The sequence below is a fragment of the Somniosus microcephalus genome, chromosome 4 (genome assembly GCF_052327205.1).
Source record: "Somniosus microcephalus isolate GS21.2 chromosome 4, FLI_Smic_1.0, whole genome shotgun sequence".
Taxonomy (NCBI): domain Eukaryota; kingdom Metazoa; phylum Chordata; class Chondrichthyes; order Squaliformes; family Somniosidae; genus Somniosus; species Somniosus microcephalus.
Window position 1 is genome coordinate 258,789,268 of NC_140990.1, and position 1,081,308 is coordinate 259,870,575.

Sequence of the window (1,081,308 nt, forward strand, 5' to 3'; positions counted from 1 at the left end):
CTGCAACCCCCTGTTATATAGTTTTACTGTAATTACTGTGTTCGTGTGGTATAGTTTATTCTTTTGATTGTAGTTTATTTAGGTAATTAAAACTTGATTTTTCTCTCATCCAAACCACTTGTCCATTTTAATATCATTAATTATAAGTTACTCCACTCAGAACTGAAGGAGGGGTAGCGATTCGAAACCGCTGTTTGTAAATTGGTTTAGAGTGCAGCAGCAAAAGGCTGCTTACCAGGTGAATTACCGTAAACCAGGTAAAAGGTTGGAATTGGTCAGAGCTCAGAGGCAAAGGCTGCTGGCCAGGTAAATTACCATAAACCAGCAAAAAGATGCCCCCCTTACAGTCACTGCCGGTACTACAGTGTACATGAGCTGTAGAAAGTAGTTCCCCCCCCCTTAAAGGTACATACATTACAATTCCTCCCCTTTTAGATTAACAGTACCATAACACTCATTTAACAATTAAATATCAAACTAATTACAATTAACACTTTTAACATGCAACATTAGCTGAAAATAGTCTATTTATAAATTCAGTCTTTGGGGAGGCTTCCTGATCCTTTCTGGATAGCGCCTTTCCCAAGTGTCTTGCTCTTGGTGAGGAGGCGATTCTGGCCCCCTGTCGTCGGTTGGTTCATCATCTTCCAAGGCCACTGTTTCTGGGGTAGATGCTACCTGTACGTCGGGTTCATCACCAGGTACGTATGGGCGAGGCATGGGGTTGACTTGTTCCTGTGACTCTAGGATCTGGTCAGCATGGCGTCTCACGATGCTCTCCCCAATGTCCACTGTGTACATTAGTGGGCCCTGCCGTGTGCATATCGTTCCTGGCTGCCATTTTTCTGTTCGGCAGTCGCGGGCCAAGACTGGTTGCCCTACATTGAAGCTCCTTGTTGGCTCCTCATGGATGTGCTGGAATTGCTTACTCTCAACATTTCTTCGTACGTTTGGTCTGAGCAAATCCAGGCGAGATCTTAACCTTCGGTTAAAGAACATCATGGCTGGGGCCTGGTTGGTGATTGCATGTGTCGCATTCCGATAGGCGAACAGGAAATTGTCCACCTTGTGCTGCAGCGGAATGTTGTCATTGTACATAGCTTTTATTGCCTTCTTAAAGGTTTGTATGAACCTCTCAGCCAATCCATTTGTGGATGGATGATACGGGGCGGATGTGTAATGCCTTACCCCATTCTTTTTCAAGAACCTCCAGAACTCTTCGGACACAAACTGTGGTCCGTTGTCGGAGCAAATCTGTTCTGGCAAGCCATTCCTGGCAAAAATGGTCCGTAGGACTGCAATAGTTTTCTCTGTGGTGGTGGAGGACATTTTGATGACCTCAGGCCATTTCGAGTGCGCATCCACGGCTATTAAAAACATTGAGTCCATGAATGGACCAGCAAAATCAATATGCACCCATTGCCATGGAGATGAGGGCCACTCCCATGGGTGTAGAGGGGCCTGTGGTGGTGCATTTTGGACTTTCTGGCATCCTGAGCAGCTCTTGGTCAGGTCCTCGATTTGTTTATCGATTCCCGGCCACCACCTATAAGCCCTGGCTAGGCTTTTCATTTTTACCCCTCCCAGATGACCCTCATGAAGCTCATTGAGCACTCTATCCCTTAACTTGGGTGGAATTACCACTCGGGATCCACACATCAAGGTCCCCAGGCACACTGACAGCTATTCTCTCCTTGTCGAGAATGCTGGCAACAGTGAGTCGCCATGTGCTGGCCATCCCTTCACTGTCAAATCATATACCCGAGACAGTGCCGGGTCATTTCGGGTTTCCTTTTTGATACAAGCGTTAGTTACCGGTAGGTATTCAACTATAGTCGAATGGAATATTTCGACAGGATCCACTGCTGGTGCTTCCTCCGCAGTAGGCAGTGGCAGGCGTGATAGCCCATCAGCATTTCCATGCTGTTTCGTGCCCTTATATTCAATCTCATAGTGGTGCGCCCCTAGAAGGAGTGACCATCTTTGCAGTCGTTGCACAGTCATCACCGGAACGCCCTTCTTCGGATTAAAAATGGAGACAAGAGGCTGGTGATCAGTCAGCAAGGTGAATTTCTGCCCGTGCAGATAGTGATTGAACTTTTTCACTCCCCACACTAGGCTGAGGGCCTCCCTGTCAATCTGGGTGTAGTTACGCTCGGCTGAGGTTAGTGATCGTGACGCAAAGGCTATTGGCCTCTTTGAGCCGTCCGAGAATTTGTGCGACAGCACCGCTCCAATGCCGTAAGGCGACGCATCACATGCCAACCGAATTGGTAATGCTGGGTTGTAATGGGCCAATACCTCTTTCGATGTGATTAGTTTTTTGCTCTTCTGGAAAGCTCGTCTACATTCGTCACTCCACTTCCATGGCACCCCAGTTTGCAGTAGGGTGTGCAGTGGGTGTAGTATTGTAGACAAATTTGGCAAGAATTTATGGTAGTAGTTTACCAGCCCGAGGAACGACCTCAGTTGTGACACATTTTCCGGTGCTGGAGCCTTGACTACTGCCTCAATCTTCTCTGGGGACTTATGTAACCCCTCTTTATCGATAACGTGACCACAATACGAGATCTGTTTTTTAAAAAACTCGCATTTGGGGCGGTTAGCTCGGAGCCCATATTCCTGCAATCTAGTGAGCACCTGCTCCAGGTTGGCAAGGTGATCACTGTCATTTTCGCCCATGACCAGGTTGTCGTCCAAATAACACTGGGTCCCTGGGATCCCTTGCAGGACTTGTTCCATTGCCCTCTGCCAAATAGCCAGAGCTGATGCTACCCCGAATACCAGCGGGTTGTATTGGTAGAGACCTTTATGGATGTTGATTGTGAGGTATTTTTTTGATGCTTCTTCTACCTCCATTTGCAGATACGCCTGGGCCAGATCAATCTTAGTGAAGCGTTTCCCTCCAGATAGCGAGGCGAAAATATCTTCAATCTGCGGAAGTGGATATTGTACGGTGTGAAGGATCGGGTTTACTGTTACCTTAAAGTCCCCACAGATGTGAACCTTCCTTGGTTCCCCAGGCGTGCTGCTCAACGACTTTTTCATCACAGGGACGATGGGTGTAGCCCACTCGCTCCAGTCTACCTTGGACAGTACACCTGAACGTTCCAGACTCTCCAGCTCTGCTTCGACGGCTGGATGGATCGCATAAGGTACCGGTCTGGCCTTAAAAAATTTTGGGCTTGCGTTTTCTTCAATTTTAATCATCGCTGTCATGCCTTTTAGTGTTCCGAGTCCTTGCTGGAACACTTCTTTTGTGTCAGTTAGGATCTTTGACAGTCGCCCAGGTGTGACGTCGTCATCCTTTTTGTCAGCCACAGTCAGTGCCTGTATGGAATGCCAATCCAGTTGTATTTTCCGGATCCATTCACGTCCCAGTAATGGTGGTCCTCCATCTTGCAATACATACAGGTCTAGTTTTGGTGTTTCCTTACCGTTATATATAATGGTCACCCTTATTTTTCCTTTGGGGTAGACTTTTTGCCCTGTGTACGTCTTCAAAATAATTTTTGTGTCTCTCAAGGGTATGTGTGAGAATAGCCGCTCGTAGTCCCGTCAGTTTATGACTGTTAGAGCTGATCCTGTGTCCAATTCCATCTTTACCTGGACTCCTGCTATCTTGAGAGTGACCCAAATGGTTCGGTGATCCTCCGTTGTGATCACATTATGTAGTTTCAGACAACTAAGTTCCCTGCTTTTGGAGTCGTTATCACTCTTTTGTTTGTCTGAACTATTCTCCGTTATCTTATGTACCTTCTTGTACTTCCCTTTGGTCGGTTTCTTATTGCTGGTTTTCTTTCCCGACCTGCAGACTCGTGCTATGTGTCCTACTTTTCCACACTGTCTGCACACTTTGTCTTTGAACCAGCAATCATTCTGGTCATGTGTTGTTCTGCCGCAGCAATAGCACTTCTCTGTTCCATATGACATTTCATTTGTGCCATATTCTTGCGGTCTCTGTTGTATCTCTGCAGCACCCCGTGCTGCTGCTTCATATGATACCGCAATGCTGAAAGCCTTTTCCAGCGTAAGGTCCTTTTCAGATAAAAGCCGTTTCTGGGTTCCTTCACTTTGAAGCCCACACACAAACTTGTCCCTTAAGGTATCTGCTAGTCCCGTTCCAAACTGGTAGTGTTTCGATAGCTTGCGCAGTTCCGTTAAATACTCAGCATTACTTTCATCTTTATGCTGGTTCCTTTTGTGAAACTTAAATCTTTCTGCTATCAGCAGCGGTGTGGGGTTTAAGTGGTCCTGTAGGATTGACACTATGTTTTCAAAATCCTTTTCTACTGGCTTCTCTGGGGTTACTAGGTTTTGTAGTAAGCCATACGTTTTTGCACCCATTGAATTCAACAATACCAGCACTTTCTTGTCATCTGGCACTTCATTCGCCTTGCAGTATACTTCTATGCGTTCAACAGCCTCCCCTGCGATGCTCAAATCTCCGCTGGATGACTGGGCGGTTGCCCGTGGTTGACGCCCGTGCTTCTGGACTCGACCTTCTTCCACTGTTCTCCAGGAGCGAATCCCTGGGAGGTGATGCAGAGTTGCAGGTAGGTTCGAATCTGCCTTGCCGCCAATGTTAGGTCCGTGTATCTTAATGTTGTGTCCTTCAATAATCAGACAACAGACTGCAGGGAACGATTCAACAGATGTTTACTCAACGTGGTTCAAACTGCAACTGAAACAACAGATTACTACTCAGCGTTATATACAGGTGTGGTCACTGCCGGTACTACAGTATACATGAGCTGTAGAAAGTAGTTCCCCCTCTTAAAGGTACATACATTACACCTGTATGCTAACTTTTTGTGTTTCATGCACAAGGACCCCCAGGTCCCTCTGAACTGTAGCACTTTGTAATCTCTCTCCATTTAAATAATCATTTGCATTTTTTTCCCGCCAAAGTGTATAACCTCGCACTTTCCCACATTATACTCCATCTGCCAAATGTTTGCCCACTCACTTAGCCTGTCTATATCCCTTTGCAGATTCTTTGAGTCCTCTGCACAACTTGCTTTCCCACCCATCTTTGTATCATCCGCAAACTTGGCTACATTACACTCGGCCCCTTCATCCAAGTCATTAATGTAGATTGTGAATAGTTGAGGCCCCAGCACCGATCCCTGTGGCACCCCACTAGTTACTGTTTGCCAACCGGAAAATGACTCAATTATCCCGACTCTCTGCTTTCTGTTAGTTAGCCAATTCTCTATCCATGCTAATATATTACCCCCAATTCCGTGAGCTCTTATCTTATGCAGTAACCTTTTATGTGGCACCTTACAAATGCCTTCTGGAAATCCAAATACACGACATCCACTGGTTCATCTTTGTCTACCCTGCTCGTTACCTCCTCAAAGAACTCCAACAAGTTTGTTAAACATGATTTCCCTTTCATAAAACCATGCTGACTCTGCTTGACTGTTTAATTGTCCACCACCATTCACAATGTGGTAGGACTGCAGAGCTTTGATCTGATCCGTTGATTGTGGAATCGCTTAGCTCTGTCCATAGCATGCTGCTTTCGCTGTTTATCATGCATGTAGTCCTATGTTTCAGCTTTCCCAGTTTGGCACCTAATTTTTAGGTATGCCTAGTGCTGTTCCTGGCATGCTCTTCTGCACTCCTCATTGAACCAGGGTTGGTCCCCTGGCTTGATGGTAATGGTAGAGTGAGGGATATGCTGTGCCATGAGGTTACTGATTGTGGTGGAGTACAATTCTGCTGCTGCTGATGGCCCACAGTGCCTCATGGATACCCAGTTTTGCGCTGCTAGATCTGTTCTGAATCTGTCCCATTTAGCACGGTGGTAGTGCCACACAACATGATGGAGGGTGTCCTCAATGTGAAGTCAGGACTTCGTCTCCACAATGACTGTGCGGTGGTCACTGCTACCGATGCTGTCATGGACAGATGCATCTATCGGTGAGGACAAGGTCAAGTAGGTTTTTCCCTCATGTTGGTTCTCTCACCCTCTGCCACAGACCCAGACTGGCAGCTATGCCCTTCAGGACTTGGCCAGCTCAGTCAGTAGTGGTGCTTCTGAGCCTCTCTTGGTGATGGACATTGAAGTCCACCACCCAGGGTATATTCTGTGCCCTTGCTACCCTCAGTGCTTCTTCCAAGTGGTTTTTGACATGGAGGAGTACTGATTCATCAGCTGAGGGAGGGCGGTAGGTGGTAATCAGCAGGTTTCCTTGCCCATGCTTGGCCTGAAGCCACAGGGAACCTTGGATGTCAGGGGATATACGAGAATGGATTAGGAAAAAAAGGAGGGCTTTTGGCAGATACAAAAGGCTAAAGACGGAGGAAGCCCTAGAGGAGTACAAAAAGTGCAGGGGGATACTTAAAAAAGAAAGTAGGAGATCAAGGAGGGGCCATGAAATAATACTGGCAAGCAAAATAAAGGAAAATCCGAAGATGTTTTATAAGTATATTAAGGGTAAGAGGATAACTAGGGAAAAAATAGGGCCCATTAGGGACAAAAGTGGCAATCTGTGTGTGGAGCCGGAAGATGTAGGAGGGGTTCTAAATGAATTTTTTGCATCTGTTTTCACTATGGAGAAGGACGATGTAGACATAGAAATAGGGCGGGGGGACTGTGATATGCTCGAACATATTAACATCGAGAGGGAGGAGGTATTGGCGGTTTTAGCTGGCCTAAAAATGGATAAATCCCCAGGCCCGGATGAAATGTATCCCAGGCTGCTGTGTGAGGCAAAGGAGGAGATTGCGGGGGCTCTAACACATATATTCAGGACCTCTCTGGCCACAGGGGATGTGCCAGAGGACTGGAGAACCGCTAATGTAGTACCATTATTCAAGAAGGGTAGTAGGGAAAAACCGGGGAACTACAGGCCAGTGAGCCTAACATCAGTGGTAGGAAAATTATTGGAAAAAATCCTGAGGGACAAAATTTGTCTCCACTTGGAGAGGCAAGGATTAATCAGGGATAGTCAACATGGCTTTGTCAAGGGAAGATCATGTCTGACTAATTTGATTGAATTTTTTGAGGGGGTGACTAGGTGTGTGGATGAGGGTAACGCAGTGGATGTGGTATACATGGATTTCAGTAAGGCCTTCGATAAAGTCCCGCACAGGAGACTGGTCAAGAAGGTAAGAGCCCATGGAATCCAGGGTGCCTTGGCACATTGGATACAAAACTGGCTTAGTGGCAGAAGGCAGAGGGTGATGGTCGAAGGTTGTTTTTGTGACTGGAAGCCTGTGGCCAGTGGGGTACCACAGGGATCGGTGCTGGGTCCCTTGCTGTTTGTGGTCTACATTAATGACTTGGATATGAATGTAAAGGGTATGATCAGTAAGTTCGCGGATGATACAAAAATTGGTAGGGTGGTAAATAGCGAGGAGGGTAGCCTCAGTCTGCAGGACGATATAGATGGGTTGGTCAGATGGGCGGAACAGTGGCAAATGGAATTTAACCCGGAAAAGTGCGAGGTGATGCACTTTGGGGGGACTAACAAGGCAAAGGAATACACAATGAATGGAAAGACCCTAGGCAAGACGGAGGGTCAGAGGGATCTGGGTGTGCAAGTACACAGATCCCTGAAGGCGGCGGAACAGGTGGATAAGGTGGTAAAAAAGGCATATGGGATACTTGCCTTCATTAGCCGAGGCATTGAATATAAGAGCAAGGAGGTTATGATGGAGCTGTATAAAACACTGGTTAGGCCACAGCTGGAATACTGTGTGCAGTTCTGGTCGCCACACTACAGGAAGGATGTGATCGCGTTAGAGAGGGTGCAGAGGAGGTTCACCAGGATGTTACCAGGGCTGGAGCGCTTCAGCTATGAAGAGAGACTGGGCAGATTGGGTTTGTTTTCCTTGGAGCAGAGGAGGCTGAGGGGGGACATGATTGAGGTGTACAAAATTATGAGGGGCATAGATAGGATGGATGCTGAGGAGCTTTTTCCCTTAGTAGAGGGGTCAATAATTAGGGGGCATAGATTCAAGGTAAAGGGCGGGAGGTTTAGAGGGGATTTGAGAAAGAACTTTTTCACCCAGAGGGTGGTTGGAGTCTGGAACTCACTGCCTGAAAGGGTTGTGGAGGCAGAAACCCTCACAACATTTAAGAAGCATTTGGATGTGCACTTGAAATGCCATAGCATACAAGGCTACGGGCCAAATGCTGGAATATGGGATTAGATTAGACAGGGCTTGATGGCCGGCGCGGACACGATGGGCCGAAGGGCCTCTATCCGTGCTGTATTACTCTATGACTCTATGACTCTATGACTTCATGGGGTCCGGAGTCAATGTTCAGAACTCCCAGGGCCTCTCCCTCCCGACTGTATACCACTGTGCCACCACCCCTGGTGGGTCTGTCCTGTCGATGGGATAGGACATACCCAGCGATGGTGATGGAGGAATCTGGGACATTGGCTGAAAGGTACGATTCTGTGTGTATGACTATGTCATGCTGCTGCTTGACTAGTCTGTGGGACAGCTCTCCCAATTTTGACACAAGTCCCCAGATATTAGTAAGGAGGACTTTACAGGGTCGACTGGGTTGGGTGTGCTGTTGTCATGTCTGAAGCTGCCGCCGAGGTCGATGCTGGGTGGTCCGTCCAGTTTTATTCTTAGTATTGGTTTTTGTAGCGGTTTTTTACAACTGAGTGGCTTGCTCGGCCATTTCAGGGGGCAGTTAAGAGTCAACCACATTGCTAAGGGTCTGGAGTCACATATAGGCCAGACCAGGTTAGGACGGCAGATTTCCTTCCCTAAAGGACATCAGTGAACCAGATGGGTTTGACCTGCCATCTATGACATCAGCATGAGTGCCGTTTATACTGTCTCACCTTTGTCCTCAGAATTGGACCAAGATGAGCCCCACAACCAACAACAACAGCCACACCAGCACCAACAGCAGCAACCACAACAGCAGCCTTCTCTTCCATGAACTGATGTTCCACAGGACAGAGGGGGGCACCACAGGGCTGCAGCACACTGGAGGCGATATCCCCAACACAGGGTATACAGGATGATCTTCCCCAACATGACTGGGCATCCATGATTCAGGAGGCTCAGGCTACTGCGCTAGGTTGTCGCAGACATTTGTAGCTTGCTGGAACAAGACCTGCTGTCCAGAGGTTGTGGTGGACACTCCTCCGCCGCCCTCAACATCTTCACCTCAGGCTCCTTCCGGGGATCTGCAGCAGATATTTGTGGGATCTCCGATTCAGCCGCCCACAGATGCATCACACAGGTCACCAATGTCATGTTTCACAGGTCAGACAATTAAATGAACTTTGCCACTGATGAACCCAATGTTACTGAGTGGGAGCTCAGCTTTGCGGCTCTGGCTAGCTTTCCACAGGTGCAGGGCATCACTGACTGCACACATGTGGCCACGAAGGCACTCCATCATCAGTTAGGAGTGTTTATGAACCAAAAAGGCTTCCACTCCTTCAACGTGTAGCTCGTTTGCAACCATGAAAAGATGATTATCCATGTGTACGCCAGATTCCCTGGCAGCTCTCATGATTCTTTCGTACTGCGCCACTCTACCCTCCCTCAGCTCTTTGCAACTCCAAACAGACTTACTGGCTGGCTGCTTGGAGACAAGGGCTGTCCACTGCAGACGTGGCTCATGACACCCCTGAGGAGACCAAGTACTGAGGCCGAGGAACAATATAATGAGAGCCACATGTTCACCAAATGTGTCATAGAGCAAGTAATAGGCATGCTGAAGATGCGCTTCAGATGCCTCAACAGATCTGGAGGAGCCTTTCAGTGCGCACCAGCCACGGTCTCCAAAATCATCATTGTCTGCTGTGCGCTGCACAACATAGCACATCAGCGAGGATTGGAGCTGCAAGAGGAGCATATCGCACAGCACACATCTTCTTCAGAGGAAAAGAAGTAGGCGGAGGAGGAAGAGCAGGTGGAAGATGAGGAGGAGGAGGAGGAGGAGGAGGAGGAGGAAGCTGAGATGCAGATGCCACCAGCGCACATTGCAGCCCGGGAGGCCCGGGATGGCCTCACCATAACCAGATTTACTTAACTTGCTCCAATGCAGCCACATGGCTGCCACATGCTGTACTATACTTCCCCCCAACAACACCATAAAGCAGCCCTACAATGACCAAGCCATTGCTCTCACCCAAAGCCCCAATGCTCCAGGTTAAATAATGTGTCACCCTTCACTCCAAGTGACAAAGCCACTTCCAAGGTTTGAGGCAAAAATGGACAAGAGCCAAAAGTGGTGCAAAGAAAACCATTTATGTGTGCAATCAAAACAACTGAAACTTAGCACTAACATTTGTTGATACACCCATGTGCTTACCCTTGTGCGTCTACTTTTGTGTCATTTTTCTTTTGCGAGTGGTTCTACGAGGTGCAACCCCTGTGGCTCCAGCAGAGGTAGTTGCAGGCTGCTCACTTTCCTGCTGTGTCTGCGTAGACATTTTTGGCGGCTGTCCTCTGGGTTTTGGAGCCTGTGATGGCCCCGCCAAAGTCTGCTCATCCTGCCACTGAGGGGGAGGCAATGGGGGAGAAGTGTGAGCGCTTTGTGAAGAGCTCCCACTCCCATGTCCCCTCTCACCATCATCCCTCTCATGGGCCACCTGCACTTCCCTGCAAACAAGGAGCTGGCGGGCACCTTGCTGCACAGCGGTGTGGCCATGAAGGTCCAAGTCATCGTTTACATCCCTCCTTGAGAGGAGGTCTATAAGTGCCTGCCATCTCATGTGACTGACACATTTGCTGCTCTATGCAGGTGGCCATCCTTTCCATGGAACAGCACATCGTCGTCATCGCCTGCGACTTGGTGGCGCTCATGTTGGAGATGGACTCCTCCATTCGCTGAACATCTGCAGACATTGCAGCTACAAAAAATGGCAGAGCCTCATGCAATTGTTACTGCCCCTCCAAGATCACCGTCTTTCTCGATGGCCCTCGAGGCTCAGTGTCTGCATGTAGCTCAGCAGAGCTGGGAGCATCCTGCGCCCTCCGGCGAGGAGTCTCCACTGCTGTCACTGTCAATACCATCTGCTCTTGCTCACTTATGAAGTGTGAGACACCAGGTGACAAAACTACTCTATCTTGCACAGGACTCACCGAGGTGTTCATATCTGCGCTGGTGCTGGGTGTGCTTGGGTCTGCTGATGCTGCACACTCAGAGACTGGAGGTTCCTCTGAGGAGTCATCTTCCTCCTCCGGCTGGACAGTGACGGGTGGTGGGGGGCAAATGATAGACGTGTGGGAGAGTAAAGAGATGAATTAGAAGTGTTATAATAAGAATGGGTAACGTTACCATTATGCACATGATGACATTTCACTGGCTGCTGACATCAGTCACCATATGAGTGATTGTTGTATGCCTTGTAGCTTTATGAGATGTGATTCTGTCACCAGGTTGCTGGGTTATCCCCCCTCTTCATTTCCCACCGCCAGCGTCTTTCGAGCTCCTAAAACTTCCAGAGCCCCCTCCTCTGCTGCTGTGAGATGTGCAATTACTGGAGGGGCACCTCTGGTTCTCCACTTCTCCCGTATGTTCTGTGCTCTCTTCTTCTAAGGGAAAGAAGAGAAGTTTGAGCGAGAGTGATGCAATGAGTGTAAGGAACAGATGGGTTACATCTGTAGAGGGTGATTATGAGGGAGTGGGGTGCCAATGCCAAATGGCCTCCTTCTGTGGTGTTACTTGCTATGATTGCATGAGGATGAGGGTGAGTGTGAGGGGTGTTTAGTCAGATGGGGATGTAATTATGTACATAGAGAGAGAGGGATGGGTGGATGTGCAAGGTAGGTTGGTGTGAGGAATGATGTGCTGGAGTAGGCTTGTGAAGACAGTGTTGACAGGCACTTCATGATGAGGGTGAGTGTGGCATTGCACTCACCTTACCTGACCTCATGAGATCATTGAAGCGTTTCCTGCACTGTATCCAAGTCCTCCTGACCACATCCCTGCTGCTGACCTCCTCAGCTATATCCAGCCAGGCTCTCTTTGTTGGTTGTGGAGGTCTCCTTTGCCTATCAGCAGGAAAGAGGACCTCCCTGCGTGCTCTGACAGCCTCTACAAGAGTATGCAAGGAAGAATCAGAGAACCGGGGTGCAGCCCTCTGACTTTGGCTATCCATGTATCAAAAGTTTCAGCTCTCCTGTGGCCTTTCTTTCACACCTTCCACCCTGCTCTGGAAACCTTCAAGTGAGTTAAGTGCAAGGCGACTTTAAATATGGATGCTGAAAACGAGTCATCGATGAAGTCCTCAGACCCGCTCCATTTAATAGGGCCAGGATACGCGCATGAGTCTTTCAATTGGGGCCATTAAGAGAAAGTCGCTCTGAGCAGCGCGTTGTTCAGAACATCGCGTTCCCGACCCGTTACACCGCCCGCACGCACACAACCTGACGCAAAGGTGAAAATTCCGGCCAAAATTTCAGAGAGTCTTAAAAGATAATTCAATCTATCAGCAACCTTTCACAAGATTCAAGAAGGTGAGCATTAAGAAGTGGTAAGCCAAAATTAAGGCAACATCAATCCTAATTACAGGCATGAGTCTGCAGACAAGCATTGGCACAACCCAGCAACCAGTTCCCTGTTCGACCGCTACTGAAAAGGTTGTGCTGCATGAGCTATGTGCGAGGAGGGTTGCCCTCTGTGTCAATTCACTGCATCATCCCATAGGTCAGCACTGCACATGTCTGCAAGAAGGTGCAAATAGGTTTCAGGCCACAGTTGAGTATTATGGTCCCTGTGCATGTGTGTGTATTTAGCTGCAAGGGTCCTTGCAGCAGAAGGCACAGCTTGGTATCTGCTTCTCTGCTGACCCGGAACCTGAGAAGATAGCTTCCTATAGTCATTGCTAGGTGAACCTGCAGATGACCACAGGAACCTGCCTATTTAAATATGCAGATAGAGCTCCAATGATGTCATTGTGGCCCAACTGCTGTTTTAACCAAAGGCCTGCGTGGGGAAGCCATTGAGGTTTTCCCGCCCGGCCAACCTAGCGGGAAGAGTAGCCAGGGCCCGAAGAGGCCCAAAAGGTAAGTATTTTTACCTTTTTGACTTTCCTTGCGGGGCCAGGAGGAGCAAGAGTGCTCCTCCAAACCTCAAAAGCAAAGTTTAAACCTCCCATGCCCCAGGCTAGCCTTCTCCCCCCCCCACTCCCCCAACCGCAAGGCCCTTCCAAACCCCCTCCCAGCCATTTACCTGAGTGCCGGGCACCATTCATTCAGCCCCCAGCGGTGACCTCCTGCCACCCGACATTTCATTCCCGTCTGCTGGCCAGCTGCTAGAAACGGTTCCCTCTTAGTTAGCTGCATCCCTGAGACAAGAGGAACCATCCCATCCACCCATCCGATAACCTCCTCTCACTCAGGGAGCACTTTGTAGAAGTTGTAGCCTAAAAAATCGAGCAAGTAGTTAGCTGGTGCAAAAGTAAGAACATAAGAAATAAAAGCAGGAGTAGGCCATACGGCCCCTTGAGCCTGCTCCGTCATTCAATAAGATCATGGCTGATCATCGACCTCAACTCCACTTTCCTGCCCGATCTCCATATCCCTTGCGTCCCCTAGAGTCCAAAAATCTATGTATCTCAGCCTTGAATATACTCAAAGACTCAGCATTCACAGCCCTCTGGGGCAGAGAATTCCAAAGATTCAGAACCCTCTGAGTGAAGAAATTCCTCATCATCTCAGTCTTAAATGGCCTACCCCTTATCTTGAGACTATGCCCCCTAGTTTTAGACACTCCAGCCAGGGGAAACAACCTCTCAGCATCTACCCTGTCAATCCCCTTCAGAATCTTGTATGTTTCAATGAGATCACCTCTCATTCTTCTAAACTCCAGAGAGTATAGGCCCATTCTACACAATCTCTCATCATAGGACAGCCCTCTCATCCCAGGAATCAATCTAGTGAACCTCTGTTGCACCACCTCCAAGGCAAGTATATCCTTCCTTAGATAAGGAGACCAAAACTGTGCACAGTACTCCAGGTGTGGTCTCACCAAGGCCCTGTACAATTGTAGCAAGTCTTCCTTACTCTTATACTCCAACCCCCTTGCAATAAAGACCAACATGCCATTTGCCTTCCTTATTGCTTGCTGTACCTGCATGCTAGCTTTCTGTGTTTCTTGCATGAGGGCATCCAAATGTCTCTGAACACCAACATTTGAAAGTTTCTCACCATTTAAAAAATATTCTGTTTTTCTATTCTTCCTACCAAAGTGAACAACCTCACATTTCCCTACATTATACTCCATCTGCCTTCTTACTGCCCACTCACTTAGTCTATCTACATCCCTTTGCAGACGCTTTGGGCTCGATTTTCATTGGGCCGTGAAGGCGGGATTGGAGGCGTGTGGGGGGTTAAAATCATGAAATCGGGGTGCACGAACCCATCCCGCCCCCAACCCGCCTCCATGCCAGTTTCAAAGGAGGCGGATAACCGACCTGTGCTGGGACCTGCCTCCCCGAGGCGGGAAGGGGATTAATGCCAATTAACTGCCTGTTTTTAGCCTAATCCCTATTTTTATCCCTGAAGTGTGGGATTCCCGATGGCTCCAAACCACGCCAAGTTAGCGAGGCGGACCGTCGGGCTGAAGGGCTTGGAGGGTTCGAGATGTCCGGTGTTCAGGTGAGTGATGTGTGCATGAGTGCAGAGGTAAGTGTGTTTGGTGTGTGTAAAGTGTTTAAATAAGTTTTACTTACCTTTGCAGCCTTCCTTCCTTCAAGTCTCGGGAGTCCCTCATCTCACCGCGAGCTGTCCAAATCTGTAGCATTCTGCTTTCTGTTCTGGAGAGATCTCTAAATCAGCCTGAGAGGAAGGAATTAACTTAGCGTACAGATTGTCAGTGTTTGACAGCTTCAAAGAGCTGTCAAACGCTGATATTTCATCTGTCAAAAGCTCTTGACAGATGAAATGTCAATCTGTGATGTCACCTGTTGCCGGGTGGCCCTTAATTGTCCTGCTGAGCCCGCTGGGCGGGCTCAACAAGGTCAATCAAGTGAAAATCACGTGGGTTGGCCACAACTTGATGGAGGCGGGACTACAACCCCAAAAGTCGTAGTCCCGCCTCCTACACGCCTCCTGTATCAAAATCCAGCCCTTTGTGTTCTTCTCACAGCTTACTGTCCCACCTAGCTGTGTATCTGTGGTAAACCACTGTTTGTATTCCTGTTTGTCCTGTTTGTATTCCACTGTGTACATGCCTGGACATGCCTCGGCTGACTCCTCCCACAGGTCCTAGTATAAAGGTGACTGCTCCCCAGCCCTTTGTACCCTGGACCGGTCGACCACGCGAGGCAGACCTCCATTCTGTTGTTAATAAAAGCCTTTAGTTACTCTTCTAACTCTCAGTCTTTTATGAGTAATTGATAGCGCATCAATTTTATTAACAACATTTTTATAATGGAGAAGATCCTCACACCAGCATGCCTGGACTTAGATCATTGGGAGGCGGACTCATCCACCAAGTTTACTCACTGGCTTAAGTGTTTCGAAAAATTCCTGACCGCCTCCGAAGCAATCAAATCGGACGAGGACAAACTGGATGTCCTGACCTCCAAAGTGAACCACCGAGTGTACTCGGTCATCCAAGACGCGACCTCGTACGTGGACGCTATCAAGCTCCTCAAGGACCAGTACACGCGCCCAGTGAACGAAGTGTACGCCAGGCACCTCCTGGGGAGTCATAAACAACAACCTGGGGAATCGACCGTGGAATACCTTCAGGCACTGTCTGTGCTTGGCCGGGCCTGTGGTTGTAAGGATGTAAAGGCCGCCGTGTACACAGAGGAACTTATCCGGGACGCTTTTGTAGCGGGCCACAGATCCAATTACACCCGACAGCGACTGTTGGAGCAGAGTAACCTCGACCTCAACAAGGCCTCTGAACTCGCACTATCGTTGGATGCAGCCTACCAGGGCATGGATGCCTACTCCTCTGCACCGTGGACGCCGTGGGGAATGACAGCCTGGGACACGGTAGGACCGCCTCATAGCGCCGTGCCACCCCAGCCACACCCCAACAATGGCCCAACTACCGCAGCAGTGTCCCAAGGCCAGACAGCAGTGCCCCAAGGCCAGAAATGCTACTTCTGTGGCCAGGCAAAACACCCCAGAGCGCGCTGCCCGGCGAAAAACGCGATCTGCTCGGGCTGCGGGAAGAAGGGACACTACGCTAGCATCTGCAGGGCCAAAGCCACCCCGAACCCCAGCAGCGCCGCGTGTGGGCCATGCGGGCCGCCATCTTGGACCTCCCCGGCCATGTGCGAATCACCGGTACAGCAGCCATTTTGGACGCCTCCAGCCACATGGGGATCATGGACGCCGCCATCTTGGACGACAGCCGGGACGCAGCAGGCCCCCGACACCGCCTCATCTGATACCCGCAGCGACACACCGACCCCTACGCTGGCATCCGTTACACTGGACCAAGCGAGACCGCACCAACTGGCCAGTTCCACAATGGACATTAAGGTAAATGGTCACGATACAATCTGCCTTTTTGACTCCGGGAGCACGGAGAGCTTCATCCACCCCGACACGGTGTGGCGTTGCTCTCTCCCAGTCCTGCCTGCGCAACAGCGGATTTCTATGGCCTCCGAGTCCCAGTCGGCGGACATCGGCGGCTACTGCGTGGTGACACTCGTAGTAGACGGGACCGTGTACGATCATTTTAAGCTTCTGGTCCTGCCTGACCTCTGCGCTGCCGTCCTGCTGGGGTTAGATTTTCAGTGCCACCTTAAAAGTGTTACGATGGCGTATGGTGGACCCCTACCCCCACTCACAGTCCGCAGCCAGCAGCTTCCAAACTGCCCGCCGCGCACCAGGTGCAACCTCTCCACACTCAGAGTCACCCCCCCCCCCACTGTTTGCTAACCTCACCCCCGACTGTAAGCCCATCACCACAAAGAGCAGGCGATACAGTGCCGGGGACAGGGTTTTCATTAAAACCGAAGTGGAGCGGCTCCTGAAAGAAGGGATTATTGAGGGCAGCACCAGCCCCTGGCGAGCCCAGGTTGTGGTCGTTAAGACCGGTGAGAAGCAGCGCCTGGTCATCGACTACAGCCAGACAATAAATCGCTACACCCTGCTGGACGCCTACCCACTCCCCCGTACAGCTGATATGGTCAACCAGATCGCGCAGTACCGCGTCTTCTCGACCATTGACCTGAAATCAGCGTACCACCAGCTCCCCATCCGCCCTGAGGACCGCCAGTACACTGCCTTTGAGGCAAACGGCCGCCTCTATCACTTCCTTAGGGTTCCCTTTGGCGTCACCAACGGGGTCTCCGTCTTCCAAAGGGAGATGGACCGGATGGTAGATCAAAATGCGTTGCAGGCCACTTTCCCATGTCTGGACAATGTGACCATCTGCGGCCGTGACTTGCAGGACCATGACGCAAACCTCGAAAAATTCCTCCGCACCGCCCAACTCCTAAACCTGACATATAACAAGGAGAAGTGCATATTCCGCACAAACCGCCTCACCATCCTTGGCTGTGTTGTGGAACACGGAGTCATCGGCCCCGGCCCCGACCGGATGCGTCCCCTTATGGAACTTCCACTGCCCCACTGCCTCAAGGCCCTGAAGAGGTGCCTAGGGTTTTTCTCCTATTACGCCCAGTGGGTCCCCTACTATGCGGACAAGGCCCGTCCGCTGATCAAGTCCACCTCTTTTCCCTTGACGGCAGAGGCCCGCTTAGCCTTCCACCGTATCAAGGAGGACATTGCCAAAGCCACCATGCACGCAGTGGACGAATCCATCCCCTTCCAGGTGGAAAGCGACGCGTCTGACTTTGCCCTGGCCGCTACCCTCAATCAGGCGGGGAGACCCGTGGCCTTCTTTTCACGAACCCTCCAAGGCCCGGAGACCAGACACTCCGCTGTTGAGAAGGAGGCCCAGGCGATTGTGGAGGCTGTGCGTCATTGGAGGCACTACCTGGCCGGAAAACGATTTACCCTGCTCACTGACCAGCGTTCAGTTGCTTTTATGTTTAACAACAAGCAGAGGGGCAAAATCAAAAATGACAAGATCTTGAGGTGGAGAATCGAACTTTCCACCTACAACTACGAGATCTTGTACCGGCCCGGGAAGCTAAATGAACCCCCGGATGCGCTATCGCGTGGCACCTGCGCCAGCGCGCAGATCGATAGACTGCGGGCCCTCCACAATGACCTCTGCCACCCGGGGTTCACCAGGTTCTTCCACTTCATCAAGGCCCGCAACCTGCCTTAATCTATTGAGGAGGTCAGGACCATGACCAGGAACTGCCAAGTCTGCGCTGAGTGCAAACCGCACTTTTATAGACCAGACAGGGCCCACCTGATAAAAGCCACTCGCCCCTTCGAGCGCCTGAGCGTCGATTTTAAAGGGCCTCTCCCCTCCTCCGACCGCAATGTGTACTTCCTCAATATTATTGATGAGTACTCCCGTTTCCCGTTCGCCTTCCCCTGCCCAGACATGACCAGTGCCACGGTCATTAAATGTCTGAACAACCTCTTCACCCTGTTCGGCTTCCCCAGCTATATCCATAGCGACCGGGGCTCATCGTTTATGAGCGACGAACTCCGTCAGTACCTGCTAACTAGGGGTATTGCCACAAGCAGGACCACCAGTTACAACCCCCGGGGGAACGGACAGGTGGAAAGAGAAAATGCGACAGTTTGGAAGGCCGTCCTGCTAGCCTTAAAGTCTAGGGGCCTTCCAACCTCCCGCTGGCAGGATGTGCTCCCCGATGCGCTCCACTCTATTCGGTCACTGCTCTGCACTGCCACTAACGCCACCCCTCATGAGAAAATGTTTGTCTTCCCAAGGAAGTCCACATCGGGGACATCGCTACCGCCATGGCTGACGTCCCCAGGGCCGGTCCTACTGAGAAGACACGTGAGGACCCATAAAACGGACCCCCTGGTCGAGAGGGTCGACCTCCTCCACGCCAACCCCCAGTATGCTTACATCGCATACCCGGACGGGCGGGAGGACACAGTCTCCATAAGAGACCTTGCACCCTCGGGGGCCGCAGTAACCCACTACCCACTACCACCCCCCCCCCACGATCCGATATCCAGCCCCAGCAGACGGCAGGCCTGGGCCCCGCGACCCGCTCGACATCTACGAGGACGACACGCCTGTGCCACAGCCTACGCTGGACTCGACGCCGGAAGCTTCACTACCCCTGCCGTCGCCACGCAGATCACAGCGGCAGACAAGACCTCCGGAGAGACTCCAATACACTAACTTTTAATACACTTCACCCCGCCGGACTCAATTTTAAACAAGGGGTGAATGTGGTAAACCACTGTTTGTATTCCTGTTTGTCCTGTTTGTATTCCACTGTGTACATGCCTGGACATGCCTCGGCTGACTCCTCCCACAGGTCCTAGTATAAAGGTGACTGCTCCCCAGCCCTTTGTACCCTGGACCGGTCGACCACGCGAGGCAGACCTCCATTCTGTTGTTAATAAAAGCCTTTAGTTACTCTTCTAACTCTCAGTCTTTTATGAGTAATTGATAGCGCATCAATTTTATTAACAACATTTTTATAATGGAGAAGATCCTCACACCAGCATGCCTGGACTTAGATCATTGGGAGGCGGACTCATCCACCAAGTTTACTCACTGGCTTAAGTGTTTCGAAAAATTCCTGACCGCCTCCGAAGCAATCAAATCGGACGAGGACAAACTGGATGTCCTGACCTCCAAAGTGAACCACCGAGTGTACTCGGTCATCCAAGACGCGACCTCGTACGCGGACGCTATCAAGCTCCTCAAGGACCAGTACACGCGCCCAGTGAACGAAGTGTACGCCAGGCACCTCCTGGGGAGTCGTAAACAACAACCTGGGGAATCGACCGTGGAATACCTTCAGGCACTGTCTGTGCTTGGCCGGGCCTGTGGTTGTAAGGATGTAAAGGCCGCCGTGTACACAGAGGAACTTATCCGGGACGCTTTTGTAGCGGGCCACAGATCCAATTACACCCGACAGCGACTGTTGGAGCAGAGTAACCTCGACCTCAACAAGGCCTCTGAACTCGCACTATCGTTGGATGCAGCCTACCAGGGCATGGATGCCTACTCCTCTGCACCGTGGACGCCGCGGGGAATGACAGCCTGGGACACGGTAGGACCGCCTCATAGCGCCGTGCCACCCCAGCCACACCCCAACAACGGCCCAACTACCGCAGCAGCGTCCCAAGGCCAGACAGCAGTGCCCCAAGGCCAGAAATGCTACTTCTGTGGCCAGGCAAAACACCCCAGAGCGCGCTGCCCGGCGAAAAATGCGATCTGCTCGGGCTGCGGGAAGAAGGGACACTACGCTAGCGTCTGCAGGGCCAAAGCCACCCCGATCCCCAGCAGCGCCGTGTGTGGGCCATGCGGGCCGCCATCTTGGACCTCCCCGGCCATGTGCGAATCACCGGTACAGCAGCCATTTTGGACGCCTCCAGCCACATGGGGATCATGGACGCCGCCATCTTGGACGACAGCCGGGACGCAACAGGCCCCCGACACCGCCTCATCTGATACCCGCAGCGACACACCGACCCCTACGCTGGCATCCGTTACACTGGACCAAGCGAGACCGCACCAACTGGCCAGTTCCAGTATCATCAGCAAACTTGGATACATTACACTCGGTCCCTTTATCTAGGTCATTAATATAGATTGTAAATAGCTGAGGCCCCAACATTGATCCTTGCGGCACCCCACTAGTTACAGCCTGCCAACCTGAAAAGGATCCGTTTATCCCTACTCTCTGTTTTCTGTCCGTTAACCAATCCTCAATCCATGCTAGTATATTACCCACAACCCCATGAGCCCTAATCTTGTGTAATAACCTTTTATGTAGTACCTTATCTAATGCCTTTTGGAAATCCAAATATACTACACCCACTGGTTCCCCTTTATCTACCCTGCTAGTTACATCTACAAAAAACTCTAATAAATTTGTCAAACATGATTTCCCTTTCATAAAACTACGTTGACTCTGCCTAATCATGTTATGATTTTCTAAGTGACTTGATACCACTTCCTTAACAATGGATTCCAGCATTTTCCCAACAGCTGATGTCAGGCTAACTGGCCTGTAGTTCCCTGTTTTTTCTCTCCCTCCTTTCTTGAATAGCGGTGTTACATTTGCGACCTTCCAATCTGCTGGGACCATTCTAGAATCCAGGGAATTTTGGAAGATCAAAACCAATGCATCCACTATCTCTTCAGTCACCTCTTTTAGAACCCTAGGATGTAGGCCGTCAGATCCTGGGGATTTGTCGGCTTTTAGTCCCATTAGTTTCTCTAGTACTTTTTCTCTACTTATATTAATTACGTTAAGTTCCTCACCCTCATTAGACCCTTGTTTCCCCACCATTTTTGGTATGCTTTTTGTGTCTTCTATTGTGAAGACAGATGCAAAATATTTGTTTAACGTTTCTGCCATTTCCTTATTTCCCATAATAATTTATCCTGTCTCAGCCTCTAAGGGACCAACGTTTACTTTTGCTACTCTTTTCCATTTTACATACTTGTAGAAACTCTTACAATCTGCTTTTATATTTCTTGTTAGTTTTCTCTCATATTCTATTTTTTCCCTTTTATCAATTTTTTGGTCAACCTTTGCTGGTTTCTGAAACTCTCCCAATCCTCAGGCTTACTATTATTCTTTGCAACATTATAAGCTTCTTCCTTCAATCTAATGCTATCCTTAACTTCTTTAGTTGGCCACTGTTGGATCACTTTTCCCGTGGAGTTTTTGTTTCTCAATAGAATGTATTTTTGTTGATAATTATGAAATATTTCTTTAAATGCTAGCCACTGCTTACCTATCCCCATACCTTTTAATCTATTTTTCCAATTTACCTTAGCCAATTCGCCCCTCATACCTATTTATTTAAGTTTAAGACTCTAGTTTTGGACTTAGGCAAGTCACTCTCAAAATTAAAGTGAAATTCTATCATATTATAATCACTCTGCCCCAGAGGATCCTTTACTATGAGATTGCTAATTAACCCTGTCTCATTACACAATACAAAATCTAAAATAGCCTGTTCTGCTCCCAAAAGTTGTAAGCATACAATAAACTCAGAACTCCATGTGCTCAAGCCATGTTTACTTTTCATAATAAGACTCACCCAAAGGTTCCAGAAAATCCATTCACCCTAACTACTCCTGAGTCCAGCTTCCAGGCCCCCCCACCCAACCCCGCGATCTTACTCCGGCACCAGCCCCGATCTCCTAGCCACCCCCACCCCCTCGACAGCAATGTCGACACCACAGCAATACTGCAGGCCCCCCACCGATTTTCTTACCCGACCCCGGCCCCAACCTCCTAGCCCTCCCCGACATCAGTACCATCCCCCCCAATAATATTGCAGGCCTCCCCATTTTCCTCCAACCCCCAACAGCCCTCCGATCCCCCCCCCCAGTGACATCACTACCGACCCCATAACAATACTGCAGGCTCTCCTGATCGTCCTCCGACCCCCCGACAGCCCTCCGATCACGGACTCCGACAGCAATGCTGACCCCCCAATAATACTGCAGGCCAACTTTCCCTATAAAGCGCGCAGCCGAGACCGGCTTTATCAATATAAAGTTTTTCACATGCGCGAAACTGGGAATGGGCCGCGCAGCCCACCCAAAAAATTATAAGAGGGAACATTGCTGCAGGCCCCCCTGATCTTCTTACCTGACCCCTGGCAGCTCTCCAATCATAGACTCCGAGGCCCACCCACTTCTCCTCCAGACCCACGCTATGCAACTCAACCACTTACCTGAAAATTGGAACTTCAACTGGTGTGGGCTCCTACCACAGCGCTATCCACATGATAATGAGGTCTGAGGACCAAAATACGACGTTCCTCCGACCTCCACATTTGTACGCAGGCTGTTCGGACTCTGTGGGTAAGGCGCCCAAAAATGGACGCCACCAAATTTCTAGGCCTCAATATACTGATTTGTGAGACGTTAGGAGAAAACTTTCATACCAGCAGTACAGTACGTTCACTATTTTCAAGATCACTGCACCGCCGAATCTGCACTGAAGTGATGTTGACATGTAAAATTACTTTGCCCCACATAAGAAGTTTCGTACAGCCTTCATATTAAGCTGGCACCAAACAGAACATTTTTGCAACCCAATGTGCTGCTTCAAAGCACATGAACATGTGGTTTCCATGGAAACGTGATAAAACATATGTTCTAACTTTACTTTTGGTTTACCTGCTCTTTCCTACATTTTTATTCTTTCATACGGACAAATTGAAATCTCTCACTAAAATTTATCTTCATTTTGGTTTCATAAGTGACCAGTAAAAGGTCGCATCAAGTTGTACTTTGTCTCACTCTATAGATAGAATCAGTTTGTGAATTATCCACTGTAGTTGTTACATCTAGCAGTAGCCTACTGTGAAACAAAATTGCATGATACTAAGTACATTTATTCTATTATTTGTCTGAAATTTTAATTATTAAGAAATAGATAGAGAGGTAATTTTCATATCTCTACCACCCTGTTTGGATTTAAAAACGGGGCAGTAGCGAGGCCAAAATAGCACACATAACATAATGGGGAACATTACTTAAAGGGTTGATGGTGGATAGGCAATGGCAAACATTTAAAGATCGCATGGAGGAACTACAGAATTTGTTCATCCCTGTTTGGCATTACAATAAAACAAAAAAGGTGACTCAACCGTGGCTAACAAGGGAAATTAGGGATAGCATAAGATCCAAGGAGAGGACATATAAATTGGCCAGAAAAAGCAGCAAACTTGAGGATTGGGAGCAGTTTAGGATTCAGCAAAGGAGGACAAAGGGATTAATTAAGAGGGGGAAAATAGAGTATGAGAGTAAGCTTGCAGAGAACATAAAAACTGACTGTAAATGCTTCTATAGGTAAGTGAAGAGAAAAAGACTGGTGAAGTCAAGCGTAGGTCCCCTGCAGTCAGAATCAGGGGAATTTATAATGGGGAACAAAGAAATGGCAGACCAATTAAATACATACTTTGGTTCTGTCTTCGCAAAGGAGGACACAAATAACCTCCCAGAGATGTCAGGGAACATAGGGTCTAATGAGAGGGAGGAACTGAATGAAATCAGTATTTGTAGGGAAATGGTGTTAGGGAAATTGACGGGATTGAAGGCCAATAAATCCCCAGGGCCTGATAATCTACATCCTAGGGTACTTAAGGAAGTGGCCCTAGAAATAGTAGATGAATTGTTGGACATCTTCCAAAATTCTGTAGACTCTGGAACAGTTCCCATGGATTGGAGGGTAGCTAATGTAACCCCACTATTCAAAAAAGGTGGTAGAGAGAAAACGGGGAATTATAGACCGGTAAGCCTGACATCAGTAGTGGGGAAAATGCTAGAGTCCATTATAAAAGATGTAATAGCAGAGCACTTGGAAAACAGTGACAGGATCGGACAAAGTCAACATGGATTTACAAAAGGTAAATTGTGCTTGACTAATCTACTGGAATTTTTTGAGGATGTAACTGATAGAATAGATAAGGGAGAACCAGTGGATGTGGTGTATTTGGACTTTCAGAAGGCTTTCGATAAGGTCCCGCATAAGAGATTAGTGTGTAAAGTTAAAGCACTTGGGATTGGGGGTAAGGTACTGACTTGGTTGGCAAACAGGAAGCAAAGAGTTGGAATAAACGGGTCTTTTCCCGAGTGGCAGACAGTGACTAGTGGGGTACCCAGGAATCGGTGCTAGGACCCCAGCTATTCACAATATATATTAATGATCTAGACGAGGGAACTAGATGTAATATCTCCAAGTTTGCAGATGACACAAAGTTGGGTGGGCATGTGTGCTGTGAGGAGGATGCAGAGAAACTCCAGTATGATTTGGACAGATTGGGTGATTGGGCAGATGCATGGCAGATGCAGTATAATGTGGATAAATGTGAGGCTATCCACTTTGGTGGCAAAAACAGGAAGGCAGATTATTATCTGAACGGCAATAGATTGGGAGAAGGGGAAGTGCAACAAGACCTGGATATCCTTGTGCACCAGTCGCTGAAGGTAAGCATGCAGGTGCAGCAGACGGTTAAGAAGGCAAATAGTATGTTGGCCTTCGTAGCGAGAGGACTCGAGTACAGGAGCAAGGATGTCTTGCTGCAGTTGTACAGGGCCTTGGTGAGACCACACCTTGAGTATTGTGTGCAGTTTTGGTCACCTTATCTGAGGAAGGATGTTCTTGCCTTGGAGGGAGTGCAGCGAAGATTCGCCAGACTGATACCTGGGATGGCAGGAATGACGTATGAGGAGAGATTGGGTCGATTGGGCTTATATTCACTGGAGTTTGGAAGAATGAGAGGGGATCTCATTGAACCTTATAAAATTCTAACAGGACTAGACAGACTAGATGCAGGATGGATGTTCCCGATGGCAGGGGTGTCCAGAACCAGGGGTCACAGTCTAAAGATAAGGGGTAAGCCATTTAGGACAGAGATGATGAGGAATTTCTTCACCCAGAGAGTGGTGAACCTATGGAATTCTCTACCACAGAAGGCAGTTGAGGCCAATTCATTAAATATATTTAAGAAGGAGTTAGATATATTTTTTAAGGCTAAAGTGATCAAGGGATATGGGGAGAAAGCAGGGACAGGGTATTGAATTTGGATGATCAGCCATGGTCTCATTAAATGGCGGAACAGGCTTGAGGGGCCGAATGGCCTACTGCTGCCCCTATCTTCTATGTTTCTATGTTTCTAAGTGCCAATTTACCACTGTATTCCTACCCATGATAATTATCTGGTTAACCCTGATTAAACTGGCCAGAGTTCCTGTCAGAAACAGGCGGGAGCGGTATTAATATATGCTAATCAGGGTCAAATTATCAACTTTGCTCATGTTACTCCAGTTCCTGCTCCCGCCCATAAAACGTGGGCGGTACAAGTAAGGAGGCGGTCATTTCCAGCGCTATTCAAAGAGATCTCCAGCTACTCTCGGGTAACACTGCATAAAGGGAAACATTTTGCTTGCATTAGCTAGTGATTTTGTTTTGTTACTTAGATGATTTCAGCATGCTTGTAGTTGCTGTTGGACCTTCTTAAATCTTAAGGAGCTTCTGGTAGTGCACTTATTTCTTCATAGGAATCCCACTCTAGCAAGAGAAGGAGGGACAGCAGGATGATGGAACAAACAGCTGTAGCTAGAGGGAGACCAAGTATTAGGAGGAGTTTGTAGAACCAGGACAATATCGCTGTAGTTCTCTGTGGAGCAGTGCATAAGGAGGCTTCACTTCTCCAGAGAACATGTGACAGAGTTGTGTCACCTCCTGGAACAAGAACTGCACCCAACTGCAACAGTTAGCACAGCATTGCCTGTTACAGTCACGGTCACTGCAGCCCTGAAGTTCTTTGCCTCCAGCTCCTTCCAGGCTGCCACAGAAGATATTAGTAACATTAGTCAGTCTGAAGACCATGCTTGCATTAAGCAGGTGAATAATGTCTTGTTTACTAGAGTAAGCACTTGCACCACTTTTCCCATGGACATCCAGAATCAGCAGGATAGGGCACTGAGGCTTATAATGATTGTAGGTGCCTCCAAATCCAGGACGTCATTGCTTGAACCCATGTCACCCTGCAGGTTTCTTCAGATGACCCCACTGCCTTCATGAATTTCAAGGGCTTCAATTCCATTAATGTGCAACTGGTGTGTGATCACCAGCAGCTCAGCATGCAGATCTATGTCCGCTGTCCTGGTCGCTGGCATGAAGCATTTATACTATGGCATTCCGCCATCCCGTCACTCTATGCCGCTGCATAGCCTGTCTTAAATGCCCCATTACCCATCCTAGTGTTTCTACACAGTCCTCCCCTAGTGGCTGCAGCATGGGAGGTGGAAGGCTGCTGTGGTTCAGCCAAAGGCTTACGACATGCTTGTGGTTGGTGACCTCTAAGAGCTCAGGCCTGAAAGGGCCCAGCTTCAGACTGCAGCAATTTGGCATCTGCTGGAGCAGTCTGGCCCAGCTGGCTTTCTGACAACTGGGCAGGCACGGGTTGAGGGGATAGTAAGGGCCTAGATGGATCATCATCATGAGCGATGCCAACATGTTTCATTCTCATTGCATGACTGTCCCTTCCCATTTGGTTTCCCAGTCTGTCCAAGTAGGAATAGATGGTTGAGATGACAGTCTGCATGGCCTCAATATGAGAATCCCTGAGAGATATTATTACTTGTGCTATAGTCTCTTGCAGGGAGGGCTCAGCTGCACATGCTCCATGGTTGACTGCTGAGTACCAATGCTATATGCCAGAACCCCACACAAGTTGGTGACCTCTCCATACTCTCTGATATGTTGTGGAAGCTCCCTGGCAGGCAGTCCAATGCATTCAGCAATTGCAGGTGCAGTGAAATCATCTTTCTTTTAAAGGCTGAGCCCATAAATCTCTGTCCTCTTTAGCAGAGCTAGGGTGTGAGCTGGCCCTCTGGTGAATTTTCTTGCTTGTACTTTCCATTTGCACCTGCTCATGCTCTGTGAATTCCTCAGTGCAGATCCCTCGAACTCACTATCTATGCGTCATGGGTGCCATATTCTGTGCTTATTCTTGAAAAGTTAAGAGAGAGTGATGATGCATCTCCTAAAAGATTCTCCTTCTTGGTCTGCTTGACTGAAATTCCCAAGTCATCTGATGGACCTAGATAAAGGAGAGGTGAACAATAGTTAGCATGTAATGGCAAGGGTAAGCACTGGCAGATGAGTGTCGATGCAATGCACCATGAAAGGAAATATGAAAGGAAGGGAAGATGCCCAAAAACTCTATTGTGCCTGGACTCCAGCCTGGCCTGATGCTATATGCCCAGTGTGCCAATAATTTTGATGACAGCCTCTTTCATTGGTGCCAGGGCCTCCTCTTGTTCTGATAGTTCATCTTCTGTTGTGTACCAGCTTCTCCTGTAAGAAGAGTGGAAGTGGGTTAATGTGTGCCCTGGGCAAGGGTTTTCAACATGTATAATACAGCATAGCATATTGGGCATGATAACAGGAAGAAGCAGCAAGTGAAGCCAAGAGCAGAAGTATTTGTGAGGGTGTAGCTGTGCATGCCCTGCCAACCACCCACCCAATTTATGCTCCATTTGAAACTTGTCCCCAGAATGTGATTATGTTGTTTACAATACTTTCTTTTGGTACAATGAAGAGACTGTAATTCTCTGAAACTGTCCAAGTGTAACTGACCATGATTTGTCTTTAATGTCCCAAGTGTGCACGGCTGCACTCACCTATGGCACTGGCACATCTGCACTAGCAGCTAAGAGGGCAGGCTTTATTAAATTTTGCGAGGATAGCCCCTCCTTGAGAACAATTATTTTTTGACTGAAAATCTGTATAATAAGGTCATAGAATCATAGAATCATAGAAATATATGGCACAGAAGGAGGCCTTTCAGCCCATCGTGCCTGTGCTGGAAGATGCCGGTGAAGCCCTCTCATTTTCAGGAAAGCAATTGGAGATTTTGCTGCAGGATATGCAGTAAAACAGGGTGGCCCTCTTTTGAGAAATGGTACCCCACCCCATCACCCACCCACCCTGTCAAAGCACAGGTACAACTAAATGAGTGAATCTCCTAAGTCCACAGAATAAGTTTAGTAGCATCAGAAGTACCAAGGTAGATGTACACGTTTTTACAATGGAAGCACAAGAGTTATCGGGTACATTTCTAATGGAGCACCCTAATACATTGCTCATAACAGTTTAAGTTCTGATCAGAGAGAGCGCTGCCACAACAAACAGTATGCATATTGCTTTGCAATGCCCTTGCACAGGAAGGAAAGTTGACTGGGCACAGCAGTGTTGTTTGGGGTTCTCAGGCAGTTTCTAATAACTTCATCAATTATGTGTGCCTCCAGGTCAAGACTACCCACATATCTCAGTAGCTTGTTTCAAGCACTTCACTTGTCCCAACTACCAGCACATATTCTGGGGAATCTAGGTATTGAGTTTGAGAAAGGAGCCTCAAGTGACACACCACTCACAAGTGAAGGGGAGCAAGTGGAGGTGGAAGGAGAGGAACAGGAAAGACCAGGCCAAGCTGAGAGCTCAACATTTTTCCCTCCTGTGTGCTCAAGGGATTGGATCTTCCCTCAGATGGGAGTTAATAGAAGCACAAAAGGCCTTCATGACGTCCTAAAGAGAGAGAAGATGAATTATGAGAGTAAACTGGCAAGAAATATTAAAACAGATAGTAAGAGCTTCTACAGGTATATAAAAAGGAGAGAGTAGTTAAGGTAATCTACTGGAATTTTTTGAGGATGTAACTGGTAAAATAGATAAGGGAGAACCAGTGGATGTGGTGTATTTGGACTTTCAGAAAGCTTTCGATAAGGTCCCGCATAAGAGATTAGCGTGTAAAGTTAAGGCACATGGGATTGGGGGCAAGGTATTGACTTGGATAGAGAACTGGTTGGCAGACAGAAAGCAAAGAGTTGGAATAAACAGGTCGTTTTCTGAGTGGCAGGGATCGGTCCTTGGACCCCAGCTATTCACAATATATATTAATGATCTAGACAAGGGAACTAGATGTAATATCTCCAAATTTGCAGAAGACACAAAGCTGGGTGGGCGTGTGTGCTGTGAGGAGGATGCCGAGAAACTCCAGGATGATTTGGACAGGTTGGGTGATTGGGCAGAAGCATGGCAGATGCAATATAACGTGGATAAATGTGAGGTTATCCACTTTGGTGGCAAAAACAGGAAGGCAGATTATTATCTAAATGGCAATAGATTGGGAGAAGGGGAAGTGCAACGAGACCTGGGTGTCCTTGTGCACCAATCGCTGAAGGTAAGCATGCAGGTGCAGCAGACGGTTAAGAAGGCAAATGGTATGTTGGCCTTCATAGCGAGAGGGTTTGAGTACAGGAACAAGGATGTCTTCCTCCAGTTGTACAGGGCCTTGGTGAGACCACATCTTGAGTATTGTGTGCAGTTTTGGTCGCCTTATCTGAGGAAGGATGTTCTTGCCATGGAAGGAGTTCAGCGAAGATTCACCAGGCTGACACCTGGGATGGCAGGAATGATATAGGAGGAGAGATTGGGTCGATTGGGCTTGTACTCGCTGGAGTTTAGAAGAATGAGAGGGGATCTCATTGAAACTTATAAAATTCTGACAGGACTGGACAGACTAGATGCAGAAAGGATGTTCCCGATGGTCGGGGAGTCCAGAACCAGGGGTCACAGTCTAAGGATAAGGGGTAGGCCATTTAGGACAGAAATGAGGAGGAATTTCTTCACCCAGAGAGTGGTGAACCTGTGGAATTCTCTACCACAGAAGGCAGTAGAGCCCAATTCATTAAATATATTCAAGAAGGAGTTGGATATATTTCTTAAAGCTAAAGGGATCAAGGGGTATGGGGCTGAATGGCCTACTCCTGCTCCTATCTTCTATGTTTCTATGTAAACATTGGCCCCTTAGAGGATGAGAATGGGGAATTAATAATGGGGAACGGGGAAATGGCAGAGACTCTGGACAAATATTTTATATCTGTCTTCACGGTAGAAGACACTAACAACATCCCAATAATGGATAATCAAGGGGCCACAGGGAGGGGGGAACTAAAGACAATCACTATCACTAAGGAAGTAGTACTTGGTAAAATAATGGGACTAAAACACAACAAGTCCCCTGGACCAGATGGCCTGCATCCCAGGGTCTTAAAAGAAGTGGCTGCAGAGATAGTGGATGCATTGGTTGCAATATACCAAAATTCCCTGAACTCTGGAGAGGTCCCAGTGGATTGGAAAACTGCAAATGTTCATTAATAAATAGACATTCTTATTTTGAACACAGCTAGCTTTTGCTAGACACTTTTATTGAGCACATGTGGACTAGGTACAGTATCTGTAGAGGCATCCATCTTGACTGCTGCCTTGTGGGTAGCCTAATGCCTCATGGGTAATGTAGTCTTAATATACATACAGCTGGGTAGTGTAGTCTTATATATATACAGCTATATACAGCTCTACACAGCTCTACGGCGCCACCTAGTGTCCACTATGGAATGACATGTTATTGATCATTACATCCCCCTTTCTTTGAGGTTTAACAAAATCAATATCAATCAACTTTCAAGAAAACAATAAAGATAATATCAGTAACACTTTTGTTAGTGCTCTATAAACATAAACATTTTCAAAACAGTCAACACATTTTCAAAGCTTTACATTGTACTCAAAGATTAAGTCTATCAGGCTTTTTTACTTCACGTGTGGATCTTCTCAACACGGGTAAGTCTGATGTGTCTTCATGAGATTGTTCTGGCGGTGAATGACAAGATGCAGTTGCGGCATTGTCATCAATCTGGTCTTGAATAGTCTCTTGTGTTTTTAGGAGGGAACAGCGGTTCCTTCTGAGAATCTGTCCTTCCTCAGTTCTAACAGTGTATGACCTTGGCCCTACTTCCTCAAGAACTGTAGCTTTCCTGTTCCATGCATCTGGATCCTCAATCCTGACAACATCATCCCTTGTCAATGGTTTTAGAGTTTTGGATGACTTGTCATAGCATGATTTCTGTTTCAGCTTTAACAGTTGAAGTCTCTGTCTCAGTTCCTCACTTTGCTGTTCTTTTGCACAGCAGGGTAGCGTGGTGTGCAACTTGCTTGTTTGTTTTGGTGTTTCTGACATGTCTCACATTTGCCTATCATGTTCTCAATGTCCTTATTTATGCCAGGCCAATAAACAGTGTCTCTTGCCCTCCTTTTGCATTTTTCAATTCCGAGGTGTCCCTCATGAATCCTTTTGAGCATGTCTTGATGTAGAGCCTGTGGAATGACTATTCTGTTCTGTTTTAGTAATAGTCCACTTGCGACACTCAATTCTGACCTTATGTGAAAATATTTTGGACAGGAACCTTTTGGCCAACCATGATGAATGTTCTCTATTACTGTTTGTAATACTGTATCTTTTACTGTTTCTTCTGCTATTTGCTTTGATTTTGTGTCTGACACGGGCAGCGCAGCACATGAACATCCACGTCTTCTTCAGCAGAGCTCACATGACTCATTGTGGGTGCTCGGGATAGTGCATCTGCTAACACTATGTATTTGCCTGGTGTGTAGATCAGTTCAAAGTCATATCTTTGCAGCTTCATCATGAGTCGTTGACTCCTTGGAGACATCTCATTCAGGTTCTTTTTTATGATGGCAACCAGAGGGCTTAGGTCTGTCTCAACTGTGAAGGTGGGAAGTCCATATATGTAGCCATGAAACTTTTCTAGTCCAACTACCAAGCCTAGACATTCCTTTTCAATCTGGGCATATCGACACTCAGTATCAGTCATAGACCTGGAGGCATAGGCAACAGGCTTCCAATCTTCACCCTCTGCTTGTAGCAAGACCGCACCTAGGCCATCTTTTGATGCATCCGTTGACACTTTGATTCTTTTTGTTGGGTCAAAGAAGGCGAGTACAGGTGTGGTTGCCAGCACTGTTTTGAGGTTTATCCACTCTTGTTCATGTCTTTCTGTCCATGCGAACTCATTTGTTTTATGTAGCAGGCCTCGCAGACAGGCTGTCTTGGCTGACAAGTTAGGAATGAACTTTCCAATGAAGTTTATCATCCCCATGATGCGTAGCACTCCTTTTTTGTCAGTGGGTCGGGGCATTTTGAGTATGGCGTTTACTTTTTCCATATCTGGCTCTATTCCTTTACCAGATAGATTATCTCCTAGGAAAGTGACTTCCTGGATGCCAAACTGACACTTGGCTTTGTTGAGCTTCAGTCCATTCCGGCATATTCTCTGTAGCACTTTAGTCAGTCTCTCATTGTGTTCTTTCAGTGTGGAGCCCCAGATGATGATGTCATCAACATAGACCCGAACTCCTTCCAGACCTTCAATTATGTGTTCCATCGCTCTGTGAAAGATTTCAGATGCAGATATTATCCCGAAAGGCATTCTGAGGAAACAATACCTGCCAAATGGTGTGTTGAAGGTACAGTATTTGGTGCTCTCTTCATCCAGTTTTAGTTGCCAAAATCCTTGTGAGGCATCGAGCTTTGTAAAGTATCTGGCACCTGACATTTCACTGGTGATTTCTTCTCGCTTGGGAATCTGGTAGTGTTCACGTTTTATGTTTGCATTTAAGTCCTTTGGATCCATGCATATTCTTAGATCATTGTTCTTTTTCTTTACACATACCATGGAGTTAACCCAGTCTGTTGGCTCTTCGACTTTCCTGATGACTCCTAGTGTGGTCATTCTGTCCAGTTCATTCTTGAGCCAGTCATGCAGGGGTGCTAGAACTCTTCATGGAGCATGTACCACTGGCTGAGCATCCTCCTTTAGCTGGATCTTGTAAGTGAATGGTAGAACTCCAAATCCTTTGAACACATCCTGGAAATTATTCACTACAGAATCCACCGAGTCATCTGGTCTGCTTATGGCACAGTTTATACGGTAGACTCTCTTGACCAGTTCTAAGTCCTCACAAGCTTTGTCACCCAGTAGTGAATCAAGTCTTTCTGCCACAACAGAAAACATGAGATGATGCACTTTGTCTTTGACTGTCACTTTAAGTCTGCATACACCTAAGCTATCTATTTTCTGTCCATTATAGTCCTTCAGTAGTACTGACTTTTTCTGTATTTTGGGCTTTTCTTTCATATTGTTAATGTCACTCATACTGATTAAGTTTGCTTTTGCCCCAGTGTCTAGTTTCAAGGTAACTAATGCTCCATTTACCTGCAGTGGGATCATCCATTTGTCCTCTTTTACTGCATTAACTTTATGTTCAGCATTGTCCATTTCTGAGGGCTGCACATTTTCTGTATCCTTTTTGATATTGTCACATGACACCATTCCTACAAAAAATGTCTCACTTAAATCAGTGTCCTCAATTACATTAACTCATTGCCCTTTCTTAGTTTGTACTTTTGAAAAGCATTGTTTGGCAAGGTGATTCTTTCCATTACACTTTGTGCACATTTTTCCAAACGCTGGGCATTGTCTTAACTGGTGTTTGTAACCACAGCGTTTACAATTAAAAATTTCATCCTCCGATTGCTTTTCATTTATGTTCTGCTCACGTTTCTTCCCCTTGTAGGACACAGCACCGACAGCAGCATTATCACTCATTACAATCGCATCATTATTGATTTCATTGAAAGTCTTCGCATGCTTTCGAGCTAGCTCGCTGGCTTGGCATATTTTCACTGCATTTTCCAAATTTAGTTCGGTTTCTCTCAACAGACGTTCCCTGACATTTTTATCATGAATACCAAACACAATCTGGTCATGAATCATGGATGCTTTGAGCTCAGAGAAATTACATGTCTGTGCTTTCAGTTTCAGATCAGTTATAAAGCAATCAAAAGTCTCATTTTGCTGCTGTGTCTGAGAACAGAAGATGTATCTTTCATAGGTCTCATTCTTTTTGGGAGAGCAATGTGCATCTTCTAATTTTTCTCTGTTCTCCTCTGGATTAAATACAAATGTATTAAATACCTCTATCGCCTGTAGGCCTGCAACCGTAAGCAGCAACGCTATCTTCCTTGCGTCTGGCTTCGTCCCGAATCCGATGGCTGCAATGTAGAGTTCGAATTGTTGTTTAAGAGTCTGCCAATTGTAGTTGATATTTCCTGTGAGTTTCAAACGCTCTGGTGGCTTCAAATTCTCCATGTCGCTTTTCACAATTTTCAGCAGATCTTCACCATCCTGGTACCATCTTATGTTCATTAATAAATAGACATTCTTATTATGAACACAGCTAGCTTTTGCTAGACACTTTTATTGAGCACATGTGGACTAGGTACAGTATCTGTAGAGGCATCCATCTTGACTGCTGCCTTGTGGGTAGCCTAGTGCCTCATGGGTAATGTAGTCTTAATATACATACAGCTGGGTAGTGTAGTCTTTTATACATACAGCTATATACAGCTCTACACAGCTCTACGGCTCCACCTAGTGTCCACTATAGAATGACATGTTATTGATCATTACAACCCCTATTTAGGAAAGGAGGGAGACAGAAAGCAGGAAACTATAGACCAGTTAGCCTAACATCTGTTGTTGGGAAAATGCTGGAGTCCTTCATTAAGGAAGCAGTAGCAGGGCATTTGGAAAATCATAATGCAGTCAAGCAGAGTCAGCATGGTTTATGAAAGGGAAATCATGTTTAACAAATTTGCTGGAGTTCGTTGAGGATGTAACAAGCAGGGTGGACAAAGGAAAGCCAGTGGATGTGGTGTATTTGGATTTCCAGAAGGCATTCGATAAGGTGCCACATAAAAGGTTACTGCATTAGATAAGAACTCACTGAGTTGGGGGTAATATATTAGCATGGATAGAGAACTGGCTAACTAACAGAAAGCAGAGGGTCGGGATAAATGGGTCATTTTCTGGTTGGCAAACGGTAACTAGTGGGGTGCCACAATGATCGGTGCTGGGGCCTCAACTATTTACAATCTACATTAATGACTTGGATGAAGGGACCGAGTGTAACGTCGCCAAGTTTGTGGATGATACAAAGATGGGTGGGAAAACAAGTTGTGCAGAGGACTCAAAGAATCTGCAAAGGGATATAGACAGACTAAGTGAGTGGGCAAACATTTGGCAGATGGAGTATAATGTGGGAAAGTGCGAGGTTATCCACTTTGACAGGAAAAATAATAAAGCAAATTATTATTTAAATGGAGAGAGATTACAAATTGCTATAGTTCAGAGGGACCTGGGGGCCCTTGTGCATGAAACACAAAAAGTTAGCATGCAGGTACAGCAAGTAATCAAAAAGGCAAATGGAATGTTGGCCTTTATTGCAATGGGGTTGGAGTATAAAAGCAAGGAAGTCCTGCTACAACTGTACAGGGTTTTGGTGAGACCACACCTTGAGTACTGCGTACAATTTTGGTCTCCTTATTTAAGGAAGGATATACTTGCATTGGAGGCAGTTCAGAGACGATTCACTAGGTTAATTCCAGAGATGAGGGGGCTGACTTATGAGGAAAGGTTGAGCAGATTGGGGTTTGGAATTTAGAAGAATGAGAGGTGATCTTATTGAAACCTATAAGATACTGAGGGGGCTCGACAAGGTAGATGCAGAGAGGATGTTTCCCCTCGTGAGGAAATCTAGAACTCGGGGGCATAGTTTCAGAATAAAGGATCGCCCTTTTAGAACTGAGATGAGGAGGAATTTCTTCTGTGAAAGGGTCATAAATCTGTGGAATTCTCTGCCGCAGAGAGCTGTGGAGGCTGGGTCATTAAATACATTTAAGGTGGAGATAGACAGATTTTTGCAAAATAAGGAAGTGAAGGATTATGGGGAGTGGGCAGGGAAGTGGCTTTGAGCCCATGATCAGCCATGATCTTATTGAATGGCGGAGCAGGCTCGAGGGGCCAAGTGGCCTATTCCTGCTCCTATTTCTATGTTCGTATATTCTTATCCTTGAGTCCATCATAAGTGGCCTGCAGCAGCCGGTGAAGAAGATGTATCTCTGATGTCACTACAGTCAAGTCTGAGGGATTTAGTGAAATGCAGCACAGAGTGGCATTTTCACTTCCATTTACATGGGAGCCTCAAAGTCATTTCATGACGCCACACCTAAAAGTTTAACGCCACCACCACCCTTCTCAAGGGCTGCAATACCAACAGAAATCTGCTTCCCACTCAGGGATCAATGGTGCCTGAAGCATTGTAGTAGCCCTCGTATTATCAGGCACAGAGACCTAAGGCCTACTCTGTGCCTGTTGCAATAAACGCTGAGGTACCAATTGTGCATAAGGTTCATCAAGACCCCAAATATTATGCTAATTAGGCAGTCCCTCATGATGTTGTTGCAACTTCTGAGCAGCACCTACTGATGGGCACTGAATGGGAGGCCTGCTTAAAAAAATATCAGAATAGGGTCCTGGGTGGCCCTTTGCTTCTTATATGTATATGTAGATGAGGAATAGAGGAGGGCCAGAGATGTAACCTTGGGGCACATTGGAAGTGACCATGTGACACAGGAGGAGGAGCAATTACAAGCGATGTGTTGGCTACAGTGGGATAGGTAGGATTGGAAGAATGAGAGGGCATTACCATTAGTGGACAATGCAGAACAGACCTCGGAAGAAGATGGAGTGTCATTCCTATGCACAATTGTATATTGCTCATTGTAAGCCAGCACATTCTATGACTCACCATGAGCAACAACATGGGGAGCCAACAGAATGCAATAATAAACAAATGATCTGGTAATATTAAAAAGCAGACATATAAAATGGAGTAGATAAGATAAGTATACCAAGGATGGCTCTCGATTAGATATGCTGTTTAGTAGACTGAAGATAACATACTGGAAATATTAGGATAGTCGTTTAGTCTCTACATGAGGTTCATAAATTTTTAGTGGGCATTTAATGTACAGCACAAAGGTCTGATAAAATTCAAATGTATTTCAAAGGAAAAAATAACGTGTGAGATATGGGGCTCGAATTTCCAAGCCCCGTGGAGGCGGGTTTGGAGGCGGGAGTGGGGGGAAAATTGCAGAATCGGGGGGCACGAACCCTTCCCGCCTCCATGCCCGTTTCCCAGGCGGCGGGTACCCGACCTGTGCTGGGAGCCACCTCCCTGAGGCGGGAAGGGGATTAGTGCCAATTAACTGCCTGTTAACAGGTAGTTAACAGGCAGTTTTTGGCCTAATCCCTATTTTTAGCCCTGAAGTGTGGGCTGCCTCACGGCTCCAAACCACGTCAAGTTAGCAAGGCGGACCGTCGGGCTGAAGGGCTTGGAGAGTTCGAGATATCCGGTGTTCAGGTGAGTGATGGGTGCATGAGTGCAGAGGTAAGTGTGTTTGGTGTGTGTAAAGTGTTTAAATACGTTTTGCTTACCTTTACTTACTAATGCAGGCTTCCTTCCTTCAGGTCTCTGGAGTCCTTCATCTCACCGGCACAGAAAGCAGAATGGCCGCGAGCTGTCAAAAGTTGCAGCATTCTGCTTTCTGTTCTGGAAAGATTTCTAACTGAGTCTGTGGAGAAGGACTCAAGTTAGAAGTCAGATTGTCAGTGTTTGACAGCTTCACAGAGCTGTCAAACGCTGATATTTCATCTGTCAAAAGCTCTTGACAGATGAAATGTCAATCCCTGACATCACCTGTAACCGGGTGTCCCTTAATTGGCCTGCTGAGCCCACTGGGTGGGTTCAACAAGGTCAATCAAGGGAAAATCGCATGGGTTGGCCACAAATCGATGGAGGTGGGACTACAACCTAAAAAGTGAGAGTCCCGCCTCCATCACGTCCCCATTGACCAAATCCAGCCCCTGGTATCAACTTTAGTTAGATTTACCTGTAACCTCTTCTGTAAAAGCATCAGGAACATAGAAAAATCATCTACAGCTAAAATAATCAATTATGTTTGCAAGGCATTGCTTTTAATAAGTGAAGAACAATCAAAATCAAAGACATTGGTGATTGTAACTTCACATATTTTGGAATTTATTTCAAAGCTTTATATCCTTTCATTTTGCATGTATATATACATACATTAAAATGATCAACATTAATATTACACTGTAAAAATATTATGAAAAGGACAAATTAATGCACTGGACTGGAAAGGATTCACTTGAGAGCCTCATTTTTGTTAGGGTCTGCTTTCAATGCGGAAGTCTAGCCCTGAGCACATGTCATTAATCCAAATGTCACAGGAAAAACCGTGATTTAATTTGTGGTAAATACGATACTAACCACAATGCGAAGGCTGGCACAGCTCCAGACCTTAAATGTACAGGAATAGTTTATGTAATTCATCATGTAAGCTCTGTTTTTCATCAAACAGTTACAGCTTCTTTTAAAATATTTTAGATTTAAACCTAAATTCCATACGTTTTGTGGTACGTGCAGCTGTGAAAATGCAGCAGAATAATTTGACTACTCATCTCATAATGTAAGCTGTCTTTTGTTGTAAATACCACAAGTTTCCTGCTTTAAACAGTAAAGTGTGAACCCAGTATGGAGATAGGAAACCCTATACTTCCAGGTGCTGATTTGTTTGGAGTTAATGCCTTGGAGAGACCTGAGTCCACAAATGCTAAATGGTGTTGTCAGATTTCTGGGCAAGAGATCTTTTTCCAGAGTATTGCGTATAATTTCAAACTGTCACTTTCTTGTCAAGAGATTTAACACTAAATAACACCACAATATACAAAGTCCCCCAACCATATCAAAAAATCACTTAAGACTTCAACCAGAACCCCTTTGCACGTAATATATCATGCCATGTACCCTGAGGTTAAAAGTTCATTAGAAATCAGGGTTCTGACTTTTCGTAAAAGCTGCTTATCAAGACTAAAATGTGACCATTGAAGTCTGAAATTTGTGCATTGAAAATAGTGAAAATTTCAGGTCAGTAAACTGGGCTGCCACTTGGCTGTTCTTTCAGCCAAATTACTTTTTTTTTCAAATTAATGCTTGCTGCTGGTTGAAAATTTTAACCTATAATGCAATGAACATTTTTTGAGATGAATGTTTTATACGATTTCATCCAAGGGTTTGTTTGCTGAACTTCCTCTGTCATTGTTTCTTTACTTGTAATTGAGCCTATACCTCTGCCCAATGAGATTGACCAGAACCATGTTCCACCAAGCACACACTCAAACTGTACCGCAGTCAATTAGCATTCAGGAATGGTTTGAGCATGATGCCCTATTGTAAGTAGATGGAGGCTTACTGGCTACTGTGAGCTGCCATTCCATGTAACAAACCATAGGCAAGCATCCAGTGTGGATGTTTTGACTACTAGTTACAGTTCGAAGCAGCTCATCTGGTGCCTGGTGTGTATTTAAATTTTGTTTTTTATTTCCAAAAATCTTTATTTCAATGGATAAAAGTACAAATTCAAGGAGGTCACAAATGGCTAGCAATGCAATTTGTTCATTACTAGATTTTTGTCAACAAAAATTAATTGTTTTGCATCAAAGAAAAGAAAGTGCAAAACCTTCCAGCCTTCAGTTATGGACCTTGGACTCCCCCTTTAAGGCAAGTTTATTTCAATGAAGAAAGTGGTCACCTTACAGTAAACAGATTTGATGCAATCGCCTTTTAGTTATTTCACTCAAGCTAAACAATGGTTGCCAAAGTAAATACTTTATAGGTAGATTTCCTAACATATTGAAATAAATAAGAGAGCTTAGAGGTACAAAACTTAAATGAAATTAATACAGATGTTAAAATTAATACAGGACTAAAACAGGAGTTATATAATATACTAGCTAAAGTGCCCGGCGGTGCCGAGGCTTTTTTGAGGGCATGTTGTTGTTGGAAGAGAGAGGGAGAGCGACTGGGGGGAAGAGAGAGAGCGACTGGGGGGAAGAGAGAGAGCGACTCGGGGGAAGAGAGAGAGCGACTGGGGGGAAGAGAGAGAGCGACTGGGGGGAAGAGAGAGAGCGACTGGGGGGGAAGAGAGAGAGCGACTGGGGGGAAGAGAGAGAGCGACTCGGGGGAAGAGAGAGAGCGACTGGGGGGAAGAGAGAGAGCGACTGGGGGGAAGAGAGAGAGCGACTGGGGGGAAGAGAGAGAGAGCGACTGGGGGGAGAAGAGAGAGAGAGAGACGGGGAGAAGAGAGAGAGAGAGAGACTGGGGGGAGAGAGAGAGAGACTGGGGGAGAGAGAGAGAGAGACGGGGAGAGAGAGAGAGAGAGACTGGGGAGAGGGAAAGAGAGACTGGGGGGAGAGAGAGAGAGAGACGGGGGAGAGAGAGAGAGAGACTGGGGGAGAGAGAGAGAGAGAGAGACTGGGGGGAGAGAGAGAGAGAGACTGGGGGAGAGAAAGAGAGAGAGACTGGGGGAGAGAGAGAGAGAGAGAGAGAGACTGGGGGGAGAGAGAGACTGGGGGGAGAGAGAGACGGGGGAGAGAGAGACTGGGGGAGAGGGAGAGAGGGGGGAGAGAGAGAGAGAGAGGGAGAGAGAGAGAGAGGGGGAGGGAGGGGGGAGAGAGAGAGAGGGGGAGGGAGGGGGGAGAGAGAGATAGGGGAGGGAGAGGGGAGAGAGAGAGAGGGGGAGGGAGCAGAGAGAGAGGGGGAGGGAGGGAGGGGAGGGAGGGAGGGGGTGTAGGAAGGGAGGGGGTGTAGGAAGGGAGGGGGGAGGGAGGGAGGGAGGGGGAGGGAGCGAGGGGGGAGGGAGGGAGGGAGGGGGCAGAGAGATGGGGAGAGAGAGAGGGGGAGAGAGGGTGAGAGAGGGGGCGGGGAGAGAGGGGGAGAGAGGGGGAGGAAGGGGGCAGGGAGAGAGGGGGAGGGAGGGGGCAGAGAGAGAGGGGGAGCGAGGGGGAGGGAGGGGCAGAGAGAGAGGGGGAGAGAGGGGGAGGGAGGGGGCAGGGAGAGAGGGGGAGGGAGGGGGCAGGGAGAGAGGGGGAGGGAGGGGGCAGGGAGAGAGGAGGATGGAGGGGGCAGAGAGAGAGGGGGAGAGAGGGGAGAGAGGGGGAGGGAGGGGGCAGAGAGAGGGGGGAGGGAGGGGGCAGGGAGAGAGGGGAGGGAGGGGGCAGGGAGAGAGGGGGAGGGAGGGGGCAGAGAGAGAGGGGAGAGAGGGGATGGAGGGGGCAGAGAGAGAGGGGGAGAGAGAGAGGGGGAGGGAGGGGGGAGAGAGAGAGGGGGAGGGAGGGGGAGAGAGAGAGGGGGAGGGAGGGGGGAGAGAGAGAGGGGGAGGGAGGGGGGAGAGAGAGGGGGGAGGGGGCGAGAGAGAGGGGGAGGGAGGGGGAGAGAGAGAGGGGGTGGGAGGGGGGAGAGAGAGGGGGGAGAGAGAGAGGGTGAGGCAGGGGGGAGAGAGGGGGAGTGGGGAGGGGGGAGAGGGGGGAGGGGGAGAGGGGGAGGGGGGAGAGTGAGAGGGGGAGGGGCGAGAGGGGAGAAGGGGAGGGGGGGAGAGGGGAGGGGGGAGAGGGGGGGAGAGAGGGAGGGGGGAGAGGGGGGGAGAGAGGGAGGGGGGAGAGGGGGGAGAGAGGGAGGGGGGAGAGGGAGGGGGAGAGGGGACGGGGGAGAGGGGAGGGGGGGAGGAGAGAGAGACAGAGGGAAGGAGAGAGAGAGGGTGAGTGGCCCACGGCCGCAAATGGAGGCAAGCCCCGGGAACGGGCATGAGCCGGCTTGAGGCTGTGAGAGACGGCCGGGCCTGGTTGCTGGGGTAACCGCTCCCCCCTTCCCGAGACCCGCCCCCTGCCCTCCCGAGCCCCACTGTCCACCCTCCCGAGCCCCGCCCTCCCGAGCCGGCTTCAAGACCGCCGATTGCGGCTCGGTCTGCGCTGGAGCCAAGCCCCGGGAATGGGCGTGAGCCGGCTTGAGGCTGTGAGAGAGGGCCGGGCCTGGTTGCTGGGGTAACCCTTCCCCCCCTTCCCGCCCTCCCGAGCCCCGCCCCCCGCCCGAGCCGGCTTCAAGACCGCCGATTCGCTCGCGCTCCGGGCCGACGTTGATGTGCGCGCTGACTCTCGCCCCGCCCGCCTTTACTAAGATGGCAGCGATGGCTATGCTCGCCTCAGTCCCACGCCGCTAGCCTTTAGAAAGATGGCAGCGATCGCGGGCCGCTTGTTGCGCGGGACGGGAGGTGCGTAGCTCGGGCATGGCTGGGCAACAGAGGCCCAGGCTTCGAGGCCTGCCTGCAAAAACGGTGAAAGGTAGGAAAATTATAGAGGTTAGCGAAAAGATTTACAAATTAATTAACTTTTTTTAAAAACAATTTGTGTTTTAAAAGCAACTTTTTTTTTGCTGGAAATCTAGATTTGAAAAGAAACACGCAGAAAGTGGGAAAAAGAAATTAAGAGTTTGGAATCAAGATGGCAGCCACTCACCTCAACTCAGAAGCATTAGGCCCGCCCACACATGCACCGATTGGTCAACCGTCAGGTCACTGAACTGTAGGATTGGTCAATCGTCACGTCACTCGACTCTAGGATGGCCCGCCCGCACACGCAATGAACCCGCCCCCGTGATGCAGTGATTGGTCGACCGTCGGGTCGCTCGACTGTACGATTGGTCAACCTTCACGTCACTCGATGCTAATGAGCGGATAACGAGCGGAATTTTGAACGTTTTTTGGATACCGTCGGCACAATTTTTGTCCGACCAAAAAGTAAATATGCCTATTAGAGTCCCCTAATGATAAGCTTTCTTTTGATATAACATATGTGTAGGTACGCTCTATAACTTTTGATTGTATAGCCGGACAGACAGAGAGACAGAGACACAGACAGAGAGACAGAGAGACAGACAGAGAGACATACCGTTTTATATATATAGATATATATTTGCATTTTAAATTAGGCAATGTGTTACTCAATTCAATTACTGAAATCATTTTCTAGGATCATTATGCAGTTGAAGTAAATGATAATGCAAAATATGAGTGCAAAACTGAACATGCAATTGAGGAAAAACAATAAAAATAAAGTGAAATATATGAAATTATTGTGCAGACTTGAAAGTAGCAGAATAAAGCCTGAAACTCATTTTCCTCCATAACCAATGAATTTGACCTTGCCTTTGAAGTGAAAATTCCCTGAAGACTCATGTCATTCTTGTACACTTTTGGGCAAAGTTTCCATTTTGGCACTCAGCAGTATTGCACATCTGGTGCTAGCTCCCTATAGTATAGGGCTCTGAGGCCTGAGACCAACAGAGGCCCAATGCGTGTTGCACAAAATAACCCAACTGGTAAGCATGTGAAGGGCTTATGTAGAAATACATAAAAGTTATAACACAGAAACAGGCAAATTAGCCCAACCATTCTGTGTTGGTGTTTACCCACCATGTGAGCAAATAGTTCTAGCAAATAGTCCCACCCATTCCTACATTCCTTCAACCCTTTCCCCTTCATCCACATTTTTTTTATTCATTCACGGGATGTTGGCATCGCTGGCAGGGCCAGCATTTATTGCCCATCCCTAATTGACCTTGAGAAGGTGGTGGTGAGCCGCCTTCTTGAACTGCTGCAGTCCGTGTGGTGAAGGTACTCCCATAGTGCTGTTCGGGTGTTCCAGGAATTTGACCCAGCGACAATGAAGGAACGGCAATATATTTCCAAGCCAGGATGTTGTGTAACTTGGAGGGGAACTTGCAGGTGGTGGTGTTCCCATGCATCTGCTGCCAATGTCCTTCTAGGTGGTAGAGGTCACGGATTTGGGAGGCGCTGTCGAAGAAGCCATGGTGAGTTGCTGCAGTGCATCTTGTAGATGGTACACACTGCAGCCACGTTATGCTGGTGGTGGAGAAAGTGAATGTTTAAGGTGGTAGAGGGGGTGCCAATCAAGCAGATTTGCTTTGTCCTGGATGGCGTTGAGCTTCTTGAGTGTTATTGGAGCTGCACTCATCCAGTCAAGTGGAGAGTATTCCATCACACTCCTGACTTGTGCCTTGTAGATGGTGGAAAAACTTTGGGGAGTTAGGAGGTGAGCCACTTACCGCAGAATACCCAGCCTCTGACCTGCCCTTGTAGCCACAGTATTTATCTGGCTGCTCCAGTTAAGTTTCTGGTCAATGGTGACCACCAGGGTGTTGATGGTGGGGATTCAACGATGGTACTGCTGTTGAATGTCAAGGGGAGGTGGTTAGACTCTTTTTGGAGATGGTCATTACCTGGCACTTGTGTGGTGCGAATGTTACTTGCCACTTATCAGCCCAAGCCTAAATGTTGTCCAGATCTTGCTGCATGCGGGCATGGACTGCTTTATTATCTGAGGAGTTGTGAATGGAACTGAACACTATGCAATCATCAGCAAACATCCCACTTCTGACATTATGATGGAGGGAAGGTCATTGGTGAAGCAACTGAAGATGGTTGGGCCTAGGACACTACCCTGAGGAATTCCTACAGCAATGTCCTGGGGCTGAGATGATTGGCCTCCAGCAACCACACGTATCTTCCTTTGTGCTAGGTATGGCTCCAGCCAGCGGAAAGTTTTCCCTCTGATTCCCATTGACTTCAATTTTACTGGGCCTCCTTGATGCCACACTTGGTCAAATGCTGCCTTGATAATGCCTATCCAATCCAATCTTGAATGTTGACATAATGGACGATTTTTAGCCTGGCACTTAGTGGAAACCAGGTGGGCATGCAGTTAAAATCATCCATGGGACTCACTCGCTGACCTCCCACACCCATCCCAAAGCCTTCGATTTTAACCTGCTCTTCTGAGCAGGAGAGAGGGGCAACCGCCGATGGGGTTCTTCTTCTGTGACATCAATGACATTCAATTACTTCATCAGGGCCCGACTGCTAGTTTAAAAGTGGGCCTGATTAAGGAAGTGGTCGTAGCTTTCCCTCCAGGCCCAGCTACCTTGAAAAGGTTGGGTTCAGAAGAGGTCCAAAAAAGTAAGGGCTAGAAATTCGTTATAGCCAAGGAATGGGCAGTGTCAGCAGAAAAGTTGGAGAATTAGCGCCAGGCGCAAATGCTTTAGACTGCATGCAAATTTTATCCTCGCTGCTCAATAAAATGATTGGAGTCCTAAATCAAGTCTTAAAACCCAAGCTCATTGCCGTTAGACTTAAAGGGTGGACCAATATTGGGTACAATCTAATCACAACTCATCATTGCCACAACTTTTTTTCACTACTTAAAGGGGAGGTTCATTGATGCTGCAGGACCTCATTCTCAGCATTGCTGGCTGTGCAGCTGCCTCAGCAAGCAGCAGCAGGTCAAGGAGAAGGAGATGGAGGACTGAACCAGGTGTGCTCATGGCAAGTCCATGCCCCAGGGAGAGAGCCCGCAGATTCTCCAATGAAGCATTGGAGGCATTGGTTTTCACTGTGGAGAGATGGAGGGCGGTGCTCTACCTGGCAAGTGGCAGGAGGCCCTCACCACAAACCTTCCACACCATGTGGAGGGAGGTAACACAGCATGTCTTGGGCAGCACTGTGGTCCCCAGGACCCACACACAGTGCAGCAAAAAATGTAATGACCTCACTTGGGTGGTCAGGGTGAGTGAATGCTTCAACAAATGCTACATACCACAATCTTCACACACTGCCCAAAGCACCACACCCTCAGCACTCACCCACCAACAACCTCTGCCTAGCAACACTCACACCCACATCTCACACCTTGCACACAATGACAGCTATTCAACTATGGCAAGCACAAGGGTCATTAGTTATTAGAATTCATGTGATATGTGTGATATATTTATAGATACATTTATTAATGGTCTTTGGAATATTTTGTGGTCTCTCTCATTTCACCTTTGCGCCCAGAAGGATGCTATGATATGCCATGAGACAGGGATTGTATGATGGGGATGTGGTGAGCTGCGGGGATCTGGGGTTTCATTCATGTGAATCAGAGTCTGATGAGCTGGTCATGAACAGCCTGGCCAGAAGGCTGATTGTCTCGCTGTCTCCTCCCTCCTGTTCCTCCACCTCATCCTCTTCCTCCTCTGCCTCATCCTCCTCCTGATGTGGTCTCGCAATCCCTGCTGGCAAGGGCTGCACGCTCATGATGGCCAAGTTGTGGAGCATGCAGCAGACCACCACGAAATGGGACAACTGCTCTGGTGAGCACTGGAGGCTCCTCCTGCGTGGTCAAGGCAGTGGAACCATTGCTTCAATAAGCCTATGGTCTGCTCGATGATGTTACTGCTGGCAGCATGGCTCTCATTATATGAGCACTGGGCACGAGTGTTGGGGTTGCGGCGGGGATTCATGAGCCAGGTGGAGAGAGGATAGCTCTTGTCTCTGAGCAGCCACCCTAAAGCTTGACATGGTGGCTGGAAGAGTGCTGGCACACCAGTCTGGCACAGGATGAAGGCATCGTGGCTACTGCCAGGATAGCAGGCATTGACATTAAGAATTAACTGGCTGTGGTCGCACATCAACTGCACATTAAGTGAGCGATAGCCTTTGCGGCTATGGAAAATCTCAGATTGTTATGTAGTGCCCACAAAGCTAGATGGGCGCACTTGACGGTGCCCTGCACCATGGGGAAGCCCACTATCCTAGCAAAGCCACAGGCACGCTCGTCCTGCTTCTCTCTGGTGATCAGGAAGCCAATGTAGTTCCTTCTCCTGCTGTAAAGAGCCTCAGTGATCTCTCAGATGCAACAATGGATGGTAAACTGTGAGATGTTACTGCCACTGGGAGAGCTGTGGTTGCCCTGGTCTGAGGCTGGAGGTCTGGTTGCAGAAGGTTGCAGAGTTCTGTGACCACCTCTTTGGTGAAGCAAAGTCTTCTAATACACTGCTCCTCGCTTAATTGAAGGTAGGAGAAGTGTTCTCGGAATACTCTTGGAGGCCTCCAGTTGAGACCCCTGATGGCCCTCCTCCTCCCTCTGCACACATGTTCCCATATTTCTTGCTGCCTACACTCCCTCCGCCATAGATCCGGGAGGGCGAGGTGGCATGCCAGTATAGGTCTCATTAATGTTACCAAGTGTAGCAGTTTGAATCTTTGAAGAATAATTGTAGCTACTTTTTAGTTGCCAGAAGACTCCTGATACAAAATAACCTTGAGATTACTGAATGAAACTGTTGCAGTGGGTGAAACTATAACAAAAAACCACTGAAACTGCACTAACCTCACAGCTGCGAGTGATTAAAGATAATCCCTTTAAATAATGTCCCTGGAGCCAGCTTCCTGGTGCCAGCTCTCCCTGTTGGTGTTTACTCCAGGCGGTGAGCTATAAATTTTGCAAGTTGGGCAGTCAGTGAACGTTGCACACTCACTGACGTTGACGTTCCTGGCGATACCTTTTACCGGCGGCGCTATGGGGGGGAGGGGGTGCCAGATTTGGCATATGGTGCTGGATTTGCCTCACCCCGGCGATACTGGTGTTGCGCCCCTATAGCGCCATCTACTGGCTAAGGGGATGAATGTTTCCCCCTAAGTGTTTTAAGTTTTTTTTACTTTCATTGTGAGGCCAGAAGGAGCTGGAGTGCTCTTCCAGCCTGGCCTCCATGGCCCTGGGCTCCCCCTCCCTATCACAAGGCTCTCTCAAAACCCCCACCCCGATTGAATTACATGAGTGCTGGGGACCATTCCTTTGGTCCCTTGCAGCGCCCTTCTGCCACCCAACATTCTGCTCCCACCTGCTCACCTGCTGCTGCTTCCCACTGGTTTCAGTGGGAAAATGGCCAGTGGCATGCAGATGAAACCCTGGAGTTAGAATTTTCCTGGTCTCACACTACCAAGATCAGGGATCAAGATTACAGGCCAGAAATTGGTCCTTGTCGCGCCCGCAAAAAGTATCGATTTCTGGGGCAATGCCCCACTTTCCAAGGACACCTGAAAGATGTCCAACCCCATCTAAAATTGAGTAATTTTTCAGGCATCCCTGGCGGCTGCCTGAAACAAGTCTTATTCCCCTTACATATGTAACTGAAGGGCCTAATGCCTGGTTTGGACCCCTCTGTTAAATGGTTGGCGCTGAGTGAAGTAGGTGTAGTTTTGATGCCAATATCAATATGGTGGGCAGTGCACTTCCGGCATGGAATGTGGGTGCACACGCCACCTGCCATATTTGATGCTTTGACATCTGCATCATCAAATTTCTAGGCCTATAATTTTGCTTACTGTAGCCTTAGATTTTCTGGTGGGGTGGGAATCCACAATCCTTCTGCATGTTTATGAATGTTATATTGGTTTTTGTTAGGGCAGGCGACTGTAAACAATCACCTTAATTGTTCTTAATGTTTATTCAATTATTTCAGACCTATGATGAGATGTCACAGGTTTGACGGCTTTAAACAGTCCTAATTGACAAAACTATCAGAGTCAACCTTATTCGGCACAAAAGTCAGCCAGATCTTTTATTTGTTGATTGGCATTCCCAAAGGGCTGCCTTGATCTCAAGTAAAGTAGTCATGTTGGTGAGGGAGGTCCCACAGGTTCTCTCTGTGGATGAGTGGATAGACAGTTCCTTGTTCAGGCAGAGACATAACTTTGGCTGTTTTCTCCAGTTCTCCAGTTCCTCTAGATTCGAATCTAGAGATCCTCCAAAGATGAATCCCTAAAGGCACCATGGCGATTAGATGAAAACTCACAAATAGGTTTTATGTTATGGACATTGGTTCAGGCTTAGTATTACTAAGAGAGTTAACAAAATGTCACATCTTTAAATTTTTTTGCATTTGAGGAGGTATAAATTGGTAATTCTGTACTGAAGCTTTTTTAACTATTTAACCTTTACTTTTAATGAATCTGATTCATCTGTTTGCAACTTATATCACACAGCCTTGGTGGTATAGTGGTTAGCACTGTTGTCTCACAGCGCCAGGGACCCGGGCTCAAATCTGGCCTCGGGCGACTGTCTGTGTGGAGTTTGCACATTCTCCCTGTGCCTGCGTGGGTTTCCTCCGGGTGCTCCGGTTTCCTCCCACAGTCCAAAGATGTGCAGGTTAGGTTGATTTGGTTATGATAAATTGACCCTTAGTGTTAGGGGATTAAATACGTGGGGTTACGGGGATAGGGTGGGATATGTGTTGGTGCAGGCTTGATGGGCCGAAATGGCCTCTATCTGCACTGGTGATTCTGTGAGTCTGATGTGTTCTTCCACTGTCCAAAGGCAAGGGACCATGAGAGGGGTTTTTGTCAATTTAGTGACTTAATTATTGTAACAAGGGTTTCTGTTCAACCTCTCAGTAATACTACATCACCAGAGTAACTAGAATAAAAAGTATTCCTCCAGACTTGCCTTCCTCTTCAAGTGTTGTACCTGGATGGAGAATGTCAGCATGGTGGTGCAGTGTGTTAGAACTATAAAGTGTTGTGCCACAAGAGTGAATAATATTGTTTTCATCCTGGTACTCTGCTATGTCCCAGACTCTGAATGGAGGTTTGGTGCCTTTGCACAAGGAAGAAGGAAACTTGGTAGTGCCGTCATTGATGGGCTGCTGGTGCATGCCTTCTCCTGCAGGCTCACAAGCAGCATTGCTGGAGGCCTAGGGTCAGGTCACCCATCCACATTCTCAACTGCAGATGGTGCACGGCCCAAACAGTCCTGCACAGGGAGAGAAAGGACTGGAAACTGGAGCAACTTTACACTCTTCATACCAAAATTGAGACATAGAACTAGACATCATGAAAATGAGTGCGAAGTGATTTGGTATAGAAATTCTATGCTTGGATAAATCAGCTGTGCAAATAATTCATCCCAGATATAGATTGCAGAATGTTTGTTCAGCAGGTGTCAGATCTTCAGGGCACATGGACAATCTACAAAATTGTGTTATGGCATCTGAATTTTGCACTTCTGTTGGTACATTCTTCTTCTTAGGCAGTACCTCAGAACCAAGGATGACTTGCTTCCACATTAAAAATGAGTTCTCAGGTGACTGATGAGTCCAATGTGGGACCTACAGTCTCTGTCACAGGTGGAGCAGACGGTGGTTGAAGGGGTGGGTGGGGTGTTTGGGTTGACGTACGCTCCTTGCGCCGCTTACGCTTGGTTTCCGCTTGCTCCCGGCGAAGAGACTCGAGGTGTTCGGCGCCTTCCCGGATGCTTCTCCTCCACTTTATGCGGTCTCCGAGTAGAGCGCTTGTTTTGGGTGTCTCATATCGGGCATGCGGACGATGTGACCCATCCATCGGAGCTGATCGAGTGTGGTCAAAGCTTCGACGCAGGGGATGTTGGCCTGAGCGAGAACACTGATGTTGGTGCGCCTATCCTGCCAATGGATTTGCAGGATCTTGCGGAGGCAGCATTGGTGGTACCTCTCCAGTGCTTTGAGGTGTATGCTGTACATGGTCCATGTCTCTGAGGCATAAAGCAGGGCGGGTATCACTGCTGCTCTGTAGACCATGAGCTTGGTGCCGGGTTTGAGGTCCTGATCTTCAAACACTCTTTTCCTCAGGTGACCAAAGGCTGCACTGGCACACTGAAGGCGGTGTTGGACTTTGTCATCGACATCTGCCCTTGTTGACAGTAGGCTCCCGAGGTATGGAAAGTGGTCCACGTTGTCCAAGGACTTATCGTGGATTTTAATAATCGGGGGACAGTACTGTGTGGTGGGGGCAGGTTGGTAGAGGACCTTTGTCTTACGGATGTTTAGTGTAAGGCCCATGCTCTCATACGCTTCGGTGAAGGTGTTGACGATGATTTGGAATTCGACCTCCGAGTGTGCGCAGACGCAAGCGTTGTCTGCATACTGTAATTCGACGACAGAGGATGGGACGACCTTGGATCTGGACTGGAGGCGACGGAGGTTGAACAGTTTCCCGTTTGTTCTGTAAATTAGCTCCACTACACTACATTACAGCAGGGACTACACTTCAAAAGTATTTAATTGGCTGTTAAGCGCTTTGTGAGGTTGTGAAAGGCGTTATATAAATGTAAGTCTTACTTTCTTTACTTTTTAAAAATGGGGTAGATCTTAACTTGTAAAACGGGCTGCCGACTCACTATCACTCATTTTACACTGTGGCACAAAGTCAAGATCTGCCCCAATAAGTGGACATATTTAGAAGTGTGTTGATGTAGTGTTACAAACATTCCTAAATTAGTCGGCCAGATTACCAAGTCACAACGCAATACATTTCTGATACATGACCATGTAAATGCCTGATGCACTTTCAATGTGTTAAACAAGGAGGAGCTGCTGCAGGATTAGTTATGTTGTTAGAGCCAATGGAAACCTGATTGTGCTGGGGGAGGGGAAGGGTTAGTTAAAAATGTAAAAAATGAGGTTGGATGGTTTGCATGTTTTACATTTTGAAAGCCAGCTGGCATCCTTCCTCATCTCCACTAAAGTATGTCTCTGGTCAGTCATTTCAGGCTGCTAGGATGCTTGTTGGTTTTGGGTAGTTTGGCTGAAATTGCAGTTCTTTAAAATATCTTTAATCTACGTTTTGGAGGAAAAGCAACTATATTGCCCCCAATTTTAACTCCCCCCCCCCCGCCCCACCCCCGGGCATGGGCAGTTAAAATAAGGGCCCACTGTGATCCTGCTACCTTTCCGCCATGTCCCGATATGGAACAGGCGAAGAGGACACCTGGTGGAATTAGGCAGAAATATTGGACACCTCGATACTGGGCCTCAGGCCTCATTGAGAGAGTGAGCGCCCAAGAGCAACATGCAGTTCGCGGGCAAGGTACGATTGAACATCAGATCACTGCTGGTGGCCACCAGGTAAGCGAGGAAGGCAGGGCAACCATAAAGAACTTCTGCTCCTCCCAGCTCCACATTCAGGTATGTATTTTTTTTTAAACTTACTTTGTTGGTTACCTTAAAGGGACTGCCTGCATATGTAAAGGGATAACACTTGTTTCATTCATGGGCACTGGATGTCGATTCTTTGGCACTTACCAATATCACGAGCCCACACTTCCAGCTCATAATGTGCATGCGCTACCTGCCCGCCATATTGTAGGCTTAGGAGGCCATTTATCATCTGGAAAATGGGTGCTGCGTTGCTGAATTTCTAGGCCATTGTTTTAATCTTGCTTATGTCGTGGAAGCAATAAGCATGGTGACGCAGATTTCTGCAGTGTGCTTGACTTTCTCCGACAACATGAAAAGTATCCTGCTGATTGTAGCAGTAACTCCGTTTTTTCTTTGCCAGAGCACTGTCTGTAGTGAGCTACTGTTGGGCTTGAGCTTTTTCCTCTATTATAGGCATTATTGCTGGTGGCCAGCTAAGGGTTTTCTCATTCTGCAGTTTGCGACAGCTCCTTGGCACATCTTGATGAAAACATAACACATTCTTGTCCTTGGCAATCATCGTCCATTGGCAGCAATGTCGGGGGGGGGGGGGGGCGGTGCGGGGAACGTCCAGAGAAAGAAACCCTGCTACATAAGTGCTCTCGGCAGACAGTGAAATAACTGGAGCAGAAGATTCTCATTTTGAGCAATAAGTGATTTTCTGCTGGCATTGCTAGCAATAAATCTGCTACTGTTCATCCAGGAAATAATCACATTGAAGTATTCTATTCCAGCAAACAAAGCATCAGTTTAAAAAGAGTTTTTAGGAAATTGCAATATTGTCATTTTAATTTACAGTATGTTTAAGCATGTTTTCTTTTCTACTGTAAAAATGAGATTCTGCTTTTCCTTTCATTTTAATCTGTATTCAACCTTAATTTTCTGTTAGTGTTTCTTGCTTGTTTTCCCTGGTTTCAGAATATAGAAAGCATGCTTTATATAATTTAGAATACATTACTTGTTCATGAATAATAAACAGCTTGTCATTAATAATTCAACATGATATCATTGCAGGTACTTTCAGCATCCATTTGAGCTTTATAAAAGTATAAAGCAAACATAATAAAGGGTTTATTTTCTAATGTACTTGCATTTTCATCAAACTAGGACCAACGTGTGCAAATTATTAACAGAAGGGTCAAATATAGTGTTGTTTAAACAGCTATGTTAAAATGAGAGTTGGCTGTTTAAAAATTATGCCATTCATTTACTTTGGGAGAAAACTGGTATTCTATATGAATTCAGATAACTATTGATTTTCTGTTAATGTATGCACAATGCTGCAAAATTAGCAGAGGAATTTAAACATTTTAAGATTCCATTTGAGCAAATTAAGAAAGTAAAAATAAATCAATGTGTTGCAAAGTTCCTCTGCATAATGGCCAAAATTGAGATTTTGATCATTTCAAGTTTGCACTCACCTGTGGCGTAGCTGCACTCACAACAACAACAGGGAGGTCGAGCCTTGTCAAAAATAGAAGGCAATCAATATACCCATATTAAAATAAACACGGTGGCTTTGAGATTCCTTGGGGGAACCCTGGTGGAACCCCCAGGAGAACAGCAGAGATTCACTTGTGCTGGATCTCCACTGTTTCTGGGAGTTTCCTGCTGCCTTGTAAGGGGCAAAAACTTCATCCACCCAAAGCCGATGGTCCTCTTCCTCAGGCTAGGAGGGAATGCAGCATAGTACAGGAAGCCCATGAGTGAGTGGAGGTGAACCAGCCTCCACAAGAATGTAGGCTTCTAAAGATTTTTTTTAAAATAATACAAAATAGCCCTTTTGCTCAGGGTGCCAACAGAACCATTGGTGGGGTTGGGGATGGATGCCCTGTGTCATCCTTCCCCCAAGAACAGATAAACAGGTGAATTTACAATGGCATTGGCCGGATTGGCACCAGAGATGCTTCCACCTTCCCCATGCTAATAAGATGTCATCTCAGTGAACTAGTGAATTCTGGTAGGTTCTGCGCTGAAGTGCCTCATCAGTCGCGATCCTGGTGTCACTATCGGAATTGCAGTTTAATGAATTTTAGGGTCTGCTTCAAGTAAATCAGTTGGCAGGCCTATTTTATTTACACATTAACAACTCCACATTCTCGTAACTTCCCTAATAACTTCTTTTATGTCCTCCATCTAGTAGATACATGAGCCACATATGTTTCTTTGGAGATCTAAATAATTCTTCTGAAAGAAATCCACACAACTCTAACAACTGTTGACATTGTCAGAACAGAAGATTTGAAACATATGTGGATGCATTCTGTTTAGTGCATGTGGGGCGGGTGGAGGATTTGAGCAAATATAAAATCAACTAAACACGATTTTCTGCCCAAAACACCCAAGTGAAAATTGACTAAATCAGTAAAATAACCCTTATACTGTTACAGTACTGGAAGGGCACAGTTCACTTATTTTTCATGAGAATGTAAATTTGTTTCTGGATAGAAGTAAAGTTGGGGACTTGAATCTTAAGACTCTTAAGCAATGGAAAACATCAAAAGTAGGCTCTATATAGTGAATAGGTAATGTGAAGTCGAAATTAAAATTGCATGATAAAGAAAAGCTACATCATTATAAATCTGAGAATGCTGGAATGTTGTGTATATAAATAAATAAAATTTAATAAAACCCAAATTAGAAAAATACATTGATGCACCAGCTTCATCTACAAGAATATGGTAACATATGAAGCAACATGTTTTTAATAATAAAATTTATACAACTAATAATTTACAAATGGATTTACAGAAAATAAAATCAGCTGTGAGCTACCTAATGAAGCCTCACTTACTCGATTGTCTCCAAATCATGTTTTCTTAGCATCATAAGCTCAACAATTAAAACCCTGAGGAGACAATGGAGATGCAGAAAACACATCCCAAGGGACGTATAGCTCCAAACCAGCAGTGACGGTCTAAGTACTCTATCTTCACTGCAGAAATACATCAGTGAAAGCTGAAATTTCAACATGCTTAACCTTAATTCAAAACTATATTTTGTTAAAATACCTTTCCTTCTGATAAAACTACTATTAATAATAATTACTCTCTACATAAATATGGCAATTAGTAAATGCTGAAATAAACACCACCTGCTTCTTACAGTCTATTATGCATTGTACATTCCAAGAGCATTGTTTTACATTGAAGGGCCCTTGAGAAAATGTGGTTAGAAAACAAGTGAAATATTCATGTTTTGCAAATGGATGAGGATCAAATTATATTGAACTGTGTTGTATAACGTGAAATTAGACACCAGAGTAAATTAGAATATTTCATCATCTTCCAAATCTTTCAACTCATTAAACACTACAACAACTTGATATAACAAAATAAATGATTTGCAGTGCTTTAATCTCCTTAGGCACTGCAGGCTTTAAAAATGACTTATGACATAACAATGAGAAATACTTGCTCTCAGATAATTACACTCAAAGGTCAATTTATTTAAATTATTGATGATGTATTTATTACTACAGTATATAGAGACAATCCTAATATAATTATCAAAACATAGTAACTCTCAAACTTCTGTTGCAGCAATAATTGCTTCTCTTATGGAATGAAAGTCTACATATTAACTTGTGTCATCACCAATATTAGGCTGACTACAACTCTTGGACCCAGTTTTGCTGGCTCAGAAGCTGACTTCTTTTCCTTTTTCATTTGTTCTCCTCTCCCCCACTCCATTCCAAGACAGATATGCCAATAAATCCGAGGCACCTCAAACTCACATAAAGGTTTCCTTTAATTTAAGAAAAAATATAACATATAGGATTAAGGGGTAATTTATATGGAAATATATCTGTACAGTCAATGGAGTCTCACAGTCTCCTTTTATTTCCATTGTATAATTTAAAATAGCTGGTCAAATGCAGACTGTAAAAAAAAATAGAATTTCCCTTTCAGTGAAAATTTGAAGTACCATTTCAGCAATATCATCAATAAGAATAGGAGTAGCTTGTCTGAATTTTTCCACCATTCTCAGGCAATTCTGGTAAATCCAAATTAAGAACCCGCATAGTGTAACCTTAATCCATGTTAGACATACAAAGCCATTTAACCTCCTGGTAGACATTGCTAAAAAGGTAGCGAAAGAAAAGACAATAAATGCAAGATCATCACTGCTAGTTTCTTCCCTTGGTGATAGTGTATGATTTGTATGGTCTAGAACCTAACTTACTGCTCCTTCTTGGTTTTTGACCAGTAGAAGGAGTGAAAGAGTAGGCTGCCTTCTGGGTCTCAATAACACCCTCTTGGGATTGAGGTGGCACTCTGCCTTTTCATGTTCAGTCCTCCAACCACTTGCTTGCGTTGAGCGTCAATGCTGACACAGACTAGTTGGGCTGAATGGCATGTTTTCATGTTGTAACATCTATTTATTTCTAAGTATTGTGCCATGTCTGGTGCTGTGGTGGCTGTTTGGTCCTGGTCACTTTCTGACACATCTATAGTCATTTAAATGAGATGGCTGGAAGGGCCTGATTCCCAAGCACATTTATCATTGCCAACTGCAGCCATACTAGAGCTCCTGGGCACCCCCTCAGCATGTCCACTAATCTTTATAGAAAGAGACTTTAGGCAGTAATAAGGGCACTGAACCCTTGCATAATGTTGCTCTCCAACAGATCCCTCAGCGTGTTGAAGCTGAAGAAAAGAGCCACTTGGACATTGGAGCCCAGTTTACATGGCTAATATTCTGAGCATGGTGTTTTGTTGCAATGTATTCATGTGAATGAGTGAATATGTCAGGGAGAAGAAAAGCACCAAGAAATGGATAGTAATAGAACTGACTATTTTTGAGTCTTCCAGGCTTTTTTGGTGTCAGCCTTGGCTCAGTGGTACCAGTCTCACCTCTGTGTCAGAAGGTTGTGGATTCAAGTCCCACTCCAGAGACTTGAGCACAAAAATCTAGGCTAACACTTCAATGCAGTATTGAGAGAGTGCTGCACTGTCGGAGGTGCCGTCTTTTGGATGAGACTTTAAACCGAGGCCCCGTCTGCTCTCTCAGGTGGACGTAAAAGATCTCATTATGCTATTTTGAAGAAAAGCAGGGAAGTCCAACACTTGGCAGGATCCTCGGAAACATCGGGGGAGAAATTGGGTGGAGCCGCAAACGGGGCGCCAAGCTCGCCTGGGCGCCAGATTTTGCGCTGCGATCGGAGCAGCAGCGATTGCCGGAAATTCAGCTTGAGCGCCCCAAGAGGGACACGGGGCGAGGCTCGAGGCGCTCCGCGTCCCTCTTAGGGCGCTGAAACTGAATATCACAGCGTAACGTGCCGCAGCGCCACACGCTGCGGCACGGCGCGCTGCGGTACTGCAGGCCTCCCTCCCATTCTTAAGGGGGAGGGGCCTGCACCAGCGCAATGAGCGATCGCGAGTGCCGGCAAAAGAGCCCGGCACCGAGGAGAAGTGCCGGGCTCTCGGAAAACAGCCGGCAATGCCGCAGGGGGAGAACAGGAGGCCGGCGACGGAGGTGCTGGCAGACGGCCGCCGAAAAAAACGGCCGCCCCGCACCTCCACCTTAATTTGCGCCACTGCCGCCACAGGTAGGCCTCGTGAACCGGGCGCGATTAGCGAGCGGCGCTACAGAGGCGGTCGCTGCCAAATATCGCGATCGGGGCGGTAGCGGGGCGCTGCGCACACCGATTACATCATCGGTGGCAGCGCAGCGCAACAGGCTAACGCCGCCATTAGCGCCCCAGCTAAATATTGCGGGAGGCGTGGCCAGTGTGTGCCCTCTTTAGGCGCTAACTGGTGGCGCAGCCCACCGAATTTCTCCCCCATCATCTGTTGTCTGAATAATAGAAATGTAGGATATTGTGGAGTTTTCTTTAACTACCTTTTGGGATAAGGGAGAAATTTTAAGAACTTTCTTTCCAGTAATTAAATAAATGGGCTAGAATTAATGGCAGGGCAGTCTGTATATCAGTTAAAGAAGCAACAGGGCTTCACTCATTTCAAACTTTACTCTGTTCTTTGAAGGGTCCCAGACCTGAAATGTTAACTCTGTTTCTCTTTCCACGGATGCTGCCTGGCCTGCTGAGTGTTTCCAGCATTTTCTGTTGTTATTTTATTCTGTTCTTATTTTGATAACACCTTTTTGCAACATGAGGTGGTTCTGGACCACTCTGATAAATTTCCTACATTAATCTTTACTATGATATATTTCATCAAAGTATAATTGGTGCATGCACATCACCAGCCTATCCTGATACAAAGGGGGAGAAATTCAGTTGTTTGCGCCACCCGTTAGCGCCTTAAGAGGGCGATAAGTGGGGCGCGAGGCGGCTAGCACCCAGGCGCGGCGAGACCTGCGCCTCTCGCGAAATTCAGCGGACATTTAGCGGTGGCGCAAAACCGCAACGCCCGCTCAGCTGCGCGCGCAGCTCCTGACGTCATTTCATGGTGTAACGCCCTTGGGGCGCCCCGAACTGGAAATTCAGTGGCGCCCCCCTCCTTTCCGCCTGGCGCTCCCAGCGACTGGTTGACTGGACCGGTTCCCAGTCGCTGTGGGTCTGGGGGGGTGCTATTTAAAGGGGGCTCATCCTGGCTTCTTTGTGGTAGCCATTTTTGGACCACTCCTTCTGAAACTAGAGCTAGGGGGCATAGTCTTAGAATAAGGGGCTGCTCTTTCAAAACTGAGATGAGGAGGAACTACTTCACTCAGAGGGTGGTAGGTCCATGGAATATGCTGCCCCAAAAAGCTGTCGAAGCTACATCATTACATAAATTTAAAACAGAAATAGACAGTTTCCTGGAAGAAAAGGGAATTAAGGGTTACGGGGAGCGGGCAGGAATTTGGACATGAGTCTAGGTTCGGATAGGTAATGGCCCTGTGGGTAGCGGAGCGGGCCCAGGGGCCATGTAGCCTGATCCTGCTCCTGTTTCGTGTGTCTAATTCTGTTAGGTTCAGGAGATGGTTCTGTCATAGTGGATTGGCGGTTAGGATCAGATCAGCCATGATCTTATTGAATGGCGGAGCAGGCTCGAGGGGCCAATTGGCCTACTCCTGCTCCTATTTCTTATGTTCTTATGTGAGAGAGAGAGAGATTTGCAGAGAGACAAAGGGAGAGAGCTTTCTGCATTGAGTCAGCGCTCGCAGAGGTACTTCTGGCTTCTGACCAGAGCTTTGTAGTTGGTTTGCTTTTTCACTGGCATAACCTTGAGTGGCCACATACTATGGGGGCTGCAATGGGTGGAAACGTCGGGCTTCTCCCTTACATTGAGAGGGCACAGAGACGCCGAGAGAGAGTGCCAATCATGGCCAGACGGAGGAGGGTGTAGGGGTTGTTGGTTGGGTGGTCGGTTTGGCCCGGGCCTGACCCAGTGGACGTTTTCGAGGCGTCCCCACACTCCCACTCAGTTCTGACACTGGGATCCTACCAAGCAGCTGATGCGCAGAATAACAAGCTCGAGACAGACAAGCAGGTGAAAGGTTAAAATATTGAGAGAAAAATAAAACAAAACAAGCAAGCAGAGAACTTAATTGGTTCAACGATACTAAACCAAGGCTACAGCTCTATACACTTTAAAAGGAAAAAAAAAGGAATACTATATATTCAAAACAGAGGGCACGCGAGTGCGGGAAGGAGTACGACACATCGAGGGGTATCACACATTAACACTCCCCTTAGCCTTATCCCCACCTCCTACACTATCCCTAACCTAGGTCGAACTAAAGGGGGGACAAATGTAAGAAGTCACACAACACCAGGTTATAGTCCAACAGCTTTATTTGAAATCACAAGCTTTCGGAGCGCTGCTCCTTCTTCAGGTGAAGTGGAGAAATGCATAAAGACACAGCTTATATAGCCAGAGAATCATGTCAGATGTTTACAGGTAACCTTTCCAACTGCCATTTATCACACCTCGGCAGAGAGATAATCACAGCAGTCAAAGGTGTGAATGGTGTCCAAACAGGTCAGTCCACACCAGAACTAAAGGGGGGTCAGACTCTCATGCTCACCCAACGCATTGGAACAAAGGCCTTTAGGTTGTCTTGGGACTGCAGCTTTAGTTGGTCTGGCCTGGTAAAGTTCAGTGTGCACTGGCCACACACTCTCCCGTCAGTCAGGTAGTGGATCTTCCTCCTTGGCTGGGCGAAAGGGCTTCCCTCCTGGGTCGGGCTGCGCCATTTAGCGAGGCCCGCTCTGGGCTCCGGTCCGTACCGGGATGGTGCACTCCGTCCTGTGTCTTCCTGGTTCCACTCTGAATCCTTGCCTGAGGTGGTGGGCACGGGGGCGGGGGGGGAACAGCCAGGTTTAAATTGGGAGGCAGTACGGACCGGGAGCTTCGCCTGCTTACCAAAGCATGGGCCTGCTGCGCATAGCCTTCCCCGTCTTGGAGACTGCTTCTCCCAGTAGAGTCCTCGAAGTTTCCCTTTTGCAGCGAAGTCCCAGGATGAAATCGAAGTGAAGTGTAGAAGCTGTCTCTCCCGAAGTGTGTTCCAAGTCGAAGTGTCTCCAACTGCTCTTTCTGTCTGCTTACTAAAAACAATTATACTCTCTCGATCTGCCTTGCCTCCCCCAGATCGAGAGGTGTCCCAGGTTACTTCGTTAACTGTAAATGGCTGCAAAACGGCCGATTTCCCACTAACGGCCTTATCACCGGCCCTCATTGTTTTTGGTTTCAGTCACACAATGGTGTCTCTGGTGCCTAGTCCTCTAAAATGGTTTCTGATATGATTGGATCTGTTAGGATGGGCCCGATGATGGTTTTAACTAGCTCAACCCTGATTGCAGTGCAACCAGGTTCATTGTTAGAAGTCACACAACACCAGGTTATAGTCCAACAGCTTTATTTGAAATCACAAGCTTTCGGAGCGCTGCTCCTTCTTCAGGTGAAGTGGAGAAATGCATAAAGACACAGCTTATATAGTCAGAGAATCATGTCAGATGTTTACAGGTAACCTTTCCAACTGCCATTTATCACACCTCGGCAGAGAGATAATCACAGCAGTCAAAGGTGTGAATGGTGTCCAAACAGGTCAGTCAGGGAAACATTACATCAAAGAACAATGAGGTGGGGTCACAAGGGGTCAAATATTGCAGATGCTGGGGTCTGTATGAAAAACAAAAAAACAGACAAAAAACATTTTTTTTGGCTGGAGATCACAGCAGGTCCGGCCGCATCTGTGTAGAGAGAACAAGCCAATGTTGACTCGAGTCTGGATGACCCTGCGTCAGGTGGGGTTACATGTAGCGTGACATGAACCCAAGATCTCGGTTGAGGCCGTCCTCATGGATGCGGAACTTGGCTATCAGTTTCTGCTCGACGATTTTGCGTTGTCGTGTGTCTCGAAGGCCGCCTTGGAGAATGCTTACCCGAAGATCGGAGGCTGAATGTCCTTGACTGCTGAAGTGTTCCCCGACTGGGAGGGAACACTCCTGCCTGGTGATTGTTGCGCGGTGTCCGTTCATCCGTTGTCGCAGTGTCTGCATGGTCTCGCCGATGTACCATGCTCAGGGGCATCCTTTCCTGCAACGTATGAGGTAGACAACGTTGGCCGAGTCACATGAGTATGTACCATGTACCTGGTGGGTGGTGTCCTCACGTGTGATGATGGTATCTGTGTTGATGATCTGGCATGTCTTGCAGAGGTTGCTGTGGCAGGGTTGTGTGGTGTCGTGGTCGCTGTTCTCCTGAAAGCTGGGTAATTTGCTGCGAACGATGGTCTGTTTGAGGTTAGGCGGCTGTTTGAAAGCGAGTAGTGGAGGCGTGGGGATGGCCTTAGCGAGGTGTTCGTCGTCATCGATGACATGTTGAAGGCTGCGAAGAACATGGCGTAGTTTCTCCGCTCCGGGGAAGTACTGGACGACGAAGGGTACTCTGTTGGTTGTGTCCCGTGTTTGTCTTCTGAGGAGGTCTATGCGATTTTTCGCTGTGGCCCGTCGGAACTGTCGATCGACGAGTCGAGCGTCATATCCCGTTCTTACAAGGGCGTCTTTCAGTGTCTGTAGGTGTCCATTGCATTCTTCCTCATCTGAGCAGATCCTGTGTATTCGCAGGGCTTGTCCATAGGGGATGGCTTCTTTAACGTGGTTAGGGTGGAAGCTGGAGAAGTGAAGCATCGTGAGGTTGTCCGTGGGCTTGCGGTAGAGTGAAGTGCTGAGGTGTCCGTCTTTGATGGAGATTCGTGTGTCCAGGAATGAGACCGATTCTGAGGAGTAGTCCATGGTGAGTTTGATGGTGGGATGGAACTTGTTGATGTTATCGTGTAGTCTTTTCAGTGATTCTTCGTCGTGGGTCCATAGGAAGAAAATGTCGTCGATGTATCTGGTGTATAGCGTTGGTTGGAGATCCTGTGCAGCGAAGAAGTCTTGCTCGAACTTGTGCATGAAGATGTTTGCGTATTGGGGTGCGAATTTGGTCCCCATGGCTGTTCCGTGTGTTTGGGTAAAGAACTGGTTGTCGAAGGTGAAGACATTGTGGTCAAGGATGAAGCGAATGAGTTGTAGGATGGCGTCTGGAGATTGGCTGTTGTTGGTGTTGAGTACTGAGGCTGTCGCAGCGATGCCGTCATCGTGGGGGATACTGGTGTAGAGTGCCGAGACGTCCATCGTGGCGAGGAGTGTTCCTGGTTCAACTGGTCCGTGGGTGCTGAGCTTCTGTAAGAAGTCTGTAGTGTCGCGACAGAAGCTGGGGGTTCCCTGTACGATGGGTTTCAGGATGCCCTCGACATATCCAGAGAGGTTCTCACACAGGGTTCCGTTGCCTGATGCGATAGGACGTCCGGGTGTGTTGGCTTTGTGTATCTTTGGGAGGCAGTAGAAGTCTCCCACGCGGGGAGTACGTGGGATGAGAGCATGTAGGATGCTTTGAAGGTCTGGATCGAAGGTTTTGATCAGTCTGTTGAGTTGGCGGGTGTGTTCTTTGGTCGGATCTGCGGGTAACTGTCTGTAGTGTTCCTGGTTGTCCAGTTGCCGGTATACTTCTTTGCAATAGTCCGTTCTGTTCTGTATGACGATGGCACCTCCTTTGTCTGCTGGTTTGATGATGATGCGGCCGGACCTGCTGTGATCTCCAGCCAAAAAAAATGTTTTTTGTCTGTTTTTTTGTTTTTCATACAGACCCCAGCATCTGCAATATTTGACCCCTTGTGACCCCACCTCATTGTTCTTTGATGTAATGTTTCCCTGACTGACCTGTTTGGACACCATTCACACCTTTGACTGCTGTGATTATCTCTCTGCCGAGGTGTGATAAATGGCAGTTGGAAAGGTTACCTGTAAACATCTGACATGATTCTCTGACTATATAAGCTGTGTCTTTATGCATTTCTCCACTTCACCTGAAGAAGGAGCAGCGCTCCGAAAGCTTGTGATTTCAAATAAAGCTGTTGGACTATAACCTGGTGTTGTGTTACTTCTTACATTTGTCCACCCCAGTCCAACTCCGGCATCTCCACACCACAGGTTCATTGTTCTTACCGGCCTACTGGCGACTTGCTATTACATATTCAATTCCATGTCTGGCCTGGAATCCACATAGGGACTGTGGAATTCCAGGCCCTGTCTCCAGTCTTGTTGCTGGGGAGAAAAATGACTCGCTTCCAGCAGCTTTCTGGTCACGTGTCCCAGAACTCCATTTTGTACGTTTATAAAGTGGCCAACTTTGTTTGATTCGGAAAGCAGGCGAGGTGGGGGAATTTTGCAAACTCCCTACACCCCCCTGTGATACATAATAATTTTTCTTGAAAATTCCATTACGTATCATAATTCTGGCCCTCCTTAGTCGACCTTCCCCTTAGATTAATCTCTCCCCTCTACAGATACCCGCGATACATCGCACTTCCCATAACGCGAGACCGTGGTGTACACAAGCAGCTAGAAAAGGAAAAATCAACCAAGTACATTACATTACTTACATCCAAACATGGAGGGGCTCCGACGTCCCTGCTCAGTTCGGTACATTCATCATTCACAATCTTTATTAACAACCGCGCTGCAAGAATTCTCATAGTACGGAGAGTCCCTTGGGAGGGTTTACGCAGACGAATCTCCGTTGATTCCCACGTAGTGTTCTTGCCAAGTTCTTTGGTTGCGGAACTGTGTCAACCGACCCCTCCCTCTACACTGCACGCAGACTAGGTACAGTACGATCCCTATCTGACGCACCACCAGGATGTGGGAGGCCAGACGGATCCACGAGGGGACCTCTATACTCTCAAAAATGTCCCACCACGGTGGAACCACTATATCCAAAATCTTGGACCCTATATCTATCGTCTTTTGCTCTAGGGTGTAAAAGTGTTTTTGGGAAACCACTACGGCCTTCAGTAGCTTTGCGAGGTGTTCAGGGAGAGGGGGAATCTCGTAGCCGAAGTGTGCTACATACTGTAACAAGTTGGTTACATTCTCTTTAACAGTGAGGTGAACGGTGGAGGGCTCCGGGATGGGGACAATTCGTTCCTGGGCCACTTGAACTTCTGCCTCGGGTTTGAAACAGAAACTGCTATCACTCACCACACACCAGCTGTGCTGTCCATGCCGGTAGTGGGACGTGCCAGTGGTGACACAGTAGGCCCCACCTCCTATATATGCCACCTGGGGGGGAACTTGGCCTTGTGCCATCGCCTCCATGGTGCAATTTATAGGCTTCGCGCCAGCAGCTCTGAACCCACACTGCGGTCTTAAAAAGGCATTCAAGTGCTGGGGACACAGGATTATGTGTGCTCCCCGGCTCCGGCACCCTGAAAGGTCCGTGCCTGTCATTTCGTGCTCCCACTTGATGACGTAAGGCGGGACCGCGGCGAAACGAATGTGCGCACCCCCTTGGATCACTCCAATATTCTCCACCCTGTACACCGGTGCGGGTCGGGCTGTCCGACCCATGACCGGCATCCTAACAACCACCCCCATGACTGTGTGGTTAGATCGACCACAGTCCACGGGAACTGGATAAGCCTCGGAGGCTAGCCGGAGTTGGCACGGGCTCAATGCGTTCTCATACGGGTGGAGGGCGGCGAGGTGTTTGTTACTGATCCAGGAGGGGACCAAACCCTGTTTCAGGTCCTCCAGATTACTGCGGCCCTCGCCCAGTAACCATGCCCCGTACAGTACACACACCGCGCTCTGCGCTGCTTGGTCAGACGCATTCCTGTCCTCCCGTATGAGAGCATTTACCGTTTTCGCATGATTCTCCAACTCTGCTATGATTTCCTTCAAATGGGCCGTCATAGCCTGGTCCTCATGCAACTCCAAGCTCACTACTTTGTTCTCATCCATGAGAATCCCCTTTAGCTGTGTTTTCAGCTCATTTATCTGGGTCTGTAACTCAATGTCGTCTAAAGAGTTGATGACAGAAGTCCCAGTATTAAACGCGGCGAAAGTATCACCCAAAATACCCCTTCTCTGTCTCCCCGTGTCGCCCAAAAACTCGCGTGGTGTAGTGTAGAGTTCAGTCCTATCCCCACCAGAAAAATCAAATTCGTAAAACCTCCCGAACATGTCCTTTAAGAGGGCCTGGTATAACTGTTCTGTTTCCTTGGGGCACCACTTGGGTAGACGTACCTCGGTGAGATTTAAGATCACCGAGGCCACCGCGTAGTGTACCCCCTGGTACAGCACCTGATCGGTAGGCACTAGTACCAGTCCATTCCCAGGTCCCTTAGTGGTGGTAGGGCACCCTTCCCGGGGTATCCTATTAGGTGGATTGGTGGGTAACGGCTTGCGGGTGCGCGCCACCAGTTCCGTGGCTTTAACTGGGGCTGCCCCTTGAAAAACCACGCATGAACGTATGTGAGAGCCCCACCTTATCCCCTTCCCCTGGTCCTGCCAGGCGGCAGAGAAGACAACTGAGATTCCTGCGGGGCAGGCCTCCTTCGATCCCCACATACACACATAAATCCCTTGCTCGGATTCCCACCATTTGTCCCAACAGACACTTGTCCTTTCTGCCGTAGCAGTGACAGTTCGGTGGGTGTCATTGTCCATTCGCACCCACGTGGATGAAGTGTCTTTTAAGTCATTCTTTAACTTGCGGATCCACCACCATCGCGCGGCCGGGATCCTTCCGGTGTAGGTCAGGCAGACCTTCTTGCCAACGATGACTCCCACACGCGCAGCCACTATTTCCACCGTGGGACACACTAGGGATGCCTCGCCGTAGGTGAAATCAGGCTGGTCAGGATACCGGGTGGAATTGAACCCGACCCATCCGGGCCAGCGCCCCTGGTGGGTGTAGGTGGCGGGTCCCTCGGAGCCTCTCTCACAGCTCCCTGCAGTGACTACCGGAGCTCTCGGTCCGGAGCACCCAAAAACGTGGGAGTCTTCTACGTCTCCCCGGAGTCCTCTGCTCCCCTCGATTAGGGCGAGCAGGATGGCCAGCTGCCATGCGCGAACGCCTCTCTGTAAAACAAAAAGGAACATGCAGCCAGGTCTCTCCGGAGATGCTCTGGCCTGGGTTAAGCGGTGGTTGGGTCCCTCGACCCCGAACCCAAACACATACACTGTGAGCAACAAGACTTACTTAACCACTAAACTTATAAACCTAACTTAACTTATAATATACTATATACATCCGCCGCCCGTCTCCGGACGGCTAAGTCAGTCCCTGGTAGGGCCCCGGATTGCCATTGCTTCCGGCGGGCCCGCGGTGTCCCTACCTATGGCCCCTTCGTGGTCTGTGGCCGGCCGCTGAGGGAAGACCTCCTGAGGGCGGGTAGAGCTTTCCTGGACGGTGGTCCCCTGACTCGGGCCGCCGCTCCCTTGCATCCATCCCCCCCTCCTACCGTTGGGACAAACGTCCCACTGCAGCCTACTGCTGCGACCCGCAGGTCTCCGCCCCCTGTTCCCACGACGGGGTCCAGGGTGGGGTTCCTGACCTCAGGTCCCTCCTTCCCTACACCTGAGCTAGGGGCGGGGCTACTCTCCTCGGTCTCCCCCCCCTTCTCATCTGAACTGAGAGCGGAGGCGCTGCCCTCGGGCTCCTCCCCCTCTATACCCGAGCTGAGGCTGGAGACGCCGCTTTCGGGTTCCTCCCCCTCAGCCACATCCCACAGAAGTGGAGGAACGCCCCACTCGCCGGTGGCTCCTCCCTTCAGACACGTCACCAGACCTGCTGCGGTCTGTGACCTGGTTCCCATATCGGGCTGGGGATTTCTATTCCCCAACCCCTGACCAGCCAGCTGTCCAACCCTGCTTGGCTTAAACAGCTTGCACTGGTTGATATGAAACCACTTTGTACGCCGGGGCATTTTCACGGCGTACACCATGGGGCTGGCTTTGTCTACCACACTAAAGGGCCCCATGTACAAAGGCTCCAAACTTCCTACTCTGGCATAATTCCTGACCATGACCTGGTCTCCCACTTCCCATTCTTGGTGCCCTTTCGGTTCCAGCAGCAATCGGTTACTCTGATGCTGCCTCCCCATGTTCCCCGCTGCCTGCCCATGGACCTGCTTCAGGTGCTCTTAGAGGGTTCGGGCGAACTTGTCCCAATTCACCTCCCGGAGTTGCCCCTCCGTAAACAGCGGCACTAACACATGGGTGGGGGTCTGCATGACCCTGCCTGTCATCAGCTCGTACGGGGAGTACCTCGTGCTTTTTGACTGGCTGGCCCGGATCCCCATCAACACTAACGGCAGGATCTCGGCCCATTTGCGGGGCGAGTCCACCGTCTCCTTTCTCAACCGTTCCTTGAGGGTCCGGTTCATGCGCTCCACAATCCCGGATGACTGTGGATTGTGAGCTACATGCCACTTTCCCTCAATGCCCAACAGCATAAGGGCCGTCTGCATCACCTGTCCGGTGAAGTGACTCCCCTGGTCGGACTCCACATACTGTGGTAGTCCCCACCGCGAGAACACCTCTCGGACTAGGATCCTTGCAGTTCCCAGAGCCGTGGCATTTCTACAGGGGAAGGCTTCCACCCACTTGGTGAACACATCCACCAGGACTAGGCAGTACTTAAAGCCTCCCTGGGCGGTGGGCAGGGGCCCGATGTAGTCGACCTGGATCGACTGCCATGGTCCCTCTACCCGCCCGATGTGTCCGATGGGCACCTTCCTTTTCCGGGGGTCAGGGTTGTTTGCAGCGCACATGAGACAGTCTGCACAGAACTCGCGGACGCCCTCCCTGAGTCCCGGCCACCATCCCGCCTGTTCCACCCGCTGCCAGGTGGCCTCAGGCCCGGGGTGTCCCGCTCCCGGTCCCTCATGGGCCAGTTGCAGGAATTCCCTCCGGTGTTGTTGCGGCACAATCCACTGCTCCCCCCTGAACAGCATGCCCTCTTTAACGGAGAGGGTCGCTGTCCCATACGGCCCGTCTACCCTCCTGCCCTCAATGACTGCGCTGAGGACAGCCTTCAGGGCTGGGTCCTGAGCCTGGACGGACTTAAGGTCCGGGGCTAATGCTACCCCTACCCTCCTTTGTGTCCCGTCCCTACCTCTGACCGCTGCCACAGGTCCGGACCCGAATGGATCCCAGAAAGTGCCGGTGCGGGCACCCTCCTTGGCAAGCAGGTCAGCCTGCTGGTTACCCTGACCGCGGGGTTCTGTGGAGGAATGAGCTTTCACCTTATGGATGAACACGTCCCCTTCCTCCCCCACGGCTGCCAGAATCTTTTCCAGCAAGGGCTTCACTGTGAGGGGTCTCCCGTCAGCGGAGGTGTATCCGCGGTGGGACCAGATGGCCAAATATTCCGTACACGAGTTGCAGGTGAACATGCTGTCCGAGCAAATCGTGTAGGGGGTAGGGAAGATTTCGGGGTGTGTAACGACATGCACCACCGCGGACAGTTCAGCCTAATGGGCACTCATGGTGCTGGGGAGTTTAATTGCCAGGGCAATGCTTGCCGTAGGGTCATAAATCCCACATCCCGTGAGACGCTTGCCAGCGGACACCGTGCTGGAACCATCAACATAGATTTCGCAGCCTGTGGGATGTATCCCGGCCCGTAAACCTATGTTCACCTCCCAAACCCCTTCTACGGAACACCGATGGGCTGTTCCCGGGTAGACCAAATTGGCTGCGAGCTTTGGCTCGCAGAGACCCTTCACCCTCAGATCCATCTGGGAGAGGAGCAAGGTCCAGCGAGCAATGCGGGCACTGCTCACTGTCCCATCCTTAATTCTCCCATCCAGTAGCATCTGAGTCGGCGTGTGATGCGTGAGGAGGGTGATGGGAGAGGTGCCTGTGAAGATTAGGGACCTCTTCACAGCCCAATGCGTGGCTAACAGATGCCTCTCGCAATTGGAGTAGCTCCTCTCAACATCAGTGAGCACCCTGGAGGAGTATACCACGGGCCGCAGCCAGCCGTGCCGCTCTTGAAGCAGCACTGAGCTCAGGCTGTCCCCGCTGGCTGCTACCTCCAGAAAAAACTCCTTTCCCTCATCTATGGCTCCCAGGGCTGGTGCGGTCTGCAGATTCTCTTTGAGCCCGACAAACGCTGCCTGGCACTCCTCATCCCAACGCCACTCCATTCCCTTGTGCAGGAGTCGGAGCAGAGGAGCTGCCGAGGCTGCATAGTCCTCAATAAAATCTCAACAGTAACCGGTCAGTCCTAGAAACAACCTCACACCCAATACTGTTTTTGGGATCGGTAGCTCTTGCACCGCCTCCCTCCTGGCCTTATCTATGGCCCTTTCTCCAGCGCGCACGGTCAGGCCCAGGAATTTTACCTCCTGCCAGCCGATCTGCGCTTTCTTGGGGTTAACTTTAAACCCCTTCCTAACAGCTCCAGCAACTTGGCCAATAGTGGGCCATGCTCCTCCTTTGAATCGGTGAAGAGGAGTAGGTCGTCCACATATTGGACTAGTTGTCTGGGCTGGCTGAACTCCTTGATGCTACCTGCCACGCACTGATGGAAGATGCTGGGGCTGTTGTGAAAGCCCTGTGGCAAGCAGTTCCAAGTGTACTGTTGCCCCCTAAACGTAAAGGCAAACTTGTACTGGTCCTCCCTCCGTACAGGGATGGACCAAAACCCATTTGAAATATCCAGTACCGTGAACGTGGTCACGGATGCTGGGATACTCCCAATTAGGTCAGCGACTGCTGCCACGGTGGGGGCGCAGGCAGGAATGTTACTATTGCGGACCCGATAGTCCACCGTGGCTCTCCAGGCACCGTCCGGTTTCCTCACCGACCACAATGGAGAGTTCACGTGGGTTGCTATAGGTCTCAGAACTCCCTGCTGCACTAGGGAGGACATGGCTGCTTCCATGTCTGGCTCAGCTTCCCTGGGGAAATTATACTGTTTCTGTGGTCTGGCCATGGGATCCCCATCTACCGTGACCTCAAACCCCGTGACCCTACCGCAGTCGTGCTGGTGAGTGGCAAACGTGGCCAGGTGCGCCTTCATGAATGCCCGAAGCTCCTCGGGGACACCACTGACCATAAGCCCGAGGTCGTAGCCTCCCTTTGGCTTTATGGTGCAGAGAGTCCCCTTCCCTTCCTTTCCCGGGATCACTACTACCTCACCATCCTTTATTCCACCTGCTCCCCACAAGCAGTGGTTCCTTAGATCCACCAGAATCCCGTGACCTACAATGAAGTCGGCCCCCAGGACTCCCCTTCCACCCTCCACCTCCCACCTCATCAGGATGCACTTCCATGTGGTGTGGAGTGGTCCCAACTTGATGGAAAGCGGGATGGACACCGACCCAGCCTGTTCCTTCCCTGTAAATCCCGATAGACTGTAGGGGACCCCGCTGGAGAGGGGCGAGGTGGCGGGGTTATCTGCATAGATTACGGTGCTTGATGCTCCCGTATCCAGCAGATAGGTCCCCTTCAGCCTCTCCACCTCCATCTCCACGAGGGGTCTCCCCCACTCGTCATAGCGAACAGAGCACAGGTGGACCGGTTGCGTTCTTGCTAGTCAGGGTTGGGAATTGGCTGGGGCTGCCGGAGTAAGAGCGCCAGTGGCCATTGCTACCTTCCCCTGGCCAGACAATACGGACCGTACGGCATCCAGTATTATCTCGACCTGGCTGGGTCCTGCCCCCGCCGGTTGGGTTGGGGCAGTGGGCACCTTCCTCCTGGTCTCTTTCCAAGGGTTTCTACACTCCTTCCGCCAGTGGCCATCTTTACCACACCCGTAACAATTAAGTTTGGGGTGTGTTGGGGTAGTCCCTTCCTGGCGCCACTCCTTCCTACCCGGCCCGGGTTTTGCCTCATGCAGCTTCCCTTTCGCTGGGAGCGCTTCGGCTGCCCGGCCGTTCTTGTAGGCTAGGGTGAGCTGCCGGATCACCCCGGCTTCTGTGGCCCCGGGGTCCTTGGGGTCGAACCAAACTTCCGCTTTTGCTCTAACTTGCGGCAGGCTGTTTGCCACCAAGCAACGGAGCTAATCACAGAAATCACAGAAATCACAGAAACCTCATAGAGGCCATTTCGGCCCATCGAGCCTGCACCGACACATATCCCACCCGATCCCCGTAACCCCTACACCAACACATATCCCACCCTATCCCCGTAACCCCACGTATTTAATCCCCCTAACACTAAGGGTCAATTTATCATAGCCAATCAACCTAACCCGCACATCTTTGGATTGTGGGAGGAAACCGGAGCACCCGGAGAAAACCCACGCAAACACGGGGAGAATGTGCAAACTCCACACAGACAGTCACCCGAGGCCGGATTCGAACCCGGGTCCCTGGTGCTGTGAGGCAACAGTGCTAACCACTATGCCACCGTGCTGCCTAATGGGTCAGGAGATCTCCGTTCAGGAACGCCCGGTTGGGTGTCCCTGGGCAAGCTCTCCGGTACACCGGCCACAGCCGGTCCGCGAAAGCTTGCGGAGTCTCTTCCACCAATTGGACCGTTTTCTCCACACGGGAGAACAGACTACCCTCATCCATACCCAATGCCTCTAAGACTGCGTCCTTGAGCTCCTCGTACCCACTCTGACCTCTTTTATCCCCGTCAGAGAGGGACTGGAGGAGGCTGCTTTCCAGGGAAAATAGCAGCATTTTGGCCTGCTCAGCGTCATCACAGTCATTGACGCTGGCTGCCTGCTCTACCTCCCTAAAATGAACCGAGGGATCTCCCTTCTGGGAGAGCTTTGGTATATGGCTCACCATACTCCTAAGCTGTTGGGTATTAAAAGGGACCACAAACTGGTTCTGGAGAGGCCCTTCCTGTCCCCTTCGGTGGGCGGACCTAACCTCAGCTGCCGGGCCGGGCACATGGGCCCCGCTCCCGTCCTAGCCGGGGCTTGGACCGTCCTAGCCGGGGCTTGGACCACCTCTGCCTTCACCTCCCCTTGGTGCCACACTTCCCCGAAACTCGGAGTAGTGGGTGGTGGACGCGCGGTTTCCTCTCTTTCCTCTATTGCTTCCCTAGGTACCACTTGGGATGGTGAAATGGTCCTACCCTCGTTCCCCAGAAAATCCACCTGACCCACCTTCGGATTCATCAGGCATACCATGCCCTTGGCCTTCCGGAGGGCTCGGCTAAGACTCTCTATCTTCTCCTGACAGGGGCTGTGGTCAGCTTCCCCGAACCCCTGTTCACTGGCCAGCTTATAGGCTGCCTTCACTTCCCTGACTTTCTCCTCCTGTTCTTTTACTTCCTTTACCAAGCGGGCACTTTTGTCCCGCAGCCTAAACTCATTCCCCTTGGCCTCGGTGACTTGACACCGCAGGTATTCCAACTGGGAATTATAATCCCCTAAGAGCTGCACCCTCTCCTGTGCGAGAGCCTGCAGCGCCACAACTAACTTCTCTCCTGCCTGAGCCTTCTCCTGGACTTCCAGTTCCAGCTCCTTTAACCTGGCTGCCTGGGCTGCGACGAGCCCATCTAGGAGCTGTACCTGCTTTTTGTAGCAGCACAGCCACACAGCCTTTTCAAGAGATCTCTTGAGTTCCCTCCCCTGCGTCCACTGAGCTGTGGCGTCCACCAGACGGCCAGCCTTCAGCAGAGCGGTGATCAACTTCTTAGTGAGATTCACCTTCCTGAACACATAGTCCGAGATTCTCTCGTCCATCAAGCTTGTCTCATTCGACTCGCCATCTACAACACCAGATGCCTGCGCCCAGTGTCCTGCCGCGGTCGCCATTTTGTAGGGGTTGTTGGTTGGGTGGTCGGTTTGGCCCGGGCCTGACCCAGTGGACGTTTTCGAGGCGTCCCCACACTCCCACTCAGTTCTGACACTGGGATCCTACCAGGCAGCTGGTGCGCAGAATAACAAGCTCGAGACAGACAAGCAGGTGAAAGGTTAAAATAATAACGGTTTTATTGAGAGAAAAATAAAACAAAACAAGCAAGCAGAGAAATTAATTGGTTCAACGATACTAAACCAAGGCTACAGCTCTATACACTTTAAAAGGAAAAAAAAAAGGAATATTTTATATTCAAAACAGAGGGCACGCGAGTGCGGGAAGGAGTACGACACATCGAGGGGTATCACACATTAACACTCCCCTTAGCCTTATCCCCACCTCCTACACTATCCCTAACCTAGGTCGAACTAAAGGGGGGTCAGACTCTCATGCTCACCCAACGCATTGGAACAAAGGCCTTTAGGTTGTCCTGGGACTGCAGTTTTAGTTGGTCTGGCCTGGTAAAGTTCAGTGTGCACTGGCCACACACTCTCCCGTCAGTCAGGTACTGGATCTTCCTCCTTGGCTGGGCGAAAAGGCTTCCCTCCTGGGTCGGGCTGTGCCGTTTAGCGAGGCCCGCTCTGGGCTCCGATCCGTACCAGGATGGTGCACTCCGTCCTGTGTCTTCCTGGTTCCACTCTGAATCCCTGCCTGAGGTGGTGGGCATGGTGGGGGGGAACAGTCAGGTTTAAATTGGGAGGCAGTACGGACCGGGAGCTTCGCCTGCTTACCAAAGCATGGGCCTGCTGTGCATAGCCTTCCCCGTCTTGGAGACTGCTTCTCCCAGTAGAGTCCTCGAAGTTTCCCTTTTGCAGCGAAGTCCCAGGATGAAATCGAAGTGAAGTGTAGAAGCTGTCTCTCCCGAAGTGTGTTCCAAGTTGAAGTGTCTCCAACTGCTCTTTCTGTCTGCTTACTAAAAACAGTTATACTCTCTCGATCTGCCTTGCCTCCCCCAGATCGAGAGGTGTCCCAGGTTACTTCGTTAACTGTAAATGGCTGCAAAACGGCCGATTTCCCACTAACGGCCTTATCACCGGCCCTCATTGTTTTTGGTTTCAGTCACACAATGGTGTCTCTGGTGCCTAGTCCTCTAAAATGGTTTCTGATATGATTGGATCTGTTAGGATGGGCCCGATGATGGTTTTAACTAGCTTAACCCTGATTGCAGTGCAACCAGGTTCATTGTTCTTACCGGCCTACTGGCGACTTGCTATTACATATTCAATTCCATGTCTGGCCTGGAATCCACATAGGGACTATGGAATTCCAGGCCCTGTCTCCAGTCTTGTTGCTGGGGAGAAAAATGACTCGCTTCCAGCAGCTTTCTGGTCACGTGTCCCAGAACTCCATTTTGTACGTTTAAAAAGTGGCCAACTTTGTTTGGTTCGGAAAGCAGGCGAGGTGGGGGGATTTTCCAAACTCCATACAAGGGCCAACAGGCGGTGGCACACGAGACCTTAGCGTCCCAGAGTTTTCCGCCAACAGTTCTCATACCTCAACATGTCTGAGGAGCAGTGTTTTCGGAGGCTGTGATTCAGCAGGGAGGTGGTCACTGAGCTCTGCCACCTGCTTCAGCCAGATCTGCAGCCTCAGCTGAGGAGCAGGACGTCTCTGTCGGTGGCAGTGAAGGTCACAGTGGCTCTCAACTTCTATGCCACCGGCTCCTTCCAATCCGCTACTGGGGACATTGCCAATATCTCCCAGTTCGCGGTGCATTGCTGCATCCGTCAAGTCACAAATGCCCTCTTTAAAAGGAAACGTCAGTACATTTCCTTCCCCATGACCCTGGACAAGCAGCAAGAGCGCACAATGGGATTTGCAAGAATAGCAGGCTTCCCCATGGTCCAGGGCGCCACTGACTGCACGCATGTGGCTTTGCGGGCGCCGCAAGAGAATGCCGAGGATTACCGCAACCGGAAGGGGTTCCATTCGTTGAACGTCCAGTTGGTGTGTGACCACAGACAGCTGATACTCGCTGTCAATGCCCGCTTTCCAGGTAGCAGCCACGACGCCTTCATCCTGCGCCAGACTTCTGTGGCAGACCTTTTCGAAGCCCCGGCTCACCCAGGAGGCTGGCTTCTTGGGGACAAGGGCTATCCTCTGTGCACCTGGCTGATGACCCCGCTCCGTGCGCCCAGCACCCCTGCTGAAGAATGATACAATGAGAGCCATCAAGCGACCAGGAACATGATTGAGCACACAATCGGCGTGCTCAAGCAATGGTTCCGCTGTCTGGACCATTCCGGGGGAGCTCTTCAGTACTCACCTGAGCGAGTCTCCCATTTCGTTGTAGTGTGCTGCATGCTGCATAACCTGGCAATCCTCAGGACTCAGCCACTGCCACCAGACATTGGAGAACCAGCAGAGGAGGAGGAGGAGGAGCACCAAGACGGGAGGGAGGCACAAAGAGCAAGGGCTGTCCGTCAGCGGCTTATTGCAAGTTGGTTCTAGGCCCCCTCTGAGGGAATGGCTTGTGCCATTGAAAGAACATGAATGGAACCGTTCTGCAACCCCTAAGCCGATCAAGGCAACAAATAGTTCAAAGAGCAAACATGCACATTCTGAATAAAGACACTTCTTTATTTAACAAACTGTGTGCCCTTCCCGCATGACAAAGTAATAGAGAGAAACCCCCCAAAAAGCAGTCAGACACATAATTGGCTCTCACAACCTGGAGACAATGAACAAAAGAGTTAACAAAAAATGACCACGATCCTCGGCCTTCAATAAAAAATTTAACAGCATTTTGCCACACCTCCTACTTTTTGCCCTTCGAGGGTGATCTGCTTCGCTTGCGAGATTGGCCCCTTCCCACCCTGCAGCTCCTCCGCAATGGGACCCCAGTGGCTGCAGCAAGGCTGGGGGAAGGCTGCTGAGTGTCAGAAACTGAGTTGGCAGATGCCCTTGAGGTACGGCCTGGACCAGCTCTGGGCCTGGAGGGCCCAGTTGCTGACTGCTCCAACTCTGCATGGGCGGCAGTAGTCTGTCCTACAGGTGGTGGCAGCTGCAGTGGAGAAGTGACAGTGTTGGCAGCAGGAATGCTGCCATCCTGACAGAGGACAGCCACTCCCTGGTCGGACGACACACTGGCACTCCCACGGGGCAGCACTGCAGCATGCGGAGCAATCTGCTGAAGCAGACTGCTGGCCTGCTGCGGCGCGGCGAGGGCCTCGGCGATTCGTGCCCGATCCAGCGAGAGTGGCAGCAGTCAGTGCTCGTGTGGCCTCAATCTGCGTCTGCATCAGACCAGCCACTGACTGCATTGCACCACTAAGCACTTACGTGGAAGCCGCCTGTGCTGCCTGTGCTGTGCCGAAGTCCTGGAGACTCCTTGCCTGTGCTGCGCCAAAGTCCTGCAGACTCCTTGCCACTGCTGCGCCAAAGTCCTGGACACTCCTTGCCAGTGACTCAATGGATTCAGGCATCCTTGCCACTGCAGCCGTGAGCTCAGTGTGCCTGTGCTCCGCCTGGGCGCTCATTTCAGTGAAGAGCCGCACCTCTTCTGCGCTCACTGTAGCAGGACTCGAGGCCAGACTCTCCCTCCGGGGAGAAGGCCGCCGAGCTTCCCTACCCCCACCCGCATTGCTGCAGCCAGCTGGGCCCCAGAGCTTCACCCTCCTCAGACCATTACCCCCTGCTCCCCTCTAGGGAAGACGTGTTCCCATTATGGCCATGGGCTGCCTCGGCTGAGGGTGGCACTGATGGTCCAGCTTCCTCTTCCTCCTCGCCTTCAGAGTCACTCACAGTGGCAGCTTGAGGGCCCGCCTCCTCACCTGGCGAATCAGCATCTGAAAGCAGGGAGGTACAAGAGTTGCTTTAGCGTGAGGACAGGGCGGCAGCGAGGGAGGCATGAGTGCTGCAATGCACTGTATTGGTTTGATAGTGGCAAAGGATGCTGGTGTGAAGCACAAGTGGAAGGAGAGAGGTCAAAAAGGTGATGACCTTACCATTGCTGTTCAGAACAGGATCAGCATCTCCAGTGGCGACGGGGCCAATCACCCGGCCTGCCATAATCTGCTGGACTCGCTGCTCCAGATCGGTGAGGGCTTGAAGGTGAGGCCAGCCTCCCCCGGTCCGTTGCTGCTGCCTCCTGTTATGGGCCAGCTTGCCCTGCAAGAGAAAGGACGGGCTCTGAGTACAGTGTGAAGCCCTGATCTTGGATGCACTGCCTCCCATGGTCAAATAGCCCTTACAGTGTGAAGCCCTGATCTTGGCTGCACTGCCTCCCATGGTTGAATAGCCCTTACAGTGTGAAGCCCTGGTCTTGGCTGCACTGCCTCCCATGGTCGAATAGCCCTTACAGTGTGAACCCCTGATCTTGGCTGCACTGCCTCCCATGGTCGATTAGCCCTTACAGTGTGTAAAGTGTTGAATGTGTGTGTGAGTTTCATGAAAGGCCCATAGGTGTTGGATGAGGGCTGGGCATTGGGGCTTTCAGGACCCTTTGGCCATAAAGTGAGGTGGACATGCAGGGATGAAGAGGATACTGAAAAGTGTACTCACCCTGATGACCCGAGTGAGGTCGTTGAACTTCTTCCTGCATTGCACAGGGGTCCTAGGTACTATGCTGCTGGAGGTCACTCTGTGAGCCACCTCCCTCCAAGCTTTGCGATAGTCGTTGGGCAGTGGCCTCCTGCTAGTGTCCGGAAATAGGATAGATCGCCTGCGCTCCACCGCGCCAACCAGAACCTGCAAGGCCCCCTCACTAAACTGCTGCGCTCGCTCCCTGGCCCTCTCTATGGTCCTAGGTGTTAGAATGTGGTAGCAGGTCTGTCCAAGCCGAGAATCAGGGCTTCGATGCACAGGGTGTGGCTGCAATCCAAGATCGAACCTCCCCTTTAAGAGTTGACCGGCGCCACCATGTCTGCGTGCAATCGCTAACTGGCCGCACCTGCGCTGCACCCGCCCTCGGTGGTAGCGCCTCGCTTCTCCGGCTTAGTGCCTTAAGACAGTAGTGCAGCGCCTGTTTTAGCGCTCCAAGCACCTCCTGGGGCAAAGCAGGTCAATTTAGCAGTAGGTGGCGATAATTTGCGCCGGGCGCTAAATTTCGCGCCCGCTCGAGTATTACGCCCCAAACGTGGCGATACTGAATTTCTGCCCCAAAATGTTCTCTCCTTTTTCAGAAGGAAGTCACCCCCATCAGACAGGGGAAATGCAAAGTATCTTAATAATAATCTGTTTCTGGGGCAAAGTTCTGACAGATTTGTTTGTTGGTTGATAGTCGTATCACAAAACAGTTAATTATGTTTACCTACATAACTTCAGTCACTGCACTCCAAGGTAACTCATTCAGTGAAGTGCTTTGGAACTTTTCTAATATATATTATACGGTGTTATATAAATGTAAGTCTTTTGGTTTTTCCTTTATACTATGACATTTACAGTTTTAATAAAGTCTGTGTAAGTGAAAGCTACTTAATGACATTGGTGTTTTATTAAATTTATTTGTATTTATTGTATTTTTTGAAGATTTTCAGATATGAACACATGGGCCCTGAGGCCTAAAGTCAGGATTTGCTGCACGCCACATTTTGCAGTGTACAGTTTAGGGGGAAAAACTGGAAGTATGTGTGCTCCAGTTTAAATAGTTAAATTACTAAAATTACATCCCACAAAGAATATCATGACTTTGGACAAAGTACCAGCACTCATCTAGTGTGGCCCTCATCTAGGTAGAATGGGACCTGACATAATCAAATAGGTTTCGTAAAGGAGATGACAGCTTCCATTGCTGGTAAAAGTGTTTGCTTTGCTTATGTTTCCAATTACATTTTGCTGTATTTTGTATTTGTTGGTTTTGCTAGGTAGGATATTTTTGAGTTTTTCCTATCAGTGCTTTCTGTCATTAATCTTGGTTGTTGCTGGCATTTACATTGCATTATACAGACTGGTAAGAATCAGAATTCCATTGGGAATTTCAAATGCACTGCATGATTTAGATGAGGAAGAGAATTTATGAAGGGCCAACAAATCAAGGTGTAATGACACCAGAGATGCTTTGTCCATGCCTATTACTACCCTGGGAACCACATTTATAGACTCCTTCACACATACCTGAGCATGTCAGGGGAGACCTGTCTACACTGCCTCTGCTTCACAAGACAGGCTGTAATAAAGTGACACCATCTGCTGCAGGATGACCTGCAGACAACACCTGGAACAGGGATGGCTCTTCCAGTAGAAGGGAAGGTTGCCAGAGCATAACATTTTCACACTAACAGCTCCTTGCAAGTCGTCATGGAGACATGTGCCATACAGTGCAAGTGTCGAACATTATATTTTCAAGGGAAACACCATCAAACACTTTACCTGTGGCAAGGAAGCATCAGCTATACAAAGCATAGAATTTTTTATGGTGGAAGGCTTTCCTCTAGGCACTGAAGATGGCACCCATGTGGGGTTCCTCATAAATCCCATAGCCTACAACAAAGAGTTTGTGCTCATTTATTTGTGGGATCTGACCACAGAAATATATGCACACGAATGCCTGATATCAGAAAAGCAGCCATGATTTTGCTACAGTCACCAGTGGCCACTGGTGAAAACCCCATATCGGCAGAAGAAATATTTGGGCTGGAAGTCTGAGCATCTGTTTGCTGTTCTTCAGCTGCCATCTCATCCTCCAAGAAAAGTATACCATCCAGCTTTGGCTGAATGAAAGCGTGTCTGCAAAGTTGCAGTGGTTGTGTACAATACTTGAAATGGTGCCTTACATTGGGTGCTGGAGTAACCAACTTTAGGTTATGAGCAAAAGTGTAGAGCGCACTCATTTTTATCTTTCTTTTATCTTTCTCTGATACCAGCAAACATTTGTATCTAGGTACAAGGGAGCTGAGTGAATGCGTTGATACAGTTGATAATCTCCCTGTTTGACGATTACATCTGAGCTTTTACGAGAGGATGGCCTTCAGCCCCAAATAGAGCCACCCTCCTTTGGTGTACCTCATGCAGCAGGACCACCAACTGTTGGGCATCAAAGGGAGCAGTGTTGCTTACTTCCTTACATGTCTCCACTGTACCATTGTAAACAACTGGTCCACTTTTCTTTCACCATCATAACCTCCCCTTTAACAACAAACTACATCCCTTTAAGAGCTAATACAAAAGCAAAATACTGCGGATGCTGGAAATCTGAAATAAAAGCAGAAAATGCTGGAAATGCTCAACAGGTCAGGCAGCATCTGTGGAGAGAGAAACACAGTTAATGTTTCAGGTCGAGGACATTTCGTCAGAACTTTCCCTGCCTCTGAACTTGCTTAAAATCCAGTTCTGACGAAGGGTCATCGACCTGAAACGCTAACTCTGTTTCTCCCTCCACAGATGCTGCCCGACCTGCCGAGTATTTCCAGCATTTTCTGTTTTTATCCCTTTAAGAGCTGCTGCTTTGCTAGATGTTATGTTCACCAGCCAAGTGTGCGACAGACCAAACTGTTACGGCAAACTTTTCATGTGCCGGTGGTTTATTCAAATTAGGAGAAGGGATATCCATCACAAGATTCAGTGCAGCCTATCCTCTGAGTGTAGGTGAGCCCACACCATGAGTTCAGCCCTATTTTTGTGATTCTCTCAGGGTTATTCTGCCCTTCATTTGGAGGAAAGACAGTTACTCAACCCTAGACAGAAGAAGAGGGTATAAAGTGAAGTATTGGCACTGCTACAGAGAGCCCAAAGAATGCAAAGTGAAAGGTACATAAAAAAGCTCAAGCTTATATCATTAGAAAGTACAACATGAGCAAAAGATAAGGTTTAACACAGCCTGCACAATAGCTATCAGTGTGAAAGATGTGACATCAATTGAGCAGTACAGGTTAAAAACGCAGATGAATGAAATCATTGATTTGAGTGGGTGTTGTGCAGGCTGAGCAGCCAATTGGAGACAGATGCAGTTACTCTATAGTAAAGTTTACATTGCTATGTTTTAATTGACATAAAAATCATAATACAGTATAATAAGGGGAAGAGGCAAATGATTAACCTACTCAAATCTTACTGAAGTTTTTCTGTTTGGGATTTTTTACTATTTGACTTCAGAGGGATTTTAGATCAATTAATATTGGCCCAGAAATTCGGGTCGGGGGCTTCCCGCGGGTGCAAGCCCCCGATCTGCACTTACCTTGCGCGCCGGCCGTTGAGCTGCGGGCCCCCGTGGAATTCCGATCCGGGGCCTGCTCCAGCTGCCAGCGCACAGTGCTTGCGTATCCCAGGGGCGCAGTTAGTTTGATGCATCCCCTGGGATCACGTGGGCCATGGAGAGCCAATCGGAGCAGGGAATGCTCCATTCATAAGTCTGACAGGAAGTGCTGTCAAACTTAGAAATACTACGGACCCCTTCTTCTTACAAAACATCACTAAATCTTCAAATAAATTTTTTTTAAATCACATTTTTTAAATAAACTATAAATTACATGAAATAACTATTTTAAACAATAATTTAAATTTTTGAAAAAAATAATTTTATTTTCTAACGGGGCTAAAAATAAACTTACCTTGCTTTAAAGTATTTAAAAATAATAAACCTGTGGAAAAAATGTTTTAATTTTAATTAATTCACCACTTACCTTGTAAAAAGCAGACCTTACGCCTGCTTTTTACATGTCTAACTTCTGGAGAATTACCCTCCCGGGAAAACCTGTAAAAAAAAAACGAAGTTCGATGCGCATGCGCAGCCTCCCCCGCGCACGTGTTCGACCTCTGAACCCCTTCGTTCAGGGGAACGGAAGTGCCGGTTTCCCGCGCATGCGCAGTGCATGCAGGAAACCAGCACTTCCATTGGGCCTACAGGTGAGTACCCCGTGCGTTCTCACCCGTGGAGACCCGAATTTCTGGGCCAATATTAGAACGATGCTATTAAATTAATTTTAGATCACAAAAGGTTCAATTCAAAAAATACAGCTTTTGGGAATGCGGGTAAGTGATTAGGTCCAGACAAACAGGCTAGAGAAAAGGTGTTTCCCAAATATCACATCAGCTTGAGCCAATGGCGGTTCCTTAAAATGTTTGAATAAACAGTCACACATAGTATGTTGGAATGGCTTCATTCATATGAACTCAGCAGGAAGTACTTGCCAGGAACCTACTCCTCGGAGGAGGATAGCATATTTAGTTGGCTGCTCAACTGTCCAAGCCCTGGCCACGGTGAGCTGGGGAGGGGTCAGAGGTCAAGCCTTTAGGTTGCTGCACAGCTAAAAAAAAAAGGGAGATCTTGCAGAAACCTGGTAAAGGTGTCGAACTTAGTAAGAGATCCCTGTTTAAGTTTAGTGTTGACTAGTTTCAAAGTAATTACTGAAACTCTTGTCCATGCTTTTGTTACTTGTATATACAGGGTATGACTATTCCAATGCTCTCTTGGACAGCCTCCCATCTTCAATAACAGCAACAACAGCTTGCATTTATATAGCGCCTTTAACATATTGACTAGATCCAGACAAACTTGCTAGAGAATTTTATATTGAGTTTGAAAGTGATTTATTTAAATCCGAAACTAGGGTCCTAAATCTAAACAAAGCAAACTACGTAGGTATGAGGGGCGAGTTGGCTAAGGTAGATTGGGAAACGACATTAAAAGGTGTGACGGTGGAGAAGCAATGGCTAGCATTTAAAGAATTAATACATAATTTACAACAAATATACATTCCTTTAAGGCACAAACACCCCACAGGAAAAGTGGTCTAACCGTGGCTAACAAGAGAAGTTAAAGATAGTAATAGATCAAAGGAAGAGGCTTATAATGTTGCCAAAAATAGTAGTAAGCCTGAGGATTGGGAGGATTTTAGAATTCAGCAAAGGAGGACCAAGTAATTGATAAAGAAAGGGAAAATAGAATGAGAGTAAACTAGCGAGAGACATAAAAACAGACTGTAAAAGCTTCTATAGTAATGTAAAAAGGAAAAGATTAGCGAAAGTAAGTGTAGGTCTCTTACAGGCTGAGGCAAGAGAAATTATAATCGGAAATAAGGAAATTGCAGAGTAATTAAACAAATACGCGGGAGACCAGGCAGCGCAGCCCTAATTGGAGGCGGTATCAGTGGCGGCGGTTGTTAAAACAGCGGGAGACCGGGCAGCGCGGCCCTAATCGGAGGCGGTATTATTAGTGACGGTATTTAAACAGCGGGAGACCGGGCAGCGCGGCCCTAATCGGAGGCGGTATTATCAGTGACGGTATTTAAACAGCGGGAGACCGGGCAGCGCGGCCCTAATCGGAGGCGGTATTATTAGTGACAGTATTTAAACAGTGGGAGACTGGGCAGCGAGGCCCTAATCGGAGGCGGTATTATCAGTGACGGTATTTTAACAGCGGGAGACCGGGCAGCGCGGCCCTAATCGAAGGCGGTATTATTAGTGACGGTATTTAAACAGCGGGAGACCGGGCAGCGTGGCCCTAATCGGAGGCGGTATTATTAGTGACGGTATTTAAACAGTGGGAGACTGGGCAGCGAGGCCCTAATCGGAGGCGGTATTATCAGTGACAGTATTTTAACAGCGGGAGACCGGGCAGCGCGGCCCTAATCGAAGGCGGTATTATTAGTGACGGTATTTAAACAGCGGGAGACCGGGCAGCGCGGCCCTAATCGAAGGCGGTATTATTAGTGACGGTATTTTAACAGCGGGAGACCGGGCAGCGTGGCCCTAATCGGAGGCGGTATTATTAGTTACGGTATTTAAACAGCGGGAGACCGGGCAGCGCGGCCCTAATCGAAGGCGGTATTATTAGTGACGGTATTTAAACAGCGGGAGACCGGGCAGCGTGGCCCTAATCGGAGGCGGTATTATTAGTGACGGTATTTAAACAGTGGGAGACTGGGCAGCGAGGCCCTAATCGGAGGCGGTATTATCAGTGACAGTATTTTAACAGCGGGAGACCGGGCAGCGCGGCCCTAATCGAAGGCGGTATTATTAGTGACGGTATTTAAACAGCGGGAGACCGGGCAGCGCGGCCCTAATCGAAGGCGGTATTATTAGTGACGGTATTTTAACAGCGGGAGACCGGGCAGCGTGGCCCTAATCGGAGGCGGTATTATTAGTTACGGTATTTAAACAGCGGGAGAGCGGGCAGCGCGGCCCTAATCGGAGGCGGTATTATTAGTGACGGTATTTAAACAGCGGGAGACCGGGCAGCGCGGCCCTAATCGGAGGCGGTATTATTAGTGACGGTGTTTAAACAGCGGGAGACCAGGCAGCGCGGCCCTAATCGGAGGCGGTATTATTAGTGACGGTATTTAAACAGCGGGAGACCGGGCAGAGCGGCCCTAATCGGAGGCGGTATTATTAGTGACGGCATTTAAACAGCGGAAGACTGGGCAGCGCGGCCCTAATCGGAGGCGGTATTATTGGTGACGGTATTTAAACAGCGGGAGACCCGGCAGCGCGGCCCTAATTTGAGGCGGTATTATTAGTGACGGCATTTAAACAACGGAAGACCGGGCAGCGCGGCCCTAATCGGAGGCGGGATTAATAGTGACGGTATTTAAACAGCGGGAGACCAGGCAGCGCGGCCCTAATCGGAGGCGGTATTATTAGTGACGGCATTTAAACAGCGGGAGACCGGGCAGCGCGGCCCTAATCGGAGGCGGTATTATTAGTGACGGCATTTAAACAGCGGGAGACCGGGCAGCGCGGCCCTAATCGGAGGCGGTATTATTAGTGACGGCATTTAAACAGCGGGAGACCGGGCAGCGCGGCCCTAATCGGAGGCGGTATTATTAGTGACGGTATTTAAACAGCGGGAGACCGGGCAGCGCGGCCCTAATCGGAGGCGGTATTATTAGTGACGGTATTTAAACAGCGGGAGACCGGGCAGCGCGGCCCTAATCGGAGGCGGTATTATTAGTGACGGTATTTAAACAGCGGGAGACCGGGCAGCGCGGCCCTAATCGGAGGCGGTATTATTAGTGACGGTATTTAAACAGCGGGAGACCCGGCAGCGCGGCCCTAATCGGAGGCGGTATTATTAGTGACGGTATTTAAACAGCGGGAGACCGGGCAGCGCGGCCCTAATCGGAGGCGGTATTATCAGTGACGGTATTTAAACAGTGGGAGACCGGGCAGCGCGGCCCTAATCGGAGGCGTTATTATTAGTGACGGTATTTAAACAGCGGGAGACCGGGCAGCGCGGCCCTAATCGGAGGCGGTATTATTAGTGACGGTATTTAAACAGCGGGAGACCGGGCAGCGCGGCCCTAATCGGAGGCGGTATTATTAGTGACGGTATTTAAACAGCGGGAGACCGGGCAGCGCGGCCCTAATCGGAGGCGGTATTATCAGTGACGGTATTTAAACAACGGAAGACCGGGCAGCGCGGCCCTAATCGGAGGCGGTATTATTAGTGACGGTATTTAAACAGCGGGAGACCAGGCAGCGCGGCCCTAATCGGAGGCGGTATTATTAGTGACGGTATTTAAACAGCGGGAGACCAGGCAGCGCGGCCCTAATCGAAGGCGGTATTATTAGTGACGGTATTTAAACAGCGGGAGACCAGGCAGCGCGGCCCTAATCGAAGGCGGTATTATCAGTGACGGTATTTAAACAGCGGGAGACCGGGCAGCGCGGCCCTAATCGAAGGCGGTATTATCAGTGACGGTATTTAAACAGCGGGAGACCGGGCAGCGCGGCCCTAATCGAAGGCGGTATTATCAGTGACGGTATTTAAACAGCGGGAGACCGGGCAGCGCGGCCTTAATCGGAGGCGGTATTATCAGTGACGGTAATTAAACAGTGGGAGACCGGGCAGCGCGGCCCTAATCGGAGGCGGTATTATTAATGACGGTATTTAAACAGCGGGAGACCGGGCAGCGCGGCCCTAATCGGAGGCGGTATTATTAGTGACGGTATTTAAACAGCGGGAGACCGGGCAGCGCGGCCCTAATCCGCGGCGGTATTATTAGTGACGGTATTTAAACAGTGGGAGACCGGGCAGCGCGGCCCTAATCGGAGGCGGTATTATTAGTGACGGTATTTAAACAGCGGGAGACCGGGCAGCGCGGCCCTAATCGGAGGCGGTATTATTAGTGACGGTATTTAAACAGCGGGAGACCGGGCAGCGCGGCCCTAATCGGAGGCGGTATTATTAGTGACGGTATTTAAACAGCGGGAGACCGGGCAGCGCGGCTCTAATCGGAGGCGGTTTTATTAGTGACGGTATTTAAACAGCGGGAGACCGGGCAGCGCGGCCCTAATCGGAGGCGGTATTATTAGTGATGGTATTTAAACAGCGGGAGACCGGGCAGCGCGGCCCTAATCGGAGGCGGTTTTATTAGTGACGGTATTTAAACAGCGGGAGACCGGGCAGCGCGGCCCTAATCGGAGGCGGTTTTATTAGTGACGGTATTTAAACAGCGGGGGACCGGTGAGTGTAAAGAAGTAAAAAGTAATCGAAGTGTGACATCACCTGAAAGCAGGTAAGTGATTGGTTGGTGTGTATTTCTCCATTTCTCGCTTTTTGCAAACTTGGACGTCTAAATTTAAGTGCCTTGGTGTTGATTAAAAGATATACGTGTTCCAAATTTTTTAAACTAATTAATTAATAAATTGAGATGGGAGACCAGTCAATGTGTTTTTGTTGCATGTGGGAGCTGGTGGACACCATTGGGGTCCAAGGCGACCACATCTGCAGCAAATGTTGGTTGCTCGAGGAACTTTGGCTCAGAGTTGATGAGCTGGAGTTCGAGCTTCGGACACTGCGACACATTAGGGAGGGGGAGCGTTACCTGTACACAAAGTTCCAGGAGGCAGTCACACCCACTAGAGCAATTACTTCCAATTTGGCCCATGGTCAGGGACAGGAGGGTGTGACTACAAGCGAGGCAGGTATTAGGATCCAGGAGGTAGTGATGGAGGAGCCTCAGCCCTTGGCCTTGTCCAACAGGTACAAGATTCTTGCTCCCTGTGTGGACGAGGGCAGGGACTGCAGGGAGGATGAGCAATCTGATCACAGCACCGTGGTATACAGGGAGCCATTCAAGTGGGGGGAGTAAAATGAAATGTTGTAGTGATTGGGGACAATATAGTTAGGGGGATAGATACTCTTCTCTGCAGCCGAGAGCACGAGTCCCGAAGGCTTTGTTGCCTGCCTGGTGCCAGGGTTAAGGACATCTCCTCTGGGCTGGGGAGGAACTTAGAATGGGAGGGGGAAGATCCAGTTGTCATGGTCCACATAGGTACCAATGACATAGGTAGGACAAAGAAAGAGGTTCTGCTGAGGGAGTATGAGCAGCTAGGGGCTAAATTAAAAAGCAGAACCACAAAGGTAATAATCTCTGGATTACTACCTGAGCCACGAGCAAATTTGCATAGAGTAAATAAGATCAGAGAAATGAACGAGTGGCTCAAAGACTGGTGTGGGAGAAATGGGTTTCGATTTGTGGGGCACTGGCACCAGCACTGGGATAAGAGGGAGCTGTTCCATTTGGACGGGCTTCACTTGAACCATGCTGGGGCTAGAGTCCTGGCAAATCGAATCACTAGGGCTGTAGAGAGGACTTTAAACTAAATAGTGGGGGGTGGGGGGGGAGGTCCAGGTGAGCGGGAATTTAAAAAGTCAATGAGAAATGAGAAAACAGTAGAGCAGGATAGAGATGGGGGAAATAATAATCAGAGTGTGACAGCAAGGTACAGAGGCCTAGAAATTCAGTATCGCAACGTTTGGGGTGCTACAGTCGAGCATGCGCTAAATTTAGCGCCTGGCGCAACTTAGCACCACCTTCACCGAAATTGAGTTGCATCGCCCCAAGAGGTTGCTGCTGCGCTAAAGCAGGCGGTGCATGACTATCCTAAGGCGCTAAGCCAGCGAACCGAGGCGCTACCACCGAGGGCGGGCGCAGCGCAGGTGCGGCGAGTTAGAGATTGCAGGCAGACACGCTGGCGCCAGTCACCTCTTAAAGGGGGAGGGTCGATTTGGCTTGCAGCCACACCCTGCACATTGGAGCCCTGATTCTAGGCCTGGACAGACCTGCTGCGACATCGTTACGCCCACGACCATGGAGAAGGCCAGGGAGCGAGCGCAGCGCTTCAGTGAGGGGGCCCTGAAGGTTCTGGTTGGTGCAGTGGAGCACCAGCGACCTATCCTCTTTCCTGACAGTGGCAGGAGGCCGCTGCCCAGCGAATATAGAAAAGCTTGGAGGGTGGTGGCACACAGAGTGACCTCCAGCAGCATGGTCCCTAGGACACCAACGCAATGTAGGAAGAAGTTCAACGACCTCACTTGGGTTGTCAGGGTGAGTACCCTTTCCAGTATCCTCTTCATCCCTCCATGTGCACCTCACTTTATGGCCAAAGGGTCCTGAAAGCACCAATGCCCAGCCCTCATCCAACACCTATGGGACTCTCATGAAAATCACATGCACATTCACACACTGTCAGGGCTATTCCACCATGGGAGGCAGTGCAGCCAAGATCAGGGCTTGACACTGTCAGGGCTATTCCACCATGGGAGGCAGTGCAGGCAAGATCAGGGCTTGACACTGTCAGGGCTATTCCACCATGGGAGGCAGTGCAGGCAAGATCAGGGCTTCACACTGTCAGGGCTATTCCACCATGGGAGGCAGTGCAGCCAAGATCAGGGCTTGACACTGTCAGGGCTATTCCACCATGGGAGGCAGTACAGCCAAGATCAGGGCTTGACACTGTCAGGGCTATTCCACCATGGGAGGCAGTGCAGCCAAGATCAGGGCTTGAAACTGTCAGGGCTATTCCACCATGGGAGGCAGTGCAGCCAAGATCAGGGCTTGAAACTGTCAGGGCTATTCCACCATGGGAGGCAGTGCAGGCAAGATCAGGGCTTGACACTGTACTCAGAGCCCGTCCTTTCTCTTGCAGGGCAAGCTGGCCCACAATAGGAGGCAGCAGCAATGGACCGGGGGAGGCCGTCCTGAACTTAAAGACCTCAGCGATCTGGAGCAGCGAGTCCAGCGGATTATGGCAGGCCAGCTGATTGGCCCCGTTGCCACTGGAGATGCCGACCCCGTTCTGGACAGCAATGGTAAGGTCATCACCTTTTTGACCTCTCTCTTTCCACTTGTGCCTCACACCAGCATCCTTTGCCACTATCGAACCAATGCAGTGCATTGCAGCACTCATGCCTCCCTCGCTGCCACCCTGTCCTCACACTAAAGCAACTCTTGTACCTGCCTGCTTTCAGATGCTGATTCGTCAGGTGAGGAGGCTGGCCCTCAAGCTGGCACTGTGAGTGAATCGGAAGGCGAAGAGGAGGAAGAGGAAGTCAGTGGAAGCGGAACATCAGTGCCACCGTCAGCCGAGGCAGCCCATGGCCATGCTGGGGATACGTCTTCCCTGGAGGGGAGCAGGGGGGAAGGGTCTGAGGAGGGTGAAGCTCCGGGGCCCAGCGGGCTGCAGCAACGCGCGGGGGGGGGGCGTAGGGAAGCTCGGCGGCCTTCTCCCCGGAGGGTGAGTGTGGCCTCCAGTCCTGCTACAGTGAGCGCAGTGGAGGTGCGGCTCCTTGGTGAAACGGGCGCCCAGGCGGAGCGCAGGCACACTGAGCTCATGGCTGCAGTGGCAAGGATGCCTGACTCCATAGAGTCACTGGCAAGGAGTATACAGGAATTCGGGGCAGCACAGGCAAGGAGTCTGCTGGACTTCGGTGCAGCACAGGCGGCTTCCAGCTAAGTGCTTAGTCGTGCCATGCAGTCACTGGCTGGTCTGATGCAGACACAGATCAGGGCCACACGAGCACTAACTGCTGCCACCCTCGCTTGTTCGGCCAGGATTCGTCGGGGCCCTCGCCGCGCCGCAGCAGGCCCACAGTCTGTGCTTCAGCAGATTGCTCCGCATGCTTCAGTGCTGGCCCATGCAAGTACCAGTGTGTTGTCCGACCAGGGAGTGCCTGTGCTCTGTCAGGTTGGCAGCTGCTACCAACACTGTCGCTCCTCCACTGCAGCTGCCACCACCCGTAGGACAGACTGCTGCCGCCCAAGCAGAGTTGGAGCAGTCAGCAGCCGGGCCCTCCAGGCCCAGAGCTGGTCCAGGCCGTCCCCCAAGGGCATCTGCCGACTCACTATCTGACTCTCAATAGCCTTCCCCCAGCCTTGCTGCAGCCACTGGGGTCCCATTGCGGAGGAGCTGCAGGGCGGGAAGGGGCCAGTCTCGCAAGCGAGGCAAATCACCCTCGCAGGCCAAAAAGTAGGAGGTGTGGCAAAATGTTGTGTTTTTTATTGAAGGCCAAGGATCATGGTCATTTTTGTTTAACTCTTTTGTTCATTGTCTCCAGGGTGTGAGAGCCAGTTATGTGTCTGACTGTTTTTTGGGGGGTTTCTCTGTATTTGTTTGTCATGCGGGAAGGGCACAGAGTTTGGTAAATAAATAATTCTCTTTATTCAGATTGTGGATGTTTGCACTTTGAACTATTTTTGTTGCCTTGACCGGCTCAGGGTTTGCGGAGAGGCTCCATTCATATTCTTTCAATGGCACAAGCCATTTCCTGAGAGGGGGCCTAGAACCGACTTGCAATAAGCCGCTGATGGATGGCCCTTGCACTTTGTGCCTCCCTCCCGTCTTGGTGCTCCTCCTCCTCCTCCTCTGGTGGTCCTCCAATGTCTGCTGGCAGTGGCTGAGTCCTGAGGATAGCCAGGTTGTGCAGCATGCAGCACACTACAACGAAATGGGAGACTCGCTCAGGCGAGTACTGAAGGGCTCCCCTGGAATGGTCCAGACAGTGGAACTGTTGCTTTAGCACGCCGATCGTGTGCTCAATGATGTTCCTGGTTGCTTGATGGCTGTCATTGTATCGCTCTTCGGCAGGGGTGGTGGGCGCACAGAGCGGGGTCATCAGCCAGGTGCACAAAGGATAGCCCTTGTCCCCGAGAAGCCAGTCTCCTGGGTGAGCCGGGGCTTCGAAAATGTCTGCCACAGAAGTCTGGCGCAGGATGAAGGCATCGTGGCTGCTGCCTGGAAAGCGGGCATTGACAGCTAGTATGAGCTGCCTGTGGTCACACACCAACTGCATGTTCAACGAATGGTACCCCTTCCGGTTGCGGTAATCCTCGGCATTCTCTAAATCAAATCAAATCAAATCAGCTTTTATTGTCATTGTTAGTGCACAAGTGCAGTACAACGAAATGTAGGCTTGCGGCTCCCGAGAGTGTACATTTAGATTAAGACAGTTAAACATTCAACATACATTTGGCTTGTAATACATTAACATAAACATAACCATAATAAAGTGCATTGGCAGATGTGCAGGCTTTAGAGTTTATTTGTGGAGTTCATTGGATGACAGCCCTGGGAAAGAAGCTGTTCCTAAATCTGGTCGTACGGGTGCGAATGCATCTGTTGCGTCTCCCAGATGGCAGGAGGGTGAACAGACTGTGGCTGGGGTGGGTAGGGTCTTTGATGATGGACCGTGACCTCCGTAAACAGCGTTTCTGGTATATGTGCTCTATGGTCGGTAGCCGGGTGCCGGTAATGCGTTGGGCAGTTTTGACTACCCGCTGCAGGGCTTTCTGGTCATAGTAGCTACAGCTGCCATACCATACTGTGATACAGTTCGTCAGGAGACGCCCGCAAAGCCACATGCGTGCAGTCAATGGCGCCCTGGACCATGGGGAAGCCCGCTATTCTTGCAAAGCCCATTGCACGCTCTTGCTGCTTGTCCAGGGTCATGGGGAAGGAAATGTACTGACGTTTCCTTTTGAAGAGGGCATTCGTGACCTGGCGGATGCAGCAATGCACCGCGAACTGGGAGACATTGGCAATGTCCCCAGTAGCGGATTGGAAGGAGCCGGTGGCATAGAAGTTCAGAGCCACTGTCACCTTCACTGTCACCGACAGAGACGTCCTGCTCCTCAGCTGAGGCTGCAGATCTCTCTGAAGCAGGTGGCAGATCTCAGTGACCACCTCCCTTCTGAATCGAAGCCTCCGAATGCACTGCTCCTCAGACATGTTGAGGTAGGAGAAGTGCTGGCGGTATACCCTGGGAGGGTAAGGCCTCCTGTGTCGACGTCTGTTGGCCCTCCTCCATCTGGCCATGATTGGCACTCTCCCTCAGTGTCTCTGAGCCCTTTCAATGCAATGGAGAAACCCAACGTTTCCACCCATTGCAGCCCCCATTATATGTGGCCACTCAAGGCTATGGCACTGAGAAATCAATCCAACTGCAAAGCTCTGGGCTGAAGCCAGAAGTACCTGTGCGAGCGCTGAGTCAAAGCAGAAAGCTCTCTCCCTTTGTCTCTCTGCAAATCTCTCTCTCTCTCTCTCACACAGAAGGAGTGGTCCAAAATGGCTACCATAAAGAATGCAGGAAGAGTCCCCTTTAAATAGCGCCCCCCCAGCCCCACAGCGACTGGGAACCGTTCCACTCAACCAATCGCTGCGAGCGCCAGGTGGAAAGAAGGGGGGCGCCACTGAATTTCCGGTTCGGGGCGCACCAAGGGCATTGCACCATGAAATGACGACAGGATCTGTGCGCGCAGCTGAGCGGGCGTTGCGGTTTTGCACCGCCGCTAATTCTTCACTCAAGTTCCCGAGAGGCACAGATCGTGCCACGCCCAGGCGCTAGCCGCTTCACGCCCCACTTATCGCCCTCTTAAGGCACTAGCAGCTGGCGCTACCAACTGAATTTCTAGGCCAGGATGTTTAAAAATAAGAGTGCAGCAGAAAATGGGGCCAAAGAAGGAGAAATGGTAAGAAGACAAAGTTAAAAGCTCTATATCTGAATGCACGCAGCATTCTTAACAAGATAGATGAGTTGACGGCTCAAATAGATACAAATGGGTATGATCTAATAGCCATTACAGAGTCGTGGTTGCAAGGTGACCAGGTCTGGGAACTGAATATTCCAGGGTATTTGACAATTTGGAAGGATAGACAGAAAGGAAAGGGAGGTGGGGTCGCTTTGTTGGTAAAGGATGGGATCAGTGCATTGGTGAGAAGTAATATTGACTAAGAAGATCAAGATGTAGAATCGGTTTGGGTGGAGATTAAAAATAATAAGGGGAAAAAGTCTCTGGTGGGCGTAGTCTACAGGCCCCTGAACAGTAGCAATACTGTTGGACAGAGTATAAATCAGCAAATAATGGAGGCCTGTAAAAAAGGTACGGTAATAATCATGGGTGATTTTAATCTCCATATTGATTGGACAAATCAAATTGGCCATGGTAGCCTTGGGGAGGAGTTCATAGAGTGTATCCAGGATGGTTTCAAGAACAGTATGTAATGCAACCAACCAGGGAGCAGGCTATCTTGGATCTGCTACTGTGTAATGAGACAGAATTAATAAATGATCTCATAGTAAAGGATCCTCTAGGAAAGAGTGATCATAACATGTTTCAATTTCAAATTCAGTTGGAGGGTGAGAAAGTTGTATCTCAAACCAGTGTCCTGATCTTAAACAAAGGCAATTACAATGGTATGAGGGCAGAACTGGCTAAAGTAGACTGGAAAAATAAATTAAAAGTGGCGGACATTTAAGGAGATATTTTATAACTCTCAACAAAAATATATTCCAGTGAGAAAGAAAGATTTTAAGAGAAGGCAGCGCTATCCGTGGCTAACTAAGGAAGTAAAGAATGGTATAAAATTGAAAACGAAGGCATACAATGTTGCCAAGATTGGTGGGAGGCCAGAGGATTGGAAAATTTTTAAAAACCAGCAAAGGATGACTAAAAAAAAATAAAGAGAGAGAAGATGAATTATAAGAGTAAACTAGCAAGAAATATTAAAACAGAAAGTAACAGCTGCTACAGGTATATAAAAAGGAAGAGAGTAGCTAAAGTAAACGTTGATCCCTTAGAGGATAAGAATGGGAAATTAATAATGGGGAACGGGGAAATGGCAGAGACTTTGAACAAATATTTTGTATCTGTCTTCACTGTAGAAGACACTAACAACATCCCAATAATGGACAATCAAGGGGCCACAGGGAGGGGGGAACTAAAGACAATCACTATCACTAAGGAAAAAGTACTTGGTAAAATAATGGGACTAAAAGACGACAGGTCCCTTGAACCAGAGGGCCTGCATCCTAGGGTCTTAAAAGAAGTGGCTGCAGAGATAGTGGATGCACTGGTTGCAATATACCAAAATTCCCTGGGCTCTGGAGAGGTCCCAGCGGATTGGAAAACCGCAAATGTAACACCCCTATTTAAGAAAGGAGGGAGACAGAAAGCAGGAAACTAGACCAGTTAGCCTAACATCTGTCGTTGGAAAAATGCTGGAGTCCTTCATTAAGGCAGGTCATTTGGAAAATCATAATGCAGTCAAGCAGAGTCAGCATGGTTTTATGAAAGGGAAATCATATTTAACAAATATGCTGGAGTTCTTTGAGGATGTAATGAGTAGGGTGGACAAAGGTTAGCCAGTGAATGTGGTGTATTTGGATTTCCAGAAGGTATTCGATAAGGTGCCACATAAAAGTTTACTGCATTAGATAAGAGCTCACGGAGTTGGAGGTAATATATTAGCATGGATAGAGAATTGGCTAATTAACAGAAAGCAGAGAGTTGGGATAAATGTGTAATTTTCCAGTTGGCACACAGTAATTAGTGGGGTGCCACAGGGATTGGTGCTGGGGCCTCAACTATTTACAATCTACATTAAGGACTTGGATGAAGGGACCGAGTGTAATGAAGCCAATTTTGTGGATGATACAAAGATGGTTGAGAAAGCAATCTGTGCAGAGGACTCTGCAAAGGGATACAGACAGGCTAAGTGAATGGGCAAACATTTGGCAGATAGAGTATAATGTGGGAAGGTGTGAGATTATCCACTTTGGCAGGAAGAATAAAAAAGCAAATTATTATTTAATTAAAAAATGCTACAGTTCAGAGGGACCTGGGGGTCCTTGTGCATGAAACACAAAACGATAGCATGCAGGTGCAGCAAATAATCAAAAAGGCAAATGGAATGTTGGCCTTTATTGCAAAGGGGTTGGAGTATAAAAGCAGGGAAGTCCTGCTACAACTGTACAGGGTATTGGTGAGACCACACCTTGAGTATTGCGTACAGTTTTGGTCCCCTTATTTAAGGAAGGATATACTTGCATTGGAGGCAGTTCAGAGATGATCCTGGAGCAGAGAATTCCACAGATTTACGACCCTCTTAGACAAGAAATTCCTGAAATGAGGGGTTTGACTTATGAAGAAAGGTTGAGCAGGTTGGGCCTATATTATTGAAATTTAGAAGAGTGAGAGGTGATCTTATTGAAACATATAAGATACTGAGGGGGCTCAACAAGGTAGATGCAGAGAGGATGTTTCCCCTCGTAGGGAAATCTAGAACACGGGGACCTAGTTTCCGAATAAAGGGTCGCCCTTTTAGAACTGAGATGAGGAGGAATTTCTTCTCTCAGAGGGTCGTAAATCTGTGGAATTCTCTGTCCCAGACAGCCGTGGAGGCTGGGTCATTAAATATATTTAAGGTGGAGATAGACAAATTTTTACAAGATAAGGGAGTGAAGGGTTATTGGGGAGTGGGCAGGGGAAGTGCTTTGAGCCCATGATTAGCCATGATCTTATTGAATGGCGGAGCAGGCTCGAAGGGCCAAGTGGCCTATTCCTGCTCCTATATCTTATGTTCTTATGTCTGTCTTCACAGAAGCAGACGTAAAAAAATCTTCCCGGAAATAATGGAGAACCAAGGGTCTAGTGAGAATGAGGAACTGAAAGAAATTAGTATTAGTAAAAAAATAGTATTGGAGAAATTAATGGAATTGAAAGCCGATCAATCCCATGGACCTTTTGGCCTACATCCTAGAGTTTTGAAAGAGGTGGCTATAGACATAGTGGATGCATTGGTTGTCATTTTCCAAAATTACATAGATTCCAGAATGGTACCCATGGATTGGAAGGTAGCAAATGTAATTTGAGAAAGGAGAGAGAAAATGGGGAACTACAGACCAGTTAGCCTGACATCAGTAGTAGGGAAAATGCTAGAATCTATTATTAAGGACGTGGTAACAAGGCACTTAGAAAATAATAATAGGATTGGGCAGAGTCAACATGGATTTATGAAAGGGAAATCGTGTTTGACAAATCTGTTAGAGTTTTTTGAGGTTGTAACTAGCAGAATAGATAAGGTGGAACCAGTGGATGTGGTGTATTTGGATTTTCAGAAGGCATTCGATAAGGTGCCACACAAGAGGTTATTAAACAAAATTAGGGCTCATGGGACTGGGGGTAATATACTAGCATGGATTGAGGATTGGTTGACGGACAGAAAACAGAGAGTTGGAATAAACGGGTCATTTTCGGGTTGGCAGGCTGTAACTAGTGGGGTACCGCAGGGATCAATGCTTGGGCCTCAGCTATTCACAATCTACATCAATGATTTGGATGAGGGGACCAAATGTAATATATCTAAGTTTGCTGATGATACAAAGCTGGGTGGGAATGTAAGTTGTGAAGAGGAAGCAAAGAGGCTTCAAGGGGATATAGACAAGTTAAGTGAGTGGGCAAGAACATGGCAAATGAAATATAATGTGGAGAAATGTGAAGTTATCTAGTTTGGTTGGAAAAATAGAAAAGCAGATTATTTTTTAAATGGTTAGAGATTGGGAAATGCTGGTGTTCAGAGGGGCCTGGGTGTCCTTGTACACAAATCACTGAAAGTTAACATGCAGGTACAGCAAGTAATTAGGAAAGCAAATGGTATGTTGGCCTTTATTACAAGAGGATTTGAGTATAAGAGTAAAGACGTCTTACTGCAATTATATAGGGCCCTGGTGAGACCACACCTGGAGTATTGTGTACAGTTTTGGTCTCCTTACCTAAGGAAGGATACACTTGCCATAGAGGGAGTGCAACAAAGATTCACCAGACTGGTTCCTGGGATGGGGGGATTGCCCTATGAGGAGAGATTGAGTAGACTAGACCTATATTCTCTAGAGTTTAGAAGAATGAGAGGTGATCTCGTTGAAAGATACAAAATTCTTACAGGGCTTGACAGGGTAGATGCAGGGAGGGTGTTTCCCCTGGCTGGGGAGTCTAGATCCAGGGGTCACAGTCTCAGAATAAGGGGTCGGTCATTTAGGAATGAGCTGAGGGGAAATTTCTTCACTGAGGTTGGTGAATCTTTGGAATTCTCTACCCCAGAGGGCTGTGGAGGCTCAGTCGTTGAATATATTCAAGTCAGAGATCGATAGATTTTTGGATAATAAGGGAATCAAGGGATATGGGGATAGTGCAGGATAGTGGTGATGAGATAGAAGATCAGCCATGATCTTATTGAATGGCGGAGCAGGCTCAAGTGGCCAACTGGCCTACTCCTGCTCTTATTTCTTATGTTGTTATGTTCACAGGAGTGTTATCAAACAAAGTCTGACACCGAGCCAAATAAGGAGACATTAGGACCGTAAGAGGTAGGTTTTAAGGATTGTCTTAAAGGAGGAAAGCGAGGTAGAGAAGCGGAGAGGTTTAGGGAGGGAATTCCAGAGCTTTGGGCATCAGCAGCCAAAAGGACGGCTGCCAATGGAGGAGCGATTAAAATCGGGCTGGGCAAGAAGCCAGAATTGGAGGAGCGCAAAGATCTCAGGGGTTGTAAAGCTGGAAGAGATTACAGAGATAGGGAGGGGCGAGGCCATGGAGAGATTTAAAAAGAAGGATGAGAATTTTAAAGTTGAGGCTTTGCCGGACTGGGAGCCAATGTAGGTCAGCGAGCACAGGGGTAATGCGTGAACGGGACATGGTGCTAGTTAGGATACGAGTAGCAGAGTTTTTGATGAGCTCGAGTTTACGGAGGGTGGAAGATGGGAGGCCGGCCAGGAGAGCTTTGGAATAGTCAAGTCTAGAGGTAATAAAGGAATGGATGAGGATTTCAGCAGCCTCCATAAACTTAAGCTCATCCAAATCTCTGATGCCCATATCCAGACTCGTACCCTGGAGAAATGATGACCCTATATCCTCTCCAACACAAAGATTGCCTACTTCCACCTCCTTAACATTGCCTGCCTCTGCTCCTGCCTCAGTCCATCTTTCGCTGAAACCCTCATTCGTGTGTTTGTCACCTTCAGACTCAATTACTCCAATAGTTTCCTGTGTTCTTAAACTATTACTATTTGCACATAATACAAAGTGCCATTCCTGAGGTCTTATTAATTATAGAAAAATCCTACAAATTTCCCTTCTAAGGGGTGAGAGCTGCCACTTTAACTATTAATGAAATTTAACATGACCTGCAACTCGTAACTGTTGATCTTTAAGCTTTTCCAATATAAAGGCAAGAAAAGGTACAGTGGAACAGAAACAAAAACATGTTAGCAGATGGCGAATAATAGAATATGCGTGTTTTCAAAGCTGCAAAGCAGATTTAGTATTTATAGGGTTAAAAGAAAAGTACACTTCATTGAAACATTTTAGTTTATTCTTTAGCTGAAGTCCTAGCAGTTTAACCAAGATTAGCTTATTTGGATTAGGTATTTAATTTGTGCAGACTGCAGTTAAATTACTCAAGACTTATTTTGAAGCAGTATTTAGGCTCCAAGCCCATTTTTTAAAATTCATTCCTGGGATGTGGGCGTTGCTGGCAAGGCCAGCATTTATTGCCCATCCCTAATTGCCCTTGAGAAGGTGGTGGTGACCCTGCAATGTCTATAAAAAGTGAATTTCTGGTGACTTTTGTTGTAGCATAAATTTACGTATGTATGTATATATATAATTTCAATTAGGCACACATTTAACAATATCCCTACTATACCTTTAGATGTTAATAGATTATTGTTACAATATTATTACAATTTTCAAATCTCAAAAACTGTTATTAATGTTCCATATTTTCCAGTGGTTATATTATGTTAGCAAAACACTGTAGGATGACCAAATGTTCAAGCATTATAAGAGCTTTATTGATAAGTAATATGCTGGACATCCAAACAAAACCATCATCTTTACAACATTTTTGATGTTTGAAACTGAAGCATGAAATTTCTCTGCTCTACCTCAACACCCAGACTCAATAAAAGCAATGAGCAGTGGGTGGTGCTGAGATATTTCTGCACCAAAGACAATGGACCTGATTTTAATTTTGCAATGCGCTGGGAATGGGGGAAGGGTTCCAATACCTCAGGGGAATTCCGGCAGTAAGTGCAGCGCGTCTGTCAGTGGCTTTTTAACTCAGCCACCTCTTCATAATTTTACTTACGGATTTCCTGTCCAATCAGCAGCAGCGGGCGTGATGTGGACCCATATGTCGCGATCTCAACTCGAGTATTTAAAGGGACACTCCAAACATGCAAGTTGAAGGAGTTTGGAGTTGGGAAGAAAAGAGAAGCAACTGACAGAATGGAGTCCAGACAGGCAAAGGCTGCGCCTTGTTTCACGGATGCCTCCCTGGATGTGCTGCTGGCGGTTGTGAGGAGTTGGAGAGAAATACTGTTCCCTACCAATGGGAGGAAGAAGCCTGCCACGGAGACCAAGGAGGCGTGGTTGGAGGTAGTGGAGGTCAGCAGCAGGAGCGTGGTGGCATGCTTCTGGATTCAGTGCAGAACGCGCTTTAATGGCCTAAGCAGGTCAGGAAAGGTGAGTACAGTGGCACATTCACGTACATCCTGCTGTGCGCATGACCTCATCCCCTCACTCTGCCTTGTCAAGCCTACTCCAGCACATCACTCCTCTCATCTACTTACCTTGCAGGTGCACCCATCCTTCTCTTTCTATGTACTTCCTCACATCCCCTTCTGTCTATCCACCACTCCCACTCACCCTCATCCTTATGCAAGTCATGCCTCTCCCTCATAGTCACCCTCACCAAATGAACTCCATCCATCAGGTGAACACATGCCATTACACTCACTCATACGTCCCTTCTTTTCCTCCTTGCAGGAGAAGAGAGCACCAAAAAAAGGGAAAGAACCAAACATTTTGCAACTGACAAACGCAGAAGAGGAGGCACTGGAGATCAGTGGAGTTTTGGCATCCCTGGCCATTGGAGATGGGGAGACAGGGAGCTCCCAGCTACCCGGTGACACAATTAAATAAAATCCACCCATATGTCATACGACACTCAGTCATGTTGACTTGGTTTCAACAGTGAGTGAAATATGATCGTCTTCATAATAATAACTTGCAACATATTTTTATCTTGCCACGGCTAATTCATGTCTTTTATCTCCCACAGGGCCTTCACACGTGCAGCAGCGGTCGATGGAGGTTGCTGACAATGATTCCTCAGAGGAGCCGAGTCCTTCTGAAGGTGCATGTCACAGGATTCATGCAGACCATGCGCCAGCTCAGATACCCACACTTCGGTGGGACAAGTAAAGCAGAGATTTTGGTTTTCACCTGGTAACTCACACTTAGAAATGAGCAAGAGCAGATGGTGGAGACAGGCACAGCAGCGGAGAGTCCACGTTGGAGGGTGCAGCCCTCTCCAAGCTCTGTTCAGCTGGACACTGATGCTGTACCTCGGGTGTCGTCGATGAAGAGGAGAATCATTGATCAGCAGTAGACAATGTGCGATGCACGAACAGGCCTTCAAAGTGGACTCACTTGCAGACAGATTGGAGGAGTCCACCTCAAGCATGAAGGAGATGATGTTACAGGCTACTGAGATGATGTCTTCTTCCAAAAAGAGCTACAAAAATGGGGTATGAAAAGAAACTTGCAAGGGATATCAAAATCAATACGAAGAATTTTTACAGTTATATTAGGAAAAAGAGGGTGGTCAGGAGCAATGTTAGCCCCTTAAAAACTGAAAGTGGTGATATTGTCAATGACAATGGGGGAAATGGCGGACATGTTGAATAATTACTTTGCGTCAGTATTTACAGTAGAGAAAGAGGATAGTATGCCGAAAATCCCAAAGAAAGTAATATCGAATCGGGGACAGGGACTCAATAAAATTAATGTAAGTAAATTAACAGTAATGAAGAAAATAATGGCACCAAAGAGTGACAAATCCCCAGGGCCAGATGGTTTCCATTTCAGGGATTTAAAGAAAGTAGATGAGCACATTGCAGATGCCCTAACTATAATCTTCCATAATTCTCTAGATTCAGGAACCATCCCTTTAGATTGGAAAATTGCGTATGTCACTCCGCTTTTTACAAATGGCGAGAGAGGGAAACCAGGGAATTATAGACCAGTTAGCCTAACATCTGTTGTCAGGAAATTGCTAGAGTCGATAATTAAGGATAGGGTGACTGAACACCTCGAAAATTTTCAGTTGGTCAGAAAGAGGCAGCATGGATTTGTGAAAGGTAGGTCATGCCTGACAAACCGGATTGCATTTTTGAAGAGATGACTAAGATAGTGGACAGGGGAATGTCTATGGATGTTATTTACATGGTCTTCCAGAAGGCATTTGATAAAGTCCCACATAAGAGACTTATCTAAGGTAGAAACCCATGGAATTGAAGGCAAATTATTGACCTGGTTAGGAAATTGGCTGAGTGGCAGGAGACCGAGAGTAGGGATAATGAGTAGGTACTCAAATTGGCAGGAGGTAACTAGTGGTGTCCCGCAGCGATCTGTGTTGGGGCCTCAGCTATTCACAATATTTATTAACGACTTAGATGAAAGTCATATATCCAAATTTGCCGACGACACAAAGTTAGACGGCATTGTAGGCTGTGTAGATGAAAGCATAAAATTACAAAGGGATATTGATAGATTAAGTGAATGGGCAAAACTGTGGCAAATGGATTTCAATGTAAACAAATGTGAGGTCATCCACTTTGGACCTCAAAAGGATAGAACAAGGTACTTTCTAAATGGTAAAAGCTAAAAACAGTGGAGGTCCAAAGAGACTTGGGGGTTCAGGTACATATATTATGTCCGTGTGTAATTGAGACACGGACTGCAGGAGTTGGTTATAAAAGGTCTTTACTGAGTGGAGACAAACTGGAACTAACTATGCAAAGTTACTACACAGGCTTATATACAGTGGTGGTCACTACTGGTACTGCAGTATACAGGGGCTGCAGAATATAGTTCCTTCTGCAAAGTGCATACACGACAATTCCTCCCCTTTTAGCTAAACAGTACATAACATTCGATTAATAATTAAATAACATATTTACAATTGCAGTTGTCATATACATTAGCTGAAGTTAAGCAATTATAAGTTCAGTCTTTGAGGAGGCTTCCTGATTCTGTCTAGATAACGCCTCTTTGGGGTATCAGGTTCTTCTGGCAGAGTTGATTCGGAATCAACGTGCAATTGGTACTTCGGTTTCATCACCAGGTGTATCGGATCGTGGTGTGGAATTGACGTTTTCCAGTGACTCTAGAATCTGGTCAGCATGGCATCTTACAATGCTCTCTCCAACGTCCACGGTATACATTAGAGGTCCTTGCCGTGTACAGATCGTTCCTGGCTGCCATTTCTCTGTGCAGTAGTCCCAGGCCAAAACTGGTTGACCTATCTTAAAACTCCTGGTCGGCCTTTCATTCATATTCTGAAACTGCCTGTTCTCCACATCTCTTCTGATGTTTGGCTTAACCAAATCCAAGCGGCATCATAGTCTTCGATTGAAGAACATCATGGCTGGAGTTTGGTTGGTAACCGCATGTGTCGCATTCCAGTAGGCAAACAAGAAGTTATCCACCTTGTGTTGTAGGGGTATGTCTTCATTACACATTGCCTTGATAGCCTTCTTGAATGTTTGAACGAACCTCTCAGCCAATCCATTGGTGGCTGGATGATATGGGGCGGATGTGTAATGCTTAACACCATTGTTCTTTAAGAACCTCCAGAACTCTTCAGACACAAACTGTGGTCCATTGTCGGAGCAAATCTGTTCAGGCAGCCCATTTCTGGCGAATATGGTTCGTAAGACTGTGATAGTTTTTTCTGTGGTGGTTGAGGACATTTTTATTACCTCTGGCCACTTTGAATGTGCATCCACCGCAATTAAAAACATCGAGTCCATAAATGGACCAGCAAAATCAATGTGCACCCTTTGCCATGGAGATGAGGGCCACTCCCATGGATGTAATCAAATCAAATCAAATCAAATCAAATCAACTTTTATTGTCATTGTTAGTGCACAAGTGCAGTACAACGAAATGTAGGCTTGCGGCTCCCGAGAGTGTACAATTTGGATTAGGACACTTAAACATTTCAACATACATTTGTACATATATATTAGCATAAATATGACCATAATAAAGTGAATAAAGTGCATCGGCAGATGTGCAGGCTTTAGTGTTTATTTGTGGAGTTCAGTAGGATGACAGCCCTGGGAAAGAAGCTGTTCCTAAATCTGGTCGTACGGGTGCGAATGCATCTGTAGCGTCTTCCAGATGGTAGGAGGGCGAACAGACTGTGGCTGGGGTGGGTAGGGTCTTTGATGATGGTCCGTGCCCTCCGTAGACAGCGTTTCTGATATATATGTTCTATGGTCGGTAGCCGGGTGCCGGTAATGCGTTGGGCAGTTTTGACTACCCGCTGCAGGGCTTTCCGGTCATGGGAGCTACAGCCGCCGTACCATACCGTGATACAGTTTGTCAGGATGCTCTCTATAGTGCAGCGGTAGAAGTTAGAGAGGATCGGGGGTGACAGATTACATCCCTTCAGCCTCCTCAAGAAATATAGGCGCTGCTGGACCTTCTTCACCAGAGAGGAGGTGTTGAGGGACCAGGAGAGGTCTTCCGTGATGTGGACTCCGAGTAACTTAAAGCTGGCCACCCTTTCCACCTCCGCCCCATTGATGTGGATGGGGGTGTGACTTCCGCCTTTGGACTTCCTGAAGTCCATGATTATTTCCTTTGTTTTCTTGGTGTTAAGGGCCAGGTTGTTGTCGGCGCACCACTTCACGAGATGCTGGACCTCCTCCCTGTAGGCTGACTCATCATTGTTGGTGATCTGGCCTACTACTGTGGTGTCATCTGCAAACTTGATGATGGTGTTGGAACCATTAACAGCCACACAGTCGTGGGTGAAGAGGGAGTAGAGGAGGGGGCTCAGCACACATCCTTGTGGGGCCCCCGTGTTCAGGGTCAGGGGGGGGGAGGTGTGGTTGCCTAATTTGACAGACTGGGGTCTGTTTGTTAGGAAGTCCAGGGTCCAGTTGCAGAGGGAAGTGTTCAGGCCAAGAGTTTGGAGTTTGGTGGCCAGCTTATTGGGGACGATAGTGTTGAATGCTGAGCTGTAGTCTATAAACAACATTCTGATGTAGGTCTCCTTACCATCTAGGTGATTCAGTGCCGAGTGTAGAGCAGTAGTGATTGCATCCTCCGTTGATCTGTTTGCCCGATAGGCAAACTGGTGTTGGTCAAGGGAGGCAGGAACACTGGCTTTGATGTGGGCTAAGACCAGTCTCTCGAAACACTTCATTATGATGGGTGTGAGTGCGACAGGTCGATAGTCGTTCAGACACGTCACAGCCGCTTGTTTAGGCACAGGAATGATGGTGGCGGTCTTGAAGCATGTAGGGACTACTGCCTGGGCCAATGACAGGTTGAAGATGGCGGTGAAGACATCAGCCAGCTGATCAGCACATTCCTTGAGTACCCGTCCAGGGATGCTATCCGGTCCAGTAGCTTGTGGTGGGGCGTTTTGGACCTTCTGGCATCCTGTACAGCTCTTGGTCATCTCTTCGATTTCTCTATCGATTCCCGGCCACCACACAAATGCTCTGGCTAAGTTCTTCATTTTTACCCCTCCCAGATGACCCTCATGAAGCTCATTGAGCACTCTATCCTTCAATTTGGGTGGAATTACTACTCTGGATCCACACATCAAGGTTCCTCTGCACACTGACAGCTGTTCTCTTCTCGGCGAGAATGCTGGCAACAGTGGTTCGCCATGTGCTGGCCATCCCTTCACCATTAAATCATAGACCCAGGAGAGTGTCGGGTCATTTCGTGTTTCCTTTTCTATGTTTGCATTTGTCACAGGTAGACATTCGACTATGGTCGAGTGGAATATCTCCACTGGATCCACTGCAGGTGCTTCTTCCACCGTCGGCAACGGTAGGCGCGACAATCCATCAGCATTCCCATGCTGTTTAGTTCCTTTGTACTCGATGTCATATTGGTGTGCCCCTAGGAAAAGGGACCACCTCTGTAGCCGTTGTGCTGTCATTATCGGGACGCCCTTCTGAGGGTTGAAAATGGAGACAAGAGGTTGATGATCAGTTAGTAGAGTAAATTTCTGACCGTGCAGGTAATGATTGAACTTCTTCACCCCCCACACCAGGCTGAGGGTCTCTCTGTCAATCTGGGCGTAGTTACGCTCGGCTGAAGTTAACGAGCGTGACGCAAAAGCTATCGGCCTCTCTGAACCATCAAGGAATTTATGTGACAGTACCGCTCCAATGCCGTAGGGAGACGCATCACACGCCAGTCTTATCGGTAGTGTTGGGTTGTAGTGAGCCAATACTTCTCTTGAAGTGATTAGGTCTTTATTCTTCTGAAAGGCCTGCTTACATTCATCGCTCCATTTCCATGCTACTCCAGTTTGTAGTAGGGCGTTCAGTGGGTGCAGAATTGTGGACAAATTCGGCAAAAACTTATGGTAGTAATTCACCAATCCGAGGAATGACCTCAGTTGCGACACATTTTCAGGCGCTGGAGTCTTAACTACCGCTTCAATTTTGTCAGGGGACTTATGTAACCCCTCTTCATCAATCACGTGGCCACAATACGATATCTGTTTCTTAAAAAACTCGCACTTGGGGCGATTGGCTCGTAGCCCATGTTCTCTTAGTCTAGTGAGCACCTGCTCTAGGTTGGCAAGGTGTTCACTGTCATCTTCACCTGTCACTAGGATGCCATCCAAGTAACACTGAGTCCCCGGAATCCCTTGCAGGACTTGTTCCATCGCTCTTTGCCATATCGCCGGAGCTGATGCTACTCCGAATACCAGTCGATTATACTGGTAAAGACCTTTGTGAGTGTTTATCGTGAGATACTTCCTAGAGGATTCTTCAACCTCCATCTGCAAATATGCTTGTGCTAGGTCAATTTTTGTAAAGCGCTTCCCTCCAGATAGTGAGGCGAAAATATCTTCTATCCTCGGGAGAGGATATTGTACTGTGTGAAGGACTGGGTTCACCATCACCTTGAAGTCCCCACAGATGCGAACCTTCCTTGGCTCCTCAGACTTATTGTTTACGTTTTCTTCATGACAGGAATGATGGGTGTCGCCCACTCGCTCCAGTCTACCTTAGATAACACGCCTGCATTCTCCAGATTCTCCAACTCTGCCTCGACGGCTGGGTGAATTGCATATGGTACCGGTCTTGCTTTGAAAAACTTGGGAATTGCATTCTCTTCTATTTTTATCGAGGCGGTTATGCCTTTAAGAGTTCCCAGTTCTTGTTGAAATACCTCTTTGGTGTTAGCTAAGATTTTTGACAATCATCCAGGTGTGACATCGTCATCCTTTTTACCAGCCACCATCAGTGCCTGAATGGAGTGCCAGTCTAAACTTATCTTTCTGATCCATTCACGTCCCAATAACGGTGGTCCACCATCTTGCAGTATGTACAGATACAATTTCTGTATTTCCTAGCCGTTGTATTCGACAGGCACCCTTATATCCCTCTGGGGTATACTTTTTGCCCCGTATACGTCTTCAAGACAATGGATGTCTCTTTCAAGGGTATGTGTGAGAATAGCCGCTCGTAATCTCGTCAATTCATGACGGTCAGGGCTGATCCTGTATCCAATTCCATTTTGACTTGGGACCCTGCTATCGTGAGGGTGACCCAAATGGTTCAGTGATCCTCTTTTGCGATTATGTTGTGAAGTTTGAGACAGCTTAGTCTCTTGTTCCCGGATTCACTATCGCTCATCTGGTCTTCGGAACTACTGTCCGTCATCTTTTGTACTTTCCTGTACTGTTCCTTAGTAGCCTTTTTGTTGTCATTAGTCTTCTTCCCAGACCTGCAAACTCGTGCAATGTGTCCCATCTTTCCGCATTGCCTGCATATTTTGTCCTTGGACCAGCAGTCCTTCTGGTCATGGGTTGTTCTGCTGCAGCGATAACATTTTTCAAATCCCCGTGTCATTTCGTGGGTGCCGTATTCCTGTGGCTTTTGCTGTATTTCCGCAGCTCCCCTTGCTGCTGCTTCGTATGATACGGCCACGCTGAAAGCCTTATCTAGCGTCAGCTCTTTCTCTGAGAGTAACCTCTTCTGGGTTCCTTCACTCAGGAGTCCACAGACAAATTTGTCCCGTAGGGTATCTGCCAGTCCTGCTCCGAACTGGCAGTACTTTGATAGCTTGCGTAATTCCATAAGGTAATCAGCATTGCTCTCATCTTTATGCTGATTTCTCCTGTGGAATTTAAATCTTTCTGCTATCAGCAGCGGTGTAGGATTTAGGTGTTCCTGTAGGATATCAACAATTTCGTTAAAACTCTTCGCCATCGGTTTGGCTGGAGTAATCAGGTTCCGCAATAGGCCGTACGTTCTTGCGCCCATTAAGTTTAGTAGTACCGATGCCTTTTTCTCATCAGCTACTTCGTTTGCCTCGCAATATACTTCGACTCTTTCCAGATACGTGGTCCAGTCTTCTATTGCATTATCGAAGGCAGTGATATTGCCAGTCTTCGGCATCTTGGAAATCTAAGATGGCGCCTCCCGCGCTTTGCCTTCTTCCCCGATTTAACAAAATGGCGCCTCCGCGCTTTCCATCTTCTCTGCTGCTGCTAGCGCTGTTGCTGGCGTTTTATGCCTTGATGGCGACGCCCTATGGTCTTTGCGCACTTCCCCCCCGCGCTGCTGCTAACACCGCTCTCCACGGTTCCCGTGGCAAACTGCAGCTCCTCGCGGCTTTCTGCGCTTCTAATTTCTTTTATTTCCCCGTCATCGGAGCAACCCTGCGGGACACTTTCCTCCCTCTTCTCGGGTCTGTACGCTGCCCGGCTTCGTAGCACCGGCCGCGCCCTGTGTGCTCCACCCTCTCTCTCTCTCTCCTCTTCCCGACAAAGCTGCTCGGCCCCGTTGAAAAGCCACCCGATCGAGCTCTAGCCCGCCGCAGCCCAGGAAGGATCAGTGTATTACCTGCCACCAGCCCGATTAGCTGGAACACCATCGACAGGATAACCAAGCCCCGCTCTCGACAGCCTCTCCTGCAAATCTTTCACTCCGATGAATCAGAGGCAGTTGCCCACGGTCGACGCCTGTTTCTTCTGATTGTTTTTTTTTCTTTCTTCCTTCTGGCCTCGACCTCTGACAACTTCGCTTCAGGGATGGATCCTCATGAGGTGGTGCAGACTGTAGGTAAGTTCGGATCTGCTCGTCGCCAGTATTATGTCCGTGTGTAATTGAGACACGGACTGCAGGAGTTGGTTATAACAGGTCTTTACTGAGTGGAGACAAACTGGAACTAACTATGCAAAGTTACTACACAGGCTTATATACAGGGGTGGTCACTACTGGTACTGCAGTATACAGGGGCTGCAGAATATAGTTCCTTCTGCAAAGTACATACACTACAACATAGATCATTGAAATATCATGAACAGGTACAGAAAATAATCAAAAAGGCTAATGGAATGCTGGCCTTTATATCTAGAGGACTAGAGTACAAGGGGGTAGAAGTTATGTTGCAGCTATACAAAACCCTGGTTAGACCACACCTGTGAGAAGTTCTGGGCACCACATCTTAGGAAGGATATATTGGCCTTGGAGGGAGTGCAGCATAGGTTTATCAGAATGATACCTGGACTTCAAGGGTTAAATTATGAGGAGAGATTACACAAATTAGGGTTGTATTTCCTTGAATTTAGATGGTTAAGGAATGATCTGATTGAAGTTTTTAGGATGTTAAGGGGAACAGATAGGGTAGATAGAGAGAAACTATTTCCACTGTTTGGGGATTCTAGGACTGGGGGCATAGTCTAAAAATTAGAGCCAGGCCTTTCAGAAGTGAAATTAGGAAACTCTTCTACACACAAGGGTGGTAGAAGTTTGGAACTCTCTTCCACAAATGGCAATTGATGCTGGATCAATTGTTAACTTTAAATCAGAGATTGATAGCTTTCTGTTAACCAAAGGTATTAAGGGATATGGGCCAAAGGCGGGTATATGGAACTTAGGTTGCAGAACAGCCATGATCTCATTGAATGGCAGTACAGGCTCGAGGGGCTGAATGGCCTATGCCTGTTCCTATGTTCCATGTATAGAATGGCCAGTGTCATGGACCGTCATAAACTCCAATCAAATGAGTCCATGCACGCCTTCAACACCACTGTGCAGACTCTGGATGTCAACATGTCTGCCACCACAGATACCTTAGCCTTGGCCTTACAGGGCCACAGTGATCTGCACCAAAGTGTTCTCCAGCACAGTGGTAGCGGTGAAGTGCGGCTGGCCATGAGTGGGATGATGGTGAAAGGGGTCATGGAAGTGGGGACTCCTCTCAAAGTGCTTCAACTTCTCACCCACAGCCCACCTCTCAGTCAGTAGTCCACATGCTGCCTCATCTCCCAATGGATGAATCTGCCCCTGCACAGGTGCAGGTGGAGCAGGCTTTGGCAGGGCCCTCACAGGCTCCAACACCCAGAGGACGTTGACCAAGAGCATCTCAGCAGTCAGAGCAGGGATGTGAGCAGCCTGCCTCAACCTCTGCTGAAGACACACAGGTTGCACCACATAGGAGTAGCAGAAAAAGGAAGAATAAGGCTTTGTAGTTGCACAGGGTTATGCACAGGGTTGCCCGAGAAAATGTTGTTGTAATAAGTTGTTCTTTATTCAGCTTGCATAAATGTTATTCTTTTCCACTATTTCCCAGGTGCTGGGTGGTAAGTGGCCTTCTAACTTGTTTGATGATGAATGTGAAGACGTGAATTGATGGGGACCAATGGGGGGATGTTGAAGGGGTGGTTGGTTGGTTGGTTGTAGGACTGTTTTGTGTCTGTGCCAATGGGGGGGTGGGGGGGGGGATGGAAGGAGAAGAGTAGCCGTTGCATTTCCTGATGACATAGGTGCACTGGTACAACCTAACAGAACCTTACATTAATAAGGGCAGCCGGGCATCCAGGGCAGCAATGTGAGCAGCTGGGGGTGCATTGCCTCTTCCTCTCCCCCCCAAATCGTCCGAGGAGGATCTGAGCTGTTTGCCTTGTTCCTCCTGCAGGTCCAAGCCTCGCTGTTGTGCAATGTTGTGCGGAGTGCAGCAAAGCACGACCATTCTGGAGACCTTGGCTGGTGCATACTGAAGGGTGCCTCCAGATCTGTCTAGGCACCTGAAGAGCATCTTCAGCATGCCAATGCCACACCTCTGGTGGTGATATGGCATTCATTGTAGCGCGGTTGGGCTTCAGTGGTTGAGTTTCTGACGGTTGTCATGAGCCAAGTTTGCAGTCGGTATCTCTTGTTGCATAGTAGCCTCCCCTTAAGTCTACTTCCAGATCTGAAGAGATCAGGGAGCTTGGACTGCTGCAGGATGAAAGCATCATGGCAGCTTCCCAGGAATCTTGCACACACCTGCATAAACATCTTTTTGTGGTTGCACACCAGCTACACATTGATGGAGTGGAAGCCCTTCCAGTTGAAAATACCCCTAGTTGTTCTGTGGGTGCCCGGATTGCCATAAGTGTGCAATTGATGGTGCCCTGCACCTGTTGGAAGCCAGCTAGTGCCATGAAGCTGAGCACCTGCTCATTCGTACTGGCATCATCGGTGGCAAAGTAATAATTGCCAGCCCTAGCAAACAACACATCAGTCACCTGTCTTATGTATTTGTGGGCGGCCAACTGGGAGATCCTGCATATGTCTGCGGCAGAGCCCTGGAAGGATCCAGAAGCAAAAAATGTTGAGGGCGGTGGTGACTTTGACAGCCACCGGTAACGTGTGGCCACCAAGTCCAGCAGGCAGCAAGTCTTCTTCTAGGAGGCTGCAAATGTCTGCCACCACCTGATGCGACATCCTGAGCCTCCTTAGACACTGGTGTTCAGACATGTCAAGGAAAGTGAGCCTCTGATTATAGACCCTGTTTCGTGGCTAGTGCCTCCTGCAAGCTGCACCTCTCTGCTGGTCCCCTCACTGCTGGTCCTCTCTCTGCTACTCCTCTCTCTGCTGGTCCCCTCTCTGCTGGTCCCCTCTCTGCTGGTCACCTCTCTGCTGATCCCCTCTCTGCTGGTTGCTTCTCTGCTGTGCAGCTACAGGTCTGTGAACAGCAGGCTGCTGCAGGTACTGTTGCTAGGCATCTTGATCCTCATCTGAGGTACAATCTAAGGCAGCATTAGCGGCACCCATCCTGGTGTGATAGAACAAATCTCCAAAGTGTAGAAAGTAACCTCTAAATTGTATAAAGTAACCTCTCAGCAAAAGTACAGTCAACAAACCCATTGCCACTAGCAGGTAAGAAAGCACCTGTGAATACTGAGAGGGAGAAATATATAATAGCCCCGTTTGGGGCACTAACGGCTGAAAATTCAGTAGCCTTAGCGCCTCATTTGAGGCGCTAGAGGGCCTTGCGCCGGAGTTATGGCCAGTAGTGAAATTCCCTGGGGCCCTAAATCGGCGTTGCTCCGGTAGCGCTGCGCCGGCACCGATGACGTCATCGGTGTGCGCAGCGTCCCGGTTGCCGTGGTAACCCGCCCGAACTCCGAAATTGAGTTGCGGCCGCCTCGCCCGTGGCAGCCGCAACCAGCGTTTTGTCAGAGGTGCCTTACTGCAGTTAGCGCCGGCGCATTAAAGGCCCCGCGGCGGCCGGCCGCTTTCCCGCCGGCCGCCTGCCCGCAGCTCCCTCCCCGGACTTCTCTCCCCCCACCCCCCCAGAACAGGTGCAAGCCCGGCACTTGTCCGAGGTGCCGGGCTCATTTTTAAGCAGATTTGCGCGGGCCGCGGCCGGGTGCAGGCAGCTCCTCCTTAACGGAAGGAGGAGGCCTGCACTTCCCCAGCCTGCCGCACCGCATCGGGTGCCACAGCGCCGGAATTGCGGCGCGAAACGGCAGTTAGCGCCCTTTTCCAGGCGCTAAGACCCTTCAGTAGCGCCGGCAGCCATTTGGGCGCGGCGCCACTGAATTTTTGGCGCGCGCAGGGGACTTAGCGCCGGCACTAATTTCCGGCGCTAAAGCCCTGGCTAAGCCAAAACCCAATTTCTAGGCCTAAAACTTTGAAAGCTGAAAAATTAGCGCCAGGCGCTAATGATGAGAGGCTCCCGCGAAATTCAGTTGTAGCGCTCCAAGAGAGAAGTGAAGCGCTACATCAAGCGCTAACCACTTCTCTTAGGCTGCTAAAGTCGGAGAGCGGGGCGGTACCGGCAGAGTGCGCGACAATTTGCACCGCATTCCAGACAGCACTCTTCAATCACAGAGGCTGCTTCCCTCGCTTAAAGGAAAGGGACAGTACTGCACCAGAAGCTATTTATTGGCACTGCAGTCTTGCAAGGTGACTGCCAATACAGCCCCAAACACTATCACAAAGTGGAGGGCTTGGACATCCTGCAACAATGAAAGAGTGAAAACTTTGCGCAGGCACCAGACTGGTGCAAATAATAACGGTTCAGCGATCTGAAAAGCATTCCCTTTAATTACCGCTCCCGAAGCAGCCATCCGACTTCAGAACGCCTCCTCTTGCTGGCGTTGTCAGTGCGAGACGATAATGCAGGGGGCGAAAGTCAGTTTCACATCCGGGGCGGTAACGGGGCGCTGCCCATTTGATGACATCACGATCTACGGGGCGCTAGAGACCGAGGCAGTAAGTGTTAGCGCCAGCGCAAAACCGCCAGTTTGCGGGCGTTGCTGAATTCGCTGCGCCTGGTCAGTAACCCCTTAGCGCCCCGTTACCACCCCCCGCAGGTGCTAGCGTGAGGCGCAAAACAGCCAAATTTCTAGCCCTGAGTATTTATTGGCATCTTTGCCTGAGATTGCTTCAGCCGCCTCAACTGCCGCTGTGTACTCGCCTTGGTTTCACTGGCGAGTTTCAGGAAGCCCGGGAAACCCGTGGACACGATGTTAAACTGAAAACAGTGTGCCACTATCGATCTAATTGAGCTATTAACATATGGAAATTGACAAGCCACCTCTCCCGAGGGGGTTGCGCGCAATCAAATGCAGAAGTTGGCAGGTTGGAGCCGGCTTCCTGACACGCTGTCAATTTCGCTGGTTTTAACCCCCCAAGCGCTCTTCCACATTAAAATTCAGCTCAATGTGTAGAAGGACAACCATTTTGATTTTCTTTTAATTAACTGCTTATAAATAATTTAAAAGGGGCAAGTGTTTTGGAACATTTCTGCAGAAGGACTTCAATCTGTAATAGGAGTGATTTTAACCCTGCCTGCTTGGGGACAACCAGGTCGAAATCTCCCGGGGAAATTACCCACCAACATCCGTTCTCTTCCGGCAGGCTTCGATTTTAACCTGCTCTTCTGAGCAGTCGGGAAGACACCCATTGGAAACCAGTGGGGTTCTTTCTTAAATATGCAGATCAGGCTCTGATGACATCATCAGGGCCTGACTGCTATTTGAACCGTGGGCTTGCCTCCTGACATTGCGCTCCCACCTACCTACTGGCCAGCTGCTGTTCCCACCTGTTTTGGGCAGGCAACTGACCAGGGGCATGCAGATGTTGCCTAGGTCAGGATGGTTTTCTGCCCACTTCGGCCCCTGTTTGCCTGGTTCCTGTCCCAAGTTAAAATCGCGATGATAGATACAGACATTACGGGCTCGATTATAACAGCCCTGAGGAGGTGGGTTTGGAGGCGTGTCAGCTGCTAAAATTGGAAAAAATGGCTTCAGACACCCAACCCGCCTCCATCCTGCCCTCACGTGATTTTCGTGAGTGTCTGTTCAGCTGCTCCCAAACTGGCCCGACTCCAACCGGTGGGACAGGTATTTAAGGCAGTTTAGAGCCTGTTAACTGCCTTGATAATCCTATTTTGATAGAGGTTTCCCATTTTCGTGCCTCTGGCTCCTGTTTCCCGTCTTGTCAGAAACAGCCCTGCTGCAAGGAGACGAGTTGGTGGAGGACATGATCTGTAGTCATTATTGGTGCAGAACTTTAAAAGCGCTCCTGTAACATGGCTGGCATTCAAATGCAACAACTTTGTTGTTGGAGGTTTGGGATAAGATTTTGCAAATCTACTGACCTTGTGACTGGTCAAGCTGACACACATCTGCTGTTTGAACTGATTGGAATAATTTCAGGCCACTTTGAGTGCGCGCTTGCAAGCTTCTTGCCTCAACTGAAATCTATAACAACGGGATGGGAACCATTTACATCCTCTCATCCTGGTCGTCAGATTCGGAGGAAGAGCAGCGCAGCTTAGTGCTGCCGGATGAACAAGTGGTTCAGCACACAGCCTCCTTGGAGGAAGATGAAGAGGACGAGGAAGAGGACGAGGAGGAGGACGGCGAGTGACGCCCTGCGGGGCCGCATGTGGCCAATCCAGCAGTGGGCGACCACATTGCTGGTCGTCAGGCAAGGGATGCACTCATCCATGCCAAATTCATGTAAGCTTACGCTTCAACCACAGGTGGCTGGCACATGGAGATAAATATAAGTCCGACATTCTCAAAACCCCAGGCATCATCTGTCCAATAAACGGTGGTTTGCGCTCAGTGTCACCACTAACATTTTACATGGAATTCGCCCTGAGCCCTCACTCTTGAACTTCCAGTTCCCAGAACACAGAGGCCACACTTTAGGTGATCTCAGCAGATCATTAAACCTTTTTCCACACTGATCCCATGTGCATCTGCACACAGACCTCGAGCTCACCTCGTTTGTTTAAAATATTTAATTTATTGTAATTTCAACTAATTTTAAAAATGTGATTTTGTTTTTTAAATTTATTTAATGTTTTAAAGTGTTTTTGGGGTGATCTCCATTCATATATTTGACAGGTCTATCTGTCAAGTGTATGAAGGGAAATTCCCTTCTTTGATTGGCTCCCCATGGCCTACGTGATCCCAGGCACGCTTGCTAACCGCATGCGCCCCTGGGATATGTGGGCCCTGCGCATTTCCAGTTGGAGAGGCCCAGGAGTGGAAGTGTCCGGACCTCGGGAGCCCTCAGGTAAGTCCATAGGGAAGCCTCCGATCGTAAAAACGGCCCATTGTCTCATTTAGCTTTCATAGAAACATAGAAGATAGGAGCAGGAGCAGGCCAATCTGCCCCTCGAGCCCACCCCGCCATTCAACGAGATCATGGCTGATCATTCAAATTCAGTACCCTGTTCCTGCCTTCTCCCCATCTCCCTTGATCCCTTTAGCCTTAAGAAATATATCCAACTCCTTCTAAGCAGTTAGGTTAACAATTCTGTGTTCTTTCCTTTGCTGTTAATACTTTTAGCCAAAATCTGCTTTTTGAGCAATCCAGGGTTTCTTTTTAGTTTCCTTAAAACTGGTATCAAAAGGTCCATAATTCTTCAGAGAGTACACATTCTCCCCATGGAGACACATCCAGTTTAGTTACGTCTAGAGATCTGAGGCTCAAACTGGCAGATCTGAGGTTTACAACAAGTAGTAAAAGTAAATTCTGGTTCTTATTTCTTGTAGTATTTCTGTAAGCAGTAAGCTGCAGTTGTAATCAGCTGATATTCTGTGCTGCATTTCAGCATTGTTACACATTATTGTTCAAGTGAAAGCTTAATGGCACAAGTCGGCTGATTAACTAATGGCTCATTCTGATTGATCAACCATTAAGCTCACACTCCCCTGGACATGGTGCCTTTATTGACTATGTCTGTGACGAAAGAAAACTCACTAAGCACTTGGTTGAGTATAAAACAAGGCTTTAATCAACTGTTTCACAACCATGAGATTCTAGTTACATCACTAGTTCCTGGTTACAAAAAGGTCCTGGGCAAGCTGGGCTCACGCCCGAGTATTTATACTCCTTGGATGGCGCCACCAGCTGCTGCCCAGTGTTATTTCATGAGTCATTTCTTCATGATGATAAGATTCATGACAGTCTGCACTTGTTAAAATAGCATAAATTCTTTGAAAAGTTCCATCTCAATACACCATGTCTCGTATTAATGGCACTGTGTGTGTGCAAGAGGTTGAATGCAATGGCCTACTGCTGGAAGAAACAATACAGGGCCAGCTAATCAATGACTGAAATTATTCTATACCAAAAACTATAAAATCTACTTGCTGGAAGCATTTGAAGGATCAGTGATGCTGTTTACAAATGGTTAGGTTCCTGACGCAACTCCGAGCACAGTGTTAGCTGCCAGCGAAAGTTTGTGCTGCAGCTGACACTATAACAGCATTATTGTGAACTTCTGTAATGCAACTAACTGATTTTTATCTTTTTAATTAAAAGTTTGATTGCTAATAATTAACTTAGAGGGCAAAATGTAATTGACTACACACATCCACCATTAGTGTGCCAATATATAATTGCATAGAATTACTATGGAAACTGCATAACCATACACACTCTTCTACAAAATTTGGAAAAGCTGACAAGCAGCATCAAAAATTTTGATCTAGCCCCAAAACAGTCAACAGCTCAAAAACAATGTGCAACTGAAAAATGGCCCTGAATAAAGGCCTAAGGCCAAGGCCAAGACCATTGCTTTAAGGTGGCTTTTTATTACATTGGATTTCAGGATCTTTATTGGGTTCACTTTGGGTTCACTTTCAACAATTTGGTTTGTGTTTTGGTGAAATATCACTTTTTATTCACTCCGACCCATATAATCTCTCAATCTTCTCATCATTACTCAGTAGCAGTAAAATTCACCATGATTTAAAGCTGAATGCCAGAGGAGAGGTGAGAGTAACTGCCCTCAACATCAAAGCAGTATTTGACCGAAGCGTAGCACCAAACTGGGGTCAATGGAAGTCAAAGCGCTAATCCTCCAATGGTTGGAGTCATATCTGACACAAAGGAAGGTGGTTATGGTTATCTGAGGCCAATCATCATAGCTCCAGGATATCATTGCAGGAGTTCCTCAGGGAAGTATCCTCATCCCAACTATCTTGAACTGCTTCATCAATGACTTTCCTTCCATCATAAGGTCAGGAGAGAAGCTGTTCACTGATGATTCCACAGTGTTCAGCTCCATTCACAACTTGTAGGGGGTTTCTCTTGCTCGTTCTGGTCTCCTACCAGGCTTCGTGCAATAATTACCCTTGAGTGGTTCGACCCACTCTTCCCTACGGTTCTAGACCTTGGACTTGGTTGCAGGGAACTGTAGTGCAGAGAAAAACTCAATAGACCAGGTTGAATAACACGAAATGGAGGCTTTTATTATTAAACAGTTTGCAGCATTGTAAAATACATGTCATAAGCACAGATCAAAATAACTACAATCATGCACATATCTATAAACTTAACTCTATAGAAATGGGGAACACACGGCATGTCGTAAAAGGGGAAACACATTACGGTTTCCCTTAACCCCCTCCCCTAGACCTAAACTAAGTTTCGACTTGAGGAACTCGGAATCATGCTCACCACTTTTAGATTCGCAAAAGGGGGGGGGTACGCAGCCTTTTGGCACAGCTTTCTGTTGTCACGTGGATTTGGAAACTTCTGGCGCAGTTTGTTTTCCTCTTGGTTCTCCAACGATGGCGGCGGCTGATGTGATGTTGAAGAGACTGAATGCACACTGACTCTTTATAGAGTCAGAATTGTCCTTCTGATGACTCTTTATACAGTCAGCATTATCCTTCTGATGGGTCAGAGCTCGAGTACAGGGTGTCTTCTTCTTCGGCCTGGGTCATCGATGATCTCCCGACAAAAGTACCCGGGCTACCCTCGTCGTCTTCTCGTCGTGGCCGGGCCTTGCCTGCCCGAACTGGCTTCCAAGCCGAAACCTTCTCGTCGTCTTCTCGTCGTGGCCGGGCCTTGCCTGCCCGAACACCGAACGCGTTCCGAACCGAAATGCAAGAAAGAGTCGTAGAAGCGTGTGCAAGTAGAAGTGGAAGAGACCCCTGTGGACTTTTCTCAATCCACAGTTATACCTTTTTGGGACAGTCTTATCTCCCGCCAAATCATAGTCCTGTCTTTGTAATATTTTTGGCGGGCAGAAATCTCTGCAGGGGCGCTTTGTCTTACAATGGGAGCCGGTGATAGCTTAACTGGCCTTCCTGGCCGATAATGTCTTTTACTTTGTCACCGTAACTCGGTTCGTATATTGATCGGTCTGGAGATTGCCCTCGATGGCTGTTAAACGGTTTTTCCTTTGTACAGTAAATGGGTTTAAGTGTTCATTCAAAAGTCCGCCCATTCCTTGATGGGTCCCATCCTGTTACCTGAAACTGTCTTGTACTTAGAATCCAATTAATATGTATGCTCAGTTCCCTGAGTTTCGTTTTCCCGATACTGGCTTTCGCGGGCTTACTGTCCTCAATCCGCAAGCCTGTCTGGCTTGCAGTAACAGAAATCAAATGGTTCCGGAAACTGATCACGAGGTCCGGTGGCCATTTTGTATGCCCCTTTTATCAACGGTTTTTTCTGTACAAGCTTCTTTTGGTCAATAAAACTGTTTTATTAACCCTGTTTTGTTGCGTGATTAAATTACTGAAAATTTCGAATCTTAAACTCCTCTGATAATGAAGTAGCCCATGTCAGCCTACAGCAGGATAACATCAACACTTGAGCTGACAAATCACAGGCAACATTCATACTACATAAAAGGAAGTTAATGACCATTTCCAACAAGTGACTGTCCAGCCACTTCCCCAACGGCCTTTAATGGGACCACTATCAACATCTTGGGGTTCCCATTGATGAGAAGATTAACTGAACCAGCCATATCAACACCATAATTACTAGAACAGGGTAGAGGCAGAGTACTCTACAACAATTAACTTACCTTTTGACCCCTCAAAGCCTCTCCGTCATTTACAAGGCTGAAGTTAGGAGTGTGATGAAATACTCACCACTCACCTGGATGGAGATGGACTTGGGTCCTGGCTCAGTGAGGGGAAAGTTAGCCCTGGTCCAGTGTTGCCCAACCTTTCCTCCTCTGCCATTGCCCCCTCCTACATTCCCTCTTCTTCTCCCCTCCCCATCCCTGTTAACCTTCATCCCCTCCCCATCCAACTTCCATTTCCCTTCCCCTATCCCACTCACTGTCTCACCCACTCCCCCAACTGATCAAGTTCCATGCACCCCTTCATGGCCTTCTGTTCCTCCCTCTCCTCCAATATATTCCCTTCCCCCTTTTCCTGTCCCTCTCTCCATCCATCTACTGCAGCCCCCTTGCCTCCTCTCCATCTTTCCCTGCTCTCCCTTCCTCTCCTATCTCCCTTTCATGCCCACCCCCACCTGGGTCAGTTATCCTACTACTTTCTAACCTGCTTGACCTGAATACTGGAATTTAAAAAAATTCATTCAGGGGATGTGGGCATCGCTGGCAAGGCTAGCATTTATTGCCCATCCCTAATTGCCCTTGAGAAGGTGGAACTGCTGCAGTCTGTGTGGTGAAGGAGCTCCCACAGTGCTGTTAGATAGGGAGTTCCAAGATTTTGACCCAGTGACGATGAAGGAATGGTGATATATTTCCAAGTCAGGATGGTGTGTGACTTGGAGGGGAACTCTCAGGTGGTGGTGTTCCCATGCGCCTGCTGCCCTTGTTCTTCTAGGTGGTAGAAGTCATGGGTTTGGGAGGTGCTGTCGAAGAAGCCTTGGCGAGTTGCTGCAGTGAATCCTGTAGGTGGTATACACCGTAGACATGTTGCGTCGGTGGTGGAGGGAGTGAATGCTTAAGGTAGTGGATGGGATGCCAATCAAGCGGGCTGCTTTGTTCTGGATGGTGCTGAGCTTCTTGAGTGTTGTTGGAGCTGCATTCATCCAGGCAAGTGGAGAGTGTTCCATCACATTCCTTGTAGATGGTGGAAAGGCTTTGGGGATCAGGAGGTGAGACACTCGTCACAGAATACCCAGCCTCTGACCTGCTCTTGTTGCCACTGTATTTATGTGGCTCGTCCAGTTAAGTTTCTGGTCAATGGTGACCCCCAGGTTGTTGATGGTGGGGGATTCAACGATGGTAATGCCATTGAATGCCAAGGGGAGGTGGTTAGATTTTCTCTTGTTGGAGATGCTCATTGCCTGGCACTTGTGTGGTGCGAATGTTACCTGCCACTTATCAGCCCAAGCCTGAATGTTGTCCATATCTTGTTGCATGCGGGCATGGACTGCTTCATTATCTGAGGAGTTGTGAATGAACTTAACACTGTGCAGTCATCAGCGAACATCCCCAATTCTGACCTTATGATGGAGGGAAGGTCATTGATGAAGCAGCTGAAGATGTTTGGACCTAGGACACTGCCCTGAGGAACTCCTGCAGCGATGTCTGTGGGCTGAGATGATTGGCCTCCAACAACAACAACCATCTTCCTTTGTGCTAGGTATGACTCCAGCCAGTGGAGAGTTCCCCCCGATTCCCATTGACTTCAGTTTTACGAGGGCTCCTTGATGCCACACTCAGTCAAATGCTGCCTTGATGTCAAGTGAAGTTACTCTCACCTCACCTCTAGAATTCAGTTCTTTTGTCCATGTTTGGACCAAGGCTGTAATGAGTTCTGGAGCTGAGTGGTTCTGGTGGAACCTAAACTGAGCATCAGTGAGCAGGTTATTGGTGAGTAAGTGCCGCTTGATAGCACAGTCGACGACACCTTCCGTCACTTTGCTGATGATTGAGAGTAGATTGATGGGGTGCTAATTGGCTGGGTTGGATTTGTCCTTTTTGTGGACAGGGCATACCTGGGCAGTTTTCCACTTTGTCGTTGTTGGAGCTGTACTGGAACAGCTTGGCTAAAGGTGCAGCTAGTTCTAGAGCTCACATCATCAGTACTACAACCAGGATGTTGTTGGGGGCTACAGACTTTGCTGTATCCAGTGCACTTAGCCGTTTCTTGATATCACGTGGAGTGAATCAAATTGGCTGAAGACTGGCTTCTTTGATGGCGGGGACCTCAGGAGGAGGCCAAGATGGACCATCCACTCAGCACTTCTGGCTGAAATTGGTTGCAAATGCTTCAGCCTTGTCTTTTGCACTCACATGCTGGGCTCCACCATTATTGTTCTTGACTCTCTGCGTGCAATGCCACGGGAGATTGAGTAGTACTTGTTAAAAACCTTAGGGTCCATCACTACATGAAGTCCATCATTAATTGTTTTCCTTCATTTTATGTTCTATTCTACTAAATATCATTGTCTACAAAAATCACAATCTAGAAATGACTGCTGGTAATATTAGCAGATGAACGTTTAATGTGATCATTGGGCATTCTTTCATCCGCTATTTTAGCACAGCATTAATCCAATTATTTTAAATGTTTTATTCACTAAAATAGCAGACAATGGAATCCAATATGAACACATTAAATGTTTGTCTGAATCCCATATGAACAGGTTAAACATTGTCTAATATAGCCAACAGTAATTTCTAAGCTTACGGCTTTTAAAATGTGGACATTAAAAATAATTCAATGAAAAGTTTAAAAACAAAAATGAAAGGACAAGAAAACTAAAATTTTATTATTTTATTGCACAGGTCATCTTTTAGTCTAAGGATATTTTAGGACGGCACAGACAGATGCAGGATTTCATTCATGCTCTTTCTGAGATCTTTAATCACGATGCTGCACCATTTCCAATTAAATTTTCAAAATTGCAATTTAGTCCAAAATGTAACGGGAGCCATGTATTATGCATGAAAGGACGGATGTTCAGTAAATCCATTCCATCCTGAACAAAAAGCAAGGTACTGCAGATGCTGGAAATCTGAAACAAACAGAAAATGCTAAAAAGACCCAGCAGTTCAGGCAGCTTTGGTGGAGAAAACAGACACGTTACTGCTTCAGTTGTGGACCCTTTGTCAGAAATGCGAGGTTTTCTGTTTCCATTCCATTTCTGACAGAGCTAGTTACACCCTTGCAGAAACAAAAGACTAGTCCAGAAACTGGAATTAAGGAAGGGAATGACATACTGTGGAAAAACGCTTAAGTCAGATTTGGAATCCTGAAATCAGATTAAGTGGATTTTATAAAAAGAAATGCCATTGAATGCTCACCAATGGCAATTACCCCAGAAGAGAGAGTTGTATTCTGATTGCTTTGGCTGATGCGCAAGGTTTAAAATCTTTATTTGATGAAGCCAGAGACGTTATCTGTGGGATTAAGGCGAAGGTCTGGAGTTTTAAACTTTAGCAATTAGATCTCCTTGCTCAAAGGCAAGATCAGCAAGAGAGGCATTCCACACAGCTGGATATAAAAAGTGGTCGGAGAGTCAAGTACAGCAGCAAAGCAAGACAGTAAGATTGATGACCTGCAGAACCATTATATATGGAACATGTTTATTGGAGTGTCTAAAACTATCAGCAATTCTCAGATTGAAGTCTACCTCCATGGCTTTGTAGCAACCTTTATAAATATATCTTCAAGAATCTTAAAAAAATACATGAAACAAAAAAAGGCCACCGAACCCATCAAGTCTGCTCATTCTAAAGATCATGTACAATTTACCCTATCGTGCGTTCATTTCTCCAAACTAAGATCCCATCATTTCTCCTTTCCTTCTTCTAAAGAGAATCCTGCAAAATTCCAGAAAATCTTTTGCACATCTCTACTAAACAACCCTGGCCAGTTGCTTTCTACAGATAGCATTTCCACAGTTCCAGCAACACAGGAACATTTAGACATGGAGAGAGCCTACAGGTTTAAAAATTAAATGGGCTCCATTCAACACTATCTGTACTATTTTTGGTATCAGCATAGCATATCATAACACATTACAAAATAATGCATGATCATGAAACAAAGTCTTTCATCTTATAATGTACCAAAATTAATAAAGAACTCCTAGAACTGCAACAAACTCCAGCCTTTAACCTCTCTGGGATTAATCCTCTACATCTCAATAATTCTTTGAACAATATTCCATTCATATTGATAATTGACAATGCATCAAACAAATATAGATAATAAATATGTTATTCAAGTGTATAGCTACATAGGATTCACACTATATATAGAGAACAAAATGTTTCTTTCTGTGGAGATCCAAACACAGTTAGCCAGTTCTAATCAATCAAACAAACTACTTTGATCCTTGGATCACAAGACCCGATCTACTCTTTAAGTAAAAATTTATGACGTCACTTTACTTCTCAATGAAATTTCCCAAGGGAGCAAATCATGTGACGTCAACATTATCTGACCTTGTGTGTTATACAAGTGATCCTTCAGTGAAGCAAATACATACTTTTGTTCTGCATTGAATTTACCCATGCAGAGGATTATGATCAGAATATAAACTGTGTACCATATATATTATGTATATACCTTCTTATATCTTCCAGAATTTTTCTATCCTTAAGTTATGGAACCTCAACAGTGCCCATTTTCCATTCTGTACTCAGTAACCCCGTAATCCCCATTGTCCCTAGTTTTTAAGCAGTATGAGAATAAAGCTGGTTTAAATAAAAATTCTTTACAGCCATTTTCTAAGTGTATTGTAGCTTGAGCAAATTGTAACTCAGATTAAAATAAGCGGGAATTCAGTCTAAACATTTGTAAAAGTTTCACTAAACCGTTGAACACTACAGAAGGGTGCCACATATATCTATCTAGATGTTCTCAGCCAATTAAAATACAATGGAATAGGGAGAGAATAGATGCATTTAAGAGGGAACTAGATAAGTACATGAGGGAGAAAGGAATAGAAGGATATGCGGGAGCAGCGAGGAGGAGCTCGGGAGAAAACCCGGCGACCAGCGAGGCCCGAGACCAGTCGGGAGCAGTGTGGTGAGACCGGTATAAAAACCGGAGAGAGGCGAGGCCCGAGACCAGTCGGGACCAGCGGGAGCAGCGAGGAGGAGCTCGGGAGAAAACCCGGCGACCAGCGAGGCCCGAGACCAGTCGGGAGCAGTGTGGTGAGACCGGTATAAAAACCGGAGAGAGGCGAGGCCCGAGACCAGTGGGGACCAGCGGGAGCAGCGAGGAGGAGCTCGGGAGAAAACCCGGCGACCAGCGAGGCCCGAGACCAGTCGGGAGCAGTGTGGTGAGACCGGTATAAAAACCGGAGAGAGGCGAGGCCCGAGACCAGTCGGGACCAGCGGGAGCAGCGAGGAGGAGCTCGGGAGAAAACCCGGCGACCAGCGAGGCCCGAGACCAGTCGGGAGCAGTGTGGTGAGACCGGTATAAAAACCGGAGAGAGGCGAGGCCCGAGACCAGTCGGGACCAGCGGGAGCAGCGAGGAGGAGCTCGGGAGAAAACCCGGCGACCAGCGAGGCCCGAGACCAGTCGGGAGCAGTGTGGTGAGACCGGTATAAAAACCGGAGAGAGGCGAGGCCCGAGACCAGTCGGGACCAGCGGGAGCAGCGAGGAGGAGCTCGGGAGAAAACCCGGCGACCAGCGAGGCCCGAGACCAGTCGGGAGCAGTGTGGTGAGACCGGTATAAAAACCGGAGAGAGGCGAGGCCCGAGACCAGTCGGGACCAGCGGGAGCAGCGAGGAGGAGCTCGGGAGAAAACCCGGCGACCAGCGAGGCCCGAGACCAGTCGGGAGCAGTGTGGTGAGACCGGTATAAAAACCGGAGAGAGGCGAGGCCCGAGACCAGTCGGGACCAGCGGGAGCAGCGAGGAGGAGCTCGGGAGAAAACCCGGCGACCAGCGAGGCCCGAGACCAGTCGGGAGCAGTGTGGTGAGACCGGTATAAAAACCGGAGAGAGGCGAGGCCCGAGACCAGTCGGGACCAGCGGGAGCAGCGAGGAGGAGCTCGGGAGAAAACCCGGCGACCAGCGAGGCCCGAGACCAGTCGGGAGCAGTGTGTAGTGAGACCGGTATAAAAACCGGAGAGAGGCGAGGCCCGAGACCAGTCGGGACCAGCGGGAGCAGCGAGGAGGAGCTCGGGAGAAAACCCGGCGACCAGCGAGGCCCGAGACCAGTCGGGAGCAGTGTGGTGAGACCGGTATAAAAACCGGAGAGAGGCGAGGCCCGAGACCAGTCGGGACCAGCGGAAGCAGCGAGGAGGAGCTCGGGAGAAAACCCGGCGACCAGCGAGGCCCGAGACCAGTCGGGAGCAGTGTGGTGAGACCGGTATAAAAACCGGAGAGAGGCGAGGCCCGAGACCAGTGGGGACCAGCGGGAGCAGCGAGGAGGAGCTCAGGAGAAAACCCGGCGACCAGCGAGGCCCGAGACCAGTCGGGAGCAGTGTGGTGAGACCGGTATAAAAACCGGAGAGAGGCGAGGCCCGAGACCAGTCGGGACCAGCGGGAGCAGCGAGGAGGAGCTCGGGAGAAAACCCGGCGACCAGCGAGGCCCGAGACCAGTCGGGAGCAGTGTGGTGAGACCGGTATAAAAACCGGAGAGAGGCGAGGCCCGAGACCAGTCGGGACCAGCGGGAGCAGCGAGGAGGAGCTCGGGAGAAAACCTGGCGACCAGCGAGGCCCGAGACCAGTCGGGAGCAGTGTGGTGAGACCGGTATAAAAACCGGAGAGAGGCGAGGCATACCAACTCAGCAGCGGGGAGAGAGGTAAAAAGTAATCAGTGTGTGACGTCACCAGGGAGCAGGTAGGTGATTGGTTGGTGAGTATTTCTCTTTTTTCAATACAAGCTTGAATTCTGTGGTGTTAAATTTCTGTGGTGTAGTGGGGATAGTTGGTAAATAAAGCGCCCTAGAGCATACCTGTAACTGGGGTATTGAATAAATTTTTAAAGTAATTAAAGGGGTAAGTCATGGCAGGAGAGTTCAGACCCGTGCTCTGCTCCTCCTGCTCTATGTGGGAAGTCAGGGATGCTGCCAGTGTCCCTGATGACCATGTGTGCGGGAAATGCATCCAGCTGCAGCTACTTGTGGACCGCATTGCGGCGCTCGAGCTGCGGGTGGATGAATTTTGGAGCATGCGCGATGCTGAAAGGCTCGTGGATAACACGTTTAGCGAGTTGTGCACGCCTCAGGGTAGGGCAGCACAGGGGGTGACCATCAGGCGGAGCAACAAAGGCAGGCAGGTAGTGCAGGGAACCCCTGCGGACATCCCCCTTTCAAACAAGTATACCGCTTTGGATACTGTTGAGGGGGATGACTCACCAGGGGAAGGCAGCAGCGGCCAACTTCCTGGCACTGGGGGTGCTCCTGCTGCCCAGGAAGGGGGGAAAAAGAGTGGGAGAGCAATAGTGGTAGGGGATTCTATAGTAAGGGGAACAGATAGGCGTTTCTGTGGCCGTAGACGTGAATCCAGGATGGTTTGTTGCCTCCCTGGTGCCAGGGTCAAGGATGTCACTGAGCGGCTGCAGGGCATTCTGGAGGGGGAGGGAGAACAGCCAGTGGTTGTGGTCCACATTGGTACCAACGACATAGGTAAAAAGAGGGATGAGGTCCTGCAGCAAGAATTTAGGGAGCTAGGTGAAGGATTAAGGAGCAGGACCTCAAAGGTTGTAATCTCTGGATTACTCCCGGTGCCACGTGCTAGTAAGTATAGGAATAGGAAGATAGAACAGATGAATGCGTGGCTAAAGGGATGGTGCAGGGGGGAGGGCTTTAGTTTCCTGGATCACTGGGCCTGCTTCTGGGAAAGGTGGGACTTGTACAAGTCGGACGGTTTACACCTGAACCAGGGGGGAACCAATATCCTTGCGGGGAGGTTTGCTAGCACTGCTGGGGAGGGTTTAAACTAACTTGGCAGGGGGTTGGGGTACAGAGTGGAGCTATAGTAGGGGGTGATTTACGGCCAAATACAGAGGGAAAAACAAGTCAGCTGGGAAGGCAGAGCAAATATGTGAAGGCAAAAGAGAATATGGCAGGGCTGGAAGGCATTTATTTTAATGCAAGGAGTCTTGCAAATAAGGTGGATGAACTGAAGTTGTTGTTGAACACATGGGAGTACGATATTGTTGCTATCACGGAGACATGGTTGAGGGAGGGTCAGGACTGGCAGCTCAATATTCCGGGGTATAGAATCTTCAGGCGAGACAGAGGGGGGTGTAAAAGGGGAGGGGGTGTTGCAATATTAATTAAGGAGTCAATTACTGCTGTAAGGAGGGATGATATACTAGCAGGTTCCTCTAATGAGGCCATATGGGTAGAACTTAAAAACAAAAAGGGGGCAAGCACTTTGCTGGGAGTGTACTATAGGCCCCCAAACAGTCAGGGGGAGATAGAGGAACAGATATGTAGGCAAATCTCAGAGAAGTGCGAAAATAATAGGGTAATAATAGTGGGGGATTTCAACTTCCCCAATATAAATTGGGACAGTCAGAGTGTGAAAGGCTTAGAGGGTGCAAAATTCTTAAGGTGCATCCAGGAGAGCTTTTTGAGCCAACATGTAGAAAGTCCTACAAGAGAGGGGGCGGTACTGGACCTAATTCTGGGGAATGTAGCCGGGCAAGTGGTGGAAGTGTCAGTAGGAGAGCATTTTGGCGACAGTGACCATAACTCGGTGAGATTTAAGGTGGTCATGGAAAAAGACAAAGACGGCCCGGAAATAAGGGTTCTAAAGTGGGGGAAGGCCGATTTTAATATGATAAGGCAGGATCTGGCCAAAGTGGACTGGGAGCAGCTGTTTATAGGAAAATCCACATCAAAACAGTGGGAGACTTTCAGAAGGGAAATAGAGAGAGTACAACGCCAACATGTTCCTGTAAAGGTCAAGGGTGGGACCAACAAGCAAAGGGAACCTTGGATGACAAGGGATATACAAAAATGCATTAGAAATAAAAGGGGGGCTTTTGGCAGTTACAAAAGACTAAAGACAGAAGAAGCCCTAGAGGAGTATAAAAAGTGCAGGGGCATACTTAAAAAAGAAATTAGGAGGGCGAGGAGGGGCCATAAAATAACACTGGCGAGCAAAATAAAGGAAAATCCTAAGATGTTTTATAAGTATATTAAGGGCAAGAGGATAACCAGGGAAAGGGTAGGGCCCATTAGGGACCAAAGTGGCAATCTGTGTGTAGAGCCAGAGGATGTAGGCGGGGTTTTAAATGAATTTTTTGCATCTGTGTTCACTATGGAGAAAGACGATGCAGACATAGAAATCGGGCAAGGGGACTGTGACATACTTGAACATATTAGCATCGAGAGGGAGGAGGTGCTAGCGGTTTTAGCGGGCCAAAAAGTGGATAAATCCCCAGGCCCGGACGAGATGTATCCCAGGCTGCTGTGGGAGGCAAGGGAGGAGATTGCAGGGGCTCTGACACTAATTTTCAGAACCTCTCTGGCCACAGGGGATGTACCAAAGGACTGGAGAACAGCTAACGTAGTACCATTATTCAAGAAGGGTAGCAGGGATAAACCAGGGAATTACAGGCCAGTGAGTCTAACATCTGTGGTGGGGAAATTATTGGAAAAAATTCTGAGGGACAAAATTAATCTCCACTTGGAGAGGCAAGGATTAATCGGGGATAGTCAGCATGGCTTTGTCAAGGGTAAAACATGTCTAACAAATCTGATCGAATTTTTCGAGGGGGTGATTTGTGGGGTGGATGAGGGAAATGCTGTGGATGTGGTTTACATGGACTTCAGTAAAGCTTTTGACAAAGTCCCGCATAGGAGACTGGTCAAGAAGGTAAGAGCCCATGGGATCCAGGGTGCCTTGGCGCGTTGGATCCTAAACTGGCTGAATGGCAGGAGGCAGAGGGTGATGGTCGAAGGTTGCTTTTGTGACTGGAAGCCTGTGTCCAGTGGGGTACCTCAGGGATCGGTGCTGGGTCCCTTATTGTTTGTGATCTACATAAATGATTTGGATGAGAATGTAAAAAGTATGATCAGTAAGTTCGCAGATGACACGAAAATTGGTGGGGTGGTAAATTGCGAGGAGGAAAGCCTTCGGCTACAGGACGATATAAACGGGTTGGTCAGATGGGCGGAAAAGTGGCAAATGGAATTTAACCCTGAAAAGTGCGAGGTGATGCATTTTGGACGGACAAATAAGGCAAGGGAATACACAATGAGTGGTAGGACCCTAGGAAGTACAGAGGGTCAGAGGGACCTTGGTGTACATGTACATAGATCCCTGAAGGCAGCGGAGCAGGTAGATAAGGTGGTTAAAAAGGCATATGGGATACTTGCCTTCATTAGCCGAGGCATAGAATATAAGAGCAGGGAGGTTATGATGGAGCTGTACAAAACGCTGGTGAGGCCACAGCTGGAGTACTGTGTGCAGTTCTGGTCGCCTCACTATAGGAAGGATGTGATTGCTTTGGAGAGGGTGCAGAGAAGATTCACCAGGATGTTACCTGGGATGGAGCGCCTCAGCTATGAAGAGAGGCTGGACAGGCTGGAGTTGTTTTCCTTGGAGCAGAGAAGGCTGAGGGGGGACCTGATTGAGGTGTACAAAATAATGAGGGGCATAGATAGGGTAGATAAAGAGGAACTTTTCCCCTTAGTGGGGGGGTCAATAACAAGGGGGCATAGATTCAGGGTAAGGGGCAGGAGATTTAGAGGGGATTTGAGGAGGAACTTTTTCACCCAGAGGGTGGTTGGAATGTGGAACTCAATGCCTGAAAGGGTGGTGGAGGCAGGAACCCTCACAACATTCAAGAAGCATTTGGATGAGCACTTGAAATGCCATTGCATACAAGGCTATGGACCAAATGCTGGAAAATGGGATTAGACTGGACAGGGATGGATGGGCGGCGCAGACACGATGGGCCGAAGGGCCTCTTTCTGTGCTGTAAAACTCTATGACTCTATGACTCTGATAGGGTTAGATGAAGAGGAGTGGGAGGAGGCTTGTGTGGAGCATGAATACCAGCATAAACCAGTTGGGCTAAATGGTCTGTTTCTGTGCTGTAAATACTGTGTAATATATAAGCATGGTTGGTATTTCTATAATGCCCACACAACACTGATGCATTATTTATCAATAGCTGCATTTACTATTACCTGTGACAATAACTTGTGGTTCAGGTAAATGATAAGGAAAATCTTCCCTTCAGTCATTTACCTATCATTGGCATGGTTGGAGGCATCTGTACAGACCAAAATCTCAATCATGCTGACTGTAATTGAAACTGTGCACAGAGTCCCTCTTTCAGTCATTTATAAGCAGGTCTGTGAACAAGTCAAACATTCAGAAGTTGTTTCTGGTGAAGTCTGTTTATTGGAGCAGGTTTGTTGTTATACTTTGCTTTCCGATAATAGCTTGTTGTCTCAAGGAAAGCCTATAGTGGCTGTAGGACATTATCATTGCAAGATAGGATTCATTTTTGCCTGATTAAGCTTTTGTTTCACCCTCACCAACAGGGCAACTGTTATGAATTCAGGTATGCTGTAGATACCTTCTCAGGTTCAATGGTGTCTGTCACCCCCATTACGTGAACTGAACATCTTATTTTTATGGATGTTACCTCATCCTGCCAACAACCCAGAGACAGAACAAGAGCATCCTCTTGTAAACTGTCTTTGGTTTCAATCTCTCTGAAGACAGAACCAGATAACACTTAGAGAGGCGAGGCTTGACATGAAAAAGTTAAGCTGCTTTACTCCACAGTAAACTAAGACAAACATACAGAGCCACAGTTATGATCAGATTCACTCAATTTAGTTGGTAAAAATTATTTTCATACAATGATATAAAATGGCCACACAATGCTACCCCACTTCTGTAAGTTGTTTTGCTTGATAAAGTTAATTTCCTAACTCTGCAATATCCCAACCTCCTCGTAGCACTTGGCTGTTGAACTGCCTCCAGCTTTCACAACACTCTCTTTAACAAAATCTTACTGCTCACATGTGGCTTCCGCTCCCTTTGAAACTAGCAGCTTGTAAAACTCAACAGGAAAGGACATTCCATCCCTCCCATGGTGAGAATGTTTGTTGGAAGAACATGGTTCCTGTATTGTTTCTGATTGCTTGGGGAATAGTGCTGATGTCTGGCTTTAATACTGTATACTTTTGGCAAATGCCTGCAGCCTGTGACCTTCCTTTTTAAACCTGTGTAAATTCACTTTATTTATAAAACCAAACGCTTCAAAGTAACTCTTTCCTCGTCTTTTCTGTGGGAAAATGGTCAAAAACAATCCTGAAATGTGAGAGTAACCGAGGTATAATAGGGTTGGTTTTAACTACAGGTGGGTGAGGCAAACAGGCCGTCCACCCAAAGTCATCAGTCTGAGGCCCGTGCTGTTTTGACAGAGAGGCCTCATTTAAATGTCAGTAGCAGGCTGCCCACATGTTTCCAGCAGTGACTGACAATTGCCCAATTGGAGAAGGGGATTTCCAGCAGGCTTGCCACCCACTTTAAGAGAGAATGCGCCTCTTACAGCGACATGTTATTCGACTCAGTTCCTGTTCCCCTCAGATGGCAGGAAGGTGCCCCAACAGACGCTGCAGCAGGCTTGGAGGAAGATGACAGATAATGTCAATGCTTGCACCACCACCTTCAAGATGTGGGTTCAGGGCCAGAACTGCCTCACCGACCTGGCCCAGGCAGCAAGGGTGAGCATGATTACTTCTTATCTCTGTTAATCTTTTCCCGCTCTCTCTTTCTGCTGGAGAAGCTGGCTCACAATAACAGGGTGTGGACTAGCCTCCAACCGGGCTTTCACCAGATGGAGAAGGAAGCCACAGGCACCTTTGGGACAGGTAGAGCAAGGTGCATTGGTGACAGCCAGGCTGGAGGCCATGCTCATCAAGGTGCCTGCTTATTACTTGTACCTTTCCTCTTTCCTCAAGCAATCACGCGTTCAGGCAAAATAGCCACATGGTGCTGCATAGTGCTGCCAAACATGCTGCTATTGCCTAGCCTTTCTGTGCTATGTTCACCCCTGTCTCTCTGTTCTTTTTCTAGATCCATCTGAAGACCTGTAGTCTGCAGAATATCACATAGGAGAACAATCCTCCTGCAGAGGATTCTCCTGTTAAAGGAGTGTGAGCAGCTAGGGGTCAAATTAAAAAACAGAACCTCAAGGGTAATAATCTCTGGATTATTACCTGAGCCACGAGCAAATTTGGCTAGGACAAATAAAATTAGAGAGTTAAATGCGTGGCTCAAAGACTGGTGTGGGAGAAATGGGTTTTGCTTCCTGGGACACTGGCACCAGTACTGGGGCAGGAGGGAGCTGTTCCGTTGGGACGGGCTTCACTTGGCCAGTGCTGGGACTAGAGTCCTGGTGGATCATATAACTAGGGCTGTAGAGAGGGCTTTAAACTAACTAGTGGGGGGGAGGTTCCTAGAGAGCAAATAATAAAAATAACAACAGAGAAGGTCATAGACTTAGGTAGCAGTGGGGAAATTAAAAACCAGAGTGTGTCAGGAAGGGGCAGAAGGTATGGAGTAAAAGGTAAAGTAATAAAAAGGGCAAAAGCAGGAACTAAGTGTCACAAAACATATTTGAAAGTTCTCTATCTGAATGCACGTAGCATTCGTAACAAAATAGACGAGTTAATGGCACAAATAACTACATATGGGTATGATCTTGTGGCCATTACAGAAACATGGCTGCAAGGTGACAATGCCTGGGAATTAAACATACCAGGTTATTTAACGATCAGGAAGGACAGGCAGGAAGGAAGGGGAGGTGGGGTGGCTATGTTAATAAAGGAAGGAATCACTGTAATACAGAGAAATAATATTGGGTCAAAAGATCAGGATAATGAAACAGTTTGGGTGGAGATAAGGAATAATAAGGGAAAAAAAACACTAGTGGGCGTAGTCTATAGGCCTCCGAACAGTTGCAACTCGGTTGGACGAAGTATCAATCAGGAAATAGTTGAGGCTTGTAATAAGGGACCTTCTATAATTATGGGGGATTTTAACTATCATCTTAATTGGACAAATCAAACTGGGCAGGGCTGCCTTGAGGATGAGTTCATTGAGTGTATTAGGGATGGGTTTCTTGAGCAGTATGTAACTGAACCAACCAGGGGGCAAGCAACCTTAGATCTGGTCCTGTGTAACGAGACAGGATTAATTAAAAATGTCCTAGTAAAGGATCCCCTTGGAATGAGTGACCATAACATGGTTGAATTCCATATTCAATTAGAGGGTGAGAAGGTTGGATCTCAAACAAGCATGCTAAGCTTGAATAAAGGAGACTATGAAGGTATGAGAGCGGAATTGAGTAGAGTGGATTGGGAAAATAGATTAAAGGGTAAGACGATACATGATCAGTGGTGTACATTTAAGGAGTTATTTTACAACTTCCAAAAAATATATATTCCACTGAAAAGAAAAGGGTGTAAAAGAAAAGACAGCCATCCGTGGCTAAGTAAAGAAATTAAGGATAGTATTCGACTAAAAACAAGGGTATATAAGGTAGCCAAATCTAGTGGGAGGATAGAGGATTGGGAAAACTTTAAAAGACAGCAAAATATAACAAAAAGATTGATTAAGAAAGGGAAGATAGATTATGAAAGTAAATTAGCAAAAAATATAAAAACAGATAGTAAGAGTTTTTATAGTTATATAAAAAGAAAAAGGGCGGCTAAAGTAAATGTTGGTCCCTTAGAGGATGAGACCGGGAAATTAATGGTGGGAAATATGGAGATGGCAAAAACACTGAATGAGTATTTTGTATCAGTCTTTACAGTAGAGGACACTAAGAATATCCCAACACTGGACAAACAGGGGGCTATAGTGGGGGAGGAGCTAAACACGATCAAAATCACTAAGGAAGTGGTACTCGGTAAAATAATGGGACTCAAGGCGAATAAATCACCTGGACCTGATGGCTTACATCCTAGGGTCTTGAGGGAAGTGGCGGTAGGGATTGTGGATGTATTGGTAATAATTTTCCAAAACTCCCTGGACTCGGCAAAGGTCCCGGCAGACTGGAAAACTGCTAATGTAACACCCTTATTTAAAAAGGGCAATAGACAGAAGGCTGGAAACTATAGACCGGTTAGCCTAACATCTGTGGTAGGTAAAATGTTGGAGTCCATTATTAAGGAGACAGTAACAGGACATTTGGATAATCATAATTTAATAGGACAAAGTCAGCATGGTTTTATGAAGGGGAAGTCATGTTTGACAAATTTGCTGGGGTTCTTTGAGGAAGTAACATATAGGGTGGATAAAGGGGAACCAGTGGACGTAGTGTATTTAGACTTCCAAAAGGCATTTGACAAGGTGCCACACAAAAGATTATTGCTTAAGATAAAAAATCACGGGATTGGGGGTAATATTCTGGCATGGATAGAGGACTGGCTATCTAACAGAAGGCAGAGAGTTGGGATAAATGGTTCATTCTCAGACTGACAATCAGTAACTAGTGGTGTTCCGCGGGGGTCAGTGCTGGGTCCCCAACTCTTTACAATCTATATTAACGATTTGGAGGAGGGGACCGAGTGTAACATATCAAAGTTTGCAGATGATACTAAGATGGGAGGGAAAGTAGTGAGTGAGGAGGACATAAAAAACCTGCAAGGGGACATAGACAGGCTAAGTAAGTGGGCAGAGATTTGGCAGATGGAATACAATACTGGAAAGTGTGAGGTTATGCACTTTGGCAGGAAAAATCGTAGAGCAAGTTATTATCTTAATGGCAAGAAACTGGAAAGTACTGAAGTACAAAGGGATCTGGGGGTCCTGGTGCACGAAACTCAAAAGGTTAGTATGCAGGTGCAGCAAGTGATTAAGAAGGCCAATGGAATGTTGGCTTTCATTGCTAGGGGGATAGAATATAAAAATAGGGAGGTATTGCTTCAGTTGTACAAGGTATTGGTGAGACCACACCTGGAATACTGCATACAGTTTTGGTGTCCATACTTAAGAAAAGACATATTTGCTCTCGAGTCAGTACAAAGAAGGTTCACTCGGTTAATCCCGGGGATGAGGGGATGGACATATGAGGAGAGGTTGAGTAGATTGGGACTCTACTCATTGGAGTTCAGAAGAATGAGAGGCGATCTTATTGAAACATATAAGATTGTGAAGGGGTTGGATCAGGTGGATGTGGGGAGGATGTTCCCGATGATGGGTGAAACTAGAACTAGGGGGCATAGTCTTAGAATAAGGGGCTGCTCTTTCAAAACTGAGATGAGGAGGAACTACTTCACTCAGAGGGTGGTAGGTCCATGGAATATGCTGCCCCAAAAAGCTGTAGAAGCTACATCATTACATAAATTTAAAACAGAAATAGACAGTTTCCTAGAAGTAAAGGGAATTAAGGGTTACGGGGAGCGGGCAGGAATTTGGACATGAGTCTAGGTTCGGATCGGTCATGGCCCTGTGGGTAGCAGAGCGGGCCCAGGGGCCGTGTAGCCTGATCCTGCTCCTATTTCGTGTGTCTAATTCTGTTAGATTCAGGAGATGGTTCTGTGATAGTGGATTGGCGGTTAGGATCAGATCAGCCATGATCTTATTGAATGGCGGAGCAGGCTCGAGGGGCCGATTGGCCTACTCCTGCTCCTATTTCTTATGTTCTTATGTTATGTAGAAGCACCAGCACTCAGTCCATCCCACTCAAGTACCAGCATATAAATCGGCACGCTGAGTGGAACGGATAGTGAGTTAGAGGGATTGGAAAGTCTGCCTAGGAGCTACCACACTATGTCAGAGTATGGAGGAGTCCATTTCCAGCTGGTGTGGCATTCAGTTGCAAAGTATCAGCTCTTTGCAGTCTACCCATGGACAGTGTGGTCACCTCTATGGACGTTGCAGCTGGGCCCTCACAAGCAGAGTCAGTGTCGCCAGCCATTGCAACTTTGTTGGAAGCTCAAATTGATGTTATTCAGGCTTTGGGCTCCACCATCTCCACAGCCTTTGAAAAGCTGGGGGAACAAATGTACAGCAGTTTCAGTCATATCACAGTCTGCTCACCCATAGATCAGTGGGAGTGGTGTGCTGTATACCCATGGGAGTGGTAGTGGGGCAGCAGGAGTGGCACTTGTTGCCCTCTCACAGGATGACAGCACATCTGCTCCATCCTCAACCAATGACCATCAGGATGTTAGAACGCCACCTGGGCCAGACTTCCCCTGCAGCAGCCGAAATACTACAGTCTGCAGCCAAGGTGTTGCAGCCCTCTTAGGCCCGACCTCTTAGAGGTTGCCAATCATATATCTCAAGGGTCCTTATCTGACCATCAGCAGCTTTCCAACACCCATGCTGAAACCAGTGGGGAGCACTTCATAGGAGTGATAGGACAGGCAACAAGTCAATAAGAAAAGCACTATAGGTTAACACATGCGTAAAAATATGATGTTATGGCTCTTCTATCATCCATTAAAAAAGCTTTTGACTGTTTGACTTTGCAGTGTGGTTCATGGTAGATACTGAGCAGATGTCATGTATATGAATGATGATGGTCTGAGGTAGGAATTTTTTTATTGCAGAGTGAAAGGACTAGTAGAGGTGGCATTGAGGAGTGTTTATGTGGTGATGAGGGGTGGGGGAAGGAATAGATCAGCTGAAGTGTTGGTCAATCAACTGCTGGTGAAGACCTCTGGCTGCAGATTTAAATGGATATCACCGCAATGGTGAATTTCAGTTTCTGCAGCATCAGGAAGAGCTTGCTCCAAAAACTCATGTACACCATTTTGATGTTGGACAGAAGGAATTATTTTTGATGCATCAAATATTATTTATACTATACTATAAATTTTGATATTACAGTTTTCATGTAATCTCTTTAGATTTTCAATTATCAGGGTATTCATATCATAGTTGCACTCTTATCTATTTATTAACCTTCAGTGTTTATATAACATTTTAATGCTTATGTGGTTTGTAACAATCCTATGATTGAAATGAATTATGATTGTCGTGAATCAGAAACCACATATTTACTTTGGTGAAAATCCAATACAGGGTAACACATTTTCATGCTGTTGAGATACAGAAGAAACAACTGTACACTTAGTCATGGCCACATACACTGACCAGCCACAAGAAGTCAAATCCAAAAATAACTATGGCAATATAGGATGCAATCACTGACCAAGTTTTTGATATGCATTAAAGATATTTACGTTTATCAATCTCCCACTGTTTACAGACACGTCAGAGTGCATGGATTATTTCAAACATTCCAAAAGCAATATATCAAACAAGAGGGAAATTGTTCAAAAGCTTGAGCAGGTTGGTCCTATACTCATTGGAGTTTAGAAGAATGAGATGATCTTATTGAAACATAAGATTCTGAGGGGGCTTGACAGGTTAGATGCAGGAAGGATGTTTCCCCTCGCAGTGGAATCTAGAACTCGAGGGCATAGTTTCAGGATAAGGGGTCGCCCATTTAAAACAGAGATGAGGAGGAATTTCTTCTCTCAGAGGGTCGTGAAACTTTGGAATTCTCGACCCCAGAGGCGGAGTCATTGAATATATTCAAGGCGGAGATGGACATATATTTGAGCTACAGGGGAGTCCAGGGTTATGGGGAGCGGGCGGGAAAGTGGCGTTGAGGCCAAGATTGGATCAGCCATGATCTTATTGAATGGCGGAGCAGGCTCGAGGGGCCGATTGGCCTACTCCTGCTCCTAGTTCTTACGTTCTTATGTTCTTACATAGTGATAGTTCTTTTCTGCTAATCAATCAAAGATTATTATTAGTAGTAGTATTAATATTCAAAAAGCTTGCTGTGATGACCAGAATTGTTAAACTTTCAGTGATAATAATTACAGGCACCAACTGAAAGCATTGATGACCACTAATAAAATGTAGAGTAGGAACAAAATAAAACTGTCCTGCAATTCTTTTTTTTTTATTATTCGTTCATGGGATGTGGGTGTCGCTGGCAAGGCCGGCAATTATTGCCCATCCCTAATTGCCCTTGAGAAGGTGGTGTGAGCCTCCTTCTTGAACTGCTGCTGTCCGTGTGGTGTAGGTACTCCCACAGTGCTCTTAGGGAGGGAGTTCCAGGATTTTGACCCAGCGACGATGAAGGAACAGTGATATACTTCCAAGTCAGGATGGTGTGTGACTTGGAGGGGAACTTGGAGGTGGTGGTGTTCCCATGTACCTGCTGCCCTTGTCCTTCTAGGTGGTAGAGGTCACGAGTTTGGAAGGTGCTGCCAAAGAAGCCTTAGCGAGTTGCTGCAATGCATCTTGTAGATGGTACACATTGCAGCCACGGTACGCCGGTGGTGGAGGGATTGAATGTTTACGGTGGTGGATGGGGTGCCAATCAAGTGGGCTGCTTTGTCCTGGATGGTGTCGAGCCTCTTGAGAGTTGTTGCAGCTGCACTCATCCAGGCAAGTGGAGAGTATTCTATCACACTCCTGACTTGTGCCTTGTAGATGGTGGAAAGGCTTTGAGGAGTCAGGAGGTGAGACACTCGCCACAGAATACCCAGCCTCTGACCTGCTCTTGTTGCCACAGTATTTATGTGGCTGGTCCAGTTAAGTTTCTGGTCAATTGTGTCCCCCAGGATGTTGATGGAAGGGGATTCCATGATGGTAATGCCGTTGAATGTCAAGGGTCGGTGGTTAGATGCTCGTTTGTTGGAGATAGTCATTGGTCGCCTTATCTGAGGAAGGATGTTCTTGCCATGGAAGGGGTTCAGCAAAGATTCACCAGGTTGATACCTGGGATGGCAGGAATGACGTATGAGGAGAGATTGGGTCGATTGGGCTTATACGCACTGGAGTTTAGAAGAATAAGAGGGGATCTCATTGAAACTTATAAAATTCTGACAGGACTGGACAGACTAGATGCAGGAAGGATGTTCCTGATGGTCGGGGAGTCCAGAACCAGGGGTCACAGTCTAAGGATAAGGGGTAAGCCATTTAGGACAGAAATGAGGAGGAATTTCTTCACCCAGAGAGTGGTGAACCTGTGGAATTCTCTACCACAGAAGGCAGTAGAGGCCAATTCATTAAATATATTCAAGAAGAAGTTGGATATATTTCTTAAGGCTAAAGGGATCAAGGGGTATGGGGAGAAAGCAGGGACAGGGTACTGAATTTGGATGATCAGCCATGATCTCATTGAATGGCGAAGCAGGCTCGAGGGGCTGAATGGCCTACTCCTGCTCCTATCTTCTATGTTTCTATGTTTCTATATTGCCTGGCACTTCTGTTGCATGAATGTTACATGCCACTTGTCAGCCCAAACCTCAATGTCGTCCAGGTCTTGCTGCATGCAGGCATGGACTGCATCATTAACTGAGGAGTTGCGAATGGCACTGAACACTGTGCAGTCATCAGCGAACATCCCCACTTCTGTGCTTATGATAGAAGGAAGTTCATTGATGAAGCAGCTGAAGATGGTTGGGCCTAGGACACTGCACTGAGGAACTCCTGCAGTGATGTCCTGGGGCTGTTATGATTGACCGCCAACCACAACAGCCATCTTCCTTTGTGCTAGGTATGATTCCAGCCAGTGGAGAGTTTTCCCACCCGATTACCATTGACTTCAGTTTTACTAGGGTCTTTGATGCTACACTCAGTCAAATACTGCCTTGATGTCAAGGGCAGTCACTGTCACCTCACCTCTGAAATTCAGCTCTTTTGTCCATATTTGAACCAAGGCTGTAATGAAGTCGGCAGCCGAGTGGTCCTGGTGGAACCCAAACTGAGCATCAGTGAGCAGGTTATTGATGAGTAAGTGCTGCTTGATAGCACTGTCGACGACACCTTCCATCACTTTGTTAATGATTGAGAGTGGACTGATGGGGCGGTAATTGGCCGGATTGGATTTTTCCTGCTTTTTGTGGACAGGACATATGTGGGCAGTTTTCCACATTGTTTGATATATGCCAGTGTTACAGCTGTACTGGAACAGCTTGGCTAGAGGCACGGCTAGTTCTGGAGCACTAGTCTTCAGCATGACAGCTGGGATGTTGTCGGGGCCCACAGCCTTTGCTGTATCCAGTGTGCTCAGCTGTTTCTTGATATCTCATGGAGTGAATCGAATTGCCTGAAGATTGGCTTCTGTGGTGGTGGGGCCCCTCAGGAGGAGGCCAATATGGATCATCCACTCTGCACTTCTGGCTGAATTCTGCAATATATGTATAAAATTTTAAAATGCTGAGGGGGAAAAATTAATCCCCTAAGCATCTCCTGTTAGCGCCAGTAGATGGCACTAATGGGGCACTAGACCAGTATCGCCTGGGCGAGGCAATTCCAGCACCCCATGCCAAAACCAGCCCCCCCCATAGCACCGCCAGTAAGAGGTATCACCAGGAAAGTCAATGTCAGGTAGATCGTGACGTCAGTGAGTGTGCAATGCTCACTGACCACCCAATTTGCAAAATTGATTCTTGCCACTTACCTCACAGCCTGGAGTAAACACCAATAGGGAAAGCTGGTGTGCAGCACAAGGAAGCCGGCTCTAGGGACGTTATTTAAAGGGATCACAAGTAATCACTCGCTGCTGTCAGGTTAGTGCAGTTTCAGTGTTTTTTTGTTAGTTTCACCCACTGCAACAGTTTCATTCAGTAATTTCAAGGTTCTTTTGTATCAGGAGTCTTCTGGCAACTATAAAATAGCTACATTTATTCAAACTGCTACACTTGGTAAAATTAATAGGGGCTGTACTGGCATGCCACCTCGCCCTCCAGGATCAATGGTGGAGGGAGCGTAGGCAGCAAGAAATATGGGAACATGTGTGCAGAGAGATGAGAAGGGACATCGGGACTCTCACCAGGAGGCCTTACCCTCCAAGAGTGTTCTGAGAGCATTTCTCCTACTTTCAATTAAGCAAAGAGCAGTGTATTAGATGGCTCTGCTTCACCAAGGAGTTGGTCACAGAACTCTGCCACCTCCTCCAAACAGACCTCCAGCCTCACACCAGGATGACTTAAACCCCATATCCACTTTGCTCACCACAGCCCCATCATTCCATCCCTCTCGCAGGCCATATCACAGCACAAAGCTGAAATGAAAGACACCACAAAAGAATGGTAAGTGAAGTAATACATTTATCAAAAAGTAGTGGACACATATTTACACCAAAAATATTTACTTTTCATCCTTGTGCAATCCCTTTGTTCCTATTGTTACTGTGTCTTTTCTTGCTCTAGTGCTTCTATGAAGTGTTAGCCCAGTGGCTGCAGCATGGCTGGTGGAAGGCAGCTGAGTGTCCATGCGGGAGACTTCAGATAGCCTTGCAGGATGCCCTCAACCAGCTCTGGACCTGGAAGGCCCGGCTGTGGACTGCACTACCTCAACATGGGTGGCTGCAGACTGGACTGGCTGGATGACAGGCAGCGACAAGGGCAATGGTGGAGTGGTAGTGGTGGGAGCAGGAATGCTGTCATCCTGAGAGAGGACAGCAGGTACCTGCTCCACTGACCCACTGCCACTCCCCCGGGGCAGCACCTCAGCATCCCTAGCAATCTGTTGGAGCACAGATTGCTGGCCTGCTGTGACTGTGAAAGCCCCGGTCGAGGATGGTAGACCCAGCCATGGTGGCAGCAGACAGAGCTTGTGTAGATTCAAGCTGAGACTGCATGGGAGCTGTCTGAGATTGGATGCCACCAAGCATAGACTCCATTACAGCACTAAGATGTTGTGTTGCTTCCACCTGTGCTGCAATGGAAGCTGCCATATTGCCCTAAACACGTGGCATCAGATCTGGGTCGCCATGGTCTCTCTGGGAGTCTACCATCCTTTGCAGACTGCAAATGATGGGCTCCATGGTGTGCATTGAGCCTTGTGCAATGTTGGAGACAGACTCCTCCATGCTCCGTACCATTGCCGAGAGGCTCTCGGGCACCCTTGCAATTGCACCTATCATTTCTGTGTGCATGCCCATCACCCTTCTTCTAAAGGCCTCACCATTGAGGTCCTCATCTGAGGCCTATGCAGCAGAATTAGCACGCGAACTTGCCCTTCGGGGAGCTGGCCCCCAAACTACCCTTTCCCCCTGGCCTTGCTGCAGCCCGTCCGTCTCCGGTGCATCACCGTGTGCAGATCCCGCTACTATACTAGCCTCTAAAGAATGTGTAGTGCCAGTACCCTGAGCTAGTGTCTATGGGATGAACATACCGTTGTTCTCCCCAAGCGGGTCAATATCGTCAGTGGCCATGGCGCTCACCACCTGGCACCCAATAATTTGCAGCACTTAATTCTCCAGCGCAAACAGTGGTTGGGTGTCGGCTTGTCCCCCACCTGTGTGCTCCTGCTCCCTCCTGCTGTGTGATCTGTAAGAGAAAGGAAAGTGTGTGAGTGAGTGTGGAGCAATGTGTTTGGGTGATGCGCCTGCCATAGTTGAATAGCTGTCATTGTGTGCAAGGCGTGAGATGTGGGTGTGAGTGTTGGTAGATAAAGATTTTTGATGGGTGAGTGCTGGGTGTGTGGTGCTTTGGGCAGTGTGTGAAGATTGTGGTACAGGTGGTGGTATGTAGCATTTGTTCAAGCATTCATTCACCCTGACCACCCGAGTGAGGTTGTTAAATTTCTTCCTGCACTGTGTGTGTCCTGGGGACCACAGTGCTGCCCGAGACATGCTGCGCTACCTCCCTGCACATGGTGTGGAAGACTTGTGGTGAGGGCCTCCTGCCACTTGCCGGATAGAGCACCGCCCTCCACCTCCCCACAGCAAAAACCAATGCCTCCAATGCTTCATCGGAGAATCTGCGGGCTCTCTCCCTGGGGCATGGACCTGCCATGAGCACACCTGGTTCAGTCCTCTGGCCCTTTCTCCTTGTTCTGCTTCTGCTTGCTGAGGCAGCTGCACAGCCAGCAATGCTGAGAATGAGGTGCTGCAGCATCAAAAGATCCCATGGCACAATTTCAAAGAAGAGCTGGGGAATTATCCTCGGTGTCCTGGCCAATGTTTATCCCTCAATCGACTTCACTAAAACAGATTATCTGGTCATTATCACATTGCTGTTTGTGGGAGCTTGCTGTGCACAAATTGGCTGCCGCGTTTCCTACATTACAACAGTGACTACACTTTAAAAAAACTACTTCATTGGCTGTAAGGCATTTTGAGATGTCCAGTGGTCATGAAAGGCACTATCTAAATGCAAGTCTTTCTTTTAGTGAAAAAAGCCTGTGGCAATGATGAGTTGCGATTAGACTGCACTCGATATTGGCCCACCCTTTACGTGTAAGGCCAATGAGCTTGGGTTTTAAGACTTGATTTAGGACTACAATTATTTTATTGAGCAGAGTGCACAAATTTTTCTTGCAGTCTAAAGCATTTGTGCCTGGCGCTAATTCTCCGACTTTTCTACTGACACCGCCCATTCCTTGGCTATAACAAATTTCTAGCCCTGAATATATAGTTGCTGTTGAAAGGCAGCAATCTCATTTTGGGATTCCGATAAAGTGATTGAAACTGGTTTTGATCATTTATGACATCACCAAAAACCCTTGATAAGGTTACTGCCTGGCTCCTAGATATCCATTATTGTCTATAGAAAAATCTGACAATATATTGCTCCAGATCATAAACGAGAAGAAATGGAGAGTCAGTAGTGAAGTATGAAACTCTTCTAATATCTAATGGAATACATCACTCACTTGTATAAAGATGAGACAATCATCGTCATATATACTTGTACTTGTAATTGTACTTGTACTGGTTACATATGGCAAATAAAATTGAATTGAATTGAATATACAATTAATTTAGTCCTGCTATTGTTGGCTAAGTAATTAATATTATTGTTTTGGAATCCAAATAATCAGAAATTACAAGCATCAAAATGGTTATTTTGTTCGGCAGCGAGCGGAGTCCAGCCAACTCCATGTTTAGCCACCGGGATATCTAACAACGCTGTGTTGTTCTTCACCCAAGTCCACAAACAATCGTCAACAGTTATCCTACCCTTGGAAGCTCAGTCTGCTATAAGAGATTCGAAATGTACTCTATGGTTTGGAGGGTAAACTAACGAGCCCATGCCATTTCAAACCAAGTTTACAGAAGAAAGTCTTACAGTTCTGATGAAAGGCCATCGACCTGAAACGTTAACTCTGTTTCAATCTTCACAGATGCTGCCTGGCCCGCTGAGTATCTCCAGCATTTTCTGTTTTTATTTCAAGTTTACAGACGTTTTAGTTATAAACACTTCGCCCAATAACTCAGGTAGAATCTACTGTTTGAGAGTGTTACTGTACTTAGAACTTTCATTTAAAAACACTTCACAATCAATGAATGACTTTTAAAGTACCTGTATAGTCATTTGTTTTGTAGGCAAATCCCGCAGCCAACTTGCACACAGCGAAGTGATACAAAGTAACCCATTCATCTTATTTCGTGGTGTTGATGGGGAGATAAATGCCGGTCAGGGCATAGGGAGAACTCCCCTACATTTCTTGGAACATTGCCACCTTAATAAGCAGGCCCTTGTTCTTTCTATGTTATCTATATTCACCCAGGGGTATAATATTACGATTATTATACAATGAATCGTTATTAATCTTACTCATATTTGACCTACTGATGATCAATGTCAGTGGAACGGGTGATCAATGCTGATTTACGCGAGCTGCTGAAAGGAACGACATCGGCTCCTGACTTACTGGAGTTCAACTCATGTCCTTGAGATCATTCCGGTCTGTCAAGGAATAGCCATTTAACAAAGTTTCCATTCAGGAAAGTGTTGCTATGTCAACTTGAAACAGACTCCTGCACTCATCACTTGCCTGGATCGGGCAGATAATGCAACAAGATTCAAAATAATGCAACACTCTGACTTTAAAAGCAAAATATCTTAGAAGAACTGTAGCATTTAAATCAATTTCGCCAATTAAAAAAACACCAACTTCCGGCTAACGTCAATTAAAATATGGAAAGATCCCGATTAAATCCCGGTAGAATCTTAATCCATTCAATTGATCCCTACGGGTTTAAATGCATGCTATTAAAAGTGCGATGTTGCTGATTGACATCAGAATCTTCCTATCATAATGGCCTGGAGCAACTGATCACGATCTGTTTTGATTTAATTTCCATATAGCGCGCTTGTGTTTGTCCCTGCACGCAATGAAGTTTCTCTCTTCTATTGCAACGGAGACAATTATATACGTACCAGTGAATTGTGTATATATAATGCACATACGCCCATTGTCTCCCAGGCATATATATAAATTTACAACGCCTAAACTACTATATATACGTATAGAAGTAGTAATTTAGATATTGCAAATGAGTTTTGCTGTGATTTCCTCATCTTTCTCAGGGAACGCAACAAGAAATATTTACACTGCGCGCAGAAAGCCAAGCTAGAAAAACGAAGCAACAGCTGTGGGAAGAAACGAACGAAATGCTTCCACTGAGCTCCCGGTTGTACATTTACTGTATCTCTAGAACAATTATTTTTAATACGAGAGAACGTTGAGAGTCCCGTTTTAGGGATTGTAGCTACCCCTCTGTCCGTAACACTCATTTATTTGACGAAAGGTCATCGACCTGAACCGTTAACTCTGTTTCTCTCTCCACAGATGCTCCCTGACCCGCTGAGTATTTCCAGCATTTTCTGTTTTTATTCCCTCATTTATTTATTTATCGGTTTAAAGGGAGGTTACTGGGAACTCAGCGATCACTCTTCATTTTACAGCAATCCCCAATTTCCCGAATGACTAACGTAAATCCAGCGGAAAAGAATCTCAGGAAATCAAAATCTTCACTCAATTGCTTACTATCTCTGCCGAGGCTTGATTCTGTTTTTAATAGTGAGATACCTATAGATAGCTGGAGTTTTACTCGGTTACTCGATCAGCGAGCGATTAGTATCGGGATAGGTAACTAATCGTTGAATTCTTTCTTCCCGGCTGAAGTGACTTTCTAGATCAACATACGATAAACAGCTGGCCGCAAAATCTTCTAAAGGAGCTCATTTATTTCTCATCATTAATATTAAACCAAAGAATAAATGTGTACGTTTTAATCATATTTTTAAATACAAAACAGAATTGTTGTTGATTTTTCATAACACGTCTGGCGCCCGTGCGATAATAAATGTTAAAGGCTCAGTGACTGTAATGACATCCTGCGGTTCTTAAATAGAGGTTTCGTATTAAATTGCAGTTTATACAAATAACATTAAAAATACAATTAGACGTTCACACGCTTTTGCAAAAGAAAGGATTGAACTGTTTTGTAGTAACATTGCAAGCGAAGGACGCCAAGATGTACTGCTGATTTCCAACAAAAGCGTAAGGATAAATATTTTAGAAAAATGTCAAAGAGCGCAATAAACAACAGTTATATTTACAACTCAACAGTCGGGAAAGTCGTTCCATGCAGCAAGTTTTGATCGGCTCTTGTTTGACTTGTGCAATGATTCCTATACATTCTTTAAATGATTTGCTTTGGCCACGGAAAGGAATTGGCAAATCGCTTCAAACAGGGTTTAGTCAATATCTGGCCAGTGCCACCAGAAGGTCCAACATCTCGCCGTCACATTTCTGGCCAAAGCCCAGTGTTAAACCAGATAACAGATAGGGGCAATCCCAACACCTTGGCTTCCTCATTCCACGTCTAAAATACTGATCTGCACAAAAGTCCCTTCACTTCTCTGGGGTTGGTGCAGGGCACGTCTGCTGGAGTTAATGGCAAAGCCGTTGTCGGGAATCTGAAACGCTGCCATGGCTTTTGGTGGTCGCTGCTAATAAGGACCGACAATAACCGCTTCTACTTCTTTGGAAGGTCTCCTGTCCTTGACCAAAAAGTTGATCATCCCTTCTGATTTGATGAGCAAATTGCAGCCGAGGAAAAATATCCCAAAGACCACAGTGAGAGATAAGACACACATCACAGCGATCTGGACCACTCGCATGATGTAAAGGTTTCTCTCATCGGGAGCGGCCAGCACGAAGCCGTCGTCTGTCACCACCGAGGAATAGTTATCGTTACAGCATCGGATCATCGAGCCCAGAGAATCGGTCCGGTTAAAGTACACCGCGCTCTCAGTCTGATTCACTAGCGTCGAATTCATTGCTGCTAACTTCTTGATAGCGAGCCCCAAGTTGTGATGGAACAGGTGGCTTCAGCCGGCGCCTTCACCAATGTGCAATCCAAGTGCCTGAAGTGACAATCTCCCGACTCTGGATGTGAACACAGATGCTAGCTCGGAAAGGGCAGCTATCTGTTACCCGTTGCTTTCATTCAGATAATGCGGTTGGTTTGCAGCTTGGTGTTTGCTCGACCCAAGTGGAAGCCAGTGAAGACTGCGTTTGCTTTGCTCTGGTTATTATACCTGTTTGGGTGAAACCATTCTGAAAGAGGAGGGTACCAGTCTCATCGTCACTGCGACCAAAAGCAAGTGCGCCCCTATTTTGGCTAGAGAGATCTGCTCAATCCAGGAAATGGACTGGAGGTGGAGAACACATTGGGGATTGGCAGCGGAGAGAAACAAGTCACGGGGATAGCAGCATGAAAGCAGTAATGTTTTTAAAAGGCTTTTTAGTATCTGTCTTTCATTATGAGGAGGATGGCGGGGACAATGATCTTTTTATGTGAAACCATCCAGCTGTATAGTTCGCATTGCAAAACAAGTGAAGAAGTACTGGAATTTATAGGGAATCATTTTGTATCTTTAAAAAAGTATTCCTTTCTGTTTATCTTTACAATAGAGGTGGCGATTATTAAAACGAGAGGGAAATATAAAGGCAGCGTGTCCAATTATTCTCCCCAATTAAAACTGAACCCGTAGAAGCAGATATGTATAATTTTAAAGCTGGAAATACTCCTTGGTCACATGTTTAAGGTAGCTTATATTAACAGTGCACTATGTACACAGTATGTACAAACTGCACTTTGTTAAAAACTGTTAAACGCTAACATCTTCCAGTTCTGACGAAAGGTCATCGACCTGAAACGTTAACTCTGTTTCTCTCTCCATAGATACTGCCTGACCTGCTGAGTATTTCCAGCATTTTCTGTTTTTATTTCAGATTTCCAGCATCCGCAGTATTTTGTATAGCATGCATGGTATAGTATGATAGTGGGAGATCCTTACTGCCTGTATTTCTTTGAATGATGAACTCCTTCAGTTTCTCATCTTGCACACATGAATGAACTGCGTGCTTTTCAATTAATCAACTTAATCAGTTTGCCAAAAAAGCAAATTACTGCAGTTGTTGAAAATCTGAAATAAAAACGGGAAATACTGGAAACACTCAGCAGGTCAGGCAGCATCTGTGGAGAGTGGAAGGTGGGGTTAATGTTTCAATTTGAAGACCTTTCAATGACCTGAAATATTACATTGAATTACATAGAATATACAATACAGAAACAGGCCATTCGGCCCAACTAGTCTATGCTGGTGTTTATACTCCATACAATCTCCTCCCAGTCCATCCACCTCATCTCAGCCTTTCAGCATATGTTTCTATTCCCTTTTCTCTCATGTACTGGTCTAGTTTACTTTTGAAAGCCTCTCAGCTATTTGCCTCAATCACTTCCTATGGTAGCGAGTTCCACATTCTCACCATTCTCTGCATAAATAAATTTCTCCTTATTTCCTTATTGGATTTATTAGTAACTATCTTGTATTCATGGCCCCTACTTTTGTATTCTTCCACATGTAGAAATATTCTCTCCACAGCTACCCTGTCCAACCCATTCATTATTTTAAAGACCTCTATCTGGTCACTACTAAGTGTTAAAGTCAAGAACTCGGGGGGCATAGTCTTAGGATAAGGGGGCAACCATTTAGGACTGAGTTGAGGAGAAATGTCTTCACTTGTGAATCTGTGGAATTCTCTCCCCAGAGAGCTGTGGATGCTCAGTCGTTAATATATTCAAAGAAAGAAAGACTTGCATTTATATAGCGTCTTTCATGACCACCAGACATCTCAAAGCACTTTACAGCCAATGAAGTACTTTTGAAATGTAGTCACTGTTGTAATGTGGGAAACGCAGCAGCCAATTTGCGCACAGCAAGGTCGCACAAACAGCAATGTGATAATGACCAGATATTCTGTTTTTGTTATGTTGGTTGAGGGATAAATATTGGCCAGGGCATCAGGGAGAACTCCCCTGCTCTTCTTCAAAATAATGCCATGGAATCTTTTACATCCACCTGAGAGAGCAGATGGGGCATTGGTTCAATTTCTCATCTGAAAGACGGCACCTCTGACAGTGCAGTGCTCCCTCAGCACTGCATTGGAGTGTTAGCCTAGCTTTATGTGCTCAAGTCCCTGGAGTGGGATTTGAACCCACAACCTTCTAACTCAGAGGAGAGTGTGCTACCCACTGAGCCACAGCTGACGCAAGATCAAGACTGAGATCGATAGATTTTTGTACACTAAGGGAATCAAGGGATATGGGGATAGGACGGGAAAGTGGAGTTGAGGTAGAAGATCAGCCATGATCTTACTGAATGGCACAGCAGGCTCGAGGGGCCGTATGGCCTACTCCTGCTCCTATTTCTTATGTTTTTATGTTCTTTTCTAAAGAAAAAAGCCCCAACCTGTCCCAATTCTGCCTGATATTGAGTGGATCTGTAGTGGATGGGAGGGGAGGAAATCAGGTCATGAGCCATTCCAGAAACTCCCCATTACTCAATGCCACTGCCATGAGTTCCCCCAGAAGTGACACTGGACGTACAATACATTCATCCATAGGTGTATTATAATTAAATGTATTCCCCATCATTTGCATCTTAGGAATGCTGGACACTAGGAATATTGTGCTTTCCAGGTATCAACACTGCTATGAGATCACGGGGTGGAGGGGGAATTAAAGGGCTGCTTACTTGGCAAAATAACTTAACATTTAAAAAAAATCTTCAACTTCTGTCGATGCTGCCGACCACACTACAGTTCAGCAAGCGCTGCATCCATTTCCTTCCTCCAGCCGACAACTTGGCAGAGCCGGAAACATCATCAGGAACTTGTCAAATGTATTGAAATGACCCTGACCATAGGAATCTGCTAGGGTCAGGGCAGAGGCGTGCACTTGAGAACAAATCAAAACATCCAAAACTATTACGAAAACAGCTCCACTGTAGTTTATCATTTGTACTGAAACATAAATGTACAAAGATTTCGTTTTTTTTAAATGTGTTATTTTATGTATAGAGTTTTGAGATTAATCTATCACACTTCAGGTGACATAAGAACATAAGAAATAAGAGCAGGAGTAGGCCATATGGTCCCTCGCGCCATTCAATGAGATCATGGGTGAACTTTTACATCAACTCCACTTTCCTGCCCTATCCCCACATCACTTGATTACCTTAGTGCCCAAGAATCTATCAATCTCAATTTTGAATGTACTCAATGACTGAGCATCTACAGCCCTCTGGGATAAAGAATTCCAAAGATTCACAAGCTTTTGAGTGAAGATATTTCTCCTCATCTCAGTCCTAAATGGCCGACCCTTTATCCTGAGACTATGCCCCCTAGTTCTAAACTCCCCAGCCAGGGGAAACCACTTCTCAGCACCTACCCTGTCAAGCCCTCTAAGAATTTTATATGTTTCAATGAGATCACCTCTCATTCTTCTAAACTCCAGAGAATGTAGGCCCATTCTACTCAATCTCTCCTCATAGGACAGCCCTCTCATTCCAGGAATCAATCTAGTGAACCTCCGTTGCACTGCCTCTAAGGCAAGCATATCCTTCCTTAGGTAAGGTGACCAAAACTGTACACAGTACTCCTGCTGTGGTCTCACCAAAACCCTATATAATTGTAGCAAGACTTCCTTACTCTTATACTCCAACCCCCTTGCAATAAAGGCTAACATACCATTTGTTTTTCTGATTGCTTGCTATACCTGCATGTAAATTTCTATGTCACACTTAAAAAAGTAAAGAAAGCTATCATTTCTAATGCCCAGGGAAACTTGTCCAGCAAAAAATACCTTCTGATTGAGTTCAGTAACCACAGTACAGAAAACAACATTTAAAAAAAAAACAAAGGCTTTTGGATCTCTAATTGACCCAAGGAGCTGCCTAGGAAAAATCAGCCTGAAATTGACCTTAGAAAGGAACAGCAATTACATCTCATGGCTTTAAAGGGACTAACTAAAATATACATAGCTGTATTTTACTATCAGAATAATACTTTTGGGCTGATTGTCATCCCCTCCACCAGCCGGAAATGAGGTGGTAGCATGGTGAAAATAACATAGCAACACTTACCGCCCCATTCCCCTGATGTCCGGGTCTCTGGCATTTTGGTAGGGGCCTTAAAATGGGAGGACCCAGCAGCCACCAGAAACAGATGGGAGCTTCATTAGCCCATGCAAATTGGGGTCCGTGATTCAATTTTAAAGTATCAGTGGGCAGAGCGTGCACCGCACATGCTCCACCTATTGGTACTGCAGGCCGTTCAAAAAAATTGGGAAAGAAAGGTTTGTGAGTGATTTTTGTCAGGCCAGTATTAATGCTTCTCCTGGCCTCACAAAAATGGAATCCCCCTAGCAGTGGCTGACCCTCCACAGGCCTCCCTCAGCATCGCTTCCTCCTGCCCTTTAACTTACCTGGACTGGCTGGGCTCTATCTACCTCATTGTGCATTCAATAATATAAGATTCTGGTCCTTATGAAATAGCTTAAATTCAGAACTATTTGCGAGCAGAGCCATGGGATATCTGCTGGTCTAGTATAAGGATTGACTGGTTCCTTCAAGATGGGATCAAATACGGCTAACAGCATTTTTCATTTTTATTGTGGTCCTCACAAATGATATATTATGATGCAGTTTTTGTAGATAGAGCAGGTTTTACTCTACTATGCTTATAAGGTGCATTTATGCTGCAACTTTAGCATCATTGCAAAATGGGTTGCACTTTTTTGTGACGCTAAAGTGACAGTATGGGTATTCTTCTTTTCAGGACTGAATCCTGGTGGAGTAGGACTTCCAGCTGCCACTCCATATCCACCCTAGCCCCAACCTATTTTCCTGGCTCAAGGCTCATTGCATATGCATGGCAGGTTGCCATTGGTAGCCCCACTGTCAAGAGAGAGCTTGGCAGTGCACGCAAGGAATCTCTGGCAGTTTTAAATATTTTGAGAATGCAGGCATTGCCACCCATGCATTCTAAAAAATTAAATTTTAACCATAGGGAGTGGAGCTCTGTGAATACCTACAACTACACATGTGCAGAATTGCCTCCTGGACAGAAGAATTGCAGTTTGAGATAGGCAGTATAAATGGGGTACTGCCCGAGTGCAGTATAAATGCACCATAAATCCATAATGTGTTTTTGGGATTATCAAGCATTATGAATTTATAGTGCATTTAGGGGAAATAAAGACAGAAAATGCTGGAAACACTCAGCAGGGCAGCTTATATCAAGGTAGATAATAGAAGAGTTAATGTTTAGGATGTGGATCCTTTGTCAAAACTGGAGGATAATACAGACGAACAGTATTTAACATGGAATAGAACACACAAAAGAGGGAGAGAGAAACCACACACAAACAAAAAATAGGATGACCGGCAAAGTGCTTAAGTGGAATACAGGCGATGGTTAACTAGCATTGGTGATGTTAGCATGATACAATAGGAGGCATAATGAGAGAAATCAAAGAAATGAAAGACATTAAAGACATTTACAAGAAACAGAGAACATGTGAAAAGCTGAAGATGGTGGGGGGTGAGGCAGGTCGAAATGGAAGCACAGAAAACTGGCCATGAGCCTTGGAGAAGAGAAAAAAGCAGGTCAACACCAAGGATGCCGACCACGCTGCCAGTAATGGTGTTCTGACACAGGGACCCCCACCCCAAGCACCAACCCACTTTCTCCCCCCTCCTTTTTAACTGCTGTTCATCTGTAATATCCTCCAGCTTTGACAAAGGGTCCACACCCGAAACATGAACTCACCTGTTCTCTCCACAGGTGTTGCCAGAGCGTTTGCAGCATTTTCTGTTTTAGTTTCAGAATTTTAGCATGTGCATTTAGGAGAGGTGGGTGAAGACATGGGCAAAGAGGTAAGTTTAGTGGGGATGTTGAAGGTGGAGAGACAAGGCACAAAGTGGTAGGATTGAGGAAAAGAGTTCCAGAATGTAGAGCCCCCCCAAGTACAAGCTGATTCATTCAAAACTATCAAAACATCTTCAGCTGAGGGCTGTGGAATGTTGTATTAGCACAAGGAATTTCAACAAAAAATAATTCTAGTGTGCTAAATAAGCTAATAACAATGTTATACTTACCTAAAAAAGCAACACTATTTTTCTGCATCCTTTAAACAATGTATCAGGCTGTGCGTTTGAGTGTGCAGAGGTAGCATAGCATACCTATGTGGAGCTTTACTGACTTTCCTTAATATCAGTGAGAGCAGCCAGTATAAGTAGCTCAATCTTCTAAGATTTGTTTTATATTTTTTAAGTGCCTTGGGATGTTTTACTACATTAAAGGAGCTATGCAAATATAAGTTGTTGTTGAAATCAGAGCCCAGATACAGTATTTCAGTGACATGATGAGCATAACAGCAGCACATGAACCACATTTTACATTTGGTCATCAGATTGAAGTATGAGAAGAGCACACTTTTGGTAATTACAGTAATTGATAAGTTTCATAGTGACACCTGGTGTTCAACAGAGGTTACATCAAGAGTCATTTTACAAATCTTTAGATTTACTAATCTACTACTCCGCCTACTGGTCACATCATGAATAGTTATTAGAGCTTCAAACAATTGGGGCTAGAAATTGGATAAGGTTCGAAAAAGCGCACGGGTATCACAGTGCGCGATTAGCCCGTGCCCGTTGAGTCCGATGCAGGCAGCACACAAACTTTGTGCTGCCTGCTAATTAAAATGATTGCAGTTGTAAGGAAGTGCTAAACACACTATTCAGTGGCTTAGTGCCTCAGCAGGGGGCCCAAGCTCGTGCAAGGCAAGCATCAATTAAAGCTAGCCTGCACTTCTTAAAGGCAGCCTGCACCTCTTCAAAGGGAGATGAATTCTGGCTTCTGCAGGTGGTGGAAGCGGCTGTGAAACAGATTGAGGAGCAAGAAAACTGAGTGATGGTGCAACATGGCAGAGAGAGAGAGCGCCCAGATTTTCAGATGCAGCACAGGAGGCCTTGGTGCAGGAGGAGCACAGAAGAAGCGAGGTCTTCTATCCACAGGGTACATGTGGACCGGCAGAGAAATTGTGAGGAGGCATTGGGGCCAGATAGCCGTAACGGTCAATGCGAGCAGTGTAGCCCCGAGGACCTGGATGCAGTGCCGCAAGAAGTTTAATGAACTCACACAAGTGGTCAAGGTCAGTGAATGCATCTTCAAATGCCATAACCTTACAACTGAACCACTAGACTCACACACTGCTCAATTCACCACCACCCCTTCACTCACCTACCAACAAGCTCTATCAATCACGATTCATATACCTAACATTTATAGCTTCACCTCACCCTCACACACTTAACACTGCTGCAAGCCTCACACCCACACTTCACAGCTTGCACACACTGCCAGCTATTCAACCATTTCAGCCACATCACCCAAACGGATTGTATGATACTCACTGACACACTTCCCTCTTTCTTGCAGGAGAAGGTGCTGCATAACAGGAGGCAGCAGGGGCAACCCGAAGGGGCACAGGCACACCTGTATAACCGTACCCCGATGGAGGAGACGGTGCTGGCCATTCTTAGGAGGGCCATTGCTGAGCCCATGGCCAATGGCGGGCTGAATCAATTGAAGATGTCGGTATCCTCATACCTAACCCTCCTTCTCACATCCCACTTCCCCCTCATCCCACAATCGCTTCTTATTTGCAAGCTGTAGATGGTGTAAACATGCAGCTCTTGCTTTCCCCCCTCCCCTCACCACAACCCTAACCTTGTGCCTTTTTCCTTTCAGATAGCCAAGAACTGTAACCTCACCAGGCACAGATGGAGGAGTACGAAATGCAAAACGAAGAAGGCAGTGATGCAGAACACACAGCACCGTCATTCGATTTCACATTCCCAGACACCAGCTCAGATATTGACTCCCTGCGTACTTTAGAGGGTGGAACCGTTGGTCAGGATCATGGCTTGCATGTTGTCGTGAAGCAGGCGGAGGGTAGTGACAAACTTTTGAGGGCAGCCGAATTTGAGGAGGACACTCCATAATCACTCACGGTTGACAGTGTCGAAGGCCTTTGTGAGATGAAAGAAGGCTATGTACAGCGGTTGGTGCTGTTACCTGCATTTCTCTTGTAATTGAAGGTCATGTCCATTGTGCCCCTTAGTGGGCAGAATCCGCATTGCGACTCTGGGAGGAGCTCTTTGGCCACTGGGAGAAGGCGATTGAGGAGGATTCTTGCGATGACTTTCCCTGTGGCAGACAGCAGGGAAACTCCTCTGTAATTACCGCAATCGGACTTGTCACCTTTCTTGAAGATGGTCACAATTACGGCACCTCTGAGATCCCCTGGCATGCTCTCCTCCTTCCAGATAAGAGAAATGAGTTCATGAATTCGCGCCAGTAGTGCTTCTGACCAACGGTTCCACCACAGACCCAATTCACGTACGAACCGGGATCAAGCAAGGCTGTGTCATTGCACCAATGCTCTTCTCGATCTTCCTTGCTGCAATGCTCCATCTCACCCTCAGTAAGCTCCCCACTGGAGTGGAGCTAATTTACAGAACAAATGGGAAACTGTTCAACCTCCGTCACCTCCAGTCCAGATCCAAGATCATCCCATCCTCTGTTGTCAAATTACAGTATGCAGACGATGCTTGTGTCTGCGCTCACTCGGAGGTCGAACTCCAAACCATTGTCAACACCTTCACTGAGGCGTACGAGAACATGGGCCTTACACTAAACATCCGTAAGACAAAGGTCCTCTACCAACCTGCCCCCGCTACACAGTACTGCCCCCCGATTATCAAAATCCATGACAAGGCCTTGGACAACGTGAACCACTTTCCATACCTCGAGAGCCCACTGTCAGCAAGGGCAGATGTCGACGATGAAGTCCAACACCGCCTTCAGTGTGCCAGTGCAGCCTTCGGTCGCCTGAGGAAGAGAGTGTTTGAAGACCAGGACCTCAAACCCGGCACTAAGCTCATGGTCTACAGAGCAGCAGTGATACCTGCCCTGCTGTATGCCTCAGAGACATGGACCATGTACAGCAGGCACCTCAAAGCACTGGAGAGGTACCACCAACGCTGCCTCCGCAAGATCCTGCAAATCCATTGGCAGGATAGGCGCACCAACATCAGTGTTCTTGCTCAGGCCAACATCCCCAGCATCGAAGCTTTGACCACGCTCAATCAGCTCCGATGGACGGGTCACAATGTCCGCATGCCCGATACGAGACTCCCAAAACAAGCACTCTACTCGGAGCTCCGGCACGGCAAGAGAGCCCCAGGTGGGCAGAGGAAACGCTTCAAGGACACCCTCAAAGCCTCCTTGAAAAAGTGTAACATCCCCACCGACACCTGGAAATCCCTGGCCCAAGACCGCACAAAGTGGAGGAGAAGCATCCGGGAAGGTACCGAACACCTCGAGTCTCTTCGCCGGGAGCAAGCTGAAGCCAAGCGCAGGCAGCGCAAGGAGCGCACGTCAACCCAAGCACCCCACCCACCCGTCCCTTCAACCACCATCAGCCCCAACAGAGGCTGTAGGTCCCGTATTGGACTAATCAGTCACCTGCGAACTCATTTTTAATGTGGAAGCAAGTCATCCTCGGTTCCAAGGGACTGCCTAAGAAGAGACTTTAGAGGGTAGGTTAGACTCAGGATTTGCATGTGGTGAGACACTGGGCATGAGTGGCCTGCAGCCAGGGCAGGGGGAAAGGGTAGTGCAGGTGCCAGGTCACCGGAGGGTGAGGTCGCATGCGAGTTCTGCTGCACAAGACTCAGATGAGGACTTCAATGGGGCGACCTACAGAAGAACGCTGATGGGTATGCACAATGAAATCCATGGTACATTGGCAAGCCTGCCAGAAAAGCTGAGTGCAATGTCAAGGAGCATGGTGGAGTCCAGCACCAACCTTGCACAGGGCTTTGCGCAGAGCTTGGTGCCCATCCTTTCCAGCGTGGAAGGGGTAGGCAGATCCATTAGCGCACTTGTGGACCCAGCCATCGTGCAGCATCTGATGGCCGATGTCTCAGTTTCCACTGCAGCACATGCACAATCCACCCAACGTCTGAGTGCTGCAATGGAAGCTCAGACTGAAGTCATGCATGCTCAACTTGCTGCCATGCAAGCACAGACTGCTGTCATCATGGCTGGGTTTACCAGTGTTGAAAGGGGCTTGCAGGGTGTTACAGCAGTCCAGCAGTCTGTACTCCAGCAGATTACTAGGATTGCTGAGGCACCACCCCGGGGAATGTCAGTGGCTCCGTGGAGGACAAACCTGTTGTCCTCTCTCAGGCTGACATAAGTCGTCCTCCCACCACTGCCATGCCACCAGTGCCCTTGCTGTTGTCTGTCTGTCAACCAGCCCAGACTGCTGTCGCCCATGCAAAAGTGGTGCAGTCTGAAATCAGGCTTACTAGGCCCAGAGCTGCTCAAGGTCATCCTGCAAGGCCATCTGCAGTCTCCCCCACTGAAAGTCAGCACCCTTCCACCAGCCATGCTGCAGCCACTGGGGTAGAACTGCATAGGAGCATTAGGACAGGCAAAGGCACACTGAAGACAAGCACTAAGGCAATGCACAAGGGGTATTAGTTGACTTTTGTTTGAAATATTGTAATGGTGCGATTCATAATATTGGTTTGGAATGTTTGTTTTGTGGTGGCTTTTATTGAAGCATTGTGGCCAAGAGGACGCTGTGATGGTCAGCAACAGAGGGAAGGTAAGATGTGGGTATTCAAGGTAATGTTGAATGGGGAATTGGGGTTGCGTTTACTGGTACAGCAGTCAGATGATTCGATCATGAACAACCCGGCCAGAAAGGGGCTGTCTGGGTTGCCTCCTGCATTCCTCTTCCTCGTCTTCCTCTTCCTCCTCCTCCTCTTCCTCCTCCTCCTCCTCCTCCTTCTCTTCCTCCTCCTACTCAGCTGGTCACTGTATGCCTGATGGCAAGGGCTGTGCCCTCATGATGGCGAGGTTGTGGAGCATGCAGCAGACCATGGGGAATCCTGAGGCGCGCTCTGCCGAGTACTGCAGGGCACATCCAGAGTGGTCCAGGCAGTGGAAGCGTTGTTTAAGGATGCCAATGGTTGGTTCTATCAGATTCCGTGTGGCAGCATGGCTTTTGTTATCTGCATGCTGCCCACGTGTGGTTGGGTCGTGCAGTAGACTCATGAGCCAGGTGGTCAAATGGTAGCCTTTGTCGCCTAATAGCTACCCTCTGGTTTGTTGTGGTGGCTCAAATGCGGATGGTCCAACTGCCGCAGAATGTACCAAGCATTGACTTGCATGATGCGCTGAGTATGGTTGCACACCAGCTGGACATTGAGGGAGTGGAATTTCTTCTGGTTGCGGTACATCGCTGAATTGAGGTGCGGCGCCCACAAAGCGATATGTGTGCAGTCAATGGCACCCTGCACCATGGGGCAGCCTGCTATCCTGGTGAAGCTGTGTGCTTGCTCTGTCTGCTTCTCTCTGGCAAGAGAGAATTAAATATATTCAGCTCTCCTTGCATACAGAGCCTTACTCACCTCCCTTATGCAGGAGTGGATGGTGAACTGGCAGATGTTACAGATGTCGCCTGCTCCAGCCTGGAAGGATCCTGATGCAAAGAAGTTCAAGGCCACGGCCAACTTTACAGCTACTGGCAATGCCATTCTCGGCCTAGACTGAAGCTGCAGGAATCTTGCCTAGACTTCAGTCTAGAAAGCATCAAACACTTGTACAAACTCAGCAACAGCTAGTAGAAATCAATCAGCAACTAACCTGTAATTAGGTGATGATCCTTTTAAATAGTGCTGGTGGGGGTTCCTTCCTGTTGCTGAACGCATATTGAGCAGTGCAAGGTTAAGAGAGGGCATTAGCTCCAACGTTGAGGTGGAAAATGGCAGCGCTGGTGTCAAATCAGCGTTACATGCTGATTGACATCACGATCTGCCTACTCTGTATACTTATGGCACATGCTCCTCGTGCCGACGCTCAACAAAATGGTGTCTGGCGCGGCCCGTACCAGAAGTGTGTGTGCGCTGCTCGGATGTCATATTGGACACAAAACGTTACCTCCGAAAAACCTGGCACTACAGAGCCGAATTTCTAGCCCTTGATTTCCAGCCTTTCCTGAAATGAAGCTGGTTGTGTTACAATGAACTTGAGTCGTCATGCTGATGTTTAGGTTAATTTGAAATAAAATTTGTGCAAAAGCAAAAAAACTGCAAGTGCTAGAAAATCTGAAATAAAAACAGAAAATACTGGAAGCACTCAGGGCTAAAAATTGGAGAGCGCTAAAAACCTGCCGGCACCACCGGGAGCCGGAGTGAAAAGCCGTCAAAATTAATGGTGCTGGCAGGACCGGTAAATTGGTGCTGGTTGCAATTTAACATTAGCCCAGCGCTAAATTCACTTTGCAAGGCCAGTTCTTCTGGCTGGAGGCCCAATGTAGCGTAGCCATAGCGTCATTGCAGCAAGAACAGCTTCTCTTAAAGCAAGGCTGTCATTTTAGAAAGCACTGCGGTCCCAAAAGGAGAACTGCTTTCTGAAATGAAAAAAATTTAAATAATTTAAAAATTGACAGCTTTTAGTTCTTAGAGCTCAACTGCCTTCTGAAAAATAAATTAATATTGAAAAGAAGTCCCAAATAGCAGTCTTCAGCTCTTAAAGCTGAATTGCCTTCTGCACCTAAAAAAATGGGAAAAGTGCTTAAGCACTAACACAAATGGCTCAGCAAGCCAGGGAAGGGGCACCCAGGGTCTCACACACAGCACTCCAGCTTTGTGCAGGGGGTCAGCTCTGCAAGAGAGGTCCTCTACCCACAGGGGCCAGGAGGCCCTCCAGAAAGAACCATGTGAGACCACATCACCGAGGCCATCACTGCCAGCAGTGTGGCCCCCATGGCCTGACTCCACTGCCCAAAGAAGCTTCATGACCTCAGACCACTGGTCAAGGTCAGTGAATGCATCTTCAAAAGCCGTCTCCTACCAACTGCGCCACTAGCCTCACACACTGCTCAATGCACGACTCCCCACCCCCCACCCCCCACCAATCACTCACCTACCAACAATCTGTACCAATCACAAGGCACACCTCCCATTCCTAGCTTCACCTCACCCCCTTTGAGGAGATAGTGTTGGCCATTCTTGGTAGGGGCATGGCTGAGCCCTTGGCCAGTGCAGGGCTGAAAGGATACAAGATGCTGGTATCCTCATACACCTCTTGGTTTCCTGCACTCCCTTCACTACAACTCCACCCTTGCACCTCCCTCATTTCACACACCCAAGAAATGCAGTCTGCTCAGCCAGTGATTGACCTAGAAGAGGGAAAGCAGAGTGAAGAAGAAGAAACACCGTCACTCGATTTTACACTCTCAGCAACCAGCTCCTCAAGTTCGACCTGCAAGGCCATCTGCAGTCTTCCCCACTGAAAGTCAGCAGCCTTCGAGCAGCTATGCTGCAGCCACTGGGGTAGCACTGCATGACACCAGTGGGATAGGCAAAGGCACATACAAGACAGTCACTAAGGGAATGCATAAGGGTTGATTGATGGGTTGATTTCTTGATGTCATATTGGATAGATAGATGTATAAAGTTGGATTGGAAAGTTTGCTTTGTGGTGGTTTTTATTTCAGCATTGTGGCCAAGAGGATGGGGTGATGGTCAGTAACAGAGGGAAGGTAAGGTGTGGGACAGATGTTGAAAGGGGAATGGGGTTGTGGTCACTGGTACCGCAGAAGGATGATTCCATCCCGAATATCCCAGCCAGAATGGGGCTGTCTGGGTTGCAAACTTCCTTCTGCTTCCTCCTCTTTTGCTTCTTCCTCTTCCACTTCCTCTTCTTCTGCTTCTTCCTCTTCTGCATCTTCCTCTTCCCTCTTCGAACGGATGCTGGAAACCTGAAATAAAAGCAGAAAATGCTGGAAATACACAGCAGGCCAGGCAGCATCTCAACCTGAGACAGGAATTCTGTTTCTCTCTCCATGGATGCTGTCAGACCTGCTGACTATTTCCAGCATTTTTTGTCTTTTCAGAAGCCTTCCTTTACTATCCGAGGCCTTGCAAGTATCCAGCAGCACTCCCTGCACACTTTAAAGACTTTTAACATCTACTGCACCAAGCTTCAATAAAATATAAAAAATCCAGTCCAAAAGCTTAAATGTAAACTTACCTGAAAGCTGTGTGTGTCCCTTTAAGAAGTGCTGACAGCGTCTCTGTTGGTCTGCTGTACGCTCGCTTTTCAGAGCGAGCTTAGGACCCAGCGCTAAACTCAGCGCAAAGGTCCAAGTTCGCGGAGCGTGATGTTAAGTCGGTGTTACACGCCAACTGATGTCACACTCTCCATATTTGCACGTCCATGGGCCAGCACTGCTACCAGCAGCACCAAGGCGCCCATGAAAATGGCAGCCACCGAGTCCTGCACCAGAGAAGGGCATTAGAGCAGCGGCCGCCTTTTTTTTTAGGAAACCGGCAATAACTTGTGGCGATAAGTAGCCGAATCCTTCCCCCTCAACATGTCAGGCAACATCTGTGGAGAGGACAGGTCATCCAAAACAGTTCCAAAAGAACAAGTCCACCTGCCACCAGGTTTTGTTGAAAACATTTTTAAAGTAACAAAATTTAGAAATAACTGGATTAGGACATAAGCTTTGTTCCCAGGGTCTTTATATGTGATGAGTAATTTATCTCTTGAATTACCCTGTATTGACAGACACCAATGATATGGCATGTCTCATTCACCAGCAGGATTGAGCCTTTGGCTTAGTGGTACCGTTTCCCACTCTGAGTCAGAAAGCGCAGGGTTCAAACCCCACACCAGATGGTCCCAGCTCTGGAGCTCTGACACTGAATTCCGGGTTGACATCTAGTGGGATACTTGTGTCCACTCACACACTCACCGCCGCCCCCCCCCCCCCCTGCATTATATGGGTTGTGCGAGCCCATAAAACTCTCCTGCTGCTTAGGACTAACAACCCTATTGATTGGTATAAAGATGGTTCTGGCCATTGAAGGAGCATTTACATTGCAGCCTGTCAGACTGTTACTCAGCCTACAAACCCTTCCAGTACTTCACATTATTCTTCAAGAAGAGTGTGCAGATACAAAAACAACTCACCCCAGGAACAAAACACAAGTATGGTTAAATCCATTTAAGTTCACGAACAGAGGCCTGGACTAATGATTCAGAGACATGAGTTTAAATCCCACCACGACAGCTGGGGAATTTAAATTCAGTTAATTAAATAAATCTGGAATAAAAAGCTAGTAATGGTATCCACGAAACTATCGGATTGTCGTAAATGCCCTTTAGGGAATGAAATCTGCTGTCCTTACCTGGTCTGGCCTATATGTGACTCCAGACCCACAGCAATGTGGTTGACTCTTAACTGCCTTCTGAAATGACCCAGCAAGTCACTCAGGACAGACCCACCAGGGGTGGTGGCACAGTGGTATACAGTCGGGAAGGAGTGGCCCTGGGAGTACCCAACATTGACTCCAGACCCCATGAAGCCTCATGACTTCAGGTCAAGCATGGGCAAGGAAACCTCCTGCTGATTACCACCTACCGCCCACCCTTAGCTGATGTACCAGTACTCCTCCATGTTGAACACCACTTAGAAGAAGCACTGAGCAACAAGGGCACAGAATGTACTCTGGGTGGGGGACTTCAATGTCCATCACCAAGAGTGGTTCGGTAGCACCACTACTGACCGAGCTGGTCGAGTCCTGAAGGACATAACTGCCAATCTGGGCCTGCGACAGGTGGTGAGAGAACCAACACGAGGGAAAAACCTACTTGACCTCAGCCTCACCAATTTACCTGTCACAGATGCATCTGTCCATGAGAGTATTGGGCTGCTTTGTTCTGGATGGTATCGAGCTTCTTGAGTGTTGTTGGAGCAGCACTCATCCAGGCAAGTGGAGAGTATTCCATCACACTATTTACTTGTGCCTTGTAGATGATGGAAAGGCTCTCGGGAATCAGGAGGTGAGACACTCACCACAGAATATCCAGCCTCTGACCTGCTCTTGTTGCCACAGTATTTATGTGGCTAGTCCAGTTAAGTTTCTGGTCAATGGTGACCCCCAGGATGTTGATGGTGGGAGATTCGGCGATGGTAATGCCATTGAATGTCAAGGGGCGATGGTTAGACTCTCGCTTGTTGGAGATAGTCATTGCCTGGCACTTGTGTGGCGCAAATGTTACCTGCCCCTTATCAGCCCAAGCCTGAATGTCGTCCAGGTCTTGTTGCATTCGGGCATGGACTACTTCATTATCTGAGGAGTTGTGAATAGCACTGAACACTGTGCAGTCATCAGCGAACATCCCCATTTCTGACCTTAGGTTGAAGGGAAGGTCATTGATGAAGCAGTTGAAGATGGTTGGGCCTAGGACACTGCCTTGAGGAACTCCTGCAGCGATGTCCTGGGGCTGTGATGATTGACCTCCAACCACCACAACCTTTGTGCTAGGTATGACTCCAGCCAGTGGAGAGCTTTCCCCCCGATTCCCATTGACTTCAGTTTTACTAGGGCACCTTGATGTCACACTCGGTCAAATGCTGCCTTGATGTCAAGGGCAGTCACTCTCACTTCACCTCTGGAATTCAGCTCATTTGTTCATGTTTGGACCAAAGCTGTAATGAGGTCGGGAGCCGAGTGGTCTTGGCGGAAACCAAACTGGACATTACTGAGCAGGTTATTGGTGAGTAAGTGCTGCTTGACAGCACTGTCGATGAAACCTTCCATCACTTTGCTGGTGATTGAGAGTGGACTGATGGGGCGGTAATTGGCCAGATTGGATTTGTCCTGCTTATTGTGGATTGGACACACCTGGGCAGTTTTCCACATTGTCAGACAGATGCCAGTGTTGTAGCTGTACTGGAACAGCTTGGCTAGAGGCGTGGCTAATTCTGGAGCACAAGCCTTCAGCACAACAGCCAGGATGTTGTCAGGGCCCAAAGCCTTTGCTGTATCCAGTGCGCTCAGCCGTTTCTTGATATCTCATGGTGTGAATCAAATTGGCTGAAGACTGGCTTCTGGGATGGTGGGGATCTTAGGAAGAGGCCGATATGGATCATCCACTCGGCACTTTTGGCTGAAGATGGTTGCAAACGATTCAGCCATGTCTTTTGCACTCACGTGCTGGGCTCCACCATCATTGAGGATGGGGATATTCATGGAGCCTCCTCCTCCCGTTAATTGCTTAATGGTCCACCACCATTCACGACTGGATATGGCAGGACTGCAGAGCTTTGATCTGATCTGTTGATTGTGGGATCGTTTAGCCCTGTCTATAGCATGCTGCTTCTGCTTTTTAGCATGCATGTAGTCCTGTGTTGCAGCTTCCCCAGGTTGGCACCTCATTTTTAGGTATGCCTGGTGCTGCTCCTGGCATGATCTTCTACACTCCTTATTGAACCAGGGTTGGTCCCCTGGCTTGATGGTAATGGTAGAGTGAGGGATATGCTGGGCCATGAGGTTACAGATTGTGGTGGAATACAATTCAGCTGCTGCTGATGGTCCACAGCACCTCATGGATGCTCAGTTTTGAGCTGCTAGATCTGTTCTGAATCTATCCCATTTAGCATGGTGGTAGTGCCAGGATTTTCAATAGTCACCTTCCTCTTTCACTCTCTCTCAGTGGTGGTCAGCCACTTAGAAATGGGGATATCGCTCTTAGCCATGAAGCCTTTATTGCCACATGGGCCCCATCAATGGTAACCTGGAGCTAGGAAATATTAAATTAACTGTCCCAGGAAAATGGGATGCAGGTACCACAGGGCCAAAGTAGCAGGCGGAAGTCACGCCACCACAGCACTTGTTGCAGGAAAAGATAGTCGAAGGAAAATCTAGACCACAGCTTCATTGACGGGCATGGAGCAGAAATATATCGGGACCCTTTGTTTTACATCAAGGTGGACATTATTTGACTATAAGTAAAGTTTGTATTGTTCACTGTTCTTCTTCTGTGGCACAGCATGGAATTGTAAGAATTAGATCATTTGGATCAAAAACTAATTTGTATTCAATCTATACTGCAAAGGCAGCTCCTGGGGCACAGTTGGTGTTCTTACTGATAGACTTTTTAAACATGGCTGGTACTGCACAAAAATATTCCTTAAACCTGAATTAGGTTGAGTTGTTAAAATTCACCAATATTGAAAGCAGTAATTTACAACAACAACTTGTATTAACATAGTAAAGCGATGTGCTTAAGTCTCTGGAGTAGGGCTTGTCTAGTATATTTTTTCAGTCGCACAGCAGTTGTCTAATTTATGCCAAATCATAACTTTGCAAGGAAGCCTTTTCTGTTCTAACCGTCTTCCAGTGTATTGCAAATTTGAAATTTTGAGGTAGGATTTGCATGATGCAAAGAATATTTATAGAGCTGAGATCAGTGTACTAATTCTAAGGAGAATGAAATCAGATAGAGGTCCCATTCTTAAGAAAAAATGAGTCTGCATTTATATAACTCCTGCTGAAAGTCCCAAAGTGCTTTACAGCCAATAATTTACTTTTGAAGTGTAGTCACTGTTATGTAGGAAAATCACTATCCAATCACCCCTCCTGGAAACTGTACGTTTGGACATGATCAGATTCCATTGTGATGTTCCGCCTGCCTTACACGTGAAGAATGCCGACTTGGGAGGAGAGCTGGTAGCAGCTGCGGCACCATAATTAAGTGTGCAGCCCTGCCTACAGTGCAGGAGAGGAGACAATTTCTGGAGGAGAAAATAAAAACATTAAAAAAATCACATTTACCTAAATTTGCTCTGGAGCTAAAGTAAACATTGGGTAAATACAACCGGATATACAAAAGCCTGAAGTGAAGTGGTTTTCTCCTGATCGCAGCATAACTGTATCGAGGCAGGGTTTGAAGTTGCAGCTGTGAATTTTGACACTGTCTTCCACCCAGAATATGGGTGGTTTGGGTGCTATGAATGAATGCTAGACACTGAAGGTATTGTTCCCATTTTCAATTAGCCTAATTTTAAGTGTGTTGGCATAGCCATCAGTCATTATTTGTAGTTAAGAGAGATAGATATCATATTATACCATAAAGTATCATCAGAACAGGAGAGATTGTATTCTCAAACTTAAAATGGTGTTTCACATCTCATGCTCTTATGACAATTAAACACATTGCCCAAAAAGGAAATGATTGAAAAATTGACTGCCCGCATTATTCAAACAGTGCACTTAACCAATATCTATATGTCAGTGTGAGGTAGCCCACTTTGGATGCAAGGATGGCAGTCCAAGTGGACAAATGTAAGAAGTCACACAACACCAGGTTATAGTCCAACAGCTTTATTTGAAATCACAAGCTTTCGGAGCGCTGCTCCTTCTTCAGGTGAAGTGGGGAAGCGCTAGAAAATTTAGATGAACAAAAGGATTTAGGGCTCCAATTATATAAGCCATTAAAAGTTGGCTTGCAGATGCAAAAATTAATCAACAACAACTTGTATTTATATAGTGCCTTTAATGTAGCAAAGTGTCCCAAGGCGCTTCACAGGAGCGTAATCGAACAAAATTTTACACCGAGCCACACAAGGAGCTACTAAGGGCAGATGAACAAAAGATTGGTCAAAGAGGTAGGTTTTAAGGAGCATCTTAAAGGAGGAAAGAGAGTTAGAGAGGCGGAGAGGTTTAGGGAGGGAATACCAGAGATTAGAGCCTTGGCAGCTGAAGGCACGGCCACCAATGGTGGAGCAATTAAATTCGGGGATGTGCAATAGGCCAGAATTTAGTTTACATTAATCATATTTTTCAGCATTCCTACCATTGAGAAGAGATGAACAATATATTGCTGTGGATTGATACTCTGTTTAATAAACACAGACAGTTGTAAATTTATACTGGGTGGTATACTACATTAGTTGTATCTATTTTTCACGAGCATCATTCAGTTATTTCTTGTGGTATATGTTGATTCGCCCATGCAGAGACTGGAACTCAGTTCCAAATGTAATTTGATGCTGAATGGATAGCCGGGGGCATTATTGGACATGCTTGCATGAATACATTTCATTTCAAGCATAGTCTAGAATTATATAGCAGCAACTCAACTTCATTGAAAGTGTGAGGCAAAATATTTTGATGCAAGTATGTAACACACATTAACATCCTGCGGTTTGGGGAAAGCGGTTGAAAACATATTATTATTATGATCAGTCTTACAGATAATTTAAATCAACATTTGTAATATGTCCAGTACATATCACAGCCATCCTCCAAAAGTAAATTGGTAGTGCCTATCTTAATAAGTCAATAAAGTGGCCTCTACAGATGGGAAATATCACCTGGACAGAAACACAATTTGAAGGTTTCTTCCAGAATGCCTTTATATTAAATGCACGATAAAATAATTTGCATTTTGGACCACAAATTAGTATTCTCGATCAACCAGTTATCATACAGGATTGTATCTTGGGGTTTAATAAAATAGTATTATGCATCTACAATAGCTAAGTGAGTGAATGTCCTGCTCAGTGTGATACTGAGCCATCCAAGATGAGCCTGGGATTGATTCCTGGTCTGTGTAAGTTAGCTGATATCAGTTGTGGCAACAGGAATGGTGCCTCAATTGGCCGATAGGGGCAATTTTGCAGTCCAGGGTAAATTTAGACTTGAATGATTCAGGCCATGCCAGGTTGCACAAATGTTTTATTACTAGATTTGGATTGCATATTTCTGTGAGCAAAACAAAGAGTTCATTTGATTTTTTTTTATTCGTTCATGGGATGTGGGCATCGCTGGCAAGGCCAGCATTTATTACTCATCCCTAGTTGCCCTTGAGAAGGTGATGGTGAGCCGCCTTCTTGAACCGCTGCAGTCTGTGTGGTGAAGGTACTCCCACAGTGCTGTTAGGGAGGGAGTTCCAGGATTTTGACCCAGTGACGATGAAGGAACGGCGATATACTTCCAGGTCAGGATGGTGTGTGACTTCGAGGGGAACTTGGAAGTGGTGGTGTTCCCATGTGCCTGCTACCCTTGGCCTTCTAAATGGTAGAGGTTGTAGAATTGATCTACATCAAAGCGAACAACCTTGATGGACAGTATAATAGGAGCTTAAAGCTCGTTAAAACTGAACTCAGAAATTGAGCAAGCCTGCTGTGGGCAATTAAAGATAAGGCCCTCTGAGAAACGTTTAAAACACAAACTTGAAGATCTGGGAATCAATGGGCTGTATATTCAACCTTGGAAGGCATGTCTGGCTAACAAGATAATGACTTGCTGTTTAAAAAAAAAGAAACGCTCACAGACATCAGAAGCAAAGAAATGCATCAGTAAATGAAACCACGTATCAAAGGAGCTACTGACATGTCAGCAAGAGTTTCGATAAGGAGCTATCAAAGTGCGAAACCACAGGAAAGTCTGATATTGGGCAAGAAGGTATATCCTAAGGACCAGATGACCTACATCCTAGGGTTTTGAAAGAGGCGGCCATTGGGATAGTGGACGCATTGGTTGTCATCTTCCAAAATTCTATAGATTCTGGAATGGTTCCTGCAGATTGGAGGATAGCAAATGTAACCCCGCTATTTAAGAAAGGAGGGAGAGAGAAAACGGGGAACTACAGACCTGTTAGCCTCACATCAATAGTTGGGAAAATGCTGGAATCTATTATAAAGGATGCAATAACTGGGCACTTAGAAACTAATAGTAAGATTGGGCAGAGTCAACATGGATTTATGAAAGGGAAATCCTGTTTGACAAACCTATTGGAGTTCTTTGAGGATCTAACTAGTGGAGTAGACAAAGGGAAACTGATAGATGTGGTGTATCTGGATTTTCAGAAGGCCTTCGATAAGGTTCCACACAAGAGGTTGGTGAACAAAATTAGGGCACATGGAATTGGGGGTAATATACTAGCATGGATTGAGAATTGGTTAACAGACAGAAAACAAAGAGTAGGGATAAACGAGTCTTTTTCAGGATGGCAGGCTGTGACTAGTGGGGTACTGCAAAGATTGGTGCTTGGGCCCCAGCTATTCACAATCTATATCAATGATTTGGATGAGGCGACTAAATGTAACATTTCCAAATTTGCTGATGATACAAAGCTAGGTGGCAGTGTCAGTTGTGAAGAGGATGTGAAGAGGCTTCAAGGGGTTCTTGACAGGCTCAGTGAGTGGGCGAGAACATGGCAGATGGAATATAATGTGGATAAATATGAAGTTATCCACTTTGGTAGAAAAAACAGAAAGGCAGAGTATTTCCTAAAAGGTGAAAGATTGGGGAATGCAGATGCTCAAAGGGACCTGGGTGTCCTTGTACATGAGTCACTGAAAGTGAATGTGCAGGTGCAGCATACCATTAGGAAGGCAAATGGTATGCTGGCTTTCATTACAAGAGAATTTGAGTACAGGAGTAAAGAAGCCTTACTCCAATTATATAGGGCCTTGGTGAGAACACACCTGGAGTACTGTGTACAATTTTGGTCTCCTTACCTGAGGAAGGATATACTTGCCATAGAGGGAGTGCAACGAAGGTTCACGAGATTGATTCCTGGGATGGCAGGACTGTCGTATGAGAAGAGATTGAGTAAACTAGGCCTGTATTCTCTTGAATGCAGAAGAATGAGAGGGGATCTCATTGAAGCATACAAAATTATTACAGGGCTTAATAGGGTGGATGCTGGGAGAATGTTTCCCTTGGCTGGGGTGTCTAGAACCAGGGGCCACAGCCTCAGGATAAAGGGTAGGCCATTCAGGACTGAGATGAGAAATTTCTTCACACAGAGGGTGGTGAATCTTTGGAATTCTCTACCCCAGAGGGCTGTGGAGGCTCAGTCATTGGGTATATTCAAAACAGAAGTCGATAGATTTCTGACTAGTAAGGGCATCAAAGGACATGGCGATAGGGCCGGTGAATGGAATTGAGGCAGAAGATCAGCCATGATCTCATTGAATGGCGGAGCAGGTTCGAAGGGCCGAATGGCCTACTCCTGCTCCTATTTCTTATGTTCTTATGTTCTTATTCGGACAATATAAGACAGCAAGGGCTGCTTTGTCTTGGATGGTGTCGAGCTTCTTGAGTGTTGTTGGAGCTGCATTCATCCAGGTAAGTGGAGAGTATTCCATCACTCTCCTTACTTATGCCTTGTAGATGATGGAAAGGCTTTGGGAGTCAGGAGGTGAGACACTCACCACAGAATACCCAGCCTCTGACCTGGTCTTGTTGCTATAGTATTTATGTGGCTGGTCCAGTTAAGTTTCTGTTCAATGGTAACCCCAGGATATTGATGGTCAGGGATTCGGTGATGGTAATGCCGTTGAATGTCAAGGGGCGGTGGTTATATGCTCGCTTGTTGAAGATAGTCATTTCCTGGCACTTGTGCGGTGCGAATGTTACCTGCCACTTATCAGCCCAAGCCTAAATGTTGTCCAGGCCTTGCTTCATTATCTGAGGAGTTGCGAATGGCACTGAACACTGTGCAGTCATCAGCGAACATCCCCACTTCTGACCTTATGATGGAGGGAAGGTCATTGATGAAGCAGTTGAAGATGATTGAATTGCTTTGCTCAGTTATAAACAGACTGGCACCTGCTAAGACATGCCCAAGTTGGATGTATTTTACATAAACTGCCTTTGTTTTATCCAACTACGTCCAGAATTCCATCAGTAATTTTGTTAATGAAAAGGGGACCATGTTGTTCCCTGAGAGAGTCAGACTGTGAGGTCTTGGCATCTCTCATTACAGTAAAAATGATTACATTTATAAATTGCTGTAATGGGAAGTATACTTGACTTTGAAATAATTGAGAAGATGTACAAAATAATGCTGAGGTGTTACCTTGTTTTTTGAACAGTATAGGCACTCAACCCCTCCAGACGCTCAGCTGAAACCTCACAGTTATATAGTAGTAAGTGAGACTCAATAATGCAATTTCCAAATGTGGGGAACTCCCTCAGCAGTAGAATCCCTAAATGTTCACCTACTGACACTTGCTCCACTTGACCTACCTCATTCCCCAGAATCAGATCCAGCAATGCCTTCTCCCTCGTCGGGCCAGAAACATACTGATCAAGAAAGTTCTCCTGAACACACTTTAAAAATTCTTCCCCTTCTCTGCCCTTTACACTATTATGATCCCAGATTATATTAGAATAGTTGAAGACCCCCATTAATCCTACTCTACAGTTTTTGCACCTCTCTGTAATTTCTCTGCAAATTTGCTGCTCCATATCTTTCCCACTGTTTGGTGGTCTATAGAATACATCTAGTTGTGTAATGGCACCTCTATTATTTCTTAACTCTAGCCATATAGATTCTGTCCTTGACGTCTCCAGGACATCCTCCCTTTCCAGCACTGTAACATTCTCCTTAACCAATACTGCCACACCATCTCTTATCTTTCTTCCCTATCTTTCCTGAGCACTTTATAACCAGAAATATTTAATAGCCAATCCTGCCCTTTTTTGAGCCAGGTCTCAGTTATTGCCACAACATCATATTCCCATGTGGCTATTTGTGCCTGCAGCTCACTTACCTTGTTTACTATGGTTCGTGCGTTCACATACATACACTGTAAACCCATCTTAGACCATCCTGTATTCTTTCTTAGTTTGACTCTACCTGATACTTTACCATTTCTTACTTTAGTGCTCTCTGCCTCTCCCAATCCTTTGAGCACTTTATTTCCTCTTTCTAATGTTACATCCTGGTGCCCATCCCCCTGCCAAATTAGTTTAAACCCTCCCCAACAGCACTAGCAAACCTCCCCGTGAGGGTATTGGTTCCGGCCCCAGGAATCTGAAGCCCTCCCTCCTGCACCATCTCTCCAGCCACGCATTCATCTGCTCTATTCTCCTATTTCTATACTCACTTGCGTGTGGCATCGGAAGTAATCCAGAGATTACTACCTTTGAGGTCCTGCTTTTTAATCTTTTTCCTAGCTCCCTTAAAATCTGCCTGCAGGACCTCATCCCTCTTTCTACCTATGTCATTGGTACCAATATGGACCACGACCCCTGGCTGTTCACCCTCCCCCCCTCAGAATGTTCTGCAGATGCTCAGAGATGTTCTTAACCCTGGCACCAGGGAGGCAACATACCATCCTGGAGTCACGTCTGTGGCCGCAGAAACGCCTGTCTGCTCCCCTAACTATCGAATCCCCTACCACTATTGCTCTCCCACTCTTCTTCCTCCTCCACTGTACAGCTGAGTCACCCATGGTGCCACAGACTTGGCTCTGGCTGTACTCCCCAGAGGAACCATCGTCCTCACCAGTACTCAGAATCGAATACTGGTTGTAGAGCGAGATGCACTCAGGGGACTCCTGCAGTACATGTCTGGTCCTCCTCTTCTGTCTGGTGGTCACCCATTCCCTCTCTGCCTGCATACTCCTTAGCTGTGGGGTGACCACCTCCTGAAGCGTGCTATCCACGTAGCTCTCAGCCTCGTGGATGCACCGCAGTGACACCAGCTGCTGCTCAAGCTCCGAAACATGGAGCTTGAGCTCCTCCAACTGACTGCACCTCCTGCACACGTGGTTGTCCAGGACATGGGAAGCATCCTGGATTTCCCACATGGCACAGGATGTGCATTCCATGGGAGTGAGCTGCCCTGCCATGCCTCTATTTAATAGACTATTAACTAACTTACAGAAATAAACTTAAGCCTAAGGGTTAGAAATTTGGCTCCTTTGCGCCTGCCGTTAGCACCTCTGGGGGATGCTTACGGGGTGGAAAAGGCTTATCGCCTGGGAGGTGGGTGGGGTAAAAGCACCTCCAAGAAATTCAGCGGGGCGTTGCTGAGGCGCTACCCGATCGCACCGTGGCCCCGCTGGTAGCGCCCCGGGCAGCTGCACCACCAGCGACGACGTCATCGCCTGCGCCGAGACCCCTTAGCGCCCTGCCGCGGCCCCTTACCGCTCTGCGGCAGAAATGCAGCTGCGTCCCGCGAGGCTGCCGTGGGCGGTGTCAGCGAGCCAGGCCGACCTCCACTCGCGGGGCGGTATTTAAAGGGGAGGTGCAGCCGCAACCTGTGCCGCCATTTTCTTTTTTTGGCCGAACACCAGGTTGACCCTCCGTGGTGGGCTGTGGCATAGTCCTGGCTGCCATCGTGCAGCCCGGCAGAGCCTCTCGGTGCAGGGCTGCAGCCATGGCACCACGCCGCCTTGGTGTCCTAGTGTGGGCCATCGGAGGCCTGGCAGAGTGCACAACGGCCCTCCCCTTTAACTGAAGGGGAGGGGCAATGAGCCTCCACACAGCACTCACTGCCACTCGTGCCCCGACATCGCCTCGGTTACTGCCCCAACAGGATGTGGAGCACTTGCGCTCCACTTCCTGTGCGGGGCGGTAAGCTGAATTTAGTGGCCGGGGCAGTACTTCCGTGCCGCGCACAAAATGTCCAGCCTTAACTCGGTTACTGCCCCGAAACGGGGCGTAACCGAATTTCATGCCCAAAGTGCCTTAAAAGCCGGGCCTACTTTTATCTCTGGCTGCTTTTCTCACTCTCTTAGTTAAAGTTTTTATTTACACGATTATTTATAGTTATATTAATTCATTTCTCGAGTTATGTTAGAGAGAATAAAACCCTAATAATCACACACCAATCCCCTAACTGCAGTCCTGTGATGTCACTCCTTGCTTTTGCTGTTCTTTTGGAATTCGGCGGCCTCGCGCTCTTTATCCTCTGCTGCAGATTCCTTTCAGGTCCACTGTCCTCGGGCTCCACGCTCTTTATCCTGTGTTGCCGCCTGTTCTGCCAATTCCTTTCAGGTCCGCTGTCCTTGGGCCCCGCACTCTTTATCCTCTGCTGTCGATTCCTTTCAGATCTGCTGTCCTCGGGCCCCATGTCCTTTATCTTCTGCTGTCGATTCCTTTCAGCTCCGCTGTCCTCGGGCCCCGCGTCCTTTATCCTGTGCTGCCGCCTCTGCTGCCGATTCCTTTAAGTTCCGCTGGCTCGGGCCCCACGCTCTTTATCAATTAAACAGATAGCCAATATGATGAAGCAGAAAAAGAACGCGTATGACAGATGTTAGGTTGCAAATACATCTGAGAAACAGGCTATATATAGAAAGGTCAGAGGAGAATTGAAAAAGAAAATAAGAGGGCAAAGAGAATAGAATGGCAGCCAACATAAAAGGTAATCCAAAAGTATTCTACAGGCATATAAATAGCAAAAGGGTAGTAAGAGGTGAGGTGGGGCCAATTAGGGACCAAAACGGAGACTTGTGCATGGAGGCAGAGGGTATGGCTGAGGTACTAAATGAGTACTTTGCATCTGTCTTCATCAAGGAATAGGATGCTGCCATAGACACAGTGAAGGAGAAGGTAGTGAAGATACTTAATAGGATAAAAATTGATAAAGAGGAGGTATTAGAAAGGCTGCCTGTACTTAAAGTAGATAAATCACCAGGAGCGGATGGGATGCATCCTAGGATGCTGAGGGAATTGAGGGCGGAAATCGCGGAGGTACTGGCCATAATATTCCAATCCTCCATAGATACTGGGATAGTGCCAGAGGACTGGAGAATTGCAAATGTTACACCATTGTTCAAAAAAGGGTGTAAAGATAAACCCAGCAACAACAGACCAGCTACGTAGTTTAACCTTGGTAGTGGGGAAGCTTTTAGAATCAGTAATCAGGGACAAAATTAACAGTCACTTGGATAGGTGTGGATTAATTAAGGAAAGCCAGCACAGATTTGTTAAAGGAAAATCGTGTTGAACTAACTTGATCGAATTTTTTGATGAGGTATCAGAAAGGGTTGTTGAGGGTAATGCTGTTGACGTAGTGTACATAGATTTTCAAAAGTGCCACATAATAGGCTTTCCAGCAAAGTTGAAGCCCATGGAATAAAAAGACAGTGGCAGCATGGATATTAAATTGGCTAAATGACAGGAAACAGAGAGTAGTGGTGAACGGTTGTTTTTGAGACTGGAGGAAGGTGTTCCCCAGGGCTCGGTTCTAGGACCACTGTTTCTCTTGATATATATTAATGACTTGGACGTGGGTGTACAGGCCACAAATTCAAAATTTGCAGATGACACAAAACTTGGAAGTATAGTGAACAGTGAGGAGAGTGATAAACTTCAGGAAGACATAAACAGGCTGGTGAAATGGGCGGACACGTGGCAGATGAAATTTAATGCAGAAATGTCATAGGGGGAAAAATTTGGTTGGTTTGCGCCTCCCATTAGCGCCATAAGAGGGCACCAATGGGGTGCAAAGCAACTAGTGCCCGGGTGCGGCGATGTTTGCGCCGCTCGCGACATTGACTAGGGTTTTGGCGGTGGCGCAAAAGTTTAGCGCCCCAATCTCCTGCGCCCGCAGATTGTGATGTCAGTCGAGCTTGCAACGCCCTGGACCGGATATTGAGTGGCACCCCCCTCCTTTTTGCCTGGCACAAGCAACGACAGGGAGACTGGAACATTTCTCAGTCGGTGAGAGGCTCGGCGGGGGTGGGGTGCTATTTAAAGGTGGCCTCTTCCTGGCTTTTTCTGTGGTAGACATTTTTGCACCACTCATTCTGACAGAGAAAGAGATTCTGAGAGAGAGAGCGAGAGAGACTTTTGCATAGAGTCAACGCTGTGTGAAGTAGTTTTGGCTACTGAGCATCACTTTGCAGGTACTTTTGGATTTGACCTTCATTACTTCGATTACCAAGAGACTACGGGGGCTGCACTGATTTGGGGCATCGTCCTGCGCCTGCAGAATCGGAGGTAACAGAGACGCAGAGAGAGAGTGGCAATCATGACCAGACGGAGGAGGGCCAACAGGCCTCTGCACAGGAGACCTTACCCTCCCAGGGTATTCCGGGAACAATTCTCCTATATTAATATGTCTGAGGAGCAGTGTTTGCGTAGGCTGCGCTTCAGCAAGGAGGTGGTCACTCAGCTCTGCCACCTGCTGCAGCCAGATCTGCAGCCTCTACTGAGGACCAGGACGTCTCTGTCGGTGGCAGTGAAGGTCATAGTGGCTCTGAACTTTTATGCCACCGGCTCCTTTCAAACAGCTACTGAGGACATCACCAATATCTCCCAATTCGTGGTCCATTGCTGCATCCGTCAGGTCACAATTTCCCTCTATAAAAGGAGATGCCAGTACATCTCTTTCCCAATGACCCGGGCCAAACAGCATGAACGCGCATTGGGCTTTGCTAGGATAGCGGGCTTCCCCATGGTGCAGGGCGCCATTGACGGCGTGCATGTGGCATTGCAGGCACCGCATGAGAATGCAGAGGTTTTCCGAAACCGCAAGGGGTTCCTCTCCTTAAACGTCCAGTTGGTCTGTGACCACAGACAGCTGATACTTGCTGTCAATGCCCGCTATCCTGGCAGCAGCCACGATGCTTTCATCCTGCACCAGACTGCTGTGCCAGAACTTTTCCAGGCACCGCATCAGCCAAATGGTTGGCTCCTCGGGGACAAGGGTTATCCACTGTGCACCTGGCTGATGACACCGCTCCGTAACCCCAACACCCCTGCTGAGCTGCGGTACAATGAGAGCCATCTCGCCACCAGGAACATCGTTGAGCAGACGATCGGCGTGCTCAAGCAACAGTTCCGCTGTCTGGACCACTCAGGGGGAGCCCTACAGTACCCACCTGAGCGAGTCTCCCTCTTCATAGTTGTGTGCTGCATGCTTCATAACCCGGCAATCCTCAGGACCCAGCCAATGCCATCAAGCCTTGGCGCACCACCGGAGGAGGAGGAGGAGGAGGAGGAGGAAGAGGAGAAGGATGATCAGCAGCAGCACCAAGGCGGGAGGGAGGCGCACAATGTTGAAACTGCAAGGGCTTCCGTCAATGGCTGATAACAAGCCGCTTCTAGGCCCCTACTGAGGATATGGCTTCTGGCATGGAGAACAACATGAATGAAAGCAACCTGCAACCCCAAAGCCGGCCAAGGCAGCAATGATTCCAAAGGCCAAACCTGTACATTTTGAATACAAAAACTTTTTTATTTTACAAACTCTGTGTGTGTCTTTTCTTCATGACAAACTAATAGAAACAAACACAAAAAATCATTCATTAACATAACTGGTTCTCACAACCTGGAGATAATGTCCAAAACACTAAACAAAAGTTTGAACATGAACCTCGGCCTTTAACAAAAAATTGACCAACATTTTGTCACACCTCCTACTTTTTGCCCTTCGCAGGTGATCTCCTTCCCTTGCGCACTTTCCCCCTTCCCATCCTACTGCTCCTCCGTAATGCGGTCCCAGTGGCTGCAGCAAGGCTGGTGGAAGGCTGCTGATTGTCAGAACCTGAGACTACAAATACCCTTGAAGGATGGCCTTGACCAGCTCTGGCCCTGGAGGGCCCGGCTGCGGACTGGACCAACTCTAAATGGGTGGCAGCAGTCTGGGCTACAGGCGGTGGGAAGTGCAATAGGGAAGTGACAGTGGTGGCAGCAGGAATGCTGTCATCTTGAGAGAGGACAGCAACTCCCTGCTCGACCGACACACTGGCACTCCCACAGGGCAGCACCTCAGTATCCGGAGCAATCTGCTGGAGCATAGATTGCTGGCCTGCTGCAGCGCGGTGAGAGCCCCGGGGAAATGTGACCAAACCAGCGACAATGGCAGCAGTCAGTGCTTGCGTGGCCTCAATCTGAGTCTGCATGAGACCAGTCTGAGATTGGATCACAGCAGCCAGTGACTGAATTGCAGCACTAAGCATTAGTGTAGCATCCACCTGTGCTACAGCGTAGTGCTCCACACTCCTTGCCAGTGCATCAATGCAATCGGGCACCCTTCCCACTGCAGCCATGAGCAGAGTGTGCATGTCCACCGCCTGGGTGTTCATTTCAGCAATGAGCCGCTCCTCCTCTGCGTCCAGTGCAGCAGGACTCGCTGGCCTACACTCCCTCCGGGGAAAAGGCCCCCGAGCTTCCCTAGCCACATTGCATTGCTGCAGCCCGCTGGATCTCGAAGCTTCACCCTCATCAGACCCTTCCCCCCTGCTCCCCTCCAGGGACGATGTGTTCCCAGTGTGGGCATGGGCTTCCTCGGGAGAGGGTGGCGCTGATGTTCCAGCTTTCTCTTCCTCCTCGCCTGCAGCTTCACTCCCAATGGCAGCTCCTCAGCTGGTGAATCACCATCTGAAAGCAGGGAGGTACAAGAGTGGCTTTAGCATGAGGACAGGGGGGCAGTAAGGGAGGAAGGAGTGCAGCGAGTTAGTAAGTTGGATTGAAAGTGTCATTTATGTATCTCAAAAAAAGCAGTGCCCCAGCACTGACCATTGGGGAACACCACTATCATCCACCAGTCTGAAAAACAGCCATTTACCACAACTCGCTGTTTTCTAGCCTTAAGCCAATTCCTTATCCAAGCTGCCACTGACCCACCTATTCCATGAGCCTCAATTTTGTTATCCAGCCTTCTATGTGGTACTTTGTCAAACATGTGAAGTGATACATTTTGGTAGAAAGAATGAGGAGAGGACATATAAACTAAATGGTACAATCCTGAAGTGGGTGCATGAACAGAGAGAGCTGGGGGTATGTGTGCACAAATCATTGAAGGTGGCAGGGCAGGTTGAGAAAGCAGTTGAAAAGGCTTACAGGATCCTGGGCTTCATAAATAGAGGTATAGAGTACAAAAGTGTGGAAATTATGATGAACCTGTATAAAACACTGGTTCGGCCCCAACTGCAGTACTGTGACTAATTCTGGGCACCACACTTTAGGAAGGATATGAAGGCCTTAGAGAAGGTGCAGAAAAGATTTACGAGAATGATTCTAGGAATGAGGGACTTCAGTTACATTGATAGACTGGAGAAGCTGGGGTTCTTCTCCTTGGAGCCGAGAAGATTGAGAGGAGATTTGATAGAGGTGTTCAAAATCATGAGGGGCCTGGACAGAGTAGATAGAGAGAAACTGTTCCCATTGGCAGAAGGGTCGAGAACCCGAGGACACAGATTTAAAGTGATTGGCAAAAGAACCAAAGGCGACGTAAGAAAAAACTTTTTAATGCAGCGAGTGGTTAAGATCTGGAATACATTTCCTGAAAGGGTGGTGGAGGCAGACTCAATCTTATGTTTCAAAAGGGAGTTGGCTAAGTAGCTGAAGGAAAAAAAATTGCAGGGATACGGGGAAAGGGCGGGGGAGTGGGACTAGCTGGGATGCTCTTGCAGAGAGCCGCCACGGGCTCGGCGGGCCGAATGGCCTTCTTCCGTGCTGTAACCATTCTATGATTCTATGAATCAATACAGAGCAGTCAAATGGAACCTGACCTCGATAGTACCCAGAGACTGGGACACAGTTCAACAATGGGCACCGGTTTGCAAACTACTTCTTCTTGGGAATAGATTAACAAGCCTACTGTGACAAGCAATTTCTGTAGTATTCCATAAAACCTTTGAATCTCTTGAAAATACTGGGATGAACAACAAGAATTTTTAAGTAACCAATTCACTTAGCTTCAGTTTACTTTTATCCAAGATTTGTGATTGCTGTTAAAGTAATAGTTACAACTTTTCTTAAATGGTATTTCTTCTATATATTCCTGTACTGACTGAAAATGATTATCTGGATTTGTAAGGATAACAAAATTCAGCAGATATTATATGAACCCAATTGGGTAAATTCACTGATCCCATGCTCCCAACTGGGTGTCACGCTTAAGTGGAGTGTGGACCGGAAATATAGGGAGGAATTTTAAGATGGAGTGGGTTTTGGGCTGGTGAGGAGGGGCGGGTGGGCGAGCACCAAATGTGTCCGACATCATGGGGTGAATTTTAACATCAAAGAGTGAGCGTGTTTGGGAGCGGGTCGGTAGTAAAAAGCTCTGAATTGACAGCGCGGCAGGAAGCCGGCTCCAACCCGCCAACTTCCGCATTTCACTGGACCGTGTTCAGCAGTGTGTGAGAAAACCCCTCGGGAGAGGCGGGTTACCCATTGAAAGCAATTAAGAGATAGTTAACAGGATTTTTAACAACGGTTTTCAACTTTCACTGTGGGTCCACGGGTTTCCCGAGTTTCCTGGATCTCGCCATTGAGGGGGCGGAAGAAATGACAGGCAAAAAGAGACCTCACACCTGCTTCCTTGCTAAAGTGAAAGGCTTTTGCTCACAGCACTTGTTCTGAGAGTTTGCTTTCAGTACTTTGCAGGTGATTTCTGCAACTTTGCAGGTGGTTTCTACTATTTTGGAGGTGACTTTCATGACACTGGAGGTCACTCTCACTACTTTGGGGTTTTGTGCGTCTGATTCCCACTTTAAATTTGTCAAATATCAGATCGACATGGGTGCCACTTATACTGTTTCACCTTGGACCTCAGATAAGGACCAAGATGAGCACCAACATCAACAGCACCAGCAGCAGTGCACATTGCTCCCGGGATGGACTCATCATGGCAACTTTTAGTTAGGTTGCACCACTATACCCATCTGGCAGCCACATGCTGAACATACTTGCACCCCACCCCAGCACAAAGCAGTCCTACAATCTACAAAGCATCCCTTTCACAGAAACCCATTGCTCAGAGTTAAGTCATGTCTTACCATTCATCAGAACTGAGAAGGCCAGTTGGCAGGCTGCAGGTAATAATGGGCAAGACTGGAAAGTGGTGCAAAGAAATAATTTGATTTGTGCATTAAAATTTAAACAGTAACTTATTATTGTGACATGTCTAACACACCCATGTGCATTCCCTTGTGCAACTAATAATCTTTAATCTTACTTTTCCTATAACTCCTACGACATGCAACCCTTGTGGCTTCAGCACAGGTAGAGGCAGGCCGCTTACATCCCTGCTCTGACTGCTCAGATGCTCTTGGCTGACATCCTCTGGGTTTTGGAGCCCTTGAGGGCCCCGCCAAAGAATGCTCCACCTGCACTTGTGCAGGGGCAGACTCGGCCATTGGGACAGGAGGCAGCATGTGGGACACACTCAACAAGTGAGTAGTGGAAGCGCTTTGAGCAGAGTCACCACTTCTATGTCCCCTTTCAGCGTCATACCTCTCATGGTCCACCCACACTTCCCTGCAAGCAATGAGCTGGAGAGCATTTTGCTGCACATCGGTGGGGCAATGAACGGCCAAGCCTAGGTTTTGATCCATCCTAGTTAAGGTGGCATTCAGAATGTGCAAGCTGTTGGTGAGGGCAAGCATGTAGTTGTTTGACCGCCGAGTTTGATGTTCCATGCAGGTGGCCACTTTTTCCAGAGATGAACACACTATAGCTAAGGCCTACGACATCATGCCAGTCATGCTTGAGATGGGCTCCTCCATTCTCTCTCCAAGTATGCATATCATGGCTGGAAATCCTGCCAGAGCCTCATGCAATTTTTGCTGCTCCTCCAGAATCATCCTCTTTGTCGATGGCTCCTGAGGTTCAGCATCTGCGTCCAGCTGAGCAGAGCTTGGAGTGTCCTGCGCTTTCCGACGAGGACTCTCCACTGCTGTCCCTGTCTTCACCATCTGCTGTTGCTCACATGTGATCTGTGAGACACCAGGTGACAACACAACTATCTGACTTGATGGTCTGACTGACATGTGTGTATCTGCGCTAGTGCACGGTGTGCATGTGTCCTGTGACGGTGCACCCTCAAAGTTAGCGACCTCCTCTGAGGAGTCGTCTTCCTCCTCCAGCTCCACTGCCTGTTGTACACTTGATGGGCCTGTGGGAGAGTAAAGACATGAATTAGAACTGTGATGGTAAGAATTTTTCAACTTAAAATTATGCACATGATCATATTCCACTGGCTGCTGTCATCTAATCAACATGAGTGACTGTTGTATGTCATGTGACTGTGATATTTACTTCTGTCACCAAGTAGCTGGGAGCTCCCTGTCTCTCCATCTCCCACCGCCAGGCATGCCGACACTCCACTTATTTCAAGTGCCTCCTCCTCTGCAGCTGTGAGCGTTGCGATGACTGCAGGACAACCTCCAATTCTCTGCCTCTCCCTAATGTTCTGTGCTCTCTTCTGCAAGGAGGGAAACAAGAGACCTTTGAATGAGAGTCATGGAATGAGTGGAACAGATGGATGGGCAACATCTGTAGAGGGTGACTATGAGGGAAAGGCGTGACATTGCATTAAGATGAGGGTGAATGTCAGTGGTGAATGGTCAGATGGGGATGTGAGGAAGTGCATAGAGGGATGGTTGTATCTGCAAGGTACGTTGGTGTGATGAGTGATGTGCAGTAGGCTTGGGAAGACTGTGAGGGGGTTGGGGTGACACGCACATCAGGATGTCATTGAATGTAGCATTGTACTCACCTTTCCTGGGCTCATGAAATCATTAAATCTCTTCCTGCACTGCATCCAAGAGCATGGCACCACACTCCTGCTGCTAACTTCCTCTGCTATCTCCAGCGATGCCTTCCTTGTCAGTGAGGCTGGCTTCTTCCTCCCATCAGCAGGAAATAAAACCTCCCTGCAGGCCCTTACACCTCATAGCATGAGGTTCAGGGAGACATCACTAAAGCGAGGGGCAGCTTTGGAACGTTGAGACTCCATTGTTACCTATCTTTCTCCCACCTCCACAATCCTTCAACTGTCATCTTTGCAGTGTTCCTTTAAATACCTCAGCTGAAATAGACCCATCCATGTTGTCATTGCGCCCGCTCGCATTAATTGGTTAGGAAACCTGGAAGTCAGATGCAAATGCAGTGGCTGGGTTAAAAAGCCACTGACAGACGCGCTGCAGCAACTTCCGAGTTTCCCGCGCGCTACCGGACTGCCCCGCTACCCCACTCACAGTGCGTCGCCAGGTAAATATTCCGGCCCATAAGTTTGAGCCATGGGCAATTTTAATTACTGTGTCTCATTTACATTTGATTGGCAGGCTGCCCATGTGATCACGTCAGGAACGGGCAGCCCACCCATATTTTGAGCGGAATTTCCAGCGCAATTCCAGATGCCTATTTAAAGCATGAATGGTTCAGCAACGCCTCAATTTCAAAATTCTCATCCTTGTTTTCAAATCCTCCATGGCCTCACCCCTCCCTATCTCTGTAATCCCCTTCAGCCCCACAACCCCCCAAGATATCTGCACTCCTCTAATTCTGCCCTCTTGAGCATCCCTGTTTATAATCACTCCACCATTGGTGGCTGTGCCTTCTGTTGCCTAGGCCCTAAGCTCTGGAATTCCCTGTCTAACCCTCTCTGCCTCCCTACCTCTCTTTCCTCCTTTAAGACACTCCTTAAAACCTACCAAGTTTTTGGTCACATGCCCTAATTTCTCCTTATGTGGCTCAGTGTCAAATATTTTGTCTTATAATACTCCTGTGAAGCACCTGGGAACATTTTACTACGTTAAAGGTGCTATATAAATACAAGTTGTTGTTGTTGTTGTTGAATGCATCTCTTAAATGGCAGGTTAGATTCTTTGCTGCCAGATTAGTCTGATACTGCTGGAAAGTTCAGATTCTCACCAATGTCCGCACCTGAGTGTCCCTTTAAATTGTGTTTCCAGTGGTCTTCTGAAAACAGCCCAGGTAAATTTTATTCAGCGGGTTGAGCACTGGGCAGAACTTCTGTTTTTTTCGCGTTAAAAATGCATCAGGTCCTGAATGGCTTCATAGGACACTGATTTCTGTGTATTCATGAGGTGCCTTCTTGCTTTCGAAGGATGCCTTGACCACCTAAAAAATAGTACGGTTAAAGCGAAGGCAGACGGGAAAGGAATGGTAACATTTCAGAATCAATTTTAATTGCAAGGTCACCCCATTCCCACTTGGTGGGGTGGGTTAAAATCCCCTTATGGTTACAACACTGTAGGGTTGGTGAATTTTTATCCTATGTGTAGAAAATACTGGAATTTAATGACCAGATTTCACATTAAGTATGGTCTGGAAAAAATTACCAAGTATTTGAACCCATTCTTCACCTTTATTGGTATCTATACTCAAAAGGTATGTTAAAAAAAACAGCAGTTACTGAGGTCTAGTAAAATCAAATACATTTTGTTTTGCCTTTAAAGAAAACAAGTGCTGGGCTCAGCAGATGTTCTATTAAACATTTTTTCCGAGTTAATATTCATAGCAAACATGAACATCTGCTGACAAAAAAAGTACTGTATTAGCAAAAATCTGTTTTGCACTAAACAAGCATAACAACAATAACGATGGCCTGGATTTTCCGGGGCCTATGGTTCCAGGTTTACGTATGCACATCTTATTGGCAGATCGCAAATTTCAGGTTTTCGCGCATGTGCATCTGTCAAGAATCTTCTTGACAGATCCACCGCATCCCTGGGAAATGGACATCCGCTGGCGGAGAGTTGGGCTATTTGCCCAACTCTTGCCCAGCAAATGCCCATGAAACTCTTACACCTGGTAAAAGCAGGCATAAGGCCTTCTTTTACCAGTGTAAGGGTGAAAATAAATATTAAAGTAACATTTTAAAAATAATTTTAACATTCAAAAACCTGTAAAATAAGTTTGTGTTATTTTTGGCCCCATGAAAAATATTTACATTTATTTTTCAAAAAATTAAATTTTTGTTTTAAACGTTTAAATAAATTGTATTTTAATTAATTTTAAACATGTAATGATTTTTTTATTTCCGTGCTGTAAAAATGCATTTTTTGGGTGATTCCTATTCATGCTTATGGGGATTCCGTAAGTAAATGGAATCCCCACAAGCATAATGGGAATCCCCTTTCTGATTGGTTGGGCCGGCCCATGTGATCCCAGGGACGCTTACGAACCACATGCGCCCCTGGGATACGTGGGCCTTTAGAGGCCCAGGAGTGCGAGTCTCCGTGAATCCAGGACCATCAGATAGGTGCGTACTTTTATTATGGTTTGGAGGCAACCACCCGCGGGAAGCCTCCTACCGCAAATTCAGGCCAATGTGTCTTAAGGGAGGGAAATTTCACCAAATGCACAATTCTACATTAAATGTATGCCCAAAGAAATACAATGGAGTTCATGAATTGGGTGTGTGTTATTAACATTTTTAAATATTGCAACCAAACCACTCTTTATTGATGCGTGGTGCAGAGTGGGGAAATGTGAGGTTATTCACTTTGGCAGAAAGGATAGAAAAAGAGAATATTCTTTTAAATGGTGAGAAACTACTAAATGTTGGTGTTCAGAGGGATTTGAGTGTCCTTATACATGAAACACAGAGAGGGCAAAATTCAGATTTGGGGGCGGTAACCAAATTATCGCCGGAGATTTAGCGCCCGGTGTGGAGGTACCGCACTGGCCACTAAATTCAGCTTACCACCCCGGTGAGGAAGCAGAGCATAGAGGCCCCGCGGTGCGTACACTGCCGATCCCTTGAGTGCTGATCTGCAAATTTAAATAAAATATTTCCCCACCTTTGGGGATCCAGGCCATCTCTCAAGTCTTGATGCACCTGGTGGAATCCACTTTCACTCTTCTGGATGCCGGACATCTCATCGCACTGGATGTACCAGCTTCCAGTCTTACTGTTGGTCCCTTATGGATCAGGGATGCGGAATCTCCCAGTGTAGGGAGTACCCAACCCCGCCTGTAGGGGGTGGTGTGGGGTGGCGCGTACGCCCAGTCAGTTATGCCTCTGACTGTTTATGAGCGGTTCAAATCGCTCCCACGCCCCTGGGTTATAGACTTAGGTACAGGCGGCGATACAGAAAAGACTCGAGTAGACAGGTGGTTGGATGTAAGCAAAATCAAGATTTTTATTGAAAAGGAAATTAACACAATCTTATGAAAAGTTACTAGTATAAACTTTACAGGCAAAATACAAAATAACTATATACTTATACAGGGAATGGGGAACACACGGCACATCGAGGGAAAACAAACTATCTTAACAATCCCTTTATCCTTATCCCATCCCCTATACCTAACCAGATTAAGCTATGAGGGGTCAGAATTCATGCTCACCAATCCAAAAGATCTGCTGAATTCAAAACAGCGGTGGGGTTTGGGGTTCGTTCTTTGTGCTCTCTGGAGCCTGCCGTTGTCACGTGGCCTCGGGGTGCTGCAAGGGCGTTGTTCAGGTACGAGTACCCCAAAGTTAAAGTCTCTGCTTGGGTACTTTACCTCGCAGGGATGACCATTCCTCTTCCTTGGCCGGCAGTTGGAGTTTGCATGAAGATAGTCGCAGGTCAGCTGGACTGAAGGCCCGATTATTCGAAGCTTTACTTCAATCATCTTTCCATTCGTCTTCTTCACCACCTCGCCTCGTCGCGCCCCGCCTCGCCTGGCCTGGTTTGTCCGTGTCCGCCTGGCGCGATGCCGGGTGTCCCTGATGGAATGGGGAAGGCACGGGCAGTGGCAGGGCGGTAAGCGCGGGACGGGGGAATAGCAGTAGCCACGAGGGCGAGGGGCTGGAGCAGGAGCCGGGATCAAGGGCAGACAGCAGAGAGAGAAGGTTGCCAGTGGGCCTACAATTATACTCCTTCGGATGGCCCTTATCTGCGCGCCAAATCAGGTTAGTCCTTTGTCCCAATCTTGGCAGGCTATTTTAAATAACGGTAGCAATCTACACTAACTGTTTTTAGATGGCCGGTAATCGCATCTACTGGCCTGATAATTGACTTGTTTTGTTATTAATACATCTTAATGGGCCTGTCCAGCCTCGATGGCTTCCTTAAGCTGTTCCCGATTATTTATGCAAACTGCTTGATGGCCTCAACTATAGGCCTAACCGGGTTTTGATCTGTCTCCGATTTGGTCTAATACATAATTCAAAGTCCTGTCTGGTTTTCAAAAATGCAAAGTCTCTCTTCACAGAAACTGCAGCTTTGGTTTTGATTTCTCCACAAGCTGCCTGTGCCGCAGAGTCCAAGTTTTAAAAATCTCACAGGCTTTCTGCCACGAGGCGCGGACGCCATCTTGGGTACCCTTTTTCATTAAAATGTCCATGCAGGGCCCCTTTTCTTATTAATAACCTTTGGGGAAACGTAGAAATTTTGCAAATCTTACACGCCCAATCCAGGTTCACATTGCACAGTTCTGCCAGTCCCCAGGTTCCCTCTCCACAGATCAAAAGGACTTCCAAACTCCAGAAGCCCAATTGTAATTATGTCAAACTCCATCCCAGTTCTTACAAACCTTAGTACCATCCTTTCTCTTATTTTGAAGAGAAAGGTTTAAGATAATCATTATACAATGGACTGCGCCCATTGTTATCAACGTGCCAACTGCCCCAAGTGCAGCTAAATCCCACTTTTCCTCCCCAGTGCTGCTAGATACCAGGTATCTACCTTTAACTGATGCATGGTGCATACCATCTTGCTGTGCATTCTCAGCTTTAAAAATGGTAAGCAATTAATAAGACCATTTATGTAGAGTTTTCATAGAATACGGGGCAGCATTGTGGCATTCACTCCACAAAGCACCAGGAAAAATCCAATATTTGACTTATTCAGTCACTGCAAATCAGTGACCCTGATATCATCCCTTCCATGACATACGGTAGCATAGTGGTTATGTTACTGGACTAGTAATCCAGTAGGACTGGACTAATGATCCAGAGACGTGAGTTCATATCCACCATGGCAGCTGGGGAATTTAAATTCAATTAATTAAATAAATCTGGAATAAAAAGCTAGTATCAGTAATGGTGACCATGAAACTATCGGATTGTTGTAAAAACCCATCTGGTTCACTAATGTCTTTTGGGAAGGAAATCTGTCATCCTTACCTGGTCTGGCCTATATGTGACTCCAGACCCACAGCAATGTGGTTGACTCTTAACTGCCCCCTGAAATGGCCTAGCAAGCCACTCAGTTGTAAAAAACCTGCTACAATAAAACAAAATCCTGGAGCTCCCTCCCTAACAGTACTGCGGGAGTACTTTCACCACATGGACTGCAGCGGTTCAAGAAGGCAGCTCACCACCACCTTCTCAAGGCAATTAGGGATGGGCAATAAATGCTGGCCTTGCCAGCGATGCCCACATCCCATGAACAAATACAAAAAAATACACACCACTATAAAACAGCGAATCCTCTGACTTGCTGTGATCAACTTTGTCTTTAAAACTACTTTAAACATTATCTTAAATTTTCTATCATTCACATCTTTGTCTTCCACTAAATAAAAGGAGGTAGATTTTTGGTGGGAGGGTAAAGCAATGCAATTGGGGAGAAAATATATAGATGTCTAGCCTGCCTTCCTCTTCTGCTCATTAACTTCTGCTCCTAAAGCATTTTCAGTGTGCAAATGAAGGAACAGGAAAATTAGGAAAAAGTTCCAGCATGCATCCACTCCTCAACTTTTATTTTGAAGAGAAAGGTTTAAGATAATCATGATACAACCTTTCACTACCTGTGTCCATTCTATCTAAAACCACTTTAGCTCTCACAACAAATTGTAGGCTTCATACGATCTGCATTCTACAAAAGACATTGTTTGCAGTCAATTCAGTTTTGATTGCAAAATAGTAATGCTGTCAGCCAGCAGCCAGTAGCTGTTTACATCAAAGTAGAATTTTGGCAGAGTGCCAAGGTAAAAGATCTCTATCCAACCACTAAAGCTTTTCTATGAGAAAGAGGCAGAAAATGGTATTCACTGCTTTTGATACGTTTTTCATTTTAATTCATTTTTCTTCTACTGTATGAAAAATTCCTACAAGTATTCTTTAGTAAACAATCAAAATTTGGTCTTTATCTGAGCGAAATGATCCATTGCGCCAAATACATTCCATTAACTGTCTCTTCTTGTAGATATCATAACCCAATGTACATTCCATGTCAAGAAAATAATTCAACTAATCCAAACAATCTAATTTAGATACCTGGAAAATGAACCAGAAAATCAATTTTTGAATCACTGGCCTAGAAATTCGAGCTCAGAGATTAATCCCTGTGTCTGAATGGTGAGGCCCAATGTGCCCCCGATATTGAGCCTCAGGCCTCATTTGCATTGAACGGCGAGCTATGGAGAGTAGCAAGCAGCTCGCCGACAAAGCTTAAATAAAAATTGGGCCGCTGCTGGTGTTACATCGGCCCTCAGGTAAGTGAGGGGTGCGGGGAATGGGGGGAGGGGGGCAGTGGGGGCAAGTGCGGTGACTAGGTCGGGAGGGTGAGGTGACAAGGTGGAGGGAGCTATGATGGGGGTGAGAGCAGTGGCCTAGTGGGAGAGCCGACCTAGGGGGAAGCGGTGATTGGGGGGAAGTGGCGGTTGGGGAGGGGGAGGCAGGGGGGCAACGTCAGCTGGCTGTGGCCTGTAGTGTCCGTGTGTAGATAAAGACACTGAAGACAGGAGTTGGTTCATAGGTATTTACTAAGCAAGTCTGCGGGGGGGGGGGGGGGGGGGGGGGGGGGGGGTTTCTAAAGGATATACACAATACACAGGCTTATATAGCCCAAGTGGCAATTACCGGCATTACGCACACCTGGGGCTCTTAAAGGCACATACACCATAATTGCTCTTAAAGGCACATACACCACAATTCCTCCCCTTCTAGCTAACTAGTACATCATATTTTAAGTAATTATTAATTACATGTTATATGCAAAATAATATACATTGCTGTATTAATTAATTATAAGTTAGTCTCTCAGGAGGCTTCCTGACTCGGTCCGGATAACGCCTCGGGGGTGTAGTAGTTTCTGGTGGTGTAGTAGGTTCTTCTGGCAAGGCTGATTCGGCTTGAAGGCCAGTGTCGGGTTCATCGGGCTCCAGTATCACCGGATCGGAGGTAGATATGGGTATCTCTACTTCATCGTTAGATGTATAGAGTGGTGGTGTAGGTTGTCCCTTTTCGGATGACTTGATGATTTGGTCAGCATGGCGCCTTATTATGCTGTCTCCGATGTCCACGGTATACATCAGTGGTCCTAATCGTGTGCAGATAGTTCCAGGCTGCCATTTCTCGGTACGGTAGTCCCGGGCCAAAACCGGTTGGCCTTTCATTCATGCCCTGAAACTGCCGGTTCTCCACGTCCCTTCGGATGTTGGGCTTGACCAAATCCAGCCGGCATCTTAGGTTTCTATTGTAGAACATCATGGCGGGAGTTTGGTTAGTAACCATATGCGTTGCATTCCTATATGCAAATAAGAAGTTATCCACCTTGTGCTGAAGTTTTATGTCTTCATTACCCATGGCCTTGATGGCCTTCTTAAAGGTCTGGACAAACCTTTCAGCCAATCCATTGGTGGCGGGATGGTATGGGGCGGACGTGTAGTGCTTTACCCCATTGTTCTTTAAGAACTTTCTGAATTCTTCGGACACAAATTGCGGTCCATTATCAGAACATATCTGCTCCGGCAGCCCATTCCTGGCAAATATGGTCCTTAACACTGTGATGGTTTTTTCCGTGGTGGTGGAGGACATCTTTATTACCTCCGGCCACTTGGAGTGTGCATCAACTGCGATTAAGAACATTGAGTCCATAAATGGACCAGCAAAGTCGATGTGCACCCTTTGCCAGGGAGATGAGGGCCACTCCCATGGATGTAGAGGGGCCTGTGGCGGAGCATTTTGGACCTTCTGGCATCCTAGGCAGCTCTTGGTCATGTCTTCAATGTCTCCATCGATACCTGGCCACCATACAAACGCCCTAGCTAGGTTCTTCATTTTCACTCCACCCAGATGCCCCTCGTGAAGCTCCTTTAGCACTTTATCCTGGAGTTTGGGTGGAATCACCACTCTGGATCCACACATCAAGGTTCCTCGGCACACTGACAGCTGTTCTCTTCTTTGCGAGAATGCTGGCAACAGTGGTTCGCCATGTGCTGGCCATCCCTTCACTGTTAAATCGTAGACCCGTGAGAGAGTAGGGTCATTTCTTGTCTCCCTTTCAATGGCAGAATTTGTTACTGGTAGACATTCCACTATGGTAGAGTGGAATATCTCTACTGGGTCTACTGTAGGTGCCTCTTCTATCGTTGGCAACGGTAGGCGTGATAAACCGTCAGCATTCCCATGCTGTTTTGACCCTTTGTATTCAATGTTGTATTGGTGTGCCCCTAGAAAAAGGGACCACCTCTGTAGTCTTTGTGCCGTCATAATGGGGACACCTTTTTTAGGGTTGAATATGGAGATGAGGGGTTGATGGTCAGTCAGCAAGGTAAATTTTTGTCCGTGTAGGTAATGGTTGAATTTCTTCACTCCCCATACCAGGCTGAGTGCTTCCCTGTCTATCTGGGCATAGTTACGCTCAGCTGAGTTCAATGAGCGTGACGCAAAAGCTATTGGCCGTTCCGAGCCATCAGGGAATCTATGGGACAATACCGCTCCTATGCCGTAAGGGGATGCATCGCATGCCAGTCTGATTGGTAGTGATGGGTTGTAATGAGCCAAAATTTTCTCGGATGTGATTAAGTCTTTACATTTATGGAAGGCACGTTTACAGTCTTTGTTCCATTTCCAAATCACTCCTGTCTGTAGAAGATCATTAAGAGGGTGTAGAATAGTTGATAAGTTCGGTAAAAATTTATGATAGTAATTTATTAATCCCAGGAATGACCTTAATTGTGAAACATTTTCAGGTGCTGGGGCTTTTATAACTGCTTCAATTTCTTCAGGTGACTTATGCAACCCTTCCTTATTAATTATGTGGCCACAATATGATATCTGATTTTGGAAAAATTCGCACTTGGGGCGATTTGCTCGTAGGCCCCGTTCTTTCAGCCTAGTGAGCACCTGCTCCAAATTGGCAAGGTGCTCGTTGTCGTTTTCTCCTGTTATAAGGATGTCGTCTAGGTAGCATTGAGTCCCCGGAATCCCTTGCAGGACTTGCTCCATAGCTCTTTGCCAGATAGCTGGAGCTGATGCTATTCCAAAAACCAGTCGATTGTACTGGTACAGGCCTTTGTGTGTGTTTATTGTGAGATACTTTTTAGAGGTCTCCTCAACCTCCATCTGTAGATATGCCTGTGCCAAGTCAATTTTTGTGAAACGTTTCCCTCCGGATAGTGAGGCGAAAATATCTTCTATCCTCGGAAGAGGATACTGTACCATGTGAAGGACCGGGTTTACAGTCACCTTAAAGTCCCCACAGATGCGAATTTTTTTCTGTTCCTCAGAGTTATTTTTCAATGTTTTTTTCATGACTGGAACGATGGGTGTTGCCCATTCGCTCCAATCTATTTTGGATAATACGCCTGCCTTTTCCAAATTCTTCAGCTCTGCCTCGACTGCCGGACGTATTGCATATGGCACCGGTCTTGCCTTAAAAAATTTTGGAATTGCTGTATCTTCCACTTTTATTGAGGCGGTGATGCCTTTCAAGGTTCCTAGTTTCTCTTGAAACACTTCTTTGGCGTTGGCCAAGATGTCTTTTAATCGTTCAGGTATGATGTCATCATTGTTTTTTTCCTTACTGGTCACCGTCAGTGCCTGAATGGAGTGCCAGTCTAAACGTATCTTCCTTATCCATTCACGTCCCAACAACGGTGGACCACCATCTTGTAGAATGTATAAATACAACTTTTGTATTTCTTTGCCGTTGTATACCACAGGCACCCTTATTTTTCCTTTGGGGTAGACTTTCTGCCCCGTATATGTTTTTAAGATAATGGATGTGTCTTTTAGAGGTATATGCGAAAATAGCCTCTCGTAATCTCGTCGATTTATTACGGTTAGAGCTGATCCTGTATCTAGCTCCATTTTAACTGGGGACCCTGCTATTGTGAGGGTAACCCAAATGGTTTGGTAATCCTCTTTGGCAAGTACATTATGTAATTTGAGATAGCTTAGTCTCTTGTTTCCGGAGTCGCTATCGCTATTCTGGTCTTCGGAGCTATTGTCCGTCATCATTTGTACCTTCCTGTACTTTCCTTTATTGATATTTTGTTTTCTGTCAGTGGATTTATTTTGTCCAGATTGGCATACCCGTGCAATGTGTCCAATCTTACCACATTGCCTGCATGCTTTGCCCTTGAACCAGCAGTCCCTCTGGTTATGGGTGGATCTGCCGCAGCGATAACATCTTCCGAACTCCTGTGTCATTTTATGGGTGCCGAAGGCCTGTGTCTCTTGTTGTATCTCTGCAGCTCCTTTTGCTGCTGCTTCGTATGATACAGCCATACTGAAAGCTTTGTCCAATGTTAAATCTTTTTCAGAAAGCAGTCTTTTTTGTGTTCCTTCACTTAAGAGACCGCAAACAAATTTGTCTCGAAGATAATCTGATAGTCCTGATCCGAATTGGCAGTACTTTGATAGCTTTCTTAATTCGGTTAGGTAATCAGCGTTACTTTCATTCTTGTGTTGATTTCTCTTGAAGAACTTGAATCGTTCCGCTATCAGCAGCGGTGTTGGGTTTAAATGCTCCTGCAGGGTATCAACAATTTCTTTAAAAGTCTTGTCCTTCGTTTGGCTGGAGTGATTAAATTTCGTAACAGCCCGTATGTCTTCGCGCCCATTAAGTTCAGAAGTACTGAAGCTTTTTTTTCATCTGTTATTCCATTTGCAGTGCAATAAACCTCTACTCTTTCCACGTATGTGGTCCAATCTTCTATTTCGCCATCAAAAGCCTCAATATTACCAGATTTAGGCATTTCAGAAAAGATATGGCGCTTCCCGCGCTTTTTTTTTTCTCTCTGTAGCAACGATATGGCGCTTCCCGCGCTTTCCCGCCGCTGCTACCGATAACAACGCTGTTTTACTGTGGTTTCCGTTTATTCACTGTTGGAGACTCGTTCCCGACGGAGGTCTAAACGCTGACCTGCTTGCCGCGCCGGCTGTCTCTCGAGTGCACCCTCCCAGTCCGTTATTGCTTGCCTCCGATTTCACAGCCTGTCTCAGCTGTAGAGCCCGTCGCTGGAGCTCCAGCCTGACACCCAGGAAGGATTAGCGCAGTACCTGTCACCAGCTTGGCCAGCTGGTGAAACCACAGTTTCTCTTACTTCCTTGAGTCTTCTGGACGCTGGAGGAATCGATGTCCTTGAGGTGCTGCCGAATTGCAGGTAAGTCCGTATCCCATCCTCGTCGCCACTGTAGTGTCCGTGTGTAGATAAAGACACTGAAGACAGGAGTTGGTTCATAGGTATTTACTAAGCAAGTCTGGGGGGAGTTTCTAAAGGATATACACAATACACAGGCTTATATAGCCCAAGTGGCAATTACCGGCATTACGCACACCTGGGGCTCTTAAAGGCACATACACCATAATTGCTCTTAAAGGCACATACACCACAATACCTTTAAGGGGGGAACTACTTTTTACAGCTCATGTATACTGTAGTACCGGCAGTGACCACACCTGTATATAGCACTGAGTAGTAATCTGTACAGTTCAGTTCCAGAGTGAGCCATGTTGAGTAAACACCTGTTGTACCATTCTCCTGCAGTCTTGTGTCTTACTACTGACAGACACAACACAGGATATACCAGGTTGGCTGTGAGCTTTGGCTCACAGAGACCCTTCACCTTAAGATCCATTTGTGAGAGGAGCAAGGTCCAGCGGGCAATGCGGGCACTGCTCACTGTTCCATCCTTGATTCTCCCGTCCAGAAGCATCTGGGTGGGTGTGTGATGGGTGAGGAGGATGATGGGAGAGGTGCCTGTGAAGATCAACGATCTTTTCACAGCCCAATGTGTGGCTAAGAGGTGCCGCTCACAGTTGGAGTAGCTCCTCTCCACATCCGTGAGGATTGGCTATCTAACAGAAAGCAGAGAGTTGGGATAAATGGTTCATTCTCAGACTGGCAATCAGTAACTAGTGGTGTTCCGCAGGGGTCAGTGCTGGGTCCCCAACTCTTTACAATCTATATTAACGATTTGGAGGAGGGGACCGAGTGTAACATATCAAAGTTTGCAGATGACACTAAGATGGGAGGGCAAGTAGTGAGTGAGGAGGACATAAAAAACCTGCAAGGGGACATAGACAGGCTAAGTAAGTGGGCAGAGATTTGGCAGATGGACTACAATACTGGAAAGTGTGAGGTTATGCACTTTGGCAGGAAAAATCATCGAGCAAGTTATTATCTTAATGGCAAGAAACTGGAAAGTACTGTAGTACAAAGGGATCTGGGGGTCCTGGTGCACGAAACTCAAAAAGTTAGTATGCAGGTGCAGCAAGTGATCAAGAAGGCCAATGGAATGTTGGCTTTTATTGCTAGGGGGATAGAATATAAAAACAGGGAGGTATTGCTGCAGTTGTACAAGGTATTGGTGAGACTGCACCTGGAATACTGCATACAGTTTTGGTGTCCATACTTAAGAAAAGACATACTTGCTCTCGAGTCAGTACAAAGAAGGTTCACTCAGTTAATCCCGGGGATGAGGGGGTGGACGTATGAGGAGAGGTTGAGTAGATTGGGACTCTACTCATTGGAGTTCAGAAGAATGAGAGGCGATCTTATTGAAACATATAAGATTGTGAAGGGGCTTGATCGGGTGGATGCGGTGAGGATGTTCCCAATGATGGGTGAAACTAGAACTAGGGGGCATAATCTTAGAATAAGGGGCTGCTCTTTCAAAACTGAGATGAGGAGAAACTTCTTCACTCAGAGGGTAATAGGTCTGTGGAATTTGCTGCCCCAGAAAGCTGTGGAAGCTACATCATTAAATAAATTTAAAACAGAAATAGACAGTTTCCTGGAAGTAAAGGGAATTAGGGGTTACGGGGAGCGGGCAGGAAATTGGACATGAGTCTAGGTTCGGATCGGTCATGGCCCTGTGGGTAGCGGAGCGGGCCCAGGGGCCATGTAGCCTGGTCCTGCTCCTACTTCTTTTGTTCTAATTCTGTGTTAGATTTCAGGAGATGGTTCTATTCACAGGGATTAGTGGAGACCTCGGGAACAGGCTGCCAGCTAGGAGTCCTTCAAGAGTAAATTGGGCCTGTTCCTGGCTGGGGTGGAGATCACCTCTTACAGAAGGTAAGTACTGTAGGAAATACAGGGACAGAGTGATCTCCTGGACGAGTTTTGATCGCCTAGAGGGTCGGAGAGGAATTTCCCAGATTTTTTCTCCACAAATTGGCCATTGGGTTTTTTACCTGGTTTTTCGCCTCTCCCGGGAGATCACATGGGTTCGGGTGGGATGGAGAGTGATAGTAGATTTGAGGTTAGGATCAGATCAGCCATGATCTTATTGAATGGTGGAGCGGGCTCGAGGGGCCGGTTGGCCTACTCCTGCTCCTATTCCTTATGTTCTTAGTATCCGGGAGGAGTAGACCACCGGCCTCAGCCTGCCATGCCGCTCTTGGAGCAGCACAGCACTCAGGCTGTCCCCGCTGGCTGCTACCTCCAGGAAAAACTCTTTCCCCCCATCTATGGCCCCTAGAGCTGGTGCGGTCTGCAAGTCTTTCTTGAGCCTGACAAATGCTGCCTGGCAACCCTCATCCCACAGCCACTCCACTCCCTTGTGTAGGAGTCGGAGCAGAGGGGCCGCTGTGGCTGCGTAGTCCTCAATAAAGTCTCTACAGTACCCAGTTGACCTCACACCCGTTACTGTGTTGGGGACCGGTAACTCTTGTACCGCTTCTCTCCTAGTCTTATCTATGGCCCTTTCTCCAGCGTGCACGGTCAGGCCTAGGAATTTCACCTCCTGCTGGCCGATCTGCGCTTTCTTGGGGTTTACCTTAAAACCCTTCTGCCCGAGCAGCTCCAGCAGTTCGGCCAATAGTGGGCCATACTCCTCTCTCGAATCGGTGAAGAGAAGCAGGTCATCCACATATTGTACCAACTGTCTGGGCTGACTGAACTCCTTTAAACTGTTTGCCATGCACTGATGGAAAATGCTGGGGCTGTTGTGGAAGCCCTGAGGCAAGCAGTTCCACGTGTACTGTTGCCCTTTGAACGTAAAGGCAAACTTGTACTGATCCTCCCTCCTTACAGGGATGGACCAAAACCCGTTGGAAATATCCAGCACCGTGAAAGTGGTCGCGGATGCTGGAATACTTCCTATCAGGTCGGCAACTGCTGCTACTGTGGGTGCACAGGCTGGGATGTTACTATTGAGCACCTGATAGTCCACCGTGGCCCTCCAGGAATTGTCTGGCTTTCTAACCGGCCACAATGGAGAATTCACATGGGTAGCTATCGGTCTCAGAACTCCCTGCTGCACTAACGAGGACATGGCTGTTTCCATGTCTGGCTCTGCTTCCCTAGGGAAGTTATACTGTTTCTGTGGTCGGGCCATGGGGTCCCCGTCTGCGCTGACCTCAAACCCTTTGACCCTCCCGCAGTCGTGTTTGTGTGTGGCAAATGTGGCCAGGTGGGCCTGCACAAATGCCTGGAACTCCTGTGAGGTGTTACTGACCATGAGCTTGAGGTTGTAACCCTCTTTGGGCTTCATGGTGCACAGGGTCCCCTTCCCTTCCTTTCCTGGGATCACTACTACCTCACCGTTCTTTACTGTACCTGCCCCCCATAAGCAATGATTCCTCAAATCTACTAGGATCCCATGGCCTACAATAAATTCAGCTCCCAGGACCCCTCTTCCTCCCTCCACTTCCCATTTCATCAGGACAGAGGTCCACTTAGAGCGGAGCGGTCCTAACCGAATGGCGATCGGGATGGAAAACGAGCCAGCCTGTTCTTTGCCTGTGAACCCCGACAGACTGTATGGGACCCCGTTAGATAGAGGCGAGGTGGTGGGGTTAACTGAGTAGACCACAGTGCATGATGCCCCCATGTCTAACAGATAGGTCCCCATCACCTTTTCTACCTCCATCTCCAAGAGGGGTCTTTTCCATTCATCATACCGGAGAGAACACAGGTAAACAGGCTGCGCTGGCTCTAGTCATGGCTGTGGGTTGGATGGGGCCGACGGGGTCAGAGCACCGGTAGCGGCTGCTACTCTCCCCTGGCCAGTCAATAAGGACCTCATGGTGTCCAAAAGTGACTCAACCTCGGCGGGAGGGATTCCTACCCCCGCCTTTTAGGCTGGGGACGTGGAATTCTTTCCCTTGTTATCCTTCCAAGGGTTCTTGCACTCCTTCCGCCAGTGACCATCCTTCCCACACCCGTAACAATTCGTCTTTGTGTTGGGGGGGTTATTCCCTGCCTGGTGCCACTCTTTCCTACCCGGTCCAGGTTTTATCTCATGCACCTTTCCCTTAGGTGGGTGTGCATCGGCTCCCCTACCATTTTTATAGGCCAGAGTCAACTGCCTGATCACCGTAAGTTCGGTGGTCTGGGGGTTTTTGGGGTCAAACCAAACTTCTGTCTTGACCCGGACCTGTGGCAAGCTGTTCGCCACCAGGCAACGGAGCCAATGGGCCAGGGGATCCCCGTTCAGTAACCCCCGGTTCGGCGTTCCCAGGCAGGCCCTCCGGTACACCGTCCATAGCCGGTCCGCGAAAGCCTGCGGGGTTTCCCCTGCAAGCTGGACCGTCCTCTCCACACGGGAGAAAGGACTTCCCTCATTCATCCCCATAGCCTCCAGAACCGCATCTCTAAGCTCCGCGTACCCGCTCTGCCCCCTTTTACACTCGTCAGAGAGGGATTGGAGGAGACTACTCTCCAGGGAGAATAGCAGCATCTTGGCCTGCTCAGCGCCATCGCAGTCATTGATGCTGGCTGCCTGCTCTATGTCCCTGAAGTGGATTGAAGGGTCTCCCTTTTTGGAGAACTTTGGGATATGATTCACCATAGCCCTAAGCTGTTGGGTGCTATAGGGTAACACGAACTGGTTTTGGAGGGGTCCCTCATCGTCGCCATTGACGGGTGGGCCGAACCTCCGATGCTGTGCTGGGCACATCGGTCCCAGCTCCGACCTCTCTGGCGGGGGTTGCTCCACCTCCGCTTCCACCTCTGGCTCCATCCCCCCTTGCTGCCAAACCTCGCTGAAACTTGGCGCTACGGGTGGTGGCCATGAGATCTCCTCTCCCTCAACCGGGTCGTCCCTGGGCACTACCGGTGACGTTGGAACTGTCCTCCCCTTGTTCCCCATAAAATCCGCCTGGCTTGCCCTTGGGCTTATGAGGCACACCATGCCTTTTGCCTTCCGGAGGGCCCGGCTCAGATTTTCTATCCACTCTTTACAGGGGCTGTGGTCTGCCTCCTCAAACCCCTGTTCGCTCGCTAGCTTGTAAGTGGCCTTTACCTCCTGTACTTTCTCTTCCTGTTCCCTAATCTGCCTTGCCAAGCGGGCATTCTTCTCCCGCAACTTTAACTCATTTCCCTTGGCTTCGGTGACTTGGCACCCCAGGTATTCCAACTGGGCCTTGTGTTCTCCCATTAAATGCACTCTCTCCTGATTCAAGGCCTGCAAAGCTACTAATAACTTTTCCCCTGCCAGAGCCTTATCCTGGATCTCCAGGGCTGACTCCCTTAACTCTACTGCCTGTGCTGCAACGAGCCTGTCCAAAAGCTGGACCTGCTTTTTGAAACACATCAGCCAGACTGCCTTCTCTAAGGACTTCTTGTGTTCCTTTCCCTCTGTCCACTTAGCTGCTGCATCTACTGGATGCCCAGCCCTTAACAGAGTGGTGATCCACTTCTTTATGATATTCACCTTGCTAAACACATAATCAGAAATCCTTTCCTCCATCATGGTTTGCTCACCTGAACCATTGTCTACTGTATCGCAACCCTGCTGCCGGTGTCCTGCTGCGGTCGCCATTTTCTATAGGGGGTGGCGGGTGGCGAGTCACGTGCGCCCAGTCAGTTATGCCCCTGACTGTTGGTGAGCGGTTCGAATCGCTCCCACGCCCCTGGGTTCTAGACACCGGACTTGGGTGCAGGCGGCGATACAGAAAACTCGAGTAGACAAGTGGTTTGGTGTAAGAAAACTAAGATTTTATTGAACAGAGATAAAACACAGCCTTATGAGAAATTACTGGTAAACAATTACAGGCATAAACAAAATAACTATACTTATACAGGGAATGGGGAACACACGGCACATCGAGGAAAACAAACTATATTAACAATCCCCTTATCCTTATCCCACCCCTATACCTAACTAGGCTAAGCTATAAGGGGCCAGGAATTCATGCTCACCGAGTCAAAATCTGCTGAGTTCAAACAGTTGTGGGGTCCGGGGTTCGCTCTTTGTGCTCTCTGGGGCCTGCCATCATCACGTGGTCTCAGGGCGCTACAAGGGCGTCATCCAGGTAAAGTACCCCAAGGTTAAAGTCTTTGCTTGGGTACTTTACCTCGCAGGGATGATGGTTCCTCTTCCTCGGGTGGCAGTTGCAGTTTGCATGAAGACAGTCACAGGTTGGCTGGATTGAAGGCCCGATTATTCGAAGCGTTCTTCAATCTTCTCCCAATTCACCTCGTCTCATCTCATCTCATCTCACCTCACCTCGTCTCGTCCCGCCTCATCTGGCCTGGTTTGCCCATGTTCGCCTGGTGCAATGCCGGGCTTCCCTGATGGAGATGGGAAAGACACGGGCAGTGGCCAGGCGGCAAGCATGGGAGGGGAAAAAGAGCAGGAGCCACGAGGGCAAGGAGCAAGAGGGTCAAGGGGAAGAGTCAAGGGCCGATTGCTACATAAGAACATAAAAACATAAGAAATAGGAGCAGGAGTAGGCCAATCGGCCCCTCGAGCCTGCTCCGCCATTCAATAAGATCATGGCTGATCTGATCCTAACCGCCAATCTACTATCACAGAACCATCTCCTGAATCTAACAGAATTAGACACACGAACTAGGAGTAGGATCAGGCTACACGGCCCCTGGGCCCGCTCTGCTACCCACAGGGCCATGACCGATCCGAACCTAGACTCATGTCCAAATTCCTGCCCGCTCCCCGTAACCCTTAATTCCCTTTACTTCGAGGAAACTGTCTATTTCTGTTTTAAATTTATGTAATGATGTAGCTTCTACAGCTTTTTGGGGCAGCATATTCCATGGACCTACCACCCTCTGAGTGAAGTAGTTCCTCCTCATCTCAGTTTTGAAAGAGCAGCCCCTTATTCTAAGACTATGCCCCCTAGTTCTAGTTTCACCCATCATCGGGAACATCCTCCCCGCATCCACCCGATCCAACCCCTTCACAATCTTATATGTTTCAATAAGATCGCCTCTCATTCTTCTGAACTCCAATGAGTAGAGTCCCAATCTACTCAACCTCTCCTCATACGTCCATCCCCTCATCCCCAGGATTAACCGAGTGAACCTTCTTTGTACTGACTCGAGAGCAAGTATGTCTTTTCTTAAGTATGGACACCAAAACTGTACGCAGTATTCCAGGTGCGGTCTCACCAATACCTTGTACAACTGAAGCAATACCTCCCTATTTTTATATTCTATCCCCCTAGCAATGAAAGCCAACATTCCATTGGCCTTCTTAATCACTTGCTGCACCTGCATACTAACCTTCTGAGTTCCGTGCACCAGGACCCCCAGATCCCTTTGTACTTCAGTACTTTCCAGTTTCTTGCCATTAAGATAATAACTTGCTCTACGATTTTTCCTGCCAAAGTGCATAACCTCACACTTTCCAGTATTGTATTCCATCTGCCAAATCTCTGCTCACTTACTTAGCCTGTCTATGTCCCCTTGCAGGTTTTTTATGTCCTCCTCACTCACTACTTTCCCTCCCATCTTAGTATCATCTGCAAACTTTGATATGTTACACTCGGTCCCCTCCTCCAAATCGTTAATATAGATTGTAAAGAGTTGGGGACCCAGCACTGACCCCTGCGGAACACCACTAGTTACTGATTGCCAGTCTGAGAATGAACCATTTATCCCAACTCTCTGCCTTCTGTTAGATAGCCAATCCTCTATCCATGCCAGAATATTACCCCCAATCCCGTGATTTTTTATCTTAAGCAATAATCTTTTGTGTGGCACCTTGTCAAATGCCTTTTGGAAGTCTAAATACACTACGTCCACTGGTTCCCCTTTATCCACCCTATATGTTACTTCCTCAAAGAACTCCAGCAAATTTGTCAAACATGACTTCCCCTTCATAAAACCATGCTGACTTTGTCCTATTAAATTATGATTATCCAAATGTCCTGTTACTGTCTCCTTAATAATGGACTCCAAAATTTTACCGACCACAGATGTTAGGCTAACCGGTCTATAGTTTCCAGCCTTCTGTCTACTGCCCTTTTTAAATAAGGGTGTTACATTAGCAGTTTTCCAGTCTGCTGGGACCTTTGCCGAGTCCAGGGAGTTTTGGAAAATTATTACCAATGCATCCACAATCCCTACCGCCACTTCCCTCAAGACCCTAGGATGTAAGCCATCCGGTCCAGGTGATTTATCCGCCTTGAGTCCCATTATTTTACCGAGTACCACTTCCTTAGTGATTTTGATCGTGTTTAGCTCCTCCCCCCCTATAGCCCCCTGTTTGTCCAGTGTTGGGATATTTTTAGTGTCCTCTACTGTAAAGACTGATACAAAATATTCATTCAGTGTTTTTGCCATCTCCATATTTCCCACCATTAATTTCCCGGTCTCATCCTCTAAGGGACCAACATTTACTTTAGCCACCCTTTTTCTTTTGATATAACTATAAAAACTCTTACTATCTGTTTTTATATTTTTTGCTAATTTACTTTCATAATCTATCTTCCCTTTCTTAATCAATCTTTTTGTTATTTTTTGCTGTCTTTTAAAGTTTTCCCAATCCTCTATCCTCCCACTAGATTTGGCTACCTTATTGAAATAAAGAGTAGATTGCCTTTCAAAAGCTAGGCTTTATTAACCTTAAAAACCAGCAAGTACATGTTGAGCACCCAGTCTCAACCAAACTGTAGAAAACTGAATTTAAGATGGCCACCACAGGTCACATGGAATCAACTAACCAATAGGTTTACAGCATATATCTCAAGGCAGGAAAACAGGCAACCAATTACAATGCTTCTTATAAAACAAGAATAATCACCACATTCACCCCTCCTTTTAAAATATACTTCAACCAAGGTAGCCTTTACAGTTTACAATTACTTATTTATGACTAGAGCAATACATGTATAATGCCTTCAACAATTTTAAAATTTTACCATTAAATTATTAATTATTTTAAAAGTCCATTTTTAATCGGTCGACCGGATATCTTGTTCATGTCGACCTTCTTAGCCTTGGTGGAGTTCCTTGCCCTCCCACACCAGGAGACACAGAAATATCTTCTGCAGGGAGGCTATCAATATCCCGATTATCAATGGTTTCCGGATTGGAAGTCCCATTAGAAGGTAAACTGGGAAGGTCATGAACATCCATCGGGGGCAGACTAAGAGAATTGTAAGTGTCTGCAATAGGATTGGAAATGTTCGTAGTATCTGTGACGACATCAACATTATCTGAATTATGGCTATTGTTAATGTCCTCAGGAGAGGGCTGGCCACCACAAGGAGCTAAGTCTTTAACGGAAACCGTACTTTCTTTCCCATCTTGGAATCGAATGTGAGCATATTGGGAATTTGCCTCCAATAGCTCCACCTCCTCCACTAAAGGATCATACTTTGACAGTCTAACATGGCGTCGGAGCAGCACAGGTCCCTGCATAGTAAGCCATGAAGGTACTGAATATCCCGTAGTGGATCTCCGCGGATAGTTGAAGAGCCTTTCATGGGGAGTCACATTAGTAGCCGTTGAAAGCAATGATCTAATGGAATGCAGGGCATCAGGCAGTACCATTTCCCACTGTGTATTCTTAAGGTTCCGGGATGTCAAAGCCAACATAACTGCCTTCCAGATCACCCCATTGTATCGTTCGCACTGTCCATTACCCTGGGGATTATACGGGGTAGTTCTGCTAGTAGAAATTCCCCGACTCTGGAGGTATTCCTTCAACTGGGAAGACATAAAAGAACTTCCCTGATCCGAATGGATATACGCAGGCATCCCAAAGATGACAAAAAGTTGAGTCAGACATTTAATAACTGTAGCAGCTGATACATCTGCACAAGGAAAAGCAAAAGGGAACCTTGAAAACTCATCCACAACAGTAAATATATATCGATTCTGAGTCATTGAAGGAAGAGGCCCCTTAAAATCAACGCTCAGGCGTTCAAAGGGAGAAGTAGCCTTTATAAGATGAGCTCGTTGAGGCTTAAAGAAATTTGGTTTACACCGGGCGCAGACAGAACATGACGGAGTCATCCGCTTGACGTCTTCAACTGAAAAGGGCAAATTCTTACTGCGTACGAAGTGTATCATCCTCGTAACACCAGGATGGCACAAAGCATTATGAAGATTAATAAGCATATCTCCATGAAGCACAGAACAATAAGCCCTCGACAGTGCATCAGCGGCAACATTATCCTTCCCCGGACGATAGACTATATCGAAATGGTTGCATGCCAACTCGATCCTCCGCCTCATTATTTTATCATTCTTAATCTTTCCAAAATGTTTGACATCAAACATGAAGGACACAGATTTTTGGTCAGTTACTAACGTAAAATGTCGCCCAGATAAATAATGTCTCCATTTACGCAGTGCTTCTACTATTGCGTACGCCTCTTTCTCTATTGATGAATGTCTCTGCTCACTATTGCTCAGAGTACGTGAGAAAAAGGCCACAGGTCTTCCATTTTGGTTCAGGGTAGCCCCAATTGCAAAATCGGAAGCGTCCGTCTCAATCACAAAGGGAACCTGCTCATCAATAGAATGCACAACTGCTCCAAGGATATCCTTTTTAAGATTATCAAAACACATCCTGGCCTCCCATGATAGAGGATATGTCGTAACCCGAATAAGGGGCCGGATCTTCTGCGAGAAGTTTGCAATCCAATTAGAATAATAAGAAAACAGTCCAACAACTCATTGCAAGGCCTTAGAATTAGTAGGGCAAGGTAAATCAATCAGTGGTCGCAGCCGTTCTGGATCTGGTTTAATCTTGTTTCCCGAGATAATATACCCCAGTAAATTTACCTCGGTGGTCGAAAAGATACACTTCTCTTTATTGAAAGTTAAGCCAACTTTTTCCGCAACTTGAAGGAATCTTTCTAGATTAAAATCGTGCTCCACCCTTGATTTGCCACATACCGTGATGTCATCTAAATATGAGAAGGTGTCAGAGAGAGAGTTATCACTTATAAAAGCATCCATTGCCCGTTGAAAACAGGCGACACCGTTAGTAACACCGAATGGTACTCGGCAAAACTGGTACAGCTTTCCGCCAGCTTCAAAGGCCGTATATGGTTTGTCCCTCTTAGCGATAGAAATCTGATGATAAGCACTCTTTAGGTCAATAGTGCTAAAAACCTTATATTGAGATACTTTATTGATAAGCTCATCAATCTTAGGCAGGGGGTACGCATCTAATTGAGTATACCTGTTAATAGTTTGAGAGTAGTCTATCACCATTTGCTTCTTATGTCTCTCATTAGTGGTGACAACTACCTGTGCCCGCCAGGGCGAAAAACTAGGTTCAATGATTCCTTCCGATAAAAGACGTTGAACTTCAGAATTAATAAATTCTTTATCCTGACTGCTATACCTTCTTGACTTGGTAGCAATTGGCTTACAGTCCAGCATCAAATTGGAAAAAAGTGATAATGGAGAAATGAATAAAGAAGTTAATCCACAAATAGACAAAGGTGGCTTGGTTCCTCCGAAAGAAAGACTGAGGGACTCATGTAATTGAAGCACATCATGACCAATCAAAATGTCCGCACAGAGATTAGGCAGAACGGATAGGCGTATATCAGTATACGTATTACCTAGGAGAATTAATTTCACAAGGCAACAACCAGCTACTTGTGAGGTGAGAGTCGTCTGAGCCATACACACCTGATAGGAAACAGGCGAAATTTTCAAACGCTTCTCCCTCACAAACTGAAGACTTATAAAGCTCTCAGTACTGCCCGTATCTATAAGGGCCTTCACTTCTAACCCATTAACTTGGGCATAACTATAGCTTTGTTTAGGCCATGGGAAAAGGCGGCAGAAACTGATGCAATAAACGCCCTATCTAAAGGCTGAATGGTCGCAGAGGAGGCAACCGATTTGCAAACATGTGCGTAATGACCTCCCTTGCCGCATTTACTACACACAGCCTCCCGGGCAGGGCACTTCAGATGGGGGTGCCGGGCGTTCCCGCAAAAATAACACTTCTGAATCCTAGAGGCAACAGCTGCCGAAGTAGAAACTGTTTTGGAATCTGGTAAACCACTCCTATTAAATCCACGTAACTCCCTTTCATCCGGAACTGCCGAAACCACGGTCGCAGGCCGATCAAAAAGAGCATAAGAATCTGAACATCTCTGAGCCAAATCCAATGTAGAGGCTTGCTCAAAAGCACTCTTAAGATCCAAGATCTTATTTTCTAATAACCGCTGACGAATTGATCTAGCCAGTAATCCATTAATAAATGCATCCCGTACTGACTCTTCCCTATGTTCTTCTGCAGACACGGCCTTATAATTACAGTTAGCACCAAGGCGCCGGAGTGCTTGTAAATAAGCATCCAAGGATTCTCCCGCCTGCTGCCTACGGGCAGATAAAAGGTGACGTGCAAATACCTCATTTTTGGGTTTAACAAAATTTTTTTCCAACGTAGCAATAGCCAATTCATAAGTTTCACAGTCCAAAATATACTTATACACGTCCGGAGCAATGTAGTTGATTAGTATGTCCAACTTATTTAGAGATTGCTGATCCAACACACCCAAAAAGTTTTTAAATGTACGATACCAATGTTTCCATTGATCATCCACTCCTGCAGAATTAGGGTCAGCATTAAATCATTCCGGTCGAAGATATCGTTCCATTATAGCAAAAGGTTCATAAATTGAAATAAAGAGTAGATTGCCTTTCAAAAGCTAGGCTTTATTAACCTTAAAAACCAGCAAGTACATGTTGAGCACCCAGTCTCAACCAAACTGTAGAAAACTGAATTTAAGATGGCCACCACAGGTCACATGGAATCAACTAACCAATAAGTTTACAGCATATATCTCAAGGCAGGAAAACAGGCAACCAATTACAATGCTTCTTATAAAACAAGAATAATCACCACATTCACCCCTCCTTTTAAAATATACTTCAACCAAGGTAGCCTTTACAGTTTACAATTACTTATTTATGACTAGAGCAATACATGTATAATGCCTTCAACAATTTTAAAATTTTACTATTAAATTATTAATTATTTTAAAAGTCCATTTTTAATCGGTCGACCGGATATCTTGTTCATGTCGACCTTCTTAGCCTTGGTGGAGTTCCTTGCCCTCCCACACCAGGAGACACAGAAATATCTTCTGCAGGGAGGCTATCAATATCCCGATTATCAATGGTTTCCGGATTGGAAGTCCCATTAGAAGGTAAACTGGGAAGGTCATGAACATCCATCGGGGGCAGACTAAGAGAATTGTAAGTGTCTGCAATAGGATTGGAAATGTTCGTAGTATCTGTGACGACATCAACATTATCTGAATTATGGCTATTGTTAATGTCCTCAGGAGAGGGCTGGCCACCACAAGGAGCTAAGTCTTTAACGGAAACCGTACTTTCTTTCCCATCTTGGAATCGAATGTGAGCATATTGGGAATTTGCCTCCAATAGCTCCACCTCCTCCACTAAAGGATCATACTTTGACAGTCTAACATGGCGTCGGAGCAGCACAGGTCCCTGCATAGTAAGCCATGAAGGTACTGAATATCCCGTAGTGGATCTCCGCGGATAGTTGAAGAGCCTTTCATGGGGAGTCACATTAGTAGCCGTTGAAAGCAATGATCTAATGGAATGCAGGGCATCAGGCAGTACCATTTCCCACTGTGTATTCTTAAGGTTCCGGGATGTCAAAGCCAACATAACTGCCTTCCAGATCACCCCATTGTATCGTTCGCACTGTCCATTACCCTGGGGATTATACGGGGTAGTTCTGCTAGTAGAAATTCCCCGACTCTGGAGGTATTCCTTCAACTGGGAAGACATAAAAGAACTTCCCTGATCCGAATGGATATACGCAGGCATCCCAAAGATGACAAAAAGTTGAGTCAGACATTTAATAACTGTAGCAGCTGATACATCTGCACAAGGAAAAGCAAAAGGGAACCTTGAAAACTCATCCACAACAGTAAATATATATCGATTCTGAGTCATTGAAGGAAGAGGCCCCTTAAAATCAACGCTCAGGCGTTCAAAGGGAGAAGTAGCCTTTATAAGATGAGCTCGTTGAGGCTTAAAGAAATTTGGTTTACACCGGGCGCAGACAGAACATGACGGAGTCATCCGCTTGACGTCTTCAACTGAAAAGGGCAAATTCTTACTGCGTACGAAGTGTATCATCCTCGTAACACCAGGATGGCACAAAGCATTATGAAGATTAATAAGCGTATCTCCATGAAGCACAGAACAATAAGCCCTCGACAGTGCATCAGCGGCAACATTATCCTTCCCCGGACGATAGACTATATCAAAATGGTTGCATGCCAACTCGATCCTCCGCCTCATTATTTTATCATTCTTAATCTTTCCAAAATGTTTGACATCAAACATGAAGGACACAGATTTTTGGTCAGTTACTAACGTAAAATGTCGCCCAGATAAATAATGTCTCCATTTACGCAGTGCTTCTACTATTGCGTACGCCTCTTTCTCTATTGATGAATGTCTCTGCTCACTATTGCTCAGAGTACGTGAGAAAAAGGCCACAGGTCTTCCATTTTGGTTCAGGGTAGCCCCAATTGCAAAATCGGAAGCGTCCGTCTCAATCACAAAGGGAACCTGCTCATCAATAGAATGCACAACTGCTCCAAGGATATCCTTTTTAAGATTATCAAAACACATCCTGGCCTCCCATGATAGAGGATATGTCGTAACCCGAATAAGGGGCTGGATCTTCTGCGAGAAGTTTGCAATCCAATTAGAATAATAAGAAAACAGTCCAACAACTCGTTGCACGGCCTTAGAATTAGTAGGGCAAGGTAAATCAATCAGTGGTCGCAGCCGTTCTGGATCTGGTTTAATCTTGTTTCCCGAGATAATATACCCCAGTAAATTTACCTCGGTGGTCGAAAAGATACACTTCTCTTTATTGAAAGTTAAGCCAACTTTTTCCGCAACTTGAAGGAATCTTTCTAGATTAAAATCGTGCTCCACCCTTGATTTGCCACACACCGTGATGTCATCTAAATATGAGAAGGTGTCAGAGAGAGAGTTATCACTTATAAAAGCATCCATTGCCCGTTGAAAACAGGCGACACCGTTAGTAACACCGAATGGTACTCGGCAAAACTGGTACAGCTTTCCGCCAGCTTCAAAGGCCGTATATGGTTTGTCCCTCTTAGCGATAGAAATCTGATGATAAGCACTCTTTAGGTCAATAGTGCTAAAAACCTTATATTGAGATACTTTATTGATAAGCTCATCAATCTTAGGCAGGGGGTACGCATCTAATTGAGTATACCTGTTAATAGTTTGAGAGTAGTCTATCACCATTTGCTTCTTATGTCTCTCATTAGTGGTGACAACTACCTGTGCCCGCCAGGGCGAAAAACTAGGTTCAATGATTCCTTCCGATAAAAGACGTTGAACTTCAGAATTAATAAATTCTTTATCCTGACTGCTATACCTTCTTGACTTGGTAGCAATTGGCTTACAGTCCAGCATCAAATTGGAAAAAAGTGATAATGGAGAAATGAATAAAGAAGTTAATCCACAAATAGACAAAGGTGGCTTGGTTCCTCCGAAAGAAAGACTGAGGGACTCATGTAATTGAAGCACATCATGACCAATCAAAATGTCCGCACAGAGATTAGGCAGAACGGATAGGCGTATATCAGTATATGTATTACCTAGGAGAATTAATTTCACAAGGCAACAACCAGCTACTTGTGAGGTGAGAGTCGTCTGAGCCATACACACCTGATAGGAAACAGGCGAAATTTTCAAACGCTTCTCCCTCACAAACTGAAGACTTATAAAGCTCTCAGTACTGCCCGTATCTATAAGGGCCTTCACTTCTAACCCATTAACTTGGGCATAACTATAGCTTTGTTTAGGCCATGGGAAAAGGCGGCAGAAACTGATGCAATAAACGCCCTATCTAAAGGCTGAATGGTCGCAGAGGAGGCAACCGATTTGCAAACATGTGCGTAATGACCTCCCTTGCCGCATTTACTACACACAGCCTCCCGGGCAGGGCACTTCAGATGGGGGTGCCGGGCGTTCCCGCAAAAATAACACTTCTGAATCCTAGAGGCAACAGCTGCCGAAGTAGAAACTGTTTTGGAATCTGGTAAACCACTCCTATTAAATCCACGTAACTCCCTTTCATCCGGAACTGCCGAAACCACGGTCGCAGGCTGATCAAAAAGAGCATAAGAATCTGAACATCTCTGAGCCAAATCCAATGTAGAGGCTTGCTCAAAAGCACTCTTAAGATCCAAGATCTTATTTTCTAATAACCGCTGACGAATTGATCTAGCCAGTAATCCATTAATAAATGCATCCCGTACTGACTCTTCCCTATGTTCTTCTGCAGACACGGCCTTATAATTACAGTTAGCACCAAGGCGCCGGAGTGCTTGTAAATAAGCATCCAAGGATTCTCCCGCCTGCTGCCTACGGGCAGATAAAAGGTGACGTGCAAATACCTCATTTTTGGGTTTAACAAAAAAAAATTCCAACGTAGCAATAGCCAATTCATAAGTTTCACAGTCCAAAATATACTTATACACGTCCGGAGCAATGTAGTTGATTAGTATGTCCAACTTATTTAGAGATTGCTGATCCAACACACCCAAAAAGTTTTTAAATGTACGATACCAATGTTTCCATTGATCATCCACTCCTGCAGAATTAGGGTCAGCATTAAATCATTCCGGTCGAAGATATCGTTCCATTATAGCAAAAGGTTCATAAATTGAAATAAAGAGTAGATTGCCTTTCAAAAGCTAGGCTTTATTAACCTTAAAAACCAGCAAGTACATGTTGAGCACCCAGTCTCAACCAAACTGTAGAAAACTGAATTTAAGATGGCCACCACAGGTCACATGGAATCAACTAACCAATAAGTTTACAGCATATATCTCAAGGCAGGAAAACAGGCAACCAATTACAATGCTTCTTATAAAACAAGAATAATCACCACATTCACCCCTCCTTTTAAAATATACTTCAACCAAGGTAGCCTTTACAGTTTACAATTACTTATTTATGACTAGAGCAATACATGTATAATGCCTTCAACAATTTTAAAATTTTACTATTAAATTATTAATTATTTTAAAAGTCCATTTTTAATCGGTCGACCGGATATCTTGTTCATGTCGACCTTCTTAGCCTTGGTGGAGTTCCTTGCCCTCCCACACCAGGAGACACAGAAATATCTTCTGCAGGGAGGCTATCAATATCCCGATTATCAATGGTTTCCGGATTGGAAGTCCCATTAGAAGGTAAACTGGGAAGGTCATGAACATCCATCGGGGGCAGACTAAGAGAATTGTAAGTGTCTGCAATAGGATTGGAAATGTTCGTAGTATCTGTGACGACATCAACATTATCTGAATTATGGCTATTGTTAATGTCCTCAGGAGAGGGCTGGCCACCACAAGGAGCTAAGTCTTTAACGGAAACCGTACTTTCTTTCCCATCTTGGAATCGAATGTGAGCATATTGGGAATTTGCCTCCAATAGCTCCACTTCCTCCACTAAAGGATCATACTTTGACAGTCTAACATGGCGTCGGAGCAGCACAGGTCCCTGCATAGTAAGCCATGAAGGTACTGAATATCCCGTAGTGGATCTCCGCGGATAGTTGAAGAGCCTTTCATGGGGAGTCACATTAGTAGCCGTTGAAAGCAATGATCTAATGGAATGCAGGGCATCAGGCAGTACCATTTCCCACTGTGTATTCTTAAGGTTCCGGGATGTCAAAGCCAACATAACTGCCTTCCAGATCACCCCATTGTATCGTTCGCACTGTCCATTACCCTGGGGATTATACGGGGTAGTTCTGCTAGTAGAAATTCCCCGACTCTGGAGGTATTCCTTCAACTGGGAAGACATAAAAGAACTTCCCTGATCCGAATGGATATACGCAGGCATCCCAAAGATGACAAAAAGTTGAGTCAGACATTTAATAACTGTAGCAGCTGATACATCTGCACAAGGAAAAGCAAAAGGGAACCTTGAAAACTCATCCACAACAGTAAATATATATCGATTCTGAGTCATTGAAGGAAGAGGCCCCTTAAAATCAACGCTCAGGCGTTCAAAGGGAGAAGTAGCCTTTATAAGATGAGCTCGTTGAGGCTTAAAGAAATTTGGTTTACACCGGGCGCAGACAGAACATGACGGAGTCATCCGCTTGACGTCTTCAACTGAAAAGGGCAAATTCTTACTGCGTACGAAGTGTATCATCCTCGTAACACCAGGATGGCACAAAGCATTATGAAGATTAATAAGCGTATCTCCATGAAGCACAGAACAATAAGCCCTCGACAGTGCATCAGCGGCAACATTATCCTTCCCCGGACGATAGACTATATCGAAATGGTTGCATGCCAACTCGATCCTCCGCCTCATTATTTTATCATTCTTAATCTTTCCAAAATGTTTGACATCAAACATGAAGGACACAGATTTTTGGTCAGTTACTAACGTAAAATGTCGCCCAGATAAATAATGTCTCCATTTACGCAGTGCTTCTACTATTGCGTACGCCTCTTTCTCTATTGATGAATGTCTCTGCTCACTATTGCTCAGAGTACGTGAGAAAAAGGCCACAGGTCTTCCATTTTGGTTCAGGGTAGCCCCAATTGCAAAATCGGAAGCGTCCGTCTCAATCACAAAGGGAACCTGCTCATCAATAGAATGCACAACTGCTCCAAGGATATCCTTTTTAAGATTATCAAAACACATCCTGGCCTCCCATGATAGAGGATATGTCGTAACCCGAATAAGGGGCTGGATCTTCTGCGAGAAGTTTGCAATCCAATTAGAATAATAAGAAAACAGTCCAACAACTCGTTGCACGGCCTTAGAATTAGTAGGGCAAGGTAAATCAATCAGTGGTCGCAGCCGTTCTGGATCTGGTTTAATCTTGTTTCCCGAGATAATATACCCCAGTAAATTTACCTCGGTGGTCGAAAAGATACACTTCTCTTTATTGAAAGTTAAGCCAACTTTTTCCGCAACTTGAAGGAATCTTTCTAGATTAAAATCGTGCTCCACCCTTGATTTGCCACACACCGTGATGTCATCTAAATATGAGAAGGTGTCAGAGAGAGAGTTATCACTTATAAAAGCATCCATTGCCCGTTGAAAACAGGCGACACCGTTAGTAACACCGAATGGTACTCGGCAAAACTGGTACAGCTTTCCGCCAGCTTCAAAGGCCGTATATGGTTTGTCCCTCTTAGCGATAGAAATCTGATGATAAGCACTCTTTAGGTCAATAGTGCTAAAAACCTTATATTGAGATACTTTATTGATAAGCTCATCAATCTTAGGCAGGGGGTACGCATCTAATTGAGTATACCTGTTAATAGTTTGAGAGTAGTCTATCACCATTTGCTTCTTATGTCTCTCATTAGTGGTGACAACTACCTGTGCCCGCCAGGGCGAAAAACTAGGTTCAATGATTCCTTCCGATAAAAGACGTTGAACTTCAGAATTAATAAATTCTTTATCCTGACTGCTATACCTTCTTGACTTGGTAGCAATTGGCTTACAGTCCAGCATCAAATTGGAAAAAAGTGATAATGGAGAAATGAATAAAGAAGTTAATCCACAAATAGACAAAGGTGGCTTGGTTCCTCCGAAAGAAAGACTGAGGGACTCATGTAATTGAAGCACATCATGACCAATCAAAATGTCCGCACAGAGATTAGGCAGAACGGATAGGCGTATATCAGTATATGTATTACCTAGGAGAATTAATTTCACAAGGCAACAACCAGCTACTTGTGAGGTGAGAGTCGTCTGAGCCATACACACCTGATAGGAAACAGGCGAAATTTTCAAACGCTTCTCCCTCACAAACTGAAGACTTATAAAGCTCTCAGTACTGCCCGTATCTATAAGGGCCTTCACTTCTAACCCATTAACTTGGGCATAACTATAGCTTTGTTTAGGCCATGGGAAAAGGCGGCAGAAACTGATGCAATAAACGCCCTATCTAAAGGCTGAATGGTCGCAGAGGAGGCAACCGATTTGCAAACATGTGCGTAATGACCTCCCTTGCCGCATTTACTACACACAGCCTCCCGGGCAGGGCACTTCAGATGGGGGTGCCGGGCGTTCCCGCAAAAATAACACTTCTGAATCCTAGAGGCAACAGCTGCCGAAGTAGAAACTGTTTTGGAATCTGGTAAACCACTCCTATTAAATCCACGTAACTCCCTTTCATCCGGAACTGCCGAAACCACGGTCGCAGGCCGATCAAAAAGAGCATAAGAATCTGAACATCTCTGAGCCAAATCCAATGTAGAGGCTTGCTCAAAAGCACTCTTAAGATCCAAGATCTTATTTTCTAATAACCGCTGACGAATTGATCTAGCCAGTAATCCATTAATAAATGCATCCCGTACTGACTCTTCCCTATGTTCTTCTGCAGACACGGCCTTATAATTACAGTTAGCACCAAGGCGCCGGAGTGCTTGTAAATAAGCATCCAAGGATTCTCCCGCCTGCTGCCTACGGGCAGATAAAAGGTGACGTGCAAATACCTCATTTTTGGGTTTAACAAAAAAAAATTCCAACGTAGCAATAGCCAATTCATAAGTTTCACAGTCCAAAATATACTTATACACGTCCGGAGCAATGTAGTTGATTAGTATGTCCAACTTATTTAGAGATTGCTGATCCAACACACCCAAAAAGTTTTTAAATGTACGATACCAATGTTTCCATTGATCATCCACTCCTGCAGAATTAGGGTCAGCATTAAATCATTCCGGTCGAAGATATCGTTCCATTATAGCAAAAGGTTCATAAATTGAAATAAAGAGTAGATTGCCTTTCAAAAGCTAGGCTTTATTAACCTTAAAAACCAGCAAGTACATGTTGAGCACCCAGTCTCAACCAAACTGTAGAAAACTGAATTTAAGATGGCCACCACAGGTCACATGGAATCAACTAACCAATAAGTTTACAGCATATATCTCAAGGCAGGAAAACAGGCAACCAATTACAATGCTTCTTATAAAACAAGAATAATCACCACATTCACCCCTCCTTTTAAAATATACTTCAACCAAGGTAGCCTTTACAGTTTACAATTACTTATTTATGACTAGAGCAATACATGTATAATGCCTTCAACAATTTTAAAATTTTACTATTAAATTATTAATTATTTTAAAAGTCCATTTTTAATCGGTCGACCGGATATCTTGTTCATGTCGACCTTCTTAGCCTTGGTGGAGTTCCTTGCCCTCCCACACCAGGAGACACAGAAATATCTTCTGCAGGGAGGCTATCAATATCCCGATTATCAATGGTTTCCGGATTGGAAGTCCCATTAGAAGGTAAACTGGGAAGGTCATGAACATCCATCGGGGGCAGACTAAGAGAATTGTAAGTGTCTGCAATAGGATTGGAAATGTTCGTAGTATCTGTGACGACATCAACATTATCTGAATTATGGCTATTGTTAATGTCCTCAGGAGAGGGCTGGCCACCACAAGGAGCTAAGTCTTTAACGGAAACCGTACTTTCTTTCCCATCTTGGAATCGAATGTGAGCATATTGGGAATTTGCCTCCAATAGCTCCACTTCCTCCACTAAAGGATCATACTTTGACAGTCTAACATGGCGTCGGAGCAGCACAGGTCCCTGCATAGTAAGCCATGAAGGTACTGAATATCCCGTAGTGGATCTCCGCGGATAGTTGAAGAGCCTTTCATGGGGAGTCACATTAGTAGCCGTTGAAAGCAATGATCTAATGGAATGCAGGGCATCAGGCAGTACCATTTCCCACTGTGTATTCTTAAGGTTCCGGGATGTCAAAGCCAACATAACTGCCTTCCAGATCACCCCATTGTATCGTTCGCACTGTCCATTACCCTGGGGATTATACGGGGTAGTTCTGCTAGTAGAAATTCCCCGACTCTGGAGGTATTCCTTCAACTGGGAAGACATAAAAGAACTTCCCTGATCCGAATGGATATACGCAGGCATCCCAAAGATGACAAAAAGTTGAGTCAGACATTTAATAACTGTAGCAGCTGATACATCTGCACAAGGAAAAGCAAAAGGGAACCTTGAAAACTCATCCACAACAGTAAATATATATCGATTCTGAGTCATTGAAGGAAGAGGCCCCTTAAAATCAACGCTCAGGCGTTCAAAGGGAGAAGTAGCCTTTATAAGATGAGCTCGTTGAGGCTTAAAGAAATTTGGTTTACACCGGGCGCAGACAGAACATGACGGAGTCATCCGCTTGACGTCTTCAACTGAAAAGGGCAAATTCTTACTGCGTACGAAGTGTATCATCCTCGTAACACCAGGATGGCACAAAGCATTATGAAGATTAATAAGCGTATCTCCATGAAGCACAGAACAATAAGCCCTCGACAGTGCATCAGCGGCAACATTATCCTTCCCCGGACGATAGACTATATCGAAATGGTTGCATGCCAACTCGATCCTCCGCCTCATTATTTTATCATTCTTAATCTTTCCAAAATGTTTGACATCAAACATGAAGGACACAGATTTTTGGTCAGTTACTAACGTAAAATGTCGCCCAGATAAATAATGTCTCCATTTACGCAGTGCTTCTACTATTGCGTACGCCTCTTTCTCTATTGATGAATGTCTCTGCTCACTATTGCTCAGAGTACGTGAGAAAAAGGCCACAGGTCTTCCATTTTGGTTCAGGGTAGCCCCAATTGCAAAATCGGAAGCGTCCGTCTCAATCACAAAGGGAACCTGCTCATCAATAGAATGCACAACTGCTCCAAGGATATCCTTTTTAAGATTATCAAAACACATCCTGGCCTCCCATGATAGAGGATATGTCGTAACCCGAATAAGGGGCCGGATCTTCTGCGAGAAGTTTGCAATCCAATTAGAATAATAAGAAAACAGTCCAACAACTCGTTGCAAGGCCTTAGAATTAGTAGGGCAAGGTAAATCAATCAGTGGTCGCAGCCGTTCTGGATCTGGTTTAATCTTGTTTCCCGAGATAATATACCCCAGTAAATTTACCTCGGTGGTCGAAAAGATACACTTCTCTTTATTGAAAGTTAAGCCAACTTTTTCCGCAACTTGAAGGAATCTTTCTAGATTAAAATCGTGCTCCACCCTTGATTTGCCACACACCGTGATGTCATCTAAATATGAGAAGGTGTCAGAGAGAGAGTTATCACTTATAAAAGCATCCATTGCCCGTTGAAAACAGGCGACACCGTTAGTAACACCGAATGGTACTCGGCAAAACTGGTACAGCTTTCCGCCAGCTTCAAAGGCCGTATATGGTTTGTCCCTCTTAGCGATAGAAATCTGATGATAAGCACTCTTTAGGTCAATAGTGCTAAAAACCTTATATTGAGATACTTTATTGATAAGCTCATCAATCTTAGGCAGGGGGTACGCATCTAATTGAGTATACCTGTTAATAGTTTGAGAGTAGTCTATCACCATTTGCTTCTTATGTCTCTCATTAGTGGTGACAACTACCTGTGCCCGCCAGGGCGAAAAACTAGGTTCAATGATTCCTTCCGATAAAAGACGTTGAACTTCAGAATTAATAAATTCTTTATCCTGACTGCTATACCTTCTTGACTTGGTAGCAATTGGCTTACAGTCCAGCATCAAATTGGAAAAAAGTGATAATGGAGAAATGAATAAAGAAGTTAATCCACAAATAGACAAAGGTGGCTTGGTTCCTCCGAAAGAAAGACTGAGGGACTCATGTAATTGAAGCACATCATGACCAATCAAAATGTCCGCACAGAGATTAGGCAGAACGGATAGGCGTATATCAGTATACGTATTACCTAGGAGAATTAATTTCACAAGGCAACAACCAGCTACTTGTGAGGTGAGAGTCGTCTGAGCCATACACACCTGATAGGAAACAGGCGAAATTTTCAAACGCTTCTCCCTCACAAACTGAAGACTTATAAAGCTCTCAGTACTGCCCGTATCTATAAGGGCCTTCACTTCTAACCCATTAACTTGGGCATAACTATAGCTTTGTTTAGGCCATGGGAAAAGGCGGCAGAAACTGATGCAATAAACGCCCTATCTAAAGGCTGAATGGTCGCAGAGGAGGCAACCGATTTGCAAACATGTGCGTAATGACCTCCCTTGCCGCATTTACTACACACAGCCTCCCGGGCAGGGCACTTCAGATGGGGGTGCCGGGCGTTCCCGCAAAAATAACACTTCTGAATCCTAGAGGCAACAGCTGCCGAAGTAGAAACTGTTTTGGAATCTGGTAAACCACTCCTATTAAATCCACGTAACTCCCTTTCATCCGGAACTGCCGAAATCACGGTCGCAGGCTGATCAAAAAGAGCATAAGAATCTGAACATCTCTGAGCCAAATCCAATGTAGAGGCTTGCTCAAAAGCACTCTTAAGATCCAAGATCTTATTTTCTAATAACCGCTGACGAATTGATCTAGCCAGTAATCCATTAATAAATGCATCCCGTACTGACTCTTCCCTATGTTCTTCTGCAGACACGGCCTTATAATTACAGTTAGCACCAAGGCGCCGGAGTGCTTGTAAATAAGCATCCAAGGATTCTCCCGCCTGCTGCCTACGGGCAGATAAAAGGTGACGTGCAAATACCTCATTTTTGGGTTTAACAAAAAAAAATTCCAACGTAGCAATAGCCAATTCATAAGTTTCACAGTCCAAAATATACTTATACACGTCCGGAGCAATGTAGTTGATTAGTATGTCCAACTTATTTAGAGATTGCTGATCCAACACACCCAAAAAGTTTTTAAATGTACGATACCAATGTTTCCATTGATCATCCACTCCTGCAGAATTAGGGTCAGCATTAAATCATTCCGGTCGAAGATATCGTTCCATTATAGCAAAAGGTTCATAAATTGAAATAAAGAGTAGATTGCCTTTCAAAAGCTAGGCTTTATTAACCTTAAAAACCAGCAAGTACATGTTGAGCACCCAGTCTCAACCAAACTGTAGAAAACTGAATTTAAGATGGCCACCACAGGTCACATGGAATCAACTAACCAATAAGTTTACAGCATATATCTCAAGGCAGGAAAACAGGCAACCAATTACAATGCTTCTTATAAAACAAGAATAATCACCACATTCACCCCTCCTTTTAAAATATACTTCAACCAAGGTAGCCTTTACAGTTTACAATTACTTATTTATGACTAGAGCAATACATGTATAATGCCTTCAACAATTTTAAAATTTTACTATTAAATTATTAATTATTTTAAAAGTCCATTTTTAATCGGTCGACCGGATATCTTGTTCATGTCGACCTTCTTAGCCTTGGTGGAGTTCCTTGCCCTCCCACACCAGGAGACACAGAAATATCTTCTGCAGGGAGGCTATCAATATCCCGATTATCAATGGTTTCCGGATTGGAAGTCCCATTAGAAGGTAAACTGGGAAGGTCATGAACATCCATCGGGGGCAGACTAAGAGAATTGTAAGTGTCTGCAATAGGATTGGAAATGTTCGTAGTATCTGTGACGACATCAACATTATCTGAATTATGGCTATTGTTAATGTCCTCAGGAGAGGGCTGGCCACCACAAGGAGCTAAGTCTTTAACGGAAACCGTACTTTCTTTCCCATCTTGGAATCGAATGTGAGCATATTGGGAATTTGCCTCCAATAGCTCCACTTCCTCCACTAAAGGATCATACTTTGACAGTCTAACATGGCGTCGGAGCAGCACAGGTCCCTGCATAGTAAGCCATGAAGGTACTGAATATCCCGTAGTGGATCTCCGCGGATAGTTGAAGAGCCTTTCATGGGGAGTCACATTAGTAGCCATTGAAAGCAATGATCTAATGGAATGCAGGGCATCAGGCAGTACCATTTCCCACTGTGTATTCTTAAGGTTCCGGGATGTCAAAGCCAACATAACTGCCTTCCAGATCACCCCATTGTATCGTTCGCACTGTCCATTACCCTGGGGATTATACGGGGTAGTTCTGCTAGTAGAAATTCCCCGACTCTGGAGGTATTCCTTCAACTGGGAAGACATAAAAGAACTTCCCTGATCCGAATGGATATACGCAGGCATCCCAAAGATGACAAAAAGTTGAGTCAGACATTTAATAACTGTAGCAGCTGATACATCTGCACAAGGAAAAGCAAAAGGGAACCTTGAAAACTCATCCACAACAGTAAATATATATCGATTCTGAGTCATTGAAGGAAGAGGCCCCTTAAAATCAACGCTCAGGCGTTCAAAGGGAGAAGTAGCCTTTATAAGATGAGCTCGTTGAGGCTTAAAGAAATTTGGTTTACACCGGGCGCAGACAGAACATGACGGAGTCATCCGCTTGACGTCTTCAACTGAAAAGGGCAAATTCTTACTGCGTACGAAGTGTATCATCCTCGTAACACCAGGATGGCACAAAGCATTATGAAGATTAATAAGCGTATCTCCATGAAGCACAGAACAATAAGCCCTCGACAGTGCATCAGCGGCAACATTATCCTTCCCCGGACGATAGACTATATCGAAATGGTTGCATGCCAACTCGATCCTCCGCCTCATTATTTTATCATTCTTAATCTTTCCAAAATGTTTGACACCAAACATGAAGGACACAGATTTTTGGTCAGTTACTAACGTAAAATGTCGCCCAGATAAATAATGTCTCCATTTACGCAGTGCTTCTACTATTGCGTACGCCTCTTTCTCTATTGATGAATGTCTCTGCTCACTATTGCTCAGAGTACGTGAGAAAAAGGCCACAGGTCTTCCATTTTGGTTCAGGGTAGCCCCAATTGCAAAATCGGAAGCGTCCGTCTCAATCACAAAGGGAACCTGCTCATCAATAGAATGCACAACTGCTCCAAGGATATCCTTTTTAAGATTATCAAAACACATCCTGGCCTCCCATGATAGAGGATATGTCGTAACCCGAATAAGGGGCCGGATCTTCTGCGAGAAGTTTGCAATCCAATTAGAATAATAAGAAAACAGTCCAACAACTCGTTGCAAGGCCTTAGAATTAGTAGGGCAAGGTAAATCAATCAGTGGTCGCAGCCGTTCTGGATCTGGTTTAATCTTGTTTCCCGAGATAATATACCCCAGTAAATTTACCTCGGTGGTCGAAAAGATACACTTCTCTTTATTGAAAGTTAAGCCAACTTTTTCCGCAACTTGAAGGAATCTTTCTAGATTAAAATCGTGCTCCACCCTTGATTTGCCACACACCGTGATGTCATCTAAATATGAGAAGGTGTCAGAGAGAGAGTTATCACTTATAAAAGCATCCATTGCCCGTTGAAAACAGGCGACACCGTTAGTAACACCGAATGGTACTCGGCAAAACTGGTACAGCTTTCCGCCAGCTTCAAAGGCCGTATATGGTTTGTCCCTCTTAGCGATAGAAATCTGATGATAAGCACTCTTTAGGTCAATAGTGCTAAAAACCTTACATTGAGATACTTTATTGATAAGCTCATCAATCTTAGGCAGGGGGTACGCATCTAATTGAGTATACCTGTTAATAGTTTGAGAGTAGTCTATCACCATTTGCTTCTTATGTCTCTCATTAGTGGTGACAACTACCTGTGCCCGCCAGGGCGAAAAACTAGGTTCAATGATTCCTTCCGATAAAAGACGTTGAACTTCAGAATTAATAAATTCTTTATCCTGACTGCTATACCTTCTTGACTTGGTAGCAATTGGCTTACAGTCCAGCATCAAATTGGAAAAAGTGATAATGGAGAAATGAATAAAGAAGTTAATCCACAAATAGACAAAGGTGGCTTGGTTCCTCCGAAAGAAAGACTGAGGGACTCATGTAATTGAAGCACATCATGACCAATCAAAATGTCCGCACAGAGATTAGGCAGAACGGATAGGCGTATATCAGTATATGTATTACCTAGGAGAATTAATTTCACAAGGCAACAACCAGCTACTTGTGAGGTGAGAGTCGTCTGAGCCATACACACCTGATAGGAAACAGGCGAAATTTTCAAACGCTTCTCCCTCACAAACTGAAGACTTATAAAGCTCTCAGTACTGCCCGTATCTATAAGGGCCTTCACTTCTAACCCATTAACTTGGGCATAACTATAGCTTTGTTTAGGCCATGGGAAAAGGCGGCAGAAACTGATGCAATAAACGCCCTATCTAAAGGCTGAATGGTCGCAGAGGAGGCAACCGATTTGCAAACATGTGCGTAATGACCTCCCTTGCCGCATTTACTACACACAGCCTCCCGGGCAGGGCACTTCAGATGGGGGTGCCGGGCGTTCCCGCAAAAATAACACTTCTGAATCCTAGAGGCAACAGCTGCCGAAGTAGAAACTGTTTTGGAATCTGGTAAACCACTCCTATTAAATCCACGTAACTCCCTTTCATCCGGAACTGCCGAAACCACGGTCGCAGGCTGATCAAAAAGAGCATAAGAATCTGAACATCTCTGAGCCAAATCCAATGTAGAGGCTTGCTCAAAAGCACTCTTAAGATCCAAGATCTTATTTTCTAATAACCGCTGACGAATTGATCTAGCCAGTAATCCATTAATAAATGCATCCCGTACTGACTCTTCCCTATGTTCTTCTGCAGACACGGCCTTATAATTACAGTTAGCACCAAGGCGCCGGAGTGCTTGTAAATAAGCATCCAAGGATTCTCCCGCCTGCTGCCTACGGGCAGATAAAAGGTGACGTGCAAATACCTCATTTTTGGGTTTAACAAAAAAAAATTCCAACGTAGCAATAGCCAATTCATAAGTTTCACAGTCCAAAATATACTTATACACGTCCGGAGCAATGTAGTTGATTAGTATGTCCAACTTATTTAGAGATTGCTGATCCAACACACCCAAAAAGTTTTTAAATGTACGATACCAATGTTTCCATTGATCATCCACTCCTGCAGAATTAGGGTCAGCATTAAATCATTCCGGTCGAAGATATCGTTCCATTATAGCAAAAGGTTCATAAATTGAAATAAAGAGTAGATTGCCTTTCAAAAGCTAGGCTTTATTAACCTTAAAAACCAGCAAGTACATGTTGAGCACCCAGTCTCAACCAAACTGTAGAAAACTGAATTTAAGATGGCCACCACAGGTCACATGGAATCAACTAACCAATAAGTTTACAGCATATATCTCAAGGCAGGAAAACAGGCAACCAATTACAATGCTTCTTATAAAACAAGAATAATCACCACATTCACCCCTCCTTTTAAAATATACTTCAACCAAGGTAGCCTTTACAGTTTACAATTACTTATTTATGACTAGAGCAATACATGTATAATGCCTTCAACAATTTTAAAATTTTACTATTAAATTATTAATTATTTTAAAAGTCCATTTTTAATCGGTCGACCGGATATCTTGTTCATGTCGACCTTCTTAGCCTTGGTGGAGTTCCTTGCCCTCCCACACCAGGAGACACAGAAATATCTTCTGCAGGGAGGCTATCAATATCCCGATTATCAATGGTTTCCGGATTGGAAGTCCCATTAGAAGGTAAACTGGGAAGGTCATGAACATCCATCGGGGGCAGACTAAGAGAATTGTAAGTGTCTGCAATAGGATTGGAAATGTTCGTAGTATCTGTGACGACATCAACATTATCTGAATTATGGCTATTGTTAATGTCCTCAGGAGAGGGCTGGCCACCACAAGGAGCTAAGTCTTTAACGGAAACCGTACTTTCTTTCCCATCTTGGAATCGAATGTGAGCATATTGGGAATTTGCCTCCAATAGCTCCACCTCCTCCACTAAAGGATCATACTTTGACAGTCTAACATGGCGTCGGAGCAGCACAGGTCCCTGCATAGTAAGCCATGAAGGTACTGAATATCCCGTAGTGGATCTCCGCGGATAGTTGAAGAGCCTTTCATGGGGAGTCACATTAGTAGCCGTTGAAAGCAATGATCTAATGGAATGCAGGGCATCAGGCAGTATCATTTCCCACTATGTATTCTTAAGGTTCCGGGATGTCAAAGCCAACATAACTGCCTTCCAGATCACCCCATTGTATCGTTCGCACTGTCCATTACCCTGGGGATTATACGGGGTAGTTCTGCTAGTAGAAATTCCCCGACTCTGGAGGTATTCCTTCAACTGGGAAGACATAAAAGAACTTCCCTGATCCGAATGGATATACGCAGGCATCCCAAAGATGACAAAATGTTGAGTCAGACATTTAATAACTGTAGCAGCTGATACATCTGCACAAGGAAAAGCAAAAGGGAACCTTGAAAACTCATCCACAACAGTAAATATATATCGATTCTGAGTCATTGAAGGAAGAGGCCCCTTAAAATCAACGCTCAGGCGTTCAAAGGGAGAAGTAGCCTTTATAAGATGAGCTCGTTGAGGCTTAAAGAAATTTGGTTTACACCGGGCGCAGACAGAACATGACGGAGTCATCCGCTTGACGTCTTCAACTGAAAAGGGCAAATTCTTACTGCGTACGAAGTGTATCATCCTCGTAACACCAGGATGGCACAAAGCATTATGAAGATTAATAAGCGTATCTCCATGAAGCACAGAACAATAAGCCCTCGACAGTGCATCAGCGGCAACATTATCCTTCCCCGGACGATAGACTATATCGAAATGGTTGCATGCCAACTCGATCCTCCGCCTCATTATTTTATCATTCTTAATCTTTCCAAAATGTTTGACATCAAACATGAAGGACACAGATTTTTGGTCAGTTACTAACGTAAAATGTCGCCCAGATAAATAATGTCTCCATTTACGCAGTGCTTCTACTATTGCGTACGCCTCTTTCTCTATTGATGAATGTCTCTGCTCACTATTGCTCAGAGTACGTGAGAAAAAGGCCACAGGTCTTCCATTTTGGTTCAGGGTAGCCCCAATTGCAAAATCGGAAGCGTCCGTCTCAATCACAAAGGGAACCTGCTCATCAATAGAATGCACAACTGCTCCAAGGATATCCTTTTTAAGATTATCAAAACACATCCTGGCCTCCCATGATAGAGGATATGTCGTAACCCGAATAAGGGGCCGGATCTTCTGCGAGAAGTTTGCAATCCAATTAGAATAATAAGAAAACAGTCCAACAACTCGTTGCAAGGCCTTAGAATTAGTAGGGCAAGGTAAATCAATCAGTGGTCGCAGCCGTTCTGGATCTGGTTTAATCTTGTTTCCCGAGATAATATACCCCAGTAAATTTACCTCGGTGGTCGAAAAGATACACTTCTCTTTATTGAAAGTTAAGCCAACTTTTTCCGCAACTTGAAGGAATCTTTCTAGATTAAAATCGTGCTCCACCCTTGATTTGCCACACACCGTGATGTCATCTAAATATGAGAAGGTGTCAGAGAGAGAGTTATCACTTATAAAAGCATCCATTGCCCGTTGAAAACAGGCGACACCGTTAGTAACACCGAATGGTACTCGGCAAAACTGGTACAGCTTTCCGCCAGCTTCAAAGGCCGTATATGGTTTGTCCCTCTTAGCGATAGAAATCTGATGATAAGCACTCTTTAGGTCAATAGTGCTAAAAACCTTATATTGAGATACTTTATTGATAAGCTCATCAATCTTAGGCAGGGGGTACGCATCTAATTGAGTATACCTGTTAATAGTTTGAGAGTAGTCTATCACCATTTGCTTCTTATGTCTCTCATTAGTGGTGACAACTACCTGTGCCCGCCAGGGCGAAAAACTAGGTTCAATGATTCCTTCCGATAAAAGACGTTGAACTTCAGAATTAATAAATTCTTTATCCTGACTGCTATACCTTCTTGACTTGGTAGCAATTGGCTTACAGTCCAGCATCAAATTGGAAAAAAGTGATAATGGAGAAATGAATAAAGAAGTTAATCCACAAATAGACAAAGGTGGCTTGGTTCCTCCGAAAGAAAGACTGAGGGACTCATGTAATTGAAGCACATCATGACCAATCAAAATGTCCGCACAGAGATTAGGCAGAACGGATAGGCGTATATCAGTATACGTATTACCTAGGAGAATTAATTTCACAAGGCAACAACCAGCTACTTGTGAGGTGAGAGTCGTCTGAGCCATACACACCTGATAGGAAACAGGCGAAATTTTCAAACGCTTCTCCCTCACAAACTGAAGACTTATAAAGCTCTCAGTACTGCCCGTATCTATAAGGGCCTTCACTTCTAACCCATTAACTTGGGCATAACTATAGCTTTGTTTAGGCCATGGGAAAAGGCGGCAGAAACTGATGCAATAAACGCCCTATCTAAAGGCTGAATGGTCGCAGAGGAGGCAACCGATTTGCAAACATGTGCGTAATGACCTCCCTTGCCGCATTTACTACACACAGCCTCCCGGGCAGGGCACTTCAGATGGGGGTGCCGGGCGTTCCCGCAAAAATAACACTTCTGAATCCTAGAGGCAACAGCTGCCGAAGTAGAAACTGTTTTGGAATCTGGTAAACCACTCCTATTAAATCCACGTAACTCCCTTTCATCCGGAACTGCCGAAACCACGGTCGCAGGCCGATCAAAAAGAGCATAAGAATCTGAACATCTCTGAGCCAAATCCAATGTAGAGGCTTGCTCAAAAGCACTCTTAAGATCCAAGATCTTATTTTCTAATAACCGCTGACGAATTGATCTAGCCAGTAATCCATTAATAAATGCATCCCGTACTGACTCTTCCCTATGTTCTTCTGCAGACACGGCCTTATAATTACAGTTAGCACCAAGGCGCCGGAGTGCTTGTAAATAAGCATCCAAGGATTCTCCCGCCTGCTGCCTACGGGCAGATAAAAGGTGACGTGCAAATACCTCATTTTTGGGTTTAACAAAAAAAATTTCCAACGTAGCAATAGCCAATTCATAAGTTTCACAGTCCAAAATATACTTATACACGTCCGGAGCAATGTAGTTGATTAGTATGTCCAACTTATTTAGAGATTGCTGATCCAACACACCCAAAAAGTTTTTAAATGTACGATACCAATGTTTCCATTGATCATCCACTCCTGCAGAATTAGGGTCAGCATTAAATCATTCCGGTCGAAGATATCGTTCCATTATAGCAAAAGGTTCATAAATTGAAATAAAGAGTAGATTGCCTTTCAAAAGCTAGGCTTTATTAACCTTAAAAACCAGCAAGTACATGTTGAGCACCCAGTCTCAACCAAACTGTAGAAAACTGAATTTAAGATGGCCACCACAGGTCACATGGAATCAACTAACCAATAAGTTTACAGCATATATCTCAAGGCAGGAAAACAGGCAACCAATTACAATGCTTCTTATAAAACAAGAATAATCACCACATTCACCCCTCCTTTTAAAATATACTTCAACCAAGGTAGCCTTTACAGTTTACAATTACTTATTTATGACTAGAGCAATACATGTATAATGCCTTCAACAATTTTAAAATTTTACTATTAAATTATTAATTATTTTAAAAGTCCATTTTTAATCGGTCGACCGGATATCTTGTTCATGTCGACCTTCTTAGCCTTGGTGGAGTTCCTTGCCCTCCCACACCAGGAGACACAGAAATATCTTCTGCAGGGAGGCTATCAATATCCCGATTATCAATGGTTTCCGGATTGGAAGTCCCATTAGAAGGTAAACTGGGAAGGTCATGAACATCCATCGGGGGCAGACTAAGAGAATTGTAAGTGTCTGCAATAGGATTGGAAATGTTCGTAGTATCTGTGACGACATCAACATTATCTGAATTATGGCTATTGTTAATGTCCTCAGGAGAGGGCTGGCCACCACAAGGAGCTAAGTCTTTAACGGAAACCGTACTTTCTTTCCCATCTTGGAATCGAATGTGAGCATATTGGGAATTTGCCTCCAATAGCTCCACTTCCTCCACTAAAGGATCATACTTTGACAGTCTAACATGGCGTCGGAGCAGCACAGGTCCCTGCATAGTAAGCCATGAAGGTACTGAATATCCCGTAGTGGATCTCCGCGGATAGTTGAAGAGCCTTTCATGGGGAGTCACATTAGTAGCCATTGAAAGCAATGATCTAATGGAATGCAGGGCATCAGGCAGTACCATTTCCCACTGTGTATTCTTAAGGTTCCGGGATGTCAAAGCCAACATAACTGCCTTCCAGATCACCCCATTGTATCGTTCGCACTGTCCATTACCCTGGGGATTATACGGGGTAGTTCTGCTAGTAGAAATTCCCCGACTCTGGAGGTATTCCTTCAACTGGGAAGACATAAAAGAACTTCCCTGATCCGAATGGATATACGCAGGCATCCCAAAGATGACAAAAAGTTGAGTCAGACATTTAATAACTGTAGCAGCTGATACATCTGCACAAGGAAAAGCAAAAGGGAACCTTGAAAACTCATCCACAACAGTAAATATATATCGATTCTGAGTCATTGAAGGAAGAGGCCCCTTAAAATCAATGCTCAGGCGTTCAAAGGGAGAAGTAGCCTTTATAAGATGAGCTCGTTGAGGCTTAAAGAAATTTGGTTTACACCGGGCGCAGACAGAACATGACGGAGTCATCCGCTTGACGTCTTCAACTGAAAAGGGCAAATTCTTACTGCGTACGAAGTGTATCATCCTCGTAACACCAGGATGGCACAAAGCATTATGAAGATTAATAAGCGTATCTCCATGAAGCACAGAACAATAAGCCCTCGACAGTGCATCAGCGGCAACATTATCCTTCCCCGGACGATAGACTATATCGAAATGGTTGCATGCCAACTCGATCCTCCGCCTCATTATTTTATCATTCTTAATCTTTCCAAAATGTTTGACATCAAACATGAAGGACACAGATTTTTGGTCAGTTACTAACGTAAAATGTCGCCCAGATAAATAATGTCTCCATTTACGCAGTGCTTCTACTATTGCGTACGCCTCTTTCTCTATTGATGAATGTCTCTGCTCACTATTGCTCAGAGTACGTGAGAAAAAGGCCACAGGTCTTCCATTTTGGTTCAGGGTAGCCCCAATTGCAAAATCGGAAGCGTCCGTCTCAATCACAAAGGGAACCTGCTCATCAATAGAATGCACAACTGCTCCAAGGATATCCTTTTTAAGATTATCAAAACACATCCTGGCCTCCCATGATAGAGGATATGTCGTAACCCGAATAAGGGGCCGGATCTTCTGCGAGAAGTTTGCAATCCAATTAGAATAATAAGAAAACAGTCCAACAACTCGTTGCAAGGCCTTAGAATTAGTAGGGCAAGGTAAATCAATCAGTGGTCGCAGCCGTTCTGGATCTGGTTTAATCTTGTTTCCCGAGATAATATACCCCATTAAATTTACCTCGGTGGTCGAAAAGATACACTTCTCTTTATTGAAAGTTAAGCCAACTTTTTCCGCAACTTGAAGGAATCTTTCTAGATTAAAATCGTGCTCCACCCTTGATTTGCCACACACCGTGATGTCATCTAAATATGAGAAGGTGTCAGAGAGAGAGTTATCACTTATAAAAGCATCCATTGCCCGTTGAAAACAGGCGACACCGTTAGTAACACCGAATGGTACTCGGCAAAACTGGTACAGCTTTCCGCCAGCTTCAAAGGCCGTATATGGTTTGTCCCTCTTAGCGATAGAAATCTGATGATAAGCACTCTTTAGGTCAATAGTGCTAAAAACCTTATATTGAGATACTTTATTGATAAGCTCATCAATCTTAGGCAGGGGGTACGCATCTAATTGAGTATACCTGTTAATAGTTTGAGAGTAGTCTATCACCATTTGCTTCTTATGTCTCTCATTAGTGGTGACAACTACCTGTGCCCGCCAGGGCGAAAAACTAGGTTCAATGATTCCTTCCGATAAAAGACGTTGAACTTCAGAATTAATAAATTCTTTATCCTGACTGCTATACCTTCTTGACTTGGTAGCAATTGGCTTACAGTCCAGCATCAAATTGGAAAAAAGTGATAATGGAGAAATGAATAAAGAAGTTAATCCACAAATAGACAAAGGTGGCTTGGTTCCTCCGAAAGAAAGACTGAGGGACTCATGTAATTGAAGCACATCATGACCAATCAAAATGTCCGCACAGAGATTAGGCAGAACGGATAGGCGTATATCAGTATACGTATTACCTAGGAGAATTAATTTCACAAGGCAACAACCAGCTACTTGTGAGGTGAGAGTCGTCTGAGCCATACACACCTGATAGGAAACAGGCGAAATTTTCAAACGCTTCTCCCTCACAAACTGAAGACTTATAAAGCTCTCAGTACTGCCCGTATCTATAAGGGCCTTCACTTCTAACCCATTAACTTGGGCATAACTATAGCTTTGTTTAGGCCATGGGAAAAGGCGGCAGAAACTGATGCAATAAACGCCCTATCTAAAGGCTGAATGGTCGCAGAGGAGGCAACCGATTTGCAAACATGTGCGTAATGACCTCCCTTGCCGCATTTACTACACACAGCCTCCCGGGCAGGGCACTTCAGATGGGGGTGCCGGGCGTTCCCGCAAAAATAACACTTCTGAATCCTAGAGGCAACAGCTGCCGAAGTAGAAACTGTTTTGGAATCTGGTAAACCACTCCTATTAAATCCACGTAACTCCCTTTCATCCGGAACTGCCGAAACCACGGTCGCAGGCCGATCAAAAAGAGCATAAGAATCTGAACATCTCTGAGCCAAATCCAATGTAGAGGCTTGCTCAAAAGCACTCTTAAGATCCAAGATCTTATTTTCTAATAACCGCTGACGAATTGATCTAGCCAGTAATCCATTAATAAATGCATCCCGTACTGACTCTTCCCTATGTTCTTCTGCAGACACGGCCTTATAATTACAGTTAGCACCAAGGCGCCGGAGTGCTTGTAAATAAGCATCCAAGGATTCTCCCGCCTGCTGCCTACGGGCAGATAAAAGGTGACGTGCAAATACCTCATTTTTGGGTTTAACAAAAAAAAATTCCAACGTAGCAATAGCCAATTCATAAGTTTCACAGTCCAAAATATACTTATACACGTCCGGAGCAATGTAGTTGATTAGTATGTCCAACTTATTTAGAGATTGCTGATCCAACACACCCAAAAAGTTTTTAAATGTACGATACCAATGTTTCCATTGATCATCCACTCCTGCAGAATTAGGGTCAGCATTAAATCATTCCGGTCGAAGATATCGTTCCATTATAGCAAAAGGTTCATAAATTGAAATAAAGAGTAGATTGCCTTTCAAAAGCTAGGCTTTATTAACCTTAAAAACCAGCAAGTACATGTTGAGCACCCAGTCTCAACCAAACTGTAGAAAACTGAATTTAAGATGGCCACCACAGGTCACATGGAATCAACTAACCAATAAGTTTACAGCATATATCTCAAGGCAGGAAAACAGGCAACCAATTACAATGCTTCTTATAAAACAAGAATAATCACCACACTTATATGCCCTTGTTTTTAGTCGAATACTATCCTTAATTTCTTTACTTAGCCATGGATGGCTGTCTTTTCTTTTACACCCTTTTCTTCTCAGTGGAATATATTTTTTTTGGAAGTTGTAAAATAACTCCTTAAATGTACACCACCGATCATGTATCGTCTTACCCTTTAATCTATTTTCCCAATCCACTCTACTCAATTCCGCTCTCATACCTTCATAGTCTCCTTTATTCAAGCTTAGCACGCTTGTTTGAGATCCAACCTTCTCACCCTCTAATTGAATATGGAATTCAACCATGTTATGGTCACTCATTCCAAGGGGATCCTTTACTAGGACATTTTTAATTAATCCTGTCTCGTTACACAGGACCAGATCTAAGGTTGCTTGCCCCCTGGTCGGTTCAGTTACATACTGCTCAAGAAACCCATCCCTAATACACTCAATGAACTCATCCTCAAGGCAGCCCTTCCCAATTTGATTTGTCCAATTAATATGATAGTTAAAATCCCCCATAATTATAGATGTTCCCTTATTACAAGCCTCAACTATTTCCTGATTGATACTCTGTCCAACAGAGTTGCCACTGTTCGGAGGCCTATAGACTACGCCCACTAGTGTTTTTTTCCCCTTATTATTCCTTATCTCCACCCAAACTGTTTCATTATCCTGATCTTTTGACCCAATATCATTTCTCTGTATTACAGTGATTCCTTCCTTTATTAACATAGCCACCCCACCTCCCCTTCCTTCCTGCCTGTCCTTCCTGATCGTTAAATAACCTGGTATGTTTATTTCCCAGGCATTGTCACCCTGCAGGCATGTTTCTGTAATGGCCACAAGATCATACCCATATGTAGTTATTTGTGCCATTAACTCGTCTATTTTGTTATGAATGCTACATGCATTCAGATAGAGAACTTTCAAATATGTTTTGTGACACTTAGTTCCTGCTTTTGCCCTTTTTATTACTTTACCTTTTACTCCATACCTTCTGCCCCTTCCTGACACGCTCTGGTTTTTAATTTCCCCACTGCTACCTAAGTCTATGACCTTCTCTGTTGTCATTTTTATTATTTGCTCTCTATGAACCCCCCCCCCCACTAGTTAGTTTAAAGCCCTCTATACAGCCCTTGTCATATGATCCGCCAGGACTCTAGTCCCAGCACTGGCCAAGTGAAGCCCGTCCCAACGGAACAGCTCCCTCCTGCCCCAGTACTGGTGCCAGTGTCCCAGGAAGCAAAACCCATTTCTCCCACACCAGTCTTTGAGCCACGCATTTAGCTCTCTAATTTTATTTCTCCTAGCCAAAATTACTCGTGGCTCAGGTAATAATCCAGAGATTATTACCCTTGAGGTTCTGTTTTTTAATTTGACCCCTAGCTGCTCATACGCCTTTAGCAGAACCAGCTTCCTAGTCCTATCTACGTCGTTTGTACCAACATGGACCACAACAACTGGATCCACCCCCTCCCACTGCAAGTTTCTTTCCAGCCCAGAGGAGATGTCCTTAACCCTGGCACCGGGTAGGCAACACAGCCTTTGGGACTCTCGCTCTCGGCTGCAGAGAACTCTATCTATCCCCCTAATAATACTATCCCCTACCACTACAACATTTCTATTTACTCCCCCCTCTTGAATGGCCCCCCGTTCCACGGTGCTGTGGCCAGGTTGCTCATCCTCCCTGCAGTCCCTGCTCCTGTCCCCACAGGGAGTAAGAACCTCGAACCTGTTGGTCAAGAGCAAGGGCTGCGGCTCCTCCAGCTCTACCTCCTGGATCCCCGTACCTGCCTCACTCGTAGTCACACCGTTCTGTCCCTGACCATGGGCTACATCTGAATTACTTAACTTCATAAGTGTGACCACCTCCTGATACACAGAGTCCAGGTACTTCTCCCCCTCCATGATGTGTCGCAGTGTCTGAAGCTCAGACTCCAGCTCATCAACACGGAGCTCGAGTTCCTGTAGCAGCAGACACTTGTCACAGACATAATCACCGTGAGCCTCAATGGGGTTCACCGGCTCCCACATCTCGCAACAGTAGCACATCACCTGCTCCATTCTATGTAATTAATTAAATTTTTTATTGTTAGTTATGGACACCCTCTGCCCGATTTTAGATGCTAGTATCCCCTTTAATTAATTGGATTTTAATTAAATCAATCCCTCTAATTACACCAGTTAAATGGTTCACTAACAGTCACTCTGCACCAGAAAGGCCTTATTAACTACAACCCACAGAGTTAAAGTTTGAAAAGAGCACCTAACACCCGACTTACCCTAACTCACACTTACCCAAACTCACAGCACTCTCTGCTGACCTCGCACTCAGTGCTTGCTCGCACTAGCAATGGTCTTTTTATACTGTTTGTTTTTTTACAGCCAAATGAGTCACCCCTGCTGATTGGTTAGAAAACTGGTTTTCACTGCCTGCTGTGCCAATTTACTCCTACTGCAGTGTAACCTTGTTTTACTCTTCTTAAACCAACAGAATCCCAAATACTTAACTTTTCCCCTTTACTTAAACTGCTTAAGTAATCTTATCAAGAATGATTTAAAGAGAAATAACAATTAAAGAACTCTCACACTTACCCAAACTCACAGCACTCTCTGCTGACCTCACACTCTGAGGGCCTACAGTTATACTCCTTTCGATGGCCCTTATCTGCGTGCCAAATCAGGTCAGTTCATTGTTTCATTTTTGGCGGGCTGTTTTAAATGATTATAGCAATCTAAACTAACTGTTTTTAGATGTCCGTTTATAGCACCTAATGGCCTGATGTCCGGGCTGTATTGTCATTAATGCATTTTAATCGGCCTGTGCAGCCTTGGTCGCTTCCCTAAGCTGTTTCTGATTATTTATGCGGACAAACTAATGGCCTTGTGCTTAGGCCTAACTGGGGTGATCAGTTCCAATCCGACGAACATGCATATTCAGTGTTTGCTTAACTGTCTAGGTTTTCAAACACAAAAGTCCTTTTTCACAGAAATGCATTTTAAGTTTCGATTTCCCAAAACAGCTTGTTCTGTGCTGCAGAGTCCAAGCTTTTAAAATCTTACAGGCTTTTGGTCACGAGGTGTGGACGCCATCTTTTGGGTACCCTTTTTAAATTGTCCATAGGGTCCCTTTATTAATAACCTTGGGGGAAATGTGGGAATTTTGCTAATCTTACACCTCAGTCCTAAATGGCTTACCCCTTATCCTTAGCCTGTGACTCCTGGTTCTGGACTCTCCCGCCATCGGGAACATCCTTCCTCCATCTAGTCTGTCTAGTCCTGTTAGAATTTTATAAGTTTCAATGAGATCCCCTCTCATTCTTCTAAACTCTAGCGAATATAAGCCTAATCGACCCAATCTCTCTTCATACGTCATTTCTGCCATCCCAGGTATCAGTCTGATGAATCTTTACTGCACTCCCTCCATGGCAAGAACATCCTTCCTCAGATAAGGCGACGAAAACTGCACACATTACTCAAGGTGTGGTCTCACCAAGGCCCTGTACAACTGCAGCAAGACATCCTTGCTCCTGTACTCGAATCCTCTCGCTATGAAGGCCAACATACCATTTGCCTTCTTAACCGCCTGCTGCACCTGCATGCTTACCTTCAGCGACTGGTGCACAAGGACACCCAGGTCCCGTTGCACTTCCCCTTTTCCCAATCTATTGCCGTTCAGATAATAATCTGCCTTCCTGTTTTTGCCACCAAAGTGGATAACCTCGCATTTATCCACATTATACTGCATCTGCCATGCATCTGCCCAATCACCCAACCTGTCCAAATCATACTGGAGTTTCTCTGCATCCTCGTCACAGCACACACGCCCACCCAGCTTTGTGTCATCTGCAAACTTGGAGATATTACATCTAGTTCCCTCGTCTAGATCATTTACATATATATTGTGAATAGCTGGGGTCCTAGCACCGATCCCTGCGGTACCCCACTAGTCACTGCCTGCCACTCAGAAAAAGACCCATTTATTCCAACTCTGCTTCCTGTCTGCCAACCAGTTCTCTATCCAAGTCAGTACCTTACCCCCAATCCCATGTGCTTTAACTTTGCACGCTAATCTCTTATGCGGGACCTTATCGAAAGCCTTCTGAAAGTCCAAATACACCACATTCACTGGTTCTCCCTTATCTATTCTACCAGTCACACCCTCAAAAAATTCCAGTAGATTAGTCAAGCATGATTTACCTTTTGTAAATCCATGGTGACTTTGTCCGATCCTGTCGCTGTTTTCCAAGTGCTCTGCCATTACATCTTTTACAATGGACTCTAGCATTTTCCCCATACCGATGTCAGGCTTACCGGTTTATAATTCCCCGTTTTCTCTCTACCACCTTTTTTGAACAGTGGGGTTACATTAGCTACCCTCCAATCCATGGGAACTGTTCCAGAGTCTATAGAATTTTGGAAGATGACCAGCAATACATCTACTATTTCTAGGGCCATAATAAACAAACACAACAATTTATGAACAAACACAACTGGTTCTTAGCAAATTGAACTATTTCTTACCAAACTGAACAATATATTTACAAACACATCAACGTTTGTACACACACAACCCCCATTTGCTATTAACATTTTATTTACTGGGCCTTCCTCAATGATTTCCCTCCCCTTTGCAATTCCTCCCTCCCAGCCCTACTGCTCAGGCCTGGCTGCAGACTGCACCAACTCAGCATGGGCGGCAGCAGTCTGGGATGGCTGGGTTACAGGCTGTGGCAAGTGCAATGGCAAAGTGGCAGTGGTGGGAGCAGGAATGCTGTCATCCTGAGAGAGGACAGCACCTCCCTGCTCGACCAACACACTGCCACTCCCCCAAGGGCAGAACCTCAGCAATGAGCATTGTGCTCGAGCACAGATTGCTGGCCTGCTGCGGCACTGTCAGATCCCCGGTGAACAGTGGGCGACCCAGCGACGATGGCAGCAGTCAGCACTTGCGTGGCATCATAGAAACATAGAAACATAGAAGATAGGAGCAGGAGTAGGCCATTCGGCCCTTTGAGCCTGCTCCGCCATTCAATGAGATCATGGCTGATCATCCAAATTCAGTACCCTGTCCCTGCCTTCTCCCCATATCCCTTGATCCCTTTAGCCTTAAGAAATATATCCAACTCTTTCTTGAATATATTTAATGAACTGGCCTCCACCACCCTCTGTGGCAGAGAATTCCACAGGTTCACCACTCTCTGAGTGAAGAAATTCCTCCTCATTTCAGTCCTAAATGTCCTACCCCTTATCCTTAGACTATGACCCCTGGTTCTGGACTCCCCGACCATCGGGAACATCCTTCCAGCATCTAGTCTGTCCAGGCCTGACAGAATTTTATAGGTTTCGATGAGATCCCCTCTCAATCTTCTAAACTCCAGTGAGTATAAGCCCAATCGACACAATCTCTCCTCATACGTCATGTTGTCCAGCAAGACCTGGACAACATTCAGACTTGGGCTGACAAGTGCAAGTAACATTCGCACCACACAAGTGCCAGGCAATGACCATCTCCAACAAGCGAGACTCTAACCATCTCCCCATGACATTCAATGGCATTACCATTGCTGAATCCCCCACTATCAACATCCTGGGGGTTACCATTGATCAGAAACTGAACTGGACCAGCCATATAAATACTGTGGCTACAAGAGCAGACCAGAGGCTGGGAATTCTGCGGCGAGTGTCTCACCTCCTGACTCCCCAAAGCCTTTCCACCATCTACAAGGCACAAGTCAGGAGTGTGATGGAATACTCTCCACTTGCCTGGATGAGTGCAGCTCCAACAACACTCAAGAAGCTCGACACCATTCAGGATAAAGCAGCCTGCTTGATTGGCACTCCATCCACCACCTTCAACATTCACTCCCTCCACCACCGGCGCACTGTGGCTGCAGTGTGTACCATCTACAAGATGCACTGCAGCAACTCGCCAAAGCTCCTTCAACAGCACCTTCCAAACCCGCGACCTCTACCACTTAGAAGGACAAGGGCAGCAGACGCATGGGAACATCACCACCTACAAGTTCCCCTCCAAGCCACACACCATCCTGACTTGGACCTGTATCGCCGTTCCTTCACTGTCGCTGGGCCAAAATCCTGGAACTCCCTTCCTAACAGCATTGTGGGTATACCTACACCATATGGACTGCAGCGGTTCAAGAAGGCAGCTCACCGCCATCTTCTCAAGGGCAATTAGGGATGGGCACTAAATGCAGGCCTAGCCAGCCAGTGACGCCCACATCCCATCAATGAATAAAATTTTTTTTTAAAAATTTTAAAAATTCCAGCCATCCCGGGTATCAGCCTGGTGAATCTTCGCTGCACTCTCTCCATGGCAAGAAAATCCTTCCTCAGATAAGGCGCCCAAAACTGCACACAGTACTCAAGGTGCGGTCTCACCAAGGCCCTGTACAACTGTAGCAAGACATCCTTGTTCCTGTACTCGAACCCTCTTGCTACGAAGGCCAACATACCATTTGCCTTCTTAACCGCCTGCTGCACCTGCATGCTTACCTTCAGCGACTGGTGCACAAGAACACCCAGGTCTCTTTGCACTTCCCCTTCTCCCAATCTATTGCCATTCAAATAATAATCTGCCTTCCTGTTTTTGCCACCAAAGTGGATAACCTCACATTTATCCACATTATAGTGCATTTGCCATGTTTCTGCCCAATCACCTAACCTGTCCAAATCGTAGTGGAGTTTCATGACATCCTCCTCACAGCATACCCTCCCACCCAGCTTTGTGTCATCTGCAAATTTGGAGATATTACATCCAATTCCCTCGTCCAGATCATTAATATATATTGTGAACAGCTGGGGTCCTAGGACCGATCCTTGCGGTACCCCACTAGTCACTGCCTGCCACTCGGAAAATGACCCGTTTATTCCAACTCTCTGCTTTCTGTCCGCCAACCAGTTCTCTATCCAAGTCAATACCTTGCCCCCAATCCCATGTGCCTTAATTTTGCACGCTAATCTCTTATGCAGGACTTTATCGAAAGCCTTCTGAAAGTCCAAACACACCACATCCACTGGTTCTCCCTTATCTATTTTACCAGTTACATCCTCAAAAAATTCCAGTAGATTAGTCAAGCATGATTTACCTTTTGTTGACTTTGTCCAATCCTGTCACTGCTTTCCAAGTGCTCTGCTATTACATCTTTTATAATGGACTCTAGCATTTTCCCCACTACCGATGTCAGGCTTACCGGTCGATAATTCCCCGCTTTTTCTCTGCCACCTTTTTTGAATAGTGGGTTAACATTAGCTACCCTCCAATCCATGGGTACTGTTCCAGAGTCTATTGAGTTCTGGAAGATGACCAGCAATGTATCTACTATTTCTAGGGCCACTTCCTTAAGTACCCTGGGATGTAGATTATCAGGCCCTGGGGATTTATCGGCCTTCAGTCCCATCAATTTTCCTAACACCATTTCCCCACAAATACTGATTTCTTTCAGTTCCACCCTTTCATCAGACCCTATGTTCCCCGGTATTTCTGGGAGGTTATTTGTGTCCTCCTTTGTGAAGACAGAACCAAAATATGTATTTAGTTGGTCTGTCATTTCTTTGTTCCCCATTATAAATTCCCCCGATTCTGACTGCAAGGATCCTACGCTTGACTTCACCAATCTTTTTCTCTTCACATATCTGTAAAAGCTTTTATAGTCAGTTTTTATGTTCCCTGCAAGCTTACTCTCATATTCTATTTTCCCTTTCTTAATTAATCCCTTTGTCCTCCTTTGTTGAATCCTAAACTGCTCCCAATCCTCAGGATTATTGCTTTTTCTGGCCAATTTGTATGTCCTCTCCTTGGATCTTATGCTATCCCTAATTTCCCTTGTTAGCCACGGTTGAGTCACCTTTTTTGTTTTATTTTTATGCCAAACTGGGATGAACAACTTCTGTAGTTAATCCATTCAGTCTTTGAATGTTTGCCATTGCCTATCCACCATCAACCCTTTGAGTGCCATTCCCCAATCAATCCTACCTAACTCGCTCCTCAGACCATCGTAGTTTCCTTTGTTTAAATTGAGGACCCTAGTTTCTGAGTCAACTACTTCATTCTCCATCTTAATGAAGAATTCGATCATACTATGATCGCTCCGACCCAAGGGGCCTCGTACAACAAGATTGCTAATTAATCCTTTCTCGTTACATAATACCCAGTCTAAGATGGCCTGATCTCTGGTTGGTTCCTCGACATATTGGTCCAGGAAATCATCCCGTAAACACTCAAGGAATTCCTCCTCCACAGTATTGTTACTAATTTGGTTAGCCCAATCTATATGTAGATTAAAGTCACCCATGATGACTGCTGTGCCCTTATTGCACGCTTTTTTAATTTCCCTTTCAATGCCATCCCCAACCTCCGCCTTACTGTTTGGAGGTCTATATACTACTCCCACGAATGTTTTTTTCCCCTTAGTATTTCTCAATTCTACCCATACAGATTCCACATCATCAGAGCTAGTATCCTTCATTACAACTGTGTTAATTCCTTCTTTAACCAGTAATGCTACCCCTCCTCCCTTTCCTTTTTGCCTATCTTTCCTGAATATCGAATACCCCTGGATGTTGAGTTCCCAGTCTTGGCCATCCTTGAGCCACGTTTCCGTAATCCCAACCAAATCATATTCGTTTACCTCTATTTGCGCAGCCAATTCATCCACCTTATTACAAATGCTCCTCGCATTAAGACACAAAGCCTTCAGGCTTGTTTTTTTAATGCTCTTAGACCTATTAGAATTATTATTTACTGTGGCCACGTTTGATTTAAACCGTTGATTTCTCTGACTGCCACTTTTGTTTTTCTCCTTCCTATCTTTTGCTTTTATCCTTGTTTCCCTTTCCTCGGTCTCCCTGCTCAGGTTCCCAACCCCCTTCCATTTTAGTTTAAACCCTCCCCCACAGCACTAGCAAACACTCCCCCTAGGACATCGGTTCCAGCCCTGCCCAGGTGCAGACCGTCCGGTTTGAACTGGTCCCACCTCCCCCAGAACCGGTTCCAATGTCCCAGGAACTTGAATCCCTCCCCCTGGCACCATTCCTCTAGCCACGTATTCATCTGAAGTATCCTTCTATTTCTACTCTGACTAGCACGTGGCACTGTAGCAATCCTGAGATTACTACCTTTGAGGTCCTGTTTTTTAATTTACCTCCTAACTCCCTATATTCCGCTTTTAGGACCTCATCCCGCTTTTTACCTATATCGTTGGTGCCTATATGCACCACGACAACTGGCTGTTCACCCTCCCCTTCCAAGATGTTCTGCAGCCGCTCGGAGACATCCTTGACCCTTGCACCAGGGAGGCAACACAGCATCCTGGAGTCTCGTTTGCGGCTGCAGAAACGCCTATCTATTCCCCTTACAATTGAATCCCCTATTACTATAGCTCTACCACACATTTTCCTCCCATTCTGTGCAGCAGAGCCACCGCTGGTGCCAGGAAGTTGGCTGCTGCTGCCTTCCTCTGATAAGCCATCCCCCCCAACAGTACTCAAAGTGGTATATCTGTTGGAGAGGGGGATGGCCACAGGGGACCCCTGCACTACCTTCCTGTGCTTAGTACTCTGCCTGTTAGTCACCCGTTCCCTTTCTTCCTGTCCAACCTCTACCTGTGGTGTGTCCAACTCCCTAAACGTGCTATTCACGATGTCCCGAGCATCGTGAACGCTCCAGTATGCATCCAATCGCAGCTCCAGCGCCGCAATATGGTCTGTCAGTAGCTGCAGCTGGGTGCACTTCCTGCACACGTAGTTGTCAGGGACACAGGAAGTGTCCCTGAGTTCCCACATATCGCAGGAGGAGCAGATCACAGGGCCGGGCTGTCCTGCCATGACTTCCCCTTTAATTAATTGAGTTTAAATTAAATCAATCAATCCCACTAATTACGCTACAGTTAAATAGTTTACCAACAGTCCCCGCTACACCAGAGAGACCTTAGAAACTATAAACCAGAGTTAAAGTTTAAAAAAGAGAGAAATACTCACCAACCAATCACTTACCTGCTTCCTGCTGATGTCACACTTTGATTACTTTTTACCTCTGTCCCCCGCTGCTGAATTGGTTGGGCCTCGCTTCTCGTTGCCAGTTTTAAGCTCCGCCGCGCTCGATGCTGCTCTCTCCCAGGTCCAGGCTCTGTGGTCGGGCCTCGCTCCTCGCTGCCGGTTTTAAGCTCCACTGCGCTCGATGCTGCTCTCTCCCAGCTCAAGGCTCTGTGGTCGGGCCTCGCCTCGCTGCCAGTTTTAAGCTCTGCCGCGCACGATGCTGCTCTCTCCCAGGTCCAGGCTCTGTCTGAGACTACATGAGAGCAGTCTGCGATTGGATGCCACCAAACACTGACTCCATTACAGCACTAAGCCGTTGTGTTGCCTCGGCCTGTGCTTCAATAGCTGCTGCCACCTCACCCATGACACGCGGCAGGAGGTTTGTGTCCCCACGGTCTCTCTGCGAGTCAACCATCCTCTGCAAAGTGCCAAGGATGGGCTCGAAGGTTTGCACAGAGATGAGAGCAATGCTGGAGGCGGACTCCTCCACGCTCCTAGCCAGTGCATCCATGCTCTCGGGCACCCTTGCCAGTGCATCCATGAGCTCGGTGTGCATGTTCATCACCTGTGTCGTCATCGCTTCGACATCGAGGTCCTCATCTGAGTCCTGTGCAGCAGAACTCGTGTGCACACTCGCCCTCCGGGGAGATGGCCCCAGAGCTTCCCTTTCCCCATGGTGTTGCTGCAGCCCGCTGGGTCCCGGAGCTTCACCCACATCCAAGCCATTTCCTCTGCTCCCCCACCCCAGCAACCCCATGGCCCCATTATCAGATGTCTCACCCACGGGAGACACAGGCAGTGAGGCTCCGGCTTGGTGTTCCTCCTCTTCTCCCACGTCGCTGCCACTGGGAGGCTGAGGGACAGGCTGGTCAGATGGTGGCTGATTATGTGAAAGCATTAAGGCACAAGAGTGGATTTAACATCAGGGGAGGGGGGCAGGAAGGGACCATGGAATGGAGACAGTATACTTAGATGGAAAGTGGGAAGGGCTTGTGTTGTGAGGGGGAAGTGGTATAAGAGAAGAGGGAGAGGTGATGAATATACCGTTGTTGTCCCCAAGGGGATCGACCTCTCCGACTGTCACAGCGTCCATGACCTGGGCCACAATGATGCTGCACATTCCCTCCTCCAGCTGTGTAAGCGTGTGCAGCTTTGCCTGACCTCCTCCTGTGCATTGCTGTTCTCTCCTGTTATGAGCAAGCTTGACCTGCAAGAAAAAGGACAGTATATGAGTGTGTGTGCAGCCATGTGTTTGGCAGATGTGCCTACTATAGTTGAATAGCTGTTAATGTATGCAAGGCGTGAGATGTGGATGTGACTTTTAGTAGATAGGCATAGTTGGTGGGTGAGTATTGGGGATTTGGCAGTTTTACCGTCTGTGCACAGAGTGAGGTTGAGATGGTGGGATGTAGATGTTTTGGAAGCATGTACTCACCCTGACCACCCGAGTGAAGTCATTGAACTTCTTGCGGCACTGGGTATGATTCCTTTGGACCATGCTTCTGATCGAAATGTACTGGGCCACCTCCCTCCACATCCTTCTGAACTCCTGCGACAACGTCCTCCTGCCAGTGTCTGGGAACAGCACTGCCTGTCGGCATTCCATGGCCGCAACCAGAGCCTCCAATGCCTGGTCGCTGAACCGGCAAGCTCTCTCCCTGGGCCTCTGATCAGCCATGAGATTTGTGATTGATGGTTTGCAGCTCCTTGCAGGCCCAGGTCACAAGCAGCAATTATCAGAGTGAGGCTGTGCAGCATGATTGAACCTTCCCTTTAAGAACTGGAAGGCGCTAGTCTGTCTGAGCACTTGTAATTGACAGCGCCTGAACTTGAGTAGTGCTCTGCCGCACTCCCCAACGTCCATCGCCCTAAGAGAAGTGTGTAGCACTTGATTTAGCGTTCCACTTTCCTCCAGGAGCACTAAAACTGAATTTTGCGGTCACTAGCCGGGTGCAAGGGTTCGTACCCGGGTGATGTAAGCATCCCAAAATGCTTGATACCGAATTTTTCCCCCTTAGGGTCTTCAGTTACCCTACATGTATAATTGCTCACTTTCTTGCTGTTTTTTTCCAGTCGTTTCCACTTATTCTCTGGAAGTCCAGTGTGTGCCTTCTGTCTTTGTTGTGTGGCACTACCACTGTGTTAAGTGAGACAGACTAAGGACAGATCTAACAGCCCAAAAATGGGCATCCATGAGGTGCTGTGGACCATCAGCAACAGCAAAATTGTATACACCACAATCTGTAACCTCATAGCCTAGCCCATCACCTCACTCCTTGAAAATCATCAAACCAGGAGACCCACCCTGATTCAAAACAAAGAACAGAAGAATGTGCCAGGAATAGCACAGTCATATCTTATATTGAGGTATGAACCTAGTGAAGCTACTGCATGCTAAACACCAAAAGCAGTCCCACAACCAACAGATCAGAGCAAAGCTATGTAGCTCGACCACATCCAATTCAGAATGTAGTGGACAACCAGGCAACTAACAAGAGGAAGAGATTCTATGAATATTCCCATCCTCAACCATGACAGAGCCCAGCATGTCAGTGCACAAGATCAAAATCTGTTTAGGTGGTACACACTGCACCCATGGTGTGCCGATGGTGGAGGGAATGAATGTTTAAGCTGGTGGGTGGGGTGCCGATTAAGCTGACTGTTTTTTTCAGTGCATTACTCCAATCCTTTTACAGATTGAGGCATTTTGGTTTCATATTTTGAAAAGGATGATTGATTTAAGCATCGCTGGTTTCATATAAATTATTTACAATGCATATACAAACGTATGAAAAAGGACAGTAAAAGACCAGCTGATCCATTGAGCCTGTCCCATCCTGGCATAGTGTAACTTCCACACACCATCATCCCATCTCCTCCGCCATCCCCATGCAGTTACACAATCTCCTTGGAGAGGCAAAAACAACAGAGAAAGAAACCTTAGGCCAATTTAGGAACGCTCCAGAAGACCACGAGCATAGGGAGCACATTCATCAGTGACCCAACTACCTTCTATATGTTGAGATATTTGCAACACTCAGGAACTCGTCCAGCTCTCTTTTGAATGCTTGCAGCAAATTCGCACTCACTGCATATGCCAACAACTTAGCCGATGACTTTCTGCAAAAAAAAGTACCTCCTAGCACCCAACTTAATGCTATGCTTTTGTAACTTAAACTTAATTCTCCTGGTTCTCCCTAAACTATTTAGCTGAAATAGGAACATAGGAACAGGAGTAGGCCACTCAGCCCTTGAGCCTCTTCTGCCATTCAATTAGATCATGGCTGATCTGTATCTTAACTCCATCTACCCGCCTTGGTTCCGTAACCCTTAATACCATTCCCTAACAAAAAGCTATCAATCTTAGTTTTGAAATTTTCAATTGGTCTAGCTTCAACAGCTTTTTGGGGAGAGAATTCCAGATTTCCACTACCCTTTGCGTCAAGAAATGTTTTCTGACATCACCGCTGAACAGCCCAGCTCTAATTTTAAGGTTATGCCTCCGTGTTCTGGACTCTCCTGTTAAGTCCGTGAATGATTGAGACACGGACCAGCAGGAGCGAAAACAAACAAGTCTTTACTGGTGGAAGTCAATAGTGAAACTAACAAACAGAGGCTCTCTAGTGCCTTTTATACAGGGGTGGTCACTGCCGGTACTGCAGTCTGAGACCAGTTATTCTCTTAAAGGTACATACACAACAATTCCTCCCCTTTTAGATAAACAGTACATAACATTCTTTTAACAACTAAATGGTAACGAATTACAATCACAATTACTGTTGCTAGATACATTGGTTAAGTTTAAGCAATTATAAGTTCAGTCTTTGAGGAGGCTTCCTGATTCTGTCTGGATAACGCCTCTTTGGGTATCAGGTTCTTCTGGCAATGTTGCGTCGGGATCAATGCCTTTGTTTGGTTCATCTGCTTCCAATATTACCGGTTCTGCGGTAGCTGCAATTGGAACATCAATTTCATTACCAGGTGTATCAGATCGTGGTGTGGAGTTGATGTTTTCCAGTGACTCTAGAATCTGGTCAGCATGGCGTCTTACAATGCTCTCCCCAACATCCACGGTAGATATGAGAGGTCCTTGTCGTGTACAAATCGTTCCTGGCTGCCATTTCTCAGTGCGGTAGTCCCAGGCCAAAACTGGTTGACCTATCTTAAAACTCCTGGTCGGCCTTTCATTCATATTCTGAAACTGCCTGTTCTCCACATCTCTTCGGACGTTTGGCTTAACCAAATCCAAGCGGCATCGCATTCCGGTAGGCAAACAAGAAGTTGTCCACCTTGTGTTGTAGGGGTATATCTTCATTACACATTGCCTTGATAGCCTTCTTGAATGTTTGGACAAACCTCTTGGCCAATCCATTAGTGGCTGGATGATATGGGGCAGATGTGTAATGCTTAACGCCATTGTTCTTTAAGAACCTCCGGGACTCTTCAGACACAAACTGTGGTCCATTGTCAGAGCAAATCTGTTCAGGCAGCCCATTCCTGGCGAATATGGTTCGCAAAACTGTGATAGTTTTTTCCGTGGTGGTTGAGGACATTTTTATTACCTCTGGCCACTTTGAATGTGCATCTACCGCAATTAAAAACATCGAGTCCATGAAGGGACCAGCAAAATCAATGTGCACCCGTTGCCATGGAGATGAGGGCCACTCCCATGGATGCAGAGGAGCTTGTGGTGGGGCGTTTTGGACCTTCTGGCATCCTGCACAGCTCTTGGTCATCTCTTCGATTTCTCTATCGATTCCCGGCCACCACACAAACGCTCTGGCTAAGTTCTTCATTTTTACACCACCCAGATGACCCTCATGAAGCTCATTGAGCACTCTATCCGTCAACTTAGGTGGAACTACTACTCTGGATCCACACATCAAGGTTCCTCTGCACACTGACAGCTGTTCTCTTCTCGGCGAGAATGCTGGCAGCAGTGGTTCGCCATGTGCTGGCCATCCCTTCACCGTTAAATCATAGACCCGTGATAGTGTCGGGTCATTCCGGGATTCCTTTTCTATGTTTGCATTCGTCACAGGGAGACATCCGACTGTGGTCGAGTGGAATAACTCCATTGGATCCACTGCAAGGTCTTCTTCTTCCACCGTCGGCAACGGTAGGCGTGACAATCCATCAGCATTTCCATGCTGTTTAGTTCCTTTGTACTCGATGTCATATTGGTGTGCCCCTAGGAAAAGGGACCATCTCTGCAGCCGTTGTGCCATCATTATCGGTACGCCCCTCTGAGGGTTGAAAAAGGAAACAAGAGGTTGATGATCGGTTAGTAGAGTAAATTTTTGCCCGTGCAGATAGTGATTGAACTTCTTCACCCCCCACACTAGGCTGAGGGCCTCTCTGTCAATCTGGGCGTAGTTACGCTCGGCAGAAGTTAACGAGCGTGACGCAAAAGCTATCGGCCTCTCTAAACCATCAAGGAATTTATGTGACAGTACCGCCCCAATGCCATAGGGAGATGCATCACACGCCAGCCTGATTGGCAGTGCTGGGTTGTAGTGAGCCAAAACTTCCCTTGAAGTGATTAAGTCCTTACTCTTCTGAAAAGCACGCTTACAATCATCGTTCCATTTCCATGCTACCCCCGTTCGTAGCAGGGCGTTCATTGGGTGCAGAATTGTCGACAAATTCGGCAAAAACTTATGATAGTAATTCACCAACCCGAGGAATGACCTCAGTTGCGACACATTTTCAGGCGCTGGGGCCTTAGCAACCGCTTCAATTTTGTCAGGGGACTTATGTAACCCCTCTTCATCAATCACATGGCCACAATACGATATCTGTTTCTTAAAAAATTTGCACTTGGGGCGGTTGGCTCGCAGCCCATGTTCCCGTAGTCTAGTGAGCACCTGTTCTAGGTTGTTAAGGTGTTCACTGTCATCTTCACCTGTTACAAGGATGTTGTCCAAGTAACACTGAGTCCCCGGAATCCCTTGCAGGACTTGTTCCATCGTTCTTTGCCATATCGCCGGAGCCGATGCTACTCCGAATACCAATCGATGATACTGGTAAAGACCTTTGTGAGTGTTTATCGTGAGATACTTCCTAGAGGACTCTTCAACCTCCATCTGCAAATATGCTTGTGCTAGGTCAATTTTTGTAAAACGCTTCCCTCCAGACAGTGAGGCGAAGATGTCTTCTATCCTTGGAAGAGGATATTGTACTGTGTGAAGGACAGGGTTCACCGTCACCTTGAAATCCCCACAGATGCGAATCTTCCTTGGCTCTCCGGACTTATTGCTTAACGTTTTCTTCATGACAGGAACGATGGGTGTCGCCCACTCGCTCCAGTTGACCTTAGACAACACGCCCGCCTTCTCCAGATTCTCCAGCTCTGCCTCGACGACTGGGCGAATTGCATATGGTACCAGTCTTGCTTTGAAAAACTTGGGAACTGCATTCTCTTCTATTTTTATCGAGGTGGTTACGCCTTTAAGCGTGCCCAGTTCTTGTTGAAATACCTCTTTGGCGTTAGCTAAGATTGTTGACAATCGTCCAGGAGTGACGTCTTCATTTTTTTTACCGTCCACCGTCATTGCATCGTTGGAATGCCAATCCAAGTTTATCTTCCTGATCCATTCCCGTCCCAATAACGGTGGTCCACCATTTGGCAGTATGTAGAGATACAATTTCCGTATTTTCTTGCCATTGTATTCGACAGGCACCCTTATTTTTCCTCTGGGGTATACTTTTTGCCCCGTATACGTCGTCAAGACGATGGATGTCTCTCTCAAGGGTATGTGTGAAAATAGCCGCTCGTAGTCTCGTCGATTCATGACGGTTAGCGCTGATCCTGTATCCAATTCCATTTTAACTTGGGACCCTGCTATCGTGAGGGTGACCCAAATGGTTCGGTGATCCTCTTTTGCGATTACATTGTGAAGTTTGAGACAGCTTAGTCTCCTGTTCTCGGATTCACTATCGCTCATCTGGTCTTCGGAACTACTGTCCATCATCTTTTGTACTTTCTTGTACGGTTCCTTAGTAGCCTTTTTGTTGTCGCTGGTCTTCTTCTTAGACCTGCAAACTCGTGCAATGTGTCCAATCTTCCCGCATTGTCTGCATATTTTGTCTTTGGACCAGCAGTCCTTCTGGTCATAGTTAGTTCTGCCGCAGCGATAACATTTTGCAAATCCCCGTGCCATTTCGTGGGTGCCATATTCCTGTGGTTTTTGTTGAATTTCTGCAGCTCCCCTGGCTGCTGCTTCATACGATACTGCCACGCTGAAAGTCTTATCTAGCGTCAGCTCTTTTTCTGAGAGTAACTTCTTCTGTGTTCCTTCACTCAGGAGTCCACAGACAAATTTGTCCCGTAGGGTATCTGCCAGTCCTGCTCTGAACTGGCAGTGCTTTGATAGCTTGCGTAGTTCCGTAAGATACTCAGCATTGCTCTCATCTTTGTGCTGAGTTCTCCTGTGGAATTTAAATCTTTCTGATATCAACAGCGGTGCAGGGTTTAACTGTTCCTGTAGGACAGCAACAATTTCGTTAAAACTCTTCGCCTTCGGTTTGGCTGGAGTAATCAGGTCCCGCAATAGGCCGTACGTTCTAGCGCCCATTAAGTTTAGCAATATCGATGCCTTTTTCCCCTCCGCTATTTCGTTTGCCTCAAAATATACCTCGACTCTTTCCACATACGTGGTCCAGTCCTCTAACATATTATCAAAAGCAGTGATACAGCCTGTCTTCGGCATCTTGCAAATCTAAAATGGCGCCTCCCGCGCTTTGCCTTTTTCCCCGCTGTTGTTAGCGCTGCTTTCCACGGTTTCTTGTGCGTTAAATATTGATTCTTTTTCTTTTATTATTTTCCCGTCGTGGAGCGGACCCTCTGGGACACTTCCCTCCCTCTTCTTAGGTCCGAACGCTGCCCGGCTTCGAAGCACCGGCCGCGCCCTGTGTGCTCCACCCTCTCTCTCTCTCTTTGCTTCGCGACTCGCTGCCCGGCCCCGTTGAAAAGCCACCCGATCGAGCTTCAGCCCGCCGCAGCCCAGGAAGGATCAGAGCACTACCTGCCACCAGCCCGACTAGCTGGGAAACCACAGACTGGTGAACCGAACCTGGCTCTTGACAGTCTCTCCTGCAAGTTTTCAAACCGATGATTGACAGTCGGCGCCCGTTTCTCGAGTTTCTTTGGACTCAATTTTTTTTTTTTTCTTTCTTCTGGCTCCGACCTTCAACAACGTCGTCTGAGGTGCTGCCGAGTTGCAGGTAAGTTCGTTTCTTACTCGTCGCCAGTGTTAAGTCCATGAATGATTGAGACATGGACCAGCAGGAGTGAAAACAAACAAGTCTTTACTGGAGGAAGTCAATAGTGAAACTAACAAACAGAGGCTCTCTAGCGCCTTTTATACAGGGGTGGTCACTGCCGGTACTGCAGTCTGAGACCAGTTATTCTCTTAAAGGTACATACACAACATCTCCCACCAGAAGAAAAAGTTTCTCTCGACTCGATCAAATCCTTCAATCATCTTAAATACTCCAGTTAAATCACCCCTTAATCTTCTATCATCAAGGGAATACAAGCCTAGTCTATGCAACCTGGCAATAGCCTATCTACTTGGACAGAATCTAATCCTTTCATTATTTTAAAGACCTCAATCATATATGTTCGAATTCTACACTTTACAAAAGTAAGAAGTTTAAGCCTGTCATGGTAACGAAGAGCCCTCTGATATTTTACCATATTCACAACTATGTGAGGGAACCACAACTGGATATACTATTCTAGATGTGGCCTGACCAAAGCCTTATACAAAGAAACGATAGTGTTTGTTTTACATTTAATTCTTCTGGCAATACATCATAACACTCTATTTGCTTTCCCAATACCCTCTTAGAACTGGTCTTGGACCTTCAATCAATCATTTGCTATCACACCAGGTCCTTCTCTTGCTCAGCAACCTTGTGTATACAATGCTGCATGGTATATACTTGACATGGCATTGAGTTGCCCATACCCAAGTTCATCACATGCTATTTGTATATATTAAAAACATCTGCCAGACAGGGGTTCATTCCCCCGTCACATCCAGATCCAGCTGCAATCCATTTTTTTCATCTAAGGTCCTTACACCTGTACATATCTTTGTATCATACACAAACTTATAGTTTCCATGATGCCTTCATCCAATTTGTTGACTGAGATGGTGAAGACCAATATCCCTAACACTGGTCTCTGTGGAACTCCACTACTTACCTTAATGTATAATTACCCCTGCTCCTCCTGGCTCCACCTTCAAAGAACATGGGCCATGTGGTGTATGTGCCTTTAAGAGCAATTATGGTGTATGTGCCTTTAAGAGCCCCAGGTGTGCGTAATGCCGGTAATTGCCACTTGGGCTATATAAGCCTGTGTATTGTGTATATCCTTTAGAAACCCCCCCCAGACTTGCTTAGTAAATACCTATGAACCAACTCCTGTCTTCAGTGTCTTTATCTACACACGGACACTACAGTGGCGACGAAGTGGAAACGGACTTACCTGCAATTCGGCAGCACCTCAAGGACATCGATTCCTCCAGCGTCCAGAGGACTCAAGGAAGTAAGAGAAACTGTGGTTTCACCAGCTGGCCAAGCTGGTGACAGGTACTGCGCTAATCCTTCCTGGGCGTCAGGCTGGAGCTCCAGCGGCGGGCTCTACAGCTGAGACAGGCAGCGAAATCGGAGGCAAGCAATAACGGACTGGGAGGGTGCACTCGAGAGACGGCCGGCGCGGCAAGCAGGTCAGCGTTTAGACCTCCGTCGGGAACGAGTCTCCAACAGTGAATAAACAGAAACCACAGTAAAACAGCGTTGTTATCGGTAGCAGCGGCGGGAAAGCGCGGGAAGCGCCATATCGTTGCTACAGAGAGAAAAAAAAAAGCGCGGGAAGCGCCATATCTTTTCTGAAATGCCTAAATCTGGTAATATTGAGGCTTTTGATGGCGAAATAGAAGATTGGACCACATACGTGGAAAGAGTAGAGGTTTATTGCACTGCAAATGGAATAACAGATGAAAAAAAAGCTTCAGTACTTCTGAACTTAATGGGCGCGAAGACATACGGGCTGTTACGAAATTTAATCACTCCAGCCAAACGAAGGACAAGACTTTTAAAGAAATTGTTGATACCCTGCAGGAGCATTTAAACCCAACACCGCTGCTGATAGCGGAACGATTCAAGTTCTTCAAGAGAAATCAACACAAGAATGAAAGTAACGCTGATTACCTAACCGAATTAAGAAAGCTATCAAAGTACTGCCAATTCGGATCAGGACTATCAGATTATCTTCGAGACAAATTTGTTTGCGGTCTCTTAAGTGAAGGAACACAAAAAAGACTGCTTTCTGAAAAAGATTTAACATTGGACAAAGCTTTCAGTATGGCTGTATCATACGAAGCAGCAGCAAAAGGAGCTGCAGAGATACAACAAGAGACACAGGCCTTTGGCACCCATAAAATGACACAGGAGTTCGGAAGATGTTATCGCTGCGGCAGATCCACCCATAACCAGAGGGACTGCTGGTTCAAGGGCAAAGCATGCAGGCAATGTGGTAAGATTGGACACATTGCACGGGTATGCCAATCTGGACAAAATAAATCCACTGACAGAAAACAAAATATCAATAAAGGAAAGTACAGGAAGGTACAAATGATGACGGACAATAGCTCCGAAGACCAGAATAGCGATAGCGACTCCGGAAACAAGAGACTAAGCTGTCTCAAATTACATAATGTACTTGCCAAAGAGGATTACCAAACCATTTGGGTTACCCTCACAATAGCAGGGTCCCCAGTTAAAATGGAGCTAGATACAGGATCAGCTCTAACCGTAATAAATCGACGAGATTACGAGAGGCTATTTTCGCATATACCTCTAAAAGACACATCCATTATCTTAAAAACATATACGGGGCAGAAAGTCTACCCCAAAGGAAAAATAAGGGTGCCTGTGGTATACAACGGCAAAGAAATACAAAAGTTGTATTTATACATTCTACAAGATGGTGGTCCACCGTTGTTGGGACGTGAATGGATAAGGAAGATACGTTTAGACTGGCACTCCATTCAGGCACTGACGGTGACCAGTAAGGAAAAAAACAATGATGACATCATACCTGAACGATTAAAAGACATCTTGGCCAGCGCCAAAGAAGTGTTTCAAGAGAAACTAGGAACCTTGAAAGGCATCACCGCCTCAATAAAAGTGGAAGATACAGCAATTCCAAAATTTTTTAAGGCAAGACCGGTGCCATATGCAATACGTCCGGCAGTCGAGGCAGAGCTGAAGAATTTGGAAAAGGCAGGCGTATTATCCAAAATAGATTGGAGCGAATGGGCAACACCCATCGTTCCAGTCATGAAAAAAACATTGAAAAATAACTCTGAGGAACAGAAAAAAATTTGCATCTGTGGGGACTTTAAGGTGACTGTAAACCCGGTCCTTCACACGGTACAATATCCTCTTCCGAGGATAGAAGATATTTTCGCCTCACTATCCGGAGGGAAACGTTTCACAAAAATTGACTTGGCACAGGCATATCTACAGATGGAGGTTGAGGAGACCTCTAAAAAGTATCTCACAATAAACACACACAAAGGCCTGTACCAGTACAATCAACTGGTTTTTGGAATAGCATCAGCTCCAGCTATCTGGCAAAGAGCTATGGAGCAAGTCCTGCAAGGGATTCCGGGGACTCAATGCTACCTAGACGACATCCTTATAACAGGAGAAAACGACAACGAGCACCTTGCCAATTTGGAGCAGGTGCTCACTAGGCTGAAAGAACGGGGCCTACGAGCAAATCGCCCCAAGTGCGAATTTTTCCAAAATCAGATATCATATTGTGGCCACATAATTAATAAGGAAGGGTTGCATAAGTCACCTGAAAAAATTGAAGCAGTTATAAAAGCCCCAGCACCTGAAAATGTTTCACAATTAAGGTCATTCCTGGGATTAATAAATTACTATCATAAATTTTTACCGAACTTATCAACTATTCTACACCCTCTTAATGATCTTCTACAGACAGGAGTGATTTGGAAATGGAACGAAGACTGTAAACGTGCCTTCCATAAATGTAAAGACTTAATCACATCCGAGAAAATTTTGGCTCATTACAACCCATCACTACCAATCAGACTGGCATGCGATGCATCCCCTTACGGCATAGGAGCGGTATTGTCCCATAGATTCCCTGATGGCTCGGAACGGCCAATAGCTTTTGCGTCACGCTCATTGAACTCAGCTGAGCGTAACTATGCCCAGATAGACAGGGAAGCACTCAGCCTGGTATGGGGAGTGAAGAAATTCAACCATTACCTACACGGACAAAAATTTACCTTGCTGACTGACCATCAACCCCTCATCTCCATATTCAACCCTAAAAAAGGTGTCCCCATTATGACGGCACAAAGACTACAGAGGTGGTCCCTTTTTCTAGGGGCACACCAATACAACATTGAATACAAAGGGTCAAAACAGCATGGGAATGCTGACGGTTTATCACGCCTACCGTTGCCAACGATAGAAGAGGCACCTACAGTAGACCCAGTAGAGATATTCCACTCTACCATAGTGGAATGTCTACCAGTAACAAATTCTGCCATTGAAAGGGAGACAAGAAATGACCCTACTCTCTCACGGGTCTACGATTTAACAGTGAAGGGATGGCCAGCACATGGCGAACCACTGTTGCCAGCATTCTCGCAAAGAAGAGAACAGCTGTCAGTGTGCCGAGGAACCTTGATGTGTGGATCCAGAGTGGTGATTCCACCCAAACTCCAGGATAAAGTGCTAAAGGAGCTTCACGAGGGGCATCTGGGTGGAGTGAAAATGAAGAACCTAGCTAGGGCGTTTGTATGGTGGCCAGGTATCGATGGAGACATTGAAGACATGACCAAGAGCTGCCTAGGATGCCAGAAGGTCCAAAATGCTCCGCCACAGGCCCCTCTACATCCATGGGAGTGGCCCTCATCTCCCTGGCAAAGGGTGCACATCGACTTTGCTGGTCCATTTATGGACTCAATGTTCTTAATCGCAGTTGATGCACACTCCAAGTGGCCGGAGGTAATAAAGATGTCCTCCACCACCACGGAAAAAACCATCACAGTGTTAAGGACCATATTTGCCAGGAATGGGCTGCCGGAGCAGATATGTTCTGATAATGGACCGCAATTTGTGTCCGAAGAATTCAGAAAGTTCTTAAAGAACAATGGGGTAAAGCACTACACGTCCGCCCCATACCATCCCGCCACCAATGGATTGGCTGAAAGGTTTGTCCAGACCTTTAAGAAGGCCATCAAGGCCATGGGTAATGAAGACATAAAACTTCAGCACAAGGTGGATAACTTCTTATTTGCATATAGGAATGCAACGCATATGGTTACTAACCAAACTCCCGCCATGATGTTCTACAATAGAAACCTAAGATGCCGGCTGGATTTGGTCAAGCCCAACATCCGAAGGGACGTGGAGAACCGGCAGTTTCAGGGCATGAATGAAAGGCCAACTAGGGCCTTCCAGATAGGCCAACCGGTTTTGGCCCGGGACTACCGTACCGAGAAATGGCAGCCTGGAACTATCTGCACACGATTAGGACCACTGATGTATACCGTGGACATCGGAGACAGCATAATAAGGCGCCATGCTGACCAAATCATCAAGTCATCTGAAAAGGGACAACCTACACCACCACTCTATACATCTAACGATGAAGTAGAGATACCCATATCTACCTCCGATCCGGTGATACTGGAGCCCGATGAACCCGACACTGGCCTTCAAGCCGAATCAGCCTTGCCAGAAGAACCTACTACACCACCAGAAACTACTACACCCCCGAGGCGTTATCCGGACCGAGTCAGGAAGCCTCCTGAGAGACTAACTTATAATTAATTAATACAGCAATGTATATTATTTTGCATATAACATGTAATTAATAATTACTTAAAATATGATGTACTAGTTAGCTAGAAGGAGAGGAATTGTGGTGTATGTGCCTTTAAGAGCAATTATGGTGTATGTGCCTTTAAGAGCCCCAGGTGTGCGTAATGCCGGTAATTGCCACTTGGGCTATATAAGCCTGTGTATTGTGTATATCCTTTAGAAACCCCCCCCCCCCCCCCCCGCAGACTTGCTTAGTAAATACCTATGAACCAACTCCTGTCTTCAGTGTCTTTATCTACACACGGACACTACAGGTATATACATTACAATTCCTCCCCTTTTAGATTAACAGTACCATAACACTCATTTAACAATTAAATATCAAACTAATCACAATTAACACTTTTAACATACAACGTTAGCTGAAAATAGTCCATTTATATATTCAGTCTTTGGGGAGGCTTTCTGATCCTTTCTGGATAGCGCCTTTCCCGAGTGTCTCGCTCTTGGTGCAGAGGCGATTCTGGCACCCAGTCGTCGGTTGGGTCATCAGCTTCCGATGCTACTGTTTCTGGGGTAGATGCGACCTGTACGTTGGGTTCCTCACCAGGTATGTATGGGCGAGGCATGGGGTCGACTTGTTCCTGTGTGTGATGAAATAACTGTGTTCTGATATTTGTACTTGCACTTGTAATGTCTGGAATGTTCCACTAGGGGGAACCACTAATGCTCCTCCCTGGCCCCGCCCCTCTTCTGGGATGTTCTACCAAGGGCTCGGTCGATGATGGACTCTGTTAACTCTGCCATGATTCTTATTTAATAAAAGGCTTCAGTCTTAAGCTTTAACTTCGGATTCAGGCAGTTATTTGGCACATCAATTTTATTAAATAACAACTTTTGGAAGATGGATCGATTTTGAAACCAGAGCGTTTGGATATCGATCCCCATTCGGCAGATGCGTCGAAGAAATTTACGCATTGGCTCCGATGTTTTGAACACTTCATCGCATCATCGACCGATCCGACGGTTAACAAGTTGGGTCTTCTAACCAACTTGGTAAGTCATCAAACTTACTCTATAATTGAAGATATTACTACATATGAAGAGGCCCTCGCAGCTCTTAAAGCCCAGTACCTTAAGTCGGTTAATGAAGTATACGCCAGGTATCTCCTGTCTACTCGCAGGCAATTACCCGAGGAATCTCTGGATGATTTCCTGCAGGACCTTAAGGCTTTGGCTAAGGGTTGCAACTACAAGGCTGTCTCTGCCATAGTGTATCAGGAAGAAGCCATCCGCGATTCTTTCAGGGTCTGGCCTCTGACCTAATTATATTAGACAGAGACTCCTCGAGAACGACTCGTTAGTTTTAAAAACGGTTGTCGCTGCTGCTCGATCGTTAGATGTAGCCCAGAAGAATTCAGAAGTGTATGCATCAGCCCATGCATCTCTCTCAGCCTCGTGTGTTCCGAGTATGGAGGCATCCATAACACCAATGGAGCCCCCACTTAATCCTATTGTTGCGGCTGTGCCCCATGGGTCTAAGTGTTATTTTTGTGGCCAATCTAAACACCCCAGGCAAAGTTGCCCAGCCAGAGAGGCTACCTGTTTTAAATGTAAGAAACGGGGACATTTTAGTAAAGTGTGTAAGGGTAATCCTGTACCCGATGTCTTCTCTGCTGCCGCCTATCGTTTTACTCTAGCCTCGGCTACGGTTGACCAGACCATACCATGTTCCTTGTCAAAATCTATGATGGACATTAAGATTAATGGTCGTCCTACTGGGTGTTTGATAGACTGTGGCAGTACTGAAAGTTTTATACACCCCAACCTTGTTAACTCCTGTTCATTGAAGGTGTATCCTACTCGAAGTGAAATTGTGATGGCGTCCAAATCCCTTACTTCGGAGGTAACTGGATATTGTAAAGTCACATTGACCATTAAGGATACGGAGTATAAGGACTTTAAACTCCTCATATTACCTCAGTTGTGTGTGAACTTAATATTAGGCTTGGACTTCCAGTGTCAGCATGAGAGCGTTACCCTTAAGTATGGTGGATCCCAGCCTCCGCTCACAGTCTGCGGCCTTTCTACTTTAAACGTAAGCCCGCCTTCTTTGTTTGCGAACCTTGCTCCTAATTGTAGACCTATAGCGACTAAGAGTCGACGGTATAGTTCAGAAGATAAAACATTTATAAAAGAGGAAGTGGAAAGGCTTCAACGGGAGGGAATCATCGAACACAGTGGTAGCCCGTGGCGTGCCCAGGTAGTGGTGGTTAAAACTAATGAGAAGAAAAGACTTGTGGTCGATTATAGCCAGACTATAAACTTGTATACCCAATTAGACGCCTATCCTTTGCCTCGTATTTCTGAGATGGTGAACCAGATAGCTTAGTACCGCGTGTTCTCCACCATTGATTTAAAGTCTGCCTACCATCAACTCCCCATCAAAATAGAAGACCGACCTTATACGGCCTTCGAAGCTAATGGGCGCCTGTTCCAATTCCTTCGGGTGCCCTTTGGAGTGACGAATGGGGTATCCGTCTTCCAACGGGAGATGGATCGTATGGTGGATGAATACGCGTTGGAAGCAACATTCCCGTACCTGGACAATGTTACCATCTGTGGGCATGACCAACGGGAGCATGATCAAAATCTCGCGAAGTTCCTAGAGACTGCAAAGAGGTTAAACCTGACCTACAACGAAAACAAGTGTACCTTCAATACATTCTTGGTTGCGTTGTGGAGAATGGGGTAATCGGGCCAGACCCTGAAAGATTACGCCCACTTAAGGAATTACCTTTACCTCACACTGTAAAAGCCTTAAGAAGGTGTCTGGGATTCTTCTTGTACTATGCCCAGTGGGTGGCTAGCTACTCAGATAAAGTCCGACCTCTTATTAAGTCGACGTCTTTTCCACTATCGGCGGAAGCTCAGGAGGCTTTCCTTAATATCAAACGGGACATTGAGAAGGCAGTGGTGTGTGCCGTGGATGAGAAGATCCCATTTCAAGTGGAAAGTGATGCATCTGATTTTGCGTTGGCAGCAACTCTTAACCAAGCTGGTAGACCAGTAGCCTTCTTCTCTCGTACATTGCAAGGACCAGAAGTTCGACATTCTTCAGTGGAAAAGGAGGCACAGGCAATTATTGAAGCAGTCAGGTATTGGAGACATTATCTCGCTGGCCAACGTTTTACGCTCATTACTGACCAGCGATCTGTGGCCTTTATGTTCAACACTAAGCAGAGAGGCAAGATCAAAAATGATAAGATTTTAAGATGGCGAATAGAACTGTCAACATATGACTATGATATTCAGTACAGGCCTGGAGTATTTAATGAGCCATCGGATGCTTTGTCACGAGGAGTATGTGCTAGTCTAGGTACAGATAAGCTTCAAAGTCTCCACGACGCACTCTGCCACCCTGGGGTTACCAGAATGAACCACTTCATTAAGTCCCACAATCTACCCTACTCTATTGAGGAGGTCCGGACAATGACCAGAACCTGTCATGTTTGTGCTGAATGCAAACCCCGCTTCTATAAGCCGTCCGAGCCAGCTCATCTTATTAAAGCAACTCGACCATTTGAGCGTTTGAGCCTCGATTTTAAAGGTCCCCTTCCATCGAGCGACCGTAATGTCTATTTTCTTAATATTATAGACGAGTACTCTCGGTTCCCTTTTGTTATCCCCTGTCCGGATGTGACTAGTGCTGTTGTAATTAAATGCCTCTGCCAACTGTTTTCCTTGTTCGGCATGCCTAACTATATACATAGTGATAGGGGTTCTTCCTTTATGAGCGAAGAATTATGACAGTTTTTGCTATCGAAGGGGATTGCAACGAGTAGAACTACCAGCTATAACCCTCGTGGTAATGGGCAGGTCGAGAAAGAAAATGCGACAGTGTGGAAGGCTATCGTACTGTCTCTGAAGTCACGAGGCCTGCCGACCTCTCGCTGGCAGGATGTCCTGCCAGACGTGCTGCATTCCATAAGGTCTCTTTTGTGTACAGCGACGAATGCCACCCCTCATGAAAGGATGTTTAGTTTTCCAAGAAAAGCTACTAATGGAGTATCGTTACCCACATGGTTGACGACCACGGGCCCTGTGTTGTTGCGCAGACATGCGAGAGGCCACAAGACTGATCCACTGGTGGAGGAAGTACAACTCCTCCATGCTAATCCCCAGTATGCGTATATTCAATATTCGGATGGGCGAGAGGATACGGTCTCTATTAAAGATCTTGCACCTGCTGGAGCTCGAAAAGAGTTCGACTCTGAGAGTAGAGTTTTCAATCGTGGTATTGGACCTTCAGAGACACAAACCCTCAGTGTGGAAAATACTGATGATTCTGGGAATTCGAATGAACCGGAGTTAGTACTCCGGGAGGAGCCTCAGCAAGAGTTACGTCGTTCCCAGAGGATTATCAGACCACCTGACAGACTGAATCTATAGCAGGGGGTGAATGTGATGAAATAACTGTGTTCTGATATTTGTACTTGCACTTGTAATGTCTGGAATGTTCCACTAGGGGGAACCACTAATGCTCCTCCCTGGCCCCGCCCCTCTTCTGGGATGTTCTACCAAGGGCTCGGTCGATGATGGACTCTGTTAACTCTGCCATGATTCTTATTTAATAAAAGGCTTCAGTCTTAAGCTTTAACTTCGGATTCAGGCAGTTATTTGGCACATCACTGTGACTCTAGGATCTGGTCAGCATGGCGTCTCACGATGTTCTCCCCAACGTCCACTGTGTACATTAGTGGGCCCTGCCGTGTGCATATCGTTCCTGGCTGCCATTTTTCTGTTCGGTAGTCGCGGGCCAAGACTGGTTGCCCTACATTGAAGCTCCTTGTTGGCTTCTCATGGATGTGCTGGAATTGTTTACTCTCAACATCTCTTCGTACGTTTGGTCTGAGCAAGTCCAGGCGAGATCTTAACCTTCGGTTAAAGAACATCATGGCTGGGGCCTGGTTGGTGACTGCATGTGTCGTATTCCGGTAGGCGAACAGGAAATTGTCCACCTTATGCTGCAGCGGAATGTTGTCATTGTACATCGCCTTTATTGCCTTCTTAAAGGTTTGTACGAACCTCTCAGCCAATCCATTTGTGGCTGGATGATACGGGGCGGATGTGTAATGCCTTACCCCATTCTTCTGCATAAACCTCCGGAACTCTTCGGACACAAACTGTGGTCCGTTATCGGAGCAAATCTGTTCTGGCAAGCCGTTCCTGGCAAAAATGGTCCGTAGGACTGCAATAGTTTTCTCCGTGGTGGTGGAGGACATTTTGATGACCTCAGGCCATTTCGAGTGCGCATCCACGGCTATTAAAAACATTGAGTCCATGAATGGACCAGCAAAATCAATATGCACCCATTGCCATGGAGATGAGGGCCACTCCCATGGGTGTAGAGGGGCATGTGGTGGTGCATTTTGGACTTTCTGGCATCCTGAGCAGCTCTTGGTCAGGTCCTCGATTTGTTTATCGATTCCCGGCCATCACACATAAGCCTTGGCAAGGCTTTTCATTTTTACCCCTCCCAGATGACCCTCATGAAGCTCATTGAGCACTCTATCCCTTAACTTGGGTGGAATTACCACTCGGGATCCACACACCAAGGTCCCCCGGCACACTGACAGCTGTTCTCTTCTTGTTGAGAATGCTGGCAACAGTGAGTCGCCATGTGCTGGCCATCCCTTCACCGTCAAATCATATACCCGAGACAGTGTCGGGTCATTTCGGGTCTCCTTTTCTATACGAGCGTTAGTTACCGGTAGGTATTCAACTATAGTCGAATGAAATATTTTGACAGGATCCACTGCTGGTGCTTCCTCCGCAGTAGGCAGTGGCAGGTGTGATAGCCCATCAGCATTTCCATGCTGTTTCGTGCCCTTATATTCAATCTCATAGTGGTGCGCCCCTAGAAGGAGTGACCATCTTTGTAGTCGTTGCACAGTCATCACCGGAACGCCCTTCTTCGGATTAAAAATGGAGACAAGAGGCTGGTAGTCAGTCAGCAAGGTGAATTTCTGCCCGTGCAGATAGCGATTGAACTTTTTCACTCCCCACACTAGGCTGAGGGCCTCCCTGTCAATCTGGGCGCAGTTACGCTCGGCTCAGGTTAGTGATTGTGACGCAAAGGCTATTGGCCTCTCTGAGCCGTCCGAGAATTTGTGCGACAGCACCGCTCCAATGCCGTAGGGTGACGCATCACACGCCAACCGAATTGGTAGTGCTGGGTTGAAATGGGCCAATACCTCTTTCGATGTGATTAGTGTTTTGCTCTTCTGGAAAGCTCGTCTACATTCGTCACTCCACTTCCATGGCACTCCAGTTTGCAGTAGGGTGTTCAGTAGGTGTAGTATTGTAGACAAATTTGGCAAGAGCTTATGGTAGTAGTTTACCAGCCCGAGGAACGACCTCAGTTGTGACACGTTTTCCGGTGCTGGAGCCTTGACTACTGCCTCAATCTTTTCTGGGGACTTATGTAACCCCTCTTTATCGATAACGTGGCCACAATACGAGATCTGTTTTTTATAGAACTCGCATTTGGGGCGGTTAGCTTGGAGCCCATATTCCTGTAATCTAGTGAGCACCTGCTCCAGGTTGGCGAGGTGATCACTGTCATTTTCGCCCGTGACCAGGATGTCGTCCAAATAACACTGGGTCCCTGGGATCCCTTGCAGGACTTGTTCCATTGCCCTTTGCCAAATAGCCGGAGCTGATGCTACCCCGAATACTAGCTGGTTGTATTGGTAGAGACCTTTATGGGTGTTGCTTGTGAGGTATTTTTTTGATGCTTCTTCTACCTCCATTTGCAGATACGCCTGGGCCAGATCAATCTTAGTGAAGCGTTTCCCTCCAGATAGCGAGGCGAAAATATCTTCAATCCGCGGAAGTGGATATTGCACAGTGTGAAGGACTGGGTTCACTGTTACCTTAAAGTCCCCACAGATGCGAACCTTCCTTGGTTCCCCAGGCGTGCTGCTCAACGACTTTTTCATCACAGGGACGATGGGTGTAGCCCACTCGCTCCAGTCTACCTTGGACAGTACTCCTGAACGTTCCAAACTCTCCAGCTCTGCTTCGACAGCTGGGCGGATCGCATAAGGTATCGGTCTGGCCTTAAAAAATTTTGGGCTTGCGTTTTCTTCGATTTTAATTGTTGCTGTCATGCCTTTTAGTGTTCCGAGTCCTTGCTGGAACACTTCTTGCGCGTCGGTTAGGAACTTTGACAGTCGTCCAGGTGTGACGCCGTCATCCTTTTTGGCAGCCACAGTCAGTGCTTGATTGGAATGCCAATCCAGCTGTATTTTCCGGATCCATTCACATCCCAATAATGGTGGTCCTCCATCTTGCAATACATACAGGTCTAGTTTTGATGTTTCCTTACCGTTATATATAATGGTCACCCTTATTTTTCCTTTGGGGTAGACTTTTTGCCCCGTGTACGTCTTCAAAATAATTTTTGTGTCTCTCAAGGGTATGTGTGAGAATAGCCGCTCGTAGTCCCGTCGGTTTATGACTGTTAGGGCTGATCCTGTGTCCAATTCCATTTTTACCTGGACTCCTGCTATCTTGAGAGTGACCCAAATGGTTCGGCGATCCTCCGTTTTGATCACATTATGTAGTTTCAGACAACTCAGCTCCCTGTTTTCGGAGTCGGTATCACTCTTTTGTTCGTCTGAACTATTCTCCGTCACCTTATGTACCTTCTTGTAATTTTCTTTTGGAGATTTCTTATTGCTGGTTTTCTTTCCTGATCTGCAGACTCGTGCTATGTGTCCTACTTTTCCACACTGTCTGCACACTTTGTCTTTGAACCAGCAATCATTGTGGTCGTGTGTTGTTCTGCCGCAGCGATAGCACTTCTCTGTTCTGTATGACATTTCGTTTGTGCTATATTCTTGCGGTCTCTGTTGTATCTCTGCAGCTCCCTGTGCTGCTGCTTCATATGATACCGCAATGCTGAAAGCCTTGTCCAGCGTAAGGTCCTTTTCAGATAAAAGCCGTTTCTGGGTTCCTTCACTTTGAAGCCCACACACAAACTTGTCCCTTAAGGTATCTGCCAGTCCCGTTCCAAACTGGCAGTGTTTCGATAGTTTGCGCAGTTCTGTTAAATATTCAGCATTGCTTTCATCCTTATGCTGGTTCCGTTTGTGGAACTTGAATCTTTCTGCTATCAGCAGCGGTGTGGGGTTTAAATGTTCCTGTAGTATCGTCACTATGTCTCCAAAACTCTTTTCCACTGGCTTCGCTGGGGTTAATAGATTTCGTAATAAGCCATACGTCTTTGCACCCATTAAATTTAACAATACCGGCGCTTTCTTGTCATCTGACACCTCATTTGCCTTGCAGTATACCTCTATTCGTTCGACATATGTAGTCCAATCTTCGACTTCATTGTCAAATGCGGTGATACTGCCACTCTTCGGCATTTTGGGTGTGGCTTAAAATGGCGTCTCCTGCGCTTTCCTTCCTCCCCCGCTGCTGCCAACGCCGCTCTCGGCGGTCCTCGTGGCAATGGCGGCGCCCTGTAGGTTTCGCGCGCTTCTCCTGCGCTGCTGCCAACGCCACTCTCGGCTGTCCTCGTGGCAATGGCGGCGCCTCGCGGGTTTCTGCGTGTCTCTCTCCCTCTCCTCGACGCTGCTCGGCCCCTGAACACCGGCTGCGCCCTGTGCGCTCTGCCCTCTCTCTCTTTCCCCCATCGACGCTGCTCGGCCCTTTGCTGTGCCGCTCGGTCGGGCTCTAGCCCGCCGCTGTCCGGGAAGGGTCTGCGCACTACCTGTTGCCAGCCCGTTTCGCTGGACCACCACGACTGGAAAGCCAAGCCTGGCTCTCAACAGCCTCCCCCGCAATTCTCGAGTCTCTGCTGGATGACTCGGCGGTTGCCCGTGGTCGACGCCCGTGTCTCTGGCCTTGACCTCCAATCTACTGGTCTCCAGGAACGAGTCCCTGGGAGGTGATGCAGAGTTGCAGGTAGGATCGAATTTGCCTCGTCGCCAATGTTGTGTCTGTCAGTAGTAAGACACAAGACTGCAGGAGAACGGTACAACAGGTGTTTACTCAACGTGGCTCACTCTGGAACTGAACTGTACAGATTACTACTCAGTGCTATATACAGGTGCGGTCACTGCCGGTACTACAGTATACATGAGCTGTAAAAAGTAGTTCCCCCCTTAAAGGTATATACATTACATCCTGGAACAGCCCACCGGTGTTCCATAGAAGGGGTTTGGGAAGTGAACATAGGATTAGGGGCCGGGATACATCCCACAGGCTGTGAGATCTATGTAGACGGTTCCAGCACGGTACCTGTTGGCGAGCGTCTCACGGGGTGTGGAGTTTACGACCCAGCGGCAAACATTGCCCTGGCGATTAAGCTCCCCAGCACCATGAGCGCCCAGCAGGCTGAACTGTCCGCAGTAGTGTACGTCGTTACACACCCCGAGATCTTCCCCACCCACTACACAATTTGCTCGGACAGCATGTTCATGTGCAATTCATGTACCTGCCATCTGGTCCAGCCGCGGATACACCTCCACCGACGGGAGACCCCTCACAGTAAAACCCCTGCTGGAAAAGATCCTGGCAGCAGTGGGGGAGGAAGGGGAGGTTTTCATCCACAAGATGAAAGTCCATTCCTCCACAGAACCCCACTGCCATGGCAATCAGCAGGCTGACTTGCTCGCCAAGGAGGGTGCCCGCACAGGTACTTTCTGGGACCCATTTAGGTCCAGACCCATGGCGGCGGTCAGAGGTAGGGACGGGACCCAAGGGAGTGTAGGAGTAGCATTAACCCCGGACCTTAAGACGGTCCAAGCCCAAGACCCCGTCCTCAAAGCAGTCCTCAGCGCAGTGACTGAGGGAAAAAGGGTAGAGGGTTCGTACGGCACAGCAACCCTCTCCGTGAAAGAGGGTATGCTGTTCCGGGGGGAACAGTGGGTTGTGCCGCAGCAGCACTGGAGGGAATTCCTTCAACTGGCCCATGAGGGTCCAGGAGTGGGACACCCTGGGCCTGAGACCACCTGGCAGTGGGTGGAACAGGCGGGATGGTGGCCGGGACTCAGGGAAGATGTCCGCGAGTTCTGTGCAGGCTGTCTTGTGTGCGCTGCTAACAACCCTGACCCCCACAAAAGGAAGATACCTATGGGACATGTCAGGAGGGTAGAGGGACCATGGCAGTCGATACAAGTTGACTACATTGGGCCCCTGCCCACCACCCAGGGAGGCTATAAGTACTGCCTAGTCCTGGTGGACGTGTTCACCAAATGGGTAGAGGCCTTCCCCTGCAGAACAGCCACAGCTCTGGGTACTGCCAGGACCCTGGTCCGGGAAGTGTTCTCGTGGTGGGGTCTACCACAGTATGTGGAGTCCGACCAAAGGAGTCACTTCACCGGACAGGTGATGCAGAATACCCTTATGCTGTTAGGCATCAAGGGGAAATGGCACATGGCCCACAACCCGCAGTCATCAGGGATTGTGGAACGGATGAATAGGACCCTAAAGGAAAGGTTGAGCAAGGAAACGGTGGACTCGCCCCGTAAATGGGCCGAGGTCCTACCGTTGGTTTTGATGGGGATCCGGGCCAGCCAGTCTAAAAGCACGGGGTACTCCCCGTACGAGCTAATGACCGGCAGGGTTATGCGGACCCCCACCCATGTACTAGCCCTGGTGCTCACGGAGGGTCAGCTCAGGGAGGTAAACCGGGACAGGTTCGCCCGAAACCTCTTTGAGCACCTGAAGCAGGTCCACGAGCAGGCGGCTGGGAACATGGGAAGGCAGCATCGGAGTAACCGGTTGCTGCTCGAACCCCGAAAGCACCACGAGTGGGAGGTAGGAGATCAGGTCATGGTGAGAAACTATGCCCGAGTAGGGAGTTTGGAACCATTATACATGGGGCCCTACAGCATTGTCGATAAAGCCAGCCCCATGGTATACGCCGTGAAGATGCCTCGGCGCACAAAATGGTTTCATATCAACCAGTGCAAGCTGTTTAGACCTGAAAGGGGAAAACAGCCAGTTGGGGTAAGGTCTGAGGATAAAGATCCTCAGCCTACAGCAGGACCGAGTTCACAGACTGCACAGGCAGGCGCTGTGGCTTGCTTAAAGGGAGGGGCCATCCCGCCCATCAATTGGGACACTCCCCCACTCTTCTGGGATCCAGACGAGGAAGGGCCCGAGATCGAAAACCCCGCCCCGGACCCAGCCATGGGAACTGGGGCAGAGACTCTCAGCTTGCAGCAACAGGCTGCAAAGAGTTACCTGCCCCTAGCCCAGGTTCGGGAGAGGTCAAGCCTGAGGGAGCGGCGGTCCGGGTTAAAGGCCCATCAGCCAAAAAAACCCCACCCGCCAAAGTCCCGAGAAGCTCCCCTCGGACGCCCCAGCCGAGAAAGCCATGGTCACCAGCTCTCCAGTTACCAAGGGCCGCCCCTCGAGTTAGGGGGAGGTCCAAGGACAGAGGTCCTCAGCCAGCAGCCACGGGCTGCGAGGGACCAACAGTGCAGGATGGTGCGGTCACGCCGGAGAAAGCAGTGTGCCGCAGTCCAACCAGGAATTAGCCTGGCCGCCCGGAGACGGGCGGCGGATGTATATAGTTTAGGTAATGTATGTTGATATTTTAAGTTAGGTATTTAGCTTAAGTTTGGGTGTTTTAGCTTAAGTTAAGTAAGGTGATGGGTAGTTTTAATTAAGTAAGCAATCTGCTAAGAGTGTGTGTATTTGAGTCGAGGCCGCAAGGCTCGACTATGCTTCACCCAAGCCAGAGGATCTCTTGGGGACCTGGCTGCATGTGTTTGTATCTGTTGCAGAAAGACTTTCAGGATGAAGGGGATCGTAATCCTACTCGCCCTGATGGGACTGAGCCTGGAAAGGAGGGGTGATGTGCAGGACTCCCACATCTATGGGTGCTCCGGAGATAGAGCGCCGATAGCAACCGACGGAAGCGGCAAACGGGATGCCGAGGAGACCGCTGTCTATGTCCACGAGGGAAGGTGGCCAGGGTGGCTGGGGTCCAATTCGTCTCAGTACTCCAGTCAGACTGGGTTCACGTACGGGTAGGCCTCCCTCCTGTGCCCCAGGGAGCGGGTCGTTACCACAAAGGTTAGCGTCACTGTAGGGAAGCGTATATGTTTAACGTGCAAGGGACATATTCCCCTGGATAGGCGGTGGTGGCTCAGAAAGCTGAGCAAAGATATGAGAAACCCCGCAGTCGAGTGGGAACGGTTGGGGAACAACACCCACCGGACGATTACAGGGACTCATGGGGGATTAAGCGTGTGTTGGGACAAGTGGTGGGAACCGGATCAAGGGATTTATATCTGTATGTGGGGGTCAGAGGAGGTCTGCCCCTCAGGCATATCCATTGTTTTCCACCGGCAGTGGCACGACACTGGGGAGGGGATGAAGTGGGATGCCAGCCTGAATTTGTGTGCGGTCCCATACACCCCGATCCCAGTCAATGCCACTGAGCTTGTGCCCCGCCCACGGCACAGGCGGCGAGGTTACTCAGGGAAGGGTGCCCCACCACCACCAAGGGACCAGGGAATGGGTTGGTACTAGTACCCACCGATCAGATGCTGTACCAGGGGGTACACTATGCGGTAGCCTCCGTGATTTTAAATCTCACCGAGGTACATTTGCCGGAGTGGTGTCCCAAAGAAACAGAGCACCTGTACCAGGCCCTATTAAAGGACATGTTCAAGAAGTTTTATGAGTTCGAATTCGCCAATGTCGACAAAACCGAACTGTACACCACACACCATGAGTTTTTGGGTAACACGGGGAGACAAAGAAGGAGAGTATGGAATGATGTTTTTACTGTGTTTAATACTGGGTCCTCTGTTATCAACAGTTTGGATGACATAGAGCTGCAGACCCAGATAAATGGTTTAAAAACACAGTTAAAGAAGATATTAACGGATGAGAACAAGGTAGTGGGCTCTGAGTTGCATGAGGACCAGGCCATGATGGTCCATTTAAAAGAGATTATAGCAGAGTTGGAGAAGCACGCAAAGACGGTAAATGCCCTCATAAGGGAGGACAGAAATGCTTCTGACCAGGCTGCACAGAACGAGGTGTGCGTGCTATACGAGGCGTGGTTGCTGGGCGAAGGCCGCAGTAATCTGGAGGATTTAAAACAGGGTTTAGTCCCCTCCTGGATCAGCAACAAGCATCTCGCAGCTCTCCATCCGTTTGAGAATGCATTAAGCCCGTGCCAGCTCCAGCTAGCTTCCGAAGCCTACCCAGTCCCTGTGGATTGTGGACGGTCCAACCACATGATCATGGGGGTAGTAGTTAGGATGCCGGTCATGGGTAGGACAGCCCGACCCGCACCGGTATACAGGGTTGAGAACATTGGAGTCATTCAAGGGGGTGCGCACATTCATTTCACAGCGGTCCCACCTTACGTCATAAAGTGGGAGCACACTATGACAGGTACTGACCTCTCAGGGTGCCGGAGCCGGGGAGCACACATAATCCTGTGTCCCCAGCACTTGAATGCCTATTCGAAACCGCAGTGTGGGTTCAGAGCTGCTGGCGCAAAGCCTATAAATTGTACCATGGAGGCAATGGCACAAGGACATGTTCCCCCGCAGGTAGCATATATAGGAGGTGGGACATATTGTGTCACCACAGGAGCGTCCCACTACCAGCATGGACAGCATAGCTGGTGTCCGGTCAGTGACAGCAGTTTCTGTTTTAAGCCCGAGGCAGAAGTTCAAGTGGCCCAGGAGCGAATTGTCCCCATTCCTGAACCCTCCACTGTTCACCTCACTGTGAAGGAGAATTTTACGAATTTGCAAAAGTACGTGGCGCATTTCGGCTACGAAATTCCCCCTCTCCCTGAACACCTTACCAAAATACTCAAAGCCGTTATAGTTTCGCAGAAACATTTTTACACTCTAGAGCAGAAAACAGTAGAGATAGGGACTAAGATATTGGATATTGTGATTCCACCCTGGTGGGACATTTTCAATAATATAGAGGTCCCTTCGTGGATCAGGCTGGCTTCCCACATTCTCGTGGTTTGCCAGTTAGGGATAGTGTTGTATCTGGTATGCATTCAATGTAAGGGAAAAGGTCAGTTGTTAGAATTCCGAAACAAGAGGATCTGGAAGGAACATTATGTGAAGGTGGAGGGAGATACGCCTGTTTGAGCTTTTCCTTGTATTTTTGATTAAAGATTGTTGTTTTTTTGTTTGTTGTTTTTAATAAAGATTTTGCGACGTGTTGTTAATAAAGATGTATGTGTACCAAGTGGTGCTGGGGTGTTGGACCCCCTCTGTGCTTGGTTGTGTGTAAAAGACTGTAATTATTCTGGGTATGCTTATGTACACTACATTTTCGCGGAATGGGAAGTGCATGTGTCGTGGGTATATTAGGTAATTACAGGGGTAGGTTGACTAGGGAGGGTGAGAAAAATTTTGCTCACCTTGTAAGGATGATACTTCAAGCAAGTTTTAGTATCACAGGGGGGAGTGTAAGATTCTCAAAATTCCCACATTTCCCCCAAGGTTATTAATAAAGGGACCCTATGGACAATTTAAAAAGGGTACCCAAAAGATGGCGTCCGCACCTCGTGACCAAAAGCCTGTAAGATTTTAAAAGCTTGGACTCTGCAGCACAGAACAAGCTGTTTTGGGAAATCGAAACTTAAAATGCATTTCTGTGAAAAAGGACTTTCGTGTTTGAAAACCTAGACAGTTAAGCAAACACTGAATATGCATTTTCGTCGGATTGGAACAGATCACCCCAGTTAGGCCTAAGCGCAAGGCCATTAGTTTGTCCGCATAAATAATCGGAAACAGCTTAGGGAAGCGACCAAGGCTGCACAGGCCGATTAAAATGCATTAATGACAATACAGGCCATTAGGTGCGATAAACGACCATTTAAAAACAGTTAGTTTAGATTGCTATAATCATTTAAAACAGTCCGCCAAAAATGAAACAATGAACTGACCTGATTTGGCGCGCAGATAAGGGCCATTGAAAGGAGTATAACTGTAGGCCCTCAGTAGCAATCAGCCATTGACTCTTCCCCTTGACTCTCTTGCTCCTTGCCCTCGTGGCTCCTGCTTTTTCTCCTCCCGCGCTTGCCGCCTGGCCACTGCCCGTGTCTTTCCCGACTCCATCAGGTCGACCGGCATTGCACCAGGCGAACACGGGCAAACCAGGCCAGACGAGGCGGGACGAGACGAGGTGAGGTGAGATGAGATGAGATGAGACGAGACGAATTGGGAGAAGATTGAAGAACGCTTCGAATAATCAGGCCTTCAATTCAGCCAACCTGCGACTATCTTCATGCAAACTCCAGCTGCCACCCGAGGAAGAGGAACCATCATTCCTGCGAGGTAAAGTACCCAAGCAAAGACTTTAACCTCGGGGTACTTTACCTGGACGATGCCCTTGCAGCGCCCTGAGACCACGTGATGACGGCAGGCCCCAGAGAGCAAAAAGAGCGAACCCCGGACCCCACAGCTGTTTGAACTCAGCAGATTTTGACTCGGTGAGCATGAATTCCTGGCCCCTCATAGCTTAATCTAGTTAGGTATAGGGGTGGGATAAGGATAAGGGGATTGTTAATGTAGTTTGTTTTCCCTCGATGTGCCGTGTGTTCCCCATTCCCTGTATAAGTATAGTTATTTTGTTTATGCCTGTAATTGTTTACCAGTAATTTCTCATAAGACTGTGTTTTATCTCTGTTCAGTAAAATCTTGGTTTTCTTACACCAAACCACTTGTCTACTCGAGTTTTCTGTATCGCCGCCTGCACCTAAGTCCAGTGTCTAGAACCCAGGGGCGTGGGAGCGATTCGAACCGCTCACCAACAGTCAGGGGCATAACTGACTGGGCGCACGGAATTCTCTACCACAGAAGGCAGTTGAGGCCAATTAATTAAATATATTCAAGAAGGAGTTAGATATATTTCTTAAGGCTAAAGGGATCAAGGGATATGGGGAGAAAGCAGGGACAGGGTACTAAATTTGGATGATCAGCCATGATCTCATTAAATGGCGGAGCAGGCTCGAGGGGCCAAATGGCCTACTCCTGCTCCTATCTTCTATGTTTCTATGTTTCTATATTATTGGTTGTGTTTGATAAGAGAGAATTGTGCAGAAGAATAAATGTTTATTTCGACGTAGCAAATTTTGTGAAGTTTCTCATTTGAGCTTTACCCAGTGATAGGGGCTGCGAGGTGACTGTAATGATGTGGTTGTTCTGCGCAATGCCATGTGCTGTCTCATTTATTGGAAGCGCTGTGTAAAGAGGCGTTCATGAATGGCCCTTGCAGAAGCAACATTGAGTGACTCCCTCCTACGCTGATGCTGCTCCTCCTCCTCTTCATCTTCCTCCTCCGCTTCCTGCTCCTCCTCCTGTCCCTCTTCCTCCTCCTGAGGTGGACCTACAATCCCTGGTGGCAATGGCTGGGCCCTCAGAAGGGCCAGGTTGTGCAGCATGCAGCACGCAACAATGAAAACGGAGACTCGATCAAGGGAGTACTGCAGGGCTCCTCCAGAGCGGTCAAGGCAGCGGAACCGTTGCTTTAGCACGCCGATCAGGTTCCTGGTGGCGCAATGTCTCTCATTGTATGCGTGCTGAGCAGGAGTGTTGGGGTTGCGGAGGGTGTCATCAGCCAGGTGACGAGTGGATAACCATTGTCTCCGAGCAGCCAGCCGCGAGCTTCATGTGGTGGTTGGAACAGTGCTGGGACACCAGTCTCTCGCAGGATGAATGCATCTTGGCTGCTGCCAGGATAACAGGCATTGACAGTGAGAATGCACTTTCTGTGGTCGCACATCAACTGCATGTTCAGAGAGTGGTAGCCTTTGCATTGTGATGAGGTGCCCGCAATACCACATGGGTGCAGTCAATGGCGCCCTGAACAATGGGGAAGCCCGCTATCCTTGCAAAGCCACACGAGCATTCATGCTGTTTGTCTCTGGTCATGGGGAATGAGATGTACTCCCTTTTCCTCCTGTCCAGTGCATCTGTGACCTCCCGGATGCAGCAATGGACGGTGAACTGTGAAATACTTGCAATATCCCCTGTTGAAACTTGGAAGGAGCTGCTGGCGTAGAAATTGAGAGCGACTGTGACCTTAACTGCCACTGAGAGCGACGTCCTGGTCCTGAGCTGAGGCTGGAGCTCTGGCTGCAGGAGGTGGCAGAGCTCTGTGACCACCCCCTTGCTGAAGCAGAGCCTTCTAAGGCACTGCTCCTCTGACAGACGAATGTAGGACAACTGCTCCCGGAATACTCTAGGAGGGTAAGGCCTCCTGTTGAGAGCCCTGTTGGCCCTTCTCCCTCTGGCCATGTTTTCTAATCTTTCTCTCTGCCTCTGCTGCCTCCGACGGTGAAGCTGGAGGGCGAAGTCCCATGCCAGTACAGCCCCCATTAAGTGTTGGAAATGTTGCAGTATCAAAAGTAAGACAAATGAACCTGTTAAATTTTTCTCAGGAGCAAAACTCCTTCAAGCAGGAAAACTTCAAATGGGTCCAAACGCCTGTCTGCTTCTGTCAAAGTGACAAGGCAGCATTGTTTGCCGACAAAAGAAAACAGGAAGTGCACGCCTTTAAATAACGCTCCTGCAGCTCCCAGCTGACTGTAAACCGCCTCCTCTACCTGGCGTTCCTAACGGCAGGCGCTGAGGCAGGGAGCGAATATGAATTTCCGTTCCAGGGCGCTACCGAGGCAACGTGCGGCTGGATGACGTCATGATCTCTGGGTGCAGGAGATCGTGGCGGTACTGTTTAGTGCCACCGCAATAGATTGGGAGAAGGGGAAGTGCAACGAGACCTGGGTGTCCTTGTGCACCAGTCGCTGAAGGTAAGCATGCAGGTGCAGCAGGCGGTTAAGAAGGCAAATGGTATGTTGGCCTTTGTAGCGAGAGGGTTCGAGTACAGGAACAAGGATGTCTTGCTGCAGTTGTACAGGGCCTTGGTGAGACCACACCTTGAGTATTGTGTGCAGTTTTGGTCGCCTTATCTGAGGAAGGATGTTCTTGCCATGGAGGGAGTGCAGCGAAGATTCACCTGACTGATACCTGGGATGGCAGGGATGACGTATGAGGAGAGGTTGGGTCGATTGGGCTTATACTCGCTGGAGTTTAGAAGAATGAGAGGGGATCTCATTGAAACTTATAACATTCAAACAGGACTAGACAGACTGGATGCAGGAAGGACGTTCCCGATGGCTGGGGAATCCAGAACCAGGGGGTCACAGTCTAAGGATAAGGGGTAAGCCATTTAGGACAGAGATGAGGAGGAATTTCTTCACCCAGAGAGTGGTGAACCTGTGGAATTCTCTACCACAGAAGGCAGTGGAGGCCAATTCATTAAATATATTCAAGAAGGAGTTGGATATATTTCTTAAGGCTAAAGGGATCAAGGAATATGGGGAGAAGGCAGGGACAGGGTACTGAATTTGGATGATCAGCCATGATCTCATTGAATGGTGGAGCAGGCTCGAGGGGCCGAATGGCCTACTCCTGCTCCTATCTTCTATGTTTCTATGTAAACCACCAGGTGAATTTCGCCAGTGGCGCTAACATCACCACGCCTGGGCAGTAAGTCATTAGTGCCCCGTTAGCGCCCCCCAGAGGTGATAACGGGAGGTGCTAACCAACCGAATTTCTCCCTCTAAATGTATAATATAGATATGCCCTGGGAGTCCACAACATTTACTCCGGACACCATGAAGTCTCATGGCATCAGCTCAAACGGGGGAAGGAAACCTCCTGCTGATTACCATCTACCGCCTCCATTAGCTGATGAATCAGTACTCCTCCATGTTGAACACCACTTGGAAGAAGCACTGCGGGTAGCAAAAGCACAGAATGTACTCTGGGTGGGGAACTTTGAAGTCCATCACCAAGAGTCGCTCGGTAACACCACTACTGGCTGAGTCCTGAAGGATATAGCTGCCAGACTGGGCCTGCGGCAAGTGGTGAGAGAACCAACACAAGAGAAAAACCTACTTGACCTCGTCCTCACCTATCCACCTGTCGCAGAAGCATCTGTCCATGACAGTATTGGTAGGAGAGACCACCGCACAGTCATTGTGGAGACGAAGGTCTGTCTTCACACTGAGGACACCCTCCATTGTGTTGTGTGGTACTACCACCGTGCTAAATGGGATAGATTTAGAACACATCACCAGCAGCAAAATTGTATTCCACTGCAATCTGTAACCTCATAGCCTGGCATATCCCTCACTTTACCATTACCATTAAGTCAGGGGAGTGTAGAAGAGCATGCCAGGGGCAGCGCCAGGCATACCTAAAAATGAGGTGCGAACCTGGCTACAACACAGGACTACATACATGCTATAGACAGAGCTAAGTGACCCAACAACCAATGGATCAGATCAAAGCTCTGCAGCCCTGCCACATCCAGTCGTGAATCGTGAATTCCAGAGGTGAGGTGGGAGTGACTGCACTTGGCATCAAGGCAGCATTTGACCGAGTGCAGCATCAAGGAGCTCTAGTAAAATTGAAATCAATGGGAATCAGGGGGAAACTCTCAGCCCTAGGACATCGCTGCAGGAGTTCCTCAGGGCAGTGTCCTAGGCCCAACCATCTTCAGCTGTTTCATCAATGATCTTCCCTCCATCATAAGGTCAGAAGTTGGGATGTTCGCTGATGATTGCAGTGTTCAGTTCCATTCGCATCTCCTCAGATAATAAGCAGTCTGAGCCCGCATACAGCAAGACCTGGACAACATTCAGGCTTTGGCTGATAAATGGCAGGTAACACAAGTGCCAGGCAATGACTATCTCCACCAAGAGGGGGTCTAACCACCTCCCCATGACATTCAATGCCATTACCATTGTCGAATCCCCCCACCATCAACATCCTGGGAGGGTCACCGTTAACCAGAAACTTAACTGGATCAGCCACATAAATACTATGGCTACAAGAGCAAGTCAGAGGGTTGGTATTCTGTGGTGAGTGACTCACCTCCTGACTCCCCAAAGCCTTTCCACCATCTACAAGGCACAAGTCAGGTGTGTGATGGAATACTCTCCACTTGCCTGGATGAGTGCAGCTCCAACAACACTCAAAAAGCTTGACACCATCCAGGACAAAGCAGCCCACTTGATTGGCACCCCATCCACCACCTTAAACATTCACTCCCTCCACCACCAGCACACTGTAGCTACAGTGTGTACGATCTACAAGATACATGGCAGCAACTCACCAAGGCTTCTTCGACAGCACCTCCAAAACCCGTGACCTCTACCACCTAGAAGGACAAGGGCAGCAGGCGCATGGGAACACCACCACCTCCAAGTTCCCCTCCAAGTCACACACCATCCAGACTTGGAAATGTATTGCCATTCCTTCATCGTCACTGGGTCAAAATCCTGGAACTCCCTCCCTAACAGCACTGTGGGAGTACCTTCACCACATGGACTGCAGCGGTTCAAGAAGGCAGCTCACCACTAGCTTCTCAAGGGCAATTAGAGATGGGCAAGAAATGCTGGTCTTGCCAGCAGCACCCACATCTCATGACTGAATAAATAAAAAAGCTAAGAGTAAAATATTGACAGAAATCTTGGGAGAGATCATGTAGAAAACAAAGCATTAATGCAGGAAATGAAGACAGATGAGCTCAGAGTGAGAATTAATTAAAGAAACTGAGCAGATGATTGCTGAGGTAAGTGGGAAGAGTTAGTTATAGATACAGAGATTGAAGAGGAGTGAGGCACAGAGATTATACGGGAAATTAGAAAAAGAACACTGATAATAAAAAATAGTCATCACCAATGTTCCCTATAGGTTGCACTATGTTCTGCATGGCATGTTTCTTTCAATGTGTGGTCCCTTTAAATTTCTGCGCATGCGCAGTATTTCCAAAGTAAAATATTGTGAGCGGCCTGCGCGGGCTATGCAGATTACTGCGCGGCCGCGCATGTGCACTGCTTAGATGGAACACTGGCCATCACCCACCAGAACAATAATGAAAAAAATAACTTAGCTCACTCACTGGCAAGTCTTAGAGGAGATTCACTTAGGTGGCAGTTTGGTTGATGCTTTTTATGACGATAGCCTAAAAACTATTTTTGGTGTCATTAGTAGACAAGTGCTTAATGCACCCGCATGTATTCCACTGTTGGATATTTTAATTGAAGCCTTATCAATTTAAAATAAATGGGTTAACTCCTCTTTTAAGATACCAATGTCAAATTTGCATTAATTGTTCACAGGTCAATGGCACAAACAGTTATTTCTAAGCTTATATTTATAATTACCTGCACCGTAATATTTTGATACAACCATTAGCATTGGGAGTGTAATAGATACTGAAGCATTAACTCCCATAGTATTACTGGATGAAAAGAACAAGATGCTGAATGTGGGAACAACATATTAGCGCACTAACAATATTTCTAGTGGCAGGGGATGACTAGGCATGCAGAAAGTTATTCCAGAAGTTTTGTGAATAATACTCAAGTTAATATAAACAGACAGTGCAGCTGGAAAATCTGAGTTGGATTATTTCTGATGCTGAAAATAGTCAGTTCACCTGAGTAAGCAAAACTATGTCCTTTCTACATGAATCGAAAATAGGTTCCTCTACTTGTCTATTCAAACATAACTTTATTATACTTTTCTGAACTCTAGCTTCTGATAGTTCACTGCAGAAAACAGTTAACTTGATAAAACGTGTACACAGCACACAACACATGCAAAGGGAACATATAAAAGAACTATGCCATGCAAAGGAATAACAACCTATCATTTCTGGAAAAGTGCTTTTGGGACTTCTCTCTCGGACTGTTATTGTGAAAAATGTTGAAGTGTACCATTTGATCCAGTGACTTGTATGCTGTGCACACCTCTTTTTAATCAAGTTATGCTTAGGGATAATGAGAGGAATTTTAACTCTCCCTGCTCGGTGAGAACGGAGCAGGCAAACAGTTAAAATGGAGTGGCTCCATTTGCTGTTCCATTCCTGTCGATCTCTGATTTTAATGCTGCTGGTTTTGGTGCCACAGGAGAAACCCGTTGGACTAATTAATTGCTAATCGGGGTCCTATGACATCAATAGGATCAAAATGCCATTTTAAGTGAGGTCTGAGCACGGAAGCCATGGCTTCCAACCAGGCTGAAGCATGTTGGCAGCTGGTGGGAAGGACAGAGGGGCCCAAAAGTTAAGTAAAAGATTTTCCATTGTGCAGTCATGAGGAGCAAAAGGGTGTAATGTTTACGAGGTTAATGTTGGAGGACTGAAGGATGTGGATTGGAGCGTAGGACTAGTGGAGACTGCAGAAGTAGGAGGGGGCAAAGCCACAGAAGGATTTATAGACAAGGATGAGAACAAGCATTTGAATTTGGTCAATGAGGATGGGGTGATGAGTGAATGGGACTTTGTGCAGGACAGAATGAAGGCAGAAGAATTTTAGGTCAGTTGGGATTTGTGTAGGGTGGAGATCAAAAGGCCAGAAAGCAGAAACTGGAGAAATCAAATCTGGAGGTAAAAAAAGCATGGATAAGGGTTTCAGAGGCAATAAAGATTAGACAAGGGCAGAGGCAGATAATATTGCAGAGTTGAAAATAGACAGTCATAGTGATGGATAGGATTTGAGGTTTGAAGTTTGAGCAGCCAAAATTAGCACAAGGAGACTTTAAAAGAGACATGAAAGGAACAGTAGACTTGTCCATTTTCAATTCCAAGGCAATGTGGAGAACCAATTAAAAATGAAAATAGAATGTTGGAACACAGAGCCAGAACAGAGGTATACCGAGGTTTCTTTAATGTGCTAGTCAAGCCACACTTAAAGTACTGTATATATTTTTAGTCACCACACATCCAAAGGAATATGCATGTATTGGAAGACTAAAATGAATAGGTGTGAAGGGAACAAGCAATGAAGAAAATTTAGGGAAGCTTCAACTCTTACAATCTATAGATAAGGTAGTTGAGAGGGTTATTTAATGAGGTAAACAAAGTATTAAATGATATGGATAAAATGAACTCAAAATACTACTTAAAGTTAAGTCAAGTTAGTAGGACCAATCGACATACATTCCATTAATGAAAAGTAAATCTAAATTAGCTTTTAAAAATCTTTATTCAAAGAGTGAGGAACATTTGGAATAGTCTACCAGATAAAGTAATGGAGTCCATGACATTAGGGATCGGTTCTGGGTTGGGTGAGTTAGGGTGCATTTACGATACAACATTAACATCGCTGTGAAGTAGTTTCCACTAAAGTTAACTTTAGTAACTTCAGACATTTGGTTAATGCTAATTTTCAAACCTGCTTTAATTTCTTACCTCACCCTTGGGTTTCCCATCTCTCTCATGTTCTCACATTTTCTCAGGCTTCCTACTTCCTTAGTTATTTATACATGTGTTGTTTCCTTAATGCCATAATGCTCCTGTCCATTATTTGACTGAGACAATCTGTTAGATCATTCCATCCATGATTCCTCTCTGGGTTTGTATGCCTTTTGTGATTATGCCCATTTTCTTCTTATTTATCAGATTTGAAGAGTCCCCATCCAAAACTTCACTAGTCTCTCCACAGAGGCTGCCTGACCTGCTGTGTGTTTCCAGCATTTTCTGTTTTTATTTGAGTCACAGCGTCTGCAGCATTCTGTTTTTTCCTTGTATTGTATAAATGGGGTACATAAGAACATAAGAAATAGGAGCAGGAGTAGGCCAGTTGGCCCCTCGAGCCTGCCCCACCATTCAATAAGATCATGGCTGATCTGATCTTGGCCTCAATGCCACTTTCCCGCCCCATAACCCTTGACTCCCCTGTTGCTCAAATATATGTCTATCTCCGCCTTGAATATATTCAATGACTCCACATCCACAGCTCTCTGGGGTTGAGAATTCCAAAGATTCACGACCCTCTGAGAGAAGATATTCCTCCTCATCTCTGTTTAAAATGGGTGACCCCTTATCCTGAAACTGTGCCCCCTAGTCCTAGATTCCCCCATGAGGGGAAACATCCTCTCTGCATCTACCCTGTCAAGCCCCCTCAGAATCTTATATGTTTCAATAAGATTACCTCTCATTCTTCTAAACTCCAATGAGTATAGGCCCAACCTGCTCAACCTTTCTTCATAAGACAACCCCTTCATCTCAGGAATTAACCTAGTGAACCTTCTCTGAACTGCCTTCAATATCCCTCCTTAAATAAGGAGACCAAAACTGCATGGTGTGGTCTCACCAGCACCCTGTACAGTTGTAGCAGGACTTCCCTACTTTTATACTCCATCCCCCTTGCAATAAAGGCCAACATTCCATTTGCCTTCCTAATTACTTGCTGTACCTGCATGCTAACTTTTTGTGTTTCATGTACAAGGGCCCTCAGATCCCTCTGTACCACAGCATTTTGTAGTCTCTCTCCATTTAAATAATAATTTGCCTTTTTATTTTTCCTACCAAAGTGGATAACCTCACATTTTCCCACATTATACTCCATCTGCCAATTTTTTGCCCACTCACTTAACCTGTCTATACCCCTTTGCAGACTCTTTGTGTCCTCCTCACAACTTGCTTTCCCACCTATCTTTGTATCATCAGCAAATTTAGCTACAGTATACACCGGCCCTTCATCCAAGTCATTAATATAGATTGTAAACAGTTGAGGCCCCAGCACTGATCCCTGTGGCACCCCACTAGTTACAGTTTGCCAACTGGAAAATTACCCATTTATCCCAACTCTTTGTTTTCTGTTAGTTAGCCAAACCTCTATCCATGCTAATATATTACCCTCAACCCCGTGAGCTCTTATCTTGTGCAGTAACCTTTTATGTGGCACCTTATTGAATGCCTTCTGGAAATCCAAATACACTACATCTACTGGTTCTCCTTTATCCACCCTGCTCGTTACATCCTCAAAGAATTCTAGTAAATTTGTGAAACACGATTGTCCTTTCATAAAACCATGTTGACTCTGCTTGATTGTATTATGATTTTCTAAATGTCCTGCTATTACTTCCTTAATAATGGATTCCAGCATTTTCCCAATGACAGATGTTAGGCTAACTGGCCTATAGTTTCCTGCTTTCTGCCTCCCTCCTTTTTTGAATAGGGGCGTTACATTTGCGGTTTTCCAATCCGCTGTGACCTCTCCAGAATACAGGGAATTTTGGTAGATTACAACCAACGCATCCACTATCTCTGGATGTAGGCCAGCAGGTCCAGGGGACTTGTCAGCCTTTAGTCCCATTGTCCAACTGAAACTGGAGCTATCCATTGGAAGTTGGTAGTTGCAATACAAATGTATTAGAGCCCTTGAGGGGTGAGCTAGATCATAGAATGATACAGTGCTGAAGGAGGCCATTTGGCTCATCATGTCTGTACCGACTCTTTGGAAGAGCTATCCAATTAGTGCCACACCCCTGCTCTTTCTCCACAGCCCTGCAATGTTTTCCCCTTCAAGTATTTATCCACTTCCCTTTTGAAGGTTGTTATTGAATCTGCTTCCATCTCCCTTTCAAGCAGTGCATTCCAAATCATAACAACTCGCTGCATAAATTTTTTTTCCCTCATGTCAACTCTGGTTCTTTTGCCAATTGCCTTAAATCTGTGCCCTCTGGCTACTGACCCATCTGCCACTGGAAACAGTTTCTCCTTATTTACTCTATCAAAACCCTTCATGATTTTGAACACCTCTATCAGATTTCCCAACCTTCTCTGCTTTAAGGAACACAGCACCAGCTTCTCCAGTCTATCCACTTAACTGAAGTCCTTCATCCCTGGAACCATTCTAGTAAATCTCCTCTGCACCCTCTCAAAGGCCTTGACATCCCTCCTAAACTGTGGTGCCCAGACTTGGACACAATACTGCAGCTGAGGCCTAACCAATGTATTATAAAGGTTTAGCATAACTTCCTTGCTTTTGTACTCCGTGCCTTTGTTTATAAAAAGGAAGGGTCCCAAATGCTTTTTTAACAGCTTTCTGAACTTGTCCTGCCACCTTCAAAGATGGGCTGATTGACCGTTTCAAGTCCTTGATTTTTAATATTCTTACCTGTTGCATTAAACAAAATCGATCAGAGTAGGCTTATGATCATTTTATTGCACATTTAGTTTGTTTAAGCTGTCAAATATCTCCACAGCTGCGTGCTGTAACAGAAGGTGTCCTATTTGCTTCTCTTTTGCCCGACTGATAGGGCTGGATTGTCTCTGCCCAACGTTACCGTTAATACATTTCGCATCAATCTAACCTTATACCTCGAGCAGCCAACATTTGCAGTAAGTGTTGGCTGCTCGAGGAACTCCAGCTCCGTGTTGAAGAGCTGGAGTCCGAGCTTCCAACACTGAGACACATCAGGGAGGGGGAGAGTTACCTGGACTCTGTGTATCACGAGGTGTTCACACCCATTAGATTAATTAATTCAGATGTAGTCCGTGGCCAGGGTCAGGATGGTGTGACTAGAAGTGAGGCAGGTACGGGGATCCAGGAGGTAGTGTTGGAGGAGCCGCAGCCCTTGCACTTGTCCGACAGGTTCGAGGCTCTTACTCCCTGTGAGGATGGGAACAGGGACTGCGGGGAGGGTGAGCAACCTGACCACAGCACCGTGGAGCAGGGGGCCATTCAAGTGGGGGGAGTTAAAAGAAATGTTGTAGTGGTAGGGGATAGTATCGTTAGGGGGATAGATAGAGTTCTTTGCAGCCGAGAGCGAGAGTCCCGAAGGCTGTGCTGCCTGCCCGGTGCCAGGGTTAAGGACATCTCCTCTGGACTGGAGAGAAACTTGGAGTGGGAGGGGGAGGATCCAGTTGTCGTGGTCCATGTTGGTACCAACGACATAGATAGGACAAGGAAGGAGGTTCTGCTGAGGGAGTTTGAGCAGCTAGGGGCCAAATTAAAAAGCAGAACCACAAGGGTAATAATCTCTGGATTATTACCTGAGCCACGAGCAAATTTGGCTAGGACAAATAAAATTAGAGAGTTAAATGTGTGGCTCAAAGACTGGTGTGAGAGAAATGGGTTTTGCTTCCTGGGACACTGGCACCAGTACTGGGGCAGGAGGGAGCTGTTCCATTGGGACGGGCTTCACTTGGCCAGTGCTGGGACTAGAGTCCTGGCGGATCATATAACTAGGGCTGTATAGAGGGCTTTAAACTAACTAGTAGGGGGGAGGTTCCTAGAGAGCAAATAATAAAAATGACAACAGAGAAGTTCATAGACTTAGGTAGCAGTGGGGAAATTAAAAACCAGAGCTTGTCAGGAAGGGGCAGAAGGTATGGAGTAAAAGGTAAAGTAATAAAAAGGGCAAAAGCAGGAACTAAGTGTCACAAAAAATATTTGAAAGTTCTCTATCTGAATGCACGTAGCATTCGTAACAAAATAGACAAGTTAATGGCACAAATAACTACATATGGGTATGATCTTGTGGCCATTACAGAAACATGGCTGCAGGATGACAATGCCTGGGAATTAAACATACCAGGTTATTTAACGATCAGGAAGGACAGGCAGGAAGGAAGGGGAAGTGGGATGGCTATGTTAATAAAGGAAGGAATCACTGTAATACAGAGAAATGATATTGGGTCAAAAGATCAGGATAATGAAACAGTTTGGGTGGAGGTAAGGAATAATAAGGGGAAAAAAACACTAGTGGGCGTAGTCTATAGGCCTCCGAACAGTGGCAACTCTGTTGGACGGAGTATCAATCAGGAAATAGTTGAGGCTTGTAATAAGGGAACATCTATAATTATGGGGGATTTTAACTATCATATTAATTGGACAAATCAAATTGGGCAGGGCTGCCTTGAGGATGAGTTCATTGAGTGTATTAGGGATGGGTTTCTTGAGCAGTATGTAACTGAACCGACCAGGGGGCAAGCAACCTTAGATCTGGTCCTGTGTAACGAGACAGGATTAATTAAAAATGTCCTAGTAAAGGATCCCCTTGGAATGAGTGACCATAACATGGTTGAATTCCATATTCAATTAGAGGGTGAGAAGGTTGGATCTCAAACAAGCGTGCTAAGCTTGAATAAAGGAGACTATGAAGGTATGAGAGCGGAATTGAGTAGAGTGGATTGGGAAAATAGATTAAAGGGTAAGACGATACATTTAAGGAGTCAGTGGTGTACATTTAAGGAGTTATTTTACAACTTACAAAAAAAATATATTCCACTGAGAAGAAAAGGGTGTAAAAGAAAAGACAGCCATCCGTGGCTAAGTAAAGAAATTAAGGATAGTATTCGACTAAAAACAAGGGCATATAAGGTAGCCAAATCTAGTGGGAGGATTGGGAAAACTTTAAAAGACAGCAAAAAATAACAAAAAGATTGATTAAGAAAGGGAAGATAGATTATGAAAGTAAATTAGCAAAAAATATAAAAACAGATAGTAAGAGTTTTTATAGTTACATAAAAAGAAAAAGGGTGGCTAAAGTAAATGTTGGTCCCTTAGAGGATGAGACCGGGAAATTAATGGTGGGAAATATGGAGATGGCAAAAACACTGAATGAATATTTTACATCAGTCTTTACAGTAGAAGACACTAAGAATATCCCAACACTGGACAAACAGGGGGCTAAAGGGGGGGAGGAGCTAAACACGATCAAAATCACTAAGGAAGTGGTACTCGGTAAAATAATGGGACTCAAGGCGGATAAATCACCTGGACCTGATGGCTTACATCCTAGGGTCTTGAGGGAAGTGGCGGTAGGGATTGTGGATGCATTGGTAATAATTTTCCAAAACTCCCTGGACTCGGCAAAGGTCCCGGCAGACTGGAAAACTGCTCATGTAACACCCTTATTTAAAAAGGGCAGTAGACAGAAGGCTGGAAACTATAGACCGGTTAGCCTAACATCTGTGGTAGGTAAAATTTTGGAGTCCATTATTAAGGAGACAGTAACAGGACATTTGGATAATCATAATTTAATAGGACAAAGTCAGCATGGTTTTATGAAGGGGAAGTCATGTTTGACAAATTTGCTGGAGTTCTTTGAGGAAGTAACATATAGGGTGGATAAAGGGCAACCAGTGGACGTAGTGTATTTAGACTTCCAAAAGGCATTTGACAAGGTGCCACACAAAAGATTATTGCTTAAGATAAAAAATCACGGGATTGGGGGTAATATTCTGGCATGGATAGAGGATTGGCTATCTAACAGAAGGCAGAGAGTTGGGATAAATGGTTCATTCTCAGACTGGCAATCATTAACTAGTGGTGTTCCGCAGGGCTCAGTGCTGGGTCCCCAACTCTTTACAATCTATATTAACGATTTGGAGGAGGGGACCGAGTGTAACATATCAAAGTTTGCAGATGATACTAAGATGGGAGGGAAAGTAGTGAGTGAGGAGGAGATAAAAAACCTGCAAGGGGACATCGACAGGCTAAGTAAGTGGGCAGAGATTTGGCAGATGGAATACAATACTGGAAAGTGTGAGGTTATGCACTTTGGCAGGAAAAATCGTAGAGCAAGTTATTATCTTAATGGCAAGAAACTGGAAAGTACTGAAGTACAAAGGGATCTGGGGGTCCTGGTGCACGAAACTCAAAAGGTTAGTATGCAGGTGCAGCAAGTGATTAAGAAGGCCAATGGAATGTTGGCTTTCATTGCTAGGGGGATAGAATATAAAAATAGGGAGGTATTGCTTCAGTTGTACAAGGTATTGGTGAGACCGCACCTGGAATACTGCGTACAGTTTTGGTGTCCATACTTAAGAAAGGACATACTTGCTCTCGAGTCAGTACAAAGAAGGTTCACTCGGTTAAGCCCAGGGATGAGGGGATGGACATATGAGGAGAGGTTGAGTAGATTGGGACTCTACTCATTGGAGTTCAGAAGAATGAGAGGCGATCTTATTGAAACATATAAGATTGTGAAGGGGTTGGATCGGGTGGATGCGGGGAAGATGTTCCCGATGATGGGTGAAACTAGAACTAGGGGGCATAGTCTTAGAATAAGGGGCTGCTCTTTCAAAACTGAGATGAGGAGGAACTACTTCACTCAGAGGGTGGTAGGTCCATGGAATATGCTGCCCCAAAAAGCTGTAGAAGCTACATCATTACATAAATTTAAAACATAAATAGACAGTTTCCTAGAAGTAAAGGGAATTAAGGGTTACGGGGAGCGGGCAGGAGTGTGGACATGAGTCTAGGTTCAGATCGGTCATGGCCCTGTGGGTAGCGGAGCGGGCCCAGGGGCCGTGTAGCCTGATCCTGCTCCTATTTCATGTGTCTAATTCTGTTAGATTCAGGAGATGGTTCTGTGATAGTGGATTGGCGGTTAGGATCAGATCAGCCATGATCTTATTGAATGGCGGAGCAGGCTCGAGGGGCCGATTGGCCTACTCCTGCTCCTATTTCTTATGTTCTTATAACATTTTGCGGTCAGCATCAAAGCAACAATACGAATCCAGCACCACTACTTGGGACAGCTCCCTGCGCTGTTGACACTGCGGCGCGCGCTGCCTGGGCGCTGCGGTTCGGAGCCCCGCCCCCATCCCCAGCCCGGGATCAGGAGCAAGCGCACCGACTGCCAGCCCCAGTGCGCAGGCCCAGCCACAGCCTCGCGCGCACGTCCTGGCCCGCGGCTGATTGACGTTTCCTCCGACCAATGAAGGCAGCGAAAGGCGGGATGTTCGCTCGAGGAACCTATTGGATCGCTTCAGTTGACGTGTACGAAAACAGCCAATGGGGTTGGTGCGGGACTTCCAGCGGCTGTGTTGTGATTGACGGCTGGCTGTGGAACCGAGCTCTCGTCCGGTTCGAGCTTGCGGAGCGAAGTGGGCGGATGCCTGCCGCTGGGCGGACTGGCACCTGCATTGCGAGGCAGCGACTGGCGGCTCTGGCTGAGAATTAACAGCAGTCTTCCTGACAAAAAATAAATAAACGTCCCTGTAAACACCGTCCGGGCAGGTCAAAGTAAATAGCAAACACTGTGAAGTGATGGCGGAGCCGCAGACTTGGGCTCTTGGTAGCGAACCCACAGCAGCGCAGTTACAGGAGAAAAGCAACAGCATCTCTCGGCTCCCATAATTACTATTGCACTTTAGCAAATCTTCGCAGGATTTTTTTTTGTACAAGCGCCGCGTTTCTAAGTGTTTGTGACAATTGATTGCTTGGTCTGCAAGAATGCAACAAGTTGATTGCAGCAGGGACTCTCGCATCTGTCTTTCTGATGTTAGAACGTAAGTGAAGCCAGTTCGTTGACTTCTGAGATATATATTTTGCTAAATATTTTCCGTGGGCGATTATAGGTGTCGATGCAATTTTTCGAGGGCACCAAACGTGCTTAATAGTGTCAGAAAAACACGAGTTAATATGAAGAATGACTGTATTGGAGACTAAAAGCAATTGCAAAAACAGATCATGTCAGAGTTCAATTCTTTTTTGTGTATCGTTTTCCATAGTCGAGTCTAAAAACAATGCGCTGATTTATTTTTCTCCGCTTTTAAATGACATCGGAATTCAAATAGAAACTTTCTTCCTGTGATATTCGGATGTTGAACAGCTGAATTGCAAATTTAAATGGATGTTTACGGGACGTTTTGTGGATATTTTATATAACACTTGTCAGAACTTTTCAAGCTAGTTTGATATTCCGTTTGTGAAATGCATGCACTCAGACGGGAACTAAACTCTGGCAGTGCGTGTTTATTAATTTAGTGGAGTTTGATACAGTAGCAGATACCTTACAAAGGTTGTGTTGGTTGGTGGTCTGCGTCGGCTCATATAGTGGGATTGGTGAAAGCCCCTCAGCCCGCAGCCTTCGATTGTAGACGCAGTGACGGCACTGTTTCCTGCAGCAGAATTATACATTTCCATTTGTGCTGTTTTCATTAGTTAATTTATAGAAGAAATAAGCCGCATTTGCAAGAGTCAGCTGGTAAAATTGTAGTATCCCACAGCGTAATCATTCATTTATTTACAGATATTACATATGCAGTTAAAGCTTCCCTTGATTTAGGCTGTTTTAATTTTGTACATGTATGGAACATTTCATATGGTGTATGTAGTACACCTGGAGGGACATGTGTTTATAATACAGAGAAACACTCTGATTTGTGAAACCGGCTGGATCCAGAGCCAACAACATTTACCCAGTTTCCCTGTCTTGCCATTATTTGATTTAGATTCCTAGGGTACAGAATACTTAACACTACAAGTTAGTACGCACCCCAACATAGAATAAGTATTGTACAATACAGTGATATTAGATGCAGATTAAATACTTCAATTCATCAACTTTGAGATACGGGGTTTATAATATATATTTGGGAAAGAGTAGTCTGTTTTATATTATTATAGATATAAAGCTAACAGAAGCCATGGCTCATTCTATTCCACCCATTGGACTCTGAGAAATTAAGATAATGGTGAGGGATGTAGAACATAGCAAAGGATTTGCGTGGGATGACTTTTTTATTTTTCTATTTTTCTTTCCCATTAATTATATATAAATCATGCACCAACATAAGTTGGGTGACAGGCTGGCATGCTTCTGTAATACTGTTCGTATCTGTGGCTAGTGAGTGTAGAAAAGCAGCTCAGAGGTGACTTGTAAGAAAAAAAAAGATGAGTAATGACCACTTGGAACATTGAAGCTCATCTGTTAGTAAGTGTTCAGCTTCCATGTGGAGAATGCTACTTGAAATTAAGTGTCGGAGTTTAAAATATTTTAAATGATAAAATATAAATCCATCTATTCTGGTGTTCTGGATCTCACTGAAAATCCTTTTGGAGAAATATGGTAAAGTTTATGGTGGACTATAAATAGCTGCATATTGTAGAATAGATTTCAATGTTAACTGCGTGGAAAAGAATATGTTGCTCTGAGTAACACTACAGTGGAGTGACCCTTCAATGACATTAAAAACCATTATTGATATAACTCACTTTAAATACAGTTTGTAGTTATTGGTAGATCTACAGTGGTTTCCCCTCTTTCTTACCATTGTGGTACTTGAGTGCACAGTGGTGCTTGCTGCCTGTCACTTGTGATATTAGCGCATGCTCTTGGTCACCACTTAAATCAAATTGCTCAAAATATTTTTTTTTAAATTGGCCTGGCGTTTTTTTTTCAGTCTGCCAAATATAGGCTCAAAATAAGGTTTCTTATTAAAAATTATATATTTCACAATAATATAATTAAACGTGCCTATAAAATTGCCATTTGCATCATTACAGGTATTTTACTAGTTTAAAAGTGTAAATTTTGCTGACTAATCATTGCCTTGCTAGTTGTGTATCTTGGTGTAAGGTAATTCTTATTTGAGTAAAAATGTTATGCTCCCCCACTCTCCAAGACCCACTGTCTTCACTGCAAGTCCATTACCCAGCTCCCAACTATTCATTTCCCTATAGTGCCCATTGCCCACTCTCCATACTGTTCACTCACCCCTCAATTGCCCACTGCCTCTATTGCGCTTGTCCTTCTTGATGGTAAAGGTTGTGGGGCTGTCAAAGTTTGGAAAGTTGCTGCAATGTACCCTGCAGATAGTATATATTGCATCCAAAGTACTCCAGTGTTGGAGGGGGAGGATAGTGAGTCCAGTGGCAGGGGCACCGACCAAGCAAACAGCTTTGCCTGGAAAATGCTGGGCTTCTTGAGTGTTGTTGCAGCTACACCTGTTCAAGAGACTGGTACTCTCCATCACATTCCTCACTTAAGCCTAAGGGTAGATAGTGGAGAGGCTATGAAGGGGCAAGGAGTGAATCACCCAGTCTCTGCCTTGCTCTTATAGTAACAATGTTGATCTAGCTGCTCCAGTTAAACTTTTGATCAGTGGTGACTCCCAAGATGGTGATGCTGGAGACTCTTCAGTCCAAGTGCCACCTCCATAGTTATGACAAATCCCACGTTCCTCTTTTGGCAATGTTGCCAGACCATGCTGCCAAATTCCAGGAAATCTATCTCAATGCTGCCAAACACTAGCAACTGCATCTCTGTGCTACCAAATCCCAGGACCATTCTCCAGTACTACCAAAGCACAAGACTGCCCCAGTGCACCTGAACCGCACTGGCCGTACCTAGTACTCTTAAATACCAGATGTGGGATTTCCTTCATTGGTGAGATTGCCACTGGAAATTAAATCAGTCCAATCCTGTTGTGATGCTGTACCGGTTTGGGTTAAGAACCTGTTTAGGAAGGGTTCCCAGTGCTTTATGCTTCTTCCATTGGGAGACGTGTGGAAAAGATACCTGGTGCAGCTGGTGTTTCACTTACTGCAGCTGCTTAAAGGGGCAGTCCAAAAACTGAATAAAATAGAGACTACTCATAAACATTGACCTGCTTCAAATAATTCTTTGGGAGAAACGAGAAGCTTTAGTAGAGTACCAGAAAGTGCTATAATCATGTTAGTCACCTGGTCCTGCCACTAAAAGACATTGAACATCTCAGCCATGTGAGTGTTATCCCTGGGAGGTGGTGCTGGGGTGGGAACTGAGGAAAGTGAAGAACACCTCAAACCCCACTGTCCCTCTGTCATATACTCATCCTGAGGCAGGCAGGTGGTGGGCAAATTGCTCCACTCCCTTAAGGGTAGAGGAAATTACAACATATATTTTTAGGGGTGGGGATTTGATGGGTGACCACTCCACTTCATTTTCTGCCCACTATTCAGGAGGAATATCCAGACCCGGATAGCTAACTCAAACTGGCATATCTTGCATACAATCTTACTGCATTTTATCGGCTTTACAACTGATAAAAGATAAAAATTAAATATGTAAGTAAAATAATCTATCTTCAATTTAGTTAAAATTTTTACATGGATCAAGTGCTTCATTGGAAACTGCTATGTAAACAGTTCCTATAAAATTTGCTATAAAACTGTCCACACTTACCTGTTGGTTTCCTTGTATCTTCTGTGGATCGCTGAGTAATAAAATTGGCAGTATTAATCCGATCAATGACCTGTAATGGCTCCCTGTAACACTAGGTGGTGCTATTATTTTTTTTCCAAACAAATGGCTCAACAACAACAATAACAACTTGCATTTATATAGCACCTTTTAATGTGGTAAAACGCCCCAAGGCGCTGCACAGGAGTGTTATCAGACAAAATTGACACCGAGCCACATGAGATATTAGGACAGGTGACCAAAAGCTTGGTCAAAGACAAAGGCAACTGACTGTATGCTGGAAATCTGAAATCAAAACAGAAAATGCTGGAAAACACTCAGCAGGTCAGGCAGCATCTGTGGAGGGTAAAACAGAGTTAACGTTTCAGGTCGATGACCTTTAATCAGAACACTTTTGAGGTAGGTTTTAAGGAACGTCTTAAAGGAGGAGAGCGGTAGAGAGGATTAGGGAGGGAATTCCAGAGCATAGGCCTAGACAGCTGAAGGTACGGCTGTCAATGGTGGGGTGAAGGAAATGTGGAATGCACAAGAGGCCAGAATGGGAGGAACGCCAAGTTCTCTGACAGTTGTAAGGCTGGAGGAGGTTACAGAGATAGGGAGGGGCAAGGCCATGGAGGGACTTGAGCATAAGGATGAGAATTGTAAAATTGAGATGTTGCTGGACCAGGAGCCATTGTAGGTCAGCGAGCACAGGAGTGGTGGGTGAATGGGACTTGGTGCAAGTTAAGATATAGACAGCAGAGTTTTGGATGAGCTCAACTTTATGGAGGATTTAAGATTGGAGGCTGGCCAGAAAGGCATTGGAATAGCCGAGTTTGGAGGTAACAAAAGCATTGTTGAGGGTTTCAGCAGGAATGGACTGAGGCAGGGGCAGAGACAGGCGATATTATGGAGGTGGAAGTAGACGGTCTTGGTGTTGAAGAGGATATGGGGTCAGAAGCTCCGCTCTGGGTCAAAGAAAACCATTTAACCAGCTAAAGTGCTGGGATTATTCGTTGTTTTTCAGTTATTTGGTGCTTTTTGATTGTTAGTTGTCTAGTTTAATTTTTAGTGGCTTAGTTTTCTTCCCACATCCCTATGCTGGTGGCTGAAAGTTGTTCTATGGTATGTTGTACTGTATAATATCACAGAAATTCTAGTTCATTCCAAAATTCTCATCTGCTCTGTTCTCCTTGAGCAGAACATCGACATGGGCACAGGCAGTTGTAATTTTTTGACTCAGCATTTAGTTTATTACCTCCGAGAACACAATCGAGACTGACAAAACTTACTGGCAGTGCAATCTTGACCTTGAACATCAGATCTACTATTTGAGGATAGTAATGTTCTCACAACTACTGGACTCCTCAGAAATTCATAATTCTGCAAAAAGGACTGGTATTTAAATGCATACTAATAAAGTGTTATGTTTTCTACCAGTAATAGTATGACACTAACTGTTTGTATTTTTTTTTCAGTTTCAGCATGCTTTAGTTCATTCATTCTACAAACTGGATTTCTCGCACTGCCTCCCCTTTTTTGCACTCTGATCGCTTTATCCGAGGAAGCAAAGCTACACGTTTCTTGGTTACCACTGTGATTTACAGGATAAAATAGTCATGAGGAGATTGGCTTGTTGCAAGGTTGTCTTGGCCACGTCTTTGGTCTGGGTGCTTCTGGATGTCTTCTTGCTACTGTACTTCAGTGAATGCAATAAATGTGATGATAAGAAAGACCGATCCCTATTGCCAGCTTTGAGAGGTAAGTGCTTGCTGTTGCTGGATTTGCCACCAAGTGTAAAATAACTGATTGATTTTAGAAAATGGAAAATATATTGCAAGGAAATGAATACATTAGCAAAAAACAAATCCCCTTCCCTGCTACCAGCACAAATTATGTTGGTAAGTCTGAACTCAATGTTGATCTTCCCCCATATGTGAAAATAACTCTTCCCTGATGGGAGTACATTGACCCAAATCAGAGTTGTGCAAGATTAATGTGGTTTGCACTGACTATATTGGTCTTGTTATACATGGTGCTGACTACAGGATATGTACATTTACATTTTGAGATATTTTCTAAATTTTTATCATGTCAGATTTTGGATTGTGATATTGACATGGTCAGGTTTTTTTATTATATGGCCAAAACTTTCTAATATTTGTCTTGGGTGTCGGTAATAAAGCAGTGTTTAAGCATTTTACACAATATTTAACGAGGTCTACAAGCTGCAGTGATGTGATGGAATTGCATCTGCCTTTATAAATGTTACAACTGTCAACCTGCGAAAGCTCACCGTAAGAGTATGCATTGCAGTGGATACAGGGTGTGCTGTGAACGTACCCTGCTGCCCAACATAGCATTTGAGCAGTTTTCAGAAAATTGTTTGAAGTCCTCGTAATAAGGAAATTTTAAGTTTAGATTTGAGAGGGGAAAATTCTGGTGGCAGATTGATAAAACGCTGTCCTGATCGGTAAACATTCCCCTTTCCCCCCCCCCCCCCCCCCTCCCCTCCCCTCCTCACCATTGTATTTCAGGCCATGGGACTGGAAGCTAGCTGAGGGAACGAGAGACTGACACGTTTCTGGAGAGTGCTTCCTTTGAAAGGCTCAACTGGTGTGTTTAATATGGGGAAGTACCTGTGCACTTTTAACTCTATCCATGTGTTTTGGTAAAACATGCAAGTCTTTAAATAAAAGGAATAAGGGTTACAAACTAATTTAGTAAATTTATTGTCAATTACCTATTAGAGATCTGCTGGTAATACCTTTAGCTGATTACAGCAGCTTACTGTGCCACAGATTAAGCATTGAAATGAAAACAATAATTTTTTTTTGCTACACTGCATGATAATGATTTTTTTAGATTAAAAGTTCACAATTTTCCCCCATCAGTGAACACATAATGAAAATGTATTTTTTTGTATATGTTAAAATATTATATATTAACAGTGTGAGTGGCATTAATCAGCTTTATTAAGAGTAGCAATACTGTGACTACGAATTCACTTTTTTGCTCTTTTGGCTCTTCGTACCCCTCTCCCCACTCTTCCAGCAGTCATTTGCTGCTCTCAGGCTGTATGTGTTGTGTATATAAAATAAGTGCATAAAAATGTACGCTGTGATCTTGAAATAATTCCTTAGTTTTGATATTAAAAATATCTTTGTTTTGAGTTTGAGATCCTCTGGAGTCTCCCCTGGCCTCCAATAGTGTTACATCTTTGTAACATATTTCTAGGTATCTCAGTAACTGTTGTTCTTTATATAAATTGTTACTCAAATCATGCTTATTGTGTACAGGACTAAATGTTTTTCTTAATTAACTTTTAAACAGATTGTTATGAAACATAACATTTCAGTTACAGTATTTGTGTGAATACAGAAAACAGTTTTCAGTGAGTGATTTAACACCATGATGTGTGTTACAATCTGTCCTTCCCTTTGGAGATGGGTAGCTTGGTTTTGCTTAGTATTTTACTACATGGATCTGACCTTTAAAATACTTAAGTTGCACCATATAAAGAATATGAAATAACTATTCTATAAACGCTGCATCTGAACTGCCAAAATCCCAAGTAGGCATTCTTCGATATTTCATATTTCTAGATACTCGACTTCTGTTGTAAGGAGCCGAATGCAAGATAATCGGATTTCAAGGTTATGAAAGGCTAAGATTCCCAAGTGTATTTTGATTGTATCGAGTATAGCAGTTTGTTATAATTTGCAACATTTCTACATGTGAATGATTTCACTCGTTTAACTTTGGAGTGAATACATAATACCTGGAGACACAGATAATTATCACAACAGAAACTGCAAAATTAAAAGGTGTTCATGTTTATCTTTTGTATTATAAAAATAAATTTCACACCCTAAAATATTTTTCAAATTGGCATTTTGCAAGTCTTAGAAAGATTCCCAGTTTATGAGAATATGGTAATGATCTGTTTCAGTAAAATTTCACAGCAAAGGAGATATATATTTAAACATATTTTCGTGCTAAAGTGCTTTATTGTGCTAAGTGAAGTCGCTCTAAGCAGATGTTTCAGCTGGATAAGCACAGGATTAGAAATTTGTCAGACTTGTTCATTAAATTCTTTGGTTTATGTTCCTCCATTTTCCACCTTCCCTTACCCCACAAAAGGAAATCCCAAATTGCAAGGATTAATTATAGCTGTTTAGAAACTGTCACTTCATGAGCAAATATATGCAACTGACTGGATTTAAATAATGCAAGTTGCATTTTAAATAATTTGTCTAAATTTTGTCACAGTTCAGCATCATTTAAGATTTATGAGTTTGAATAGAGCCTTGTAATTACGGCAGATGAGTTTACTGCTACTTGATAGTTTATATATGTTGTATTACCTTTAGGTGTAGTGGTGAACTTATAATTAGAATAAAAAGGTTTGAATATTACCTGTGTATTTTCTATGTTAATCTAATCTTGAGCAAATGTGGTTGTGCAAGTGAAAATAAAATAATGAATGTGCACTAAAGAAAGGAAGAACTTGCATTTATATAGGGCCTTTTATGATCTCTGGATGTTCCAAAGCACTCTACATCCAATGAAGTGCTTTAAAAGAAAAAGTACCTGTTGTAATGTAGGCAGTCATAGTAGCGTTATTCTGATTTTGGTGGTGTTGTTTGAGGGATAATGTTGGCCAAAACACTAGGAGAACTTCCCTGTTCATTTTTTAATAGTGCGATGGGATCTTTTATGTCCACTTGAGCAGGCATACAGGGTCTTGGTTTGGCATCCCATTCAAAAGCTGGCACTTCTGACAGTGCAACACTCCCTCAGTAATGCACTGAAATGTCAGCCTAGATTATTTGCTTGTCTCTGGGATGGGACTTGAAGCCATGACTTTCTGACTTCAAGGTGAGAGAGCTACCACTGGGCCAAGACTAGTTTAATTTATGGTGATCAGTGGAACTTAAATCTACGTTTATCTGTACTAATATACATACCTATTTAAATATTTAGAATTGAGGTAGCTTGAAACCCAAGACAGTGGAGCATTTGGATCTGATTTAGAAGGTGAAGAACTGGAGCCTTTAGCTTTGTATCCTTTGAACTTGCCGGAGTTGGGTGAAGTATGGCGGTTGTCAGTAAGATGCTAGTTAAGACACAGTGAAACGGGTAAGAATTCGGTGTCTTTAGGAGAGCAAAGATAACAAGGGAAGAATCTGACAGTGGGGAGGATATTTAAAGTACTAAAAGGTCCAGTCACTATAAGTAACATTGTTTTAAATGTAATTTTATAAAATCAAAGTTGCATAGAACTTACAGCACCAGAATAGACCATTCAGCCCAACTGGACTATATCTGTGCTTATGCTCAACGTGTCCCTCCTCCCACCCTACTTCATCGAACTCTATCAGCATATCCTTCTATTCGTTTCTCCCTCATGTACTTATTGGGTTTCCTCTTAAATGCATCTATGCTATTTGCCTCAATTACTCTGTGGTAGCAAGTTCCACATTCTACCCACTCTCTGAGTAACAAAGTTTCTCCTGAATTCCTTATTTGAGAAATGAACAAAAATACTGAGGTTGAGAAGAAAGTCCAATTCTCATTTGCAGGAGCTCTGACTATAGTAAAAACTGTACAATGTGCTTTGGTAACTGTTTTACTTGATGGTAGGTGAGTATAGCTGATATTTTCTTAATGTTGGGTAAGGGCAATTACCACACCAATGCCTAAGAAGCTATGGAACTGACCAGGTAGCTGCTATGCAGTTAAGCACAATTGTATCACTATGTAGTAGATGCTTGCTGTTAGAATTACTAGTTTCTTAGCTAGTTCAACAACAACAACAACTTGTATTTATATAGCACTTTTAACATAGTAAAACGTCCCAAGGTGCTGCACAGGTATATTAAAAGACAAAAACATTTGAGAAATTAGGGCAGGTGACCCAAAGCTTGGTCAAAGAGGCAGGTTTTAAGGAGCGTCTTAAAGGAGGAAAGAGAGGTAGTGAGGCTGAGAGGTTTAGGGAGGGAATTCTAGAGCTTGGGGCCTTGGCAACAGAAGGCACGGCTACCAATGGTTGAGTGATTATAATTGGGGATGCTCAAGAAGGCAGAATTAGAGGAGCGCAGATATCTTTTGGGGGGGGGGGTGGTTGTGGGGCTGAAGGAGATTAGAGATGGGAGGGGAGAGGACATGGTGGGATTTGAAATCGAGGTGCTGCTTAACCGGGAACCAATGTAGGTCAGCGAGCACAGGGGTGATGGGCGAACAGGACTTGGTGCGAGTTAGGATATGGGCAGCTGAGTTTTGGATGACCTCAAGTTTACGTAGGGTAGAATGTGGGAGGCTAGCCAGGAGTGCATTGTAATAGTCAAGTCTAGAGGTAATAAAGGCATGGATGAGGGTTTCACCAGCGGATGAGTTGAGGCAAGGGCGGAGACGGGCGATGTTACGGAGATGGAAATAGGCGGTCTTTGTTATGCTGCGGATATGTGGTCGGAAGCTCATTTCTGCGTCAAATATGACACCAAGGTTGCGAACAGTGTGGTTCAGCCTCAGACAGGTGTTAGGGAGAGGGATGGAGTCAATGGCTAGGGAACGGAGTTTGTGGCGGGGACCAAAAACAATGACATCAATCTTCCCAATATTTAATTGGAGAAAATTTCTGCTCATCCAGAACTGTATGTCGGACAAGCAGTCTGACAATTTGGAGACCGTGTGGAGGGGTCGAGAGAAGAGGTAGTGAGGTAAAGCTTGGTGTCATCGACATACATGTGGAAACGGACGTCGTGTTTTCGGATGATTTCGACAAGGGGCAACATGTAGATGAGAAATAGGAGGGGGCCAAGGATAGATTTTTGGGGGACACCAGAGGTAACGACGCGGGAGCGGGAAGAGAAGCCGTTGCAGGTGATTCTCTGGCTATGATTAGATAGATAAGAATGGAACCAGGCGAGTGCAGTCTCGCCCAGCTGGACGATGGTGGAGAGGCGTTGGAGAAAGATGGAGTGGTCAACCATGTCCAGGGCTGCAGACAAGTCAAGAAGGACGAGGCGGGATAGTTTACCTTTGTCACAGTCACATTGGATGTCATTTGTGACTTTGATGAGAGCCGTTTCGGTACAGTGGCAAGAGCGGAAACCTGATTGTAGGGATTCAAACATGGCATTGCGGGAAAGATGGGCATGGATTTGGGAGGCAATTGGGGACGGATTAGTTCCATCAATGTTTAGACACAGCTTTCGCAAATGCGTATAAATCATTTTATCCTCTTTATGCAGTTACAGTACCTGACTGATTTTAGGTGAACTTTTATGTTAGATTGTTGATTAAAAGTTTATAAACCATTTAACATAACCAGAATTACGCAGTGACCTATTTCACTGGTCATGTATCACAAATATTAAATGAGTTTGTGCAAATTCTTTTCGAGTAACAAGCTAATCCGCAAAGTAGAATGAGCTATGAGCGAAACAGATTGCAAGAGCTTACTGAACCTAAATCAGGCTGTTTATAATCTAAAATTATTTTGATTGGATTTCACATGACTGACATAAAAGCACAAGTTCTATGTGAGAATGAGCACAATATGGGTTGTGACAGACCTAATTTATCTTATTACTGGTTTACAGCAGGGCTCCTATACAACCCCTAGTCCCTGCAGGCATGATTCCCCACCCTCAGCACCCATCTCCTCCTACCATCCCCTCTCCCACTGTCTTCTCTCTGCTCCCCCATATTGGCTCCCTTATCCCCCGCCCTCTAGCCCTGCTTGTCCTGAAAAATTCAAATTGCTCTTGATTACCTGAATGCAGCGCCATAGGAGATGGCCTAGTTCCAGAAGAATAGCAGAATGTTTTCTGCACACCTTTTTGAATTCAATCCTCTCAAAACTTAAGTGCCTGCAAATATGACCGAGTGCAACTAGCTGCATTTCTGCATGATTTACATCTGATTTTAGAGCTGCCGTGCATGCAACCATAACATTAATGGCTTAGAAGCTGGATGCAAATTGGGAATCATTGCACCTACTTTCACTTTGGGCCACCGATGATGCTGACTGTTTCCTCGGATAGACACTCCAGATTCTGGATGATCTGAACCTATGAGTACAGCAGAGAGAAATAACCATTTTACCATGACAACCAATGTCTCTGTTTCACTGTTCTAGAAAGCAAGACTGTTGCCCAATGGAAAACAGAAGGGAATATTCCAGCTTTTTTTTTTAATTATAACAAAAAAGCACTGTAGTAATGTAAAAATAATTATCTGGAACTGTAAATGCTTCCCCGTGTTTACAATGCTACATTACATTACATCCTTAACACAAATCTTTTTCTCTAGTAATTATCAGTCTTAGTTTAACTATGGTAATAGCTTTGTCTACAATTGGTGCACTTTTATACCATGGCATATTTCTGTTATTAAATGTATATCCAGTTAAGTTAAAATTTAGTGGGAAAGAATTACAGTATTGAGGTTTCATAATTAGTAACCACCAAAAGGCCCTGTAGATCACCCTATTGTAGTCTGAAAGCCACCAATAGACCATACCTTTAATTTAGAAATCACATTGGTACAGTAAGTTTTCTCATTTATTTATTTTGCTCCATCCTCTGAATATTAATGTAGACAACAAGAGGGTATGAAACAGCTGGCAGGAATTCAGATAATATCATAAACTATTAAAATGAAGTTCAAGCCATTTATTCAACATCAGAGTTTCATAACTATATGACTGATTTTTAAAATTAATCTATTCTATTATTTAGGATAAATTGAATTTTTTTTAAATTGCATAGATAGACAATGGCCAGTTAGTTTGTCAAGAGTGTTTAGTAGCACTAAGTGGTGTAGTGTGATTTAGGATCTTGCAGGCTGCCACATTATTGTAGACTATGAATTCTAGCAAAATCTATATGCTTTATACATCAGAAATTGAGGTTATTCTCATTGCATATTAAGATGGAGTTAAAGACAATTTATTAAATCCTATTAACCAAATACTATAAAAGTGTTTACAGTTATTCCATATTACCATGAACTTGTCTACTAAATGTTTAAGAACTAAAATCCATCTCTAACTGTATGTTTGATTTAGTTTATCTATCTATCTATCTATCTATATAAACGGATACTTCTGTCTCTGTCTGTCTGTCCTCACGTGCGTCTGTCCGGCTATGCGCTCGAAAGTTACAGAGCGTACCTACGTGTGCGTTACGTTGAAAGAAAGCTTACTGTTCCGAAACGGTCGTAAGCGTATTTACGTGTCGGCCGGACAAAAATCGCGCCCGCGGTATCCGAAAAACGTTCAACATTCTGCTCAGTAGCATCTCATTATCCGCTCATTATCCGCTCATTGGTCGACCTCGAGGTCACTATCGCTAATCGTACGCTGGGTTCCTGGCGCGTGCGGCCAGGCCCTCCTACGGTCGAGTGACGGGACGATTGACCAATCCTACGCTTCGGTGACCTGACGGTCGACCAATCGGTGTGTGTGTGGGCGGGCCTTATCGTTCTGAACCAAGGTGAGTCGCCGCCATCTTGATTCCAAACTTTTCCTTTCTTTTTCCCACTTTCTGTGTGATTCTTTTCAAATCTACAGTTCCAGCAAAAAAAAAAAGTTGCTTTTAAAACACAAATTGTTTTTAAAAAAAGTTAATTAATTTGTAAATCTTTTGTCTAACCTCTATAATTCTACCTTTCACCGTTTTTCCAGGCCCGGGGCCTAGGCTTCTCCAACTGCCAGCAGTGCAACTCTAGACCCAGGCTCCCGGCCTAGACAGAGACAAACACTGGCAGAGGGCAGAGGGTGTGCTGCCTCAGCTCCATTCCCGGGGTCAGTAGGTGGGGAGGCTTCATAAGCAACTGGGGTAGGTCGCAAGCCCTGAATAATAATCTGAAGATCCTGTGTTTGCAGCTGAGGAAATTTCTTCTGCTGACAGCCCCAAGTTAACGGCAGCCATCTTTGTCAAGGAGGGCGAAAAGTTTCAGTGCGACGCCATTTTGATTCAGTGTGTAACAGAGTGCATGCGCGGCCATCTTAGTACAGGAACATAGAGTGGGTGGGGCTTCTGTGCTCCAAATCTGTGTCTGTGACAGACAATCGACTGTGTGGGCGGGGCCTAATCTTTCCAACTGAAAAGCAAGCGGCGGCCATTGTTTGTGATAAAACACACTCTGAGGTGAGCACCCCTTTTTTAATAAAAAGATTGGTGAGGTTGTAAAGTGTATGTTTTATAAGTACAGGAAACTTTGTGCTATCCGGAGGTGAGCTATCCGGCAATCTGGAGCCACCGCAAAAATCAGCAGCTGTTTTTTATTCTTTGTTTTTTTTGCTTTGTTTGAACAGTCAAGCTGTGCAAGGTCTGTAGCTATAGCAACAGCTTTAGCAACAGAGCTTTAGGGCCACACCCAGTGTTTAGAAGCTGTTGCTAAGCAACAGTGTTTGTTGTTAAATACAGAGATAAGAATCTCCATATCTCTCAACATTAACTCTGGAGAGTACTTCAGGCAAGGCATCAGCTCGGTCCCGTGGGTGCCGGATAGCACAAAGTTTCCTGTACTTTAAGTTTATCTTCCCCCCCCCCCCCCCCCCAACCCCCCTCCCAGCCCCCACCACCCCTTCCCCCCCCACCCCCCTCCCCTCCCCCCCACCACCCCTCCCCCAACACCCACTTCCCCCGCACACCCCCTTCCCCCCCCACAACCCCCACCCCTCTTCCCCCCCCCCCCCGTTCACCCCCTGCTCCCCCTCCCCCCCTTCCCCCCTTCCCCTCCCCCCCACAACCCCCTTCCCCCCACCCCGCCTCCCTCCCCCTTCTCCCTCTCCCCTCGCACTCCGCCCTCGCCCCCGCCCCTCGCCCCCCCCTCCACTCCCCCCCTCCACTCCCCCCCCCTCCACTCCCCCTCCACTCCCCCCCCCTCCACTCCCCCCCCCCCCTCCCCCCCCCCTCCACTCCCCCCCCCCCCCTCCACTCCCCCCCCCTCCACTCCCCCCCCTCCACTCCCCCCCTCCACTCCCCCCCCTCCACTCTCCCCCCCCTCCACTCCTTCCCCTCCCCCTTCTCCCTCTCCTCCCCTTCCCCCCCTTCCCCCTCCCCTCCCTTCCCCCTCCCCTCCCCTCCCCATCCCCCCACACCCCGGTCGCGCGCTCTCCTCCTCCCCCCCGGTCGCGCGCTCTCCTCCTCCCCCCCGGTCGCGCGCTCTCCTCCTCCCCCCCGGTCGCGCGCTCTCCTCCTCCCCCCCGGTCGCGCGCTCTCCTCCTCCCCCCCGGTCGCCTGCTCTCTTTCCCCCACCCCCGGTCGCCCTCTCTCTTCCCCCCCCCGGTCGCCCTCTTCCCCCCCGGTCGCCCTCTTCCCCCCCGGTCGCCCTCTCTCTTCCCCCCCCGGTCGCCCTCTCTCTTCCCCCCCGGTCGCCCTCTCTCTTCCCCCCCGGTCGCCCTCTCTCTTCCCCCCCGGTCGCCCTCTCTCTTCCCCCCCGGTCGCCCTCTCTCTTCCCCCCCGGTCGCCCTCTCTCTTCCCCCCCGGTCGCCCTCTCTCTTCCCCCCCGGTCGCCCTCTCTCTTCCCCCCCGGTCGCCCTCTCTCTTCCCCGCCCCGGTCGCCCTCTCTGTCTCTCTCTCTTCCAACAACAACAACATGCCCTCGACAAAGCCTCGGCACCGCCGGGCATCTATCTTCTATATATATAAATCGGTTGATCTGTCATTCTGTCTGTCATTCTGTCTGTCATCGCGTGTGCGTCTGGCGAGCTATGCGCTCGAAAGTTACAGGGCGTACCTACGCACGCGTTACCTCCAAAGAAAGCTTACGCTTCCGAGATGGTTTTAAGCGTATTTACGTTTCGGCCTGGCTAAAATCGCGCCCACGGTATTCCAAAAACCTTCAACATTTCGCTCATTAGCATCTCATTATCCGCTCATTAGCGACAGAGTGACCTCGAGGTCGACCAATCGTACGGCGGCTTGCTGCTGCGTGCGGCCAGGCCCTCCTACGGTCGAGTGACGGGACGATTGACCAATCCTACGCTTTGGTGACCTGACGGTCGACCAATCGGTGCGTGTGTGGGCGGGCCTTATCGTTCTGAACCAAGGTGAGTCGCCGCCAGCTTGCTTCCATTCTTTTTCCTGCTTTCTGCGTCTTTCTTTTCAAATATACATTTCCAGCAAAATAAAATTCAATTTATTAAATTCTTTTAAAATAAATCACTCATTTGTAAATATTTTATCTAACCTGAACATTCTTTTTCCTACCTTTGCCCGTTTTTTTCTTAGGCCTGAAAGCCTGGGCCTTTCTTGCCCAGCCAGGCCCGAGCTAGGTAACTGGGCTGCTGCTAAGCTCCTCACCACCCCCTCACCGTGTCACGTTACCCGGGGCAACGGCGTCAGCCGCGAGGGTCAGGGTGCGCGCGCAGCAGGAGCAGGTGAGACTCTGTTCCGCGCTCGGCTCGGGTGGGGAGGGGGGCGGGGCTCTCGAGAGTGCGGATCGGGTTACCCCGGCAACGGGAGTGTGGGCCGGTTGGGGCTTGGAGAGCGCGGCTCTCGGCCGGGCGGGGCTTGGCGAGCGCGGCTCTCGGCCGGGGGGGCGGGGCTTGGAGAGCGCGGCTCTCGGCCGGGGGGGGCGGGGCTTGGAGAGCGCGGCTCTCGGCCGGGGGGGGGCGGGGCTCGGAGAGCGCGGCTCTCAGCTGGGGGGGGCGGGGCTCGGAGAGCGCGGCTCTCGGCCGGGGGGGTGCTGGGCTCGGAGAGCTGGGCTCTCGCAGTGCGGGGCGGCGCGGCAGGGTTACCCCGGCAACCGGGCGTGGCCGTGCCTGTCTCTCAGCCTCAAGCCCTCCCTTCCTCCCTCCCCCCCCCCGCCTTCCGTCCCCCCCTTCCTTCCCCCCCTCCCTTCCCCCCCGCCCTCCCTTCCCCCCCGCCCCCCCTTCCCTTCCCCCGCCCTCCCTTCCCCCCCCATTCCCCCCCGCCCTCCCTTCCCCCCACCCGCGCTCTCTACCCCCCAGTCGCTCTCTCTCTACCCCCCAGTCGCTCTCTTTCCCCCCCCAGTCGCGCGCTCTGTCTCTCTCTCTCCCACCCCCCCCCCCCCAGTCACACACTCTCTCTCTTCCAACAACAACATGCCCTCAAAAAAGCCTCGGCACCGCCGGGCACTTCAACTAGTCTATATATATAAAACGGTTGGTCCGTCTCTCTTTTTGTCTTTCTGTCTGTTTATCTTTCTGTCTGTCCGGCTATACAATCAAAAGTTATAGAGCGTACCTACACACATGTTATATCAAAAGAAAGCTTATCATTAGGGGACTCTAATAGGTGTATTAACTTTTTAGTCAGACAGAAATTGTTTAGACAGTATACAAAAAAAGTTTGAAGAAACGGCAACATTCCGCTCATTTGCATTGAGTGATGTGATGGTTGACCAATTGTACAGGGGATTAACCTGATGGTTGACCAATCGGTGCATAACGGGGGGCATTTCATTGCGTGTGTGGGCGGGCCTAATCCTTCTGAGCTGAGGTGAGTGGCGGCCATCTTGATTCCTAACTCTTGATTTATTTTTCCCACTTTGTGTGTGTGTGGAGGGGATTTTGGGAGTGAGTTGAGGTGGGAAAGGGTTTCCCCGGTGGTGGCCATCTTGATTCCTAACTCTTGATTTATTTTTCCCACTTTGTGTGTGTGTGGAGGGGATTTTGGGAGTGAGTTGAGGTGGGAAAGGGTTTCCCCGGTGGTGGCCATCTTGATTCCTAACTCTTGATTTATTTTTCCCACTTTGTGTGTGTGTGTGGAGGGGATTTTGGGAGCGAGTTGAGGTGGGGAAGGATTTCCCCGGCAACCGGGCCCGGGCCTCTCTCACAGCCTGTAGCTGCTCAGGAGGGCGGGGGAGGAGGGTTATCCCGGCAACCGGGCCCCTCTCTCAGCCTGTAGCTGCTCAGGAGGGGGTGGGGGAGGGAGGAGGGTTACCCCGGCAGCGTCTCACTCTTTCCCCCCCAGTCTCTCTCTCTCTCTTCCCCGCGCAGCCCAAAAGCCCGGGGGAAGAGGGAAGCGAGCAGGTGAGCGGCGGCGTCTCACTCTTTTTTTTTTTTCCCCCCCCCACACAGTCTGATGTAAGAAAAAGGAGACTTACCATCAAGTAACTTTAAAGTAAGCTTTAAGTAACTTATAAACACAAGAGAGGTCTTTACCATGCCTCTGGTAGAAGCCTCTTACAATACTGAACAGACCAGTATTTATACCAGTCCAACAGGAAGTGACATATGACAGGAAGTGAGGTATGTACACAGTTCATAGTTCATAGTTCACAGGAAGTGATGACATAACTTCCCGGATGTTATCATTTTTATCACATTCTTCCCTCCTGCAGGATTAGGAGGCTGTGGTCTACCTTTTGGTCCGCAGCCGCCGAACAAGGAAGAGTCGCACCCGTTTGGATTCCCGTCGTAGAGGGTCGCTGGTCCGCTTACATGCGGTTGGCCATTGGTCAGAGTCTGTGTGGCCTGGATTGCCCTGTGAAGGGTCGGGGAGATCATGGCTTCGAGTACGAGCCCCAATAGGTTCAAAGTCGGACTGCCTCTGTTCAGAGGGAGGTGCAGAGCTGGTCTGTGGCGGAGCAGTACTTTCATGCGCGGTACTGGGAGGGTCGCAACCTTGAGCACGGGGTTCTACCGGCACCAAGCTAGTTGGTGTCCGATCAGGATCCTGGAGAGGGGTACCCGATAGGTCCCAAGAGTTTCCTGGTGAAATGCCATCACCCGATGTCCCACTAGGTCCTGGTGGGCAGGGAGCCAGATCCCGTAATGATACGGTAGATTCTCGGCCGTCGGAATATCGTATGTTTGCATAGGTGGGGTTGGCATCGGTTAGTTCGACCTCGTCTACAAGAGGGTCATTTTTAGACGTCCGAACGTATCTTCGGAGTAATACAGGTCCAGGAGTAGTTAGCCATGACGGGAGTGATGTCCCATGAGATGAGCGACGCTGGAATCCAAAGAACCGCTCATGAGGTGTAGTATTTGTGGCTGTAGAAAGCAGGGACCGTATAGAGTGCAATGCATCCGGAAGCACTGTTTCCCATTGCTGGTCTGGTAGGCCCCGAGATCTTAAAGCGAGACGTATGGAATTCCAGATGATACCGTTATACCTCTCTACCTGCCCATTTCCGATGGGATGGTATGGTGTTGTTTTGCTTGTAGCAATTCCCCGTTCTGAGAGGTAGTCCTCGAGTTCCCTTGACATAAAGGATGGACCCCGATCTGAGTGAATATAAGCCGGCATGCCACAGAGAGAAAATACCTGCTCAAGGCAGCAGATTACTGTGGACGCCAGCATATTGGAGCAGGGGAAGGCAAACGGAAAACGTGAATATTCGTCGATCATGGTGAGCAAATATGTGTTCCGAGTTGAAGAGGGCACTGGGCCCTTAAAATCGATGCTAAGTCGTTGCATCGGTTGGGTTGCATGTATGAGTATACCATCTGAGGGGCGGAAGAACTGAGGTTTTAATTCCGCACAAAGCCGGCATTCTGAGCATATTTTCTTTACATCTCCAGTGGAAAAAGCGAGATTCCGTGATCGTACGAAATGTAGCATGCGCGTAACGCCAGGATGACACAAACCATTGTGGACATCCATGAGAGTGGAGGATGACATAGTGGAGCAGAATGCCCGTGTGAGGGTGTCCGGGGCCACATTCTCCTTGCCAGGCCGATAGAGAATGGTATAACCAAAAGAGGCCAGTTCCATCCTCCAAAGTTGTATTTTATTATTCTTAATTTTGGTTCGTTTTCGATTATCGAGCATGAAGGCGACTGATCGTTGGTCCGTGATCAATGTAAAGTGCTGGCGAGCTAGAAAATGGTTCCACTTCCGTACTGCCTCTATGATGGCTGTGGCTTCTTTCTCAACCGGAGGATAATGTAGCTCGGCACCTTGTAAGGTCCTGGACATAAATGCTACAGGACGACCTTCCTGATTCAGAGTAGCCGAGATCGCCACCTCCGAGGCATCACATTCAACCACGAAAGGGAGATTCTCATCAATGGAGTGAAGAGCCGCTTTCTCCAACTGTTTTTTGAGAAGGTTAAAGGCTGCAACAGCCGCTGTTCCCAGTGGAAATGATCTAGCATGCAGCAAGGGTTGGATTTCGTCCGAAAAATGAGGAATCCATTTAGCGTAGTATGCAAACAGACCGAGAGCCCGACGTAAAGAAGCCGGATTCTTAGGTGACGGGAGCTCTTGGAGCGGGCGAAGTCTTTCTGGGTCTGGCTTAATGATACCATTGCCTACGCAGTAGCCAAGGATGTTGATGGTCGGTTGCGACTCAACAGATTTGGATTCATTCAGGGTCAAATTACGGCGATGGAGGGCATCCCGAAATTTTTGGAGGTTGGAGTCGTGTTCCTGTTGATCGTGACCTGCAATGGTAATGTTATAAAGATAGGGAAAAGTGTCCCTTAGGTTTTCCTGCTTAACCAGGCCATCCATTGCCCGTTGAAAGACAGCCACTCCATTAGTAACCCCGAATGGGAGGCGACGAAATTGGTACAGCCGTCCATTAGCCTCAAAGGCTGTGTACTGCTTATCTGAGACCTTCAAGGGTAACTGATGATAGGCACTTTTTAAATCGTAAGTTGAGAACACTTTGTATTCGGCCAGTTTATTAACCATATCATCAATGCGTGGCAATGGGTAGGCGTCCAAGTCGGTATATTGATTGATGGTTTGCGAATAATCGATGCATAGTCGCTGTTTGTGAGGTTTTAGAGGGTTCTTGACAATGACGACTTGAGCCCGCCAGGGCGACGAACATGGTTCAATGATATCCTCTGCTAGAAGTCGAGAGATTTCAGCCGCAATAAAAGATTGGTCTTCCTGATTAAAGCGCCGCGATTTCGTTATTATCGGTTGGCATTGAGGCGGAATACTGGCAAATAATGAGGGTTCATCAAGTGAAGCTGCTGATAATGCACAAAATGGTAATTTAGATGGTATATTAGAAATAGTAAGTCCGGGTTTGGATCCACCAAACTCAATGGTGAGTTTCTTATGCTGTTTTTGGAAGTCCAGCCCTAATAGGAGATCACTACATAAGTCTTTGAGCACCGAAAGTCGGGTGGAGGGATACATACGACCATGAAGTGTCATATCAACAACACAAAAGCCGGAGATTCTGGTATTAAGTGATGACTGGGCCATCGCAATTGCCTGGTCCGATGGGAAGACATGTAGTTTCAATTTCGCAACAATCTGTTCCTTAATGAAACTATCAGTACTTCCTGAGTCAATTAAGGCATCTAAGGTATGCCCTTTAATTGAAATTTTTGTGGCTGCCTGAGACAGGTTCTGTGGGCAAGCAGCTGTAATTGGTGTCGTTGCACAGAGAGTGGCTAAAACTCTCGGTGTGCTTCTTCGGGAGAGAGCTCGAGAGGAAGCTTGATAGGTCCTAGCTGGAGCATCTTGATAGGCCCTAATTGGGGCAGTTCGGTAGGCCTTAGCTGGATTGGCCCTCGTAGAGGCCCTTGATAGGCAAACTTTAGCAAAGTGTCCTTTTTTCCCGCAATAACTGCAGATTGCATTGCGAGCAGGGCAGGTTTTCCTAGGGTGAAAAGCATCTCCACAAAAGAAGCATTCCTTCCTAGATTGCCAAGAGGCTGCTAAAGTGGGGTCGTCCTCCTCTTCTTCATCAGAATTATCAGAATTAGATTCCCCCATGATAGGGTTCACCTGAGACCGCTTGAATTGTCTGGTTGCAGCTACAGCAGCAGATCGAGATCTGGGCAGCTGATAGAGGTCTGCATTTCTCTTTGCCAAATCCAGTGAACAAGCTAGGTCAAAAGCTTTTTGTAGCTCAAGTGTTTTACTTTCTAGTAGACGCTGGCGTATAAATGGAGAGGCAATCCCGCAGATGAAAGCATCAAAAATCATTTCTTGGCGGTACAGCTCAGCTGAGGCTGCCTGAAAGTTACAATCTACGCTGAGCCTGCGAAGTTCTTGCAGGAATTCGTCAATTGATTCCCCTGGCCCTTGTCGGGCTGTGGCCAGTAGATGTCTAGCATAGACCTCATTTGGGGTCTTCGCATACAGTTTCTTAAGTGCCCGAATCACCTCTTCGTAACTATCCCAGTCATCAACATATTCGAACACTTTTGGGGTCACATAATTGACAAGTATCTTCAATTTAGCAGGAGCATCCGCTTTACATTCATCCAGAAAATTCTCAAAAGTACGATACCAATGCTTCCATACCCTGCCAGCTGCTGGTGTATTCGGGTCCAAGTCCAGACGAATAGGTCTAAGGATTTTCTCCATGATGGGTGGTTCCCTGGATCCTTAACTTCCGAGTTTGTCTGAAGGTCTAGTATTTGTCAGTGTAAATACTAAGTTACTTAAATTGATGTAAGAAAAAGGAGACTTACCATCAAGTAACTTTAAAGTAAGCTTTAAGTAACTTATAAACACACTATATACACAAGAGAGGTCTTTACCATTCCTCTGGTAGAAGCCTCTTACAATACTGAACAGACCAGTATTTATACCAGTCCAACAGGAAGTGACATATGACAGGAAGTGAGGTATGTACACAGTTCATAGTTCACAGGAAGTGATGACATAACTTCCCGGATGTTATCATTTTTATCACACAGTCTCTCTATCTCTCTCTTCCCCGCGCAGCCCGAAAGCCCGGAGGAAGAGGGAAGCGAGCAGGTGAGTGGCGGCATCTCACTCTCTCTTCCCCGCGCAGCCCGAACGCCCGGGGGAAGAGGGAAGCGAGCAGGTGAGCGGCGGCGTCTCACTCTCTCTTCCCCGCGCAGCCCGAACGCCCGGGGGAAGAGGGAAGCGAGCAGGTGAGCGGCGGCGTCTCTCCCCCCCACCGAAAGGCGTTTGTCTGCTGCCCGGCCAACCGGGTCCAAAGGCCCGCTGCGTTAACGATGAGGAACCCCGGGCTCGCTTCAGAGCGATGGGCACCCGGCCTCCCGATGTCGGACTGACTCCGTTCTGGTACCGGAAAGGAGGGAGGGGAGGGAGGGAGACGGGTGAGGAGAGGGGCAGGGAGTGAGAGGAGAGGGGAGGGAGGGAGAGAGAGTAAAGCAGGCAGAGACAGGGGGAGGGAGAGAGGGAGGGTGAGGGAGGGAAAGAGTGAGGGGGTGGGACAAGAAGGGAGAGCTCGCCTTCTTCCTTCCTTCCTTTGCAGGGGTCGATCGGGCCAGGCCTGAGGCGCTCCTTCTCCCCCTCTCTCTCCAGGCTAATCCCGAACTAAATCCAGCAGTCTCTCTCTCTCTTTCCCCCCCCCGTCTCTCTCTTCTCCCCCCAGTCTCTCTCTTCTCCCCCCAGTCTCTCTCTCTCTCTCTTCCAACAACAACATGACCTCAAAAAACCCTCGGCACCGCCGGGCACTCCAGCTAGTAGGATATAAAATGTAACCACTATGTTCCCTATAACTGAAATGTTATACGCTGTCCACAGCAAGAGGTTATGCTTCTGTTTCAATAAATGATAAACTGAATTAACACTCATTACCCAGGCTTCTAGTACTTGGTTCGTTAGGTGCAGATGAATTTTAGACTATTGTTCTCGCTTGAAGTACTTTGTTTGCTAAATCAATCATGGATTGGTTGCAGTGATGCCTGATGTCCCGTTTACTGTTGTACTGGATATAGGATTCTATGACTAAATTGTCCGTATCCCTGCTGACATGTCACATTTCCCTTTTCATTCTCTGGTGGGTTTACAATCTGGCAGACGGAATTGGAATACCAGTCGCTGCTCCAACTGCTCTATCTTAATCAAACCGTGATCTTCCACTGCCTTCCTTGGCTGACACGTGAAGACTAACAGAAGAAATCCAGTCTTATAAAATAAAATAAAACTTGCAAAAAGAAAGACTATAAGCTTAATGCACTATACATCTGCATACACAGTGTTATTTTCCCATTTTCAGTTTCAATTTTGATTTCTCCTTGACCAACCAAGGCATAAAATGGGAAATTGCTTTTGAGGAACTGGAGCCAGATTTAAGATGATGGGAACTCTCTTTTTCCCCCATGAGATTGTAGTATGTAGGCTATGTGGTGGTTTTCTGTTCAGGGCTCTGAAATGATCTATAGTTCAGATAAACAGTTATGAGAGTTGAAGTGGATCCATGTTGACCCAAGAGTTTTTGAAAGTTTCCAAATACATACCTAATACTTTTGTAGTGTTTGCTTAATATGATCCAGTAAAGATATACCTATTAAGAGGCTTCAGCTTTAACTCCATATTAATATGTAGTAACCCCAGTTTCTGATTGATACAGTCGTCAATCTCCTATGGTATGGCACACAGGAAGAGAAGACCAAGTACAAAATTCCTGCCAAGCAGGATTATGAAGGTGGAGGGATAACTGGACCCAGATGGAGGACGGGGAGTAAGCAGATGAGAGAGGAAGGGGTTTGCGAGCGGAGATGTTGAGGATGCCGATGGAGGGAAGTGGAAGAGGAGGGGCTGGAGGAGGGAACAGGATGAAGGGGTGGAGGAGAGTGGGGCAACGGGGAAGGGGACCTGGAGAAGGAATGCGCAGAGGATTTGTTGTTCAGTGTATTCAAATAAAGGCAATTTGCTGCTAAGATTCTTTAAAAGTTAGATTTGCCTCATATGGCCAACCCTTGACCGTGGACAGACAGATCTAGTTTGTTGATTATGTACTGTTCTATTTGGCCGAATCCTGGCACTGCTGCAGCCCGCTGGTAGTCAGGACAGGACCTTACAGACGGTCAGTTCGTGTCTGAGCAGTTGACTCTGCGCTGCTCCACCTGGAATTGCTGTTTCTGGCGATTTCACTGTGGCTACTGCTGGCCTGCACTCTTTTTGCCCCCCCCACCTTTTCCTGCAGCACACCACTGCCACCACCATTCAACACCCAATTCAGCAGCTCCCGGCTGCACTGCACCGCCTCACTCTCCATCACCGATTTTTTTTTTTCAATTCAATTTTGTGACCATGTGGGAAGGAGCTGTTTTAATAAACAGCCACTGGCACTATGCTGTTCATTACCCGCAGCCTCTTTCATCCAAACCACATTATTAAACCAGAGCGGAGACTCTTTCGCACCAACAGCTATCAAGTGAGAATAACATAGGCTCGCAGGCATGAACTGCGAATGCAAAGTACTTTTCTCCTGGATTGCAGTGCCAGACCCTACTAAAATGCTGGGTGGAGAAACCGGATTCAGGGCTCGGGAACCTCAGCAACTATTGTCCAGAGAAATCAAATGAGAATGAGGAAATAAACTGCCTGCCTGCCTTTCTCTATTTGTCTTTTTCTCTCTCTCTCTCTCTCTCTCTCTCTCTCTCAGACCGCCCCCCACCCCCCCCCCCCCCCAGCACACACACTATTTTCTAAGAAAAAAAAGCCAAATACACATCTAATACAAATATACCTTAGTAAAGCTTTTGAAATTTGTCCTCCTTTTCCAGTTATTTGAAGAAAAGCTACTGGGCAGAATGTGCTAAGATCTAAATGAAACTCTCTCATCAATACAACTGACTGAACAGAACTGATGTATTCAGGGAAATTAGGTACACTGCACATCCTCAGTCTGGACAATCCAAATCCATCCCAGCATCCCAACTCTGAGCAAAAGCATCATCCCAGTCAAGTAATTTGGGAGAGGCTATGGTTTTCAAGTAAACTCTTTTAAAGAATGCCGTTAAAAGACACAAAAGAAAATCCAGTGGATATCTTTGATCATGTTATTGTAAAAATGTAGATTTTTGAGTGTTTATTTTTATATTGTTTTAAATCTTTCCTGAGGGGGGAAAAGTGGATGAACTAATTTCGGAAAGCATTTTGAGTCACTTGTGGGAATGCAGTGGCCAAAATGTGCAATTAGAGGTTAATATACTCTCCCTATAAATGATTTGGACACGGGCATGGAAAGAATAATAAAATTTGCTGATGCCAAGTTAGGAGGCATGGCATACTGAAGAATACATGAGACTACGGGCTGACATAGACAGATTAAGGACATGGGTAAATATGTGGCAAATGCAGTTCAATTAAGATAAATATGAAGTACTGCATTTTGGGGAAAGGAGCAGAGAATGGAAATGTAACTTAAGTAGTAAAATTCTCAGTGGAGAATATGTCCAGAAAGATCTAGTCACCCAGATACACCAATCTTTAAAAGCAGGGTTGCAGGTAGAAAAAAGGGCAAATGGGATTCTGGGTTTTATACATTGGGGCAATGAATATAAAAGTAAGGATGTGATGACAAATCTGTACCAGACATTGATTAAGCCATAGTTGCAGTACTGTGTGCAATTTTGGGCACCCCTTTATAGAAAAGGTGCAAAATAGATTTATTGGAATGATGGGATCTAGGTATGATGAAAGACTTGGAAAAATGGAGGCTATATTTACTGGAGTTCAGTGGTGATTTAATACAAGTTTGTGTGTGGGGTCATAATTTAGCCTCCATATCTATATTTTCGGACACGATGGGCCGAAATGGCCTCCTTCCGTTCTGTAACTTTTTATGATTCTATATATCTTTCTCTTATTAAAATCCTTGCATCTGGACGCACTTACTTTCTGTTTCATCGACTTCCTCTTGTCATGTTTTTGTCATGTTTTATTGTGCCAACTTTTTCCATTATAATTTCTTATTTAGACATTTATAATGGATTTTACCATGTCAACTTGTCATGCTGTTTGCACAATCGCGGGTGTGTACAGAGCAGCTTTATAAACTGTCTGACAGCTTGACTGCCATCTTTAATTTTTTCATTGCTGAGGTTCCGCAAGGTAAGTATAAAATTGTGGTATAAAAGCCTACATATACTTTTTCTTTTTTAAAAGTTTTTTTAAATACAGCAAATCGTTAATGTCTTGGTCTATTACAGGTTTTATTAAAAAATATCTACAGCCTTAAAAGGCTATTGGGCTGTATATTCTCTCCTTCATGGTGGTTTCTCCTCCCATCAGTGGCATGCCGCTCTATTGCTTTCCCACTTTCCAAATAGCAAGCATTTGCTATAACTTGTCAGTTTTAATGAGGAGTCATATGTATTATTCAATACTAACCTGTTTCCAGTAGTCCTTCCTACAATATCGTGGTCCTGCAAACACTCCCAGGCTTTGTTTCCACAGTGATTGCATCCTTCTGCTGGCCCCACTGTTTTGTAAGATGCTCCTGATTCCTTCCAATAACCGATTGACATGAGAATAGGCCTCTCGGCTTGGAAGTGCCCTGGACACGGTCAAGCCATTCCTACTTTGTCAGTTGCTCCCGTCTGAGCATAATTACTTTAATTACTGTCTCCCGACCCTGGCCCCATGAAAGTCATTTACCTCAGGCTTCCCCCACTCATCAAGTCCTGCTGCCACTATCAATTCATCCATAGCTTCCCACTGAGCAACAATTCCACCAATTTCCAATCCTGCCCTCGTCTGTCCTAACCCCGCCCCTGACTCTCCTCACCCTACCCTTGTGACTCCCCTAACCTCTGCCCATGTGTCTCCTTTCACCCCTTTCCCTCTTTCCCCTGGAAATTCTCCAGTCCTCTGGCACTATACGCCAATATCTATGGAGGATTGGAATATGGCCAGTACCTACTCTATTTCCGTCCTGCATTCCCTCAGCATCCTAGGATGCATCCCATCTGCTCCTGCTGATTTATCTACTTTAAGTACAGACAGCCTTTCTAATTCCTCCTCTTTATCAATTTTTATCCTATCAAGTGTCTCCACTACCTCCTCCTTCACTGTGCCTATGACAGTATCCTCTTCCTTGGTGAAGACCGATGCAAAGTACCTGTTTAGTACCTCAGCCATACCCTCTGCCTCCATGCAGAGGTCTCCTTTTTGGTCCCTAATTGGCCCCACCACTCCTCTTACTACCCGTTTGCTATTTATATGCCTATAGAAGACTTTTGGAGTACTTTTTATGTGGGCTGCCATTCTATTCTCATACCCTCTCTTTGCCCCTCTTATTTTCTTTTTCACTTCTTCTCTGACCATTCTATATATAGCCTGATTCTCAGATGCATTTGCAACCTGACATCTATCATACGTGTTCTTTTTCTGCTTCATCATATTCTCTATCTGTTTCATCATCCAGGGAGCCCTGACTTTAGTTGCTGTGCCTTTCCCCCTAGCCGAACTATTTCCTCTTGAAAGGCAGCCCATTGTTCCATTACAGTTTTGCCTGCCAATCTTTGATTCCAGTTTACCCGGACCAGATCCGTTTTCATCCCACTGAAATTGGCTTTTCCCCAGTCTGCATGCCCCATTCCAATTATCCCTTAGTCTCTAACTCCGCTTCACTTGAAGACTACAGTTGGTCTTAATTCCCCATGTACAACACCATAGGACTATATTAAAGGTGATATAGCACACACTTACTGTAAATGTCACTCTTACCACACATTCCTGTCAGTTAGTTGATTGGCTCAAAGTAAAACAGAAGGAAAGAAAATCAGAATGAAAGAGGAAGGAAACCTACCAATCAAGGAAGGAAAACAGCTGGAAAACTAAGGAAGAAACTGAAAATAAATAATTTTGTCCAGTGAGGAGAACCTACCAATAAAAGAAAGAAGGTTAACCAAATGAATCACCAAAAATGCTTTGTGAAAAAAAAATCATCTGTTTCTTTCACAGTAACTGAAATTCCTAACATCCAAAATATGGTTTGTAACCTAAAGACATTCGTTACAAATTTGGGTCTGCTGTAGATACCATCTCAGAATCAGTGGTTTTGGTTGTACTTTTAAGTGGTCTGAGTATCTTACTTTTATGGGAGTTAACTCATACTGCTGTATTTCTGGTTGTACAATGGCACAACCCAGGGATGTAACTGGCTTTCTCATGCAAACATGAAAACTTGCTGCAAGGGTTGTTGTAAAGTCTGTGGGTTGTGCAGTTAATAAATACACAGACTTCAGAAATAACAACAAACAGGTCTTTACTATTCGAAGGTCCGGGCGAATCTGCCCCAGCAATCCTGCTACAACACTTATATACTGGTGTGGTCACTATCGGTATTACCGTATACAGAAGCCAAACAAATAGTGCCACACCTAAAGTAGTTCCCTTAAAGGTGAACGGTTACATTCAATAGTTCCCTTAAAGATAGACGGGTACATTCACTACAATCCTCCCTTTTTAGCTTATTACTTACAGAGTCCCCGTTAAACATACATATCTTCAACTTCCTATAAAACAAATTACAGATATAATCTCGGTGGAGTCAATGTCATATAAAACAATTTACAAATATAATCTCGGTGGAAACGGTTCACAGGTTCAGTCTCTGCGGAAACAGTTCATGGATTCAGTCTCTGATCTTGACTCGTTCCGAACAACATTTCTTTGGTGTAGCCGGATTACCTGGCTAGCGTGACTCCTCCATAGCCTTTTTCTTGACATAACAGCTTGAACCTTCGTCCTGTTGAACCAGCAGTGCGGACTTTTACAACCAACTGGCTGTCTTGACATTTTCCAGTTTTTCAACTAATTTAGCTCCTTTCGTAATGTCCCGCCTGGAATGGTAGAAGTGCTAATATTTTAGACAGTTATTATCTTCTGCTTCTTTTTCTTTTCTGCCTTTTTGAAACTCTCGGAGCTCCTTTCTCGGCTGCCAGCTGTAGCGCCACCAACTCTCTATGTTCCTTAGACCTTAAGTGCTTCCTCCGGATTTCAGCACTTTGAGAGTTTTCATCACAAGCTGGGCAGACCACATCCTCGTAATATTTAGTGTCACTCAACAGGTCATGGTAATATTCGGGTTCGTCCTGAGTTAGGCCAGCGAAAGAGATCTCTTCTTCCTCCTCACCCGTCTGGACGTTAGCTGACGGTGGTTCCTTCCCTAAACATCTTTCTTGAAAAGCCTTCTTCATGCATTCATATTCATCCCGCTCTTCCTGGGTTATCTGCCATTCCTTCACGACGGACCTCATTTGTGAGTTCAATACCTTCCCTTCCATCGGTAATTGCGTTATCAGGCTATTTAACCCTTCTACTGAAGTAACGGTTTCCACATTCTTCTGTTCACCTTGACGTGATTCAATGTACTTTTGGCATCCTTGTAAAATTTGTGTTGCCACCTCAGCTATCTCCGTGACCTTTGAGAGCTCCGAACTCGTTCCCCCTGAAGATTGAAGCTCGTGTTCAGATTGTTCCCCTTGCAGAGTCTTGTCCTTCAGCATATGAAGGAGTTGGCTGACCGTTAACTCTTCCCTGGGAACACGGTGGATCAGAGTCTTCTCCATTTCCTCCACCTCTTTCTCCAATACTTCCACCTTATGTTCCTCTTGAACTTTGGCTTTCAGCGCTCGGAAAAGTTGCGCCCTGATGCTCTCTAGTTCATGTTCAGGGACCATTCTTAGTGTCCTGTTCTTCCACTGAAAGGATTCCCAGTTGAATCTGTTCTTCAAGTTGTTGAACCTCGGTCATTGCCGCCTCATATTTGTCTTGGGTGTCCTTCAATGTTTTTATAAGTTCTTGGACATCCTGTCTTTCATGCTCTGCCATGAATTTCACCTCTAATTTCTCATCTATGGATGGAGCTTCTATCGATGAGTCTGTCTTGGCCTTGAGCTCATCAAGAATTTCCTGCAGCCTTTGGACTTCTTGCTCATGTTCAACCTTTAGTTGTTCATATGCTTCTACTGAAACTAGCTTTTCGGAGGCTGCCGAGTTAACCCCCTCCAGAATTGTAGCCTGGGCCTGTTCATACTGTTCTTTCAACTTCTCACACTCTGCTTGTAAGGAGTCGTAGAGAAGAACTGGAATAAAATCCTGGCTCCCTGAAGATTCCTCTTCCTTTGGTTCATTCTGTAAATATTCTAGTTCCTGAACAGCATCAGGGGAATGTGATTGGTATTTGACCACGATGGCTCTATGGTCGCTCTCTGCTTGAGCTAGCTGTCTCTGTAGTCTTTCCAGGTTCTCCCATTCGGTGTCCCAGAACCTTTCCATATTTTTCATCTCTTGTACGAGACGGTCACTCAACTGTTCTAATTGTTGTCGTACTTTGACATAAGTTTGCGTCCGAGCTCGGTGTTCTTCCGTCATGGATGAATCCTTTGCTTGAACAGGCTCAGAATTCTCTGTCAACCTGGAGTTCTGCTCTGCAGCTTTATTCTTCTTGGTACCATAAGTCCTTCTGCATGTCTTCGTTTTCTTTCCCGTCGTCGGCAAGTCCCTTTTAGCCTTGTCTTCCATATTCGACTTGGTCTTATCATCATCCATTTCAGAATCTGAGCTAATAGCTTGCACCGAGTCCTCCCTCATTATGGCTTTTAGGTAATGCCATTCCATGTCTATTTTCTTAATCCACTCCCGTCCTAGAAGTGGTGGTCCTCCCTCAGGTAATACATACAAGCTCATTCTTGGGTGTTCTTTACCCCTATCTCTCACCTTGACTCTTATTTTCCCCACGGGGTATACGTTATGCCCCGTGTATGTCTGTAACACGAACTTGGTATTTCTTAAAGGTATGTGAGAGAATAGCCGGTGGTAGTCCCTTCGGTTGATGACTGATAGAGCTGATCCAGTGTCCAGCTCCATTCTTATTTGGACTCCAGCTATTTTTAGTATGACCCAGATGGCCTGTAGATCTGTTTCTTTACCCACATTGTGGATTCTCAGACTACCCAGCTCCTGATTGTTTGGGTCTGAGTCTGAATTCTGTTCGTCTGAACTCTTCTCAGCCACCTTGTGTACCTTGTTGTACTTTTCTGGTGGTGGCTTCCTTTGATTATTGATCTTTTTCCCGGACCGGCATACCTTCGCGATGTGACCCAGTTTGCCACATTTCCTACACTCTTGGTTCTTAAACCAGCATTGATTCTGGTCATGCGTTGTCTTCCCACAACGGTAGCATTTTGTTGTGCTTGAAGTAATTTGGTCCACCCCGAGTGCCGCCGCCTTTAGTTGCATTTCCGCCGTTCCTTTCGCTGCGGCTTCGTGCGATGCAGCTATAAGGACAGCCCTGTCCAGTGTGAGGTCATTCTCTTCCAGTAGTCGCTTCTGCGTCCCTTCTTTGGACAATCCGCATACGAACTTGTCCCGCAGCGCTTCTGTCAGATTCCCTCCGAACTGGCAGTATTTCGCTAGCCTACGCAGTTCGACCAAGTATTCCGCATTGCTTTCGTCTTTCTTCTGCGTTCTTGCGTAGAATTTGAATCGTTCAGCCAGCATCAGCGGTGTGGGGTTCAAGTGGTCCTTCAGCACAGCCACAACCTCTTCGAAGGTCTGATCCGCTGGTTTATTTGGTGCTATTAGATGCTTCAAGAGCCCGTATGTTTTTGCCCCCATCGAGTTTAGCAATGTTATCGCCTTGTCGTCTTCCTCTATTTTGTTGGCTTCGCAATAGATCTCTATGCGTTCCACGTACGTGGCCCAGTCTTCTATTTCAGAATTAAAGTCGTTAATATTCCCTCGCTTAGGCATTTTTCTTCCCTTGGGAGCAGCACCAGTATTTCTTATTTATTTGTTTGTTTCTAAGATGGCGGTTTTCCTGCGAAATCGGCGGTTTCCCGCCCTTTCCTTCTCTCCCCGCCCACTTCAATGGCGGTATGTCAATCAAGATGGCGGTTTTCCCGCGAAAATGGCGGTTTCCCGCTCTTCCTTTCTCCCCCCGCCCACTTCAATGGCGGTTTCCCGCTTCTGGCGTCTTCTCCGCCTAATGGCGGCTTCCCGCGTTTCTTCCCGGTGGAAGGGGTACGCTTCCCCCACAGCGGACAGGTTCAGCCGCTGGCTGGCTTCCGCACAGCTCCCCTTACTCGGCTATGTCTTTTCCTCCCGCCCGCACGGCTCTACCGGCGCTGGGTACACCCCGTTAACGGAGGACAGTTCAGCCGCTGGACTGGCTCTCGCGCAGTCTCTCTCTCCGTACCCGGCTCTGTCGCTCTCTCACCCGCACGTTCGGTGCTACCGGCCCTGGGTACGCCGTTGGTGGAGAACAGTTCAGCCGCTGGACTGGCTCTCGCGCAGTCTCTCACCCCGTTTTCGGCTGTGTCTCTCACCCACTCCCGCACGTTCGGTTTTGCCGGCTCTGAGTACCCCGTTGGTGGAGAACAGCTCAGCCGCTGGACTGGCTCCTCGCAGTCTCTCTCTCCGCACCCGGCTCTCACCCGCACGGTTCCCGTTCGTCTCCCCAGCCCTCTCGCAGACCGGTGTTTCCCTCCCCGGCTGCGGCTGGGTTTCTCCTCCCGCGCCTACTCGCAGGCTCAGCGCTTCGTGGCTGCGGTCGCTGCCCGGATTTTTCCCGCCGATCACGGTCCGGCTGTCACCCGACGCCGTTGGACCTGACTTTTGACCGGCTCAGCTCCCCCTCGACCGAGGTCGAGTGCTCTGCCCTTATCCTCCGGATATCCTCTACACCTTCCCCTACTCACAGTCTCTTCGGCCGCCTTGTTCCCTGCTGATCGGCTCACTCTGTACCGTGGTAGAAGGGTAGTCAGTGCCTGTTGCAGACGGAAGCTTTTGTTGCTAAAGTCTTCCACCTTTCTCCTGCTGCAGCCTCGTGTTTTCTTCCAGCAGCACGACGAGGGCGGTTGCCTCTCTTCGACGCTCTTCTTGCTTTGGTAATCTTGCCGCAGGGTACGATCGGACTCGTCGCCACTGTAAAGTCTGTGGGTTGTGCAGTTAATAAATACACAGACTTCAGAAATAACAACAAACAGGTCTTTACTATTCGAAGGTCCGGGCGAATCTGCCCCAGCAATCCTGCTACAACACTTATATACTGGTGTGGTCACTATCGGTATTACAGTATACAGAAGCCAAACAAATAGTGCCACACCTAAAGTAGTTCCCTTAAAGGTGAACGGTTACATTCAATAGTTCCCTTAAAGATAGACGGGTACATACACTACAGTTGTAACTACTGGAATTTTTTGAGGATATAACTGGTAAAATAGATAAGGGAGAACCAGTGGATGTGGTGTTTCTGGACTTTCAGAAGGCCTTCGATAAGGTCCCGCATAAGAGATTAGCATGTAAAGTTAAGGCACATGGGATTGGGGGCAAGGTATTGACTTGGATAGAGAACTGGTTGGCAGACAGAAAGCAAAGAGTTGGAATAAAAGGGTCTTTTTCCAGGTGGCAGGCAGTGACTAGTGGGGTACCGCAGGAATCGGTCCTTGGACCCCAGCTATTCACAATATATATTAATGATCTAGACAAGGGAACTAGATGTAATATCCCCAAATTTGCAGACGACACAAAGCTGGGTGGGCGTGTGTGCTGTGAGGAGGATGTCGATAAACTCCAGGATGATTTGGACATGTTGGGTGATTGGGCAGAAACATGGCAGATGCAATATAACGTGGATAAATGTGAGGTTATCCACTTTGGTGGCAAAATCAGGAAGGCAGATTATTATCTAAATGGCAATAGATTGGGAGAAGGGGAAGTGCAACGAGACCTGGGTGTCCTTGTGCACCAGTAAGCATGCAGGTGCAGCAGGCGGTTAAGAACGCAAATGGTATGTTGGCCTTCGTAGTGAGAGGGTTTGAGTACAGGAACAAGGATGTCTTGCTGCAGTTGTACAGAGCCTTGGTGAGACCACATCTTGAGTATTGTGTGCAGTTTTGGTTGCCTTATCTGAGGAAGGATGTTCTTGCCATGGAAGGAGTTCGGTGAAGATTCACCAGGCTGATACCTGGGATGGCAGGAATGACGTATGAGGAGAGATTGGGTCGATTGGGCTTGTACTCGCTGGAGTTTAGAGGAATGAGAGGTGATCTCATTGAAACTTTAAATTCTGACAGGACTGGACAGACTAGATGCAGGGAGGATGTTCCCGATGGTCGGGGAGTCCAGAACCAGGGGATACAGTCTAAGGATAAAGGGTAGGCCATTTAGGACAGAAATGAGGAGGAATTTCTTCACCCAGAGAGTGGTGAACCTGTGGAACTCTCTACCACAGAAGGTGGTGGAGGCCAGTTCATTAAATATATTCAAGAAGGAGTTGGATATATTTCTTAAGGCTAAAGGGATCAAGGGGTATGGGGAGTAAGCAGGGACCGGGTACTGAATTTGGATGATCAGCCATGATCACATTGAATGGCGGAGCAGATTCGAGGGGCCGAATGCCCTACTCCTGCTCCTATCTTCTATGTTTCTATATAAGGCGTTTCTATAGTTATATAAAAAGAAAAAGGGTGGCTAAAGTAAATGTTGGTCCCTTAGAGGATGAGACCGGGAAATTAATGGTGAGAAACATGGAGATGGCAAAAACGCTGAACAAATATTTTGTTTCAGTCTTTACGGTAGAGGACACTACGAATATCCCAACACTGGACAAACAAGGGGCTCTAGGAGGGGAGGAGCTAAATACGATTAAAATCACTAAGGAATTGGTACTCGGTAAAATAATGGGACTCAAGGCGGATAAATCACCTGGACCTGATGGCTTACATCCTAGGGTCTTGAGGGAAGTGGCGGTAGGGATTGTGGATGCATTGGTAATTTTCCAAAACTCCCTGGACTCAGCAAAGGTCCCGGCAGACTGGAAAACTGCTAATGTAACACCCTTATTTAAAAAGGGTAGTAGGCAGAAGGCTGGAAATTATAGACCAGTTAGCCTTACATCTGTGGTTGGTAAAATTTTGGAGTCCATTATTAGAGAGACAGTAACGGGACATTTGGATAAACATAATTTAATAGGACAAAGTCAGCATGGTTTTATGAAGGGGAAGTCATGTTTGACAAATTTGCTTGATTTCTTTGAGGACGTAACATACAGGGTGGATAAAGGGGAACCAGTGGACGTAGTGTATTTAGACTTCCAAAAGGCATTTGATAAGGTGCCACACAAAAGATTATTGCTTAAGATAAAAAATGACGGGATTGGGGGTAATATTCTGGCATGGGTAGAGGATTGGTTATCTAACAGAAAGCAGAGAGTTGGGATAAATGGTTCATTCTCAGACTGGCAATCACTAACTAGTTGTGTTCCGCAGGGGTCAGTGCTGGGTCCCCAACTCTTTACAATCTATATTAACGATTTGGAGGAGGGGACCGAGTGTAACATATCAAAGTTTGCAGATGATACTAAGATGGGAGGGAAAGTAGTGAGTGAGGAGGACATAAAAAACCTGCAAAGGGACATAGACAGGCTAAGTAAGTGGGCAGAGATTTGGCAGATGGAATACAATACTGGAAATTGTGAGGTTATGCACTTTGGCAGGAAAAATCATCGAGCAAGTTATTATCTTAATGGCAAGAAACTGGAAAGTACTGAAGTACAAAGGGATCTGGGGGTCCTGGTGCACGAAACTCAAAAAGTTAGCATGCAGGTGCAGCAGGTGATCAAGAAGGCCAATGGAATGTTGGCTTTTATTGCTAGGGGGATAGAATATAAAAACAGGGAGGTATTGCTGCAGTTATACAAGGTATTGGTGAGACCGCACCTGGAATACTGCATACAGTTTTGGTGTCCATACTTAAGAAAAGACATACTTGCTCTCGAGGCAGTACAAAGAAGGTTCACTCGGTTAATCCCGGGGATGAGGGGGTTGACGTATGAGGAGAGGTTGAGTAGATTGGGACTCTACTCATTGGAGTTCAGAAGAATGAGAGGCGATCTTATTGAAACATATAAGATTGTGAAGGGGCTTGATCGGGTGGATGCGGTGAGGATGTTCCCAATGATGGGTGAAACTAGAACTAGGGGGCATAATCTTAGAATAAGGGGCTGCTCTTTCAAAACTGAGATGAGGAGAAACTTCTTCACTCAGAGGGTAGTAGGTCTGTGGAATTTTCTGCCCCAGAAAGCTGTGGAAGCTACATCATTAAATAAATTTAAAACAGCAATAGACAGTTTCCTAGAAGTAAAGGGAATTAGGGGTTACGGGGAGCGGGCAGGAAATTGGACATGAGTCTAGGTTTGGATCGGTCATGGCCCTGTGGGTGGCGGAGCGGGCCCAGGGGCCGTGTAGCCTGGTCCTGCTCCTACTTCTTGTGTTCTAATTCTGTGTTAGATTTCAGGAGATGGTTCTATTCACAGGGATTAGTGGAGACCTCTGGAACAGGCTGCCAGCTAGGAGTCCTTCAAGAGTAAATTGGGCCTGTTCCTGGCTGGGGTGGAGATCACCTTTTACAGAATAAGTACTGCAGGAAATACAGGGACAGAGTGATCTCCTGGACGAGTTTCGATTGCCTAGATGGGTCGGAGAGGAATTTCCCAGATTTTTTCTCCCAAATTGGCCATTGGGTTTTTTACCTGGTTTTTCGCCTCTCCCGGGAGATCACATGGGTTCGGGTGGGATGGAGAGTGATAGTAGATTTGAGGTTAGGATCAGACCAGCCACGATCTTATTGAATGGCGGAGCAGGCTCGAGGGGCCGATTGGCCTACTCCTGCTTCTATTTCTTATGTTCTTATATTTCTATGTTTCTAGATATTGGGATCTGGTGGCAAGAGCACTGACATTGGCCTCAGCTGCTTCAGATAAGAGATGCAAGGGCATGGCCATCTGCCTAACTGTCATTTTTTTCAAATGGAGTCACGGGTCTCACCCAGTCTATTTTATATCTGGCCAAAGTTGAGGCAAGCTGAACAACAAATCCTCTGCTCACTCTGTCTTCTGCCCTGTAAAGGGGCCCTGTGGTGACTGGTAGCTGATTGGCATTTTATTTACAACATATGAAACACCTTCAAACATAGGTTTCCAGATCTTGAAGAATGTGGGCCAATAGGTGATTTATTTTAACCTTTGATAAGTGGCTCCATCCCGTAGAATTATAGGATAGTACAGCACAGAAGGAGGCCATTCAGCCAATTGTGTCTGTGTGGCTCTTTTGAACAGCAATCCAGGTAGTCCCACTCTCCCGTTCTTTCCCCATATTGCTGCAATTATTTCTCCTTCAAGTATTTATCCAATTGCCTTTTTGAAGGTTACCATTGAATCTGTATCCACCACCCTATCGGGCAGTGCATTCCAAACCCTAACCACTCATTGCGTAAAAAAGTTTTTCCTCATGTCGCTTCTGGTTCTTTTGCCAATCACCTTAAATTTCTGCCCCTCATTATTGACCCTTCAGCCATTGGAAACAGTTTCTCTTTATTTACTCTATCTAAACCCTTCATGATTTTAAACACCTCTATCAAATCCCCTCTTACCCTTCTTTGCTCTAAGGAGAACAATCCCAGCTTCTCCAGTCTATCCACGTAACTGTAATCCCTCATCCCTGGAACCATTCTAGTAAATCTCTTCTGTACCCTCTCCAAAGCCATCACGTCCTTCCTCAAGTTTCGTGCCCAGAATTGGACACACTACTCCAGCTGGGGTGAACTAGTGTCTTATATAAGTTTAGCATAACTTCCTGGCTTTTGTACTCTGACTCTATTTAGAAAGCCCAGGATCCCATATGCTTTATTAACTGCTTTGTTAACCTGCTCTGCCATCTTCAAAGATTTGTGCACAAGCACCCCAGGTCTCTCTGTTCTTGCACCCCACTTAAAATTGTACCATTTAGTGTGTATGATCTCTCCTCATTCTTCCTACCAAAATGTATCAGCTCACACTTCTTTGCGTTGAATTTCATCTGCCACATGTCTGCCCATGCTACCAGCCTATGTCTTCTTAAAGTCTATTACTATCTTCCTCGCTGTTCACTACGCTTCCAAGTTTCGTGTCATCTGCAAATTTTAAAATTGTCCCCGAAGCCCAAGTCATTGGCCTTGGAAGGATTGTGCACAGATTCACCAGAATGTTACCAGGGCTCCAAGGGTTAAATTGAGGGAAGATTACATAAACCAGACTTATATGCCCTGGAATGTAGAAGGTTAAGGGGTGATTTGATTGAGGCTTTTACCATTTTGAAAGGAATTGACAGGGTAGATAGAGAGAATTTTTTCCTGCTAGTTGAGGAGTCTAGGACCAGGGGACATAACATTAAAATCAGAGCCAGGGCATTCAGGATAAAAGTTAGGAAACACTTCTTCACACAATGGGTGGTAGAAGTGTGGAACTCTCTTCCAAAAAAAGCAGTAGATGCTAGCTCAATTAATCTTAAATTTGAGATCGATAGATTTTTGCTAGCCAAGGGTATTGAGGGATATGGAGCCAAGGCTGGTGGATGGTGTTCGGATACAGATCAGCTTTGATTTCATTGAAAAGCAGAACAGGCTTGAGGAGCTGAATGGCCTACTCCTGTTCCTATGTAAGTAAATTTTGAAATTTACTATTGAATCAGCTTCCATCACCCTTTCAGTCAGTGCATTCCAGATCATCATAATTCGCTGCATATTTATAAAGTCAAGGATCCCATATGCCTTTTTAACAGCCTCATCAACTTATCCTGCCATCTTCAAAAATTTGTGTATATGAACTGCCAGGTCTCTCTATTCTTGCACATCCTTTAAAATTATACCATTAGTTCATATTGCCTCTCCTCATTCTTCCTTCCAAAATGCATCACTTGACACTTAACTGCATTAGATTTAATCTGCCATGTATCTGCCCATTTCACCAGTACTTGCCTTTCCACCACCTTTCTCAATTGGATGTGATAGATTTATGTGTTCAACCATAAATGTTTTTCGATGCTTTGGCAACATAAGATGTACCTTGTCATGCCAATAAAGCGATTTGAAATTGAATTGAATTGATAGGGCTACAAAACTTTGCTGTGTTCTGTTGGTTGTAAGACTGGTTAGTATAGCCTGCTGCATTTGATGTTTAGCATGCAGGTAACCCTATGTAGTAGCTTCACTAGGTTGGTGTCTCATTTTAAGGTATGGCTGGTGCTGCTCCTGGCATGCCTTTCTACGCTTCACATTGAAACAGGATTGGTCTCCTGGCTTGATGGTGATCAATGGAACATATAGGAACAGGAGTAGGCCATTTAGCCCCTCTAGCCTGTTCCGCCATTCAATGAGATCATGACTGATCTGCAACCTAACTCCATATACCCGCCTTCACCCCATACCCCTTAATACCTTTTGGTTAATAAAAATCTATCAATCTCTGACTTAAAATTAACAATTGATCCAGCATCAATTGCCATTTGTGGAAGAGGGTTCCGAACTTCTACCACCCTTTGTGTGTAGAAGTGTTTCCTAACTTCACTCCTGAATGGTCTGGCTCTAATTTTTAGACTATGCTCCCAAGTGCTAGAATCTCCAACCAGTAGAAATAGTTTCTCTCTACCTACCCTATCCGCTCCCCTAAATATCTTGAAAACTTCGATCAGATCACAACAACAACTTGTATTTATATAGTGCCTTTAACATAGTAAAACATCCCAAGGCACTGCACAGGAGTATTTTAAGCCAAAAAATTTGACACCGAGCCACATATGGGCATGTGACCAAAATCTTGGTCAAAGAGGTAGGTTTTAATGTGCGTCTTAAAGGAAGAAAGAGAGGTAGTGAGGCGGAGAGGTTTAGGCAGGGAATTCCAGAGCTTAGGACCTAGGCAACAGAAGGCACGGCCACCAAAGGTTGAGCGTTTATAGTCCGGGATGCTCAAGAGGGCAGAATTAGAGGAGCGCAGATATTGCGGGGGGTGGGGGGGGGGGAGGGGTTGTGGGGCTGAAGGAGATTACAGAGATAGGAAGGGGTGAGACCATGGAGGGATTTGAAAACAAGGATGAGAATTTTGAAATCGAGGTGCTGCTTAGCCGGGAGTCAATGTAAGTCAGCAAGCACAGAGGAGATGGGCAAACGGGACTTGGTGCGAGTTAGGACATGGGCAGCTGAGTTTTGGATCACCTCAAGTTTACGTAGGGTAGAATGTGGGAGGCCAGCCAGGAGTGGATTGGAATAGTCAAGTCTAGAGGTAACCAAGGCATGGATGAGGGTTTCACCAGCGGATGAGCTGAGGCCAGGACGGAGACGGGCAACGTTATGGAGGTGGAAGTAGGTGGTCTTTGTTATGCTGCGGATATGTGGTCGGAAGCTCATTTCAGGGTCAAATATGACACCAAGGTTGCGAACACTGTGGTTCAGCCTCAGACAGATGTTAGGGAGAGGGATGGAGTCAGTGGCTAGGAAACGGAGTTTGTGGCGGGGACCAAAAACAATGGCTTCTGTTTTCCCAATATTTAATTGGAGAAAATTTCTGCGCATCCAGAACTGTATGTCTGACGAGCAGTCTGACAATTTAGAGACTGTGGAGGGGTCGAGAGAAGAGGTAGTGAGGTAGAGCTGGGCGTCGTAAGTGTACTTGTGGAAAGTGACGCTGTGTTTTCAGATGATGTTGCCAAGGGGCAGCATGTAGATGAGAAATAGGAGGGGACCAAGGATGGATCCTTGGGGGATACCAGAGGTAATGATGCGGGAGCGGGAAGAGAAACCGTTGCAGGTGATTCTCTGGCTATGATTTGCTAGATAAGAATGGAACCAAGTGAGTGCAGTCCCACCCAGCTGGATGATGACCCCTTAACCGTCTAAATTCTAGGGTATACAGCCCTAGTTTGTGTAATCTAATGAGTACTAAATGAGTACTTTGCACCTGTCTTCACCAAGGAAAAAAATGCTGCCAAAGTCATAGCAAAAGAGGAGGTAGTGGTGAGATAAGAATTGATAGAGAAGGTACTAGAAACAGAGAGTAGTGGTGATCTATATTAATGACTTGGACTTGGGAGTACAGTGCACAATTTCAAAATTTGCAGATGACACAAAACTTGGAATTATAGTGAACAGTGAGGAGGATAGTGATAGACTTCAGGAAGACATAGACAGGCTGGTGAAATGGGCGGACACGTGGCAGGTAAAATTTAACGCAGAAAAGTGAGAAGTGATACATTTTGGTAGGAAGAACGAGGAGAGGCAATTTAAACTAAAGGGTACAATCCTAAAGGAGGTGTATGAACAGAGGGACCTGGGGGTATATGTGCACAAATCATTGAAGGTGGCAGGGCAGGTTGAGAAAACGGTTCAAAAAGTATACAGGCTTCATAAATAGAGGCATAGAGTACAAAAGCAAGGAAGTTATGATGAACCTTTATAAAACGCTGGTTTGGCCTCAACTGGAGTATTGTGTACAATTCTGGGCACTGCACTTTAGGAAGGATGTGAAGGCCTTAGCGAGGGTGCAGAAAAGATTTACAAGAATGGTTCCAGGGATGAAGGACTTCAGTTACGTGGATAGACTGGAGAAGCTGAGGTTGTTCTCGTTAGAGCAGAGATGGTTGAGAGGAGATTTGATAGAGGTATTCATAATCATGAGGGGTCTGGAGAGTAGATAGAGAGAAACTGTTCCCATTGGCAGACGGGTCGAGAACCAGAGGAGACAGATTCAATGTGATTGGCAAAAGAACTGAAGGCGACATGAGGAAAAACTTTTTTATGCAACGAGTGGTTAGGTTCTGGAATGCACTGCCTGAAAGGGTGGTGGAGACAGACTCAAATGTGGCTTTCAAAAGGGAATTGGATAAGTACCTGATGGAAAGAAATTTATACGGCTACGGGGAAAGGGCGGGGTGTGGGACTAGCTGAAGTGCTCTTGGCAGAGAGCTGGCATGGGCTCGACGGGCCGAATGGCCTCCTGTGCTGTAACCATTCTATGATTTATCCTCGTAACTTAACCTCTGGAACCCAGGTATTGTTCTGGTAAACCTACGCTGCACTCCCTCGAAGGCCAGTATAGCCTTCCTAAGGTGTGGTGCCCAGAACTGCTCACAGTACTCCAGGTGTGGTCTAACCAGGGCTTTGTATAGCTGCAGCATAATTTCTACCCCCTTGTATTCTAGTGCTCTAGATATAAAGGCCAGCATTCCATTAGCCTTTTTGATTATTTTCTGTACCTGTTCATGACATTTTAATGATCTATGTACAGTACATGGACCCCCAAGTCTCTTAGAACCTCCACTGTGTTGAGGAATATGAGTGAGGAATATGTCCAGCCATGAGATTACGGATTGTGATGGTATACAATTCTGCTGTGGATGGTGCGCCACACCTTTATGGATGTCCAGTTTTGAAGAATCCAAAAAACATACTTTATTCTTCATTGGTGCTAGTGGATATGTCTTGTATTTCCAGCATTTTGTGCTTTTACTTCAGATTTCTAACATTTGCAATACTTTTTTCCACCTGTTAAAATAACACTGTTACTTTGATTATGATAGTTTTATCTTCAAAGGAATTTAGGTTTAAAACAAGCTAGACTAATGTAGTGATTGGGGTATTGCCCTCTGTTTTGCAATGTCCATATAAGCTTTCAATAAGATTTTAAGGATTTCAAGGCTTGCATAATCGTTTGGTGTGAAGGTCATACAAGCTGAACATTGATGGAATAAAACCTCTTGAGGTTCAGGAAAGCTCATTGTTGGTCCTGAGGTGCCTTGAGGGCAACATGAGTGCAGTCAATTACACCCTGCATTAAGGGGAAGCCTGCCATTGCTACGAATCACAAGGTCCTCTCATTCTGACTTTCGTCATCCACGGGAAAAGAGTTGCAGTAGCTCACCTTTGCAAATAGTATATTGGTGACTTGTTTGATGGACTTATGGACAGCTGACTGTGAGTTCCTTGAGATATCCCCAGTAGCAGCCTGGAAGGATCTTGAGGCATAAAAGTTAATGGCGGCAATAGACTTGATAGTTACTTGTATTGCACGGCCCCCTGGCCCAGTAGGCAGTTCTTGCTGTAGGAGCCCACAGAGGTTAACGACTACCTGCCTGGACAAGCGCAACCTCCTTTAGCACTGGTCCTTAGAAAGGTCAAGAAAGCTGACCTTTGGACTGTAGACCCTATTGGGTGAGTACAACCTTGTGGGGGTAGGTGCCCTCACTTGCTGCCTTTGGAGATGTCCAAGTGCAGCTCTTCCTGCGTGTTGAGTGCTGTGTGGCTGCTCTTCCTCCTCCTTTTCCTGCATCCAGCACAGTGCAGCCAGAGCAGCACTCATCCTTGTGTTTTCCAGCTTCTTGAGGGTGAGTTATCAGAAGCCACTTCAATTCTAAGCCAAAGTATCCCAATTAGTCAACTGCCAGAACACTCTGAAGCCAACAAGCTCAGGTACACTCAGATACAACTGATCTGACTGCCTTCAGCTTGTGGCCACGGAAATCTGCAACTTATACACTCTGCCAATACGGGCTTCCCCTGTTGGGTTGGCTGATGGACGGGATTTCTTTTTTGTGTTAAAATGCCGTCAGGGTCCTAATTACATTATAGCACCCTGATTTACATATTATCCATGAGGCTTCCGTTTGTCTGCAGTGGGAGCCTCGGCCAACTTAAAAGTAGGTGAAGATAAAATGTCATCAGGTGGGAATGGAATGGCCTCAAAACAGTAAGTCGACTTGTAGGATTTTAATCTCTCCCACGCACCATTCTCAATGGGCAGAGTAGGGTTACAATCTACCCCACAGCTTCTATTTAATTTATTCAGGAGCTGCCTCTGATAGGCACCTAAGATAATGTGTAAAATACTTGTAATTTAAGAATGCTGCACAGGCTGTCCATCTCGCAATTGTGTAGGAGGAGATGTTAAATGTTCGTACATAAACAACCTGGAACCACAGGAACAACTGAGAGGAGGGGGATCCCTGAATAATGTGCAAATCTTTTACAGGAACCTTTTACCAGAAAAGCCAGCTTTAATTTCCAAAAATCTGCTATATGCTTTTCAATAAAACTCTGCTGGAAACAACTGTACAAGCAGCTGAGTTTTTAAAATCAACAAACCGTAATCCTTATTTTGTTTATTTTAAGGAAGAATACTTCACTCTCTCTCAATTAAGTCTTTTAAAATGTAACTAAGATGAAGAGTGAAATGTCTTCAAATTCTGAATTATGAAATCATGATTGAAGATGGTACATAATGTTGAATTGAATTGATTGAAATAGGCAATGTGAGGACTCCAAGTAATACCTAGTACTACAGTTTTCACTTCACAAAAATTGTTTACATTTCACTAAACACAAGCAATCATGTTCAAGTAGCCCTTAATCTGTTGTAATGTCACATCTGTGTCATAGGGCCTGTTTCTTGGCACAACAGTCCCAGGAAATTATGGTGTAAGTGACTCGTACCACTGCTTAGGCCACACCATAATTTCCTGGAACTTTGTGTCGCTTCGCCATTTCTATCTTCACAAAAGTTGAACAGCTAACTTTCATAGCTCTGCCCCTTTAAAATCATTTTTTTTAAATTCATTCACTGGATGTAGACGTTGCCGGCTAAGGCCAGCATTTATTGCCCATCCCTAATTGCCATCGAGAAGGCGGTGGTGAGCCGCCGCCTTGAATACAACTGAGTGGCTTGCTAGGTGATTTCAGAGGGCAGTTAAGAGTTATACACATTGCTGTGGATCTGGAGTCACATATAGGCCAGACTGGGTAAGGACGACAGATTTCCGACCCTAAAGGACATTAGTGAACTAGATAGGTTTTTATGACAATTCGGTAGTTTCATGGCCACTATTACTGATACTAGCTTTTTATTCCAGATTTATTTAATTGAATTTAAATTCCCCAGCTGCCATGGTGGGATTTAAACTCATGTCTCCAGATCATTAGTCCAGGCCTCTGGGATACTAGTCCAGTAACATAACATAAGAAATAGGAGCAGGAGTAGGCCATATGGCCCCTCGGGCCTGCTCCGCCATTCAATAGGATCATGGCTGATCTGAATCTAGACTCGCATCCACTTCCCTGCCCTCTTCCCCGTAACCCCTAATTCCCTTATCTGCTAGGAAAATGTCTATCTCCATTTTAAATTTATTTAATGTTGCAGCTTCCACAGCTCTCTGAGGTAGCAAATTCCATAGATTTACTACCCTCTGAGTGAAGAAGTTTCTCCTCATCTCAGTTTTGAAAGGGCAGCCCCTTATCCTAAGATTATGCCCCCTAGTTCTAATCTCACCCATCAGTGGAAACATCCTCACCGCATCCACTCGATCAAGCCCCCTCACAATCTTATATGTTTCGATAAGATCGCCTCTCATTCTTCTGAACTCCAATGAGTAGAGTCCCAACCTACTCAACCTTTCCTCATACGTCAACCCCCTCATCTCTGGAATCAACCGAGTGAACCTTCTCTGAACCGCCTCGAGAGCAAGTATATCTTTTCTTAAATATGGAAACCAAAACTGCACGCAGTATTCCAGGTGTGGCCTCACCAATACCCTGTATAACTGCAGCAAGACTTCCCTGTTTTTATACTCCATCCCCCTTGCAATAAAAGCCAAGATTCCATTGGCCTTCCTGATCACATGCTGCACCTGCATACTAACTTTTTGCGCTTCATGCACCAGGACCCTCAGATCCCTTTGTACTGTAGCACTTTGCAGTTTCTCTCCATTTAAATAATAACTTGCTCTTTGATTTTTTCTGCCAAAGTGCATAACCTCACACTTTCCAACATTATATTGCATCTGCCAAATCTCTGCCCACTCACTTAGCCTGTCTATGTCCTTTTGCAGGTTTTTTATGTCCTCCTCACTCACTGCTTTCCCTCCCATCTTTGTATCGTCGGCAAACTTGGATATGTTGCACTCGGTCCCTTCCTCCAAATCGTTAATATAGATTGTAAAGAGTTGGGGTCCCAGCACTGACCCCTGCGGAACACCACTAGTTAGTGATTGCCAGCCCGAGAACGAACCATTTATCCCAACTCTTTGGCTATCTAACAGAAAACAATCTTCCACCCATGCCAGTATATTACCCCCAATCCCGTGATTTTTTATCTTGATCAGTAATCTTTTGTGTGGAACCTTGTCAAATGCCTTTTGGAAGTCCAAATACACTACATCCACTGGTTCCCCTTTATCCACCCTGTATGTTACATCCTCAAAGAATTCGAGCAAATTTGTCAAACATGACTTCCCCTTTGTAAAACCATGCTGACTCTGTCCTATTAAATTATGTTTATCCAAATGCTCTGTTACTGTTTCCTTTAATAATGGACTCCAACATTTTGCCAACCACAGATGTTAGGCTAACTGGTCTATAGTTTCCAGCTTTTTGTCTACTTCCCTTCTTAAATAAGGGTGTTACATTAGCAGTTTTCCAATCTGCCAGGACCTTTCCTGAGTCCAGGGAGTTCTGGAAAATGATCACCAATGCATCCACAATCCCTACCGCCACTTCTCTCAAGACCCTAGGATGTAGGCCATCAGGTCCGGGGGATTTATCTGCCTTAAGTCCCATTATTTTACTGAGTACCATCTCCTTAGTGATTTTAATCGTGTTTAGCTCCTCCACCCCGCCCCCTGTTTGTCCAGTGTTGGGATATTTTTAGTGTCCTCTACTGTAAAGACTGATGCAAAATATTTGTTCAGCGTCTTTGCCATCTCCATGTTCCCCACCACTAGTTTCTCAGTCCCATCCTCTAAGGGACCAACGTTCACTTTAGCCACCCTTTTTCTTTTTATATAGCTGTAGAAACTCTTGCTATCTGTTTTTATATTTTTTGCTAGTTTACTTTCATAATCTATCTTCCCTTTCTTAATTAATCTTTTAGTTATTGTTTGGCTTTTAAATGCTTCCCAATCTATTCTATCCTCCCACTAGATTTGGCTAATTTATATGCCCTTGTTTTCAGTGGAATACTATCCTTTATTACTTTACTAAGCCACGGATGGCTGTCTTTTCTTTTACTCCCCTTTTTACTCAGTGGAATATATTTATCTTGAAAGATGTGAAATATCTCCTTGAATGTAGACCACTGCTCTTGTACCGTCTTACACTTTAATCTGTTTTCCCAGTCCACTTTAGTCAATTCTACTCTCATACCTTCATAGTCTCCTTTATTTAAGCTTAGTACGCTGGTTTGAGATCCAACTCTCTCACCCTCAAACTGAATTTGGAATTCAACCATATTATGGTCACTCATTCCAAGGGGATCCTTTACTAGGACATTTTTTATTAATCCTGTTTCATTACACAGGACCAGATCTAAGATTGCCTGCCCCCTGGTTGGTTCAGTTACATACTGCTCAAGGAACCCGTTCCTAATACACTCTATGAACTCTTCCTCAAGGCTGCCATGCCCAATTTGATTAGTCCAGTCAATACGAAAGTTAAAATCCCCCATGATTATAGCTGTTCCCTTATTACAAACCCCAACTACTTCTTGATTTATACTCCGACCAACAGAGTTGCAACTGCTAGGAGGCCTATAGACTACACCCACTAGTGACTTTTTCCCCTTATTATTCCTTATCTCCACCCAAACTGTTTCACTACCCTGATCCTTTGACCCAATATCATTTCTGACTATTGCAGTGATTCCATCCTTGATTAACATCGCAACCCCACCTCCCTTTCCTTCCTGTCTGTCCTTCCTAATTGTCAAATACCCTTGTATGTTTAGTTCCCATTCATGATTATCTTGCAGCCATGTTTCTGTAATGGCCACCAGATCATACCCATGTGTAGTTATTTGCACCGTTAGCTCGTCAATTTTGTTACGAATGCTGCGTGTATTCAGATAAAGAACTTTCAAATATGTTTTCTGACAATTTATTCCTGCTTTTACCCCTTTTAATACTTTACCCTTATCATTGTACATTCTGTCCCTTCCTGACACGCTCTGGTTTTTAATACCCCCACTGCTACCTTGCTCTATTGCCTTCTCCGCTGTCATTTTTATTTTTCGCTCTCTTAAAACCTCCCCCCTACTAATTAGTTTAAAGCCCTCTCTACAGCCCTAGTTATTCAATTCGGCAGGATTCTAGTCCCAGCACTGGCCAAGTGAAGTCCGTCCCAACGGAACAGCTCTCTCCTGTCCCAGTACTGATGCCAGTGTCCCAGGAAGCAAAACCCATTTCTCCCACACCAGTCTTTGAGCCACGCATTTAACTCTCTAATTTTATTTACCCTAGCCACTATGGTGCTGTACTCAGTGATCACGAGTTTGGTGAAGTAATGTCACTGTGATCGCCACTATCACTTGGACCATTAAAGAATGGTTCCGGAGGGCTTTATAATATACATATCTATTGCTACTTCATCTTCCTTTTTAATTCCACTATATTACTATAGTAAGACTGCACTATAGGAATGGAAACAAATTTTCCCGTCAAAGATTCACAAATAAATGAACCAGGGCATCAAGCCAGGACTAAATGGTAGAAGATTGATTTTAGTACAAGAAATACTTTGGCCGGAATTTTTACTTTTAAACCCGCGGGGGGCGGTAGAGCGTGGGAAACATGGAAGTCTGGGTTTCCCCATACACTGTGCAGTTCCGCGTGCGTGTGACGTCACAAACAGGTTCCTCACTTGGAAGTTAGCCTGATTAACAGGCTAGTTTCCAGTCAGACGAGGCATGCTGGACAAGAGGCCGCAACCCTAGGTACGTGCGAGCCATGCCCCATCTGGGGTCCGATTCCCAAACCGGGGGAGTGGGGGTCTGATCCCCGGCCCTGGGGGAGGTCCAATCCCTGACCCTGGGGTGGGGGGAGGGGGGGCGGTTCCGCTCCTTGACCCCAGAAGGGGATTCAGTTATGGGGGAGTGCTGATGGTGGGGGAGCTTGGGGGCCGTGCGGAAGCACTCCTGCTCCTCCTGGCCCACACGGATTGCTCCCAGCAGCTGTCCTCGTCTCGCTGCAGCTGCCGGGAATCCTGAGGCCCGCCAACCTGGGCCAGCCACAATTAAGCCTATTGTTTTGTTCAATTGGTCCAGTTTCTGTAGTCTGTCTCTTGCAAAAGTTGCCGTGTTCATAGACTGTGTTCTCTCAATGCTGCTTTTTAATTAAAAAATAATTAAAATGTAGCAGATCAGATTGCCAGATTTCCAGGTCAACAACATTGCATATGACACATAGACTGTCTTTTATTATCGTGATTGAATAAAAATGGTTTTGATGAAAATTTTAGTGGTGTCTGTAAGAGATGCTAGTTAGATTTTTGAAAATGTAATACTTTGTAGGAGTCCATGCACTCCTAGCAAAGAATCTATAAACTCACTAGTACTTAACAAACTGCGTTTAATGTACTAAAACTTTACAAAACAAGGAAATGCAGGAGAAGCTCTAAACAGGTCTATTTACTATCACTCCACACGAGGACTAGCGGGAAAACGCCCTCTACCTCTGACGTCATGACATCATCACGTTTCCCGCCGTTGGGATGTCACATGACCCACGTGATGATGTCATCGCGTCAGATCGCGATTTTGTCGATCTAGCTCTGATTAACCAGAGCCAACAATAAAAGGTAATAAACATGATTAAAGGCAATTGTGCAAGTCACTGAGAGTCTCTTAGTGGCTTTGCCACATACGCCCCCCCCCAGAATTGTCTTTAACGAGAAGAGTCAATCGCTGAGGAGGTCGGACAAGCCTGTTGGACCGACTCCTAAATTCCCGGAGGGGAAAACGCTGAGCAGGCGGCGAGCTGGCAGGTAACATGGCGCTGTCAGGTGTGGCGGCGGCCGGCTGCGGCGTGGAGGCTGCGCCAGCTCGATCGGTCGTTCGAGGTCCAGGTGCGCAGGCTTAAGGTGATCGACAGAGATGTGATCAGGCTTGCCCCCGATGTCGATCACGAAACTCTTGTCCCCTGCCTGCAAAACCTGGAAGGGCCCTGCATAAGGAGGTGCGAGCGGGGTACGATGGCCGTCTTGGTGCACAAAAACGAACTTGGCCTTTGACAACTCCCCCGGGACGTTGGACGAAGGCAAACCATGCTGTGAGGTCGGAACTGGCTGGAAACAGTGGGCTACATCCTGGTGGGTCTCTCTTTGCCTGGCCGCGGACCATAGCCGCGTAGGGGATGGCAGGAATTCACCCGGAACTCGAAGTGGTTGCCCATAAACCATTTCCGCCGCCGACGACTGGCGATCTTCCTTTGGCGCCGTGCGGAGTCCTAACATCACCCACGGCAGTTTGTCGACCCAGGATGCATCCAGAAGGCTGGCCCTGAGCGACGCCTTCAAGGAATGGTGGAACCGCTCACACAAACCGTTCGCTTGTGGGTGATAGGCCGTAGTGCGGTGGAGTTTAACGCCCAACATGGAAACCACCTCATTCCACAGTTTGGACGAAAATTGCGGCCCACGATCCAACGAAATATCCGCAGCGACACCAAACCGGGCTACCCATGATGAAACGAAAGCTCGAGCAACCTCCGCAGAGGTGGTGGACGTCATGGGGACTGCCTCCGGCCACCTCGTGGTGCGATCCACCATTGTCAAAAGGTACGTAAAGCCCTGGGACGGTGGAAGCGGGCCCACTAAGTCAATGTGAATGTGATTGAATCGCCGCTCCGGGACCTCGAAGATGGCGAGCGGGGCCCTGACATGCCGCTGCACCTTGGCCCGTTGGCAAACAACACAGGTGTTTGTCCAGTCTCTGACGTCTTTGCGTATTCCCCTCCATACGAATTTGGAGACCAGCAGCTTTTGCGACGCCCGCACTCCAGGATGCGATAGGCCGTGTATGGCATCGAAAACAGCCTGGCGCCATTTAGACGGGACAATCTGATGGGGTGCACCCAACGAAACATCGCAGAGCAGAGTAGTACCTGCGGAATGGAATGGCACACCCCTCGGCTGGAGGCTGGCTGGAACCGAACGAAAAACCTGGGTCTCCGGGTCAGCCGCTTGGTCAGCCGCCATCTGTGTGTAGTCAATGCCCAATTGGACGGCAGCGCGGGATAGGCAATCGGCGACGACGTTGTCCTTACCGGCCACATGCCCGACGTCGGTGGTGAACTCCCATATGTACGTTTGCTGCTGAGCCGACTATGGTTCCGCAGACTTGGCCATTGTGAACGTCAATGGCTTGTGGTCAACAAACGCGATGAAGCGGCGCCCTTCAAGGAGGAAGCGAAAATGGCGGATGGCCAAAAACAAAGCCAACAGCTCTCGGTCGAAAGTACTGTACCGGCGCTCATGCCGTTGTAGCTGGCGGCTAAAAAAGGCCAGAGGTTGCCACGCGCCGTCGACCCACTGCTCCTGGACGGCCCCCACCGCGTAGTCTGACGCGTCCGTCGTGAGGGCGATGGTGGCTCCCGGCAGGGGGTGTGCCAACATGGTCACGTTGGCGAGCGCAGTCTTCGTCTCCTCGAAGGCGCGATCCATGTCTTGCGACCATACCACGGGCTCCTTTCCCGTCGTGCCTCTGAGGGCCTCGTAGAGCGGACGCATGAGCTGCGCTGCCCTGGGGATGAAACGATGATAGAAGTTCACCATCCCCAGGCACTCCTGTAAGGCTTTCACGGATTTCGGTTTCGGGAACTCTGTGATCGCCTCCACCTTAACTCGAAGTGGCATTGCCCCAGCGGGGGTTATGCGGTGGCCCAGGAAATCCAGTTGCGCTAGGCGAAAACGGCATTTGTCCGGGTTAACGATGAGGCCGTGCTGCTGAAGCCGTCGAAAAAGGACCCGAAGGTGCTCGAGGTGTTCCTCGTTGGAGGTGCTGGCAATCAGAATATCATACAAATAAAAAATCAAGGTCCCGCAGGACTGAATCCATGAGGCGCTGAAATGCCTGTGCCGCGTTCTTAAGTCCAAAAGGAATTCGTAGGAATTCAAAAAGTCCAAAGGGGGTAATGACCACCGTCTTTTCGACATCTTGAGGGTGCACTGGCACCTGGTGGTAACCACGGACGAGGTCGACTTTCGAGAAGATGGACGTCCCCGCCAAATGTGCTGAGAAGTCCTGTATATGGGGAATGGGGTAGCGGTCGGGCGTCGTTATCTCATTGAGGCGGTGATAATCACCATAGGGCCGCCATCCCCTGCCAGGCTTGGGGATGATGTGGAGCGGGGAGGACCAGGGACTACTGGACCGATGGATGATCCCCATTTTCTCCATCACGGCGAACTCCGCCTTCACTGCCGCTAGCTTGCTGGGCTCTAAACGTCGCGCCCTGGCGTAAACGGGAGAGCCGGTAGTCGAAATATGATGCTCCACCCTATGCTTGACGGTCGAAGCCGAAAAGTTGGGCTTCGTCAGCTCGGGGAACTCCTCGAGGAGACGGGCGAAATCGTCGGGTGGTGGCCGCGCACATGAAATCGTGTGTGACGCAGCCGTGCTGCGCGCCCCTGAAATATCGTCGAGCGTGGCGGCGTGAACGAGGCGTCGATTTTTCACGTCCACCAACAGGCTGTTGGCGCCCAAAAAGTCGGCACCCAACAGGGCCTGCGAGATTTGAGCGGTGATGAAATTCAAGGTGAAAAGCTGTCCACCGAAACAGACTTGGACGAGCCGCTTTCCGCAAGTGCGGATCGAACCCCCGTTGGCTGCTTGCAGAGGGGGACCCTGTCCGCCGGACCGAAGGCCGATGACTGAGGCGGGTAGTATGCTGCATTGCACCCCCATGTCGCATAGAAAACGACGGCCCAAGATGGAGTCGGTTAAGTAGGTGAGATTCCCGGAAGCGCCGATCGCCATCGTGGCTGCAGGGGAAGTACCGGGACCGGCGTGCTTGACTTGCGGCGGTCTATTCGACAGTCTGGTAACGAAACTGCACGGTGGGTGGCAGCAGCGGGCCTTCGGGCCAAAATGAGCATGGTAATAACAGTAACCGGTCGTCGTCGGAGCCGGGGCCGGGATCCTCGTGGCGGGGCGTTGCACGATGGCGCAGCATTGTTGCCGGACTGCGTAAATCTTATCCGCCTCTTCGGCGAGCGCGACGCAGTCTGCGGTTTCTGCTCGGGTGAGGGCTGCCTGGACTTGCTCGGGGAGCTGAGTAAGGAACAGCTCGCGAAACAGAAAGCACTGGGGCTCGGACCCCAGGAGAGTCAGCATGTGGCTCATAAGCTCCGAGTGTTTGGAGTCACCTAACCCTGGTAGCGTCAGTAAACGGCGAGCGCGCTCCGCTTTGGTAAGACCAAATACCTGCAGCAATCGTGTCTTGATGGCTACATGTCCGCAGTCGGGGGACTTTCCAGAAGGCTGATGATTCTCGACGCCGTCGAGCTATCAAGGGTGGAGACCACGTGGAGATATCTGGTCTGGTCCTGTACAACGTTGCGGAGTTCAAATTGCGCCTCGGCTTGCACAAACCAAGAGGCCGCCTGTTGTTCCCAGAATTGGGGGAGCTTCAAGGCCACTGCATTGGCCTCCATTCCTGGCCCGTGTTCTGCGTTCACTGCGAAAAACGATCGCGAGGATTCGGGGTCACCAATGTAGGAGTCTCTGCACTCCTAGCAAAGAATCTATAAACTCACTAGTAGTTAACAAACTGAGTTTAATGTACTAAAACTTTACAAAACAAGAAAATGCAGGAGAAGCTCTAAACAAGTCTATTCACTATCACTCCACACGAAGACTAGCTGGAAAACGCCCTCTACCTCTGACGTCCTGACGTCATCATGTTTCCCGCCATTGGGACGTCACATGACCCACGTGATGACGTCCGCGTCAGATCGCGATTTTGTCGATCTAGCTCTGTTTAACCAGAGCCAACAATAAAAGGTAATAAACATGATTAAAGGCAATTGTACAAGTCACTGAGGGAGTCTCTTAGTGGCTTTGCCACAACTTCATATTTTTGTAGATTTTGGCATGGAATATTTCAGGATAACATTGCTATGAATCTTTTTTCTGTGTTAATTTATGTTGGGGCTACAAGGATAACCAGTTAAGTTGAAGAGTCACATTGGCTTATTTAAAATGCTGCTGCACTTGTGTTTCTTGGATTCTAAGCAACTAAGGGGCCAGACAAAGGAAGAAAAAGTAGTCATTTTTGAAAAAGCAGCCCATTGTCAGATTTTAGCAGGTACAGACATAAGTCTGGCAACATATATCTGTCCAGAGAGAACTCAGTAGTCCACCTAAACTCTTATCAGTTGCTGACTCTTTCTATTTGTTGGTGTTGATGCTGTTCCAGCACTGCACTCCAGAGGTTGGTCATCTGTGAAATGTGAGTAAATGTCCTGTGTGTATGCAAGTATTTATAAAGAAACCTGTGGCTTTGAGTTGGCAAACAATATTGCAGCTGTTGAAGGAAGTTTTCCTTCAATTTGTTTGGGAATGTATCTTCATTAAAATCTCTGTAGGAATGGAAACATAATCTTCAGCATTATTAGCATTTATTAAGTGGCATACAAAATCTCTATTAAAATATTAAAATGCACTACAGACAAAAAATAGCCTGCTCAAAGAAATATACCTTTACCATTCCTTTTCATTTTTGAAATAAACTGCTTGCTGTCTTATGCCAAATCATGGAGTAATGAAACAACATGATAATCTTGTTTTTTAAAAAATGATTTTGATTGCGTTAATTTGCTAGCAGGAGAAAAACACTCTGCAATTTTCTTTCTCAACTTTTCCTCATCTTTTTTAATTCTTTTTTTTGTGTTTTTGACTTTTTGTTTATCTTCCACTCTGTCCTAATTCTCTCTCTCTCTCTCTCTCGTTCCTCTCACTTCATATTATCTGTCTCTCTATTTGTAACTTGTTTTCTGTCACTCTTCATTGCTCTTTATGTCTCCCCTCTCTTTTTTGTATGGCTCTCGCACATATTCCTTTACTACTGTGTTCAATTTCTGTCTCTTGCTTTTTTTTTAAAACCTACGCTAAGCACCATGTGCCAGACCAGAGGTGGGTATTGCCGTAGGTGGGTGAGACTTCAGAAAACAGAGGTCATGTTTGACAAAACATTTGAAGGAGTCACTTAAATGGTGGGTCTAGAGATCCGGAAGGAGTCACCTACTTGAAATTTCAAAGAGCTTTTGATAGTGTCTTATGAGGGATTGTGTATGAAAATTAGGATCCATGAATGGTGAAATGGCAAGATGGATCACATTGGCTAAGGGACCATAAACAAGGGTGGTGTCAACCTTGGCTCATTGGTAGCCTTCTTGCCTCCAGGTCTTCGATGCAAGTGTCCTCAACTCCATCCCGCAGCATGCTACCCGCCGCCACCTCAGCACAACCCCAGCCCTGTATACGGTTGAAAAGGCAACTGAAGAAAAACAAGGCCTCGGGAGTAGATGGAATCCCCGCCAAGACGCTAAAATATGGCGGAGAAGCACTATTGGTGCGAATACATGAACTCATTTCTCTTATTTGGAAGGAGGCAAACATGCCAGGCGATCTGAGACGCTGTAATCGTGACCATCTTCAAGAAAGGTGACAAGTCCGATTGTGGTAATTACAGAGGAGTCTCCCTGCTGTCTGCCACAGGGAAAGTCATCTTAAGAATCCTCCTTAATCGCCTTCTCCCAGTGGCTGAAGAGCTCCTCCCAGAGTCACAATGCGGATTCTGGCCACTAAGGGGCACAATGGACATGATCTTCACTGCACGTCAACTACAAGAGAAATGCAGGGAACAGCACCAACCGCTGTACATGGCCTTTTGTGACCTCACAAAGGCCTTCGACACCGTCAACCATGAGGGATTATGGAGTGCCCTCAAATTCGGCTGCCCTCAAAAGTTTGTCACCATCCTCCGCCTACTTCACGATGACATGCAAGCTGTGATCCTGACCAACGGATCCACCACAGACCCAATTCACGTACGGACCGGGGTCAAGCAAGGCTTTGTCATCGCACCAAAGCTCTTCTCGATCTTTCTAGCTGCAATGCTCCATCTCGCCCTCAGTAAGCTCCCCGCTGGAGTGGAGCTGATCTACAGAACAAACGGGAAACTGTTCAACCTCTGTCACCTCCAGTCCAGATCCAAGGTTGTCCCATCCTCTGTCATCGAATTACAGTATGCAGACGATGCTTGCATCTGCGCACACTCGGAGGTCGAACACCAAACCATCACCAACACCTTCACTGAAGCGTACGAGAGCATAGGCCTTACACTAAACATCCGTAAGACAAAGGTCCTCTACCAACCTGCCTCCGCCACACAGTACTGCTCCCCGATTATCAAAATCCACGACGAGGCCTTGGACAATGTGGACCACTTTCCATACCTCGGGAGCCTACTGCCAACAAGGGCAGACATCGATGACGAAGTCCAACACCGCCTTCAGTGTGCCAGTGCAGTCTTCGGTCACCTGAGGGAGAGAGTGTTTGAAGACCAGTACCTCAAACCCAGCACCAAGCTCATGGTCTACAGAGCAGTAGTGATATCCGCCCTCCTGTATGCTTCAGAGACATGGACCATGTACAGCAGGCACCTCAAAGCACTGGAGAGGTACCACCAACGCTGCCTCCGCAAGACCCCACAAAGTCATTGGCAGGATAGGCACACTGACGTCCGTGTTCTTGCTCAGGCCAGCATTGAAGCTTTGACCACGCTCGATCAGCTCCGATGGACGGGCCACATCGTCCGCATGCCGGATAAGGGACTCCCAAAACAAGCGCTCTACTCGGAGCTCCGACACGGCAAGAGAGCCCCAGGTGGGCAGAGGAAACGCTTCAAGGACACCCTCAAAGCCTCCTTGAAAAAGTGTAACATCCCCACCGACACCTGGGAATCCCTGGCCCAAGGACTGCACAAAGTGGAGGAGAAGCATCTAGGAAGGCGCTGAACACCTCGAGTCTCCTCGGCGGGAGCAAGCGCAACAGCGGAAGGAGCGCACGTCAACCCAAGCACCCCACCCACCGTCTGCCCCCATCTGTGACAGAGACTGTAGGTCCTGCATTGGACTCATCAGTCACCTGAGAACCCATTTTTAGTGTGGAAGCAAGTCATCCTCGGTTCCGATGGACTGCCTAAGAAGAAGTGAAAAGAGGGAGGGAGGGTGTTGGTGGTTGTCATGCAATACTAGGTAGAATCCCACTGTACTCGGAATGGTATAATGTTATACTCAACATCTCACAGCTGCACTACCATTGAATGCTTGAGACCACCCACCATTTTTAATAGATTGTTTAGAAGTGGTGGTGTGGTTGGGGGATCAATATGGTTCTTGAGGATCAGGGATTTGATTGGTCGCTTTTGGGTGGTCGCTGATAGTTGCTTGCTTTTCAGTTAATCAACATTTTTTTGAGTCAATTTTAGTGTTTTTGACATTGGTTTTCTGATTGTCCCATTCACTGGGGAAAAAAAAAGTTGGAATGTGTTGTATCCATGTACTACGCACATCTTCTGACCTACAGATTATTGCCACATTTAAAAAAAAATTAATTGTCATTTTTCCTTCCTTGCTTCCTTGTGGTGGAGCGCTTTCACCAAATTATTTTTAGTACAGAGGCCATTAGTGACTCCAACTTGGCTATCACCATTTCTCACAAGGCCAGCATCTTGAAGAATTTGGTAAATGCCTAAAATTCCAAAGTTTCCCAGTAACATCAAGCACTGCACTTGGAAAGTAAAGGACTTGCAAAGTTATTCGCAGCTGTATTTTCCTCAAATCTTATTGGACTTGTATTTCTGCTACCAGTAAGATGAGCAGTTAACCTTCTTTCTAAACCTCCACCAGTGCTGTTTTCAAGTCCGCTGTAGTAGGTGCAAAATGCCACCCTGGCATGATGAGCTGTATCTTATTTGCCTCTCTCTTGCCCCCGCTCTTTCCCCATCACAATAGCTTGCTTCTTGCATGGTGTCTCAGATTGGGAACTCAATCGACTGAGGGAACAAATCAGCGTTCTTCAGCTCTATAGCAGGGAGTATTATTTCAAAAAGCAAATGAAGGTCAGCTTCACAAATGAACAACTGAGTGATCTTGGTTAGTCATCTTTTTTCATTTGTTCTTGGGATGTGAGCGATCCTGGCAAGACTACATTATTGCCCATCCTTACTGAATGGTGTTGTGCCTTCCCTTTAAATGGCTGCAGTCCTTATGATGGTGCTCCTACAATGGTGTTAGATAAGGAATTCTAAGAGACTGACTCAATGACAATGAAAGAAAGGTGATACATGTCCAACTCTGGAAGGTATGTGACTTAGAGAGGAACTTGCTGCTCTTGTCCTTCTCTTTGGTAAAGGTTGCAGGGGAGGGAGGTGTTATTGAAGTAACCTTTGAGGTGCTGCAATGCATCCTATAGATGATACATACAGTGCACCGGTGGTGGAGGGGATGAATATTGAGTCCAATGGCAAGAGTACCAATCAGATAAATTGAGGTTTGTCATTAAATTGCATTAAGTATAGGTTTCAGAGTAGTGCAATAAATAAACATATAGCTGTGAATAGCTTTGCAAGACCTTTGCTTTCCAATTGCAGTGTTTGCTGTCACTGTGAAACTTTGGAAGTTTAGGCATTTATCACATTCTTCACTGTCTTGGGCAAGATGTTGGTCTTGTGACAAATAGTGATAGCCAAGTCGGAGTCGCTAATAGCCTCTGTACAAAATATAATCTGGTGAAGGTGCTCCACCACAAGAAGGAAGAAAGAAATTGCACTTATGTAGTGCCTTTCACATTCTCAGGATGTTGTGAAGTGCTTTACAGCCAATGAATTACTACTTGAAATGTAGTCACTGTTATGTAGACAAGAAGGTTCTTGCCAACTGCAAAGCCTGGAATTGGAGCTGTGTGACTGACATTAGAAATAGACTTGGCAGATGACCTGGCCAGTGATTTCTTTGCCTGCAGCTGAAGTCATAAATAAAATGAAGTGAAACTCTGCTACTCAGCAGCTGTGACTCTGATCTTCTGTTCAGTTGCTTAAGTTTTAAGGTAACTTTGTCTAGCCTACAGCACATCCCCCACTGCTGCTGTTACTGCTGAGCTTATGACAGTTCTACTGTGTTTTCAGCTTTATTTTGTTACCGTGGGGTTCCTGGTCAGAAATTCACTGTCCTGGGACGAAGACTGTTTATCCGCCACTTCGGGATCTTATAGTGACCAACAACTTTTTCACTGTTTCTCTGCCCTGTGATCGATTCTGCACACCTCCTGTCTCTTCATTCCCATGGAAAAACCTCCAGCAGTGCGCCCTTCCGACACTCTACCCTTCAAATAGCTTCTGGTCTCACTCGCCCTCCACACCTGTCTCCGAACCTGGGCATCAGTTAGTCAATGCTCCAAGCTGACTCCACCCTATCTACGCCAACTTTATCCTACCACGGGACCTCTGACTTTAACTTTGAACTCCCTCCTATCGTCTCCTCTCTTCCTCATTTATTACCAGGATATATCTATCCTAATCTTGCTATGTAACCATGCCTATGTAACTTGAGCTATTCATGCCAAATGAGAATGTGTGCCACTGTTTAAAAGGCACAGTTCGTCAGGACTTGTTCATCAAAGGGCACTGCTCAACTGAGAATGGTTGTGGAGATTTTTTGCCATATCTTGGACTCGCTGCAGGTATTCAAAAAAAATGTTTCATGTTGTACTCGAGAAGCCTTCCCCTACAACCTGCATTACTCTTGGAAAGCATTCCGTTTCAAGAGAATTATTGACCTAATATCTGAGGGCTACATAATGGACTTTCCAATGGGACTCCCACTTTACATGATGTATATGCTGGAAGAGAAGGAACAGTAAGGGAAACTAGATTGATCAGGTAGCACTACAGGAGTGCCAAACCATCATAGCACTACCTATCCAGCAAGATGTATAGATTCAAATGCATTTTACAAGACCTTTCCCAGGAACTCAGTCTCAGGAGGCTGCTTTGGAGCAGGGAGCTCTGTTTGTTGCTGCAGCCAGATATGCAACCAATGTCCGGAGCACATATAGCTTTGATGGTGGCAGAGAAAATAACTGCTGCTCATAATTTTAATGCCACAGGCTCAATCCATGCACCCTAGGGGAACTTTTGTCAGATTAGCCAATTTGCTGTGCACTCCTACTGGACAAGGCAAGTCACCAATTTTCTCTTTGCCAGGGCATTTCAATTTGTACAATTTAACAGTGCTGCTGGACAGATGACTGAGAGGACCATCATTTTTTCAGAATTACCATATTCCCTAAAGTTACTGGGGCTATTGATTGCACCCTTGTGACATTGCATGTCCCAAATGTTAAACCCTCATTTATATGAACCACAATGGCTTCCATTCCCAAAATATGCACCACACTTGTGATGACAGGCAGAGCTTCTCGCACATGAATTCATGAACGGCAGGGAGCTATCATGATGCTTTTACGCTTTGGCAGTCCAATGTCTCAGCAATTTGAAAAGCATGGGCAAGGAACAGGCTAGTTTGAGTGACGAGGGCTATCTGCTACTCCCATGGCTCATGACACCTCTTTGTACAACCAGTGCTGCAGAGGAGCACCATAATGAAGCACACATGAAGATAAGAATTGAGTAAGCTAAAACTAAGGTTGCAGTATCTGGATCGGTTCAGGATCAGTGGGGGTAACTTGACATTGGCCCAGAAATTCGGGTCTCCACGGGTGAGTACGCATGGGGTACTCACCCGTAAGCCCAATGGAAGTGCCGGTTTCCTGCATGCACTGCGCATGCGCGGGAAACCGGCACCTCCGTTCCCCTGAAAGAAGGGGTTCGGAGTTCAAACGCGTGTGCGGGAGAGGCTGCGCGTGCGCGTCGAACTTTTTTTTTACAGGTTTTCCCAGGAGGGTAAGTCTGCAGAATTTACACATATAAAAAGCAGGCGTAAGGCCTGCTTTTTACAAGGCAAGTGGTGAATTAATTAAAATTAAAACATTTTTTCCACAGGTTTATTATTTTTAAATACTTTAAAGCAAGTTAAGTTTATTTTTAGCCCCGTTAGAAAATAAGATTATTTTGTTTAAAATAGTTATTTCAAGTAATTTACAGTTTATTTAAAAAATGCAATGGGGCAGAAATTCCTCCCCAAACGCGTGAGCATGGAAGGGGTACTCACGCGTCTGGCCGGAGGAAATGCCGATTTTCAGCATGCACAGCGCATGCGCTGAAAACCGGCATTTCCTCTCCTCTCATCCAAGAGTTGAAGAGGCTAGCGCGTGCGCTGTAGAGGGCAGCGTGTGCGTCTTGGATTTCCTCTGTTTTGGGGGATTTGCACATGTCTAAAGGCCTCCGGTCTTTACGCTTGTAAAAAGCACACGTAAGTATTTATGTTTACAGGTAAGTGGTGTTTTAGTGCAATTTAGAATTTTTTTTTCCACAGGTTTATTATTTTAAAGAATCTACAATAAGGTAAGTTTAGCTTTAGACCCTTTTTATTAAAAATTTATTTTTTTCAAAAAAAAAAATTGTTTAAATTTTTTTTAAACTTATTTATACTTAATTTAATGATTGGGATGTTTTTTTAAAATTTTATTTAAAGTTTAAGTAGTGTTTTGGGGTGCAGTACTTCTCATGAGTTTGACAGTTCTTACACTCAAACTTATGAATGAAGTTTCCCCTCCCCTGATTGGCTGAAGAGTGCTCACCTGATCCTAGCCGGCACATCGCACTAACTACGCCGCTGGGTCAGGTTAGCACAGCGCGCCGACATCAGAACCGGGCCACTGAAAGGAAATCCACTGCGGGCCAGGTTTCAGATGTCGGCGCGCAGGGTGAGCGCACATCGGGGGCTTGCACGCGCGGCAAGCCCCCGACACCAAGTTCTGGGCCATTGTTTTAAAAAAATTTATTTGAAGATTTAGTGATGTTTTGGGGCCGTAGTATTTATAAGTTTTGACAGCTCTTCCTGTCAATCTTATGAATGGAGCATTCCCTGCTCCGATTGGCTCCACGTGATCCCAGGGGCCGCATCGAACTAACTGCGCCCCTGGGATACGCAAGCACTGCGTGCCGGCAGCTGGAGCAGGCCCATGATCGGAATTCCACGGGGGCCCACAGCTCAATGGCTGGCGCGCAAAGTAAGTGCAGGTCGGGGGCTTGCACCCGCGGGAAGCCCCCGACCCGAATTTCCGGTTCCATTGTATATTAACTGCCCCGTCCCCCCAGACTCTGCATCCGCCAGGTGGGGGCAGTTAAAATCAGAGCTAGTGACTCCCACATCTTCATTCCGAGGTCAGAGTTTATTGTTTCTTCTTTGCATGCTGTTAAAGTTGTTGGCATCTCTTTCCCCCCCCCCCCCCCCCCCCCCCCCCCCCCCCCAGTAGCCTGGTGTTCCCTTGCATTGTGTGCTGTGTTTGCCTGTAGGAGGAATGAATACAGGAAGAATATAATTGAATTAACCTGTCTCCTGTGGCATTCAGTGCAGATGGAAGCAAAGACCTATTTTAGAAATCTGCTATAAAATTGGTGTACAAGTTATCTGTTATTGTTCATAGTAAGTTTTGGGAGGAGTAAGACAAGATAACTGTAGAGATTTTAAAATTCGTATTCTTTGAGTTCATGCTTGTAAATCTAGCTAAATTTAGTTTGCTCCTTTGTCTGCAAATCTGGCAGCTGAAATTGAGAAGCTACTTAGTTGGTGCGGAGGGGGGAGGAGAGGTCGTCACAAAGAAATGTGTAAATATAAAAGCTATTTAGCACATTAAGTAGCTACTGTACTACCAGTAAATACATTTTTCCATAATACTGTGCTACATGAATAATATTTAATATATTTTAATGAAGTTGAAATCTGTCTGGCCTAGTTACTTGTACTTGAACGTAACAGTATGCTGTCCTAAAACAGCAGCTATAAAATTTGGGCATCTTGTACATAGAAGTGATTTATAAACCAAATTTTATGCTACGTCATTAAAACCAGGAGCTGCCAGGTTCGTCGTTCTGCATGTTATGTAGATATCTCTAACCCAAGTCAATAATCACTACGCTTTGATCTGCTTCATTGGAAATGGATGTTTTTGTGGTAATTACATTTTCAGCGATGGTTAGTTTACGGTCATGCAATCAAAGCTGTTTTGCGTGGATATTTTTAGATAATCTGTGATCAGGCGATTACCGCTTAGAATAACCTTTGATGATTGATTATATTAATCATATGCAGTCCTCAGCAGTTATTATTTTGATAATTCGCCAGTTGAACTGCAAAATCAGGAACTGCTGAAAGGAAAGAAAGCATGGCACCACTACTCCCTGTTCCCTGAACAGTGTTTAAGAGCATTCATGAAATGCTTTTGTTCACTGGATCTTTGTCCCTTCCAAAATGTTACCAATCTTTTCCTTTTCTAATTGTTACATGAAAAAAAAAACCTTTCTTTCATTTACAGTAATGTGTTAATTGTCAACCATGAACTTTTGTACAATTCCTGTGCTATGTATAATCAAAAAGGTGGTGTTAAACATAGTACAGGAATTATACAAAAAATTTAGATTGACAATTAACATTTATCATTTCAAACAAAGTGTTGTAAGAGCATGACTTTTATTTAAAGTGCTTGATTATCTAAAAGTCGTATTTTATGGTGATTGTGAGTTTGATTAGTTCCATCTCCCAGAGGCCTGATTTTGTTTATTCACTCTGCTCATTTCAGAAGAAAATACTTGTATGCACAAACAGGAGTGAAACCGGAAAGAAATGGCAGTGGGAAAAACACAGTTCGTCTAGCTAGATTTCTTTATATACAGACTACCTTGACGGGTCAAGTTGCAACAACAACAAAAGTAATGGAGCCACTGAAGATAAGCTGGAAGTGACTGCATCATGTGAGGGAGATTTGCCTTTGGTTAGAGCTCAGTAGAATACTGCATTTTGTAATGGAGAAGTTAGAACATATATAAACCTGCAGAATGTGGCAGAGCTGGAGACTATGATGGAGATATTATTGAAGAATAAATCAGTAAATTGGACATGGAAAATAATATAGACCAATTGGTCGGCCATGACAATCAGACAACAAAAGGAATTGGATAATTATCTTACTGCAGTAAAGGAGCTGATGTTTAAAATTTTATCAAGACTGTTATGATAAATTACTTGAAGAAATTTATCATAAGTATATGAGGCTGTTTGTGAAAGATCAGATATTATGCTTTGTTTTTCTTAGCGAGGCTAAAGGAGTTTGATGAAAATGACGTTAGACAGACTATTCTGCAGGAAAAGTAACAATGAATTTGTAGAAGCCATATTTTAAAAAATCAAAGCCGAGCCATTTGGAGCAAAGACAGCAGTTTGTGGCCACGAGGCATGGTCTGTGGCCACTTGGAGCAGAGGCAGTCTGATCCACAGTCATCGGAAACCGAAGACGAGCACTCCACAGTCGTCAGGTTTACAAAGTGAAGGAATAACACTACTTTGGCAACTAAATTTGCTTGGTTCAGATCTACTATGTGACCGGTTTCTTGAAAGTACCTGGATCTAAGGTCCTTATGGCTCAGTTGTAAATGCATTGCCCAGCGTGGAACTAAGCCGTGCAAACCAGGAAGATCCCAGGGTCTTGGCTCCTAAGTCTGTGCTGAATCTGATCTCTGTCATAATGGTTCTAAAACAGGCATTAGAGCTCCAGAGTTAGGGAGGGGAAAAATGAGCAAGCGAGTTTCCAACTCTTGATCATTATATATTGGGAGAGAAATTTGTGTGGTTTGCACCAGATGTTAGCGTCACGAGATGGCGCTAAAACACTGCTTATAGCTCTACCATCACCTGATGCCGGTTCCAGTGCCACACGCCATATCAGTCTTGGCAGTAGTGCTGCCGGTAAACTCGATCGCCAGGGACCTCACCATCACTGAGATCATGATGTCAGTGAGTGTGCAATGCCCACTTGATGCCGATCTCCTAACTTCGTTATAACCGTTGAACTTACCGGCTGGAGAAAACAACGACAGCTTGAGGTGACGTGCAGCGGCAGGAAGTCGGCTCCAGTGACGCTATTTTAAAAGATCATCACCAATCACTTGCACCTGACAGGGTTTTGAAGTTTCATTGGCTGTTTGCGACTTCCTGCTACTGCAAGAGTTTTCTTTCATCATTTCTAGGTTCTTTGGTATCGGGGAGTATTATGGCAAGTACAAAACTCCATAATTATTTCTGAAAAGCTTCAAGCTGCAACATTTGCTAAAAGCCATGGGGGCTGTACTGGCAGTCGACCTTGCCCTCCAGGATCTACAGCGAAGGGAGTGGAGGCAGCGAGAAAGATGGGAACATGTGCGCAGAGGGAGGAGGAGGGCCATCAGGGCTTTTAACAGGAGGCCTTACTCTCCTAGTGTCTTCCGACTTCACTTCTCCTACCTTCAATTAAGTGAGGAGCAGTGTATTAGGAGGCTCCGCTTCACCAAGGAGGTGGTCACAGAACTCTGCCAGCTCCTGCAACCAGACCTCCAGCCTTAGACCAGGGTGACCACGGCTCTCCCAGTGGCAATCAAGGTCACTGTGGCCCTCAATTTCTTTGCCAGTGGATCCTTCCAGTCTGCAGCAGGAGACATAGCTAACATCTCACAGTTCACCTTCATCGATGTACCCGGGAAATCACTGAGGCTCTCTACAGCAGGAGAAGGGACTACATTGGCTTCCCGATCACCAGAGAGAAGCAGGACGAGCATGCATGTGGCTTTGTCAGGATAGCTGGCTTCCCGATGGTGCAGGGTGCCATTGACTGCACCCACGTGGCTTTGCAGGCATCGCATAACAACCCTGAGATCTTCCGTAACCGCAAAGGCTACCACTGACTTAATGTGCAGTTGGTGTGCGACCACACACAGTGAACCCTCAACATCAATGCCTGCTATCCTGGCAGCAGCCACGATGTCTTATCTTGCGCCAGCACTCTTCCAGCCACCACATCAAGCTCACGGGTGGCTGCTCTGAGACCAGGGCTATCCGCTCTTCACCTGGCTCATAACTCCCCTCCGCAACCCCAGCACTCATAATGAGAGCCATGCTGCCACCAGGAACATCATTGAGCAGACCATCCACCTACTGAAGCAACGGTTCCACTTCCTTGACCGCTCAGGAGGAGCCCTCCAGTACTCACTGGAGCAGGTGTCCCATTTCGTGGTGGTCCGTTGCATGCTCCACAACTTGGCCATCTGAAAATCTGGGAGCCCTCTCTCTGCCATTTTGCGCCATCTTCCAACGAATCCCAGTACCTGCCGCAGCCAGAACGCACCACCCCTTTAAGAGGTGCAGGCTGGCTTTAAGAACAGCAGGCTAACTTTAATTGGTGCTAGCCTCGCATGAACTTGGGCCCCCTGCTGAGGCATGCAGCCACTCAACAGTGTGTTTAACGCTGGGCTGCATGCCACTATCATTATAATTAGCAGGCAGCACAAATCATTACTTTGAACGGGCGCACATTCCGATCCCCATGCCCATTTTCGGAGGCTATCCAATTCTTTGCCCTAAATGTTCTAAATATTTATTCATAGTTGTATAAAGAATTTAGTCTATTTGCACAAAACCATTTTTTTCAACTGCTCTCTGCAACTAATAAAATAACGAGGCAAATATTTTGGAGCATCTAAGATTAAATTCCACTTGGTAGCACAACTGGAACAAATTTAAAAGAATAGTACTGCTTAGCTGTACAAGGTTACTAAAGCAAGCCAAATAGAACAGTGACCGAAGCCAGAGATTACAAAAAACAGTTTTGGCAGAAAAGATTAACTAGTGCAGACATAAATTGAGCTGTGAAAAGCAACTTTCTCATTATTAGAACTAAAGAGCGATAGAAGTTTACAGCATTTGGTCCATCATTTCTGTGCCAGCTCTTTGCTAGAATAATCCTAAATGAATCCCATTGCCCTGCGCTCTCACCATGGTATCTTTCTCTGCTTCAAATATTTATCCGATTTTTCCCATAAAAGATACAATGATATCTGCCTCAATCACGCCGAGGCAAAGCATTCCATGCTCCAACAACCCTCTTAATAACGACATTTCTCCTGAACACACTCCTCGCTCTTAGTGATGATTTTAAATTAATGAACCCTTTGTCGCTTACTTCCAAATGAGAGGAAAATAGTCTTCTATTGAATCTATCAAAACATTTTGTAATTCTAAAAAGCCTCAATTAAATTTATTCTTAGCCTTCACTGCTCCAGTGGAAATAGTCCCAGTCTCTGTCGTGAGGGCATGCTCCATTGTATAGTTTGACACTACCATTATGTTAAGTGGGACCAAGCAGCCCAAAACTGGGCATCCATGAGGCTCTGTGGGCCATCAGCAGTAGCAGAATTGTATGTCGCCACAATTTGTAAGCTCATGGCCCAGTACTTTTATTTGCTCAGAGTATAAATCAATAAATAATGGAGGCCTGTAAAAAAGGTACGGTAATAATCATGGGTGATTTTAATCTCTGTATTGATTGGACAAATCAAATTGGCCATGGTAGCCTTGAGGAGGAGTTCATAGAGTGTATCCGGGATGGTTTCTGAGAACAGTATGTAATGGAACCAACCAGGGAGCAGGCTATCTTAGATCTGGTACTGTGTAATGAGACAGAATTAATAAATGATCTCATAGTAAAAGGATCCTCTAGGAAAGAGTGATCATAGCATGGTTGAATTTCAAATTTAGTTGTAGGGTGAGAAAGTTGTATCTCAAACCAGTGTCCTGATCGTAAACAAAGGTAATTACAACGGCATGAGGGCAGAACTGGCTAAAGTGGACTGGAAAAATAAATTAAAGGGTAAGACAGTTGAAATGCAGTGGCGGACATTTAAGAAGATATTTCGTAACTCTACAAAAATATATTCCGGTGAGAAAGAAAGATTTTGAGAAGGGAGCACCACCCGTGGCTAACTAAGGAAGTAAAGGATGATATCAAATTGAAAACAAAGGCATACAATGTTGCCAAGATTGGTGGGAGGCCAGAGGATTGAGGAATTTTTTTAAAAAACAGCAAAGGATGACTAAAAAAATAATAGAAAGATGAATTATGAGACTAAACTGGCAAGAAATATTAAAACAGATAGTAAGAGCTTCTACAGGTATATAAAAAGGAAGAGAGTAGCTGAAGTAAACATTGGTCCCTTAGACGATGAGACTGGGGAACGGGGAAATGGCAGACTCTGAACAAGGATGATACAAAGATGGGTGGGAAAGCAAGTTGTGCAGAGGACTCGAAGAATCTGCAAAGGGATATAGACAGGCTAAGTGAGTAGGCAAACATTTGGCAGATGGAGTATAATGTGGGAAAGTGTGAGGTTATCCACTTTGGCAGGAAAAATAAAAAAGCAAATTATTATTTAAATGGAGAGAGATTACAAAATGCTACAGTTCTGGGGGTCCTTGTGCATGAAACACAAAGTTAGCATGCAGGTATAGCAAGTAATCAAAAAGGCAAATGGAATGTTGGCCTTTATTGCAAGGGGGTTGGAGTATAAAAGTAGGGAAGTTCTGCTACAACTGTACAGGGTATTGGTGAGACCACACCTTGAGTACTGCGTACAGTTTTGGTCTCCTTATTTAAGGAAAGATATACTTGCATTGGAGGCAGTTCAGAGACGATTCACTAGGTTAATTCCAGAGATGAGGGGGTTGACTTATGAGGAAAGGTTGAGCAGGTTGGGCCTATAATCATTGGAATTTAGAAAAATGAAAGGTGATCTTATTGAAACATATAAGATACTTAGGGGGCTCGACAAGGTAGATGCAGAGAGGATGTTTCCCCTTGTGGGGAAATCTAGAACTCGGGGGGCATTGTTTCAGAATAAAGGGTCGCCCTTTTAGAACTGATGAGGAGGAATTTCTTCTGAGTCATAAATCTGTGGAATTCTCTGCCCCAGAGAGCTGTGGAGGCTGGGTCATTAAATACATTTAAGGTGGAGATAGACAGATTTTTGCAAGATAAGGGAGTGAAGTGTTATGGGGAGCGGGCAGGGAAGTGGTTTTGAGCCCAAGATCAGCCATGATCTTCTTGAATGGCGGAGCAGGCTCGAGGGGTCAAGTGGCCTATTCCTGCTCCTATTTCTTACGTTCTTATGCTCCTTGATTACCATCAAACCAACCCAGTCTCAGTGTGGAGCGTAGAAAGGTATGCCAAAAGCAGTACCAACCATACCTTAGAATGAGGTCTGAGCCTAGTGAAGCTACTACACTGGGCTATCTGGATGCTAAACATCAAAAGCAGAATGCTATAGACAGAGTAAAGCTCTGCAGCCTTACCTCAAATGATTGGGAATGATAGTGGACTACCAGGCAACTAACAAGAATAGGAGGATCCATGAATATCCTCAACTATAGTGGAGCCCAGCATGAGTGCAAGAGACAAGGCTGAAGTGTTTTCAAACATCTTCAGCCAAAAGTGTCAAGTGGATGATTCTACTCCGGCTCCTCCTTAAGTCTCCACCATCATAGATACCAGTGTCCAGCCAATTTGATTCACTTCACCTGGGTACACTTGCCTCAGCAAAGGCCATAGGCCTTAACAACATCCCGGCTGTGGTGCTGAAGATCTGCACATGAAAGTTACCCACTTCTTTAGTTCCATCCAGTACAGCTATGACACTAGCATCTACCCGACAATGTGGAAGACTGCTCAGGTGCGTCCAATCCACAAAAAACAGGATAATTCTAACCTGAGCAAGTAGGACATCGCTGCAAGCAATCCTCAATGAAACATTCTTGGTCCAACTACTTTCAGTTGCTTTGTGAATAATCTTCCCTCCATCCAAAGACAGAAGTGTGGCTGGTCAGTGATGATTCCAGTGTTTAGCTCCATTCAGAGCTCCACCAATAATGGAGCAGCCCATGCCAACCTACAGCAGGACCTTGATAACATCTCGGCTTGGGCTCACATAAGAATCGTGCCACATAAGTGCCAGGCAGTGACCATCTCAAACAAATTGTTAATGCTGTTAAGAAAGCATATATTATCCTTGGCTTTATAAATAGTGGTATGGGCCTCGATATTAACCCCCCCCCCCCCCCCCCATGATGGGCAGGAGAGGGGGGTTAAATATTAAAAATAGGGAATACGTCCTCAACGTGCCATGTACATGCTCTGATCTCTACTGATTGCTGTCCCTGGCTGCAGCCTCCTGCCGCTGGTTTTCCCACCCAGCAGCTGGCCAGCCTGTTAATCTAGCCAGCTGCTGGGCAGGAAACGGAAGAGGAAAATGTTAGAGGTCCTACCGCCAATATCAGCAGGACTTCTACGTCATCGGGTTTTAGACATGCTACCACTCTGTCCCGCACCCTCCCTGTCTCCCCATAAATATCAGGACCAAAGGGCACAAAAAGCAAGGAACTTATGCCAAACCTTTATAAGTCAGTAATTTGGCCTCCGCTGAAGTATTGTGTTCGATTCTTTGCACCACACTTTCGGAAGGATGTTGAGCCCTTGGAGAGGATGTAGAGGAGATTTACTGGGATGATACCAGCAATGCAGGACTTCAGTTATGTGGAGAGACTAGAGAAGTTGGGATTGTTCTCCTTGAAGCAAAGAAGATTAAGGGGAGATTTAATAGAGATGTTCAAAATTATAAAGGGTTTTGGTAGAGTAAATTACGAGAAACTGTTTCCACTGGGTGGAGGGTTGGTAACCAGAGGACACAGATTTAAGATAATTGGTAAAAGAACCAGAGGGGAGATGAGATTTTTTTTACACAGCGAATTGTTATAATTGGGAATGCACTGTCTGAAAGGATGGTGGAAGTTGGTTCAATAGTAATTTTCCAAACTGAATTGGATATATACATAAAAAAAATTTTTTGCAGGGCTATAGTGAAAGAATGGGGGGGAGTGGGACTAATTGATTGCTCTTTTAAAGAGCAGACACAGACACAATGGGCCGTATGGCCTCCTTCCGTGCTGTAAGATTCTATGCTTTGATGCTAAAAATAGAAACTGAAAAATCCCAAGGTTTTTAAATCAGCAATAAAAACTAACTTTAAAAATTCTTAAGTAAAATCCACATCTTTACAAGGTGGCTCAGTTTGGTAGCTAATTTTTCTGAAGTCTTTATTTCTATTGCCCAATTTTTGGAGACCATTACAGTACTTAGCTAGGGAATGATCTTGTTTGTGTTATTAAATTGCAGAATGATTCAGGCACTAATCCAGGGAAATTATACATTGTTAGTGGATGAGTTGGTCTCTGGTGCTTTTATATAACTGATTCGTTGCTCAGCAGCAATCGTAGGATATGCAAATCAATTCTCACTGCAAAACACCATTTGGTTTTGACATAGTTTTATCAGCAGTGCAGACGGCTCTTTGGCTATTTATGTTTTGGAAAACCAATAGCAGAGGTGCTGCACAACAACTGACTAACAATTCCTAAAGATTCTTACTGCATTATGTCATGCAAATTTCCATATGACGTGAACATTAATTGTATCAATTTTCATCTTTCAATGTGAATGCAAAGTCATGAGCTGATTTTGTTCCATTTATGGATCAATCAGTACATGTGCATTAACTATGCAATTCTACATGTGCGTATTGGAGCTTTTTCAGAATCCAGCTCAGTGGAACTCTCTTGTTTGGTTCCACTTTATTTCCTAACCAAATTATTTCCAACAATGGCTTCTCTTCCCACCCTGCATTCTGAGGGTTGTAAACTTGTGGAATTCTCTGCCCCAGAGAGCTGTGGAGGCTGGGTCATTAAATACATTTAAAGTGGACATAGACAAATTTTTGCAAGATAAGGGAGTGAACGGTTATGGGGAGCGGGCTGGAAAATGGCTTTGAGCCCTAGATCAGCCATGATCTTATTGAATGGCGGAGCAGGCTCGAGGGGCCAAGTGGCCTATTCCTGCTCCTATTTCTTAGGTTCTTATGTTCTTTGGGAGGTGCCCCCCCACCCCCACCCCAGGCAATATCCATCCTTGCCCCCCCATCACTTCCTTATCTGCATGTTGTCCCTTGGTAACATCCTCTGCTGACCAGGGTCAGCTTTCCCATGTACACTAATGACACCCAACTCTATCTGTAACCATCATAGCCACTCCACTGCCTTTGACTGACATCTAGTATTCCTCCAGCTAAACATTTGGCATCTAACACAAGCTCCATACCTGTGCCACTGATGCCATCCCCCTTTCTGGCCACTGTCTTAGACCGAACCAGAGTATTCGCAACCTGGGCATCCTGTTCAACCCGGAGTTTATTTTCTGACTCCATATCCTCTTGATTACAAAGTACACCTACTTCCACCTGTGTAAGATCACCCACCACATCCTCTCCCTCATCCCCATCTGCTGCAGAAACCTTCATTCATGACTTTGTCACCTCCAGATTCAATTATTCCAATCCTATCCCATTCTCCACTGCAGAAACTTCAGACCATCTGAACCTTTACTGCCTATATCCCAGCCCTCATTTAGTCCTACTTGCCTATCTTTTCTCTTCTTCTTAGGCAGTCCCTCGGAACCGAGGATGACTTGCTTCCACATTAAAAAAATGAGTTCTCAGGTGACTGATGAGTTCAATGCGGGACCAACAGTCTCTGTCACAGGTGGGGCAGATGGAGGTTGAAGGGGAGAGTGGGTGGGGTGCTTGGGTTGACGTGCGCTGCTTGCGCTTGGCTTCCGCTTGCTCCTGGCGAAGAGACTCGAGGTGTTCAGCACCTTCCCGGATGCTGCTCCTCCACTTTGTGTGGTCTTGGGTCAGGGATTCCAAGGTGTCAGTGGGGATGTTGCACTTTTTCAAGGAGGCTTTGAGAGTGTCTTTGAAGCGTTTCCTCTGTCCACCTGGGGCGCTCTCGCCGTGTCGGAGCTCCGAGTAGAGCGCTTGTTTTGGGAGTCTCGTATCGGGCAACCCTCATCCTTTCTGACCTGTTTAGGCTTCTGGTTCTCCAAAGCCTTCGATTTAAAATTTACATCCTCGTGTTTAAATCCCTTCACGGCCTCGCCCCTCCCTATCTCTGTAACCTGCTCAGCCCTACAACTTTTCCCCTTCTCCAACTCTGTCCCTCTGTCCCTAGCTTCTTGTGCATACCCCCTTCCTTTTGCTCTACCATAAGTGGCTGTGCATTCAGCTGTCTCAACCCTATGCTCGGGAATTCTGTTTGTTAAACCCTTTCATCTCTCCACTTCTCTATTCTCCTTTATGGCCCTTCTTAAAACTTTCTTCTTTGACAAAGCTTTTGTTCAACTCCTCTTGATCTTTCCTTCTTTATCTTGATATCCATTTTTACATACACCAGTGTAAGCATATATATTGCGAGTGTACTTCATCATTGGGATAAATATTAGGTGAGTCATACTTGCTTGAGTAACAAGTGATGAATTAGAATAAGGGGAAGGGGGGAAGAGATCGTAAATTGGTGATTTTTTTTTGCAATTTTATGAATTTAAAATGATGTGTTGCTGTAGGAAACGGTATAGATTTGATTTTACCATGAAATTGAGTTCATAATTTTCACCAACCTATGTGATGAAGTGGCAAGTGTATACCAGGTTCCTCTCCTGGTAAAAGGGAAAATCAAAGGAAAGGTCATTCTTGGGGCATTAGCTGAGAACAGCAATGGTGAACAGCTGGAACCAGGTCATCCCATGGGATATTAATGGCCCTAAATTTGCGGTCGGAAGCTCCCCACGGAGAAATGCCTCCAATCCGCAAATAAAATACTCGCGTACCTGGTGGTCCGGGAGGTACGGAGATTCACAGTTCTGGGCCTCTTCAGGTACCCGCGGGCAGGGGTGCAGGCGGTTCACGAGCACCCCTGGATCACGCGGGCCGGCCAAACGAATGAAAGAAGGGGATCCCCATTCATGCTTACGGGGATTCCGTATGTACAGAATTCCCATAAGCATGAATGGGAATACCCCCAAAAATACATGTACACATCAAATAAATTTAAAAAAATTACATATTTAAAATGAATTAAAATGCCATTTAATTAAATATTTAAAACAAATTTAATTTTTTGAAAAATAAATTTAATTGTTTTAAAGCGGCTAAAAATAACCTTACCTTATTGCACAGGTTTTTTTAATGTTTAAGTGATTGAAAAAATTTATTTTTATGATTTTTTAAACTCTTACGCTGGTAAAAGCAGGCCTTACGCCTGCTTTTACCAGGCGTAAGAATTTCACGGGCATTCGCTGGGCAGAACTCTGCCCGCAGATGCCCTTTCCCCGGTGATGCGTTGAATTTGTCAAGAAGATTTTTGACATATCACAAGTTCTGGGTTTTTGTGCATGTGGTTTGCGCGCGAAAATACGGATCTTGCACAGCCCTTACAGGCGCCTATGCACCTCGTACGTGCCCGTAGGGGCCGCAAATTACGGGCCAAGATCCTCAAACGTTACACCAAAAGCAAACAACTTGGAATGGCACAACAATTATAGTACTATTTCATGGTTGTCCCTTGTAACAAGAATTAATGGAAGTTTTGAATCCTCTGGTGAATCCATTGGTGACTAATGAGCCTGATGTGGCAACTCCGTAGTCTTTTTGCAATGATTGCAGCTTAGGATGGTCAGGTTGGAGTTACTGTGCTGTTGCAGTCACAGTGTGATTTTGCTGTTGGCATGATTTTTACTTAACTTGCACAGGTATTTGTTTTAAAGTAAGAAACACCTGTATAGACAAGGCACTGTACCATCATGGCTTATTCATTGCCATGTTCACCAGTCATCAACAGTGACATTAAAACCAATGTGGCTGTTTTTCAAGGTGTCTTTGTCCAAATTTCATTGTCCAGCACAGCAGCACTGGCTTTTCAGTTTATAAGCAAATGCTTTGGAAGCCTATTGATCACTACCTAAACTACGTTGCAGATGAAACAAAGCTGTGCTTTGATGCCAGTTGTATTGGCTCTTGACATGACTTCTGTGTTGGTCATCTTTTCTAAGCATTTGATGGATAGTATTAATTGTAGGTGGCACATGTAGAATTTGGCTTTCATGTGATGCCTGTAGCACATCCATCCCTGGCATCTGTACTAAAGTGTTGCATGCACTTCTGTATTCTAGACCTTCAGCTTGGGCTTCAAGGTGATGCCATGCTGACTATGCATATTAATGCCTTTAGTAAGCTCTCCTCCTTGATGTGCACTTGTAATTCTCCATCAGTGAAAAGATTGTTGGAGAGCATGGGGGTGAAATTGGTCTGGCTCCAGTAGCACGTAACGGGTTCGTATTGAATCGGCAACCCAATTTATATCTTCAATGGAAAAGAAAATCGGGAGTGGTGTTAAAGGGGACTGCTGAGTCACTGAGCCTGTTTCGCACTACTGACGGAGACCAATTTCACCTCCCAAAGAGGTGAACTGAATGACAGTGGTCAGATCCATATTGTTGGTGTATTTTAAAGGTGAAATTATCATTTTTCAAGATATTAGCAGATCAGGACCTCTGTTACACTATTATAGATAATACAATTAATTTATACTCAATAAACTCCGCTTACAAGATTTGGATTCATAAAAACTAGATGGTATATTTGGGGTGATATTCAAATTAGATGCAGTTTACATATACAAATTTTCATTGCTACCAAAACTAGTTTTACCTTGAAGAGTATAATTATGAATGGCATTAAAATAGTATTGATCAGTGATGTCAGTCAGATTTAATTAATGTGCAGAATTGCTTAATTGCAAAATAAATTGTTTCTGATTTTCTCCCCTCTCTTGCTCATATGTGCATGCTCCTTTATGAGACTTGGAAAATATTGCCCTCATGATGGCGAGGTTGTGCAGCATGCACCAGACCACCACAAATCTTGACGCTCTGCCGAGTACTGCAGGGCTCCTCCAGAGTGGTCCAGGCAGCGGAAGGGTACCATGGCACTTTAGATAATCGAATGTAGGTTGAATTTACATCTGGCAAATTAGATGTTTTCCTTTACACAAAAACAATAACTGGCATAAACATGATTTTGGTGAAAATTTTCCTTTAACTTGAACACAAATGCCTGTCACAGTTTACAAGAAAAATACCACTTGATCTTTATTTAGAATTGTTGAATAAATTTATTATCACTGTACCTGGCCCTACCTCTCCCTGCCTTCCTGTAACTCTGGAAGGAACAGACCTTCCCCAAATGATGCAGTTGAGATCAGAAACCTTCTATGAGAGTTTAATGTATTTCTGTGTGTGAATTATATATTTCTAGAGGTACACTTACTCATCCATATTCTGTTACCTGTATTACTGTACCATTAATATGTTATTGCGTTAACCTGTACCATTATTTTTACACATCATCTGAAACAGAGCAAGCTATTGCTTCACTTTCCATATTTCTGAAGGTGATCACAGTGGGATTACCTCACATTTCAGTTTTTTGATGGCAAAATGTTGGTCAGGGAATGGTGTATGGCATAAAGGACCAAAAAAAGTATTTCTAAAATATTGACTATCTTCATCAGTTTTGAATCCTAAAAAAATACATGTTCAGTTGATGCAAAATGCATGAGGCATTTGTTGCAGAATTTATGCCTAAATTGGCCCAAGGTGATTACAGTATGTAGAAGAGATTTGGATATTATAAAACCTAGCATCCTTTTAATAAAAAAAAACATTTAACCATTAACAGTGTTGAAGCGGAACGATTGTGGATCACTTTGCTGCCTTGTCCTGTGACTGAATCTCTGGTGAAAGAAATGCAGGCAACCAAATCGGCAATATCCAGGCACTATCTTAATGCAGCAGGTTCTTCCTTGGAGACCTAACAAATCACTGGCTGGAGCACTACAGTAACATAAATTCCGCCCATATTTAAATTACTAATGCTTCGCTAGGAATCATTTCATTTATATAAAACCATTTCAGGCATTCAGTGGTTATGTTTTCCATATTGTCGCTTTGTTTAATGTGCAAACAAGAAGACTTAATGTATTTGGACAGAACAGCCATGATCAATTGAGCCATAAATAAAGTACAATACCGAATATGTTGTTAGATTACTTTTCTATAAAATGTATTTTGCTAAGGTCATTTTACCAAAAATAAAATTTTCCTGACTTATTGAGAACCCTGACTAATCCTTACAAATGGAAGGGCCCTGTAGTTTTAATAGTGTCAAGTAGACAATATTGTACAGATTTTAACATTTGTGTTGGTTAACCTATTTGACATAACCAACAAAGTGGGGTTACTAATCATTTACAAAAAATAAGTTGTAATAAATATGTAACCTCATTTATTTAATGTCATATCTCAAGCAGTATTTCAAACACAGTGACTTTTCTCATCTGAAGAGAGCTTTATTAATTGCCTTTGTGTGTGCAGTTGTAATGATTGATCTGTCGTCTGAGTAAATTTGGTAACACTTGTGCTGAACAGTGAACAAAGCTCATGGTTTTCCATTAAGAAAATTTGCAATATGCTCAAGGGTTTGTAAACTCTATTGATGTATGCTGGTGCTGTAGCAATGCATTATTGACCATTAATAATTGAAATGGTTTCTTTGCAAACAACCTTGTATTTTTCCTAGTATATTTTATACACCATACATGTTCAATGTTTTACAGCTATGATGCATGAAAGAAAGTACATTGTAGCTTTTCCCCACGTATGACTATCATTTAGAACTGGAAAAATGGAAAGATTTATTGCTACTTACAAAATGCTGTCAAATAATGGTTTTGCTAATTTCTTCCCAACATAATGACTAATCCTATGGGCCCAATTACTGAATGTAATACATCATACATCAATCTGGCAAAGATTTAAGATTTACAGCACACGCTTGTGTTAAAGATTTTAACTCCTAGATGAGAAAGTCTTAAATCCATTTATATCTCAATTTTTTTTAAATGCAGTTAATATGTCAGCAGGGGGCTATGTTTAATTGTCTGTGTTCATTACAGGGAGATGTCCGTGATTTGATTTAAGTTGTGAAACAGAATTTTTCTAACATTCAAAGATCACATGGATGAACTACAGAATTTGTTCATCCCAGTTTGGCATAAAAATAAAACAAAAAAGGTGACTCAACCGTGGCTAACAAGGGAAATTAGGGATAGCATAAGATCCAAGGAGAGGACATATAAATTGGCCAGAAAAAGCAGTAAACCTGAGGATTGGGAGCAGTTTAGGATTCAACAAAGGAGGAGAAAGAGGGGGAAAATAGAGTACGAGAGTAAACTTGCAGGGAACATAAAAACTGACTGTAAAAGCTTTTATAGATATGTGAAGAGAAAAAGATTGGTGAAGTCAAGCGTAGGTCCCTTGCAATCAGAATCAGGGGAAGTTATAATGGGGAACAAAGAAATGGCTGACCAATTAAATACATACTTTGGTTCTGTCTTTACAAAGGAGGACACAAATAACCTCCCAGAGATGTCGGGGAACATAGGGCCTAATGAAAGGGAGGAACTGCAAGAAATCAGTATTTATTTGTAGGGAAATGGTGTTAGGGAAATTGATGGGATTGAAGGCCGATAAATCCCCAGGGCCTGATAATCTACATTCTAGGGTACTTAAGGAAGTGGCCCTAGAAATAGTAGATGCATTGCTGGTCATCTTCCAAAATTCGATAGACCCTGGAATAGTGCCCATGGATTGGAGGGTAGCTAATGTTACCCCACTATTCAAAAATGTGGTAGAGAGAAAACGGGGAATTACAGACGGGTAAGCCTGACATTGGTAGTGGGGAAAATGCTAGAGTCCATTATAAAAGATGTAATAGCAGAGCACTTGGAAAACAGCGACCGGATCGGACAAAGTCAACATGGATTTACAAAGGGCAAATCGTGCTTGACTAATCTACTGGAATTTTTTGAGGATGTAACTGGTAAAATAGATAAGGGAGAACCAGTGGATGTGGTGTATTTGGACTTTCAGAAGACTTTCGATAAGGTCCCGCGTAAGAGATTAGCGTGTAAAGTTAAGGCACATAGGATTGGGGGCAAGGTATTGACTTAGCTTTCTGTCTGCCAACCAGTTCTCTCTCTTAAGAGTTGGAATAAACAGGTCTTTTTACGAGTGGTAGGCAGTGACTAACGGGGTACTGGAGGGATCGGTCCTTGGACCCCAGCTATTCACAATATATATTAATGATCTAGATGAGGGAACTAGATGTAATATCTCCAAATTTGCAGACGACACAAAGCTGGGTGGGCGTGTGTGCTGTGAGGAGGATGCCGAGAAACTCCAGTATGATTTGGACAGGTTGGGTGATTGGGCAGAAGCATGGCAGATGCAATATAACGTGGATAAATGCGAGGTTATCCACTTTGGTGTCAATAACGGGAAGGCAGATTATTGTCTGACTGGCAATAGATTGGGAGAAGGGGAAGTGCAATGAGACCTTTGTGTCCTTGTGCACCAGTCGCTGAACGTAAGCATGCAGGCGGTTAAGAAGGCAAATGGTATGTTGGCCTTCGTAGGGAGAGGGTTTGAGTGCAGGAACAAGGATGTCTTGCTGCAGTTGTACAGGGCCTTGGTGAGACCACATTTTGAGTATTGCGTGCAGTTTTGGTCGCCTTATCTGAGGAAGGATGTTCTTGCCATGGAGGGAGTGCAGCGAAGATTCACCAGACTGATACCTGGGATGGCAGGAATGACGTATGAGGAGAGATTGGGTCGATTGGGCTTATACTTGCTGGAGTTTAGAAGAATGAGAGGGGATCTCATTGAACCGTATAAAATTCTAAATGGACTACAGACAGACTAGATGCTTGAAGGCTGTTCCAGATTGTCGGGGAGTCCAGAACCAGGGGTCACAGTCTAAGGATAAGGGGTAAGCCATTTAGGACTGAGATGAGGAGGAATTTCTTCACCCAGAGAGTGATGAACCTGTGGAACTCTCTACCACAGAAGGCAGTTGAGGCCAATTCATTCTTAAATATATTCAAGAAGGAGTTAGATATCTTTCTCAGGCTAAAGGGATCAAGGGATATGGAGAGAAGACAGGAACAGGGTACTGAATTTGGATGATCAGCCATGATCTCATTGAATGGCGGAGCAGGCTCGAGGGGCCGAATGGCCTACTCCTGCTCCTATCTTCTATGTTTCTATGTTTTCCCATGAATAGACAGTGTAATTTCTGCAGAATTATGATAGTAACTCTGCAGAAGAATACGCACTTATTTTTCTTTCTAGTTGATTCTAGTGCTTTATTGAAAAGTGCACAGATTTGATTTTCTTTACAGCAAATTGCATTTTGATAGCACCGCTCATGTCGGAGAATGTCTGAATGCTTTACAATGGGCAGACCACACGGACTACAGCGGTTCAAGAAGTCGGCTCACCACCACCTTCTCAAGGGCAATTAGGGATGGGCAATAAATTCTGGCCTTGCCAGCGGCGCTCACATCCCATGAACAAATATTTTTTTAAAAAGGAGGATTCAGAGCTGTTGGTGAAAAAGATGTAAGGGGGAAGAGAACACTGCACAAGGAGAGCTTTTTAAGACCCTTTTGAATGAAGGGAGAGAAACAGCCAGGTGAAGTGCTTTGGAGGAAAAGTTCCAAAGAGCAAATACTTGGTGACTGATGGTGGAATGGAGTGTGCAAGTTAGGGGCTGTGCAAATTTAAGAGACTGGTATGCTTTTATATTACTGTAATATTGGTAGTAGAATCGACATTGCTGTGCTTTTATTTGTAACTCGCTGGGGGGGCCCGGCGTTGCCCAGGCTTTTTTGTGGAACGGCAGTTTACAGGGCCGCGCGGTTGACGGCTGGCCGCTGCCGCTCCCCCGCTCTGTCTCTCGGGCCGAGCGGTTGTCAGGGCCGGCCCGGCCCGAGTGAGCCCAACTCACCTCCCGCTCCGGCGGGCTGGGAGTGGGATACTGTGCCGGAGGTGCAATGTGGGGGTTTGTTGTGCTGGTGCTGTCGCTGTCGGTATAAAAAAAAAAATGGCGGCGACGTTTCGGGAGGCTGCAGGATTAGGCCCGCCCACACACGGAATGAAGTGCCCCCCATGACGCACCGATTGGTCAACCATCAGGTCACTGAACTGTAGGATTGGTCAACCATCATGTCACTCAACGCTAATGAGCGGTAGGATTGGTCAACTGCTAATGAGCGGATTTTTTGAGTTTTTTTGTATACTGTCCGAACAATTTTTGTCTGACCAAAAAGTAAATACGTCTATGACACTCCCCCCTGATCATAACCTTTCTTTTGATATAACATATGTGTAGGTACGCTCTATAACTTTTGAGAGGCGGGCAGGGCAGGGCTCCACCTGCTGCATGAGCCTATTTCTTAGGCAACACGTGGTGCAGAGACAGTGATGATAACAGCTGTCACATCTGCTGCTGCATTGAACTGGAAATCCTATAAAAATAGGCAAGAGTGGCTGAGCTTGGAGGTGCTGCTGCACTCCAAACCATTTTCAAGATTGTCTTTAGGATTTAGCAAAAAAAAATTAAAATGTACTTTTTAAGCTCTGTTTTTGTTATTTTGACACAAAATTGTGCCTACAGTGAAGGTTCAGGTGATGTTGGAGAGAATCTGTTAAATGCACCATTTTAGATGCAGATCAGCAGGGATTGAACTTTTTGCTATAAATCTTGATTATTAAACACAGTATTTAAGATTTGAACAATTGCTAGTCCTTTTTTATTAATTCCCCACAACCTGTCTTTTGTCAAATCAGATGTCAATGCAGAGCACGTTGGTAAATTTCCAACCTTTTTGAGGTGTACAAGAATTCTTTGACAGTTATCTAGTGATAAAAGGCCTAAATATTTATGTATTTAAATATTAAAATATTCTTTTAAAAAGAGGTTTAAATACTTTAGCATGGCTTAAGTTATTTACCATAATTTTGCTTATTAAAAAAACCTTTGCTGTAGAAAAGTATTTTAAAAAAAAAACCCAGAGTAGGCCACATTATCACTGATACTATGGTAATTATGAAAATAAGAAAAAGGACAGGAAAAAATTAGCTGATCCATCAAACCTATCCCGTCTCTCATGCAGCCTCCTTGGAGGGGCAAAAAAGAGGAAAGCAAAGTTAGTCAATTTAGGAAAAGAAAATTGGGAAATCCTTCTCTGACCCCCATAGGCGATTAAGCTAGCTCGAGGAGACCATGGTGACTGGTACCACTATCCCTTCTATAATATGAGATGTTATCTACTTGCAGGAAGCCATCCCGCACCCGTCTGAGGGCCTGCAGTGCATTCATACTTGCTGCACGCACAGGCAACTTGTTCCAGAAGTTAACAATTCTCTACAAAAAGAACTTCCTGCCATCTAAACTAACTGTGTTTTTGTAACTTGTAATACCCCCTTGTTCTCCACTGCCTATCTAGCTCAAGCAATCTACCCACGTGGACTGAATCTACACTCTCCAGAATTTTAAGGACCTCAAATTTATCCCTTTGAAATCTATGCTTTTCCAAGGTAAAAAGTCCCAGTTCTCTCAGCCTGTCCTGATAATATAGGGCTTTTAAGCTAGGTATCTATCAAGTGGCCCTCCTCTGAACCTTTTCCTGGGGCACAATATTTGCCACCATCTGAGTGGATCATAAACTGGACCCAGTATTCTAGATGTAGCTGGATCAAGGCCTGTACGAATTAAGGATCGTACTCCTAGTTTTATATTTAATTGCCCTAGCTATAGATCCTAGCACCCTATTTGTTTTCATAACACCCTCGCAATGCCAGTCATGGACCTTCAATGACTCATGAACTATAACCCCAGGCCCTTTTGCCATTCTGCTGCTTCGAGCAACTAACCGTCCATGATGTATACATATTTGAAATTGCCCCTGCCCAAATGCTTCATGCTACAGTTGTCTATATCAAAAGACATCTGCTACACTTGAGCCCATTCTCCCATTGATCCGAATCTGCCTGCAACCTATTTTTCAACACCTGCACATATCTTTGTATCCTCTTCAAACTTGTGAATTGTTCCTCTGCTGCCTTCCTCTGTATCAGTAATAAAAGTGGTTGATGTAAGAGAACTACTAGGCACTTGGTCAGAGTATTAAACAAGGCTTTAATCGACTGTTTCACAACATGGAAGTCTAGTTACCCTTCACTAGTTCCTGTTTACAAAATGTCCCTGAGCAAGCTGGGCCCATGCCCGAATATTTATACTCTCCCTGGACAGCACCACCAGCAGGCCGCCCAGTATATTTCATAAGTCCTTTCTACATGACTGGCATGATTTATGTCAATGGTGAAGAGCAACTGTCCTAATGACATCACTGCAGGACTCAACTAGTGATTGCTCACCAAGTAGAGTTTGCTACCATTAATGATTATCTTCTCAATGTGAATGCAACCAATCCTTCATTCAAGCTAATGTCTTCCTCAAATCCACAAGCTGCAGCCTTGCATTTTGCGTGGTACTAAATCAAAGGCTTTTTGAAAGTACAGATTCACAATATCTCAGAGTACACCGTTGAAATTTGATTTAATCCTGAACTTGCAATCTGTCAAATTCTGAATAGACAGATGATCCACTGCGACTTTCAAGTCCTCATTGAAATGATGTGCTGGCGAAAAGTTGGGCTAATTGTCCACCTACTGCGCATCAATTATGCTGGAAAATTTTATGGCTGGTGTAAACAGGCTCTGGAGCCTGTTTACATAGCATAAGGTTGGGGGGGATATGAGAAAATTGTATAATAATTTAAAAAGAACACATGAGAGAACCTACCAGACAGGCTCAGTTTGTGGGATGAGATTGTTTTAATCTTGCAGTCTTCCAGTAAATAACACTACTTGCTCCAAAGTATTCCCTGTGCTTTTTAAAGCCAAGTACTGTACTTGTCAAATTAATATAATTAGTATCGCACCATTTAATTTACAAGTTCTTTGTCAAGTTGAAATGTTTCCTGATTGGCTCGTGAAAGGAGCACCGCCCCACTTGATTCCAGGTACGCTTACGCACAGTGGTGCGCCCCTGGGATCCGTGGGCCACTACGCTGTGTACAACTCCATAGCATTTCTAAGCAACTTCTCGAAGAGGAGTTCGCAGCAGGTAAGTGCGGTTTTCGCCGACCGCAAATTCAGGGCCATTGTGTTGGAAAGGGTTTCCAAGAAGAGTGACCAGAAAAACCTTGGTACGAAGAGATTTAAATTATAAAGAGAATCCATCAGAAGTGAGTTGATTTATAGAGGTGGAAAGAAGAACATAAGGGGTTATGTTCTAGGCTTTTAAATGCTGAGAGGAATGAGTGATGTAGATGTCAGCGATTTCGTTTGAATTGTGAGCACTGTATTAATAGTATAAGTATAGATTTAACGAACCTCAAGTCAGACTTGGAAATTACGATTTTCTTCTGATGGTTATGTACATCTAAAATAGACAGTCGAACGAAACAATTAATTCTGTATTGATTGGTACCTTTAAATCAGAGCTGGACAAATATGTGGTTAGGGCTGGTTTTCAAGTATTGTTGTCTTCCACTCCTATCTCTCCTATTTGTAAGAACATAAGAAATAGGAGCAGGAGTAGGCCATTCAATAAGATCATGGCTGATTATCTATGTCAACCCCATCTTCCTGCACTATCCCCATATCCCTTGATTCCCTTAATATCCAAAAATCTATCGATTTCTGCCTTGAACGTACTCAATGACTGAGCCTCCACAGCCCTCTGGGATAGAGAATTCTAAAGATTCAGCACCCTCTGAGTGAAGAAATTTCTCCTCCTCTCAGTCCTAAATGGCCGACTCCTTATTCTGAGACATCTGTCACTGGGAAAATGCTGGAGTCCATCATTAAAGAAGTGGTAGCAGGATATTTAGAAAATTATAATATAGTCAAGCAGAGTCGGCATGGTTTTATGAAAGGGAAATCATGTTTGACAAATTTGCTGGAGTTCTTTGAGGATGTAACGAGCAGGGTGGATAAAGGGGAACCAGTAGATGTCGTGTATTTGGATTTCCAGAAGGCATTCGATAAGGTTCCACATAAAAGGTTACTACATAACAGGGCGTTGGTGAGACCACACCTTGAGTACTGCGTACAGTTTTGGTCTCCTTATTTAAGGAAGGATATACTTGCATTGGAGGCAGTTCAGAGGAGGTTCACAAGGTTGATTCCGGAGATGAAGGGGTTGTCTTATGAAGAAAGGTTGAGCAGGTTGGGCCTATACACATTGGAATTTAGAAGAGTGAGAGGGGATCTTACTGAAACATATAAGATTCTGCAGGGGCTTGACAGGGTAGATGCAGAGAGGATGTTTCCCCTCATGGGGGAATCTAGAACTTGGGGCATAATTTCAGAATAAGGGGGTACCCATTTCAAACAGAAATGAGGAGAAATTTCTTTTCAGAGGGTCGTGAATCTTTGGAATTCTCTTCCCCAGAGAGCTGTGGAGGCTGGGTCATTGAATATATTTAAGATGGAGATAGACAGATTTTTCAATGGAAGGGAGTCAAATGTTTTGGGGAGAGGGCAGGGAAGTGGAGTTGAGGCCACGATCAGGTCAGCCATGATCTTATTGAATGGCGGAGCAGGCTCGAGGTGCCAAATGACCTACTGCTGCTCCTACGTCTTATGAGACTGTGAACCATAGTTCTAGACTCCCCAGCCAGGGGAAACATCCTCCCAGCATCTACCCTGTCAAGTTCCTTAAGAATTTTATATGTTTCAATGAGATCACCTCTCATTTTCCTAAATTCTAGGGAATATAGGCCTGGTCTACTCAATCTCTCCTCATAGGACAATCCCCCCATCCCAGGAATCAGCCTGGTGAACCTTCGTTGCATTCCCTCTAAGGCAAGTACAGGAAACTTTTTTTATCCGGCACCAACGGGACTGGCGTGGTGCCGGTTTATCAAAAAGTCCGGATTACAGAGAGGTATAGTAAAAAGTACGAGAGCCCCGTACACGGCCACAGATCCAGGCATCCCTGTTGCATGGCAACAGGTGCAGGAACCCCAGTTACATGGCCACAGATCCAGGAACGGCCACTAATATGAAGTAAAACTTACCTGAACCTACTCCTGAATTTTGCCGGTTAACAGAGATTTCCGGTTATTTAGGTGCCGGTAAATCGAGAGTTTCCTGTATATCCTTCCTTGGCTATGGAGACCAAGACTGTACATGGTACTCCAGGTGTGGTATCTCCAAGGCCCTATACAATTGTAGTAAGACTTCTTTACTCTTGTACCCCAATCCTTTAGTAATAAGGGTAACATACAATTTGCTTTCCTAATTGCTGTACCTGCGTGTTAACTTTCAGTGATTCGTGTACAAGGACACCCAGGTCCCTCTGAATACCAACATTTCCCAATCTCTCCCCATTTATAAATATTCTAGTTTTCTATTTTTCCTACCAAAGTGGATAACTTCACATTTCTCCACATTATATGCAGTCTGACACATTCTTGCCCACTCATTTAACCTGTCTATATCTCTTTGAAGCCTCTTTGCATCCTCCTCACAACTTACTTCCCACCTAGCTTTGTATCATCAGCAAACTTGGATACATTACACTCAGTCCCCTCATCTATGTCATTGATATAGATTGTGAATAGCTGAGGCCCAAGCACTGATCCTTGCGGCACCCCACTAGTTACAGTCTGCCAACATGAAAATGACCTGTTTATTCCTATGCTTTGTTTTCTGTTCATTAACCAATCCTCAGCCCATGCTAATATATTACCCCCAATCCCATGAGCCTTAATTTTGTGTAAACATATTTGTTGCTGAAACCTTTATCTGTGCCTTTTTATTACCATGATGAAGCTGAATTTCTGCAATGATCTCGCTGGCCTCCACTTTTAATAAACTACAACTCAATCGAAAGGCCATGGACTAATATGCAAGAAGTGTAACCTTATTCTGGATGTTTTAGTGAGGAGACATCTTATCCCTGTTGGTCTCATAGTGGAATTCCTTGTTTTACAATAAAGTTTACACTTACTTTCCCTGGTGAGCAAGTGGTAAACCCTCCATCAGGCAACTGGCTGATAGAAGGATTATTTTTTATTAATGATTAGTTGTTCAATCTATTCCTCAAAATCAATAAGGTTCTTGAAATGTTGAGGTCAAGCGTTCCTGGATGTATTAAGCATACAGTACATGCAATAGAACTTAAATAAAAAGATATTAATTACAACCACACCTGATGGATGGGGATTCAAACATGTTACAGTTCTTGAGCTCAGTATTTCAGGTCTGACAAATCCAAAAGCTCATTACAACTGCCACTTTTTATACCTTGTTCTCGCGCCCCGACTACGTGACGATTCGCACGTTTCTACATTATATAGTTGCATCAAAGGTGTCTCTGATTATGCATCATTCAACACTGATTTGATTATATTCTGTCCTTGCAGATCCGTGATACTTGTAACTATTTTAAGATATTACAATTTAAGATTAATACTTCTCTACTTAACAAAGGCTAAAAGCTAACATTACTGCAATAGGAGGGAAAATCAATAACTGTATTACATTCGTACACTTCAAGTCTGTCTGATTAACCCTTTCCTTGCAGGGGTTGGGATAATGGAACACGTTTGCGTTTGACCCCTAATACAGGAAAGTAATTATGTTTCTGCCCTTTTAATACCTGCTGGATTTGATCTTCAGCTTCATTAATATCTATGTTTTAAAGTGCCCCAAAGCCCTTTAAGAACCATGAGAGTGTCAAACAAATTTAGGGATAAAACAAAATATCCAAAGGCATAGCACATGCAGAAACCTGAAAGTATAATTTGGAAGGGTAGGAGCAATTAGGGGGTTCATGAATTGATCTCCAATTTGGGCATTTTCTGATCAAAATTTGTGTAGCCAAGTATAGAGTAACTTCTACTTGCCTTGGTGCAAGCACCAATGACAGTATAGCACATTTTTTTTGTATTATAGTTTTGTAATGTAAGTGGTTTCATTAATACTGTATTAATACAGCAATAAGATATCGTGTTAATGGCCCAGAAATTCGGGTCCCAGTGCGTGAGTACGCACGGGGTACTCACGCATGGACCCGATGGAAGTGCCGGTTTCTTGCATGCACTGCGCATGCGTGGGAAACCGGCACTTCCGTTCCTCTGAACGAAGGGGTTCAGAGGTCGAATGCGTCCGCGCAGGAGTCTGCGCATGCACTTTGAACTTACGTTTTTTTAACAGATTTTTCCGTGAGGGTAAGTCTTCAGATTTTAGAAATGTAAAAACCAGGCGTAAGGCCTGCAGTTTAAAAGGTAAGTGGTCAATTAATTAAAATTAAAACATTTTTTCCACAGGTTTATTATTTTTAAACACTTTAAAGTAAGGTAAGTTTATTTTTAGCCCCGTTTTCTTTAAAATTATTTTTTTCAAAAATTTAAATTATTGTTTAAAATAGTTATTTAATGTAATTTATAGTTTATTTAAAAAGTGTGATGATTTAAAAAAAAAATTAAAAAAAATATTTGAAGGTTTACTGTTATTTTGGGGCCCGTATATTCATAAGTTTAGACAGGTCTTCTTGTCAATCTTATGAATGGGCTTTCCCTCCTCTGATTGGCTGCCCATGGCTCACGTGACCCCAGGGGACGCATCGCACTAACTACGCCCCTGGGACACGCAAGCACAGCGCGCCAGGAGTTGGAGCAGGCCCCGGAGCGGAATTCCACGGGAGCCCAGAGCTCAACTGCCGGCACGCAAGGTAAGTGCAGGTCGGGGGCTTGCACCCGCGGGACGCCCCCGACCCGAATTTCTGGGCCAATGTATTTACATCATTGATATTAACCTCCCACTGTTGTGCCTGAGGTAATGACACTGCAGTAGTAAAGAAAAGTCTGCTGTCTTGGAGTAGTTGATAAATTTATATTTCTGCTTTTGTCAGATGAAATTAGGCTTGTTCCAGCCTAGAATTATAACGTTATTGATTTAAAATAGTTTCTTCTTCAGTTACTCTAATGGCATAACCAAAGGCATAGTGGGAGGTTAATATAATTGCAAACCTGTATCAGTGCGGTCTTGTTAGATCACATAATTATTGCTGCGTGTTTCATTTTACATGTAACTGTGTCCAGTTCTTTTTTTGTTAATTGTGCATTACTTTCTGTCCAGTTGTTCATGTATAATTTATGGTTGAGTTTATGCTCTTTGCTTGCTACGGGTTTGGCCACTGATACATGTTAGCAATTCTCCAGTAAATTTATCTGTACTGAGAGATGAAACTGAATATTTTTTCCTATTGGACAAACCATTACTCAATAAAGATTTGTTTTGACAATTGTTTATGCTCATTAAGGTGAGTGAGGGGTATTAATGCTGGGAAATAGAATATTTTCATATTTTTGGCACCCAGTATCAGAACTGAGCATTCCCAAGTCAAGAATAGCATGATTGGCAGCAGAGAGTAAAGTTCCCTCTACTTTACCTTGTATTTATTTTGCCTTGGAAATGTCGTTGTCCTGTCAATAAGGTCTCAATAATCATGCGGCTAAACGGGCTTCTTTGTACATAACCATTAAAAAGTTAAAGATGACAAAAATGTTTGCTTTCATTCAGTAAATGGTTACTTTTATATTTGTATACTTAAAAGGAAGGATGTAATTTATGTACATAGTACATGAATATTGGATAAGGCCTGAAAATGGGTGCGGGGATCACGATACGTGATCAACCCGCACCGGTTTGGAGGCCTGCAGGCAGCACGCAAACTCAGCAGGGGGCCCAAGTTCATGCAAGGCTAGCTCCAATTAAAGCCACTTCTTAAAGGCAATCTGCACCTCTTAAAGGGGAGTTGCATTCTTCCTGCAATAGCTGCTGGAACTGGTTGTGGAGGCAAGTGTCAGAAAGAAGATGACTGAATAATGGCTTAACAGGCCAGAGAAAGGGCTCCAGGGTTCTCTGCAGCACTGGAGGCATTGGTCCAGGAGGTCAACTCCAGGAGAAACGTTCTCTTTCCACAAGGAGCCAGGAGGCCTTCCAGGCAGCAGACCAGATGCAGTGGTGGCAGATAGCCAATGTGGTAAATGCCAGCAGTTTAGCCCTGAGGACCTGGACTCAGTGCAGGAAGAAGTTTAATGACCTCACACGAATGGTCAAGGTCAGTGAATTCATTTTCAAATGCCATATCCCACTATCTGCACAACTAGCCTCACAAAATGATCAATGCACCACACCCCATCACACCTACAATCTACCAAACACGACTCACACCTCACATTCATAGCTTCACCTCACCTGCACACACTTGCCACTGCTGCAAGCCTCACACCCACATCTCACAGCTTGAACACACTGTCAGCTATTCAACCATGACAGGCATATCACCCAAACACATTACACTATGCTCACTGACGCACTTCTTTTCTCTTGCAGGAAAAAGTGGCGCATAACTGGCACCAGCAGACCTTAACCAGCAGGGGACAGGCTCGCCTGCATCATCTCACCCCCTTGGTTGAGACAGTGCTTGCCGTTCTTGGCAGGGACATGGCTGAGCCCGTGGCCAGCGGCGGGGCTGAAAGAATAGAAGATGCCACTATCCTCATATGTTACCCCCCTTCTCGCATCCCACTTCTCCCTCCATTCCACAATCTCTTCTGATTTACAATCTGCACATGGTGTAAGCATGCACCTCTAGTTTTCCCTCCTCCCCCTCACCACAACCCTACCCTTGTGCCTTTCTGATTTCGGACATCCAAGAAATCTGACCTGTCCAGCCAGTGGGTCAGCATGAAGATGGAGAGGAGAGTGAAGAAGAAGAAACAGAGTCACTTGATTTCACACTCCCAGCCAGCAGCTCACATAATCGCACTGCATAGAATTTAGAGGATAGGACCGGGCATGAGTGGGCTGCAGCCACGGCAGGGGGAAAGGGTAACGCAGGCACCAGCTCCCCGGAGGGTGAGGTCGCACACGAGTTCTGCTGTGCAGGACTCAGATGAAGACTTTGATGGGGCGGCCGACAGAAGAATGCTGATGGGTATGCACAATGAAATGCTTGGTGCATTGGCAGGCCTGGCAGAAAGCCTGAGTGTAATGTCAAGGAGCTTGTAGGAATCCGGCACCAACCTTGCAGCCGGCTTTGCACAGAGCTTGGAGCCCATACTTCCCAGCATGGAAGTGATGGGCAACTCCATTAGCGCTCTTGTGGACCCAACCATGATGCAGCGTCTGATGGCCGATGTCTCGGCTTCCATTGCAGCACAAACAGCAGCCACCCACGTCTGAGTGCTGCAGTGGAAGCTCAGACTGCTGCCAGCATGGCTTGGTTACCAGCGTTGAAAGAGGCTTGCAGGGCATCACAGCAGTCCAACAGCCTGTACTCCCATCAGATTACTAGGATTGCTGAGGCGCTGCCCTGGGGGAGTGGCAATGGATCTGTAGACGCCGACCCTGCTGTCCTCTCTCAGGATGACCACATTTGTTCTGCCACTCCGCCAGTGCCCTTGCTGTTGCCTGTCAGCCAGCCCAGACGACTGCCGCCCATGCCGAAGTGGTGCAGTCTGAAGCGGGGCCTACTAGGCCCAGAGCTCCTCGAGGCCGTCCTGCAAGGCCAGCTGCAACCTCCCCCACTGAAAGTCAGCAATCTTCCACCAGCCATGCTGCAGCCACTGAAGTAGCGCTGCGTAGGAACACTAGGATAGGCAAAGGCACACTCAAGACAACAACTACTACAACTTGTATTTATATAGCGCCATTAATGTAGTAAAACGTCCAAAGGTGCTTTGCAGGAGTATTATAAGACACAAAATTTCACACCGAGCCATATAAGAAAAAATTAGGGCAGGTGACCAAAAGCTTGGTCGAAGAGGTAGGTTTTAAGGAGCGTCTTAAGGAGGAAAGAGAGGTGGAGAGGTTTAGGCAGGGATATCCAGAGCTTAGGGCCCAGGCAACAGAAGGCACGGCCACCAATGGTGGAGCGATTATAAACAGGGATGCTGAAGAGGGCCGAATTAGAGGAGTGCAGATATCTCGGGGTGGTGGGGCGGGAGGGGGCTGAAGGAAATTACAGAGATAGAGAGGTGCGAGGCCATGGAGGGATTTGAAAACAAGGATGAGAATTTTGAAATCGAAGTGTTACTTAACTGGGAGCCAATGTAGGTCAGCGAGCACAGGGATGATGGGTGAATGGGACTTGGTGCGAGTTAGGACACTGGCAGCCGAGTTTTGGATGACCTCAAATTTACGTAGGGTAGGATGTGGGAGGCCAGCCAGGAATGCGTTGGAATAGTCGCGTCTAGAGGTAACAAAGGCATGGATGAGGGTTTCAGCAGCAGATGAGCTGGGGCAAGGGCAGAGACGGGCGATGTTACGGAGGTGGAAAGACAGTCACTCAGGGAATGCACAAGGGTTATTAGTTGATTTTTTGATGTAATATTGGATGGATAGATGTATAAAGTTGGATTGGAATATTTTGTTTGTGGTGGCTTTTATTTCAGCATTGTGGCCAAGAGGACACTGATGGTCAATAACAGAGGGGAGGTAAGATGTGGGACAAATGCTAAATGGGAATTCGGAGTTGCTTTCACTCGTACTGCAGGCAGATGATTCGATCCCGTATATTCCGGCCAGAAAGGGGCTGTCTGGGTTGCCTCCTTCCTTCTGCTGCCTCCTCCTGCTCCTGAGCTGATGGCTGTATCCCTGGTGGCAAGGGCTGTGTCCTCATGATGGCCAGGTTGTGGAGGATACAGCAGACCACCATGAATCAGGACACAGGCTCCGGTGAGTACTGAGGGTTCCTCCAGAGCCGTCCAGGCAGCGAAACCATTGCTTCAGCACCCCAATGGTCTGCTCTATGATGTTTCATGTAGCAGCATGGCTCTCGTAAGCATGCTGGCCTCGTGTGGTTGGGTTGCGGAGCGGAGTCATGAGCCAGGTGGTCAAGGAATAGCCCTTCTCGCCCAGTAGCCACCCTCTCGTTTGTCTTGGTGGCTCAAAGACTGAGGGAACAGCGGACTGGTGCAGAATACAAACATCATGACTGCTGCTAGGATCCTGGGCATTCACCATCATGATGTGCTGAGCATGGTCGCACAGCAACTGCTCATTTAGCGAGTGGTAACCTTTGTGGTTACGGTACATCTCAGCATTTTGATACGGTACCCGCAAAGCCACGTGCATGCAGTTGATGGCGCCCTGCACCATGGGGAAGTCTGCTACCTTGGCAAAGCCACGTGCACGCTCCGCCTGCTTCTCTCTGGTCAGAGAGATTTTGCATCTTGATTAAGTTCAAATTTATGCCAGATGCGTTCTTATAATTTCTTGTTGAATTTATGGCTCTTAGTTGTAGTGCAACACTGATCGTGTTTCTTTAACCAGAAAAGAAAGGAATGGCTAAGTTATGTTGGGCCATATTTTCTGATCGGAGGCTTCCCGCGTGCGAAAGCCTCCGACCTAGAAAAAATCTACGCACTTACCTGAGGGCTCCCGAGGTGGGTATAGTTCCGATGCTGGGCCTCTCCAACTTCAAGTGTGCAGGGCCTACATATCCCAGGGGCGCATGCGGTTTGCAAGCGTCCCTGGGATCACGTGAGCCATGGGGAGCCAATCAAAGAAGGGAATCTCCCTTCATGCACTTGATAGATAGACCTGTCAAATATGAGTGGAGATCACCCCAAAAACCACTTCAAAACATTAAATAAATGTAAAAAAAATCACATTTTTAAAATTTGTTGAAATTACAATAAATTAAATATTTTAAACAAAAATTTAATTTTTTGAACAAAATAATTAAAGTTTTTTACAGGGCTAAAAATAAACTTTTTTAAAAAAAAGAAAGTATTTTTAAATGATAAATGACTGAAAAAATTTATTTATTTTTTACTTTTTTTCAACTTTTATCCTGGTAAAAGCAGGCCTTACGCCTGCTTTAACCAGGCATAAGAATTCTCAAGATTTTCTGCGGGAGGAGGGGGCTCCAGAAAGCGGAACGATCTGCCCGTAGAGGCCCTTCTCTAGGGCAGGCGTCTGATCTGTGATTGGTTGCTGAATCATAGCCAGCCACAACAACCTGTCTCTGTGGCCTCGGGTCAAGTGGGCAACTCCTGACCTCCCTGGTTTGATTGACAGGTCTTTCACACAAACACATTACAAGCTGTAAACCTCTGTGTTTGACCGGGCTCAAAAGCACAAGCCTTAAAAGATGTTCCTTCTCAATGTGTGTGAATACTTCCACGAATTTCCTCGATTCCGTTGTAGTCCAGCTCAGCAGTCTTTCGTGGTTCTGAGCATGCTTTAAAACATTGATCTGACCCAGAGGCAATTCAAAACACATAAATCTTCATCCACGATGTGGACCAATGTTTCTCTTGTTTTCAGGGGAATTTTGCGAAACTCCTACAAACCCTCATTCATGCTTTTATTCCCTCCAGACCAGACTAGACTATACCAACGACCTGCTGGCCGGCCTCCCATCTTCCACCCTCCATAAACTTAAGCTCATTAAAAACTCTGCTCCCCGTATCCTAACTCGCAGCAAGTCCCATTCATCCATCACCCCTGTACTCGCTGACCTACATTGGCTGCCAGTTGAGCAACGCCTTGATTTTAAAATCTCATTCTTGTGTTCAAATCCCTCCATGTTCTTGCTCCTCACTATCTCTGTAACCTTCGCCAGCCCTCCAACCCTCTTGGAACTCTGTATACCTCCCACTCTGGCCTCTTGTGCATCCCCCACTTCCTTCGCCCCAAATTGGCAGTCATGCCTTCAGCCATTTAGGCCTTAAGCTCTGGAATTTCCTCCCTAAACACCTCTACCTCTCTCTCTCTTAAGACGCTCCTTAAACCCAACTAATACCAAACTTTTGGTCACCTGTCCTAATGCGTCCTCCTTTGGCTATGCATCAATTTTTGTCTGATTTACCCTCCTGTGAAGCACCTTGTGACATTTTACCACGTTAATGGTGCCATATAAATACAAGTTGTTCTTTTCCTCCTCTAATTCCCTTTCAAGTGGCGTGATTCACTAGGCTTAAAGCATTTCATATCCAAGTAGTCCAACATCTGAAAAAAATTCCTTCTGGTCTCTTATTTACGACTCTGTACTAACCCTGAGTTTATACATTGTTACCAATTCATCAACCTGTGGAAATAATCAGAATTTTGAAGCCCTTATAGTATATAGTTCTCTAATTTTCTTTGTTCTAGTAAACAAAGGCCTAATTTCTTCAGTAACCTTATCCCTCATCTCATCCTAGTGAATCTGCATTGGTGGGAGACCGGAGGATTGGGAAATTTTTAAAAACCAGCAAAGGATGACTAAAAAAATAATAGAGAGAAGATGAATTATGAGAGTAAACTGACAAGAAACATTAAAACAGAAAGTAAGAGCTTCTACAGGTATATAAAAAGGAAGAGGGTAGCTAAAGTAAACATTGGTCCCTTAGAGGATGAGACTGGGGAATTAATAATGGGGAATGGGGAAATGGCAGAGATTCTGAACAAATATTTTGTATCTGTCTTCATGGTAGAAGACATTAACAACATCCCAATAAGGGATAAGGGGCCACAGGGAGGGGGGAACTAAAGACAATCACTAAGGAAATAGTACTTGGTAAAATAATGGGACTAAAAGATGACAAGTCCCCTGGACCAGATGGCCTGTATCCCAGGGTCTTAGAAGAGGCGGCTGCAGAGATAGTGGAGGCATTGGTTGCAATATACCAAAATTCCCTGGACTCTGGAGAGGCCCCAGTGGATTGGAAAACCGCAAATGTAACCCCCCTATTTAAGAAAGGAGGGAGACAGAAAGCAGGAAACTATAGACCAGTTAGCCTAACATCTGTCGTTGGGAAAATGCAGGAGTCCTTCATTAAGGAAGCTGTAGCAGGGCATTTAGAAAATCATAATGCAGCCAAGCAGAGTCAGCATTGTTCTATGAAAGGGAAATCATGTTTAACAAACTTGCTGGAGTTCTTTGAGGAGGTAACGAGCAGGGTGAACAAAGGTGAACCAGTGGATGTGGTGTATTTGAATTTCCAGAAGACATTCGGTAAGGTGCCACAAAAAAGGTTACCGCATAAGATAAGAGCTCACGGAATTGGGGGTAATATATTAGCATGGATAGAGATTTGGCTAACTAACAGAAAGCAGAGAGTCGGGATAAATGGGTCATTTTCCGGTTGGCAAACGGTAACTAGTGGGGTGCCACAGGGATCGGTGCTGGGGCCTCAACTATTTACAATCTACATTAATGACTTGGATGAAGGGACCGAGTGTAATGTAGCCAAGTTTGCGGATGATACAAAGATGGGTGGGAAAGCAAGCTGTGCAGAGGACTCAAAGAATCTGCAAAGGGATATAGACAGGCTAAGTGAGTGGGCAAACATTTGGCAGATGGAGTATAATGTGGGAAAGTACGAGGTTATCCACTTTGGCAAGAAAAATAAAAAAGCAAATTATTATTTAAATGGAGAGAGATTACAAAATGCTCCAGTTCAGAGGGACCTGGGGGTCCTTGTGCATGAAACACAAAGTTAGCATGCAGGTACAGCAAGTAATCAAACAGGCAAATGGAATGTTGGCCTTTATTTCAAAGGGGTTGGAGTATAAAAGCAGGGAAGTCCTGCTACATCTGTACAGGGTATTGGTGAGACCACACCTTGAGTACTGCGTACAGTTTTGGTCTCTTTATTTAAGGAAGGATATACTTGCATTGGAGGCAGTTCAGAGACGATTCACTAGGTTAATTCCAGAGATGAGGGGGTTGACTTATGAGGAAAGGTTGAGCAGGTTGGGCCTATAATCATTGGAATTTAGAAAAATGAAAGGTGATCTTATTGAAACATATAAGATACTTAGGGGGCACGACAAGGTAGATGCAGAGAGGATGCTTCCCCTCGTGGGGAAATCTAGAACGCGGGGGCATAGTTTCAGAATAAAGGGTCGCCCTTTTAGAACTGATGAGGAGGAATTTCTTCTGAGTCATAAATCTGTGGAATTCTCTGCCCCAGAGAGCTGTGGAGGCTGGGTCATTAAATACATTTAAAGTGGAGATAGACAGATTTTTGCAAGATAAGGGAGTGAAGTGTTATGGGGAGCGGGCAGGGAAGTGGTTTTGAGCCCAAGACCAGCCATGATCATCATGAATGGTGGAGCAAGCTTGAGGGGCCAAGTGGCCTATTCCTGCTCCTATTTCTTATGTATTGCAATTTTGAGGTGAGGGTTATCTGCATAGGGACTGGAATATTTTACCATTTACTCCATTCCGGATCACTTGTTTTCTCAACGCAGATGCAACAAGTTTAACATGAACTCAGCACCATTCTTCATTCAACTATCTTCCACATACATAGAATTCGGTCTATCAACACATCGAGGTAGATCTTGAAACACTGCTTTTGAGAGCTTTGCTCACTTTAACCTTGGGGGAATCATGTGATCATCCCTTTCTCTCTTTGAGAGGGGGTTTAAAATCACTTCCTGATTCTTTTTCTTTCCTTGCATTTGCCCTTCAGTTTTGAGTTCAGACGTATATGTGACAGAACTAGCTCTCCGCACTAATGTTCCCTCCCTCCCCCCAAAAAATGGAAGTCTTTGCTGGTTATGTTTTAGTAAACCACACACAATTGTAAACGTGTTAATACATTTATGAAGGTTTTTTTCTGGGGGTGGTGGCGGGATAATAAAGTAAGATCACAAGATGTGCTCCTTGTTCAAGGACCAGCCTCAAAGGGCATTTTGTATCACTGGATACATATTCTTCTGATGCTATAAAGGGCAGGTATAGCATGGGGTAACAGGTGTCTGTATAAGTTAGACAGCTCTGAATATGAGATTAATGAGGTATTGTCAGAGGCCTAACTCATATTGGGGCAGTAATTCCTCCCCAAACGCGCGAGTATGGAAGGGGTACTCACGCGTCTGGCCGGAGGAAATGCCGGTTTTCAGCATGCACAGTGCATGCGCTGAAAACCGGCATTTCCTCTCCTCTAACCCAAGAGTTGAAGAGGCTAGCGCGTGCGCTGTAGGGGGCAGCGCGTGCGTCTTGGATTTCCTCTGTTTTGGGGGATTTGCGCATATGTAAAGGCCTCCGGTCTTTACGCTTGTAAAAAGCACACGTAAGTATTTATTTTTACAGGTAAGTGGTGTTTTAGTGCAATTTAGAATTTTTTTTCCCCACAGTTTTATTATTTTAAAGAATCTACAATAAGGTAAGTTTAGTTTTAGACCCTTTTTATTAAAAATTTATTTTTTTCAAAAAAAAAAAATTATTGTTTAAATAATTTTTTTAACTTATTTATACTTAATTTAATGATTGGGATGCTTTTTAAATTTTTATTTAAAGTTTAAATAGTGTTTTGGGCCCCCGTAGTTTTCATGAGTTTGACAGTTCTTACTCTCAAACTCATGAATGAACCTTCCCCTCCCCTGATTGGTTGTACAGTGCTCACCTGATCCCAGCCGGCACATCGCAGTAACTACGCCGCTGGATCAGGTAAGCACAGCGCGCCGACATCTGAACCGGGCCAGTGACAGGAAATGCAAGCAGGCCCGGGCTTCAGATGTCAGCGCGCAGGGTGAGTACAGATCGGGGGCTTGCACGCGCGGCAAGCCCCCGACACCAAGTTCTGGGCCTTGAAGTCTGCAATTTTGAGACTTGCCTTTAATCCCTAAAGCATGAAAATAACCTGGTTAGCTTTTCAAAAGGTAGTAAATAAAGGCGTATTTGTCCATCATTTCCAGTTTTGTACCACACACCAGTGAGCTGTAAATATCTGTTCCTGTACGTGTGAAAGATTGTGGGTTTTATTTTAAAGACCTATTCGACCTATCTAATTCTGGGGCTTTTGCACCACTTAGTTTTGTATTCAAAAAAGCAATATAATAGCCAGAAGCAAATTATGCATTATTGGTATACACAGGCTTTCTAATTGTCAGGCTGTTCAAGTATTGGTTATAATTTGAATCAGACAAAAAATTATGGTCTACCATAGTTTGTCTGATTGGTTTGCATTTAAGCCTTTCATCACGCAGAACTGTGACAAAGAGCACTGTAGCTGTTAAGGAAGCAGAGACCAAAAAATCTCTTACGCGCTGCTTCATTAGCTTGTGTTCTATATTATTTATTTGAACAGTACATATAAGACTTCAGATCCAAACGTGGAATTCAGATCCAAACATGGTGCCCAGACTGGATGCTATTCACCTAAGCTCTATGGACTTTACAATCCAAGCAGATAGTTGTGAAATTATCTAAATATAGTCAATCTACTGCCAGATACCGACAGAGATAGCAGCCCAGAGTTCTATGCATTGTATTTATAAATTAAATAATTTTGTAATGTGAATTATCATGAAGATATAATTGAATTTTATTGATGTATTTTTTTTTTTATTGAAGCTAGTCCCCATCCCCAGTTGCAGGTTTGCTGGAGTGACAGATGTGATTATGTCTATCATTAGACTATGCACTACTTAAGAATCTGTGTCAGGTACTGGTGGGTGGAAACTTGCAGCCATCGTTATTCATCCCACCCATCTGCAAAATGTCAATACTGCAGAACAGCATAAGTGTATATTTTTATATCCTTATCATCCAAGTTCTAATCCAGTGAGAAGCTTTATCGATCCTTCTCACTATTTAAGCACTTGTATCATGTCCCCTTTAATCTTTAGTGTTCTAAGGTGAATAATATAAGCTTCTTCAATTGATTTTTTTATCACACTTAGCTGTAAGCATTCTAGTTGATGTTTTGGGCCTTTTTTTTTCCAGAGTACTGCGTCCTTCTTTTGTAAATAGAGACCAAAACTGGATGCAGAGTTAAGTGCAGTTGAATGAATCCATATACATGGCATCAGTTTGCAGATGAACACAAAAAGACAGTAGTTTTGATGGACCAGAATATGACTGCAGTCAGCAGTTCTTGAAGGGTGCAGTGGAGCAGAATATGTTGATCCTTTAATGTTTTACTGTGGAAAGCAAACTCACAGTGTATCGAGCAAGAACTTCTGGAGGTAACAAAACTTGCTAGTGAATGTTTAGAAGCTTAACAGTATCCTGACATTCATGACATAGGAAAATGATTTTTTTTAATTACAGCATTTGAATGATATCACTGTCCTATACTGAGGTGAAGGTGAAGACAAAATTTTGAGAGAAACTAATATCTTGCATATCTGTAATATTTCTCATGCATAGAAAATTATCAGAGAGCATTTTATAGTACAAAGGCTAAAAAACATATACAGACTAGGAGGCAAAAGCAGAATAGAAAAGTTTGCAGGAGAAAAAATGAATAGAAGGGTTTATAGGAGGGAAGGAGGTGGTGAGGTTGCAGGATGTCTTTAAAAATATTTCTGTGGGTTTCCCGCCCGACAACCAGCCTGCATGAAGGGCTGGCTGCCTGTCGGACAGGAAAGCCTGCAGCAAAAGGCCGCATCAAAGCAGCAGGTAGGAAGAGATCACCGTTGGGGGTCTGGTGGGGGTGGGAGAGATTGCCAGGGTGGGGGGTCGGTGGTCGGGGGTGGGGAGCGAGTGGATGGTGGTCAGGGGGTGGAACGTGGTGGGAGAAGGGGGTCCGATTGCGGAGGGAGGGAGTGACTGAGATGGTGGTGGGGGGGCGGGGTGGGGGAGATCGGGGATTGAGTGGGTTACAGGTAAGCTTGTTGGGCCTGGAAGAAATATTTCTGCTCCTATGGCTCTCGAGCAGTGCTGTAAAGGCGCTTCCTAATGGATGTAGTCCATGAGTTAAACATAGAATTACTGTTAAAATGAAGGCATGCAGCTTCCTTAAAAGGTTTCAATGACCAACCTGCCTCCTGTGAGCGGATTGGTTCCTCATCCCACCTCCGTTAAAACCGGAGGTGGATGGGTTTGAGGCGGGTTCGGTTCCTGTTTCAGATTTTTTTACTTTTTTACTTCCCACCTGAACCAAACCCACCCATTTTTCAGAGTTAAAATTACCCCCCACAGTGATTGAAGAAGCAGCAACTGATGGGTTAGCTGGTGTCTAAAGGGCAGAAGGTTCATTCGGAGATGTATGACAGGAGGTGATCAGTAAGGAAGGGTGATGTGAGTCTGTGGGAGCAATTAAAGGTCAGGATGAGGATCTTGAATTCAATTTGCTGGGGCACGGAGCCACTCGGCTCCAGACCTCATTACAGCCTTGGTTCAAACATGGACAAAGGAGCTGAATTCCAGAGGTGAGGTGAGAGTGACTGCCCTTGACAACAAGGCAGCATTTGACCGAGTGTGGCACCAAGGAGCCCGAGTAAAACTGAAGTCAATGGGAATCGGGGGGAAAACTCTCCACTGGCTGGAGTCATACCTAGCACAAAGGATGGCTGTGGTGGTTGACTACACAGTATTCAGTGCCATTTCCAACTCCTCAGATAATGAAGCACTGCATGCAACATGACCTGGACAACATTCAGGCCTGGGCTGATAAGTGGCAGGTAACATTCGTGCCACACAAGTGCCAGGCAATGACTATCTCCAACAAGCGAGAGTCTAACCACCACCCCTTGACATTCAACGGTATTACCATCGCCGAATCCCCCACCAGCAACATCCTGGGGGGTCACAATTGACCAGAAACTTAACTGGACCAGCCACATAAATACTGTGGCAACAAGAGCAGGTCAGAGGCTGGGTATTCTACGGCGAGTGCCTCACCTCCTGACTCCCCAAAGTCTTTCCACCATCTACAAGGCACAAGTAAGGAGTGTGATGGAATACTCTCCACTTCCCTGGATGAGTGCAGCTGCAACATCGCTCAGGAAGCTCGACACCATCCAAGACAAAGCAGCCTACTTGATTGGCACCCCATCCACCACCGTAAACATTCACTCCCTCCACCACTGGCGTACCGTGGCTGCAGTGTGTACTATCTGCCAGATGGACTGCAACAACTTGCCAAGGCTCCTTCGGCAGCACCTCCCAAATCCGCGACCTCTACCACCTAGAAAGACAAGGGCAGCAGGCGCATGGGAACACCACCACCTCCAAGTTCCCCTCCAAGTTACACACCATCCTGACTTAGAAATATATCGCCGATCCTTCATCGTCGCTGGGTCAAAATCCTGGAACTCCCTCCCTAACAGCACTGTGGGAGTACCTTCATCACACGGACTGCAGTGGTTTAAGAAGGCGGCTCACCACCACATTCTGAAGGGCAATTAGGGATGGGCAATAAATGCTGGCCTTGCCACCGATGCCCAGATCCCATGAACGAATTAAAAAAAAAAAAAAAAAAAGTAGTTTGGTAAGGATGGGGGCTGGTGGTCGTGTGGGACTTGGTCTAGAGGAGAACATGGGCTGTGGAGTTTGGAATGAGTTGTAATTTGTGAAGGAGGAAAAGGGGAGGCTGGCAAGGAGAGCATGAAGAAAATTAACTTTGAATGTGAATAATGAATAGATAAAGGTTTCAGCAGAATGAAGGGAGAGGTAGGAGTGAAAACAGGTTTAAGAAATGGAGGCAAGTGGTTTTGGTAACTGTTTTGTATGTGGGGAAAGAAGCTGATTTAGGGAGTTATGCAGTATACCAAGGTCCTGTACCTCTGGACTTAGCTTGAGGTGACATCTGGGGGAGTTGAGGGTGGTGCTATGTAAATCTAAATGTCACTTGGATTTTCATTTTTCAACTTAATGACTTTGTTGATTAGGGGGCTGGAACCTAGTTGCATTATCAGATCTGAGTGGCAGCCAGATTGAAAAAATGATGAGGAATGGCAAGATCCAAGTGGACAGACAGAATCCAGAATAATAATATAGCAGGAATAGATTGGCAGGAAACGGATAATAAAACCAACGTTGAACATCACACCCTCATTGCAGAGCAGAAGCTTAGTATTTTCAGTAAAATAAAGACTATTGCTGATAAAACAAGAGTGGATGCTGTTTTAAAAAAAAGTAAGTTTTAATTTCCAGTTACAATAATCTTTTTAATTAGGTGACCATTGGTTAGTGATTTTTTAAAATTTGCCACACTATGTTGCCGAGATCTTCAGACATTAATGTGCCACCAGACCCCAAGACTCTCCCTGTACCTGGGCCTCTTTTGCAGATCCCAGGGTCAGCTCCAGTGCTGATAATTGAGTGGTGTTATGAATTGGTATGGCATCACTTTTCTTTTGAAATCTCTGACTCCCTGTGAGCAATACCACAGGGCGTCAGCTGCTGCTTGTTAAAATTGCATACATGTTTTCAATGGCATGACCTTGCATTTTTGTCAGATTACATCTGAATGTATTTATTGTAGCAATACCAATATGTTCAATATTACAATATATTATAGCAATCATTTTAACGGACACAAAATGAAATATTCATAGCAGTTGTAAAAAGGCATAGTTCTGAGTATTCATAAAAGTGAAGTTTTTATTATGTGAAAGACTGATATTTTTCATGTTTGGTTAATTTGTTCCATACCTTGTCAGCTATTAGTTTTATAAAATCAGCTATGTTACTGAAGTGAATAGAAATACATTTTTTTTCTCAATGAGGAATATTTTGGAGTATGCTAGGTACTTTTTAATTCTAGTTTGAAATTTGATTTTATAGCATTTGTTTCCAAACATGAAGCCAATATATAGTGCAACTTTTAAATGCAAAATTTAGTTATTTTAATGAAAATTTATTTTACAAAAATCCGTTATTTCACTATGCAGAGGTCTATTTAAATTCTTAGCACGTGTCACAGAGTATCTTTAAATGCTTAGATAGTGCAGCTTCCAACTTGCAAAAGTGACTCCCAGCCAAACAGTCTCTTGCAGGCTCACACTCTTGCGTGACCTTTCACCTTCCTTATCTGTCTCTGCCTGTGGGGGAATTATACAGTAAGTACTGTTACCTTTTCAATGGCGGTAAGTTGGCGGAAACAGAGACATCTTGTGGCTGTGCCCCCTTGTTTCATTTAAATGCAGTGAGGTGTGCTTCTGGTGGGTGGATCAGGATCATAGTGGGGTTAAATGTGGTGGCAATTTTTAGGGGTGCAGTTTCACTAGGGGGCCTCTTCGCGCCATTTTACTTGTCTGACTACCTATGCATTGCATTAAAAAAAAAATTTTAAGAGAAACCCAGGCCTTAAATTCTGAAAATAATCATGCAAAATAGTGCTTTACAATTTACATTATTAAAGACTGACCTCTTGCATGCCACTTCTGTGATCCGAAAAAGTCGTGGAGTTGGGACTCTGTTACTCTTTACATGGATTGAAGGGGAAATTCTGTATTGCTGCAACATGCACAGGTTCAACATATCTACTGAGTCAGCAGTAGGTCTAAAAATAATAATCTTATCAGAAAGCTTTTGAGAAGCTCATGTAATTTGTCTGTAAAACTTAAGCATTGCTGTACATAGATTATTAGGTTTAAATATGTGAGATTTCACTGCCTGTAGCTAGAATTATTTAAGACAAGTCAATGCAATTTTGCAAAATTTCAATATTTTAATGGATTCTCTGCTATTTACTGTTGCGTAAGATAGTTTTTGCCTATTGAAATCTGCGTTTTCTTGCTTCTTGCAGTGCAAACTTAAAATCCTTGAAATTCAGCTCACTGCTATTATAATTAGCTTCATACACGAACCTTTTACTTAAGCGTACAAATGTCACCTTATGCTTTGGTTATTTTCTTAAAATTACAGTAATATTAAAATTTTAAAAAGCGTATAAATGACTGCGCTGCCATATCATACAGTATTAGCTTACATAAGCCACTGCATTTCAAAAGTAATTATGTGAAAAGCTTTGGGATATTTTGATATGATATGGCTCTATGTAATTGAAGTATTGTTTTAGCACTCAAAATGTTACTTCGGCTGTACTGTTGGCAATGTCTACTCTTTTCCTAAGTTTTTAGCGGCAAATATTTGCTCTTCACTACTTATGCAGATATGGATGTGAACCCAAAGGGAAATAAAGAACAATACAAAAAATGTTCAGTAGCATAAAGAGAATATATTGTTTACTTCTCACTACTTTTTAACACAACAAATGCTCTTGTTTTTATTAAGTCCGTGTGTAATTGAGACACGGACTGCAGGAGCTGGTTACAACAGGTGTTTACTGAGTGGAGACAAAACTGGAACTACTATGCAAAGTTACTACACAGGCTTATATACAGGGGTGGTCACTACTGGTACTGCAGTATACAGGGGCTGCAGAATATAGTTCCTTCTGCAAAGTACATACACTACAATTCCTCCTCTTTTAGCTAAACAGTACATAACATTCGATTAATCATTAAATAACATATTTACAATTACAGTTGCTAAATACATTAGCTGAAGTTAAGCCATTATAAGTTCAGTCTTTGAGGAGGCTTCCTGATTCTGTCTGGATAACGCCTCTTTGGGGTATCAGGTTCTTCTGGCAAAGTTGATTCGGGATCAACGTCGTTGTTTGGTTCGTCTGCTTCCAACATCACCGATTCTGCGGTAGATGCATTTGGTACTTCGGTTTCATCACCAGGTGTATCGGATCGTGGTGTGGAATTGACGTTTTCCAGTGACTCTAGAATCTGGTCAGCATGGCGTCTTACAATGCTCTCTCCAACATCCACGGTATACATTAGGGGTCCTTGCCGTGTGCAGATCGTTCCTGGCTGCCATTTCTCTGTGCGGTAGTCCCGGGCCAAAACTGGTTGACCTATCTTAAAACTCCTGGTCGGCCTTTCATTCATATTCTGAAACTGCCTGTTCTCCACATCTCTTCTGATGTTTGGCTTAACCAAATCCAAGCGGCATCGTAGTCTTCGATTGAAGAACATCATGGCTGGAGTTTGGTTGGTAACCGCATGTGTCGCATTCCGGTAGGCAAACAAGAAGTTATCCACCTTGTGTTGTAGGGGTATGTCTTCATTACACATTGCCTTGATAGCCTTCTTGAATGTTTGAACGAACCTCTCAGCCAATCCATTGGTGGCTGGATGATATGGGGCGGATGTGTAATGCTTAACACCATTGTTCTTTAAGAACCTCCGGAACTCTTCAGACACAAACTGTGGTCCATTGTCGGAGCAAATCTGTTCAGGCAGCCCATTTCTGGCGAATATGGTTCGTAAGACTGTGATAGTTTTTTCTGTGGTGGTTGAGGACATTTTTATTACCTCTGGCCACTTTGTGCATCCACCACAATTAAAAACATCGAGTCCATAAATGGACCAGCAAAATCAATGTGCACCCTTTGCCATGGAGATGAGGGCCACTCCCATGGATGTAGAGGGGCTTGTGGTGGGGCGTTTTGGACCTTCTGACATCCTGTACAGCTCTTGGTCATCTCTTCGATTTCTCTATCGATTCCCAGCCACCACACAAACGCTCTGGCTAAGTTCTTCATTTTTACCCCTCCCAGATGACCCTCATGAAGCTCATTGAGCACTCTATCCTTCAATTTGGGTGGAATTACTATGGATCCACACATCAAGGTTCCTCTGCACACTGACAGCTGTTCTCTTCTCGGCGAGAATGCTGGCAACAGTGGTTCGCCATGTGCTGGCCATCCCTTCACCGTTAAATCATAGACCCTGGAGAGTGTCGGGTCATTTCGTGTTTCCTTTTCTATGTTTGCATTCGTCACAGGTAGACATTCGACTATGGTCGAGTGGAATATCTCCACAGGATCCACTGCAGGTGCTTCTTCCACCATCTGCAACGGTAGGCGCGACAATCCATCAGCATTCCCATGCTGTTTAGTTCCTTTGTACTCGGTCATATTGGTGTGCTCCTAGGAAAAGGGACCACCTCTGTAGCTGTTGTGCTGTCATTATCGGGACGCCCTTCTGAGGGTTGAAAATGGAGACAAGAGGTTGATGATCAGTTAGTAGAGTAAATTTCTGACCGTGCAGGTAGTGATTGAACTTCTTCACCCCCCACACCAGGCTGAGGGCCTCTCTGTCAATCTGGGCGTAGTTACGCTCGGCTGAAGTTAACGAGCGTGATGCAAAAGCTATCGGCCTCTCTGAACCATCAAGGAGTTTATGTGACAGTACCGCCCCAATGCCGTAGGGAGATGCATCACACGCCAGTCTTATCGGTAGTGAATGGGTTGTAGTGAGCCAATACTTCTCTTGAAGTGATTAGGTCTTTATTCTTCTGAAAGGCCCGCTTACATTCATCACTCCATTTCCAAGCTACTCCAGTTTGTAGTAGGGCGTTCAGTGGGTGCAGAATTGTGGACAAATTCGGCAAAAACTTATGGTAGTAATTCACCAATCCTAGGAATGACCTCAGTTGCGACACATTTTCAGGCGCTGGAGCCTTAACTACCGCTTCAATTTTGTCAGGGGACTTATGTAACCCCTCTTCATCAATCACGTGGCCACAATACGATATCTGTTTCTTAAAAAATTCGCACTTGGCGCAATTAGCTCGTAGCCCGTGTTCTCTTAGTCTAGTGAGCACCTGCTCTAGGTTGGCAAGGTGTTCACTGTCATTTTCACCTGTCACTAGGATGTCGTCCAAGTAACACTGGGTCCCCGGAATCCCTTGCAGGACTTGTTCCATCGCTCTTTGCCATATCGCCGGAGCTGATGCTACTCCGAATACCAGTCGATTATACTGGTAAAGACCTTTGTGAGTGTTTATCGTGAGATACTTCCTAGAGGATTCTTCAACCTCCATCTGCAAATATGCTTGTGCTAGGTCAATTTTTGTAAAATGCTTCCCTCCAGATAGTGAGGCGAAAATATCTTCTATCCTCGGCAGAGGATACTGTACTGTGTGAAGGACTGGGTTCACCGTCACCTTGAAGTCCCCACAGATGCGAACCTTCCTTGGCTCCTCAGACTTATTGTTTAACGTTTTTTTCATGACAGGAACGATGGGTATCGCCCACTCGCTCCAGTCTACCTTGGATAACACACCTGCATTCTCCAGATTCTCCAGCTCTGCCTTGACAGCTGGGCGAATTGCATACGGTACCGGTCTTGCTTTGAAAAACTTGGGGATTGCATTCTCTTCTATTTTTATCGAGGCGGTTACGCCTTTAAGAGTTCCCAGTTCTTGTTGAAATACTTCTTTAGCGTTAGCTAAGATTTTTGACAATCGTCCAGGTGTGACGTCGTCATCCTTTTTACCAGGCACAGTCAGTACCTCAATGGAGTGCCAGTCTAAACTTATCTTTCTGATCCATTCACATCCCAATAACGGTGGTCCACCATCTTGCAGTATGTACAGATACAATTTCTGTATTTCCTTGCTGTTGTATTCGATAGGCACCCTTATTTTCCCTCTGGGGTATACTTTCTGCCCCGTATACATCTTCAAGACAATGGATGTGTCTTTCAAGGGTATGTGTGAGAATAGCCGCTCGTAGTCTCGTCGATTCATGACGGTCAGGGCTGATCTTGTATTCAATTCCATTTTGACTTGGGACCCTGCTATCGTGAGGGTGATCCAAATGGTTCGGTGATCCTCTTTCGCGATTACGTTGTGAAGTTTGAGACAGCTTAGTCTCTTGTTCCCGGATTCACTATCGCTCATCTGGTCTTCGGAAGTACTGTCCGTCATCTTTTGTACTTTCTTGTACTGTTCCTTAGTAGCCTTTTTGTTGTCGTTAGTCTTCTTTCCAGACCTGCAAACTTGTGCAATGTGTCCCATCTTTCCACATTGCCTGCATATTTTGTCCTTGGACCAGCAGTCCTTCTGGTCATGGGTTGTTCTGCTGCAGCGATAACATTTTTCAAATCCCCATGTCATTTCATGGGTGCCGTATTCCTGTGGCTTTTGCTGTATTTCCGCAGCTCCCCTTGCTGCTTCGTACGATACTGCCAAGCTGAAAGCCTTATCCAGCGTCAGCTCTTTCTCTGAGATTAACCTCTTCTGGGTTCCTTCACTCAGGAGTCCACAGACAAATTTGTCCCGTAGAGTGTCAGTCCTGCTCCAAACTGGCAGTGCTTTGATAGCTTGCGTAGTTCCGTAAGGTAATCAGCATTGCTCTCATCTTTATGCTGATTTCTCCTGTGGAATTTAAATCTTTCTGCTATCAGCAGTGGTGTAGGATTTAGGTGTTCCTGTAGGATATCAACAATTTCGTTAAAACTCTTCGCCATCGGTTTGGCTGGAGTGATCAGGTTCTGCAATAGGCCGTACGTTCTTGCGCCCATTAGGTTTAGTAGTACCGATGCCTTTTTCTCATCGGCTACTTCGTTTGCCTTGCAATATACTTTGACTCTTTCCACATACGCGGTCCAGTCTTCTATTGCATTATCGAAGGCAGTGATATTGCCAGTCTTCAGCATCTTGGAAATCTAAGATGGCGCCTGTTAGATCCGTGGTTCAGTGGATAAATAATTACACTGATGCTGTACATAAACAAATAAGAGGTCTTTACTGGAGGAGGGTAATTTCTAGACTGGGGTACAGAGGCATGCGCACAGCTTATATACCGGTGTGGTTATTGCCAGTATTACAGTATACAGGAGCTGTAAAAAGTAGTTCTGACTTAAAGCACATACACTACAATTCCTCCCTTTTTAGATTAATAATACCCCCTTAATATTCAAATAACAATTACATTTTTACATGTGCATTCAATAACAAAAAGTCCATTTATAGATTCAGTCTTTGGGGCGGCTTCCAGACCCTTTCGGGATAGCGCCTTTCCGGAGGTTCTTGTTCTTGGTGCAGAGGCGATTCTGACCCCTTTTCATCGGATTCCACTGCTACTGGGTCTGAAGTAGATGCTACCGGTATGTCGGGTTCATCCCCAGGTACTCGAGACATGGGGTTGACGCCTTCCTGTGACGCTAAGATCTGATCGACGTGGCGTCTCACAATGTTCTCCCCGACATCCACTGTGTACATTAATGGCCCCTGACTTGTACATATCGTTCCGGGTTGCCACTTCTCTGTTGGATAGTCACGGGCCAAGACTGGTTGCCCTGCATTGAAGCTCCTTGTCGGCTTCTCATTGATGTGCTGGAATTGTTTGTCCTCCACATTTCTTCGCACATTTGGTCTGAGCAAGTCCAGACGAGATCTCAACCTTCGGTTAAAGAACATCATGGCCGGGGTCTGGTTGGTAACTGCATGTGCCGCGTTTCGGTAGGCTAATAAGAAATTGTCCATCTTATGCTGTAGTGGAATTTCCTCGTCGCACATGGCCTTTATCGCCGCCTTAAAGGTTTGTACGAACCTCTCAGCCAATCCATTGGTGGCTGGATGATACGGGGCGGATGTGTAATGCCTTACCCCATTCCTTTTCATGAATTTTTGGAACTCGTCGGACGCAAACTGTAGTCCATTATCAGAGCAGATCTGCTCTGGCAAACCGTTTCTGGCAAATATGGGCCGTAGGACTGCAATCGTTTTCTCTGTAGTGGTTGAAGACCTCTATCACCTCAGGCCACTTTGAATGAGCATCCACTGCTATTAAGAACATTGAGTCCATGAATGGACCAGCGAAATCAATGTGCACCCGTTGCCATGGAGAGGAGGGCCACTCCAATGGGTGTAGAGGGGCATGTGGTGGTGCATTTTGGACCTTCTGGCATCCTAAGCAGCTCTTAGTTAGGTCTTCGATTTGTTGATCGATTCCCGGCCACCACACAAGCCCTAGCAAGGCTTTTCATTTTCACTCCCCCCAGATGACCTTCATGTAGCTCCTTTAGCACTCTCTCCCTTAACTTGGGTGGAATCACCACTCTGGATCCACACATCACTGTCCCCTGGCATACTGACAGCTGTTCTCTTCTGGATGAGAATGCTGGCAACAGTGAGTCGCCATGTGTTGGCCATCCCCTCACCGTCAATTCATACACCCGTGACAGCGTCGGATCATTGCAGGTCTCCTCTATATCCGCATTTGTTACTGGCAATTGTTCAATTATCGACGAATAAAATATCTCGATAGGGTCCACTGCTGGTGCTTCCTCCACCGTAGGCAGTGGCAGGTGCAATAGCCCATCAGCGTTCCCATGCTGTTTCGTGCCTTTATATTCTATTTCATATTGATTCGCCCCTAGAAACAGGGACCATCTTTGTAACCGCTGTGCAGTCATTACTGGCACGCCCTTCTTAGGATTAAAGATGGGGACAAGTGGTTGGTGGTCAGTCAGCAAGGTGAACTTCTGCCCATGCAGATAATGGTTGAATTTTTTTACTCCCCATACTAGGCTGAGGGCCTCCCTGTCAATCTGGGCATAGTTGCGCTCGGCTGAGGTTAGTGACCGAGACGCAAAGGCTACTGTCCTCTCCAACCCGTCTGGGAATTTGTGCGACAGCACCGCTCCAATGCCGTATGGTGATGCACCACATGCCAAACGAATTGGTAGTGCTGGGTTGAAATGGGCCAACACCTCTTTTGATGTGATCAATTCTTTACACTTCTGGAAAGCTCGTCTACGTTCGTCATCCCACTTCCATGGTACCCCTGTTTGCATTAGGGTGTTCAGCGGGTGTAGTACCGTAGACAAATTTGGTAAGAACTTGTGGTAGTAGTTCACCAGCCTGAGGAACGACCTCAGTTGTGACACATTTTCCGGTGCTGGAGCCTTGACTACTGCCTCAATCTTGTCAGGGGACTTATGTAACCCCTCTTCATCGATGACGTGGCTGCAATACGAGATCTGTTTCTGGAAAAACTCGCACTTGTGGCGATTAGCTCGTAGCCCATATTCCTTTAATCTAGCAAGCACCTTCTCCAAGTTAGCAAGGTGATCACCGTCATTTTCGCCCGTGACCAAGATGTCGTCCAAATAACAGTGGGTCCCTGGAATCCCTTGCAGGACCTGATCCATCGCCCTTTGCCAGATAGCCGGAGCCGAGGCTACTCCAAACACCAACCGGTTGTATTGATAGAGACCTTTATGGGTGTTGATCGTAAGGTAATGTTTCGAAGCTTCTTCTACCTCCATTTGCAAGTACGCCTGGGCTAGATCAATTTTGGTGAAGCGGTTACCACCAGATAGCGAGGCGAAAATATCCTCAATTCGTGGAAGCGGATATTGCACCGTGTGAAGGACTGGGTTCACTGTCACCTTAAAATCCCCACAGATGCGGACCTTCTTTGGTTCCCCAGGCGTATTGCTCAATGACCTCTTCATTACAGGAACGATGGGTGTAGCCCACTCGCTCCAGTCCACTTTGGACAGTACTCCTGAATGTTCCAACCCTTCCAGCTCTGCTTCAACCGCTGGTCTGATCGCATAAGGCACTGGTCTGGCCTTCAGAAACTTTGGGCTTGCATTATCCTCTATTTTAATTGTTGCTGTTATTCCTTTGTGTTCCTAGTCCCTCCTGGAACACTTCTTTTGCGTCAGTTAGCATTTTTGACAGTCGTCCAGGTGTGACGTCATCATCCTTTTTGGCCTCCACCTTCAGTGCCTGTATGGAATGCCAATCTAAATGTATCTTCCGGATCCATTCACGTCCTAGCAGTGGTGGTCCTCCATTTGGCAATACATATATATCAATTTTAGGTATTTCCTGGCCTTTATATGTCACTTTCACCCTTATTTTTCCTTTGGGGTAGACTTTTTGCCCCGTATACGTCTTCAAGACAATCTCTGTAGCTTTCAAGGGTATGTGTGAAAATAGCCGCTTGTAGTCTCTTTGATTTATGACTGTTAGAGCTGACCCTGTGTCCAATTCCATTTCCACTTGGACTCCATCTATCTTGAGTGTAACCCAGATAGCCTGGTGATCCTCCATTTCGGTTACATTATGTAGTTTCAGACAACCCAGCTCCTTGCTTCCGGAGTGTGTGTCACTTTTCTGTTCGTCTGAACCACTGTCCATCACCTGGTGTACCTTTTTGTACTTCTCCTGTGGAGATTTCTTACTGTTGGTTTTCTTCCCAGACCTGCAGACTCTTGCTATGTGTCCTGCTTTCCCACATTGTCTGCACACTTGACCAGAAAGATTGTTGGTTCAAGGACCATGTGTTGTTCTGCCGCAGCGATAGCACTTCCCTGTTCCATAGGTCATTTCGTTGGTGCCGTATTCTTGCAGTCTCCGTTGTATCTCTGCAGCGCCCCTTGCGGCTGCTTCGTGTGATACTGCCACATTGAAAGCTTTGTCCAGTGTAAGGTCCTTTTCTGATAGAAGCCGTTTCTGGGTTCCTTCACTTTGTAGCCCACACACAAACTTGTCCCTTAACGTATCTGCTAGTCCCGCTCCAAACTGGCAGTATTTCGATAGCTTGCGCAGTTCCGTTAGGTACTCGGCATTGCTTTTGTCTTTGTGTTGGTTCCTTTTATGGAACTTAAATCGTTCTGCTATCAGCAGCGGTGTGGGGTTTAAGTGGTCCTGTAGGATTTCTACTATGCTTTCAAAATTCTTGTTTACCGGCTTCTCTGGGGTTATTAGATTTCGCAGTAACCCATAAGTTTTTGCACCCATGGAATTTAACAGAACCAGTGCTTTATTAGCATCTGGCACTTCATTCGCCCTGCAGTACACCTCAATACGTTCCACATATGTTGCCCAATCTTCGACTTCATTGTCGAACGTAGAGATACTGCCACTCTTCGGCATCCTTGGTTGTGCGTTAACTATCCCTAATGGTGCCTCCCGCGCTTCCCCTTCTTCGCTGGCACAAAATGGCGTCTCCCGCGCTTTCCTTCCTCCTTCGCCGCGGCTCAATGGCGCCTCCCCTTGCTTCGCCCTGCGGACCCTGATCAGCCCGTGATCCCTGGCTGTGCTCTGCGCGTTCTTCTCTTGATATTTGTCGACGCCACTCAGTCTAGAACCCGGCTGTTTCTTACCCTCTCTCCGGTTTGCAGTATTTTTCCTCGACGCCGCTCGGTGATCAACCCCCGGCAGCGCCCTGCTCTCTTCACCCTCTTTCTTACCCCGTCGACGCTGCCCGGCTCTCTCTCTCTGCCGTCGGTCGGCTCCAGCCACCGCTGCTCGGGAAGGGTCTGCGCTGGACCTGTCGTCGGTCTCTTACTGTTCGTTGTGGCTGGGGAACGAAGCCGAGCTCTCCACAGCCTCCACAGCGAAGTTGGATCTCTGCCTGACTGCTGGGCGGTTGCTCGCGGTCGACGCCCGTGTTCCTGGACTCGACTTTTTTTTTTATATGTTGCAGGTAGATTCGCATCGACACTCGTCGCCACTGTTAGATCCGTGCTTCAGTGGATAAATAATTACGCGGATGCTGTACATAAACAAATAAGAGGTCTTTACTGGAGGAGGGTAATTTCTAGACTGGGGTACAGAGGCATGCGCACAGCTTATATACTGGTGTGGTTACTGCCGGTACTACAGTATACAAGAGCTGTAAAAAGTAGTTCTGACTTAAAGCACATACACTACAGCGCCTCTCGCGCTTTGCCTTCTTCTCCGCTGCTGCTAGCGCTGTTGCTGGCGTTTTTATGCCTTGATGGCGACGCCCTATGGTCTTCGCGCACTTCCACCCGGAGCTGCTGCTAACGCCGCTCTCCGTGGTCCCCGTGGCAAACTGCGGCTTTCTGCGCTTCTAATTTCTTTTATTTTCCCGTCGTCGGAGCAAACACTACGGGACACTTTCCTCCCTCTTCTCGGGTCTGTACGCTGCCCGGCTTCGTAGCACCGGCCGCGCCCGGTGTGCTCCACCCTCTCCTCTTCCCGACAACGCTGCTCGGCCCTGTTGAAAAGCCACCCGATCGAGCTCTAGCCCGCCGCAGCCCAGGAAGGATCAGTGTACTACCTGCCACCAGCCCGATTAGCTGGAACACCATAGACAGGATAACCAAGCCCCGCTCTCGACAGCCTCTCCTGCAATCTTCAAATCCGATGAATCAGAGGCGGTTGCCCACGGTCGCCACTCGTTTCTTCTGTTTGTTTTTTTTTGTTGTTTTTTTCGTTCCTTCTTCCTTCTGGCCTCGACCTCTGACAACTTCGCTTCAGGGATGGATCCCCACGAGGTGGTGCAGACTGTAGGTAAGTTCGGATCTGCTCATCGCCAGTATTATGTCCGTGTGTAATTGAGACACGGACTGCAGGAGCTGGTTACAACAGGTGTTTACTGAGTGGAGACAAAACTGGAACTACTATGCAAAGTTACTACACAGGCTTATATACAGGGGTGGTCACTACTGGTACTGCAGTATACAGGGGCTGCAGAATATAGTTCCTTCTGCAAAGTACATACACTACAATTTTAAAATTGCTATTGAATTGTGTTTATTGAACATTTCTGCAGTGCTTCAATAATTGATATTTTTCTGGGCTATAGGAAGAATGCCGTGTTTCCAAACTACCAGAATTAAGATGTCTTTAAAGTCATGAATTGATCAGTGCCACCAGCATCCGCTTGAGTGATTTAGCATTGAGTGCATTTACCCCCACCCCGCCACCCTCTCCTCCAAGTGTTGTATTAAGATGTACTGTTTTAGATAGCTAGGTAATTTTAATATGCTAGGTTTCTGTTTGTAAATATTAGGTTACGTTTTCTAATTCTACATTGTTGAAATGCAGTTGTTATGGGCGGTACGGATTGTGGATGCATTGGTAATTTTCCAAAACTCCCTGGACTCGGCAAATGTCCCGGCAGACTGGAAAACTGCTAATGTAACACCCTTATTTAAAAAGGGCAGTAGACAGAAGGCTGGAAACTATAGACCGGTTAGCCTAACATCTGTGGTAGGTAAAATTTTGGAGTCCATTATTACGGAGACAGTAACAGGACATTTGGATAATCATAATTTAATAGGACAAAGTCAGCATGGTTTTATGAAGGGGAAGTCATGTTTGACAAATTTGCTGGAGTTCTTTGAGGAAGTAACGTATAGGGTGGATAAAGGGCAACCAGTGGACATAGTGTATTTAGACTTCCAAAAGGCATTTGACAAGGTGCCACACAAAAGATTATTGCTTAAGATAAAAAATCACGGGATTGGGGGTAATATTCTGGCATGGATAGAGGATTGGCTATCTAACAGAAGGCAGAGAGTTGGGATAAAAGGTTCATTCTCAGACTGGCAATCAGTAACTAGTGGTGTTCCGCAGGCGTCAGTGCTGGGTCCCCAACTCTTTACAATCTATATTAACGATTTGGAGGAGGGGACCGAGTGTAACATATCAAAGTTTGCAGATGATACTAAGATGGGAGGGAAAGTAGTGAGTGAGGAGGACATAAAAAACCTGCAAGGGGACATCGACAGGCTGAGTAAGTGGGCAGAGATTTGGCAGATGGAATACAATACTGGAAAGTGTGATGTTATGCACTTTGGCAGGAAAAATCGTAGAGCAAGTTATTATCTTAATGGCAAGAAACTGGAAAGTACTGAAGTACAAAGGGATCTGGGGGTCCTGGTGCAGAAAACTCAAAAGGTTAGTATGCAGGTGCAGCAAGTGATTAAGAAGGCCAATGGAATGTTGGCTTTCATTGCTAGGGGGATAGAATATAAAAATAGGGAGGTATTGCTTCAGTTGTACAAGGTATTGGTGAGACCGCACCTGGAATACTGCGTACAGTTTTGGTGTCCATACTTCAGAAAGGACATACTTGCTCTCGAGTCAGTGCAAAGAAGGTTCACTCGGTTAATCCCGGGGATGAGGGGATGGACACATGAGGAGAGGTTGAGTAGATTGGGACTCTACTCATGGGAGTTCAGAAGAATGAGAGGCGATCTTATTGAAACATATAAGATTGTGAAGGGGTTGGATCGGGTGGATGCGGGAAGATGTTCCCGGTGATGGGTGAAACTAGAACTAGGGGGCATAGTCTTAGAATAAGGGGCTGCTCTTTCAAAACTGAGATGAGGAGCAACTACTTCACTCAGAGGGTGGTAGGTCCATGGAATATGCTGCCCCAAAAAGCTGTCGAAGCTACATCATTACATAAATTTAAAACAGAAATAGACAGTTTCCTAGAAGAAAAGGGAATTAAGGGTTACGGGGAGCGGGCAGGAATTTGGAGATGAGTCTAGGTTCGGATAGGTCATGGCCCTGTGGGGAGCGGAGCGGGCCCAGGGGCCGTGTAGCCTGATCCTGCTCCTGTTTCGTGTGTCTAATTCTGTTAGATTCAGGAGATAGTCCTGTCATAGTGGATTGGCGGTTAGGATCAGATCAGCCATGATCTTATTGAATGGCGGAGCAGGCTCGAGGGGCCAATTGGCCTACTCCTGCTCCTATTTCTTATGTTCTTATGTTTAATACATTTTCCAGTAACTACCTGTATTAAAATGAAGACACTGACATTACCCAAAGTTTTAAAATGATGCACAATCCACTTGCAGCATATTACTCACTGGTCACTGAGGGGATGTTGAGGTGCTGGCACTTGGTAATTTTTTTTTTCCTTTTTAATTAAAAAAAAAATTGAACTTTGCTGCAATCTTTCTCCCTCAGTGTCTGATCTGAGCTCACAGTTGCTGGGAATGGCTGAGATAGAAGACAGGCAGGCTCCTCGAGCACGAGTGATTTAGGACAGTGGATGCGGAAAATGCAGCTCTGGTTTATGAAGGCGTACAGGCGCGTACCGCCAGTACAATGTAGTTGTCTCCCGGGCTACTAGCAATAGTGCACGGGAGATCAATCCTCTGTTTCAGGAAACTACCACCCATTCCGGGAGGGTTGGCAACCAGGTGTTAATCAGGTCAGAAGGTCTTCGACCCATTTCTCGTTCAGTCTGCTTAAAGCATGATTTTTTTGACGAAGATAAATTTCTGCAAAGTATTACTTTTGCATAAAATGTGCAAAGGCCTCATTGAGTTGCCCCAGAAATAGGCTATTGTATTGAAATGGTCTGAACATGCGATTTCTCAGGTTTCTCACCAGGAATGCACTATGTGCTGATGACCTTTAAGAGTCATGGTATTTAAGATATGTTGGAGTATTTGTAGCTGCAGCTTTGCTAATTGAATTTTTTCTACAATATTTTTGTTGCATTTGTTTTTGCCTTAGTTTTTGCAATTCCCCCCCCCACCCTTGAGTGTTCCCAGTCTGGATTTTTGGGAGATCTGGCCAAGATTGAGACGAGGGGAATTTTTGTGTTCCTTTCTTTCTACTCAATTTGGAGATGGATTTAAGATGTAGATATGGTTACACTGGAAGTGGATTGCCCTTTCTCAAGGAGCTGTGTAAAAACCCATCTGTTTCACTAATGTCCTTTAGGGAAGGAAATCTCCCGTCCTTACCTGGTCTGGCCTATATGTGACTCCAGACCCACAACAATGTGGTTGGAATGGCCGAGCAGCCACTCCGTTGTACCAAACCGTTACGAAACAAAATAATAAAACTGAAACTGGACGGACCACCGGCATCAACCTCGGCACCGGCTACGGACACGGCAATGGCACACCCAGCCCAGGTGACCCTGCAAAGTCCTCCTCACCAACATCCGGGGACTTGTGCCAAAATTGGGAGAGCTGTCCCACAGACTAGTCAAGCAACTGCCTGACATAGTCATACTCACACAATCATACCTTTCAGCCAATGTCCCAAACTCCTACATCACCATCGCTGGGTATGTCCTGTCCCACCGGCAGGACAGACCCACCAGGAGTGGCGGTACAGTCGGGAAGGTGTGTCCCTGGGAGTCCTCACCATTGACTCCGGACCCCATGAAGTTTCATGACTTCCGGTCAAGCATGGGCAAGGAAACCTCCTGCATTGATTACCACCTACTGTCCTCCCTCAGCTGATGATGAATCAGTACTCTGCCATGTTGAACACCACTTGGAAGAAGCACTGAGATTAGCGAGGGCAGAGAATGTACTCTGACTTCAATGTCCATTACAGAGTGGCTCGGTAGTACCACTACTGACTGAACTGGCCGAGTCCTGAAGGACATAGCTGCCAGTCTGGGCCTGCGACAGGTGGTGAGAGAACCAACACGAGGGAAAAATCTACTTGACCTCGTCCTCACCAATCCAGCTGTTGCAGATGCATCTATCCATGACAGTATTAGTAGCAATGACGGTCATTGTGGAGACGGAAGTCCCGTCTTCACACTAAGAACACCCTCCATCGTGTTGTGTGGCACTACCACCGTGCTAAATGGGATAAATTCAGAACAGATCTAGCAGCTCAAAACTGGGCATCCATGAGGCGCTGTGGGCCATCAGTAGCAGCAGAATTGTATTCCACCACAATCTGTAACCTCATGGCCTGACATATCCCTCACTCTACCATTACCATCAAGCCAGGGGACCAACCCTGGTTCAATAAGGAGTGTAGAAGAGCATGCCAGGAGCAGCACCAGGCGTACCTAAAAATGAGGTGCCAACCTGGGGAAGCTGCAACACAGGACTACATGCATGCTAAAAAGCAGAAGCAGCATGCTACAGACAGGGCTAAGTGATCCCACAATCAACGGATCAGATCAAAGCTCTGCAGTCCTGCCACATCCAGTTGTGAATGGTGGTGGACAATTAAACAACTAATGGAAAGAGGAGGCTCCATGAATATCCCCATCCTCAATGATGGTGGAGCCCAGCATATGAGTGAATAAGACAAGGCTGAAGCATTTGCAACCATCTTCAGTCAGAAGCGCCGAGTGGATGATCCATATCGGCCTCCTCCTGAGGTCCCCACCATCACAGAAGCCAGTCTTCAGACAATTCGATTCACTCCACATGATATTGAGAAACGGCTGAGTGCACTGGAAACAGCAAAGGCTATGGGCCCTGACAACATCCCGGCTATCGTGCTGAAGACTTGTGCGCCTCTAGCCAAGCTGTTCCAGTACAGCTACAACACTAGCTTCTATCTGACAATGTGGAAAACTGCCCAAGTATGTCCTGTCCACAAAAAGCAGGACAAATCCAATCCAGCCAATTACCACCCCATCAGTCTACTCTCAATCATCAGCAAAGTGATGGAAGGTGTCATCGACAGTGCTATCAAGCGGCACTTACTCACCAATAACCTGCTCACTGATGCCCAGTTTGGGATCCGCCAAGACCACTCGGCTCCCGACCTCATTACAGCCTTGGTCCAAACATGGACAAAGGAGCTAAATTCCAGAGGTGAGATGAGAGTGACTGCTGTTGACATCAAGGCAGCATTTGACCGAGTGTGGCATGAAGGAGCCCTAGTAAAACTAAAGTCAATGGGAATCCGGGGGGAAAGCTCTCAACTGGCTGGAGTCATACCTAGCACAAAGGAAGATGGTTGTGGTGGTTGAAGGTCAATCATCACAGCCCCAGGACATCACTGCAGGAGTTCCTCAGGGCAGTGTCCTAGGCCCAACCATCTTCAGCTGCTTCATCAGTGACCTTCCCTCCAAGATAAGGTCAGAAATGTGGATGTTCCCTGATGAGTGCATAATGTTCAACGCCATTCACAACTCCTCAGATAATGAAGCAGTCCAAGCCCGCATGCAACGTGACCTGGACGCCGTTCAGACTTGGGCTGATAAGTGGCAGGTAACATTCGCGCCACACAAGTACCAGGCAATGACTATCTCCAACAAGCGAGAGTCTAACCACCACTCCTTGACATTCAACAGTATTACCATTGCCGAATTCCCCACCATCAACATCCTGGGGGGGTCATCATTGACCAGAAACTTAACTGGACCAGCCATAAATACTGTGGCAACAAGAGCAGGTCAGAGGCTAGATATTCTGTGGCGAGTGTCTCACCTCCTGACTCCCAAAGCCTTTCCACCATCTACAAGACACAAGTAAGGAGTGTGATGGAATACTCTCCACTTGGCTGGAAGAGTGCAGCTCCAACAACACTCGAGAAGCTCGACACCATCCAGGACAAAGTAGCCCGCTTGATTGGCACCCCGTCTACTGTTGTGTATGTACCTTTAAGAGAATAACTGGTCTCAGACTGCAGTACCGGCAGTCACCACCCCTGTATAAAAGGCGCTAGTGAGCCTCTGTGTTTTGAGTTTCACTATGGACTTCCACCAGTAAAGACTTATTTTGTTCACTCCTGCTGTCCGTGTCGCAATTATTCACGGACGTAACATCTACCACCATAGACATTCACTCCCTCCACCACCGGCGTACCGTGGCTGCAGTGGGTACCGTCTACAAGATGTACTGCAGCAACTCGCCAAGGCTTCTTCGGCAGCATCCTCCAAACCCGCGACCTCTTCCACCTAGAAGGACAAGGGCAGCAGGCACATGGGAACACCACCACCTCCAAGTTCCCCTCCAAGTCACACACCAGCCTGACTTAGAAGTATATCGCCGATCCTTCATCGTTGCTGGGTCAAAATCCTGGAACTCCGTACCTAACTGCACTGCGGGAGTACCTTCACCACACGGACTGTAGCGGTTCAAGAAGGCGCTCACCACCACCTTCTGAAGGGCAATTAGGAATGGGCAATAAATGCTGGCCTTGCCAGCGACGCCCACATCTCATAAACGAATTTTAAAAAAATTAAGGCACTTTCAGCTGGTCATGTCTGAGAAGCTCTGCATTCACTGGCTCTCCTTCACCAAGGAGGCAGTCTTGACGTTTTTGCCAAATCCTCCAGTCTGATGTTCAGAGGAGCTCAACAACAGGAATGGCTCTGTTGGTGGCTGTGAGGATGACCTTTACAGCACCAGAGCATTCAAAGACAACTCTGAATATATGCCAAATCAGTCAATCAACAATGCACTGATGCATATAGCAGGTGTCTGGTGCATTGTTTGCCGAGGTGAACACTTTCATTATTTTCCACGTGTAAAGTAGAATGAGAGGGCACAGCACATTTTATTTGCTTCACAGATGACTCACTAATATCCCTCTGGGTTGCTACCACAAATTCCTGAACAGAAAATGTACTATTCTAGTGATATGAAGGTGGTCTGCGACCATATACAAAAATAAATATGTGAATCATCCTGGTAGCTGTCACGATCATTAAATTTTACGTTAATCCACTATTTTAAGACTATTTGTTGGCGAAGAACAACTAGGTGGATGGTTCCTAGGTGACAAAATCCTCTCTAGCTCCAGCTCATGACACCTTTGAAACTACCATTAACAAGAAGTGAACAGCAATAGATGAAGCACACTACAGGAAATCTCACCGCACAATTCGCACATTGAGCTTGCTAGAAAAATCTAAATGACTGACCTTGGAAGATTTTGTGAAATCAGTCATTCTCAAAACTGGTGAGTGCAATGCTTATGATCTAGTTCTGTAGCCTAAGCATTTGGACTGGGAAATCAACTTTTCTTCTGTAAACTTTTACTTTGTGTGAATTTTTTATGACGTGTGATTGTCTCGAGCTCCTACTGATTATTTTTCACAGCACAGTACTGAAATGCCTGTGTTTGACTTTCATTTTACAGTAATTATTTATATGTATCCAACTGCCAGACTTCAGGCTATGATGTCCTGGGTTTAGTTTTATATATTTTGCCAATTTTCTCCCCCCTTGCTGTGGTATCGTTTCAACAGTAGCAGTCAACCTCTCGTACCTCATCCTCGTGGCCATTATCCACATCCGAGCTCGCTCGGGGGAAACATCAAACAGGAACTGTGGCACATTTTTTCCTTGTTAACCTGGGGTCAATTGTAAGGCTCTACTGGCACCCTGGCTGGGGTCAGCTCACTCAGCACAGACAGGGGATTGAATGTGTGATGTTTTTCTGGTTTGTGTGGCTCAGCTACTCTAAGCATCAGGTAGGCTGGATTTATTTTTCAATGATCCATTAATAAGCAACATTCCTTTTTGCCTGGAGGATTTAAATTCTAGTCTTAATGCAAGTGAAGCATTGAAAGAAAGGATAATAATACAAGTAAATGGTTTTGAACAGAGTTAGTTTACAAAATCAGTAAAACTAGACACTATAAAGGAATAATGTAGACTAAAATAGAATAAGGTGAATTATGGCAGTGATTTTTAAATTGCTTTCACCTATGTTGGAAATGACATTGTGACAGTTAAGTCCTGAAGTTAACCCCCCCCACCCCCTGCCACCCACCTGCACGCCCAACAAGAACAGAATTAAATTAGGGTCGGAAACCAGAGGAGAGAGCTTTAAGGTTATTATTTAAGGTAATTGGCAAAAGGTGACATGAGGAAAAGAAAAATACACCGCAAATTGTTATGATCTGGAATGCATTGCCTGAAAGGGTGGTGGAAAATTAGATGAATACTTGAAAAGGAAACATTTGCAGGGCTATGGGGAAAGAGCAAGGGCGTGGGACTAATTGGATAGCTCTTTCAATGAGCAGGCACCGCCACGATGGGCTGAATGACCTCCTTCTGTGCTCTATTATTCTATGAAATAGGGAAATGGCGGAGATTTTAACAAATATTTTGTATCAGTCTTCACGGTAGAAGACACTAAAAGCATCTCAATAATGGATACTCAAGGGGCTATTGGGGTGGGGGGAGCTTAAAATAACCACTATCACTAGAGAAAAAGTACTAGGCAAACTAATGAGACTAAAGGTGGACAAATCCCCTGGACCCGATGGCCTGCATCGTAGGGTCTTAAAAGAGGTGGCTGCAGAGATAGTGGATGCATTGGTTGTAATCTACCAAAATTCCCTGGATTTGAATGAAGAGACTGAGTGTAATGTCACCAAATTTGCTGCTGATACAAAGATAGGTGGGAAAGCAAGCTGTGTGGAGGACGCAAAGAATCTCCAAAGGGATATAGATAGGCTAAGTGAGTGGGCAAAAATCTGGCAGATGGAGTATAATGTGGGAAAATGCGAGGTTATCCACTTTGGTAGGAAAAATAAAAAAGCAAATTATTATTTAAACAGGAAGAGATTACAAACTGCTGATGTACAGAGGGATCTGAGAGTCCTTGTACATGAATCACAAAAAGTTAGCATGCAGGTACAGCAAGTAATTAGGAAGGCAAATGGAGTGTTGGCCTTTATTGCAAAGGGAATGGAGTATAAAAGTAGGAAGGATATATTTGCATTGGAGGCAGTTCAGAGAAGGTTCAGGAGGTTGATTCCAGAGATGAAGGGGTTGTCTTACAAAGAAAGATTGAGCAGGTTGGGCTTATACTCATTGGAGTTTAGAAGAATGAGAGGGGATCTTATTGAAACATATAAGATTCTGAAGGGGCTTGACAGGATAGTTGCAAAGAGGATGTTTCCCCTCGTGGGGAAATAGAAGCATAGAAGATAGGAGCAGGAGTAGGCCATTCAGCCCCTCGAGCCTGCTCCGCCATTCAATGCGATCATGGCTGATCATCCAAATTCAGTACCCGGTCCCTGCTTTCTCCCCATATCCCTTGATCCCCTTAGCCTTAAGAAATATATCTAACTCCTTCTTGAATATATTTAGTGAATTGGCCTCAACTGTCTTCTGTGGTAGAGAATTCCACAGGTTCACCACTCTCTGGGTGAAGAAATTCCTGCTCATCTCAGTCCTAAATGGCTTACCCTTTATCCTTAGACTGTGACCCCTGGTTCTGGACTCCCCCGCCATCAGGAACATCCTTCCAGCATCTAGTCTGTCTAGTTCTGTTAGAATTTTATAAGTTTCAATGAGATCCCCTCTCATTCTTCTAAACTCTAGCGAATATAAGCCTAATCGGCCCAATCTCTCTCCATATGTCATTCCTGCCATCCCAGGTATCAGTCTGGTGAATCTTCACTGCACTCCCTCCATGGTAAGAACATCCTTCCTCAGATAAGGCGACCAAAACTGCACACAATACTCAAGATGTGGTCTCACCAAGGCCCTGTACAACTGCAGCAAGACATCCTTGCTCCTGTACTCGAATCCTCTCACTATGAAGGCCAGCATACCATTTGCCTTCTTAACCGCCTGCTGCACCTGCATGCTTACCTTCAGCGACTGGTGTACAAGAACACCCAGGTCTCGTTGCACTTCCCCTTTTGCCAACCTATTGCGTTCAGATAATAATCTGCCTTCCTGTTTTTGCCACCAAAGTGGATAACCTCGCATTTATCCACATTATACTGCATCTGCCCAATCGCCCAACCTGTCCAAATCGTACTGGAGTACCTCTGCATCCTCCTCACAGCACACACGCCCACCCAGCTTTGTGTCGTCTGCAAACTTGGAGATATTACATTTAGTTCCCTCGTCTAGATCATTAATATATATTGTGAATAACTGGGTTCCTAGCACCGATCCCTGCGGTACCCCACTAGTCACTGCCTTCCACTTGGAAAAAGACCCGTTTATTCCAACTCTTTGCTTCCTGTCTGCCAACAAGTTTTCTATCCAAGTCAGTACCTTACCCCCAATTCCATGTGCTTTAACTTTACACGCTAGTCTCTTATGCGGGACCTTATCGAAAGCCTTCTGAAAGTTCTGAATCTAGAACTAGGGGGCATAATTTCAGAATAAGGGGGCACCCATTTAAAACGGAAATGAGGAGGAATTTCTTCTCTGAGGGCCGTGAATCTTTGGAATTCTCTTCCCCAGAGAGCTGTGGAGGCTGGGTCATTGAATATATTTAAGGTGGAGATAGACAGATTTTTGAATGGTAAGGGAGTCGAAGGTTATGGGGAGCAGGCAGAGAAGTGGAGTTGAGGCCAAGATCAGATCAGCCATGATCTTATTGAATGGCAGAGCAGGCTTGAGCGGCCAAATGACCTACTCCCGCTCCTACGTCTTATGGTCTAAGAATTTTTGCTCCAAATGAATACTGGTTAAACGTATGCTGGTGAGAGAGCTTTTGACTCAACTTTATTTTTCCGCCAACTCTGCTTTCACCAAACTTGGCAATTTGATCTTTCCACTAGGGCTTCCAACCCTCCCAGATTGTCTGAGAGTCTCCTGGAACTGAGGGTTGGTCTCCAAGGCACTGCTGCTAGCAACCCAGGATAAAAGTACATTACATTCAGATTGCGAAACTTTGCACTTCAGCCGTTTTGATTTGCAATTCCAACCCTTACCATCATACCTAACATAAGGAGGCTGTCTGACTGTGCCTCCCAAAAGCAACCTGGAATTTCTTCATAGCTGGTCTCACCCCGTAACCTTACACTTCCAGCGAAGTTATAATGTGGAATGGGAAAGGCCACAAGGAAATTTTCTGCCTGAGAATTGAAACTCTGTTCTCTCTTTGTCTACTAACCAGTCAAGCTTGCAACATTTGCGATTGGGCATTGGGATCGACTTTTGAATCTGGGTGAGGATGGGATGCAGATGATATGTCCTTTAAATGTGACCTAGTCTCCAGTAACTGAAGGAGGAAAGGATGGAGAAGAGCCACCGGCCGCAGGTCCTGGGAGTGGCGCAATTCTTGTCGGCCTGTGATGTGCGCTGTTATAAAATGTTTTATTACCAGAATCAGACAGCTTTGCTGCTTCTCCCTGAGGACTGCGCCTCACTGCCCTAAAGCTTGGTTTCTGTGGTGAGGTGTGGAAGTTAGTGAATTGTATTATTTTGGTTTTGGTTTTGGTTTTATTATTTTTATAACTTGCTGTGTATTATAAAAAGCCATAAAACTGCACAAAAACATTAGTTAGAAATTACATATATTGATGTTTTTGTTGAATCAATGGCGTTTACTTGTTGTTTCTCATTGCGGTCGATATTGTATAAACTTCACAGCAGTGGTTTTTATTTAAACATTACTTATCCTTAAATCTTTTTTATTCCTTTGGGTTCTAGCCTTGCTTTATAATTTATGCTGCAATTCGTCTCACTGAAATATTTGTATTGTACAAAACAAAAAGATAAATATTTTACTTGGGGTTTGATACTGAGATACTCAACTAAGATAATTGCAATGACATTTGCAAATGTCGCATGATAAAATGACGTGAGCAAGTGACAGGTGATCGAATGCAACGTGATCAAGCATCACATGATAAAATATCACATGACCAAACCTCCAGGAATATGTCCAACGAGAGTTGGTAACCCTATGTTAGGGAGATGCATCAACTGCTGACTGAACATCTGCAATCTACTTCCAGCACGAGAACTGTACCCGTCAAAGTCACCACTGCCTTGAATTTCTTGCAACAGGATCTTTGCAGGTAGCAGGTGGTTATCTTTGCCACATTAGTCAGGCATCTGCTTTCCTCATCTTATGAGATGGAGATCCTTCCCACGCTCCCCCCCCCCGCCATAATCTTCTTCATCATTGCCTTCAGCTTCAGGAAGCAGCAAGCCTTTTTCATTGCAATTTTTATGTAGTACACAGCAAGCTACAATGGGGTAGATTTTCCCGAACCTGTCGGGAGGAAGGCGGGACTTCCCCTTTCGGGTTTTTGACCCGCCTACTTCGACATCCGGCCAATCCGCGCAATTTTCCCTTGATTGACCTTGCTGAGCCCGCTGGGCGGGCTCAGCAGGCCAATTAAGGGCCACCCGGCAACAGATGACGTCACAGACTGAAATTTCATCTGTCAAGAGTTTTTGACAGATGAAATATCCGTGTTTCACAGCTGTTTGAAGCTGTCAAACACTGACAGTCTGAGTTCTAACATGTGTCATTCTGCACAGACTCAGTTAGAACTCTTACTGGCACTCAAAGCTGAAGGCTGTCACTTTTCACAGATCGCAGCCGTTCAGCTTTCAGTTCCGGCTGAGTGATGCGCTCCCGACGGCTACAGGAAGAAAGGCTGTGAAGATAAGTACAGGTAAGTAAAAATTCTTTACACACTTTAGACACACCAAACACACTTACCTTTACACTCATGCACCCATCACTCACCTGAGCGCCAACATCGCGACCCCTCCAACTCCTTCAACCCGACGGCCCGCCTGCTCTAACCTGGCGTGGTTTGGAGCCGTCGGGGAAACCCCTCAAAATAGGGATTAGGCTAAAAACTGCCTGTTAACTGCCTGTTAACAGGCAGTTAATTGACACTAATTCCTGCCCGCCTGGTTTCGGCGGGTCCCAGTGCGGGGCGGGTACCCGCCGCCCCTGAAACTTACGTGGGGCGGGGTTTTGGGCGGGGTGTTGTCGGGACCCCCAAATTCGGGATTCCCCCCCCCCCCCCCCACACGCCTGAAACCCCGCCTGGCGGCTCCACGAAAATCTAGCCCAATGTATCTGGAGACTCTTACCGGACTGTATTACAGGACTCCAGCACTGAAAATGAGACTTGAGAATGACGAAGTCTGCTCTATCACATTTCTTGTACTGGCATGAACTTCAGTAAATTTGTTGTCCCCCTCTGTCTGTGAAAGCCTTACTGGAGCCATAAGGTAGCCATGATCACCAATTAACCATTCTGATGCATGGCTCCGAGTCATGAGGGCTGATATGGTATGATGAAAGCATCTTGACAGCTTCTAGAGTATTGGGAATTCATGTGCAGGATAAGGTGATTGTCATCGCACACCATCTACACATAAATCAAAAGAAAGCCATTTCTAATCTTAAAATTGAGGGTGTTGTAGGACTGGACAGTTCTCTGCGTTTCTAGTTCCACTGGGTAGGATACGCATTGCCTAGCCCTCCTGAATAGATCATCAGTCACCTTTTTGAGTCTTGTAGTTGGCTATGGTGGTGCCGTTGAAGATTGGGAGAGCTGGTTAGACTTTTTCTAGTTGGGGATGGTTATTATCTGGCTCTTGTACGGCATGACTGTTAATTGTCACTTGTCAGTCCAAGCCTGTTACGACCCAGGTGACAAAGTTGAAAATGACCCTTGTCACTGGTTTGCCAGTAAGCTGTGCATTTTCTGCTGCTTCAATTTTACTGACGGTTCTGACACTAATTTTTATCAGGAAACTAAAATAGATTTTCATGCACATCACACCATTATAATTTTTGTCACAGTAGTACAATGCTTCATGCCTGTGAAGGTGTTAATCAAGTACTATAGCTTGATTGACATCACATTCGATCCTGTGTGCAATGTTCCCTTCATTAAAAGTTTTTCATTGGGTTCCTATACCTCTGAGCATATAAACTCTGGCATTTTAAAATAGTTTTATGTTCACTTTCTGTAGTCAGTCTAAGGCCAATTAAGTTGCATGCAGAATTCTATACAGTTTTCTCTTTTACATGGAAATAATCTGTTGATCTGTTGTGTAGTATCTCACATCCTTGTGATTATGAGAAAGTGAATTTCTAGAAATGACACTCAGCAGTGCATTGTAGAATGACAATTATTCCTACGGTGACTCTCTTTACTTATAGTATTTTATTTTAAACTTTAATCATCAGCAGTGAAATGGATGCCACAATTTTTCTTAAATATACTTTAGATAACAATTGCAATCTTTGGAAGTTTGTGTCAATGTAAAAGATTTTTGATGTGTAATATAGTCGATATACTCTGTCCAGTTCGATAAATTCTAATACAAAAGCAAAATACTGCAGATGCTGGAAATCTGAAATAAAATCTGAAAATGATGGAAATACTCAGCAGGCCAGGCAGCATCTGTAGAGAGAGAAACAGAGTTAACGTTTCAGGTCGATGACCGTTTGTCAGAACTGGAAAAAGTTGGAGATGTAACAGGTTTTTAAGCAAGTGTAGGAAAGAACAAAAGGGAAGGTCTGTGATAGGATGGAAGGCCGGAGATTAAGAGACCTGAAACGTTAACTCTGTTTCTCTCTCCACAGATGCTGCCTGACCTGCTCGATAAATTCTAATGTAGTTTGACCCTGAAGTCTTATCGCACTGCAACATATAAAATGAATGCCAATATATATGTGCATTGCAGCTTTAAATTTTAATGACTTGTTTTTAGTGGGAAACCTGTTTTCTTACTAGTTTTCCCAAAGGGCAAACAATAGTGAATTCCTATGAAATGTGCAACCTTTATGTCAGAAAATTGACAAGAATTTCTTCCTTTTCAGGAATTTGTAACAAGAAAAACACTTGATATTTATCTGACAAGATTGGTTGTGCTTTCTGCTGTTTCAGCTTCACTTCTTCAATAACTGTCTCTTATTTTCTGGCTGTATAACTGTTCCACTCAAAGAATGAAAATATCAGCTGATAAGCCAGTCCTTTGTAGCTTATTATACAGGTTACTGGAGTTCATTTTAGGTGCAGTAATGTAATGCAAGTTGCAGTTTCCTAACTGGTTAAATAAAATGGATGCTTCATAATGCTTACTACAGTTGCCCTATTGTGAACCATTTTTATGACGATCCAATAGCTTCATGGTTACTTTTACTGATAACAGCTTTTTATTTCCAATTTTTTCATTAAATTGAATTCAAATGGTCAAACTGCCATAGTGGGCTTTTAACTCCCATTCACTCGATTATTAGTGTAGGCCTCTGGAGTACTAGACTACCATACCACTTTTTTTTGCTAATACCAGCAAAGGGATTGTATACCTATGGCTTAAGTTGCTACACCCATGTAATTACTTGTTTTCGTGTGTCAAGGTTATGCTTGAGTTGTTAGCTTCTTTGAAGCTGTTGGTCAGCTTTGGCTAGTTTTCTAGATTGGGATTGGCTATATATCTTCTCCCCCATTGCTCCAATGTCATCTTTATCTTTGAGATGAGATTTTTTTTTTAAAAAAACCTCACCCCCAACTTTTTTGTGACACAGATGATCCTTTGATGTTTGTCTTGCAATCAACAGATTTGATTTGTCGTAAAAAAAAAAATCTTGTTTTTTGTATGCCATTTTCTGATCTGGTTTGCCAATTGTGCCAGTATAAATTAAGAATGGGGGTGGGTTAGGAAATTGGGCGAGCATTCTCAATTGATTTCCCATTAGATTTGCCAACTGCCTTGATTTTGTGCTAGAGTCTGCTCGCACACATTTCAAGTAAGAGCCATAGAATTTATAAAAATATTTGAAGAAGCATTCAGTGCAATTCTCTCGCTTTTTTGTTGAGATTAAGCTCCATGTACGCTGGATCTCTTAAGGGAGCACAATCTTTGAAGAATATTTTTTTCATGTTATGCAGTATCTTTTTAGTACTGTATTTTTCTTAGCGTTTTTTCAACAGAAAAAGAGGGCTCCTACGCAATTTTCCCACTAAGGTGCGTGCGCACCGCCGTGCAGTCATCTGCAAGGTCTCGCGCAGGCCACTCACCGGTTTTTACATTTCAATTTCTGCGCATGCGCAGAAATTGAAAGGAACTGTGCATTAAAAGAAACAGGCCACCCAGAACAAAGCGCAGTATACAGGGAACATTGCTCCTATGGCACTTGACAAGTGATGATAAAATATCCTTAATATCAGCACTCACCGTTATTTAGCAGTAAATTGGACAATAACTTTCAGCGTCCGCACATGCGCAGAGTTAATTGCGGAAATCAGGAAGTTGCTGTCCAAGTTGCCTTGCTCCTCCACAAGCTTCACTACACAGGTACCTCACCGAGAGACTCGGCATTCAAATACATGAAGGCCGTAAAGTAGCTGTGCTTACCCACTAGATACCCACGCAACACGCCAGCAAAAGCTATGGCTTGTCCACTCAAGTGTAAGTGAATTTTTAATGGCGTGGTAAGCCTTAATTACTGCCAAACAATTTGGCTGGCACTGAAAATTTACTTTTAGAAGTGTGGAGTCATGTTCCTTCAGATTTTAATTATTGTTGGAGATTTGAAAATATTTAAATAAAATAAAAAAATACTTTTTCTTTCTGTCTCCTTTATCTCTCTCTTAATCCCATCTTTCTTTTGCTTTATTTTGCTTTCTGTACATGGTTTTACATTGAATTAAATGTTCTAACTTGCTCTTCCTGGTTTAGACTCTGCGTGCTTAGAAATTAGATATGGCCACAAAACTACAATGTTAAGGCCCATGATATTGAGCTGTGGCTGATCAAAATGGTCTAGGTAGCGCACAGAATTCGTGCTCAGTCCTCACTAACATGATTGTAGTCTTGATTTCAACGCTAAAACCGCTGCTCATTGGCTTAACGATCAACAGGTAGGCCAATATTGGGTCCAGTCTAATTCCCAGTCATGTGTGGCACAGGTTTTATTCAGTACTTAAAGGGGAGATGCATTGATACTACAGCACCTCATCGTCAAGCAACTCAGAACTTCATCCAGAAGAAGACGGCAGTGCAAACCCATGGCGGAGCCTCAGCACAGGGAGAGAGCCCACAGATTTTCCGCAGCTTTTGAGGCACTGGTCATGGCCATGGAGAGGAGGCGGTCTGTCCTCTTCCCACAGACTGCCAGGAAGCCTTCGCCACACCCCTCTCGAAGGCTCTGGCAGGAGATAGCTGCCTATGTGACGGCCAGCACTGTGGTCCCAAGGTCTGCCATCCAGTGCCAAAAGAAGTTTAATGACCTCACATGGCAGGTCAAGGTGAGTGAAGGCTTCAGCAAATGCCATATCCCACCATTTGCACCACAAGCCTTTTTAATGCTCATTCCTAATCCTCCTTCTCTCATCCTACTTTCCCCTCATCCCACAATCTCTTCTCAACTTCAAGCTGCTGATGCTGCATGCATGCATATATCTTGCTTTGTCCGCCCCTCCCCTCACCATAACCTGACTCTTGTGCCTTTCTACTTTCAGATAATCAAGACCAAGCACCCGAGCAGCCTGTCCCTGAGGTGATGCACTAGAGCGAGGGGGAAGAGGAAGAAGAAGACATAGCATCACTGCATTTGTCACTTGCAGACACCAGCTCAGAAACTGGCACTGTGTGTACTTTAGAATCTAGTGTAGCCACGGGATCTGCACAGGGTGAGGCACCGGACATGAGTGGGCTGCAGCAAGGCCGGGGGAAAGGGTAGCTTGGGGGCCAGCTCCCCGGAGGGAGAGTTCTGCTGCACAAAAGTCAGATGAGTACCTCGATGTTGCGGCCTTCAGAAGAAGGGTGATGGGCATGCACACCGAATTGCTAAGTGCAATGGCAAGCCTGCCAAAGAGCCTCTTGGCAATATCAAGGGACATGGAGGGGTCTGCCTCCAACATTGCATGGGGCTCTGCGCAGAGCTTGGAGCCCAGGATCTCCAGGCTGGAAATTATGTAAAACTCCCGAAGAGACCGTGTCGAACCAGACATGATGCTGTGTGTGATGGGCGATGTCGCGACTGCCATTGCAGCACAGGCGGAAGCGACCCAATGTCTTAGTGCTGCAGCGGAAGCGCAGACTGCTCTCATGAAGTCTCGGCTTGCTGCCACCCAAGCTCAGACCATTGTCATGCAATCTCAGCTTGCTGCCATTGTCGCTGGGTTTACCAGTGTCGACTGGGGCTTGTACGGTGTCCCAGCAGCACAGCAGTCTGTGTTCCAACAGATTGCTAGGAATGCTGATGTGCCGCTCCGGGGGAGTGGCATTGGGTCAGTGGAGCAGGACCCTGCTGTCCCCTCTCAGGATGCCAGCATTCCTGTTCCCACCACTGCCACTCCGCGAGTGCCCTTGCTGCTGCCTGACAGCCAGCCAGCCCAGACTGCTGCTGCCCATGCCAAGGTGGTGCAGTCTACCGCTGGGCCTTCTAGAGCTCAGAGCTGCTCGAGGTCATGCTGCAAATCCATCTGAAGTCTCGCCCATGAAAACTCAGCAGCCTTCCACCAGCCATGCTGCAGCCACTGGGGGAGCACTTTGTAGGAGCATTAGGATAGGTAAGGGCACCCAAACAGCAGGCACCAAGGGATCACACTAGGGTGATTAGTTCATATCGTAAGTGTGAATATGTATCAGTTGATTTTGGATAAATTTATTCATTGTTTGGAATCTTTTGTGGTGTCTCTCATTTCAGTTTTGTGCCCAGGAGGGCGCTGTGACATTCTGTGATTAGAAGGATGGTATGATGGGGATGTGGTGAGCAACGGGGATCTGGGGTTTCATTCATTGGAATCGGAGTCTGATGTGTCCAGGACAGCCAATCTGGAAGGAGGATTGGCTGCCTGCCTCCTCCCTCCCTCCCTGTGCTCTTCCTCTTGCTCCTCTTCCTCTTCCTCCTCCTCCTCCTCCTCCTCCTCTTCTCCCTTGTCCTCCTCCTGAGGTGGTCCTGTAATCCCTGGTGGCAAGAGCTGCGCCCTCATGATGGCCAAGTTGTGAAGCATGCAGCTAACCACCAAGAAATGAGACACCTACGCGTACTGGAGGGCTCCTCCCGATTGGTCAAGGTAGCGGAATCATTGCTTCAGTAGCCCGATGGTCTGCTCGATGTCGATGATGTTCCTGGTGGAAGCATGGCTCTCATTATCTGGGTGTGGGCACGAATGTTGGGGTTGTGGAGGGGAGTCATGAGCCAGGTGCAGAGCGAATACCCCTTATCTCTGAGCAGTCATCCTTGAGTTTGATGTGGTGACTTGAAGATTGCTGGCACACTGGACTGACACAGGATGAAGGCATCATGGCTGCAGCCAGGATAGCGGGCATTGTCTATCAGGAATCGCTGGGCTTGGTCGCACACCAACTGCACATTAAATGAGTGATAGCTTTTGTGGCTATGGAAAATCTCAGGATTGTTACATGGCACCCGCAAAGCCAGTGTGTGCAATCGATGGCGCCCTGCACCATGGGGAAGCCCGCTATCCTGGTAAAGCCACGTGTGCGCTCGTCCTGCTTCTCTCTACTCTGAGAGAAGGCAATGTAGTCCCTCCTTCTGGTATGGAGAGTCTCAGTGACCTCCCAGATCCAGAGTTGGATGGCAAACTGGAAGATGTTAGCTACGTCTCCTGCTGCAAACTGGAAGGAGCTGCTGGCAAAAAAATTGAGGGCCACGGTGACCATGACTGCCACTGGGAGAGCCATGTTCGCCCTGCTCTCAGGCTGCAGGTCTGGTTGTAGGAGGTGGCAGAGTTCTGTGACCACCTCCTTGGTGAAGCATAGCCTCCTAATACACTGCTCCTCGCGTAAGTGGATATAAGAGAAGTGCTCTCGGAAGACCCTAGGTGGGTAAGACCTCCCGTTGAGAGCCCACCTGGCCCCCCTCCTCCTCCTCCTCCTCCTCCTCCTCCTCCCTCTGCGCGCATCTTCTCATCTTCGCTGCCTCCGCTACCTGTCTCGAAGAAACTCGAGCGTGAGGAGGACTGCCAGTAGAGCCCCATGACTGAGCAAATGTTTTGAGCAGAAGTCTTTAAATAAGAATGAAGGTGTTTTCCACTTGCAGCAACACTCCCTGTTACCTTAGAACCTTGAAAGAAGTTAATAAAGCTGCTGAAGTTGCACAGAGCCAGTCAAACTGAACAAACATATCAGGTGGAAGTAGTTGCTGATGATCCCTTTGAATACTGCTGCTGAAGCCTCCTTCCTGCTTTTCGACACTTGCTCAGCTCGTCTCACTTAAGATATGCCGGTAAGTTGAGTGGTGAACTCCAAACTTGTAGATCCGGCGTCAGGTGAGTGTTGCATGCTCACTGACATTACAATCTGCGTCATCTACATATCCCCAGTGGTCACTGACATCGGCACCGTTGCCGACCATCCGAAAATGGTGGCCGCCTCGAGACCTGCCAATAGCGGGGGGAAGAGCTGCGCCCACCCTTTTTTGACCGAATCTGGCGGTAACAGGTGGTGCTAAACCCCTGAATTTCTAGGCCTGCGTGTCTCAGTAAGGATTATTTAAACGAATTGGTTAAGGAGACACGGTTGCTTGCTCCGTTCACACAGATCCCAGATCCCCTGTAGTGGGCGCCGCGCTGTTTGGACTCTATTTACCACAAATCGCAGTGCAAAAGCCCACAAAACCTGTGGGGAAGTATAAGTGCAATGAACAGCGAGCACTGTTTGTTCGCTGCTGACTGCAAAATCCAGGCCATTATATTCGTTGTGATGGGGAAGAGCTATGAGGAGTGATTCTGTCTTATCAAAGTTTGTAAATGTAATGGTCTAGATCATGAAATGTTCCATAAGAACATAAGAAATAGGAGCAGGAATGGGCCACCTGGCCCCTCGAGCCCGCTCCGCCATTCAATAGGATCATGGCTGATCTCGAGCTCAAAGCCACTTCCCTGCCCGCTCCCCATAACCCTTCACTCCCTTATCTTGCAAAAATCTGTCTATCTCCACCTTAAATATATTTAATGACCCAGCCTCCATGGCTCTCTGGGGCAGAGAATTCCACAGATTTACGACCCTCAGAGAAGAAATTCCTCCTCATCTCAGTTCTAAAAGGGCGACTCTTTATTCTGATACTATGCCCCCGAGTTCTAGATTTCCCCACAAGGGGAAACATCCTCTCTGCATCTACCCTGTCAAGTCCCCTCAGTATCTTATATGTTTCAATAAGATCATCTCTCTTCTAAATTCCAATGAGTATAGGCTCAACCTTCCATCTTTCGGAACTGAGGGCTGGACAGTGAGTGGACGACTTATAATTATGCAGAAATGCGGGACCCAAATATCCAAAAAAGTAATTTTTTTTCTCCCCCCCGCCTCCCTCCCCCCCCCCCCCCCCCCCTCTTGCCAGCATACAAAAATTGTAATTTCTCCTAAATAACAGAAGGTGGACTGATGAGTAGTGAATCAACCAACTACCTTATTTTCCAAGAAATTTATGAAGGAATATAGTACAGTTTTCAATAAGCTTCAATAAAAACAGAAAATGCTGGAAATACTCAGCAGGTCAGGCAGCATCTGTAGAGAGAGAAACAGGGTTAATGTTTCAGGTTGATGACCCTTCGACAGAACTGGAAAAAGTTGGCGATGTAACAGCTTTTTAAGCAAGTGTAGGGGCGGGGGGAGGGGAGGAAAGAACAAAAGCAAGGTCTGTGATAGGATGGAAGGCAGGAGAGATTAAGAGACAAAAGGGATGACCCATCTCCGACTTCTCCGTCTCCATCTCTAGGGTAGGCTATTGACAAACATTCACTAAGCCCACTGACTCCCACAGCTACCTGGACTACACTTCCACCCCACTTCTTGTAAGGACTCTCTTCCATTCTCCCAGTTTCTCTGTGTCCGCCGCATCTGCTCTGACGATGCCACCTTCCATACTAGTGCTTCCGATATGTCTTCCTTTTTCCTCAACCGAGGATTTCCCTCTACCGTGGTTGACTCGGCCCTTGACCATGTCCGTTCTATTTCCCACACTTCTGCTCTCATCCCTTCTCCTCCCTCCCGGAACCACGATAGGGTTCCCCTTGTCCTCACTTCACCCCACCAGCCTCCACATTCAATAGATCATCCTGCGCCATTTCCGCCACCTTCAACGTGATCCCACCACCAAACACATCTTCCCCTTGTTGTGTCTGTGTGTTGATAGAGACACTGAAGACAGGAGTTGGTTTCATAGGTGTTTACTAAGCAAAGTCTGGAGGGGAACTAACGGATATAACACAATATACAGGCTTATATAGCCCAAGTGGCCATTACCGGCATTACAGCACACATGGGGCTCTTAAAGGCACATACACTACAATTCCTCCCCTTTTAGCTAACCAGTACATAATATTTTAAGTAATTAATTACATGTTATAAGAAAAATAATATACACATTGCTGCAGTTAATTAATTATAAGTCAGTCTCTCTGGAAGCTTCCTGACTCGGTCCGGATAACGCCTCGGTGGTGTAGTAGTCTCTGGTGGTGTAGTAGGTTCTTTTGGCAAGGCTGATTCGGCTTGAATGCCAGTGTCGGGTTCATCGGGTTCCAGTATCACCGGATCGGAGGTAGATATGGGTATCTCTACTTCATCGTTAGGCGTATAGAGTTGTGTAGGTTGTCCCTTTTCGGATGACTCTATGATTTGGTCAGCATGGCGCCTTATTATGCTTTCTCCGATGTCCACGGTATACATCAGCGGTCCTAGTCGTGTGCAGATAGTTCCAGGTTGCCATTTCTCGGTACGGTAGTCCCGGGCCAAAACTTGTTGACCTATCTGGAAGGTTCTAGTTGGCCTTTCATTCATGCCTTGAAACTGCCGGTTCTCCACGTCCCTTCTGATGTTGGGCTTGACCAAATCCAGCCAGCATCTTAGGTTTCTATTGAAGAACATCATGGCGGGAGTTTGGTTGGTAACCATATGTGTTGCATTCCTGTATGCGAACAAGAAGTTATCCACCTTGTGCTGAAGTTTTATGTCTTCATTACCCATGGCCTTTATGGCCTTGAAGGTCTGGACAAACCTTTCAGCCAATCCATTGGTGGCGGGATGGTATGGGGCGGACGTGTAGTGCTTAACCCCATTGTTTTTTAAGAACTTCCTGAATTCTTCGGACACAAATTGCGGTCCATTATCAGAACAGATCTGTTCCGGCAGCCCATTCCTGGCAAATATGGTCCTTAATACTGTGATGGTTTTTTCCGTGGTGGTGGAGGACATCTTTATTACCTCCAGCCACTTGGAGTGTGCATCAACCGCGATTAAGAACATTGAGTCCATAAATGGACCAGCAAAGTCGATGTGTACCCTTTGCCAGGGAGATGAGGGCCACTCCCATGGATGTAGAGGGGCTTGGGGTGGAGCGTTTTGGACCTTCTGGCATCCTAGGCAGCTCTTGGTCATTTCTTCTATGTCTCCATCGATACCTGGCCACCATACAAACGCTCTGGCTAGGTTCTTCATTTTCACTCCACCCAGATGCCCCTCGTGAAGCTCCTTTCGCACTTTACCCTGGAGTTTGGGTGGAATCACCACTCTGGATCCACACATCAAGGTTCCTCGGCATACTGACAGCTGTTCTCCTCTTTGCGAGAATGCTGGCAACAGTGGTTCGCCATGTGCTGGCCATCCCTTCACCGTTAAGTCGTAGACTCGTGAGAGAGTCGGGTCATTTCTCGTTTCCTTTTCAATGGCAGAATTTGTTACTGGTAGACATTCCACTATGGTTGAGTGGAACATCTCCACTGGGTCTACTGTAGGTGCCTCTTCTACCGTTGGCAACGGTAGGCGCGATAAACCGTCAGCATTCCCATGCTGTTTTGATCCTTTGTATTCTATGTTGTATTGGTGTGCCCCAAGAAAAAGGGACCACCTCTGTAACCTTTGCGCTATCATAATGGGAACACCCTTTTTAGGGTTTGTAGGATTCGCAAAATCCAGAAAATACAGTCTAGATTGGTAAAACCCCTGAAATGGCCACATTGTGAGAACACAAGATGGAGTTGGCAGTTCTCATGGCTCAGTTCAAAAGGACACACCAGCAGTATCTTACAGCAGCCTGAGTCATCACCGATTAGAAGATTCCAGAACTTACTGCTATTGATATGATAATATGGTTACAGCAGTAACGAACTCGCAAACAAAAGTATTTGCACCTGGAGGTGCGCTAATTGCTAGCAAAACGCAAACCCATCTCTGAAATCGCTGAGCACAGAAAAAAAAACATTATCTGTACCAAACTCAGAGGGACACAGCACAGATCCCATCAGTTTCATTTGCAAGACATTAAAATAAAGTACTTGCTTTTGTCAAAGCAGCCTGCCCATTACCTTGACAAAAAAAAAACCCTGATTTGGCGCCGAGATAAGGGCAAGGAAACAGTATAACTGTTGAGGGAAAATCGACAGCAAGACATGCATTCAGTGAGATTCAGACAGATCCATCACGGATTCACACAGACACCAGGTCAAGGACAGAGCAAGGAGGACCCACAAGATTGTGCAGGAGGAGAGATTCAACCAGACTCAGATAGATCCACAAGATTCACCAGAAGCAGTGAAGTCCAAGTCCAGATACCATCAGGAGTTCGAAGACCGTGCGGAAGAGGAGACGGCTCGAGGAGTTCGGAGGACTTCCAAGTTTGTGCAGGAGAGCGGGTCCAGGAGCCGGTCCCATAAGGAAGATTGGAGATCCCGGACATAACAAGGAGTACCAAGGTCCAGGAGGGTTTTTAAAATTCTGGTGAGCATAAAGGCCCAACTCTACCTAACTGACATAGTTGAGGTATATTTTAGCAACGGGAGGGTTTGTAACATTAAGGGTTTTGTAATTCGGGAGTGTGATTTATCCCTCGATGTGTCCGTGCGTTTTTCCCACCCCCGTTTTAGTATACCGCTGATTAAGAATTGTTGTATGATTTAAGATAGTCAAAGTTATTCCTTGTGTGTTAAATTTTAGTTCCCATTGGGAGACATGCTAATGATTTTTGTCTAAATTGATTCTTGCATTCTCTGTGTTTATTCTCCTTGAAAATAAAGATATTTCTGATTTAAAACTCACCTTGTCTCACCTGATCCATTTGTCTTCCGAGTCACAAGTTGGGCCAACACATCAAGGTGGTCTGGCAATAAGCCCAGCGTCTAGAACCGGCGAGGGGGGAGCGCTTCGGAACCGCTCACGAGCAGTGTGAAATCAAAAACCGATCTCTCACACCACAAGCTCGTTAAAACGACCCCTTATAGGTTGAATATGGAGATGAGGGGTTGATGGTCAGTCAACAAGGTAAATTTTTGTCCATGTAGGTAATGGTTGAATTTCTTCACTCCCCATACCAGGCTGAGTGCTTCCCTGTCGATTTGGGCATAGTTACGCTCAGCTGAGTTCAATGAGCATGACGCAAAAGCTATCGGCCGTTCTGAGCCATCAGGGAATTTGTGATAATACTGCTCCTATGCCATAAGGGGATGCATCGCACGCTAGTCTGATTGGCAGTGATGGGTTGTAATGAGCCAAAACTTCTTTGCATTTATGGAAGGCACGTTTACAGTCTTCGCTCCATTTCCAAATTACTCCTGTTTGTAGCAGTTCATTAAGAGGGTGTAGAAGAGTTGATAAGTTCGGTAAAAATTTATGATAGTAATTTATTAATCCCAGGAACGACCTTAATTGTGAAACATTTTCAGGTGCTGGGGCTTTTATGACCGCTTCAATTTTTTCAGGTGACTTATGCAACCCTTCCTTATTAATTATGTGGCCACAATATGATATCTGATTTTGGAAAAATTCGCACTTGGGGCGATTTGCTCGTAGGCCCCGTTCTCTCAGCCTAGTGAGCACCTGCTCCAAATTGGCAAGGTGCTCGTTGTCGTTTTCTCCTGTTACAAGGATGTCGTCTAGGTAGCATTGAGTCCCCGGAATCCCTTGGAGGACTTGCTCCATAGCTCTTTGCCAGATAGCTGGAGCGGATGCTACTCCGAAAACCAGTCGATTGTACTGGTACAGACCTTTGTGTGTATTTATCGTGAGATATTTTTTAGAGGCCTCTTCAACCTCCAACTGTAGATATGCCTGTGCCAAGTCAATTTTGGTGAAACGTTTCCCTCCGGATAGTGAGGCGAAAATATCTTCTATCCTCGGAAGAGGATACTGTACCGTGTGAAGGACCGGGTTTACCGTCACCTTGAAGTCTCCACAGATGCGAATTTTTCTCTGTTCTTCAGATTTATCATTATTCAATGCTTTCTTCATGACTGGAACGATGGGTGTTGCCCACTCGCTCCAATCTATTTTGGATAATACGCCTGCATTTTCCAAATTCTCCAGCTCTGCCTCGATTGCTGGACGAATTGCGTATGGCACTGGTCATGCTTTAAAAAACTTGGGAATTGCTGCATCTTCCACTTTTATTGAGGCGGTGATGCCTTTCAAGGTTCCTAGTTTCTCTTGAAACACTTCTTTGGCGTTGGCCAAGATGTCTTTTAATCATTCAGGTATGACGTCATCATTGTTTTTTTTCTTACTGGTCACCGTCAGTGCCTGAATGGAGTGCCAGTCTAAACGTATTTTCCTGATCCATTCACGTCCTAACAGCGGTGGGCCACCATCTTGTAGAATGTATAAATACAACTTTTGTATTTCCTTGCCGTTGTATACATCAGGCACCCTTATTTTTCCTTTGGGGTATACTTTCTGCCCCGTATATGTTTTCAAGACAATGGATGTGTCTTTTAAAGGTATATGCGGAAATAGCCCCTCGTAATCCCGTCGATTTATTCCGGTCAGAGCTGATCCTGTATCTAGCTCCATTTTAACTGGGGACCCTGCTATCGTGAGGGTAACCCAAATGGTCTGGTAATCATCTTTGGCAAGTACATTATGTAATTTGAGACAGCTTAGTCTCTTGTTTTCGGAGTCGCTATCGCTCTTCTGGTCTTTGGAGCTACTGTCCGTCATCATTTGTACCTTTCTGTACTTTTCTTTATTGATTTTTTTTTTCCTGTCTGTGGATTTATTTTGTCCAGATCGGCATACCCGTGCAATGTGTCCAATCTTTCTGCATTGCCTGCATGCTTTGTCCTTGAACCAGCAGACCCTCTGGTCATGGGTGGATCTGCCGCAGCGATAACATCTCTCGAAACCCTGTGTCATTTCATGGGTGCCGAAGTCCTGTGTCTTTTGTTGTATTTCTGCAGCTCCTCTTGCGGCTGCTTTGTATGATACAGCCATACTGAAAGCCTTGTCCAGTGTTAAATCTTTTTCAGAAAGCAGCCTTTTCTGTGTTCCTTCACTTAGGAGACCGCAGATGAATTTGTCTCGAAGATAATCTGCTAGTCCTGCCCCGAATTGGCGGTGTTTTGATAGCTTTCTTAATTTGGTGAGGTAATCAGCGTTACTTTCATTCTTGTGTTGATTTCTCTTGAAGAATTTGAATCGTTCCGCTATCAGCAGCGGTGTTGGGTTTAAGTGCTCCTGTAGGGTATCAACAATTTCTTTAAAATCCCTGTCCTTTGGTTTGGCTGGTGTGATTAAATTTCGTAACAGCCCGTATGTCTTTGCGCCCATTGGATTCAGCAGTACTGAAGCTTTTTTTTCATCTTCTATTCCATTTGCAGTGCAATATACCTCCACTCTTTCCACATATGTGGTCCAATCCTCTATCTCGCTATCAAAAGCATCAATATTGCCAGACTTAGGCATCTTAGAAAAGATATGGCGCTTCCCGCGCTTTTCTTTCTTTTCTGCAGTAAAGATATGGCGCTTCCTGCGCTTTCCCGCCGCTGCTGCCGATGACCACGCTGTTTCCCGCGGTTTCCGTTCTTTTATTTATTTATTTACAGTTGGAGACTCGTTCCCGCCGGACTTTCTCTCTAGGTCTGAACGCCGACCTGTTTGCAGCGCCGGCCGTCTCCCGAGTGCTCCCTCCCCGTCTGTTACTGCTTGCCTCCGCTTTCGCTGCTTGGCCCAGCTGTAAAACCAGCCGCTGGAGCCCTAGCCTGATGCCCAGGAAGGATTAGCGCAGTACCTGCCACCAGCTGGTGAAACCACAGCTTTTTTCACTTTCTTGATTCTTCTGGACGCCAGAGGAATCGATGTCCTTGAGGTGCTGCCGAATTGCAGGTAAGTCCGTTTCCACTTCGTCGCCACTGTTGTGTCTGTGTGTTGATGGAGACACTGAAGACAGGAGTTGGTTTCATAGGTGTTTACTAAGCAAAGTCTGGAGGGGAACTAATGGATATAACACAATATACAGGCTTATATAGCCCGAGTGGCCATTACTGGCATTACAGCACACATGGGGCTCTTAAAGGCACATATACTACACCCCTCACCTCCCCTTTCAGCATTCTGAAGGGACCGCTCCCTCCACGACACCCTGGTCCACTCCTTTATCACCCCCAACACCCCTTCCCCTTCGCCTGGCACCTTCCTGTGCAAGCGCAGGAGATGCAACACTTGCCCTTTTACCTCCTCCCTTCCCACTGTCCAGGGACCCAAACACTCCTTCCAGGTGAAACAGCGATTTACTTGTACTTCTTGCAATTTAGCATACTGTATTCGCTGCTCACGATGCGGTCTCCTCTACATTGGGGAAACCAAACGGAGATTAGGTGACTGCTTTGCGGAACATCTCTGTTCAATCCGTAAGGGTGACCCCGAGTTTCCGGTCGCCTGTCACTTTAATTCTCCACTCTCACTCTCACTCAGACCTCACTGTCCTCGGCCACTTAACGCTGTTCCAATGAAGCTCAACATAAGCTCGAGGAACAGCACCTCATCTTTCGAATAGGCACTTTACAGACTTCTGGACTCAACATCGAGTTGAACAATTTCAGACCATAACCTCTGCCCCTATCTTTTTTTTCTCTCTCTCTCTCTCGATCATTCTGCCATTGCCATTTGCACTTCATCTAGAGTCATCTTTTGTTCTTAACTTGTCCCATTACCATCTCCTTGTGCCTTGCACCTTTTGTCTCTTAATCTCTCCTGCCTTCCATCCTATCGCAGACCTTCTCTTTTGTTCTTTCCCCCCTCTCCCTGCCCCTACACTTGCTTAAAAACCTGTTACATCTCCAACTTTTTCCAGTTCTGACAAAGGGTCATTGACTTGAAACATTAACCCTGTTTCTCTCTCTACAGATGCTGCCTGACCTGCTGAGTATTTGCAGCATTTTCTGTTTTTATTTCAGATTTCCAGCATCTGCAGTATTTTGCTTTTGTTTCAATAAGCTTTAATTAATTTGCTATCACTCCTTATACTACGGCAAATAATAAATTATGCAACTTTTCTCTTTGGTATGGGACTCATTTTAGAGTTTGTTATTCTCTGAATGGACTAGCAGTAATCTTAGAAAATGAGACCACCAAATCTTAACTCTGACTGTTCCAGACTGAAACCTGCTGCAGACTAACTCATTAGCAGTGGAAAAGTATAGAACAGTTGATCTCTGACCGCTCCCTCAGCTCTATATGCCAAGGATAGGCTCACTGAGCTGCCAATCAAACCTGTTATATCAAATAAGAAATCTCCCTAGTTGATGTGGCAGCTATGACAGATATATCCTATGTTTACCTAAGCTCTCTTCTGGGTTTCTGTGAATGGAAACCGCTATAACATTAAAGGTGTGAATACCTCTAGTTGGTGTTGGGTAACTCCCCATTATCACAAACTGACTTGTTGTGGGAGAATCCACAGGTCTGAGATGGTTGTTAGTCCAGCTAATTTGACCTAAAGAGCATTTTGGATAGCTTCTGTGAGCTTTGTGAACTGAATCCGCCGACCCTCATCTGTGTGAATTCCTGGAGACCCACTATCTGGATGAACAAGTGAAGATGATCAAGAAGCTTGGAGATCACATCACCAACTTGAAGAGACTGGGACCCCTGCCTTGTAGGCAATGATGGCTTGTGACTTTGTACAAAGAGCCGAGACATGAGCTCTGTAAATGACATTAACTGTAAATAAAATGTTCAAATTTTAAAATAAAAAAAAACTTCAAGGAACTATCCTAACATAAACCAAATCCCTCTCAAGTGAAATAGGTAAACATCTCAAAATCTTAACATAAATTGTGAACATGAAAAATTGGAAGCTGCAGATTTTTTTTTAACTACCTTGCTTTGGAGGACCAATAAAGACTGATTTCTGCAAAAAGACTGCTATAAAGAACTGAAAGTAAAATCAACGTGTACAAGCATGCAAAGACAGGAACCAGCAAGTGCTTTACAGGCCAGGTGAAAGGAACTTTAGGGCTGCATTGGGACTGTGGGTTGTATCTTGAACACCCTTGGCATAGATAAGGTGGACAAATGTAAGAAGTCACACAACACCAGGTTATAGTCCAACAGTTTTATTTGAAATCACAAGCTTTCAGAGCACTGCTCCTTTATCAGGTGAAGTGGAGAGATGCATAAAGACACAGCTTCTATAGTCAGAGAATAATGCCAGATGATTACAGGTAATCTTTCGAACTGCCATTTATCACACCTCGGCAGAGAGATAATCACAGCAATCAAAGGTGTGAATGGTGTCCAAACAGGTTAGTCAGGAAAACATTACATCAAAGAACAATGAGGTGGGGTCACAAGGGGTCAAATGTTGCAGATGCTGGGGTCTGTATGAAAAACAAAAAACAGACAAAAAAACATTTTTTTTGCTGGAAATCACAGCAGGTCCGGCCGCATCTGTGTAGAGAGAACAAGCCAACGACGACTCGAGTCTGGATGACCACGTGAGGACACCACCCACCAGGTACATGGTACATACTCATGTGACTCGGCCAACGTTGTCTACCTCATACGTTGCAGGAAAGGATGCCCCGGAGCATGGTACATCGGCGAGACCATGCAGACACTGCGACAACGGATGAACGGACACCGCGCAACAATCGCCAGGCAGGAGTGTTCCCTCCCAGTCGGGGAACACTTCAGCAGTGAAGGACATTCAGCCTCCGATCTTCGGGTAAGCATTCTCCAAGGCGGCCTTCGAGACACACGATAACGCAAAATCGTAGAGCGGAAACTGATAGCCAAGTTCCGCACTCATGAGGACGGCCTCAACCGGGATCTTGGGTTCATGTCACGCTACATGTAACCCCACACCAGTAGATAAGGTGAACCCAGAATATTACTTTGTCATGCCAGGAGGGCAATGGGGCATTAATTTAGGTTCATGGAAACTACATTTAAAATGTATATTCGAAAGGAATAATCCTTTACTCAAAGCGTGATAAATATTTGCAGTAATCTTACAGGACTGAGTTGAGAAATTTCTTCACTCGGAGGGTGGTGAACGTGTGGAATTCTCTACCACAGAAGGCTGTGGAGGCCAAGTCACTGAATATATTTAAGGAGGAGATAGATTTCTAGACACAAAAGACATCAAGGGGTATGGGGAGAGAGCGGGAATATGGTATTGAGACAGAGGATCAGCCATGATCATGTTGAATGGCGGAGCAGGCTCGAAGGGCTGAATGGCCTACTCCTGCTCCTATTTTTTTCTATGTTTCTAGTTATGGTAGTAGAATCAAAATCAGTTGTTCAAAGTGCTGTGGGATTCTAGGCTGTAGTTGTTGAGTACAAAGACTGAATGACCATTTCTCATCCTTGCCTTTTTCACTTTTGAAAATAATGGAGATTTTCTTTGGAAAAGAATTGTCTCTTGTGCACAGATGAGATATTGCCATGTTGACAATAGGTCAGTGAGTTCACAGAATGCAACCTGTGGCCTACCAATGACCTGCACAATCAAGAATAGACATTACCTTCTCGGAGCCATTGCTAGGGCAGAGACGACAGAATGGCCACCAGTATATAAGAACATAAGTAGGAGGAGCAGGAGTCGGCCCTTCGAGCCTGCTCTGCCATTCAATAAGATCATGGCTGATCTTTGACCTCAACTTCACTTTCCTGCCCTATCCTCATATCCCTTGATATCCTTAGTATTCAAAATTCTATCGCTTTCTGTCTTGAATATACTCAATGATTGAGCATCCACAGCCCTCTGGGGTAGAGAATTCCAAAGATTCACAACCCTTTGAATGAAGAAATTTCTCCTCATCTCAGTCCTCAATGGCTGACCCCTTATTCTGAAACTATGACTCCTAGTTCTAGACTCCCTAGCCAGGCGAAATATCCTCCCAGCATCTACTCTTGTCAAGCCCCTTAAGCATTTTATATGTTTCAATGAGATCACCTCTCATTCTTCTAAACTTCCATTGTGGCAAACATTTAAAGAAATATTTCAAAATTCTCAACGAATATACATTCCATTGAGAACAAAAATTCCATGGAAAAAGTGATCCATCTGTGGCTAACTAAAGAAGTTAAGGATAGTATTAGCTTAAAAGAAGCGGCTTATAATGTTGCGAAGAATAGTAGTAAGCCTGAGGATTGGGACAGCTTTAGAAACCAACAAAGGATGACCAAAAAATTATTGTTAAGGGGAAAAAATTGAATGAGAGTAAACTAGCAAGAAATATAAAAGCAGACTAAGAGCTTCTACAAGTAAAAAGGAAGAGTAGCAAAAGTAAATGTTGGTCCCTTAGAGGCTGAGATAGAAGAAAATATAATGGGGAATAAGGAAGTGGCAGAAAGGTGAAACAAATATATTGTATCTATCTGCACAGTAGAAGACACAAATAGTATATCAAATATAGTGAGGAACCAAGGGGCTAATGAGAGTGAGGAACTTAAAGTAATTAATATTAGTAGAGAAAAAAGTACTAGAGAAACTAATGGAACAATAAGCTGACAAATCCCCTGGACCTGATGGCCTGCATCCTCGATTTCTAAAAGAGGTGGCTGAAGAGATAGTGGATGGCATTGGTTGTGATCTTCCAAAATTTCCTAGATGCTAGAACGGTCCCAGCTGTTTGGAAGATAGCAAATGTAACACCTTTAATCAAGAAAGGAGGGAGATAGAAAATACGGAATTATAGGCCAGTTAGCCAGACATCAGTCAGTCATTGGGAAAATGCTGGACTCCATTTTTAAAGGAAGTGGTAACAATGCACTTAGAAAATCATAATATGATTAGGCAGAATCAGAATGGTTTTATGAAAGGGAAATCGTGTTTGACAAATTTATTGGAGTTTTTTGAGGATGCAACTGGCAGGGTAGATAAAGGGGAACCAGTGGATGTAGTATATTTGGATTTCCAAAAAGCATTTGCTAAGGTGCCACATAAAAGGTTGTTACACAAGATAAGGGCTCATGGGGTTGGGGGTAATATATTAGCACGGATAGAGGATTGGTTGACAGACAGAACAGAGAGTAGGGATAAACGGGTCATTTTCAGGTTGGCAGGCTGTAACTAGTGGGGTGCTGCAAGGATCGGTGCTTGGGCCTCCGCTATTTACAATTTATGTTAATGACTTAGATGAAGACACCGAGAGTAATGTATCCAAGTTTGCTGACGATATAAAGCTATGATGAGAGATTGAGTGGAATGGGCCTATACTCTCTGAAGTTTAGAAGAATGAGAGATGATCTCATTGAAGCATACAAGATTCTGAGGGAGCTTGACAGGGTAGATGCTGATATGTTGTTTCCCTGGCTGGTGAGTCTAGAACTCGGGGGCATAGTCTCAGGATAAGGGGTCGACGATTTAAGACTGAAATGAGAAGGAATTTATTCACTGAGGGTTGTGAATCTTTGGAATTCTCAACCCAGAGGGCTGTGGATGCTCAGTCATTGAGTATGTTCAAGGCTGAGATAGATTTTTGGACTCCAGGGGAATCAAGGGATATGGAGATTGGGCTGGAAAGTGTAGCTGAAGTCAAAGATCAGCCATGATCTTATTGAATGGTGGAGCAGGCTCAAATTGTCATATGGCCTGCTGCTGCTCCTATTTCTTATTTTCTTATGTAAACTCTAGGAAATATAGGCCTAGTCTACTCAATCTCTCCTCATAGGACAATCCCCTCATCCCAGGAATCAGCCTAGTGGACCTTTGTTTCCCTCCTTCTAAGGCAAGTACATCCCTCCATAGGTACGGAGAGCAAAACTGTACACAGTACTCCAGTTGTGGTCTCACCAAGGCCCTATATAAACGCTTCAAGGACACCCTCAAAGCCTCCTTGAAAAAGTGTAACATCCCCACCGACACCTGGGAATCCCTGGCCCAAGACCGCACAAAGTGGAGGAGAAGCATCCGGGAAGGCACCGAACACCTCGAGTCTCTTCGCCGGGAGCAAGCGGAAGCCAAGCGCAAGGAGCGCACGTCAACCCAAGCACCCCACCCACCCGCCCCTTCAACCACCATCTGCCCCTCCTGTGACAGAGACTGTAGGTCCCACATTGGACTCATCAGTCACCTGCAAACTCATTTTTAATGTGGAAATAAGTCATCCTCGGTTCCGAGGGACTGCCTAAGAAGAAGATATAATTGCAGTAAGTCTTTTACCCTTATACTCCAATCCCTTTGTAATAAAGACTAACATACCATTTGCTTTCCTAATTGCTTGCTTTACCTGCATGTTTAACTCTGTCATTCTTGTACAGGAAACTTTGGTTTATCCGGAGGTTGTATGTCCGGAATACTCGATCTAACGGCAAAAATCAGGAGCCGTTTTCTTTAAGTTTTTTTAGTTCTCGTTCTTTTTTTTTCCCCAGTCAGGCACTGCAAGGTCTGTAGCTATAGCAACAGATTCAGCTAGAGACGCTTGCAGCTACAGCCGACTCTTTAGAAGCTGTAGTGTTTGTTGTCAGATACGGAGATGAAAACCTCCGTATGCTTCAACATTAACTTTGTATGTCCGGCAGTTTTGATAGATCGGCAACACGCCGGTCCCGTCGGTGCCGGATATCACAGTTTCCTGTACCAGGTCACCCAAATCGCTCTGAATACCAAAATCTCCCAATCTCCTTTTTAAAAAAAAAAAAAAAATTCTGCTTTTCTATTTTTCCTACCAAAGTGGATAACTTTACATTTCTATATTCCATTTGCCATGTTCTTGCCCACTCACTTAACCTGTCTATATCGCTTTGTAGCCTCTTTGCGTCCTTCTCACAGCTTACTTTCCCTACTAGCTTTGTATCATCAGCAAACTTGGATACATTACACTCGGTCCCCTCATCTAAGTCATTGATATAGATTGTGAATAGCTGAGGCCCAAGCACTGATTCTTGCGTACCTCCTGAAAATGACCCATTTATTCCTATTCTCTGTTCTGTCAGTTCCTCAATCCATGCAAATATATTATCCTTAATCCCATGAGCCCTAATTTTATGTAATATAGTTTTGTATTTGTTCTGGGTACAGTCACTATTCATGCATGCACTAATGGCATGTGTTCAAGTTCAAACAGTGTTTGCACCTGGTGAAGACAGTTACACTGAACCCAAATACATATTTTAATCTAACTTAAAAATTAAATTAAACACAGCTGATTGCTGCCCAAACTATTTTTTTTAACCATTGAAAGGATATTTCATATCATAGTGATAAGACGAATTTTGCTACAACTGTCTGAAGCTGAGCTTTATAATTAGGAAAATGTAGAGAACCAAAACATTTTGGGAGCAAAATTTGGCTCTGTAGCAGCCGTTTTTTGGGCGCCATGAGGCCCCTTAAGCATCGAAAATGGCTTCCACAGAACGCGTGCACAGTTCCGACTGGAGGTGTGGTCGACGCCATCTTAAAGGTGATTGAGCGCACATAACTAACGTTCGCCGGCAGCATGCAGAGTAAGCAGATTATGACATCAATCAGTGTGCGACGCTGATTTGTTGCCAGCGCTGCCATTTTGGAGCTCCACGCTCCAACCCTATACCCTGTCCTAACCTTACACAGCTGCACACGACATTTAATGGCATGATGGACCCCACCTCACCCCACCCCCCTGCCCACTAGCGCATTTTAAAGGGATCAACTACTACTTGCAGGTTAGTTGATGGTTTATTTCTTATGGATGTTGCTGCAATTCTACACGTTTTGGGTGCTTTCTATAGTTGATTAAAGTTTCAATATTCTGCAGGGTGTGGCAGGAGCTGAAGTATGATTTTGCTGACTTAAAGGCTTCTGCACAGATCAGTTGCTCACAGACGTGGATGGACCAGTAGGCCTTCCTCTTGCCATTGACCATGACTGGGAGAATGAGCAGAGACCACGCAGAGCAGGACCAGCTGCTTGAAGAGGGAGGTGGAGGAGGGGGAGATAAAGGCTCTAAACAGAAGGCCATACCTGCAGAGGGTGTTTAAAGAGCAATTCTTGCATGTGAACTGCAGTGACGACCAATACTTGAGATGTCTGCGCTTCACTAAAGAGGTCATCACTGAGGTCATCACTGAAATCTGCCACCTGGTCATGGTTCTCCATCTCCGCCGCATTTGCTCCGACGATGCCACCTTCCACACCAGTGCCTCCGACATGTCTTCCTTTTTCCTCAACCGAGGATTCCCCTCTACTGTGGTTGACACTGCCCTCGACTGTGTCCGTTCTATCTCCCGCACTTCTGCCCTCACCCCTGCCCCTCCCTCCCGGAACCACAATAGGGTTCCCCTTGTCCCCACCTTTCACCTCACCAGCCTCCACATTCAACGGATCATCCTCTGCCATTTCCGCCACCTCCAAAGCGATCCCACCACCAAACGCATCTTCCCCTCCCCTCCCCTTTCAGCATTCCGTAGGGACCGCTCCCTCCGAGACACCCTAGTCCACTCCTCTTATCACCCCCAGCACCCCTTCCTCTTTGCCCGGCACCTTCCCGTGCAAGCGCAGGAAATGCAACACCTGCCCTTATACCTCCCCCCTTCCCACTCTCCAGGACCCCAAACACCCCTTCCCAGTGAAACAGTGATTTACTTGTACTTCTTGCAATCTAGTATACTGTATTCGCTGCTCACGATGTGGTCTCCTCTACATTGGGGAGATCAAATGCAGATTGGGTGACTGCTTTGCGGAACACCTCCGTTCAGTCCGTGAGGGTGACCCCGAGCTTCCGGTTGCCTGTCATTTTAATTCACCGCCCCATTCCCACTCAGACCTCACTGTACTCGGGCTCTTGCATTGTTCCACGGAAGCTCAGCGTAAGCTCGAGGAACAGCACCTCATCTTTCGATTAGGCACTTTGCAGCCTTCCGGACTCAATATCGAGTTCAGCAATTTCAGATCATAACCTCGGCCCCCATTCCATTTTTACTTATATTTTTAATCCACATCTTTGTTTTGGCCCTCTCCCCCCCACCCCCCCCAACCCCTTTTTTCTCTCCCACATGGCAGCTGTCTCCATTCTGCCAGCGCATTTTACACCTAATCTCGAGCCGTCTTTTGCCTCCACTAGTCCCATCACCATCTCGTCTTGTTTTGAATACCTCTTAATGTCTCTTCACTTCTCTTTTGTTCTCTCCCAGCCCCCAAACTGGCCTTTTAATCTATTTCATTTCCTGTGTTTTTTCAGTCTTGACAAAGGGTTTTGACCTGAAATGTTGACTCTATTTTCTCTCCACGGATGTTGCCTGGCCTGCTGAGTTTTTCCAGCATTTTCTGTTGTTATTTTAGCTTCATCTCATTCCTTCTTGCCAGAGACAAACAAGTGGAGCGAGCAAGAGGGTCTGCAAGGATTACATTCTTCACCGTGGTGAAGGGTGCCATTGATTGCGTGCACATTGCTTTGCGTGTGTCTCATGTCAATTCTATTATGAACTGAAAGGTATTCCACTCCCTCAATTTGCAGCTGGTGTGTGACCACAGGCAGCGCATCATGCAGGTATCCTGGAAACAATCACGATGCTTTCATTCTGCGGCAGTCTTCTGTGTATTTCAACCACCACTGCAAACAAAAGGGTTGCTACTGGGTGACGAAGGTTATCTGCTGACGACATGGCTCATGACTCCAATATGCAACCCACACACTTGCGCAGCAGGCGTACAATGATAGCCATGCTAAACCAAAAAATCTTATAGAGCTGCTTGGACCGCCCTGGAGGAGTCCTGCTGTACTCGGCTGAGCGGGTCTCAAGATTTGTTGTGATGTGCTGCATGCTGCAAACCTTGCCATTATGCGGGAACAGCCCTTTCCACCGCCGAGAATCTGAGGAGCAGAAGCAAGTGGAAGGGAGGCTGCAACCTAGACAGCCCCTTTCTGCCCAGGCTCTACGTGAACGTATAATTAATGAGCGATAGCAATAAACTCAACCCCATTCACCAATGTCCCACGCTCCTTACCTTTCATCTGACCATCACATCACCCTCTTTCCCACAATGCAAGAATTAAAGCCAACACAAAATACACATTCCAATCTAAATTTATAAATGAAATCATACCATAGTGCATACAAAAGTAAACTAATCACCATTGTACATTCCCTTAGTGCCTCTTCCATGTGCCTTTGCCTGTCCTACAGGGGTGATTCCCCAGTGGCTACAGCAGGACTGGTGGAAGGCTGCTGACTTTCAGTGGAGAAGACTGCAGATGGCCATGGAGGACGACCTCAAGCAGCTCTGGGCCTAGAAGGCCCAGCTGCAGACTGCACCATCTTGGACTGGGCTGCAGCAGTCTAGGCTGGCTGACTGATGGGCAACAGCAAGGGCACTGGCAGGGGTGGGAGCACAAATGCTGCCATCCTGAGAGAGGACAGCAGGTTCATAGTCCACGGAGCCACTGCCACTTTCCCTGGGCGGCGCCTCAGAAATCTTAATACTCTGTTGGAGAACAGATTGCTGGAGTGCTGTGATGCCCTGGAAGTCCCTTTGCACACTGATATCCAGAGCCATGATAGCAGCAGCCTGAGCTTGCGTGGGAGCAGATTGCATAACAGCAAGCTGAGATTGCTTGACACCAGTTTGAGGTTCCATTGCAGTCATCGGCCATCAGATGCTGCATCATGGTAGGTTCCACAGGAGGTGTCCACCTGTTTCATGCTGGAAAATATGGGCTCCAAGCTCTGCGCAAAGACCTGCGCCAAGTTGGTGCCAGACTCCCCCATGTTCCTTGACATTGAATGTAGGCTTTCTGGCAGGGTTCCCAGTGCACCAAGCATTTTGGTGTGTATACCCATCAGCTTTCTTCTGTTGCCTGGTCCAAAGTCATCATCTGAGTCCTCTGCAGCAGAACTCGTGTGCGACCTCGGCCTTCGCCAAGCTGCCACCTATGCTTTCCTTCCCCCCTGCCCTGGCTGTAGTGCACGTGTGCCCGGTGTCTCACCACATGCAGATCCCGCCTCTATGCTATCCTTTAAATTACGTACAGTGGCTGTGACTGAGTCTTCATCTTCACTGTCATCTTCTTGCTATTCCTCCACTGCCTGGGCAGGTTGCAGTTCTTGAGTATTGTAAAGGAAAAAGGGACAAAGGTAGGGTTGTGGTGAAGGGTGAGGAGAAAATAAGAAGTGCATGCTTACACCATCAGCTTCTCAGTCAGAAGAGATGGTTGGATGAGGAAGATTTAGGATGAGAGAGGGAGAATTAGGTATGTGGATACCCTCACATTCAATGGCTTCAGCCCCGCCAGTGGCCATGGCCTTAGCAGTGGCATTTCCCATAATGGCCTGCACAGTCTCCTCCATGGGGGTTAAAACATGCAGGCATGCCTGTACCCCTCCAGTTAGTTCCTGGTGCCTCTGGTTGTGCAACACCTTCTCTTGCAAGAGAGAGGGAAGTGTGTCAGTGAGTGTCGAACAATCGGTTTGGGTGATGTGGCTGTCATGGTTGAATTGCTGTCAGTGTGTGCACGCTGTGAGATGTGGGTTTGAGGCTTGCAACAGTGCTAAGTGTGTGAGGGTGAGGTGAAGCTTATGAATGTTAGGTATGAGTCCTGATTGATAGAGATTGTTGGTAGGTGAGTGATGGGGGTGTGGTGAATTCAGCAGTGGTTGAGGCTAGTGGTGCAGTTGGTAGGATATGACATTTGAAGATTCATTCACTGACCTTAACCACTCGTTTGAGATCATTAAACTTCTTTCTGCACTGCATCCATGTTCTTGGAGCTATACTCCTGGCATTGACCCCCTCCGCTATCTCTTGCCACTGCCTTTTGAGCATGTGCCTGGAGGGCCTCCCGCCCCACTGAGGGTACAGGCCATCTCTCCTTTGCACCCCTTCAACCAATACCTCCAGTGCAGCATCGAAAGCCTTGGTGCATGCTCTCTCCCATGGTTAGCCATTGTTGATTGTTGTACAGCACACTATTCCCAATGATCTCAACACCCCCAGCAGCCACAATACACCTGGCAGTTCTGACAAAGGGTCATCGGCCTGAAATGTTAACTCTGTTTCTCTCTCTACAGATGCTGCCTAACCTGCTGAGTATTTTCAGCATTTTCTGTTCTTATGCCACACTACATCTCCCCTTTAAGAGGTGAAGGCTAGCTTGGCACTCATAATGTTGGGCCCCCTGCTGATGTGTGCAACGAATGAACAGCACGGGCTCGGAGCACTGACTGCACTCAGAAATCACGGTAATACGCAGGCAGCATGAAGTTGACATCCTGCCTGCGTTTTAATCAGTGGGCGCGGGTGAATGGCTCGCCGCGATCCATGCACCCGTTTTCGGGTGTTATTCAATTTAACACCCTTCTTCTACATTTTGAGTGTAAATAGAATGTTGTCTTCCTCAAAGTTAATTAGAGTACTTATTATTAAATAGTATGAAGCCAACCTTTAATTTCATCAGATGTACCAACATCACATCATATTCCTTTCTATGTACATAATTGTTATCGTGCAATTGTTTTCACAACTGAATGGGTTGTTAGGCCACTTGAAAGGCAATGAGTCAACCACATGTATAGGACTGGAGCCACGTGTGGGTTCGACTGGGATGGGGTAGTAATTTCTGTTCCCTGAAGGACATTAGTGAACCAGTTGTCTTCCACAACAAATTTGGCACCTTTCCTGGTCATTTTTACAGCCTATAAATTACCATTTATTGAATTCAGTTTCAGAACACTCCATGGTGGGATTTGAATTCTCAACATTGGGGTTGCTAGTCTAGTGTTATAATTATTAGATTACTGTATGGTATACAGGTATGTTTTATGAAAGTAAGCAGAATTCAGTTTAACTTTCAATAGTTCAGATTAGATTGATCTTCTGATGTCACATTGCCCTCGTGCATTGGATACAGCGTACTATATATGCTGTATAGGTAGGCTCTGCTGTAATTTTAAAACCTGCTGATAATGGTGTTTTCCAAATGCTTTGAGCAAAGTCTGATTTGAATGAATTTGCAGTTCACACTGAACTAAGATATTTAGATTGAATCCAAATTCAAATCAACCACGTAAATGACATTTGGTATTTACCATGTAGCTGGATAGCTTTCCATAATCATGCAAAAATGATATTAATTATATAGATTATTTTCAACCTAAATGCATAGTGAACCCTTGACTAAACTGACAACTACACAATATGTAACACAGCAAGCAAAATAAAAGTGCATTTGGGATTGTCGTATGTGATTTCATACATGAATTAGCAAAAAGGTGTTAGAAATTGAAACAAGAAGATTAGGAGGATGGTTTGGTGCAGTGGGTGGAATAAATACATAATTCATTAGATGGTAATTCTTTTGCTTCACCACTTTCTAGGATACATAGTATATCTTAATCATTTGAGAGGCAGTAGAAGCTGCCTGTGTGTTGAGCCAAGCATTCAATATAAGCTCTGTTTTTATTAACACAAAAAATAGATAAATTGAAACTGCAGGTTGCCAGATACTGTCTAATTACATGTGTGCAGTCTGGAACTCCCCACTCGCTGGAGAGGTGTATATATATATATATATATACACACACACACACACACACACACACACACACACACACACACACACACACACACACACTAAATAAGGCAGTAAGGCATGGGACAGAGACGCAACAAAAATGCAGGACTCTGACCTGCAAGCCCTCCTCAAAGACATTAACATCATGATAGACGGACTGCTTGGTCTCTTACAGCACACCTGCCAGAAATGTCACTTGTGCCACCTAGAGGGAGGTAGCACGGATACCGTTCCAACTCGCACTCCAGGACTGTAGACCACTGCTCCATAAAGTTCAGTGACTGCACTAGGGCAGACTAGATAACACACTAGACCCTTTCCCTTATTTTTCCTTTGGCCACTCTAGACCTCAGCACACACTCCACGTTCTAAAAGGACCACTTGTGCAACTAACTCTTCACAATGCACTCTGGTTAAGGGTGGCTCCAACTTGGGATCTTGTTTCTTCACTCTCACGCACCAGCTCCGATACTTTCATCCGGGGGAATTAGATAATCTTAGTGAAGATGTTGTACCAGGTGATTCACAGAGCATGAGTGAGCTGGAGGAGTGGGAAAGGGGGGTGGGGGTTGGGGGGGTGAAAATGGAGAATAGTGGCTGGGGAGAAGGCTGCCTATGGCTTTAGAGTCATGTGAACCCATGGGTTACACCTGAAAAGAAGGATGTTTGAGGAACATTTGTACTTGGGTTCAGGCCTGAGGTCATTATCCAAGGATGTGTACCAACTGATTGTCTGACTTTTGAGTCTACAGCTCTCATTTGCTGGAAATCTGAAATAGTAACAACAGAAAATGCTAGAAACACTCAGCAGGCCAGGCAGCATCCGTGGAGAGCGAAACAACGTTTCAGGTCTGTGACCCTTCGTCAGAACTGGAAAAAGTTGGAGATGTAACAGGTTTTAAGCAGGTGCAGAGGCAGGGAAAGGCGGGTGGGGACGAAGGAATAAAAGAGACAGTCTGTGCTAGGATGGAAGGCAGGAGAGATTAAATGTTGCAAATGGGGATGGCAGAATCGTCAACAGCTGCCACCTGAAAAAATGGGGGCAGGGGTTATAGTCTGAAATTGGTGAACTCAATGTTGAGTCCAGAGGCTGTAAAGTGCCTAATCGAAAGATGAGGTGCTGTTCCGCGAGCTTACGTTGAGCTTCATTGGAACAGTGTAAGAGGCCAAGGACAGGGAGGTCAGAGTGGGAGTGGAGGGGAGAATTAAAGTGACAAACGACCGGAAGCTTGGGGTCATCCTTACAGACTGAATGGAGGTGTTCCGCAAAGCGGTCACCCAATCTGCGTTTGGTCTCCACAATGTAGAGGAGACCACATCATGAGCAGCAAATAAAGTATACTAAATTGCAAGAAGTACAAATAAATTGCTGTTTCACCTGGAAAGGGGTGTTTGGGGCCCTGGACAGGGGGAAGGGAGGAGGTAAAAGGGCAGGTGTTGCATCTCCTGCGCTTGCACGGGAAGGTGCCGTGGGGAGGGGAGGGGCTGTTGGGGGTGATTGAGAAGTGGACCAGGATGTTGTGGAGGGAACGGCCCCTTCGGAATGCTGAAAGGGGAGGGGAAGATGCGTTTGGTGGTGGGATCACACTAGAGGTGGTGGAAATGGTGGAGATTGATCTGTTGAATGTGGAGGCTGGTGGGATGGAAGGTGAGAACAAGGGGAACCCTATCGTGGTTCTGGGAGGGAGAAGGGGTGAGAGCAGAAGTGCGGGAAATGGAACAGACACGGTCGAGGGCCATGCCAACCACGGTAGAGGGAAGTTCTCGGTTGAGGAGAAAGGAAGACATATTGGAAGCACTAGTATGGAAGGATGAGAGGATGGTCACCTCAGTTTCATGACTCTTGCATAGATCATGAGAAGCCAACCGCCTCTAGTGATACTGGACCTCCAGTTGCATCTAGGAGAAGCACTAGAATAAATAAAAGAAAAGCACGCATAGCCACCAGGGAAATCATTGTGTTTGGAAAGAGTATATTGGCTTCTGTTCACTTTGGACTTATTGTAATAAAATAGAATATTATTCATGGAAGTTAGAATTACACAGGAAAGGGTGCACTTATTTGGTGCTGACTTATTCAACCAGGTGATGATTATTGGCATGTTCATGTATGGGCAAAGAGGGCTAATGTGTTATGTTATAGTATCGGTTGCGGATTGAGGGAATGCTCTTTTCTTTGAAAGTGGGGGAGGAGGAGGTAGGGTTGTGGTGTCCAAGGTAGATTGTGTTACACAGAAGAGAAGACTTCAGTGAAGAGATGTGCTATGATGTCCCTCACAGCAGTCATTGAGGAATCTTCTGAGCACAGGCCAACATGATGCTCTTCACAATGTAGTTAATGTAGTTCTGGCTCCAGTGGAATTGGGGCCTCCGTGCTAGCAATGTCAAAGCCTAGCCCTTTTTGTACAACAAAGTTGTGAAGGGCATAGCAGGCTACAACTATGCATGACACTTGATTGGGAACAAACTGAAGAATCCCTTCTGAATTGCGCAGACACTTAAAGCGCTCTTTTAAGACCCCGACTGACCTCTCGATGGTTAATTTTGCAGAAGCTTGAGCCTCGTTGTAGCATTCCTCTGCTGTTGTTCAGGCCACTCTTCGTGGAGTCATTATCCTTGGGAGCAGGGGTAGGCTTTGTGGTAAACCACTGTTATACCTGTCTGTAAGTGTATGTGTATTCCACTAGGTACAGGTCTGGACATGCCTCGGCTGACTCCTCCCACTATTCCAGGTATATAAGTGACTACCTCCCAGTCCCTTAGTATTCTGGACGGGTCGACCACTCGAGACAAGACCTTCATTCTTTAGTTAATAAAAGCCTGGTTGTTACTCGCTTAACCTCAGTCTTTTGAGTAATTGATGGCGCATCAGGCTTGTCATCCAAAAGGCAACTGTTGACATGATATTCGTCCCTGAAGATAGCAGGGAGGGCCAAATTTCGAAGGATGAATGCCTCGTGGCAACTTCCAGCATATCAATCGTTGATGTGAAGAATCCTCTGCATTTTGTCACACATGATCTGTACATTGAGAGTCCTTCCTGTTGAGGTAGTTGAGGCGATGTTCTGTGGGAGCTTGCAAAACAACGTGGGTACCATCGATTGCAACCTGGACCTTGGGAAAGCCAGCGACCCTATACAGCTGGATGACCTTATCTTGCAGCTGCCTCACTGTGATGCCAAAGGTGATGAATTCCCCAGCTTTTCTGTCATTGTGATAAATTGTTGGATAGAACCAGACTTAGACACCAGTGTTGTTTTTGTAATTCAGAATGATGTTGAAATATTTCAATTTATTTGATTTTGTACATGAAGGTGGCACAATAATTTAGAAAAAAAATTGCTTTCTTTTAATCACTAATTGTTTTGGTAGACAAATGAGTTTTTAAAAATTGTGTAACGATGCATTGCCCACAGGTTGCATTGTGTGTGGTGTAAAAATTATATATATGCATATTTGCCTTAACATTGGTTATGGAGAATATGCTCTTACACAATCGCCTTGTGAAAACTCACGTATAATCATGACTTATCCACAGTAGATTTCCAGCTTGTAAACTTGTTCTTTTTACATTAGTTTGAGGAATATTTTGGTTTACATTTGCTACACGGTAAATCGTGCTTGACTAATCTACTGGAATTTTTTGAGGATGTAACTGGTAAAATAGATAAGGGAGAACCAGTGGATGTGGTGTATTTGGACTTTCAAAAGGCTTTTGATAAGGTCCCGCATAAGAGATTAGCGTGTAAAGTTAAGGCACATGGGATTGGGGGCAAGGTATTGACTTGGATAGAGAACTGGTTGGCAGACAGAAAGCCGAAAGTTGGAAAAAACGGGTCTTTTTCCGAGTGGCAGGCAGTGACTAGTGGGGTACCGCAGGGATCGGTCCTTGGACCCCAGCTATTCACAATATATATTGATCTGGACAAGGGAACTAAATGTAATATCTCCAAGTTTGCAGACGACACAATGCTGGGTGGGCGTGTGTGCTGTGAGGAGGATGCTGAGAAACTCCAGGAGGATTTGGACAGGTTGGGTGATTGGGCAGAAGCATGGCAGATGCAATATAACGTGGATAAATGCGAGGTTATCCACTTTGGTGTCAAAAACAGGAAGGCAGATTATTATCTGAATGGCAATAGATTGGGAGAAGGGGAAGTGCAACGAGACCTGGGTGTCCTTGTGCACTAGTCACTGAAGGTAAGCATGCAGGTGCAGCAGGCGGTTATGAAGGCAAATGGTATGTTGGCCTTTGTAGCAAGAGGGTTTGAGTACAGGAACAAGGATGTCTTGCTGCAGTTGTACAGAGCCTTGGTGAGACCACATCTTGAGTATTGTGTGCAGCTTTGGTCGCCTTATCTGAGGAAGGATGTTCTTGCCATGGAAGGAGTTCAGCGAAGATTCACTAGGCTGATACCTGGGATGCAGGAATGACGTATGAGGAGAGATTGGGTCGATTGGGCTTATACTCGCTGGAGTTTAGAAGAATGAGAGGGGATCTCATTGAAACTTATAAAATTCTGACAGGACTGGACAGACTAGATGCAGGAAGGATGTTCCCGATGGTCGGGGAGTCCAGAACCAGGGGTCACAGTCTAAGGATAAGGGGTAAGCCATTTAGGACAGAAATGAGGAGGAATTTCTTCACCCAGAGAGTGGTGAACCTGTGGAATTCTCTACCACAGAAGGCAGTAGAGGCCGATTCATTAAATATATTCAAGAAGGAGTTGGATATATTTCTTAAGGCTAAAGGGATCAAGGGATATGGGGAGAAAGCAGGGACAGGGTACTGAATTTGGATGATCAGCCATGATCGCTTTGAATGGCGGAGCAGGCTCGAGGGGCCGAATGGCCTACTCCTGCTCCTATCTTCTATGTTTCTATGTTACCTTTTAGTGGCTGTGGGTCCCTCCTCTTTCAAGGGCCAACTCCAGTGACTCTTGTAGGCCAAGTTAAGTCAAACATGTGTTCTTCCTAAGATTGCAAGAGTTTTGCAAGGAACAGCCACCACCAGTTCTTGCCTGCACACTGGCATTATGTGTAGTAAGTAAAATGATAAATTTCTAAAATGCATATTCTGGAACACAAAACATTTTGCATACATTCAGTAATGTACTGCTGAGCTTAATTATCCTGCAATTGTTCCCTTATGTCATGCAGAACTGCACATTCCACACAGGATTGAAAAGATTAGCTGGCCTTCACCAACTTTATTATTATGCTGTCTCCCCATATATGTACAAAGTACCCAGCTACTTCAAATGCTGCAGGTTCCCATAGGTTACTGACTCATTCATTTATAAATATTGAACCATCTTTATATGGTATACCTCTGAGCTAACAACTTAACACATTTATTTTCCCTTAAGGCCATTTGTCAGCTGTGGCTATAGCAACAGGCTTCTTATAAACTTATTGGCTGAACAAATTATGATGCTGTACAGTGCGGATTGCAAGTTCCATTGCAATTGCTTACCATGATGGCTTTTTTGATAAACTCTGTACCTCCTTGATGTTTCTCCAGTTTTCCAATGCAACATTGACTGTTGGAATGCTGTGTCACCTCTTCCCATGCACAAATCAGCTGGCCTTAACTTGTACACCTAAGCATTTGCTGCTGGCGAGCCAGCACTTAATTTACAAGTACAGCTACTTCACACTCGGTAAATCATACTTTCCTTGTACAGGTAACAGTCCTAATCTGTCCTATTCCTTCATTCTCCACAGCTATTTCTGCAGCCACAGTCATGTTTATCACAATTATTAGGTATCTGACATTCATGCACTGATTTTTTTTGCCACTAACCTGAGTGGCACAAGGAAGTAAATTATTGCCCAGTAGTTGGCTTGGCTTGCATCCAGGTTGCATTAGGAATGACTAAGTAATTGCTTTATTAGTGGTTTTTCGCAACTGGTAAAGCGGAGAAATTATCCCCAGATTTGTAGTTTTTCCAAAAAACGCCAACATGACATGTAAAGTTATTCCCTGGATTGTGGAAAGGCATCTTAAATTACACATTATGCAGCATGGTGGCATAGTGGTTAGCACTGTTGCCTCACAGCGCCAGGGACCCGGGTTCAAATCCGGCCTCGGGTGACTGTCTGTGTGGAGTTTGCACATTCTCCCCGTGTTTGCGTGGGTTTTCTCCGGGTGCTCCGGTTTCCTCCCACAGTCCAAAGATGTGCTGGTTAGGTTGATTGGCCATGATAAAAAATAAATAAAAAATTGACCCTTAGTGTTAGGGGGGATTAAAGTTACGGGGATAGGGCTTGGGTGGGATGGCTGTCGGTGTAGGGACCGGGTGCTAGGGTTCGGATGATCAGCCATGATCTCGTTGAATGGCGGAGCAGGCTCGAAGGGCCGAATGGCCTACTCCTGCTCCTATCTTCTATGTTTCTATGTTACATGGACCTATGACAGAGAGCTAGGTATGGCAAGGAACCTTCTTAGGATGGAGCTAATACAAGAAAGATAAATCCAGTATTCGAGGGTGTAAAGTCTGTGGGTTGTGCAGTTAATAAATACACAGACTTCAGAAGTAACAAACAAACAGGTCTTTACTATTCGAAGGTCCGGGCAAATCTGCCCCAGCAATCCTGCTACAACACTTATATACTGGTGTGGTCACTATCGGTATTACCGTATACAGAAGCCAAACAAATAGTGCCACACCTAAAGTAGTTCCCTTAAAGGTGAACGGTTACATTCAATAGTTCCCTTAAAGATAGACGGGTACATACACTACAATCCTCCCTTTTTAGCTTATTACTTACAGAGTCCCCGTTAAACATACATATCTTCAACTTCCTATAAAACAAATTACAGATATAATCTCGGTGGAGTCAATGTCATATAAAACAATTTACAAATATAATCTCGGTGGAAACAGTTCACAGGTTCAGTCTCTGCGGAAACAGTTCATAGATTCAGTCTCTGATCTTGACTCGTTCCGAACAACATTTCTTTGATGTAGCCGGTTCACCTGGCTAGCGTGACTCCTCCATAGCCTTTTTCTTGACGTAACAGCTTGAACTTTCGTCCTGTTGAACCAGCAGTGCGGACTTTTACAACCAACTGGCTGTCTTGACATTTCCCAGTTTTTCAACTAATTTAGCTCCTTTCGTAATGTCCCGCCTGGAATGGTAGAAGTGCTAATATTTTAGACAGTTATTATCTTCTGCTTCTTCTTTTTCTTTTCTGCCTTTTTGAAACTCTCGGAGCTCCTTTCTCGGCTGCCAGCTGTAGCGCCACCAACTCTATGTTCCTTAGACCTTAAGTGCTTCATCCGGATTTCAGCACTTTGAGAGTTTTCATCACAAGCTGGGCAGACCACATCCTCGTAATATTCAGTGTCACTCAACAGGTCATGGTAATATTCAGGTTCGTCCTGAGTTAGGCCAGCGAGAGAGACTTCTTCTTCCTCCTCACCCGTCTGGACGTTATCTGACGGTGGTTCCTTCCCTAAACATCTTTCTTGAAAAGCCTTCTTCATGCATTCATATTCATCCCGCTCTTCCTGGGTTATCTGCCATTCCTTCACGACGGACCTCATTTGTGAGTTCAATACCTTCCTTTCCATCGGTAATTGCGTTATCAGGCTATTTAACCCTTCTACTGAAGTAACGGTTTCCACATTCTTCTGTTCACCTTGACGTGATTCAACGTACTTTTGGCATCTTTGTAAAATTTGTGTTGCCACCTCAGCTATCTCCGTGACTTTTGAGAGCTCCGAACTCGTTCCCCCTGAAGATTGAAGCTCGTGTTCAGATTGTTCCCCTTGCAGAGTCTTGTCCTTCAGCATATGAAGGAGTTGGCTGACCGTTAACTCTTCCCTGGGAACACGGTGGATCAGAGTCTTCTCCATTTCCTCCACCTCTTTCTCCAATACTTCCACCTTACGTTCCTCTTGAACTTTGGCTTTCAGCGCTCGGAAAAGTTGCGCCCTGATGCTCTCTAGTTCATGTTCAGGGACCATTCTTACAGTGTCCTGTTCTTCCACTGAAAGGATTCCCAGTTGAATCTGTTCTTCAAGTTGTTGAACTTCGGTCATTGCCGCCTCATATTTGTCTTGGGTGTCCTTCAATGTTTTTATAAGTTCTTGGACATCCTGTCTTTCATGCTCTGCCATGATTTTCACCTCTATTTGCTCATCTATGGATGGAGCTTCTATCGATGAGTCTGTCTTGGCCTTGAGCTCATCAAGAATTTCCTGCAGCCTTTGGACTTCTTGCTCATGTTCAACCTTTAGTTGTTCATATGCTTCTACTGAAACTAGCTTTTCGGAGGCTGCCGAGTTAACCCCCTCCAGAATTGTAGCCTGGGCCTGTTCATACTGTTCTTTCAACTTCTCACACTCTGCTTGTAAGGAGTCGTAGAGAAGAACTGGAATAAAATCCTGGCTCCCTGAAGATTCCTCTTCCTTTGGTTCATTCTGTAAATATTCTAGTTCCTGAACAGCATCAGGGGAATGTGATTGGTATTTGACCATGATGGCTCTATGGTCGCTCTCTGCTTGAGCTAGCTGTCTCTGTAGTCTTTCCAGGTTCCCCCATTCGGTGTCCCAGAACTTTTCCATATTTTTCATCTCCTGTACGAGACGGTCACTCAACTGTTCTAATTGTTGTCGTACTTTGACATAAGTTTGCGTCCGAGCTCGGTGTTCTTCCGTCATGGATGAATCCTTTGCTTGAACAGGCTCAGAATTCTCTGTCAACCTGGAGTTCTGCTCTGCAGCTTTATTCTTCTTGGTACCATAAGTCCTTCTGCATGTCTTCGTTTTCTTTCCCATCGTCGGCAAGTCCCTTTTAGCCTTGTCTTCCATTTTTGACTTGGTCTTATTATCAACCATTTCAGAATCTGAGCTAATAGCTTGCACCGAGTCCTCCCTCATTATGGCTTTTAGGTAATGCCATTCCACGTCTATTTTCTTAATCCACTCCCGTCCTAGAAGTGGTGGTCCTCCCTCAGGTAATACGTACAAGCTCATTCTTGGGTGTTCTTTACCCCTATCTCTCACCTTGACTCTTATTTTCCCCACGGGGTATACGTTATGCCCCGTGTATGTCTGTAATACGAACTTGGTATTTCTTAAAGGTATGTGAGAGAATAGCCGGTGGTAGTCCCTTCGGTTGATGACTGATAGAGCTGATCCAGTGTCCAGCTCCATTCTTACTTGGACTCCAGCTATTTTTAGTATGACCCAGATGGCCTGTAGATCCGTTTCTTTACCCACATTGTGGATTCTCAGACTACCCAGCTCCTGGTTGTTTGGGTCTGAGTCTGAATTCTGTTCGTCTGAACTCTTCTCAGCCACCTTGTGTACCTTGTTGTACTTTTCTGGTGGTGGCTTCCTTTGATTATTGGTCTTTTTCCCGGACCGGCATACCTTCGCGATGTGACCCAGTTTGCCACATTTCCTACACTCTTGGTTCTTAAACCAGCATTGATTCTGGTCATGCGTTGTCTTCCCACAACGGTAGCATTTTGTTGTGCTTGAAGTAATTTGGTCCACCCCGAGTGCCGCCGCCTTTAGTTGCATTTCCGCCGTTCCTTTCGCTGCGGCTTCGTGCGATGCAGCTATAAGGACAGCCCTGTCCAGTGTGAGGTCGTTCTCTTCCAGTAGTCGCTTCTGCGTCCCTTCTTTGGACAATCCGCATACGAACTTGTCCCGCAGCGCTTCTGTCAGATTCCCTCCGAACTGGCAGTATTTCGCTAGCCTACGCAGTTCGACCAAGTATTCCGCATTGCTTTAGTCTTTCTTCTGCGTTCTTGCGTAGAATTTGAATCGTTCAGCCAGCATCAGCGGTGTGGGGTTCAAGTGGTCCTCCAGCACAGCCACAATCTCTTCGAAGGTCTGATCCGCTGGTTTATTTGGTGCTATTAGATGCTTCAAGAGCCCGTATGTTTTTGCCCCCCATCGAGTTTAGCAATGTTATCGCCTTGTCGTCTTCCTCTATTTTGTTGGCTTCGCAATAGATCTCTATGCGTTCCACGTACGTGGCCCAGTCTTCTATTTCAGAATTAAAGTCGTTAATATTCCCTCGCTTAGGCATCTTTCTTCCCTTGGGAGCAGCACCAGTATTTCTTTAAGTATTCTTATTTATTTGTTTGTTTCTAAGATGGCAGTTTTCCCACGAAATCGGCGGTTTCCCGCTCTTTCCTTCTCTCCCCGCCCACTTCAATGGCGGTATGTCAATCAAGATGGCGGTTTTCCCGCGAAAATGGCGGTTTCCCGCTCTTCCTTTCTCGCCCCGCCCACTTCAATGGCGGTTTCCCGCTTCTGGCGTCTTCTCCGCCTAATGGCGGCTTCCCGCGTTTCTTCCCGGTGGAAGGGGTACGCTTCCCCCACAGCGGACAGGTTCAGCCGCTGGCTGGCTACCGCACAGCTCCCCTTACTCGGCTATGTCTTTTCCTCCCGCCCGCACGGCTCTACCGGCGCTGGGTACACCCCGTTAACGGAGGACAGTTCAGCCGCTGGACTGGCTCTCGCGCAGTCTCTCTCTCCGTACCCGGCTCTGTCGCTCTCTCACCCGCACGTTCGGTGCTACCGGCCCTGGGTACCCCGTTGGTGGAGAACAGCTCAGCCGCTGGACTGGCTCTTCGCAGTCTCTCTCTCCGCACCCAGCTCTCACCCGCACGGTTCCCGTTCGCCTCCCCAGCCCTCTCGCAGACCGGTGTTTCCCTCCCCGGCTGCGGCTGGGTTTCTCTTCCCGCGCCTACTCGCAGGCTCAGCGCTTCGTGGCTGCGGTCGCTGTCCGGATTTTTTTTCCCGCCGATCGCGGTCCGGCTGTCACCCGACGCCGTTGGACCCGACTTTTGGCCGGCACAGCTCCCCCTCGACCGAGGTCGAGTGCTCTGCCCTTATCCTCCGGATACTTCTACACCTTCCCCTACTCACAGTCTCTTCGGCCGCCTTGTTTCTTGCTGGTCGGCTCACTCCGCACCGTGGCAGAAGGGTAGTCAGTGCCTGTTGCTGATACAGCTTTTGTTGTTAGTCTTCCTGCTTTCTGTTGTTGCAGCCTCGTGTTTTCTTTTGGTAGCACGACGAGGGCGGTTGTCTCTCTTCGACGCTCTTCGTTGCTTTTGGTAATCTTGCCGCAGGGTACGATCGGACTCGTCGCCACTGTAAAGTCTGTGGGTTGTGCAGTTAATAAATACACAGACTTCAGAAGTAACAAACAAACAGGTCTTTACTATTCGAAGGTCCGGGCGAATCTGCCCCAGCAATCCTGCTACAACACTTATATACTGGTGTGGTCACTATCGGTATTACCGTATACAGAAGCCAAACAAATAGTGCCACACCTAAAGTAGTTCCCTTAAAGGTGAACGGTTACATTCAATAGTTCCCTTAAAGATAGACGGGTACATACACTACAGAGGGAGTGTCTTGAGGAGGAACTTCCGGCAGGAAACAGCACTAGAGTGAAATCCTGCTTAGGAGGCAGAAGTGGTTCATGAGCCACTGTGAGAGTGAAGATTTATCTTGGAGCCACCAACAGGCTAAGACCGATCCAGGAGCCATTAACTGATCAAACTCTGGATCAGAAGCCAGTACATGAGCAGTGTTTGATTCAGGAGCAGTCAGAAGAATGGGGAATGAACCAGTAGCCATCTATAGTGCAGAGTATGGACCAGGAGCCAATGACGTTGGTCCAAAGGACTGGAGGAGGAGCAGAGATTGAGCTAAGGAACCCATGGAAGAGCGGAGTTTGACGCAAGAAGTTGGTGGAGCAGCAAACCTGGGCCCAGGAGCCAGCACAACAGGCCAGAAGGCAAGACTATAACTTCAGATAAATGACAATTACCTTTCGATGGCACGCAAGATCTCGGAGTGCTGCAATAGGAGAAGTCCCAGATGGTCCAGCAGGGAAACAGAGTCCCTGCAGCAGAGCAGTTTAGGCAGAGATCTGGCAATGATGGCAGATTCCAGGTAAAGGGCAGAGCAACAGATTGGAGTTCAGTAATTTGGTCTGGAGCAGGAAGATTTAATTTGTATGAAAGCAAAATACTGCGGATGCTAGAAATCTGAAGTAAAAACAGAAAATGCTGGAAATACTCAGCAGGTCAGGCAGCATCTGTAGAGAGAGAAACCAAGATAATGTTTCAGGTCTGACGAAAGGTCATCGACCCAAAATGTTAACTCTGTTTCTCTCTCCACAGATGCTGCCCGACCAGCTGAGTATTTCCAGCATTTTCAGCTTCAATTTGTAGCTTATTAAGATATACCCACTCTTGTTGAGCAGGAAGAGAAAGGATACTGGGTAACGGATAGGCAAGGATGGCAGTGGACAGCCAAGGATAGAGCTGTAGAGACGAGGAGCTGAGCTTCAGGAGCTACCAGTCCAGGTGCCAATTTAAACAATTAAGTAATGAGAGAGGGCCATGTTAGTTTTTAATAAAATCAGGGCTTCACTTTATCCTTATGTACTTTGCAGATTGAATCTACTTCCAGCAATTATTCAGATTCAACTGTCTGATCAATCCACAGGACAGTAAGGGGCTCAAACCAGCCACCATCTTGATGGGAGCCTCCCATGATAAAAAAAACATTTAAGATGTGTTTATCGGTGTAGTTGGTAGGATGGTCAGCTTGGAGTCAGAAAGTTGTGAGTTCAAGCTCCTCTCCTAGATTTGAGCTTATAATCTAGATTGTCATTTTAATGCAGCATTGTCAGAGTTTAACTTAAGGTTTTGTCTGCCCATTTCAATTTCAGGTGGATGTTAAAGATCCATGTTAAAGATGTTAAACATGGCAATATTCAAAGGAGGACCAGGGAATTCCCTGTTCTGGCCAATAGTTCTTCCTCAAATAATTGGTCATTCATCTCATTGCTATTTGACTGCCACGTTTACCTACATAACAACAATCACAACAGTTCAAAACAATTCATGTACCTGTAATGTGCTTTGAAAGGATTCTGAGAGACATGATAAGGTGCTATAGAAGTGTTTTTATAGTGCTCTTGTGAAATATTTTTCATACAAATTATGTAGACATATTTTGGTATTTATTTTTCTAATGAAGTTGGCTGTTATTTCTGTTAGCAATTACAGTAACTGATACTGTACAGTATAAAGTTGCAAGAAAATGTTTTTCATGCATATCGCATACTTACAGAAATAAGAGTTAACTTAAATGTGAAAAAAGTAGTAAAATGCGCATCTCAAGCACTAATGAAAAATTATTTACAAAAGCCAGAACATAGGACAATACATAAACCAGTATCTTATTTGCTTTAAGTGCCTTGTTCATTACAGTAAATTTTTTCTACTTCTATTTGGTCTGCCTTTTTCAGTCATGTCTAATTGGATACTGTCCTTTGCACACAAGGGTAGTATAGTTGAGAACCATTTTTCAAGTTCATACAGGCAAAGCGAAAAGATTATCAGAAATAAGCCATTAAGGGAGCACATAGGCAGTAAAAGCATTGAGCCATAGAGAATTCTCTGACAAGACTTTTCACTGGCAAATGGAGAGGTGAAAAATTAGATCAGCTGTGCCCCTTCACGATGTACAGATTATGGCTGCAATCCATGTATTTGATATACCCATCACCTGATATGTTATAGTGTACAATCTGCCCATATGCATTATCATTTATGACCTTATGTGAAGTGATTTCATTAAAGATCCTCTGATGGCTGTTGTTCTTGAATGTGGTGATCTGCTTAATGACTGTCAATGTCACATGCAGAAAATTCCATCAATATTCCATGGCTGGTTGCCATGTTGTATACAGTACAATGGGCAACAAATAATTAATGGACATTAGGCTGCGCTGTGATTTATTTTCTGTCTTTACGTCAGTGAAATCTAAGCAATAAAAGTGCATCTTTAGTACTCCAGACGGGTACTTTACCAGTTGTGGGTGCTAGCCTGGTGACTTAAATGACAAATTGCCAAATCCTAGGGATTTGGCAATTTGTCATTTAAGTCATGAGTTGGAGATTCTGGCTGTAACCTCTGTCGCCTGTGAGTGCGTACAAAGCATAGGCCTCATTGAAGCATATTACTCAATTAGCAGTCAGTGACAGAGAGTGGTGACTGGTCCAAACTTGAGACAATCGAATTTGCAAGAAGTAAAGGAAATTAGGACATATTTCTGAAGACATTACAGACATTACATACTATCTGGGTATTTGGTATGTAATGTCTAATGTCCCCAGAGATATGCCTCTTTTTGAAAATTACTTAATGTAGTAAAGATGATTGGAGAGGCAGGTTGACAGTTACCCTGACATTTTGTAAATCCTGAAATGCTAAACTCTTACTTTGTCCTTCAGTGCTATTTTGGCAGCAAGGGAAGCAAATGTAACTGACAGAAATTGGCATTTTTGCTTTTATTTTATACGATTTTAAAATGGTTATTGTAAATCCATTTTGTAAAATAACTTAAATCTTCTGAAAGAGTCCCTTGTTCTATGGCTGTATTTCATCTGACTCGTAGCTAAAGAACTGAAAGGGTTAAAAGAGCTAAAATGGGGAAATTAAGGAACCAAGCATATATCCAACCATATAAAGAGTTGTTATGAACAAGTTTAAAAGGGGAAAGTATGGTGTAACATGGTCAAGACTACAAACCACAAATCACTAATTGAGTAAAGTATTAGAAATAACCTTGGAGTTGCGGTTGCTATGGTGAAATCTTTCAAAGCAGTTTAATTTGATTTACTTAAATTTAACCTTGGAGTCGCCAGACTAATGTGCACACGGACTGCAAGAATTTGCACCTGAAACCAACTGTGCACACGAACAGAAAGAATTTGCACCCGAAACCACCTGTAGGATGCAAGAAATGTATACATGTAATGTAAATAATTGTGGGACAATAGCCACGACTCAGAACAAAAACTGTATATGAGGTAGAGGATTTTCAGCGATTGGAGAGCATTCGTCCCCGGATGAGTGTCTCCCCTGTCGACTTGTAATAAAGTTGATTTACTGAACGAACCTCCGGACTCCGAGCGATTGATTGGGAATAAGGCAGACGTCGACCCTTTATATCAGAGGGTCGTCTCGGGGAGAAGAAGCTCTCCGGTTTACCCTTACAAGAACTCTCTCTATTCCAATAGGAACTTTTACTTGAAACCCATTTGGAGTGATGGGGTAGACATAAAAAGTAATTTCCTCTTTATTCAGGAGATTACAACTGGGCAGTGTATACCATTTGAGAAGATACATTTTCAAACCATCAATGTATTGTCTCCATTGATGTGACTCTTAAGGTCAAATCATACAAGAGTATGCTTTTACATGAAAGAAAAGGTACGCATATAGTTCAGAGGCAACCTCATGATCGCCAGCCTTCTGTGCTTTTGAATTCTGGGACAGTTCAATGGACAAAAATGTTACTTCCCAGCCCAGTTTGTTCCTATGTTCCTGAGCAAGACAACAGTAACTTAAGAGATGCACTTGCGTATGAATGATATGATATTTACACTAGTTTGGATCTGAAAGATATGCCACATTTACTTTTACTAGCAGTAGAAATGCATAATAATTCTCCTTGGAGCAGGGAAGGCAAAGAGCAGATTTGATAGAGGTGTTTAAAATTATGAAGGATCTAGATAGAGTAAATAAAGAGAAACTGTTTCTAATGGCTGAAGGGTCAATAATGAGGGCACAGATTTAAGGTGATTGGCAAAAGAACCAAAGGTGACATGAGGGAAAAAAAATTTACGCAATGAGTGGTTAGGATTTGGAATACACTACCTGATAGTGTGGTGGGTGGGTGGTGGATACAGATTCAACAGTAGCTTTCAAAAGGGAATTGGATAAATACTTGAAGGAGAAAAAATTGCGGGGATATGGGGAAAGAACGGGGGAGTGGGAATGGCTGGATTGCTCTTCAAAAGAGCCAGCACAGACTTGATGGGCCGAATGGCCGCCTCCTGTGCTGCACTCATTATAGTCCAAATCTTCTCAACTTCTTGCACAAGATAATCAACATGTGCTTGTTAAGCCGAAATCTGCAGTAACATTGAGTATCAGACGAGTTTACAATAATTTACATCTGTGGATCCTTTGGACTTGCTCGGTTTTGCATGTAGGAAACTTTTTTTTTTAATGTACAAGATGGGTAGGATATAAAATCCCCTCTTTTCCCCCCTAGAAATGCATCCTCTCAGTAAAGCAACCTGCTCCAAGACCTATGGCTCAGTGGTAGCATTCTCTCCTCTGAGTCAGAAAGATGTTGGTTCAAGAGCCACTCCAGAGACTTCAGCACAAAGTCCAGGCTGACTCTCCAGTGCTAAGGAGTGCTGCACTGCTGGAGATGCCATCTTTTGGATGAGATGTTAAACCGAGGCCCTGTCTGCCCTCTCAGGTGGATGTAAAAGATCCCATGGCACTATTTCAAGGAAGAGCAGGGGAATTCTCCCCAGTATCCTGGCAAATATTTATCCCTCAACCAACATCATTAACACAGATTACCTGGTCATTATCACATTGCTGTTTGTGGGAGCTTGCTGTGCACACATTGGCTGCATCGTTTCCTACATTACTACTGTGAGTACACTTCAAAAGTAGTTTATTGGCTGTAAAGCTTGTTGGGACCCCCTGAGGTTATGAAAGGTGCTATATAAATGTATTTTTTTCTACCAACACTGATTATGCATGCAAGAAAGACCTCAGGATCAAATTCCCTCTCGTTATCCTTTGTTGGGAGAGCCTCCTTAGAGCAGCAATATTGAAATTGAAGAATGTCAGAGCTCAGTGTTTCTATCTCTCGCCAATGCTGTGGCAGAGTGTGGCGCTGGCCTATTGTGCTGTTTTACACAATGGCCCAGAACTTGGTGTCGGGGGCTTGCCGCGCGTGCAAGCCCCCGATGTGCACTTACCCGGCGCGCCGACATCTGAAACCTGGCCCGCAGTGGATTTCCTGTAAGTGGCCCGGTTCTGATCTCGGCGCGCTGTGCTAACCTGACCCAGCGGCGTAGTTAGTACGATGTGCCAGCTGGGATCAGGTGAGCACTGTTCAGCCAATCAGGGGAGGGGAAACTTCATTCATAAGTTTGATAGTAAAGACTGTCAAACTCATGAAAAGTACGGCACCCCAAAACACTACTTAAACTTCAAATAAAATTTTAAAAAGCATCCCAATAATTAAATTAACTATGAATAACTTTAAAAAACTATTTTAAACAATTAATCAAATTTTTGAAAAAAATAAATTTTTAAAAAATAGTGTCTAAAACTAAACTTACCTTACTGTAGATTCTTTAAAAATAATAAACCTGTGGAAAAAAAAATTCTAAATTGTACTAAAAGACCACTTACCTGCAAAACTAAGTACTTACGTGTGGTTTTTCAATGCGTAAAAACCGGAGCCCTTTACACATGCGCAAATCTGTAAAAATACAGGAAATCCAAGTCGCACGCGCTGCCCAATACCGCGCATGCGTTCAGCCTCTTAACCCCTTGGGTCAGAGGACAGGAAATGCCGGTTTTCAGCGCATGCGCTGTGCATGCTGAAAACCGGCAATTCCTCCTGGCACACGCGTGAGTACCCTGTCCGTACTCACGCGTTGTGACAGGAATTACTGGGCCAATGTGTCACAGTGCAGAACAACTGATGGTCCAATTATAGAGTGCCATATGATTAGCAGAAATTAGAATAGAATCTTGAGCTGGTACTTTGGTATTGCCTTGGGTTGTTAGTCATTTTAATCTATATAATCATTCATTTTTAATTATCAATGTTATAATTTGTATATTTAAAAGATCAAAAAATGTCTTTTATAATAGCTTAATATGGAGACATGGGCTGGAATTTTGATGTTTCGACCAGCTGGGAGCAGTGGTGCCTAATAGAGTGCGAGAAACCCGTAGGTCTGGGTTTCCCCGCATGCTGTGGAGTTTCTCCGCCCGGAAGTCAGCCTGATTAATTCACATTTTTAACACTTTAACCTCTCATCCGACCCCAGCGCACCCATTTTTTGGAATTAAAATTCCCCACATGTTAATCAAATACTTGAAATTATGAAGATGGTTTGACAAGTAATGCCTGTAACTCCCTTTGTAGTAGTCATTCACCTAGCATTTAGATAGTCCTTTATGTGGTGGTACTTAATAACAAGCTTAGCTTTATTAAGTCATAATTCAACTGCATGTTTTTAAAGACATACAATAAAATTGCACTTGATTTCTGGTCACTTATGAATTGTGAAAGTAAGAATGGCGGCATAACATCAAAATCTTCCGCTTTGATCATATTAAGTACTAAAAAAAAATGGAGAAAAATGATTGTTTTGCTGTCAAATGAACTTTTGCAGATATCAAATATATCTTAGATATAATTACTTGACACATTGTGCATAGTATTTAGTATTGATCAGTAACCAAGATGTGCTCCTGGTAAAGAACATTATCCATTCGAATTTACTGGTTATTGGAATAAAAGCTCTTGGCAAGAATGACTGCTCGTTATGATGGAAAAGTACTGGATGCCTATTTGGAGAGGCTTAGTTCTATTCCTTGTCTTAATGGACAGTTTTCATTGATCTTGATAAGCTGCTATGGTAAATAGAGCAGTTCCTGGTAGTGAACTTCAACGGGCTCTTTGCAGGCCTATGTAATATTCTTAGTGTTCAAAGAAAATCAAAACCTAAGCTTTCCTCGGTTAAATGGTGTGCAGCGCAGAGCTGTAGGAATCAAATTATTTGACAGATAATTTGCACTTTCATAATGTAATTCAGGCAACACAATTCCACTCTAACAGCTCATCATGGATACATTTTCTCACGCCAAGTCTTTGCTTTAGAGTAGGCCTACAGAACCATTACATTTGCTTGCCTCGATATGTCACGTCCAGAGGTGGTGGCGGGGTTCGAGGCATTCACCTTTTTCTTGCCACCCGACCTTTTCCTCAGCAAGTTTTGCATGAAAACATAAAATACATTAAATACATTTGTTTAATTAGGCATTACCAGACTGGTGGGTATTTACCAGCCCCATATCAATTATCTGATTGTGTTTTCTCTGGGCAGCAAGCAGTGGCAATTTTTTCCTATTACCTCCTGATGTAAACAATACTTAGCAATATCACCAATTAGAAACAGCCAAGTCAGAACAAATAATGTAAGATGGTCATCAGTATGTCAGAATATTGAACTTAGACAATGCAGGAAACATTCCTTTATGGGACTTTTGTCCTGGCACAGACGCACCCTGTTTCAAAGGGAGAGAAAACTGAGCATTCTGATCACAAAAGAATGCATGTCCAGTCAACCAAGTAAAAAGTAGCATTGACGAGGGTTCTGGAGAATTTGCTCAATCCTCCTTCTAGCCAATGCAAGTAGTGTGGTGCTAATCCACTGATGGGTACCATCAATACAAATATAATGAGGATGGAGACTCTTGGATAAAATCTCTGAATCTTACTTTATAGCAAAATTAGTGCTCTTTTGTTGAACAGAAAAAGAAGCTACTCCTCCATCTTGCCCTTTAAAATGCCGAATTAGTATTTTTTGAAATACACTTTGTGAGTTGATGGGCAGTGAAATGCACTTTGAAGTGAACAACTTAACTCTAACTGGGCAAAATTCGGTTGCTTTGCACCTCCCGTTAGCGCCCTAAGGCGTTGCGCCGCTGACGCCTCCCGTGAAATTCAGCTGGAGGTTAGCGGCTTTGGTAGCCCATAGCTTCCGGCGATGACTTCATCGCCGTGCACAGCACCCTGGCCGCAAACTTCAGTCGCATCCCCTGACATACCGCTGGATGCTATGTCCGACAGGGTCAGGGGGGCCTTTGTGTGGCTGGGCGTCGATATTTAAAGGGAAAGTGCCGGACGGCCATTTTTTTTTGCTGGCCGCCTGCCAGCACCTGCCCCCTTTGACCCCCTCCTGCGGGTGCCAGCCACGATCGGGCAGCCTGGCACTCCTCTTGAGTGCCGGGCTCTTTTGCCAGCACCCCGATTCCTGGTGGCTCAACTTAGCCCCGGTTCGCTCTGCGCAAGGCCCCTCCCCTTTAATAAGTGACATGCCGCGATATTGAGCTGGAGTGCCCCAAAAGGGACGGGGAGTGCTTCCAGTAATGCCCTGCCTCCTGCATGGGGTGCTACCACTCAATTTCAGGCATGGGGGTGCTAACTTTTTGGGGGCGCTAAAAGTAACGGCCCGGCGAAGTTAGCACCCTAAGCGGGGCGTGACCCAATTTTTCCCCCTAAATCTCAACATCTCAATGTATTCACCAATGAAAATATGGCATGCAGAAAAAGCCTTAACCTTTCTAAATGAATAATCTCAGAACAAAATGTTGGAAGAGTCTGTGACGTGTAGTGTACTGCACTTATGACCTCCATTGCATTGTTAAAGGGTGATTAGTATGCTAATCTCATGCTACAATTGAAGCTCAGTTTTTAAACTATTAACAAGATTTTTAATGTTTTTCTATCTCTACCCAGTGGAAACAATTTCCTTCTTACCAGTTGAGACATGCTGAGAACTACAGGCTGGCATTCATTACAGACACAAGTGCACAGCACATTAGTGGCACAACGCTACACGGTCAAGTTAATTAGTGGCAGAAGATTAAAGGACATATGTGGAATAGATTCTCATCACAAAACAGTTAATGTTAATGTTGCTTACAACTGCACTTTCAGATTCCCAATTTCCTCGCCTTTGGCCCTCCATTAGGCATGATACCTCTGTAGCCGTTGATTTGCTCAACTATACCCTCACCTCCACCTTTCATGCTTTTATCCTCAGCAAAAAAAAAAAAATCAATGCCTCATCCTGGTTGTTCCTGTAGGTATGCCCTGTGCTCCCCTCCCCTCCCCATTTTAGCTCTGAGTTCACATCATTATAGATTCCTGCATGAGATTACCCTCCTGCTCCATTCACAATAAACAGCTGATTACCCAACTTCCCTTTGTGGCCCTCATGCTAGCTGACATTATACATGGTTCTCTCTTCTCAGCACTGCCCTCCTCCCTTTAAAAGCATCCATCATCACCCCTCTCATCAAAAAACCCACCCTGGACCCCTCACCTTTGCACACTACCACACCATCTCCAACCTTTTTTTCTTCTCCACAGTTCTTGAACATAGTGTCAACTCCCAAATCTGTGCCAATGTATCTCGCAACGCCAGGTTTTAATCTCTCCGATTCGATTTCCGCAAATACAAAAGCACTGAAACAGCCCTAATTAAAGTTACAAATAACAGCCTTTGTGACTATGACCATGGTGCACTAACCCTCCTGGTCTTTCTCAACCTATCTGCAGCCTTTTACATGGTCAACCATACTATCCTTCCCCAGCGTTTCTCCTCCCTTGATCAGTTCAGTGGGACTTAGTTCTACACGTACCTATCCAACTATAGCCAGAGGAACTCTACCAATCGTTTCACTTCCCACCTCACACAGTCATCTTCAGAATCCCCCAAGGATCCATTCTTGGCCTCCTTCTCTTCCTCATATACATGCTGTCCCTTGATGACATAATCTGCAGACCTGGGGTCATTTTCCACATGCATGATGATGACACCCAGCTTCACATCTCTACCATCTCTCTCGACTGCCTTCACTGCTTCTATGCTGTCAGAGTTGGTGTAAAAGTCAGATAGCCAGTTGGTGAAGGATAGAATACTAGAGCTTAGCCTTTAGTTGCTTACACCTTTTTATATGTTGATTTCGGTGATTGATGGCTGGTGCCATCACCAATAAAAAAAAATAAGCAAGTGCCCCGTTTTAAAGGGGGACAACCAATAAAACGTAAATTAAGCGAATTAAAATGAAACAAATCAAATCAATTTTGTTTCCGGAGGTGATGAAGCACTCCAGTCCCTCCAGTGCCCGCCGGTCACGGAAGGCCTGAAGTGTACTGGTGGGCACCGCACGCTCCATCTCCAGGAACACCCGGGCATGAACATAGCCACGGAAGAGAGGCAGTCAGTCGGGCCAAATGACCCCCTCAACCACCCACTGCCTGGACCTGTTAATGGCCAACTTGGCCTGGCCCAGGAGCAGTCCAACAAGGAGGTCCTCCGATCTGTCCACTCCCCTCCGCACCGGGTGCCCAAGAATCAGGAACGTGGGACTGAAGTGCAACCAGAAATTAAGGAGCAGCCCTTTCAAAAATTGGAAGAGTGGCTGCAACCTCTCACACTGTGTATGCATGGAAATTGCAGGCGGCCTGAGAATCCGTCAACCTACTCAAAGGCCCTCCCCTCCGCCAACCACTTGAAATAGCGGTCGTGGCAGTGTGGATTCCTGAGCAGCGGCTCCCTGACGGGGGAGAATTCCAGCTGGAGGCGACCATGTTCCAGATCTTGATCAGTTCCTGGTAAAAGGCAGGCAGCTCTTGCAAGGAGGTATGGTTACACCCCAGGTTTAAACAGAAACTGCGTATTGTAATTGAGGCCGTGCAGCTGGCGGAAGAAATACATCACCAGCGCACACCATCTGGGAGGATCCTCAACGTACAGGTATCTATGAAGGGTCTGAAGACGGAAAGTCGGAGCCTGGGTATGCACGCACACCAGCACCTGACCACCCTCCTTAAGCGGGAGACTCAGAACCGCGGCAGAGACCCAATGCTTCTTTATGTTCCAGAAGAAATCAACAAGCTTCTTCTGTATCTTGGCGACAAACTCAGGGGGAGGGATCAACCTGTACCACAGCATAGCAGCCACCAGTTGATTTATTACCAGCGCTCGACCCCTGTAGGACAGCACTCGGAGTAATCCTGTCCAGCGCCCTGGGAGGGCAGTGACTTTGGCCTCCAGTTCTTGCTAGTTCGCTGGCCAGGCTTCCTCGGCAGGGCTAAGGTAGACTCCCAGGTAGAGGAGATGAATGGTACTCCAGGCAAAAGGCCTGAGCTCCTCTGGCAGGGAGTCCATCCGCCACTGAACTGCCGGGAATCTGGAACATTTTTCCTAGTTGATCCTTGCGGAGGACGTGGCAGAGTAGACCTGCTGGCAGACGCGCATCCTCCGCAAGTCAATGTGACAATGAGGAGCATGTAGAGAGGACGACCTCCAGGTCCAGCCCTTGCAGAGCTAGTCCCGTCACCCTCTTCCGCAAGAGTCGCAGGAAAGGGTCCACGCAGATGGCATAATAACTGGCTGGACATTGGGCATCCCTGATTCACCACCTCCCGAAGCGAAGGGGCACCGTCAAAGACCCATTAACCTTAATCAGACACTCCACTGCGGCGTACAGAAGTCAGATCCGGGTGACAAAATGTGTCCAGAACCCAAATGCATGCAGAGTCCTGAAGAGGTACTCATGATCCACCCTGTCGAACACCTTCTCCTGATCCAGGGGAAGGAATGCGACCGACAGACCAGCCCTCTGGAAATGGTGGACCAGGTCCTGGACCACATGGATGTTGTCGATGGTCCGGCCCGGGACTATGTAGGACTGGTTGGGTGGGTCATGTGGGCTAGCAGACATTGCCCTGGAAGAGATCTTGTAGTCCGTGCCAAGGAGGGAGACCGGGCGCCAGTTCTTAAGTAGGTGGAGATCGCCTCTCTTGGGCAGCAGGACGATGTCTGCCCTGCGCCAAGAGAGGGGCATCTCCCCGGTCGCCAGACTTTCCCCAGGGCCCGTGTGCAGTCACCCACCAGGATGTGCCAGAATGCTCTGTGGAACTCCACTGTCAGCCTGTCCCGCCCCGGGGACTTGCCCCCCCCCCCTCCCTCCCCCCACTCCTCCACACTTCCTGAACAGCCCCTGCCCCTGCTTCAGTTCTGTTGTGTCCGTGTATAATAAGACACAGACTGCAGGAGAACGGTACAACAGGTGTTTACTAAACGTGGCTCACACTGGAACTGATCTGTACAGATTACTACTCAGTGCTATATACAGGTGTGGTCACTGCCGGTACTGCAGTATACATGAGCTGTAAAAGATAGTTCCCCCCTTAAAGGTATATACATTACAATTCCTCCCCTTTTTAGATTAACAGTACCATAACACTCATTTAACAATTAAATATCAAACTAATTACAATTAACACTTTTAACATACAACATTAGCTGAAAATAGTCTATTTATATATTCAGTCTTTGGGGAGGCTTCCTGATCCTTTCTGGATAGCGTCTTTCCCAAGTGTCTTGCTCTTGGTGCGGAGGCGATTCTGGCCCCCCTGTCGTCGGTTGGTTCATCAGCTTCCGATGCGACTGTTTCTGGGGTAGATGCGACCTGTACGTCGGGTTCATCACCAGGTACGTATGAGCGAGGCATGGGGTTGACTTGTTCCTGTGACTCTAGGATCTGGTCAGCATGGCGTCTCACGATGCTCTCCCCAACGTCCACTGTGTACATTAGTGGGCCCTGCCGTGTGCATATCGTTCCTGGCTGCCATTTTTCTGTTCGGTAGTCGCGGGCCAAGACTGGTTGCCCTACATTGAAGCTCCTTGTTGGCTTCTCATGGATGTGCTGGAATTGCTTACTCTCAACATCTCTTCGTACGTTTGGTCTGAGCAAGTCCAGGCGAGATCTTAACCTTCGGTTAAAGAACATCATGGCTGGGGCCTGGTTGGTGACTGCATGTGTCGCATTCCGGTAGGCGAACAAGAAATTGTCCACCTTGTGCTGCAGCGGAATGTTGTCATTGTACATAGCCTTTATTGCCTTCTTAAAGGTTTGTACGAACCTCTCAGCCAATCCATTTGTGGCTGGATGATACGGGGCGGATGTGTAATGCCTTACCCCATTCTTTTTCAAGAACCTCCGGAACTCTTCGGACACAAACCGTGGTCCGTTGTCGGAGCAAATCTGTTCTGGCAAGCCATTCCTGGCAAAAATGGTCCGTAGGACTGCAATAGTTTTCTCCGTGGTGGTGGAGGACATTTTGATGACCTCAGGCCGTTTCGAGTGCGCATCCACGGCTATTAAAAACATTGAGTCCATGAATGGACCAGCAAAATCAATATGCACCCGTTGCCATGGAGATGAGGGCCACTCCCATGGGTGTAGAGGGGCCTGTGGTGGTGCATTTTGGACTTTCTGGCATCCTGAGCAGCTCTTGGTCAGGTCCTCGATTTGTTTATCGATTCCCAGCCATCACACATAAGCCCTGGCTAGGCTTTTCATTTTTACCCCTCCCAGATGACCCTCATGAAGCTCATTGAGCACTCTATCCCTTAACTTGGGTGGAATTACCACTCGGGATCCACACATCAAGGTCCCCCGGCACACTGACAGCTGTTCTCTCCTTGTCAAGAATGCTGGCAACAGTGAGTCGCCATGTGCTGGCCATCCCTTCACCGTCAAATCATATACCCGAGACAGTGTCGGGTCATTTCGGGTTTCCTTTTCGATACAAGCGTTAGTTACCGGTAGGTATTCAACTATAGTCGAATGGAATATTTCGACAGGATCCACTGCTGGTGCTTCCTCCGCAGTAGGCAGTGGCAGGCGTGATAGCCCATCAGCATTTCCATGCTGTTTCGTGCCCTTATATTCAATCTCATAGTGGGGCGCCCCTAGAAAAAGTGACCATCTTTGTAGTCGTTGCACACTCATCACCGGAACGCCCTTCTTCGGATTAAAAATGGAGACAAGAGGCTGGTGATCAGTCAGCAAGGTGAATTTCTGCCCGTGCAGATAGTGATTGAACTTTTTCACTCCCCACACTAGGCTGAGGGCCTCCCTGTCAATCTGGGCGTAGTTACGCTCGGCTGAGTTTAGTGATCGTGACGCAAAGGCTATTGGCCTCTCTGAACCGTCCGAGAATTTGTGCGACAGCACCGCTCCAATGCCGTAGGGTGACGCATCACATGCCAACCGAATTGGTAATGCTGGGTTGTAATGGGCCAATACCTCTTTCGATGTGATTAGTGTTTTGCTCTTCTGGAAAGCTCGTCTACATTTGTCACTCCACTTCCATGGCACCCCAGTTTGCAGTAGGGTGTTCAGTGGGTGTAGTATTGTAGACAAATTTGGCAAGAACTTATGGTAGTAGTTTACCAGCCCGAGGAACGACCTCAGTTGTGACACATTTTCCGGTGCTGGAGCCTTGACTACTGCCTCAATCTTCTCTGGGGACTTATGTAACCCCTCTTTATCGATAACGTAGCCACAATACGAGATCTGTTTTCTAAAAAACTCGCATTTGGGGCAGTTAGCTCGGAGCCCATATTCCTGCAATCTAGTGAGCACCTGCTCGAGGTTGGCAAGGTGATCACTGTCATTTTCGCCCGTGACCAGGATGTCGTCCAAATAACACTTGGTCCCTGGGATCCCTTGCAGGACTTCTTCCATTGCCCTCTGCCAAATAGCCGGAGCTGATGCTACCCCGAATACCAGCCGGTTGTATTGGTAGAGACCTTTATGGGTGTTGATTGTGAGGTATTTTTTTGATGCTTCTTCTACCTCCATTTGCAGATACGCCTGGGCCAGATCAATCTTAGTGAAGCGTTTCTCTCCAGATAGCGAGGCGAAAATATCTTCAATCCGCGGAAGTGGATATTGTACGGTGTGAAGGACCAGGTTCACTGTTACCTTAAAGTCCCCGCGTCTCCTGCGCTTTCCTTCCTCCCCCGCTGCTGCCAACGCCGCTCCCGGCGGTTCTCGTGGCAATGGCGGCGCCCTGTAGGTTTCGCGCGCTTCTCCTGCGCTGCTGCCAACGCCGCTCTCGGCGGTCCTCGTGGCAATGGCGGCGCCTCGCGGGTTTCTGTGCATCTCTCTCTCCCTCTCTCCGACGCTGCTCGGCCCCTGAACACTGGCTGCGCCCTGTGAGCTCTGCCCTCTCTCTCCCCCGTCGACGCTGCTCGGCCCTTTGCTGTGCCGCTCGGTCGGGCTCTAGCCCGCCACTGTCCGGGAAGGGTCTGCGTACTACCTGTTGCCAGCCCGTTTCGCTGGACCACCTCGACTGGAAAGCCAAGCCAAGCCTCCCCCGCAATTCTCGCGTCTCTGCTGGATGACTGGGCGGTTGCCCGTGGTCGACGCCCGAGTCTCTGGCCTTGACCTCCAATCCACTGATCTCCAGGAACGAATCCCCGGGAGGTGATGCAGAGTTGCAGGTAGGTTCGAACTTGCCTTGTCACCAATGTTGTGTCTGTGTATAATAAGACACAGACTGCAGGAGAACGGTACAACAGGTGTTTACTAAACGTGGCTCACACTGGAACTGATCTGTACAGATTACTACTCAGTGCTATATACAGGTGTGGTCACTGCCGGTACTGCAGTATACATAAGCTGTAAAAGATAGTTCCCCCCTTAAAGGTATATACATTACAAGTTCATTTGCCACTGAAACCTTCCAGCCTTTGTCACATTCAAACTTGACTATTCCAATGTTTTCCTGCTGGCCTCCCATCTTCCACGGTCTGTGATCTTTAGCTCATCCAAAACTCTGCATCCTGTATGCTATCCTCACCCATCACCCCGTCCCCCATGACCTACTTTGGTTCTCGATCCCCACAATACCTTCAATTTATAATGCTCATCCTTGTGGTTAAATCATTTCACGTTGCCTCTCCTTTTCTCTGTAACCTTCTCCAGTGCTCCAACTCACCCCAAGTGCTCTGTTTCTCTGACTACAGTTTCTTGTGCTCACCTTTATCCCCACTTTTGGTGGCAGTGACTTCAGGTTCCTAGACTTCAAGGTCAGGAATTCCCTCTCTAACACCTTTTGCCTCTCTACCTCCCTCTTCTCCTTTAAGACCATACTTAAAACCCACTTCTTTGACCAAGCTTTTGGTCACCCATCTGATCGAATTCTTTCCTGATGTCTTGGGATATTTCTCTGTATTAAAAGCACTATATGCACTTTCAAAAAGATTTTTTAAATATTCGTTCATGTGATGTGGGCATCACTGGCAAGGCCAGCTTTCTTGCCCATCCCTAATTGCCCTTGAGAAGGCAGCGGTGAGCTGCCTTATTAAACCACTGCAGTCTGTGTGGTGGAGGTACTCCTTTGTAGTGGTTTGGTACAGAGTGGCTTGCTAGGCCATTTCAGAGGGGAGTTGAGAGTCAACCACATTGCTATGGGTCTGAAAATCAGATATAGGCCAGACCAGGTAAGGATGACAGAGTTCCTTCCTTAAAAGACATTAGTGAACCAGATAGGTTTTTACGACAATCCATGGTCACCATTACTGATACTAGCTTTTTATTCCAGATTAATTTAATTAGCTGAATTTAGCCGTGGTGGGATTTGAACTCATGTTTCCGGATCATTAGTCCAGGCCTCGGGATTATTAGTCCAGTAACATAGCCACTATGCTACCATATCCCTGTTGAATAACTATCTGTTTAAGAACAGGATTAAAGATTATAAGGATAATCATTGGCATAATAAACACATTTTTATGGAACTCTATTTTTCCAGTCCTGTGTAGACCGTGGGAGTGCTTTTTGTGGAACACAGCTGGTCAGTGTTGAATATTATAGGTTCTAGTGCCAGAATTATATCTTAGACTTTTTAGTAGATTATCAGAGGTCAGGGAGAAATCTTAAAGCTGTATCTTCTTAAAAATTGTTGCTGTGGATAGTCAACCTTGCGCACCAACCCCTCTCAATGTGGAGATAAAATAAATTGAATGGAGTCCTTAATGCGGCAAATTGGAAATGGTCTCTTAATGGATCATCAACATCAAAGCAATGTTAGGAGAGGGGTTTACATTCAAAAACAGCGAGACAGATGACAAACATAAATATCTGGAGCTGTGTTTATCTTTAAGAATGACATATATAAAAATAGGTCAGCTTTTTAACGTAATGAATGAGTGTCATTCTAAATGAGCAAGCCTGTCTGGATATGCGCAATGGCCTCTTACTGCTATATAGATTTTGATGATCCATCCAAAGTTTTTCAGTGATTTTTATTTGGAAATCTGTTTAGGCTGCAGCTATACTCAGATCAGTGGCTGTGGTATCCTCTTGCAATCAACACAAATGTAGTTGGTTACAAATCCGATTGTCACTGCCAAGTGAGAGCTTTGCAGAGGTACAGTTATTCTTCTACACAAGGCTCTGCATCAGCCTTTACATAAACCTCCACTGAAATGTTATGAGGTATATTACTTGGGCAACAACAGCATGAATCTATGTATAGCACTTCATTGCTGTGAATATTTATTGTAGCTTATTGTATTAAGTTGTTAAATATCCTCAAGTGTGTCACTTCTATGCCTTTAGATTGGATTTGCATAGGATAATTTTTCAGGACCAGAAAGGTTGTTCAACAGTAATTATCAATTATTATGCCATTAAAAACTCACTTACTCCTAAATGCACTAGACCTAGTTTTTCAGCTATCTTTGGTGCGGAACTAGTGGGTACATACTCCAAATAGTTTGAAGAGGACTGCAACAGCGCGCCCTGTGGAGGAGCAGGGTACCTCTGAAAGCAACTTCTGGATTTCCACATTTAACTGCGCACGTGTGGACACCAGAAGTTGCTGTCAGATTTACCTTATAATAACGGTGAGCGCTGATAGCCTTGCCGTTATTATTACAGCAAAATCCAGACCAATATGTTTTATTTCTGAAGTATTTATATGTAATTTTAAATGTAACTTTTCAAAAGTATTTCAGAATTGCAATGTTTGTGTTATGTAGTTGAATTGATTTCTCTTTTCTGAATCTTATCTCAATTTTCTGGTTTCCCATAAATATAAAAGTTATACAGTACTTCAATATTTAAATTATTGCTGTTTTACAGTAATCTTGTTTTACTCCATGCTGATGAAGTTATTTCAGTGGGAATTTTATTTTCCAGATGTGAAATTTGTTATGAATTATTAATATCTGTAAAATTGCTGAGGCTTAAGAGAGTGGTTCTACAGATATCAATTTCTTTACAGTGTTTCTTTTGGTCAAAATAACTCTGTTTTTATAGATACAATAGGGATTACCCTGTTGTTCCCGCTAGACAAAGTTTTAATGCAACAAGTGTTCTGGGATTCCCAGTAACATGTTTCCCCTTGTACCTGGTATGTTGAACCTAATTGTCACTCAGAGTAGACTGACTACTCTATCTGAAGGTAAGCATCTCATTATATCAGTTCCCGGGAGTATCTTTTATTTATCCTTCTGGATGAGTCTGATTTGATTCATCAACAGAATCGTGGAGTTGTATTTGATTTTCTTTTGTAGTGCAGTCTAATTTAATTGAGGCGCTTGGATTAGAAATGGTTTTCTATTCCTATTGATGGCTATTCTGTTGTAGTGAATGCAAAGTGAAAGGATGTACTCAAGTCAATGGCTTGGAACAGGTCAAGGCAGCACATTAATTTTATACCATTTGGAGTTTTCCTTCACCTTGCTGGCTGAACAGTATCTGAGTGTACTGGTGGCCCTGGATATAGGAAAAGGGAGCAGTTTACCAACCATGGACAGTAACTAAGACTCTGTGTTGGTAGGTTTTAATGTGCTTAAAGAAATCAGCATTTTAAGTCTGACTTGCTAATTAGTCATAGAGATATAACGGCACAGAAGGAGGCCATTTGGCCCATCGAGTCCGTGCCGGCTCTCTGTAGAGCAATCCAGTTAGTTCCATTCCCCTGCTCTACGTAGCCCTGCAAGTTTATTTCCCTCAAGTGCCTATCCAGTCTCCACTTGAAAACATTAAGTGTCTCCGCTTCCACCACTTCCGTCGGCAGCGAATTCCAGGTCATCACCACTCTCTGCGTAAAAAAGTTTTCCTCACATCCCCCCTATATCTCTTGCCCAAAACCTTAAATCTGTGTCCCCTAGTCCTTGTACCATCAACAAGTGGGAACAGCCTTTCCCCGTCTAGCCTATCCAAACCTGTCATAATCTTGTACACCTCTAAATAATCACCCCTCAACCTCCTTTGCTCTAATGAAAACAAATCCGGCTTCTCCAACCTGTCCTTGTAGCTAAGATCCCCCATCCCCGGAACCATTCTGGTAAATCTCCTCTGCACCCTCTCAAGGGCCTTCACATCCTTCTTAAAGTGTGGTGACCAGAACTGGATGCAATACTCCAGTTGTGGCCTAACCAGCGCTTTTATAAAGGTTCAGCATAACTTCTCTACTTTTGTACTCAGTACCTCTATTTATGAAGCCCAAGATCCCATATGCTTTGTTAACCACTCTCTCAATATGTCCTGCCACCTTCAGGGACCTATGCACATTAACTCCCAGGTCCCTCTGGCCCTGCACACTCTTTAAAACTGTGCCATTAAGTGTATGTTGCCTCTCCCTGTTCCTTCTGCCAAAATGCATCACCTCACACTTCTCTGTATTAAATTCCATCTGCCACTTGTCTGCCCATTCTGCTAGCCTTTCTATGTCCTGTTGCAGTCGATTGGTATCATCATCACTGTTTGCCACACCCCCAAGTTTGGTGTCATCGACAAATTTAGAAATTCTACTCTGTATTCCAATATCCAGGTCAATATATCAAAAAAAGCAATGGCCCCATCACTGACCCTTGGGGAACACCATTGTCTACCATCCTCTAGTCTGAAAAACAGCCATTTACCACAATTTGCTGTTTTCTTTCCTTAAGCCAATTCCTTATCCAAGCTGCCACTGACCCACCTATTCCATGAGTCTCAAATTTGTTAACCAGCCTTCTATGTAGTTCTTTGTCAAACGCCTTCCAAAAATCCATGTAGACAGCATCCATTGCATTCTCTTCATCAATCCTCTCTGTTACTTCATCAAAAAATTCAATTAAATTCAATTGTATAAAAAGAAGTTGCGATTATCATCAAATGTTGATTTCTGATGAAACTGTCTTGATATGTACGCACCTGAATTTGACAAACGTGTGATATTTTTACTTATTTGTTCCCTGGATGTGGGTACTGCTGGCACACCCCTAGTTGCCCTGAGAAGGTGGTAGTGGGCCTTCTCCTTGAATTGCTGTAGTGTTTGTGGTGATAATTCTCCCACAGTCGTGTAACGTAGGTAATTCCAGGAAATTGACCTAGTAACAATAAAAGAATGGTGATACTTGTTCAAGTTATGATGCTGTGTGATGTGGAGAGGAACTTGGAGACGATGATATTGCAGCTCATGTTGTAAGTGTTTAGGAATAATAATAGGCATTAGCATCAAGTTATGTGTGTGTTGGGAAAGGGAAGATACAATTCCTTAAAGTGGTTTTGTAACATAACTGTTTTTATTTTTTGCACATTTCACGCACTGTGCACCATTCGTGCTGAGGGGCCACACCAATGCCAGTCTGTAAGTGATATCTAGGAATATGTATACCACTGTGTGTTAGGTTGGGACTCTAACAAAGCCCTCATAATTTTGTTTTATTGTTTTCACTTCATTTATCACTTGCAAGGGTTACACCAACTTTAAGCTCCCCATCTACAAATTGCAACTTCATGTTTAGTACAGAGGGAGATTGCTGCACTGTCAAAGGTGCTGTCTTTCAGATTAGACATCAAACCAAGGCCTTGTCTGCCCTCTCAGGTGTAGATAAAAGATTTCATGGTATGATTTGACCAAGAACGGAAAGATTCTCCATGTATCCTGGCTGACATTTATCCCTCAACACCACAAAAAACAGATTACCTGGTAATAAATCTCATTGCTGTTTGTGGGTTCAAGCTGCGTGCAAATTAGCTGATACATTTGCCTACATTACAACAGTGACCCCACATCAAAAGTACTTTATTGGCTGTGAAGTACTTTGGGTCAAGCTGAGGACATTTTTTTTTCTCCAGTAATGCAGCAATAAAAATTAAATTCACTGTCGAATGACTCAAAGTTTGTAATGACAAAACAATGAAAAGAACAGTTTGTCTTAAATGCTTATAGCCTGGAAAGTGCTGTGAGGAATGTTGTTGTATGAATATTTAATACATTTGTTTCAAATTTGTTATTTTAATGGAGGCATTGATGAATTCAAAATAAACTGCCTAATGCCTTAGTTAAAATAATGGATAAGATTTGGCAGAGGCATGTTAACTGTTTGTACGATACAACAATTTCCATGTTAATATGTTCCACTGATATTCCACGGGCAAATACTCATTACTAGCCCCATAGGCCAAAAATAATGCGTAAACAACAAACATTTGTACCCACACAGTATAAAAGATCAAAGTCTATAAATAAGGCTCATAAAAACAGAACTAATGCCTATGCCCAAACACACTGGAAAATAAATGTTAACAATTTATTGAAGTCCCAAAAATTGCTTGGTAATGGGTATTTAATTCATCTGTATTAAATGTGAAAAGTGAATAAGAATTGCAAACATTTTGTATCAAACCAAACCATGTTCAGAGCATTTTTGTACAATGATCATTTTAAACGTTTGGTTGATAACTTTCTGCATGGGCATTATGTTTGCCATAGTGAAGAATGGAGCTGGTAACTCAACCATTCAGGGCATTTAGGATTTACTCAACTAATAAATCAAAGCTTAAAATCAGAAAGGATTATTAACCATGAAAAAAATGAATAAAGTGAAAGATTGAGTGGGGTACACAGCAAAATGATTGTTTGGTTGCTGGTAATATTTGAAGTCTTAGAATTTAGTAACTGATAAGCTATTATGTAAAATGGTGTGAAGAAAATTACAAACCTAAAATTATTTAATGGTTTAAAGCAGGAAAAATGAAATGACTTGCATTTATATAGTGCCTTTCTCAATTTTGGGACATCCCAAAAAGCTTTACAGCCAATTAAGTACCTCCACATCCTCCTCAGGTATTTCTACAGTCCTCTTTCGCCTTCCTTCATAAACATGGAGGCTTATTTAGCATCGCCATCATTCCCTCACGTTCAAATATGAAATGGCCCCCATCATCTCTTCAGTGATCCCATCCATTTCTGCACATGTGCATGTGCTGGCTGCCATCATTTTATATTGTCAGAAACATTCTAAACCAGGTGATATTCCATCGTTACAAGAGCCCTGTAAAAAGTGCAGGTTTGTGGAAATTATGTCTGTGTATGGATTTAATGAAGGGTGCTGTGAATATGGAAACGCTCTAATCCAACCACAAAATGTTTTTTTTGCTAGTTTTCCCCATCTCTTCTCCAAAAAACAAATGCAGACGCCATGAATACCATCTGTCTGCGAAAAACTTCCCTGTTACAGTACTTTGAACAGTTTCAGCAGCAATTTTCTGCTCCATGTGTTTCCCACAGGCAGCCCACTGTCTGGGCAGGCGTTCCATGAATCTTTAATTCATGGCAAGTTTTCACTTGTAATGGTCCTTGCAAATCAAGTAAGCAGTGCATCGTTCTTGCTGAAGTCAGGATTTTTACTCTCTCAAGTTATGAATTGGAAGTGACGTAAAATATATGCAATTTTCTATGAAAAATATGGAATTATGTTTGAAGGGATTTTTTCCAGTAAAGATTAGTGTATTTTCGATTTAATAAAATAAGTCTATATTGTTATGTACGTTTATACAGTATTCAGTATTCCATTCTATAACATTTGTTTCTATATTCCAGCTGTCATGTCGAGAGCACAAGAAGGTCCAGGTGAGATGGGAAAGGCAGTCGTTATTCCGAAGGAAGATCAGGAGAAAATGAGGGACTTGTTCAAAGTCAACCAGTTTAATCTCCTGGCCAGTGACATGATTGCATTTAATAGAACTCTGCCAGATGTGAGATTGGAAGGGTAAGTCGATTCTGATTTTGAATGAATATATTGTCTTTCTGTTTTAAAACAGATAATCTATGGCCAACAGCACAAATCAGATTATAACTTCTGCTACAATTTGGGCTCGCTCCAAATGTACGCTATTCATGTTTGCATCAAAATCAGCTTCCCGAGGCAGACCTGTGTTTCCTTTAATATGAATCTTCTAACCTTATGCCTAGAGTGAATGAACTAGTGTGCATCAAGATTAGAAACATAGAAATATAGAAACATAGAAGATAGGAGCAGGAGTAGGCCATTCGACCCTTCGAGCCTGCTCCGCCACTCAATGAGATCATGGCTGATCATCCAAATTCAGTACCCTGTCCCTACCTTCTCCCCATATCCCTTGACCCCTTTAGCCTTAAGAAATATATCCAACTCTTTCTTGAATATACTTAATGAACTGGCCTACACCGCCCTCTGTGGCAGAGAATTCCACAGGTTCACCACTCTCTGGGTGAAGAAATTCCTCCTCATTTCAGTCCTAAATGGCTTACCCCTTATCCTTAGACTATGACCCCTGGTTCTGGACTCCCCGGCCATTGGGAACATCCTTCCTGCATCTAGTCTGTCCAGGCCTGACAGAATTTTATAGGTTTCGATGAGATCCCCTCTCAATCTTCTAAACTCCAGTGAGTATAAGCCCAATCGACACAATCTCTCCTCATACGTCATTCCTGCCATCCCAGGTATCAGCCTGGTGAATCTTCGCTGCACTCCTTCCATGGCAAGAACGTCCTTCCTCAGGTAAGGTGACCAAAACTGCGCACAATACTCAAGGTGTGGTCTCACCAAGGCCCTGTACAACTGCAGCAAGACATCCTTGTTCTTATACTCGAACCCTCTTGCTACGAAGGCCAGCATACCATTTGCCTTCTTAACCGCCTGCTGCACCTGCATGCTTACCTTCAGCGACTGGTGTACAAGAACACCCAGGTCTCTTTGCACTTCCCCTTCTCCCAATCTATTACCATTCAAATAATAATCTGCCTTCCTGTTTTTGCCACCAAAGTGGATAACCTCACATTTATCCACATTATAGTGCATTTGCCATGTTTCTACCCAATCACCCAACCTGTCCAAATCGTGCTGGAGTTTCACGACATCCTCCTCACAGCATACCCTCCCACCCAGCTTTGTGTCGTCTGCAAATTTGGAGATATTACATCCAATTCCCTCGTCCAGATCATTAATATATATTGTGAACAGCTGGGGTCCTAGGACCGATCCTTGCGGTACCCCACTAGTCACTGCCTGCCACTCGGAAAACGACCCGTTTATTCCAACTCTTTTCTTTCTGTCCGCCAACCAGTTCTCTATCCAAGTCAATACCTTGCCCCCAATCCCATGTGCCTTAATTTTGCACGCTAATCTCTTATGCGGGACCTTATCGAAAGCCTTCTGAAAGTCCAAATACACCACATCCACTGGTTCTCCCTTATCTATTTTAACAGTTACATCCTCAAAAAATTCCAGTAGATTAGTCAAGCATGATTTACCTTTTGTAAAACCATGTTGACTTTGTCCGATCCAGTCACTGCTTTCCAAGTGCTCTGCTATTACATCTTTTATAATGGACTCTAGCATTTTCCCCACTACCGATGTCAGGCTTACCGGTCTATAATTCCCCGCCTTTTCTCTACCACCTTTTTTGAATAGTGGGGTAACATTAGCTACCCGCCAATCCATGGGTACCGTTCCAGAGTCTATCGAGTTCTGGAAGATGACCAGCAATGCATCTACTATTTCTAGGGCCACTTCCTTAAGTACCCTGGGATGTAGATTATCAGGCCCTGGGGATTTATCGGCCTTCAGTCCCATCAATCTTCCTAACACCATTTCCCTACAAATACTGATTTCTTTCAGTTCCACCCTTTCATCAGACCCTATGTTCCCCGGCATCTCTGGGAGGTTATTTGTGTCCTCCTTTGTGAAGACAGAACCAAAATATGTATTTAGTTGGTCTGCCATTTCTTTGTTCCCTATTATAAATTCCCCCGATTCTGACTGCAAGGGACCTACGCTTGACTTCACCAATCTTTTTCTCTTCACATATCTATAAAAGCTTTTACAGTCAGTTTTTATGTTCCCTGCAAGCTTACACTCATATTCTATTTTCCCTTTCTTAATTAATCCCTTTGTCCTCCTTTGTTGAATCCTAAACTGCTCCCAATCCTCAGGATTATTGCTTTTTCTGGCCAATTTATATGCCCTCTCCTTGGACCTTATGCTATCCCTAATTTCCCTTGTTAGCCACGGTTGGGTCACCTTTTTTGTTTTATTTTTATGCCAAACTGGGATGAACAAATTCTGTAGTTCATCCATTCGGTCTTTGAATGTTTGCCATTGCCTATCCACCGTCAACCCTTTGAGTGCCATTCCCCAATCAATCCTACCCAACTCGCTCCTCAGACCATCATAGTTTCCTTTATTTAAATTGAGGACCCTAGTCTCCGAGTCAACTACTTCATTCTCCATCTTAATGAAGAATTCGATCATATTATGATCGCTCCGACCCAAGGGGCCTCTTACAACAAGATTGCTAATTAATCCTTTCTCGTTACATAATACCCAGTCTAAGATGGCCTGATCTCTGGTTTGTTCCTCGACATATTGGTCCAGGAAACCATCCTGTACACACTCCAGGAATTCCTCCTCCACAGTATTGTTACTCATTTGGTTGGCCCAATCTATATGTAGATTAAAGTCACCCATGATGACTGCTGTGCCCTTATTGCACGCTTCTTTAATTTCTCTTTTAATGCCATCCCCAACCTCCGCCTTACTGTTTGGAGGTCTATAAACCACTCCCACTAACGTTTTTTTCCCCTTAGTATTTCTCAATTCTACCCATACAGATTCCACCTCATCAGAGCTAATATCCTTCATTACAATTGTGTTAATCCCTTCTTTAACCAGTAATGCTACCCCACCTCCCTTTCCTTTTTGCCTATCTTTCCTGAGTATCGAATACCCCTGGATGTTGAGTTCCTAGTCCTGGCCTTCCTTGAGCCACGTTTCCGTAATCCCAACCAAATCGTATTAATAATGATCTTTTTTTACCAAGTTATTTGGCATTGGTATTTCACATGGGTTGTCCACAATGTGCTCCTGTCCTCTTTGATAGGAGAATAAACATCACACTGTTGGACCATACAATTCAGGTTAATCTACAAGTCAAATTATTACAAGAAAGAAATTCACACAGAAGCAAAACATATGGAATTCTGTCTCAGCGCCATGTAGAATTATGGTCAGGTGAACTGAAGATATGAGGGCTAAAGTCAAGCGATACTATTAATTTCCTTTGAAATAAAGGACACATATTTTGAAGAACACTACGTTCCCTAATCAAAGCAAGCCTTTCCTGCCTTTTATATTGATCTTAAGACAAACACTTCCACTTAGATTCTGCCAAACTGTGCCTTTTGAATAGTGACGCATTATCACAAGGGCGCATGGGAAGGTGAAAGTCATTGAATTTAGGAAGGGTAATTCCATCCTATCCTAAATCAGTGATTTATGTATGAGTATATGTCCTGACCTGATGTATCATCCTGAGCCGAGATCATTTGGCATATAGGACTGGTTCCCAGCAGGATTCCTGCTGCCAAGAGGAGGTCACCAGCACTGAAGATGGAAATGAGGCAGTGCTGCAGCACCAGAACAAGGTGAGTGGACCATAAAGGGACAGAAGATCCATGAAAATGTAGAAAACTCCCAACTTGTAGACCTCTGGTTCTGCCAAGGACAAATCTAAACCGGCCATTTACCATCCTATCAACCTACTCTCAATCATCGGCAAAGTGATGGAAGGAGTTGTCAACCGTGCTATCAAGCAGCACTTACTCACCAATAACCTGCTCACTGATGCTCAGTTGGGTTCCGTCAGGACCACTCAGCTCCAGACCTCATTATAGCCTTGGTCCAAACATGGACAGAAGTGCTGAATTCCAGAGGTGAGGTGAGACTGTCTGCCTTTGACATCAAGGCAGCATTCGAATGAGTGTGGCATCAGCTAGCCCTCGTAAAACTGAACTCAGTGAATATCAGGGGGGAAACTTTCCAGTGGCTGGATGCAGATAGCATAAAGGAAGATGTTTGTGGTTGTTGGAGGCCAATCATCTCAGCCCCAGGAAATCGCTGCAGGAATTCCTCAAGGTCGCATTCTAGGCCCAACTACCTTCAGCTGCTTCATCAATTACCTTCTCTCCATCATAAGGTTAGAAGTGGGGCTATTCGCTGATTATTGCAGAGTGTTCAGTTCTATTTGTAATTCTTCAGAAAATGAAGCAGCCCATGCCCACATGCAGCAAAACCTGAAGAACATCCATGCTTGGGCTGATAAGTGGCAAGTAACATTCGCGCCACACAAGTGCCAGGCAATGACCATTTCCAACAAGTGGGAGTCCAACCACTTCCCCCTGACATTCAATGGCATTACTATCAACATTTTGGGGGGTGACCATTGACTAGGAACTCAACTGGACCAGCCAGATAAATGCCGTGACTACTAGAGCAGAGCAGGTCAGAGGCTGGGTATTCTGCAGCAAGTGACTCGTCTCCTGACTTCCCAAAGCCTTTCTATCCTCTACAAGGCACTAGTAAGGAGTGTGATGGAATATTCTTCAGTTGCCTGGATGAGTGCAGCTGCAACAACACTCATGAAGCTCGACACCATCCAGGACAAAGCAGTCCACTTGATCGGTACCCCACCCACCACCGGCGCACCATGGCTGAAGTGTAAACTACCTATAGGATTCATTGCAACAACTTGTCAAGGCTTGTTCGACAGCACCTCCCAAACCCTTGGTCTCCGCCACCTAGAAGGACAAGGGCAGCAGGTGCATCACCTCCAGGTTCCCATGCAAATCATACTCCATCCAGTCTTGGACATATATCACCATTCCTTCATTGTCACTGGGTCAAAATCTTGGAATTTCCTACCTAGCAGATTTGTGGGAGCACCTTCACGACATGGACTGCAGTGGTTCAAGAAGAAGGCTCACCACCACCTACTCAAAGGCAATTAACATGGGCAATAAATGCTAGCTTTGCCAGTGCCACCCACAACCCGAGAATGAATTAAAAACATGTTGGAGCCTGCGTTGGAGGGAGAGTAGACTGCTATGAGGCCCGCTCCCTCCATCTGCAAAATTTGGGGCCTCACCCCCATTACCTTGGGCTTACTACCTTTCACCAAGCAGTCTCAGGTAGTGGCAATAAGAGGACTGGGCGGGAGCAAAATCAGTCAGCAAGGTGGGCTCGGCCCCCCCACCCTGGGCCACCCAGTTCTGCCTCTGGATCTGAATACAATGCACTTAATAATTTCCTTCTACAGATATTGTAGAGGAACTTAGATGTTTGTCTATTCTGCTTGTGGTAAGAATTTAAACAAATCATGTAATGGTTAATCTTAAGAGACAATGTATACAGTTGACTATTGTAAACTTTTCAGATACAATGAAATCTTATACCATCAATATAATAATATATGTGTTTATTTTCATCAAATTTCAAAATAGTAAATGATTTTCTGTTCAGTTATTTATTACTAGCTGGGGAGCCCGGCGTTGCCGGGGCTGTTTTGGGGCAGGCGGTTTAAATCGAGTGCCAGGCTTTGGGCCCTGTCTGTGTCCCTTTGTGAATCTGGTGCTGGGCAACATTTTAAATCGAGTGGCAGGCTTTAGGGCCCTGTGTGTGTCCCTGTATGTCTACCTTTTAAAAGGTTGAAAAATGAAAGTGAAAGTACTTATAAAGCGTTTTTGGTAAATCTTATGTTATTTTTAAAAGAGATACTAACTTTGAAAGTCGTTTTAGCTGGAAGGTGAAGTCATTTGAGCTGGAAGCTGGTAGTCAAACAATGGCTGGCAGCTCCCCGAGATGAAAACGAATAGTCCCGCCCACACACACACCGATTGGCCAACCATCAGGGGACCGTACTGTAGGATTGGTCAATCGTGACGGAACAGGATTGGTGGAACCTTGATGTCAGTCAATCAATGCTAGCAGATAATGAGTTTAATTTTGAAGGTTTTTTGCATAAGGCGCGAACAATTTTCGTCCGACCGAAAAGTAAATACGCTTAAAACCGTCTCTGAAGCGTAAGCTTTCTTTGGAGGTAACGCGCGCGTAGGTACGCCCTGTAACTTTCGAGTGCATACACGTAAGACGCACAGGAAATGACAGACAGATAGACAGACAGAATGACAGAAGTACCGCTTTATATATATAGATTTATCTTATATTACGATACAAGAGTCCGATTAAGTTTAGGAGGAAAAAGCACCACCCTCTTGCCCAAATCAATTTTTATTTGATTTGTAAATACACCAAAACCTATTTCTGTGCTCATCAAGGTAAGGAAGTCGCTGTTCAGGGAAAGAGCATTCTCTCACATCTTTGAAATTAGTATCTGCATCTATTGTTCATCCAGAGGTTAGGCATGGACTAAGTTATGGCCAAGCTAAAGAGCTAATTACAATGATTAGCTTCATTAATGCCATATATTACCATATGCTTGAACTGTCTAATAGGGCAATCTTTGGATTCTCACTTATTTTATCTTTTACGGTGCCTCTGTCCATTATTCATTTTCTTTCATTATTTTCTTTAATCTGTTCCACCCATTCCTTTTTCTGTTGCTGCAGACGTAGACTGAAAGTCAGAGGGGTAGAAATTAGTCCTCATTGCACTCATTTTCCAGGCAGAAAAAAGGGGGGAAAATTACCAATTTCACTGGTCCATGCCCTGCACCCCAAGGAGGATTTTCAGGCATTCTAGGCGGATGCCTTCAACACATGTTGGGCCTCTTTCATGTGCTGTTTAAGGACCCTTCAGCGAAATTCGTCAGCACTAAGCAGAGTTGCGCCTGCTCCGTTCCACCCCGCTCCGAGATTACTCGGGATTACTGCGACCTAACAAGCGGCAAAAAGTATTGTTTTTTTAAGTAACTTCCCTGTGGAGATTGGAGCAGCAGGAGTGCTTCACCCGGCTCCACAGCAGTACTGAGGGCTGCTGCTGCCCCATGATCGCCTCCCTCTCCATTCTTCCCCCACCCTTTCCCTCCCCAGGCCTTACCTGAGGGCTATTGCCAGTGAGGCAGGCAGTCCAAATTGGAGAACCAGTAACAAGCGAGCTGTCTCTGGGGTGTGACAGGTACTGGCAGCTTGCCCCAATTCTTAACTGTGAGGCCCAATTTCCAAAATGGGCCATAACAAATTTCCAATTCCAGATTCTCTTTGGCATGTCTACTTTAACAAATCTCTCTCGTAGATAGAGATAAACATTAGAGTAGTAAAGAACACTACTGCATTTATGACTCTTTTGCCGTATAACTGAATTTCATGTGTTTCTATCTGTCCTATTACTTTTTTTTTTCACTTGGCGAATGTGGTTATGATATTCCTTCAAGATACTAAAACCCATCAAAATATTATTATTTTCTACTTTCCAAAGAAAAGATGTTTGGAGAGGGAGGAGGAGGATTTGGGTCAATTTTGTTATTGAACATTATTTGAATTTTTTTTTTTATTCATTGATGGGATGTGGGTGTCGCTGGCTGGCTAGGCCTGCATTTAGTGCCCATCCCTAATTGCCCTTGAGAAGACGGTGGTGAGCCGCCGCCTTGAACCGCTGCAGTCCATATGGTGTAGGTACACCCACAAAATTTTTTTTCAAATAATGTTCAATAACAAACTTGACCCAAGTCCTCCTCCTCCCTCTCCAAACATCTTTGCTAACTGTTCTCAGCCCAGAATTGTAGCTTAAATGTATTTTCCTATTTTAAAGCATTTACTCCAATTATTTTATTAAATTTATTTAAACTTAATAGAAATTGAAGGATATTTCTTGCCATGCTTGTTATCCTTTGTTTGATTTTATTCTGTATCAATTTTATTGCTAGATTATGCTAGGCTTAATATTTCAATATAACTGATTTATTGTCTTAATCTACAGAATATTCAGTTTTAATTCTGAAATTTAGAAGTGATTTTATATTATATTATTGAACATTCATTAAAGCTGTAATGTCCTACAATTGTCCTATTATCATTTTTCTGATATATAAGTACAGGAAACTTTGTGCTATCTGGCACCCATGGGACCGAGCTGCTGCCGTTGCCTCAAAACTGCCGTACTCTCCAGAGTTAATGTTGAGAGATACGGAGATTCTTATCTCCGTATTTGACAACAAACACTGTTGCTTAGCAACAGCTTCTAAACACTCGGGTGTGGCCCTAAAGCTCTGTAGCTGAAGCTGTTGCTATAGCTACAGACCTTGCACAGCTTGACTGTTCAAACAAAGCAAAAAAAACAAACAAAAAGAATAAAAAACGGCTGCTGATTTTTGCCGGTGGCTCCAGATTGCCGGATAGCTCACCTCCGGATAGCACAAAGTTTCCTGTAAAATGTTGCTATCTACCTTTTTGGTGTGACATGTTGAGTATAATATTTTTCACTGTAGTGGTAAATTTCAGGGTCACAGTGTGCATATTGCTCTACTTTTCTCCCCTTCACTCCTGAGTTGTGATCTTTTTGATCTGTAAGTAATCTCCATTTCCTTCCTTATTTGGGTACCTGATCCACACATTTGTCAGTGGGGGTTAAATGGAGATTTAACACTTCAGAAAGCAAATACTTCAGGCCCACTACCACCATTGTGTACATGTGTTTAATCATTTCCTGATAACAAAATGTACTGGAGATTACAGACTTTATACTTCATGAAGTTTAAACAGATACATCTTGCTGTGAAAGACAGGTGTGGATACTCTTACCGTTATTGTCAGATTTGTTCTTCCATTGATTTATTCAGTTCAGCATTAAGGATGTCAGATGCTTTTACAAATTGCTAGGAGCAATTATGATGAGCCTTGCAAACATGGCATACATGATTATCCTGAAATCAGCAGCTAGCGAAATCAAGTTAGCTGCATGTCAGAAGCCATAGTGGGGAGACAATTGGATTATTCCAGAGCTGGGATTCTAGTTCTGACGAAGGGTCATCGACCTGAAACGTTGCTGCCTAACCTGCTAAGTATGTTCAGCATTTTCTGTTTTTATCTGTGATTTTAGTAACAGTTTCCTTAACTGTAGCATAAAATGCTCTTTGTTCCTACACTACTGTGGACAAGTACTCCTCTTGATGCAGGATAAAGGATAAAGTCAGAAAGTTGAGACCTGGTTAAGCACTTCTATGAAGGGCTTAGCCTTGTGGGTATCTCTTCATTTATGCACCCTTACCGGAAGGTTTTTATAACAGGCAGGCAATTTACCCTATTGATTTACTTGGTCAAGCGGTGAAGCTGAAAATGACCCCCTCCATGTCTTGCTAACTGTTGCAAACTTGTAATGTTGTATCTCTGTGCCCAATTCTCTTACTCATTGTTTCTCTCTCACTTTATGCTTCCTTTCTTCTGTATGTCTTCAGTATCTATGACTTTCACATCTGTTTCTTTATTGATATATACTATCTCTTTTTTAAGTGCAATTCTGTGCCCATCTTTCCCGGAGCGCTGTGTTTGAATCCCTCCAATCAGGTTTCCGCCCCTGCCACAGTACTGAAATGGCTTTTTTTAATCAAAGTCACAAATGACATCTATTTGACTGTGACAGTGGTAAACAATCCCTCCTTGACCTTCTTGACCTGTCTGCAGACTTTGACATGGTTGACCACACCATCCTTCTCCAACGCTTTTCCACTGCCGTCCAGCTGGGTGGGACTGCACGCGCCTGGTTCCATTCTTATCTATCCAGTCGTAGCCAGAGAATCACCTGCAATGACTTCTCTTCCCTCTCCCACACCGTTACCTGGTGTCCCCGAAGGATCTATCCTTGGCACCCCCTCCTATTTCTCGTCTACATGCTACCCCTCGGCAACATCATCTGAAAACACAGCATCAATTTCCACATGTATGCTGATGACACCCAGCTCTACCTCACTAACACCTCTCTTGACACTTCTACTGCCTCAAATTTGTCTGACTGTTTGTCTGACATCTAGTACTGAATAAGCAGAAATTTCCTGCAACTAAATATTGGGAAGACCGAAGCCATTGGGCTGAATTTTAATTTTAAAGAGTGTGCGGGTTTGGGAGCGGGTGGGTAGTTAAAAGTGCAGAAATTTACAGCGCGCTGGGAAGCTGGTTTCAGCCTTTAACTTGGGCGCATTAGGCAGCACATGAAAGACCCCCTTGGAAGAGGTGGGTTACCTAATTAAACCAATTTAGAGATAGTTACGAGGCTATTAACAGTTTTTTTTTTTACCTGTTGTTTGAGCTTTTACTGGCTGTCCAGGGGATTCCCGGGTTTGCTGAACCTCGCCACTGAAAGTAAGGTGAGAGCACAGCGGCAAATGAGGGAGCTGTACAAATGATATTTAAAAATAATCACATATATACTCAGACCTCACACCTGCTTCCTTGCCCAAGGGACAACACAGCGCAGCAGCGAGGATTGGAGCTGCTGGGATAGCAGGGTGCAGAGCGCAGATCCTCTTCGGATGAGGAGGAGGAACCTGAGGTGGACATGGCACCAGCAGCGGCGCACATTGCTGCCGGGGAGGCCCAGAATAGCCTCATAATGGCACGATTTAGTTCGGTTGCACCAGTGCACCCATATGACACCCAGATGCTGAACCAACTCCTCCCCACCCCCTGACCGCAAAGCAGTCCTAAAATGACCATACCAAACCTGTCACACACACCCATTGCTTGAAGTTAAGTAATGTCTTACTATTCACTCCAACTGACAAGACCACTTGCCAGGCAGCAGGCAAAAATTAACAAGATGGGAAAGTGGTACAAAGATATAATTTTATGTGGCTCAAAAAGTAAACAGAAAGTTAACACACTAACATTTTGTAACACACCCATGTGCATACCATTGTGCATCTAGAATTCTTCAATCTTCCTCTTCCTGCCACTTCTATGCCATGCAACCACTGTGGCTTCAGCAAAAGTAGAGGCAGGCTGCTCACTTCACTGCTCTGACTGCTTAGACACTTTTGGCGGACGTCCTCTGGGTTTTGGAGCCCGTGAGCGCCCCACCAAAGATTGCTCCTCCTGCACCTGCGCAGGGGCAGACTCAGCAGCATAAGGGGCTCTGAGTGGGGGTGGGGGCAACGGAGGCGAAGTGGGAGTGCTTTGAGCAGAGTCCCGACTTCCATCCTTCTTCCACCCACACTTCCCTGCTAGCAAGGAGCTATAGAGCACTTTGCTGCACTTCAGTGGGGTGATGAACGGCCAGGTATCTATCCATCCTAGATAAGGTGGCATTCAGAGTGTGCAAGCTGTTGTTGAGAGCGAGCAAGCATGCACTCATTCGAATGCCACGTTAGATGTTCCATGCAGGTGGCCACCCTCTCCATAGATGAACACATCATTGCCATGGCCTGCGACATCATGCCAGTTATGTTTGAGATGGCCTCCTCCATTCTTCCTGCAAGTGAGCACATTGCGGCTTGAAATCCTGCCAGAGCCTCCTGCATTTTTTGTTGCTCTGCCAGAATCATCCGCTTTGTCGATGGCCCCCGAGGTTTAGCATCTTTGTTCAGCTGAGCACTGCTTAGAGCGTCCTGCGCCTTCTAACAAAGACACTCCACTGCTGTCCCTGTCTCTACCATCTGCTCCTGCTCACGTGATGTGTGAGACACCAGGTGACAACACTACTTTCTGACTTAGTGGATCTACCGACGTGTGTGTATCTGCGCTGGTGCTGGGTGTGCATGGGTCCTGTGACGGTGCACCCTCAGAGTCCGCAACTTCCTCTGAGGAGTCTTCTTCCTCCTCTGGCTGGACAGTTGGGGGGATACTTGATGGACCTGTAGGAGAGTAAAGACATGAATTAGAATGGTTATGATAAGAATGTTTTAAGTGAACATTATGCACATGATCATATTTCAGTGGCTGCTGACATCAAGTCCACATGAGTGACTGTTGTATGCCATTTGCCAGGTAGCTGGGAGTTCCCCCTCTATCTCCCACGGCCAGCAGCTCTGCAACTCTGCTTATCTCCAGGGCCGCCGCCTCTGCTGCAGTCAGCGGTGTCATCACTGGAGGGGCCACCTCCTGTTATCTGCCGCTCCCTGGTGTTCTGTGCTCTTTTCCTGCAAGGAGAGAAACAAGAGACCTTTGAGTGAGAATCATGGAATGAGTGGAAGGGATGGATGGGCAACATCAATAGAGGATGACTATGAGGGAGAGGAGTGACATTGCATTAAGATAAGGGTGAGTGTCAGTGGTGGATGGTCAGATGGGGATGTAAGGAAGTGCTGGGTCAAAATCCTGGAACTCCCTACCTAACAGCACTGTGGGAGAACCATCACCACACGGACGGCAGTGGTTCAAGAAGGCGGCTCATCACCACCTTCTCAAGGGCACCTAGGGATGGGCAATAAATGCTGGCATTGCCAGCGACGCCCTGATCCCATAAACAAATTAAAAAAATAGACAGAGGGGGATGGGTGCACCTGCAAGGTAGGTTGGTGTGAGGAGTGATGTACAGGAGTAGGCTTGGGAAGGCAGAGTGAAGGTGTTGGGGTGACGCACACATCAGGATGTAGGGCAATGTGGCATTGTACTCACCTTTCTTGACCTCATGAGGTCATTAAAGCGCTTCCTGCACTGGATCCGGGTCCTGCCTACCACATTCCTGCTCCTCACTTCTTCTGCGATCTCCAGCCATGCCTTCTTTGTCTTGGCAGCTGGCCTCTTCCTCCCATCAGCAGGGAACAGGATGTCCCTGTGGGCCCTGATGCCTTGGAGCAGGATTTCCAGGGAGGCATCACTAAATCATGGGGCAGCTTTCTGTTGTTGAGCCTGCATTTTTTAGTATACAGCAATATCAAATAATTTACCAACAACCAACTCAGTATTTCCAGAATGCACTCTCTACTCCTTTCTGCCACCTTCACCAACCTTCAACCAATCCGTGCATTGCTCCTTTAAATACCTCGGCTGAATTCGAGTCATATGTGATGTCATCATGCCCGCTCCCGTTAATTGGTCGGGAAACCCTGAAGTCTGTTTCAATTGCAGTGGCTTCGTTAAAAAGCCACTGCAAAACGCGCCTCTCCAACATCCGGGTTCTCAACGCGATCTGCGGCCCACCTGCTGCCAGCGCGTCTCAAAGGTAAAAATTCAGGCCATTGTCTTTGGTTTCCGCCACAAACTCCGTTCCCTAGCTACCGACTCCATCCCTCTCCCTGGCAACTGTCTGAGGCTGAACCAGACTGTTTACAATCTTGGTGTTGTATTTGACCCTGAGATGAGCTTCCGACCACCTATCCACGCCACCAGTAAGACCGCCTACTTCCACCTCCGTAACATCGCCCGACTTTGCTCCTGCCTCAGCTCATCTGCTGCTGAAACCCTCATCCATGCCTTTCTTACCTCTAGACTTGACTATTCCAACGCAATCCTGGCTGTCCTTCCATCTTATCACTCCATAAACTGAAGGTCATCCAAAACTCTGCTGCCCATATCCTAACTCGCACGAAGTCCTGTTTACCCATCACCGTCTGTGCCCACTGACCTACATTGGCTCCCATTTGAGCAACGCCTTGACTTAAAAATTCTCATCCTTGTTTTCAAATCCCTCCATGGCCTCTCTTTCCCCCCCCCCCCACCACCCCCCCTGATCTCTGTAACCTCCTCCAGCCCTCAACTCTCCAAGATCTCTGCGTTCCTCCAATTCTGGCCTTTTGCACATGCCTGATTTTAATTGCACCACCATTAGTGGCCATGTTTTCAGCTGCCGAAGGAGCTAAGCTCCGGAATTTTCTCCCTAAACTTCTCCGCCTCTCTACCTCTCTTTCCTCCTTTAAGACGCCCCTTAAACCCTACCTCTTTGACTAAGCTTTTGACCACCTGCCCTAATATCTCTATGTGGCTCAGTGTCAAATTCTGTTTTATAACACGCCTGTGAAGCGCCTTGAAACGCTTTACTACATTAAAGGCACTATATAAATACAAGTTGTTGTTGCAAGATGGGAGGCAACTCACATTGGGTTAGAGGTGGGAGAAGTTGTCAGAACGAGTGCAATAAGGAGTAATGGATAGATTTGGTGACTGGGAGCACTGATGGGATTGGAGGATTTGGAGACTCATGGGTTTGGGACTCCAGAAGAAGTGGGAAGTATTGCAGTCTGTGAACAGTTATATTAGAGGCACTGGATGGTTGGTTGTGGATCAGTGGAGTTAGCTGGGTGTTGGGATGAAGGGGGTAAGGTAGCATGTCAGAATGCTGTAGATACATGATCTGTGGGATCAGTGAGGAGTGAGAAGGATTCTGGGAGTATCTAGAGAAGAGTTGGGAACTAGAAGCACTGAAGTGTCAGTGAGTACAGTGGGGTGGAGAACCGTACCTGTGCCACAACAAATGTCCTCCTGGACCCTCTTTCCGACCCTGTATATTTTGTTGAGATCAGTGGCGGAGTTCTGCCATGAGTGGATGCATCCCTGTGGATTTTTAAGGCCACCGAGAGAAATTGGGGAACAACTTCTTGAGCAATTTTATTGGTTGGTTTTGTTCAGGTTGGCAGTTTGTCATCTGCAGGTTTATCCACCTGTCCACTGGTTCATAATGATAGCTTTCAGTACTTGCCTGTACTTCGACAAATTAAGTTAATGAACAGTAGTCTTTTGAGCCAATCAAGAAAGTGTGATGGACACTTTGCATGTTTGATACTTTGTCGGATAACTTACACTTACCTATGCAGTTCAAGACATTTAATTGTATCAATAATTTCAAGTCTTGGCACTTGAGCAACAGGACATAAAGGCCTGATTTCCCTCTGCTTTAGTGCCTGGGGAGTGCTTATTTCCTGGGCACAAAGGAGAGGAAAGAAGATCAGATATAATTTTGCAGGGGGAAAAGGTATATTTTGTGTTGTCTTTTTGCATTTTACGCTGAATGCATATGTCCAGCATTTTCCCGAGACAGGCGTGCAACACCCACACCTGGATTGAAATAACACACAAAATGAGGGTGGAGAGCTGTCACCAGCAACTCATTTTCTTGGGTCTCCAATTGGTGGAATCACAGATGGGACAGCGCTCACAGTTAATGGACTTTACTGCCTGGCCCAGTCCACTCAGATTGGAGAATCTGAGAGGGGCAAACAACAAGGTTTCAAAAAAGTAATCAACTTTTCTTCCCAGGCCAAAAAGACAACCACTGGGGTTTTTGTACGGCAACCAGAGGATCCTGATGCTGGCAACCATTATCACTGCTGCAGGCCCATCGTTATCGCCCCTGCTTTTGGGTGCATCCCTGTCAAGGGATGGGACTGCACCGGGGGAACATCAGACCTATTGTAGAGATTCACGTATCTTTGGTAAACAGAATCGAGTGCAAACCAATATGGTGGGTATATTGTGTTTAATCAGAGTTTAGGACGGAATATAACACACTAGTAATACAGCAAAAACATGCGACCATGACAAGCAGCTGGTACCGGACCCGATCGGACAGACGGCAGGCATGCGTGAACAGTTCTCTGGCTTCTGGCCTCTCTCTCTCTCTCTCTCTCTCTCTCTCTCTCTCTCAGGCCTTCGATGGTGAGCATGGGATCACTCTCAAAAGAGCGTTCGACCAGCCCAACTTCTGATCGGCTCTCCCTTCCACAGTCTGTGTGCAAGCCCTTGGGGTGTCACTTTTAACCTATAGAGGTTCCTCCAAAACTTCATCAACCAATGACAGCTCAAGTTCTTTGTCTTGGTTCTTGGATGAAAGCCCTCCCCAAAAGAGGGTCTCATTACTTCATCCAATTTATCTTTCTTGTTTGTACATTTTGAAGGTTCCTCCACTGGAATCCATCTTATCTCTTTTGAATCTATCCTCCTTAACCCAGCAAGTACAAGGCCCGTTCCTGTCCTTCTTAATTATGGCCCCAGCCAGAGCTGTCGCACATTAACCAGTCGCTATCTCACCATTCTGACCTTCACAAGTAAGGTCTATGATTCCCTCCCCTTCTCTGCTGTGAGCTTTACTATGAGAAATACATAGCAACTTGCAGCTGCTTGGGCTATCTCACCTTCATCTAGCAAATGGCCCATTCTAAGATGGATACCTTAGCCTCCTCAAGTTCCTTTTCATTCTATGTCTTTTCCTAATTAACTTTTAATTATCTTCACAAGCAATTCTGCTAAACAAACTCCAAATTCTATCTGTGGAGATTATAATATGGTTATTAGTAATAATGGAAGAAACATAGGTTGGGCCTTTACTGGCCAAATTAAAGATACATTAACAAAGTCAAAACCCTAACTTACAAACAACAGATAACTAGCCTGGCAGAGCCATCCTATGGGCCCCCGTGTGGAATGTTTCACCTAATCTAACTGATTAAAAAGACTGTCTCAAATTCTAATGCAAGCTTTCCAGGAAAACACAGTGGGCCAGAAATTCGGTTTGGAGGCTTCCCGTGGGCGCAAGCCCCCGACCTGCACTTACATAGCGCGCCTGCCGTTGTGCTGTGGGGCCGCGTGGGATTCCGATCCTGGGCCTCCTCCAGCTGCCGGCGCGCACTGCTTGCGTATCCCAGTGGCGAAGTTAGTTCGCAGCGTCTCCTGGGATCACGTGGGTCATGGGGAGCCAATCGGAGCAGGGAATCTCCATTCATAGATTTGACAAGTCCTGTCAAACCTATGAATAGAGATTGGCCCCAAAACCTAAGTAAAACTTAAAATAAATTTTAAAAAATCACATTTTTAAAATAACTATAAATTAAATAAATTAACTATTTTAAACAAATTTAAATTTTTGAAAAAATTAATTAAAGTTTTTAAGGGGGCTAAAAATAAACTTACGTTTCTTTAAAGTATTTTAAAATGATAAACCTGTGGAAAAAATGGCCCAGAAATTTGGGTCGAGGGCTTCCCGCAGGTGTAAGCCCCCGACCTGCACTTACCTAGCGTGCCGGCCGTTGTGCTGTGGGCCCCCGTGGAATTGCGGTCCTGGGGCTGCTCCAACAGCCGGCGCGCAGTGCTCGCGTATCCCAGGGGTGCAGTTAGTTCGATGCGTCCCCTGGGATCACGTGGGCCATGGGGAGCAGGGAATGCTTCATTCATAAGTTTGACAGGAAGGGCTGTCAAACTTATAAATACTATAAGCCCCAAAACATCACTAAATCTTCAAATACATTTTTTTAAATCACATTTTTTAAATAAACTATAAATTACATGAAATTTAAACAGTAATTTAAATTTTTGAATTTTTTTTTTAAAATTTTCTAACGGGGCTAAAAATAAACTTACCTTTTAAAGTATTTAAAAATAATAAACCTGTGGAAAAAATGTTTTAATTTTAATTAATTCACCACTTGTAAAAAGCAGGCCTTGCGACTGCTTTTTAAATGTCTAACTTCTGGAGACTTACCTCCCGGGAAAACCTGCAAAAAAGAACGTAAGTTTGATGCGCACGCGCAGCCTCTCCTGCGCATGCGTTCGAACTCTGAACCCCTTCTTTCAGGGGGACGGAAGTGCCGGTTTCCCGCGCATGCGCAGTGCATGCAGGAAACCGGCATTTCCATTGGGCTTACGGGTGAGTACCCCATGCATACTCACCCGTGGAGACCTGAATTTCTGGGCCATTGTTTTAATTTTACTTAACTAACCTCTTACCTTGTTAAAAGCAGGCCTTGCAACTGCTTTTTTTCATGCGCAGCTGCTAGGGCCTTACCCGCATGGAGAAACCTGTTTTAAAAAAAAACGGAAGTTCCAGGCGTACGCGCTGCCTCTCTGGCGCGCGCGTTTGACCTTTGAATCACTTCCTTCAAGGGAACGGAAGTTCCGGTTTCCAGCACATGCGCAGTGCATGCACAAAACTGGCACTTTTGTTGGCCATACGCGTGAGTACACAGCATGTACTCACCCATGGGGACCTGAATTTCTGGCCCAGTATTATTCGTGTAGCCATATACATTTTTAGGCACCCCTAGTTTCTAACACTATGCACATAATCAGGCACATAAAATTTTATTGTGATGCGTAGTGAAGAAGAAATTAATGTCAAATATCACATGCAAGCAGACATACAGGTCGTCAATTTTTATACACTCTCAGCCAACAATTACAGTATGCCACCTATGCTATCTGTGATAAAATTATGTACATTGAAATTGTTCTAGTTCTTGTTGTTTTGCAGTAGAATATTCAGATGAGTTATTAAAATGCTGGCATCTATTATACTTCTGTGCTTTAGTTGCACATTTTTTTTTACAGTTAGTTATTACATTTTATTGTGAACTAGTAGTGAGGCACAGTACATAACCAGTTTGCCAAGAAACATTATGCTTGTCTCAGGATTTCCATAAACTCCAGATAAAAATAAGCAATTTCCAATCTTTGAACCACAGCTTGTTTAATCATTCATTCAACAATTTAATCTCAACAAAAAAGTGGAAAATTACTTGCCAGAAGCATAATTTATACAGTTAACTTCAAAATGTGCTGTTGTCTTGAGATGAAATCTAATAGTGGACTTGACCTTATTTAATGTGCTGATCATTGTGAAAATGCTATGCTTGAATTAGGATCGTACTTTTAAGAATTATACTTCAATTGGGAATCCTATTTCCTGTGAATAAATGGAAGCGGTTTGCAGCATTGGAATTTTGTGTTTAGATCAGCATGTATTTGTGTGGAGTCAACCATAGCAGGCTTTTGAGGTAATTGAATTAGAAGGAATGTCTATCATGTAGTCCGCCTAATCTGCACATATAAATTAAGACTAATTAACTTCATAAAGGTAGGAGTGAGCAGTTTGTTTTAAGTTCCTAATTAATGAAAGTATAGAAAATTCATGCAGTTTCTCCAACCCATCCTTGCGCCGCCCTCCTCCCCCCAAAAAATTGGGGGTGATGTTCAATTACCGTTTTCCTGTTTTTCACCTGAAAAATGGCCAGCCGGCAGTGGAGCATCAGGGGAAGAGGAATGCTCCTCCTGACCACACTAAAAAAAACTGTGGTCTGCTGTCAGCTGCTGGGTGGGGCTCCTGGGTGAGCCCTCCTTTTTTTTTAATCTACTGACCGCTGACATGGCTCTCATCCATGGAGCCACCGGATTTCCCAACTCCTGGGGCTGGATTTTACCAGCCTTGAGGAGGTGGGACTGCTGGGAAATTCCCAACAAATGGGAGCGGGTCCCGAACTCACTTCCAACCCGCCTCCAATCAATCTTCCCAGGAGTCGGGTCCCCGATTTGCGCAGGAACCCGACTCCTAGCGGCGGGAAGAGGATTATAGACACTTAACTGCCTGTTAACAGGTAGTTAACAGACAGTTAAGAGGCTTTTTCCAATTTTTCAACTGCTGCTGTGGGCTTCCCGACGTCTGGGAACCCCGCATGGGTAAGTGAGGTGTGCTGTGGGTCTGTTAGTGTTTGGATGACAGCTGCAGAGGTAGTGTGAAGCATGCAATCAGACACACAGGTTAGTATCAGAGCTAAGGAAAAGTTTTGAAAGTAATTTTTAATGTGGTTAGATGTTTCTGCAGGTGACAAGCTGTGAAGTGTTTGTGTAGGCTCATCTCATCGGGAGAAGCGACAGATGGCTTCTGCAATCTCAGCTGCAGCTGCCATCTGTTTTATCCTAAGGAGAGAGTAATTGGAGAGCCTGGGTACAAGGGCTCACCTTTGGACAGTGATTGTCGGTGTTTGACAGCATCTCAATGCTGCCAAACTCTGTCAATTTATCTGTAAAACAAGCGTGGTGCAAATGCCTTTAAGAAAACTGGCAGCTGAAGCGTCATCAACTGTCGTCATCTGACACTGGCTTTCCCTTAGTTGGCCGGCAAGCCCGTAGGGCGGGCTTAACAAGGCCAATCAGGGCAAAATAGCGTCAGTTCATCAGATGTCGCTTGGGGTGGGACTGGAACCCGAAAACCAGCAGTCCCGCCTCGAACTCGGCCTGGAAGGTAAAATTCCGCCCCTGGTGTGTGAGCTGCTCGCTAGTGCTCATTGACTGCTCAGCAGCTTGCCTGAGTTATGCTGATGAGACCTGAACCTGAAAGTGGTTTGGGCCTCCTGACACTGGCTTTGGGCTCGTGTCCCGTCGCGGCCACTCTGCTGACTTCACACTCGCTTCGGGTGGACTTTAAAAATGACCCTTTCTATCTGATTTCACAGGCAAAGTTGGAAAAGAAAGAACATTCAATTAAGGTTTATATTTCTGTGATCCTTTGATCCTTGAATGTGAGATTTGCCTGCTGTCATTTAAAAAAAAATGAAAATTTAACTTGCTGTGTCATTGCTTTTTTGTAGCAGTGATTAAAAAAGAAAATTCATACTGTCTTGTTTTGCACACTTTGTACAAAAATAATAAATTGCAGGACAACGGAGCATTACAGTTTAACTCTTTATTTAAGCATTAGGTCTGATGTTACTCATATCAGCACAGTGGGGAAAAGATGGCGTTAGGACCTCTAGCCTGGGTCTTCAAAACAATAGTAGTCCTTACAGATGCCTGCAGGCCAATGACAACTCAGCATGTGATCACATGTGAATATAATAGGTATTCCTTACAGATGCCTGCAGGCCAATGATAATTCAATATGCAAATGTTACATCCCCTTTCTTTTAAAAGAAAAATGTTATGCATTACTTTTAAACCTTTCTTCTACCTAATGTTCTCGGTAGCATAAACATATAAGTAAAATCAGCATTTAACTAGCACTGAAAACATCTCAACGTTTCAATAACGATGTACAGTTTTTTTTTTAGGGCAGCGATCCGCCTACACCCTTTGACAGTTCACAAGTCAAGGATAACTCTAGGCTTGACCTCTCGTCACGACCTTGTGTGGTATGGAACTGAGCATGCTCCTGAATCGGTCAACAGTTCAGGTTCAGGTAAGTATTGTAGTGTATGTAACTGTTCTACCTTTAAGAGAACTATCGTATGTAACCGTTCACCTTTAAGAGAACTATTTTAGGTGTGGCACTACTTTATCTTGGCTGCTGTATACTGTAATACCGACGGTGACCACACCAGTATATAAGTGCTGTGTCAGGATTTATGGGGCAGATTCGCCCTGACCTTCGAATAGTAAAGTCCTGTTAAAGTTACTCTTGTAGTCTGTGTATTACTTCGCTATACAACCCACAGACTTTACAGTGGCGACGAGTTCAATCTTACCCTGCGTGCAGCAATACGTCCGAAGCAGTTAACGAAGCGTCGAGAAGAGGCAACCGCCCTCGTCGTTTTGCTGAGAGAAAACTCAAGGCTGCAGAGCAAGAAGGAAGGAAGACTTCAAACAAGATGCCTTCCATCAGCAACAGGCACTGATTGTCCCTTCTGCCACGGTGGGGAGTGAGCCGATTAGCACAAGAAGCAAGTCGGCCACGGTGACTGTGAGTAAAGGGAAAATAGAAACAAATAAACGGAGGATAAGGGCGGTGCACTCAGCCACAGCCGGGGAGGAAAGCACCGGACTGCGAGAAGCTGGGAGGCGCGATTGGGGTGAAAAAGGCCGGGCACCTACCGAGGCCGCGAGGCGCTGCGACCGGGATCATAAGGCGCGGAGGCAATAAATAAATAAATAACTAAATAACCCGCGAAGAATCAGCCGCAGCCGGGGAGGAAAGGACCGGACTGCGGGAGGTCTGGGAGAGGCATTTAAAGCCGCTGAGGGAGAGTCGCGCGAGCGGGAGAGACAGAGCCCGAGAGAGAGCCGCGCGAGCGGGAGAGACAGAGCCCGAGAGAGAGACCGAGCGAGGTTCCGGCCAGCGGCTTGCAGCAGCTGCCGTGAAGGACCAGGAGCTGGATCTGTTCGACGCCAACTGGTTGTCCCCAGCGCCGGTTGCCCCTGCCGAAAAGAAGGGGGGGGGAAACAAGGAACGCGATCGGCTTTTCTAGCGCGCGCTTCAGAATAAACTGAAGCCGGCACACCGGCTACAAACCCCGTAAACCAGCGGTCGTCGCCCGAGGGCAAAGCTTACCCCTCCCACCAGAGGAAGAAGTCAGGAGCGGGAAACCGCCATTTTGCCAGTAAGGGGGAAGAAGACAAGCGCGGGAAACTGCCATTTTGCCAGTAGGCGGGGAAGAAGACAAGCGCGGGAACCCGCCATTTTGAAAAAAAAAAGAAAAAGTTAAAGAGAAATCCTGTTGTTTCGCAGAAAGATAGTGAGAGATAGTGAAGATACCTAAGCATGGTAACATCAACAACTTCGATGCCGAGGTGGAAGATTGGGCCACGTACGTAGAACGTATCGAGATATATTGTGAGGCCAATAAAATAGAAGATGATGATAAAGCTATAACCTTGCTAAACTCGATGGGCGCGAAGACATACGGGTTATTGAAGCATCTTCTATCACCAGCTAAACCGGCGGATCAGACCTTCGCTAATATTGTTGCTGTTCTGAAGGATCACTTGAACCCCGCACCGCTGATGTTAGCAGAACGATCTAAATTTTACGGGAGAACGCAACGAAAAGAGGAAAGCAACGCGGAGTACTTGGTCGAGCTGCGTAGACTAGCGAAATACTGCCAGTTTAGAGGAAATCTGACAGAGGCATTGCGAGACAAGTTCGTGTGTGGATTGTCAAAGGAAGGAACGCAAAAACGACTACTCAAAGAGAACGATCTTACACTTGATAAGGCTGTCCTTATTGCAGCATCGCACGAAGCCGCAGCGAGAGGCACGGCGGAAATGCAGCGGAAGACAGCGGTACTCAGTGTGGATCAAATGACTTTGGGTACAACGAAATGTTCTCGTTGTGGGAAGACAACACACGACCAGAACCAATGCTGGGTTAAAAACCAAGACTGTAGGAAATGTGGCAAGCTTGGTCACATAGCTAAGGTATGCCGGTCAGGAAAGAAGAGAAACAATAATAAGTCACCGCAGAAGAAGTACAGAAAGGTACATGAGGTGACTGGGAAGAGTCCAGATGAACAGAATTCGGACTCAGACTCCAACAGCAAGGCACTGGGTAGTCTGAGGATTCATAATGTGAGTAAAGAAGCTGACCGACAAACTATCTGGATCACACTACAGATTGCAAAAGTCCAAGTGAAGATGGAAGTGGACACCGGATCGGTGGTGACGGTCATGAATAAGCATGATTACAAAAAGTTATTCAAACATATTCCCCTACGGGATGCGGAGATAGTATTGCAGACATACACGGGGCACAAAGTATACCCCATCGGAAAGATAGAAGTCAAGGTGAGATACAAAGACAAAGATCACCAAAGGATGGACTTGTATGTGCTGCCCGAGGGAGGTCCACCACTTCTGGGACGGGAGTGGATCAGGAAAATAAAGATAGACTGGCATTCACTAAACATAATGACAGTAGATTCCAGGAAGGAAGAGGTCAAACCTGAACGGTTGTCCAGAATATTGGACGAAGCTAAAGAGGTATTCCAGCAAGGACTGGGAACACTGAGAGGCATTAAAGCAAAAATCAAGATTGCAGAACATGCAAGCCCAAAATTTTTCAAAGCCAGATCGGTACCTTACGCGATACGACCTGCTGTGGAGGCAGAACTGGAAGAGCTTGAACGTTCAGGGGTACTGTCTAAGGTGGACTGGAGTGAGTGGGCCACGCCCATTGTTCCCATCATGAAGTCTTCATCAAGTAACAAGCCAGGGGGACTGGGGAAGGTCCGCATCTGCGGAGATTTCAAGATCACAGTTAATCCGGTGCTTCACACGGTACAATACCCGCTTCCGCGGATTGAGGATATCTTTGCTTCATTGTCTGGCGGGCAACACTTCACCAAGATAGACCTGGCACAGGCATACTTACAAATGGAAGTCGAGGAAGAGTCGCGCCAGTATCTCACAATCAACACGCACAGAGGCTTGTATCGTTATAATAGACTGGTTTTTGGAGTAGCTTCGGCTCCAGCAATTTGGCAGAGGGCAATGGAGCAGGTCTTACAAGGTGTTCCAAGCACTCAGTGTTACTTGGACGATATCCTGATTACGGGAGAAGACGAGGAGGAACACCTCACAAATTTGAAACTGGTGCTCACCAGGTTGAAGGAATATGGCCTTCGAGTTAATCGCCAGAAATGTGAGTTCTTCCAGAAACGGATCTCGTACTGCGGTCATGTCATTGACCAAGAAGGGCTGCACAAGTCGCCTGACAAGATAGAAGCTGTCGTGAAGGCCCCCGCTCCGGAAAACGTTTCACAGTTGAGATCGTTTCTGGAGTTGATTAATTATTATCACAAGTTTCTGCCAAATTTATCCACGGTGCTACATCCGCTGAATGCTCTGTTACAGAAAGAAGTGCCATGGAAGTGGAGCGAGCACTGTAAAAAGGCCTTTCGCAGAAGCAAGGCGTTGATTACCTCTGAGGAAGTGTTGGCTCATTTCAACCCAACGTTACCTCTTCGTCTAGCTTGTGATGCTTCCCCTTATGGAATTGGAGCAGTACTTTCACACAAGTTACCAAATGGCTCGGAAAGGCCAGTCGCATTTGTGTCCCGATCGTTGACCTCCACGGAGCGAAATTACGCTCAGATAGACAGGGAGGCCCTCAGCCTTGTGTGGGGAGTAAAGAAATTCAATCATTACCTGCAGGGCAAGAAGTTCACATTACTGACAGACCACCAGCCGTTGGTGTCCATATTCAACCCTAACAAGGCCGTTTCCACTATGACAGCGCAAAGGTTACAGAGGTGGTCCGTGTTACTTGGGGCACACCAATATGACATTGAATACAAAAGCTCCAAACAGCATGGAAATGCTGATGGGTTATCGCGCCTACCGTTGCCGGTAGTAGAAGAGGCGGCTACAATGGACCCGGTAGAAATGTTCCACTCATCCATAGTAGAATATCTACCAGTAGCCAATTCGATGATCGAGAATGAAACAAGAAATGACCCGACTCTCTCACGGGTCTACGATCTAACAGTGGAGGGATGGCCAGCACATGGCGAACCAACACTGCCAGCATTTTCGCAACGGAAAGAACAGCTGTCAGTGTGCCGAGGAACCTTGATGTGTGGATCGAGAGTGGTGATCCCACCCAAACTTCAGCATAAGGTGCTAAAGGAACTTCACGAGGGGCATCTGGGTGGAGTGAAAATGAAGAACCGAGCAAGAGCGTTTGTATGGTGGCCAGGTATTGATGGAGACATCGAGGAAATAACCAAGAGTTGTCTAGGATGCCAGAAGGTCCAAAACGCGCCACCACAAGCTCCTCTGCATCCATGGGAGTGGCCCTCATCTCCTTGGCAAAGGGTACACATCGACTTTGCTGGTCCATTTATGGACTCAATGTTTCTAATAGCGGTGGATGCACACTCCAAGTGGCCGGAGGTAATAAAGATGTCCTCCACCACCACGGAAAAAACCATCACAGTATTAAGGACCATGTTTGCCAGGAATGGGCTGCCGGAACAGGTCTGTTCTGATAATGGACCACAATTTGTGTCCGAAGAATTCAGGAAGTTTTTAAAAAGCAATGGGGTCAAGCACTACACGTCAGCCCCATACCATCCCGCCACCAATGGCTTAGCTGAAAGGTTTGTCCAGACCTTCAAGAAGGCCATAAAGGCCATGGGTAATGAGAACATCAACTTACAACATAAGGTAGATAGCTTCTTGTTGGCGTACAGGAATGCAACACATGCGGTCACAAATCAAACTCCCGCCATGATGTTTTTCAATAGAAGACTAAGATGCCGGCTGGATTTGATTAAGCCAAACGTCAGAAGGGACGTAGAGAACCGGCAATTCCAGGGCATGAATGAAAGGCCAACTAGATCTTTTCAGACAGGTCAACAAGTTTTGGCCCGGGACTACCGTACCGAGAAATGGCAGCCGGGAACTATTGTAAAAAGGCTAGGGCCGCTGCTGTATACAGTGGACATTGGTGACAGCATAATAAGGCGCCATGTTGACCAGATCATAGGGTCATCCACAAAGAGCCAACCTACTCCACAACCTTACACGGCTAATGTAGAAACAGAGATACCCAGAGCACCTACCTCCGATCTGGTAATACTGGAATCAGATGATCCTGACACTGTCCTTCAAGCTGAATCGGCCTTGCCGGAAGAACCTACTACCCCGCCGAAAACTACTACACCACCGAGGCGTTATCCGGACAGAGTCAGGAGACCTCCAGAGAGACTGAACCTGTGAACTGTTTTACATAATTTGTATATATGTTCTAATGATATGGTTAATGGGGAATAAGTATGTTGTAAGCTAAAAAGGGAGGATTGTAGTGTATGTAACTGTTCTACCTTTAAGAGAACTATCGTATGTAACCGTTCACCTTTAAGAGAACTATTTTAGGTGTGGCACTACTTTATCTTGGCTGCTGTATACTGTAATACTGATGGTGACCACACCAGTATATAAGTGCTGTGTCAGGATTTATGGGGCTGATTCGCCCTGACCTTCGAATAGTAAAGTCCTGTTAAAGTTACTCTTGTAGTCTGTGTATTACTTCGCTATACAACCCACAGACTTTACAAGTATGATGTGTTTTGTGTATTGCTCTGTTCATCACACTCTGTTGAACTGATCCTCTTGTCGGAATGACGGTGTTGTTCCTTGGTGTTCAGGAGGTGCCTGCGATTGCGGCGGTACACCTGTCTTTCTGGGGTGCGGCCGTGATACGATCGCTCAGTGTCAGCTGGCTGGATGACGACTGCTGGCTTCCAGTAGTCATGCTCCTGGATTCTGACGGATTCTCCATTGTGCAGCGGCGGCAGTAGTCTAGCTGACCTGTCATAGTATCTCTTTTGGTGTTGCTGTCTCTCTACACGTTTTGCATGCACTTGCTTGCAGCTGACGACCTCTGGCTGCAGCTGCTGGTTGGTGCTTGGAAGGATTGAGCGAAGTCTGCGGCTCATCAACAGCTGTGCTGGTGACCTGAATATGTCAACCGGAGTGTTGCGGTGCTCAAGGTGACTGATGTAGGGGTCTCTTTTGTCCGCTTTGGCTTTGTCCATGAGTGCTTTTGCAATCTGGACAGTTTTTTCAGCAAGGCCATTACTTTGAGAGTAATGTGGGCTTGATGTGACGTGTGAAATCCCATGCCTTGGCAAACGACTCGAACTCTTTTGATTTGTATCGGGGGCCATTGTCTGAGACTAAAGTCTCTACAATGCCATGCCTGGCAAAGGCTGCCTTTAGCTTGTGGATCACAGCTGCAGATGTGGTGCTGTGAAGCTTGTCCAGTTCAAAAAATCTGCTGTAGTAATCAACAGTCACTATGTAGTCCTCGTTGCTCCATGTGAACAGATCTGTTGCCGCGACCTGCCAGGGCCTGTCTGGGATACGGTGAGGTATCATGGGCTCTTTGACATTCGATGGGCGGTGTTCTAGACAAATGGAACATTTTCCAACAATGTCCTCAATGTGTTTGCACATTCCGGGCCAAAACATAATGTCACGTGCTCTTTGTTTGCATTTTTCCATGCCCATATGTCCAGCATGAATTTTTGTCAACATCTCTTCTCTGAGACTGGTAGGAATGATGATTTTCTCCCCTTTGAAGACGATTCTGTTGATTTGTGACAGTTCGTCTCTGTGGTTCCAGAATTCAGGTATGCTCTGAGGGCATTTCCTCCTTTCCTCAGGCCATCCTTCATGTATGACTTTGCTCAGCAGTGTGAGTTGTGCATCTTTCTCTGTTTCTGCTCGGATCTCCTTCAGTTTTGAGTCATTCACAGGTAAGCTGTTGTACACCATGTGCACCTGCACATCCATGCCTTCACTGAGGCTGCTGTCCTGGTAGCTGAGAGACTTTCTGGAGAGCGTGGCTGCGACAGGAATGTCTTTGCCTGGACGGTGAACGATTGTGAAGTCGTACTTCTGTAGCTGAAGGATCATTCTCTGTAGCCTTGGTGGGGCTGCGGCTAGTGGTTTCCTCATGATTGACTCGAGGGGCTTGTGGTCGGATTCCACAATGACTTGTCGGCCATAGACGTACTGGTGGAAACGCTTACATCCAAACAGAATTGCATATAGCTCTTTCTCGATTTGAGCATAGTTGATTTCACTGTCTGTGAGAGATCTGGAAGCGTAGCCGATGGGCTTTCCTTCTTGCAGTAATACTGTGCCTAGTCCGTACTTTGACGCGTCCAATTGTAGTCTGAGCTCTTTGTTGGGGTTGAAGTAGGCAAGAACTGGTCCTGGTTCTCTGGTGATTAGGTCTTTCATTTTCTGAAATGCTGTGTCATGTTGTTTGTCCCACAGGAACTCATTGGATTGTTTGAGCAACTGACGCATGGGTGCGTTGATTTCGGAGAGGCTCGGGGCAAACTTGGCTATGTAGTTAACCATGCCTAGTACTGTCTCTAACTCTGCGCGGTTCTTTGGCGGCTCCATCTTCTTGATGGCGGAGATTTTCTCTGGATCCGGCTTAATGCCATCAGTTGAGAGGCGATGCCTGAAATAACTGATCTCGGTGGATCCGATTATGCTTTTCTCGGGGTTGAGCCGGATACCTTTCTCCCGTGATCTTTGTAGCATCGCACGGAGGTTCCTGTCATGTTCCTCTCTATTCCTGCCATAGATGAGGATGTCATCTACGATTGCGATTACTCCGTCGAGGCCTTCATAGGTTTCATCAATCTTCCACTGGAATTCATCCTGAGCTGAGATAAGACCAAATGGTAAACGCAGAAATTGGTAGCGTCCAAATGGTGTGTTGAACGTTGTTAGCTTAGATGACACTTCCGTGAGCTTGACAGTTCAGTATCCTGATCGTGCGTCCATTACACTGAAGTAACGTGCTCCCACTAGCTTGGGCGTGATGTCATCTAGCGTTGGTAGAGGGTAGTGAGGGTGTTTGATAGCCTTGTTCAAATCTCTGGGGTCGAGACAGACTCTGAGCTTGCCTGTACGTGGTTTCTCAACCACTACTAACGCATTGACCCACTCTGTCGGTTCTGTTTCCCGGACGATGATTTCTGTATTCTCCATGCTCTGCAGCTCCTCCTTCAGGCGACTACGTAGAGCAAGGGCTATCCTTCTCGGTGGGCAAACCACAGGGGTTGCTGCTGGGTCAAGGTGAATAGTGCATTCAGCTGGGAATAGTCCGATTCCTTTGAAAACGTCAGCACACTCCTCCATGACTCTCTGCTTCTCAACTGGTGCTGTCAATGATAGCACTAGGTTGACGAGGTCCATGTCTAAACATGCCTTTAGACCTAGCACTGGAGGTGCTCGAGTGTCAACAATGTAAAAGTCCAACATCATGTCGCTTTCTTTGTACTTGCATTTCATCACGCATGTACCTTTTACATGAGCTGCTCACCCCCATAGCTGGTCAGTCTGCGTGAGGTGGGCTGTAGCTCACACTCATCCTTCAAGCTGTGATACTCAGAGGAATTACATTAACCTGAGCTCCAGTGTCTAGTTTAAACCTAAGCTCTGTGCCCTGTTTTCCTATCTCAGTATCGGCAAAGGCTTGCTCAGTCTCTGAAATCTGTTTTTTCTGTGACACAGAATCAATAAACAGTTCCTCTGCATTTGGCTCTCTATCTGGCATTTGGCTGTCACTCACTGTGTGTACTGCTTTTCAAAAAACAGTCCTGCAAACTTTAGCAAAGTGGTTCCGTTTACCACATTTAGCACATTGCCTTCCTTTGGCAGGGCAATGCTCCTTTTCCCCATGCACCTTGTTTCCACAATATCCACAGTTTTTGAAGCGTTTTATGTCTGTGTTGCTCATTTTTAGAACTCTGAAACACGCTCTCTGGGTGGTGTTCTTTGGTGTGTGTCTATTAACTGCGTGCACTGTCTGTTCACGCGAGCTGTTCGTGGCGCCGGTTATGGTTTTCAACTGTGCTTGGGCTATCTCGTGCGATCTAGCTATGTCCATAGCTTTGTCCAGCGTTAGCCCGGACCCAACATTCAAAAGTTTCTCTCTCACTTTAGCTGAATGTATTCCAAACACGATGCGGTCTCTGACCATCTCATCTTTATCGGCATATTCACAGTCTTTTACCAGCAGTTTTAACTCAGTCACGAACTGTTCAAACGACTCACTAGCTCCTTGTACTTTCTCCTGAAACTTGTACCTATCCAATATTGTATTTGTCTTGGGCATCACATATGATTCAAAACGGTCAAAATGACTTTTTAGTACCTTTGCTTCATCCGCGGTGAGAGACCATGTGTTAAAAATGTCTCTCCCTTTTTCTCCGATCCACAGGAGTAGGTAGCTGCATCTTTCTTCCTCTCCTTTGCTTTTCGATGGACCCGAGAACATCAACTCCACGTGTTGCTTGAACTTGCGCCATTCTCTATGTAAGTTCAACGATCCCCAATCCATTTGAGGGAAGGGAGCTCCAACGATGTCCATTTCAAATCCCTGTTCTGACACCATGTCTTGTTTTGCACACTTTGTACAAAAATAATAAATTGCAGGACATGGAGTATTACAGTTTAACTCTTTATTTAAGCATTAGGTCTGATGTTACTCATATCAGCACAGTGGGGAAAAGATGGCGTTAGGACCCCTAGCCTGGGTCTTCAAAACAATAGTAGTCCTTACAGATGCCTGCAGGCCAATGACAACTCAGCATGTGAATATAATAGGTATTCCTTACAGATGCCTGCGGGCCAATGATAATTCAATATGCAAATGTTACACATACTTTCTCCCAGAAACGTTGTTTCCTAGCTCACCGGCATGCCGCAGGCAAAGCTGTTGAGATTTAGATGTGAATTGTAAAAGCTCCTGTCACTTTGTGAATTTCAGCTACAAACAGTGCTGTTCTTTAACTCAGAAAATTAATACAGATGCAAAGAGATATCAATGGAATTGTTTTAGCTGTCCATCCAGCCAGTGATGGCAATGGTTGCTATTTGCAGGGCACCCTGCTCAATAAAACCTGGCAGGGAAGAAGAGGCCCTCCAAGGTAAGTCAAAAACTTTCTTTAGTGGAGCAGGAGAGCACCACAAGAAAAGTTCGGGCCTTTGTCACCATGGGGTTCTCTCTTCCTTCCCCCACCCCCCACCAATGACTTATCTTGGTGTGGGCGGATGACCTCCAGGCCCCAGGATTTTGACCAGCCTCATGCCGGCCTGCTGCCTCTTTCCACCCGTTTCGGGGGTGGGGCAGCTGGCCAACGGAATATAAATGAGGCCCGATCCCTTTTCCACTCTATAATGTACCACAAGATTGAAATTATTGCTCTCTTACTATTTGTGTAGTAGCACATGAAAGTTAGATTTGTTCTAACTATCTGCTTGCAGCTTTGAACTCTTTAAATGATCAGCTTCCCATTGAAAGCAGCATAAAACAGAGAAATATCCTGCCAGTATTGTTGTGAACATTGTAGATATAAACAGAGGGCAGATTCATAGTTTAAAACCCTCCACTGTAGCTGTCACAATCCTCCTCCTCCAGTTTGCTGGCCTGTTGCATCAGTCCTCAATATAAGTGAGGCATAACATGATTTACAGTCATTCAGCCTTGCAATCACAATAAGAACGGAGTATGGCTTCCATTTAAGAAAAACCTTGAAATACCCAATATTGATTTAATTAGTTGGGATAGAAGTAAAGTAATTTCTTCTTTTATCATCATGATTCCCTTATCAATACTTCCTGATGATACATGGATTTCAGTTTAGAAAGGTCTTGGTAGGTAACATTGTACTAATCCCCAATAAACCCCAGCATGGTGCCTCAAGTAAAGCTATGGGCATCCCTTCTGGGTATCAATTAACATTAATATGATACAAAAGCAAAATACTGCGAATGCTGGAAATGTGAAATAAAAACAGAAAATGCTGGAAATACTCAGCAGGTCAGGCAGCATCTGTGGAGAGAGAAACAGAGTTAACGTTTCAGGTCGATGACGACTGGTTCTGACGAAGGGTCATCGACCTGAAACGTTAACTCTGTTTCTCTCTCCACAGATGCTGCCTGACCTGCTGAGTATTTCCAACATTAATATGATTCTCTGATAAACTGGTTGTAGTTGTTAACATGGGGGTAATGGTAACTACTGTCACTTTAATGACATGTTCTATCTCAGTCTCTGTTAGATGCTGCACATAATTGTGTCTGCTGTGTATAGAAGCCTTTTGCTTTAAAAAAGGGGAATTCACAATTGCACAAGATCAGATCTGTGGTAACTCATTAAATAAGGGAGAACAAATGGATCTGTGTAACTACAAATATTTTGGGAGTACAGATGGGGTTAAGAGCCAGTGCTGATACTTTATATGCTCCAGCTGAGAAGAATGTCATTCTCCTGCCCTTTAAGATTATGATTTGAGAAAACAATTGCACTGTACTGGAGTTGACAAAGAACTGTGAGCCTGCCATTCAAAGCTATGTAAGGAGCAGTTTGCCTTCAGTTTCATATTCCACAACCTAGATCACAGATTAGATTTAAAATGTTAAAGCTTCTCGGTAATTTTAGTAGGGCAGCCTCTGGTAAATTAGCTTTGCATTAAATCTATTGGGTTGCTTTTTGTTTTTTTAAACCATATTTTTAAACTAGAAAAAATACAATTTATTTATAAGCCCTATGGAAATTTCAGTAAATGATACGAATATATCAACCTATAAACAATGAAGAAGGGTGAAAATAAGCAGAGCCTGTCATTAATTGGAAATGTTCAAAAGACATACAGAAAATAACCTTCCCAAAAAAACAAGCACTCTGACTAAAGAGTGGATTCCCCATCCCAAATTAGGCCACAGTAAACATCACCGGCCAAATGATCTCCTTGCAACTTAGATGTCCTTATTATTTTCTTCCTAAAACAGGACCATAGATTATCATTTTTCCTTTTCAATTTCTCATGCAAAAATCATATTTTTCAAAATGTAAGATTTGTACAATTTCTAGTAGCCACTTATTAATAGTGGTACTCCCAGCTTCGCTAAGATTCCAGAGCACCCTTAGTGGTTAGGAAGAGCCTCAAGAGAATCTGTTCAGTTTTAGGTCTGGATTAGCTAACAGATATGCATTCTTCGATAAGTACAAAATGGGGCTGCTGGAACCAAATTATGAATCTTTTCCTCATGAATTAAAAAACTTCCCTTTTCTATTCCTGAGGACTTAACATGAGAATGACCTCAGAGCAGGTGCAACCAAATTCTTTCCCTGCTTCATATCTCCAATACTCTGAAACTTCTCACATTTTCAGTACTCTGAAATGAATCAATATTCCTTCCAGTCCACCCTAAGTCTCAATCTGGATTGGATTGGAACCCAGTTCTTCCAAGGGCTTAAAATGCAATTTCAGCTGAAGATCTTTTAAGAACAATGGAACACTAGGAGCAACATGGGAAATAGGCTACGTTTAAGAGTGAACTATTTAGGATCATTGTTGTGAAGGAAAATGTAGTTATTTTTGTTTCAAATTTAATGATTTGGGGGAGTTAGGACAACAGCAAATGTAAGAAATAAAGAAAATTAATATGTACTGCTTGTTTACTATAAATTCAAGTGTTTACCAATTACTTGGCAGCCCTATAGGGACCACATTGTTAATTAGAGAGCCACATACAGAAAATAGGTTTTCTAAATGTACTTTGTGCTCACAGGAATATGTTTTATAATAGACACCCAGTGATGAAATGACCTCTGGGTGGTATTAATAATTCAAACCTTAGTAGCAGATTCAATCTTGCTTTTTTCATCAGTTACAAAAGGGATGCTTTTTTTTAGGCTTTGGTCCTAAATGACTGCTGATTGCAACTAAATGTATTCAAAGATAGGTTATAATAAAACAGCTAATAATTCAAATGATCCACAAAAATAGTTTGGAGTGACAGCACTTATGAGATAGCTGTGGAGATTAGAACAGAAATCAGGATTGATGGAAATAATGAGCAAAGCAGTAAATGTAGAAATGAACAGTAAGAAGAAAATCGAGAAAAAGAAACAAAAATCACAAATTAGTGCACACAAATTATTTCTTAATTACAGAACAGACTGAAAGAAATGGACCAATAAAGAATGATCAAAAAATGATGACTATTAAGGAACAGAAATGCACATGCATAAAACAGTTCTAATATAAACAAAAATACATAAATTAATAAATGGAACGTGATATATTTGGTTTTAACACAACAGTATTCCCCACAAATCAAAACCATGGGATACATAACATTCAATAATATCGAATGATTGATTGTAAAATGACACAAATACATTTTGTTTCATTTTTTCACAAAAATAAAGTGGCATTTTGTTTACAAATCAACAATATTGGCAAAAGTAATGTCAACATAATTAAAACCAATGAACATAACCTATGCACATACTTAACATATTTTGCAGCAATGAGGCATTGTGGCGTGATGGCACACTGTCCTTTCAACCTTTGGATCTGAGCTTGAATGTGACCTAATTATCTCTACCAGCTGTAGCTAACTTACATTAAATGAGTTTGAGGCAGTCTCACACTTAAGTACAAATTCACAAAACAAAAATATCTATAATTGAGCCTAATTGGAACTAAATAGTTTCAGTCGGCGATGATGGCTGATTTGAAAAATGAAATAAAAAGTTACAATAATTTTGTCTGGTTGCCTAGGAGATTGAGGTTAAGGTGCTTTTGGGGGCAGAGTACAGAAAGTTTTGCCACACATTTGATGTGCGTTATATGACACCTGGCGCCAAAAATAAATCTTTCATTCTCCATCACTGCCATCTCATAAAGTCAGATATGCATTTAAAATTACATCTATTTAAATGTGATAATTTATTCCAAAGGTGATTTTTTTTTTGAAGATGGCTAGAAACAAGGACCATCCAGACCATCCTTTCTGTCATTAGTCACAGGACATTCACTGATAAACTTTTGTTTCAGAAATTGGTTGTCAACAAATTTGTGGGCAAGTTTTGCACTGTGTACTATCGCCTTTATTATTTCGAAACCTAGCTGAAAGGACAAGGTCAAAGAACAGTATTATTTACTAATCGTGAGCTTTTTAAACTGACAGTCAGCATTTTAGCAGATGTGTCAGTTTCTCAGCATTAGACAAGAAAACTCCGCTCTTTCACTGAGGTTGGAGTTTGTTCACATAAATCAATTAAATTGGTTGGATGGTGGGACTGAAAGTTGTTAGAAGCAATCAGTCAGACATTACTTTCTCTTACTGTTAGTTTTGCATGAGCCTGAGGTAGAACTATTTTCAGATGAGCTGATGGTTTCTAATGGGGTAATTTTAACCTAACTTGCTGGGTGGAAAACTGACATGATCATATCAGCTGCCTGTTTTACACCCTGCCCTATTTTACTTCCCATTGACTGCAATAGAAATTAAAGTGGTAATGCAGGCAGCTAATGTGAGCATTAAATGTATCCTATGGAAACTTAACTGGTACTGATGTTAGGCTGACTGATCTATATATACCTAGTTTATCCCTTTTTAAACAGAGATGTTACATTGGCAATCCCCCAGTCCTCTGGCACAGCTTCCATATTTAAGAGTGTTTGAGAGACTGTGGTCAGATCTTCTGCTATTTCCTGTCTCACTTCCCCCTGCATTCTAGGATTTTAACTTGAAGGCAGGTAGGGAGTGGGGTGGGGCGGTGCTGGATTGTGAGGCTGGTGGATAGGCCTGTGGCACTAGGCTGCTGAGGGAGAGGAGAGAGGAAGGAATTGGAAGCTGGGATCGGGGAGGGGTTCGGAAGGCTGGGATCGGAGGGGGTCGGAGATCGGGGGCGCGCTGGGAGGGGATGTCGGAAGGCTGGTATCGGTGGGCTGGAAGGGGTGTCGGGGCTGGGGCTCGCAAGGCCGGGGTGGGGGGGAGTCGGGGGCTGGAGATCGGCAATCGAAGGCCTCTTGGGGGAGATTGGAGATCTCTGGGTGGTTGGGGGAGATCGGAAGGGTCAGGGAGGTTTCCGATTGCGGGGGTTTAGTGAGGCAGTGACGCTGGATCCAGCAGGTAAGTGGAAAGGCACTTACCTCCTGGATCCAGCAGTCTTCGCCTTTCTTTAGCTGCCGGGGAAACCCGACCACCCAGAGTTAAATATAAAATGGAGATTCAAAATGAGGCATACAGTCTCATTATAATATTTAAAGTGCGAACCCGCCACCTGGGAGAGGGTTGGCTGCCCATCTCTGTTAGAACCAGAAGTGGGCGGGTTAGGGGTCAGGATTCAGATTTCTAACACTTTACCCTCCTACCCGACTGAAACCCGCCAGTATTTTGGGGTTAAAATTCCTCCCTATGTCTCTGGGCCAGATGCTTTTTCCACTTTTGAGTTCCAACAATTTTTATATCACTGCACTTAAAAAATTGTCAGAATTTGGAAATAAATTAGGTAGCAAGGTTGGGTGATCATGAGTTTTCCTTAATTTAAAAATATAAATTGCACTGAGATTCCCATAGTTAGGATTTTACTACAGTGTATGACGTGGATTGTTGGGCTGTTTTTGCGTGGGTTGTCGTGACCAGTTATGACCTGTAGCTTTGAATGCTATCTTCAGTTTGCTTACATGTTCGTAGTGGAGGTCCCTTTGCTACTATGCAGTAACCAAAGAGAGAATCTGCATTGTTTGTATTGGAGTATTCAATAGTCATGGGGAAATGTGCAATGGTTTTCACTTCTCGTACAATAAAATAAACCATTTTGACAGAATCGAAGATGCAATACAGGTCAGAAATTACTATCGGTGATATTTTAGCTTTTATTTTATTTTCCTCAAAGGAACTTTCTGGAGCATGGCCAACAGTTGTCTTGCCATAAGATTTATTTTCTTTAACATTTGCTGAAGATGCCTTTATGAGACAAGGAGGTTGTTTGTGGTGGGAATACATTAATGGGCTTTATTTGAGCATTGTGGTTGATAGTGAGGAAGAAAGCTGTAGATTTCAGGAAGATATTAATGGACTGGTTAGGTGGGCAGAAAAGTGGCAAATGGAATTCAATCTGGAGAATTGTGAGGTATTTCATTTGGAGAGGGCTAACAAGGCAAGGGAATAACCAATAAATGGTAGGATACTGAGAAGTGTAGAGGAACAGAGGGACTTTGCATGTCCACAGATCGCTGAAGGTAGCAGGACAGGTAGATGAGGTTAAGAAGGCACACGGGATACTTTCCTTTATTAGCCATGACATAGAATATAAGAGCAGGGAGGTTATGCTTGAACTGTATAAAACAATAGTTAAGCCGCAGCTAGAGTATTGCGTACAGTTCTGGTTACCACATTACAGGAAAGATGTGACTGCAGTAGAGAGGGTACAGAGGAGTTTTATGAGGATGTTGCCAGGACTAGAGAATTTTTAGCTATGAGGAAAGATTGGATAGACTGGGGTTGTTTTCTTTGGAACAGAGGAGGTTGAGGGGAGATTTAATTGAGGTTTATAAAATAATGAGGGGCCTAGATAGAGTGAATAGGAAGGACCCATTTCCCTTAGCAGGTAGGTCAATAACCATGGGGAATAGAATTAAAGTAATTGGTAGAAGGATTAGAGAGGAGTTGAGGAGAACCTTTTCACCCAGAGGGTGGTGGGGGTTTGGAACTCACTGCCTGAAAGGGTGGTAGAGGCAGAAATCTTCATGGCATTTAAAAAGTTCTTGGATATGCACTTGAAGTTCCCTAACCTACAAGGTTTTGGACCAAGAGCTGGAAAGTGGGATTAGGCTGAATAGCTCTTTTTCGGCCAGCACAGACACGATGGCCGAATGGCCACCTTCTGTGGTGTAAATTTCTATGATTCCATCCCTGCCAATATAAGTTATGGACATGCCAGGGTTTGGGAGTAAACTGGGCAGGATTGGAGTGATGAGTTTTACTTAATTAAAACAAATACTGAAACTTTTCATATTTAACTAAAGTGTACTACTATGGTTTATGATGTGGACAGTTGGCCTGTTCGTAGGTGGGTTATAGTCGCTGATTATGTTCTGTAAATTTGAAACCAGTTTTCAGTTTGTTCACAAACTGATGATAGAGGTGTTCTGGACTTATTACATGCAGAAAGCACCCTCTGGTGGTAGTTATCATATAGCAGTGTTAGTATGCAGCAGAGGCCATTTGACCTTTCTTCCTGTTTGACCCCAGAAGTAATTTCCCAGAAAGAAGCTTACTGAGTAATGGAGAATTCCATGTGAGAATCTCAATCTTATGCCATCTCATCCCATATACTAGGCCAGACGCAATATCTTTTCACAAATTTGTTCAAGTAAAGCTTCAAAACAGCAAACCGGCTTCTCGAGGAATTATTTGAATAAGTGTTTAACTTGCTGGATAACTAGATAGGAGCACGTCTAGCGAGACCAGTACAGTGAAAAGCTAGCAATACGGCTAGCTGTGAAGAGTGGAGCAGCAGGAACTCCGAGTAGGCCATCACGACAGAGCCAGCTTAAGTCATCACCTTGTACACCACACTTACCTCACATCAACATGTCAGAAGATAATACCGAAAATGCTACTCAGCGAGTGGAAGACCTTAAACAGTTAGACGAAACTGTAGAATGTGATAATCGGTCTATGAGCTCTGGTTACTACATATCGCAAGCTGGTTCACGGCCATCGGCTGGTTCTAGATCGTAAGCTGGTTCACGGTCATCAGCTGGTTCTAGGGTAAGCATGGCCATCGCCAAAGCACGGGCTAAGCTAGAAGCAGCGCAAGCCAGAGCTGCGCATGCCGACAGAGAAATAGAAATAAAAGCTGAACAGGCCCGTCTCCAAGCCACATTAGACGCTCTGCAGCAAAGAAAAGAGATAGATGCTGCATTAACCGAGGCACAAGTATTCGAGGCACTTTTAGTGGAAGCTGATCCCGAGACAGCTAGCAAACCTTTAATTTCCGTTCCACGGCAGAGTAGACGACAGCGCACCAGAGATTACGTGAGCAACCATGCCATGCCGACATACAGTTTACGAGAGAGAGGGATGAAGACCTGCACATCTCTACAGACGCAATCACTTCATATGACATGCCCCAAGACGCCAACCAAGGTCAACATAGACAGCGTGCCTCAAGTCGCGGGATCCTCCCCTGCAAAACAGAGGACACGGTGCAGAGGAATAGAACGCTGAAGAGAGAAAGTCAGCAGCAAACCCCCTTTCATTTCCTTGAGACCCCCATTAGAGCCCCTACTCAAGGCAACCCTGGCACAGGTCCCAGCACCTACGACCTTACCAAATACCTTGCACGCAGCCAGCTGGTGACTACGGGGTTAACCAAGTTTGATGACAGGCCAGAGAATTATCGGGCTTGGAAATCTTCCTTCCACGATGCCATATCGGGCTTAGACCTGTCGGCAGGAGAAGAGCTCGGCCTCCTTATCAAATGGCTCGGCCCAGAGTCCGCCGGACAGGCACGCAGGATAAAAGCGGTCAGCGTGGGACATCTGCCAGCGGGGTTGAAGATGGCTTGGGCGAGGCTGGAAGAAAGCTACAGCTCGCCTGAAGCCATTGAAAGGGCTCTCTTTGACAGGTTGGAGAACTTTCCGAAGTTGACAAATAAGGAACCCCAGAAGCTCCGCGACCTTGGAGATCTGCTGTTGGAACTCGAAGCCGCAAAGCAGGACGGCTACCGACCCGGCCTATCGTACTTAGACACTTCCAGAGGGGTAAGTCCCATCATTGAGAAGCTTCCATTTAATCTGCAGGAGAAGTGGATATCGTTTGGGTCAAAGTTCAAGCTAAAGCACAACGTTACCTTCCCACCATTCTCTGCATTTGCCGAATTCATCCGTAAAGAAGCCAAAGCCAGGAACGACCTCAGCTTCAACCTCTTCCCCTCCCACACAGCACTTGCCAGAAGAGACAAGTTTGACAGACATGGAAAGACACCAATATCTGTCCACAAAATGCAAGTGTCTTCAACTGAGAACACAACTGAGAACAATGCCCCATCCACAACAAGCCCCATCCATTAAGGAAGTGCAGAGGCTTCAGGGCGATGGATCTGGAAGATCGCAAACAGTGTCTTAAAGAGAACTCTATGGGCTAAAAATTCGTTGGAGGCGCCAAAGCGGCGCAAAGTTCGCCTGGGCGCTGGATTTTGCGCCGCGATCGCCGCATTAGCAATCGCCTCAAATTCAGCTTGAGTGCCCCAAGAGGGACACGGGGCGAGGCTCGAGGCGCTCTGCGTCCCTCTTAGGGCGCTGAAACTGAATATCGCAGCGCAACGTGCCGCAGCGCCACACGCTGCGGCATGGCGCGCTGCGGTACTGCAGGCCTTCCTCCCATTGTTAAGGGGGAGGGGCCTGCAACAGCACGAACCCCGAGCGCGAGTGCCGGCAAAAGAGCCCGGCACCAAGGAGAAGTGCCGGGCTCTCGGGAAACATCCGGCAATGCCGCGGGGGGGGGGGGGGGGAAACCAGGAGGCCGGGGACAGAGGTGCTGGCAGGCGGCTGCCGAAAAAAGCGGCCGCCCCGCACCTCCACCTTAACTTGCGACTCTGCCGGCGCAGCAAGGCCCCGTGAACCGGGCGCGGGTAGCGAACGACGCTACAGCGGCGTTCGCTACCAAATATCGCGATCGGGGCGCTGCGCACACCGATGATGTCATCGGTGGCGGCGCAGCGCAACAGCCTAACACCACCATTAGCGCCCCCGCTGAATATCGCGGGAGGCGCAGCCAGTGGCGCAACAGCCACTGACTGCCTCTTTAGGCGCTAACAGGTGGCGCTACTCACCCAATTTCTCCCCTAATATGTTTCAAGTGCTGCTCTTCCACGAACCATCTCGCCAAGAACTGCAAGGTAGATGCAAAATGCACGGAATGTGAAAGTGATCGATACATTTCAGCACTCCACCCAGGCCCAGCTCCTTGGAAGTCAGAGTCGCCTCCTCCCGCCTCGGAGCAAGGCGGGGAGAGAGAGGGAGCTGCCGGTCCGGAGATTACATCCAAGTGCACCGAGGTGTGTGGAGAAGGAGTGAGCGCAAGAGCATGCTCCAAGATATGCCTCGTTAATGTGTACCCTGTAGGACGTCGCCAGGAATCTGAAAATATGTATGCCATACTAGACGAACAAAAGCAATCGTTCTCTAGCAAGATCCGAGTTCTTCGACATCTTCAAGGTCAAAGGAAGTCCGTCGCCTTGCACGTTGAAGACGTGTGCTGGACTTTCAGAGACAGCCGGCAGGAGGGCCTGCGGTTACGTTGTTAAGTCAGCCGACGGGAAGATTCGTCTCCCCCTTCCTACACTGATCGAATGTAATCAAGTCCCCGACAACCGTTCTGAGATTCCCACTCCGACTGCAGCTCATCACCACCGTCATCTGAGACGCATTGCAGACGAGATCCCACCTCTTGATCCAGATGCAGGCATACTTCTGTTGTTGGGAAGAGACATCCTGAGGGTACATAAACATAGAAACATAGAAGATAGGAGCAGGAGTAGGCCATTCGGCCCTTCGGGCCTGCTCCGCCATTCAATGAGATCATGGCTGATCATCCAATTTCAGTACCCTGTCACTGCCTTCTCCCCATATCCCTTGATCCCTTTAGCCTCAAGAAATATATCCAACTCTTTCTTGAATATATTTAATGAACTGGCCTCCACCACCCTCTGTGGCAGAGAATTCCACAGGTTCACCACTCTCTGGGTGAAGAAATTCCTCCTCATTTCAGTCCTAAATGGCTTACCCCTTATCCTTAGACTATGACCCTTGGTTCTGGACTCCCCGGCCATCAGAAACATCCTTCCTGCATCTAGTCTGTCCAGACCTGACAGAATTTTATAGGTTTCGATGAGATCCCCTCTCAATCTTCTAAACTCCAGTGAGTATAAGCCCAATCGACACAATCTCTCCTCATACGTCATTCCTGCCATCCCAGGTATCAGCCTGGTGAATCTTCGCTGCACTCCCTCCATGACAAGAACGTCCTTCCTCAGGTAAGGTGACCAAAACTGCACACAATACTCGGTGCGGTCTCACCAAGGCCCTGTACAACTGTAGCAAGACATTCTTGTTCCTGTACTCGAACCCTCTTGCAACGAAGGCCAACATACCATTTGCCTTCTTAACCGCCTGCTGCACCTGCATGCTTATCTTCAGCGACTGGTGCACAATAACACCCAGGTCTCTTTGCACTTCCCCTTCTCTCAATCTATTGCCATTCAAATAATAATCTGCCTTCCTGTTTTTGCCACCAAAGTGGATAACCTCACATTTATCCACATTATAGTGCATTTGCCATGTTTCTGCCCAATCACCCAACCTGTCCAAATCGTACTGGAGTTTCCCGACATCCTCCTCATAGCTTACCCTCCCACCCAGCTTTGTGTCATCTGCAAATTTGGAGATATTACATCCAATTCCCTCGTCCAGATCATTAATATATATTGTGAACAGCTGGGGTCCTAGGACCGATCCTTGCGGTACCCCACTAGTCACTGCCTGCCACTCGGAAAATGACCAGTTTATTCCAACTCTTTGCTTTCTGTCCACCAACCAGTTCTCTATCCAAGTCAATACCTTGCCCCCAATCCCATGTGCCTTAATTTTGCATGCTAATCTCTTATGTGGGACCTTATCGAAAGCCTTCTGAAAGTCCAAATACACCACATCCACTGGTTCTCCCAGATCAGCGGTCCACATGATGCCCCTTTCGCCCAAAGGCTAGACCTCGGCTGGGTCGTTGTTCGAGACGTGTGCCTCAAGGGTGCTCACAAGCCATCTCAGGTGAGCACACTCAAGACTTCCATCTTGGAGAATGGTCGTCCAAGCTACCTTACCCCATGCAGTAGTCAGATCCGAGTGACAGAGAAGTTCAGTCATACGGCCCAGCCTCAGAAACCCCCAGCGCTGATCTCCACAGACAGCACACAGATGATGCTCACTGGAGAGAACCCGGGTCAGTCAGTCTTATGTCGCACCGCCAATGATCACAAACTTGCTCCATCGATCGACATGAGATTCCTCCAGATTATAGACAATGAGGTCTCTCGTAACAGCTGGGTTGCACCCTTACCCTTCCAGAACCCCAGACGATGGCTGCCGAACAACAGGGAGTATGCCTATAATCGTCTTAACTCACTCCGTCGCACGCTAGAAAAGAAGCCAAAGATGAAAGCACACTTCCTAGAATTTGTCAAGAAAATGCTTGTCAACGATCATGCAGAGATAGCTCCTCCACTCCAGGAAGGCCAAGAGTGTTGGTACCTCCCTTCCTTCGGAGTTTATCACCCCAAAAAGCTGGAACAGATCCGCGTGGTGTTTGACTCCAGTGCACCGTATCAGGGAGTCTCTCTCAACGACATACTTCTCACAGGGCCCGATCTCAACAGCAGCCTCTTGGGGGTACTCATGAGATTCAGGAAAGAGCCCATCGCCATCACTGCCGACGTCCAGCACATGTTTCACTGCTTTGTGGTGAGAGAAGACCACAGAGACTTCCTCCACTTCCTGTGGTATCGCAACAACGACCCCAACAGAGACATTGTGGACTACAGAATGTGTGTCCATGTCTTCGGGAATAGCCCGTCCCCTGCTGTCGCCATATACGGACTAAGGAGGGCTGCCAAGGAAGAAGACGACGACTTTGGCAGTGATGTGAGAGGGTTCATCGAACGAGAGTTCTATGTCGACAATGCACTGAAGTCATTCCCGACCGAAGCAAAGGCCATCAGTACCCTTGGATGAGCTCAGGAACTACTTGCACTATCCAACCTCAGGCTACACAAGATAGCCTCTAACAGACCAGCAGTGATGGAGGCATTCCCCCCTGAAGATCATGCTAAAGATGTCAAGGATCTAGACCTCTTCAGAGATGACCTCCTCCCTACAGCGTAGCCTAGGAGGGTCTTGGAACATAGCAACAGACACGTTCACGTTCCAAGTCTTAGACGACAAGAAACCCTTCACACGGAGAGGAGTGCTCTCTACAGTCAACAGCCTATACGACCCTCTCGACTCCTTAGCCCCTGTCACCATACAAGGCAGGCTGCTCCTCAGGGAACTCTCCACACGTGCTGAAGAGTGGGATTCACCCCTCCCTGAAGAGATGGAAGCAGAGTGGGACAGATGGAGAGACTCACTCCAAGACTTACAGGAGATCCGAATACCTCGCTCCTATATGTCCTTCTCTCCCTCAAATGCCCAATTCAAAGAGCTTCGTGTCTTTGCAGACGCATCCGCTAAGGCCATTGCAGGTGTGGCTTATGTGAAGGTCACCACTCAAGATGGACAAAGCAAAATTGGCTTCGTCTTTGGTAAGGCCAAGTTGGCACCCCAGCCAGACCTCACCATACCCAGATTGGAACTGTGCGCAGCAGTATTAGCAGTTGAGATTGCAGATTTCATAGTAGAGGAGATTGATCTTAAGTTCGACAGCATCACATATTACACAGACAGCAAAGAGGTGCTAGGATACATCCATAACCAAAGTAGATGGTTCTACGTATATGTGAACAACAGGGTCCAACGTATTCGACAGTCCACATCCCCCGACCAGTGGAGGTACGTCCCCACAGACCTGAACCCAGCTGACCATTGGTCTAGATCTGTAACAGCGTCCCTTCTCAGCAGCACGACTTGGCTATCAGGACCTGCTTTTCTTCAGGATCCGTCCCCACACTTCTCCGAACTCAATGAGTCATTCGACCTCCTCAACCCTGTTTCTGACTCCGAGATACGCCCACAAGTCACAGCGAACGTTACTCAAATCTCTAAGGACCTGATGCGCACCAAACGCTTTGAGCGTTTCTCCAAATGGAACACTCTCATAAAGACGGTAGCACGCCTAACCCACATAGCTCGTACCTTCTCCCAGTCTACACAAGAGAGTAGCTGCCATGGGTGGCACATCTGTCGTAAGAGTCCCTCTGAAGAGGAGCTCAAGAGAGCCAAAATCCTTGTGATGAAGAGTGTCCAACATGAGTGTTACTCAGAAGAGTTGAAGTGCATAGCAGCAGAACGCAACCTACTCCCTCACAGCAGTCTACGGAAGCTGCATCCTATCGTCGACATCGACAGACTGTCTCTGAGGTGGTTCTTCTTTTGTCGCCAGAGGACTCCAGTGACAAGTAAAGTTAGGACTATGTGGAGTCGTTAACGACCCCAGACGGGGAGTGTTCTGGACTTATTACATGCAGATAGCACCCTCTGTGGTAGTTATCATATAGCAGTGTTAGTATGCAGCAGAGGTCATTTGACCTTTCTTCCTGTTTGACCCCGGAAGTAGTTTCCCAGAAAGAAGCTTACTGAGTAATGGAGAATTTCATGTGAGAATCTCAATCTTATGCCATCTCATCCCATATGCTAGGCCAGACGCAATATCTTTTCACAAATTTGTTCAAGTAAAGCTTCAAAACAGCAAACCGGCTTCTCGAGGAATTATTTGAATAAGTGTTTAACTTGCTGGATAACTAGATAGGAGCACGTCTAGCGAGACCAGTACAAGAAGTTCCTTTGTTACTATGCAGTAACCAAGGAGAGAGCTTGTACCATTTGTATTAGAATGCTCAACATCTATAGGAAAATGTGAGGAGAGAAATTAATAAATCGGTGAGAATGGAATGCCAGCTCCAAACTGGCGATAACCATCAGTCCCTGCTGAGAGCGCAAAAGTCATGCAAACAATTGCTTTTGCGTTTTGTTTTTTCAAATAACAATTTTTTTTGTTGTCTCCCCATTCAATCAGGCACTTTTTGTTCACCCCTCTATGCGAGCTTGAACTCTTCTCCCGCCTGCCCTCCCCACCCCCCCCCAGTTCAAGCTGGCACTCTTTCTCCCCTCCCCCCAGGAAATCAATTCTCTCTTTCCAGTTCCAGTTAATGCTGGCACTCCCCTTCCTCCCCATCACAAAGGACCGCTTCCAACTTCTCCCTTCTCTGCACCATGCAGCTTCTGCCTCTTCCTTCTCTGCTTAATTGCTATCTCCCCTCCCTTTCATTGCTATCCATTACCACCTTCATTGCAATCTATTCTCCATCTCATTGCAAGTAATTCTTCTTCTTCATTACAATCTATTCCCCCCCCCCCTTTGCAAGTATCCATTCGTCCCTTAATTACCATCAATTTCCCACTTTCTCATGATCATCTTTTTTTCGCCATCCTCTCTCCATAATACAGCTCCTACCCAAGTTCTACTGCAGCCTATGCGTAGACTGCTGCTCTCAAGAATTGCTGCCGATCAGCTGCCTCTGCCACTTCCCTTCCTTCCCCTAGCCCACCGGGCCAAACTTCCTCTAAGGTTCCCCCCTGCCCTAGCCCTGAACTTGCATCTTTCTCCAGTTTCTCTCCGATCTCCCCTCATGACTTCTCTGCGCTCATCTTGTCCATGAGACCCACTTCCTGTTCCCTCGACCTTAATCCCAACAAACTGCTGACCATCCAAGTTCCTTTTCTGGCTCCCATATTAGCTGACATTGCTAATGGCTCTCTTTCCTTGGGTACTATTCCCCTCTCCCTCAAATCTGCTGTCATCACACCTCTCCTCAAAAAACAAAGCCTTGACCCCTCCGACCTTGTAAACTACCGCCCCATCTCCAACCTCCCTTTCCTCTCCAAAGTCCTTGAACGTGTTGTCGCCTCCCAAATCTGTGTCCATCTTTCCTGCTATTCCATGATTGAATCCCTCCAATCAGGTTTCCGCCTTTGCCACAGTACCAAAACGACTCTCATCAAAGTTACAAATGACATCCTTTGTGACTGTGGCAAAGGTAAACTATTACTCCTCGTCCTTCTTGACTTGTCTGCAGCCTTTGACACGGTTGACCACTCATCCTTCTCCAACGCCTCTCCACTGTCAACCAGCTGGGTGGGACTGCACTCACCTGGTGCCATAGAAACATAGAAGATAGGAGCAGGAGTAGGCCATTCGGCCCCTCGAGCCTGCTCCGCCATTCAATGCGATCATGGCTGATCATCCAAATTCAGTACCCTGTCCCTGCCTTCTCCCCATATCCCTTGATCCCCTTAGCCTTAAGAAATATATCTAACTCCTTCTTGAATATATTTAATGAATTGGCCTCAACTGTCTTCTGTGGTAGAGAATTCCACAGGTTCACCACTCTCTGGGTGAAGAAATTCCTCCTCATCTCTGTCCTAAATGGCTTACCCCTTATCCTTAGACTGTGACCCCTGGTTCTGGACTTCCCCGCCATCGGGAACAGCCTTCCTGCATCTAGTCTGTCTAGTCCTGTTAAAATTTTATAAGTTTCAGTGAGATCCCCTCTCATTCTTCTAAACTCTAGCGAATATAAGCCTAATCGACCCACTCTCTCTTCATACATTCTTATCTATCTAATCGTAGCCAGAGAATCACCTACAACGGCTTCTCTTCCCGCTCCCGCATCGTTACCTCTGGTGGTCCCCAAGGATCTATCCCTGGCCCCCTCCTATTTCTCATCTACGTATTGCCCCTTGGTGACATCATCTGAAAACACTGTCAGTTTCCAAATGTATGCTGCCGGTGGATAGGCAATGGCAAGCATCCAAAGACTGCATGGATGAACTACAGAAATTGTTCATCCCAGTTTGGCATAAAAATAAAACAAAAAAGGTGACTCAACCGTGGCTAACAAGGGAAATTAGGGATAGCATAAGATCCAAGGAGAGGATATATAAATTGGCCAGAAAAAGCAGTAAACCTGAGGATTGGGAGCAGTTTAGGATTCAACAAAGGAGGACAAAGGGATTAATTAAGAAGGGGAAAATAGAATATGAGAGTAAGCTTTCAGGGAACATAAAAACTGACTGTAAAAGCTTTTATAGATATGTGAAGAGAAAAAGATTGGTGAAGTCAAATGTAGGACACAAATAACCTCCCAGAGATGTCGGGGAACATAGGGTCTGATGAAGGGGAGGAACTGAAAGAAATTAGTATTTGTAAGGAAATGGTGTTAAGGAAATTGATGGGACTGAAGGCCGATAAATCCCCAGTGCCTGATAATCTACATCCTAGGGTACTGAAGGAAGTGGCCCTAGAAATAGTAGATGCATTGCTGATCATCTTCCAAAATTCGATGGATTGGAGGGTAGCTAATGTTACCCCACTATTCAAAAAAGGTGGTAGGGAGAAAACGGGGAATTACAGACCGGTAAGCCTGACATCGGTAGTGGGGAAAATGTTGGAGTCCATTATAAAGGATGTAATAGCTGAGCACTTGGAAAACAGTGACAGGATCGGACAAAGTCAGCATGGATTTACAAAAGGTAAATCGTGCTTGACTAATCTACTGGAATTGTTTGAGGATGTAACTGGTAAAATAGATAAGGGAGAACCAGTGAATGTGGTATATTTGGACTTTCAGAAGGCTTTCGATAAGGTCCCGCATAAGAGGTTAACGTGTAAAGTTGAGGCACATGGGATTGGTGGCAAGGTATTGACTTGGATAGAAAACTGGTTGGCAGACAGAAAGCAAAGAGTTGGAATAAACGGGTCTTCTTCTGAGTGGCAGGCAGTGACTAGTAGGGTACCACAGGGATCGGTCCTTGGACCCCAGCTATTCACAGTATATATTAATCATCTAGACGAGGGAACTAGATGTAATATCTCCAAATTTGCAGATGACACAAAGCTGGGTGGGCATGTGTGCTGTGAGGAGGATGCTGAGAAACTCCAGGATGATTTGGACAGGTTGGGTGATTGGGCAGAAGCATGGCCGATGCAATATAACGTGGATAAATGTGAGGTTATCCACTTTGGTGGCAAAAAAAGGAAGGCAGATTATTATCTGAATGGCAATAGATTGGGTGAAGGGGAAGTGCAACGAGACCTGGGTGTCCTTGTGCACCAGTCACTGAAGGTAAGCATGCAGGTGCAGCAGGCGGTTAAGAAGGCAAATGGTATGTTGGCCTTCGTGGCGAGAGATTTTGAGTACAGGAACAGGGATGTCTTGCTGCAGTTGTACAGGGCCTTGGTGAGACCACATCTTGAGTATTGTGTGCAGTTTTGGTCGCCTTATCTGAGGAAGGATGTTCTTGCCATGGAAGGAGTTCAGCGAAGATTCACCAGGCTGATACCTGGGATGGCAGGAATGACGTATGAGGAGAGATTGGGTCGATTGGGCTTGTACTCGCTGGAGTTTAGAAGAATGAGAGGGGATCTCATTGAAACTTATAAAATTCTGAGAGGACTGGACAGACTAGATGCAGGAAGGATGTTCCCGATGGTCGGGGAGTCCAGAACCAGGGGTCACAGTCTAAGGATAAAAGGGTATGCCATTTAGGACAGAGATGAGGAGGAACTTCTTCACCCAGAGAGTGATGAACTTGTGGAATTCTCTACCACAGAAGGCAGTAGAGGCCAATTCATTAAATATATTCAAGAAGGAGTTGGATATATTTCTTAAGGCTAAAGTGATCAAGGGGTATGGGGAGAAAGCAGGGACGGGGTACTGAATTTGGATGATCAGCCATGATCACATTGAATGGCGGAGCAGGCTCGAGGGGCCGAATGGCCTACTCCTGCTCCTATCTTCTATAGAGTCATAGAGTCATAGAGTAATACAGCACGGATAGAGGCCCTTCGGCCCATCGTGTCCGCGCCGGCCATCAAGCCCTGCCTAATCTAATCCCATATTCCAGCATTTGGCCCGTAGCCTTGTATGCTATGGCATTTCAAGTGCACATCCAAATGCTTCTTAAATGTTGTGAGGGTTTCTGCCTCCACAACCCTTTCAGGCAGTGAGTTCCAGACTCCAACCACCCTCTGGGTGAAAAAGTTCTTTCTCAAATCCCCTCTAAACCTCCCGCCCTTTACCTTGAATCTATGCCCCCTAGTTATTGAACCCTCTACTAAGGGAAAAAGCTCCTCAGCATCCATCCTATCTATGCCCCTCATAATTTTGTACACCTCAATCATGTCCCCCCTCAGCCTCCTCTGCTCCAAGGAAAACAAACCCAATCTGCCCAGTCTCTCTTCATAGCCGAAGCGCTCCAGCCCTGGTAACATCCTGGTGAACCTCCTCTGCACCCTCTCTAACGCGATCACATCCTTCCTGTAGTGTGGCGACCAGAACTGCACACAGTATTCCAGCTGTGGCCTAACCAGTGTTTTATACAGCTCCATCATAACCTCCTTGCTCTTATATTCAATGCCTCGGCTAATGAAGGCAAGTATCCCATATGCCTTTTTTACCACCTTATCCACCTGTTCCGCCGCCTTCAGGGATCTGTGTACTTGCACACCCAGATCCCTCTGACCCTCCGTCTTGCCTAGGGTCTTTCCATTCATTGTGTATTCCTTTGCCTTGTTAGTCCCCCCAAAGTGCATCACCTCGCACTTTTCCGGGTTAAATTCCATTTGCCACTGTTCCGCCCATCTGACCAACCCATCTATATCGTCCTGCAGACTGAGGCTACCCTCCTCGCTATTTACCACCCTACCAATTTTTGTATCATCCGCGAACTTACTGATCATACCCTTTACATTCATATCCAAGTCATTAATGTAGACCACAAACAGCAAGGGACCCAGCACCGATCCCTGTGGTACCCCACTGGCCACAGACTTCCAGTCACAAAAACAACCTTCGACCATCACCCTCTGCCTTCTGCCACTAAGCCAGTTTTGTATCCAATGTGCCAAGGCACCCTGGATTCCATGGGCTCTTACCTTCTTGACCTTCTATGTTTCTATTACACCCAGCTCTACCTCACTACGGCTTCTCTCAACCCCTCCACTGTCTCTAAATTGTCAGACTGCTTGTCTGATATCGATTTCAAAATTCTCATCCTTGTTTTCAAATCCCTTCATGGCCTCGCCCCTCGCTATCTCTGTAATCTCCTTCAGCCACAACCCGCCCCCCACCCGAGACATCTGCGCTCCTCTAATTCTGTCCTCTTGAGCATCCCTGATTATAATCGTTCAATCTTTGGTGGCCGAGCCTTCCGTTGGCTCGGCCCTGAGCTCTGGAATTCCCTGCCTAAATTTCTCTGCCTCGCTACTTCTCTTTCCTCCTTTAAGACGCTCTTTAAAACCTGCCTCTTTGACCAAGCTTTTGGTCACATCCCCTAATTTCTCCTTATGTGGCCCAGTGTCAAACTTTTTGTCTTTTAATACTGCTGTGAAGTGTCTTGGGACGTTTTACTACATTAAAGGTGCTATATAAATACATGTTGTTGTTGTATAATATAAACAGCTGGGATCCCTTCCACTAGCAGTACCATTGTCACTGCAGTGGCTCAGTTCATGCTGAATTTTATTAGCCAACAAGCTGGGCCGGGCACCAAAATACTGATTGTCAGTGTGAAATGCTGTTATTTTCGAAGTATGCATGTAGCACATAATGTCCTTGATAGTTATGAGAAGGGTGACAATGGCTGGGGAATGCGTCAAGGCCGGGGACACGGAGCTCCTGCTGAATTTAATGGCAGCACCTCCTTAGAATTTTTTTCTTTCCTTTCCTGCCCAGCAGCTGGCCAGATTGACAGGCGGGAAAACCATCTGCAGGAGGCCGCAGCCAGGGACCCATGGAAATGGTCCCCAGCAATCATGAGGGGGGAAGGGCGAAGATCGGGGCTTGGTTTGGGGGGGTGGGGTGGGGGGGTGGTCAAGGGGAGAGAGGTTATCGCGGGAGGGGGAAGGCCGGATATAGGGGCTTTGGGGGGGCGGAGGGGGTGGTGGTGATGGTGAAAGAGACCATTGCAGGAGCGGGGGAAGGCCAGAGATGGGTGGTGTTGGGGGGGTTAGGTCAGCTGCGATTGGCAGAGGGGAGGCTGAAGGCTTCCTTGAGGGGTCGGGGGTGGTTGGGGGTGGGGGAGCACTCCTGTTCCTCCTAGTCCACAAGGCGTGCTGTTAAAGGCACTTTCCTTCTTGAGCTGGCAGCTCCTGCCTCCCTTTCACTGGCAGGTTTCCCCACCCCTGGTATAAATCAATAATTTACATCCATTTTCAAAAAAATGGAGTATGTCTGTTATTGTTGAAATATCCTTGTACAATTTTATACTTTCAGCTCATTTCTTTGTTACAGAATAGATAGCCTGATGTGGAAACTGTCAGTTTAATATCTTCAAGCAACATGATATTTGCCATTTATGGTTATCGTGAAAATTTTAGACACACCAGCTGACGATAACAGGATTACCAGCTGCTTGTGTACTTGGGCTTTTGCAGTAGAAAGTCATGCATTTGCTGGAGTGCTGTGATATAAGCTGTTGCCAAGGCAGCAGCGGACTGGATAGAAGATCCATTTACTATAGCACATAATTGTGATAGAGGCCCCAGGTGCAACATTTGGATGGAAGCATTATTAGTAGCATTTATTATGCAGCAAAAGCATGCAAAATCACATGACCAATATTTGCCATAGAATACTACGGTTAGAAACTTTAAATGATGTAGTTCCACTCCAAAGGACAATGACAAGTTTTACATTTCTAGAATAGAGTACCCTTGGAAACATGTTTGGAGGGAATACAGCAGAAACATTGTTATTTACTGAAAAAGTATTAAAAGTTCCTAAATGCTCACTCCTTGGACCTGATATTTACGCAGGGGGGGCGGGGGTGTGAACGTGGTAGTGTGGGGGAAATCCCGGGGGCGCAGCAGTCCTGCCGAATTTAACAGCAGAACCTCATTATATAACACTTTTATTCCGTTTCCTGCCCGGCAGCTGGCCAGATTGACAGGCTGGCCTAACTGCCGGATGGGAAAGCCAGCGGCAGAAGGCCGCAGCCGGTCCCCGGCAATTGGAGCTCGGGATCGTGGCTTAGTGTGGATTTATGGATTAGAAACTGAACTGAAATAATGACTTTCGAGCTATTGTACGTAGTTTTAAGATGTTCTTTGCATTTTTAAATTTGCACTGAGGTTTTTAATCACCATTCTCACTGATGGTTTCTTTAAAAAAATAATTTACTTATTACCTCCAAAAAATAAGCAGAATATACATTTTAATACATATGGGTGTATTGTTTTAAAACTTCAGATTCCAGGGGGAGAGACCAGCAATTGAGTGGGAGGGAGGACGAGATCGGAGGTCAGCAGATCATGGGGCAGGTCACTCGGGATCAGTGGGTGGGGGGGGGGGGGAGCAGCGGGGGGCACGAGAAGGCGGCGCAATTGGCAGAAGGTTTGCTTGAGGTGCCATGGGGAGCACTTCTGTTGCTCCTGGCCCACAAGCAGTGCTCTTAAAAAAAAAAAAAAAAAAAAAAAAAAAAAAAAAAAAAAAAATACGTACCTTCTGCAGCTAGCTGCTCCATTCTCCATTTAGCTGCCGGGTTTCCCGAGCCCTGGGCAACAGGCCTGCAGCTGTTAAATGTAGCCCACACTGTGGGAGCCTGATTTAAATATATGTCCTGCCTCTCCAAAACTGAACATTGCACAGCTTGCAACCCACCACCGTAAAAATGCTGGCAGGCGCATATGTGGCGGGTTGGGGATGCATTCTCCAATTTATAATTTTTAACCCCTCCCCCCGACGCTCTCCTGCCCATCGTGGGAGGGGAGGGAGGGTTAATTTCAAAACCCTTGTTTCTAAAACTCACAATTGATAGCCTAATAAGCAATATTAATAACCAAATAGACTTTGAACTATCCTAATGGTTATTAATGAGGCTGCATTAGAAATATTAGGGTCAAATTTAATTTGGCCTGCCCAGCAGAAACAAGGCGATAACAGAGTTAAAATGGGCTTAAGAGGCCATATTTACTGGGGCCTTCTGTTGGTTGGCCCAGGGTCCCCCATGAATCAGGCGGAAGCGCCATTATTGAAGGAAAATCAGGATCCTGTGCAAGATAAAGCGACAACAACGCAGAGCGTGCACCAGTTGTACAGGTCGGTGAAGAGAAAGAGGTCCCAAAAAGGTAAGTGAGAAATTGATACGTATTGTACTTACATATTCAACACTAGAGGATCATCTGATTTTCTTTTATTCATTTCACGGGATGTGGGCGTCGCTAGCAAGACCAGCAATTATTGCCCATCTCCAATTGCCCTTGAGAAGGTGGTGGTGAGCCGCCTTGAACCGCTGCAGTCCGTATGGTGAAGGTACTCCCACAGCGCTGTTAGTGAGGTAGTTCCAGGAGTTTGACCCAGCGATGATGAAGCAACAGTGATATATTTCCAAGTCAGAATGCTGTGGGAGGGGAACTTCGAGGTGGTGGTATTCCCATACGCCTGCTGCCCTTGTCCTTCTAGGTAGTAGAGGTCGTGGGTTTGGGAGGTGCTGTTGAAAGAGCCTTGGCAAGTTGCTGCAGTGCATCTTGTAGATGGTGCACACTGCAGCCACGGTACGCCGGTGGAAGGAAAGAACGTTTAAGCTGGTGGATGGGGTGCCAATCAAGCGGGCTGCTTTGTCCGGATGTTCTTGAGTATTGTTGGAGCTGCACTCATCCAGGCAAATGGAGAGTATTCCATCACACTCCTTACTTATGCCTTGTAGATGGTGGAAAGATTTTGGGGAGTCGGGAGGTAAGTCACTTGCCGCAGGATACTCGTCTCTGACCTGCTCATGTGACCACAGTATTTATGTGGCTGGTTCAGTTAAGTTTCTGGTCAATGGTGAGCCCCAGGATGTTGCTGGTGAGAGATTCGATGATGGTAATGCCATTGAATGTCAAGGGGAGGTGGTTAGACGTTCTCTTGTTGGAGATAGCCATTACCTGGCACTTGTGTTACTTGCCATTTATCTGCTCAAGCCTGAATGTTGTCCAGGTCTTGCTGCATGCGGGCATGGACTGCTTCATTATCTGAGGAGTTGCGAATGGAACTGAACACTGTGCAATCATCAGCAAACATCTTCACTTCTGACCTTATGTTAAGACCTTGATGAAGCAGCTGAAGATGTTTGGCCCGAGGACACTGCCCGGAGGAACTCCTGCAGCGATGTCCGAGGGCTGAGATGATTGGCCTCCAACAACTTTTGTGCTAGGTATACTCCTGATGGGACCAAGCATACTTGTAGCAATTACACCCCAGGTTCTTCTCTCTTATTGAATGTTATATCCAGAGAGAGAGAGTTCCAGAGAGTCTAAAATAAAAACAGGCATTGTATTAGCACATCAAGTTTGAGTGTCTATCAGACATAACATGAATTAATGGAGGTGCAGGGGATCACCTCCGGGCTACTCAAGAATAATGTAAGCCGCTGCTGCCGTGGGCTTCCCCCTCGTCCCACAGCCATTGAGCTGCAGTGGGACGCCTATTTGGACACGTAGTTTGCTGGCGGCATGATAATGAGGCACGGCTCTCATCATCAGGATTAGGTGGCCAGCCGACCCACTCAATCCCACTAGCTGGCCACCCAAGAGTTTAAAATCTACCCTGTTGTATTCAATTTTGGCACACTATGTTCAAGAAAATATTGATCTATTGGAGTGGGCTCAGAGAAGAACTATAAGTGTGATTCTGGTATTGAGGCTCTTTTGTGAGCAAAGACTCAGCTGAATTTGTTTTCGCTGAATCAAAGGAGATTGAGGAGAAACTTAATTCAAGTCTTAAAAGTTCTGAAAGGTATTTTAAAATTATTATTTTTGTGATGTGGGTTGACGTAATAAAACTCACTACGCACTTGCTTTGAGCATAAAGCAAGGCTTTAATCAACTTGTTTCAGAACATGGAGGTCTAGTTGTACTTCACTAGTTCCTTGTCTTACAAAATGTCCCACGCCCGAGTATTTATACTACTTTGACGGCGCCACCAGCTGGCCATCCAGTGTTATTTCATGAGTAGTTTCTTGATGAATGATTAGATTTATAACATTCTTCCTGCCTAAAAGATTTGGAAGTCCGACGACTTCCTCTTAACGGATTAGGCGGACCACGAATAGCCGCAGTCTTTTAGATTTTTGTTTATGGCTAAAAGGCACGTCTCCCCGGACCGTGTCTTGGTCCCTGGGCCGCTTGATCCGTACCGATGGATCGACAGGGCCCGTGTTGCTCTGATTGACCCAAGGGAGGCTGGGGAGATAGTGACTCCGTGTGCAGGTCCCCACAGGCGCAGAACTGACTGCATCCTGTTGGATAGCCAGGGATTGACCGGCGTCCTGGCCTCGGGTGGCCATCCCACGGGGAGCGCTCAGCTCCCCGAGTGGATCCGGTGGGGCAGCTGGCAGATCTTTCGATGTCCCAGGTAGGGCGTCACTTTCAGGGGAGCGCAGAGTATCGGCATCATCCCCGTGGGTCCCTCTATCGGTTGGGTCCGTGGCACCAGCCGGACAGGGAGCCAGGTCCCAGAGCGAAACGGTGGACTCCTGGCCATCAGGGTACCGCACGTGCACGTACATGGGGTTGACGTCCGTGAGTTCTACCTCGTCGACGAGAGGATCATTTTTAGATGATCAGACGAATCTTCGGAGCAGCACGGGGCCGGGAGTTGCCAACCATGACGGTAGAGACGTCCCATGGGTGGAGTGACGCTGGAAGCTGAAGAATCGCTCGTGAGGTGTGACATTGGTAGACGTAGAAAGGAGAGACCTGATGGAATGCAACACGTCAGGGAGCATAGTTTCCAACTGCTGGTCTGGTAGGTTGTGTGACCTCAGCGCAAGACGAACAGTGTTCCAAACGATAGCGTTGTATCTCTCAACCTGTCCGTTACCGATGGGATGGTACGGTGTCATTTTACTTGTGGCGATTCCCCGTTGGGAGAGAGAACTTTTGAGTTCACTTGACATGAAGGAGGGACCCCGATCAGAGTGGATGAAATTGGCCGTACCGCAAAGGGAAAAGACTTGATCAAGGCATTTGATCACTGTGGAAGTAAGCATATTGGGACAGGGGAAAGCAAAGGGAAAGCGTGAATATTCGTCCACCATAGTCAGTAAGTAGGTGTTTCGCGTTGAGGAAGACAACGGCCCTTTAAAGTAAATGCTGAGTCGCTGCATAGGCTGCATACCATGTATGAGCGAGCCATCCGATGGACGGAAGAATTGCAGTTTTAATTCCGCACAAATTCTACAGGAGGAGCACATTCTTTTCACATCTTCCGTAGAAAATGGGAGATTTTTAGATCGCACAAAGTGCAACATACGGGTAACGCCAGGATGGCATAAGTCAGTATGAAGGTCCGCCAGAGTCGAAGTTGACATAGAAGAGCAGAAGGCCCGCGTGAGGGTATCCGGGGCCACATTCTCTTTGCCGGGTCGATAATGTATGGTGTATCCAAAGGTGGCCAATTCCATCCTCCAGAGTTGTATTTTGTTATTCTTGATCTTGGTGCGTTTCCAGTTATCCAGCATAAAGGCCACGGAGCGCTGATCGGTTATAAGTGTGAAATGGCGACGAGCGAGAAAATGACTCCATTTACGTACAGCTTCGATGATGGCCGCAGCCACCTTCTCGACAGGAGGATCATGGAGCTCGCTACCCTGCAAAGTTCTGGACAGAAATGCAACGGGTCGACCACCTTGATTCAAGGTAGCAGAGATCGCCAGATCCGATGCATCGCACTCGACCACGAAAGGAAGATTTTCATCAATGGATCGAAGCGTGGCTTTTTCCAGTTGTCGCTTGAGGAGATTGAAAGCTGAAATAGCCGTTGCCTCCAATGGAAATGACTTTGCGTGAAGCAGGGGCTGGATCTTGTCGGAGAAGTGGGGTATCCATTTTGCATAATAGGCGAACATGTCGAGTGCCCGACGAAGAGAGCCGAGATTCGTAGGGGGAGGGAGCTCCTGAAGCGGACGAAGTCGCTCCGGATCCAGTTTGATGACACCGTTGCCCACCCAGTAGCCAAGGATGTTGACTGATGGTACTGATTTCACAGATTTGGACTCATGTAAGGTTAAGTTGCGATGACGGAGAACGTCAAAAAATTTCTGGAGGTTGGCATCATGCTCCTTCTGGTCATGACCAGCAATGGTGATATTATCCAGATATGGAAAAGTGTCCGTTAAGTTCTCCTGTTTGACTAGGCTAGCAATTGCCCATTGAAAGACGGCCACCCCATTGGTGACCCCAAATGGAAGGCGACAAAACTGGTAAAGCCGACCATTGGCCTCAAAGGCCGTATACTTTTTGTCAGAATCCTTTAACGGTACTTGATGATATGCGCTCTTTAAATCAAAAGTTGAAAATACCTTGTAGTTGGCAAGGTTATTGACCATGTCATCGATGCGTGGTAGTGGGTAGGCATCCAGGTCGGTATACTGGTTAATAGTTTGCGAGTAATCGATGCAAAGACTTTTCTTGTGTTGCTTCAGAGGATTTTTTAACAATGATGACTTGAGCCTGCCAGGAAGATGAACATGGCTCAATGATACCATCAGCTAGAAGGCGAGAGATTTCTGCCTTGATAAAGGGTCGATCATCTTGGCTGAAACGTCGTGATTTAGTGACTATGGGCTTACATCGGGGGGGAAAGATTGGCAAACAAGGAGGGCTCGTCGAGCGAAGCCGCTGAAAGCGCACAAAACGGTACTTTGAAAATAGTAAGCTCCGGCTTTGACCCTCCAAACTCGAAAGTGAGTCTTTTGTGTTGTTTCTGGAAATCCTGTCCCAGGAGCACATCACTGCATAGGTTCTTGAGCACCCCGAGCCGGGTGGAGAAATAAGTGCGGCCATTGAGAGTAAGGTTGACAAGACAAAAGCCGGAAGAATTGATGGTCAGTGTAGTCAGAGCCATTGCAATTTCCCTGTCCGAGGGGTAAATACGCAGTTTTAACTTACTGACCGCCCGCTCACTAATGAAGCTGTCAGAGCTGCATGAGTCGATTAGTGCACTCAAAATGTGTCCATTTACCAAAACCTTCATGGCTGCATGGGACAGACTTTGGGGAAAAACAGCTGTGAGGGGAGGAGGGGCAGTTTTACCCTTGACAGCTGTAACCTTATTGGTGGTTCTTGGGGGAGGAGCAGTTGTATAGATTGCAGCTGTAACCTTAGTAGCGGCTCTTGGGGGAGGAGCAGTTTTATAGATAGTAGCTGCAAAACTAACAGGAGCTCCCGACGGTTATACCTTAGAAAAGTGGCCTTTCTTACTAACAGCGGCTCTTGACTGGCATACCTTAGAAAAGTGACTTTTCTTGCTGCAATGATTGCAGGTTGCGTTACGAGCAGGACAGAATTTCCTATAATGGAATGCACCTCCACAGAAGAAACACTTCCTTCCAGATTGCCAAGATGCCGCTAGGGCGGGGTCGTCATCAGTGAAGGCTTCTAGGGTAGGGTTGTCATCCGCTAAGTTAGAGTCATCATCGGTGAGGGCTTCCGCCCGAGACCTATTGAAGGAGTCATTAAAAGTGATAGCAGCAGCCCGTGCATGAGGTAAAAGATAGGTATCTGCATTCCTCTTTGTTAAGTCCAGAGAACACGCCTGGTCATAGGCAGCCTGTAATTCGAGGGTTTTATTCTCCAACAGACACTGGCGTATGAAGGGAGACATAATTCCATTAATAAAGGAATCGCAAATTAGCTCCTTCTCGTACTGCTCACCTGTGACAACTTTAAGGTTACAATCCTTGCTGAGCCTGCGAAGCTGTTGAAGGAATTTGTCAAGTGATTCCCCGGGTTGTTGTCGAGTTGTGGCCAATAGATGCCGAGCAAAAATTTTGTTTGGGGCCTTAACATACAGTCGCTGTAATATTAGGATAGCGGAGTCATAGTCTACACAGTCTTCGATATAGTCAAATACATGAGGAGATACATAATTGGCAAGTAGCTGCAATTTATCAGGAACATTCTCACCACACACCCTGAGGAAGTTGCTGAAGGTATGATACCAGTGTTTCCATACCTTAGCGGCTGTGAATTTGGGTCCAGGTCAAGGTGGGCGGGTCTGAGTAGTTTGTCCATGATGGATTGATTTCTACGCCGGAGTTCCCTTCTGCAGTTGAAGTCGTAGCTGGCTGTTCCCGAAATCACTGAGCGTGGAGTCGATATCAAGTTGATTAAATTGACGTAATAAAACTCACTACGCACTTGGTTTGAGCATAAAGCAAGGCTTTAATCAACTTGTTTCAGAACATGGAGGTCTAGTTGTACTTCACTAGTTCCTTGTCTTACAAAATGTCCCTGATAAGCTGGGCCCACGCCCAAGTATTTATACTCCTTGGACGGTGCCACCAGCTGGCCGTCCAGCGTTATTTCATGAGTAGTTTCTTGATGAATGATGAGGTTTATAACATGGGTGATGCTGACAAGGCTGCATTTATTGTATCCCTAGTTACCCTTATTTGTACAACATGAGTGGCTTGTGAGGCCTCTTCATAGGGGGAGAAATTGGGTACCTTTGCGCCTACTGTTATCGCCTCTGGGGGGGGGGGGGGGGCGATAACCGGGCGCTAATCACTTACCGACCGGGTGCGGCAAGATGATCGACTCTCGCTATATTCGGTGGGAGGTTTGTGGCGGCAGTATGGCATTGCGCCTCGATTCCCTTCGCCCGGAGATTGTGACGTCATCGCCCTAATAGTGCCCCGGACCCGAACTTCGGTTCCGCCTCCTACAGCATCGTCGGGCGAAAACACCGGCAGCTGCAGGAGGTGTTAATCGGGAGGCCGGGTGCTTTGGGGGTGAAACTTAAGGGCGAATTTGCCGAGGTAAGTGGAAAATATTCTCAAATGGTCTTTATGGTTTCTTTTCATTTTTCTTCTCCAGCGATCGATCAGCCGGCGCTCTGCTGCAGTGCATTGGGCTGATCGGGCCGGATTGCGGCTGCCGTCGGGGTCCAGGTAAGTTTTCCCCTTGCAGAGCCTGCAGCGATGGACCTTCCCTTTAAGGGAGGGAAGGAGCCTTCCAATGCAGCAGTGCTGCACGGCACATTGTGCAGCGCTGCACACCTACCGCCCCGCCTGCTGCCTGTTGCGCTCCAGGGAGGAAGTGGAGCGCTTGATTTAGCGGTCCACTTCCTTCCTGGAGCACAAAAACGAATTTTTTAAAAGTTGACATTATTGCCTGCCGCTAATTTTTTCCACTTTTAAAAGTTAGCGGCCTAAAGGAGGCTATACCGAATTTCTCCCCTATAGAGCCTTAAAAATCAATCATACAATGTGGACCAGGTAGAATGTGGCAGGTTCTTTTCCCTATCGGACACTTAAGGAAGAAAGACTTTCATTTATATATCGTCTTTCACAAACTACCGGACGTCCCAAATTGTTTTACAGCCAATTAAGTACTTTTTGAGTGTAGTCACTGTTGTAATGTAGCAAACGCGGCAGCCAATTTGCACACAGCAAGCTCCCACAAACAGTAGTGTGATAATGACCAGATAATCTATTTTTTAGTGATGTTGATTGAGGGATTAATATTGGCCAGGACATCGGGGATAACTCCCCTGCTCTTCTTCAAAATAGTGCCATAGGATCTTTTACATCTACCTGAGTGAGCAGACGGAGCCTCGGTTTAATGTCCCATCCTAAACACGGTACCTCTGACAGTGCAGCACTCCCTCAATGCTGCACTGGAGTGTCAGCCTAGATTTTTGTGTTCAAATCTCTGGAGTGGGACTTGAACCCACCAGCTTCTGATTTAGACGAGAATGCTACCAACTGAGCCATGGCTGACTCTTGAGTGAATTATCAGTGAACCATTTGGAATTTTACAACAATCGAGCACCTTTAATGGTCATTTTTTTCTGGTGCTAACCCACAAATTAACAGATTTATTGGAATTCAATTTCTCAACTTGCCATAGCGAGTTTATGAATTGACATTTCTCTGATTTGCTAGTCTAGCACCATAACCACTTCATGATTACATAGAATTACATAGAATATACAGCACAGAAACAGGCCATTTGGTTCAATTGGTCTGTGCTGGTGTTTATACTCCACATGAGTCTCCTTCCATTCTATCTTCCTCATATCAGCCTTTCAGCATATCCTTTCTATTTCCTTTTCAGTCATGTACTCGTCTCGTTTCCTTTTGAAAGTATCTAAGCTATTTGAACCACTTCCCGTGGTAGCGAATTCCACATTCTAACCACTCTGAGTTTTAAAAAAATTCTACTTATTTCCCTATTGGATTTATTAGTAACTATCTTGGATTTATGGCCCCTAGTTTTGGATTCTCCCACAAGTCTTGTCAGCATCACCTATATCACAAATTTTCTCCACATCTTCCATGTCCAATCCATTCATAATTTTAAAGACTTCTATCAGGTCTTTTCTAAAGAAAAAGTCCAACCTGTTCAATCTTTCCTGATAGCTGTAAACTCTCAGTTATGGTAGCATCCTTGTAAAAATTTTTGCACTTTCTCCAGTGTTTCTATGTCCTTTTTATAGTATGGAGACCAAAACCATGCACAGTACTCTAAGTGTGGCCTGACCAGGGTCCTATACATGTTTAACATAACTTTACTACTTTTGAAGTCTATACTTCTAGAAATAAACCCCAGTGCTTTGTTAGCATTTTTAATTGCTTTGTTGACCTGCGATGCTGCTTTTAATGATTTGTTCAGCTGTATCCCTAGATCCCTTTGCTCTTCTACCCCATTCAGTTCCTTATTTTCTAAGGTGTAGGTGATGTTTCTTTTTTCCTACAAAAGTGCATCACCTCACATTTATCAATTTTAAACTTAATTTGCTACATAACTGCCCAGTCTGCAAATGTTCTAATGTCTTCTTGCATTATGTTTCATTCTTCCTCAGTGTTGGCAAAATCCCCCAGTTTGGTATCAGCTGCAAATTTTGATACTGAGTTACTTATTTCTAAGTCCAATCATTAATATAAATTATGAATAACAGCGGTCCTAGCACAGATCCTTATGGAGCATCGCTTTCTACCTACCTTCAATGTGAATAACTATCCTTTACCACTACTTTTTGCTTTGCAGTTTTTAGCCAATTTGCTACCCATTCAGCTATCCATTCAGCTATTTGTCCCCCGACACCACATGCCCAAACAATTGGCATGAATGTACTAGGGTGGTACCTTAACAAAGGTCTTTTGAAAATCCAAGTATATGACATTTACTGCATTACCCTTGTCTACTCTTTCTGTTTACCTCTTCAAAGATTGTACCCAATAATGTAAACATAAGCAGGCTGTTTGGCTTAGCCTGTGAAATTAGAACCAGAGAGTTTAAAATTAAGTGAAATTAGAGCTCAGAAGCAGTAATCCAGTGTCTAGAGAAAAGGAGGTAACAGGACTGGGATAAATGCTTGGAAAACATTCCCTAAGTCGGATAGGGTAATACCATGTAGGGACATTGAAAATGGGGATGACGATCATGAAGTGGATTTGTTGTAGCACAGGGAGCTAGTGAAACTCACAGATGTGATTAGAATGCAGGAATTTGTGTAGGCACTTAGTTTTAGATTAGCTGGAACTTGTGACAGATGAAGTCTGGGGAATGACGAGAGCATTAGAGAAGTTGGTCCTTTGGTGATGAAAACATAGCAGCAAGTATTCATGAGGAACCTCTGAGGGGAAGATGAAATGAAAGAGATAAAATACCTAGGTAGGGTATATTCTAGCCTATGGAATAATTGGGCTCTGTGAATTGCCTTTCCTGTCCCATACTTTTATGTTCTAGTGATTCATACTTGAATATTGGTAATCTTTATTCAAGACTTGTCTTCCCACTCAACAATGCAAACACCCAGAAGGCTTTCATCACCCATCATCAAAATAGTCATTCCCCTTTCCTTGATGTTAAAGCTTACATAGCACTATTTGAAGGAGAACAGGGAATTCTGCTAGGGTCTGAGACAAGATTCCTATCTCAAAACACAACAAATCAGATTAATTGTTTATTTATAAAGATTGTGATGCTTCTCAAACATTTTACAGAATCACAAATTTAAATAGAATAAGGGTTTTGCTGAGGAAAGCTTCACAAACCTACTTTTAAATTATGCAGACTGCAGAGAATAAAGAGTGACTATGGCCCGGAATTGCCTTGAACGACATAGCGTAGACATGCCAAAATTTTGCTTGTTTTATGCAGATTCTGCAGGCAAGAATTTATGCAAAATTTTTCTGAGAATCTCATTAGAATTCGACTGAATGTAAAAACGGGCCTACAACACGCAGAAATGAGCATAAACAATCGGGGCATGAGGAAAAGGCGGAGCATACGCCATTTAAGTCTTTATCTTACTGATTACATGACAATTAAAGTTTGAACATAGGAACAGGAGTAGGCCATTCAGCCCCTTGAACCTGTTCTGCCTTTCAGTGAGATCATGGGTGATCTGTATCCCAACTCCATCCACTCGCCTTGGCTCCATATCCCTTAATATCCTTTGCTAACAAAAAAATCTATCGATCTCCGATTTAAAATTATTGAGCTATCTTCTGCTTTTTGTGGGAGAGAGTTCCACACTTCTACCACCCTTTGTGAAGAATTGTTTCCTAACTTCGCTCCTGAATGCCCTGGCTCTGATTTTAAGGTTATGTTCCTTTGCCCTAGACTTCCCCAGCAGCAGAAAAACTTTCTCTCTGTCTGCTCTATCAATTCCTTTCAAAATCCTAAAAATCTCAATCAAATCACCCCTTAACCTTCCATATTCTGGGCAATACAAGCCTAGTTTATGTAATCTCTCCTCATAATCTAGCTCTTGGAGCCCTGGTAACATTCTGGTGACTCTGCGCTTCACTTCTTCTAAGGCCCATATATCCTTTCTGTGGTGTCCAGAACTGTACACAGTACTCCAGATATGTGGTATTGTATAGCTGGGCTTTGTATAGCTGTAGCAAAACTTCCTCCCCTTTATATTCTAGCCGTCTAGTTATAAAGGCCAACATTCTTTTTGAGTGCCTTTTTGATTATTTTTTGCACCATCTTTTGAAGCCATCAAACCATAATTTATGCACATTTAGCACAGCATGTTTAAGAAAAGGCAATCATGGCAGCTCTTTCCTTTTTAATGTAACAGATTTTGATGCCGTTAAAAAAAAAAAGTATTAACAGATATTGAAAATACAGTGCAGGTCTCTGTGGAAATAAATGCTTAAAAATGGCTATAAAATACCACTTGTGCCTCACATTTTGGGTGTAAATTTACACTTGTCTAGAATTGGCGTAAATTCAGGAAACTCCCGTTTTCTGGTCTTTCGCACGGTGAGGCTGGAGCTATGTTAATAAGCTACTTGACGATTTTGGCAGATGTAACTCGAGTGGTGTAGATGATCGAGAAAATTTGTACATAGCGAGGTTATGATGTAAAATTGGTGAATTTCCTCAGGAAAATCTGGCACGTGATAAGGAAAATATAATTTGTATTACATAGTCACTAGCATTCCATTTTAGATTCAATTTAAAATATTTTGAAACTTATTTAGCATTTATTTCAGTTTAATTTGTCATTCATTTTAATGATTATGAATATGCATGGAACATTATTATACTTTAAGATTTGAACTACTCCTTCATAATTAAAAATAAAAATTCAAGTCAACTGACAGCCACTGTTCTGCAGCAGAATTCAACTTAATGCGTCATCTCAGTGCACCAGCTCACGTTTTCTGCCTCTACAGTGGTTGGTGGTGCAGTTACATCAAGTGTACAGCTCAGAAACATCCATTCGGCCCAACTGGTCTATGCTGCTGTTTATGCTCCACTTGAGCCTTCTCCCACCCTACTTAATTGAACTCTATGAGCATATTCTTCTATTCCTTTCTCCCTCATATGCTTATCTAGCTTCCCCTTAAATGCGCCTATGCTATTTGCCTCAACTATTCCTTGTGGTAGTACATTCTTACCATTCTTTGGGTAAACAAGTTAGTCCTGAATTCCCTATTGGAATTATTAGTGACTATCTTATATTTATGACCTCCCCCACAAGTGGAAACATTTTCTCTATGTCTACCCTATCAAACCCTATAATGATCTTAAAGATCTCTGTCAAATCACCCCTCAGCCTTCTCATGCAAAAGAATCTAGGGAAGAGATACCAGAGGCACAACGATACATGTTTAATAATTCATTAGAAAGGTGTAGAGGACTGGTGGATAGCTAACATTATACCTATATTTAATTTAATAAGAACATAAGAAATAGGAGCAGGACTAGGCCACTTGGCCCCTCGAGCCTGCTCCACCATTCAATAAGAACATGGCCGATCTTGGGCTCAAAGCCACTTCCCTGCCCGCTCCCCATAATCCTTCACTTCTTTATCTTGTAAAAATCTGTCTATCTCCACCTTAAATGCATTTAATGACCCAGCCACCACGGCTCTCTGGGGCAGAGAATTCCACAGATTTATGACCCTCAGAGAAGAAATTCCTCCTCATCTCAGTTCTAAAAGGGTGGCCCTTTATTCTGAAACTATGCCCCAGAGTTCTAGATTTCCCCATGAGAGGAAACATCCTCTCTGCATCTACCTTGTCGAGCCCCCTCAGTATCTTATATGTATCAATAAGCTCACCTCCCATTCTTCTAAATTCCAATGAGTATAGGCCCAACTTGCTCAACCTTTCCTCATAAGTCAACCCCCTCATCTCAGGAATCAAACGTGTGAATCATCTCTGAACTGCCTCCAATGCAAGTATATCCTTCTAAGGACACCCTCAAAGCCTCCTTGAAAAAGTGTAACATCCTCACCGACACCTGGGAATCCCTAGCCCAAGACCGCACAAAGTAGAGGAGAAGCATCCGGGAAGGTCCCAAACACCTCGAGTCTCTTCGCCGGGAGCAAGCGGAAGCCAAGCGCAGGCAGCGCAAGGAGTGCACGTCAACCCAAGCACCCCACCCACCCGCCCCTTCAACCACCGTCTGCCCCACCTGTGACAGAGACTGTAGGTTCCGCATTGGGCTCATCAGTCACCTGCGAACTCATTTTTAATGTGGAAGCAAGTCATCCTCGGTTCCGAGGGACTGCCTAAGAAGAAGATCCTTAAATAAGGAGACCAAAACTGTACGCAGTACTCAAGGTGTGGTCTCACCAATACCCTGCACAGTTGTAGCAGGACTTCCCTGCTTTTATACTCCAACCCCATTGCAATAAAGGCCAACATTCCATTTGCCTTTTTGATTACTTGCTGCACCTGCACGCTAACTTTTTGTGTTTCATGCACAAGGACCCCCCAGGTCCCTTTGAACTGTAGCCTTTTGTAATATCTCTCCATTTAAATAATAATTTGCTTCTTTATTTTTCCTGCCAAAGTGTATAACCTCGCACTTTCCCAACATTATACTCCATCTGCCAAATATTTGCCCACTCACTTAGCCTGTCTATATCCCTTTGCAGATTCTTTGAGTCCTCTGCACAACTTGCTTTCCCACCCATTTTTATATCATCCACAAACTTGGCTACATTACACTCGGTCCCTTCATCCAAGTCATTAATGTAGATTGTAAATAGTTGAGGCCTCAGCACCGATCCCTGAGGCACCCCACTAGTTACTGTTTGCCAATGACCCATTTATTCCGACTCTCTGTTTTCTGTTTGTTAGCCAATTCTCTATCTATGCTGATATATTACCCACAACTCCGTGAGCTCTTATCTTATGCAGTAACCTTTTATGTGGCACCTTATCGAATGCCTTCTGGAAATCCAAATACACCACGTCCACTGGCTCACGCTTATCCACCCTGCTCGTTACAACCTCAAAGAACTCCAGCAAATTTGTCAAACATGATTTCCCTTTTATAAAACCATGCTGACTCTGCTTGACTGCATTATGATTTTCCAAATGCCCTGCTACTGCTTCCTTACTGAAGGACTCCAGCATTTTCCCAACGGCAGACGTTAGGCTAACTGGTCTATAGTTTCCTGCTTTCTGTCTCCCTCCTTTTTTAAATAGGGGGGTTACATTTGCGGTTTTCCAATCTGCTGGGACCTCTCCAGAGTTCAGGGAATTTTGGTATATTGCAACCAATGCATCCACTATATCTGTAGCCACTTCTTTTAAGACCCTAGGATGCAGGGCATCTGGTCCAGGGGACTTGTCGTCTTTTAGTCCCATTATTTTACCAAGTGCTATTTCCTTAGTGATAGTGGTTGTCTTTAGTTCCCCCCTCCCTGTGCCCCCCTGATTATCCATTATTGGGATGTTGTTAATGTCTTCTACCATGAAGACAGATACAAAATATTTGTTCAGAGCCTCTGCCATTTCCCTGTTCCCCATTATTAATTCCCCAGTCTCATCCTCTAAGGGACCAATGTTTACTTTAGCTACTCTCTTTTTATATACCTGTAGAAGCTCTTACTTTCTGTTTTAATATTTCTTGCCAGTTCACTCTCATAATTCATCTTCTCTCTATTTTTTTAGTCATCCTTTGCTGGTTTTAATTTTTTTTCCAATCCTCTGGCCTCCCACCAATCTTGGCAACATTGTATGCCTTCGTTTTCAATTTGATACCATCCTTTACTTCCTTTGTTAACCACGGACAGTACTCTCTTCTCTTAAAATCTTTCTTTCTCACTGGAATATATTTTTGTTGAGAGTTATGAAATATCTTCTTAAATGTCTGCCACTCCATTTCAACTGTCTTACCTTTTAATTTATTTTTCGAGACCACTTTAGCCAGTTCTGCCCTCATGCCATTGTAAGTCGAATGTATCCCGTTAAATAGCACTGGTGGGGGGGGTCCCTCATGCAGCTGAACACATGATCAGCTGTGCAACATTGAAATAATAAAATCTGTTGAAAAATATATTTGCCATTAATTTTCATGGGGGTTTTCCCGACCATCCTCCGTAACTTTGGCGGAAAATCTGCGGAAACCCTGGAGAAATTACGTAAACATTTGCTACCATCTGCTTCAAGAAGACTTACAGTCAGCCTCCACCATTGAGTTGACACTGCCCAATGGCAACCAAGGTCCTCAATTTTTATGCCTCTGACTCTTTTGAACTTCTCCAACATCCTCCTTTCTGGCCTCCCAATCTCCATGCTCCTTAAACTCCGTATCATTCAAAACTCTGTTGCCTGCATCTTGTCCTGCACTGAACCCCACTGAGCCCTCACTTGCCTCCTCGCTGATCTACATTGGCTGTTTCTTCTCCAACAGATTGAATTTAAAATCCTTGTCTAGACTAGAATCCAGGTCTGGCTCAGGTGATTTTGGCAGTATCAGCCAATTTGCTGTCCATGATTGTATTAAACAGATGAGTGATGCATTGTTCAGCAAAGCCAACACATTCACCTCCTTTCCCATTCTACAGTGGGATAACTGAGCTGCCCAATTTCAGCACAATGCTGGATTTCTTAGTGTTTTACAGAAAGGAGTTCTCCGTCATTAATGGCCCGCTTCCCAGGCAGCTCTCATGTCACACCAGTCATCCTTGTCGATGTTATTTGAAGGCAAAAGTGACCAAAAGGATTGGTCCTCAAGAGCCAAAGTTACTATTTGCACCTCTGCAGATGATACCCTTGATACAACCATGGACAAAGGCAGCACAGATACAATGAGACCCATACAACTACAAAATCATGATTGAACGTATCCCAGGCATCTTGAAGCAGCAAGATCAGGGGGCACATTACAATACAGCCCCTTCAATATCTCCAAGACCCTTATCGTCATTTACTGCATGCTGCACAACTTTGCTACATTAGGCGACCTAACCATGGAAGGAGGAGGAGGCCAACTGGAAATGATGTCAGAGTCAGACATAGGTACTGACTGAGATGATCTATCTCCAGAAACATCAGTGCAACCAGGAAGACTGCTGTTCCAGGGCTCATCCAAGATTCATTCATCTAAGTGCCTGATCTGCCCCTTTAAGGAATCTTCCAGTCTACATGTTTTCCAGAAAGTTGCTCTAAGCACTTTCTGCAATATTGCATTTTACACTTCCTCAACTGCAATCAGTGGCCATCATTTACTGCGCTGCCTTATTCAATGCAATCAGAAACAAACCCTGGACAAAGTTTAAATACAGTTACAACCAATTGATTTCTACCTCACATCATGTGAGATTGTTTTAAGTGTCTTATGTTTCCCCTTCATGCTGGTATATTGTGTGCAACCTCTAACCCACAACCTGGGACTTCTAAGTGATTCCCCTGCAGAAGGTCTAAGTTTTGTTGGCTGGTTGCTGGTTTTCACTGGATGCCATTTGGAACTCACGTGGTCCTCTGCATCATTGTAATGTTTTCTGAGAAGGCCTGCAACTGATTCAACCGTACCTGCTATGGCTAACTGGTTCAGGCACAGCTGTCATTTGCACAGGAGTCCTGGATGTGGCATCGCCTTGGAAGACAGCAGCCTTATTTGTGCCGCCTTCCAGGAAGGAATTGAGCTATCCCTTTAGGGGAAGGTGCCTGCTGCTCCTCTACCACACCACCTGCTTCTCTTTATGCATGCACTGTGATTCACCTGATGCCACAACAAGTTCACTATTTACATCCTCTGGTATGTGTAGCTGTGACAATGCTTACAAAAGTTCAAGAGGTGAAATGAAACTTCGGCAGGGTGCAAAATGGGCAGTGATGAATCGGCTGTCCGTTGTACACCCTGCTCGATCTTCCTTTCCATTGATGTGAATAGAAAGGAAAATCAGGCAGTGTATAATGGGCATGCTATTCGCTAAACCACCCTCCACCCCCCCAGTTTTGTGCCCCTTCTGAAGTTGAATTGCACCCCATCGCCGCGCTGCCCCCCTCCCCCCAGCTCCTGAGTGATGCAGGGTGCTGCTGTGTGGTGCTGGCTTGCTGAGAGACGCTGACGAGCTGTTATTCCAGTCCTACAAAAACAAAAGAGAACCATGTGTTGCAATGGTGGCCCCAGCAGATATCTTCAAACAGTGCTTGCATTACAGTGTACTGTGTATGATGTTTTGGTGGTTGGGTATATGCCTGTGTGCAGTGAGGATTAGGGGATCAGTGCATGGTGAGAGCTGGATTGCCCTGAGCTTGGGGGTGGCGGGGAGATTTTGGCTTTCCCTTCGGCTGTCTGGTAGATCATAGGACCTGTTTAATTTCAATTCATAAATTCTATATTTTAACTTTTCATATGAACTTGTAGCTTGCCTTAGGCACTGCAAAGTTTGAAGTGGAACCTATTACTACTGCTGTGATTGCTAAAAGTCACTTTCTCATAGCTTGAGGGCCGGCAGGCAAAGCACAATGTATACCTCTCTTTGAAAGAGCTGTATGTTAATGGAAAATTGAAATTGGGCCTGTTAACTTTAATGTTAAAAATAAGTCATTGATTTCAGAGTCAGAAGAAGCAAACCATCTAGGACCTTGAATCTAATTAAGTGAGGCTCTGTTCTGGTTCAAGTACTTTACAAATGTGGACATGCATTTGCTTTTGTTTCTGGTCTGCCCCTACAGGAAATTCAAGGGAGTTTGTTTTGATTATTTGGTAAGAATATTTTTTTTATCTTCCATTATTCTAGCTTGGATTTCAAAGTCAATTGAGACCTATAGCCAGACTTGATTCAGACTTGGTCTTCAGTTTTCTATTTCATTGTGCCACAGTGTAGGCGTGGAATTATAGGGGCTGGTGTGGAGAAGCTCATTTCTCATGTGGAGCTGTTCATTACAGACTCGGGCTTACTTTGGAACAGGTGGTATAAAATTACTACAGTGTTTGTTACATTTATCTACTGATTCATTCTTTCTTCTGTGTAAATTTTACTCTTAAATAGAAATGTTAATTTTCAGCCCGAGTTAAATGGTCAGTTAGTATGGCGGTTTCCACCAGTTTGGAATGCTTTAGAGCACAGTGGGTAGCCCATTTTATTTCTTGTTCATACCCCAAAGATAGAAGGGTTCATTGTTTGCCTTGTGGCGCTACTGCTATCTGAGATATTTCATATAAGTAAGTGCAGTCGTACTTGTGGAACCAGCTCAAATTTATAACACTCTACTCACTTGATACTCTTATACTCAATGATGTTCAGGTTGGCCTCCTGAATGAGTGTCAAGGGATTGTAATTTTTGGGCACTCCTCCAGTCCAATTCTGTTCTGTTTATTATGTGCCGTCGTATTTTGCAAGGAGAGAAATAGTCTGGATATGTTGCAAGTTTAATAGCCACATACACCGTGACAAACATGTGCCCATCCTGCAGCCCTTCCAATACTTTAATAAATTAATGGCCCGTAATTTCCGATAGGAGGCTTCCTGCATGCGGATACCTCCTATCGGAAAAAAATCTACGAACTTACCTGAGGGCTCCCGAGGTCCGGACACTTCCACTCCTGGGCCTCTCCACAGTTGAAGTGCGCAGGGCCCACGTATCCCAGGGGCGCACGCGGTTCGCAAGCGTCCCTGGGATCACGTGGGCCAGGCCAGCCAATAGAAGGGAATCTCCCTTCATACATTTGACAGATAGACCTGTCAAATATATGAATCGCTATCGCCCCAAAAACACAGCAAAACATTAAATACATTTTTAAAAAGCCATCACGTTTTTAAAATGAGTTAAAATTACAATAAATTAAATATTTTAAACAAAAATGTAACTTTTTGAAAAAAATAATTAAAGTTTTTAACGGGGCTAAAAATAAAGATACCTTTTTTAAAAGTATTTTAAAATTATAAATGAGTGAAATTTTTTAAAAAACTTTTTTCAACGCTTATGCTGGTAAAAGCAGGCCGTATGTTTTTACCAGGCGTAAGATTTCTAAGGGTTTTCAGCGGGCGGAGGTTCTGCAGAAAGTGGAACTCTCCACCCGCAGATGCCCTTCTCCAGGGCAGGCGTCCGATCTGTCGGAAATGCCGGTTTTCAGCACATGTGCTTCGCATGCCTGAAACCGGCATTTCCGATGTCCCTACGGGTGTGTACACAGCCCATAGGCATCGGAAAATACGGGCCATTATGTATCATTCAGCTACCTTGTGCTAGAAGGGTATGATGCTGTGTGCAGCTCATTCTGGTTTTAGTGTGACAACTGTTTCACATCTAAGTTGCAGTTTGTATTTGTGCCGTACTGCTGTATAGCAATTAATGGTAAGCTTTCAGCGGGCTGTAAATTTGTATGAATGCTTTGGATCAAACAGCAGAAAGCAAATAATAGGTTGTCATAGAAGAATTTTATAGCTTGCATATTTGGCCCAGCCTAGTTGCCATAGAAAGCTGTTCTGTTGTCTTACATTGGAAGGTCTGCTATCTTCTGCCTTTAAATTTAAATTTTCTGGGTGGTGCAGAGAGCATTGATTCTGTCGGGTACCTTCCTCCAGTCATCCCCATGGAGGGTGCTTTCCCTCACTTCCTGCAGCATCAGTTCCAATGCAACATCATTTTCTTGGCATTTTCCAAATTATATCCCTTTCTTTATGTCCTAGGTGAAAATACCCAAGTTTAACTAGCTTAACCAACTTGCTGTGCAGATGGAAACTTGCACAAAAACAGCAGGATATTCAAATCCCAAAATACTTGGGGCAAATTGTCATGGAAGATTATTCACCAACTTGCAGTGCATTATTTACCCCTGTTTTATGCAGGATCTGAATGTTCCAGGCTATACTGACAAGTACTAAACATAATTCTAGCCCTCTCAATGGCTCAGCCAATTACACACTACGTAACTGAGATGTACAGGCCAAATCTCTGATTTGTGCTGAGTTAGCTAATCTCGCCAAGCCAGCAGTAAGGATGTTTGAGTGGGGGAAAATTCAGCAAGGATTCCTGGTCCTGATTGGCAGCCAGTGCCCTCTGCTGGCAGCACGTGAGTGTGTGGATGTTGAGTCAAGACAGCATCAGATTTGTCTGTAGTGCCCTCTGTGGTTGAATAGCCAGCCAATACTCACTATCTCGGCTCTTGTGAAGATTGATCAGAGACCTACCTAGCATCCACTGGACCTTAGCATAGCAATGGAAGAGAGAAAATTGATGAAGGAAAAAAATAACAGAATCCTTTTTCCAAAGTAAATTATATTACCAGTAACTGTTTTCAAAAAAGAAAAAAACTGTTTAAAGGGATACAAAATTCTTCCTTCAGTTGAACAGTTACATTGCCATGCAATGATCTATGACATAATAAAAATCTTGGGGGTGGAATTGGTCTTCGGCCAAAGTGTGAAATGGGCGATAGTGAATCGGCAACCTGTCTTACATTGCACTCGATATTCTTTTCTGTCGAGTACCATTTCGCTATCACTCATTTTGCACTTTCATCAAAGATTATTGTCATTCCCCCTTATGTCTTCACATACTTCTTGTCTATAAAACCTTACTTCCTGTTTCCAACTTTTACCATTATAAATTCCTTTGTCTCATTAGTAATGAAAACTGCCCATGTAAACTTGTTAGGCTGTAATAACAGATTCTCACTAGTGGTTGCACTGTAGGACCTCAGTTTTGTATCTCAGCCAGTGCTTCAGAGAAACCCTTCAAACTAAATATACTCTGTTTTCCAAATTCCCATAAGTTTTGCAATGTAACTATAATTTCTGATAAATCAAAGACTTTATATAAAAATAAGGACAGAACATATCACTTTAAAATGGGAACTGAATTACGCTGGTGTACTCTGATCCAGTTATCCCCTGCTCCCTAACTCTACTTCAGCTGAAGATTACTGAGTCTTGACTCCTTTGTGCAATACCATGGGAGATCAACTAGTACCCAATGAATCTGTTAGTTTATTAGAAAAGTACTTTTTTTATTTTCAGTTACGTGAGACTGTTTGACCATAAGTGTGAATAAGATTTCATCATACATCTACATTAGAATAAATATTCATCACACCAATACTCATTTACATCTGTAGTCATCTGCATAGGACTATTCTCAGACTGGAAAGATCCCCCTTTTTCTGTGTCTGTACTGGGTTTTAAAGTGGAGACAGGAGCAGCTTGAGGAAATTCCAAGCCCTGGTCTTGTGAATAATTTCTACAAAATGTCTTGTATTATAATACTGTACTATAATTTGCATAAATAATATATTGCCCTTTTGCTTGCTGCTTTTGGAGTGACTTATTAGTCCATTGTAGCTGTTGCTTTAGTGCTTGCGCTATTGTTAAAAGCAGACCACAGTCTCTTTCTGTCGCTACTTTCTTCCTCCTCTTTGTTAATAGTTGGAGCTATATCTTTGCCATTCTGTATACTTAATCATTCTGTTTTGCTATCTGAGGACTTTAATAAAAATAACATTTAAAATGTTGAATAAAAATGAAATGCTGTATTAATGTTAAGGTATTTAATTTGATTATTATTGCACTCGAAGGGCATTTCAGTTGAGCTTGCTTGAAACTTAGTTGCTTATAGATTGTGACCAGCTTTATTTATGTCCTGAAAATTGTAAAATGGTTTCATAACTATTTTTGCTTGCATATTAATGAGAAACCCTCTGAATGAAAAGGACTCCATATTCATTGCAAATAAATTGATCTAATTTAAATCTAAATTGTGCTATATATTCAGTTGAATTATAGTGTGTGGTGAGATATGGAGTCAAATTACACATTTTATTAGGGTATTTATGACATCTGGTTACTGATTTTGAGAGAAAATAGTATTGAAGATTCACAAATTCACAAATTCTAGCTATCCTCCTTGCCATTAATACACATAGAATCATAGAAATGTACAGCACAGAAGGAGGCCATTCAACCCATTGTGTCTGTGCCAGCTGAAAAAGAGCTTTCCAGTCTAATCTAAATTTCCAGCTCTTGGCTCGTAGCCTTGTAGGTTAAGGCACTTCAAGGGCATATCCAAGTACTTTTTAAATGTGATGAGCCTGATGAGCATTTCTGCCTCTACCACCCTTTCAGGCAGTGAGTTCCAGGCCCCGCACCACCCTCTGGGTGAAAAAAAGCATAACTTCCCTGCTTTTATAGTCTATGCCGTGGCTAATAAAGGAAAGTATCCCGTATGCCTTAACTACCTTATCTACCTGTCATGCTTCCTTCAGGGATCTGTGGACATGCACTCCAAGGCTTCTCTGTTCCTCTACACTTCTCAGTATCCTACCATTTATTGTGTATTCCCTTGCCTTGTTAGCCCTCCCCAAATGTATTACCTCACACTTCTCCAGATTGAATTCTGTTTGCCACTTTTGTGCCCACCTGACCAGTCCATTGATATCTTCCTACAGTATACAGCTTTCTTCCTCACTATCAACCAAACGGCCAATTTTTGTATCATCTGCAAACTTCTTAATCATACCCCCTACATTGAAGTCTAAATCATTGATGTATACCACAAAAAGCAAGGGACCTAGTACTGAGCCCTGCAGAACACCACTGGCAACAGCTTTCCAGTCACAAAAACATCCGTCGACCATTACCCTTTGCTTCCTGCCACTGAGCCAATTTTTGGATCAAACTTGCTACTTTCCCTTGGACCTTCCCTTTTACTTTTCTGACCAGTCTGCCATGTGGGACCTTGTCAAAAGCCTTGCTAAAATCCATGTAGACTACACCAAATGTAATATTCTCATCAACCCTCCTTGTTATCTCCTCAAAAAACTCAATGAAGTTAGTCAGACACGACCTTCCCTTAACAAATCCATGCGGACTGTCCTTGATTAATCCGTGCCTTTCTAAATGACGATTTATACTGTACCTCAGAATTTTTCCAACAATATGCCCACTACCGAGGTTAGGCTGACTGGCCTGTAATTACTCGGTCAATCCCTTTCTCCCTTTTTAAACAGTGGTACAATGTTAGCTGTCCTCCGGCACCACACCTGTAGCCAGAGAGGATTGAAAAATGATGGTCAGAGCCTCTGCTATTTCCTCCCTTGCTTTTCGTAACAGCCTGGGACACTTTTCATCCAGGCCTGTGATTTATCTACTTTCAAAGATGCTAAACCCCGTAATACTTCCTCTCTCACTATTTTAATCTCATCTAATATTTCACACTCCTCCTCCTGAACTACAATGTTTCCTCCTTAACTACAATGTCTGCATCATCCCTCTCTTTTTCTGAAGACAGACAGATGCAAGGTATTCATTGAGAACCATACCCACATCCTCCGCCTCCACACAAAAGCTTCCGTTTTCGTCTCTAATAGGCCCTACTGTTTCTTTAGTTATCCCCTTGCTCTTCATATATTTATAAAACATCTTTGGGTTTTCCTTGATTTTACTTGCCAATATTTTTTCATTCCCTCTTTGCTTTCCTAATTTATTTTTTAATTTCACCCCTGCACTTTCTATACTCCCCCTCTAGGCTTTCTGCAGTATTTAGCTCTCGGTATCTGACATAAGCTTTCCTTTTTTGCCTTATCCTACCTGTATGCCCCATGACATCCAGGGGGCTCTAGATTTGGGAGTCCCACCCTTTTTCATTGTGGGAACATATTTGCTCTGAACCCTCACTATTTCCTCCTTGAATGCCTCCCACTGCTCTGACACTGATTTACCTTCAAGTAACTGTTTCCAGTCCACTTTTTGCCAAATTGCATCTCAGTTTAGTAAAATTGGCCTTGTCCCCCAATTGAGAACTTTTACTCCTGATCAATCTTTGTCCTCTTCCATAATTATGCTAAATCTAACTGAATTATGATCACTACCACCAAAATGCTCTCCCACTGCTACTCCTTCCACCTGCCCAGCTTCATTCCCTAAAACTAAGTCCAGAATCTCCCTCACTTGTTGGGCTTGCTACGTACTGGTTAAAAAAGTTCTCCTGAATGCATTTTAAGAGTTCTGTGTCTTCTATCCCTTTTACACTGATTCTATCCCAGTTAATGTTAGGGTAGTTGAAACCCCCTACTATTACTACCCTATTGTTTTTGTACTTCAGAAATTTGCCTACATATTTGCTCTTCTATCTCCCTCTGACTATTTGGGGGTCTATAGTACACTCCCAGCAGTGTAATTGCCCCTTTTTTGTTCTTCAGTTCAACCCATATGACCCTCATTTGATGGTCCTTCCAACATATCGTCCCTCCTCACAGCTGTAATTGTTTCTTGAAATACTGCGATCCCCCTCCTTTTCTCCCCTCTTTCTATCTCATCTTAAAACCCTGTAACCAGGAATGTTGAGCTGCCATTCCTGCCCTTCTTTCAGCCATGTTTCAGTAATAGCTATGATATCATGCTTCCACATGTCTACCTGTGCCCTCAGCTCATCTGCCTTATTCACTAGACTCCTTGCATTGAAGTATGTACCATTAAGCACTGCCAAACCCCTTTGTTGCCTATTTTCTAGCCTTTGTTTCCTCTGCCTTCCAAACACACTTACTAGTTTACTGCCGTCCATTTCCAGCTTTGCTTCACTCCCTTCTGAATCTATGCTCAGGTTCCAATCCCCCTGCCAAACTAATTTAAAACCTCTCCAACAGCACTAGCAAACCTCCCCGCGAGGATATTGGTCCCTGTCCTGTTGAGGTGCAACCCTTCCGGCTTGTACAGGTCTCACCTCCCCAAGAACTGGTCCCAATACCTCAGGAATCTAAAGCCCTCCCTCCTGCACCATCTCTCCAGCCAAACATTCATCTGCTCTATCCCCCTATTTCTGTACTCACTAGTGCGTGGCACCGGGAGTAATCAGGAGATTACTACTTTTGAGATCCTGCTTATTAATCTTTTTCCAGCTCCCTAAAATTTGCCTGTAGGACCTCATCCCTCTTTCTACCTATGTTATTGGTACCGATATGGACCACGACCTCTGGTTGGTCACCCTCCCCCCCTCAGAATGTCCTGCAGCTGCTCAGTGACATCCTTGACTCTGGCACCAGAGAGGTAACATACCATCCTGGAGTCACATCTGCGGCCGCAGAAACGCCTGTCTGTCCCCTAACTATTGAATCCCCTATCACTATTGCTTTTCTGACCTTCCTCTTACCCCCTGTACAGCTGAGCCATCCATGGTGCAGTGGACTTGGCTCTGGCTGTACTCCCCAGAAGAACCATTGCCCTCGCCAGTATTCAGAACAGAATACCGGTTGGAGAACGAGATGCATTCAGGGGGCTCCTGGACTACCTACCTGGTCCTCCTTGTCTATCTGCCAGTCACCCATTCTCTCTCTGCCTGCAAACTCTTAAGCTGCGGAGTGACCACCTCCTGAAATGTGCTATCCACGAAGCTCTCAGCCTTGTGGATGCACTGCAGTGACGCCAGCCGCAGCTCAAGCTCTGAAACCCGGAGCTCGAGCTCCTCATGCTGATGACACTTCCTGCACATATCATTGTCCAGGACAGGAGAACTATCCTGGACTTCCCACATGGCACAGGATGTGCATTCGACAGGACTGAGGTGCCCTGCCATGTCTCTATTTAATAGACTACTAACTAAACTTTAGTTTAACCCACTGACTTAACAGAGAGAAAGAAGACAAAAATTTACTCAAGTTTAACAAGAACCTCAGAGATACTAAACACAAAGAAACTATATATTAGATATCTAGATACTTAACTTTGAGTCCTCTTTTTGAGTTAGACATGAGAAACCACCTTTCTCCTCTCCACCGATTCCTACTATCACCAAATTCTTCCACTCTGCTTGTGATCCACTCCGATTGTGCTTTACCCAGCTCTGTTACCCAGCTCTGTCTCCAAGCTCTGTGCTCAATACTGTAATGGGTTTGCAGATAATCACACATTAAGAATGTAACTGTCACATTGTATTACATTAGTCAGTCCTTGTTCAGTCAGACTTTTAATGCTACTAATTGTTTGATTCGCTGCAGCCACATTTGCTTTTATCTCAACAATAGCAAGTGGACTAATGATGTGTTAATTATTAGTTTGATTCTAGCTATTTAGTCCATCTGCCTTGCTGGTACTAGATAATCAATCTAATCAAATCTTTGGCATAGTAGCAAACCAGCCAATCAAAATTGTATATATACTTTTCACAGCTTATAAATATGGACAGCTCAGTTGAACCTTTCTCTTACAAAATTGTTATTTTGTTTACTATTGGGAAAATCTAGCTGCCTTTGGACAATTGTGTTCTGAATTCGCTTTTTTATGTAACCCCTTCACGGTTCTCTAGATATATGTGAGATGTGGTCTCTGTTGTAGACAGTATTCTATAGTCCAGTAAGGAGATCACTACTACAATGGCTTAATTCTAATTATCTTACTTTATAGTTTTAACGTCAGACAGTGTAAGAAGATTACAGGTCAATGAACTAAATTAGACATTTGCATACATTAGAATGAATCTAGACATAATAAACATACATTCTCTATTTATATGGATTCAAAGGAGAATCTGTCCCTGTGTCCAAATTCGAGTGCACTCTTTCGTTGGCGCGCTTAAGTTGGAGCTCATGGTATGTATAATGTCTGCAAGACTTACGACTCCGAACCCCTTCGTTGAATTCTCTTCACGATCACTGAATCCCACTTTGAGTTCTGGATGCAGAGCTACTAATACGAAGGGCGGCGGCCGAGTTTGGAAGCCCGGGACGGGATGCGGCAGCCATTTGCCTCCTGAGCCCTCTTTTCAGAGCTCCTGCCCTCTTTTCTTCCAGTCGCTCCCGTTTCCCGCTCGAAAAACCCGACTCCACCCCTTCCTCCTGGGGTTTCTGCCTGGAGACTGTGCAGCCTCACTGTCTGCAACAGTTGATACTGGTGCAGAATTATGGAAAGTCTGCTCTTAGTCACATTGTGTCCTTAAAAGTTCTTGCCGTACCTTCACATGGGCAACTTTAACCCAGGGATTTATAACAATGATAATACAGTGTCTAAGTTAAAGATTGATAACCATACTTAGCGTACATAACATTTCCAGTGGGTATTACATTTAAAATTAGTTTATGGGATGTGGGTGTCACTAGCAAGGCCAGCATTTATTGTCCATCCCTAATTGCCCTTGAGAAGGTGATGGTGAGCCGCCGCCTTGAACCACTGCAGTCCGTGTGGTGAAGGTACTCCCACAGTGCTGTTAGGTAGGGAGTTCCAGGATTTTGACCCAATGACGATGAAGGATTGGCGATATACTTCAAGTCAGGATGGTGGGGAACTTGGAGGTGGTGGTGTTCCCATGTGCCTGCTGCCCTTGTCCTTCTAGGTAGAAGAGGTCATGGGTTTGGGAGGTGCTGCCGAAGAAGCCTTGGCGAGTTGCTGCAGTGCATCTTGTAGATGGTACACACTGCAGCCACGGTACGCCATTAGCAAACATCTCCATTTCTGACCTTATGTTGGAGGGAAGGTCATTGATGCAGCAGCTGAAGATGGTTGGCCTTGGACACTGCCCTGAGGAACTCCTGCAGCGATGTCCTGGGGCTGTGATGATTGACCTCCAACCACCACAACCATCTTCCTTTGTGCTAGGTATGACTCCAGCCAGTGGAGTGTTTTCCCCCCAATTCCCATTAACTTCAGTTTTACTAGGGCTCCTTGATGCCAGACTCGGTCAAATGCTGCCTTGATGTCAAAGGCAGTCACTTTCACCTCACCTCTAGAATTCAGCTCCTTAGTCCATGTTTGGACCAAGGCTGTAATGAGGTCGGGAGCCGAGTGGTCTTGGCGGAACTCAAACAAGGCATCCGTGAGCAGGTTATTGGCAAGTAAGTGCCACTTGGTAACACTTTCGATAACACCTTCCATCACTTTGCTGATGATTAAGAGTAGACTGATGAGGCGTTAATTGGCCAGGTTGGATTTGTTCTGCTTTTTGTGGACAGGACATACCTGGGCAGTTTTCCACATTGTTGGATAGATGCCAGTGTTGTAGCTGTACTGGAACAGCTTGGCTAGAGGCATGGCTAGTTCTGGAGCACAAGTCTTCAGCACGACAGCTGGGATGTTGTCGGGGCCCGTAGCCTTTGCTGTATCCAGTGCGCTCAGCCGTTTCTTGATAACACATGGAGTGAATCGAATTGGCTGAAGACTGGCTTCTGTGATGGTGGGGACCTCAGGAGTAGGCCGATACGGATCATCCATTTGGCACTTCTGGCTGAAGATGGTTGCAAACGCTTCAGCCTTGTCTTTTGCTCTCACGTGCTGGGCTCCACCATCATTGAGGATGGGGATATTCATGGAGCCTCCTCCTCCCGTTAGTTGTTTAATGGTCCACCACCATTCACGACTGGATATGGCAGGACTGCAGAGCTTTGATCTGATCCGTTGATTGTGGGATCGCATAGCCCTGCGTATAGCATGCTGCTTCTGCTTTTTAGCATGCATATAGTCCTGTGTTGCAGCTTTCCCAGGTTGGCAGCTCATTTTTAGGTACGCCTGGTGCTGCTCCTGGCATGCTCTTCTACACTCCTTATTGAACCTGGCTTGATGGTAATGGTAGAGTGAGGGATATGCTGGGCAATGAGGTTACAGATTGTGGTGTAATACATTTCTGCTGCTGCTGATGGCCCACAGCGCCTTGTGCATGCCCAGTTTTGAGCTGCTAGATCTATTCTGAATCTATCCCATTTAACACGGTGGTAGTGTCACACAACACAATGGAGGGCGTCCTCAGTGTGAAGACAGGACTTCATCTCCACAATGACTGTGCGGTGGTCACTGCTACCAATACTGTCATGGACAGATGCATCTGCGACAGGTAGATTGGTAATAACATGTTTCATTAAAATAATCTGACACTTTGGGGGGAATTTTAACTTTAAAAAATGGGTGGGTTAGGGTCGCGTAGGAAGTTAGTGTTAAAAATCTGAATCCTGACCACAACCCGCCCACTTCGGTTTTAACGGAGGTGGGAAAGGGGAGGGCAACCAACCCGCTCCCAGGAGGCGGGGTGACTATTTAAATATTATAATGAGGCTGGAAGCCTCCGATTTAAGCTCCATTTTGAATTTAACAGTGGCTGGTCGGGTGTCGTACGCCTCATGAAACCCACCAGCTAATAGAAGGCGAGAACTGCTGGATCTTTAAACTTACCTCCTGGATCCAACGTCCCTACCTAACCCAACCCCTGCGATTGGAGACGCCCACCCAACGAGGCCTCTTCCTCCACCCCACAATGCTCCTCCTGGCCCTGTGATGATGCTCCAAACCCCCCTCCCCCCTTCTCCACCAGCCCCTGATCTGCTCCTCCAGCCCCCGATCTGGCGCTCTGGCTCCCAAATGTTGCTAACCTCCCGCTCCTCCAGCCCTCCCCGTGCTGCACTAGTCACCAAACATTCCCTAACACCCCTTCCCCGCCCCCCCCCCCACCCTGCTCCTCTGGCTGCCGATCTTTTCCGGCTGCCCCCTGCCCCCCCACGCGATCCCTCTCTCCCTCCTCTCTGTGGCCCAGTTCCACTTGTCTACCCACCCACAGCCAGCCAGCCTCTCGATCTGGCTGACTGCGGGTCGGAAACAGAGGTATCCCATGCAAATCAGGCCCCGTCATTAAATTTGGCAAGGCCTGCGGGAAACCCGTTCTCCTGGGTTTCCCGACCACTTTGGAGCCACCCCCGCAACCCCCCCTCCCCCCCCCCACCCCCCCCCCACACTCCCAACCCGCCTCCCCATTAAAATTCAGGCTTTTGAAACTGCAACATTGTATAATCTATATGAACAAATTTACCCCTAATTTCTAAAATTTTTATTATTGTAATTTGCTTATTTTAGGTTGCGATCAGTAAGTAGGTTTTCTGTTATTTGTTCCTTCGACATCAGATTTCCATTATAGTAGTCACATCTTTGATGTCATAGGGCAGTGCCATTGCATCTTTTAAAAGTGCCTACAGAAAAAAATTCTGATTCTGCCTTGAGAATATTTTATCAGAAATTTTTTTTTCTAATAGGATACATTATGGGGAGTATGCTATGGTTTGAACATCTCAACATTTTCCAGAAGCAGACTGAATCTTCTATGAATTGAAACCTATGCTCACACATTCCTGGGATAGTGTGCCATGGGTTTAACAATTACCCTTTAATTATGGTATCGACCATTGGAGATCATCTGAGATACCCAACACTTTCTATTGGCTCCTTCAAAAGGCAGAAAACAACATACTGCCAAACCAATGAGTAAAGGCTAAGGCTAATAGATTTATTTGCAGGTAGAGTAGACAGTCAGCTCTCATTGAATATGATGATGGATCTGGCCACTTAAATATATTGGTCACCATTGCTAAAGGAAGATTCCTTTAGAGATGCAGGTGGTCAAAACTTATTTTAAAAATGGATTTATCCTATCTGTCTATAATTCTATAACAAAATGCACAAATCTCCCTATTTTTCCACAGTGTCCACTTCAAATTGTTGTCCTTGGATGTAAAAGTGGGATCAGTGTTTTGTATCTCTGTCTGTTTGAAAGTATGTCACATTTGGGACAAATTATATAATATATATAATTTATAATATAGCAAGTATTGGAGGTTGAAGGAATATTACCATGTTTTAGAATAATGGAACAACTTGAGTTTCTGTTGAAGAAAGCAAGCATAAACTGCACAAATGTGACGCAAAATTATGTAAGTGAATGAATTACAGAAATGTGCATTAGTTTAAGTGACAACACTGGTGCCAACACTCAGAACCTAAAAATATCAGAATATCCCCAGTGAGCAAATGAAATTTCTGTATGCTGGAGTGGCAAAAAAGTAGCCAAGTAAAAGGTAAGTAAAAAAAAAAAAAAAAAATTGACAATAGACAATGACAGTAATAAGAAAAGTCTGACCGCTGTTCTAAACTCTCCAATGTAAACTAAAGTAGTGAGGGCTGTCATTTCTATATGAAGATAGCAACAATGGTTATGCTGTCTCTGCAGAGGTTATGACTTGACATAGAGTTTTAATGTAAGACAGCTGTTAGAAGCTGTTTGGGGATTTATGATCGACAGGCAAAAATTTGAAATATTTCCTGGCTACTTTTGTCATAGAAAGAGATACAGGGAGAGAAATTTGGCATGTTAGCACCTCCCGTTAGCATCTGGGGAGGGGGGCACAACGCGCTAATGGGTTAGCGGTGGAGCGTGGCTAATCCAACACCGCACGCAACATTCACCCAGGATTTAGCGCTGCCGATAACATCTAATGCCTATGCCTTTAGCGGCTGCCAGAGCGTGACATCAACGCATGTGGAATGCCCCATTAATGGCCCAGATGCAAAATTGACTGCTGCCCCCTGCTTTAGCGCCTGGCATGAACAATGGCAGGAAGAGGAGGCATGATGGCAGCACGGTGGCATAGTGGTTAGCACTGTTGCCTCACAGCGCCAGGGACTCGGGTTCAAATCCGGCCTCGGGTGACTGTCTGTGTGGAGTTTGCACATTCTCCCCGTGTTTGCGTGGGTTTTCTCCGGGTGCTCCGGTTTCCTCCCACAGTCCAAAGATGTGCGGGTTAGGTTGATTGGCCATGATAAAAATTGGCCCTTAGTGTTAGGGGGGATTAAATACGTGGGGTTACGGGGTTACGGGGATAGGGCTTGGGTGGGATGGCTGTCAGTGTGGGGACCGGGTGCTCGGGTTTGGATGATCAGCCATGATCTCGTTGAATGGCGGAGCAGGCTCGAAGGGCCGAATGGCCTACTCCTGCTCCTATCTTCTATGTTTCTATGATGCAGTTGGATGCCGCTGTAGGAGCGGTATTTAAAGGCATCAACATCCGGTTTGATTTTAGTCGCCACTCGATGCTGCTTTCTCAGTTTGACATGGGGAAACAGCCATTTTCACTGAGGTAAATGCTTATTACTTTCAGGAGTGTTCTGGCTGCTAAATATTTGTCACTTTCATTGTGCTGAGATTTCAAACTCCTACACTTGGTTATGTTAATGGGGGCTGTACTGGCACTCGACCTCATCCTCCAGCATCAACGTCAGAGGCAGAGACAGAGATTGGAAAATGTGGCCAGAGGGAGGAGGGTCAACAGGGCTCTCAACAGGAGGCCTTACCCTCCCAGGGTATTCCGGGAGCACTTCTCCTACATAAATTTAACTAAGGAGCAGTGTCTTAGAAGGCTCCGCTTCAACAAGGAAGTGGTCACAGAGCTTTGCCATCTCCTGCAGCCAGACCTTGAGCCTCAGATTAGGACCACCATGGCTCTCTCAGTGGCAGTCAAGGTCACTGTCGCTCTCAATTTCTACGCCAGCGGAACCTTCCAGTCTGCAGCAGGAGACATATCTAACATTTCGCAATTCGCCGTCCATTGCTGCACCCAGGAGGTCACAGAGGCTCTCTACAGAAGGAGAAGGGACTACATTTCCTTCCCCATGACCAGAGAAAAGCAGAACAAGCGTGCATGTGGCTTTGCCAGGATAGCCGGCTTCCCCATGGTGCAGGGCGCCATTGACTGCATCCACGTGGCTTTGCGAGCAACCCGTAACAATCCTGAGGTATTCCGTAACGGCAAAGGCTACCACTCACTTAATGTGCAGTTGGTGTGCGACCACAGACAGCGAATCCTCACCGTCAATGCCCGCTATCCTGGCAGCAGCCACGATGCCTTCATCTTCTTCCAGCACTCTTCCAGCCACCACATCAAGCTCGCGGCTGGCTGGTAGGAGACAAGGGCTATCCGCTCTCTACCTGGCTCATGTCTCCCCTCCCCAACCCCAACACTGCTGCTCAGCATTCATACAATCAGAGCCATGCCACCACCAGGAACATCATCGAGCAGACCATCGGGGTGTTCAAGCAACAGTTCCACTGCCTTGACCACTCGGGAGGAGCCCTCCAGTGTTCTGCTAAGCAGGTGTCCCTTTTCATCATGGTGTGCTGCACAACTGGGCCATCATGAGGACCCAGCCATTGCCATAAGGCATAGTGGCACCACCTCAGGTGGAGGGAGAGGAGGAGCAGGCACAGCAGCGAGGGAGGTGGCAGCCACTCAATCGGCCTTCTGGAAGGGCGGTCCATGACCACCTTATCAGACTGCGGTTCCAATAAATTCTACCCCACATCCAGGTTGCTAACCACACCCCCATCATGCCATCCATTTTGCTTGCCATATCACAGCGCAAAGCTGAAATGAGAGACACCACAAAATCAGCAACATTCCATTAATAAATTTATCAACATTCAATAAATACATATATACAACAACAGTGTTAACTAATCACCCTTGTGCAAACCCTTACTTGCCCTCTTTACTGTGCCTTTTCCTAATTTACTGCTCCTTTGTAGTCTATCTCCAGTGGCTGCAGCAGGGCTGGTGGAAGACTGCTGAGTGTCGGTGCCAGAGACTACAGATGGCTTTGCAGGACGCCCTTGACCAGCTCTGAACCTGGAAGGCCCGGCTGTACACTGCACCACCTCAGGCTGGGCAGTGGCAGTCTGGGCTGGCTGGATGACAGGCAACGACAAGGGCACTGGCGGAGTAGCAGTGGTGGGAGCAGGAATGCTGTCATCCTGAGAGAGGACAGCAGGTTCCTGCTTGACTGACACACTGCCACTGCCCCAGGGTAGCACGTCAGCATCCCTACCAATCTGCTGGAACACAGATTGGTGACCTGCTGCGACACCGTGAGATCCCCGGTGAACTGTGGTGGACCCAGCGACGATAGCAGCAGTCGGAGCTTGTGTGGAATCAAGCTGAGACTGCATGAGAGCAGTCTGAGACTCGATGGCAGCAACCATTGACTGCATTACAGCACTAAGACATTGTGTGGCTTCCGCCTGTGCTGCAGTGGATGCTGCCACATTGCCCATGACATATGGCATGAGGTCTGGGTCCCCATGGGGTCTCAGGGAGTCCACCATCCTTGGCAGGCTGCCAAGGATGGGCTTCATGGTGTGCGCAGAACTCTGTGCTCTGTTGGAGGCGGACTCCTCCACGCTCTTTACCATTGCCAACAAGCTCTCGGACACCCTTGTCATTGCACCTATGATTTCCGTGTGCATGCCCATCACCCTTCTTGTGAACGCCTCCCCATCGAGGTTCTCATCTGAGTCCTGTGCAGCAGAACTCACCCTCCGGGGAGCTGGCTCCCGAGCTACCCTTTCTCCCTGGCCTTGCTGCAGCCTGCATGTCCCCGGTGCATCACCCAGTGCAGACCCCTCTACTAAACTTGCCTTTAAAGATCGCAAAGTCCCAGTATCTGAGGTGGTGCCTGCAGATGAGATATGCAGTGACACGGTGCTTTCTTCCTCCTCCTTTTCTCCCGCCTCACTCTCACTGGGAGGCTCCGGGACAGGCTGGTCATCTGGTTGCTGATTACCTGAAAGCATAAATGCACAAGAGTCATGTTAAGGTGAGGGCAGGGGGCCAGGAAGGGAGCAAGGAATGCAGACAGTATAATGAGCTGGAAAGTGGGAAAGGCTTGTGCTGTGAGGGGGAAGTGAGATGAGAGAAGGAAAGGGGGTCGACATCACCGATGGCAATGGCGCCCACCACCTGGCGCCCAATGACTCTCAGCACTCACTCCTCCAGGTCTGTAAGCTGTTGGATGTCCGCTTCCCCGCCTGTTCGTTGCTGCTCCCTCCTATTGTGAGCCAGCTTGGCCTGCAAGAGAAAGAAAAGTGTGTGAGTCTGTGTGCAGCTATGTGTTTGGGAGATGTGCCTGTCGTATTTGAATAGCTGTGATTGTAGGCAAGGTGGAGATGTGGATGTGAGTTTTAGTAGGTGGGTGAGTGGTGGGGGTGTGATGGTTTGTGCTGTGTGTACAGACTGAGGTTCAGATGCTGGTATGTAGGACTTGTTGAAGCATGTACTCACCCTGACCACACGAGTGAGGTAGTTAAATTTTTTATGGCACTGTGTGAGGGTCCTGAGGACCACACTGCTGGCCGAGATGTCCTGGGCCACTTCCCTCCACATTGCCCTGAAGACATGGGGCAATGGCCTCCTGCCAGTGGTCGGGAACAGCACTGCCCTCCTTCTTTCGATTGCAGTGACCAATGCCTCCAATGCCTGGGCGCTGAAACGGCGAGCTCTCTCCCTGGGCCTGGGATCAGCCATGAGCATAAGAGGTGTAGCTGTTGAGTTGCTTGCAGGTCGCCTTCAGAGCCAACAATGCTGAGAATGAGGTTGTGCTGAATCTTCAACCTCCCCTTTAAGAGCTGGAAGGAGCCAGTGTGAATGATGAGTCCTGATTGGACTGCACCTGAAATTGGTTATAGCTCTGTGGGTAGTGCCCCACTCTAGCGCCCTAAGTGAGGTGATTAGTGCTTGATTTAGTGCTCCAGTTCTCTTTTGGAGCGCTAACAATCAATTTAATGGGAGGCCAGAAAGATTACTGCCTGGTGCTAATCCTCCAACTTTTAAAAATTTAGATACCGAATTTCTAGCCCTATATATGGAACCCAAAATGCAAAGGTGGAAAGGAACAGTATACAGGAAAGCTCTGATCATGATTTGGGATTGCTGACAGTCATAGAAGTAGCTCTGTTTGATACTGACTAAAAGATATTGGGGCCAGTAATAGACTCCAGTGCAGTGACAATGAAACACTGCTCTTTAGGCATTGCTTGCACCTGTAGTGTACTGGACTTACCTTATGCCACAATTGAGATAACCTCATTAACATGACCTGCTGGGAACACATCAAGGTCAGGGTCAGGATATCTGTTGCCAACTATTTGTGCTTAAAGTTGTCTTGCTACAGAAGATGGGAGAAAATGGCTGAAGCAAGATCACTACATTCAGTGAAGCAGCTTTGGAGATACTTCTGCAAAAGGTTCTGGAGATAAGGCTGTTCCTTATTGGAGCATTGGGCTTTCAGTGAAAAGAAACACGAGAATAACAACAACTTGTATTTATATAGCGCCTTTAACGTAGTAAAACGTCCCAAGGTGCTGAACAAGAGAACAATGAAGTTGACAGATAGAGTCTATACCATTTCTCCTGTGCATAAATACTGAGAGCTGATGAAGAAGAAATGTTGCTGGTCTTGGTTAGTTGCTAAGATGAGCACTGCTCAAATTTTGCTTAATTTTATAATGTTGCCTTGCAGCACATTTTAACGGGACTCTGACATCTGTTTATGTACTTTCCAAATACATAGGCATGGTCATGTTTCACCAAGGCACTCTGCGCTGCATCTATGACAATGGATTTGTTCTGTGGCTCATTAAATTTCACAAGCAACAAACACCAAGCATGCTGCATGTTCATACTCAAATAAGGTAGATGCTGGCCTGGGCATTTGGTTGATATATGTCTTTTCTATTATCCCTTATTCCAACATATCTCCCTTTCTGTCTTGTTTCAGGAGAAAGAAAGAACTTGCATCTGTATAGCACATTGTCACATCCAAATCATCAGGATATCTAAAGTGCTTTCCAATCAATTGATTAGTTTTGAAGTGCAGTCACAGTTTCATGTATGCAAACGTGGCAGCCAATTTGCAGTCAACAAGGTCTCACAAACAGCAAATAAATAAATGACCAGATAATCTGTTTTTTGGTAGTTTGGATGAGGAAGGAATGTTAGCCAGGCTACTGGACGAACTCCCTGCTCCACTTCGAATAGTGCACAGGATCTTTTTCATCCATCTGCAAGCAGAATCATTGGTTTAATAATTCATCCGAAAGACAATAGTTCTGACTTCTTTACAGGAGTGATTATAAAACAAATTTTGACACCGAGCCACATTATGAGATATCAGGACAGGGCTTACTCAAATAGGTAGCTTTTAAGGAGTGTCATAAAGGAGGAAAGAGAAGTAGAGAGACAGAGAGGTTTAGCGAGGGAATTCCAGAGCTTGGGGCCTAGGCAGCTGAAGTCACGGCCTCCAATGGGGGAGCGATTAAAATCAGGGATGCGCAAGAAACCAGAATTGGAGGAGCGCATAGATTTCAGCGGGTGTAAGGGGCTGGAGCAGGCTGCAGAGATGGGGAGTGGCGAGGCCATGGAGGGATTTGAAAACGAGGATGAGAATTTTAAAGCAGCGGCGTTACTGGACCGGGAGCCATCCTAGATTATGTGCCATAATAGTGCCTAGTAGGGCTTGAACCTATAATTAAGCAGTACACAATGACACAATTAAATATTCCTGGAGAAACAGGCACAGATAGCAGATAGGGTACAGCTTGTTACCACCTCAGTAAGTTTTTTGGGAAAACCAGCTAAATATCAAAGTAGAATGGTAAAAGATAATAACAAACAAAACAGCCACTTGTAACAAGTTAAAACAAAAAGGAAGGACCTTTCCATGCAGTACCCATTTGATATGGTCCCTGAGCATCTGGGGTCCTGTTTGGGCATCCAAATACATCGTGGGGCCATCATCTAATTTAAACAATTTTGAGGGCTCTAATGACCCCAGGCTGTCAGCACCACAGGTGCTTCAGGGATCATATTATGTTACCCCCTGCACACTAGATGCTGAGCAGGTCTCAGCTCTCTATGCCCCATAATGTAGGGTATTGGTCCCCAATGCACAGTAGAATTACAGGCACTTGATATTGCATTATCAGCCCCACTGTGTTTTGTTCTCATCACTGTTAATATTTTTGAATGTGATCTGCTTTGTAAAGCATTAGTTTCACTGCTGACTATTTTCTAATCAGATATTAACAACTTAGAGTAACCCCTACCTCCAAGTATTGTAATGTGAAAAATATTGGCATTTGAATAATGGTACATCAATTGGTTGTTTTAACCCAAATTTATACCAGATAGAAACTATTTGACTTGAAAACAAAGTTATCAGCGTAGAAATTGGATAAGGCCTGAAAACAGATGCGGGTATTGCGATGAGTGATTAGCCCGTGCCCGTTGAGTCCGATGCAGACAGCACACAAACTTTGTGCTGCCTGCTAATTGAAATGATTGCAGCATTAATGAAGCACTAAACGCGCTGTTCAGTGGCTTAGTGTCTCAGCAGGGGGTCCAAGTTCGTGCGAGGCTAGCATCAATGACAGTTAGCCTGCAGTTCTTAAAGGCAGCCTGCAACTCTTCAAGGGGAGGTTCAATCTGGTTTCAGCAGGTGGTGGAAATGGCTGGGAAACAGACTGAGGAGCAACAAAACTGAGTGATGGTGCAACATGGAGGCCTTGGTGTGGGAGGTGGACAAGAGAAAGGTCTTCTATTCATAGGAGGCCTGGCAGACAAACTATGAGAAGGCATTGGGTCCAGATAGCCATCACGGTCAATGCGAGCAGTGTGGCCCCAAGGACCTGGATGCAGTGCCGCAAGAAGTTTAGTGAACTCACAAGTGGTCAAGGTCAGTGAATTCATCTTCAAATGCCATATCCCAAAAACTGCACCACTAGCCTCACACTCTGCTCAATTCACCACTCCCCGCTTCAATCACCTACCAACAATCTCTGTCGATCATGACTTGGACTAAAAGCCAACCTAATGGCCTACATCCTAGTGTTTTAAAAGAGGTGGCTGCAGAGATAGTGGATGCAAAATTCCCTAGATTCTAAAACGGTCCCAGCGGATTGGAAGGTAGCAAATGTAACTCCGCTATTCAAGAAAGGGGGGAGAGAGAAAATGGAACTACAGGCCAATTAGCCTGACATCAGTCATCAGGAAAATGCTGGAATCCATTATTAAGGAAGTGGTAACAGGGCACTTAGAAAGTCATAATATGATTAGGCAGAATCAACATGGTTTTTGGAAAGGGAACGGTCTGATGAAAGGTTACTGACCTGAAACGTTAACTCTGTTTCTCTCTCTACAGATGCTACCTGACCTGCTGAGTATTTCTAGCACTTTCTGTTTTTATTTATGAAAGGGAAATTGTGTTTGACAAATCTATTAGAGTTTATGGATGTAACTAGCAGGGTAGATAAAGGGGAACCAGTGGATGTAGTCTATTTGGATTGCCAAAAGGCATTCGATAAGGTGCCACATAAAAGTTTGCTACGCAAGATAAGGGCTCACGGGGTTGGGGGTAATATATTAGCATGGATAGGGGATTGGTTAGCAAACAGAAAACAGAGAGTAGGGATAAATGGTCATTTTCCAGTTGGCAGGCTGTAACTAGTGGGTGTCGCAAGTTGAGAGTATAGGCCTGGGCCTCAGCTATTTACAATCTATATTAATGACTTAGATGAAGGAACTGAGTGCAATGTATCCCAAGTTTGCTGATGATACAAAGCTAGGTGGGAAAGTAAGCTGTGAGGAGGACACAAAGGCATATAGACAGGTTAAGTGAGTGGGCAATAAGGTGGCAGATGGAGTGTAATGTGGGGATATGTGAGGTTGTTCACTTTGGTAGGAAGAATAGAAAAACAGAATATTTTTTAAATGGTGAGAAACTATTAAATGTTAGTGTTCAGAGAGATTTTAGGTGTCCTCCTACAGGAAACAGAGATTTAGCATGCAGGTACAGTAAGCAATTAAGAAGGCAAATGGCAATTTGGCCTTTATAGCAAGTGGGTTGGAGTACAAGGGTAAGGAAGTCTTGCTACAATTGTACAGGGCTTTGGTGAGACCACACCTGGAGTACTGTGCACAGTTTTGGTCTCCTTATCTGAAGAAGAATATACTTGTCTTAGAGGCAGTGCAACGGAGGTTCACTAGATTGATTTCTGGGATGAGAGGGTTGTCCTGTTAGGAGAGATTGAGTAGATTGGGCCTATACTCTCTGAAGTTTAGAAGAATGAGAGGTGATCCCATTAAAACATATAAGATTCTATGGGGACTGACAGAGTAGATGCTGAGAGGTTGTTTCCCCTGGCTGGAGAGTCTAGAACTAGGGGGCATAGTCTCAGGATAAGGGGGGGGGGTGGTCGGCCATTTAAGACTGAGATAAGGAGAAATATTTTCACTCAGAAGGTTGTGAATCTTTGGACTTCTCTACCCCAATGGGCTGATGATGTTGAATCGTTGAGTATATTCAAGGCTGAGATAGATAGATTTTTGGACTCTTGGGGAATCGATGAATATGGGGATCGGGAGAGAAAGTGGAGTTGAGGTCGAAGATCAGCCATGATCTTATTGAATGGCGGAGCAGGCTCAAGGGGCCGTATGACCTACTCCTGCTCCTGCTCCTAATTCTTATGTTCATACGTTCTAATATACCTAACATTCATATGCTCCATCTCACCCTTGCACACTTGGCACTGCTGCAAGCCTCACACACACATCTCTCAGCTTGCACATACTGACGGCTATTCAATCATGACAGCCACATCAGCAAAACACAGAGAACCACACTCACTGATGCACTTCCCACTCTCTTGCAGGACAAGGTGGCATACAACCAGAGGCAGTTGGAACTGACTGGAGGGGGACAGGCGGGCCTCCAAATCCTCACCCCGCTCGAGGAGAAGGTGCTGGCCATTATTGGAGTGGGCGTGACTGAGCCCGTGGTCAGCGGCGGGGCTAAATCAATTGAAGATGACAGTATCCTCATACCTAATCCTCCTCCTCACACCCCACTTCTCCCTTATCCCACAATCTCTTCTGATTTACAAGCTGCAGATGGTATAAGTATGCACCTCTTTCTTTTCCCCCATCCCTCACCATATCCTTACCCTGGTGCCTTTCAACTTTCAGATAGCCAAGAAATCCAACCTGGCCAGCCAGTGGTGAAAGAGGAAGAGGAGAGTGATAATGAAGAAGAAACACCATCACACAATCTGACACTCGCAGCCACCAGCTGAGATACTGGCACTGCGTGGATTTTAGAGGTTAGCTTAGAGGCGGGATCTGCACGTGGTGAGTCACCGGGCACGAGAGGGCTGTAGCCTGGGTGGGAGGTGCCAGCTCCCCAGTGGGCAAGGTTGCACGTGAGTTCTGCTACACAGGACTCAGATGAGGACTTCGATGGGGCGACCTACAGAAGAACACTGATGGGTATGCACAACAAAATCCTTGGTGCATTGGCAGGCCTGCCAGCAAGCCTGAATGCAATGTCAAGGAGCATGGTGGAGTCCAGCACCAATCTTGCACAGGGCTTTGCGCAGAGCATGGAGCCCATCCTCTCCAGCATGGAAGTGGTGGGCAGATCCATTAGCGCACTTGTGGACCCAGCCATCACGCAGTATCTGATGGTCAATGTCTCCGCTTCCATTGCAGCACAAGCAGCATCCACCCAACATCTGAGTGCTGCAATGGAAACTCAGACTGAAGTCATACAAGCTCAGCTTGCTGCCCGCAAGCACAGACTGCTGCCATCATGGCTGGGTTTACCAGTGTTGAAAGGGGCTTGCAGGGTGTCACAGCAGTCCAGCAGTCTGTCCTCTAGCAGATTACTAGGATTGCTGAGGCACTGCCCTGGGGCAGTGGAAGTGGCTCCATGGAGGACAAACCTGCTGTGCTTTTTCAGGATGACAACAATCATCCTCCCACCACTGCCACTCCGCCAGTGCCTTTGCTGTTGCCAGTCTGCCAGCCAGCCCAGACTGTTACCACCCATGCCGAGGTGGTGTAGTCCGAAGTCGGGCCTACTAAACCCAGAGCTGCTCAAGGTCATCCTGAAAGGCCATCTGCAATCTCCCCCACTGAAAGTCAACAGCCTTCCAGCAGCCATGCTGCAGTCACTGGGGTAGCACTGCGTAGGAGCACTAGGATAGGCAAAGGTATACTGACGATGGGCATTAAGGGAATGCACAAGGGTGATTAGTTGACATTTGTTTGATATATTGTGTTTCATAAAATTGATTTGAAATGTTTGTTTTGTGGTGGCTTTTATTGCAGCATTGTGGCCAAGAGGATGCTGTGATGGTCAGTAACAGAGGGAAGGTAAGGTGTGGAACTAATGTTGAATGGGGAATTGGGGTTGCGTTCACTGGTGCCGCAGGTGGATGATTCGATCAAGAATAGCCCGGGCAGAAAGGGGCTATCTGAGTTGCCTCCTCCCTTCTGCCTCCTCCTCTTCCGCCTCCTCCTCCTCCGGTCACCTTTTGCCTGGTGGCAAGGGCTGTGCCCTCATGATGGCGAGGTTGTGGAGCATGCAGCAGACCACAACGTATCTTGAGATGAGTTCTGCCGAGTACTGCAGTGCTCCTCCAGAGCGGTCCAGGCAGTGGAAGCATTGTTTAAGGATGCCAATGGTCTGCTCCATCAGATTCTGTGTGGCAGCATGGCTTTCGTTATATGCATGCTGCCCATGTATGGTTGGGTTGCGCAGCGGAGTCATGAGCCAGGTGGTCAGCGGATAGCCCATGTCGCCCATTAGCCACCATCTGGTCTGTCGTGGTGGCTCAAATGGTACAGCGGATTGCTACAGATTGAAGGCATTATGGCTGCTGCCAGGATACCGAGCCTTGACTTGCATGATGCGCTGAGTATGGTTGCACACCAGCTGGACATTGAGTGCGTGGAATCCCTTCCGGTTGCTGTACATCTCTGAATTGAGATGCAGTGTCCACAAAGCGACATGTGTGCAGTCAATGGCACCCAGCACCATGGGGCAGCCTGCTATCCTGGCGAAGCCATGCACTCGCTCTGTCTGTTTCTCTCTGACAGGTGAGAATGAAATGTATTCAGCTCTCCTTGCATACAGAGCCTCACTCACCTCCCTTATACAGGAGTGGATGGCAAGCTGGGAGATGGTACAGATGTTTCCTGCTCCAGCCTGGAAGGAGCCCGACGTGAAGAGGTTCAAAGCCGCGGTCACCTTTACAGCCACTGGCAATACCGTCCTCGCCCTGGACTAGGCTGCAGGTAACAGACTTCTGTGAGCACCTCCTTATTAAAATGGAGACAGCGCACACACTGTTCGTTGCTGAGGTTGAGGTAGGATATTTTGCTCCCTGAAGACCCTGGATGGATATGGCCTCCTGCTGAGAGACCTTCTCCCCCTCCTCCTCATGCCTCTGCCAGCAGCTTGTCCTGCTCTGTGTCACCTCTGCTCATTCTCTCTGCCATGCTGCAGGCCAAGTAGGATACAAACTACTGCACCCATGTCTGGGAACAAGTGGTCTGAGCAGACAGTACCAAGTCCTTCAACACATTGCCACATCACTCCTTGTAGACTTTAGGCAACTTTAAAGAAGTCTCAACAACACCAAACACTTGTACAAACTCAGCAACAACCTGTAAGTAGGTGATGTTCGCTTTAAATAGCACTGGTGGGGGTTCCTTCCTGCTGCTGAACGCATGTTTAGCTGTGCGAGGTTAAGAGAGGGCGTTAGCTCCAGCGTTGATGTTAAAAATGGCAGCGCTGGCTCCAAATCAGCGTTACATGCTGACTGACGTCACGATCTGCCTACTCTGCACTAACAACGCACGCTCCCAGTGCCAATGCCCTCACCAAAATGGTGTCTGACGCCACCTGCAGCAAAAGTGTGCGCGTGCTGCTTGGATGCCATTTTGGACACAAAACAGCGCCTGTAGAGGCGATAAACCAGGCGCAACGGAGCTCAATTTCTAGCCTATGATCTTAAAGCAAGTCTCAGTTAATTAATAAAAACATCTGAAATTAATTATGTTGAATGGCATAAGCATTATCATGCCTGTTTCATACACATTGACGTAAGAAAACTACTAGGCACTTGGTCTAAGCATTAAACAAAGCTTTAATCAACATGGAGGTCTAGTTGTGTCCTACACTCGTTCCTGTTAAGAATGTCCTGCGCAATCTGGGCCCGTGCCCAAGTATTTATACTCTCCCTGGACAGCGCCACCCGTAGGCCTCTCAGTATTATTTCATAAGTCTTTCTTTCATAAATGACTGATTCATGTCACACTTCATGCATGCTTCCTGCTTCAAATGGTTAGTTTTATATCATCAGTGAGGATTATAGAGCATATACAGTTCCAGCTTGGCTCTGTGGTAACACTCTTGCCTCTGAGTCAGAAGGTGTAGGTGAAGCCCTAACTATTGGACTTTAGCTCATAATCTAGGCCGACACTTCAGTGTAGTACTGAACCTTGGGATGTTTTACTACATTAAAGGCGCTTTATAAGTTCAAGTTTTTGTTGCTGTTGTTGAAAGAATGCTGCATTTTCAGAGGTGCCATCTTTCAGATGAAACATTAAATCGATGTCATATCTGCTTGTTTGGGTGAATGTAAAAGATTCCAAGGCACTATTTGAACAGTGGAGTTTTCCAGGTGTCCTGGCCAACATGTATCCCTCAACCAACACCACCATATTAGATAACTGATCATTTATCTCATTGTTGTTTTGTTGGACCTTGGGCACACATTGGCTGTTGTGTTTGCCTTTGTAACAACAGTGACTACACCTCAAAAGTAACTCATTGGCTGGAAAGCTGTTTGGAATGTCCTGAATCATGCTGCATAAATGCAAATTCCTTCTTTATCATTAATCTAAACTGTTCTCGGTGAGTTGTCCTGCCTGCTAGATCGATTGTTGAGTGAGGCATGTTAAGTTTGACAATCAGTCTTGTGCTCAAGCCGGTATGTTATAAACTAGCAGATTTTCCATGCAAGATCAATAAAAGTTCTTTTACCTGTTTCGGTGGGGAAGAATGGGGAGGCATAACATAGTTTTAGAGAATTTTATATGAAATGTGCATTGTTGCTATATTTCCCTGCTGTGTCTGTATTCCCAGTTTCCATCTATCCTGATCTCTATTTGTGGTCTGCCTCGTGCCTGAACCTGTCTCTGTCCATTATCTCACTGTTGCTGCCAGTTTCCTCTGTCCTCCTGGTAATGCATAACTGGGTGACAATTGGTACGTTGCTGATTTCCTTTCAAGATTAAATATTGCTTTTATAAATAATGCTTCAACAACAAGCTGGTAATATGTGAACATTTAAGATAAGGTAATACAATGTATAATTCTTGAATCAAATATTGGAAATGTCACCTGTGATTTATTGGCAAATCTACAATAATCTCAGTATGTTTCATTTTATAATTGAATAATGGCTACCCCGTCGCAACTGAAAATTCAAGTGAGTAATGCTCCTTGGGGCCTTCATTACAGTAAAAAGAAACAGGAGAGCAGCCATGAAGAGTTATTGAAAGTAATCATGCTGTTCCTTGCAGCTGTTACTGCTGAAATTTTGAATACACTTACAATTGAAAGAGAAACATAGATCACAAAGACAACACAGACAAGGAGGGCTATTCGTCCATTTAGTGTTCTGGATTTACTTTTACGGTTCTTCTTGTGAAAGGGGGACCAAACAACAACAAAAATCTGCATTTATATGTGCCTTTTAATGTAATAAAATGGCCCAAGGTGCTTCACAGGAGCCTAATCGGACAAGATTGACATGAGCCAAAGAAGGAGCTATCTGGACAGGTGACCAATAGCTTGGTCAAAGAGGTAGGTTATAAGGGGTGTTTTAAAGGAGAGAAAGGCGCAGAGGTTTAGGGAGGGAATTCTAGAGCTTAGCATGTACATAACATAAGAACATAAGAAGTAGGAGCAGGAGTAGGCCATACGGCCCCTCGGGCCTGCTCCGCCATTCAATAGGATCATGGCTGATCCGAACCTAGACTCACATCCACTTCCCTGCTCTCTCCCCGTAACCCCTAATTCCCTTATCAGCTAGGAAACTGTCTATTTCCTTTTTAAATTTATTTAATGTCACAGCTTCCACAGCTCTCTGAGGTAGCAAATTCCATAGATTTACTACCCTCTGAGTGAAGAAGTTTCTCCTCATCTCAGTTTTGAAACGACAGCCCCTTATTCTAAGATTATGCCTCCTAGTTCTAGTCTCACCCATCAGTGGAAACATCCTCCCTGCATCCACCCGATCAAGCCCCCTCACAATCTTATATGTTTCGATAAGATCGCCCCTCATTCTTCTGAATTCCAATGAGTAGAGGCCCAACCTACTCAACCTTTCCTCATAAGTCAACCCCCTCATCTCCGGAATCAACCGAGTGAACCTTCTCTGAACTGCCTCGAGAGGCAGCTGAGGGCACGGCTGCCGATAGTGGAGCGATTAAAATCAGAGATGCACAAGAAGCCAGAATTGGAGGAGCGTAAAGATCTCGAGGGATTTTAGGGCTGGAGGAGGTTGCAGAGATAGGCAGGTCTAGACGGCAGATGGCATAGCCGCCAATGGTGAGGCAAATGAAGTGGGGGTTGCACAAGAGGCCAGCTTTGGAGGAATGCAGAATTCTCGGAGGGTTATAGAGCTGGAGGTGGATTGCAGAGCTAGGGTGGGGCAATGCCATGGAGGGATTTGAAAACACGGATGATCCTTTTAAAATTGAGGCGTTGATGGACCGGAAACTGGAAGCAAGCACAGGAGTGATGTTTGACTGAGACTTGGTGCGAGATAGGATATGGGCTGCAGAATTTTGGATGAGCAAGTTTATGGAGGGTGGCAGTTGGGAGGCCGGCTAGGAGTGCATTAGAATAGTTGAGTTTGAAGGTAACAAAATGGATGAGGGTTTCAGCAGCAGGTAGGCTGTAGTAGGGGCGGAGATGGCCGATGTTACGGAGGTGGAAGTAGGCGGTTTTGGTGATGAAGAGGATATGGGGTGAGAAGCTCAGCTTAGGGTCAAATAGGATGCCAAAGTTGCGAACAGTCTGGTTTAGTCTGAGACAGTGGCCAGGGAGGGGGATGTAGTCGGTGGTTAAGGAGTGAAAGACAATGGCTTCAGTCTTCCCAATTGGAGGAAATTGTGGCTCATCCAGAACTGGATGTCAGCCAAGCAGTTTTACAACATAGAGGCAGTGAAGGGGTTGAGAGAGGTGGTGATGTGGTAGAGCTGGGTGTTGTCAGTGGTACATCTGCACTCAGACTTAATGGCCCAGATATTCCGATCTCTACGCGCTGTGTACCCACCTGTAGGGACATCGGAAATGCCAGTTTTAGGCATGCACAGCGCATGTGCTGAAATCCGGCATTTCCGATCTGTCAAGAATGGCCTTGATAGATCCTCCGGCAGAAGGGCCTCTGCAGGCGGATGGTTCCACTTTTTGGAGACCCTCTGCCCGCAGAAAACCCTTACGCTTTTACCAGGCGTAAGAATTGTCAGCACGGTGGCATAGTGGTTAGCACTGTTGCCTCACAGCGCCAGGGACCCGGGTTCGAATCCGGCCTCGGGTAACTGTCTGTGTGGAGTTTGCACATTCTCCCCGTGTTTGCGTGGGATTCCTCCGGGTGCTCCGGTTTCCTCCCACAGTCCAAAGATGTGCGGGTTAGGTTGATTGGCTATGATAAATTGACCCTTAATGTTAGGGGGATTAAATACGTGGGGTTACAGGGATAGGGTGGGATATGTGTTGGTGTAGGGGTTACGGGAATCGGGTGGTATATGTGTCGGTGCAGGCTCGATGGGCCGAAATGGCCTCTATCTGCACTGTGGGGTTTCTGTGATTTCTGTGATTTCTGTGAATTGTAAGGCCTGCTTTTACCAGGATAAGAGGTGAAATAAGTTTTTTTTTTAAATTTTCACTGATTTATCATTTAAAAATACTTTAAAAAAAGGTAAGTTTATTTTTAGCCCCGTAAAAAACTTTAATTATTTTTTTCAAAAAATTAATTTTTTTAAAAAAATACTTAATTTCTTGCAATTTCAAGTCATTTTAAAAATGTGATTTAAAAAAAAAATTATTTAAAGTTTTACTATGTTTTTGGGGTGATCTCCATTCTTATATTTGACAGGTCTTCCTGTCAAGTGTATGAAGAGAGGCTCCCTTCTTTGATTGGCTCCCCATGGCTCACGTGATCCCAGGGACACTGCGAACTACATGCGCCTCTGGGATACATGGGCCCTGCACACTTGAGTTTGGTGAGGCCCAGGAGCGGAAGCATGTGCGTCCCGGGTGCCCTCAGGTAAGGGAGTAGATTTTTACAGATTGCAGACCTCCGCCCGCGGGAGGCCTGCGATCGGAAAATACAGGCCATTTTCTTCGGATTATGTCGCCGAGGGGCAACATGCAGATGGGTAATAGGAGGAGGCCAATGATAGATCCTTGGGGGATACCAGAGGTAACGGGGACTCCAGAAGTGTGGGGACAGGAACAGAAGCCTTGGAGGTTCCTTGGCTACGACTGGGGAGGGTTTAAACTAACTTGGCAGGGGGTTGGGGTACAGAGTGGAGCTATAGTAGGGGGTGATTTATGGCCAAATACAGAGGGAAAAACAAGTCAGCTGGGAAGGCAGAGCAAATATGTGAAGGCAAAAGAGAATATGGCAGGGCTGGAAGGCATTTATTTTAATGCAAGGAGTCTTGCAAATAAGGTGGATGAACTGAAGTTGTTGTTGAACACATGGGAGTACGATATTGTTGCTATCACGGAGACATGGTTGAGGGAGGGTCAGGACTGGCAGCTCAATATTCCGGGGTATAGAATCTTCAGGCGAGACAGAGGGGGGTGTAAAAGGGGAGGGGGTGTTGCAATATTAATTAAGGAGTCAATTACTGCTGTAAGGAGGGATGATATATTAGCGGGTTCCTCTAATGAGGCCATATGGGTAGAACTTAAAAACAAAAAGGGGGCAAGCACTTTGCTGGGAGTGTACTATAGGCCCCCAAACAGTCAGGGGGAGATAGAGGAACAGATATGTAGGCAAATCTCAGAAAAGTGCGAAAATAATAGGGTAATAATAGTGGGGGATTTCAACTTCCCCAATATAAATTGGGACAGTCAGAGTGTGAAAGGCTTGGAGGGTGCAGAATTCTTAAAGTGCATCCAGGAGAGCTTTTTGAGCCAACATGTAGAAAGTCCTACAAGAGAGGGGGCGGTACTGGACCTAATTCTGGGGAATGTAGCCGGGCAAGTGGTGGAAGTGTCAGTAGGGGAGCATTTTGGCGACAGTGACCATAATTCGGTGAGATTTAAGGTGGTCATGGAAAAAGACAAAGACGGCCCGGAAATAAGGGTTCTAAATTGGGGGAAGGCCGATTTTAATATGATAAGGCAGGATCTGGCCAAAGTGGACTGGGAGCAGCTGCTTATAGGAAAATCCACATCAAAACAATGGGAGACTTTCAGAAGGGAAATAGAGAGAGTACAACGCCAACATGTTCCTGTAAAGGTCAAGGGTGGGACCAACAAGCAAAGGGAACCTTGGATGACAAGGGATATACAAAAATGCATTAGAAATAAAAGGGGGGCTTTTGGCAGTTACAAAAGACTAAAGACGGAGGAAGCCCTAGAGGAGTATAAAAAGTGCAGGGGCATACTTAAAAAAGAAATTAGGAGGGCGAGGAGGGGCCATGAAATAACACTGGCGAGCAAAATAAAGGAAAATCCTAAGATGTTTTATAAGTATATTAAGGGCAAGAGGATAACCAGGGAAAGGGTAGGGCCCATTAGGGACCAAAGTGGCAATCTGTGTGTAGAGCCAGATGATGTAGGCGGGGTTTTAAATGAATTTTTTGCATCTGTGTTCACTATGGAGAGAGACGATGCAGACATAGAAATCGGGCAAGGGGACTGTGACATACTTGAACATATTAGCATCGAGAGGGAGGAGGTGCTAGCGGTTTTAGCAGGCCAAAAAGTGGATAAATCCCCAGGCCCGGACGAGATGTATCCCAGGCTGCTGTGGGAGGCAAAGGAGGAGATTGCAGGGGCTCTGACACTAATTTTCAGAACCTCTCTGGCCACAGGGGATGTACCAGAGGACTGGAAAACAGCTAACGTAGTACCATTATTCAAGAAGGGTAGCAGGGATAAACCAGGGAATTACAGGCCAGTGAGTCTAACATCTGTGGTGGGGAAATTATTGGAAAAAATTCTGAGGGACAAAATTAATCTCCACTTGGAGAGGCAAGGATTAATCGGGGATAGTCAGCATGGCTTTGTCAAGGGTAAATCATGTCTGACAAATCTGATCGAATTTTTCGAGGGGGTGACTAGTGGGGTGGATGAGGGAAATGCTGTGGATGTGGTTTACATGGACTTCAGTAAAGCTTTTGACAAAGTCCCGCATAGGAGACTGGTTAAGAAGGTAAGAGCCCATGGGATCCAGGGTGCCTTGGCGTGTTGGATCCTAAACTGGCTGAGTGGCAGGAGGCAGAGGGTGATGGTTGAAGGTTGCTTTTGTGACTGGAAGCCTGTGTCCAGTGGGGTACCTCAGGGATCGGTGCTGGGTCCCTTGTTGTTCGTGATCTACATAAATGATTTGGATGAGAATGTAAAAGGTATGATCAGTAAGTTCGCAGATGACACGAAAATTGGTGGGGTGGTAAATTGCGAGGAGGAAAGCCTCCGGCTACAGGACGATATAAACGGGTTGGTCAGATGGGCGGAAAAGTGGCAAATGGAATTTAACCCTGAAAAGTGCGAGGTGATGCATTTTGGACGGACAAATAAGGCAAGGGAATACACAATGAGTGGTAGGACCCTAGGAAGTACAGAGGGTCAGAGGGACCTTGGTGTACATGTACATAGATCCCTGAAGGCAGCGGAGCAGGTAGATAAGGTGGTTAAAAAGGCATATGGGATACTTGCCTTCATTAGCCGAGGCATAGAATATAAGAGCAGGGAGGTTATGATGGAGCTGTACAAAACGCTGGTGAGGCCACAGCTGGAGTACTGTGTGCAGTTCTGGTCGCCTCACTATAGGAAGGATGTGATTGCTTTGGAGAGGGTGCAGAGAAGATTCACCAGGATGTTACCTGGGATGGAGCGCCTCAGCTATGAAGAGAGGCTGGACAGGCTGGGGTTGTTTTCCTTGGAGCAGAGAAGGCTGAGGGGGGACCTGATTGAGGTGTACAAAATGATGAGGTGCATAGATAGGGTAGATAAAGAGGAACTTTTCCCCTTAGTGGGGGGGTCAATAACAAGGGGGCATAGATTCAGGGTAAGGGGCAGGAGATTTAGAGGGGATTTGAGGAGGAACTTTTTCACCCAGAGGGTGGTTGGAATGTGGAACTCAATGCCTGAAAGGGTGGTAGAGGCAGGAACCCTCACAACATTCAAGAAGCATTTGGATGAGCACTTGAAATGCCATTGCATACAAGGCTATGGACCAAATGCTGGAAAATGGGATTAGACTGGACAGGGATGGATGGGCGGCACAGACACGATGGGCCGAAGGGCCTCTTTCTGTGCTGTAAAACTCTATGACTCTATGACTCTATGACTAGATAGGTAAGAGTGGAACCAGGCAAGGGTGCAACGGAGAAAAGGCATTAGAGGAGAATGATGTGGTCAATCATGTCAAAGGTTGCAGATGGGTTGAGAAGGATGAGGAGGGATAGTGCATCATGGTCACTGTCTCAGGGATGTGATTTGTGACTTTGATTAGGGCCATTTCATTACTGTGGCAAGTTGTTTGTCTTGAGCTGAGGTCGTCTTGTTCACTATATGTATCGGCTTAGCTTAGTTAGTAGCACTCTTGTCCTGAGTCAGATGTTTGTGGGTTTTAAGTTCCACTCCAGGACTTGAGCATGTGAATATGGGCTGACAGTGAAGTACTAAGCGAGTAGTGCATTGTCAGAGGTACCATCTTTCAGAAAAGATCTTAAACTGAGGCCTGTCTGCTTGTTACTGTGGTTTAGGTGTACATTGAAATCCCATGTCACAATTTTAAAAAGATCAGCGAGTTTCCCATGTGTTCTAGCCAGCATATCTTTTCATTACCACCAAAAACAGACTAACAATTAATCTCAATGTACTTTGTGGGACCTTGCTGTTTGCAAAATAGTTGCTGTGTTCACCTGCAAACAACTGTGGCTGCAATTTGGAGAAATTCATTGTATATGAAGTGCTTTGGCATGTCCTGCACAGATGTAAGACATTGTATAAATGAAAAATCATTCTTCTTTCTTTACCACATTACTGTTGAACTTATTAAGCTGTTCCTTCATTCTGTTGATGGTTGCACTGATTTATCCCCAGTCATAAAAAATTTAATCATGTTATGGTTGCTGTCAGCAGGGGTTCCATTCTCTGTTACTTATGATAAATTCCTTTGATTTCCTAGCTGCATTCTTAAAGGTGTGCTGGACAGCCTGCATCAATACAAAATTAAACAGGAAACAGTGAATTCAGATGTAGTGATCAAAGGAAGTTTCTCAGACTGCAAGGGGCGTGATGAGAAGTGTTCCAGAGGAGTTTGTGTTGGGCTGCTCTAAAATAAGTGATCTGGATTTAGGAATTGGAAGAAAAATATCAAACTTTGCTGAGAACACCAAATTAGGAGGTATGGCAAATTGTCATGCTGATTGTGAAAGACTGTTGAGATGACATAGGCTAGCAGGATGGGCATATAGGTGGTAGAAACAATTAAATTCAGAAAAATGTGAAGTAATATATTTAGGATATAAGAATAGAGATGGGGAATACACCTTCATGATAAGATTTTAAATGAAGTGGAGAAGCAAAGGGACCTTGGTGTGCAGATACACAGGTCATTAAAGGAGACACTGCAGAGAAGAGCCATGGTGTAAAATCCCTGGTATAAGGATCTGAGTTATGAAGAAAGACTGGAGAGACCAGGAATTTTCATTCTGGAAAGGAGACATCTGAGTGATGACCTTGGATAGTTATACAAGATGGAAAATGGTATGGGAGAAGGTAAATCTGGAATATTGCTTGATAAATTGTGGGAATAGGACATTGAGGCATTGGTTTAAACTAGTAAAAGGTAACTTTAAGACTGATATCAGGAAGTTTTTATTTACGCAGAGAGTGATCAATACTTGTAATAGCCTTCCTGGTAGCATAGCAAAGGCATAAATCCTAGGTGCATTTAAGAAACAATTGGATGCTACAATGGGGGTACTTGGTGACAGGGAACATGGAAGTGGGGTCACCTCTCAAAGCCCTCACACTTCTCCCCCATTGCCTCCCCCTCAGTCAGAGCCCCAGATGCCTCCTGGGATTGCGATGGCTGAGTCTGCACCTGCACAGTCGCAGGAGGAGCAGACTTTGGCGGGGCCATCACAGACTCCAAAACTCAGAGGACGACTACCAAAAGTGTCTACGCAGTCACAGCAGGGAAGTGAGCAGGCTGCCTCTACCTCTGCTGAAGCCACAGGGTTGCATCTCCTAGAAGGATGCATAAGCGAAAGATTACATAAAAGTAGATGCACAAGGGTAAGCACATGGGTGTTTAAAGAAGTGTTTCTGTTAAGGTTCCGTTACTCTTATGTCACATTTAAAACTCTTTATTTTCACCACTTTCCGGTCATGACCAATTTTGTCTGCTACTTTGGAAGTGGCTTAGTGAGTTGGAGTGAATGGTGAGATATAACGTTACCTCCAGCAATGGGGGTCAGTGTGAAAGAAATGGATTGGTCATTGTCGGGATGCTTTATGGTGTTGTTGCGGGGGGGTGGTGGGGGGGGAGGATCCTGGCACAGCATGTGGCACCCATATGGGTGTAATGCAGTAAGTTAAGTAAATCTGACAATGATGAGGCCATCCCTTAGGTTCCTCCTGCTCCTCCTCCTCGTCTTCCAGCTGATGCTCCTCCTCCTCTGAAGAGGCTGTGCGCTCAGGGCCTTGCTCCTCATGCAGTGCTAATCCTCGTTGCTGCGCTATGTTGTGGAGCACGCAGCAGACAACGACAATGCTGGAGACCCTGGCTGGTGCATGCTGAAGGGCTCCTCCAGACCTGTCAAGGCATCTGAAGCGCATTTTCAGCATGTCTATTGTTTGGTTTATGACACATCTGGTGGACATGTGGCTTTCATTATATCTCTCCTGTGCCTCAGCACTTGGTCTCCTCAAGGGTGTCATGAACCACGTCTTCAGTGGCTAGCCCTTGTCTCCAAGCAGCCAGCCGGAAACTCTGTTTGGAGGTGTGAAGAGCTGAGGGAGGTTGGACTGGCGCATGATGAAAGAGTCATGACAGCTGCCAGGGAATTTGGCGCACACATGCATGATGACCTTTCTGTGGTTGCAGACGAGCTGTACATTGAAGGAGTGGAAGCCCATGCGGTTGACAGATACTCCTGGGTGATGATGGGGTGCCCTGATGACGATATGTGTGCAGTCGATGATGCCCTGCACCCGTGGGAAGCCAGCCAGAGTGGCAAAGCCGAGCGCCCGCTCAGTAACATTGGCATCATCAGTGGCTAAGTTGATATAATTGGCTGACTTGTCAAAACTGGGCATCGGTGACCTGTGTGATGCATCTGTGGGCGGCCGACTGCGAGATGCCTCAATTGTCTGCTGCAGATCCCTGGAAGGAGCCTGAGGCGAAGAAGTTGAAGTTGCTGGTGACTTTGACAGCCACGAGTAAGGCATGTCCACCAGGTCCTCTGGGCAGCAAGTCTTTCCCCAGCAAGCCACAAATGTCTGCAACGACCTGGCACAATAGCCTGAGCCTCCTTTGGCACTGCTGCTCAGTCATGTTGAGGAAGCTCATCCTCTGCCTGTATACCCTGTGTTGCGGGTATCATCTTTGGTGTGTTGCAGCCTTGCGCTGATCCTTTCTGTCTTGTGGAGCATCAGGTCATTGAGAAGCAGGTTGGTGGTGTTGTTGCTGCTGCTTGTGTGCCTGCTGTTGCTGGTGTTGAGGCTCATCCTGGTCCGATTCTTGGGATGACAGAGTATAAATGGCACCCATGCTGATGTAATAGATGGCAGGTCAAGTAGAGATCAGAGAAGCAATCTGTCAATGGTGTGATAGGCAATAGCAATGAGGTGAGAGTGGTTTCTGAATTTGCACAAAAGACTTGCAAACTCTAGCCATCTAAATCTATGCTGAAAATGCACTCAGCAACAACATTTCCCTTAGGAAAGTAACCAGGTGGCAGTATTTATTGTGCTTTCCATGCTCTGCATTAAAAAACAAACCTTGACCCCTCCGTCCTTGCAAACTACTGCCCCATCTCCAACCCCGCTTTCCTCTCCAAAGTTCCTGAATGTGTTGTCTCCCACATTCGTGCCCATCTTTCCCGCAATTCTGTGTTTGAATCCCTCCAATCAGGTTTCCGCCCTTGCCACAGTACCGAAACGGTTCTCATCAAAGTCACAAATGTCATCCTTTGTAACAGTGACAAAGGTAAACTATCCCTCCTCGTCCTTCTTGACTTGTCTGCAACCTTTGACACGGTTGAGCACTCCATCCTTCTCCAACGCCCCTCCACCATCGTCCAGCTGGATGGGACTGCACTCGCCTGGTTCCATTCTTATCTATCTAATCATAACCAGAGAATCACCTGCAACAGTTAGCTTCCTGTTCCCACATTGTTTCCTCTGGTGTCCCCAAGGATCTATCCTTGGCCCCCTCCTATTTCCCATCTACATGTTGCCCCTTGGTGACATCATCCAAAAACACAGGGTCAGTTTCCACATATACATTGATGACACCCAGCTCTACCTCACTACCTGTTCTCTTGACCCCTACACGGTGTCTAAATTGTCAGACTGCTTGTCCGACATACAGTTCTGGATGAGCAAAGATTTTCTCCAATTAATTATTGGGAAGACCGAAGTCATTGTTTTTGGTCCCCGCCAGAAACTACTGTCAACAAGGGCAGACGTCAATGACGAAGTCCAACACCGCCTTTAGTGTGCCAGTGCAGCCTTCGGCCGCCTGAGGGAGAGAGTGTTTGAAGACCAGGACCTCAAACCCATCACCAAGCTCATGGTCTACAGAGCAGTAGTGATACCCGCCCTCCTGTATGCTTCAGAGACATGGACCATGTACAGCAGGCGTCTCAAAGCACTGGAGAGGTACCACCAACGCTGCCTCCGCAAGATCCTGCAAATCCATTGGCAGGATAGGCACACCAACATCAGTGTTCTCGCTCAGGCCAACATCCCCAGCATCGAAGCTTTGATCATGCTCGATCAACTCCGATGGACGGGCTACATCGTCCGCATGCCTGATACGAGACTCCCAAAACAAGCGCTCTACTCGGAGCTCCGACATGGCAAGAGAGCCCCAGGTGGGCAGAGGCAACACTTCAAGGACACCCTCAAAGCCTCCTTGAAAAAGTGTAACATCCCCACCGACACCTGGGAATCCCTGGCCCAAGACTGCACAAAGTGGAGGAGAAGCAGCCGGGAAGGCGCCGAACACCTCGAGTCTCTTCGCCGGGAGCAAGCGGAAGCCAAGCGCAAACAGCGGAAGGAGCCCACATCCACCCGCCCCTTCAACCACCGTCTGTCCCACCTGTGACAGAGACTGTCGGTCCCGCATTGGACTCATCAGTCACCTGAGAACTCATTTTTAGTGTGGAAGCAAGTCATCCTCGGTTCAGAGGGACTGCCTAAGAAGAAGAAGAAGAAATGTGCTGGAAGAGTCTATGGAATTGATAAAAGTAGAGGCTAAGGTTTTGGTGTGGGGAGGGGGTTATATGTTGTACTTTATTCATTTGGAAAAGAACACCTTCAATTAGTGAAATATAATTTTAATTTCCTTTCAGCCCTATTGATTTCTTTTGCCAAGGTCCTAAAAGCTATGACATTTTGTGGAGACCTGCTGTTGTTTTGATATCCCTTGTGTTTGTGTGCATCTCTGATTTGTGATGTAATACATTTGGAAAAAATGGATGAAAGTCAATAAATAAATTAAATAAAGTTAAAAAGAATAAATTAAATCAATGGTTGAGATACCAGCATGAAAAATCGCTACTTTTCTCAATGACTTTGAAATCAGAACCAGTAGATCTCAGTGAATAATAATGCAGTAAGTCAGAAAAGTAATTAATGTAAAAATCAAACACAATTCCATTTCAAACAAAGCTAACAACATTTTTTCAAGTAACCAACATTGAAAAAAAAATCATATGATGTGCACTCACATTTAACATGCACCTGGGTTTTTCACCCATTTGTCCAATATATGCCTAATATAAGAAAATCACTTTGAGGCCTGTTTGCAAATAATGCCCACCTAGGTTTTAGGTCCTTTCAATCTAAAATTATACACTTTTCATAAAAATGATAGTAATTGGTGAAGATTAAAATTTGATATTGGAAATCGGAAAAGCTGTAGTGATATAAGACAGTCATTTAGTGAAACATAATATCATTTAACTACATTTATCAGCTCAAAGAAATATAAATTGAATACTCTTTAGCCTAAAACTTCGGTTGCTTTGCGCCTCCCGTTAGCCGGGGCGTAAAGCAACTAGCGCCTGGGCGTGGCGCCGCCAATGCCTCCTGCGAAATTCAGCGGGTGGTTAGCGGCGACGGTAACCGTTAGCGCCCCGCAGCGCTGTGCCGGCCCCGCTCGCAATCTTTAGTAGCGCCCCCTGACTTACCGCCGGATGCTATGTCCGACGGGGTCAGGGAGGCCTACCTGCAGCCGGGGCGGCGCAAATTAAAGGGGAGGTGCCGGGCAGCCATTTTTGTTGCTGGCTGCCTGCCATCACCTGCCCCCTCTGCCGTCCCCGGCCTCCTCTGCAGCCTCCCCCCCGCGGAGTGCCGGCTGCGCTCCCTGAGCCTGGCACTTCTCTTGAGGGCCGGGCTCTTTTGCCGGCACTCCGATCCCTGGAAGCCCAGCTGGGCCTTGGGTCGTGCTGTGTTAGGCCCCTCCCCTTTAAGAAGGGGAGGAAAGCCTGCAGTACTGCGGCATGTAGTGCAGCGATATTCACTTGCAGCGCCTCAAGAGGGAGGCAGGTCGCTTCCAGTAGCACCCCGCTCCCCCCTTGGGGCGCTACCGGTCAATTTTGGTTGCGGGGACGCTAATTTTTTCAGGGCGAAGTTACTGCCCCAAAGGGGGTGCAACTCAATTTTTCCCCCTTTGTAGTTAACTGTATTGATTCATTGATGCAATTTATAATAGAGTAATAGTTGTTTGATTTTATGTGAATGTGAGAATTAGAACAATGATTATTAGATCCACTACATCTTCATTTTTATGGCGTGAAATATGTGTCAAAACAGCTCTTAGAACTGATTGTGGTTCATACATTAAATAGCTAATGAATCACGACAGCTGTAATGAAAGATGATTTGTAATGGTGTTTTTAATTCAATTTTATTTCTAATCTTCCATTTCTAATCTGTGCTTCACTTGTCTGCTGGGGATTTTTGGTAGTGTATCTATCTGACTGTGAACACTAACTTGCAATATCAATTATTTTAAAAATGCTTCATCTGAAAAGAAAACAATTTCATATGTATTGTCCCTTCATCAAACACTTTTTTTCTGAATTATGAGTGTATAAATCGGGCTGTGTATCCTGTTTGCACATCTGTAAGAAGAGAGTGCAATGTAATTCTTCCCTCTGTTAGGGGCATACTGAACAAGTGAACATAATTTTAGAATTGGAGCTAAGGCAGTTAAAACTGAATCCAAGAAATAAACATATTTTGTGAGAATGTGGGATGCACTACCCTAGAATGACATGTATGCAAAATCAATTGATGTGTTCATAAGAGAGATAGATCAATTTCACTATCTATATAAATCTGAGAACCATTAGTTTTCCTTGTTTCTGTGATTCATTACTTTTTCTTGTAATAAAGCAAGAGGCTTTCCACTGATGGCTTCCTGTTGCTTGCTATGTGTAATCGGTCTGTGTGCAGATAACTGAAAAACTTATATGCTGTTAGATTTTGGATTTTATCCACTTAAACTAAAAAGGAAGCTGTTAATCTCAGCTTTTGAAGTGTTCTCTGTAAAGGTAGGGTGTGGGAGAAAGAGAAAAAAACACAGAAGCCCATACAAGGATTGAGCAGGAAGAGCAAAGTCAGTTGTGCTGTGGGTAAAACACTGTTAGGACATTTCAAGATGTGAGTTAAATGTCAAAAATTGAAATATGGCGAGCTGATATTGCTACAGTTCCTCCACCAAAATTTAATTTTCTATGCCTGAGAAATGACTGAGGTGAAAAAGGAATTGGGAGCACTATAGCAGAGCATTAGAACTAGCAGCTAGAACAGAATTTAGACACATAAACACATTTACTGCATGGGTGGTAAACACATTTATTGCATGGGTGGTAAAGCAGAAGATGTTCTTGTGCCATTCACATGAAAGTAAACGATGAAAGTAAAAAGCATGACATAGTGATGAGAAAGTTCAATAGACATCTCACCATTAGGGAAAATGTCAATTATGAAAATGCTAAATTAGGTAAAAAAAAACCAAGAAGCTGTGCAAGCATTCATTATTAATATTTGCAGATTATGAGAATGTTGTGAATATTGACATATGTTCAAGGAAGAAATTACCTGGATTTAGAAATGCACAGTAATTTGGTCACATTGGCAGATGATACTGAATTAGGGTGACCATGATGAAACAGCAAAGGAATTACAGAAGGATCTGAAAAACATTTGCAAATGGACAGAAGTATGTCAAATTTAAAGCAATATACATAAGTGCAAGGTCTTGCATAATTATACAATTCTAAAAAAAATACTAAACTTACCCATCAAATGACTTACTAAATGTTAGAAATCCTGCAGGACGTTTCCACAACATAGGCCTCTGGCTTCCGACTGGAACCTTGGATTAAAGTTGAAAGTTCCACCCAGGCCTTGGCTGATCGGCATTTCCAACTGCTATGAATAAATAGATGTGTCACGCGAGATGGCGTTCTAATCTTGATTCTGTGATTCAGAGTGTACTATGCATAAAATTTACAAATAGCAACTGAGAGGAGCAACTAGCAAAATAAAACCATTAATAATAAAAATGTAATTAAAAACTAAGGGCTAAAAATTGAGCAGCGCTTTGCCGGGGCGCCCCGGAAAAATGAGCGCCCCCGTGCCGGAAATTGAGTGATTGCGCCCAAGAGGGCAGCGGGGTGCTACTGGAGGCGCCCCGCATCCCTCTTGGGGCGCTGTGAGTCAATATTGTGGTGTTATATGCCGCAGCGCCACACGCTGCGGCACGTCGCGCCGCGGTATTGCAGGCCTTCCTCCCCTTCTTAAAGGGGAGGGGCCTTGTGCAGCGCGACCTAGGGCCCAGCTGGGCCCCCGGGGATTGGGAGTGCAGGCAAAAGAGCCCGGCACTCAAGAGAAGTGCCAGGCTCTTGGAGCGCAGCCAGCACTCCGCGGGCAGGGGGGGCGTTTCAGGAGGTCTGGGACGGGAGTGCAGGCAGGTGCTGGCAGGCGGCCAGCAACAAAAATGGCTGCCCCGCACCTCGCCTTTAAATTGCGCCTCCCTGGCCGCAGGTACGCCCCCCTGACCCCGTCGGACATAGCGTCCAGCGGTAAGTCAGGGGGCGCTCCCGAAGTTCGTGGCCGGGGCGTGAGCGGGACGCAGCGTACACCAATGACATCATCGCCAGCGGCGCAGCACCGCAGGGCACTACCGGTTAGCGCCCCCACTAACCTCCCGCTGAATTTTGCGGGAGGCGTGGGCAGTGCTGCGCCCGGGCGCTAGTTGCGTTGCGTCCCGTTAGCGCCCTCTTAAGGCGCTAACGGGAGGCGCAACCAATTGAATTTTTCCCCCTAATTCTTTACAATTTCTGAGCTAACATTGGTGTTTAGGATGAGTGATTTTTGTGTCACAAATGGGGACTGATATTTGCGCTTGGGTCAGAGGGGGATGCTTATGAGCTGCTTTGATCCAGACCTCAAACAAAACAATGTTTTCAAGGGGAGACTGGATAGGCACTTGAGGGAAATAAACTTACAGGGTTTAGAGCGGGGGAATGGTACTGACTGGATTGCTCTACAGAGAGCCGGCACTGTCTCGATGGGCCGAATGGCCTCCTTCTGTGCCGTTATGACTCTGATCGACTCCAGCAATCATAATCAGCTGGACGCAGACTATGGCAAATGACCACCTGGTCATGTGCCAGCCATCGGAGACTCAACAGTGAGAAAAGCCTCCCTGGACATTGCTACAGCAATGAAAGCTTCAGCAAACACATTTTCCGGGGTGGTAGCGGGTGCGATTGGTGGCGGGTTGGGTGGGAAAGTTGTTATTTTTGACCGGGTTGGGAACCCACTATCATCTTACTCCCACGCGCCTTTCCCCCAGTCGCGTCTGCCATCGCAGAGCCGATCCGACCGGCAGGCGACCCAATTGGAATTATCAGGTACTTTACAGGCACTTAAGAGGCTTTTTCCACTTTTTTAATTTCCCTGCATGGCCACGGGATTCACACAGCTCGGGAATCACGTCTGTCAACCTGAGGCGGGAGTTCTGTGGCCATTGCTCCAGCTGATTACTTGACAGTATCAAATGTTCAGTGAAAGCTCCCACCTGACAGATGATCACTTTGCTCAGGCAGGAGCTGTTGCTCAGTCCATTTCCAGCACAGATTCTGCAGGCTGCAAGTGTTTCCAGCAAAGTCTCCAGCCAGTGTCACCTCATTGGAAGAACTCTCACCATTGACAGAATGCTTCTGTCATCTGTACTTCACCTGCTATCTATTCCATCAACATGGGTGCCATTTATACTGTCTCACCTTGGTCCTCAGAATCGGACCACGATGAGCCCCAACACCAGCAGCATCAGGCACACCAGCAACATCAACAACAACACCAACCTTCTCCGCAATCACCTGATGCTGCACAGGACAGAGGGCATCAGCACCTGAGCACATTGCTGTTCGGGAGGCCAGGGATGGCCTCATCATGGCCAGATTTAGTTAACTTTACACTGTACACCCATATGGCTGCCACATGATGCACCAAGTTGGCACCACCCCACACCAACACCATAAAGCATTCCTGCAATGACCAAGCCATTCCTTTCACACTCGTCACCATTGTGGGAGGTACCATTATTTTATCTCACCATTCACTGCAACTCAATAAGCCAGTTCCAAAGGTGCACACAAATCTGTCCAAGAATGCAAAGTGTTGAAAATAAAGATTTTTATGTTTGACAGCACATTAACAGAAACTTTACATAAAAATTGGATAAAATACCCAAGTGGCTACCCTTGTGTGTTGTTCGAATCATAGGCGGAAAAATTCGGTTGCTTTGCGCCTCCCATTAAACGGGGCAAAAAGCAACTGGCGCCGTGCCGCTGACGCCTCCTGTGAAATTCAGCAGGAGGTTAGCGGCGGCAGTAGCCGGTAGTGCGCTGCGCCTCCGGCGATGACGTCATCACCCTGGCTGCCAACCTGGCTCGCGCCCCCTGACCTACCACTGGATGCTATGTCCGACAGGGGCGGCGATAATTGAAGAGCAGGTGCCAGGCGGCCATTTTATTTTGGGTGGCATGCCAGCACCTGCCCCCTCTGACCTCCTGCTCCTTTTGAGTGCTAGACTCTTTTGCCGGCATCCCGCTCCCTGGTGGTCCAGCAGGGGAGGGAAGCCTGCAGTACTATGGCACTACTGCACGTAGCGCCGCGATATTCAATAGGAGTGCCCCAAGAGCGAGGGGGAGCACTTCCAGTCGCGCCCCGTCTCCTGCTTGGGGCGCTAGCATTGAATTTTGGGCGTGGGGCACTAAATTTTTCGGTAGCGCCCCAGCAAAGTTATCACCCCAAAGGGGGGTGCTAGCCAATTTTCCCCCCATAGAACCAGAATGGTTACAGCACAGAAAAAGGCGATTCGGCCCGTCGAGCCCGTGCTGGTTCTCTGCAAGAGCACTTCAGCTAGTCCCACTCCCCTGCCCTTTCTCCGTAGCCCTGCAAATTTCTTTCCTTCAAATACTTATCCAACTCCCTTTTGAAAGCCGTGATTGAGTCTGCCACCACCACCCTTTCTGGAAATGTATTCCAGATCCTAATCACTCGCTGCGTAAAAAAGTTTTTTCTTACGTCGCCTTTGGTTCTTTTGCCAACCACCTTAAATCTGTGTCCTCTGGATCTCTACCTTTCTGCCAATGGGAACAGTTTCTCTCTATCTACTCTGTCTTGATCCCTCATGATTTTGAACACCTCTATCAAATCTCCTCTCAGTCTTCTCTGCTCCAAGGAGAACAACCCCAGCTTCTCCAGTCTATCAACATAACTGAAGTCCCTCGTTCCTGGAATCATTCTTGTAACGTCTTTCAGATGAGACGTTAAACCGAGGCCCCGTCTGCTCTCGCAGGTGGACGTATAAGATCCCATGGCGCTATTTCGAAGAAGTGCAGGGGAGTTACCCCCGGTGTCTTGGCCAATATTTATCCCCCAATCAACATAACAAAAACAGATTATCTGGTCATGATCACATCGCTTTTTGTGGGAGCTTGCTGTGCGCAAATTGGCTGTCGCATTTCCCACATTACAATTGACTACACTCCAAAAGTACTTAATTGGCTGTAAAGCACTTTGAGACGTCTGGTGGTCGTGAAAGGCGCTATATAAATGCAAGTTTTTCTTTACATTTTTTCTGCACCTTCTCTAAGGCCTTCACATTCTTCCTAAAGTGTGGTGCCCAGAATTGGACACAGTACTCCAGTTGGGGCCGAATCAGTGTTTTATGCAGGTTCATCATAATTTCCACACTTTTGTAGTCTATACCTCCATTTATGAAGCCCAGGATCCCGTAAGCCTTTTTAACTGCTTTCTCAACCTTCAACGATTTGTGCACACATTATGATACTATGATCACTGTTCCCTAAATGTTCACCTACTGACACTTGCTCCATTTGACCTGCCTCATTCCCCAGAACCAGATCCAACAATGCCTCCTCCCTCGTCGGGCCAGAAACATACTGATCAAGAAATATCTCCTGAACACACTTCAGAAATGATTCCCCTTCTCTGCCCTTTACACTATTACAATCCCAGTCTTTATTAGGATAGTTGAAGTCCCCCATTATTACTACTCTATAGTTCTTGCACCTCTCTATAATTTCTCTGCAAATTTGCTCCTTCATATCTTTCCCACTATTTGGTGGTCTATAGAATACACCTAGTAGTGTAATGGCACCTCTATTATTTCTTAACTCTAGCCACATAGATTCTGTCATTGACTCCTCCAGGACCTCCTCCTTCTCCAGCACTGTAACATTCTCCTTAACCAATACTACCACACCAACTCCTATCTTTCCTGAACATTTCATAACCAGGAATATTTAATACCCAATCCTGCCCTTTTTTGAGCCAGGTCTCAGTTATTGCCACAACATCATATTCCCATGTGGCTATTTGTGCCTGCAGCTCACTTACCTTGTTTACTAAGCTTTGTGCATTCACATACATACACTGTAAATCCATCTTAGACCATCCTGTATTCTTTCTTAGTTTGACCCCACCTAATACATTACTATTTCTTACCTTCGTGCTCTCTGCCTCTCCCAATCCTTTGAGCACTTTATTTCTCCTTTCAAATGTTACATCCTGGTGCACATCCCTCTTCCAAATTAGTTTAAACCCACCCCAACAATACGAGCAAACTTGCCCGTGAGGATATTGGTTCCGGCCCTGTTGAGGTGCAACCCATCCGGCTTGTACAGGTCCCATTTCCCCAGAACTGGTTCCAATGCCCCAGGAATCTGAAGCCCTCTCTCCAGCACCATCTCTCCAGCCACGCATTCATCTGCGCTACCCTCCTATTTCTATATTTACTAGCGCGTGGCACCGGGAGTAATCTGGAGATTACTACCTTTTGAGGTCTTGCTTTTTAATCTCTTTCCTAGCTCCCTGAAATCTGCCTACAGGACCTCATCCCTCTTTCTACCTATGTTGTTGGACCGATACGGATCACGACCTCTGGCTGTTCATCCTTCCACCTCAGAATGTTCTGCAGCCGCTCGGTGACATCCTTGACCCTGGCACCAGGGAGGCAACATACCATCCTGGAGTTATGTGTGTGGCCGCAGAAATACCTGTCTGCTCCCCTAACTATCGAATCCCCTACCATTATTGCTCTCCCACTCTTTTTCCTTCCCCCCTGTACAGCTGAGCCACCCGTGGTGCCTTGGCTCTGGCTATGCTCCCCAGAGGAACCATCGCCCTCACCAGTACTCAGAACAGAATACTGACTGGAGAGCGAGATGCACTCAGAGGACTCCTGCACGACCTACATGGTCCTCTGTCTGGTGGTCACCCATTCCCTCTCTACCTGCACATTCCTTATCTGTGAGGTGACTACCTCCTGAAACGTGCTATCCACGAAGCTCTCAGCCTCGTGGATGCACCACAGTGACCTCAGCTACCACTCAAGCTCTGAAACCCATAGCTCGAGCTCTTCCAGCTGACGACAGTTCCTGCACATGTGGTTGTCCAGGACACGGGAAGCATCCTGGATTTCCCACATGGTACAGGATGTGCATTCCGTGGGCCTGAGCTGCCCTGCCATGCCTCTGTTAGTTGGTATGATTGCACTAGGATGAGGGTGAGTGTAAGGGGTGGCTAGTGAGATGGGGATGTGATAATGTAGATAGAGAGAGAGGGATGGGTATAGAAATAGGAGGATAGCGCAGATGAATGCCTGGCTAGAGAGATGGTGCAGGAGGGAGTGCTTCAGATTCCTGGAGCATTCGGATCGGTTCTGGGGGAGATGGGACCTGTACAGGCCGGACAGGTTGCACCTCAACAGGGCCTGAACCAATAGCCTCGCGTGGAGATTTGCTAGTGCTGTAAATATGGATGTGCAGGAGTAGGGTAGGGAAGGCAGAGTGATGGGGATGTGATGAGAGGCACAGCAGGATGAAGTTGAGTGTGGCTTTGTACTAATGTTTCCTGATCTAATGAGATCATTGAAACGTTTGTGGAACTGCACCCAGGTCCTCCTGAACACATCCCTGCTTGTGCCCTCCTCTGCAATCTTCATACATACTGTTTTGGTCTCCTGGGGAGGTCTTTCTGCCCATCGGAAGGGAAGAGGACCTCTCTGTGTACTCTGACTGCCTCCATAAGCATATGGAAGGAGTCATCGGAGAACCTGGGTGCAAGCCTCTGCCTCTGTGCAGTCATTGTCGGTGTTTGCAGCACTCCAATGCTGTAGTGCACTGACAGCATTATGTTAGATGAAACTTCAAATCTAATATGGCCATGGTCCCTTTATGGATCCCAGCTGAAAATGCGTCATGAATGACGTCGCCAGACGCACTCCATCTAATTGGGCCGGGTAACGCACTGGGCGGAATTAATAGACCCGATTAAGGTAAGCTCATTCAACAGCGGGATGGAGCCAGCAGTGGGGTCGTGAACCCCCACAGACACCGCCCAGACCTGCCGAGGTAGGCAGAAGTCCGGCCTATAAATCCACTGTGGGAGTAAAGAGAAAGAAGAAATGTATTTTATAATTATATAAGTGTATAGATGGGTAGAACAAATGAAGGACAGAGACACCATGAGTTGCTAGTGCATGTGCTTGCTTACTAGGCCAGATCGAACTGAGCATGCTCATACCAAACCATGTGATAATACATTACAATATAAGTAACTGAGAAAAAGCGACAGGCTTTTAGGAACGGACAAGTGAATTACAAACAACAGTCTTGAATTGTAAGCAAATATGACAAATTCATTGTGGGAAGTAGAGCAAAAATATGTTGTAATTAGTGCTGTCAATTAATCGCACTTAACTTCTGGAACTTGCACGTTAAGTGATTAATTTTTTAACACAGATTAATTGCAGAAGCTACGTGGAGTGTACCTTGGAGCCACCGGCAGTCATCAGTTCACCCTAAACGCAATTCTTCACTGTAAGAGTGTGGAGTATACTTCCAGTCTGGTGTGAAGTTGGGTTTTAATAAGTGCACAAGTGGACCATTAGATCTCTGGGCACTTTATAAACTTACTGCAGATGCTTTAAATGTTATGAGGAAGCAGGTGGTCCTACCCACTCTCTGCTAACATTAAAAAGTAACGGTGAAGCAGAACTCCATGTATGTGTGTAAGCAAGCACACATTTGTAGAATACGGCCTCCAGTTCAGACTTATTCCACGTGGATTCCAGCTGAAATTCCAACCTTCGTGTTTCGGATCCACCCAGGATTACAGATAACTCTTAAGATATTCAGCGTTCCTCAAACTACTGCTCTCGCCACATCCTGAGATCCACGCGCAACGCCATGCGGTGCCACATGAACACTCTTGACCTCTCTCTTCAGCAGCACCGATGCACTCAATCTCAAAGCTGTCCTGGTCCACATTTCCATTTCATTCTTCGCCTCATCTGGCGCTTCAGCAAAAAACTTTTTTTCTTCCTTTCAGATGTAAAGGATCGTAAGCTTCAACAACTCTTGGACACCAACGCCTCTCCGGAACCTTCTTCCCCTTCACTTTCCTCCAATCTCATCCCCTGCCGTGTTTTCACTATCCCCTCTGACCTTCCCCTCTCTGACCCCGAACGATCAGTCCTCAGCAAAGGCCTGAGCTTCATCCCCTTATGCCCCCACCTCAATGAATTTCGAGCTCGGCACGATGCTGAGCTCTTTTACCGTCACTTTTGTCTCCGTGCCCATTCCTTGGCCAGGAGTCTTCCCCCCGCACAGTGGACCCTTTCTCCCGTTTTCAGAATTCTTATTCTACCTGGACCCCTCCCTCTGGCCTCTTACCCTCTCTAGATCTTTTCATTGCTAACTGCCAGTGTGACATCGGCCATCTCTATTTCTCTGCTCCCCTCACTCACTCCAACCTACCTCCCTCTGAACTTGCAGCACTCCGTTCTCTCAGATCCAACCCTAACATTGTCATTATACCTGCTGACAAGGGTAGTGCTGTTGTTGTTTGGTGAACTGACCTCTGCCTAGTGGAGGCTGAACCGTAACTCTCTGACACCTCCTCCTACCTCCCCCTGGACCGTGTCCCCACTACCGAACATCAAGCAATTGTTTCCAAGACTGTCACTGACCACCTCTCTTCTGGAGACCTTCCCTCCATGGCTGTCAACCTCATAGACCCCCCAACCCCGCACAGCCCGATTCTACCTCCTTCCAAAGATCCACAAACAGAGCTGCCCTGGTAGACCCATTGTTTCAGCTTGTTCTTGGCGCACAGAACTGATTTCTTCCTATCTTGATTCGTTTTTCCCCCCTTGTCCAGTCTCTTTCAAGCAGTCAGGAATTCCTGGAGTGTATACGGGATGGTTTCCTGGACCAATATGTCGAGGAACCAACTAGAGATCAGGCCATCTTAGATTGAGTACTATGTAATGAGAAAGGATTAATTAGCAGTCTTGTTGTGCGAGGCCCCTTGGGTCGGAGCGATCATAATATGATAGAATTCTTCATTAAAATGGAGAGTGAATTAGTTGACTCAGAGACTAGGGTCCTGAATTTAAATAAAGGAAACTATGATGGTATGAGGGGCGAGTTGGGTAGGATTGATTGGGGAATGTCACTCAAAGGGTTGGCGGTGGATAGACAATGGCAAACATTCAAAGATTGCATGGATGAACTACAGAATTTGTTCATCCCAGTTTGGCATAAAAATAAAACAAAAAAGGTGACTCAACCGTGGCTAACAAGGGAAATTAGAGATAGCATAAGATCCAAGGAGAGGACATATAAATTGGCCAGAAAAAGCAGTAAACCTGAGGATTGGAAGCAGTTTAGGATTCAACAAAGGAGGACAAAGGGATTAATTAAGAGGGGGAAATAGAGTATGAGAGTAAGCTTTCAGGGAACATAAAAACTGACTGTAAATAAAAGCTTTTATACATATGTGAAGAGAAAAAGATTGGTGAAGTCAAGCGTAGGTCCCTTGCAGTCAGAATCAGGGGAGTTTATAATGGGGAACAAAGAAATGGCAGACCAATTAAATACATACTTTGGTTCTGTCTTCACAAAGGAGGACACAAATAACCTCCCAGAGATGTCGGGGAACATAGGTTCTAATGAAAGGGAGGAACTGATAAAAATCAGTATTTGTAAGGAAATGGTGTTAGAGAAATTGACGGGATTTAAGGATGATAAATCCCCAGGGCCTGATAATCTACATCCTAGGGTACTTAAGGAAGTGGCCCTAGAAATAGTGGATGCATTGCTGGTCATCTTCCAAAATTTGATAGACTCTAGAACAGTACCCATGGATTGGCGGGTAGCTAATGTTACCCCACTGTTCAAAAAAGGTGCTAGAGAGAAAATGGGGACATTGGTAGTGGGGAAAATGCGAGAGTCCATTTATAAAAGATGGAATAGCAGAGCACTTGGAAAGCAGTGACAGGATCGGACAAAGTCAACATGGATTTACAAAAGGTAAATCGTGATTGACTAATCTACTGGAATTTTTTGAGGATGTAACTGGTGGAGAACCAGTGGATGTGGTGTATTTGGATTTTCAAAAGGCTTTCGATAAGGTCCTGCATAAGAGATTAGCATGTAAAGTTAAGGCACATGGGATTGGGGGCAAGTTATAGACTTGGATAGAGAACTGGTTGGCAGACAGAAAGCAAAGAGTTGGAATAAATGGATCTTTTTCCGAGTGGCAGGCAGTGACTAGTGGGGTACCGCAGGGATCGGTCCTTGGACCCCAGCTATTCACAATATATATTAATGATCTGGACGAGGGAACTAGATGTAATATCTCCAAGTTTGCAGACGATACAAAGCTGGGTGGGCGTGTGTGCTGTGAGGAGGATGCCGAGAAACTCCAGTATGATTTGAACAGGTTGGGTGATTGGGCAAATGCAATATAATGTGGATAAATGCGAGGTTATCCACTTTGGTGTCAAAAACAAGAAGGCAGATTATTATCTGAATGGCAATAGATTGGGAGAAGGGGAAGTGCAACGAGACCTGGGCGTCCTTGTGCACCAGTCGCTGAAGGTAAGCATGCAGGTGCAGCAGGCGGTTAAGAAGGCAAATGGTATGTTGGCCTTCGTAGTGAGAGGGTGTGAGTACAGGAACAAGGATGTCTTACTGCAGTTGTACAGGGCCTTGGTGAGACCACATCTTGAGTATTGTGTGCAGTTTTGGTCGCCTTATCTGAGGAAGGATGTTCTTGCCATGGAAGGAGTGCAGTGAAGATTCACCAGGCTGATGCCTGGGATGGCAGGAATGACGTATGAGGAGAGATTGGGTCGATTGGGCTTGTACTCGCTGGAGTTTAGAAGAATGAGAGGGGATCTCATTGAAACATAAAATTCTAACAGGACTAGACAGACTAGATGCAGGTAGGATGTTCCCAATGGTTGGGGAGTCCAGAACCAGGGGTCACAGTCTAAGGATAAGGGGTAAGCCATTTAGGACAGAGATGAGGAGGAATTTCTTCACCCAGAGAGTGGTGAACCTGTGGAATTCTCTACCACAGAAGGCAGTAGAGGCCAATTCATTAAATATATTGAAGAAGGAGTTGGATATATTTCTTAAGGCTAAAGGGATCAAGGGATATGGGGAGAAAGCAGGGACAAGGTACTGAATTTGGATGATCAGCCATGATCGCATTGAATGGCGGAGCAGGTTTGAGGGGCCGAATGGCCTACTCCTGCTCCTATCTCCTATGTTTCTTTGTTTCTTTGTTCCCACCTACATTCACGACTCTTCCGACGCCCTCTGCCACTTTAACAGTTTCCATTTTCTTGGCCCCAACCGTCTTCTTTTCACGGTGGACGACCAATCCCTCTACATCTCTATAGTAATCTGGGATGTTATGATTAAGGTTATCCACCAGCTGGTGCTGTAGCCAATGCTGCTACTAAGGTCAGAGGTTTGCTTCCTGTTAAGGTCAGAGGTTTGCTTCCTGCATAGGTCAGCACAAGGTGGAATGCCAGGATGCTGATGCAGGCTGTCTGTAAATGTGTTACCCAGTTATTAATAAAGTACTAGTGTTAATTCCAACATCTAGCCTCTTTGAGTTCCTTGTTCCACTTTCTGGATTTATCACAATCTCCGTCCCCCAGCAGGATGGCCTGAGGACGTTCCGCTTCTTCCTTGAACAGAGGCTCAACCAGTCCCCATCCACCACCTCCTTCCTCTGCCTGGCTGAACTTGTTCTCATATTGAACAACTTCTCCTTTAACTCCACTCACTTCCTCCAAATTAAAAGTGTTGCTATGGGAACCCGCATGGGTCCTAGCTATGCCTGCCTCTTCATGGGATATGTGGAACATTCTTTGTTCCAGTCCTACTCGGGTCCCCTCCCTCACCTCTGTCACGTCCGTGTGTAAGAAGACACAGACTGCGGAGAACGGTACAATAGGTGTTTACTCAACATGGCTCAGACTGCAACTGCTCTATACAGATTACTACTCAGCGTTATATACAGGTGTGGTCACTGCCGGTACTACAGTATACATGAGCTGTAAAAAGTAGTTCCCCTCTTAAAGGTACATACATTACAATTCCTCCCCTTTTAGATTAACAGTACCATAACACTCATTTAACAATTAAATATCAAACTAATTACAATTAACACTTTTAACATGCAACATTAGCTGAAAATAGTCTATTTATAAATTCAGTCTTTGGGGAGGCTTCCTGATCCTTTCTGGATAGCGCCTTTCCCGAGTGTCTTGCTCTTGGTGCGGAGGCGATTCTGGCCCCCTGTCGTCGGTTGGTTCATCAGCTTCCGATGCTACTGTTTCTGGGGTAGATGCTACCTGTACATCGGGTTCATCACCAGGTACGTATGGGCGAGGCATGGGGTTGACTTGTTCCTGTGACTCTAGGATCTGGTCAGCATGGCGTCTCACGATGCTCTCCCCAACGTCCACTGTGTACATTAGTGGGCCCTGCCGTGTGCATATCGTTCCTGGCTGCCATTTTTCTGTTAGGTAGTCGCGGGCCAAGACTGGTTGCCCTACATTGAAGCTCCTTGTTGGCTTCTCATGGATGTGCTGGAATTGCTTACTCTCAACATCTCTTCGTACGTTTGGTCTGAGCAAATCCAGGCGAGATCTTAACCTTCGGTTAAAGAACATCATGGCTGGGGCCTGGTTGGTGACTGCATGTGTCGCATTCCGGTCGGCGAACAGGAAATTGTCCACCTTGTGCTGCAGTGGAATGTTGTCATTGTACATAGCCTTTATTGCCTTCTTAAAGGTTTGTACGAACCTCTCAGCCAATCCATTTGTGGCTGGATGATACGGGGCGGATGTGTAATGCCTTACCCCATTCTTTTTCAAGAACCTCCGGAACTCTTCGGACACAAACTGTGGTCCGTTGTCGGAGCAAATCTGTTCTGGCAAGCCATTCCTGGTAAAAATGGTCCGTAGGACTGCAATAGTTTTCTCCGTGGTGGTGGAGGACATTTTGATGACCTCAGGCCATTTCGAGTGCGCATCCACGGCTATTAAAAACATTGAGTCCATGAATGGACCAGCAAAATCAATATGCACCCATTGCCATGGAGATGAGGGCCACTCCCATGGGTGTAGAGGGGCCTGTGGTGGTGCATTTTGGACTTTCTGGCATCCTGAGCAGCTCTTGGTCAGGTCCTCGATTTGTTTATCGATTCCGGGCCACCACATATAAGCCCTGGCTAGGCTTTTCATTTTTACCCCTCCCAGATGACCCTCATGAAGCTCATTGAGCACTCTATCCCTTAACTTGGGTGGAATTACCACTTGGGATCCACACATCAAGGTCCCCCGGCACACTGACAGCTGTTCTCTCCTTGTCGAGAATGCTGGCCAACAGTGAGTCGCCATGTGCTGGCCATCCCTTCACTGTCAAATCATATACCCGAGACAGTGTCGGGTCATTTCGGGTTTCCTTTTCGATACAAGCGTTAGTTACCGGTAGGTATTCAACTATAGTCGAATGGAATATTTCGACAGGATCCACTGCTGATGCTTCCTCCGCAGTAGGCAGTGGCAGGCGTGATAGCCCATCAGCATTTCCATGCTGTTTCGTGCTCTTATATTCAATCTCATAGTGGTGCGCCCCTAGAAAAAGTGACCATCTTTGTAGTCGTTGCGCAGTCATCACCGGAACGCCCTTCTTCAGATTAAAAATGGAGACAAGAGGCTGGTGATCAGTCAGCAAGGTGAATTTCTGCCCGTGCAGATAGTGATTGAACTTTTTCACTCCCCACACTAGGCTGAGGGCCTCCCTGTCAATCTGGGCGTAGTTACGCTCGGCTGAGTTTAGTGATCGTGACGCAAAGGCTATTGGCCTCTCTGAGCCGTCCGAGAATTTGTGCGACAGCACCGCTCCAATGCCGTAGGGTGACGCATCACATGCCAACCGAATTGGTAATGCTGGGTTGTAATGGGCCAATACCTCTTTCGATGTGATTAGTGTTTTGCTCTTCTGGAAAGCTCGTCTACATTCGTCACTCCACTTCCATGGCACCCCAGTTTGCAGTAGGGTGTTCAGTGGGTGTAGTATTGTAGACAAATTTGGCAAGAACATATGGTAGTAGTGTACCAGCCCGAGGAACGACCTCAGTTGTGACACATTTTCCGGTGCTGGAGCCTTGACTACTGCCTCAATCTTCTCTGGGGACTTATGTAACCCCTCTTTATCGATAACGTGGCCACAATACGAGATTTGTATACATGAGCTGTAAAAAGTAGTTCCCCCTTAAAGGTACATACATTACAATCTCTATTTCCAGTACATTGATGACTGTATTGCTGCCATTTCCTGCTCTCGCCCTGAACTAGAAAATTTCATTCACTTCGCTTCCAATTTCCACCCTTCCCTCACCTTCACATGGTCCATCTCCGACTCTTCCCTTCCCTTCCTCGACTTCTCTATCTCCATTTCTGGGGATAGGCTATTGACAAATGTTCACTATAAGCCCACTGACTCCCACAGCTTCCTGGACTACACTTCCTCCCACCCCGCTTCCCGAAAGGACTCTATTCCATTCTCCCAGTTTCTCTGTCTCCGCCGCGTCTGCTCTGACGATGCCACCTTCCATACTAGTGCTTCCGATATGTCTTCCTTTTTCCTCAACCGAGGATTCCCCTCTACTGTGGTTGACACGGCCCTTGACCATGTCCATTCTTTTCCCCGCTCTCACCCCTTCCCCTCCCTCCCGGGACCATGATAGGTTTCGCCTTGTCCTCACTTTTCACCCCACCAGCCTCCACATTCAACAGATCATCCTCCGCTATTTCCGCCACCTCCAGCGTGATCGCACCACCAAACACATCTTCGCGCCCCCCCCTCCCGGCCCTTCAGCATTCCGAAGGGACCACTCCCTCCGCGCCACCCTGGCCCACTCCTCTATCATCCCCAACACCCGTTCCCCTTCCCATAGCACCTTCCCGTGCAAGCGCAGGAGATGCAGCATCTGCCCTTTTTACCTCCTCCCTTTCCACTGTCCAGGGCCTCAAACACCCCTTCCAGGTGAAACAGCGATTTACTTGTACTTCTTGCAATTTAGTATACTGTATTCGCAGCTCACGATGCGGTCTCCTCTACATTGGGGAGACCAAATGCAGTTTGGGTGACCGCTTTGCGGAACACCACCATTCAGTCCGTAAGCATGACCCCGAGCTTCCGGCCGCCTGTCACTTTAATTCTCCGCACCACTCCCACTCTGACCTCTCCGTCCTCAGCCTCTTACACTGTTCCAACTGTAGTGTATGTAACGTTCCACCTTTAAGAGAACTATTTTAAGGGTTGCACTACTTTATCTTGGCTACTGTATACTGTAATACCGGTGGTGACCACACCGGTATATAAGTGCTGTGTAAGGATTTATTGGGCAGATTCGTCCTGACCTTCGAATAGTAAAGTCCTGTTAAAGTTACTCTTGTAGTCTGTGTATTAATTCGCCATATAACACACAGACTTTACAGTGGCGACGAGTTCGATCTTACCCTGCGGCAGCGATACATCCGAAGCAGTTAACGAGCGTCGAGAAGAGGCATCCGCCCTCATCGTTCTGCTGAGAGAAGACTCGAGTCTGCAGAGCAAGGAAGAAGGAAGAATTCAGACACGAAGCCTTCCATCAGCAACAGGCAGTGATCGTCCCTTCTGTCACGGTGGTGAGTGAGCCGATCAGCCACGAGAAGCAAGTCGGCCATGTTGACTGTGAGTCGGGGGGAAATAAAAAGAAACGGAGGATAAGGGCGGTGAACTCGACCACGGTCGGGGGAAAGGAGCCGGACAGAAGTCGGGGCCAGAGACGCTGAGACTGGGGCAGCGTAGGGCACGGAAGCCGCGGTACAAGCGGGAACGCAGCCGGTGTGAGAGACCGGGCTACAAGCGGGCTGGGAGACGCAACAGCGTCGGGAGACAGCTCGACCGCGACCGGCGAAAAAGGCCGGGCAGCTACCAAGGCCGCGAGGCGCTGCGACCGGGATCGTAAGGCGCGGGAAGAAATAAATAAATAAAACCGCGGAGAACTCAGCCGCAGCCGGGGGAGGAAAGGACCGGACTGCGAGACGGCTGGGGAGGCGCGATTGAAAGCCGCTGAGGGAGAGACAGAGCCCGAGCGAGCGGGAGAGCTTCAGAATAAACTGAAGCCGGCGCGCAGGCTGCGAAACCCGAAAGCCAGCGGTCATCGCCCGAGAACAAAGCTTACCCCCCGCCAGAGGAAGACAAGAGCGGGAAACCGCCATCCTCGGAGGCGGGGAAGAAGATAAGCGCGGGAAACTGCCATTTTTGAAAAAAAAAGTTAAAAAGTAAAGAAAAATTTCGTTGTTGTTCTCAGAAAGATTGTGAAGATGCCTAAGCGTGGTAACATCAACGATTTCGATTCCGATGTGGAAGATTGGGCCACGTATGTAGAACGCATCGAGATATATTGTAAGGCCAATAAGATAGCAAATTATGATAAAGCTCTAACCTTACTAAACTCAATGGGTGCGAAGACATACGGGCTATTGAAGCATCATCTATCACCAGCTAAACCGGCGGATCAGTCTTTCGCTAATATTGTTGCTGTCCTGAAGGATCATTTGAACCCCACACCGCTGATGTTAGCGGAACGATCTAAATTTTACGTGAGAACGCAACTAAAAGAGGAAAGCAACGCGGAGTACTTGGTTGAACTGCGTAGGCTAGCAAAATACTGTCAGTTTGGGGAAAATCTGACAGAGGCACTGAGAGACAAGTTCGTGTGTGGGATGTCGAAGGAAGAAACACAAAAGCGACTGCTCGAAGAGAACGATCTTACACTTGATAAGGCTGTCCTTATTGCAGCATCGCACGAAGCCGCAGCGAGAGGCACGGCGGAAATGCAGCTGAAGACAGCGGTAGTCAGCGTGGATCAAATGACTTCGGGTACAACGAAATGTTATCGTTGTGGGAAGACAACACACGACCAGAACCAATGCTGGTTTAAAAACCAGGAATGTAGAAAATGTGGCAAGCTTGGTCACATAGCTAAAGTATGCCGGTCAGGAAAGAAGACCAGCAACAAGAAGTCACTGCAGAAGAAGTACAGAAAAGTACATAAGGTGACTGTGAAGAGTTCAGATGAACAGAATTCGGATTCAGACTCCAACAGCAAGGAACTGGGTAGTCTGAGGATTCACAATATGAGTAAGGAAACTGACCGACAAACTATCTGGGTCACACTACAGATTGCAAAAGTCCAAGTGAAGATGGAAGTGGACACCGGATCGGCGTTGACGGTCATGAATAAGCAAGATTACAAAAAGTTATTCAAACATATTCCCCTACGGGATACGGAGATAGTATTGCAGACATACACGGGGCATAAAGTATACCCCATCGGAAAGATAAAAGTCAAGGTGAGACACAAGGGCAAAGAACACCAAGGAATGGACATATATGTACTACCCGAGGGAGGTCCACCACTTCTGGGGCGGGAGTGGATCAGGAAAATAAAGATAGACTGGCACTCCCTAAACACAATGACGGTAGATTCCGGAAAGAAAGATGTCAAACCTGAACGATTGTCCAGAATATTGGACGAGGCTAAAGAGGTATTCCAGCAGGGACTGGGAATACTGAGAGGAATTAAGGCAAAAATCAAGATTGCAGAACATGCAAGCCCCAAATTTTTCAAAGCCAGATCGGTACCTTACGCGATACGACCTGCTGTGAAGGCAGAACTGGAAGAGCTTGAACGTTCAGGGGTACTGTCTAAGGTGGACTGGAGTGAGTGGGCCACGCCCATTGTTCCCGTCATGAAGCCTTCGTCGAGTAACAAGCCAGGGGGACCGGGAAAGGTCCGCATCTGCGGAGACTTCAAGATCACAGTTAATCCGGTGCTTCACACGGTACAATACCCGCTTCCGCGGATTGAGGATATCTTTGCTTCATTGTCTGGCGGGAAACACTTCACCAAGATAGACCTGGCGCAAGCATACTTACAGATGGAAGTCGAGGAAGAGTCGCGCCAGTATCTCACAATCAACACGCACAGAGGCTTGTATCGATATAATAGACTGGCTTTTGGAGTGGCTTCGGCTCCAGCAATTTGGCAGAGGGCCATGGAGCAGGTCTTACAGGGTATTCCAAGCACTCAGTGTTACTTGGATGATATCCTGATTACGGGAGAGGACGAGGAGGAACACCTCACAAATTTGAAACTGGTGCTCACCAGGTTGAAGGAATATGGCCTTCGAGCTAACCGCCAGAAATGTGAGTTCTTCCAGAAACGGATCTCGTACTGTGGTCATGTCATTGACCAAGAGGGCCTGCACAAGTCACCTGAAAAGATCGAAGCTGTCGTGAAGGCCCCCGCTCCGGAAAATGTATCACAGTTGAGGTCGTTTCTGGGGTTGATTAACTATTACCATAAGTTTCTGCCAAATCTATCCACGGTGCTGCACCCGCTGAATGCTCTGTTGCGGAAAGAAGTACCATGGAAGTGGAGCGAGGATTGTAAGAAGGCCTTTCGCAAAAGCAAGGCATTGATCACCTCTGAGGAAGTGTTGGCTCGCTTCAATCCAACGCTACCTCTTCGTCTAGCTTGTGATGCTTCCCCTTATGGTATTGGAGCAGTACTCTCACACAAGTTGCCAAATGGCTCGGAAAGGCCAGTCGCATTTGCATCCCGATCATTGACCTCCGCTGAGCGCAATTATGCTCAAGATAGATAGGGAGGCTCTCAGCCTTGTGTGGGGAGTAAAGAAATTCAATCATTACCTGCAGGGCAAGAAGTTTACATTGCTGACAGACCACCAGCCGTTGGTATCCATATTCAACCCTAACAAGTCCGTTTCCACTATGACAGCGCAAAGGCTACAGAGGTGGTCCGTTTTACTAGGGGCACACCAATATGACATCGAATACAAAAGGTCCAAACAGCATGGAAATGCTGATGGGTTATCGCGCCTACCGTTGCCAGTGGTAGAAGAGGCGACTACAGTGGACCCAGTGGATATGTTCCACTCAACCATAGTGAAATGTCTGCCAGTAACAAATTCTATGATCGAAAAGGAAACAAAAAATGACCCGACTCTCTCACGAGTCTACGATTTAACGGTGGAGGGATGGCCAGCACATGGCGAACCAATGTTGCCAGCATTTTCGCAAAGAAGAGAACAGCTGTCAGTGTGCCGAGGAACCTTGATGTGTGGATCTAGAGTGGTGATTCCACCCAAACTCCAGCATAAAGTGCTAAAGGAGCTTCACGAGGGGCATCTGGGTGGAGTGAAAATGAAGAACCTAGCCAGAGCGTTTGTGTGGTGGCCAGGTATTGATGGAGACATCGAAGAAATAACCAAGAGCTGTCTAGGATGCCAGAAGGTCCAAAACGCCCCACCACAAGCTCCTCTGCATCCATGGGAGTGGCCCTCATCTCCATGGCAAAGGGTACATATCGACTTTGCTGGTCCATTTATGGACTCAATGTTTTTAATCGCGGTGGATGCACACTCCAAGTGGCTGGAGGTAATAAAGATGTCCTCCACCACCACGGAAAAAACCATCACAGTATTAAGGACCATATTTGCCAGGAATGGGCTGCCGGAACAGATCTGTTCTGATAATGGACCGCAATTTGTGTCCGAAGAATTCAGGAAATTCTTAAAAAGCAATGGGGTTAAGCACTACACGTCCGCCCCATACCATCCCGCCACCAATGGATTAGCTGAAAGGTTTGTCCAGACCTTCAAGAAGGCCATAAAGGCCATGGGTAATGAAGACATAAATCTACAACATAAGGTAGATAACTTCTTGTTGGCGTACAGGAATGCAACACATGCGGTCACAAACCAAACTCCCGCCATGATGTTTTTCAATAGAAGACTAAGATGCCGGCTGGATTTGATTAAGCCAAACGTCAGAAGGGACGTAGAGAACCGGCAATTTCAAGGCATGAATGAAAGGCCAACTAGAACCTTCCAAATAGGTCAACAAGTTTTGGCCCGGGACTACCGTACCGAGAAATGGCAGCCTGGAACTATTGGAAAAAGGCTAGGACCGCTGATGTATACCGTGGACATTGGTGAAAGCATAATAAGGTGCCATGTTGACCAGATCATAGAGTCATCCACAAAGGGCCAACCTACTCCACAACTCTATACGCCTAGTGTTGAAGCAGAGATACCCAGAGCATCTACCTCCGATCCGGTAATACTGGAATCAGATGAACCTGACACTGTCCTTCAAGCAGAATCGACCTTGCCAGAAGAACCTACTACACCACCGAAAACTACTACACCACCGAGGCGTTATCCGGACAGAGTCAGGAAGCCTCCAGAGAGACTGAATCTGTGAACTGTTTTACATAAAGTTGTATATATGTTATGATGTTATATTAATGGGAATATATATATACTGTTAACCTAAAAAGGGAGGATTGTAGTGTATGTAATGTTCCACCTTTAAGAGAACTATTTTAAGGGTTGCACTACTTTATCTTGGCTACTGTATACTGTAATACCGGTGGTGACCACACCGGTATATAAGTGCTGTGTAAGGATTTATTGGGCAGATTCGCCCTGAACTTCGAATAGTAAAGTCCTGTTAAAGTTACTCTTGTAGTCTGTGTATTAATTCGCCATATAACACACAGACTTTACACCAACGAAGCGCAATGTAAGCTCGAGGAACAGCACCTCATCCTTCGATCAGGCATTTTACAGCCTTCTGGACTTAACATCGAGTTCAACAATTTCAGACCATAACCTCAGCCCCTATTTTTTTAAATTTTTCTCTTTAACATGGCAGTTGCTGATGATTCTGCCAGTGCCATTTACACTTCATCTAAACTCATCTTTTGTTTCTTAACTTGTCCCATTACCATCTCCTTTTGCCTTGCACCATCATCCCTTTTGTCTTTTAATCTCTCCTGCCTTCCATCCTATCGCAGACCTTCCCTTTTGTTCTTTCCTCCCTTCCCCCCTCTCCCTGCCCCTGCACTTGCTTAAATATTTGTTACATCTCTAACTTTTTCCAGTTCTGACGAAGGGTCACAGACCTGAAACGTTAACTCTTTTTTTCTCTCCACAGATGCTGCCTGACCTGCTGAGTGTTTCTAGCATTTTCTGTTGTTATTTGTAGAACACTGTCCCGATGAGCAGCATGCAGTTCACAGCAAGGCATAGCCCTCCAAGTAACTTGTGTTGCAGGCTGAGCTTTGCACTGTACACCTACCAGTCTTCGATCAATACTGCAGTGAAATTGCATTTCATCTGTACTCCTGGGTGGCCAACAACTGACTATTCTGTTACTGTTGCAAACTTATCTGATTATCTTGAGGCAGCTGAGGTTTTCAGTTAAGCACAAACATCTTCATTCACCCTCCCTTGTAGTGTCGTGTTTGTCATACGGTCCTTGCTATGATCCTTACCCTTCGTTATCAGGCTCTTAAAGAGCTGAAGAACCTTGGCATTGTTTTAATCTGTGACAATATGAAGCAATCTGCCAGCAGCACTGACAGCGATTGGACCAGCTTCATTCCTTTGTACAAACAGTAGTAAAGCTAAAGACAGCTGTGTGGGGGTGATAGCAGGTAGAGACACTTTCAGCATTGGCAGTTAAAATAAATGGGCTAATAAAGGAATGTCATGCAAGCATGGTAGGTGTTCCTAGGACAGTAATATTGTAGAAATGTTCTTCAGCATCTCCTTGAACCAGAATGTCAGCCACATTTATCTCAATGACTAATAAACTCCCCTTCACCTTGTCTGGTTGAATGATAAATATGCTTCTGGGATGTGAACTGTGGCACGATGATTGGCAGATATTTTAGTGGTGATTTTAACCCTGCCCACCCATAGAGGGTGAGCGGTAGTTAAAATTGCCCGTGGGACTTGCCTGCTGGGGTCCTGCTCTCTTCCCATAGGTTTCCTGTGTGTGAAAGGACCATAGAAGTTTACAGCACAGAGGGAGGTCCATCATGTCCATTTGACTCTTTGCTGGAGCAATCCACAACTAATCCTGTTTTCTCGCCATAGTCTTTTTCTACTTTTTCTTTAAATATTTATCTACTCTGCTTGAAAGATGCAATGGCATCTGCCTCAACTATGGTAAAGAATTCCGTAGTCAAACAGCTCTTTGTGTGAAGAATGACTTTCTGCATAAAGAAAGAAAAACAATAAAATATATATAATCTAACAATTTGATTTGACTTCAAAACTATTTTCTTTGGCAGCGTGTAAAATGCTTTAATAGAGGGGAACTTTTAACCTAGTGGGAAATGGGCAAGTTCGGGTCAGACATCCATTTTACGTAACGCTCGATTCTACTCTCCATTGACACTGTAATTATTGTTACAGTAGAATAAGAAAGCCATTTCCTCAGTTCTATACAGCCTCAGCACCTCTGTCATTTCAGCTTTCAGCCAGTTACCAACCACTCGTAGGGTGTCTGATTTTGTTTTTTTTGGAGTTGGGAGTGGGGTGGTGACGAGGCTATTCTGCTGTATCTATTGAAAGCATTTAATTATTTTCCATTTCCAGGCAGTGTGATAGCTTAAATCTATATTCTTTTGTACTCATCCTGGGCACCAGTTTGTGAGTTGATTCTTCATTAACGTCTCAAAGTCTGTTGAGAAAAGTTAGCGCCGATTTTCCCAGGTAGCGCCGCAAGAGGAAGGAGAGGCGCTACTGGAAGCACCCCACGTCCCTCTTGGGGCGCTGCGAGCCAATTTTGCGGCACTATGTGCCGCGGTACTGCCGGCCTTCCTCCTCTTATTAAAGGGGAGGGGCCTGGCGCAGCGCGTCCCGGCACCCAGCTGGGCCACCAGGGATCGGGAGTGCCGGCAAACGAGTCCGGCACTCAAGTGGAGTGCCGGGCTCATGGAGAGCAGCCGGCACCCCGTGGGGGGGCTTCACGGGGGCCGGAGACAGCAACGGGGCAGGTGCTGGCAGGCGGCCAGCAGCAAAAATGGCTGCCCACCACCTCCCCTTTAACTGGCATCGCCCAGGCCGCAGGTGGGCCCCCCTTGACCCCGGCGGACATAGCGTCCGGTGGTAAGTCGGGGGGCGCCACCCAATATTACAGCCGGGGCGCTGCGCACGGCGATGACGTCATCGCCGGCTGTGCTAACGATTAGCGCCGCCGCTAACCTCCCGCTGAATTTCGCGGGAGGCATTAGTGGCGCCGCGCCCAGGCGCTAGTTGATTTGCACCACGTTAGCTCCCTCTTAGGCACTAATGGGAGGCGCAAATCAACCAAATTTAGCCCCCCATAAGTCTGCAGTTATGTTGCATCTAACAGTCTGGAGTTGTACATGTGGAGTGTTATGTGTAGTTGGTAGACTGGATTTATACTGATGACAGCAGATTGTTCTAAGGATAGCTGTAGTCCATTTGGGACCTGACTTCTGAAGTTACACTGCCACTTGATTGATGTGTACCTTAAATCTCTGATGCAAAAGTGGCAGTATAACTACACTCTGTAAAATACACAATTCACTAGACACCAGTTCATCTTCAATTTCTCAGACACTCACACACATTTCTTACAAAGTTCTTGAAACTGAGGATCTGAACTCTGCACAAACCTGTACAACCAGTGTGCCTATTGAGATGCACATTTGCAGATTGTTGCTACTGGTTTTCCCAGTATGTTTTTTCCAGTCTCATCTGAATGATTTGTTCAGGCTTAGAATAACACTTCCATGAGATTTGTTCAAGACATTAAGTAAAGTTTGCATTATCTTTCATGTTTCAATTCACATTGATTATTAAATAGCATGACTCGCAATCTTTGGGTTTAATATCAGCACCAGATGCCTATTGTTCTTGAATTAAACAATACTTTTTTCCTTTAACTATTTAATAATTGGTAAAGTAGTTTCAGAACTCTGCATTTAATTTATGTGATCAGATTGACCAAGTTATTTTCAATGCCTCTCAATGTGGTTAATGCCATTAATCTATCTAAGCCTTTCTCTACAAAACTGCTGTGCAGATTAATTCTTTAGCGTCTGTACTATAAAAGGAGCAACTTCAGTATTTACAAGTTACAAGATAATGGGCCAGAAATTGGTGAACGGGGCTTGCCGCGCGTGCAAGCCCCGTATATGCACTTACCCCGCGCTACTGCCGATCAGCTCCAGGGACGCCTGGACTTGGTGTTTGAAAAAGAAGAATCCCGGGCAGCGTATGACGTCACGCCGCCCAGGAGTGCAGCCAGCGCGAAGCCAGGAGCGTGCAGTGCAAGTGAGACACGCCCCTTGAGGTCTCAGTTTCACTGGACACGCCCCCAATGTTTCTGTCAAGCTGCTAAGCATTTTTACATGCAAAGCAGCAGTTTAAATAGGTTTTTGGAAGTTTTTTGAAGATTTTGGTAACTTTTATAAACTTTTTAAAATGTTTACATTATTTTGAGTAATCTGAAGTAGTTTTAAAGAGAATTAAAGCAATTTAAAGACTTTTAAAAGCCCTAAAAGAATTTTTTAAATTCCATTTATTTATTTAGCAATGTCGTCGTCATACGTGTCTTCACACTGTTCCCTTTGGGGAACTGTATGAAGTGGTGGAAGGATTTATGGCCATGATTAACGCTCATTCCGTGACCGTAACCATCTTTGAACCAGCCATTAGGGCGGTTAGTCCTATGGCGGGAGGATTTTACAGGCTCCCACAAGCTATACAAGGAGGGGGGGCCACCCACACCCACGGATGCAAATATCCCACTGGATGTCAACCCAGAATTTAGAGCCGGAGCTCCGACTCCACTTGCCGGGACTGTCTGGAGCGGGGTTCGAAACCCTACCCTGATCTGGCCCAGCGGCGGGGATCCTACCGCTATGACAAAGGCCCAATCCGATTAGCAACGTGAAATGGCAGCATAGGGCTCCAGTCACGGGGAGGGGAAAGGCGCAGGAAACGTATGGGTGTCACCTTTTGTGCGGAGTGGGCCTTTTGCGTAGCAGTAAGCATCCCCGCCGCTGGGCCAGAAGGAGTAGGGTTTTGAACCCCACTCCAGACAGTCCCGGTAAGTGGAGTCGGAGCTCCAACTTTAAATTCTGGGTGGACATCCAGCGGGATACTTGCGTCCGTGGGTGTTGGTGGCCTCCCCCCCCCCCCCCTCAGATGGGTTGTGGGAGCCCGTAAAACCCTCCCGCCATAGGACTAACCACCCTAATGGCTGGTTCAAAGATGGTTACGGTCACGGAATGAGCGTTAATCATGGCCATAAATCCTTCCACCACTTCATACAGTTCCCCAAAGGGAACAGTGTGAGGGTACGTACGATGATGACCTCTTGCGCAATGCACCTCCTTGGACCCTCAGTCGCAGATGCGAGGGGGCAAGTCGTGCAATTGTTAAATTTTTCATTTTATTGACATGTAAAATGTTGGCCCAGTAATTCCCTTCCAAATGCGCGAGTACGGTCGGGGTACTTACGCATCTGGCCGGATGAAATGCCGGTTTTCAGCATGCACAGTGCATGTGGGGAAAACCGGCATTTCCTGTCCTCTGAACGAAGGGGTTCAGAGGCAGAACGCGTGCGACTGCACAGGCAGCGCGTACGCAGTATAATTCGCCGCTTTCATTAATGCTTTCAGTGAGGTCAAGTCATTACAACTTACACATGAAAAAAGCATGGGTACAGTTGCTCCAGAGGCTGCGGAGGAAGATATTTATTATCGTGGAGCTTCTGAAAGTATGTATGTCTGTATATATTCCTTTGTGTGTTATGTATATATTCCTTTACTTATGTGTATGAATGTATTATTTAATTATGACTTTCAGAGAAAGTAACTTATTGGAAAATCATAATTAAAAACATACATTCATACACATTAGTAAAGGAATATAAAACATACATACATATACGTAAAGGAATATATGTGGACATACATACATAACTCATTCTCACATTCCATTCACACAGCCACAATTGCTCCTTCTACCTACTGTTCTGAAAACCCTTTATAAAAAAAAAAAAAAAAAAAAAATTTAAACTTTAAAACTTACTTAAAATTTCTTAAAATAACTTCCCTCCCTTTCCCAAACAAAAATATTGCATTTCAGAAGCTCCACGATAAAATATATCTTCCTCCGCAGCCAATGAACAACTTTACACTTGCTTTTTTCAAGTGTAACTTCTAAGGACTTACCCTCACTGAATCCATCATTGAAACCCACAAAGTTCACTGCGCAAGCGCTGCCTGTGCAGTTGCACGCGCTGTGAATAGACCTCGGGTCTGGAAATGCCGGCGTTCCCCGCATGCGCTGTTCCTGCTGAACGCTGGCATTTCCAACGGCCAGATGCGTGAGTACCCCGACCGTACTCACGCTTCTGGCCGCAAATTTCTGGCCCAATGTGGCTACCACCAAAATAGCATGAATAGCACTTTGGGGTAGTGAATTCCAAAGATTCATAACCTTCTGAGTGAAGAAATTCCTCCTCATCTCAGTCTTAAATGGCCAACCCCTTATCCTGAGACTGTGCCCCCTTGCTCTAAACTCTCCAGCCGGGGGAAACAACCTCTCAACAACTACCCTGTCAGTCCCTCTCAGAATCTTGTATGTTTCCGTGAGATCACCTCTTATTCTTCTAAACTCCAGATTTATATAGCGCCTTTAATGTAGTAAAACATCCCAATGGATTCACAGGAGAACAGACAAAATTTGATAGTGAGCCACATAAAGAGATATTAGGAAAGGTGACCAAAAACATGGTCAAAGAGGTAGGTTTTAAGGAGCGACTTAAAGGAGGAGCGAGAGGTAGAGGGGTTTAGGGAGGGAATTCCAGAGCTTAGGGCCTAGGCAGCTGAAGGCACAGCTGCCAATGGTAAGAGTGAATGAAATCATGGATCGCAAGAGGCCAGAATTGAAGGACACACAGATCTTGAAGACTTGTAGGGCTGGAGATAGGGAGAGATGAGGCTATGGAAGGATTTGAACACAAGGATGAGAATTTGAAAGTGAGCCAATGTAGATCAGCAAGCACAGAGGTGATGGGTGAGCAGGACTTGGTATGAGTTAGGTACGAGCAGCAGAGTTTTGGATTAGTTCAAGTTTACAGAGGGTGGTAGGTGGAAGGCCGGCCAGGAGAGCATTTGAATAGTCGAGTCTGCAGATAACAAAGACATGGATGAGGGTTTCAGCAGTAAATGGGCTGAGGCAGGAGCGGACTCGAGCGATGTTATGGGGGGGGAGTTATGGTGTTGGAGAGGATATGGGGTTGAAAGCTCAGTTCAGGGTCAAATAGGATGGCAAGGTTGCGAATGGTCTGGTTCAGCCTCAGACAGTGGCCAGGTAGGGGGGGCGGAGTTTTTGGCTGGGGAACGGAGTTTGTGGCGGGGACCAAAGACAATGGCTTCAATTCTCCCAATAATTTATTTGGAGGACATTTTTGCTCATCCAATACTGGATGTCAGACAAGCAGTGTGACAAATCAGAGGTAATGGAGGAGTCAAGAGAGGTGGTGGTGAGGGAGAGCTGGGTGTTATCAGTATACATGTGGAATCTGACATTTTTTCAGATGATGTCACCGAGGAGCAGCATGTAGATGAGAAATTGGGGACTACTGATAGATCCAACTGGCAAGAACTATTTTTATTGATTTAAAATATTCAGTTATTTACCCAGAGAAGTGCTATATATTCAGCTGTAAATAGAATATTTATGACTGTTAATTTTAACTTGTGCATTTAATAGATCAAAATAATTTTGTGTTAAATAATGTTAAAAGAATAATGTTTTTATGTACAACATGGAAATAGCCAATCAAATGTTACACATGTAAGGTAATCTCTATATAACTACTTTTGTATAACATTAATTTCAGAACTATAGAAACTCAAAACACGATCTCTTCTGCAGCATTTCACAGAGTACAAATAGCTACAAGTATTTTTAATGGAAACTCAATTCTATTTGCCTGATTTAGAGCAACTTATTCAACTATCTCTCTCATAATATATACACCCAGGCAGAGCAGGGCTCTGTACTCACACCCCCACCCTCACACCACCATGCTTGTCAGTAATGAAAGAAAGACTTGCATTTATATAGCGCCTTTCACGACCACCACACGTCCTAAAGTGCTTTACAGCCAATGAAGTACTTTCTGAAGTGTTGTCACTGTTGTAATATAGGAAAGGCGGCAGCAAATTTGCGCACAGCAAGCTCTCACAAACAGCAATGTGATAAAGACCAGACAATCTGTTTTTTAGTGATGTTGATTGAGGGATAAATTTGGCTAGGACACCGGGGATAACTCCCCTGCTCTTTTTCGAAATAGTGCCATAGGATCTTTTTACGTCCACCTGAGGGACCAGATGGGACCTCAGTTTAACACCTCCGACAGTGCAGCGCTCCCTCAGTGCTCATGTCTCTGGAGTGGAACTTGAACCCACAATCTTCTGACTCGGAGGTGAGGAGGCTACCAACTGAGCCACAGCTGACAACTGAGGAAAGAGGAAACATGGAAATCAGGGGGCGATTTTTCAATTGCCACCACAGTTGAAAATTGGTGGAGGGGAAGGGACACCCTGCCGCCCTTGGATGACCCAAGGCCTGTCTATTGTAATTTTCAGGCAGGCCTGTAGTAGAAGTACAATGCACCTTTCTGTGTCAGATGGGAGGCTGTTTAAATATGTAAACCAGGGTGTTACACCATTGGAAGACCCTTACTGCAATTTTGAAGTACAAATGGGTAGAGCATGTGTGGCGCATCCTCTGCCCACTAGGTAGTGGATGTGCTCAGCGGTCCTTACCACTGGTGGTCCTTCACAGAAGGGCCCCATACATTTTAATGTTATATTTCATTGCTCCTACTAGGAAAAATAGTCTTGAATGGATATGACAGACAGCTGGTTTAGCCATTCACTGCCAGATCTGGCTGGACCACATAAAAGCATTCTTGGGTTCCGCTCTCGTCTGCCAAAATTGCTCAATATTCCAGAATCCTTCTGGAATGCAAAAATAAACCCCGGCTTCTGTTCTCCACTGCTAACCGTCTTCTTAAACCCCTCTCCCCTGTCTCCTCTGCCCTCACCTCCGACAAGAAGTGTGAGGAGCTCATGGGCTTCTTTATCTCTAAGATTGAGACCATCCGCTCAGCTGCCTCTGGCATTTCCCTTCCTTCCCCTAGCCCACCGGCCAAACTTCCTCTAAGGTTCCCCCCTGCCCTAGCCCTGAACTCACATCTATCTCTAGTTTCCCTCCGATCTCCCCTTATGACCGCTCCACGCTCATCTTGTCCATGAGACCCACTTCCTGCTCCCTCGACTCTATTCCCACCAAACTGCTGACCACCCAACTCCCTTTTCTGGCTCCCATGTTAGCTGACATTGTTAATGGTTCTCTCTTCTCAGGTACTGTCCACATCTCCCTTTCCAATCTGCCGTCATCACCCCTCTCCTCAAAAAAACAACCCTTGACCCCTCTGTCCTTGCAAACTACCACCCCATCTGCAACATACCTTTCCTCTCCAAAGTCCTTGAACGTGTTGTCGCCTCCCAAATCCGTGCCCATCTTTCCCGCAACTCCATGTTTGAATCCCTCCAATCAGGTTTCCGCCCTTGCCACAGTACCGAAACGGCCCTCATCAAAGTCACAAGTGACATCCTTTGTGACTGTGACAAAGGTAAACTATCCCTCCTCATCCTTCTTGACTTGTCTGCAGCCTTTGACACGGTTGACCACTTCATCCTTCTCCAACTCCTCTCCACCATCGTCGAGCTGGGTGGGACTGCACTCGCCTGGTTCCATTCTTATCTATCTAATCGTAGCCAGAGAATCACCTGCAATGGCTACTCTTCCCGCTCCCACATCGTTACCTCTGGTGTCCCCCAAGGATCTATCCTTGGCCCTCTCCTATTTTTCATCTATATGTTGCCCCTCAGTGACATCATCTGAAAACACAGCGTCAGTTTCCACATGTACGCTGACGATACCCAGCTCTACTTCACTATCACTTCTCTCGACCCCGCCACGGTCTCTAAATTGTCAGACTGCTTGTCTGACATTCAGTTCTGGATGAGCAGAAATGTTCTCCAATTAAATATTGGGAAGACCGAAGCCATTGTTTTCGGTCCCCACCACAATCTCTGCTCTCTAGCCACTGACTCTATCCCTCTCTCTAACATCTGTCTGAGGCTGAACCACACTGTTTGCAACCTTGGTGACATATTTGACCCTGAAATGAGCTTCCGATCACATATCCACAGCATAACTAAGACCACCTATTTCCACCTCCGTAACATCACCCGTCTCCGCCCTTGCCTCAGCTCATCCGCTGCTGAAACCCTCATCCATGCCTTTGTTACCTCTAGACTTGACTATTCCAACACACTCCTGGCTGACCTCCCACATTCTACTCTACGTAAACTTGAACTGATCCAAAACTCGGCTGCCCGTGTCCTAACTAGCACCAGGTCCCGTTCACCCATCACCCCTGTGCTCGCTGACCTGCATTGGCTCCCGGTTAAGCAACGCCGCAATTTCAAAATTCTCATCCTTGTTTTCAAATCCCTCCATGGCCTCACCCCTCCCTATCTCTGTAATCTCCTTCAACCCCACAACCCCCCAAGATATCTGTGCTCCTCTAATTCTGCCCTCTTGAGCACCCCTGATTATAATCGCTCAACTATTGGTGGCCGTGCCTTCTGTTGCATAGGCCCTAAGCTCTGGAATTCCCTGCCTAAACCTCTCTGCCTCTCTACCTCTCTTTCCTCCTTTGAGACGCTCCTTAAAACCTACCTCTTTGACCAAACATTTGATCACCTGCCCTAATTTTTCCTTATGTGGCTCGGTGTCAAATTGTTTGTCTTCCAATACTTCTTTGAAGCACCTTGGTATGTTTTACTATGTTAAAGGCACTATATAAATACAAGTTGTTTTTGCTGTTTTTACTAGGAAAAATACTGCGGCACATGCTCACTTCCCCCCACCCTCCAGGATTGGAACCCTTCCCCAGACCTGACCTACCAGCTGGTCGGTTCAGCGTAGGAGCTGACTGATTCCCCCACCCCCACAACTGCCAAGGTAAAACGGAGATCCAGTTTGGTGCCTGCAGCTTGCCGGCTACATTCAAACGATGTCCAAACGTGAAAACTTTTGGTTCTGCCACAACTTCGTTGCGTTGAAATTAAGATTCATTGCACAGTTTCATTTTTTCCACCCTACTATTCTATCTTTCTTTCTTCTGACAATCTTTCTGGTTTTTATAGCCTCAGCATGGGGCTCACCCTACTTATTACTTCCTGAATTACTGTAACTTATGTTACTCTTCAGTTTTAGTGGTGTTTTGCACTATTGGCTTTGGCCCTTCATTTTGACGTCTTAATCACTACCTTAAACTAAATCAGTTTTTACTGTTCTTTGCTTCTTTATAATTTTGAAAAATTGCTAAGTGGGCTGGAACAATAGTAGAGAGCTCTGCATTGTCAGCGGCACATTGAAGAATGTGATTGGTTGACATTCCATCATGTGCTAATACTATCTCATGACTGCTTTGTTTCTCCTTGGTCGAGTTTCGACATAATGGGCCAGAAATTCGGGTCCAAATGCGTGAGTACGGTCTGGGTACACAGCGCATGCGGGGAACGCCGGCATTTCCAGTCCTCTGAACGAAGGGGTTCAGAGGCACAGCACGTGCGACTGCACAGGCAGCGCTTGCGCAGTGAACTTCGTCGATTTCATTCATGGATTCAGTAAGTCCTTACAAGTTACACTTGAAAAAAGCATGTGTAAAGTTGTTCCAAGGCTGCGGAGGAAGATATATTTTATCGTGGAGCTTCTGAAAGGCAATATTTTTGTTTGGGAAAGGGAGGGAAGTTATTTTAAGAAATTTTAAGTAAGTTTTAAAGTTTAAATTTTTTTTTTTAAACGGGTTTTCAGAACGGTAGGTAGAAGGAGCAATTGTGGCTGTGTGAATGGAATGTGAAAATGAGTGTTCTAAAATGAGTAATGTAACATTTCCAGCACTTTTAAGAAAGAAACTTTTCATCAGTAATAAGTAATTATGTATGTATGTCCGCATATATTCCTTTACGTATATGTATGTATGTTTTATATTCCTTTACTTATGTGTATGAATGTATGTTTTTAATTATGATTTTCCAATAAGTTACTTTCTATGAAAGTCATAATTAAATAATACATTCATACACATAATTAAAGGAATATATACATAACACGCAAAGGAATATATACAGACATACATATTTTCAGAAGCTCCACGATAAGAAATATCTTCCTCCGCAGCCTCTGGAGCAACTGTACCCATGCTTTTTTCATGTGTAAGTTGTAAGGACTTGACCTCACTGAAAGCATGAATGAAAGCGGCGAATTTTACTGCGCACGCGCTGCCTGTGCAGTCGCACGCATTCTGCCTCTGAACCCCTTCGTTCAGAGGACAGGAAATGCCGGTTTTCCCCACATGCACTGTGCATGCTGAAAACCGGCATTTCCTCCGGCCAGACGCGTAAGTACCCCGACCGTACTCGCGCATTTGGAAGGGAATTACTGGGCCAACATTTTACATGTCAATAAAATGAAAAATTTAACAATTGCACGATTTGCCCCCTCGCATCTGCGACTGAGGGTCCAAGGAGGTGCATTGCGCAAGAGGTCATCGTCGTACGTATCCTCACACTGTTCCCTTTCGGGAACTGTATGAAGTGGTGGAAGGATTTATGGCCGTGATTAACGCTCATTCCGTGACCGTAACCATCTTTGAACCAGCCATTAGGGTGGTTAGTCCTATGGCGTGAGGGTTTTACGGGCTCCCACAACCCATCTGAGGGGGGGGGCCACCCACACCCACGGATGCAAGTATCCCGCTGGATGTCCACCCAGAATTTATAGTTGGAGCTCCGACTCCACTTGCCGGGACTGTCTGGAGTGGGGTTCGAAACCCTACTCCTTCTGGCCCAGCGGCAGGGATGCTTACTGCTACGCAAAAGGCCCACTCCGCACAAAAGGTGACACCCATACGTTTCCTGCGCCTTTTCCCTCCCCGTGACTGGAGCCCTATGCTGCCACTTGAAAGACCAAGCTATCATCTGCCCTTTTTGCGGCGCCTTTGACTTCTCATTACCAATGATGAGCAGGCGCTGCGCCTCCACCTCCTTGAGGAGATTGCTGAGGTCATCATCAGTTCAATTGTGAGTTCTTTTAATGCCGTGAATTGTGCTCATTCCAGCCATTTCACTTTGCTAATCGGATTGGGCCTTTGGCATAGCGGTAGGATCCCCGCCGCTGGGCCAGATCAGGGTAGGGTTTCGAACCCCGCTCCAGACAGTCCCGGCAAGTGGAGTCGGAGCTCCGGCTCTAAATTGTGGGTTGACATCCAGTGGGATATTTGCGTCCGTGGGTGTGGGTGGGCCCCCCCTCCTTGTATAGCTTGTGGGAGCCCGTAAAACCCTCCCGCCATAGGACTAACCGCCCTAATGGCTGGTTCAAAGATGGTTACGGTCACAGAATGAGCGTTAATCATGGCCATAAATCCTTCCACCACTTCATACAGTTCCCCAAAGGGAACAGTGTGAAGACACGTATGACGACGACATTGCTAAATAAATAAATGGAATTAAAAAAATTCTTTTAGGGCTTTTAAAAGTCTTTAAATTGCTTTAATTCTGTTTAAAACTACTTCAGATTCTTCAAAATAATGTAAACGTTTTTAAAAGTTTATAAAAGTTACCAAAATCTTCAAAAAACTTCCAAAAACCTATTTAAACTGCTGCTTTGCATGTAAAAATGCTTAGCAGCTTGGCAGAAACATTGGGGGCGTGTCCTGTTAAACTGAGACCTCAAGGGGCGTGTCTCAGTTGCACAGCGCGCTACAGGCTTCGCGCTGGCTGCACTCCTGGGCGGCGTGACGTCATACGCTGCCCGGGATTCTTCTTTTTCAAAATCGAATTCCAGGCGTCCCTGGAGGTCAACGGCCATCGCGTCGGGTAAGTGCATATCAGGGGCTTGCACGCGCGGCAAGCCCCCGATCTGAATTTCTGGCCCAATGTGTTCAATCAAACACTGATCAAATAATGTTGCAAGGCTTCCTGTCAAAATGTGTTTCATATTCAAATTCAATATTTCAATTAATATTTTATTTTTTATGGACACTGCCATATGAAGCTTTAGTTAGTGATCTATTCCATATCTTCAAATTAGCACGGAAGAGTAAAAATCATAGCAATAGTAGTTTGCACGTTTGAAAGTATTGTTTAAATTACATGCGTATCACTGTACATTTAGATTGTTGAGATTGTACCTACAATTTGGACCTGAGGAGTGGTATGTAATTTTTATAGGAAGATAGGAACTTAGGAACAGGAGTAGGCCATTCAGCCCCTCCAGCCTGTTCCGCCATTCAGTTAGATCATGCTGCTCTGTATCTTAACTATAATTACCCGCCTTGGTTCCATATTCCTTCATACCCTTAATACCTGTAATTCCTTAATACAAAAATCTATCAATCTCAGTTTTGGAATTTTCAATTGACCTAACCTCAACAGCTTTTTGGGAGAGAAAGTTCCAGATTTCCACTACCCTTTGTGTGAAGAAGTGCTCCCTGACATCACCCCTGAATGACCTAGTTCTAATTTTAATGTTAAACCCCCTTGTTCTGGACTCCTCCACCAGAGGAAATAGTTTGGTCTCCTTATCTGAGGAAGGATATAGTTGCCTTAGAGGCGGTACAATGAAGGTTCAGCAGATTGTTCCTTGGGATGAGAGGGTTGTCCTATGAGGAGAGATTGAGTAGATTGGGCCTCTACTCTCTGGAATTTAGTAGAATGAGAGGTGATCTCATTGAAACATACAAGATACTGAGGGGGATTGACAGGGTAGATGCTGAGAGTCTAGAACTAGGGGGCATAGTCTCAGGATAAGGGCCTTTTAAGACTGAGATGAGGAGGAATTTCTTCACTCAGAGGGTTGTGAATCTTTGGAATTCTCTACCCCAAAGTGCTGTGGATGCTGAGTCATTAAGTATATTCATGGCTGAGATAGATAGATTTTTGGACTCTAGGGGAATCAAGGGATATGGAAATTGGGCAGGAAAGTGGAGTTGAGGTCGAAGATCATCCATAATTTTGTTGAATGGTGGAGCAGGCTTGAGGGGCCGTGTGGCCTACTCCTGCTCCTAATTCTTATGCTCTTATGTTCTTATTACCCTATCAAATCCTTTAATCATCTTAAACACCTCAATTATATCACCCCTTAATATTCTATACTCGAGGGAATAGAAGCCTAATCTATTCAACCTGCCCTCATAGTTTAACCCTTTTAACCTTTTGGTATCATTCTGATGCATCTGCGCTGCACCCCCTCCAAGGCAAATATATTCTTGGTATCAAATTTCTGGTTAAATGGCATCTTTATTGGGAAAATGTTGTCAATTTGATACTAAGTGGCCACGAGGAGGTGCACAACACAAGTAGCAGTTGACCCTCCTCGTTCTCTTGCTTTGGGAAGGTACCTGACTTCCAAATCATAATGGGGGTAAACACGTTTGCTATCATTCGAAGAAGGTAATTAATGAAATATATTGTAGGAATGTCTAGTTCCTATCAAGAGACTGAGGTCAACTCAGGCGATCAAACAAACAATGTTTAATGTGAAACTAATTGGGTTTAACAAACAGATGCAAGAAAACTACGAATACAGGTCTAGTCAGTTCGGAAGCTCCACGAGGACTGCTTGGACGGTCCCGTGGCTGGCGTCACGACGTCATCACGTTTTCCCCACCGATGGGCGATCACGTGATGAGCGGCGTGACGTCATCGCGTTTGCCCGCGCTCTTAAAGGGACCGCGCTCTGTACTTGCAAACAGTATATACAAAGACACAGACTCAGGCTGTAGTTAACATATTGTTAAAGGGAATCATATACATTTGATCGGAGTCCCTTAGTGGCTCCGCCACAATATGCAGTTTTTAAAAGAGAAAGTGCTTTTACAGCTGAATACTTTTGTCTGAATGTTTTAAATCAGATTATTGTGAATGTTTGGAAATTTAGATGTTACCCACTAAAAGCATTGGTATATTGAAAATATTTTTTTTAATCACTGTACCTCTAACTTTAAATTGGCCTGAAATTTTTTGAAAGAAGTCTCTGCTGTACACATTGGTACATTACAGTAGTACTGTATTAGTTATAATGAGATTGACTGCTTGTAAAAGCATTTGTTGCTGAGGAACACCATTGTGGTTAAATCGTATTTCATTAAGTTGAAATGTAAATGCATACTTTATTCCATTATCATTTTATTTCAGAATTCTCCTTTTCTCAATTTTTTATATTGTATGTAGTAGATTCATCTCTGAATCTACCTGTCATGGTATCACTTTCTCAAATGAATTTAGTACTTTAATTTTTGTTTCATGTCAATAGTGAAATCCTCAATATTTATGTAACGTGACAGCCATTTGGTTTCTCTTCAAAATAGCAGTATTTCACATTTATTTCTTCATATCTTTCATGTCTACGAGACTTAAGCGATACTGATTAGTTCTATGACAGACAATAAGAAACCCACAGGAGCAATTACAATACAATAATTTTCAATCACCATCCCTAAATTTTAATATTCAGCCATAAAAGCTTAATAATCCCAAATGTGAAGAATAATGTATCATTCAAAGTGAAATAAAGGTTTTAATATTATTAGATGGCTATATGGTTAAAAAGTAAATTAAAATTACAAATTAAATTGAAAAAGCACAAAACTACAAATATTAAGAAACACATTATCTAGATGAAACATTCAAAATGAAACCACATTTACTATATACCAAATTTAATGACATTTAATATTTGTGACTAAATGTGGCTTTATTGATGAAATAAATTGAAATGACTATATTTTATCCAGAGCTCATTACTTTTGAAACGGGAAATCCCTAGATTAAAATGGCTTGAGCTCATAGTTTGATCAGTAGCTGCAGAATACACGGAATATTTTAGCACTGAAGTTCTTGTTACTTTTTTGCCCTTGATCCTCATAAAAGTAAATGCTGCACTATCAAAGTGATATTCTAGATATAAATAAGGATTATTATTAAAGGAAAACTATAACAGAGCAGAATTCTATCATGTTTGATATTCACTTTATATAGCTCATTTTGGGGGAGAGGGGTTGCGAGAAATGTGTCAGTCTTGTAGCTATTTTAAATTGGTTACTTTATTGCTGGGAATAACCTGCCTGGCTAGACTAGACATTCTGGACCAAGATGCCAGCATCACTGGCCTCTAGCTAGTCTTTTATGATGCCTTTAATTACATTTGCGGAAATATGCAAAACTGGTAGCAAATGGAAGTTCTCTTGCCATATTGTTCAACAAGTATGAGAAGACTCATTGTCCATGCAGATGGTAGAAATAATTAATATTGATCACTGAACTGTGTTTCCATATTTACAGCCTGTTATGAATCTTATCATTCATGAAGAAATGACTCATGAAATAACACTGGGCGGCCAGCTGGTGGGGCCGTCCAAGGAGTATAAATACTCGGGCGTGGGCCCAGCTTGCCCAGGACATTTTTGTAACCAGGAACTAGTGATGTAACTAGAATCTCATGGTTGTGAAACAGTTGTTTTATACTCAAACCAAGTGCTAAGTAGTTTTCTTACGTCAATTTAATCAACTGTGTATCGGCTCCGCGCACTGAGTGATTTCGGGAACAGCCAGCTACGACTTCAACTGTAGAAGGGAACTCCGATGTAGTAATCAATCCATCATGGACAAACTACTCAGACCCGTCCGTCTTGACCTGGACCCGAATACACCTACAACTGCTAAGGTATGGAAACACTGGTATCATACCTTCAGCAACTTCCTCAGGGTGTGTGGTGAAAATGTTCCTGATAAATTAGAGATACTTGCCAATTATGTATCTCCTCATGTGTTTGACTGTATCGAAGACTGTGTAGACTATGACTCTGCTATCCTAATATTACAGCGACTATATGTTAAGGCCCCAAACAAAATTTTTGTTCGGCATCTACTGGCCACAACTCAACAACAACCCGGGGAATCACTTGATGAATTCCTTCAAAAGCTTTGCAGGCTCAGCAAGGATTGTAATCTTAAAGCTGTCACAGCTGAGCAGTACCAGGAGGAGTTAATTTGTGATTCCTTTATTAATGGGATTGCGTCTCCCTTCATACGCCAGCATCTGTTGGAGAATAAAACCCTCGAGTTACAGGCTGCCTGTGACCAGGCATGTTCTCTGGACTTAGCAATGCAGATACCTATCTTTTACCACGTGCACGGGCTGCTGCTATCACTTTTAGTGACTCCTTCGATAGGCCTCGGGTGGAAGCTCTCACTGATGATGACTCTAACCTAGCTGATGACAACCCTACCCTAGCAGCCTTCACTGATGATGACCCTGCCCTAGCAGCATCTTGGCAATCTAGAAGGAAGTGTTTCTTCTGTGGAGGTGCATTCCACTATAGGAAATTTTGTCCTGCTCGTAACGCAACCTGCAATCATTGCAGCAAGAAAAGTCACTTTTCTAAGGTATGCCAGTCAAGAGCTGCTGTTAGTAAGAAAGGCCACTTTTCTAAGGTATACTGGTCGAGAGCCCCTGTTAGTTTTGCAGCTACTATCTATAAAACTGCTCCTCCCCCAAGAGCCACTACTAAGGTTACAGTTGCAATCTATAAAACTGCTCCTCCCCCAAGAACCACTACTAAGGTTACAGCTGTCGAGGGTAAAACTGCTCCTCCTCCCATCACAGCTGTTTTTCCTCAAAGTCTGTTCCATGCAGCCACGAAGGTTTCGGTAAATGGACACATTTTGACTGCACTAATCGACTCATGCAGCTCTGACAGCTTCATTAGTGAACGGGCTGTCAGTAAGTTAAAACTGCGTATTTGCCCCTCGGACAGGGAAATTGCAATTGTTCTGATGACACTGACCACCAACTCTTCCGGCTTTTGTCTTGTCGACCTTATTCTCAATGGCCACACTTATTTCTCCACCCGGCTCGGGGTGCTCAAAAACCTATGCAGTGATGTGCTCCTGGGACAGGATTTCCAGAAACAACACAAAAGACTCACTTTCAAGTTTGGAGGGTCAAAGCCGGAGCTTACTATTTCCAAAGTACCATTTTGTGCGCTTTCGGCAGTTTTGCTCGATGAGCCCTCCTTGTTTGCCAATCTTTCCCCCCGATGTAAGCCCATAGTCACTAAATCACGACGTTTCAGCCAAGATGATCTATCCTTTATCGAGGCAGAGATCTCTCGCCTTCTAGCTGACGGTATCATTGAGTCATGTTTATCTCCCTGGCGGGCTCAAGTCGCCATTGTTAAAAATCCTCTGAAGTAACACAAGAAACGTCTTTGCATCGATTACTCGCAAACTATTAACCAGTATACTGACCTGGATGCCTACCCACTACCGCACATCGATGACATGGTCAATAACCTTGCCAACTGCAAGGTATTTTCAACTTCTGATTTAAAGAGCGCTTACCATCAAGCACCATTAAAAGACTCTGACAAAAAGTATACGGCCTTTGAGGCCAATGGTCGGCTTTACTAGTTTTGTCGCCTTCCATTTGGGGTCACCAATGGGGTGGCCATCTTCCAACGGGCAATGGATAGCCTAGTCAAACAGGAGAACTTAACGGACACTTTTCCATATCTGGATAATATCACCATTGCTGGTCATGACCAGAAGGAGCATGATGCCAACCTCCAGAAATTTTTTGACGTTCTCCGTCATCGCAACTTAACCTTAAATGAGTCCAAATCTGTGAAATCAGTACCATCAGTCAACATCCTTGGCTACTGGGTGGGCAATGGTGTCATCAAACCGGATCTGGAGCGACTTCGTCCGCTTCAGGAGCTCCCTCCCCCTACAAATCTCTGCTCTTTTCGTTGTGCACTCGGCATGTTCGCCTATTATTCGAAGTGGATACCCCACTTCTCCGACAAGGTCCAGCCCCTGCTTCACGCGAAGTCATTTCCGTTGGAGGCAATGGCTATTTCAGCTTTCAAACTCCTCAAGCGACAACTGGAAAAAGCCACGCTTCGTTCCATCGATGAAAATCTCCCTTTCGTAGTCGAGTGCGATGCATCGGAGGTGGTGATCTCGGCTACCTTGAAACAAGGTGGTTGACCCGTTGCATTTCTGTCCAGAACTTTGCAGGGTAGCGAGCTCCATTATCCTCCTGTCAAGAAGGAGGCTACGGCTATCACCGAAGCAGTATGTAAATGGAGTCATTTTCTCGCTCGTCGCCATTTCACGCTTATAACCGAGCAGCGCTCCATGGCCTTTATGCTGGATAACCAGAAACGCACTAAGATCAAGAATAACAAAATGCAGCTCTGGAGGATGGAATTGGCTGCCTTTGGCTACACCATACATTATCGACTCGGCAAAGAGAATGTAGCCCCGGATACCCTTACGCGTACATTCTGCTCTTCTATGTCAACTTCAACTCTGGCGGATCTTCATACTGCCTTATGCCATCCTAGCGTTACCCGTATGTTGCACTTTGTGCGATCTAAAAATCTCCCATTTTCTACGGAATATGTGAAAAGAACATGCTCCACCTATGGAATTTGTGCGGAATTAAAACCGCAATTCTTCCGTCCATCGGATGGCTCGCTGATACACACTATACAGCCTCTGCAACGACTCAGCATTGACTTTAAAGGGCCATTGCCTTCCTCAACGCGAAACACCTACTTACTTACTATGGTGGACGAGTATTCACGCTTTCCCTTTGCTTTCCCCTGTCCCAATATGCTTACTTCCACCGTGATCAAATGCCTCGATCAAGTCATTTCCCTTTGCAGTACGGCCAATTTCATCCACTCTGATCGGGGTTCCTCCTTCATGTCAAGCGAACTCAAAAGTTATCTTTCCCAACTGGGAATCGCCACAAGTAAAACAACACCGTATCATCCCATCGGTAACAGACAGGTTGAGAGATACAATGCTATCATTTGGAACGCTGTTCGTCTTGCACTGAGGTCATGCAACCTACCAGACCAACAGTGGGAAACTGTGCTCCCTGACGTGTTGCATTCCATCAGGTCTCTTCTTTCTACGTCCACCAATGTCACTCCTCACGAGCGATTCTTCAGGTTCCAGTGTCGCTCCACTCATGGGACGTCCCTACTGTCATGGTTGGCAGCTCCCAGCCCCGTGCTGCTCCGAAGATTCGTCCGATCTTCCAAAAACGATCCCCTCGTTGACGAGGTGGAACTAACAGATGTTAATCCCACATACGCGCACGTGCGATACCCTGATGGCTGGGAGTCCACCGTTTCACTCCGAGATCTGGTTCCCTGTCCAACCGGTCCCACGGACCCAACTGATAGAGGGACCCATAGTAATGATGTCGACACTCTGCGCTCCTTTGAGGATGACGCCCTACCTGGGACATCAGGAGATCTGCCGGCTACTCCACCGGATCAACTTGGGGAGCCGCGCGCTCCCCACGGGATGGCCACCCGAAGCCAGGACGCCTTTCAATCCCTGGCTACCAAACAAGATGAAGCCAGCTCTGCGCCTGTGGGGACCCGCACCCGGAGTCACGATCTCCCCAGTCTCCCTCAGGTCGATCAAGGCGACACGGGCCCTGTCGATCTACCAGTACGGACTAAGCGACCCAGGGACCAAGACACAGTCCGAGGAGACATGCCTTCCAGCCACAAACAAAGATCTAAAAGACTGCGGCTATTCGTAGTCCGTCTAATCCGCTAGAAGAAAGTTGTCGGACTTCCAAATCTTTCAGGCGGGAAGAATGTCATGAATCTTATCATTCATGAAGAAATGACTCATGAAATAACACTGGGTGGCCAGCTGGTGGCGCCGTCCAAGGCATATAAATACTCGGGCGTGGGCCCAGCTTGCCCAGGACATTTTTGTAACCAGGAACTAGTGATGTAACTAGAATCTCATGGTTGTGAAACAGTTGATTAAAGCCTTGTTTTATACTCAAATCAAGTGCTTAGTAGTTTTCTTACATCACAGCCTTTGTCATTTTCTATTGTAAGAAGCCTTCGAAGAACCATTCACTGTAGCCTCTCTAAAACAAGTGTCTTTGATGCTCTGCTTTATTCTGAAAGTGAGGGAATGACCTGAGACTGTCTAAGATGTTGTCCCTAGTACTTTAAAATCTATTTTGGTTGACAATTCTGTAGCCGAAGGTTGCCTGAAGCTTGGTATTAGTATAACATTGTTTTGCTAGTTTACCAGTTTCCTTCTCACTGTGCCGGCAGAGGTTAACATTGACTCTGAGGGTTTAGTCTTGTGTGAAACTTCTCATCACAGGCACCTGATCCAAACTAGGAGTAATAAATTGACAATTAATATAGATTCTAGCTCATTGTTCTTTTGAAAGAGACACTGTAAAGTAAGTAAAATGTTGTAAACTAGCTAGAGTTGCCGTTTTCATTAATCTTCTTTCTGTTAATTGCTTCCTAACAAATTTGATTCACAGTTTTTAACCTGAGAGATATGGTCTATCACTGTGTTATTTGTCCATCATTGCAAAGATAGAGTGTGTTTGGTAATATCCTATATTGTTTCCAGTTCATATATTGATGGTAAACCAAGTTCATTGTTTGTCTGGGGCATGCTATGTCACAGATTGATTTGCACGCTAGGTCAAATTTCTGTTCATAGGGAGTAAAGAAGCAGCCTTTTGTATTGAATACAACAAAATTGAAATATGCTAATACATTTGGTATAGTCAAATATACTCTTCAGGATAATACCCTTTTATTAGACCATAAGGTAGAACTTACTGTCGATGATGCTATTGTCTTACTATTTTAATGGCGGTGTTAACTCATTGAAATTGCAGAGAGAGAAATTTGATACAAACGCATTGTGTGTTCAGATGTTAACATCGCTGACAATTATACTTGTGTCTTCTCAAGCCATTGCATTTCTCATCACATATTCATGAACAAAGCAGTAAAAGCCAGTATCAGAGATTATACAAGATTTAAGATAGCTAGGAAGAAAGTTTATTGGAAAATGTTAAGAACCAAATGAAAAAATATTGAAGAAATTATTCAGGGTGAAAAATGAAAATTCAATAAATAAATTGCAGGACATACTGGGAAAGGGTATGAAAGGCAGCAAGAGATTTTTTTGGGTTTGTTGATATTAAACAATAAAAAACTAATGAGGCCCCTGATAGCAGTGAGACAAGAACGATGCGGTGGAACATGTTTTTATATTATTTATGTATCAATTTTCAAGATAGAAAATCATAGTTTGCCCTTTACAAATGCTGGGAGAACAGAAAATGCCTCTGGGAAATATAAATTGCTAATAAATGCTCCATTAAACTAACACCAAAACACTTCCGTGTTTCTAAAGTAGAATTAAAAGGAATGCATCAAGAATAAAGAAATGAGAATGGAAGTAGGAATGTGTTGTTAAAATATTTTCCAGCTTCTAGCATCAGAGGTAGCACTAGCAGCGTGGTAATATTTACAATTGTTGTGTTTCTTTTGAATAAAAGGCATCAGAAACTTGATCTGTGAATTATATGTCTATGAAGTCAACATTTATCGAAGCAAAATAATGAAGGCATTGAAGAAAATTTTATAAGAGCAAAGGTAACAGTTCCAAGTAGGTTTATGAAAAATAGGTGATACCTGGTAGAATTAATTGGAATTCTTTGAGCATTGATCAGGATTGGTGTATGTTAGGTATCTTGATTTTTCAGAAGGCATTTGTCAAGGTACCTCACAAGAGACATGTAGATAAATTGAAGACTATTTGAATAAAAAACGATGTGGTAAAGTGGGTAATAAATGGGCAAAATAATAGGAAAAAAGGTGGTGATTCCTGTTTTTGATACTTATAAAAAATGTATCTATATATATATAAACGGATCGATCTAGCTCTGTCTGTCTGTCTGTCCTCGCGTGTGCGTCTGTCCGGCTATGCGCTCGAAAGTTATAGAGCGTACCTGCGCGTGCGTTACGTCGAAAGAAAGCTTACCGTTCCGAAACGGTCGTAAGCGTATTTACGTTTCGGCCGGACAAAAATCGCGCCCGCGGTATCCGAAAAACATTCAACATTCCGCTCATTAGTATCTCATTATCCGCTCATTTGCGATAGAGTGACCTCGAGGTCGACCAGTCGTACGCCGGGTTCCTGGCGCGTGCGGCCAGGCCCTCCTACGGTCGAGTGACGGGACAATTGACCAATCCTACGCTTTGGTGACCTGACGGTCGACCAATCGGTGCGTGTGTGGGCGGGCCTTATCGTTCTGAACCGAGGTGAGTCGCCGCCATCTTGATTCCAAACTTTTCCTTTCTTTTTCCCGCTTTCTGCGTGTTTCTTTTCAAATCTACAGTTCCAGCAAAAAAAAAGTTGCTTTTAAAAACACACATTGTTTTTTTAAAAAGTTAATTAATTTGTAAATCTTTTGTCTAACCTCTATAATTCTCCTACCTTTCACCGTTTTTCCAGGCCCGGTGCCTAGGCTTCTCCAACTGCCAGCAGTGCAACTCTAGACCCAGGCTCCCGGCCTAGACAGAGACAAACACTGGCAGAGGGTGTGCTGCCTCAGCTCCATTCCCGGGGTCAGTAGGTGGGGAGGCTTCATAAGCAACTGGGGTAGGTCGCAAGCCCCAAATAATAATCTGAAGATCCCGTGTTTGCAGCTGAGGAAATTTCTTCTGCTGACAGCCCCAAGTTGAACGGCAGCCATCTTTGTCAAGGAGGGCGAAAAGTTTCAGTGCGACGCCATTTTGATTCAGTGTGTAACAGAGTGCATGCGCGGCCATCTTAGTACAGGAACATAGAGTGGGTGGGGCTTCTGTGCTCCAAATCTGTGTCTGTGACAGACAATCGACTGTGTGGGCGGGGCCTAATCTTTCCAACTGAAAAGCAAGCGGCGGCCATTGTTTGTGATAAAACACACTGAGGTGAGCACCCCTTTTTTAATAAAAAGATTGGTGAGGTTGTAAAGTGTACGTTATAGAAAGATTTACCAAAAATGTTTTATAAGTACAGGAAACTTTGTGCTATCCGGAGGTGAGCTATCCAGCAATCTGCAGCCACCGGCAAAAATCAGCAGCTGTTTTTTATTCTTTGTTTTTTTTTGCTTTGTTTGAACAGCCAAGCTTTGCAAGGTCTGTAGCTATAGCAACAGCTGTAGCAACAGAGCTTTAGGGCCACACCCAGTGTTTAGAAGCTGTTGCTAAGCAACAGTGTTTGTTGTTAAATACAGAGATAAGAATCTCCGTATCTCTCAACATTAACTCTGGAGAGTACTTGAGGCAAGGCATCAGCTCAGTCCCGTGGGTGCCGGATAGCACAAAGTTTCCTGTACTTTAAGTTTATCTTCCCCCCCCCACACCCCCCCTCCCCCCCACACTCTCCCCCCGCACACCCCCAGCCCCCACCCCCCCCTTCCCCCCTCCTATTCACCCCCTTCCCCCCTCCCCATCCCTCCTCCCCCTCCCCACACCCTCCTCCCCCTTCCCCTCCCTCCCCACCCCCTCCCCCCACACCCCCCTTCCCCCCACCACTCCCCTCCCCCCCAACCCCCTTCCACATCCCACCCCTCCCCTCCCCAATCCCCCTTCCCCATCCCCCCCTCCGCTCCCCCCTCCCCACTCCCCTCCCCACACCCCCTTCCCTCCCCCCACCCCTCCCCTCCCCCCTCTCCCTTCCCCCCTCCCTCCCCTTCCCTCCCCTTCCCCTCCCCTTCCCCCTCCTCTCCCTTCCCCCCCCTCCCTCCACTTCCCCCATTCCCCCCTCCCCTTCCCCTCCCCTTCTCCCCTTCCCCTTCCCCCTCCCTCACTTCCCCCCTCCCTCCCCTCCTCCCTCCCTCACTCCCCCTTCCCCCTCCTCCCTCCTCCCTCCCCCTGCCTCCCCCTTACCCCTCCTCCATCCCCCTCATCACGCCCCCTTCCCCACTCCCCCTCCCTTCCCCTTCCCCACTCCTTCCCCTTCCCCTTCCCCCACTCCCCCCCCTTCCCCTTCCTCCACTCCCCCTCCCCCACTCCCTCCCCACTCCTCCCCCCCTTCCCCACTCCCTCTCCCCCCTCCCCTCCCCCTCCCCCCCTCCCCCTCCCACTCCACTCAACCCCCCTCCCCCCCAGTCGCTCTCTCTCTTCCCCCGCAGTCGCTCTCCCTCTCTTCCCCCCCAGTCGCGCTCTCTCTCTCTCTTCCCCCCCCAATCGCTCTCTCTCTCTTCCCCCCCAGTCGCTCTCTCTCTCTCTTCCCCCGCAGCCGCTCTCTCTCTTCCCCCCCCCAAGCGGGGCGCAGGAAGCCTCGTTTAGCGGCCGGCTTCCATTTGGGGCGCAGAAACTGAATATCCCGATGGCGCAAGTGGCTCCGCGCGCAGCGGTAATTCCGGCGCCCAGGCGAGCTTGGCGCCCCCAAACTGAATTTTTAGCCCATATTGTTTTTTAAAAAAGTTAATTACTTTCTAAATCTTTTATCTAATCTCATTAATTTTCGTACCTTTTCCCGTTTTTCCAGGTAGGCCTCGAAGCCTGGGCATCTGTTGCCAGCCATGCTGGACCCAAGGCAATTGTTTTGTGGCAAGCTCCTCCCACCCCTCACCCCCCCGCTGGGCCCGATTCCGAACCAGTGGCCAGCCATCTTGGTAAAGGCTGGCTGGGCTCACTGCAAGCTCCTGGCGGTTCATTCGGGGGGGGGGGGGCGGGGCTCGGGAGGGGAGGGGGAGCGGAGAGGGTTACCCCGGCAACCGGCCTCGCCAGCTGCAATCGGCCGCTCAGCCCAGGCCCGGAGATCGGGAGGCGGAGAGGGGAGGAGGGTTACCAAGGCAACCGGGGCTCGGGAGGGCAGGGGGAGCAGAGAGGGTTACCCCTGCAACCGGGTTCGCCAGCCGCAATCGGCCGCTCAGGCCCAGGCCCGGAGAGCGGGAGGCGGAGAGGGGAGGAGGGTTACCAAGGCAACCGGGCCCGGCCAGCCGCAATCGGCCGTCTCAGGCCCCCTTCCCCCTTCCCCCCTCTCCCTCCCCCCTCCTCCCCCTCCGCCTCCCCCCCCTCCCCCTCTCCCTCCCACCCCCCTCCTCCTCCCCTCCCCTCCCCCTCCCCTCCCGCTCCCCCCCTCCCCCTCCCCTCCCGCTCCCCCCCTCCCCCCTCTCTTTCTCGCTCTCTCTCTTCCCCCCCCAATCGCTCTCACTCTTCCCCCCCAGTCGCTCTCACTCTTCCCCCCCAGTCGCTCTCTCTTTTCCCCCCAGTCGCTCTCTCTTTTCCCCCCAGTCGCTCTCTCTTTTCCCCCCAGTCGCTCTCTCTTTTCCCCCCAGTCGCTCTCTCTCTTCCCCCCAGTCGCTCTCTCTCTTTCCCCAGTCGCTCTCTCTCTTTCCCCCAGTCGCTCTCTCTCTTCCCCCCCAGTCGCTCTCTCTCTCTCTTCCCCCCCAGTCGCTCTCTCTCTCTCTTCCCCCCCCAGTCGCTCTCTCTCTCTTCCCCCCCAGTCGCTCTCTCTCTCTCTTCCCCCCAGTCGCTCTCTCTCTTCCCCCCACTCGCTCTCTCTCTTCCCCCCAGTCGCTCTCTCTCTCTCTTCCAACAACAACATGCCCTCGAAAAAGCCTCGGCACCGCCGGGCACTCTAGCTAGTCTATATATATAAACGGATCGATCTGTCTGTCTGTCTGTCCTCCAGTGTGCGTCTGTCCGGCTATGCACTCGAAAGTTATAGAGCGTACCTACGCGTGCATTACGTCGAAAGAAAGCTTACCGTTCCAAAACGGTCGTAAGCGTATTGACGTTTCGGCCGGACAAAAATCGCGCCCGCGGTATCTAAAAAACTTTCAAAATTCCGCTCATTAGCATCTGACTATCCGCTCATTAGCGACAGAGTGACCTCGAGGTCGACCAATCGTACGCCGGGTTCCTGGCGCGTGCGGGTGGGCCCTCCTACAGTCAAGTGACGGGACGATTGACCAATCCTACGCTTCGGTGACCTGACGGTCGACCAATCGGTGCGTGTGTGGGCGGGCCTTATCGTTCTGAACCGAGGTGAGTCGCCGCCATCTTGATTCCAAACGTTTCCTTTCTTTTTCCCGCTTTCTGCGTGTTTCTTTTCAAATCTACAGTTCCAACAAAAAAAAAGTTGCTTTTAAAAGACAAATTGTTTTTTTTAAAAGTTAATTAATTTGTAAATCTTTTGTCTAACCTCTATAATTTTCCTACCTTTCACCGTTTTTCCAGGCCTCAAAGCCTGGGCGTCTGTTGACCAGCCACGCCCGAGCTAGGCGCCTCCCGTCGCGATCGACAAAAGGCCAGCGATCGCGGCCATCTTTGTGAAGGCTGGAGGGTGCGGGCCTGAGCCGAGCGTCGCCACCGCCGCCATCTTAGTAAAGGCGGGCGGGGCGGGAGTCAGCGTCCGCGTCATCTTCTGCCCACAGCGCGACTTGAATCCGGCCGGGCCTCACGCGGTAGGTTGCGCGGCGGCGTCCCTCTGGTCTTGAAGCCGGCTCGGGCGGGGAGCGGGGCTCGGGAAGGCGGGGGGAGAGCGGGAGGGCGGGGCTCCGGAGAGCGGGAGGGCAGGGGGCGGGACATCGGGGGCGGGACATCGGGAGATCGGGGGGCGGGAGATCGGGGAGCGGGACATCGGGAGATCGCGGGGCGGGAGATCGGGGGCGGGAGATCGGGAGAGGGAGATCGGGGGGCGGGACATCGGGACGGGGCTCGGGGACTCACCCTCTCCCCCTCCCCTCCCCTCCTCCCCTTCCTCCCCACCTCCCCCATCCCCCCTCCAACACCCCTCCCCCCTCCCCTCCCCTTCCCCCCTCCCTCCCAACTCCCCCCCCCTCCCCCCAACTCCCCCCTCCCCCAACTCCTCCCCCCAACTCCCCTCCCCGCCCCTCCTCCCCCCAACTCCTCCCACCCCCTCCCCTCCCCTCCTCCCCCCACCCCCTCCCCTCCCCTCCTCCAACTTCTCCCCCCAACTCCTCCCCCCTCCTCCACTACCCCCTCCCCTCCCCCACTCCCCTCCCCCACTCCCCTCCCCCACTCCCCTCCCCCACTCCCTTCCCCTCCCCTCCTCCCCTCTTCCACCCCCTCCCCTTCCCCCCTCTTCCCCCCCCAGTCGCTCTCTCTCTTCCCCCCAGTCGCTCTCTCTCTTCCCCCCAGTCGCTCTCTCTCTTCCCCCCAGTCGCTCTCTCTCTCTCTTCCAACAACAACATGCCTTCGAAAAAGCCTCGGCACCGCCGGGCACTCCAGCTAGTATCTATATCTATATATATAAACGGATACATCTGTCTGTCTGTCCTCCGGTGTGCGTCTGTCTGGCTATGCACTCGAAAGTTATAGAGCGTACCTACGCGTGCGTTACGTCGAAAGAAAGCTTACCGTTCCAAAACGGTCGTAAGCGTATTTACGTTTTGGCCGGACAAAAATTGCGCCCGCGGTATCCAAAAAATGTTCAACATTCCGCTCATTAGCATCTCATTATCCGCTCATTAGCAATAGAGTAACCTCGAGGTCGACCAATCGTACGCCGGGTTACTGGCGCGTGCGGGCGGGCCCTCCTACAGGCGAGTGACGAGACGATTGACCAATCCTACGCTTTGGTGACCTGACGGTGTGTGGGCGGGCCTTATCGTTCTGAACCGAGGTGAGTAGCCGCCATCTTGCTTCCATTCTTTTTCCCGCTTTCTGCGTCTTTCTTTTCAAATATACATTTCCAGCAAAAAAAAATTGCTTTTATTAAATTGTTTTAAAATAAAACTTCATTCATTTGTAAATATTTTCTCTAACCTGAAGATTCTTTTTCCTACCTTTCCCCGTTTTTGTAAGGCCTCAGAACCTAGGCCTCAAAGCCTGGGCCTCTCCTGCCCAGCCACGCCCGAGCTAGGTAATTGTCCCACGGCTTCTGCTAAGCTCCCCCCCCGGCCCCCCCACACCCGTCACGTTACCCAGGGCAACGGCGTCAGCCACGAGGGTCACGGGACATACACAGGGTGCGCGCGCAGCAGGAGCAGCTGAGACGCGGCGTCTCTCTCTGTTCCCCGCTCGGCTCGGGCGGGGGCGGGGCTCTCGGGAGTGCGGATCTCGGGCGGGGCTTGGATAGCGGGAAGGATTACCCCGGCAACCGGGCCCGCCGGCCGTCTCTCACAGCCGCAATCAGCGGTCTTGAAGCCAGCTCGGGAGGGCGGGGCTCCGGAGAGCGGGAGGGCGGGGCTCGGGACATCGGGGGCGGGGCTCGCGACATCGGGAGATCGGGGGGCGGGACATTGGGAGATTGGGGGCGGGAGATCGCGGGGCGGGACATTGGGAGATCGGGGCGGGACATCGGGGGGGCGGGACATCGGGAGATCGTGGGACGGGAGATCGGGGCTCGGGGACTCCCCCTCTCCTCCTCCCCCCCTTCTTCCCCCCTCCCCCTTCCCTCCCATTCCCCCATCCCCCTTCCCTCCCATTCCCCCATCCCCCTTCCCTCCCATTCCCCTCCTCCCCTCCCTTCACCCCCTCCCCTTTCTCCCTCCTCCCCTCCCTTCCCCCCTCCCCTCCCCTTTCCCCCCTCCTTCCCCCTCCTCCCCTCCCTTCCCCCCTCCCCTCCCCTCCCCCCCCTTCCCCCCAGTCGCTCTCTCTCTTCCCCCCCCAGTCGCTCTCTCTCTTCCCCCCCCAGTCGCTCTCTCTCTTCCCCCCAGTCGCTCTCTCTCTTCCCCCCAGTCGCTCTCTCTCTTCCCCCAGTCGCTCTCTCTCTTCCCCCCAGTCGCTCTCTCTCTTCCCCCCAGTCGCTCTCTCTCTTCCCCCCAGTCGCTCTCTCTCTTCCCCCCAGTCGCTCTCTCTCTTCCCCCCAGTCGCGCTCTCTCTTCCCCCCAGTCGCTCTCTCTCTTCCCCCTGTCGCTCTCTCTCTTCCCCCTGTCGCTCTCTCTCTTCCCACAGTCGCTCTCTCTCTTCCCCCCAGTCGCGCTCTCTCTCTCTTCCCCCGTCGCTCTCTCTCTTCCCCCCAGTCGCTCTCTCTCTTCCCCCAGTCGCTCTCTCTCTTCCCCCCAGTCGCTCTCTCTCTCTCTTCCCCCGTCGCTCTCTCTCTTCCCCCCAGTCGCTCTCTCTCTTCCCCCCAGTCGCTCTCTCTCTTCCCCCAGTCGCTCTCTCTCTTCCCCCCAGTCGCTCTCTCTCTCTCTTCCCCCGTCGCTCTCTCTCTTCCCCCCAGTCGCTCTCTCTCTTCCCCCCAGTCGCTCTCTCTCTTCCCCCCAGTCGCTCTCTCTCTTCCCCCCAGTCGCTCTCTCTCTTCCCCCCAGTCGCTCTCTCTCTTCCCCCCAGTCGCTCTCTCTCTTCCCCCCAGTCGCTCTCTCTCTTCCCCCCAGTCGCTCTCTCTCTTCCCCCCAGTCGCTCTCTCTCTTCCCCCCAGTCGCTCTCTCTCTTCCCCCCAGTCGCTCTCTCTCTTCCCCCCAGTCGCTCTCTCTCTTCCCCCCAGTCGCTCTCTCTTTTCCCCCAGTCGCTCTCTCTTTTCCCCCAGTCGCTCTCTCTCTTCCCCCAGTCGCTCTCTCTCTTCCCCCAGTCGCTCTCTCTCTTCCCCCAGTCGCTCTCTCTCTTCCCCCCAGTCGCGCTCTCCCTCTTCCCCCCAGTCGCGCTCTCCCTCTTCCCCCCAGTCGCTCTCTCTCTTCCCCCCAGTCGCTCTCTCTCTTCCCCCCAGTCGCTCTCTCTCTTCCCCCCAGTCGCTCTCTCTCTTCCCCCCCAGTCGCTCTCTCTCTTCCCCCCAGTCGCTCTCTCTCTTCCCCCCAGTCGCTCTCTCTCTTCCCCCCAGTCGCTCTCTCTCTTCCCCCCAGTCGCTCTCTCTCTTCCCCCCAGTCGCTCTCTCTCTTCCCCCCAGTCGCTCTCTCTCTTCCCCCAGTCGCTCTCTCTCTTCCCCCCAGTCGCGCTCTCTCTTCCCCCCAGTCGCGCTCTCTCTTCCCCCCAGTCGCGCTCTCTCTTCCCCCCAGTCGCGCTCTCTCTTCCCCCCAGTCGCTCTCTCTCTCCCCCCCCAGTCGCTCTCTCTCTCCCCCCCAGTCGCTCTCTCTCTCCCCCCCCAGTCGCTCTCTTTCTCCCCCCGTCGCTCTCTTTCTCCCCCAGTCGCTCTTTCCCCCCCAGTCGCTCTCTCTCCCCCCCAGCCGCGCTCTCTCTCCCCCCCAGCCGCGCTCTCTCTCCCCCCCAGCCGCTCTCTCTCTCCCCCCCAGTCGCTCTCTCTCTCCCCCCCGTCGCTCTCTCTCTTCCCCCCCCCGTCGCTCTCTCTCTTCCCCCCCGTCGCTCTCTCTCTTCCCCCCCCGTCGCTCTCTCTCTTCCCCCCAGTCGCTCTCTCTCTTCCCCCCAGTCGCTCTCTCTTCCCCCCAGTCGCTCGCTCTCTTCCCCCCAGTCGCTCGCTCTCTTCCCCCCAGTCGCTCGCTCTCTTCCCCCCAGTCGCTCGCTCTCTTCCCCCCAGTCGCTCGCTCTCTCTCTTCCCCCACCCCCCCAGTCGCTCGCTCTCTCTCTCTTCCCCCACCCCCCCAGTCGCTCGCTCGCTCTCTCTCTCTTCCCCCACCCCCCCAGTCGCTCGCTCTCTTCCAACAACAACATGCCCTTGAAAAAGCCTCGGCACCGCCGGGCACTCCTGCCAGTAATTTAATAAAATAGAATGTCTATATTTGCAGGTGAGACCAAGTTGTGTAGGAGAGCAGGATATTTAGAGGAATGAGATTATTAACTGGGTTAATGATTAGAATTTATTATTGAACATAAGAACGAGCAAAGTAGGCCATTTGGCCTCTCGAGCCTGCTCCGCCATTCATTATGATCATGGCGGATCATCTACCTCAACTCCACTTTCCTGTACTATCGCCATATCTGTTGATTCCCTTAATATCCAAAAATCTATTGATCTCTGTCTTGAATATGCTCTGGGGTAGAGAATTCCAAAGATTCACCACCCTCTGAAGAAATTTCTCCTCATATCAAACCTAAATGGACAACCTCTTATTCTGAGACTGCGACCCCTGGTTCTAGACTCCCCAGCCAGGGGAAACATCCTCCCTGCATCTTCCCTGTCAAGACCTGTAAGAATTTTGTATGTTTCAATGAGATCACCTCTCATTCTTCTAAACTCGAGAGAATGTAGGCCTAGTCTACTCAATCTCTCCTCATAGGGAAATCCCCCCATCCCAGGAATCAGTCTGGTGAACCTGCATTCCCTCTATGGCAAGTATATCCTTCCTTAGGTAAGGAGACCAAAACTGTACACAATACTCCAGGTGTGGTCTCACCAGGGCCCTATATATTTGCAGTAAGACATCTTGACCTAGAAATTCAGTCTCGCCAGGGCGCCGGAAGTACCGCCCCGGAAGGAGTCGCGAACGCCCGCCGGAAATTCAGTTTCAGGGCCCCAGACGGAAGCGCAACGCTACTCGAGGCGCCCCGCATCCCTCTTGGGGCGCTGCAACTGAAAATCGCATTGCAACGTGGCGCAGCGCCACACGCTGCAGCATGGTGTGCTGCAGTACTGCAGGCCTTCCTCCCCTTCTTAAATGGGGGAGGGGCCTGCTGCAGCGCGATCGGTGATCGCGAGTGCCGGCAAAAGAGCCCGGCACCGAGGAGAAGTGCCGGGCTCCTGGGACACAGCCAACATAACGCGGGGGGTGCTCAGGAGGCCGGGGACAGCGGCGTGAAGAGGTGCTGGCAGGCGGCCAGCAAAAAAAATGGCCCCTCCGCGCCTCTACCGCCGCAGGTAGGCCCCCTGAACCGGTCGCAAATTGCGACCGGCGTTAAAGCAGGGGGCGCTACCAAATTTCGCGATCGGGGTGGTAGTGGGGCGCTGCGCACACCGATGACGTCATCGGTAGCGGCGCAGCGCTAACGGCTAGCGCCGCCATTAGCATCCCGCTAAATTTTGCGGGACGCGTGGCCAGTGGCATAAAACCCACTAAGTGCCCTCTTTGGGCGCTAACGGGTGGCGCAGCCCACTGAATTTCTAGGCCCTTTACTCTTATACTCAAATCCTCTTGTAATAAAGGCCAACATATCATTTGCTTTCTTAATTGCTTGCTGTGCCTGCACGTTAATTTTCAGTGATTCGTATACAAGGACACCCAGGTTCTTCTGAACATCAACATTTCCCAATCTCTCACCATTTAAAAAGCACTCTGCTTTTCTATTTTTCCTACCAAAGTGGATAACTTCACATTTCTCCACATTATATTCCATTTGCCATGTTCTTGCCCACTCACTGTCTATATCCCCTTGAAGTCTCTTTGCATACTCCTCGCAACTTACATTCCCACCTAGCTTTGTATCATCAGCAAACTTGGATATATTACATTTGGTCCCCTCATCCAAATCATTGATATAGATTGTGAATAGCTGAGGCCCAAGCACTGATCCTTGCGGTACCCCACTAGTTACAGCCTGCCAATCCGAAAATGACCCATTTATCCCTACTCTCTGTTTTCTGTCCATTAACCAATCCTCAATCCATGCTAGTATATTACTCCCAATCCCATGAGCCCTAATTTTGTTTAATAACCTCTGGTGTGGCATCTTATTGAACGCCTTCTGAAAATCCAAATACACCACATCCACTGGATCCCCCTAATCTATTCTGCTAGTTACAACCTCAAAAAACTCTTAACAGATTTGTCAAAAATTATTTCCCTTTCATAAATCCGTGTTGCCTCTGCCCAATCCTATTATTATTTTCTGAGTGCCCTGTTACCACGTCCTTAATAATAGATTCTAGCATTCTCCCTACTATTGATGTCAGACTAACTGGTCTGTAGTTCCCCATTTTCTCTCTCCCTCCTTTCTTAAATAGTGGGGTTACATTTGCCACCTTCCAATCTGCGGAACCGTTCTAGAATCAGTGGAATTTTGGAAGATGGCAACCAATGCATCCACTATCTCAATAGCCACCTCTTTTAAAGCCCTAGGATGTAGGCCATCAGGTCCAGGAGATTTATCGACTTTCAGTCCCATTGATTTCTCCAGTACTATTTTTTTTACCAATACTAATTTCTTTCAGTTCCTCATTCTCGCTAGACCCTATGTAATGTAATATATATTGGTAACAATAACAGCTAACATCAATATAAATGATGGATGTCATTAAATAAGGTGAGTTAGTGGAGAAGATCAAGTGTAACTCCTGACTAAATGTTAAAAATGCCCTCACAAGCAGTTGCAAAGGTAGTTGAAACCTCTACAATCAGCCAGAGTTGTCCAGCAATTACGTATAAAAATTTTACAGCTGGTGCAAGCAGGAGCAGGACCTGTTTGCACAGTGTAAGTGGACACCTCCTGACAAATCCAAGTATGACCCGCAGGTTTATTACAGTTAGATTTATTGTCCATGAAAAGTAAAGAACTGTCTTCAAATAGATTTTTGAAGAAAGCATTAATCTCAGGTTTCTAAAATGTAATATTTGCTGGGAGAGAAAAAATAAAATGCATATGAATTACGAAATAACAATGCATTCTGCACACAGCCTGGCCCCAAAATCACAAATGTAAGAATATTTTCAAAGTACTGAAGTTTAAATGGAGAATAGCTAAAGACGTAATAGTTGTATAGCAAGGACTTCAGATGGTAACGATCTCTAATAGTATTAATGAGAGACCTTCTGTTTGCTGATTGGAGCACCGGCCCACGTGATCCCAGGTATGTTGACGCACAAGGTGTGCCCCTGAGAGCCATGGGCCACTACGCTGCCCTCTACTCTACAGCGTCCAACAGCAACTTCTCCGAGGAAGGCTCCCAGCAGATAAGTACGCATTTGGTTCAGATGCTGGTGGCGTAATCCTTAGTTACACCGCCGACCGCAAAATCCGGACCGTTGAATCCGTGTGTTAATGGAGACACGGAATGCAGGAGTTGATTTAACAAGTGTTTACTGAACAAAGTCTGGAGGTGAACTAACTATACAAGATGCTATTCAGGCTTATATACCCGAGTGGTCACTACCGGCACTACAGTACACAGGGGCCTCAAAAAAACATAGTTCCTCTTAAAGGTACATACACTACAATTCCTCCCCTTTTAGATAGATAGTACATAACATTTTAAATAATCATTAAATAACATTTTTACAAGAACAATAATCTACACATTTGCTGAAGTTAATCAATTACAAATTCAGTCTCTCTGGAGGCTTCCTGGCTCGGTCCGGATAATGCCTCGGTGGTGTAGTAGGTTCTTTTGGCAAGGTCGATTCGGCTTGAATGCCAGTGTTGGGTTCATCTGGTTCCAGTATCACCGGATCGGAGGTAGATACTATGGGTATCTCTGCTTCATCATTAGGCATATAGAGTTGTGGTGTAGGTTGTCCCTTTTCGGATGACTCTATGATCTGGTCAGCATGGCGCCTTATTATGCTTTCTCCAATGTCCACGGTATACATCAGCGGTCCTAGTCGTGTGCAGATAGTTCCAGGCTGCCATTTCTCGGTACGGTAGTCCCGGGCCAAAACTTGTTGACCTATCTGGAAGGTTCTAGTTGGCCTTTCATTCATGCCTTGAAATTGCCGGTTCTCTACGTCCCTTCTGATGTTTGGCTTGATCAAATCCAGCCGGCATCTTAGTCTTCTATTGAAAAACATCATGGCGGGGGTTTGGTTTGTAACCACATGTGTTGCATTCCTGTACGCAAACAAGACGTTATCTACCTTATGTTGTAGATTTATGTCTTCATTACCCATGGCCTTTATGGCCTTCTTGAAGGTCTGGACAAACCTTTCAGCTAATCCATTGGTGGTGGGATGGTATGGGGTGGACGTGTAGTGCTTAACCCCATTGTTTTTAAGAACTTCCTGAATTCTTCGGATACAAATTGCGGTCCATTATCAGAACAGATCTGTTCAGGCAGCCCATTCCTGGCGAATATGGTCCTTAATACTGTGATGGTTTTTTCCGTGGTGGTGGAGGACATCTTTATTACCTCCGGCCATTTGGAGTGTGCATCCACCGCGATTAAGAACATTGAGTCCATAAATGGACCAGCAAAGTCGATATATACCCTTTGCCATGGAGATGAGGGCCACTCCCATGGATGTAGAGGGGCTTGTGGTGGGGCGTTTTGGACCTTCTGGCATCCTAGACAGCTCTTGGTCATTTCTTCGATGTCTCCATCGATACCTGGCCACCACACAAATGCTCTGGCTAGGTTCTTCATTTTCACTCCACCCAGATGCCCCTCGTGAAGCTCCTTTAGCACTTTATCCTGGAGTTTGGGTGGAATCACCACTCTGGATCCACACATCAAGGTTCCTCGGCACACTGACAGCTGTTCTCTTCTTGGCGAGAATGCTGGCAACAGTGGTTCGTCATGTGCTGGCCATCCCTTCACCGTTAAGTCGTAGACTCGTGAGAGAGTCGGGTCTTTTCTCGTTTCCTTTTCAATGGTAGAATTTGTCACTGGTAGACATTCCACTATGGTCGAGTGGAACATCTCCACTGGGTCCACTGTAGGTGCCTCTTCTACCGTTGGCAACGGTAGGCGCGATAAACCGTCAGCATTCCCATGCTGTTTTGTTCCTTTGTATTCTATGTCATATTGGTGTGCCCCTAGGAAAAGTGACCACCTCTGTAGCCTTTGCGCCGTCATAATGGGAATGCCCTTTTTAGGGTTGAATATGGAGACGAGGGGTTGATGGTCAGTCAACAAGGTAAATTTTTGTCCGTGTAGGTAATGGTTGAATTTCTTCACCCCGCACACCAGGCTGAGTGCCTCCCTGTCGATCTGGGCATAGTTACGCTCAGCTGAGTTCAATGAGCGTGACGCAAAAGCTATCGGCCGCTCCGAGCCATCAGGGAATCTATGCGATAATACCGCTCCCACGCCGTAAGGGGATGCATCGCACACCAGTCTGATTGGCAGTGATGGGTTGTAATGAGCCAACACTTCCTTGGATGTGATCAAGCCTTTGCATTTATGGAAGGCACGTTTACAGTCTTCACTCCATTTCCAAATTACTCCCGTTTGTAGCAGTGCGTTAAGAGGGTGCAGAACCGTTGACAAGTTCGGTAAAAATTTATGATAGTAATTTATTAATCCCAGGAACGACCTTAATTGTGAGACATTTTCAGGCGCTGGGGCTTTTACGACCGCTTCAATTTTTTCAGGTGACTTATGCAACCCTTCTTCGTTAATGACATGGCCACAATATGATATTTGTTTCTGGAAAAATTCGCACTTGGGGCGATTTGCTCGTAGGTCCCGTTCTCTCAGCCTCGTGATCACCTGCTCCAAATTGGCAAGGTGCTCGTTGTCTTTTTCTCCTGTTACAAGGATGTCGTCTAGGTAGCATTGAGTCCCCGGAATCCCTTGCAGGACTTGCTCCATAGCTCTTTGCCAGATAGCTGGAGCGGATGCTACTCCGAAAACCAGTCGATTGTACTGGTACAGGCCTTTGTGTGTGTTTATTGTGAGATACTTTTTAGAGGCCTCCTCAACCTCCATCTGTAGATATGCCTGTGCCAAGTCAATTTTGGTGAAACGTTTCCCTCCGGATAGTGAGGCGAAAATATCTTCTATCTTCGGAAGAGGATACTGTACCGTGTGAAGAACCGGGTTTACAGTCACCTTGAAGTCCCCACAGATGCGAATTTTTCTCTGTTCAGATTTATCATTATTCAACGTTTTCTTAATGACCGGGACGATGGGTGTTGCCCACTTGCTCCAATCTACCTTGGATAACACGCCTGCTTTTTCCAAATTCTCCAGCTCTGCCTCGACTGCTGGACGAATTGCGTATGGCACCGGCCTTGCCTTAAAAAACTTGGGAATTGCCGCATCTTCCACTTTTATTGAGGCGGTGGCGCCTTTCAGGGTTCCTAGTTCCTGTTGAAACACTTCTTTGGCGTTAGCCAAGATTTCTTTTAATCGTCCAGGTATGACGTCATCATCATTTTTTTTCTTACTGGTCACTGTCAGTGCCTGAATGGAGTGCCAGTCTAAACGTATCTTTCTGATCCATTCACGTCCCAACAATGGTGGACCACCATCTTGCAGAACGTATAAATACAACTTCTGTATTTCCTTGCCGTTGTATACAACAGGCACCCTTATTTTCCCTCTGGGGTATACTTTCTGCCCCGTATATGTCTTCAAGATAATGGATGTGTCTTTCAAAGGTATATGCGGAAATAGCCGCTCGTAATCCCGTCGACTTATGACGGTCAGAGCTGATCCTGTATCTAGCTCCATTTTAACTGGGGACCCCGCTATCGTGAGGGTAACCCAAATGGTCTGGTAATCTTCTTTGGCAATTACATTATATAATTTGAGACAGCTTAATCTCTCTGGTTTCTGGAGTCGCTATCGCTCTTCTGGTCTTCGGAGCTACTGTCCGTCATCATTTGTACCTTTCTGTACTTTTCCTTATTGACCTTTTTACTGTCAGCGGATTTTTTTCCAGATCGGCATACACGTGCAATGTGTCCCATCTTTCCGCATTGCCTGCATGCTTTGTCCTTGAACCAGCAGTCCCTCTGGTCATGGGTGGATCTGCCGCAGCGATAACATCTCTCGAAACCCCGTGTCATTTCATGTATGCCGAAGTCCTGTGGCTTTTGCTGTATCTCTGCAGCTCCTCTTGCTGCTGCTTCGTATGATACAGCCACACTGAAAGCCTTGTCCAGTGTCAAATCTTTCTCAGAAAGTAGTCTTTTCTGTGTTCCTTCGCTTAGGAGACCGCAGACGAATTTGTCTCGTAGAGAATCTGCCAGTTCTGCCCCGAATTGGCAGTGCATTGACAGCTTTCGTAATTCGGTGAGGTAATCAGCATTACTTTCATTCTTGTGCTGATTCCTCCTGAAGAATTTGAATCGTTCCGCTATCAGCAGTGGTGTTGGGTTTAAGTGCTCCTGTAGGGTATCAACAATCTCCTTAAAATTCTTGTCCATCGGTTTGGCTGGAGTGATCAAGTTTCGTAACAGCCCGTATGTCCTTGCGCCCATCAGATTTAGAAGTACCGATGCCTTTTTATCATCCGCTACTTCATTCGCCTTGCAATATACCTCCACTCTTTCCACATATGTGGTCCAATCCTCTATATCACTATCGAAAGCAGTAATATTGCCAGTCTTAGGCATCCTGAAAATCAAAAATGGCGCCTCCCGCGCTTTTCCTTCTTCCCTGCCGAGTCAAGATGGGATCTCCTGCGCTTTCCCGCCGCTGCCGCTGCTGCCAACGCTGTTCTCCGCGGTTCCCGTTGCGACCTGCAGCTTTTCTATTTTTTTTTTTTATTTACGCATATATTTTAAACAGTTTCTCCGTCACTTGGAGAATCATTCCCGTCGGACCCTCTGGGACTTTCCCCTCCCTCTGCTCGGTCCGAACGCCGACTTGCTTTGTAGCGCCGGCCGTCTCCTGAGTGCTCCACCCTCTGTCTCTGTTTGCTTCTGTTTTCCGACTCGCTGCCCGGCCCCGCTGCAGAGCCACCCGATCGAGCCCCAGCCCGCCGCCCAGGAAGGATCAGTGCACTACCTGCCACCAGACCGTTTAGCTGGTGAAACCACAGTTTTTTTTTTTTCTTCGACCTTCGTCTGAGGAATCGATCTCCTTGAGGTGCTGCCGAATTGCAGGTAAGTTCGTTTCTTAGCCGTCGCCACTGTTGAATCCGTGTGTTAATGGAGACACGGAATGCAGGAGTTGATTTAACAAGTGTTTACTGAACAAAGTCTGGAGGTGAACTAACTATACAAGACGCTGTAGTGTATGTGCCTTTTAGAGCCCCATGTGTACTGTAATGCCGGTAATGGCCACTCGGGCTATATAAGCCTGTATATTGTGTTGTATCCGTTAGTTCCCCTCCAGACTTTGTTAAGTAAACACCTATCAAACCAACTCCTGTCTTCAGTGTCTCTATCAACACACAGACACAACAGTGGCGACGAAGTGGAAACAGACTTACCTGCAATTCGGCAGCACCTCAAGGACATCGATTCCTCTGGCGTCCAGAAGAATCAAGAAAGTGAAAGAAGCTTTGGTTTCACCAGCTGGCCAAGCTGGTGGCAGGTATTGCGCTAATCCTTCCTGGGCGTCAGGCTGGGGCTCCAGCGGCTGGCTCTACAGCTGGGCCAAGCAGCGAAATCGGAGGCAAGCAGTAACAGACGGGGAGGGAGCACTCGGGAGACGGCCGGCGCTGCAAGCAGGTCGACATTCAGACCTAGAGAGAAAGTCCGGCGGGAACAAGTTTCCAACTGTAAATAAATAAATAAAAAAAGAATGGAAACTGCGGGAAACAGCTTTGTCATCGGCAGCAGCGGCCGGGAAGCGCCATATCTTTTCTGCAGAAAAGAAAGAAAAGCGCGGGAAGCGCCATATCTTTTCTAAGATGCCTAAGTCTGGCAATATTGATGCTTTTGATAACGAGATAGAGGATTGGACCACATATGTGGAAAGAGTGGAGGTATATTGCACTGCAAATGGAATAGAAGATGGAAAAAAAAGCTTCAGTACTGCTAAATCTAATGTGCGCAAAGACATACGGGCTGTTACGAAATTTAGTCACTCCAGCCAAACCAAAGGACAAGAATTTTAAAGAAATTGTTGATACCCTACAGGAGCACTTAAACCCAACACCGCTGCTGATAGCGGAACGATTCAAATTCTTCAAGAGAAATCAACACAAGAATGAAAGTAACGCTGATTACCTCACCGAATTAAGAAAGCTATCAAAACACTGCCAATTCGGGGCAGGAGTCATAGAGTCATAGAGTTATACAGCACGGATAGAGGCCCTTCGGCCCATCGTGTCCACGCCGGCCATCACGCCCTGTCTAATCTAATCCCATATTCCAGCATTTGGTCCATAGCCTTGTATGCTATGGCATTTCAAGTGCTCATCCAAATGCGTCTTGAATGTTGTGAGGGTTCCAGCCTCCACAACCCTTCCGGCCAGTGAGTTCCAGACTCCAACCACCCTCTGGGTGAAAAAGTTCTTTCTCAAATCCCCTCTAAACCTCCCGCCCTTTACCTTGAATCTGTGCCCCCTAGTTATTGACCCTTCTACTAAGGGAAAAAGCTCCTTAGTATCCATCCTATCTATGCCCCTCATAATTTTGTACACCTCAATCATGTCCCCCCTCAGCCTCCTCTGCTCCAAGGAAAACAAACCCAATCTGCCCAGTCTCTCTTCATAGCTGAAGCGTTCCAGCCCTGGTAGCATCCTGGTGAATCTCCTCTGCACCCTCTCCAAAGCTATCACATCCTTCCTGTAGTGTGACGACCAGAACTGCACACAGTATTCCAGCTGTGGCCTAACCAGTGTTTTATACAGCTCCATCATAACCTCCTTGCTCTTATATTCTATGCCTCGGCTAATGAAGGCAAGTATCCCATATGCCTTTTTTACCACCTTATCCACCTGTTCCGCCGCCTTCAGGGATCTGTGTACTTGCACACCCAGATCCCTCTGACCCTCCGTCTTGCCTAGGGTCTTTCCATTCATTGTGTATTCCCTTGCCTTGTTAGACCCCCAAAGTGCATCACCTCGCACTTTTCCGGGTTAAATTCCATTTGCCACTGTTCCGCCCATCTGACCAACCCATCGATGTCGTCCTGCAGACTGAGACTACCCTCCTCGCTATTTACCACCCTACCAATTTTTGTATCATCCGCGAACTTACTGATCATACCTTTTACATTCATATCCAAGTCATTAATATAGACCACAAACAGCAAGGGACCCAGCACCGATCCCTGTGGTACCCCACTGGCCACAGGCTTCCAGTCACAACAACAACCTTCGACCATCACCCTCTGCCTTCTGCCACTAAGCCAGTTTTGTATCCAACGTGCCAAGGCACCCTGGATTCCATGGGCTCTTACCTTCTTGACCAGTCTCCTGTGCGGGACTTTATCGAAGGCCTTACTGAAATCCATGTATACCACATCCACTGCGTTACCCTCATCCACACACCTAGTCACCCCCTCAAAAAATTCAATCAAATTAGTCAGACATGATCTTCCCTTGACAAAGCCATGTTGACTATCCCTGATTAATCCTTGCCTCTCCAAGTGGAGACTGATTTTGTCCCTCAGAATTTTTTCCAATAATTTTCCCACCACTGATGTTAGGCTCACTGGCCTGTAGCTCCCCGGTTTTTCCCTACTCCCCTTCTTGAATAATGGAACTACATTAGCGGTTCTCCAGTCCTCTGGCACATCCCCTGTGGCCAGAGAGGTTCTGAATATGTGTGTTAGAGCCCCCGCAATCTCTTCCTTTGCCTCACACAGCAGCCTGGGATACATTTCGTCCGGGCCTGGGGATTTATCCATTTTTAGGCCTGCTAAAACCGCCAATACCTCCTCCCTCTCGATGTTAATGTGTTCGAGCATATCACAGTCCCCCCGCCCTATTTCTATGTCTACATCATCCCTCTCCATAGTGAAAACAGATGCAAAAAATTCATTTAGAACCCCTCCTACATCTTCCGGCTCCACACACAGATTGCCACTTTTGTCCCTAATGGGCCCTATTTTTTCCCTAGTTATCCTCTTACCCTTAATATACTTATAAAACATCTTAGGATTTTCCTTTATTTTGCTCGCCAGTGTTATTTCATGGCCCCTCCTTGATCTCCTAATTTCTTTTTTAAGTATCCCCCTGCACTTTTTGTACTCCTCTAGGGCTTCCTCCGTCTTTAGCCTTTTGTATTTGCCAAAAGCCCTCCTTTTTTTCCTAATCCATTCTCGTATATCCCCTGACATCCACGGTTCCCTGCGGTTTTTGGAACCACCCTTGACCTTTACGGGAACATGTTGCCATTGTATGATCTCAATCTCCCTTCTGAAAGCCTCCCATTGCTCCGATGCGGATTTTCCTACCAGTAGCTGATCCCAGTCCATTTTGGCCAGATCCTGCCTTATCCTATTAAAATCGGCCTTCCCCCAATTTAGAACCTTTATTTCCGGCCCATCCCTGTCCTTTTCCATGGCCACCTTAAATCTCACCATATTATGGTCACTGTCACCAAAGTGCTCACCTACTAGCACTTCTTCCACTTGGCCGGCCACATTCCCTAGAATTAGGTCCAGTACCGCCCCCTCTCTTGTAGGACCTTCTACATGCTGGCTCAAAAAGCTCTCCTGGATGCACTTTACGAATTCTACACCCCCTGTGCCTTTCACACTCTGACTATCCCAGTTAATATTGGGGAAGTTGAAATCCCCCATTATTATTACCCTATTATTTGCACATTTCACAGAATCACAGAAACCCCACAGTGCAGATAGAGGCCATTTCGGCCCATCAAGCCTGCACCGACACATATCCCACCCGATCCCCGTAACCCCTACAACAACACATATCCCACCCTATCACTGTAACCCCACGTATTTAATCCCCCTAACACTAAGGGTCAATTTTTTTATCATAGCCAATCAACCTAACCCGCACATCTTTGGACTGTGGGAGGAAACCGGAGCACCCGGAGGAAACCCACGCAAACACGGAGAGAATGTGCAAACTCCACACAGACAGTCACCCGAGGCCGGATTCGAACCCGGGTCCCTGGCGCTGTGAGGCAACAGTGCTAACCACTATGCCACCGTGCTTACATATCTGTTCCTCTATCTCCCCCTGACTGTTTGGAGGCCTATAGTACACTCCCAGCAAAGTGCTTGCCCCCTTCTTGTTTTTAAGCTCCACCCATATGGCCTCATTAGAGGAACCTGCTAATATGTCATCCCTCCTTACTGCAGTAATTGACTCCTAAATAATATTGCTACACCCCCTCCTCTTATACCCCCCCCCTGTCTCGCCTGAAGATTCTGTACCCCGGAATATTGAGCTGCCAGCCTTGCCCCTCCCTCAACCATGTCTCCATGATAGCAACAATATCATACTCCCATGTGTTTATCGACACCTTCAGTTCATCCACCTTATTTGCAAGACTCCTTGCATTAAAATAGATGCCATCCAGCCTTGCCCTTGTATATTTGCCCTGTCTACCAAGATGACTTGTTTTTTTCTCTATAATTGGCAGCACATCACCCCCTCTTTCAGCTCCCCTCTGTATCCCATCCCCCTGCCAAGTTAGTTTAAACCCCCCCCCCGCAACAGTGCTAGCAAACCTCCCCGCAAGGATATTTGTCCCGCTCTGGTTCAGGTGCAACCCGTCCGACTTGTACAAGTCCCACCTTCCCCAGAAGCAGGCCCAGTGATCCAGGAAAGTAAAACCCTCCCCCCTACACCAACTCATTAGCCACGCATTCATCTGCTCTATCCTCCTATTCCTATACTCACTAGCACGTGGCACTGGGAGTAATCCAGAGATTACAACCTTTGAGGTCCTGCTCTTTAATCTGTTACCTAGCTCCCTAAATTCTTGATGCAGGACCTCATCCCCCTTCCTACCTATGTCGTTGGTCCCAATGTGGACCACGACCTCTGCCTGCTCCCCCTCCCCCTTAAGAATGCCCTGTAGCCGCTCAGTGACATCCATGACCCTGGCCCCAGGGAGGCAACAAACCATCCTGGAGTCACGTTTGCGGCCACAGAAACGCCTATCTGTTCCCCTTACGATAGAATCCCCTACCACTATTGCTCTCCCACTCTTTTTCCTCCCTTTCTGAGCAGCAGAAGCGTCCCTGGTGCCAGGAAGCTGGCTGCTGCTGCCTTCCCCTGGTGAGTCATCCCCCTCAACAGTATCCAACTTGGTATACTTGTTTGAAAGGGGGATGTCCGCAGGGGGCCCCTGCACTTCCTGCCTGCCTCTGTTGCTCCGCCTGATGGTCACCCCCTGTGCAGCCCTACCCTGAGGCGTGAACAACTCGCTAAACGTGCTATCCACGAGCCTCTCAGCATCGCGCATGCTCCAAAACTCATCCACCCGCAGCTCGAGCGCCACAATGCGGTCTACAAGTAGCTGCAGCTGGATGCATTTCCCGCACACATGGTCGCCAGGGACACTGGCAGCGTCCCTGACTTCCCACATAGAGCAGGAGGAGCAGAACACGGGTCTGAGCTCTCCTGCCATGACTTACTCCTTTAATTAATCTAAAAATTTATTCAATACCCCAGTTATAGGTATACTCTAGGGCGCTTTATTTACCAACTGTCCTCACTACAACACAGAGCCCCTAGAAATTTAACACCACAGAATTCAAGCTTGTAATGAAAAGAGAGAAATACTCACCAACCAATCACTAGCAGATTATCTTCGAGACAAATTCGTCTGCGGTCTCTTAAGTGAAGGAACACAGAAAAGGCTGCTTTCTGAAAAGGATTTAACACTGGACAAGGCTTTCAGCATGGCTGTATCATACGAAGCAGTCGCAAGAGGAGCTGCAGAGATACAACAAAAGACACAGGACTTCGGCACCCATGAAATGACACAGGGTTTCCAGAGATGTTATCGCTGCGGCAGATCCACCCATGACCAGAGAGACTGCTGGTTCAAGGACAAAGCATGCAGGCAATGCGGAAAGATTGGACACATTGCACGGGTATGCCGATCTGGACAAAAAAAATCCACAGACAGGAAAAAAAAAATCAATAAAGAAAAGTACAGAAAGGTACAAATGATGATGGACAGTAGCTCCGAAGACCAGAAGAGCGATAGCGACTCCGAAAACAAGAGACTAAGCTGTCTCAAATTACATAATGTACTTGCCAAAGATGATTACCAGACCATTTGGGTTACCCTCACGATAGCAGGGTCCCCAGTTAAAATGGAGTTAGATACAGGATCAGCTCTGACCATCATAAATCGACGGGATTACGAGCGGCTATTTCCGCATATAGCTTTAAAAGACACATCCATTATCTTGAAAACATATACGGGGCAGAAAGTATACCCCAAAGGAAAAATAAGGGTGCCTGTTGTATACAACGGCAAGGAAATACAAAAGTTGTATTTATACATTCTACAAGATGGTGGCCCACCGCTGTTGGGACGTGAATGGATCAGGAAAATATGTTTAGACTGGCACTCCATTCAGGCACTGACGGTGACCAGTAAGAAAAAAAACGATGATGACGTCATACCTGAACGATTAAAAGACATCTTGGCCAACGCCAAAGAAGTGTTTCAAGAGAAACTAGGAACCTTGAAAGGCATCACCGCCTCAATAAAAGTGGAAGATGCAGCAATTCCCAAGTTTTTTAAAGCAAGACCGGTGCCATACGCAATTCGTCCAGCAGTCGAGGCAGAGCTGGAGAATTTGGAAAATGCAGGCGTATTATCCAAAATAGATTGGAGCGAGTGGGCAACACCCATCGTTCCAGTCATGAAGAAAGCATTGAATAATGATAAATCTGAAGAACAGAGAAAAATTCGCATCTATGGAGACTTCAAGGTGACTGTAAACCCGGTCCTTCACACGGTACAGTATCCTCTTCCGAGGATAGAAGATATTTTTGCCTCACTATCCGGAGGCGAAAATCCGGGAAATGTTTCACCAAAATTGACTTGGCACAGGCATATCTACAGATGGAGGTTGAAGAGGCCTCTAAAAAATATCTCACGATAAATACACACAAAGGTCTGTACCAGTGCAATCGACTGGTTTTCGGAGTAGCATCCGCTCCAGCTATCTGGCAAAGAGCTATGGAGCAAGTCCTCCAAGGGATTCCGGAGACTCAATGCTACCTAGACGACATCCTTGTAACCGGAGAAAACGACAACGAGCACCTTGCCAATTTGGAGCAGGTGCTCACTAGGCTGAGAGAACGGGGCCTACGAGCAAATCGCCCCAAGTGCGAATTTTTCCAAAATCAAATATCATATTGTGGCCACATAATTAGAAAGGAAGGGTTGCATAAGTCACCTGAAAAATTTGAAGCAGTCATAAAAGCCCCAGCACCTGAAAATGTTTCACAATTAAGGTTGTTCCTGGGATTAATAAATTACTATCATGAATTTTTACTGAACTTATCAACTCTTCTACACCCTCTTAATGAACTGCTACAAACAGGAGTAATTTGGAAATGGAGCGAAGACTGTAAACGTGCCTTCCATAAACGCAAAGACTTAATCACGTCCAAAGAAGTTTTGGCTCATTACAACCCATCACTGCCAATCAGACTGGCGTGCGATGCATCCCCTTACGGCATAGGAGCAGTATTATCGCATAAATTCCCTGATGGCTCGGAACGGCCGATAGCTTTTGCGTCACGCTCATTGAACTCAGCTGAGCGTAACTATGCCCAAATCGACAGGGAAGCACTCGGCCTGGCATGGGGAGTGAAGAAATTCAACCATTACCTACACGGACAAAAATTTACCTTGTTGACTGACCATCAACCCCTCATCTCCATATTCAACCCTAAAAAGGGTGTTCCCATTATGACAGCGCAAAGGCTACAGAGGTGGTCCCTTTTTCTAGGGGCACACCAATACAACATAGAATACAAAGGATCAAAACAGCATGGGAATGCTGACAGTTTATCGCGCCTACCGTTGCCAATGGTAGAAGAGGCACCTACAGTAGACCCAGTGGAGATGTTCCACTCAACCATAGTGGAATGTCTACCAGTAACAAATTCTGCCATTGAAAAGGAAACGAGAAATGACCTGACTCTCTCACGAGTCTACGACTTAACAGTGAAGGGATGGCCAGCACATGGCGAACCACTGTTGCCAGCATTCTCGCAAAGAAGAGAACAGCTGTCAGTATGCCGAGGAACCTTGATGTGTGGATCCAGAGTGGTGATTCCACCCAAACTCCAGGATAAAGTGCTAAAGGAGCTTCACGAGGGGCATCTGGGTGGAGTGAAAATGAAGAACCTAGCCAGAGCGTATGTATGGTGGCCAGGTATCGATGGAGACATAGAAGAAATGACCAAGAGCTGCCTAGGATGCCAGAAGGTCCAAAACGCTCCACCCCAAGCCCCTCTACATCCATGGGAGTGGCCCTCATCCCCCTGGCAAAGGGTACACATCGACTTTGCTGGTCCATTTATGGACTCAATGTTCTTAATCGCGGTTGATGCACACTCCAAGTGGCCGGAGGTAATAATGATGTCCTCCACCACCACGGAAAAAACCATCACAGTATTAAGGACCATATTTGCCAGGAATGGGCTGCCGGAACAGAATTGTTCTGATAATGGACCGCAATTTGTGTCCGAAGAATTCAGGAAGTTCTTAAAAAACAATGGGGTTAAGCACTACACGTCCGCCCCATACCATCCCGCCACCAATGGATTGGCTGAAAGGTTTGTCCAGACCTTCAAGAAGGCCATAAAGGCCATGGGTAATGAAGACATAAAACTTCAGCACAAGGTGGATAACTTCTTGTTCGCATACAGGAATGCAACACATATGGTTACAAACCAAACTCCCGCCATGATGTTTTTCAGTAGAAGCCTAAGATGCCGGCTGAATTTGATCAAGCCCAACATCAGAAGGGACGTGGAGAACCAGCAATTTCAAGGCATGAATGAAAGGCCAACTAGAACCTTCCAGATAGGTCAACAAGTTTTGGCCCGGGACTACCGTACCGAGAAATAGCAGCCTGGAACTATCTGCACACGACTAGGACCGCTGATGTATACCGTGGACATCGGAGAAAGCATAATAAGGCGCCATGCTGACCAAATCATAGAGTCATCCGAAAAGGGACAACCTACACCACAACTCTATACACCTAACAATGAAGTAGAGATACCCATATCTACCTCCGATCCGGTGATACTGGAACCCGATGAACCCAACACTGGCATTCAAGCCGAATCAGCCTTGCCAAAAGAACCTACTACACCACCAGAAACTACTACACCACCGAGGCGTTATCCGGACCGAGTCAGGAAGCCTCCAGAGAGACTGACTTGTAATTAATTAACTGCAGCAATGTGTATATTATTTTTCTTATAACATGTAATTAATAATTACTTTAAATATTATGTACTGGTTAGCTAAAAGGGGAGGAATTGTAGTGTATGTGCCTTTAAGAGCCCCATGTGTACTGTAATGCCAGTAATGGCCACTCGGGCTATACAAGCCTGTATATTGTGTTGTATCTGTTAGTTTCCCTCCAGACTTTGTTGCGTAAACACCTATCAAACCAACTCCCATCTTCAGTGTCTCTATCAACACACAGACACGACAGACGCTATACAGGCTTATATACCCGAGTGGTCACTACCGGTACTACAGTACACAGGGGCCTCAAAAAAACATAGTTCCTCTTAAAGGTACATACACTACAATTATTTTGATCAAATGTGGAGTATCATGTCCAGTAGTGGTTATCATAACTTACAGAAAGAGGTAATAAAGATTCAGAGAAGGGCAACACGATTACTCCAGGGTTTACATAATTGAGCTTTGAAGAGGAACTAAAGAAGCTAAATCTCTTAAGATTTTCTTAAATCTTGTAAAAAAAAAAAAAAAGTTGGTCATTATTCATAATGCCACTAATTAAGCATCTTGATAAGTCAAATGCTATGTCAGTTGAGGCTAAATAAAACCAGATTTTATAGATGTAAATGTATTCAGTAAGGTTATTGTTGATGTTGCTGTTTATTTTAGATTGTGCGGGCTGCACAAACACTAAAGACAAACTAAATAAACCAGTTTCTCGTAAGGCATTGGAAACCTTCTTTCGCAGAATTTTAGGGGAGAATTTTAACCCTGAAAAATGGGCGGTTTGGAGTCGGGTGGATTGTTAAAATGTTAAAACCGGAAGTGGGCCGGTATTCAGATTTTTAACAGGAATCGGCCATTGAACCCCTCAAGCCTGTGAGCCATTCAGTGAGATCATGGCTGATCTGCGACCTATAGTGCCTTTGGCCCATATCCCTTAATACCTTTGGTTAACAAAAAGCTATCAATCTCCGATTTAAAATTAACAATTGATCTAGCATCAATTGCTGTTTGCCGAAGAGAGTTCTAAACTTCTACCACCCTTTGTGTGTGGAAGTGTTTCCTAATTTCACTCCTGAAAGGTCTGGTTCTAATTTTTGGAAGATACCCCCTAGTTCTAGAACCCCCTAGTCCTAGAACCCCCAACCAGCAGATATAGTTTCTCTCTATCTACCCTGTTCCCCTTAATATCTTGAAAACTTCAATCAGATCACCCCTTAACCTTGTGAATTCCAGGGAATACAACCCTAATTTGTGTAATCTTGCCTCGTAACTTAACCTTTGAAGTCCGAGTATCATTCTGTTAAACCTATGCTGCACTCCCTCCAAGGCCAATATATCCTTCCTAAGGTGTGGTGCCCAGAACTGCTCACAGTACTCCAGGTGTGGTCTAACTAGGGTTTTGTATAACTGCAGCATAACTTCTACCCCCTTGTATTCTAGTCCTCTAGATATAAAGGCCAGAATTCCATTAGCCTTTTTGATTATTTTCTGTACCTGTTCATGACATTTTAATAATCTATGTAACTGGACCCCCAAGTCTCTTTGGACCGCCACTGTTTTTAGCTTTTCACCATTTAGAAAGTACCCCGTTCTATCCTTTTTAGGTCCAAAGTGGATGACCTCACATTTGCCTACATTGAAATCCATTTGCCACAGTTTTGCCCATTCACTTAATCTGTCGATATCCCTTTGTAATTTTATGCTTTCATCTACACTGCCTACAATGCCGCGGAGGCAGGATGTGGGGCGGGCAACCAACCTGCTCGCAGGAGGCAGGTTAGCAATTTAAATAATATAATGAGGCCGAGAGCCTCACATTTAACCACCATTTTAAATTTAACCCTGGCTAGCCAAGTTCCCGGGCTTCGGGAAACCCGGCAGCTAAAAGGAGGCGAGGACTGCTGGATCCAGGAGGTAAGTGCCATTCCACTTAACTGGTGGATCCAGCTTATCATCTTCACTCACCCCCTGTGATCGGACCGCACCGCCCCCCTCCCAATCCTTCCACTCTCACCCCCTGATTCTTACGATCTTTCTCCGCTCTGGCTTCCGATCTTCCTTGTAGCCTCCGGACTCCCCAACCTCCGATCTCCCCGATGTTCCCTTGGCTCAGGACTACCAATCTTCCTTCCTCTGCTCCGATCTCCACGATGTTCCCCTGGCTCAGGACTCCCAATCTTCTGCCCCCACCTGGCGACCTCCCCGATGTTGCCCAGCTCAGGACTCCCAATCTTCTACACACCCCCCCACCCCTCCCCGACACCCTGGCTTCCCCGACCCCTCCCTCCCTCTTTTCTGATCCCTGGCTGTGGCCTGATGCTGAATCTCTAACCGCCCGACAGCCAGCTAGCCTCTCAATCTGGCTGGGTGCGGCTGGGAAACGGAGACAAAAAATGTTAATCAGGTCCTGCGGTTAAAATCGGTAAGACCTGAGGGAGACCCATTCTTCTAGGTTTCCAGACTTCAATCCCGCATCCCCGCCTCCGAGTTAATATCCAGCCCTTAGAGTCCATCTATATGTCTATAAACGATTAAAATTCTTCCATAGAGGACACGTATCATATATATATATATATAAAACACAAACCTTATTTCCTGTTGTCATGAATTTGTGTCTCATACTATTGCGTCAGAATTTACTATTCCAAATTGGTATACCAACAATTGCTATTCATTTTTGCTATGCTAACTGTCACAATATAATTGCAGCTCGCCTACCACTGGTGACACTGTAGCACCTCTTGTGCCCATCATCCATCGATACTAGCTGCATAGCCACACCTCTGAAATTTGTAGTTTGCTGCAGCCCCTGCTTCTGCAATTGGCTTTAAGTTTCTCCATCTTTAATTTTGATTTTAAGTTTGTTTGAATGACTGTCCCTAACCTGCCTGCTTTGAGTTCAGCCCTCCTTACATTGTTTAACAACTGGCTTCTGTTCCTCGACAGCCCGAGGGTGTCAGCTGTCCTGGAACATTTTGCAACCTCACTCTCAGCCATTCTAGTACTCTTTGTGACCACTCATGACTGCCTCAATGCTCGTTCAGTCCTATCGTCTGCCTCACTGGTAATTAGAGCCATTCAGGCTGCTCCGTTAGTCTTTGCAGACTCTCACAGCTGACCTTGTACTCTTAATGGCCATTACCTGATTGGCTCTTGTTGCTGCTTTGCTGGCTTTCTGTAACTTTAGGCTCATTCTTCAACTGTCGGACCTCTCGAAGACCGTGGCTTGTATTACGTCCGTGAATGATTGAGACACGGACAGCAGGAGTTGAACAAAACACGTCTTTACTGATGGAAGTCAATAGTTATACTGAAAACAACAGAGGCTCCCTCCCTCCCTGATGTTTACTCCCCACCACTCACACACCTGCCAACTGCAGCTACCATGGGGCTGCTATCTCATCCTGGTCCCAGCTGCTATGGTATCCTCATGCTTTGCCTATTATTTCTCCTTAGGCCTTGGTCCTTGCTCCCCTGTTCACCTGATATCTCTATCTTTGCCCTGCATGGGTCTTGGATTATTATCCTGCTCCCGGCCACCTCAGGCCATCAAACCACTCCCATCTGTCTTTTCCTGTTTGCAGCCTTGGGCCATTATCTCGCTCACACCCACTGTGCCCTCATTTTCTTGCTCCAATTAGACTTCACCTAGGTGGGGGCCTCAGGCCGTTACTTCTTCTGCTTCCAGTCCTTATGGCTCTTAATTGTTCATCTGAGGCAACCGACAATTTGTTGTTTAAAGTTATTAATAGAGTATATAGGATAAAAAGTGATTTAAACAACCAAAGGATCATACAGGTAGTGGGGGAGTCTTTTAGAGGACAGGACAAAGGAGATTAGGAGTAAGGTCAGCACGGGAACTAGGAGTGGGATTGGAACTGAGGTAGGAAAGGAGAATTAGCAATGAATGGAAGGGGGATTAGGGGTGAGGGATTAGTGTGTTCAGTGAGATAGGAGGGAAAGGATGGTTCTGCCTGAGGGAGGGAGTGAAAGATGAAGCAGGAGGGGGAAGGAAAATTTAGGGGCGAGTGAAGGGACATGGGGTGACTGCTTGGTCTTGCATAATTTCTGGCACTTCCTGAGGTTTTTGAGTACAGCAGCCGGGTTGGTTAATGTGGTGTCACCCTGAGAATCATCTCTATCATCCATATCAAATACTGCCATCCTGTATTGCTGGGCACTCACTGACCAGCAATTAAGTAATTGATGGTCTTGTTTATGGAACTAGCCGCGCCTCTAGCCAAACTACAGTTACAACACTGGCATCTATCTGACAATGTGGAAAACTGCCCAGGTATGTCCTGTCCTCAAATAGCAGGACAAGTCCAACCCGGCCAATTACCGCCCCATCAGTCTACTCGCAATCATCAGCAAAGTGACGGAAGGTGTCATCGACACTGCTATCAAGCGGCACTTACTCACCAATAACCTGCCCAGTTTGGGTTCCGCTAAGACCATTTGGCTCCCGACCTCATTACAGCCTTGGTCCAAAGGAGCTGAATTCCAGAGGTCAGGTGAGATCGACTGCCCTTGACATCAAGGCAGCATTTGACCGAGTGTGGCATCAAGGAGCCCTAATAAAACTGAAGTCAATGGGAATCGAAGGGAAAACTCTCCATTGGCTGGAGTCATTCCCAGCACAAAGGAAGAAGGTCAATCATCACAGCCCCAGGACATCGCTGCAGGAGTTCCTCAGGGCAGTGTCCTAGGCCCAACCATCTTCAGCTCCTTCATCAATGACCTTCCCTCCAACATAAGGTCAGAAATGGGGATGTTCACTGATGACTGCACAGTGTTCAGCGCCATTCACAACTCTCAGATAATGAAGCAGTCCATGCCCGCATGCAACAAGACCTGGACGACGTTCAGGCTTGGGCTGATGAGTGACAGGTAACATTCACGCCACAGAAGTGCTAGGCAATGACTATCTCCAACAAGCGAGAGTCTAACCACCTCCCCTTGACAGTCAATGGCATTATCATCGCCAAATCCCCCACCGTCAATATCCTGGGGTCACCATTGACCAGAAACTTAACTGGACCAGCCACATAAATACTGTGGCAACAAGAGCAGGTCAGAGGCTAGGTATTCTGCGGTGAGTGTCTCACCTCCTGACTCCCCAAAGCCTTTCCACCATCTACAATGCACAAGTAAGGAGTGTGATGGAATACTCTCCACTTGCCTGGATGAGTGCAGCTCCAACAACACAAAGAAGCTCGACACCATCCAGGACAAAGCAGCCCATTTGATTGGCACTCCCTCCACCACCGGCGTACCGTGGCTGCAGTGTGTACCATATACAAGATGCACTGCAGCAACTCGCCAAGGCTACTTCGGCAGCACCTCCCAAACCCGCGACCTCTTCCACCTCGAAGGACAAGGGCAGCAGGCGCATGGGAACACCACCACCTCCAAGTTCCCCTCCAAGTCACACACCATCCTAACTTAGAAGTATATCGCTGATCCTTCATCGTCACTGGGTCAAAATCCTGGAACTCCCTACCAAACAGCACTGTGCGAGTACCTTCACCACACGGACTGCAGCAGTTCAAGAAGGCAGCTCACCACCACCATCTCAAGGGCAACTAGGGATGGACAATAAATGCTGGCCTTGCCAGCGACACCCAGATCCCATAAATGAATTTAAAAAAACTCTCCACCTGACCCTCCAGCATGTTGAATCCAGACAAGTGAGGCTGTTGTATATCAGAGTTCAAGTTGTCTATGCGCAAGTCAGCATTTATTAGCAGAACTGTTCTTGCCTTTAGGATGTTGATTACTGGGGGATCCACTGCAGATTCCTGTGATGTAACCACACAATCCATGGTAATCTGCAGTTCAGATGGGCAGTCATACATCGCTCCACCAATGTGGGTAGTGGACTTTCAAAAATATACTCAAATGCTGGTGATCAAATATCAGACTTGTTTTGTAACCTGACCCATGGGGTCCCAAGATAGGAGGTGGTGTGGCAGTATTGGTTAAGGAGGATGTAACAGTGCTGGAGAGGTCAAGGACAGAATCTATATGGCTAGAGTTAAGAAATAATAGAGGTGCCATTATACTACAAGAAACTTTGTGTTATCCGGAGGCTAACTGTCCGGAATGTTCGAGCCACCGGCAAAAATCAGGTGTCATTTTCGTTAGGTTTTTTTTCTTCTCGTTGCTTTTTTCCTCAACAGTCAAGCTCTGCAAGGTCTGCTGAAGCTGTTGCTAAGCTACAGAGATGCTACAGAGACGCTTGGACTGTTTAGAAGCTGTTGCTAAGCAACAGGGTTTGTTGACAGATACGGAGCTCAGAAGCTTCCGTATCTTTCAACATTAGCGCTGGAGTGTCCGGCAGTTTTGAGGGAACGGCAACAGCTCGGTCCCGTCGGTGCCGGATAGCACAAAGTTTCCTGTACTAAGTGCATTATATAGACCACCAAATAGTGAGAAAGATATGGAGGAGCAAATTTGCAGAGAAATTACAGAGAGGTGCAAGAACTATAGAGTAGTAATAATGGGGAATTTCAACTATCCTAATATAGACTGGGATTGTAATAGTGTAAAGGGCAGAGCAGGAGTAGAATTTCTGAAGTGTGTTCAGGTGAAATTTCTTGATCAGTATGTTTCCAGCCTGACGAGGGAGGAGGCATTGCTGGATCTGGTTCTGGGGAATGAGGTAGGTCAAGTGGAGCAAGTGTCAGTAGGTGAACATTTAGGGAACAGTGATCATAGTATCATAAGATTTAGATTAGCTATGGAAAAGGACAGGGAGCAATCTAGAGTAAGAAACATAGAAACATAGAAAAATAGGAGCAGGAGTCGACCCTTCGAGCCTGCTCTGCCATTCAATATGATCATGGTTGATCCTCTATCTCAATACCATATTCCTGCTCTCTCCCCATACCCATTGATGCCTTTTGTGTCTAGAAATCTATCTATCTCCTTCTTAAATATATTCAGTGACTTGGCCTCCACAGCCTACTGTGGTAGAGAATTTCACAGGTTCACCACCCTCCTGAGTGAAGAAATTTCTCCTCATCTCAGTCCTAAATGTCCTACCCCATATCCTGAGACTGTGACCGCTGAGAATGTTTAAAAGGGGAAGGCCAATTTCAGTGGGATGAGAACGGATCTGGCCCGGGTAAACTGAAATCAAAGATTGGCAGGCAAAACTGTAGTGGAACAATGGGCTGCCTTTAAAGAGGAAATAGTTCGGGTACAGCTGAGGTACATTCCCATGAGGAGGAAAGGTAGGGCAACTAAAGTCAAAGCTTCCTGGATGACGAAACAGATAGAGAATATGATGAAGCAGAAAAAGAGCGCGTATGACAGATGTCAGGTTGCAAATACATCTGAAAATCAGGCTATATATAGAAAGGTCAGAGGAGAAGTGAAAAAGAAAATAAGAGCGGCAAAGAGAGGGTATGAGAATAGAATGGCAGCCAACATAAAAGGTAATCTAAAAGTCTTCTATAGGCATATGAATAGTAAAAGGGTAGTAAGATGAGGGATGGGGCTGATTAGTGACCGAAAAGGAGACCTGTGCATGGAGGCAAAGGGTATGGCTGAGGCACTTTGCATCTGTCTTCACCAAGGAAGAGGATGCTGCCACAGACATAGTGAAGGAGGAGGTAGTGGAGACACTTGATAGTATAAAAATTGATAAAGAGGTATTAGAAAGGCTGGCTGTACTTAAAGTAGATAAATCACCAGGAGCAGATGGGATGCATCCTAGGATGCTGAGGGAATTGAGGGCAGAAATCACAGAGGTATTGGCTAACATTCCAATCCTCCATAGATATGGGGGTGGTGGCAGAGGACTGGAGAATTGTAAATGTTACACCATTGTTCAAAAAAGGGTGTAAAGATAAACCCAGCAACTACAGGCCAGTCAATTTAACCTCGGTAGTGGGGAAGTTTTTAGAAACAGTAATCAGTGACAAAATTAACAGTCACTTGGATAGGTGTGGATTAGCTAAGGAAAGCCAACATGGATTTGTTAAAGGCAAATCGTGTTTAACCAACTTGATCGAGTTTTTTGATGAGGTAACTGAGGGTTGATGAGGGTAATGCGGTTGACGTAGTATACATGGATTTCCAAAAGGCCTTCGACAAAGTGCCACATAATAGGCTCGCCAGCAATGTTGAAGCCCATGGAATAAAAGGGACAGTGGCAGCATGGATACGAAATTGGCTAAGTGACAGGAAACAGAGTAGTGGTGAACAGTTGTTTTTCGGACTGGAGGAAGGTATACAGTGGTGTTCCCCAGGGCTTGGTTCTAGGACCACTGCTTTTCTTGATATATATTAATGACTTGGATGTGGGTGTACAAGGCACAATTTCAAAATTTGCAGATGGCACAAAACTTGGAAGTATAGTGAACAGTGAGGAGGAGAGTGATAAACTTCAGGAAGCCATAGACAGGCTGGTGAAATGGGCGGACACATGGCAGATGAAATTTAACGCAGAAAGGTATGAAGTGAAACATCTTGGAGAGGACATATAAACAAAATGGTACAATCCTAAAGTGGGTGCAAGAACAGAGAAACCTAGGGGTATATGTGCACAAATCGTTGAAGGTGGCAGGGCAGGTTGAGAAAACAGTTAAAAAGGCTTACGAGATCCTGGGCTTCATAAATCGAGGTATTGGGGGTGATTTTGCCAATCGGGGCGCGTTGGAGGCGGGACTGCTGCTTGGCGGGTCAATGTCCCGCCTCCATTGATATGTGGCCAACCCATGCTATTTTCCCTTGATTGACCTTGTTAAGCCTGCCCAGCAGGCCAATTAAGGGCAAGCCGGTTGCCGAGAATGTCAACGTATGACGTTTCATCTGTCAAAAACTTTTGACAGATAAATTGTCATCATTTGACAGCTCTGTGAAGCTGTCAAACACTGACATTCTCTGTAGTTTGATGAATTCTTGAATTCAAGCCCTCATCAAACTTCTTTCTTTAGCAGAAATTAGATGGTTGTTGCATTGGAGAATGCAACGACCATCTTTCATCTCTGCTGCGGAAGTGCGAGACTCTCCGCATCTCCGCCGATTGAAGCCTGCAGGAAGAAACAAAGGTAAGTACACTTTTTCTAACACTTTCCACTTACCTCAGATACTCACCTCTCCACACTTACACCCATCACTTACCTCCACAGCACACTTTTGGACCCCTCCGACCCCCGCAGACCCGCTACTCACCTCGGTGACCCTGGCAGGTTTCAGAGCCTTCGGGAAGCCTGCACTTTCGTGGGTAAAATGGGGATAATCATCTTATATGCCAAGTGGCACTAATCCCCTTCCCACCTTCAAGGAGACGGGACCCGGCGTGGGACGGCTACCCACCTCCTGGCAAGATGGCACGGAGGCAGGTTGGGGGTGGGTTGGGCAAATTCTGCCATTTTCCCGGCAGTCCTGCCTCCATACCCGCCTCCCCAGGGCTAGCAAGATCGCGCCCATAGAGTACAAAAGTATGAAAATTATGATGAACCTGTATAAAACACTGGTTCGGCCTCAACTGGAGTACTGTGTCCAATTCTGGGCACCACACTTTAGGAAGAATGTGAAGGCCTTAGAAAAGGTGCAGAAAAGATTTACGAGAATGATTCCAGGAATAAAGGCCTTCAGTTACGTTGATAGTCTGCAGAAGCTGGGGTTGTTCTCCTTGGAACAGAGAAGATTGAGGGGAGATTTGATCGAGGTGTTCAAAATCATGAGGGGTCTGAACAGAGTAGATAGAGAGAAACTGTTCCAATTAACAGAAGGGTCGCGAACCAGAGGACACAGATTTAAGGTGATTGGCAAAAGAACCAAAGGCGACGTAAGAAAAAACGTTTTTACACAGCGAGTGGTTAAGATATGCAATGCACTGCCTGAAAGGGTGGTGGAGGCAGACTCAATCTTATCTTTCAAAAGAGAGTTGGATAAGTATCTGAAGGAAAAAAATTTGCAGGGCTACAGGGAAAGGGCAGGGGAGTGGGACTAGCTGAGAGTTGGTACATGTTCGACGGGCCGAATGGCTGCCTTCTGTGCTGTAACCATTCTATGATTCATCAGCTCAGGAGGACTTGAGATTGCCCTTCGAGTCAGCAGCTTTCTGCTCATCCACTACCACCTCTATTTGTTCCTTGTCACTTTGCACTGCGATTGGCCTAATGTTTCCCCCCTGCAGCTCACCACTTAAATTCCTGGAAGTGAATTTACCTGTTGGAGGTTTGGGACATGGTGGGCATTGCTCTCTGGGTTTTCTTCCTCATGGGCATTCAGACACCCTTCAAACTAAACTTGCATGGCAAGATATTGTGTGCTGAGTTAGTGTGGTGTAATTTTTGCCTGTGAATCAGTGAGCGAATGAATAGGGGAAGAAAGAATATTAAGTAAAGGATGGTACTAACCCTGGGCTTGGGGTGGCCTCCCTTCATGGCCTCCAGTTCCAGAATTTTAAGGACAGTATCCTTTTATAGTGAGTCGGTGTGTGATAGTTGGGAGGATTGCCCTTTTGTCCGTAGGTATTCCTGTCTGTTATGTTCAGCTTTTTCTTGTAAGCAGATGTACTGATGTTAGAATTTGGAAGATCAGTGACTTGTCACCTAAGTGCCCAGCCTTCATGTTACATGTGTGAGTTCATGAGCATGTGGTTGGCTTCTGTTAGCAGCGTGCTTGTTGGCCCCAACTCATATGACTTATGTGTGACATTATGTGCATGACTCAGTGCCAGAAAGGAAGTCTGCCCTGCAGCAAAAGAAGCAGGCATGTCCATGTGTCAAAAGAGCTGAACGTTTTGGAAGTACTTGCATTCAGTTTAGTGAAGCTGTAGCAGACAGAAAACTCTCTGTGGCATGCACCCTACAGCCAACTACTTTAGACTAGGCATATTCTGGGAATTCTTAACCGTGATAGCCTTATTGAATTCAGAAAACCATTTTTTCTCTTTTGCTTCCATATTCAATGGACTTGGAAGACATCATTCACTCGCTTGGCCATCTAGGTTGAGGCATTTCATACACTGTCCTGATAGAAGTGTAACACTCGGCTCTGAGGAGGCCAATCCTGCTTTGTTGTATCTCATGGAGCAGCACCATGAGGGCAGTTTTGCACCCTCACTCCTGCCCTCCATTCTCTGTAACTTAAACCTTGTTTTACATGTCGGCAGTGCAACTCCCCATTAAGTGCAAGCAGCAGGTCTTTAAGAGCTGCTGCTCCCAACAGATAGCCCAACCACGCCTGAAGCATACTCCCTGCACCTGGAGGAATGTGTTTAGGGAGCGATACATACTCTTACAATGAGCTTGCAAAATCGCACAAGGGCAGCTTCCCTGACAAAAAATGCAAACGATTCGATCTGGTCCCACCGGCACTGCAATGGAAGCGGATAATCAGCAATATAGTGCCATCTTGTGTGGTTCTTTTACAAGGCAACTTATTGCAGTTCCATGTTTAAGAAGAGCAAAACAGTTCTTATCTTGCTATTTTTTTATCCTCTTTGATCTAACACAGACCTCCAGAAGCCTGAATAAATTCACAAAAAGGGAAGTTTGAGACTAACACAGCATCGTTTGGAAACAGGCAAGTAGTCTTTCCACCTCAGATACTTATTTTCGCAACCAATCTCAGAATACCATAGGAATACTATAGGAAGTGTTTAACTTTTCAAGCAGTGGACGGCTGCTGTTAATCCTTGCCTCCAGGTTGAGAGATATTACAAAAATTACTTGTCGTGAAACCATACAAAACCTCAGGTTTTCATGTGCACCCCTAAATCAATGATAGATTTATCTGCATGTACTTCTGATAGAATCATAGAATGGTTACAGCACAGAAGGAGGCCATTCCACCCATTGAGCCTGTGCCGGCTCTCTGGAAGAGCACTTCAGCTAGTCCCAATCCCCCACCCTTTCTCTGTAGCCCTGCAAAATTTTTTCCTTCAGGTACTTATCCAATTCTCTTTTGAAAGAAACGATTGAATCTGCCTCCACCACCCTTTCAGGCATTCAGGTATTCTAGATCATAACCACTCGCTGTGTAAAAAAGTTTGTCCTCATGTCGCCTTTGGTTCTTCTGCCAATCAACTTAAATCTCTGTCTTCTGGTTCGCGACCCTTCCGCCAATTGGAACAGTTTCTCTCTATCTACTCTGTCTAGACCCCTCATGATTTTGAACACCTCGATCAAATCTCCTCTCAACCTTCTCTGCTCTAAGGAGAACAACCCCAGCTTCCCCGGTTTATCCACATAACTGAAATCCCTCATCCCTGGAACCATTCTTGTAAATCTTTTCTACACCCTCTCTAAGTCCTTCACTGATGATGATCAGTCTCTGTCAGTTAGTGCAAGATTCCTTATGGTTCTAGATAGAGTTCTGCAAGAGGACAGAATCCTGTGCATCCTCAAGAATTTTCAAGTCAAGCTCATCTGTTATCTTTGGGAAGGAACACTGAAATTTCTAGGCATAAAAAGTCCCAAGGTCCATCTAGTTCACCTTCTACCATCCTAGTAGTTGCATGGTACAGGAATAATGGAGTTGTTGACTAATCATAGCAGTCAATCTCTATCAATTATTCTACAACAGACCCAGACATGACTTGAAAACCCCAGTGGTGGAGAGCTTTGGGAACCATAGGTCTAAATTTACCTGTTCCTCCCAAGCACGGCTACACTTACCAGATGTCTCAAATTCCTCGTATATTATCTCTCAAAATGTTATTTTCTGAAAGAAATCTATCAAATTTGCATTTGAATGAATCAGTGCTGACTGCTTCCATTATCTCTTTAGTGAGCTTGTTCTATAGATGGATCACTAGCTAAATGAAATACTATTTCTGCAGATTAGTTTTGAATATACCCTCTTCAAGTGCAGGCCATGCCCTCTGGAAGCTTTCACAAAGCTGATTCCTTTCTTTTCAGAAGGTCAGAGAGGATGGTTCTGCTGACACTTTTTGAGCAGCTGTGAAATAGTTTGCCTGTTCCTCCCACTTACTTATGTACTGCCACAAACATTTTTATTAATACTCAATCTAGAGCACATTAATCCATTGCATTCTTCAAAGGTAATTTACTTCCTCTATTATTATGATGACTATGAAGTTATTGTAATTGTTAAGAGCTCCAAATCGGGAGATTGAGTCTTGGCCACCACTGACTCATCATACCTTGTGGGTGGATAGATCTGACAGCTTCATCTCGAACAGCTTCATCAAACAACAGCTCTGGGACCAAGTGACTCAGTAATGATGGGAGAGAACTCCAATCTTTCACTTTAAATTTTACAGTTACTTATAGTAAGTGAGGTCATGACTTTGGCAATCTAAGGACAAATGAAGAGAGCTAAATGCTGGAGGGGGGGGGAGTGAAATACTGCAGAGCAGCTAGGGCAGTGTACCTTAGAAAAGGCAATAAAGAGAAGAGGTGTGCTTTAGATGGAGCAAAATTAACAGTTAGTTAAATGAACATTTTAATAGTTTCCTAATTAATTCCTGTACAGTCCATAGAGATTTCAGTTTGGCTTCGGTGTAGTTGGTTCAGTACTTGTCAGATAGAATGGAGACTAGATTGATCATCGCTATTATCCCTAGGTTTGGCTACCCTCCAGAATTGTCCTGAGGTTTCCAGGAATTAAAGATTTAACCTGCTCACTTTGTAGTCTCCCTTTAAGAAAATACAAAGTCTGTACTTCAGTTGTGCTTTACGGGTATGTTGGATATTGTGCAATGCTTGATCTTTTACATGTGTCATCATCTGTACTTTATAAGTCCTGATTTTAACTCTGGGCAGGAATCTCCCCCCCCCCCCCAACACACACACACAATTGGCACAAGCTGGCTTGTTCATTTTAATTTCTGTAACCTGCACTGTGCCCTGTTCTCTGACTTCTTTAATGTCTTGGCACATTCTATGGCTCCTTTAGTGCCCCACTCCCTTCTGTACTTTTTTAAATGATTGTTCACTAGCTCCTTCAGACTTCTGTTCCTGGCTGATTAACAGACCCATCTTTTTTTCCCATGCTGTTGCCCACAGTCTCTCCACATGGCAGTTCCAATATTAAATAGAGGGAAAAGATAACTGCTGGAAAGGCAAAAAGATTAAAAAAGGAAAGTAAAAATTAAGGAGAGAAACAAGTGGAGGGAGGGGAAAGTGAAAGAAGGGAGAGACAAAAGTGAGCGAGAGCAAAGCAGAAGTGGAGGAAAACAAGAAAAACATCATAGGATCCTGATTTGAATATCATTATTGGCCTACCACTGCGTTCAGTCCTCCTAACCTATGGACCCTGGGGAAATGGCACCGGCAGCAGCGTCAATGGAAATGGGGCGGTAAGTCTTTCCCTGTGATTTTGGAGGCCCTACTGGCCAGTTTTTGCCGAACGTCAGCCCTGTAAATTCAGCCCTCGGTGAGGTCAGGATTGGGCTCAGTTTTGATACCTTCTACAGTCCTTAGACTGCAGAGCAATGCCAACTTCATGCCAATAGAGATTCTTTGTAAAATTTGACTTTCCAAATTTTCTTGCCATTCGAGAGTTTCTAAAGCTGCTTGCTTTGGTGGGAAGTGTATGTTGGGGGTTTGGGGAAAAGACAAGAAGTGTCGTCTTCTATAGTCAAATAGCTGGCTAGCACTTGTTTTCTAGGTTCACACAGGAAGAATGGTTACTTGGATGAGGTACTAAGGAGTACTTGGGGAACTATACCCCAGCAAAAATCAGTCTTTTCAGGAGAGGGAAAAATGCATAGACGTGACAGCATAGGACACAGGTTTGCACCTTTGGTTTCCCACATGGTGAGTTACAGAACACCACTGGAAAAACACACAAATTTAGCCCGGATAACTTATGAAATAACAGGGGAAAATAACAAAATGTGAAATAAAGCAGAAAGTAAAGAAAATATACACATTCTAGCATCACCCCATCATCTCTTATTATAGACATTTAATAGTCTATTTTCCACAGCAAATTTCATGCTGTTATGTAGGGGGTGATGTTTGGGGTCAGCTTCGCCTCTGACTTATGAGCGGTTCGAATCGCTCCCACTCCCTTGGTTCTAGACCTTGGACTTATTTGGGGGTTGTGATGAAAAGTGCAGCAGGCAACTGATTTTTGGTGCAAGAACTTTGATCTTTATTTGAGAAAGAAAATACAACACAATAATCTTAACACTCTAAAAATGGGGAACACTTCGGTACATACGAGGGAAAATTACAATAGACAAATACTTCACCCCTCCCAATCCCACTTTACTAGCTAAGTTGGGCTCCAAAGGACCAGGGATAATGCTCACCAAACGAATCCTTGACAGTTGAGAGCTGGTTCGCGGTTTCGGGGTTCGCTGGATGTGTTGGTTGGTGCCTGCTGTACCCTGGACGTGGTAGAGGACTTTGACTGTGTGTCTGGTGATGTTCTGGATCACTGACACTGTTGAGAACTTCTGTGGAGAACTGGTGCTTCCAGAAAGAGAGACTGTGAACTGTTGCTTCCAGAGAGAGAGAACTCCTGTGTCGAACTCGAGAGCGAACTGTGTAGAGAGAGAGCTGCTTTTCTGAACTGACTGCTGAACCCTGTAGAGAGAGAGAGCTGCTTGAACTGCTTCTTTATGATTTCCTTGATGAACTCCCCTCAATGAACTAACTGCTTTCTTGTAAAAACAGGCCTCCAATTATACTAAACGAGGCCTGCTAATCTACGCGCCAAATCAGTCCTGGCTTATTGTTAGATTTTGGGCGGGCTCATTAATATTGATCTGTTCAATTGTTTAATTGGTTTCGGTATGGCTCCATCACTTGCTTAAGTTGTTTAAGAATGTGTGAAGTGGTTTCGGGATGGTCCCATCGATTGTTTAAACTCTTGTTTAATTGCAGTAAAGTTGTCTTTTCCTGTGGGGGCCAAGGTTCTTTTGTTGGTTGGTGGCATGTTTTGCATTATGCAAGGTTTTGGATGGTTCTGTAATTTTGGCGGGAACTGCTTTTCCGTTGTAAAATGACTGAGACAGTCTCGATAGTCCCCAGACAGCTCGGTTAATGCCAATACCCAAAACTGTCCATTTACAGAGGCCAATCCCAATTCCTTTGTTGCAGCCTTTTTTCTTCCACAGGCTCGAACATGCTTTTAAAAATAAAACCAAAATCCTGGGGTCTTTGATTTTAAATCTCCCTTAGGCCCAATATTCTTATACCATTCTGACATGGTTTATTAACAGTCCAAAAATCCCTCCTTTAGGGTAATCTTCTTGGTTTTGGGGGATCTGCGGAATTTTGCGAATCTTGCATGCTGTACTGTCTGTAAATCAGATCAAACATCTGTTGGAATAAAGAGCAATTTGTGACTTAAGACAATTTACCAGCTGCCTTATTCCTGTATATTGATATAATATTGTACTCTAACCACTGTAAAAACCTTAAACCTTTGTACCTAGAATGATATTACAGTAGTCTTGGACAACACTTACAACTTTCCTATTGGAAAGGTACAGGGAAAAATCTTTGAATGAAAGTCACTTTAATCACAGAGGAAGCCCTTTGGAGACAGAAAAATTGCATTTGGACTATCTTGGATTTTCCATTGGCCTCATTCTGTCATTCCCTTGACTTTCAGAGAAAAGCTAATTCAGAGTGAATGAATAACCCCTATGCTACTGCCAGACAGCAGATGCAGAATACAGTTTTTACAGCATTGATGCAGTCTTTCTGTTAAAGTGTGTCTGAGCTGACTGGCCCTATTGGCCACCAAAGAATACTAATGCTGCTGTTGCGATTGTACAATTCAGTTAAATCACTGAATATTTCAGTAATTTACTATGCATCAGCAGAATATTTTACAATTATGATTTGACAGTTTAATTCATATAAAGAATTGTTTAGGCTTGTCATTTTTGTGCTGAATGGGTTAATATTTTGTTAACTGTTTAAAATTCAGTAGTACTGTGGTTAATGCTGATAATTTCCACATAATCTAATTTTGGAGACTTCCAAAGCATTGAGTTGTTTCAAAAATGAATAGAGAGTGGGCTGCTTTACATTAATCCTAATTTTCCTGTTACAGTGTAATTAAGTACTATTTTCTAAAGTATATGCAATAAAAAAATGAAATGAACAATTTTTTGTGTAAAATGAGTTCAGTAATTATTTCAAGTCAATTATGTAAAATAGTGACGTGGTGGCTTTGTTCGTTAGCCAGGTCATTACTTAAGAAGTGATGCCAGAATGCGTCATCTGAAGCACCTTCTCGTAACTGATGATGAATACTAAAGTGACACATTTTTAGGTCAAATTAATTAATGTTATATAAAGTAAGGTGCTGATGTATCTTTGACTACTGATTCAAATATTGTTAGAATAAAGCCCTCTTTTTCCTTACACGTGTTTTGAATTTTGCTTAGTTTTTCTTACAGTACAACCAAGTAATCAAGATGACCTAAGTTTATGTGAGGCAGAATCCCTGCAAGTGAATGTCAGCTATCACCAATGACCAGAGGGAAAGTAATGTTGGGAATGGCTGCTGAGCTCGCTTGATCATGCTCAAATTAAGCTTCAGCATGGAGCTAGCAGGTGGATGCCAGCTGTGGCCAAAGGCTATTTTGGATGTAAAAGATTAGCAGGAATGCCATGAAGCTCTCCAGAGTGAAATCAGGACTTAAATTGCCTTTGTTCATTTAACAGCAGTGAATGTTTTCATCTTAACATTAGGCATGGGAAACATGTTTCTTACATAAACTAACAAACTGTATTAAGGGTGTTAACAAAATGCGAGAACAGCCTGAGTTATCCAGGTTCCTGGAACCAGACTGTTGGCTAATTACTATGCTTTGAATGGTGTGGCTCTATACAAAATAATTATTCTTCCAAATGAGCAAAAGTTTGTAACAATTTTATTTTCTATCTTCCATACAGATGCAAGACAAAAGTTTACCAAGATAATCTTCCAGATACAAGCGTTGTCATTGTTTTTCATAATGAGGCCTGGAGTACTCTGCTTCGTACAATTCACAGCGTACTTATTCGTTCCCCCAAACAGGTACTTGCAGAGATTATCCTAGTGGATGATGACAGTGAAAGAGGTAAAAACTATTTTCTTTACATAACAGTAAATATTGTCATGAGAATATCATTGTAACAAGGAAACACATTTTCTTTTTAATTCAATATTTGAAGTCAGCTTCATATGACAGATGAGCTTATTATTTGGCCTATTATATTTGAGCCTATTTGGATATTAATTAAAGGCGAAGGATGGTATTTTCGGTGCGCATTGTACACAGTTCAGCATTTGCACCCTCCTTGGTTGAACTTTGGTTAGGATGAAAATTTGACAACCATGCAATGTGATCAACCCTGTGTGTGCTCTATTGAATCTAATTTGCTTCAGTTTATCGCATGGTTATAATGACACATGCCGTATTAGCATAGGTTTTCTGCTAGCCACCAACAAATTTTGTGGTGCTAACTGGACAAGCAACAACTCCAAATGGGTTGGAGATCTGTAATGCTGGATCTCTGTCCACTTTAGTGCTGCCCCATTTTCCACTGTCCTTTCTGGTGGTTCACAGAAGCACCTGTTCATTTTTACGTGAGGCAACAATGATGTGGCAATATCATATGTCCCATTTTCCATTATTTTCACTGATTCATATTCATGCCTATTCTATATGGGTCCCCAGAGTTGCTAAATGCCATGCAGAGGGCAGAAGCTAATTTAAGGAGGTTTAGATTCAATGTTAGCAGGTGCGATTAAAGGCTTATTGTGCCATCTGGATTTTGTGCCATTTGCTAATGGGCTGCCATTTCGTGCTCCATTTCAGATAGGACAAAATGGCCATAATTGCTCCTTGGAAGAAGAGTAAAAGGCAGGATGCTAGGCTGCTAAGGCTCATGGCACTCACCTGCAAGTATGTCCACCTCAGAGTATACAGGCAGATGTGTGACTAGCTGCATGAGAATCAGGAGCTGTGCCTGCAGAAGCTTTGCTTTCTAAAGGAAGTAGTAATTGAGTTACTTGCTGCAAATAACTCAGCAGCCCACCTCCACCACAGCTACTGCTCTGCCAGTGACTGTTAAGGTCACCCTAAATTTTTATGCTATGGGGCGATTCCAGGCTGGGGACATGGGTGATCTTGGATAATCCACAAATGCATTATGCAAGTTACAGATGCATTATACTTGGACTTAGCAATTGCATCTCATTTACCCATGCACAACCAGCAGAAATATGATAGGGCACTGCATTTTTATAGAGTGACAGAATTCCCCTAAGGTCCAAGGAATCGTAAATTGTACCCATGTGGTCATAACTGCTTCCTTGCTCAAAGAACATTCATTCATCAACAGGAAAAGATTCCACTTTCTCGATGCCCAGCTCATTCATGCCTGGCAGCACTGCATAATAAATGCTAACCACCCTGGGTGTCATACTCGGATGGAAATTCGTCAGCGCAAAGTTTCTGACATAAAAGGCTGTCATGCGGCTGCAATGTGCACCCGAACCAGGAGGCCCTAGGCTGGCCCAAAGTTGTTTCCTGTTGGTGTCAGCATGTAATGTGTGACCTCTTAAACCTACCCTGTGCTTCTCATTGTTGCTACCTGACTGGCCAGAGTGCATGAGGTGGCTAGCTGCTGCATTCCAGTAGGAGCCATTAGGAATTAAGGTGGCATTTATCTCACAGCAGCTGAGTTCTGAGATGGACCTGCTGTAATCTGCACCTCTTGTGGTGCTGGATGGACATGACCCTACATCCTTTCAGCTGCATCTGCAGGCATTGGAAGGGGCTGGCCTACACGCACTGCCATCATGTGTGCCCATTTCTAACATCTCACTTGTACTGGGAACTGCCTTCGCACTGGAACTGATCTGGCAAAGCAGATCTAATAGTAACAATGTGATCATTAAAACCTCAATGATGCTCATCTGCAAACCAGCTCAATCCTTTTAAGGCTGGAAGAGAGCCTTCTCCAACCTGGCACTCGGGGGCCTCTATGGCAGTCATCTGAGCATCTGTCTGCCTTTAGGACCAATGTTTTGGGGAGGCACTGCTGCAGTTGTCCATGGAGCTGCCACAGCCTTCAGCATGGACTCCACCCTGGGTGTCAGACTCAAAGAAATTCATCAGCGTAAAGTTTCTCTTCGGAGTGACGAACATTTCATCATATAGCTTGCTGACAGGTGATGTGGGGGTTACAGTAGGAAGTGACTCATAGTATCAAAAATCTGCAGCTGTTGTCTACATCCTATTTCCTCTTCTTCTATTAGCTTCCTACCTAGGATTTGCAACATTTCCTCCTTGTGGGATTGAGAAGGTGCAGGATTGGGCATCTGTCACTTGTTGCAATTCTCGTGCTGTGTCGAGGGCTGTCTTCTCCTTGAAAAAAATAACAAAAATTTTGGCTACCATGATATGCAGTAAAACTTGGATGTCGACCCATGACGAGTGTGATAACAGATATGTGCAGTGAACAATTAGGGCTAGATTTTCGTGGAGCCGTCAGGCGGGGTTTCAGGCATGTGGGAGGGGAAAATCCCGAATTTGGGGGTCCCGACACCATCTCGCCCAAAACCCCGCCCCACGTAAGTTTCAGGGGCGGCGGGTACCCGCCCCGCACTGGGACCCGCCGAAACCAGGCAGGAAGGGATTCGTGCCAATTAACTGCCTGTTAACAGATAGTTAACAGGCAGTTTTTAGCCTAATCCTTATTTTGAGGGGTTTCGTGTGGGTTTCCCGACGGCTCCAAACCACGCCAGGTTAGGGCAGGCGGGACATCGGGTTGAAGGAGTTGGAGGGGTCGCGATGTCGGTGCTCAGGTGAGTGATGGGTGCATGAGTGTAAAGGTAAGTGTGTTTGGTGTGTCTAAAGTGTGTAAAGAACTTTTACTTACCTGTACTTACCTTAACAGCCTTTCTTCCTGTAGCCGTCGGGAGCGCATCACTCAGCTGGAACTGAAAGCTGAATGGCTGCGATCTGTGAAAACTGACAGCCTTCAGCTTTGAGTGCCGGTGAGAGTTCTAACTGAGTCTGTGCAGAAGGACTCATGTTAGAACTCAATGTCAGTGTTTCACAGCTTCAAACAGCTGTGAAACACTGATATTTCATCTGTCAAGAACTTTTGACAGATGAAATTGCAGTCTGTGACGTCACCTGTTGCCGGGTGGCCCTTAATTGGCCTGCTGAGCCCGTTGGGCGGGCTCAACAAGGTAAATCAAGGGAAAATCGCGCGGATTGGCTGGACGTCGAAGTAGGCGGGTCAAAAACCCGAAGGGGGAAGTCCTGCCTTCTTCCCGACAGCTTTGGGAAAATCGACCCCTTAGATTCTGTGTGAGGCTTTTAGACTGAGTGTGAAGGAATACTTCCAGCTGAAGACTAGGGGTGTGAAGGGCACTCTGCTACCTGCTGGGCATTCATAGTAAACAATCCAAGCACTTTAACACATTTTAAGTGCCAGACTTGCTTAATACAGCATTCTTGGAAGTGTTAACGGCCAGAAAAAAAAGATATAAAGGTAATTTGAAATCCAACACTAAGAAATGCGGTATTGACATCAGTACATGAGTGGAAGCCATCAAAGACCGCAAACTGTGGCAATTCGTGTGTATGCAGAGAGTTGACGAGTTTGAACAAAGAAGCAGAGAAATGTAGACAGAGGAAAGAATGTCAGTCTGCTGTGACTACACCATCAACTGGGTTGCCTTTCATATGTCAGTTTTGTGGTAAAATATGCTTCTCTAGGATTGGTTTGCAAAGTCATCTAAATGCTCACCAAAGACGTGGCCAACCGTAAAACTTGAATCTTTGTTTCTTAGCATAAAAAGAATAAAAATCTTCCTCAATTATTGAGGGATTGCCAAAGGAAGGAAGATGTGACTGGTTCCCCTTACTTTGCCGGACTTGACAAGGTTGTTAAACAACTTTCCAATACATAGTTGTCATGTATGGGATGTTGTCTTTAGTATTGACTGCCCTGTCCACCTCCTTCCACTTCCTCTGCACATCTCTCCTTGGGGTTCCAATTACTCTCCTTCCTCTGCTGACTTCGTGCAACAGCACTTCGACAGCTGCATCACCCAGTGAACCTAAGGGCTCTCTGCCCTCTTGCAGACTTGACGGATGCTATTTTGTCAGTATCCTTAAATGCTGTGCTTCCAAGCCACTTATTTTGGAAGACTGCCCTTTTAAGCTGATGCAGGCTTCAAATATTGCAGTAGCATGTTAGTTTTGCCCCATGTAGGCAAGCTCCTCCTGAAACCTGGAGCTCACCTTGATTATTCAAATTAAGGTGAGCTCGAAACTACAATGTTTCAGCCCATTTCACACGGGCAAGGACAATTCAGGCACCATCCTATTTATGATCAGGATTTTGTCCAAGTGGAAAATCTAGGCTTTTTTAAAATTCTTCCAAAGTTAATTCCTTCTCCCCTGTAGTAGTATTGGCCTGCAAATATCATTTTATTTGAATGAAAAATCAGGTATTTGACTACCTAAGGATAAGCCCAAATCTAAGTGAGACATTCCAGTCAACCTAAATTTAATAATCAGGCTAGACTCAAACCAAGGTTTTCTTGGTTTGGTGTTGCTTAAGTTCATATTTCTAATCAGTTTATGTGGTGGTATGCTTCTGTGGGTGCAAACATGTTTTAAGAGCACATATTTCTATTTTTTCTTCTCAACGAAAGCATACCTGAACACTCTTTCTGGTGCTAATGAAGTCCATGATCAAGACTAAGTCTGATAATACTGCGATACTGGTCAATATTTCAGCACCTATACTGTTGTACTATAATGAAATACTGTCATTGTGGACTCAGAAGCAGGCATTGCCTTCTGTTCAAAGTCACATGTAGATGCAAGATAGACTGCATCAGTTTCCAAGTCCTCAATAGTTGCTGATGGAGAAGGAAAGGGTAATCTTGCCAGCACTGAGATATACCTTTTGAGTGAATACGAAAGAGTAGACAGTTCTCCTGTTTGTATTATGATATCACAGCTGCTATCTGTACCTTTTTCTTTTTGTGATCCAAGTAGCACCCCAAGGTAATTTAACACAACTGCACACCTTACTGATGTGTAACTCATAGAACCGATCATTCTGGCACTTTTTTTCTTCATCAGAAGAGAAAGCTCCTTTCTGAGAATACTGATGTTAGAGTAAAATTATGCACTGAAAATAAAACTTGCACTTAGTGCAGCTCATTTCACACAGCTTTCAATAATCATCTTTGACTATCTGATGTATGTTATTCAATCAAATGAGGTACAATGAAACTATAACACTCTAGGCCAATTTTTTAATTTTCAGATTCAGGTGCTTTATCCTCATTTAAGGAAATTAAGAATCAGATGAAAGTCCTGCCACACAACTTTCAGTGAACATGTTTATGTCCAAGACCAAGAAATATACTCTCACGTGTAAACAAATGTTTAATGGAGCATAATACAGCTTAAAAAATAAATAAAATAGTGGTTAAGAATAAACTCTTGCACAAATCAGTTTTTAAAAATGGCCCAGAAATTAGTGTCCCAACGCGCGAGTAAGCACCGTGTACTCACGCGTGGGACCGATGGAATTGCCGGTTTGCTGCATGCGCGGGAAACCGGCATTTCCGATCCTCTGAACCAAGGGGTTCAGAGGTCGAACGCGTGCGCGCAGGAGTCTGCGCGTTGAACTTCCTTTTTTTCCCCCAGGTTTGCCCGTGCGTGAAGGCCTCCACTTTTTACACTTTAAAAAAGCAGACGTAAGGACTTAATTTTAAAAGGTAAGTGGTCTATTAATTAAAATTAGAATTTTTTTTCCACAGGTTTATTATTTTTAAAGCCTTTACAGTAAGGTAAGTGTATTTTTAGCCCCGATTTTTTATAAAATTATTTTTTTCAAAAATGTAAATTATTGTTTAAAATAGTTATTTAAAGTTACTTATAGTTCATTTAAATAGTGTGATGTTTTTTAAAATTTTATTTCAAGTTTAAGTACTGTTTTGGGCGCCCGGAGTTTTCATGAGTTTGACAGTTCTTACTGTCAAACTCATGAATGAACTTTTGCATCCTCCGATTGGTTGCCCAGTGCTCACGTGATCCCAGCCGACGTATCGCACTAAGTACGCCGCTGGATCACGCAAGCACAGCGCGCCGGGAGCTGAACCGGGCCACAGACAGGAAATCCACGCAGGCCCAGGCTTCAACTGCCGGCGCGCTAGGTAAGTGTAGGTCGGGGGCTTGCACCCGCGGGAAGCCCCCGACACCAATTTCTGGGCCAATATTTATATATTTCTGTTTACTTTATTCTCATGACATTTTGACAGATTTTCACAAACGCGCCTTTTGGAAAATGAATGATGGCATTGTGAGCCAAGCTAATACTCCCAAATTAGAAATTACATTGGGTGATATAAGTAAATAAATGCTTCACCTGTTTCTGTTACATTCTTCTGTCTTCTGTTTTAAGATGTTAACCAGTTTAAAGTAACTGTAATATGGAGCTGGGTGACACAGTGGGTTGGACATTGGCCTTTCACCTCTGAGGCTTGGTTCAAATCAAGTCCAACTTGATGGTCTGCTGGCTATAAGGGTTCTACATGAAATGAGTTTGCGAAGTTTAATTCCAATTCCTAGTGGGCGTGAGCCTACAGTACAAGATTGCCTATAATTTGGCACTAATTAGCAACGTCATTCAGAAAGGCCTAATGATGACTAGCCTCCCATCCTCCACCCTCTGTAAACTTCAACTCATCCATAACTCTGCTACCTATATTCTATCCCGCACCAAGTCCCATTCATCCATCACCCCTGTCTTAATGACCTACATTATGAAAGGATTTGATAGGGGAGACGTAGAGAAGTTGTTTCCACTTGCGAGCGACACCAGAACTAGCGGTCATAAATATAAAATAGTGACTAATAAATCCAATAGGGAATTCAGGAGAAACTTCTTTACCCAGAGAGTGGTTAGAACATGGAACTCGCTACCACAAGGAGTAGTTGAGGTGAATAGCATAGATGCATTTAAGAGGAAGCTAGATAAACACATGAGGGAGAAAGGAATAGAAGGCTATGTTGATGGGGTTAGATGAAGAAGAGTGGAGAAGGCTCGCGTGGAGCATAAACACCAGCATGGATCAGTTGGGCTGAATGGCCTGTTTCTGTGCTGTAAATACGATGTAATGTAATACATAGGCTTTCAGCCCCCCAATGGCTCCAATTTAAAAGTTTCATCTTTGTGTTTCAATTCATTCATAGCATTCCCTCTTCCTATCTCTGTAACCTCCTCCAAGTCTACAACTGCCGCCTCCTCCTCAACTCTACGTTCCTCCGACTCTGGCCTCTTATGCATTCCCCCATTCCTTTGCCCCACTGTATGCAGCCGTGCCTTCAGCCACCTTGGCTCCATGCTGTGGAATTCCCTTTCTAAACCTCTACAGCTCATCCTCCACATTTACAATCCTCCTTAAAACCCACTTCTTTGACCAAGTTTTTGGTCATCCCACTATTTTGAAGACAAGCAGGGGAGTTCTTGCTGGTGTCCTGGCTAATATCCTCAATCAACATCACAAAAAGCAGATTATCTGGTCATTATTACTTTGCTGTTTGTGGGAGCTTGCTGTCCGCAAATTGGCTGCTGCGTTTCCTACATTACATCAGTGACTACACTTCAAAAGTAATTAATTGGCTGTAAAGCGCTTTGAGACATCCTGAGGTTGTGAAAGGCCCTATAGAAATTCAAGTCTTTTTCTTTTTAAATTCTCAGTCTTTGGCTTGAAGCCCATTTTTTGACAGATTGCACCTCTTTGAAGCACCTTGGGACTTTTTTTCTACATTAAAAATGCAAAGTAAATGCAAGGTGGTGCTGTTACTGACTCAATGGGGGAAAAATTCATTTTGGGTCGCTAACATCGCCTGGGCGCTAACTTTAGCGCGCTACTTCCTTCTTAGAGTGCTAACCCCGAATATCGGGGCAGTGCATTCTGCAGCACTACGCATTGGGCCACGTAGCGCTGCCACATGGAAGGGCTCTCCACCCCCCCCCCGCCGCTAATGAGAAGTGCAAATGCACCGAATTTCTAGCCCATTGACATTACCAGCTGAGCTGTCAGAGGAGTATATAAAGGTTTCTGAGGTACCTTGAGGTTAGAGACTTGAAATCACTCTCTTTCCATCTGCCCCTATTTGTAATACTTTTATCATATTTATATTATTACTGTTAGAGAAGCCAGCTTGGAGCTACAGGGCAGGATTTTCATTCAGGAGTCGGGACTACAACTTTCGGGGTTGTAGTCCCGCCTCCATCGAGATGCGGCCAATCCACGCAATTTTAACTTGATTGACCTTGTTGAGCCCGCCCAGCAGGCTCAGCAGGCTAATTAAGGGCCACCCAGCAACAGGTGACATCACAGACTGAAATTTCATCTGTCAAGACGTTTTGACAGATGAAATATCAGCTTGACAGATGAAATATCAGCGTTTCACAGCTGTTTGAAGCTGTCAAACACTGACAATCTTACTTCTAACATGAGTCCTTCTCCACAGACTCAGTTAGAAATCTCTCCTGCACAGAAAGCTGCAGGCTGTCACTTTTGACAGTTTGCAGCCATTCTGCTTTCTGTGCCGGTGAGATGAGGGACTCCCGAGACCTAAAGGAAGGAAGGCTGAAAAGGTAAGAAAAGGTAATTTAAACTTCTTTAATCACTTTAGACACACCAAACACACTTACCTTTGCACTCATGCACACATCACTCACCTGAACACTGACATCTCGACCCCTCCAAGTCCTTCAACCCAACGGCTCGCCTCCTCTAACTTGGCGTGGTTTGGAGCCGTCGGGAATCCCACACTTCAACCTTAAAAATAGGGATTAGGCTAAAAACTGCCTGTTAACTACCTGTTAACAGGCAGTTAATTGGCACTAATCCCTTCCCGCTTCGGGTAGGCGGGTCCCAGTGCGGGGCAGGTACCCGCATCCTTTGAAACTGGCATGTAGGCGGGTTTGGGTGCGGGATGGGGTCGGGACCCCTGATTTCGGGATTTTAACCCCCGCACGCCTCCAATCCCGACTCCACAGCCCAATGAAAATCCTGCCCCCTGTCTCTGTGCCAGGAATTAAAGTTCTAAATGCAGAGCCTTAGATTTACAGATGTTATTAGAGGAATGATACTCTCAGACAACACACACGGCGAAGCAAAGGCTGCGGAAGACCGCAGGTTACATTTGTTGAGCTCAAGCTGTGGAGTGACCAACCCTCGATTCCCCCTAACTTCTTTTACATTTATAAAGTACCTTCCACATCCCCAAAGCACTTTACAGTCATGAAATTACTTTTGAAATGTAGTCACTGTTTTTATGTAGACAAATGGGGTAGCTAATGTTCACACAAAATCCCACATGCAGCAATAAGATGAATGACTGGTTAATCAATATTTGTTGAAGGATAAATATTGACTAGGACACCGGGGGAAATCCCCTGCTCATCTTCAAATGGGATCTTTTACAACCATCTGAAAAGGCAGGCAGAGCCGCAGTTGAAAGATTCATCTTAGACATGCCGCCTCAGACAATGTAGTACAGTCCCCACTGCTTATAGTGGGCGCGTTAGTGCGAATACGATTTGCCCGCTGAATGTGATGGCCGGTATAATGTTTGACAGACTATATGGTGAGCATTACCATCACATGTTGAATAGTCGTGAAATTAAAACATTGATAGTATTATAACAAAATGAGCAAATGCGTAATAATATAAAATATTTCTGTAGGAGTAGTTGTCTGACTAAAAGGTGAAAACAATTAAGTTAAACAAACACTTTAACAGATCTCACAGAAATGTCGGAATCTTGGAGGCTCTGTATTTTATGCATGTTATGAAAAGTCACGTCATTTATTTTCCCTGTGTATGCAGCTCTACCACTTTAATACTGATTGTTTTATTTATTCCTTCAATCACTGAGCAGCTAACACTCCTGGTGATTGATCTGAAGTGGTAACAGTAGTTAGTGCCAGTCCAGTGGACTAATTATTGCCTGGATGAACACATTACCTGCCTCTTTATAATGAACAGAAATAGCAAAACAGCTACATTTTCTTCATAACCCCAGCCTATGTGATGTAATTTTATTTTAACATTCAGATCACCATAACAAGGTGCGAACTAGTGAGTAAGCACAGCTGTTTCTTCCCAAAATAAATGGAGCACTTAAGACACTATAACCAGCAACCAACATCATTGCAAATGGATAATGGTTATCATTTTTTGGCTGATAAAAGCCACTTCCCATTTTAAACATGGACACTTTAAGTGATGGGGACTGTACACCCTCAGTACTGCACTGAAGTGTCAGCCTATATTAAGTGTTCAAGTCCTATAGTGAGGCTTGAATCCATAACCACCTGATTTAGAGGCAAGACTGACTCAAGCTGACATTTTAAGGAGACATAGCCAGGAGACTTTGTGGGCTTCCTACATATTCTCCAGTACACCGCTTACCATGATGTTAGGCTGGGGCCATGCTAAATCAAATAGGGCAGAGAATGCTGATGCTTGTTTAAGTATATAGGAGACTCACTCTACTTATGTAAATTTTTGCCCAGTTTATATGAGAAAAAGGTATTGGGAAAAGTCTAAGACACAAGAACTACCACTTTGGTTTGTCCAGCTGGTGGAAGCATTTTTTTTCACTGATAAAGCAAAAGTTGACAGATGCTATGCTGAAACCATTGTTTGGAGTGCTGTTGCAATCACACAGCCTAACTATCTACAGCCAGACCTGGATTGCCTTTCATTACCAAGTTTGAATAAAGTGTTGGACATAGTTCAAATCATAAAATTTTACAGGACAGGAAGCCATTCAGCCCATCACATCCATGCCTGATCTCTGAAAGAGCTATCACCTTAATTTCATCCCCCCTGCCCCTTTCCCTCTGTCCCATTTAATTCATTTTCTTTTTCAAATATTTTGTAAGGTAGACCATGACAACCTGTTTCACCTTGTCCAGAACAATAGAACCTGAGGACACGGCCTGTGCTTAAATGGTGGTAAATTCAAAATTAATAAGTGGAAACTTTATTTCAGTGAGTGAGTGGTCAATCTATGGAATAGGCTCCTTAGGGAGACGGTGGAAGCAGAGAGTATTGATTAATTCAAATGCAAATAATTTCTTTCTTTCAGAAAAGACTATTTTGGGATACAGTATATGAGTAATTTGCGATGTAACAAATGGTAAGCAAAGCATGCTTGGGAGGAACAGGTGACTTTGGACTTATTGTTCCCAATGTTCTCCACCCCCAGGGTTTTCCTTGCCTCATGTCTGGGTCTGCTGTAAACTAATTGATAGAGATTGATTGCTATGATTAGTCAACAACTTCATTATTGTTGTATCATGCGATAACCAGGATGGTAGAAGGCAAACTAGATGGAACTTGGTCTTTTTATTGTCTAGCAATTCCTATGTTCCTATGTTTATCCACTTTCTGGTAAGAAATTCCATGTCCTAATATCTTTAATATAAAAAAATTTGCCAATCTCTCCCTTCATTCTTTTGGCAGTGATCTTAAATTTATGCCCTCTAGATACCAATTCACCAAGAGTACAAATAGTTTTCCCTAAGTTTCCTTACCAAAACGCCACATAATTTTGAACTCTATCAGATATCCTCTTAACTTTCTTGCTCTACTGAAAAAGCTCCAGTTTCTCTTGAATATCCTCATAACTAAAGCCTCTTATCCTCAGTAAAGTGAATTTCTGCTGCAAACTCTCCATGGCCTTGACATTACTAAAATAAGGCACCCAAAATTGGACACCCTATTCTAACTGTAGCATAGCAAATGAATTTTATAGGTTTACCATTACCTCTTTTTTCTTTTGTACCCTATACCCCTTTATAAAGCCTATGATCCCAAGCAATTTGTATTGCTTTATCAACTTGTTCTCCTGTTTTTTTAAGATTTGTGTATCTGTCTGCTGCTCTATTCCTTTTAAAGTTTTACCATTTATATGTCCCTTACTTATTCTCCTCATTAAATTTCATCTGACATCTATTTACCCAATCTATTGCTGTCTCCTCCTGATGTTGCTTACAGTCTTTGTAACACTTAACCGTTCTCCCGATTTTGTGTCTGCAAATACCCTATACCCAAGTTCAAATAATTTCTGTTGTTTACATCCTCCAGTTCAAAACTATCCATTAACCACTACCCTCTGATTTCTCTGTTAATTAATTTCCTATCCATGCTGCCATCTTCCCTTTAATACTAAGTGGCTTCATTTTATTCAAAAGTTTCCAATGCGACACCTTATCAAACACCCTTTGAAAATCCATATATACAATATCCACTGAATTTCCTTTGTCAGTACACCACATTCTTTCCTCATAGAACCCTATTATGTGTGGTTCTTAATTAACCCATGTCTTTCCAGGTGAGTATTATTTTCTTTCCCAAACTATTACCTCTGGAAACTTATCCACTACTTTGAGTTCCACTCATTTTTTCAGTACTTTTGTGCTGAGGGTAAGATGAAAGCAATCATAAAAAGATGGTGGCTGGGAAATTGGAGCCGTTTGCACCGGCCGTTAAGGCCAGTTTGGAAGAAAAAATGGTAGCCACCTCGCATTCGCCCTCCTCCGGCATGGAACGCGGTGGCCGCCATTTTGGGCAGGTCGGCAGCACTCGCATTGCCTGCGCTCGCTTCACGTATTTAGATGAGCCAGGTCGTGACATCGATTGGCGTGCAATGCTGAATTGACACACGATCTGGGATTTTGGACGTCGCCGCTCTTATTAATGCCCTCTCCAAATCTTGCACGGCAGAACATGCGTGCAGCGGTACAACGGACCCGCTGCCAGCACTTCTTAAAGGGACACACGCAACTTTCAGGTAAGTTTAGATTTTTGCTTTTGTACTGGTTTCTTTACATTTTATTGGAGTAGTGGATTGGTGCAGTACATTTCAAAAGTTGTTAAATTGTGCAGGGAATGCAAAGAGCGCTGCTGGACGTTTGCAAGGCTTCGGCTCTTAAAAGAATGCCTCTGAGAACACCACTTGCTCCCTGTCCTGGGGGCTCTAGTTGCAGTCTCCCTTGGGCTCGAGCATGGCATGGAGATGGAGCAGAGCCAGCAAAAGAGACAAGCTGCTCACAGAGGGAGGAGGAGCAGCAAGAGGAACAAGCAGAAGAGGAAGAAGCAGCAGAGGAAAAAGCAGAAGAGGAGGAGTGGGAGGAAAGAGGCAACCTAGACAGCCCCTTTCTAGCCAGGATATCCAGGATCGAATCATCTGCCTGCAGTACCAGTAAACACAACCCTAGTTCCCCTTTCAACATTTGCTCCACACCTTACCTCTGTTACTGACCATCACAGCAACCTCTTGGCCACAATGCTGAAATAAAAGCCACCAACACAGAAGAAACTTTCCAGTCCAACTTTATCCATATATGTATCGAATAATACATCAACAAATCAACTAATCACCCTTGTGCATTCCCTTAGTGACTGTCTTGCGTCTGCCTTTGCCTATCCTAGTGATGTTATGCAGTGCTACCCCAGTGGCTGCAGCATGGCTGGTGGAAGGCTTCTGACTTTCAGTGGGGTCACTGCAGATGGCCTTGCAGAACGACCTTGAGGAGCTGGTGGCTGGGAGTATGAAATTGAGTGATGGTGTTTCTTCTTCTTCTTCACTCTCCTCTCCCTCTTCTTGGGCAGCTACTGGCTGGGCAGGCTGCATTTCTTGGGTGTATGAAATGGGGAAGGCACAAGGGTAGGGTTGTGGTGAGGGAAGAGTGGTAAAGCAAGAGGTGCATACTTACACCATGTGCAGCTTGTAAATCAGAAGATATTGTGGGATGTGAGAAGGAGGTTAATGTATGACGATACTGACATCTTGTATTCTTTCAGCCCCGTCGCTGGCCAAGGGCTCAGCCATGCCCCTGCCAAGAATGGCCTGCACCATCTCCTCCAAGGGGGTGAGATGAGGCTAGGAATAGGAGATGCGCCTCGTGATTGGTGCAGATTGTTGGTAGGTGAGTGATTGGGGGTGGGGTCGTGCATTGAGCAGTATGAGGGGCTAGTGGTGCAGTTGGTAGGAGATGGCTTTTGAGGTCATAAAACTTCTTTGGGCACTGGAGCCAGGTCCTGGGGTAACACTGCTGGCAGTGATGACCTTGGTGATCTGGTCCCACATCCTTCTTTCTGGAGGGCCTCCGACCCCCTGTGGGTCAAGGACCTCTCTTCCAGTATTGACTCCCTGCACAAAGCTGGAGTGCTGCATCCAAGATTCTGGGTGCCCTTTCCCTGGGCTGTTGAGCCATTTGTGTTAGTGCTGAAGCACTTTTAGCATTTTTCATCAGCAGAAGGCAGCTCATCTTTAGGAGGTGCAGACTGCCTAGTGCTGAAGTACTTTTAATTTTTTTTATCTGCAGAAGGCAGCTCGCCTTTAAGAGGTGCAGACTGCCTTTATGTACAGTATCTGTATTCCCAGGTTAGGTTAAAATTACCCCCTTACCTTCCAATCAATAAATGGCCTCCTTATTCCTCCTACCAAAATGAACCACCTCACACTTTTCTACATTGAATTTCATTTGCTATTTATCCACCCACTCTGCAAGAAAAGAAGAAAGGAAATGCCTTCCATGCCCAAAATGTTGGACATGAGGGAGAAGCGGTGCTGCAAGATACCAGTCAGCCCAAGAGAGGAGGCAACAAATCATCTCCAAATGTTTTCAATAAATTATGCAGAAGAAACAAAATCTGTCACTTTGATCCTCTTCATTTATGCATTCAAGCTGCGACTAGATGAGGGAGAAAGGAATAGAAGGATAAACTGATTGGGTTAGATGAAGTAAGATGGGAGGAGGCTCGTGTGGAGCATAAACACCAGCATAGACCAGTTGGGGCAGATGGCCTGTTTCTGTGCTGTAAATTCTATGTAATCTATGTACATTGCCTCGGTATTACAATGATTCTCAAACACTGCTGAACCTTGTCTCATTCATGAGTAGTCCCTTTCACACTATCTCTCCATTTAAACATAGAAACATAGAAGATAGGAGCAGGAGTAGGCCAATTGGCCCCTCGAGCCTGCTCCGCCATTCAATGCGATCATGGCTGATCATCCAAATTCAGTACCCGGCCCCTGCTTTCTCCCCATATCCCTTGATTCCTTTAGCCTTAAGAAATATATCTAACTCCTTCTTGAATAGATTTAATGTATTGGCCTCTATTGCCTTCTGTGGTAGAGAATTCCACAGGTTCATCACTCTCTGCGTGAAGAAATTCCTCCTCATCCCTGTCCTAAATGGCCTACCCCTTATCCTTAGACTGTGACCCCTGGTTCTGGACTCCCCGACCATCAGGAACATCCTTCCTGCATCTAGTCTGTCCAGTCCTGTCAGAATTTTATAAGTTTCGATGAGATCCCCTCTCATTCTTCTAAACTCCAGCGAGTACAAGCCCAATCGACCCAATTTCTCCTCATACGTCATTCCTGCCATTCCAGGTATCAGCCTGGTGAATCTTCGCTGAACTCCTTCCATGGCAAGAACATCCTTCCTCAGATAAGGCGACCAAAACTGCACACAATACTCAAGATGTGGTCTCACCAAGGCCCTGTACAACAGCAGCAAGACATCCTTGTTCCTGTACTCAAACCCTCTCGCTACGAAGGCCAACATGCCATTTGCCTTCTTAACTGCCTGCTGCACCTGCATGCTTACCTTCAGTGACTGGTGCACAAGGACACCCAGGTCTCGTTGCACTTCCCCATCTCCCAATCTATTGCCATTCAGATAATAATCTGCCTTCCTGTTTTTGCCACCAAAGTGGATAACCTCACATTTATCCACGTTATATTGCATCTGCTATGCTTCTGCCCAATCACCCAACCTGTCCAAATCATCCTGTGGTTTCTCAGCATCCTCCTCACAGCACACACACCCACCCAGCTTTTTGTCGTCTGCAAATTTGGAGATATTACATCTAGTTCCCTTGTCTAGATCATTAATATATATTGTGAATAGCTGGGGTCCAAGGACCGATCCCTGCGGTACCCCACTAGTCACTGCCTGCCACTCGGAAAAAGACCCGTTTATTCCAAATCTTTGCTTTCTGTCTGCCAACCAGTTCTCTATCCAAGTCAATACCTTGCCCCCAATCCCATGTGCCTTAACTTTACACGCTAATTCCTTATGCGGAACCTTATCGAAAGCCTTCTGAAAGTCCAAATACACCACATCCACTGGTTCTTCCTTATCTATTTTACCAGTTACATCCTCAAAAAATTCCAGTAGATTAGTCAAGCACGATTTACCTTTTGTAAATCCATGTTGACTTTGTCCGATCCTGTCACTGTTTTCCAAGTGCTCTGCTATTACATCTTTTATAATGGACTCTAGCATTTTCCCCACTACCGATGTCAGGCTTACCGGTCTGTAATTCCCCGTTTTTTCTCTACCACCTTTTTTGAATAGTGGGGTAACATTAGCTACCTTCCAATCCATGGGTACTGTTCCAGATTCCATCGAACGTTGGAAGATGATCAGCAATGCATCTACTATTTCTAGGGCCACTTCCTTAAGTACCCTAGGATGTAGATTATCAGGTCCTGTGGATTTTTCGGCCTTCAATCCCATCAATTTCCCTAACACCATTTCCCTACAAATACTTATTTCTTTCAGATCCTCCCTTTCATCAGACCCTATGTTCCCCGACATCTCTGCGGGGTTATTTGTGTCCTCCTTTGTGAAGACAGAACCAAAATATGTATTTAATTGGTCTGCCATTTCTTTGTTCCCCATTATAAATTCCCCTGATTCTGACTGCAAGGGACCTACGCTTGACTTCACCAATCTTTTTCTCTTCACATATCTATAAAAGCTTTTACAGTCAGTTTTTATGTTCCCTGCAACCTTACTCTCGTATACTATTTTCCCTTTCTTAATTAATCCCTTTGTCCCCCTTTGTTGAATCCTAAACTGCTCCCAATCCTCAGGTTTACTGCTGTTTCTGGCCAATTTATATGTCCTCTCCTTGGATCTTATGGTATCCCTAATTTCCCTTGTTAGCCACGGTTGAGTCACCTTTTTTGTTTTATTTTTATGCCAAACTGGGATGAACAAATTCTGTAGTTCATCCATACGGTCTTTGAATGTTTGCCATTGCGTATCTACCGTCAACCCTTTGAGTGACATTCCCGAATCAATCCTACCCAACTCGCGCCTCAGACTATCGTAGTTTCCTTTATTTAAATTCAGGACCCTAGTCTCTGAGTCAACTACTTCATTCTCCATCTTAATGAAGAATTCGATCATATTATGATCGCTCCAACCCAAGGGGCCTCGTACAACAAGATTGCTAATTAATCCTTTCTCGTTACATAATACCCAGTCTAAGATGGCCTGATCTCTGGTTGGTTCCTTGACATATTGGTCCAGGAAACCATCCCGTAAACACTCCAGGAATTCCTCCTCCACAGTATTGTTACTAATTTGGTTAGCCCAATCTATATGTAGATTAAAGTCACCCTTGATGACTGCTGTGCCCTTATTGCACGCTTCTCTAATTTCTCTTTTAATGCCATCCCCAACCTCCGCATTACTGTTTGGAGGTCTGTATACCACTCCCACTAATGTTTTCTGCCCCTTGGTATTTCTCAGTTGTACCCATACAGATTCCACATCATCAGAGCTAATATCCTTCCTTACAATTGTTAATCCCTTCTTTTACCAGCAATGCTACCCCACCTCCCTTTCCTTTTTGCCTATCTTTCCTGAATATTGAATACCCCTGGATGTTGAGTTCCCAGCCTTGGCCACCCTGGAGCCATGTTTCCGTAGTCCCAATCAAATCATATTCGTTTACCTCTATTTGCGCAGCTAATTCATCCACCTTATTATGAATGCTCCTCACATTAAGACACAAAGCCTTCAACTTGTTTTTTTAATGCTCTTAGACCTATTAGAATTATTATTTACTGTGGCCATGTTTGATTTAAACCATTGATTTCTCTGACTGCCACTTTTGTTTTTCTCCTTCCTATCTTTTGCTTTTATCCTTGTTTCCCTTTCCTCTGTCCCCCTGCTCAGGTTCCCAACCCCCTGCCATTTTAGTTTAAACCCTTCCCCAGAGCACTAGCAAACACTCCCCCTAGGACATCGGTCCTGGCCCTGCCCAGGTGCAAACCGTCCGGTTTGAACTGGTCCCACCTCCCCCAGAACCGGTTCCAATGTCCCAGGAATTTGAATCCCTCCCCCTCGCACCATTCCTCTAGCCACGTATTCATCTGAAATATCCTTCTATTTCTACTCTGACTAGCACATGGCACTGGTAGCAATCCTGAGATTACTACCTTTGAGGTCCTACTTTTTAATTTACCTCCTAACTCCCTATATTCAGCTTTTAGGACCTCATCCTGTTTTTTACCTATATCGTTGGTACCTATATGCACCACGACAACTGGCTGTTCACCCTCCCCTTCCAAGATGTTCTGCAGCCGCTCTGAGACATCCTTGACCCTTACACCAGGGAGGCAACACACCATCCCGGAGTCTCGTTTGCGGCCGCAGAAACGCCTATCTATTCCCCTTACAATAGAATCCCCTATTACTATAGCTCTACCCCACTTTTTCCTCCCGTCCTGTGCAGCAGAGCCACCCCTGGTGCCAGGAATTTGGCTGCTGCTGCCTTCCTCTGATAAGCCATCCCCCCCAACAGTACTCAAAGTGGTGTATCTGTTTGAGAGGGGGATGTCCACAGGGGATCCCTGCACTACCTGCCTGTGCCTAGCACTCTGTCTGTTGGTCACCCGTTCCCTTTCTGCCTGTCAAACCTTTGCCTGCGGTGTGACCAACTGATCAAACGTGATATCCATGATGTCCTCAGCCTCGCGAATGGTCCAGTATGTATCGAATCGCAGCTCCAGCGCCGCAGTGCGGTCTGCCAGTAGCTGCAGCTGGACACACTTCCTGCACACATAGTTGTCAGGGACGCAGGAAGTGTCCCTGAGTTCCCACATAGTGCAGGAGGAGCATACCACGGCACCAGGCTGTCCTGCCATGACTTACCCTTTAATTAATTGCAATTAAATTAAATCAAATCGATCCCACCAATTACACTACAGTTAAATGATATATTTAAGGGCCCTCGTTTACAAACAGTCCCCGCTACACCACAGAGACTTTAGAAACTATAAACCACAGAGTTAAAGTTTAAAAAGAGAGAATCACTTACCTGCTTTCTGGTGACGTCACACTTCGATTACTTTTTACTTCTCTCCCTCTTTAGACCTTTAGACCATAAAGTTGCATACATCCAAAAATTAGATTCTTCACTCAAAGTGACAATAAAATTTCCAGGTTACTTCAAAATGTTATACGTTTAACTTCAACATTCTCCGGCACAGGTACGATGGGCCAATGGCCTGCTTCAGTGCTGTATGATTCTATGTCCACTCAGCGAACACCACTGTGTCTACCCCATGTGCCCACTATTTTACCAACTCAAAATCATAATCTATGTGATTCTCTGGCAGTAAATAGTTTGAGAGGTGGGTGGCTGAGTCATATCTACTGAATGTCTGAAGACCGAGATGACATTCTTCTCATTGAAGCTGCTGTTCCTGAAGGACCCATTTCTGGCTTAATCTCTCTTGTTTTTACAAGGTTGGCAGGGGTCTGGCATAAAGTTCTCCCATGCATTGGCATCAGAAGGGGTCTAAATGATAGTACATCAGCGTTACCTTCCTGAGAGATAGAAACGTTTGTACCACTCCTTGCAACCCACTGGTGCTGGGCACTAGCCAAGTTGAGCTAAGGGCCACTGTGTGAATAGACTGAATAGTCCTGAAATCCCTCCGCTGTGGTGCTGTTAAGGGTGTGATGCAAGGAATCAAATAAAGCAGTTATAGCTGCCACTCCAGAAACCACAACTGCCCTTAGAATCCCCTCCTGACACCTTGTTGTCGCAGACGTCTCCTGGACAGCCATACTCTTCAGGATGGACCGTGTGGCTTGGCATACCTCCTGCATAGTGTTGCAGATACAAGTAGTGGACTCTCCCAAGTTATCCACCAGCTCCACCCCATGTGTGGAAACGACTTCCACAGCCTGGATATGTGGTCGATGCTCCCTCTTGAAAACTAGGTCCCTAAGATTCAGGTCCTCAAGCTCTTCAGCTGGAGCAATTGTTTGCTCCTTTTGGGATTTAAAAAAAAATGTTTATGGGATCTGGGCATCACTTGCAAGGCCATCTTTTATTGCCCATTTCTAATTGCCTTTGAGAAGGTGCTAGTGAGCCGCCTTCTTGAACTGCTGCAGTCTGTGTGGTGAAGGTACTCCCACAGTGCTGTTCGGTAGAGAGTTCCAGGATTTTGATCCAGCGACGATGAAGGATCGGCAATATACTTCTAAATCAGGATGGTGTGTGACTTGGAGGGAAATTTGGAGGTGGTGGCGCCTGCTGCCCTTGTGGAAGAGGTCGCGTGTTTGGGAGGTGCTGCCGGAGAAGCCTTGGCGAGTTGCTGCAGTGCATCTTGTACATGGTACACACTGCAGCCATGGTATGCCGGCGGTGGAGGGAGTGAATGTTAAAGGTGGTGGATGGGGTGCCAATCAAGATGGTGTCGAGCTTCTTGAGTGTTGTTGGGAGGTGCACTCATCCAGGCAAGTGGAGAGTATTCCACCACACTCCTTACTTGTGCATTGTAGATGGTGAATAGGCTTTGGGGAGTCAGGAGGTGAGACACTCACCGCAGAATACCTAGCCTCTGACCTGCTTTTGTTGCCACAGTATTTATGTCCATTTAGGTTTCTGGCCAATGGTGATCCCCAGGATGTTGATGGTGGAGGATTCGGCAATGGTAATGCGGTTGAATGTCAAGGGGCAGTGGTTAGACTATTGCTTGTTGGAGATAGTCATTGCCTGGCACTTCTGTGGCGCGAATGTTACTTGCCACTTATCAGCCCAAGCCTGAACGTCGTCCAGGTCTTGTTGCATGCGGGCATGGACTGCTTCCTAATCTGAGGAGTTGTGAATGGCACTGAACACTGCAGTCATCAGCGAACATCCCCATTTCTGTCCTTATGTTGGAGGGAAATTCATTGATGAAGCAGCTGAAGATGGTTGGGCCTAGGACACTGCCCTGAGGAACTCCTGCAGCGATGTCCTGGGGCTGTGATGATTGACCTTCAACCACCACAACCATCTTCCTTTGTGCTAGGTATGACTCCAGCCAGTGGAGTGTTTTCCCCTGATTCCCATTGACTTCAGTTTTACTAGGGCTCCTTGATGCCACACTCGGTCAAATGCTGCCTTGATGTCAAGGGCAGTCACTTTCACCTCACCTCTGGAATTCAGCTCCTTTGTCCATGTTTGGACTAAGGCTGTAATGAGGTTGGGAGCTGAGTAGTCTTGGTGGAACCCAAACTGGGCATCAGTGAGCAGGTTATTGGTGAGTAAGTGCCGCTTGATAGCACTGTCGATGACATTATCCATCACTTTGCTGATGATTGAGAGTAGACTGATGGGGCGATAATTGGCTGGATTGGATTTGTCCTGCTTTTTGTGGACAGGACATACATGAGCAGTTTTCCACATTGATGGATGCCAGTGTTGTAGCTGTACTGGAACGGCTTGGCTAGAGGTGCGACTAGTTCTGGAGCACAAGTCTTCAGCATGATAGCTGAGATGTTGTCAGGGCCCATTGCCTTTGCTGTATCCAGTGTGCACAGCCATTTCTTGATATCAAGTGGAGTGAATCGAATTGGCTGAAGACTGGCTTCTGTGATGGTGGGGACCTCAGGAGTAGGCCGATATGGATCTTCCACTCAGCAGTTCTGGCTGAAGATGGTTGCAAACGCTTCAGCCTTGTCTTTTGCACTCACGTTCTGGGCTCCACCATCATTAAGAATGCGGATATTCATGGACCCTCCTCCCGTTAGTTGTTTAATTGTCCACCACCATTCACGACTAGATGTGGCAGGACTGCATAGCTTTGATCTGATCCGTTGGTTGTGGGATCGCTTAGCCCTGTCTATAACATGCTGCTTCTGCTTTGTAACATGCATGTAGTCCTATGTTGCAGCTTCCCCAGGTTGGGACCTCATTTTTAGGTACGCCTGGTGCTGCTCCTGGCATGCTCTTCTACACTCCTTATTGAACCAGGGTTGATCCCCTGGCTTGATGGTAATGGTAGAGTGAGGGATATGCCGGGCCATGAGGTTACAGATTGTGGTGGAATATAATTCTGCTGCTGCTGATGGCCCACAGCGCCTCATGGATGCCCAGTTTTGAGCTGCTAGATTGTTCTGAATCTATCCCATTTAGCACGGTGGTAGTGCCACACAACATGACGGAGGGTGTCCTCAGTGTGAAGATGGGACTTCGTCTCCACAATGACTGTGCGGTAGTCACTGCTACCGATACTGTCATGGACAGATGCATCTGTGACAGGTAGATAGGTGAGGACGAGGCCAAGTAGGTTTTTCCCTCGTGTTGGTTCTCTCACCACCTGTCGCAGGCCCAGACTGGCAGCTATGTCCTTCAGGACTCGGCCAGCTCGGTCAGTAGTGGTTCTACCAAACCACTCTTTGTGATGGACATTGAAGTCCCCCACCCAGAGTGCATTCTGTGCCCTTGCTACTCTCAGTATTTCTTCCAAGTGGTGTTCAACATGGAGGAGTACTGATTCATCAGCTGAGGGAGGGCGGTAGGTGGTAATCAGCAGGAGGTGTCCTTGCCCATGCTTGACCTGAATCCATGAGACTTCATGGGGCCCAGAGTCAATGTTGAGGACTCTCAGGGCTACTCCTTCCCGACTGTATACCACTGGGCCGCCACCCCTGATGTGTCTGTCCTGCCGGTGGGACAGGACATACCCAGGGATGGTGATGGAGGAGTTTGGGACATTGGCTGAAAGGTGTGATTCTGTGAGTATGACTGTGTCAGGCTGTTGCTTGACTATTCAGTGGGACAGCTCTCCCAATTTTGGCACAAGTCCCCAGATGTTGGTGAGGAGGACTTTGCAAGGTCGACTGGGCTGGGTGTGCCTTTGCTGTGTCCGTAGCCGGTGCCGAGGTCAATGCCGGCTGGTTCATCCCATTTCATTCTTATTATTGCGTTTCGTAGCGGTTTGTTACAACTGTGTGGCTTGCTAGGCCATTTCAGAGGCCAGTTAACAGTCAACCACATTGCTGTGGGTCTGAAGTCACATATAGGCCAGACCAGGTACGGGCGGCAGATTTCCTTACCTAAAGGACATTAGTGAACCAGATGGGTTTTTATGACAATCATTTACGTTTCAAGGTTGCCATTACTGATGCTCGCTTTTTATTCCAGATTTTTATTTTAATTAACTGAATTTAAATTCCCCAGCTGCCGTGTTGGGATTTGAACTCATGTCTCTGGATCATTAGTCCAGGCATCTGGATTACTCTGAATTGCTATACAGTGACCCTGCTGGAAATGCACTTGTGTGAATGTTGGATGATGATAGGATCAGGTTCAGTTGTGAACCTCCCTAACATTGTCAAGTAGTCTTCAAGCACCCATGGTCAAGGCTTACTTATTAACAACAGTCAAATCTGTGGAACCATAGCATAACAAAGAGTCAATGATTTCAGGAAAGAAGAAGAGAAAATTGGTAAGAAAAGCGAAACCGCACCTAAACTTAAAGGCACTGCCTGGTGTAAGCTTGCTAATTTAGCTTATTTTGGCCAAGACTGCAGTTAGTGTGCTTCAACTGGTCCCAATTCTTGTGTACTAGGAAGGGGAGAAATTGACCAGGGTTCTGGATCACGATCCAGTTTCATCTGCTGGAAGATATACATGTGTGATGAGCAACAGATCAGGCTTGACTGTGATGCCAACCACAATCAAATAGTCTTTTAGATTTCTGTAGTAAAATTACATCTAGTGCAGTATGGCATTCACAGAAGGATATTAAGTTTGTGGCATAGTTACAATTGGTTTACAAAGGAATGATTTTGCAGTTGATTACAACAAAATTGTCCTGAATTTTACATCTGTATTCCTAAGGGCAGATATTCATTTTATACTGTATTGCCAGAAGGATAGATTTTTATTTGTTTTGTATTTCCTGAAGCCTCTTAATTCAGCCAAAAGTTATGATTTTATCCAAGTCAGTTGCTTTTCATTATAATTATATTAAAGTTCAAGGGCTAGATTTTCAGTTGCTTGCGCCAGCAGTTAGCGCCTTAAGAGAAGTGATTTTCGGGCGCTATTCGTGTAGCGCCCGGGCGCAGCGCAGTTTGCGCCCCGCCCCAAATTAAGTTGGCCGTTAGCGCCGGCGCAAAGTTTAGCGGCCGCCCAGATGCGCGCGCAGAAAATGACGTCACATCCTCGTGCAACGCCCTTTGGCCGCCCCGATTCCAAACTTCAGTCGGACCGCCCCATTGTGCGGCTGGCGTCCAGAGCGTTTGTAAAATGGAACGCAACACACCCTGGGGAGCGCAAATTAAAGGGCACTCCTCCTGCACTATAAACGGCAGTCTGCATGTGTTGTGTGGAAGGATCCAGTGTGTTGTTGTGAACGGTGTATTTATGTTTCCGGCCACCACCACCTCCTCCTCCTCCTCCTCCTCCTCCTCCTCCTCCTCCTCTTCCTCTTCCTCCTCCTCCTCCGAAAAAAACACATGCACCCTTCCCCTTTAAGAGCTCACTGGCACCAGAGTGTCTGCCGTGCGCTGCGCCCGAGCTCGGGCGCTGCGCTCTGCACCGCCGGCTTAGCGCCTAAAGATAGTAGTGGAACGCCTCTTTTAGCGCTCCACCAACCTCTTAGGGCGAAGCCACTGAATTTCCGGCAACGGGGCGCTACTTTGGGGCGGGCGCTAACTTCGGGCGGGCGCTAAGGTTAGCGCCCCAAAACTGTCTATACTGAAAATCTAGCCCCAAGTGTCTGAGTTAACGTTTCTGATTAAAGTATTGAATAATATATAGAGGCTCTCATCCATTATTAACTCCAGATGCAGCAAAGAACAAAAGTTTCAGAGGTTTCCACATCTGTCTTTCAGTATAAATCTCATCTAATTGTGTTTTTTGAAGTAGCAGAAACTTAGGCTTAATTGGTTCTGGTACTAAAGTTAAATGTCAATCGCACATAATCTATACTTAATATTAATGGGGGATAACAATGCAAAAGAACAATTGCTTTTCTAAAATATTTAACAAATAGCACCATAGAATCATAGAACCATAGAAAGTTACAGCACGGAAGGAGGCCATTTCGGCCCATCGTGTCTGCGCCGGCCAACAAAGAGCTATCCAGCCTAATCCCACTTCCCAGCTCCTGGTCCATAGCCCTGCAGGTTACTGCATCCCAAGTGCACATCCAAGTACTTTTTAAATGTGGTTAGGGTTTCTGACTCTACCACCCTTTCAGGCAGTGAGTTCCAGATCCCCACCACCCTCTGGGTGAAGAAATTTCCCCTCAAATCCCCTCTAAACCTTCCACCAATTACTTTAAATCTGTGCCCCCTGGTTTTTGACTCCTCTTCTAAGGGAAATAGGTCCTTTCTGTCCACTTTATCCATGCCCCTCATAATTTTATACACTTCAATAAGGTCTCGCCTCCTCTGTTCCAAGGGAAATGAACCCAGCCTATCCAGTCTTTCCTCATAGCTAAGATTCTCTACTCCCAGCAACATCCTTGTAAATCTCCTCTGCACCCTCTCTAATGCAATCACATCTTTCCTGTAATGTGGTGACCAGAACTGCACGCAGTACTCTAGCTGAGGCCTAACTAGTGTGTTATACAGTTGAAGCATAACCCCCCCTGCTCTTGTATTCTCTGCCATGGCTAATAAAGGTAAGCATTCCATATGCCTTCTTAACCACCTTATCTACCTGGCCTGCTACCTTCAGGGATCTGTGGACATGCACTCCAAGGTCCCTTTGTTACTCTACACTACACCATTTAACACTTTTATTTAAATGCTTTACTTCAGAGTTTTGTCAGATCTCAATGTTATATTGTATATTTGAAAGAACTCTACGCCGATAATGTGGTTATTTCTACAGAAAAGAATGGATAGAATGTTATATAGGGAGGTTTGTGGGCTGGGCGCCTTTGTTTGTGCACTTGATGCTGTACAACCCCGATAGGTTTAGTAACTGAATAGGAATCTCGCAAAAAACTGCTGGATGTATAAATGCATTTTTATGAGAGCTTCCACTGGTTTTGCGATTAGACTTGCGGATAAACATTGTCAATTAAATATATTCAAGAAGGAGTTAGATATATTTCTTAAGGCTAAGGAGATCAAGGGATATGGGGTGAAGGCAGGGACAGGGTACTGAGTTTGGATGATCAGCCATGATCACATTGAATGGCGGAGCAGGCTCGAGGGGCTGAATGGCCTACTCCTGCTCCTATCTTCTATCTTTCTAATTCCAATACTTCATTAAATCACTCTGTAATTTATCCATCTACCTATCTATATCTATAATATATATATTTAAAAAATCTTATTTCAGCATGGATTTCCCATCTACACCACTTGACTTTCTGTTGTCACATTTTTGTTGCACTTTTTGTTTCCTGAGTGGTGTTGTGGCTGCACCCATCTAAATGTGTGGTGCTTATTCCCTCATGCTCCTGACTTGAGCCTTGTACGTGATAAAGACACATTGATTGGTCAGGAGTGTGAGCCACTTGTTGCAAATTACTCTACCTCCTCCCTGCTCTTGTAGCCACTCTATTGAAATGGCAGGTCCACTTAAGCTTCTGATCGTGTTGACTCCTCTGAGATGTTGATGTTAGGTGACTTGGCAGTGTTGGTGCCATTTAAGGGTAGATGGTTGGGCCTTGTTTTGCTCCATTATAGTTGTGAATTACATAATATTACATAGTATTTACAGCACAGAAACCTGCCATTCGGCCCAACAAATCTATGCCGGTGTTTATGCTCCACACTAACCTCCTCTCACCCTTCTTCATCTAACCCCATCAATATATCCTTCTATTCTTTTCTCCCTCATGTGTTTATCTAGCTTCCCCTTAAATGGATCTATAATAGTTGCCTCAACTACTCCTTGGAGCTGAACACTCTAAAATTATCAGCGAATAGCCCCACTTTGACCTTATGATGGAGGGAAAATTGTTGATAAAGAAGCTAAAGATGGTTGGACCAGGCACTCTGCCCAAAGGATCGATAGCCTGTGTCTTCAATGATTGGCCACGCACAAAGACAACTATCTTCCTTTGCATCAGATATGACCTAAGTTTTGTTAGGGCTTCATGCCATACTCAGTTGAATGCTGCCTTGATGATGAGGCTAGTTTCTTTCACCTCTCCCCTGGCATTCATCTCTTGCATCCATGTTTGGATCAAAACTGTGATGTGGTCAGGAGCCGAGTGGTTCTGTCAGAGCTTAAATTGACCAATTATGTAGCAAAAGGAAACTGGAGAAGTGGTGGTGCATATGGATTTTCAGAAGGAGTTTCATGAGGTATTTCACCAGATGCTTTGTTACAGAAGTTCAGATGTATGGTAGAAGGGGAAATGTAACAGCACAGTTAGAAAGTTGGTTGAGGGCCAGGAAGCAAAGAGGTAGGTTTCATGGGTGTTGCTGTGATTGGGGAACTATTAGAAGCAATCAGTGCTGTGCACACCTTTGTTCTTAGTCTAAATAGATGATTTGAACTTGAGCATAGGGAGCATGATGTCGAACCAAAGTAAGGGGTTTGACAAACAGTGAGGAGGACTATAAAAGATATTAAGGAATACATTGACAAGTTAGTGGGATCAGACAGGTGGCAAATACAGTTTGATGCGGAGACATGTCAAGTAATACATTTTAGGAGAAAAAACAACAAATAGGATGTGGTAAACCACTGTTTGTATTCCACTGTGTACATGCCTGGACATGCCTCGGCTGACTCCTCCCACAAGTCCTAGTATAAAGGTGACTGCTCCCCAGCCCCCTTTGTATTCTGGACCGGTCGACCACTCGAGGCAGACCTTCATTCTTTTGTTAATAAAAGCCTTTAGTTACTCTCTTAACTCTCAGTCTTTTATGAGTAATTGATAGCGCATCAATTTTATTAACAAAATTTTATAATGGAGAAGATCCTCACACCAGCATGCCTGGACTTAGATCATCGGGAGGCGGACTCATCCACCAAGTTTACTCACTGGCTTAAGTGTTTCGAAAAATTCCTGACCGCCTCCGCAGCAATCAAATCGGACGAGGACAAACTGGATGTCCTGACCTCCAAAGTGAACCACCGAGTGTACTCGGTCATCCAAGACGCGACCTCGTACGCGGACGCTATCAAGCTCCTCAAGGACCAGTACACGCGCCCAGTGAACGAAGTGTACGCCAGGCACCTTCTGGGGAGTCGTAAACAACAACCTGGGGAATCGACCGTGGAATACCTTCAGGCACTGTCTGTGCTTGGCCGGGCCTGTGGTTGTAAGGATGTAAAGGCCGCCGTGTACACAGAGGAACTTATCCGGGACGCTTTTGTAGCGGGCCACAGATCCAATTACACCCGACAGCGACTGTTGGAGCAGAGTGACCTCGACCTCAACAAGGCCTCTGAACTCGCACTATCACTGGATGCAGCCTACCGGGGCATGGATGCCTACTCCTCTGCACCGTGGACGCCGCGGGGAATGACAGCCTGGGACACGGTAGGACCGCCTCATAGCGCCGTGCCACCCCAGCCACACCCCAGCAACGGCCCAACTACCGCAGCAGTGTCCCAAGGCCAGACAGCAGTGCCCCAAGGCTAGAAATGCTACTTCTGTGGCCAGGCAAAACACCCCAGAGCGCGCTGCCCCAGCGAAAAACGCGATCTGCTTGGGCTGCGGGAAGAAGGGACACTACGCTAACGTCTGCAGGGCCAAAGCCACCCCGAACCCCAGCAGCGCCGCGTGTGGGCCATGCGGGCCGCCATCTTGGGCCTCCCCGGCCATGTGCGAACCACCGGTACAGCAGCCATTTTGGACGCCTCCAGCCACATGGGGATCATGGACGCCGCCATCTTGGACGACAGCCGGAACGCAGCAGGCCCCCAACACCGCCTCATCTGATACCCGCAGCGACACACCGACCCCTACGCTGGCATCCGTTACACTGGACCAAGCGAGACCGCACCAGCTGGCCAGCTCCACAATGGACATTAAGGTAAATGGCCACGATACAATCTGCCTTTTTGACTCTGGGAGCACGGAGAGCTTCATCCACCCCGACACGGTGCGGCGTTGCTCTCTCCCAGCCCTGCCTGCGCACCAGCGGATTTCTATGGCCTCCGAGTCCCAGTCGGCGGACATCGGCGGCTACTGCGTAGTGACACTCGTAGTAGACGGGACCGTGTACGATCATTTTAAACTTCTGGTCCTGCCCGACCTCTGCGCTGCCGTCCTGCTGGGGTTAGATTTTCAGTGCCACCTTAAAAGTGTTACAATGGCGTACGGTGGACCCCTACCCCCACTCACAGTCCGCAGCCAGCAGCTCCCAAATTGCCCGCCGCGCACCAGGTGCAACCTCTCCACACTCAGAGTCACCCCCCCCCCACTGTTTGCTAACCTCACCCCCGACTGTAAGCCCATCGCCACAAAGAGCAGGCGATACAGTGCCGGGGACAGGGTTTTCATTAAAACCGAAGTGGAGCGGCTCCTGAAGGAAGGGATTATTGAGGGCAGCACCAGCCCCTGGTGAGCCCAGGTTGTGGTCGTTAAGACCGGCGAGAAGCAGTGCCTGGTCATCGACTACAGCCAGACAATAAATCGCTACACCCTGCTGGACGCCTACCCACTCCCCCGCATAGCTGATATGGTCAACCAGATAGCGCAGTACCGCGTCTTCTCGACCATTGACCTGAAATCAGCGTACCACCAGCTCCCTATCCGCCCTGAGGACCGCCAGTATACTGCCTTTGAGGCAAACGGCCGCCTCTATCACTTCCTTAGGGTTCCCTTTGGCGTCACCAACGGGGTCTCCGTCTTCCAAAGGGAGATGGACCGGATGGTAGATCAAAATGCGTTGCAGGCCACTTTCCCATATCTGGACAATGTGACCATCTGCGGCCGTGACTTGCAGGACCATGACGCAAACCTCGAAAAATTCCTCCGCACCGCCCAACTCCTGAACCTGACATATAACAAGGAGAAGTGCATATTCCGCACAAACCGCCTCGCCATCCTTGGCTGTGTTGTGGAACACGGAGTCATCGGCTCCGACCCCGACCGGATGCGTCCCCTTATGGAACTCCCACTGCCTCAAGGCCCTGAAGAGGTGCCTAGGGTTTTTCTCCTATTATGCCCAGTGGGTCCCCTACTATGCGGACAAGGCCCATCCGCTGATCAAGTCCACCTCTTTTCCCTTGACGGCAGAGGCCCGCTTAGCCTTCCACCGTATCAAGGAAGACATTGCCAAAGCCACCATGCACGCAGTGGACGAATCCATCCCCTTCCAGGTGGAAAGCGACGCGTCCGACTTTGCCCTGGCCGCTACCCTCAATCAGGCGGGGAGACCCGTGGCCTTCTTTTCACGAACCCTCCAAGGCCCAGAGACCAGACACTCCACTGTTGAGAAGGAGGCCCAGGCGATTGTGGAGGCTGTGCGTCATTGGAGGCACTACCTGGCCGGAAAACGATTTACCCTGCTCACTGACCAACGTTCAGTTGCTTTCATGTTTAACAACAAGCAGAGGGGCAAAATCAAAAATGACAAGATCTTGAGGTGGAGAATCGAACTTTCCACCTACAATTACGAGATCTTGTACCGGCCCGGGAAGCTCAATGAACCCCCGGATGCGCTACCGCGTGGCACCTGCGCCAGCGCGCAGATCGATAGACTGCGGGCCCTCCACAATGACCTCTGCCACCCGGGGGTCACCAGGTTCTTCCACTTCATCAAGGCCCGCAACCTGCCTTACTCTATTGAGGAGGTCAGGACCATGACCAGGAACTGCCAAGTCTGCGCTGAGTGCAAACCGCACTTTTATAGACCAGACAGGGCCCACCTGATAAAAGCCACTCGCCCCTTCGAGCGCCTGAGCATTGATTTTAAAGGGCCTCTCCCCTCCTCCGACCGCAATGTGTACTTCCTCAATATTATTGATGAGTACTCCCATTTCCCGTTCGCCATCCCCTGCCCGGACATGACCAGTGCCACGGTCATTAAATGTCTGAACGACCTCTTCACCCTGTTCGGTTTCCCCAGCTATATCCATAGCGACCGGGGCTCATCGTTTATGAGCGACAAACTCCGTCAGTACCTGCTAACTAGGGGTATTGCCACAAGCAGGACCACCAGTTACAACCCCCGGGGGAACAGACAGGTGGAAAGAGAAAATGCGACAGTTTGGAAGGCCGCCCTGCTAGCCTTAAAGTCTAGGGGCCTTCCAACCTCCCGCTGGCAGGATGTGCTCCCCGATGCGCTCCACTCTATTCGGTCACTGCTCTGCACTGCCACTAACGCCACCCCTCATGAGAAAATGTTTGTCTTCCCAAGGAAGTCCACATCGGGGACATCGCTACCGCCATGGCTGACGTCCCCAGGGCCGGTCCTACTGAGAAGGCACGTGAGGACCCATAAAACGGACCCCCTGGTCGAGAGGGTCGACCTCCTCCACGCCAACCCCCAGTATGCTTACATTGCATACCCGGACGGGCGGGAGGACACAGTCTCCATAAGAGACCTTGCACCCTCGGGGGCCGCAGTAACCCACTACTCACTACCACCCCCCCCCCCCCCCCCCCACGATCCGATATCCAGCCCCAGCAGACGGCAGGCCTGGGCCCAGCGACCCGCTCGACACCTACGAGGACGACACGCCTGTGCCACAGCCTATGCGGGACTCGACGCCGGAAGCTCCACTACCCCTGCCATCGCCACGCCGATCACAGCGGCAGACAAGACCTCCGGAGAGACTCCAATACGCTAACTTTTAATACACTTCACCCCGCCGGACTCAATTTTAAGCAAGGGGTGAATGTGGTAAACCATTGTTTGTATTCCACTGTGTACATGCCTGGACATGCCTCGGCTGACTCCTCCCACAAGTCCTAGTATAAAGGTGACTGCTCCCCAGCCCCCTTTGTATTCTGGACCGGTCGACCACTCGAGGCAGACCTTCATTCTTTTGTTAATAAAAGCCTTTAGTTACTCTCTTAACTCTCAGTCTTTTATGAGTAATTGATAGCGCATCATAGGATTATACATTTCGTGAAATAATTGAACGGTGTGGATGAACAAATAAACTTAGTGGTTCATGTTAGGGTCTCATCCACCATAACTTTGGGGGTTTCCACAGCTCTTCTACTGAAGTTATGATGGATGAACGAGAGAACCCTCGCAGAAATTCACCCACATAGTTCCGTGAAAGTATGAATGCAGGTAAATGAAGCCAAATGAATGGCCAATAGAAGCTTGGGTTTTATAAATAGGGGCATAGAGTACAAGAGTAAAGTTGTAACGTTAAATTTGCACGAGGCAATGATTATGCTAGTTAGAGTACACCCCATATAGCATGGACATTAAAGCACAGAGGGTGTACAGTGATACTAAGGGCAGGAAAATAGATAAGAGGAGAGATTTAAAATACTGGGAGTGTTGCAACTGAAGCAGATAAGTCTTTGAGGAGGGTTAATTGAGGTTTTGTTTTTAATAATTTGTTTTTAATAAATAGGGAGCTGGAGATGAGAGATCCTCAATTTAAAATTAGCAGGAAGAGAGTGAGGAGACATGTTAGGACAATATTTCTTTACAAAGAAGGTTGTTGGAGCATGTAATGTTTTGACATAGGGAATGGTTGAAGCAGCAAACATTGCATTTTTTAAGCAATAATTGGATAAGTATTTGAAGCAGAGGAAGATACATGTTATGGGGCAGAGCGGGACAGTTGGATTAGTTTTGGATTACTGTAGCAAAGGGCCCGAACCGACACGATGGTCCGAATGGCACTTTCTATGCTTTAAACTTCTATGGTTCTAACACAAAAATAGATAATATACTGTGCATACTAATTGGATATTACTAACGGTAGGTATTGCCAAGCTTCGTTGAAATAAAAAAGATATAAAGCAGTCAAGAGTAGAATAAAAGCCAAACGGCTCATGGGTTGGTGATAACAAAGCATGTTTATCCAACCAACAGGTTGATCACATGGAAAAACTATTAATTATAGCCTTGTGATCATTTTATTTAGGAAAAACTATATGAAGCAATTCTCAGTGACCAACAAGCTTCTTTGGAGCTCCTAATCTTCCTCAATTTGCAGGCTTTTAAAGACCAATTTTGGCATTTATATATAAATTCTTGATTCACCTCATTTTCTCTCCTGCTTTTCTCAATCTTGGTGGCGTCCTGTGCTATGAGCCTTAATCTTTCACCCTGTTTTCTCAATTTAAAAATAAAGCTGGAGTGCATATTTTGCATACACATGGAATATAAGTTGTAATAGTGAAAATCTGTTCAAAGCGCAGTAACCTTTATAATGTGCTACAGTATATAATAACTGTGCATTGTTTCTATTGACAGAGAAGCCATATAAATCCCTTTATCAAACACTTCTTGCTATAATGCATTTTATTTAGGATTTGCTAGAATACGTTGCAGCTCTCACTTTCAAACTAGAAACTTTTTTTTGGCAAAGGGAGTAAGAAAAGTAAGAATTTATCATTTAATGAATTTTTTATGAATCCATAGGTGCTGCTCAAAATAAACTATTTTCATTTTGAACTATTCTTCAGACTTTTTTGTTGTTGAGTAAATTGGTTTTGACACTCTTCTCTGCAGATTTTCTGAAGAAACCTTTAGAGAATTATGTTAAGAATTTACAAGTTCCAGTGAAGATTATTAGGATGGAACAACGATCCGGATTGATTCGTGCCAGGCTCCGTGGTGCAGCTGCTTCAAAGGGCCAGGTCATTACTTTTCTAGATGCACACTGTGAATGCACTGTCGGCTGGCTCGAGCCCCTACTGGCGAGAATAAAAGAAAACAGGTATATTGTGCTGATGTCACCATTAGAAAAGAATAATACATCTGCCACATGTGTTTTTTTTTAAACTACCTTTTTGAATTCTATTTAGTTTCAAAACAATTCTGTGCCCAATCTCAGTTATTGTCCCACAGGTCAGAAAAGTATATTTTGTTTCTACAAAGACATAAGGTATCCGGTGTGCTTGCAAGTATAGAATATTATCAGGTCCTGATATGGGCTTGCTGAAGCATCATGTTTAAGCTGAGAATAAATTGAGTTACTTCAGTTACAAAGAATCATTTTCTAAGATTACCAATATTTGAAATATAATATGGTGCATAACTGAAGCCCCTTTCATTTCCTTCCTTATTTAACTTGAAACTCTACCTTAGTTCCTGCCAAAGATTGCAAAATATTTGAAGAATTTTGTCAATTCAAACTTTGTTGAAATGACCTGTCTGAAGGAGAACATTTATATCTGCTTCAGTTGGTTTGATTTTGGAGGGGCTGATGAGAATATATCTGGCATTGATGTGTGTGTACAGAAAGAGCAAACTGAAAATGCCAATTTTATCTGTGGCTGTTGGATGTCAGCAGATGTGTTGAATTGCAAAAAATTGTCTTGAAACTAAACCAAACATCTGGCAGAACAGTTTTGAAAAACAAGCATTTCTAAAAATGAGGGTATTGCCAAGTAAAGCTTTATATTTAACTTTTGTAACTTAGCTTTTCTGTTCATATTGTTATCATTTTATTCTTTTGCCCTCTATTTAAAATAGTTAGTAATCTGTTCAAACAAAATCAACAAGGTTTTTTTTATTAATTTTAATTTTATCCTAAGAGCCTTGCAGTAAATTTATGTAAATTGAATTCTAATTAAGTTGCTTCTTTGAATTATTACTGCAGAGAACAATTAAAAGCGGTTTTCATTACACATTCTCTGGAAAACAAATGTTTGGCAGCTAATAATGGAGAAAAATGAATGGATTTTTTTCAGTAACATCAAAATGCCCATGTAATGAAATGATCATTTAGTTTTCAACAGCTGCAATACTTAATTATAGATTAGAAAACTTTTGATACTGCTGAAATCATGTTTGGGTTTGTTTTTTAAGCTACAGATTTTGGATGAATTTTGGATATTTTCCTGTCCTTCTGATTTTCTGTGACTAATAATGCCTCAGCCTGTGTTTATGCCGCAAAGCAGTGCACAATCTTATCTCCGAATTGGTTGCTTTGAATCTGACTTCAGTGAGTGGTCTTATTTACACTGTTCTCAGGATGGTTGCCACTGGATTGTTTTCACTAGAACCTAAGGAAGTGAATTCTTATCGGGGTGCACCCGAATGGTCATTGTAACTTCGGCAGAAGAGCTTTGGAAACTCTGGGGAAAATGGTCTTTTTTCCATTTTTTAAAGTTTTCCTCAGTTCTTCTGCCAGCGTTGCAGTGGATGAGCAGGAGAAACCTTGTGGAAATTCACACCCGAGAGTTTTTCTTTAATTTGTTCATGGGATGTGGGCATCGCTGGCAAGCCCAGCCTTTATTGCCTATCCCTAATTGCCCTTGAGAAGGTGGTGGTGACCTTCTTGAAATGCTGCAGTTCGTGTGGTGAAGGAACTCCCACAGTGCTTTTGGGAGGGAGTTCCAGGATTTTGACCCAGCGACGATGAAGGATCGGCGATAACATTCCAAATCAGGATGGAGAGGAATTTGTAAATGATGGTGTTCCCATGTGCCTTCTTCTCTTGTCCTCCTATGTAGTAGAGGTCGCGGGTTTGGGAGTTGCTGTCGAAGAAACCTTGGTGAGTTGCTGCAGTGCATCTTGTAGATGGTGCACACTACAGCTATGGTGCACTGGTGGTGCAGGGAGTGAATGTTTAAGGTGGTGGATGGTGTGCCAAGCAAGTGGGCTACTTTTCCTGGATGGTGTCAAGCTTCTTGAGAGTTGTTGGAGCTGCACTCAATCAGGCAACTGGAGAGTATTGTATCACACTCCTGACTTGTGCCTTGTAGATGTTGGAAAGGCTTTGGAGAGTCTGGAGGTGAGACACTTGCCATAGAATACCCAGTCTCTGACCTGCACTTGTAGTCACAATATTTCTGTGGCTCGTCCAGTTAAGTTTCTGATCAATGGTGACCCCCAGGATGTTGATGGTGGGAGATTCGGCGATGGTAATGCCGTTGAATGTCAAGGGGTGGTGGATAGACTCTCTCTTGTTAGAGATAGTCATTTCCTGGCATTTGTGTGACGCGAATGTTACCTGCCACTTATCAGCCCAAGCCTGAATGTTGACCAGCTTTTGTTGCATGCGGGCATTACCTGAGGAGTTGTGAATGGCACTGAACACTGCAGTCATCAGTGAACATCCCCACTTCAGACCTTATGATGGAGGGAAGGTCATTGATGAAGCAGCTGAAGATGGTTGGGCCTAGGATACTGCCCTGAGGAACTCCTGCAGCGATGACCTGGGGCTGAGATGATTGGCCTCCAACAACCACAACCATCTCCCTTTGTGCTAGATATGACTCCAGCCAGTGGAGAGTTTCCCCCTGATTCCCACTGACTTCAATTTTACTATGGCTCCTTGATGCCACACTCAGTCAAATGCTGCCTTGATGTCAAGGGCAGTCCCTCTCACCTCACTTCTGGAATTCAGCTCTTTTGTCCAGGTTTGGACCAAGGCTGTAATGAGGTCTGGAGCTGAGTGGTCCTGGCGGAACCCAAAATGGGCATCAGTGAACAGATTATTGGTGAGATTGTGCCGCTTGATAGCACTGTTGACGACACCTTCCATTACTTTACTGATGATTAAGGGTAGACTGATGGGGTGGTAAATGGCCGAATTGGATTTGTCCTGCTTTTAGTGGACAGGACATACCTGGGCAGTTTTCCACATTGTTGGGTAGATGTCAGTATTGTAGCTGTACTGGAACAGCTTGGCTAGAGGCGCGGCTAGTTCTGGAGCACAAGCCTTCAGCACAACAGCCGGGATGTTGTCGGGGCCCATAGCCTTTGCTGTGTCCAGTGTGCTCAGCCATTTCTTTGTATCACGTGGAGTTAATCGAATTGGCTGGAGACTGGCTTCTGTGATGGCGGGGACCTCAGGAGGAGGCCGATATGGATCATTCACTCAGTACTTCTGTGTGAAGATGGTTGCAACTGCTACAGCCTTGTCTTTTGCACTTGCATGCTGGACTCCGTCATCATTGAGGATGGGGATGCTCATGGAGCCTCCTCCTCCTGTTAGTTGCTTAATTGTCCACCACCATTCACGACTGAATGTGGCAGGACTGCAGAGCTTTGATCTGATCCATCGGTTGTGCGATCGCTTAGCCCTGTCTATAGCATGCTGCTTCCACTGTATAGCGTACATGTCATCCTGTGTTGGTACATCTGGTGCTGCTCCTGGCATCCTCTTCTACACTCCTCATTGAACCAGGGCTGGTCCCCTGGCTTGATGGTAATGGTAGAGTGAGGGATATACCGGGCCATGAGGTTACAGATTGTGGTGGAATAAAATCCTGCTGCTGCTGATGGCTCACAGCACCTCATTGATGCCCAGTTTTTAGCTGCTAGATCTTTTTGCGATTGTTGCTTATGCCCAACTGCTGTATCCTGACCCTGGAACCAGTACACTTTTGAGGGTGAAATTTCGCAGGCATTATTCAACTCCCAGCAGAACCTTTGGGCCGATTTTGTTGTGCTGGTTTTGGCAGAGTGAGCCTGCCGCTCACCTGCTGAAAGCGGCTGGAGTCCCAAACCATTTCTGTTTTTTTTCCTGAGGTTACCTTATTCACAGCGAGCTGCCCGCTCATTTGGAGTGGCTGCTCCGTCCGGGGAGGGAGTGGGGGAAAGAATTCCGGTGGCTCTTCTGCAGAGCCGAACTAGTCGAGTTTAGTTAAAGGGGGCGAGGGAAGGCAATCCGAAGGGAGGGTTATTCCTCAGGAGGTACGAATTTTACGGGACCAGGAGGAGCATTACTTCTGAAAGAATTGCTGCTCACCTGACTGATACATTTTAACATATATAGTTGTACTTTAAAGAAAAAGTCCTCACTCAACATAATGAACACGATAAGGTTCCAAGGGGGAGAAATTCGGTTGTTAGCGCCACCGATTAACGCCTAAAGAGGCTGAGAAGTGGGGCGTTAGCCAATTTCCGGGCTGGCGCAAGGCGCCTAGCGCCCCGCCCCATATTGAGCATGCATTTAGCGCCGGCGCTAAATCTTAGCGCCCGCTCATGGACGCAGGCTGATTATGATGTCATTTGAGTGTGCAACGCCTTTTGGGCGCCCCGGACCGGAAATTCAGTGGTGCCCCCCTCCGTAGCGCCTGGCGCTAATAGTGACAGCTTACCTGGACCTTACCAAGTCACTCTCTGGTGCTGGAGGAGTGTTATTTAAAGGGGACTGGTGTGGTTTAAAAGCGGCAGCCATTTTTGGAGCACAACTTCCTCCAGAGCTACAAAGAGTTGCTGAGCTGCACACTGAGAGCCATTTGACCACTGAGCCAGCTCAGGCAGACGATCTTCAGCCTTCTGACCATCACCTTGCTGTTGGTGAGCCTTGACAACGGGGAACCTTCCTGTGGGCACTTATTATGGGGGCTGCATTGGAGGGGAATGTCCTGCTGCTGAATCATCTGGAAAGGGCACTGAGACGCTGGGAGAGGGGGGCGGGCATGGCCAGATGGAGGAGGGCCAACAGACGTCGCCACAGCAGACCTTACGCTGGCAGGGTTTTCCAACAGCAGTTTTCCTACATGAACATGCCGGAGGAGCAGTGTGTCAGAAGGCTGCGATTTAGAAAGGAGGTGGTGACTGAGCTGTGCCAGCTGCTTCAGCCAGATCTGCAGCCTCAGATAAGGTGCAGGACATCTCTGTCGGTGGCTGAGAAGATGCCTGCTGGCCTGAACTTCTACACGAGCGGCTTTTCTCAGGCTGTGCGTCAGAGGCTGATCAGAAGTAGCTTCTAGGCCCCTCTCACGGAATGCTTGCTACCATTCCAGGAACAGGAATGGAACCGGCCTGATACCCCCAAGCCTGTGAAGGGCAAGATGCATGTAAATAGCAGGCATGGCCATTGTAAATGAAGAAAGTGTTTCATTACACAAAATGTGATTCCTTCAAACATGAGAAGGCTATGGCAACAGAAAGCAAAACTAATACACTGACACATAACTGCCTCTCACACCCGGGAGACTGTCCAAAACATAAATCACATTCCGACCATCTTCTTTGGCCTTGATTCCACTGCGCCAACCAAAGCATCCAATGCCCCATCAGTGAGGCATTCCGCCCTCTGCCTCACCCTTTCCATGTCTTGCTAGGCTGGTGCGCCACAGGTAGGCTTCCACCGCTTTGAAGGTCTACAAGGGAGTGAGTGTGTCTGGTGATGCCAATTGACCTGCCCCTTTAAGAGCTGGCCGGTGCCAGTGTGTCTCAGGGAAAGTGATTATTGACAGCACCCTCGCTGCGCCCCACCGCCGTGAAATTGGGTTGCGCTGCCGGGTTAGCGCCTTAAGAGTAGCGTGCGGTACCTGATTTAGTGCCGCAATCACCTTTAGGGGCGCTGCAACCCAATATCGCGCTAGGTGGCGCTAAATTGCGCCTGGCGCTAAACTTTGCGCGTCGCCAGGACTAGCGCCCCAAACGCGGCTATACCGAATTTCTAGGCCCTAATGTCTAATTTTTTCACCTTTTAATCTCAGGTTGATCCAAATATCTTGATGCATGCCCAACTTGACTTTGTTAACAAAAAAATAAAGACCTCTGAACTATACCACTTTACTCAGTGTAGACATTGGGGTAGAGTTTCCGCTTTGGGCGCAAATTGCACCCATTTTGAAAAGTATTTTGTTTTCACGAGTTTCTGCTCAAACTCTTTTGCATATCGCCAAACGCAAGATCTGCCATGAACCAGCGCAATTGGGCAGCATTTTTTTTAAAATTTCCGTGATGTATTTTAGAGTGGTAACTAGGTGCAGTTTGACTAATACAACTGAAAATGGGTTTATCACAAAAAAAAGCAGTGTTAATCCACCACCTGTGAGTAACCCGATTTTAAATGACTAAAAGTGACTTAAAAAAAATATATAGAATTATTTCGTAGTTATATTGTATCCTGTATGCCTCAGAGACATGGACCATTTACAGCAGGCACCTCAAAGCACTGGAGAGGTACCATCTCTGAACTGCCTCCAATGCAATTATATCCTTCTAAGGACACCCTCAAAGCCTCCTTGAAAAAGTGTAACATCCCCACCGACACCTGGGAAGCCCTGGCCCAAGCCCGCACAAAGTGGAAGAGAAGCATCTGGGAAGGCACTGAACACCTCGAGTCTCTTTGTCAGGAGCAAGCGGAAGCCAAGCACAAGGAGCGCACGCCAACCCAAGCACCCCACCCACCCGCCCCTTCAACCACCGTCTGCTCCACTCGTGACAGAGACTGTAGGTCCCGCATCGGACTCATCAGTCACCTGAGAACTAATTTTTAATGTGGAAGCAAGTCATCCTCGGTTCCGAGGGACTGCCTAAGAAAAAGAGAAGATATTGGGGTACAGCAGTCAGTTACTTAGTAAATTTTTAAAAATACATTTAAAAGCTTTCAAAACGTTCCTATTAGTGTCCTTGCACCCAAAAGATCCAGCTTAATTTTTGGAGCCTCCTCAAGGGCCTGCAAATGAGCGCAATTAGCAATGGTGATTCATTCATCCTGGGGAGTGTGGCCAGTTTTGTGGGCAGGGCCGGCTTTTAGTGCGATGTTTTTTAAACTAATGCGATGTTTTTTAAACTAGTGCAAAAGATCGCGGAAACTCGATTTGTGCTGAACATAATTTGCGCTTAAAATTCCGTGATCTTTTGAGTCAGTTACACCGATTTTGGCCAAATTACGCCGAGAAAACAAGCACAACCAAGCATAAACTCCAAGTCATTGTTCATTAGGCAAAATTAGATTTTGAAAGACAGCTCACCAATGTTCCCTCTAAGTTTTATTTAGTTGCGCGGTCCCTTTAAATTTGCTGGCACGCGCAGTGTCTTTTCCAGAGTTACAGCCAGTAAGCGGCCTGCGTGGGACCTCCTGATCGCTGCACCGCTGCACTGCTTAGAGGGAACGTTGCAGCTCACTGCTTCCAACTCTCTCAGTTTGATGTTTTATTTCCTCTCCTCATTTGCTTTTTGCTGCAATTAGTTGAATATCTACCTTTAGTTTTAGTTTAGTTAGGACTGGAAACTTTCTGTTTTGGGGAAAAAAAATAGTAGAAACATTTAATAAATCGTTGCAACTCGATACAAGAATTCTTGTTCAAATTTGAAGTTTCCTTTAATTTATTCTCGTTCAGTCTCATTAACTTATGGGTTTCTTCCAAAATGCTGCAACCATCTATTTCTGAACACTTCGATGATTATTATCTTAATTTCATTATTTTATTTTTAATTTAAGGTTCCAAGGTTTAGTGGTTGAAATAATTGCATATTGCAGATAAGTTGTGGGTCTCTGTATGGAGTTGTGAGCACCATTAAGTCATTTCAATAAGATTTTATCTGTATTTTTAACAAAGTTAATTTCAGTAAATATAATTATTAACTATGGTTCATTACTTAAAGAAGCATAGTGTATTTATAAAATAGAACATTTGCTAATTGATTTTACTCATAAAAAGGAAACCTAATGTCTGAAAAATATGAGTAGGTTTTCCAGTCCCAGCTCAACATGATAGCTCATGGGGTGTACATCCTGTGACGTTCTGAGGTCTACTTAATTACATGATTATTATGGATCCCTGCATAGATTTAGTCCTGCACAAGGAGCAAATTTGCTGTAGAGGTAGCATATCCTGCTTATAAGGAGCTACTGCTATTAAAAAGGAGCATTTTGAGTTGGGTTTTTTTGGGGGTGAAGTTTGTTCAAGGCAAGCTGAGTACAGCTTTTGATCGAGGGAGGACAGACACTTTTTTGATCCAGTCTTGCAGGTTCTTCTGGAAGAGTCCAACAAAAAGGGAACAGAGGACACCTTTCTCAAAGTACAGCTGTCCATTTTACCTGGGAAGAAGTCACAGAATATTTTCTCCCTTGTCCAGAGATCCACTGTACTTAAGGACGTTTGCAAGGTAAGAGTCCACATCATTTACCTGCATCAAATGTATCAGTGTGGCATGCCTTGAACAAAGTCTTTTACCTGAACCAGCTGCATTTTGAGTCTGGCTGCATGTTGATTGTTTGTGAAGCTTTTAGCCTGTTTTACATGTTCATATACCTACCCACATCTTCCAGCTGCCAAGGAAAATACAATGGATGTTGCTCAATGATCAGATAAATTATACCCACTAACATAGGTTCCACTAAAAGCTAGGTGCATCCTGCATGCTCATTGCATGATGGAGTTTGGCTATTTGCATGGCAATGCTTATGCACTTCAGAGTTCTATAAGTTCATTATTTTATATCTGTTCTCTGGAAACTGCAACCCATAACAAGGGAGTGGCACAGAACTGGTGGGAGACCTCTGAGTATTAAAGCCTTAAGTTGGTTGGAGGAATTGACCCTTGAGAATAGGGACTCTGATTCCATTGAGGAATTTGGGATGGGTCCGGGAAGATGGTTTAGCCAACTTACAGGCTAACACTAATAATTGCTGATTTTTAAAATTTGTTCATGGGATGTCGGCATCGCTGGCATGGCCAGCATTTATTGCCCATCCCTAATTGCCCTTGAGAAGGTGGTGGTGAGCCGTCTTCTGAACTGCTGCAGTCCGTGTGATGAAGGTACTCCCACAGTGCTGTTAGGGAGGAAGTTCCTAGAGAGCAAATAATAAAAATGACAACAGAGAAGGTCATAGACTTAGGTAGCAGTGGGGAAATTAAAAACCAGAGCGTGTCAGGAAGGGGCAGAAGGTATGGAGTAAAAGGTAAAGTAATAAAAAGGGCAAAAGCAGGAACTAAGTGTCACAAAACATATTTGAAAGTTGTCTATCTGAATGCACGTAGCATTCGTAACAAAATAGATGAGTTAATGGCACAAATAACGACATATGGGTATGATCTTGTGGCCATTACAGAAACATGGCTGCAGGGTGACAATGCCTGGGAATTAAACATACCAGGTTATTTAACGATCAGGAAGGACAGGCAGGAAGGAAGGGGAAGTGGGGTGGCTATGTTAATAAAGGAAGGAATCACTGTAATACAGAGAAATGATGTTGGGTCAAAAGATCAGGATAATGAAAAAGTTTGGGTGGAGGTAAGGAATAATAAGGGGAAAAAAACACTAGGCGTAGTCTATAGGCCTCCGAACAGTTGCAACTCTGTTGGACGGAGTATCAATCAGGAAATAGTTGAGGCTTGTAATAAGGGAGCATCTATAATTATGACGGATTTTAACTATCATATTAATTGGACAAATCAAATTGGGCAGGGCTGCCTTGAGGATGAGTTCAATGAGTGTATTAGGGATGGGTTTCTTGAGCAGTATGTAACTGAACCGACCAGGGGGCAAGCAACCTTAGATCTGGTCCTGTGTAACGAGACAGGATTAATTAAAAATGTCCTAGTAAAGGGTCCCCTTGGAATGAGTGACCATAACATGGTTGAATTCCATATTCAATTAGAGGGTGAGAAGGTTGGATCTCAAACAAGCGTGCTAAGCTTGAATAAAGGAGACTATGAAGGTATGAGAGCGGAATTGAGTAGAGTGGATTGGGAAAATAGATTAAAGGGTAAGACGATACATGATCAGTGGTGTACATTTAAGGAGTTATTTCACAACTTCCCAAAAAAATATATTCCACTGAGAAGAAAAGGGTGTAAAAGAAAAGACAGCCATCGTGGCTAAGTAAAGAAATTAAGGATAGTATTTGACTAAAAACAAGGGCATATAAGGTAGCCAAATCTAGTGGGAGGATAGAGGATTGGGAAAACTTTAAAAGACAGCAAAAAATAACAAAAAGATTGATTAAGAAAGGGAAGATAGATTATGAAAGTAAATTAGCAAAAAATATAAAAACAGATAGTAAGAGTTTTTTTAGTTATATAAAAAGAAAAAGGGTGGCTAAAGTAAATGTTGGTCCCTTAGAGGATGAGACCAGGAAATTAATGGTGGGAAATATGGAGATGGCAAAAACACTGAATGAATATTTTGTATCAGTCTTTACAGTAGAAGACACTAAGAATATCCCAACACTGGACAAACAGGGGGCTCTAGGGGGGGAGGAGCTAAACACGATCAAAATCACTAAGGAAGTGGTACTCGGTAAAATAATGGGACTCAAGGCGGATAAATCACCTGGACCTGATGGCTTACATCCTAGGGTCTTGAGGGAAGTGGCGGTAGGGATTGTGGATGTATTGGTAATAATTTTCCAAAACTCCCTGGACTCAGCAAAGGTCCCGGCAGACTGGAAAACTGCTAATGTAACGCCCTTATTTAAAAAGGGCAGTAGACAGAAGGCTGGAAACTATAGACCGGTTAGCCTAACATCTGTGGTAGGTAAAATATTGGAGTCCATTATTAAGGAGACAGTAACAGGACATTTGGATAATCATAATTTAACAGGACAAAGTCAGCATGTTTTTATGAAGGGGAAGTCATGTTTGACAAATTTGCTGGAGTTCTTTGAGGAAGTAACATATAGGGTGGATAAAGGGGAACCAGTGGACGGAGTGTATTTAGACTTCCAAAAGGCATTTGACAAGGTGCCACACAAAAGATTATTGCTTAAGATAAAAAATCACGGGATTGGTGGTAATATTCTGGCATGGATAGAGGATTGGCTATCTAACAGAAGGCAGAGAGTTGGGATAAATGGTTCATTCTCGGACTGGCAATCAGTAACTAGTGGTGTTCCACAGGGGTCAGTGCTGGGTCTCCAACTCTTTACAATCTATATTAACGATTTGGAGGAGGGGACCGAGTGTAACATATCAAAGTTTGCAGATGATACTAAGATGGGAGGGAAAGTAGTGAGTGAGGAGGACATAAAAAACCTGCAAGGGGACATAGACAGGCTACATAAGTGGGCAGAGATTTGGCAGATGGAATACAATACTGGAAAGTGTGAGGTTATGCACTTTGGCAGGAAAAATCGTAGAGCAAGTTATTATCTTAATGGCAAGAAACTGGAAAGTACTGAAGTACAAAGGGATCTGGGGGTCCTGGTGCACGAAACTCAAAAGGTTAGTATGCAGGTGCAGCAAGTGATTAAGAAAGCCAATGGAATGTTGGCTTTCATTGCTAGGGGGATAGAATAGAAAAATAGGGAGGTATTGCTTCAGTTGTACAAGGTATTGGTGAGACCGCACCTGGAATACTGCATACAGTTTTGGTGTCCATACTTAAGAAAAGACATACTTGCTCTCGAGTCAGTACAAAGAAGGTTCACTCGGTTAATCCTGGGGATGAGGGGATGGACATATGAGGAGAGGTTGAGTAGATCGGGACTCTACTCATTGGAGTTCAGAAGAATGAGAGGCGATCTTATTGAAACATATAAGATTGTGAAGGGGTTGGATCGGGTGGATGCGGGGAGGATGTTCCCGATGATGGGTGAAACTAGAACTAGGGGGCATAGTCTTAGAATAAGGGTCTGCTCTTTCAAAACTGAGATGAGGAGGAACTACTTCACTCAGAGGGTGGTAGGTCCATGGAATATGCTGCCCCAAAAAGCTGTAGAAGCTACATCATTACATAAATTTAAATCAGAAATAGACAGTTTCCTAGAAGTAAAGGGAATAAAGGGTTATGGGGAGTGGGCAGGAATTTGGACATGAGTCTAGGTTCGGATCGGTCATGGCCCTGTGGGTAGCGGAGCGGGCCCAGGGGCCGTGTAGCCTGATCCTGCTCCTATTTCGTGTATCTAATTCTGTTAGATTCAGGAGATGGTTCTGTGATAGTAGATTGGCAGTTAGGATCAGATCAGCCATGATCTTATTGAATGGCGGAGCAGGCTCGAGGGGCCGATTGGCCTACTCCTGCTCCTATTTCTTATGTTCTTAAGTTCCATGATTTTGACCCAGCGACTATGAAGGAACGGCGACATATTTCCAAGTCAGGATCGTGTGTTACTTGGAAGGAAACTAGCAGGTGATCATGTTCCAATGCGCCTGCTGCCCTTGTTCTTCTAGGTAGTAGAGGTCGTGGGTTTGGGAGTTGCTCTCGAAGAAGCCTTGGCGAGTTACTGCAGTGCATCTTGTAGATGGTACACACTGCAGCCGCGGTGCGCCGGTGGTGGAGGGAGTGAATGTTTAAGGTGGTGGATGGGGTGCCAATCAAACGGGCTGCTTTGTCCTGGATGGTGTCGAGCTTCTTGAGTGTTGTTGGAGCTGCACTCATCCAGGCAAGTGGAAAGTATTACATCACACTCCTGACTTGTGCCTTGTAGATGGTGAAAAGGCTTTGGGGAGTCAGGAGGTGAGACACTCACCACAAAATACCCAGTCTGTGACCTGCTCTTGTTGTCACAGTATTTATGTGGCTGGTCCAGTTAAGTTTCTGGTCAATGGCGACCCCCCAGGATGTTGGTGGTGGGGGATTCGGTGATGGTAATGCTGTTGAATGTCAAGGGGCGGTAGTTAGACTCTCTTTTTGGAGATAGTGATTGCCTGGCACTTGTGTGGTGTGAATGTTACTTCCTCCTCCATTTACTCATACACTCAGTTATTCTGTTAACCCCCAACATTTCATGCACCACCTCAGCATAGCAAATCTTATATTGGCATGTGAACTCTGTTAGAGGAGGTTTGTTGATGTCAACATTGTAACACATGTTCCTGTTATGTTTTCATAGGTGTCTCCAAGGAGCCAACAACCAACTCATCAGATGGCAAACAACCATGTATTATACAGCACCCAGAATCTATCACTCCACGGAGAACTGGTTGTTGCACAAAGCAAAAGTGAAGAGGAGCACATGAAAGTTGAAGCAGAGGAACAGGAAATTGCTAACCTGAGGTTCAGGTGGATTCCATCCTCAGCTGTCGCGCCCATGGATTGGTACTGCACAGGGCTTGCATACAATAGAATGCTGCTTTCTCAGTGCTCTCACTTTATGTCATCATTATGCAAATCACTGCATAGGGTCCACCAATGGCATCTACACAATAGCCTTTGACCATTTCACAGAACTACACTACACTCTTGGAGGGACCACATGTTCAAGACCACCTGCAGTGCAGATTCTAGGTGCAGCCATGCATTCTCTTGGCAGTATTCCAACTGAGGCTATCTTGTTTGGATTCACCATGCTGAATAGAACCATGAACCGGTTTATACCAGTCTCATTTCAGATCCGTGATCTATTGCTGCACAGATCTTGAGCATGCCAGTAGAGTGTCCAGCTGCAAGGACATGCCAGCCCCGTTCAAATTACACAAGCTGAGCTAGACAGCAGGCCATAGCAAGCAGCCACTGTAACATCAGTTGTGACGTCAGCAGTTTTAGTGCCAATTCAGGACCTGGTGCAAGGAGACAGTGCACATACATCGCAAGAGGAATGTATTGACAACCAGCAGTCAGCTGCTTCACTTCCTTCTCCCTGGTCCTCCAGGAGCCATTCAGTACTGTGCCTCATCCTTGAAATAACAGTAGCTCAGAAGATTGCCGTGGAATTAAAATGTGGCTGTTTCCAGGGCATGTAATGCTTGCCTGTATGATTTAGTGCTGGTGCCCACAGATCATCTGGATGTTGATGGAATGGCGGTCCTTCATGTTTATGAAGGCCATATCTTGGTGGAATGTGCCTCAGTGGTCATATGGGTTCCATTGATAAAGTCTTGCATTCTTGGGAAACCAGCCATTCTGGAAAAAGTGAAAAACCCGCTCTGCTGCTGCTGTCTTTCCATTGGTTAATTATGATAACATTTGCCCTGGTAAACATCGCATTAATGACCTAATGTGTGCAGCAGGGAAGTGCAGACTGGCTGATTTCATATCTGGCACTTGTGTGGTGCGAATGTTACTTCCTCCTCCATTCGCTCATAAACTCAGTTATTGCAATCGCTCCATCCAGTGCCCGGCTGATATACGACAAAGGACAAAAATCAGAGCCCTTGTTACAAACTTGCCAGAGGTGCAATTTTTGAAATAATCTCAGAGAAGCTTAAAGGACTGATGGAAATCGGGCCCATCACTCCTATTCCTCCCTGTAGAGAAGGGCAGAATTATACCTCACACCTATGTGTATCAGTTATTGAACACCATATTTGCTTGAAAGTTATTTGAAATTCAGGATTAAACAACAAAAGTAATTTTAAAGTGTAGAAACCCAGTTGTGAATCAAGATTGGGCACAAGATAATTAAACATGTGCTTCAAAACCTTGTTCTTGGAAAAGGTACTGCCCCAGTGCTTATGAGCACTTGGATTGTGTAAGCTCTATAATATTTTATCTGTTTCTTGTCAACCAGTGGAAAGAAGAAAACATTGTGTATGTCCACAAAAATAAATGTCAGGCTCTAACAACTACAGGGCAGTGTTCCAACTTTTGGTTATGCCAAAGTTCATGAAAACTTTAATAAAAACAAAGCTGTTGCAGCACGTCAGTGGCAGAAAATGATTCTCTGCCCATCAGTTTGGGCCAACTTGTAACATTGTCCATCTTATGCTTCAGAAATGGAGCTATTTCCTCAGTGCTCAACAAGAAAGTAAAGGCGTACTGTTAGAAATTTTAGAACGTTCAATTGAGTATGGGATCTCATACATATTATCTTATTGAGCTAGATAAACAACTGCTGAGGATATAAACTTTGGGTGGTGATAAATGAACTTTTGGATTAAAGTTGCATGCATGGGCTAGCTACTTTTGTGCATTCATACCTTTCAGCCAATGTCCCAGACTCCTCTATCACCATCCCTGGTTTTGCCCAGTCCCACCGGCAGGACAGACCCACCAGAGGTGGCAGCACAGTGGTATGCAGTTGGGAGGGGGTGGCGCTGGGAGTCCTCAACATTGACTCCAGACCCCATTGAAGTCTCATGGCATCAGGTCAAACATGGGCAAGGAAACCTTCTGCTGATTACCATCTACCGCCTTCCCTCAGCTGATGAATCAGTACTCCTCCATGTTGAACACTACTTGGAAGAAGCACTGAAAGTAGCAAGGGCACAGAATGTACTCTGGGTGGGGAACTTCAATGTCCATCACCAAGAGTCCATCATCAGGAGCACTACTACTGACTGAGTTGGCCGAGTCCTGAAGGACATAGCTGCCAGACAGGGCCTGTGACAGTTGGTGAGAGAACCAAACACGAGGGAAAAACCTACTTGACCTCGTCCTCACCAATCTACCTGTTGCAGATGCATCTGTTCATGACAGTACTGGTAGGAGTGACCACTGCACAGTCCTTGTGGAGATGAAGACCCGTCTTCACGCTGAGGACACCCTTCAGCGGGTTGTGTGGCACTACCACCGTGCTAAATGGGATTGATTCAGAACATATCTAGCAGCTCAAAACTGGGCATTCATGACGCGCTGTGGGCCATTAGCAGCAGCAGAATTGTATTCCACCACAATCTCTAACCTCATGGCCCGGCATATCCCTTACTCTATCATTACCAACAAGCCAAGGGGCCAAATCTGATTCAATGAGGAGTGTAGAAGAGCATGCCAGGAGCAGGAGCAGGCATACCTAAAAATGAAGTGCCAACCTGTTGAAGCTACAACACAGGACTACATACATGCTAAACAGCAGCAACAGCATGCTATAGGCACAGCTAAGTGATCCCACAATCAGCGGATCAGATCAAAGCTCTGCAGTCCTGCCACAGCCAGTCGTGAATGGTGGTGGACCATTAAACAACTAACATGAGGAGGAGGCTCCATGAACATCCCCTTCCTCAATGATGGCAGAGGCCAGCACGTGAATGCACAAGACAAGGCTGAAGCATTTGCAGTCATCTTCAGCCAGAAGTGCTAAGTTGGATGATCCTCCTTGTGAGGTCCCCACCATTGCAGAAGTCAGTCTTCAGCCAATTCCATTCATTCCACGTGATATCAAGAAACGGCTGAGTTAACTGGACACAGCAAAGGCTTTGGCCTCTAGGCAGCTGTTCCTGTACAGCTACAACCAATGTTCCTTTAAAGCTGTGTAACTACGCAGTGCTCCAGGGATCCCTCGCAGCCGGTGAGCCAGCCTTTAAATTAAAAAAGACGCGCATGCATGAACTTTTGAATGGGCTCCGCCGCCCGTTAAAGGGGCCACATGACCCCAAAAAAGTTACAGGGAACATTGGCTACAATACTGGCATCTACCCGACAATGTGGAAAATTGCCCGTCTACAAAAAGCAGGACAAATCCAATCTGGCCAATTACCGTCAGTCTACTCTCAATCATCAGCAAAGTGATGGAAGGTGTTGTCGACAGTGCTATCAAGCGGCACTTACTCACCAATAACCTGCTCACTGATGCCCAGTTAAGGTTCCACCAGGACCACTCGGCTCCCGACCTCATTACAGCCTTGGTCCAAACATGGACAAAGGAGCTGAGTTCCAGAGGTGAGGTGAGAGTGATTGCCCTTGACATCAAGGCAGCATTTGACCGAGTGTGACATCAAGGAGCCCTAATAAAATTGAAGTCAATGGATTCAGGGGGAAAACTCTCCACTGGCTGGAGTCATACCTAGCACAAAGGAAGATGGTTGTGGTTGTTGGAGGCCAATCATCTCAGCCCCAGGACATCACTGCAGGAGTTCCTCAGGGCAGTGTCCTAGACCGAACCATCTGCAGCTACTTCATCAATGACCTTCCCTCCATCATAAGGTCATAAGTGGGGATGTTCGCTGATGATTACACAGTGTTCAGTTCCATTCGTTACTCCTCAGATAATGAAGCAGTCTGTGCACTCATGCAGCAAGACCTGGACTACATTCAGGCATAGGCTGATAAGTGGCAAGTAACATTTGCGCCACACAAGTGCCAGGCAATGACTATCTCCAACAAGAGAGCATCTAACCACCGCCTCTTGACATTCAATGGCATTACCATAGAATGGTTACAGCACAGAAGGAGGCTATTCGACCCGTCGAGCCCATGCCGGCTCTCTACAGGAGCACTTCAGCTAATCGACTCCCCCGCCCTTTCCCGATAGCCCTGCAGTATTTTATTCTTCTGGTACTTATCCAATTCCCTTTTGAAAACCACTATTGAACCTGCCTCCACCACCCATTCAGGCAATACATTTCGGGTTATAACCACTCGCTGCGAAAAAAAGTGTTTCCTCATGTCACCTTTGGATCTTCTGCCAATCGCCTTAAATCTGTGTCCCCTGGTTCTCAACCCTTCTGCCAATGGGAGCATTTCTCTCTATCTGCTCTGCCTAGACCCCTCATGATTTTGTACACTTCTGTCAAATCTCCTCTCAACCTTCTCTGCTCTAAGGAGAACAACCCCAGCTTCTCCAGTCTATCCACATAACTGAAGTCTCTCATCCTTGGAACCATTATTGTAAATCTTTTCTGCACCCTCTCTAAAGCCTTCTCATCCTTCATAAAGTGCGGTGCCCAGAATTGGATACAATACTCCAGTTGAGGCCGAACCAGTGTTTTATAAAGGTTCATCATAACTTCCTTGCTTTTGTACTCTATGGGCAGGATTTTCATTGGGCCGTTGAGGCGGGATTGGAGGCGTGTGGGGGGTTAAAATCTCGAAATCGTGGGGCACGAACCCATCCCGCCTCCATGCCAGTTTCAAAGGAGGCGGATACCCGACCTGTGCTGGGAGCCGCCTCCCCGAGGCAGGAAGGGGATTAGTGCCAATTAACTGCCTGTTAACAGGCAGTTTTTAGCCTAATCCCTATTTTTATTCCTGAAGTGTGGGATTCCCGACGGCTCCAAACCACGCCAAGTTAGCGAGGTGGACCGTCGGGCTGAAGGGCTTGGAGGGTTCCAGATGTCCGTTGTCCAGGTGAGTGATGGGGGCATCAGTGCAGAGGTAAGTGTGTTTGGTGTGTGTAAAGTGTTTAAAGAAGTTTTACTTAACTTTTCTTACCTTTATAGCCATCCTTCCTTCAGGTCTCAGGAGTCCCTCATCTCACCGGCACAGAAAGCAGAATGGCCACGAGCTGTCAAAAGTTGCAGCATTCAGCTTTCTGTTCAGGAGAGATCTCTAAATCAGCCTGAGAGGAAGGAATTAACTTGGAGTACAGATTGTCAGTATTTGACAGCTTCAAAGAGCTGTCAAACGCTGATATTTCATCTGTCAAAAGCTCTTGACAGATGAAATGTCAATCTGTGACGTTACTTGTTGCCGGGTGGCCCTTAATTGGCCTGCTGAGCCTGCTGGGCGGGCTCAACAAGGTCAATCAAGTGAAAATTGCGTGGGTTGGCCACAACTCGATGGAGGCGGGACTACAACCCCGAAAGTTGTAGTTCCGCCTCCTACCCGCCTCCAGTATTAAAATGCAGCCCTATGTCTCTATTTATGAAGCCCAGGATCCCGTATGATTTTTTAACTACTTTCTCAACCTGCCCTGCTACCTCCAACGATTTGTGCATATATAACCCCAGGTTTCTCTGTTCCTTTACCCCCTTTAGAATTGTACCCTTTAGTTTATATTGCCTCTCCTCGTTCTTCCTACCAAAATGTACCACCATTGCCAAATCCCCCACCGTCAACATCCTGGGGCGTCACCATTGACCAGAAACTTAACCACACCAGCCACATAGATACTGTGGCTACATGAGCAGGTCAGAGGCTGGGTATTCTGCGGCGAGTGTCTCACCTCCTGACTCCCCAAAGCCTTTCCACCATCTACAAGGCACAAGTAAGGAGTCTGATGGAATACTCTCCACTTGCCTGGATGAGTGCAGCTCCAACAACACTCAAGAAGCTCGACACAATCCAGGACAAAGCAGCCCGTTTGATTGGCACCCCATCCACCACCTTAAAAATTCACTCCCTGCACCACCGGCGTACTGTGGCTGCAGTACGTACCATCTACAAGATGCACTGCAGCAACTCGCCAAGGCTTCTTTGACAGCACCTCCCAAGCCCGTGATCTCTACCACCTAGAAGGACAAGGACAGTAGGCCCATGGGAACACCATTATCTCCACATTCCCCTCCAAGTCACACACCATCCTGACTTGGAAGTATATCGCCATTCCTTCATTGTCGCTGGGTCAAAATCCTGGAACTTGCTCCCTAACAGCACTGTGGGAGTACCTTCACCACATGGACTGCAGTGGTTCAAGAAGGTGGCTCACCACCATCTTCTCGAGGGCAATTAGTGATGGGCAATAAATGCTGGCCTTGCCAGCGACACCCATATCCCATGAATGAATAGAAAAAAAAATTAGTAGCCTAATGGATGTAATTAAAAGTAGTGGGGCACAAAATTGGGCTTGGTAGCATCCGTTGGCACAGTGCTATGGGTGCCGTTTGGGGACCAAAATGGCGTCCAATGCGTGCGAGCACACTTCTGCCGTGAATCGCGCCGGACGCCATCTTGATGAAGATGTTAGCGCGCACATAGCTAATGTCCACCAGTAGTATGCAGCGCAGGCAGATCATGACGTCACGCTGATTTGACGCCAGTGGTGCCATTTTGGAGCTCAATGCTCCAGCGCTAATGCCGTCTCTTAACACGGCACAGCTGAACACGTGTTAAGCAGCAAGAAGGACACTCTACCAGCAGTATTTAAAGGGTTCATTGACTATTTACAGGTTAGTTGCTGGTTGATTTATTCTAGCTGTTGTAATGATTGTACAAGTGTTTGGTGCTTCCATAGTTCTTTCAAGTTGCAAAAGTTTATAGGAAGTGGTGTGGCAGGGACGTTTTGCTGACTTAAAGGCTTCTGCACAAACCCTTTGCTTCCAGGCATGGGTGCAGTAGTAGGCCTTCCTCTTGGAATACAGCATGACTGGGAAAATGAGCAGAGGCCACGCAGAACAGGGCAAGCTGCTAGGAGGGGGAGAAGGGCTCTGAGCAGTCGGCCATATCCGCCCAGGGTGTTTGGGGAGCAATTCTCTGACCTGAACCTCAGCGAGTAACAATTAGTGAGACATCTGCGCTTCAATAAGGACGTCCTCACTGAAATCTGCCACCTGCAGCAGCCACAACTGCAACCTCACAGCACGGCAAGGACTGCGTTGCCACTGGCTGTGAAGGTGACTGTGGCGATGAACTTTTATTTGTCTGGATCCTTCCAGGCTGGAGCTGGAACTGCAGCATCTTGCAATTTTCCTGCCCACTGTTGCATAAGGGTGAGGTGAAGTTGTAAATGCTTGGTATGAGTCCTTATTGATAGAGATTGTTGGTAGGTAAGTGATGGAAGTGTGGTGAATTGAGCAGTGGCTGAGTCTAGTGATGCTGTTCGTAGGATATAGCATTTGAAGATGCATTCACTGACCTTGACCACTCGTGTGAGGTCATTGAACTTCTTGTGGTACTGCGTCCAGGTTCTCGGAGCTTGACTCCTGGCATTGACCTCCACAGCTATCTGCTCCCACTGCCTTTTGACTGTGTGTCTGGAGGGCCTCTTGGCCCCCTGCGGATACAGGACATCTCTCCTCCTTTCTACCTCTTTCACCAAGGCCTCCAGTGCAGCGTCCAAATACTTTGGAGGCTGCTCTCTCCCATGTTGTGCCATTCCTCACTGTTTCCCAGGACAGATTCACTTCCCGCATGACTCCCAGCACCTGCTCCAGCCACAATGCACGTCCCGTTTAAGAGGTGCAGGCTAACTTTAAGTGGTGCTAGGTAGGTACGACTTTGGACCCCCTGCTGATGCGTGCTGCCAATGAACAGCACAGTTAGCGCTCGCTGCATGCAGAAATTATTATAATGAGCAGGCAGCACAAAGTTGGCGTGCTGCCTGCATTTCAACCAATAACTATTATGCATCATGATCTCCGCGCCTGTTTTCGGGGACTGTTCAGTTTAGCCCCCGTAATGTTTGCTTTGTTGCTGGTACTGTCTGAAAGGCAAACATCAGCTGAATAATTGCATAGAGTTACAGATCAAATCCGATAGTGGGCTAACCTTCAGTGCTGAGAAAAGAAAGTTGATATCTCTGTTAAGAAAGCTGAACCATGTTTTTGTTTTCCCATCTTTGTTGTATAAGGGCTGCAAATTGCAAAGTCAAAAAAACATAGCCCTACTTACCATCAGCAACAGCTTCAATGTTCTTTAAAGCTTATATCTATATTTTGCTGTGGTGGGAAGCTAAAGCAATAAGGTTTGTTTTACATCAAATGATAATTATATAAGATGAGAAATGAAAGGTGCTCGAAAAATCAATCATTTGTGATGAGAACTTCATGATTTAGTGACCTAGTATTATTCAGTGATTTATTTTTCATTAACCTTTAATCTATTTTGCTTAACCTGTGAAAGATTAATCCAGTGAATATATTAACTTGGGTTAAAACATGTTTTTGGTGACACTGGTATAACTTTTGTAAATAAATGTACAAATGTAACAAGTTAGTAATTGTGTTTCCTGCATATCTAAAGTTTCACTCTAGGTTTCATGGTAATGTTCTGCATATAGTTACCAAAAAATAACTTTTGCAGATGGTTTGTAATGGTGCTTATGTTAAATATTAGAAAGAAAGAACTTGCATTTATATAGTGCCTTTCACTACCTCAAAAGTCCCAAAGCGCTTTACAGCCAATGAAGTACTTCAAAATGTAATGACTGTTGTAATGCAGGAAACTCCAGCAGCCAATTTGCGCACAACAAGGTCCCACAAACAGCAATGTGATAATGACCACATAACCTGGTTTTTTTTTGTAATGTTGGTTGAAGGAAAAATATTGGCCAGGACAATTCTCCCCTGCTCTTCTTTGAAATAGTACCATGGGATCTTTTACATCCATCTGAGAAGGCAGACAGGATCTCATCCGAAATACGGCACCTCTGGAGTGACAGTCTAGATTATGTGCTCAGGTCCCTGGAGTGGTACTTGAACCCACAACTTTCTGACTCTGATTCCGAGGTGAGAGTGCTACCCACTGAGCCATGGATGACATATTGTGAGAAGACCATGTTGTAAAAAGGTTTAAATAATTGTCTTTAATAATAGTTTCTTTTCTTACGCAGAAAAACTGTGGTTTGCCCAATTATAGACGTAATTAGTGATGATACGTTTGAATACATGGCTGGGTCGGATATGACATATGGTGGCTTTAATTGGAAATTGAACTTCCGCTGGTATCCTGTCCCACAGAGAGAGATGGACCGCAGAAAAGGGGACAGAACAATATCTGTTCGGTGAGTACTGGAGGAGGATGAAGCAGTCTCCACCCCAACTTCAAAATTCACAACACAAATTTGTGATAATATTCAGGTTTGAAGTTATAAGTGCTGTGATGATGCCTGAATCTTTCCAGGAAAATTAGTTTAGCTGGGTAGACAATGAAAAAAACAGAAATTTTTGAAGTGTTTTTTGGGAGTGACCTCAGTGCACTCAAACTGGAACCTGTTTTTACGTATGGACTCAGTATCATTATAAAACCAAGAATAATTTTCAGTATAATTCTTGATCATTGATTGAAGGTTTAAAGTCAGTGTGAGATGTTTATCAACAAGACTAGTTAAGTACAGGAATGTTTCAAGAATATTTGTCAAAATTGGTTATTTTAACTCACTGGTAAGGCCACATTTGGAATATTATGTGCAATTTTGAGTACCCTGACTTCAAAAAAACATTGATGTTAATATTGATACTGGAGAGAGCTCAGAAAAGTATTCCAAGGATGATTCAGGGACTTACCAAAATAATGAGGAGTGGCTGACCGAATTGAATTTGTCCATGGGAGAAAAAAAAAGATTGAAAGGACATATGACCTGGATCCTTAAAATACTGGCAAACATTGGCAATGTATCAAGTTGTTTAACCAGTACTGCGATCACAGGACTAAGGAACACAGATAACCAGTACTGCGATCACAGGACTAAGGAACACAGATAACCAGTACTGCGATCACAGGACTAAGGAACACAGATAATCAGTACTGCGATCACAGGACTAAGGAACACAGATAACCAGTACTGCAATCACAGGACTAAGGAACACAGATAACTAGTACTGCGATCACAGGACTAAGGAACACAGATAACCAGTACTGCGATCACAGGACTAAGGAACACAGATAACCAGTACTGCGATCACAGGACTAAGGAACACAGATAACCAGTACTGCGATCACAGGACTAAGGAACACAGATAACCAGTACTGCGATCACAGGACTAAGGAACACAGATAACCAGTACTGCGATCACAGGACTAAGGAACACAGATAACCAGTACTGCGATCACAGGACTAAGGAACACAGATAACCAGTACTGCGATCACAGGACTGAGGAACACAGATATCCAGTACTGCAATCACAGGACTCAGGAACACAGATAACCAGTACTGCGATCACAGGACTGAGGAACACAGATAACCAGTACTGCGATCACAGGACTAAGGAACACAGATAACCAGTACTGCGATCACAGGACTAAGGAACACAGATAACCAGTACTGCGATCACAGGACTAAGGAACACAGATAACCAGTACTGGGAACACAGATAACCAGTACTGCGATCACAGGACTAAGGAACACAGATATCCAGTACTGCGATCACAGGACTGAGGAACACAGATATCCAGTACTGCAATCACAGGACTCAGGAACGCAGATATAAAATGGTTCCAAATTTGACTAGAAATTAGAAGATCCCCTTAAATTCGGCAGGGCCTGAGGGAAACTTGTTCTCCCAGGTTTCCTGACCCCATTGCAGCACCCCCCCCCCCAACTCCCTACCCGCCTCCAAGATAAAATTCCGACCTATAAAAGGATATTGGAATTTTTGTCATTCTATTGTGATACTTTTAATTGTCCCCATCTGTTTAAATTTCTCAACATCTCGTACCACCACTAGTTTGCTCCTTCCACTCGAACTGCATCAATAACTATTATTAATGAGCTGACCATAAACACTTCCATTTCAGCTGTCCAAAGCTACAATGCAGAATCTAGATTAATGTATTATTTTCCAATTAAGAGAAAAGATCTCTGTCCCTTTAAGCTTTGAAAGTCTAGTTGATAAGTAAATACTGGCTCACTTGATTAAAAGTTTAAGAAAATGCAGACTTCTGGCCTTGAAATTCAAATTCCTGGGGATGGAGAGGGCTCACTGATCAATTTCTACCTGGGGAAGTCACAATATGCAGTGGAACTCAATTAGGCTGGGATTCCTCCGTTTTAAATTCCACCCACCTCTCTATGTCAAAGAGGATGTATTGCAGGAGGTCTTGTCCTACCCTGGGAAATTCTACCCTTTATGGCCTTAGCAAAACTAACACTAGCCATCTGAAGGCCTCAGAACTTTACTAGAATAATGTGATCAATTCCAGAGGGGAGTGATTTACCTTGCCTAACACTGAATGACTCCTTTGAAAACCGACAAATAGGAAATAAATATTTTTTCTTCAGCTCCATTGGGTTTCTAGGGGGACCTCCGGCAATGCAGGATGGTGTCTCCAGCCTGGGGACAGGAGAGTAGGCTCTCAGAAATTTCAGGCTCTTTGGGCTGGATTTTCATTCAGGAGTCGGGTTGGAGGCGGGACTACAACTTTCGGGGTTGTAGTCCCGCCTCCATCGAGATGTGGCCAATCACGCGATTTTAACTTGATTGACCTTGTTGAGCCCGCCCAGCGGGCTCAGCAGGCCAATTAAGGGCCACCCAGCAACAGGTGACGTCACAGACTGAAATTTCATTTGTCAAGAGGTTTTGACAGATGAAATATCAGTGTTTCACAGCTGTTTGAAGCTGTCAAACACTGACAGTCTTAATTCTAACCTGAGTCCTTCTCCACAGACTCAGTTAGAAATCTCTCCTGCACAGAAAGCTGAAGGCTGTCACTTTTGACAGTTCGCAGCCATTCTGCTTTCTGTGCCGGTGAGATGAGGTACTCCCAAGATCTAAAGGAAGGAAGGCTGAAAAGGTAAGAAAAGGTAATTTAAACTTCTTTAATCACTTTAGACACACCAAACACACTTACCTTTGCACTCATGCATACATCACTCACCTGAACACCGACATCTCAACCCCTCCAAGTCCTTCAGCCCGACAGCCCGCCTCCTCTAACTTAGTCGGGAATCCCACACTTCAACCTTAAAAATAGGGATTAGGCTAAAAACTGCCTGTTAACTACCTGTTAACAGGCAGTTAATTGGCACTAATCCCTTCCCGCCTCGGGGGGGGGGGGGGTGGGAACCCGCCTCCTTTGAAGCTGGCATGGAGGTGGGTTTGGGTGTGGGATGAGGTTGGGACCCCTGATTTCGGGATTTTAACCCCCCCCGCCCCACGCCTCCAATCCCGACTCCACGGCCCATTGAAAATCCTGCCCTTTGTCTCCCGTATGCTGCGGAGTTTCTTTACAGATACTGAAAACTGGATTCATTAAGGTCAGCTGATGAATATGGTTAAAATATATGCTCCCTGCATGCTTTTTATGAGCACATGGGTTACTAATGACTAGCAGGGGACAGAATATAGGAGAGAAGCAGCTCTTTAAGGGCTTCTGTTCTCAATTCAAGCAAATGTTTCTTGTCTGTAGCAAATCTCCCACATCAACAATGAGGTGAGAGTGACTGCCCTTGACATCAAGGCAGCATTTGACTGAGTGTGACATCAAGGATCCTAGTAAAACTCAAGTCAATTGGTATCAGGTGGAGAACTCTCCACTGGCTGGTGTTAGATCCGTGATTCTGAGAGTATGATATTTTTCAATAACCACACGGATGCTGTAACTTAACAATAAACAGGTATTTACTGGAGGAGGGTAGTCTCAAGACTGGGGGTACAGAGGCATGCGCAAGGCTTATATACAGGTGTGGTCACTGCCAGTACTACAGTATACAGGAGCTGTAAAAGTAGTTCTGTCTTAAAGGTACATACACTACAATTCCTCCCCTTTTAGATTAGTAGTACCCCTAATATTCAAATAACAATTAACACTTTAACATGTACATTAAACAACAATAGTCCATTTATAGATTCAGTCTTTGGGGCGGCTTCCTGACCCTTTCGGGATAGCGCCTTTCCTGAGGTTCTTGTTCTTGGTGCAGAGGCAATTCTGGCCCCTTTTCATCGGGTAGTTCATCGGGTTCCACTGCTACTGGTTCTGAGGTAGATGCTACCGGTATGTCGGGTTCATCCCCAGGTACTCGAGACATGGGGTTGACTCGTTCCTGTGACGCCTAAGATCTGATCGACGTGGCGTCTCACAATGTTCTCCCCGACATCCACTGTGTACATTAATGGCCCCTGCCTTGTGCATATCGTTCCGGGTTGCCATTTCTCTGTTCGGTAGTCACGGGCCAAGACTGGTTGTCCTACATTGAAGCTCCTTGTCGGCTTCTCATTGATGTGCTGGAATTGTTTGTCCTCAGCATTTCTTCGCACATTTGGTCTGAGCAAGTCCAGACGAGATCTCAACCTTCGGTTAAAGAACATCATGGCCGGGGTCTGGTTGGTAACTGCATGTGTCGCGTTTCGGTAGGCTAATAAGAAATTGTCCACCTTATGCTGTAGTGGAATTTCATCGTCGCACATGGCCTTTATCGCCTTCTTAAAGGTTTGTACGAACCTCTCAGCCAATCCATTTGTGGCTGGATGATACGGGGCGGATGTGTAATGCCTTACCCCATTCCTTCTCATAAATTTTCGAAACTCTTCGGACACAAACTGTGGTCCATTATCAGAGCAAATCTGCTCTGGCAAACCGTTTCTGGCAAATATAGTCCGTAGGACTGCAATCGTTTTCTCTGTAGTGGTTGAGGACATTTTTATCACCTCAAGCCACTTCGAATGAGCATCCACTGCTATTAAGAACATTGAGTCCATGAATGGACCAGCGAAATCAATATGCACCCGTTGCCATGGAGAGGAGGGCCACTCCCATGGGTGTAGAGGGGCATGTGGTGGTGCATTTTGGACCTTCTGGCATCCTGAGCAGCTCTTAGTTAGGTCTTCGATTTGTTGATCGATTCCCGGCCACCACACATAAGCCCCAGCAAGGCTTTTCATTTTCACTCCCCCCAGATGTCCTTCATGTAGCTCATTTAGCACTCTCTCCCTTAACTTGGGTGGAATCACCACTCTGGATCCACACATCACTGTCCCCTGGCATACTGACAGCTGTTCTCTTCTGGATGAGAATGCTGGCAACAGTGAGTCGCCATGTGTTGGCCATCCCCTCACCGTCAAATCATATACCCGAGACAGCGTCGGATCATTGCGGGTCCCCTTCTCTATATCCGCGTTCGTTACTGGCAATCGTTCAATTATTGACGAATAAAATATCTCGATAGGGTCCACTGCTGGTGCTTCCTCCACAGTAGGCAGTGGCAGGCGCGATAGCCCATCAGCGTTCCCATGCTGTTTCGTGCCTTTATATTCTATTTCATATTGATTCGCCCCTAGAAACAGGGACCATCTTTGTAACCGTTGTGCAGTCATCACTGGAATGCCCTTCTTAGGATTAAAGATGGAGACAAGTGGTTGGTGGTCAGTCAGTAAGGTGAACTTCTGCCCATGCAGATAGTGGTTGAATTTTTTTACTCCCCATACTAGGCTGAGGGCCTCCCTGTCAATCTGGGCGTAGTTGCGCTCAGCTGAGGTTAGTGACCGAGACGCAAAGGCTACTGTCCTCTCCAACCCGTCTGGGAATTTGTGCGACAGCACCGCTCCAATACCATAGGGTGATGCATCACAAGCCAAATGAATTGGTAGTGCTGGGTTGAAATGGGCCAACACCTCTTTTGATGTGATCAATTCTTTACACTTCTGGAAAGCTCGTCTACGTTCGTCATTCCACTTCCATGGTACCCCTGTTTGCAGTAGGGTGTTCAGTGGGTGTAATACCGTGGACAAATTTGGTAAGAACTTGTGGTAGTAGTTTACCAGCCCGAGGAACGACCTCAGTTGTGACACATTTTCCGGTGCTGGAGCCTTGACTACTGCCTCAATCTTTTCAGGGGACTTATGTAACCCCTCTTCATCGATGACGTGGCCACAATACGAGATCTGTTTCTGGAAAAACTCGCACTTGTGGCGATTAGCTCGTAGCCCATACTCCTTTAACCTGGTGAGCACCTTCTCCAAGTTGGCGAGGTGATCACTGTCATTTTCGCCCGTGACCAGGATGTCATCCAAATAACACTGGGTCCCTGGAATCCCTTGCAGGACTTGATCCATTGCCCTTTGCCAGATAGCCGGAGCCGAGGCTACCCCGAACACCAGCCGGTTGTATTGGTAGAGACCTTTATGAGTTAATCGTAAGGTATTGTTTTGAAGCTTCTTCTACCTCCATTTGCAAGTACGCCTGGGCTAGATCAATTTTGGTGAAGCGTTTACCTCCAGATAGCGAGGCGAAAATATCCTCAATTTGTGGAAGCGGATATTGTACCGTGTGAAGGACTGGGTTCACTGTCACCTTAAAATCCCACAGATGCGGACCTTCTTTGGTTCCCCGGGCGTATTACTCAACGACCTCTTCATTACAGGAATGATGGGCGTAGCCCACTCGCTCCAGTCCACTTTGGACAGTACTCCTGAACGTTCCAACCCTTCCAGCTCTGCTTCGACAGCTGGTCTGATTGCATAAGGCACTGGTCTGGCCTTAAGAAACTTTGGGCTTGCATTTTCCTCTATTTTAATCGTTGCTGTTATGCCTTTTAGTGTTCCGAGTCCCTCCTGGAACACTTCTTGTATGTCAGTTAGCATTTTTGACAGTCGTCCAGGTGTGACGTCGTCATCCTTTTTGGCCTCAACCTTCAGTGCCTGTATGGAATGCCAATCTAATTGTATCTTCCGGATCCATTCACATCCTAGCAGTGGTGGTCCTCCATCTGGCAATACATATATATCCATTTTAGGTATTTCCTGGCCTTTATATATCACTTTCACCCTTATTTTTCCTTTGGGGTAGACTTTTTGCCCCGTGTACGTCTTCAAGACAATCTCTGTAGCTTTCAAGGGTATATGTGAAAATAGCCGCTTGTAGTCCCTTTGGTTTATGACTGTTAGAGCTGACCCTGTGTCCAATTCCATTTCCACTTGGACTCCGTCTATCTTGAGTGTAACCCAGATAGTCTGGTGATCCTCCATTTTGGTTACCTTATGTAGTTTCAGACAACCCAGCTCCTTGCTTCCGGAGTCTGTGTCACTTTTCTGTTCGTCTGAACCACTGTCCATCACCTGGTGTACCTTTTTGTACTTCTCCTGTGGAGATTTCTTACTGTTGGTTTTCTTCCCAGACCTGCAGACTCTTGCTATGTGTCCTGCTTTTCCACACTGTCTGCACACTTGGTCCTTGAACCAACAATCCTTCTGGTCATGTGTTGCTCTGCCGCAGCGATAGCACTTCCCTGTTCCATAGGACATTTCATTGGTGCCATATTCTTGCGGTCTCCGTTGTATCTCTGCAGCGCCCCTTGCGGCTGCTTCGTGTGATACTGCCATACTGAAAGCCTTGTCCAGCGTAAGATCCTTTTCTGATAGAAGCCGTTTCTGGGTTCCTTCACTTTGTAGCCCACACACAAACTTGTCCCTTAACGTATCTGCTAGTCCCGCTCCAAACTGGCAGTGTTTCGATAGCTTGCGCAGTTCCATTAGGTACTCAGAATTGCTTTCATCTTTGTGTTGGTTCCTTTTATGGAACTTAAATCGTTCTGCTATCAGCAGCGGTGTGGGGTTTAAGTGGTCCTGTAGGATTTCTACTATGCTTTCGAAATTCTTGTTCACCGGCTTCTCTGGGGTTATTAGATTTTGCAGTAACCCATAAGTTTTTGCACCCATGGAATTTAACAAAACCAGTGCTTTCCTAGCATCTGGCACTTCATTCGCCCTGCAGTATACCTCCATACATTCCACATATGTCGCCCAATCTTCGACTTCATTGTCGAACGTAGAGATACTGCCACTCTTCGGCATCCCTGGGTGTGATTTAACTGTCAAAAATGGCGTCTCCCGTGCTTCCCCTTCTTCTCCGCTAGCACAAAATGGCGTCTCCCGCACTTTCCTTCCTTCCCGCGCTCGCCCTTCTTCTCCGCTGCGGCTTCTAAAAATGGCGTCTCCCGCGCTCTTCCTTCTTCTCCGCAGCTCAATGGCGTCTCCCGCGCTCTCCCTTCTTCTCCCCGTGGACACCGTTCAGCCCTTGAGCCCTGGCTGTGCTCTGCGCGTTTTTTTTTCCGTTTTTTATTCTCGACGCCGCTCGGTCCTGAACCCGGCTGTTGCTTTACCCTCTCTCTCTCCATTTTTTTTTTTTTTTCTCGACGCCGCTCGGTTTTCAACCCCCGGCTGCGCCCTGTGCGCTTCACCCTCTGTCTTACCCCGTCGACGCTGCTCGGCTTTCTCTCCGCCGTCGGTCGGCTCCAGCTGCCGCTGTCCGGGAAGGGTCTGCGCTGGACCTGTCATCAGTCTCTTGCTGATCGTCGTGGCTGGAGAACCAAGCCTGGCTCTCCACAGCCTCCCCTGCGATGTTCACTCTCTGCCGGACGACTGGGCGGTTGCTCGTGGTCGACGCCCGTGTTCCTGGCCTCGACTTTCTTACACCGCCCTCCCGGAGCGAATCCTTGAAGGGAAATGCAGAGTTACAGGTAGATTCGAATCGACACTCGTCGCCACTGTTAGATCCGTGATTCTGAGAGTATGATGTTTTTCAATAACCACACGGATGCTGTAACTTAACAATAAACAGGTATTTACTGGAGGAGGGTAGTCTCAAGACTGGGGGTACAGAGGCATGCGCAAGGCTTATATACAGGTGTGGTCACTGCCGGTACTACAGTATACAGGAGCTGTAAAAGTAGTTCTGTCTCAAAGGTACATACACTACAGCTGGAGTCATACCTAGCACAAAGGATGATGGTTGTGTTGGTTGGAGGTCAATCATCACAGCGCCAGGACATCACTCCAGAAGTTCCTCAGGGCAGTGACCTAGGCCCAACCATCTTCAGCTGCTTCATCAATGACACTGGATACTGCAAAGGCTATGGGCCCTGACAACATTCCGACTTGTGCTCCAGAACTAGCCGCGCCTCTAGCCAAGCTGTTCCAGTACAGCTACAACACTGGCATCTATCTGACAATGTGGAAAACTGCCCAGGAATGTCCTGTCCACAAAAAGCAGGACAAATCCAACCCGGCCAATTACCGCCCCATCAGTCTACTCTCAATCATCAGCAAAGTGATGGAAGATGTCATCGACAGTGCTATCAAGCGGCACTTACTCACCAATAACCTGCTCACTGATGCCCAGTTTGGGTTCCGCCAAGACCACTCGGCTCCCAACCTCATTACAGCCTTGGTCCAAACATGGACAAAGGAGCTGAATTCCAGAGGTGAGCTGAGAGTGACTGCCCTAGACATCAAGGCAGCACTTGACCGAGTGTGGCATCAAGGAGCCCTAGTAAAACTGAAGTCAATGGGAATCGGGGGGAATGCACTCCAATGGCTGGGGTCATACGTAGCACAGGAAGATGGTTATGGTGGTTGGAGGTCAATCATCACAGCCCCAGGACATCGCTTCAGGAGTTCCTCAGGGCAGTGTTCTAGGCCCAGCCATCTTCAACTGCTTCATCAATGACCTTCCCTCCATCAGATCAGAAATGGAGATGTTCATTGTTGATTGCACAGTGCTCAGTGCCATTCGCAACTCCTCAGATAATGAAGCAGTCCATGCCCGCATGCAACAAGACCTGGACGACATTCAGGCTTGGGCTGATAAGTGGCAGGTAACATTTGTGCCACACAAGTGCCAGGCAATGACTATCTCCAACAAGCTTTTGATAAAATTTTGATAGAGTAGATACAGATAGAATGTTTCCACTTGTGGGGAAGAGCACAACTAGAGGCCATCAATACAAGATAGTCACCAAGAAATCCAATAGGGAATTCAGAAGAAACTTCTTTACCCAAAGAGTGGTGAGAGCGTGGAACTCGCTACCACAGGGAGTGGTTGAAGCGAATCGTATAGATGCATTTAAGGGGAGGCTATACAATGAGTGAAAAGGGAATAGAGGGGTATGCTGATAGATTTAGATGAGGAAAGATGGGAGGAGGCTCGTGTGAAGCATAAACGCCGGCATGGACTGGTTGGGCCGAATGGCCTGTTTCTGTGATCATATATACCTCTGCCCCATGATATTCAATGGCATTACCATTGCCGAATCCCCCTCCATCACTACCCTGGGGGTCACCATTGACCAGAAACACAACTGGATCAGCCACTGTGGCATCAAGAGCAGGTCAGAAGCTGGGTATTCAGCAGCGAGTGTCTCACCTCCTGACTCCCCAAAGCCTTTCCACCATCTACAGGGCACAATTTAGGAGTGTGATGGAATACTCTCCACTTACCTGGATGAGTGCAGCTCCAACAACACTCAAAGCTCGACACCATCCAAGACAAAGCAGCACGCTTGATTGGCACCCCATCCACCACCTTAAACATTCACTCCCTCCACCACCAGCGCACCGTGGCTGCAGTGTGTACCATCTACAAGATGCACTGCAGCAACTCGCCAAGGCTTCTTCAGCAGCACCTCCCAAACTCGCGACTTCTACCACCTCAAAGGACAAGGGCAGCAGACGCATGGGAACACCACCACCTCCAAGTTCCCCTCCAAGTCACACACCATCCTGACTGAGAAGTATATTGCCGATTCTTCATAGTCACTGGGTCAAAATCCTGGAACTCCCTCCCTAACAGCACTGTGGGAGTACCTTAACCACACAGACTGCAGCGGTTCAAGAAGGTGGCTCACCACCACCTTCTCAAGGGCAACTTAGGGATGGGCAATAAATGCTGGCCTTGCCAGCGAAGTCCACATCCCATGAACGAATATAAAAAAAAAACTAGAACACCCATGACTGGGAGAAAGTGGTCTGACCAGACCCCTTGAATTCAGAGCAAGGCCTTCTCCACTTGCAGCACCACTCCCTGTCCTCTCACCAAACTTTAAATAACTCTAGGAAGCTCCAAATAGTTCCACAAACTTACACAGAGCCAAACAAAATCAAAAAGCAAGTTACCTGAAAGTTTTTGATGATCCCTTTAAATATCGCTGGTGAGGAGTCCTTCCTGCTGCTGAACGCCTGTTCAGCTGTGCGAGGATAAGAGAGGGCGTTCGCTCCAGCGATGACAATGAAAATGGCAGCACTGGTGTCATATCAGCATTGCACGCTGATTGACATCACGATCTGCCTACTTATCATACTTCTAGCGCACACTCCTAATGATCGTCCTACTGCCCTCACCAAGATGGCATCTGGTGCGGCCTGCACCAGAAGCTGCTTGGAAGATTTTTGTCCCAATTTGGCACCTGTAGTGCCCTAACAATGGGTGCTACGGAACTGACTTTCTAGGCCTAGGAATTTAGATTGAGAGAACTTTGATGTCAGGCTTCACACTTGTCAGTGATAACCCATGATCTATTCCCAAGCAGGTCACTGAATATCTAGAACAAATGTGTAGCACCAGGGACATGACAGGAGGAGGTATGGATGTAACAGGAATGCCACATCCATTCAACACAGCTAAAACGATTCACCGAGTACTAGGTAGTGAGTAGGAACAGCCAGCCAGCACAAGGTCTGAATTTCTGGCAATAGTTTCAGGAATATCCTTACGATTAACAAAAACTTTACGATTTGGAATAGGTGTCAACAGTAGTCATAGCAGTGGATGCAAATCTCAGTCGTGCACACTTACGTATATTAAAAGGGTACACAATATTAGAATCATAGCATGATACAGCACAGAAGGAGGCTATTTGGCCCATCTTACTTGTGCCGTATCTTTGAAAGAGCTATCCAATTAGTCCCACTCCCCTGCTCTTTCCCCATAGTGCTGCAAATGTTTCCCCTTCAAGTTTTTATCCAATTCCCTTTTGAAAAGTTATTATTGAATCTGCTCCCACCACCTTTTTAGGCAATGCAATCCAGATTTTAACAACTCGCTGCATAAAACAATTTCTCCTCATCTTGCCTTCGGTTCTTTTGCCAATTACCTTAAATTTTTGTCCTCTGGTACCGATCCTCCTGCCACTTGAGACAGTTTCTCCTTATTTACTCTTATTAAAACCATTCATGATTTTGAACATGTGTATTAAATCTCCCCTTAACCTACTCTATTCTAAGGAGAGTTTTGTTCCTAATTCCTACGTGTTTATCTAAACGTACAATTGGTGGATAGTTACAGTGAACAAACTCATTTTCCTGGTTTCTCCTTTTTCTTGCAAAGGATAAGACTTAATTAAGGCATTATTTAACAGTTATATTTAACAAGTTCTACTCTTGTAAGACAAAACTGTCACTTTACAATGATTACCATCTGTTAAACTTGATCTGTTGGCCTTCATTACATCATGTTGTTCACAGTTTTGAGCCTCAAAGACCTAGAAGAAGTGTCAACTCATCGCTGCATCTTAGTGGTCTCTATGGAGAAGTGTAAAGCAGCTTCTTACTTCTGCTGTAAGCACAGAATGAAACATAGATAGAAAGATAGACTTGCATTTATAATGGCTACATAATGGATATAGAGCTGTAAATGCTGTACCATTAGTATAACGTGTCACTTAGTTGTTGTCCTGGAGATGGTGTTTTAAGTTCATTTACATATCAAATGATTTATTTTTCTGTAAAACAATATAATTATGGACTAAAACAGGCTCAGATAGCAAATCAGCATACATTTCCTGTAGTTTATAAGTGTTACTTTGGATACAGTAGAATAGCAATGTTCTGGATTTAACTTGTTTACGAATGAAAGCCTTATCCTGGATTTTCCTGGATTTTTATCATACATGACCTGCTACTCGAGGTGATCTTGTTTTGCAATTTGTCAGTGTTTGATGTGTGTATAGATAACACATGCGTGTCTCAATACTCTGAATATATTTTCTGAGCTAAAATGATTCACTAAATGTTCCAGGATCATGCTGGAATGTAAAAATAACCCCTGGTTTCTTTTCCCTACAACCAAGCATCTCCTTAAACTTCTCTGTCCTGCCCCCTCCACCCTCACCTCCAGTAACAAATGTGAGGAGCTTATGGACTTCTTTATCACTAAGGTTGAGACCATCTGTTTGGCTACCTCTGCCACATTCCTTCTTCCCCTTGCGCAACAAATTAAATTTCCCCCCAGGTTCCCCCATGCTCTAGCCCTGAACTAGTTTCTCTCCCATAACTGCTCATGCCCTCTGTGAGCTCATCTTGCCCATGTGACTCACCTTCTGTTCTTGACCCTATTTCCACTAAACTGCTGACCACCAAACTTCTCTTCCTAGCCCCCATGCTAGCTGGCATTACAAAAGGTTCCCTCTCCTCAGGTAGTGTGTGTAACTGTGGTGCATTATCCCTCCTCGTCCTTCTCGACCCCCTGCTCCGCCCTGCCTCAAGTCCACCTACTATGCTCCCAGTCCAAATAAGACCACTTTGAGCCCTCCAGCTCTGCTCACTACCCAGACAGACTCCCATTGATTGCTCTGATTCAACCCCTGTGAGCAATGCCACAGGAGATAACCAAGTAAATAAAAATAAACTGCCTGAAATACATTAGTACAGGTCTTGTTTTTCGAATATTGTAATATTTAACTCGTTCTTTCTTGGCAAAAATATTCTGTCCAAACCAGTATCAGTATGATTTTTATGTTTAATGGACAGAAAGGAAATTCAAATTGTAGTTGGCAATAACAGATGACAAGAGTACCTTATGATCAGGCTATTTCTATGAATTTTAAGACACAAAGATAAATATTAATGTATTTAATAGTTTGGTATTTCAGGACTACATCAATTTGTCTCCTACTTGTATAAGGTTAAAAAATATATAATTTTTTAATTCTTGGCCCACACTGTAACCTGAGTTTAAATGATGGATGGTAAATAGATTGGTATTAAAACATTTCTTTTGCCACTAGTGAAATAAGTGGCAGAATTCTCCACTAGTATTGATAACTCTTAAATCACACCCTCTTCAGCAGACATGTAAATCCAACCAACATTCCCAATTCAGAAAAAAAGGTTTCCATGTTGTTAAGGTAGATTTCAAAGTCTCAACACACCTCATAGAAGTAAAAACATCTGTTCCAGGAATTTAAATCACCCAATGTTTCTTGAGAGACTTCATAAATACTTTGATCACTAAACTAATGCTATTTACCATGATTTGCAGTTGTCTGTACCAGGATTAAATGTGACTTCTCGACTTTCCTTCAGGACACCTACCATGGCAGGGGGCTTGTTTTCCATTGACAGGGATTATTTTGAAGAAATTGGTACCTATGATGCAGGGATGGATATTTGGGGTGGAGAGAACCTGGAGATGTCTTTTAGGGTGAGTAAATGGTTTATCTTACTACTAATATTTGTGTCAAAATGATAATCTCAATCTTAAATACACATGTAGACTTTGTCAACAAAATAACTTGGTTATATAAAAAAATGCAATAATTAAAAATAGATTTTTCTGGCTACTCATTAACTATCTGTTTAGCACATAGTGCATAATTTTAGCTGAACTTTAAGAAGGATGATTTGCAAAGTACAATAAAAGCAAAATATGTCATAAGCAATTGCTTGCTAAAGAAAATCCTAGTGATAAGAAAATCTGTTACTAACGTCTTGTATGAGCAAGGCTGTAATGTGCTGCACAGCTTTCCTTAACAGTCTATGGGCTGGAATCTCCGCTATTTTTAAAAAATTCGCTTATGGGGTCTGGGCGTCGCTGGCAAGGCCAGCATTTATTGCCCATCCATAGTTGCCCTTGAGAAGGTGGTGGTGAGCCGCCTTCTTGAACTGCTGCAGTCTGAGGTGAAGGTGCTCCCACAGTGCTGTTGGGTAGGGAGTTCCAGGATTTTGACCCAGCGACAATGAAGGATTGGCAATATACTTCTAAGTTAGGATGATGTGTGACTTGGAGGGAAACTTGGAGGTGGTGCTGTTCCCATGCGCCTGCTGCCCATGTTCTTCTAGGTGGTAGAAGTCGCGGGTTTGGGAGCTGCTGCCGAAGAGGCCTTGGCGAGTTGCTGCAGTGCATCTTGTAGGTACTACACACTGCAGCCACGGTATGCCGGTGGTGGAGGGAGTGAATGTTTAAGGTGGTGGATGGGGTGCCAATCAAATGGGCAGCTTTGTCCTGGATGGTGTCGAGCTTCTTGAGTGTTGTTGGAGCTGCACTCATCCAGGCAAGTGGAGAGTATTCCATCACGCCCCTTGTGCCTTGTAGATGGTGGAAAGGCTTTGGGGAGTCAGGAGGTGAGACACTCACTGCAGAATACCTAGCCTCTGACCTGCTCTTATTGCCACAGTATTTATGTGGCTGGTCCAGTTAAGTTTCTGGTCAATGGTGACCCCCCAGGATGTTAACGGTGGGGGATTCGGCGATGGTAATGCCGTTGAATGTCAAAGGGAGGTTGTTAGACTCTCGCTTGTTAGAGATAGACATTGCCTAGCACTTCTGTGGCGCGAATGTTACCTGCCACTTATCAGCCCAAGCCTGAACGTCATCCAAGTCTTGTTTTTTTTTATTCATTGATGGGATGTGGGCGTCGCTGGCTGGCTAGGTCTGCATTTAGTGCCCATCCCTAGTTGCCCTTGAGAAGATGGTGGTGAGCCGCCTTCTTGAACCGCTGCAGTCCATATGGTGTAGGTACACCCACAATGCTGTTAGGAAGGGAGTTCCAGGATTTTGGCCCAGCAACAGTGAAGGAACGGCGATACAGGTCCAAGTCAGGATGGTGTGTGGCTTGGAGGGGAACTTGTAGGTGGTGATGTTCCCATGCGTCTGCTGCCCTTGTCCTTCTAAGTGGTAGAGGTCGCGGGTTTGGAAGGTGCTGTTGAAGGAGCTTTGGCGAGTTGCTGCAGTGCATCTTGTAGATGGTACACACTGCAGCCACAGTGCGCCGGTGGTGGAGGGAGTGAATGTTGAAGGTGGATGGAGTGCCAATCAAGCGGGCTGCTTTATCCTGAATGGTGTCGAGCTTCTTGAGTGTTGTTGGAGCTGCACTCATCCAGGCAAGTGGAGAGTATTCCATCACACTCCTGACTTGTGCCTTGTAGATGGTGGAAAGGCTTTGGGGAGTCAGGAGGTGAGACACACTCGCCGCAGAATTCCCAGCCTCTGGCCTGCTCTTGTAGCCACAGTATTTATATGGCTGGTCCAGTTCAGTTTCTGATCAGTGGTAACCCCCAGGATGTTGATAGTGGGGGATTCAGCGATGGTAATGCCATTGAATGTCAAGGGGAGATGGTTGGAGTCTCGCTTGTTGGAGATGGTCATTGCCTGGCACTTGTGTGGTGCGAATGTTACTTGCCACTTGTCAGCCCAAGTCTGAATGTTGTCCAGGTCTTGCTGCATATGGACACGGACTGCGTCAGTATCTGACGAGTCTTGAATGGTGCTGAACAGTGTGCAATCATCAGCGAACATCCCCACTTCTGACCTGGCAGGTTATTGTTGCATGCGGGCATGGACTGCTTCATTATCTGAGGAGTTGTGGATGGCGCTGAACATGTGCAGTCATCAGCGAACATCCCCATTTCATGACCTTATGTTGGAGGGAAGGTCATTGATGAAGCAGGTGAAGATGGTTGGGCCTAGGATACTGCCCTGAGGATTTCCTGCAGTGATGTCCTGGGGCTATGATGATTGACCTTCAACCACCACAACCATCATCCTTTGTGCTAGGTATGACTCCAGCCAGTGAACCATTTTCCCCCTGATTCCCATTGACTTCAGTTTCACTGGGGCTCCTTGATGCCACACTCGGTCAAATGCCGCCTTGATGTCAAGGGCAGTCACTCTCACCTCACCTCTGGAATTCAGCTCCTTTGTCCATGTTTGGACCAGGGCTGTAATGAGGTTAGGAGCCGAGTGGTCTTGGCGGAACCCAAACTGGGCATCAGTGAGCAGGTTATTGGTGAGTAAGTGCCGCTTGATAGCACTGTCGATGACACCTTCCATCACTTTGCTGATGATTGAGAGTAGACTGATGGGGTGGTAATTGGCTGGATTGGATTTGTCCTGCTTTTTGTGGACAGGACATTCCTGGGCAGTTTTCCACATTGTCAGATAGATGCCAGTGTTGTAGCTGTACTGGAACAGCTTGGCTAGAGGTGCAGCTAGTTCTGGAGCACAATTGCTGGGATGTTGTCGGGGCCCATAGCCTTTGCTGTATCCAGTGTGCTCAGCCGTTTCTTGATATCACGTGGAGTGAATCGAATTGGCTGAAGGCTGGCTTCTGTGATGGTGGGGACCTCGGGTGTAGGCCGATATGGATCATCCACTCAGCACTTCTGGCTGAAGATGGTTGCAAACGCTTCAGCCTTGTCTTTTGCACTCACATGCTGGGCTCCACCATCATTGAGGATGGGGATATTCATGGAGCCTCCTCCTCCCGTTAGTTGTTTAATGGTCCACCACGATTCACGACTGGATGTTGTAGGACTGCAGAGCTTTGATCTGATCTGTTGATTGTGGGATCGCTTAGCCCTGTCTATAGCATGCTGCTTCTGCTTTTTAGCATGCATGTAGTCCTGTGTTGCAGCTTCCCCAGGTTGGCACCTAATTTTTAGGTATGCCTGGTGCTGCTCCTGGCATGCTCGTCTACACTCCTTATTGAACCAGGGTTCATCAGAAACAGAGTAAAATGGGCTGGTAATGCCTACCGCCTCAAAACTGCCAGTCTAAAATGGCACTAGAATTATCTTCCCAAAAATTGGCATTCCCTTTTAAGACCTGCCAGGAGCCTGCCCTGCTACATTTAAATAGGGTCAAGTGGACGCGGCTACCTTTTCTGACACATTTTCCCTAATTTCTGCACCACGTTATTGCCGCCACTATACAAGTGGTGGTATGTGCACCAGTAAGGTACTGGTCTGATACTGCATTTAGGAGGCCATTTTGTTTGAAGCAACTGAAGGTTGGTGTGCAAATTAGATTCAGAAAGAATGAAAGAGTGGCAAAGAAGCAGAAGAGAAATATTTTTATCCATCAATAAAGCTATGGGCGATATATTATACATTGTGTATTACATAGTATAATCCTCCTGTCAATATAAATATCAACAAACTTGCATTTATGTATTGACTTTAACATTGTAAGCATCCCAGGGTGCTTCATATAAAGGAGATTGGAAGCTGGAAAATGTGTTGAAAACAGAGCAGTTCTGTCTTGTTTTAGTCTGGTAATACAATTTCTGTTGTGAGTATATGTATGAATATATAATATTAATTAGGAGGGACATCAAGTAGTGCAGATGGGAGCAGGAAGTAGCAAAGGGACACAGACAAATTAATTGAGTGGGCAAAATGAAAGCAAATGGAATTCAATGTGGGCAAGTGTGAGGTCATCCACTTTGGACAAGAAAGAGCAATCAAAATATTTTCTAAATGGTGAGAAACTGAAGAGGAGCAAAGAGATTTGGACGTCCAAGTACATAAAAAAAAGCTAGCAGATAGGTACAAAAAGCAATCAAAAAGGCCAATGGAATGTTGGCCTTTGCCTTAAGGAGGCCGGACTACAAAGAGGATGAAGTTATGCTTCAGTTGAATAGAGCCTTGGTCAGACCCCATTTGGAGTACTGAATTCAGTTTTGGGCACCACACTTCAGGAATTAAGGGGGCGATTTTCCCAGTGGAGGCGGGTTTCGGTTTGGGTGGGTTCCAAACCTGCCTCCACTGAGAGATGGGAAAAATTTACGATTTTCCCCTAATTGGCCAGTTGATTTCAGAGGTGTGGATTTCCCTGGGCCAATTACTGTTTTGGGACTGAAACTCGCCTCTACTGACGTCACTTATCCCGCTTCATTTAAGGGCTGCTTGCTGCCTTGGCTCATTCCACTGGTTTTACTGTTATCACCTTGAAGAATGGCCAGTTCCAAGGCAAGGGCCTCCCCAAGGTTCTCGGATGAGGCACTGGATATGCTGGTTGAGGGGACAAGAGCTAGCAGGGAGGTGCTCTTCCCCTCATCTGGGAGGCAGAGGCCTCCCAAAGAAACCAAGGCTGTGTGGGTCCAGCTGGCGAGGGATATAACCTCCAGATCTGTGTGCAGATTGGGTGATTGTTTTTGTTTATTGATGAATTGCCATCCCTGTGGGAATGTATTAAAATTAGGTGATGGCAAACTGTTGGCGTGATGGCATCTGTTATTTCGATTTAGGCAGCTCCACATTGTGGGCTCCGCGACACTTGCATGGTCAGGTTGGTGGTCAGAGTGGAAGGAGGCCAGAGAGTCATGTCCATTGTCTATCATGTGATAAGAAGGAGCCAAGCACATGTGCCTCAAGGAGCAACCTATGCAAATCTGGCCAGGATGAGTGCATTCCCTGCACGATGTGCTTCCATGCGCTGGCGCCTTCTGCCCTGTGCAGCATCAGGTGGGTGAGCAGGAGGTTGGGGCTCCTGCTGCTGCTGTTGCTGCTGAGCTGCCTGGTTCTGCTGCTGCCGTGGCTGCTCCTCATCCGAATCTGAGGTCCATGGTGAAAGGAAATAAATGGTTCCCATGCTGCTGGCAGATACCTCTGTTGGGGAAGCGGGGAGAGGGTCTTCCAAGGAGGTCCCACAGTTGAGAGATAGAAGCTGCAGCACCTCCGACTCCGGCAGGCCTGCTAAAAGTGCTGAAAGACCTTTGGAACAAAAGTTCTGCCACCTGTAACTGCTCCCTGATGAAAGCTCTGTTTTAATGGTGGAGCTGCAGCTGTGAGGAGGCCACCCACTTGTCAACCCGCCAGGATTAGCTGGAGTGGTTTAGGAGGGTCGTGCAACATGCTGAAAATGTGGTAAAATAACAAGGGCCTGTCAAAATAGGATTATAGAGGCCTTTAACTACTATTTAAGGGTCTTAACTACTTCTCCCGACTGATGGAGGCAGGATCAAATCGCACCCATCAAACCCGCCTCCGGCAAAATTGCGCGAAGGCGGGTTGGAGGCGGGTTCCGAACCTGCCCTCAGTTTTTGCCATTTTGCCAACTGTCCCACCTCCTCAGGGCTGGGAAAATCGCCCCCAAAGTTTTGGCCTTCGAGGGGGTTTAGCGCAGATTCACCAGAATGATACCAGGGTTTAGAGGGTTAAATTATGAGAACAGGTAGCATAAACATGGCTTGTATTCCCTTGAGTATAGAAGATTGAGGGGTGATCTGATCGAGATGTTTAAAATGCTAAAAGGATTTGATAGGGTAGATATGGAGAAACTATTTTCTCTGGTGAGGGAATCAAGAACAAGGGGACATTATCTTAAAATTAGGGCTAGATCAATCAGGAGTGAAATCAGGCAGCATTTTTTCACACAAAGTTTAGTAGAAATCTGGAACTCTCTTCTCCCAAAAAGCGGGATGTGAGGACAATTGGAGCTTTCAAGACTGAGATAGATAGATTTCTGTTAGGTAAGGGTATCAAGGGATATGGAGCAAAGGCAGGTAAGTGGAGTTGAGGTGCAGATCAGCAATGATCTAATTCAATGACGGAGCAGGCTCAAGGGGCTGAGTTGCTTACTTCTGTTCTTATGTTCCTAGACAAAACAGCTTGTGCCATCAATGTACATATGGAAACTGATTCTATGCTTGCAGATAATTTCTGGGAAAAGGATGTGTTAATGAGGAAAAGCAGGGGGTGAATGATGGAGCCTTGTGGTTGGGGTTAAGGTTACTCTACAAAAATGGAAGGAGAAGCTGTTTCTGGAGATATACTGGCTACATTGGGACAGGTTGGAGTGGAGCCAAGTGAGGGCTATTTCCTGGAAGTGGGACACAGAGGAGAGATGATAGAGTGGCCGGCTGCCAAATGTTGCTGAAAGTTAAAGAAAACAAGTGGATAATGTACCAAAGTTGCAGTCACAGAGGATGTCACTGGTGATTTTGACTAGAGCAATGTTGGACAGGGTGGAAGCTGGATTTCAACAAGGCTTTTTGGGAAGGGGATAAATTACACATTGAAGATTATTGGAAAGGAATAGGTCAGATATGGGATGGTAGATAGGATGAAGTGATTCAGGGTAATGTTTGAGAGAAAAAAGAAAGACTTGCATTTATATTGCACCTTTCACAACCTCAGGCCGCTCCAAAGCACTTTACAGCCAATTAATTAATTACAAAGTGTAGTCACTGTTGTAATGTAGGAAACATGGCAGCTAATTTGCACACAGCAATGTGATAATAACCAGATAATCTCTTTTAGTGCTATTGGTTGAGGGATAAATGTTGGCCAGGATACCGGGGAGAACTCTCCTGCCCTTTTTCGAAAAAGTGCCATGGTGTAGGAATGTGGGTTCCTAACTAAAAGACTGAGTTCTACTCAGGCGATCAAACAAAACAAACTTTAATGAAACAAACAGGCTTTAACAAGAAACTGCAGGATAACATCGAATGTAGGTCTGCTCTCTCTGGAGGCTCCACGAGGACTGCCCCTGCAGTCCCGTGGCTGACGTCATGACGTCATCACATTTTCCCGCCAGTGGGAGGTTGAGCTGGCGCGGCGAGTGTGGTCGAGCTGGCAGGCGGCTGTGGTTGATCTGCGGGCAGTCGGCCACGTTTCGGCGGTTGAGCGACGGCGACTGGGCGGTCCAGGTCCAGGTGAGCCGGCTTCAACTGGTCCACCGAAATGTGATCCGGCTTTCCTCCGATGTCGACCGAAAAGGATTTGTCTCCTGATTCGATGAAGCGGAAAGGACCAGTATAAGGGGGCTTGAGCGGATCCCGGTGAGCGTCGTGGCGGATAAATACGTACTCGGCGTTCTTCAGCTCCGCTGGCATGTGGGAGCTCTGTAGGCCGTGATTTGATGTAGGCACCGGAGCGAAGCATCTGGACGCTTCCTGGTGGCTGACGGGTTGCTGGGAGGATGACCATGGCTCTGTGGGAGAAGGGAGGATATCCCCTGGGACTCGGAGCGGCTGGCCATAAACGAGTTCGGCCGAGGACGATTGCAGGTCTTCTTTGGGTGCCATACGAAGACCCAAAAGGACCCATGGGAGTCTGTCCACCCATCCCGCACCTTGAAGACTGGCCCGTAGGGCGGCTTTAAGCGACCTGTGGAATCGCTCGCAAAGGCCGTTCGCCTGTGGATGATAGGCGATGGTGCGATGAAGTTTGGTGCTGAGTCAAGGAGCTACAGCATTCCAGAGCTCCGAGGAAAATTATGGCCCACGATCGGAAGAGAAGTCCCCCGGTACCCCGAAACGAGCAACCCAACAGGAGATGAAAGCTCTAGCGACGTCTGCCGAAGTGGTGGAAACCAAAGGAATTGCCTCTGGCCACCTAGTGGTGCGGTCGAGCATGGTGAGGAGATGCGTATAACCATGAGAAGGCGGAAGTGGCCCCACAAGGTCAACATGCACGTGGTCGAAACGACGCTCCGGAACAGCCAACGTAGCCACTGGAGCTTTTACATGACGCTGGACCTTGGCCTTCTGGCAGACCACGCAGGTGTTGGCCCAGTCGCGGACATCGAGGTGCATAGCCTTCCAGACGAACTTCGCCGACATTAGCCGTTGTGAAGCCTTCATACCAGGGTGCGACAACCCGTGTATGGCGTCAAACACCTTCCGGCACCATGCGACTGGCATGATAGGTCGGGGAATGCCAATGGAGACGTCGCAAAGGAGCGTGGTGCCTGCGGCCTAGAAACTGACGTCGGTCGCTTGGAAACTAGAGGGGACGGTTCTGTATGATTGGACCTCTGGGTCCGAGGCCTGATCCGCAGCCATGAGGGCGTAGTCAATCCCCAGGTGAACCGCATGGACCGTCGCGCGGGAGAGGCAATCCGCCACCAGGTTGTCTTTACCAGACACATGTTGAATGTCCGTGGTAAATTCAGAAATAAACGTCAGGTGACGTTGACGAGCGGACCACGGTTCGGCGGTCTTGATCATGGCGAACGTCAGAGGCTTGTGGTCGACAAAAGCCGTGAAGGGACGTCCTTCTAATAAGAACCGGAAATGGCGAATGGCCAGAAAAAGGGCCAGCAACTCTCGATCAAAGGTGCTGTATTTTCTTTCATTTTTCCGTAGTTGACGGCTGAAAAACGCCAGCGGTTGCCACGTGCCATTCACCCGCTGCTCCTGCACTGCGCCGATGGCGTAGTCTGACGCATCTGTGGTAAGGGCGATGGTGGCACCTGGAAGTGGGTGCGCCTGCATGGTTGCGTTGGCCAAAGCACTCTTGGTGTTGACGAACACCTGGTCCATCTCGGCCGTCCAGCTGATTAGATCCTTACCGGACTTGCCCTTGAGGGCCCCGTACAAAGGCTGCATTAGCTGAGCCGCCTTAGGGACGAATCGGTGATAGAAATTGACCATCCCCAGGAACTCTTGCAGGGCCTTGATAGTTGGTGGGCACGGGAAAGAGGTAACAGCTTCCACCTTTGTCAGTAAGGGGACGGCGCCGTCTGACATTATGCGGTGTCCCAAGAAATCGATCCGCTGCAGGCAGAACTGGCACTTGGCCGGGTTGATGATAAAACCATGCTGGCTGAGGCGTGTAAAGAGGGTACGCAAATGGCAGATGTGCTCTTCCTTGCTAGCGCTGGCGATGAGAATGTCGTCAAGGTAGACGAAGATGAAGTTTAGGTCTCGGAGCACGGAATCCATTAAGCGCTGGAAAGCCTGTGCCGCATTCTTCAAGCCAAACGGCATCCGCAGGAACTCAAAAAGGCCGAAATGGGTGATGACTGAAGTTTTCGGGACATCTTGCGGGTGCACGGGAACCTGGTGATACCCCCGGACGAGGTCGACTTTAGAAAAGATAGAATTTCCTGCCAAATGGGCCGAGAAATCCTGAATATGCGGGATCGGGTACCGATCAGGAGTAGTGGCGTCGTTCAGGCGTCGGTAGTCACCGCATGGCCGCCAGCCGGTGCCCGGTTTAGGAACAATGTGGAGAGACGAAGACCAGGGACTATTCGACCGGTGAATAATCCCCAGCCGCTCCATCGTGTCGAACTCCGCTTTCGCAGCCGCGAGCTTACCGGGTTCGAGCCTTCTAGCCCGTGCATAAACCGGGGAGCCAGTAGTGGTGATATGATGTTCAACACCATGCTTCGTGGCCGAGGAGGAGAAAGTGGGCCTTGTCAGTTCTGGGAACTCTCCGAGGAGCCGAGTGAAGTCATCCGGAGAAGGGAACGCGCAGGCGATAGAGCGTGCCACGGTGGTACCGTGGTGGCACGGAATCGAGTGGAAGGTGGCCACGTTGATCAACCGGCGGTGCCGGACATCGACGAGGAGGCCGTTGCCACACAGAAAATCCGCCCCTAGGATGGCCTGCGAGACTGTGGCTGTGACGAATTCCCAATGGAAGCGCTGACCGCCGAAACAGACTTGGACCTGCTGCTTTCGGAAAGTTCGAAAAACCGTGGTTCCCAGCTTGCATATCGAGATTCGATGCAGGTAGGATGCTACACTGCGCCCTGGTGTCACAAAGGAAACGTCGACCTGATAGGGAATCGGTGATGTAAAGAAGTTTCCCCGTAGACCCAATGGCCATCGCAGCCGCGGAGCGCCCGTTAGACCCGGTCCTCCTTCGCCAGGAACGCTGCAGGAGCTTTGTTGTTTTTTTTTTTGGCGAAAAACTGCAGGGAGAGCAGCAGTGTTGTGCTTTTGCGCCAAAACAGGCGTGGTAGGAGCACCAGCCCACTGCAAGAGGAGCTGGAGCCGCGTCTGTGGGGGATGGGCGCCTCATGGCCGCGCAGCACTGCTGGGTTACTGTGAAAATCTTATCTGCTTTGGCGGCAAGCTCGGCGCAGTCTGTAATTTCGGATCTGGCGAGGGCAGCCTGCACCTGCTCCGGCAATTGGCAGAGGAATAGCTCCCGGAAGAGGAAGCATTCCGGTTTGGCACCTAAGAGCGTGAGCATTTGGCTTATGAGCTCGGACGGTTTGGAGTCCCCGAGGCCGGGCATAGCAAGGAGCCGGCGAGCGTGTTCTGACTTCGAGAGCCCGAAGACCTGTAGCAACCGCGCCTTTAACATATCATACTTGCTGTCAGTAGGAGGACTACCGAGGAGGCTGACGATCCGCGAGGCAGTGGCGCTATCGAGGGCGGAGACCACGTAGTAATAACGGGTCTGATCCACGACGATGTTCCGGATGGCGAACTGGGCTTCAGCCTGGATAAACCACGCGGCTGGTTGTTGCTCCCAGAACTGTGGCAGTTTCAGAGTCATGGCGTTCGTGTCCATGCTGAAGATCTTCCGCGAAAACCGTTCACGAAAGTCGGGGTCACCAATGTAGGAACATGAGTTCCTAACTAAAAGACTGAGTTCTACTCAGGCAATCAAACAAAACGAACTTTAATGAAACAAACAAGCTTTAACAAGAAACTGCAGGATAACATCGAATGTAGGTCTGCTCTCTCTCGAGGCTCCATGAGGACTGCCCCTGCAGTCCCGTGGTTGACGTCATGACGTTTTCCCGCCAGTGGGGGATCACGTGATGAACGGCGTGACGTCATCACGTTTTGGCCGCGCTGTTAAAGTAACCGCACTCTGTACAGTTAAACAAGCATAAATAAAGATACAAACTCAGACTGTAGCTAACATGTTGTTAAAGGAATTATATACAAACGATCTGAGTCCTTTGGTGGCTCCGCCACAATGGGATCTTTTCGGTCAACCTGAGAGGGCAGATCGGACCTCGGTTTAATGTCTCTTCCGAAAGACGGCACCTCTGACAGTGTAGAACTCCCTCACTACTGTAATAAAAACAGAAAATGCTGGAAATACTCAGCAGGTCAGGCAGCATCTGTGGAGAGAGAAACAGAGTTAACGTTTCAGGTCGCTGACCCTTCTCTCTGTTTCTCTCTCCACAGATGCTGCCTGACCTGCTGAGTATTTCCAGCATTTTCTGTTTTTATTTCAGATTTCCAGCATCTGCAGTATTTTGCTTTTGTTCCCTCACTACTGTGTCAGTCTGGATTATGTTCTCAAGTCTCTGGAGTGGGACTTAAACCCACAACCTTCTGACTCAGAGGTGAGAGTGCTACTGCTGAGCCACGGCTGACACCTAAGGAGGGGTGATGGCAGTTTTGTGTGCGAGGTGAGTGCCGGAGGAAGCACGAAGACAAGGAAGGATAACATGCCACAGTGTAGTTGCAGAAAATATTATGGCAGTACAAATGAAAATTCTGTTTCGGCATAATAGCACCTGTGCAGAGGGAGTCAGCTATGATGTCAGTCCCCACTTCCATTTTACCTTTCTGAAAGATATTAAAATAGTTACCAGAGCACCCATTTAACATGAAGTTCAAGTATAGAACGGAACAATAAGCAGTAAAAATGTTTCTGGTCAGTTACTGAGATCAACAGTTTTGAAAATCAATGTTTCTGAGTTTTGGAAGCTCAATGGAGACATCGTGATTACACAGTAATTTCCACAATTTAAAATTTTGGATACAGATTTTGGCATTCTGAACTTAGCACAGAGAGTATCCGACTTTTCTTTGTCAGATCAATTTGAAAAGGAAAAGCATGGAATCTTTTACGTCAACCTGAGAGGGCAGACAGGGCTTCGGCTTAATTTCTCATCCAAAAGACAGCAAATAATTAATAACCTATCCAGAGACACCATTCAATGGAACTCAGCCTCCATCTGTCAGTACCATGCTTGTGCAACTTGCAAATCTCTCCCATTGGGATTTCACAGGAACCGTACTGAATCAGAAGCTGAAGCTCATTTGCTGATCTACCACTATTTTTACAAAAGAAATTACCAACTTGTGGTGCATGATTTTTATTTGTACGGCATTAAATCCTGGTGGTATATCATCTCAAAAATTGTACCTTTAATGTTTGATCCTGCCCCAAGCCAATTCTGTTTTTTTATTATTGTATAAAATCAGTAAAAATTAATCAGAAAAGGAAGCAGAAAAATCAAGGAGGTTGGTGTACAATTATTTGGTGTTAGGGTCATTAAAGTTGAAATATAATAGTTAATGAGTAATGCGACTTTAATCAGTAGCCCATCTGTCTTCCTTCTCGAAATGTATCTTGAAGGACAATATTGAATCTGTTCTGTCACATTGAGCACACATTGGAGGCTCCGGAGCTAGCGGTTATCTCCCTGAATTGAATTGGTTTCTCCGAGGCAGGATTATTTTTCTGACAGCTTCTTCAACAATATGGAACTGTTACCTGCTGTGTTTGCTTGAAGAAACACTGAAGTTCACGAAGCAAGAAATAGCCATGCATGACATTACAATGACACCCAAGGCTACCCAGCAGATACTACAAATAGTTTCCATGCAAACTGTAGTTTACCTTAAATATACGAAAAGCAAAGCATATTTGACATTTAGTGGAAACCCATAAGTAAATGAGGTACAGTGAAGTATGTCTCAAGGTTCAAATCTCCATCTGTTTGTCCATCTGGTATGTGAGTGACTACTTGTGATCTGTGGCATTTTACAACCTCATAAACAATGTTTAATATTAAGATCAATGTTCAAAAATTGTGGAACAAAAGGAACTTTAAAATATATTTATTTTTTGAAACCATTATATTATCCCACAATAACAGCTTCTGAACGGTTACCATGTTTTGTGCTGATTTTAATCACTTCCTACAGAGGATGTTCTGAAGAGGGAATATTTCTTGTTTTTTTGCCATTACCACTGTCAGTAGTGCAAACACTAATGTTGTTATATTTGCTCTAAGGAGCTGAAGCTGCAATGTTTAATCTGTGCAAGTGAGATGTCAACTCAGAAGATCTTTGACTGTGCTAATGTTCATTTTCTTTTTCCCTTGGTTAAAAGCAGGAATTTAGACGCAATGCTCAAATCAGCACATATACAAACTTAATTTTTTCAACTGATTTTCTGCCAGCTTCTCTTGAAAACGTTGACTGTTGGTGGGATACAGTTTCAGATGTGCCAGGTGCCCTCTGATATCTTGCCAAATTAACTATTCTTCATGTGTGAACCGAGATAATGAGAGTCGGTGGGCTATTCAACCACAGAGGGCATTGCAAATAAACCAAAACTCATCATCTTTTGATATCCATACTTTCCAACAATAATTACTGAATGGCAGTGAGGAGTACAGACCCTGGCTGATTTCTTTTAACCCTTTTCAGGACAATTGTAGCATCTCAATTGCTGCCTCAGCAAAGATCAGCTTGCTCAACACAGACTGGCAACTGAACCTGGAATCAGTTGGCTTTATGACTTAGTACTACATAGGGCATTGTATCCATTAGACCATCGGGAGGGTTGTCCCTTTTTTTAAAACAGATTCTGTGGAAAGAGAATTATTTTGCTGGACTCTTATTTTGCAAAAAACTTTTTTATATATATATAAATTTAACATTTTAGCTTGTAAGGGTGGACTGTGCAGTAGTCTTCACCCTGTTTTATTTTTATCAATGCTTGACCCAGAATTGGAGAGTAAACTCGTTGCCCAAATTCTAAAATAGCTGAATCATCGGCAGCTGGCTGCCTGTCGGGTGGGAAAGCCTGCAGCACATGGCCACAGTCGATCTGAGAGCAGGTAGGTCTAGTGGGGGGATGGGAGAGGTTGGGTGGGGGGATCAGATTGCAGGATGGTGGTCGGGGGGAGCAGATGGTGGTGGGGGACTATGCAGTGGTCTTCACCTTGTTTTATTTTATCAATGCTTGACCCAGAGTTGGAGAGTAAACTTGTCGCCCAAATTCTAAAATCACAATGGGGGGGGGGGAGGATCCGATCATGGAGGTGGGGACAGACAGATCACGGGGGGATGGGTACCGAGGTAAGCTTGTTGGGCCTGGAGGATACACTCCTGCTCCTCCTGGCCCACAAGCAGTGCAATAAAGGCACTTACCTGATGGATCCAGCCCTTTTCGTCTCCTTTTACCTGCCCGGTTTCCGAAGGCTAGTGGAACTCGGCTGACTGTGGTTAAAAATGGAATCACTGTTAAAATGAAGGCATGCAGCCTCATTAAAAGGTTTCAATGACTGACACGCCTCCTGTGAGTGGATTGATCGCATGCCCCTCGTCCCGCCTCTGTTAAAACTGGAAGTAGGTGGGTTGGGTTCCTGATTCAGATTTTTAGCTTTTTAACCTCCCACCCGAACCAAACCCACCTGTTTTTAGGGGTTAAAATTAGCCCCAATGGGTTTGTTTACTCCAGTGCCTGAACCTAAAACTAGAGCATGCTGGTGCTAACAACACTTGCAGCACATGGCCAGGCTCACCTCTTTGAAATATATTTATTTTAAAATTTTTGATTACAACATCACAGAGGGGGAGTGTGCTTTGGTTCAATGGAACTTTAGCTCCTTCAATAAAGCCTCTATTTAGACATAAGGGGCTATCCCTTTTAGTTACTATTAGAAACTTGCCAGTTAAATAATTATAATTTGTAGTTTTAGCAGATTCCTCATCCCAATGTATACAGTGATTCTTTTAATCCTGGAAGGAGCTAATCCTTTTTTATGGAGACCGGAGTGAATTCTTGTGCTCGATAACACAAGGAATGTTTGTCCTGAGGAATTAAACATTTTCCCATTTTAGACAGTCAGTATCAGCGACAAGCATTCCAAGGCAGTGTGGCACAGCCAGTTGAAGAGTGCAGCTCCCTTTATTCTGCACCAACAGTGTGAGTTCAATCTTTTATCTGCATGGAGTGCCTGAAACCGGCATTTCCGGTGTCCCCACCTGTAGGGACTGGAATATACGGCCCAATATCACAGAATCACAGAAACCCCACAGTGCAGATAGAGGCCATTTCGGCCCATCGAGCCTGCACCGACACATATCCCACCCTATCCCCGTAACCCCACGTATTTAATCCCCCTAACACTAAGGGTCAATTTATCATAGCCAATCAACCTAACCCGCACATCTTTGGACTGTGGGAGGAAACCGGAGCACCCGGAGGAAACCCACGCAAACACGGGGAGAATGTGCAAACTCCACACAGACAGTCACCCGAGGCCGGATTCGAACCCGGGTCCCTGGCGCTGTGAGGCAACAGTGCTAACCACTATGCCACCGTGCTGCCCAATATATCCTTAAGTTGAAAATCTAGATGTTAGCATTGTTAATTGACGAGCTTGATCATCTTCCTGCCTATGAAGTGGAAGGTTTCAGATACAAATTACATATATTACAGATGCTCTATGCAGTGTTAAGGGAGCTTTGCATCTTTCTTCAAATTAGATGTCAAACTAAGATTCCATCTCCATGCTCTGCTGGATGATGGGTATTCCCAAGGTAATAATTGAATAAAATTAAACAAAAGTAGAGGGGACTGTAATATCATGGACTATACTCCATCCAGAAAATGTTCTCAGTACACTGCTTTATTACCTCTGGCTACCTCATTGTTACCTCTGGTGTCCCCCAAGGATCTATACTTGGCCCCCTCCTATTTCTCATCTACATGGTGCCCCTTGGCCACATCATCTGAAAACACAGTGTCAGTTTCCACATGTATGCCTAGACACCCAGCTAAACCTCCCCACCACTTCTCTTGACCCCTCCACTGCCTCTCAATTGTCTGACATCCAGTACTGGATGAGCAGAAATTTCCTCCAACTAAATATTGGGAAGACCAAAGCCATTTGGCTGAATTTTCCAGGGTGGTAGTGGGCATACTCGATGGTGGGTCGGGTGGGAAAGTTTTTATTTTTGACCGGGTCATCTCGCTCCCATGTGCCTTTCCCTCAGGCGCGTCTGTCATCGTGGAGCCGAACTGACCTGCAGCGGTGGGGGACTGTGGTGATTATTCCTTGATTAGTAAAAGTATTGTGATTGGTTGTTTGTTAACTGCCTTGGGATATGTGTTGTAATCTCATTGGTAGTTGATGATCACATGATGTGTTGTGGCTACCTTAAATTCAGTCCTTTTCTAGCTTTAGTTGGGACTGGATGTGGAAAGATATGCTGCTGATTTTAAAGTTAATAAAGCCTAGCTTTGGAAGGCCAATCTATTCTTTATTTCAATTTATTAACTTTATGTTAGAATGGAGCGAGATCTTCAACCAGAACGATTCAAGGCTGACCCCAATTCTGCTGGAGTGGATGATAAATGGAAACATTGGTATTGTACATTTAAAAGCTTTTTGGGCGTGTTGGATCAAGAGGCTCTAAATAAGCTGAATATGCTGATCAACTACATTGACCCGGATGTATATAAATATATTTTGCACTGTAAAACTTATGAAGAGGCTATTTCTACATTGGAAAAGATTTTTGTTAAACCAAAGAATGAGGTATTTGCACGTCATCTTCGATCTGCCCGTAGGCAGCAGGTGGGAGAATCTTTGGATACTTATTTACAAGCACTTCGGTGCCTTAGTGTTGACTGTAATTATAAGGCCGTGACGGCTGAAGAATATAAGGATGAATCGGTACGGGATGCTTTTATTAATGGATTACTGTCGAGGTCAATTCGTCAGCGGTTGTTAGAAAATAAGACTCTGGATCTTAAAAGTGCTTTTGAGCAAGCTTCTACATTGGATGTGGCTCAGAGAAGTTCGGATTCTTATGCTCTTTTTAATCGGCCTGCGACTATGGTTTCGGCAGTTTCGGATGAAAAGGAATTATGTGGACTTAATGGGAGTGGTTTACTAGATTTTGAAACAGTTTCTAATTCGGCGGCTGTTGCCTCTAGGATTCAGAAGTGTTATTTTTGTGGGAATATCCGGCACCCTCGTCTGAAGTGTCCTGCTCGGGAGGCTGTGTGTAGTAAATGCGGCAAGAGAGGTCATTATGCACGCGTGTGCAAATCATCAGGTTCAATTACCTTCTCTTCTCCTGGTGTGGGAGGGCCCTCCTCCACTACCTCTTCTGTGACTATTCAGCCTTTAGATAGGGCGTTTATTGCATCAATTTCTGCTGCTTTTGCTCATGGCCTAAACAAAGCTATAGTTACGGCTCAAGTTAATGGGTTGGAAGTGAAGGCCCTTATAGATACGGGCAGTACTGAGAGTTTTATAAGTCTTCAGTTTGCGAAGGAGAAGCATTTGAAAATTTCGCCTGTTACGTATCAGGTGTGTATGGCTCAGACGACCCTTACTTCACAAATAGCTGGATGTCGCTTTGTGAAAATGATTCTTCTAGGTAATACGTATACTGATATACGCCTATCTGTTTTGCCTAATCTCTGTGCGGATATTTTGATTGGACATGATGTGCTTCAGTTACACGAGTCTCTTAGTCTTTCATTTGGAGGGACTAAGCCACCTTTATCTATTTGTGGATTAACCTCTTTATCTATTCCTCCATTATCACTTTTTTCCAATTTGATGTCGGATTGTAAGCCAACTGCTACCAAGTCAAGAAGATATAGTAGTCAGGATAGAGAATTTATTAATTCTGAAGTCCGACGTCTCTTATTGGAAGGAATCATTGAACCTAGTTGTTCGCCTTGGCGAGCACAGGTAGTTGTCACGACTAACGAGAGACACAAGAAACGAATGGTGATAGACTATTCCCAAACTATTAATAGGTATACTCAATTAGATGCGTACCCTTTGCCTAAGATTGATGAGCTTATCAATAAAGTATCTCAGTATAAAGTTTTTAGCACTATTGATTTAAAGAGTGCTTATCATCAGATTCCTATTGTTAAGAAGGATCAACCATATACGGCCTTTGAGGCTGGTGGAAAGCTGTATCAGTTTTGCCGAATACCATTTGGTGTTACTAATGGTGTTGCTTGTTTTCAACGGGCAATGGATGCTTTTATAAGTGATAACTCCCTCTCTGACACCTTTTCATACTTAGATGACATCACAGTGTGTGGCAAATCAAGGGTGGAGCATGATTCTAATTTAAAAAGATTCCTTCAAGCTGCGGAAAAAGTTGGTTTAACTTTTAATAAAGAGAAATGTATCTTTTCGACTACTGAGGTAAATCTATTGGGGTATATTATTTCGGGAAATAAGATTAAACCAGATCCAGAACGTCTGCGACCATTGATTGATTTACCTTGTCCTACTAATTCTAAGGCTTTGCAACGAGTTGTTGGACTGTTTTCTTATTATTCTAATTGGATTGCAAATTTTTCACGGAAGATCCGGCCTCTTATTCGGGTTACGACATATCCTCTATCATGGGAGGCCAGGACATGTTTTGAGAATTTTAAAAAGGATATTTTAGGAGCAGTTGTGCATTCCATTGATGAGCAGGTTCCCTTTGTGATCGAGACGGATGCTTCGGATTTTGCAATTGGGGCTACCTTGAACCAAAATGGAAGACCTGTGGCCTTTTTCTCATGTACTTTGAACAATAGTGAAAAAAGACATTCCTCAATAGAGAAAGAGGCATACGCAATAGTAGAAGCATTGCGTAAATGGAGACATTATTTATCGGGGCGACATTTCACGTTGGTAACTGATCAAAAATCTGTGTCCTTTATGTTTGATGTTAAACATTTTGGAAAGATTAAAAATGATAAAATAATGAGATGGAGGATTGAGTTGGCATGTTACCATTTTGACATGGTTTATCGTCCGGGGAAGGATAATGTTGCTGCTGATGCACTGTCGAGGGCTTATTGTTCTGTGATTCACGGAGATACGCTTATTAATCTTCACAATGCCTTATGTCATCCTGGGGTTATGAGGATGATACATTTTGTACGCAGTAAGAACTTGCCTTTTTCAGTCGAAGACGTCAAGCGGATGACTTCATCATGTTCTATCTGTGCTCGGTGTAAACCGAATTTCTTTAAGCCTCAACGAGCTCATCTTATAAAGGCTACTTCTCCTTTTGAACGTTTGAGCGTCGATTTTAAGGGACCTCTTCCTTCAACTACTCAAAACCGATATATATTTACTGTTGTGGGTGAGTTTTCAAGGTTCCCTTTTGCTTTTCCTTGTGCAGATGTATCAGCTGCTACAGTTATTAAATGTCTGACTCAACTTTTTGTCATCTTTGGGATGCCTGCGTATATCCATTCGGATCAGGGAAGTTCTTTTATGTCTTCCCAGTTGAAGGAATACCTTCAGAGTCGGGGAATTTCTACTAGTAGAACTACCCCGTATAATCCCCAGGGTAATGGACAGTGCGAACGATACAATGGGGTGATCTGGAAGGCAGTTATGTTGGCTTTGACATCCCGGAACCTTAAGAATACACAGTGGGAAATGGTGCTGCCTGATGCCCTGCATTCCATTAGATCATTGCTTTCAACGGCTACTAATGTGACCCCCCATGAAAGGCTCTTTAACTATCCGCGGAGATCTACTACGGGATATTCGGTACCTTCATGGCTTACTATGCAGGGACCTGTGCTGCTTCGACGCCATGTTAGATTGTCAAAATATGACCCCTTGGTAGAGGAGGTGGAGCTGTTGGAGGCAAATTCCCAATATGCTCATATTCGATTCCAAGATGGGAAAGAAAGTACTGTTTCAATTAAAGACTTGGCTCCTTGTGGGGGCCAGCCCTCTTCTGAGGATATTAACAATGGTCATGATTCGGATAATGTGGATGTTGTTACAGATACTACGAATATTTCCAATCCGATTGCAGATAATCATACTTCTATTAGTCAGCCTTTGATAGATGTTTATGACCGTCCCAGTTTATCTTCTGATGGGATTTCTAATCCGGAAACCGTTGAGAATCGGGATATGGATAGCCTTCCTGTTGAAGATACTTATGTGCCTTCTGGCGTGGGAGGGCAAGGAATTTCACCAAGGTTAAGAAGGTCGACACGAACAAGATATCCGGTCGACCGATTGAAAATGGACTTTTAAATTGATAGTAATGTTTTAAAATTGTTGAAATATTATAGTATATTGTTTTAGTTGAGAGATATTTAATACTTATGCGTAATGTTATTATTTGTTGTTGTTCACTTAGTATTGTGTCATGTAAATAGCTTTATTCTCATGCATAGTTTAGTTGTAAATAATTAATTGTAAGTTGTAAAAGTTATTAGGTTGGAGTATATTTTAAAAGGAGGGGTGAATGTGGTGATTATTCCTTGATTAGTAAAAGTATTGTGATTGGTTGTTTGTTAACTGCCTTGGGATATGTGTTGTAATCTCATTGGTAGTTGATGATCACATGATGTGTTGTGGCTACCTTAAATTCAGTCCTTTTCTAGCTTTAGTTGGGACTGGATGTGGAAAGATATGCTGCTGATTTTAAAGTTAATAAAGCCTAGCTTTGGAAGGCCAATCTATTCTTTATTTCAGGGACCCAATTGAAATCATTAAGAGATAGTTTACAGGCACTTAAGAGCCTTCTCCCCCCTACTTTTTAAATTTCCCAGCCACGGGATTCACGCAGCTCGGGTCCCACGTCTGTCAACCTGAGGCGTGAGTTCCAAGGCCATTGTTCCAGCTGATTACTTGACAGCATGGAAAACAAACCAAAATAAAAACATGTTGATTACATCAGCTAACAAATTGATAGAGATTCTGTTCTATTTGAAAAGGTACTGGTAAATGTTAATTCAGAAATTCCTGAAGGGATGCAAGTTCTACCCTGGATGGTGAGGGAAATACATTTTTCACTGGCCGTTCTTGGCTGTTGCCTTCCAACTCAACAGTAATTGCAGTGAATTGATATGCACCATTTAAATAAATTTTTGTGTTGTTTCTAGTCAGGTTTTTCCTCACAGTACACTGTGATTGTCCAGTTACACATTAACTCAAGTCATCAACTGTAACATTTTCAGTCTCATCACTCATTCCACTGGTACAATTTGCTTTCAGTCCCTGAATATGACTAATTTAATTTTTCAGTCTGAGACTTTAGGGTGAATTTCTGCGGAGGTTCTCTCACTTGTCCATCGTTAACTTCAACGGAAGAGCTGCATAAATCCCAGAAACGCATTGTAAGCACCATTTACACTGTTTGTCAGGGATTCCGCAGCTCTTCCACTGAACTTGTATAAGATTGTAAATCCACCCCTTTACAATGACATTTAAAATCTGCTTAATTTATGTATTACCTATACACACACATCTTTTATTTGTACCAGTTACTGATACAAAAGTCTATAGATTTGTGACTAAGCACCAATAACTTCCCAATTAATGTACTTTTTAAATTATGTTCTTGATTGTATTTGTAGATGGCGTCATATTACTTAATATTATTTAAATATTTCTTTGTCACTCATATATAACTTATATTATTGTACAGTAAAGATTCAACACCCACTATGTGTTAGATTAAACTTAAAATTTAATGTGGCCATGGTTCCTTTAAGGATCCCAGCTTAAAACGCGTCGCGAATGATGTCATCAGACCTGCCCCATTTCATTGGGCGGGCTTAGTAGGTCCCTTTAAGGTAAGTTCATTTTCTACAGTGGGATGGAGCCAGCAGCGGGGTCGCGACCTGAAATGGACACTGGCTGCACCGGATCCGCCAAAGTAAGGAAAATTCCGACCATTGTCTTTGGTCCCCACCACAAACTCTGATCCCTAGCCACCGACTCCATCCCTGTCTCTAGCAGCTGTCTGAATCTTATCCAGACTGTTCACAACCTTAGTGTCATATTTGACGCCGAAATGAACTTCCAACCACATATCCACACCATAACTAAAACCGCCTATTTCCACCCCCGGAACATTGCCTGACTGCACCCCTGCCTCAGTTCATCTGCTGCTGAAACCCTCATCCATGCCTTTGTTACCTCTAGATTTGACTATTCCAACGCATTCCTGGTGGCCTCCCATGTTCTACCCTACGTAAACTTGAGGTCATCCAAAACTCTGCTGCCCACGTCCTAACTTGCATCAAGTCCTGTTCACCCATTACCCCTGTTCTCACTGACCTACATTGGCTCCCGGTTAAGCAATACCTCGATTTTAAAATTCTCATCCTTGTTTTCAAATCCCTCCATGGCCTCGCCCCTCCCTATCTCTGTAATGTTCTCCAGCCCCACAACCCCCCGAGATACCTTTGCTCCTCTAATTCTGCCCTCTTGAGCATCCCTGATTATAATCGCTCAACCATTGGTGGCCGTGCCTTCAGCTGCCAAGGCCCCAAGCTCTGGAATTCCCTCCCTAAACCTCTCCGCCTCGCTACCTCTCTTTCCTCCTTTAAGATGCTCCTTGAAACCTACTTCTTTGACCAAGCTTTTGGTCATCTGCCCTAATTTATCCTCATGTGACTCAGTGTCAAATTTTGTTTGATAACGCTCCTGTGAAGTGCTTTGGGACGTTTACTATGTTAAAGGTGCTATGGCCCCGATTTTCCTGGAGCTGTCAGGCGGGGTTTCAGGCGTGCGGGGGTTGAAAATCGCAGAAATAGGGGGCCGCGACCCCCCCGCCCGATTCCCCGCCCCGTCCGACTTTCGCCCCGGTGTTTCAGCGCGACCCGAATCAGTCCCGCCCGCAGCAGGCGGGACTGGTCGTCGGGTGCCTAATCAGCAATAATTGGCATCTGTAATCCAATTTTAAGGGGCCCTTGCAATTTTCAGCCTTTCCCCATGTAAACCATGCCTGGTGGGAACACTGCTGATGAAACCTGGCGTGAACAATGTCGGCTTGCTTACTTTCAGCTGCAGGTCAATCGACTGAAGAGATTTAATCAGACAGCATTTGTAGGCTGCAGGACCTTGTTGCTCCAGGCTTGGGGCAACTTGTTCAAGGCTTAGGCACAGCTGTGGAAGGTTGGAGCCTCACACTCTTCTCCAGTGTGAGCTTCTGGGAAGCCCCTGTCAACACCCTCAGTCAGCGCTTCCTCAACGGAGGCATCTGCCAGAAGCATGGGAGGCCTTTTGTTCCTTCCCTTCTTGGCATTAGAGGATCTCCAACAGCAGAGGAGGCTGGAGCAGATCCAGCAACAACACCAGCAACAGCAGCACCAGCAGGAGCGACATGCTGCGGCTCAGCCACCTGAGGCAGCACAGGCCAGAAGGGGCCAGCGCATGGAAGGCCGTCGGCGCAGGAGATACCCCCCAAACAGGGTCTACAGACACAGGGTGAGCTACCTCAACATGACTGAGCAGCAGTGCCAAAGGCGGTTCCGACTTTCGCGAGAGGTAGTGACTGACATCTGCGCAATGCTACAGCAAGACCTGGAGCCCAGAGCACCAGGTCGACACTCCTTACCAGTGGCCATCAAAGTCACCACCGCACTCAACTCTTATGCCTCAGGCTCCTTCCAGGGATCAGCAGCAGACATCAGCGGCATCTCCCAGGCAGCCACACACACTTGCATCAAACAGGTCATCTTTGCCCTTGCGCACAATCACGTCCATTTCACCTGGGATCGCGCAAGTGTGAGGGCGTGAGTGCTTGGATTAGCTCAGCTGGCAGACTTTCCAAGGGTGCAGGGCGTCACTGACTGCACACATGTTGCCCTTAGGGCACCCCATCGCAATCCAGGAGTATTTGTGAACCGCAAGGGCTTCCACTCCCTTAGCGTTCAGCTGGTGTGTGACCACAAGAAGGTGATTTCGCATGTTTGTGCCAAGTACCCTGGCAGCTCCATGACTCCCTCATACTGCGCCAGTCTACTGTGCCTCCGTTATTCAGTCCGCCAAATGAACTTCAGGGATGGCTACTTGGAGACAAGGGATATCCCCTGCGGTCTTGGCTAATGACGCCGTTGAGAAGACCAGCCAACGAAGCTGAGGAGCACGACAACTCCAGCCACATTTCCACCAGATGCATTATCGAGCAAGCCATCGGATTGCTAACGATGCGCTTCAGATGCCTCGATAGATCAGGTGGAGCCCTGCAGTACTCAGCAGCCAGGGTCTCCAAAATCGTTGTGGTTTGCTGTGTGTGTCACAACATGGCACAGCGTCATGGCTTGCCGATTCCGCAGGACCAAGAGGCTCCTCACAGAGCCGCCTCGGATGAGGATGATGCTGAGGAGGAGGAGGAGGACGGAAACGAGCATCCTGCAGAGGGCCGTCAACCAGCAGCACCAGTGCGCAAGAACATTGCTGGGCGGAATGCAAGGAACGCACTCATCCTGGCCAGATTTGCGTAGCCTGGTACATCAAACACTGTAGCCTCGCTGCTTCTTAACTGACCATGGACAATGGCCCATCCCTGCACATTTCTACCTATTTGACCAGCTTGCTGACATCTGTAAGTAATCCTAAGGCCTCAATGTGAAATCCCCATTCGCCAAATGACAGACGCCACAACAGCAGCAGTTGCCACCAGATTTTTTATGTACAGGAAACTGATGGCATTAAAACTATATACAAGACTCTTCACTCAAGTGACTACCTTTGTGATTAGTGGTGCTTTATTTTTCCCTTACGCATGCTCCTACGTAGTGGTACCCCTGTGGCTTCAGCAGATGTGGAGGCCCCTTGCTCACTTTCCTGCTGCTCCTGTCTCGACACCTTTGGTGGGCGTCCTCTGGGGTGGCGAGCCTGTGAGGTACAAAAGGCTCCAAGAGACCAGGTAGGGCTCAGAGCGTCAGCGGGCAAAATCTCGGCGGGAATCGCGGAGCGGCGGGAGTACAAAAGGCTCCAAGAGACCAGGTAGGCCTCAGAGCATCAGCAGGCGAAATCTCGGCGGGAATCGCGGAGCGGCGGCAGTACAAAAGGCTCCAAGAGACCAGGTAGGCCTCAGAGCGTCAGCGGGCGAAATCTCGGCGGGAATCGCGGAGCGGCGGCAGTACAAAAGGCTCCAAGAGACCAGGTAGGCCTCGGAGCGTACCAATCTCCAATCTCAGAGGGAAAGAAGTAAAAAGTAATCGAAGTGTGACGTCACCAGAAAGCAGGTAAGTGATTGGTTGGTAAGTATTTCTCTCTTTATAAACTTTAACTCTGTGGTTTATAGTTTCTAAAGTCTCTGTGGTGTAGCGGGGACTGTTTATAAACTAGGGCCCTTAAATATACTATTTAATGGTAGTGTAATTGGTGGGATTGATCAGATTTAATTTAATTGCAATTAATTAAAGGGTAATTCATGGCAGGAGAGCTCGGCCCCATGGTATGCTCCTCCTGCGCTATGTGGGAACTCGGACATTTCCTGTGTCCCTGACAACTATGTGTGCAGGAAGTGTGTCCAGGTGCAGCTACTGGCAGACCGCATTGCGGCGCTGGAGCTGCGATTGGATTCATACTGGACCATTTGCAAGGCTGAGGAGGTCATGAATAGCACGTTTGATCAGTTGGTCAGACCGCAGGCAAAGGTTGGACAGGCAGAAAGGGAATGGGTGACCAACAGACAGAGTACCAAGCACAGGCAGGTAGTGCAGGGGTCCCCTGTGGACATCCCCCTCTCAAACAGATACACCACTTTGAGTACTGTTGGGGGGGGATGGCTTACCAAAGGAAGGCAGCAGCAGCCAACTTCCTGGCACCAGGGGTGGCTCTGCTGCACAGGACAGGAGGAAAAAGAGTGGGAGAGCTATAGTAATAGGGGATTCTATTGTAAGGGGAACGGATAGGCGTTTCTGCGGCCGCAAACGAGACTCCAGGATGGCGTGTTGCCTCCCTGGTGCAAAGGTCAAGGATGTCTCAGAGCGGCTGCAGAACATCTTGGAAGGGGAGGGTGAACAGCCAGTTGTCATGGTACATATAGGTACCAACGATATAGGTAAAAAGTGGGAGGAGGTCCTAAAAGCGGAATATAGGGAGTTAGGAGGTAAATTAAAAAATAGGACCTCAAAGGTAGTAATCTCAGGATTGCTACCAGTGACACGTGCTAGTCAGAGTACAAATAGAAGGATATTTCAGATGAATACGTGGCTAGAGGAATGGTGCAAGGAGGAGGGATTCAAATTCCTGGGACATTGGAACCGGTTCTGGGGGAGGTGGGATCAGTTCAAACCGGATGGTTTGCACCTGTGCAGGGCCGGGACCGATGTCCTAGGGGGAGTGTTTGCTAGTGCTCTGGGGGAGGGTTTAAACTAAAATGGCAGGGGTTTGGGAAGCTGAGCAAGGGGACAGAGGAAAGGGAAACAAGGATAAAAGCAAAAGATAGGAAGGAGAAAAACAAAAGTGGCAGTCAGAGAAATCAACGGTTTAAATCAAACATGGCCACAGTAAATAATAATTCTAATAGGCGTAAGAGCGTTAAAAAAATAAGCCTGAAGGCTTTGTGTCTTAATGCGAGGAGCATTCGTAATAAGGTGGATGAATTAGCTGCGCAAATAGAGGTAAGAGAATATGATTTGATTGTGATTACGGAAACATGGCTCCAGGGTGGCCAAGGCTGGGAACTCAACATCCAGGGGTATTCAATATTCAGGAAAGATAGGCAAAAAGGAAAGGGAGGTGGGGTAGCATTGCTGGTTAAAGAAGGGATTAACACAATTGTAAGGAAGGATATTAGCTCTGATGATGTGGAATCTGTATGGGTAGAACTGAGAAATACCAAGGGGCAGAAAACGTTAGTGGGAGTGGTATATAGACCTCCAAACAGTAATGCGGAGGTTGGGGACGGCATTAAAAGGGAAATTAGAGAAGCGTGCAATAAGGGCACAGCAGTCATCATGGGTGACTTTAATCTACATATAGATTGGGCTAACCAAATTAGTAACAATACTGTGGAGGAGGAATTCCTGGAGTGTTTAATGGATGGTTTCCTGGACCAATATGTCGAGGAACCAACCAGAGATCAGGCCATATTCGACTGGGTATTATGTAACGAGAAAGGATTAATTAGCAATCTTGATGTACGAGGCCCCTTGGGTCGGAGCAATCATAATATGACCGAATTCTTCATTAAGATGGAGAATGAAGTAGTCGACTCAGAGACTAGGGTCCTAAATTTTAAAAAAAAGGAAACTACGATGATCTGAGGCGCGAGTTGGGTAGGATTGATTGGGGAATGTCACTCAAAGGGCTGACGGTGGATAGGCAATGGCAAACATTCAAAGACCGCATGGATGAACTACAGAAATTGTTCAGCCCAGTTTGGCATAAAAATAAAACGAAAAAGATGACTCAACCGTGGCTAACAAGGGAAATTAGGGATAGCATAAGATCCAAGGAGAGGACATATAAATTGGCCAGAAAAAGCAGTAAACCTGAGGATGGGAGAACATAAGAAGTAGGAGTCGGAGCAGGAGTAGGCCATACGGCCCCTCGGGCCTGCCCCGCCATTCAATAGCATCATGGCTGATCCGAACCTAGACTCACGTCCACTTCCCTGCCCGCTCCCCGTAACCCCTAATTCCCTTATCAGCTAGGAAACTGTCTATCTCCGTTTTAAATTTATTTAATGTCGCAGCTTCCACAGCTCTCTGAGGTAGCAAATTCCATGGATTCACCAACCTCTGAGTGAAGAAGTTTCTCCTCATCTCAGTTTTGAAACGGCAGCCCCTTATTCTAAGATTATGCCCCCTAGTTCTAGACTCACCCATCAGTGGAAACATCCTCCCCGCATCCACCCGATCAAGCCCCCTCACAATCTTATATGTTTCAATAAGATCGCCTCTCATTCTTCTGAGTAGTTTAGGATTCAACAAAGGAGGACAAAGGGATTAATTAAGAAAGGGAAAATAGAATATGAGAGTAAGCTTTCAGGGAACATAACAACTGACTGTAAAAGCTTTTATAGATATGTGAAGAGAAAAAGATTGGTGAAGTCAAGCGTAGGTCCCTTGCAGTCAGAATCAGGGGAATTTATAATGGGGAACAAAGAAATGGCAGACCAATTAAATACATATTTTGGTTCTGTCTTCACAAAGGAGGACACAAATAACCTCCCAGAGATGTCGGGGAACATAGGGTCTGATGAAAGGGAGGAACTGAAAGAAATCAGTATTTGTAGGGAAATGGTGTTAGGGAAATTGATGGGATTGAAGGCCGATAAATCCCCAGGGCCTGATAATCTACACCCTAGGTTACTTAAGGAAGTGGCCCTAGAAATAGTTCATGCTTTGCTGATCATCTTCTAGCATTTGATGGAATCTGGAACAGTACCCATGGATTGGAGGGTAGCTAATGTTACCCCACTATTCAGAAAAGGTGGTAGAGAGAAAACAGGGAATTACAGACCGGTAAGCCTGACATCGGTTGTGGGGAAAATGCTAGAGTCCATTATAAAAGATGTAATAGCAGAGCACTTGGAAAACAGTGACAGGATCGGACAAAGTCAACATGGAATTACAAAAGGTAAACCGTGCTTGACTAATCTACTGGAATTTTTTGAGGATGTAACTGGTAAAATAGATAAGGGAGAACCAGTGGATGTGGTGTATTTGGACTTTCAGAAGGCTTTTGATAAGGTCCCGCATAAAAGATTAGCGTGTAAAGTTAAGGCACATGGGATTGGGGGCAAGGTATTGACTTGGATAGAGAACTGGTTGGCAGACAGAAAGCAAAGAGTTGGAATAAACGGGTCTTTTTCCGAGTGGCAAGCAGTGACTAGTGGGGTACCGCCGGGATCGGTCCTTGGGCCCCAGCTAGTCACAATATATATTAATGATCTAGACAAAGGAACTAGATGTAATATCTCCAAATTTGCAGACGACACAAAGCTGGGTGGGCATGTGTGCTGTGAGGAGGATGCCGAGAAACTCCAGGATGATTTGGACAGGTTGGGTGATTGGGCAAAAGCATGGCAGATGCAATATAACGTGGATAAATGTGAGGTTATCCACTTTGGTGGCAAAAAGAGGAAGGCAGATTATTATCTGAATGGCAATAGATTGGGAGAAGGGGAAGTGCAACGAGACCTGGGTGTCCTTGTGCACCGGTCGCTGAAGGTAAGCATGCAGGTGCAGCAGGCGGTTAAGAAGGCAAATGGCATGTTGGCCTTCGTAGCGAGTGGGTTTGGGTACAGGAACAAGGATGTCTTGCTGCAGTTGTACAGGGCCTTGGTGAGACCACATCTTGAGTATTGTGTGCAGTTTTGGTCGCCTTATCTGAGGAAGGATGTTCTTGCCATGGAAGGAGTTCAGCGAAGATTCACCAGGCTGATACCTGGGATGGCAGGAATGACGTATGAGGAGAGATTGGGTCGATTGGGCTTGTACTCGCTGGAGTTTAGAAGAATGAGAGTGGATCTCATTGAAACTTATAAAATTCTGACAGGACTGGACAGACTAGATGCAGGAAGGATGTTCCCGATGGTCGGGGAGTCCAGAACCAGGGGTCACAGTCTAAGGATAAGGGGTAGGCCATTTAGGACAGAGATGAGGAGGAATTTCTTCACCCAGAGAGTGATGAACCTGTGGAATTCTCTACCACAGAAGGCAGTAGAGGCTAATACATTTAATATATTTAAGAAGGAGTTGGATATATTTCTTAAGGCTAAAGGGATCAAGGAGTATGGGGAGAAAGCAGGGACCGGGGTACTGAATTTGGATGATCAGCCATGATTGCATTGAATGGCGGAGCAGGCTCGAGGGGCCGAATGGCCTATTCCTGCTCCTACCTTCTATGTTTCTATGTTTCTAGGGCTCGCCAGCAGTCTGCTGCTCCTGCGGCTGTGCAGGGGTTGAGACTCCTATCTCACTTGGGTGTGGACTCCGGCGGGGCTCTGACCGAGGGCTCTGAAGTGGCATGGAAGTGTGAACGTGTGTAGAGAAGCCCCCACTTCCTTGAGGTGTGCCAACAACCTCCCTCTCATGGGTCAGCTCCCCCCTCAGCGCCTGCAAGTGGCTGGAGAGCACCTTGCTGCACATCAGGGGGGCCATGGGGACCCATCTCTGCACTGGAAGTCCTGCTCAGAGGGACTTCCATGAAGGTCTGGTTTCAGTGCTCAATAGATGCCCATCGCTCCTCAAGAGATGCCATTCTATTCTGAGCACTCACCATGTTTTTGATACCCTGGCGACAAAGCTTCTCCATGGCCGTAGCCCTCCTCTCCTCGGCCGCAGCCCTCCTCTCCTCGGCCGCAAATCTCCTCTCCTCGGTTGCAGCCCTCCTCTCCTCGGCTGCAGCACTCCTCTCCTCGACGGTAGCCAGCCTTACCATGGAGGTAGCCATCCTTCCCGTGGTGATGCTTTCATGCGCCAATGACTCCAATAAGCCTCTGCTCATGCGCGCCATGGACTCCTCCATTCGCTCTGCACTCGCAGTCACCCTGGAGACAAAACCTGCCAGAGACTCCTGCATTTGTGCATGGAGATCCATCACCTCCCCTCTTGCGGATGGACCCAGAGGCATAGGGTCGACATGCAGCTGAGCTGAGCTGGCAGAGGCCTGCGCCCTCCGACGAGAGCTCTCCACTGCTGTCCCTGCCTCCACAATCTGCTGATGCTCACTTGTGAGCTGTGAAACACCAGGTGACAACACTACTCTATGTCCCGAAGGCCCCCTCGAGGTGTGAGTGTCTGCGCTGGTGCTGGGTGCGCTTACTTCTGCTGATGCTGCGCATTCAGAGGCTGGAGCTTCCTCTGAGGAGTCTGGCTGCAAAGCCTCTTCCTCCTCGGCAGTGGGGACGGGGGCTCTGGATGGTCCTGTGGGGGAGTAAAGGAACGAGTTAGAGATCTGATGCCAAGGCTACTTGCACATTGGATTTGGCAGATGCTCATAAGTCCGAATGATGTAGCTTCAGTATCATATCAGCGACTCATGCTATGTCAATGAGAGAGATGGGAAACTATTCCGTCACCAGCTTGCGGGCATGCTCCTCTCTCTCCTGCCCCAGCTTCCGCAGCCACGTCAGCCCCAGCAATCTCCATCACTGCTTCCTCCCAGGGGGTCAGGTGGGCGATTGAGGGTGGTCCTCCTCCAGTCCTTGCTCGCTCTCTCCTATTGTGAGCTCTCTTTTCCTGCAATGAGGGAGACAAGTGGAGTTTGAGTGAGAGTGCAGGAGTGAGTGTAGAGATTGCATAGCATAGATACTTAGAAGGAGACAAAGATGGTGTGAGGTTGCAAGACCAAGGGCCCTCCCTGTGTGTTGTCAGTTGTGTTCCAAGCATCAGAGTGAGAGGCAGTGTGAGGGCTGCATGGCGGAATAGTTATGTGAATGTGAGCATAGAGAGAGAGGGAATGGGTAAGGGTGCATGGATGTGACTGTGAAGTGGGATGTGGAGGAAGAGAGTGCTGAAGCTGAGTGCTGTTGGGGAAAGGCAATGGGGATCAGGTTGAGGGTGATGGAAACTTCATACTTACTTTTCTTGTACGGTGAAGGTCATGGAATCGCTTCCTGCACTGCATCCAGGTCCAACGGGTGACTCCGAGAGTTCACCTCTGCAGCCACCTCCATCCAAGCAGCCCTGGTCTCTTTGGGAGGCCTCTTCCTCCCTGAGCTAGGGAAGAGGACCTCCCTGTGGGCCCTAACCCCATCCACCAATGTCTGCAATGAGGTCTCATCAAATTTGGCGGCAGCTCGGGCTCTGCTGCTGGCAGCAGCTGGTGCAGGCTCCTCTGCCATTCTGTACGACTGGTTGGGAAGCCTGCAGAGGTTGAAAAGCTTGGTGGAGACTTAAAAGCACCACGAATGATGACATCACACTGTGGGGCTTTCTGACTGGAAATGGACAATTAGCAAGGGTGCCCACACGCTGGAAATTAATTGGCCAATTGAGGGAAAATTGCGTGCAGCTGGCTGACCCATTTAGATTCGTGTCGGAACCCGACAATTCCCCGCACCTTCAGGAAAATCGGGCCCAATGTACATAGAAGTTGTTGTTGTTATTCCCTCGGTCTAAGACTCCATTGCAAATGTAATGTTCAGCGCACCAATAAATGCTAAAAACTCAGCTAATCTTTAGCTATGCTTCTATTTCTTTGACTCTAAAATTTCAACAGCTAACAAAGTAATGGCTGGAGATTGTAACGCTGCTGCTTTGTGAATATAGAATTAAAAAAATCATGAAAATTGAAGAACGCTCTAACAAGTCTGACGTGACACTTAAAAGGCATTGAAAGCGCTTCTGTAGAATTATATTAACAGCTTCATTAGAAGCCAGATGAAGGAATTTTTATTTTATCAAGTTTGTATTCAAGTAGTGATAATAGATTTAGAAAAAGAATATATAGAAAAACCCAACAGAGAATACATTTGAAATGTTAACTGGAAGTAAATATGAATTCAGTGCCTGAACAAGCTCAATTTTCCTTCCCACAGACTACATAAAAGCTTGGTTAGCTTATCAAACTACTTGCCTACCAATTACAAAAAATTGAGTCAGTCTCTACAATTACTGTCATATCCAAACCTGAAGGTTAGTTGATTGCAGATCGAGCAAAAATCATCAAGCTTCTTAAATGTCTATGGAAATGCTTTTAAAATAAATTTAAACCTAGATTAAAAAAAAAATCTTTTGATTAGTTTTTCATCACAATTTGTACAAGCTGGTAAAAGCGGATTGTACTGTAGTTACAATTCTACCCTTGGAGCTAGGGGAAATCAGGCCTTTAAAAGGGATGATTGAAAAGCCTCAGATCTGGATGGCTTTCCAAATGAAGCTGGTAAAGATTCTGCTTCTCATTAGAAAACCGTCTGTTAGATCTTTGTAACTGAAGACTCATAGATGGAATAACAACAGAAAATGCTGGAAATACTCAGCAGGCCAGGCAGCATCCGTGGAGAGAGAAACAGAGTTAACGTTTCAGGTCTGGGACCCTTCATCAGAACTGGAAAAAGCTGGAGATGTAACAGATATTAAGCAGGTGCAGAGACAGCGGGGGGCGGTGTTAGGAGGGGAGGAAGAAATAGAAAGAACATCCTGTACTTTTGTAAGAGGCAGGAAAGATAAAATGTTGCAAATGGGAATGGCAAAAATCATACTGCATGAAAAATGGGGGCAGGGATAATTATCTGAAATTGTTGAACTCAATGTTGAGTCCGCAATCGAAAGATGAGGTGCTGTTCCTCGAGCTTACGTTGAGCTTCATTGGAACAATGCAATAGCCCGAGGACAGAGAGATCAGAGCGGGAGTGAAGCGGTGAATTAAAGTGACAGGCGACCGGAAGCTCAGGGTCACCCGTATGGACTGAACGGAGGTGTTCCGCAAAACGGTCGCCCAATCTGCGTTTGGTCTCCCCAATGTAGAGGAGGCCGCATCGTGAGCATCGAATACAGTATATTAAGTGGCAATAAGTACAAGTAAATCGCAGTTTCACCTGGAAGGGGTGTTTGGGGCCCTGGACAGTGGGAAGGGAGGAGGTAAAAGGGCATGTGTTGCATCTCCTGCGCTTGCACGGGAAGGTGCCAGGTGAAGGAGCAGGGCTGTTGGGGGTGATTGAGGAGTGGACCAGGGTGTCGCGGAGGGAGCGGTCCCTTCGGAATGCTGAAAGGGGAGGTGAGGGGAAGATGTGTTTGGTGGTGGGATCACGTTGGAGGTGGCGGAAATGGCGGAGGATGATCCGTTGAATGTGGAGGCTGGTGGGGTGAAAGGTGAGGAGAAGGGGAACCCTATCGTGGTTCTGGGAGGGAGGGGCAGGGGTGAGAGCAGAAGTGCGGGAAATAGAACGGACACGGTCAAGGGCCGTGTCAACCACGGTAGAGGGGAATCCTCGGTTGAGGAAAAAGGAAGACATGTCAGAAGCACTAGTATGGAAGGTGGCATCGTCAGAACAGACGCGGCGGAGACGGAGAAACTGGGAGAATGGACTAGAGTCCTTACAGGAAGCGGGGTGGGAGGAAGTGTAGTCCAGGTAGCTGTGGGAGTCGGTGGGCTTGTAGTGGATGTTTGTTGAAAGCCGATTGCCAGAAATGGAGACGGAGAAGTCAAGGAAGGGAAGGGAAGAGTCGGAGATGGACCATGTGAAGGTGAGGGCAGGGTGGAAAGTGGAAGTAAATTGAATGAACTTATCCAGTTCAGGGCGAGAGCAGGAAACGGCACCAATACAGTCATCGATGTACCGGAAAAAGAGGTGAGGGAGGGGACCTGAGTAGGACTGGAACAAAGAATGTTCCACATGTCCCATGAACAGGCAGGCATAGCTAGGGCCCATGCAGGTTCCCATAGCAACACCTTTAATTTGGAGGAAGTGAGTGGAGTCAAAGGAGAAGTTGTTCAATGTGAGAACAAGTTCAGCCAGGCGGAGGAGGGTGGTGGTGGATGGGGACTGGTTGGGCCTCAGTTCAAGGAAGAAACAGAGGGCCCGAAGGCCGTCCTGGTGGGGGATGGAGGTGTAGAGGGATTGGACGTCGATGGTGAAAAGGAGACGGTTGGGGCCAGGAAACGGGAAACTGTTAAAGTGACGGAGGGCGTCGGAAGAGTCACGAATGTAGGTGGGAAGAGACTGGACAAGGGGAGAAAAAATAGAGTCGAGATAGGAAGAGATAAGTTCCGTGGGGCAAGAACAGGCTGAAACGATGGGTCTACCAGGGCAGTCCTGTTTGTGGATCTTGGGAAGGAGGTAGAAGCGGGCTGTGCGGGGTAGGGGGACTATGAGGTTGGCGGCCATGGAGGGAAGATCTCCAGAGGAGATGAGGTCAGTGACACACTTGGAAACAATGGCTTGATGTTTGCTAGTGGGGTCATGGTCCAGGGGGAGGTAGGAGGAGGTGTTGGAGAGTTGACGTTCAGCTTCCGCACGGTAGAGGTCGGTTCGCCAAACAACAACAGCACCACCCTTATCAGCAGGTTTAATGATAATGTTAGGGTTGTATTGGAGAGAATGGAGTGCTGCAAGTTCAGAGGGAGTTAGGTTGGAGTGAGTGAGGGGAGCAGAGAAATGGAGACGGCCAATATCACGTCGGCAGTTAGCAATGAAAAGATCTAGAGAGGGTAGAAGGCCAGAGGGAGGGATCCAAGTAGAACGAGAATTTAGAAAGCGGGAGAAAGGATCAGCCGTGCGGGGGGAAGACTCCTGGCCAAAGAAGTGGGCACGGAGACGAAGGCGACGGAAGAAGAGCTCAGCATCGTGCCGAGCTCGAAATTCATTCAGGTGGGGGCGTAAGGGGATGAAGCTCAGGCCTTTGTTGAGGACTGAACGTTCGGGGTCAGAGAGGGGAAGGTCAGAGGGGATAGTGAAAACACGTTATTTCAGATTTCCAGCATCCGCAGTATTTTGCAATTATATTAGTGTTTGGTTCACTGCCACCTCTCTTCTAGGAATGCCTACCTTGAAGAAGTTCTGCTCTTCTCTCCGACGGGAGTTCCGTTTATCTATTCAACCTTGTTCATCTTCATTGCTTTCAGTTTCCCTTCTCGTTTTTGACCAGGTATCTGCCAAGACTCGGTTTCACAGCCACATCTCTTTCCTCAGTAACTGTCTCCGGTTCAGAGTTATTCCATGTGGATTCCAACTAAACTTCCACCCTTCATGTTTTGGATCCACCCAGGATTACAAATATCTCCTCGATATTCATCGTTCTTCAAGCTACTGCTCTCGCCGCATCTTGAGATCCATGCTCAATGCCATGCGCCACCACATGAACAACCTCGACCTCTCTCTTCAGCAGCACCGACGCACTCTATTTCAATGCTGTCCGGGTCCACAGTTCCATTTCATCCTTCGACTCATCCGACGTTTCAACAAAAAACTTTTTTTCTTCCTTTCTGATGTCAAGGATCGCAAGCTTCGTCAACTCGTGGACACCAACGCCCCCCTGGAACCTTCTTCCCCGTTACTTTCCTCCGATCCGATCCCTTCTTCCAGTCTCACCCCCTGCCGTGTTTTCACTATCCCCTCTGACCTTCCCCTCTCTGACCCCGAACGTTCAGTCCTCAACAAAGGCCTGAGCTTCCCCTTACGCCCCCACCTGAATGAATTTCGAGCTCGGCACGATGCTGAGCTCTTCTTCCGTCGCCTTCGTCTCCGTGCCCTCCGTCACTTTAGCAGTTTCCAGTTTCCTGGCCCCAACCGTCTCCTTTTCACCATGGACGTCCAATCCCTCTACACCTCCATCCCCCACCAGGATGGCCTTCGGGCCCTCTGTTTCTTCCTTGAACTGAGGCCCAACCAGTCTATATTATAGACAAAACAATATTATTTTTCTTAACAATGCAAAATGTTCTTCCCAAAGGTTGAGTTTTAGTATGAGAAGGGGCAATCTCAGTAAATTCCATAGGTTTTGTTAAACATGGTTTATTTCATAATGTAAACAAATCCATCTAATGAAAAAGTACAACAATTTTACTACTAATATTTCCACAACAATTGTATCCATAGAACACATTGATCAGACTTAGTGATGGCATCTGCTTTTTATACATTTGAAAATATTTGGATATTTTTCCTTTTTTCTACATTGGCTCCTGGTCCGGCAACTTTCCGATTTTAAAATATTCATCCTTGTTTTCAAATCCCTCCGTGGCCTTGCTCCTCCCTATCTCGGTAATCTCTTCCAGTCTTAAAACCCTTCAAGATATCTGCGTTCCTCCAATTCTGGCCTCTTGCCCATCCTCGATTTCCATCGCTCCACCATTGGTGACTGAGCCTTCAGCTGCCTAGGTCCTAAGCTCTGGAATTCCTTCCCTAAACCTCTCCACCTCTCTACCTCCCCCTTCTCCTTTAAGACACTCCTTAAAACCTACCTCTTTGACCCCTGTCCTAATATCTCCTTATGTGGCTTGGTGTCAAATTTTGTCTGATAACGCTCCTGTGAAGCATCTTAGGACATTTTAGTATTTTAAAGGCACTATATAAATGCAAGTTGCTGTTGTTGTTGTTGTTGTCAGACACTGAAGATTTTGGGGACAATAGGTATCACAGGGTATGGTATGCTTTGGTATTAAAACAATAACATAACTTAAATGAATATAAGCTAGGTAACAGAAAATGCCATGAGCTTCCTTCATTTGTGCAAACCAAAGCTGAGACTATTAAAAAGAAAATAATGTTCCACATTAACAATACCGTCTCTGCAGATTCGGAAGTAAAGGAGGTACTGGCCATAATCTTCCAATCCTCCTTGGATATGGGGCTGGTTCCAGAGGACTGGAGAATTGCAAATGTTACACCCCTGTTCAAAAAAGGGTGTAAGGATAAATCCAGCAACTACAGGCCAGTCAGTTTAACCTCAGTAGTGGGGAAGCTTTTAGAAACGATAATCCGGGACAAAATTAACAGTCACTTGGCCAAGTATGGATTAATTAAGGAAAGCCAGCACAGATTTGTTAAAGGCAAATCGTGTTTAACTAACTTGATTGAGTTTTTTGATGAGGTAACAGAGAAGATTGATGTGGTGTATATGGACTTCCAAAAGGCGTTAGATAAAGTGCCACATAATAGGCTTGCCAGCAAAGTTGAAGCCCATGGAATAAAAGGGACAGGGACAGCAGTGACATGAAATTGGCTAAGTGACAGGAAACAGAGTAGTGGTGAACAGTTGTTTTTCAGACTGGAGAAACAGTGGTGTTCCCCAGGGATCGGTACTGGGACCACTGCTTTTCTTGATATATATTAATGACTTAGACTTGGGTGTACAGGGCACAATTTCAAAATTTGCAGATGACACAAAACTTGTTAGTACAGTGAGAAGGACAGTGATAGACTTCAAGAGGACATAGACAGGCTGGTGGAATGGGTGGACACGTGGCAGATGAAATTTAACGCAGAAAAGTGTGAAGTGATACATTTTGGTAGGAAGAACGAGGAGAGGCAATATAAACTAAAGGATACAATTCTAAAGGGGGGCATGAACAGAGAGACCTGGGGGTCTTTGTGCACAAATCGTTGAAGGTGGCAGGGCAGGTTGAGAAAGCGGTTATAAAAGCATACGGGATCCTGGGCTTCATAAATAAGAGGCATAGATTACAAAAGCAAGGACGTTATGATGAACCTTTATAAAACAATGGTTTGGCCTCAACTGGAGTATTGTTTCCAATTCTAGGCACCGCACTTTCGGAAAGATCTGAAGGCCTTCGAGAGGGTGCAGAAAAGATTTACAAGAATGATTCCAGGGATGAGGGACTTCAGTTACGTGGATAGACTGGAGAAGCTGGGGTTGTTCTCCTGAGAGCAGAGAAGGTTGAGAGGAGATTTGATAGAGGCGTTCAAAATCATGAGGGGTCTGGACAGAGTAGATAGAGGAAAACTGTTCCCATTGGCAGAAGGGTCGGGAACCAGAGGACTCAGATTTAAGGTGATTGGCAGAAGAAACAAAAGCAACATGAGGAAAAAAATGTTTACACAGCGAGTGGTTAGGATCTGGAATTTACTGCCTGAAAGTGTGGTGGAGGTCGATTCAATTGTGGCTTTCAAAAGGGAATTGGATAAATACCTAAAGGAAAACAAATTGCAGGGCTATGGCGAAAGGGCAGGGGAGTGGGACTAGCTGAAGTGCTGTTGCAGAGAGCCGGCATGGGCTCGACGGGCTGAATGGCCTCCTTCTGTGCTGTAACCAATCTATGATTTTATTCTATGATTCTATAGGAGAGACGGGATACTTTTAAACCATATAGGGACAACCAGACTTGCAAGGCACCAATAAAAAATTCTTTAAACTATGTAGATGGGGGGAGGGCAGGGAAGAAACAGGATCCTAAATGAGACAGATCATAGGGTTGAGGGCAGTAAACAGGTAGGTATGGACATCAATATCCAGAAAGACATACATGAAATGGAGAGCAGGAACAGGCACAAAGTTGGAGATGTGAGAAGAGGCAAATCTGTAAGATATATCGGCATGAACATTAGAAATGTTATCATAGTAGTACAGCACAGAAGTAGGATGTTCGGCCCATCGTGCTTGTGCCGGCTCTTTGGTAGAGCTATCCAATTAGTCCCATTCCCCTGCTCTGTCCCCATAGACTTGTAAAATTTTCCCTTCAAATATTTATCCAATTCCCTTTTGAATGTTACTATTGAATCTGCTTCCACCACCCTTTCAGGCAGAGCATTCCTGATCATAACAACTTGCTGCGTAAAAAAATGTTTCCTCACGTCGCCTCTGGTTCTTTTGCCAATCACCTTAAATCTGTGTCCTCTCGTTACCGACCCTCCTGCCACTGGAAACAGTTTCTCTGTATTTATTCTATCAAAACCCTTCATGATTTTGTACACCTCTTTTAAATCTCCCCTAACCTTCTCTGCTTAAGGAGAATAACCACAGCTTCTCCAGTCTCTCCACGTTACTGAAGTCTCTCATCCCTGGTGCCATTCTAGTAAATCTCCTGTGCACCCTCTCTAAGGCCTTAATATCCTTTCTAAAGTGTGGTGCCCAGAATTGAACACAATACTCCAGCTCAGCCCTAACCAGTGTTTAATAAAGGTGGGGGTGGGTGTGGGGGAATCCCGAGGATGCGGAGGTTCTGCCGAATTATCATTTTAAAATTCTGTTTCCCACCTGGCAGCTGGCTTGACAAGCTGGCCAGCTGCCAGGCATGAAAGTTAATGGCAGAATGCAGCAAGTCCTCAACGACATTCAGGCTTGGGCTGATACGTGGCAGGTAACATTCGCGCCACACAAGTGCCAGGCAACGACCATCTCTAACAAGTGAGTGTCTAACCACCACCCTTTGTCATTCAACGGAATTACCATCGCCGAATCCCCCACCATCAACATCCTGGGGGACACCATTGACCAGAAACTGAACTGGACCAGCCCCATAAATACTGTGGCAACAAGAGCAGGTCAGAGGCTGGGTATTCTGTGGCGAGTGTCTCACCTCCTGACTCCAAAAGCCTTTCCACCATCTACAAGGCACAAGGTAGGTTCCCACATTACAACAGTGACTCCACTTCAAAAGTACTTCATTGGTTGTAAAGCGCTTTGAGACTGCCAGTGGTCATGAAAGGCGCTATATAAATGCAAGTCTTTCTTTTTCTTTTACTCTCCACTTGCCTGGATGAGTGCAGCTCCAACAACACTCAAGAAGCTCAACACCATCCAGGACAAATTAGCCCGCTTGAGTGGCACCCCATTCACCACCTTAAACATTCACTGCAGCCACAGTGCGCACACCCCATTCACCACCTTAAACATTCACTGCAGCCACAGTGCGCACACCCCATTCACCACCTTAAACATTCACTGCAGCCACGGTGCGCACCATGACTGCAGTGTGTACCATCTACAGGATGCACTGCAGCAACTCTCCAAGGCTTCTTCGGCAGCACCTCCCAAACCCTCGTCTCTCCCGCCTAGAAGGACAAGGGCAACAGGCGCATGGCAACACCATCACCTGTTGTACACCATCCTGATTTGGAAATATATCACAGTTCCTTCATCGTCGCTGGGTCAATATCTTGGAACTCCCTAACTAACAGCATTGTTGGGAGTACTTTCACCACACGGACTGCAGCGGTTCTGCAACTGGGAACATTGGAGATGGTCACTGGCAATCGGGAAAGATTAGGGCTTGGTGGTGGGGGTTGGAGCCTGGCAATCAGGAGGGAGGGATGGAAAGATTGGGGCTTTTTGGGACGGCGGGGGGTGGGGGGGCGGCATCAGCTGACCGTGGAGCAAGGGGGCTCGAGATCAGGGATTGGTGGGGGTGGCGGCTGATTGGGGCAGTGAGGAGAGACCATGAATGGCAGAAGGTTTGCTTGCGGGGCCAGGGGGCGTACTTCTGCTCATCCTGGCTCACAAGGCGTGCTCTAAAAAGTACTTACCTTCTGCAACCAGCTGCTCCCATCTCCATTTTGCTGCCGGGTTTTCCAAGTGCAGGGAAACCCAGCTGGCAACTGTTACATTTAAATCGGGCTCCCAATTGTACTGTGGGAGCCTTATTTAAATATGATAATGAAGTGTCCCACAACTCCAAGATGGGACACAGGCACACCAAGCATTCCGCCACTGTAAAAATGGCAGCTGGCACATACAGTATATGGCGAGTTGGAGTTGCCTTATTTTTAATTTTTAACCCCCTCGACCCTCTCCTGCCCATCGTGGGGACGGTCAATATTGACTTCATAGAGTGTTTAAAAATTACAGGATGGACAAAAAAAGTGGTGTCGTCCTGTATATCACGGGCAGTGGGAATGCAAAAGAATTACTTGTGGGAGGTAGTAAGCCACAAAATGAATTACTCTGGTAAGACATCCCTAATTAACAGAGGACTTGTCATTTGTAAGCCCCAATCCCTTACAGTCGAATAAAAAAGCCTCAGAAGCAGGTAAGGTAATTGTATTTTTGTATGGAAACCAGATCAGTGTTTTGGAGGTAAATTGTGGAAAAGTTTGATTAATAGCGAAACTGGCCATTCACAGAGGATGCTGTTTGAACATGCCTTCTCGTGTTCAACTTTGTAAAAGAGGCAAACATTGCTGGAAGAAAGTTTGCTGGTTGAAAATACTTTTTTTAATTAAAGTTCCTATGTGTTCATTTACAGTTTCAGGGATCCCAAAACATAGAGTGCAATCTTCATATCTATTTGTACAGCTATGTTATTTATTTATATATAAGGAAAATAGTATTTATTTTCCAGAAAGAAATCAAAATCACTTAATTCAATATTTCTGGGGAGATCTCTTAGCAATTTATAAACGAGTGCTGCCAATCGTCTGGACCCCTTTCCTCCAGTGCTACCATAGTTGTGGTTTCCCCTCGGTGTAGACAGACTCCAGGAATCCTGCAGTGAACCAAACCCCACAATCCACTCCAGTTCTTCCAAACCCCTGGTCCTCCCTACATAGTGCTGCCAAACCGCAAAAGCCCCTCCTCAGTCCTGCCCAGCATTCCCACTCTATGGGCTGGACTTTTCCAACCTCGGCGGATCTATGGTGGGTGACGTCCATGTCGTGTTGGGACCCCGCATCAGTCTCCATCCCTGCTTCCAACAAGATTTTCTGTTGATGGGGCTTGTTAAGCCTGCCCTGCGAGGTTCCAGCACAATTAACAAGAAGCGGGTCTGATGACGTAATTTGATGACGTATCATCAGCCGGTTTCCTTAAAGGGGCCATGTCCACAATCAATTTGACAGTTGTACTGTCAATATTCTGCAACATTGAGGTGCTGCAAACACTGACAATCACTGCACAAAGCGCCCAGGCTCTTCCATTACTCCTTCCATATGCTTATGGAGGGAGTCACAGCACGCAGGGGGGGTTCTCTTCCTTTCCCGTGGGCGGAAGAGACCTCACCAGGAGATCAACGCAATCTGGTTCCACATTGCACAGGAGGACACAAGCAGGGTTGTCGTCAGGGGGACCTGGCTGCAGTGGCGCAAACCTTTCAATGATCACAGTAGATCACAAAGCATTACTGCAAAGCCACACTCAACCTCATCCTGCTGTGCCACTAATCATATCCCCATCACTCTGCCTTCCCTACCCTACTCCTGCACATCCTTACACCAACTTACCTTGCTCCTCCACCTATCCCTCTCTGTCTACATTATCACTTCCCCATCTCACTAGCCAGCCCTCACGCTCACCCTCATCCTTATTCAATCATACCAACTAACGACGCACAAGGGTAGGCAGTTGGGTGTTATCGCCAATGTTCATGTAAAATTTCTGTTAATGTGTTGTCAAACATTGAAATCTTTATTTTCAACACTTTGCCTTCTTGGACAGATTTGTGTGCACCTTTGGAAGTGGCTTAGTGAGTTGCAGTGAATGGTGAGACATAACGGTACTCCCGCAATGCTGATGAGTGTGAAAGGAATGGCTTGGGCATTGTGGGGATGCTTTATGTTGTTGGTATGGGGTGGTGCCAACCTGGTGCACATGTGGCAGCCAGGGTGTGCAGCGTCAAGTGAAGTAAATGTGGCCATGGTGAGGCCATCCCTGGCGTTCCGGGCAGCAATGTGCTCGGTGCTGATGCCCTGTGTCCTGTGCAGCATCAGGTGATTGCGGAAAAGGTTGGTGGTGTTGGTGCTGCTGGTGTTGGGGCTGATCATGGTCGGATTCTGAGGACCAAGGTGAGAGAGTATAAAATGCACCCATGTTGATGGAATAGATGGCAGGTGAAGTAGAGATGACAGAAGCGATCTGTCCATGGTGGGAGAGGTAATGAGGCCAGACTGCATGGAGACTTGTGTAAAGACTTGTAGCATCCTGAATCTGTAGTGGAAATGCAGTTTAGAGATACTAGTGCTTAAGGGAAGATATCTGAATCAGCTGGGAGCTTTGAGTTGACATTTGAAGCTGTCAACTCATCAGCTGATTCAATGGCCACTGACTTCCCGCCTCAGCTTCACTGACAAGGTCTAGGCACAGCGGGAAACCCATGGGAGACCTGTGAAAGTTAAAAAGCTGGGAAAAAGCACTGTTAAGTGGCTGTAAACAAGCCATTAATGATTTGAATTGGGTCTCCCGTTGCTGCCGTCGGGTCTGCTCAGTGCTGGCAGACCCGACATCGGGAAATGCAGGTGTACGTGTTTTGACAGCGGGTTTCCGACCTGCTGTCGATCATTTTAAATTTCACAGCTGACCCACCACCAATCGGGTCCGCTGAGTGCTGGCAAAATCGTGGACCCAGTCCTTGTTCAACGGTTTCTGCTGAAACTTTTTTAACCCGGTTTAGACCAAATATTTGTAAAGGTTTAGAAAAGGGATCGATAGCACTGATTGAATTGTTAGTCATTTTCTTATTTCTTCTTTCTCTTAAGGTCTTTCCCCTCAGGCTAGGGCATGATCTTTTGATATTTATTCCTTCAGAAGTGCCGGGGCTATGCTGTTGGCAGCAATATTCCCTGTAAGCTGCACTTTGTTCTGTGTGGCCTGTTTCTTTTAATGCACAGCCCTTTAAATTTCTGTGCATGCACAGTATTTACAATGTAAAAGCTGGTGAGTGGCCTGTGCGGGACCCTTGAGATTGCTGCTCTGCCGTGCACCTCAGGGGGAACATTGGTTGGCAGTAGGATGGATAGCTCTATATATGCCTCATCTATTTATTACAAAGTTCTGCCAACCTAGACAACTGTTACCTTTTATTCCTTAGAGGAGATATTTATGTATTAATTTTTTGAATTTCACCAATGGGACTCAGAATTTCAGGAGTCCTCTATCAGTCTTCCTCAATATTCCTTTAATTGATCTTATGGCTTTGTAGTGTTGATCAGTTTTTCTTTCAAGGTCGAGAAAGCTTCCTCGGGTTACCAATTTTGTGAATTCCTGCAGTTCACAACTAGCTTTAAGTAATAAAATTATATTCAGCAAATATAAAATACAACTTCATTAGGCAATAAAAACATGATACAGAATACAATTATACAACATAAATCTCTACCATCAGTTGTCTTTACATCCCTTATGATGATGAGTTTTCCTTTACTGCCCAATATCTAGTTCTGGGAGGGGGCGATCCTGACAATGAAACCCCTTATTTTGTGCACTGGATATTGTAATAAATCATGTGTCGCCATGTGCTTTTCTCCAATTTTCCAAGAGGCAGATTCTAGTTAGACAAGACCAATGATAAGTCAAGAAGCTAGTTTATTTTTCATATAATACATCAATAATTACAGTGAATTTGAACTTATTGTTTAACACTCCATGTAACATAGAAATTAGCAAAGTACACCACACTGTACCAGTTGGTGGGTTAAATGCAACTTTTTTTAACCAGTAATTATCCTTAAATAGATTGGCACGAAGCTTGAGAGAGCCCTCTCTTGGTCCAAATTTCTTACCAGTTCAGACAGACTGACCATCTAGACTGCCTGTTTCTTTTTTTAGCCTATCAGGAAGCCAAAGGCTTGACCTCAGATCCATCCCCTGCTCTCTCTGTCCAGGGATTGGCCAGTTGTGTGCCATTCAAATTGGATACCACCCACCGAGATGAAGGTTCTCTGGCAGCTGATGTCTGCTGGGCTCAAATGATAATAGGTGCGAATGTTTAAACAAACCTTTATTATCTCATGTTCTCCAACTGGTCCAATTTGTTTTCCCAAAAGCTGTATTCTGAAAACAACTTCATATCATCATTTTAATATAAATTAAACTGAAATCCTTCCATAGCAAAATAGTCAACAATCCCAATATGTGATAGTTACTTATTCACAAGCCCTTACTTTAACCCCCACATCCATCAAGAACAGGGTGTACGGTGGCGAATAAATAGGTGCAGAGTACTTACCTCCTCATTTGCGCTGCTATTTTAACTCCCTATTTCGGGAATCTTGTGAGACGCTCACAGGACGGGGGTTCCAATGATATAATTCATGCTCTGATGCGATTTTAACTCTGGATTGCACCAGGGAAAACTGTCGCCAAATGGATTCAATTTATGGCAAATTTTGCAGAAACCAGAAGAAGGAGGCTGACTCAGCCGGGAAAAGGTAGGTCGGGGAGTGGAGTCTTGCAGTCGCGGGGATGGGGTACCCAGGGCGACAGTGGCTGACATTGTTCCTGTGCAGTCTGGAAGAGCACTGCTGCTCCTTCTGGCTCCAGAAAAATAATTTTACCACTTAACTTTTCAGGCCTCTTTTACTGTACCACCAGGTTTTACCGAGCGGAGTTTCCATGGCGAAGGCTCTGCCCAGTTAAAATGGCATCAGGTGCCAATGTATGTCATAGGACCCTGATTTGTCTAGATTAATTAGGCTCCTGCCTGATTCAGATGGAATTGATTGCCCAATGGAAGGTCCTGGGAAACATGGCATCGGAGCATGAATGGGGCGATAGGACCATTACCTCCATTTTAACTCTGCTACTGCCTCGTTTCCTTGGGTCAGAAGCAGTTAAAATCGCCCTCACTTTCTCATGACCATCATTAGCGGAGCCCCAAAAGTGGTGACAACACCTGCTTTACTGCAGACTCAGGCTGATCCTTTAATGTAATGGAGCAACTTTTCCCCTAATGTAATGGAGCCGCCAAAAAGTAACTAATCTCTTGTCCTGGCCAAAGATTAATCACACTCACCCATTATAGCCAAGTGAGTTAACTTGTTAACAAAGGCATTATAGCTGGCAGTTAATAGTCTACTACTGGGGCCACTTCCTAAACTTAGGAGACTGGATTTTCCTTCTGGCCCCAGTGGATTCTTTGCAGGATGGGACTTGCACCTGTTCCTTGCCTGTAACCATGATCTTGGCCCATTTCCTGGGATGAGGCTCATTGGGGGAAAAATTCGGTTCATTTTGATTTGACCTTGCATCGATTTAGAAGAGACTTTGGGGGCTGCACTCTGAGCTCTTTCCCTGGGCCTCTCCATTGTTCTTTCCAGCAGAATTGATGTACAGGTCTCTCCAGGCTGAGATTGAAGGCTGCAATGAGCAGGGTGTGGATGGAGAGCAAGATTGACCCTCCCCTTTAAGAACTGGCCGGCGCCAGTATGTCTGTGTTCCATTGCTAACTGACATCACATGAGCTTCGCCAGCGCTCTGAGGTAGCGCCTCGCTCCTCGGTGTTAGATACATAGATACATAGAAGATAGGAGCAAGAGTAGGCCATTCGGCCCCTCGAGTCTGCTCCGCCATTCAGTGAGATCATGGCTGATCATCCAAATTCAGTACCCTCTCCCTGCCTTCTCCCCATATCCCTTGATCCCTTTAGCCTTAAGAAATATATCTAACTCCTTCTTGAATATAATTAATGAATTAGCCTCTACTGCTTTCTGTGGTAGAGAATTCCACAGGTTCACCACTCTCTGGGTGAAGAAATTCCTCCTCATCTCTGTCCTAAATGGCTTACCCCTTATCCTTAGACTGTGTCCCCTGGTTCTGGACTCCCCGGCCATCGGGAACATCCTTCCTGCATCTAGTCTGTCTAGTCCTATTAGAATTTTATAAGTTTCAATGAGATCCCCTCTCATTCTTCTAAACTCCAGCGAGTATAAGCTCAATCGACCCAATCTCTCCTCATACGTCATTCCTGTGATCCCAGGTATCAGCCTGGTGAATCTTCGCTGCACTCCCTCCATGGCAAGAACATCCTTCCTCAGATAAGGCGACCAAAACTGCACACAATACTCAAGGTGTGGTCTCACCAAGGCCCTGTACAACTGCAGCAAGACATCCTTGTTCCTGTACTCAAACCCTCTCGCTACAAAGACCAACATACCATTTGCCTTCTTACCTACCTGCTGCACCTGCATGCTTACCTTCAGCGACTGGTGCATAAGGACACCCAGGTCTCATTGCACTTCCCCTTCTCCCAATCTATTGCCATTCAGATAATCTGCCTTCCTGTTTTTGCCACCAAAGTGGATAACCTCACATTTATCCACGTTATATTGCATCTGCCATGCTTCTGCCCAATCACCCAACCTGTCCAAATCATACTGGAGTTTCTCGGCATCCTCCTCACAGCACACACGCCCAACCAGCTTTGTGTCATCTGCAAACTTGGAGATATTACATCTAGTTCCCTTGTCTGTAATGATCAGTAACATGTCATTCTAGAATGGTACACTAGGTGGAGCTGTATGTTTAGTAGGGGCTACCCACAAGGCAGTAATCAAGATGGATGCCTGTACACTGGTCCACATGGCTGAATAAATGACTAGCACATCAGCAAGCAGTGTCATAATGCATGTTAAATCCATCTTCGCCAGACATGGAATTCCCAGGATTGCCGTTAGCGACAATGGTCCGTGCTTCAACTGTAAGGAGTGGCAACAATTTGCAGCACATTATGACTTTCAACACATCACATCCAGTCCTCTGTATGCTCAGTCGAATGGTAAGGCAGAAAAAGGTGTTCAAGTTCTCAAACAGCTACTGAAGAAAGCAACAGAAAGCAAGTCTGATCCTTATCTCGCCCTGCTGAGCTACCAAGCCTCCCCTTTAGACTCTGGTTCTTCACCTGCTGAACTCCTAATGGGTCGCAAGTTGCGCACCATGCTACCTTGCTGTGCAAAAGAAAAGCAGAGTAAGGAACTGAGACAGAGGCTTCAACTGTTAAAGCTGAAACAGAAATCACACTATGACAAATCATCCAAAACTCTGAAACCATTGACAAGGGATGATGTTAGGATTGAGGATCCAGATGCATGGAACAGGAAAGCTACAGTTCTTGAGGAAGTAGGACCAAGGTCATACACTGTTAGAACTGAGGAAGGACAGATTCTCAGGAGGAACTGCCGTTCCCTCCTGAAAACACAAGAAACTATCCAAGAGCAAATCGATGACAATGCCGCAACTGAATCTTGTCACTCACCACCAGAACAATCTAACACAAACACACATACAGGCTCTCATGCAAACACATCAGGCTTACCTGTGCTGAGAAGATTCACACGTGAAGTAAAAAAGCCTGATAGACTTAATCTTTGAGTACAAAGAAAACAATAATAAAAGAATGAAAAGCTTAGAGTCCATAAAGTAAAGCTTTGAAAATGTGTTGACTGTTGTGAAGATGTTTATGTCGTTATGATTGATTGATATTGATTTTGTTTAACCTCTAAGGAAGGGGGATGTAATGATCAGTAACATGTCATTCTAGAATGGTACACTAGGTGGAGCTGTATGTTTAGGGGCTACCCACAAGGCAGTAGTCAAGATGGATGCCTGTACACTAGTCCACATGGCTGAATAAATGACTAGCTCAAGCTAGCTGTTCATAATGAAAACGTCTATTTATGAACATAACATCGTCTAGATCATTAATATACATTGTGATTAGCTGGGGTCCTAGGACCGATCCCTGTGGTACCCCACTAGTCACTGCCTGCCACTCGGAAAAAGACCCGTTTATTCCAACTCTTTGCTTTCCGTCTGCCAACCAGTTCTCTATCCAAGTCAATACCTTGCCCCCAATCCCATGTGCCTTACATTTACACGCTAATCTCTTATGCAGGACCTTATCGAAAGCCTTCTGAAAGTCCAAATACACCACATCCACTGGTTCTGCCTTATCTATTTTACCAGTTACATCCTCAAAAAATTCCAGTAGATTAGTCAAGCACGCTTTACCTTTTGTAAATCCATGTTGACTTTGTCCGATCCTGTCACTGTTTTCCAAGTGCTCTGCTATTACATCTTTTATAATGGACTCTAGCATTTTCCCCACTACCAAAATCAGGCTTACCGGTCTATAATTCCCCGTTTTCTCTCTACCACCTTTTTTGAATAGTGGGGTTACATTAGCTACCCTCCAATCCATGGGTACTGTTCCAGAGTCAATCGAATTTTGGAAGATGACCAGCAATGCATCTACTATTTCTAGAGCCACTTCCTTAGGTACCCTAGGATGTAGATTATCAGGCCCTGGGGATTTATCAGCCTTCAATCCCGTCAATTTCCCCAACACCATTTCCCTACAAATACTGATTTCTTTCAGTTCCTCTCATTAGCGCCTTAAGAGAGGTGTGTAGCACCTGATTTAGCACACAAATCACCTCCGGGGTGATAGAGGCCAAGTTTGCAGTCGGAGGCGATAATTAACGCCAGACGCGAAACTTTGCGCCGGCTGATAATTGCGCCCCAAACGGGGCGATACCGAATTTCTCCCCATTATCATATTGAACGTGAAAGTTGGCCCATTTATGGTGTGGCTGCCGTACCCACCTCAGCCTCAGGTTGTGGAGGCGGGGGGAACGGAGGTGGGGTACAATTCCTGTGGTGTCTTGTTTCAGCTTAGGTTGGCAGGCAGTGGCACTAAAATGTGTTGGTTTCTGATAATTAAGTTGTTATTATTTGGAAAGCTCTTGATTTCAATTTTTTTTAAGTTTCAAGCTTTTGAATTTGGCACTCTGAAGTTGATTGCACTAACTAACTAGCCCTTTATATTTGAACCCCTCTCCCCAAAGTCCATGGCAAAGCTGTACCCCAAGAACGCACAGGCATCCCTTGTACACAACATTTCTGGGATACGGTGACGGGAAATATGTCATATGGCATCCTCTCGTCACTTACAAGAGCCAAAGCAGAGTCTTTGAATATTTTTAAGGCAGCGGTAGATAGATTCTTGATAAGCAAGAGGGTGAAAGGTTATCAGGGGTAGGCAGGAATGTGGAATAATCAGATCAGCCATGATCTTATTGAATGAGGGAACAGGCGCGAGGGGCTGAGTGGCCTACTCCTGCTCCTAATTCGTATGTTCGTATGTACCTCCAATTAGAATACACAAGCCCATATCTAGACAGACATAATACTCGCCCGACGTCACATCCAACAGAAAATCCCATAAGTACTATTGGCTGAAAGGGAGCCAACAGAGTATCTCATGTCTGAATTTTTTTCTCCCTGTCTGCCCAGTTCAGGGCCAAGGTCCTGATTCCAAGAAACCCTTCAAAAATGACTGAAGAAAAATATGCAATTTGTTAGAAATAGGGATTTAATTTCTACAAAAGCTTATCTTGAACATTTGTACAATATAAATTGATTCATACTTTATTGATTCAGTGATGTTTTTTTACAAGCCTCCATGGCCAAAATTACCCGAATATTACAGTCACTAAATTGATGTAGCTTGTCTGGAAGTATCAAATTTGTTGCTTCAACACCTTGTTGAATTTCATGAAACAGTTCTCTGCTATTTTTAAAACTTACCTCAACGCAAAAAAAACACATTTGAGAGGTACGTATATTTAATTGCTACGAATAATAACACATTGTTTTAGTCATAACACAACAGTACTCATTGTTTCCTTATGAAACACAATGCAACATAAGGTCCAAACATTATAGTGTAAAAGGGTACCATTGGCTTTGATGAGGAGATAGAGTATTGATGCCACATTTAGTCAGGTGATTTTGGTGAGTTGCTAATAATGAAGAAAAAACTCCTTTGTCTTTTCTTAGATATGGCAGTGTGGTGGTTCCTTGGAAATTATTACTTGTTCTCATGTTGGCCATGTGTTCCGTAAGGCAACCCCGTACACTTTCCCTGGTGGTACTGGACATATCATTAACAAGAACAATAGACGCCTGGCAGAAGTCTGGATGGATGACTTCAAGGACTTCTTCTACATTATATCACCAGGTACACTTACCCTTTGGAGAAGTAATTTGTTTTGATCTGGTGTTTATTAAGTGTAATACAAAGTGATAATGATTCCTTCCACAATCCATTTCTGAAAACATAAGTTCCTTCCCATTACTGTATATTGTGTGTACGAGTTTACATGTTTTCAGTTGCTATCAGGTTGCTTGTTGGCAGAGGCAGCTTAGGGTTCACTGGCAATGTTTATTAGTATAGAACTTGTGCCATAACTCTTTTTGGTGTTAAAAAAAAAGTAGTAGCCCGTTGATGGTATGTTACGAGTTGAGAACTATTTTCTAAGTTAGCAGTACGCCAACATAGCCTGGTTGTTGCTCTTGTGCCACAGAATGTGATTTTCCTCCAACAGTAGACTTATGTAGTTTTGTCCGATATGTAATGATGTAAGGAGCAAACTTATGTTATTAATTACAGCTAAAGCAAATTAATTTGCTGTTCTAACGATTAGATTAATAGCTGGATCATAACATTCCCGAAATGATTAATAAATTCATTGTGGTAGTGTAGTGGTTATGTTACTGGAGTAGTAATCCAGATAATATGAGTTCAAGGCCCAACATGGATTTTGAGAATTTGAATTCAGTTTAAAAAATAAATCTGGAAATAAAAAAGCTGGTGTCAGTAAAGTGACCATAAAGCTGTGAGATTGTTGTTAAAACCAATTGGTTCACTAATGCCCTTTAGGGAAAGAAACCTGCTGTTCTTATCCGGTCTGGCTAATATGCGACTCTAGTCCCACTCCAACATGATTTACTCTAAACTGCCCTATTTAAGTTGCCTAGAAAGCCACTCAGTTGTATGAAACCACTATACCACACGGACTGCAGTGATCCACGAAGAAGACCTACCACCACCTTCTCAGGGCAACTAGGGATGGGCAATACATGCCAGCCTTGCCAGCGCCGTCCACATCCAAAAATGAAATTTTTAAAAGTACATTCTTAACATTGAGATTAACCTTTTGGTATCATTTTTATTTTTGTTTGATAGCAGTAATGCATGTAACATTTATAAAACAGAAGATTAATGTTTGAGAATTATAAAATGCAGCTCACCAATTTTGCCAAACCATAATGAACATTTATTAATGACCTGTTGTGGTAAACCACTGTTAACCTGTACATGCCTGTGTGGTAAACCACTGTTAACCCTGTACAAGTCCAGGCATGTCTCAGCCCCTGGCTCCACCCCTAAGCCCGGGTATAAAGGTGACTCACCACCCTTCCCCCGGGAGCTCTTAGGATGGATTCATTAGCAGAGGCATGCTCTAGTTCTTAGTCAATAAAAGCCTACTTCATATAAGTCCATTTCGTAGTCTTTGGTATTGTTGATAGCGCATCAATTTTATTGACTAATTTTCAACATGGAGCAAATCTTGAAGCCGGAACGTTTAGACCTGGATCCTCAAGCAGCAGATGCAGCCAATAACTTTGAACACTGGCTGAGCTGTTTCGAAGCCTTCCTGGAGGCCTCCAGCACTACTGTCACTACAGATGATGCGAAACGGCTTGTCTTGAACTCACGGGTGAGCCACCGAGTCTACTCGATCATCCGAGACGCCACTACTTACGCGGCCGCCATCGCGACGCTAAAGGAACAATACGTGCGGCCTGTTAACGAGGTCTACGCCAGACACCACCTGGCTACCCGAAAACAGCGCCCCGGGGAATTGGGCGCTGAATATTTACTGGCACTGAGAGTCCTCAGCCGGGACTGTAATTGCAAAGCGGTGACGGCCAAGGAATGCACGGAAGACCTGATCCAAGACGCCTACGTAGCCGGCATCAGGTCCAACTATACTTGGCAGAGGCTGCTGGAACAGAGGGGGCTCGACCTGCAGAAGACGGTGGCCCTCGCTAACTCGTTAGACGTGGCCCTCCAGAACATGGACGCCTACCCCCCTGACCGGATGGCCACGTGGATGCCACGGGAGCAGCCATCTTGGGACCCGGTAAGGCCACAAGCCGCCAGCAGCCCAACTACAGCTGCAATGACCAGAGGCCAGAAATGCTACTTCTGCGGCCAGGCCAAGCACCCCAGACAGCAATGCCCAGCAAAGGACGCGACCTGCTCCAAATGCGGCAAGAAAGGCCACTACGCGAGAGTGTGCAAGGCGAAATCGACCCCCAATTCCAGCAGCGCCGCGTGTGAACCGTACAGGCCGCCATTTTGGACCCCACCAACCACGTGTGAGCCGTGCGGGCCGCCATTTTGGACACCACCAGCCGAGGGGGAGCCGCCATCTTGGACACCATCTCGGGACCAGGCCCTCGGCACGGGCGAATACTACAGCGACCCACCAACCTCGACGATGGCCTCCATCACCCTGGACCAATCTAGGCCCCATCAACTAGCCAGGTCCATGATGAACGTAAAGGTAAATGGCCATGCCACAAATTGCCTTTTCGACTGCGGAAGCACGGAGAGCTTCATCCACCCCGACACGGTGCGACGCTACTCCCTATCGGTTATGCGCACACGCCACCAGGTCTTTATGGCCTCAAAGTCCCATACGGCGGACGTCGGCGGCTACTGTGTAGCGACTCTGACAGTGAACGGCGTGGAGTACAGAGAGTTTAAATTCCTCGTCCTGCCACAGCTCTGCGCTCCCGTACTGCTAGGATTAGACTTCCAGTGCCATCTGGAGAGCGTCACGATGGCATATGGCGGGACCCTGCCCCCACTTACAGTCTGCAGCCAGCAGAATTTAAACACGGTGCCGCGCAAAGTATGCAGCCTGTCCACCCTGAAGGTCAAACCCCCCCCGTTGTTCGCTAACCTCGCCAAAGACTGCAAGCCAATTGCTACTAAAAGCAGGCGGTACAGTGCCGGGGATAGGAGCTTTATTAAATCAGAAGTACAAAGACTCCTGAGGGAAGGGATTATCGAGGGCAGCACCAGCCCATGGCGAGCCCAAGTGGTGGTAGTAAAGACCGGTGAAAAACAGCGCCTGGTTATTGATTACAGCCAGACAATCAATCGATACACGCAATTAGACGCATACCCACTTCCTCGCATATCTGACATGGTCAACCAGATAGCACAATATCGGGTATTCTCGACGATTCATCTGAAGTTGGCATACCACCAGCTCCCCATCAGGCCTGAGGACCGCCAGTACACGGCCTTCGAGGCTGACGGTCGCCTCTACCACTTCCTCCGAGTCCCCTTCGGCGTCACCAACGGGGTCTCGGTCTTCCAAAGGGAGATGGGCCGGATGGTTGACCAGAACGCACTGCAGGCCACCTTCCCCTATCTAGACAACGTCACCATCTGCGGCCATGACCGGCAGGACCACGACGCCAACCTAGAAAAATTCCTCCGTACGGCCCAACGGCTGAATCTGACATACAACAGAGAAAAAGGTATGTTCCGCACCGCGCGCCTCGCTATTCTTGGCTGCGTGGTGGAAAACGGAGTCATCGGCCCCGACCCCGACCGAATGCGCCCCCTCCTGGAACTACCCCCCCCCCGCCCCCACTGCCTAAAAGCCCTGAAGAGATGCCTAGGGTTCTTCTCTTACTACGCCCAGTGGGTGCCCAACTATGCGGACAAAGCCCGGCCCCTCATCAAGTCAACCTCCTTCCCCCTGATGGCAGAGGCCCGTGCGGCCTTCACCCTCATGAAAGAGGACATTGCGAAGGCCACAATGCACGCAGTGGATGAGTCCATCCCTTTCCAAGTGGAGAGCGATGCATCCGACTTCGCCCTAGCCGCAACCCTTAACCAGGCGGGGAGACCCGTGGCCTTCTTTTCACGGACCCTCCAGGGCCCCGAAATTCGACACTCCTCAGTCGAGAAGGAGGCCCAGGCGATAGTGGAGGCTGTACGGCACTGGAGGCATTACCTGGCCGGTAAACGTTTCACCCTGCTCACTGACCAACGGTCAGTAGCATTTATGTTTAACAACAGACAAAGGGGGAAAATCAAAAATGATAAGATATTGCGGTGGAGGATCGAGTCATCCACCTACAACTACGATATCTTATACCGGCCCGGGAAACTTAATGAGCCCCCAGACGCCCTATCCCGTGGGACATGTGCCAACGCACAAGTCGATAGGCTACGGACCCTCCACAATGATCTCTGCCACCCAGGGGTCACCAGGTTCTTCCACTTTATTAAAGCTCGCAACCTGCCTTACTCCATCGAGGAGGTCAGGACCATGACCAGGAACTGCCAGGTCTGCGCCGAATGCAAACCGCATTTTTATAGGCCAGACAGGGCACACCTGATTAAAGCCACCCGCCCCTTCGAACGTCTCAGCGTCGATTTCAAGGGGCCCCTTCCCTCCTCTGACCGCAACACGTACTTCCTCAATATTATTGATGAGTACTCCCGTTTCCCCTTCGCCATCCCCTGCCCGGACATGACCAGCGCCACAGTCATCAGATGCCTCCACGACCTGTTCGCCATATTTGGCTTCCCCAATTACATCCACAGCGACAGGGGCTCGTCGTTCATGAGCGACGAGCTGCGCCAGTACCTGCTCGAGAAGGGCATAGCCACGAGCAGGACTACCAGCTACAACCCCCGGGGTAACGGACAGGTAGAGAGGGAGAATGCAACGGTGTGGAAGACCGCCATGCTCGCCCTAAAATCCAAGGGCCTCCCAATCTCCCGCTGGCAAGATGTCCTCCCCGATGTGCTCCACTCCATACGATCACTGCTCTGTACTGCCACAAACGCCACCCCTCACGAGAAGATGTTCGTCTTCCCCAGGAAATCCACCTCGGGGACATCACTACCGCCATGGCTGACGTCTCCGGGACCCGTCCTGCTCAGGAAACACGTGAGGAGCCATAAGATGGACCCCCTGGTTGAAAAGGTTCACCACCTCCACGCCAACCCACAGTACGCCTACGTGGCGTATCCTGACGGGCGGGAGGACACAGTCTCAATTCGAGACCTCGCACCCTCAGGTACCACCCGAAACACCATCGATCACCATCCACTACCTCCACCCACCACCACTACCCACGACGCACCACCGGGGTGTCTACCACGAACTGACGACATGCCGGTGCCATCCCTACCCCGAGAGGACGACACGCCAGTGCTCCGTCCCACGCGAGAAGCGGCCGCGGGCAAAGAACCGCCGCAACCGGCACCATGAAGATCATTACGGTAGACAAGACCCCCGGAGAGACTTTCGTATACGAACTTTGGAAACACTTCACCCCGCCGGACTCTTTTTTAAACGAGGGGTGAATGTGGTAAACCACTGTTAACCTGTACATGCCTGTGTGGTAAACCACTGTTAACCCTGTACAAGTCCAGGCATGTCTCAGCCCCTGGCTCCACCCCTAAGCCTGGGTATAAAGGTGACTCACCACCCTTCCCCCGGGAGCTCTTTGGATGGATTCACTAGCAGAGGCATGCTCTAGTTCTTAGTCAATAAAAGCCTACTTCCTATAAGTCCATTTCGTAGTCTTTGGTATTGTTGATAGCGCATCACCTGTTATTCATTACTTGTAGATTTACTCATTATTTAAGAAGATTTTAACAATTTAGCACAAGCTAAAGAAGCTTCCCTACTACTGAGTTTAAACTGACTGGTCTGTAGTTGCTGGGTTTATCGTTACACCATTTTTAAAACAAGGGTGTAACATTTGCAATTCTCCAGTCCACTGGCACCACCCCCATACCTAAGGAGGATTGGAAAATTATGGCCAGTACTTCTGCAATTTCCACCCTTACCTTCCTCAGCATCCTAGGATGCATCCCATCCGGTCCTGGTGACTTATCTACTTTTAAGTACAGCCAGCCTTTCTAGTACCTCCTCTTTATCAGTTTTTTTTTATTCGTTCATGGGATGTAGGTGTCGCTGGCAAGGCCAACATTTATTGCTCATCCCTAGTTGCCCTCGAGAAGGTGGTGAGCTGCCGCCTTGAACCGCTGTAGTCCGGTGAAGGTATTCTCACAGTGCTGTTAGGGAGGGAGTTCCAGCAATTTGACCCAGCGATGATGAAGGAAGGGCGATATACTTCCAAGTCAGGGTGGTGTATGACTTGGAGGGGAACTTGGAGGTGGTGGTGTTCCCATGTGCCTGCTGCCCTTGTCCTTCGAGGTAGTAGAGGTCACGGGTTTGGGTGGTGCTGCTGAAGAAGTCTTGGTGAGTTGCTGCAGTGCATCTTGTAGATGGTACACACTGCAGCCACGGTACGCTGGTAGTGCCAACCAAGCGGCTGCTTTGTCTTGGATGGTGTCGAGCTTCTTAAGTGTTGTTGGAGCTGCACTCATCCAGGCAAGTGGAGAGTATTCCACCACACTCCTGACTTGTGCCTTGTAGATGGTGGAAAGGCTTTGGGGAGTCAGGAGGTGAGACACTCGCTGCAGAATACCCAGCCTCTGACCAGCTCTTGTTGTCACAGTATTTATATGGCTGGTCCAGTTAAGTTTCTGGTCAATGGATATTGATGGTGATTGGACCAAGGCTGTAACGAGATGGGATTCGGCGATGGGATTGCTGCTGAATGTCAAGGGGTGGTGGTTAGACACTCGCTTGTTAGAGATAGTCATTGCCTGGCACTTGTGTGGCGCGAATGTTACCTACCACATATCAGCCCAACCCTGAATGTCATCCAGGTCTTCATGCAGGCATGGACTGCTTCATTATCTGAGGAGCCATATAAATACTGTGGCTACAAGAGCAGGCCAGAGGCTGGGAATTCTGTGGCGAGTGTCTCACCTCCTGACTCCCCAAAGCCTTTCCACCATCTACAAGGCACAAGTCAGCAGTGTGATGGAATACTCTCCACTTGCCTGGATGAGTGCAGCTCCAACAACACTCAAGAAGCTCGACACCATTCAGGATAAAGCAGCCCGCTTGATTGGCACTCCATCCACCAGCTTCAACATTCACTCCCTCCACCACCGGCGCACTGTGGCTGCAGTGTGTACCATCTACAAGATGCACTGCAGCAACTCGCCAAAGCTCCTTCAACAGCACCTTCCAAACCCGCGACCTCTACCACTTAGAAGGACAAGGGCAGCAGACGCATGGGGACATCACCACCTACAAGTTCCCCTCCAAGCCACACACCATCCTGACTTGGAACTGTATCGCCGATCCTTCACTGTTGCTGGGCCAAAATCCTGGAACTCCCTTCCAAACAGCATTGTGGGTGTACCTACACCATATGGACTGCAGCGGTTCAAGAAGGCGGCTCACCACCATCTTCTCAAGGGCAATTAGGGATGGGCACTAAATGCAGGCCTAGCCAGCGACGCCCACATCCCATCAATGAATTAAAAAAAAAAAAAAAAATGGCACTGAACACTGTGCAGTCATCAGCGAACATCCCCACCTCTGATCTTATGATGGAGGGAAGGTCATTGATGAATCAGCTGAAGATGTTTGAGCCTAGGGCACTGCCCTGAGGAACTCCTGCAGCGATAAACTGGGGCTGAGATAATTGACCTCCAACAACCACAACCATCTTCCTTTGTGCTAGGTATGACTCCAGCCAGTGGAGAGTTTTCCCCCCGATTCTCATTGACTTCAGTTTTAGTAGGGCTCCTTGATGCCACACTTGGTCAAATGCTGCCTTGATGTCAAGGGCAGTCACTTTCACCTCACCTCTGGAATTCAGCTCTTTTGTCCATGTTTGGACCAAGGCTGTAACAAGATCTGGAGCCGAGTGGTCCTGGTGGAAGCCAAACTGGGCGACAGTGAGCAGGTTATTGGTGAGTAAGTGCTGCTTGATAGCACTGTTGATGACCCTTTCCATCACTTTGCTGATGATTGAGAGTAGACTGATGGGGCAGTAATTGGCCGGATTGAATTTGTCCTGCTTTTTGTGGACAGGACATACCTGGGCAGTTTTCCACATTGTCGGATAGATGCCAGTGTTCTAGCTGTACTGGAACAGCTTGGCTAGAGGCGCGGCTAGTTCTGGAGAACAAGTCTTCTGCACAACAGCCGGGATCTTGTCGGGGCCCACAGCTTTTGCTGTATCTAGTGCGCTGAGCTGTTTCTTGATATCACGTGGAGTAAATTGAGTTGGCTGAAGACTGGCTTCTGTGGTCATAAGAACATAATAATAGGAGCAGGAGTAGGCCATTCGGCCCCTCGAGCCTGCTCCGTCATTTAATGAGATCATGGCTGGTCCGATTTTGGCCTCAACTCCACTTTCCTGCCTGTTCCCCCATAACTCTTGACTCCCCTCTTGCTCAAATATCTGTCTATCTCAACCTTGAATATATTCAATGACTCAGCTTCCACAGCTAACTGGGGTCAAGAATTTCAAAGATTCACGACCCTCTGAGAGAAGAAATTCCTCCTCATCTCCGTCTTAAATGAGAGACCCCTTATTCTGAGACTGTGCCCCCTCGTTCTAGATTCCCCCACGAGGAGAAACATCCTCTCTGCATCTACCCTGTCCAGCCCCCTCAGAATGTCATATGGTTCAATAAGATCACCTCTCATTCTTCTAAACTCCGAGTATAGGCCCAACCTGCTCAACTTTTCCTCATAAGACAACCCTTCATCTCAGGAATTAACTTAGTGAACCTTCTCTGAACTGCCTCCAATGCATGTATATCCCTCTTTAAATGAGGGGATCAAAACTGTATGCCATACTCTAGGTGTGGTCTCACCAGCGCCCTGTACAGTTGTAGCAAGACTTCCCTACTTTTATACTCTATCCCCCTTGAAATAAAGGGCACCATTCCATTTGCCTTCCTAATTATTGCTGCACCTGCTTGTTAACTTTTTGTGTTTCATGTACGAGGACACCCAAATCCCTCTACCGCCACATTCTGTAGTCTTTCTCCATTTAAATAAGATTTTTCTTTTCTATTCTTCCTACCAAAGTGGATAACTTCATATTTTCCTACATTATACTCCATCTGCCAAACTCTTGCCCACTCAGTAAATCTATCTATATCCCTTTGCAGACTCTTTGGGCTGGATTTTCTGAATCGGAAGCTTTTGGAGGCGGGAATGCTGCTTGCCGGGTTTCAGTCCCGCCTCCATCAACTTCTGGCCAACCAGCGGGAATTTCCCCTGATTGACCGTGTCCAGCGGGGTCAGCAGGCCAATTAGGGGGAAGTCAGTGACATAGCATGTCAATGTATAACGTTCAATCTGTCAAGAACTTTTGAAAGAAGAAATGTCATCGCTATTCAAAAAAGGTGGTAGAGAGAAAACGGGGAATTACAGACCGGTAAGCCTGACATGGTAGTGGGGAAAATGCTAGAGTCCATTATAAAAGATGTAACAGCAGAGCACTTGGAAAACAGTGACAAGATCGGACAAAATCAACATGGATTTACAAAAGGTAAATCATGCTTGACTAATCTACTGGAATTTTTTGAGGATGTAACTGGTAGAATAGATAAGGGAGAACCAGTGGATGTGGTGTATTTGGACTTTCAGAAGGCTTTCGATAAGGTCCCGCATAAGAGATTAGCGTGTAAAGTTAAGGCACATGGGATTGTGGGCAAGGTATTGACTTGGATAGAGAACTGGTTGGCAGACAGAAAGCAAAGAGTTGGAATAAACGGGTCTTTTTCCAAGTGGCAGGCAGTGACTAGTGGGGTACCGCAGGGATCGGTCCTTGGACCCCAGCTATTCACAATATATATATTAATGATCTAGACAAGGGAACTAGATGTAATATCTCCAAATTTGCAGATGACACAAAGCTGGGTGGGCGTGTGTGCTGTGAGGAGGATGCCGAGAAACTCCAGTATGATTTGGACAGGTTGGGTGATTGGGCAGAAGCATGGCAGATGCAATATAACGTGGATAAATGTGAGGTTATCCACTTTGGTGGCAAAAACAGGAAGGCAGATTATTATCTGAATGGCAATAGATTGGGAGAAGGGGAAGTGCAACGAGACCTGGGTGTCCTTGTGCACCAGTCGCTGAAGGTAAGCATGCAGGTGCAGCAGGCGGTTAAGAAGGCAAATGGTATGTTGGCCTTCGTAGCGAGAAGGTTTGAGTACAGGAACAAGGATGTCTTGCTGCAGTTGTACAGGGCCTTGGTGAGACCACATCTTGAGTATTGTGTGCAGTTTTGGTCGCCTTATCTGAGGAAGGATGTTCTTGCCATGGAAGGAGTTCAGCGAAGATTCACCAGGCTGATACCTGGGATGGCAGGAATGACGTATGAGGAGAGATTGGGCCGATTGGGCTTATACTTGCTGGAGTTTAGAAGAATGAGAGGGGATCTCATTGAAACTTATAAAATTCTGACAGGACTGGACAGACTAGATGCAGGAAGAATGTTCCCGATGGTTGGGAGTCCAGAACCAGGGGTCACAGTCTAAGGATAAGGGGTAAGCCAGTTAGGACAGAAATAAGGAGGAATTTCTTCACCCAGAGAGTGGTGAACCTGTGGAATTCTCTACCACAGAAGGCAGTAGAGGCCAATTCATTAAATATATTCAAGAAGGAGTTGGATATATTTTTTAAGGCTAAAGGGATCAAGGGGTATGGGGAGAAAGCAGGGACCGGGTATTGAATTTGGATGATCAGCCATGATCGCATTGAATGGTGGAGCAGGCTCGAGGGGCCGAATGGCCTACTCCTGCTCCTATCTTCTATGTTTCTATGTTTGATAGCTCTGTGAAGCTGTCAAACACTGACATTCTGTGTAGTTTGATGAGCCCTTGTGTTCAGGACTCATCAAAACTTTCTACTTTGCAGAAATCAGCTGGCTGTTGGATCGAAGGATGCAACAGCCAGTCTGTGATTTCTACAATGGAGATGTCGGGGACTCCGGCTCCACAGCGGCTGAAGGCTGTAGGTTGAAATAAAGGTAAGTTAACATTTTCTAACACTTTACACTCACTTCACATACTTACCAGTCCACACTTGCACTCATCACTCACCTGTACATCGCACTTCAGCACAAAAAATGGGGATAATCCTATTTCTGCCTGTTAACTCCCTGTTAGGCAGTTAATAGGCTTTAATCCCTTCCCGCCTCCAAGGAAACGGGACCCGGGGCAGGACGGCTTCCCGCCTCCTGGCAAGAGGGCACGGAGTTGGGTTGGGGGCGGGTTTGCCACCCGCCCCCAAATTCTGCAATTTTCTAGGCAGCCCCACCTCCTTGGGGCTGAGAAAATCTAGCCCTTTATGTCCTCACAACTTGCTTTCCCACCTATCTTTGTATCATCAGCAAATTTGTTAACAGTACACTCGGTCCCTTCATCCAAGTCATTAATATAGATTGAAAATAGTTGCGGCCCCAACACTGATCCCTGTGGCACCCCACTAGTTACAGATTGCCATCCTGAAAATGACCCACTTATCCCAACTCTCTGTTTTCTGTTAGTTAGCCAATCCTCTATCCATGCTAATATTGTACCCCAACACCATGAGCTCTTATCTTATGCAGTAACCCTTTTTGTGGCAGTTTGTTGAATGCCTTTTGGAAATCCAAATACACTACATCAACTGGTTCCCCTTTACCCACCCTGCTCGTTACCTCCTCAAAGAACTCTAATAAATTTGTAAAACACGATTTCCCTTTCATAAAACCACGCTGACTCTGATTGTATTTTGATTTTCTAAATGCCCTGCTGCTACCTCCTTAATAATGGATTTGAGCATTTTGCCAATGACAGATGTTAGGCTAACCAGCTTATAGTTTCCTGCTTTCTGTCTCCCTCCTGGGACTTTTCCCAGAGTCAAGGGAATTTTGGAAAATTACAACCAATGCCACCACTATCTCTAGCCACTTCTTTTAAGACCCTAGGATGCAGGCCATCAGATCCAGGGGGCTTGTCAGCCTTTAGACCCATAAGTTTGCCGAGCACTTTTTCTCTAGTGATAGTGATTGTTTTAAGTTCGTCCCTTCCTTCTGCCCCTTGATTTTCTACTATTACTGGGATGTTTTTAGTGTCCGCTACTGTGAAGACAGATACGAAATATTTGTTCAATGCCTCTGCCATTTCCTCATTTCCCATTATTATTTCCCCAGTCTCATCCGCTAAGGGACCAATGTTTACCTTAGCTACTCTCTTCCTTTTTATATACTTGTAGAAGCTCTTACTGTCAGTTATTATATTTCTTGCTAGTTTACTCTCAGCTGTTTTCTCCCTCTATTATTTTTTTAGTCATCCTTTTCTGGTTTCTAAAATGTTCCCAATCTTCTGGCCTACCACTAATCTTTGCAACATTGTATGCCTTTTCTTTCAATTTGATACCATGCTTAATTTCCTTGGTTAGCCATGGTTGGTTCATCCTTCTCTTCAGTGAGAAAGAGTCTTTCTTTCTCACTGAAATACATCTTTGTTGAGAGTCATGAAATATCTCTTTAAATGTCTGCCACTGCTTTTCTACTGTCTTACCTTCTAATCTATTTTCCCAGTCCACTTTAGATAACTCTCTCCTCGTACCTTTGTAATTGTCTTTATTTAAGTTTAATACTCTAGTTTCAGACCCAAGTTTCTCACCTTCAAACTGAATGTGGAATTCTATCATGTTATGATCACTCTTCCCTGGAGGATCCTTTACTATGAGATCATTAATTAATCCTGTTTCATTACACATTACCAGATCTGAAATAGCCTGTTCCCTGGTCAGTTCCACAATGTATTGTTGCAAGAAACTGTCCCGAATACACTCTGTGAACTCGTCCTCAAGGCTGCTTTTGCCAATTTGATTTGTCCAATCTATATGAAGATTAAGATTGCCCACGATTATTGCAGTACCTTTCTTACAATCTCCATTATTTCTTGATTTATACTCTGTCCTATAGTGTTGCTACTGTTAAGGGGCCTATAGACTATTCCCACCAGTGCCTTATTTCCCTTACTATTTCTTACCTCCACCCAAATTGATTCTACATCTGGAACTTCCAAGCCAAGAACATTTCTCACTATGGTACTGATCTCATCCGTTATTAACAGAGCTACCCCACCTCCTTTTCCTTTCTGTCGATCCTTCCGAAATGTCAAATAAACCTGAATATTCTGTACCTAGCCTTGGTCACATTGCAACCACGTCTCTGTGATGGCTATTAGATCATACCCATTTATTTCTTTTTGTGCTGTCCATTCATTTATCTTGTTCCGAATGCTGCGTGCATTCAGATAAAGAGCCTTTAATTTTGTCTTTTTATCATTTTTCCCTACTCTGAGCTTATTTGCTGATGCACTCTTATGTTTGTACACTCTGTCCCTTCCTGTCGCACTCTGGTTTTCATTGCCCATATCGCAACTCTGCACTATTGCCGTGCCCTTTCTCTTTAACTTTCTAACTTTCCCCTCACTTGAACACTCCCTCCGCCCCCACTATTTAGTTTAAAGCCCATCTACAGCCCTAGTTATTCGATTTGCCAAGACACTGGTCCCAGCATGGTTCTAGTGAAGGCCGTCGCAAAGGAACAGCTCCCTCTTTCCCCAGTACTGGTGCCAGTGCCCCATGAATCGAAACCCATTTCTCCCACACCAATCCTTGAGCCACGCATTCAACTCTCTGATCTTATTGACCCTATGCCAATTTGCTCGTGGCTCAGGTAGTAATCCAGAGATTATTACCTTTGTGGTTCTGCTTTTTAATTTAGACACTAGCTGCTCATATTCCCTCAGCAGAACCTCTTTCTTAGTCTTACCTGTGGTGTATGTAACCTGTTCCACCTTAAGAGAACTTAAGCCTGGTCCACCTTAAGAAAGGTACTACTTTCTTTGGCTGCTGTATACGTAATACCGGTGGTGACCACACCGGTATATAAGAACAGTGTAATAATATTGTATTCAGTATAGTCCGACCTCCAACCAGTAAAGACCTGTTGAATTTACTCTTGTGGTCTGTGTAGTAATTCTCACTATAACACACAGACTTAACAGTGGCGACGAGTCCGATTCTTACCCTGCTGCAGTAATTTCCACGGCGACTTCGTCCACAGACAGGACGTCGAAGAGAGGTTTCCACCCTCATCACCTACGGGAAGACACGTCGAGCGGCAGGCATCGAGCAACCGGAGTGCAGAAGACATCCTGACCTCGAGGCCTCCATCAGCGACTGTCAGCTTCTTCTACTACCTCGTGGTGGGTAAGCCGGGCAGCGACGCGACAAAAAGTCAACCGCGTTGGCTGTACAGACGGGGCTGGGAAGACGGAGGAATAAGGGCGGTGAGGTCGATCGCGACCAGAGATAAGGGCCGGGCCGCTTTCGAGCGAGAGGCGCAGCGCGGGACATCGATCGCGATCGGAGATAAGGGCCGCATTCGGGCTAAAGGCGCAGCGTCTGGGGAAACTGAAGGCGCGAGAGCCGCGGTGAAGCGGAGACAGCGTCGGGGGACGGGTGAAGACCGCCAAGCGTGGGAAAACCGCCATTTTGTGGGCGGAGGACGACGGCAAGAGCGGGAAGCCGCCATCTTAGATAACATTAAAAACACGATAAATTGCTACGATGCCTAAACATGGGAACATAAATGCCTTCGACAGTGATATAGAAGACTGGGCTATGTATGTAGAACGCATACAAAACTATTGTAAGGCAAATAAAATTCCTGAGACAGATAAAGCACTAACATTACTAAACTTAATGGGTGCGAAGACATACGGGCAATTGAAACACCTGTTATCACCAGATGAACCGGCGGATAAGACGTTCGAACAGATTGTTACTGTCCTAAAAAATCATCTTAGCCCCACGCCGCTGATGCTAGCGGAACGATTTAAATTTTACGATAGAAGACAGCTGCAAAATGAAAGCAATGCTGAATATTTGATGGAATTACGTAAGCTAGCAAAATATTGTCAGTTTGGAACGGGCCTGACAGAGGCACTTCGAGATAGATTTGTGTGTGGTTTATTTAAACAGGATACACAAAGGCGACTGCTCGAGGAGAATGAGCTGTCTCTCGAGAAGGCGGTCACTATGGCAGCAGCACACGAGGCCGCAGCGAGAGGCACGGCAGTAATGCAGCTACGGCCACCGGAACTCGGTACAAACAAATTGGGTTTGAGTTCTGTCAAATGTTATCGTTGTGGAAAGACAACGCACGATCAGAACCAGTGTTGGTTTAAAAACCAAGAATGCAGAACGTGTGGCAGGCTTGGCCACATAGCTAAAGTATGCCGGTCAGGAAAGAAGACCAGCAATAAAAAGTCACCGCAAGGAAAATATGCAAAGGTACACAAGGTGACAAAGAACAGTTTGACTGAACAGAAGTCAGATTCAGACGCTAGCGGTAATGAACTGGATAGCTTAAGAATACACAACGTTGGTAAGGATACAGACCTCCGGACAATTTGGGTCACTCTTAAGACAGCAGGAGTCCAAGTAAAAATGGAATTGGACACTGGATCGGCATTGACGGTCATGAATAAGAAAGATTACAGAAGGTTATTCCAACATATTCCCTTACAGGATACGGAGATTATATTGAAAACGTACACGGGGCAAAGAGTGTACCCCATCGGAAAAATAGAGGTAGAAGTGGTCCACAAAGGCGAAGGAAGCCAAGTAATGGACTTATATGTGCTACCTGAAGGAGGTCCACCACTACTAGGACGGGAGTGGATTAGGAAAATGAATATGGACTGGCACTCCTTGAAAGCACTAATGGTAGATTCCGGGGAAACAGCTGTCAAACCTAAACGATTGTCCAGAATATTGGATGAGGCTAAAGAGGTGTTCCAGCCGGGACTGGGAACACTGAGAGGAATTACGGCAAACATCAAGATTGATGAACATGCACAACCAAAATTTTTTAAAGCCAGACCGGTACCCTATGCAATACGACCTGCGGTTGAAGCTGAGCTGGAAGCACTAGAACGTTCAGGGGTACTGTCTAAAGTAGATTGGAGTGAGTGGGCTACGCCAATTGTTCCCGTTATGAAACGTCCTGCGAACAATAAGCCAGGAGATCCAGGGAAGGTTCGCATCTGTGGAGATTTCAAGATCACCGTTAATCCGGTGCTTCACATGGTGCAGTATCCGCTTCCACGGATTGAGGATATTTTCGCTTCACTGTCTGGTGGGAAACACTTCACCAAGATAGACCTGGCGCAGGCGTACTTGCAGATGGAGGTTGAAGAAGAGTCACGCCAATACCTCACGATCAACACGCATCGAGGGTTGTACCGGTACAATAGGCTGGTTTTTGGTGTGGCATCGGCTCCAGCAATTTGGCAGAGGGCCATGAGCAGGTATTACAGGGAATTCCAGGCACACAATGTTACCTGGACGACATTCTGATCACAGGTGATGGTGATGAACAGCATCTCGCTAACTTGGAACTGGTGCTCAACAGACTGAAAGAGTATGGACTTAGAGTAAATCGGCAGAAATGTGAGTTCTTCCAGAAGCGGATCTCGTACTGTGGTCATGTCATTGACCGGGAGGGGCTTCATAAGTCTCCTGACAAGATAGCGGCAGTTGTAAAGGCTCCCGCTCCGGAGAATGTCTCTCAGTTGAGGTCGTTTCTAGGATTAATTAACTATTACCATAACTTTCTGCCAAATCTATCCATGGTGCTGCATCCGTTGAACGCTCTTTTACAGAAAGGGGTACCATGGGACTGGGGCGAAAACTGTAAGAAGGCATTTCGCAAAAGCAAAGAATTGATCACCTCAGAGGAAGTGTTGGCTCACTTCAACCCGACACTGCCTATTCGGTTGGCTTGTGATGCTTCTCCATATGGTATTGGGGCAGTACTCTCACATAAATTGCCAAATGGCACGGAAAGGCCAGTCGCGTTTGCATCCAGATCATTGACCTCCGCTGAGCGCAACTATGCGCAGATCGATAGGGAGGCCCTTAGCCTTGTATGGGGAGTGAAGAAGTTTAATCATTACCTACAGGGCCAAAAATTCACACTTCTGACGGACCATCAACCGTTGGTGTCCATTTTTAACCCTAAGAAGGGTGTTTCGGTGATGACAGCACAGCGTCTCCAGAGATGGTCTCTTTTCTTAGCGGCACATCAATATCAGATAGAATTCAAAGGTACGAAACAGCATGGCAATGCTGATGGCCTGTCGCGCCTGCCACTACCTGAAGATGAAGACACGACGGAAGTTGACCCTGTTGAGTTATTTCATTCGACCATTATCGAGTGTTTACCTGTCACCAACGCAAGTATTGAAAGAGAAACCAGGAACGACCCGACACTGTCCAGAGTCTACGAGGTGACAGTGAAAGGATGGCCAACACGGGGTGATCCTCTGTTACCGGCATTCTCGGCAAGGCGAGACCAGCTGTCCGTCTGCCATGGTACTTTGATGTACGGGACAAGAGTGATTATTCCTCCCAAGTTAAGGGAAAGAGTTTTAAAAGAACTACATGAAGGTCATCTGGGGGGAGTTAAAATGAAAAGTCTTGCTAGGGCTTACGTATGGTGGCCGGGTATTGACCAACAGATTGAGGAGTTAACGAAAAGCTGCGCTGGGTGTCAAAAAGTGCAAAATGCACCTCCGATAGCACCGCTACACCCATGGGAATGGCCTTCAGCCCCATGGCAACGCGTACACATTGACTTTGCTGGTCCATTCATGGACTCCATGTTCCTAATCGCGGTGGACGCACATTCCAAATGGCCAGAAGTCATCAAGATGAATACCACTACTTCAGAAAAGACAATTGCGGTGTTAAGAACAATATTCGCAAGGAACGGATTGCCAGAACAGATCTGTTCGGACAACGGACCACAGTTTGTATCGGAAGAATTCCAACAATTCTTAAAGAAGAATGGAGTTAAACATTATACCTCTGCCCCATATCATCCGGCGACAAACGGGTTGGCTGAAAGATTTGTCCAGACATTCAAAAAGGCTATTAAGGCCATGAATGATGATCAGATTCCACTGCAACACAAGGTCGATAAGTTCCTGATGTCATATAGAAACGCTGATCATGCCGTGACTAACCAAAGTCCTGCTATGATGTTTTATAACAGGAGGTTGCGGTCCAAGTTGGACTTGTTAAAACCAAATGTGCGGAGGGAAGTGGAAAACAAACAGTTTCGGCATATTAACAGCAAGACCACTCGAACTTTCGACGTAGGACAACCAGTGATGGCAAGGGGCTATGGAAACGACAAATGGCAGTCCGGAACAATCCGGGCCAGACAAGGACCTCTGATGTACACCGTAGATATTGGTCATAATGTGATAAGGCGTCATGCGGATCAACTGGTAGAGTCGAGAGCAAGGGTCGAACCCATGGTTGTGACAGAGACAGCTGTGGAAAACGTTCATGAACCTGAAGCATCTACCTCGGCCGAGAAGGTATTTGATGATGATGACACCCAATACATTGGCAACCAACTAGAGGAGGCACCTCAACAACAAGAATCAGAGACCACTGAAAGGCGTTATCCAAGCCGAATCAGAAAGCCTCCTGAGAGACTGAACCTTTGAACTGTTATACCTGAAGTTATATATGTATATATGTTATGTTTATTTGGGGATATGACTGTTAAGCTAAAAAGGGAGGATTGTGGTGTATGTAACCTGTTCCACCTTAAGAGAACTTAAGCCTGGTCCACCTTAAGAAAGGTACTACTTTCTTTGGCTGCTGTATATGTAATACCGGTGGTGACCACACCGGTATATAAGCACAGTGTAATAATATTGTATTCAGTATAGTCCGACCTCCAACCAGTAAAGACCTGTTGAATTTACTCTTGTGGTCTGTGTAGTAATTCTCACTATAACACACAGACTTAACATTACCTATGTCGTTGGTACTTATGTGGACCACGACAACTGGATCCTTCCCCTCCCACTCCAAGTTCCTCTCCAGCCCCGAGAAGATGTCCTTAACCCTGGCACCGGGCAGGCAACACAGCCTTCGGGACTCACGCTCTCGGCTGCAGAGAACAGTATCTGTCCCCCTAACTATAGTGTCTCCTACCACAACAACATTCCTTTTTACACCCCCCACTTGAATGGCCCCCTGTACCACGATGCTGTGGTCAGTTTTCTCATCCTCCCTGCAGTCCCCGCTCTCGTCCACATAGGTTGCAAGAACCTCGTAACTGTTGGACAAGTGCAAGGACTGAGGATCCTCCAATGCTACCTCCTGGATCCCCATACCCGCCTCACTTGCAGTCATACCCTCCTGTCCCTGACCACGGGCCAAATCTGAAGTATTTAACCTAAGGGGTGTGACTGCCTCCTGGAACAAAGTGTCCAGGTAACTTTTTCCCTCCCTGATGTATCGCAATGTCTGCAGCTCAGACTCCAGCTCATCAACTCTGAGCCAAAGTTCCTCGAGCTGCAGACACTTACTGCAGATGTGGTCACCCTGGATCACACTGGTGTCCACCAGCTCCCACATGCTACAGCTGCAACACATCACTTGCCTTGCCATCTCTATTGTATTTTATTTAATTAATTACTGTAATATCAATCAATTGTCTATTTATAGTTTTTAATCTAGGTAAACTAAATTTATTACATTTATTAAAATAAGTTTAGTTAGTTATAAATGTAGTTATTTGCAATAGATCTTTACTGTAACTTAGCCCTCAATCCAAAGAGAAAAGAAATACTCACCACCAATCACCTACCTGCTTACCTGTGACATCACACTTGATTTTTTTGTTATTGAATTGGAGCCTCGCTGCTCCTCCCCCGCTGGCTCTGCTCTCAGGCCTCCTCTTGCCGTGCTCTTTATTCTGCTCCCGCTGCTGCTCCGGTTCCGCCCAGGACCGCTGTCGAGTTCTGTAGTCGAGTGAATCGAATTGGCTTCAGTGGTGGTGGGGACCTCAGGAGGAGGCCGATATGGATCATCCACTCGGCACTTCTGGCTGAAGCTGGTTACAAACCCTTCAGCTTTGTCTTTTGCACTCACGTGCTGGGCTCCACCATCATTGAGGATGGGGATATTCATGGAGCCTCCTCCTCCTCCCTTTAGTTGTTTAATGGTCCACCACCATTCACAACTGGATGTGGCAGGACTGCAGAGCTTTGATCTGATCCATTGATTGTTTGATTGCTTAGCTCTGTCAATAGCATGCTGCTTCCACTTGTTAGCATGTGTTGCAGCTTCCCCAGGTTGGCACTGCATTTTTAGGTATGCCTGGTGCTGCTCCTGACATGCTCTTCTGCACTCCTTATTGAACCAGGGTTGGTCCCCTGGCTTGCTGGTAATGGTAGAGTGAGGGATATGCCGGGCCATGAGGTTACAGATTGTGGTGGAATACAATTCTGCTGCTGCTGATGGTTCAAAGCACCTCATGGATGCCCAGCTTTGAACTGCTAGATCTGTTCTAAATCTATCCCATTTAGCACGGTGGTAGTGCCACACAATATGTTGGAGGGTGTTCTCAGTGTGAAGACGGGACTTAAAAAGCAGAACCACAAGGGTAATAATCTCTGGATAATTACCTGAGCCACGAGCGAATTTGGCTAGGACAAATAAAATTAGAGAGTTAAATGCGTGGCTCAAAGACTGGTGTGGGAGAAATGGGTTTTGCTTCCTGGGACACTGGCACCAGTACTGGGGCAGGAGGGAGCTGTTCCGTTGGGACGGGCTTCACTTGGCCAGTGCTGGGACTAGAGTCCTGGCGGATCATATAACTAGGGCTGTAGAGAGGGCTTTAAACTAACTAGTGGGGGGGAGGTTCCTAGAGAGCAAATAATAAAAATGACAACAGAGAAGGTCATAGACTTAGGTAGCAGTGGGGAAATTAAAAACCAGAGCGTGTCAGGAAGGGGCAGAAGGTATGGAGTAAAAGGTAAAGTAATAAAAAGGGCAAAAGCAGGAACTAAGTGTCACAAAACATCTTTGAAAGTTCTCTATCTGAATGCACGTAGCATTCGTAACAAAATAGACGAGTTAATGGCACAAATAAGTACATATGGGTATGATCTTGTGGCCATTACAGAAACATGGCTGCAGGGTGACAATGCCTGGGAATTAAACATACCAGGTTATTTAACGATCAGGAAGGACAGGCAGGAAGGAAGGGGAGGTGGGGTGGCTATGTTAATAAAGGAAGGAATCACTGTAATACAGAGAAATGATATTGGGTCAAAAGATCAGGATAATGAAACAGTTTGGGTGGAGGTAAGGAATAATAAGGGGAAAAAAACACTAGTGGGCGTAGTCTATAGGCCTCCGAACAGTGGCAACTCTGTTGGACGGAGTATCAATCAGGAAATAGTTGAGGCTTGTAATAAGGGAACATCTATAATTATGGGGGATTTTAACTATCATATTAATTGGACAAATCAAATTGGGCAGGGCTGCCTTGAGGATGAGTTCATTGAGTGTATTAGGGATGGGTTTCTTGAGCAGTATGTAACTGAACCGACCAGGGGGCAAGCAACCTTAGATCTGGGCCTGTGTAACGAGACAGGATTAATTAAAAATGTCCTAGTAAAGGATCCCCTTGGAATGAGTGACCATAACATGGTTGAATTCCATATTCAATTAGAGGGTGAGAAGGTTGGATCTCAAACAAGCGTGCTAAGCTTGAATAAAGGAGACTATGAAGGTATGAGAGCGGAATTGAGTAGAGTGGATTGGGAAAATAGATTAAAGGGTAAGACGATACATGATCAGTGGTGTACATTTAAGGAGTTATTTTACAACTTCCAAAAAATATATATTCCACTGAGAAGAAAAGGGTGTAAAAGAAAAGACAGCCATCCGTGGCTAAGTAAAGAAATTAAGGATATTATTCGACTAAAAACAAGGGCATATAAGGTAGCCAAATCTAGTGGGAGGATAGAGGATTGGGAAAACTTTAAAAGACAGCAAAAAATAACAAAAAGATTGATTAAGAAAGGGAAGATAGATTATGAAAGTAAATTAGCAAAAAATACAAAATCAGATAGTAAGAGTTTTTATAGTTATATAAAAAGAAAAAGGGTGGCTAAAGTAAATGTTGATCCCTTAGAGGATGAGACCGGGAAATTAATGGTGGGAAATATGGAGATGGCAAAAACACTGAATGAATATTTTACATCAGTCTTTACAGTAGAAGACACTAAGAATATCCCAACACTGGAGAAACAGGGGGCTAAAGGGGGGGAGGAGCTAAACACGATCAAAACCACTAAGGAAGTGGTACTCGGTAAAATAATGGGACTCAAGGCGGATAAATCACCTGGACCTGATGGCTTACATCCTAGGGTCTTGAGGGAAGTGGCGGTAGGGATTGTGGATGCATTGGTAATAATTTTCCAAAACTCCCTGGACTTGGCAAAGGTCCCGGCAGACTGGAAAACTGCTAATGTAACACCCTTATTTAAAAAGGGCAGTAGACAGAAGGCTGGAAACTATAGACCGGTTAGCCTAACATCTGTGGTAGGTAAAATTTTGGAGTCCATTATTAAGGAGACAGTAACAGGACATTTGGATAATCATAATTTAATAGGACAAAGTCAGCATGGTTTTATGAAGGGGAAGTCATGTTTGACAAATTTGCTGGAGTTCTTTGAGGAAGTAACGTATAGGGTGGATAAAGGGGAACCAGTGGACGTAGTGTATTTAGACTTCCAAAAGGCATTTGACAAGGTGCCACACAAAAGATTATTGCTTAAGATAAAAAATCACGGGATTGGGGGTAATATTCTGGCATGGATAGAGGATTGGCTATCTAACAGAAGGCAGAGAGTTGGGATAAATGGTTCATTCTCAGACTGGCAATCAGTAACTACTGGTGTTCCGCAGGGGTCAGTGCTGGGTCCCCAACTCTTTACAATCTATATTAACGATTTGGAGGAGGGGACCGAGTGTAACATATCAAAGTTTGCAGATGATACTAAGATGGGAGGGAAAGTAGTGAGTGAGGAGGACATAAAAAACCTGCAAGGGGACATAGACAGGCTAAGTAAGTGGGCAGAGATTTGGCAGATGGAATACAATACTGGAAAGTGTGAGGTTATGCACTTTGGCAGGAAAAACCGTAGAGCAAGTTATTATCTTAATGGCAAGAAACTGGAAAGTACTGAAGTACAAAGGGATCTGGGGGTCCTGGTGCACGAAACTCAAAAGGTTAGTATGCAGGTGCAGCAAGTGATTAAGAAGTCCAATGGAATGTTGGCTTTCATTGCTAGGGGGATAGAATATAAAAATAGGGAGGTATTGCTTCAGTTGTACAAGGTATTGGTGAGACCGCACCTGGAATACTGCGTACAGTTTTGGTGTCCATACTTAAGAAAGGACATACTTGCTCTCGAGTCAGTACAAAGAAGGTTCACTCGGTTAATCCCGGGGATGAGGGGATGGACATATGAGGAGAGGTTGAGTAGATTGGGACTCTACTCATTGGAGTTCAGAAGAATGAGAGGCGATCTTATTGAAACATATAAGATTGTGAAGGGGTTGGATCGGGTGGATGCGGGGAAGATGTTCCCGATGATGGGTGAAACTAGAACTAGGGGGCATAGTCTTAGAATAAGGGGCTGCTCTTTCAAAACTGAGATGAGGAGGAACTACTTCACTCAGAGGGTGGTAGGTCCATGGAATATGCTGCCCCAAAAAGCTGTAGAAGCTACATCATTACATAAATTTAAAACAGAAATAGACAGTTTCCTAGAAGTAAAGGGAATTAAAGGTTACAGGGAGCGGGCAGGAATTTGGACATGAGTCTAGGTTCGGATCGGTCATGGCCCTGTGGGTAGCGGAGCGGGCCCCGGGGCCGTGTAGCCTGATCCTGCTCCTATTTCGTGTGTCTAATTCTGTTAGATTCAGGAGATGGTTCTGTGATAGTAGATTGGCGTTTAGGATCAGATCAGCCATGATCTTATTGAATGGCGGAGCAGGCTCGAGGGGCCGATTGGCCTACTCCTGCTCCTATTTCTTATGTTCTTATGTTTGTCTCCACAATGACTATGCGGTGGTCACTGCTACCAATGCTGTCATGGACAGATGCATCTGCGACAGGTAGATTGGTGAGGACGAGGTCAAGTAGGTTTTTCCCTCGTGTTGGTTCTCTCACCACCTGTCGCAGGCCCAGACTGATAGCTATGTACTTCAGCTCGGTCAGTAGTGGTGCTACCGAGCCACTCTTGGTGATGGACATTGAAGTCCCCCACCCAGAGTACATTCTGTGCCCTTGCTACTCTGTGCTTCTTCCAAGTGGTGTTCAACATGGAGGAGTACTGATTCATCAGCTGAGGGAGGGCGGTAGGTGGTAATCAGCAGGAGGTTTCCTTGCCCATGCTTGACCTGAAGCCGTGAGACATCATGAGGTCTAGCATCAATGTTGAGGACTCCCAGGCCACTCCTTCCTGACTGTATACCACTGTGCTACAGGCCAGGACAGGGATGGTGATGGAGGAGTTTCGGACATTGGCTGAAAGATATGATTCTGTGAGTATGACTTTGTCAGGCTGTTGCTCGACTAGTCTGTGGGACAGCTCTCCCAATTTTGGCACAAGTCCCCAGATGTTGGTGAGGACGACTTTGCAGGGTCGACTGGGCTGGGTGTGCCATTGTCACGTCCATAGCCGGTGCTTGTCTGTTTAAGATATGTGGACCCAACAGCACTAGCAAACCTCACCCGTGGGGATTTTTGTCCCAGCTCTATTGAGGTGCAACCTGTCCAACCTGTACACGTCGCACCTCCCCCAGAACCGGTCCCTCTGTCCCAGGAATCTAAAGCCCTCCCTCCTGCACCATCTCTCTAGCCACGCATTCATCTGCTCTATCCTCCTATTTCTATACTCACTAGCTCGTAGCACCAGGAGTAATCAGGAGATTACTACCTTTGAGGTCCTTTTTAATATCTTTCCTAGCTCCCTAAAATCTGCCTGCAGGACCTCATCCCTCTTTCTACCTATGTCGTTGGTACCGATATGGACAACAACCTCTGGCTGTTCACCCTCCCCCCTCCGAATGTCCTGCAGCCACTCAGTGACATCCTTGACCCTGGCACCAGGGAGGCAACATACCATCCTGGAATCACGTCTGCAGCCGCAGAAACGCCGGTCTGTTCTGCTGTTTAATTATTAAGTCCATGGCATACTATTCCACTCATGGAATGCATAAGAATGTAGGTTTTGGTTGATAGGAGATTCGGTCTGCTTATGAAGACTGCCTTTTTATTGTGAGCACAAGATAAAAATGTTCGTTGAAAGCCTAAACTGTAATAGACAGCACCTTTGAAGTGAGGCATGCTCTGATGTTGAAGAGCTTAGCTGTATATTGCAGAGCATGTGAACTCAGGCTCAGTGACTATGACGAGCTGATCAGAGGGCCAAAAGATATTTCATGATTTGAAAAAAAATATATGGGTAAGGCAAGAATCTTACATTAAATAGCAGCAAAGGCCTTATATAGAGATAGTTATATGCTAATTATTATAGATATGTTTAAAAAAACACTGTAGTCACACCACCACCTCCAAGTTCCCCTCCAAGTCACACATCATCCTGACTTAGAAGTATATCACCGATCCTTTATCTCGAGATGAGGGTTGTCTTTGTGCACTCTGGGTATTGTAGTTTCACAAGAGCAGGGTAAAAACTACAGCTCCCATGATGCATCTCTCTCACATGCAGAATTTCATGCGAAGTAGTTGAAATCCCTAATAACCAAGAACCAGGTGAAATTTCCAACTGTTAAGTTCAGAAGAAAAAATTAAATCCTAGGACTCAGGGAGAAGGATGGGCCTATGTGCATTAAAGGCATTTCCACGATTAAATGATTAATCTTCCAGTGGCCTGACACTGAGAGGCAATCAAAAGCATATGTGAGGAGGAAAAAAATGCAACAAAAGATTCAAATAGTATTTCTACTATTGAAGCTCACAGATTTTTGACTTCTGATCTGATCAGCTGATCCTGGCAGCTGCTGTGCCTCATATCTTAGTCTGGCTTACCCAGAGTGCAACCCAGGAAACTTTCAGCTGCTGCACCACCGGTTCTCACTCTGACATTTCCAAATGAGGCAGGCTGATCGCGGGAAGGCTGAAAAAGTGTGAATTCATTCAGGGGAAGCATTTTAAAGGTACACAAATGTCGAAAACCACTTCCACCTGAATTTCCTTGCTAAAAAATTTCCTGCGCCATTTATACACCATTATTGTGCTGAAAATGGATAGGAAATTCAACTTCAAAGTCTACAAAAGCAAATGAAAAATATTATATCATGACTATGGAAGTTTTAATGCTGATTTATTTCGTTCACTTAAACCAAAAAGGATAAATATTGGGAACCAAATTAAAAAGTAACATGGTGTGTGGCAGCCAAATTAATTAAATGTTAAAAAAAATTAACCAAAAGTAGTATTCTTTGTATGTTACCTTATATTTACCAATCATAATGATTAGTAAACACCTGCATATATGTTTCGATGTATTGCAGTGTGAGCCATTAATCATGTGAATAATTACAGTTTTTCTAGACTTTCTTCCAGTGAAAACTAATCTGCGAATTAGGTGTATCTAGTTTTTATTCAGGAACTGCAGGTGATTGTATTTTTGTGCAATGAATGTGAATGGACCAGCTGTACAACTTTTGTGAGTGGTACGGGCATATATTTATAGTCCGGAATATGAAACTTGATAAGTAGTTACAGCTTCAAAAAGAGTCTAATCTTTGGGAATTGGACATGATTTAGTTAGCAATAACTTTTTCATGTCGTTCATAAAAAAATAATTTTTATATCCCAAATATTCCATAAAAAGTAAATAATTTGAAGCTTTAAACATGCATTTCAGGGTTTTTTCATCCTGTCTGTTTAAGATCACAGAATCACAGAAACCCCACAGTGCAGATAGAGGCCATTTCAGCCTATCGAGCCTGCACCGACACATATCCCACCCGATCCCCGTAACCCCTACACCAACACATATCCCACCCTATCCCTGTAACCCCACGTATTTAATCCCCCTAACACTAAGGGTCAATTTATCATAGCCAATCAACCTAACCCGCACATCTTTGGACTGTGGGAGGAAACCGGAGCACCCGGAGAAAACCCACGCAAACACGGGGAGAATGTGCAAACTCCACACAGACAGTCGCCCGAGGCCGGATTCGAACCCGGGTCTCTGGCGCTGTGAGGCAACAGTGCTAACCACTATGCCACCGTGCTGTGGACCTAACATTATTTTCCATGACTAATCTACTGGAATTTTTTGAGGATGTAACTGGTAGAATAGATAAGGGAGAACCAGTGGATGTGGTGTATTTGGACTTTCAGAAGGCTTTCGATAAGGTCCTGCATAAGAGATTAGCGTGTAAAGTTAAGGCACATGGGATTGGGGGCAAGGTACTGACTTGGATAGAGAACTGGTTGGCTGACAGGAAGCAAAGAGTTGGAATAAACGGGTCTTTTTCTGAGTGGCAGGCAGTGACTGGTGGGGTACCGCAGGGATCAGTCCTAGGACCCCAGCTGTTCACAATATATATTAATGATCTAGACGAGGGAACTAGATGTAATATCTCCAAGCATGCAGGTGTAGCAGGCGGTTAAGAAGGCAAATGGTATGTTGGCCTTCGTAGCGAGAGGGTTCGATTACAGGAACAAGGATGTCTTGCTGCAGTTGTACAGGGCCTTGGTGAGACCACACCTTGAGTATTGTGTGCAGATTTGGTCGCCTTATCTGAGGAAGGATGTTCTTGCCATGGAGGGAGTGCAGCGAAGATTCATCAGACTGATACCTGGGATGGCAGGAATGACGTATGAGGAGAGATTGGGTCGATTGGGCTTATACTCGCTGGAGTTTAGAATGAGAGGGGATCTCATTGAAACTTATAAAATTCTAACAGGACTAGACAGACTAGATGCAGGAAGGATGTTCCCGATGGTGGGGGAGTCCAGAACCAGGGGTCACAGTCTAAGGATAAAGGGTAAGCTATTTAGGACAGAAATGAGGAGGAATTTCTTCACCCAGAGAGTGGTGAACTTGTGGAATTCTCTACCGCAGAAGGCAGTTGAGGCCAATTCATCAAATATATTCAAGAAGGAGTCAGATATATTTCTTAAGGCTAAAGGGATCAAGGGATATGGGGAGAAAGCAGGGACAGGGTACTGAATTTGGATGATCAGCCATGATCTCATTGAATGGTGGAGCAGGCTCGAGGTGCCGAATGGCCTACTCCTGCTCCTATCTTCTATGTTTCTATGAAAGTGTTCAGAGATAAAATTCTCAAAGCTGAGGACAAGGCTCACAAAAGCATTTGAATAACTATATAAATGCAAGTCTTTCTTTCTAAGATATCTTTCTAAGATATCCAACAAGTTGAGATGGTGCACAGTGGTCTTTGTGATGAAATGTAGAATGTGTTTTGCTTTGAAAAAAGGGAAATTAATTTCTTCACTGCTACACTGTTGTTCTGTAAATTAATCACCTTGAGGATAAATGTGCAGACATGTGTTACCTATAAAACCACTTACCCTCTATATGATGCAATCACTGGTTCTTTACTGGGGCAGAGATTGCATCATATAGAAGGTAAGTGGCTTTATAGGTAACGCATGGTCCATGTGATTTCCTGGACTAGTTTCCATTGCCTGAGGGGGTTGGAGAGGAATTTTCAGAGTATATTCTTCCTTATTGGCCTTGGATTTTTCTGTAGTTTTTCACCTTTCCCAAGGGATTACGTGGCTGGGGTGGGTGGGTGGGGGTATGGTTGGGGAAGTGTCTTGTCATAATGCTCCAGCCATCATGAGTGTGGGGTAGGATCGTTGGACTAGCTGGTCTTTTCCTGCCCATCAATTTCATATGCTGGTTGTTATGCATCGATAAAATAGACAGGAAGCTCATCTGGCTTTGTCTTACTGGAATGACTATTGTGCTGTTCCATGAATGACCAGCAAACTTAAAATTATTAATGTAATTGAAGGTATTTAAACCTCAACTTCAAAAGCTTCCTACTTGCTGAAGTACCCTTACTGTTCACAAATCTATTGATCTCACTCTTGAAAGCTCCGATTGTCCCAACATCAACAGCCTTTTTGGGAGATTTCCAGATTTCTGCTACTTTTTGTGTGAAAAAGTGCTTCCTGATTTCCCTCCTTGCTCCAGCTCTAATTTTAAGATTATGTTGCCTCATTCTTGATTCTCCCACCAGAGGAAATAGTTTCTCTGTATCTACTCTATCAAATCTTTTTAATATTTTAAACACCTCGATCAGTTCACCCCTCAATCTTCTATACTCAAGGGAATATGAATCATGAAGTCATATTTCATTGAATTGCTTTCCCTTACACAGTTATTAAAGTTCCTTCACAAGCTAGGGCCTCATAGTCTATTAATTACTCACATTACCCAGTTCTTCTGTGCATTGATCCAGCTATCGAAGTGGTATCATACAAGTCTGTGCTATTTATAAAACTCATTTACTTCTTCAGTTTGATTTTTTTGCCCTCTGGGCCAAAGACTGATTGGGGTCAACAATTGAAATTGAATGTATTAAATATACATGGTATTAGTAAGTAAATTGAACTCCTCTGGCTGTTATCACGTGAATAATTGTCCTAATGTAGCAAAACACAAATATGCAATAAAAATTAAATTATGGGCTTTTAAACGATTTTAATATAATTACACTGGAGTTAGATGTGCTTTCTTACAGTGCTCGATTAAGTGGGTAAGTACACAGTCTGCAAATAAGTGAGTGTTTTAGTATAATTACATTCAGCTTGGTGGTGGATTTGCATCTAGAATACAATAGGATTCCTTTGGGACCTGCACGTTGCTTTTCCAACTGATGTGTAGGTATTTGCTTACAACAATGTTTAAAGTAGATACTTTCTGCAAGCAGAGTGCTTGTACATACACATTATGAAAGAAAAAACTTGTATTTATGTAGTGCCTTTTATGACCTCAAGATGTCCCAAAGCACTTTATAGCCAATGAAGTACTTTAGAAGTGTAGTCAGTGCTACAATATAGGAAACAGCAGCCAATTTGCAAGCTCCCACAAACAATAATGAGATAAGCATTAACAGAAGATGAAAAGCACTCTAATAATGAAAGCTTAAAATCAGAGAGTGTTCAGATTCCTTCCAAAAAAGTGATGAATTCTTCCAGATTAATCAGTGGTACAAAAGGACACTAAAATCCTACAGTTTAGTCCAATGGTACTGCTCAATAAAGTTGGCTTGATCTGTTACACTTCTGTTTGATCAACAGAGCCCAGTGCGTGCCCCACTCATTGCTGATGAATTTTGAACAGGGATCCTTTAATGGGTGTTTGGCCCCTAATTTACATATTTTAATGGCTTAACACCAGTTGTAAGCCTGGGACACCTAAACGACTGCGCAGATAGGACACAAGCCATCCCACTGCTAAATTTGTATTTTTTGCACCTGTTTTACGCCTGAAAAATGGGTGTAACACATACCAATTTCTACTCCTACACCACCTACTTTGTTCCAACAATGTCATTGTAACAGATTAGAAGAGCACCACCTAGTGCACCAGTGTATCCATTTACTACTACAGCTGTCTTTATTGACTGAACGAGATTGCCAGTTCCAAACTGGTTACTACAGAAAATGAGGTTTTATATGGAGTACGATGATGTGGAGATGCCGGTGTTGGACTGGGGTGGACAAATGTAAGAAGTCACACAATACCAGGTTATAGTCCAACAGCTTTATTTGAAATCACAAGCTTTCGGAGCGCTGCTCCTTCATCAGGTGAAGTGAAGAGTTGCATATAAGCACAGCATATATAGTCAGAGAGTACTGCCAGATGATTACAGGTAATCTTTCTAACTGCCCTTTATCACACCTCGGCAGAGAGATAATCACAGCAATCACAGGTGTGAATGGTGTCCAAACAGGTCAGTCAGGAAAACATTACACCAAAGAACAATGAGGTGGGGTCACAAGGGGTCAAATGTTGCAGATGCTTGGGTCTGTATGGAAAATAAAAAACAAACAAAAAACTATTTTTTTGCTGGAAATCATAGCAGGTCCGGCCGCATCTGTGTAGAGAGAACAAGCCAACGACGACTCGAGTCTGGATGACTCTACGTCAGGTGGGGTTACATGTAGCGTGACATGAACCCAAGATCCCGGTTGAGGCCGTCCTCATGAGTGCGGAACTTGGCTATCAGTTTCTGCTCGACGATTTTGCGTTGTCGTCGATCGACAGTTCCGACGGGCCACAGCAAAAAATCGCATAGACCTCCTCAAAAGACAAACACGGGACACAACCAACAGAGTACCCTTCGTCGTCCAGTACTTCCCCGGAGCGGAGAAACTACGCCATGTTCTTCGCAGCCTTCAACATGTCATCGATGACGACGAACACCTTGCTCAGGCCATCCCCACGCCTCCACTACTCGCCTTCAAACAGCCGCCTAACCTCAAACAGACTATTGTTCGCAGCAAATTACCCAGCTTTCAGGAGAACAGCAACCACGACACCACACAACCCTGCCACGGCAACTTCTGCAAGACATGCCAGATCATCAACACAGATACCATCATCACACGTGAGGACACCACCCACCAGTTACATAATACATACTCATGTGACTCGGCCAACGTTGTCTACCTCATACGTTGCAGGAAAGGATGCCCCGGAGCATGGTACATCGGCGAAACCATGCAGACACTGCAACAACGGAGGAACGGATACCGCACAACAATCGCCAGGCAGGAGTGTTCCCTCCCAGTCGGGGAACACTTCAGCAGTCAAGGACATTCAGCCTCTGATCTTCGGGTAAGCATTCTCCAAGATGGCCTTCGAGACACACGACAACGCAAAATCGTCGAGCAGAAACTGATAGCCAAGTTCCGCACTCATGAGGACGGCCTCAACCGGGATCTTGGGTTCATGTCACGCTACATGTAACCCCACCTGACATAGAGTCATCCAGACTCGAGTCGTCGTTGGCTTGTTCTCTCTACACAGATGCAGCCGGACCTGCTGTGATTTCCAGCAAAAAAATAGTTTTTTGTTTGTTTTTTGTTTTTCATACAGACCCCAGCATCTGCAACATTTGACCCCTTGTGACCCCACCTCATTGATCTTTGGTGTAATGTTTTCCTGACTGACCTGTTTGGACACCATTCACACCTGTGATTGCTGTGATTATGTCTCTGCCGAGGTGTGATAAAGGGCAGTTAGAAAGATTACCTGTAATCATCTGGCAGTACTCTCTGACTATATATGCTGTGCTTATATGCAACTCTTCACTTCACCTGACGAAGGAGCAGCGCTCTGAAAGCTTGTGATTTCAAATAAAGCTGTTGGACTATAACCTGGTGTTGTGTGACTTCTTACATTTATATGGAGTAGTTATTTTATGTCAGCGAATGGAAACTAATTAAACTTCCAAGTGTTTTCAGAGCAGCGATGAGCAGGCCTATCCATGACTTGAGCCATGGCACACATTCCTTGCCAATAGCATTAACGCCATCTCTGTCCTCAAGCATAATCACCCCGGAGGAAGAACACTAACACTGCAATCGCTTATGAATTGCACTCATAACGTGGTAAAGTGAAATGAAGAACATGTGTGTCTGCTGTGCAAAATATAACAGGCTGAACCAATCCTGGATTTTCCCTCTACCCAGAGCGTCATCTGCTGTAATGAAACAGTAGTTCTAAGTCAACCTGATGATATTTGTGACAACTGTCAATATCCCAGAATAACGAACCAGTTGCAAATCTGCAAACCAGTTGTAATCTCTCCTGGTATCCATGTACTCGAAAAGTGCAATAACTTATTTTCCCCCACTGGTGAATTGTAAGCAGATTTTAAGATCCCCATTAACACATAAAGCCAATCCCCCTTAAAATTGGTCCCTCCTCCACCCCATCCTTAAAGCGAAGTCCCACCTCCCTCTGTCCCCCACAGTGACGTAAGGTGTAGCATTCTACACAACCACCCTCCTCTTGCACAGATGAACAATTTTGGGCACCTCCTCATTCCTGTCCCCCCTCCCCCCAACCCCACCCGCCACTACCCAAGAGCCATAAATCAAACTTCTCGACACAACCTCTCTCCTCAGCCCATGAAGTATAAAACCAAGTTGAGGGCAACCCCTCCCCAATTGAACAACAACAGCAACTTGCATTTATATAGCGCCTTTAACATAGTAAAACATCCCAAGGTGCTTCACAGGAATGTTATCAAACATAGAGATAGAACAGGTGAAGATGACATCGGATGATGAGATTAGTAATGAGATAACTGCATTTAAAATAAAACAAGGAGCTATATTAAATAAACTAATGAAACTCAAAAAGGATAAAACCCCTGGTCCGGACGAATTACATCCACGCATTTTAAAAGAATCTAGGGAAGAGATAGCAGAGGCATTACTACACATATTTAGTAACTCATTAGAAATTAGAAAAAGGTGTAGTGCCAGAGGACTGCAGATAGCTAACGTGATACTTATATTTAAGGAGGGAGATAGAACATGTCCAGGTAACTATAGAACAGTCAGCTTAACGTTGGTGGTAGGAAAAATAATGGAATGCCTACTAAAGGAGAAAATAGAAGAACATCTAGAAACCAAAAATATAATAAGTCAGCATGGATTTCAAAAGGGAAAGTCTTGCTTGACCAACCTAATTGAATTTTTTAAAGAGGTAACGGAGAGAGTAGACAAGGGTAATGTAGTAGATGTAATTTACCTAGATTTTCAAAAGGCCTTCGATAAGGTATCACATAATAGGCTAATGAATAAGGTCAGGGAATGCAGAGTCAGAGGACAAGTAGCAAATTGGATAGCTAGCTGGCTTCAAGACAAAGCAGAGAGTAGGGGAAAAGGGTAGCTATTCACAATGGTAAATGGTGGGAAGTGGTGTTCCACAAAGGTCAGTGCTGGGACCACTGTTGTTAACAATTTATATTAACGATTTAGACTTTAGAATCAAAAACACAATTTCTAAATTTGCGAATGACTCCAAAATGGGAGGAATAGTCAATACTGAGGAGGACAGCAATAAATTACAAGAAGACATTAATAAACTTGCAGAATGGGCATATAATTGGCAAATGAAATTCAACACAGATAAATGTGAGGTATTACATTTTGGTAAGAAAATAGGGAGGTCACATATTACTTGGAAAATAAGAATCTAAATGGGGTAGAAGAGCAATTGGAACTCGGAGTACAAATACACAAATCATTAATAGCATCAACACAGGTTAACAAGGCCATAAAAAAAATCAAACCAAGCACTAGGGTTTATTTCTAGAGGGATAGAATTGAAAAGTAGTTAAGTTATGCTAAACTTGTATCGAACCTTGGTTAGACCACACTCGGAGTACTGCGTACAATTCTGGTCGCCATATTATAAAAAGGATATAGAGGCACTGGAGAGGGTGCAGAGAAGATTTACAAGGATATCAGAAATGCGAGGGTATACCTATCAGGAAAGGATGAACAGGCTGGGTCTCTTTTCTCTTGAAAAGAGAAAGCTGAGGGATGAACTAATTGAGGTCTTTAAAATTATAAAAGATTTTGATAGAGTAGTCACAGAGAGTGTGTTTCTACTTGTGGGGAAGAGAAAAGCTAGAGGCCATCAATATAAGATAGTCACATAACAATATAAGAAATAGGAGCAGGAGTAGGCCATTTGGCCCTTTGAGCCTGCTGTGCCATTCAATAAGATCTTGGCTGATCTTCTACCTCATCTCCACTTTCCTGCACTATCCCCACATCCCTTGATTTCCTTAATGTTCAAAAATCTATCGATCTCTGTCTTGAATATACTCAATGACTGACCCCCACAGCCCTCTGGGGTAGAGAATTCCAAAGATTCACCACCCTCTTGAGTGTAGAAATTACTCCTCATCTCAGTCCTAAATGGTCAAACCCTTATTTTGAGACTGTGACCCCTGGTTCTAGACTCCCCAGCCAGGGGAAACATCCTCCCTGCATCTACCCTGTCAAGCCCTATAAGAATTTTGTATGTTTCAATGAGATCACCTCTCATTCTTCTAAACTCTAGAGAATATAGACCTAGTCTACTCAATGTCTCCTCATAGGTCAATCCCCCTATCCCAGGAACCAGTCTGGTGAACCTTCATTACACTCCCCCTATGGCAAGTATGTCCTTCCTTTAGGTAAGGAGACCAAAACTGTACACAATACTCCAGGTGTGGTCTCACCAGGGCCCTATATAATTGCAATAAGACATCTTTACTCTTATACTCAAATCCTCTTGTAATAAAGGCCAACATATCATTTGCTTTCCTAATTGCTTGCTGTACCTGCATGTTAACTTTCAGTGATTCGTGTACAAGGACACCCAGGTCCCTCTGAACACCAACATTTCCCAGTCTCTCACCATTTAAAAAATACTCTGCTTTTCTATTTTTCCTACTAAAGTGGATAACTTCACATTTCTCCACATTTTATTCCATTTTCCATATTCTTGCCCACTCACTTAGCCTGTCTATATCCCCTTGGAGCCTCCTTGCATCCTCCTCACAACTTACATTCCCACCCAGCTTTGTATCATCAGCAAACTTGAATATATTACATTTAGCCCCCTCATCCAAATCATTGATGTGGATTGTGAATAGCTGAGGCCCAATAACTGATCCTTGCGGTACCCCACTAGTTACATCCTGCCAACCTGAAAATGACCCGTTTATTCCTACTCTCTGTCTTCTGTCCGTTAACCAATCCTCAATCCATGCTAGTATATTACCCCCAATTCCATGAGCCCTAATTTTGTTTAATAACCTCTGGTGTGGCACTTTATTGAATGCCTTCTGAAAATCCAAATACACCACATCCACTGGTTCCCCCTTATCTATTCTGCTAGTTACAACCTCAAAAAACTCTAAGATTCGTCAAACACGATTTCCTTTTCATAAATCAGTGTTGACTCTTCCCAATCCTATTATTATTTTCTAAGTGCCCTGTTACCATGTTCTTAATAATAGATTCTAGCATTTTCCCTACTACTGATGTCAGGCTAACTGGTCTGTAGTTTCCCATTTTCTCCCTCCCTCCTTTCTTAAATAGTGGGTTACATTTGCTACCTTCCAATCCGCGGGAACCGTTCTGGAATCTATGGAATTTTGGAAAATGACAACCAATGCATTTACTATCTCTATAGTCACCTCTTCTAAAACCCTAGGATGTAGGCCAGGAGGTCCAGGGGATTTAATCGGCTTTCAGTCCCATTAATTTCTCCATTACTGTATTTTTACTAATACTAATTTCTTTCAGTTCCTCATTCTTGCAAGAGCCTTGGTTCTCCACTATTTCCAGGAAGTTTTTTTGCGTCGTCTTCTATGAAGACAGACACAATGGGCAGGATTTTCATTGGGCCGTGGAGGTGGGATTGGAGGCGTGTAGGGGGTTAAAATCCCGAAATCGGGGGGCACGAACCCATCCCGCCCCAACCCACCTCCATGCCAGTTTCAAAGGAGGCGGGTACCCAACCCGCACTGGGACCCGCCTCCCCGAGGCGGGAAGGGGATTAGTGCCAATTAACTGCCTGTTAACAGGTAGTTAACAGGCAGTTTTTAGCCTAATCCCTATTTTCATTCTTGAAGTGTGGGATTCCCGACGGCTCCAAACCACGCCAAGTTAGCTAGGCGGGCTGAAGGGCTTGGAGGGGTCAAGATGTCCGGTGTTCAGGTGAGTGATGGGTGCATGAGTGCAGAGGTGAGCGTGTTTGGTGTTTTTAAAGTGTTTAAAGAAGATTTACTTACTTTTACAGCCTTCCTTCCTTCAGGTCTCAGGAGTCCCTCATCTCACTGGCACAGAAAGCAGAATGGCCGCGATCTGTCAAAAATTGCAGCATCAGCTTTCTGTTCCGGAGAGATCTCTAAATCATCCTGAGAGGAAGGAATTAACTTAGAGTACAGATTGTCAGTGTTTGACAGCTTCAAACAGCTGTCAAATGCTGATATTTCATCTGTCAAAGGGTCTTGACAGATGAAATATCAATCTGTGACATCACCTGTTGCCGGGTGGCCCTTAATTGGCCTGCTGAGCCCGCTGGTCGGGCTCAACAAGGTCATTCAAGTCAAAATTGCGTGGGTTGGCTACAACTCGATGGAGGCGGGACTACAACCCCGAAAGTTGTCCTACCTCCTACCCGCCTCCTCAATGAAAATCCACCCCAGTGCCTTTAGCTTTGACTTTAGTCTATTTTTCCCTGATGTCACCTTAGTCACTGATGCTTTATTACCTTTGTTACTCTCTCTGTCCCTTCCTGACCTACACTGCTTATTTTTACCCCAAACTCTACGCTGCTCCAGAACCTTGACATTTCTCTTGCTGCTTTTAAATTTACTCTTTTCTGAATCTTCCCACCCCCACCCCCCTCCTTCATTATTTTAAAAGCCTGTCCACTGCCCTAGTTATTCGGTTTGCCAGGACACTGGTCCCAGCCCGGTTTAAGTGGAGCCCATCCCAATGGAACAGTTCCCTCTCCACAGTACAGTGCCCCATGAACTGAAACCCCTTCTTCCCACACCACTTTTTGAGCCACGCATTTAAACCTCTGTTTGTCCCTGTGCCAATTTGCACGTGGCTCAGGTAACAATCCAGAGATTATTACCTTTGAGGTTCTGTTTTTTAATTTGGATCCTAGCTCCTCAAACTCCTTCAGCAGAACCTCATTCCTAGTTCTACCTATGTCATTGGTTCCTGAGTGGACCACGACAACTGGATCCTCCCCTTCCCACTCCAAGTTCTTCGCCAGCCACGAGGAGATGTCTTTAACCCTGGCACTGGGCAGGCAACAGAACCTTCGGAACTCTTGGTTGCGGCTGCAGAGAACAGTATCTATCCCCCTGACCATACTGTCCCCTACCACAACTACATTCCCTTTCACTCTCCCCACTTGTATGGCCTCCTGCATCATGGTGCCATGGTCAGCTTGCTTATCCACCCTGCAGGCTTTTCCCTCATCCACACAGGCAGCAAGAACCTCAAGCCCTTGGACAAGGGCAAAGGCTGAGGCTCCTCCAGCACTGCACCTGGGGTCCCCTTACCTGCTTGAGTTGCAGTCACACCATCCTGTCCCAGATCACTAACTAGTCCTGAACCACTACCGAACCTAAGGGGTGTGACTGCCTCCTGGATCAAAGTGTCCAGGTAACTCTCCCCATCCCTGATGCCGGGCAATGTCTGCACCTCAGACTCCAGCTCAAAAACTCTGAGCTTAAGTTCCTCAAGATGCAGGCACTTACTGCAAACGTGGTTGTCTGGGATCACAATGCTCTCCACAAACTCCCACATGCTGGCGTTGCCAAGAAATCAAACAAGGAATTCAGAAGAAAATCCGTTACTGAGAGAGTGGTGAGAATGTGCAACTGGCTATCACAGGGAGTGGTTGAAGCGAATAGTATAGATGCATTTAAGGGGCGGTTAGCTAGCCATATGGGGGAGAAGGGAATAGAGGGTTAAGCTGATAGAGTTAGATGAGGAAATATAGGAGGAGGGCTGTATATCCTATGTAATCCTCTGTAACAAAATTTGACACCGAGCCCCATAAGGAGATATTAGGGCAGATGGCGAAAAGCTTGGTCAAAGAGGTAGATTTTAAGGAGCGTCTTAAAGGAACAAAGAGAGGCGGAGAGGTTTAGATAGGGAATTCCAGAGCTTAGGTCCTCGGCAGCTGATGTCACGGCCGCCAGTGGTGGAGTGATTAAAATCGTGGATGTGCAAGAGGCCAGAGTTGGAGGGGCACAGATATATCGGAGGGTTGTAGGGCTGGATGAGGTTACAAAGATAGGGAGGGATGAGGCCATGGATGGATTTGAAAACAAGGATAAGAATTTTAAAATTGAGAAATTGCCAGACTGGGAGCCAATGTCGGTCAGCGAGCACAGGGGTGAGGTGTGAACGGGACTTGGTGTGAGTTAAAATATGGGCAGCAAAGTTTTTTTTATTCATTCACGGGATATGGGCGTTGCTGGCTAGGCCAGCATTTATTGCCCATCCCTAATACCCTTGAGAAGGTGATGGTGAGCCCCCTTCTTGATCCACTGCAGTCCGTGTGGTGAAGGTACTCCCACAGTGCTGTTCGGGAGTTCCAGGATTTTGACCCAGCGACAATGAAGGAATGGCGTTATATTTCCAAGTCAGGATGGTGTGTGATTTGGAAGTGAACTTGGAGGTGGTGGTGTTTCCATGCACCTGCTGCCCATATCCTTCTAGGTCTTGTAAGTTGTGGGTTTAGGAGGTCTGTCGAAGTTTTGGATGAGCTTAAGTTTATGGTGGGTGGAAGATGGGAGTCCGACCAGGAGTGCATTGGGAATAGTCAAGTCTAGAGGTAACAAAGGCATGTATGAGGGTTTCAGCAGTAGACGAGTTGAGGCACGGGCTGAGTCGGGCAATGTTACAGAGGTGGAAGTAGGAGGTCTTAGTGATGGCGCTCATATGTGGTCGGAAGCTCATTTCTGAGTCAAATTATCATAAATCTGCATCAACCGCCATTGACTAAGAATTGTTATAACCCACCACCTGTGAGCAGGAATTTGTAAATGTGGAAGCCCTCCTCCGAGAAATCCTACAGCTGCACCCTCCAACTCCCACCCTCCTCCCCAGCTCATTCCCAGCGTGTTTAGCCCTGCTGGTGGAAAGAGGCCACAGACAAAGCAACGCAGGGGCTGCCATGCTGACTCAGGCCATCCTACAGCAGAAGCTGCAGCACTCGGAGCAAGACAAGAGGACGCAGGGAGTGGAGTGACAGGGCCAGGAATAAGGGACTGTAAAAGGAAACTTTCAAACTCCAGCCTTTTAATGTTAATACTGTAAAGAAATGGGATGGGAATTCTGATGGCCGACTGTATTTGACTTTGCAGCATTCCTGAAACAATTGCACTGAGTGGCGTTGAAGCCATCAGAACGGTACTGGAGAACTATGGTTTGAAAAAAAATCCAATTAATGCATTTGAAAAAGACAGGATCTATTAACACAGGAAGAATAGCAAGCATATCACAGCAGAAAATGTCTCGCCGCTCCTTTGGATCCTTCATGGGTACACTATAGCAGTAATACAAGCCTGACATCCAATCACATCTCTACTATATTGAGTCACCTGAAGAAGCCTGGCCCAGTGCTCAGAGCTGAAGTGAGATTACAATTAAACAGTGCTGTCTTCACCCTGGAGTTTGCACGCAATAAAATCTTTTACCAGGTGGAGTCCAGTTAAAATTTTATACTGTACTATCCCTTTCGTTGGAAGATGAGATATGGAGATAAAACACAGATCAAATAGTGGCCACGATATCACTGCAAGTCCTTATAATGGCCCAGAAATTCGGGTCTCCACGGGTGAGTACGCATGGGGTACTCACCCGTAGGCCCAATAGAAGTGGCGGTTTCGTGCATGCACTGCGCATGTGCGGGAAACCGGCACTTCCGTTCCCTTAAAGGAAGGGGTTCAGAGGTCGAACACGTGTGCCGGAGAGGCAGTGCGTGTGCATCGAACTTACATTTTTTTTGCGGGGTTCTCCGGGAGGGTAAGTCTCCAGCAGTTACACTTTTAAAAAGCAGGCGCAAGGCCTGCTTTTAACAAGGTAAGTGGTGAATTAATTAAAATTAAAACATTTTTTCCACAGGTTTATTATTTTTAAATACTTTAAAGAAAGGTAAGTTTATTTTTAGCCCCGTTAGAAAATGTAATTAATTTTTTCAAAAATTTAAGTTACTGTTTAAAATAGTTATTTCTTGTAATTTATAGTTATTTTAAAAATGTGATTTAAAAAAAAAAATTATTTGAAGTTTTAGTGATGTTTTGGGGCTTATAGTATTTATAGGTTTGACAGCTCTTCCTGTCAAACTTATGAAAGATGCATTCCCTGCTACCATTGGCTCTCCATGACCCACGTGATCCCAGGGGACGCATCGAACTAACCGCCCCTGGGATACGCAAGCGCTGCGCGCCGGCAGTTGGAGTAGCCAGGATCGGAATTCGACGCGGGCCCACAGCTCAACGGCCGGCGCACAAGGCAAGTGCAGGTCGGAGGCTTGCACCCACGGGAAGCCCCCGACCCGAATTTCTGGGCCATTGACTATCATTTGGGTTTTCTGACATAAATTTAATTCCGGGGAAATGTGATGTTTAATGCACGATTGTAAAAAAAAAAGCAACGTACAATAGCTTGCTTGTTATATGGCGTGTCAAGGTCTTGAAATTTGGAATGGCTCCTCCTATTTGCAAACACTCCCTTCTATTGTGGGTTTTCTTTGCCAGCAATCATTAACAGAGCAATGAATTGCTAATGTTCCCAGAAACCTATTCAGATCTATTCAATTGGCCACTGTTGTGCCCAAAACAAGAGTGAAAACAATACACTAAGAATATCCCAACACTGGACAAACAGGGGGCTAAAGGGGGGGGAGGAGCTAAACACGATCAAAATCACTAAGGAAGTGGTACTCGGTAAAATAATGGGACTCAAGGCGGATAAATCACCTGGACCTGATGGCTTACATCCTAGGGTCTTGAGGGAAGTGGCGGTAGGGATTGTGGATGCATTGGTAATAATTTTCCAAAACTCCCTGGACTTGGCAAAGGTCCCGGCAGACTGGAAAACTGCTAATGTAACACCCTTATTTAAAAAGGGCAGTAGACAGAAGGCTGGAAACTATAGACCGGTTAGCCTAACATCTGTGGTAGGTAAAATTTTGGAGTCCATTATTAAGGAGACAGTAACAGGACATTTGGATAATCATAATTTAATAGGACAAAGTCAGCATGGTTTTATGAAGGGGAAGTCATGTTTGACAAATTTGCTGGAGTTCTTTGAGGAAGTAACATATAGGGTGGATAAAGGGGAACCAGTGGACGTAGTGTATTTAGACTTCCAAAAGGCATTTGACAAGGTGCCACACAAAAGATTATTGCTTAAGATAAAAAATCACGGGATTGGGGGTAATATTCTGGCATGGATAGAGGATTGGCTATCTAACAGAAGGCAAAGAGTTGGGATAAATGGTTCATTCTCAGACTGGCAATCAGTAACTAGTGGTGTTCCACAGGGGTCAGTGCTGGGTCCCCAACTCTTTACAATCTATATTAACGATTTGGAGGAGGGGACCGAGTGTAACATATCAAGGTTTGCAGATGATACTAAGATGGGAGGGAAAGTAGTGAGTGAGGAGGACATAAAAAACCTGCAAGGGGACATAGACAGGCTAAGTAAGTGGGCAGAGATTTGGCAGATGGAATACAATACTGGAAAGTGTGAGGTTATGCACTTTGGCAGGAAAAATCGTAGAGCAAGTTATTATCTTAATGGCAAGAAACTGGAAAGTACTGAAGTACAAAGGGATCTGGGGGTCCTGGTGCACGAAACTCAAAAGGTTAGTATGCAGGTGCAGCAAGTGATTAAGAAGTCCAATGGAATGTTGGCTTTCATTGCTAGGGGGATAGAATATAAAAATAGGGAGGTATTGCTTCAGTTGTACAAGGTATTGGTGAGACCGCACCTGGAATACTGCGTACAGTTTTGGTGTCCATACTTAAGAAAGGACATACTTGCTCTCGAGTCAGTACAAAGAAGGTTCACTCGGTTAATCCCAGGGATGAGGGGATGGACATATGAGGAGAGGTTGAGTAGATTGGGACTCTACTCATTGGAGTTCAGAAGAATGAGAGGCGATCTTATTGAAACATATAAGATTGTGAAGGGGTTGGATCGGGTGGATGCGGGGAGGATGTTCCCGATGATGGGTGAAACTAGAACTAGGGGGCATAGTCTTAGAATAAGGGGCTGCTCTTTCAAAACTGAGATGAGGAGGAACTACTTCACTCAGGGTGGTAGGTCCATGGAATATGCTGCCCCAAAAAGTTGTAGAAGCTACATCATTACATAAATTTAAAACAGAAATAGACAGTTTCCTAGAAGTAAAGGGAATTAAGGGTTACGGGGAGTGGGCAGGAATTTGGACATGAGTCTAGGTTCGGAATGGTCATGGCCCTGTGGGTAGCGGAGCGGGCCCAGGGGCCGTGTAGCCTGATCCTGCTCTTATTTCGTGTGTCTAATTCTGTTAGATTCAGGAGATGGTTCTGTGATAGTGGATTGGCGGTTAGGATCAGATCAGCCATGATCTTATTGAATGGCGGAGCAGGCTCGAGGGGCCGATTGGCCTATTCCTGCTCCTATTTCTTATGTTCTTATGTTCTTAAAGAACATCTATATGCAAGTGGGCATTGGGGAAGTTTTTAATGGCCCTAGTCACCATCAGTGAAAGTTTCCTGTGAGGGTGAAAGGTGTGTCGTGCATGAAATAAGTTGCCTTGTGTTTGTGATAGAAGGACAAGGGGATATATATAAAAAAAAGCATCTCATTTTGAGTATGCAGATGGTTCAGGGCAAAGTGTGTGTTTCAGGCATGTCATTTCTGAACGTTAAGAGATAAGTTAAAGATAGATCTGTGAAAAATTCACCAGGAAATTGAATTTCTTATTCATATGGGAGGGTGACCTCTATACTACAGATATTCCATTCAGCTGGTCGACCACTTCTTCCAAGGCAGCCCTGCCTGCAATTTGCTGACGAGTGTGGCTCTCACACTCAAACGTGGCATGACACGCAGAACTGTTTTTAGAAAAGGGAGCTCTGCTGCCTCCCGACTGTGAATTGGCAAACTCCTGGCTTCTCTTAGCACAATACAAACAAGAAAAAGCAGAATTCAACAATTTGAAGCCAACAGGGAGTGCAGATTTTGATCTAAGGAGCTGTATATTCACATTCATGCTCATGCCCAGGAAATATTGCTCCTCCCAGCGCAGGGTGCAAAACATGCTGGCAGTGTACTAGCACTATGGTGGCAGCAAAATAACCTGGGAAGTCCCCTCAGTGCTGGGGCTGGGCCAACTGCACCGGGCAAATATGCTGACACTGCCAGTCCGCCCAGAGCAGAAATTCAGCCCCTAACTTATAAACATTGGAAAAAGTGCTGCCATTGCAGAGGAGTTGTTTTGTAGATTGTAAGTAGGTATGTAAATACATACTTATTGTTGCCTATGGTATATGCATCAGATCCTCTAATTTAACTGTACCTATCTGAGGAAAATATTACAGACCATACAAGTACCTTGCAGCTGGATAGAATTGAATAGTTAGATAATAGTGAAAGTGATTTCCACCTTTACCCTGTATGTATGCAGTATCTTAAGTGTTCTAATGGGATGCTCAGAGTAGAACTGTGTGATTAACTCACCTTCTTTAAGCACCTAATTCCTTAGTTGGAACAAGGGATAAGAGAATGGTAAGAGATTCTGAAATACCTGTATGGTTGGGTGGAGGGGAAAGGGCTAAAGTAAAGTGGAAGAAAGCAACAGAGCTGAAGAGGTAGGATAACAGAACCAATGGGAAGAAAAGATTTTGGTACACTGCAACACAACCGGGCGAAGAAAGATTCATTAAGGGCACAATTGGAGAGAAACAGAGTGACAAGTGGATTGGTAGGAGAGAGAAGATTGAACTAATCACTTATTATTAGCTTTGGTATGTTATAAGTGCTTTGATTAAAACTTAGGCTGAGAATTTCCTCAGAGGTGCTCCGGCTCCATCATCATAACTTTGCCGGAAGTACTGTAGAGACCTCATTTACACGTGTAAACAGGATTTCCACCACAATTCTCGCAAAGTTACGGCAGCAGCTCCTAGGAAATCCCTGGGCTTGACTTCAATGTGGAATATCCTATATCATTGTTTTCCTGAGCAAAGAGCTTCTTGTGCTCTGACCATTGCCTACAGGCTCTAGAGTTGAATCCACTCTTTAAACAAGCTACTAAAATTTTCATTACTTTAAATTTGATTTATCATCTAGAGCATCAAAGGATCTTTTTTAAGTTTTCACAGTTAACAATTGAGATGTGCAACAAGTGACTCCAGTAATTTTAGGATAAGTATACCTACCTCACCCCTTGTCCTAAAATAGGCAACAGTTCTGTACAATTTTACTGCTAAAACTTTGAGAAAATAGTTTTGAATCTGGTGGATAACTTGTGAATATGTATCAAAGATAATTTTAAACTTTAAATGATAATGCAGAGTGTAAGTTTTACAAAAGGTTTACATTTCCATCTGGTGAAAGTTGGTGGTATTGCAGACACAAGTGCTTTTCCAAATTTAAGATACAGTCCTCACGTTTGGTGTTAATGCGATCAGCCCACTATATGTAGTGGACGATGTATTGTCTTTTAGAGACACATCTGCTGTGGTGTTAATTTCTACTTTTTTTGCCCTCTATCTGATGCGTGAGTCAGCAGATTGTAGGCTCAAGTCCCACTCCAGAATTTAAATATAATCTAAGTTGATACTCGAGTGTAATACTGAGGGAGTGCTGCACTGTTTGAGGTCTTGGGGGTAGTTTTCATCTTCACTGCTTGGGCATTATAGAAACTGCCTGATTTTAATTTCCCTAGTGGTACATGCACCAAATAATGGAGTGAGCTGTCCTGACCCCGCCAATCTCAGCCCCAGGTTTTCGGCCCCAGGGATTTGAAGTAACTTAGCTACTGTGTCATGGACTTTAAACTTGAAAAGTGCAGAATATATATATTTTTTAATGCTTTCTACTTATCACTGTAGAGCAGTTAAGAATTCAGTGCGATTTTCACATCAGCGGTGCTATACTTGGCACGGAACTATCACACATATCTGCCAGATGACAAGCAATTTATTATGTAATGACAATGTACTCTTAATAGTTGGAACAAATGCGTCACTAATGAACATTTCTGTGTGATGACTTATGGTGTTACTTAAATAAGCTTGAAATAACTTGACATACATTTGAGTTCGGAGTCCCAGGAGTGTAATGCTCAGACTGTTGCCTGCAGCCTCCATGTGATGCTCTTTCCTATATACCTTTCTTTTGTAATTGCTCAAAATTGAAGTCCATTGGACCCTGTAAACCCACAATTCATGAGCAAAAGATAGCGAAAATCTGACTCCACACGTTTAGATTAAGATGGATAGTGGCTTGTGGCTCACTACTGTAGGAGGACAAGGGCAACAGGCACATGGGAACACCACCACCTCCAAGTTCCCCTCCAAGTCACACACCATCCTGACTTAGAAGTATATCACCAATCCTTCATCGTCGCTGAGCTAAAGTCCTGGAACTCCCTCCCTAACAGCACTGTGGGAGTACCTTCACCACACGGACTGCAGCGGTTCAAGAAGGCAGCTCACCACCACCTTCTCAAGGGCAATTCGGGATGGGCAATAAATGCTGGCCTTGCCAGCGATGCCCACATCCCATAAATGAATTTAAAAAACTGAATATTTTTGTAAGCCATTGGTATTTTTGAATCATAACATCTTTAAGCTCCTAACTTTGTTTCTCTGGAAATCCACCTTATATGCTAATGAGTCATTCTCTGGCTGGAAAAGGAATGATTGGTGATTTCAGATGAAGAGAATTTCATAACATGAGGTTCGCATTATGCACATCATGATTCAAGTCCAGTTAGTGCTGAGATTGAAAGAGTCAAGAGGTTCAAGATGGGCAGAATGTGACAATTTAGAGACTGTGTTATTTTCTAAAATTTGTTCTTCAAAAGACCAGTAAATCCATTTTGCACTTTACTCATTGTATTTCTGTGGTACATTATATCAATAGAACTTCAATTGTTTTCTGCTTCACATTTTCATTAAAATACAAATCAATATTTTTAGTTGCTTTTATCCATAAAACCTGTAATTGTGTTTGATATTTTAACAATCTAAAGAGAGTGGGATTGTAGCACGAGACCAATACAGTTTACTGCAAATAGTGTAGTCGTTAATCTGATGACCCATGCTACGCTACAAAGGCAAATTACAGAAAGGTACAGCTTCTGAATTGTAGGAGATATATGGGTAGAAACTCATAGGCATTGCGCCTCTTTTGGGCTTAAAACGGGGGGAAAGCATATCAATTTAGCAGTGGGATGGCCTGCAACGAAACTGCGCAAGCGTTGGCCCCACTGATAAATTCATGGGCCCCATTTTTTAGGCGTCCCGGGCAGACATTTAAAACTGGTGTTAGACTCTTAATTTACCCAGTCAAGGGGCCTAAAACCTATTAACCTGCCCCTTGCAAGAGTGCTCCACGGCAGTCCCAATTGTCTCCCACTACCCCCCACCCCCACTTCCGAACACCTCCTTCACCCCTCCCAGAACCTATCCGAGGGCTGCTACCAGCGTCACAGCGATCCAAGATTGATGTCCGCTTTGCTGGCGAGCTGCCTGGGGAAGTACAGCATGCGTCCGCTGCTTGTCGGTCTAATTTAAAATGAGGCCCAGTTTTGATCGGGCTTACCTGTTCCAGCGCAGAGATGATTCTGCAGGAATGAATTTCGGTCCGCCTGCCTTGCCAGCAGCAGTCCCTCAGGTCGGTATCGGGAGAGGGAGAGGGGGCTGATTGCGGCACGAGTGCTGTGGAGCTAGGGGAACAGTCCTGCTGCTCCTGACTCCACATGAATTGAAAACAAAATCAAAATGTACCTTTTCGGTGGCAGCCGGTTCCGAGGCTGCATCCACGCCAGCTGAAGCTGAGCGGCCCGGTCGAAACCATGCGGATTTAAAATCATACCAATGGAGTTACCACCTCGCTTCCCGTCCACTGCCATATGCCCTCTGGTGTTTTCATGGGCAGCTGAGGAGCCCACCTGAATAAAACAGGAGCCTCTTGGATTCATGTGAGCTGGGTTCCTACGATGTACGTAGGGCTCCGATGCCAACCGAATGCCCCACTGGGGGCAGAGCCACCACCGTGGACGCTTTGCTCAGTGTAATCTGGCAGTAAAGCGGGAGAAAATAAGTACTAAAATAATTTTGGTGGGGCCAGGAAGAGCAGCTAGGTCAACTTCCAGGCCACCCGTTATTGCACCAGTCTGGAGCCGGAGAACTGTATCCGTACGCCTATTTGGGGCATGTAGCTCGGCACATGTATTGTAATGAGAATAGGAAATGGACCAGGCTGCCCGGGTGAGGGATCGAGTGGCTGACCGCACATCGTTAACACTTTGAGAGTAATGCCTGGTGTTTGAGAATTATTTTAACTACACACTTTTGTTTCTATCAGGATCTAGATCCCAATGCGTACAGATAATCTTATTAGTAATTGTGAGCTCCAAATGCCCTTCATTTGTGCTTTAAAATAAAGTTAATTCACTAACTTTGGTATTCACTCCTAATGAGATATGATGATGTGTGGCATAAATAGAAGCTATCATCTCCATGAAATATTTTTGTATTTCATGGAGGTAAAAAGATAGATGCTGTTTTTGGAGATGAAAGGAGTTTCACACTCTCCCCAATCTCCTCCATCCTCACCTCCAACAACAAGTGCAAGGTGCTCATGGACTTCTTTGTCTCTAAAATTGAGATCATCCGATCAGCTGCCTCTGCCACTCCCTTCCTTCTCCTAGCCCACCAGGCCAAACTTCCTCTAAGATGCTCCCCTGCCCTAGTCCTGAACTTGCATCTTTCTCCAGTTTCTCTCCGATCTCCCGTCATGCCCTCTCCAAGCTCATCTTGCCCATGAGACCCACTTCCTGCTCCCTCAATCCATTTCCCACTAAACTGCTGACCACCCAACTTGCTTTTCTGTTTCCCATGTTAGCTGATATTGTTAATGGTTCTCTTTCCTCAGGCACTGTCCCCCTCTCCTTCACATTTGCCGTCATCACCCCTCTTCAAAAAACCAACCCTTGACCCCAAAGTCCTTGAACGTGTTGTCGCCTCCCAAATCCGTGCACATCTTTCACAGAACTCCATGTTTGAATCCCTCCAATCAGGTTTCCAACCCTGCCACAGTACCGAAACGGCTCTTATCAAATTCACAAATGACATCCTATGTGACTGTGACAAAGGTAAACTATCCCTCCTCATCCTCCCTGATCTGTCTGCAGCCTTTGACACGGTTGACCACACCATCCTCCTCCATCGCCTCTCCACCATCGTCCAGCTGGGTGGGACTGCACTTGCCTGGTTCCATTCTTATCTATCTAATTGTAGCCAGAGAATCACCTGCAATGGCTTCTCTTCCCACTCCCACATCATTACCTCTGGTGTCCCCCAAGGATCTATCCTTGGTCCCCTCCTACTTCTCATCTACATGTTGCCCCTCAGCGACATCATCCAAAAACACAGTACAGGTAGACTACCCTTTATCCGGACTTCCGAAAACCGAAACCCTCTAAAAACCGAAGGTTTTTTCGTTCAGCGTAAGTCGTGCGTACGACTTACGCTGAACGAAAAAACCTTCAGTTTTTAGAGGGTTCCGGTTGCGGAAGTTCGGATAAAGGGTAAGTCGTGCGCACGACCCCCCCGCCGACCCCGCCAGCCCCGACAACCGCCGACCCCGCCAGCCCCGACAACCGCCGACCCCGCCAGCCCCGACAACCGCGAACCCCGCCGGCCCCGACAACCGCCGACCCCGCCAGCCCCGACAACCGCCGACCCCCCCGCGGACCCCGCCAGCCCCGACAACCGCCAGCCCCGACAACCGCCGACCCCCCCCCGCGGACCCCGCCAGCCCCGACAACCGCCGACCCCCCCCGCGTACCCCGCCGGCCCCGACCCCTGCCGACCCCGACTGACTTACGCTGAGCGTCAGCGTAAGTCGTGCGCACGACCCCCCGCCGACCCACCTTCCGAAATCCGAAATTCTCCTTTATCCGAAACTCGGCTGGTCCCGAGGTTTTCGGATAAAGGATAGTCTACCTGTATCAGTTTCCACATGTACGCTGACAACACCCAGCTCTACCTCACCACCACTTCTTTCGACCCCTCCACTGCCTTTAAATTGTTAGACTGCTTGTCCGACATCCAGCACTGGATGAGCAGAAATTTCCTTCAACGAAATATTGGGAAAACCAAAGCCATTGTATTCAGTCCCCGCCACAAACTTCCCTAGCCACCAACTCCATCCCTCTCCCTAACATCTGCCTGAGGCTGAACCAGACTATTTGCAACCTTGGTGTCATATATGACCCTAAAATGAGCTTCCGACCACATCTCCGCGTCATTACTAAGACCGCCTATTTCCACCTCTGGAACATTGCCTGACTCCACCCCTGCCTCAGCTCATCTGCTGCTGAAACCCCCATCCATTCCTTTGTTACCTCTAGAGTTGACTATTCCAATGCACTCCTGGCTGGTCTCCCATGTTCTACCCTACGTAAACTTGAGGTCATCCAAAACTCTGCTTCCTGTGTCCTTACTTGCACCAAGTCCTGTGCTCGCTGACCTACATTGGCTCCCAGTTAAACAAACCCTCGATTTTAAAATTCTCATCCTTGTTTTCAAAACCCTCCATGGCCTCACCCCTCCATATCTCTGTAATCTCCTTCAGCCCCATAACCCCCCCCCGAGACATCTGCGCTCCTCTAATTCTGGCTTCAGCATCCCTGATTTTAATCGCTCAGCCATTGGTAGCCGTACCTTCACTGCCGAGGCCCTAAGCTCGGGAATTCCCTCCCTAAACCCCTTTGCCTCTCTTTCCTCCTTTAAGACGCTCCTTAAAACTGACTTCTTTGCCCTAATATCTCCTTATGTGGCTGAGTGTCAAGTTTTGTTTTATTATGCTCCTGTGAAGTGCCTTGGGATGTTTTACTACGTTAAGGATGCTATATAAATGCAAGTTTTTTTTGTTATTGTCAACTATGGGCCAATATAGTTCATGCTTAATTTTTTTAATAATTTATAATAGATGATGAGTGATAGGTTGCTTTATTATACCCTAATTATGGCATTGACCATAACTAACGTATGATTTCATTGCTTGAGATTTATTATTGGGTTATAAATCTCTAACTCCTAATTTTGCCTGTATATTTACCATAAACATTGAAAGCGAACAGTATGAAAAATATATAATATAATATATAAATTAGTAACATTTGAAATTTCAATTTTCTTTGATGAATGTGGACTTTCCAAGCATTGTGGAATTGATTGTTGTTACTTAAACCACCCAAGGGGAAGGGTTTTGTTAGTATGGCAACAGAGATTACGTTTGCAATTGCGAGGCTGAAGTAGCAGTGCTTATGTCCATTTCTAGAAACTTTACATGTATGAAGTTATGTGTTATATTGCAAGAGGAAAATTACTATGCTCTGACCTCTGGAATTCTCTCCCCAGCACCTCTGTCACATCACTCCCTGTCTTGACTGTATATCTAGACACAGAGCACAAGGTGGAAAAAGAAGGATGCAAGATGAAAGTAAGGTTGCCTTACTGAGACTTTTGAAGGCGCGCAGAGTTGCGCCAAGACAGCAGTGTTGCAGAGAGAATTCCAGAGGGCAGAACATAGTAGCTGAATGAATAGCCACTGATACTGGAGTGAAGGAAGCAAAGAATGACGATAGTCAGTATCAGATGAACGGGAGCTGTGTGCAGGACCATATGGCTGGAGGAGATCACTGGATTTGAAAGCAAAGGTGAAGATATTATAAAGTTTACTGGGCACAGGGAACTGGTGAAGTATGGAGCTTCAGAGGACAGGGGTGATGAGGATGTGGGCAATGATGTGAGCCGTGACCTTTTGCAAGTTGTAGTTTGTGGAGGGTGGAGACAGGGTAACTTTGAGATAATAAAGGTGGAATAAGGGTTTCAGCAGCAGAGGGGGAGAGGTAAGAGTAGAGGTGGAGGTGGACAATATCATGGAATTAAAAAAAAGTCTTGATAACTCAATGAATGTGGAGGAGGAAGCTGAACTTTGAGTGGAGCAACACACCAAGTTTTGTAATCCTGTTCTTAACCTGAAGTGGCAGCCAGGGTTAACGGCAGACAGCATTGATGGAGTCAAGATCAGTGATACATAGGTGCTGGTAGGAGTCAAAGAAGATAGCTTCAGTTGTGCTGACACCTAGCTAAAGGAAATTTTGGCTCATCCAGGCTTTAATTTTAGACAGACATTTGGAGAGAGTAGCAACAGCCTTGGGCTCAATAGAGGAGGCAGGGAGATAGAGATGAGTATCAGTGGCATGCATATGGAAGCTGACTTTGTCCTTCTGGATAACGTCTCTAAGCATATAAATGATGAAGAGGAGGAGACTAAGGAGCACTGGGGTATATCACAGCTGCCCGTGTGGGCATCAGAGAATTAATTGGAGCTGATATAATGCCTATAATGAAGTAGGAAACAGTGGTGTCATGAAGGTGGACTATGGATAGAGACATTGAAAGATGATGGTGTTGTCAATAGTGGCAAAGGCAGCGGAGAGGTTGAGGAAGGACAGTGGAACCATTGTCATAGTCACACAGGTTGTTGCTTGTGGCTTCACTGGTGTATTCTCAGTGCTGTGGAAGCCTGACCAGAGGGACTAAAACAAGGAATGGCAGGAGAGGCAGGAGCCTAATTGCAAGGCAATGATCCAGTCCAGTACTTTACAAAACAAAGGAAAGTAGAAGATGGAGTAGCAGTTCAAGTGGATACAGAGATTTTTTTGAGGATGAGGGTGAGGACGATGCTTTTAAATGATATAGGTTTGTGGCAGACAATAGGAACAAGTTGATGAAGTCGGTAAGTATAAAGCTAATGATTATGAGTGATTAGGAGTTGGGATGGGGCTGAGGAAGCAGGTGGTAGGCTTCATGGGCAAGGTAAGTTTAGCAAGGGCTGGAGGTGAAATCGGGGAAATTATGGAGTAAGGGAGCTGCAGCCTCAGTCAGAGGAGTACTGTGACTCAGAAGAGGGAAGGGGTCAGAGGAGACAATAAGCAGCAAAACAGATTATCTTGATTTTAGACAATCAAGAAGTCCACAATCTCTTCACATTTGGCGTTCGAAGTAAAGATGGAGAGTGCAGTGGGAAAGATCAGAGGAGATGGTTAGTTGTGAAGGGAAGTTTGGATTTGTTCCAACTGCCCAGAGTAATCTCAGAGTCATATAAGAATTTGGCTGTGAAAAGCGAGCAACACTCGAAGTTAATGTGGACAAGCCACTTTTGATGATGGATAGCCAGGTCAGTTGTACACAAGTTTATGGCCTGTGGACTTGAGGCTATGGAAAATCTAATGGGAAGAAGGGTGAGAAATTTTGCTGGGGATTAATGGAGGCATCATTGTCATCACCAACTAGAGTTACATAGGATTAAATAGAATATATAGCACAGAAACAGGCCATTCGGCCCAGCTAGTCCATGTCAGTGTTTATGCTCCACTTGAGCCTCCATCCCCCCCATCCTTCCTCATCTAACTTTATCTGCATAACTCTCTATTCCCTTCTCCCTCATATGCTTATCCAGCTTCCCCTTAAATGCATCTATACTATTCACCTCAACTACTCCCTGTGGTAGCGAGTTCCACATTCTCACTACTCTCTGGGTAAAGGAGTTCCTTCTGAATTCTCTTTGATTTCTTGGTGACTATCTTATACTGATAGCCTTTAGTTTTGCTCTTCACCACAAGTGGAAACACACTGTCTGTGTCTACTCTATCAAAACCTTTTATAATTTTAAAGACCTCTATTGGGTCACCACTCAGCCCTCTCTTTTCAAGAGAAAAGAGACCCAGCCTGTTCATCCTTTCCTGATAGGTATACCCTCGTAATTCTGGTGTCATCCTTGTAAATCTTCTGTGCACCCTCTCCAGTGCCTCTATACTCTTTTTATAATATGGTGACCAGAACTGCACACACTACTCCAAGTGTGGTCCAACCAAAGCTCAATACAGGAAACGTTGGTTTATCCGGAGGTTATATGTCCGGAATACTCGATCTAACGGCAAAAATCAGGAGCCATTTTCTATAAGTTTTTTTAGTTCTCGTTGCTTTTTTTCCCCCAGTCAGGCACTGCAAGGTCTGTAGCTATAGCAACAGCTTCAGCTAGAGACTGCAGCTGCAGCCAACTGTTTTGAAGCTGTTGCTAAGCAACAGGGTTTGTTGATTCACACGGAGCTTTTCAGTTCTGTATGTTTCAACATTAACGCTGGTATGTCCGGCACTTTTGATGGTACGACACCAGCTCGGTCCCGTCAGTGCCGGATATCAGAAAGTTTCCTGTATAAGTTGAGCATAACTTTTCTACTTTTCAATTCTATCCCTCTAAAAATAAACCCTAGTGCTTGGTTTACTTTTGTTATGGCCTTCTTGACCTGTGTCACAACTTGTAGTGATTTATGTATTTGTACTCCCAGATCCCTTTGCTCCTCTACCCCATTTGATTCTTATTTTCCAAGTAATACGTGACCTCCTTATTTTTCTTATCAAAGTGTATAACCTTGCGGTTCTGGTATCATTCTTGTAAATCTTTTTTGCAGGAGTTGGAGGAAGTTTGAATGCAAGAGGGAGTTGGGGTATAGTTGAGCGTGGTGTAGAGGGCAAAGATGTTGGTATGGATGGGGAGAGTGCAAGGAGGAGAATTTGGTGAGGAAAGGACCTGTAGTGCAGCAGAACACTGGCTACAGAGGAATCATTATTTCCCAGGAGCTTGGAGGTAACAAGGTCATGTGGAGATCAGAAAAACTGGGGTCTCTTATGATATTAATGAGTTCAGGGTCTGTGTGGAGATCAGAGGTTGGGACAGAGGTCGTTGGGCCAGGGGAACAGCAGAAGAGCCAGAGCAGCAGCAATGAAGGAGCATAAGCAACAGAAACAGCAGGTGTGCCTGTGCAGCAGAAGCAAGGAGCAGCATTACAAGCATTTGAAAGAGAGGATGCAACATCATAGGCCTGCAGTTTTCCAACCAGCAGCTCACTGTTGTTTTAGGTTTCAAAGTTCTATCTTCTTGCAATATATAGGATTTGAGCAGCATTCTTTAAAGTACGTATCCAAGTGCATACTGGCGGACTGTTGAGATCTAAATTTTTAACCTCCTTTGAGCGTTACTACAGTAATATATAAAGACAGTGCCAAATGGAAACCTAGTTCAGTTTGTTTCGTAGAGTGGAGATGAAACCCATTGCAATCTTAATTCTGAATGTTCTGCTTTCTTGTTTGTAATTAACGAATGAAATAATGATTCAGTTCTGATGTATTAAGCATTGGTTACTTTTCATGTTTCGTGACTAATGAAACTAATGCTTTCCCACTTAAAACATGAAAATACAGAAGTATAATGAATATGTATGAGTTTCAGTATGTTACTGTTATCCAGGATTCAGTTGAACTGCAAAGAAATGTACAACTTTAGTTAATTCAAATGAAATTAAACCATATTAGAATATCTTGGATAATATAGGCCTGGAAGCACAAATGTGGCAGAGTGGGAACGTTTGTTCACCCGTGCTGGTGGACACAGACTCCATTCCCAAGTTGCGGGGAAATGGTCATTATAATGGCCGAGAGGGCTGCCGGCACTTGCGAGATGCTTCAGCGGCACCTGCCTCGATCTGCCCTTGAAAGGTGAAGAGGCCCATTGCCGCTGCGCTTTATGTGATCCGAGGCATTTCCTGGCGAAAGGAAAATTCAGCAAATGAAAATCTTCAGCTCCAGCAGCAGCTAGAACTCCTCTAAAATAAGGTAATTGATCCTTTCTCTGAGATTGATTACCTTTGCCTGCTAAGGGTTTAAGGCTTCTCGCACACCTAAACAGAAGTCGTGCTGGCTCTTCGTTGGAGAGTACCATTGAGGCCTTATAAGGGCAGAGTTCCCAGAGTAGCCCAAGAAATCTCCCAGATATGGCCCTAGCATTGCTAACTCTAGTCGGGCATATTCTGGGAGGTTTCATCACATGATGTAAGGGCTGAGTTACTAGAAACTCATGGTATTTCCAGAGCAGCTCTTACAAAGTGAAATGACAGTGTAAGTGCACTATTTGTATTTCATTCCGATCTACTTTTTCCTGATGTTGCGGAATTGAAATACAGAAGATCTTGGTTTGTTGTAGTCTATAGGGCCAATTTTGCAATGGTGTACTCATTGAACATACTCGCACATTCTGCCAGTGCACCAACTGAACAGGGGATTTGTAAAGTCCAAAGACATGTATTGGTATTGGAGGCTACACCCATAGCATGTATGGGCCTCATTAAAGCCCCTAACTACAATCAATCCTATGTAAATTAGTCACATAATAAATTCCACCATTGTTATTCTTCTCCTTACTGTTTTAGTACTGTTCATCCATTTTAACTTGGTGAGGGAAATTTTAACCCCCAAAACGGGTGGGTTTGGGTCAGGTGGGATGTTAAAATGTAAAAATCTCAAACTCAAACCTGAACCCTACCTGCCTACTTCCGGTTTTAACGGAAGCGGGATGAGGGGTGGGCAATCAACCCACTCGCAGGAGGCGGTTTGGTCATTTAAATATTACAATGAGGCTGCGTGCCTCAAATTTAATGTCCCTTTTAAATTTAACCCTAGTCGGTTGGATTTCCTGGGCCTTAGGAAACACGGCAGCTAAAGGAAGACGAGGACTGCTGGATCCAGCAGGTAAGTGACTTTCTACTCACTTTCTAGACCCAGCTTACCTGCTTCCACGCACTGCCCCCCCCCATCCCCCCTCCCCTTCCTCAGCTCCTGCAGTTAAATTTGGCAGGACCTGACCTGACTGCAAGACATCCACCCCAGTCACTCCGAGCTAATGTCGGGGCCAGTATGTCTGAGTTTCCCACCTCTGGCCTTCATTAAGAACATAAGAAATAGGAGCAGGAGTAGGCCATTTGGCCCTTCGAGCCTGCTCTGCCATTCAGTAAGATCATGGCTGATCTTCTACCTTAACTCCACTTTCCTGTACTAAACCCATATCCCTTGATTCCCATAATATTCAAAAATCTATCGATCTCTGTCTTGAATATACTCAATGACTGAGCCTCCACAGCCCTCTGGGGTAGAGAATTCCAAAGTTTCACCACCCTCTGAGTGAAGAAATTTCTCCTCATCTCAGTCCTAAATGGCCAACCTCTTATTCTGAGACTGTGACCCCCTAGTTCTAGACCCCCCAGCCAGGGGAAACATCCTCCCTGCATCTACCCTGTCGAGCCCTGTAAGAATTTTGTATGTTTCAATGAGATCACCTCTCATTCTTCTAAACTCTAGAGAATATAGGCCTAGTCTACTCAATCTCTCCTCATAGGGCAATCCCCCCATCCCAGGAACCAGTCTGGTGAACCTTCGTTGCACTCCTTCTATGGCAAGTATATCTTCCTTAGGTAAGGAGAACAAAACTGTACACACTACTCCAGGTATGGTCTCAGCAGGGCTCTATATAATTGCAGTAAGATGTCTTTACTCTTATACGCAAATCCACTTGTAATAAAGGCCAAAATATCATTTGGTTTCCTAATTGCTTGATGTACCTGCATGTTAACTTTCATTGATTCGTGTAGAAGGACACCCAGGTCCCTCTGAACACCCATGTCCCTCTGAACACCAACATTTCCCAATCTCTCACCATTTAAAAAATACTCTGCTTTTCTATTTTTCCTACCCAAATGGATAACTTCACATTTCTCCACATTATATTCCATTTGCCATGTTCTTGCCCACTCACTTAGCATGTCTATATCCCCTTGAAGCCTCCTTGCATCCTCCTTACAATTACATTCCCACCCAGCTTTGTATCATCAGCAAACTTGGATATATTGGGCTAGATTTTCAGGGAACCATCAGGCGGGGTTTCAGGCATGTGGGGGGGGGGGGGAATCCCGACCTTGGGGGTCCCGCCACCATCCCGCCCAAAACCCCGCCCCACGTAAGTTTCAGGGGCGGCGGGTACCCGCCCCGCACTGGGACCCGCCGAAACCAGGCGGGAAGGGATTAGTGCCAATTAACTGCCTGTTAACAGGTAGTTAACAGGCAGTTTTTAGCCTAATCCCCATTTTGAGGGGTTTCGTGTGGGTTTCCTGATGGCTCCAAACCACGCCAGGTTGGAGCGGTGGGCCGTCGGGTTGAATGAGTTGGAGAGGTCGCGATGTCGGCGCTCAGGTGAGTGATGGGTGCATGAGTGTAAAGCTAAGTGTGTCTAAAGTGTGTAAAGAACTTTTACTTACCTTTACTTACCTTAACAGCCTTTCTTCCTGTAGGCGTCGGGAGCGCATCAGTCAGCCGGAACTTAAAGCTGAATGGCTGCGATCTGTCAAAAGTGACAGCCTGCAGCTTTGAGTGCTGCTGAGATTTCTAACTGAGTCTGCGTAGAAGGACTCAGCTTAGAAATCAGAGTGTCAGTATTTCACAGCTTCAAACAGCTGTGAGACACTGATATTTCATCTGTCAGAAATCTTGACAGATGAAATTTCAGTCTGTGACGTCAGCTGTTGCCAGGTGGCCCTTAATTGGCCTGCTGAGCCCGCTGGGCGGGCTTGACAAGGTCAATCAAGGGAAAATCGCGTGGATTGGCTGGATGTAGAGGTAGGCGGGTCAGAAACCCGAAAGGGGAAGTCCCGCCTTCTTCCCGACAGGTTCGACAAAATCGACCCCATTACATTTGGTCCCCTCATTTAAATCATTGCTGTAGATTGTGAATAGCTGACGCTCAAGCACTGATCCTTGCGGTACCCCACTAGCTATAGCCTGCCAACCCGAAAATGACCCGTTTTTTCCTACTCTCTGTTTTCTGTCCATTAACCAATCCTCAATCCATGCTAGTATATTACCCCAATCCCATGAGCCCTAATTTTGTTTAATAACCTCTTGTGTGGCACCTTATCGAATGCCTTCTGAAAATCCAAATACACCACATCTACTGGTTCCCTTTTATCTATTCTACCAGTTACAATCTCAAAATACTGTCACAGATTTGTCAAACACGATTTTGCTTTCATAAATCCGTGTTGACTCTTGCCAATCTTCTTATTTTCTAAGTGCCCTGTTACCACGTCCTTAGGAGTGGGCCTTTGGCGTAGCGGTAGCATCCCCGCCGCTGGGCCAGAAGGCGTAGGGTTTCGAACCCCGCTCCAGACAGTCCCGGCAAGTGGAATCGGAGCTCCGGCTTTAAATTCTGGGTTGACATCCAGCGGGATACTTGCGTCCGTGGGTGTGGGTGGCCCCCCCCTCGTATGGGTTGTGGGAGCCCATAAAACCCTCCCACCATAGGACTAACTACCCTAATGGCTGGTACGAAGATGGTTACGGTCACGGAAGGAGCGTTAATTGCGGCCAGAAATCCTTCCACCATTTCATACAGTTCCCTAAAGGGAACAGTATGAAGACACGTACGACGACGACCACATCCTTAATAATAGATTCTAGCATTTTTCCTACTACTGATGTCAGGCTAACTGGTCTGTAGTTCCCCATTTTCTCTATCCCTCCTTTCTTAAATAGTGGGGTTACATTTACTACCTTCCAATCCACTGGAACCGTTCCAGAATCTATGCAATTTTGGAAAATCACAATCGTTGCATCCACTATCTCTACAGCCTCCTCTTTCAAAACCCTAGGATGTAAGCCATCGGGTCCAGGGGGTTTATCGGCTTTCAGTCCCATTAATTTCTCCATTATTATTTTTTTTTTACTATTTCTCGCTAGAGCCTTGGTTCTCCACTATTTTCAGAAAGTTTTTTGCGTCTTCTTCCGTGAAGACAGACACAAAGTACTTGTTTAATTTCTTTGCCGTTTCCTTATTTCCCCATTCTAATTTCTCCTGTCTCAGCCTGTAAGGGACCCACATTTACTTTTGCTAATCTTTTCCTTTTTACATAGCTATAGAAGCTTTAACAGTCTGTTTTTATGTCTCTCGCTAGTTTACTCTCATATTCTATTTTCCCTTTCTTTATCAATTTCTTGGTCCTCCTTTGCTGAATTCTAAAATCCTCCCAATCCTCAGGCTTACTACTCTTTTTGACAACATTATAAGCCTCTTCCTTTGATCTAATACTATATTTAACTTCTCTTGTTCGCCATGATTGGACCACTTTTCCTGTGGGATTTTTGTGCCTTAAAGGAATGTATATTTGTTGTAAATTATGTATTAATTCTTTAAATGCTAGCCATTGCTTGTCTACCGTCATACATTTTAATGTAGTTTCTCAATTTACCATAGCCAACTCGCCCCTAATACCTACGTAGTTTGCTTTGTTTAAATTTAAGACCCTAGTTTCAGATTTAACAAAATCACTTTCAAAAAACTGAATATAAAATTCTATCATATTATGGTCACTCTTCCCCAAAGGCCCCTTTACTACAAGGTTATTAATTAACCCTTTCTCATTGCACAATACTAGATCTAAAATAGCCTGTTCCCTAGTTGGTTCCTCAACAGACTGATCTAGAAAACTATCTTGCATACATTCCATGAATTCGTCCTCCACACTATTACTGCAAATTTGGTTTGCCCAGTCTATATGTAGATTTTGTTGAGAATGCTTTGCGCATTCAGATATTGCCTTTAGCTTTGACTTAATTCTATTTGTCACTGATGACTTATTACCTTTGTTACTCTCTCTGTCCCTTCCTGACCCACACTGCTTATTTTTACCCAAAACTCTACTCTGTTCTAGAGCCGTGACATTTTTCTCGCTGCTTTTAAATTTACTCTTCCCTGAATCCTCCCAACCCCCTCCATTAGTTTAAAGCCCTGTCTACTGCCCTAGTTATTCGGTTCACCAGGACACTGGTCCCAGCCTGGTTTAAGTGGAGCCCGTCCCAAAGGAAAAGCTCCCTCTTTTCCCAATACTGGTGCCAGTGCCCCATGAACTAAAACCCCTTCCTCCCATACCACTCTTTGAGCCACGCATTTAAACCTCTAATCTGTTTGTCCCTGTGCCAGTTTGCGCGTGGCTCAGGAAACAATCCAGAGATTATTATCTTTGAGGTTCTGCTTTTTAATTTGGATTCTAGCTCCTCAAACTCGCTCAACAGAACTTAATTCCTAGTTCTATCTATGTCATTGGTTCCTACGTGGACCACGACAGCTGGATCCTCCCCTTCCCACTCCAAGTTCTTCTGCAGCCACGAGGAAATGTCTTTAGCCCAGGCACCAGGCAGGCAACACAACCTTCAGAACTCTCGGTCGCGGCTGCAGAGAACAGTATCTATCCCCCTGACTATACTGTCCCCTACCACAACTACATTCCCTTTCACTCCCCCCATTTGAATGGCCTCCTGCACCATGGTACAATGGTCAGCTTGCTCATCCATCCTGCAGGCTTTTCCCTCATCCACACAGGCAGCAGGAACCTCATACATGTTTGACAAGGGCTGAGGCTCCTCAAGCACTGCACCTTGGGTCCCCTTACCTGCCTGAGTTGCAGTCGCACCCTCCTGACCTTAACCACTAACCAGACCTGTACCACTACCTAACCTAAGGGGTGTGACTGCCTCCTGGATCAAAGTGTCCAGGTAACTCTCCCCATCCCTGATGCCCCACAATGTCTGCACCTCAGACTCCAGCTCAAAAACTCTGAGCTGAAGTTCCTCAAGATGCAGGCACTTACTGTAAATGGGGTTGTCTGGGATCACAATGCTCTCCACAAACTCCCACATGCTGCAGTTGCGGCACACCACCTGCACTACCATCCCTATATGACCTTGTTATATTTAATTAAATTTGTATTTAGGTAATTTAGTTTACAGTGTAGTTTCTTGACTACTTGATCTAGATTAAGTTAAGGGTACTGAAATTAAATATCTACCTATAACACAAAGCACTACAAGTAGTGTAGGCAAAAAGCTACAACTCCTTCCCCCTCTTCTCCAAATTCGCACTCTTTCCAAATTTCCAAATAAAACTTCCTGTTCAAATCACTCCGTTTAATCCTGCTCTGTGCAGACCACTCTGTGCTCTGCAGAAATGTTATATACTAGGAGCCTCACCCAATTTACAAGTATTGACTCAGTTCCCCTGCTCCTGATGATTCGCGCCTATTCAAGACAAGCACTTACAACTGACTGACATGACAGTTAACTGCCACTGGCATGCAGCGTCTGTTAACTACAGTTTTTAAAATTCTAGGTTGAAATCAAAATCTTAAACTAAATTTCACTTTTTATAGCTTCTACTTACCCAATACTTACCAGAAATTCCCACTCTTTCCAAATTTCCCAAATAAAACACCCTGTTCAAGTCCACTCTGTTTAATCGCGCTCTGTGCAGACCACCTAACATCATTGTTAATTATGTAAATGACAGGTTACTTACCTGGAAGTTGTAAAGGCTAATGTAATGTTGACCTTTAGCTCAAAGGGGTTGGAATACAAAAGTTGTACAGAACCTTGGTCAGACCCCATCTGAAATACAAAAGCAAAATACTGCAGATGCTGAAAATCTGAAATAAAAACAGAAAATTATGGAAATACTCAGCAGGTCAGGCAGCATCTGTGGAGAGAGCAACAGAATTAACGTTTCAGGTCGATGACCTTTCATCAGAACTGGAAAATACTCAGTGAAGTACTCTTCAATCTTCAAAGTACTGTTCAATCTACTCTGAAATACTGTGTTCAGTTTTGAGCATCGCATCTCAGGAAAGATGAATTGGCCTTGGAGGGAGTACAGCGCAGATTCACCAGAATGATACTGAGGATTAAAGAGTTCAATTATTAGGACAGATTGCAAAAAATGATTTTAGAAGGTTGAGGGATGATCTAACAGAGGTGTTAAAATGATAAAGGGATTCAATAAGAAAAAAGTCAGGGAAATTATTTCCTCTGGTGAGGGAATCCAGAACAAGGGCCATAATCTAAAAATTAAAGCCAGGGCATTTAGGAGTAAAATCAGGAAGCATTTTTTTTACGTAAAGGGTAGTGGAAATCTGGAACTCACTTCCCCCAAAAGGCTGTGGATGCTGCGTCAATTGAAATTTTCAAGATTGAAATTGACAGATTTTTATTAGGTAAGGATCTCAAGGGATATGGAGAAAAAGTGGGTAAATATAGTTGAGGTACAGATCAACCATGATCTAACAGAATGGTGGAACAGGCTCAAGGACCTAAATTGGCCTACTCGTGTTGGTATGCAATCTTTTAAAAAATTTCAATACTGCAATTTCTACAGTCAATTCACAGATTTCCTGCAACTACAGTATTTTGCATTTAGTTCACTGAGATTACTGTGGTGGACTAGAATGAGCCTATTATATTTGACACTTCTTTGCTGGTATATTGCATCATCTGTTCCCATGTTGTGATTTTTCACTTCACACCAAATTAGTGCTATAACACCTAGATGTGCAACTTCTGTTTTGCTGCCTTTTAGCTGTCTTCAGTGGTTTTGCAATATGACTCTTTTGCCTTCTACTGCCATTGCTGAATATTGTTCAATCTGCTCTGTTGTCCATTTCTTTCCATTTGAAATTATCTGTTAATTCGAATTGAATCATGCAAACAATGGGCCAACATTTGCGATCGCAGGCTTCCTGCGGACGGATGCCTCCGACCTGCAAAAAATCTACGAATGTACCTGGTGGCCCAGGAGATACGGAGGATTGCGATCCTCGGCCTCTCCTGGTCCTTGCGGGCAGAGGTCCCGGTATCCCAGGGACGCAGGCGGTTCATAGGCACCCCGGGATCATGTGGGCTGGCCCAACCAATATAAGAAGGGAATCCCTATTCATACATAAAAAATACACCAACACATGAAATATATATATTTTTAATTATATATTTAAAATGTCATTTAATTAAATATTTTAAACAAAAATTTTATTTTTAAAAAATTGTGTTTTTACAGGGTTAAAAATAACTTGCCTTATTGAAGAGTATTTTTAATTTATAAATGAGTGATAAAGTTTTATTTTTCTATTTTTTAAAACTCTTACACATGGTTTTACCAGGCGTAAGAATTTGACAGGCATTCAGCGGGCGGAAGTTGTGCAAATAGCGCAACTCTCCACTCGCAGAGACCCATTTCCTGGGGATGCGGAGGATCTGTCAAGATCGCAAGCGCCGGGTTTTAGCGCATGCGTTTCGCATGCCTAGACCAGGAACACGCATGGCCCCTATGGACGCATACACACCTCGTACGCACCCTTAGGGGTTGCAAAATACGGCCCAATATGTCCTGTTGAAAGTTTGCTGCGTAATTTGAACCTCTTAAATCGAATTATTGGTTGATTCAAATTATCACCCCCAAATGGGTTTGTTTTAATTCAGCTTATATTGCTGAGCTAACAAATTAAGTCTGGCTGGAAAAAGTAAATTTCACCAAAAAATTGGAACTGTGGGAACCAATTGTTCACAGCAAGCCTCCACAAGCAGCTAATCAGATGAATGATCAGTGAAACTGGATTTTTCTTTGGTGATGTTGGGTGAGGAAGGAATGTTGGCCAAGACACCCAGAGAACTCCCTGCTCTTCTTTGAATAATGCCAGGTGATTTTTTTTTATGTTCAGTACCAGCTCATTACAAATGGGGACATCTGCTTTTTATTTCTTTGTATCTTTGTATTTTGGGTTCTGTGGATCCACTAGTCTCAAACTAAAGTTTCCAACTCATTTTATTCCTCCCTAACTTGACTGGTTTTGTGTCTTCCTAATTACAGGTTATAGTCGTAGGACACAGATGTGCTTTCCATTGCAGTAACACTTTTTAAACCAACACCAGTACATTTATACAATCTGTGTCTTTGTACTTCCAGGTGTTGTTAAAGTGGATTATGGGGATGTGTCAGCCAGAAGAGGCCTGAGAGAAAGACTGAAGTGTAAATCTTTCTCATGGTACTTGGAAAATATTTATCCTGACTCCCAAATCCCAAGGCATTACTACTTACTTGGTGAGGTAGGAATCTTAAGCATTTTTCTTTCTCCTTGGTAATCAATATTAACTTGTTTCTGGTAATAAATAAGGATTTTTTTTTTAATTCTGTGAATTCAAGCAAAACACTAATAATGTTCTGACCTGACACGCTTGTCCCAGGACATGTTTTGTACTTGATTGGTGTTCTGGCTTGAAAAACATAGAATTACATAGAATTTACAGCATAGAAACAGACTATTCGGCCCAACTGGTGTTTATGCTCCACATGAGCCTCTTCCCACTCTATTTATTTCATCTCAGCTTATTAACATATCCCTCTATTCCTTTCTCCCTCGTATGCTTATCTGGCTTCCTCTTAAATGCATCTATGCTATTCGCCTCAACCACTCCATGTGGTAGCGAGTTCCACAAGTGGGCTGAATTTAGATATTTTTATTTGCATTTATATATTCTTGAAACGCAGTAGACATCAATACGTTAAAGAATCTCCATCATCTATAATGAAAAGAAAAATAGACACGGGCCCCTGAAAATCCACAGGATGCGATTCTGGTGGTTTGCAGGATGAGTGAGTGGGTACCAGCATTTCCTATGGTATTGTTCAATGGTAATATGTCAACAGTTGTCACCATTCCCTGTCATGCCTGTAGGTGGCCCTAAGTAGGATTCTCATTCCAAACTGAGCAATGAGCTGTCATGGCCCCTGTCACACCTACAGGTGGAACTCTACCACCAAATGGAGCTGTAGAGCCTCCGCAACACCCTACTACAGCTACACATCCCCTGTCACAGCCTCTCTGCCTGAGCACAGGTAAGTTTTAAAAAGTTCCATAATTTCTGTTTTAAAAAATGTTTTTAATGAAAAGATAGAAATTTCTCTTTCATACCTCGATCAATAGTCCGGATGTCCCACCATCTGTTCCTGTTGCTCTTAAATCCTAGATTAAAGATTGAACCAACAATCCTTGTGTTGGAGGTTAGAGTGCTGCCAACTGAGACAACCTAATGTATGATGATTTGGTTTTTGTTTTGTGATTGCAGTTTTGTTAGTGGGAATAGCAAAGTACTACTCGGTTACCGTGCACCTGTAATCCTTTCTACATTTCTCAAGTAGCTAAATTGCTAATTAACCACTACAAATGACAAATTTGGAAATCTAGCTGTGGCATACATTATATTTGTGAAAAATTGCTTGATGAAAATTGCAAAAATGCCAATTTCCCCATTAGCCCCTGCATGTAGTTCACATAGTGGGTACGGTAGCAGTGGTTATGTTACAGGACTAGTAATCCAGAGGCATGGGGCTGGATTTTGATTGAGGAGGCGTGTAGGAGGCGGTACTACAACTTTCGGGGTTGTAGTCCCGCCTCCATCGAGTTGTGGCCAACCCACGCAATTTTCACTTGATTGACCTTGTTGAGCCCACCCAGCGGGCTCAGCAGGCCAATTAAGGGCCATCCGGCAACAGGTGACATCACAGATTGACATTTCATCTGTCAAAAGCTTTTGACAGATGAAATATCAGCATTTGACAGCTCTTTGAAGCTGTCAAACACTGACAATCTGTACTCCAAGTTAATTCCTTCCTCTCAGGCTGATTTAGAGATCTCTCCAGAACAGAAAGCTGAATGCTGCAACTTTTGACAGCTCGCGGCCATTCTGCTTTCTGTGCCGGTGAGATGAGGGACTCCCGAGACCTGAAGGAAGGAAGGCTGTAAAGGTAAGTAAATGTAAGTAAAACTTCTTTAAACACTTTACACACACCAAACACACTTACCTCTGAACTCATGCACCCATCACTCACCTGAACACCGGACATCTCGAACCCTCCAAGCCCTTCAGCCCGATTGCCCGCCTCGCTAACGTGGCGTGGCTTGGCGCCGTCGGGAATCCCACACTTCAGCAATAAAAATAGGGATTAGGCCAAAAAGTGCCTGTTAACAGGTTAATTGGCACTAACCCCCTTCCCGCCTCGGGGAGGCGGCTCCCAGCACAGGTCGATATCTGCCTCCTTTGAAACTGGCATGGAGGTGGGTTGGGGACGGGATGGGTTCGTGCCCCCCAATTTCGAGATTTTAACCCCCCACACGCCTCCAATCCCGCCTCCACCGCCCAATGAAAATCCTGCCCTTGGACTAATGATCTGGAGACATGAGTTAAAATCCCACCACAGCAGCTGGAGAATTTAAATTCAATTAATTAAGTAAATCTGGAATAAAAAGTTAGTATCAGTAATGATGATCAAGAAACTACCAGACTGTCATAAAAACCCATCTACTGTAGTTCACTAATGTCCTTTGGTGAAGGAAATCTGGCATCCTTACCCAGTCTGGCCTATATGTGACTCCAGACCCACAGCAATGTGGTTGACTCTTAACAGCCCTCCGAAATGGCCTGGCAAGCCATTCAGTAGTATAAGGTGGCTCACCACCACCTTCTCGAGGGCAATTAGGGATGGGCAATAAATGCTGGCCTTGCCAGCAACGCCCACATCCTGTGAATGAATTTTTTAAAATGTAAATAGAGGAAACTTTGAGTTATCCGGAGGCGAACCATCCGGCAAGCTGGAGCCACCGGCAAAAATCAGGAGCCGTTTTTTATTCTTTTCGTTTGTTTTCTTTGCTTTTTTTTCCCAGTCAAGCACTGCAAGGTCTGTAGCTACAGCAACAGCTTTAGCTACAGACGCTTGCAGCTGCACCCGACTGTTTAGAAGCTGTTGCTAAGCAACAGTGTTTGTTGTCAGATACGGAGATAAGATAGCACAAAGTTTCCTGTACAATGGTTTGGTTAATTAAAATGTACAGCCCCCACCATCTATAATGGGCACGTTCGTGCGAACGTGATTTGCCCGCTGTGCACGATAAGGCCTGAAGAAAGATTATTTTCTCTCTCTCTCTCCCCCCCCCCCCGTAACGAGCCACTCGCAGCTTGCCGAACTCCAGCCTCTTCAATGAAAACTGAAAAGATGTCGGCGTAAGGCTTTTGTATCTGTGACGGTAAAATGCCCAGAGAATCATAGACTGTACTAGATGTTAGCTTTGCTACACATGTTCTTTTCACATCTGTTGTAGTTTCTGAGGTTGTGAAAGGGCTATATAAATGCAAGTCTTTCTTTTTTCTTGCAAAGTGGACATTTCCACATTTTTTATCCAGACATATCCAATTACCATTGCAGATGGGGGGGGTAGTGTGAGGTAGGTGAAATCCAGCAGCTCCAACCTGAAAGCTGAACTGGAATTTCAGTGTTAAAGGTGTGAAGGAAATTGCCAGGGAGGGAGATGTGGATGGGCCAGCAGTGGGCCTTTCATGCTCCTACTGGCCCCTCAAAAATCTGTTAAAAGACAGAAACTTAATGTATTTGGAGCGGCCTGCAATGGGGCCTTTAAGGACCATTGGGTAGGCCACTCAATGCCTAATAGCAGTGGCTGGAACATGCACAGTGCATACGACACCTATGGGCACCTCAAAATGGCATGAAGGTCCTCCAACCACGTAGGGTCCTGATTTGCATATTATAAATAGGCTGGGTACCTGGGCCACCCGTGTGAAGGCCCCAACTAAAATGCCACTGTGTGGATTGGGAGTGGGAATAGGCCATGAAGTTCAGCCCCCATCATTTCTTAAGTGCTACTCGCCCCATTCTCGTATGAAAATGGGACAAAAATCTCCCCTCGTGATGTGTGCGGCATGGGTAATATGGATACTTAGATCTGCAAAGTATCATTTTGTATTTAGCTCCATACATCTGTGCCAACTTTTTCTAAAGACTGTGTCAGTGTTCTTCCATTTAAAGCATAGCTGTTCTCAGTCAAAACCCTTCTACCCCTTTAAGGACAAGGATTTAAAGATCTCTTGCATGCTGGATATCCCTTCCTCCAGCCAATTGTGCTCCTGGCCCAGCATGTTTTCATACGCAGGAGCCTATTTGGATACCTCTCCCACTACATACCCATAGTAAGATCACTGTTGGAGCATTGTGTTGGTTTGGGCTACACATTATAGGAAGGATTTTTGAGGCAAAAGAAACAGTATGGGGGGAAAATTCTATAAGGCCCAAAAAAGGGTGCGGGGATCACGATGCATGATCGGCCTGCACCCGTTGAAAGGAGTGCAGGCAGCATGTAAATTTCGTGCTGCCTGCTAATTATAATGATAGCAGTGCAAAGCCCAGTGCTGAGCGCGCTGCTGACTGGCTGTGCGCTCAGCAGGGGGCCGAAGTTCGCGCAAGGCTAACTTTATTTAAAGCTCTTGCTAAGAGCCCTCCTCCTCCTCCTTCTGCAAGCAGCTTGTCCCCTTTGCTGCCTCTGCTCCATCTCCATGTCATGCTGCAGCCCAAGGGAGACTGTAACTAGAGCCCCCAGGACTGGGAGCAAGTGGTGTTCTCAATGGCCTTCCTTTAAGAGCCAACGCCTTGCAAACGTCCAGCAGCACTCCCTGCACGCTTTAACAACATTTTAAATGTCTTACACCAAGTCACTACTCAAATAAACTGTACAGGAACCAGTACAAAACTGAAAACAACTTACCTCAAATTTGCATGTGTCCCTTTAAATTGCACTGGTGTGGGGCCCGTCATGCAGCTGAATGCACGTTCTGCTGTGTGTGTTTAGGAGAGGGCATACAGTGGAACGGTGACGTCCAAAATGGCAGGTCGCGCATCAAATCAGCGTTACACACTGATTGACGTCACAACCTGCTTCATTTGAATTCTTCCGGTGCACGCAGGCAACGGCCACGCTATTGCCCTTTCCAAGATGACAACCAGTGCAGGCCGCGCCGGAAGTGTGGTGAGCGGCCTGCACTGGTGCTTTTAACCGGCCATAACAGACAGCGCTAAGCACAGGAATTTCGCGGCATTAATCTCACACTCACGAGGATGCTGCCTGGTATGAGGAAATACAAATATGAAGACAGACTTGAAAAATTTCAACTGTTTGCATTTGAATATATGAGATTAAGAGGTGATATTATAAAGGTGTTTAAAATTATGAAGGAACAGGCCAATGTTGTTAGAAAAAACTGTTTCCAATGATTGAGGGGTCTAGAAGAAGGGGACATAGATATAAGATTAAATGAAAGAGATTTAAGACAGAAAGCATAGAATCATACAACACAGCAGGAGTCCATTTTGCCCATCATGCCTGTGCTGGCTCTTTGGAAGAGCTATCAAATTAGTCATACTCCCCAACAACAATAGAAAATGCTGGAAACACTCAGCAGGTCAGGCAACATCGTGGAGAGAAAAAAGTTAATGTTTCAGGTCAATGACCCTTCGTCAGAACTGGAAAAAGTTGGAGAAGTAACAGATTTTTAAGCAAGTGTGGGGCAGGGAAAGAGAGGAGGGTGGGGAAAGAAAAATCTTTGATAGGATGGAAGGCAGGAGAGATTAAGAGACAACAGGGATGATGGTGCAAGGCAAAAGGAGATGGTAATGCGACAAGTTAAGAAACAAAAGATGAGTCTAGATGAGGTGTAAATGGCAATGGCAGAATCAACAACAGCTGCCATGTGAAAGAAGAAAGAAAACATAGGGGTCGAAGTTATAGTCTGAAATTGATGAACTCGATGTTGAGTCCAGAAGGCTGTAAAGTGCTTAATCAAAAGATGAGGTGCTGTTCCTCAAGCTTAGGTTGAGCTTCGTTGGAACAGTGTAAGAGGCTGAGGATGGAGAGATCCGAGTGGGAGTGGAGCGGAGAATTAAAGTGACAGGCAACCCGAAGCTCGGGGTCACGCTTACGGACTGAACGGAGGTGTTCCGCAAAGCGGTCAACCAATCTGTGTTTGGTTTCCCCAATGCAGAGGAGACTGCATCATCAGCAGCGGATACAGTAATAACAACAAGAACAACAGCTTGTATTTATATAGTGCCTTTAACATGGTAAAACGTCCCAAGGCGCTGCACAGGAGTATTATAAGACAAAAAAATTGACACCGATTGACAAGGATAAATTAGGGCAGGTGACCAAAAGCTTGGTCAAAGAGGTAGGTTTTAAGGAGCGTCTTAAAGAAGGAAAGAGAGGTTTAGGCAGGGAATTCCAGAGCTTAGGGCCTAGGCAACAGAAGGCACGGCCACCAAAGGTTGAGCGATTATAAGCAGGGATGCTCAAGAGGGCAGAATTAGAGAAGCGCAGATATCTCGGGGGGTTGTGGGGCTGAAGGAGATTACAAAGATAGGGAGGAGCGAGGCCATGGAGGGATTTGAAAACAAGGATGAGAATTTTGAAATCGAGACGCTGCTTAACCGGGAGCCAATGTATGTCAGTGAGCACAGGGGTGATGGGCAAACGGGACTTGGTGCAAGTTAGGACACAGGCAGCTGAGTTCTGGATGACCTCAAGTTTACGTAGGGTAGAATGTGGGAGGCCAGCCAGGAGTGCGTTGGAATAGTCAAATCTAAAGTTAACAAAGGCATGGATGAGGGTTTCAGCAGCGGATGAGCTGAGGCAAGGGCGGAGACGGGCGATGTTACAGAGGTGGAAATAGGTGGTCTTAGTTATGCTGCGGATATGTGGTCGGAAGCTCATTTCAGGGTCAAATATGACACCAAGGTTGCGAACAGTGTGGTTCAGCCTCAGACAGATGTTAGGGAGAGGGATGGAGTCAGTGGCTAGGGAACGGAGTTTATGGCGGGGACCAAAAACAATGGCTTCGGTCTTCCCAATATTTAATTGGAGAACATTTTTGCTCATCCAGAACTGCATGTCAGACAAGCAGTCGGACAATTTAGAGACCGTGAAGGGGTCGAGAGAAGAGGTAGTGAGGTAAAGCTTGGTGTCGTCAGCATACATGTGGAAACTGACACTGTGTTTTCGGATGATGTCGCCAAGGGGCAACATGTAGATGAGAAATAGGAGGGGACCAAGGATAGATCCTTGGGGGACACCAGAGGTAACAATGCGGGAGTGGGAAGAGAAGCAGTTGCAGGTGATTCTGTGGCTAAGATTAGATATATAAGTATACTAAATTGCAAGAAGTACAAGTGAATCGCTGTTTCACATGGAAGGAGTGTTTGGGGCCCTGGAAAGTGGGAAGGGAGGAGGTAAAATGACAGGTGTTGCATCTCCTGCGCTTGCATGGGAAGTTGCCACGGGAAGGGGTGTTGGGGATGAAAGAGGAGTGGAGCAGGGTGTCACGGAGGGAGCGGTCCCTTCGAAATGCTGAAAGGGGGGGGAGAGGGGAAGATGCGGTTGGTGGTGAGATCACGCTGCAGCTGGCGGAATGACAAGGATGATCCATTGAATGTGGAGGCTGGTGGGGTGAAAGGTGAGGACAAGGGAAACCCTATTGTGGTTCTGGGAGGGAGGGGAAGGGGTGAGAGCAGAAGTGCGGGACCCTGGTAGACCCATCGTTTCAGCCTGTTCTTGCCCCATGAGCATTTTACAGCCTTCTGGACTCAACATCGAGTTCAACAATTTCAGACCATAACCTCGGCCCCTATATTTTTTTCTCTCACATGGCAGCTGTTGATGATTCTGCCAGTGCCATTTATTCCTCATCTAGAGTCATCTTTTGTTTCTTAACTTGTCTATTACCATCTCCATTTGCCTTGCACCATCATCCCTTTTGTATTTTAATCTCTCCTGCCTTCCATCCGATCACAGATCTTCCCTTTTTCTTTCCCCATCCTCCCCCCTTTCCCTGCCCCACACTTGCTGAAAAATCTGTTACATCTCTAACTTTTTCCAGTTCTGACGAAGGGTCATCGACCTGAAACGTTGGCCCAGTAATTCCGTTCCAAACGCGTGAGTACGGTCGGGGTACTCACGCGTCTGGCCGGAGGAAATGCCGGTTTTCAGCATGCACAGCGCATGCGGGGAAAACCGGCATTTCCTGTCCTCTGAACGAAGGGGTTCAGAGGCACAGCGCGTGCGACTGCACAGGCAGCGCGTGCGCAGTGAACTTCGTCGATTTCATTCATGGATTCAGTGAGGTTAAATCCTTACAACTTACACATGAAAAAAGCATGTGTAAAGTTGCTCCAGAGGCTGCGGAGGAAGATATATTTTATCGTGGAGCTTCTGAAAGGCAATATTTTTGTTTGGGAAAGGGAGGAAAGTTATTTTAAGAAATGATGAGGTAAGTTTTAAAGTTTAATTTATTTTTTTTAAACGGGTTTTCAGTACTGTAGGTAGAAGGAGCAATTGTGGCTGTGTGAATTGAATTTGCTGTGTTTATTAAATGTGAAAATGACTGTTCTAAAATGAGTAATGTAACATTTCCAACATTTTTAAGAAAGAAACTTTTCATCAGTAATACATTCTTTTAAGTAATTATGTATGTATGTCCGTATATATTCCTTTGCGTATATGTATATATTTCTTTACTTATGTGTATGTATGTATATATTCCTTTACTTATGTGTATGAATGTATGTATTTAATTATGATTTTCCAATAAGTTACTTTCTCTGAAAGTCATAATTAAATACATACATTCATACACATAAGTAAAGGAATATATACATACATACATATACGCAAAGGAATGTATACAGACATACATACATAATTACTTAAAAGAATATATTACTGATGAAAAGTTTCTTTCTTAAAAATGTTGGAGTCATTTTCACATTTAATAAACACAGCAAATTCAATTCACATAGCCACAATTGCTCCTTCTACCTACAGTACTGAAAACCCGTTTTAAAAAACAAAAATAAACTTTAAAACTTACCTCAGCATTTCTTAAAATAACTTTCCTCCCTTTCCCAAACAAAAATATTGCCTTTCAGAAGCTCCACGATAAAATATATCTTCCTCCGCAGCCTCTGGAGCAACTGTACTCATGCTTTTTTCATGTGTAAGTTGTAAGGACTTAACCTCACTGAAAGCATGAATGAAACCGGCGAATTTTACTGCGCACGCGCTGCCTGTGCAGTCGCACGCGTTCTGCCTCTGAACCCCTTCGTTCAGAAGACAGGAAATACCGGTTTTCCCCGCATGCGCTGTGCATGCTGAAAACCGGCATTTCCTCCGGCCAGACGCGTGAGTACCCCGACCGTACTCACGTGTTTGGAACGGAATTACTGGGCCAACATTTTACATGTCAATAAAATGAAAAATTTAACAATTGCACGATTTGCCCCCTCGCATCTGCGACTGAGGGTCCAAGGAGGTGCATTGCGCAAGAGGTCATCGTCGTACGTATCCTCACACTGTTCCCTTTCGGGAACTGTATGAAGTGGTGGAAGGATTTCTGGCCACGTTAACGCTCCTTCCGTGACCATAACCATCTTCATACCAGCCATTAGGGTGGTTAGTCCTATGGCGTGAGGGTTTTACGGCCTCCCACAACCCATCTGAGGGGGGGGGGGGGGAGGCCACCCACACCCGCGGACGCAAGTATCCCGCTGGATGTCCACCCAGAATTTATAGTTGGAGCTCCGACTCCACTTGCCGGGACTGTCTGGAGCGGGGTTCGAAACCCTACTCCTTCTGGCCCAGCGGCGGGGATGCTTACCGCTACGCAAAAGGCCCACGCCGCGCAAAAGGTGACACCCATATGTTTCCTGCGCCTTTTCCCTCCCCGTGACTGGAGCCCTATGCTGCCACTTGAAAGACCAAGCTATCATCTGTCCTTTTTGCGGCGCCTTTGACTTCTCATTACCAATGATGAGCAGGCGCTGCGCCTCCACCTCGTTGAGGAGATTGCTGAGGTCATCATCAGTTCAATTGTGAGTTCTTTTAATGCCGTGAATTGTGCTCATTCCAGCCATTTCACATTGCTAATCGGAGTGGGCCTTTGGCGTAGCGGTAGGATCCCCGCCGCTGGGCCAGACGGGGTAGGGTTTTGAACCCCGCTCCAGACAGTCCCGGCAAGTGGAGTCGGAGCTCCGGCTCTAAATTCTGGGTTGACATCCAGTGGGACATTTGCGTCCGTGGGTGTGGGTGGACCCCCTCCTCATATAGCTTGTGGGAGCCCGTAAAACCCTCCCGCCATAAGACTAACCACCCTAATGGCTGGTTCAAAGATGGTTACGGTCACGGAATGAGCGTTAATCACGGCCATAAATCCTTCCACCACTTCATACAGTTCCCCAAAGGGAACAGTGTGAAGACACGTATGACGACGACGTTGCTAAATAAATAAATGGAATAAAAAAAATTCTTTCAGGGCTTTTAAAAGTCTTTAAATTGCTTTAATTCTGTTTAAAACTACTTCAGATTCTTCAAAATAATGTAAACGTTTTTAAAAGTTTATAAAAGTTACCAAAAGCTTCATAAAAATACCAAAAACCTATTTGAAATGCTGCTCTGCATGTAAAAATGCTTTTCAGCTTGTGAGAAACATTGGGGGCGTGTCCTATTAAACTGAGACCTCAAGGGGCGTGTCTCAGTTGCACAGCGCGCTACAGGCTTCGCGCTGGCTACACTCCTGGGCGGCGTGACGTCAGACGCTGCCCGGGATTCTTCTGTTTCAATAAGGAATTCCAGGCGTCCCTGGAGGTGAACGGCAGGCGCGTCGGGTAAGTGCAGATCGAGGGCTTGCACGAGCGGCAAGCCCCCGATCCGAATTTCTGCCCCGTTAACTCTGTTTCTCTCTCCACGATGCTGCCTGACCTGCTGAGTGTTTCCAGCATTTTCTGTTGTTTCAGAATTCCAGCATTCGCAGTATTTTGCTATTGTATTAGTCATATACTCCCCAGCCCTTTTTCCATAGCCCTGAATTTTTTTCCTTTACAAGTATACATCCAGTTCCCTTTTGAAAGTTACAATTGAATCTGTTTCCCTTTCAGGCAGTGCATTCCAGATCATACCAACTCACTGAATAAAAAAATTCTCATCTACCCGCTGTTTTTTTTGGCAATTATCTTAAATCTGTGTCCTCTGTTTACCGACCTTCTTGCCAGTGGAAACAGTTTCTCCTTATTTACTCAATCAAAACCCCTCATCATTTTGAACAGCTCTAAATCTTTATACACAGGTTTTGAGGCTGTGGAATGCAATACCAATCAATTAATGGAATGAAATACCAATCAATTAGTGATTGAAGCAGAACCCATGTCAATATTTAAGAATAGGTCAGATTGACGGTTGAAAGAAAAGGGAGGTGGGAACAGGGTAAGATGACTGCTCATGTGGAGGATAAACACCAGCATGGATTGGTTGTAATTTGTATGTAATTTATTTACTAAATTAGAGGAGGGGCTAGCTTCAAAACATTCTGCAAGACCAACCCTTCCCACTGCCAAAACAGACACACATGCACCAATTTTGTTCATGTCACAATTTTGGGTTTAGTAGCGCACCACCAATCATAGGAGGCTCAAGTAATAAACTTAATGTCCTTGATACTACTTGCATAGAAATTCTAGGTAGGCTTAAAGGGTTCAAAGACAATAAATCCCCAGGGATGAATGTTAACTGTGATTCTATACAACTGAGGTGCTAATTGAGACTGGGGAAAGAATCTACAAAGAGCTGACAGTCCTCATGACAGAGGTAATGAAAACAGGGAAGATCCCACTGTTTGAAAACAGACTAAGCTGGCACCTACATTCAAAAAAGACATTGCAACAAAACTTACATTAGAAACTTGCAAAAAAATGGAATCTGTTATCGGGAACAAACTGCCCTAAAATAAACTAATAAATGGCAGTCAACACATAAGAACATAAGAAATAGGAGCAGGAGTAGGCCATTTGGCCCCTCGAGCCTGCTCCGCCATTCAATAACATTGTGGCTGATCTTCTACCTCATCTCCACTTTCCTGCACTATCCCCATATCCCTTGAATACCTTAATATTCAAAAATCTATCGATCTCTGTCTTGAATATACTCAATGACTGAGCCTCCACAGCCCTCTGGGGCAGAAAATTCCAAGGATTCACCACCCTTTGAGTGAAGAAATTTCTCCTCAACTCAGTCCTAAATTGCTGACCCCTTACTCTGAGACTGTGACCCCTGGTTCTAGACTCCCCAGCCAGGGGAAACATCCTCCCTGCATCTACCCTGTCAAGCCCTGTAAGAATGTTGTATGTTTCAATGAAATCACCTCTCATTCTTCTAAACTCTAGAGAATATAGGCCTAGTCTACTCAATATGTCCTCCTGGACAATCCCCCCATTCCAGGAACCAGTCTGGTGAACCTTCGTTGCACTCCCTCTATGGCAAGTATATCCTTCCTTAGGTAAGGAGAGCAAAAGTGTACACAATACTCCAGGTATGCTCTCACCAGGGCCCTATATAATTGCAGTAAGACGTCTTTACTCTTAAACTTAAATCCTCTTTTAATAAAGGCCAACATACCATTTGCTTTCCTAACTGCATGTTAACTTTCAGTGATTCGTGTGCAAGGACACTCAGGTCCCTCTGAACATCAACATTTCCCAATCTCTCACCATTTAAAAATTACTCTGGTTTTCTATTTTTCCTACCAAAGTGGATAACTTCACATTTCTCCACATTTTATTCCATATGCCATGTTCTTGCCTACTCACTTAGCCTGTCTATATCCCCTTGAAGCCTCCTTGCATCCTCCTCACAACTTACATTCCCACCTAGCTTTGTATCATCAGCAAACTTGGATATATTACATTTGGTCCCCTCATCCAAATCATTGATGTAGATTGTGAATAGCTGAGGCTCAAGCACTGATCCTTGTGGTACCCCACTAGTTACAGCCTGCCAACCTGAAAATGACCCGTTTATTCCTACTCTGTTTTCTGTCCATTAACCAATCCTCATTCCATGCTAATATGTTACCCCTAATCCCATAAGCCCTAATTTTGTTTAATAACCTCTTGCGTGGCACCTTATCGAATGCCTTCTAAAAATCCAAATACACCCCATCCACTGGTTCCCCGTTATCTATTCTGCTAGTTACCACCTCAAAAAACTCTAACAGATTTGTCAAACACGATTTCCCTTTCATAAATCCGTGTTGACTCTGTAAATTGTTTTATTATTTTTTAAGTGCCCTGTTACCTCATCCTTAATAACAGACTCTAGCATTTTCTCTACTACTGATGTCAGGTCTGTAGTTCCCTGTTTTCTCTCTCCCTCCTTAAATAGTGGGGTTACATTTGCTACCTTCCAATCCGCGGGTACCATTCTAGAATCTATGGAATTTTGGAAAATGACAACCAATGCATCTACTATCTCTATAACCATCTCTTTAAAAATCCTAGGATGTAGGCCATCAGGTCCAGGGGATTTATCGGCTTTCAGTCGCATTAATTTATCCAGTACAATTTTTTTACTAATGCTAATTTCTTTCGGTTCCTCCTTCTCGCTAGAGCCTTGGTTCTCCAATATTTCTGGGAAGTTTTTTGCGTCTTCTTCCATGAAGACTGACACAAAGTATTTGTTTAATTTCTCTGCCATTTCCTTGTTCCCCATTATAATTTCTCCTGTCTCAGCCTGTAAGGGACCCACATTTATTTTCGCTAATCCTTTCCTTTTTACATACCTATAGAAGCTATTACAGTCTGTTTTTATGTCTCTCGCTAGTTTAATCTCATATTCTATTTTCCCTTTATCAATTTCTTGGTCCTCCTTTGCTGAATTCTAAAATCCTCCCAATCCTCAGGCTTACTACTATTTTTGGTAACATTATAAGCCTTTTCCTTTGATCTAATACTATCTTTAACTTCTTGTTAGCCACAGTTGGACCACTTTTCCTGTGGGGTTTTTGTGCCTTAAAGGAATGTATATTTGTTGTAAATTATGTGTTAATTCTTTAAATACTAGCTATTGCTTGTCTACCATCATACCTTTTAATGTAGTTTTCCAATCTACCTTAGCCAACTCGCCCCTCATAACCACGTAGTTTGCTTTGTTTAGATTTAAGACCCTAGTTTCGGATTTAACTAAATCACTTTCAAACTCAATATAAAATTCTATCATTTTATGGTCACTCTTCCTGAAAGGCCCCTTTACTACAAGGTTATTAATTAAGCTTCTCATTGCACAATACCAGATCTATAATAGCCTGTTCCCTAGTTGGTTCCTCAACACACTGATCTCGAAAACTATCTTGCATACATTCCATGAATTCGTCTTCCACACTATTACTGCAAATTTGGTTTGCCCAGTCTATATGTAGATTAATGTCCCCCATGATTACTGTATTACCCTTGTTACAAGCATCTCTAATTTCCTGATTTATTCTCTGCCCTACAACTACTGTTTGGGAGCCTATAAACAACTGCCACCAATGTTTTCTGCCTCTTGCTGTTTCTTCGCTGCACCCAAACTGATTCTGCTTCTTGATTTTCGGAGCTAAGATCCTTTCTCTCCACAGTCTATATCCTATCCTTTATTATCAGGGCTACCCCATCCTCCTTTTCCATTTTGCCTATCTCTTCTAAAAGTTAAGTATTCTGGAATATTTAGTTCCCAACCTTGGCCACTTTGCAACCGCGTCTCCATTATGGCTATTAGATCAAACCTGTTAATTTCTATCAACGCTAGTAATTCATCTATTTTGTTGCGAATGCTTTGCGCATTCAGATATAATGGCCCAGAACTTCGGGTCTCCACGGGTGAGTACGCACGGGGTACTCACCCGTAGGCCCAATGGAAGTGCCGGTTTCCTGCATGCACTGCGCATGCGTGGGAAACCGGCACTTCCGTTCCCCTGAACGAAGGCGTTCAGAGTTCGAACGCATGCGCAGGAGAGGCAGCGCGTGCGCATCGAACTTACGGTTTTTTTTGCAGGTTTTCCCGGGAGGGTAAGTCTCCAGGAGTTAGACATTTAAAAAACAGGCGTAAGGTCTGCTTTCTACAAGGTAAGTGGTGAATTAATTAAAATTAAAACATTTTTTCCACAGGTTTATTATTTTTAAATACTTTAAAGCAAGGTAAGTTTATTTTTAGCCCCATTAGAAAATAAAATTATTTTTTTCAAAAGTTTAATTTATTGTTTAAAATAGTTATTTCATGTAATTTATAACTTATTTAAAAAATGTGATTTAAAAAAAAAATTATTTAAAGATTTAGTGATGTTTTGGGGCCTGTAGTATTTCTAAGTTTTGACAGCTCTTCCTGTCAAACTTATGAATGGGCATTTCCCTGCTACCATTGGCTCCCCATGGCCCACGTGATCCCAGGGGACGCATCGAACTAACTGCGCCCCTGGGATACGCAAGCACTGCGTGCCGGCAGTTGGAGCAGGCCCAGGATCGGAATTCCACGTGGGCCCACAGCTCAACGGCCGGCACGCAAGGTAAGTGCGGGTCGGAGGCTTGCACCCGCGGGAAGCCCCTGACCCGAATTTCTGGGCCAATGCCTTTAGCTTTGACTTTTTTCTATTTTCCCCCCGATGTCATCTTAGTAACTGATGTTTTATTACCTTTGTCACTCTCTCTGTTCCTTCCTGACCCACTCTGCTTATTTTTACCCAAAACTTTACTCTGCTCTAGAGCCTTGATATTTCTCTCACTGCTTTAAAATTTATTCTTCCCTGAATCCTCCCAACCCCTGTTCATTAGTTTAAAGTCCTGTCTATTGCCCTAGTTATTCGGTTCACCGGGACACTGTTCCCAGCCCGGTTTAAGTGGAGCCCGTCCCAATGGAACAGCTCCCTCTTTCCCAAGTACTGGTGCCAGTGCCCCATGAACTGAAACCCCTCCCTCCCACACTACTCTTTGAGCCACGCATTTAAACCTTTAATCTGTTTGTCCCTATGCCAATTTGTGTGTAGCTCAGGTAACAACCCAGAGATTATTACCTTTGAGGTTCTGCTTTTTCATTTGGATCCTAGCTCCTCAAATTCCCTCAACAGAAACTCATTCCTAGTTCTACCTATGTCGTTAGTTCCTACGTGAACCACGATAACTGGATCCTTCCCCTCCCACTCCAAGTTCTTCTCCAGCCACGAGGAAATGTCTTTAACCCTGGCACCGGGCAGGCAACACAACCTTCGGAACTCTCGGTCGCGGCTGCAGAGAACAGTATCTATCCCCCTGACTATACTGTCCCCTACCACAATTACATTCCCTTTCACTCCCCCCAAACAGTCAGGGGGAGATAGAGGAACAGATATGTAGGCAAATCTCAGAGAAGTGTGCAAATAATAGTGGGGGATTTCAACTTCCCCAATATTAGCTGGGATAGTCAGAGTGTAAAAGGCTTACAGGGTGCGGAATTCTTAAAGTGCATCCAGGAGAGCTTTTTGAGCCAGCATGTAGAAAGTCCTACAAGAGAAGGGGGTGGTACTGGACCTAATTCTAGGGAATGTGGCCGGGCAAGTGGTAGAAGTGTTAGTAGGTGAGCACTTTGGTGACAGTGACCATAATTCGGTGAGATTTAAGGTAGTCATGGAAAAGGACAAGGATGGACCGGAAATAAAGGTTCTAAATTGGGGGAAGGCCGATTTTAATATGATAAGGCAGGATCTGGCCAATGTGGACTGGGATCAGCTACTTGAAGGAAAATCCACATCGGAGCAATGGGAGTCTTTCAGAAAGGAAATTGAGAGAGTACAATGGCAACATATTCCCGTAAAGGTCAAGGGTGGGACCAACAAGCCCAGGGAACCTTGGATGTCAAGGGATATACGAGAATGGATTAGGAAAAAAAGGGGGGCTTTTGGCAGATACAAAGGACTAAAGACAGAGGAAGCCCTAGAGGAGTATAAAAAGTGCAGGGGGATACTTAAAAAAGAAATTAGGAGAGCGAGGAGGGGCCATGAAATAACACTGGTGAGCAAAATAAAGGAAAATCCTAAGGTGTTTTATAAGTATATTAAGGGCAAGAGGATAACTAGGGAAAGAGTAGGGCCCATTAGGGAACAAAGTGGTAAGCTGTGTGTAGAGCCAGAAGATGTAGGTGGTTTTAAATGAATTTTTTGCATCTGTGTTCACTATGGAGAAGGACAATGTGGACATAGAAATCGGGCAGGGGAACTGTGATATACTTGAACATATTAGCATCGAGAGGGAGGAGGTACTAGCGGTTTTAGCAGGCTTAAAAGTGGATAAATCCCCAGGCCCGGACGAGATGTATCCCAGGCTACTCTGTGAGGCAAAGGAGGAGATTGCAGGGGCTCTGACACAAATTTTCAGAACCTCTCTGGCCACAGGGGATGTGCCAGAGGACTGGAGAACAGCTAACGTAGTACCATTATTCAAGAAGGATAGTAGGGATAAACCAGGGAATTACAGGCCAGTGAGCCTAACATCAGTGGTAGGGAAATTATTGGAAAAAATTCTGAGGGACAGAATTAGTCTCCACTTGGAGAGGCAAGGATTAATTAGGGATAGCCAGCATGGCTTTGTCAAGGGAAGATCATGTCTGACCAATTTGATTGAATTTTTCGAGGGGGTGACTAGGTGTGTGGATGAGGGTAGTGCAGTGGATGTGGTTTATATGGATTTCAGTAAGGCTTTTGATAAAGTCCCGCATAGGAGACTGGTCAGGAAGGTAAGAGCCCATGGGATCCAGGGTGCCTTGGCACATTGGATCCAAAACTGGCTTAGTGGCAGAAGGCAGAGGGTGATGGTGGAAGGTTGTTTTTGTGACTGGAAGCCTGTGTCCAGTGGGGTACCGCAGGGATCGGTGCTGGGTCCCTTGCTGTTTGTGGTCTACATTAATGATTTGGATGTGAATGTAAAAGGTATGATCAGTAAGTTCACAGATGACACGAAAATTGGTGGGGTGGTAAATAGCGAGGAGGGAAGCCTCAGGCTACAGGACGATATAGATGGGTTGGTCAGATGGGCGGAACAGTAGCAAATGGAATTTAACCCTGAAAAGTGTGAGGTGATGCATTTTGGAGGGACTAACAAGGCAAGGGAATACACAATGAATGGTAAGACCCTAGGAAAGACAGAGGATCAGAGGGACCTTGGTGTGCATGTACATAGATCCCTGAAGGCAGCAGAACAGGTGGATAAGGTGGTTAAAAAGGCATATGGGATATTTGCCTTCATTAGCCGAGGCATAGAATATAAGAGCAGGGAGGTTATGATGGAGCTGTACAAAACGCTGGTAAGGCCACAGCTGGAGTACTGTGTGCAGTTCTGGTCGCCACACTATAGGAAGGATGTGATTGCTTTGGAGAGGGTGCAGAGGAGATTTACCAGGATGTTACCTGGGCTGGAGCGCTTCAGCTATGAAGAAAGACTGGACAGACTTGGAGCAGAAAGACTTGGAGCAGAGAAGGCTGAGGGGGGACCTGATTGAGGTGTACAAAATTATGAGGGGCATAGATAGGGTAGATAGAAAGGAACTTTTCCCCTTAGTAGAGGGATCAATAACAAGGGGGCATAGATTCAAGGTAAGGGGCTGGAGGTTTAGAGGGGATTTGTGGAAAAACTTTTTCACCCAGCGGGTGGTTGGAATCTGTAACTCACTGCCTGAAAGGGTGGTAGAGGCAGGAACCCTCACAACGTTCAAGAAGCATTTGGATGAGCACTTGAAAGGCCATAGCATACAAGGCTACGGACCAAATGCTGGAAAATGGGATTAGATTAGACAGGGCTTGATGGCCGGCGTGGACACAATGGGCCAAAGGGCCTCTTTCTGTGCTGTATGACTCTATGGCCTAGAAATTCGGTTGGTAGCGCCAGCGATTAGCACCTAAAGAGCCCGAGAATTGGGGCGTTACCCAATTTTCGGGCGGGCGCTGTGAATATAGCGCCACCTCCCATATTGAGTATGATTTTAGCGCCGGCGCTAACTCTTTGCGCGCGCCCGCGGGCGCAGGCAGATCATGACGTCATTTCAGTGTGCAACGCCATTTTTGCGCCTCGGACCGGATATTCGGTGGCGCCCGCAACCTTTCCGCCTGGTGCTATTAGTGACAGTTGGATGGAGCGTTCCCAGGCCCTTCTCGGACTCGGGGGGCGCTGTTTAAAGGGGACAGCACTGGTATAAAAGCTGCAGCCATTTGGGCTGGCCATCCTGATCGTTGCTGAGAGAGTTGCTGACCTTCTGTTGGACAGTAATTTTCTCATTTAGCCTTCGGAGGCACTGGCACTGGCAGTTTGAGGGCTCGGCTCCTGAGCTGGTGATGCAGCATCTGAAAGCAGGGAGGTGGAGGAGTGGCTTTAGCAAAAGGACAGGTTCGCAGCAAGGGATGCCAGATTGTGGCAAGGCTATGACATGGGTCCACAGTGAGAAAGCATGCTGGCGGGGGGAACAAGTAGAAGGAGACAGTTGTAAGAGGTGAGAACCTTACCATCGCTGTCGACAATGGGGTCGGTAGCTGCAGTGGTTACAGGACCATTCAGACGTCCTCCAAGAATCTGGTGGACTCTCTCCTCGAGATCCGTGAGAGTGACCACTTGTGGAGGTCCTCCACCGGTGCGAAGCTGGTCTTTGCCAATCCTCGCCAGCATGGACTGCAGGGGAAAGGAAGGGAAGTTATGTTACCTGATGCCCTGAGTGATCATCTCATGCCCCCCATGGTGCAAGAGCCCTTACATGACGCCCTGAGTCAAATGTGCATGTGTGTGCCCATAAAGGGCCATGGGTGCTTGCTGGCAGATGGCCAATGGGGCACAGGCCACCCTGTAGCCATAAAGTCAGGTGCAAATGAATAGATGCAGAAGTTTGCAGGAACAACACCCACCCTCACGACCCGAGTGAGGTCGTTGAATTTCTTTCTGCATTGGACAGGGCTCCTGGTCACCATGCTGCTGGAGTTGTCCCTCTGGCATACATCCCTCCAAGCTCGTCGGTAGTCCTTATGATTCGGCCTCCTGCCATTGTCTGGGTAGAGAACATCTCGCCGGCGCTCCACTGTGGCCACCAATTGCTCCAGAGCCTCATTGATGAAGCGCTCTGCTCTCTGTCTCACCTTCTCCATCTGGTCCAAGTTTTTATCGCCAGAGAAGGGCCTGCGCCGATTCTGAGGTCTGCAAGGCGTAGAGTGTGGATGCTGAAGCTGACTGACCCACCCCTTTAAGAGCTAGCCGGCGCCTGGAAGTCTCGTGGTCATCGGTAATTGAGAGCACCTGCGCTGAGCCCGTCAGCATCGATATTGGGTTGCGCCGGAAGTTTAACGCCTTAGGAGTCCCGTGTAACACCTGAATTCGCGCCTCAATCACCTTTAGGGGCGATGCAAACCAATATCGCGCCAGGCGGCGATAAGTTTCATCCGGCTATAAACTTTGCGCAGCACCAGTTCTAACGCCTCAAGCCGGGCTATACCCAATTTCTAGGCCTATGACTCTATGACCCACTTGAATGGCCTCCTGCACCATGGTGCCAAGATCAGCTTGCTCATCCACCCTGCAGGTTTTTCCCCCATTCACACAGGCAGCAGGAACCCCTTGGACAAGGGCAAAGGCTGAGGCTCCTCCAGCACTGCACCTGGGGTCCCCTTACCTGCCTGAGTTGCAGTCACACACTCCTGTCCCTGACCACTAACCAGACATGTACCACCTAAGGGGTGTGACTGCCTCCTGGATCAAAGTGTCCAGGTAACTCTCTCCATCCCTGCTGCTCCGCAATGTCTGCACCTCAGACTCCAGCTCAAAAACTCAGAGCTGAAGTTCCTGGAGATGCAGGCACTTACTGCAAATGTGGTTCTCCGGGATCACAATGCTCTCTACAAACTCCCACATGCTGCAGTTGCGGCACACCACCTGCACTGCCATCCCTATATGACCTTGTTTTATTTAATTACATTTGTATTTAGGTAACTTAGTTTACAGTGTAGTTTCTTGACTACTTACTTGATCTAGCTTAAGTTAAGGGTACTGAAATTAAATATCTACCTGTAACACAAAGCACTACAAGTAGTGTAGGCAAAAAGCAGCAACTCCTTCTCCCTCTTCTCCGATATCAAAGGGGCAGAAGCAAATTCAGAAGCCATGATATTCCACACAGCATGTTATTATCTGTGTCAGAATTTCTCCTTTTAGCCCTCAATCTTTTTAATCCTGTTCCTAATCATCATATTTGTCCTTTCTTAAAGGTGTTATTTACATTAGGTGGGTGTTTATTCCACATATCCACTACTCCTGTGAGAGGAAAGGGTGGAGATGAGAATTTCTTCTGATCTAGTTTTGATTGAGGCTAGTTTTATACTGGTATCCTCCAGTTCTGTGTACCTGGGTATCTATCTATAATATATATATATATGTATTTCAAATTTCTAGAAAATATGAATCTACAGTGATTTCAGCAAGAATGCGTTTGTCCATAACCACTCATATCTGGTTATTTTCAGATTAGAAATGTTGATACAAACCAGTGCCTCGATAATATGGGGCGGAAGGAAAATGAAAAAGTTGGTATCTTCAATTGCCACGGCATGGGAGGAAATCAGGTAAGACACTACGGCCCCGATATTTATGGGGAGTGCGGTAGCACGGGGAAAACCTGGCAAGGCCGGGGACATGGCGGCCCTGCTGAATTTAACAGTAGGACCTCGTTATAACTTTTTTCTTGCGTTTCCTGCCCAGCATGTAAAGGCTGGTTGGCTGCCGTGTGGGAAAACCAGCAGCAGGAGATCTGCAGCCATGGAACCTTTAGGATGAACCCCGGTAATCGGGAGGGAAAGATCAGGACTTTGGAGGGGGGGTGGTGGTGTGGAGGACAGAGTCCATCGTCGGAGGGAGGGAGCGAGAGATCGAGGCTGGTTGGGGTGAGGTCTGCTATCGCGCCGGTGGGGGGGTGAAGAGAGAGAGAGGCTGCAATCAGCAGAGGGGAGGCCGTAGGTCCCTTGAGGGGCTGGGGGAGCACTGCTGCTTCTTTTGGCCCACAAGGAATGTTGTAAAAAGCACTTACCTTCTTGAGCCGGCCGCCGCCGCCTCCCGTTTATTGCAGGGCTTCCTAACCTCTGGTAAACCTGCGCGGGCAACTGTTGCATTTAAATCAGGCTCCTAATTGCACTGAGGGAGCATAATTTAAATATGTTAATGAAGTGTCCCACCTCGACTCACATGCTAGGAAACCTCCTGCCTCTCGACGACAGGACAATCGCACGCCACAAAACCTGCCGCCGTAAAAATGGCAACAGGCGCATAATCGGCAAGTTGGGGACGCTTTCTCTGTTTAAACATTTTTAATCCCGACCCTCTCCCGCCCCTCATGGGAGGGTCAATATCGAGGCCTACATGTCAGAGGTTATTTCCAAGTTTATGTAAGTTAACTATATTGGTTCTAGAATCACAGTTCACATGACGCACAGTCCAAATTGTTAGATACTTTTATAAAATCATTTCTTTATGTAATAAAATAATATAATATATTTTGGGATTTATGAAGCCTAAATAAATGAAAATGTGGTGCAACTCTAATCTGCAACCTAATGGAGCTGCTTTTCCTCCCCCTGTAAGGCCGCATGTCAGGTGGGACACACCTAAAATGTGCTAGACCTGACTTGTACCCATCCCAATTTGTGGGTTGAGGTCATGATCTTACGCCCAATGTACCCCAGGCGCAAATATGTCCCTTGGTAGGGCCTTGAACCTGGAAATGGAGGCCTGCAGCACTGATGATGACCACCAGCTAGGGGTATTCTGGCTGTTGTACAAAAACAGGAACTAGAAAGCCTCCAGCAATGAATAATGGTGGAATGAGAAAATAGGAGAGCCACTTATTTTGTCAGGTCTGTCATGGTTTTGCGGCCTGTCCTTCTCAGCTCCTGCATTCTGAGGGGGAGTGGTGGTCAAGAGCAAGATCTTAGGCCTGTTTCTGCTGGGCACCCTTCCTAATAGGCGCCTGACACTTTGTGACATGAAAATGAGGAAGGAGGTGACCATGGCCCAGAAATTCGGGTTGGAGGCTTCCCGCAGGTGCAAGCCTCCGACCTGCACTTACCTAGTGCGCCAGCCGTTGTGCTGTGGGCCCGCATGGGATTCCGATCCTGGGCCTCTTCAAATGCCGGCGCGCAGTGCTTGCGTATCCCAGGGGCGCAGTTAGTTCGAAGCATCCCCTGGGATGACATGAGCCATGGAGAGCCAATGGTAGCAGAGAATGCCCATTCATAAATTTGACAGGAAGAGCTGTCAAAACTATAAATACAAATCAGCCCCAAAACATAACTAAAACTTCAAATACATTCAAAAAAAACATCACATTTTTAAAATAACTATAAATTACATAAAATAACTATTTTAAACAATAATTTAAATTTTGAAAAAATTAATTACAGTTTCTAACGGGGCTAAAAATAAACTAACCTTTCTTTAAAGTATTTAAAAATAATAAACCTGTGGAAAAAATGTTTTAATTTTACTTAATTCACCACTTACCTTGTTAAAAGCAGGCCTTGCGACTGCTTTTTAAAAGTGTCACTCCTGGAGACTTACCCTCCTGGAGAAACCTGCAAAAAAAACGTACGTTCCAGGCGCACGCGCTGCCTTTCCGGCACACGTGTTCGACCTGTGAACCCCTTCCTTTAAGTGAACAGAAGATCCAGTTTCCCACGCATGCGCAGTGCATGCACGAAATCAGCACTTTCGTTGGGCCTACACGTGAGCACCCTGCGCGTACTCACCCGTGGGGACCCGAATTTCTGGGCCATTATATCCATCCCGGCTCATTTGTATAGTATTCCCTTTAGAAAATCCCCAGGCAACACAAAGGCCTGGCGTCACATCCTCTGCCCTTTTTTCCTCTGCTTTGTACTCCGTAAACAAGTCTTCATGGGCGTAAACCCGAGTGAAATCAGCCCGAGGGAGGTAGATTTTCAACTTGCCACCCATGCATAAACCTGCCATTTTGGATCGGACAGCTGTTATAGTAACTGCCTGATTTTTTTTTTCCACTTTCGATTTGAATGGAAATGAAAATCAAGCAGTTTCTATAATGGGCGGCAGATCTCTAATGCTAGTTTTACGCTTGGTCAGTAAGTTGAAAATCTACCCCAATGAGTTTGGTGTTTTATAAACAGATTCTTGGATTCTTGCATACACCATAGAAAAAGCAGGGTGGGCACAATTAATACTGCAGACTTAAAAAAAGGGTTTGGGTACCATTGGCAATTTTATGTGTAAATAAAACAACACCAGCAAAGTAATCTATACAATTATCATAATTTGCATAGTTAGTGGTTCTGGGGCTGAAAATCTGTGAGCCTTTGAGCCCGTTGTAAATACCGATATCTGCCTGCTGATCACTTCTGCCTCTGGCCTTGCCAGAGTTTGTAGGGGCAGCGGGAGGTCAACTAATTCGAATTACCTGGGCGGGCACCTGCACCCCTAGGGCTTATCTGCAGTGTCTGCCTGCCAGAGAATCTGCATACTGCAACAGAGGTGACTGGATCTGGAGGAGGCACCAGCTTCCCTCCCCACCAAAGATGAATTTCTGGCCCCACGGTTCCCTTCGTAAGTAGGCTGATAATTATTTAATTTTAAATTCTACCTCTTCAAGCTTCAGGGGTCCAGGCTGCAACCCATGCCTGCACCCCAGGTGGTCCCATTTCTACCACAGAGGCAGCTGGTGCACCTGTTCTCGTCAGTCATTCCACCACCAAAAATACGTCCAGTCTCTTTGAGGGCAAAGGTTGTGGGAACGCCCAAAGATTTTCAGTCCTTCCTTATTGAAATCTGAAATATCTGAAATGTGTAAGTGTTTGGCAAAATGAAAGGTGATTATGTTGGATAAATGCAGAGGATTTCTACAGTGGTGTGGGAGACTTGGGTGTTGAGGACAAGCGTAAAAAACAGATGATAGCACTGTGATGATGGACTGCAGCTGAGAATGTAGTGTGGCTTATTGTTCTGAAGACCTGGATGAGTACCAGTATTTGTAGCCACCTTTGGTTATCAATGTTGCTTCATTCCTTGACCTTGAACCTGTTCATTCCCATGTATAGATTTGTAGCAGACTGTTTTTAAAAATAGGAAATGTTACATTATAATCCTCACACAACTGACTTTGAAAAATAAAGTTAAAAAAACCTACAAAAAAGGTACTGTAGAATACAGTAGAACCTTCCTAAAATAAGTGAATCATATTAGCAGTAATTTAACTTGGTACTGGGTTGATAATTTCTACCATACTAAAAATAGACGTTCATGAGATAGCTGATGGGGTCACCATGAGGTGGAAACGACAGCTGGTGGAGGCTAGGTGTGCGATTATGCTCATATATCCACAGTACAGTGCCTACCATGATTGCGTTGCATAGAGGCAACTACACCTAGGCCCATTGGCTGTTGGAGCTACCATTTGATGGGGTGTAGTGTGTATCCATGCTGTGATCAGGAGGATGGTGGCAATGCAGTGATGCATTTTGTGGTGAGGTTTGCTGCGCAGTATTCCACTCGGGAGAAGTTCCTGGTAACTGCTGTCCACTGAATGAAGGCCACATGCACACTTGTTAGTTGTCTGACGGTCATTATTAACTGGTCTTGTGGAGAACAAGTGGGTCTCTTTGCGGCTGGCTCTGAGATGAGGGCCAGAATTTTCCCATTGCCAAGCGTGCGGGTTTGGGGGCGGGTTGGCTGTAAAAATCCCGGAAATTGTGAGCGTGTCAGGAACCCACCGCCTGGCGCATGTAACTTGGATGGCTTTGAAGGTGCGACACGGACCCAATCGGTAGAGGCATGCGACCTCATTCAAGTCATTAACTGCTTTTTCAGAGACTCTTAAGAGGGTTTTTAATACCAGCTTTTGACTTTTACTGCAGGAGCACGGGATTCACGCAGCTCAAGTACCTCACCTTTAATAATAATAATAATAATAATTCAACTTTATTGTCATTGTACAATGCACAAGTACATGAACAACGAAATGTGATCTTGCAAGCTCCCATGAGTCCAGTACAAATAACATTAACATTAAACGTAAATAGCACCGTCCTGGGAGAAGCAAAGCCGCTGCGTCTGTGCACGCCGCCATTCCATTTCCACCATTCCTCCTGTCCGACAATCTTCAGCTCAACGCCCGGGCCTGCTCACCAGCCGCCCCTCCCGGGGCTCCTTCCGTGACCTTCTCACCAACCGCCCCTCCTCGGGGCTCCTTCCGTGACCTTCTGCACCTGGTCTTCCCTGATGGTCACTCCTCCAGGTACTAACCAGGCCTGGCTCTGCTTAGTTTCCAAGCCTTGCCAGTGACCCTGTCCCTAGTCCCAGGAACAGGGCGAATCTCAGTGGCAGGAACAGAAGGGGAGGCGGAATCTCAGTGGCAAGTCCATTCATTGAGAGCTGGGAAAAGCACATAAATATGCCAACATTACACCTCATTACTTGCCTCATGGAAAGGCTCTTGCTGACTTCATTTTGTCCACAGATTTAGGTGTCAGCAGTTCTTTTCTGCAGGTCATTTCTGAAACCTCAGAAGCCACTCTCACCACATTGCTACTCACCATCACAACATTAAGGGATTGGCCCTCTGATCTCCACTTTACCTGCCATCTACTACATCAGCATGGCTGCCGCTTATACTGTCTCACTTTGTCCTCAGAATTGGACCAAGATGAGCCCCACGACCAGCAGCAACCACAACAGCAGCCTCCTCCTCAACAACCTGATGGTCCACAGGAGAGAGGGGGGCACCACAGGGTGCAGCACACCGGAGGCAATACCCCCAACACATGGTATACAGGCAGAGGATGAGCTTCCTCAATATGACTGAGCAGCAGTGCATCAGGAGGCTCAGGCTATCGTGCCAGATCATCACCAACATTTGTAGCTTGCTGTGACAAGACCTGCTGCCCAGAGGTCCTGGTGGACACTCCTGACCAATGGCTGTCAAAGTCATCACTACCCTCGACTTCTTCGCCTCAGGCTCCTTCCAGGGATATGCAGCAGACATTTGCGGGATCTCGCAGTTGGCCGCCCACAGATGCATCACCCAGGTGACCGATGCCATGTTTCACAAGTCAGCCAATTATATCAACTTTGCCACTGATGAGGCCAGTGTTACTGAGCGGGTGCTCGGCTTTGTGGCTCTGGCTGATATCCCACAGATGCACGGTGACATCGACTGCACAAATGTGGCCATGAAGGCACCCCTTCATCACCCAGGAGTGTTTGTGAACTGCAAAGGCCTCCACTCCCTCAATGTGCAGCTCGTCGGCAACCATAAAAAGATCATCATGCATGTGTGCACCAGATTCCCTGGCAGCTGTCGTGACTCTTATGCTGCGCCAGTCCACCTTCCCTCAGCTCTTCACACCTCCAAACAGACTCACTGGCTGGCTGCTTGGAGACAAGGGCTATTCACTGAAGACGTGGTTCATGATACCCTTGAGTACTGAGGCTGAGGAGCGTTATAATGAGAGCCACATGTCCACCAGATGTGTCATAGAGCAAACAATAGGCATGCTGAAGATGCGCTTCAGATACCTTGACAGATCTGGAGGAGCCCTTCAGTACGCACAAGCCAGGATCTCCAGAATCACGTCGTTTGCTGCACAATATAGTGCAGCAGCGAGGATTGGAGCTGTAGGAGGAGCAAGGCGCAGAGCACACAGCCTCTTCAGAGGAGGAGGAAGAGGAGCAGGTGGAAGACTAGGAGGAGGAGGAACCTAAGGTGGAGATGGCACCAGCAGTGGTGCACATTGCTGCCCAGGAGGCCCGGGATAGCCTCATCATGGCTAGATTTACTTGCTCCACTGCACCCATATGACTGCAACATGCTGTGCTAAGTTCCCTGCCCCTACCCCCCAACAACACCATAAAGCATCTTTGTCAGCTTCCAGGAGAGCAGGAGTTAAAAAGCTTCGCGAGGGGACAGAGAACCAGCGGGAGTTCGGCTCTGTGACACCCCCCAACCACATCTGGAGAAAAATAAAAGGCAACATCACAGGGAAAGGGGTAAGTGATTGGTTGGTGAGTATTTTGCTCACTTCTCTTATCTTTTAAAGCCCAGGAAATGTATTAGTAATTGTACGGTTTCATTAGTACTTGTTTACTAGCAGTAATAAATCTTATTAGGTGTAGTAATTAATAAAAATAAATTAATTAAGACTCAATAAAGATGGCAGGGCAGGTGATGTGTTGCGATTGCAGTATGTGGGAGCTCTTGGACGCCAGTGTGATCCAGGACGAACACGTTTGCAGTAAGTGTCTGCAGCTTGAGGAGCTTCGGCTCAGAGTTGTTGAGCTGGAGGCCGAGCTGCGGACACTGCGATGCATCAGGGACGGGGAAAGTTACCTGGACACTTTATTCTAGGAGGCAGTCACACCCTTCAGGATAGGGTTTTCTGATTTGGTCAGTGGTCAGGGACAGGAGGATGTGACTGCGAGTGAGGCAGGTACGGGGACCCAGGAGGTGGAGGAGCCTCAGCCTTTGCAATTGTCCAACAGGTTTGAGGTTCTTGCAGCCTGTATGGATGAAAGCGGTGGCTGCAGGGTGGATGAGCAACCTGACCATGGCACCGAAGTACAGGAAGCCATTCAAGCAGGGGGAGTTAATAGGAATGTAGTGGTAATTGGGGACAGCATAGTCAGGGGGATAGATACAGTTCTCTGCGGCCAAGAGCGAGAGTCCAGATGGCTATGTTGCCTGCCCGGTGCCAGGGTTCGAGACATCTGCTCTAGGTTGGAGAGGAACTTGCAGTGGGAGGGGGAGGAGCCAGTGGTCATGGTCCATGTAGGTACCAACGACATAGGTAGAGCTAGGAAAGAGGTTCTGCTGAGAGAGTATGAGCAGCTAGGGGCTAAATTAAAAAGCAGAACCTCAAGGGTAATTACCTGAGCCACGAGCAAATTGGCATAGGGTAAATAAAATTAGAGAGATGAAGGGCAGCATGGTGGCATAGTGGTTAGCACTGTTGCCTCACAGCGCCAGGGATCTGGGTTCGAATCCGGCCTCGGGTGACTGTCTGTGTGGAGTTTGCACATTCTCCCCGTGTTTGCGTAGGTTTCCTCCGGGTGCTCCGGTTTCCTCCCACAGTCCAAAGATGTGCGGGTTAGGTTGATTGGCTATGATAAAATTGACCCTTAGTGTTAGGGGGATTAAATACGTGGGGTTACGGGGATAGGGTGGGGTAGGGGTTACAGGGATCGGGTGGGATATGTGTCGGTGCAGGCTCGATGGGCCGAAATGGCCTCTATCTGCACTGTGAGGTTTCTGTGATTCTGTGAATGCGTGGCTCAAAGACTGGTGTGGGAGAAATGGGTTTTGATTCCTGGGGCACTGGCACCAATACTGCGGAAAGTTGGATCTGTATCGTTGGGACGGTCTTCACCTGAATCGTGCTGGGACCAGTGTTCTGGTGAGTCGTATAATTAGGGCGGTAGAGAGGGCTTTAAACTAAATATTAGGGGCATGGGATCAAATTTGGGAAAATGTGGTAATTCAAAGATTAGAGACAAGGCAATAGAGAAAGGTATTAATATGGGAAATGATAAACAGACCGTGACAGGAAGGGATAGAGAGTACAAATCTAGAAGTAAATCAACAGATAAGGTTAAAGGTTACAAAAATAATAAAAGGACAAAACTAAAGGCTCTGCATCTGAATACACGTAGCATTTGAAACAAAACAGATGAACTGATAGTGCAAATAGAAATAAATAAATATGATTTGATAGCCATTGCAGAAACATGGCTGCAGGATGACATAGTTTGGGACCTGAATATTGAAGGAAGGACAGGAAGGTGGGAAAAGGTGGAGGGGTGGCTCTGTTAATTAATGATGGTATTAGCACAATAGAGAGGGATGACCTAAGTTCAGGAAACCAGGATATAGAAGCGGTTTGGGTAGAAATGAGAAATAATAAAGGCAAGAAGTCACTTGTGGGAATGGTGTACAGGCCCCCTAACAGTAACCACAGGGTAGGATGGAGTATAAAGGAAGAAATAATGGGAGCTTGTCAGAAGGGTACGGCAATAATCATGGGGGATTTTAATCTACATAGAGACTGGAAAAATTAAATGGGCAAAGGTAGCCTAGGTGAAGAGTTCATGGAATGTTTTCGGGATAGTTTCTTACAACAGCACGTTCTGGAGCCAACCAGAGAGCAGGCCATACTAGACCTGGTATTGTGCAACGAGGTAGGATTCATTAATGACCTCATAGTGAAGGCGCCCCTAGGTAGCAGCGATCATAATATGATTGAATTTTACATTGAGAGAGAGAAGAGTGGGTCCAAGACTAGTATTTTAAACTTAAATAAGGGAAATTATGAGGGCATGAAAGCAGAGCTAGTTAAAATGAACTGGCAAATTAGGTTAAGGGATAGGTTAATAGAGTTACAGTGGCAGACATTTAAAGGGGATATTTCAAAATACACAGAATATATACATTCCAACAAGAAAGAAAAATTCCAAAGGGAGGACCCACCATCCGTGGTTAACTAAAAAAGCTGTAGGGGGTGGTGTGTGGGTCAGCTTCACCTCTGACTTGTGAGCGGTTCGAATCGCTCCCACTCCCTTGGTTCTAGAACTGGGACTTATTTGGGGGTTGTGATGAAAAGTGCAGCAGACAACTGAATTTTGGTGAAAAGAATAAGATCTTTATTGAGAAAGAAAATACACAATACAATAATCTTAACACTCTAAATTGGGGGAACACTTTGGAATATACGAGGGAAAATAACAATAGACAAAATACTACACCCCTCCCAATCCCACTTCACTAGCTAAGTTGGGCTCCAGAGGACCAGGGATAATGCTCACCAAGGTTCTTTTGTTAGTTGGTGGCATGTTCTGCATTATGTATACTTTTGATGGTTCTGTAATTTTGGGCGGGAATTGTTCTTCTGTTGGTCTATTGTTATTATGTAAAATGACTGAGACAGTCCAGTAATCCCCAGACAGCTTGGCTAATGCCAATACCCAAAACTGTCCATTTACAGAGGCCAATCCCAATTTCTTTGTTGCAGCCCCCTTTTCTTCCACAGGCTCAAACATGCTTTTAAAATAAAATCCAAAATCCTGGGGTCCTTGATTTTTAAATCTCCCTTTGGCCCAATATTCTTATACCATTCTGACATGGTTTATTAACAGTCCAAAAATCCCTCCTTTAGGGTAATCTTCTTGGTTTTGGGGAATCTGTTGAATTTTGCAAATCTTACAAAGTTAAAGATAGTATTAAACTTAAAGAAAAAGTATATACTTATGCAAAGATGGGTGGCAGGTCAGAAGATTGGACAGAATATAAAAACAGCAAAGAATGACTAAAAGATTAATAAGGAGAGAGTACGAGAGAAAGCTAGCTAGAAATATAAAAACAGATAGTAAGAGATTCTATAGATATTTTAAAAAGAAAAGAGTTAACAAAGTGAGCATTGGTCCTATAAAAAGTGAGTCTGGGGCATTAATAATGGAAAATAAGGAGATGGCAGTTGAATTGAACAGGTATTTTGCATTGGTCTTCACTATAGAGGATACAAGTAACATCCCAGAAATAGCTGTAAATCAGGAAATGGATGGAAGGGAGGAACTCAAGAAAATTATAATCACCAGGGAAGTGGTACTGAGTAAGTTGTTGGAGCTGCGGGCTGTAAAGTCCCCGGGTCCTGATGGACTTCATCCTAGGGTCTTAAAAGGGGCTAGTGAGATAGTTGATGCATTGGTTTTAATTTTCCAAAATTCCCTAGATTCGGGGAAGGTTCCTGTACTGTCCGCGCTAGACGTGCTCCTATCTAGTTATCCAGCAAGTTAAACACTTACTCAAAATAATTCCTCATGAAGCCGTTTGCTGTTTGAAGCTTTACTTGAACAAATTTGTGAAACTGTAAACAAAGACAAAGTATGTTTTGTACATAAACTGAGTACTATACATTCGATATTACATAAGATATAACATATTTACAACAGTAGAATAGACTAATTGTATAACTAACTAACATTTGGACTAACTTCTGTAACTATTAAATATTAGCCTTTTATAAACATAGTGTTATCAAAATACTACACTGACAAAGTTGCTGTCATGCAAACAGACAAAGATACTCACAGATATTGTGCCTGGCCTAACATATGAGATCAGATTACATTGGATTGCAAATCCCTCATGGAATTCTCCATTACTCAAGCCAGGTTCTTCCTGGGATTCTACTTCCTGGGTTACACAGGAAGAAAGGTGGAAAGGTCAAATGACCTCTCACACAGGAAGGTAGAAAGGTCAAATGACCTCTGCTGCACACAAACACTGCTAACACATAACCACCACCAGAGGGTGCTATCTGCATATAAAATGGTCCATCAGTCCAGAACACTCCCCGTCTGGGGTCGTTAATGACTCCACATAGTCCGGGCTCTACTTGTCACTGGAGTCCTCTGGCGACAAAAGAAGAACCACCTCAGAGACAGTCCATCGGTGTCGACGATAGGATGCAGCTTCCGTAGACTGCTGTGAGGGGGTAGGTTGCGTTCTGCTGCGCACAGCTCCAATCTGGGTATGGCGAGGTCTGGCTGGGTGCCAACTTACCCCTATCAAAGACGAAGCCGATTTTGCTTTGTCCATCTTGAGTGGTGACCTTCAGATAAGCCACACTTGTAATGGCCTTAGCAGATGCGTCTGCAAAGACACAAAGCTCTTTGAATTGGGCATTTAAGGGAGAGAAAGACGAATAGCAGCGAGGTATTCGGATCTCCTGTAAGTCTTGGAGTGAGTCTCTCCATCTGTCCCACTCTGCTTGCATCTCTTCAGGGAGAGGTGAATCCTACTCTTCAGCGCGTGTGGAGAGTTCCCTGAGGAGCAGCCTGCCTTGTATGGTGACAGGGGCTAAGAAGCCGAGAGGGTCGTATAGGCTGTTGACTGTAGAGAGCACTCCTCTACATGTGAAGGGTTTCTTGGCATCTAAGACTTGGAACGTGAACGTGTCTGTTGCTATGTTCCACGACACCCCTAGGCTACGCTGTAGGGGGAGGTCATCAGTGAAGAGGTCTAGGTCCTTGACGTCCTTAGCACGATCTTCAGGGGGGAATGCCTCCATCACTGCTGGTCTGTTAGAGGCTATCTTATGCAGCCTGAGGTTGGATAGTGCAAGTAGTTCCTGAGCTCGTCCGAGGGTACTGATGGCCTCTGCTTCGGTCGGGAATGACTTCAGTGCGTCATCGACATAGAACTCTCATTCGATGAACCCTCTCACATCACTGCCAAAGTCGTCGTCTTCTTCCTTGGCAGCCCTCCTCAGTCCGTATATGGCGACAGCAGGGGACGGGCTATTCCCGAAGACATGGACACGCATTCTGTAGTCCACAATGTCTCTATTGGGGTCGTTGTCCCGATACCACAGGAAGCGGAGGAAGTCTCTGTGGTCTTCTCTCACCACAAAGCAATGAAACATGTGCTGGATATCGGCAGTGATGACGACGGGCTCATTCCTGAATCTCATGAGTACTCCCAAGAGGCTGTTGTTAAGATCGGGCTCTGTGAGGAGTACGTCGTTGAGAGAGACTCCCTGATATGGTGCACTGGAGTCAAACACCACGCGGATCTGTTCCGGCTTTTTGGGGTGATAGACTCCGAAGGAAGGGAGGTACCAACACTCTTGGCCTTCCTGGAGTGGAGGAGCTATCTCTGCATAATCGTTGACAAGCATTTTCTTAACAAATTCTAGGAAGTGTGCTTTCATCTTTTCAGATTCCTGGCGACGTCCTACAGGGTACACATTAACGAGGCATATCTTGGAGCATGCTCTTGTGCTCACTCCTTCGCCACACACCTCGGTGCACCTGGATGTAATCTCTGGACCAGCAGCTCCCTCTCTCTCCCTGCCATGCTCTGAAGCGGGAGGAGGCATCTCTGACTTCCAAGGAGCTGGGCCTGGGTGTAGTGCTGAAACGTGCTGATCACTTTCACATTCAGTGCATTTTGCATCTACCTTGCAGTTCTTGGCGAGATGGCTCGTGGACGAGCAGCACTTGAAACATATAGGGTTCTCTTTGAGATATTGTTTCCGATCTTCCAGGGACATCTCCCTGAAGCCTCTGCATTTCTTTAAAGGATGGGGCTTGTTGTGGATAGGGCATTGTTTGCTCATATCCTCAGGTTTCTTCTGAATCTTTGTGTGCTCAGTTGAGGACACTTGCATTTTGTGGACAGATATTGGTGTCTTTCCATGTCTGTCAAACTTGTCTCTTCTGGCAAGTGCTGTGTGGGAGGAGAAGAAGTTGAAGCTGAGGTTGTTCCTGGCTTTGGCTTCTTTACGGATGAATTTGACGAATGCAGAGAATGGTGGGATCGCCACGTTGTACTTTAGCTTGAACTTTGATCCAAACGTTATCCACTTCTCCTGCAGGTTAAATGGAAGCTTCTCAATGATGGGACTTACTCCTCTGGAAGTGTCCAAGTACGATAGACTGGGTAAGTAGCCGTCCTGCTTTGCGGCTTCGAGTTCCGACAGCAGATCTCCAAGGTCGCGGAGCTTCTGGGGTTCCTTACTCGTCAACCTCGGAAAGTTCTCCAACCTGTCAAAGAGAGCCCTTTCAATGGCTTCAGGCGAGCCGCAGCTTTCTTCCAGCCTCGCCCAAGCCATCTTCAACCCCTCTGGCAGCTGTCCCACATTGGCCGCTTTTATCCTGCAGGCCTGTCCAGCGGACTCTGGGCTGAGCCATTTGATAAGGAGGCCGAGCTCTTCTCCTGCCGACAGGTCTAAGCCCGATATGGCATCGTGGAAGCAGGACTTCCAAGCCCGATAATTCTCCGGCCTGTCGTCAAACTTGGTTAACCCTGTAGTCACCAGCTGGGTGCGTGCAAGGTATTTGGCAAGGTCGTAGGTGCTGGGACCTGTGCCAGGGTTGCCTTGGCTAGGGGCTCTGTTGGGGGTCTCAAGGAAACGAGAGGGGATTTGCTGCTCACTTTATTCAGCGTTCTATTCCTCTGCACCGTGTCTTCCGTTCTGCTGGGGGAGACTCTGCGGCTTGAGGCATGCTGTCTACTTTGACCTTGGTTGGCAACTTGTGGCATGTTATACGAAGTGCTTGCGTCTGTAGAGATGTGCGGGCCTTCATTCCTTTCTCCTGTAAACTGTATGTCGGCATTGTCGCTCACGTAATCTATGGTGCGCTGTCGTGGACTCTGCCACGAAACGGGAATTAAAGGTTTGTACGCTGTCTCGGGATCAGCTCCCTCCAAAATTGCCTCGAATACTTGTGTCTCAGCTAATGCAGCATCTATCCCTTTTTGTTGCTGCAGAGCGTCTAATGTGGCTTGGAGACAGGCCTGTTCAGCTTGGCGTTCAACTTGGTGACAGGCCTGTTCGGCTTGGAATTCAGCTTGGAGACGGGTCTGTTCGGCTTGGAGTCGGGCCTGTTCGGCTTGGGATTCAGCTTGGAGACGGGCCTGTTCAGCTTGGGATTCAGCTTGGAGACGGGCCTGTCTTACTTTTATTTCTATTTCACTGTTCGCATGCGCAGCTCTGGCTTGAGCTGCCACTAGCTTAGCCCGTGCTCTGGCGATGGCCACGCTTACTCTAGAACCACCTGATGACCGTGAACCAGCTTGCGATCTGACGTAACCGGAGCTTATAGACCTATTGTCACCTTCTACAGTTTCATCTGCCCGTTTAAGGTCTTCTCCTCGCTGCAAAGCATTTTCGTTATTATCTTCTGACATGTTGATGTGCGGTAGGTGAGCTCTACGAGGTTAAGGCTTACACTGGGTTCCTCCTGCTCCGCTCTTCACAGCTAGCCGTATTGCTATCTTTTCACTGTACTGGCCGCGCTAGACGTGCTCCTATCTAGTTATCCAGCAAGTTAAACACTTACTCAAAATAATTCCTCATGAAGCCGTTTGCTGTTTGAAGCTTTACTTGAACAAATTTGTGAAACTGTAAACAAAGACAAAGTATGTTTTGTACATAAACTGAGTACTATACATTCGATATTACATAAGATATAACATATTTACAACAGTAGAATAGACTAATTGTATAACTAACTAACATTTGGACTAACTTCTGTAACTATTAAATATTAACCTTTTATAAACATAGTGTTATCAAAATACTACACTGACAAAGTTGCTGTCATGCAAACAGACAAAGATACTCACAGATATTGCGCCTGGCCTAACATATGAGATCAGATTACATTGGATTGCAAATCCCTCATGGAATTCTCCATTACTCAAGCCAGGTTCTTCCTGGGATTCTACTTCCTGGGTTACACAGGAAGAAAGGTGGAAAGGTCAAATGACCTCTCACACAGGAAGAAAGGTAGAAAGGTCAAATGACCTCTGCTGCACACAAACACTGCTAATACATAACCACCACCAGAGGGTGCTATCTGCATATAAAATGGTCCATCAGTCCAGAACAGTTCCATTAGATTGGAAAATAGCGAATGTAACTCCTTTGTTCAAAAAGGGAGGGAGACAGAAAGCAGGAAACTACAGGCTAGTTAGCTTAACTTAAATCTGTCCTAGGGAAGATGTTAGAAGCTATTATTAAAGACATTGGCCCAGAAATTCTGGTCGGAGGCTTCCCGCGGGTGCAAGCCTCTGACCTACACTTACCTTGCGAGCCGGCCGTTGAGCTGTGGGCCCCCGTGGAATTGCGATCCTTGGCCTCCTCCAACTGCTGGCGTGCAGTACTTGCGTATCCCTGGGACGCAGTTAGTTCGATGCATCCCCTGGGATCACGTGGGCCATGGAGAGCCAATGGTAGCAGGGAAATGCCCATTCATAAAAATGACAGGAAGAGCTGTCAAAACCATAAATATTACAAGCCCCAAAACATCACTAAAACTTCAAATAATTTTTTTTTAAAACATCACATTTTTAAAATAACTATAAATTATATAAAATAACTATTTTAAACAATAACTTAAATTTTTGAAGAAATGAATTACATTTTCTAACGGGGCTAAAAATAAACTTACCTTTCTTTAAAGTATTTAAAAATAATAAACCTGTGGAAAAATGTTTTAATTTTAATTAATTCACCACTTACCTTATTAAAAGCAGGCCTTGCGACTGCTTTTTACATGTCTAACTTCTTCTGGAGACTTACCTTCCCGGAGAAACCTGGAAAAAAAACGTAATTTCAATGCGCATGCGCCGCCTCTCCCGCGCACGCGTTCCACCTCTTAACCCCTTCTTTCAGGGGAACGGAAGTACGGTTTCCCATGCATGTGTAGTGCATGCACAAAACCGGCACTTTCCTTGGGCCTACGCGCGAGTACCCCATGTGTACTCACGCATTGGGACCTGAATTTCTGAGCCATTATAGCAGGGCACTTAGAAAAGCTCAAAGTAATCAGGCAGAGTCAACATGGTTTTGTGAAAGGGAAATCATGTTTAACCAATTTATTGGAGTTCTTTGATGAAGTAAATTGTGCTGTGGATAAAGGGGAACCGGTGGATGTACTGTACTTAGATTTCCAGAAGGCATTTGATAAGGTGCCACATCAAAGGTTATTGCGGAAAATAAAAGCTCATGGTGTAGGGGGTAACATATTGTCATGGATAGAAGATTGGCTAGCTAACAGGAAACAGAGAGTAGGCATAAATGGGTCATTTTCTGATTGGCAAGACATAACGAGTAGTGTGCCACAGGGATCAGTGCTGGGCCCCAACTTTTTACAATTTATATAAATGACTTGGATGAAGGGACCGAAGGTATGGTTGCTAAATTTGTTGATGACACAAAGATAGGTTGGAAAGTACATTGTGAAGAGGACATAATGAGACTGCAAAGGGATATAGATAAGTTAAGTGAGTGGGCAAAGATCTGGCAAATGGCGTATAATGTGGGAAAATGTGAAGTTGTCCATTTTGGCAGGAAGAATAAAAAAGCATATTACCTAAATGGTGAGAGATTGCAGAGCTCTGAGATACAGAATGATCTGGGTGTCCTAGTGCATGAATCGCAAAAGGTTACTATGCAGATACAGCAAGTAATTAGGAAATCTAATAGAATGTTATTGTTTATTGTGAGGGGAATTGAATACAAAAGCAGGGAGGTTATGCTTCAGTTATAGAGGGCATTGGTGAGACCACATCTGGAGTACTGTGTACAGTATTGGTCTCCTTATTTAAGGAAGGATGTAAATGCGCTGGAAGCAGTTCAGAGAAGGTTTACTGGACTAATACCTGGAATGGGTGAGTTGTCTTATGAGGAACGGTTGGACAGGCTAGGCTTGTATCCGCTGGAGTTTAGAAGAGTAAGAGGTGACTTGATTGAAACATATAAGATCCTGAGGGGTCTGGACAGGGTGGATGTGGAGAGGATGTTTCCTCTTGTGGGAGAATCTAGAACTAGGGGTCACTGTTTAAAAATAAGGGGTCGCCCATTTAAGACAGAAATGAGGAGAAACTTTTTCTCACAGAGGGTCGTGAGTCTTTGGAACTCTCTTCCTCGGAGGGCGGTGGAAGCAGAGTCTTTGAATATTTTTAAGGCAGAGGTAGATAGATTCTTAGTAAGCAAGGGGGGTGAAAAGTTATCGGGGGTAGGCGGGAATGTGGAGTAATCAGATCAGCCATGATCTTATTGAATGGCGGAGCAGGCTCGAGGGGCCGAGTGGCCTACTCCTGCCCCTACAATGAACAAGCCATTCCTCTCTTGCTCGAGGGTAAGTAATGTCTCACCATTCACTCCAAGTGACAAAGCCACTTCCAAGGTAGCAGTCAAAAATGGACAAGACTGGAAAGTGGTGCAAAGAAATACATCTATCTGTGTCATCAAAAGAACTAAAACTTAACACTAACATTTGTTTGTACACCCATGTGCATACCCTTGTGCATCTACTTTTGTGTCATTTTTCTTTTGAGTGCTTCTACGAGGTGCAACCCCTGTGGCTTCAGCAGAGGTAGAGGCGGGCTGCTCACTTCCCTGCTGCGACTGGTAAGACACTTTTAGCGGACGTCCTCTGGGTTTTGGAGCCTGTGATGGCTCCGCCAAAGTCTGCTCCTCCTGCTGCTGTATGGGGGCAAACTTGGTCATCAGGATCCGGGGAAGCATGTGGGGCTCTGACTGATGGGTAGGCAATAAGGGAGAAGTGCGAGCATTTTGAGAAGAGACCTCACTTCCATGTCCCCTCTCAGCATCATTCTCTCATGGGCCACCGCACTTCCCTGCTAGCAAGGAGCTGGAGAGCACCTTGCTGCACAGCAGTGGGGCAATGAACGCCCAAGTCTACGTTTATATCCCTCCTAGAGATGAGGTCTATGAGGGTATGTGATCTGTTGTCCACAGCTATCATGTGCTCATGTGACTGGCGTATTTGCTGCTGCATGCAGGTGGCCATCCTTTCCATGGAACAGCACATCGTCGCTATCACCTGCAACATGGTGGTGCTCATATTGGAGATGGACTCTTTCATTCTCTGCACATTTGCAGACATCGCGGATGCAAAAGCTGCCAGAGCCTCATGAAATTATTGCTGCCATTTCAAGATCACCCTCTTTCTTGTTGGCCCCTGAGGCTCAGCGTCTGCATGCAGCTCATCAGAGCTTGGAGCGTCCTGCACCTTCCGGTGAGGAGTCTCCACTGCTGTCCCTGTCAACACCATCTGCTGTTGCTCACTTGTGAATTGTGAGACACCATGTGACAAAACTACTCTATCTCGCACAGGACCCACCGAGGTGTTCGTATCTGTGCTGGTGCTGGGTGCGCTTGGGTCTGCTGACGGTGCACCCTCAGAGGCTGGAGGTTCCTCTGAGGAGTCATTTTGCTCCTCCGGCTTGACAATGGTGGGGGCACTTGATGGACCTGTAGGAGAGTAAAGAGATGAATTAGAAGTGTTATAATAAGAATGGGTAACATTACCATTATGCACATGATGACATTTCACTGGCTGCTGACACCAGCCACCATATGAGTGACTTTTGTATGGCATGTGGCTGTATGAAATGTAATTCTGTCACCCTCATTCTGTCTCCCACCGCCAGCAGCTCTGCAACTCCCGATATCTCCAGGGCCCCCTCCTCTGCTGGTGTCAGTGGGGGGAGACTGGAGACCCACCTCTGGTTCTCTGCCTCTCCCGTGTGTTCTGGGCTCTTTTCTCCTGCAAGGAGGGAAAGAAGAGAACTTTGAGTGAGAGTGATGGAATAAGTGTAAGGAATGGATGGGTTCCATCTGTAGAGGGTGACTATGAGGCAGTGGGGTGCCAATGCCAAATGGCCTCCTTCTGTAGTGTTACTTGCTATGATTGCATTAGGATGAGGCGGGCTGTCAGCGGTGGTTAGTCAGATGGGGATGTGAGTATGTACATAGAGAGAGAGCGATGGGTGGATGTACAAGGTATGTTGGTGTGAGGAATGATGTGAAGGGTAGGCTTGTGAAGGCAGAGTGATGGGGATGTGGTGACAGGCAGGTCAGGATGAATGTGGCATTGTACTCACCTTTCCTGACCTCATGAGATAATGGAATCATTTCCTGCACTGGATCCAGGTCCTCCTGACCACATCCCTGCTGCTGACCTGCTCTGCTATCTCCAGCCAGGCTCTTTTGGTGTCTTTGGGAGGTCTCCTGCGCCTATCTACAGGGAATAGGACCCCCCTGCGTGCTTTCACTGCCTCCACCAGAATATGCAGGGATGCGTCAGAAAATCAGGGTGCAGCCCTCTGCCTTTGAGTATCCATCTTTTATGGTTTGGAACAGTACTCAGACCTTTCCATTTCACCTTCCACACTCCTCTAGCAACCTTCAAATGAGTTGTGTGTAAGGCTGCTTTAAATATCGGCGCTAGAAACGAGCCATCGATGCCGTCATTAGACCCGCTCCATTGAATTGGGCCGGGAAACGCACATGATTGCTTTAAGTGGGCCATTAAGTTAAAATCGCCCTGAAGAACGCGCTGAGCAGAACATCGTGTTCCCGGCCCGCTACACCGCCCGCACGCACCCGACCCGACTCCACAGTAAAAATTCTGGCCGATGTATCTTGTGATGGGAGAGTTGAACTGAATTAACTTTGTACTCTTGGATTTTTTGAAGCTTGACCAGCCAACCTAGCTTATCAATGCAACCTAGAGGTCGGACCTCTCACTGGGAGCTGAGATTGTTTGCATTCAGCTGTAGATAACACTGCTAACCTTAGAGCTACGATGGTGCTAACAGGAAAGCAGCAGGAAGCTCATCAGTGCTTTGTGCTGAAAAGGTGCATAGTTTTGGCCAGTGACATCCCTAAGTATAGAATTAAGTTTGGGCCCCTGCCAAACTGCAAATATATTCTCAGAGTCGTTATGGCACAGAAGGAGGCCATTCGACCCATCAAGTCTATGCTAGCTCTCTGCTATAAGCTGAATTTTTTTCCCATTTTTTTATTGCATTGTATATGAATTTTAATGCTTTCTTGGGTTAGGGTAAAATAGAGAATAATAGAGTACGTGCTGCTTTGCAGGTAACATGACGCTTCTAAATACATACTGTGATAAAAATGGAGTATTTTGTCCATGGTTTATTTTTCTTCCTTTTATTTACAATATTTTTTAGTTTAAAATATGCCTTTAAAAGTACCATATACAAACTGGAAGCTTGGCATTCATTTAGCTAGTACATTGGAATAGCAATAAAAACTCTGGTAAACCAAATAATCCTCAATATGCTAATACTTTGATTGCATAGTCATGAAAACAAATTAAATTCACTTAGTCTAATCAGAGAGTCAGCTAGCTTTGAACTGGGTGTTATCAGAATGCATCAGTGACCTACACCACATGTGATTTCTATTTGCAATTCTTAACAAGCACAGCAGGTTGCAATCTTCCTTCAAGTTGAAATCAATGGACAAATAAATTGCAGGCCGTGCACCTGTTAATTTGCAATGCCCTCTTAGTGACCTGTGGTACCAGACCTTTTTGCCCTGTTTTGTAAATGGTGAATGTTTTGAGTAGTGGGTGGCTATAGATCGTCTTACAGATTGACTGTAATTCAAAGGATTTTATGGGTGTACGGATCAGACACTTTTGATATATTAGTTAATTACAATTTTGACTTACTGAAACACATATGGAAGCAAAATGTGGCTCTGTTAGCAAGATATCTACAAAAAGACTGTCAGGATTAGGTGAATATTTCTTTGAGAAGTATTTGTCTTATCTATTGCTTGAGAGATCTGCAAAGAAAACCATGCAAAAGAAACTCAACTGACTAATTCAATTGTTTAACCCTTTACAAACTGTAGTTACCTGGCTTCTCCCTCGCTCCCTTCTTACATAATGGGGCGACATTTGAAAATTTCTAATCCAAACGCACAATTCTGGAATCTAGTGTGATTTGGAAAATTATGACCTACACATCTGCAGTTTTCTCATCTATTTGTTTTAGTTCTTGGGGAGGAAACAGTCATGTCCTGGAGATTTGTCCACATTAAGTCCCATTATTTTCTCCATTACCATTTTTTCGTAGTCCCTTTTTGCACCTCTTATTACTTTCTTTGTATCCCTTGGTTCCTTTTTATAGTTCTCCCAGACTGCTGGATTTCTACTTTTCCTTGCATTGTTGGAAACCTTTTCTTTTAGCTTGATAAACTGTTTCTTACCTCATTTGGCGGCCATGGTTGCATAACGACACAAGTGGAGCTTTTGCTTTTTGGAGGTATGCACTGGTTTTGTTTCATACCAAATATTTTGAATATTTTGACTACTTTCCACTGTTTACTGTGCAGGTTTACCCATTAACAGCTCAGCTCAGTTTACTGCAGTCAATTTATTTCTCATCCCTTCAAAATTTGCCTTAGTTAATTTTAAAATCTTTCCCTTCTCGCACCTAATATCAAATTCAATTCAAATACTCACTATTTGCAAGATGCTTCGTTACTGTCTACCATCAGATTGTTAGCTAATTCTGGTTCGTTACTCATCACTAATTCTAATATGGCCTGTTCTATTGTCAGTTCTAAGACATATTGGCCTGTAATTTATGGTCAGCGGCGAAGCGACGGCGATTGCTGCTGACCTCGAAGACAGCTGCCAACAGCGATCTCGCAGTCTTTGTGGTGAGAACTTTAGCTTCCTTGATGTGAAATTGATTGTAGTGCTGTCAAAAGGGGAACTCCAGTGAAGAGCAGCAGTGATGTCATCAAGCTGTCTCAGCAGCCAATCACATTGAAGAATTCTCACAGACAGCAAACCAGGAAATGAAACGCGCTGATTAGCTGCACTTTTTAAAACTGTTAGAGAGTGAAATAAAGATTGTGACATACACATGGGATTAAGGTAGAAGCTGAAATATAATGAACAAACTTTAAAAATCTAGTAATTTTTATCATAATGGAGAAATTTGACATTCCACAAGTATAAAATTAGTTTTTCAGGGCCAGAACGGTTGTTTAGCAGTCAATACGCTGTTAAAACCCCAGTTACACCTATTCCAACAAGGCTTAATATTTAATGGGGTGTTTAACAGCAATATTAACACGGTAAAGTTTTAGTTTTCATCAGTTCCACTTATTTTGCAAATTGCCGACTATGGGGTGGGGAAGCAGTGAATGAATGATCGCAACTTCAGGATTACCGCGTTTAGATGCACATGCGCTACATCCTGACGTTACGGTCAGTTTCAGAGGGGTAATGATGACAAATGCTGACAGTTCGCCATCATTACCCACTGCAAAATCCAGGACATTGTCCTAGGAGGTCTGTAGACAACTCCTGTCAGAGTCTTGCATTCTTTGCTATTCCTTAACTCTACCCATAATATTTCCACTGCCGGATCACCCTCACTGAAATCCTTTCCTGCAGCAGCTATAATTGTCTTTTTATCAATATTACTACTATTACTTCTTCCCCAATTTCCCTGTGCTTTCTAAAGATCCTATAGACTGGGATATTTAGCTCCCAATCATAGTTACATAGTATTTACAGCATAGAAACGGTCCATTCGGCCCAACAGGTCCATGCCAGTGTTTATTCTCCACACGAGCCTCCACCCACCCTTCTTCATCTAACCCCAACAACATATCCATCTATTCTTTTTCCCTAATGTACTTACCTAGATTCCCCTTAAATGCATCTATGCTAGTCACCTCAACTACTCCCCGTAGTAGTGAGTTCCACATTCTAACCACTCTCTGGGTAAAGAATTTTCTCCTGAATTCACTATTGGATCTATTAGTGGCTATCTTATATTTATGGTCCTTAGTTCTGGTCTCCCCCGCAAGTGGAAACATCTTCTCAACCTCCACCCTATCAAACTCTTCCATATTCTTAAAGACCTCTATCAGGTCACCCCTCAGTCTTCTCTTTTCTGGAGAAAAGAGCCCCAGCCTGTTCAATCTTTCCTTATAGGTATAATCTCTCAGTTCTGGCATCATCCTGGTAAATATTTTTTGCACCTTTTCCAGTGCTTCTATATCTTTTTTATAATATGGAGACCAGAACTGTTCACAGTACTCCAAGCTGAATTTGTGCTTCTAACTTGTTTGTTTTATTTCTTGTACTAGCTGCATTTGTGTACAGAACTTTTATTTGGGTAACTGTCTCCATCCTTCCCATATGTCCTGCTGGTCTTTTTCTCTCACTTTTTGACTTACTGTATGGATTTTCCCCTCCTGTCCCCCTAACTGGTTTAAATATTTCCCTACTGCCCTGTTTACCCTTTCTGGTTTAGGTGAGGGAATTTACTTTGAGTCTCTCTTGCTTTTTCGATTACTCACAAGTGATGTGGAGGAGAGTACTAAATTTACTGGTACCACTTTCCATACAGGGAGCCATGCTCCCTTTGGCCATAGTTTTCCTGTTGAGGTTACCCTGTAGTGTTTAAAAGAAACTGGATAAGTTACACATTGGCCCAGAAATTCGGGTCGGGGGCTTCCCGCGGGTGCAATCCCCCGATCTGCACTTACCTTGCGCGCCAGCCGTTGAGCTGTGGGACCCCGTGGAATTCTTATCCGGGGCCTGGTCCAGCTGCCGGCGCGCAGTACTTGCGTATTCCAGGGGCGCAGTTAGTTCGATGCGTCCCCTGGGATCACGTGGGCCATGGGGAGCCAATCGGAGCAGGGAATGCTCCATTCATAAGTCTGACAGAAAGTGCTGGCAAGACTTATAAATACTACGGCCCCAAAACAGCACTAAATCTTCAAATACATTTTTTTTTAAATCACATTTTTTAAATAAACTATAAATTACATGAAATAACTTTTAAACAATAATTTAAATTTTTGAAAAAAATAATTTTATTTTCTAATGGGGCTAAAAATAAACTTACCTTGCTTTAAAGTATTTAAAAATAATAAACCTGTGGAAAAAATGTTTTAATTTTAATTAATTCACCACTTACCTTGTAAAAAGCAGGCCTTACGACTGCTTTTTACATGTCTAACTTCTGCAGACTTACCCTCCCGGGAAAACCTGTTTAAAAAAAAAAACAAAAAAAAACGAAGTTCGATGTGCATGTGCAGCCCCTACTGCGCACGCGTTCGACCTCTGAACCCCTTTGTTCAGAGGAACAGAAGTGCCAGTTTCCCACGCATGCGCAGTGCATGCAGGAAACCGGCACTTCCATTGGGCCTACGCGTGAGTACCCCATGCGTACTCACCCGTGGAGACCCGAATTTCTGGGCCAATATTTTCTTGAGCTTGTATGTTTTAATCAGCAATGGACTTAGATTTACATGTTCATCTTAATAATATGATCAATTTTAATGTTAGTGTGTACAGTTTCCTGCAGGTATTGTGTTATCTTGAGACTCAATCTTTTTCTACATAACAGTAATGGGAGCAGTGACATTAAGCTATGTTCACATTCTTGATTAGAATACGTTGAATCAATTAAGAAAGGTAAATTAAAGAACAATGCGAATTCTCTTGCCTAAACTGAAATGTCATCCAAGATCAATTTGATTATACACACATTTGAGTGAGGTCTCTGTAAGGACTGATGTAATTACTCTAAAGTGCAATGCATTTGTTAAAATTACTGAGCACCTTTTACTGAATGAAATCCAGAGTATCTTGCATCATATGACTGTTCACTTTATCTACATTGTGGAGCTGGTGAGTTGGAAACATCAGAGCTGATACAACATGCAGTGCTCACAGCTCTATTACGTATCAGGCACTAGGGTTCAATATTACTGGGTCTGAGGCCTTACTCTGCATCTGGTGCACTGAGTGCAGGCCAGTATGGGAGGGAGGGCTGTTCCCCGTAATGTGGCTAGTGCACCTGAGACAAGTCACGTGGTGCCTGTTTCAAATGGCCGAAGGAAAACTTTTCTATTTTTTTTCCCCCCTGGATAGCCCTGACCTTCCACAACGATCACCCAGCTTGCCTTCGGCTACACTGTTAGGCCATGAGACTGATTTTACCCCCTTCAAATGTCCTGCTGCCCCTAAGGCCAGCAGCTCCTTACGTGCTGCTGACACTGGGAGACTAACCCCTGCGATTTTGGCCCTCTCCCAGAATATTATGGCCAAAGCAATGGAAGCAGCGTTAAAATATTCTAATCAGCTGTCCTTGCTTTGTTGTGCGAGGTTAGTTTATTTGTGCACAGTTCCACACGGCACCTAAGGAGCATTGAACTTAGTGGTGCTATGCTGGGATCATATTATTCATATTATTAGTCCTATTTAGTTTTCAGATTCCACTGTATATCACCTTGTGGTATTCTAGCAAAGGCAAAAGAAGGTATTGTGTTACTTTTATGTCGCAAGCATAGGCAATCCGCATAAAAAAACTAAACTAAAAGCAGATAGTGGTTTGTTATGTACATTCATTAAAGACCTTATACCATAAGAAATTAAATATAGCTGTAGCTATTGAAAATAGGTAATACTGCATAATTTTGGTACTGAAAAAGACTTAGCATTTTTAACATTTAAGTAACTGTATTTACAATTTGTTGCTAAAAGGACATTGGTAAAGGCGATAGAAAATGCACAGAACACACAATATAATGATAATCACTGCAACCATTCTGAGTTAGAGTAAGAGGTTTTCCTTGTTATGAATCAAACTGCTTCATGAAGCATGTTTGCTGTTTCATGACAATCAGACCCACCATAAAGAGTACATGTCAACAGGCAAAAATGTACATATTTCAGGTTTTTGATAAAATGTGTCTATGATTACTGTATGCAATGTACTTATCGGTTCAAAATTTTTAAGAATACAAAATTGGAACGAACAACTATGAATAAGCATGATGATGCACTCCTGCTCCTTCCGGCTTCACATCAAGCATTAAAAGAAGAACTGACTTTGTTCACAGTCACTACTTAACCGCATTGACTACTGAAGATTGCTAAGTACAACAGGCCTTGCTGAGTGTCAGCCATTTAGCAAAGAGGTCCTTAAAGAGGCATTAGGCCCCTCATTTACACATTGGAGGGGCCTAACTAACACCTGAAAAATCGGCAACTCAATATGGGGTTGGATGTAGATATCCTTGGGGTGCAGGGCACCAGAAATTATTACTTTTTGCATCTATTTTCCGCCAGAAAATGGGTGCAGCATGGATCAATTGCTTCCCAAGTGGCTTGAAAACTGCATGGAACACGATGGGAAGATCACATTTCAAGCATCCTTCCAGAGATAGTCCTGACTATTTTGATGAGATATTTATAATACGTACAAGTGGGAAAAAGAGTTTAGAGAGATTGAAGGCTACCTGAATATAAAGTACCTGTTTTCCATTACATTCACTATGGGGGAACAATCAAAGGATTTTTAAAAATTGAATCTTTGCAGCACTTTAAAGTTTAAAAAAAAATTTCACAACTGTATTTTTTTTTTCAAATACATACGGGGGGACATGTAATGGCCGAGAAATTCAGGTCGGGGGCTTCCCGCAGGTGCAAGCCCCCGACCTGCACTTACCTTGCGTGCCGGCAGTTGAGCTGTAGGGCCCCGTGGAATTCCGATCCGGGGCCTGCTCCAGCTCCCGGCGCGCAGTGCTTGCGTGTCCCGGGGCGTAGTTAGTTCGATGCGTCCCCTGGGATCACGTGGGCCATGGGCAGCCAATCGGAGGAGGGAAAAGCCCATTCATAAGTAGTGACAGGAAGACCTGTCAAAACTTATAAATACTACAGCCCCAAAATAGTAGTAAACTTTCAAATAAATTTTAAAAAATCATCACACTTTTTAAATAAACTATAAATTACATTAAATAACTATTTTAAACAATAATTTAAATTTTTGAAAAAAATAATTTTATATTCTAACGGGGCTAAAAATAAATGTACCTTGCTTTAAAGTATTTAAAAATAATAAACCTGTGGAAAAAATGTTTTAATTTTAATTAATTCACCACTTACCTTTTAAAATGCAGGCCTTATGCCTCGTTTTTACATTTCTAAAATCTAAAGACTTACCCTCACAGAAAAACCTGTAAAAAAAACGTAAGTTCAAAGCGCACGCGCAGACTCCCGCGCGCACGCGTTCGACCTCTGAACCCCTGCTTTCAGAGGAACGGAAGTGCCGGTTTCCCGCGCATGCGCAGTGCATGCAAGAAACCGGCACTTCCATCGGGCCCACGCGTGAGTACCCCGTGCGTACTCACCCGTGGAGACCCGAATTTCTGGGTAAATATCTATAACTGTAAAAATTAATACCTAAGTTTTTAAGTCAGTCTAATGATAGACTATATAATGATTATCTATCGCTATCAACATCTAAAACAGATTATCTGGTCATTATCACATTGCTGTTTGTGGGAGCTTGCTGTGCTCAAATTGGCTGCCCATTTCCTACATTACAAAATGTACTTAATTGGCTGTAAAGCGCTTTGGAACGTCCAGTGGACATGAAAGGCGCTATATAAATGCAAGTCTTTGGAGTAAAAGTTGCAGGGAACTCTTTGTTTAAAGCAGATGAACTATGTGTGTGCTGTGTATAATTTTGTTACTTTTCCCTCCCTCCAGGTATTCTCCTACACAGCTGGTAAAGAGATCAGGACAGATGATCTATGTCTGGATGTGTCAAGGCTAAACGGTCCAGTTGTGATGTTGAAGTGCCATCACATGAGGGGGAACCAGCTGTGGGAATACGATGTACAGGTATGCTCTTCACTTACTTAATCATGATTTATAAAGTATGTTCAGAGTCGCACATTTATCATCATCTTCATTGTAGGTGGTTTGCTTTGGTGGTTCGAATCACCCCTCCTACTTAGTTCTATACGACAGGAATTACGGTGAACAGGATTGGGACACAGACAAGCTTTTCAGACTCAACCGTACGGTATTTAATAAGGTTAACACACCCACCCACCTCCAGTACGTAAAATGCCTAGTGGCGTAAAACAAACAGTACAACAATACAACTTGGCCCGTCAAACAGGCCCCTGTCTCGTATTAAGATGCCTAAAATCACACTGCGTTGCATACAGAGTATAAAATACACACAGAACCTCCCCACTAAAGCCCTCTGGCTTGGTTGGGACACACAGCACCCCCTCACACAGTACCGGTGGTCTTAAGGATGCGTGGGCTTGGACAATGCTCACCCCGATTGTCCATTTTCTTGCTCGCTGCTTCCCCCATGTAGAACGTGTCCCCTGGTTCCGTATCGCCGATGCTGTATCCAAGTCCCAGTTTCGAGGTTCGTTGCTACAGTCAAAGAGCAAGGCGAGGCTCTTGTCGCTCGTGGTGGTTTCGAGCAAGCGAGAGAGAGAAAATGGCCAAAGCTGCCTACTTTATATCCTTCCAGCCCTGTGTAGTTGCAGTGATGCCCTTTTAATCACCTTTCTTTGTCTTCTTTGTCTGGTTTCCTGCCTTTTTGGGCTATCCCATCTAGGTGCTGGTGTTAATGGCAGATGATGGGCCGCACTTCTCACCTGATCCTGGGTTAAGTGTGTGGTAAACCACTGTATTGTATATTGCCACCTCTGGGTGGCGCTGTGTATGGAGGCATGCCTCAGCTGACTCCACCCACCACTGTGTGGGTTTCGTTCAGACTTGTTCAGTCACTCACGAAGAAGCATGGTCTCTTCTTAGCTAATAAAAGCCTTATTCATCTCTTCTTTCGACTCGTCATCTCTTCTTCGACTCATCACCTTTTATGAAGTAATTGATAAGCGTATCAATTTTATTAGCTAAAAGTTAAATGGCGACACCTGAGGAGCAACAACAGCAACGGATACAGCAGACATTGCTGAGAGCCCTCAGACCACCACGCCTGGACCTCGACCCTCAAGATGTGGGTGCATCAGCCAAGTTTGAACACTGGCTGAGCTGCTTTGAATCCTTCCTCGCAATCTCACAGGTTACAGAGGAGGATCACAAACTGAAAATTTTGACCGCCCAGGTGAGCCATCAAGTATATATGCTAATCCGGGACTCTAATACGTACGTGGCGGCCCTCGAGCTACTAAAAGGGCAATATACGCGCCCAGTGAACACAATTTACGCCCGACACCTCTTGGGATCCCGCAGGCAGCAACCGGGAGAATCGGTAGGGGCATTTGCACGGGCGCTACTGGCACTCTGCAGAGACTGCGATTGTAAAGTGGTAACGGCTGTGGAGCACGCGCAGGGACTCGCCTGTGATGCCTTCGTCAGGGGCCTCCAGTCAGACCACACCCGGCAGAGACTGCTAGAAAGCAAGGAACCCGACCTGAAGACGGCCATTGCCCTTGCGCTCTCGTTAGAGGAGGCCCACCGAAACCTCGAGGCATACCCCCGTAACGGCGCCGAGACATGGCAATCGAAACCGTGGGACACGGGACCGCCGCCCCCGGCACCAACCGCTGCAGCGACCCAACCGAGACAGCAGCCTCCGGTAAGAACTGCTTCGATGCCCAGTAACCAGGCCCAAAAATGCTATTTCTGTGGCCAGTTAAAACATCCCAGAGCGCACTGCCCAGCTAAGACAGCTACCTGCTCGGGCTGCGGGAAGAAAGGCCATTACGCTAATGCCTGCAAGGGGAAGCCAGCCAGCAGCGCAGCGTGCGGGCCGTGGGAGCAGCCATCTTATCCGCCATTTTGTGTACCCCCGGCCGCATGGCATCCGCCGCCATCGTATCCAACGCACTCAACCGCCATTTCGTCACCGGAACCGACCACCGTCTCGGCGGATGACTATAGTGACTCACTAAGCCACATACTGGCCTCCGTGACGCTGGATCAAGGCCACCCTCACCATCTATCCAGCTCCATGATGGATATCGCGGTAAACGGCCGCGCCACCAGTTGCCTGATCGACAGCGGGAGCACAGAGAGTTTCGTCCACCCCGACACGGTACGTAGCCACTCCCTCACGATTCTGCCAACGCACCATCGCATTTCTATGGCGTCCAAGTCCCAGTCAATGGACATCAGCGGCTACTGTGTGGTGACCCTGTCAGTAGGGGGCACTGAATATCAAAAATTTAAACTGCTAGTCCTGCCCCGTCTTTGCGCTGCCGTCCTGCTAGGGTTGGATTTTCAGTGCCACCTTAAGAGTGTCACACTAGCATACGGTGGACCCCTCCCCCCACTCACAGTCTGCAACCAACAACTTTTAAATCGCCCGCTGCAAACCACCTGCAGCCTTTCCACATTAAAAGTCCCCCCCCCTCCCCTGTTCGCTAACCTCACCCGCGACTGTAAACCCATCGCTACCAAAAGCAGGCGGTACAGTGCCGGGGACAGAGCTTTTATCAGCTCTGAGGTGGAGCGGCTCTTGAAGGAGGGCATTATCGAAGGTAGCACTAGCCCCTGGCGAGCCCAGGTTGTAGTCGTTAAAACCACTGCAAAACGCCGCATGGTAATCGACTACAGCCAAACCATAAACCGGTACACCCAGCTGGACGCGTACCCCCTCCCTCGCATATCTGATATGGTCAATCAGATTGCGCAATACAAAGTATTCTCCACCATCGACCTTAAGTCAGCGTACCACCAGCTGCCCATCCGCCATGAGGACCGCCAGTATACTGCCTTCGAGGCAAACGGCCGCCTCTACCACTTCCTTAGGGTCCCCTTCGGCGTCACCAACGGGGTTTCGGTCTTCCAAAGGGAGATGGACCGAATGGTTGACCAGAACGCGCTGCGGGCAACTTTCCCCTATTTGGATAACGTCACCATCTGCGGCCACGACCAGCAGGACCACGACGTTAATCTAGCAAATTTCCTCCGTACGGCCCAACGGCTGAACCTAACGTACAATAAGGAAAAATGTATGTTTCACACCAAGCGCCTGGCCATCCTCGGCTGCGTGGTGGAGAACGGAGTCATCGGGCCCGACCCCGACAGAATGCGCCCCCTAATGGAGCTACCCCTTCCCCACTGCCAAAAAGCACTGAAGAGATGCCTGGGGTTTTTCTCCTACTACGCCCAGTGGGTGCCCCTCTATGCAGACAAAGCCAGGCCCCTCATCAAAGCCACCTCCTTCCCCCTGACACCAGAGGCGTGTGCAGCCTTCACTCTTATCAAGAACGATATCGCGAAGGCCGCAATGCACGCGGTGGATGAGTCCATCCCCTTCCAAGTGGAGAGCGATGCCTCCGACTTCGCCCTAGCCGCGACCCTTAACCAGGCGGGCAGACCCGTGGCCTTTTTCTCAAGGACCCTCCAGGGCCCCGAGACGAGACACTCCTCCGTCGAAAAGGAGGCCCAGGCTATTGTAGAAGCGGTGCGTCACTGGAGGCATTACCTGGCCGGGAAACGATTTACCCTGCTCACTGACCAGCGTTCAGTAGCTTTTATGTTTAATAATAAGCAGAGGGGTAAAATCAAGAACGACAAGATCTTGAGGTGGAGAATCGAACTCTCCACCTACAATTATGATATCTTGTATCGGCCAGGGAAACTCAATGAGCCCCCAGATGCCCTATCACGTGGTACATGCGCCAACGCGCAGAGTGATAGGCTGCAGTCCCTCCACAATGACCTCTGCCACCCGGGGGTCACCAGGTTTTTCCATTTTATCAAATCCCGTAACCTGCCCTACTCCATCGAGGAGGTCAGGACCATGACCAAGAGCTGCCAAATCTGCGCCGAGTGCAAACCGCACTTCTATAGGCCGGACAGAGCAAGCCTGATCAAGGCCACCCGCCCCTTCGAACGCCTGAGCGTCGATTTTAAAGGGCCCCTCCCCTCCGCTGACCGCAATGTGTACTTCCTCAACATAGTTGATGAGTACTCCCGTTTCCCCTTTGCCATCCCTTGCCCAGACATGACCAGTACCACGGTCATCAAGTGTCTGAATGACATCTTCGCTCTGTTCGGGTTCCCCAGCTATATACATAGCGACAGGGGCTCATCGTTCATGAGCGACGAACTTCGGCAGTACCTGCTAACAAGAGGTATCGCCACGAGCAGGACCACCAGTTACAACCCCCGGGGGAACGGCCAGGTGGAAAGGGAGAACGCGACGGTTTGGAAGGCAGTCCTCTTAGCACTAAAATCTAAGGGCCTTCCGACCTCCCGCTGGCAGGAGGTCCTCCCTGCAGCGCTTCACTCCATTCGGTCACTGCTTTGTACTGCCACTAATGCGACCCCTCATGAGAAAATGTTCGTTTTCCCCCGGAAGTCTACATCGGGAACTTCGCTACCGGCATGGTTGACTTCTCCTGGGCCCGTCCTACTGCGGAGGCACGTGAGGACGCATAAAACGGACCCCCTGGTCGAGCGGGTGCACCTCCTACACGCCAACCCCCAGTATGCCTGGGTGACATACCCAGACGGGCGGGAGGACACGGTCTCCATACGAGATCTCGCACCCTCGGGTACCCCTGAATTACCACCGTTATCCCCCTTACCACCGTTATCCCCCTTACCACTGTTATCCCCCACCACCCCTCCCAACCCAACCCCTGCAGACGGCATGCCAAAGCCCCAGGAATCTTCGCCAACCACCCAGACACCAGACCCGACGTCGGATGCTGCAACACCACCGCCACCACCACGACGATCAGGACGTCAGACAAGGCCTCCTGATAGACTTAACTTGTAGTACCCTTCACCCCGCCGGACTTCACATTAAACAAGGGGTGAATGTGGTAAACCACTGTATTGTATATTGCCACCTCTGGGTGGCGCTGTGTATGGAGGCATGCCTCAGCTGACTCCACCCACCACTGTGTGGGTTTCGTTCAGACTTGTTCAGTCACTCACGAAGAAGCATGGTCTCTTCTTAGCTAATAAAAGCCTTATTCATCTCTTCTTTCGACTCGTCATCTCTTCTTCGACTCATCACCTTTTATGAAGTAATTGATAAGCGTATCAAAGTGGTTTCCCATTAATTTACAATGGCCCTCTTTTGTCCGGTTCCTGCCTTCGGGGCTATCTCATCTAGGTGCTCGTCACTGTATGAGTCACCTAGCCCGGGCCATCTGCCTGCCCAGAAATTCTCCCATAATTAGTTTGTAGGCCTGGCTGGAATCTCCTGTCCACAAACACCTGGGCCCCTCCCATCTTCTCCAAACAGGCTGTTGGTAACAATCATTCAAGAAGTCTGAAATGAACTTGGGGCCTGCGTTCGATGCTTACAGACCCCCCTTTGATATTTCAATATCCCCACTGGAATATGAAGCATCCTTGTCTTCTTCCACTGTGTAGAAGCATCGTGAGCCCCAAACAAGCCGTTCATTACCTTTAAAATCCCCAGGTTCTGTTCTTAAATCACAAATACATACTTATACAACTTTTTACAGAGAACAAAACTCCTGGTTACCCTTTAATCAGGGCCTGCCAATGACTTCAGAGTGCCTTGCTTCGCTTTTTACAGGAGAGTCGTAACAAGTACAATACCACCAAACACTGTATAATTACAAGAGCATGCGAACATATCCAGATCCACGGAGGGATCTCGACATTTAACCCAATCATCCCTTTAATTTCCTCCCCTGTGTCCCGGTTTCACTGTTCGAGCGTGTAAAAATGTTTTTGTGACAGCTCAACAGCTTTTATTAATTTTGTGAGGTGTTTGGGGAGAGGCTGTATCTCGTTCCCGAACCGTGTAACGTACCGCTGCAGATTCTGTACCATGTTGTTAACCACTGGGTGTACTGTGGATGGCTCTGAAATGGGAAGGATGCGCTCTTACGCCACCTGAACTTCTGTGTGGGGTTTGAAGCAGAAAGTCGAATCGGTGACCGGGCACCAAGTGTCGTTGTGTACCCGATACTGGCCCACGCTTGTGGTGACGCAGTACGTCCCGTCGCCCGCGTATGCTACCTGAGGTGGAACGTGGCTCTGGGCCATCACCTCCATGGTGCAATTGATGGGCTCTGCACTTTCCGATTCAAACCCACACACTGGTTGATCGAACACGTTCAGGTGCTGGGGACACAATATCACGTGTGCGCCCCTGCTCTGGCACCCCTTGAGGTCAGTGTCGGTCATGGCGTGCTCCCACTTTATAACAAACGGTGGGGCCCCATGATACCGCACATGCACCCCGTCCCTCAAGACGCCAATGTTAGCGATCCAGTATACCGGCACTGGCTGCAGTGACCCGCCCATTACCGGCATCCGCAGCACAATCCCCATAACCGTGTGGTTGGACCGTCCGCAATCACCTGGGATTGGGTAGGCTTCGGAAGCTAATCGGAGCTGATACGGGCTGAGCTGGAGCTGTGAGGTGCCGGTTGCTAACCCACGATGGAACGCGACCTTGTTGTAAGTCCTCCAGATTACTGCGTCCCTCGTTTAGCAACCACGCACCGTACAACACACACGCATCACTCCTGGCTGCCTGTGCCGAGGCATTTCTGTCCTCCCGTATCAAATCGTTGATGACCTTGGCGTGTGTCTCCAGCTCAGCGATGACCTCTTTTAAATGAATGGTCATCGCCTGGTCTTCATTTAGCTCCGAACCTTCCACCTCGGTCCCTTCCCCCAGTATCTTTCGCAGCTGGTCCCTTAAACTATTAATCTGCATCTGCAGCTGGATATCATCCATACTATTGATGAAGGACATGCCCGTGCTAAAAGCCATGGCCATGTCGTTAACCGTCCCTCACCTTTGTCTACCCGGATTACCTCTATCGTACGCATCCATGCCATTCAGTTTCTCCCGACTCACATCCCTGTAGCTGAGCTCGAAAAATTGGCGGAACATTTCTTTAATAAGGGCTTCATAAAACTGCTCAGTCTCCTTTGGACACCACTCGGGCAGCTGCACCCGGGTTAAATTTAAGATGACCGACGCGGCCGCGTAATGTACATCCTGGAATAAAACCTTCCCGGTTGGGACTGGAACTAAACCATTCCCTGGGCCTGGTGTGGTGGTGGGACACCTAACTTCTGTCTCCTGTACCTGTGGGGCTGTGAGCAGGGGCTTCCTATCATGCACTTTCATGGAATTTATTGTGTTGGGAGGGTCTTGGACTATGCAAGCATCCAAACTCCGATCCCATCCCATACCGGCCTTGAGCTTATGTATATAGTGATCTCCTCGGGTGCCCGTGACCTCCAAAATCCTCCCTAGCAGCGGTGCTGTTGCTAGGGGCTTCCCACCCGCGGAATTAAAACCGCGCCGAGCCCAGATGGCCAGGTACTCGGTGCACGAATTACATATAAACATGGAATCCGAGCAGATGGTGTAGGGGGTGGGGAACTCGTCGGGGTGGGTGACCGTTCGGCGTGCTGAGCGCTCAGGGTGCTGGGGAGTTTAAGGGCCTTAGCTATCTTAGCCGTGGGGTCATAGATTCCGCACCCGGTGAAGTGCTCCCCCTTTGCTACCAAACTGGACCCATCCACGTAAATGTCCCGGCCCGTCAGGTGTAACCCGGCCCGGAACCTGACATCCACGTCCCATACCCCTTCTACCGTACACGTGGGCCGTACCTGGGTAAATCATGTTCGCTGCCAACTTGGGCTCGGTCAACCCCTGCACACTCACTCAGATTCATCTGTGAGAGCAATAAAATCCAGCGAGCAATGCGAGCACTGCTCACTGTCCCGTCCTTTATTCTCCCGTCCAACAACATCTGAGTGGGGGTATGGTGGGTGAGTAGAACTATCAGGGATGATCCCGTAAAGAGCTGTGAGTGCTTTACGGCCCAATGCATGGCCAGGAGATGCCTCTCGCAGTTGGAATATCCCCGTTCTACCTCAGTGAGAACCCTAGATGAGTAGACCATGGGTCGTAGCTTGCCGTGTCGCTCCTGGAGCAACACCGCACTCAAGCTATGCCCGCTGGCTGCTACCTCTAAAAAATATTCCTCCCCACCGTTGATAGTCCCCAGTGCTGGAGCTGTCTGCAAATCCTTCTTGAGGCGTGTGAACGCTTCCTGGCAGTTCTGGTCCCACTCCCACTCAACTCCCTTGTGGAGGAGCCGAAGCAGGGGGGCTGCTGTGGCTGCATAACCCTCAATAAAATCCCTGCAGTACCCTGTGAGTACCAGGAAGGATCTCACCCCTGTTACGTCCTTGGGGACTGGTAACTCCTGTACTGCCTTTCTTTTCGCCTCATCTATGGCCCTTTCCCCTGCCCTTACCATCAGCCCGAGGAATTTGACTTCCTCGCGGCCGATCTGGGCTTTCTTCGGGTTTACTTTAAACCCAGCCTCCCTCAGCAGCTCGAGCAGCTCGACCAGTAGTGGCTCATGCTCCTCCCCCTCGGCAGAGAACAAAAGCAAGTCGTCCACATACTGTACTAGCTGCTGAGGTCGGCTAAAACCCTTTAAGGCATCCTCCATACACTGGTGGAATATGGAAGGACTGTTATGAAAACCTTGAAGAAGGCATGTCCAGGTGTACTGTTGCCCTTTAAAAGTAAAGGCAAACTTGTATTGGTCTTCCCTTTTTAGATGAATCGACCAAAACCCATTGGAGATATCCAGCACCGTGAAAGTGGTTGCTGGGATGCTCCCTATCAGATCGGCAACAGCCGCGACTGTGAGCGCGCAGGCTGGGATGTTTTTATTGAGCACCCGATAGTCCATGGTGGCCCTCCACAACTGGCCGGGTTTCCTAACCGGCCAGATTGGTGAGTTCACGTGGGTGGCTATCGGCCTCAACACCTCCTGTTCTACCAGGGTTCCCAGTGCCGTTTCCAAGTCGGCTTCTGCCTCTCTAGGGAAATTACACTGCTTTTGTGGCCGTGACATGGGGTCCCTGTGTACTCGGACTTCTACCCCCGTCACCCGGCCACAGTCGTGCTTGTGCGTGGCAAACGATGCGAGATTGTCTCTCACGTTTGTCTGATACTTGGCTGGGGTATTACTGACCAATTGCTCCAGGTTGTAACTCCCCTTGGGCTTCATAGTACACACACTACTCCTTCCTTCCCTATTTCTTGGGATCACTAGCGCCTCCTCGGCTTTATCTAAATCCGCTGCCCCCCATAGGCAGTGATTCCTTAAATCCACTATTGTATGATGGACTAACATAAAGTTGGCCCCTAGGACTCCTGTCCCTGGCTGTTCCCACGTTATCAGGACGCACTCCCACGTGGTGTGGAGGGATCCTAGTTCTATGGCCAAAGGTTTGGACATTGCCACCGCCTGCTCATTCCTGTGAACCCCACGAGGCTGAATGGGACCCTGCTAGACCAGGGTGAATTGGTCGGGTCCCTTGATTGGATCACCGTGCCCCCGGTGTCCACCAAGTACTTCCCGTGTACCATCTCCAGCCCCATCTTCACACAAGGTCTGCCCAACTCATCGTACGTGAGCGGACACAGGTACTCAGGCTGGGCGCGTTCTAGTCAGAGTGAAGGGCATACGGGAGCGATCGGGATCACACTGCTCGCGGCAGCGTCTACCCTCCCTTTCTCCTGCACAAAAACCGTCCGAAGGGCAGCCACCAGAACGTCAAACGGTTCCCCAGTCGCCACCTTCGCCTCAACAGTCTGTGCCTTTTGCACCGGAGGATCCCCTCGGCCTTGCCCCTTTTTCTGGGTCGGGCACTCTCGCCTCCAGTGTCCCGTCTTCCCACACCCGAAACATGTCCTTGCCTTTTCTGCACTAACCCCTTCCTGACGCCATTCCTTCCTATTACCCTCACTGGCTTTCATTTCGTGGACCCTTCCTTTTGGTTTGACCTCCTCCCTGGAATCGGCCTTAAAGACTAGACTCAGCTTTCTGAGCACGCCTGCCTCCGTATTCGCGAGGTCTTCGGAGTCAAACCAGGCTTCTGCTTTTGCCCTTATTCGTGGCAAACTGTTTGCCATGAGGGTCCTGAGCCAGTGATTCCTGGGGCCCCCTTGCAGCTGTAACCTGTCTAGTATCCCACCCGTGGCCTTTTCGAATACAGGCCATAGCCTGTCTGTGAATGCCTGTGGTGCTTCGCCAGTCAGCTGCAGCGTTCTCTCCACTCAGGAGAACGGACTACCCTGGGTATGTCCCATGGCTCTTAGGATTTCCTGCTTTAAATCTGCTGTTGTTCCCTGCCCCAGGTTGGTGTCTGCGGACAGGGCCTGGTACAATTTTCCATCCAGGGAAAATAGTAACAGCCTGTGAGTTTTGCCCTCATTACACCCATTGATCCCTCCAATTTGCTCCACTTCATTGAAGTGAACGGAGGGGGTCCCCTTCTTAATTTGGGCATGCTTGCTATCATAGCCTGCAGTTGTGGGGTGGTACAGGAAACTTTGGTTTATCCGGAGGTTGTATGTCCGGAAACCTCGATCCACCGGCAGAAATCAGGAGCCGTTTTGTTAGGTTTTTTTTCTTCTCGTGGCTTTTTTTTCAACAGTCAGGCTCTGGAAAGTCTCTCTGAAGCTGTTGCTAAGCTACAGAGACGCTTCCAAGGTACAGGCCGACTGTTTAGAAGCTATTGCTAAGCAACAGTGTTTGTTGTCAGATACGGAGATGAAAACCTCCGTATCCTTCAGAATTAGCGCTGGTTTGTCCGGCAGTTTTGATAGATCGGCAACAGCGCGGCCCCGTCGGTGCCGGATATCACAAAGTTTCCTGTAAATGGGACCACGTAATTGCTCTGCAGCGGGCCCTGAGCACCGTTGGGTGCGGGCGGACCGTACTTTTGCTGCCGCAGAGGGTACATTGGTCACGGTGGCGCTTCCAGCGCCGGTGGGACTTCCCTATCCCAGACCCAATCCTCAGACCCCTGTCTTTCCTCTTCCCAGTCCACCCGAGCTTCCCCCGGGGTTGTTAAGCAAACCATCCCTCTGGCTTTGGACAGGGCTTGGGTCAGACCTTTTATCCTTTCCTCACAGGGCCCATGGTTTCAATCCTCATACCCCCTGCTCCTGGCTACCCTGTAGGCTGCCTTTATGTCTCTAAGCTGCCCCTCTAGCCCGTCAACTTTACCCGTTAAGCGGGCGTTCTCCTCCCTTACAGCCTGCTGATTGAACATGGCCTCGGTGACCTTGCACTGCAGGTACTCCCCAGGGTTACGGGAGGTTTCCTCCTGTGCACGTTTCTCCTGTCTTTCCTCGGGCAACTCCTCCACTAGTTTACTCCTGATTATCCCCCTTGCGTCTGACTTTTCTTCTGATTCCCTGAGCTCGGCCTGCAGCTTTCCAATCTGCTCCCTGAGCAGTTGGACCTGTTTCTGCAGGCACAGGAGCCAAATCGCCTTTTCCTTAGACTTTTTATGCTCCTTGCTACCTGTCCACTCAGCAGCCCTATCCTGAGGACTGTCAGAACGCAACATTTCCAGCCCCCACTGCTGAGATACATTAACTTTATCGAACACATAGGAGGAAATTCTGTCCCCCATCGCAGATCCTTTGCCCTCTAAACTTTCCATGATCCTGTTCACACAACCTATTGTCCTGCCGACGGTCGCCAATTCTGTAGGTGGTTTGCCTTGGTGGTTCGAATCACCCCCCCTACTTAGTTCTATACGACAGGAATTACGGTGAACAGGATTGGGACACAGACAAGCTTTTCAGACTCAACCGTACCCGTCTCCAGTACGTAAAATGCCTAGTGACGTAAAACAAACAGTACAACAATACAACTTGGCCCGTCGAACAGGCCCGTCTTGTATTAAGATGCCTAAAATCACATTGCGTTGCATACAGAGTATAAAATACACACAGAACCTCCCCAATAAACCCCTCTGGCTTAGTTGGGACACACAACACCCCCTCACACAGTACCGGTGGCCTGAAGGATGCATGGGTTTGGACAATGCTCACCCCGAATATCCATTTTCTTGCTCGCTGCTTCCCCCGTGTAGAATGAGTCTCCTGGTTCCGTATCGCCGATGCAGTATCCAAGTCCCAGTTTCGAGGTTCATTCCTACAGTCGAAGAGCAAGGCAAGTCTCTTGTCGCTCGTGATGGTTTCGAGTAAGTGAGAGAGCGAGAGAGAGAGAAAATGGCCAAAGTTGCCTACTTTATATCCTTCCAGCCCTGTGTAGTTGCAGTGTTGTCTTTTTAATTACCTTTCTTTGTCTTCTTTGTCTGGTTTCCCGCCTTTTTGGGCGATCCCATCTAGGTGCTGGTGTTAATGGCAGATGATGGGCCGCACTTCTCACCTGATCCTGGATTAAGTGGCTTCCCATTAATTTACACTGGCCCTCTTTTGTCCGGTTCCCGCCTTCGGGGCTATCTCATCTAGGTGCTCGTCACTGTACAAGTCACCTAGCCCAGGCCCATTGTCTTCCCAGAGAATTCTGTCTGCCCAGAAATTCTCCCATAATTACGATAGCAAAATACTGCAGATGCTGGAAATCCGAAATAACAACAGAAAATGCTGGAAAAACTCAGCAGGCCAGGCAACATCCGTGGAGAGAAATTAAAAGTCGACGTTTCAGGTTGAAACCCTTTTTCAAAACCAGGCCTGCTGAGTTTTTCCAGCATTTTCTGTTGTTCTCCCATAATTAGTTTGTAGGCCTGGCTGGAATCTCCTGTCCACAAACACCTGGGCCCCTCCCATCTTCTCCAAACAGGCTGTTGGTAACAATCATTCAAAAAGTCTGAAATGAACTTGGGGCCTGCGTTCGATGCTTACATCATGCATTAGGAAATGTTTAAACATTAGTGATGCAAATAACACAGTAAAAGGGAAAATTTCTTTCTGGGTGGAATACTGGGACAGGAGAGAGCTGTTCCGTTGGGACGGACTTCACTTGGCCAGTGCTGGGACTAGAGTCCTGGCAAATCGAATAACTAGGGCTGTAGAGAGTGCTTTAAACTAATTAGTGTGGGGGAGGTTTTAAGAGAGCGAAAAATAAAAATGACAGCGGAGAAGGCAATAGAGCAAGGTAGCAATGCGGGAATTAAAAACCAGAGCATGTCAGGAAGGGACAGAATGTATGATGATAAAGGTAAAGTAGTAAAAGGGGTAAAAGCAGGAATAAATTGTCAAAAAACATATTTGAAAGTTCTTTATCTGAATGCACGCAGCATTCGTAACAAAATAGACGAGTTGACGGTACAAATAACTACACGGTTATGATCTGGTGGCCATTACGGAAACATGGCTGCAAGATGATCATGACTGGGAACTAAACATACAAGGGTATTTGACAATTAGGAAGGACAGACAGGAAGGAAAGGGAGGTGGGGTTGCTATGTTAATCAAGGATGGAATCACTGCAATAGTCAGAAATGATATTGGGTCAAAGGATCAGGGTAGTGAAACAGTTTGGGTGGAGATAAGGAATAATAAGGGGAAAAAGTCACTAGTGGGTGTAGTCTATAGGCCTCCTAGCAGTTGCAACTCTGTTGGTCGGAGTATAAATAAGGAAATAGTTGGGGCTTGTAATAAGGGAACAGCTATAATCATGGGGGATTTTAACTTTCATATTGACTGGACTAATCAAATTGGGCATGGCAGCCTTGAGGAAGAGTTCATAGAGTGTATTAGGAACGGGTTCCTTGAGCAGTATGTAACTGAACCAACCAGGGGGCAGGCAATCTTAGATCTGGTCCTGTGTAATGAGACAGGATTAATTAAAAATGTCCTAGTAAAGGATCCCCTTGGAATGAGTGACCATAATATGGTTGAATTCCAAATTCAGTTTGAGGGTGAGAGAGTTGGATCTCAAACCAGCGTACTAAGCTTAAATAAAGGAGACTATGAAGGTATGAGAGTAGAATTGACTAAAGTGGACTGGGAAAACAGATTAAAGTGTAAGACGGTACAAGAGCAGTGGTCTACATTCAAGGAGATATTTCACATCTTTCAAGAAAAATACATTCCACTGAGGAAAAAGGGGAGTAAAAGAAAAGACAGCCATCTGTGGCTTAGTAAAGTAATAAAGGACTGAAAACAAGGGCATATAAAGTAGCCAAATCTAGTGGGAGGATAGAAGATTGGGAAGCATTTAAAAGCCAGCAAAGAATAACTAAAAGATTAATTAAGAAAGGGAAGATAGATTATGAAAGTAAACTAGCAAAAAATATAAAAACAGATAGCAAGAGTTTCTACAGCTATATAAAAAGAAAAAGGGTGCCTAAAGTGAACGTTGGTCCCTTGGAGGATGAGACCGGGAAACTAGTGGTGGGGAAAATGGAGATGGCAAAGATGCTGAACAAATATTTTGTATCAGTCTTTACAGTAGAGGACACTAAAAATATCCCAACACTGGACAAACAGGGGGCAATGGGGGGGAGGAGCTAAACACGATTAAAATCACTAAGGAGGTGGTACTCGGTAAAATGATGGGACTTAAGGCGGATAAATCCCCCGGACCTGATGGCCTACATCCTAGGGTCTTGAGAGAAGTAGCGGTAGGGATTGTGGATGCATTGGTGATTCTTTTCCAAAACTCCCTGGACTCAGGAAAGGTCCCGGCAGATTGGAAAACTGCTAATTCCCTTATTTAAGAAGGGAAGTAGACAAAAAGCTGGAAACTATGGACCAGTTAGCCTAACATCTGTGGTTGGTAAAATGTTGGAGTCCATTATTAAGGAAACAGTAACAGAGCATTTGGATAAACATAATTTAATAGGACAGAGTCAGCATGGTTTTATGAAGGGGAAGTCATGTTTGACAAATTTGCTCGAATTCTTTGAGGACGTAACATACAGGGTGGATAAAGGGGAACCAGTGGATGTAGTGTATTTGGACTTCCAAAGGCATTTGACAAGGTGCCACACAAAAGATTACTGATCAAGATAAAAAATCACAGGATTGGGGGTAATATACTGGCATGGGTGGAAGATTGGCTATCTAACAGAAAACAAAGAGTTGGGATAAATGGTTCGTTCTCGGGCTGGCAATCAGTAACTAGTGGTGTTCCGCAGGGGTCAGTGCTGGGACCCCAACTCTTTACAATCTAATGATTTGGAGGAAGGGACCAAGTGCAACATATCCAAGTTTGCCGACGATACAAAGATGTGAGGGAAAGCAGTGAGTGAGGAGGACATAAAAAACCTGCAAAAGGACATAGACAGGCTAAGTGAGTGGGCAGAGATTTGGCAGATGGAATATAATATTGGAAAGTGTGAGGTTATGCACTTTGGCAGAAAAAATCAAAGAGCAAGTTATTATCTAAATGGAGAGAAACTGCAAAGTGCTACAGTACAAAGGGATCTGGGGGTCCTGGTGCATGAAACACAGAAGGTTAGTATGCAGGTACAGCAGGTGATCAGGAAGGCCAATGGAATCTTGGCTTTTATTGCAAGGGGGATGGAGTATAAAAACAGCGAAGTCTTGCTGCAGTTATACAGGGCATTGGTGAGGCCACACCTGGAATACTGCATGCAGTTTTGGTTTCCATATTTAAGAAAATATATACTTGCTCTCAAGGTGGTTCAGAGAAGGTTCACGCGGTTGACGTATGAGGAAAGGTTGAGTAGGTTGGGCCTCTACTCATTGGAGTTCAGAAGAATGAGAGGCGATCTTATCAAAACATATAAGATTGTGAGGGGGCTTGATCGGGTGGATGCGGTGAGGATGTTTCCACTGATGGGTGAGACTGGAACTAGGGGGCATAATCTTAGAATAAAGGGCTGCCCTTTCAAAACTCAGATGAGGAGAAACTTCTTTACTCAGAGGGTGGTAAATCTATGGAATTTGCTACCCCAGAGAGCTGTGGAAGCTGCAACATTAAATAGATTAAAAACGGAGATAGACAGTTTCCTAGCTGATAAGGGAATTAGGGGTTACGGGGAGAGGGCAGGGAAGTGGACGTGAGTCTAGGTTCGGATCAGCCATGATCCTATTGAATGGCGGAGCAGGCCCGAGGGGCCGTATGGCCTACTCCTGCTCCTACTTCTTACGTTAATACAAATATCCTGTTTAAATCATTGCAACTCACTACATTTTTAACCTGCATTTAAATAGTATAAAAACGAATATTTTTATTGCTACTGCATTTCAAATCAATACTATTTAAGGAAAGTATTCTATACAGCAACCGGGATCAAAATGCTGCTTTAAATCCTGACATTTATTCATTATATTTTATAAGATTCAGAGTAGATAAAAGTCATAAGATTAATCACAGTATTTTCCACAATCTATGTATTTGTGCTATAAAATTACATATCCTTAATCATGGTAAAAGTGCTTAAGTTCGTGTGCTGAGAAAAAGTGACCTGCTTAAAATTCAAGAATGCACCAGTTAACAATACAGGCACACCAGATGTGATGTTTTATACAGCCGTTTTCATACCATTGAGTCACAGAAATTATAGCACAGAAGGAGGCCATTCTGTCCCGTGCTAGGTTTTCAGATGGAACTCTAAGTCCATTTCCCTACCTTTTCCCTGTACTCTTTTTTATATTCTATTTCAAATACTTATCCAATTCCGTTTTAAATTATGTTTAAAGTCTCTACCTCAACAGCCACTTGTTGTAGGGCATTCCTTCATTGATCGGATATTCTATATTTTAAGAGTCTACTGTAGGAAAACAAATTTCTTGTAATTCCTCACTTCTAGTGATAATTCTGGGCCTACACCTCCTTTATAACAATACTAGCTGGGGGAGCCCGGCTTTGCCAGGGCTGTTTTGGGCCGGGCGGTTTAAATCGAGTCCCAGGCTTTGGGGCCTCTCTGTGTCCCTCTGTGAATCTGCTGCCGGGCAACATTTTAAATTGAGTCCCAGGCTTTTGGGCCCTGTCTCTGTGTCCCTCTCTCAATCTGCTGCCGGGCAACATTTCTACCTTTTAATACCTTGAAAGATGAAAGTGAAAGTACTTATAAAACGTTTTTGGTAAATCTTATGTTATTTTTAAAAGAGATACTAACTTTTTCGAAGCTGGATTAGCAGATTTTGAGCTGGAAGTAAATGGGGTTTTTAGCTTGAGGCAATGGCTGCCAGATCCTTGAGATGAAAACGATTAGTCCCGCCCACAGTCGCAGCGATTGGCCAACCATCAGGCGACTGAACTGTAGGATTGGTCAATCGTGCTGGCACAGGATTGGTCGACCTTGATGTCAGTCAATCAATGCTACTTAGCAGATAATGAGTTTAATTTTGAAGGTTTTTTGCATAACGCGCAAACAATCTTTGTCCGGACGAAATGTAAATACGCTTAGGACGGTTCTGGAATCGTCAGCTTTCTTTCGACGTAACGCACGTGTAGGTACGCTCTATAACTTTCGAGTTAATTCAAGACAGACAGACAGACGGAATGACAGACAGAAGTATCCTTTTATTTATATATATATATAGATACTCTCTCAAAAACATTCCTACCCTGAAAATCTCTATTGGATTACTTGCTAACCTCTCCTGTTCCTGTGAAAAAGCCCCAGTTTTCTTCATAACTATACCATTTCATTCTCGTGAGTCTTCATTTTACCCTTTCCATGATTCTAAATATCCAATCAATGACGGAAAGCCTAGAACTTCATGTAATACTTGAACTGTGACCTATTCAATTCAACATGACATCTTTACTTTTTTATGCAATGTCCTTGTACCTAAAATTGAGAAATTGTTTTGCCATTTTTATGGCCTTTTCTATTCTCACTGTCACCTTTAAAGAACTATGTATCTACACTTCTTACTCTCTGTCCCTCCACTTTTTTAAGGATCAATTTAGGTTAGATTTCCTTTCTCTGGTCTTTTTCCTCTAAATCTATTACTTCATCTTTTGCCATATTGAATTATATCTGCCAGCTCCACTAATCTGTCACTGCCCTTCTGCAATCTTCTGCATTCTTCTTCAATTTGCCATGTTCCCTAATTTGGTATCGTAGAATTACATCGAATTTATAGCACAGAAACAGGCCATTTGCCCCATCTGGTCTATGCCAGTGTTTATGCTCCACACCAGCCTTCTCCCACCCTATTTCATCTAACCCTATCAGCATATCGTTCTATTCCTTTCTCCCTCATGTACTTATCTAGCCTCCCCTTAAATGCATCTCTGTTATTCACCTCAACTACTCCTTGTATTAGCAAGTTCCACATTCTAACCATTCTAATCTCTGGGTAAAGAAGGTTCTCCTGAAATCCTTTTTGGATTTGTTAGTGACTATCTTGCATTGATCATCCCTAGTTTTGGACTCCCCCACAAGTGAAAACATCTTCTCTACATCTACCCTATCAAACCCCTCCATATTTTTAAAGATCTCTATTAGGTCCCCATTCAGCCTCCTTTTTTTTTAAAGAGAAAAGAGCCCCAGCCTGTTCAATCTATCCTGACAGCTATAACCTCTGAGTTCTGGCATAATTCTTGTAAATCATCAACAACCATCAATATCAATCCTCTTATGTTTCTGGCCAAATCATTTATAGTAATGTAAAACAAGAGGTCCCAAAACATATTCCTGAGACACAGCAATACCCACATTTTGCCAGACTGAAAAACATTTATTTACTCCTTGTCTAATTTCAGTCCTTTAACCATATCTGAATCCATGTTGTTGTGTAACCTTTAATATTCTGTTGTTGTGTGTGATTTTTGGTCATGCTTTTCTCTCACATTATAGCAATTTACAATGGTAAATGTTATCAACATTTCCCATTCAATTTTGCTGTGCCATTGTCATAATGTAGTTGGATTAGAAATTTAACTGGACCAGCCACATAAATACTGTGGCTGCAAGAGCAGGTCAGAGGCTGGGTATTCTGTGGCGAGTGTCTCACCTCCTGACTCCCCAGAGCCTTTCTACCATCTACAAGGCAGTAGTAAGGAGTGTGATGGAATACTCTCCACTTGCCTGGATGAGTGCAGCTGCAACAACACTCAAGAAGCTCGACACCATCCAAGACAAAGCAGCCCGCTTGATTAGCATCCCATCCACCACCTTAAACATTCACTCCCTCCACCACCGATGCACTGTGGCTGCAGTGTGTCTTTCCCGCCCCCCCCCCCCGCCCCCATTCTCTCAGACACCCCGCGTTCCCTTCCCCAATGGTCCCAAATCTTGCACCTCCTGCTCCCAAACTCCAGGACCATGTTCCAAAACTACCAACTCACATGCCCCTTATTACAACTCTCCACAACTCCTATATGTAATTCCTACACCCTATCATTTGGTGATGACCTGCAATATTTTCCTTGCCATCTTCTACTTTATCCTGGGCTTCGATAAAATGTATGAGATTAAACTACTGATTTACAGTTTCAGTTCAAAAATTGAAACCCTACAACCCCTACCCCACTGAGCAACATTTGCATTCTGCCCCTGCTCAGAGGCTGCATCATCCACTGGGCCCCCATCCCCCCTACTAAGGCAACTGTTGACCTTATCTCTCCCTTCCTCCATCTCCCCATGCTCCTTGCCCATTCCCTTCTCATCCCCTCTTCCTCTGCCTGTTCTCCCTCTTGCCCCCACCCTCTTTTCCCCCTCCTTCTCCCTTTTTTCTCCATTCCATCTCTTTCTCCCCCTCCACATCCCTTCTTTCTCCTTTCCATCCATCGCTCTCCCCTCACCTGTCTCCCCTCTTCCTCTTAAGCCCTGTGCTCCATTCCATCTCTCCCCTCTAGCCCCTCTCCCCTCTAATTGTCTCCCTCTCCCACCACTCTTCCCCTCCTCTCCTTTCTCCTCACCCCATCCCCAGTCTCCCTCCCTCCCTCTCCTCTCTGCCCTCCTCTCCGCCTCACTGCATCCCAAATTCCCATCCCCTGTCCTCACACTCTTCCCTCCTTCTTTGCCCAATGCCCTCTCCCCCTCTCCTATCCCTTCTTTCCTTCCCCCTCCTCTCCTCTCCTGTCCACCCACTCTATACCCAATCCTTCTCTCCATCTGCCCTCCCCTCTTCTCTCTCCCACTTCCCTTCTCCTTCCCTCTCCCTGCTCCTATTTGCCTCCTCTCGCCATCCCCACCTTGGTTTAGTAATCTCCTTGCCCTCTAACCTGGCTTGATCTGAAAAGTAACCATGGCCATGACTCCCTATGTGCATTGCCTTGGGAGATTGATGAGTATCTAATGTATATCTAATGTAGTCTAATTTAAAATATTTTAATATATACTTATTCACTTTTAGCCTCCTTTTCCCAAATTCTTAATATTTTGAAATTTTAATTTTTGTAAGTATAACTTTTCCAGTCCTCTTGCCATCTGGCTCTCCCTCTCAATTTCACACCGGGATGAAGAGAGACAATCATCAGGGGGACAGAGAGAGATTGAATAGGGAGAGAACGGGATGACAAAGAGAAAGATAGTGAGAAAAGGGAGAGGGAAATTGAGGGAGAACGATCAGGTGACTAAGAGATTAGGGTCAGAGAGATTGGTGACATTACAGAACACAGAGATGGATGAGTAAAACAAGAGGGGTTAGGTAGGGCAAGAAAGAGACAGAGGTACAGAGAGACCGTGGCAACAGAATAAGATAGACATAAAGAACAGGTGAGGACAGGACTTAGTGTGAGCAATGTAATAAAAGATCTACTGGTATTTACAAGTCTACATATAATCAGTAAAGCTCCCACACCTCAATGTTTTCATCCCCAGTCACCTTAAATACTCCAAACCCCTATCCCAGAGTTCCAACTGTCCCAACAGCACCTGTGCTCCCATTGCAAACCCTTACAAATCTCCTCACCCAATGCCAGAGCAGAACCTCTTACTCACCAGGAGCAGCAACACAGGAGATATGCCTGTATGCATTTTAAATACTGTAAATGTGCAGTTACAAAAAGCTTACTGATCCATCTATTTACAAACTACATGGTTGAATCTATTTTTTTTCTAAGATTGTTTGGCTTCTGTGTTGCCTACAAGGTTAAAACTAATTAGCTGACTATATGGCAAGCATACTATTGCTGTCAATAAAGTTATTTACAGCCATAATGAGGAATGAATTGCAGTTGCAAATCAAACAGGGAAAGTATTCTATTCCACCACCAGATGGAGCTAGTTATACACGTACATCCATTTTGATCTTTGAGCTGATCTCCATTAAAATATTGGTAAGTAAAAGTTAATTTCACATTTCCATGCTGAAATTTTATGTTAGTTCATTATTTTATTTCAATTAATTCATTGGATGATATATATATATATCAAAAATCATCTCCAAAATTCATGCGCAGTATTGTCAGTGATTGTTAATTACAAAAATAATATCTGTATTGTAAATACACTGCTGTGATGGTGTTGATGCAGAATTACATTATATACCATCAAGTAAGTATGTAATTCTGTCCAGTCCTCTTGCATAGAGTTTAGCGCTTTTGCTGTTAATACGAGTTAAATCAATATTAATTGTATGTTCGGAATTGCTGCCAGTCCTTCTGTACCCTGTGCCCACCCCCCCCATCCGATTGCCCTTTCTACCGAGATTACCGACCCCCTTTTAAGCATGCATTTCCAACGTGGCTCCATGGAGAATCCACTGCAATTCCTGCCCTCCCCCCTCCCCCGATCAGCAAGCTGTCAGCATTCGTTGCGTGCTGGTAGCTCATCAATATATATTGTGCAGCTGATTCGATTGGGCAAGTGTAGTGGACGCCCCGCCCACTGCCCGCCTGATTTGCACCACAGTTGAAAAACACCCCTGCGCTGAGATTCTTAACTCTGTTTTCAAACATTCTCCCACACTGCAGAACTATGAGGTATTAGCTGAGCAATTCTTGTTTATGGAAGGGATAGTCAGAAGGAATTTTCAGCAGGGAGTTAAGTGGTTCCCCGATACAATAAATAAATCTTTTAAAAAAATTAATAAAATAGATTTGGTGGCTCAATGGGTACAACACTTCTTTTATCTCTGCCAAGTCTCCTCTCTACCTGGTTCCAAAAGGGAAGAGAACACAACACTGAACTGTCCACAATTTACCAGCAATTAGCAATAAATTGAGCGTCTCACTCAAGCAAAAAGGATGGCTGGTGTGGGAAATAAAAAATATCACATGTGGCAGGAGGGAATATTCTACTGAGGCTGCGGTTAAAGTATGTGGTTGGTGTAAAGTGAAGGAAACATTATGCCACATGTAACTCTCTGATACCTGGCCTGGGAATGCTTTGTTTGAGCACTGGCTGGCAGAATTGGAAAATGTTCTGTTCTCCAGCATTCGTATTCCTTCCTTTGATGAATACAAAGCAATTCATCCAAATAAATATTGAAAATGTGCTCAGGTACTGGAAACAAGCTCTAAATCTGTTGCAGGACTGAGGTTGCTATGGAAACTGAAAATTCTCTGGTTAAGAATGTCTATTCCATTTGTCTTCTGATTTAATAAAATGGACTCCTGAATGCGAGCTGTGACAACTTATAGTCATCAATATTTATACATTAGGAGTTTTATTTCAAATATGTTTTTATACTGATGGTTTGTGTAAATTTTCATTCTTAAATATCTTTATTGTTTTCTAGAATAATTTTTACTAATCAGATTTTTCTAACTTTTTTTCAAACTAAAAGGGTAGATGAATATATTTGGTGCTTTGAATTAAAAAATGGAAATCACTTGCGTATTCCATTGGGAGTATGGCATCAAATGGAAAACTGGTTCAAATTGGATAGAAGGGGGAAATCAAATGGTGGGTCATTGCAGTAAACCTAGCAACCAGAAGGACTGCAGCATTGGCAAAGGCCCATGAAGACATTGGGGTAGATTTTCCCGAACCTGTCGGGAAGAAGGCGGGACTTCCCCTTTTGGGTTTTTGACCCATCTACTTCGACGTCTGGCCAATCCGCGCGATTTTCCCTTTATTAACCTTGTTGAGCCCGCCCAGCGGGCTCAGCAGGCCAATTAAGGGCCACCCGGCAACAGGTGACATCACAGACTGCAATTTCATCTGTCAAGAGTTTTTGACAGATGAAATATCAGTGTTCCACAGCTGTTTGAAGCTGTCAAACACTGACAGTCTGAGTTCTGACATGAGTCATTCTGCACAGACTCAGTTAGAACTCTTACCGGCACTCAAAGCTGAAGGCTGTCACTTTTGACAGATTGCAGCCGTTCAGCTTTCAGTTCCGGCTGAGTGATGGGCTCCCGACGGCTACAGGAAGAAAGGCTGTGAAGGTAAGTACAGGTAAGTAAAAGTTCTTTACACACTTTAGACACACCAAACACACTTACCTTTACACTCATGCACCCATCACTCACCTGAGCGCCAACATCGCGACCCCTCCAACTCCTTCAACCCGACGGCCCGCCTGCTCTAACCTGGCGTGGTTTGGAGCCGTCGGGGAAACCCACACGAAACCCCTCAAAATAGGGATTAGGCTAAAAACTGCCTGTTAACTATCTGTTAACAGGCAGTTAATTGGCACTAATCCCTTCCCGCCTGGTTTCGGCGGGTCCCAGTGCGGGGCGGGTACCCGCCGCACCTGAAACTTACGTGGGGCGGGGTTTTGGGCGGGATGGTGTCAGGACCCCCAAATTCGGGGTTTTCAGCCCCCGCCCGACGGCTGGGGGAAAATCGGGGCCATTATTTAGCCTTCCTCTCATCTGGGAGAATGATGCATGGGATATAAAAGTGATAAAATACAAATTAACTTACCAAAAAAAAAAGTAACTACTTAATGATCATAGTTTGTAGGATCTACACTCAAAGAGTCTTTATGCAACAGGCATTTTGTGTTGACTTGTGGCTTGCCCCCTTGGTATGTTGTCCTCACCAAGCCACAAGTGCAACTGTTGGGACAAAAGTGATTTAACTTTTTCAAACACCTACTGTTGATATGTGCTCTCCAATCATTGTAAATATATTCTAAAATAAAATTCTCAGACAACAAATAGTGAAACTGATTGCTGGAAAGACTTTTTCAAGCATGACAGATGAGAATTTAATTCATAGGAAAAATATTTCCATTCACTGTTTCTCAGAACAAGAGTCAACACAGTGATTTGATTTTCAAAAGTCCATTACGCTATAAGATGGAGGCTACATCTGCCAAATAGGCACTGCACCTCCAGCAATGACTTCAGTCACAGAGATGTGACAGCAACAATCTCAGAATTATTACTGGTAGCCAACCAACTGCGTCATAAATTTAGCTCAAAACTATCAACATATTTCATTGACCCTTACAAATATACAGAAAAACACGCGGTGATTAAATATCTTACAACACATGGTCAATGCAGCTACTGTCAATCTGTCATTGTACTTGGGTAACCTTCCAATCACTGTCATTTATCCTTTGGTTAACATGCTCATAGTCACAATCTTTTGTTTTCAAAATTTGAAGATTACATGTTTGAGCTAGGTTCATGTTTTTAATTGTTACAGATGATCACTTGAGTGTAATCTGTGACAGTGAAACTGTGCTCATATTCTCGATTTCAATCTGCAGAAGGGTACGCTCAGTTTAAAGGCTTCTTATTTCAGCTACTGTCCTTAAAGTGAATGTTGACTACAAAACATTAAGGAAAGCATATGGCTGAATTAATTTAAGGGCAGCGCCTTGAATAACACATTGATTGCATGACTAGGTAATTACCTTACATTGAGTGAGTCCCTAGAGAGGGTTCGGGTCATTGAAATTATTATACATCTGCCGAAGTAATTGCTTCTGGTTAAGTATAATTTAACTAATACGACATATGTACTAAGCTCTGGTCTGCTTAGGATTTGTAGAGAGGACAATCTCTGACCAGGAGTGATAACATTTGAAATGATTGAGTTTTTATGCTTCTTCACTAATAGAACAGAGGCACGTGGGAATATGATTTTGAGGTAAGTTTGTTGTGAAATCACCCCTATTACCTGAATATCTGTTTAAATGTTCCACAGTACCTTTAACTCTGCACAGCACTGAAGCACTAGAGCACACACACACTTCACCACCATTTTATATTTTTTCAAGTATCCTAATAATGACTTTATTCAAACTCATTTCCAATAAGCTTTTGTGTGATTTATTCATACAGTCATGAATATTTTATGTTTGGTAACTAGCATTCAGCATAATCTGGCAAATGTAGTGTATCCAAGTATAGTCCATGAAAATCATAGCGAACCGTGACTGTAATAAGAAGTTTTGATTAAAATCCCCATTGATCAATCTAATTTACTATTTTCACACTGCCAGTGCAGAAAAAAGTTGTTAAGAGATACATTCAGGTCCATAAATGAAAATATTAAAATATATATTTATTTAGAATATACCACATTATCCACAAGAGCATGAAGCCTTTATAAAATTGGCAAACTCAACTCATCAAAACATGTCTCTTTGAATAATAAAATATATTTATTATATAGTGGGCTTTTTTTAATTTTTACTCAACTTGTAACATAATACTGCGGCCTGCTTCATAATGTGTGCTGGCACTTAGCTGTATCAATTAGATTAGTTTGGAAGTGAAATTACATGGCTTTATGCCAAAACTATTTTAGATTTTGTCATTTTCCCATTATCTGTGAGCACTGTCTGTCTATTGCAATAATTGCTCTTGTAGGTAATCCTCCATCTATTTTTACATGTACAATAGTGACTTATTATTCCTGCAATATGTCATTTTATGCAAATTGTAATACAACAGAAATGCATGCTATCCAGCTGATAGACCAAATTTAAACATTTTCTTAAATGTTATTTAGATTTTTTTTAACAATTAAATTATTTGTGTGAATGTTTATTATAGAGTATGTGACTTTTGAAAATTCTGTATTGCTCAATGTAGCCACTCATTCATGTTCAATTAGTTTGGGTTCTGCTGTAAAAACTGTGTCTGAGGTTGTTAACTTTAGTATTTATTTACATATGCAAGTAGTGAATCACTATCAGTATCAACTGTAAAATTTATATCTAAAACCCATGGAAAGAATTCCTCTTGTTGCTTTGTGATACATCAGTACTAAAAGATGTGTAGTGACATCTTTAGAACAAGTCCGTTTTTCTATAAATACTGTACTGAGGTAGCTATCACATAGCGACCAGAGGAATTTTAATCCTACTATGTGAGAAGAGAATCTATCCATCTGTGTGTTATCTTGTATCAGACCTCTGGAACACAGACTATTTACCAAGTTTAATAGACCAGTCCTAAACAATATCAGAAATAAAATCAGAAAATGCTGGAAACACTCAGCAGGCCAAGCAGCATCAGTGGAGAGAGAAACAGAGTTAGTGGGCCTGGTATTTACAGGGAGGAGGGGAGGGTGCAAGTGAGGCCTAAAATGGCCGAAGAACCTTGCAGGACCTCATTAACATCTTGTAGCTCTGTCTCCTGCCTGCAGCCTGAGCCCTTGGGGGCAGTACCCAGCAATCGGGGAGGGGGTGGAGGTTGGCAATTGGGAGGGGGTGCAGAGGCCTGCGATCAGGAGGCTGGTGATCGGGGCTGGGGGGGTGGTGGGGTGGAGGCTGGTGATTGGGGTGGGGAGGGAGGGTGGGGTAGAGGCTGGTGATTGGGGCTGGGGAGGGGGGTGGGTTGGGGGCTGGGATGGAGGCTGGTAATCGGGGCTGGGGAGGGGGGGTGGGAGGCTGGTGATTGGGGCTGGGGGGGTGGGGTGGAGGCTGGCGATTGGGGCTGGGGAGGGAGGGGGGTGGAGGCTGGTGATTGGGGATGGGGGGGTGGGATCGGGGCTGGGGAGGGGGGTGGGTGAGGTGGAGGCTGGTGATCGGGGCTGGGGAGGGGTGGGGTGGAGGCTGGTGATTGGGGCTGGGGAGGGGGGTGGGGTGGAGGCTGGTGATCGGGACTGGTGGGCGTGGGGTGGAGGCTGGTGATCGGGGCTGGGGAGGTGGGGTGGAGGCTGGTGATTGGGGCTGGGGAGGGGGGTGTGGTGGAGGCTGGTGATCGGGGCTGGGGAGGAGGCTGGTGATCGGGGCTGGGGAGGGGGATGGGGTGGAGGCTGGTGATTGGGGCTGGGGAGGGGGGTGGGGTGGAGGCTGGTGATCGGGGCTGGGGGGTGGTGGGGTGGAGGCTGGTGATCGGGGCTGGGGAGGTGGGGTGGAGGCTGGTGATTGGGGCTGGGGAGGGGGGTGTGGTGGAGGCTGGTGATCGGGGCTGGGGAGGAGGCTGGTGATCGGGGCTGGGGAGGGGGATGGGGTGGAGGCATGTTGACCGGGGCTGGGGAGGGGGTGGGGTGGAGGCTGGTGATTGGGGCTGAGGGAGGGGTGGGGTGGAGGCTGGTGATCAGGGCTGGGGGGGGAGTGGGGTGGAGGCTGGTGATCGGGGCTGGGGGAGGGGTGGAGTGGAGGCTGGTGATTGGGGCTGGGGGAGGGGTGGGGTGGAGGCTGGTAATCGGGGCTGGGGAGGGGGGGTGGGGTGGAGGCTGGTGATCGGGGCTGGGGTGGGGCCGAAGGCTTCCTTGAGGGGCCTGGGGGAAGCACTTCTGCTCTTCCTGCCCTTCAAGGAGTGCTGAAGCAGCCACTTAGCTTGGGGACCGACAGCTGCCGCCTTTATTTCCCTGCCGAGTTTCCGAACCCCGGGAAATCCGTGCAGCAACAGTAAATTTCAAATTGGGCTCCCAGTTATACTGTTGGAGCCCAATTGAAATATGTTAGTGAGATGTCTCGCTGCTTCACGGTGGGACTCTCGGTCGCCCTTATATCTGCCGGTATAAAAATGGCAGCAGGCACGTGTGCGGAAGGTTGAAGTTGCCTTCCGCTCATTTCACTTTTTAACTCCCTCCCCCCGACCTTCTCCCACTGATCGTGGTGGGTTAATATCCAGGCCAATGTTTCAGGTTGATGGCCAACACTAGTATTGTGCAGTACAGTACATAGATAACTGGGTTATTGTTTGTCTACTATTTATGGAAGAAATTCATGGACTTTGTTTATTTAGATTATAGTTTAATGCAATATACTTCTGTTCATTGTGGCAATGGCTGTATTTCTGGAAATTAATGGTGTGCTATAAAAAAAAGTTTGCTATCATTACACATTCAGTAATCTTTTGCCAGTGATTGACTCACTATACGTGAAAAGTGCCTGATGCCTCAGAACAGCAAGATAGTGCAGATGGACTGCAGTAAATGAGTTATCATTAGGAATATCAGAATAATATGCATAGACTGCATGAGACATAAATTATCAATAGTGATCCCATGAAATCTAATAGGTTCTCCACAATCCTTATCTAATAATAAAATAGTTTAGGTAATACAGGTTTCACTTTAAGTAGTAAAAACATCAGATGAATATTTGCTGAAAGAATTTTGGAGTGTGTAGTGAGAATCTTTAGCTGCTATATGGAAAATATACACATTGGCTGTGAAGCGCTTTGGGGCATCCTGAGATCGTGAAAGTACTATAAAATGCAAGTTCTTTCTTTGTTAGCCTTGAAATTCTGTGGGAGTTGCACTAGGTTTCTGCCATTTCCAAGATTTTCCCTACTGCCTTCGAAGGGCAGAGCCTCTGTATGACCTTTACTAAGGCAAATAATAGGCAGGGTCTCCCTCAGCCAGAGCTCCTGCTCCTGCTCCTGAGTTGGAACCAGTCATTTGTGTGGCAACCTGTATTCTGAGTGATTGGAGGTGTACTGGCCTCCACAAGGACACATTCCCCCTTCTCCCCCCCCCGTCCCCCCAGGCAAACAGCCTGTACTCCTGCCCACACCACCCCCAACCCCCGCCTTGGAGATTTTTTTTAAGTAAACAGATCAGCCCCTTTGCTTGAGGACCTGTAGGAACATAGGGGGGTGGGGGCGGGAGCCTATGCAACCCTCCCTCTTCCCCTCACCATGGGCAGGCAGGCACCAGAGACTAGAGGAGCACCCGAAATGGCTCTTGTAGTCACCTGGCCCATGAAAATGAGTTGTCATCTGTTGACCCAGCGAAATCCAGCAGGCCCAGCGCTGGAAGTAACAGGCGCAATTTCAGCATATCCTCTGGGATCGTTCCTGAGGAATCTTAGGGACCATTGTTTTTCATTTATATGTCACATTATAAATAAGAGGGATGAAATATAGTTTATTATTAGATTGGCTCTCTACACTTAGGTTAAATTTAAATTCATGTTTTTCCATTTCTCATTGTAAATGGTTTAGTGCTTTGCCTTTCCAATTGTATATTTCTGCATGTTCTAGCTCTTCATTTCTTTTCTGTCACACAGAAGCACATATTTGTTCATATAGATAGCCAATTATGCCTATCAACTAGGAAACTGGACAATGGGAGCTATGTTCCTGCTGTGGAGAGCTGCACTGACAGCCCTTTGCATCTGTGGATCCTAAGAAACTATACTCGTCAAGAAGTTTTCAGGAATATTTTTTACAGTCCAACTGATTATTTTCTTTAACATAACCTAAAAGGTAGAGGTCAGTAATTTAATCATGCTTTGTAAAATTGTGTTGTGGTAGCTAATTAGTATTTATGGTTATAGTACTGATTAGAATTGAGCCATGTGTATCTTTACATTGCTATTTTGATTACAAATGGGGAATATGTATGTCAGGAACTGTTGAACTGTTGATTGGCAGAAAATAAATCACTCAGTGACCCTGACTGCATTAATCAAAAGTTATGTTGCCAATAATAAGTGTTTGCTTTTCCTAATCCACCAATTCCCAATGTTCATCTATTTTCACTATACAGTATTAAGGGTACTGAAAATCATTTCTTTTAGCAAATAAGACACCTGTTTTTCTCCATAGTAACAAGAAAATCATATTCTCAGAACTTACACATTTCAAAAGCAGCATTCCTGCACCTTTGTCGGTGGATCATTAGTTACAGAGAGTAAAGGGTATTCTCCAATTTTTTTTGTTACAAGAAGAATTTCACTCCCAATTTGTATGCTTGCTGTGGAATGATGCATAGTGAGCAGTTGATATGTTCTTGTTGCATGTGGTGATTGTATGTTTGATCCTGTGATGCTGAAGTATCACTAAAAAACTTCTACTGGTCACTTGTGGAAAGCGTAAAAAATTAAGCAATTTGAAGGTTACATGTATTGTATAAAAAGTACTCATTCTATTTCTCAATAGCAAAACAACATACAGGGCCATGTCACAGAATATCAAATATCACAAAATAATCCAAAAGTTAGACTAAGTAGGTTTTCTTACAATTAAAAGGATTCCATTTATGAACAAGTATGACTGTAAAGGATGCTTCAGGAATTTTGAGAAAATCCAGTAAAATACAGATATGTGAACTTATGAAACAATAAAATTGGAGAGATCCTATTTATTCTGCACTTCAATTTTCCTTTGCAGCTGTAGACTATACATCCCATTCTAATGGACCACTGAACTGCTTGAGATTACAAACTTATTGAAGTTGTTTCAAAATCTTACTGACCTACTAAAAAGATATGGGCCCCAAATATTCTTGGGTCCCTGATCCACTGCTGGAAGTCCAGTGGGGAGGGATTTCCAGCCACCAGTTGATTCCAACATTAACCCCATCAAAAATCCTGGGGTCTGGTAATTTGAATGTTGTTGGGAGGCAAAAGGACATAAGTCCTGCCAGTAATTGGTTACTTGCACCAGGCGAGCCCAGAAAACCCATTGAGGGGTGGGGGTGGGTGGGGCGAGGCGGGGCGGGGAGTGCCCAGACCCAGTGCTACCTGCAGTAGTTTACAGTGTGTAGACTCAAAATTAAATTGGCATTTGAACCAATTGCAAAACAGGTCTGCAAACTTTTCCAAGCATGATGTGGAGGTACTGTTAACTGAAATATATTAAAGGAGGAATCTTACACTTAGTTGGGCTGGCAAGAAAACACACTATTCAACTGTGTGTATAATACGGAAGGAGCATAGCATATGGCTAATATCCTAAATCCTAGTACCTGGATACTGTGGTTGGCAGACATGCCTAGCTTCATGAAGTGCCTCTTGTTCTTCTTCCATTTCATCCTTCACCATGTGACCAAGTATATTGGGATTCTCATAGGAAATGGGCAGAAATTGTTTATGGCCCATTTTCGGGTGCATAACCAATGATCAACCGATAGCACGTGCTCCAACTGGGGGGCCCAAGGCTGGCCCAAAATTAGATTTCATTAACATTATTTGCACAAGCTGCCGGTGGCTCGCCAGCAGCCCAAAGCTAAGTCCCAGGATCTGCTCTGCTCATCGCAATCTAATTTCCCAGAGGTGTAGTAAAACAGACATTAGGCACTTCATTAACATATGCAATGGGCCTAACAACCTGTTTAGGCAGCCACCTGGAACACTTAACAAAAGGGCCCCCTTTTAGCCATGGCCGAAACACATGCACAGATCATGTGCAGGCCTTCCCGTTGCTAAATTTGTCATTGTTATGCTTGTTTTATGCCCAAAAAATAGGCACGGTGCATACCAATTTCTACCCGGGGGGGGGGGGGGGAGGGGGTTTGCCAGCCCAATGATAAGTCCCAGGATCTGCTTCGCTCATCGCAAACTAATTTCCCAGAGGGGTCCTAAAATGGGAATTATGTATGTCATTAACATATGCCCTCAACTTTTACATACTTGGATCTTTCCAAATGCGACAGGTAACTTTGTAACATCAGCCAATTTACAGTGCATACATGTTTCTACCCCCCACCGTCCCCAGGTTTTAGTCTCTATAGTCTTCTGAGAAGTTCCCTTGTGGCCCCACCTACTCCAAGGTGCTGCCAAAGTGAGGGCCAAGGTTTCAGGTGTCCAGTTTAAAAAAAAATAATTATTCCAAATTAACCCAAATATTTCCCCTTTAATAGCCTACTGCCTTGTTCGCAGCAGGTCCTGACAAGCAAATCTATTTTATACACCCATACTTTGCCGAAATGGCTGAATTTATGATGGACAACATACTTATTGCATCAGTTTCCTATGTCTAACAGTAGGAAGCAGGCACTACATGTGCATGCACCCAATTCGATTGATTACCACCCAATTTGTGCTCTATCGCAAATTCTAACAGATCCAGGATCCACCCCAAAATCTGATGTCCGCCCCTCCCCCAACCCCCCCTCTTTGCTGGCAATTCACCAAAGATAGACCCAACACCACCCACCCCCCCCCCCACCCATCCAAGGAATTTTGGGACCATAGAATTTCCTTTGTGGTGGGATGAGTCCTTCAGCTTAAAGTAATTGTGAGACCTGGGAAGTATTTTTAACTTGTTTGTAGGTAGATAAAAATGTGCCCTGATTCTTATCATGTAAGCAAGAGCCAGTTTTTAAAATTTGTTTGTTTCCAATGTTGATAAATTTTAGCATTTAAGAATTTGAATCTCATGTAACAGGTACAATAGCAAACAGTGGTGCTCCTTCTTGAATGTGGTATTTATGTCAATTCATCTTATTAATGTGTGATTCATTCCTTTGCATTGATACGTAGGTTTTACTCATTCTCTCTCGTGTTCTCTCGCTTTTTATATTTAATTTCAAGCAAGAGATTGGGCAGATTTTTAGGGTTGGGTCTGATTGGTTAAAACAGGCACAAAGCATACCAATTTAGCAGTGTGATGGTCTGCGCCCAACCTGTGCAGGCGTTGGTCCCACTGCTAAATTCGTGGAGCTCTTTTATGGGTTCCAGGCAGATGCCTAAAACAGGCATTAGTCCCAAGGGCCTAATGCCTGTTACAAGTCCCCTTTTCAAAATTTGTTGGCAATGAGCAGGGTAGGCATTGAGTCAGGATTATTTAGCGTCCTCCGCAGCCGGCAATGTAAGATAAATAACGCTATTAATAGTCTTTTACTGCATCTGACTGACTCTTTTCATAATATTATTCAAAATGGGCTATTTTCTTCTCCACTTTTTCAAAATAGGTTTTGTCTTTCTCAGAGCCTATTTTTAAAATAAAATCAATGATGTAGGAGTGGCAATATTCTAACCAGGTTTGTGGTATGTACTTTTTGACTTTAATGGGAAAAAATCCTTTCAGGAAACTATTCTCAGCTAGATAGTCAGATGTAACCAAGACTGAAACCAGGTATGTAAAAAAGCTGTATTGCTACCATATTCAGATCCTTTAACTGATTCAGGGTGTTGCATCAATTTAAATTTACTTACAGTTCGGAATTAAAGTAAAATTTAAAAAGACTTTCTCTGAGAAATCAACATTTATTCGAAGAATGATTGCAATGTAACAGACTACATATTAAAACTTTGTCATACAAATATTAAAAAGAACTATAGGATGAGATTCAGCTGTTGTATTTGATGCTCACAACATAATCCTTGTCAGAGGCTCAGAGTTATCTTTGGTAAAGATTACATTTGGTAATGTGCTGGAATAATTTAATTTTTGAGGAATATTAATTAGTTTATTTTAGTCAAAACATTTTGTGCTGCTTTTCATCACCAAGATGGTGACATTTTTGGTGAGCAATATCCCACACCCGATCATCGGCAGGAGTACAGGCAATGTCATATTGGCATAGGCAGCTTCCTGTGTCGCTTGCCTGAAACTGGCATTAGGCCTATTACATATGTAAATAAGGGGCCTAACCCTGTTTTAGGATCCCTGTACTCCTTCTGGATCCACAGGATTCCTGAGGGCCTCTGCTAGCCCATGATCAGCCCCCCTCCCATTGTCCTCCACCCCCCCCCCCCAAAAAAAAAAAAATTAGGGCTGCCGATGCATAAATTGGAATACTGGCAGTAGACGAGCTGCCTCTGATGACGCAACAGGCAGCCAATTACTGAAATGAAACCCAAGGTCCAATTTCAGATCAAGCCTCGGGCCTCCCAGTTGGGGCACGTGCTCAATACATGCCATTGGATATGCACCAGAGAACTGGCCATAGCCAATTTTTACACTGTTGATTCTTTTGAGAGTTACGTATCCAACAGCTAGGATGGATATTTTCAGCTAAATTTTCGACACTTAATTCTCATGTCTACACCATGATTCCCTTTGCTAAAGCATGTTGCAAGTGATAATATATGCCATTATTATCTTAATGGCAAGAAACTTGAAAGTACTGAAGTACAAAGGGATCTGGGGGTCCTGGTGCACGAAACTCAAAAGGTTAGTATGCAGGTGCAGCAAGTGATTAAGAAGGCCAATGGAATGTTGGCTTTCATTGCTAGGGGGATAGAATATAAAAATAGGGAGGTATTGCTTCAGTTGTACAAGGTATTGGTGAGACCGCACCTGGAATACTGCATACAGTTTTGGTGTCCATACTTAAGAAAGGACATACTTGCTCTCGAGTCAGTACAAAGAAGGTTCACTCGATTAATCCCGGGGATGAGGGGATGGACATATGAGGAGAGGTTGAGTAGATTGGGACTCTACTCATTGGAGTTCAGAAGAATGAGAGGCGATCTTATTGAAACATATAAGATTATGAAGGGGTTGGATCGGGTGGATGCAGGGAGGATGTTCCAGATGATGGGTGAAACTAGAACTAGGGGGCATAGTCTTAGAATAAGGGGCTGCTCTTTCAAAACTGAGATGAGGAGGAACTACTTCACTCAGAGGGTGGTAGGTCCATGGGATATGCTGCCCCAAAAAGCTGTCGAAGCTACATCATTACATAAATTTAAAACAGAAATAGACAGTTTCCTAGTAGAAAAGGGAATTAAGGGTTACGGGGAGCGGGCAGGAATTTGGACATGAGTCTAGGTTCGGATAGGTCATGGCCCTGTGGGTAGCGGAGCGGGCCCAGGGGCCGTGTAGCCTGATCCTGCTCCTGTTTTCGTGTGTCTAATGCTGTTAAATTCAGGAGATAGTCCTGTCATAGTGGATTGGCGGTTAGGATCAGATCAGCCATGATCTTATTGAATGGCGGAGCAGGCTCGAGGGGCCAATTGGCCTACTCCTGCTCCTATTTCTTATGTTCTTATGTTCTTATAAAATCACATACAGAGATGTTGTTCTGATAGTTTGCCCTTTGACCTGTACTGGGATGTAATCCCATATCCATTGCAGCATAATTGAACACTTACTAAACTTCTCCCTGTGAAGTTGTAACAGATGCTTGCTTGCATTTTCAGTCATTATGCATATTTTAAGCTTTATTACTTTATGGTTGTTAATTTTGGCTGAAAGAATCACTTCCTGTGGGACTGAAGATGAACTGCTTACATGTTGAGAGCAAAAGGAAATGCAATTTTGCAAATAAATCATGATTAAAAAAAAAATAAAACAATAACTTACTAGAGGTTTGTGCTCAAAGTGAGTAGGAGGCCTCGAGGATCCTGCAGGCACTGGCACAGTATCAATACACTAAGATTACACGTGGTATGTTTGGGACTGTTACTCAGATGCTTTGATAATCATATAGATTGTACCAAAACTAATTTGCTATAAACAAAGGTGTGAAGGCAAGAGAAGTCAAGCACATGGAGCTTGGAAATGTTGGACTTGACAAAAGGCCAGAGTGGTCACCATGGAAAAGACATGGGCAATGACAGAATAAAGAAGTTGATCGGCTGGGAGAAAATGGGCCTTTGAGTATGTTAAGCAGAAAGTTTATGTAAAAAGACAGGAAGCAAAATAGGGACTAAATGCAAAACAACAATAACTTGCATTTATACACTGCCTTTAATGTAGGAAAATGTCCCAAGGCACTTCACTGAACTGTAATGAGAGAAAAATTGACACAACATCAAAGAAGTAGAAACAACAACAGAAAATGCTGGAAAAACTCAGCAGGCCAGGCAACATCCGTGGAGAGAGAAATAGAGTCAACGTTTCAGGTCGAAACCCTTCGTCAGGACCCTGAGTTTGTGGTGGGGACAAAAGACAACGGCGTCCATCTCCCCAATATTTAACTGAAGGAAATTGCAGCCCATCTAGGACTGGATGTCAGACAAGCAGGCTGACAATATAGAGGCAGTGAAGGTGTCGAGAGGGGTGGTGGACAGAGATAGCTGTGTGTTGTCAGTGTACATGTGGAACTTGACGTCATGTCTTCGGACAGCATATATATTAGGAATAGGAAGGGAGAAAGAATAGATCCTTGGGGGATTTAAGAGGTAACGGTGTGGGTCCAGGAAGAGAAGCTATTGCTGAAGATTCTCTGGCTACAATTAGATAGGTAAGCGTCGAAGCAAAAGAGTGAAGTCCCATTTAGCTGGACAATGGAGTAGAGGCGTTTGAGGAGGATGGCGTGGTTGACCGTGTCAAAGGCTGCAGAGAGGTCAAGATGGATAAGGAGGGATAATGCACCGTGGTCACGGTCACAGAGGATGTCATTTAAGACTTTTATTAAGGCCGTTTCAGTGCTGCATAGGGACGAAAACCTAATTAGAGAGGTTGAAGCATGGAGTGTGGGAAAGATTCAGGATAATAAAGCATAGATGTTCAAACTGACGATATCCTAGGAGGTCCCTGATATCATCATATTTCTGAACTTTGGTATATATTTATCTGTATTGCATTATTTCTGTTGCTATATTAATAAAATACTTTATACAGTGTTCCTTTGGATAGCTGATATTGGCCTAAAATTCACATCAGTGGCAATACTGCCGACAAACACCATGGGCTGGATTTTGCTACGGGGGCGGGTTGGAGGTGGGAAACCCACATTCGGGCTTGTTGTCCCGCCTCCATGGAGATGTGGCCAACCCACTGGATTTTCCTCTGATTGACCTTGTTGAGCCCGCCCTGTGGGCTCAGCAGGCCAATTAAGGGCCACCCGGCAACAGGTGACGTCAGAGATTGACATTTCATCTGTCAAAAGCTTTTTGCAGATGAAATATCAGTGTTTAACAGCTGTTTGAAGCTGTCAAGCACTGAAAAACTGCTAATTCAGCCTCAGTCCTTTCTCAGGATAACTTTAAAATCATTTTGCTGCAGAAACCAAGATGCTGATTTTTTTTTAAAAATCGGAGCTTCTGTGGTTCTTGCAGCCGACTCCTGACACCGGAATGCAGGACTCCTGTAAAGCTAAGTAAAAGTAAGTTAAACTTATTTAAACACTTGCAAAACACTTACCTTTGCACTCCTGCACCCCTCACTCACCTGAACACTGGGCATTTCGACCCCTCCAAGACCTCAGACCCACATCCCGCCTCGAAAACTTTTCGTGGCTTGGAGCTGTCGGGAAGCCCACAAACCAGCAATAAAAATCGCGAATAGGCAAAAAACTACCTGTTAACTACCTGTTAACAGGCAGTTTAATTGCCTTTAATCCCTTCCCGCCTCTGGGAGTCGGGTTCCAGCACTTGTCGGCAACCCGACTCCGATGAAATTGACATGGAGGCGGGATGGGGTCGGGACCCCCGGATCTCCGATTTTTATCGCCCGCACGCCTCCAACCCGACTCCAGGGGCTTAGGAAAATCCAGCCCCATGAGTTAGAATGTTGTGCTCCACGATCCTTCCGTGGAAAATTCATATAATGGTACAGCACAGAAGGAGACCATTCTACCCATTGTTCCTATGCTGGCTCTTTGAAAGAGCTATCCAATTAATCCAATTACCCTGCTCATTCCCCATAGCCCTGCAAATTTTTGCTTTTCAAGTATTTATCTAATTCCCTTGTGAAAGTTACTACTGAAACTGCTTCCACCACTCTTAGGCAGTGCATTCCAGATCATAACACCTCGCTGCATCAAAAAAATTCTCCTCATCTCCACTCTGGTTCTTTTGCCAATTACCTTAAATCTGTATCCTCAGGTTCCTGCCAGTGGAAACAGTTTCTTTTTATGTACTCTGTTAAAACCCCTCAAAATTTTGAACAACTCTATTAAATCTCCCCTTAATGTTCTCTGCTTTAAAGAGAACAATCCCAGCTTCTCTAATGTCTCCACATAACTGAAGTCCCTCATCCCTGGTACCATTCTAATAAATCTCCTCTGCATCCTCTCCAAGGCCTTGACGTTCTTCCTAAAGTGTAGTGCCTCGAATTGGACACAATACTTCAGCTGTGGCCTAAACAGTGATTTATAGAGGTTTAGCATAACTTCCTTGCTTTTGTACCCTATGCCTCTATTTATAAAGCCAAGGATCGCATATGCTTTTTTAACAGCTTGATCAACTTGTCCTGCTACCTTCATAGATTTGTGTACGTAAACCCCCAGGTCTCTCATTTCCTGCACCCCTTTAAAATTAGTTTATATTGCATCGCCTGATTATTCCTTTGAAAAAGCATCACTTTGCACTTCTCTGCATTAAATTTCATCTGCCATGCCAATTTGCTGCAAAAAATAATTAGAAACATAGAAGATAGGAGCAGAAGTAGGCCATTCGGCCCCTCGAGCCTGCTCTGCCATTCACTGCGATCATGGCTGATCATCCAAATTCAGTACCCGGTCCCTGCTTCCTCCCCATACCCCTTGAACCCTTTAGCTTTAAGAAATATATCCAACTCCTTCTTGAATATATTTAATGAATTGGCCTCTACTGCATTCTTTGGTAGAGAATTCCACAGGTTCACCACTCTCTGGGTGAAGAAATTCCTCCACATTTCTATCCAAAATGGCCTACCCCTTATCCTTAGAGTGTGACCTCTGGTTCTGGACTCCCCGACCATCGGGAACATCCTTCCTGCATCTAGTCTGTCCAGTCCTGTCAGAATTTTATAAGCTTCAATGAGATCCCCTCTCATTCTTCTAAATTCCAGCGAGTATAAGCCCAATCGACCCAATCTCTCCTCATACGTCATTCCTGCCATCCCAGATATCAGCCTGGTGAATCTTCACTGAACTTCTTCCATGGCAAGAACATCCTTCCTCAGATAAGGCGACCAAAACTGCACACAATACTCAAGATGTGGTCTCACCAAGGCCCTGTACAACTGCAGCAAGACATCCTTGTTCCTGTACTCAAACCCTCTCGCTATGAAGGCCAACATACCATTTGCCTTCTTAACCGCCTGCTGCACCTGCATGCTTACCTTCAGCGACTGGTGTACAAGGACACCTAGGTCTCGTTGCACTTCCCCTTCTCCCAATCTATTGCCATTCAGATAATAATCTGCCTTCATGTTTTTGCCACCAAAGTGGATAAACTCACATTTATCCACGTTAAATTGCATCTGCCATGCTTCTGCCCAATCACCCAACCTGTCCAAATCATCCTGGAGTTTCTCGGCATCCTCCTCACAGCACACACGCCCACCCAGCTTTGTGTCATCTGCAAATTTGGAGATACTACATCTAGTTCCCTTGTCTAGATCATTAATATATATTGTGAATAGCTGGGGTCCAAGGACCAATCCCTGCGGTACCCCACTAGTCACTGCCTGCCACTCGGAAAAAGACCCGTTTATTCCAACTCTTTGCTTTCTGTCTGCCAACCAGTTCTCTATCCAAGTTAATACCTTGCACCCAATCCCATGTGCCTTAACACGCTAATCTCTTATGTGGGACCTTATCGAAAGCCTTCTGAAAGTCCAAATACACCACATCCACTGGTTCTCCCTTATCTATTTTGCCAGTTACATCCTCAAAAAATTCCAGTACATTAGTCAAGCACGATTTACCTTTTGTAAATCCATGTTGACTTTGTCTGATCCTGTCACTTTTCCAAGTGCTCTGCTATTACATCTTTTATAATGGACTCTAGCATTTTCCCCACTACCGATGTCAGGCTTATCGGTCTGTAATTCCCCATTTTCTCTCTACCACCTTTTTTGAATAGTGGGGTAACATTAGCTATCCTCCAATCCATGGGTACTGTGCCAGATTCCATCGAATGTTGGATGATGATCAGCAATGCATCTACTATTTCTAGGGCCACTTCCTTAAGTACCCTAGGATGTAGATTATCAGGCCTTGGGGATTTATCGGCCTTCAATCCCATCAATTTCCCTCACACCATTTCCCTACAAATATTGATTTCTTTAAGTTCCTACCTTTCATCAGACCCTATGTTCCCTGACATCTCTGGGAGGTTATTTTTGTCCTCCTTTGTGAAGACAGAACCAAAATATGTATTTAATTGGTCAGCCATTCCTTTGTTCCCCATTATAAATTCCCCTGATTCTGACGGCAAGGGACCTACGCTTGACTTCACCAATCTTTTTCTCTTCACATATCTATAAAAGCTTTTACAGTCAGTTTTTATGTTCCTTGCAAGCTTACTCTCATATTCTATTTTCCCCTTAATTAATCCCTTTGTCCTCCTTTGTTGAATCCTAAACTGCTCCCAATCCTCAGGTTTACTGCTTTTTATGGCCAATTTGTATGTCCTCTCCTTGGATCTTATGCTATCCCTAATTTCCCTTGTTAGCCACGGTTGAGTCACCTTTTTCGTTTTATTTTTATGCCAAACTGGGATGAACAAATTCTGTAGTTCATCCATGCAGTCTTTGAATGTTTGCCATTGCCTATCCACCGTCAACCCTTTGATTGACATTCCCCAATTAATCCTACCCAACTCGCGCCTCAGACCATCGTAGTTTCCTTTATTTAAATTCAGAATACTCCATGATGAACATAGTGGTGGATCAGGAATGGTGCTGTCAATATCTGATGCACATCGAAGGTACCAGGGCCCGACACAACAGAACAACAGGTTACTTAGCAGGAACATGTTTAGAAGCAATGGCTCTGATCTGATAACGTGGGGATGAGTCGCAGTATGTATAGAGAGAATACCCAGGTCAGGTTTGATTTGATTGATGAGTTTATAAATATATGAAAAGGTATTAAGAAGGGACTTACATACATGGGGTTGTCCTCCCGAACTGCATGCGATTCCCTAACCATATTTCATTACCAGTTTCAATTGATGCTTAGCACACAAGCTCACTAAATATTAATATAAATATAACATCAGTCAAAGGAAAATTAATACATGCCTGGCTGTAAAAACACTTACTTTATTACTTAATTGAGGTTTTGAAGATCCTAGAACAAGTCAGTAAAGATGTTACCTTCAGGCAACATGCTGAGTGATTGAATACTTTACTGATTCTGAGCCCTCCTGCACCATTCTGTAATGGTCCAAGTGCCTGTGGCGATCACAGTGCTGTTAATTCAGCAAACTTAACCTCACCTCAGGGGTGAAACTATGTTAATTAGCTGTTCCAGCGTTTTCAGCAAAGGTCTCTGTGGAAAAAATCACAGCAAATTATGGCATGGCATACACAATAGCATAATTCACACACCATAATTTCCTGGAATTTCTGCATCATAATGGCGTACGCTGTAGATGCGTTATTAATGTGGTGCATGTTTTCAGCAAATTCAGGTCCTATATAGTCTTTTTGAAGTTAGGAGAGTCCTTGTGAGCATTTTAGTATTTGCAGGGAGTCTTCCACAAAGACAAGTTTGCAAATCACTGTAATAAGGTTAAGTACAGGTAAAGACTACTCTGTGGAATGTGGTTTCTGAGCCGCTGGGATCATGGATCTGTTATTCCAAGAAAGACCATGATAAGGATGAATAATGTAGGAGGTAAACTTAGCTGCACTCAAGTTTTTCTTGATGTATCTTTGGTAGGGATGTGGGAGCGGAGAAAACTTTGCAGTCATTTCTCTGAAAGCAATGTCATGGGTTGGTTAGAGTTTGTGATAGAGTGGGATGCAGTGGCTTATGGAAGGAAGGAGCATTATGGATTGAATGGCATGTGGAAGGAAAATTTGGAGATCTGTGTACTGCTCTGTGATATACTTTCTGCACACTGTTAGTTCTAAGTTACAAATATATTTGTTGATATTTTAGCCTTTATTTTGAAGCTTATATTGATTCTTTGGTAAGATTTGTAGTTAATATGTCTTTATACAGGCTTAAAATAAATAGTAAGAGTTCCAAATGTATAACACTTGGGGCAGCATGGTGGAATCGAAGGTTCTGGACATTTCCCCCAATGGCATGTTCCCAATGCTTTATTACTAACTAGTAGGAGAGTAGAGGCCTGGCATTTCTCTCGCTTAAAAGTTTGGCCACATAATTGGCTGAAGAATAGTAAATGACATAATAAAACATAAGTGGAGAGAGAAAATAAATTGTAACAATTAAAAATGGTGAAGCAAAATATTTAACACTTGTAGATTACAGTACGTTAATATACAGAATAATAGCATCTACCAGCCTTTTCTCTTAAAAGTAAATAGCAGACGGTTAAATCTTGTTAAGGAAACTCAGTGGCTATTTGCTCACCAATTTTTTTTCAATAAAAGTGATGGCATTTCAACTTCAATCCAAAAACTGAGCAAGTTCTGCAATGGAAATTATCTGCCAGAAAGTAAAGTCATTTAAAGGACCAGGAGAGAAAAAGGAGATAAGGTGAACAGAAATTGCTTTCTTCTGTGTGTTTTTTTTCCATATAAAAGTCAGTAGATCTTATAGACTGTTGTATTTAAAGTATCTCTGAGCACCTCAATTTTCTCAGTACTTGAAGGATATATTTAAAGTAGGACCAAAGCAGTTGATTGCAGTCCCAGTTCGATATCCCAGTTGATCAGCCATAATCTTATTGAATGGCGGAGCAGGCTCGAGGGGCCATATGGCCGACTCCTACTCTTATTTCTTATGTTTTTATCCCAGTCCAAGTTTTTGTCTGTTGACTTCTAAGTATTGAGCAGTTGCCTTTCATAAGTGAGCATGGATTTTGTAGTAATTGTAATGTATATACCTTTAAGGGGGGAACTATCTTTTACAGCTCATGTATACTGCAGTACCGGCAGTGACCACACCTGTATATAGTACTGAGTAGTAATCTGTACAGATCAGTTCCAGTGTGAGCCCCGTTGAGTAAACACCTGTTCTACCGTTCTCCTGCAGTCTGTGTCTTATTATACACAGACACAACAGTATAGGCCTACCTTTTATGTTTTTATATATACTTATTATATTTTGTGCTGTCTATATTTTAATGTATTGGCTATCGCAGAGATATGTAGAGGAATTGTTTACATTTAAATTTTACACTGGAATTCTATGATGGGAAAAACCTGTCTTGGCACCGTCCAGTGTACTATTAATATGGCCCAAACCCCCTCCTACCCAATGGTTTCAAAATGTCTGATAAGATGGCAAGAGAAAAAGGAAAGCAAAATAAATATGGATTTAAAAAAAAGTAAAGGATTGGAGCTCCTGATTTACTGGATGGTTAACTTTGCATCATAGGCCAGAAAAGCTCCAACTTAACAATGTGTTGTCTAGTTTGGTAAGGTTTATTAGGCATTCATGTGAAATAAAATTAAAATTTTGACCAGCAAAGTGGTTTTCTTCCATCTTTATTAGATTTTCACCCTAGTGAATTGCTTGATCTAGAACTAAACTATAATGTTAAATAATACATTTTACTTCATACCATAACCCATAATTCTGAGAAACATCCACTGAATAAAGCTTAGAATTCAAAAATGAAAGTTATTGTGCATAGTGTATTTGTTGGCCTAGAAATTCACTGGCCTTAGCGCCGCTTTTGAGGCGCTAGAGGGCCTAGCGCCGAAGTTATGGCCAGTTTAGAAATTGACAGGGGCCCTAAATCGGCATTAGGCCGGTAGCGCTGCGCCGGCACCGATGACATCATCGGTGTGCGCAGCGTCCCGGTTGCCATGGTAACCCGCCCGAACTCGGAAATTGAGTTGCGGCCGCCTCGCCCGTGGCAGCCGCAAGCAACGTTCTGGCAGAGGTGCCTTACAGAACTTTGCGCCGGCGCATTAAAGGCCCCGCGGCGGCCGGCCGCTTTCCCGCCGGCCACCTGGCCGCAGCTCCCTCCCCGGACTTCCCCCCCCCCCCGGAATTCCCTCCCCGGACTTCCCCCCCCACCCCCCCCCGGAATTCCCCCCCCCCGGAACAGAAGCAAGCCCGGCACTTGTCCGAGGTGCCGGGCTCATTTTTAAAAAGATTATCGCGGGCCGCGGCCGGGTGCAGGCAGCTCCTCCTTAACGGAAGGAGGAGGCCTGCACTTCCCGAGCCTGCCGCACCGCAGCGGGCGCCGCAGCGCCGGAATAGCGCCGCAATACGGTGCGTGGCGCCAGTTTTGAGGCGCTGAGACCCCTCAGTAGCGCCGGCAGCCGTTTGGGCGCGGCGCTACTGAATTTTTGGCGCGCGCAGGGGGACTTAGTGCCGGCACTAACTTCCGGCGCTAAAGCCCTCGCTGCGCCAAAACCGAATTTCTAGGCCGTTGTATTTAATGTAAAACTTAATAACTTTGAAAAAACGTTTCTTGAGTGTTGCCTATTAGCATCCTTTTGTTGCGAGGAAATTTTAATTTGTGTATATTTTCTTCTTTTGTATATCCACTCAGAAAAAGATAACAACATATACTTCACTAATAGCCAGCATTTTCCTGTGATGCTTGAGTGTACATTGTCATTATTATAAGCAGCTTAATGAGTCATTGCTCTCTGTGGAAGAAAATGGGTCCATTGTCACGGCAACTCATAATTAGAACAATGACATTACTTTTTCACTCGGGGATCTTGCAGTTTTGTACATGGTCCCAGTATCGGACACGAGGAATTTTCAGGCTGAAGGTCTTGTCGTTGCCATATCTGGAAAGTGGTGGCTGGAGTCCCTGAGGGTAGCTGTAAAGAACAGAGCAGGAGTGATGCGCCATCAATTACTCAAAAGACTGAGGTAGAGCGAGTAACAATCAGGCTTTTATTAACTAAAGAATGAAGGTCTTGTCTCGAGTGGTCGACCCGTCCAGAATACTAAGGGACTGGGAGGTAGTCACTTATATACCTGGAATAGTGGGAGGAGTCAGCCGAGGCATGTCCAGACCTGTACCTAGTGGAATACACATACAGACACAGACAGGTATGACAGTGGTTTACCACATTCACCCCTTGTTTAAAAATGAGTCCGGCGGGGTGAAGTGTATTTAAAAGTTCATGTATTGGAGTCTCTCCGGAGGTCTTGTCTGCCGCTGTGATCGACGTGGCAACGGCAGGGTTGGTGGAGCTTCCGGCGTCGCGTCCCGTGTAGGCTGGGGCCCTGGAGTGTAGTCCTCGTGGGTGACGGTCCAAGGCGAGCCGGCTGCTGGGGTTGGATATTGGGTCGTGGGGGGGGATGGTAATGGGTAGTGGGTTACAGCGGTCCCCGAGGGTGCGAGGTCTCGTATGGAGACTGTGTCCTCCCGCCCGTCCAGGTATGCAATGTAAGCGTACTGGGGGTTGGCGTGGAGGAGGTCGACCCTCTCGACCAGGGGGTCCATTTTATTGGCCCTCACGTGTCTTCTCAGTAGTACCGGCCCTGGGGACGTCAGCCATGGCGGTAACGATGTCCCCGATGTGGACTTCCTTGGGAAGACAAACATTTTCTCGTGAGGGGTGGCATTGGTGGCAGTGCAGAGCAGTGACCGAATCGAGTGGAGCGCATCGGGGAGCACCTCCTGCCAGCGGGAGGTCGGAAGGCCCCTAGACTTTAAGGCTAGTAGGGCGGCCTTCCAAACTGTTGCATTCTCTCTTTCCACCTGTCCGTTCCCCCGGGGGTTGTAACTGGTGGTCCTGCTTGTGGCTATACCCCTAGCGAGCAGGTACTGGCGGAGTTCGTCGCTCATAAATGATGAGCCCCGGTCGCTATGGATATAGCTGGGGAAACCGAACAGCGTGAAGAGGCTGTTCAGAGATTTAATGACCGTGGCACTGGTCATGTCCGGGCAGGGGATAGCGAACGGGAACCGGGAGTACTCGTCAATGATGTTGAGGAAGTACACATTGCGGTCGGAGGAGGGGAGAGGCCCTTTGAAATCGACGCTCAGGCGTTCGAAAGGGCGAGTGGCTTTTATCAGGTGGGCTCTGTCTGGTCTATAAAAGTGCGGTTTGCACTCAGCGCAGACTTGGCAGTTCTTGGTCATGGTCCTGACCTCCTCGATGGAGTAAGGCAGGTTGCGGGCCTTGATGAAGTGGAAGAACCTGGTGACCCCCGGGTGGCAGAGGTCATTGTGGAGGGCCCTCAGCCTATCGATCTGCGCGCTGGTGCAGGTGCCACGCGATAGGGCATCTGGGGGTTCATTGAGCTTCCCAGGCCGGTACAAGATCTCGTAATTGTAGGTGGAAAGTTCGATTCTCCACCTCAAGATCTTGTCATTTTTGATTTTGCCCCTCTGCTTGTTGTTGAACATAAAAGCAACTGAACGCTGGTCAGTGAGCAAGGTAAATCGTTTTCCGGCCAGGTAGTGCCTCCAATGACGCACAGCCTCCACGATAGCCTGGGCCTCCTTCTCGACCGCGGAGTGTCTGGTCTCCGGGCCCTGGAGGGTTCGTGAGAAGAATGCCACAGGTCTCCCCGCCTGATTAAGGGTGGCGGCCAGAGCGAAGTCGGACGCATCGCTTTCCACCTGGAAGGGGATGGATTCGCCACTGCGTGCATGGTGGCTTTGGCAATGTCTTCCTTGATACGGTGGAAGGGTAAGCGGGCCTCTGCCGTCACGGGAAAAGAGGTGGACTTGATCAGCGGACGGGCTTTGTCTGCATAGTAGGGGACCCACTGAGCGTAGTAGGAAAAAAACCCTAGGCACCTCTTCAGAGCTTTTAGGCAGTGGGGCAGTGGGAGTTCCATAAGGGGACGTATCCGGTCCGGGTCGGGACCGATGACCCCGTGTTCCACAACACAGCCAAGGATGGCGAGGCGGTCTGTGCGGAATATGCACTTCTCCTTGTTATATGTCAGGTTCAGGAGTTGGGCGGTGCGGAGGAATTTCTCGAGGTTTGCGTCATGGTCCTGCAAGTCATGGCCGCAGATGGTCACATTATCTAGGTAAGGGAAAGTGGCCTGCAGCTCATTTTGATCGACCATCCGGTCCATCTCCCTTTGGAAGACGGAGACCCCGTTGGTAACGCCGAAGGGAACCCTAAGGAAGTGATAGAGGCGGCCGTTTGCCTCAAAAGCAGTATACTGGCGGTCTTCAGGGCTGATGGGGAACTGGTGGTACGCTGATTTCAGGTCAATGGTCGAAAAGACGCGGTACTGCGCGATCTGGTTGACCATGTCAGCTATGCGGGGGAGTGGGTAGGCATCCAGCAGGGTGTAGCGGTTTATTGTTTGGCTGTAGTCGATGACCAGGCGTTGTTTCTCGCCGGTCTTAACGACCACAACCTGGGCTCGCCAGGGGCTGGAGCTGCCCTCAATAATCCCCTCCTTCAGGAGGCGTTCCACTTCGGTTTTGATGAAAACCCTGTCCCCGGCACTGTATCGCCTGCTCTTTGTGGCGATGGGCTTACAGTCGGGGGTGAGGTTAGCAAACAGTGGGGGGGGTGGGACTCTGAGTGTGGAGAGGTTGCATCTGGTGCGCGGCGGGCAATTTGGAGGCTGCTGGCTGCGGACTGTGAGTGGGGGGAGGGGGCCACCGTACGCCATCGTAACGCTTTTGAGGTGGCACTGGAAATCCAACCCCAGTAGAACGGCAGCGCAGAGGTCGGGCAGGACCAGGAGTTTAAAATTATTGAACACAGTCCCGTCTACTACTAGTGTCACCACGCAGTAGCCGCCAATGTCCGCTGACTGGGACTCGGAGGCCATAGAAATCCGCTGGTGCGCAGGCAGGACTGGGAGAGAGCAACGCCGCACCGTGTCGGGGTGGATGAAGCTCTCTGTGCTCCCGGAGTCAAAAAGGCAGTTTATTGCATGGCCGTTTACCTTAACGTCCATTTTGGACCGAGCTAGCTGGTGCGGTCTCGTTTGGTCCAGCGTCACAGAGGCCAGCGTAGGGGTCGGTGTGTCGCTGCGAGTATCAGATGGGGGGGGGGGTTGGCGGTCTGCTGCGTCCCGGCTGGTGTCCAAGATGGCGGCGTCCATGATTCCCATGTGGCTGGAGTCGTCCAAGATGGCTGCTGCTGCGGTGGTTCGCACATGGCTGGGGAGGCCCAAGATGGCGGCCCGCACGGCCCACACGCAGCGCTGTTGGGGGCCCAAGATGGCGGCTCGCACGGCCCACACGCAGCGCTGCTGGCGTTCGGGGTGGCTTTGGCCTTGCAGACGCTGGCGTAGTGTCCCTTTTTTCCGCAGCCCGAGCAGGTCGCATTCTTCGCCGGGCAGCGTGCTCTGGGGTGTTTGGCCTGGCCACAGAAGTAGCATTTCTGGCCTTGGGATACTGCTGCGGTAGTTGGGCCGTTGTTGGGCTGTGGCTGGGGTGGCACGGTGCTATGGGGCTGTCCTACCGTGTCCCAGGTTGTCGTTCCCCGCGGCGTCCACGGTGCAGAGGAGTAGGCATCCATGCCCCGGAAGGCTGCGTCCAGCGTTAGTGCGATGTCGGAGGCTTTGTCGAGGGTGAGGTCACTCTGCTCCAGCAGTCGCTGTCGGGTGTAGTTGGACCTGTGGCCCGCTACGAAGGCATCCCGGATCAGTTCCTCCGTGTACTTAGTGGGCGTTACCGCCTTACACCCACAGGCCCGGCCAAGCACGGACAGTGCTTGGAGGTATTCCTCAGTCGATTCCCCAGGTTGTTGCTTGCGACTCCCCAGAAGGTGCCTAGCGTATACTTCGTTCACAGGGCGCGTGTACTGGGTCTTGAGGAGCTGGAGGGCGGCTGTGTACGAGGTCGCGTCCCGGATGACTGAGTACACTCGGTGGTTCACCTTGGAGAACAGGACAGACAGTTTGTCTGCATCCGTTTCGACCGCAGTGGAGGCAGTCAGGAATGTCTCGAAGCACGTGAGCCAGTGAGCAAACTTGGTGGAAGCGTCCGCTTCCCGACTGTCCAGGTCCAGGCATGCTGGTGTGAGGATCTTCTCCATTATAAAAAAATTTAGTTAATAAAATTGATGCGCCATCAATTACTCAAAAGACTGAGGTAGAGCGAGTAACAATCAGGCTTTTATTAACTAAAGAATGAAGGTCTTGTCTCGAGTGGTCGACCCGTCCAGAATACTAAGGGACTGGGAGGTAGTCACTTATATACCTGGAATAGTGGGAGGAGTCAGCCGAGGCATGTCCAGACCTGTACCTAGTGGAATACACATACAGACACAGACAGGTATGACAGTGGTTTACCACATTGGTAGCTGTAAAGAACAGAGCAGGAGCAGCTACAGTTTGTCTGAAAGAGAGGGAGTTGAGCAGGGCAGACCTGGAGCACTCAATGAGGGAAGAAGCAGATAAAATGTCCAAGGTGTAAGATTAACAGATGAGAGAATGAGAAACTTATTATGGCAGCTGAAAATAGATTTTATTTCCAAAATCTGATCAGTCCTTGATAGCATGTGGATAGCATCGACCAATTGGCAAAATTAGAAATAAAAACAGAAAATGCTGGAAATACTCAGCATGTCAGGCATCATTTGTGGAGAGAGAAACAAAGTTACCGTTTCAGGTCGATGACCTTTCGTCAGAAGTTCCCAGCATCCGCAGTATTTTGCTTTTGTATTAGCAACATTAGAAGCTCACTTGAATATTATAATCACCCAATATTACACACACAACATTAGAAGCTCACTTGAATACTATAGTTGTCCAATATTACATACACAAGGTTTTTAATAATAGATTTTATCTTTTTTCTGTTCATTGTGTAGCAGCAAAGGGATGTCACTTTTTCTGAATAATGATTTTAGGATGGAATTTTCTGAATAATGATTTTAGGATGGATTTTTCTGAATTGCATGGGAGCAAAGAATTATGTCATTGCATACAGTATGGATTAATGCAGCAGTATGGGTAAATGCCACATGATATAGCAATATTTATTTAAGCTGAGTGAAACTAATTTGTATTCAGGTAAACAGAGTGATTATAAGAGAATATGGACTTAATTTCTTAAATGTATGCATATTGGCTGCCACGTTTCCCTATATTACAACATTAACTATTCTTCAAAAGTACTTAATTGGCTGTGAAGTGCTTTGGGTTGCCCCGAGGTTATGAAAGGTAATGCAAGTGCTATCTTGAATACTGTCATAGTTTCCTTTTTGAACCTGCCAAATCCTTCCCAAATACACTTTGGGGCTAATTTTACAAATGCATGCTTTTGGTGCAGAGCCTGGATTCCCAGGAGGGTCTATCAGGAAGTTGCAGATGTGGGTTCCCCACAATTTTACATCCAGTAAAATAAATGGAGAAAAAAAATATGGAGTTGTGCCTGTAAATTCTCAACATGTGCTTCTGGTTGTTGAAGCTCTGTATCAGGTGCGCACATTCCTTAAATCAGCCCTCGTGTGTTATAAGACTTGCGCAAAAAGATCCTTCCCATTTCTTTTGTTGTATTTTAAAAAAAAGTAAATTTGAAGCTCTGGAATATTTATTTGCTTTTGCTCAAACATTTCCAATGATACAAAGTGTCTGCAGTGTTCCGTAGTACATTAACTGAGATGCTAATTATCAACAGTAGCATGTTCCCAAGGGACACTAATGGTTTTTCTTCAAATTGAGGGGAAATGTGAAGCTTTGCCCTATTATCCATTCAAAAGAAAATGATAAAGTTGTGCTGTGCATCAGAAAGTACTTCATCAATTTTGGAGTCCTGAAACAAGTATACTGTGATATCTTGAGACACGGCATATATACACAACAGGGTTGTGAATCTTTGGAATTCTCTGCCCCAGCGGGCGGAGAACGCTGAGTCTTTGAGTATATTCAAGGCTGAGATAGATAGACTTTTCGACTCTAGGGGAATCAAGGGATATGGGGGGAGAAATTTGATTGCTTTGCGCCTCCCGTTAGCGCCCTAAGAGGGTGCAACTAGCATCCGGGCGCGGCACCGCCAACACCTCCCACGAAATTCAGCGGGAGGTTAGCGGCAGCGGTATCCGTTAGCGCCCTGCGGTGCTGCGCCACTGGCGATGACATCATCGGCGTGCACAGCGCCCCGCTCGCAATCTTCGGTAGCGCCCCCTGACTTACTGCCGAATGCTATGTCCGACGGGGTCAGGGGGGCCTACCTGCGGCGGGGCGGCGCTAATTAAAGGCGAGGTGCCGGGCGGCCATTTTTGTTGCTGGTCGCCTGCCAGCACCTTCCTCCGTTGCTGTCCCTGACCTCCTGACCGTCCCCCTACCCCCCCCCCCAGCGGAGTGCTGTCTGCGCTCCATGGGCCTGGCACTTCTCTTGAGTGCTGGGCTCTTTTGCCGGTGCTCTGATCCCCGGTGGTCCAGCTGGGCTCCGGGTCACGCTGTGCAAGGCCCTTCCCCTTTAAGAAGGGGAGGAAGGCCTGCAGTACCGTGGCGCGACATGTATTCCCTCGCAGCGCCCCAAGAGGGAGGCAGGGCGCTACCGATGAATTTCAGCCGTGGGGCCCTAATTATTTTGGGTCGCTAGAAGTAGCACCCTGGCGAAGTTAACGCCCCTAAGAGGGCGCAACACAATTTTTCCCCCATGGAGATCATGCAGGGAAGTGGAGTTGAGGTCGATGATCAGCCATGATCTTATTGAATGGCGGAGCAGGCTCGAGTGCTGCATGGCCTACTCCTGCTCTTATTGCTTATGTTCTTAAGATTGCTGCCAGGGGCTTATGGTCAGTAACTATGGTGAACTTATGACCAAATAAGTATTTGTGAAACTTCTTGACCCCAAAATTCAATGACAAAGTTTCCCTTTTGATCTGCACATAATTCCGCTCACTGGTACTGAGAGTGTGTGAAGCAAAAGCAATTGGTCTCTCCTCCCCACTATCTAGTACATGAGAGATCACTGCCCCAACTCCGTACGGAGAGGTGTCACAAGCCAGCTTGATCTCCTTAGATACATCATAGTGAACTAACATGGTACTCTCTACTAACTGGCTTTTACACTCTTTGAATGCTGTGTCACATTCTTTTGACCACTTCCAAGGGCCCTGTTTTCTGAACAGCTCATTCAGTGGATGTAACAATGTAGCCAAGTTTTGGAGGAAGTTTTCGTAATAATTCAAAAGACCCAAAAATGAGCGACAGTGCTATCGAGCGGCACTTACCAATAACCTGCTCACTGATGCCCAGTTTGGGTTCCGCCAAGACCACTCGGCTTCCGACCTCATTACAGCCTTGGTCCAAACATGGACAAAGGAACTGAATTCCAGAGGTGAGGTGAGAGACTGCCCTTGACATTAAGACAGCATTTGACCGAGTCTGGCATCAAGAAGCCCTAGTAAAACTGAAGTCAATGGGAATTGGGGGGAAAACGTTCCACTGGCTGGAGTCATACATAGCACAAAGGAAGATGGTTGTGATGGTTGAAGGTCAATCATCACAACCCCAGGACATCGCTGCAGGAGTTCCTCAGGGCAGTGTCCTAGGCCCAACCACCTTCAGCTGTTTCACCAGTGACCTTCCCTCCAACATAAGGTCAGAAATGGGGATGTTCGCTGATGACTGCATAGTATCCAGCGCCATTCACAACTCCACAGATAATGAAGCAGTCCATGCCCGCATGCAACAAGACCTGGATGACGTTCAGACTTGGGCTGATAAGTGGCAGGTAACATTCGTGCCACAGAAGTGCCAGGCAATGACTATCTCCAACAAGCGAGAGTCTAACCACCTCCCCTTGACATTCAACGACATTACCATCGCCAAATCCCCCACTATCAACATCCTGGGGGTCACCATTAACCAGAAACTTAACTGGACCAGCCACATAAATACTGTGGCAACAAGAGCAGGTCAGAGGCTAGGTATTCTGCGGCAAATGTCTCACCTCCTGACTCCCCAAAGCCTTTCCACCATCTACAGACACAAGTAAGGAGTGTGATGGAATACTCTCCACTTGCCTGGATGAGTGCAGCTCCAACAACACTTAAGAAGCTCGACACCATCCAGGACAAAGCAGCCCGCTTGATTGGCACCCAATCCACCGCCTTAAACATTCACTCCCTCCACCACCGGCATACTGTGGCTGCAGTGTGTACCATCTACAAGATGCACTGCAGCAACTTGCCAAGGCTTCTTCGGCAGCACCTCCCAAACCTGCGACCTCTTCCACCTAGAGGACAAGGGCAACAGGCGCATGGGAACACCACCACCTCCAAGTTCCCCTCCAAGTTCCCCTCCAAGTCACACACCATCCTGACTTAGAAGTATATCGCTGATCCTTCATCGTTGCTGGGTCAAAATCCTGGAACTCCCTACCTAACAGCACTGTGGGAGTACCATCACCACGTGGACTGCAGCGGTTCAAGAAGGCGGCTCACCACCACCTTCTCAAGGGCAACTGGGGATGGGCAATAAATGCTGGCATTGCTAGCGACGCCCTGATCCCATAAACAAATTTTAAAAAACATTCTTGAGAGTGGGTGCATTTCTGATTGCATCCAGCTTTCCCTTGGTTGGATGTAAACCAGCTTTGTCTACTCTGTGCCCTAAGTACTCCACTGAGTTTTGAAACAACTCACACTTGTGAGCTGTCACTCGTACACCGTGTTTCTCTAGCCGTTTGAGCACTTCATTCAGCATCTCATCATGAATTTGCCTGTTTGGGGCTGAAATGAGTATGTTATCCAAATAACACACTACCCCTTCAATCCCTTGCAATATTTGGTTCATCACCCCTTGGAATATGTCAGGGGCAGGAGACACTCCAAATCCTAGCCTATTGAACTGATATAGGCCTCAGTGATTATTTATAGTCAAGCATGACTTGGATTCTTCATCTAACTCAAGTTGTAGATAGGCATTTGTTAAATCTAACTTCAAAAAGATCTGACCACCTGTCAGCATTGTGAACAAATCTTCCACATTTAGCAATGTATTGGGTAGATTACACTCTAGAACCTGGTTTACGGTTACCTTATAATCACCACACAACCTTAACTTACCATCTGACTTGGGAACAACAACAATGGGTGTAGCCCAATTACTCAGATCTACCTTAGAGATAATGGCCCAGAAATTCGGGTCTCCACGGGTGAGTACGCACGGGGTACTCACCCGTAGGCCCGATGGAAGTGCCGGTTTCCTGCATGCACTGCGCATGCGCGGGAAACCGGCACTTCCGTTCCTCTAAAAGCAGGGGTTCAGAGGTCGAACGCGTGCGCGGGAGAGGCTGCACGTGCGCATCAAACTTAGGTTTTTTTTACAGGTTTTTCCGGGAGGGCAAGTCTGCAGAATTTACACATATAAAAGCAGGCGTAAGGTCTGCTTTTTACAAGGTAAGTGGTGAATTAATTAAAATTAAAACATTTTTTCCACAGGTTTATTATTTTTAAATACTTTAAAACAAGGTAAGTTTATTTTTAGCCCCGTTAGAATATAAAATTATTTTTTCAAAAATTTAAATTATTGTTTAAAATAGTTATTTCATGTAATTTATAGTTTATTTAAAAAATGTGGTTTTTAAAAAATTTATTTGAAGGTTTAGTGCTATTTTGGGGCCGTAGTATTTATAAGTCTTGACAGCACTTCCTGTCAAGACTTATGAATGGAGCATTCCCTGCTCTGATTGGCTGCCCATGGCCCACGTGATCCCAGGGGACGCATCGAACTAACTGCGCCCCTGGGATACGCAAGCACTGCGCGCCGGCAGCTGGACCAGGCCCCGGATCGGAATTCCACGGGGCCCTACAGCTCAACGGCCGGTGCCGCGGGAAGCCCCCGCCCCGAATTTCTGGGCCAATGTTCTCAGTTTCTCGTCTTTTGAGTCCTTGCTAAACTTTCTCCTCGAGTGTGAATGGTACGGGCTGTGGCTTGTAGTAATCTGGTCTTGCATCCTTCTGCACTCTGACACTCGCCTTGAAGTCTTGGTTTGGACTGCCCGTTTCACTGAACACCTTCGGATACTAATACAAAAAGAAAATACTTCAGATGCTGGAAATCTGAAATAAAAACAGAAAATGCTGGAGATACTCAGCAGGTCAGGCAGCATATGTGTAGAGAGAAACAGAGTTAATGCTTCAGGTCGATGACCTTTTGTCAAAACTGGGAAAAAGCAGGAAATGGAACAGATTTTTAAACAAGTGCAGGGGCTGGGAAAGGGGGGAGGGGATGAAAGCACAAAAGGGAAGGTCTGTGATAGGATAGAAGGCCGGAGAGGTTAAGAGACATTAAGAGATATTCAAGGCAAAAGGAGATGGTAATGGGACAGGTTAAGAAAGAAAGGATGGCTCTAGATGAAGTGTGAATTGCGCTGGCAGAATGAAAGACAGCTGCCATGTGGGAAGAGAAGAAAAAAAGACACAGACAAAAAGTGTGGATGAAAAATATAAATGATAGGGGCCGAGGTTATGATCTGAAATTGTTGAACTCTATGTTGAGTCCAGAAGGCTGTAAAGTGCCTAATTGAAAAATGAGGTGCTGTTCCTCGAGCTTCCGCTGAGCTTCAGTGGAGCAATGCAAGAGGCCGAGGATGGTGAGGTCTGAGTGGGAGTGGTGCGAATAATTAAAGTGACAGGCGACTGGAAGCTCGGGGTCCCCCTTGCAGACTGAACGGAGGTGTTCTGCAAAGCGGTCACCCAATCTGCGTTTGGTCTCCCCAGTGTAGAGGAGACCGCATCGTGAGCAGTGAATACAGTATACCAGATTGCAAGAAGTACAAGTAAATTGCTGTTTCACTTAGATGCAACACATGCTCTTATACCTTCCCCCTTCCCACTGTCCAGGGCCCCAAACACCCTTTCCAGGTGAAACAGCAATTTACTTGTACTTCTTGCAATTTAGTATATTGTATTTGCTGCTCACGATGCGGTCTCCTCTACATTGGGGAGACCAAACGCAGATTGGGTGCCCGCTTTGTGGAACACCTCCGTTCAGTCCGTAAGGGGGACCCCGAGTTTCCGGTCGCCGGTCATTTTAATTCTTCGCACCACTCCAACTCAGACCTTACCATCCTCGGCCTCTTGCATTGTTCCACTGAAGCTCAGCGGAAGCTCGAGGAACAGCACCTCATCTTTCAATTAGGCACTTTACAGCCTTCTGGACTCAACATAGAGTTCAACAATTTCAGATCATAACCTCGACCTCTATCATATATATTTTTCATCCACACTTTTTGTCTGTGTCTTTTTTTCTTCTCCCCCACATGGCAGCTGTCTTTCATTCTGCCAGCGCAATTCACACTTCATCTAGAGCCATCCTTTCTTTCTTAACCTGTCCCATTACCATCTCCTTTTGCCTTGAATATCTCTTAATGTCTCTTAACCTCTCCGGCCTTCCATCTATCACAGACCTTCCCCTTTGTTTTTTCATCCCCTACCCCCTTTCCCAGCCCCGGCACTTGCTTAAAAATCTGTTCCATTTCCTGCTTTTTTCCAGTTCTGATGAAAGGTCATCGACCTGAAACATTAACTCTGTTTCTCTCTTCACAGTTGCTGCCTGACCTGCTGAGTATCTCCAACATTTTCTGTTTTTACCTTCGGATACTGCTTGATGATGTCATCTTTCGATGCAAATTTTGCTTCCACACGAAAAATCTCATTCCAATCCAGCTTCAGTGATCCCAACCAATTTCTACCCATCAAGGCAGGGCTGTTTTCTGCCACTACTATGAGAGGCAAGCTCTGACACTGATCCTTATTTCACTGGTATGGTGACACTTCCTACTACAGGGACTTGCTCTCCTGAGTTACCTCGCAGCTCTGCCTTCGATTTCCCTAGTCGATAATCACGCAACTTGTCGTGATATGGTGATTCCGGTATTACGCTCACGATGCACCAGTGTCAATTTCCATGGGTATCCTGTTTCCTGCGACATCTACTTGGATGACGATACCTCGCAAATCGCTGTTAGATATCTTCGTGCTCCTGATGAAGTGAATCTCCAGAAACTCCTCGTCCTGCTGCTTCTCTTCAACGGTATGTAGTGTCTGGCGATTTCTACATCTAGCATTGCCAGTCGGTTTACTCTACTGTCGGCATGCCTTCGCAAGATGCCCAGTTTTCTTGCAGTAGAAACACTCTGCCTTCACATATGGACAGCTTTGAGCGATGTGTTGTCCCAGGCACCGATAACACGATTTCAATGCACTGTTACCTTGGCCAGTTGCTGAGGCCTCGGGGCCCAACTGCCTTTTACTTTTAGCCTGCAGCTGATTCACCTCGATTGTCTGACGACTGGAAATGGCGCGGAACTCTCGGGAGTATTGGTCGGCCATATCCATCGACATAGCTGTCTGACAAGCTAAGTCAAAAGTCATGTTAGGGGTTGTCAACAATTTACTTCTGATATGTTCATTTTTCAACCCACAAACAAAGCAGTCACACAAAGCTCGGTCCTGAAAGTTTCCGAAATGACATCGAATGGATAGCTTTTTTAAAGCTACAATGTACTCGGAGACCCATATCATTTAATTGATCATAACTTTCAGCAATATCCAGGGGCTCAAGACTGTAGTGTTGTTCTAACTTGGTTAGGATCTCCTATTGTGGCGCGTCCTTTGGCTTGGCGGGAACAAGCACATTTTTCAGGGCTTCATACATCTCGGGGCCTGCTTCAGTCAAACAAATAGCCCATTTCATTTTTAAAACCGCCCGGGAACTTCGACGATATTATTCGCGGTGAAAAACATTTGTAGCCACTCCACATATGCTCCGAAAGTCTCTTGGTCACGATGGAACTCACCCAAGCGCCCTATTATTCCCATAGGCGCGACCATCTGGACTCTGGCAACGTCGACGGTGTACTCGAAATTTACCTCAGATTTTTAAGTTTTTCTGCAAAACAAAGAACCTCTAACAGTCCCTCTGTCGGTTGGCAGGATTATCCGTCAACAAAAATTTCAGCTAGGGAATTCCGCAGTCGCATCCTCATCGCCAATTCTGTAATATCTTGAGACACAGCATATATAGACAACAGCGCAACATGGCTTCCGGTAAGAACTGTACTGCATATGGCTTTATTATTATATACATCAGTAGTCCACCAGGTGGCTCTATTACAAATACCAATCTGAACATTTCCTGAGATGCACTAGAAATGACAGAAACTACTGTGATGTGCCAATCAGTGATGTATTGGAAAATTAACTGATAAATGGAGGTGTTTTGAAATTGTTGGATGTTAATGTATGTAACACTTTTTTGTATTTTTGGTATAAGTTCCAGGTAAGTGTGTTTTCTTGAAATGTAATTTAAGGACAGACTGCCAATATAATGGAATATAGTATAATTCATCTGGTCTCCAGTAATTGCTGTAATGTTGAACAATGCAGTCCTGGTTACAGAAATCAAATTAATGTGCTTTATTAAAAATCTGGAATGGAGGGAAAAAATTAGATCTCTTCACAGGTTGGAAGGAAGAATAAAATGGTTACATTTTTGAACCTGAAACTTAAAGTTGTGAAGAATTATTGTTGTATATGCGCCACTGTACAGGAACCCTTTCATCATAGTAAAATAGAATGCACAGCTGTTGGCCATCACAGGTATCCTTGGTGTTGTAAACTTGAGCTTATCCAAAATTCTGCTACCTGTTCACCCGTCACCCGTGTTTGCTGACCCAGTCTGGCAACGCCTTGATTTTAAAATTCTCACCCTTGTTTTCAAATCCCTCCATGGCCTTACCTCTGTAACCTCCTGCAGCCCTCCAAGATCTCTGTGCTCCTCCAATTTTTGCGCATCCCTGATTTTAATTGCTCCACCACTGGCAAGCATGCGTTCAGCTACCTAGGCCCTAAGCTCTGCAATTCCCTCCCTAAACCTCTCCACCTCTCTACCCCTCTCTCCTCCTTTAAGACACTCCTAAATACCTACCTCTTTGACCAAGCTTTTGGTCACCTGTCCTAATATCTCCTTATATGGTTCGGTGTCAAATTTTTGATTGTTAGCCCTCCTGTGAAGTGCCTTGGGACATTTTACTATGTTAAAGGTAATATATAAATGCAAGCTGTTGTTGTTGTTATAAAGTAAATGCAGTTTTAAATACATTTCTCAGCTCATTGCTTTCTTCTCCCTCCCTCAATCCACCAGAGATTAACTCTGCGACATGTAAACAGTAATCAGTGTCTAGATGAACCATCTGAGGAAGATAAGATGGTTCCTACCATGAGGGACTGCAGTGGAATCCGATCACAACAGTGGGTGCTCCGCAACATGACCCTGAGTGCCTAAAGGTGGAAGAAAATTCTGTGATGCATCAATTTCTTCAGTATTCCTACTGCTAATCTTCACTTTGTATTTCTTTTAATATAAAATATATGAAGAAATCTCGGCCTTCTGTGATCCTGAGTGAACTAAAACAGATTTTGGGAGCTTTTGACTGAACAGTTGGAAATACATTAGGGATTGCTCTTATCTCAACAACATGGCATGACTTCACATGCCCACTCTTAATTTGCATTTACTTTGGTAGAAAGCACATTAGAAATTATAAATAGCATGATGAGTGCTATTGCTAATACTATAAACATTTCAAATGCATCAGTTGATAAATGTCCTCACAGTCTTAAAAGTAACTGAAAACTGAAAACTAGATTACCCAATAATATCAGTACAGAATCAATTGGAAATTGATATGTGGACAGATGCCTTAAAAGAATAGTTCAAATAAGATAAAGGTATTCTAGGAGAACAGAAAAAAATCCAATTACTTTTCTAAATGTTTGGATTAGCCCTTCATTGAAGTCAATCTGAATGTTGTTTACTACCTTGTGGTAGGTTTTAAATGGTACAGTACCAGAAACTGAATGAGTCATCATTGATTTTTTACAGCTATAACGCTAACATACCTGATTTAATGTTACTGCAGTCTTTTGTGGCTACAGGGAATATATTATTGATACTTTTGGAAATGTGAGTAACAATTATGTATTCTACATGGGTAAATATAGGGAAACAAATTAGAGACCATGCTGAACTGGTCAGATATTCAATAAATAAACTGTATAGAAAGTAATTAATTTGCATCTAAATGCGATTTGAATATCAGTCAGTGGTTAGTGAGAATATTCAAACATCACAACATAGATTATTGGAAAATAGAATATATCAGAATGTATTGCTGACAGTTTTATATTTTTAAGTGGGATCCCTGTTTGTAGGTTGTAAATCTTGGTATTAATGTAGCAACATTTCTGATTTTAACATTACATTTTCAAAAGAAACATAAGAATTCAAGGACAACTGAATATATGGTGTAATAAAACCGAATTGGCCAAAAAAAAGCTATAGCTATTTTTAAGTGACACCATTGGCATTGGCCAACTATGGTAGGTAATAGATTAAAACCATCCTTTGCATATTTTGTTTTGATGTCACATTAAGTCTGAGTTTGGAATGTTTATGATGTAACCTGACTCATATGTGCTGTGTTTTGGAGCTGGTTGACAGCAGGTTTTTAAAAGGTTGGTTTCCTAAGGGAGCTGTAGGATGAAGCCGTTTCAATCTATACAACATGTGTAATATCAATTGATGCCATAGCAGCTAAACTGAAAAGCTTGGCCAGTGTTCATATCATATGTACTTTGTGGCTTCTTTAGCAATAGCCTGCAGATGGTGTAATTGTATTCTTTGCTGTAAATTGAGCCATTTGTACATTTTTGTAGAAATTAAATTTTATGAACAATTCCAGTATAATTTCATTGTGTTTTAATAATTATCATTTACAGAACTTGGCTGCAAATGGCCTATATGCATTTGAATTTTTACAATGAAATGCAAGAGTGAATGCTTAAGTTTTATTATAAAATCTTTCTTTTCTGCAGTAAAATGAAGGGAAACAGCTACTTTTCAGCTGTTTAGGCTCTCTAAACAGAAAAAAACTGGCAGCTACCATGAGGGACAAATCCACGATCAATTTGGTATAATTCAACTTTTGCTTCAGTTTGAGGTGCTACAAGCAGAGATTGGGCGCTTCCGCAAATGTAGGGGACAAAAATCATAGGACAGGTTAATAAGGTATTTTTCCAGCACCTTATAGCAGTCAACTCATGTGTATCCTTGACAGAGAACTAGTTTCAAACCTATCCTCTCAGCCGGGGATGGTAATGGTGCAAAAAGTACAGAGTGAGGGTGTGGAGGAAGAGAGACATCCCACCATGCACTGTGTTGCGGAAACTCCACCCTTGTGTGTTTTCTCCTGGTGGTAGAGAGCTGAGTTAACATGCAATTTCCAAACAGTGCAGTGTGGTGGATGCCTTTAAAGTCCGTTTATGACTTGCATGTCACTAAGTGGATAGGGCCTTTTAGTTTCATGAATATATGTATTTAGAGGCTCTAAAATAACATTTTATCCACCCCCACCCCCCCACACCCCCCAGATGAGTATAGCCAGAACATTTGAAGTTAGAACTAATATTAAATGCTTCATGCTGTTACTTAGTTGTGGAGTGCAGCTATTGGGAGAGATATAGAGGCCTCCAGCCAGCGTAAGCTCCTCAAATGGTGGGATGTGACATAGCGCCCTGTTCCTGGCAACCATATGGCCATCCCTATCTTCTCCAGGGCCTATCACAGGGCGACCTGAGTGCCCGCCTGAGTCAAGGTCCTTTTAATATGAAAATTGTAAGAAGAGTGTGAGTAAATCCGGTAGTTTCACGGTCACCATTACTGTCGAAGTGTTTTGAAGATGGGTGAGGCAGCTTAGCATAGTGCGCATGCTAAGAGGGAGAAGCAGCAAGTGTGGACAAGAGAGGGAGGTAGTTGAGGTCAGTAGCAGGTGAGTGTGAGTGCAAGCAGAAAGAGGTGTAGTGAAGAGTCCCATTGTGATTGGAGGAGTGGATTGTGAAGTTAGGCAGGGAAATATTGCTTGTGCTGTGGCTAAAGTAGAGTGTTGCATGGCTGTGTAGAGAGCGAGAGAGATGCAAAGATAAGTCTTGACAATCTTGGTAGGGTCATTAAATATCTTCCTACACTGCAGCCAGTTCCTCGGAACTATGCTTCTGGCATTGACCTGCCCAGCCAACTCTCTACTGCTGCTGGCTAATTTGGCATAGCTGTCATCCACCTAAAGAAAAAAAGCCCTCCTTCCTGCTCCACAAGCACCTCCACAGTTGTATCACCTCCAGATATGAGATGAGCCACCCCACTTTTTCTTGGCAACCAACCTGGTAGGTTACAGTTAATCTGGATTTATAAATAATAGTCAGCATGACACAGCTCTGCAACTGAGTAAAAATTGTTTAATTGACCTGTGACAATACTGAGGTCAGACCTGAGCAGTTCTAAATTAGTATTAGTATATGTAGGATCTGACCCAAATGAGGCCTGGGTGTTTTTTTAAATTAATTCACGGGATGTGGGCATCGCTGGCAAGGCTAGTATTTATTGCTTATCCCTAACTGCCCTTGAGAAGATGGCGATGAGCCACCTTCTTAAACTGCTGCAGGCTGTAGGGTGAAGGTCTTTTTCATAGCGGTTTGGTACAACTCTGTGGCTTGCTAGGCCATTTCAGAGGGCAGTTACAAGTCAACCACATTGCTGTGGGTCTGGAGTCACATATACAGGAAACTTTCTCGTATCCGGCATGGACGGGACCGACGTGGTGCCGGTTCATCAACAATTCCGGATAACCGAACGCTATAGTAAAAGATACGGACCTTAGAGCTCCGTATAAAGCAACAAACCCTGTTGCTTAGCAACAGCTTCAGAACAACGTCCACAAGTTGCAAGCGTCTCTGTAGCTTAGCAACAGCTGCAGCCAAACCCTTGCCTTCCTCCATTTGTTGCTGTGCAAGTAATAAAAGTTACCTGAACCGACTCCTGAATTTTGCCGGTTAACCGACATTCCGGTTATTGAGGGGCCGGTTAATCGAAAGTTTCCTGGAGGTCAGATCGGGTAAGGACAGTAGATTTCCTTCCCTAAAGGATGGATTTTTACAACAATCATGGTCACCATTACTGATACTAGCTTTTTAATTCCAAATTTATTTAATTAACTGAATTTAAATTCCCCAGCTGCCATGGTGGGATTTGAACTCATGTCTCCGGATCATTAGTCCAGGCCTCTGGATTATTAGTCTAGAAGCGTAACCACTATGCTACCATACCCTCAGTTAAAATAGCACAGGCGTTATTCTAATGATGTTGAGCAGGTTGATACTCACCCCAACCGAAAACCACTCTGTTATAATCTCCCCCACTGTGTGAGTCCAAAAGGGAATAATTTCCTAAAAGATGGAAGACAAGGGATAAAATCAGGATTGTGTAGAACGCAAAGCTGCATCAAATGAAATTGATGGAATGACTGCAAAACACGAGCTATTTCAGCAATTGTTCATGAAGTGTGGCCATGCTTAAATGCCACATGTTCGATCTGCAGAGGTCATTTTAACCTAAGCCAACTGCCGGGATACTGACAGAATTGTGTCGGCCCCCTGTTATATACTCTGCCTGATTTCAGTGGAGAGTAAAATCGAGCTGGGTGTAAAACAGACGGCTGACCCGATCCCATCAGCTTCCCGCTGGGCTGGTTAGGTTAAAATTATCCCCTGCAAGTCACCTCAGAAACATTATAGACTCCATATCCAACACCTGTAACTATTCCGATCACAACAAAATATCCAACACTGTGTATAATTCAATGTGATAGAATGTTAATGACACCAGCACAAGTGTAAAATAGAATCATGTTACACCCTTGTGTTGCAGCAGTCAGTTTCAAATACTTCCACTAATAAAGTACAACTGACATGCATTTTTTAACCATCTCATCCATGGGAACATTTGTGAAGGCCAAAAAAAACAAAGTAAAGGAACTATAAAGTCAGTGACCATCAATGTTCTACAAGCAATTAATCAATTAGTTATATTTAAATCAGGCAACTTGACTGATTTGAATGTCAAACATGGACACAATTGTGGACGGATTTTGCAGTGGTAATGACGGCAAAGCTGTCAGCTTTTGCCGGCATTACTCTTCTGAAAGTGACAGCAACTTCTGTAGTCAGTGCATGCGCAGATAAACGCAAAAATCCAGAAGTTGCTTTTAGTCATTCCCTGCTCCTCCACAGATTGCGCTCTGGAACTCCCCAGAGCCGGCAATCAATTCAAATCACAGTTTCTGACGAGAACTTAGCCTATTACACTGGAATAGCACTGTTAACCGCCCCCCAGCACCCGAAAAAGTTAAGCCTTGTTGAAAGAGGTGTAACTGGGATTTTAAATGCATATTGACTGCTGCTCAACCATTCTGGCTCTGAAAAACTAATTTTATATTTGTGGAATGTCAAATTTTTCCATTAATATGATAAGTCTTGCATGGCTTTTAATATATATTTTTTAAAGTTTGTTTATGATATTTCAACTTCTACCTTAATTCTATGTGTATGTCCCAATCTTTATTTCACACTCTGTAGAATTAATAAAAAGTAAATTATCATCTGTGCATTTTACTTCCTGGTTTGCGCTCTGTGAGAATTCTTCATTGTGATTTGGCTGCTTAGCTTGCTTGATGACATCGATGTTGCTGGACGCTGGAGATTCGCTTGATTTGGTGCCAGATTCAAACTAAGGTCGGGAGAGCTGAAATTCATGCCACAGAGATCGCTAGATCTTTGTGGGCAGCTTTCTTTGAAGTCAGCAGTGAGCGCCATCGCTTCGCCGCTGACCGCAAATTCCAGGCCATTGATTGTTAAACTTGATATAAACTGAACTTTCAATTAAAAAAAATTAAGTAGAAATAAATCATCTCAATGCTTATTTAACCAATATAATGAATGCCTAATTGATTTTTTTAATGTTAGCTTTGAAGTTGTTCTTTTAGGTAATATAGTTGTTGCTGCATACTTCAGTTTCTACAACAGGGTCAATTTTAATAAAAATTAGTGTAAGAAAAGCATTTTTACCGGCTTTCTGCAGAATAAGGCTTTCTATTGAATATTGTTGGCATCAGCTAAGATTCCCTAAACCTTGTTTAGTTAGTGCGCCCGTGATGAATACCACATAATGAGACGTCCTAGGCAGGAGTTTGCGCTAGGTTGCACTTTTTTTTTTCAGCGCAAAATCAAGGAATTTCAAGCGCAAATTACGTCCAGCGCAAATTGAGTTTCTGTGATTTTTGCGCTAGTTAAAAAAATGTTGTACTAGAAGCTGGCCCCGAACATAAAACTTGCCACGCCCCCAGATCGAATTAATCACCATCACGAGTTTCCACTAATTGCGCTGATTTGCAGGCCTTTGGGGAGGCTTTTAAAATTAAGCTGCTTTTTTTAGGTGGAAGGACATTTAAAAGCTTTTAAATAGATTTTTTTAACTTACTAAGAAACTGACTACTTACATCAATGTAACTAGTAAATGGTTCTGTATAGTTTTGAAAATCATTTTCAGTTATTTAAAATTGGGTTACTCACAGGTAGTGGACTAGACCCTCTGTTTAAAAATGAATATTTTTTGTGATAAACCCATTTTATAAAACTGCACCAGGTTACCACTCTTAAATATAACGAGGGATATTTTTAAAAAACAAATTTCATTCTAAAATGCTGCCCAATTGCGCTGGTTTGTGGAAGATTTTACATTCGGCAATATGCACATGAGTTTGAGCACAAAATTGAATTGAGCAAAAAAAAACTTTTAAAAACGAACACAATTTTGAGCGCAATTTGCACCCGGATTGCAGATTGCGCCCAAAGCGGAAAGTCTTGGCCCCTTGTCTCTATTATTATCTCATGTTTATAGAATGGTGGCACGGGAGCTGTGACGATCAGGTACTGTCTGTTTCTGCCTTCTTGTGGAATGTAACAGGGAGGGAGGGTGTGGTTCAAGGTCCTGTAAGAACTAATGGGTGATTATAACGTATATAAGTCGAGACTTAAATCATACGTGTCAGAACATTCTCGGAGCGAGACTGCACAGCGCAAGTGTTACCACAAGGCCCTTCGAGAGTGCACCTTGGAACCTTGTCAGTGTTGAGCTTTGCGAGGTTTTATCTCAACATCTTGTTTAGTATGTTATACTTGTACTCTAATATTTTAACATCTTTACTACTTATACTGCAACTTAATAAAACATTTATACTTTGGAACAAAACACCCTCCGGTCTCTCTGCGCAAGGGACCAAACCTTACATAAATTACTGGGGAGTATGGTAGCATAGTGGTTATATTACTAGTTTTGTTAATCCAGAGGCCTGGACTAATGATCCCAGGACATGAGTTCAAATCTCACCACAGCAGCTGAAGAATCTAAATTCAGTTAATTAATTAAAATAAATCTGGAATAAAAAGCTAGTATCACTAATGGTGAAACTACCAGATTGTCGGAAAAATCCATCTGGTTCACTGATGTCCTTTAGGGAAGGAAATCTGCCATCCTTACCCGGTCTGCTCTATAGGTGACTCCAGACCCACAGCAATGTGGTTGACTCTGAAATGGCCCAGCAAACATACCTAAAAATGAGGTGCCAACCTGGTGATGCTACAACACAGTCCCACATGTATGCTAAACAATGGAAGCAGCATGCTATAGACAGAGCTAAGCAATCCCATAACCAACAAATCAGATTAAAGCTTTGCAGTCCTGCCACATCCAGTCATGAATGGTGGTGGACAACTAAACAGAAGGAGGAGGAGGCTCCATGAACATCCCCATCCTCAATGATGGTGGAGCCCAGCATGTGAGTGCAAAAGACATGGCCGAAGCGTTTGCAACCATCTTCAGCCAAAAGTACCGAGTGGATGATCCATCTCAGTCTCCCCCTGAGGTCCCCACTATCACAGTCTTCAGCCAATTTGGTGCACTCCACATGATATCAAGAAACGGCTGAGTGCACTGGATACAGCAAAGGCTGTGGGCCCTGACAACATCTCGGCTATAGTGCTGAAGACTTGTGCGCCAGATCTAGCCGTGACCTCTACCACCTAGAAGGACAAGGGCAGCAAGTGCATGGGAACACGATCATCTCCACGTCCCCCTCCAAGTCACACACCATCCTGACTTGGAAATATATCACCATTCCTTTATCGTCACTGGGCCAAAATCCTGGAACTCAATTCCTAATAGCACTGTGGAGCACCTTCACCACATGAACTGCAGTGGTTCAAAAAGGCAGCTCACCACCACCTTCTCACAGGCAATTAGGGATGCGCAATAAAAGCTGGCCTTGCCAACGAAGTCCACATCCTGTGAATAAATTTTAAAAATTAGCATGAGAAAGTCAAGTTATTCTGTGAGACCTATCTGCATTTATTAATGGTTACTGAGTTTTTATGATCTAGCTTTATGCTCAATCAAACCAATGTATTTTGTATACATGAAAATGATTCTTCCAATAATAGAAGTGGTCACTAATTACATTATAAATGCAAGTTCTTTCTATCATATCAAAATGAAAACAAATATAAATATTACAAAGCAAAAGACAACCATACTTTAAACAATAGGTACTTAATGGCCCAGAAATTCGGGTCGGGGGCTTCCCGCAGGTGCAAGCCCCCGATCTGCACTTACCTTGCGCGCCGGCCATTGAGCTGTGGGCCCCCGTGGAATTCTGATCCGGGGCCTGGCCCAGCTGCCGGCGCGCAGTGCTTGCGTATCCCAGGGGCGCAGTTAGTTCGATGTGGGCCATGGGGAGCCAATCGGAGCAGGGAATGCTCCATTCATAAGTCTGACAGGAAGTGCTGTCAAGACTTATAAATACTACGGCCCCAAAACAGCACTAAATCTTCAAATAATTTTTTTTTAAATCACATTTTTTAAATAAACTATAAATTACATGAAATAACTATTTTAAACAATATAAATTTTTGAAAAAAATAATTTTATTTTCTAACGGGGCTAAAAATAAACTTACCTTGCTTTAAAGTATTTAAAAATAATAAACCTGTGGAAAAAATGTTTTAATTTTAATTAATTCACCACTTACCTTGTAAAAAGCAGGCCTTACGCCTGCTTTTTACATTTCTAACTTCTGGAGACTTACCCTCCTGGGAAAACCTGTAAAAAAAAAACACAAAGTTCGATGCGCACGCGCAGCCCCTCCTGCGCACGCGTTCGACCTCTGAACCCCTTCGTTCAGAGGAACGGAAGTGCCGGTTTCCCGCGCATGTGCAGTGCATGCAGGAAACCGGCACTTCCATTGGGCCTACGGGTGAGTGCTCCGTGCGTACTCACCCATGGAGACCCGAATTTCTGGGCCAATAAATGTTAGCATTGCTATTTGATCCATAAGTGTAAATTATTAAAGATTAGTTTCTAAAAACAAGTTTTTAATCTTCTTGAAAATTTGTGGGAATATTTTGCAAGATAAACAGAGGTATGTTGTTTTCTGAACTGTGTCCATAGTGAATTATAAGTCATTTGAAGTAAATATATGTATTCATATTTACTTCAAATTATATTCAAATGACCCAAACTTATCTTTAGACTCTCAACAACTATCATAGAGAGTGATTATGTATATCCCATGTTTGGATTGGATTTAAACTTCAGTGAAAGATGTTAGCCTACGTTCCATTTAGTCTCCTTCACAATGCAATATATTTATTATGTATGTATAAAATAATGTATTGTACCAATGCTGCTACTGCTGTATCCACAATAGAATGCAATACAGGTAGACTATCCTTTATCCGAACTTCCGAAAACCTCTAAAAACCGAAAGTTTTTTCGTTCAGCGTAAGTCGTGTGCACGACATGACCAGAGTGGCGCACGACTTACGCTGAGCAGGGCAGAGGGTCACAGAGTTCCCTCCTGGGTAGGAGATTGCAGGCCGAGCCGGGCAGTGTGAAGGAGGTACCGGGAGAGTGAACCCAACAATACAGCGGCCCGTCCGATATTCTTTTCTCCACCCCCCCCCCACCCGACCCGACCCCCGACCCGTCAGATATTCTTTTCTCCCCCCCGACCCGTCAGATATTCTTTTCTCCCCCACCCGACCCGACCCCCGACCCGAACCACGGCCCGTCCGATATTCTTTTCTCCCCCCCCTCCCACCCGACCCGACCCCCGACCCGCCAGATATTCTTTTCTCCCCCACCCGACCCGACCTGAACCACGGCCCGTCCGATATTCTTTTCTCCTCCCCCCTCCCACCCGACCCGACCCCCGACCCGTCCGATATTCTTTTCTCCCCCCCCCACCCGACCCGACCCCCGACCCGTCAGATATTCTTTTCTCCCCCACCCGACCCGACACGACCCCCGACCCGAACCACGGCCCGTCCGATATTCTTTTCTCCCCCCGACCCGAACTAAACCGCGGCCCGTCCAATATCCTTATCTCCCCCCACTCCCACCCGACCCGACCCCCGACCCGTCAGATATACTTTTCTCCCCCACCCAACCCGACCCGACCCCCGACCCGAACCACAGCCTGTCCGATATTCTTTTCTCCCCCCCCGACCCCCCCCGACCTGAACCGCAGCCCGTCCGATATTCTTTTCTCCCCCCCCGACCCCCGACCTGTCCGATATTCTTTTCTCCCCCCCCGACCTGAACCGCGGCCCGTCCGATATTCTTTTCTCCCCCACCCGACCCCCGACCCGAACCACGGCCCGTCTGATATTCTTTTCTCCCCCACCCGACCCGACCCGACCCCCGACCCGAACCGAACCGCGGCCCGTCCGATATTCTTTTCTCCCCGCCCTCCCACCCAACCCGACCCCCGACCCGTCAGATATTCTTTTCTCCCCCACCCAACCCGACCCGACCCCCGACCCGAACCACGGCCCGGCTCATATTCTTTTCTCCCCCCCCCGACCTGAACCGTGGCCCGTCCGATATTCTTTTCTCCCCCACCCGACCCGACCCGAACCACGGCCCGTCCGATATTCTTTTCTCCCCCCGACCCGAACCGAACTGCGGCCTGTCCGATATTCTTTTCTCCCCCGCCTCCCACCCGACCCGTCAGATATTCTTTTCTCCCCCACCCGACCCGAACCACGGCCCGTCCGATATTCTTTCCCCCCCCCCCGACCTGAACCGCGGCCCGTCCGATATTCTTTTCTCCCCCCCCCACCCGACCCCCGACCTGATTTGCGGGCCAGCTTAGTAGGAGTCAGCCTATCTCCGGCTTTCCAGAGAAGCAGGAAGGGGAATGAGACACGGAACAGTCGCAAGAGGTAGCCTGAACTTTTAAAATTTATATTAAACACAAATTTCCCAGTCTTATAATAATACCTTCTGAAATCTGAAAAATTCCGAAAACCGAAACTCAGCTGGTCCCAAGGCTTTCGGATAAGGGATAGTGTACCTGTATATTGAAATCTCCCAATAGCAGAATGTAGAAATTCAAGAAATTAGCACAACTGAGATGTGGACTGCAATATAGTAATGAATGGCACCTGCTATAATTTTATATAGAATAGAAACCACATGCATTTTAAATATTGTTGCCTCATATTCTACTACAGTTAACAAGCAAACCAAGAACATATTTACAGTTCAATTTGGGCAAAATGAACCTAGAATCTACTACATCATTTAAACTCAATTCCATTACATTGCAAATCTTTTTGTGTTTGAATTGTAGTTCATTTTTTTCACAGCAGAGGTTATCAGACTGAATTTTGGGCTGGTAGTGCCAAGGTAGTCTGGCTGCATGATGTTGATATCAATGTGCCCTTTGCTTAACCTAAATGTTCTCATTAAGTTGTACATTTAAAAAAGTAGAAAATCTAACCTATTGCAATTTCCAGTCAGTATCTATTCAAATGAAAAAGCAAAATAGTGCGGATGCTGGAAATTTGAAATAAAAACAGAAAATGCTGGAACTGCTCAGCAGGTCAGGCAGCATCTGTGGAGAGAGAAACAGAGTTAACGTTAACTCTGTTTCTCTCTCCACAGATGCTGCCTGACCTGCTGAGTATTTGCAGCATTTTCTGTTTTTATTCCATTCTAATGACTATGGCACCCATATTGTACGGCTTTCAACTATTAAAATTAATTTCAGCAGTGAGGAAAGATGCAAACTGTTAGCAGCTGTGTATTATATACTTTAAAATAATCATTTAAGTAAAAGTAAAATGAGAGATAGTTCACATCAGTTGTATCAGTGCTGAATTTCTTTTGTAATGTTAATCCAGATATGAATGACATGTAGAAAGATAAAATAGAAGCACTTAGGCCTGGAATTTCCTGGTAGGTTATGCCAAAACTTACACAGGTTAGTTTTTGTGCCGATTTTGCCAACAGGAACTTATGCCCATATTCCCTACTGAGTTAATTTGCCTACATCAGAACATAAAAACAAACACAAATTCAGCTGTATTATCTCACATTCTAATTTCTATATTCTAAATGGCTGGGCAGAGGTTCAAATTAATGTCTGTGTGTCATGTCCTAATCAAGATGATCATAACTATATACCTGTATGCTAACATTTTTACTTTACTGTACATTTTTTTCCTCCCACGTGACCCTTCCAAAGCCACCTCCCTGCCACTTTCCCAGAACCTGCAGTCACCTGATGTTCACCTGCTGGTAGCCACCCTATGACCTCTTCACATCCCTTCTGGGTGGTAAGTAGACCAGTGGTATTTAAATAAGACCCGGGAGTTAAAATATTGCAGGCCTGAAACAGACCAGTGAGCAACGCTCCATTCCTCACCGCACAAAACCCACTCCAGATTAAAATTGACCCCTTAGTTATTGACAGATCATAGTTGGTAGAGTGAAACTTCATGACCACAGTTCTTTAGAAATTACACATGTGCACCAATACAGTTCGATGGATAATACGCTGGATTTTGTAATTTATGTATTCCAGTTGAATGTTACATAGAAACATAGAAGATAGGAGCAGGAGTAGGCCATTCGGCCCCTCGAGCCTGCTCTGCCATTCAATGCAATCATGGCTGATCATCCAAACTCAGTACCCTGTCCCTGCTTTCTCCCCATACCCCTTGATCCCTTTGGCCTTAAGAAATATATCCAACTCCTTCTTGAATATATTTAATGAATTGGCCTCTACTGCCTTCTGTGGTAGAGAATTCCACAGGTTCACCATTCCCTGGGTGAAGAAATTCCTCCTCATTTCTGTCCTAAATGGCTTACTCCCTTATCCTTAGACTGTGACCCCTGGTTCTGGACTCCCCGACCATCGGGAACATCCTTCCTGCATCTAGTCTGTCCAGTCCTGTTAGAATTTTATAAGTTTCAATGAGATCCTCTCTCATTCTTCTAAACTCCTGCGAGTATAAGCCCAATCGACCCAATCTCTCCTCATACGTCATTCCTGCCATCCCAGGTATCAGCCTGGTGAATCTTCGCTGAACTCCTTCCATGGCAAGAACAGCCTTCCTCAGATAAGGCGACCAAAACTGCACACAGCACTCAAGATGTGGTCTCACCAAGGCCCTGTACAACTGCAGCAAGACATCCTTGTTCCTGTACTCAAACCCTCTCGCTACAAAGGCCAACATACCATTTGCCTTCTTAACCGCCTGCTGCACCTGCATGCTTACATTCAGCGACTGGTGCACAAGGATACCCAGGTCTCGTTGCACTTCCCCTTCTCCCAATCTATTGCCATTCAAATAATAATCTGCCTTCCTTTTTTTGACTCCAAAGTGGAGAACCTCGCATTTATCCACGTTAAATTGCATCTGCCATGCTTCTGCCCAATCACCCAACCTGTCCAAATCATCCTGGAGTTTCTCGGCATCCTCCTCACAGCACACACGCCCACCCAGCTTTGTGTCATCTGCAAACTTGGAGATATTACATCTAGTTCCCTCGTCTAGATCATTAATATATATTGTGAATAGCTGGGGTCCAAGGACCGATCCCTACGGTACCCCACTAGTCACTGCCTGCCACTCGGAAAAAGACCCGTTTATTCCAACTCTTTGCTTTCTGTCTGCCAACCAGTTCTCTATCCAAGTCAATACCTTGCCCCCAATCCCACGCTAATCTCTTATGCGGGACCTTATCGAAAGCCTTCTGAAAGTCCAAATACACCACATCCACGGGTTCTCCCTTATCTATTTTACCAGTTACATCCTCAAAAAATTCCAGTAGATTAGTCAAGCACGATTTACCTTTTGTAAATCCATGTTGACTTTGTCCGATCCTGTGACTGTTTTCCAAGTGCTCTGCTATTACAACTTTTATAATGGACTCTAGCACTTTCCCCGCTACCGATGTCAGGCTTACCGGTCTGTAATTCCCCGTTTTCTCTCTACCACCTTTTTTGAATAGTGAGGTAACATTAGCTACCCTCCAATCCATGGGTACTGTTCCAGATTCCATCAAATGTTGGAAGATGATCAGCAATGCATCTACTATTTCTAGGGCCACTTCCTTAAGTACCCTAGGATATAGATTATCAGGCCCTGGGGATTTATCGGCCTTCAATCCCGTCAATTTCCCTAACACCATTTCCCTACAAATATTGATTTCTTTCAGTTCCTTCCTTTCATCAGACCCTATGTTCCCCGACATCTCTGGGAGGTTATTTGTGTCCTCCTTTGTGAAGACAGAACCAAAATATGTATTTAATTGGTCTGCCATTTCTTTGTTCCCCATTATAAATTCCCCTGATTCTGACTGCAAGGGACCTACGCTTGACTTCACTAATCTTTTTCTCTTCACATATCTATAAAAGCTTTTACAGCCAGAATGTTCATTTGAAAAGGTTGATGGTGCACTGGAGGAGAAGTTGAATTTTTAGGGCAGACAATGCAGCTTCTATTTACAGTTAAAATTATTTATATAGGAAATAATAATGATATTTTTGAACAAGGAAGTGTCAATAGTTAAAATGTGTTTCTTTCCTAAATAAAAATTTAAGCTTCAGATCTGAGAAATGCAGTTATGCCTCCAGTTAAGCTGATATCAGTTGACTTCGAGTCCTGCTGTGCCTAACTTTTTGGAGGTATTTCCACGTTTGCGCAATAATAGCATAAATGCAGGAAACTCTCATGATTTGCTCTTTTTCATGGAGGGGTGGAGCTATGTAAATGAACAGCAGTGGGTGTCGGTGGACGTATCTCAGAAGCAGTGCAAATAATCGAGGAAATTCACGAGTAGCAACGTACTGGAATAAATCAGTTATGCGCAAATTTGCTTGGGGAAAAAACGACGCCACTCTGCTCTTACACCAGCCTCAATTTACAAGCTATTTCAGAAATGCTACTGTGACCTCTTTGATATTTTAACAGCCCCAGCAAGTGTAAACTACACAATAAAGAATAATATTGACCTAGCTTGTGAACAAATGAAGCTATTAAACAGTAGTCTGCTAACATGACTTGGCAAAACACACTGTCCTTTTCATCACAACAGGTTACAAAGAAGGAGCAGAATACTACACACTGGCTTTAGACACTTGTCTTCATTTCTGAAGACCTAAGATTAAAACAAACACAGAGAGATGTGATGAGAGTCGCCTTACATTTTGTACTCCTTTATTATATGTCAGAAGTGAAATTAATTCTCATGGACAGCTTGGTAGCTCAAGCAATAGAACATTTGACTCCCAACCAGAAGGTCAGGAATTGGAATAAATAGCTGTCTCTTGTAAGATAAACAAATGCTAAATCCCAGACAACCATATAAGTTTACAATGCAGAAGGAGGCCATTTGATCGATCAGGTTTGTGATACGGCTTTTGCTAGAGCAATCCAAAACTAATCCAGCTGTCCTCTCTCCACTGTATCTTCCTTTGTTTCAAATATTTGTCCAATTTTCCCTTAAAAGATGCAATGATCTTTGCCTAAATCACTCCGTGGTAAAGTATTCCATGCTCCAACAGCCCTCTGCATAAAGACATTTCCAATTTCTCTCACTCTCTTACTGACAAGTTTAAATTGATGACCCTCATTAATGAATCCTTAACCAGAGGAATTGTCTTTTACTATTCACTTTCAAAATCTGTCATAATTTTTTTTAAACCATATTAAATCTCCTCTTAACCTTCTCTACTTCAGTCTCTTCTCAAAACAGTAATTTCCTATCATACCATCATCCTGATGAATCTACACTGTACTTGCTTTCTGTCTTTAATAACTTTTCTATAATGGGGTGCCCAAAATGGTACACAATGCTCTAAGTGTGGCCTAGCTATTTATTTGTACAAATTTACCATTACTTCATTATACCTGTATGCTCTGCTCCACAAAAGCTCTCTCCTGTGCTGGTTTTAGAAGGCTCTGTATTATTGTCACTACCATGAGAAGCAGCAACATCTGCCCACTCCATGCAGCCTACTACTGATGGCCATGGACTAACCAATTTTTAATCCAGTTTTCTATCTTCTTCCTAATTCCATACCCCTTAATCTTCTCTATTAATCTCCCATGTGGACCCTTGTCAAAGGCTTTCCTAAAGTCCAAGTACACTACATTCACTGCATTTCCCCTATCCACCACGTTCCTTACCTCCTCAAAGAATTATACAGTATGTGGCTTGTCAAACACAGTCATCCCTTTTGAAATCTACTTCTAGCTTATTTTCTTGTTGTGAAATTACCACATATCTAGATAAACTAAAAGCTCAAAAATGTTCCCTAACACAGATGTTAAGCAAACTGGCCTGTAATTATGGTTAGCGCTTCCTCCCTTTTTAAAAATGAATACTACATTGGCCACTGTCCAGTCTTATGGCACACATCCACACTCAATACATCCCTGATATATGAGCTGATTAAATGCCCCCCTCCCCCAAACACCCGACAGGAATGGGGCATGGTTGAAATAGAGGCAGCGTACTTCCCTCAGTCTTGACTCCATACTCAGGCAGGCAAGGGCCTCATTACAGTGCTTTAAGTGTATAATCACTTATCAAATCTTCTTCCATTTTCACATTTGCTAATTGCACATGTTTCTTGTTCCAGCATTGACATTGCTTAGCCTGTCTGCTTGTGTCTGTACATATAATAAACAGGCACAAAGAGATAATTTAACTTTGGCTGGGAGTGAATTAGAGAACATGAGCATACAATCAAACAAGACATGAGATTGGAATTAATTCCTTTTCCCAAGGAAATATGCAGAATTGACTTTCGCCAAATGCAAGTAATTCTGTGTCAATTAGCTCTTTAAAAAAAGAGCTAGATAAATATCAGGTTGTGAATGGAGTTGAAGTTTATAAAGATAAATATGGATAGATGTGATCAAGAGCTCTTTGTAAAGTGATTATTCTTAAATTGCAGGGATTATGAAAATATCATGCCAAATAAAAGATCTTGCTGAGGATGAAAATTAATTAGCAGGTTTCAAGCTTAGATTGATATTCTGGAGTTCCATTCAATCTACCTTTTGGAGAGATAAGGAAGAGAGAAGTTCAGTTGCTTGCTTTTTGAAAGTATGCTGCTGAAGACCTCCTTGCCTATTCCATCAGGGTTTCATGGACTGGTTGGGCCAAACAGCCCGTTTCTGTGCTGAATATTCTATGTAATTGGATAGCTCGTTCAAAGAGCCGGCACAGGCACGATAGGCCGAATGTGACCCGGGGCGCCAGGGACCCGGGTTCGGATCCAGCCTCGGGTGACTGTCTGTGTGGAGTTTGCACATTCTCCCCATGTTTGCGTGGGTTTCCTCCGGGTGCTCCGGTTTCCTCCCACAGTCCAAAGATGTGCGGGTTAGGTTGATTGGCCATGATAAATTGACCATTAGTGTTAGGGGGATTAAAATATGTGGGGTTACGGGGATAGGGTGGGATATGTGTCGGTGCAGGCTCGATGGGCCGAAATGGCCTCAATCTGCACTGTGGGGTTTCTGTGATTCTGTGTGTTGTATCATTCTATGATTCTATGGGGGTGAAACAATGGGTGCGGACACCACGATGCCCGAGCCCATTCAAGGAGCACAGGCAGCATGTAAACTTGGTGCTGCCTGCTAATTAATGATTGTAGCGCACAGCCCAGTGCTGAACGCAATGCTGACAGGCTGTGGGCTCAGCAGGGGGCTGAAGTTCACGCGAGGCTGGCTTTACTTAAAGGTAGCCTGCACCTCTTAAAGGCAGTCTGCATCTCTTCAAGGAGAGCTGCCTTCTGCTGATCAAAAATGGTAAAAGTGCTTCAGCATTAACCCAAATGGCTCAACAAGCCAGGGAAAGGACACTCAGGGTCTCGGATGCAGCACTCGAGCTTTGTGCAGGGGGTGAACACTGGAAGTGAGGTTTTATACCCACAGGGGGCCAGGAGGACTTCTAGGAAGAAGGATGTGGGACCAGATCGCCAAGGTGGTTACGGTCAACAGTGTCGCCACCCAGGACCTAGCTCCAGTGCCCAAAGAAGTTTCATGACCTCAGACAAGTGGTCAAGGTCAGTAAATGCATCTTCAAAAGCCTACCAACTGCACCACTAGCCTCACACACTGCTCAATGCACAACCCCCATGCTCCCCCCCCATTACTCACCTACCAACAATCTCTACCAAACACAAGGCACACCACACCTAGCTTCACCTCACCCCCTTCGAGGAAATGGTGCTGAAAATTCTTGACAGGGGCATGGCTAAGCCCTTGGACAGCGGCAGGACTGAAAGAATACAAGATGCCAGTATCCTCATACATTATCCTCCTTCTCACATCCCACTTCCCATCCCACCATATATTCTGATTTACAAGTTGCACATGGTGTAAGCATGCACCTTTTGGTTTACCCCCTCTCCTCACCACAACCCTAACCGTGTGCCTTCCTCATTTCAGACACCCAAGAAATCCAGTCTGCCCAGCCAGTGGTTCACCAAGAAGAGGGAGAGGAAAATGAAGAAGAAGAAGAAACACTGTCACTCGATTTTACATTCCCAGCCACAAACTTCTTGAGGTCATCCTGCAAGGCCATCTACAGCCTCCTCCACTCAAAATCAGCAGCCTTCCACCGGCCATGCTGTAGCCACTGGGGTAGCAAGAGCACTAGGATAGGCAAAGGTGCATGCAAGACACTCACTAAGGGAATGCACAAGAGTGATTAGTTGATTTTTTGATGTAATATTGCATGCATATATGGATAAAGTTAGATTGGAAAGTTTGATTTCTGGTGGCTTTTATTTCAGCATTGTGGCCAAGAGGACACTGTAATGGTCAGTAACAGAGGGAAGGTAATGTGTGGGACAAATGTTGAAAGGGAAATTGGGGTTTTGGTCACTGGTACCGCAAGTTACGCAGTCTAACGCGTTGGAGTGGAACCTGGAAGTCGGCAGGTTGGAGCCGGCTTCCTGACGTGCTGTGAATTTCCCCAGTTTTGAGCCCCCACCTGTACCCAAACCCATGCGCACCACCACGTTAAAATTCACCATTAGGTCTTGGTTCCCAGACTGAAGGTCTTCTCTCTCTGTGTGAATTGAAGAGTCTTACCTGAAATAAACTTGCATCATCTTAACTTACCTGAAATAAACCTTGTTTATGCAGAGCTACAGCACAAAACTGATAATAAGTTAGCACAAATTCACATAAAATGCTTATCTGTCTCAAAAAAATCATAAAGAAGGCTGGCATGGGAAACAGAAAGTATTACACAGGTATCATAGCAGGTGCTCCTCTGAGGCTGATAATGGCCCAGAAATTCGGGTCAGGGGCTTCCCGCGGGTGCAAGCCCCCAACCTACACTTACCTAGCGCGCCAGCAGTTGACCTCTTGGCCTGCGTGGAATTCCTCTCCGAGGCCTGTCCCAGAGGCCGGCGCGCTATGCTGGTGTGTCCCAGGGGCGTAGTTAGTGCGATGCGTCCCCTGGGATCACGTGAGCAACAGGCAGCCAATCGGAGCAGAGAATGCTCCATTCATAAGTCTTGACAGATAGACCTGTCAAAACGTATAAATGCTGAGGCTGTAAAACTACTTTACCTTCAAATACATTTTTTTTTAAATCACACTTTGTAAATAAACTATAAATGACATTAAATAACTTTTAAACAAAAATTTAAATTTTTGAAAAAAATAATTTTATAAAAAAACGGGGCTAAAAATAAACTTACCTTGCTTTAAAGTATTTAAAAGTAAAAAACCTGTGGAAAAAATGTTTTAATTTTAAATAATTGACCACTTACCTTTGAAAATGAAGTCCTTACGGCTGCTTTTTACATTTCTAAAATGTACAGAGTTACCCGCATGTTAAAACCTGTAAAAAAAAGGAAGTTCAACATCCACGCGCAGACTCCCGCGCGCACGCGTTCGACCTCTGAGTTCAGAGGATCGGAAGTGCCGGTTTCCCGCGCATGCGTAGTGCATGCAAGATTCCGGCACTTCCATCGGGTCCACGCGTGAGTACTCCGTCCGTACTCACGCGTTGGGACCCGAATTTCCGGGCCATTGAGTTTGTTGGAGCAGACTAAAAGCTTTACTCTGTATATGTCCATACTGCGGCTAACGTGGAGGTGCTTAATTTTGACATTGGGTACTACTGTAAAAGAGGAAAACTATTCTGGATCACAGCACCGACATCTCACACCACGATGAGCACAAAAATTCAATATATTTAGAACCACAGACATTTAATAAAGTTTCTCAGTGGAGGTTTGCTAGAAAAATGAAGCTGTATACTATAACAAGCTATGCAGCAGCATGGATAAATGACTGGTTGATGGACAATAATGACAGGGTAAATGAGTGTTGCTCAGGTTGGAGAAGGGTGAGAGGTAGTCTAGCTTGGGGCTCAGTGCCAGGTCTGCTTTGGTTCTCGGTATATATAGATGGTTTGGAGTAAAATCTGGAAATTTGCTGATGATACAAAAGTGGGGAGTTCAGCAAACAATGAGGATGATATAGATAAGTTAGTAGAATGGGCACACAGGTGACAGATGTAATTATTTGTGGAAACGTGTGAGTTATATTTTGGGAGTAAAAAAAATGAATTGGAGTACGCATTCAATGGAAAGATACTAAGACTGAATTAACAGAGAGACCTAGGGGATCAAATACATAATTCCCTGCAAGTATAAGTGTAGGTTGAAAAAGCCATAAAAAAAGGCCAGCAGAATTTGATGTTTTATAAATAGGGGCACAGAGTCCAAGTAACATAGAAACATAGAAGATAGGAGCAGGAGTAGGCCATTTGGCCCCTCGAGCCTGCTCCACCATTCAATGAGATCATGGCTGATCATCCAAATTCAGTACCCTGTTCCTGCCTTCTCTCCATATCCTTTGATCCCTTTAACCTTAAGAAATATATCCAACTCCTTCTTGAATATATTTAATGAATTGGCCTCTACGGCCTTCTTTGGTAGAGAATTCCACAGGTTCATTACTCTCTGGGTGAAGAAATTCCTCCTCATCTCTGTCCTAAATGGCTTACCCCTTATCCTTAGACTGTGACCCCTGGTTCTGGACTCCCCGGCCATCGGGAACATCCTTCCTGCATCTAGTCTGTCTAGTCCTGTTAGAATTTTATAAGTTTCGATGAGATCCCCTCTCATTCTTCTAAACTTCAGCGCGTACGACCCAATCAACCACAGAGCCTGGACCTGGACCTGGGAGAGAGCAGCATCGGCAGAGCTTAAAAGCGGCGGCAGCAGCGAAGCCCGACCACAGAGCCTGGACCTGGACCTGGGAGAGAGCAGCATCGGCAGAGCTTAAAAGCGGCGGCAGCAGCGAGGCCCGACCACAGAGCCTGGACCTGGACCTGGGAGAGAGCAGCATCGGCGGCAGAGCGTAAAACCGGCGGCAGTGAACGAGGCCCGACCAATTCAGCAGCAGGGGAGAGAGGTAAAAAGTAATCAAAGTGTGACATCAGCAGGAAGCAGGTAAGTGATTGGTTGGTGAGTATTTCTCTCTTTTTTAAACTTTAACTCTGGTTTATAGTTTCTAAGGTCTCTCTGGTGTAGCGGGGACTGTTGGTAAAACTATTTAACTGTCGTGTAATTAGTGGGATTGATTGATTTAATTTAAACTCAATTAATTAAAGAGTAAATCATGGCAGGACAGCCCAGCCCCGTGATCTGCTCATCCTGTGATATGTGGGAACTCAGGGACACTTCCTGTGTCCCTGACAACTACGTGTGCAGGAAGTGCACCCAGCTGCAGCTACTGACAGACCGCATTGCGGCGCTGGAGCTGCGATTGGATGCATACTGGAGCATTCACGATGCTCGGGACATCGTGAATAGCACGTTTAGGGAGTTGGACACACCACAGGTAGAGGTTGGACAGGAAGAAAGGGAACGGGTGACCAACAGGCAGAGTACTAGGCGCAGGCAGGTAGTGCAGGGGACCCCTGTGGCCATCCCCCTCTCCAACAGATACACCACTTTGAGTACTGTTGGGGGGGATGGCTTATCAGAGGAAGGCAGCAGCAGCCAACTTCCTGGCACCAGGGGTGGCTCTGCTGCACAGAATGGGAGGAAAAAGAGTGGTAGAGCTATACTAATAGGGGATTCAATTGTAAGGGGAATAGATAGGCATTTCTGCGGCCGCAAACGAGACTCCAGGATGGTGTGTTGCCTCCCTGGTGCAAGGGTCAAGGATGTCTCTGAGCGGCTGCAGAACATCTTGGAAGGGGAGGGTGAACAGCCAGTTATCGTGGTGCATATAGGCACCAACGATGTAGGTAAAAAGTGGGAAGAGGTCCTAAAAGCGGAATATAGGGAGTTAGGAGGTAAATTAAAAAACATGACCTCAAAGGTAGTAATCTCAGGATTGCTACCCGTGCCACGTGCTAGTCAGAGTAGAAATAGAAGGATACTTCAGATTAATACGTGGCTAGAGGAATGGTGCCAGGGGGAGGGATTCAAGTTCCTGGGACATTGGAACCGGTTCTGGGGGAGGTGGGACCAGTTCAAACCGAACGGTCTGCACCTGGGCAGGGCTGGAACCGATGTCCTAGGGGGTTTGTTTGCTAGTGCTGTGGGGGAGGGTTTAAACTAAAATGGAAGGGGGTTGGGAACCTGAGCAGGGAGACAGAGGAAAGAAAAACAAGGATAAAAGCAAAAGATAGGAAGGAGAAAAACAAAAGTGGCAGTCACAGAAATCAACGGTTTAAATCAAACATGGCCACAGTAAATAATAATTCTAATAGGTCTAAGAGCGTTAAAAAAACGAGCCTGAAGGCTTTGTGTCTTAATGCGAGGAGCATTTGTAATAAGGTGGATGAATTGGCTGCGCAAATAGAGGTAAACGAATATGATTTGGTTGGGATTACGGAAACGTGGCTCAAGGATGGCCAAGACTGGGAACTCAACATCCAGGGGTATTCAATATTCAGGAAAGATAGGCAAACAGGAAAGGGAGGTGGGGTAGCATTACTGGTTAAAGAAGGGATTAACACAATTGTAATGAAGGATATTAGCTCTGATGATGTGGAATCTGTATGGGTAGAATTGAGAAATACTAAGGGGAAAAAAACATTAGTGGGAGTGGTATATAGACCTCCAAACAGCAAGGCAGAGGTTGGGGATGGCATTAAAAGGGAAATTAAAGAAGCGTGCAAGAAGGGCACAGCAGTCATCATGGGTGACTTTAATCTACATATAGATTGGGTGAACCAAATTGGTAACAATACTGTGGAGGAGGAATTCCTGGAGTGTATATGGGATGGTTTCCTGGATCAATATGTCGAGGAACCAACTAGAGATCAGGCCATCTTAGACTGGGTATTATGTAACGAGAAAGGATTAATTAGCAATCTTGTTGTACGAGGTCCCTTGGGTCGGAGCGATCATAATATGATCGAATTCTTCATTAAGATGGAGAATGAAGTAGTTGACTCGGAAACAAGGGTCCTCAATTTAAATAAAGGAAACTACGATGGTCTGAGGAGTGAGTTGGGTAGGATTGATTGGGGAATGGCACTCAAAGGGTTGACGGTGGATAGGCAATGGCAAACATTCAAAGACCGAACGGATGAACTACAGAAGTTGTTCATCCCAGTTTGGCATAAAAATAAAACAAAAAAGGTGACTCAACCGTGGGTAACAAGGGAAATTAGGGATAGCATAAGATCCAAGGAGAGGACATACATATTGGCCAGAAAAAGCAATAATCCTGAGGATTGGGAGCAGTTCAGGATTCAACAAAGGAGGACAAAGGGATTAATTAAGAAAGGGAAAATAGAATATGAGAGTAAGCTTTCAGGGAACATAAAAACTGACTGTAGAAGCTTTTATAGATATGTGAAGAGAAAAAGATTGGTGAAGTCAAGCGTAGGTCCCTTGCAGTCAGAATCGGGGGAATTTATAAAGGGGAACAAAGAAATGGCAGACCAATTAAATACATATTTTGGTTCTGTCTTCACAAAGGAGGACACAAATAACCTCCCAGAAATACCGGGGAACATAGGGTCTGATGAAAGGGTGGAACTGAAAGAAATCAGTATTTGTAGGGAAATGGTGTTAGGAAAATTGATGGGACTGAAGGCCGATAAATCCCCAGGGCCTGATAATCTACATCCCAGGGTACTTAAGGAAGTGGCTCTAGAAATAGTAGATGCATTGCTGGTCATCTTCCAGAACTCAATAGACTCTGGAACAGTACCCATGGATTAGAGGGTAGCTAATGTTACCCCACTATTCAAAAAAGGTGGCAGAGAAAAAGCGGGGAATTATAGACCGGTAAGCCTGACATCGGTAGTGGGGAAAATGCTAGAGTCCATTATAAAAGATGTAATAGCAGCGCACTTGGAAAGCAGTGACAGGATCGGACAAAGTCAACATGGATTTACAAAAGGCAAACCATGCTTGACTAATCTACTGGAATTTTTTGAGGATGTAACTGGTAAAATAGATAAGGGAGAACCAGTGGATGTGGTGTATTTGGACTTTCAGAAGGCTTTCGATAAGGTCCCGCATAAGAGATTAGCGTGCAAAATTAAGGCACATGGGATTGGGGGCAAGGTATTGACTTGGATAGAGAACTGGTTGGCGGACAGAAAGCAAAGAGTTGGAATAAACGGGTCGTTTTCCGAGTGGCTGGCAGTGACTAGTGGGGTACCGCAAGGATCGGTCCTAGGACCCCAGCTGTTCACAATATATATTAATGATCTGGACGAGGGAATTGGATGTAATATCTCCAAATTTGCAGATGACACAAAGCTGGGTAGGAGGGTATGCTGCGAGGAGGATGTCATGAAACTCCAGTACGATTTGGACAGGTTAGGTGATTGGGCAGAAACATGGCAAATGCACTATAATGTGGATAAATGTGAGGTTATCCACTTTGGTGGCAAAAACAGGAAGGCAGATTATTATTTGAATGGCAATAGATTGGGAGAAGGGAAAGTGCAAAGAGACCTGGGTGTTCTTGTGCACCAGTCGCTGAAGGTAAGCATGCAGGTGCAGCAGGCGGTTTAGAAGGCAAATGGTATGTTGGCCTTCGTAGCAAGAGGGTTCGAGTACAGGAACAAGGATGTCTTGCTACAGTTGTACAGGGCCTTGGTGAGACCGCACCTTGAGTATTGTGTGCAGTTTTGGTCCCCTTACCTGAGGAAGGACGTTCTTGCCATGGAAGGAGTGCAGCGAAGATTCACCAGGCTGATACCTGGGATGGCAGGAATGACATATGAGGAGAGATTGTGTCGATTGGGCTTATACTCACTGGAGTTTAGAAGATTGAGAGGGGATCTCATCGAAACGTATAAAATTCTGTCAGGCCTGGACAGACTAGATGCTGGAAGGATGTTCCCGATGGTCGGGGAGTCCAGAACCAGGGGTCATAGTCTAAGGATAAGGGGTAGGACATTTAGGACTGAAATGAGGAGGAATTTCTTCACCCAGAGACTGGTGAACCTGTGGAATTCTCTGCCACAGAGGGCGGTGGAGGCCAGTTCATTAAATATATTCAAGAAAGAGTTGGATATATTCCTTAAGGCTAAAGGGATCAAGGGATATGGCGAGAAGGGAGGGACAGGGTACTGAATTTGAATGATCAGCCATGATCTCATTGAATGGCGGAGCAGGCTCGAAGTGCCAAATGGCCTGCTCCTGGTCCTATCTTCTATGTTTCTATGACCCAATCTCTCCTCATACATCATTCCTGCTATCCCAGGAATCAGCCTGGTGAATCTTCACTGCACTCCTTCCATGGCAAGAACATCCTTCCTCAGATAAGGTGACAGAAACTACACATAATACTCAAGATGTGGTCTCACCAAGGCCCTGTACAACTGCAGCAAGACATCCTTGTTCCTGTACTCAATCCCTCTCGCTACGAAGCCCAACATACCATTTGCCTTCTTAACCGCCTGCTGCACCTGCATGCTTACTTACAGCGACTGGTGCACAAGGACACCCAGGTCTCAATGCACTTCCCCTTCTCCCAATCTATTGCCATTCAGATAATAATCTGCCTTCCTGTTTTTGACACCAAAGTGGATAACTTCGCATTTATCCACGTTATATTGCATCTGCCATGCTTCTGCCCAATCACCCAACCTGTCCAAATCATACTGGACTTTCTCGGCATCCTCCTCACAGCACACACGCCCACCCAGCTTTGTGTCGTCTGCAAACTTGGAGATATTACATCTAGTTCCCTCGTCCAGATCATTAATATATGTTGTGAATAGCTGGGGTCCAAGGACCGATCCCTGCGGTACCCCACTCGTCACTCGGAAAATGAGCCGTTTACTCCAACTCTTTGCTTTCTGTCTGCCAACGAGTTCTCTATCCATGTCAATACCTTGCCCCCAATCCTATGTGCCTTAATTTTACACGCTAATCTCTTATGCGGAACCTTATCGAAAGCCATTTGAAAGTCCAAATACACCACATCCACTGGTTCTCCCTTATCTATTTTACCAGTTACATCCTCAAAAAATTCCAGTAGATTAGTCAAGCACGATTTACCTTTTGTAAATCCATGTTGACTTTGTCCGATCCGGTCACTTTTTTCCAAGTGCTCTGCTATTACATCCTGTATAATGGACCCTAGCATTTTCCCCACTACCGATGTCAGGCTTACCAGTCTGTAATTCCCCGTTTTCTCTCTACCACCCTTTTTGAACAGTGGGGTAACATTAGCTACCCGCCAATCCATGGGTACTGTTCCAGAGTCTACTGAATTTTGGAAGATGACCAGCAATGCATCTACTATTTCTAGGGCCACTTCCTTAAGTACCTTAGGATGTAGATTATCAGGCCCTGGGGATTTATCGGCCTTCAATCCCATCAATTTCCCTAACACCATTTCCCTACAAATACTGATTTCTATCAGTTCCTCCCTTTCATCAGACCCTATGTTCCCCTATATCTTTGGGAGGTTATTTGTGTACTCCTTTCTGAAGACAGAAACAAAGTATGTATTTAATTGGCCTGCCATTTCTTTGTTCCCCATCATAAATTCCCCTGATTCTGACTGCAAGGGACCTATGCTTGGCTTCACCAATCTTTTTCTCTTCACGTATCTATAAAAGCTTTTAGTCAGTTTTTATGTTCCCTGCAAGCTTACTCTCATACTCTATTTCCCCCCTCTTAATTAATCCCTTTGTCCTCCTTTGTTGAATCCTAAACTGCTCCCAATCCTCAGGTTTACTGCTTTTTCTGGCCAATTTCTATGTCCTCTCCTTGGATCTTATGTTATCCCTAATTTCCCTTGTTAGCCACGGTTGAGTCACCTTTTTGTTTTATTTTTATGCCAAACTGGGATGAACAAATTCTGTAGTTCATCCATGCGATCTTTGAATGTTTGCCATTGCCCATCCACCATCAACCCTTTGAGTGACATTCCCCAATCAATCCTACCCAACTCGCACCTCATACCATCGTAGTCTTCTTTATTTAAATTCAGGACCCTAGTCTCTGAGTCAACTATTTCACTCTCTATCTTAATGAAGAATTCTATCATATTATGATCGCTCCGACCCAAGGGGCCTCGCACAACAAGATTGCTAATTAATCCTTTCTCATTACATAATACCCAGTCTAAGATGGACCTGCAACTTGTCTCATAGTAGCCCAGTCTGAACCTTGTATTTCTTTTACATCTCGGTTAGCTGTCTCTATGGCTTGAGCAAGTTCCAACGCTTTTTCATACGTAAGCCCAGTCTCGGACAATAATCTCCTCTGCATTCGAGCATCCATTATCCCGCAAACAAGCCTATCTCTCAGCATGTCTTTCAAACTGTTCCCGTAATTGCAATCGTGTGCCAGTTTTCTCAACACCGCTACATAATCCAATACAGTCTCTCCCGGTTTCCTGTTCCGTGAATTAAATTTGAAATGCTGTACAATCTCACTCGGTCTGGGATTGAAATGTTCCTTTAGCAAGTCCACTAAGTTAGCAAATGTCACATCTCCAGGCTTTTCAGGACTGCATAAGTTTCTCATTAAACTATACATCTGACTTCCCACGGAAGTGAGCAAAATAGCTCTCCTTTTTTCAACATCAACTATATCATTTGCAGCAGAGAAATGTGTCAGCAACTCACAGTACTCAGTCTAGGTCTGTGTCTGAACATCAAAAGCAGTGATCTTTCCTACCATAGGAGCCATGATCCTGTATTCAGTGCTCTTTTTTTTTTCTTCTTCAAGATGTGATCTGTTTATTCTCATCGCCAAATGTGATATCCGAGTGGTAAGGTCAAGAACTGAGATAAGCCAGACTTCAGGAACCAAAGCTCAACTGTTTAATTATACATATGTAGCAGAGAACATAGCTCTTACAGCTGCAGCAAACACACTCTATTTCTTACTGTGCGATCACAAAGATGGAGGATGAACCTCTGAGTCATACCCAGAATGCAATGCCACTACCTTAATAAGTGGTGTGCCAGGACATTACCTTAATACTGGTAAATATGATCCCTTAATATTTGTCTCCCTCTGGTGGATAACTTAAGCATTACATCCCAGATTACTATACTACCTAATTGGACAACTTATAGAAGTCACCAGGAGAAAGGGAGTGCTTGGTCATGGGCATCTTGCTAGGGTTCCCACTTGCTCTGCATGAGGAATGGGAGGCAACACAGCATCAGCTGCTGCAGGAGAGGAGGGCGAGGAGGGCTCTCAGCAGGAGGCCCTATCCACCCAGGATATTCAGAGAGCAGTAGTCCTACATTCACACGACCCAAGACCAGTGTATGAGGAGGCTGTGCTTTACCAAGGAGGTCATCACAGAGATCTGTGGCAACAAAGACTCAGATGTCGCAGTGCAGCCAGGACTACATTCCTGTGGCAGTCAAGATCACAGTAACACTTAATTTTTATGCTACTGGAACCTTCCAGGCTGCCACAGGTGATACAAGTCACATCTCACAATCCTCTGTGCACTTCAGCATAAGGGAGGTCTCTTCAGCTCTATCCGCTCTTGAGGAATGACTATATATCATTTACTATTGCCATAGAAGACCAGAGGCAGTGAGCTCTAAGATTCAACAGGATTGCAGGATTCCCCATGGTCCAGGGAGCCATTGACTGTACACATGTGGCAATATGAGCCCCTCATTTAAACTCGGAGGTGTTCAGGAACAGGAAGGGATTCCAATCCCTCAATGTACAGCTTGTCTGCAACCACCAGCAGCACATCATGCAGGTGAATGCCTGCTATCCAGGGAGATGCCATGATGCGTTTATAATGAGACAGTCATCAGTCCCACAGATCTTTGAATATCAACGCAATGGCTGACTACTAGGTGACAAGCGATACCCTCCGATGCCATGGGTCATGAGTCCCCTGAGAAACTCCCAGACACCAGTTGAGCACTCATATGAGAGCCATTCAGCCACCAGGAATATAATTGAGCAGATCATTGGGGTCCTCAAACAGGTTTAGATACTTTGACCGGTCAGGAAGTGCTCTGCTAAACTTGGCCGAGAAGGTGTCCAGATTTGTGTTGATTTGCTGCATGCTTTACAATCTGGCGATCATGAGAGACCAGCTGTTACCATCAGCAATTGTGCCAGAGGGTCAAGCTCAGGAGCCACAAGAAGGAGGAGGAGGAAGGGGAGGAGGACCAGGAGGAGCACCAGAGGCTTCCGGGTAAACGGCCCGCACCTGGGAGGGACGCTTGCCGCCATCTAATTGAACAGAGCTTTTGAGAGACATGTCCACCATCCAATTCCGGAGCACTGTTGCCACATGATGTACCTTCCATGACTTAAGATCCATCAGGCAGTCCATCATCTGCACTTAATCCTTTCAACCCCTTCCCCACGAAGATCACAATAAAAAAGACCACCGATTCCACCACTACCCAATTACCATAATCACTGTTTATAATACATCAAAAACAAGCAGTGTAAACATGACACAGCACTTACAAATATTAAACTATTCACCCTGGTGCTTACCCATAGTGGCTCTCTAGAAGTGCTGTTGCATAATCTAGTGCTTCTACAAATGCAATCCCAATGGCAGCAGCAGGCGAGGTGGATGGCTGCTGAAAATCTGAAGAGGGCCGTTCACATGTCCTCCTGGGACGCCCTTGAGAGTCTGTGGGCCGTGATGGCCCCGCCTCAGACCGTACCATCTCAGCATAGGCTTCAGCAGTCTGGGCCACCTGGCTGACAGGCAACGGCAAGGGCAATGGTGGAGTGGCGGGGGAGGGAGCAGCAATGCTGGTATCCGGAGAGAGGCCAGTAGGTTCATGCTCCATCATTCCCATGCCACTACCTCGGGGCCTCTGTTCAGCCCACCCAGTGATCTGCTGGATCTCATCGGAGACACTCTGCAAACCCCTTTCAACCGAGGAGCCCAACGCCACCATGGCAGCTGCCTGAGCTTCCATTGCAGCAGTTTTCCGTTTCATGCAAGCAGCACGGTGGCATAGTGGTTAGCACTGTTGCCTCACAGCGCCAGGGACCCGGGTTCAAATCCGGCCTCGGGTGACTGTCTGTGTGGAGTTTGCACATTCTCCCCGTGTTTGCGTGGGTTTCCTCCGGGTGCTCCGGTTTCCTCCCACAGTCCAAAGATGTGCGGGTTAGGTTGATTGGCTATGATAAAATTGACCCTTAGTGCTAGGGGGATTAAATACGTGGGGTTACAGGGGTAGGGTGGGATATGTGTTGGTGTAGGGATTACGGGGATCGGGTGGGATATGTGTCGGTGCCGGCTCGATGGGCCGAAATGGCCTCTATCTGCAGTGTGGGGTTTCTGTGAATCTGTGAATCTAACTATACACTGACATTCACGCACGCCACACTATTACATTCTTCACATGCACTACTCACACACATCTCACAGCTCTTCAACCACATGAGGCATCTCACACACAAATATACCTGCCAATACACTCATTTACAATCACCACTCTTTCTCTTCCAGGAAAACAGGCATCAGCAGGACCTGACCGGGATACGTCAACCACGTCTGCATGACATCACTCCTCTTGAGGAGGCAGTGCTGGCCGTGATCGGGAGGGGAGTGGGAGACGCCGTGGCCAGAGGCAGAGCAGTGAGCATCTTGCCTAGAGGTATGTGGCCACTCCAGTTTCCTTGCAGATACACAATTATTCCTGATCCTTAATTACTCAAAGCTATCCTCACTCCCAAGCTCCATATCACACATATCCTCCTATAGGGGCCACACGCGCTGCACACTAACCCTTCCAGCTTTATCACTGCAGAGTAAGAGGAGGAGGAGAGCGAGGAAGAATGCACTGCATTATTGGCTACCATGGGCACAAGCACCAACTCAGAGACTGACACCACTCGTAACCTAGAGGCTAGCTTAGAAGAGGGATCCTCACAGTGTGACGCACCAGGCACTAGCGGGCAGCAACCATGCAGGGCACAAGTAAGGAGTGTGATGGAATACTCTCCACTTGCCTGGATGAGTGCAGCTCCAACAGCATTCAAGAAGCTCAACACCATCCAGGACAAAGCAGCCCGCTTGATTGGCACCCCATCCTCCACCTTAAACATTCACTCCCTCCACCACCAGTGTATCATGGCTGCAGTGTGTATCATCTACAAGATGCACTGCAGAAACTCACCAAGGCTTCTTCGGCAGCACCTCCCAAACCCGCGACCTCTTCCACCTAGAAGGACAAGGGCAGCTGGCGCATGGGAACACCACCACCTCCAAGTTCCCCTCCAAGTCACACACCATCCTGACTTAGAAGTATATCGTCGCTGGGTCAAAATCCTGGAACTTCCTACCTAACAGCACTGTGGGAGTACCATCACCACGTGGACTGCAGCGGTTCAAGAAGGCAGCTCACCAGCACCTTCTCAAGGACAACTAGGGATGGGCAATAAATGCTGGCCTTGCCAGCGATGCCCTGATCCCATAAACAAATTTTAAAAAAGAGTGGAAGGGACACAACATGTGCCACCTTTCCGGGGGGCAATGTCGCATACTAGTTCTGCTGCAAAGGAGTCAGATGAGGATCTCACAGGGCCAAGCTTCAGAAGAAGATTGATGGGTGTGACAAACCAAATGCTTGGTGCAATGGAGAACCTGCCTGAAAGCCTATGGGTCTTGGCTAGGGGGATGGAGGAGTCTGCCTCCACCTTGGTGTATGACTGTACGCAGAGCCTGGAACCCATCCTCTCCAGCGTGGAGAGGCTCGTAACTTCCAACCTGCAGCCTGTGGAGCCTGACATCATGCAACGCCTGATGACTCAGGTCACAGCTTCCATTGCAGTAATTGCAGCTTGCATGAAACGGAAAACTGCTGCAATGGAAGCTCAGGCAGCTGCCATGGTGGCGTTGGGCTCCTCGGTTGAAAGGGGTTTGCAGAGTGTCTCCGATGAGATCCAGCAGATCACTGGGTGGGCTGAACAGAGGCCCCGAGGTAGTGGCATGGGAATGATGGAGCATGAACCTACTGGCCTCTCTCCGGATACCAGCATTGCTGATCCCTCCCCCGCCACTCCACCATTGCCCTTGCCGTTGCCTGTCAGCCAGGTGGCCCAGACTGCTGAAGCCTATGCTGAGATGGTACGGTCTGAGGCGGGGCCATCACAGCCCACAGACTCTCAAGGGCGTCCCAGGAGGACATCTGAACGGCCCTCTTCAGATTTTCAGCAGCCATCCACCTCGCCTGCTGCTGCCATTGGGATTGCATTTGTAGAAGCACTAGATTATGCAACAGCACTTCTAGAGAGCCACTATGGGTAAGCACCAGGGTGAATAGTTTAATATTTGTAAGTGCTGTGTCATGTTTACACTGCTTGTTTTTGATGTATTATAAACAGTGATTATGGTAATTGGGTAGTGGTGGAATCGGTGGTCTTTTTTATTGTGATCTTTGTGGGGAAGGGGTTGAAAGGATTAAGTGCAGATGATGGACTGCCTGATGGATCTTAAGTCATGGAAGGTACATCATGTGGCAACAGTGCTCCGGAATTGGATGGTGGACATGTCTCTCAAAAGCTCTGTTCAATTAGATGGCGGCAAGCGTCCCTCCCAGGTGCGGGCCGTTTACCCGGAAGCCTCTGGTGATCCTCCTGGTCCTCCTCCCCTTCCTCCTCCTCCTTCTTGTGGCTCCTGAGCTTGACCCTCTGGCACAATTGCTGATGGTAACAGCTGGTCTCTCATGATCGCCAGATTGTAAAGCATGCAGCAAATCACCACAAATCTGGACACCTTCTCGGCCAAGTTTAGCAGAGCACTTCCTGACCGGTCAAAGTATCTAAACCTGTTTGAGGACCCCAATGATCTGCTCAATTATATTCCTGGTGGCTGAATGGCTCTCATATGAGTGCTCAACTGGTGTCTGGGAGTTTCTCAGGGGACTCATGACCCATGGCATCGGAGGGTATCGCTTGTCACCTAGTAGTCAGCCATTGCGTTGATATTCAAAGATCTGTGGGACTGATGACTGTCTCATTATAAACGCATCATGGCATCTTCCTGGATAGCAGGCATTCACCTGCATGATGTGCTGCTGGTGGTTGCAGACAAGCTGTACATTGAGGGATTGGAATCCCTTCCTGTTCCTGAACACCTCCGAGTTTAAATGAGGGGCTCATATTGCCACATGTGTACAGTCAATGGCTCCCTGGACCATGGGGAATCCTGCAATCCTGTTGAATCTTAGAGCTCACTGCCTCTGGTCTTCTATGGCAATAGTAAATGATATATAGTCATTCCTCAAGAGCGGATAGAGCTGAAGAGACCTCCCTTATGCTGAAGTGCACAGAGGATTGTGAGATGTGACTTGTATCACCTGTGGCAGCCTGGAAGGTTCCAGTAGCATAAAAATTAAGTGTTACTGTGATCTTGACTGCCACAGGAATGTAGTCCTGGCTGCACTGCGACATCTGAGTCTTTGTTGCCACAGATCTCTGTGATGACCTCCTTGGTAAAGCACAGCCTCCTCATACACTGGTCTTGGGTCGTGTGAATGTAGGACTACTGCTCTCTGAATATCCTGGGTGGATAGGGCCTCCTGCTGAGAGCCCTCCTCGCCCTCCTCTCCTGCAGCAGCTGATGCTGTGTTGCCTGTCCTCATCTCCTCCTCCCATTCCTCATGCAGAGCAAGTGGGAACCCTAGCAAGATGCCCATGACCAAGCACTCCCTTTCTCCTGGTGACTTCTATAAGTTGTCCAATTAGGTAGTATAGTAATCTGGGATGTAATGCTTAAGTTATCCACCAGAGGGAGACAAATATTAAGGGATCATATTTACCAGTATTAAGGTAATGTCCTGGCACACCACTTATTAAGGTAGTGGCATTGCATTCTGGGTATGACTCAGAGGTTCATCCTCCATCTTTGTGATCGCACAGTAAGAAATAGAGTGTGTTTGCTGCAGCTGTAAGAGCTATGTTCTCTGCTACATATGTATAATTAAACAGTTGAGCTTTGGTTCCTGAAGTCTGGCTTATCTCAGTTCTTGACCTTACCACTCGGATATCACATTTGGCGATGAGAATAAACAGATCACATCTTGAAGAAGAAAAAAAAAAGAGCACTGAATACAGGATCATGGCTCCTATGGTAGGAAAGATCACTGCTTTTGATGTTCAGACACAGACCTAGACTGAGTACTGTGAGTTGCTGACACATTTCTTTGCTGCAAATGATATAGTTGATGTTGGAAAAAGGAGAGCTATTTTGCTCACTTCCGTGGGAAGTCAGATGTATAGTTTAATGAGAAACTTATGCAGTCCTGAAAAGCCTGGAGATGTGACATTTGCTAACTTAGTGGACTTGCTAAAGGAACATTTCAATCCCAGACCGAGTGAGATTGTACAGCATTTCAAATTTAATTCACGGAACAGGAAACCGGGAGAGACTGTATTGGATTATGTAGCGGTGTTGAGAAAACTGGCACACGATTGCAATTAGGGGAACAGTTTGAAAGACATGCTGAGAGATAGGCTTGTTTGCGGGATAATGGATGCTCGAATGCAGAGGAGATTATTGTCCGAGACTGGGCTTACGTATGAAAAAGCGTTGGAACTTGCTCAAGCCATAGAGACAGCTAACCGAGATGTAAAAGAAATACAAGGTTCAGACTGGGCTACTATGAGACAAGTTGCAGGTCTGCTGGTGCACAAGTTAAATATGAGTCAGAAACCACAACGTGAGCATGTAAAGGCATGTTATAGATGCAATGGAGATCACCTGGCGAGGGAATGCAGGTTTCTGGAGGAAATGTGCCACAAGTGTGGAAAAAAAGGACACATAAGGAGGACACAAATAACCTCCCAGAGATGCCGGGGAACATAGGGCCTGATGAAAGGGTGGAACTGAAAGAAATCAGTATTTGTAGGGAAATGGTGTTAGGAAAATTGATGGGACTGAAGGCCGATAAATCCCCAGGGCCTGATAATCTACATCCCAGGGTACTTAAGGAAGTGGCCCTAGAAATAGTAGATGCATTGCTGGTCATCTTCCAGAACTTGATAGACTCTGGAACAGTACCCATGGATTGGAGGGTAGCTAATGTTACCCCACTATTCAAATAAGGTGGTAGAGAAAAAGCGGGGAATTATAGACCTGTAAGCCTGACATCGGTAGTGGGGAAAATGCTAGAATCTATTATAAAAGATGTAATAGCAGAGCACTTGGTAAGCAGTGACAGGATCGGACAAAGTCAACATGGATTTACAAAAGGTAAATCATGCTTGACTAATCTACTGGAATTTTTTGAGGATGTAACTGGTAAAATAGATAAGGGAGAACCAGTGGATGTGGTGTATTTGGACTTTCAGAAGGCTTTCGATAAGGTCCCACATAAGAGATTAGCGTGCAAAATTAAGGCACATGGGATTGGGGGCAAGGTATTGACTTGGATAGAGAACTGGTTGACAGACAGAAAGCAAAGAGTTGGAATAAACGGGTCGTTTTCCGAGTGGCAGGCAGTGACTAGTGGGGCACCGCAAGGGTCGGTCCTAGGACCCCAGCTGTTCACAATATATATTAATGATCTGGACGAGGGAATTGAATGTAATATCTCCAAATTTGCAGACGACACAAAGCTGGGTGGGTGGGTAAGCTGTGAGGAGGATGTCGTGAAACTCCAGTACGATTTGGACAGATTGGGTGATTGGGCAGAAACATGGCAAATGCACTATAATGTGGATAAATGTGAGGTTATCCACTTTGGTGGCAAAAACAGGAAGGCAGATTATTATTTGAATGGCAATAGATTGGGAGAAGGGGAAGTGCAAAGAGACCTGGGTGTTCTTGTGCACCAGTCGCTGAAGGTAAGCATGCAGGTGCAGCAGGCGGTTAAGAAGGCAAATGGTATGTTGGCCTTCGTAGCAAGAGGGTTCGAGTACAGGAACAAGGATGTCTTGCTACAGTTGTACAGGGCCTTGGTGAGACGGCACCTTGAATATTGTGTGCAGTTTTGGTCCCCTTACCTGAGGAAGGACGTTCTTGCCATGGAAGGAGTGCAGCGAAGATTCACCAGGCTGATACCTGGGATGGCAGGAATGACGTATGAGGAGAGATTGTGTCGATTGGGCTTATACTCACTGGAGTTTAGAAGATTGAGAGGGGATCTCATCGAAACCTATAAAATTCTGTCAGGCCTGGACAGACTAGATGCAGGAAGGATGTTTTTGATGGCCAGGGAGTCCAGAACCAGGGGCCATAGTCTAAGGATAAGGGGTAAGCCATTTAGGACTGAAATGAGGAAGAATTTCTTCACCCAGAGAGTGGTGAACCTGTGGAATTCTCTTCCACAGAGGGCGGTGGAGACCAGTTCATTAAATATATTCAAAAAAGAGTTGGATATATTTCTTAAGGCTAAAGGGATCAAGGGATATGGGGAGAAGGCATGGACAGGGTACTGAATTTGGATGATGAGCCATGATCTCATTGAATGGCGGAGCAGGCTCAAAGGGCCGAATGGCCTACTCCTGCTCCTATCTTCTATGTTTCTATAAAACGTGCATGCCGAGCAAAAGCTACCCTGGAGGTATACAAACCTGAAGGGGAAGAAAAGCAAAACCTAGTAAGAGAAGTGAAAAAAGAGGGAGCACATCACATCAGTGGAGAAGCTGAGAAAGAAGACGACATGTTCATATTGCATAGTATGGTAGAGGACATTCCAAAAGTGGATCCTATCACTTTGCAATTGATAGTAAATGACTCTAAGGTGAACTTTGAGGTGGATACCGGATGTGGTGTTACCATAATGAACAGGGAAGAGTACTCAAAATTGTGGAACCGTGCAAAAGTTCCAGAGTTAAAGTCTTGCCCTATGCAGCTTAAAACCTATACCGGTGAACGAGTGGCGACATTGGGTACAGCTACTGTAACTGTGAAACACAGGGACACCGTGGAACAGCTACCTGTAGTTGTAGTATCGGGTTCTGGACCAAACTTGTTAGGTCGGGGCTGGATACGAGAACTTAAATTAGATTGGGGAGCAATAAATCAACTAGATGGAGGCAAACAACTGTCTTTGCAAGACGTGTTGATTGAACATGAGAACGTGTTCAAGGAAGAACTTGGAACATTTAATGGCCCCCCAGCTGAGATTTATGTCGACAAGGAGGCACTGCCAAGGTTTTTTAAACAACGACCTGTGCCGTATGCCATGAAACCGAAGGTAGAGGCTGAGCTTGACCGTCTTTTGAGAGAGAACATTCTGGACCCCGTAAAATGTTCCGAATGGGCAGCTCCCATTGTACTTGTTTTAAAACCAGACAATTCGGTAAGAATCTGTGGAGATTATAAATTGACAGTAAATAGGGTGTCTAAACTTGAACAGTATCCTATTCCTAAAACAGAGGATCTCTTTGCGAACCTGGCTGGAGGGAAGAAATTCATGAAGCTGGATATGAGTCATGCATACTTGCAGATTACACTAGATGAGGAATCCAAGAAGTATGTAACCATAAATACACACAAAGGTTTGTTTACCTATAATCGTTTACCATTCGGTGTCTCATCTAGTCCAGCTATTTTCCAGAGGACTATCGAGGGTGTACTGCAAGGGATTCCACATGTTTCAATCTATCTGGATGATATTCTGGTGACGGGAAGAACCGACCAGGAGCATCTGAGCACTCTGAGAGAGGCACTACAAAGATTGGATAAGGCTGGGTTACGGCTCAAGAGGAGTAAGTGCACTTTCCTGGGGAATGAGGCCGTGTTCCTGGGACACAGAGTGGATGCCACAGGGCTCCATCCAATCAAGGAGAAGGTACAAGCACTGCAGGAGGCCCCAGCTCCTACAAATGTGACTGAGTTAAAAGCTTACCTGGGACTGTTAAACTATTATAACAGGTTTTTACCAAACTTGGCAACAGTGTTAGCACCTCTTGACAAACTTCTGCGCAAGGAGACACAGTGGCAGTGGGAAGAGGAACAGAGGGTTTCATTTGAACAGTCCAAGAAACTAATACTGTCCTCGGATGTGCTGGTTCACTACAATGCAGAGAAAGACATCACTCTCTCTTGTGACGCTTCACCTTACGGGGTGGGGGCAGTTCTTTCACACAGCTTGGAAGATGGAACATAAGAACATAAGAAATAGGAGCAGGAGTAGGCCAATCGGCCCCTCGAGCCTGCTCCGCCATTCAATAAGATCATGGCTGATCTGATCCTAACCGCCAATCTACTATCACAGAACCATCTCCTGAATCTAACAGAATTAGACACACGAAATAGGAGCAGGATCAGGCTACATGGCCCCTGGGCCCGCTCCGCTACCCACAGGGCCATGACCGATCCGAACCTAGACTCATGTCCAAATTCCTGCCCGCTCCCCGTAACCCTTAATTCCCTTTACTTCTAGGAAACTGTCTATTTCTGTTTTAAATTTATGTAATGATGTAGCTTCGACAGCTTTTTGGGGCAGCATATTCCATGGACCTACCACCCTCTGAGTGAAGTAGTTCCTCCTCATCTCAGTTTTGAAAGAGCAGCCCCTTATTCTAAGACTATGCCCCCTAGTTCTAGTTTCACCCATCATCGGGAACATCCTCCCCGCATCCACCCGATCCAACCCCTTCACAATCTTATATGTTTCAATAAGATTGCCTCTCATTCTTCTGAACTCCAATGAGTAGAGTCCCAATCTACTCAACCTCTCCTCATATGTCCATCCCCTCATCCCCAGGATTAACCGAGTGAACCTTCTTTGTACTGACTCGAGAGCAAGTATGTCTTTTCTTAAGTATGGACACCAAAACTGTATGCAATATTCCAGGTGCGGTCTCACCAATACCTTGTACAACTGAAGCAATACCTCCCTATTTTTATATTCTATCCCCCTAGCAATGAAAGCCAACATTCCATTGGCCTTCTTAATCACTTGCTGCACCTGCATACTAACCTTTTGAGTTTCGTGTACCAGGACCCCCAGATCCCTTTGTACTTCAGTACTTTCCAGTTTCTTGCCATTAAGATAATAACTTGCTCTACGATTTTTCCTGCCAAAGTGCATAACCTCACACTTTCCAGTATTGTATTCCATCTGCCAAATCTCTGCCCACTTACTTAGCCTGTCTATGTCCCCTTGCCGGTTTTTTATGTCCTCCTCACTCACTACTTTCCCTCCCATCTTAGTATCATCTGCAAACTTTGATATGTTACACTCGGTCCCCTGCTCCAAATCGTTGATATAGATTGTAAAGAGTTGGGGACCCAGCACTGACCCCTGCGGAACACCACTAGTTACTGATTGCCAGTCTGAGAATGAACCATTTATCCCAACTCTCTGCCTTTTGTTAGATAGCCAATCCTCTATCCATGCCAGAATATTACCCCCAATCCCGTGATTTTTTATCTTAAGCAATAATCTTTTGTATGGCACCTTGTCAAATGCCTTTTGGAAGTCTAAATACACTACGTCCACTGGTTCCCCTTTATCCACCCTATATGTTACTTCCTCAAAGAACTCCAGCAAATTTGTCAAACATGACTTCCCCTTCATAAAACCATGCTGACTTTGTCCTATTAAATTATGATTATCCAAATGTCCTGTTACTGTCTCCTTAATAATGGACTCCAAAATTTTACCTACCACAGATGTTAGGCTAACCGGTCTATAGTTTCCAGCCTTCTGTCTACTGCCCTTTTTAAATAAGGGTGTTACATTAGCAGTTTTCCAGTCTGCTGGGACCTTTGCTGAGTCCAGGGAGTTTTGGAAAATTATTACCAATGCATCCACAACCCCTACCGCCACTTCCCTCAAGACCCTAGGATGTAAGCCATCAGGTCCAGGTGATTTATCCGCCTTGACTCCCATTATTTTACCGAGTACCACTTCCTTAGTGATTTTGATCGTGTTTAGCTCCTCCCCCCCTATAGCCCCCTGTTTGTCCAGTATTGGGATATTCTTAGTGTCTTCTACTGTAAAGACTGATATAAAATATTCATTCAGTGTTTTTGCCATCTCCATATTTCCCACCATTAATTTCCCGGTTTCATCCTCTAAGGGACCAACATTTACTTTAGCCACCCTTTTTCTTTTTATATAACTATAAAAACTCTTACTATCTGTTTTTATATTTTTTGCTAATTTACTTTCATAATCTATCTTCCCTTTCTTAATCAATCTTTTTGTTATTTTTTGCTGTCTTTTAAAGTTTTCCCAATCCTCTATCCTCCTACTAGATTTGGCTACCTTATATGCCCTTGTTTTTAGTCGAATACTTTCCTTAATTTCTTTACTTAGCCACGGATGGCTGTCTTTTCTTTTACACCCTTTTCTTCTCAGTGGAATATATTTTTTTTGGAAGTTGTAAAATAACTCCTTAAATGTACACCACTTTTGTATCGTCTAACCCTTTAATCTATTTTCCCAATCCACTCTACTCAATTCCACTCTCATAACTTCATAGTCTCCTTTGTTCAAGCTTAGCGCGCTTGTTTGAGATCCAACCTTCTCACCCTCTAATTGAATATGGAGGTCAACCATGTTATGGTCACTCATTCCAAGGGGATCCTTTACTAGGACATTTTTAATTAATCCTGTCTCGTTACACAGGACCAGATCTAAGGTTGCTTGCCCCCTGGTCGGTTCAGTTACATACTGCTCAAGAAACCCCATCCCTAATACACTCAATGAACTCATCCTCAAGGCAGCCCTGCCCAATTTGATTTGTCCAATTAATATGATAGTTAAAATCCCCCATAATTATAGATGTTCCCTTATTACAAGCCTCAACTATTTCCTGATTGATACACCGTCCAACAGAGTTGCAACTGTTCGGAGGCCTATAGACTACGCCCACTAGTGTTTTTTTCCCCTTATTGTTCCTTATCTCCACCCAAACTGTTTCATTATCCTGATCTTTTGACCCAATATCATTTCTCTGTATTACAGTGATTCCTTCCTTTATTAACATAGCCATCCCACCTCCCCTTCCTTCCTGCCTGTCCTTCCTGATCGTTAAATAACCTGGTATGTTTAATTCCCAGGCATTGTCACCCTGCAGCCATGTTTCTGTAATGGCCACAGGATCATACCCATATGTAGTTATTTGTGCCATTAACTCGTCTATTTTGTTACGAATGCTACGTGCATTCAAATAGAGAACTTTCAAATATGTTTTGTGACACTTAGTTCCTGCTTTTGCCCTTTTTATTACTTTACCTTTTACTCCATACCTTCTGCCCCTTCCTGACACGCTCTGGTTTTTAATTTCCCCACTGCTACCTAAGTCTATGACCTTCTCTGTTGTCATTTTTATTATTTGCTCTCTTGGAACCTCCCCCCGACTAGTTAGTTTAAAGCCCTCTCTACAGCCGTAGTTATATGATCCGCCAGGACTCTAGTCCCAGCACTGGCCAAGTGAAGCCCGTCCCAACGGAACAGCTCCCTCCTGCCCCAGTACTGGTGCCAGTGTCCCAGGAAGCAAAACCCATTTCTCCCACGCCAGTCTTTGAGCCACGCATTTAACACTCTAATTTTATTTGTCCTAGCCAAATTCGCTCGTGGCTCAGGTAATAATCCAGAGATGATTACCCTTGTGGTTCTGTTTTTTAATTTGACCCCTAGCTGCTCATACTCCTCTAACAGAACCGGCTTCCTAGTCCTATCTACGTCGTTTGTACCAACATGGACCATGACAACTGGATCCACCCCCTCCCACTGGAAGTTTCTTTCCAGCCCAGAGGAGATGTCCTTAACCCTGGCACCGGGTAGGCAACACAGCCTTCGGGACTCTCGCTCTCGGCTGCAGAGAACTCTATCTATCCCCCTAATAATACTATCCCCTACCACTACAACATTTCTATTTACTCCCCCCTCTTGAATGGCCCCCCGTTCCACGGTGCTGTGGCCAGGTTGCTCATCCTCCCTGCAGTCCCTGCTCCTGTCCCCACAGGGAGTAAGAACCTCAAACCTGTTGGACAAGAGCAAGGGCTGTGGCTCCTCCAGCTCTACCTCCTGGATCCCCATACCTGCCTCACTCATAGTCACACCGTCCTGTCCCTGACCATGGGCTACATCTGAATTAATTAACTTCATAGGTGTGACCACCTCCTGATACACAGAGTCCAGGTACTTCTCCCCCTCCCTGATGTGTCGCGGTGTCTGAAGCTCAGACTCCAGCTCATCAACACGGAGCTGGAGTTCCTGTAGCAGCAGACACTTGTCACAGACGTAATCACTGTGAGCCTCAATGGGGTTCACCGACTCCCACATCTCGCAACAGTAACACATCATCTGCTCCATTCTATGTAATTAATTAAATTTTTTATTGTTAGTTATGGACACCCTCTGCCCGATTTTAGATGCTAGTATCCCCTTTAATTAATTGGATTTAAATTAAATCAATCCCTCTAGTTACACCAGTTAAATGGTTTACCAACAGTCACTCTGCACCGGAAAGACCGATCGGGTTTATGCCTCGAACTCTGACCCCAGCGGAAAAAAACTATTCCCAGTTAGATAAAGAGGGATTAGCTGTAATGTTTGGGTTACAGAGGTTTCACAAGTACATATATGGCAGGGAATTCACCATATGCACCGATCATAAACCTCTTCTATCTCTTTTTAATGAGATGAAAGCAGTACCACAGATGGTGTCACCCCGGATCCAGAGGTGGGCAGTGATGTTGAGGGCATATGAGTATATCATTGTTTACAAGGCGGGCAAGTACCATGGGAACGCAGATGCCTTGAGCCGTCTTCCACTACCAGGTACACCTATCCGTGCAGCTCCAGAGGACAGAGTTTTGATGTTGGAGGACACGGACACGGCAATTGTGACCGCAGAACAAGTAAGGACATGGACAGGTAAAGATCCAGTACTGTCTAGAGTCCGAGAGTATCTGATGAGGGGTTGGCCACAGCATCCGGAAGGGACTGATTTCATACCTTACAGTGTCAGGAAAACAGAGCTGAGTGTGCAGGATGGTTGCGTGTTGTGGGGAGCACGAGTGATTATTCCACAGCCAGCATGACAGTCTATCCTAGTGCAACTACATCAATGTCATCCTGGAGTTTCGCGTATGAAAGCCTTGGCAAGGAGTTACTTGTGGTGGCCAAAGCTAGATGAGGAGATAGAAAATCTAGTCAAGACATGCAACACTTGTCAAGTACACAGGAAGGCACCAGCAGCGGCTCCACTCCAGCCCTGGGAGTGGCTGGATAAACCATGGAGAAGATTACATGTAGATTATGCGGGTCCATTCATGGGAAAGATGTTCCTCATAATCATTGATGCACATTCCAAATGGATGGATGTGTATCCTGTAAATCCTGCTTCATCTACTGTTACTATAGACTGCCTGCGTAGGAGTTTTAGTAATCAAGGGACACCGGAGATCATAGTAAGTGACAATGCCACGTGTTTTGTGAGTACAGAAACAAAAGAGTTCATGAGAAACAATGGCATAGTGCACGTGACTTCAGCTCCATATCATCCGTCTTCAAATGGACTTGCGGAGAGAGCCATACAAACATTTAAGGAGATGATGAAAAAAAGTGCGGAAGGGAGTTTGGCAGCAAAAGTGTCATGAGTTCTGTCCAGCTACAGAATAACACCTCAATCTACCACAGGACTCTCTCCTGCTGAGTTGTTGTTAGGACGTCGACTGTGCTCCACTCTTGACCTGGTTCACCCAGACCTAAAAAGGAAGGTGGAAAACCGACAAATCAAACAAAAGGAGAACCATGACAGAAGGACAAATAGCCGCAGTTTTGGAGAAGGTGATGCGGTCCTTACCAGGAATTTCAGTTATGGTCCAAAATGGATTCCTGGCATCATAGACTCAATGACTGGTCCAGTTTCATATACGGTCATGGTGGGAACTGGTCAGGTAGTACGCAGACATGTGGATCAGATACTGACCCGACAAAGGGAAATTGAACTGGAGGTTCCAGAGGAAATGTTGGAGGACAAGTTGGTCCCCAGTTATCCAAATGCATTGGTGGTACCAACACCACGAACAGAGCCAGTTATACCTGGACCCCTTCGTCAAGAGGAAACCATCGTAGCAGAGTCAGATACTCTGAGTACTGCTCAGGAGCAGCAGGTGGCTCTATCACAACTAAGCAGGGACTTGACTGTAAGACGTTCACCAAGGACTCACAAGCCGCCAGAGAGATTGATCACGACCTGCTAGATTCATTTAGTATGGACTATCGTTAAAGGAGTTTCCTTATGGACTTTTTAAGAATGTTGTTAAGAAATTATTGTAAACATAAGAGGGGGGGATATAGTAATCTGGGATGTAATGCTTAAGTTATCCACCAGAGGGAGACAAATATTAAGGGATCATATTTACTAGTATTAAGGTAATGTCCTGGCACACCACTTATTAAGGTATTGGCATTGCATTCTGGGTATGACTCAGAGGTTCATCCTCCATCTTTGTGAGTGCACAGTAAGAAATAGAGTGTGTTTGCTGCAGCTGTAAGAGCTATGTTCTCTGCTACATATGTATAATTAAACAGTTGAGTTTTGGTTCCTGAAGTCTGGCTTATCTCAGTTCTTGACCTTACCACTCAGATATCACAGGTAGAGAAGCACAGCATGCACCCTTTTTAGGTGAAGTCCTGAGAGAATATCCGGGAAAAATGTTTATCGAATGTTGGTCAAGTCTTGACTATGCGTCCCTGAAAGTCTCCCGATGTGTCTCAAAAGTCCTCTTCAAATGCAGTGTAGTCAGTCAATCTCAATCAGCAAGTGAACATTGAAAGCTGAGCATGGCTTTAAGTAGCGATCAAAATCCTTAGCAATGACTTGTTTACTGCTGTTCAGCTGGTCTGTATTAGGAGAGGTTGTTAAATGAAGCGTTATCCACCAAAATGGCATGCAGCCTCTTTAATGAGCGCTAGCAGGCAATTTAATTGTCAGTCAGCCCCTTAACGATCATCCGGCGGTTGTTCCTAGTGGTGGCTTCAACTCCTTTACTAAGATGGCGTCTTACGCTAAACATGGGCTAAACTGGCGTTGCAGCTTAAGACCCCATTTTGGCCCCCTCTTTACCGCCTAAAGTATTCGGCCAAAATTTCCCCCAGGGACTATTTCAATTGGAGCAGAAAGGTTAAAGGGAGATTTAAAAGAGGTCTTTAAAATTACGAAGGGTTTTAATAAGACTATTTCCTCTGGTTGGGGAGTTAGTGATGAGGAGTCATCAATTTCAATAAGTGAGTGAAAGAGAGGTAAGGAGACATTTCTTAACCATAGGGTTGTTGGAGCATGGAATGATTTGTCACTGGGAATGGCTGAGGCAGAAACTATTGCATTGTTTCGGGAAAATTGGATAAATATTTGAAGCAGAGGAAGATACAAGACTAAGAAAAGAGAGCAAGAGAGTGGGATTAATGTTGGATTGTTTTATCAAAGAGCTGCCACAGACATGATGGGACAAATGACTGCCTTTTGTGTTGTAAACATCTATAATTAAACCAGTGGAGGTGAACTAAAACCTCTATCCACATATAATTCAATAGGGCAAATGTATGCTGAGTTTCTGTCCTGCACCATCAGGCTCCTCATCAACCACGCTCATTGCTGCTTCTTCCTCCAGTGCTCAAATATGCACTATACTTCTCATCAGCATTGGGCCAAATCTTGCTGGAGTGGGCTATCTCGTGGCGTACACTGCTAGTTAGACATTTTCCTGCACCCTACAGCTCAAAAAATGTTTGCGCCGTAACTTGCTGGGAGTGCAAGCTGATAGCTGCATGGCAAAACAGGGCAATGAGATTTAGAAACAATGGAGAAGGAGGGTGAATTAGAGTGCGTGAGGTAGAGAGAGAGAAATAAAGATTGGATTAAGAGAGAAAAAAGAGAAAGGAAAAGTAAGAAAAAATTAAAAATGTGAAATGTTTTAAATCTCTAAGAAGAATGTACTGCATGCAGGAATGAGACTGAATAGTTTAAATTGTTCCCTTTCAGGGCCGGAGAGATTTATTGCCATTGCATTAACTATTATCACATCGTTAAAAGTGTACTTACACTCTTAATTATCAGCCCAAACGTTCTGCAGTGAGTTTAGCATGTTCTTAAATTTAATAGGGAGGCTAAGGGCAACATTGTTATCGATTATGACATTCTGCGAGATAACGCTACTGAGGTTGCAGAATTTGTCTGTCTTTAAGTGGTATATTATTGCTCTCATTTATGCATGCAGTCAACAAAGATGCTTCTGATATGTCTTCCTTTTTCCTCAACCAAGGATTCTCCTCCACCGTGGTTGACAGGGCCCTCGACCATGTCTGTCCCATTTTCCGTACTTCTGCTCTCAGCCCTTTCCTTACCTCCCAGAACCACAATAGGGTGCCCCTTGTCCTCACCTTCCACCCCACTAACCTCCACATTCAAAAAATCATCCTCTGCTATTTCTGCCACCTCCAGCGTGACGCCACCACCAAAAATTCTTCCTCTCCCCTCCCCTTTCAGCATTCCATGGGGACCATTCCCTCGCAACACCCTGGTCCACTCTTCAATCACCCCCAACTCCCACTCCCCTTTCTACTGCACCTTCCCATGCAAGTGTAGGAAATGCAACACCTGCACTTTCACCTCCTTCCTTCCCACCATCCAGGACCCCAAACACTCCTTCCAGGTGAAATAGCGATTTACTTGTACTCCTTTTAATTTAGTATACTATACTGGCTGCTCACAATGCAGCCTCCTGTACACTGGGGAGACCAAACGCAGATTGGGTGAACACCTCCATTCAGTCCACATGCATGACCCTGAACTTCCGGTCGCTTGTCATTTTAATTCTCCGTCTCACTTTGTCCTCTCTGTCCTCGGCCTCCTACACTATTCCAATGAAGCTCAACGGAAGCTGGAAGAACAGCACCTCATCTTTTCATTAGGCACTTTACAGCCTTCCGGACTCAACATTGAGATCAATATTATCAGATCGTAACCACTACTCCCATTTTTTCGGACAGCAGGTGCTGATAATGGTTCTGCTGTCGCCATTTACAGCTCTTCTAGACCCATCTTTTGTTTCTTTACTTGTCTCATTACCACCCCCGTTTTCCTTAAACCATCATCCCTTTTGTCATTTAATCACTCCTGCCTTTGACCCTCACAGACTTTACCTTTTGTTCTTTCCTCCCTCCCCCACTTTTCTTGCCTCTATACTTGCTTAAAATCTTTTACATCTCTAACCTTTGCCAGTTCTGATGCAAGGTCATCAAGCTGCATCTCTCTCCACAGATGCTGACTGACCAACTGAGTATTTCCAGCATTTTCTGTTTTTATTTTATTCACTATTGGAGATGCCGCCTTCTGTGTGGTATTGAATATAGATTCCCTTCTTTCAGTTCTTGAATGCCTCGACCAGTAACACAGCAAACAGTATGCTGAACAGGGTTAGGGTAAGAATACAACCTTTTTTGGCACCGTTAGAAACAGCAACAGGTGATGACACATGACCTTGATCTATTACTCGGATCATCATAAAAACATGTAATTGACAAGCAATGTTCACGAATATGCCAGGGCTTCTGAACTTTAAAATAAAAGGGTTAACACCTGTGTAAAACCAGTGGTGTGAGTCCTTGCCCCCAACTCCACCTACCTGATCACATTTGCCTCGTAAAGGGAGAGTGGAAGTCTAAAAGGTGAGTCACAAGCTCCCAGAAATGGTAGAGACCTGGTGCAACCTCGAGGGACTTTCATCCCCTGCTTTTCATTTTCTCTTTGTATCAGTGGCCTAGTAAATGTTGTCAAATGTGACACTGTCCTTTTCCATTATTGTGTACAATGGTTAACTCTCCGTCTGAAAAGACAAGCAGTGACTAAATCACTCAGGTAAACATGGACAGAAGTGTACAGTGATCTGTCAAATGGTTTGTCATTTTCTGTGCTGATGAAGCTACCTCAGTAACTCTGTTGAGAAAACCTGACTGTAAAATTGTCCCTTTGGCTTTCCTCTGAAGATGACAAGCTCACTCCACTTACAAACATCCGAACCTTCAGCTTAATAATCATATCCAAGCTATGTGAAATGGCTGAAAAAGCTAGTAGAAGAGTGAGATTGCTTAAGAACACCCAGTGCTACATGTTAAAACAGGCACTGTTGGTGTTCTAACAAGCCAATATCCTCCTCAAGTTTGAATATTGTAATGCTGGTTAGGTAGATTACAGAGAAAACACATCTTTTGCTGCTCAACTCAGCACCTTTCAAACCCATGCTGATAAGTGTCTCGGATGAGATCGTTTACTGCATGACAAGAGTCCAAACTCCCTCCCTAACAGCATTGTGGGAGTACCTTCAACTCGAGGACTGCAGCGGTTCAAGAAAGTGGTTCACCACCACCTTCTCAAAGGTAATTAGGGATGGGCAATAAATACTGGCTTTGCCAGCGATGCCCACATACCAAAAAAAAATTTCTACAACGAGTCAGATATAAAACTTGACTGCCATCTTTAACAAGATTATGACTAATATAGCATAAGAGTTCCTAGTGCTTACAGCAGCCCTTCAGGATTCTGCCTCAATCTGAAGGTTTTTCAGCATTTTAAAAATTCATTCTTGGGATTTGGACATCGCTTTCAAGGTTGGCATTTTTCCTCATCCCAGTTGCCCTGAGAAGGTGGTGGTGGACCGATTTCTTGAATCGCTGCAGTCACCTAAACGTCTTTACGGATTGCCAGCAGTGAACCAATGCACTTTATTATGGTTATGTTTATGTTAATGTATTACAAGCCAAATGTATGTTGAATGTTTAAATGTCTTAATCTAAATGTACACTCTCGGGAGCCGCAAGCCTACATTTCATTGTACTGCACTTGTGCACTAACAATGACAATAAAAGTTGATTTGATTTGATTTGATTTGATTTGAACTTCACAAAATGCTCCTCCTGCTTGTTGAATTTTCTCCTAAACATATTACCTGGAACGTTGCTTTTATTAAGAAGAAATTCAAGCACATAACAAACTTTCACATGTCACTCATTCAACTTCACTCTCACATAACAAACACCAACAGAAGACCATGGCCTAGAAATTGAGGTTGCGCTGCGCCGGGGCTTAACGCCGGAAATTTAGCGCCGGTGCTAAGTCGCGCTGTGCGCGCCAAAAATTCAGTAGCGCCGCGCCCAAACGGCTGCCGGCGCTACTGAAGGCTGTTTGCGCCTGAAAACTGGCGCTACGCGCCGCATTGCGGCGCTATTCCGGCGCTGCGGCGCCCGATGCGGTGCGGCAGGCTCGGGAAGTGCAGGCCTCCTCCTTCAGTTAAGGAGGAGCTGCCTGCACCCGCCCGCTGGCCGGTAAAATCTTCACAAAAATGAGCCCGGCACCTCGGGGAAGTGCCGGGCTCGCAGCCGAGAAGCATCTGTTCCGCGGGGGGGGGGGGTGGGGGAGTCCGGGAAGGGAGGTGCGGGCAGGCGGCCGGCCGCCGCTCCACCTTTATGCGCCGGCGCAAAGTCGTGCAAGACTCTGTTGCCAGAGTCTTAGTTGCGGCTGCCACGGGCGAGGCGGCCGCAACTGAATTTCGGCGCTGGGGCCCGTCACCGCGGCAACCGGGACGCTGCGCACACCGATGACGTCATCGGTGCCGGCGCAGCGCTACCGGTGTAACGCCGATGTTGGGCCCTAGTCAATTTCAAAACCGGCTGTAAGTCCAGCGCAATGCCCTCTAGCGCCGCAAAATGGGCGCTAAGCCCACTCAATTTCTAGGCCCATTATTTTGAAAATTAAGTCTTCCACTTAAACACTATGGAGGTAATTTTCCAAATTATTGCTGGTGTCAGCTAAACTCACTTTTGGAATAGTGAGCATGTTGCCTGTAAATTTTCTGATATATAGTGCCGATGGGCAAGGTTCACCACCACCATATAATGACTCTCCATTTACTTTTTAACATTTTAATTTTTTTTTAAATCAACATTCCTCCATTTTCCAACATGTAAAATAAAACACAATGGCCTAGAAATTGGGGGGGTTTATCACCGTCTGCTACCACCAGATTCGGGTGGAAAAATTGCAGCTGCTGTTCTTCTGCCGTCGGGTCCCGCGGTGGCTGCTATTTTCGGATGGCCGGCAGCGCTGCCGGTATCAGTGATTACTAAAATTATGTAGATGATGCAGATTGTGACGTCAGTGAGTGTGTAACGCTAATTGATGCCCGATCTGCGAGTTTGGAGTTCGCCGTTCAACTTACCGGCATGCCTTAAGTGTGACGAACTGAGCAAGCATTGACAAACTGGAAGGAGGCTCCAGCAGTGTTATTTAAAGGGATCATCAGTAACTACTTGCACCTGACATGTTTGTTCAGTTTGAATGGCTCTGTGCAACTTTCTGCAACTCCAGCAGTTTTATAAACTTCTTTCAAGGTTCTAAGGTGACAGGGAGTGTTGGGGCAAGTGGAGAATGCCTTCATTCTTATTTAAAGGCTTCTGCTCACAACATTTGCTCACAGTCATGGGGACGCTACTTGCAGTCCCCCTTGCACGCGAGTATCTTCGGAACAGGAAGTGGATGCAGATGAGAAGATATGCGAAGAGGGAGGAGGAGGAGGAGGGCCAGGTGAACTTTCAACAGGAGGCCTCACCCACCTAAGGTCTTCCGAGAGCACTTCTCTGATAGTCACTTAAGCGAGGAGCAGTGTATTAGCAGGCTACGCTTCACCAAGGAGGTGGTCACAGAACTCTGCCACCTCCTACAACCAACCTGAGAGCAGGGTGACCATGGCTTTCCCAGTGGCCTTCAATTTCTTTGCCAGCGGATCCTTCCAATCTGCAGCAGGAGACATAGCTAACATCACTGTATACGTGAGGTCGCTGGGGCTCTCTGACTTGGTGTCCCTCTCCTTGCCAAACTAGTTTTAATTCATCCCCACTGTTCTATTTATTTTCCCTACCAGTATGGTCCAGGTGAAGGCAATCCAGTTTTACAGCCTCCTCCTATCCTACAATTTGGCACAGTGCCTCAAATATCTAAACCCTTCCCTCCTGCACCATGTCTCTAGCCATACATTTGCCTGCCTAATCCTATCGTGCCTCTGTTGTCCAGCACAAAGTCCATGAATTGATTGGATTTTTTTTTTGGAACCTTGCATTCCTGTTGATTCCCTTGAATCAAAACAAAATGTAGATGTATATCCCAAATGGCAGTCACTGTGCACTTGAATGCACATTAGTGGAGCTCACCAAACATTGTAAGCACATAGTGTAACTTGGCCCTGCTGCTATATAAATGGAGCTTATGCTTTGTAAAACTACTGCAAGAGGAGTGCAAGTAGAAATGCCATCAGATAGAGATTCATTTTGGGTCAGCTTTGATTCTTGTACTCTAGTAGTTACTCAGCAGAAAAAGCTGAAGTGGCTTGCTTAATGTTGATTGGAGGATCAATGCTGTGACCTTATGACACTATAACTGACTATAATTAGACCAAGTTTAGTGCTAATTCTGTACACAGTATTTTGCTTCAGGTGTGGGATGTTCCCTAACCCTAATTGTCTCATACATATGTGGCTCAGTGTGTAGCACTCTCGTCTCTGTGTCAGAAGGTTGTGAGTTCATAGTCCCACTCCAAAAACTTGAACACAAAATTCTAGGCTGATACTCAAGTGCAGTGCTGAGGAAGTGCAGCACTGTCAGAGGTGCCGTTTTTTGGATGAGTTGTTAAACCAAGACTTTTACATCTGTCCTCAGGCGGATGTAAAATATCCCATGGCACTTGTGATGAAATATTCATCATCATCACTGCCTGTGACTGAGATCGGTTTCAGTGCCATTTCCCTTCCCCCAGACCTCATTGTATTGTGTACTGGAATGTGCTGTATTGTATACTGGAATGTGCTGGAATGTGCTGTGTGTAGGGCTCCGCCCATACCTGGCCCCGTTTGTAGGCTGGCTCAGTCTGGCCTCAGCCTCCAGAAGGAAGACATCGCTCTCGCTTACGTGTTACGTTCTAAGTTAATAAAAGCCTTGTTTTGTTCTGCTAACTTCGAGTCTCGGAATTATTGAGGCACATCAATTTTATTAACTTATTTTTCAACACTATGGATCAACTCCTGAAACCCGAACGTTTGGATTTGGATCAACATGCTCCGGACGCATCAGCACGCTTCGGACACTGGTTTGAGTGTATGGAATTCTTCCTGGACAATTCCGCAGCCGTCAAAGACGCTACGGACGCTGCGAGGATGAGACTCGGAATTCTGCGGAATTGGGTAAGCCACCGGGTTTACCCCCTCATCCAAGACGCCGAGACCTACCTGGCCGCCTGCGACATCTTAAAGGCGCATTACCAGCAGCCTACGAATGAGGTGTATGCTAGGCACCTGCTCGCTACCCGCGCACAGCGACCTGGGGAATCGGTGGAGGAGTTCCTAAGCACCCTGAAAATGCTTGGCAAAGACTGCAAGTGCCGAGATGTAAAAGCCGCAGTGTACACTGATGAGCTTGTTCGCGATGCCTTCATCACAGGCCTCAGCTCCACTTACATCCGGCAAAGACTGCTGGAAAAAACGGGGTTGGACCTGAAACAGGCTGCGGATACCGCGCGATCCCTGGATGTGGCCCAGAGAAACTCGGACGCCTACTCTTCAGCCCGCGCCGTCCACGCCGCCACGTGTGCACCGAGGGTGCCGCCATCTTGGAAGGCATCTTCCCCGCCCGACAGCCCGACACCGGCTGGGCCCCGCTCTCCCCCCAGAAGCCCTACGACAGCCACGACGCGTCAGGGACCCAACTGCTACTTCTGCGGGCAGCCAAAGCACACCAGAAACCTGTGCCCGGCGAAAGGCACCACCTGCTTTAAGTGCGGTAAGAAGGGGCACTTCGGGAAGGTGTGCAGAGGGAACCCCGCCGGAAAACCAACCGCCGGAAAACCCGCCACCGCCGCGTGTGCGCCATGGGAGCGGCCATCTTGGACGCCATCTTGCCCGACCTCGTGGGGTCCGCCATCTTGTGAGCAGACAGCGTGGATGCCATCTTGTATCGATCAGGGCCCTACAGTGGCATCGGTCACAGTGGACCAGACCAGGCCGCACCCGCTATCCAGATCAATGGTGGACATCGAGGTAAACGGGTGCCGGGTTAAATGCTTAATTGACAGTGGAAGCACGGAGAGCTTTATCCACCCAGAACTGGCACAACAACTCTCCCTAAAGGTGGTCCCTACTCAGGGTACCATCTCTATGGCTGACAAAACCCAGACATCGACCATTCTGGGTTACTGCACGGTACAATTGTGCGTTAACGGAACTGTATATGATAATTTTAAAGTATTAATCATGAAGAACCTATGTGCGAGCGTGATCTTGGGCCTGGATTTCCAGTGCAACCACCAAAGCATCACGCTCAAGTACGGTGGGTCCCAGCCGCCCCTCACAGTGTGCGGTCTGGCTACCCTGAAGGTAAAGCCGCCTTTGCTATTCGCGAACCTTACCCCTAACTGCCGGCCAATAGCGACCAAAAGCAGGAGGTACAGCTGGGAGGACAGGCGGTTTATCGCGACCGAGGTAGACAGGCTCCTGAAAGAGCGCATTATTGAACGCAGCAACAGCCCGTGGCGCGCCCAAGTGGTAGTGGTAAGGGGTAGCGAGAAGAAACGGATGGTGATCGACTATAGTCAAACGATCAACAGGTACACCCTACTAGACGCCTACCCGCTACCCCGCATATCAGAAATGGTGAACCAAATCGCCCAATACCGGGTGTTCTCCACCATCGACCTCAAGTCAGCGTACCACCAGCTCCCTATCAGACCAGAGGACCGCCCGTACACCGCCTTCGAGGCGAACGGACGCCTCTACCAATTCCTCAGAGTCCCCTTTGGGGTGACGAATGGGGTCTCGGTCTTCCAGAGGGAGATGGACCGCATGGTCGATGACCACCACTTGCAGGCAACCTTCCCCTACCTCGACAACGTCACCATCTGCGGTCACAACCAGCAGGATCACGACTCGAACCTCGAGTGGTTCCTGAAAACCGCACAAAAACTCAACCTCACCAACAACGAGGACAAGTGCGTTTACAACACCACGCGCCTCTGCATACTAGGCAGCGTGGTGGAGAATGGGGAAATCGGACCAGACCCCGACCGATTGCGCCCCCTACGGGAGCTGCCCCTGCCCAACACTCCCAAAGCCCTGAAAAGGTGCCTGGGGTTATTTTCTTATTATTCCCAATGGGTCCCCAACTACTCCGACAAAGCCCGCCCCCTCTTGAAAGCATCCTCTTTCCCGCTCTCTGCTGAGGCCCACGCCGCCTTCAAAAGCATTAAGCAGGATATTGAGCGGGCCACGCTACAGGCAGTGGACGAGAACACTCCATTTCAAGTGGAAAGTGATGCGTCTGACTTCGCCTTGGCGGCCACCCTCAACCAGGTGGGGCGGCCCGTAGCTTTCTTCTCGAGGACCCTCCAAGGGCCCGAGATCAGACACTCCTCCGTGGAAAAGGAGGCCCAAGCCATCGTGGAGGCAGTGCGCCACTGGCGCCACTACCTAGCCAGCAAACGCTTCACCCTACTTACCGACCAGCGGTCGGTAGCGTTTATGTTCAATAATAAACAGAGGGGGAAGATTAAAAATGATAAGATTCTTAGGTGGCGGATCGAGCTCTCCACCTTCGAGTACGACATCATTTACCGGCCAGGGGCCCTTAACGAATCCCCTGACGCCCTCTCACGAGGGATGTGTGCCAGCGCCACCGGGGATTGGCTACAGACCCTCCACAACGACCTCTGCCACCCAGGGGTCACGCGGCTGTTCCACTTCATAAAGTCCCGTAACTTACCCTACTCGATTGAGGAAGTTCGGTCCCTGACCAGGAACTGCCGCACTTGCGCTGAGTGCAAGCCTCGGTTCTACCGCCCAGATAGAGCCCACTTAATCAAAGCTACACGGCCCTTTGAGCGGCTCAGCTTAGATTTCAAGGGCCCCCTCCCGTCCGTCGACCGCAATGTTTACTTCCTGAACATTGTGGACGAATACTCCCGGTTCCCATTCGCCTTCCCCTGCCCAGACATGGCCAGCGCCACGGTCATTAAATGCCTCAACAGCCTGTTCTGCCTGTTCGGTATGCCGAGCTACATCCATACGGATAGGGGGGCGTCCTGCATGAGTGAAGAGCTACGCCAGTACATGCTGTCCAGGGGGATCGCCACGAGCCGTACCACCAACTACAACCCCCGGGGTAACGGCCAAGTGGAGCGAGAGAACGGGACAGTATGGAAAGCAGTCACTCTAGCTCTAAGGACCAAGGGCCTCCCTATCTCCCGCTGGCAGGAAGTCCTCTCGGATGTGCTCCATTCGATACGGTCGCTATTGTGTACGGCCACTAATACCACGCCTCATGAACGAATGTTTGTCTTTCCCCGGAAATCCACCTCAGGCGTATCCATGCCGTCATGGCTCTCCACCCCAGGTCCGGTACTCGTGCGAAGGCATGTGAGGGGCCACAAGACGGACCCTCTCGTGGAGCCAGTACACCTACTCCACGCCAACCCCCAATACGCATATGTCCGGCACGCCGACGGAAGGGAGGACACTGTGTCCATAAAAGACGTCGCCCCAGCCGGCATCGACAACAACCACGGCAATAGCGGCAACGATGATCACAGCAACTCTTATCCACCCACTACTCTTTCATCACCCCCGGAAGAACACCGACCAACGGCACCCCCACCAACTACCCCTTCAACAACCCTGGCGGCACCCCCGGCAGAGACCCAGGAGGCTACCGGGGACACCCAGCCGACACCCGCGGCACCGCAACAGCCACGTCGGTCGCAGAGGACTATCAAACCCCCGAACAGACTAAATCTATAGAAGGGGTGAATGTGATGAAATATTCATCATCATCACTGCCTGTGACTGAGATCGGTTTCAGTGCCATTTCCCTTCCCCCAGACCTCATTGTATTGTGTACTGGAATGTGCTGTATTGTATACTGGAATGTGCTGGAATGTGCTGTGTGTAGGGCTCCGCCCATACCTGGCCCCGTTTGTAGGCTGGCTCAGTCTGGCCTCAGCCTCCAGAAGGAAGACATCTCTCTCGCTTACGTGTTACGTTCTAAGTTAATAAAAGCCTTGTTTTGTTCTGCTAACTTCGAGTCTCGGAATTATTGAGGCACATCAGCACTATTTTGAAGAAGAGCAGGAGAGTTATCTCTGGTATCCTGGCCAATATTTATCCCTCAATCAACAAAAAATAGATTATCTGGTCATTATCACATTGCTGTTTGTAGGAGCTTTCTGTGTACACATTGGCTGCTGCGTTTCCTACATTACAACAGTGACGACACTTCAAAAGTAATCAATTGACTGTAAAGCGTTTTGGAAAATCCTGAGGTCGTGAAAGGTGCTATAAAAATGCAAGTCTTTCTTTCTTTCTTTCTCTCTCTTTACACCAGGAGAAGGGACTACTCTGAGCAGAGAGAAGCAGGACAAGTGCACATGTGGCTTTGCCAGGATAGCAGGCTTCCCCATGGTGCAGGGCTCCATCGACAGCACACCCATGGCTTTGCGGCCGCCGTATAACAATCCTGAAATATTCCGTAACCGCAAAGGCTACCACTCACCTAATGTGCAGTTGGTGTGCAACCACGCCCAGCGCTTCCTGGTAGCAGCCATGATGCCTTCATCCTGTGTCAGTCCAGTTGTGCCAGCAATCTTCCAGCCACCCCATCAAAGTAGAGGGTGGCTGGTCAGAGACAAGGGCTATCCGCTCTGCACCTGGCTCATGACTCCACTCCTCAACCCCAACACTCGTGCCTAGCACTCATATAATGAGTTCCCGTGCATCGCCTTGGGGACCAGCTGCTTGGGTGCTTGTTCTTGATTATCTGAAAGCAGAAAGGCACAAGAGTCGGGTTATGATGAGGGGGGTGGGGGGAAGCAACTTTTGCATGCATACAGCATCAGCAGCTTGAAAGTGAGAAGAGATAGTGGGATGAGGTGGAAGTGGGATGTGAGAAGAAGGATTAGGAATGAGCACACCATTGCTACCCCCAAGGGGTTTAACCTCGACTGTTGCCATGGCCTCTATTATCTGCTGTCCAATGATCTTCAGCACTCTCTCCTCCAGCTGGCTGAGGTCCTGGATGGCCTGTCTGCCGCTGCTCTCTCCGATTATACGTGACCTTGGCCTGTAAGAGAAAGAGAAGTGTGTGAGTAAGTGTGGTGCAATGTGTTTGGGTGATTTGCCTGCCGTGGTTGAATAGCCGGCAGTGTGTGCAAGGTGTGAGATGTGGATGTGAGTGTTGCAGCAGTGGTAAGGTTGTGAGGGTGAAGTGTAGCTCCGATTGTGAGATGTGAGTGATGATAGGTAGAGATTGTTGGTATGTGAGTGATGAGGGTGTGGCACATTGAGCAGTGTGTGAGGCTTGTGGTGCAGCTGATGGGATATAACTAAAGAAAGCTCTGTCCCCTATTCCATATGTTAGCTATCAATAACAAATAGTTACTACTAAATTAGAGAATAGTGTAAGTGACTCATACATAGATACATAGAGATAGGAACAGGAGTAGGCCATTCGGCCCTTCGAGCCTGCTCCGCCATTCAATGAGATCATGGCTGATCTTCGTCTGAGATCATAGCTGATCTTACCAGTTCAGTACCCCGTCCCCGCCTTTTCTCCGTAACCCTTAATCCCCTTAGCCTTCAGAAATATATCCAATTCTCTCTTGAAAATATTTATTGAATTAGCCTTCACAGCCCTCTGTGGCAGGGAATTCCACAGGCTCACCACTCTTTGAGTGAAGAAATTCTTCCTCATCTCTGTTTTAAATGATTTGCCCGCTATTTTTAGACTGTGGCCCCTGGTTCTGTGCTCCCCGGCCATTGGAAACATTCTCTCTGAATTCAGCCTGTCCAGGCCTGCCATAATTTTATATGTTTCGATGAGATCCCCTCTCAATCTTCTAAACTCCAGTGAGTACAAGCCCAAACTATTTAATCTCTCTTCGTAGGTCATTCCCGCCATTCCAGGTATCAGCCTGGTGAATCGCCGTTGCACTCTTTCCATGGCAAGAACATCCTTCCGCAGATGGGGCGACCAAAACTGTACACAATACTCCAGATGCGGTCTCACCAGCACCTTGTACAGCTGTAGTAAGGTATCCCTATTCCTATACTCGAACCCCCTTGATATGAAGGCCAACATACCATTTGCCTTCTTAATCGCCTGTTGCACCTGCATGCTCTCCTTCAGTGACTGGTGCACAAGAACACCCAGGTCCCTCTGCACTTCCCCATCTCCCAATCTATTGCCATTTAGATAATAATCTACCCTCCTGTTTTTACCCCCAAAGTGGATAACCTCGCATTTATCCACATTATAGTGCATCTGCCACGTATCCGCCCATTCCCCCAACCTGTCCAAATCACACTGTAGCCTCCTGACATCCTCATCAGAGCCCACCCCTCCTCCTAGTTTAGTGTCGTCAGCGAATTTGGAAATATTGCATCCAATTCCCTGATCCAGATCATTTATATATATTGTGAACAGCTGGGGTCCCAGGACAGATCCTTGTGGCACCCCGCTGGTCACTGCCTGCCACTCCGAAAACGAGCCGTTTATTCCAACTCTCTGTTTTCTATCCGCCAGCCAGTTCTCTATCCACGTTAATACTTTGCCCCCAATCCCATGAGCCTTAATTTTGCATGATAATCTTTTGTGTGGAACCTTATCGAAGGCTTTCTGGAAGTCAAGGTACACCACATCCACTGGCTCTCCCCCATCTATTCTACCAGTTACCTCCTCAAAAAATTCCAGCAGATTAGTCAAACACGATTTACCCTTTGTAAATCCATGTTGACTCTGTCCGATCCTTTCCCCATTTGTCAAGTGCTCCGCTATTTTATCCTTAATAATGGACTCTAGCATTTTGCCCACAACCGATGTAAGGCTTACTGGTCTATAATTCCCTGCTTTCTCTCTACCCCCCTTTTTAAATATTGGGGTAACATTAGCTACCCTCCAATCCACGGGTACTGTTCCCGAGTCAATGGAGTTCCGGAAGATGATCCTTAGAGCATCTGCTATCTCCAGGGCAACCTCCTTAAGTACCCTAGGATGTAGTTTATCAGGCCCTGGGGATTTGTCGGCCTTCAGTCCCCTCAACTTACCCAACACCATATCCCTAGAGATACTAATTTCTGTCAGCTCCTCCCTCTCATTAGTCCCTATGTTTGCCGATATTCCTGGGAGGTTATTTGTGTCCTCCTTTGTGAATACAGAACCAAAGTATGAGTTTAATTGGTCTGCCATTTCCTTATTCTCCATTATATATTCTCCCGAATCAGACTGCAAGGGACCGACTTGGGATTTTACCAGTCTTTTCCTCCTGATATACCGATAAAAGCTTTTGCAGTCTGTCTTTATGTTTGCTGCAAGTTTACTTTCGTATTCTATTTTCCCCTTCCTGATTAATCCCTTTGTCCTCTTTTGCTGTATCCTGTACTGCCCCCAATCTTCCGGTCTGGTGCTTTTTTTTGCCAGTTGATATGCCCTTTTTTTTGATTTTATGCTGTCCCTAATTTCCCTCGTTATCCACGGTTGAGTCACCTTTTTAGGTTTATTTTTATGCCAAACCGGTATAAACATGTTCTGGAATTCTTCCATTCTATCTTTGAATGCTTGCCATTGTCTATCCACTGTCAATCCCCCCAGAAACACCACCCAATCAATCTTACCCAATTCCCGTCTCATACCCTCGTAATTCCCTTTATTTAAGTTCTGGACCTTAGTCTCTGATTCAATTTCCTCACTCTCCATCTCGACTGAGAGCTCGATCATATTATGATCGCTCTGACCCAAGGGGCCTCGTACAAGAAGATTGCTGATAAGTCCCTTCTCATTGCACAATACCCAGTCTAAAATGGCCTGATCTCGAGTCGGCTCCTCGACATATTGGTCCAGATAACCGTCCCTAAAACATTCCAGGAATTCCTCCTCCTCAGAATTTTTACTAATTTGGGTAGTCCAATCAATATGTAAATTAAAGTCACCCATGATGACAGCTGTGCTCTTATCGCACGCTTCTCTAATTTCCCTTTTTATGCCTTCCCTCACCTCCATATTACTATTTGGAGGCCTATATATCACACCCACTAACGTTTTCCTCCCCTTGCTATTTCTCATTTCTACCCATACAGATTCCGTTTCATCCGAGTTAATATCCTTCCTTTCCATTGCATTAATCCCCTCCTTTACCAGCAATGCTACCCCACCTCCCCTACCTTTTTGCCGATCCTTCCTAAATATTGTATATCCCTGGATGTTAAGTTCCCAGCCTTGCCCACCCTGCAGCCACGTTTCTGTAATCCCAATCAAATCATACTTGTTTACCTCTATTTCCACAACTAATTCATCCACCTTGTTCCTAATGCTTCTAGCATTAAGATACAAAGCCTTCAGGCTTGCTTTTTTCACACTCTCATTATGAATTAGTTTGGCCCTTTGTGTTTCTCTCCTTTGCTTATTGCTTCTCACCTTTCTACCATCTATTTCTGACTTCATATGACTTCCCTCTTTTCCACTACCTAGGTTCCCATCCCCCTGCCAAATTAGTTTAAATCCTCCCGAACCGCCCTAGAAAATATTACCCCGAGGACATCGGCTCCCTCACAGTTCAGGTGTAGACCGTCCCCTTGGTACAGGTCACTCCTCCCCAAGAACTGGTTCCAATGCCTCAGGAATTTAAATCCCTCTCCCTTGCACCACTGCTCAAGCCACGTATTTAGCTTATCTATCTTACTCTCTCTAAACTTATTAGCTCGTGGCACTGGTAGCAATCCAGAGATTACTACCTTTGAGGTCCTACTTTTCAATTTAGCTCCTAACTCCCTAAATTCAGCTTGTAGGACCTCCTCCCTCTTTTTACCTACATCGTTGGTACCTACATGTACCATGACAACTGGCTGATCCCCCTCCCCCTTCAGAATGCTCTGCACCCGCTCCGAGACATCCTTGACCCTTGCACCAGGGAGGCAACATACCATCTTGGAGTCTCGGTCTCGGCCACAGAAACTCCTATCTATCCCCCTTACAATTGAATCCCCTATCACTATAGCCCTATCCCTCTTTTTTCCGCCCTTCTGTGCAGCAGAGCCAGTCATGGTGCCCTGAACCTGGCTGCTGGTGCCTTCCCCTGATAAGTCATCTCCCCCAACAGTACCCAAAACGGTAAACCTGTTTTGGAGGGAGATGACCGCAGGCGACTCCTGCACTACCTTCCTGCCTTTACCCTGCCTTTTGGTCACCCATTTACTGTCTGAGCTAGCCTTTACCTGCGGTGTGACCAACTCACTGAATGTGCTATCCACAAGATCCTCAGCATCGCGTATGCTCCAGAGTGAGTCCATTCGCAGCTCCAGCGCCGCCATGCAACAGTGTTCTTTCATCTAAATTATGTTTATTGTAATTTAAAAAACTCATCATTATATTCAGCAACTGATAGCAATGTAGAACCCCATGGATTCAACAAAAGAGAATGAGCACTAATAGAATAAAAAGAAACCAGTAAAATAATTTGAATCATGAATTTTGTGAGTTACAACTACTATTGTATTGTTGAGAGAAGCTGTGAGAGTTGACAAGAGAACAATTATCATCCTTTAATAAAATTTAGCAATGGGCATTTCCAAAAGAATCTGACAAGAAACTAGTATAACATAAAAGAGAAATTTACTGTCCGTCCTAAAAAAATGTGAATGGTGTTAGAACATAGTAATAATAGACATGACTAGCCTCTGAGATACAAGGCACTACCAGTGCAAGTATTGGGCCTATAATGTTCTCCTGGTGCACCACCAGCACAGCAGCATACTGCACAGTATACTTTGCACTGCTGGTGCATTGAGAGGGCCCAGGCTTTGTGCTGTCTTTCTTCAGCATATGGTTTCTGTTCTGCCATTACACTTTACCTGACTCATTAGAAGGTAAGGAATGCAGTAGTTTAACAGATACAGTAGTGGGCTAGCAATCTGGAGGTCATGGGGTCGATTTTATCTCAGGTGCGGGGAATTGGCGTTTTCCCCGAATTTAGTGATTCACACGATTCTAAATGGGTCTATGAGATTGATGCAATTTTAACTCAATTGGCCAATTGATTTCCAACGTGTGGGAAGCCTTGGCAAATTAGTATTTCCAGTCAGAAAGTCGCAGAATATAACGTCATCATTGCTGCTGCTTTTAACGTCCACAGCAAGCCTTGCTTCCTCTGCAGGCTCTCAAACTTCACCTTTAAGATGGCACAGGAGCCTGCAGGAGCAATGGCCAGCGGGAGGGCCAGATCTGCCCCCAAATTTGATGAGGCTTCACTCCAGGCATTACTGGATGGTGCTAGGGCCCACAGGGAGGCCCTGTTCCCTTCTTCAGGGAGGAAGAGGCCTCCCAGTCAGACCAAGGCTATGTGGCTACAGGTGGCAGGTCAAGTCAACTGCTTGGGGCTCACACGAAGAACGTGGTTGCAGTGCAGGAAAAGATTCCATGACCTTCTTCGCACTGGAAAAGTAAGTACTGTATGATGTTTCCATCACCCTCAATCTGATCCTCATTGCCTTTCCTCACCAGCACTCAGCTTTAGCAATCTCTTCCTCCACATCCCACTTGACACTCACATCCATGCACCCTTACCCATTCCCTCTCTCTCTATGCTCACATTCACAGAACTATGCCACCATGCAGCCCTCACACTCCCTCTCACTCTGATGCTTTGAACACAACTGACAACACACAGGGAGGGCCCTTGGTATTGCAACCTCACTCCATCTTTGTCTCCGTCTGTGCTATGCAACCTCTGCACGCACTCCTTCATTCTCACTCAACCTCCACTTGTCTCCCTCATTGCAGGAAAAGAGAGCTCACAACAGGAGAGAGCGAGCCAGGACAGGAAGAGGGCCACCCTCATTAGTCCAGCTCACCCCCTGGGAGGAAGGCGTCCTGGAGATTGCCGGGGCTGACCGAGATGTGGACGTTGGGGAAGGACAGTCAGGAGCATCCCCGCGAGCTGGTGACAGAATAGTTTTCCATCTCTCTCATTGGCATTGCATGAGTCGCTGATAATGATTCTGAAGCTACATCATATGGACTTATGATCATCTGCAAAATGCAATTTGCATGTAACCTTGGCATCACATCTCTAACTTTTTCCTTGACTCCCCCACAGGACCATCGAGAGCCCCCGTCCCCACTGTACAGGAGGAAGAGCCTGAGCAGCCAGACTCCTCAGGGGAATCTGCAACCTCTGAGGGTGCAGCGTCAGCAGAAATAAGCGAACCCAGCACCAGCGCAGACACTCGCACCTCGGTGGGACCTTCGGGACATAGAGTAGAGTTGTCACCTGGTGTATCACAGCTCACAAGTGAGCATCAGCAGATTGTGGAGACAGGGACAGCAGTGGCGAGTCCTCATCAGAGGGCGCAGGACTCTGCCAGCTCGGCTCAGCTGCATGTCGACCCTCTGCCTCTGGGTCCATCCGTAAGATCAGAGGTGATGGAACTCCATGCACAGATGCAGCAGTCTCTGGCAGGTTTTGTCTCTAGGGTCGCTGCATGTGTTAAGCGAATGGAGGAGTCCATAGCGAACATGAGCAGAGCCTTTGTGGAGTCATTGGCGCATGAACGCATCAACACGGAAAGTATGGCTACCTACGTGGAAATTATTGCTGCCTCCATGGTAAGGCTGGCTACCGTAGAGGAGAGGATGGCTACGGTAGAGGAGAGGAGGGCAACGGTGGAGGAAAGGAGTGATACGGCCATGGAGGAGGTTAGTCGCCAGGGTATGGAAAACATGGTGAGTGTTCAGAATAGAATGACATCTCTTGAGGAGCGATGGGCATCTATTGAACAGAGAAACCAGACCTTCATGGAAGTTCTTCTGAGTAGGACTGCCATTGTAGATATGGGTCCCCATGGCCCCCCTGATGTGCAGCAAGCTGCTCTCAAGCCACTTGCAGGCACTGAGGGGGACCTGACCCATGAGAGGGAGGTTGGTGCCAGACCTCAAGGAAGTGGGGGCTCCTCTCCAAGTGCTCACAGTTCCATGCCACTGCAGAGCCCTCGGTCAGAGCCCCGCCGGAATCCACACCCAACGGAGATAGAGGTCTCAACCCCTTCACAGCCACAGGAGCAGCAGACTGCTGGCGAGCCCTCACAGGCTTGCCACCCCAGAGGATGCCCGCCAAAGGTGTCGAGACAGGAGCAGCAGGAAAGTGAGCAAGGGGCCTCCACATCTGCTGAAGCCACAGGGGAAGCACTACGTAGGAGCACGCGTAAGAGGAAAATAAAGCACAAATAGTCACAAGGGTAGTCACTTGGGTGAAATGCGGTGTATTTTAAAAAAATGCCATTTTCATAAAAATTCTGATGGCAACTTCTGCAGTTGTGGCATGTGTCATTTCGCGAATGGGGCTGGAAGTCCTCTAATGCCAAGAGGGGAAGGAAAAAAAGGCCTCCCATGCTTCTGGTAGATGCCTCAGTTGAGGAAGCGCTTGTAAAGTCTGTGGGTTGTATAGCAAAGTAATACACAGATTACAAGAGTAACTTAAACAGGACTTTACTATTCGAAGGTCAGGGCGAATCTGCCCAATAAATTCTGCCACAGCACTTATATACAGGTGTGGTCACCGTCGGTATTACAGTATACAGCAGCCAGGATAAAGTAGTGCCACACCTAAAATAGTTCTCTTAAAGGTGGACGATTACATACAATAGTTCTCTTAAAGGTAGAACAGTTACATACACTACAATCCTCCCTTTTTAGCTTACAACATACTTATTCCCCATTAACATAACATCATAACATATCCAACTTCATGTTACAACAGTTCACAGAGGTAGTCTCTGCGGAAACAGTTCACAGATTCAGTCTCTGTGGGAAACAGTTCACAGATTCAGTCTCTGATCTTCTTGACTCAGTCCGGACCACGCCTCCGTGGTGTAGTCGGGTCACCTTGCTAGAGGGACTCATCCCATAGTCCTTCCCTAGACTTAACAGCTTTACTTCCATCACTTCTGAACCAGCACTGCTGACTTTTTTAAAACAAACAAAAAACAGTTGGATTGCCTTGGGAAATTTTCCTACTTTCCAACTGATTTGGCTCCGTTCGGGGGACCACGTGTGTGATCGGGTAGAGGTAATAATGGTTCAGATGGTTATCATCTTCTGCTTCGCCTTTTCCTTTTTTGCTTCTTGGAGACTCTCGGGGCTCCATTGTCAGCTGCCAGCTGTAACGCCACCATCTCCCTATGTTCCTTAGACTTTAAGTGATTCATCCTGATTTCGGCACTTTGGGAGTTCTCGGCACAAGCTGGGCAGACCAGGTCCTCGTAATATTCAGTGTCACTCAACAGATCATGGTAATATTCGGTGTCGTCCTGAGCTAGGCCAGCGAGAGGGTCTTCTATTTCCTCCTTACCCACTGGACGTTAGCCGACTTTTGTTCCAAATCCCGACATCTGTCCTGAAGAGACTTCATCATGCGTTCAGATTCATCCCGCTTTTTCTGGGCTTCCTGCAAGTCTTTTACTAATGACCTCATTTGTGATTTCAATACTTCAACTTCATTCGGAGATTGATTGATCGGACTATTCAATCCCTCTACTGAAGTAGCTGTTTCAGTATTCTGTTGTTCTACATTGCCGTGCGTCAGCGTACTTTTGGCATCCAAGGGCTGTTCTGCTGCAGACTTCTCAGTCTGGGTTGCCACCTCAGCTCTTCCAATGACTTTTGAGAGCTCCCTTCCCTTTGAAGATTGAGGCTCGTATTTAAGTTTTTCCCATTTTAGAGTTTTATCCCTCAGCATATGAATGAGTTGGCTGACTGTTAACTCTTCTGCCATCATCCCTTTTCCATTAGCTGCAGGGCTGTTTAGAACCTTGTCCTGGGGCTCCTTTGCTGCTTCTACTTCGCCATCATCCGCAGCCCCCATCATTCGAATTTCCACAAATGAATCGTCCGGTGATGCTGCACCCAACTTCAGTAGGAGCTCGGAAGTCATGTCGACCAACTCAGCTTTTTCTGCCTGCAACCTGCTAACCAGCGCCTTCAGTTGCGGCACATCTTGTTCCACCGGATTGGAGCACGCCCCTTCAGAAGCCGAATCAGCTTTGATTCGTTTGGCCTCCTCGTGCAGACGGTTTGTGTGCTCCTGCTCCCTTTTCTTCCCCAGCTGCTTCTGTTGTCTTTCCAGATTCTCCCATTCGGTATCATAGAACTTTTTCATTGCTTTCATCTCTTGCTCGAGACGGCAATTCAATTGTTCTAATTGCTGTCGTAATCTGAAATAAGTTTGCGTTCGAGCTCGATGTTCCTCAGTAATATATATGTCTGTAACTTGAACAGACTCAGAATTCTCTGTCAAGCGATGTTGTTGTTGTTCAGAGGAATTCTGTTCTGAAGCTTTGTTCTCCTCTGGAGCATAAGCCTTTATGCCCACATTCGTTCTACCAACCTTAGTCAGCAAGTTCATTTTAGACTTGTCTTTCATGCTTGGGCTGGTCTTATCGTCATCCGTTTCAGAGTCTGAGCTGATTGTCTGCCCCGAGTCCTCAATCGTTATTGCTTTGAGGTAGTGCCATTCCATGTCTATTTTCTTGATCCACTCCCGTCCTAGAAGTGGTGGTCCTCCCTCAGGTAGTACGTATAAGTCCATTCCGGGGTGTTCTTTGCCCCTGTCTCTCACCTTGACTCTTATCTTTCCCGTGGGGTATACTTTATGCCCCGTGTATGTCTGCAATACGAACTTGGTATCTCTCAAGGGTATATGTGAGAATAGCCGGTTGTAATCCCTTCGATTTATGACTGATAGGGCTGATCCAGTGTCCAATTCCATTCTCACTTGGACTCCGGCTATTTTTAGCATGACCCAGATAGTTTGTAGGTCAGCTTCCTTACTCACATTATGAATTCTCAGACTACCCAGTTCCTGGCCGCTTGGGTCTGAATCCGAATTCTGTTCATCTGAACTCTTCTCAACCACCTTGTGTACTTTGTTGTACTTTTCCTGTGATGGCTTTTTTTTTTGGTTGTTGGTCTTCTTCCCTGACTGGCATACTTTGGCTATGTGACCCAGTTTGCCACATTTCCTACAGTCCTGGTTTTTAAACCAGCATTGGTTCTGGTCGTGTGTTGTCTTCCCACAACGATAACATTTCGTTGCACCCGAAGTAATTTGATCCACACTGAGGACCGCTGCCTTCAGCTGCATTTCCGCAGTTCCTTTCGCTGCGGCTTCGTGTGATGCTGCAATAAGGACAGCCCTATCCAGTGTAAGGTCGTTCTCTTCGAGCAGTCGCTTTTGCGTTCCTTCCTTCGACAACCCGCACACGAACTTGTCTCGCAATGCCTCTGTCAGATTTCCTCCAAACTGGCAGTATTTCGCTAGCCTACGCAGTTCGACCAAGTATTCCGCGTTGCTTTCCTCTTTCCGTTGCGTTCTCGCATAAAATTTGAATCGTTCCGCCAACATCAGCGGTGTGGGGTTCAAGTGATCCTTCAGAACAGCAACAATATTATCGAAGGTTTGATCCGCCGGTTTAACTGGTGCTAGAAGATGCTTCAATAGCCCGTATGTCTTCGCCCCCATCGAGTTTAGCAAGGTTATAGCTTTATCATCATCCTCTATTTTATTGGCCTCACAATATATCTCAATGCGTTCTACATACGTGGCCCAATCTTCTACCTCGGAATCGAAATCGTTGATGTTACCATGCTTAGGCATCTTCACCTCCCTGATAAACAACAACGAAATATTTCTTTAACTCTTTTTAATTTTTTTTTTTTTTTTTTCCAAGATGGTGGTTTCCCCGCGCTTATCTTCTTTCCCCGCCCCTTTCAAAATGGCGGTTCCCGCTTCTGTCTTTTTCTCCGCCTACTGGCGGCTTCCCACGGTTTCCCGCGCTTATCTTCTTTCCCCGCCCACTTTCAAGATGGCGGTTCCCGCTTTTCTTCCCCTGGCAGGAGGGGTAAGCTTTTCCCTCGGGCGACGGCCGCTGGCTTTCGGGGTTCGCAGCCTGCGCTTCGGCTTCAGCGCGTTCCCTTCTCTCGGCCGGGCAACCGGCTCTGGGTACAACCCGTTGACGGCGAACGGTCTCAGCCGCTGGCTGGATCTCGCTCAGTCTCCCTCGCTCGGGCTCTGTCTCTCCGGTGCTGGGTACAACCCATTGACGGCGAACAGTTTCAGCCGCTGGGCTGGATCTCGCTCAGTCTTCCTCGGGCTCTGTCTCTCCCGCTCACGCGGCTCTCGCTCGCTCTCTCTCGGGCTCTGTCTCTCCCGTTCGCGCGGCTCTCGCTCGGGCTCTGTCTCTCCCGCTCGCGCGGCTCTCAATCGCGCCTCCCAGCCCTCTCGCAGTCCGGTGCTTCCCTCCCTGGCTGCGGCTGAGTTCTCCGCGATTTATTTATTTTATCTCTTCCCGTGCCTTACGATCCCGGTCGCAGCGCTTCGTGGCCTCGGTCACTGTCCGACCTTTTTCACCCAATCGCTCCTCCCAGCCTCTCGCAGTCCGGTGCTTCCTCCCCGGCTGCGGCTGCGTTCTCCGCGGTTTATTTATTTTTATCTCTTCCCGCGCCTTACGATCCGGTCGCAGCGCTTCGTGGCCTCAGTCACTCTCTGGCCTTTTTCACCCCAATCGCGCCTCCCAGCTTCTCGCAGTCCGGTGCTTTCCTCCCCGGCTGTGGCTGAGTCCTCCGTGGCTTATTTATGTTTATATCTTCCCGCGCCTTACGATCCCAGTCGCAGCGCCTCGTGGTCGCGGTATTTGTCCGGCCTTTTCCGCCGTCGCGGTCTAGTCGTCTCACGACGCTCCCCAGCCCGCTTGTACCGCGGCTTCTGCTCCACGCTGCCCCAGTCTCAGCGCCTCTGGGCCCGACTTCTGTCCGGCTCCTTTCCCCCTCGACCGTGGTCGAGTGCACTGCCCTTATCCTCCGTTTATTTGTTTCTATTTTCCCTTTACTCACAGTCACCGTGGCCGACTTGCTTCTCGTGTTGATCGGCTCACTCACCACCGTGGCAGAAGGGACAATCCATGCCTGTTGCTGATGGAAAACTTCGTGTTTGAATCTTCTTCCTTTCTTGGTCTGCAGACTCGAGTTTTCTCTCAGCAAAACGACGAGGGCGGGTGCCTCTTTTCGACGCTCGTTTACTTCTTCAGAAGTATTGTTGCCGCAGGGTAAGATCGAACTCGTCGCCACTGTAAAGTCTGTGGGTTGTATAGCAAAGTAATACACAGACTACAAGAGTAACTTAAACAGGACTTTACTATTCGAAGGTCAGGGCGAATCTGCCCAATAAATTCTGCCACAGCACTTATATACCGGTGTGGTTACCGTCGGTATTACAGTATACAGCAGCCAGGATAAAGTAGTGCCACACCTAAAATAGTTCTCTTAAAGGTGGACGGTTACATACAATAGTTCTCTTAAAGGTAGAACAGTTACATACACTACAGCGCTGAGTGAGGGTGGCGAGAGGGGTCTTGCAGGAGGTCACACTGGAGAAGTGTGTGAGGCTCCAACCTTCTACAGGTGTGGTTAGGCCTGGTAAAAGTTGCCCCAGACCTGAGACAACAAAGTCCTGCCACCTGCAAATGATGACTGATCAAATAGCCTCTTTAATGTTGGGCCTGCAGCTGATAGTCAGCAAGCCAATAGTGCTCACGCCAGGTTTCACAGGCGTGATCCCCACCAGGCACGTTTTACGTGGGAAAAGGGTTAAACAGGCAAGGGCCTGTTAAAATGGGATTATAAAGGCCAATGAGTGCTGTTTAAGGGCCCTAAAGACCAGTCCCGCCTGTTGTAGGCGGGACTGATTCGGGTCAATCAGACACACCTAGGTTAAAATGGCATGGAGGCGGGAACCAGGCGGGGGGTGGGGGGGTCCCGACCCCCAGGTTTTGCGATTTTAACCCCCCGCATGCCTAAAAGCCCGCATGTTGGCTGTGTTAAAATCGAGCCCCATGTGTTCAATTCCCACCATGGTAAATTCTGAAACAGAACTCAATAAATCTGGTACAATAGCAAAATACTGCGGATGCTGGCAATCTGAAATAACAACAGAAAGTGCTGGAAACACTCAGCAGGTCAGGCAGCATCGAAGAGAGTCAACGTTTCGGGTCGAACCCTTCGTCAGAACTGGAAAAGGTTAGGGAGGAGAGATTATGAAGCAGGGGCAGGGAGGAGGGGAGGAAAGAACAAAGGGAAGGCCTGTGATCTCTCCTGCCTTTCATCCCATCACAGATATTGCCAGCATTGTCTACATCCCAAAGTGGGTGAAAGTCTGCAGCACAGCCTTTAAAAGTACAGGTGCAGCACTTGCATTTCCTGTGGTTTTGTGAGCTGCTTTGGCTTTGGAAAATCAGTACAAAGTCATCAATTCCTCAGGATGCAGACAGGAATCCTGCCTTGGAAGTAATGTTGAAGTAGATGCCAGTATGAGGGACACCCTCTTCAATAAAATGCAGTGATGGCTGCAAGGGAGAGATGGCAGAGCCAGTAAATGCAGTCTCTGAAGTTAAAGGGACAGCCTTCCAGATGAGGAAGAAAAAACCTCAAGAAGGTTGCCATGGTAATTGAGCCCTCTACTTATCTGTACTGCCATGCCTGTTGTTTATTGTATCATCACAGTCTTCTCTTGGAGAATATTGGAAGGATTCACTGACTGATTAACAGTCTGCCGGGCTGCAAGGTGAATGCTCCTTCCATGCCTGTAACCTTCATTATATTAGCTGATACAGTACTTAGTCCTATAAGGTGGGAAGGTTCTTTTTAGGGGCTTCCACAACCCATGTGATGAGGAGAACCACGCACACTTACCAGATATAAGTATCCCTGCTGCACTTCAACACAATTCAGAGCCACAACTCCGGTCTCCACTCGCCAAGACTATCTAGAGCAGGTTTTGAACGCTGCACCGTCTGACTCAGAGGCAGTAATGCTGCCACTAAGCCAAAGACTTGCTCGCCATGCTTGTAATACAGATATACACTGTCATCCTTGTGAGCTGCATACTCATGTAGAATGCTTTCTTATCTTTACACACCACTTTTTTTATCTTTACACACCACTGTCTGGAACCATTTCACTGATGTCGGATATGAGCCCATTAAAGGCACCCTCAGTACTCTTTTTGCATGCTATCTGTTCTTGTACTACTGTTTGGGGAAGTACTAAGCCCAATTGCATTAGCTCTGATAGGCCTCAGGTAGTGATCAGTCATCCATTACTATCTTCTCAATTCAGGCCAATAAAGCGCATAGCAAAAGAGAGAGACTTAAAACTGGAAGCCCTCGCCCCACAAACCTCCAGATGTTGATGCATCTTCAGGAGCTAACCCTGGACATTGTTCATGATCCTGCTTAAAAGGCTAAGGACCCACATGTATCACTGGAACTCATCAGAGACATCTAGCAGCGAGCCACCTCACTTCCTCATCCCATAGAATCATAGAAGTTTACAGCACAGAAGAAGGCCATTTGGCCATTAGAGCTATCTAGCCTAATCCCACTTTCCAGCACTTGATCTGTAGCCTTGTAGGCTACGGCACCTCAAGTGCATATCCAAGTACTTTTTAAATGGAGTGAGGGTTTCTGCCTCTACCACCCTTTCAGGCAGTGAGTTCAAGACCCCACCACCCTCTGGGTGAAAACATTTCTGCTCAAATCCCCTCTAAACCTCCTACCAATTACTTTAAATCTATGCCCCCAGCTTATCAACCCTTCTGCTAAGGGAAATAGGTCCTTCCTATCCACTCTATCTAGGCCCCTCATAGTTTTATACACCTCAATTAGGTCTCCCCTCAGCCTCCTCTGTTCCAAAGAAAACAACCCCAGCCTACTCAATGTTTCCTCATAGCTAAAATTTCCCAGCCCAGGCAACATCCTCGTAAATCTCCTCTGCACCCTCTCTAGTGCAATCACATCCTTCCTGTAATGTGGTGACCAGAACTGCACGCAGTATTCTAGCTGCGGCCTAACTAGTGTTTTATACAGTTCAATCATAACCTCCCTGCTCTTATATTCTATGCCTCAGCTAATAAAGGCAAATATCCCGTATGCCTTCTTAACCACCTTATCTACCTGTCCTGCTACCTTCAGGGGTCTGTGGACATGCACTCCAAGGTCCCTCTGATCCTCTGCACTTCTCAATGTCCTACCATTTATTGTGTATTCCCTTGACGTGTTAGCCCTCCCCAAATATATTACCTCACACTTCTCCGGATTAAATTCCATTTGCCACTGTTCTGCCCACCTGACAAGTCTATTGATATCTTCCTGCAGTGTGCAGCTTTCTTCTTCATTATCAACCGCACGGCCAATTTTTGTATCATCTGAAAATGTCTTAATCATACTTCCTACATTCAAGTCCAAATCATTGATAATAGTAAGATTGGGCAGAGTCAACGTGGATTTATGAAAGGGAAATCCTGTTTGACAAACCTATTGGAGTTCTTTGAGGATGTAACTAGTGGAGTAGACAAAGGGGAACCGGTAGTTGTGGTGTATTTGGATTTTCAGAAGGCCTTCGATAAGGTCCCGCACAAGAGGTTGTTGAACAAAATTAGGGCACATGGAATTGGGGGTAATATATTAGCATGGATTGAGAATTGGTTAACAGACAGAAAACAAAGAGTAGGGATAAACGGGTCTTTTTCAGGATGGCAGGCTGTGACTAGTGGGGTACCGCAAGGATGGGCCCCAGCTATTCACAATCTATATCAATGATTTGGATGAGGGGACTAAATGTAATATTTCCAAATTTGCTGATGATACAATGCTAGGTGGCAGTGTCAGTTGTGAAGAGGATGTGAAGAGGCTTCAGGGGGATCTCGACAGGCTCAGTGAGTGGGTGAGAACATGGCAGATGGAATATAATGTGGATAAATGTGAAGTTATCCACTTTGGTAGAAAAAACAGAAAGGCAGAGTATTTCCTAAATGGTGAAAGATTGGGGAATGCAGATGCTCAAAGTGACCTGGGTGTCCTTGTACATGAGTCATTGAAAGTGAATGTGCAGGTGCAGCAAGCCATTAGGAAGGCAAATGGTATGCTGGCCTTCATTACAAGAGGATTTGAATACAGGAGTAAAGAAGTCTTATTTCAATTATATAGGGCCTTTGTGAGACCACACCTGGAGTACTGTGTACAATGTTGGTCTCCTTACCTAAGGAAGGATATACTTGACATAGAGGGAGTGCAACGAAGGTTCACGAGATTGATTCCTGGGATGGTGAGACTGTCATATGAGAAGAGATTGAGTAAACTAGGCCTGTATTTTCTTGAATTCAGAAGAATGAGAGGGGATCTCATTGAAGGATATAAAATTATTACAGGGTTTGATAGGGTGGATGCTGGGAGAATGTTTCCCTTGGCTGGGGAGTCTAGAACCAGGGGCCACAGCCTCATAAAGGGTAGGCCATTCAGGGCTGAGATGAGAAGACATTTCTGCACACAGAGGGTGGTGAATCTTTGGAATTCTCTACCCCAGAGGGCTGTGGAGGCTCAGTCATTGGGTATATTCAAAACAGAAGTCGATAGATTTCTGACTAGTAAGGGCATCAAAGGATATGGTGATAGGGCCGGTGAATGGAGTTGAGGCAGAAGATCAGCCACGATCTCATTGAATGGTGGAGCAGACTCGAAGGGCCGAATGGCCTACTCCTGCTCCTATTTCTTACGTTCTTAAACCACAAAAAGCAAAGGACCCAGTACTGAGCCCTGCAGAACCCCAATGGAAATAGCCTTCCAGTCACAAAAACACCCTTCGACCATTACCCTTGGTAAACTATCCCTCCTCGTCCTTCTTGACTTGTTTGCAGCCTTTGACATGGCTGACCACTCCGTCCTCTCAACCGTCGTCCAAGTGGGTGGGACAGCACTTGCCTGGTTCCATTCTTATCTATCTAATCATAGCCAGAGAATCACCTGCAACGGCTTTTCTTCCCACTCCCGCATCGTTACCTCTGGTGTCCCCAAGGATCTATTTTTGGCCCCCTCCTATTTCTCATCTACATGATGCCCCTTGGCGACATCATCCGAAAACACAGCGTCAGTTTCCACATGTATGCTGACTACACTCAGCTCTACCTCACTACCACTTCTCTCGACTCCTCCACGGTCTCTAAATTGTCCGACTGCTTGTCCGACATACAGTTCTGGATGAGCCAAAATTTTCTCTAATTAAATATTGGGAAGACCGAAGCCATTGTTTTCGGTCCCCACCACACATTCCGTTCCCTAGCCACTGATTCCATCCCTCTCCCTGTCATCTGTCTGAGGCTGAACCACACTGTTCGCAACCTTGGTGCCATATTTGATCCTGAAATGAGCTGCCGACCACATATCCGCAGCATAACAAAGACCGCCTATTTCCACCTCCGTAACATCGCTCTTGCCTCAGCTCATTCGCTGCTGAAACCCTCATCCATGCCTTTGTTACCTCTAGACTTGACTGTTCCAATGCACTCCTGGCTGGCCTCCCACATTCCACCCTACGTAAACTTGAGGTCATCCAAAACTCGGCTGCCCATGTCTTAACTTGCACCAAGTCCCGTTCGCCCATCTCCCCTGTGCTCGCTGACCTACATTGGCTCCCGGTTAAGCAGTGCCTTGATTTCAAAATTCTCATCCTTGTTTTCAAATCCCTCCATGGCCTTGCCCCTTCCTATATCTGTGATCTCCTTCAGCCCTACACCCCCCCCCCGAGATATCTGCACTCTTCTAATTCTGCCCTCTTGAGCAGAGGATCAGATGATTATAATCGCTCAACCTTTGGTGGCCGTGCCTTCTGTTGCCTAGGCCCTAAGCTCTGGAATTCCCTGCCTATACCTCTCCGCCTCGCTACCTCTCTTTCCTCCTTTAAGACGCGTATTAAAACCTACCTCTTTGATCAAGCTTTTGGTCACCTAATTTATCCCTTTGTGTCTTGGTGTCAAATTTTTTGTCTTAAAATACTCCTGTGCTGCGCCTTGGGATGTTTTACTATGTTAAAGGCGCTATATAAATACAAGTTGTTGTTGTTTCCTGCCTCTGAGCCAATTTCAGATCCAACTTGCCACTTTGCCTTGGATCCCAAGGGCTTTTACTTTCGTGACCAGCCTGCCATGCAGGACCTTATCAAAAATATGGTAACACTTAGAAGGAGCACTATACTAGGTGGTGGGAAACATTTAATACGTGATGTCCTCAAGGAAAGCATTGGTGAAAGAAAAAAGTAGATTACACCACAAAAGAAACACAAAAAACTGAACATGGCTACAAGGGATTTTTTTTTTCTGATTACTTGGTGTGAGGAGCTGGCCTTCATGGCTATCTAACTATGTTATCTATTTCCTCAAGAACTCTTTTTGAAGGAGTTGACTATACAAATTTTAGGTAAAACAGATAGAAGACAAAGACAAAAGCACTGACAAAAATAACAAATGATCGTTACACTTGATTTAATCAATAATTATGTATGGGTGTGAAACTCTTATGATTTTGGTTTATTTTGGGGCTGTTTTATCTCAATGGTTTCACAGTAGTTGCCCTTAAGTGGACCTTATGCCTTACAATCCAAAAGCTAGACTTTTCAAGTAATCTTTCCTTGCAGAGTTATGTGATTCAAAGGTTAATAATCACCCTATTTGCAGGAATCTTCTTAATGGAAAAAACATAAAGGGTTTATATATAAATCCATTCATAAGTGTATGCTGCTGGCAGGAAGCCTCACCCACTGACAATAAATTTCACAAATAAAAGCACCCAATAATCAGAATATTTGTTGAAAAATATAGTGGGCAGTGGCTGCCTAAATTTCCAATGCACACTGCCAGCAGGTGCTGCAAAAGAGAGTGCTGCAGATTATTGGGCGCCAGGTGCTGGGTGCCGTGGCCACCAGCAACGTTGACCCCCTTGGGGACAACAATGGTATGATAATCCCAACTCCTTTTTCTCACATCCCACTTCCCCCTGATGCCACAAGCGTTTCGCACTTCCCACCTAATCATGCTGTATGCATGTATTTCTCCCTTCCTGTCCCCCTCCCCTCACCTTAACCCGACTCTTGTGCCTTTATGCTTTCAGATAATGAGCAAGCACCTGAGTAGCCTGTCCCTGAGGACACCATAGAGAGGGTTTGAGTACAGGAACAAGGATGTCTTGCTGCAGTTGTACATGGCCTTGGTGAGACCACATCTTGAGTATTGTGTGCAGTTTTGGTCACCTTATCTGAGGAAGGATGTTCTTGCCATGGAAGGAGTTCAGCGAAGATTCACCAGGCTGATACCTGGGATGGCAGGAATGACGTATGAGGAGAGATGGTGTCGATTGGGCTTATACTCGCTGGAGTTTAGAAGAATGAGAGGGGATCTCATTGAAACTTATAAAATTCTGACAAGACTGGACAGACTAGATGCAGGAAGGATGTTCCCGATGGTCGGGGAGTCCAGAACCAGGGGTCACAGTCTAAGGATAAGGGGTAAGCCATTTAGGACTGAAATGAGGAGGAATTTCTTCACCCAGAGAGTGGTGAACCTGTGGAATTCTCTACCACAGAAGGCAGTAGAGGCCAATTCATTAAATATATTCAAGAAGGAGTTGGATATATTTCTTAAGGCTAAAGGGATCAAGGGATATGGGGAGAAAGCAGGGACTGGGAACTGAATTTGGATGATCAGCCATGATCGCATTGAATGGCGGAGCAGGCTTGAGGGGCCGAATGGTCTACTCCTGCTCCTATCTTCTATGTTTCTATGTATAGAGAACGAGGCAGGAGAAGAGGAGGAGGAAGAACATACCACGTCACTGCATGTCTCACCCGCAGGCACCAGTTCAGATACTGGCACTACGTGTTCTTTAGAGGCTTGTAAAATAGCGGGATCTGCACAAGGTGAGGCACTGGTGACGGGTGGGCTGCAGCAAGGCCAGGGGGAAAGGGTAGCTTGTGGGCCAGCTCCCCAAAGGGTGAGTTCACATTCAAGCTCTGCTGCACAGGATTCAGATGAGGACCTCGATGGGAAGGCCTTTAGAAGAAGGGTGATGAGCATGCACACGGAGATGACCGGTGCAATGACAAGGGTGCCTGAGAGCCTCTCGGCAATGATAAGGAGCGTGGAGGAGTCCACCTCCAACATTGCACAAGGCTCTGCGCACACCATGAAGCCCATCATTTCCAGTTTGCAAAGGATAGTAGACTCCCAGAGAGACTGTGGTGACCCAGACCTGATGCCGCATGTGATGGGTGATAGTGACGCAATGTCTTAGTGCTATAATGCAGTCTATGCTTGGCGGCATTCATCAGCTTGATGCCACGCAAGGTCTGACTGTTGCCATCATGGCTGGGTCAACCACCGTTGACCGGGGCTTTCATGGTGCCTCAGCAGGCCAGTAATCTGTGCTCCAACAGATTGCTAGGGATGCTGAGGTGCTGCCCCGGGGGAGTGGCAGTGGGTCAGTGGAGCAGGTACCTGCTATGCTCTCTCAGAATTACAGCATTCCTACTCCCACCACTACCACACTGCCATTGCCCTTGTCGCTGCCTGTCATCCAGCCAGCCCAGACTGCTGCCGCCCATGCTGAGGTGGTACAGTCTAAAGCTGGGCCTTCCAGGCCCAGAGCTGGTCGAGGGTGCCCAGCAAGGCCATCTGAAGTCTCCCGCACAGACACTCAGCAGCCTTCCACCAGCCGTGCTGCAGCCACTGGGCCAACACTTCGTAGGAGCACTAGAGTAGGCAAAGGCACAGCAACGAGAGGCACTAAGGGATTGTACTAGGTCGAATAGTTAATATTTGTGTTGTAAATATGTGTTCACTGATTTTTGATAAATTTATTCATTCAGTTTGCATTATTTTGTGGTGTGTCTCATTTCAGCTTTGTGCTGTGAAATGGCCTGCGACAGGGATGGAATGATGGGGATGTGGTGAGCAACGGGAATCTGGGGTTTAATTCATTCGAACCACAGTCTGATGAGGCGGTCACGGACCGCCCTTCCTGAAGGCCGATTGAGTGGCTGCCTCCTTCCTCATCATCCTCCGCATCTTCCTCTTCCTCCTCTTCTCCCTCCTCCTGAGGTGGTCCCGCAATCCCTGGTGGCAAGGGCTGGGCCCTCATGATGGCCAAGTTGTGGAGCATGCAGCAGACCACCACGAAATGGGACACCCGCTCAGCCGAGTACTGGAAGGCTCCTCCCGAGCGGTCAAGGCAGAGGAAGCATTGCTTCAGCAGGCTGATGGTCTGCTCGATGAAGTTCCTTATATGAGTACAATAGCAAAATACTGCGGATGCTGGAAATCTGAAATAACAACAGAAAATGCTGGAAATACTCAGCAGGCCAGGCAGCATCCGTGGAGAGAGAAACAGAGTTAACGTTTCAGGTCTGGGACCCTTCATCAGAACTGGAAAAAGCTGGAAATGTAACAGATATTAAGCAGGTGCAGAGACATGTCTTCCTTTTTCCTCAACCGAGGATTCCCCTCTACTGTGGTTGACACGGCCCTTGACCGTGTCCGTTCTATTTCCCGCACTTCTGCTCTCATCCCTTCCCATCCCTCCCAGAACCACGATAGGGTTCCCCTTGTCCTCACCTTTCACCCCACCAGCCTCCACATTCAACAGATCATCCTCCGCCATCTCCAACGTGATCCCACCACAAAACACATCTTCCCCTCACCTCCCCTTTCAGCATTCCGAAGGGACCGCTCCCTCTGCGACACCCTGGTCCACTCCTCAATCACCCCCAACAGCCCTTCTCCTTCACCTGGCACCTTCCCGTGCAAGCGCAAGAGATGCAACACATGCCCTTTTACCTCCTCCCTTCCCACTGTCCAGAGCCCCAAACACCCCTTCCAGATGAAACAGCGATTTACTTGTACTTCTTGCAATTTAATATACTGTATTCGCTGCTCACGATGCGGTCTCCTCTACATTGGGGAGACCAAACGCAGATTGGGCGACTGCTTTGCGGAACACCTCCGTTCAGCCCGTAAGGGTGACCCTGAGCTTCCGGTCGCCTGTCACTTTAATTCACCGCTTCACTCCCACTCTGATCTCTCTGTCCTCGGCCTATTACATTGTTCCAATGAAGCTCAACGTAAGCTCGAGGAACAGCACCTCATCTTTCGATTAGGCACTTTACAGCCTTCCGGACTCAACATAGTGTTCAACAATTTCAGATAATAATCCCTGCCCCCATTTTTCATGCTGTATGATTTTGCCATTCCCATTTGCAACATTTTCACAGTATGTTCTTTCTATTCCTTCCTCCCCTCCTAACCCCCCCCACCCCCCCATCTCTGCACCTGCTTAATATCTGTTACATTTTCAGCTTTTTCCAGTTCTGATGAAGGGTCCCAGAACTGAAACATTAACTCTGTTTCTCTCTCCACGGATGCTGCCTGGCCTGCTGAGTATTTCCAGCATTTTCAGTTGTTATTCCTTATATGAGTGTTGGGCAGGAGTGTTGGGGTTGCAGAGGGGAGTCATGAGCCAGGTGGAGAGCGGATAGCCCTTGTCTCCAACCAGCCAGCCACGAGCTTGATGTGGTGGCTGGAAGAGTGCTGGCACACCGCAGGATGAAGGCATCGTAGCTGCTGCCAGGATAGCGGGCATTGACATTGATGATTAGCTGTCTGTGGTCGAACACCAACTGCACATTAAGTGAGTGGTAGCCTTTGCTGTTACGGAAGATCTCAGGATTGTTATGCGGTGCTCGCAAAGCTATGTGGGTGCAGTCAATGGCGCCCTGCACCAAGGGGAATCCCGCTATCCTGGCAAAGCCACGTGCACACTCATCCTGCTTCTCTCTGGTGATGGGGTAGGAAATGTAGTCCCTTCTCCTACTGTAGAGAGCCTTTGTGATCTTCCGGATGCAGTGATGGATGGCGAACTGCAAGATGTTATCTATGTCTCCTGTTGCAGACTGGAAGGATCCATTGGTGAAGAAATTGAGATCGACAGTGACCTTGACTGCCACTGAGAGAGCCGTGGTCGCCCTGATCTGAGGCTGGAGGTCTGGTTGCAGGAGGTGGCAGAGTTCTGTGACCACCTCCTTGGTGAAGTGAGCCTTCTAATACACTGCTTCTTGCTTAATTGAAGGTAGGAGAAGTGCTTTTGGAATGCCCTCTAAGATGGCCCTCCTCCTCCCTCTGGCTATATGTTCCAGTCTTTCTCACTGCCTCTGCTCCCTCCACCATAGATCATGGAGGGTGAGGTCAACTGCGAGTATAGCGCCCATTAATGTAACCAAGTGTAGCAGTTTGATTTTTTAAAGAATAAATGTAGCTACTTTTTAGTTGCCACAACACTCCTGATACTAAATAACTTTGAAATTATGGAATGAGACTGTTGCACAATGTGAAGCTGACAAGAAAGCACTGAAACTTCACTAAACTACAGCTGCGACTCATTACTAATGATCCCTTTAAATAACGTCCCTGGATCCGGCTTCCTGTTGCATCATGCCAGCTCTCCCTGTCCCTGTTTCCTGCAGGCGCTAAGGATGCTGGCGACAATCAATTTCGCAGATTGAACGGCCAGTAAGCGTTGCACACTCACTGACGTCATGATCCACCTGGCGTTGAGGCTCCCGGAAATAACTGTCAGCGGTGGCGCTGTGGGGGGGGGGGACAGGGGGGGTGGGATTTGGTGTGCAGCGTTGGATTCATCTCGCCCCAGCAATAATGCTCCAGCGTTCCCTTAGCGCCATCTGCTGGCGCTAACAGGAGGTGCTAAGGTACCAAATTTTTCCCTCCAGAAAGTCTCCCAAACATTTTTAAAACCTATTGTGGTAGAATCTCCACAGGGATCACCTGATCTTCCACTATAACTTCAACAGAAGATCAACGGAAACCCGGAGAAATGGCATTAATATCTGTTTACGTCCAATCACTGGGGCTTCTACTGATCTTCCTCAAAAGTTACAGCTTGAGATCGAGAGAAGCCCGGCAGAAATTCTAACCCATATGAGTAAAGCCAGCCCTGAATTTTCTGTATGCTTACACCAGTAAACCTGCCTATAAGCGAGCAGATGCATCATATACCCGACTTTACCTGGGTGGGTGGGGACCTATTCTACTGGCTTCCTGTTCCTCAATGTGTACAGTACAGTATTTCTCTGACTAGCAGGTGTCCTGCATGTGCCTAGATCACATTTGTTGGAGTTTTTGAAGAGGTGCTTGCACTTGGACGTTTAACTTGTCTGTTCTCTCCTCAGATGCTGACTGACTTGGTGTGTTTCCAGCAGTTTTTGTGTTTGTTTCAGATTTCAGCACATACAGTATTTTGCTTTTTACTTTTATTGTAGGTGTTAGATTGTGCCACTACAGTGGATGCATCTTCTTGCTGCCAAGGCAAATTCTGGGAGAGCTTGCGAGGGCTAGAGGTTCCTTATCCTGCTGACAGTAAACCAAGTATGCATGATCTTGGCTCCAGAGTGATGGTTAGGCCCGTAATCAACTTAGTGGCCTCGAGCACCTCTGTCCAAAAAGGCTGGATGGTGAAGAAGGACAAGAATGTGTACAGGAGTGTGCCCTTCTGGCCACAGTTCTGGAAGCACTTATCTGTCCAGGTTTTGTAAGTTTGTGCAGGATGAGGAATGTGAGTTGACCTGTTTCAGTCTGTTGCAGGTGTTGGTTGTGAGGGCCAATCGCAGCACCTCCTTCCATCTTGGCTTGAGAGCAGATGTCCTAAGTCATATTTCCAGAAGCCATGTAGGTTTTCTGTGTTTAATATTTTTATCTCATGTTAGTCTTATGATATATTATATCATTAAGTTTGTTGTATTATAGCAATTGGCAATTTGATGTTGCATTTATGCTATATGGGGAGAGCAATAAACATCATAAACGACTTCAGGTCTTGGGTACCCATGAGTAACACCACGGGAAATCTAGAAACAGTTTTTAAATGAAAAAATCCTTGTAATGTGATATAAACAAAATATATTGCATTTTCACAAGTAGAGATTATCAAACATGAACCAGATGTTGCATGTTTTTTAAGTCATTCATGCATGGGGTGCTGTGAATTATGTAGCCCATGCCACTCTGATAATTTTTCAGAATCCAAAGAGAACAGTCCAAAGATGTGCGGGTTAGGTTGATTGGCCATGATAAAAATAAAAAATAAATTGGCCCTTAGTGTTAGGGGGGGATTAAATATGTGGGGTTACGGGGTTACGGGGATAGGGCTTGGGTGGGATGGCAGTCGGTGTAGGGACCGGGTGCTAGGGTTTGGATGATCAGCCATGATCTCGTTGAATGGCGGAGCAGGCTCGAAGGGTCGAATGGCCTACTCCTGCTCCTAGTTTCTATGTTTCTATGTTTCTATGTTTAATCCACCAATTCCCTATATATGTCCCCAATGAAAGCACTGTGATGTGAAATAATAACAGAAAATGCTGGAAACACTCAGCAGGTCAGGCAGCATCGAGGAGAGAGAAACAGAGTCAATGTTTCGGGTTGAACCCTTAACCCGAAACGTTGGCTCTGTTTCTCCTCGATGCTGCCTGACCTGCTGAGTGTTTCCAGCACTTTCTGTTGTTATTTCAGATTTCCAGTATCCACAGTATTTTGTTATTGTACTGTGATGTGAAAGTGGTCTCCATTCACTTAAGTAGAAAATAATTAATTGCAAATGCGCTTAATTATATACAAATATTAAATTAAGAAGGAAGTACTGTGTATTGATAGGAGTAAATAGAAGGACAAGTGGAAGGACAAAGACCAAGAGGAAGGTAAAGAATGATGCTTCTGGACCACCTGAAGAATGGGAGATCGTTTGGAGAACAGGAGAGAGAAGCATAAGACCGAGAGGTTTTGGAGAAGGGAAAATTGAGCCAGATCTTGTCTCAGGCAGAGCACTGATGATGATTTTTTTGCTTTGCTAAAACTGGGTAGATTTATAATTTCAAAATGTGTACAACTTCAGGATAGCAAGTTAGCTGGCCTGTGGTAAAATGACAACACTCTGATTTCATCAGTCACTATCACCTATGTCCTTGTTCCAACCTATTTATTGGATTTCTACCATTGGTACAGTCTGGGCCACAGATTTTAGGGAGCTAAAATGACAGCAGCCATGGGCTGACCAGCAGGAAGCCTGATTCAATTACAGTGAGGAAACCAATGTCAACGTTTGATTTCCACCCAGCATTGAAGACCATGGGGTAACTTTTAACTGCTGCCGCCTGTTTCTCACCTGAAAAATGGTGGCCAGCAGTTGAAAATCAGGCGAGCAGCCCAGCTGCCTGAAGCCGTAAGGCTGCTTAAATATGCAAATCAGGGTCTCACACTGGTTGTAGGGCCCTGGTTGCAATTTTCAGGTATAAATGGAAAGAGTGTGTGCTGCACAGGCTCCACCTATTTGTACCAGACGTTGAGCGGGCTAATCAGCAGTCCTTAAATTTACTCCTGGAGGCCACTTACAAAACAGCCCAGGAGGAGCAGGAGTGGTTCTCCTGGGCCCATAAAAATACTCCAATCCACTTCCAGCCCATTTAAGGGACCTTCCCAACCCCACGATCGCTTCCCTCCCCCTCCAAACCCAACCTGCTGGCCAGCTCAGCGTGGGAGCTGACCGATTTCCCATCCTTGCACCAGCGTTGAGCTGCAGTGGAGCGCCCATTTGGCGTCTGCAGTTTTCTGGCAACATTTAAATCTGGCCTGAACCCAATTATTGTTCAAGTCTTCCGACACCAGATTGAGATGGGTGGCATAGCTGATCTGCCGAATTAACCCCCCACCCCACTCACCACCACCCCCCCCCCCACTTGTTAGCACACAGCTTTCCAGATAGCAGAAAATGCTGGAAATATACAACATATGAAAATTTGTGTTGAGCAGAGGTCCGATTTCTGATGAAGTTTGTTTACTAGAAATGTTAATCTGTATTTTCAGATGCTGATTGACCTGCTGTATATTTCCAGAATATTCTGTTTTTATTTCACATTTCCAGCATCTGTTTTTTTTCTTTTTAGCCCCATCTGGAAGCCCTGAAAGCACCAATTAAATGCATTTTACAGAGACAAGCAGATCTTGATGACAAATGGACCGTGGGAAATTAATTTGTCATTGGGAGAGGCTGTTTGGCAGTAATTATCAATTATCCCACCGTTAAAATTTCACTTTCTCCTTAATGCACCAGCCCTAACTTTTTATGGCGTCTTTAGTGGGGAACTAGTGGGAAAGTACACAATACTGCATGTCTTTCAATGCCAAGTCTATCGGTGAGGACTGTTACAGCATACCCTGTGGAGGAGCGGGACAGCAACTTCCGGATTTCCACGTTTAAATGCACGTGCAGATGCCAGAAGTTGCTGTCTGATTTATTCCAAAATAACGGGGGTGAGCACCGTTAACCTCACCATTATTATTAATGCAAAATCTGAGCCATAGTATAGGGTCATAATGAACATACATATAGCAAGCTACTAGTTACATAAATAAATTAATAAAATTATGTCATAGGTTAGAGCAGAGTAATACAAGTATAAAATCCATGACAGATAAATTAGAATGTCAAGGTTATTGATTGCATATAGATAAATGTCAATTAACTGGACTGGAATTTAAAAACCATATGAAAGTATACAATAAATTAATGTAGCATTTCACATAGTAATATTGATCCATTATTCACAACACTAGCTATGTAATGCATTACATAATTACAGTTTTGATATTCAATATCCAGTATCATTTTCCAAAAGTATTAATAAAATGAACAATCATGATCTTTTATCTTTAGGGGCTTTTCCTTTCATACTTTACAAAATTATCTTCAATAACTCAAAACTGGAAGTCTGGAGATTTGTAGTTCAATAAATTAAGTTTCTCAGTGTCATTTATCAAATTAGGAGAAATTGGAAAACTGTGATAAATATTTTGAATCTATCTATATCTGTCTGTCTGTCCGCTATACACTCAAAAGTTATAGAGCGTACCTACACGCATGTTATATCAAAAGAAAGCTTATCATTAGGGGAGTCTCATAGGCATATTTACTTTTTGGTCAGACAAAAATTGTTCGGACACTATACAAAAAACGTTCAAAAAAGGACAAAATCCGCTCATTAGCGGTTGACCAATCCTATAGCTCATTAGCGTTGAGTGACATGATGGTTGAACAATCCTACAGTTCAGTGACCTGATGGTTGACCAATCCGCCACCTGTGGGCGGGCCTAATCCTGCAGCCTCCCGAAACTTCGCCGCCATTTTTTTCATCCCCACAGTGACAGCACCAGCTAAACAAACCCCCACATTGTGGCTCCGGGAGCGGGAGGTGAGTTGGAGTCACTCAGGCCGGGCCTCACAACCGCTCGGCCCGAGACACAGAGCAGGCGGGGGAGCGTCAACGGCCAGCTGTTAACCGCGCCACGGCGCCCTGCCGCACCGGGAGCTCAGCTGGGGTCCGTCTCGGCCCCAGAGCCCGGCCGGGCCTCAACTGCTAGGCCCCGCACGTCCACCGCAGCTGGGCTCAGTTTTCAAAGCCCTTCCCCTGGTCCCAAATTATCACAACGGCACCGGGCCTGGGGCGCTAGGGAGGGAGAGGGGAGGGAGGGACAGAGAGCAAAGCAGGGAGAGACAGGGGGAGGGAGAGAGAGAGGGGGAGGGAGGGGAGAGAGGGAGAGGAGAGTGGGAGAGTGAGGGAGAGGAGAGTGGGAGAGTGAGAGAGAGGGAGGGAGAGAGAGAGGGGACAGACAGGGGCAGGGACAGAGACGGGGGGAGAGACAGAGGGGACACACAGAGGGGCAGGGACAGAGAGGGGCACGGAGAGAGAGGGGGAGGGAGAGAGAGAGGGTCACAGAGGGAAAGAGTGACACAGAGCGGGGGAGCGGCAGCGCCCGGCCGTAAACTGCGTGGCCCAAAATTGCCCTCGCAACGCCGGGCCCCCCCAGCTAGTATAAGATATAATAACCATCCGATCATCATCTCTTACTGATGAATTCTCTCTTACAACTACTTCTTAGGTGCCTCTTAGCTCTGCAGACCTCCTTATCTAAATGAGACCATTTGGGCCTACTCAAGCATTAACATTTGGGTTCAGTAGGCTGGAGGAGGAGGACAATGCTGCATGCAGCAACCGCCCACCCCCAACCACACTCATATTCTTTAGTACAGGAGTACCTTGGGTTGTGGCATTGATTTAAATATTTCATTTATTTTTTCTATTTCTGCTAGTATCTTGACCTTTTAACCCTATGATTGGCTCAGGTGTTGCCATCAAACCTGCCATCAGATATTGTCACCAAACCTGCCAGGGACTTGTATTTTGGAATCTCTGACTTACATAATTGCTTCTTCGTGGACTGCAATTACAGATTTTTTGAAATCCTCTGTTTCTATGATTTATAGACTAATAAGGTTGATTTCACTTGTGGCTACAAGAACTGCTGCCATGGGCACCTCCCTGATTTTATGATTTATAATTCAAATTACTAACTGCCACCACTCTGCTTAATCTTGATGTAATGATTCAGGTACCCTGTTAATGGCATTAGCACTAGCTAGAGGGCTGTGCTGTCCAAATCTGTGGAGCAATCTCTGCTTCCTGTGCTTTCCTCACAATGGAATAGCTCAAGAAATCTTCACCTATTTGGAAATAGAGTTTTATCTGAACATTCAAAGCAGATTACTGTGAAAGTCTAGCAAACTTTTTGCAGGTGTGACCACATCATTTATTTCAAAGTGTATGCATCAGTGGAAGGATTTTTGCATTTGCTTCTATTTTTCTTGTATTGAAGACTTATAATTGGCTTGTCTGTATTAGTAAACCTATGTTATCCCCTTCTCAATAACTCACACAGCTCTGCAATTGTCTGCTATCAACTCAATTTGCATCTAATCATTTTCGTACATCAGGGGCACAGTGAAAGATATAAACCAAGCCCGGTTAGCTGCAGATGAATCAACTGGTCAAAATTTGAGTGAATCGGCATTAAATATTCTGTAATGGAAGTATTTAAATCTAGTGGATCAAATGTGCTTTTGTGAGACACATTGCCCAATTTATTTTCAGTGTCTTTCCCTCAGATTCAGTGAGCTGAGCTTATTAAAGTATATGTTACATTATGTTTCATGCAATTTAATTCTTGAACTGTCTCTCCCAATTATTATTTCTTACATTCCTTACCCTCTGTGTTTTTTATTAGTGCCTCCTATGTTTGTTTAAATGCATCCTATAACTAATTATATTCTATTTTCACCTCAGTGAGCTGTTTGCTCAACTGGTCACACTCAGTTTCCTGTCTGAGCAATACCAGTATTTGCTGACAGCATTAAACTTACTGAAACATGTAGTTCACATTCTGTGTAGTGGAATTTTTCTTCAACATTTTCCTATTCCTCATTTAGGATCTTTTGTAGTCTGCGCCCCCCTGAGGTAACACTTATCCTTTGATGAGTGAGCACAAGGCTTACAAACAGCTGCTTAGCTAAGCCCACAGGGGGTCTATATGGAACAATGTCTGGGCCCTCTGGTGTTGCAAAGAGTGATCGAATCACAATGGACATGTTTGAGACTGCACCTCACAAACCTGCCTATGTATAATTCATTAACACCTCAGAACATCAATGACATTTTAAATGAACTTTTCAGGCTGCTGGCTTCTTGTTGAGAAAAAATGTTGCCTGTAGCCTTGGGAGTTAACCCTTATAAGCTGAATTTATCATGACAGAAGTATCATAAATTAACAAGTTCAACTCAAGCAAATTCCAATTCATCCCACTTGTCTTTTTCATGTATTCTTTCCTGGCACCATCCGCTCACCCTTTTTTTGGAACTTTATGCTTACTACTGTTTTACTTCTTTGTGTCCTTCCACGGAAGCTCCTTACTTATAAGTTTGAACTTATATGTTGATGTGTCAAGCCAGAATGTGATAGAATTTTTTAATTTCTTAAGACTTTTCACTTGCAAACATTTTGAAAAAATAACTTTGGGCATTTACAAATTGCTTGCTGTGCCCAAGTTTTGCCAAATATTATTAAGCCATTCTTCTACAGATTCTTGCAGTTCAGTGTCCGCTGTGGCTCAGTGGGTAGCACACTTGCCTCTGAGTCAGAAGGTTGTGGTTTCTAAGTTTCAGTCCAGGGACTTGAACACAAAAAGCTAGGCTGACACTCCAGTGCAGTGATGAGGGAGTGCTGCACTGTCGGAGGTGCCGTCTTTCGGATGAGATGTTAAACCGAGGCCCCGTCTGCCCTCTCAGGTGGACGTAAAAGATCCCATGGCACTATTTCAAAGAAGAGCAGGGGAGTTCTCACCTGTGTCCTGGCCAATATTTATCCCTCAATGAACAAAAACAGATTATCTGGTCATTATCACATTGTTGTTTGTGGGAGCTTGCTGTGCGCATATTGGCTGCCGCCTTTCCCACATTACAACAGTACTTCAAATAGTACTTCATTGGCTGTAAAGTGCTTTGAGACATCCGGTGGTCGTGAAAGGTGCGATATAAATGCAAATCTTTCTTTCTTTCTAATAGCAGCAAAACATTTCTTTAAAATTTCAGAAGACGAAATCTTCAACTTAATAGCTCATTAGCTAGAACGATCATATCAATTAACTCCAAGTTTGATGCAAAGTTAGGAATCCACGAGCCGATCTCCCCACTACTGAGTTCAATGACTTTAACATGAAGACTTCTGCAGCCTTCGCATCATCACGTGTTGTCTGTAAATATTACTTCTTCAAATAAATGTATGTGTTAATTGTAACGTCTGGGATTCTAATTTCTGGCACATTGACAAAGACTCAAGGCTTTGACTATCCTAGTAGCTTGCCAGAGATCAAGAAATAATTGGTGACATGGGGGGAATTTTTACCTAAAAAAATGTTTGGGAACGGGTGACTGGTTAAAAGGGATGAAATTGACAGCGGGTCGGGAAGCCGGCTCAAAGCCGTCGACTTCTGCTTTTAACTGCAGCGTTTTCAGCTGTGTTCCAGAAAATCCATGGGAGAGCCAAGTTGGCAATTGAAAGATGTTAAGAGGCAATTAGGAGCTGCAGAGGAACTGCAGATTTGAGCTTTAACTCTGAGTACACAGGTTTGCCAGGCTTCCTGGCACTCGCCAGTGAAAACAAGGTGAGATAACAACACAAATGAAGCACTGGCACCAGTATTGGGAAAGAGGGAGCTGTTCCGTCAGGACAGGCTCCACTTAAACTGGGCTGGGACCAGCATCCTGGCGAATCGAATAACTAGGGCAGTAGATAGGGCTTTAAATGAAAAAAGTTGGGGGGGGGGGTGTAATGTGAGGGGAAATTTAGAAATCTAAAGAGAAAGGTCAAGGCAATAGAGCAGTGTAGCGATTTGGGTAAAAATAAGCAGAGTGTGACAGGGAGGGACAGAGAGTTTAATGGTAGCAGTGCAGCAGTGAATAAGGTCAAAGCATGGAATATTGTAAAAAAATTAGATTAAACGTTCTTTATCTGAATGCATGAAGCATTCGTAACAAGATAGATGAACTAGTGGCACAAATAGAGATAAATGGGTTTGATCTAATAGCCATTACAGAGATGTGGTTGCAAGGTGACCAAGGTTGGGAACTAATGTTCCAGGGTACTTGACATTTTGAAAAGACAGGCAGAATGGAAAAAGGAGGGGTGGTAGCCCTGATAATAAAGGATGACATAAGGATAGCAGAAAGGACCTTGGCTAGGAAGATCAGGAAGTAGAATCAGTATGGGTGGAGATAAGGAATAACAAGGGGCAGTAAACACTGGTGGGAGTCGCATACAGGCCCCCTAACAGTAGATATACCACTGGATAGAATATTAATCAAGAAATAGTAGGAGCTTATAACAAAGGCAATGCAATAATCGTGGGGGTCTTTAATCTTCATATAGACTGGACAAATCAAATTGGCAAAGGTAGTCTGGAGGACGTGTTCATGGAATGCATTGGGGAGTTTCTTGGAACAATACATCATGGAACCCACCAGGGAACAGGCTATTTTAGATCCTTTATTTTTTTTTATTGGTTCATGGGATGTGGGCGTCGCTGGCAAGGCCAGCATTTATTGCCCATTCCTAGTTGCCCTTGGTGTTGAGCCATCTTCTTGAATCGTTGCAATCCGTGTGGTGAAGGTACTCCCACGTGCTGTTAGGGAGGGAGTTCCAGGATTTTGACCCAGCGATGATGAAGGAACGGCAATATACCTCCAAGTCAGGGTGGTATGTGACTTGGAGGGAAACATGCAGGTGGTGGTGTTCCCATGTGCTTGCTGCCCTTGTCTTTCTAGGTGGAAGAGGTTGCGGGTTTTGGAGGTGCTGCCGAAGAAGCCTTGGCGAGTTGCTGCAGTGCATCTTGTAGACGGTACACACTGCAGACATGGTGCGCCAGTGGTGCAAGGAGTGAATGTGGATGGGGTGCCAATCAAGCGGGCTGCTTTGTCCTGGATGGTGTCGTGCTTCTTGAGTGTTGTCAGAGCTGCACTCATCCAGGCAAGTGGAGAGTATTCCATCACACTCCTTACTTGTGCCTCATAGATGGTGGAAAGGCTTTCGGGAGTCAGGAGGTGAGACACTCGCCACAAAATACCCAGCCAATTCTCAACAAAAATACATTCCATCGAGAAACAAGAACTCCACAGGAAAAGTGATCCATCTGTGGCTAACTAAAGAAGTTAAGGATAGCATTAGATTGAAAGAATAAGCTTATAATGTTGCGAAGAACAGTAGTACACCTGAAGATTGGGAGTTTCAGAAACCAGCTAAGGATGACCAAAAAATTGATAAAAAGGGAAAAAATAGAATGAGAGAAAACTAGTAAGTAATATAAAAACAGATCGTCAGAGCTTCTATAAGTATGTAAAAAGGAAGAGAGTAGCAAAAGTAAACGCTGGTCCCTTAGCGGCTGAGGCAGGATAAATTATTATGGGGGATAAGGAAATGGCAGAAACTTTAAACAAATATTTTGTATCTGTCTTCACAGTAGAAGACACAAAAAGCATACCAAAAATGGTGGGAACCAAGGGTCCAATGAGGGTGAGGAACTTAACGTAATTAATATAAGTAGAGAAAAAGTACTAGAGAAACTAATGGGACTAAGAGCCAACAAATCCCTTGGACCTGACGGCCTACATCCTAGGGTTCTAAAGGAGGTGGCTGCAGAAATAGTGGATGCATTGGCTTTGATCTTCCAAAATTCCCTAGATTCTAGAATGGTCCCAGCAGATTGGAAGGTCGCAAATGTAACACCACTATTCAAAAAAGGAGGGAAAGAGAAAACAGGGAACTACAGGTCAGTTAGCCTGACATCATTAGTAGGGGAAATGCTGGAATCCATTGTTAAGGAAGTGGTATCAGGGCACTTAGAAAATCATAACATGATTAGGCAGAGTCAACATGGTTGTATGAAAGGGAAATCGTGTTTGACAAATTCATTAGAGTTTTTTGAGGATGTAACTAGCAGGGTAGATAAAGGGGAACCAGTGGATGTAGTCTATTTGGATTTCCAAAAGGCATTCGATAAGGTGCCACATAAAAGGTTATTACACAAGATTAGGGCTCATGGGGTTGGGGGTAATATTATCAGCATGGATAGAGGATTGGTTAACTGACAGAAAACAGAGAGTAGGGATAACCGGGTCTTTTTCAGGTTGGCAGGCTGTAACTAGTGGGGTGCAATGTATCCAAGTTTGCTGACAATACAAAGCTAGGTGGGACAGTAAGCTGTGAGGACAACACAAAGAGTCTGCAAAAGGATATAGATAGACTAAGTGAGTGGGCAGTAAGGTGGCAAATGGAGTATAATGTAGGGAAATGTGAGGTTATTCACTTTGATAGGAAGAATAGCAAAACAGAATATTTTTTAAATGGTGAGAAGCTTTTAAATGTTGGTGTTCAGAGAGATCTGGGTGTCCTCATGCAAGAAACACAGAAAGCTAGTATGCAGGTACAGCAAGCAATAAGGAAAGCAAAGGCATGTTGGCCTTTATTGCAAGGGGGTTGGAGTATGGGAGTAAGGAAGTCTTGCTACAATTGTACTGGGCCTTGGTGAGACCACACCTGGAATACTGTGCACAGTTTTGGTCTCTTTATCTAAGGAAAGATATACTTGTCTTGGAGGCGGTGCAACAAAGTTTCACTAGATTGATTCCTGGGATGAGAGATTGTGCAGAATGGGCCTATACTCTCTGCAGTTTAGAAGAATGAGAGGTGATCTCATTGAAACGTAAAAGATTCTGAAGGGGATAGACAGAGTAGGTGCTGAGAGGTTGTTTTCCCTGGCAGGAGTGTCTAGAACTAGGGGGCATAGTCTCAGGATAAGGGGTAGGCCATTTAAGACTGAGATGAGGAGGAATTTCTTCACTCAGAGGGTTGTGAATCTTTGGAATTCTCTGCCCCAGAGGGCTGTGAGTGCTGAGTCTTTGAGTATATTCAAGGCTGAGATCTATAGATTTTTGGACTCTAGGGGAATCAAGGGATATGGAGATTGGGCGGGAAAGTGGAGTTGAGGTGGATGATCAGTCACGATCTTATTGAATGCCGGAGCAAGCTCAAGGGGCCGTATGGCCTACTCTTGCTCCTATTTCTTATGTTCTTATGAATTGAGGGGACTGACCAAATAACAGGCAAACAATCCATAAGTACAGATCTCACACCTGCTTCCTTGCTGAAGTGAAAGGCTTTTGGAGAGTCTGCTTTCACTATGTTAGAGCTAACTTCCACTAATTTGGAGGTCATTTCTGTTACCGTGGATTTTTGTGAGACTGATCTACACTTTCCATCTGTCAAGCATCAGTTCACCATGGATGCCACTTATACAGCTTTTCCTTGGACCTCAGATGAGGACCAAGATGAGCCGCAGCAGCAACAGCAACAGCACCAGCGGCAGGAGAAGCACCAGCAGGAGCAGCCTTTTCCTCACCGACCTGCTGCTCCACAGGAGAGAGGGGATGAGCACAGGGGTGCAGCTGACAGGAAGCGATACCCCTAACACAGGGTATATAGGCAGAGGATCAGCTTCCTGGACATGTCGGAACACCAGTGCCTCAGGAGGCTCAGGGTATCACGTCAGGTGGTCGCAGACATTTGCAGCCTCCTGGAAGAAGACCTCCTGCCAAGTGGACCTGGTGGGCATGCTTTGCCAGTGGCTGTCAAAGTCACCACTAGGGTTGCAAAATTCCAGGAATTTTTAAAAGAGGAAACTTTCCATGGGAATTTTCAGGAATTTATGGGAATTTTGGGAATTTTGAGTTTTTTTGCACACTGATGGTTTTTGTCTCTGACCCTTATGTTATCTTTGTCATCAAAATAGACATACCCGTTCCATACAAATAAAAACAGGCTTTCAAAACTTTATTTAGGTTATACTTTTGAACTTTATTGAGCCCCCACAAAAAAGACACATCTAAAATAAAATAAAAAGAGCGTCAGCTTATTTAGCCTGTAATTTGTCCTTATTTTGTCCCTTTGAGCCTTCTACTCATGAGTCTTCTGAGTCTTCTACTCATCATTGCTCCTCCTGATTCTCTGACTCTGGCTCTGACGTGTCCATTTCCTCCTGTGTGTCACTGTCTAGCTGTGTGATGGACACTTCTGTATCTAGCTCAATAAGTTGTAGGTTCGTCCGGATAGCCACCTGTTTCTCCACTCTCTTGTTAGTCAGCCTGTTGCGCACCTTTGTATGCATATTCCCAAAAAGTGACCAGTTTCGTTCAGAGGCCGCTGATGAAGGTGGGATTTGGAGTATCACCGAAGCAATGGGTGACAGGGCCTCAGATGCACAAAGTCCCTTCCACCAGGTATGTGCACTGATATGCTTGCATGATTCCCATATCCCGTCCCCATTCCAAAGACCTTGCTTGGTAGAGAACTTTGCCAGACTTCCTAGAACTTTGCCCACGTCCAGATTGAGGTGGCATGAGAGGGTAGAAATCACACTGTAAGCGCTGTTGATCTGTTCTCCAGAAAGTATTGGTCTCCCAACATGCTTTGGGTCCAGCATATATGCTGCAGCATGAATCGGCTTGACACAAAATTCTTACGCGTCTGTATGAATTGAACAATTGCCTTCTCCTCTGCTTTGAGCAGCAGGGATGTGGGTAGGGCAATGCTGATTTGTTCTTTTAAATCAGCAAAAAGCCTGAGAACATCTGACAAGACAGCGTCATCTCCTTCAATCTGAGCAATTGCAGATGCTACTGGTGAGAGTAGTTTAAGGCTGCTAACCACTCTCTCCCAAAACACATCATCCAGAAGTATTTTCTTGATGGTGGTTTTCATATCCCCAGACTGGGATATTGCCATTTCTTGCAGCGACTCCTTACCCTCCAGAAGGCTGTTGTACATTATGACAACGCCACCCCATCTAGTATTGCTGGGCAGCTTCAGTGTAGTGTTCTTGTTCTTTGTCGTTTGCTTGGAGTTGTAGGTTGCTGCAACTACCTGTTTTCCCCTGATATACTTAACAACTTGCTTGGCTCTCTTGTACAGTGTTTCCATGGTTCTCAAACCCATGATGTCCTTGAGGAGTAGGTTGAGCCCATGAGCTGCGCATCCAATAGACGTAATATGAGGGCAGGCCTCCTTCACTTGAGCCCAAGCAGCCTTCATTTTCACAGCATTGTCAGTAACTACTGCAAAGACCTTTTGTGATCCAAGATCGTTGATGACCGCTTTCAGCTCATCAGCAATGTATGTGCCTGTGTGTTTGTTGTCCTTCGTGTCTGTGCTCTTGAAGAACACTGGGAGAGGAGTGGAGACGATGTAGTTTATGATGCCCTCCCCATATACATTTGACCACCCATCTGAGATAACTGCAACACAGTCTGCCATCTCTATCGTTTCTTTGAGCTTTCCTTGGACTCTGTTATACTCAGCCTCCAGCAAAAAAGTAGACAAAGCATGTCTGGTGGGAGGACAGTATGCAGGGCGAATAACATTGAAAAATCTCTTCCAGTACACATTGGCTGTGAGCATGAGGGTTGAGCCTGTCACATATACAGCTCGAGCAAGGCACTCATCTGCATTCTTCTGGCTATGGTTATCCATTGTATCAAAGAACCTTCCAAGTGGGCCAGAAGTTGCTGATGATAAGGAACCTGATGCTGAATATGAACCATCATCTTCTTGAATGGAAGCAGAGGAACTCTGGGCTGACTGTTGTGAGCTTTGAGTGAAGTTGTTGCATTTGGATAAATACTGCATCTTTGTGGCATTCTTTACATATGGCTTTGTACAGTGTTTGCACATGTACACAGTCTTTCCATCTTTAATGTCTGGGGTAAAATGCTTCCACACATCCGATGGTAAACGTGGCACTGTTCTATGCAGAAAAATAAAGGGCATTCGTCTCTGTGTCGAACTGCGATCGATCAGCACAATTGTAACAGGGTGAGTAAATTTTTCCTGATGCTCCATGTGATGGAAGCATGACCTGTGCACGCACGACGCTACATCACCAATAGAGGGAGCTAATCGCTCATCCACTCATCCAACCAATCAGGACACATTTGTTCACAGTCACACAAAAAACTTGTAATTATTAAAACAAGCAAAGTAAGAAGATAAACATATATTGATTAAGAAATTCCTTAATAATTCCATCTCTGTTAGTAATTTTAAGAGAGGACCTGTGAAAAAAAATGAAAGAAATACAATAAAAAAACAATATTATGCTAGCATGTGCTTTTTTGGGCAAAATTCCCAAGCTAAACTTCCTGTGGAAAATTTCTGGAAATTTCCTGGAAACTTTCCACCCCTTCGCAACCCTAGTCACCACACCCTTAATTTCTTTGCCTTTGGCTGCTTCCAGGGATCTGTAGGAGATATCTGCAGAATCTTGCAATCTGCTGCCCATAAATGCATTACTCAGTTGCACGATGCCATGTTTGCCAGGGACGGCAATTATGTGCAATTTGCAACAGATGAAGCCAGTTGGAATGAGTGGGCGCTCAGCTTTGCAGCTCTGGTTGGCTTCCCACAGGTCCAGGGAGTCATGATTGCACATGTGTGGCAATAAAGGCACCCCCAGATCACCCTGGAGTCTTCATCAACTGCAAGGACTTCCACTTCATCACTGTTCAGCTCATATGCAACCACAAAAAGATCATCATGCAAGTGTATGCAAAATTTCCAGGCAGCTGCCATGATGCTTTCATCCTGCACCAGTCCACCATCCCAGAGCTCTTCAGACCTTGAAGTAGAGTTAGCGACTGGCTATCTGCTGAAGACGTGGTTGATGACCAATGTTCCCTCTAAGTTTTTTTGGGTGCGTGGTACCTTTAACGAGCTGCACGGTACATTCAAATTTGCACGCATGTGCGGTTTTTCCATTGTTTAACGGCAACATTGCTGATGACACCCAGGAGAGCCAGTGAGACCCAGGAGAGATACAATTAAAGCCACATGACCACGAGAACAGTCATCGAACAAGCAATCGGAATGCTGAAGATGCACTTTAGGTGCCTGGACAGATAGGAATGGGTGCACCTGCAAGGTAGTTACATATGAGGAGTGATGTGCTGGAGTCGGCTTGGGAACAGAATCTCTCTGTGGGCCCTTGCAGAAAGCAACGTCAGCTCTAGGGAGGCAACTTTTAAGCGAGGTGCAGGCTTGCCACGTTGGGACTCCATTAATGCAGTTTCTTCCTCTGTTCTCCAAATTTGCAGACGACACAAAGCTGGGTGGGCGTGTGTGCTGTGAGGAGGATGCAGAGAAACTCCAGGATGATTTGGACAGGTTGGGTGATTGGGCAAAAGCATGGCAGATGCAATATAATGTGGACAAATGCGACGTTATCCACTTTGGTGGCAAAAACAGGAAGGCAGATTATTATCTGAATGGCAATAGATTGGGAGAAGGGGAAGTGCAACGAGACCTGGATGTCCTTGTGCACCAGTCGCTGAAGGTAAGCATGTAGGTGCAGCAGGCGGTTAAGAAGGCAAATGGCATGTTGGCCTTCGTAACGAGAGGGTTTGAGTACAGGAACAAGGATGTCTTGCTGCAGTTGTACAGGGCCTTGGTGAGACCACATCTTGAGTATTGTGTGCAGTTTTGGTCGCCTTATCTGAGGAAGGATGTTCTTGCCATGGAAGGAGTTCAGCGAAGATTCACCAGGCTGATACCTGGGATGGCAGGAATGACGTCTGAGGAGAGACTGGGTCGATTGGGCTTGTACTCGCTGGAGTTTAGAAGAATGAGAGAGGATCTCATTGAAACTTATAAAATTCTGACAGGACTGGACAGACTAGATGCAGGAAGGATGTTTCCGATGGTCGGGGAGTCCAGAACCAGGGGTCACAGTCTAAGGATAAGGGGTAGTCCATTTAGGACAGAAATGAGGAGGAATTTCTTCACCCAGAGAGTGGTGAACCTGTGGAATTCTCTACCACAGAAGGCAGTAGAGGCCAATACGTTAAATATATTCAAGAAGGAGCTGGATATATTTCTTAAGGCTAAAGGGATCAAGGGGTATGGTGAGAAAGCAGGGACCGGGTACTGAATTTGGATGATCAGCCATGATCGCATTGAATGGCGGAGCAGGCTCGAGGGGCCGAATGGCCTACTTCTGCTCCTATCTTCTATGTTTCTATGTTCCCCCACCTGGACAATCCTTCAACTTTCATCTTCGCAGGGTCCCTTTAAATAGTTCAGCTGAAATAAACTCATGCATGCCGTCATCACGCCCGCTTACGCCAATTGGTCGGGAAACCCGGATGTCGGATGCTAATGCTGTGGCTTCGTTAAAAAGCCCTGACAAACGCGCTGCTGAAACGTCCGGGTTCCCCACGTGCTACAGGGCTCCTCCGCTGCCAGCGCGTCGGACAGTAAAAATTCCGGCCATAGAGTAGCATATCTAACACTCTGTCCAGGAAATTTCTCAAAGCTGTTTGCACTCTGCTACTGTAACTTCACTGGAAGTGCAGCGGAGACCCAATTTAAGCACATAAATGGGGTTTCTGCTGCACCTCTGGCAAAGTTCCAGCAGTGAAGTGGAACCAGCTCCGAGGAAATTCCCAGTTTATATTTTTCTAACGCTACACATGCAAAGATCACATAGCTACCAGATAAATCATCACAATCAGTTTGTGAATCCCAATTGCACAACATTAGCTGGGTTTAACTTAATATGACCTGACTCAGTTAGCATTACAGATCCACAATGTTAGCTGGATTCCACTTAATATAACAGATCAGTTCAGAACTTAATTTTGAAGATTACAATGCACAATATGTGTAGTCTTTTGAAATTTTACAGTAGCATCATCAATAATAATTGTATGTTCTGTATTTTGGTCTGGACAGTGGTTTGGAAGGAGTTGAATGGACAGGTGTTGCATCTCTTGTGTTTGCATGGGAAGGTACCAAGGAAATTAGAGCAAATGGTCAGGGTGGTGGAAGAATGAACTGGGGTGTCACAGGAGCAACAGTTACTTTGGAAATAACGACAGAAAATGCTGGAAAAACTCAGCAGGCCAGGCAACATCCGTGGAGAGAGAAACAGAGTTAACATTTCAGGTTGAAACCCTTCTTCAGAACTGAGAAAAAAGCAGGAAATGAAACAGATTAAAAGGCCAGTTTGGGGGCTGGGAAATGGGGGAGGAGATGAAAGAACAAAAGTGAAGGTCTGAGAGGTGAAGAGACATTAAGAGATATACGAGACGAGATGGTAATAGGACAGGTAAAGAGACAAAAGATGGCTCTAGATGAAGTGTGAAATGCGCTGGCAGAATGAGAGACAGCTGCCATGTGGGAGGGAAAAAAAGGAAAAGGCACAAATCAAAGGTGTGGATAAAAAAATATATAAAAATATAATAGGAGCCGAGGTTATGATCTGAGATTGTTGAAATCGATATTGAGTCCGGAAGGCTGTAAAGTGCCTAATCGGAAGATGAGTTGCTGTTCCTCGAGCTTACGTTGAGCTTCCATGGAACAATGTAAGAGGCCGCGGACGGTGAGGTCTGAGTGGGAATGGAGCGGTGAATTGAAGTGACAGGCGACCGGAAGCTCGGGGTCATCCTTACGTACTGAACAGAGGTGTTCTGCAAAGCGGTCACCCAATCTGTGTTTGGTCTCCCCAATGTAGAGGAGACCACATCGTGAGCAGCGAATACATTACACTAGATTGCAAGAAGTACAAGTAAATCGCTGTTTCACCTAGAAGGGGTGTTTGGGGCCCTGGACAGTGGGAAGGGGGGAGGTATAAGGGCAGGTGTTGCATCTCTTGCACGGCAAGGTGCCGGGCGAAAGGGAAGGGGTGCTGGGGGTGGACTAGGGTGTCTCGGAGGGAGTGGTCCTTATGGAATGCTGAAAGGGGAGGGGAGGGGAAGATGCGTTTGGTGGTGGGATCACGTTGGAGGTGGCGGAAATGGCGGAGGATGATCCGTTGAATGTGGAGGCTGGTGGGGTGAAAGGTGAGGACAAGGGGAACTCTATCGTGGTTCCGGGAGGGAGGGGCAGGGGTGAGGGCAGATAGAACGGACACGGTCAAGGGCCGTGTCAACCACAGTAGAGGGGAATCCTCGGTTGAGGAAAAAGGAAGACATGTCGGAAGCACTGGTGTGGAAGGTGGCATCGTCGGAGCAGATGCGGCGGAGATGGAGAAACTGGGAGAATGGAATAGAGTCCTTACAGGAGGCCGGGTGGGAGAAAGTGTAGTCCAGGTAGCTGTGGGAGTCAGTGGGCTTGTAGTGAATGTTGGTCAATAACCTATCCCCAAAGATGGAAATGGAGAAGTCGAGGAAGGGAAGGGAAGAGTCGGAGATCGACCATGTGAAGGTGAGGGAAGGGTGGAAATTGGAGGCTAAGCGAATGAAATTGTCTAGTTCAGGGTGAGAGCAGGAATCGGCACCGATACAGTCATCAATGTACTGGAAAAAGAGGTGAGTGAGGGGACCTGAGTAGGACTGGAACAAAGAGTGTTCCACATATCCCACGAAAAGGCAGGCATAGCTAGGACCCATGTGGGTACCCATAGCAACACCTTTAATTTGGAGGAAATGGGTGGAGTCAAAGGGGAAGTTGTTCAATGTGAGAACAAGTTCAGCCAAGCGGAGGAGTGTAGTGGTGGATGGGGACTGGTTGGGCCTCTGTTCAAGGAAGAAGCGGAGCGCCCTCAGGCCATCCTGGTGGGGGATGGCGGTGTAGAGGGATTGTACATCCATAGTGAAAAGAAGGTGGTTGTGGCCAGGGAACTGGAAACTGTTAAAGTGGAGGAGGGTGTCAGAAGAGTTGCGGATGTAGGTGGGAAGAGACTGGACAAGGGGAGAAAAGATAGACTTGAGATAGGAAGAGATAAGTTCCATGGGGCAAGGACAGGCTGAAAGGATTGGTCTACCAGGGCAGTCCTGTTTGTGGATCTTGGGAAGGAGGTAGAAGCGGGCTGTGCGGGGTTGGGGAACTATGAGGTTGGTGGCTGAGGGGGGAAGATCTCCAGAGGAGATGAGGTCAGTGACAGTCTTGGAAACGGTGGTTTGATGTTCGGTAGTGGGGTCATGGTCCAGGTGGAGGTAGGAGGAGGTGTCGGAGAGTTGGCGTTCAGCTTCCACTAGGTAGAGGTCGGTTCGCCAAACAACAACAGCACCACCCTTGTCAGCAGGTTTAATGACAATGTCGGCGTTGGATCTGAGAGAATGGAATGTTGCAAGTTCAGAGGGAGGTAGGTTAGAGTGAGTGAAGGGAGCAGAGAAATGGAGACGGCTGATGTCACGGCGGCAGTTAGCAATGAAAAGATCGAGAGAGGGTAAGAGGCCAGAGGGAGGGGTCCAGGTAGAACGAGAATTCTGAAAGTAGGAGAAAGGGACAGCCATGCAGGGGGAAGACTCCTGGCCAAAGAAGTGGGCACGGAGACGAAAGCGGCGGAAAAAGAGCTCAGCATCGTGCCGAGTTCGAAATTACTTTGGAAAGCCTTTCAAGGACTAATGGCTGTGGGCATTACTTTTGCAGGCACCAGTAACCTGCCCCAACTTTGCAAGTGAACCCACCTTTGTATTTAGGGTAGGGTCAGAATCTTGGGCCTTGGGCATTTGGTCCTGTCTCACTCATCAGGGCAATAGAGCCATCAGAATTTCAGCCCGATAATTTGCTGGGCAGGACATTTAAATATCCATTGCAGTTCTCTAGTACAAATCCCATAACAAAACAGGAATACAAAAGAAGGGCGCACTATTTCAATGAGACAGACCTGCAAACCCTCCTCAAGGAGATTGATTAATGGAGAAAGACGGATTACTGGGTCTTTTTTTATTCATTCACGTGGACGTCACCGGCAAGACCAGCATTTATTGCCCATCCCTAATTGCCCTCAAGAAGGTGGTGGTGAGTTGACTGGCTTACTAGGCCATTTCAGAGGGCAGTTAAGAGTCTGGATTCAGATATAGGCCTGACTGGCAGATTTCCTTCCCTAAACGACATTAGTGAATCAGATGGCTTTTTATAACAATCCGATAGTTTCATTACTGATAGTCACCTTTACTGATACTAGCTTTTTATTCCAGATTTAGTTAATTGAATTTAAATTCATGTGTCCAGATCATTAGTCCAGGCTACTAGTCCAGTAACATAACCACTATGCTACCGTACCCTATAAGAGGAAGCCATAAAAAATGTTCCCCATGCCATATGGAGGAAGGTGGCACTGGCACTGAGTGCCACCTCTCTCACCCCCACAACTTCAGGCTGCAAGAACTTCAATGACCTGACAAGGGAAGACAGGGTAACACATCAGCCAGGTTTCCTCTCCTTACATAGAAGTTACAACACGGAAACAGGTTATTCGGCCCATCCCGTCCATGTCAGCGTTTACCTGCCATGCAAGCAAATAGTTCTAATCACATTTACCCACCCTGTTCATATATCCCTTCAACCCCTTTTCCTTAATCCAACAATCCAATCTAATCTTGAATGTTGACACAGTTTCTACCTCAACCACTAGAAGTGAATTCCACAGCCTCACAACTCTCTGTGTAAAGAAGTTTCTCCTGCCATTAGTTCAAAATCTCTTACATTTAATCTTGTATCAATGGCCCCTTGTTCTTGAGCCCTCAACTATTGGAGCCAATCTTCTCCTGTGAACCCTGTCCCATCCTTTCATAATTTTAAATGCTTCTCTTGTATTGCCCTGTAATCTGTGTTGTACTAACAAAAAAAAATTTCAATATTGTTTGTTTTTGTATTTGCTCATACAGGCAGCATTCGAGTGAATCTGCATCATACCCTCTCTAAAGCCTCAATATCCTCGGAGCTCAATAATGCACACAGGTCTTATTAAGGTTTTATATAGGCTCATCTTAGATTTTATACTCTACACCTCTTGAGATAAAACATAGAATTCTACTAGCTTTTTTCAGTCTTAATCAACCCGAGGTGCTGTCTTTAATGATCTGTTCTCCAAATACCTCTGTACTTTCACCGAGCACCGAGCCTACTTCCATTCAAAGTATAATTAATACTTGTATTTTGTTAACCAAAATGCATCACTTACTGACACTTAATCCAAATGTACACTCTCGGGAGCCGCAAGCCTACATTTCATTGTACTGCACTTGTGCACTAACAATGACAATAAAAGTTGATTTGATTTGATTTGATTCCATTCTCCATCTTGTCAATATCCATTTGTAATTTCCTTTGGTTTCTAAATAATTAACAATCCCTCCTATTTTGGAATCATCAGCAAATGTTGACACCACTCCCTCTGGGCCTATTCAAATCGTTGGCAGTGAACAGAAGTGGCCCCAGAACTGAACCCTGTGGGACACCAATACCTATTTCCAACTACTCTGAAAAAATGCCCTTAACTCCTACTTTCTAGGTGTAATTTTAACCTAATCCGCCCGACGGGGAACTGACACCATGGCACCAATAATGACTGGGGAGCAATGCGTAAAACTCCACAGCGTGCATTTAAAAAAAAGCAGGATCCCCGCCCAGAAGCCAGCCTGATTCACAGGCTTGGCGCCCTGTCGGGCTGGGAACACTCTGGAGGAGGCCCCAGGGGCAGGTAGGGAGCCTGCTGCTGTGTTACTGGGAACGTGGGGGTTGGATTCCGGGAGGAGAGGCCCGATCCTCAATACTGGGATGGCAGGGATCTGATCACAGATCCAGGATGTTGGGGGGCTTGGATGAGGTTTTTTTTTTTAATTATTAGTTCCTGGGATGTGAGTGTCGCTGACAAGGTCAGCATTTATTGCCCATCCCTAATTGCCCTTGATAAGGTGGTGGTGAGCTGCCTTCTTGAACCGCTGCAGTCCTTGTGTTGAAGGTACTCCCACAGTGCTGTTAAGGATGGAGTTCCAGGATTTTGACCCAGCGACGATGAAGGATCGGCAATATACTTCTAAGTCAGGATAGTCTGTAACTTGGAGGGGAACTTGGAGGTGATGGTGTTCCCATGCGCCTGCTGCCCTTGTCCTTCTAGGTGGTAGAGGTCGCGGGTTTGGGAGGTGCTGTTGAAAAAGCCTTGGCGAGTTGCTGCAGTGCATTTTGTAGATGGTACACACTGTAGCCACGGTGCGCCGGTGGTGCAGGGAGTGAATGTTTAAGGTGGTGGATGGGGTGTCAATCAAGCGGGCTGCTTTGTCCTGGATGGTGTTGAGTTTCTTGAATGTTGTTGGAGCTGCACTCATCCAGGCAAGTGGAGAGTATTCCATCACACTCCTTACTTGTGCCTTGTAGATGGTGGAAAGGCTTTGGGGGGTCAGGAGGTGAGACATTCCTGGTCATGGTGTCCGATGGCGGGGAAGAAGGTAAGTTTGGGGGGCCGGGGGGAAGCACTCCTGCTCCTCCTCGCCCACAAGCAGTGCGGTAAAGAAACATACATTTTCCACAAAGCAGTCCTCGCCTCCCTTTATCTGCCGGGCCAGCCAGGGTTAAACCTGGAAGACAGGTTAAATCTGAGGCAGCAGCCTATTATAATATTTAAATGCCAAACCTGCCTTCTGGGAGTGGGTTGTTCGCCTGCCTCCTTTCCTGCCTCTGTTAAACCCGGAAGTGGGCGGGTTGGAGGCGGGTTCGAGATTTTAATTTTTTTTAACATCTCACCCGACCCCAACCCACCCGTTCTAGGGGGTTAAAATTAACCCCATCGGGTTGGCCACTTGTTCTACACCTTACCCGATATTAAATTCAATTGAAATCAATTGAAAGTAAAATTTGGCGTTGTGTAAAATGGGTGGCTGATCCAATCCGATCCTGTCAGTTTCCCACCGGGCAGATTATATTAAATCTCCCCTCTCTACTTTCTCCCTTCTAACCAATTTTTAATGCTATCCTCCACCTAATTCAATATCCCTTAATCTTCTCATCCACTGCTTTTCCTTCATCTATCATGTCTTCATTGGGAACTCTGGGCACCAGCCCAATCTTTAGCCTCTAAAAATAAGTGATTAACAAAAATCCCTTCACACTGTGCTCTGGTTAAGGGGGCACTAACTTGGGATCTTGTGATACGTATCATGATCTCTCTTAACAGCAATTACTTGCATGCAGACCAGGAAAAACACTTTCCTCTACAGGGTGATACCACTAGATCTCCTATATCAGCTGTTTGATGCCACCTGGGAGTTAGCCTTCAACTGTTAGCCTGCATCTAATTCACTCAATCTTGTTGTAGGAGAAACTTGCACACAATGCACAAGAGGGTGTCCCTGACATTAAAGAGTTCACCCCTGCCACACACTGCTAGGAGCAGACCGTGTTGTTGCTGGGGAGGCACTCTGCTTTTGCTGTAGGAGATGATGAAGTCAGTAACATAGTGCTGGTGCCATGTTAGTGGGTGCACACCTGCACAGTCACCATATCATCCCTATGAAGCAGCACACAGCCACAAACTTCCACACTTTTCCCTGTCTCCATAATCCCAAGGGGGTTATGCTCACTGATTCTTACCTTAAGCCCTCCTTTCCTGCAGATCCTTCACAGCAATGGGTGGGGCAGTGGGAGCGGCAGAGAATGAGGAAGGGAGGAGAGAAGTGAAATAGTCCTTGTGGATTATGCTAATGCTGAGGAGGCTGATGATGAATCATTGGACCTGGGTCAGACCTCTTGTTCCTGTCACAACCTCTTCCATCTCATCTCCTGCATCACTTACTTTCTCACTTCCACCTCGGATATTTTCACCTAGGGGAAAACGTGTTAGTGAAGATGTGGTATCAGGTAATTCACAGAGCAGGAGGGAGCTGGAAGATGTGCCACCTTCCCAGTGGAGGTTGAGTAGAAGGCTGCCCACAGCTTCAGAGTCATGGGACACAGAACGCAAGGGTAGTCGCATGAAAATAAACATCACACCTACGTGGAAGCAATGAGGTCAGTTTCCAAGGATGTGCAGCATCTGAAAAGCGTGACTGTAGGATCTACAGCCCTCATTTGCGGCAAAATCAGGGAAGCATTTTCTTCTTGAAGCTATCAATGAAGCATCTAGCAGCTTCATTGGAATCTGCAGCAGCCCCTGCCTAAGAAACAGTCCGTGCCTCCTCCTTCACAAATGCAGCTCTGGTGACTGTCGGGACAGATTAGTCAACACCCTTTATATCCACTTCCAGGCCGAGATGGAGGCTGCTGGGCTTTCAGGATCTAATAGCTGTCATTAGATGAGCTACCTTGTTGATCAGTGGGGACATAGATCCAAGTCAAAACAGGATGCCAGCAGATGTAATAGACCTGCCCAAAGCTGCCATTTCTCAGGACAGCAGCATCTGTAGGCATCTATCTTTCCTCCTCAGAGCACCATGTCAGTGTCACAAAAGAGGTGACACTAGGCTTCTAAAGCACAAGGAGCAAGCTGCCATAAGAGGCCCAGCTTAGTCCCATGAGCATTTTGTAGCACAGGAGCAGCCAATCAACTCTCATGACACTGTAACTCAGATTGCACCTCAGAGAAGCACTAGAATAGGAGAAAGAAGGGCATACTTGGACACCATGGGGAAGCACAGCGTCAGAAAGGAGTAGATTGACTTCGATTCACTTTTGAGATCCTTATTAAAGGAGAATGGGTATTTATGTCAGTTATTCATGGAGATTATAGTCATATAGGAAAGGCTACTCTTATTTTGTGCTGCCTTATTCAATGATTCTTTTTGGTATGGTCATGCAGGGACAGAGATCTGATGTGTTGTGATATTCTAAGATGGGTACTGGATTGAAGGGGTGGTTCTTTACTTCCAGACTATGGGAGCTTGCAAAGCAACATGGGTATCACCCTGCAACTTAGTAAAGCCAACAAACCCGTAAATCTGGATGACACTATTGCGTTGCTGCCTTGCTGTGAAGCTAAGCTGGCTGAATTCTCTAGTTCTGTGGAAAAATGTGGTGGCCACCTAACGAATGCATGCCCAGATGCATCTTCAGTAACATCACAGATATTAGTGGCTACCTGAAATGACCCAGCACCATAAATTTTAGGGCCTGGATAACAGCCAGGCTTGGGCCAACAAGTGGCAGCTAACATATGCGTCACCTTAATGCCAAGGAATGACCACCCTGAACAAGAGAAAGCACCTCCTGACCAATGTTCCCTCAAAGGTCCTGCGCAGGCCGCTCACTGGCTTTTACAGTGTAAATACCGCGCATGTGCAGAAATTTAAAGGGACCGCGCATTAAAAGAAACAGGCCGTGCAGCTTGCAGGGAACATTGCTCCTGACCCATCAAAGCCGTCTCTGCAGGATGTACTGCAGCAACTTGCCAAGGTTGCTTGGACAGCTGCACCCAGCCCTGCAACCTCTACCACCAAGAAGGCGAAGAGTAGTAATATAATGGGAATACAGTCACCACCAAGTTCCCCTCCAAGCCACACACCTCCCTGACTTGGACATATATTACTGTTCCTTCTTTGTTACTGGGTCTAGATCCTGGAATTCCTTATTTAACACTATTCTGGGAACATCATCATTAAAAGAAGTCCAACCATCATTTTCTCAAGGTACCTATGGATGGGCAATAAAAACACAGCTTTGTCAGTGCCTTTGGAGAAACAACATCAAAGCTTAGCTCATTAGCATTTTAACCAACTTTCAACTCAGTATCTTTTTTAAAACTTCTATGCAAATACTTTGCTTTAAAGCATAACCTTTAAATCTATATTTTTTAAATCCCTTCTGCAGAACAATGGTCAAAAATCCCAAAATGTGACAATCTCAATTACTCTCCACATTTCCCTTTGATTCTCTCTTTACTCTTTCCTTCTGTCTGTCATTGTCGCTCTTACCTTCTGAATTTCTCTATTACCTCTCACTTTCTCTCTATTCTCTCCCTGTGTCTGTTACTCTTCATCGTCTCACATTTCTCCATTATTCTCTCCCTTTATCTCTGTGGTTTTCTTATCATTATTATTCTGCTTTTTTCTCTTCCTGTGTCTGTTACTCTCCCTTTTCCTCTGCATTTTCTTCTCATGTTACTCTCTGACTGCTCCTGGCACCTTATCTATTACTCCAGGAACCTCGAGACTCTTCCAACTGCTGTCTTTCCCTCCCGTAATCTCTTCCAACTCCATGTTCCCATCAAGGTGCAAAATGTATAATCCTCGATTCCCTGCTGAACAGCAAATCAAACTGCTGTATAAGTTGCTCCTGTGCTGCTTAGGCTCTGAACAGCTGATCAGTGTGCATTCAACAACTTAGCAAGATTGAAAAGATGAATCAGAGCTGCATATGCACCTTCGCATCAGGGCCCCGGTCAAGTCAGGGGCTCTCTGTAATTGTAGGATTCACTTGGCTGGCTCTGAAAGGGTGCGAGGACAAATTCAGATCATAAATGGTGAGAAAAAAAGATAAACATCTTAAAGACTGAGGCCTAGAAATTCAGTATAGCCACTTTTGGGGCGGTAAAGTCGGGCGGCCGCTAAAGTTTGCGCCCGGCGCAAAGTCGAGCCCCCTTCGCCGATATTCAGTCGCATCGCCCTAAGAGGTTGCTGCTGCGCTAAAACAGGCGATGCATGACTATCATTAGGCGCTAAGCCGGTGGCCCGGGGCGCTAACACCGGAAGTTGGGAGCAGGGCAGGTGCGGCGAGCTGCTGATTGACGGCAGACACTGGCTCCGGTGAGCTCTTAAAGGGGGAGGGTGGATTTGTTGTTTTGAAAGGCCGCTGTATTTGTGTTTTTGGGGAGGGCTTCTCTCCATCAGTTTGTTATGTGGTACCATCATCATCATCCTCCTCCTCCTCCTCCTCCCAGAATCTACCTTTGTCGCTCACAAAGAAGGAGTGTGGCAAAACGGCTGCCCTTTGTACTGCAGGAGTGCCCTTTAATTTGCGCTCCCCGCGGCCCGCATCGGCTGAGCACCGTTCGACTCCACAGTCGCTAGGGCCGCCCGGCGCACAATGGGCCGGCACGACTGAAGATCCGGTTGGGGACGCACAAAGGGCGTTGCACGAGGAAATTACGTCATGATCTGCGCGCGCAGCTGAGCGCGCGCAAAGACTTTGCGCTGGCGCTAAATGTCTACTGAAGTTGGGGCGAGGCGCAGATCGCGCTGCGCCCGGGCACTAAGCGCCTAGCGCTCGACATCTACTCCTCCTAAGGCGCTAACGGCTGGCGCAACCAACTGAATTTCTAGCCCTGAGTCTTCAGTAGATTTGTGTGAATGGGGTTTTAATCTGTTTATATCTGGTCAGATAAATCCTGGTAGATAACTTCTGTATCATACTGAAATATAACACCACAAATAAGCTATTTCCCACATCTGATTACTATTTTGTATTTGTGTTTGTGCCACAACTTTGGCCTAATATACAGAACTAAAGTGACAAAAACAATGCAGAATATTTTAAGAATATAAGAAGTAAGAGCAGGAGTAGACCATATGGCCCCTCGAGCCTGCTCCGCCATTCAATAAGATCATGGCTGATCATCGACCTCAACTCCACTTTCCCGCCCGATCTCCATATCCCTTGATTCCCCTAGAGTCCAAAAATCTATCTATCTCAGCCTTGAATATACTCAAAGACTCGGCATTCACAGCCCTCGGGCAGAGAATTCCAAAGATTCACAATCCTCTGAGTGAAGAAATTCTTCCTCATCTCAGTCTTAAATGGCCTACCCCTTATCCTGAGACTATGCCCCCTAGTTCCTGACACTCCAGCCAGGGGAAACAACCTCTCAGCATCTACCCTGTCAATTCCCTTCAGAATCTTGTATGGTTTAAAGGGATCACCTCTCTTTCTTCTAAACTGCAGTATAGGCCCATTCTACAAAATCTCTCATCATAGGACAGCCCTCTCATCCCAGGAATCAATCTAGTCAACCTTTGTTGTACCGCCTCCAAGGCAAGTATATCCTTCCTTAGATAAGGAGACCAAAACTGTGCACAGTACTCCAGGTGTGGTCTCAACAAGGCCCTGTTTTCTGGCCAAGATGGAGACCATCCATTCAGCTACCTCTGTTGCTTCGTGCAGCCCCGCCCACCACTTCTCGTTGCCCATCAACTAAACCCTAACCTGAATCCTCATTTCTCTCATTCCTTCCCCGTGCCCTAATGAAGCTCATCATGAAACTAACCGCCACATCGCTTGACTCCATTCCCATTAAACTGCTGAGCACACATCTCTTCCTAACCCTCATGCTAATTGACATTGTAAATAGATCCCTCTGCTCATGTACTACCGCCAACCCTTTGAAAACTGCTGTTATCAGGCCGTACAAAAAAAAACAGCCTCAACCCCTTTGTCTTCACTATCTACCATCCCATTTCCTTCCTTTCCTCTCCAAGGTCCTTGAATATTTTGTCGCATCCCATATCTGTGCCTATCTTTCCTGCAACTCCCTGTTTTAATTCTTCTAATCAGGTTTCCGTCTCTCCCACAGCACTGAAATTGCCCTAACATCATGAATGACATTCTGACTATAACCATGGTCACCTTTCACCCCATCTTTGCTGACCTACATTGGCTCCCAGTTCCCCAATACCGCAAACTTAAAATTCTCATCCTTACGTTTAAATCTCTCAATGGCCTCACTCACCCTTATCTCTGTAACCTCCTCCAGTCCTACAATCCATCCCCACCCCTGAACTCACCATTCATCTGAATTTGTCATCTTGTGCACCTCCCTCACCATCATCTGTCTAGGCCCTGCATTCTGGAATTCCTTCCCTACATTCCTCTGTCTCTCTACCTCCCTCTCCTCCTTTGGGACTCTCCTTAAAACCCAACTGCTTAACCAAGCTATTGGTCACTTTTCCTGATCTTTACTTTGGCTCAGTGTCTGTTTCTTCCTTATGCCTCTGTTGACCACTTGGGACGTCTTTTTACGTTAAAGGCATTAAACGCAAATTGTTGTTGTTTAGGACAGGGTTGCACTATGCGCTTTATTTGCTTTCCATTGCCTTTTTAGCGCAGGTTTTTGCATTTTTGGGACTATTAGAACATGTAGGGAATGTTTAAGTAGAAACAAAAGTAGCTAATTTAGTCCAAATCACTGCAGAGCCAACTTTAATTGAAGCATCTACAAAATTTCTGTGGAAAAGGAAAAGCATAAAAATAGAGCGCCCTTACAGTTTCATTGCAGTTCAAGAAAAGACATCTAATTACAAACTAGAGTCCCATGCCAGTTGGTAAATCAACACAAATTAATGATGGGAGTTGATTTACAAAGTGCCCCAATTCAGTATTTCATATTTGAAAGAAAACATGCCAGTGAGATCAGCTGACTTTTCTTTGGATGGCAAAATTGTCCAGTGTGCAGCGAATGGTGATGATTTTGAACTCTTTGGCTAGAGAGTAGAGCAGTATCTCACCTGAATGGTCCAAACAATGGAATTGCTGCTTCAGCATCTCTATGGTGTGCTCAACAGAAACTTGGGCCTCATTGCATCTGTATTCTACTGCTGAGTGGAGTATCCAATTGGGATCATCAGTCATTTCGGCAAAGAGTAGCCCTGGTCTCTTAACAGACATCTAATCATTCTTTGAGGACTTTTAAATAATATAAACACCATGGACTGCTGCAGAATAAAAGCACCATGGACATTCCCTGCATAACAGCTATTAACTTGCAGGATCACATTTCTATCGTCTAAAACCACCTGAACAGTGGATCCCAATTTTATGTCTGGCACCTGCCATCAATGAGGCTCTGCACTGTAGACAAAGCTTCAAAAATTCCCCCTTTTACAGTTACAGTAGGTCAATGATTTACCCATGAAAGAAGGAATATTTGAAACTGAAATGACGCTTTCCTCCCTAAATGTAATAATTCATTCCATTAAGATGGTTTCCAAGTTCGTAGCCAACATGTCTGGAGAGAGGTAATGGCAGCTCACAAAAAATGGAATGAAAAGTGTATAATAATCCCTATTAAGACTACTTTATATAAAAATACAACTAAAACGAATTTAGAAAATAATTTATAAACGAATTTATAAACAGGATAGGTAATGGTTTTCACTCCACTCCTGAGGAACGTATTTTCCTACAGCTTTTGATGCTGTCCCCTGTTTAAATTACAGGTTAAAACGCAATTTGTCTTTTGCTGAGTGCATGAAGAAGGGTGACTTACAACACATACTTGTGAAACTCTCTGAACAGCTCCCGCACTTTTTTCCCCCCGGTCCACACAGACGCACAC

The 1,081,308-nt window shown here is 46.0% G+C and overlaps 3 protein-coding genes and 1 pseudogene across 6 annotated transcripts; 1 reads left to right on the plus strand and 3 right to left on the minus strand.

Annotated features, from left to right (window-relative positions):
- Positions 1 to 145,493: 145,493 nt before the first annotated feature.
- Positions 145,494 to 146,936, minus strand: rprma (reprimo, TP53 dependent G2 arrest mediator candidate a). Its single transcript, XM_085986309.1, has one exon. The coding sequence runs from the start codon at positions 146,609 to 146,611 to the stop codon at positions 146,282 to 146,284; it is 330 nt and encodes a 109-aa protein (XP_085842435.1). The 5' UTR covers positions 146,612 to 146,936; the 3' UTR covers positions 145,494 to 146,281.
- A 138,420-nt stretch (positions 146,937 to 285,356) lies between these two features.
- galnt13 (polypeptide N-acetylgalactosaminyltransferase 13) lies at positions 285,357 to 970,919 on the plus strand. 3 transcript variants are annotated; one of them, XM_085986312.1, is made up of 13 exons: positions 285,359 to 285,824; positions 290,959 to 291,241; positions 476,416 to 476,584; positions 676,191 to 676,357; positions 710,017 to 710,224; positions 732,236 to 732,406; positions 746,416 to 746,533; positions 797,485 to 797,665; positions 861,913 to 862,052; positions 883,158 to 883,256; positions 910,582 to 910,716; positions 931,759 to 931,820; positions 969,325 to 969,381. In XM_085986312.1, exons 2-12 carry the CDS (start codon positions 291,100 to 291,102, stop codon positions 931,789 to 931,791), a joined length of 1,563 nt encoding a protein of 520 aa, XP_085842438.1. In that variant the 5' UTR covers positions 285,359 to 285,824; positions 290,959 to 291,099; the 3' UTR covers positions 931,792 to 931,820; positions 969,325 to 969,381. The 3 variants fall into 3 exon arrangements, with proteins under 3 accessions (XP_085842436.1, XP_085842438.1, XP_085842437.1); XM_085986310.1 differs by lacking the exons at positions 931,759 to 931,820; positions 969,325 to 969,381 and adding an exon at positions 939,860 to 940,521 and having other exon boundaries at positions 285,357 to 285,824; XM_085986311.1 differs by lacking the exon at positions 931,759 to 931,820 and having other exon boundaries at positions 969,325 to 970,919.
- On the minus strand, positions 887,631 to 905,619 carry LOC147120415 (uncharacterized). 2 transcript variants are annotated; one of them, XR_015078190.1, is made up of 3 exons: positions 897,547 to 905,619; positions 893,503 to 893,564; positions 887,631 to 888,084 (listed from the first exon to the last, which is right to left on the minus strand). XR_015078190.1 is itself a non-coding variant. In XM_085986313.1 (2 exons), exon 1 carries the CDS (start codon positions 896,313 to 896,315, stop codon positions 894,906 to 894,908), a length of 1,410 nt encoding a protein of 469 aa, XP_085842439.1. In that variant the 5' UTR covers positions 896,316 to 905,619; the 3' UTR covers positions 887,631 to 888,084; positions 893,503 to 894,905. The 2 variants fall into 2 exon arrangements, 1 of the variants encoding a protein (XP_085842439.1); XM_085986313.1 differs by having other exon boundaries at positions 893,503 to 905,619.
- LOC147120416 (uncharacterized) lies at positions 916,311 to 917,697 on the minus strand (annotated as a pseudogene).
- Positions 970,920 to 1,081,308: the final 110,389 nt, after the last annotated feature.

What these genes read in the sequence shown, in the direction of transcription:
- rprma (XM_085986309.1), bottom strand. Translation starts at nt 146,611, where the DNA reads ATGAATTCGACGCTAGTGAATCAGACTGAGAGCGCGGTGTACTTTAAC.
- galnt13 (XM_085986310.1), top strand. Translation starts at nt 291,100, where the DNA reads ATGAGGAGATTGGCTTGTTGCAAGGTTGTCTTGGCCACGTCTTTGGTC. An exon ending in ATTACTACTTACTTGGTGAG is followed by an intron (nt 862,053 to 883,157) that starts GTAGGAATCTTA and finishes GGTTATTTTCAG; the next exon opens with ATTAGAAATGTTGATACAAA. An exon ending in TGTGGGAATACGATGTACAG is followed by an intron (nt 910,717 to 939,859) that starts GTATGCTCTTCA and finishes TCTGTCACACAG; the next exon opens with AAGCACATATTTGTTCATAT.
- LOC147120415 (XM_085986313.1), bottom strand. Translation starts at nt 896,315, where the DNA reads ATGGCTTGGGCGAGGCTGGAAGAAAGCTGCGGCTCGCCTGAAGCCATT.